This window comes from Macrotis lagotis, chromosome X, assembly GCF_037893015.1.
Source record: "Macrotis lagotis isolate mMagLag1 chromosome X, bilby.v1.9.chrom.fasta, whole genome shotgun sequence".
NCBI classification, from domain to species: Eukaryota; Metazoa; Chordata; class Mammalia; order Peramelemorphia; family Peramelidae; genus Macrotis; species Macrotis lagotis.
The window spans coordinates 192061865-193215297 of NC_133666.1; the positions used below are offsets into that span (position 1 = coordinate 192061865).

A 1153433-nucleotide genomic window follows, 5' to 3' on the forward strand; every position below is an offset into this window, starting at 1 on the left:
CTGGGGCAGGTGTGAGAGGCATATTTGATATTTCCAATAGGAAAAAAACTGTTACAGCAGTGAGTGATTTTTTTTTGTTTACCCCTACTCCACTTTCTTTCACTTGAGGAGTATGTGTTAAATAGAAAGGTTATCTTTTTTTAAGTTTGTTTAATTAATTTGAATGCCAATGAAGTTACTGACCACAAATATTTTGGTGTGTATGCTTCATTATTTAAGATAGGGGATTTGTGAAATAAAGGACAATAGTAGTGAGAAGATAAGAGTAAAAAGGATGAGGGTTTTGCTTGAGAAATCATCAGAATCCTTCAGTTCCAGAACTAAACAAGAAAGACTATTAATACTTACTTTTTTATGTTATTTTGTATTTATGTCTCAAAGCAGGATACAAGTTGTATCCAGTTTTCTTTTCCCTTGGGTGAAAGGTGAACTTACTGGCTTTGCTGTCTGCTGGGGGTTCTATTGAATCACACTGCCTTTTCCTTTGCTATCTCTGTTCTGGACTCACACACAAAGGGCTCTGTAAGGCTAGAGGTGGTAGTGGTAAGAGCAATGAATTGAGATTGAGAGTTGTTGTTCAGTAGTTTCAGTTAAGTCTGGTTCTTTGTGACTTCATTTAGGTTTTTCTTAGCAGAGATCCTGGAATGTTTTGCGATTTCCTGCTGCAGTTCATTTTACAGGTGAGGAAACTCAGGCAAAAAAGGGTTACGTGACTTACCCAAGATCACACAGCTAGTAAGTGTCTGAGGCCAGATTTGAATTCAGGAAAATAATTCTTCCTGACTCCAGGTCCAGCACACTATCCACTAAGCCACTTAATGGGTTCTGACTAATTGGAGTGGAAAGGACCTGGATGGAAAAGTATAATAATATCCACATTCCAAGGATGTGGACCATCAAAAAGGGAGTAGTCTTCCTTTGAAACAGACATCTGGGGGGGAAACTCTCATCTCTTAACTTTATCAAGAATCTAAACAACTTGGGGTGGCTAGGTGGCATAGTGGATAAAGCACCAGCCCTGGAGTCAGGAGTACCTGGGTTCAAATCCGGTCTCAGACACTTAATAATTACCTAGCTGTGTGGCATTGGGCAAGCCACTTAACACCATTTGCCTTGCAAAAACCTAAAAAAAAAGAATCTAAACAACAATTAGATAGACAGAAAGGAAGAAAGAAAGAAAGAAAGAGATCTGGGGTCTGTAATCAAGAGAATCTTTTCCCAGGGCAGCTACCTAAGAAGGGCATTCTAGGTTTTTGGATAGTGATGTTTTTAGTGGGAAACCCTATTCAACTCCAACCATGATGACGTTAATTACATGACTCTGAATGTGGATAGTCAACAGGCTCCCATTTAAGCTCTTATCCTTGCCCTTGAGGCCAGAACTATTTTAGAAAGGATAAAAATCTGGTAGAGACCTTTGGGAAGAAGCACATAAATGATTGTGAATTCCTAGTGAACCACATAAAATTCTGCCAATACTATATTTTCTCCCTTTCAATTTATTTCCTGGGAATGGATACTTGAGCCTGAAGGCAGAGGCACACTTTGCCAAAGCCCTCATTTAACAGTGTGAACATGATTATATAGGGAGTATTTGACAATATTGAAGAGATTAACCTGAGATGTAACATGCACATAACCACAGACATGTAACAAACTCCAGTCCTACACATGAAGTGGGTTCCTGTATGTCTCTCTCTGTGTGACTATCTCCATCTCCTGGCTCTGGCTATATCCCTCATCATGGAATATTCTCCTTCCTCATCTCTGCCTCTTGACTTCCTTCAAGTCCCAGTTAAGATCCTGCCTTCTCTAAGAGGTCTTTCTCAATCCCTCTTTATAACTTGACTTGTGTTTGTACCCTTTAATGATAAATATAGTGCCTGGTACATGGTAGGCATTTATTACTTATTGATTCAATGACTTATATCTTCCTAGAAGACAGTTATACTGGAGACCCTTGGGGATAATGATCAAAGCCTAATAGCAAACCTAAAGAACATTGGCTGACCATTTACCTAGTTGAAAACATAAAGAGAATTTCTTTTACATCTATGGACACTCAGTAAAAAATCCTCTCTTATTTAAATCTTTCATGACCTTCTTGAGGAAAATTCTAAAATTATTGTGTTTCAGTATAGACAGTTCTAAGAATGCTTGACTTGTTACCTGTTGATACTATTATGGTTTACTTACTACAGTGCTTTAAGGAGTTATTCTTTAACTGAGTTGTAAATATGTATCCTGAAGAGGCTGATCAAAATGATAAGATGGATTTTGAGATTTTTAAAGGATGAGTGTGTACTAGAATAACAGGTCAGCAGTCTTTAACTCTTTATAGACCCATCTCTTGGTAAGAAACTCATATGCATTACTAAAAAAGTGTTTCCAACAACTAGAAATGCATTGTGTCAACAGTTTTTTCTTTATGGAATATATTAAAATGTTCTATCTATGTCATTATTAATTAAATAAATGCATATCAAACAACCTCAAGATATCATTTCATATCTACTAGACTGGCTAAAATGATAGAAGTAGTGGTATTACTTGGACTATTTCTGTTTTTTTTTTTTTTTTGCAAGGCAATCAGGGTTAAGTGACTTGCCCAGAGTCACAGAGCTAGGAAGTGTCAAATATCTGAGGTCACATTTGAACTCAGGTCCTTCTGACTCCAGGGCTGATGCTCTATCCACCATGCCACATTGCTGCCCCTACTTAGTCTAATTCTGGAAATAATTTGGGAAAAAAGGAAAAGAATCTGTATGTCCCAAAATCTTTAAAGCAGGTAGAAAAGAACTGGAAATTACAGGATTGCCCATCAACTGGGGAATGGCTGAACAAATTACAGTATATGGTTGTGATAGAATACTACTCCTATAAGAAATGATGAACTCAATGACTTTAGAAAAATATGGAAAATTTTGCATTTGTGAAATGAGCAGAACCAAGAGAATGTTGTATGCAATAAAAGCAATATTTTTAAGAACAACTTTAAACAACTGTTATTTTGTCTATTATAAATATTATAATTATAAAGGACATATGAAGAAACAATCTTCATCCAGAGAAAGAACTGACAAATAAAATTATGTATGGAATAATTTTATATTGTATACCTTTTTGCATCTAATGGTATCCATTTGTGGGGGGATGTGAGGGAAGATGATAGTTTTTACATGATAGTTTTGTTGTATATTTGAAAGGAATAACATACAATACATTTATATTTTTATGTGCAAATCATCTTTTAATTATACTGTTATAGAAATGCTTGTTTTATTCTATAAATTAAAAATAAAATAAAATAAATTGAAAATTATATTCTCACCCTCATCCTACACTTCCTACATCCCAAAACCTAAATCATCAGTCTTATGTTAAAAAAAAGGAATTTATGGAGTGAGCCAATATTTTCTCTCAAATTTTGTTCAGAGGTTAGGTGCAGTCACCATCCACCTTCTCTTCAGGAATTTTATGAAAAACACTTGGTGATGAAATATTGGAATGACATGATTTTAAGACAACTTAGATGTGTCCTGTGATTGGGGCTCAGAAAAAGAAAGAAGAAAGAAGGAGAAGAAGAAAGAAGGAAGAGGAGGGGGGAGGAGGAGGAGAAGAATGAGAAGGAGAAGAACAAGAAGGAAAAGAAGAACAAGAAGGAAAAGAAGAACAAGAACAAGAAGGAAAAGAAGAAGGAGGAGGAGGATAGCAACAACAGACAGAAGTACACCCCTACTAGCATCCTCATAAAAATTGGCAAGAATCTATGCACCAATGTACACTCAGTTAGAACCCTACATACCAATTAACTATACTATTGGTTCCTTATATCCTCATGATGATACACTTCTGGACTCACAATTTATTCAAAAGAAATTCCAGAATTTTTTTCTGTAGAAGTGGTTCACACTATCCAAGGCTGCCTGACCAACAGTGCCTCATTTGCAGAAGGTGGGTTTGATGATGATCGCATTCCAACTCAGAAAGAAATCATTTTAATACCCATTGCCTTGCAAAAACCTAAAAAAAAGAGAAATCATTTTATAGTCTCTTTTTCTTATTTACCTCTGCAGGTATAAAGCCAGTATCTGTGAAACAAAGAGGTTTATCTTCTCAGCATTACCCAAATCTAACCATAGCATTACATCTCTAACATCAACATCCACTTTTGATGACCATATTTTCCTCATTAGTAAAAGATTTTTTTCCCAAGTTGCCCTCTCTGGAAGAATGGCATGAAGTATACTCTCACTGAATATTTCATTAGTGGTTGATCAAAAATTAACAAAAAGAGATTAGCTAAATTTACCAGAGGTCCCAAAGAGCCACATTATTTTTTCAGATACTTATTACCCAAACTTTTTATAAGCTGGAGCCTACTTTTGAAAAAAATTCAGCAGCAGTGATGGTAGGTTGGAAGTGATGATTGAAAGTAAGTCATTAGAATTACCAGGCAATCTGGTTTTTCTCTGTTAAGAGGACAGTTATACCAGGAGTTCAGCTTTCATTATATTCATTGAATTGCATTTCTGCAATACTGACTTGTGTGAGAACAATGAAATAAAGCCAGCTCTTGGACCTTTGGAGGTTGATTTGATGTGCCCTCGAAACTGACACAGCTGGCCAGTTTGATGCAAACATGCCAGTTCCCAAACTCTGTTCCTCTAGTGAATGAATTTAAATATACCAACAGCTATAGAGTTTCTTTGTGGCATTTTGGAAACCTTCCAGAAAGAAATGTGACCAAATGGAATACAGTTGTTGAGCCAGTCTTGATTTGTCATTTGTCATGGGAATTTTTAAAAAGAACCATGTATCTGGTGTTCAGAATAAAACTGCAGTTTTTCTTACTCTGACAGAATATAAGGAAATGATGATGATGATGATATGATAAGGAGGAAGTTAGATAGATGATAACTGGAAGATAGACAGTCAGACAGATATTCTTTAAGATAAATATTATACATAAGATATGTGGATGATTTATAAACAATGCTAAGATTTGAAATTCTGGTGATATAGCTGGTGAAATTTTTTTTGGGGGGGGCGAATTTCATCATTCTTACAGTCTTCATCCATTACATCATCTACATCATGACTTGATTGATTGGGAGGGGGTGGAGAAAAGCTCATTGTCATTAAATGTCAAAGGGAAGCCATAAAAATATGTTGGAAATTAGTAACACAGGCCAATTTTTGGCACACAGGACTCAGGATTTTATTGTCAAATTCTAATTTTTTTGCACAAAAATGACATTACTCCTCATCAGATACTTGCTAATATACACAAGAAAATGGATATTGCCATTCATTGTTCATCCAAAGAGTTCAGTAAACATAGAGTAGTGTTTTGAAAGTCACACTTATGATGCATTTCTCATAGGTCACATGTCGCATCTTCAACAATTTTTTTCTCAATGTCTCTTATCATGTACACTGCCATTCTGCTATGTATCATTCTCTATAATAGTAAAGCATATTTGAAAAATTCACTATAATGTCCTTGACTTTCAAAATAGTCTTTCTACCACAAGTCTTAAAAGCATATGATTTGGAGTTAGCTAATGCTATCCATGTTTTCTTGCTGGTAATTAATAATCCCTATTTCCCTGAGTGACTAGAGAAAATCAAAGAATTGATATTGTAGTGCTCTTATAAATAATCAAAGAGCTTATAAAGAAATCTTCACTCATGAGTAGGCAGTAGTTAAGCAAACTATGAAAGTGTTTAAGGTATTCTATATCATATATTGGTCCTTGTTCTATTTCCATCAATGTCCAGCTCTGTCATCCTCTATAAAATCACAGTACAAGATCTTCTTCTAAGGTGAAAAGACATCCTTTTCAGTGCTAAAAGTTTCCTCATAATGACAGTATTGGGAAGGTGGATGGATGATCTACAGACTAAACTTATTTAATGATGAATTCAAAAACAACTTTTCAACCTGCTTCCTAGCAAGATTTGCATAGATAAATTTGAGGTCAAGTTTTAACATTCTCTACTATGCTCATCCTCTAGATACAGTGCTTCCTAACTGACTATCATATATCAATGCTTCCTAGTTGACTCTCATACATCAACTAGGGAAAACTGGTATTTTCCCAATTCTAATGCAGGTATGCACAGATAAAATCACTCAGGATTTATGGAAATTTATAGAAAATGACCAGCTTCACAAATTTTGGTGATTCTGCCCTCCTTTTTCAGAGTTACAGTCAATTCCCCAGTGCACCAGGTCCCCAAGTACTTAGTCCCCATCTCCAAGCTTTCAGGATTCGTGTTAATGTTTCTCTCCATATTTTCTCAAGCAACAGCTGCCAAAGATAAAGTATACATCTGAAGATTCTAAATTATGTGCAATGAATGTGAACTTTTAAAATCTGGCAGTTATGAATTTTTTCACAAACTGTTCCATGCAGCCCACACTCTTAAATTCTCACTGCTAGTGATACTTGTACATGTGTGCTACATAAATATCATTTGCACTCTTGTCTCTCAAATGCACCAAGTAGCTCCACGATATACTTTTCAGTGGGATCAGGCTACTATCTTTTTCAACACACGTAGAACAGGGGCCACACCAGACATTCCTGACACTTGAAGTGTTTAGGAGACACATCCATTTAACAGCTGTCATGAAATTTCTCATTCTTGCACTATCTCCTACTGTAGTGACTAGAGTCATATGCTACAACCAACAGGCATCTAAATGAGAAAAGATACTGCATCAAGGGAGCAGTAACCAGTTTACCTTGCAGCAGGTGTGATTGACAATTATGGAAGAAATATGGGCATCTATGGTTATATTTATATCCCTAAGTTATGTGACACCAATCACAGAGGTGGCTTGTATCAATAAATTACTTATTACTATTATTAGAATAGTCATTCATGTCAGTCAATAAGTGTCTACTATGTTCCATGCATTATAATAAGTTCTAGGGATACAAATAAAGGCAAAAGACAAGACTGTCTTGTGTGTGAGTCCTTAAGAAACTCACACTAAGTGGCACAGACAACCTCCAACAACTAAGTCTAAATTAGAGATAATCATCACAAAGAAGGAATCAGCATAAAAAGAGATCAAGAAAGATTTCTTAAAGAAGGTAGGATTTTAGCTGAGACTTTAAAGAAGCCAGGAAAATAAGAACTCAGAGATGAGGAGGATCACAATTCCAGGCATGATAGACAGCCAGTGAAAATGAATAGAGTCGGGCGGCTAGATGGCGCAGTGGATAAAGCACCAGCCTTGGAGTCAGGAGTACCTGGGTTCAAATCTGGACTCAGACACTTAATAATTATCCAGCTGTGTGGCCTTGGGCAAGCCACTTAACCCCATTGCCTTGAAAAAAATAAAAAAAGAGCCAAGAGCATCTTATTCTAGGAATCACAAAGGAGGCCATTGTCAATGGATCACAAAATGTATACATGTTGGAGAAGGAAGGGTGTTAAAGAGGGCAGAGAAGGAGTTATATGAAGGATATAGGGTGAAAAAAAGGTAATGAGGAAGGAAAGGTAGGAAGAGATCAGATAATAAAGAACTGTAAAAACCAAGGGGATAGCTAGGTGATGCATTAGAGTGCTGAGCATGGAGTCAGGGAAACCTAAGTTCAAATCTGTGTGATCCTCAACAAGTCACTTAACCCTGTTTGTTTCAGTGTTCTCATTTGTAAAACAAGTGGGAGAAGGAAATGGGAAACCAAGAAAGCCCTAAATTGAACCACAAAGAGTTAGATACAACTGAAAAATGACTGAACAAGTCATAAAAGCCAAATAGAGGATTTTTTTTTTCATTTGATTCTGTTGGCAATAAGTATAAACTGGAATGGATTTGAATGGTGGTTGGTGGAGGAGGGGTAAGGAGAGAAAGACTGAGAGGGATCCAGTTAAAGTAACACTTTAGAAAGAACAATTTAAAATCTAAGTGGATGCCTGGGTCCAAAGTCTGCTTCAGATTTGTGTTAAGTGTGTGATCATAAACAAAATCAGCATCAGACCCTTCCTAGCTGGGTGTCCTTGGGTAAGTCACTTAACCTCTATTTGCCATAATCTACTACAGGAGGAAGTGGCAAATCACTATAGTATCTTTGTCAGGAAAACCATACAGTACTGTACAAGGGGTCACAAAGATTCAGATGTGACTGAATTGTTCAGATTCATACATATATATGGCACACCTCATATATATGCAAATACATTTTCATATAAAATATATGAAATGTAGATATTAGTATAATTCTTTAGAGAAATTTTAATTGTAATTATGTATGAGATATTCAGGAGAATGGGGTGTTCAAGGGAACTAGCACCTCTGGTATAAGGATTTGACTAAACCTTTTCAGAGCTGTTTATTCACCTTTATAGTACACCTGCTATAACTCTCACCTGTAGCATGTACAGAAGTCATATCAAGAAACTATCTCTACATATGGGCTAAATCAGATTAAGGGTAACCTATGGGCTTCAAACCCATTGATGAGTTAGGAGGGGGGGGTTCTACCCCAAACACATGAAGACTTCCCCCAGCCAAATGGATTGATGAGAACCATTTGTTACAAGGGCCATGAAGGCAGCTGAAACAATTGTTATGGAGTACTTAGAGCATGGTCAGAAATGGAAGACATTGAAGATGGTGGTGTGAAGGCAGCATTTCCCAGGAACTCCTTCCCCCCAAATGCCAAAAAACAAAACAAAAAAAAAACAACAACAAAGGATGGCTCTAGCCAAAATTTGGAGGGGCAGAACCCACAGAAAGACTGAGTGATACATTTTCCTAGTCCAAGATAACTTAGAAGTTCTGCAGAAAAGGTGTGTTTCACCAGGACTGGGGGTTGGAAAAAAGCCGTGGCAGCAGCACAGTCCAGACCAGCCCAGCCCAGAGATCACCAACAACAGCTTGAAGAGGCGGTGAGAGAACTCTGCTGCACCTGGGTGAGTGTGGCGTGAGGAGCACCTGCCACAGAATCTGCGGCAAGAATCTGGAGAAAGCAGCCTGCACCCCCAGAGATGGTAAGGGAAGTCGCAGAGATTTCTCTGCTCTCCCTGGGGTAGGATTCTGCTGTTTGCCTACACGCAGATATTGTAGTTTGGGCTTCCATACTAAGATAGAAAAATCCCTCCCTATAGCCTTAGAGCAGAGGGAAGTATGGGGGGGGGGGCATCTACATATAAAAGCACAGGTAAGAGAGCATAAGACCTTAGAGGAATAAAAGTCACAGTGGGGTGTCCCCCCCAAAAAACCCCAAACTTGGAAGTGCTGTAAATTATTCTTGGGCTGAGGAAATGAGTAAACAACAGAAAAAGAAGAATCTGACCCTAGAGAATTACTTTAGTCCCATGGAAGATCAAAACACATTACTCAGATGATGACAAAATTGAAGCTTCCATATCCAAAACCTCTAAGAGAAATAGAAAATGGGCTCAGACTACAGATGGATACACATTACTATTGTATATAACTGGAAAACAAATAAAAAGAAAAAAGATGAGAAAATTGAGGCTAAAAGAAAAAAGAAATGAATTTAAAAATTTTTAAATCTTATGTAAAAAATTTACAAATTGTCTTTATATGTAACTGGAAAAAACAAAATACCATTTACAATGTTAAAAAAAGGAGTTTGGTAAAGTGTCTTCTTTTTCATTTTTGTGAGGAATAATTTGTATAGCATGGACATTAATTACTCATTAAGTCTTTGATAGTACCCATCTGGATCACTTTTTCACTTTTTAGTTCCTTTGGACCTAGTTCAATTTAATTTTCTGGGTTGTTCATTATCTACTTTTATTTTCTGTTTTATCTGTTTCCTCTCTAATTTTGTGCTTATTTTAGTTTGTTAATTTCTTATTTTTATAGTGTTTTCTAAGTGAATACTTGGTTCATTAAGTCTCTTTTTCTATTTTTTTATTTCAGAAATAAATTTTTCCCTGAATATTGTTTTAAAAAAAAGATATTGAAGACATCAAAGTCATCTACTGAATTCTAGGCCATTTTAGGTTGTCTTGACTTTTGTCTTGCCAGTGGTCTTTGATGATTCTGGAAGAAAGAAAGGTTGATGCCTTTGTGCAATTCTTCCTTCACTCCAATTCATGCACAAGTCAAGACTTCACCCCATGATGTCATTAATCCTCTTCAAAAACAAAGGACAACTAACATTCTTCACCCTTTAAAGGATGATACTTCACTTGCTTATGGTAGGAACAGTTAGTTCCATACAATGCACTCAGTTGAGGTCATGTTATTACAAATCTCAAGGGTTCTGGGGCTTGGCAATAGACCAAGTTCATCACATAGAATCATAGCATCTCAAGACTTGAAAGAGATTTCAGAGTTCGGATCAGCCAACAACAAAGCCTGAAGAAAAATTCCCTATGTAAACCTTCACTTGAAGACCCTTAGTGATGGGGAACTTGCTACTTAATGAAGCAGCCCTTTTAGCACTTTCAGTTGATAGAAAAATTTTCCTAACATTAAACCTGAAATCTACTTCTATTCTACCCATTGCTCTTCATCCTTTTTTCGAGGATCAAGCAAAACTAATCTAATTGTTCTTCCACATGATCAAATCTTCAATATTTAAAAATAGGTCCCATGTGTTCTGTTTATTTTCTCTCCTTCAAACTAAAAACTCAGGCTCCTTCAACTAATTCACCTATTGTAATGTTTCAAGTCTTCCCATCACTTTGATCATTAACTCCTTTGGATTTTCCTGCTTGTCAAGGCTTCCTAAAATGTGACCCTTAGAAATAAATAAAAATTCTCCAGTTGTGGTCTAACCAAAGAAGAATATTATAGGACTATAATTTCTCTCCTGCAAGACACTATGCTACTACTATTGATACAACTTTTAAATTTTTTTTAAAAATCTCATAAAATTCTAGATCCAAAGTTAATATTGGATCATCTGTATCAGATTTTATACAGTATTGCATCCTTCCAAGTAGGTAAGGGTCAGATCGTTTTAGAGAGGTGCCCTATCATAATGAAATACATGAAATGCATTGGTGAACTTCTGGTTTCATGTAAAAGTTGGCATTATTCTTTACTTGAAAATAAGGAACACAGTAACCTGAGAATTAAAACAACTTTCCCCAGACTATTAGAACCAGGTCTTATTAGTATGTTGTTCATTCTGTTACACAAAGACACTAGAAACTTAATGATAAACAGAGTTCATTGATTTCTTCATAGAATCAGGAAGGGCTAAATTTTTTATTTTATAGCTACTTAGTTGCTGATAGAATCAGAAGCAAATTTGTTATCACTTGAAGAACTATAAGACCTCCAGAGTTCTCATGGAAAAAGTATAACTATTCATGCTTATTAATTCAAAAAATGATTTCCCCAAAACAATTCTTTAATGGGGTGGCTAGGTGGCATAGTGGATAAAGCATCAGCCCTGGAGTCAGGAGTGCCTGGGTTCAAATCCAGTCTCAGACACTTAATAATTACCTAGCTGTGTGGCCTTGGGCAAGCCACTTAACCCCACCGCCTTGAAAAGACCTAAAAAAAAAACAATTCTTCAAGACTGGCAGAGCAAGTATTCGGATCGTCCTTCACTCATCTGTCAAATTAATCTTCAAAAAAGCACAGATCTAGACATGTCAACCCTCCCTACTCCATAAACTCCAATGGTGCCTTGTCACCTTCACAATCAAATATAAAATTCTCTGTTGAACCTTTGAAGACCTTGACAAGTTAGACTTCTCTTACCTTTTCACTCTTCTTGTACTTCCCTCCTCCCTCTACTCTGCTTCTCACCCACCCCCCATCCCTGCCACTGGCTGCCAATCCAGTGACATTGGTTCTTGCTATTTTTTGAAGACATTCCATCTTCAGACTCAGGGTTCTTTTATGGCCCCCATGCCTGAATATTATCGCTCCTCATGTCTACCCCCTGCCTTCCTTCAAATTCCAACTAAAATCCTATCTTTTATTATTTTTTTTTATTTTTGCAAGGCAGTGGGGTTAAGTGACTGACCCAAGATCACACAGCTAGGTAATTATTAAATGTGTGAGGCCAGATTTGAACTCAGGTCCTCCTGACTCCAAGATCAATGTTCTATCCATTGTACCACCTAGCTGCCCCTAAAATCCTATCTTTCATAAGAAGCCTTTATTGACAGACTGTTTTACAGATGAAGAAACTAAGGCTCAGAACAACTAAATAATATACCTAAAGACACAGAGGTGGATTCAGAGCTGAGATTTTTAACTTATACATACAGAATCAAAGTACACCAGTCTTTCTATTATCCTAAAGTACCTCTTTAAAATAGGCTAATCTTTATCTACTTGATAAAATACTACATAAATAGTAAGTATTCATACTATATAAAAACTATTGTATTCCTATTGCTAGTTACAAAGTACTTTTATAGGTGAGTTAACAGACTGAAAGTCTGAAGTCAGGAAGACTTTAGTTTAAATCTGGTCTCAGACATTTATTTGGCTGTGTGACCAATGGTCAGGTCATTTAATGTGGTTTGCCTCATTCTCTTCATCTGTAAAAAGAGCTGGAGAAGGAAATGGTAAATGAATCCAGTATCTTTCCTGGATAAACCCCAAAGGGCTTCCAAAGTGTCAAACTAGACTGAAAATTGTCTAAACAACAAAACATCAACAACAAGCAGACTAAGAAGAAGTGATTTTGGAGTTAGTAAGTGGAGGCTAATAAAAGACAAGGATAGAACTTGAAACCAGGCCTCCCAATTCCATTTTCATTGCTCTTTGTATGAAGTATGATAGAAGCTATAAACAAGGTTCACTTTCCCTCTGCCTTATTTGCTAGAGACAGTAACAAGAAGGGATAATTCTGGAATTGATTGAGAAATATTTATTCCAATTTCAAAAGTTCATGGGATTTGGAACTGAGAGAATTTAGAGCTCACTTAATTCAAGACCCTCTTTTTGCAGATGAGGGAAATGACATGCCTGTGGTCAAACAGATAATACAAAGAACAGTCAGAATTCAAACCCACATAACCAAAACAGTTCATCAGAAAGTGCACTGTATTTGGAGTCAGCAGACTCGCATTTTAATTCTGTCTTTGCTACTGCTATCTATGTGACTTTGGGCAAGTGACTACACTTCTTTAAGTATTCATTTCCTCACCTATATAAAGAGGGCACTGGACAAAATTTCTATCCCAAGCAATAATCCTGTGATCCCATGATTCCAATACTACTGTTCCCACTCAGGGATGTTTCACCTTCTGTATCATGGACCTCATTGATAATATGGTGAAGCCAATAGAACCCTCCTCAGGATATGTATTTATGTGCATAAAAACCATAAAACATAAGGTTACAAAGGAAACACATTCTGCTGAAATAGTTATTCAAAAAGAAATTTTTTAACAAGTTCACGAGCCCCAGATTAAGAACCCCTGCATTTTACCAAAATGGTTGACTCCAGATGTTGTGGCTTAGGTAAGAATGTTCAGGACCAGATGTGATATTCTGGAGAGAGTGGGATATCTTGAAGCTAACAACTATAGATTATGAAGTCATGGGCACAAAATGGTAAGATGGAAGCATTCACTGGGGAGAAAAATATTGTCACTTTTTCTTTTTTTCTTGTTTGAAGTCACTAAGCTTCAGGGTTAAGCGGGAATTGTTGCTTTGATTTTATTCTTTTTGGAGGCAAGTGGCTGCCTGCCAGTGGCAGCTGCATATGGGATCATTTGCATTGTGTGCAGTCTCTGGTTTTAAAGGGAACTTCTTCCTTTCCTTAGATCATGTGCTTCTTTAGACTCAGGGCCATTGCTTCACACCGATTATATTCCTCCTTTAATCTTCTCCCTCCACCCACCGCTTTCTATGACGACTTATTCCATACAGTTTAACAAGCAACCCAGGAACAGGGCCAAAGGACTCATCCTGATAGCTGTGAAAGCCAGCCCATGGACAAAAGAGGAATTATTTGATATTCTCATGGCTGGATGCTCAAAAAGAAGCTTCTGGGGATAACACAAACACTGTCTCTCAGATTTCTTTATCTTGCCTCCATCGCCTAGGTATTAACTCCTCTGCCTAGGAACCCAATGGGCATTGAGACTTGCCCAAATATGAGGAACATTGGCCTTTCAGACAAAACTCAGAGCATTGAAGAAGTAGAAAATCTCTCATAGAAAGGCATAAATTCACCTTTGTCTGGCACATTATAGACTTAAATGGGAGAATCTTCTTATATTAATATGCAAGAATATAATAATTCAATCAAGTTACAAGCATTTGTTAAGTGCCAATTGTGTGATAAGCACTGTGTTAGTCACAGAGGGTAGATAAAAAAAAAAAACAAAAGCTATTCCTGCTCTCAAGGAGTCTAAGTTCTATTTGGAAAAGCAACATGTATACATGCAAATAAATACAAAATTATTTTAGGGGGCCCACAGTAACTGGGATGGGAAGAAATCTGGAAGGAATCAGGAAAAGTCTCATGTACATGGTGGTACTTAAGCTGAACTAAAGAACTGGAGATTGTTTAAGACAGAAGAGAGAAAAGTGTGCATTTCAGACATAGGCAATAGTCTATACAAAGGCAATGGGATGAAATACTACGTACCAGGACTAAATATTCCAGTTCAGTTGGTATGCAGAGTCCGTGAAGGGGAACAACGTGTAATTAGTCTGAAGGGGGGGGGGGCGGCAGAATGTTAGAGAAAAGCTTTAAAAGTCAAAAAATAAAAAGTCTGCATTGCAGAGTACAGAGAGACACCAGAGTTTAATAATAGAGCAGTGATATGGTCATACCTATGCTTTAGGAAAATCACTTTGGCAGCTGTGTGGAGGGTGGATTGTATGGAAGAGAGGATTAGGGAAGAGAGAACAATTAGGCAGCTGGGGCACAGTCCAGATGAAAGGTGGTGATGACCTAGAACAGGGTGGTCTTCATGTGAGTGGAGAGGAATCTGATGTAAGAGATGTGGAGATAGAGGGAAAAGACTTGGAAACCAATTGGATGTGGGAGTAAGAGAGAGTCAAGACTTGGGGATTAGAACCTGGATAGCTTGAATGATGGCAGTGCCCTCAAAATAAATAAGGAAGCTGGGACCGGGGATGAGCTCAAAGGAAAAGATAACACATTCTGTTTTGACATGCTGAGTTTCAAATGCCTAAAAAAAATGTAGCTGGACAAGATACTTGATAATGCAGGTCTGGAATTCTAGAGAAAAATAAGAGAATAGGGGAATAATTTAGATCACACCTACTATGTCACAGGCACTGTGTTAATTGCTTTAAAATATTATCTCATTTGATTTTCAGATGCTTTTATTATCTCTGTGTCAGAGAGCAAACTGAGGCAAACAGAGGTTAAGTGACTAGTCCAAGGTCACATGGCTAGTTACGTATCTAATCCATATCTATGTATTCAGTCCTAGAGACAGCTAGGATCTGACTTCAGAAAGTTGTTGTTTGATGGTTCAGTCATGTTCAACTTTTTATGACTCTGTAGGGGTTCTCTTGTCAAAGATACGGGACAGAGTTGCTATTTCCTTCTCCAGCTCAGTATACAGATAAGGAAACTAAGGCAAAAAAAGAGTTGTGACAGCTAGTGAGTATCTGAGGCCAGATCTGAACTCAGGTCTTCCTAATGCCAGGTCCAACACTATACTACTGAGTCACTTAGCTGCTTCAAAGTGGACACATATATTCATCCATAAATGCACACAGATTGATATATAGGTGTGTATGCATATCCATATATGTGTACATATGATATGCAATCATTTTATTACTGATAATAATTCAGTGTTAACCAAGTTTCTTTATTCCCTGAAAAGTTTAAACAGGGGTGCTTGGTTTCAGTCACATGATCCTAGAGATGGGAAAATTGTTTCACCTTCTTGCAAATAATCAGATGAACAAGACTTCAACTGATATTTGTGTATCATTTTCATATGTATAAGATGCTGTGGTAGAGAAATCATAGCCACTCCTGTCAAGGAGTAGAGTCTAGATGGAGAAATAAGACTTATTATATGTGTAAAAATATAAATAATGGTACCAAATGGGCTTTGAGCCCCAAAGAATAATTGTTATAAATTCTATAAAATTCATAATAAATGCTATAAAAATTCAGAAGAGGGAGAAATTACTATGGATTGATGTCATCAGAGGAGGCTTCTTGGAAATGGAGGATTAAATGAGATAACACATATAAAGTCCTTAGCAATCCTTAAAGGGATTTATAAATGCTATTATTATTGTTGTTGCTCTTATCATCATTTTTACTGGATGAAAATATATTTTGCATGATTTTACACATATAATTTATATCACTGCTTGCCTTTTTATTGGAAAGGGGAGGAGATGGAGGGAGAAAACTTAGAACTCAAAATTTTTAAAAATCATGTTAAAAACAAGCAAACAAATAAATAAATGATGACTTTTTAAAAGTATTAGTGGAATTTGAGTCATTGATAAAAATAAATAAGGTCATACTGTATGTAGGTTCATTAAATAAGACCATTTCAGACATGAAAAATAGTGTAAGTACTTCCGTTAAGCTGAAATGAAAAGTCCATATAGAAACAAAGAGTGAAATTGGCCTTGAGAGAGAAATTGGAAGAAGTCTAAGAGTGTGTACATTTTCATATAGGCATGGGGAGTATAGAAGGTTTTGAACAGGGAGGTAAAATTCTGTTTAGCAACAAGTAATTACCAGTTTGCAGTGTATTTGCTGAGAGCCAGGGTGAGAAGGACATGACTATAAGGTTTTAAGGAAGTTTTTTCAAACAGAATCTTTATATCTAGATTTTTAAAAATTATTCTTGACATTTTTAGAACTTATTAGCAATTACCTGCAGAGCCTGTATCAAATCCTTTTGGATATCCTTGGTGCTATGGAATCTCCATCTTTTAAAGATGGATTTAATTTGGGAGAACAATGAGATGTCATTCTGACACAGCAAGTAAGGTAAATGATCAACTTCAAAGAAGGAAACCTGCCTTATAAATCATACATTCTTAAATTTACTCTTCATTTTGACCACAACCTCTAGATCCCCCTCCACTTTCTTAATCTTGATCAGTCACCCATGCTCTGGCCTCTTTCCCCCACTCCCTTCATAGTCTTGGCTCTATATTAAATAGCTTTAACTGTGCATTGTTCTCTAATCTCAACTTCCTTGCCTTGTCTTACTTCCAAAACATATACTCTGACTATCCTTAGCCCTAGGTCACCCCCCCCCCCACCAATTGCCTTCTCTGCTCCTCCTACTTCGATACCACTGAATGCCATTGGAGGAAGTCATGTAGCTATGCCACCTGAGTCCACTACAAATTCATGTTGTCCAACCTTAGTTAAACCCTCATTGTTGTACAGAAATATTTTTCTCATTTCCTGAATTAGATCAATTATCCAACCCATTTCCCCTAAGTGGCTGTTTCAAACTTTCTTTTAAATTCTTTAATGCTCTGAAAAGGACCTTATTTCCTACTTAACTGTGAAAATTAAGATCATTCATCTGGTTTACTACACATACTCAAAGCATTTCTACATCTTCATCCATCCTCTAATCTTTTGCTCTAATCTTAGAAAAATAAATAGTCCATTTCTTTTGTCTCTTTTAGGAAGGAAGGAAGGAAGGAAGGAAGGAAGGAAGGAAGGAAGGAAGGAAGGAAGGAAGGAAGAGAAAGAGAAAGAGAAAGAAAGGAAAAGAGAAAGGAAGGAAGGAAAAGAAAGAGGAAAGAAGCAATGAAACAAAATAAGAAGAGGATACGAATAAATTAGATACTATGCCACTACTCAAAATTTAATCAACTATTTGTAATAGAACTGTATAGTTATTTTCCTATTCTTTTTATATCAAAATGTTCATGCTTGTTGATATTTGCTAAGTACATAATACATTTTTTAAATGAAAGAATTGCAATTTCCATTAATGGAGGGAATATCCATACTGATTAAGTAAATTATGAATCATTTGAATTTTAAAAAATATTATTTCTTGAACTAAATACTGGTAAAAATTAGCTCAAGGAAACATGAATAAACAATACATAATAATGTGAGTTGATCTAAGAGGAGAGAAGTAATCTGGGTATCAAATTTCTTAGATTCATTTCTTGAGCCATATTCTATGTGACTAGGCAAGTTATTTTAACTTCTCTGTGTCCCACTTGGGAATTGTCTGTGAACTAGTAGTTTTGGCAGCCCCTTTACTGTTTCTTCCCCCTATTACTCCCTGAGACTTTTCTTGGCTCAGCCCCTACTCCCTGGAAACTACTCCTATTCATATGTACCCATTAAAATTCACTTAGACTTCATAAAATAACTAAAGGAAAATGATTCAATTACATTAGGAAAATTATAATATCAAAAAGCTTCAGACCTAGATACAGGGAACCACTCACTATCCCAAATCATCATCAGTCCCCCCAACTCTTCAAGTATCTCGGGCTTTTTCTTGTTGCTCCCCAGCCCTGCAAAGCAATAAACAGAATCCAATTGTTCACACTGGCATAGTTAGTCATTTAGATGCTATCTCCTAACCCTCAGTATTTTCTCTTTCTGCGAAGTTCAAAACCCTCAGAGTTCTCTCATAAGGTTGAAAGTTTGAATGGATTTCTAATGGGGAATGAAAGCTTACATGGGTCACTATGTTGGTATATTATCTATCTAGCAGCCCCAAATGGCTTTCCCTTCTATTGTATGGATAGTGTTCCAAGTCTGGGGAATGATAAATTTATTTCTGCGAAAAGTAGTACTCACCAGAGTCCAGAAAGATGACTGCATTGACAATCCCAAGTCTTCCCTTCTGAAGGAAGGTCCCAAATTGATCTCAGCATTAGCTCGGGTTGACCTACTACATGAAGCATTCCCTCAGCCAAAATGACATATTTATATTGTTATATGTATGTATGCATATATGGTTTTCTACCCCCAGCAGCATGTAAGCTCCTTGAGAAGAAGGGCTGTCATATTTTTGCCTTTTTATTCTCAGAGTCTTGAACATAGTAAATTCTTATGGGAGCATAATAAAACTCTTACCTGGACAAATCAAGATGAAATGACCTTAGTATCTACTTCATGGAAAGAAAATGAAATTCTAAATGTTGGTAAACTGAGGTAAGGAAATCCCTCCCAGTTTTTTATCTCTTCCCTTTACTTCCTAGTTCTACAATCTTCTCCCCCCCCCTCCCCTTGTTGGCATCTTCCAATTTGAAGGGACAAGAGTGCCATTAAATTACTACAATCTAACTTCAAGCATCACAAATTGGGGTAAAAGAATAATTGCTACAACATAGTAAGTAGGTAAAGCTGATGGAGCCCACTTATTAAAGCATTCATTGTCTCTTTCCTTATATTCTGAAAAGAATATAAGGAAATGTTCATTTTCGAATATTCTTCCATGACATCAGTCTGTTATTTTTCCAAAACTTCTAGGATAGATAGACAAGATACAATCCCAAACATGTAAACTGTGGGTAGATATGATAGAAACAACGAATATAAAAGCTGAGAGAGATTTTATAGATCATCTAACCTCATTTAGATAAGATATACAAATCAAAAAAGTAGGGTCATTTGCTCAAGATCACATAACTAGCTAAAAAAGACAGTAGAACTGAAATCAAAGGGTTTTTTTTTGCTTTTTCTGACTTCTCAATAGTCATTTTTTATACAAGAATATAATAAATCCCCACCTTATTTACCACCTTCTTCCTCTATGAGAATATCTGAGAATTAATGTCATTAATTATGGCCCCTTCAACAAGTCATTTCAATTCTCTAAGCCTGTTTTCCTTATCACTAAAAGGAAAGAATGTGATTCCCCTATTTTCTTGTCAAAGATACTGGAGTGGTTTGTCATTGCCTTCTCCTACTCATTTTATAGATGAAAAAAGGGAAATAAATAGGGTTAAGCAACTCACCCAAGGTCACAAGGCTAGTGTCTGAGGCTAAATTTGAATTCAGAAAGATGAGTCTTCCTGGTTCCAAGTTTAGTGTTCTGTTTTTTACTGCACTACCTAGCTTGCCCAAACATCCTATAGACATCTTAAATTCAATATGTTCAAAATAAAACTCATATTCCCCTGAAATTCTCTTCTCTTCTGAACTTCCCAATTAATATTGAGGGAACTATCATTGTTCCAAACAACTCTGTCTCATTCACTCTACACAAATAATTCGCCAGTTGCCAAATCTTATAATGTCTTCCTTTTCTTTCTTTCTTTCTTTCTTCCTCATTTGGTCAGAAGCTTTCACTTGACCAATCTCCAACTTGGGACAGTTTACACTTCCCTAGGTAAAATTTCCCCCTACCCCATTTTAGTGCAGGGATTTAGTGCAGGTATCTGATCAGTACTGGTCTTCCATTATCTCAGAACTCCTAAACATCCTCCCTGGAAGCAGGGAGTACAGGCATGCAACATCATATCCCACTGAAATTTCTTTCTCCACATCTCTCCTCTATGCTCCCTTCTTGTCATTCACAAAACTAACACACTAGTCCAACCTTTTATCACATCTCACCTGAACAATGTCAAAATCCCCCTGGTTGGTCTTCATGACTCAATTCTCTTCCCACTTCAATATAGTCTTCACAGATTTGTCTAAATTGTGTCTAAAGTGTGAGTCTGACCATGTCAACCCTCTCCCTGCTCAGTAAGCAATTTGTTGTTGTTGTTGTTCAACTGTTTTTCAATCATGTCTGATTCTTTGAGCCCCCATTTAGGGTTTTCTGAGCAGAAATACTGGAGTACTTTATCATTTCCTTCTCAGATCAGTTTACAGATGAGGAAACTAAGGAAAACATGGTTAAGTGACTTGTCCAGGGTCAGACTGCTAGGGACTCAGGAAAATGAGTTGCTGCTGGGCTCTAGGCCCAGCATTCCATCCACTTCCATCTAGTAAACTTTACTGACTCTTTATAATCTATACAATCAAGTATAATATCTTTTGTTTGTTATTTGAAGCCCTTAACTATCTAGTCCATTCCTACCTTAACAATTATATTACATTCTATTCCCTTCTATTTATTACTTGCTCTTCCTTGAATGTTCCATCTTCCTTCTCTGTACCCCCAATGTCTGGACATCTCCCTGAATCCCAGGTTTCCTAGACATTCATCTTCATGAGTCCTTTCTTGGTTCCCCAGCCCCATCCCAGATGTTAGTGCCATTTGATAAGGTTATTTTTCATCTAATCTATATTTAAATTGTCTATCATGTCCCCTACATGAAGGTAAATTCCTTGAGGAAAGGGGTTCTTTTCACCTTTTATTTTTATTCAATTGTTTAGCATAGTACCTGGAAAATAGAAAATATGCAACAAATGTTTGTTGACTGAGTGATTAATTTGGTTTAACTTTCTTGCAGTCAGTTAGATGGTATAATAGACAATGTTGATATGATAAATAAGGAGGACATGAATTCAAATCCTACCTCAGAAATACTTACTTGCTTTATGATCCTGGAAACTCATTTAATTCATTTGGATCTCATTTTCCTTATTTGCAAAATGAGGATAATGACAGCACTTGCCCCACTGGGTTATTATGAGGATCAGAATTAGATAATAAAGTGCTATGTAAATATTCACTGTTATGATTATTTTTTAGTCATTGCCCTTTTGCACTCTGTGTATGTACTAATATGAGCATTTGCTTTTCCAGTTTCCTCTTCTGACTTTCCTGTCCTTTGATTCCTTGGACCAATTCAACTTGAATAGTTTATGATTCTAGTATTCTACTCATTTGTAAACAGTGCATAGTTTGCTCCAAATCACATGGTTTAAGCTCCAGGAAATGAATCTGTAATTTCTGACATCTAACTGATGTTCTCTTAGAGGCACTTCCTGCACTTGAAACATGGTTGCTGTTGTTTTAATAAAAATGCTTGGTATATATTAAATTTGGAAATACTGAAAGCACCAAGAATAGCCACAGGACTAGGAACTGGATCTTCCTGATGGTAGATGCTTTAAAATATAAGTTGACTAAAAGACCAACTCATTGGCATAGGAAAGGAACTCCCCCTACCTAATGCAAGTTAGACTCCTTAGCCTGGAGAATAACAGAACTTTTCCAGGTCTGCTCATTTGTCTGGTATCTAATCGAATTTGAAGTTTGTCCTTCATTTTCTAAGACCACAACTTCAGGAAGGTGATATCACGACAAGCACATGAATTGGATTTGAGTGGAGGGGATACTGTGCTAAATCACCAGATTACCTTTCACCTCCAGAGTCATCTGGGTCCAGTGACTAGATAGGAATCAGGATGACTGGAGATGGCCCTGGATGTGAGGCAATCAGAGTTAAGTGACTTGTTCAAGGTTACACAGCTAGTAAGTTGTCAGAGGTGGATTTGAACTCCTGTCCTCCTGATTCCAAAGCCATTTCACTTTATTTTCTGTGCCACCTAGCTGCCCCATCTGGGATCTAAAACACCATTATATTCTGTGAGTCAAAAGAAGATCTCCTAAGCAAAATTTTTTCAGGCTGGCTCCCATGGCTGGGCTTTGAAGAGCTTCTACTCCTTAGACAATATATAGCAGGAAAAGAAAAGAGAACTTAAACTTTCTGATCACCAGCAAATCTTTGCCTCCAATCAGTTGTGCCTACTAGTATGTGTTTTTCTCCAATATACTCTTCCAAGCAGTAAATGACAAACAAATTAGAACCTAGTTCTGAGGTCACTTCTTGGACCTAAATCAGAAGATTGTTCTCAGACAATTTGGAAATTGGATCTTGACCAATACTGCTGCTGTAAAGGAGTCTTTTATGTGAAATGATGCACCTTTAGCTTTTGCTGAGAAATCACATTATTATCAGTGATATCACAAATAGGTAATAGTCTCAAAATAGTTCAATAACTAGAAAGAGTCTGAATCAGGATTTGAACTCCAGATCTTGAATCAGTTTGTCCATTGTGTCACCTAGTTTGATAGGGAGTGTGTTATATTTATTTGAATCTCCAGCACCAGACACAGAGGGTGGCACATAGTAGATAATAAGTAATGCTTCTTAATGAATGGACTTTCCATATTAAAAAGATCTTTATGGATAGATAGGGTATAGGTCAGTGTTATATGAACCAGTAACTCATCAGTTTACATTCAGCATAATAATCAGAAGTAATCAGAAAATAAGGCATCTTCTAACAACAACCAGGCCAAATCTTTTTGTTACTTTTTAGTTTTAAAAGGAATAAAAAATAACATCACTTCAGATTAGAATAACAGAAATAAAACCTCTCCTCCCCCCTTTCCTGCCTGGTAATAGCAGTTTAAAGGACCCACTTAACTTCCATAGAGAATGATATTATGATAACCTTCTACCTACCCCCATCCCTATTTTTTTTTTTTTGCTTATAATGCTAAATGAAAATTATTACCTTCAAGCATTTCTCTGTGGGAAACACAAATTTCCTCCTGTTCTAGGAACATCTTTAGCAGGTTCTGGTTAGCAACCTATGGTCAAAACTCTAATGGATGTCCCATAAACAGAAATAGCCTGGTTTCCAAAATGGCTTGAGTGTAATGATGCAATTCTTAGAGATTCCAATCTCTCTCTTATTATTCAGAAGTATATTTCTTAATGCCTTTCCATGGACCCTAGAACATACTTTGATGCATGATAAGCTTAATTTTCTTCTCCTCAGGAAACATTACTCCTTCCATCCCCCACAAAGTTTCTTTGTCTTCCATTAATATTTTCTTCTGTCAGAATTTTTTTCTCTTTCAGCTCATTTTTTCCAGCTTGTTTCCATTTCTAATTAGTTTTCCAGTTTTTCTACTTCTCTGAAGTCTTGTATGTGGTGGCAGCATAATTTCCAACTCAGGGAGGGGAGGGGCATCTGCCTACCCATTCTCTTAGCCAGGTATAGCCCACTGGAATTCAGAGTGTTTGTATATGAGAGAGCACACATGCTCTGAATTCTTAAAAATTTACCCCTTAATACTCTACATAGAACATCAGAGAGCTTGGTAGGTTTGAAATTCAGAAAGAAGCAACACTAGAAATTAGAGATGAGGCTACTCATAAGTTTTCTTAAATCAAACTGTTTATGGGCATTTAATGATTTTTTAAAAATTCAAATACCTTCTCTTACACAGATGCATTGGTAAGTGCAGGGAAAAGGCACTGTAGGAAGACAAAGTATAGCTGGCAATATCTTAACTGTTTTACATAGTATTTCTTGTAACCCTGGGGGTCAAATACATTTCACAAGACTCCCCTCAATGATGGAAAGTGATTACTCAATACTCCTTACCTGAGGGAAGCAAAATAGGTTTTAAACCCTAGATTATATTCTTAATTTCTATTGGTCTAAGCCTTGATAACATCATCACCATCAACATCATCATCATTGCTAACATTCATATAGTGTTTTATCACAAAAGGTTCACAAAGTCCTTTACATTTATAATCTCATTTATTCCTTGCAATAATCCTATAAGTATTTAAAGATAAATTAACTAAGGCTGAAAGAAATATAGACACTAAGCATCCTTTATCTATTCCAGATTACAAGAGACAGAAAGAAATTTACAGTAAGGAAATTCTCAGAAATTACTATTACTGAGTTTAGAGTCAGAAACTTTGGTCTGAATCATGTTTCTCCACTTATTAACAGTCTAACATTGTACAAGTCACTTAGTTTTAGTTTGTGTCAGTTTCCACATATAATATAGAATTGGATGATAAGGTCTTTCCAGCTTTAAATCTTGGAAAGTAGCTTATACCTTCCTCAGTCTGAGAGGTGGGTAGGAGTAAAGCATAACTTCGAGATGATGTTCAATGTTATTTCAAGAACTATGAAAAAACATAGGCATGAGTGGTATGATACATAGACATGCCTTAATTGGATTATATACCATTATTTTATATATCAATAAAGTGTTATTATTTATATATTTCATATGTTGTTCAGTTTAATTGTGTTTGACTCTTTGTGACTTCATGGATCATACTGTTTATGGGGTTTTCTTGTTAAAGAAGTTTACCATTTAAAGAGTAGTTTACCATTTTCTTTTCTAGTAGATTAAGATAAACAAAGGTTAACTGATTTATCCAGGGTCACATAGCTAGTAAGTATCTGAGGCCAAATTTGAACTCAGAAAGACAGATATTCTATCCACTACATCATCTAGTTGCCCCTGACTTGGAGCACAGTGATGTCCTAAGACAGCAATAAGGAAATTTGGAAGAGGGGAAGTTTTGGAGAAAAGATAATAAGCTTCATTTTGAATATATTGAGTTGGAGAAATCTACAGGACATTTAGTTCTTTATGTCTGAAAGGCTTTTGGTATTGTGAGACTAAAGGTAAAACTAGGGCTGGATAAACAAATACAAAAATCATCTTTGTAGAAATGATAATTGAACCCTTTTCTTAACATAAATAGTTATTAATGTGGGAACTCTAAACTTGTGGTTTTTTAAATTACATTTGATAACTATATTTTAATATTATTATTTTCTTTGTAATCGAATGTATTTTAATTTATTCATTGAAAAACACCCTGAGGAGGTATCCATAGGTTTCATCAGACTGCTAAAGGAATCCATGACACAAAAAAGAATCTCTGCTTTCCATATATCAAAAGGTTTCTGGAAACCCAGTTTTGAAAAGGAAATAGTTTCTTTTTAATTCAACTTTTATTTTATTCTCTTCCTCTCATATAGTTAAGTAAAACAAATTTCTGTATTAGAAAGATGGAAGAAAGAAGGAGGGAGGGAAGGAAGGAAAGAAAGGAAGAAGGAAGGGAGAGAGAGAGAGAGAGAGACAGAGAGAGACAGAGAGAGACAGAGAGAGAAGGGAAAGAGGGAAGGAAGTGTTTCAATCTGCACTGAATTCATTGGTTCTCTGGTGATAGCACATTTTGTTGTAAAGCCTTTACAATTGTGGTTGGTCATTATGTTGATGTTTACTAAAGCTATCAAAGATGATTATCTTTGCAAAACTGCTGTTGCTGAATAAATTGTTCTCCTGGTTCTGCTCACTTCACTTTCCACCAGTTCATACAATTATCTCCAGGCTTTTCGGAAACCATCCTTTTTCTCTATTCCCTAAAACATAAGTATTACATTACCGTCATATCATATATCATATCTCTTGTGGGTAGACTTAGGATCAGTATTGTGAGGTTTATACAGATTTAAAGATTTTTGAGACATAGTTTCAAATGCTTTCCAAAATGGCTAAGACTAATTCATAGTTCCACCAATAATGCATCAAAAAACTATTCTCCCCTTGAAGCATTTGTTGTTTTTGTTTGTTTGTTTGTTTGTTTGTTTCCTTTACAAATCTAGTGGGTTTGGGGTAGTAGGTAGTACTTCAGAGTTGTTTTTATTTTCATTTCTCTTTTATTTTTTATTTGACTGTTGGGAGATTGTATTTCTCTGAAAACCATTTATTCATATGGCTCTTATTCTTGTAAATTTGACTCCACTCCCTATATATCTTAGAAATGAGACCTTCATCAGAGAAACTTGACTGTAAAGATTTTTTTTCGCCAATTTCTTTCTTCTCTTCTATTGTGCAAAAATTTTTAAGTTTTATATATATTCAAAATTGTACATTTTACTCTTCTGTGATCATCTCCATCCCCTATTTGGACATAGATTCTCCTCCCCACCCCGTTCATAAATCTGACAGATAATTTCTTCCATGTTCCTCTAATTTGCTTTTGCTATCACCCTCCTTGAGCTCATCTTAATATAGTTGTGAAGTATAGGTTCATATCAAGTTTCTACCAGACTATTTTCCAATTTTCCCAACAGTTTTTGTCAAATCATGAGTTCTTGCCTCAGTTGTTGGGATCTTTGGGTTGTTAAATACTAGGTTACTGTCCCCATTTGCCTCTGTATATTGAGGTCCTAAACTATTCCACTGATCGACCTCTTTATTTCTTACTCAATATTAAACTATTTTGATGTCTACTGCTTTGTAATCTACTTCAGGCACCTTTCCTTCCTGTTTTCATTAATTTCTTGATATTCTTGTCCTTTTGTTCTTCCAGATGAACTTTGTTATTATTTTTTCTAGCTCTAAAATGTAATCCTTTAGTAGTTTGATTGCTATGGAATCAAATAAATAAATTCATTTAGACAGCATTAGCACAAATAGCTTCTTAACAAAGAGATTTATCTTCCATTAGTGATATCACCTTATCAAGTTTGTCTTTACCTAAGTCACCTGATGATGGAATGGTGAGGTGGTGCAGAGAATGGAGTGCTGGGTCTAGAGTGAGGAAAACACCTTCCTGTGTTCAAATTTAGCCTCAGACACTTACTAGCTGTGTGACACTAGACACATTGCCTCAGTTCCTCATCTGTAAAATAAACTGAAGATGGAAATGGCAAACCATCTTTCCAAGAAAACCCCTAACAGGTTCATGAAGAGTTGGTCAGGATTCGAAAGTGATTGAACAACAGTTACCTAATGATTGGTGCTACATTTTATTTTATCATTAGCAAAGTTATAGGACTATGTTTTAAAAGCCAGTTCACACTGGCTAAAAAGAAACAATAATGTTATCTCCCTCTGTCTCCAGAAAGCCATTACAATAAAAATTCAACACAACATGTTAGGTTTATTGTCAAATCAAAACTGTTCATTGACTCACAAATAAAATTCAAATTTGTTAGTCTTGCATCCAAGATCTTCTCCAATATGACTGCCATCTACTTTTTCATAGTCATGGAATTTATGCCTGGTAAGGACCCTGTAGATCATCTAATATGATCATCCAACCATATCTTTATACTGTGCATGTCTATGAGCACCATTCACACATTGGTTGATATTGTTTTTGTCCTTCGTTTTCAAAAAGAATCATGACTTTAGGGATGTAAAATGATGCCATGACATGCAAGTTATTTAAGTTGAGGGAGCACTGTATAAAGTGACCGGTCTCTCCTCTGAGCCTTCTGGGTCCAGTGAGCATCCATGTATCAGGATGATTGGAGATGACATTAGATGCAGTGGGATCTGCAGTTGGCCAGTCAATGAGAACCAGAGTGATTTGAAGCTTGTAAGCTGCAAGATTTTTTTTGGCAAGGCACTGAGGGTAAGTGACTTGGCTGAGGTCTCACAACTGGGTAATTCTTAAGTGTCTGAAGTCAAATTTGAACTCAGGTTCTCCTGACTCCAGGACCAGTGCTCTATCCACTGTGCCACCTAGCTGCCTCCAGCTACAAGATATCTCGCCAGGTTCTGGTAATCTAATTTGACATTACCTTAGACAGAGAACCCTCAGTAAAGGTGTGATAACCTATGTAGAAGGAGAAGGGAGGGGAGAGGAGGGGAGAAGAGGGGAGGGGAGCTCCTTCTACTCACATTGGATGTTGTTTGTTCTTGGTTCTTGAAGAGGACATCACAGGACAGGAATGTGATTCCATGACATGTAAGTGGATTTAAGTGAGGGAGGGACAAAGTCACCAGCTTCACTTTCTCCTCTGGAGCCATCTGGGCTCCTACCATCACAATGATTGTAGTGGGAGACAACCTTTTTTAAAGCTAAGGCCTTTAACAACTCACAGCTTGACCCAGGCAACTCCCACTCAGTGATTGAGGCACACACTGGATAAAGTAGATTCCTCTTGTTTTGTCAATTAGTTGTGTTTGACTCTTCCTGACTCTATCTGGGTTTTCTTGGCAAAGATACTGGAGTGGTTTTCCATTTCTTTCTTCAGCTCATGTTATACATGAGGAAACTGAGGCAAACATGGTTTGCTCAGGGCCATACAGCTAGTAAATGGTTAAGGCTAAATTTGAACTCAGGTCTTCTTGTCTCCAGGTTCAGCACTGTTTCACATAGCTGTATGTAACAACATTTTCTTACTTTATCTTTACTCATGTCATTTTCTTTGGACAAATTCCTCATACCTCCTCACCCAATCCCTGTTTTTATTTCCTTATGAAATTCCATACGTTCTTTAAGGACAAGCTCAGATACCACTTTCTTCAATAAAAGTTTCCTTGATTTCCCTAAATGGTGATAATATTTTCTTTCTCTCATCTCTTTCTGGAAGCTTTCTGTAGACAGAGGAAGAAAACATTAGCCTCTATAACTTTACTATTGATTAGATACAGGAAAGAGATAAATGATCATTAGGTGATTAGGGGAAGACAAAACTGATAAGGTAGCATCACTAATGGAAGAGAAAAGATCTTTGTTAAGAAACTATATATATAAAACTTTGAATCCCTCTTAGATTTATGGAATTATGACAAATGGAACTAGTTCATCCAATAGTTCACATTGCAACCTTTTCATGCTGTACTATGCCTTCCCATGTTTCAGAAATTTATTTAGAGCTTTCTCTCAAGCTTTTGGCATTGTAACTAATTGATCATTGAAAAATAGAGGGAATGGGCTTTCATCAATTACCTTTGGCTCTGGCTACATGATTGATATACCTCATACATCTCTTCACAAACATTCCCTATGATTTTCTTTCATAATTCTTGATTGATAAAAATTTCATGTTTACTCATACCCACCATTCGCCCCTCTATTGCTTTTTGAGTTTTCCTCAACTTTAATTCATTAGAAACTGTGGGTATTTTGCAATATTCTAGAAGAATTTTTTTTTAGAAATTGACCTTTTTTCCCAGGGTGATATTTATAGTCATTAACTATGTAATTCTATAAAAGCTGAGATGAGAACCCAAGACTCTAAAATTCCAGTTCCATACTTGGTATATTCTATCCCACTGCTCCTCTAAACCAGTTCTGCTCCTAATAAAGAGATTTTATATAAAAGAAATCTACCCCAATTGTCTTTTGTTAGATTATCCCACTTTTACTTTGCTCTTGTAATAATATATTATCATTACCTTTACTTGAAAAAATCTGTAGTATTTTCTTCCTGCCCTGAAACACTTGTTGGGGGGGGGGGGGGGCAGTTATCATCAGAGACCTATAGACTATTACTTGCCCAAACTAATATTTACAGTTTTCCATTGTGTACTTTCCTATATTCTCTTCCACAGAAGCCCACAAAATCTACCTCCAGTACTACAGTCAATGTTTTTCCTGCTTCCAAACTCCCACACTGAATTCTAGGTGGCAGGCTCTGACCAGAACCGAATACCAATGAGCTTGTAGAAAATGGTTTTGAGTTAGGTGAAGAACAAAAGCATTCTGGCTTCAAAGGGAAAGCCCCTAGAGTGGAATCGACGGTTTCTGCACACGAGGGGCTTAACAGAGCTTGGGTTAACAACTGCCATGGCAAAAAAAATGAGAAGAAAAGAGAGAAAAAGGACATAAAGAGCTGCAAAATAAGCAGTTATCTGTCTTTTCTGTAGCATTTTGCAAAAGCTTTTAGAACTTAAAACATGATTCAAAAAATAGTTCTTTGGTCCACATTTAACCTATGATGGCTATGTGCAAGGTTGGATTCTTTCTAATATTTCTCAATAATTCACTCAGATAGGAAACCATTTCAATTGCAGAATCCTTGAAAAGCAGAAACACACACACACACACACACACACACACTACACCACACATACACACACCGCATGCACATACACCCCACCACATAAGACACACATATATACCATACCACACACATACACACTGCACTCACACACATACATGCCACCACATGCACACACACTACACATACAGATAAATACAATATACCACACATACACACACTGCACCACCATACACATACACCACATATAGACACACACACACACACTATACCATACATACACACACTGCATGCACCACACAAATCACCACATACAGACACCCCAGACACACTCAGACACACACAGCAAACACACACTACACACACATACACACACACACACACACACACACACACACCCCTCCAGCAAATCTGAATTGGTTGGCTAGAAGTGAGTTCTGGCTGGCTTCCCAAAGATTAGAGGTCTTACTGTGTTTTTTTTTCCTCCCTGATTTTCTCTTTTTACCCATTCTAGTCAGCCACTGATGTGTGCACCTCGAGCAATGGCAACCTCACAAATGCTCCATTCCATTTTTCATGCTTCTTCTAATGACCGTGTTTTCAGGGAATAGAAGCTGAGGACTGGAAGGATAGGAAGAGAAGTGTTAGGTGAGGGTGGGGAGGAAGGAAAGAATCTTTATCTGATCTTTTTCCCTAAACCAGTGTGGTTTTGTTTTTTTTTTTAGCAAAAGAAATTATAACTACCTTTGTCTTTGATATAGAAAAATGAAGTATTATTCTTTCCATTGTTGAAATACTAAATATTCTCTCCTTTTCTCATTATACATCTGTTACCCTTCCCCCTTCCCATTTCTTCTTTCTTTCTTGTATTTCTCCATTTTTGCCTTTCTCCCATACTTCTTTCCCCCCTTCCCCTTTCCTGGAGAGAAGCCAGTCACTCAGGCCCCCGTCCTTTGCCATATCACTTGCTTTGCCAGTTGTTGATGAAAATCTGGCAGCAGGAAGAGGGACCATCTGTGGCAAAGTTGAAACCTATTTAGCTCTCCAACAAGCTGGGGAGAGGTGGGGGGTAGGGAGCATCTCTCTTTATATTCAACCAGTCTAAAGATGACAATTACAGTAGAATTAAAACAGAGGAGTAAAGGGGGGGGGGGGGGCGAAGAGGAGGGAAGAGATAAAACTCCTCCAAAACAGCAGAAATCATAATAACAATTAGCTTTGCAAATCAGAAATCCACATATTTGTGTAATGTGCAGCTGAGACAAAATCTGGCTTTCTCCACAGATAGCTATGTTCAAGCCTGTTCTTGGATCTCAAAGCATTTAAGCAAGACTCCGACACTCTCAGTGAGGTGGTATGTAGAAAGTGCTTAGTACAGTGCTTTTAATAAATATTTGCTCCCTCTCTAGATCCTTCCCTTGCTGAGTGATTTTAGGTAATAGCCTCCCAGATTTTCAACAAATGTATTAAGTATGTGAAAGGTGCCGTGTGATACCCAGAAGATAAAAAGACAAAAGCAAAAATTCCTGTCCTCAAGGAATTTATATTGTATTGGATGAGCTTTTACATAAACCCAGTTATATATAGAATGAATGAATGAAAAAATATATATTAAGTATTTCCTTTTCGCCAAGCACTGTGCTAAGTTCTTTGAATACAAATACAAAAACAATGACAACCCCTGCACTCCTGGAGTTTACATTCTAACAAGAAAGGTATCACCTATAAGGGAACATAGAAAACAGTTAAGAGAGGAGAATGAGTAAAGGATTACACTGCAGTTATGAATCTCCATGACTGGGAAGATGGTAGTGACCAACAGAAATTTGGCTTATAGAGTAATATAATGATTCCAGTTTTGTATGTATTGAGTTTAAGATATCAATCAGATCCAATATTTAGCAGGCATTTAGCAATATGGGACAAGAATTTAAGAGAGAGATTCATCTTCAAAAAGATGGCATGTGAAACATGAAAGCAAACATAAAATGAAGGGATAGTTGTCACTGAGTTGTTTCAGGAATATCTGACTCTTCCTGCCCCCATTTAGGGTTTTCTTGGCAAAGATACTGGAGTGCTTTGCATTTCCTTCTCCAGTTCATTTTATGGATGAGGAACTGAGGTAAACAGGGTTAAGTGATTTGCCCGGGGTTCAAGATTGGATTTGAACTCATGAAGATGTATCTTCTTGATTCTAAGCCCAATACTCCATACACCGTGCCACCTCCTTGCCCTTTTCATTTACATAGTACAAAAAAAGAGGAAACTGCAAGTCTTTATTATGTACAGTTTTCCTTTTTAAAGTATATGCTATTATTTTGAAGGTAAAGCTATTTTCAATCTTTTCAAGCTGGATTTTGTTGATAATAAAAGAAAAGCTGATAATTTTATGAGCTTATTTTACACTTTCAAAATAAAAACAGAGCATAAGCTCTGGCAAGTTTCCTCCAGCATTCTACCATTGTGGAAGGGTTTTATGTATAATCTCAGTAACAGACTGAATCTGTTTTACAAGGACCATCCTAGTCTCCAATTTAGCAATGAATTTTTTGGGTTGTGACAACCCATCTAACAAAGATAAATTTTGTGGCCATCAGACCTTCAAGATTGCCCATTCTCCTTCTGCTGTGATGTTGACAAAGTGATGGGAAAGAGGGCAAAGAGTGCTAAGAATCACAAATCAGCATGCTTCACTTTGACTATTGATATGCTAAAAGTCATATCCTTTTTCAGTAACAGCAAAAAGACCTATATGTATTTTGTTGGAAGAGCTAAGTTATATCAACTTATTAATTATGCATAGTTCAGCAAAATAAATTCCTACATTTTCCAGGTCTGAAGTGGAGGTCTTTTTCTACATTTTAAACTCGCTGCCTTTCTGAAAGAAGATGAGTGCCGCATTTCATCTGCAGGCTTTTGGCATCAGAACAATCTTGATTTATTTGCTACAAGGATAGGGAAAAAGAAGTAGGTTGTAGCTAAATGGAAGAATGACTCAGGTTCTTCTTGTAGAGGCAAAGAAAAAAGTTGGCAGAATGGGTTTTATTTTGTTCACCTAGAGGCAACAAGAAACATTATTTTATCAGATATTTGGTCATGACAGATTGAAGCAATAATGACAACTATTTGCAAAAAGGAAAACAGGAAAAGAATTGCAGCTTATACAGCAATGTTGGTTGCTGAAGATAAAAGGGTAGACAAGGTTATGAAGAACCTTAATAAGACCCTTTACATCAAGTCAATATGTACTCTGATTCTTGGTAACCTCAATGCTAATGATGGGATAAAATGAGGGTAGGAAGAAATATCCGTCAGGAAGAAGGAATTTTAGAGGTCAAAGGCCTTTAGAATTACCCAAAGCTTCAATATATCTGAAACACTCTTTGAAAAAAGGGGGGTGGGATCACTAGGGGCTAGACAAAAAAAGAAACAGAAGGAGAGAAAGTATCATAAAGAACAAAGTAGATTATATTTTTAGCATAAAGAAAAAAGACTTGCTATTGATGCAGGAGGTTTCCCCACATGAGTTATCTTTATACAGTCAGACCATTGACTCATCTATTGTAAGATCAGAATTAGTACATAAAAAAGATATGACATACAGTAGAAATTACATAAGTCTGAATTAGTTGAACAAGTACCTGAAAACCAAAAAAAGAAAAAATGGAGAACAAAACTGACATAGACGTGCATTAATAATTACATTGAGAAGTTTAATCAATATAAAATTATTGTTACAACAAAGAGATCAAAAGAATCTTAGCAAATATCTGACTTATTTGCCAAGAAAGAGGTGACTCCCAAAAGCAACAACATATTAGAAAAGAACCTTATTTGTAAACTCTTACAAACAAGAGTGACAGATTACTATGAATAGCATCATCATATAATGGGAAGAGGAGTAGAGGACAAGATATAAAGTGTTATACTAATGCCATATGATAACCGTTCTATTAGCCTTTCTATTAGCACAATGCCTAGAAATCTCTATGGGGATATCACATTTTCTTATACATCAGTTATTTGTGCACATACTCCCCCATTTTAGATAGCAAATTCTTAAGAAGACACTCTATGTCATATTTGTCTCAAGAGGTAATTCCTTCTCATGGAAGATTTTCAGGCAGAGCTTTGTGAACCCCTTGCTGGAGATATATTAAAAAGGATTCTTGCTCAAGGCTGGTTTGAACCAGGTGACCTTAGGGGTCCCTTCAAATTGGGATTCTAGGTTTCTTTATCTCCATTTGTTAGCACAGTTCCTTGAACATAGTGTCTAACATGTTGGCTGATTTGAATGTAATTCCTGGGTCCCTAAAACACTGAAACATGATCTTCAAGGGTTCCATGATTTATTCCTATGCCATATTATACTTTCTTCACTCCCCAGAAGACTAGTTTTATGTGTCAAAGACAGCAACACTAAGTACTCATAGAGATTTCCAAGAACAAATACCTTCCCCCAAATGGGTTTTCTGGAAACATCTTTTTGTTACCCTGGACCTTTTAAGCACCCTGATGCTCATATTTTTAATATTCAGCTTCTGAATTATTACCCTATTTCCAAATAGCTCCCTTGTATGAATAGTAAGGAACCCATAGATGGTCCAATTCCTGATAGAATTCTCTACTTCCTGGACCATAAAACCTTTACAAACATAAAACAAGACCTTCTTTGATGATCCATGCTTTTCACCCTTTGTTTCCCAACAGATGTGGAAAAGAAAGTTTCCTGTGATTTCTAGCACCTCCCATTCCTGGCCCAGAAAAAGGATGGGTTTGTTAGTTTGTTTGCTTAGCTCTCCCTTTGCTGTTTTGGGGCAAAGTTTTTTTTAACTTTTTATTCTTTTCTAAAAGTATTATTTTTAGGGTTTTTTTCCATGTGTAGTATCCCCTTCCTCAGAATATAACCATGTTATCATGTCACTTAACTGTTGTCATACCCACTCATCAGAGAAGTGTTTTTATATAGTCTATACTAGCATTTTTGGCTAAGTTAAGCAATATAACCTTACTTATCTCATTTTCATTTGAAAATTCCATGACCTACATCTGTCCAAATGTTGACAAATTAATTTTCAGTTACATCCCATCAAACATTTACTAAGTACCTACTATATGCAGATCACAGTACTAGATACTCGGAGAGATGGAAAGACAAAATAAGAACCAGTTTCTGTCATTATTAGCTGACATTCATTTGCAGATTAGCTCCACCAAAGTGGATTTGACTTGAAAAGCTGTCTGGGTTCAATGTTCTGTGATCATTCAAAGCATTTTTCCACTGTGTATTCTATAGTATGTGACTGATAAAAATTTAAGAAAAGGATAAGCCTTGAGATCAATTGGATAAAGAGCTAGACAATTAACAACCTTCTCAAAACTCATTCTTGCTCTATTGATTCCTAATTCTTGAGGTTTGTCCTTCATTTTCAAGGAAGGCCGTGACATCAGGGAGATGATGCCATGACAAGCACATGAGTTGGATTTAAGTGAGAGGGGCTATGCTAAATCATCAGACTCACTTTCTCCTCCAAAGCCATCTGGATTCAGTGGCCAGATATGAATTAGTACATCCAGAGATGGTCCTGGATGCAAGGCAATCAGGGTTAAATGACTAGTCTCCACTGGTCTTGGATTTAGGAGGACAGGAATTTGAATCCAGCCTCAGACACTTCACATTTATTAGCTTATGTGGCCTCCCTAACCCCGTATCTCTAATAAGCTGGTCTCTGCCAGTTTAGCACTTTTTGCCCCATTTACTTCTTCCATTAGAGACTGATTTCTAAATGTAAAGCTCTAACATAGAATCCTTGAAGTGTCCCTCAGTCCAGTCATTGGAAGCACTGGTTCTGCTTGGCCAGACTGTGAGAAATCAATCAATAAACATTTATTAAGAGCCTACCATGTGCCAAATACTGTACTACATCCTGGGGATACAAAGAAAGATAAAAGACAGTCAAGACAACTGGAAGTAATCTATGATGCAGTAAATGACCTTAGGGTCTTTGATATCTGACCAAACTCTAAAAGTCATGCATGACACCTGCTTCAACCACCTTCATGAATGACAAAATAAATTCTTCTCATCCACCCATTCTTCAGAGGGAATTTTCACAAGCTTAGGGAGACACCCCCCTAACTCACTTGAGGATATTAGTTACTCTTGACCAGGTTTAGCCCATCTGCCAGGGTGTGACCACTGTGCATGATCAAGTTTCTTGGAGCTACATGTGAGAGTTAGGTGACAGGTAGACACCAAATGTGGATATGCAGCCCTGGAAAAGGCTCAGGAAGCCCTCTTTTCAAAGCTGCTAGTTCTCAAATGTCCCATACACCCCTATAATGACTATGGCAAGAAATCGTGGAAGGGTTGAGATAACATTTTAGTCAGAAGTATTAGCCATGATAAATCAGTAGAAAATCTTCTTCCATGAGAGGAGTTAAGAGAGAAGTTTCCTAGAGAAGAGATGAGAAATTGGGAAAGTGGAAAATAGTGCAGGGAATGAAGTAATGGGATTTAAATTCAGTCTCTCTTACTTCAGAGATTTTCTTTTCTTTTTCCAAACCAATCTAGGTCAACTAAAAATCTTCAAACAGGTTGAATGATCACTTGCCAGGTATGCTAACATAAGTTTCTTTTCCAATTCTTAAATTAAATGATTTCCTTATTCTGTGATTCTGAAATTCAATAAAGTATTTAACTATTTGTAGGGGCTGAAGATACAAAGCTTAAAAAAAACAGAATGTTACTTGTCTTCAAGGATCTTGTAACATATTGAGGTAAGAGGAGATGAGAATGATACACATCTACAGCTGCAAGGAGAACCTGTGCATTCCCAATTTCTATAGTATCTGATTGATAGAAATTTAAGAAAAGTATGAACCTTTAGATCTGCTGGAAAATAGCTAGAGCATTCATCGCTATTTACTAGAGATTCATTAGTATTTGTTATTGTTAACTATTGACCAGGTGGCTCAGTGCCCATCTAGGACTAGAGTCAGGAAGATTCATCTTCCTGAATTTAAATCTGCTCCAAACACTTCCTAGCTGTGTGACTCTAAGCAAGTCATTTAACCCTTTTTAGAACAATTTCCTCATCTATAAAATGGAGAAGGAAATAAAAAACCACTCCAGTATATTTGTTAAAAATTCCTAAATGAGGTCATAAAGAGTCAGACATGACTGAAAAACTACTGAAAAAAATGACAAAAACTATGTGGTAGGTACTAAGTGCTGGGAATATGGGCACACAAGATGTTCTTTTCCCATCAAAGAATTTATATTCTAATGTAAAGAGTCATTGCATAAATGGAAAAATGGGAAAGTTGGTAGAAGATAAAAACTGCAGCATAGCTTAGAATGGTTCAGAAAGTAGTGAAGAGAACAGATTCTTGCCCCCCAAAAAGCTTGACTTATCTGAGCAGAGGACTCAGAAGTGACATCTAGATCATAGGTAGTGAGATGGAGATGGCATGGTTTGGATCATTCTAAGAAGTGATGTGGAGGCAAGATAAGGATTCATTTATGTTTCTAAAATGGTCATAGTTGATTGTTTTCAATAGTAGTTTATATTTTTCCAAGTACATGTAAAGACAATGTTAAAATTCATTTTTTAAAAGTTTTGAATTTGGGGAGAGGATTCTGGGAAGATAGCAGAGTAAACTAGAAAATTGGAAATTAGAAAATTAGAAAAAAATTTAGAAACTTTCAACTCTCCAAATTTCCAATATATTAAAAAAAAATTACAGAACATTATCTCAAAGGAAACGTAGAGCAAAGGAAAGAAACAAAAGTTGCAGTAAAGCAGGTGTCCTAAGACAACTTGAGAAAACCCCAGGAAAGGCTCAACCTCCAGGGGCAGAGGTAGAAGTAGGAACACCTCCAGGATGATCCTGCAGAGTCAACAAACAATAAGACCTGGGGGCAGCTGAGTAGAGAGGCAGTCACAACTTTAGAAACTTTCATCTCTCAGACAGTGTAGGATTTGACAACTGAGACTGAGTGAGAGAAGATTGAAGTACCTTCCACTATTAAGGGATGTCAAGCACAGCTGTCCTGACCAGATGAATCCCAGGCTGCAGCTGTGGGGAGGAGGGGGGACATGTGGGGACAGTGGCAGAAGAGTAGGGCACCCTGCAAACTATGGGCACTTGCAGGAGAACAGAAGCTTTGGTTTCAGTTTCAGGGCATAGAGAACAGGTGTGATTTGCAAGTACTGGAGAGATCACAGGGAACAAGATCACTTGTGATACGTCACAGATCGGGGTTTAGGACTGAAGAAGAGAGTCCAAGTTTGAGCATCAGGAAACACAGCAGAAAATAAAAGTAAAAAGGACTTGAGGTTTGGGGTTTGGGGTATTCTTCATACCTTGGGATTAGAACTTGATTACATTAATAACCACTAAAAACAAAATAAAAATGAGTAGAGGAAAAAGAACCCAAACATAGATAGCTATGGGGTTAGAAAAGATCAGAGTTCTTATTCAGAGAAAGCTAATGGAACTGAAAAAGTCACTCATTTTTTCAAATGAGCCCAAGCACAAAAAGAGTTCTTGGAAGAATTTTTCAAAACTTTAAAAACCAAGTAAGAGAAATTGAGTGTGGCAAAATAGGAAAAAAAGAGCAAACCAAAAAAAGTCAAGAAAATTATGAAAAGAAAATCAAGCAACTTGAAATAGAGAATAAAAAGCTTAAGAAAGAAAATAATTCTAAAACTAGAATTGGACAAGAGGAAGATAGTGATATTCTAAATGACCATTAAATAATAAAATCAAATCAAAAGAATAAAAAACTAGAATATATGAAGCATCTCATCAGAAAAATAGATCTGGAGACTAATTGAGGAGAAATTATTAGACAAGCTAACTAAAAATTAGAATTAAAAAAAGACTCAATGCAGTATTATAAGAAATTATCAAGGGAAGTTGCCCTGAAGTTCTAAGACAAGAAGGCAAAGCAGAAATTTTAAAAAATCAGCAATCACCATTGAAAGAGATCCCAGGAATATCACGGCCAAGTTTCAAAGTTTTCAGGTAAAGGACAAAATATTGGAAGGATTGAGGAAAAAAGCAATTCAAATCTATGGAGCTACAACAAGAATTACATAAGTTCTTGCAGCTTCTATATTGAATGACCATGAATCTTGAAATATTATATTTCCTAGAGAAAAAGAATTTGGGTTACAACCAAAGGTAATATCCAGAAAAGTCAAGCATAATCTTAGATGGAAAAAAGGACAGCAAAAATTTAAAATTCAACATATAACATCAAGGAAAAATAAAAAAACATAAATATTAAAGACCAATTAAAAGGATTCAATAAGCTCAAAGAACTGGTGAAGAGGATAAGGGAGGGATTGGAGGTAACAGGTAGAAATAGAGAAGAGGAATGAGGAAGGATAAAGTGAGAAGCATAGAAGGGAAAATAAGGAGGAAAATACGCAACAAATAATTATGTGAATGGGATGAATTTACCCATAAAAAAGAAATGGAAAGGGGAGGCTAGGTGGCGCAGTGGATAGAGCACCAGCCCTGGAGTCAGGAGTACCTGAGTTCAGATCCGGTCTCAGATATTTAATAATTACCTAACTGTGTGGCCTTGGGCAAGCCACTTAACCCCATCTGCCTTGCAAAAACTAAAAAAAAAAAAAAAATGGAAGCAGAATAAAATTATAAAATTTTGAATGTAACATATATTGGCTTTGGGAAACATTATGAAATGAGAGATATACACAAAGATAAAGTAAAGGGCAGGAATAGAAATTATTATGTTAAATAAAAAAGCTTGGATAGTAATCAAAATTTTTAGAAAAAGTTAATGCTAAAATAGATTTAATCAAAAGAGAAAACTAGGTCAAATGCACTACATGTTAGCAATATTATTCTATATGGTTTTAGACCAGTTAAAACATCTAGACAGTATAAAATACCTAAGAGTTTATGCCAAAACAAACACGGGAACTATATAAACATAATCTTAAATTTTTTTTTTAGGTTTTTGCAAGGCAAATAGGGTTAAGTGGCTTGCCCAAGGCCACACAGCTAGGTAATTATTAAGTGTCTGAGGCCGGATCTGAACTCAGGTACTCCTGACTCCAGGGCTGGTGCTCTATCCACTGTGCCACCTAGCCACCCCTTAAAATATTTTTATATAAATACAGATCTATATAATTGCAGTGATATTTATTCTTCATAGGTAGTATGACAATTTTACCTAATTAATTTATTTATTCAATGCCATCTCAATTAAATTCCTAAAAAAATTATCTTTTTGGTTTAAAAAAATAATAACAGTTCATTTGGAAAAATAAAAAGTCAGGAATTTCAAAGAAACCAGGGGTAAAAGATGTAAAAGGAAGCAGATTCAGTAGTATCAGATCGCAAATTATATCGTAATATAGCATTATTGAAGGATAAAATGGATAATTTTGATTATCTTAAATTCAGACTTCATCAGTTATTTCTCTGATTGTGAATAGCATTTTTTCATGAGTCTTGTGGAATTATCTGGGATCACCGTGTTGCTGAGAATAGTTAAGTCTGACTAGAGTTAATCAATATGTATAGTTGTTTTTCATATATTTTTCATATATATATATATTGTATCTACTCATTTATGTACCTGTTGTTTCTCCCCAGTGAATGTAAACTCCTTGAGGATAAGAACTGTCCCTCCATGTCTAGCAGAGGGTTCACACTTAATAGGAAATTAATATATATTGAGTTGAATTTAATTAAAAAATGGAAAGAGAACTATAACATATACCCTCAGAAAATGACCAAAACAACTCTAAGACCATGAGCACCATATGTATTTTTTCCATGTTCTTAAGGACTAAGGTTGTTGTGAGGATCAAATAAGATAATATGTGCAAAGTATTTAACTCAGTCCTAGGCACATACTAAACATTGTATTATTCTCCTAATATTAAGCCAGTGTGAGACAGTAATTGGGTGGAACTTATAAACATAAAATTAGAAAGAAGACCTTTTATCATAATCTTATTTTATGGATGAGAAAACCAAGGTTCAGGGACATTGAGTGACTTGCCCAAAATTATATAGTTAGTGGACATCAGAAAGATAGAATGGATAGGTGGGTAGATGGATAGATGGATGGAAATACAGAGACATAGAGAGAGAAACATAGACAAAATGATGTATAGACAAGCAAACAGATGGGGGGAGAGAGAGAGAGAGAGAGAGAGAGAGAGAGAGAAAGAGAGAGAGAGAGAGAGAAATATATTTACTAACTATATGCCTGGCAAATACTTTTGGAGCTCAATGAAGCATGGAGAAGGTTAAGTTCAATATTCAGTGAACTTGGAATATTTAATGTTTTGATCATTGTATTTCAATGTATCCTATGTATTTTATTTGATTTATTTCAAAACATTATTCTGAGAAGGAATCTCCAAGCTTTACCAGATTGCTAGTTTCATGACAGACAAAAAAAGATCAAAAACCCTGTTATTGATAGATGAGTTTTTGTGGCCATTCCAAGGAAACAGGAAGGCTAAAGTGGATAATCAGCAAATGTGTTCATTGATATTAGAAAGATAGTCACTTTAATGGTCAAATGACATTGAGGAATACAGAAAATGAGACTCATGAGCAATATTATGAGAGGAAAATCTCAATCTGTAAAGATCCTACCCAGAATCTTAAGGAGAGAAGTAGTTATCCACCCTATGGGAACTCAATCTGCAAGCTGAGTATGCCAACAGAGCCTGTACTATGTAAAATGCCATAAGTGACAAAAGTAGATAACCTAAATAGATCAATCTTGGAAGGAAAAATCATATATAATTTATTAAAAGCTATCTTCAAAAGTTATCAAACTTTTATTTTATTTTATTTTTTCTTTCAATAATAGTATTTTATTTTTTCAATTACATGTAAAGATAATTTTCGGCATTCATTTTTGTAAGATTTTGAGTTGCAAATTTTTCTCCCTCCTTTCCTATCCTCCCCCCCCCCCACCCCATGACAGCAAGCAATGTGATTCAGGTTCTGCAGGTAATCATGCTAAACATATCTCCATATAATAATAAAGAAGGGAAAATAGAAAAAGTACATAATAATTTTATTAAATAGATTTTCAGTTTCATTTACAATCATTTTTATTTTTACTGTGATATGGGAATGTTTCATTGCATAATTAAAAGCAAAATATTTTTAAAAAGCAGATTTAAGAAATGAGGGGGGAAAAAGAAAAAAGACAGCTAAGGATAATTTATGACTCTACATTCTCAGCCTTTCTTCTTTGAAACACTCTAGATGCTGACTTCCCACTTCATTACTCAACTAAAATTGTTCTTTCCAAATGGATCAATGATGTCCTAATTGTCATGTCTAATAATTTTTCCCCAATCCCCATCATTCTTTTCTTTTTTTATTTGCTTTTCTTTTTTATCACTACCACTTACCACAATGTCTGTTACACAGGTGCTTAATGAATGTTTGGCAACTTGATTTGTTTGTCCTACTGGTTATTCTTCTATCTAGGTTTTTTTTTCAGTGAAGGATTTATATTTATTTATTTTATATTATTGCAATAATTTTGTTATAAGAGTAAACATAAACCACCCTCCCCACCAAGAAGATGAGAAACCTCAAGAATAGTGAGAGAGAGAAAAAAATGTATTTCAGTCTGTGTTCAGATTCCAATGACTCTGTCTCTGGGGTGAGTTGCTTTCTTTATCATAAGTCCACCACAGAAGTTGCTTCAATATTTTTCCCACCGTTGCTACTACTAACTGTATTTCCCTCCATTCTATTCCTCCCCACTCTCATTTATTCTAGTCTTTCCTTTCATCCTGGCCCTGTTCAAAAGTATGTTGTATCTGAGTATCCTCTCCCACAATTTTCCCTCTCTTCTATCACCTATTCCCCCCTTCCCTCCCCCCATTCCCCTTATCCCATATATTTCTTCTCATTTTTCTCTAGGTAAGATAGATTTCTATCCCTATTAAGTGTTCCTCTTTGAGACATTTCTGATGAAAATGAAGGCTCACTCATTACCCCTTGCCTTCTTCAAGGAATTCCACTCCATTGAAAATGCTTTTTCTTGACTCCTATGTGAAATTTCTTAGCTGCTTCTTCATCTCCTTTCCGTTCCTCCCAGTACCCACTGACTACATCTTTTTACTGTATTATACCATTATATTCTGCTCCTTACTGTGCCCTTCTAACAGCTCTCATAAATGAGAAAGTTCATGAGTTATCAAAATCTTCTTCCCATGCAGGAATACAAACAGTTCAATATCATTAAATTCCTAGTTAGTCCTCATCCACCCCCTCTATGGTACACCAGAGTCCTATACTTAAGAGATCAACCTTTCTGTTCAGCTCTGGTTGTTTCAATAGAAAAGTTTGAAAGTCCCCTGTTTCATTGAAAGTCCATCTTTTCCCCTGAAAGTGGATGTTCAATTTTGCTGGCTAGTTGATTCTCGGTTGTAAACCAAGATCTTTTGCCTTCCAGAATATCATATTCCAATCCCCACAAGCCCTTAATGTAGATCCTGCAAGATCCTGTGTAATACTGATTATGGAGCCTCAGTAGTTTAATTGTTTCTGGCAGCTTTTAGTATTTTCTCTTTGATTTGGGAGCTTTGGAATTTGGCTATAATATTACCGGAAGTTTTTCTTTTGGGATCTCTTTCAGGAGGTGATCAATACATTCCCTCAATTTCTATTTTACCCTCTGCTTCTAAGCTCTCAGGGTAATTTTATTGTATTATTTCTTGAAAAAAATGAAGTCCAGGCTCTTTTCTTGGTCATGACCTTCAGATAGCCCAATAATTTTTAAATTATTTCTTCTGGATCTGTTTTTGAGGTTGGTTGTTTTTCCAATGAGATATTTCACATTTTCTTCTAATTTTTGGCTTTTTTGGAAAAGTTTTATTTCTTCCTGATTTCTGGCAAAGTCATCAGCTTCCTTTAGTTCTATTCTACATTTGAAGGAGTTATTTTCTTCAAAGAGCTTTTTTATCTTCTTTTCCAGCTGGCCAATTCTGCTTTTGAAGGCATTCTTCTCCTCATTTGTCTTGTGTTTTGTTTTTCCCATTTGGCCTAAACTGGTTTTTAAAATACTATTTTCTTCAGTATGTTTTTTGTATTTCTTTAACCAAGCTATTGATTTTGTTTTCATTATTTTTCTGCATCACTCTCATTTCTCTTCCCAATTTTTCCTCCACCTCCCTTAATTTCTTTTCTTTATTTTTTTAAAGATTTTAGTTCTTTTGAGTTTTACAATTTTTCCCCTAATCTTACTTCCCTCACCCCACCCCCCACAGAAGGCAATTTTCCAGTCTTTACATTGTTTCCATGTAATACATTGATCCAAATTGAATGTGATGAAAGAGAAATCATATTCTTAAGGAAGAAACATAAAAGTATAAGAGATAGCAAGATCAGACAATAAGATATCAGTTTTTTTTCTAAATTAAAGGTAATAGTCCTTGAACTTTGTTCAAACTCCACAGTTCTTTCTCTGGTTACAGATGGTATTCTCCATTGCAGACAGCCCCAAATTGTCCCTGATTGTTGCACTGATGGAATGAGTGAGTCCATCAAGGTTGAACATCACCCCCATGTTGCTGTTAGGGTGTACAGTGTTTTTCTGGTTCTGCTCATCTCACTGAGCATCAGTTCATGCAAACTCCCCCCCAGGCTTCCCTGAATTCCTATCCCTCCTGGTTTCTAATAAAACAATAGTGTTCCATGACATACATATACTACAGTTTGCTAAGCCATTCCCCAATTGAAGGACATTTACTTGATTTCCAATTCTTTGCCACCACAAACCGGGCTGCTATGAATATTTTTGTACAAGTGATGTTTTTACCCTTTTTCATCATCTCTTCTGGGTATATACCCAGTAGTGGTATTGTTGGATCAAAGGGTTTACACATTTTTGTTGCCTTTTTGGTATAGTTCCAAATTTCTATCCAGAAAGGTTGGATGAGTTCACAGCTCCACCAACAGTGTAATAGTGTCCCAGATTTCCCACAACCCTTCCAATAATGATCTTTATCCTTTCTGGTCATATTGACCAGTCTGAGAGGTGTAAGGTGGTACCTCAGAGATACTTTAATTTGCATTTCTCTAAAAAGTAATGATTTAGAGCACCTTAATTGCTTTTCAAAGTCTTTTTTTGAGCTCATCCATAGTCTGAGCCCATTTTCTATTTCTCTTGGAGGTTTTGGATATGGAAGCTTTGATTTTGTCGTCATCTTCCATAGGACTAAAGTAAGTTTCTATGGTCAGATTCTTTTTTCTGTTGTTTATTCATTTCCTCAGTCCAAAACTAGTTTACAGCACTTCCAAGACTTTAGTTTTTTGGTGGGGACACCCTACTGGGACCTTTATTCTTCCAAGGTCTTATGCTCTCTTGCCTATGCTTTGATATGTAGATGACCACAGCACTCCCCACTGCCCTGGAGCTGTAAGGAAGAGCCCTGCTCAGCTATCTTAGTATGGAAGCCCAAACTGCAACCTGGATCTGTGTGTGGGCAAACAGCAAAATTCTGCCTCCAGGGAGAGCAGAGAAATTTCTGCAGTCTTCCCTGACCCAGTTACCATCTTTGGGCTGTGCTCTAGTAGTGCAGGCTGTTTTCTCCCAATTCTCGCTGCAAGTTCTGCGGCCAGTGCTCCTCACTCCACACTCATTCTGGTGCAACAGAATTCTCTCACTGTCCCTTCAAGCTGTTCCTGAGCTGCCCTGAAACCAGGGCTTTTTCCAACTCTTGGTCCTGGTGAAACACACCTTTCCCAAAGAACTTCTAAGTTATCTTGGACTGGGAAAATGTATCACTCAGTCTTTTTGTGGGTTCTGCTCCTCTAAATTTTGGCTAGAGTCATAATTTGATGGCTTTTGGAGTTTTGGGGGGAAGGAGTTCCCAGGAAATGCTTCATTCATGCTGCCATCTTGGCTCTACCCCTCATCAAACTTTTAAAGGATAAGTAAATCCTACATTATCTCTAGACTGTTTATTAACATAGAGAAGATGTGGAGAATTATGGCAGGCCACACACACACACACACACACACACACACACACACATGCACACACACATGTATGTGTGTATAAGTATATATTGTTCATACATGTATGCCTATAAATATCTGTAAGACATATGTTTTTACATATTGTATTTGGACATATCTGTGTATATGTTCATATATTCATGGATATATGCATGTCTAGAAGTTTTTTAAGTAATGAAATAGACAAATCAATAATTAAACTGATTTCTTTTTAATAGATATCAAATCAGCAAAATAAAAAAAGGAAAATCACCATCAAGGAAAACAAAATTTTAAAAATTGTTAGAACTGTTTTATCCTATTCAATGCCAGCAAGAATGCTTACAAAAATATATTACTCAGATTAACATAATAGAAAGTTGAGAATTTAAATATCAAAATTTTAAAATAAAAGAAACTATACAACCCTTGAATGATGTCCAGTACCTTTTCTAATGATGTCTGTGAAAGATCCACTCCTTTTTATCAATATGAAGAGATTTCTAAGAAATTTGAGGAACTGAACATTAGAAAATTCATCTCATAGAAAATAGAAAAAATAATTAAAATGAAGTCATAGATTAATAAAATGAAATTGTAATATAATTGCATTAAAAATAACAACAATAGGGGCATCTAGGTGGCACAGTGGATAGAGCACCAACCCTGGAGTCAGGAGGACCTGATTTCAAATCTGGTCTCAGACATTTAACAATTACCTAGCTGTGTGACCTTGGGCAAGCCACTTAACCCTACTGCCTTGCAAAAAAAAAACTAAAAAAATAACAACAATAGCTTTTTGATGAACAATTAGCAAATCTAATCTTTTAAAAGAAGGAAGAAAATTAAAATGAAAAAATAAAACAATTTTATATAGTTCAATGCAAATATTCTTGTGCATATAAAAGAAAAACATGGTTAGAAAAATATAAGATTACACAGTTAACAAAAATAGATAACCTAACCACCTCACATCTCTCAGGTTGGCCAATATGACCAGAAAGGACAATGGTCAATGTTGAAAGGGTTATGGTAAATCTGTGGAGCTGTGAACTGTACCAACCTTTATGTAGAGCAATTTGGAATTATGCCCAAAGGGCAATAAAAATGCGCATACCCTTTGGTTCAGCAATACCACTACTGGGGCTATACCCTGAAGAGATCATAAAAAAAAAAGTAAAAACATCATTTATAAAAAATATTTTTTGTGGTGGCAAAGAATTGGAAATTGAGTGAATGCCCATTAATTGAGGGATGGCTAAACGCATTTTGGTATATGTACATTATAGAACATTATTGTTCAATTAGAAACCAGAAGAGATGGAATTTCAGGGAAGCCTGGAAAGACTTGCATGAATTGATACTGAGCAAGATGAGCAGAGCCAGAAGAACATTATACACCCTAACAGCAACATGGGGATGATGATCAAACTTAACAGACTTTCTCATTCCATCAGTGCAATAATCAGGGACAATTTTGGAGTATCCGTGATAGAGAATACCATCTGTATCCAGAGAAAGAACTGTGGAGTTTAAACAAAGACCAAAGATTATTACCTTCAGTTTTTAAAAAATAAATTGTCCTATGTACTACATAATTTTGTTATCTCTGATATTTTATTTTTTCCTCAAGGATATGTTTTTTTTCTCTCAACACATTCAATTTTGATCAATGAATAGCATGGAAACAAGGTAAATATTAAGATTATCAGATTGGTTTCTGTGGGAGGGAGAGGGGATGGAAAGGAGGGTGGGGGAAATTGTAAAATTCAAAACCTTACAAAAATGCTAGGTAGAAACTATTGTATATAATTGGAAAACAAAATATTCATTAAAAAAATAAATAAGCACATCTAAAATGAATAACCTAAAGAGATCAATCTTAGGAGAAATTAAACAGTTTTTAAAAGCTATCTTTAAAAGCCACCATACTTTCAAAGAATAAATAATTTCTGTATTATCTCAACTGTTTCTAAACCTAGAAAGAAAATTGGAAGATTTTGGGAGGTTACCTGATTATTTTATGCTTTAGAGGCAGCTGGTGTAGAACACTAGGCCTTGAGTCAGGAACATCTGACTCTACCTCTAACACTTCATTAGTTCTTTAGCCCTGGACAAGTTGCTTAACCTCTACCTGCCTCAGTTTCCTCAATTATAAAATGGAGATAATAATTGTACCTACCTCCCAAAATGGTTGGGAGGATCAAATGTAATAATATTTATAAAACTACAATGACTGGGTCATTGTAGATGCTTAATAAATCTTGTTTCTTTCCTTCTGAGGTACATATGGTTTCAATTGCTAACTCTAAGAAAAATAAAGCCATAAAATTAAAGTCAATTACATTAATGAAATAGCTACACAAAACTGTTAAATTGAAACTTCACTAACATAATATGACAATACAACCAAATGATGAAATTATTTCTGCATTTTTTCTTTCTAAAATAAATACCTAAGAATAAATCATTTCCAAAAGAAGAAATAAATTTATCAACAGCCATATGAAAAATTGCTTCAAATCTCTAATTATAAGAGCAATACAAATTCAAAAGACTCTGAGTCTTCCCTCATATCTCTCAAAATGACAAAAATATTAAAAAATAGAAAAATAAATATTGGAAAGATTGTTGAAAGATAGCACACATAGACAATAGATGGAGTTGTGAATTATTTCAGCCATTCTAGGAAATAATTTGTAATTGTGGGACAAAAGTCATTAAGCTACTATTGACCTTTGACCTAATATCATATAGCCCAAGGTGGTCAAAGAAAGTCCTCAGAATATGCCAAAATATTCATAGCAACACATTTTATGTAAGCAAAAAACTGGAAACAAATCAAGTAATGTCCAAATAAATTGTGAAATTAATATTATCGTGCCTTAAGAAATTGTGAATATGAGGAATTCAGTATAACCTATATGAAGTAATGAGGAATGAAGAAAGGACCAGAAGAACAACAGCACAAGGACTACAATAAGGTAAATAAATACTACAAGCCAATCAGATTCTGGATGATTATAATGACCAATCTCAGTCCCAGAGAAATACTGATGAAATACACTTCACTTTTCTCAGTGGTGAGATAATTGATTACAGATATGAAAAGTGTTGTATATTTATTTTATCAGATAAGATCATTAGGTTGATTCATTTTGCTTCCCCCCCTCCTTATTACCAAAGATTCAGAGAGGGCTTAACTTCCTCTGAATCTCATCTCAAACTGCTTCTCCTACATGGACTTCAATAGTTTCTAGAGACTCCCACCCCCAAATTACATTTACCTTGTATCTGCTATGTATGTTCTTACTATATAGCTATTCATATACATGCATGTATATATCTATATGTGCAATAAACATTCATGGTGCATGTATGCATACATATACAACAGGCAATATTCATAGACATTCATATTCTTATAAATATATACATCTGCATTTACATACATACAAACATATACTTGCATGTTAACTCTACCAACCAAATATAAGCTCTTTGAAATAAAGGATTGTTGCTTTTATACTATAATTTTATATTATATTTATATTTTATATTTATGTTAATAAATGCTTTTAGATTGACTGATTGAAGTGGTTTAAGGGGAAATGATAGTGGTGTCAAAACAAAAGGCTTCAATAAAACTTACTCAAAATGAAAAGGAGGCAAAATAATCTTATTCATCATTATTGCATATGAGAGGATTAATGAGCAATCCACTCTATCAATGAAGCCAAGCTTCAGCACCACCAAGAGTTGAATAGTCCAACTATGCCCAAGCAATTCCACTTATTGAATAAAAAGTTCTTCATACAATGAAAATTTGAATGACTCCTAGTGTACAAAATCTGTCTTCTCTAGCCCTGAAAAGTAGGAATTTTTCCATCAGCAATAGATGGAACTGTTTGCACAAGGAACTGCAGCACTAGACTTGTCAAGACACTGGCACAAGTCTTCTTTCCGGCTGTGCTGTGCTGTTATGCTATTGGAAAGGTATGTGCCTGTGATTTCTTAATTATCAGCATCTGCTTGTTTGGTCCTGCACTTAATCAAGTACAGTTAAAGCTAAACGTGACCCAAATCAATGAGGACATAGAGAATGGGGGGGAGCTGATGGGAAGGGGGGCACAAACCATGTGTGTGCAAGCAGAGGCAAAGCAGATCCCACATGGGCAAGTAGGGATGGTATGCAGTCAGAAAACCCAGAGGGAAGCAGAAAAAGACATTCAAAATATGGGAACCAAAGTGCTAGATGAGGTCTGAGGAGAAAGGGAGCTACCATCAGGCAGGATCAGAGGAGACTTCATAGATGAAGTATTTTTCCAACTGTAGAGGAATCCAATATGATAAAAGGGGATGGGAAGGACATTAAAAACACAAGGAACATCATGAGCAAAAGTAGATATTGTGGAGAATGCCAGGTTAATAAATGTAAACTGTCAAAGCAATGATTAGAAGTCAGAGGAAGAGATTTTGACTGAACCATATCATCTTTTAAAACCTCACTCAAGTCATTCATCATGGCAATCAATTCATTAAGAAGCATTTAGTCAACATCTATTATGGGTCAGACCCTGTGCTAAGAGTTAGGGACACAAAGAAATGAAAGAAACAACCCCTGCCCTCAAGGAACTTACACCCTGTAGGAGAAATGTCCATATAAGCACATACAAAACACATATAAAATAAACACAAGACAAGTGGACATAGGAGACACATAGGAGCTCCTGTAGGGTATTACTTTTTAGCTGAGCTTGAAGGAAACTCAATATTTCAAGAAGGAATTATATTGCAGATAAGGGGGACAGTCTTTGCAAAGAACATTGTGTGTGAGAACAGCAAAAAGGCAGTTTGGTTAGACCATTACATGCATGAGGGGAAGTGTCATAAAGGTCTGACCAATGAAAGACCAATATTTATAGACACATGAAGCTCCATGGGAGGCAATTTCCTATTATAAACTTTGGAGCATGCATAGGTATTCTGTGACTGTTTCCAATACCTTATTATATATAGCGAAGAAGTCTTTGAGTCCACTGCTGAGCTAGGACATATGAAAGATGCCCACTCCTTCTCAGTGATGATCAGTAGAAGAACAATTTTAACCCTTGGCAAGAAGAGAGAGATATTAAGTTAGGATAGTAATAATCTCCTCCTGCCAGCTACCTACCTCACCCAGGCTAACCTAAGGCTATGAAATCAATGCCTCTATAGCTTTGTCTCTTAATTAATAAATAAATGCTGGAGAAGGGAAGGACTAGGATTTAGTCTTGTGAGACCTCAAAAGGTCCAGGAACTGAAATCCATACCAAAATTGGCCAGAAATCAAACTTAGTAAAGAGTAATCTTTTTAATCACAATTCATCCTTTCAAAATTGAACTTGATAGTCTTGAATACTTTGTAGCAACCATTAAAGTTTGAGTACAGTGTGCCTAAGGACCAACCAAGAGGAGAGTGTGTTCCTGGTTCAAGACAATATGTTTATTCTCTTCTTGCTATTTCTTTTCAGCAAATATCTTTTTTGTAAAAGATAATTGATATTAATTGGTTAAATAACACTGAGGTACAATGATATGAGGAAGATGCTAACTATAATCTGTAAATTAACATTAAAAAGAACATTTCAGAATACAGTTATCCCCTCCACATAATGACTTTTCCCATTGTGGTTTTGATATATCATGGGTCAGCATAAGGAATTAAGTGGGGAATTTTGGGGGAGTTTTGCAAAAGCAGAAGACAATATACAAAGTTCAGCAGAAAAAACAGAAAAAGTTTAGAATTACATAAAAAGTTCACAAATGCATAAAAGTTCACAAATATATGTATAATACTGTATAATATCAATATGCTTTCTTATAATGCCATAAATATGCACAATTTCTTTTTTAAAGTTAAAATAAGTTTAAATTAATTACTTCATATTTTTCATTTTTTATATATTATTTTTATTTATATTGACCTACACATCTATGACTAATATTTAACCCAAATTTTACACTTAAGGTTCTGTAAATACCCCTTAAAAGAAAAAAGGGAAACTTTTCCCCCTCTAGTATGAAGGGAGGGTCAAAAATTTTTATATGGATTTTCCAAATCACTGGTGTGCTGCTCTAGTGTTTTGAGTGAATGGCATTAAAAAGATACTATGGAAGGATCGAATCTTCTTCTGAGAAGCCAACTTTCTAATTTGGATTGGACCCCCAGAAGCTATAGTTAGTTGCTCTCTGGGACATTAACTTGAAAATGAGAGTGAGTTAGGAGAATATCCAGAGTGTATACAGAAAAATACAAAAGTCTAAAAGCTTAAAACTGCACTAAGAATTTTGGGATACCCTGTGTAGTCCTCAAGAGTAATACAAAAGACTAGAAAGGTAGATTAGAGTTGGTTCATTATGGACTTTAAATGTCAAAGAACAGAGTTTGCATTTCACTTTAATGGCAATTGGAAGTTCTGAAGGCTATTGAGCCAAGGGGTAATGTGGTCAGCTTTTTGCTTTGGCTATAGGGAGAATGAAGAGAAGGCAGAGATTTGAGGTAGAGAGATCATTTAGGAAATTATTAATAGTTCACGTAAGAGATAATGAGGGCCTGCAGAAGAATAAGGAAGTTCGAGTGAAGAAAAGAAGACAAATGTGAGAGATGCTATGAAGGCAGAATCAGCAGGAAATGACAACTGATTAGATGTGTAAGGAACCAGAGAAGACTCAGATTGTGAATGTTTTGCTGCATGACACAAAGGGATTCAAGATTCATATGAGGGGCAGCTAGGTGGCGCAGTGGATAAAGCACCGGCCCTGGAGTCAGGAATACCTGGGTTCAAATCCGATCTCAGACACTAAAATAATTACCTAACTGTGTGGCCTTGGGCAAGCCACTTAACCCTGTTTGCCTTGCAAAAACCTAAAAAAAAAAAAAAGAGAGAGATTCATATGAAATATGAGGAGCATCCCCATGACCAGAGTACATCAAAGTGACTGAGAGGACATAACCAACAAACCAAAAACCAGGAAAAAATTAGTGAGAGAAGCCAAATTTTGAAATAACAGCTAAAGGAGGGCCTTGGTGATTTTAGAAGGTCCTTCATCTCTGAAATCTTAGAATTAGTGAATAAATTATAAAAGATTACTTGCTGTCAAGGGAAGGGAGAAGGTAGAAAAATGTGGAACTTAAAATCTCACAAAATGAATGTTGAAATCTATATATGTAATTGAAAAAATAAAGAAAGAACATTTATAAAAAAAGAATTAATGAGTAAAAATAAAATGGTGGGAAATTCACAAATAGTCATTTTATCTTTGATTGTGAATGGAATGTTTATAGTAGCTCTCTTTGTGGTAGCAAAGAACTGGAAATAGCAGGGATATCCATCAACTGGGGAATGACTGAACAAGTTGTGGCATATGGTTGTGATGGAATACTACTGTGCTATAAAAAATGATGAACTCATTGATCTTAGAAAGGCTTAGAAAGACTTGTATGAAATGATTAGTAAAGTAAGTGGAACCAAGAGAAAGTTGAATACATTAACGGTAATATTATTTTAAGAATGGCTTTGAGCAAATAACATAAATGTACAATTAAATGTATCATAAATATAACACAAATTAAAAATAAAGGGACATGCAGAAAGATGCTATCTTCATCTAAAGAATGAATTGATCAATAGAAGTATGTGTAGAATAATTTTACATAGGCATACATACATGCATATATATGAATATTTACATATCTATATGCCTATTCCTATTCATTATTTAATGGTACTCATCTCTAGGGTAGGAGTAGAGAGAAGTAAAAAGGGAAAAAAAAGAAATGCAAATGATAACTTTATTGTTTATCTGGAGGGAACACAAGTTGTAGTCAGTGAATTTGCAGTTTCTTGTGCAATCATTTTTTTATGGTACTGTGTTATAGAAATGCCGGTTTTGTCTCTTGAATTGAAGATAAAATAGATTTGTAATATGAAAAAAAAAGAATTCTAATATAAACTGACAAATGAACCTCCCTCAGCTCTTTAAATTTTATCATTCTCGCTGTTAACAGAAGTATGGAAATAAGAGGGAGGAGAAGATCAGTTTTTGCTTTGTATTGTTTTGTTTTGGTCAAAAGTTAACTGTGACTGCTGGGCTCCTGTGATTTGCAATATAGTTAATTATATACATATGTCTCACATTAAGTTTCTCAAGGGTAGAAATGAGTGTTGGTGTCATTTTTATTGCTCTTGCACCTTAGCAAAAAGATTCTGCCTATGCTTTATTGCAATTCTTCAAAAATCCACAGTTTTATCTATATGTATCTTCCAAAGTTATAATGAGGGATTTTTATATCAAGAGTAATTCAAATCATATCTAGGGTTAAATGATAAAAGGGGGGGGGCTCAAGAGAATACTTGATTATCTCCTACCCTTAGCAAATATCCAGAGATCTCTCTCTCTCTCTCTCTCTCTCTCTCTCTCTCTCTCTCTCTCTCATCACCTAAATCCTTGAAGGGGACTCCCCTAGGGTCAGTCCTTCTTTTTTGCCCCAAATTCCATTTCAATCTTAGTATTACCTTCTTGTAGAACTACACAGACCTACCCACCAGCTATCAATGTTGGTAAGTATTAATGTGCTTCTAATCAAGCCTTCTATAAAGACTTCTAGAGTTGTCCCTTCCCAAGAGAAGCCATTCAAACTGACCAAATGGTCCAAATGGGGCTCCAGCGTTAGAAATGCCCACAACCACTATACCTCCATTCTACCCAGAAGTTCATGGATTGTGTAGGTCTAATGGTTTCCCACTAGATCTACAAATTCTTGGCTAAGGATGAGATTAGGACCCTCTGCAATAACCCCAGTATCCTGATGATCAGAGTACTGTAATTCAGGACCCAAAGACAAAGGCCAAGGATGTCAAATCTATACTTCAGCAATAGGAAATTTGCTTTTCCCTTTTAAATTTTTTAGTACTGGTCAAGTCTGCAACTAGGGTGCCCAGCAATCATACCTTCACAGGTATGATTTCTTGCTTTCACTGAAGAGGGCAAAGTGCCAGAGCCAGAACCAAATGCCTCAGCAAAAAAAAAAAAAAATGCTCTCTCCTCCCTTGTGGTTAAGGAAAATCCAGTGCCCTCCTGGTAATGCAAGTGGGTTAAAACATGAGTCATACCATAGGCAGAACATAAGGAAAGTAAGATTTTATTTTAATTGGGCATTGTATATTTTTTTAATTTCATAACTAAAGTTCTCTTATTGAACTTTATGGTCCATGAATACCTCATTGGATTCTAATTTCAAGCTTGGACTTGCCTGAGCTAGATCTGACCCAGAAAAGCAGGGGAGTGGGAGTGGGCAGAATTATCAAAGAGCTCACTTTGGGTGTGGCTGTTACAGGAAGGAAGCTCCTAGAGTTTTCTATTCTTAGTATTTATTACTGCCAAGGAGGGCTGAGCTCAATTGATTCTATACTGCAGAAGTGCTGTCAGTACCTCTACATTTCATCACCTTGGATCCAAATCCCAGCAGCCACTCCACCCCTAGTTTCGGAGCCTTCTAACCTTAAGAACTCTACATGGACTATAGGAATAATACTCTATCCTTCTATGGCTTCTCTTGTCATATTCTGGCATATATATGACTATCAAATAAATTGACTAAAAGTCATGTATTTAATCTCTACCACCAACTCTACTGCAAGATTTTTGATCATGTCCTTCTGTCCATTTTCCCATCATTAAAAGAAAATTAATAATACTGGTCCTTTATAGCACAATAGAAATATAAGCCTTAATGAGGCTATGTCTATAAAAGAATGAGGCTAAAGAAATTCATGATATTATTTATTATTTTTTCCAAATGACTTGTAGCATATGAATATAATGAATTAGTATAATAAATGTAAGCTCCTTGAGAGCAGGAGCTATCTTTTGCCTGTCTTTGCATCCTCAATACTTGTACAATGTTTGGCACATAGTAAGATAGTTAATAAATGTTTCTTTATTTTATATAATTTATTATGACTGAATTATAGTATGTGAACACTATAGAATGTTATTGCCCAACAAGAAACAATGAATATGAAGAATTCAGAGAAACAAGAGAAAACTTGTATGAACTGACACAAAATGAAATATGTATAACTAACAAAACCATTTATGAAATGAACACAGTGGCATAAAGGGGAAAAAACATAAGAACTTTAAAAAAAAACCATAAGAATTGAGTTCAATTCCAAGAACAGTCTAAACATCAGAAGATGCTAAACTGCATGTATCAAAAGAAGTATATATTGACATAGTCAAAGTGTTGGTTTCATTTGTTTAACTATCATATTTTAAAAGAAATAAAAAAAAGAAATTACAAGAAGTCCACTTTGCAAGCTAGGTCTTCATAAAGATGCTCAGAAGCCTTCAGAGATTAAGAGAGGTGTTCAGTTAGAAAAAGTCTAGCCCAAGAGTACAATACACAGAAACCTTCCAACTCTAAGAACAGAAACAATACTGAGAAGCCTGGAGACTCTAATTATGTGCTGGGGATAAAGAGATAGAATCCCAGACAAGGTCTACCTGAGAAAACCTGGAGAATTTAATTGTGTCACTATGTCTCCAAACTTGAGTCAGAAACCTACAAGATTAGGACCAAGACAATGATGAGGACCTATTCTGGATTAGATCACTTTAGCACAAAATTCCCCATCGCCTACCCTGTAGACAATCTCAGCTCCTGCACTGACTGAAATCTACTCCTGAGGTCCATAAAGAATATATTCTTTAATTTTTAGATCCCATCCCCCCCCAAAAAGCTATTCCTTCTCGAAATATACAGAATAACATATTAGTCATAGTATTTCAATTCAGGAAGTAAAGCTAGAAAATAAAGAAATACAAGAAAATATTGACAATAAAGAAATATTATGAATCCAGGAATGCTCAAGACACAGTCCCAGAAGAGAATAACACCTCACCATCCACAAGCAAATTCTCAAAAAGAAAAGAAAAGAAAAATCTGCAAATTCACCACAAACTCTATTGAAATTTCTAGAAGAATCTAAATTTTTAAATGATCATAAAAATTAAATGGGAATTCTAGAGAGAAGAATAATAAAGGAAATGAGAGCACTTAAAGAAAGAATTAAAACAATAAACAGTTTAATATAGGAGATTTAAAAAAAACTCAAGCAAACTCTTTGAAAATTAAGTTAGACTGGGGTGGCTAGGTGGCACAGTGGATAAAGCACCGGCCCTGGAGTCAGGAGTACCTGGGTTCAAATCGGGTCTCAGATACTTAATAATTACCTAGCTGTGTGGCCTTGGACAAGCCACTTAACCCCATTGCCTAGCAAAAACCTTAAAAAAAAAAAAAAATTAAGTTAGACCACATAGAGATCAAAGACTCTAATAGACAAAGACAAGTACTAAAAATATCAAAAGACTAAAAAAAAACAGAAAAGTATAGTATATCCTATAAGAAAGCATTTAAGTAGAAAACAGAGTAAGAAAATTTTATCTAAAAATTACTTGATAATCTTAAAACTTCAACCAAAAGAAACTTAAATATTCAAAAAATTGAGAATGAAAACTATACAGAGGGCACAGACCAAGAGAGCAAAGTGTAAATATAAATAATTTCCCAGGCATTACTTGAAAGAAAATCCAAATTAAAATTCCCAGGAACATCAGAACCCAAATTCAAAGATACCAAGTCAAAGAAAAAAAAATATGCAAGTATCCAGAAAGAAAGACTTCAAGTACCAAAGGAGCTATAGTCAGAATCATACAGCGACCTGGCAGCTAACACTTGAAAGAAAAGGAGAAATGGGAATCTGATATTTCAAAAAACAAAGGAGAAAAGATTACAAACAAAAATAACCTACCTAGCAAAGCAAAGAATAATCCTCTAAGAGGAAAAAAAGCGTCTTTAATAAAACTGAGAACTTCCAAGTATTCCTGGTGAAAAAAATCGGAGTTCAATGAAAATACAAAAAAGAAAGAGAAATGCATTTCAGCAAGTGGAAAGAAATACAATCATGAATTCTATTCTAAGAAAGAGAAAAGAAGAGTGTTCTTTCAGAACACTAATATGTTTAAAGTTCAAAGGGAATAAATAAAATAGAAGACCTGGGAAAAGTTTTGTTATACTGGATGATCTTAAGAGAAAAGAAAAAGAAAGGAAAAAAGAAAGGAGGAAGGGCATAGAACATATTATCTCAAATAATCCAAATACATAAGAAGATTACATAAACATAGAAAAAGAGAGTTGTAGGAGCAGGTTACAAATGAATATAACTTTCATCTGTACTAGAAAAATGAAGGTTGAATTTGCACAAAAAACATATATCTATATATATGTAGAGATAGAGATAGATAGATAGATAGATAGATAGATAGATAGATAGATAGATAGATGACGTAGAAATACTTTAAACTCAAGAACACATTAGACATGAATAAGGAAAACAGAAAGGTAGATTGATACAGGAAGAGATTAGTAATAATTAAAAATCTATCATCGGAGAGTAAGTGCAGTATAAAGGAAAGAAAGAAAATCTAAGAATCTGTAAGCAGAAACTGGGCAAAGAAATGAAAAAGAATAATGGTAAAATAGAATCAAATGTAGATCACTATGCTAAATCATTCTCTCTCTCAATATTCTCTTCTTCTCCCTAAATGAGGAATGGAGGCAAAGAGAAGAAATTGTGTAAAACATAGGCTGATCAATACAAACAATTAATTCCTGTGACTGTGATGAAGTAGCAGAATTGATTAGAAAGAAGATCATACAATATAGTTTTTAAAAGAAACAGACTTGTAACACAAAGACTACCACAGAGTTAAAATAAAGGACTAGAAAAGAATCTATCCTTTTTAGTGAAGTAAAAAAAAAAAAGTCAGGGTAACAATCATATCAGATAAGGCAATAAATAGACTAAATTAAAAGAGAGAAACTATACATTTATGTATTTGTAGTTCCTAATGTTGTTCCGTTGTTTAGTCATATCCAACTCTCCATGACTTCATGGACCACATATATGCAAATAATAGAATAGTATTTAAATACCTAAATAAAAATATCAGTTGAATTGCAGATAGTAGAATCTATAAGAGTATTAAACTTCAATGTATACTTTGCAAACTAAGACAAATCTAATCAAAAGATAAATTAGAAGGAACCTAAATAGACTTTTGGAAAGTTGGATATGATGCAATGTACAACATGGAAACAATGTACAACATGGAAACAAAATAAAGACTGGCAGATTGCTTTCCCGGGTGGGGGGGGGGGGGGGGGTGGGAGTAAGGTTGGGAGAAAAACTGTAAAACTCAAGTAAAATCTTTAATAGAAAGTTGGATATGATAGAACTCAGTGGTTACTAAATGGAAATAGAAGAAAGTATACTTATTTCTCAACTGTGTATAGGACCTTTACAAAAATTAAACATGTATTAGTATAAAAACTTCACAAGTATAAAAATGCAAAAATAGTAAGCAGATCCTTCTCCAACCAAATATAGTAAAAATGATTTTCAATAAAAGTCTTTCAAGGAAAAATTAAAAATTAGGAGACCCAGTTCTTAATTCCAAAGAATCTATGGATCAAAGAGCAAATCTTAGAAATAATAAATAACTTCATCAATAAATGACAATAAGGAGACAGCAAATCAAAACTTTTGAGATGCAGTCAAAGCATTTATGAGGTAAATTTATATTGCTTAAATCTTTGCTCAAAAAAAAAAGAAGGAAGAAAAGATCAATACAACTAAAATATATCTAAATACCAAAATAGAAATTCTGAAAAATAAAAGAGTTTAATAAAATTAAAAGCTCTAGGCAATTGAACTTTTAGGTAAAACTGAAGCTATTTTTTTTAAATAATAAAATAGCTCACCCATTACATAGCCTGAATTCTTGAAAGACAAAGGAAAATCAAATTGTCAGCATCAAAAATAAAAAAGAATTCATAAAACATGAATAAATCAAGGAAATTGTTAGAAATTCTTTTGGGGGCGGCTAGGTGGCACAGTGGATAGAGTACTGGCCTTGGAGTTAGGAGTACCTGGGTTCAAAGCTGACTTCAGACACTTAATAATTACCTAGCTGTGTGGCCTTGGGCAAGCCACTTAACCTCATTGCCTTGAAAAATCTAAATAAATAAATAAATAAACAAATTCTTTTGGCCAATTCTATTCCAATATAACTTGCAAATTAAATTAAATGAATGAATAGCTACAAAACTAACAAATAACCAGATTAAAACAAGAAAAAATAAAATATTTTTAAAAAGCATTTCAATAAAAAAGAAATTTAACACCTCACAAAAAATCTCTCAGAGGAAAAAAAGTCCTAAGACCAGATACACTTATAAGTTAATTTTATCAAACATTCAAAAAAATCTAATTTTTTCTAATTTTAATTCTAATAATTACATAATTTTTGGCAAAAAATAAGTAAAGATGATGAGGCAGCTAGGTGGCACAGAGGATAGAGCACCAGCCCTGGAGTCAGGAGTACCTGAGTTCAAATTCGGCTTCAGACACTTAATAATTACCTAGCTGTGTGACCTTGGGCAAGCCACTTAACCCCATTTGCCTTGCAAAAACCTAAAAAAAAAAAAAATAAGTAAAGATGGGGCGGCTAGGTACCTCAGTGGATAGAGTACCAGCTTTGAAGTCAGAAGGACCTGAGTTCAAATTGAAATTCAGACACTTAACAATTACCTGTGTGACCTTGGGCAAGTCACTTAATCCCAATGCCTTGCCAAAAAAAAAATAAGTAAAGATGGGGTTCTTCAAAAATTCCTTCTATGATACATATATGTCTTGATACTTTAAACAAAAGAGATATAAATCAAAGAAAGAAAACTGTAGACCAGTGTTACAATTGAAAGTTAACAAAAAAATTTTGAAATAAAATAATAACAAAGGGCCTACAGGAACACATAGTACATTATGCTCAAATAGGATTTATGCCAAAAAATATAAGGTTGATTCAATATTAGGGAAACTTTAAATATGATAGATCATATCAGCAACAAAAGCAATCAAAATCACATCAGTCAAGCAATTAATAAACATTTATCAAACTTACAATGTGCCAGATACTGTCCTAGGTGTTAGAGAAACAAAAAAGAAGCAAAAGAGTATCAACAGATGTAGAAAATGCTATTGGCAAAATACAATACTGTTTTGGGGTTGAGGAAGGAATCAAACATACTTAAAAAAACCTAAGAAAAAATGGACTTTTCTTTATGGCAAACAGTACCCTTTGAAATCCAAAATCTAGAATTGCATGTAATGAAGTTTTCTAGAGGTCTTTCCAATAAGATCAGAGGTAAAGTAAAGGATATCTATTATCATGACTACTGTATGTTATTAGAAATGGTAGTTATAGGGAAAAAAAGAACTGAAATTGAAGGAAAAAAGGGAAACCAAAGCTATTACTTTCTGCAGATGATGTGATAGCTTACTTAAACAACACTAAAGAGTCAACTGAAAGTTAACAGAAAGAATTAGCAATTTCATCAAAGTGAATGGAATTAACAGCCAGAAGAAATAAACAAATTCCATTCAGAATGATAGAATATTTAAATAGGAATATCAGAATATTATATCTAACAAGCATCATAAAAATTATATGACTACAATTAGCTGTTTTTTGTTACAAGGAAAAGTCCTGTAAGAGAAAGGAGTATGATAGAGAATTAAGTGATGTGTGTGTGTTTGTTATGCACAAAGGCATTTTATTAAATATTTTATTTTATTTTCCTTTGTCTCTGATTCCACACTGTCTCCTAATTTGAGTATATAATATATATTGTTGACTGTGTGATAGTGAGTAAACCTGTGGTATGGATTTCTCCAAAATGAATGTACAGAATCTGACCTGAATTAGCTTCCAAGACAGTTGAATCACATCAGCTGGTTAAAATCAAGGAAGCTTACCTTACTGCAATAGAAAAAGGAATTTATTTCCTTTATTTTTCTTTTCCATTTTGGTTTCCTTTTTCTTTTCTTTTTTTTCTCTTCCTCTCTCTTTCTTTCTCTTTTTCATTTTCCCATTCGCCCCTCACCTCAAAGTAGCAGCACACTATATCAAAGAAACCCTAGCTAGTCTAGTTCTCCAAATGGCTGGAGAGAAAACATCCTGGTGCTAATTAAAAACATAGAATTTAGCTACAAGAAAAAGTAAACATTACCTAATGAAGTTCTTTGTCTTCTGCCAAAACACTTAACTTCTTGCTTCATTCATTTGGTTAATTGCTCTCTCACTGTTGATCAGCTCCTGTCAGCTAGGCCAATTACCATTAAGACATATATGCAAACCACATAGTCTACTCAGTCCTAGACCTTATCCTTTGAAAGAAAAGTGTGAAAGACTATCGCATCTCCCACCAGTTCCTTGCAAAGGGAAAAACTTCATTTTTATTGGATTAGGTGCCAAGAGCTTTCTTCAATCACCCAATGGCACTTTCTTTTTTATTTGGTAAACTTTAAAATGAGGCTTATTATCCTCTACTTCCTGCAGACCAAAGGAGTCCTGCCATGTTTTTGTTGAGTTTTTTTCACTCTCCTTTTTATTGCTGTTTGCCCTTACTTGCACTTCCCCCCCCCCAAATATTTGTGCTCTCCCTGCCCCCACCCACAAGCACCATAAATTAATAGCCTCCTGTCCTTGTGGTCATTTTTATTCTTTCAGAGCAGAGGCAAATTAAAGCTTCTCTTTCAAAAAAAATCCCCATGACAAAAGCACTTGTAAACTGAAAGCTGCTATACTCTAACCTCTCCTATAGTTCTTCAGGAAGCTTGTGACCTGGGATAATTTTACAAGTCCAGTTATGAACCAGCTTATAAATACACACACACACACACACACACACACACACACACACACACACACACAAATCTATATGGGCACAAACACACTCCTTCAGTTTGGCAATGTATGAACAAGCAGGTCTGGAGTTTTATTACAAGCCTGAAAGACTACTTCGTAGGCTTTTAATATATCGTTTAAAAAAATGAAAGCTGAATAAATGAGAGTTTTGTTGTTGCTGGTAGTTTAATGACTTTCCTTTTCAGGGGCTCTCTGACTGCCTTCCAGTAGCTCCCCTCCTGGGTCCATTTTTGTGCCACACTAAAGCTTGGCCCCATGCCAGTATGACAATCACTGCCTGAGAAGTCTCCTCTGTAAGAGATTATTTCTCAGGTTTCTTTGTTTTATTGGTAGTTGGGGGAAAAGGGGGAGAAGAGGGTGGAGATGGAAAGAGAGAGAAGGGAAATGGGACAGAGCGGGTAGGGGGGGATTTCTAAACTCAAACAGGATGTCCTGCTGGCGTCTCCGGCTGGGAAAACTTCAGTTTCCCCAAAAGGCCAATGGAAGATGGCTTAAGTTAATCCAGGGTGTCTAGGCTGGTGAATTTTCCTTTGGGCTTTTTCTCTTTGAGAGACTTTAAACCTCAGAAAGGACCCCACCCACCCTGCAGTACAGAGAAGGTAGTTTCTAAAAACAATGAACTCAGAAAAAGGAAAGGAGACTGAAAAGGAAAAATTCATGTTAAAACATGTGTCTTTGAACTTAGAAAGGCTAGACACCAAACTGTGTGTGTGTGTGTGTATGTGTTTGTTTTGTCTCCATGAGATAAATAATCAAAGTAAGGGATAAGTAAAGAAATAAAATGATGTCAAATTATCTCATTTCACCACATATTCACTTTAATATAGGTGTAGAAAGGAGAGAGCACACTCATCAATCTGAGCTCTTAAACTCTCACTTAAGCAAGCAAAGGAAAACGGAGCAGATGGCCCTTACCCTTATGCCAGCTCCCTGACTTCATACAAAAGTCTATACAGATAGCATATCCTGCCAAGTTTACACTCTTCCTTGATAAGGGTGGCACCATTACTAAGTGTCCTTGAACATCAATTTGGGCTCCAAATTTTTTTGAAAAGTATCTCCCTCCACAAGTAAGTGGAGTTCCTACAAAATCTCACTCCTTATATTCAAAAGGGAAATCTCTATCACCATTAACTCTTAAATATCTGATCTAAAAGAAGAAATTGTATTAGAGGACATAAAAAGTGTATGTGTGGTAGGTGTATGCATATATATATATATATATATATATATATATATATAATATACATTTGTATATAGGTATTTGTAGATGTATATATATATATTTATATATTTGTATATATAAATATATATATATATATATATAATATATGAATCTCATTTGATCCTACCGTCATAGCAATCTTTTGAAGTAGGTACATTCCCTACAGAGGAGGGCACAGATAAGGAAAGTGAAGCTAAAAGAGGTGAAGTGACTTCTCCAAGGTTGCACAGTAAGAGCATGAGATAGAATTTGAACACAGGTTTTACTACACTAGCCTGATCACTTGGGTTAGTTGGTCCTCTACAGAAAATAATGTCTATGTCATTTACATTTGACAGCCATTAAATTCAGTTCAACAATAATTTTAACATGTAATAAGTGCCTATAAGCACTCTATACCTTATAAGGTATAGAGCAGGTTCTAAGTTCTGAGTGAGATATAAGACTAAATAAGACAAAGTCCCTGCCTATAATATGGAGGTTATTAGGAAATCAGACCACAAACACAATAAATAATACAAAATTATATTGTGAGATATATAATATACACATATATACACATACATATGCTCACATACATATTTGAAAGAATATGTGAGATATGAAAGGGAAACTAGGAGGACCAAAGAAGATTTCACGGAGGACAAGGCATAAGATGAACCTTAAAAGATGAGTAGGAATAGTTTCTTGTTGAATTATTGCTGGATGAAATATAGAGCATAGACTGGGACCTGCTAAATACAGTGAATTAGTCAAGTTGGCTTAACAATTATGACAACTCAGGTCCAGAGTAGAAGTTCCAAAACTGATAAATTTTAACTCTCCCAAGGAAGAATAAAGATTAAAAAGAACAGTCTCTGAAGATCCATAAATAAATTCTCTCTTCCCCCTCCTCTCTCTCTCTCTCTCTCTCTCTCTCTCTCTCTCTCTCTCTCTCTCTCTCTCTCTCTCTCTCTCTCTCTCCCCTCCCCCCTCTCTTTTACACACAAACACACACACACACATGCACATACGTCAGTCATGAGTGTTCAAAGAGAGGTGCTCTAATTATTTTTACAATAACAATAAAATAACAAAATTCTACCCATGGAAGACAGACTACTGAATTCCCTAAAAGAAAAGTTCATTGAGAATACAAGTAAATTGGGAAGTAAGGGGACCAAACTTCTACGTTCAGTTTTCACAACAGACCTATTCTGTGGGCTCTTGCAAGTCCTTCATATAACTTCTGCAACCTGAGTTTCTTTGTCTGCAAACAGAGACAGATATGTCAACAGCATTATCATCAAAGTCTGGGAACAAATATAGGAGTTCCCCAAAATCATGGGTTCCTTTCATTTACCGTTGCTTTTGTCTTATGCTACCACCCAAGCAGTTAAAAATAGTGCAAGGTCTCTCTTCTTTAGACCTTGAGCTTGAGAAAATAGACCTGCAATTCCTTTTGAACTTGTTCTCTGTGAGCAAATCATTGGTGACCTTGCATCCAGGCAGACACTTAAGAGTTCAAGTTTACTATACTAGGGACATATTCTGTAGGGATCACAACTTGAGACAATTTTTTTCTGGTTGACTTTCTATCCATTATGATATACTGTTTCTCTTAATAATGAAATAAAAAGGGACTCCCTGGAGATAGTGAGATCCTCCAGACTCTCCTATTTATAGATGACATTGTGCAAGTCAAATGAATCCCTGGAGCACTGTCAAACTTCCTAAAAGGATAATAACTACCATCCACTCAGTAAAGACCAACCATCTGAGGAAACTATAATGGCCAGAATATGACATGCATTTGGATAAATGAAATCTAGAGTTTGTCAGATTGGATTGCCTGCACAAAAGGAAAAATCTCCTTTGGTTACCATAAGTTTTCTTGAAAATAAGTCCAAATACAGAAATAGACAGTTTTTTTTATATTAGTAGTATTCTATTCTTCTCTAGCTTTCCTGAGACCTGGAAATACAACAGTTTGCAAAGAATATGAAAATGAATATCTCACAGGAGAAGAAGGAGACATAGAAGGTGGTTGGTGAGCAAGCTGTGAAATATAACAAATTAGGAACTTTGAAAAACAAAAGATGTCATCAGGCATATATATGTGACTAGAAAATAAATTGGCTATATGCTAAGGATTAGGAAAGACAAGTGGATAATCCCGAGTACTCCCCATTGATATCCTCTCAGCTTCAAAAGAAAGTAAGGAATGCCTCCAGGATATTGGGTGGAGCTGCTGTGGTGAACTTATGGAAAAACACATAGGAGAGTGGTACAGGATGGGAAAACATTACTAGATTATGATCTGTATCATTGTAGGAAAAGGTGCACTTGAGTTAGCTCCAACCAGCTCATGGATTGCTAAAAATACAGTGTGAGCATTTATGCCTCATAAATCTTCAGTCAGTATAAATCAGGATTTGATCTAGTTTTTAGTTGATTGTCTGAACTGAAGAAGGTGTTAATAATACAAATTATAGTAAAAATTGTGTGCATACTTGCCCCACCCCCACCAGTGCCTAGTTGTTAAACCTTTACCAATGACACCCCCATATCACTCTATAAACATTGTTTTACTTAGCAGAAAGTTCAGCTAATAAGGTTGTCATCAGACTGGAGACCTGGAGACTGCAGGCTAATAATAATAATCAAGCCATTTATATAGAGCTTTAAGGTTTATAAAGTGCTTTAGATCCATTATTTGATTTAAACCTTACAATATGCCCATTGTAGAGAACATCCAAATCCTTGAATTCAAAGATCAATCTCAGTTTGATCTTCTCCCTACCCTCATAGAGTGACAGTCTACTAGAGTGAGAGACATATGGCAAAATAATAAAGGTTGAATGTAAAAGAACAGAATAAGCCAAAAATTTTATATTACTTAGTGGAGAAATATCAGAGAAGGCTTCCTAGATTTGAACTGACCTTAAAATAATCAACATATAGGGGGACTATATGAATGAATATGATCAGGAGTTAAAAGGAAAGTTAAGGGGTAGCCTGCAAGTAAATTGGACAACACTGTATACCTATACTACTTTGAGGGGGCTCATCTTTCAAATCCTTGTTAAACATGGTGAAGCATCCTCTAAAGTCAGGTTAAATTTATATAATGTTTGTGTTCTTAATGATGTCTAAGCGCATAAATACATCATCTTCAACCTAATGTGTGTATATGTGATGTAGGAAAAGTAATGGCCAGCACAAGACTACCATAAAAATGAAATAATAGTACATAGAACAAGTTCTCTGCAAAAAACAAATCACTTAGGTCCTCTGAATTATTTTCCTGATTCTTTTCTTTGTGCGGATTTGCCTTAATTTGATCTTATTCCAAAACTCATTACTTGCCTATCCCACTAGATCTGTTATGACTTGAATTTGTCACTGACTTTTGGATGACTTAATAGTTGCTTCTATGATTACTGGCTTAGGTGTAAGAAACATTCTTAAAATTATATGAATTTTTTCTCACCTGCCATATATCGAGATCAAACTCTCAGAGCCAGTTAACCCCCTTCCCATCTCTAGAGGGCATATCCTGAAAAAAAATAGGGTAAAGCAGCATACCAGTGGGCAATTATTTTCATAATACTGATGCTATAAATTGGCTATCAGCCAAATGATTTTACAGTAGGGTTTCATGATTTTACCATGAGTTTATTATAATGCATTGAGTATATATATTATATTGGTCAGAGTAACTTTATATGGAAAAAATAAAACTAACCAACCAACATAATATGATTGTATATAAGATGTTAAATTACTAAAAATTAGGCTGTCATTTTAAAAATCACTTGCTGTAACCACAACAACAAACCCTTCCATTCAAATGTAGCCTTTTTTTGAAGAAACTCAACTGGCTTTCAGTTCTCATTTCATCAATCTTCACAATTTTCTTTCAGAAAAAAATTCCAGTGGTCTCCTCTGAAAAGGAGGTTACTTTAAAGAAATTAAAATGACAAGCATTTTTCCCCCTGACTCTACATACTCAATCGGCTTCCACGTCTGTCTCTATCACATCTGTCATCTATTCTCTCCACTCATGTAGCCATATTCCATGTCCAGAGTCTGTAACACTTTCCCATGCTTGGAATTAGTTCCCTCCTCTCCTCCATATCTTGAAATCCCTAGTTTCCTCTAAAGCTTAGAAAAAAATTGTGACCTCCTAGATGACTCCTATAATGATAAGTTAATGGCAGAGTGAACAGAGAGCTGAACCCAGTGTCAAGAAAATCTGAGATGAAATCCAGCCTTATACACTTACTAGTTGTATGATTTTAAGCAAGTCACTTAGCTTCTGATTGCTTCTCATTCTATGAAAAGGAAATAATAATATATCTACCTCCTAGGATTGTTCTAAGAATAATGGGAGTTAATATTTATAAAATGCTTTGTTGACCTTAAAAAGCATTATAGAAACACTATCATCATTATTAATATTTTGTTATTCCTCCACTAAAAAATCCTATATCTATTTTGTATGTCCTGATTTATGCTCATATTTATTCACCCAATTGAATAGAAGCTCCTTAAGAACAGAGAACATTTCAGTTTTATCTTTGTGTCTCTGGTGCCCCACATATAGTAAGTACTTAATAAATGTTTGTGGGTTCATTGTTTTGAGGTAATTGCAGATTTGGGAACAAAGAACCCATGTTCAAATCCTGATTTTGCTACATCTGATCAGGTGACCTTGGACAAGTCACTTCAGTCTCTCAGATTCTGAGCTTCCAAATCTGTCAAATGAGATTGAGTTATATACACCCTCTAAAGATCCTGCTAGATGCTCTTTCTCAAACATATTTTCCACTTCTACATATTTTTGAAAGAACTGCTAATATGCCCAGATAACTATTGACACTATTCTGCTCACTTCTTTGTCCATTCTCCCCACATTCTCATTCATTCTCCCTGTTGGTCCTTTTAGCATTCAACTTGTTTCCAGTCTCCATCTCTTTAAGTAGTCTGTTTTATTGAATTAGTGTTTAAAAGAAATTTGCTAGTAATTATCATTGCATAATGATTACTTTCAAAAATTTCTTTTTGATACATTTATGCCTGATATAGAAAGAAATTACAACATGAGTCTAATAAATATACATGCAAATACAAATAAATAATATCTATATCATTTTAAAACAAAAAATAATTTATGGAAAGCTTCTCTATAAAGTAAATAACTTCTCATGTTTAATAAAGATAATATCATTTTACTAAATAATTTTCCATATTATTATTATTATTGTATAATTTGTCTATCCATGGATAAGTATGAAACAAGAGGAAGAGTATAATATTCTTAATTCAGAGAGATCAGATTAGGTCAAAGATCTTCCCACAGTAAATATATTGGTTAAAAAAAACATTTCTGGATATAGACAAGACCAGGGTTATATAAAGTAAATAGCTGTCTAAAGGGCAACATATAGTGGGGTGCACAAAGAAAAACTTCTTAACAGGTTAAACAGCAAATATGTATTTACACTCTAAGTCTTCCATGAATCTATGATGTTACTAATATTACTAGTGTTAAATATAAATATAAATAGGAATATTCTTTCCTCTAGTAGGAACAACAGCTGGGTCAAAAACTAATCTAGTTTCTTCCTAAACAGGGAAGAAAAGGTTTCTTGGAAACTTGGAACTTAACTGGTTCAGGGGATTAAGGTTTCAACTACTGATATAACTTCCCAGTTATTTAAGATATAAAAAACCTTGCCTTCGACTGGATGGAATCTCAGGTCAGAATACTCTGCTGACCCAATAAACCATCACAGCAAATGAGTAGGTCATAGAATTTAATCTAGTGCTATTTTGTAGCTCAGTATATTCTTCATGTCATTGTGAAGTAAATTTGCATTTTGTAAATATCTCATTTTATCCTCACAATTTGGGGAACTGGGTGATATCATTATCCCCATTTTACAAATGAGTAAACTGAGGCAAGCAGAGGGTAAGTGACTTATCCAGAATCATCCAACTATTAAGTATGTGAGGCTGGATTTGAATTTAAGTCTACTGTACCACCTAGCTGCCTCTACATTCCTAAGGGTTAGCTGATTTTTTTTTTCCTGCTTCCAACTGTGAACCACTATGCCACATGAGAGTCATGCCTGGCCCAAAACACTTCCATATATAAAGACTAATCATGCCAAAGATATTGCCTATTTGTTTCAAAGCATTATCTCTTCCTCAGTACATTAACCTGCTCTTTTTCTGATAAGAAGCTCAAGGATATCTTTTTTTTTTTTTTTTTTTTTTAGTTTTTGCAAGACAAATGGGATTAAGTGGCTTTACCCAAGGGTAATTATTAAGTGTCTGAAGTCGGATTTGAACTCAGGTAGTCCTGACTCCAAGGCCAGTACTCTATCCACTGTACCACCTAGTTGCCCAAAGATATTCTTTAGGTCAATTGTTGCATATAGATCATCACTGAAAATAGATTGTAGGCTGTGTGTCCTCATTGTGTGTCTCCTTTTTAAAGAAAAGAGAGATATGTTTAACACTGGTTCTTCAGGTATTACAGTATTTCAAGATTCACAGCAACATTGTCTCACTGAAGAACATTTAGAAGAAAGATAAAGTTGCTTCTTTCTGTATTGGAAGACAGCTTGGAATCATTAAAAAGCACTGCCCATTTCTCAAATTCAATCCAGTCTGCTTTCTTCCATTTATTCACTCCTGGGACCAACTTATTCCCATTCCTCAGAGACCATTGCAAATATATGTCTGGTGTTCTAACTCAGTGAAGTTTGGACAGCAGGTATTTTTCATCTATTTCATTTTTCCTATATAGATTGTTAGGTCAATCTCTTTTGATTAGTTAAGACTTGAATTGAGGAAGCTCTTTTCTGAAGCTTGATGTTCTTCCACAAGGAACCCAGCTCAGTAATAAGCACCATTGGCAAGCAAGAATTTCCTTGTTTTGTGAATTGCTTGTTGCTGGTAATTACAGGTCCACTGAACAGCAATTTTTTTTTGTATTTAGGATAGCAAGGAATTTAGGAGGATCTTAACATGGAATTTCTTGGAGGAGAGCAATTCAGGCTGAATTTTACTTTGCCATATCAAATGCTTTTTGCATAATAAGCATAACTAAAAGCATCACTTTTCAGTAGATTTTGCAACTATAAAGATATTGTCTGTGGTAAAGAAATGTGTACAGAAATATCTTTATAATGACAGAAAAATCTACTCTGTTTGGTAGGTTGTTGGTATTTCTTTTAGGATATCAAGTTACCTTCATCATGGCAAGAGCTCAAAGTCTTTCAACAAACAGCTTAATTCAAATCAATTCTTAAAATATTCATTAAATATCTATTATATGCAAAGACCAAAATATCAAACTCCCATTTCTCCTGTAATGTGGAAGTCACGCTATGCTCTTGAGGAATATCTCATCAGAACAAAAGTTCTGGCAGGTTTTACCATGCTGGAAAGATTTTATATATGCAATACATGCTTTCAGGAGACCAGCTATCATTAATTGCCTAAATTGCCTAATGAGTGTAGACATCTTAAATATCTAAAAATGAACTTTTTTAATCTTTCCCCCTAAATTCTCTCCTCCTCTAAACTTCCCTATTTCTGTCAAAGGCACCCCCATCTTTGCAATGCTTCAGATTCATAATCCAAGCATTTTCCTGAGCTCTTCACCTTCTCTCTTCATTCATTTTCAGTCTCTTAATATTCTTGCCATTTCTGCTTTCATGACTTTTCTCTCACGTGATGTCTTCTCTCTACTCATGTAGCTACTTTAGATCAGGTGTTGCCTGATTTCATTTTTAATTTTAAAAAAATTATTTTCAGTTCCAAATGCTTGCCCTCCCTTGACCCTACCCATTAGAAGGCAAGAAATATATCTATCAAAATATGAAGTCATTTACAAAACAAAAGGAAAAAATATGAAGTCATTCAAAGCATATTTCTATATTAAACATGCTGCCAAAAAGAAGCAAGAACAATAAAGACAAAAAATATGCTTCAATCTGTATTCAGAGTCCATGAGTTTTCTGTCTGGAGGTGGATAGCCTTTTTTCATCATGAGTCTTTTGAGGTTTTCATGGATCATTGTAATAATTATAATTTCTTGCCTAAATTATTGCAACAACCTCCTCATTGGTCTTCCTCCCATGAGTCTCTCCTCACTTCAGTTCATCTTACTCACTGCTAGAGGAAAAAACTTCCTTAAACATAAATCTAATCCCCCTAAATCCACTATCTTCAGTGGCTTCCTATTACCCCTAAGATAAAATGTAAGTTTAGCCCTTAAAGTCTTATACAACTTGATCTCAATCTCTCATTCATGATTTTTTTAAGGTTTGTTTTGTTTTGTTTGCAAGGCAAATGGGGTTAAGTGGCTTGCCCAAGGCCACACAGCTAGGTAATTATTAAGCATCTGAAACTGGATTTGAACCCAGGTACTCCTGACTCCAGGGCAGGTGCTCTATCCACTATGGTACCTAGCCACCCCTCATTCATGATTTATTGAAACTTATTCTCCCTCCTGAACTCTTCATTGAAGCCAAACTGACCTTTTTGCTATTCTTCATATAAGGTATTCCATTTTGTGTTTCTTTGGCCTTTGTCCTGTATATCCTTCATACTTGGGATGTATTCCCTTATTACCTCTTTGTTCTTTAAGATGTATCTCATACATTTTCTTCTGAATGAAATCTAATGCACTCCCTCCCAAATTATTTTATATTTCATTATTTTCTACAAATTTATATTTGTTCCCCTTATATTTGTGCTGTATATAGTTTACATGTATTTATTTCTTCACCCTTAGAAAGTTGAGACCATTCAGAGGAGGGATTGTTTCATTCTTTGTACTGGTTTTGCCAGTGCCTAGGATCATACTTGACACCTGATAGGTGCATATTAAATAATAGATTACTGATTTATTGATAGACTAGTAATTTCCTTCATGACTAACCATTAAAAGGAAAAGAAGGAAGGAAGGAAGGAAGGAAGGAAGGAAGGAAGGAAGGAAGGAAGATCTTAATCAGTTTCTATAAATTTTCTATAAGTTTTCTATAAATATTAATTTAGAAGCTCATATTTTAAACATCAGATCTTTGTCTAGGAGGAAATGATTATAACAATTCTACACATTCTCACTGTGAATGATATCAGAAGATGAAAAGAAGTTACAATTAAATGGTAGGATATCTCAAATATTTTCTTTTCAAAGACAAATAAAAGGAGGAACTGATTTAATCAAGCACCAAGAAACATTTCAGGGGAAGGTCGGTCATCTCATATGAAAGTTTTCATGATAAACATCTTTAAAAAGATCACCATGAAGATAATTTCAGCTTACATAGCAACATCTGTTGCAGGAGATGAGGAAAAGAAATACTATACAAAATTTGCTAAGATTTTCCAAATAATTAAACATATAAATTAATATACTTCAATACAAAAGTGAACATAGGAGAATATGGTCCAATGGCTCCACATGGTTCTTTTTCTAACAACTGAGTTCAAACTCATGAAGTAAAAAAAATGAGAAAGATAAAAAATTCCAGGTCTACAGCATAAAGAACTGTATTTGATATAGGAGAGACAGTACAATTTCTGCTTCTTCTATTTGACTTTGGTCCAGCTTAATCACTAGTAGCCTAAGTCCTTGCTTTATTTAGCCTAGTAGCTCAAGTTAGAGCAAAAACATGGTTAGAAGACTTACAGAAAAGTGGTGATTGGGAAGTTAATATAAGTATGAGTAGGGGCAGCTAGGTGGCGCAGTGGATAGAGCACAAGCCCTGGAGTACCTGAGTTCAAATTCAGCCTCAGACACTTAATAATTACCTAGTTGTGTGGCCTTAGGCAAGCCACTTAACCCCATTGCCTTGCAAAAAACTAAAAAAGAAGAAGAAGAAGAAAAGAATATAAGTATGATTTTTATTACTCTGCAAACAGGCAAAAAAATAGAAGCATGAAGGCATGCATGCATACATATACAGATTTAGCCACACACAGGACCAAGGTCACTCATGTGAGGGACATGCGTACTATGGGAAAGATCTCTGTGGGAGGACACACTGAGTGAGGTCTGAGCTGGGAAGTTTTATATCTCAAAGTTGGGCTTGGTTGAGAACAGGGTAATCCATGCCAGATATGGAAGGTGATATTCCTAATCAGACCCATATGTGTTGAGAAATTCAGCAGGGCTGCTTATTGATGCCAGAATCATGTAAGGGAGTCTCATATTCGGGACCAGAAATTGAGTGAGTCTAAATTCATTAGTGGTGATCCCAGAAATGGGTGTTGTCTTAATGCTGCTATAGTTTGGGAGCCTTGTCCAATCAGTAGCCTCAATCTTCTACATCAGAAGTGTCAAACTCAGAAAAAAACAGGCTACATATTGATAATTTTAAAAACACAAACATACACAAATTAACATTATTTGTATTGTATTTTTGTTTATTTTGTTATTTCCCAAATACATTTTAATCTGGTTCTCTGGCACTAGGATTAATTTGATAAATTTGATTTACAGATATACATAGGTCAAAATAAATCACAACACTAGAAAAGTATAGACTATTTGTCATCGCTTATAAACTTATGGTCTTTAGGACTGCTTAGCTTATGTGACTCCAGAATGAAATCTTATAAACTGTATCATCACTTATAAACTGTAACATCAAACCATATATTTAAAAAATTATTGTAGCTCATCTATAACAGGGGCAGGGAATATACGGCCCACAGTCTTTTGGTCTGGCAATGCCATGGCAACCACAGACAGGACTCAAAATTCAATAAAACCAGGAGATTTTGGGGGGGTTAATTAATTAAATATTTGGTTAAATATAGCAGAATAATTTTAGTTGATAATTTTGTATGGTTCAAGAATGATGTTATAATATATTCAACTGACCATTGGCAGAAAAAGAGGTTCCCCACCCCTAATCTATAAAATGAGAGATTAAGATAAATTACTTCAAGGAGTCTTCCAACTTTGCTCTATAATTGCATGAATATTTTGTTCAAAAAGAGAAGAAGAGGGGCGGCTAGGTGGCACAGTGGATAGAGCACTGGCCTTGGAGTCAGGAGTACCTGGGTTCAAATCCGACCTCAGACATTTAATAATTACCTAGCCGTGTGGCCTTGGGCAAGCCACTTAACCCCATTGCCTTGAAAAATCTTAAAAAAGAGAGAGAGAGACAGAGAGAGAAGAAAGAGGTTTGTAGAGTCAGGGAGTACAGGACATCACAAATACCAAACAAAATCACAAAAAAATGAAACTGATTCTATTATAGAGAGAAAAGAGCTCAGGAGTAGCAAAATGGATGTTTCATAAAGATCTGTCCAACCCAAAAAACTAAAAAATATATAGATATAGAATCATTAAAGCTGAATTCACACAAGATAGAAACATGCTACAAGATAAAAGCTTCATGACATACCCACCTCCCCTAGTCCTAAATCACAGAGAGGACACTACATGGACCAATCTTACTTGACTCACCCCATCTACAGCTCTCTTCAATCTAACTCTGAGGATACTGCCAGTTACTATGGAAGCAGTATCCTCTCCATCACGTGGTAGAGATGCATTAAAGGTCCCATCCCCAAGATGACGGTTTCACTTCAGGTCCCTTCTGGGAGTGATCTGTATCTTCAGCCAACTTGAGTCTGCACAGTTCCAGGGAGCATGGAGGACACAACCTGGGGACTGGAAAAGTTTTGGGGGTCCATCCACACCAGTGTGGAGGCCTTCATCTTGACAGAAAAGCATTCTAGTCTCTAAAGTGGCCCACAGTAAAACCCCATGTACTCAGATCTCAGCAGAACAGCTTTTAAGGGAAGCTAAAGAAAGAGAGTTTGAGTTTCTTCCACCAACTCCTCAAAAGAAAATCACAGATTAGAGGAATTAAATGATTATAAACTAAGAGAGAGAAAGATTTTTGAGGATGATATAAGGAAGAACAGAACTGCAAATAGTATACATAGTGAGAAGAGAGTCAAAAGAAATTTATATAGGAGAAAGATCACTCTCTGACTAAAAATACACCAAAATGGAAATGTAGAATTCGCAAGTAAATCATGCTCAAAATATCTGGGATAAGATCATCATCATTCTTCATCGGTCAACCAGTTCTGGTATAAATGCATCTTGGCCTTAGAGTCAGGTGGATGGGAGTTCACATCCAGTCTTAGACACTTGACACTTACTAGTTATAACCTTGGGCAAGTCACTTAACCTTGAATCCAGGACCATCCTCAGTTGTCTTGATTCATATCTGGCCACTGGACCCAAATGACTCTGGAAGAGAAAATGAGGCTGGTGACTTAGCACAGCAGTCCCTCACTCAAATCCAATTCATGTGTTTGTCATGGCATCACCTCCCTGATGTCATGGTCTTCTTCTTTGGAGATGTTGGAAAGGAGATTGGCAAGTATTTGATCACTGAATGGAATGGCAACTTCCTGGCTTACTCACTTTGAAATGAGATGTAAAGCAATGGATAGGGTTTGTTGCATATATGAAAGATTTAGCCTGATGTACCCTGATATTAATAACTAGATCAAGTATGTTTACTATGAAGAAAAATATAGTCACCTTGCTCATGCAAAGAAAGGAACTGTGGAATTCTTTGGAGATGAGCATATAATGAACCTATGTGACCTATGTAACCTTTAAAGAAAATCAGTAAGAATTTAAAAGGGTACAATCTACAGTTATGCCCTACAGGATTTGAAGTAGGAAGCATAAAAACTCTTTAAAAATTACACAATCTTGGGGGCAGCTAGGTGGCGCAGTAATCTGGCAATGCCATGGCAACCACCAGCCCTGGAATCAGAAGGACCTGAGCTCAAATTTGACCTCAGACACTTAATAATTACCTAGCTGTGTGATTTGGGCAAGTCCCTTAACCCCATTGCCTTGCAAAAAAAAAAAAAATTCACATTCTTTGCAAAGAAATTGGGAGATACATGGTTTTTTGATGACATTGTGTGAGCAAATAGATATTCTATGAAGGGGAAAGTGAAGGCTTATCCATCCAATTATTATGCCTAATTTGATTATTTGTGATTGGTGGAAAATGATGTGGAACCAAAAACTATGCTAGAGGGGTATGAAAGAGTCATTATCAATGTGTCATGGATCCAAGAGAAAAATTACTAGAAGTGATATCTATTCCTCTGGATCAACTATGCACTTTAATGAAGTTGGAGGCAAAGGATCCAGAGAAGACCAGATAAGTAAATCAAAATTTTTTGGCATTGATTCCTCACAAAAAGTATACATTTGCCAGAAAATGACTACTATGTGCCCAGTTTGAAATAAGACAGAAAAATGTCCCATTTGCCAGGAGAGTTTTGGGAAGTCTTACTGGTTAAGTGTGCCAAAAACAATTTTTTAAGAGTTTACACTGAATTGGACCTGCAGCTTCAAAAATTTGACCAAACCTTATGAAAAGTTCTTGGAATTTGCATGAAACAATTGCACATCATGGATCAAACTTGCCAAGTTAGACACAATTCTTGGAGGTGGACTATATATTAGTTGGCTATTAGCCAGTCTTGCTTAGACCTGCCATAGCTACTTCAGAAATACTGTATTGATTTTTTGATATTGACCAAGAAGAATCTAAAAAAACAAGAAGCCTTTGCTGAAGATTGTCACATTGAAAACTTATCAAGGTATGGATCAGTTTTGCTCAATTTGATCTGTCTGCAGGAAATGAGGAAAGTTTAAATGTAGACAAATTTATGAAGAAGCCAACAAACTATGAGAAACTGTGAAGAAAAAGAAGTAATACTCATGCTACTAGAATCCTGGTGAAATTTTCAAGATGAATTTGGAACAGAATCCCAAAAGGAGAGAAAGTAAACAAACTCATGCCAGGGAAAGTTAAGAAAAGAAGAAAAAGAAGCTGGCTCTGATGCTGGCAGGGAAGAGTACTAAGATTGCATCTTTCCAGAAGCTGCAAACCAGCCCAACCTCAAACTGCTGATAATAATAAAATTTTAGTACCAAAAAAGGATGCTGCAGAACAAGACCTGGAGAAAGAAATGGATGAGGGTAAATCTTGCCGTTTTCCAGATTGTTGCATTTTTGTTATTCTTTATGAAATTTTTTCAAAATACAAAATTTTTTAAATGTCTCAGAAAAAGAAAGCAGAGCTCTTCTTCCTTCTCTGTCACCAGCATGATAAGTTTACTTGAATTTACCACCATTGAATTCAACTTCCTCTCTTTCTTCATTGAAACATTCTTTTGGCTTTTATTCTCCCATCCTTCTAAAATACAATGATTCCCCAACCTCAAAGACTCATTCCACATAACTATATCCCTGACACTTATTTAATTTTTAAAGGTTATACTAAATACTCAATCTTATTTATTTATTTGTTGTTTTTCATTTTTCAATAATTGTAATTTGTCAATTATTAAATGTGGAACGTCATTTCCCAGTGATTTCCTACATCCTTGTCTTGTCCAATAGAACCTTCCCTTAAAACAATGAAGTATAGCTAATGAAAAATAACCAATATGATGGTTCTGTCTAACCACTTAGGAATTATTCTATACCTATAATCTACAATCTCTGCTGAGGGGAGAGGTTAAGAGAAAGGATGAATTGTCAGTACTCCAAAAAAAAGCTTTGTCACTACATTCATTAACTTTTCAATGTTGATTTCCTTAACATTACTGTGATTACTATGTAAAATCATATCTTGGTGCTATTTACTTCATTCTGCATCTGTTCATATAAATATTTCTTTTTTTAATTCTTCATATTCATCATCTCATTATTAGAATAACCTAGTGGTTAGAGTTCCACCCTCAGAGTCAGAGAGACCTGGGTTCAAGTTCTGCCTCTGACTTATACTGGTTGTGACCCTGACTAATCTCTTAACCTCCTAGTGCCCTATTTACTAACAGTCTAAGTCACAAAAAAAAAAAAAAAAAAAAAAAGGTGCTGGCCTGAATTGGTAAAGGGAATTTATTCACCCGGAGTTCCTTCTACCCATAAAATTACAGGCCCAGGACCTATTCTTATTCCTTTTTAATCATTTGCTCAGTATTCCAATTGAAATCTCTGCTTTCTTTTTCTGAGACATTTAGAAATTTTGTATTTTGAAAAAAAAATTATAAAAATAACAAAAATGCAACAACCTAGAAAAAATATTTACCCTCATCTGCTTCTTTACCCAGGTTTCTCTGCAGCATCCTTTTCTTACTACTAAATTTGTTTACCATTCCCCAGATGATGGGTACCCATTATGTTTCCAATTATTTTTGGTTGTTACTATTTATGTTGGGGGGTTTTTGTTGGGTTATTTTTTTTGCTATCCTACAAATGCTATTAAATATGGAATTGTCTTCCTCTGCCTCTGAGCTCCTTGGAGTCAGCAGAGGTATCATTAGGTCCAAGGACACATACAGTTTAATGATTTTTCTAGTTTAATTCCACATTATTTTCTGGGAACTCTTCCATCAATCCATAGCTCCAGCAACAATGCATTGCCAGGGTCAGCTGGGTGGCACAGTGGATAGAGCACCGGCCCTGGAGTCAGAAGTACCTGAGTTCAAATCTGGCCTCAGACACTTAATAATTACCTAGCTGTGTGGCCTTGGGCAAGCCACTTAACCCCATTTGCCTTGCAAAAACCTTAAAAAAAACAAAACAAAAAAAAAAAAAACAATGCATTGCCAGGCACTGGTCTAAACTTGAGGAATCCACAGAAAGAAAAAAATACAGTCCAAGATGCTATTCTAATGAGGGAGATGACATTCAAATGACTATGTAGATATAAGGTATGCATACAATGTCAACAGAAGTCAACTCAGAACAAGACACTAGCATCCAGAGGACCTGAAAAGCTTTTCTGCAGAAAAGGGGATTGGAAGTGAACCTTGAAGAAATCCAGAGACGCCATGAAGCAAAAGTGAGGCAGGCGGGAATTCCAGGCAAATGGCCATTGTAAAGCCCTATGTCTGTTAAAAGATAGATACTGTGTGTAAGGCAGAGCAAGGTAGCCAAAGAAACTCTAACATAGGGTGTATAAAGGGAAGTAAAATGTTTAAGAAGACTGGAAAACAGGACATTTCAGGTGGTAAAGAACGTTAACTACTAAACAAAGAACTCTACTTTTGATTTTCAAAGTAAAAGACAGTCACTAAAGTTGATTGAATAAAGGAATGATGTGATTAGACCTGAGTTTTGAGGAAATCAATTTGATTTCTGAGAAGAGGCCAGATTGAAATAGAGAGAGACTGGAGGTCAGGAGACCATTTAGGAGGTTATTGTTATAATCTAGGTTAGAGGGTATGAGGACCTGAGGGCTCATATTTGGGTGGTGCCCGTATGATCAGAAAGAAAGGAACATATACAAGAAATATGAAAATGGAAATGACAGATTAAAGGAAGGATTCCTGAAAGAGGTAACATATGAGCTAGGAATTGAAGAAAAAAAGGAATATTAATAGATGATAATGGAGCTGGGGATCAATCCCAGGCACAAGGGACTATATAATCAAAGATGTGGAGATGGATGTGGATGGGAACAGAACAAGGGAGAGAAAATAGTTTCAGATTGACTGGAATATAGAGGAATGTTGTGAAATAAAGCAGAACAAGTGGATTGGAATCAATTGTGAAGGCTCTTAAATGCCAAAATCATGAGCTTGTTTTTATTTGTCCTTCATCCTCAAAGGGGACCAATGACATAATGGGTGATGTCGTGACTTGTGAGTGAATTGGCTTTCAGTAAAGCAGAATTACACAAAATCATCAACCTCACTCTGTCCTCCAGAGTCATTGGAGTCAAGATAAAAGTCAAAACAACTGGCTATGACCCAACAAATCATAAGTTTATATTTTATTCAATAGGTGAGAGAGAACCACTTAAGATTTTTGTGTAAAGGAATGAAATGATCATGGGGATAAATTAGGCAGACTACTCAAGTAATAGTATGGAGGATGGAGGGAAGGGGAATGAATGGAGCAATTCATAGTAGCTGAACCATTTTTATTATCACTGACTTCTCAGATACCCTTGAATTTCTTCCCCGCCATGGCCAATCATTATTTATCTGCAGCCAAACTCCAACTTTGGGTACTACTTATTTGCTACAATCTTTGCTTCATTTCTTTTTTATCTGTCTTAATCATGGAATGGATAATGCCTCAGTCAAACCGAGACCTGAGAAAGACCTTAGCTTAAAAAGGCCAAGGTCTCCCACAGATGATCCTCCAGGATCATCTCCAGTTGTCTTGATTTATATCTAATCACTGGACCTAGATGATGCTAGCATCTTTGCACAGCACACCCTCACTTAAATCCAATTCACTTGCATGTCATAACCTTACCTCTTAGATCATGGTCCTCTTTCAGAATGAAGAATAACAGCTTTGTTATCTAATCTCACCTTAATCTTCATTGCTATAAGGTAATCCTCTTTATTCATTCCTTTTAGACCTACTCTTTCACAAAGCCCACCAAATCCATTTCAAACCTCTTTCCTCAAGACTCCTTCACCAAGTTCTGCCTCATTCTTCTCAAAGGAAAAACTTCACTCATACTTGAACTTCCTGTTCTCTACTCCATACCTCAACACTTCTCTTCATCAGCCCCAGATCTCTTCTCCTTTGCTTAAAACCTCCAGTAAGAATTAGTTCTTTTTTTTTTACCCAATCCTTAAATCTCATATAATTACAATTCATGCCCAAGTCAAGACCCCATGATATCACTAGTCCTCTTTGAAAAAGGACAAAACCAGTCAGTATCCTATCAACATGTGGCACCATTCCCATTCAAGATCCCCACCCCCATTTTTTAAACTACCCTACTTTTTTTTCAATATTTCCTCTGGACCATAAAATTTCTAATTGTATGCACCAGAAAGGAAATTCAGGGGAGAAATCAAATTGTGTGCTCTCTCCTATTTCTCCCTTGCTTTCCATATCCAATCAGTTCCTGAGTCTTATTATTTCTACCTTTACAACACATCACATCTGTCCCCTTCTCCCAGCCATCACCCTAGTTCAGGTGCTCATCATCTCTTGCTTAAACTATTGCAACAATCTCCTAATTGATCTTCTTAATTTAAGACTCTCTCTTCTCTAATACTTTCACTACCTAGCTGTCTAAACCATTGATAGGTCTGTGTCATTCCTCTACTAAATGAATTCCAGTGACTATCACCCATAGGATCAAATATGAGCTCCTCTGTTTGGCATTTGCTTTGTTTGACAATTATCACAGTGCTTGGAACAGAGTAGACACTTATTAAATGTTTCTTCCATTCCCCTTCCCTTCCATCACAATTGAGCTCCAAGCTACCTTTCCAGCCTTATTATATATTATGCCCCTTGATGAATTCTTCACTTCAGTTAAATTGGTCTTTTGAGTTGTCATCTTATATAACATTCTGTCTCCTGCCTCTTTCTTTTGACTAAATGCTATATTTGGAATGAATTCTTTCCTCTCCTCCAGTTCTTAGACTGTCTAATTTTCTTCAAAGCACAGTTTAAATTGCGTCTCCTACATGAAATCTTTTTCATTCCTAATAGTTCCTAGTGCCCCATCTGGAAAATTATCTTGCATTTATTTCACATATGTTTGTATATACTTACATGCAAATATCTCCTGAGAAAATATAAGCCTCTTGAGGGCAAGGACTATTTCAGTAATATCTTTGTATCCCCAACATTGCCTGATCCTTAAAAGATGCCTAATAAATGCTTTTTGAATGATTGATGGTTGGTAAAAATCATCAAGGAGTGTTTTGAAGGAATAATGAGGTCACAAAAAGCCAGTAAATTGCCTAGGGAAAAAATATGGACAAAAATGGAAAAACCGCCCTTAGTAATAAGAACTGTCTAAAATTGTAATAGTTGCTTCAGGAGATATTACTCAGAGAGACCAAAAGAATGACTAATTCAAACCAACTAGATCTCATCAAAGAAGTTTGAACAGTCTACTTTTAAGGACAAATAGACGTAGGGCCAGAAGTCAAGTGAGCCCATTTTTTTTTGTTTCTGAAACAATGAAACAGAGCCAAAACTCTGAGCTGTGTTTTGCTACAAATATAATCAAATTTATATTGGATGCTCAAGAAGAGAGTTCAACCCTAGATTTTTGTTCAATGAAGTCTATCAAATTAGCACTGAGAAACAGAGATGAGGGCTAAAAGTGGGAGCTTGTCCAGATTCTTAAGTCTTCAGTATTGCACCCAAAAACCTTTCTTCCTAAATTCATAGGACCCCTATATATCAAGTAGCAAAGATTAAAGAAGTAGTATCCAGCTTATACTGAACTGTGGCCCCACAAGATAATTATATTCTGGTTTTTTTTTTAAGAGAATTTGCAGAATACAACTCTGCCACTTATGGATGGGGTTAGACTTCAATGGATGTAGTAAGAAGTCCTACATATGGAGTTCCCTAAGGGAAGTTATGGGGGGAAAGGGATAAGAGATTCTAGAGTACTGAGAAGTTAGCAACAGAAGCTGTTCAGCAACTATGAATAACCCCATTCACTCACCTTTTCATCCCCTTTTCACATGATTACCTGAATATTTATCTTTCTAATCCATCCCATGATCACTTCACTGCTCTACACACAAATTTTAAGTCTCTTTTAGTCTACAGAAAAAAAAAGTGTAAAAAGATCAATGCAATGACAAACTAATTCCAAAGGAGGTCATATGAAACACAGCATCCACCGCCTGTCAGGGTGTTAATGGAATAAGGGTAAAATTTGAGACATATTTTAGATATGCCCTCAAAAAATGTCCTTCAAGGATTTTGTCTTTCTTTCTTTTTCCTCTTTGACACTTTTAAAAAATAAAGAGATAAGGAAATTAGAAGGGAGACTTAGATTTTTATTTTTTAATTAGTTAAAAAAACTGCAGACTTCTGACCAAGATAGCAGAGAGAAACCAGGTCCTGTGCTAAGGTCTCCTGATCTTCCCTCATTTATACCATGAAACAAACCTCTCAAAAAAATACGACCAACAAAACACAGAAGAGAAGCTAGGAAAAGAACACATACCTCAAGGTCTGTCTTCAGGGATCATGGGTAAACCAGATTCAGATAGCAGACAGCCAGACTAACCTAAGATGTGGGAACCACTCTGCTCCAAGACACTTAATAATTACCTAGCTGTGTGGCCTTGGACAAGCCACTTAACCCCATTGCCTTGCAAAAAAAAAAAACCTAAAAAAAAAAAACAACAAAAAAGAAGAGATAACCTAGGAATTATTAGTCTCCCTTCAAACACTGAAGAGAAAAAAAGCCTGGATATAATATTAAAGGATTTGGTAATGGAAAAAACTGCCCTGATATCATGGAACCAAAGGGAAAAATAATTATTGAAGGAATACATTGATCCCCTCTGGAAAGGGATCCCAAGATGAAAATGCCTAGTAATATTGTGACCAAATTTCAGAACTATTGGATAAAAGAGAAAATCCTGCTAGCAGTCAGAAAGAAAAAATTTAGATACCAAGGAGCCACAGTAAGGATTACACAGGACCTGGCTGCATCAACATTAAGGGATCAAAGGGCCTGGAATATGATATTCCAAAAAGCAAGGGGGCTTGGAATGCAGCCAAGAATTCATTATCCAGAAAAACTGAACCTTCTCTTCCAGGGCAAAAGATGGACATTTAAAGAAATAGGAGACTTCCAACTTTTCCTGATGAAAAGACCACAGCTTAATAGAAAATATAAACTTCAAACAGGAAAATCAAGGAGCATATGCAAATGTTTAAAACAGTATTACCTAATAAGATGAAATTGGCTATATCCCTACCTGGGAGAATGACTTTAATAACTATCGAGAATAATAAGTCTATTAGAGAGAATTTAATTAGCCAGAAGAGATGGACATTCATAGCTTATTCCAAAAACTGCTATCCAATAAGAAGAAACTGGCTATAGCCTTACCTGGGAGAAAGAATCTAATAATTTTCAATAATAGCAATTCTATTAGAGAGAATATACTTAGCCAGAAGTGATGGACACTCATGACCTTTCTGTGACTCAGATAGAATGATTTAAAAATAATACCTACTAAAAAAGGAGGACAATAAAGAGATGGTAAGATGGAGGAGATTTAATGGGGTAAATCCCATTACATTAAGAGGTACAAAGGACTTACTGCAATAGAGGAAAAGAAGGGAAGAGGTGAGAACTGCTTGAATATTACTTGCATCAGATTTTCTTAAAATTAACATATATATACACTCAGTTAAAGTTAAGAAACTTATCTTACCTTTAAAGTGTAAAAAGGGGAAAGGGAGAAGGGGAGGAAAGGGGACCCAACAGAAGGAAAGGAAAGAAGAAGGGGCAAAGGGAAAGGGCGAAAAAGGGGAGGGGGGTTGGATAGAGGAGGGCAAACATACTGAAGGGGGTGGTATTCAGAAGCAAAGTATTGGGGAATATAGATAAGGGGGGGAAAGGGGGGAAAAAAAGCAGAGGAAACATAACACAGAGGACAATAAAGAATTAGTAATTATAACTTTGAATGTGAATAGAATGAATTCTCCCTTAAAACATAAGTGGATAGCAGAGTGGATTAAAAACCAGAATCCTACAGTATGCTGCTTACAAGACTCATCTGAAGCAGAGGGATACATATAGAGTAAAGGTAAAATATTGGAGCAAAATATATTTTCCTTCAGCTGAAGTGAAAAAAGCAGGGGTAGCTCTCTCAGATCTTCAATTGGGCAAATGCAAAAAGAAAATGATTTTCTCATAACTATACTTGGGCAAATAGAAAAGTCCTTCAAAAATAGAATGGACCAACTGGAAAAGGAATTGCAAAAGATAAATGAAGAAAAATCTTCTCTAAATAAAGAATGGAATCGGCAGAAACTAATGACTTCATGAGACAACAAGATTGTGTTAAACAAAACCAAAAGATCGAAAAAATAGAAAAAAATATAAAATACCTGATCAGCAAAAGCACTGATTTCAAAAACAGATCAAGACAGAGGAATCTTAGAATTATTGGCCTTCCTGAAAACATTGAAGAGGAAAAAATCCTGGACTTAATATTACAGAATTTAGTGATGGAAAACTTCCATGATATCATGGAGCCAGAGGGCAAAATAGTTGTTGAAAGACTACATCGATCCCCTCTGGAAAGGAATTCTAAAATGAAAACACCAAGGAATGTTGTGGCCAAATTCCAGAACTATCAAATAAAAGAAAAAGTCCTACAAGCAGCCAGAAAGAAAAAACATCAATGCCAAGGAGCCACAGTAAGGATTAAGCAGGACCTGGCCGCAGCAATGTTAAGGGATCGAAGGGCCTGGAATGAGATATTCCAAAGAGCAAGGGAGCTTGCAATGAAGCCAAGAATCCACTACCCAGCAAAGCTGAGTCTTCTCTTTCAGGGAAAAAGATGGACATTTAATGAAAAGGGAGACTTCCAAGATTTCATGATGAAAAGACCAGAGCTAAACAGAAAATGTGGACATCAAACAGGAGGCTCAAGAGACACATGAAAAAGTGGGGAAAAAACTGCTATACAATGAGATAAAACTGGCTATATAAGCACTTGGGAGAAAGAGTCTCATAACTCTTGAGAACTGTAACTCTATTAGAGAGAATATACATACACAGAAGTGATGGACACATAACTTTTCTGTGACTCAGAATGATAAAAAAATACTTCATTAAAAAGTGGGGGTCAATAAGGAGAAGGGAGATTAGAGGGAGACAGAATGGGGTAAATATCATTACATCAAGAGATACAAAAGATCTATTGTAATTGAGAGGAAGAAGGGAGGAGTGAGAACCACTTGAATCTTCATCTCATCAGACTTGGCTTAAAGTTAACTTAGACACACTTAGTCAAGTAAAGAAGCTTATCTTACCTTTCAAGCATTAAAAGGGGAAAAGAGGGGACAGGGAGGGGGAGAAAAGGGGGAACTAACCGAAGGAAGGGAAGAAGGGGAAAAGGGAAAGAGGTAAAAAAGGGGAGGGGTTGATATAAGATGGCAAACACACTGAAGGTGGTGGTATTCAGAAACAAAACACTGGGGAATATGGATAAAGGGGAAAAAGGGGGGAAACACAAACAGAGGGAAGATAACATGAGGGCAATAAAGAATTAGTGATTACAACTTTGAATGTGAATGGGATGAACTCTCCCTTAAAACATAAGTGGATAGCAGAGAATCTACAATATGCTGCCTACAAGAAACTCATCTGAAGCAGAGAGATACATATAGAGTAAAGGAAAAAGGTTGGAGCAAAATATATTTTGTTCAGCTGAAGTGTAAAAAGCAGGGGTAGCAATCCTTATCTCAGACAAAGCAGCTGCAAAAATAGATAGCATTAAAAGAGATAAGGAAGGAAACTATATCCTCCTAAAAGGTACCATAGACAATGAAGTAATTTCAATGCTAAATATGTATGCACCCAATTGTATAGCATCCAAATTCTTAGAGGAGAAGCTGAAAGAACTACAGGAAGACATAGGCAGCAAAACTCTACTAGTGGGAGACCTCAACCTCCTGCTCTCAGATTTAGATAAATCTAACCATAAAAATAAACAAGAAACAAGTTATGGAGGAAAATTGATTGTTAGAAAACCTAGACATGATAGACTTGTGGAGGAAATTGAATGGGATCAGAAAGGAATATACTTTCTTATCTGTAGTACATGTCACTTACACAAAAATTGACCATGTTCTAGGACATAAAAACCTAATGATCAATTGCAGAAAGGAAGAAATAGTGAATTCATCTTTCTCAGATCATAATGCAATAAAAATCATATGCAACATTGGGTCAGGGAGATATAGAACCAGAAATAATTGGAAACTAAATAACCTCATTTTAAAGAATGAGTGGATCGGGGCAGCTAGGTGGCATAGTGGATAAAGCACCAGCCTTGGAGTCAGGAGTACCTGGGTTCAAATCCAGTCTCAGATGCTTAATAATTACCTAGCTGTGTGGCCATGGGCAAGCCACTTAACCCCATTTGCGTTGCAAAAAAAAAAATTATAGAAAGAATTAATTATTTCATCCCAGATAATGACAATAATGATATAACATACCAAAACCTATGGGATAAGCTGTGTGGCCTTGGGCAAGCCACTTAATCCCATTTGCCTTGCAAAAACCTAAAAAACACCTATGGGATACATTCAAGGCAGCTGTCAGTGGATACATTATATCTTTAAATGCTTACATGAATAAATTAGAAAAAGAAGAAATCAATGAACTAAATATGCAACTAAAAAAATTAGAGAAAGGACAAATTAAGAACCCCCCAATTAATAACAAATTAGAAATTCTAAAAATTAAAGGAGAAATTTATAAAATCAAAAGCAAGAAAACTATTGAACTAGTAAATAAAACCAAGAGCTGGTTTTATGGAAAAACCAATAGAATTGATAAACCTCTGACCAATTTGGTTAAAAAAAAGAAAGAAGAAAAGCAAATTGCTAGTATCATAAATGAAAAAGGTGAACTTACCACCAATGAGGAGGAAATTAAATTAATAATTTGGAATTATTTTGCCCAACTCTATGCCAATAAATTTGACAATCTAAGTGAAATGGACAAATATTTACAAAAATATAAGTTGCAGAGATTAAGTGAAGAGGAAATTAAAAATCTAAATAACCCTATCTCAGAAAAAGAAATTCAACAAGCCATTATTGAACTCCCTAAGAAAAAATCTCCGGGGTCAGATGGGTTCACAAGTGAATTCTATCAAACATTTAAGGAACAACTTGTTCCAATTCTATATAAACTCTTTGGAAAAATAGGTGAAAATGGAACTCTGTCTGACTCTTTCTTTGACACCAATATGATACTGATACCTAAATAAGGAAGAATTAAAATGGAGAAAGACCTATCTCCCTGATGAATATGGATGCAAAAATCTTAAATAAAATCTTAGCAAAACAGCAAAATTACAGAAATTTATTACTAGGATAATAGTGATAGGAATAAATGGTTTATTCCTTAGAATAATAAGCAGTATTTATCTGAAACCATCAACAAGCATTATATGCAACGGGGATAGACTTGAAACATTCTCACTAAAATCAGGAGTGAAACAAAGATGCCCATTATCACCACTACTATTCAAAATTGTATTAGAAAGCTTAGCCTCAGCAATAAGAGAAGGAAAAAGAAATTGAAGGAATTAGAATAGGGAAGGAGACAAAACATTCACTCTTTGCAGATGATATGATGGTATACCTAGAGAAACCCAAAAGGTCATCTAAAAAACTACTAGAAATAAATAGCAATTTAGCAAATTAGCAAGATATAAAATAAACCCTATAAATCCTCAACATTTCTATATATATGACTAGCAAGATACAGCAGAAAGAACTAGAAAGAGAAATACCATTCAAAGTAACTTCAGACAAAATAAATTACCTGGGAGTCTACCCAAAAACTTTTTGAAAACAATTACAAAACTCTTCTCACGCAAATAAAATCAGATTTAAATAACTGGGCAAACATCAAATGTTCATGGATAGGTCGAGCTAATATAATAAAAATGACAATTCTACCAAAACTAAACTACTCATTTAGCATCCTACCAATCAAAATTCCAAAAAATTACTTTAATGAGTTAGAAAAAGTTGTAAGTAAATTTGTACGGAGAAATAAAAAGTCAAGAATGTCCAGGGATTCAATGAAAAAAAGTGCAAAAGAAGGTGGCTTAACCTTACCAGATCTAAATTTATATTGTAAAGCATCAGTCATCAAAACTATCTGGTATTGGCTAAGAAATAGAGTCATGAATCAGTGGAATAGACCAGATACGATAACAGGAAATGATTAGAGTAATCTGCTGTTTGATAAACCCAAAGAGTCCAGCTATTGGGATAAAAACTGTCTCTTTGATAAAAACCATTGGGAAAATTGGAAGTTAGTATGGCAGAAATTTGAATTAGTCCAACACTTCACACCCTATACCAAGGTAAGATGCAAATGGATACAGGATCTAGACATAAAAAAACATATTATAAGCAAACTAGAAGATCAAGGAGTAGTTTACCTGTCAGATCAATGGAAAGGGAAGCAGTTTATGACCAAGGAAGAGATAGAAAAAATCATTCAAAATAAACTAGCTAATTTTGATTACATTAAATTAAAAATCTTTTGAACAGACAAAACCACTGTAACTAAGATCAAAAGAAATGTAGTAAATTGGGCAACAATTTTTTGCAACTAGTATTTCTGACAAAGAACTCATTTCTAAAATATACAGAGAACTGAGTCAACTTTTCAAAAACACAAGCCATTCCCCAATTGACAAATGGTCAAAGGATATGCAAAGGCAATTTACAATTGAGGAAATCAAAGCAATCCATAGTCATAAGAAAAATTGTTCCAAATCATTACTTATTAGAGAAATGCAAATTAAAGCATCTCTTAGATACCACCTCACCCCTCTAAGACTGGCCAATATGACCAGAAAGAACAATGATCAATGTTGAAATGGATGCGAGAAATCTGGGACACTAATACATTGTTGGTGGAGCAGTTTGGAACTACACCCAAAGGGCAGTAAAAATGTGCCTACCCTTTGACCCAGCAATACCACTACTGGGTCTATACCCTGAAGAGATTATGAAAAAGGGTAAAAACATCACTTGTACAAAAATATTCATAGCAGCCCTGTTTGTGATGGTAATAAATTGGAAATTAAGGGAATGTCCTTCATTTGGGGAATGGCTTAACAAAGTGTGGTATATGTATGTCATGGAACACTATTGTTCTATTAGAAACCAGAAGGGATGGGAATTCAGGGAAGCCTGGACAGATTTGCATGAACTGATGCTGAGTAAGATGAGCAAAACCAGAAAAACATTGTACATACTAACAGCAACATGGGGGTGATGATCAATCTTGATTGACTTGCTCATCCCTTCAGTGCAATAACCAGGGACAATTTTGGGCTATCTACAATGGAAAATACCATCTGTATCCAAAAAAAGAATTACGGACTTTGAATAAAGACCAAAGACTATTACCATCAAATTAGAAAAAAAACCCATTATATTATTATATAATTTTACTTTCTCATACTTTATTTTTCTTCCTAAAGGATATTATTTCTCTGTCATCACATTCAACTAAGCTAATGTATAATATGGAACCAATGTAAAGACTAACAGAATGCCTTTTGTGGGGGGGGTGGGGGGGAGGGAAGCAAGAATGGGGGGGGGAATTGTAAAACTCAAAATAAATAAAATCTTTCTTAAAAAAAAGAGTTGCCAAATAGCACCAGTTGCATTCAATGCCACCAAGAAGTTCCCTATAATCTCTTTCATACCAGTTGTCCAATGCCTTATCATTTCTAGGCTAAGAGCTGCCCTAAAAGCTAAATCTGTTGCCACTCCTACCAACCTCTACTTGATGTCATAGAATTCTCCTGTCAACCTTTTATGTTGTCTTGAGATGAGAAAATTTTTCACTTTGACATTTTGTCGACTCTGCCTCTGCAAAATCTGATTTGAGTAGTTACGTTAAAGTTGTTAGGAAGTAAACATTAAGAAAATCAGATGGTTTGCTGCCTGTACTTCACCATCTTGACTGCTTTTTCATTTAATTGGAATAAACCTAAGAAACAGTGCAGTAATATTGTCCTTTTGCTAAAACTTCAAACTGAGGTCTTATGAAAATCATAGGATTTTTCTCTGTCCAACCTCAGGACTCTACTTAAGGGAAAGGACTGCCCAAGGAAGTACCTAGGGATCATAACTCCTTTGGAGAAAACCTTTTTCTCTCAAGAAATTTAATTGGTTTCTATGATTGAGTTGCAATGAGAGGGGAAACAAATTCTAAGGGCTTCAATTACTTCTGCCAATGCCTAGAGAATTCATTCAGAAGACTTAAAAAATAGAGGTGTACACATAGGAGGCAATAGGAGAAAGAAAATGAGTATAGGAAATGACGATATGAGACAGAGGCAAAGAAACACAAGAAAGTAAAGCTACATTGATAGTACTTTTCCAAATTCAAACTAGTAAACATATGGCCAAGCTATTAGCTTGCCTGTAATTACCTTCTTAGCTGCAAGATGACTTACATTAAAAGCTATGGTTTGAAGCTTTTGGATCTTTTTGAATAATTTTGCTACAGGCTCAGATTTTATATTGTTTTAATTCAGTTATGTTTCCTGTGGTATGAGAGTCAATTATTCTGAATTTCAGCATTTTAAAATGTAATGATAACAGTACAAATAAAAGATGGTGGTTTCACCTCTCCCCCTTAGCCTAATCTTATATCTAAGGACTGAAAATAGGTTCTTTATGCCACAAAAAAAATAGAGAATTGGACTTAATGATCATAGGAAATAAAATGTAGCATGATGAGAGCTATGAAGAAGAGAGATGCTACTCTTGCCAGCTTGGATATACCATGTGATCAAGAAGACTCAAATGTCAATTGATCACTGCTTTTTTTTGCCTTTTTTTATTCTTTTTTTCTAAATTACTAGAATTTATTTGCTCTCATTTCCAATTTCCACATTGGAAAATAGAAAAGAAAAACCTTTGTGATAAATATATATGCCCATATTCTCCATGCCCCAAAATGTGTCTCATTCTGCATATTTAGCCCATCCCCTCTTTATCAGGAGAGAGAGGTAACATTCTTCAGAAGTAGTCCTCTGGAATTATAGGTTATAATTGCTTTGATCTTATCTTTCAAAATCATAAACTTTCACAACAGAGTTATAATAGCATCTGCTATGCTACTCATTCTGATCTCCTAATTATAGCATATAAATGTAATGGAATACTCCTGGCTATAAGTAGGTGCTTACAATGATTTGAACATACAATATGACATAAAAGCAATGGCATACTGGAAACATCTCAAATCACGTGTTAGTCTTTGCACTTTGGAAATCAGGAAATACTAACAAATCAAGGCTTGATTTGTTGCTTTCTTGACTGTCTAAACTTGAGAAAGTAATGGAGAAAATGTTAATGATTCGCAGTAAATTTAAAAGTGTGTCATGCATACCATGGGGTTTTTTCCTAGAGTACCTGGTCATTACACTTACCAATACATTCCTCCTGGAGTCAGGAGGACCTGATTTCAGATACGGACTCAGACATTTAGTGCTTACTTAGCTATATGACCTTGGGCAAGTCACTTAATCCCATTGCCTTGCAAAAAAACTAAAGAAAATAAAAGATCAGTAAAATAGTGAGAACAAAGGCTAATAGGAAATAGTTAACAGAGGAATAGAATGGAAAAGGTTTCTTGTAGAAGGTGAGATTTTAACTGAGACCTAAAGAAAGAATTGAGGAGGAAGAGGAAGAGGTTTTCAGATATGGTTGTCGCAGGTGACTAAGTCAGAAGATATAGAATCTCTTGTGAGAAGAATAGTAATAAAGACCAAAGAATTCATGGGATGATCCAAATATTATACTCCCAGAGCAAGACTCCTGCCAAGGCCCTGTCAATTTGGTCGCAGGTTGACATGGTCTAAGTGCTAATGAACTTTCTCATTGTGATGTTTTTTCTCCTTTCTTCTGAACCCAAGGACTCTTTCTGAAACTCTCTATTTTCTACTCCCCCCCCCAATATGTTTTAACTCCTAGTTTTTCATTGCCATTAGCCATACAAGCATTTGTACTATCCATTTAGGTGTGAGGTATTTCTCTTCAATTTTAGTTTCCCAGACCTGTCCATGAAGCATGATCCTCTTAAATCTGGTGGCATCCCCTCATAGATAGAAGAAAGTTCAGGATAGAAATGCTAGGTTTTGAGTATATGAGTGGACTCAGTATTTTTGACTGTTACTGTTGGCACCTTATCCAGGTATCATTCACAGCTGTTGGAGTTAATGAATTCCAGAGAAGTTTGTTGCATCTTTTAGTTTTTATTTTATATTGCCATGCCCATTGAGCATGAAATGGTTCCCAGTGGGAGGGGAAGACTGAAATAAAAAACCTATACTTCCCTGAAGTAAATCAGTGTATGCAGTCAATCATATTATTCTCACACAATGAGAAAAATTTTCCATTTGTTTCTAGTTATCAAAGGCTTGCTTAATCAGTGGAGGGGCAAAAAAGCAATTTCATAAGTTTCACCACAAATAAGATAAAGAGAGTACTAATCTGATCTTGCAAGTTGTCATAGGATTCTCTAAATATTACCACAACTAAATACTCTTCTTCCTGAGAATGTTCCAAATGGATCTGAAATGTAAATAGCCTATTTTGGACCTATTTTACAATTAGTTCAGCAGATATAGTATAAATTGCTGTTATTTTTTCAAATGCACATAGTTTCAAAATACAAATAGACATCTGAGAAATTATAAACTAAAATTAAAATCTACCTAAGTTAGGTCCTTCAGACTAAGTTCAAGATCCTGTGATCCATTTGGAATTTCTATAACATGGTGTAGTGGGCAGCCCAACCCAGCCTAGCCCAGAGATCACCAGCAACAGCTACACTAAAATGAGCATGTAGTGAGGGAGCACAGGCTGCAGAATCTGCAGCGAGAATCTGGAGAAAGCAGCCTGTACCCCCAGAGACGATAAGGGGTCATGGAAGACTGCAGAGATTTCTCTGCTCTCCCTCAGGGTAGGACTCTGCTGTTTGCCTACACTCAGATCCAGGTTACAGTTTGGGCTTCCATACTAAGATAGCAGGATCCTCCTTATAGCTCCAGGGCAGAGGGAAGTGGGGGGGGGGGGGGGCATCTACATATCAAAGCACAGGCAAGAAAGCATAAGACTTTGAAGGAATAAAGGTCCCAGTGGGGTGTCCCCCCCCAAAAAACTCCCAAAGCCTTGGAAGTGCTGTCTTGGACTGAGGAAATGAGTAAACAACAGAAAAGGAAGAATCTGACCATAGAGAATTACTTTAGTCCCATGGAAGATCAAAACACATACTCAGATGATGACAAAATCGAAGCTACCATATCCAAAACCTCCAAGAGAAATAGAAAATGGGCTCATACTATATATGAGCTCAAAAAAGACTTTGAAAAGTAATTAAGGGAGATGGAGGAACAATTGGGAGGAGAAATGAGAGAAATGCAGAAAAATCATAAAAACCAAATCAACAGCTTGGTGAAAATATGTTGAAAATAAGTTTAGGCCTAATCGAAAAAAGCAAAACAAAAGGCACATGAGGAGAAGAATGCCTTAAAAAGCAGAATTGCTCAGCTGGAAAAGGAGATTAAAAAAGCTCTCTGAAGAAAATAACTCCTTCAAATGCAAAATGGAACTAAAGGAAACTGATGACTTTGCAAGAAATCAGGAAGAAATAAAACTCTCCCAAAAAAGCCAAAAATTAGGAAAAAAAATGTAAAATATCTCATTGGGAAAAAAAAAAAAACTGAACTTGGAAAAAGATCCAGAAGAAATAATTTAAAAATTATTGGGCTATCTGAAAGCCACAGTCAGGAGAAGAGCCTAGACTTCATTTTTCAAGAAATAATAGAGCAAAATTACCCTGAGGTCCTAGAGGCAGAGGGTAAAATAGAAATCAAGAGAACTCACTGGTCACCTCCGGAAAGAGATCCCCAAAGAAAAGCTTCCAGGAATATTATAGCCAAATTCCAAAACTCCCAAATCAAAGAAAAAAATTCTAAAAGCTGCCAGAAACAAACAATTCAACTACTGAGGCTCCATAGTCAGAATTACACAGGATCTGGCAGCATCTACATTAAGGTCTCATAGGGATTGGAATATGATATTCCAGAAGGCAAAAGATCTTGGTTTACAACCAAGAATCAATGACCCAGCAAAACTGAACATCCTCTTTCAGGGGAAAAGATGGGCAGTCAATGAAACAGGGGACTTTCAAACTTTCCTATTGAAACAACCAGAGCTGAACAGAAAGTTTGATCTCCAAGTACAGGACTCTGGTGAACCATAGAGGGGTTGGAAGAGAAGGACTAACTATGAGGAACATAATAATATTGAACTCTTTGTATTCTTGCATGGGAAGAAGATTTTGATAACTCATATGAACTTCCTCATTTATAAGAGCTGTTAGAAGGAGCATATATAGACAGGACATAGGAAGGAGTGGAGTATAATGGTATAATATAATAAAAAGATGGATTCAATGGGTGATAAAGGAAAGTACTGAGAGGAAGGAAAAGGAGATGAAGAAGAAACTAAGAAATTTCACATAAGAGTCAAGAAAAAGCTTTTTCAATGGAGTGGAAAGGGAGAAGGCAAGGGGGAATGAGTGAGCCTTCATTCTCATCAGAAATGGCTCAGAGAGGAAATTATATACACACTTAATAGGATGAGGAAATCTATCTTACCCTAGAGAAAAATAAGAAGAGATGAGATAAGGGGGAATGGGGGGAGGGAAGGGGGGGAATAGGTGATAGAAAAGAGGGAAGATCAAGGGAGAGGGTACTCAGATTTAACATACTTTTGGGCAGGGCCAGGATGAAAGGAGAGAGAGAGAGAGAGAGAGAGAGAGAACAGAATAAATGAGTAGGGAGAAATAGAGTGGAGGTCCAGCTAGTAATAGCACCTGTGGGAAAAATATTGAAGCAACTTCTCTGGTGGACTTATGATAAAGAAAGCAACTCACCCCAGAGACAGAGCCATTGGAATTTGAATACAGACTGAAAGTACATTTTTTTTCTCTCTCTCTCTATTCTTGAGGTTTCTCATCTTCTTGGGGGAGGGGGGTTATGTTTACTCTTAAAACACATTCAATTTACATCAATGTATAGCATGGAAACAATGTAAAGACCATCAGACAGCCTTCTGGGGGGAGGGGAGGGAAGGGAGGGGAGAAATTGTAAAATTCAAAACGTAACAAAAAATGATAGGTACATATTACTATTGTATATAATTGGAAAACAAATAATAATAAAAAAGAAAAAGAAGAAATGAATAAAATAAATAGAATTTTTTAAAAAATGGTGTAGAGGAAGGACCATAGTTAAAGTTAGAGGACTTGGGAATAATTAGCAGCTCCAATTCTATATTGGGGAACCTGTGTTCAATTCTCAGCTTAGTGACAGCAGGCAAATCACCTAATTTCTCTGCATCTCTGTTTTCTCACTAATAAAAGGAAGAAGAATACTTATAGAAACTACTTTCATGCAGTAGTTGTGAAGTGATTTGTAAACCTTCAAATGCTACTGTATAAAAATATGAGGATTAATACTGAAACTCATGGTCCAGAGCCTCCTCAAATGATCTGTGGCGTCCTAACTCAACAAAGGTATATTTTCTCTCTGGTTCCATCTTTAGTTACCCCAGGAATTCTGCAAAAGATATTCAGGCTATAGTTCATGTCTAGGTTTCACCAAATATAAGTAAATGAGTCCCCAGCTTCCATACAAGCACTCAAGGTAGCAGATGCAAATAGGGAATAAATGGTAGGCATCAGAGCAAAAGACAGGAAGATGAGTTCAAATATGACCTCACACACTTACTAGCTGTGTGACCTTGGGCACCTAACCTCTCTGCCTCAGTTTCCTTACCTATAAATGGAGATCATCATAACACCTACCTTGTAGTTGTTGTAATAATCAAATGAATTATTTATAAAGTACTTAGCACAGTAAATGGTACATAGTAATTTATTAGGTAATCAATAAATGCTTTGTATTTATTTTTTTGTGTCTGAGGTAATTGGGGTTAAATGACTCACCCAAAGTCATGCAGCCAGTAATTGTCAAGGTTCTGAGACCAGATTTAAACTCAGGTCCTCCTGACTCCAGGGTCAGTGCTCTCTCCACTGCATCATCTGGCTGCTACCACTATCCCCCTTTGGGTACTTAAGTGCTTTGTAAAAAATTTCAATTCAGAAATTACAGAAGAGAAAAAAGGACCCATAAGATCCCACAAATCAACTCAAAAAATGTAGCATCAGCATCCCAGATAGGACCTGGAAATTGAAGCTGCTATCAGGGCAATTCATTAAAATTCCTGTGAGTCCCTCTTTTTCACAATGCCCTACCCAATCTCCCCAAACTCATAGTGCCACCTTGTACTTCTGACACCTCACAGAAGGTAAGCATATATCTAGAGCTACTGGGCAAACAGCCCCTCTTCCCATGACCTTGGACAAATCACTTGACCTCACTGCCTTGCAAAAACACAAAAAAAAAAAAAATACAAAAAAAAATAATGCTCATGAGGTAGAAGTCCAGGAAGATAAGTATCTCTCAACCAGATATAGAGATAACTCATAGACTTCACTGAAAAAAAGTCTGGGAAAAAGATATGTGATATCAGTAAGAGGTTCATTTAGTCAAAAGTTCTGAATTCTAACCGCAGGTGTGCTCCTGGTTAATGATGCACTGCTCCTAGGTAATTTAACACTATCTTTCTGTCTAAATTTTCACCAATTGAAAAAAATGAGAGAATCAAACTAAGTAGTGCTAGCTGAGGTTCCTCCCAGAACTAGCATTCTATATTCTGTGTTCTAAGGTCCCATTTTTCTGGGTTCTATTCTTTCTCCAAATGAGTGAATCATGCCATTCAGCACCATTTTATCTATTATCAGCAGACTTTCTAAATATAGCCCCACAGGCAGCAGCAGCAGCAGGGGAAAAATAAAAGCCAGAATTCAGATTCTGAGCTATGAAAATTCATTAATTGGTCACAGGACATTTGTGTCATTCAACAGAACCCCCCCCCCCCAAAAAAAATCATGGACAAGTAGTTTGACTTTTCTGAGGCTGAGTTTCCTCATCCATAAGAAAAAGATATTTATGCTTGTAGTGCCTATTTCACATAACTTTTAGAAAGAAGAAAGAAGAAAATGTGAAAATTGCTTTTTTGGACTCATAAATCTCAGTTATTGTTATTATTAATTTACTGATGAACATCAAAGAACTAATTTTCCAAGTTCATAAATGATTAATTGTCATGGAATTGAAAATCCCTAAAATTTTAGATTAGACTTGCCCCCAAGTAAATCTCTAAGAAGATAATTACAAATGAATTGATGACTCACATTGGTAGAAATACTTTTTTAAAGAGTTCTATGCTGATGCTTTCACAAGTCCAAAGCAAAAAAGTAAGCAAATGTACAGATGTGTGAATGAATAGATAAGCAAATAAATAAATAGATGACTAGACAAAGTAGATGCATAGATATGAATGAATAAATATATATATTTTTTTAGGTTGTTTTTTTTTTGCAAGGCAATGGGGTTAAGTGGCTTGCCCAAGGCCACACAGCTAGGTAATTATTAAGTGCCTCAGGCCAGATTCAAACTCAGATACTCCTGACTCCAGGGCTGGTGCTCTATCCACCGCAAACCTAGCCGCCCCTGACAATTTTTTTTTATAAACTTTTTATTCATTTTTAACTTAAGTCAAAAAAGTCCATGTCCACAGCACACCACAAAAAAAGGATTCAATATAAAATATCCTCTCCATTTCATACTTATTGATTTAAAAAATGTAATAAATACTTCACATCATTTTTCAAAGCTACATTGATTTTGTGTTTCTTTTGAATCTTCTTTTGTTCTCTACTGTGAACTTTTTATTCTCCCCCACTCCCTACTCCCATCCCCACCATTAGACACAGATATGTGGGTGTGTAAAAGTATTTATATACTTCTATTTATCAGTTCTTTCTCTGGAGGTAGATAGCATCTTCTTTCATAGGTCTTTTTATAGTTGATTAGTGTATTTTGCTTAGTCATTCACAGTTATTTTTCAAACAATATTATGTCACTGTATTCAGTGTTCTTTGTTCTGCTCATTTCAGTCTTTCCATGTCTTTCATGTCTTTCCATGATTTTCTAAAACCAACTAGTTCATCATTTCTTATAGCACAGTTACCATTCCATCATAGCCCAGTTATTATATAGCAGTATGAAATTCTACAGGTTTCTAAATGAATTCACTGAATACATTAACTTGGACTCTGTCTTTTCCCTTTAAGTTGAACTCATCTCTTGTCCTCATACCCATCATTTCCTCTCTGAGTCTAAATATGTTCTCTTGACAGTGTTTATGAGATAGTATCTTCTTTTTTGCATTGTAGATTATTCACCATTTTTCTGATTCATCTTTGACTTTGTGATATCAACAGATGTCTGTAGAAGTCCTGGATACAATATGCTGCAGGTTCAAATAAGAGGCAAGAGTTCCCAAAGAAGAGTGTTTTTTTATAGTTAGTCAATCAACAAGCATTAATTACTATACCAAAAGCTGTGTTATATGCTAGGGATATAAGAAAAAGCAAAAACAAGGAGCTTGTATTCTGATAGGGGAGACAACATGCAAACAATTATGTACATTTAAAATATATACAGGGTAAACAGGAGGTAATCTTGGAGAAAAGGCACTGGCAGTGGGGTGAACCAGGAAAGGTTTCCGACAGAAAGTTTGACTTGAGTTTGAGTCTTGAAATAAGCCAAGGAGGCAAATGGAAAGAAGCAAAGAGGAAAATATCACTCTTCTTTTATTTTTAGCAGATAATTGCTAGAGGAATTTGAGGATTTTTTTTGTTTAGTTTGGTTTTAATTTTCTTTCTGTTACCCAGTAGAACATCTTTGAATAGCAACTGAGTGATCCTCTGAGGTTATTAATGAAAAATGTCCCTGACAACACTGTTGTTAATAACATGAAGGAGATTTAGATGTGGTACAAGTGTTCTGTTCCCAAAAAAAGGTGAAGAAAGGTAAAATAGCCAATGGGAGGCAGATTCGAATGACACTCAAGGAAAAAAAAAACACTAAGACACAGTTTACCATCAAGAGATTGGGATTCTTCCAGGCTGAAGAATAAAAAGGTTTACAGATGTTGCTGGAGGGAAAGCCAGTGGGAGTAGCTGAGAAGGGCAGTGAAGGATTAAAGTCCTTCAAAGTACTTAAGGGATACCAAGAAATATGATACCAAGGAAGTATGATCCACAAGCTTTGGCAAAGGAAAAGATCAGCCAATTATTTTGCTGAAAAGTTAATGAATAAAGAATGTAATAATGAAATGTGAATTAAGGAATTAATTTTATTCCAGTTTTAATTGGTCAACAAATCAGAATTTAAGAGGGGTCTGAGTCTGGAAGTTCAGAAAAGGAGGGAGAGAGGAGAGGAGAGAGAGAGAGAGAGCAGAGTGAGAGGAGAGAGGATAGATAGGATAGACAGATAGATAAATAGAAAAGTAAGTACCTTACTATCAAGCATTTTGCTAGATACTGGGATAAAAATATAGGAAAAAAGTATATTCCAGGTGTGATTGAAACTTAACACATAGCTACAGAGATGAAAGATGGAGTAACACATTTAAGAATAGCAAGAAGTTTGGATGGTTGGGTCATAGAAAGTATGGGAGGGAATAACATATACTTAGGCTAGAAAAGTAGGTTATAGAACTAGCTTTGAGCCGAGGAGAGAATATATGTGATCCTCAGGCAGTCAGGTGGCCTGGTAAAAATCTGGGTCTGGAGTCAGGAAGATTAGAGTTCACATCTAGCCTCCAACACTCCCTAGCTGTGCAACTCTGGGCATGTCATTTAACCCTGTTTGTCTCTGTTTCCTCATTTATAAAATGCACTGGAGAAGAAAATGACAAAACACTCCAGTATCTCTGCCAAGAAAACCCCTAATGGGGTCAAGAAGTGGAACCTAACTGAAAAAAAAAACATCTAAACTGCAACAAAGGTAAAAGGGAATCAACTTTGACACTGATATTGAAAACATAAGTAACTGGAAGGGTGGGGGGTTCCTCAATTAAAATAGAAAGGGTGGGTTTTGAGGGAGAAGAGGAAGGGTTTTGTTATGGAAGTGTTGAGTTTGAAATGCATATGGAACATCTATTTCTGAATGTCAATGCTTGGTGATATGGAACTGAAATTCAAGAGAGGGACTGAGTGAGGCTAGATAAATAGATAAGAGAATAATCTAAATAGAGATGATAATTAAATTCAAGGGAGTGATAAGGTTACTCAAGGGAAAACTCACAGAGAAAATTGTCCAGAATTGAACCTTGAGGTCTACCATAGATAAGCAAATGAATCCCTAGAGATTAAAGATTAGAGAAGGAGGAAGGATAAATGTAAGAACAGTCTACAAAACAAGTAAGAGGGAATAGGATTAAAGGCACATATTAAAGTATCCTTAGGTTTGGGATCTCTCAAAAAATGAACACACTCAGACTAAATAGAGCTGATTATAACTTTACTAAAATCTTCAAAGGATAAAAGAACATTATTGATTAAGCCTACCAAGATGAACCTGGTAACAGTTTCAGGTTAATGTCAGTGCCCAGGCTCCCCTTGTCTCAATGTATTCCCCCATAGAAGCTCATTCCTAATAGTAGGGTCCTAATAGTAGATCCTTGTGGGAATTCTTAAGTTTTTGCTAGATCAGAAAGACAACTACTCTCTTCTTTGCAATTCTTGATGTCATATCAGCCCAGAGGTTGCTCAGGTAACTTCTCAGATTGTTTACATATCTCCAGATCAACAATTTTGTTTTTATAGAATTTTTCCCTTTTAAATCTTGTCTTCCTGCAGAGATATTTCTTCATTTTAGGTCTATTTAGAACAATTGGGATTTAATGGGTGTTATAGAAGACCACCATGTGCTAGCCTTATCAAGAAGGACTATTTATTCATCAGAAAGGGGAGTAAAGGAGAAATTGGGATAGAGATATAGACTGGACTAGTGAATCTCCATTGCAAGTGGATACTTTCTCTGCATCTTAGAGTTACCTAAAACTGTAAAAGGTTAAATGACTTTCCCAGGGTCACATTAAGTAATATATGTCAGAGTCAGAACTTGAATGTAGGTCTTCCTGGGTTCATGGTTAATTCTCCAGCTGCTATGATCAGGCTGTTTCTCAAAGGACAAGGCAGACAGGGACAATAATACTAAGAAGCTTAAAAAGACATTTCTTGCCAGAGATCAATTCAACAAATATTTAATAAGGCTTGTATGTTCAGAACCATTCTAGAGTTAAATTCAAATGATGCCTTATTTATTTATGAAGAATTTATAATTCTCCTTGGAAGATACACGATTTGATAAGAAAACAACAAATGCAATACTAGATCATGTAACTCAATAGGACTTCAGAAAAAGGCAAAATTAATGTTAGATTCCCATGGTCTCTGATAGCCAGCATCCTTTGACCTCTGCACAGGGAAGCTGAAGAGAGCAGGATAGGGGTAAAGCATTGTCAAAGAGTGACTGACATTGATCTTATGGCACACATTCACCTTGTCCATCTTCACATCCAAGACCTTGGACAGCTCTCTGCACAGTCCAAAATACCAAATTTTGCCATGGGTATAAGCAGAATAGAGGAACATAGTCTGGGCCACCAGGGAACAAAAGTTTTCCAAAACTACTATGCTTCAAATCATATGTATGTCTTGCATGTTCCTAGATCTGATCACAGGAAGTTCCAGAAGAATCAACTCTGCAACAACTGCAAAGGGAATCAAGCTTACAAATATTGGTCCAAAAGTTTTGTTATATTGATGCTTTTATCTGATGTGAGTAGCCACCTAAAGAGTTGGAGCTAGACTGGCTCAGTTTCCAACACAATTTACATAGCTATAGACTGATGCTTCTAATGCTCTCTCCTGGTTTCTTAGCAGGGTAAAATATCAAGGCTGAATAGCTAATAGAATGAAAGTATTATCATTTAGGAAAAACATCACTCTAGAAGAAAGAACAAATGAAATGTCATTTTTTTTCTTTTATGTGGAAAATAATATTTTTAAAAGAATAGTTTTCATACCAGCTGCTACCATTGGGAATCCCAGGATTCCATTACACAATGGTTTACTTTATTCTTTCTGGGTCTTCTCCTTCTCCTTCTGGGGTAGACAGGTTAAATGAGACTAACTGAGATCTTGAGTGAGTAGAGTGAAAATAATACAAGTTACTGCTCTTCCCCTCCCTTTCTGTCATAGATAAAAACAGAAACCAGATAGATTTGATGCTCCAGGGGTTAGGTAATAGAATCCAGAAGTTTTTATTTTCATGGCTCTGGTTCAAATTCCACTGCCTTAAGGATTAACAATCTAGTATCACTATCATTCAAAGACAGTACTAGAAATAAGCAAGGCAGGCAGCTGCCTAGAATTCACAAGCACAAGTGGGAGAATAACAACAATCTCCTTTAAAGATTATTTTACATAAGTGTAAGATGTCTAAAGGGCATAAACATAAACATACATACAGGCAGCAGGTAGCAAAGCAGAACAAGGTAGTCTGAGTTGTCACTATGCTAAGTGGATTGAGGGAAGAGGAGAAACTCCCTCTCTTCTCCTCACTTTGGGGAGATGTCACTTTCTTTCAGCTCCCTCCTCCTTTAGAGGCATTTCTTTAATGCATGGCCCAACCAATAAATCTGCCTCTTTGAAAGCTGGGTGTTTGCTTATCAGGCATCTGATCCTGAGTTAGGCCAATCAAGTTGCTATTCAATCTTATCTTTTCAGTTCTGTCCAACTCTCCATGATCCCATTTGGGGTTAAAGATACCATAGTGCTTTGTTATTTCTTGCTCCAGTTCATTTTACAGATGCAGAAATGAGGCAAACCTGGTTAAAAGACTTGCTCAGAGTCACACAACTACTAAGTGTCTGAGACTGAATTTGAACTCAGGTCCTCCTAAATTCAGGTCTAAAGTTCTATTATGCTCGAAATATAAAGGCAAAATATAGATCTTGTTCTCAAGGAGTTCATAATCCAAAGGGAAGAGATACCATGCAAATAATTATGTACAAAAAATATATACAGGATAAATTGGAGATAACCTTAAAAGAGCGGCACTAGAATTAATGGGAATCAGGAAAGACTTCTTGCAAAAGGTAAGGTCTTAGCTTTTATCTGAAAGTTGTCAGGCAAGCCAGGATATAAGAAAGCAGAATATTCTATTTATGGCAGAATAGCCAATGGAAATGCATGGAATATGGAGATGAAATGTCTGGTGAAAGGAACCTATGTCATAGAACAGAAAGAAGGGAGTTAAGTGTAAGAGACTGTAAAGGTAGGAAGGGTGCATATTATATAGGGCTTTAAAAGTAAAACAGAAGATTTTATCTTTGATCAGTGAGATAATAGTCATTGGATATATTGAATATGGGAGAAGGAAAGCAAGTGATATGATCAGGCCTGTGCTGTAAGAGACCAATTTGACAACAGCATGGAGAGAGAGACGGGGCAAGGAGACCAAGCAGGAGGCTAAAATAGTCCAGAAATGAGGGCTTATGCAAAGGGAGTCACAGTGCCATAGGAGAAAAGGGTCATATATAAGAGATCTTACAGATAGAATAAGGAATAGAGAATGACATCTAGTTTGTGATTCTGAGTGACTGGGAAGATGGTGGTTACCTTAATAGTAATATGGAAGTCAGGAAAAGAGAAGGATTTAGGGAGAAAGATAATGAATCCAGTTTTTGACATGTCAAGTTCAAGATATCTATGAGACTTCCACTTTGAGATGTCAGTCAATCCATTAAGTGCCTACTACGTACTACTATACAATGAGGATACAAAAAAAGCAAAAGCAAACTGTCTCATGGGGAGACAACATGCAAACAACTATATAAATCATATGTAGGATAAATTGGAAATAATCAACAAAAGCAAGGCATTAGAATTGAAAGGGATAGGGTAAGTCTTCCCATAGAAACTGAGATTTTACCTGGAACTTGAGGAAGCCAGAAGGTAGACATGAGAAGGGAGACAGCAAGTGAAAAATGCCCAAAGCTGAAAGATGGAATATCCCATTGAAGGAATAATATAGATCCAATGTCACCAGAAGGTAAAAAGGTGGAAGGATAAGGTAAAAGATTGGAAAGATGGAATTCAAAGGGCTTTGAATTCCAGAGAATTTTTTATTTAAACCTAGAAGTGATTAGGAAGCCAGTGACGATTATTGAGCAGGGGAGTAACATGATCAGACCTGAGCTTTAAATAAAAACACTTTGGCAGCTGAATGGCGGACGGACTAGAGTGGGGAGAGACTTCTAGCAAGAAAATAAGCCAACTGGCTATTCCAATAAGGATATAAGATAAGGGTCTACAGAGGAGAGAAGAGGGAATATTAAAGATACATTTCAAGGCAAAATAAACAGACCTTATCAACAGATTGGATGGGAGGCAGGGACAGGCTGGTGATAGTGATGAGTCAAGGATGACACCTAGGTTTTGAACCTAGGAGACTGGGAGGATGGTGGGACCTCCCAGTAAGTACTGGGGAAGTTTGGAAAGGGGGGGGAGGTTTAGGGGGAAGATAATGATCAGTTTTAGACATATTAGATTTAAGATGTCTATAGGGCATCCAATTTGATATGTTTAATGGGCAGTTGGAGACACGAGTGTGGTTCTCCAGAGAGGGTTAAGGTTAAATAAAGAGATCTGAGAATCACCTGCTTTAGAGATAATAATCAAATCCATGGCAGCTGAAGAAATAATCAAGTGACACAGAGGAAGAAAAGAGGGCCTAGGACAAAGCCTAGAGTGACACCCACATTGTGGACATAACCTAAAAGATTATCCAGCAAAAGAGATTGAGATGGAGTAATCAGAAAAGTAGGAGAATCAGGAAAACCTATAGAGAAGAAAGTATTAAGGAGAAGCTAGCAATGGATAGTCAAAAGTTAAGGGGAAGACCAGAGGCATGTGGAAGGAGAAAAGGCTATTGAGATTGCTGATAACTTTGGAGAGAGCAATTTACAATTGAATGATAAGGTCAGAAAGTAGATGATAGAGAGTTCCAAAAAGGAAGTAGAGATACTTATCAAAGACAGCCTTATCAAGAATCCTAGCTACAAAAGGGAAGAAAATTAGAGAGATAGGCCGCAGGAAAAGATGGATCAGGTGAGGTCATTTTGAGAATGGGAGACGTAGGCATATTTATAGGCAGTAGAGAAATAGCCAGTAGACTAAGAGAGATTATAGAGTAGTTAGGGAATAGGAATGATGGAAGTCAATCTGCTGGAGAAAACATGATGCAATAGGAAGAAATAAATATAGAACTATATTCTTTTTATCCCTTTAAAACACTTTAGTCTCAATTCAACATAAAGTTTAAGTCCCCAGCTGGTTTATGCTGACAAATCCAAATCTGAGGATTTTAAACTTCAGTATTTTAAATGCTCCCCTTCCAGATTTTGTCCTCCATCTGTTCCCATTCTTATTGCTAGCCTAAAAGCAAGCAGAATGCATACAGATTCAAATGGCCACCCAGATTTTAATCCATTGTCACATAGACTTAGATTTAAAATAATTCTATTTACAGAAATACCAATTTTTCAAATGGACATAATATGTCTCCACAAGAGGAGGGAAGGGAGACAGGAGAAGAGAGCTGTCTATCTAGTTCTCTATCCAGTTCTCATTTTTTTGATCATTTCAGCCATATCCAACTATTTATGACCCCATTTGGGATTTTCTTGGCAGGGATATTGAAGTGGTTTGCCATTTCCTTCTCTGGTTCATTTCTCATTAGAGGATAGATAAAGCAAGGCAGAAAAAAGCCAACCCCCCCCCCCCCACCAGCTGGGGACTTAAACTTTATGTTGAACTGATAGTAAAGTGTCTTAAAGGGATAAAAAGAATATAGTTCTACATTCTATATCTACTTGGAAAAGAGTAGAGTCAATTTCAGTTCCTCCATCAGCCTCATTCCTCTCTGCTCTTCTTCAGCTTCCTTCCTTGGCTAGGTTTTCACTTCTTTAATCTATCAAAATCAATGACCCCATCAAGGTCAAGGCCCAAAGAACCCTGGGAAAATCTTAAATGTCTCTCAAGCCTGGAGAATGTTTAGGAAAGGAGAAGAGCTGTGTAAATGAGTCTACAGTGGCATTTCCCACCTATCCAGCATCAATGGGGTATTCCTATGATGCCCAGAACAAGGAAAAAGTTCTGAGCTACTGAGAATGATATGCTGAACTGCAATCAGAAAGCCCAAAGTGTGAGCAGGAATGCCAAGGGGTTTAACATTTAAAAAAAAAATTAGTTTTTCTGAAATTAAACAATCGAGTAATTCCACTTGGAGAACAGAAAGAGAATTCTACATGAAAATATCATGTATTCATTATGTTCAGCATATTCTTCTTCAAAACAGATAATTCAACTAGATTCAAAGTTGCCCTGCTTGTCAGTGTTTCCTTCTGTCTAAATTTCCTTCAGTTCTCATTTGTAAACTCTTTTTCATGCTCCATTGATGCCCTTATAAGATTTTTCTAATCCATTTTTATTTTCTTGTCCCTTACAAATGTTTAAAACCTTCTAATAAAAATTATCATCAAGGAAAACAAATCCACACATTAATCATATCTAAAAAATGCATATTTCATTCTTCAATTCTGATCCATTATCCCTCAGTTAAAAGATAGGAAGCATTTTTCATCTTCACTTCTGAAAATGGTTATAGTTAGCCAATGCATTTAATAAAATTCTTAAATCTTAGCTCAATTCCATGTTAAAGAAAAGCATAGTGGCATGCTCAAGGAGTTCTGCTAGAGCACAGATTTCATGCCCTGAAACAATTCAACTGGTCAATGAGCAAGTTGAAACTCACCTAAAGTACTTTATCTCTGACTATTGATGATCCATAGCCAATGGGCATCTTTGGATACTTTTCCCTGCCCTATTTCCCCTTGCTTTATCTCTGAACCCTCTTAGCAGAGTTCTAAAAGGAAGGCTGAATACAAATAGTTTATTTCCTATTGCATGGCACCTGAATATTTCTTTTTTGATGAGTCCAATTGTGTGTGTTAATAGAAAAGGCACAAAATCCCCAATAGGCAAAAACCACCAAATAGCACAATTTACAAACCTTGCCTAGAATACAGAAATGTATAATCATAACCCTGCTACTATTTCCCAATTTTGTGTCTTTGGGGCACATTAGTAAGAATTAGGTCCCTTCCCAACAGTTTGATGTCCACACAGCAAATAGTCTTCCTTTCCCTCTTGATGGTTGTCCGGAATTCAGATGTTCAGAAGTTAATGGAGATATCAGCTATTTCAGTTGCAAATCTTGAAAAAACAAGACTTTTTCAAAACCCTTCTCTATTTCTTCCTGGATTTCTTATCATAATTCATGAAATAATGGGTTTACAATGTTTGGGCTGCTGCAGAATATAAATTTTTAAAAAAGACAATCTTAATCTCTTTCCTTCTGTATTTTTTTTTATTCACTTCCTCCTTTGCTTATATGAAAGGCGAATCTTTAGTTAGTTGGAGTTTCTCAAGAGAAGCAATGTAATATCATGAATTGAGCCAGGATCTGGAAACTGGAAGATAAGGCTTCAGATAATGCTTCTGCTACTTTTTGAACTTCTAAAATTATCTGAATCTTGTAAGGGACTGTTGTGTGTGGGAGTACTAAGTAAACTTTTAACACCTGTTGTCCCCAAGCACCAGGGGCATTGTTTGACTTGTAATTAGAGAATGCCTCGGTATTGGGAGTGAAAACGGATATTTAAATATTTGCTTGGGGTTGAATAAATGGAGAAATTTTTGGAGAACTTTCCATCTTTGTCTCCTGCCTCTTCAAAGTTCCTCTGGGTAAAGGATAAGCTAGTCCACAGGAACACAACAAATGGTGCCGGAACAGGGACATGAAGACAAGTAAAAAGCTCATTTCAAAGCTAACTGATTGGAGTCCGGGATAAGCAGATACAAGCAAGGAAAAAAAAAACTTCCAGGTGACATCCCGGAGAGAAAGACTTCAGAGAGGTAACAAGGTACTATGGGGCAGATATTAAGGAAATTGGAACAACTGGAGGAAAGCATAGGAAAAGGGAAAGCATAGGAAAAGGGAAAGCGTACTCACATCCATAGTCTGAGGTAGAATAAATAAATAAGTATTATCAAGAAAAACCTAGGATCAGCCCTACAACACCTAGTGAAGAAAGGAAATGATTCAAAGTTGTGACAGAGTAGGGTCTCAGGTGTATCATACAGAATTAATGGCAGAGGCACTTACTAATATACATATGGGAAATAAAGAGAAATGGACTTGCTTTGCAAATGTGGAAACCTGAGCATTTAAAGAAAGAGTGTTGGCGTGCCCTAGGAGCTAAACTCAGAAAGGTCAGGGCACATCATCCTAAAACTCTGTGCCCAAAGTGTAAAAAGGCAGGACACTGAGCATCAGAATGTAGACAAGGAAATTTAAAGGGAGAAAGAGGCCCTCTCCTAGGGGCCCCTCAAAACCAGTCATGGGGTATGACAATTCAGGACCAGCAGGAGAATGGAATGGAAAAACCACTGTGCAGCTTTGGCAGCAAGCTGACCCATATCAAACTATTGATGATCAAAAGTGCTAGGAAATTTAGGGTGCCTCCACATGCTTCTTACTGAAATACCATTCACCCTTTATGATTAACGGATAAGGAATTTGCAATCATTTTGGCTCCACCAAATCCAGAGTATGCATACATTATAAGTTTAGTAAAACACATGAGTGGGGAAATTTTCTCTGTTGCAATAGTGAATGGTAATGATGATGATAGTTACACAAATGAGAACCAATGCATAGCTCAGTTATGTATTTTCTCAAGATCTGGTATAAATTGGAAGGATAAGGAGCTGATAAAGGAGCCCAAACTGAGAAACAATAAAATTATGTTTACAACTATGATTTCTTCAGAAAAACCTCTTTGTGTTATCCAAGTAGAAGGAATTGCTTTCCTAGGCTTGATTGATACTGGAGCAGATCAGACTGTGTTCCCCATACAGAACTGGCCACAAGCTTGGCCTAAACAAGCTGCCTATGCTAATCTAGTAGGCATTGGAGGTCAACAGGAAACAGAAATTTCTTGTCATCTTTTGAAATGGAGAAAAGAAGATAAAGTAGTTGAAAGACTCCCTTCAATACTATGGGGAAGAGATATATGCATCAATTAGGAGCAAAAATTAGCACGGATTCTTTGATTGGGGTTGCTGTTGAATTGGGAAGTGAAGTCTCCAAGGAGGTGCAGCAGGGACACAGAGCTTCTTCCTCAGCAGCAGTCTGTCGCCTGAGCACCAGCATCATGAATGGGATGCTGGGGGCCTGCTGGCTGCTCTTTTATGGCTGCCACTGCCTGCCTGGCTGTGCTATGCATGCTAAGCATGACTCAAACCCCTAAATCTACAGGAAAGAGCACTAGCTTTCAATTTAAAGACTTGGGTTAAAATTTTAACTCTAATATATATTAACTATGGTTCTCTGGACAATTCATTTAACTTATCTGAACCTTGATGTTCTCATCCACAAAACTGGGGTAAGAGAGGGGGAAAGGGGGGAAAGAGAGAAGGAATTTAGGCAGGGGTGTACTAGAACCAATTTAAACCAACTCTGAGCCAAATGTTAAATTTTTACTAAGAGAATTTCTATCTCAAAAACACAAATGCTACAAAGAAGAGCTTGATTTATTGTTTTGTTAGTTGTCTAGACTTAAAGGGATGAAGAAAATATTAAAATTAAGATTTAAATTTAAAAGTGAATTGTATTAAGAACCATTCATGAATTGACAAATGATCAAAAGATATAGTCAGTTTTAAGATAAATAATCTAGTTTATCTACAGCCATATTAAAAAAATTGTTCTAAATCTAAACTATTGATTGGAGAAATGCAAATTAAAAATTCTGATGATCAACTCACACTTATTAGATTAGCTAATTGGATAGAAAAGGAAAATAACAAATGTGGAAGGGGGATAGTAAAATTAACATTAACACACTGTTCCATACATTCAGTAGAGAAATTTGGAACTATGTTCAAAGGGCTATAAAACCATGTATATAGCCTTTAACCTAACAATACCACAACTAGGTCTGTATCCTAAAAAAGATAAAAAAACAAAAAGGAAAAGGATCTCTATGTACAAAAATAATTATAGCAGCCCTTTTCTGGGGGCAAAGAATTGGAAATTGAGAAGTTACTATTGTGCTACAAGAAATGAAGAGCAGGATGCTCTCAGAAAAACCTAAAAAGAATTAATAAACTGATGCAAAATGAATGAGTAGAACAGAAGAACACTGTAATAAAAACAGCAATATTGTAATGTGAATGAATGTACTGTGAATAAATGGGTCAGCAATATAATGATTCAAGACAACTTCGAGGACTTGTGATAAAAAGTCCTATCTACCACCAGAGAAAAAATTGATGATGTCTCAATATAGATCAAAGCATACTTTTAAAAAATATTCATTTATTTTTCTTGACTTTTTTGATTTGTTTTCTTTTACAGCATAACTAATATGGATATATGTTTTATATATCTATACATGTGTAACATATCAAATTGCTTGCCTTCTCAAATGAGGAAAGTGGAGAGGCAAACATGGAGAGAATTTGGAATTCCAAATTTTAAAAATGAATTTTGAAAATTGTTTTTCCATGTAATTGGGGAAAATATATTTTAAATGCATTCTGTGTGTGTTGGGTTTATTGTTGTTTTGGAAAGCCAATTGTTAAATATTTACCCGCGCAAACTTGAATTTAGTCTAAATAACTCTAAGATTCCTTTTAACTTAAAGTCTATGACCTTCACTATAATATAGTTCTAATTACATTTATTCCAGTCATAAAATCCCAGGAGGCACTGGACTAGACCTGGATTCAGTCTTTACTCTGTCAGAACTGTGTGACCTTAAAAAAGTACTTCATCTATAAGGACCTTTTTCTTCTCAGTAAAGTTAGAAGACTTGAACTTGATGATCTCTAAGGTCCTTTACAATACTAACATCCTGTGTTTCTGGGATGCTAAGTCTATAGCTGACTCAGTGATTAGTTTGCAAGTTTCTAAAAATGTTCACCATTTTTCATATATCCACAAGGATATGATTATAGCTTAACTTTCCATTTAGCAGTTTGATTGTAAATGACTTCAGGACAAGGGATATAGTGGCCCCTTGTGTTTTTTGCTTTGTTCAGAATAGTGTCATAAATACAAGCAGGTCTTTGGTAACTGGATTTGTTTTGTTTTAGGTGGCACAGTGAATAGAGCACTTTTTCTGGGGTCAGGAGTAATCTGACCTCAGACACTTGACACTTCCTATTGTATGACTTTAGACAAGTTCCTTAACCTTGATTGCCTTGTATTTAGGGTCATCTCTGGTGATCTTGATTCATATCTGTTGGTTCCAGAGGGAAAAGTGATGCCAGTGACTTAGCACAGCACCCCCTCACTCAAATCCAGTTCACTTGTTTGTCATGGTATCACCTCCCTGTTGTCATGGTCTTCTTCAAGAAGGAAGGACAAACTTCATTTCTGACAACAGCCTGTAATACATAAAATACATAAAACTTAATAGATAGGGACATAGAAGGCACAGCTGAGACTGATTGACATAAAGCTACCAGCAAGTTTGCATTGATCGAACTTAAGACTGTGACTAAAGGGAAGAGATCATTTTGCACAGCTGCCTAAGCATCACCTTTCCTATAAGCACTAAATTCATTATTCAAAAACCTACCGCTGCACAGTCACCAAGACTCTAGATCTATTCTCCAAGCTGCTTCCCTTATTTGCTCTCAAGTTTACCGAATTTGCAGCTAAAAGGAATTTTGGAGATTCGCTCGTTTAACCCAGCCTTTTACAGGTAAGAAACACCAAAAATCCAGAGAGTGATCTTCTTGAGGTCACCCAGACAACAAGCAGCAGAGTTGGGATTCTAGCACCTTCTCTTCCCACTGGCCCCCCATCTTCCCTCCTTGTTCCAACCTGTTCTAAACTGCCATTGTGTAGAATCTTTTCCATTTGCTTGTCCCTGCTCAGGCATCATCCTCTTTAGTGAACAGTCCCTTATGTCCCCAGACAAAAGCTTAGGGTTTTTAATTACCCTCTTAGACTACCAAGCCCTGGCACAACTGCAGCCCTTTAGAGCTGCTCACTGCTGAAATATCAGAAGGATTCTTTTCGTTTCTAGCCATCGTTCAGGGTATTATGCAGGGGAAGGATGGTGTCTGACAAACAATGCTATAAAATACGAATTAATACTCTGATGAGCCCAATTTTATGACAGGCATGTTAAATGTGATTAAAACTGCACTGCATTCCCCACATACCCATCTGCTGCTTTTGAGGTGCTCCCAGCTGTTCTGATTTCCTACATTACGGTTTCTTGACAGTTACTTCCAATGCATCAAAGTCTCGCACATATTCCTGGCCCTCCCCCTCCATCCCGCCTGGGCCTTGGCTGGGATTCTCTGAAGCTGAAAAGCCCGGGGCCTCTGGCTACCGGGGCTGCAGAGGCATGTGGGCTTTATTTTGCTGCTTCACAAAAGCTCAGCTCATTAGCAGCTAAAATTAATCTCCTGGTTCTTTCTCTGTCATTACTCCACCACCTGCAGCTCATCCAAGCTTTTTTTTTCATAGGGTTTGTGGGGGGGGGAGACTAGGGGGAAAAAAATCATTTTAGCCACTATGGGGAGCAGGTTCTCCAAATCTCTGGAGCTTCGGATACCAGCCCTATGCCAACTTCTCCAGCTTCATGCGTCCCCACCCGCATCCCCATGCCCATCCCCATGCCCATCCCCATGCCCATCCGCATTCCCGAGTTCCGGCCCCAGTCCCATACCCAGCCCAGCCCGGGCCCCTATACCTGAGAATCGCAGGAGCTGCTCCTCTTACTCCATCCCCTCCCATCCCCTTCAAGACTTTTCTAATTTCACAAAAGAACCCTGTGGAAGAATGTTTCTGGAAAGCTTCGAAGCACCATAAAACACTGTATTTACAAATCAGTCAAACATTACAAAGACAAAAATGATAGTGTACTTTTTCTCACTTTCTTAATTTTGCTTGCTTTTTTCCTCCCACAGCTAGTGTGAAAATATGTCTTTCACGATTTCACATGTATAATTGATAGCATCTTGTTTACCTTCTCAATGAATGAGAGAAGAATGGGAGAGAGAAAATTTTAAACTCCAATAGTCTATCAGGAAAAGACAGCATTGTACGTAAAGGAAAATATACAGTGTATACACACATACTAATCAATAGAGGTTAATTGGGGGTAAGCACTATCAGCTGGGAAAATCAGTAATGACTTCGTGGAGAAGGTGGCACTTGATACCCACTTACAGTAAAAATCCTCCAAATATCCTGAGGCAGCTACTTTCCAGAGATTAATTACTTAACTGGTTGAAGGTTCATTAACAGAGGCAGCTTGGCATAGTGAATAAATTGCTCCATTTATAATCAAGAAGACTTAGGTTTGAATTCTACTTCATAATGAGCAAGCTACTTAACTACTCAACCTCAGTTTCTTTACCTGTAAAATGAGGATAATAAAATCACCTGCCTCATAGAGTTGCTATTGGGCTTTACCTATAATATGAAATAATATTATCAAAACCATTTATAACCAGTTAAAAAATAAGATGTGGGGACAGTTATATGGCACAGTGGATAGAGCACCTGAATTCAAATCCATCCTCAGATAATTACCTAGCTGTATGACCTTGGGCAAATCACTTAACCCCATTGCCTTGCAAAAAGCAAAACAAAAAAAAATGTTGATAGATGGATCCAATTAGGCACACAAGACTCAGAAGCAAGCAAAGTACTTTGCTGGATAAACTCAAGGATCCCAACTATTAGGATTTGGCACAAACTAAAGGAAAACAAAGTAAGTCTGGCAGAAATTGGGTTAGATCAACATCTCACATTACATGCCAAATTGTCTCTAAATGGATATGTGACCTAAATGTAAAAATGTCATATAAAAACAAATTAGAAAAGAGAAGCCTATAACTATGGCTAAGGGACATTGTATATGGTGATGGCAATAAGAAAGAACTGATGGACTCTTTTTATTTATTTATTTTTAGGTTTTTGCAAGGCAAATGGGGTTAAAGTGGCTTGCCCAAGGCCACAAAGCTAGGTTATTATTAAGTGTCTGAGACCAGATTTGAACCCAGGTACTCCTGACTCTAGGGCCAGTGCTTTATCCACTCAGCCACCTGGGCGTCCCTATGATGGATTCTTGAGAACAGATTGAAGCATACTTTTCCTTTTCCTAATTTTTCTTGCTTTTTTCCTTCAACACAACTAATATAGAAATATTTCACTTGTATGACTGATATCATCTTGTTTGCCTTCTTAAAGAATGACAAAAGAATGGAAGGGAGAGAGAAAATTGAAACTTCAATTTTTAAAGAATAAATGCTAAAAAGAAAAAATACACAGCAAAAGCATAGAAAAGGAAACAAAGTTTTTAGTTTTGTTACTACCATATTAAATTTAACATATTCATTAAAACTGTACATACTCACCACCAATGAGGAGGAAATTAAAGTAATAATTTGAAATTATTTTGCCTAACTCTATGCCAATAAATTTGATAATCTAAGAGAAATGGATGAATATTTACAAAAATATAAGTTGCCCAGGTTAAATGAAGAAGAGATTAAATACCTAAACAACCCTATCTCAGAAAAAGAAATTCAACAAGCCATTACTGAACTCCCTAAAAAAAAATCTCCAGGGCCTGATGGATTCACAAGTGAATTCTACCAAACATTTAAGGAACAATTGGTTCCAATCCTATATAAAATCTTTGGAAAAATAGGGAAAGATGGAACTCTGCCTAACTCTTTCTATGAAACCAATATGGCACTGTTACCTAAACCTGGAAGAGTTAAAACAGAGAAAGAAAATTATAGACCTATCTCCCTGATGAATATAGATGCAAAAATCCTAAATAAAATCTTAGCAAAACGATTACAACAAGTCATCACTAGGATAATACATTATGATCAAGTAGGATTTATTCCAAGAATGCAGGGTTGGTTCAATATTAGGAAAACTGTTAATATACTCAATTATATCAACAACAAACCTATCAGAAATCATATGATCATATCAACAGATGCTGAAAAAGCTTTTGACAAAATACAGTATCCATTCCTATTAAAAACACTAGAGAGTGTAGGAATAAATGGACTGTTCCTTAAAATAATTAGCAGTATCTATCTGAAACCATCAACAAGCATTATACTCAATGGAGAAAGGCTAGAGGCATTCCCAATAAGATCAGGGGTGAAACAAGGGTGCCCATTATCACCACTACTATTCAATATTGTATTAGACATGTTAGCATCAGCAATTAGAGAAGAAAAAGAAATTAAAGGAATTAGAATTGGGAAGGAAGAGACAAAACTCTCACTCTTTGCAGATGACATGAAGGTCTACCTAGAGAATCCCAAGAAATCATCTGAAAAACTACTGGAAACAATTAACAATTTTAGCAAAGTTGCAGGTTATAAAATAAGCCCTCATAAATCCTCAACTTTTCTATATATGTCTAGCAAGATACAGCAGGAAGAGCTAGAAAGAGAAATCCCATTCAAAGTAAACTCAGACAATATAAAATATTTGGGAGTCTATTTGCCAAGACAGACTCACAATCTTTTTGAAAACAATTATAAAACACTGCTCATACAAATTAAATTAGATTTAAAAAACTGGGCAAATATCAACTGCTCATGGATAGGTAGAGCTAATATAATAAAAATGACAATTCTACCAAAACTAAACTATCTGTTTAGTGCCCTACCAATCAAAATTCCAAAAAATTACTTTAATGAGTTAGAAAAAATTGTAAGTAAATTCATATGGAGAAATAAAAAGTCAAGAATTTCCAGGAGCTTAATGAAAAAAAGTACAAAAGAAGGTGGCTTAGCCCTACCAGATCTAAAATTATATTATAAAGCATCAGTCATCAAAACTGTTTGGTATTGGCTAAGAAATAGAGTGGTGGACCAGTGGAATAGACTAGGTGTAAAAGCAGGAGATGATTATAGTAATCTGCTGTTTGATAAACCCAAAGAGTCTGGCCATTGGGATTAAAAACTCCCTCTTTGATAAAAATTGCTGGGAAAATTGGAAGTTAGTATGGAAGAAACTTAGATTAGACCACACCTCACACCCTTTACCAAGATAAGATCCAAATGGTTACAGGACATAGACATAAAAAACAATACTATAAGCAAATTAGAAGATCAAGGACTAGTCTACCTGTCAGATCTATGACTAAGGAGTTTATGACTAAGGAAGAGTTGGATAACATCACCAAAAACCAATTAGATGATTTCGATTACATTAAATTAAAAAGCTTTTGCACAGATAAAACCAATGTAACCAAGATCAAAAGAAATATAGTAAATTGGGAAACAATCTTTACAACTAATGATTCTGACAAAGGACTCATTTCTAAAATATACAGAGAACTGAGTCATATTTTTAAAACAAAAAGCCATTCCCCAATTGACAAATGGTCAAAGGATATGCAAAGGCAATTTACAGATGAGGAGATCAAAGTAATCTATAGCCATATGAAAAAATGCTCTAAATCATTATTAGAGAAATGCAAATTAAAGCTTCCCTGAGGTACCACCTAACACCTCTCAGATTGGCCAGTATGACCAGGAAGGATAATGATGATTGTTGGAAGGGATGTGGGAAATCTGGGACACCTGCTGGTGGAGCTGTGAACTCATCCAACCCTTCTGGAGAGCTATTTGGAACTGTGCCCAAAGGGCAACAAATATGTACATACCCTTTGACCCAGCAATACCACTACTGGGTCTATACCCTGAAGAGATGAGGAAAAAGGGTAAAAACATTACTTGTACAAAAATATTTATAGCAGCCCTGTTTGTGGTGGCAAAGAATTGGAAATCCAGTAAATGTCCTTCAATTGGGGAATGGCTTAACAAACTGTGGTATATGTATGTCATGGAACACTATTGTTCTATTAGAAACCAGGAGGGATGGGATTTCAGGGAAACCTGGAGGGATTTGCATGAACTGATGCTGAGTGAGATGAGCAGAACCAGAAAAACACTGTACACCCTAACAGCAACATGGGAGTGATGTTCAAGCTTGAAGGACTTGCTCATTCCATCAGTGCAACAATCGGGAGAAATTTTAGGCTGTCTGCAAAGGAGAGTGCCATCTGTATCCAGATAAGGAGCTGTGGAGTTGGAACAAAGTACAAGGACTATTCCCTTTAATTTAGGAAAAAAAACCAGATAGCTTATTGTCTGATCTTGTTACCTCTTAGACTTCTCTTTAAGGATATGATTTCTCTTTCATCACACCCAGTTTGGATCAAGGTACAACATGGAAACAAAGTAAAGACTGACAGAGTACATTCTGTGGGGGGGGGGGGGGGAAGCAAGATTGGGGGAAAAATGTAAAACTCAAATAATATCTTTAATAAAAAATAAATTTAAAAAACTGTACATAGTAGAAGTACCTGGCTTATAATTAATCCTCCTTACCTATATGTCTTCATGTTGTTTGATGGCTTAGGATCTCAATTAAAAAAGCTTTAAGTGTCAGATACACCTACACTTATAGTTCAACTTACAGAATACCAGCAATATTTCCACCTCTAGAATATTTACCCTTCTGCTTGTTGGAGCATCTGAAACTCTACCATTAGAGACTTTGGATTTAGGCATTACTAAATTTTCTAGAACCTTTGAAAATATAGTGCTCTCAGGGGCAGCTAGGTGGCAAAGTAGATAGAGCACTGGCCCTGGAGTCAGGAGGACCTGAGTTCAAATCCAGCCTCAGACACTTAATAATTACCTAGCTGTGTGGCCTTGGGCAAGTCACTTAACCCCATTGCCTTGAAAGAAAGAAAGAAAGAAAGAAAGAAAGAAAGAAAGAAAGAAAGAAAGAAAGAAAGAAAGAAAGAAAGAAAGAAAATATAGTGCTCTTCTTGGTGATTCCTGTGGAGAGGCCACTTTCTCTTTGCTGGCATCATGTCTGCACTCAGATCCCTTGTAAAGCCTAAAATAGTCAAGAAGAGCACTAAAACATTCATCCAACACCAGTCAGACAGATATGTCAAGATCAAGAAAAACTGGCATAAACCAAGAGGCACTGACAACAGAACACAAAAACAATTCAAAGCCCAGATCTTGATGCCTAATATTGATCATGGAAGTAATAAGAAAACAAAAAAAACACATTACCAAATGAATTCAGGAAATTTTGGGTTCACAATGTCTAAGAGCTAGAAGTGCTCCTGAGGGGCAACAAATCTTACTGTGCCGGCATTGCTCACAATTGCTCTAATAATCTAATAATCCATTGTTGAGAGAGCAGCTCAGCTAACCATCAAGATCACCCATCCAAATACTAGACTGAGCAGTGAAGAAAGTGACTAAAAAGCTTTGCATATTTTCACCTGTATTAAATAAACCCTCAAACTACCCCCCCCAAAAGAAACTATAAATAGCATTATTAATTAATTGTCCCACCTCTCCAGCATGGAAATTCTCTTTTAAGGCTCAGCTCAAATGTCATATCCAGAGTTTGTATTCCACCTAGAAAGAGCAGATAAGTAAAAGGGAAGACCTACACTATTTCTGCCTATCTGTGACAATTAATGACCCATTTTTCTACTAAGTCTTCTTTTTCTGGACTTCCCAATAGACAGAATCAGCCTCAGGACCAGGAAGGTCTGAGTCAAACCTTTATTTTACAAATGAAGAAACTAAGACCCAGAGAAGTTTTGACAATTTGCTTGAGGATATACAGATAGCAAGCAGCAGAACCAGAGTCCAGTACCCAGGTCTTGAGTCCAAATGCAGGGTTCTATCTCCTATTCCTTGATTCCTCAACAGGGAATGATTCAGAATATGGAAGCACTTGTCAGAGGACAAGATTAGTTAAGTGTAGAAAGACAGATCACCAGAAATTCATTGTCCATGAAGGAATAAATATTTTCAGTAAGGCATCTTATAAAATATTTCTCTTAAGGCATGAATAGGGTGGCAATCTACATTAGTGGAAAGAGGACTCACACTGATAAAATCATGGATCCAAAGTGCTTTCACATAGATTATCTGATTAAATACCCACAACAACTTAGAGATGAAAGAAGAGCAAGAGTTATTATCCTCATAGTATGGATCAATCAACCAATAATTTTTTTAGATGAACAAATTGAGGCTCAAACAAGTTAAGTGATGTATCTAAACAGGAGCCAAGATTAGAATCCATTCCTTTAATTAGAGTTGACTAATTAAAGAAGACATAGACTTGGGTCTATTTGAACATAAAAACCACTTGCTAGTTCCCTTCACAGGAAACTATAAAGTACAAACTAATTCATTAGTGACCAGTTTAAAATTACACCAAGACTTTTATTTATTTATACAGTATTTATTTGTGAACGCACATGTTATTTCCTTCTATAGAATGCAAACTACCTGAGGACAGAGACTGTGGTTTTGTTTTTGTTTTGAATCTTTAAACCAAGACGTATAAATTGACTTTTAATACTTTCTCTTGATTAATCAATTATCACTCTCACAGCTGAAGGTAGCAAGAGAGGACTGGATTGGGAATACACAGATGTGAGACGTGAGTTTAGAATACAATTATGAAGGGATGACTTCAGGAAAACCTGTATGAGTTGTGGCAAAACTAAGTAAACAGTACCCAGAAAATGATCTACACAGTTACAGTAATATTGTAAAGAGAATCAACTCTGAAAAACAATGATTGACCAACACAATGACCTCCCACAATTTCAAGGAACACACGATGAAACTGCTATCCACTTCCTTAAAGAGAACTGATAGACTCAAAAGGCAGATTGGAGTGTATTTTCTTGTATTTCTTGCTTTTTTCCTCTTTGAAACAGGGCTAATGCAGAAATCTATTTTACATGTGTCTACATATTTGTAATGGTTTCATTTTTCTTGTCTCCCCAAGAACCAAAAATAAATAAATAAAATAATTTCAGCTTTGCTACTGTGTAGGAAAGGATCCTTCATTTAGAGTTGAAAGGGTTTTTAGAGGTCAGTCCAATTAGTCAGCATACATTTATTAAACTCTTACTGAGAGTTAAGCATTATTTTAAGAGCTAGGTGTCGCACCAGCCCTGGAGTCGGGAGTACCTGAGTTCAAATTTTACCTCAGATACTTAATAATTATCTAACTGTGTGGCCTTGGGCAAGCCACTTAACCCCATTGCCTTGCAAAAACTGTTTTTAAAAAAGCATTATTTTAAGAACTGAGGATATGAATAAAAAGCTTCCCTCCCCCACCAAAACAGGTCCCTGCCTTCAAGGACTTTACATTCTAAGTGAGTGTAACCTAGCCCCCTCATTTTACTGATGAGGAAACTGAAGTTGACATCATTTATACAAAATCACCAAAGGTCACTGAGCTCTGATTCCAAATCTTTCTTCAAAATGATTCCTCTTGGCAAATAATTTCATTTCCCTGAACCTCAATTTCTTTGTATCACCTACTTCCCTGGGTTGTTATGAAAAAAAAAAAAAGATTTTACCAATCCATTCAAGCTATAGAAATGTCAGCTATTTTATTGACCAGGCATAAAAGATGCCTGTGGTGAGATATTTCAAATTGGTTCCTCTTGTCTGCTTATAAAGTAATCTTCCTTTGTGTGCTCCTCCAATATGAAAGAATAAAGAAAAGGAAGTACTTATCCAGGGTTTAATCCCATCAGCTAATTATGAGACCTTTATCGTGGCTTTCCTAGAGTCTTTCAATAAAGTTGATGGATTTACACTGTTTGTATGTTGTACTTGGATTATCCCTGAATTTACCAGCCTGATGATGATGGACTTTGCTATAGAAAGAGAGGAGCCTCAGAGAGCTTCAATAAAAAAAGGTGCTCCTTGTATTTTTGTTTATCTGTAACATATATAACTAATTGGAATAAAACATTGACCCCAAGACATCATTCCCAAAAAGGATTTAATAAACAACACATTCTTGTTAAAGTATTAATTAAATATCTTAAACAGAATGTCTTCAACCTGCCAAAGGATTTTGTTTTCTGAGGAAGGGAATATGGAAAGAGTCAGTTAAATGATACCCACCTAAATAAGGGATTTGTTTTAAATGGGTCAGTCTCTCCCAGGATTTTTGTTTCCTCTCAATGATTCAGTGATTAGTTTTATGATTTTATTGGTGTAGAGAGCTCCCATGCAAGGAAATTCCCTTTTCCTATGCAGGATGGCACCTTTTCTATGATTTATAATCTTTTAGAGTTTTCTAAGTTTAAATAATTTGCTTAGGGTGATAAACCCTAAGATAAGTCAGAGGCAAGACCTGAAACCAGGACTTTTTGGCTTTAAGACTTATTCTCTATCAATACCTTGATAACTTATTGGGACAAACTATAACAATTAAAGGCCAACTTAATGTCAAAAGTAGACCTCCCAAATGTTTTAAATGACATTTTACTTGGATTCTTTCTGTATAATTTGGACAGCATCCCAGCTGGTAGTTTAACACGGAGATTGCCCAAAAAGAGCCAGGTCCAGCTCAGATTGACCAAGATGAATCCTGGGAACTTTTCCTCTGGGAGAGTGGGGGAGAGGAAGAGGATTTGGGGAAGGTAGGCAGGTGGTGAGATCTATACTACCCCTCTTTCCCACCATTCACTCTCCATTCTTCACCTACAGAATTCTATCAAAACTATTAGATGATTTTATAAAAAATTTACATAATAAGTATTCATACTACCTGGGTTCCCTTCACTTCTCACTGTATCTTCCACTCTTATGGTATGTGTGCCCATAATGGCAAAAAGTGGATCTGAGGTTGAGATTTCGGAGAATAAGAATAGTTATAGGAGACAATTTATGTAACTAATATGAGTTGAGGTTGGAATTCTATTCAGAAAAAAAATACATAAATGCTAACTATTGTTCCTATCTATCTATCATATATATATATATATATATATAAAACATAATAGTTATATGTAGTATACATATATAAATATGAATTTATGCACACATTATTTATCAGGTATTCGAAATTTTAGTGCAGTTTTAAACTTTAATGACTGTATGTCTGAGAGATGGGACTTAAGCAGGTCATCCTGATTTTTCTAGGTTGACTTTCTATTCACCACGCTATTGCCTCTCATCTCTGTCTCTCTATCTATCTATGTACATTTATGTGTGTATTTGGGAAAGCAGAGGATGAAACAAAAGCTGAAGTGATCAGGAAAGGCTTCATGTAGAAAAATGATAGTGGTTGAGGTGAGTTTTGAAAGTAGTTAAGGATTCTAAGTGTCTGTGATTTCAGGAAGACTTGTTCAGATCACAGAAGGAAGAAGGGAGAGAAGAGGAAAAGAAAGAAGGAAGGATAATGGGTAATTGCAGGTAGATGGCAGTTCACCAAATAAAGGAAGATAAATACACATAGAGATAATTTTACACAGCCTAAGTGACATTAAGAGTTGAAAATTAAGTCTATCAGGTGAGACTGCTCAGTCAATCTTCTTATTTGGGAGGTTGAGAAACTGGATCAGAATGTCAAATGATTTTGAGGAGAATATGTTAACCTTGGGGTCTTAGGAATTGACAAAATTCAGGTTTAGTCCATTGGGATAATGTAGTTTTCTGAGCTTAGTCTTATATGTATATCCTAATGGAGCAGGATATTTCTAAGATAGTGGAGACTTCAAGATGAAAACAAGTACAGCTTTGTCAGACTGAGAGTCTATATTTACACAACTCTGTAACTCTGTTTCCTTTATTTCTAAGGTTACTTTTTCTAGGGAAATGTTTGCCCAAACTTACAATCTATCTCCTCCACGGTACATCCATAAATCCCTAAAACAGAGAAACAGCTCATATTTATACATGTTTATTGAAACATACATAGATTTAAATTTTCTCCTCTTACACTGCAAAGAACAAGTATTACCTTTCTCTCTACATTGAACAAAAATTATGGTAGGGGAGGAAGGTTTAGGGGCATATAAATAGCTGGTGCCCAAGTAGACCTGCAGAGCTTTAAGTACACAAAAGAAGAGCTTATCTCTTGTCCTTGGGGGTGGGGTGGGGGGAGTGTTAGTGAGGATAAAATCAGGGAGGAATTTAGATAGAAAGTGAAGGAAAGATTTTTTGAAAGGATCCTAAAATTTGAATTGAAGATACTGGACTTAGGAGAGTACTCAAATTTAATCCTTCAAGTTTTCGGCTCATAAACACATTGAATGAATTGGAAGCATCCTTAGACAACATAGATAGAGAAACTGAAGTCATCTGTAGAGTGAGTGGATTGGATCAGGTAACTTTTAAGGTCTCTTCTATCTTAATCTGCAATATACTATGACTGTTTTCTCTCCTGTGAGCTAAAATGAGCTAAAACCCATACATCAAACTGAAGTAAAGGAAATGACTTGGACTCACTGGTTTAAGAAATGACTATATTTTACAACCTAGTAGCCTCCTATAGGCCAAAAGGATTTGAAATGAAAAGAAATTGGGATGTGGGTTGAATAGTTTACATTTATAAAAATTGTAAAGATTATATTAAGCACAGGGATTCTAAGAGGGCTGAATTTGAGTGGAATTTTGCTTTTCACATATATTTTTTAATTTGCTCTTCACAATCTCATGAAGGCCAGTTATTATTATTATCATCCATATTTTACAGATGGACACTAAAACTCAGAGAGGGTGAATAATTTGCCTGAAATTACACAGTTAATATGTGGCAGGGCCAGGGATCAAACTTAAGTCTTCCAACTCCAAATTCATATGTGTATCCTAGTATACTCTGTAGTGGAACAAGTATTGGGTTTGGCAACAGGGGACTAAGTTTCAAATCCTGAGGCAGCATTTGCCATTGATTATGTAATGAGTCTCATTTCAGAAGAATATTGAGGAGAAGTTGACATTTTTGCACAGGAAACTGAGCCAGACAGTTATGGCTATATTAAGGTTATCATAGAATAAGATTTCCATGTTTTAAAATTCAATAATTCTATTCTCCATAAATGTGTTCCATTTTTCCCCTACAACAGAGCTTCTTATTGCCCTGAAGACTTCCTCCCCTTCTTCTGACTTCACTACCATCAGCCACATTGTGAATGCTTTCTATTCCCACCCCCTATCTACCTGGTCATGTCTTTTTATCTCTGATATACACCAACTATCTGTGGCAATTAGGGCTAAGGAAAAGGAACATTGTGGTTGTGGAGAAAATACCAGAACAAGAAGAATTCCAAGACTCTTGGGCAAATTTTGATGCTTATGGAACCTTGAGTAAGTGAATTCACTTCATATCTATAAATGGATCAATACTTGTCCTTCCTCCCTTACAGGATGTTGTGAGGAAAGTTCCTTATAAATCTTACTGTGCTTTCAGGAATGTAGACCCTGTTGAATCAAAGGGAAAGACATTCATGACAAGGCTGGTAGCAATATCCCTTACACATTGAGGGGGTTAGGGGTTCAGTACCACCATCAACTAGCAAATTCACATACAATTTTTTTGCCTTTCCTTCATACCATAGAAAAAGACTGAATTATTATGCCATTTAAAGATTTTTAAAATGTTGATATTATATAATCATATAGCATATTATATAAGTATATAATATGTAATTATTTTATATATAAAATATAATTATATAATAAATTATGTAAATTATGCATTTCTGAGTTTCTTAATTTTTTTTGAATCATATGAGGCTTCCACAAAACTTTCCCAAAATTCCCACTTAATTTTTTATACTGACCTATGATATATTGAAACCAAGTTGAGGAAAGTTGAGGAAAGGAGAGGAGAGGAATAACTTTAGCAGGAATATATTGATAAGAGTCATGTTGGCCCAACAACAAACAGAATGGGATATTGAAAGGCTGGGTAAGTCTTAGAGTAGGGGAACAGCTTTTGACTGCCAGCACCATACTGAGACCTGAACTGGACAAGGGTAGCTGACCTCCTGGATTCACGTAGATCCATCAGCCCCTAAAATGAGATGCCAGACGGATTGTAACACCACCCTCCAAAACAGCAATTTCACTCATGTCACAGGGACTTGACTAAATGGTTCTGTGAGTTTGTAAATTCTGTGAGTCAAAATCTCTGGGAAAGAAAACGAGGGTCATCCACATGGACTCACCCAATTGTTTTTATAAAGGCTCAGATAAAGAATTCTTCCTGTGTTCATTACTCCTTAAATAAACATGTGCCATTTTTAATAACTTTGCTAGCCTGAATGTTTTCAGAGCTTCAGAGAGCTCTTTGAACCAGATTCTTATTTTTCCAGGGAAGATCCTGGAAGAGACAGTGAGCCAGGGAAATTATTATTAGAAAGAGACCCTGGAAACAGAACTTAGTCTATTATTGTCAGAGGTCAGGAGAAGGCCTGTGGAATATAATAATAATAATAATAATAATAATAATAATAATAATAATAATAATTTTTTGTCCTTCATTCTTGAAGAATACCATGACATCAGGGAAGTGATGTCATAACAAGCACATCAATTGGATTTGAGCAAGGGGGTGCTATACTAAGTCACCAGTCTCACTTTCTCCTCCAGAGCCATCTGAGTCCAGTGACCAGATCTCTGGATGGAGCCAATCAGGGTTAAGTGACTTGCCCAAGGTCACACAGCTAGTTAGTGTCAAGTCTGAGATTGGATTTGAAATAATGGAAAGGCAGAAAAGTCCAGCCACCTAGCAATTGGGATATGTTAAAAAAAAAAACAAAAAAACTAGAGGGGCGGCTAGGTGGCGCAGTGGATAAAGCACTGGGCCCTGGAGTCAGGAGTACCTGAGTTCAAATCCGGTCTCAGATACTTAATAATTACCTAGCTGTGTGGCTTTGGGCAAGCCACTTAGCCCCATTTGCCTTGCAAAAAAACTAAAAAAAAAAAATTAGGAAAGGAAGAATATCCCAACTAGGGCTAGGTCTGGAATACAAAAACTATGACAGTCATCTCCTTTGGAGGCGGGGGAGAAGAGAATATTTCTTCCCAATACCTACAATATTTTTCTCAGACAGAATGCTTTAGCACATAAAGCTTTTAACAGTCAGGTACCAATGGGAACTGTCCTCTGCATTCCATCTGAATGTTGAAGGCAGCAGAGAGGTAGTCATTATCAGTTCTATATTATCTTCTGTACAGTTCTCATTTCATTTTCACAGTTTTTTTGGAAAGGCATATCCTCTGCCATATCTAATTGTTCTAAGCATCTAATGACTTCCCAAGATGTCCCCAAAGCCACTAAGTTTCAGAGAAATTTTTACAATAGGATTATAAACAGATCCATGAATGAATTCCTTAGTCTTAGATTTTATGCTGAGCAAGTGTGAAACACTTGATTAAAGAGGTTATCTTTAGTTCCCACCTTGCAAGTCTGCTTAAATTTATTACAGCAGAATATAAGCATCAGCACTGCAAAGATAGGAAAGTTAACTGTTTCATGGCTGATGTGGCCACTATAACTGATATGTGACTGTGATATCATACAATAATAGCAATGACAATTTGAGCAACTCATGTTTCTGAGAGCACATTAGAACTTCCAAGGTTCTTTCCTCACAACAAATGGGTAAACTGAGGCATGTTGAGGTTAAAATGACTTCCTAAAGGTCACACATACCAGAAACATAAGAGCCTGGGCTCAAGCCCAGGAATCTTCTGACTGCTTCTAGTTTTGTGCTCTTTCCACTATACTCACTAATGACAGAGGGGGTGGTGGGGAAAAGGAAGATTTCATCACAGTTGCCTTAAACAGAAAACTAGTCAGATCATCTCCAAAAGACAATATTTAGTGGAAAGAACACTGAATTTGTACCTGAAAGCCCAGAAAATCTAGGTTCTGCCACTGGTCAGTTATCTGATTTTGGGCAAACCATTACCTCTCGTGACCTTCCTTTTCCCATCTCTAAAATGAGAAGAATGGATTAGGTGACATTTCAGGATCTTTCCAATTCTAACATCTGATATATCTGTTAATAGAAAACTTAAGGATATAAATTTCAGAGGTTCTCCTAGGATCCTGAGTTCAAATTACAGCAGTCTTTCCTTCACCTTTTCCTTTACCTTCTACTCAGATTTAGGGCTGATTCTGACCTCAAATACTCACTAATTGTGTGTCCTTGAACAAGTTACTTAACCCTAATTGCCTTGCATCCAGGGCTATCTCCATTAATTCTGATTCATATCTGGCCACTGAACCCAGATAGCTCTGAAGGAGAAAAGTGGGTGGGTGACTTAGCACAGCACCCCCTCAACTCAAATACAATTCACATTTTGCCATGGCATCACTCTTTGATATCATGGTCTTCTTCAAGAACAAGAGATAAACATCATCATCATCATCATCATCATCATCATCATCAGATTTGACACCAACTGCCCTGAACAATCATTGGATATCTGTTCATAAGAAATAAAAAATATGACTGAGAAGGTGGAGAGATGTACACATTGTACCTGGTGTACCTTCTACAGAGAGAAACCACAAAGTGGTCAAAGGTAGCAAAGATTGAAGGAGACTGGATAGCCATAATGAGAAATTCTTTTTACCTGAGGAGGAGGGGAGGAAGGTAGAGAGAAGAAGGTAGAAGGAGAAGGGCAAAAAACAATGGAGAGGAAAAGGCAGAAAAAAATAGGAGACCAGTGGCAATCTAACTTTGAGGTCAAGGGGCTGACAGAGACAAGGAGATGACAGAACTTGGTGGGGTATTCTAGAACAATTGACACACTGCAAACTGATGGAAGCCCTGGAAGTGAGGCTCATAGTGGAAGCAGCTGAAGGAAGAAAGTACGTCCTCTATCAGCATCCTGGGAAAAAGTCTCATGCTAGTTTTAGGCCTAGCAATGGTTTCCCTACTATCCTGAATTAACTGTGAAAGTCATCTAAAATTATTCAGGAATAGGTGATGCAATCAGCTGTCCATTGAGATCACTTCTTTGCTGTTCCTTACACAAGACTCTTCATCTTCCAACTCCAAGAGAAAAAACTTTTATAAAACAAGGTAATGGTGCTGATTTTCCTGTGCCTCCTAAATGAGCTGTGAAAGTAGTTTCTTAAGCCCAAAGAAGAGTTTCTAAATCTTTTCAGCAATGAGAGAATTTGGAGAATATGTCCTTTTTTAAAGGGAATGTTTCGAAGAATATTGGTTGAGATGTTTAAGTTCTGGTTCTCTTTTGACCAAAGCTGTAGCTAAAAGCCTTCATCCCTAGAGCAAGTAGCACAAAATATATTCCACAAATCTCCTTTTAGAGATAAATTCAGTGGTGGTGCACAGGGAGAGTTCATGGGACCCAAGGGCCTGGGTAGGGAGAGATTCTGGAACATTACCATGTGATAGGGGGACAGAGACCCTAGGATGATGAGAGGGTGCTGCTGGGTATAGGATATCTCTGAGGAAGGCAGGAAGGGGAAGGGCTCACCTTAAGTGTGACCACCAGGGGAGGAAGGATATCATTTTAAATTTAATTAATTATTCTTTCTAATTAGGCATGACATAATGGATAAAGAGCCAGCCTTGGAATCAGGAAGACTTGCCTTCAATTCCGACATCTGACACATGCTAGCTATGTGACCCTGGACAAATTACTTTAACCTCTCAATGTCTAGGCAACTCTAAAACTATAAATTGCAGAAAAGTCAGTGATCTACATTGGAAGAGGGAGGAAGTTTCCTCACTAGAAAACTCCCTATGTAAATATCCAGATGTCTAGATGTTTTATGATTAAAAGTCCAGAAACTTCCTGCCAAAGAATTCTTGTTAATTTAATACTGTTTCTATGCTGTTATAGGAATAAAAGAACTCTTTTTAAAAAGAGTGAAAGTACTGTCAGTACCTTCTAAATATTGCTGCCATGAAGCCAACTGCCAGTCACCCATTTCCTAGTTATGGCTGTGCTTGTTACAAAATTGGTCATCTACTTTAGAACTCAAATCTTAGCTCTGCCACTTTAGAAGTGGTATTTACCTGAGAAGATTCTCTCCCCGTCAGCTCCACCTCTTGATTTTCCCAGCTTCCTTCAAAATACAGCTTAAACAATACCTTCTGCAGGTCTTTTCCATAGTCCTTCACTTCTGAGTGTCTTCCCTCTAAGATTACCTCCCATTTATTCTGTATACATATCTTGTATGTATATTGTGTCTTGTACATTGTCTTCCCCAATAGAATGTAAGGTCCTTGAAGGCAGACTGTGCTTTTCCCCCTTTCTTAGCAGGGTCTGGTATATAGTAACCCTTAATAAATGCTTATTGATTGACCACTTTCTGAGATTTCTACCTATAAAATCAGGGGCATGATAGCACATGAATTACCTATCTTAAAGAATTGTGAAAATGACATTTTGCAAACTTTAAAGCCCTGCATTAAAAAGAGGTAACTATTGAGCTTTTTCATTCAAATGGCATTAATATCACAGACTGTCCCTTTGCTATTTTATGATCTTTGGGCAATTGCCCAAGAACTCTAAGTGCTTTTTATAACTCCAAACTCTTTTTTTTTTAGGTTTTTGCAAGGCAATGGGGTTAAGTGGCTTGCCCAAGGCCACACAGCTAGGTAATTAGTAAGTGTCTGAGACCAGATTTGAACCCAGGTACTCCTGATTCCAGGGATGGTGCTTTATCCACTGCGCCACCTAGCTGCCCCTCTTCTTCTTTTTTCTTAGAAAGATTTTATTAATTTTGAGTTTTACAATTTTTCCCCTAATCTTGCTTCCCTCCACCCACTCCTCACAGAAGGCAGTCTGTTAGTCCTTACATTGTTTCTATAGTATACATTAATCTAAGTTGAATGTGATGAGAGAGAGAGAAAAGTCATATCCTTAAGGAAAAAAAATAAAGTATGAGATAGCAAAGTTCATGGGGTTTTTTAAATTAAAGGTACTAGTCTTCAGTCTTTGTTCAAACTCTACAATTCTTTCTCTGGATACAGATTGCATTCTGCATCGCAGATACCCCAAAATTGTCCCTTTTTGTTGCACTGATGGAAATGAGCAAGTCCATCAAAGCTGATCATCATCCCCATGTAGCTGTTAGGGTGTACAGTGTTTTTCTGGTTCTGCTCATCTCACTCAGCATCAGTTCATGCAAATCCTTCCAGGCTTCCCTGAATTCTCATCCCTCTTGGTTTCTAATAGAACAATAATGTTCCATGACATGCATATACCACAGTTTGTTAAGTCAAAACCCAATTGAAGGACATTTACTTAATTTCCAATTCTTTGCCACCACAAACAGGGCTGCTATGAATATTTTTGTACAAGTGATGAATCCAAACTCTTCTTATATGATTGAGAGGAAGCCTAAAAGGCAGAATATAGGTTATAAGAGCTCAAAGACCTAAGTTGGGGGTCACCAGTCTGACACACCCTGTCTGAGACCTTGAGAAAATTACTTGACCTTTCAGAATTCAGTTTTCTCATCTATAAAATGAGAATAATGGAATCCAACTCCTCTCCCTTCTAGCTACCAATCACATTGAACTGTTATGAGAATCAAATAAAATAAAATTGATCAGTGTTTTGTAACAGAAAAATGCTTTGTAAAATGAATTCAAACTACCACCATTATCATTCAATAAAAAGGGATAGAGAAAAACTCTGAGATTAATAACCTCATCAGATTCTTATCAGACTTTCCAATTGCCACCTGGTCATAAAATACTTCAGACCATTCAGTTCTGCCCAGGGATCCGTAGTTCAAGATCTAATCACCAACTATAGGGACATTCCAGCCATCCCCCATCTGGTTAACAAGACATCATTAACAGCAAACTTATATAATTGCCCTGATGAACAAGTAACCTACAGAAAAGGACATTCCAAAGAAAAATGAAATAATGAAAAATTCACTGCCCAATCTCTAGCAGGCCAAAGTTCAATATTCCCCACTCTCAGCTAGAAATGAAGCTCATCAAATTTATTGCAAATACAAGTAAAGGTACAAACCTATCCTGAAAGTCCTCTAATATGAAATACTCTGGCTCAATTGAAATAGAAAGTTTCTTGCTCTAAGGGATAATCCATTGATTTCACACGTAAAATATCCAAACCATTCTACCTATAAGAAGGCAACTCACCCTAACCTTTTGCTGACCCAAAAATTAATCTTTCCACAATTTATCTCACCTCTTTATTGAGTCAAAATAATAATCCTTGATTAAACACTTACTTTGTCTAGTTGCTAGTCCTGCTAGGCATGTGTATTGGGAATACACATGTAAGCAAAAAGACAGTCTCTGCCCTCAAGGAATATACATTCTAATGAAGAAAAACATAAAAGGAAGCCAAAAAGTTTGAGGTAAAGAAAGTACCAATGTGAGGACATGATGGAGAAAAAAAATCTGGAGAATTAAGAGTGGAGCCCAGAGAGGAATGGAGTGAACATTCTTTAAAATGTAGATCCTGGGAGAGACTGCCCAGTCAGAGGCCATAGAGAAGAGAGATCTTTTGGTCACATTTCTATCTATATCTTCTGTGTCTGCCAGGTAGTTTTCTATATATAATTCCTCTGTGTGGCCTTGGTCCAAACAGATTGGTTACTTGGTAGTTTAAATCCAATATGAGACACAATTAGAGTTAGCAAAAGGAGGTTTACTTAGCCATAGAAGACAGAAATTTAATTAGTATATTCAGTTAGGAAACTATGTTGGTTCAGTCCTGTTTTGGTCTATGATCAGATATCTCAGAGAGGGATCTGGAAGCTTCTGTACACAGGTGACCAGGAAATCAAGGCAACAATCTGAACCAGTTTCCTTAAACAACCAAGTGTTAACAAACATTTAATGCCTCTTAAGGAAAAAAATAGCCTAAACTACATGGGGATAAAACCTTAGGAAAAGCAAGTCAAATCTATATGGCAAGACCTTAGGAAATTTTATTCCAATTAAAACCTCATTTCTGGTAGGGAAATAGTATAGGATGAGAATATGACTTGAATTCCTGTACCCCTTGAAATAGTTATTTTGTGGCAAAAAAAAAAACCACATTAAGGTCAAATTACAGGAATCTGAGTAATAGAGGAGGGAGTTAAATGTGTTTGTGAAACATCTGTAGAAGTCTCTCCTATGTACTCCCAAGAAGTGATCCCAAGTTAAACATACTCTGTGGATCAGTAGTTACTCAAAATAATATCTCATAAATCCCCAACAATTGTATTTGCTTTTACAAACAAGGCAGGGTACAAATTAGTACAAAATACTTAAATAGAACAACAAATAAAATGTCAAGAAAACATTCAACACCCCCCCCCCGCCCCTAACCTTTGGGGACATTCTTATTGATTACTATGCTACTTGTAATGGAAGGGCTAAAAATGCAGAGAATACACATGAAGAAGGAATATGCATGGAAAATTAGGAAAGCAGGTTGCATATGCATGGAAAGCACTCTTGGAGAGTTTTTTGGGGGGGGGGGGATGACTGGGGCATACATATATCTGAAGCTTCTCACATCCCATGATCTCAAGTGTCATCCAAGAATGGCACTGTGTAACAAGTTCTCTACTAGGCAACACAGCATCTCTCCTGGATGTCACTACATCACGACAGCAAATGAAGTTTTCTCTTCCAGATTTCTCCAGTACTTTCTGCCACCATCTACTATACTTCAACTCTTTAGGGCTATCTGCTTGTCTATACTATCATTTGTTAAAGGTTCAAAAAGGATTCATCAGTCTCTGGTATAATAGAGAATTAAATAGGGAGTCAAGAAGATCTGAAGTCAAGAAGAACCCGACTTTGGAGACACGTGAACTCCCAACAAATTACTTACCTTCTTTTAGCCTCATTTTTATTGACTATAAAATGGCCATGGGAGGTAGGATTGCTGTAAAGATTCATTAAGACAATATTCATAAAACACCTGGCAAAATGTCTGGAATATGTTATTAAAAGTTTGTTTCCTTTCCTTCCTTCATGCGGCATGGTTAGAAAGCTTCTTCCCAAATAGATCAAACTGATGCATAATTTCAGCTATGAGCCACCATATCTCCCTTTCTCTTCCTCCTAGCCTTGGATTCCCTCCTCCACCTGCACCCCCACCCCTCAAAAACCCTGAGCTATGATATGAGAGCTTTTACTTTATCTTGCTTAGAACAATGCCTTTACCCCTCTAGCTCCAAACCAGACCAGCTTCACTCCATCCTTCATCCCTCCTCCCCAGAAACCATCCTGGGCTCCTCTGATGGGCTTTTATCTCCTTTCTCAATCATCAGGTCCAAACCATGTTGCTTAGTTTTCAGTATTGTTCCTTTGTCCTTCAGTCCCACTATATACATATATATATATATATATATATATATATATATATATATATATATATATATATATTCCCTTCTCCTTTAGAGGATAAACTCCTTCAGAACAGAAACTGTCTTGCTTGGTATTCCTAATATTTAGCATAGGATCTTATACATATTAAATATTTAATGACTATCTTTTTATCTCTATTTTTCTATCATCTATCTATCTATCTATCTATCTATCTATCTATCTATCTATCTATCTATCTATCTAATTAACTATTTTCCTATCTCTCTGCCTATCTACCACCCCAACTAGGAATCTAAAAAAGACAGCAAAAAGTTCTGTGTGTGTGTGTGTGTGTGTGTGTGTGTGTGTGTGTGTGTGTGTATGTTTTAACTTCCCTTTCTCTGGGGTTGAGTCAAGGTCCATGTTCTCTTTAACTTGGAGTTAGAGAATTCTTTATTATTTCCTTTAATTCCTTAATTGTGAGCCAATGTCTGCAAGACTCATTTTGCGGACTCTGTCCTTCTTACATAATAAACACCATTAAAATTACATGGAAATTTACAATCCTAAAGTGAGTCCCATTTCTAAAGATCTTTGATTATCATACAAATGAAGCTAGCAACCAGCATAAAAATGTTGAAAAAATTAAGACTAGAGGCAGCTGGTGGCACAGTGGATAGAGCACTGACTCTGAAGTCAAGAGGACCTGAGTTCAAATCCAGCCTCAGACACTTAATAATTGCCTAGCTGTGTGACCTTGGGCAAGGCACGTAACCCCTTTACCTTAAATAAATGAATTTTTTTTAAAAAGAAAGAAAAAAATCAAGACAATATCCTCCATCCCTCTTAAATACACTCACACATAAAAATGTATGTGTATGTATATGTGTGTACATGTGGATGTATACATGTATGTATATGTACATGCATATGTATATATGAAATCTGCCACAAACAAAAATCCCTTTTGTGCTGTGTTCAAAAGACTTTTGAGTTGGTCAGTTTTATTATATAAAGACTCATGGGCATATGCAAACAACCACCATATACCAGTTGAAACGATCCTTATTGGGTTTTAAATGCCTTTTTCATGAAGGGGTAAATAGGAGACTTAAGTCAAATAAACTTCCTTTATAATATAAGTAAAGACTGTATTTGTCTCAGGAGCAAATGATCTGAAAATAAAATACTATTGTAAAGTGAAAAAAATCATTAAAAAAGTGAAGCAAACACAAACAGTTCTATTCTACATATATAGTTTCAGTGTCTTGTTTTGTTAAACTGGTTTTAGAAATGGTTTTTAATATGGTAGTCATGAAATATCTTATTGCCAGTATAGGGAAGCAAACTGACATAGTGGAAGGAAGACTGTCCTTAACTTTAGGAATGTCTAAGTTCAACTCCTTCCTCTGGCACCTACTGTCTGTCTTGCCCATAGGTGAGCAATTTAATACCTCATTATCAAAGGCAGATTTTTAACTACCATCACAATAAGCATGTAAAAAAAAAGAAAAATCCTAGAAACTGGGTGTTCCCCTTAGGGACAAAAATAAAAATAAATGGTCCCTGATCTCAAAGAAGTTACACCCTGTGGGTAAATTGTACGTTCACAGATCAGTAAGTACAAAATATTCACAAATACAAACAAGTTAATTTCCCAGGGGGAGCACACCAGTACCTGGAAAGATCAAGACAAACAGCAGGTAGGTGGTACAGTAATTAGAATACTCAACCTGTATCTAGAAGAATCATCTTCCTGAGTTCAAATCTGGTTTCAGCATTTGCTAATTGTGTAATTCTGGCAAGTCACTTAACCTTGTTTGCCTCAGTTTCCTCATCTGTCAAATGGATTGGGGAAGGAAAAGGCAAAACACATCCTAAACAGGATCATGAAGAGTCAGACATGACTGAAACAACTTAAAAAAAAAAAACAACAAAACTTCCTGTAGGAAGTAGACAATTAAAGATCAGTATCTGTTCAGCGCTGATGTAAAGAATTCTTGACATATAAGATCATAGATTTAGAGTTGAAAGAGGTCTTATGAGTCATCTAAAATGATTCTCCCTCATTTTACTGGAAGGAAACTGAGATCCAGAGTTGAAAAATCATTTGCCCAAGGGTCACACAGGTGTAATAAATGACCAATGGGACTTGAATTTAGTTCTAGATTTCAGATTAAGCATCATATTGTCTCCAGATGCCAAGCTAAATTGACTGAGATTTTGAAAAAAATTATACCCCACTTTAGGCACAACCAAAAGCTAGGGGAGATTCTGTAAGACATATGTGTCAAACATGTGGCCCAGAGGCTACATGTTACCCACAACATGGAAGAACCAGATTAAAAAGTAATTGGGAAATATTTAACAAAATAAATAAAAATACAACAGTTCAGATAACATTAATACATGATATTAAATAAATGAAATTTTTTTAAAGAAAGAAAAAATCAAGACAATATCCTCCATCCCTCTTAAATACACTCACACACATAAAAAATGTGTGTATGTGTGTATGTATATGTCATTGTGCAGTCTGCAAGGATCCTTATGTATGATTTATATTTCTGAGTTTGACACCACTGCTCTAAGATACACTTCTACAACTAGGAAAGGAAAGCCAAACCCTGGCCCTAATTAGAACATCTTATACCGAGGATCAACCCAGACAGTGTTTATAGCTCCATTAGGGATCTGTATACAGGCATACATGTCTGTCACTGACTCACCTCTCAATTTAAGGTATATTTTGAAGAGAGCCTTAAAGGCAACACAAAAGCATTCAGCTAGTTGCTTTGCTAATTATATCACACATACCAGTATTATTTGTCCAGTTGAATCTAATTAGTGCTAACTCATCTATAAATGAGATTTCTAACTTGCCCAGAGAGAGATACTGAAGAATTCAGGGTTTGGGGGTTGGGTGCTGTAGATTTGAAATAATATAAATGCACAACAGGCCTCTGCATATCTGATTCCAATGTGTCTAAGACAGTAAATTCTCACGAGGGCTAAGGGGAAATAACATGAGCTCAAGAGACTATATGGCATAGAATTACTCACACCATTCAGGGAACTTCCAAGGGGATTAAGGACATTTCTGCAATATCCCAGCTCTTCAGACATGAAAGAAGAAAACTTTCCTCCTTCCTCCACATCTTGACAATCTAAGAGATACATTTAAATCAAATGAAATTCTACAAGGCTATCTAATTGCTTTCTTTTATATTTTTCTATTATTTATTTATATAATATATTTATTGTCATTATTTATTATTATTTATATATTTTATCTATTACATTTATATGTAAAATATTATATTTATTGTTATATTATATATAAAATAATATTTCTATATTATTTATTTATGTTTATAAGTACATGGGAATGAATGAAAGAGACAAATGGAAGATATAGCTTAGAAGAAGTGGAAGCAAAATATATATTTTATCCACACCATTTTCCTAATTACCTTAATAATAGCAATATTTCTAGTTCTCTTTCTTCTATTCCTTTTTTCTTAAAGCAAAAGGAACCCTTTCCCAGGGACACAGCCAAGTGAGTGATTTTTTTTAGACTGTCTTCTAACAGAATCCCAAGTATTAGCAGTGTGACACTTATATTAAGGTATTTTTTTCATTATTTGTAATTAAATTATAGGGATTTGGGAAATCCACCATTTAAGTCAAAACTAATCAGCTGAATACTCCCCCTACTTTGAGTTCAGTCATTACAAGAGACACAAAGGTACTTGAAACACTGGCTCAATAAATAGCCCACCCAAGAGATCAGTGCAGCTGCCATCTATCTCAGCCCACTAAAAATTCCTTTTCCAGCTAGCATATGTCACAGTGGTTTAGTGGGACAGGATATCACTGAGAACTTTAATGTTCTCAATTCATTAGAAAAAGGGTACTGCCAACAGTAGAATGGATCAGACTAGAATGGTTTAGACTCATAAAAGTGGACCGCAACATTAGGGCAGGTAATCAGGAAGGGTGCAAGGGGAAAATAGTAGGAAGAAGTTTAAATGGATGTATTTTCAGTCAAAAGGATCATGGCACAAAAGCATTAGGCAAAAGAGCTACCAGAAGAGAGGCAGTTGCCAATAAGAAGAGCAGGATGTAGAGAATCAGCAATACAGATAAGGATGAACTTTTGGAAACAGTGAGGGAGACAATATCCAGTTCAAGAGGAACTGAGACACTAAATAAGAAACCAATGCTAAAATTTAGACACTGAGAGCTATTGATATATCTTACTAACAGTTGCAAATATGGCTATCCTAAAGCAGTGGATCTGATCATGTTATCTCCTTGTTCAAGAAAATCTAGTGACTCTATTGCCTATTAGACAGGGGTTCCTAAGCTACAGTCTTTGAACTTGTGCATATGTTTAAAATATTTTGTTTAACCGTATTTCAACATAATTGGGGGTTTTTTGTAATCCTGTTTTTTAATTTTTTAAATTTTATTTATTTTTTTAAAAAATTATTATTATTTTTAAATTACTTACATAGATTATTATTATTATGAAAAGGATCTGTAGACTTTGACAGATTGCCAAAAGAGTTCATGATTCAAAAAGTTTACGTAGAGCTGCTCTAGTATCAAATAAAACGCTACCCTAATCTGCCTTTTCAGTCTTTTTATGCTTTATTCTTTTTTACAATCTCCATTGCCTAGTTAGGGGCAGCCAGGTGACACAATGGATAGAGTGCCAGGCCTGGGGTCAGGAGAACTCATCTTCCTGAGTTCAAATCTGGCCTCAGATACTTAATAACTGTGTGAACCTAAGCAAGTCACTTAACTGCAGTTTGCCTCAGTTTCCTTATCTGTAAAAATGAGTTAGAGAAGGAAATGGCAAACCACTCCAGTATCTTTTCTAAGAAAATCTCAATAGGGTTATGAAGAGTCAGATATGACTGAAAAATGACTGAACAACAAAATAATCTAGCCAGGGGAACACCTAGATGGTACAAGGGATAGAGCACCAGGCCTGGAGGCATAATATTTGAATTCAAATACAGACTCAGATACTTAATAGCTGTGTGATGGTGGACTAGTCACTCGACTCCTATCTCCCTCAGTCCCATATCTATAAAATAGGGACACACTGGAGAAGGAAATAGCAAACCATTCCAATCTCTTTGCCAAGAAAATCCAATGGACAGGTCCTTGGGATCCCGTAGAATTGGACATGGCTGAGCAAGCATGAGCAACCACTGAACAACAAGAAGCCACAAATGACCTAGTCAACTGGGTTATCTTACTATTCCTTACACATGATATAGTCTCTCTCATATCTCTACATCTTTGCACCTAGAATACAATTCCTCCTCACCTTTACCTTTCAGAATCCCTAGTTTCCTTCTAAAATTAACTTTAAACAAGCAACTTTAAGTCTTAACAACTTGACTATAGTCATACAGATGGGAAAGTGTCAAATTCAGTATTCAAACAGAATAAGTTAAACTACATTAAAGCTATAAAATGTTAGGATCACACAGAATGACAAATATAAAGCATACAAAGAAGTAAGGAAAAATCCATATTGAATTGACATACAAGATGCAACTGACTGAGCAAACAATTGTATTTAAAGAGGAATTCAATACAAAAAAGATTAGTTTTAAAATATTTAAGAAGAACATAGTCTGGTTAAATGGCCCAAAGTCTAGTCACATGGGGCACAGGGAAGTTTAGCCCCTTTATTCCTTTGTCATTCTTGAGATGACAGTATAACATAAGGACTCTTCATTCTTTCCCTCCTTCCTCCTCCACCCCAAAACTGGGCTCACCCACTGTGGCAAACATTAAAAGATGTGGATAAGAAACCAAAATGAGTTAGCATGGATGTAATAAGAGCTGTTTTTTTGGAGAGGCTACACACATCAGAGAGATCATAGATCCATTGGAGTATTGGTGTATGATTTTTCTTAATCAAAATAGAGTCTGAAGAGATTTAGACCATATTTAGTTGAATTATCTTTCTACTTCCAGCTTCTATGGGTAGCGTGGGATAAAAGGGGAAAATCTGAGATGAATGGAGAAGGAAATTATGTCAGCAGTTTGAAGGAATTTAGACATATGAAGAAGACCTGGGATTGAATTTCGGAAGGAAATTTGGGGGGGAGGTATTATTTTTAGGTCATGTGAGATTCCATTTCTGTCTTCTGTGAGAGAAAGATAAAGAAACATTACTAAAGGGTAAGGACTTGAAGAAAGTGATTAAAGAAAAACTTAAGGGGAAAGAAAAGGAAAAGGTAGTTGGGAAACAAAGTAAAAAAAAAGAAGGAACAAATAACTATGTAGAGCAAACTGGTAAAATAAATTGGAGAATAGGACAAGTTGTTGAAACAGGAAACTGCTGCAAAGGGAAGGAAGGCAGGGAGTTGTGTGTGGCTATTAAATTAAGAGGTAAGAATTTTTTTTAGGATGATTAGGGATGATTTATAAATGGCAACAACTAAGCAACCAAGGCTGATAATCTCAATCAGGATGAAAAGCAGAATGAATTTTGCAATGTGTTTTTACCACAAGGTAAGAGAATGCATAATGTTTCTTCACAATACAATGTTGTTAGGAACACTGAAATGTTCTTAAAAGAAACAACTGGGCTTCAATGGTGTGTGGGAGAAGGGGACTTGAGTAGCTGAAGAATATAAGGGAAATTTTAACCAATGTCAGAAGTCTGGTGAGAAGGAGAAAAAATCAAATTGAAGAGTAAGGGAGCTATAAAAGAAAAAACCACAAACTTTCCTGAAGAAGAGGAAATAGCCGCTTTTCCTTTAAGATCTCCAAATTCTTTTGATCATCCTGTTAGTTTAAAAAAATTAAGTATGTGCCATCAATCACTGATCTGGGCCTGGAATCAGGAAGACCTGAGTTCAAATCCAGTCTGAGACACTTACTAGCTGTGTGATTCTGGAAAAGTCACTCATCTCCCATTATCTCAATTTTCTAAACTATAAACTTGGTATAATAACATCTGCCTCTCAGGGTTGTTGTAAGAACTGAATGAGATAATAAATGTGGAGTGTTAGCACAATGAAATGTCTGTTGTTCAGTTGTTCAGTCTTGTCTGATTCCTCTGACTCTGTGAACCATACTATCCATGGAGTTTTCTTGGCGAAGATATTGGAGCATCTCTACTGGATAAAGATAAAGAAATATTAAATGACTTGCCCTGGGTCACACAGCCAATGTCTGAGGCAAGATTTGGAGTCAGATCTTCCTAACTCAAGATCCAGTGCTGTAATAAGTCATCTAGCTGCTAGCTATTGCTATTTAGAACTTCTCTAACATTGATTATACACGAATAATAAATATAATTAAATTATAATACATTTTTATGATCATTATGATAAAACAAATAAAAAAGGATGAAATAAATATGTAATAATCTTTTGATTTTACAATCAATATAGAGTCAAGGGATTTTTTTAAAGTAGGGAAGTGGTATGGGCAGAACTGTGATTTAGGAAAACACTGTGGCTAATGAAATCCTTAATTACATTGAGAAGGAAATCTAGGAAGAAAGGGTTTCTTAGGTACTCTACCCTATTTGTAGAATGTACTTAGTTTTGGATGTCACAGTGTAAGATGAACATTGAATTGTACCCAAAGGAGGAGAAGGAAAGGGATATTAAGGATTTATTATATAAGATAAACAGATTGATTAAGCAGCTTTAAATGTGACAGACATTGCACTAAATGTTGTACAAATATTCCCTCATCTGATCTGCACCTAGGAGATTGGTACTGTTATTAACCTCATTTTACACTTGAGGAAACTGAGGCAGACAACAGTTAAATTACTTGCCCAGAATCACAAAGCTAGGAAGGGAGGAAAGTTGGATTTGAACTCAGCTCTTCCTGACTCAAGACCCAGCACTCTACTCACCTAGCTGCCTGGGAGACAGTAAGGATGGTGAAGAGCTTTGAGTTCATTTCATATCTGGCTGAGATTAAAGATTAGAGATTTTTAGACTGGAGGAAGGAAATGGCATGTTAGTTTTCTCCAGGAATTTGAATAGCTGCCATGTGGAATGGAGATTACCTTTCCTTCTGTTTGGTCACAGAAGGTAGAGCCAAGAACAATGAACTAAATTTTCAAAGTAACAAATTGGGCATGATATCAGAGGAAAGTAACAATTAGAGTTGTTCAAATGCTGAATGAACCACCATGGAAGATGGTGTGTTTTTGAGTATTATAATAGGGATTCCTTTCAGTTTAGTACCTATTCTCTAAAGTCTATTCTAGATCTTAAATCCTGTGATTTTATGACTAATTAGTAACATTTATTGAGAATGTTGGTTCCCTTTGTGATGGAAGTTGCAGATACTATAAATGCTATACTCGATGTTAGACTTAGTTGATGTGTTGTTTAGCTTTTCTGAGTTGCTTTTTTCCCCTCTCTTTTTTTTTTTGATGGAAAAGATAGTTCACTGGATAGGGGTAGAGATGGAGAAATATAATTGGACATGAGAAGGTTTTAGAAAAAGGAAAGTAAGGAGGAACTATGGAAAAGTTGGAAATAATGATAACCAAAAAATTGCCAATTAGATATTTCAATTTTAAAAGAAAAAAGAAATGATAAACATTACAGAAAAATTTAAGTTTATGATGCAACCACTCTTGGAAACAATTTGGAACTATGCTCAAAGAGCTATAAAATTGGACATGCTCTTTAATTCAGTAATACTACTATGAGGGCAGTATTCCAAAGAGATCATAGGAAAAGGAAAAGGACCTATATGTACAAAATTATTTATAGTAGTACTTTGTGTGGTGGCAAAGAATTAGAAAATTGAGGGGTTGTTCATCAATTAGGGAATGACTGAAAAAGTTGTTATATAGGATTGTGATGGAATACTATTGTGTTATAACTAGGATGCTTTCAAAAACAACACGGAAAGACTTGCATGAGCTGATGCAAAGAAAAATTAGCAGAACCAGAACACAGTACACAGTAATTGTAATATTGTACAATGATCAACTGTGAGTGACTTGCTGTTCTTAGAAATACATAGATCCATGACGATTCTGAAGGATTTATGATGAAAAATGCTATCTGCCTCCAGAGGGAAAAAAAAATAGAATCATGTTTTTTTTTAAACTTTCTTTACTAGGCCTGCTTTTCAGTCTGTTTTCTTTTGCAACATGGTTAACATGGAAATGTTTTGCATAACTGCACATGTATAATTTATATCAGATTACTTGCTTTCTCAAGGAATGGAAGGGAGGAAAAAATGGAACTCAAAATTTTAAAAGATAAAAGTTAAAATTTTTTGTTTACATATAATTGAGAAAATAAAATTTAAAAAGAACATTGTTTGTAGATATAAAATACAATAAATATTGTTAATTAAAATAAACCTCAAAATACTTTATAAAGCAGACTATTATTTATTTATGCTTGCTTGTCTGTCTCCTAGAAAGTTAAGACAGTGTGGTTTAATCAATTTTTGCAAAAAAAATAATAAAGGAAGGACAGAATGACAATGAATAGATGTAGGAGAGTGTGGCAGGCACTGAATGCATCCTGTGACTAAAATGCAAAGCTCTGGGTGCTCCATAGCCAGCTGTCCACTTTTTGAATTTCCAAGTATCAAAATCTATTCTGAGTATACTTTATATTTAAATTCAAAGTGATTTAAAACTGTGTATTTTTTTAAATGCAAGCTGGTAAGTTAATTTATTTCTTTATGCCAAAGTAATTGCAATTTCTCCATAATCCTCTCCGGTGAAAGACATTTCTATAATGAAGTGACTTATCTTTTATAAGAGACACTTCAAGGTGATTTAATAATAAATCTTACCATGAATCACATTTTGTCCCATAGACATCCACTCGTTGGTCTCTCTGAATAGGGTTTCAAGTACAGAAAAGAGAAAGCATTTGCCTAAGCTTCTAACCCACTTAGTATTCCTGAGCAAATGCATAGCTTTCATTTACTTTAGGACAAAATCCCTAAGAAATTGGACATGGCATCTTAAATTCCCAAATTGACCTTGAGAAGCAACTGTCTAATGTTTTCATTGCAAGAAATGGTCATTTCTTGATTTTTAAATTCCTTAAAATAAATATTGATTTTATAACTATGGGGGAAAAGGGGGGATGGAACATGGAGGTCTCAGAGTTCCTGACAAACTAAATTGTATGGCTACATCAAGACACTTAGTCCAAAATTGCTCACAGGTTAAGTTGGTCTAAGAACTAGGGAAGGAGGAGGTTATATCTATTAAAAAAAAAAACTTGACCATGTGGTTAAGTTGAAGCCATATATACCCAAGGTAAATTTTTCTGGACAAAAATGATCCATCACATCTCTTGAATATATTCTAACCCAGTCATCCACAAAAATAAAATCATACTAGAGTGTCATTTGACTGATTTTAGACAAAGGGAAAGGGAATGACCCTTTATAAAGCACCTACTCTGTGTCAGACATTAAACTGTTTTTTACAAATATTATCTCAACAACCCTATGAGATAAGTGCTGTTATTATCATCTCTATTTACAGTTGAAAAAATTGAGGCTAGTGGTTGTTCCTTTTGGAGGGGGCAGAGGACCTTTGACATCACAGAATGATATCTTGACTCATGGGTGAATTGACTGAGGCAGAGTTGAACAAAGTCATCAGTCTCTCTCTTTCAGAGTCATTGGAATCCGGGGCAAGACAAAAATCAGGATGACTGGCAATGACCAAGGATGCAGTGGATGATGGTGACAACTTCAGTATCTCTCCACAGTGCCTGTTTCAGACACCTTCATAGTTCTCCTTGGCCCATTCTACTGAGGGAAGTTTTCACATGCTGACTGACAGTTTTGTGGCCTGTCCGTTATCCTCAATCAGGTTTAGCAGGCCTGCTGAGACAATTTACTAGGGTCCAGCTATTCCCCATACTAGAGTTTCTTTTTGGTTATTTTTGCAAGGCAATGGGGTTAAGTGACTTGCCCAAGGTCACACAGCTAAGTATTAAGTTGAACTCAGTTCCTCCTGAATCCAGGGCCAGTTATCTACTGCATCACCTACGTGTCCCACATGCTACAGTTTCTTGAAGCTAAAGGGAATTAAATGCCAGGTGAGTACCTAAGGCACAAGAGCAGCCCTGAAAAGGGCTCAGCAAGCCCTCACACATCTGTTCCTTGAGCATTCATACTTCCCAATTTTAAACTTGAGGAAATTGAGACAAATCTATCAAAAAAAATAACAAAAATCATGATTATATCAATAGATTTAGAAAAAGCTAGAAAGCATAAGCATCAATTCAGCTTTTCTTGAAATGATTAGTATCTATAAAAAAACCCAACAACAAGCATTATCTGTTTTGGGGATAAATTAAAAATCTTTCCAATAAGATCAGGGTGAAGCAAGAATGTTCATTGTCAACATTATATTCAATATTGTACAAGAAATATTAGCCATAGAAATAAGACAAGAAAATTAAATTGAAGAAATAAGCATAGGCACTACCCTGCAATATTGTACTATTTGGTCTTTCTGGATTCGGTCTATTCCTACCTTTTATCTATCCTCCTGCCAGACAGAAATCCCTAAAGAGGAGATATAATCACTCCACTTTTCTGCTCTAAAAGCTTCAGGGAAGCTAGGTATTGCAGTGGATAGAATACTGGTCTTTTGAGTCAGGAGGACAAGAGTTTGAATCCAGCCTCAGACACTTGGGCAGGTCACTTAATCCTGATTGTCTCAGATCCAGGGCCATCTCCAGTCATCTGATTCGTATCTGGCCACTGGTCCCAGATGGCTCTGGAGGAAAGAGTAAGGCTGGTGCATTAATACAGCACCCCCTTACTCAAATTCAATTCATGCGCTTATCATAGCATTACCTCCCTGATGTCATGATCCTTCTTGAGAATGAAGGACAAACAGCTAAAAGCTTCAATGGCTCCTCACTGCCTTTAGAATCAAATACAAACTTATCAGGTGAGCATTGCAACCCTTCAAAATCTGGCTCCAGGATAATAACTCCCTCACCATCTATTTTATGTTCTCCTTATTTAGCTAACCTATTCTCTGTAAATGGCATTCCATCTCCCACTTTTTAGACTTTTCAAAGGTTGTATCCATCAACAAAATATTCTCTTTTCTTCTTGGACTGGCTAACTTCTTCCAAGTTAAAGCTCAACTTTTCTGATTCCCCCAAATTGTTGGTGCCCCATCCCGCCCCTATCCCATCACCATGCATTGATTTATATGTTCTTTGTTTACTTGTCTGTGGCCATATTGTCTTCTCCAAGAGGATGTAAATTCCTTAAGGGTAGGAAGGGCAGGAATAGTCTAGCTTTTAATTTTTATCTCCAATCACTGAAGAGAAGGTACTTAAATACTTATTGATTGATTTATAGAATATAAACTCCTTATCTCAAGGAAATATTATGAGGAAATCCTTTTATAAACCTTAAGCATTCTAAAAATGTGACATTATTATTATTATTATTATTATTATTATTTGCAAAGATTATTATTAGGTTCACATGGTTATACTCAGTCTTTACAGGTATATCATTCCACCCCAAAGAAGTCTTACTTATATTTCCTCTCTCTCTCTCTCTCTCTCTCAGGACTGTATGACTCTGTGAATTTAGTGTTATGGGAACTAATTTCCAAACATCCGCAGAGGAGACCCTGCTTCCCTTGCATTAAATATGCTAGCTGAAGGCAGTTCCAGTGTATATGAAAAATGGAGACATTCCATTTTAACTTTTTAAAAATTTTTTCATTATAGTTTTGAACAACAGCAACAACAACTAGCATTTATAAAGAAGATTAAGTTTTATTATCTCATTTTATCCTCACAGTAACCCTGGGAAGTAGATGTTGTCATTTGTCCCATTTTTTTTTTTAGGAAACTGAGGGAAGCAGAGGTTAAGTGACCTGACCCAGTGGTAACACAACTGGTGTCTGAATACAGATTTGAACTCGGATTTTCCTGACTCTAATTTCAGCATTCTGTCCACTATGCCACCTAGTTGACCACCTAGGTGAACCTGGGCAAATGATTTAACCTTCCTGGGGCTCAGTTTCTTCATTTACAAAATGAGCAAGGAGAGACTGAATTACCTGCCAGCTCTATAGTTAAGCTCCTATCGATGGTCTTTTAAACAGTTTGCATGACCAAGAATCATCAGCTGAGGCCACCTTAATGATCACACAATGTTAATAGCTTCAAGCAGTATGTCAGTACTGGTTCTGACAAATGGTAGTAGTCTCAGAATTTGCTAACTATGTGAACCTGGGCAAGTCACTTAATCCTGTTTGCCTCAGTTTACTCATCTATAAAATGAAGTAGAGAAGGAACTGGCAAATTACTTCAGTATCTCTACCAAGAAAACCCCAAAATGGGGTCACAAATTTTTTTCTTACAAATTGTTGAAGACAATTTGACACAACTGAAAACAACTGAACAACTCCTCACAAATGACATTCTATGACCATTCACTGGATGTCTCCCATGCTTGAAATATATTCTGTCCTTACCTTCACCTCAGAGTCCCTCTCTTTGTTTTAAGATGAAGTTCAGTGTCATCATCTTCTTCATGAAATCTTTCCTGATCCTCCAAAAGCTATTTTCCTCCCTGTCAAATTATCTCGCATTTATCTAAGTTGCATATATTTGTTTTTTATTTACTTTATATTCAATATGTTTGTAGTTCTACCCCATTAGAGAATAAGTTTATTGATTGTAAAAATCAATTGCTTTTCTTTATACTGGAATACATAATGCCTCCCATAGAGAAAGGAACATAGTAGGGTTTGATAAACACCTGTTGAGTGATTCCAATTCAAAAAGAGATCCTATATGAATGCATAACAACTGGGGAACAAAACTGAGCTCACAAATAGAAGTTGTTGCATTTTGTGTCATTGTAACCTGTCTTAACAAGGGAAAGGGAGGGAAGAAAAGTTGAGGGGAAGATGAAATATTCCAGTCTTTTGATTAATATTAAGCAGAGTAGAGATCCAAATATTTAAATGACTAAGCAAAGTTAAGACTTGGTCTCCCAGAACAAAGGCAGAAGGTTTCTTTATGCTATAGAGACTCTTGATGACATTGGGCTAAGCCAGTCATTAAGGCCTCCCTCTACTGCACCAAAACTAAGCCATCTTGCTGCATTTAGCACTTCTGTCTAGACCACCCACTCAGACACGGATACACAAACCACATGTGCCCGGAATGTCTGCCAGGCTCTGAAATCAATATCAGCATTACAGCCTTATTACTTGCACAGACGTCCTTTTAGGTAGATTCATTTGTTTTATCTTTTCAATAGCTTTGATTATTTTCTTTTAATGGCTTGCATCCTTTTTTAAACCCTCTGAAACTTCAGGACTGGGTGGCACAAGTGGGAGTGGGGGAGGAGACAGGGTGGTGGGAAATGACTAGAAACGTATACACACACACATAGCTTTACTATACACACTATTCACTGCCCTGCTCTCTCTGACCTCATCTTGGAGGATTGGTTTTCATGCATCCTAATACCCACCCTGAATTTTGTTTTTGTTAAGCAGCTATCACATTTCCATAAGGGATGATGATTATTGTCACTTAACAGCTGAAGGGCTCCTTTCTGATATTTGAAATCTTTTTCTAGTACTGAAGCAATTCTTTATTATAGTTAATTCTGTAAATGTCTTATTCATTTCACCCACTCCCATCCCTAACTAAATCACAATTTCCACTGGGGGTAGGAACTATGACCCAGCAGCTACCACAGTTTGAATTCCAAAACTGTTCCAAATCTCTTCTCTCTTCCAGCCTCCCATACCCCACCCTCCCCCAACTTCTCAACTAAAGCCAAGCTTCTTAACTAAGGAAATTAAAGCCATTTTCGACGAACTCCATTTAGTTCCTTTCTCTTCATTTTAAAATGCCTTGATATCATCCCCTTACTCAGTCCTCTAATAAAGTGGACCTTCTCATCAAGGTCAATTCTCCCTATGTCCTTGAACCTATCCCCTCCTGTCTTCCCCAGAAGATTGCTTCCACAATCATTCCTATTCCAGTGAGGAAATCAAAACAATTTATAGTCATATAAAAATGCTGTGAATCATTATTGATTGGTGAAATGCAAATTAAAACAATTTTGAGATATCATTTTAACACCTATCAGAGTAGCTAAAATTATTGAAGGGAAAGTGAAAAATGTTGGAAAAGATTTGGAAAAATTGCGACAATTCATTGTTGGTGTAATTATGAAGTTATTCAACCACTTTGGAGAATAATCTAGAACTATGCCCAAAGAGTTATTAAACTAACTATACCTTTTGACCCATCAATACTACTTCTAGATCTGTTTCCAAGATTATTATTATATTCCAGATAATTAGGGGAAAAGGAAAAAAAGAACCTATATGTTTTAAATGTTTATAGCATCTCTCTTTGTAGTAGCATAGAACTGGAAGTTGCAAGGATGCCCACAAATTGGGGAATAGTCGAACAATTTGTAGTATATGATTGTGATAGAATACTACTGTGTATAAAAATGATAAATGTAATGGTCTTAGAAAAATGGAAAGAATAATGAAGAGCAAATAAATAGATCCAAGAGGAGTTAGAATAGCCTCTACTCTAAGTTATCATCACCCTACCAATGCCTTCTCTATCAACCTCAAATATGCTTGTCTCCACTATGCCAAAAAAAAAAATCAATGGATTCCACCATTTCCAGTAAGCTATTGCCTATATCTCTCCTCCTTTGTTTAGTGAAACTCCTAGAAAAATACATGTTGCCCTCTACACTGGTTTCCATTCCTTTTATTCAATTGAGTCTGCTCTCTCCAAAGTTATCAATAATCCAATTGTCAAATCTCAGTCATCATCTATATTGATTTCTATACTGTGTTTGATGATGTTGACCACTGTATTATCTTACAATAATCTTCCTCTCTAAGCTTTCATGACACAACTTTTTCTCCTCCTGATTTCTCCTTCTCATCCTCCTTTTGACTCATGATCTGCATCACATCCTCTGTAAGTATACCCTGAAGGTCTCTTTTTTTACATACTTGGTCTGTAGCATTATCAACTCCTCACTCTGTCCTCAGTTAGTGTATCTATTCTAATGATTCACAGATCTATATAATCAGACCTGGACCCCTGACCTTTAAGTCCCACATCACCAATTCAAACCAAACAACCTAGAGACATCTAAAACTCAACATGTCCAAAAAAGAACACATGATCTCTCCTTCCAAACCTACTCCTACTTCAAACTTCCATATTTCTGTTGAAGTTATCATTGTTCTTTGAGTCTTCTGGTTCATTCCTTGATTCATTCTCCCTCACCTCACACACTCATTTGCTAAATCTTGTCATTCATTCCTCCACGACAGCTTTCATATCCAATTCCTTATCTTTATTTACACAGTTGCCATCTTTCTCCAGTCCTTCATTATCTTTCCTGTAGTTTATTTTTCACTGTCCTCCTGAATGACTTTCCTGCCTAAAGTCTGACATCATTTCAATTCATCCTCCACAAATCTGTTATAGTGGTTTAAGTACAACAATATCTTTATCTATTAAATAATTTCTATTGACTATTTATTATCACTAGAATAAAGTAAGCTATTCCACTGGATATTCAATGCCCTTCACAACCTTAGTATACCCTCCTTCTAGTACTCTAAGTCACAGCTATATTGTCACTGCACCTTTACATTAGTTACCTCTTCTCCCCCATGACTAGACTGCACTCCTTCCTCATCTCACACCTCAGAAGCCCTTTCTTCTTTTAAGATACAGTTGAAACATCTCCATCTACATGAAGCTGTACCTGCTCTCTCTCTCTCCAAATGCTAGTTCCCTTTCTCTCATATTAATTTTGTAGCATATATTTGTATATATATATATGTATTTATATATTATACAAACATGTTATATAATATATATATATAATTTATCATTATTATTTATTTCTCTCAAAGAAATGTATTTCTCTCCCTTGAGAATAAGATGTGCTTCATTCCTTGTATTTGCATCTCTAGCATCTAGGACAGTGCCTGGCACATAGTAGAAACTTACATACTTATTGATTTCTTCAATTTAATTGATTATGTCATCATTATGGCTTTAAATATGGGGAAGTTTTTGAATGGATATTAAATAGTTTGTCAGTGGACATCTAGCAAAATAAATAAATGATTACAAAAAGATAATATGGCTTACTTCCTTAAAAAAGCACATGCTGGGAACAGCTAGGTGGTGCAGTGGATAGAGCACCGGCCTTGGAGTCAGGAGTACCTGAGTTCAAATGTGGTCTCAGACACTTAATAATTACCTAGCTGTGTGGCCTTGAGCAAGCCACTTAACCCCATTACCTTGCAAAAACCTAAACAAAAAAAATAGCTCATACTTTTTAGATTGCCATTTTTTTTTCTTTTTTAAGACAGGCTTACTAAAATAATATAAAAAGCAGGTGCTATGGAAATAATTTACCTAAATTTTACCAAAATACTGGAAAAAATACTGTTTATTCCTCTTAAGAAAAATTTATGGAGATAGATCAGACTGTTATAAAATTGAATTAAGGCTAGATTGAATGGCTGAATTTAAAGATTAGTCATTAATAGTTGAACTTTAGCTTAGCAGGACATCTCCAGTGGAGTGCCACAGGAGTCTGTTCATGGTTTTGTGCCATTTTGCATTTTTATCAATGATTTGGACAATGGTCTTCAAATGTGCACAAGACTCAAAGTTGGAATGGACAGTTAACACTGGATGGCAGCTGAGATTGAAGTTCATCATGGCAGGCTAAAGTACTGGTCTGAGTCAAATCAAATCAAATTTCATTAGTCATATTTGAATTCAAAAAAATCCAATTTCATAAGTATAAGATAGGAAATGCATATTTAAATAGTAGTTTGAAAAAGATCTGAGAATTTTAGTAGACTGAATGCTCAGTGAGTCATGTGGTAGCCAAAAAAAAAGTTAATGCTATCCTGAGTCATATTAAGGAGGAAAAAAGAATTGAAGTAAGTATTTACATAGCATCAACTAGAAAGGAAACACTTTCTCACTATTCATTCTCCTTTACCTCTGTGCAGCCTTGTCAATGTTGAGCACTTTTTCCTCCTGAGTGCTCCCTCTCTGTCTCCTTTGCTAGAGCCTCTTCCGGTTCATACCCTCTAACTATAGGAAGGAATCCCTTAGACTTTTGTCCTCAGCTCTCTTCTCTCCCTCTATTTTATTTGACTTGGTGATCTCTATGCTGATGATTCTCAAATCTATCTTTCCTGTCCCAGGCTCTCTGCTGATCTCCAATCTTACAACTTCTACTGCCTTTCAGACATCTTGAACTAGATTTCCAGGAGACATTTTAAACTCAATATGTCTATAATTTATCTTTCCCCCTAAATCCTCTCCATCTCACTCCCACCTTTCCTGTCACTGTAGAGGGTAATAGGGCAGTTAGGTGGAACAGTGGATAGAGTACAGGCTTGGAGTCAGGAGGATGGAAGTTCTGTGACCATGGGTAAGTCACTTAACCCTGATTGCCTCGAATCCAGTGCCACCTCCAGTTCTGATTCATATCTAGCCATTGGACCCAGATGACTCCAGAGGAGAAGGTAAAACTGGTGACTTAGCACAGCACTCCACTCAAATCCAGTTCATGTGCTTGTCATGGCCCTGATGTCATGGTTGTCTTCAAGAACAAAGGACAAACAAAACAAAAAGAACAAAGGACAAACTCATCATCATCATCATGAGAAGGCAACACATCCTCCTGGTCCCCCAGGCTCACAATTGAGAACATAACCTGGATTCCTCACAATCTCTTACCCACCCTCTCATATCCAAGTGTTGCCAAAGTCTGTTGTTTTCATCTTTATAACATCTCTTGAAAATGCCCCAGTCTCTCCTCTGACACCCCACACCACTCTACTGTAGGCCTACATCACTTCATACCTTGATTATTGCAACAGCAATTTGGTGAGTCTGCTGTTTGGTGTCTCATTCCAATCTATCTTCCAATTAAGTCACTAGAGTGACTTTCCTAAAATGCAGATCCAATAATATCATACTTCTACTCAATAAAATCCAGCAACTTCTAACTGGCTCCAAAGCAAATATAAAATTCTCTGTTTGGCATTCAAAATCCTTCAATATCTGAGGCAATATTTTTATAATCCTTCATAATCTAACCTCCTACCTTTCCAGTCTTTCTACATCTAACTCTCCAATACAAACTATTTTGCCCTTCTGGTTGTTCCAAATGCAAGACACTCACCTGTAGGAGTCCAGCATTTTCTCTGGTCCAGAATATTCTCCTTCAATTCTCATTATGATTTCCCTGACTTGTTTTAAGTGCCAATTAAAATCCTATCTCCTACAGAAACTTTCCCCACTCCTCTTAATTCCAGAGACTTCCCTTTGTAAATTATTTCCTTTTTTTTTTATAGCTTGCTTTGTATAGATTTTTGTGCAAGTTGTCTCCCCCAATTAGGTTGCAAGCTCCTTAAAGGTATTAACTGTCTTTTGCCTCTTTACATATCTCCAACACTTACACAGTGTCTGGCATATAGAAAGCACTTAACAAATGATTATTGATTATCATAGTTGAATAAACTGAGATAAACAGAATTTAAGTTATTTGCTCAGGGTCCCACATAGCTATTGATGTGATATTCACATCTGTTGATGTTACTCAAAACTATCTTTCTTGCCCTAATATCTCTTTGCAGAACTCCAATCTCACATCTCTAATTTTCAGACATCCAGACTCAATATGTCCAAAACAAAAATTATATAGTGAGTATCCGAGGCCAAATTTGAACTTATGTCTTCCTGACTCCAGGCTCAGAACTCTATACATTATACTACATATTCTCTGACTTGGTTGGATTACTTCTCAAGTAGCACGTTCAAATTCAAGTGCCAAAGTTTAAGAAGGGTATTGATAAACTCGATTTCAAAAGAAGGAAACCAGGACTTAAAAAGGCCTTGAGTAGGGGGCGGCTAGGTGGTGTAGTGGATAAAGCACCGGCCTTGGAGTCAGGAGTACCTGGGTTCAAATCCGGACTCGGACACTTAATAATTACCTAGCTGTGTGGCCTTGGGCAAGCCACTTAACCCCATTTGCCTTGCAAAAAACTTTAAAAAAAAAGGCCTTGAGTCTATGTCATACAAGGACTATTAGATGAAGGATCTGGGTATGTTTAGCCTGAAGAAGAGAATTCAGTGTATGTGGGCAAGGGGGGAGGATAACTATTGAAAGCAGGGATTACTAGTATGACAGCCATCTTCAAGAATTTTAATTTAAGTGGGGCAGCTAGGTGGCATAGTGAATACAACACCAGCCCTGGAGTCTGGAGTCTGGAGTCCCTGAGTTCAAATCTGACCTCAGACACTTAACAATTACCTATCTGTGTGACCCTGGGCAAGTCATTTAACCCCATTGCCTTGCAAAAAACCCCCAAAAGTTTCATTTGAATTTAAAGTGTTGTTTAGAGCAAGACATATTCTTTTTGACTGCAGAATCAGGAGCAACCAGTTATACAGCTGCAGATTTAGATTTATGTCAGAAAAAAAACCATTCCTAATAATTAGATCTGTCTAAAAAGAAAATGGGATGCCTTGAGAAGTTGGTTCCCCTCACTGAGATTTTCAGGCAGGGACTAACTACACCTGTATATCATAATGAAGATTCCTTACTGGGTTATAGACTAGACTAAGTTAAACAATGAGGTCCCCTACACTACATAATTCTGGGACACTATGGTGATACCTTGGAGGGGGAGGGAAAGAAATACTAGCTATCTTGTTTTCACCCAATAAAAAATCTAAGGCCCAGAGAGCCAAATTACCTTATCCATGGTAAAGTGACAAACTCAGGTAAACAACCAACAAACACTCCACTGATAAAGGAGAAGCTATTTATTTTAACAGGAAGAGGAGCTCTTGAAGTATATAAAATTACAAAGTTGAGGTGTGATGACCCAGGAAATTAAGTATTATAAGCATTTTGTATAGAAGCACCTACATAGCAATCTTAAGTAGATCTAAGAGAAGTAAAATTGCTATCTTTTAACAGTTTAGCAACTCTAAACTTTATGGAATTTAGCAGTGAAGTTCATTATTTAAGGTCATTTCTTCAATTCATCAGTAAATCAATAAGTATTTATTAAGTGTCTACTTTGGGCCAGTCACTGCACTAGGTGTTGGGAATATGAGAAAAAAGTGAAATAATAGTAACCCTTGAGTTTCAGGTTCAACCCACATATATACAATTGTTTATACAAAATAACTTCAAGTTGATAGGGGAAGCACTAGTGAGTACCAAAAGGGTTCTTTCAAATGTTAATGTTTAAGCAGTATATTGAAGGAAACTAGGTGAAAGGAGGACGCTTCAGGAAAGGTGGACATCTAGGGCAAAGGGAAGGAAAGGAGGGTCACATATGAGACCGTTTGACTGGATCAGTGTGAAAATGAAGGCACAACCTGGAATGAAACAGACAAGGTCTGTTGGGACCAATTGTAAAGGGTTTTGACCAGAATTTGAGCAGGGGTGTGATATGATCATATTTGTCTTTAGGAAAATCACATGGGCATGAGGAGAGACTTGAATCAAGGAAAACAATTATGAGGTCATTGCTATATCTGTGGGGAGAAATGCAGGTGTGGAAAGAGAGGGACAGATGTGAGAGATCCTGTGGAGGTAGAAACAACAAAATTTGTCAGTTAAGTAGCTATGAGGGAATACTGAGCAGTTGAGGGTGATACTATGATCATAAACCTGATTGTGACAGGATGGTGGGGTAACCTTAACTAGATATGGGTTGGATAGAAAAATCGTTTTTAGAGAAAAGGTGAACTCAGTTTTGGACTTAGTGAGTTTGAGGTATTTATCAGATGTTCAGTGTTCAGTTTCCTGGCTTTATTGATTGGGAGTTGACAGTATGAAAATGGTAAATCAAACATTTATTAATCACTTGCTATAGGCTTGGTATTTTGCTAAATGCTAAGGATGGAAATAATAAGCAAGACAGGCCTCATCCTCAAGGAGATTACATTCTAGTTAGAAAAGACAACATATGAGGAAGACCTGGAAAAGCATGGAGGACTGAAAATGAATATATGAAATGAAAGAAAAACATCAGAGTAAATTGTCTCAGTAAAAGTATGAGGCCAGGTCCTTCTGCAGTTGTAAGCCTTGTTATGGAAAGTGTAAGCTGAAAATGTTTTGGGGACAACTAGATAAGTCACTTGTGATTTTTTTTTTCTGTGATAAGCTATTTTTATTTATCAGTGTGAGAACTGCAAATGTAGAATCTCCTTCCACCAAGGCAAGTCAACACTAAATTAGGTGATCTGACCATGACTACACAAATCATTTTTTTTTCTGAACTAAGACTTGAACTGAGTTCTTTCTGATCCTAAGGTTGGTATTCTATATACCACACCATTCTATCTCTCAATCATCTATTTGACTGGTTAGGGATAGAAGAGACAAACATATGATAAAGAGCCTCATCTGATACCTAAACTGAGCTACATGGGCAAAAGGTTGTCCATAATTCAACAAGTTGTGGTTTGCTGCTCCAGAGGACCAAGAGATTAGTTTCCTCTACCTCTGGGCTACAATAATATAAGGAGCATTCTCTGAAAATGTCAATATATTGAACCAAGCAGATATTAGGAATAATTCTCTGTTCATCATGATTTGTCCAGCTGATTAAATTTACACATTGAAGTTATGATCCAAGCAATCCAACATAGGTCCACAATATGACATTTGCAATTCTCAGATCTAACTGTGGACCAGCAAATAACCTTCTCTCCAGTATTGCATTCTATTGCTCGGTTATTTGTCAAAGTGAAATTATATTGTTCTCACTATGGTAGTGTTTTTCTTTCCTGTCTAGTCACTGGGGCACTGTTAGCTGTTTAAATGAATGTAGGTCTCTTACGAGTTTTAATTTTGAGGCATGTCAGTTTTTTACCAGGGCTAGCCATATAAAAATTAGCTTGTTTAGCTAAACCAACACCTTGATTAGCTCATACACAAGCACATTCACACAAAGGCAGATTGTGTCCTTTTGCTTTGAAGGGAGTGAATTCCTAATTCCTTTCATGTCAAAAGAAAAAAAAAGTTTTCTAAGCTAGCTATTTCCAGTACTTTTAATTGAGCACTAATCTCTCCCATAGGAATTATAGACACTTAGCTTTTTAGAAGCATAGAATTTTGGAAAAAAGTCAGTTTATTATTCTAAAGAAAATCTGTAAGATGATCAAATATTTATTAAGGAGAAACTATTTTAATGTTGATGGTTGAAGAGGAGATAGAGAAAAAAGACCAAGAGAATTTATTTCCTAGAAGAACTGAATTTACTCCCAATTTTATGAATATGAAGAGAATCCTTGAGAAGTTTCAAGTGGTGTTTTGAGGGAACTGAATAGTAGAACAGTTTTTCCTGAATTGAGAATTGCTATCATGTTCGATTTTTCATGACCCCATTTTTGGATTTTCTTGGTAAAGATACTGGAGTGGTTTGCCATTTTCTTCTCTAGTTCACTTGACAGATGAGAAAAGTGAGGCAAATAGGTTTAGATGACTTCCCTAGGGTCACATAGCTACTGTGGTTAGATTTCAACTCAGGAATCTTCCTGACTCCAGGCTCAGCACTTTATCTATTGTGCCACCTACATGCCCCAAAGAACACGTATTAAATGCCTAAGGTATGTGCATTGCCCTGACACGAAGACAAAAATCAAACAGCCCCTGCCTTCAAAGAACTTATATTTTACTCAGGGGGGGGGGAGTTGGAATAAAGAAGTCAATATACAACATTTAAATATGAATACAAAGAACAGTATATACAAAGTAATACAAAGTAATTTCAAGGAGAATACTACTGGATTATTTAGAGGCAAGAAGGACGGTCTTATCTAGGAGGTGATACCTGAGCTGTGCTTTGAAGGAAGCTAGGCAAAGATAGGTGCAGAGGAATCGATTCCAGGTATAGGGATCACTGGTGTAAAGGCACATCAAAGTGTTCTTATGCACTTGTGTCTGTTTATATACCTGTCTTCCTTTTTTCTCTACACAATGATTCATTAAAGAGATGTTGACATTATTATAATATTTCTTTACTTCATTCATCTTAATGCACTTTTACTTAATATGTACTTTTTTCCATGTGAGAGAGCTCCCACCAGTTTAAAAAAAATCAATCTACATTTTTTTTTTATAATTCACTCTTCTTGGAAAGGTACAAGAGACAAAATACATGTTTGTATCTAACAAAGCGCAGTAACTTAGTCCCTTTGACTTAAAAGTATATTTTCACAATGTCCCCTTAACAAGGAATATAGGAAACAGAAGTGACTAGATATTTAATAGAATAAGTTCTTGTAAAGAAAGGAAGGTACCTAAATCATAAAGGTGGAAAATGAGCAAAATAATGCGAAAAGCATAAACAAGCATCTTCATTCTCCTAATCAAAAAAAAATTAGGCTTATCATTCATAATACTGAATGGTGTTTAAAAGTGAAATTAAAACTTTTAACTGACTAAATACCAAGAGTTATCAAATATTGCTGATGATTACCCTTTCAAATGGCTTAAAATAATGCAAGTTATTTTACTTTATATTTAAGTAACTTAGTTGTGTCAAGGGATTAGATGGTATATAAAAATATAAAATGTTTCACTGTAAGGATTTCACAAGGGGAAACTGGTTTAATTGACCTTGAGGATAAAGGAGATTTAACAACTCAGATTGAAGTACACTAATTTGTTTAGTAATATTTAAAAATGAATATCACTATGGCAATTTTTCCTGACTTTAGATTTTCGTTTTTGCTTTTATATTAATTTCAGTGTTGCAACCCATATATATGTTCATAAGTGGAAAGTTTTTCATAGAAAAAGAAATTTCTCTTTGGATTCACATATGATTAAACAGTTGCAGAAACTTTTTGTGCTAAAATGATCTTTGTTTGGCTGAGGGAGCAGAACTGGCTGTGATTTCATTGGTAAAGGGAACTGACCATGAGGAAATTTCCTATACCAAAGCAGATCTATAACTGCTCTGCAACTGATGATCTTGTCTAGCTAGGATCACACAATTAAGGTTCTCTTAAAATGACTATTTCATCCTCACCAAAAGACTGGCCTCTCATTATATACTATGCTAAATTTCAAAAAAGTATTTATTAGCAAAATGTTCATAATACATACCACAATATATATAATTTCTTATCACTTCATTGGAAAATGCTTTAAGTATTAAGATAACCTGATGTCTGATGTATTTGATAGAATACTTATACTTCCTTAGCTATCTTTTCATATATATTTTGCATATTTACATTATGTATGTATATATTTTTGTTCTGATATATATCATACATTGAGAGGTAGCTTGGTGTAGTGTGGAAAGTTGATATCAAAGTCAGGAAGACTCAGGTTCAAGTCTCATTCCTGAAATATATTGTGTGATTGGTCAAGTCCCTTATTCTCTTATTATTCAAGGTGAAACTCTAATTTATAAGTAGTAGAATCGATTTCCATGTTCCCAGTTTCCTCATTGTGAGTTCTCAATATCAATTAAACTATAGGTTGCTACCACATTTATGTATATGGATGTGTATGTGTAAGAATATATATATATGTATATATATACACACACACACACACACACACATATATATATATATATATGCCACATGCACACATACATACACATTGAAGATGCACAAAGCATCATAGTGTGCATAGAGGGATTCCTCCTACCTAGCCAGTGTTATGAGCCATAACTTTCAGGGACACCTCTACTTCCTCTCCTCTCATTGACTTTTGAATCCTTTGCAATTTGGCTTCTGACCAAAGTTCAGTGAAACTACTCTCTTCAAAGTTTCCAATGATCTTATCCATCAAATTTAATGGTTGGATCTTTTTTGATTCTCTGCAGTACATTAACACTCTTGGCCACCTTCTTTTCTCCATACTCTCTCCTCTTTAGGTTTTCATGACACTATTCTCTCCTAATTCTATCTAGATTGCTCCTTCTCAGTCTCTGTTGCTGTTTAATCATCCAGGTCATTGCAACTGATCACAGCTGTCTTCCAAAGCTCAGTCCTAGAGGTCTTCTCTTCTTCACTTTAACAGCCTTGGCAATCTCATCAGCTTCTATTAGCCGAATTATCATCTATGCAAATTATCATGTGATATATATATATATATGTAGATGATTTCCATATTAATATATCTAGTTTTAATCTCTCTTCTGAGTTCCAGGATCACACTATCAATTGATTTTTGCACAGATTCAGACTCAAGATGTTACATGTCCAAAATAGAATTATCTTTCCCACTAAATCCTTCCTTTCTTCCCAACTTATTACTATCAAGAACACTACCATTTTTCTAGTCACTGAGGCTTACAATCTTAGTGTCATCACAAATTTCTAAACTTAGCCTCCAATTTTTGGTCACCTTTTCATTTCTGCTCACAGTATCTCCCATGTCTCCTTCTCTCTACTCACCCAGCTTCTGTGTTAGTACAGGCCTTCATTATTCCAAACTAATGACTTTTGTAGTCTTCCTGCCTCATTTTCCCTCATTCCAATCCATCCTACACTATGCTACCAAAATGACTTCCAAAAACACAGGTTTGACCAAGTTACCCCCACATTAAACAAACTCCATTAGCTCCCTAATACCTAAATGAAGGACCAGATATGAAATCTGTGTAGTTTTAAAAGCCCTTCAACAACCTGATCCTTTTTTACTTTTTCCAGGTTTTCTGAACATTAATCCCCTCTCTGCAAGCTACACATTTGACTATTCTTTGCATTCCAGCTTCCAGGCCCATGCCTTTTCCATCGGCTATCCCTGGGCCTCAAATTCTCTTCCTCCTGGTTTCTCTGAAGACAGTTCAAATACTCATTCTGCAAAATTCAAGGTTCTCCCTACACACACAAACTTGAGTACCTTCTCTCTCAGATTACCTTCCATTTACACCATAAATTCATTGCATATAGCTATTTTCATGCTATTTCCATCAGAAGGAAGTCCTTGAAAATGGGGAATATATTGGTTTTTGCCTTTCTTTTTTGTAATCCCATCACTTAGTACCATCCCAGGAACCTAGTTCCTACTTAATAAATGCTGTTCACTATGTCCCTGAGGCACTAGAACTTGTCCAGATGGGTTTCAATTGAAGCTGGTGAAAGGAGGTCCTATACTAAGAGTTCCTATCCAGGCTAATACAATCAGATCCTTCCTGTGTGTGTATGATTTTTCAGTGTGGCATCCACTCTACACTGATGTAAGGTTAAATTTCACTACATTTTTAGGTTGTTTCCCAAGTTATCTTATCCATCATCTTGTAGACGGACCTCGGATGATGACCTTAATCAGGTTCATCTTCAGATGGTATTAGATGTACACCATTTAGAGCTTCATTGACATTCCAGAATGTCTGGTCTACTGGAAGAGTCTCCCAAAACCCAATAGGGTATTGCCATTATGGTAAAAAACAAGAGGAATAGCACAGCAGTGAAAGTTTTTACATAAATGGGATAAATGCATAAAATATGTGGCTAATCCCTCTTCCCACCCCACCCCCCAAGAAACACCATTTTGTAGTTAAAGAATTAAAGTTACTATTACCAGGATAAAGTGCATGCTAAACAACATTTTAACAAATTTTCAAGATAAGCATTTATAAATGTGGTAGCTCTAATTACTTTAAGAGAAGTATGACTAATTGTAAATAATTGAAAAAAGGATTTATTGTTTCTGCATACAAAATTAGATGAAAATAGCTAATGTAAAACTTTTTTTTAAAAAAGATCAACACCGTATGACTCTTGTTCTATCAAAATTTTGTGGAAAACTCATTTTGCTGTCACCAAGAACAGGGAAATAGTTATATTCTTCTCAATTTTAACAACAGATCAAAGACTCTTTATTTTGGCAATGTTTTCAAGGCAATTAATGAATTCCCTTAATGTGGATCTAAGCTCATCTCCAAAATAGGTAGCTTTAATTTTTCCCATCTTTCCCTTTGGAATATTACTTATATTTTCTTTGTGCTTGGCTTTTATTAAGTTCATAGATGAAAAGTTTTTTTATGTAAATAGCATTTCTATAAAAAGGATTCTAAGTTATTCCCCTCCCCAAATTCTGAGTTTTTGCCACAAAATTCAGTTAGAAAAGTCAAAATGGTCCAAACTACATATGTAAGTATTGGGTTTAACTAATAAAAAGATACCAAGTTGACTGTGTACTAGGAGTTCAACATTTTTTTAAAGATTGCTTTGAAAATTTGCAAACGGTTTCATATAAACATTGACCCTCCCCTAGCCCCACAATGTTAAAAAAAAAGAGCCAAACCTACACAAAACCCAACATCAACCACCAAATGTCCAAAATGATTCAGAAAGAAGATTCTTCTGCAATTGCACATTGAAATGTGGACTCAACAACAACAAATGCTTCAAGTAAGTTTCATGCCAATCATCATTAAGAGTCATAACATTACTGAAAAAAGTACACTTGTTCTTTTGGAAGAAGTCTTACAGAGACCTTCCATGGAGCATGGTTTGAATCATAATTTAAGTTTTTTTTTTAAAAAAGGAAAAACAAAACAGTCTTCTCTTTGGACATAAAGAAACAATGAAAAAAATTCCAATTTTGATTATGTAGAAATAACTCCACTATGAATCCGCATTTACATTAATGGACGCCTGGAAATACCACTTACTATACAGACACTAATCCCAATATGTAAAAGATGGTATCTGGCATGTAAGTAAACATGATAGATACTGATCTATGAACAAGTATCATGTTTCCTTAAAGCCGATCCATTTAACAAACCTTTGGATCCAGAAGGATTTCTTTATTCCTCTTCCTTCCAGAGGGATGAGGTCCTAAAACAAGGACATAGGGGATCCATGGAGAAGATGGAGTAATAGCATCAAAAGTATTTTCAGCCTCTCCCCCCACCTTTGAAAAAAATCATCTGCTTTGTTTTACATGCCACAAGAGAGAGTCCCTCTTATTTTAAACATAAGGGTTCAGATAATGAAACAATTGCCCTCTTTTCAGCAACTGAAGAAATTCTTCTGGAAACACAAGTATGCTACCTAAATAGCTACTTAACTGCTGAAACTGCAAGTCAGTCCATAATCTAATGTCATTGTAGAACAACAAAGATTTTTTTTCAAAGAAAGGATTTTAATTTTCCAAAGGTTTAAAAAAAATCTAAGCAGATCATGTTAACAAGCAAAACTCTCATCCCAGTTTATGAAAAAGGTAGGAAACACACAGGCAGTAGTAGAGTGTTGAAAATTTCAACTAATAAATAGTTCCAAATTAAAATTTTCTACAAAGTTTCTTTAGAAAACAGGACCAGTAGTCTTTTTTCCTTAAAAAAAAAATTGATGATCCTGTGGAATGCCTTTACTTAGAGAAACAGATATAAAAATGTTGATGACATATCAACATGCTGGAATCTGGATAACTGACAGTAATACTTTTTATTTTGTATTTTTTCAAAAAGTTTTACTGGTTTATTGACTCACTGACTTATTGACTAAGGCTAGGGAACAAATCATACGGTCCTATTCGGTGCATTTTCTACCATGATCCAAGATCAATGTATGGATACAGACAGACTGGATCCAGCTCAAAGCAGAAAGACTCAAAGAAAATCAGGATTACTGTTTGGTTCCCACCCCCACCCCACTTTCCAATTGGTTGGTACTTTGTTTTCAGAACTGAAAGAGAAAAAAAAGAGACGGAAACAAGATTGTAACATTTCAAATGACTAAGTCATCAGTAAGTGGCATAAAAATAGGTAAGGTCACTGGGTACTGGTCCTGCATCAAAGGAGCATAGGTGGGACTCGAGTAGTTATTACATGTAGTATATCATTCCCTCAATGACATTAGAATAGCTGTATGCAATAATAAATAGATCAGTTATAAGGCAGTGTGTTGAACATGTATTCATCTTGTGGAATGGAACCCCACAGAGATACACGATACCATACACATTTATTAAGAACGAGTTTTTTTGTTTGTTTTGAAATTTTTTTCAAGGCTATCCAGGCTAACTCTTCTGGACAGAAGTATTTCCTTGGTAAGAAGAGCGATCCTCTGAGTCTTGTCACTTAACCTCTCCTTTAGCAAGAGATGATGACTGGCTTTAAAGAAAAATAAAGCTGAAGAGGGTTGTTTCATTTTTATTTTTTTTCCTTTTGGTTGCATCATTCTGAGTGTTTCATATTAAAAAACAAAAAAAAAAAACCACAACCAAAAAAAAAAAAAAAAGAGAGAGAGAGCCCCGATAGTTTTCCATGTATCCAGTCGCTGTATCCTCAGGATGTTCCAGATGTTTCCAGGTAACTCTGTAGTTTACGGACTGTGGTTTTATCCAGAGAGCAAAGGTCAAAGTCAAACGTTGTGTTCGTGATATGAAAATGTCCAGTTTCTTCTATAAGGTTTACAATCTGATAAAGTAAAAAAAAAAAAAATGGAAGTAAGTAGAAGATAAAGACAGGGGAAAAGAGGGGAAAGTGGTGACATACTTTTAGTTCAGTGGTCACAGTGATTCTTTATATCCTGATATATTTCTATAGAAATCAACAAGGGTATATAAATGAGGAACATTTTATTTACAATAAGAAACACCTTTCAGGGGCACGTCTGAGGCACATCTCTTGACCTGTTTCACTGGCCAAGTCTGACATTTTAGGAAAGATATACTTTCTTTAATATCAGCAAATGAATACTTTGTGCCATTTCTGACTCATAAACTTAAAAATATGTCACTGGCTTTAAAAAAAGCAAACTATGCTGGTATATTCTGGCTGTAAGTTTGGGAACCTCCCCCAAAGGTAGGGAAATTATAGTGTGGGGATAGTAAAAGGAATTTAAGGGGAAAATATCAGGAAAAACTAGTACATGATCATACTAAGCTTTAAAGGGATTTGGAGTTCAGTATATAATTTCTAAAACCCCCCCAAAAGATTCTGAGATTCAGTTGATAAATTATGATTGATTAATTGAAAAATGGAAGTCATTGCACTTCATACAGGGGGTGAATAACTGAAATAAAGATATCAGTTATCTCCTGATGAAGAAAAAGTCTAGGCACCTGAATTGTGAAGGAACTGAGAGCCCAATGGGAAGTAATTATGGAAAGGGAAATGTGTATGTTGATTAGGATCTACTGAATTATGAACTCAAGGGGAAAATAAAATGATGGTTCTCATCTTTATTGTATCTCCAGGGCATCACAGAAATTTCATAAACATTTGTTTGAATAGATCCTGGCTATTTTTGTGTGTTTCACTCTCTTCTTATCTTTCTTACTCCAAATTAACTCTTTCTTTACCTCAATCCCCTGTCTTGCTGTGGCACATCTTTCTTCAATTCATAGTACAGAATGGAAATACAATTACAATTCATGTTTATTAAGTAAAGGGTTCTTATGTTTCCTAGTCTCAGTTTCAAAAATTTTTTACCCAAAACTTTTAATTCACCTACTTCAACAACAAGAAAATTGAAACCACACTATTCTTTTTATTTGTAGTGTGGGATATTTAATTAATTTCAATTACCACCATTTCCCCTTCAGGTCAGTGATTCCTGGATAGGAAAAACATTTATAACAACAAAAGTTTAAAGGATTCCCTACTCCTGAACTATAATCTTATCTTTACTTTAGCACACTCACAATTTTAATACATTATTATCTGATCTTCATATATTTATATAAACACACATACACACGTCTGGCTTCAGTTTCCTTTAAAGTGTTGGACTGAATGATTTCTAAAATACCTTCTAGTGCAGAGGTGTCCAACCTATTCTGGGGGGGAATCATTCAACAAATACCTCACAAAGGCCATACAGAATTCAATACCCATTCATGAATACAATACGATCCACACCACAATATCCTATAAATGTGGAAATTTCTTTATCTCATTTGTTTTCATAGAGCTATTGTTTATAGATCTGGATTTTCACTGCAAACCTTAAATGACTGACCCAAACTACAAAGAACTTTCTCAGACTCCACCCAATATTTTATCTTCTAATTATTCCAGTTCTATCTTTATGTGACAATAAGTTGATACTTATTTTCCATGTCTATTTTCATTGTTACAGTTGATAAGGTTTTTTTCCTCATCTTAAGAGAGAAATCTCATTTATAATAATATTAACCTATAAGAAAAAGCCACTTTAAATTATATATATAGATAATCTAACCCTATAAATAAAGGGATTATTATCATAATTTTACAGATGGAGAAAATAAGGTTAAAAGGTTAAATGACTTTTCTACACAGATAGTAAGTAGTAAAGATAGAACCATAATCCAGCTTTTCTAAGGCTATGAGTATTGCTGTTTCTAGCACATACTTAATTTCAGTATGTCTGAATTTTTCTTTCTCTTCCTTCCTTCCTTCCTTCCTTCCTTCCTTCCTTCCTTCCTTCCTTCCTTCCTTCTTTCTTTCTGCAAGGCAATGGGGTTAAAGTGACTTGCCCAAGGTCACACAGCTAGGTAATTATTAAATGTCTGAGATCACATTTGAACTCAGGTCCTCCTGACTCCAAGACTGATGCTCTCTATCCATTGTGCCACCTGGCTGCTCCTTTGTCTGAGTTTCGTGTAAAGAATCAGTGAATATTAAATGAATCATTAAATAAATAGCTCCAGTTATTACCAAAAATAATTTGGTCCTTTAGGTTGAGCCAAGCTTTTGAGTTTTATTGGTTCATCCCAAGAATTACAAGGTATGCTTTAAGGCAGGGGTGCTCAACCTTTAAGTTCTTTGGGATTGATCATATCACCCCCCCAAAAAACTGTTAAAGGCCTCACGTATAATTATTAAATAAATTTTAAATATAAAAATTAAATATCAATATCAATATTAAATACTAACTAAAGGCCTTGATTAGTTTTTGTTGAGCAATGCAGAACAACAGAGCTAAAAGGTTGGACACCCCTGCTTTGAGGAATGAAAGCCCCACTTTAGGTATGCTAATTATGATGAATAAACCAGAATTTAATCTAAATTTTATCTATACCAGTGTATGACATGAGAGAACCAGAATGCTAATTAGTATTTGGAATAGGCTACTGAAATACCATGTGTAAGTTTAGTCACTTGATGTCAAAAGTTGGCAGCAGGTGGCTAGGTGGTATAGTGGATAGAGCGCAGCCCTGGAGTCAGGAGTACCTGAGTACAAATTCGGCCTCAGACACTTAATAATTACCTAGCTGTGTGGCCCTGGGCAAGCCACTTGACCCCTCTGCCTTACCAAAAAAAAAAAAAAAAAAAAAAAAAAAAAGTTGATCGAAAAACCAAAGAAGATAACTAAAAAGCTAACGAAAGGTAAAAAAGGTAAGAAAAAGTTACTAAAGGAATGGAAGACAAGGACCTAATAGAGAAGAGTCTAAGAGATTGCATAGCTAAAAATGCAAAGCAACTTAATGGTCATTAAAAAAAAAAATTCTCCTCAAGTCCATCCATATTCATTGTGTAATACTAATTCTTAAACTTTTCAATTCAGGTGGAGTAATAGTTATTCTATCCCTTGTGAGATCTTTCTTCTCTTTGTTTTTTTCACTTATCTTTCCTCTCATCCTTTCTCTCATCTTCTAATCCATGCATACAGAAAAAATAAAGGGCATTTGACAAATTTTTACTAAAACAAGTCCAAGTTTTTATGAGCCTACAAGTATACATCACAGTAGAGCCAGACAGCAAGACAAACAGCAGCACCTTTCTAAGGAATTCATTACTGCCTGCCAGAGGGAGCAACACTAACAGTTTGAGTTATTAATGCCTGCATACACATCCTCAAATCAAAAATACTTTATAAAGAAAAACAAGTTTTGGTGCTTTGCCAAGAACCATGACAGAAGCACTATAAGAAAATACTGTATTACAATGACACAGACACCCATGACTGCTTTTTATATATATTAATGTAAAAGTCTGTTTATGCAATATGGCTCTACCTCCATTTGATTTCCATTTATTACCCTGTAATAATCATTTTGTCTTTAAATTCTTCCCCTAGAAAATATTAATAATAATAAAATTTAGAGTGATTATATGAAAGAAAAATAGAGGACTATAGTGGGGGAGCAGGAGAAGGGAAGTAAGCTGTGAAATTCATTTTTCAGATGATGGGGGATGTGAACACATATGAGACTGATTACTTCCAGTCACGTCAGATTCCTAAAGGGTAAAACGCAAGCTTTCTGTTGTCTTTTTTTTTTTTAAAGTTATAAGACCTAATTAGGTGCTTTCCATTCATTCTTAGTTACAAAAAGGTAAAATTATTGTTATCATTGTCAATTATCTTCACTATCACCACCACTACCACCACCACCACCACCACCACCCTCATCATCATCTGTATTGCATTAAATTCAAAATGTATTTTTTCTGACTGATCATCAGGAGAGTTTGAAATACCCTTTCTTTATGGGCCTCCATAGTGACACCAATAGTGACTCCTACATAGGATTATTATGGTTCTAGAGTTTTCCTGTGTCATGGAACCCTTTGGGGAAGCCTTACTTGGAATAATGTTTTTAAAAGCAGAAATAAAATACATAGAATTACAAAGGAAATCAAAAGTTAATGACAATAAAGATGCTAATTCCAGGCCCTCCTCCCCATCAAAATCCATGAACTGCTTGAAATCTATATCCATGGAACAATCATAAGGAAAGCAAGTTTGTGGAGGCTAATTTTGCCCTGGCACAAATCAAGTTATTTCTTCATTTAGATAGTTTTAGAACAATATACAAATATCACACATGTTATTTAAGTGGGGAAAATGTTCCTCTAAGCAGTGAAACCCTTGGGATAGTCATACATATCTTCTATTACACATTTTCATTGAAATGTGGAAACATGGCAAAGTGGACACAACCAAAGATCGATATTTAGTCAGAGGAACTGGATTGGAATCTTGCTCAAGACACTATCTGTATGATCTCAGAACAAGTCATTTAACCTCATTAGCCTTTAAAAATGAGGAAATTGTACTAGATGGTCTTAAAGGTACTTCAGAGCTCAAAATCTATACACAATCTTATGATTCCAGTTATCACTAATCCTAAGCCTTGGGAAAGTTTCTACAACAAAAAAAGTGAATAATCTAGCTCTTTTTTACTCATTTTTGGACCCACAAATAAGCAATAATAATGACCACGATGATGATAAGAATAATAACAACAAAACACTTATGTGCAGACTCCTCAAGAGTCTTGATTTTTGATTCTTTAACAGGAAAATTAAATGGAAGAACCACAGAAATAGTTAGAATGGGAATCTGGGTCCACTGTGAATTTTGCTTTGAATGCATCCATTAAAAAGAGCACACGAACATTTATGGAATGCAATTTGCAAAATGAGAAGCTCACAAGGTGAAGAATAGCATTAGTACTCAATAACCCTAAGTTTTACAATAGGAATTAATTAAGCGGTAAACCATGACAGGACATGCATCATGGTCTCATAATCACACGCTTCAGATGCATTACAAGGCAAAAGGCCAGAGACAGAGTGCTTTCAATAGTCTAAGAAATGCAATTAGGTTGAAACAATGTGTGCCCTGGAGTGCCAGGTTAAAAATTCATAGCTACCCCCCCTTTACTATTTCCAAGGTTATCATTTAGATCTAGCCCTGTAGTCAGGCACCCTCCTCACTGTTCTTTGCTCAGAATAAGAGGGAATGGTAACTGTGGCACTCTGGTAACACCCCCCAAGAAAAGTCACTAAAAGGCATTTTCTATTGTTTTAGCTTTTTTATTTTTTTAGGTTTTTGCAAGGCAAACAGGGTTAAGTGGCTTGCCCAAGGCCACACAGCTAGGTAATTATTAAGTATATGAGACTGGATTTGAACCCAGGTACTCCTGACTCCAGGGCGGATGCTTTATCTACTACCACACCTAGCCGCCCCTAGTGTTTTAGCTTTTATGGAAACTGAAGAGACTGGATGAAGGAGGATATTTGGAGATCTTAGAGATGGAATACGTAAACATGGTAATAATGATTGATTATTTTCAAGCTTTACATTTTATCAATAAATAGAATTTGGTTAAGTGAGGAGAACAGGAAGAGTGGAACTGCTGCCTCTCAGTTGATTGTCCTATGGGAATTAGGCAGTACTTTTGTACTTGGGAGAAAGGAAGAAATGGGAAAGACAGGACTCACTGTGAATGTCTGCCCTGGAGACTTTGCTGAGTGGCCTGGCACATGGTATTTGCCTGGATTGCTTTGTAGAGTCCTTCCAATCTGGGGCAGATTAATAAAAGGCAGGGGTCCTGGGGCAAACACAGTCTTTGAAGGTTGATTATATACAATGCAATTTATTATGTGAAATGGAGCTTTGGGATCCCTCAAATCTGGGGTATGGAGCAACTGCCCTTTTGGAATTATATTAACTGACCCCTCTGTTCAACCCAAGACTAAATCTCTCCTTTTCCTTTCAAAATTGGATTCTATGCTTGAAAGAATTAACAAATTCAATGGGATGGAGTCTCTTCCATTGGTTGGGGTCAATTAAAACATTTCCTTTTTTGGACAAGGGAATTGAAGTCATTCAGATTTAGTTCATGGGGAGGGAGATGGGAGTTAGATGGGAAAAATGAAGACTAATGAATTAACAATAATACACGACAAACTAAAAACTATGAAGATTTACTAAATAACAAATAAATCTGAATACTACTAGTGAGGAGGCATAGTAAAACATAGTATAACAGCCACAATAAATAAAGAAGAGTATGGCATACTAGAAAGAGCAATGGTGTAGTGAGGGGACCTGGGTTCAAATTTTAACGTTTACTAATTTGGGCAAATTACTTAACCTCTTTGAGTTTCCTCATTTGTAAATGAAAGGGTAGAAAAAATAGGCTCTAGGTTCATTTCTGGTTCAGCTTAGTCTTATATATGCATCTTGCTTCCCATATATGTACATATTTTAAATAACACTCTTCTGCCTCCTCAATTAAGAATTCTACATCTGCTCTCTTAATCTTTCTGAAAATCAGGTGAAACAAAGAACTTAGCAGATTGAGAAAGCTTTATCTATTTGGAAATTTAAACAAAAATGCATGAACAATAAGATCTAATTTTTTAAAGAGGTAAATTAAGTATCTCCTGAAATTTATTTAGAGATAATGAAAATAAAGATATAAAAACAATATGGCCACATATAAATCCACACAAAATTTAGAATGTATTATTTTTTTCTGGGTAGAGAAGAGAATTATTTTCTCTCAAACCATATAGGTTCTTTAAAAGTGACACATATGGGTACTTGATAATAGATTTAGGGCTGCAAGAGATAAGAGAAATAACAAAAACGTTTATTTTTCAGAGTATGGTACTGGTAATTGGCCCCCTAATTGAATTATAAATGTTTACAATACGTGACTGAAATTATTATTGTTGCATTTCCATGAAATCAGAAGGTCTGCCCTAAGGGTTTCACATTCTTATTATTCCCTTTCCTTACCTCAGTTAATGCAACTACTGATTATGATCAGTAAATTACAATGGCAATACTAAACTTTACTTTCAAGGGTCTCCATCTTCCACAAGCTTACTATTATGCCAAAACAAACAAACAAAAAATTATTCAATTGATTCAGAGTCAAAGAGCAGCCATGTGATAATATAAATGAGCATCCTTGTCAGATACTTTTCTAAATGATATTAAGATTCTGCTGTGTGTTAGTCATTATACAGACAGTATAAGACATATGCCATATTGGCTATGTGACATCTGGAAAGGATCATAACAATACTCACCTGTTGAAGTACATGTCGTTCCCGTAATGTCATTAACCTTCTATGGAGTTCTACTAGTTCATCTAGATATGCCTGAAAAAGAAAGACAACCCCCAATTTAAGTAAATCAAAAAATTTAAGAAGCACCTGGTTCCCAGCTATTCTGGCTTTCAAAATAGGTCTGATTAGGTTTAAATTATGAAGCACAGTTGAAAGAAAAATTTTCACATATGCACAGTAAATAAAGGACAGAAGTACTTTTGGACTAATGTCTGTGGCCAGATACACACACACACACACACACACACACGCACGCGCACGCACGCGAAATAGCATATCTATTAGACATATTCCCTTTAAGTTACAAAAGACAGCAATAATAGTGGATTAGCTCTTAAAGATATTACTACTTAAGGATAGCTTCCATAATCTCAAAATGAAAAACGTTGCACCATGAGTAATTAAAATTTTCCCAATTAATCTTTTAATTCAATGGAATTCACATGGGCAGCTTCTTTGTACTTCTGATATTCATGCTATCCAAATAACCACGAGAGTGTAAATCAGGGACACCAAATGGGAAACTTGTGAGGTCTCAAATAGCATCACATAATTGTTCCTTTATTCTTTCTTTTTTCTTGAATCATAAAGAAAAACAGTATAAGGTCAAGCTGATAAGTAGTATCCAACTTCTAAATACTAACCTGCCCATATAGAGCATTCATCCTTAATAAACTATTCTCAGTAAATAAAGAACATTGTTAATTTTTTTCATAAAATGTAACTGAATACTAAATGTTTATTTTAGTTGTCAAAAAAGAGGGCGGGAGAACATCTTTCTCCTTTATTCATTTTACTGTTTTCATTCTGGTCAGTTACAGAGACCATTAGGAGCATAAGGCTCCATAAGCCCTCTAGAATGCTGCTAATAAAACCAGAAGAAAGACTTGTTAAGTGAGCCTTAGGGTTGTTGGAAGGAATGTTGCTACCCTACAGTAGAGTACGCCTCTTCCAGTCTAAGATAATTAAATCAGAGTCAGACTTCTAGTACATATGGTACACTCTCAGAGGGCATCATTGCTCAACACAAGATGTTGCTTGCTTCTCAGTTCCCTCCCTAACAACTCAAACTTCTACCTCACAATTAACTTTCTTTGAAAATGCTTGGGAGTACAGGCATTGTGCCAAATAAAAATATGAGCTCAAACTAAAATACTGGAAGATGAAGAGATTTGAAAAGTAAAAATACAATACTGTTGTGGTATTTCACTGGGTAGAAAGAATGAGGGTGGAAGGCAACAAGAGGGATTAAGTAGAACATAAATGAATGAAAAGAAAAAGTGTTAACTTTGCATGACTTAACTTAGCCAGGAACTAAAAACTTACCTTGTCACAATCCCCATTCTTTATTTGCTTGTCAGATTTGCTTTGTTTTATTGGACTTTTCACTTCTAGAATCTAGAAATAAAAGAAAGACCACTAAGTATTCTAGAACTTCTTGGTTAACAACATTCAGGTGAACAAAGGCATAAACACATGTGTCATGTAAGAATGCATAAGAATCATACCACTTTTTAAAAATCCTTATTTTGTAGAAATCTTATATTTTTATTTCTGAATATATCTTTCCTCCTTCTCCTACCCAAATGGACCATCTCTTACAGCAAAGAATAAAGGAAAACAGTGGTTCAGCAAAATCAGCCAACACTCATCAGCTATATCTGAGTGTATATGTAATATTCCATACCATTAGTCCCCTACCTCTGTTAAAGGGAAGGAGGATCACCACATCATTCAAAGAGCATTTTCCCCCAAGAAAGTTCAATATACTTAACTCAAATATCTCCAAAAGACAAATTTAAATAATTCCTATTCATGGATCTGTTTCTTTTCTTCTGGTCAAATTGTTTTTTCTGAACATAAATGATTTCTATTAGAAGAATAAAGTAAAAAATGATTTGATAAGGAAATTGATTTGATATTGTGTTAAACTTCTAGATGTTTTTTCTTAGATAGCTACCTGAATTCCATTTAGGGTCACACAGGTAGAATATCTCCAAAAATTGAAAGAGTAAAAACCTGAATCCTGCAATGCTACTCACAAAATCTTAAAAAGAACTATAGGAAGGACTTCTTTGCATTGAGATGATACTTTTTGGAGGGTTTAGAGAGAGAAGCAAACAAAAATTGCATAGGACCAGAAATTGTAGAAGACTTTTCTACATGGGTAGAAGCATCATTATTTATATTGATGAAATCATAAATCTAATGAAGAAATAAAGAAAATGAGAATTTTTTTCAAATTAAAATGATATTCCTGCTGTTTTTCCTCTAAAACCTTCATCTCAATTCATTATAAGTTCATTATAACACTTGAATCATATACTGTTGAACAGATCTTCTATATGCTGAGATATAGAAAAAAATGTGAGGACCTAATTTTTCATTTCATTTTTCATTATTTATTGGGATTAGTGTCGAGACCTTCTGGGGAAAAGACAATGCATATTTGAAAGGATTTATTTTCTGTAGACCCAAGAAGACTGAAAGGAAAATAAGCTTGGTTTTAAATAAAACAGCAAAGTTTACTGGAAGTGTCCCCAATTCTATTTCATAAAAATAATTCAATGAGCAATTTAGCTAAATAAACAATACATACAGTACACTTTAATGCCAAGTTAAGGTCACCTGTTGTTACAAATAACCAAGAGGCTCATTTATTATGTCATTCAAAGTGAGGAAACATTTCACCTCTATTCTGAGGGATGTCTTTCCCTGGTTGTTGGAAATGAAACCTCAAGGGAAAACAGGGTGAACACAGGTCTAGGAATGGGTAGGTCAGTAGATGGCACTCCTCCCTAACTTAGAAGCTATTGGAAGGCAGAAATTGAACATTCTGAGTGGACAGAACATAAGGTCCCTTAGAGATTTGGAGCTGGAGGAAACAAGTGTTCCTCTTTTGGAAGAAAAGCAATTGCATTTGGCTTATTTTTCCCTTTGAGATTTAATTTCTTTTCACAGTAGTAGTACCTACTAAGTCATTGGAGTATCTACCAATATACAGAGAATTAAAAAACTGCTACCTTATGTCAGATCTCTTGACCAGATTTCATTTAGGGTTATGGTAGAGCCCCCCCAAAAGGTCTGAAGTTTCCTAAACATCCTATACTTTCCTAAGAAAGTTTGTGATGTGCCTGGTGATCAAAAATCAAGATATAGGGAAAATCCAAGTCCTTTCTTTAGAAACTACAAGGGCAGAGAACAAGAAGGTCCTTCTGGTGTTGATGTCCAGCCTCAAGTTACAGAGTAGCTGCCCAGAAAAAGGCCCAGTTAATCTTTTTCCTTTGATCTCCTACAACCACAAAGTAAACAGTTTTGTTAAAAACCTCACAGAATGACAGAGCTATATCATTCTGGAGACAATTGCTTTATTTAGTATCTCTTCTTATCTTTAGGGAAATGGTTCCAGAATACAAAAGTGTACCCCACCTTCTCTTAATGTTTTGGTTTCAAACCAGTTTAACTGGATGGGGGTTCTGATTTCACTCAGCTGGCCTCTGTAGTCTACCATCCTGAAGAGTGATTTATTATATTCTAAACACTAAATACTAAAGGATATTTTCACATTTTGTTTTCTGTTCACAACACATAAAGGAGGGTCAATTAATGACAGCAGACTATGGTTAGGGTGATGACTCTCCTTTTTACTTCATATTCAATAATATTCAAAGGAGAAAGTTTACCAATTGACATCACAGAAATGCCTGCTCAAAGAAGCTTAGAAATAATGTTATTTGGGACAATCTATGAAACTGAGACAATATATAGAAATATTTATTTACAAGTTAAGATATGATGACAGGTATTCAATATTTTTAACTATAAAAATTCTTTTTAAAAAAGCTGGTTTCATCATTTACTCCTTTCTGATAATAGAAAAAAATGAATCAATTACCTCCTTACCCATAAGAAAATCTTGAGAAAATTCAAATCTAGTTAGCCTAACACTTTCAATAGCACAAGAGAAAAACTACCCATTGCTACCAAAGGTTGAAGGGAATTCACTCAAAGGAGTCAGAAAGAGGAAGTGAACAGCTTTCAAAGTCTCCTGGGTCAAGTCTTCATTTATTTTGCTTAATGTGATTCCTAGAGCACTATATGGAACATCTTATATTAATGAAAAACATATTAAAATAAAATGTGATTTTTCAATAATCATTAATTAAATCTTATTTATTTAATATTAATATAATTCATTAAATTGTGATAAACAATAAACATTACTTAATGTTTAATTTATATAAAATTTATTATTTCTGTATTACTTAAATGTTTTCCTTCACTACTCTGCTCATTAATAAGGATCATCTAAAAAAGTAATACTCATAATGGCACTTAATTTAGTGGCAGATTATAAGCCACAATAAAACAGATCACACTTATCTCCTCCTTGACAGTTTACAAAATACTTTCTTCAAGACAACCTTGTTCAAATTGGATAACATAATGATGTATCCATTAAAGGTGGTGGTGACAATGACTAGAGATCTGATTTCTGCATTATGTGCACTATCTCTTTTAATTCTTCATGTCATTCAAATGAAGAATCATGACAGAAGAGAAACATTCAAGCTCAGCTGCTTGTATTCAAAGAATAAAGAAATAATTCAATTCAGTTAAACATTCAGTAAGGGTGCTGGAGATACAAAGATTAAATAACAGCAACTCTCAAAAAGTGATTATGATTTAATAGGAGGGAAAGGAAAATACCTAAATAATAATGACACAAGGAAGATTATGTTAATGGCAAAAGAGAGATCCACACAACAAAATGTTTTGAGAAAATTTGAAGAGATGAATTCTGCTTTTAAATCTGGGAAGGAAACCACCATAGAGAGAAGAGACTAAGCTGGATCTTGACATAAGGAGATATGCAGACAGAATGCACCATATCAAGATGACATATATATGAGATTAGGCTTAAAAGATAGGTTGTAGGCAGATTGCTGAAAATCCTAAATGTCAGGTTAAAGATATAAAGTATACCCTCTCAAAAAATGCAGATGGAAATGTTCAACAAGAATTAATCACATAATGATCATTGTTGGAAGGGTTGTGGGAAATCTGGGACACTATTACATTGTTGGTGGAGCTGTGAACTCATCCAATCTTTCTGGAGAGAAATATGGGACTATGCCCAAAGGGCAACAAAAATGTGCAAACCCTTTATCCAACAATACCACTACTGGGTCTATACCCTGAAGAGATGATGAAAAAGGGTAAAAACATCACTTGTACAAAAATATTCATAGCAGCCCTGTTTGTGGTAGCAAAAAATTGGAAATCAAATAAATGTCCTTCAGTTGGGGAATGGCTTAGCAAACTGGCATATGTATGCCATGAAACACTATTGTTCTATTAGAAACCAGGAGATGGGAATTCAGGGAAGCCTGGAGGGATTTGCATGGACTGTTGCTGAGTGAGATGAGCAGAACCAGAAAAACACTGTACACCGTAACAGCAACATGGGGGTGATGATCAACCCTGATGGACTTGCTCATTCCTTCAGTGCAACAATCAGGGACAATTTGGGGCTGTCTGCAATGGAGAGTGCCATCTGTATCCAGAGAAACAGCTGTGGAGTTTGAACAAAGACCAAGGACTATTACCTTTAATTTAGGGGGAAAATACTGATATCTTATTGTCTGATCTTGCTATCTCTTATACTTTATGTTTTTTCCTTAAGGATATCATTTCTCTCTCATCACATTCAATTTGGATCAATGTATACTATGGAAACAATGTAAAGACTGACAAATTGCCTTCTGTGGGGGTGAGGGAAGGGAAGTAAGATTAGGGAAAAATTATAAAACTCAAAATAAATAAAATCTTTAAAAAAAAAGAATTAATCACAGAGAAATCTTTTAGTATACTGCCTTTGTGCCTTCAAGATAGAGATGTAAACCTCAAGGTATTCCTGTGGTATCTAACATTGCCTAGTGGAGGTTCATATATGCAGTGCTATATCGCAGATTTATATTTGATTTTTTGTCATTGGGACCAGAAGTATTTTATTTAATCAGACAAATTTCATTTTGGTGCTTGAGACAGACATCTTTCTTTGTCAAGAAGAAGAATAAGAAAACTACCAACATCATATCCTTTGTATGAAATATTTCAGCTACTAAAAGAAGTTGTGAGTGAAAAAGTTGGCCAATGCTTTCAGTTTTAGAATTGTATTAAAAAGAGAAATCAGTCTTAACATTCATAGTAGAAAAACAAAATGGATGAAAAATACAAATAGCCCTGGGAGGGGCAGACAATGGAAAGAGTACATCAATATATATAGCTTAGACAAATACTACAAGTGTACAATAAGCTAGGCCTCAAAATGAAGAAGATAAAGAAGAAATTGGGTTAGATTGTGTTTGGGAAATGTAAATTCGGATATTTCCTACTACAAATTACAATATTACACTAATGATGTTACATGGCCACAAATTATGGAATATTATAATCTAAATTTGGAATTCTAACCAAAATATAAAATTAGAAATAGTCCAAAATCAATAGAAAGATGGATGATGAGCCAAAGTAGGTGGCAATGTTACCAGTGTTTTATAAGTAAAAAGTGAAATAAAAATATTATGGATACATATCTGGAAAACATAGTGGGAAATTTAATAATCAAGGACAACTAGGTGGTACAACATCAACCTCAAGATATTAAAAGTATTTTTAAAAAGAGGCAGCTTGCTAGTATGTAAAGGTAGAACCTTTAGAGAGCATTTAAGAATAAGAAATAGGATCCTGGATGGAGAAAATGCAATGGTTCTTATATGTATGAATATATTCAAGAATGTATATGCATTGTATTATTGGGAATGGAGTAGTTTCCTACTGTATTTCTACAGGCAGAAAGATGTTTGGATTGGTTGATGTCTGATGGAGAGTAAATAAATCATACTCTTGGGTAAATTCTATAAGTTTTATACATATGATGTGCAATGAAAGGACACTAGTCTCTGTAAACTTAGTATTCGACACACATAAGATACTTGATTAATGTTGGCTATTTGGTTGCAGCCAGAGCAGAACTGAGATGGTGGTGGACAATCAAAACATTGGACAGTGTTATTCGATGAAATGAAATTGAAAGGTAAGAGTCCATTCCAAGCACAACAAAAGTCAAAGGGCAGACTAATCTGAGTTAGAGAAAAATCTAAATCTAAATCAATTTAAATTTGAGAAAAGGTTTTGGGGTGTTGTTTTTACATCTAAATAATTATAGTAATTATTTGCTAATTTCTTTGAATACAAGCAACTGAGCTTGGATGTTTCTTTTCTGTCATGATTCTTCATTTGAATGACAAGAAGAATTAAAAGAGATAGGCATATGATGCAGAACCCAGCATTGCTAAATAGAAATCATATAGAAATATATGAATGGATAATAATAATAATAATTTGTACAGCAAACAGAATAATAACTAAATGAAAAGAAATTAAAACAAAAGTATCTGAAAACTCTTCCCTTCTATAAATAGTTTAAAAGATTATTTCCCCAAAGAAATTATGCTATATGAGGAAAAGAGCTAAATTCTCTATAGCAGATTGTTCTGTTCTACACAGACTTTAGGAGGGCAGGGATGAGAAGAAAGGAAGACAGCCAAAGATTGCCAAGAGGAACAAGACACAGAGGAAAGAAGAGGAGAAATAGTAAGTTTTTAAAAAATATTTTGCAACTTTTTGTCAGATCTTTAATAGTAAAATTTTTGCACAATCAAAACACTCTTCCCTCTTAATTTTTTAACAATTCCCTTTACCAGATAGTCAATTTGTGGTCAATTTATTACAAATTCTAAAACTAGTGGATTCTGAATTAACAAATGAAGAATGCTTTATTTGTATGTTTATGGAACTCAACACATATTTATTAGTACCTCAAGACCTGAGGCATTCAAAGATGAAAATGACACAGTCCACAGCTTTCAATTAATTTATATTCTATTGGGCGAAAATTCACAGGTCAAGACTAGTCAGGTAGCTAGAAAGGCAGATTATTAAAAACTTTTCATTCAAAGGGCCAGACTAAAAAATTTCTATTTTATCCAAAAAAGGATAGAAATCCATTAAAATTTTTTTGGAACAAGAGAATATCTAAGGGTCACTATTTAGAACTAGAAGAGTACTAAAGTGACTTCCCCAATTCACAAAGAAGCAGAGCTCAAATTTAAATACAAGTCTTCTGGCACCAAATTCAGTGCTCTTTTCTTTTCCCTCATGACATGTTATCATCAAATCTAGGTTTTAGGAAGGCTATTCTGGTAGATGTCTGAAGAATGTGCGTGGACATGAAGACAGTAAACTGAAGGGCAAGAACTATAGAAAATTTTCTCAGAGTCCAAATGAAAGACATTTAGAGAGACTGAAATAGAGGCTGGTGATTGTGAGTGGAGAAAAAGCAGCAAGATAGGACAGATCTTATATTTAAAAATAAAAAGCAACAATGATGAACCAATTTCTTTAGATTTTGTGAGACACTAGTTCAAGAAGAGGTGACTTGGTCACCTCAAATCACATTACAGCAATTTGCTTTGCAAGTGACCATTCAATATTTTTGTGCTGTGGTTATTCTACATTTCTGTCTTAAGCTCATGAAGGCAGGGACTCTTTGTCATTTGATTTTGAATCGTCCTGGACCCTGCTGAAGTACAGATAGTAGTAACTTGTTGAAGTTTGTTGAATAAATGACCAAAAAGATTTTTAAAAATCAAAGAAATTAGAATTACAATTTGGGAAATCAGTGAAAAAATAAGAACTCACTTTTTTCTAGGTCACAAGTGCTCTCCATAGCACATTTCATTTAACAGTTATACCCATTACCCTACCCATGGGATAAAAGAATGACAAATTCATATAGATTCTTTAGGATATACCATGATGCTTGTGGTTTCCTTTAAGTCCCAACTAAAATGCCACCTTCTGCCACCTAGACCATAAGCTACTTGAGAGCAGAGATTGTCTTTTGCCTCTTTTTGTATTTCCAGTACATAATGTATGGCATAATAGATGCTTACTAAATGTTTATTGATTGATTGTTTATCACAGGATATTAGGGATCTTTCTAAAAGCTGCAGAAACTGAAGGTGACCAAAAAAGTGATTCTGGATAAATGAGTACAGACAAGTATTCTGAAGTGCAAAGCCCATCACTTACCTGGTTGCTGTTGGTTTTTAATAAAGGTGGTGGGGGTTCATGCCGTAGAGGAGAAGAGGCAGAACTACTTTCACTGTCACTGCCATCACTTAAGCTAACTCTGAAAAGACAAAAGAAAGAAAAGATGGAGACCTACACACAGAAGCAGCATTAGCAATACAGGCAAGTGATAAAAAATGAAATACAGTTTTGAAAATTAAATTAACAACAACAAGAACAAAGTAGAATGATTTATCTCATATTTTTAATGACATGACTTACCCAATAAACTTTTCATTTTAGATTATACAAGAGGAGATCCATTTCTACTTCAGCCCCCTTTTGTTCTCCCTCCCTTCCCTTCCTCTTCAAAAGATAATAATGTGTACCTACAATGGCCCAAAGACTGGCAACAAATGAGAAATAGCAGAATCAGCAAGGGGGAACTGGGCAACCAGAATTAAGGAGAATCAACTGCAAGTCATTTTAGTTGTTTTTTTTAATTTAAGGCAATGGGGTTAAGTGACTTGCCCAAGGTCACACATCTAGGCAATTATTAAGTGTTTAAGGTCAAATTTGAACTCAGGTCCTCCTGACTCCAGGGCTGGTGCTCTATTCACTGTGCCACCTACGTGCCCCTGCAAGTCATTTTAGGAAAAATCACTCAATCTTCTATCACAGATTGTTTCTTTCATAGTATATAAGTAGCAGTGCTTTATATAACTACACTTTCCCAAATCTGGAGTATTCACATATCATCCACAGGGAAATGTATAAATTCTCTACACAGATTATAGTATCAAGTCATGGTAGAAAAATTAAAAATTACCTCCGGGAATACCAGAAAGTCTTCTAATAGTTGAAAATAATTAAAATATCATTTGGCTTTCTTTAAAAAATTAAATCAACTTCACAGGATCTTGGAATTTAAGCATGGAAACTGTCTTCAAAATCATAAGAGCCTAAACCCCTCATTTTACAAATGAGGAACTTGGAGACCAGTCAGTGAAAAAGTGGGGAAATAACTGATTCAAGGTTAAGAAAATATTAAGTAGCATCGCTAGGATTTTTAACCCAGATGTTTTTATAGGTTCTTAAACATAACATTTGCTATTTCTTTCTCTTTCCTCCTCAAATTAGCAGATTATGGCTGGAAATGTGGGCAGGAGGAGGGAGAGGCTGCACATTCAAACAGCATACTGATTGATTACTTAGCCTTCAACTTATTTTCCCCCCCATTTAGAAGATCTCATAGAACAAGTGTGTGTGAATGAGAATATGTGTGACTAACTAAGAAGCACAAGTTGACGAGATTTACTGTGCATATATTTTACTTTCAGCTCTCTTAAAATAACACCAAGGTATTGACAGTTTAGGAGGTCATGTCAACCTTTTCCTTTTATAAGCTGCAAGCATTATGTTCAATATAGTATTTTCAGGCATTATGTGGTCACCAGAAACAGGAAACATTAATAAATACTAGAAATGTAATTTATGAGGAAGTTAGCAAGTTGGAATATTGATTTTGGAATCAGGAAAACCAGAATTATACCTCAGACACTTAATAGCTGTGTGACCCTAATCTAAGCCTCAGTTTCCTCATCTGTAAAAAGAGGATACTAATAGTACCTAAATAAGGTAACACAGATAAAGAACTTTACTAACCTAAGGGTACACATAAATGTTATATATTATTACATGTAAATGTAATATAAAAATGTGCATATCAAATGTAAACTGATCCACATTACTATCAGTTAAAACAGTAGGAGGAAGACAAGTTGCACATTTATAATAAATAAAATTCCTCACAGAAATTTCAAGTTAGCTCTTAAACTATATAATATGGATTACCATATTGCAAGTAAGAATTATATCTTATAATATCAAATTTGCTTAGGAATTTAAGTGTTAATACACAAAGAAAGAAAGTTCTAGGATCATATACATCTGTATGTACAAAGACTAGATCTGCTAAACTGTGGTTGAAGTTGATTACTGTATTTCCAACATCAAATGTGAAAAATATCTTGCTCAAGGCATAGAAAATATCCTGAGCGGGGTGACTAGGTGGCATAGTGGATAAAGTCCCGGCCTTGGAGTCAGGAGTACCTGGGTTCAAATCTGGTCTCAGACACTTAATAATTACCTAGCTGTGTGGCCTTGGGCAGGCCACTTAACCCCATTTGCCTTGCAAAAACCTAAAAAAAAATACCCTGAGGAATAAAAGACAATAATTCTATAAGGGGGGGAGGCATTTTTCAGCTAAGGTTGATTTAGGGCAATTGTGTCAATCACTGAGACATCACTTGTGAGTTTTCCCATTTAATGAAGATTTAGGTAAATGCTTTCCTATAGATATAACATGTTCATAGCATGGAACATTCATGTGCCAATTTAATGGGAACATTAAGCATTACTGCTTCTGTTTTCTTTGAAATAAGGTTTGCATTTAAACTATTTTGATGCTGGTAGGTCTTCTTAAAAGCTATCATTTAGCCCCTCATTGTTAAAAAAAAAAAAAACTCACCTGCGACTCCGGCTGCCTCCTCGAGTATTTATAGGTCTCTCCATTTCAGAGTCATTGTCATTCTCATCTGCCTCCTCTGATTCATCTTCATTGTCATCAGAATGCAGATCTTTCATTATAGACCTTAATGGACCTACATAATTACAATAAACCATAGGGGCAAAAGAGAGACAACATAGGATTCACTTTGTATTACTAGGCAGAAGTGGTCATAGGCAATCTAAATAGAAGCTCACTATGAATAGAACAAAACTACTATTTAAAAGCATCACCAAGTTTGAGTAATATTGGTTATACTTCTGGAAAGAGACTATGCCAATTAACTACTGTTTGCACCATATATATTCCGCTAAGTGTATGTTTATTTGAGAAGTCTACATTAAAGGAATTTAGTACTATCTTTTTTTTTTTCCTTCCTGAACCCAATTTACACCTAAAAAGATCTGTAGAGACCTATTAGTAAGCTGCAGTTATTTTGTTTAGGTTAATCCACCCATTCAAAGCAGAATCTAATAAATCACTCTGGTTGTAACTTGTTCTAGGCAATGAAGCCTTTGTGTGGCCGTTTTTGATCTCTATAGGTTCATCTTTTTAACTATTTCCCTTTATTTCAAGGCCAATTTCAGGTCAAGCATGAACTTTAGTAAACTTCAGATTTTTAAGGTATTTCAAATTCCATGCTGCAAATGATGACCTCAGTCTTCAAATTCATCTGAGCTAGTGAAATAACCTTTTCTGTAACAATTTCATAAAAATGGTTTTCCACTTTTCAAGTAATCTGATAAAGGGTCAGAGTGCATTTGCCAAAATGAGAACATGCCATTAGTGAGAAAATTCAAGTTAGAATCCAAATTATATGACAAGCAAAGAAAAGTAAACTGATTCTAGAACAGATCATATCTGCAAAGACAAAGAGAAAATCAGTGGGGTACTAGTATATCTTCCACTCTGAGTCAATAAATATGGGACTAAGTTAAAAGTTGGATGAATACAAATGTGGAGAAGGCATGTTGATTCTAGATTAAATAAATCCTAAGGCCTAATTTAAATTGAGGGTTTTATTAGTTCAATTCCAAAAGTTTGATCACTTAGCAATCCAAGATAAAAAAAATCACTTTGCTTTTGTACTGGGTTCATTGGAATAAATGCTTTGAATAAGCAAATTATTAACTCTCTATTTTACTCTTCTCCCACCTTTCCCCTACCCCATCCCCAGAAGGATTATCAACAATTTATTCTCTTTCAGAATACACAAATTCATCAGTAATGTTAACTGTTATTGAAAGATGTACATAAAATATTTTAAAGCAAACCATCCTTTAGAGACCACAGATGTTGTCTACTTGTTTATTTAATGCTCTACATTAAAATTTGAATCCATTCACAATAAAATCTGATACATAATTATAAAGGAAAATAATCAATTAGAATTAAATGCATATTCCTTAAGGAATAAATTAGTAGATATCTACAGGTATCTGGCCAGCGTCTGTAAGAGATAAGTTAAAATATATTTCTCTAAGAACCAAATTTTATGGTCCTGTCACAGATTTAGTCTTTTGTATAATATTTTATTTGAGGTCAGTCTCATTGGAATTTTCCTATTCCTTTTTTTTTTGCTCAATTTTAATTGTTTTTTGAATTTTACAATTTCCCCTCTAATCTCACTTCCCTCCCACCCCACCCCCCACAGGAGGCAGTCTGATACTCTTTACATTGTTTCCATGCTGTACATTGATCAAAATTTTCCTATTCCTTTCGTTTTTTTAAGATTTTTCAAGGCAATGGGGTTAAGTGGCTTGCCCAAGGCCACACAGCTAGGTAATTATTAAGTGTCTGAGGTCGGATTTGAACTCAGGTACCCCTGACTCCAAGGCCAGTGCTCTATCCACTGTGCCACCTAGCCGCCCCTCTTCCTATTCCTTTTTAAATGAGAGTTGTAGCTTTTGGATCCAAAAAAATTCATCTATATAATAGTTATACCTTATATATTAGAATTATCTTCTATAAACCAGGAAGGAATAATAGAAAATGTAATAGAAGTCAAGTTAATATTCTTTTTTTTTTTAGGTTTTTCCAAGGCAAATGGGGTTAAGTGGCTTGCCCAAGGCCACACAGCTAGGTAATTATTAAGTGTCTGAGACCAGATTTGAACCCAGTTACTCCTGACTCCAAGGCCGGTGCTTTATCCACTATGCCACCTAGCCACCCCTAACATTCATTCTTATGAAATGAAAGTAAAAGAAATATCAGATGGTTTGGGTACCTTGTTGTCTGGTCTGAGATGGAGTAAAGCTGGAGCTCGAACTTGAACTTGAACTGGCTGGACTAGGTTGTTCAGACTTAAAAAAACAGAAAGAAAAAAACAGAAGAAATCAGTCAACAAAAAGGGAAATTCAGGGAGCACAGGCACCTAAAATAACATGATTCCTTATCTTCTTTGTCTACCAGGCTTAGCAATTGACTAAGTTACTGTGCTTTCTCTATGCTCCAGGTTTTTTGGTAGGTCTTAATTTTAATGAAAAATGGAAAAATGAGGAATTGGGCTTATGTATGAACAGACTTGTTTGTCCATTTCAACAGCAGAAAAACATGGTGTCAATTTTGCTTGTCATGTTCATCCTTGTTAAGATCTCCTTCTGAAGATCACATTTATTATCCTATCAATTTGCAATGAGTAATTCCAATCAATGAGTTAAAGCATGGTGATAATGAGGATAAAGTTTGGGGTTGGACTACAATGTGAGCCATTTGGTTTCACTCTGTTCCAAGTCCCAAGACAGTGCCTGTAATCTTGACTCACAAATGTATAACTGGTTACAATGAAGCCAAGATGGACAGCATGGATGGGGTCACCACAAATCCTTTGCTTCCCTTAGAGAAGCAACTCAAGGCTTGTGCTCTACAGATAATGAGTGAGTAGTAAACAAATCAATAAATATTTATCAAGTGCCTATCTAGTACTATTTGGCACTATTTTTAAGTGTTGGGGGAATATAAAAAGACAAAAGACATTCTCTGCCCTCATAGTGTCTACATTCTAATTGAGGAGACAACATGCAAAGAAATATATAAAGCAAACTATGTACAGGACAAATGGGAAATAATTAACTAAGGGAAGACAGTAAAGGGGAGTTGAAAAAGACTTTCTATAGAACATATAGAGTTTTAGTTGGGATTTAATAAACCCAATCCTTTCTCTCCAAATACTATCCACTTTCAAGGCACAAGTCATGGAAGGGAGTCTGCAGCTGTGACTTCATTAATATACAGAGGGAAATCCTGATGAGGAAATTCCTCATGATAATGTAGATCTACATCACTGGGCTTGGAAGGGCAATGGACAATCACAGATCACAATGCTGACTAGCATTGAAAATTTGACCTGCTTTATTTCTAACTTGGGCTGGTTGGTTCCTCCTTTAAAAGCCTGGTGGTCCTGTTTCTCCCCAGGGGTTCTCAAATATGTTTGTTGAAATTGCTGTGGCCATTTTATCAGTTTTAATCATACTGTAACTTAGAACTCCAGAGCTAAAGCCATCCATCAGCTTTAACCAACTCAGTGATGGGGATTGCAGACATGCTGTATAAAACTGTGGTATATCTATTTTAACATCAATAAAATTAAGAAAATTTTGTGGGGCATGGAGAATATATGTAAGAAAAAGGAAGTTCCATTTCTGAAACCTGAGCTGATCATCCCAGCTAACATTTCTTTCTCCTTTGAACTTGTATTAATATTTGTCATATAAAACACCAATTTGAACTTTACATGTCCTACATTGTATGATTATTTTCTTTATAATTAGAACATAAACAATTTTAACATGTTGGATCATGTCTAGTTTGTCTTTGTAGCTTCCCCCTTTTCTCCACTCCATTCCATTCACTATATAGAGAACACTGCACAATACATACAGCAAATAGCTATTAACTGACTACATAAAGGATAGCAGATTGTGTCTTCTTTTGAATGGTCTTTGTCAGAGGCTGAACGAAACACCTTAGGAGTCTCTTAGAAATAGAATCAGAAAATATTTGTGAGAATAGGGAAAAAATTTACTGTCATTCAAATATGATTATTGCAAGTTCTTCCTACCAATTCTTCTTCCTGCTGCAATATGTTTGTTGCTAATTCAGCCTGTTTAGTCTCCCAAAGTCCTTCCAATTCTGTAACTCAACAAATATGTACTAACAGTTTGTGAACTGATGATCTACTATTGTTCAAGACATCCATTATCCACTAAGCCGAGCTGATCACTAAAAATATCTGAAAGAAATGATCACGTGTAGCATAGATGATCGTTGATTCATGAGGTAATCAATATTTATTAGTCTTCCCCCTCCCCCCCTTCAAAATTAAGGTCATATCCCATAGATATTTATCTGACCAGCCCTTTCTCTGCATACTCCCCCTTCAAAAAATTGCTTGAGAACTATTTTTATTCAGTTGAAACAAATAAAAAAACTATTTTTTCAGTTCTTCAGCCATCCTTAGGCTAAACAGGAAAAAAAAATGTGCCAGAACCTTTGCAGGAATGGAACCAAAAACCACACAAGCACCAACAAGTGGAAGATGAGTTTTCCTTTAATTAAAAACAAAACAAAACATAATCACTGCAGAATCCAAAAATTTCTCCTGTCTTCCAGAAAAGAGGAAGCTTTTTAAAATACAAATTACAATGCTTTTATTCTTAATAAAAATGATATGCTTACAGTATTATACAGCCAGTATATTACTGAACTGAATAGTAATAACTGGCTGCAAATCCTCAATCTTTGAATCCTGTTTTGTTTTTTTGCTCTCCAAGTTTTCAGTTTCTTCCATGACAAATGTTGATGAAAGGTGTGATTTTGATAGCCCTGGAAACCAAAGCCCAAGCAGTCAAACACTAAGATTTTATTGGCAGTAGAGATTTTATTCCTTATGTTACCAAAGCAATAGGCTTCATTTAACTCATCTTGAAAGGACATCTATGCAATAGAATCCATTCCAATTTAGTCCAACTTCAAAGCTGAGAATGACATTTAGGATAACAGAAGGAACCTATATGATACCACTCTGATTCTTTACATACTACATATCCATCTGCCTTTCAAGCACAAATGTCAACACAAGAACTCAACTAAAAGACAGTCTTAAAGTTTGGTCAAACAAGGCTAATAATTATGTGATTCAAAAGGAACAAAATTGTTAATGCTTATTAAAATGAGACATATTGACATAGACAAACATGAAAAAACATATACAGAATCATAAGATCATAGATTCAGAGCTAAAAAAAGGGATCTGAGAGGCAATCAAGGGCAACCACCTCATTTTACAGATAAGAAAACTGAGGTACAGAGAGAGAGACTGAGTGACTTGCCTAGGGTAACCCAGTCGAGTATCTAGGGAAGGATTTGAACCCAAATCTTCATAACTCCAAGTGGGTAGTAGCCCATTGGGCTACATACTATGCCATGTTGTAATAAGGAAAAAAAAATACAAATAATGAGGACAAACATCTAAACACTGTCAGCAGCTAGGATTTAGAATGTTACAATTTTAGAGCTAGTAGGGACCCTTAGAGACTATTAATATATAAATGTATTTTGTTAGTTTGCAAATATTATTTACATGATTCAAATCAGGATTCCATAAAAATGTTCCCTGGTCTTTTTGGTATGTTACAAACAAACAGATAAAAATCTCTATCATACTGAACTGGCCAGGAAATGAACATTCCTACTCTTACCTGTGCTTGTGTAGAAGAGGAATTAGATTTACTTTAGTTAGAATCAAGGCAGCTAGGTGGCAAAATGGATAGAGGGTCAAGTCTAGAATCATAAAGTCTCATCTTCCACAGTTCAAATCTGATCTCAGATTTTTATTAGTTGTCTGACCCTGGGCAAGTCACTTCACCCTGTTTGCCTCAGTTGCTTCTTCTGTAAAATGAGCTGGAGAAGGGAAGAGCAACCCACTACAGTATCTTTGCCAAGTAAACCTCAAAAGGGGTCACAAAAAGTTAGCCATGATTGAAATGACTAAATTGAGCAATAATCACAGAATATCACAAGTAAGGGTGAGAGGAAAAGGGAAAAGGAAGGAATATATGTTGTTCAAAAGCAGCACCTGGGTTATTACAAATTCCAAAATTTCTCAATTTATTTTTGACACTATATCCTGTGTTGGCTCAGCTACCTCCTCGGTGGGAATGGGTAACAATTAGGGTTCTTACAGGGAGAACTGGCCAAAATGAGGGGGGAAATGAGATTCTTTAAAAAAAAAATCTGATTTCTTACCAAATACTACTCTGGCCACAGTAGCTTGCCATACCAGCTGGACTGCTTCATTGGCTTCTATCACACTTACTGTCAGCACAAAACCTCTAACACCATCTCACTGCCTGGCAGGAAGCTATACACATGGGAAAAAACATGGAGCTGCTCCAAAGCAGATGAAGCACTCTAACAATAGAATAAGAATTTCTATATTCCATTATTCCTACCTTTTAAGACACACATTACTTAGTCTATTAATATTATTCATCATTAAAACATGAAAAAATTAATTACAAAGAATTATTTAAAATGCATATATATATATATATATATATATATATATGTAGATAAAGTTTATAAACTAAAATTGTTTTGAGAAGAGCATAAATGATTAGAAAGCATCCTTGAGGAGCAGTTAGGTGGTATAGTGAATAGAGCACCAGCCCTGCAATCAGGAGAACCTGAGCTCAAATCCGACCTCAGACACTTAACAATTACCTAGCTGCATGGCTTTGGGCAAGCTACTTAACCCTATTGCCTTGCAAAAAAAAAAAAAATCCCCAAAACCTAAAAAGAGAAAGAACCTTAAAAAAAAAAAGAAAGCATCCTTGAATTTGTATGATTATATATGTAAATATATAAAAATAATTACATAAATGAATAAATATGTATAAAATTTGACAAGGTACTAATAAAATTGCATCATTCTGAATTGTTTTGGTTTTTTATGTACATTTAATTAATTTTTTTAAAGTTTCATTGATGTGTTTTGTTATTGCAGTACAAAAATTTATAGAGGTCTCCTGCGACAAGGTAAAACAAGTGAAATTTCTAATAAAGTGCCCTTATCTCAAAGTTCATATTTTAAATCATATATCTCTATTAAAAAGTCAACAGAAATCTATTTTCTTTTCCTTCTGATCCCATTGGCAAAAAAAGCAAACTAACTTCTTTTAACATAATATATGTAAGTCAAAATAAATTTCCCAAATGACTATATACAATTTGATATAATGTATCATTTCTTTGTAACTGACAGAATCCCTTATTATTGGTCCATTGCAATTATTAATGATGACTGCAATAATCATAGCTTATGCTTTCAAAGTTGTTTTTATACTGTTATTGGATAAATGAACTATTTCTATATTATAGGGTTTGGAAAATGAAGCAAGGGAAAGATAATGTTGAGAAGGCAGAAGGAAATGCTAGAAATTAAGAGACCTGGGTTAATAACAGAACTTAGAGTTGGAGAAGAGATTATATAGTTCAATGTCCTCCTTTTGATAGACAAAGAAACTGAAGCTCATAAAAAGATAAAAATGACTTGATAGTGTAACAAGCTCAAAATTCAAAGCTAGGTCCCAAGACTAAAAAGTCATTGTTTCCATTATACCTTGCTGCCTCAACAAAAGACAAGAAGGCATACTTTATCTGTTGTTGTTGTTGTTGTAGGGTCTCTCTGACCCTATTTGGGATTTTCTTGGCAAAGAAACTTTGTAGATTGTTTGAATTATACAATCTAGAAATTTTCTGGTTATATCTAATGACAGAATTGCAATTTGCACATTCCATCTTCCCCAGTTACTACAGGTCATAATGCAATGTGAGCTTGGATTAAGCTGACTAATTTTGTAAAAGTCATGGTACATCATTGTTTGGAATTTGCTTAATAAATATTTATTGAAGATGGCGATAATAAGTGTGTCTGTCAAGGTGCATACTCACAGACTATTGCTGGAAGGTTACCAGGTCAATTGGATGGAGGCCTAAAACTAAAACGTTTGTGATTCTATAACCATAGTTCTTACCAATACTTGTAGTTATTTGTTGCTGAAAGTCACCAATTCAGTCAGACTGTGGCCTGATGCTAAATGTTTATGATTAGGTAACTACAATGCTGCCAAGTCTCTGCACCCAAGTCAAACAGGTTACAGGGTATATAGTAAAAAAGTAAGATGTAAGGGAAATAGATGCTCACCAGATTTTTCAACTTGGGGGAAAGGGACAAAGGACACCCTAAATTTATGGTTCATTAATATAATGATTTCAGAAGTTCCTTCAGGTTCTGAAATTACCATCTTGTGGCAGTACCTGTAGTACTGAGATGAAAAATTAAGAGACTTGTACCAGGTATCCAGTCAATATGTCACAGGCAGACCTTCAACTCAGGTTCTTCTAGCCTCAGTTCAAGGTTTATCACTACATCCATACCAGGAGGTAAGTATTAAGTCTTTTACTGTATACATCTCAGCATGTCATTTCCCCCCAATTCTCAGTCCAATAAAATTGTATTTTAATATAATCATGTCCTTCATTAACTTTGTTTCTTTCAAAAAAAAGAGCACCATTGGTGTTTTAAAAATGCTTTCCCTACCTCATGAGATAGACAATATCAATATCATAAATTTATTAAGTGAGGAAACTGAACTTTTAAGAAGTTAAGTGATTTGCTTATTGTCAGAATTGGGGTTGGTTTAACCTGTTGCTAATTTATACCGGCAGTTATGTGGCAAGTCATGGAATCAGGAAGATTTAAATTAAAATCTGACTTCAGACACATACTACAAGTATATCCTTGGGCAACTCACTTAACTCTGCCTCAGTTTCCTTATTTGTTAAGTGAGTTGGAGAAAGAAATGGCAAACCACAGTAGTTTCTTTGCCAAAAAAAAAAAAAAAACAAACAAACCCAAATAGGGTCAGAGAGTTCCTACAACAACAGATAAAGTATGCCTTCTTGTCTTTTGTTGAGGCAGCAAGGCATAATGGAAATAATGACTTTTTAGTTATGGGACCTAGCTTTGAATTTTGAGCTTGTTACACTATTTTATCTCTTTATGAGCTTCAGTTTCTTTGTCTATAAAAAGGACACTGAACTATATAATCTCTTTTCCAACTAAGTTCTGTTATTAACCCAGGTCTCTTAATTTTTACATCTCCTTCTTCTGCCTTCTCAACATTATCTTTCCTTGCCTCATTTACCAAACCCTGTAATATAGGAATAGGAGTTCATTTATCCAATAACAGTGAAAAAACAAACAACTTTGAAAGTATAAGCTATAATTACTGCAGTCACCATAATTTCAATGGATCAATAATGAGGCATTCTGTAAATTACTAAGAAGTGATACCTTGTATCATATTGTATCTAGTCATATGGGACTATTGTATATTATATATAGTCATTTGGGAAATTTATTTTGACTTACGTTAAAAGAAGTTAGTTAGTTTGTCTTTTTTGCCAGTGGGATCAGAAGGAAAAGAAAACATATTTCTGTTATTTTTTTAATAGAGATGTATGATTTAAAATATATGGACTTTGAGATAAGGGCACTTTATTAGAAATTTTTGTAAGACAAACATATCTTGAAGGACCTAGTTAAGAAAGTTTTTGGGGAATACTTTTGTGAAGGGAGCAACTAATGCATATTTGATACATATATTAGAAGGACTGGTTGCTTATAATATTTGTAATCTTATAACAATAGTAAAGTTATGAGGAGATCACTCTGATACTTGAAAAGAACTACGTTAAAAATGAATTACTAGGATGATTTCAATGAGAAAAAAAGGAAGCTTATCTTACATAATGAAAATGGACAGGTATTTAATAATTAAATTTGCTGACTTGACTTTATTTATAGGATGTCAAAGGGCAGCAAATTAGTCATTCTGGAATAAGAATAATACAAGGAATAAGGTCCCCTAATTTTCAGTATATATAAATTTATTTTCTCTTTGGTTTTTATCATGATTGAAGACTGGAGATAGGAGAATTATTAGACACTGTGACAAAATACATTCAAACATAATTACATCATTCCTTTTTCTAAATTTAGAATATGCAAAAGAACCAATATTCAAAAGAACCACCAAAGATGATTAAACGAAGTTTGTGTTATAATTAAAAGTACCCTGAAACCCTTTCTGTGGTAAACTTCTGTAGTCAATGGAAGAAAAACCTTAACAAGTAATAACCTTAAATATGGATGGATTAAATTTTCCATTCAGGGGGCAGCTAGGTGGCGCAGTGGATAGAGCACTGGCTTTGGAGTCAGGAGTACCTGGATTCAAATCTGACCTCAGACACTTAATAATTACCTAGCTGTGTGGCCTTGGGCAGGCCACTTAACCCCATTGCCTTGAAAAATCTAAAAAACCCCCAAACAAACCAAGGAGAGATTTTAATTTTCCTCTTTCAGAATTGAAAATTCTTTTTTGTTTTTGTTTGTTTGTGGTTTTGTTTTATGCAAGGCAATGGCGGGGGGGTAAAGGGTTAAGTGATTTGCCCAAGGTCACACAACTAGGTAATTATTAAGTGTCTGAGGCCACATTTGAACTCAGGTCCTCCTGACTCCAGGGCCAGTGCTCTCTATCCGCTGCACCACCTACTTTCCCTGGAAATTCAATTTTTAAAAAAAGAAGACATAAAATGGAGAGATGAATGAATAGAAAAATATATTAGATCTCACTAACTTATGACAACTTGTACACAGGAATGTTCAAGTATTTACACAGGATACCAAGTTACTCTTACAAAAACTGAGCATGAGTTAGGGAATAAAATAATCATATAGCAATAATGCAATAAAATTAGTAATGAATGAGGAAAGTTTAACAAAGTCATATTAAAGATAATGATAAAAAATGAAACATGCCAAAGCTTAAAAGAAAATGTGTTTCCTGAAAATTTATTATAAAAAAAATCAAAAGAGAAGATTAAAGAACTTAGCATGTAATTTGAAAGATAAGAACTTAAACAAATTAGTAGCCCCTAAACAAGTAAAAATGAAGGAATCTTGAAAATTAAATAATTCAAAAATAAAATTTATAAAACTCACATAGCAAACTGCCATTTTTAAATTAATTTTTTTAAGGTTTTTGCAAGGCAAATGGGGCTAAGTGGCTTGCCCAAGGCCACACAGCCAGGTAATTATTAAGTGTATGAGGCTGGATTTGAACTCAGATATACTCCTGACTCTATCCACTGCACTACCCAGCCACCCCTTAATTAAAATATTAACAATAATTTTAAAGCTTAGTGAATCTGATCAAGAACGAGAGGAAAATCTAATTACAAAATCAAAAAGTAAGGATTTACCTTATTTGCATGAAATTTTATTTAGCATAAAAATAATCAAATTATACAATTATATGTCAAGAGAACAGACTTCAAAAGGAAATAATAATCCAATGAATAAAACAAGAAAGATATCTAATCAACTTTAATTCTTGGGGGGAGGGAAGATAGAAGAAAGCAATATGAATCACCAGAAGAATTTATGAGGGAATTCTATCAAACTTTTAAAAAATGAATTAAAAATGGATTTTAAAATGCCTATATTACCAAAAAAAAATCCTTAAAAAACAGACAAAAACAACTGTACTAATGTCCTTTTGTGGCAAATATTGTCCTGTCATCTAAATGAAAGAGAGAGTGAGAAAAAAAACAGAGAGAAATGACTGCAATGAAAAATAAAGCAGTAGTGTATAAAATGAATTCATTAAAATCATTAGAATTCTATAAAATATTAATCAAAAATATTATACAAAAAAGAAAATCTACTCAAAATAACTAAAATGAATAAAGATAATCTTAGAATAAAAATAATAATTAAAATTTATATGGTGCTTATGATGTGCAGGGACTGTGCTAAACTCTTTGCAATTAGGATTTCATTTAATCCTCACAATAACCTTGGAAGGTAGATGTTATCATTTTTCTCATTTTTCAGATGAGGAAACTAAGGCAGACAAAGCTTAAGTAACTAAAAGAATAGATGTGGAAATATATATTTATCAATAATGAGGAAGGGTCCCAATTAAGCTAAAATGCTAAGTACACAAAACTCACAAAATATCTTGGCTAAGTTAAACTGCTTTTAACCTCAGGGTAAAGGTAAGAATTGGTATAAAGTACTTGATTTAGTCATTATAGTAAATTTGTTATTTTTAATCTTTTTATTTATATGTAGTAAACATTGATAGTCATTATAAGCAAAACTTCCCTAATTTTGATTATTTCAATCAATCAAAAAACATCTATTAAGCATCTACTATGTATTAAGCACAGGAAGACAAAGGCAGTCGCTGCTTTTAAAGAGCTTACAAACTAATGCTAATGTGGATGAGACAACATGCACATTTCAATATTCAAAAATTCATGTATGTCTTCACAAGCTTCTCTGCCTCCACAGACCCATTTCTTATGCCACAGTAATTATCCACTATATCTTCATTTCCCAATTTATTTGGCTATTTTTCCAGTCAATGAGATTCTGCTTTGGTTCTCTGACATCCTTGTGTATTGGGAGGGAAAGTGAGAAGTATTTATATAAGGACATAAGCCTACAGTCAGAACATTATTCTAAAATGTTTTATAGAATGGTTGAACGATTTCACAGTTCTATCAACACATATATTTTCACAGTACCTCCAACACAGACTACTCCTTGATTTTAGACTGTTTTAAAAATTTGAAGGATATGAGATGGAAGCTCAAAGTTTTTTGTTTTTTCTAATTATATAGCTCATAATAATAGTAATTTGATTTAATAATCTTTCAAATGGTTAATAGTTTATAATTCTTCCTTTAAATAATGTTGATTCTATAAAAAAGTAGCTCTCCCAATTGTTTTGATGCAGCTATGGACATGTGGAATCAAGGACTCTGACACTTGACAGTAGTATGGTTGTATGTAATTAACTTAAATTTCTTTGGACCTCAGTTTCCTCATGTATAAACTAGATGACTAAATAATCTCAAAGGTCCTATCCAGGTCTAAATCTAGGATCTTAATAAAGGTTATCTTTATTCTATCATCCTATCACTCACAGAAGAGTTATTTTATACCTTTCCCTTTTGGTAATATTTTTAATGGTGGGAAGGATACAAAGCAGGGGTTTCTAGTAGAGAATTTATAACCATAACACCTCCTGGAATAGAATTGAAAAAAAAATCCATATGTCCCTTGATTCTATCACTCCAGGAATGAACTGTCACTAGAACTGTTCCCTTCATATCCAAACAACACTCCAGTTATCAGAAGTAATGCGTTCTGTTGTCAGGATGACTACTATTCAGTTACTTGTGAAATAACCCACTGGTATACACTGAAGAGCCTGAAATAACTCCAGATAATTTGCATTCCTAACACAGAAAAGGACTATAGTAGAGTTTACAAAAAGTTCTAAAATTGATAACTAAAAAGCAAATTACTTACAATTACATCTCTCATTTATTAATAATGAAATTGGATTTGGGAAATCACAATAATTTATAAGTGAAATTAACTGAAAATTTGACTTGCCTAGACAGAACAGCCTGTCAAAAAGGTTAATGTTAACGTTTCTTCAGGTTTCTATTCTTCAATTTATTTGGGGAGGTTGGGGAGGGAGGGTAAAGGAAAGGGGTAGCAGGCCAGTATTCTTTCATCTCCAGGTTCTGATCCTCACTTCCAGACTTCAAAACTTTCTCCCAACTCCTTCACTCTCTCCTACTCCAACAAGCATTTAAAGCTCTCTTTGGTGTGTGTGTGTGTCTGCCCTTTTTTGTTTACATTGTTATACCTTATAAAGAGCCAGGTACACACTGAATGTTTAATAGTTATTTCCTGTAATTTATATTAAAAATTCATGTCAATGGCAGTAAATCGTTTCTTCACAAACCAAAATTTTCTTAATTAAAATAACCTAAAAATCTTTCAATGAACATAACTGTGCATGTATTGTCCTCTTCCATCAACATGACTATCAGTGACATTTGCTGTTTTCCTACCCCACTCAAGAATTACAACATAGATTTCAAATCCTGAGGTGATGTACAAACAACAAATATAAATATGAATATAGATAAGATATATATAGATAGATAGATAGAGAGAGAGAGATGCCAAAATGAAGGAAAAACTCTAAGTAGGTCCAAATTATTGCAGTCATGATTTTAAGAAATCAAAAGTATATTTTTAATTAGAATTACAAAAAGATTGCCTTTACTGTCCTGACATTTGATTTGAAAACTAGGATTGACTCTGTTATGGTGAATATCATTTAAAATTCACTAGGACTTGGACTTCACTCCTCATGCCTGCAATCAAGACTTTAATATACAGGCTATTCCTTTTAAGAGAATGTGAGCACCAAATAATGGATTCAAATCCAACCTGATTTAAAAGTAAATGAAAGGGGCAGCTAGGGGTGCAGTGGATAAAGCACCAGCCCTGGAGTCAGTACCTGGGTTCAAATCTGGTCTCAGACACTTACTAATTACCTAGCTGTGTGGCCTTGGGCAAGCCACTTAACCCCGTTTGCCTTGCAAAAAAAAAGTAAATGAAAAGTGCTGGTCTTTCTCAAATGAAAATTCTCTTCAGTGATGCTCTTTAGGTGGGTTTCCCTTCTTTTTACAGTGACCATTTTAATCAGGGCCCATTGAAAACCACACATTAAATGAGGGGACTGGTTTAAATGAGCTATTCTGTAGGAAATGTCTCCTGAAAATATTAGCCTCTAAAACTTATCATCTACCTCCATTTTGACTATATAACATAGGAAATTATAAAAAAAAGAAAGCCTCCCTCTAATACCCAAAGAAGTGAATAACTAAAAAAAAGAAAAATGTCTAAAACCTAATATGTTCCTAAATTTCAAAAGAAAACAATGTTATCTGCTCTCAATTTTAACCAACAAGATGGACTATTTAAAAAAAATCTTCCCTATAATAAGTACTTAAGTTTCCATTAAGAATAATAATTTGTTTTTAAAAAGTCATGCTTGCAAGATTCTAAATAAACCTGCACTCACTCTTATATGAGCTCAACAGTTGCTTTTCTCCATAAATCAATCCATTGTTGCCCTTCAGAATGAGAAGGCAGATTTATAGCCTTTTACCCCTTTTTCTCACAATCAAAAAGATGCCTATTTCGGTAACAGAATGTTTCTCTTCTTCAAGAGTGTTTGGGATTAGGTGGTAGGGGGCAAGGGCCTTTAACATCTGCTCTCTTCAAGTGAATGACACCTCTAGTTCTCACAGTTGGGAAATTGAAAAGCAAATAGCCATCAATAAATATAATTTTCCAATCTCAAGAGTTAAAACTATGCTATATTAGAGTACCCTTACTTTCACTTTTGGTATTCAAAAGTTGTTTCTTTAGAGTTCTATCCTTCAAAAGCAAAAAAATTCACCTATTTTTATTGAAGAAAATAATTACAATATAAATTTGACAACATTAAAAATTAACTTACATAATTTGAACATAAAACAAAGACCACCCTAACACTTCAAATTTTCCTAATTCAAAAAATATATCTAAAGTACACTGTCAAGACCAGACCTTTTTTCCGAATCTTTGTAGCAACACAACAATAAGTTCTGTTTATAGCAAAAGAGCTGGTATGCTTTTATTTACTTTTTAAAAAAATTATTAATATATTATTTTTATATCTCCTAGATTTCCTTCTCTTTACAAAAATATGGAACACTTCATTAATTTCATATCAATTTTATGTAAGGGCTATACTAATGTCAATACTGTTTCATTTGTAGTACTGCAGAAATGAGCATACTTTTATGTACATAAAAAAATCAAACATTTGAAAAAATATTAAATTTACAAATTTAATACCTTGAATGAAAATTTCATTTCAATCATCCAATTCTTGATAATGTGTATAATAAATATTTACATGGGGAAACCTGCATATTTCTGAATTAATAAAGTCATTTATGGATACTTGTATGCAGATAAATATAATAGGTAATTATGATTTAAAAAACCTCAGTCAGCAACAAGAAGATCCAAATTAGGATAAACCCTAATGTTAATCAGTCACAATTTTGGAAAGAAAAACTACTTTTAAATAGCTATCAGATAGAGAAGAAAGTACTGATGCATAAAAAGACAATTTTTTTTTCAGTCACTAAAAAATAAAAGACACAGGTACTGCTCGGAAAAAAAGTTTTGTTTTTTTTTTAAACTCTTTTAGAAGACTAAATTGGGCCTTACATCTATGAATATGGAATAGTGCCTGCTGGGCTAACACTTCTTGTTACCAGAGCTATCTTTTGTCACTTAAGCAAAGCTTTCTGACAGTTTTACAGGCTGTTATCCCAAGGACTTTGGAATTTATGGCCTTTATTCACTTGGGCTTTCTGCTCTTATCTGCTGGTTACTAATCACTAAATAGATATTTTTATGGGTCTGAAATTAGCTCAAAGGATGTCCTTCAACAATGGCAACTCAGGACAGAACCAGTTAAAGGTCTCCTACATCCCTTCCCTTTTAGCCTCAATTTTCTCTTCATGCAGATGAGTCAAGACAAATTCAGAACCAAACTAATAAATTAGGATTATACAGAATTTGCAAGTTTGCTTCTCAGTTGAATGTTCAGGATAGATATGTCAATATCTCTAAGCCAATGTGAGACTATAAATGTGATTGGCTGTTCAAAAGAGTGTAAGCATTTCTAACAATAAGACAACTCAAATCAGTTTAATTACATCAATCAACAATTAAATACCTAAATTAAGTGTTGACCCCTGTGATTGATGGCAAATGTCACAAATAAGAAAATGAGACAGTTCCTGCCCTTGAGGAGGTTAACATGGGAAAGAGAAAGCTGAGATAAGGAAATAAAGCATATATACAAAATAAAGATGGATGCTTGGAGCTCAAGGTGGTGAGGAAAGGGAAAGAACCTCTTTGATATAGGTAGCAATTGAAATGTCTGGATGAGAAAAGAGAGGGGAAAGAATTGGGGGGAAGAAATAGAGTAAATCTATACAAAGGCAAGAAAGAATTATTTCATATATCTAGGGAATGCTGGATATATAACTTCTCATGCTGAGCCTCTGCCAGCAAGCAGTCTTGGAGGATGATGTACCAAACAAATAAAAATACTAAAAACAAATAAACTAATTGCTTCCTGGAAGTAGAATATGCTTGAGATGCATTAGGTTGAAGGAAAAAGAAAAATTATAAACCTATTTGCAAATCTTCCTGCAATACAAGTAAGCTAAAATAGCTCCTGAATCCCAGAGTATTCTGGCAAACAGTAATGATTCAGTCTACAAAGTTCACAATACTATATTAAATTATATGCTCCTGGTCAGAAGGGTAGCTATTTACTGGTCCAATGGATAGAATTCTAGGGCTAGAATCAGGAAAACTCATTCTCCTGAGTTCAAATATGGTTTCAGAACCTTATTAGTTGGGGTGGGTAGGTGGTGCAGTGGACAGAGCACTGACCCTAGAATCAGGACGACCTGAGTTCAAATCCAACCTCAGATGCATAATAATTACCTATTGGGCAAGTCACTTAACCCCATTGCTTTGCAAAACAAACAAACAAACCAGACCCTTATTAGTTGTGTGAATCTGGGCAAATTTACTTTAGCCTCTTTGACTCAGTTTCCTCATCTGTCAAATGAGCTGCAGAAGGAAATGGAAAATCACTCTAGTATCTTTTCCTAAGAAAACCCCAAATGGAGTCACAAAGGGTTAAACATCACCTAAAAACAAAGCCTGGCCAGAAGGAGACAAATTATTGTTATACAGATTCTGATTCCTCTCACATTGTAACAGAATATAAGAATGTATATATTTCTTTCTTTTTTTTTTTTAAAGGTTTTTTGCAAGGCAAACGGGGTTAAGTGGCTTGCCCAAGGCCACACAGCTAGGTAATTATTAAGTGTCTGAGTTCAGATTTGAACTCAGGTACTCCTGACTCCAAGGCCGGTGCTCTATCCACTGCGCCACCTAGCCACCCGAATGTATATATTTCTTAAGGATTTCTAAAGTTGCGAGGTGAATGACAACAAACATTTTACAACAAAAAGTGTTCCATGAATTTCACTATGAATAGCTGACACCTTTAATAACATCCTGACTATAAAGCATTTTAAAAATGGGTTCACTACCTTATGAAACATGCTTTAAGCATCTATATGGGAAATTCCTTATGAGTTTAATAAGGAATTAGGGGGAGCACGTTTTTTTATTCATTACAGCAGCTATTGCAGACTTTTTCCATCACATCTCAAGTCACCCAAGGCATTCTTAATCTCAAAGTGGCCTATTTTATTAAGAAAAGCTTGAGAATACCGATGACCCTATTTTTACTATTCTCCATAAGATTGGTTCTTTTATCATATCTCACTAGCTTTATCGAGTTCATCAGAAATTATTTGTCAGAAAAGGAAAATGATGTAATTTCACAATTTTTTCAATTGATCAAAGTAACTTAAAAATGGTTTACCAACAAAATATTAAATGTTTATATTTTTGTTTTATGCTTAAATATTTCATTTTCACACCCTTGTTCTATTTAAAGTTCTGTAAGTCATTTTAAGGCATAAAATTTAAATAAAATATATTAAGTATTTAATACCCTACAAAAATAATCCCAAATACCTACTTTTAATAGAAAACAGAAGTACTCTCAAGAAAATGACAGTGCTATAGAGGGCACAGTTGTGGGAGTCATGGGTTATGAGGAACAATCACTCCAGAAGAGAAGAAAGTAACTTAAATACAAGTATATTTAAATTAGGTCGAAAGTTTAAATGACGAAAAACATATGTTCATAACTTTCCCATTGTTAATTCGTCCAAATGCATTGGCTAATAAAAAGCAAACTTCATTCCTAAAGAATCTTTTTAAAACTATGTATCCATTTAACATTAGATGTGTGGTCAACTTACATTTTGTTTTATAGAAAACATGTAAAATAGATTATGATCTCTTGAAGTATCCCTGAACTTTGAAACTACTTTAATAGATGATGTATACTTTTCTAAGACAGTTCTGATTTCTGTAAATTAACTGCATCTAGTCTATGTGTTCTTTTATCTACAAGCAAAAACTGGAAGAAAAATTAGCACTAAAAGTTTTAGGAATTCTTTGCTGGACAAATATTTTAGTTCTTTGAACTAGACTATAATATAAATTAAAAATAAATCAAAGAGGAAAAATGATAACTAAGCAAATAAAAGAAAAAAGTTAGCAAGTATGCTTTCCCATTAAACTGAAGCAGTTAAAAGTATAAACACATAAACAGATGATTTTAAACTTCTAGAAACAATTCACATTAATTTAACAGCTGTTCCATTAATCAAGTATTTGCTAACTGAATTTTATATAGTATAATTTACTTATGAGTTGCAAAGTACTTTAGACACCCCATGTTTCCCATAATAACTCTGACTTGGATATCCTAAATATTATTTGTTTTACAGCTAGAAAGACTAAAGACAATAGCCCCAAAATTACTGATTATCATAGGTAGGATTTGAACCTTTTTAATTTCAAATCTACTCAAAAAAATCCCCTGGATCTTTGACTGTATCATGTTATTACTCTACAAAGTTCTGAGGACCAAGCAAGATACTAGAATTACTGTTGCTGTTTTACAAATTCTAGTATGTCATAGAAAGAACATCAGCCTGAGAATCAGAAGACCTACTTTCAAATTTGAGATTTGTTTAGCATTTATGAACTAAGACATATTCCCTGACCTATATAGAGAAAAATTTGGGAGAGACATGAGAATTACAAGGATTTGTTGGGTTATTCAGTTGTTTTTAGTCGTATCTCACTTTTTGTGACTCCATTTGGGACTCTTTGTAGGCAAAGATACTGAAATAATTTTGTCATTTTCTTCTCTAGTTCATTTTACATATGAAGAAACTGAGGCAAACAGTTTTTTGCCCAAGTCACATGGTATCCAAGTGATTTGCCCAAGGTCACACAGCTATTTAGTATCTGGTGCCAGATTTGAACTCAGGAAGTTGAATCTTCCTGACTCCAAACCCAGCATTCTATCCTCTGTCCTACATAGATTCCCAATCACATGGATAGCAGCATAAAATGAGATTGAGATGGGGAGAAGTTTGAGGAAGATTTCACAAAATGGTAGTATTTGAGCTACATGTCCAAAGATGGATTTTTTTTCATGGGGGAGGGGATGGGAACAAGAATGATATGGCTGCTAAATTTCTCTTTATCCTAGATCTCTTTCCTTTGCACTCTGACAGCTTATATTAATGGAAAGCTGGCACCTCCATGGTAACCTTTTGCCACAAAGAGGAGGGAGAAGGAACAGACACATTTACTCTTTTTTTTTAGGTTTTTTGCAAGGCAATGGGGTTAAGTGACTTGCCCAAGACCACACAGCTAGGTGATTATTAATTGTCTGAGGTCACATTTGAACTCAGGTACTCCTGACTCCAGGGCCGGTGCTCTATCCACTGCGCCACCTAGCCGCCCCTACATTTACTCTTCAAATTCATTTCCAAACCACACGTTCAAGAACCTCTCTTCTTTAAAATCTCATATCATTTATTTATCTCTCTTAGTCAAGGTCTTTATTATGGTTAACATCATTTGGTTTTTGGGCTGCCTAAGCAATGCTATATAATGCTGGTAGGGCTATATAATGTATACACAAAAAATAAACTGAAATTAAGAGCTAAGTTCATAAAGGAAATGTAAATCAAGTGCTATGCTAAGGTGGGACAGGGGAATAAAGATTATTATCAAGTGGAAAGTTCAGGAAAGGGTTGGAAAACTGAAGGTACTTAAGTTAGGCTTTCAAAAAGAGGAAGGTTAGCAATAGGAAATAACATGAGTGTAAAGAGAGTGATGAAGTACTGATTATAAGCAAGAAGTCCTATTTGAGTAAGCTAAAAGTACATGGAAGAAAAAGGTCAGAAAGGACACCAGGGATCTGGGTATGTAGCATCAAATTCTGGCCAGGTTAAGGAATTTCAGTTTTATACATGGATAACAGGAGATTCCTGAAGAATTTTGAAGGAGTGACATGACAAGATTTGAGTTGCATAGGGTCACATGTTGTTATAATACAGAACTCTTCCTTAAATTCAGGACTAAGATGGCCAAAGCAAGGAAACTGACTTTGGTTGGAGGAAGCCCCAAAATGCTGAGAAATCCATGCCTAGTCAAAGGGATTGTGACATAAACACTCAATGATTTTGAAGAAGAAAAAATGAAGACAAAATATTCACAAAGGGGTCCAGAATGGGTGCAGCTAGATGGTGCAGTGGATAGAGCACCAGTCCTGGAGTTCAAATCTAAGTTCAGAAACATAATAATTACCTAGCTGTGTGACTTTGGGCAAATCACCTAAAACCCTGTTACCTTGCAAAGCAAAACAAAACAAAACAAACAAACAAAAGGGACCAGAATAGGACTGGCATTGAGAATAGGTGGGGATGGGGGAGTGAGGGTGGGGGTCAAGAAGCATTAGTTATAGAGCCAAGAAAGAGTTAACTTCCTGATGGGAACAGGGTCCATGGCTAGAGTAAGTAGGAAGAAGAGATTTAGTGATATCCCTGAAACCAAGTCTCAGAAGAACTTTCCAACTCTTATACTATGACAAGGCAACTCACAGGAAAACAAATGGACAACAAAATCCTTCCATTTATTTCCCTAAACAAAATTGGTGAAATCTCCTACAGGATCTAGTGGAGAAGTAACAATTTGGTTGGTTGCCCATTTGTACTCCAGGAATGAGAGTTTTGTGGCTTATTTATGTGTTTCAAAGTACATATCAGTCACTTACTGAACTCTCCCCTCTTTTCTTCCATTGATTTAGTTTACCTTGGAGAGTCAGAAAGGGATTTAGTATATCAGTTGGTCTCACTTCAAGTTGGAGACTTAGGGTGACAATATCCAGAATCCAGTAGGGATTTGAATGGCAAGGGAAACTGATGATGTGACAAAAATCCCCACTTCTCAGGAGACTTCAGGCTAAGGGATTCCTTGAGGTTGGGAGTTCAGAACAGAATAAGTGGCTTACCTACTTAAAGGTAAGTGGGCTCCATACAAAGTCCAATACTAACATGATAAGCTTTTAAAAGGGAGTGTGGGGAGAGGGAGGACCAGGCTATAAGGAAGGAGGGATGAATTTGCCCACATCACAAAAATGGAGCAAATTAAACCTGAAATTCCAGGGTGGTTGAGAGATGGAGACCTAATTTCAAAAGAAAAACAAATTTTAAAAGTGAGATCAATAATCTGAACAAAAAGTTCTTAACTAAAGTAATATTCAGAAGAGTGGAAAACATATGATGAGGGCAAGGCAAAGCAAGAATAATTAGTAACTGGATAAGGGAGAATGTGGGAAGGTTGAAGGTAAGTTAATGCTTATACGAAAGTCAAAGGAATATAAATAAGACAAAGGTAGGTTTAAGAGGAAAAATTATAACTACTATTTTGCTTATCCAATGAATACTTGAAAATATAGGATACTAGATCAGAGGAATAGTCAGGGTTGGTTGTATAGTTCTGGAAGTTATCCACATAAATATGTTCACTGAAGCCATGAGAGTGGATTAGAACATCATGAGGCAATATGGAGAAAGAGATAATAGTTGTTAAATGTTTTAAACAAAGTTGAATTCAACTCTCCACTCAGATTTATAAACTGTGCATGTGTTTGTGTAGAGAGTGAGAGAAGCACAGAGAAAAGGGGAGGAGGGAAAAAAAAGATAAAAGTAAGACTATGTTTGGCCTTTCAATACCTCACAGGAAAGAAACTATGACCCTTCAGTAATCAAAGTGTAATATAAATGGACTAGTCCCAGTATTAGACCATAACCCTAATAAAGTCTCCAATTACTATACTAGAGTCAGTCTTAAGAAAACCAGGCCCCACATATATTAATTTAATTCAACAAGGGCCTACTAGGTGCAATGCACTGCTGTGAAAAAATAATAGTTTGGGGGATAAAAAGGAAACAGGCTGATTGTCTTAGTTCATATGGGAAAATTAGGTAATGGGAAGATATCTCTATAGGCAAAGTTCTTTTAGGAAAATCTCTTAAAACAGTGACTCTCAAAGTGCAGATTGGAGAATCCCTGGGGTCCCTGAGACCCTTTCAGGAGGCCTATGGGATCAAAATTATTTTCAAAATACAAAGATATTTTTATTTTTAATATGATAATTATCAATGTGTTGTAATCCACATCAACAAAGGTTCTTTGGTAGTAGAGAAGATCCTCAATAACTTTTAAGACTGTAAAGCATTCTGATATCAAAATGTTTGAGACCACTGAACTTAAAATTATAGCAAAACTAGTAGGAAATCACTTTGAAAGTATCTCATATGAAAAACAACAGAACAAAGTATAAAGCACATTAAACTCAGAGTCAAGGGAGATCTGGATTAGAATTTAGCTTATGACACTATATGTCTACAGAGAAATCATTTAAATTTCAATGAGCCTTAGTTTTTTCATTTACAAAATAGGAATAGCAATAATAATAATAATACAGGTCATAGTTCCTTCATAAGATTATTTTGATATTTAATTAAATTAAATGTGCATAATGCAATTCACAAATAATAAAGAATTCTACAAATAATAATAATTTTGGAGGAAGCCCCAAATATTATTATTATTATTATTATCATCATTATTATTATTATCATTATTATTATTATTACTGTCCCAACTCCAATCCTTCACTGGTCCCAGAATTTAAGAGCTCTATGGGCAGAATGTCCTTTTGCCCAGTGGAAGAGATATGACAATCGAATTCTACATAGCATTAGAATATAAACTTATTTCAGTACTTCAGAGGGAAGAGCACAATAGTACAAAGCTGGAAAAGCTAAGTTAAAAGGGAAAATGAGGGGCGGCTAGGTGGCGTAGTGGATAAAGCACCGGCCCTGGAGTCAGGAGTACCTGAGTTCAAATCCGGTCTCAGACACTTAATAATTACCTAGCTGTGTGGCCTTGGGCAAGCCACTTAACCCAGTTTGCCTTGCAAAAACCTAAAAAAAGGGGGGGGGGATGACTCTACAAAAGAGCTAGGCATACTTTGTGCTATGAGTAGAATGGTTTCAGAAAAAACTGGGAAAACATCTATGAACTGATACAGAGTGAAGTGAGTGGAACCAGGAGAATACTGTACACAATAATAGTAATACTGTAATCCTTCAGCAAAGTGTAACATAAATGGACTAGTCCCAGCATTAGACCATGACCCTAATGAAGTCTCAAATTACATTGTACATAATAGCAGTAATACCGTAATGTTGATCAATTATGAAAGACTTAATGACTCTGATCAAAAAAATGATCTAAGAAAAGCTCCATAGAACCCAAGATTTAAGATGTCATCCTTCTCCAGAGACAGAGATAGAGCGAGAGGAGAAAGGTATGAGATCCAGTAAAGCAGATCATACTGAGAACATTCGATCAATGATTCAGAATTAGAAGGAATATTAGAAATCATTAAGTCCAATCCCTTCAAAGTGAGGTCCAGAGACAGATATATTTCAGTATGCCCTCAGAATTCATCAGTTCTCTCTAGATCTCTCTCACTTTTACTCTTGGTGGTTAGCAATTTTTATCATGAATCCTTTGGAATTTTCTCTCATCACTGTCTCGAATAAATAAATGGCAGTCAGAATTAGAATTCATGTTCTGACTCCAAATTCAACATTCTTTTCAAGAAGGAGGAAAACAAATATATGTGAAATGGAAAGGATCTATTGTTTTTTCCAGAAGCTATCATTATCCTTGGTTTTTAAAAAATAACTATTATTTATATTGTGTTTTAAGTAGCATAATGCATTTTCCTGGCAGTGATTATGTAAAGTAAGTAGCATAAGTACTACTACTTTCACTTTATTGATAAGGCAGAGATCAGAAGATGAAATGACTTGCCCATATCCACACACAGTTAATAAACAGAAGAATTAGGACTCAAACCCAGGTCTTTTGACTGAATATAGTGCTCTTAACACTGGTTCCTTTCTCTTATTCCTTCTAATTCAAACTCTCAATACAGAATACAAAGTCTAAGGGTAAATGTATCACAAAGTGTGCTTAACTATTACCCCTCCCTTTGCATAAAGTATACAAAGTATTTACTGATGCTTACAAGTAAGGAAAAAACAACCTGAGTATTTTTTTTTATTGATTAATACATTATTAGAAAGTTTATTGCCTACTTTATTTAACATAAATTTAAATTCTGGATTAAAGGTTCATGACTCCCAGCCTCTAATCTTTAACTGAACTTTAAATATCTATGAATAAACCCTAATCATTCATACACTATAAAAGCAAGGAAGAGAAAAAGCCCAAATATTACAGATAACCAAACAATAGTATTTCTGAACTTCAGAAGTACAGAGAGTGCAGCTGGGGAATAATATATTTTCTGTACCCTTGGTTAAGTTAAATTTGGTTTGGCAGGGAACCTTTAGGAATAGATAAGGCTCTGTAAGTAAAACTCTGCAGTTTTAGCCAAAGAAAACAGGCTGTAGATTTGATGACTGTACTTGATTTATTAGAACCATATGCAGTGCCTTTTGATCTTCTAGATCCAGTAAGCCAACAGATTGATATTTATCAGGAATACACTACATGTAAAGAAGTCTTAATTTGACCACAGTGTTGCTAATAATATAATTATGCCAACACCTGCATCCCATTGACAATAACTGTGTTATACTACATTTAACCAACACTTGCAAGTTTAGCAGTTGTAAAAGGTCTTTTGGGAAACATCCATATTACATATATTTTAAAATAGAAATATGGTTGATGCTAAATACTATTATCAAAGCAATTACCTACTTGTAGTGGAGGAAATGAAAAATTGGTATGGTTGAAACACAAAGGAAATAAATTCAACCTCTAGAACTTGCTAATATATACCAGGGCCTCAGTTTCCTCATAAATAAAAAGGACATTAATATACTACAGTAGCTGTGTGTGTGTCTATATGACTGTGTTCAATAGCTTAGTTCATACCTACAATTCAAACTTTATTTCAATATATGTCCCTTTTGCATACTATATATTCAGATTCAACTAAACCACTAGCAATTTCCCAGATGCAAAACTCTACCTTTTGCATCCATGCATTCATATGTGCTTCCCAATGCATGAAAAGCACTCCTTCTTTTGCATTTTTCAATAATTCATGTCTTGTTCAAGTTTCAGCATAGGTACTGTCTTTCTGATCTGAGAGAATAACTATAAAGAATATCAGTCAATTTTTTCATCTACATTAATAAGAAATCCACATGCAAGTGTGGGTTTTTATACTCCAATTTAGATGACAGTTACAGTTTCCTGAATAATATATAATTCAGAATTATGCTGAATTGAATTTAGTTTATAATGAATTCTGGGGACAATGAAGTTCACTTACTGTTTTTTCAGGTATCCATTCCTCTCAGGTATAAGACCTATTTATGGGTTCAACTCATTAGGGAAGCTAGTTCCTAACTCCATTTAGGATATTGCTTCCATTATGGAAGACTTTATTATTTCTTTATTATTTATTACCATATATATGTATTATATGCATAATACATGAGTGTGTATATTTGTTATATATATATATATATATATACCTGATTGTGTGTGTGTGTGTGTGTGTGTGTGTACACATACCCACACACAATGCAACTAACAATTTCGAAAGTACATTGTTAATTTTATTTGTTTTATAAGAAGCAGCTAGGAGGGAAGCAGATAATGAGTGCTAGATCTGGAAATAAGTTCAAATCTCATTTATTATCTGTATGAATTAGGGTAAATCACTTTCCTGAACTATAAAATGGTGATAATAAAAACAACTACAAAGGCTTTGTGAGGATCAAATGAGATAATATTTGTAAAGCAACTAGCAGAGTGCTTGGAAGGCAGTAAGTGCTGTGTAAGAACTCAGTTCACTTTTACTCCTCTATTCTTCTCTATTCCATTTGTTCTTTGACTTTCTGTAAGAAGTTTTGTAAGAAGTTTTAGTTGGTGCAGTGGATAGAGCATTGGCCTTGGAGTCAGGAGTACCTGAGTTCAAATCTGCCCTCAGACAATCATTACCTAGCTGTGTGGTCTTGGGCAAACCACTTAACCCCATTGCCTTGCAAAAACAAAAAACAAAACAAAAAAAAAAAGTTTTGTCCTAAGGGCAACAAAAATGTGCCATACTGTTTGATCACTACTGGGTCTATACCCTGAAGGGATGATGAAAAAGGGTAAAAACATCACTTGTACAAAAATATTCACAGTAATAGTGACAGTAATTAATAGTGACGTGGAGCATTTCTTTCATATGAGCAGAGCATATCTATCTTCTATAATCATAAAGTATAGTTTATTGGCATAACATCAATTCTAAATCTTTCTTTTTGTATTTAAACAAATCATCTTCATTATTTGTAATTCTGAAAAGTATTTTCCTAAAAATATAAAAAATATAAAATAGATGATGTCTGAATGCATATGGGACAACAGTAAAGCTATATTCTCCAATCCAAGACTGGCTAACTTGAGGAGAAATAACAAAAGCTGAAGCAGATGTGGGAAAACTGTGCATTGTTGGTGGAGCTATAAACTTTACCAATCTGGAGAACAATTTGGAAACATGTTCAGGGGGCTATAAAACCGTACATATCCTTTGAACACTACTTATAGATTTGTATTCCGTAGTGATGAGAGAAAAAAAAGAGAAAGAACCCATATGTAACAAAATTATTAAAATATTCTTACAGTGACAAAAAACTAGAATTTCAGGGAATGTCCATGAATTGGAGAATGACTGAACAAGTGTGTATGCAACAATACTGTGTTTTAAGAAATAATGAACAAAACAGTTTCACAAAAATCTGTGAAGATTTATATGAACCAATGCAAAGTGAAATGAGAACAAGATCATTCTATATAACAGCAACACTGTAACAATGATCAACCGTGAAAGACTCAGCTACTCTGAATAATGTGTAACTGTAAAACAATTCCAAAAAACTCTAATGAAAAATGCAATCCAACTTCTAGGGAGAGAGAACTGATGAATTCAGTGCAAACTGAAGTATATATATATTTTCACTTTCTTCATTTTCAGTGTCATGTTGTATTAGGGCAACATTGTTTGTTTGTTTGTTTGTTTTTACCAAAAAAGGAATACTTTCAAGACTGTCTGCTTACAAGATTTCCTCTGCAAAGCCTCCTCTCTCAAAAAGTTTAGGTCTATAAATATATAATCATATCCATTTAACCCTCAAAACAACCCTGGGATGTAGGTAGTATGTGGATGAGGAAACTGAGGCAAACATAAGTTAAATTACCTGCCAAATTTGAACCTGTAAAGGTCCAGCACTATAGTCACTGCATTACCTAGATACCAAATATATTCAAACTCCAAAGTCTGGAATTCAAGACCCCCACAATCTAGTGCTAAGGTATTAGTCTCTAGCATTCTCTGTACAGTTATCCCTTCCATGTTGCTTGGGTTAAAGGCAAGGCATCTCCACTATTTGGAAAATTTGGATAAAATTTTTTGGCCCTCCCCTTTTTTTTGTTTGTCTTTGATTAGGTGTTTACAGTACCTTATTATAAAATTTGGGTTGATATTATACAATAAAATGCATATATTTTATGCAATTCTAAGTTTCTAAACTTTTTCTGTGTCATCTGGAACTTCTGCAAAGAAATTCCCATTTAATTTTTTTATATATCTGTGATATATGGAAACCATCTTGGGGAAACCTGAAATGATGTGGAAGGGATATCTATACTTTATGCTCCAAACAAAATAAATTACATTTCATTCCCTGAAAGTTTCCTTCCAGCTCTTAAATTCTTAATCATCCTTGAATGATCAATTCAAATGCTTCAATCTTCAGGAAGTTTCCTCTAATTTCCCCAAATCTGTTATGACTTTTCTGCTCCTGGGTCTCACAAAGAAATTACCACTCTTAACACTATGAGAATTTTTTTTAATACCATTCTAATTTAATTTAATATCAACAAGTTCCATTTCTACAGTACAAGGATCTTGTGTTATCTAACCTCTCTATCTCCCTCCAATGACTTAGATGGTGAACAACATGTAACACTTACTTAATAATTATTTATTACACTATTACAAAACATAGACTTCACCAGGAAAACAAAGAGTTTATTAGTAGATCAGTCACTAATTGCTCTGACCTAGGAAAGTCTTGAATTAAAAAACAGAATCATAAAAAAAAATCTTAAGGTCACTGGAAATTATTTATTAAAGTAGAATATACAAGCTAAATTTTAAACCCATACAGAAATATGTCACTTATTTATCACCTCAGAAATCCAAAAACTGTTTCTTTTTAAAAGAAAGCAAAAAAAAGTTTCTGATGAACTAAGAACTAATGTCATAAAATCTATGTACCAAAGTCAATTCATACAGCAAACCATAATGACCTTTATTCAGAGTATATTTATAACTTATAATTCTGAATATCTTGCTGATCTGGGGGTTACCAGATAAAAATCAATTAGAAGCACTTTTGCTGATAGTAAAGAAAATGGGGTACCTATCAACAGTGTGGTACAACAGAAAGAAATCAGTATTAGGTTTGGAATGAGAAAACTTGGACTCAAGGTTTACCTCTACTAGTTACTATGTGACTTCAGTGAAGTCAATGAATCTCTCTGATATGTCAGTTTCTTCAAATAAATGAGAAATTTAGACAAGATGTCCCTGAAATTCCTTACAGCATTAAATATGAGAAATGTGAAATATAAAATGGAAACCTAGAGGAAAGGAAGAATACTCAAATATAAATGAAAGAACTAGGAAAATCACTGTATTTGGGGTGTTATGAGGCAGCTTACATGGAAGTCCTTGGGAATACTGCAATTATCAAGTAGCATATAATTCCCTTCTAGATGATTAGAATAAGGTGCCAAATTATTAGATCTATGCCCTAGCTGGCCAAGCCCTTGAACCCTACCACTCACTCAATTCCACCAAGTAAAATTAGTCTTAGAGAAAGGACTCCAAATAAAAGCCATAATTCTACACAGAGAAGAGAACTCTCTATTTTCCACAAGAACTTCTGACTGAGAATTGAATTTTTCCTTGAAAAGGATGTTTTCATTGACCTTTATCTTTGGTTGAAGCTATAAATATGGAAGGCATAGTGCTACCTACAAGCCTAAAAAGAAAAAGGTCTAAACAGGACTCAATCCTGATATAAAGGAAGATATAACTTGAGTAGACAGAGTAAAGTAGTAGTAGAAGCTACAGCTAAAAAATAAAGGATCTCTGAGGTACCATGTTTTTTCCTGACCCCCTTTCTCTCTTCCTATTTGAGAGTTTGAAAAAACTACTTACTCTTCTTCCTCCAGGTAGGCAAAGACAATTCCTTGGCTATCTAATGCTTCTTGGGAGGATATGTGGGTACTTCTAGTCCTAGGATTGGTATCAATCAATCATCCACAATTCCATTCTTTTTACAGAAATGCTTGTGTTATATCTTTAAAATTATTGAATTTTATATAATTAAATCTTTTTAATCTAAACTTGACAAAATATCAAACATGTAAGTTTCCATAGGGGAAAAAAAACAAATGTAGAAATATACTTATATATATATATATATATATATATATATATATGAAATTCTTTTGTGTGAATTTCTATGACCTTCAACTTTTTGTAAAGTATATATTAAATTTAACAATTTGATTAGCAATACTTCTCTTAACCATTTTGAACTTTTCTGCTGACTGTATTTTTTCATAAATATTTCACTGACACTGATTTTTTCTTTTTTTTTCACTAACTCTTCCCCACTCACTATTGCCACAATTTTCCACTCAAAAGACAAAAGCCCTCCTTTGTAACAAATAAGCAGTCAAGGAAAAAAAGCCAGAATCTGCCAAAAAGTTGTAGGTATACTTCATCAGTCTTGAGGTATGACCTCTTCCTAAAGTAATCATAACTCTTAAATCTTTAAAAGATGTTTTTCCACATTTTCCCCTTTAAGTCTTATTCAATGATTAAAATCAGAAAGTCATTGAACTTTTTTCCTGATGTTAATACCTTTAAAGGAATCATGAATGATTTTTATATATAAATGAAAGAAAAATAATCTACCTCTCTCATCTTCCAGTCAGGATTCTCCAAATCTTCTGAAAGATCAGCAGGATGTCCCTGTCAACAGTAAAAACACACAATCAAAAGAACTGGGGATAGCAAATGCTGCAGCATCATAATTTATTAACTTGTAGGTGATAACAGTAAATATATCTATATTGCACACAGCTGAAAACTCATACAACCATATTTATTATTTTTTGTCCAGATAAAATAGCTTTGAAAATGTAAAGGATAATTAAGCTATCTATACTTTTGAGAACTGCATATTAAAACCATCAGATTCTCATAAAAGAGATGAGAAATGAATGACTTTAATGATAAGCTTGGAGGCAACTTTCCAAAGTACTTCAGATAAAATGTAGAGCTTTTAGGTAAAGAAAATAGTGGCAGATTTGATATTGCTCCATTAAAAAGGACATAAAGGAAAATCTATCAAGACATTTGGAGTAGAAGGTAATAAGTTTAAATAATGTATAAAGAAAAATGATGCTAATAAAAAACCCTGCATATTGTGTGGTTGTTCAATTCAAACTTCAAAACATACTACATAAACCAAGAGATAATATAATCTGAAAGTCAAATTATTGTAAAGTTAAATTTCTTTGTATACAATGGTCAAGTAATCTAAATCATTGCTATATCCTATTACACTCAATTCTATTCCTTTTGTGAACAAATGTTGTCTCTCTACAAAGAGTAAAAAAAAATACAACTTAGAAAAATCACTACCTTTTTCTTTCTTTTTACAAATCTGCCAAGTATTTTGACAAATTGGCTGCCACATGCTACTAGAAAAATAAACAAAATTTTTCAAAATACATACATGCAAGAGAACAGATGTATCCTTTGTGACAAGAATGAGTCTAAATTAACTAGCAGTGGTGAAAACACTTAAAAATTGTAGGTCAGTGTGATCAAAAAATCTTTAAAATAATACAAATTGATTGTTCAAGATACTCAAGACATCACATTTACAAGTTTCCTTTAAATCAAAATTTAAGTTCATTATACATCTGTACCTAAAAGAATGCAAATGATGTCTCATTTTTACTGAATTAAAGTCAAAAGTACTGGTTGTTACAGTTATAGTTATACAGTTTATTTCATAATTGTCCATTAATAGCAAATTTCACCTAGTTACTTAATGTATTACAGAACAATAAGACATGAAAATAATATTTATTACTTTGTAAATTTTCCTGGAAGGAAATCAAACAAAGTTTCAATTCTGAGAAAAGAAATCCGAGTTCACTTACATCAAGTTCGTTCCTCAATTTCTGCTTAGGATGCCTAACAAAATACACAGACTTGGGACTCAATTTTTGTTCTAAAAACTGTCTTTTCAAAAGGGGGTAAATACTTTCTACTAATGATAATTAGTTGAAGATTGAGGGTTAAAGAAGACAGAATATCAGTTAGTTGAAATAGGTCTCATTATCTGCAATTAGAAAATATCTTAGCTGGTTCTAAATAATCTGAAGAAAGCATGATGAAAACTAACTAGGGTCTACTAATCTCACTATAAGGCTCAGGTTCTTAAGCTGAAGTTAACCTTAAAAATACAAAAATACATACAAAATAGTTTGGACAAGAAGCATTTTTAAAAAAACTGAATTGCAATATAATTGGTTTCATTTATAATTCTATGTATTTTATAGATTTAAAAATATTGTTGAGAAAAGGGACCTATAAATATCCCCAGACTGCTAAAAAAGACCATATTAACCCCTACCCACCTCCCCAAAAGTTTAAAAATCTCTACAAGGTCATCTACATAAATAAGACCTCAATTTGAATCCTACCTCCAGTACTAAACTAGTTATCACCTTCTTAGTCCTTCTTTGTTAGATACTTGGGCAGGCAGGTGGCTGAATGATTAGAACACTGAGTTTGGAATCAGGAAGTATCATCCTCTTGAGTTCAAATCCTGCCTCAGATATTTATCAGGTATATTACCCTGGGCAAGTCACTTAACCCTCTTTGCCTCAATTTTCTCATCTATAAAATGAGTTGGAGAAAGAAATGGCAAATCACTTCAATATCTTTGCCAAGAAAACCCCAAATGGGGTCACAAGGAGTCAGACACAACTGAAATGTTTAAACAACAAAACCAGATACCATTTTTTTTTGTACTCTTTTTCTTCTTCATCTGTTTTCATAGGCAAGTCACAATTTCCCCAAGTCTAAACTTCCCTGTTGGTAAAACTGGGGTGATAATATCACTAGTACTTCATTTATAGCTTTATTGGAAGGAACAAGTGAAACTGTTTAAAGGACTTAACAAATCTTTGAACTCAGAATTCAAAATCAGCTCTTTATCTTACTGATAATTTTTACCCTTGAGTAAGTTCATCAATGCATCAAATGCTATGTTACATGTTACATATAGGAAGGAAAGGACAATGAATAGGAAATTTAATTTTTAATAGAAAATTTAATAGAAAAACTTGATATTTTAAAAAAGCGATCTTATATTCAATTTGAATATAATTAGAGAAATAATGTAAGGATGCTATTAGTCAAAACAAAAAACCTTGAAAAGACATCCAGAATATCCTACAGACTTCAGTTATGACCATATTTAATTTGTTCCAGACAGATGAATTATTATTATTATTTTCAAAAATCTCTAGGGAGTTTCTATAATATCACAAAATAATATGCTTCAATTTTTAAATATCCAAAATGCTGGGAAATGATCCCTTTAACTGAACTTATCCTCCTTCCTCCCTTGCTGAAGCTTAAGGTTATTTTTCTTCTCAATGGAATGTTCCATTGTATCCTCTTCATTAGGGATAATCACTTTCAACAAAATTCAAAGGTAGTATCAGTACTGTAAAGAGCATGGGATACGATCAGAAGATCAGGGTTTTAGTTCTAGTTTTAATATTTTCTAGCTGTGTGAAAGTATGAAAGCCATAGGCTTCATTTCCTCTTACATGACAGGGTGGCTAGTAAGAAAGACTCTTTTACCTTCTTGACCAAACCAACACAAAATGTTAATAAAGATCAAGCATACATAAGAAGTGATATATAAACGTTGATATTAATTACATGCATACCCTGTAAATGAGCACACCATTTATATAACCATAACTATATATGTGTGTATATGGTGTGTGTGTGTGTGTGTGTGTGTGTGTGTGATATATAAAGTTAGACAGTAGATGGGTCAAGTGAGGTGGTTCACAGATGCCTCAAGATACTGGAAAAGTAAGAGGAAAGATTGATTTCATATATATATATATATATATATATATAAAACACCAATGAAGGTTTGGATGGGGAAGAAAAAAATAACTAAAGGATAGTATGTTTTAGGGGTTGGTTTGAAAGTTGTAGTAATAGAGTGAAATTGCAGAGTTTAACAAGTATCAAATTGCAATAAAGCTGAACTTCTTAAAAAAAAGACTAGAGTAACATGAAAGAGAGACAGCTTTTGAATAAGACTGATGTAAAGAAAAATGTCCTAACAATGAGGACAATTTAGGAGTATACAGTTGCCCTTTCAAGATAGTCAGCTGCTTGTCATCATATATGTTTTGATCTAGTTTCTACTGGGAGTATTACTAGTCTCTGAGAGTCATTTATAGATGAAGAAATTGAGGCAAAGAGGGTTAATGAAAAAATTTCATGGAGAAAACTTAAGAATTTCTAATAGGAAAAAAGGCCAATGACATTTAAATTTTCATTTTCAAAAAATGCAATATCTTAAATATACTCAAATATAGACACTCAAATAAAGAATTTTTAAATGTATCTTCTCAACTGGAGAATACCATGAATTTATTCATCAAAGAAATTAGAAATGTATCCTCTAGGCTTCAGAATAGAGGAAACAACAAGTTTAGGAGGGTTGAAGATAATTATGATTACTAATAATCAATTACCAACTAATTATCAATAATAAATAATATTTATTAATAAGAATGGAAATTACTGAAAATTCTGTTAATTAGTAAACATTAGAATTATTGACTTTCACTAACATTTACCTAGTATTATTTCCCAATTTATATTCTTCCTTATGAATATATATAGATAGAAATAGATATATTTCCATAAATAGACACACAAATTTAATGTAATATAGCCTCAGAGTAAGAAATGACAAATATGAAGAATTCAGAAAAGCATGAAAAGATATGGGAACTGGGATAGACAGAAAGAAGCAGTACCAGAATACATACACACACACACACACACACACACACACACAATGATTTTAAGAAAATTTGTTTTGTTTTTTAGGTTTTTGCAAGGCAAATGGGGTTAAGTGACTTGCCCAAGGCCACACAGTTAGGTAATTAGTAAGTGTCTGAGACCGGATTTGAACCCAGATACTCCTGACTCCAGGGCTGGTGATTTATCCACTGCGCCACCTAGCTGCCCCAAATGTTATATAATTTTGATGACAAAGCATGGCACTAGCAAAGACTTGAAGAAATGTACACTTCCTACCTGCATAGAAGATTTGGGGCATAGTTGATGTGGAATTGTACATATACTATTAGATTTGACCAAGATATTAGTTTGTTTGGCTAAATTGTCTCTAACTTTTTTTATTTTTTTGTGGCAAGTGATGACTCTCTGACTAAAGGAAAAAAGGAAAGATAATTCAAAATGATGTAGAAATAATAAAAGAATGATAAAACTGCTTTAAAGAAAAATATATCAGAGTATCTACTTCATATAACTTTGTGTAATATAGAGTGTTTTCAGTCTTTAAACCTTATATCTTTATTCTTTTTGGCAGGTATGACAGCATACTAAATTGATTATTGATTAAGAAAAGATTTATGGTTCTTGTAGAACATAAGTACAAATGACAATGATTTAAATTAGCCATTTCTTACAGTAATGCTATGCATTAATTTGTTACCATTGCCCCCCTACTTTCTGAAAAAAGGAAATTGACACATAAAGATTCAGAATTCAGGTTCAGAGTCTAGTGTAAGAAATTGAAATAACAACAGTAATGATAATAACATTTATATAGTAACTAATATGCAGACACTGCTTCCAAATTTGCATAGCACTTTACAAATTTTCTATCAATTTATCACCATAAAAAACCTGGGAAGGAAGTATTACTTCTGTTCCCATTTTCCAGAAAAGGAAACTGAGACAAAGTTATATAGCTAGTAAGAGTCTAAAATCAGATTGGGATTTAGATATTCTTGATTATCAGTGTTTTAACAACTGTGAGATCTTGTTTTCTCAATAACAAAGGAAGCAGAGATGAAAAAGGATATGAAGCTCTCTATTTATAGAACTTCAGGCATTTTTCCAACTATTTCCTAAAAGTTACTCTCTTTATCTTCTCATTTAGCAGAAATTAACAAGTCCAAATGGTACCAAAAGAGGAAAAGGTATTAATGGTATCAATATCTGCACACTCTGTATGCAATATGAATGTTGGGACAGTCATCAGACTCAGGGATTAGCTCCACAAAAGCTTGTAGGAACAATAGGAGCTTAATGATGGAGAATTAACTAATTTTTAGTGATATTAATTCATCATGATATCTCATTAGGCTTAACATCCATTTTACATTATTATAGTAGACTAGACAGGAGTCAAGGTGACTGGGTTTAAAAGTCCACAGTAAACACTTATTATGCCTAGGTGTCTAATCATTGGCAAATTATCACTTTATTTCTGAGAGCCTCAGTTTTCTCCTCTATAAAATCAAAATAATAAGATTGTATCTACCTACCTCACAGAATTGCTGGGCTCAACTGAAATAATGTATATAAAACACTGTAAATTTGAAAACATTATTAATTCATAACTATTTATTCAGGAAACATAACAGTAATAAGTCACTAATATTTACATAGTATGCAAAGTGCTTTGTGTTGATTATTTTAATTGAGTCTCTCAAGAAACAATCATATGAGATAGTGATTAGGATTATAATTATTCATCTCCTGTCCTAGGCATTGTGAATGTAAAGGCAGAAATAAAAACATCTCTTGGCCTCAATAATTATTTATGTTCTACTGAGGGAAAGTGATATACATAAAGAGAATTAAATATAAAAAAAAAGAAAATAAATACAGAATTTTCTTATTTTAAGGTATGGGGAGATACCAGCAACAAGAAGGATGAGGAAAGGTTTTATGTTGAAGTTTTCACTAGAGTTGAGTCTTTTAAGTTTCCTTGGGATTTCAAGGAAAGAGGAAGGAAAGCACTTCAGGCATGAAATATGTTTTATACAAAGGCAAAAATCTAAGACACAAGTCCTGATAAATTCTGAAGAATAAAATTAGTTCGTTTTTTCTTAGACTAGATAGGATGCAAGAAAGTAGATGAGAGAGAGCACTGGACTAAGCTCAAAAGTTCTAGCTCTGCTACTTAATACTATGGACATATCTCAATCTTTCTGCAACTTTAATTTCTTTGTTGATAAAATGGAATTATGAAAAATACCTACAAGAATATAGTGGAGGAAAGACTAGGATTTTAATGTTGAATGTGATATTACTGAGGTGAAATCATTAACCTTTCTTGGCTTCAGAGTGCTGCTCTTTAGAATTAAGGGATTGAATTAGGTAACTTGTGATCTCTTTCATGTCAAAAGATATAATCCTATGAACTAGAAAAACTGCAAAAAAAGTTATATAACTAAAAAAGGTCAGTCTTGGGCTAAAGGTAAATAATTGTACTTATCTCTCAAAAACGCATCCTGGGAACTGGCCTTCAGAAAACTATTTTAATAAGGATTGTGTCTTCTTTTTTTTTATTCTCCAGTTTTAGATGATGAGAAAACAAGGAATGAAAAGACAAAGAAATATTTCAGAGAAATAAATCACTGAGAAAATGACAAGATTTCCTCAAAGACCATCTAGTTTTATGGGGAAGAGAAAAGGGCATATAAAAAAAATTGAATCTGACAAGGCAATTTTTTTCATTCATTTAACAAACTTTTGCTAGATACCTGCCATTTATATAACACATATTTATCTAACAGGGCTAGATATAATCCTAATCATACATAAGATCACATAAGTATGAGAAAAACAAGTGAAAAGAACTCAGGGGACCTAATAAAGGCAAAAAATGCCTAGAGTTATTTGCTACCATTCATTAAATTCTTTATTAATATTGTTAGAACCTATCAGTACCATGGCCAGCGAATGTGATATTTATAAGGTACCTGGCTCAGAGATGAAAATATGGGATCACAAGAGAACTCCCTCAACTAAGCTGCTTTGTTTATTGGTGACAGTTTGGGTGGAGTTACCAGAGATAACTAAGGAATAAGAAAAGCCTGCTACTGTTGCCTACAGATTGGTCAACTAGATTGGCCAACCTTCACTTATGTCCTTAGGTTGCCTGAATTGTTTATACAGCTCCGGTGAGTAAGACTGCTGCTCCCTATGTGTTTCCTAAGGAAAAATTCCACATATGAGTCCATCCTTAATGTCTACTGCTTCAATTGTATTTGGTGCTCATGTGGCAAGAGAACTATATAAAGGAAGAATCTGTAATGAGAAGATCTTTCAGATACTGCTTCAGGTATATTTCAGGTACAGCATTTTGGGTTTTGTTGCTGCTGTTGGTTGGTTGGTTTGTTTTCTGAGACCCACACCCAACAACCTACAATCACACATATATGTGTTCTACTGGGCATTTTTGGAAAGCAAAGGTATAGCCTTAACACATAGATCCACTAAAAACAGCAAATGGCTAACAGAAATTAGTCATCGTCTTTCTTGTGATACTTAACATAATGAAGATGGTTAAGCAATATATTCCACTGAAATAAACTTATCTTCTATGTCTTCACCCTCTGCCTGAAGCTTCATACAAGAGATTTCTAATAGATAATGACTTTAAAGTTCTATGTAGACTTCCTTTGCACTATTATGTTAAACAGGAAACGTTATCTTCCACAAGGATCTTTCCTTGGCTTCATGTCTTGGCATAATACAGGAATTTTTGCTAATGAGGGCCTAGAGGTTTTACAAGACCACAGGAGTTTTCAAAATATTCTTACATATTCATAATAGTTAAATTAACAGATCTGATGCCAGATGTAAAGTGGCATTTTATGGGTAACTTTAAAAGGTACTAATGGGGTAACTTTTAAAGCAGCTTTAAAATATGTAGCTTTGAACTTAATACAAAATCATGTAGGCTTTTGATCTTTTGTTATGTTGCACTATTATGCAGTGAAGTGATCAGAAAACTTAGCTTTCCCTATCCCCCCCATCCCTACCACCTAGCAGATTTGGGGGTTCCCCCACCTCACTTTCACCAAAAGAAACATAGACTGAATAGTTAAACAATCTTAAAAAAACAATAATTAAAAGCTTTCCCTTTGACTAGTTGTCAAAGTTCAGAGCACTTACAACAGCAGCAAAATAAATCTTCCTTATATAGCATAACATGTGTCCAAAGGTAAATTTAAGTACTTATGTGGAGTCTATAATTCCTTAATTCTCAGACTGTTGAAGAATCAACAGCATTAACATGATAAAAAAGCATAATCAATTACTATTCACTGAGAATTGATCAGGGGATAAAGGCAAAGGATACTTGTAGCATGTATAGGACAACATCATACTCTCAGAAGACATGGCTGACCTTTAGCTTTATGAGAGGGCAATTCTAATAAAATAGCAAGCACAGACAAAGGCTATCTAGGAATACAGATGATAGACATAAGATAGCCACAAACAGACATAGTATGTGATTTTATACACATATTGTATATGTGTCTGTATATGTATATTGTATATGTAAACATATATATATATTTGTTCAGTTGTTGTTCATGTGTCCAACTCTTTATAACCCATATAGAGATGTGTATATATTTTATATATTTGCATATATGCATGTGTATACATGTGAATGAATAATTGATGAATAATTGTACTATGTGAAAGGATATTATCAAACAGTATAGTAAAAGTACTGTCAGAAATTACTTCTCTATTTAGCAAATTTGATTAGGTTGCATACTAGATTATGCTGAGCTTTTAGAATGTTTGTACTATGGGGCACTACCATGCCAAAAAAACTATTCCATGTGTCAGAAGGACATCTAAATATAGATGAGACAGACTATAAAGACTATCTAGTTCATACTATAATCATTTTTCAAACTGAGGAAATCATAGACCAGTTAGGTATGTGACTCACTCAAGACTATTCAGAGACAAAATATAAGCATAGAAACAGAATCAGTATTCTTTTCTCTTATGTTTGGTTCAATAACATTACTACCAAATGAGACAAAGTACCCCAATGTTCAAAGAATATTTATATCCAAATAAAATGGAGAAGTGATTTTTTTGTTGGAAATGTTATATTAAGCAAACTGCATACAGCTTCCTCAAGAGCTATATGAAAAGAGTAAGGTATTAATGAAATCTTGATGAATAAGATACAAGAACTCGGGAAAAGAAATATAAGGATGCTTTCTCCAGAATGCAGTCAGTCTACAAAAGGATAATGTTCTATAACTACTGAAATAGTTGATCATGGGGGAAAATGAGTTAAGCAGTCCACCTAATTCAAATTTAGATTTATAATCAATAGTAAATTATGCAGTACATTGACTATTATTAACAAGTAGGCAAAATGGAGCAACTACAAACATCTCACCAAATTAGGTATTCATTTAAAGGTTTGCTCATTTTGGGAGAGAAGAAGGAATTCACTAAAACAAAGCCTAACAGTATGATACTTAGCAAAAAGTGAGTTTAGGAAAAAAAAAAGCCCATTCACCAATATGTAATTAGATTATGATATGCTAATATTATATTTTTGACCAAATAGCTTATTTCTTTAGCTAAATGCTATAATATTCATAAGATGATGTTAACATGCCAAATAAAAACATATTGGAAATCCCAAAAGGATGAATAATATTTGTTTGTGTTTATTATTTTTAACTGTATTGACTTCTCAAGCATAATCACTACTTATTCTTTAAAAAAATTTTTGGAGCATTAATTCTACCATAAACTGGTTAATTAAAAAAAAGTCAAATAAACAAAGTATAAGATAGAAACAAAGACAATATAAGGCATAAAATAACTCACACTCATATAGGATTTTAAGCTTTAGAAAGTACTTTTATAGATATTACCTCACTTTTAGCATCACAAAAAAATAAGTGAGGTTGTTATACTTACCACAATTTACAGATGAAGAAATGAGACAGAGAGGATTACCAGTTTGCACATTGTCACAAAGCTGATTTATGTTGAAGGAAAAAAAACTGAACCAGAATCTCTCCACCAGCTTCAGCATTTTTTTTTACAACAGACTAAACACTACAATTTGCTGATGTTGAATGACACAAACCATATTATTGAATATTTTATTTCTCTCAGACCATATTATTTGTGTTTACATTCATGCATATTTATGCATATATTGCATGTTTTACATGTATACATGCTTCTAATATCTATTACACTTGATGTAGCAGACATTGCAGGTAAATTAACATCTCTATCTTCTATCTCCCACATCTGGAACAACTTCTACATAGTATGTGATTAACAAATAACTGTTTAATTTGAATTTATAGAAACACAAACCTAAGAGTTTTAATAGTGATTCAACAGTAAAATTAAACCTACTGTTTTATTAATTGTGTTTTTACTGTTATAGGGAGTATGCAAATGAGGAAATGCCATCTATCAAGATGACTCTAATACTTAAAAGTCTTAGAAAATTATCTAAGAACAAAGTCACTTAGAAAATTGGTCACATGCGATTCCTAACATTACTGAGGGGTTAGGGAATAAGGCCAAAAAGAGATTAAAATTTAATTAGGAGGGGCAGCGAGGTGGTGCAGGGGACAGAACACTAACCCTGTAGTCAGGAGGACCTGAGTTCAAATCTGGACTCAAGACACTTAATAACTCCCTAGCTGTATGACCTTCAGCAAGTCACAACCCCACTGCCTTGCAAAAAACTAAAAAAAAAACAAACTGGGAAATGTTTAACAAAATTAAAAATAGGTAATTCTAGATTGTAAAACTATGTCATTATGTGGCCTTTAGGGATCCATATATATGATTTAGTAAAACTCATGGGTTTTTCCTTATTTGTTTTGGTCCAGAACACCAAGAGCACTTGCCCACAGGTAGCTATATGTCCATGGTGAGAACTTCCTACCTATGAGGCTAAACTATCTACAATAGGCAAAAAGCATCTATTAAGCACCCATAATATGACAGGCCCTGTGGTTTGCTCTCATGGGTTATTATCCCACTTGAAATATTTAACTAGTCCTCCAGGGGCCTTCTAGTCTTCATGGTATCCAAGTAGAAATATTTTACCATTTCATCCAATCCACTAATATCAATTTATTTCATGATTTCAAGGGCAGCAAAAACAAGAGGGCCATGTAAATTCATATTATGCTATTTTACCAGCCCATATAAGCAAGCAGGGAGGCTAACATTTCTTTCACTTCCAACATCTTTTTATTGAAATTTCTCTCAAGATTAATTTTTACTCTTTTAAGAAGACAGAAGCAAATACTTGAAATTTAAAATGGACCATGCCATTCTCTGACTATCTCAACAAAAGATTAATGTGCCCTTCCAGACTTTATAATGTAATAGGGAAGATGCTGCATGATTATATTCCTATTTATAAAACTGTTCAGAGAAGAAGGCTTCTTTGTCCTTTACATTACTCTATTTATTGGTATAAAAAAAGAATAAAAGATTAAAATATTTGACCAAGTTATATTAATCAATGCTTTTTTATTTTTCCAACCAAATTCTAAAATTTTCATATAAAATAGAGATTCCTTCTCTCCTCTGATGTAGAAATTAAATTCAATGAGGACTTTTTTTTTAACCTCAGAGTTTTTCATCAGGAGTTCATTAACTTTAAAAAATTGACAGTTTTTTTTAATGTTTCCTTGTGAGACTATATATTTCAATTTATGCATTAAAGACACTATTCTGAGAAGAGGTACACAGGTTTCACAAGGTGGTCAAAAGAGTTCAAGTAACTTATACTCACACACACAGGAATGCTCACAGGCGTGCGCACACAAACACATGCACAAACACACACACCCTGCCTTAACAATTTTAGGACCCCTTTTCTTCAGAGTTTCTTAGGGAAATTGGAGAAAGGATTCCAGTTTTGGTAGGGGTGAACCAGATAAATTTCCAAAGCTATGTCAGCTCAAAATTCTACAATCCCTTCCTTCTTCGTTTTTCTGGCTTCATGCCAGAAATCATAAAAACTTATTTTTTAGAGTTTGGAAAGATTTTTCGAGAGTTTCATTTCTTTAAAACTTAGCTAGTTAATATATTCCAACACAAAATCATTGATGTCAAGTCAAATAACTGAACATCTCATTTCTCTGGCTTCCATCTATCTAAAGCATACCCACATGTGTGTATATGTATGTGTGTATAAACTAACTTTATCTGGTCTGAGTTTCTCTGAGAGGATCCCTCCAACTTTTGGAAGATGAGCATAGCAACACATTGTTGGTGGAGTTGCAAAGGGATATAACCAATCTAGAAAGCAATTTAAAATTATGCAAATACAACAAACATACATTCCATTTGCCCAGGAAAGTTCTCTGCACACCCAAGTATTTATAACAGCACTTTTTTTGGTGGTAGCATATAGCTTAAAACAAATAAGATAGGGGTGGCTAGGTGGCGCAGTGGATAGAGCACTGGCCTTGGAGTCAGGAGTACCTGGGTTCAAATCCGACCTCAGACACTTAGTAATTACCTAGCCCTGTGGCCTTGGGCAAGCCACTTAACCCCATTGCCTTGAAAAATCTAAAAAACAAACAAACAAACAAGATGTTCATCTCAGGGAATGACTACATACCAAGTGAGATAATAAATACTATGCTACAATAAATGATGCATATGATCAATTGAAAGAAGCATGGAAAGATTTAAAACAATTGATAAAAAGCAGAATAAGCAGAAAGAGAAAAAAATAAACAATGACTACAAAAATACAAATGGAGAAAATAACTACAAAATAACAATAAATGCAACAAAAAAAATTTAGAACCAACTTGACCCAAAGAAGAGATATGAGAAGGCATTTGCCCTCTCCTTTGATTAAGTGGGGTTCCATGAATGGGAAACATTAGATCTAACATATTTTTCAGGGTGTTAATTTATTTTACTGAATTTTTTTTTCTCTTTGTTTAATTGTTATAATAAAAGGTTCTCTGGGAGAAGTAATAGCAGGATATAAGGAAAAATATAAAAACAAAAATATCATTTGAAATCTTTTTTATATAAAAAAGAAGACAATGTGTTCAATACATCTATCAGAAGAAGACCAAGTGTTTCTATTTATGTAAGAGGACTTCCAGTTACATACTGGTCATATCATATAGTTAGGTAAGATGGGAAAATGCAGTCTCAGAATAGCAAAAACCACAGGTGACACAGAAGGCAATGAAACTATAGAGAACTGATATAAATAATCTTAAGCCTATCAACAGGGTGGCTAGGTGGCACAGTGGATAGAGCACTGGCCCTGGAGTCAGGAGTACCTGAGTTCAAATCTGGTCTCAGACACTTAATAATTATCTAGCTGTGTGGCCTTGGGCAAACCACTTAACCCCACTGCCTTGCAAAAAACCTAAAAATAAATTTAAAAAAAGTTTATCAACAAGTGGAATGTAAGGAGTATTGAATCTAGATCCAGCTATTAGAGAAAATAGGTTCAAATCAGGCCTTTTTAATGTATTGTCTTTGTGATTGGATAATCTACCTTATCTTTCTCCACCTTTTCTCATCTTTTAAAGTAGAGAGAGGAAGCATTAAGGTTTCTAAGTTCCCTTTCAAGGTCTAAAATCTATGAACTTATGATCATCAAAGACACATATGATGAAAAAGATTAGACTGGTCATATATCAGGATTGAAGAACAACAGAGAGGCAATCCTATTGGTTCATTAGTATCCTCAAATTACTGTAAGAGCTAAAGTATGAACTCTGCTCTCAAGTGGGTATTTTATAGAAGCTTTATAAAAACACATGGCTGAGAATTATACAGGATGGCAACACATAAAAAGGCATAATATGTATTCAGTGGAAAGAACATTCACAACTATGAGATCAAGGATCTATTAAGTATCTATTGAGAATTTAAAGCATTGCACATGGGATGTATTTTTTCACATCTTTTGCAATCTGCCAATAAGAAATTATAAAGCATGTACTACATACTAAGGCACTGAGGATATGAAAAAAAAGACTCTCATGGAGCTCATAGGCTAATGGGGGAATCAACAGGCAAAGAACTATGTAAAAAATTATGTATAAGACAGAGTATTTGTAAGATAAATTGGTGATAAAGCAGAAACACCAATTTTAGTCAGTTTTCTCAAAATTTTAGTTACAAAATGGAAAGGAAATATGGGAAGACAACTAGTAGAGAAAGACAGAGTAAGTTAATATTGTTTGAATATGGACAAGACAGGAGCATATTTCTAGGCAGGGAAAAGTTGAAGGCAAACAACAGTATGAGGATGGGAAGGGGAGTAGTCTACTTGAGAAGACAGACTAGAATGGTATGTCCTCTGAATATAGAGTTTACTTTTACATACAAGAAAGGGAGGAAATAATATATCTCTGATATGAGGATAAGGAGAGAAGTTGATGAATGCTCTAAATTATATTAGCAATTTTTTTTACTGTGCTATGTTATAGAAAAGCTTGGGTTTTTTCTATAATTTAAAATAAAATTTTTAAAAATATTAGGCAAAGCTCTAAGCTAATAGAGTGCTTGTTAAGACCGTAGGGAGATTTAAGGAAGGATTAAAAAAAAATTTAGAAAAATTGCTGTGACGATAGCAAATCAATTAGGGAAGTATAAAAGGGCTTTTAACTTTTTTTAACTTTCAACACACTGTGTTTACTAACAAATTAAACTAATACTATTTAAATGGTTCACATAGTAAATGTGTAAAGTTTCTTTCCCCAATTCACTTACATTCATTTGGAAAAAAATACAGATAAATACATTAAGTTTAGGCACTTCTAAGAGAAATGTCAAGATAAAGGGGATGAATAAAAAGCATCACATGCTTCCTGCTGAATGGATAACCTGAACTAGATGATAGAATATTTCTATCACTCTAGTTAATTTCTGTAAGGGTAATAAGCACTGATAGTCTATTATATGCCAGGCACTATACTAAGAACTTTATAAATATTATGTTATGTGATCCTCACAACATTCCTCTGAGGTAGGTGCTATTACTATATCTATTTTAAAGCTGAGAAAACTGATGCAGAAGACAAGTGACTTGTCCAGAGTCACAAAGCTCTGCTACATATGCAAAGTCACATTTGAATTCAGATATTCTTGGCTTGAGACTCAGCACAGCATACTAGCTGATTTTATAACATCCCTTGGATATATTCTTCAATTTCATGGTAGAGGTACATCAAATAGGAAATGTCACAAGGGTTATACTGAGGATGTCGGCACTGTCACAGCTTATTGTTTTGGGTGAATAAGAAGAACCATTTGTATATAGTTGGGAGCTATTAAAATCATGTGATTATATGATCATAGATTTTTTTAATTGAAAGGGACTTTATTAATTATCTAATTCAATGCCATCAATTTTTAGCTGAGACAGTGAGGCCCACTGAAGTCAGTAACTTGCCTATAAAGATAACAAAGTTATTATTTGAAACAAATTGCTATGTGTCCAAATCTGATACCCTTCCCACCATATAAAAACATAAGTAAGCATTTAATACTCAACCTCAATCCAGGGTTACCAGCATATGGTAACTAAATATTAGTGCTCTGGGCAAGGACCAGAAATGGACTTCTGTCAAAAAAGCTCAGAAACATCTTACAATGACCCCAATTAAAAAAAAAACAACTAAGAACTTGTTTCCAAATCAATGAGTCATCATTAAAACTGTATAACTTTCAGAAGTTTGTGGTTTCCAAATTTGGTCTCTGATCCTAGAGAAAAGAACATTTTGACCTTGTAAACTTCTAAGGAGGAAACAGGCCAACAAATGGTAACATGTGGTAAAACCTAAGCCTGTAAGGCCTAAAAGAATTGGTGACTTATCAGCCAAGCAAGGATATGAGAGATGTGACAGGTCATTTTCACCTCCCTCCCCTCCAACTAACCTTTGTTTTTCATGGAAAGTATGCAGCATGGATATGGTTTTAATATAGGAAACAAAGAGAAATAATGAATGTCTTTGATGACCTTTTTTTTAATTAAGGGTCAAATGCCTTGGATAAGATTTCTTTTCTGCTGGTACAGAAAACACAATTAGTAATAAAAGAAAGAAAGAAAAGAAAGAAAAGAAAGGAAGAAAGGAGGAAAGGAGGAAAGAAAGAAAGAAATCTGTCTTCTAAAGTCTCATAAAGGTCAAAGAACTTATTAAACCATTCAGAGATTGGTGGGGAATGAAAAGATGAAAAGATTTTTGCATACAATCAATGCTTCAGGATTTAAAATATATCACATTGATAACAGTTGTCATACACAGTAAATACATACTTCTGAAAGAAAAGAATTTGAAAAACTTCAGAAGGACTTAAGAATAAAATGAGATAGGTTGAATGAAAAATTATACTAACCACAAACAAATAAATGTTCTTCAACATACAGCTTAAAAAACAACACGTTTATGAACAATAAATTTCACACAAAACCAAGATAAAACATATACATATACATGCATATACTTTTTCAAATCCCCATTTCTTATTTCTTGGAAACATCTATAAGCCTTTTTATGAAAAAAGTCAGCCTGACCAAGTTTCCACAAAACACAATCTAGAAATAAAAGCTCTGGGAAAAGTATTATAATGATACAATTAAGGAGGTAAGACAGTCTGTCTTAGAGCATGATGCAACTATAAAAATTTACATAATAATAATACAATAATCATAGGTGGAATCCCTACCCTATTCTTCTCTACATCTTTGCTATGAGACCACTTCATAGACAAAACTGGATGATATAACAGGGTCCTTTGAGTAGTTCTGCAACTAAATGCTTTGGAAGAGGTCTAAATAAATTCTCCCAACGATGATACTTAAATTCTGGGAGTAAGTCCATTATATAGTAGAAACATGTAGATTCAGGAGGTTCCCATGAATTAGCTGTGTGACCCATGAAAAAGTTGCTTTACCTCTCTGGGTCTCTGTTCCTTATCTATTATAAACAGATGGTATCCATGTATTATATGTGCATATACACACAGAGGCTATAAACAGATGATGCCTAAAGTTCCTACCAGACTTTTTTTATGTTGAAAATGCTATATTAACATGGGCTGATTATCTCATTTTGGGATTATTCATGTTCTTTATCTCTTATTCCTTATCTTCCAATGATCTTTTTTTGTGGTTTTTGTACAAGCCTGTTAGCACTGCTATTAAGACAATGGGTAAAAGGGTGGCAGAGGGATTAAAAGTTAAAATGAGTCATGCCTCTTAAAAGGGCCTGGTGAGTGTATATAAGGATGCTAAAATGAATAGTTAATGGGACATTTGGGAATTACCTTTAAATTTTATTTTCATGCTCTCTAGTATGACTTCAGTAAGGCTAATATCAAATGATTTTACGATTAATATGAGAAGACCCATGAGAAAATGAGAAGTAACTGAAGGTTAAAGAATTAGAACATGAGAGTCTTGTGGTTAAAAATTATTCAACTGAAGAGAGAGTGAAGAAAGAGGAAGGAAGGAGTTTGGAAGCTTTGAAGGGATTGTTTTTAAGTACTCAAAATCAGATTCACTTAGAAAGTGATTGATCATTATTAAATAATAATGAGTTCAAAGGTCATCAAAAAGAAAAAATCTACAAGGGGCAGTAAATAAGAATTAAAACGTTAACTGTCAATTTTTTATTTGTTTTCTGAAGTTCCAAGAAGAAACAAAATCAGAAATGCTTCAACACACAAATTACAACATGGTATAATGGTAAACACATCAAATAGGGTCTTGAGTTTGGCTCTTGATTTTTAACATTCAGGAGTAGTATGACTTCAATGAAGTCAATTATCTTTTTTTGTTTGTTTATTTGTTTTTGCAAGGCAATGGGATTAAGGGACTAGTCCAAAGTCTCACAGTTAGGTAATTATTAAATGTTTGAGGCTGGATTTAAACTCAGGTCCTCCTGACTACAGGGCTGGTGTTCTAACCATTATACAATCTAGCTGCCCCTCAGGAAACTCTGAATTTATGATACAGAATAAGAATGGTTGGTTTTCTGGACTTGAAGAATTTCCTCATCCAGAGTTCTCTACTGCTATGAAAATCACAGGTCCCAAGCAAAAGAAATACACCAACAAAATTATAGTATAGTACTGTCTTAGGATCAACAGGGCAGAAGTTACAATTTCTAGAAGGAAGGATTCTTCAAAACTAACTTGTCAAGAAAATTCTTTCTTCACTCTCTGGGGATACCCTTCAATCAGCTCTGCCTAGTTAATATTGTCTACTTAGAAAATAATTTAGCAGAAGTTATGGTATTATATTAGTATGACTATAATTTCAATTCTGAATAATCTACAGAAGGATAATTGCTGGTAAATCAAATTTTGTCATAACTTGTATAGTCAAGAAAAATATCTGATGTTGCATGAATTCTATATAGACTATAGAAAACATTATAGTTCTATATAAACTTTGACAGATTATTTCTAAATCTGGAATAAAAATATTTATATAGAAACAGAAAAGAATGGATATCCCCTTAGGCTCCTTTATGATTTCATTTGTGTTACCTCTGAAAGTACCTCTAGTATTTACTGAAATATGATATTTATAGGTAAAACTAAGTAAGTAAGCTCATTCTATAGAACTGAATAAGGAAGTATCTTAATTTCTCTAACTACACATCTTAAACATGAGTTGATATTCAAGAAATTGTTGGGGGCAGCTAGGTGTCACAGTGTTCAGCCAGGATGAATACCCAGACAATAAAGAAGGTAACCAAAGTTGAAGGAGCAGGCTTCAAATATACAATCTTTTTTGTTTCAAGAATAGTACATAGTTACAAGCTAAACTTGTATCAAACTTGCAAAAAAAGAAGTCAATCAAGAATGTTTCACTATCAAAATTCTATCAAAGGGATATAGAACAGTTACTGTAATTAAAAATTCTCTATTAGGAAAGTAGATTTCTCAAGGTTAAAGCACATTATTCAACCAACAAAAGGCTGAAACAGAAGACTAAAGTTTATAATAGTAAAATTTACCACATAGACAATGCTCTTGAAATTTTAATAAGAATTAAAGATGAAAATTAGATTCATTTTATAGAAATTCATCTAACTCTTTCTAAAAAGGCATCTCTAATGTAAAGCAAAGTATCTTTGCAATGGGTTTTTTTAAATAAAAGATAAAATTGTATCTTTGACTTTCTGTCTAAAAATAACAAATATTCTCTCCTTCCCCCCTCTCCCTCTCCCTCTCCCTCTCCCTCTCCCTCTCCCTCTCTCTCTCTCTCTCTCTCCCCCCCCTCTCTCCTTCTCTTCTATGTCCTAATTAGGAACAGTGGCCAAAATCAAGTCACAATGAGACACTAAAACATAACTGAATTTTAGAAATCATTAATTATTAAATCAACAGATCTCAGGTGGAAAGAGAACTAAAGAATCACAAAGCTGAAATACAAATCTGGCTTCAACTCCAGTTCCTATATGGTTCTATATAAATCACTTAATCACTTTTCTTTTTTGTAAAAATGGGATAATCAAATTTTGAATGTTCACCTCAGATGTTTTTTGAAAGGATCAAAGATAACAGATATAAACTGGTTTTTTAATCACATAGTACTATGCAAGTAAAACCTATTATTATTAATCTCTGGACCCTCTCTCACACAAATTTATAATTTACAATTAACAAGCAAAATATTCCAGAGTATAATATAAACAAAGAAATTTCACCAGCATTCTATTAATACTACAGAAAATGAAGGGAAATGTGTAAGACAAGGTCAGACAGAGTAAAACTAAATTCAGTAAATGGTCAAGTAGACTATTCATGACTCAAAGAGGCCAAAAGTCTTCAAAATTTAAAAATTATCTTTCTTATTGGGCTGAATATACATAAGCACTTTAGTCTCAAAGTTATTTTCTCCCCTAGTTCGAAGGCAGACAGAATGAAAAGAGAGAGCCTGCATAGCAGTATAATGGATAGCTTTTACAAACTGCATATTTACCATACTTTCAGATTTTACAACCCTTGCATTCGCTAAAGGAACAAGTCATTAAAAAGCCACTTTGAAAATACAATAAAGACCTTCTTCTCTGATTGTGACAACCTTCCATCAAATAAAAATGTAAGGTCGAAGCTTCAACAGCAGGATATTTACTACCATCTCCAGACATTTTAAACAGGACAAGGAATATGGTGGGGGAGGGAGAAAGGAAATAAGACACACACAAAAAAGGAGGAAGGGTTTTCGGATTTTTTTAAAACTGCAATTTAGGTGGTTTGCAGTACTTATCTCGTATCTGAGTCACCCCGAACTAACACTACTGAAAAAAAAAACGGATGTCAAAGTAAAGTTCATTCTCCTCTTCTAATTAGTGTTATCCAAAAAAAATATGCTAATAAATTCAAAGAAATAATTAAAATCTATTATTTCCCAGACTTGATATTTTATCAAATTTCATCTTCCTAGTTTTCCAAAAAAGGAGTTAATCAGGTCACTTTATTCTGTTAACCTTAATTTTTGTATAAGAATTGGAACTCCTTGTATTCAAGGAATTTGAAACAGACTATCAGAACAAGTAATGGATTATTTAATTTTTACTTTCCTTTATTCTTCATTCTTCATTTCCATGACATCAAAACTTGTCCTCTCAAAACCCAAACATTCTTTAAAGCTCATGAATTCTTTTAAAATAAAAATTTGGGGGCGACTAGGTGGCACAGTGGATAGAGCACTGGCCCTAGAGTCAGGAGTACCTGAGTTCAAATGTGACCTCAGACACTTAATAATTACCTAGCTGTGTGGCCTTGGTCAAGCCACTTAACCCTATTTACCTTGCAAAAAAAACTCATATTGTTTGATCTACAAGGGAAAAATATTAGAGTCCCAGGCAGGATAGGTTCAATACTTGGACTCTTTTCTTTGTTCTTTATGTTTGAAGTGATGAATAGCAACCTAGAATTATAAAATGTGACATTTTTACTGATATTCACAGATCTTAAAGACCATCCATGCATTATGTTGCATTGGGGCAGCATAGCTTAATACCAAAAAGGGGATACTTTCAAGGATGTCTATTTATAAGATTTCCTATGAAAAACATCCTCTTTCAAAAAGCATATATCTATAAAGATATATAATCATATCCATTTGGTTATTATTAGCAGTTAAATTTAAATGGGAGGGGGGAAAAGACTTTAACAATCAGTAAGAAGAACAATAAAAATAAAAGATGCCCCCTAGCCCCTTCAGTATAGGTGAAAAATTGATCTCTTAAATCTCTCTCTCTCTCTCTCTCTCTCTCTCTCTCTCTCTCTCTCTCTCTCTTTAAAGATTTTTGCAAGGCAGTGGGGTTAAGTGGCTTGCCCAAGGCCACACAGCTAGTTCATTATTAAGTTGTCTGAGGCTGGATTTGAACTCAGAGACTCCTGACTCCAGGGCCAGTGCTCTATCCATTGTACCACCTAGTTGCCCCATTTCTTAAATCTCATTGAAAAAGGCTATTGTCTATGAAACTTGTTTCTTATCTATGGGATAATCAGAAGAGTTTCAAAAAAAATTGACTAATGTAGATGGTTCACTATTAAGTTTCAGCAATCTAAATGGTAATTCATTCATTCAATAAAACTTTTTTACTTTCCAAAAAGAGGGCAGCTTAAAAAAAGAAAGAATTTGGGTGGCGTAGTGGATAAAGCACCGGCCCTGGAGTTAGGAGTACCTGGGTTCAAATCCAGTCTCAGACACTTAATAATTACCTAGCTGTGTGGCCTTGGGCAAGCCACTCAACCCCGTTTGCCTTGCAAAAATCTAAAAAAAAAAAAAAAAAAAAAAAAAAAAAAAAAAAAAAAAAGAATTTGAATCAGAATTTTTAAGACTTAAAGATTTTTTTGTACAGTATTTTTCCTGTTACAGGGTGTAACACATGAATATCATTAAGAGGAGCAGCCACACACCTCCTCAAAACAAAATAATTCAGGGCAAAGTGCCATCTGGTCCAAGTAATTCTTTCCTTGAAATTTTTATGCTCAAGAAAATGTTAAAACCTCATACTTGAAGAACATGTCAACTTATCCAATTTTGTTTTTAAAAATACTTTTTAAATGTCTTTAAGAACTATGCTATTATAAGGAATCCATGTTAACAGAAATCCAGAAGAAAATGTCCAACACTTAGAAATCAGACTTAACTAAATCCCTTCCTCTTCACATTTATATTCTTTCTTTTTTTAAGGTTTTTGCAAGGCAATGGGGTTAAGTGGCTTGCCCAAGGCCACACAGCTAGGTAATTATTAAGTGTCTGAAGCCTGATTTGAACTTAGGTACTCCTGACTCCAAGGTCAGCCAAGGCCAGTGCTCTATCCACCACACCACCTAGCCGTCCCATTACATTTATAATCTTAAATGTATGTGTGTACACACTTTTCATCTGAAGAGAGGAAAATTATGGGAATAACTACTATAGTCTTTAGAATTCATTTTTTTTTAAATCCCTTGTATTACTGTTGATGGAGCTGTGAACTCATCCAACCTTTCTGGAGACTAATTTGGAACTACGCTCAAAGTGCAACAAAAATGAGCATACCCTTTGATCTAGCATTACCACTACTGGGTCTATACCCTGAAGAAATGATGAAAAAGGGTAAAAATATCACTTGTACAAAAATATTCATAGCAGCCCTGTTCGTGGTGGCAAAGAATTGGAAATCAAGTAAATGTCCTTCAATTGGGGAATGGCTTAACAAACTGTAGTATATGTATGTCACAGAACACTACTGTTCTATTAGAAACCAGGAGGAACAGGAATTCAGGGAAGCTTGGACAGATTTGCATGAACTGATGCTGAGTGAGATGAGCAGAACTTGCTCGTTCCATCAGTGCAATAATCAGGGACAATTTGGAGTTGTCTGTAATGGAGAATACCATCTGTATCCAGATAAACAGCCGTGGAGTTTGAACAAAGTTCAAGGACTATTCCCTTTAATTTAGGAAAAATAACCAGATATCTTATTGTCTGATCTTGTTATCTCTTATAGTTTTTGTTTCTTCCTTAAGGATATGATTCCTCTTTCATCACACTCAATTTGGATCAATGTACAGCATGGAAACAAAGTAAAGACTGACAGATTACTTTCTGGGGGGGGGAATAATATTGGGGGAAAAATTGTAAAACTCAAATAAAATCTTTAATAAAAAAAAATCCCTTGTATTTATTTTCCCCTAAACCTGATCTTAAAGATGAATGTCTTAATAAAGTAGTTCTGCTGACCTGTAAATTAAAGCATGTAGATACTTTCAAAAGTGATAAATTCAGGAATATACTGTCTAATGGACTATGTGGTCTGGCCCTTCCCAGTTCTTGTACTACCACCCCACCTTTATCCAGGATTTCAACTTCTAATACCTGAAACTGCTAAAAAATAAACATTCAATCAAAAGTCCAATCAGTCTGCCAAGCTGGTTCACAAAAGCTTCCTTGAACATGTGAATAAAACAAGGACCCTTCCCTTTTCAATGGCTCAAGTCTGCATTTCCTCAGGGCAGGAACTCGTTCAGATTTATTTTAGTTGCAATACTACACAACCTATATGAGTGATCATAGATTTTATAGATTTTATATATTTTACACATAAGGAAACTAAGATCCAGAGAAAATAATCAATTTGTCAAAATGATAATGAGGTAGATCTTAATAAATGGTAGAACTGGAATGTTTCTCTGGGCCTCAGTTTCCATATCTGTAAAATCAAAGCATTAGAGTAGATGAGTGAAAGAGTTCCTTTCAGTTCTAAAGTTATTATGATGTTTCCAAATTCAGTATCATTTACTCTGTATCCTATTTATAGCACTAAATAAATTAATAACAAAAATAAAAGCATTTTATAAAGAGCCCAATTAGTCATGTATTTATTTTAACACTAAAAGGCTAACCAGACAAATGATGTTTATAACTACAGAATGTGAAAACCCTAGAGACTCCATTTTCATTCAGGAGTAAGATATATTTTAAAATGAACTCCTGCTTATTTCCCCCCCACATTTATGGCTCTAATCAGTCATACATAGTTTTTTAAACCTTAACACATATTATGTGGAATTAGTAATCCAACAATTGATTTCATGATACTTTTTTCAAGGGATTGTTTTACCAAGGAGAAAATGTTTTTATATAAGAGAAAACTGCTTTAGAAATTAAATTGTACATAATTGAGAGAACATTAAAGATAAAATGGAAATGAGATAAGGTATGAAGTAGTAAAAAGCACAGAATTTGCAGTCAAAAAAAGGAGTTCAAATTCTCAAATTTCAGTAACTTAACTGTGTGAAGCTCAATAAGTTATTAAAACTTCCTCTGCTACATTTTCCTTATCCTAAGAATGAAAGAGTTGGACTTCTTCAATTCCAAGGTCATTTCATATTCTAAATCTTTGAAGATTGAACATGGTAGTTGATTTAAGGTTAACAATCCATGGTGTTAATGGAAGATCACTGGAACACTTAGCAGACATGCATTCTATATGATCTTGGTAGGAAGTAAAGCATAAAAATAAATAATTATCAAGTACCATCTAAATTCATTAAGTTTAAGTACTTTTAATAAACAAGTGAATAAATATAACCAGAAAGCATAATGATCAATGTCGGAAGGGATGCAGGGAAATTTGGGACACTAATACATTGCTGGTGGAGCTGTGAACTCATTCAGTCTTTCTGGAGAGTAATTTGGGATTATGCCCAAAGGGCAATAAAAATGTGCATACCCTTTGACACAATAATACCACTACTGGGTCTATACCCTGAAGAGATGATAAAAAAGGGTAAAATCATTATTTGTACAAAAATATTTATAGCAGTCCTGTTTGTGGTGGCAAAAAAAAAAATTGGAAATTAAGTGAATGTCCTTCATTTGGGGAATGACTTAACAAACAGTGGTATATGCATGTCATGGAACACTATTGTTCTATTAGAAACCAGGAGGGAATGGGAATTCAGGGAAGCCTGGACAGATTTGCATGAACTGATACTGAGTGAGATGAGCAGAACCAGAAAAACATTGTACACCCTAACAGCAACATGGAGGTGATGGTCAACCCTGATGGACTTGCTCATCCCTTCAGTGCAACAATCAGGAACAATTTTGAGCTATCTGCAATGGAAAAATACCATCTGTATCCAGAGAAAGAATTATGAACTTTGAACAAAGACCAAAGACTATTACCATCAAATTGGGGGGGGGGCAGTTATATTATGTAATTTTACTGTCCCATATTTTATTTTTCTTCCTTAAGGATATGATTTCTCTGTCATCGCATTCAACTGAGATCAATGTATAACATGGAACAATGTAAACATTAACAGAATGCCTTCTGTGGGGGTGGCGGGAGGGATGCAAGAATGGGGGGAAAATTATAAAATTCAAAATAAGTAAAATCTTTTTTAAAAATAAATAAACAAGGCAATATAATGAATAAAAATATATGAATGTTAGACAAAAGTTACTTTTACTTAATTCCATCTTTCAAATATTTTTTGATTTAAGCCCTTATTCTATCTTATTACATGATTATAAATTATTATGCTACATATTCTGTTGCAGGTGTTTCCTTTTTTCTTGTAGATTTTTAATTCCATGAGGACAAATAACATTTTAATGATCTTTGTATTTCTCCTAGAGCCTGCACAATTCTTTATACAATTTAAGCACTTAAGAAATGGGTGTCTGAATGACTGTCATAATTTAATAATTTGACATTCTTAATTGAGAAAAGCTTAAAAGTATCTTCCAGCATGTGGATGGCATAGCAGGTAGAATATTGACCCTGAAGTCAGGAAGACTTAAGTTCAAATCTTTCCTCAGACAATCGTTAGCAGAGCGACAGCTAGACAAGTTAGTTAAATTCAACAGCAAAATGGGGATAAAAGCATAGCATTGCTGTGACAATATTCATGAAGTACCTTTCACACTTTAAAGTGCTATATTATTATGATTATCTCTAAATTAAGAGTGAAGTGATACAATATCAAATATTTAAAATACAATGAAATAGTTGCTGTAATTTATTAACAGTACATAAATTGTTTGGGTACTTTGAATAAATTGTTCCTAAGGATATGATTTTTTAATGAGAAACACTCTGATCTTAAACCAGAACAAACTACAGACTAACCAAATGAGCAGACTGGAGTTACTTGTGTTTTTTTTTAAAGAGCTAAATTCAATTTTAAATAGTAAAAATATTATATGTAAGAAATTGATGAATTACTTGAAAGTTCATTTTCATTTACTTTTTAAACAATATCCGTTTAAAAGAAAGGCAGGATGCTACGATTATAAAGGTTTTTGCACACAGTGTTTTGTTTTGTTTTTACTACAAAAGACATTAGTGGGATCTACACCTGGGTAAAACAAAAGAAAAATGGAAGTTGGTTTATTCAGTAGTAACTGAATCCAAAAACTGTTTAGGTAAAGCCAGGGTGAGTGTTTCTAAAATGGAATGCTCTGGGATAACATGGTAGGAGAACACACTGGACTAAGGATTCTAGAAACATAGATTCTTGTTTTGACTGACATTAATTTGGTCATGTAACTTTGACCAAATCACTTATGCCCTCACGTTTCTTCATCTGGAAATATGAGGTATGACTAAAGAATCTTTAAGTTTCTTTTCAACTCTCAATTCTGTGACTTCAAACAAAAGTCTCAAGACCAACCTCAGTAACAGATTGATTGCTGTAGTTTCTTAAAATTCATATCAAAATGGAATTATGAACAAGTACATGCATACTGGGGATTTCCCTCAAGAAACAATGCTAATAACTGTCCAGGGAAATGGACAGTGTTAATATAATCTACTATATTCCCTTTGCTATAATTTTAATTAGCAAGTTATGAGAAGAATAGCATGGAAATCACTTCCATTATCCTACCTTTATCACCATTTCAGGTGGTAAGGTAGCAAGACCAAGCAGGAGATATGTGGCAATATCAGACTAGAGTGCTTCTAATGGAAACACTGATAATTCAATTCAAAGAGAATTTCTTAATTCCCTCTTTTGTCCAAGTCACTTTGCTTGGTCTCAGGAATAGAAGGACAAAATTTAAACTGTCCCATATCTCAAACAACTTACAAATATACCGAACAAATGCTAGGAGATGGATTTCAGGGGCACTTGGCATGCATTCATTGTTATTTCATTATTACTGATCTTCCAGATTACCTTATAGATCAAAATTAACCTGCTTGAAGCCTTTGAATACCAAAAATAGTTGGCACTGCTAGTTACTGAGTTGCCTGTTACAGCATGTATTCTAGTCAAAGTTTACCATCTGAACAAGCAATTATAGACAAGATTACTACACTAGCTGGAAAACTGGATCAAATAACCTTTAAATTTCCATCTGATTATAAAATTTTATACTTCAATGATTCTACATCCCAAAGACAAAGAAATTCTACTGTTTCCTTCAGAAGAGAGTTTTAATATCAGAAACACTCAAGGAAAAAACATCCCATCCTGCTATCAAGAAGAAAAGAACACAAGTATGGTTACTATCCTTCACATGTTAGATTAGATTTTCTGGATAGATAAGAAAATCACATCTAACCTTTTCTTTAGCATTAATGAAAGATCAAGTGCTTACCTCATCCTGCTTTTTCTTCCTTATGTTTTAACCTGAATTAACAGAGGTTTTTATTTTTTAAATCTACTCATTCTAGAAGACAATAAAAAGCAACTAAAGATTTAACAATCTCAGGAAAAATAAAGTGGGTTAGGGTAAGGAAACTCTAATAAGCAGATAGTAATTTCAATTACAGTTCTAACCCATTAACATGCTAGGATATGCAGTTTTTCCCCAAGAAATATGAATCATACAAATAAGACACATGAAATACTACAGACGCACTAGGAACTTCCTTTTCTTCATTACCTTTCTTTAATCATATCCATTCTATCTATTTCATTGATTCATTCATTTTCTCCTCCTCCCCCACGCCTTTCTCTAAATTAAAAAGAACAAGAAAAAGTTACCTGAAAATCAAGGAGAAAAATTAAAAAAAAAAAAAAAAGAACAAAAACCAACACTCACTTCAGATTTAGAAGACATGTTTTCCTCCATGTCAGAGTCATTGGGATCCACAATATCATCAAAGGGGGGTAAGGTTGATTTCTTCTTCTCTGTTGTATCACCTTCCATTTTTACTTTTCCCACCTTGACATGTGATTTATCTTTTGTAGGTTTTTTGTCAGCAGAACAAGTAAGAATTAGTGGTGGAGCACTAGAAAAACTTTTAAACAAAGCCTCCGAGCTGCTTTTTTTCCTCTTTTTGGCTGCAAGGTCCTCAGACTCTGAAACAGGGGGCCTTTTACTGGGGGCTTTTTTGTCTTGCTGCTGCCCACCTGTGATGGTAAGTAAGCTGCTTTCATGTTTTGGCTCTTTTGACATGGGTTTAGGTTCCTTGAAGGCCATCTTAGGAACTATTTTTTCTTCTTTTAGTGGTTTGTTTTCTTTGGGTTTCTTAGAGGATTCTTTGGAAGATTTGTTATGTTCCCTGGAAGGTTCTTTGAAGGCACTTTTATGTTCTCTTGAGTCCTTAGGAGGTTTTTCCTTGTGCTCCTTTGATAACTTGTGAGGTTTTGAGAAACTGTTACCACTGGTGCTGCTGCTATTTGTATGGCTACTCCTATTAGGGTCCTGCAAAAAAGACAAGCACAAATCTGTGAGGCTCCTGAAGCTGAGGAGAAAGGCAGAACTACTCCCAGTCTCCTTTGCACATAATGGTTACATTGTGATTTCTCTCAAACTAATCTTGTGGACACCAAGTTCCCACAATATGATAAGTGGGTAGAGAACAGAACAGACTTTAAGAAAAAGTGGGATGGAACTGTCTAGCAAACTAATGAGATAGGAGAAACTAAACCAGGGTCACTTTCCTAGGAACAATGTGTAGTTTTCTAAACCATCTGAGGATCTGAGGAGTTCTTCAATGCAGATCTTTACGAAGATAAAGGAAACTGAGGTTCAGAAAGCTGAGTAATTTGCTCATGATGACCCAGACAGGAATTAGCAGAGCCAGAATTGGAACCCAGATCCAATGACTCTAAAGTCAACTACTCCTTACTACTAATAAATTTTCAAAATAAAAGTAACAAAATTAAGATCTGATGCAAAAGTCTGATAAAAAAGTATTAACTTTAAAAAGAAAAAGAAAGGTTTGTTCTATACTTTACAAAGTTCTCTAGGTTATGAAACTGTGACTGAAGAATTCTTACTGATAATTGTAATTCATATCATTTTATAATCTGACCAAGTACTTTCCTCACAAAACCTTTGTGAAGTTGGTAATACAAAGTTATAAGTTCTGCTCAGGGTCATACACTCAAGATTTGGACTGAAGTTTCCTAACTCTAGGTTCAGTTTTCCTGGATTTCCAAATTAAATCTGTGAATAACAATTATAAATATATACTCACTGCTTTAATGACTTAGGATTTAGTGATTTATAAACAATATTTTTATCATCTTATAAAGATCAAAGACAACCTTTCATTTTATAGACAAAAATGTGATTTTATGCTTACTATGTACACGGACATTTACTTTCATAATACAAATCAAATGAACCAAATAAGCAACATATAACCTGAGGAATAATTCCATACTTACCTTTATCTTCTTAATTGATACCAGAGGAAAATGAAATAATAAGTTTTGCCACTGGAATTTGCTTCTCCTGTCATGCTTATTATGTTTGATCTTTAATTCACATTTTCCTGTTTTAAGTTCAATGATATGTAAACCAAATGTGTGCAACAGTAACCTCAAAAGTCTATTCAACATGTTAATCAGATTGCTATAAGGAGAAAAATCTTTTTTTTATTACTACTCAACAAATCTATTCTGTTATTTTCTCAGAAAAAAAACAATAGGCCAAACTATTTTATCAAAAAAAAAAAGTCACTTAGAAAAGTCTTTAAAAAAAAAAGAAGGGTAAGGGAATTATCAATTTTCAGGAATTTAAGAGCTAAAAGCTGGAGGTAGGGTTCATGTTTCTGAAATTTTTATTACTTTTCTAAACTATCTTAGAGGATATTTCCTGACATGATAAACTATGTTATGAATAATCCAAAATATAGTAGAAAATGGAAACTAAAATTCCATAGCCAGTTTGCTGATGAATCAATTTTTGTAAATTGCAAAAAAAAAACCCTATAATAATATTAAAATTCTCGTTTGACAGTTCACTCAATATTACCTAAGTACAGTATTAAGTACACTCTTCTGAGTATGTAATTTTAAAAATATACAGTTGATATCTGATTAGTGCATTTTTCTAAGAAACAATAATAAAATTAAGTAGCTTCAGCAAAGTTTACAGGAGGATGCCTTTTTTAATGGAAAATATCCTGAAATTTATTATCTTGAGTATAATAAAATATTTTTTATCTTAAATATGCAGCTCAAATAAATCTACACATTGGGAAACAAGGTATGTTGGAATAATGCCTTAACTCTTGTCTTACCTTTAGCCTTTTTTCCTATATCATGTTATCATTTGAGATTTTTACTGCAGAGTACTAGAAGATTAATGAGTAAAAATCCTAGAGAAGAGACTGGAACAAAAGTGCTGAAGGACTCTAGATATCCAACAGAGCTTTACGCTTTATCCAAGAAGCATAAAGGAGTGGAGATTTTGGATAAAGGGAATGACATGGTTAGACCTTTAATTTAGGAATATCATGATGGGAATTTTATGGAGATCAAATGAGTGAGGAGAGCCTGGAAACAAGACCAACTAGGTGCTGTGAATTCATCCAGCCTTTCTGGAAAGCAGTTTGGAACTACACTCAAAAGGCAACAAAAATGTGTATACCCTTTGATCCAGCAATACCACTGCTGGGTCTATACCCTGAAGAGATGATGAAAAAGGGTAAAAATATCACTTGTACAAAAATATTCATAGCAGCCCTGTTTGTGGTGGCAAAGAATTGGAAATCAAGTAAATGTCCTTCAATTGGGGAATGGCTTAACAAACTGTGGTATATGTATGTCATGGAACACTATTGTTCTATTAGAAACCATGAGGGATGGGAATTCAGGGAAGCCTTGAGGGATTTGCATGAACTGAGTGAGATGAGAAGAACCAGAAAAACACTGTACATGGGTGGCTAGGTGGCGTAGTTGATAAAGCACTGGCCTTGGAGTCAGGAGTACCTGGGTTCAAATCTGGTCTCAGACACTTAATAATTACCTAGCTGTGTGGCCTTGGGCAAGCCACTTAACCCCATTTGCCTTGCAAAAACCTAAAAAAAAAAAAAACAACAACACTGTACACCCTAACGGCAACATTGGGACAATGATCAACCTTGATGCATCACTTGCTCATTCCATCAGTGCAACAATCAGGGACAATTTGGAGCTGTCAGCAATGGAGAATACCATCTGTATCCAGAGAAAGAACTGTGGAATTTGAACAAAGACCAAGGACTATCAACTTTAATTTAGGAAAAAAAGATATCTTATTGTCTGATCTTGCTATCTCTTATACTTTATGTTTCTTACTTAAGAATATGATTTCTCTCTCATCACATTCAATTTGGATCAATGTATACCATGGAAACAATGTAAAGACTGGCAAACTGCCTTCTATGGGGGGTGGGGGGAGGGAAGTAAGATTGGGGGGAATTGTAAAATTCAAATAAAATCTTTAAAATTTAAAAAAAACTAAAAAAACCTCTACATAAGCAAAATCAATGCATTACAAATCAGAAGGGAAAGAATTAATTGGACAAAAATACCTTTGAAGAGAAGTTCTCTCCTAATAATCTGATATTGAAGATATATATGAGATTCATTACCTGATAAATAAAATGATCAAAGAATAAAAAAAGAAAAGAAACAAGACCAACTAAATAGTCAGTACAATAGACAAGGTGAAAGATAATGATGGCTAGACTAGATGATAGTCATGAAAAAATGGCAGATGACAGAAATGTTGTGGTAGAACTGATAAGACAATTGATTATACTAGAGGAAGGAGATGGTAAAAAAGGAAGTGAAGATGACTGAGGTTTTGAACGTAAGTGACTAGACATATGGTAGTGGCCTTTAAAGAAATAGGGAATTTAGAAAGCAGGAGCTGTATGTTTGAAATATGAATTTGAAATATACTATAGGCAGTTGTAATAAATGAGTGAATGAACAAAGAAAGCAGTTATTAAGCTTTAACTATATGGAAAGTACTGTACTAAACTCTGTAAATACTCATAGAAAAGATAGTCTGCTCTCAAAGAACCCATTCCTTTTTTTTTTGAGTTTTTGCAAGGCAATGGGGGTTAAGTGGCTTGCCCAAGGCCACACGGCTAGGTAATTTTTAAATGTCTGAGGCCGGATTTGAACTCAGGTACACCTGACTCCAAGGCCAGTGCTCTATCCACTGCACCACCTAGCTGCCCCTAGAACCCATACTCTTAATGGGAAAAGAAAATACATATAGGGTTCAGCTAAAAGTCTAAGATAAGACTAATAATCCATAGAGTACAAAAAGCAAAATAAATAGCAATATCTTCTTTAGTATCACTGCTCCTGATAATTGTGTCTGTTGTTCATATTGAACTATTTAACAATGCCACAAGGACGCAGACAGCAGTGGCTGGGATGGCAGTGGAGCCACTGGGGAGGAGACCTGCTACTACTAAGACTCTGGGGTTTATTGCCCAATGTTGGGAATTGGTCAGCACTAGAAGCAGATAGTAGCAAAGGAGATGGCCCTGATTTAAACACTACAATGTAAATCAGGAAAGAGATGAGGGGATTCATCTACACAGAAAAGATCCATAGAAGCTAATGAGATCTGGGGCAGCTAGGTGGCGCAGTGGATAGAGCACCGACCTTGGAGTCAGGAGTACCTGAGTTCAAATCCGGCCTCAGACACTTAATAATTACCTAGCCGTGTGGACTTGGGTAAGCCACTTAACCCCATTGCCTTGAAAAAAAATCTAAAAAAAATAAAAAATTTTTAAAAAATTTAAAAAAAAGAAGCTAATGAGATCATGGAGAAAGAAGATACTGTAGAGATAAGAGCCCAACACAGAGCATTGTAGTATACCCATAGTTAGATGGTAAGAGAGGACAGGAAATATTGATGAAGATCCAGAAAAGGACACTAAGAAAGAGTAACAAAAAAGAAAATAGAACCAAGAAAGCAGGGATATGAGAAGGAGCAAGGAAAGAGTACAGTATCCATGAAGAGAAGATGGTCAATGTCAAAAGTAGGCAAAACAAAAAGGATATGCATTATAAAAATTTTTTTTAAAGGTCAATAAATCTATTGGTTAAGACATGAATAATAGTCAAACTAATCAGTTACTTGCAGGGAATTGTTATAGAATATCCCCACTTAGGCATAAAAGGTCTACCCAAAGTCAATTATGACAAATAAGAAGGAAGATAAAGCAAACTGTTTCAAAGAGGACATATTACTAAGAGTGCAAAAATTTAAAGCATAATATTTTAATATATATATATATGAATATAATACATATATATTTGCAGCAACTACATTATCTTTGAATATAACAAGTAACATTTTTCTTTCTTACATTCATCTTTTACTGAATTGTCAACCCTTATTTTTAAATTTTGGTATAAAATGAAATTCCTTTATATATCATCTCAACTAATATCCCTATTATCTAATAGTTCTGGGAGATGATTTGAGGAAATAAAAGGTTGTAAATATTGGCTAAAATCAGGTCTGTGGTTATCTTTGAATTGCATTTTCCAACTGTCTCTGGCACCTATTGCCACTGATAATCAAGGGCTGGCTTGACTGATTTTTCTCTCCAGCTGCTAATTCTTCCCATTAGACCTCTTTTTATTTTAGGTTTTTTTCCTGACCTATTTAAACTGACTTCCTTACTTATATGAGGTTTTCAGCTTGCTTAACATTGTGTTCCAAAAATATTTGCACATGGCCAAACATGTAAGAGAAGCATAAAAAATGTACTAGAATATTTCATACAAGGTATTCCCAGAAACTCTGAAATAATATAAGAAATAATACATGAGGGGCAGCTAGGTGGCGCAGTAGACAGAGCACCAGCCCCGGAGTCAGGAGTACCTAAGTTCAAATCTGGCCTCAGACATTTAAAAATTACCTAGCTGTGTGGCCCTGGGCAAGCCACTTATCCCTATTTGACTTGACAAAAAAAAACCACACAAAAAAAAACCCTAAAAAAAAAACAATACATGAAAAAAACAAAGACACATTTTCAGAATAAGATTTCTTTCTACATCAAATTTTATTTTTTAAAAAAGGCAAATATAATCAAACAACAAGCCACCTAAGAACTGGAGTAACAGGTAAATTGTGACTTGTCAAAGTCCTACACCTAATGTCTTTCACCTGGAGAAATAACCAGGTGTACCTTCAGAGAACCTGTTATTTCTTGTTCTAACAAGAAATATCTGAACCACCTTCTATAAGAGACTGTTCCTCATTACTGGAGTTCTTCCCTACATCCCCTCACATCCCCAAACTTTTTATTTATTTTGCAAATATATAAACATTTTGTAATGATTATATTATATAAATGTTTGTATTTAGTTTGTTTTCCTTTCTCAACAGATTTTTAAGACCCCTGAACTGAGTTTTTGTCTCTAGCACCTACCACAAAGGCACACTATAGGAATCTAATAAAGCTTTATGAATGGTAGATGGGTGCCTGCTTTCACATAGCTCATTTAATAATATTCTGTCTTTGCCATTTTTTGCTAGAAACCCTAAAGTTCTTTTAGTTTACATTTTTTTGTAAGCAATTATATCATTTCCACAATATTGAAGATAGTTTACAATTTTTTTTGGAAACTTTTCATAATCTAACACTAATATTGGGGAATGATCACAGATCGTGTACTTTAAATACCATAAATATGAAATTTTTAAAAATGATATTTTATAAATTTTTCTCCTCCACATTATGATTTATCTTTATATTTTTCCTGGATTGCTCTTTTTCATGCAAAAGTTTTTAAAATTTTATTCAAGGTGGGGCAGCTAGGTGGCACAGTGAATAAAGCACTGGCCCTGGAGTCAGGAGGTCCTGAGTTTCAAATCCGACCTCAGACTCTTGCCAATTACCTGTGTGACCTTGGGCAAGTCACTTAACCCCGTTGCCTTGCAAAAACCTAAAAAATAAATTCTTAAAAAGTTAAAAAAAAATTAAAAATAAAATAAAATTTTATTCAACTGAATTTGCCAATTTTGTCTTTCATGATAAATCGATCTTTTGTTAAAAAAATTCTCTCGCAAGTCTTGGTACTTCCTTTATTCTCCCCAGTTTTTAAGATGTATAGTGATTTTTTTTTAATATTTACATACACTTACTGAGTTACATATAGTAAAACCTATTTCAGCTGAAAAAATGCAATTTGTTAAACCAGTACCAAAGAACTCTGATGATTATTACTTTATAATATAGTTAGTTCTGAGGTTAAGTACTGTCATTAAATTTTTCAATGGAGTTCAGGTGTTCATACACTTTGTGTCAACTACTGTGGGAGAGTAAGTTCATTCTCAATGATTATAGGATATATCAAATAACTGAAATTTATTTCTTTGGAATAATTGATCTACCAAGTGGATTAATGCAAGTGAACTCAAAAACAGCCTTTTCAGAATTCCAATCTAATTACTGTTTGTCAAGTTTTCAAAATTGCTTAAAATCTCAGTACTATTTTTGCCATCTATTTCATTACTAGGCACAATTTATGATGTTTGACTTAAAGATTTTAAATGATCTCAAAGTCTTCAATTTTTCCCACTTCAGATTTTTGTAGCACCTTGACTTGACCTCTGATTTCTACTAACTCAGGTAAAAGTATCAAACTTTCATTTATAATTGCCTTGTACTGGTCAGCAATAACTTACTATGGATGTGGTTTGAAGCTGAAGGTCCGTTGACAAAAAAGCAACGGGAAGCCCTTGCCTTTAGTGTATTTCCTGTACACTCCTGGTTTGCCCACTTTCAGTAATAACTGCAATTAAGTATTTCCATTGATTTCAATTGTATTGGTTCCAATGTATCTTGCTCTCTTCTGGTTAAAGAACATGAAGGAGCATCATTTATTCCAATATCTACTTTGCCTAATTGATTTTCAACACAGTTTTGAGGCATATGACCAGCCAGCAACTCTATGCCACCCCATCTACATTTTCAATTCATAGGTATCATTGGTGAGAATACTAGCCTAGAGATTCCAGTGTCTAACTTGCAAGCATTTCAGGCTTCATATCTAGCTATAGCTGTCTCAGGATATGTGAAATTCCTGTGATATATATCACACCAACTAATGTAGCCTTACTCTCTCAAAATATGAAGAATAGGAGCTTTAAGGGGTTCTATCATTTCTTCTGATATTTTAGCCCATCTATTTATTTTACTCTTAAAGAATTGTAATTACTTCTACAATCTGGCTTCCAATATTTTCAAATTTACTTCATATTATTCTCCTTAACATACTCTCTTTTCCAGACAAATATATATAGCACAACTGTAATACATTCAATTTCCAAGGTCAAGTTCTTTGAACAAATGGCTCTATAATTCTAGAATTCACTCCTTTCTCTTCTCTGTACCATGGAATTACTAAAAAATTGAATTTAATATTTTATTCAAAATTTAAACCTGAATATCAATACAAGCACATAAACTGGTTTAGCACTCATTTAGAAATATAATAATTTCCTTTTTTTTTAGGTTTGTTTTTTTTTGGCAAGGCAATGGGGTTAAGTGGCTTCCCCAAGGCCACATAGCTAAGTAATTATTAAGTGACTGAGGCCAGATTTGAACTCAGGTACTCCTGACTCCAGGGCCGGTGCTCTATCCACTGTGCCAACTAGCCACCCCAAAATATATTAATTTCACAGAATAAAATAATCATAACATTTTCTTTTTTCCCCATGTCTATCACTATTCACCAACCCTTCCCACCCCAAAGTAAATCTGTTTTGTTCTAACAAATATACAGTCAACCAGAATGGATCAACCCATTAGTCATGTCTGAGAAATCATATCTCATTCTGGAACCTCTAGTTTACTGCCTTCTGCTAAGAGAGGGAAGGTATGATTCATACTAAGTCTTTTATAGGTATGATTGACTGCAGTTCAGTCAGAGTTCTAAGGTCTTTCAGAGATGATTCCATCACATTATTGCTACAGTAATTGCCAAATTGTTCTCCCAGTTCTACTAACCCCATTCTATTTGAATCCATTTAAATCTCTACCTTTCTTTCAATCTGCCATATTACTCGTGTCTTATGATGAAAAAAAATTTCATTGCATCCATATAGTAAAATATGTTCAGACATTCCCCAATAGATGGACATTTTTGCTTCTAGTTCTTTGCTACAAAAGTGCTGCTTTAAATATTATCATAGATAATAATCCTTTTTTCCATCCTAGACCTCATTGGTCTAGGGTAGGTCCTTTCCATATCTCTTCTAATAATTACTATTTCCCTCTTTCTGTCATCTTTATCAATCAGGTTAGTATAAAGTATAACTTCAGTTATTTTAGCTTGAAATAAAAGCAAACTTTAAAGAAGAGTTTGGGGGTTACCTTCTTTTCAAGATCTTTCCTGACCTCCCAATTATTATTAGAACTTTCTCCATTTTGAAATTGTTTTGTGTTACTTTTTATTTACTTGCATTTTATATTTCCTACCATGTCCTTAAGAAAAAAACTTCCTTGATATCAGTAAAGGTTTTTATATACTTTGCATTCAACACAGAGCCTTATATAGGTGCTTAATAAATGTGTGATAAAATGAAATGGATTTTGTATGATACTATAAAGTTTTCCCTTATTACTTTTATTGGTAAAAAGCTAAATTCATATGCTAATTTAAGCAAAAATTATCAATTTTATTATATTGGTCTGGTTTATTCATGGCCAATATTCACCTCTCTCTTACTTTTCTTTTGAGAAAATTTTGCAGTTGTATATTTTTATACCCTAAATCAACCTCAAAACACCAAGATCTAGATATTTTATGCATTTTCCAGTTATTTTAAATGGAATTTCTTTCTTCCTACTTTTTGTTTGTATTAGATAGATATTATGATTTTCTGGAAATATTGAGATTATTGATCATCTCAATTTTTCTCTGATACTTAGTATTTTTTTTAAACTAAATCATCATATTAGCTGAAAATTAAAGGCAACTTTTCTTTTGTCTAATATTAGTTTTTAGGGTTTTTTTTTATTTAAGGCAATGAGGTTAAGTGACTTGCCCAAGATCACACAGCTAGGTAATTATGAAGTATCTGAGATCACATTTGAACTCAGGTACTCCTGACTCCAGGGCCGGTCCATTACTGCCTCCTAGTTTTTAAATTAATTATCTCTGGGCATATTTTTAATAAATCATCACATTAACTGAAAATAAAGACAACTTTTTTTTTTGTCGAGTTTTAGCCTTTAAATTTAGCATCTCTTGTGATAACTATCATTTCTAGAATTCTCCCAAATATTATTTGGTATACTGAATAACTATATAAAACAATAGGGGAGAATTTCAAAAAGAATCCTTGTTTTTATGTTTGTTTTTACTATGAGAGCTTTCAATTTTTTTCTTTATGCATTTTAATAATATTAACTTAATTTTTAGATACATACTTTTGATCATATTAAAAGAGGGCTCTCATGTCTATAATTTTAGAATACTGATATACCAAATAAAATATACATTGAAGTGATATATTTTTCAAAGGAATTTTTCCATGTATTAATATAATGTGTATTTTTATTTGTTTATGTGATTGAGTACCCCTAATCATTTTCTTCTGAGAAGTAATATGGTACAATGGATAGAGAGCTGGTCTGGTTAAAATCTAGGTTCAATGTCTATCTCTGATGTAAACTGATTTTGTGACCCTGGAAAAGTCATTTAACCCTATAAATTGCCAGAAAGATTTCTAAGATGATATGTTACAGTAAAAATGTCTACATGCATTGGTGGAGGGCCATTCCTAAATGGGAACTCCTACAAAGAGTAAATTGTTCCCTAATGGTGACCCACACTTGCATCTCTTGTATGCATCATAATGAATTAAATCTTGTATATATTCCCATAGTGTCTTTACTAGGCATTTATTTACAACTTTTTAAAATAAATTTTCAGTAGAGAAATTGGCCTATAGTTCTTGTTGGCTTTATTACAAATTTGATATCAAAAACATATTTGTATCATCAAAGAAATCTGAAGTCTCTCTTGTCTCTTTTTTTGGGGGAAATAATTTTTATAGCACAAATTATGCACTCTTTAAACAGGAAAAAATTTAACTCTATGTCTCTGAAAATCAGGGTGTTTACCCTGTTTTGGTCATGTACTTATGTCTTAATCAATTTCTTTTTCTGAGATTGGATAAATACCTCTTACAGGTATTGCTAATTTAATTCATTTATGTTTTTAACACATTTATTTCCTTTTACTTCTTAAGGTTGCTGGTATATAATTGGGTTTATGAAATTTGTGATAATATTATTTCATATATATTTGTTGCCAAAAGAATATTTTTCCCTATTATTATCCTTTACTACTCCATAGTAATAATATATAAGCAATAGATAGATAAGTCAAAATTCTTTTATTACCAATTGGTGGAATAATGAGGTTAAACACAGACTAACAAAAAAGATACCTATATGTGCAACTATATCCAACTTCAAGAAGATGCTACTAATAAATATAGTAATAATTAAAGAAATGAGTATCTGATGGACCAAATCAATTCTCAAGAAAATAAAATAACAAAAACAAAAGAGTAATAATAGCTATCATTTATACATCAATTTAAGATTTATGAAATAATTTGCATATTTTATATAATTTACTCTTCATGAGGTGGCTGCTACTACTATCCTCATTTTAGAGTTAGAGAAACAGGTAGACAGAAGTTGAGTGCTATATTCAAGAGCACATACAAATCAGAGATCAGTCTTCCTAACTATAATTGCAGTATTCAATCCATGGTACCACCTGTGTCTATCAAATAAATATTAAGCCACAAGCATGAAAAGACAATGGAGTCCTTTGGCTAGTATTATGAATTTCTTATCATCACCATAATTGCAAAACATAAAAATCTACCCTTGTAACTAATGTTTTATGCTCAGAGAATTCAGACCTGTCAATTCTCCTCTCTTACCTCAAATTAAGAATAAAGAGAAGACTAGGTGAAGATGAAACTTAATGATTTAAGATGATATAATGATATTAACTGATATTTAGTTTTCAGAATGTTTTTCATAAATTATCTCATTTATTCCTCACTATGAACCTGTCAGAAAAACTATAGATATCATCATCTCCATTTTACAAAAAAAGAATGTGGGGAAATATATTAGGCTAGAGTCACAAAGTTATTCCTAAATACAGGAGGAAGGATTTGAACTCAGATCTAACTGATTATTAATCTAGCACTATCAACAATGTATTGTGATATAGCTAGGGCAAAACCTCTTTAAAAATTAATAATAAGGTGAACTTCCATTTATATCCAGTAGAGGGAGTATAAAACATTACTTTGTAGTAACTATGCTTCAGGTTCTAAAAAAGATCCTTACCTTTAAAAAACTGTTTTTGAGCAAGTCAAATATGAATAGAAAGTCAAAACATCATAGGATGGAAGATCTAATGCTAGTCAGGAACTTAAGAAGTCTCATATTACAAAGAACAATTAAAAACAAGGAAGTTTAGTGACTTGCTCAAGGTCTACCAGGCAGTCAGCAGAGACAGAATTTTAAAACAACTTCTCTAACTATAGAGTAGAGTCAGAGTATATTCCACCGTACCACCCTGCATCATTGTACTAAATGAGTATCTCCAAATTAAACTGTTAAATTAGGAGAAAATAATGATCAAAGTGTCAGCTATGTTATGACACCTGTTCTCTAACATATTTGGCTTTTTAACAGAGTTATGTGAGCAATTTAATATCTCTCTCCTCTTCCCTCTTCAGTTGAAATACCTTTAGCAGGCATCTAGGTCAAACAAGCAACTCCCAACCCCAACGCAAACTCTTAATATAACAGACCCAAGGAGAGTCCATCTAGTCTCTGCTCAGAAACCTCCAATATGGAGGAACCCACCACCTCATCATACTTTCATTATAGGACACTTTTTCCTAACATAAAGCCTAAAGTTTGATTCTTTGAAATCTTAACTACCTTTTGTAGCTAAATGGAACCAATCTAATCTTTATGGACACAATATTCCAGATGTAGTCTTGAACAGTCCAAAGTAAATGTGGATTTATCATATTCTTAATCCTGGAATCTCAATCTCTCTCTCTCTCTCTCTCTCTCTCTCTCTCTCTCTCTCTCTCTCTCTCTCTCTTAGGTTTTTGCAAGGCAAATGGGGTTAAGTGGCTTGCCCAAGGCCACACAGATAGATAATTATTAAGTGTCTGAGGCCAGCTTTGAACTCAGGTACTCCTGACTCCAGGGCTGGTGCTCTATCCACTGCACCACCTAGCTGCCCTGATGATCAGTATCTCTCTTAATTCAACCAAATATAACATTAGCATTTTTAGACTGCCAAATCTGGCACTTAAAAACAGCAGATCTCTTCAAGGTAAAATACTTCTACTTTGTATCTGCAAAATTTATATTTTTTATGTACCCAAAGTTATAAGACATTTACCGCTAATGAATTTCATCATATTCTATTCATCCCAGTGCTCTGGAATTTTTTTTCCTGGATTCTGATTGATATCCAGTGTTTTAGCTATCTCCTCTTAGGATTCTATCATCTGAAAATTTGCACAGTATGCCATCTATGCTTTTGATCCAACTCTTGGATACAAATGTTAAACATGTTGCCCAAGCCTAACACAAACCCTGTGGGCACTCTGGTGGACACTTCCTATCAAGCTGACACTGAAACAGTAATGACTACTCAGAGTGGAGTCAACCAGGTGAGAATTCAATTAATTGTATTACTGTTTAGTGGATCATTCTCCACTTTCCCCCAGGAATGGTATGAGATCAAAGTATTTGTGAAAAATCTATGTACACTCCATCTCCAGCAGAGGTATCAAATACTCAGTCCACAACACTTCTAAGTGTGGGCTCATCTAGATTAAATATAACTGAGAAATAATTACAAAAATAAATGAAAATATGAAACAAAGACAATATTAACATGTGGCTTTCTAAGTTAATGTGAGATCACAGGGATTCTTCTGTATGTCGTTTTCCCCATTTCTATTTGAATTTGACACTGTATTCCCCTGAATTACTTGGTTAGTAATGAAATTTTTAAAAATGTAATAAAATTATTCTGGTGTGACCTATTTCTTGATGATTTCAAAGTATTTGTAATCACCACTTCTTTGGATATATATAAGCACTAGTCATTAAATATTTGTTACAGAATTCTACTACTAACTGAAGTGATGCTCATTCATCTCTATTCTACAAATTCTCTTCTTTTCCCTTTTTCATTCAAAATCAGGGTAATTACTCCTCTAGTCTTTCAGTTACTCTCCCATTACTGCATCATTAAATACTTAATTATCAAAAATTGTACAATTTAAATTTATTTACTATAATGCTAAAAATATCATTTTATTATAACCTGGAGGAATGAGAAGATGATAGTGGATTTGACAGAGATAGGGAAGTTATGAAGAGGGAGAATTTTAAGGGAAAAGATAATGAGTAATTTTGGCATGCTGAATTTAAGATGTCTTTTTGACTTCTAGTTTGACATATCTAATACGTAGTTGAAGAAGTAAGACTTTAAAGATCAAGAGAGAGGTTAGGGCTAGATAAAACAGATCTGAGATTCAGTTGCTTATAGATAAGTGAATCCAAAGGAGTTGATGAAATCACTAAGTGAAAGATTATGGAGGGAAAAGAGGAAAGGACCCTGGACAGAGCCTTGAAGTCTCCTGAACCCAACTTCTTGTCCAGAACCTTGGTTCTCTCTGTTGGAGATTTCTCAATCTTTTGGTAAGCAAACCTTGTTTTTCCAGATTTTTATCTCTTGTTGCTTAATCTTGGATATAGGATCTACCTACCCTAAAACTTGCCCCCCAAAATATAGGGTCTGAGTTTCTTATTCATTATTTCAACTGGAAAACTACTTCTGCTGTCCCCCATATAAATATCTATAGATAGATACATACATATATCTATATCTACATGCACATATATAATGCATATAAATGAGTTAAGAAAACAGAGACTAAGTTGAGCATTGGAAATAAGGTTATTTTCTCTCCTCCAGTTTGTCTTTACATATAGATATGTGGCAGCTTTAGTAAAAGAATTTTAAGAGTTTATCCTAACTTCACCCAAAATAAATAATTAATTAAGGGCAGACAACAAAGAACTCTCACTCTTATCCCCCCTCTCACCTTACATTCTTAAATCTCTTCCCTAGGGGTGGCTAGGTGGCACAGTGGATAGAGCACTAGCCCTGGAATCAGGAGTACCTGAGTTCAAATCTGGCCTCAGACACTTAATAATTACCTAGCTGTGTGGCCTTGGGCAAGCCATTTAACCCCATTGCCTAGCAAAACAACAACAACAACAACTCTTCCCTCAATCTTCTTCCTTACTCTAGGCTCAGATGAGTAAAGGAAGAAATTGTGAGGGAAGATTTTTTCTCCTTAATAGGGAAAATCTCTCTACATGCGCCTTTAATCTCATCTCTTCTGTCTTTTACACTCATCTTCAATCTCGTCCTATTTACTTATTGTTTCCTTCCTATCTACAAATATCTCTCCATTCTTAAGAAGTCTCACTTGTTCCTACCATCCTTGCTAGATATTGTCACATATTTCTTGTTTACCTCTCAGTTAAAGTTGGAGTCTACACAAGATATCTCCAACTCTCTTCTAAACCTTCAGCAGCTAAGCTTATAACCTCTTCATACAACTAGAACTACTCTCTACAAAATCTTTTAACAGATATAATGATCTTTTCTCCATCTCCCTTATTTCTTTGCCCAGTGACCTATAGCATTTGACTCTGTTAATCAAATTCTCCCCATGATATACCCCATCCCTCTGGTTTTCATGAAAATTCTACCTCCTACTTCAGTTTCTAACTGACCTCTCCCCTTTTCCTTGCTGTGCCAATTCTCCCTACAATTTTGATTTCTTTTAATCCATACTTTCTTTCTCTCTTGATGATTTCATCCATTCCTATGAGTTCAGTCCTTTTCTCACTTTTTGAGCTACAGACAAATTACTAATCGCTGTTAGGATAGTACTAACAGTTCGGCAGATTTTTCAAACTCATCAAGTTATAATAGAAGTCTATCTTTTCCTCAAAATTCTCTGCTCTTTTATTATTACTGTCGAGAGAATACCATCCTCCCAGATACTCCTGATCTAAAACTTGGTGTCACCCTCCATTTCTGACTCTCATTTAGTTCAAATATCTAATATTTTGTCAAATCTTGTGATTTCTATATCATAATATCTATTCTATATATTGCCTTCTCCCTACTCACATAGCTGCCACCCAAGTTCAGGCTTTCATCTCTCTCCTAGTTACTTCCAACTGATCTCTCTACCTCAAGTCTCTTTCTACTCTAATCCATCCTCAGTTGCCAAATGATTTTCCTCAAGTGTAGGTTCTACCTATGACAATAAACACTAGTAACTAGTAACTCCAAAATCAAATATTAACAACTATTTGCCACTGAAAACTCTACACATTACCTGACCCCTTTCTTCCTTTACAGGATAATTCTAAGGATGGAGTTTTGCAAAACTTGTACTATAGAATTATTCCTTCCTATCAATTTTAGGTAATTGAATGGTTTGCCAAAGCACCATGTATTTTTTATTCCTGATAGTATAGAGGCTCACTCCTATTTTGAATAATTCTATTTATATACAATTTGCAGCTTTGATGAATCTTAGGCTCTGTACTTTAATTAGGTTTAAAACTTTGAGTTATATTTGGCAACAGTTTCTGTTTCAAGACTACTCTTTATGCTTTTTGGTTTAAAAACAAAAATACAGTTTAAGTAATTCTGTTCCTTTCTAAGATCAGGTGCAGTTTGGCTTCATACCATTTCTATTTTGTTCATCAAGTTTCAGAAAACTCCATTAAAGATCCAGGTCTTCTGACTTCAGATCTTTATCAGGCTGCCAAACCACCTCAGTTTAACATTTTAATACTAACAAGATTTAATAATAATAATAATAATAATAATAATAATAATAATAATAACATCATAACTTTGGATGGAAGTTGAATTACAGGTGCTTACCCTCTTCCAAATCTGCCTCATGATTCAAACCTAAAATGATCAGCAATTCCTGGGTCAATAACAAGTCCCGAGTTACCTGTATTAATTCCAGCTTTCCTTTGCAGCTAGATTTCTAAGATGATGTTCAAATTAACTGGATATTCCCTAACATTCCTCCCCAGTCCTGTATCTAACATTCTACCTAAAACTTTGATATTTGTTTGGGGCAAACCACTAAAAATAAAAAAAATGGGAAAAGTCCTACTACATGTTACAAAATATTCATAGCAGCTCTTTTTGTAGTGGCAAAGAATTGGAAAATGAGGGGATGTCCAGCAATTGGGGAATGGCTAAACAAGTTATGGTACACAAATACTATGGAACATTATTGTTCTAAAAGAAACCATAAATGGTCAGACTTTAAAGAAGCATGGAATGATTTATAGGATCTGATGCTGAGTGAAGGGAGTAGAGCCAAGAGAACAATGTACTCATCAACAACATTATGAGAAGAACAAACTTGATGGAAGCAATTCCTCTCAACAGTCCAAAGAGCTACGACAACTGTATTAGACTGGTAATGGGTCTATATTATCCCCAACCAGAGGAAGAAAAACAAAATAAAACAAAAGATACCCCTACCAAATCTGATGAGCACTTTATAAAAATTATCTCTTATGTGTCTGTTTCTCTTAATTCCTCATGTCAAAAATTACTAATTTGTAAATATGTTTAATAAAATATGTATGTAAAATGCTAACCCGATTGTTCCCTACTGAGGGGAGGGGGGTGGGAAGGAAGGGTAAAGGGAAATTTTGTAACTTGAAAATATGCATGTACAAATGAATGAAAATAGAAAACTCTTAAAAATAAAAAAAAATAATACCCCAAATTAGGAAAGATAGGGAGAGTAAGTGGTACTTTTTATATACATTTTTCAATACATTTTTTCTTTTGCACCTCTAAGAAATGTGACAATGCTAACAAAAATTCACTTAAATCTTTCTTTTTTTAATACATTGTTTCTTTTGCACCTCTAAAAAATATGAAAATGATAAGGAAAATACACTCAAATTCTTCTTATTGCAGGACACATTTCTGAGTCTATGGATTATCCTTGGGTTTTTTTTCTGTACTTCTTTTTTCTACCTTCTGTTTATTTTTGTAGGAAAAAAACATTTTTAGATCAAATCAATCACTTTATTAATAGCACTGTTACAATGGATTGTGAAAAGTTGAAAAAATACAGAATAAAGTTTGGATGCTATCACTGGACTTAAATTGTTTCTTCAAATGAAAATAGAGGAAAGAAAGTATATGATCCCTAGGGTCATAAATAAGACAGTTATATGTAAGTGGAGAACTAAAACATATAAAAATAGAAGGAAAGGAGTCGTTGTTGAAATGAAAAAACAAAAACAAAAACACAGCAAATTCTACCTCTCAAAACCTCAAGGAGAGAGGAAAAGTTCACACTAGAACAAGAACAATTCCACAGGGCTCAATAAGGAGAAAGTTGGGATCCAAAAAGAAGCAGAACTGAAGAGCAAAGGCTATATGTAGGAGGCTATAAGGTACTGCATATCTCTCTCTAGGCAAGAGTTTGAAATGCTCTGTCACAGACTTCTTGAATAGTTTAGAAAAAACTATGGATCCCTCCTCAGAATAAGAGTTGCTGCCTATGTTCATAGTGGAAGGAAATGCTAATTTTCAGTTGGAAGTTAGGAAAAATAAAGATGTAATAATTTTCTCATCTGACTATCAATTTAACTGATGTCTACCTCAATTTCTTCACTTATTAAAAAATAAAATACTAGGAAGGCATAACCTGTTGTGAGTACAAAATGAAATAATATTTATAAATTGTTTCACAATCCTTAAAATGCTAAATAAATTTGATTTAATTCAAACTTACTATCTGTATGACCAAAGGCCAGTAAGCCATGGATATAACTACTTGGAGTATCATTTTCTTCACCTCAAAACTGAATGTGATAGATAAGATTATAATTTTAGAATTAGAAATCACCTTTGAGACAAGTAGTTCATTATCATTTTAGAGATGAAACAATTGAAGGTCAAAGATGGCTAAGGACTTTTTCCAAAGTCACATTGATTATAAGTGATAGAGGCTGGATAATACCTATAATATATATACTTCATAGGGGTTTTGTAATTCTTAAATGAGATAATACAGCTAAACACATTGCACACCCTGAAACATTATATAAATGCTAGTTATTATTAGCCCCACTGGGTTTATGTCCAATGCACTCAACAATAAACAAGTTCTCTAACTATATTTGGATAAATGAATGGAAACCACTCTTAGCAACTGTAGAGATCAGAATACTGAAAGAACAAAGGCAACACACTCTCCTTTACACATCTGTCAAGAAATATATCAGCGTCAAAAGAGGATATCTGTTACATAAACAAATTCAGCTCAATAAAAACCCCAATCAAACACAGCAACAATTCTGACAATTCCTGAAGAGAAAAATAAAATTAAATGCAAAGAGAAAAATAAATTGAATTGATAAAACTAGGGGTACTTCCCATCCCCACTCAATTTAAATCTGGAATATCTATCCCACAAAGACTAACATGAAATATAAGTAAATCTATTTGAACATCGTTCCTTTAGATTATCCGAGACAATACAATATTAGTGCTTTTTTTCAACAAACTCAGAGAACTGATCAGGTTAGTTTACAGTTTATTTATTATGTTAGATTTGGGTTTTTTAAAGACCTCTTAGCTTTACCAATTCAATCATTTTCAATTTTATTCCTTCAAAATTTTTTTTTTGTTTGGAGTTTTCTGATTTGTTGAGTTCCTGAAGAAAATCAACTGCAATAAACAAGAATTTGGGCAAGTCAGAAACGGCTCTGCGGCTAAGTTTCTTCACCTGGAAAAAGAGGACTTTGGATAGGATGACTTATAATATCTCTTCCACCTATAGATCTATGATCCAATGAACTAAGATCGATGCAATGACCAACTACTACTTCAGAAGACTAACAATGAATCATATTTCTCTAACTTCCTGGCAGAGAGGTGATGAACTCATAGGATTGACTGAGACATAAATTTTAAGACACAGTCAATGTATAAATTTTGTCTGATATTCTATGCTTATTTGTTTCAAGGAAAAAAAAAATTTCTTTTTGGGAGAGGAGAATTTGAGAAGGAATAAATAGTGACTAAATGATACTAAACAAAGAGAAGGAGAGAGGCAATGGAGAGGGAGGGAGAAGAGTAGTAGTGGTAGTAAGTGAATGATTTAAAAATTTGAATTATTATTAAAAACACAAAAAGGTGTTCCTAAAAGAGACAAAAATCTATATAAAATAGATTTCATAAATAATCCTGTATTGTTTTCCTGTGTATATTGAGATATTCACGTTTGCTAAAGTTCATTAAGTTTGCAATAAAAAGGAAAATTAAATGAAAAAGAAACTGAGGAGGTTCACCAATTCATTTTTACTACTTAAAAGATTCATCCAAAAGACCATATTTCCAGAACACATAATACATAAAGCTACTTTGTATATAGTGTTACTAAATCTTCACCAGGTTATAGTATACTGTTTTATAGCTAGCTATAAATCTATGAGTCACAGTTCCTACTATTAGTATGATATGAGCCTGCAACATAACATATGGTCCCTCCCCCCTGGCCTAGTTCTGATCAGAAACAGGAGGATTCAGAATAGTTAAAGGGCATCTAGCATAGATTTAGATTATTCTGATTTAGAGAAGGTTCATGAATCCTCCACTCAATGAAAAAGTCCACTGCCTCAAAATTAAGTTATAGTCATAGACTAAGTCAATTCCAATAGACAGCCTATACACCACAGGAAAAATGCCTGCTTTCCCTCTGGGGATGGTTCAAGACTTAAGATGAACCAGATTCTGCAACTATGCCATAATCATGTAGATCTGTCATTTCCTAGATGACACCAGACCAAACCATGTTTCTGGCCAAAAATGTTCCACAATTCCAAGGCTATTTGCAACCATATCATGGTGTTATGATCCAAGGACTAACACTTGAATGATGTTTGTTATTTTTGAAAGATTCCCGAAACTTAATTTTCTAACAAGTTTCCTGGTTCAGAAAAAAAATACCACAGCAATTAATAACACTTTTATATAGTGCCTTAATATTCTTCATAAAATGCATGCCTCATAGTAACCACCTGAGGAGGTAGATTGTAGCTCCTCTTGAACAATATTCTTTCTAAAACTTTAAAATTTCTATTGTGCTTATAAGCAATAAACTTAATTTTTAAAAATCGAAGCATGAAACGCACACACATATATGTTTGAAATTAAATAAACTTGAGAGAATGTTAGCCTTATACAAGTAATATTCATAAACTGGCATCAGTATTCATGGAAAGCATCACTTCCTATCTAGTTACATTTTTATCTTAAGATCACATCAACTGAAATTCACTTCTCTTCAGCATTCCATGGAATTCTTCTCTTCCTGTGCCTAGAGAGAGTGGAGAGTAGACAAGAGTTCCTTCCATAGCCTCTATTTGAAGAGAGCATCCAGGGGCACTAGTACATCTTTTTACCATATACCATACTACATACTTCAATATACTATGTACTGGGTCCCCTACCTCTTCAGTGTTTTAAGATATTTTTTGAATGTTGTTTTCTTCCATTAGATGAGCTCCTTGAGGGCAGGGATTGTCTTTTGCTTTTCTTTGAATTCTTAACACAGTGCCTTGCACATAGTAGACATTTAATAAATGGTTAATGAGTGACTGACTACCACAATTACTAATATTTATACACCACCAAGCCAATAACATCTAAGGTCAATTGATGGGTGGGGTGGTCCTGAGAAAGTGGGAGAAAAAGTAAAGTTTGTTATCTTGCCCCTCCCTTTTGTCTGAGCAGGTTTTCCAAATCAATTGTTGTTTCTTTACCACCACCCCCCTTCCCATGAGCTTTCTAACTAAAACCTGTAGCAAAGTTATAAAAGTCAGAAAAGATTAGAGCTGGAAGGAACCTCAGAGAGTTCTCTTGTTCAACACTAACCTTTATAGACAAAGAAACTGAGGTTCAGAGAAGTTAAAACTGGCCCTGAATACACATCTAGTTCTGAAAAGATCTGAGTTATCAACTTAAAACTTTTTTGATAAAATTTATTTTAATTTTAGAAAATCAAAAGAGAGGGATCAAACCTGGAATTTCCATGTTACACAAAATTCCCTAGCTTCCATGTAAGTCAGAAACTTCTCTCCAACTTACTTGCCCAGTCTTATATAGTTACTTCCTGGCTCTGAAAGCAGCTTTCTACCCCACTATTCCAAACAGGCTCTTAGAAAATTATAAATAAAATCCCCCTAAAAAACAACTCAAATTGACAGTGAACTTACCACCCATTCCACTTTCTAGTGCTTTTGAGAGAACATGTAAGAATTTATAATGTGAAACTTTCCAAAAATTATGACCATAAGAAAGATAATTTATTCTTTATTTAAAATATCTTGATTAAACTTAAAAGCAGATTTCCTTAGTTTCAGTATGAGAAGAGATGGACCCTTTCACATTCTGGAAATACTGAAAACCACTTTTGAAATCATCCATGCACATCTTTTACATCTTAAAAAATTACTTCAAAACTGTTCTTATCTATAATTTACTGAAAACGAAAACCTATCCAATCCTCATAGATAGACTCTTGTAGGCTGATTCTGGCTTAAGAGAAGAGCTCTAATCAACATTTTTTCTTTATTTTGTAAGGGAGCCACAAACTATGAAGGAAGAGACAAAGGATGAAAAAAACTCACTGACAACCCCAATTGCCTTTAACTACCCTGGAAAGCTTACCAAGTTAGTTTCATCTCTACAAGGAAAGACCTCATGGAAGATTGTTTTACTGGTCCAAAATGAGAGAATTGGAACAATGGGGGCTTTGTTTTCTTTTTAATTTCTCTGAGCTAACAAAAAGTATTTTAAAAACAAATGTTCTATAACAAACTAAAAAATACTGCAGAGGTGAGGGAGTAAAGGAGGAACAAGGGAAGTGAATAAAATTGTTTTCTAGTCCTGGTTCTCCAATGGCCTACAAAAAACAGTATGTGCTAGGAAGCTCCATCAAATTTCCTTCATTTAATCCTGAACCCAAAATAAAGGGAATTTAATTATCCTGTTCTATTTTATAATAGCTCATCCTGACACTTGTAGCTGTGTCCAGAAATTCAAATAAATAAAAATATTGACTTCCTTGTTCTTCAAACTCTTTCACATACCCAGCCATGCAGCTTAGCTAGGCCCACAATGGCAGGATCTGTCAGGATCTTTTATCACTCAAGGAAAATTTGTGTTATTGGACTAATATTCAACAAGATACCATTGACTATTCTTGCCTCCTAATAGGCAGAACCAACAGAAAATCAGACTAAATAGCATTTGACAAGGTCTAGCAAAAAAAAAAAAAAAAAAAAAAAAAAGCAAAATATTAGAACTAAGAGGAAAGGAGATTTAGGAGATTCCTAAATTTGACAAGGGTAGAAAGGCCCTAAATTGACTGAATTCAGAAAGTCCCAATACAATTCTATTAATAACCCCAATCCCAGGAGAGGCTAGGTGGTGCAGTGGATAGAGAGCACTGGGCCTGGAGTCAGGAGTACCTGAGTTCAAATCTGGCCTCAGACACCTAATAATTACTTAGCTGTGTGGCCATGGGCAAGCCACTTAACCCCATTGCCTTGCAAAAAAACCTAAAAAAAAAATAACCCAATTCTACAGTAAACCCATTATATATTGTTTTTAAATGTGTAAATGATGTTTTTAAAACAACAATAATTTCAGGGGGCAGCTAGGTGGCACAGTGGATAGAGCACCGGCCCTGTAGTCAGCATGGCCTGAGTTCAAATTCAGCCTCAAAAGGAAGGAACTTCTCAAAGGAAGTTCCATTGTACTAAATCTACCATTGTAAGTCCAGAAAATTTGTACTGAGCATCTCAAACACCTTTCATGATCACTGGTTCTGGGATTCATGAAGGAATTTGGTTGTCCCTATAAATGGTTATTAACTCCACAGCTTTTTGTTAGAACATTAAAATATTCACTGGCAATTAATTTTACCTGGGCTCCCATAGGAGAAGTAAACCACTGACACAATTATACCTCCTCCAAATATTAGTAACTAAATGGTTGAAATATAAGTAATTCCAATTTCAAAATATCTCTCTCCATACAGACAAAAAGTATTTGTGATTACTGAAAAAGGAGGAAAACTTCACTTTAGATTTCTCGCCTTGCAGAAAAAAGTAATCCCATTAATAGCTGTCATAGATTTTAGGGACATAGCTCCTGAGAATGATGTAGAAGTAACAGGACAGCTTCTAAATATTACTAAAGTCACTGCAGCAATAGTGTACTACAATATGATGCCTATGTATTCTTCACAACCTTGGAGCCACAAACTATAGGACTAATATAACTCTCTGGATATCTAATTAATCAAGGCTCCATTTTCACCAATCACTATTCCCTTAATCTCTCTGTTAGAATGTAAATTTCTTGAGGGAAGGATTATCTTTGCTTTATTATTTTTAATTCCCAGGATTTATCATAATACTTAGCATAGAAAATTCTTTTCTATTCAAATATAAGAAAACATGGTAAGACTTCTATGAACTGACATTAAAGGAATTAAGTAGAATCAATAGGACAATATGCATGATGAGCAAACTCATTTAAAGGAAAATATCATGAAAAAAACATCAAAGCATAATGCAGTGACTGATCTCAACTCCTACAGAGTTGATGAAGTATTCTTCCCTCCTCCTAGTAGAATAGTAGATAACAAGAATCAAACAAAAATTATGCTATTAGAGGAAAACAATACAACAATTTCTTTTGGTTAATTGCATTCCTTTGCAACAACAGAAAGTTCAATTAGAAAATGTAAATTGTATACCAAAAAATAAATTAGTAAAATATGAACAAAAACAGGAGGCTTGTTGGTTATAGCAAACAATATGGATATATTAAGTCCAAAAGCTAGGGTAGCCAAAATCTGAAAATATAAGGGGGGAAAACATACTAAACTGTGAGAATGTATATATGTATATTTATATAGTTCTCACCACTAAAGTCCTTGGAAGTGTCAAATGGGTTAACATTAGACACAGAAATGGCTCTCTGAGGAGAGACCAATAGGACCTTTCCAGATACAAAAACCTCCTTATATGTATTGTCTCTATCAATTAGAATGTGAATCTTTTCCTATCTGTATCACTAGATATTTCTTCATAATAAAAATGTAATCCTGAGTGATTATCATTAAATAATATGCATTTATATATTACTAACAACCTTTTAAAATTTCATATCATTTGGGAAAGTACATTAAAAAAACAACTGGGGGGATTGGGAGAAAAACTCAAACTATGACATTCATTTTCCTGTTCTATGTAGCAAATAACAATACAGGGACAAACTCAAGGTCTCTCTTAAGAACTTTGAAATCAAATGTGCAGCATAGGAGACCACCCAGCATGGCCCCCATCAGAGAGGGTGCTGTGTTCCATGAGCAAGGCAAAAGTGGAGCAGTTCAAAGGAAACATGAGATGTGTGTGTGTGTGTGTATTTAGAGTAATCACATGGACTATTTGTGCTTAACCTGTGGTAAAGAAATCTATACTCCTATTGGTCTGATCAGCCAGTCAGATACATTGCAACTTGTCTCTAACACAGTGATGTCATTTTGGTCTTTTTCAATAATGAGATTCAAGAATCAACCAACCAACCAATCAATTATGTAGCAAATGAATCCTAAACCAAGAAACTAAGAAAATTGGAAATATATTCAAGGAAGGAAGAGAATGAGCCACCAACTAACCTGCAAGAAATGAATTTTAAATATGGTTGTGCTTTCAAAAAATGAAATAATTTCATTTTCATAAAGTTCTCTTTCCACAATCTAATTTCTAATGTCTCCTTTCTGAATAGGTTTTTACATTTTTGAGGTGAAGAATATATACCAACTCTGCCAGAAGCAGTCTATTATGATTGAGTATGCAAAAAACAAAAATGAAAGGAATCCCTGCCCTCAGTGAGCTGATAATTTATCAAATAAACAACATTTCCATATAAGTACATGGAAAATATATAAATTCAAGGCTATTTGAAGGAAAGACAGAGACAAAGGCAACCAGGAGAAGAAGGTAAGACCTTATCTAGGAGGTAGCATTTAAAATAAATTTTGAAAGGGTAAGAATTCTAAAAGATAAGAGAGAGAATTTTCAAGGCAAGGAGTTCAGTGTGCAAAGGGATATAGACAGTGAATGGTATGGTGTGGGCCATAGTAAAAAAAAAAGGTTGAATTATATATAGGGCTTTGTGGAAATAGAGCTTTTCTTTGAAAAAATGACTAGAACCCAAGGGAACCTTTTATCTTTGCCATCTTTAAATGTCACTTGCCTCATTTCACCTTCCATTTATTTTTTCTTAGTCTTTCTTCTCTTGAAAGGTTTGGTTCTGGAATGGAGGAAGGTAAGAAATAAATACATGGTGGCTTCATTTTTCTCTCTTCAAAAAATGAGAACATTTTAATCAGAGAGCTTTCTTGAGTCCATTTTTAAATGCATACAATAGGAAGGAATAACATAGACTAGCTTTTAATAGATGTTCCACAATGGCCATTTTATTCATTTAAAATAAAAGTTCAGTGGTATTGACAGCATTGTTACTTTTTCTCCAAATCAATAAAATGTTTCATGAAAGAAATCTTAAATTAAAATTTTTAAATCTCCAAATCAAATGATAACAGTGGGGAAATAATCCTATCACAAATGACAAAAGGAAGAATATGATAAATATGAAAAGGTTTATCCATGCAATATAACACAAAGTTAAAATAAATAAAAGAATCATAGGCAATGGATCCAAGAAAGAACCTTCAAATGAGACAATAGAGGATCAGAATACCTGAGCTACTAAGAAGACAAATGGCTACCCCTTGAAAGGAGGAAGCAGAACTCATAATATCCAGGTCTGCTAACTTAAAATTGAACACTATTTTAATAACATTATAAATGATATAAAAATTCTGAACACGTAACAAGGTGAAAACTAAATTGGTGCAATCATAATGTGAAAAAGAATGTAGAGTTTGCTTGTTTTTTTAAATTTACCATCTTAACAAAAGCATTAAATATAACAACCTATGTACTCTCCATTCACACAAAGGAGATATATATATATATATACACACACACACACACACACATATTTATCTCCCTTCATAAGTATAGACAATCTTTTGAAAAGAATGCATTTCTATAAGCTTTAACTAGTTTTTGCTTTTTTTTTTTTTTTGGCAAAGCAATGGGGTTAAGTGGCTTGCCCAAGGCCACACAGCTAGGTATATTAAGTGTCTGAGGCTGGATTTGAACTCAGGTACTCCTGAACCTCCAGGGCCCATGCTCTATCCACTGTACCACCTAGCCACCCCCATTTCTATGAACTTTAAGACATTCAGTCTCAGGAAGAAAAAGTCAAAGATGAAAAGTAAAGAAGAGATTATTAAATTATGATCAAATATTATTTTAAAAATTAACAATACTTTTCTGAGCATAGTGAAGTAATTAAGTAAAATAAGGCATTCAGCCTAGTCTACATACATAAATGAATTATCTTTTTCCAGGGCAAGAGCAGAAAGCACTTCGGTTATTGATCCCAGGGACAATATAGATCAAAAAATAACCAAAAAAAACAGTTTAGGAGAATTCCGGCCAAGATGGCGGAGAGAAGACAGGCACAGTTCTAAAGTCTCCTGATCTCTTCCCCATCTATCACATGAAACAAACCTCTTAAAAAAATTCCGAAACAGGAAACCCAGAAAGAAAAGCCAGGAAAGGAAAATCTACCTCAGGATTAGTCTCCCGCAGCAGCCTTGGCTGAGTACTGGCAGGTGAGTCTGGGCTCCCAGGGAAGATCAGCCCGGGATCAGCCAGATTAGCAGCTGAATTGGAAGCCGGAGTCTGAGGGCCCCAGAGCCAGACCTGCTGGATCAGCAGTAGGGCTGTATGAACGCGGCTTGGGTCCGCGGGGAAGCAGAGGCGATGATGTTGGTGCTGTCCCCCTGGAGCTTGGGTAAGGGGCTGCGGGGAGAGGTCTGGTGCAGGACAGCTGCGGACGCCATCCCTTGGCTCCTCAGGTCTGAGAAACTCTGAGCCCACGCCTCCATTGCACAGAGGCCTCCTCCCAAACAAATGCAAATTACTTCTACCTCAGGCCCAGGTGTGTGAGCAGAAGAACCAGCCCAGCTGAGGAATGACCTCAGGCCAGGGTAAAGCCCACCATTGACTGAAGGCAAAAGAATTCAATAGTTCCAACTCCTGCCTTCAGGCAAAGGGAGAAGGCCTCACAACCAAGGTCACAGACACCCCAGAGAGGGCAACCAGCACCTCCTACTGGCCAGCCAGAGAAACTGCACTCAGTAAAGCCTTTAGAGATCCCAAGCCCAGGTGAACCAGCCCCCCGCCCCAACTCAAGGTCTTAGCATAATGAAGAAGGGTCAGCGGCAAGGTGGATCCATACAAAAATTCCTGGAAGGGAAAGACCACAACTCAGAGAGACCTGGAACCTCTGAGGAGAATACAATCTGGTCTCCAGCACAGAAAGACTTCCTTGAAGAAATAAGGAAGGAGCTTAACAATTTGGGAGAGACAATTAATGCCTTGCAACAAGAAAACAAAACCTTAAAAAGTACAATTGGACAAACACAAGAGAATAAATCTCTCAGATCCTCAAATGAGCAAAAAGAATGCAAAAAGAAATTAATTCTCTCAAAACCTCAATTGGTCAAATGGAAAGCTCTTTCAAAAGTACAATTGACCAATTGGAAAAGGAGTTGCAAAAGGTTGATGAAGAAAACTCCTCCCCCCCAAAAAAGAACGGAGTCTACAGAAACTAATGACTCCACAAGACAGCAAGAGTCAGTTAAACAAAATCAAAAATATAGAATAAATAGAAGCAAATGTGAAATACCTCATCAACAAAACACTGACCTCGAGAATAGATTGAGGAGGGGAAACCTGAAAATTATAGGACTTCCTGAAAACATTGAAGAGAAAAAAAAGCCTGGACTTAAGATTACAGGATCTAGTGATGGAAAATTGCCCTGATATCATAGAATCGGAGGGCAAAGTAGTTATTGAAAGAGTACATCGATACCCACCAGAAAAAGATCCCAAAATGAAAACACCAAGGAATGCTGTGGCCAAACTGCAGAACTATCAGATAAAATAGAAAATCCTGCAAGCAGCCAGAAAGAAGCAATTTAAATATCAAGGAGCCACAGTAAGGATCACGCAGGATCTGGCTGCATCAAATTTAAGGGATCGAAGGGCCTGGAACGAGATATTTCGAAGAGCACAGGAGCATGGAATGCAGCAAAGAATATACTTTCCTGCAAAGCTGAGCCTTCTCTTCCAGGGAAAAAGATGGACATTTAACGAAATGGAAGAATTCCAAAAATTTCTGATGAAAAGACCAGAGCTAAACAGAAAATCTGGATATCAAACAGGAGGTTCAAGAGACACATGAAAAGGTAAAAAAAAGGGGGGGGGTTGTAAAAGGAAAAAAATGCAATCCAGTAAATTGCAACTGGCTATATTCCAGCATGGGGGGAGGGGAAGAGACGCTCATAAATCATGAGAAATGTAACTCTAACAGAGAGAATACACCTAGCCAGAAATGATGGACATCCATGACCTATCCATGAGACTGCTATCTAATGGGATATAACTGGCTTTAACCCCACTTGGGAGAAAGACTCTAATAACTCTCAGGAATTTTGACTCTATCCAATCGAATATACTGAACTAGAAGGGTCAGACACTCAGAATTTTCTATGACCTAGATAGAATGATCTAAAAAAATACACTACCTCCCTAAAAAGGGGGACAGGAAAGAGAAGGGAGGAGGGAGGGGAATGAATGGGACAAATCTCATTATACTAAGAGGTACAAAAAACCTATGGTAATAGAGGGGAAGAAGGGAGCAGAGGAGAAACACCTGAATCTTCTTCTCATCAGACTTGGCTTAAAGTCAACCTACACATACTCAGTTAACTTATAAATTATCTAACCTTTCAAGTATCAAAAGGGGAAAAGGGGAGGGGGGATGGAGAAAGGAAAGGGGAGTGGGGGAAATAACAAAAGGAAGGGAAGGGAAAAGGGAAAAAGGGAAAGGGGAAAGAAAGGGGAGGGTGTGATATAGGAGGGCAAACATACTGAAGGGGGTGGTATTCAAAAACAAAATACTGGAGAATATGGATAAAAGGGGGGGAAAGGGGGAAAAATACAAACAGAGGGAAGATAGCACAGAGGGCAATAAAGAATTAGTAATCATAACCTTGAATGTGAATGGAATGAACTCTCCCTTAAAACATAAGCAAATAGCAGAGTGGATTAAAAACCAGAATCCTACAACATGCTGCTTACAAGAAACTCATTTGAAGCAGAGAGACATATAGAGTAAAGGTAAAAGGTTGGAGCAAAATATATTTTGCTTCAGCTGAAGTAAAAAAAGCAGGGGTAGCAATCCTTATCTCAGACAAAGCAGCAGCAAAAATAGATAGCATTAAAAGAGATAAGGAAGGAAACTTTATCCTCCTGAAAGGTACCATAGACAATAAAGTCATTTCAATATTGAATGTATATGCACCCAGTGGAACAGCACCCAAATACTTAGAGGAGAAGTTGAAAGAATTACAGGAAGACATGGACAGCAAAACTCTACTAGTAGGAGACCTCAACCTCCCGCTATCAGATCTAGATAAATCAAATCATAAAACAAACAAGAAAGAAATTAGGGAGGTAAATAGATTGTTAGAAAAATTAGATATGGTAGACTTATGGAGGAAACTGAATGGAGATAGAAAGGAATATACCTTTTTCTCTGTAGTACATGGAACTCATACAAAAATTGACCATGTAATAGGACATAAAAACCTAATGATCAACTGCAGAAAGGCAGAAATAGTGAATACATCTTTCTCAGATCAAAATGCAATAAGAGTCTAAAAGTCATATGCAATACTGGGCCAAGGAGATATAGAACTGGAACAAACTGGAAACTGAATAACCTCATTTTAAAAAATGAGTGGGCCAAAAAACAAATTATAGAAAGAATTAACCATTTTATCCTAGATAATGATAATAATGAAACAACATACCAAAACCTATGGGTTTCATTCAAAGCAACTCTCAGGGGGATATATTATAGCTCTAAATGCTTATATGAATAAATTGGAGAAAGAGGAAATCAATGAACTACATATGCAACTAAAAAAATAAGAGAAAGAACAAATCAAAAATCCCCAATCAAATACCAAATTAGAAATTCTAAAAATTAAAGGAGAAATTAATAAAATCGAAAGCAAAAAAACTATTGAATTAATAAATAAAACAAAAATTGGTATTATGAAAAAAACCAATAAAATTGATAAACCTCTGGTCAATTTGATTAAAAAAAAGAAAGACGAAAACCAAATTGCTAGTATTATAAATGAAAAAGATGAACTCACCACCAATGAGGAGGAAATTAAAGTAATAATTGGAAATTATTTTGCCCAACTCTATGCCAATAAATTTGATAATCTAAGTGAAATGGATGAATATTTACAAAAATATAAGTTGCCCAGGTTAAATGAAGAAGAGATTAAATAACTACACAACCCTATCTCAGAAAAAGAAATTCAACAAGCCATTATTGAACTTTAATGAGCTAGAAAAAATTGTAAGTAAATTCATATGGAGAAATAAAAAGTCAAGAATTGCCAGGAGCTTAAATTAATGAAAAAAAAATGCAAACAAAGGTGGCTTAGCACTACCCGATCTAAAATTATATTATAAAGCATCAGTCATCAAAACTGTTTGGTATTGGCTAAGAAATAGAGTGGTGCACCAGTGGAATAGACTAGGTGTAAAAGCAGGAGAGGAGTATAGTAATCTGCTGTTTGATAAATCCAAAGAGTCAGGCCACTTGGATAAAAACTCCCTCTTTGATAAAAACTGCTGGGATAATTGGAAGTTAGTATGGAAGAAACTTAGATTAGACCAACACCTCACACCCTTTAACAAGATGAGATCCAAATGGTTATAGGACATAGACATAAAAAAAAATACTATAAGCAAATTAGAAGATCAATGACTAGTCTACCTGTCAGATCTATGGAAAGGGGAACAGTTTTTGACTAAGGAAGAGTTGGAGAACATCACTAAAAACCAATTAGATGATTTCAATTACACTAAATTAAAAAGCTTTTGCACAGATAAAACCAATGTAATCAAGATCAAAAGAAAAGTATTAAATTGGGAAACAATCTTTACTATTAATGATTCTGACAAAGGACTCATTTCTAAAATATACAGAGAACTGAGTCATATTTTTAAAACAAAAAGCCATTCCCCAATTGACAAATGGTCAAAGGATATGCAAAGGCAATTTACAGATGAGGAGATCAAAGCAATCCATAGCCATATGAAAAAATGCTCTAAATCATTAATTATTAGAGAAACGCAAATTAAAGCTTCTCTGAGGTACCACCTCACACCTCTCAGACTGGCCAGTATAACCAGGAGGGATAATGATCATTGTTGGAAGGGATGTGGGAAATCTGGGACACTATTACACTGTTGGTGGAGCTGTGAACTCATCCAACCCTTCTGGAGAGCTATTTGGATCTATGCCCAAAGGGCAACAAAAATATGCATACCCTTTGACCCAGCAATACCACTACTGGGTCTATATCCTGAAGAGATGAGGAAAAAGGGTAAAAGCATTACTTGTACAAAAATATTTATAGCAGCCCTGTTTGTGGTGGCAAAGAATTGGAAATCCAGTAAATGTCCTTCAATTGGGCAATGGCTTAGCAAACTGTGGTATATGTATGTCATGGAACACTATTGTTCTATTAGAAACCAGGAGGGACAGGATTTCAGGGAAACCTGGAGGGATTTGCATGAACTGATGCTGAGTGAGACGAGTAGAACAAGAAAAACACTGTACACCCTAACCGCAACATGGGAGTGATGTTCAACCTTGAAGGACTTGCTCATTCCATCAGTGCAACAATTGGGAACAATTTTGGGCTGCCTGCAAAGGAGAGTACCATCTGTATCCAGATAAGGAGCTGTGGAGTTTGAACAAAGTACAAGGACTATTCTCTTTAATTTGGGGGAAAAAAAAAACAAAAACAGATATCTTATTGTCTGATCTGGTTACCTCTGAGAATTCTGTTCTCTTTAAAGATATGATTTCTCTCTCATCACACCCAATTTGGATCAAGGTACAACATGGAAACAAAGTAAAGACTGAAGGAGTGCTATCTGTGGGGGTGGGGGTAGGGAAGCAAGATTGGGAGAAAATTGTTGTAAAACTCAAATAATATCTTTAATAAAAAAAAAGAAAAAAACAGTTTAGGGGAGAGTAGATGGCACAGTGGATAGAGCACGGGCCCTGGAGTCAGGAGTACCTGAGTTCAAATCCAGCCTCAGACACTTAATAATTACCTAGCTGTGTAGCCTTGGGCAAGACACTTAACCCCATTTGCCTTGCAAAAATCTAAAAAAAAAAAATGTAAAAGACCAGTTTACCCCCAAAACGAACTATCCAGTAAGCCTCCCCAGTAACATACACTGAAGTAATTTCTGAGGTATGATTTGTTTCAGTCATCTGTTATAAAGCAACCAGCTGTCTATTTGGGCCCTGAAGAGATATGTCTGCCACTAAAGTACTTAAATTGTATTTTCAAATTTGTTTCAGAAGACAAAGTCTAGGCAAAGCTGCTACTAAAAAAGTAATTTGTTACAGTGGATAACAGCAGCTTAGCTCCCTATTGAATGAAAGCCTGAAAAATCATTTTAGTCCAAAGGCTTTTAGATTTTTTTTTTTAATTTTTACAAATCCCAATGTGGGGGTGGGGGTGGGGGGAAGAAATGCCTATAGTTTAAGACAAAAGAAAAAAAGCCTTTTTAAATTTGTAATTAAGGACTGAAAATGTCAAGTCCAAATAGTAAAAATTAGCAGCACACTAGAACTTTATTATAACTCCATCTCTTGGAATCTCCTATTCTACAATTTTATTGATGAAATCATTTTTTAATGCGGTTTTCCAGCATTTTGAAAAGCATTAAAAATTGGTACTCCTTTTTGGGTCCAACTAGAACCTGACTCATACCAAATGCTGCTTCCTTAAAAAAGGTTTCAAGGAGGTTCCACTGTTTTATAAAAGCAAACCATATAAATGTTATTTCCCACTCTGGGAAACAAGACTGCATTATACTGCAGGCTTAAAACAAACAGAAAATATTTTTACTATTTCTTCCCTGGCAGGTCATACAGAATGACTGTCTAATGTCCTAAAGAAATAGGTTGCCTCTGAGCAGAACTGGATTTTTGCCCCTGGAAAGGCTAGTTTTAACTACTGCTACAGTTAACTTTAATTTTTAATCCACAAAACAAATTGCTTGTCAAGCAATTCAGGAATGGATTAAATACCACTTTAAAATTATGCATTGTTGGTAAAAGAACCAGAAAAATACTAGAGAACGCAACCATGCAACATCAGACAAAAAGGAAACAATTACAAAGGGTTGATCACAATCATTTTCTTGGTAAGAAAGCAAAGGTGGTTGTACCTTATTTCTGAACATGTTATTGACAATCACATAAATATATACAACTTTAAAAACATTTATTTAAAAACATTTATTCATGTTAAATTGTGAAACTTATATCCAGGGAAAAGAGAGTAAATTTTAATTTTTTTTAAAGATAAGTTTTTATTACCTAATGTTCCAGAAAGTATTCTGAAAAAGACACCACTTATCTTGAGCAAGCATGGGGGGAAATGGTAGGGGCATTGTCTTATTCACTTCTGTATCATTTCTGAAACCAAACTCACTGGTACAGGCATAGAATGCTAGACTTTGGAGCCAAGAAGACCTGAGTTCAAGTAATGATCTTGGGCAAATTATTTAATCTCTCTTTCTCTATCTCTAAATGGGGATAATAAAAGTATCCTCCTACCAGGGTTGATGTGAGGATAAAATTAAATAATATGTGAAATACTCAACAAATCATAGCACTATATTAGTGCAAGCTGTTACTATCATTATTATTATTATTATTATTACTAACACATACTTAATATTTTCTGATTTTAAGAATGATAAATATTTGCTATAACTGTTATAACATCTACCAATCAAATCTTATATCTCTGTGTCTTAATCTCACAGAGCTTGAGATAAATTATCCATGCAGTTTTCTAATCAACAAAAAACATAATTTTAAAGAAATAAAAATTAAAAAATAGAACAAGATAATTCACTCAGAAATAAGTCCAATATTCTCTCTATTTTGAAAGGGATTCTGTTGTTATTCAAGAAAAGACTGGTCAGTTCCTTGTCACAGGTTATAGTGGAGATGCTTTTTCTATGCAGGTTAGACTATAAGGCTGCTAACCTTCCCAAGATTCTATGAATTAGGTTCACCTCTATAGCTAAAATCCTAGGATCTATCTATTTCCAATATATTCAAATGTAGCTGCTGGAAAAAACCTCAATGCTGTAATGTGGATTTAATATCCTTATCACGTTTAGTTGTATAATACTAAATATGCATATGATTTGGGATTTGGTGTTTGCTTGTTTTTTTATCCAAAAATGACTGTTTTCAATTCAGTGTTTCAGATAACTAAATTTACAAATCTTAGGGATTCCCCCATATAGAGGAACAGAAACTACTTTGTTAGAAAAGAAAACCAGAGAGCAACCAATTGTTAAGGAATGTTTCCTTACAACAAACCTAAATTACCTACATCAAACAATTCTAGATATGTTAAAAAGAGTCTTCAAAACACTGAGACCCAGTCCCATATACATGATTCTAATTGTGGTCTTACAAAAGAAAAACCAATGAGATTTTCAATTTCTAAATTCTGAAAATATTTTTCCTTAATGGTTTGATTTTTTCTTAATTTCTCAAAATCCCATTTGAACTTTAAACTCAAGAAAACACATGAAGAAGATGGAGGACAGCATATATCTTCTCTTTATTGATATTTTTATTCAAGGCATTTGTAAAAATTCAGATTTGAAAAAGTTAAACACTATTAGTCTAAAGAACAATTCATATTTTAAGACAATGAGAAAGAGAAAGAACTTTCTCAACATCTTTGGTAAAGGAACTCATTTCCACAGGATGCAAAAACTACAAAATAAGATTTTTTTCCCTCCTTTTTAAATATTCTTTATCTTTCATGCACATGATAGGGATGTGATGCTGAATCAAATTCAATAATATAAGAAGAGGAGGAGAAAAAAGAAGAAGGAAAGTAAAAGAAAAAAGAAAAGAATGAAGGTGTTTATTTCAAGGAAATCTGCACAGCAGAATTTCAGCTCACTTTCCTCAGTTTTCTAAAAGGACTCACATTTCTTCCTTTGACTAGTTATAAAATTTGCAGAAGCTGATGATTTGGGCCAAGTAAAAAAGAGTTTTTTAAAAAAAGCTATAACAATTTCTCCATTAAGGATAAAGTTAGTATTAATTCCCTGATAATATACTCAATATTTATATATTCTCTGAATAGGCAGAAGCCCAGTTGAACCATAGCTTTAAGTTTTTTCTTTTTTACTGTGCTAACAGATCCTTAACATAAAGGAACTACACAATGAAAGACATTCCTTTTTTTTCCCCCCAAATGTGGTAGATAAACAGTGCAGTAGATGGAGGACCAGGCTTGGATTCATAGTCTTGAGTTCAATCTGATCTCAGATGCTTACTAGTTGTATAACCCTTTGTCTTTCTCAGTTTCCTCATCAATAAAAAGGGAATAATAGCAATTACTTCCCCAAATTGTTATGAGGATCAAGTGAAATAATTACTATGCAAATACTTTGTTGTTTAATCATTTCAGTCATGTCTTTAGGTTCCATTTGTGTTTTTACCCCTTTGGCAAAGACAGTGAAGTAGTTTGCCATTTCCTTCTCCAGTTCATTTTAAAGATGAAGAAACTGAAGTAAATGGGTTAAGTGACTTCTTCAAAGTCACACAGTTAGGAAATGCCTGAGACCAGATTTGAATTCAAGAAGATGAGTCTTCCTAACTTAGGTCTGTCATTCTATCCACTACACCACCCAACTATACCATATGTTAGTTACGATGACGATAATGATGATGAGGATTAAAAATGTACTTCTAGCTACCAGTACCAGAGATTTCAAAGAAAAATTCCCATGATCTTACAGATCTCTTCCTGTATACCTAAAGCTATTTTTGATAGATACATAATCTTCAACTGAAGAAGTATATGACTTTGGAATCACATTTTTGCTAATTTGTAAAAAAAAAAAAAAAAAGATGAATTTTCAAAAAAGTGACCAATCTCAAAACAGTGTCACTGATATCCTGAGATGTCAAAAGCAGGCTCTACTAAGACCCATATATTCCCTAAAAATTATAAATTTAATTTTACAAACTTGTAAATTGAATATCTTTCTAATGGTGTACCTGTGCGCTGTTCCCCTCACCTCCATAAATGGAATACACTCACTGTTCAGTTCAACTTATTAGAATCCTAACTTCCTTTATGGTTGAGTTCTTGTGTCCTCTCAAGTTTCCTGCTGCAAAAATTTTCATACATTTAGTTCCATGCTCTCCAACTAAAATATAATGTACTTGAGGGACTGAGATTTTTTTTTTTGTATGTTCCCTTTATATTTAACATCTTATAGCACAATGCCTTACACCTCAAATACTTCTGGAACTACATGAAAAGCAAAATGAACAATACATCTTCAGAGTAACTTAGGGTTAGAGCAAGAAGTAACCAAGAAGGCCATCAATATTTTTCTCCCTTTCTTTCTGAATCAAAGCCAGGTTTCAAATCCAGGTTCTATGTGAAGAACTAAAAAAATAAGCCCAACTCTGCTTGATAGGATAAATGATACAAATTTCGAATCTCTGTTACTTCAATATTCATGATCTAACACCTGTGTTATGGAAATTTTAAAATGGACACAGAGTCACAAACCAATGACCGTTCCCTCTGATTTGGCACAGAACTGAAGAAATAACCACCAGGAAAAGAAGGAATGTTAAATGGAAATCAGAATGACTCATAGGCCAGTAATTATAGTGATTAATACATCAATACTTCAAGAACTTAGGATTTCATAGGTATAGGGATTCCCTCCAAGAATGTAGCTCATGGACCCTTTCCCAGAGCAGTTGAGACTGAGTAATTCATCTGTCTGATGCAATGTGAAGATGACTTCATCTCACTTTAACAAGGCTAATAATCAGAGAGCATAAGTAGACATTACTGGGTGGATAACAGGATCTTATTTTTTACTAAAATAGTCTTTATGAAACCAGGCACACTTCCATGTTCAGTCTCTGCCCTGAGATCGCATCTCTTCTTTCTTTCCATTCTCTACCTTGGTGACCTCATCCAGTTCCTTATGTGCTTTAATTATTATTTCTACATATGTGATCTATATATCCAAACACATTTTCTACCCTGAGCTCTAAGTTTTAAATCACAATCAGCCTATTTGACATTTCTGGATACTCAAGTGAAATCTTGGACTTGTATTTTAAAACAGAACATCATTCTCTTAAAATCCTATATATTAGTGAACATCTCTACTTTGATCGAGGTGATATGATATAAAACAATGGTGTTTATATATTGTAATAATAAATAATGCTGATGACCATTACCATTAATCTACTCATCAAGGTTTATGACTAGTGTTATTCTTTTTTAATTACATTCAATTTTATTCAAATTTATTCAATTTTAATTACATTCAATTTAATTACAATTCAAATTTTCCTGATTATTTGCAAAAGATTTTAACATTCACTTTTAATATTTTATTTTATATTTATTGTGAATATTGGCATGATTATATATAATACATTTATATAATATTAGTTCATGCTATATTAATAAAATTAATGGTTTATTTATTAAATTAAATTTTAATATTTAATTATTTGATAAACTCTCTTCCTGCTGACATTCCCTTCATTGAAAAGGCAAGGAATGATATCCATTGTACATGAAGTCATGTAAAACATATAAATCATGTTGTTAAAAAAAGCAAGAAAAAATATTTTTAAAGTAGGAAAAAATCATTCAATACTTCATAACTCTTCATTTTCTCTTATACTCAAATCCAATCAAGTATGAATTACTACCATTTGTTCTACGTAACACCTCTTAAGTCTGGCTACTTCTCTCTACTCATTTAACACACTGGTTCAATTCTGACCCATTAAGGAAAGACCTGATGAAAGTCCCTTCCCACTCTCAACTATCCTGCACATTGATAGGAAAGTGATTTTTCTTAAATGAAAATCTGATGGCAATATTTTTCGATCAATCTTCAATGACTCCCTATTATATCTAAAAGATAAAAGTTCTGGTTTGGTCTTGAAAGTCCATAACAAATTATTTTCCAACTTATTTCCATTTTCATTATTACATTACTCCCTGACAATCTAATCTAATCAATCAAACTGGCCTCCTCTCTGTTCTAAATGATGCTATCTTGTTTCCCTGGCTAAGCACTTACTATCATCCTGTCATGCAAAGCGCTAAGTTCCTCGCACCAAAAGTTCTTTCACTTCCCTAAGATATAGTTCAAGAACTAATTTCTATGTAAATCACTTCCTAAAATTGTCAAAGCTAGTGCCCTGTCTCACTATTTTATATTTACTCTGTATCTAATTAGTCTGGATATACTAATATGCATATTATCATGACTGATTTGAATATGAACTCTTTGAAAGGACTAATCAATTTCATTTATTACTTTTTCCCAGAATATAATAAAATACCTGCTACATGATAGATGCCTAATAAATGCTTATTCATTAATTCATCAAAATGCTTCATCATATAAAACACAAAACACTAGAGGTTGCATTATTAAATTGGTAAATATTAAAAGGGATGCTGAAAAAAGTGACAAAATCGTTATAGGGCATAAGAGGAGTATACAAAACAAAATCTGTTTTTAAGACTGCTATCAATATATCTCAAAAGGAAAGTGCAATTTTAAGATTCAGTAATGTCATTTACTTCCCCCCAAAATTTAACAGATTACTGGAAATTTTTAAACATTGATGTTTCTAATTAAAATTCAACATAACAACCATGAGTTTCTTACATCTCTTAAATCAATATTTGAACTTCTGGCAAAAAAAATAATCTGCTGTTTTCACTGGCTGAAAGGATTGTGACTTGGAATCTTGTCCTTAAGGTCATCCCGATCAACAAGGATTCAAAAAGTACAGAACAATTGTGACCTGACAATACAAGAAAAAGTCTAAATGAGATGGATAGAAGGTTGAGATGTCTAAGTCAATGAATCTCCACTACTGATCTACCAGACTGGAAAAGGGTCATCAAGAAACTGTAGAAAAAGAAATGAATAATGAGAATGCCCATTTCTTAAAAATTAAAATAAAAAAGCATTACTCAAAATTCAGAAAACTAAAATATGCAAGAAAGGTAAATCATTAAACTTTTAAATAAATTTTTATGTTTGTAACATTTATACTTCTAAAGTTATTAAAGTTTCAAATTGTACTGCTTTTTAGCATAACCTATAGAAGATAAGCAATTATTTGTAAATAGTTGAATTTGTGATAAAATTTTAAAAGGAATTGGATTCAATAAAACCATCCTTGAAGTAAAAAATTTATGATGCACCAAATGGAATTTTTTTTCAAATTTTTATTATTTTAGCAGTATGATCAAAAAATGCAGACGATCTTCAAAGAAGCACTTAAACACAGAAAAGGAAAGCTTTACATCAAAGGGAATAACTCCCAAGATAAAAGATAAAGAGAAGACAAAAGATGACTACAGGGAGAGAAAAGGTATCAGTTCAGTGTTCAATTATCAGTAACCTCAAGTTTATCTTCAAGTGTATAATCAACCCATTAGGCATACCACTACTACTACTACTACTACTACTACTACTACTACTACTACTACTACTACTACTACTACTACTAAGAGCATGATAAAAAAAATAGTTCTTCTCAAATATTTATTTTTGAAGACCAAGTCTTATCGAGTACTCTATGTACTTTAATGAATCACACATACCCAATAATCAAATGCCTTACCCAAATGTATAACTAGAGATATGTAAAAGCTACTACTGATTAAATGGATTTATGATTAGATAATAAAATATGAAAAGAATCTGGTAGTCTGGTTTTTATTTCAAATATTAAATTGAAGCCACCAGTTAATTATTAAGCACTTACTATATGTAGGCGTTAAAGTGAGACTAGTGATACAAACACAAAAATGAAATTGTCTCTGCTTTTAAAAACACTAATCTATTGAGAAAAATTCAACATATATTAAATAAACATGAGATAATTAGACTAGAGTGACAGCATTGAAAACTGGAAGGACGGGGCGGCTAGGTGGCACAGTGGATAGAGCACTGGCCCTGGAGTCAGGACAACCTGAGTTCAAATCTGGCCTCAGACACTTAATAATTACCTAGCTGTGTGGCCTTGGGCAAGCTACTTAACCCCATTGCCTTGCAAAAACTTAAAAACAAAAAAAAAAACAAAAACTGGAAGGATTCTGAAAACTTTAAATGGGAGGTATCACCGTATGATTTAATTGTGAAGGAATAAAAGAATTCTGAGAGACTTAAGTAAGAAAGATCAAGAGATGGAATGTCAATTTTAAAGGAAAACTAATAAATCAGTCTAGATGTAGTATAAGATGCATGAATATGAAAGCCAAAAAAGAAAGTGGGAGCCCAAATGTGGAAAAACTTCAAATAACAGGATGAGAAGTTAGTATTTTATTGTAGAGGTAATAGAATATCTGAAAACTTTCGAGGTTTGGAGTGATATGGTAAGGGAATGAAGTGATGCTCAACTATGATTTTGGTTCTATTTTCTCAGCTAAGAAAAATGATTTTTTTTTAAATGAAAGTAACAGAAGAAAAAATGAAGAGTTATCTAGGAAAGCACTAATCAAGATTAAGTGGGAACATGAACCTCAATGAGTTCAAGTCACCCAAAGGAGATAAACCTTATCCATGGAAAGAGGAAATTGCTGATCCATTATCAAGGATGTCTAAAAGAATAATAAGAGAATGGGAGAAACATCATATTTCCAGAGAAGTTTCCAAAAGAGTGGATTCTGATTGTAGAAAGCAAGGGATTCAGAAAGAAGGCAAAAAACAATTTTAAATTAATAAATAAATTTTGATTTTGTAGTAAACATGGCTGGAATATTCCTTTTGTATATATGTAAAAACACTATAATTCTGTTTATGTTATGGTTTTTAATTTCGCCCACCATCCCTGAATTACAAAAAATAGGGAGATACATTAGGATAGAACTTCACAATTTATTAAATTGTTTATCCTAACCCTACCACAATCTCAAGGAGAAATTCCATTCTCTAACAAGGGAATACAAACAAATAATGATTATACATTCATCTCTCCAGAGAAATTCAGCATGAAATAACTTTTCCCAACTTCTACAATCAAGAAAATATTGGAAGAGCTTTCAGGCAGCAATTCCTCTTAATATTAACTTAAAACTTGAGTTTTCAACTTTGCACTGATGCAAAGTTTGATCTTAAATTCAGAGGGTTTTTATTTACATTTTTGGGAGCCTGCCTCTGGTGCAATAAAAGTGAAGGACTCTGACCTTAAGGAGAGGCTGAGTACCATTAACAAATTATCTACACATCAAGTAGCTTATTCAAAATTTTCTTCGCTTACCTTCTGCTTCAGAGACAATGAAACAATTCTGAGCTAAATCTTTCAGATAACTATCAGTTGCTTACAGAAGTGAAAACATTATTGAATTTTATAATGCACTAACAAATCAGTACATTCTTTAATGGGATGGCTTTTGATATGAGTAGCAGCACTCACCCCTCCTGCCTTCAGCAGCTTTCTTCTGAAGTCCTCTGTGGGGTTGTTGAAAGTTAGCTTTTCACAACGGAGGTGATTTACAGGTGGATGGCCTTCAAGGTGCAGGAATAAGTCATAATCAAAGCGGACTTTCTTAGGTTCTTCCTGAGGGTTGAAAAATAGCCAGAAATAGAAAATCTAATAGAGGAAATGGTTATCTATATGAGGAAAAGACTCAAACATCTAGCATTCAATCAGTCAAAGTAAATATCCCAAAATAGAATGTTTCCATGAATTATTTTAACTGATATAAGCATTTAATTAAAGGAATAAGGAGAAACAGAGAAATTCTGTTGCATATACTATTGTAAAATCCAGTAGGACTTTTTCCTGAATACAGACAAAAGCAAAGAAAGTAACAAGGACAAAATAAGCTGGACCAAGAGTGGGGAATCCTTGACTTTGGTGGAACTTTGAAAATTCCTTCCACTTGTATTGTTTCATCTTATAGCATACCTATGCCTAAAGAACATCATGAGTACAGAAGCAAAATGATAAAACTGTATTATTTAAAACTATAAAATGTATTATTAATATTAAACAAAAATATTAAGCATAATACTGAACATTTTAGGTGGATCTTCTGCTACATAATACTTTTTAAACTTCTGTTTAGAAGCAGACTAAAAATGCAATGAAATACACATAAATTTCCACAGCAACAAAAACTTAATACTAACTTTCCTTACTTACTTTTAAGGTAAAGAAAAGTATTCTATTGGCCATCAAATAAAAATGAGTATTAAACTAGGTCTTCTCATGTCATTAGCAAAAGATTAACAGATGAGTTTGGAAAGTTCCTTGGAAGGATAAAAAACACTTTAGCTACATATTAATGGAAGGAACAGTTATGGTGATTAAAAAAAGATCAGTACCCTGGACAATGATAGGATAAGGGCAGCAGGAAGTCTAGTCTCATCAATATTGATATAATGCAATATTTTGATCTCCTTGGATTATAGTCTTATTGATTTATGATCATAAGGAGCAGGAAGCAATCTAAAGAGTAAAAAAGAGTGGGTTATCCTGCTGAAAATTATAGATTGTGATGGTGAACTTCTTTGGCACTTTCAGATACTCTCTAAAAGTGAATCAGACAAACAGGAACTTCTGGTATTGGTAAGAATATAGACATGGTCACAGGAACTTTGAGACATTTCCTTAATTTAGAAACATGTGTGTGTGTGTGTGTGTGTGTGTGTGTGTGTGTGTGTGTGTGAGAAAGAGAAAGAGAGAGAGAGAGAGAGAGAGAGAGAGAGATATTGAGAGAATCTGTCTGTCTGTAATGCCATGAGAAGGTTGCAAAGGAAGATCTGCATACACACACACACACACACACACACACACACACACACACACACACACACATATACATACACACACACAAACACACACACACACACACACAGCCATTTGTTCCCTAGCCCAGGAGACAAATAGCTATACTTCCAATTAGATAAAGTGTTTTTGAGTTATCAGACAAGCCCATGCTGATACATCCTTCCTGAGACACTCTAAAGCAATAAAAATTGGGGGAAATTTTGAGATTTCCAAAATTGAAAGTAAGCTTTTCATGGGGTAAAGAAAGCTTAGATATACCATTGAGTCTAACTCTATAGTTTTAAAAATCATTTGCAAATTAACATTTGCACAAAACATACTATATCTTGAGACTATAAAGTGCAAGTCACATAACATTTCAAATTTTTTTTTCAAAGAAAAGCACCACTCTATAAAGGAAATGTGTTATTCTTTTCTAATCTTCCCCATAAAAAAGGGGAGTAGTACAAGCAGTAATTGGTTTATATGTAGATAATAGCATTCATAACTGACACAATATGAAGGGCTCACCCACTAAAAAAAAAAATCATCTGTTATCAATTCTGAGGAACCAATATTATGTAAAGAGTGGTTTATACATGAAAGTTATATGATCCCTTAAAAGTCCAAACAAGAAAGAAAACATGGAACTCAGAATATTTTGTTATAAAACTATGTTTGGACAATACTTTCCCTCACTATTTTGACAAAAATGAATAGTTGGCATTGTTTTCAATGTACTTGTAGGATAGGTGAAGGGAGATTAAGAAACTGCATATTTCAGCTGCATAAATTAACAAGATTTTAAGGTTACAGATAAAATTAGGAGTCCTTCTAGAAGATACTATAATTAGTAAGATCTCCAAAAATATGAGAATGGAATTCATGAATATACTTTATCAATTAACTAAATCTAGAATGGTGGGGATCTTGCTAATTAACAACTACATTTCCAGTATTCTAATACTTTATACCATATGACTTCATACCCTTGGATCAATTATCACTGGCTTTCCTGCTGTTCCATGAACTGCTATTCAATGAACAAAACACTTAAACTTCTGTTTCATAGATTGTCCCTAACACAAGGAAATATTCACCTTCTCATCTTTCCCTATAATCTTCTCTGGTTTCCTTCAATTCAAAGATAAAAATCTCATCTACTAAAGGAAACCTTTCCAAATAATTCTTAAAACTAGTGTCACCTCCCTATTGATTGCAGTCTATACCTTATTTCTACATTGTTTGAATACTGCCTCTTCCCTAGATCATGACCTCTTTGAGGGGAGAAACTATATTTTGCCTTTCTTTGTATCTCCAGTTCTTAGTATAGAGCTTGGTACATATTAAGTGCTTTTAAAATGTTTATTACTGACTGTTGAATAGCCATTCAAGTCTCACCAACAAAAGAATAAATGGGAAGATTATGAGAATTTGAGCATTCCACAAAATATATTTAAACCATATAAGAGTAAAGATAATTTTGATATAAAGATGGAAAAAATTAATGAATCAGTTTGGCTGTAGCTACTGTCTGAGTATATGTGTAAATATTAAAGACTGTCTCATTATTAGAGAAGGTTTGTTTCCAATGAAAATGGCAAAGATAGTCCCTATCTAATAAAGAAAATAATGATGATGATGATGATGATGATGATGATGATGATGATGATGATGATGATGATGTCTGTCCCTCATTTTTGAAGAAGACCATGACTTTAGGGAGGTAATACCATAACAAGCATATGAATTGGATTTGAGTAGGGGCTGCTTTGCTTAGCAGCCATCAGCCTCACTTTCTCTTCCAGAGCCATCTCGGTCCATTGGCTAGATATGAAACAGGATGACTGGAGATGGCGCTGGATACAAGGCAATCAGGGTTAAGTGACTTGCCCAAGGTGACACAGCTAGTTAAGAATCAGGTGTTGGAGGTCAGATTCGAACTCCTGTCCTCCTGAATCCAAGGTCAATATTCTATTCGCAACATTTTTGAAATGTTATATGACTTGTACTTTCTAGTCTCAAGACATAATAGATTTTGTACAAAAGTTAATTTGCAAAATTTACAAATACAAATGAATGAAATCAAAGGAAATCCATTTTTAAATGTGCAATTTGGAAGAAATTCCTGTAGTTTCATATATAATCTTAACATAAAGTCAGTAAATCTACAAATGCATAGTCTATACAAATTGTTTGCCTTCTGAAGGCTCTCCTTCAGAAAAAGAATGTGGAAATTCAAAATTTTTTTGTTCACTTATAAATGAGAAAAATATCACAAAAATTAAGTGTCTAAGATGAAAAAAAGGATAAGGTCAGCAAACACTACTAGGTGTTAACTGAGTTAAGATTACAGGAATACTTTAAAGACAATATTAACATGTAATTAAGAATAAAGAATAAAAGTAAAATGATTCCAAATAATAGAACCTCAAAGAAATTCTTCAGAATGATTGTGAACAAAACAAGGAGTCTGTTTGGGGTTTTGGGGGAGGGTTTGCAAGGCAATGGGGTTAGGTAACTTGTCCAAGCTCATATAGCTAGGTAATTATTAAGTGTCTGAGGTCATATTTGAACTCAGGTCCTCCTGACTCCAGGGCCAGTGCTCTCTCTGCCACCTAGCTGCCCCAACCAAAGTGTTTCTCATTAGAAACAAAATTGTTTTTAATAGGTACATATTTCAAATCTAATATAGAATGTATAATTAAATTTCCTTTCTATTTTTGAGATGCTAAATTCTTTTCTGTGCCAAATCTATATTCCAGGGCATGATAACAGAATGAAGATGACCCTGGGTTCTCAAAAGTTAAGTCAGTGGAGAAAAAAAAGTTTGCCATATCCTACAGAAGCTGGAAAGATTTGGAGGTCTGTCACCATGATATCTGCTGCATGAAGATCACTAAGTTAAATACTGAGAATAGTATCACAAGAATTTTGAACATAATGTTTTTGGCTACAGTCTCAAGACTGTGTATTTTAAATAGTCAAGTTATTTTAAATTATGTTGGGAAAGGTGGTATGCATATTTTAGAAAAACAGATAATAGAACTTTTGTTGTACTGAGATTAAAAAAATGTTTAGAAAATGAGTAAAAATTTATGAATACTGGTATCCTGTGCCTAATAAAGTTATCTGAAGGCATAGTGGGAAATAGGGCAAATCATTTAATCTGTTTACCTCAGTTTCTTCAAGGTAATGGGATGGCGATAATAAAAACACCAATCTAAGAGAGTTGTTGATAAGATCAAATGAGATAATATTTGTAAAATGTTCAGCACAGTGCTTTGAACTATAAATGTTCATTATTTTTTCTTCCTCCTTCCCTTTGTACTATGCAGTAGAGGGAAATGTATGGCTAGATTTGGAATAAGGCAGAGCAGAAAGAATACAAATCTAGCCAAGGCCCCTAGCTTTATAACTGTGAGGAATTCACTTAGATCTTAGACCTAGTCTCATGTTTCCTCATCTGTATCTTTCAGTGTGGTTGTCAGGAATCAACAAAAAATATTTCTTTTTCTTTTTTCTCTGTGAGACAATCAGGTTTAAGTGACTTATCCAGAGTCACACAACTAATATGTCAAGAGTCTGAGACCACATTTGACATAAATACCAGTGACCAATTCAGTACCTGCTCACCTAGCTGCTCCTAAAATACCATTTCCAAAGAATTTTGTAAACTTTAAAAATTCTACATAAATTTTATCGATATCATTACCACCACCACCACCACCACCATCATCATCATCATCATCATCATCATCACCATCATCATCATCATCATCATCATCACCATCACCATCACCATCACCATCACCATCACCATCATCATCATCACCATCACCATCACCATCACCATCACCATCACCATCACCATCATCATCATCTCAATCTTAAATTTTTACTTGAGGTAAAAAATGTTTTATTTTAATTTCGACATAATGCAGAAAACTTCATAATAATAATTTTGGAAGAATTTTTTTAATTTAAAAAATTTTTAAAAATCCTAGATTATTAGACAGTTGAATGCCATAAACTTGTGCATGTAAGCATGTACATGCATATGTGTATGTATATATGTGCACAAATGCATGTATAAGTACACACACATCCTCACTCTTGTCAAAAGTTTGAGGGAATGAAAATAACTAAAATAAAAATAACTGAGAATGCCCTTAAAAATATTTTTTAATTAAAACAAATTCCTTCTTCTGCATCTATCATGTAAAAAGCTATACATTCCAGCATAGCAATGAAGCCAATATTCAGATAAAATCAGCACAATTTCATGATCCTCTTTAGTGATGATCAGCAACCTTGTGGTAAAAAGCCAGAAAAGGTTAATGGTAGGTGTTACCAATGGACCATATAATCTTATTGTCAACTTCATTTAAAATTTTCAGAAAGAAATGTATCAGAAATGAACATTACAAGATCCAATGTTATAAAATAACATAGGCTACAAAATTCTTTATAAATATTCTTTTTATGGTCAGTAAGTAGAACACATTAAGTACATAAAATATGGAGGGAGATACTGGGAAGATAATCAGAGCAAATTAGAAAATTCTAGGCTCTCCAAATTTTCTCCATAAATGAATGGAACATCACCTCCAGGTGAACAGAGAACTGAAAAATAAAAGGAAAATAAGATGCCCTCTGACTTAAGATAACTTAAAAGGACCTCAGTAAAGACAAAACCTCCAGGGTCTGAAGTTTGGTCCAAGTGAAGGGAATCAATTCCAAGCAAACTCCCAAGAATCAACAAACAACTAGACCTGGAGAAGCAGCCTTGAGAACCTGGAGAAGCAGATCTTGAGAATTTACAGAAAAATCAGACAGCTGAATAAGGGATGCTGATGTCAGTCAGGCCTAGTTGTGTTGACTAGTGGAGACTCTGGCAAAGGTTATGGGAGAAGAGAAGCAAGGAGAAGTATGTGCCTCAGGCAGAAAGACAATATAATTGAAGACACTAGACAGGAATTAGAAGAATAGAGGGGTAACCAAGGACCCTGACAGAATTCAGAAAATAACTTATGGCCTAAAGCAACATTAACAACAAGTCGAGATTAAATGTGATTACACTAATAAGCTAAAAAAATAAAATGAAACAAAATGAAAATGAAAATGAGCAAGCAAATGAAAAAGAACCCAACCTCAGATAGCTACTATGGTTTAAAAGATCATAAGGGGAAGCTAAGTGGCATAGTGGATAGAGGGCCAGCCCTGTAGTCAGGAAGACCTGAGTTCAAATCTAGCCTCAGGCACTTAATAATTGCCTGTCTGTGTGACCTTGGGCAAGTCACTTAACCCCACTGCCTTAAATAAATAGAATTATAATTTAAAAAGATCATAATCAGAAAAAAGGGAATAAGGTTAAAAAAAAGTCATTCCTACCCCAAAGAGTAATTTCAAATGTTCACAAATCCAACAAGTATTCTTGGAAGACCTTAAAAGGGACTTCAAAAATCAAGTAAAATAAATTGTGGGAAAATTAGGGGAAACAATAAAAGCAAATCAACAAAATCAGCAAAATTTTAAAAAGAAAGTCAAAAAATGAAAAAAAAGGGTCCAAATTCTTAAGGAAGAAAATCACTCCTTGAAAACTAGAATTGTTCAGGGAAGCCTGGAGGGATTTGCATGAACTGATGCTGAGTGAGATGAGCAGAACCAGAAAAACACTGTATACCCTAACAGCAACATGGGGGTGATGATCAACCTTGATGGACTTGCTAGTTCCATCAGCGCAACAACCAGGGACAATGTTGGGCTGTCTGCAATGGAGAATACCATTTGTATCCAGATAAAGAACCAAGGAGTTTGAACAAATTTCAAGGACTATTCATTCCCTTTAATTTAGGGGAAAAAAACAGATATCTTATTGTCTGATCTTGTTATCTCTTATACTTTTTGTTTCTTCCTTAAGAATGTGATTTCTCTCTCATCACACTCAATTTGGATCAATGTGCAACATGGAAACAAAATAAAGACTGACAGATTGCTTTCCATGGAGGGGGGGGGAAGTAAGACTGGGAGAAAAATTGTAAAACTCAAAACTCAAATAAAATCTTTAAAAAAAAACTAGAATTGGAAAAGGGGAAATAAATGATGTTATAAGACACCAAGAAATAAAACAAAATCAAAAGAACAAAAAACTAAAAGAGACTTTGAAACATCTCTAGAAAAACAAGTAAATTGGAGAAAAGATCAAAAAGAAAATATAACTGTTGATGAACTGAAAGTTATAATTTAAAAAAGAATCTTGACAGATACATCACAAAAAATTATTTTTTAAAATTTACCAATGAGAAACAGTTTTTAAAAACTTGAAAGACTATCAAGCCAAACCAGAGTTTCCAAGTTAAAAAGAAAATATTATAAAGTAAGGAAAAAAAAATTAAATACCACAGACTTACACTTTGGATTTCACAAGATCTAGCAACTTCTACACTAAATGACTATAGATCTTAGAAGATTATATTTTGGAGAGCAAAAGAGCTGGGGTTGCAACCAAAAATAACTTAACCAGAATAATTGAGTACATAAAATACTGAATGAAAAAATAGAGGGACATTTAATGAACTAAAACATTTTCTAGTATTTGGGACAAAAAATAGTACTCAATGCAAATTGATAATGATTCAGAAGAAATAAGGAAAACATTAAAGACCAATTAAAAGTAATTCATTAAGATTAAACTGTTTATGTCTTACACATGAAAACTTTATCAGTATTCTTAAGACTGTCATCATTACTTGGCTAGTTTGAAAGAAAGATACTGGTTGACCAGAGTATGACTGAGGGATTCTAAAAAACAAAACTGGGTAGGAAAACACAAAAGGGAACAATTATCTCATACAAATATCTCATATTAGATATAAAAGAAGAACTGATATGGAGGAATAAAAGGGGATGGAGGGTCAGTAGTGCTGGAATCTTAATTCTCATTAGATCTGAATTAAAGTACGAACAACACACATTTAAAAGGTTTCAAAAGGCTTCTAAACTTATAAAGAAATAAGAGGACTAGAAGACAGGATAAGGGAGGAACTTTAAAGGGGTGGGTAGTATAAAGAATAGGAGGAGGAGGAGAATAGATTCTTTAAAAGGGTGTGAAATGAGGAGGTAGTGGTTAGAAGTAAATTAGACTGGTGAAAAGGAATAAGTAAAAAGAGAGGCTGAGAAAAATACTAGTGAAGAAAAATGGGATGGAGGAAAAAACACAAATAGTAATTATAAAATTCAATGTGAATAAGATGAACTCACTCATAAAACCAAAATTAACAGCAGAATGAATTAAAAATCAAAATTCAATAATATACTGTTTAAAAGAGGAATAGCATTTTGGAAAGAGGTAGGTACTACAGACGATGAAGCAATATAATACCTATATGCAACAAATGTAACAACATCTAAATTTTTAAAAGATAAATAAATTATATATGAAAATGATAGTAGTACTACAGTAGTGGGAGAATTTAATCTTCCCCTCTCAAAACTAATAAATCTATCTAAAATCTAAATAAGATGTATAAGTAAACAAAATTTTGAATAAGTAATAAGATATCTGAACTGGTTGACCAGAGTATGATGGAAATAAAAAGGAATACATCTTTTAATCAGAGGTTCATGGTACCTTTACAAAGACTGATCATATATTAGGGCATTAAAATTTTATAGTTAATAGAAGAAAATCATAAATATTAAAAGTATTTTTAATCACTGCAATAAATACTATATTTAATAAAGGACCACAGAAACATAGATTAAAAACTAATTTGTAAAAAGAACTAATTGGAAACTAAATAGTGTAATATTAAAGAATAAGTGGGTTAAAGAAAAAATAATAAAAACCAATAATTTCATTAAAGAGAATGATGATACTGATGCAAAATATCAAGACTAATGGCATACAGCAAAAGAAGTAATCAGAGGAAAATGTATATTTCTAAATAAAATAGAGAAAGAACAGATCAATGAAATGGGCATGCAATGAAAAAACTAGAAGAACAAACTAAAAATTCCCTATTAAACACTAAGTTAGAATCTGTAAAAATTAAGGTGAGGAAAAAGTCTCCAGCGTAAGATGGATTTATAAGTGAATTCTATCAGACATTTAAAAACCAACTAATTCCAATATTAAATAAATTCTTTGGAATAATAGGCTAAAAGGGTCCTAAAAAATCCTTTTATGAAACAAACAACACGGATACCTAAATCAGGAAAAATAAAAAAATTATAAAGAAAATTATGGACCAACTTCATTAATGGAAATAAATGCAAAAATCTTTATTAAAATACAAGTTCAAAAATTACCAAGATTATACATAATGACCGAGTGTGATTTATACCAGGAATGCAGGGATGGTATAACAGAAGAAAAGTTGTTAACATAATTGATTGTAGCAATAACAAAAGTAACAAAAATATTGATCATTTCAATAAATACAGAAAAAGCTTTTGATAAATTATAATGCTCTATTAAAATTCTATTAAATTGATTTAAAAAGGATTTATCTAAAACCATTAACAAGCATAATTCTAATGGAGAGAAACTTCAAGCCTTCCCAATAAGATCAGGTGTGAAATAAGATGCCCATGTCAACTGTATGAATAAAATTATTTTTAAAACACCTTTTGTGCAAATAAAATCAGATCTACATAATGGGTGAAATGTTAATTGTTCATGGGTAGGCAGGATCAATATAATGAAAAAATAACAATTTTATCAAAACTAATGTATGTATTCAATGTCATCCCAATTAAATTATCAAAAATTTATTGAATTAGAAAAGAAATTCATTTGGAAGAACAAAAGGTCAAGAATATCAAAGGAACTAAGTGGGGGGGGGGGGAAGGAAAGGAAAGAGATTTAGCAGTGACACACAGCCTAAACTATATTAGGCAGTAATTATCAAAACTATCCGATACTATCTAAGAAATAGAGAGGTAGATCAATGGAACAGAACAGACATACAGTTTCCAGTAGCAAATAACTAAAGTAACCTTGTGTGTGACAAATGTAAAAACTTAAGAGCTGGGGTTAAGAATTCATTATCTGGGGGGGAAAAATTTTCAGAAACAGAATAGCAATCAAGCATAGACCAATATCTTATAGCATTTACCAAATATATTCCAGAAATGGTGTTTAATAAGCCCCAAAACTCCTCTCCACCTATGTCCTATCCCTAGTTATTGCAGAAACACTCACTATTTAACAAACTGAAAAAGTCTCAGAGACCCTCATACTATATGCTTATATAAGCTTCAAATGAATAAGACACAGATTTAAAGGGTAACATCATTATTATATGGGAAGAATAAGGAAGAAATTACCTTTTAGATATGAGAAGAATTTATGATGAAATGAGGGGGCAGAGAGAATCACAGATGAATAAGCAAATAATACTGATTATGTAAAAATTAAGCTTTTGCACAAACAAAACCAAAGTACCTAAGATCAGAGGAGAGATTTAATTGTGAAAATCTTTGCAGCAAGATTTTTTGATAAAGGTCTTGTCTCCAAGATACATAAAGACATGATTCAAACTTTTAGGAATAAGAGCCTTTGCCCAATTGATAAATGGGGAGTCAATTCTCAAGGGAAGAAATTCAAGTTATCTATGAAAAAAAAATGCTCCAAATCACAAATAATTAGGAAAAAGAAAGAAAAAAACTAGATTCCATTTTAAACCTGTCAGATCAGCAAAGCTTGAAAAACAAAAAGATGGCAAATTCTGGAGACAATATCAGAAGATAGGCATGTTAATGCATAGGAGATGTGAATTAGTTCAGCTTTTCAGGAACATAATTTGGAACTTTTGCTCCAAAAGTTACCAAACTGTTCATATGCTATTTGACCTAATGGACTGAAAACTACAAATACCCCAAAGAGATTAAAAAAAGGGGGAAAAAAAGCTATATGTGGGAAAATATTTATAAGAGCTAGAAATTAAGAGGATACCCATAAATTGGAGAAAAACTGAAAATATTGTGATATATAAATATAATGAAATACTATCATATTAGGGCAGCTAGGTGACACAGTGGATACACTGGTTCTACTATCAGGAGGACCTGAGTTCAAATTCAGCCTCAGACACTTAATAAGTTGTGTGAGTCAATTAATTGATTGGGGAGGAAGAAGGGAAGAGGGAGGGGAGGGGAGGGGAGGTAGAAAGGAAGGCTCTCATGCAGTAAAAATGGGGGGGGGGGTCCTAAAGCAAATGGAGAGACTGTTATAAACTGATGCAGAATGGAATGAATAGAACTAAAGGAACTATTTATACCATGAGAACAATGTAAAAACCAACAACTTTAAGGGTTAAGGGCTCTGGTTACTAAAACATTCAACGATTATTGTTATACAGCTCCAAACAGGTGACAGATTAAATATGGAGAATAAAAGTATATTTTGAGATTTGGTCAATATGATAATTTGTTTTGTGTAACTAAGAATATTTTTACAAGAGTTTTTTTCTTTTTTTTCATTCCAACATCAGTGGGGGGGGGAAGGATAGAGACTATAAATGCTCATTAATTAAAATTCTGAAACAGAAAAATAGAGGCAGCTAGTTGGCACAGTGGATAGAGCACCAGACCTGGAGTCAGGAGTATCTGAGTTCAAATTCAGCCTCAGACACTTGATAATTACCTAGCTGTGTGACCTTGGGCAAGCCACTTAACCCCATTGCATTGCAAAAAACAAATACAAAAAAGAAATAAAAAATAATGGAATATTATCAAGTTGTGCCTCAACTTTACTAAGTTGTTTCCTACTATTACTTCTTTAACACCTGAGAAATAGCTATACACATCAGTAAGGAGATAAGTTGTAAAGATGGAAATATAAAATTGCTATAATGTTTATAAAGTGTTATTTACATGATCATAGTATTTTTAACCAGGTGGGAATTTAAGAGATTACTCAGTTTAAACTCGATACAAAACATGGGGAAAAGGAAATTTCTTAAGGCATCTAGGTGGCACAAAGGTTAGACTGCTAGGATTAGAGTCAATAGAAATTTGACTTCAAAAACTTAGTAGTTGTGCGACCCTGAGCAAGACACATAACCCTGATTGCCTCAGGTTCCTCATCTGCAAAATGAACTGGAGAAGGAAATGGCAAACCACTCCAGGACTGTTGCCAAGAAAACCCCAAGTGGGGTCACAAGAATTGGATACAACTAAAATGACTAAACAAAAGTTTACATCTTTCATTTTCAGATGAAAGAAGTAAAATATAGACAGTTTAACATAGCCAGTAACAAAAGTGACGTTTATCACAAAACCTGCTATTTCTAAATAATTTTTTGTAACTAATAGCACCACAACTATATAATCTATTTCCTAAGTTGCAAATCGGTCAGTTTGACTCATCTTTCTCTCTTCCCACATTTAATCAGTAGCTAAGGTTTGGTAATTCAACCTCTGTCCAGTCTTTCACAAACACACTCCTCTGCCATCCCCTTATAAGCAATATCATTAGGTGAAATGGCCTGCCTTTTATCAATGCAGCAGCTAAGTAGAGCAGTCAAAAAAGCACTGGCCTTAGAGTCAGGAGGACCTGAGTTCAAATCGGCTTCAGACCCGTAATAATTACCTAGCTGTGTGACCTTGGGCAAGTCACAAACCGACTTCCTTGCCAAAAAAAAAAAAAAAAAGATATTCAAGCAGAGTTGTATGGACTTCCTGAAGAAGAGACTTTTGGAATAGATGGCTTTCAACCATAAGCTTCTGTGATTTTAGACAACTCTACCAGAGAAATTATAACCTCTCCACAACTAGGAGATATCCTCCGTGAAATATTGGGATCAGAACAAAAACAAAATTAGCAACATTTAATAAACAACCTTCCAGATATTAAGCCTCCCCACTCTTAGTTACAACTGCCCTGGTCAATGGAAACAAGAGCTTGGTCTGCAATAATATAGTCTTCAAACATCATGAGTCCTCTCTTCACACTGTGGATCCCATAAATATAATGACTCAAATGAAAATTCAAAATAACAAAGGATTCAATGTGCTACTGGTAATAACGTTGTTTACATCAAAATATCTTGGTAAAATAGCACTACAATCATTTATACACTCATCAATTATTAAGCACCTACAACTGGAGGATCTTTTGCTAGACCCAGATGGAAAGAGATTTTACCTTTTAATAAAGCAAACAAGAAACATAAGTAAATACAATACAAGAGGAAGCAATACAAATGCATGAGAAAAGTGAGATCACCATTTAAAGAGAAGTAGAGATCATTTCTGAATGGAAGAATTAGGAAAGACTTCAAGAAGCAAGTAAAAGAAGAATAAGACTTTGAAGGGTAGATAGGATTTCCTTTGATTATTTTGACTGGGGCAGCTCAATGACTCAGGAGTAAGTAGAGATTGGAACCTAGAGCCAGGTATTTCTGACTCTAGGACCCAAATTCAGACTCAGACATGCACTAGGTTTTATAACCCTGGCCAAGTCACTTAATGTCTGTTTGCCTCAGTTTCCTCTTCTATAAAATGCAGATAAAAACAGCATCAACCTCCCAGAGTTGTTGTAAAGCTAGAATGAGATAATATTTGCAAACTGTGCAAGCACAGTACTTGGTACAACACAGAAGTTATATAAATTTTCACTATTGTTATTGTAATCATTAAATCAAATTCAGCAAATAATAAGTACTTATTATGAGAAAGCCATTTCCATTAGACTGTCTCAAGGAATAAAGAGGAAATAGGTGGCTAAGGAATAGTGTCTCATATAAGCAAAATTAGGGAAACCGAAAAAGCATTCTGCATTCTCAGAAAATAATGTCTGAAACACAGGACAGGTGAAGTGGAATAGTAAGAGATAAGACACACACCAACAGATTATGGATACCATGCAATTTAAGCTAAGGAGGCAGAAATACTTTATTCATTAGGTAATGGATATTACAGAAGTTTTATGAACAAAAAAAATTCTATGATCCAATCTACAAAACAGAAAAATTCATCTGATTTAATGGATTTAATTGCAATGTTTTGTAGGATGGAAAAAGGAGCAAGTAGAGGTCCACACCGTCAAAGAGAGTCAGAGGAATGAATGAAAAAATATTAATTTGATGTAAAAAAGTCTACAAACTATTATTGGAATGAAAGTGTATGGAATGTATTCTATCTTAAGTGCTAAAAGTGATATCCAAATGTAAGGAGCTATCATTGTAACAGTCATATTATACATGGATTTAAAAAAAAAGATCAAAAAATATCTTCATTATAGTTTGGTGAAGAAGATGAGGAAATCCAATTCTAAATAACAGATTTTTCTGTATTTCCTATACCCCAAAAATCCAATACTAGTAAAACACATTTCCTGATGACAAGGATGCTTATTGCATTCTAACTACACTATATGTGTATTTCAAAAACCTTAGAAAACTCTAGCTCTGTGAACTTGGACTGTGGGGGGAAAAAAGCATTAATCTTTTTAGAACATATTCCATGAGATTGTATGTAACATATAATATTTTTTAAATTCATTTTAATCTGTTAATATCTCAAACTGTTCATATATATATATAATATATAAATATACACACACACACACATATATATATTTACATATATTCAAAGTATCAATCACTAAAGATGGTTCTGGTGCTGATATTATGATTAGATGGAACAATGCTAAATTTCAAGGATCAAAACCTAATTTCCACTCTCTTTATCACATACATGCAATAATTTTGTCTTCTACAAAATGATTTTCCTGAAATATTACCCATTTTTCCTACTGAAGATTAAAAATCTGAGAAAAAGACAAATTTGAAATTGTTACTATTTTAGAAACTTACTCTTCTATTCCTGATTGAGTATAATATCATACAGTATTCCCAGGGGAAAAAAATTAAATTTGATTTAAAAATATTCTAGTAATTAAAATGTTAGCACATCAAAACAGCTGCATAATCATTATTACACAATACATTATTCAATAGATTTCAAAGAGGTTTTTCACACAATAACATAATAAATGAATGTTACATACCTTGTTCTTAAAATAAACCTCAATTGGCAAAATGAAACCAGCATACCCAGATTCTTCTACTTTGTAAGGTGGATCTTTGCACACTGCAACATGAAGGGGGGAGAAAAAGAAATACATGAGTAAAGAATTTTCATTTAAAAGACAAAGAAGTAATATCCTAATCCATTAAGCACCTCTCCTTAATTCTAACCTATTTGTCCAATTCCTTTTTCAATTTTACTACTTAGGTAGATTTCTAATGACTTTATACCCTTCCACATCATGATTTTCCCCATTGCAGTTTTGATATATCATGTAAGAAATTAAATGGAAATTTTGAGAGAGTTTTGTAGAAGCCAAAGATGATACAGAGAAACATTTACAAATGTAGAAAATTAGAAAATATATGTGTAGTATTATATAATACAATATCTTTTATATTTTAATATCAAAATAATTCAGTCTTCTCTTCTGGTATAATAGGAAAGCCAAAAAATTTTATTCACAGTAACAACACAATGTGGAAGAGATAACTATATTAAACAAAAGTTCATTGCTATAATGTTATTGTTTTAAAAGTTGCTATACAGGGGTGGCTAGGTGGTGCAGTGGATAGAGCACTGGCCCTGGAGTGAGGAGTACCTGAATTCAAATCCGACCTCAGACACTTAATAATTACCTAGCTGTGTGGCCTTGGGCAAGCCACTTAACCCCCATTGCCTTGCAAAAACTAAAAAAAAGTTGCTATACATTTGCCTTCTTATTCTTATTACAGCAAAGGGCCCCTAGAAGTGGATCAGGAAAAAAAAACAGGTTATAAAGCTATTTCTAGAATATTCAACCAAAAACTGACATCATGCCACAACCCTTCAATTTAACAAGCAGTTATATGTTAGTTAAGGGTGTTTAGCACTAAGGAACGCTAAGGAAAAATAAAGACAATCCCTGCCCACAAGAATTTTATACTCTAAAGGGGAAAGATTCCTTGCCAGTGTCTTGACTTTTGTCTTACCACTGGACTCTAATGACTCTGGAGGAGAAAGAAAAGGTAGATGACTGCACAGATCTACCTTACTCAAATCCAGTTCACATTCAAAACAAAATATTACCTAGGAGATGTAGTGATGAACAACAACAATAAGAAAAAAATTCCCATATAAATCCATTATCTCTAGACACAAAATTCTTGAGTCAAAAAGGAGCTTTATAATGTATGGGGAAGAGATAACAAGATTTCTTCCCTATTGATATCAAGCAAAGAAAGGAATACCTTGAATAGTACCTATGCCCACGAGCCTATAAACAAACAATAAATCTTTATTGAAAGAATAATTCAGATATGTTCATTTTAAACCAAAGTTTATCTAGAGTTTGCAAAAGAAGAAATAAATAGAAAGAGAAGTCTAGGGGCAGCTAGACTTCTAGTGGATAGAGCACCAGAGGTCAAATCCCACCTCAGACACTTACTAATTACCTGTGTGACCTTAAGCAAGTCACTTAATCCCATTGCCTTGCAAAAAAACTAAAAGAAGAAGAAGAAGAAGAAGAAGAAGAAGAAGAAGAAGAAGAAGAAGAAGAAGAAGAAGGGAAGTCTAAGAAGAGCATAAACTTTAGACCAACCATTATTTGGGTGGTTTTGATTGATTTCTCCTCAACATAATTCCTGCCATACTAAAATTCAACATAGGATTAAAAACAGTAACTACAATACATTTTGGAACATCACAGAAAAACACGTATATAAATAGTGTAATTCAAGCAGCTGAGCTTTTTGGCAAACTGGTCCCAAATCAACGTTTCCAGTATTTACTCCTATACTTCCCCTTCAGGTGCTATTTTATAATGCCTTCCTTCAACTTAAGATTCCAGTTTTTTTCTACCACAAAAAGATCAACTATAAATATTTTTGTAAATATGGAATTTTCCCCTAATTCTTTAATCCATCTAAAGATTCCAGGTATTTTCACAGGTTATTCCCCTACTTGGAATATTCTGCCCCCCCATCTATGTTTCCTGGCTTCCTTAAAGTATCATCTAAAAATTCCTCCTTCTATGAGAAGCCCTTCCTAATCCCCCTTCATGAGAGTACCTTCCCTCTGCTATTTCCTGTTAATCTTGTGTGTGTATGCCTATGATTGTGTGTATGTGTGTGTGTATATATATACACACACACGTCTATATGTGTATGTGTGTTTATGTGCGGTTTATGTATATAAAATTTGTACATAGTTGTTTGCATGTTCTTTCCCCAATTAGATTTTGAGCTCCTTCAAAGCAGGAGTATTCTTTTGCCCCATTTTTATATCCCCACTTAAGAAAGTGATGGTACAGTGTTTAGTAAATGTGTACTGACTAAGAATACTTGGCACAATGAAGCTAAAATTAACAAAATTTTATTCACAAGGATAATTATCATTTAAAAAATTAACATACTAAGAAATTCATAATCTAAACAAATCTGGAAAAAGAAAATCCTATAAATTCCGTATTTTATTTTTACTAAAATTTATACATTTTTAATAAAAATATTAATATTACATGGTAGTCCTACTAAATCTATAGGAAAAGTGCTATTAATTATTTTAATAATTTTTGATAAATGGCCAATGTGAATATTATTTTTATTTTGTTCACTTTGCTTTGCATTGGTTGACACAGGTTTCTTTATATTCTTTGGACGTTGCAATAATACTCTATCATATTAGCTTGCCATAAATTTACTCAACCATTCTGAGTCATTGGATACAAAAACCTCTGATAACAGATTTTTATTATTATAAATAAAGCACTTTGCATATTTAAATCCAAGTAATATTTTCTCTCATCGATATTTTAATAGCATGGCTCTAGAAATGTCAATCACATGGCTAATAGGCATGCTCAGTTCTATCACTCTTATAGGACATAACAAGAAGGCTCTTCAGAATATTTACAGTAATGTTATGTAACATCAAATTTTAAAGACATAGAACTCAGCTTTAACATTTGGAAGCTAATTAACTTTTAGAAGAAAATTAATCATTTAAACTTGGTATTTCTTATATGGCATTAGGTCTAACAAATCCATGAGGGCATTTAGGAAACAGGCCTGGCAGTATCTGATATAAAATGATAAATCAAGCAGTAGCTCAAAAACAATGTGAAATGTGCAAATCTGGAGACGCCTCCATTCCAAATGCTCATAATGGACTATCTGTGCCCAACTTGTGGTATAGTTTTTGCATTCTCATATTGGTCTGATCAGCCACAATTGAATACATTAAACCCTGACTCAGACAAAGTAATGTCATTTTTAATCCTCTTCCAGTAAGAAAGATAAAAACAAAGATTAAAAATACAAAATCTAGAAGAAAATCCATATTGTTGTACACAGTAGTCAATAAACTCCCAAAGCCTTACAGAAACAAGGAACTCACTATTCAACAAAAGCTGCTAGGAAATAAGAAAGTAAAATGAGATGAATTAAATTTTGAGGAACCAAAATTTGAAAAAAATGTATTATACAAAGTGATTGAATTCAAGTTTTATTCATCATAAAATTCATACAACTCCTCATCACTATCAAAACTCCCATCTATTAGCTCTTCCTCATCTGTGTTTGATGACAAATCACTGTCTTAGGAGAGGCTCTGATGCTCTCCTGCCTGTGCTCTCTTGTCTGTGGTTGACCACAAGAAGTCACTGGGCAAATCTGGTGTGTGAACATATGCTCAGTCCATTCTGTTTCATGAACCTGAAAGCACTAGTTGTGTCCTTTGAAATCAGTCACTTCTTTTTCATCAGCAATTCTTCTCACCTCTTGCTGAACCATCTTTATGAACACAGGAATTCCACTGGTTCCTTGCTCTTCAATATATATCTCTTCACTTCCCTCTCTAACTCAGGCCATTTGGCTGACTTGCCTCTTGTGGTCGTCTTCTGTTGGGCGTTTTCAGTAGGGTTTCTTCTTCCCTGTAGCCAGTCTCCAATTATTTTCTCAGTTGGAATAGGTCCAAACTGATGTTCAAGCAGCACAATTTCCATTCACTTTTGCAAACTAGATCACTTTGAACTTGAATTCAGCACTGTATGAAAAACTTTTCTGAGCCATTTCTGGGCAGAATGTGATAAAAAGTAATCTAATATACCAGTAACAAATGTGAAATACCGAGAGCAAAGATAAGAAGTTGAAAAAGTGGGAAATACAAGTAAAAAAACCTACAATCACTGTTTAAGATGCTCCCAGTTTTTAGACTCCAAATTTGTTGGAAAAGGGTGCATTTTTTACATGGAGAAATGTGGTATATAAAACTAAAAAGTTTCTGCACAAACAAAAGCACTAACCAAAAAAAAAAAAATATTGATAAAGGTCTGCTCTACACAGGAACATATAAGGATAATTGCAGAATTGGGCAAACACATAACAAGAGTTATTTCTCTAATGAATACACAGTCAATGGATAAAATCAAATCTATCAACAAGCATATGAAGGAAGGTTCCAAATCACTAAGGAAAAGGAAATTAAAAGACTCTGAGATTCAATTTCACATCTATAAGATTGTCAAAAATGTCAATTGCTAAAGGAGATATAAAAGGACTGGCATAGCAATGTCCTGTTGATGGAAATGTAAACTGTCATTCTGAAAAGCATTTGGAATTATACCCCCAAAAGTGACATATTCTTTGACCCACTGGCATCATTATTATTATTATTACTAGGTTTATACCCCAATGTGGTGGGAAAAACATATGCGCAAAAATATTTAAATATTTAAAAGACTACTTATTATACAAAGAACTTGAAACTAAGCAGAGTACTTAGCACTAGGAAATAGTTAAACAAATTGTGCTATTTAACTGTAGTGGCATATTATTACAACTATGAGAAATGATGAAAGGGGCTTATGAAATAATGCAAAATAGGAGTAGAATTGAACAAAGATTTAACTTTGATCAATGCAAGCACCAATAATGACTTCAGGGGACCTGTGATGAAGCATGCTAACCATCATCTGACAGAGATGATAGAATTAAGGAGCAGAATGAGCTACATATTTTCAGACATGGCCAATATGTGAATTTGTTTAGCTCTTCACTGTATTTATAGTATATAAGAATTTTTGGTTTTAAGGGGGGTAAATTTGTTTTTTGGGGGGACAAAAGGGTTTAGGGGATAGAAAAGGATAGCAAATTGAAAAAAGAAAAGGTGATGTAAAGAAGGAAAAACAAGTTCAGAAGGAAACAGATAAGCACATGTGATATAATTTTTTCAAAAAGAAGCTACACATAATAGACATTTACAACTACATAAAAATCTTTATCTTTTACTAAAAATAAGGAAAGGTTCATTTTTTAAGAATATTTACTATATAACTTCAATATCATTTCATTATTTTATAAATTACTTTTTGAATACAAAGTCTGAGGAGATCTTAACAAAATTCAATTAACCACATATATTGTAATTTCTAAAATATTATTTCAGAATAAATATATATTAATATATTTTGGCAATGCTGCCAAATACAATCAACACCCTTATCAATTGGAATATAATGTAATAAAATTCCTTCTCAAGAGGTCAAGTATAACACAACAATGTGTTCCAAGCTTCTTAAACCAATACTAGAAATAGAAACTCTCCCAAGTACTATTCAAGCTAAAAAGGTCTCCATTATGCACCAAAGGACACAAAATTTGTCTGTCACTCAAATATCAATCTAGATGAGTTTATAAAGCTCATCACTAGATTGGCAGAAGGCAGCTGAATATTATGACAACAGAAAGTTTCCAAGGTCATTTGAAATTGCAATTAGCTCTCAATAAAAGAAATACCCAAATATTCAGGCTCTCTTCACATCATACTAAAAAAATAATCTGAGTGATGAAATAAGATATTTAATGCATGATGTCAGATTTCTTTGATCATCGCAAATCTGAAATTACTTTTCTTGTGGAACAACTTAATTTCTTCTTTGTCTTTTAACTACAGCACCAAAGGGAAATACCTATTACATTTAAAAGAATGATTTGGAGACCTTCAATCATCTACTTGATACATTTTTCCCCCAAACTATTTTGAATCATTGATTTTTCCAATGATTTACTATATTTACTGAAGATTTCTGTGCTATCAAACAATATTGTAGACATTTTATTTACTCATCTAATATTCAGCTTGAACAGCTGAACTCAAAGGTACCACTAGCCATTCAGATAGGAAACAGCTTGAAAATCATTCTCTGCTACCACTAACACCCCCTCCCCAATATCCATTCAGGTGCCAGGTCTTACCAGTTCTTCATCCATAGACTAATTCTGATCACTACCCTTCTCTCAACTCACACAAGTACCACTGTGGTTTAGTAATATATATACATCTACCTTCTCTCCAAGAATACTGTAATAGGCTTTGAATTAGTCTTCTTGAGAATGGTTCCTTCCCTTTCCAAGTCAATATATGCAATTTCCTAATCAATATTTCTAAAATATAGCTTTAATTATGTTAATCCCCTGCTGAAACAGGTTGAATATCTCTAAAATAAAATACAATCTCTTCTATTAGACATGTAGAGTTCATCATACGCAATGCCAATCCACCTTCCAAAACTTAACTAGATATTTCACTCCATCATTCACTACACAGTCCCTCAAACCTGGCCTGCTTCCTATTATTCAAATGCACTATTCCTTTTCCTGGTCTGCCCTCTCTTTTGTACAGGTTGTTTCCTGTGGCTGAAATGAACTTTGTCTGTTTCTCCTTCCTTTAGAAAATGTAGCTTTCTGTAAGAATTAACTCATGTCACCTCCTGGCAGATATTACAATCAATAAAATGTGAAAGATCATGGGGGAAAAAACAACAGCAGATGTATCACAAACTGGAAAACAGCACACAGATGTCCCAGTTAAAATAAAAGGGAAGAGAATTTGCAAGCTATACACCAGTTCAATTCTTGGTAAAATTTTTGAATGAATTATTAAAATAATGGTTGGTAAAGTTCTAGAAAGGGAAATGATTATTTCAGTCAGAATGGTTCCAATGATTCATGTATACTGCTGTTCAGATCTTGCCAAAATATGTCAATTTTATTTTTCTAACAATTATTGTTGATCACCTTTTCCTCTTGAAAACTTTCTTCCTTAGACTATGACAATACTCTCAACTGATAATAGCTTCTATCTGTCCTATCACTCTTTCTCAATCTTCTTTGCTGGTTTTTCATCCATGACTTGCCCATTAACTACTGGCTTCCTACAAATCTCTGCCCCAGGTCCACTTCTGCGCCCCCCCTTCACTGATCATTAAGTTCCAACTAAAATCCCATCTTTTACAAGAAGTTTTCCCCAATCCCTCTTAATCCTAGTACCTTTTTTGTGTGAATCATTTCCTATTACTTATATCATGTATATATGTACATAGCTTATTTCCATGGCATCTCCCCTATTAGATTGTGAGTTCCTTGAGGGCAGGGATTGTCTTTTCTTATATACCCAGTGTTTAACAGTTTCTGACACACAAAATATTTATTTATTGATCTCAAAAGTAATCATGAAGCCAAGCATATTTGTGCCAAAGACTTCAAGACCTTATATATCCTTTCCTAGACTCTCTCCTGAGTTTTAGCCACAATATCACTTCCATTAGACCATAAGCTCTTTGATTGGAGGGATTTTTTTTAAAACTTTCATTGTTTCCCAAGTGCTTACCACAATATGGCACAAAGTAGCATTTAATAGATGCTTATTGAGTTGCTGACTGACATCAACAGAGACAGACATAGAGACAGAGAGAAACAGAGGACAGAGGAAGGGAGGAGGAGAGGTAGGAAGGAGAGGAAAGGGTAGGACAGTGGTTAGAGCATTAGAAGACCTGAGTTTGAATTCCACCTCAGGTTCTTTCTTATTAGCTGTGTGACCCTTGAGCAAGTCATTTGTCTTCTGAATAATTCAGTTTCCTCAACTGTAAAATATGGAGAGTCATAGTATCTAGCTTTGAAGATTATTATGAGGTTCAAATGGGTTATTTTTAAAATGCATTAAAACTATACAGATAATACCTATCCCTGTTTAACTGATTTCTAAAGAAGCTTGGCTTCTCTCAGGTAGTTCATAAAAAATGATTAATGAAAGACAAAAATATGCAATAACTATAATAATATGAAAGAAAATAAAATTTATTGGAAAAAATAGTAATGGGCACAGTTATACAAATTACCAGAAAGTTTTGTACTATACTCTATTATTAAGTATACACAAAACTCATTCATATATAGTCACTAGAAATTTCCTGAAAATTGATCAAATGACTTAAAGGAGTTCTCTTTACTGATTTAGAATCAGTTAATGAAATTCCCATTAATATAGGATATACAAGTAGTTAACTGAGAATCTATAGTTGCATAATAAATGAATATTAAATAATGCTTATTTATATGCATCATATATACTTGGATTAAACTACTGATTTTATTGGTATAAGCTCAAAGGATGAACAAGTTCCTCTATCAGTGCAAAATGACAAATTTTCTTACAGAGCTAAATGAGCTACTGGTCAAGTTAAATGACTTGGGGATATGGGGCAGTCGAGCAAGTCAATATGTCTTCTTAACTCTGAGTTCATCCTTCTTAACACTACAATGCTACGAATCATTGTCTCACATTTATAATGATCCTGAATACATGAATATTACTGGGAAACTTTAAAGAGACAAGAAAGCAAAGTAATATTTTAATAACAAAAAATAAAAATAAATTAGTGCAAACTCTTCTGGGCTGAAAACCAAATTGGAAAATGAAAAAAAAAATCCCAATTCAATGATTGCTACCTCAAAATCTGAATTCATGTTGTCATCTTAATATATGGTTTAAAAAAGACATAATTTCATATTTCTAGCAAAATTACCAAGAAATTTATAAAAAAAGAAAATTTTAAAATCCTCTAAATATTTTAAAGGAAAATTATTATAATATCTAAGGTATCTTTACTGATCCTAAGATAATCATGAGCAATGTTTTGTTGAAAGAGAACTTTAAGAAGGCATTTTACCCTATGTAAACAAATACTTTTTTATAGTTAAAAAGGAATAATCACAGTAGGATCTTCTATTCTTTGTACCTTTCAAGACAGTTCTTTGACCAAAATTATATGATCTTCTGTAAAATGTTTGTGAATGTATGACTATTATGTGTATATATATATATATATATATATATATATATATATATATATATATATATATAATTGAGGATGTTCTTAATTTATGTAAAAACTTCAGGAAAATTTTGTAGAAAATTACAATAGTAATGTAGGTGAACAATTATCTTTTCAGAGCAGCTAGGTGATGCAGTGGATAGAACACCAGCCCTGGAGTCAGGAGGACCTGAGTTCAAATCCAGCCTCAGGCACTTAATGATTACCTAGCTATGTGGCCTTGGGCAAGCCACTTAACCCCATTGCCTTGCAACCCCCCCCCCCCGAAAACCCCCAAAATTATCTTTTCATGAATGCTTCCATTCTAGTACTAATAAATGATTGTGATTTTTCCAATATTTTATTTCTTGATCAAAATGAGAATAAAAATTTATAAATGCCTACTATGCAACAATTTCTATTCCAAAAGGTTTACATATATACTACACAAGGTAACAGAACATACAAAGAAAATCAAATAAAAATATATATCAAGAATTGGGGATAACCAGAGGAGCGACACTGTGTATACAAACTAAATTTGAAAGCTAGGGAAGAAGGACATTGATAGGGGACAAGATGGCAAACATGATCATTAAAATTTTCAATGTCTATGGGCAGCTAGGTGGTGCACTGAATAGAGCACTGGCCCTGGAATCAGGAGGACCTGAGTTCAAATCTGGCCTTGGACACTTAATAATTACCTAGCTGTGTGACCTTGGGCAAGTCACTTAACCTCACTGTCTTGCAAAAATAAAAAAAAATTTCAATATCTTGCCAGACAATGTCAGCTGAAGGAGTTGGAGAAATAGCATATCATGATCAAAATCCTTTCCTAGTCTACTAGCACCTCCTAGTTCTGAATGTCTATGAATATGTAATTTTATTAAGTAAATTTGAAGGGATATTGAAATTTAGGCATAGGTGACAGTTGTTGTTTTACATGAGAAACCTTAACTAAGATGGATACTATATGAGTAAAGGAGATGGGATATGATACACACACACACACACACACACACACACACACACACACACACATTCTGGAGGTAAAATCAGTAATATTTGGCAACAGACAGTAGAAAGAGGGAGAAGGACAATTTAAGGATGAATCTAAAGTTGCAAAATTGACTAAGCTGAAATTTGGTGGGGGTGGGCTTAACAGAAACTGAGAATATAAGAGAAGGTAATGGTGACAATATCAAATAAAAATGCAACCTAATATTGTAAACATAAGGATTACTAAGAATTTCATATCAACTTAGTTGTAAAATGCAATGTTATTTATTTTTAAATGTATTTTTATTTATTCTGTTAAATATTTTCTAATTACATTTGATTCTGGTTCCCAAGTACAGCTCTCTATCATTTCTAGTTTAGGAGAAAAGATTATACCCCATCTAGCCCTGGATGATTCTCACAACTCTTGGATGAAGTCACAAAACTGTTCTTACTGGGTCCAATAAAAGTATATCAGATAATCTCATTTAAGCCTTCACTTCTATATCCCAAACCTTTTAGTCATCCCTAACTAATATTCCCTTCTGTATTGAGCCATCTTCTGTCTTTCAGTTACTCATCCCACATTTTCTGTCCCTCCTCTCACATTAAAAGACTTTAACAAATTTGTTCCCTTACTGGGAAATGGGAAAACTGGGTCATACATTATGAGAACTCTCTTATTCCCTAGTCTAAATCAAATCACTACAAAATCGTCCTCCATTCTCTCCTTGTTGCTTGAAGTCATAGAGAAAGAAGTCTTCTTTGTCCTTGAAAATGCCAAACTTTCTACTTATGCCCTTGTTCCCATCCTTCCATCTCCTCTGTGAAATTTCCCTTCGTTGATCTTCTTTGGTCCATCAACCTACTGTTGTATCCTAAGGATTCCTGAGTCTTGTATCCTAAGGATTCCCGAGTCTTGTCATCCATATCACTATTGAATCATTAGAATTTCCATGTCTTAATCATTTGCTGAAAAGTTGAACATTCATTTGTATTATCTCTCCCAATTGGATACTCTGTAGATACTCCTAATACTATAGAGGAGGGATTTTATCACCTTTTCTATTTATATAACATATATGTATTATATGTATACTATATGTATACTATATGTATGCATTTGCATATACCATTAGATTATAGTAGGTGCTTAATAATATTTATACATTCATTTTATGTTTCTAGTGTCTTCTATTCCTATTTCTATTCCCTAGCATGTAGATATGATTCAAAACTCCTAGATAAATTGAATATATATATATATATATATATATATATATATATATATAAACTTTCATGATCTCCTGATTACTCATCAAGTATTTGGAAAATCAGCAAGCATTATAAAGCATTTTTTAAATATTAACAAGCTTCCTATGAGCTATCCTCTACATTATCTTCTACAAAACAAGGCAAGTAAAAATAATCTTTGCTAACAAAGAATTCACATTCTAACGGGGGGGGTATAATAATGTAAACAACAATAAATGCAAAATATATACAGGGGAAAATTGGAAGTAATCTCAGAGAGAAGGCAATAAAACTGAGAAGGCCAGGGAAAGCCAATCAAGTTTCAAAAATTAAGTATCAGATTAGTATGAATCATGGAAAGTTCTAAATGGTCTGTTCAAGAAACCCCCTTTAGGATTCCTATAAACACTTGCTTCTATAAACACTCCACTCTACACTGCAATTTAAGAAAGCTTTACTTTGGCTGATGTAACCACAAAGGCAAAATTCCCATTTGGGAACTTGCCCTTCAACCACAAAGTGAAAGAAATATATGAATATGTCTGTAAAGCTTTCACTTGCTTGGCAATATTCCTGAATCTTCCTGAAAGCACCCCATCCTACATTAGATAAGACATTTTACCAAAACCATACAGGCAAATGAGATATGCCAAGGGATTATCTTGCATGAAGCATTGAACAGTGAAAAGGTCAAAAGAAAGAATCAAAAACACAAAATGAAGATACTTTAATTCCCCACCAAATCAAAGCAAAGATTAAGAAATGATGAAATAATATGATGAGGAAGAAAGGGATTTGGAGTGAGAAGACTTGAGTTTTAATATTAGCTCTATTCACTGCCTTCATGATCTTAGAGAAGTCACTTAACCTCTCAAAGTCTCACTTTTCCCAACTGGAAAATGAGAAGATTGGACTAAATGACCTCTCAAGTCTCTGTCTGCAATAATTCTATGATGATGAATCCTTTGAATGATGAACCCAGGATATTAAGAGATCTAAAGAGTCTCAATATTTTGAACAGACTCCCACTGGTGAGAAAGCACAGACATAAGCCACATAGGATGAAGAGCACATATTGGTTGGATTTTATACTAGTGGATGAACTATTAATATTGAGTTCACAAATCCACTGAATAAATATGATTAAATGGAATAGTAATGAAAAAATATTGTTATGTTGTCCCTAGAGCTATGATCCAATTATATAATCCAAAGTGTTAATTTTATAGTTGAAGAAACTGAGGGGCCAGGGACATTTAATGATTATTATTGTCATTCTATTATTTTTTAGTCATGTCATACTCTTCAGGAACTCATTTTGGAGTTTTCTTAGCAAAGATACTGGAGTAGTTTGCCATTTCCTTCTCCAGCTCATTTTACAAATAAGGAAACTGACACAAAGTGACCTGTCCAGAGTCTCAGAATCTGTAAATGTCTGAGGTCACATTTGAACTCAGGAGGAAGAATCTCATACAGTCAGACACAGCACTCTACTCCCTGAGACACAAGCATTAAGAGACAGTTAAATATGTGAACTGTTTGCAATTTTAGTTTCTATTTGAAATAAAATTAATATGAAAATACAATTTGGGTTTTGAATCAGTCATGGTACTGATTCAAACCAGCAGAGAATCTTAAAATATTCACTGTCCATCTTCCTTATTATTTTAATAGGAGAAATTGCAAAATAACTTAATTGACCAAATCATCTAACTAATTCAAGTCAACAATCATTTTTAAAATGTACCATGTGCAGATACATAAGCATTAAGGTTTCAAAGAAAAAATGATACATCCTAATCTCAAGGAGTTGAAAATCCAATAAGGGAGACCATATGTAAGCTATAAACAAATAAGATATTTGTGGGATAAACAGGATAATCACAGAGGAAAATTATGGCATGAAGGAGAATGGGGGAAAATGAGGAAGGGTAGAATTTTGTAAAAAGGCTGCACATTATCTGATACTTGAAGAAAATCAAATGATGAAGATGGAAGGAGGGAAGTGGGAGGAGGGAGGAGAAGATTTGGATACATTAACAGGTAGTGAAAATCCCTAGTAAGAGAGGATTTTATACTAGCTCTTGAATGTAACAAAACAAGAGGAACTAGAATTCAGGTCTCCTGTTATTGGATTCAGTATTAATTCTACTACATCATAAAGACTCCACTAAAGGGTAACAATATGAATTACAAATTCACAATGGATCAAAGTTACACAACAATAACTGTTTATGGAATGGGTATAAAGTAATACTTTTCTCTCTGAGTAGGCTTTCTTTTCATTTTTTCTCAAAAGATTCCTATGGTCAAAAAAAGTGAACCATCTATTGGCCAACATGCTAAGCTAATGATAAGCCTTTGCTTAATAGAGGAGGGAGGAGAAAAAAATAAGTTTTTTTTTAATAGCAACCTCTATATGTAGGCACTATGATAACTACTTTTCACAAATATTATCTCATTTGAGAAAGCAACGGAATCTAAAATGTATATTTTTACTATCTCTTATTGTTTCTTTTACTAGTTTTAGTTCTCTGATAAGTTTCAGTAAATTTTCTATTAAGTGAATTTATATCATTTTTAATTTAGAGATAAAATTAGACTAAATTTCAGTTTTATTGAGAATTTCAAGTGATGATCTGTAATTTTAAAGTTTCAGGGTTTTTTTTTAAATAACTCTTATAGTGTACCTTTCAGAATAAATGATATTAATAGAAAAGATTTTATTTTTCTCTTAACTCCAACATAAAGACTGAATTCTGAAGACATAACTAGTGTACAAATAATGTAGCAAGCAACATAAAAATAACAGTTTATCTGAGTCATGAATCTACAATAATTGACAGTGAGAGAGACAGATGGCACCCACATAGAACTTCAATGCTCAGATTTGACCTCATTCATACAAATCATATTAAATAATTTTTATGCTTCATTGTCAGCTGGAGCAATTTTCTGCATTAGTCTCACTTTTGCTAACTTTGTTTTTCATTGAAAAATTAAATGTTGTATTTATTTAGAACTTGTACAGAAAAAAAAATCTTGATTTAGATCACTGCTTTCTGCCTACCATTCTCAGAAAGTCTCTTTCTCTCAACTCACGCAAATGTGTATACTGCAAAGTTAGGAAAACTCTGAACCAGGATACTAAGAAAAATAAAGTAGCCTAATCTCTTAACTGAAATTTTGTTTGTTTCATGTTCCATCTTAAACTTTGGGAGATCACAGAACCTTGTGACAATCTGATAAAGGCCTATATATAAACCTATCATATTTATGTTTTTAAATGTATAAAATGAAAAAGAACAGCAAGGAAAACAAAAATTATTGAAATAATCATCAAAATATATATTTTTTAAAAGTTCATGCAGTCCTGTCCTTTGGATTTGATGATTTCTTAGATCCTATTCAGCTCTAAAATGTTATGATATATTCTAAACACAGGTCTTTTCCAAACCACAAACTTGTTTGTTTGTTTATTTCAATTATTACTGACTGATTCAGGGTTCAACAGGAAGGTAAATTTTTTTGGTTTTTATGGTAGAAAATGTAGATATACAAAATTCCACTGCACTCAAGAGTACATGTTTTTGCATACATATAAACACATATTCCACCCCCCCAATCTAAAAACTACCTCTGCCATGAATGCTAACAAGTCACCAACAAGCAGAACTGATTGACAATGAAACATGATGCACTGAGAATGGAATTTTTAAATAACTATTTTGTGAAAATTTTATTCTCAGTCTGAGAAACTTCTGATTTTTATCAAGCATGAAATTCGTTCTACATTTCTTCAATAGGTGCTTAGAGCCACCACACACACAAAAAATCATCAATAAATTAGGTTTTCACTTCAATCTCTTAAAATCAAGTTACATTAATCATTTTGAATGAAAACATGACGATTCTACAGATCACTGATTTGTATGCACAATGACAGTGGAATTTATTTCCACTAAATCTGAAACATATTGATCAGGACAATGCATCTATCAAATATATTGCTATAGCTAACAGGATTAATATAATTGCAATTTTTAATTAAATTTATTACTGATGTTATTTGAAAAGTTCTTGCTTATTACCAGAATGTAATATATACTCATTTCTAAAAATTATTTTATAAATTAAATATCAAAAGACATAAACATATTAATATGAGAAAAAGCAAAGAGGATTATGTCAAAAATTGCAGTCTTTTATTATATATAATTTGAGTTTTGGGGGGTTGGTCAAGAATTAGAAATTGAAAAGAATATTCATCAATTAGGGAATGGCTAAAAATTATACCATATAATTAAAATGGAATATCATTGTGCTATAAGAAATGAAAAGCAAGATGCTTTCAGAAAATCTGAAAAGATTTACATAAATGGATGCAGAGTAAAGTAAGGAAAACCAGCAACAGCAGTGTTGTACTATGGACAACAGAATGAACTAAGAAAACATCAAAGTACTCATAAAAATGCTATGCACCTCCAGAGAAAGAACCTGTAAAGACTGAATGCAGATTAAAGCATGTTATGTTTCACTTGCTTTTCTTCCTATTTTTTTTGGTTCCAGTTTTCTTCCACAAATGACTAATATGGAAATATGTTTCACATGATTGCACATGTATAACCTATATCAGATTACTCACCTTCTTAGGGAGTAGTGAGGTGAATGAGGGAATAATAGAATTCAAGAACTTAAAACTTAAAAAACACAGATAATATAAATTGCTTTTACATATAACTGGGGAAAATAAAATATTATTTTAAAAAAATAAAACTGTCTTGCTCAAAAATATATTAATAATATAGTCTGCCCCCAAGCAAAACAGTTCAATAAATATACCAATGAAAATGAAAATTTTACAAAAACAGGAAGAAATAATTCCACTGAATATTAGTTTGTTAACAAAATGAATCAAAATCTATGTTGGTTATATTCAACATCAAAAGGCGACTTCTATACATTAGCCTGAAACTCTAACCAATGTTCACCATTTAATACAAACCAAAAGCAGAACAAATAAAAGCCTGCCTTAGTCATGACCATTTTACTTTTAATAAATCAAACATAAGAGACAAAAATCATGAAAATAAAAGGTATTTGTATCTCAAAATAGTTATGGTATCAAATTTATCTCCAACAACTATCAACCTACCAAGACATGTTCATTTGCCTCTTAATTTGTAGTAACATGGACTGCAAATAAATAACATGATTTAGATTCTTATATGTATGGTTCAACTGTGTGTGCATATATATTATATATATATATATATACACTTTATAAATAAAAGAAAAAAGAACAATTATGTTTTATCATGATTCAAATTACTTTTCTTTTAGGTTTTTGTAAGGCAAATGGGGTTAAGTGGCTTGCCCAAGGCCACACAGCTAGGTAATTATTAAGTGTCTGAGACCGGATTTGAACCCAGGTACTCCTGACTCCAGGGCCAGTGCTTTATCCACTGCTCCACCTAGCCAACCCAAATTACTTTTTTAATCAAATAAATTTCCTAGGATGAATTCTTAATTTGTTTATTCATTCAATAGAAAATCTTTTAATTGGAATAATCTTAAATAACACATTTCTATAAAATAAAAAATTTTAGTATTAACTTCTTTCTGTGTGTACATAAAATAATATTTATCTGGTATTGTGTTAAGAAAATACAATTAGAATATACCATAAGAAAATTTAGCAGAAACAAAACAGGTAGAAACCATGGAAAATGTATTTCTATTTCATTAATTTTACTGCATCATCCAGGATTCTTATCATTTGTACACATATTCACCATTGGCTATGACCCTGGATTATACTATATTTCCAAGGTAGCTCTCCAGCCCTGACCCGGTGAAGAGCCTAGATATGTTGAAAATAATAAGAGTCCTTGGCAGTTACAGACTTCCCTGTCTCCCTGAATCTGAAGACACCTCCTTGGGCTCCAGGACCAAGCTTCATTGGATTATTCATCTTGCTCTAGTCTGTCTACTATGGTGAAGCACCAAGGGCATTTAACTATAAATGAATCAAGATTAGAATTTGGATATTATTTAGACTAGACAATTTTAACATGAATTTTAAAATTAGCCATAATGACTACTAGTTTTCTCAAATTTCCATTCTTTTCTTTTTATGTTATTCTTTGATTGCTACACCAAAGACCTCATTCATTACTTAATAAGGGACAACAGGGAAGGGGCTCTGGCTTCTCCTATGCCAGAGAAGAACAAGTTCTGGCAGGTCCTTCCAAACCAGCAATTAATTAGCTACCAGGGCGTATACTCTCCCTGCCATTCTTGTACTAGTCTGTCTATGTTCATAGAAACTAAAGAAGGAAAAATTAAACACCAAATGATTCACTGATTTGCCCACAGCAACTCATAAAAACATTTAAAAAAGGATGGAGCTGTGTTCTGCATTTGTAGAGAGAGAGAGAGAATATCTACCTATGAAACAGGCCTTTGCAGACCTAAAGAACAATTTTATTCAATTTATGATTGAAATTATTTTTACAGTTGTTGAACTGAGTTCTTCTTTACCAGTTTCTGGGTCACTGTAATGTTCCAAAAATAATCATCTCAGCTGATAACTACATGTCACCTGAAGATTTAAAACATACGAATTTGTTTTGCCTTCATTTTTAGAGGAAGGAAATACAGGTATTATTTTTCCCCATTATATGTATGAAGAAACATTATGGATGTTCACAGAAGAGAGTCACCTACAGTTATAAAAGAAATATTGGAGGAAGAACTTTTAATCCAAGTCTTGCTTGACTCTGAGTCAAGTAATATTTCCAAGACAATAGTGGTTCCCAAAGATTTTTTTAAGTGTTCCTAAAACCCCTTTGAACAACAACCTGCCTCTCTCTAAAAAGTGTTGTGAGCATTTGGGGTAATTTAATATACTATTCGTATGACTTTTTCATAATTATTTATTGCTTAAAGATATTTAAAGAATTTTTAAAACATTCCCTTGGACCCACTTCTAAATGGGAACAATGCATTATGTCATATTGCCTCTCCAATAGTAGAAAACAATTATAAAAAATATATTTTTATATTTTAATATTTAATTTTTGAAAAATTATGGGTAAATTAACTGAAGACAAAACTTATTGTCGGGGCGGCTAGATGGTGCAGTGGATAAAGCATCGGCCCTAGAGTCAGGAGTACCTGAGTTCAAATCCAGTCTCAGATGCTTACTAATTACCTAGCTGTGTGGGCTTGGGCAAGCCACTTAACCCCATTGCCTTGCAAAAAAACCTAAAAAAAAAAACTTATTGTCAATTTTCTGATATAACATCCTTTTAAATTTGTAAAATATAGATACTTGTTTACTTGAGAAGTAAAATGATGAAATAGAAGCAAAATGATGAAATAAAAATGCTATAAATTTTTAACTATGAAGAGCTATTTGGAACTATGCCCAAAGGGCAACAAAAATGTGCATACCCTTTGACCCAGAAATACCACTACTGGGTCTATATCCTGAAGAGATGATGAAAAAGGATAAAAACATCACTTGTACAAAAATATTTATAGCAGCCCTGTTTGTGGTGGCAAAGAATTGGAAATCAAGTAAATGTCCTTCAATTGGGGAATGGCTTAGCAAACTGTGGTATATGTATGTCATGGAACACTATTGTTCTATTAGAAACCAAGAGGGATGGGATTTCAGGGAAGCCTGGAGGGATTTGCATGAACTTATGGCTGAGTGAGATGAACAGTACCAGAAAAACACTGTACACCCTAACAGCAACATGGGAGTGATGTTCAACCTTGAAGAACTCGCTCATCCCATCTGTGCAATAATCGAGAGCAATTTTGGGCTGTCTGCAAAGAAGAGTGCCATCTGTATCCAGATAAGGAGTGTGGAGTTTGCACAAAGTTCAAGGACTATTCCCTTCAATTTAGAAAAACACAGATCTTGTTACCTCTTAGACTTCTCTTCTCTTCTTTAAGGATATGATTTCTCTCTCATCACACCCAATTTGGATCAAGGTACAACATGGAAACAAAGTAAAGACTGACAGATTGTTTTCCATGGAGGGGTGGGGGGAGGGGAATTGTAAAACTCAATATCTTTAATAAAAATTAATTTAAAAACATTTTTTAACTGTGATACAAATAAATGGTGTCATTTTTTCAGTTGTTCTTCAGTCCTACATGACCACATGTGGGGTTTTCTTGGCAAAGATACTAGACTAATTTACCATTTCCTTCTCCAGTTCATTTTTCAGATGAAGAAACTGAGGCCAAGTGAGACCAAATTTGAATACACAAATTTGAACAAATTTGCTCCTAGTTTACTGTGTTCTCTACTTATGATGTCATGCAACCAACAGCCCAAATGATATATTATCTCAAATGATCCTCACAATCCAATTATTTATTATTACACACACACACACACACACACACCACAAGAAAAAAGTCTTTGAGAGTTTAAAGGACTTTGCAAGGTCGCCAAATTTATGAAGATCTAAGGGAGGAGATCATTTTCCTGACCCTAAACAAGTCATTTAATCCTATTTGCCTCAGTTTCTCCATCTGTAAAATGAGTTGGAGAAGGAAATGGCAAATAACTCCTCAAAGAAACCTCAAATGGAGTTACAAAGAGTTACATGAAACAGAACAACAAAAACAAAAAAATCTAGGAATATACTGCATGGGGAATTAACTAGGCTAAGACCCTTGGACTAAGAGAATGTTGTATATGAGGAAGAGTAAGTGAGCAGTGAAACACAAAGTCTATGAATAGGAATGAAAAGGTAACTGGAGCCAGACAGTGAAGAGCTTTAAATGGCAAGCAATAGACTTTGTATTTTATTCCACAGGCAACAGAAAACCATCTGACCTTTTTGACCAGAGAAGTTACAATTTCAAAAGACCAGTGCATTAGGAAAATCACTTTGCTGGCTGTGTAGGACATGAACTGGAGTGGGGAAAACTGGAGGCACAAGTACCAATTAGCAGGTTAGTCCAATAGAGCTACTATTGCAAATGAAGAACACAACTATTAAATTCTGATAAGGTATTTTGCAAGATCAGAGGTAGAATATTACCAAAATGGTCTGAATTACTTTCAAGGAACAGTTTTAATTAACTTGTTGTCATCCTCTATAACATGCAAGAAAAGGGAATGTTTGATTTCTTATCTTTGCATCTCTAATGCCTACTTCAGTGACTCGTATATTAGGGACTTGATAAATGAACTTAATATTTTCTGACTGATCTCAAATGACTAATTTTTAATTGTTAAGTGAATGTGATAGCATTTATATACTACTGTAATCTGACACAAAAATGAACACATAGATATACTGTTATTGATTCACTTTCCTAATTTGACTATTTCATATGAAAATGTTTTCTAAATTTGTCTGATATAAACAAAAGTTATATTTACTTAAAAATTCGTACAAAGGCTTTTCCCGACAACAGACAAGATGGTGGAAGTGGAGAAAAAGTAGCAAACCTTCTGTAAGTTCACCATGACATGGACCTAGATCTGTTGCTAGACATCTCGTATGAACAACTTGTGCAGTTGTTCAATGCTCAACAGTGACAACAATTCAACCAAAGTCTGAGGTACAAATAACACTCCCTCTTGAAGTGTCTGAGGAAGACCACGAAGAAGGCATTTTCAATGGAAAAAGTCTAAGATAGCGAAGACACATCTTCAAGACATGATCATCCTGCCAGAGATGGCAGAAGGTATGGTGGGCAAGTATAATGGCAAGACCTTCAATCAGGTAGCTATTAAGCCCGAATTGACTGAACACTACCTGGGTGAATTCTCTATTACCCTGAAGTTTATAAAACAGGGCCTGACAGGTAGTGGAGCCATCCATTCCTCTTGTTACATCCCTCTCAAATAAACTAGGTCCTAACTATAAAACCAAGAAGTTCTTGATGATATGCAAGACTGTGATCCACTGCTATCCTAGTTTTGGAGTTATCCATCCTCTTATTCCATGCCTTTCAAATAACTCAGATTCTAACAATAAAACAAGATGCTTAGTGACCATCCAAACCTATGAAACACTGCAGTTCTGGTATTGGAGTCATTCATTCTTTCATTTCATTCTTAAAATAAGAAAGTTCTTTAAAAGAATGTAGTACAAAGTTTCAACTGTCCCATAGCCTTTGTTCACATCAATTTAATTTTTCTATTATTTCATTATCAATTGGATTAAAATGTTGAGTAGACAAAGAAACTCATAAATTAAAAGAGAAAATCTGACACTTTACATGAGGCCCTTGTCAGCATTTTATTTCGATGACTTACAAATGTATTCATTTTTTAAAGCCATATGAGGGGCGGCTAGGTAGTGCAGTGGATAGAGCACCGGTCCTGGAGTCAGGAGTACCTGAGTTCAAATCCGGCCTCAGACACTTAATAATTACCTAGCTGTGTGGCCTTGGGCAAGCCACTTAATCCCACTTGCCTTGCAAAAAACTAAAAACAAAAACAAAAAACTTAATGTTCCAAGATTTAAATGAATGAAATACATTATCAAGATTCATTATAGAACTTAATTCTTTTTGATGGACATTTCACTTTTATGATTGTGCTTTCAATTTACCATTGAAATGAATCTAAACCTCTCTATGGACTTACAGAGATTTTTTGATGGCTCTCCATAAGCACTGTTTGAATTTTTTCTCTCTATTGTAGACATTTTTAATGACCTGGTTCTATTGTGTTAGTATAAATTAATATGAGCAGCTAGGTGAAGCACCAGGCCTTAAGTCATAAGGACCTGAGTACAAATTTGAACTCAGCAGTGTGAACCTGATTAATTCATTTAAACCTATTTACCTCATTTGTAAAATGAATTGGAGAAGGGAATGGCAAACCACTCCAGTACTTTGCCAAGAAAAGCAAAAAAGGGTCCACTAAGAGTCAGACCCAACTGATAATGACCTAACAACAAAAAAACAAAGGAATAATAAAGTAAAATGGTCACCAAGCACTTATTAAGTAACTATTACTATCTAGGCACTGTGTAAAGTATTAGAGAGACAAAGAAAACCAAGGCAAAGAAAGGAAGAGTTATTATACAATGTTAATTTTTTTGTAATATCACAGTAGAAATTCATAGTATTTTGTCACAAACTAAACATATTCAGAATTTAATATAAGTAGATTTGTCATTTTATTATCCCAAATTGAAAGGGCTCAAAATTAAATTCTAGTAGAGACCACTGCTCAAGCATGAAAATAAATTAGTCCCTGTGCCTGAGTAATGTCTCTTCATCAGGAAAACCTTTGGGAAAAATAGTTCAAACCTGATAGTTGTGGAGTTTATTTTTCCTGAAACTGTCAAGTAACACTAATATATCTGCCAACATTAAACTTTTCTTAAAAGATCATTACCAAGCAATAGGGAATTGGATCATACCCATCATTTCAGTATCTGAGGGTTTAAGTTAAGTTCTTTGACAAAGAAACAAACAAACAAAAAAGGCATTGATAATCTGTATAAAAGCCCCTACTTTATAACCTATGATTCTTTGTTTTTATATTATACTATAAATAGCTTGATGGACAGTTTCACCTTTAACTGAACCAACTAGAGTTAGAAGGAAGATAGAGACTTTTAATCCAGTTCCTTTCACTGGGGTCCATTACAATGATGCTGCCAGAAGGATTCCACAGGAGCCTGAGATATCTTGGACTTATACTCTATTTATTTTGGAACTGTGAGTTCTACCCTTATTAAATCTTCTTTTTGCCAAGATAAAAATTGGAATAAAAACCAGAAAAGCTGAAATGTATAGATATTTCAACTTGATAGAATGGCATGAGATTTCAAACCTAGAAAAAATATCAATACTATTTATGTTCTCTTTCTCAAACAGAATATATCTCATAATAAAACAAATCAACACACTGGCCTTGCTAAAAATATGTAATTTTAGGAGCTTCTGTTTGGAATTGTAAAGAGAATTAATAGGAAGTAATTTTTTGTTAAAAGTCAAAACTGAAAAGATGGAAAAAAGCATCAATAAACAAACAAAATAAATAAATAAAAAGCCCAGAAAGCTATACAAACAAGGAATTTGTTAGTAAACTACTAAAATTAAGTTTTTAATTTTTAAAATAAAATTTACATAAGAATTTCACAATCTTCTTTTCTTGCTTCCTGCATATTGGAAAATTTGTGTTTGTTGATTATTTGATTTACAATAAAAATAAAATATGCATATAGAATGGAAAACAATGAAAAGTAAAAGTTGTTTTAATGAAATTATATATTTCATTGCTTCTCCCTCTTTTATTATGATAAATTGCATAGGAAACATTGGATGATAGAATTGGGAAACAAAACAGATAGGTTCTTGACACATAGGAGTCATGGATGGAAACTTTTAAAAAAAAGATAAAATTTTATTAAGGAATCTGTACTTTTTTAAAAAATCAAGTTTATAAAATACAAAATGGGGGAATGCTGCAACTCATAAGGAAAAAATGTAAAGGCTCCAGGGAATTTCAAGTTCAAAATAAATCATGATGTAGCAATTTCAAGAAGTAATGCAATCATATCTTTCAGTACCTTGATGATTTCTTTAGATACTCCCACCAACATAACAGAAACACAACCTAACCATTTCTTCTTTCCCTGTGCAATTCTTGTCCACCTTTTCCCATAAATCTTTCATAAAGAAACTGGCTATCATGGTACGTTGGTTTCTAGAGCACCTCATGTTCCAAGGAAACTGCATTCATAGGCTGCAATAATAGAAGCAACAGGGAGAGGAGTGACAGATATGGACTATTCTAGCCTACTTAACTCCTATCTGTAAAATTTTTTATGTTTAGATTTTGACTCAAAATCAGAAGATCATTAACAAAAAGAAATTATCTCCAGATGAAAGCCAACAGGATAATGAATAGACTAGAAACTATGTCCAAAAACATGGATTTTAAAGAATTAAAGATATTCAGCCTAGGAAAGAAAAAACTTGAAAGAAGAAAATAGCAGCTTTCAATATTGTGAAACATTGTTATTGCCCTTCTTAGCTCCTGACAGTAGAAATTACAACAACTAAGTATAAGTTACAGGATTGTTGATGCCTGTTCAATATAACAAACTAGTATTGTCCAAAAATGGTTGATAGCTTCAGGAAGCAGTGAGTTCCATGTGATCAAAGGACTTTAGGTGGAATCTGGATAACCACTTGAGGATACTATAAAGGAGAATTCATGAACTGATTATGAGTTGGCCTAAATTATTTCCAAATCTAGTAAAAGTTTCTGGTTCTTTAATTTCCTTAAAATTAACTCACAAAAAAATCCTTTGCAGAACCTATTTTAATTGTAATATATAATATTTAACTGTAATTAAAACAAGATGACTGCTACTAAATGTGAATAAATCAGCTACTTTCTCAGGAAAAAAAATCAAAACATGCTCCATAACAATACAGTTCAGTTATTACCAATACATTATAATAAAGGCCAATGAGAACAAGTGCCAAAAAAACCAAACATCTCTGTGTGCCTGCATATCATAAAAACCTAAACAGCAGAGATGCAAATTACCTACCATTTGTTCCTGTGATCTTAAAAAAAGCAACAATCAGCTAAAGGTCTGGTTTCCTCAGCATTTTAACTTTGTATACTGCTTTATGCTTTCTGAAATCTGTAGCAGCATGTCATAAATTTAAAGGGGGAAAAAAAACGGATGAATGTGCTAGAGGCTCCCTAAAGCCCCAAAGGATTATCATGAGTGACAAGATTTGCTTATTGTTGAACTGAATAACTATATGTAACAAATCAAGGTGACTGCCAGGAAACCACCAGATGGAGGAGTACAGAACTCAAATAAACCCTCTTTAAACCAGTGAAACATAAGCCCCACCCCCACACCCTTTCACATTAGTTTGGCAAAAAACAAAACAAAACATTCTTATTGAAGAAAGAAGAGAGAAACTGAGAAGATGAAAATTAGGAAACTTCTACAATTTACTCTAAAAGAAGGAAAATTAACCAGATGTTAAAAAAAAAAGGAAGTCATTAGCAAACTCAGAAATGAGATGAAAGCAGACTAGTATTTTTATTATGTATCTATTATTAAGTGTCAAGTACTAGGATAAACCTTTTACAAATTTTATCTCATTTGATTCTTTTAATAACCTTAGTAGATAGGTATTGTTGTTGTTGTTGTTGTTGTTATTATTATTATTATTATTATTCCTCCTTTCATAATTAATGGACAGACAGAAGTTAAATGATTTGTCCAAGGTCATTCAGTTAAGAATCTGAAGCTACCTTTGAACTCTGATTTTTCTAATTCCACGCTTGGCCACTATGCCAGCACAATACCTTGGAGTTATGCCACGGAGTTATTCAACAATGTTGAATGGGAAAGTGTGCCATTTTCAGTATTTATTCAGATACTTATGGAATGCCTATTCTGTAAAAAATGCTGTTAAATGTACTTAGTTAAAATAACTCATGGCCACATTGAGTTCACATTCTATTTGATATTAAAAACAGAAGCAAAAATAACAAAAGAGCAACCAAAAAGAATTATCATCTCTAAGTAGATCACTTTCATATCTGAAAATTCAGCTTCAACCTTTAAAATGAAATCTCATATCACCAAATTGTCTGTTGGAACTTTCAAAATGAAGATCACAAAAACTCAACATGTCCAAAAAAGAATTCATTAACTTTCCACCCAGATCTCCCCCTCCAACATCTCAAATGTCCCTATTCCTAATGAGAACTATTGTTCTTCTAGTAACACAGGTTTTCAACGTCAGTGCCATCCCTGATTTCTCACTTTCATTTACCCCACTTAGCCAATCTGGTGTCAAACCTTGTTTTTGATTCAGCAACAACTCTCTCACCAGTCCTGTACTCTGCCATCATACAACTACCAATCTAGTTCAGGGTACTCAATGCCTCTTGATTGGACTACAGCTAGCACTTTAAAAATTGTCCCATCTCTTAAGATATTCTAGTGACTATCTTTTGAATTAAATATAAACCACTCTGTCTTATATTTAAAGCCTTTCCTACTGATTGCATTCTAGATTTTTTTTACATATATAGAAACCTTAAGGCACACTATAATCTAGTCAAATTGTCCTTCTTACTTCTCACAGTCCCCTTGCCTCTGGCAGTTCCACATAGATGATACTGAAATATACCTCTACCTCTTAGAAAAATATTCTTTCAATACATACATTCCCTTCATCTGTTTCATTTTACATATATAAATATATGTATATATACACACATAGTACATAATATTATTTTATTATATATTATGATTAAATACATATTTATATATCATATATGTATGTGGTAGCTAATATTTAATGTTTGCAAAGCATTTAAATATTATAATTAAATACATATTTATATATCATATATGTATATATGTGATAGCTAATATTTAATGTTTGCAAAGCATTTAAAATATATTAACTCATTTGATTCCCCCATGATAATTCTGTGAGATAAACACTATTACCCCCATTTTACAGATGAGAACAATGAGGGAAAGAGGTAAAATGACTTACTAATCTTGACAAGCTAGTAAGTATCTAAGAGTTTGAACTCTGATCTTCCTGATGTCAGGACCTGAGCATCTGCCATAACATTTTTGTTTTCCTCCCCAGTCAGAACATAAGGTTCTTGAGGGCAAGGACTATTCTTCAGTTTTGTCCTTAACACCCAGCACAGAGGTTGACAAATAAGATGGTAAATAATTTTTAGTTGATTGACTAAAAGTATATAAAGAAGGGAGTAGTCCATATAAGCAATAGAAAAACCATAAGCAAAAAAGGATGTTTTCAATTGGTATAAGATGTATCAGACCAGCTAGGACAAAATCAGTTAGGGTTGAGGTCAAGTATCTAGGAAAGCATTAGCATTTAAACATGAGTGAAAAGACCATTGGACTCTCCTAAACTACCAGTCTAATAACTATCATTAAAAGGAAATACCAGCTTCTTACTTACATTGCATTTTAACTCCTTGCTAAAAGTTTTCAACTAATTCAACTTAACAATCATTTCAACTCAACAAATATTTACTATATGTCTACTGCAAGATGTGTCTTTCCCAGGAAAATCTCACTATCTCAGGAGATATGGAGCTGTGCTTAGTAAAGTCAAATTGAGCAGAAACCAAGTTTTGTGGTCAGAAAAGTGAGAGCAAGACGAAAAATGAGAGTTCTCAATTCACCAACTGTTCCACTATGTCTACGATCTAGTTCATATAAAACTATTTTATCTCCAGCTCTCCAAATGTCGTTCAAACTTCTATATCTTAAATGGCTGAGGTCTATAAATATGGAACAAAAATCAAGTGTGATATACAAAAATTACCCAAGGAAACATATGGCCCTCTCAAAATGATATAAGTAAATAGGATATAAGAGATTGCTTCTGACTATGGTAGATGAAGAGAGGGGATTCCCTCTGGATGGAAAGGTCCTTCAAACATTCCTCACATATGACATCTTATTGGTTCCTATCCCTTCTTCTTTCCTCATACTCTTCTTTACCCTGTTTAGGGCTCTGAATCCTTTCTTCAAATATCAGACTAATGGATAAACAAATTGTGGTACAAGAGAATAAAACAAATATCATCACACCATGAAAATGTCTATTAAGAAAGCACTTGGATATCTGAGAAGATTTACATGAAGTAAGACATAGAAACAAGCAGAATCAAGGAACAATTTATAATACAGTAATAATGAAAAGAAAAATGAAAATCTTGAGGAATGCCATAACAGGGCTTGATTTCAAAAGCCTAAAGATGATGTATGTATCCTGCATATTGACATTCTGGTATGGAAGTAAGATGCAAAATTGGGCAGATGTTTTCAGATATGCTCAATATATTGCTTTGTTTTCTTTGACTATACCTGTGAAAAGGGAAAGTTCTATGGTGGAAAGGAAGAGAATTTAGAGAGCGTGAAATGACAAGAATGTTTAAAAAGAAGAAAAATTGTAATACCACTTATGACTATTATAGTCCTAAATCCAGTATAATATAATCTAACTCATATCTCTCAGGATAGTTTAAACAAAAGTGAAAAGACCACTGGATTCTCCTGAATGGTCAATCTAATATCACAAAAAGAATATCAGCAGCTCACTTATATTGGATTTCAACTACCTGCTACAAGTTTTCACTAATACAATTTAACAAACACTTCAACTCAACAAATAATTATTAAAATGCCTACTGCAAGGCATGTCTTTCCCTACAAAATCTCAATATTACAGGAGAGGTGGAACCGTGCTTCATAAAGTCAAACTGAGAGGAACCAAATTTTTATGGGAGAGATCACTTTTGCCATCTCCTACAAATACACTGGCAGTTAGATGGCTCAGTGGATAGAGTATAGAACCTGGGGTTGGAAAGATTTATCTTCTTGAGTTCAAATCTGGCCTCAAGCACTTACTAGTTATGTAATCTGGGCAAGTCACTTCACCCTGTTGGCATCAGTTTTCTCCTCTGTAAAATGAGCTTGAAAAGAAAATGGTAAAGCTTTTCCAATATCTTTGTCAAGAACACCCCAAATTGGATCACAAAGAATTGGACATAACTGAACAACCACAAATACTTTACCTTTTCCTTCTGGCATAGCACAAACATATACCAGAAAGCATACTTTAAATCTTCCATTTTCCACTGTAACTAGACATGTCTTATCCCCAGTCACCCAGTTAAAACCAATAGAAATCAAAATTGCTCAAGAGAAGCAGGAGTGGGGGAAATTGTTGCACAGGAAGGCACAGAAGAATACAAGTTCCCAGTAATGGACAATTGATCATAACTTGAAAGTAAAGCCACTTATTTTCTATTTTGAAGGGTAATAACGACATGTAATAGTAAAGATTAACCAGACAAAATTAATTTAATAACTAGGCTGATGTCAAGAAAAGGGAAATTGCTGTATTATTTTAAGGATCTAAAAACTGTCCACTATTTTAGCAAGTTTTAAAAAGGATGAGTGTTAATTGTAACCTTTGGTTATCCAACAGCCTTTGTCAAAAGCAGGTAAGAAGCAAGAGAAAACAGAAGCTTCCTTGACTAAAGAATTCAATGGTTGGAAGAATACAGCTAAATATGCTAAATATTTAGTGTATTCTAAAAGCCTAAGAAACTATATAAAGTCATTAAAAGCAAAGAATACAGGGGCATCTAGGTGGTACAATGTAGAGCCCAGGCCCTGGAGTCAGAAGAACCAGGTATAAAATCCGGCCTCAGATACTTTAATAATTACCTAGTTTTGTGACCTTGGGCAAGTCACTTAACCTGACTGCCTTGCCAAAAAAAAAAAAAGTAAAGAATACAGTATCTTCTAACATGGTTGGAAATAGATTCTAAACAATACTTCCCTATGGAGGAAAGTCAATAACCAAGTGATAAGAGATAAAGAAAGCAATATTCCATGTTTAAAGGTGAATAGAACTTAGAAACAAATGGCCAATTCTATGAATGAGGAAAGCAATCCTACCAAATAAAATGTTACATAGTAGAAAAAGAGGAAGAACATAAAGATAGCCATTTCATTCTAAAGACTTAGGGGCTTTCTAGAAGGACCCACCCTTGATAAATGCCTAGATAGCACTCAAATTAATCGAAATTTAAGGGAAAAGTAAGGCATTTCTGACAAGTATATACCCAGAAAGCAGTCTTCCTCATTGACATTGTTGGAGGAGGAGGAATGTATTCACTTTGCAGATTGATTTCAGAAAAAAATGATTTTAAAAGATGTGAATGGAACATAACGGGTGAATTTTCTAGGTATCAGTATATAAGTATATAATGAATTGGGGAAGAAAAGTTTATTACTGTGAAAATAAGATTATAAATGTATCTTACAAAAGATTTACTGAAATCGCACATTTTTCTCTAGAAATAACTGAGGAAAATGGGACATGATGGGACATAAAGATTTGACTTCAGAACCAAGAAAGTTTCGTTTCGAATCCTTCCTTTTTCATCCCCAGGAGAAGTTCACTTAACTTTTCAGTGCTCTGAGTAACTCTATAGAAATTAGAAAAGATGCTGACCTTGAGATAAAAAGTAAAGCAGAATGGGGGTGTAGGAGTAGGGGAAGAGAAGATAAGAAAAAACCCACCATACACACAACCATGTAAATAGAAGGTATAGCAGCAAATGGAAACATGATCTTTAGACTTATAATGACCAAACTTGACCCCAAAGAAGAACTATGGGATGGTACCTCTCTACCTACTTTCCAGAGGTAAGAGATTTTTGTTATAGCATTCTGTAGGTAGCATAGTGAACAAACATTGAGAATGGATTTTATGAGAGCCAAGAAAAGCCTCTTAAATAAGCTTGCCTCAGTTTCCTCACATGTAAAATAAAAATAGTAACTCCACCCATTTTCTAGCATTTTAGGAAAGATAAAACCAAGATAATATTTGCAAAGAACTTAACATAGTGCCTATAAGGTTGGTATTTAATAAAGCCTCTTTAGTTCCTTCCTACAGAAAATGACAAACTTTTTTTTGTTTCTTTTGCTAAATGACTTCAATCCTTTTATTTTTTGTTAAAGTGGTGATGGAAAGGGAAAAGGAAAGGATACTTTGGGAAACATCATTTTAAAAAATAAAGTATTATCAACAAAACATTACTTTTAAAGCTTGTGAATTGGCTTAATCAAGTCACATTTAGGTATCACTCTTCAGACTTAAAGGCAGAGTCAAGTAGCTCCATTTCAAACAATGGACTTTTTTAAAGTCTTTCTTTTTTCAAAATTATAGTTGGAGAACATCATAAATGAAAACTGCACAGGACAAAAATATCTCCCAGCTCAAGCCTCAGTGGCTTAGAATGCATATAAATAGCTACCATGTTCCATTCTGCCAGAAACTCTGAGGTTCTTCCTCTCCCAGATTAATTTTATTTGTGATAGAGAATTGGACCCTATTCCGTCTCAGTTCTTACCTAGTTCTTATTAAATCGACTTTTCCTCAGACAAACTGAGACCCAGGAAAGGCCTTAACTTTAAAAGGCCAAGGTTAACTTGTATCTGCTTGACTTTGTCTTGTCACCCAACTCAAAGGATTGTAGAGAAGAGAGGAAAGCTGACAATTTTGCTCATCTCTGCCTCAATTAAGTTCATTGGTATTCTTTGAGAAAGGAGGAGAAATAATGTATCCTCATTATAATGGTACTTGATCATTTCTTTTTCTTATTACAATAAAATCTTGATCCAGAAAGTACAATCCTTACAAGTGGAAAAATAATTAAATCTAACAGCAGTAAATAGTAAATATGCTATGCATTCAAGGAGGTGAGGAACCTAAGAGATAATAAGAAGAATATTCTAGGCCTGGATAACAATGTATCTGGATAAAGACACATAAGTAGGAGATTGAAAATCTCAATGCCAATAGGCCAGTTAGGCTAGAATGAAAAGTTCATGATAATAGCAGATCAGGAAGAAAAGATAATTGGGAATAGGTTATCAAATATGTTAAATGATGAACAAATATGATTTTATTTTGATTCTGGATGTAATAAAGATTCATAAAAGCTTCTTGATGTCAATGTCAGATCTGTGCTTTACAACAATCCAGTTGATAACATTGCAAAAAAAAAATTAAAAAGAGGAACTGCAACTGAAAGATCAATTAGGAGATTGTTGTAATAACTGAGCTAGGAAAATAACTATAATCAGAAAGAAGTGGACATGTATAACAGATATTGTGAAAGTGAGACTGTCAGAATTTGACAAGCAATTGGATGTGAGGAGTTAGGAAGAGCAAGAGAGTGTAGAACATTTAGTCAATGTGGACTTTGTCACAGGGATTCTAATTCTACTAATATCAACCCATTACAGATAAATATATATATAAAATTTTCAAGATTACAAGGGCCATAAAAAGAAATTAGGAGAGAAAATGTAGCTGCCATAGAAAAGCCCAGTAAAAGAACTGAAAAGAAGTGACAATCTAACAATGAAAGAAAAAAATTTAGGGAATTCAAAGAAGTCCATAGACTAGTACCATAATACAAACAAAAAAGAAGAAAAAAAAACACTCCATACTTCAATAGTTCAGTTTGTTTTTCATCCCTGATTTCAAACTTAGTCTTAGACATTTGTCACTTACTAACTGTGTGACCTTGAACAAGTCACTTAACTCTTGATTACTTCACATTCAGGGCCATCACCAGGCGTCCTGATCCTTATCTGGCCATTGGACTGAAATTGCTCTGGTGGAGAAAGTGAGGCTAGTGACTTAACACAACACCCCTCACTCAAATCCAATTCATGTGCTTGTCATGGCATTACCACCTTGATGTTGTGGTCTTCTTTGAAAATAAAGGAAAAGCATCCTAATACAATAATCAATAATTTTTAATTATAAAGAGCAGCTTGAATAATGTTTAAGAAGGTATGTAAGTGTGTAACACATTTTGGAAAAAATATCCCCCCAGGGGGCAGCTAGGTGGCACAGTGGATAGAACACTGGCCACTGAATCAGGAGTACTTGAAAGTGACCTTGGGCAAGTCACTTAACCCTTCCAAAATCCATGAAACAAAAAAAAAGTTTTGATAAATGGATAAATTTTTTGGTTACTATTGTTTAGGTATTTTTCAGTTGTGCCTGACTCTTTATGACCCCTTTTGGGGTTTTCCTGGCAAAGATACTAGAGTAGTTTGCCATTTCTTTCTCCAGGTCATTTTACAAATGAGAAAACTAAGGGAAACAGATTTGCCCAAGGTCACACAGCTAGTAAGTGTCTACTACCAGATTTGAATTCAGGCCCTTCTAACTCCAGACCATCCACTGTGCCATCGAACCACTCTTGGATAAACTCTTATCTAGAAAAATACACATACCTGAAACATCTCATGCACAACTGGTGCTGAATTTATTCATTAATTCATTCAATAAACTTTTAAATGCCCCCTCTATGTAGTGTGCAGAAAGTGGAATACCTGAAGGTAAATAATCACTAATGCTATAGTTACTATTTCTGTTTCTTTATCCCCAACAGTACACAAATCTCCATATACTGGAGCAGGAAAAAATAATGCCCAAAACAAGTAGGTGTCATTATTCCTCATTTTACAGATAAGGAAACAGACAGATAATGATCAAGTGACTTTCCATACAGTTAGTAAGTATCTGGGGATGGATTTAAACTTGGGTATTATGCTATTTTATCACAATATCACATAACTTCAGAGATGAAAATGACTGAAAAAGCTATCTATCTATTCCAACAGGTGCCAGGATCTAATCAGGAAGACTTCTAAAACACTGCCAACACATAGTTATTAACCATTAGTCACATTTGTTCTGAGCAAGCTGAGGCTGGCAGAGATGTTTTCCTGAGAAGCCAGCATCAGAGGGTGAGGACAGGGCACTCTGTATCCCCAGCGTCCCCACAACCACAGAACTCTGAGAGGGGAAGTGACTCACACTACCAAAAATTTTTCTTTGCTTCTACTGCTGCAATGCAGGCTTGCTTTCTCATTAAAGGGCAGAGGACTCTCATAGTGGTACAAGAAAGCATTTTTCAACCATTGCATTTGGAATTTTTTATTTTAGAATATTACTTAGAATATTTTAGAAGCTGACTTTTGGTAGTTAATGAAATTCTATTTTTCCCATGAGAATATCTCTTTTAAATAAATGTGTCAATTGACATTAGTATTACATTAAATTATTTTCCCTTGCACTCATACAAGCAATTGTGCCAATTACTCCCATATAGAATATCCTCCATTGCATTATTTAAAGTTATTCTTTACCACTCAACTGTTCCATCCACGTATAGGTAGGTCAAGATCCTCTGCTAGGAATCTTCCTATACTTTACTCCCTTCCATAAATTCTAATATCTAGTGTCATTTCCCTCTCTCCTTCCTCTCCCTCCCACAAGACAGTCCATTTCCTAAATCCAGGCATTTTCAATGGCTATGCCATACATATCTCCTGCAGTGTCATCCCTCCTCATGCAGACCTCCTGGCTCCCTTCAAGTCCCAATTAAAAATTCCATTTTCAATGATAACTCTTTCACAGTCCCCCTTAACTCCTTGCCTTCCCCAGTTGAGTACTTACAATTTATACTATATATAGCTTATTTCATGTAATTGTTAATATATTGACTCCCCTGTTTGACAATGAGCTCCTTGACAACAGAAATTGTCTTTTACCTTTCTTTGTATCACCAGCACTAAGCACAGTACCTATTAAATAGTGTGTCTTGCCCTGGCAGGGAGGTAAAATTGAATCCTTGAAGATGAGCAATAAAGAATAAGCCCTGTCAGGCAGTCTTCTCTTAGCTATAAAGAGACTTCAAGCAAGGGTTGAAGCCCAAGGGAGGTAAGATTTGAGATGCTAGCTGCCCCTGGAATTGTTTTTTGAAAACAGCAATATCAAAAGAGAACCACAAAGTTATGGAAGGGTTTGCACATGTATCGATGAAAAGAGGCTAATAAAGTTATAGTGCCTTGAAGTATTCGGGCATACTGTATTAATATTCTATTGATAAATAGACAGAAGATAACAGTATCGTAAATTTTTCCCATTCAGAATAAAAAGTGATAGCCTGAAATCGTGCAAAATCTCAGGTTAGTATTTAGTCCTACTGATTCAGAAGTTATTGAATCCAGTCTTTACCTACAATGGAATCATCTTCACAGCAGTCCTATATAGTGATTATTTAGCCTGGAACTCCAGGAATAGGAGACCATTGACTCTTTGAGGCAGCACCCATTGCATTATAATTTTTACATTATAATTTTACATCTTTTTTCATTATGTAGAGCTGAAATATGTTCCTATATAACTTCAACTCATTGTGTTTAGTTGTGCCCTCTGGAACGAGCAAAGTAAATCAATCCATCTAACACATGACGGGCATTACAATCAACTGAAGTCAAGGGTCATTTTTTACCACTCATTCCAGGCTGCATCACAGATGTCATCCATGAAGTTCTAGTTCCTCATCTGAAGCCTCACTTGAGATCTGGAATCTTCACAATGTAAGTACTTCTCTCTTTCCCTGAGATGCCTCCCTATTATTCAATGGGTCTTCCAAGAAATGCAATATATGAAGAATACTCATACCAGTTCTTTCTCGCCAGGCTATTTGATCCTGATCTCCAATATTTTGGGAAGGGCATTAATAAATAGAAGATTGCACAAAAGAAATCAGGATAGTTAACATTCCAGATGATGGCAGTTAAGAAAAAACAATTTTAATATGCTAGGAAAGCCCTGGGCCAAATTTGAATCCAAATTCTAATTCTAAATAGGCTTGGCAAAAAGTGGTTTCTACATTTTTAAATGAAATTTCATTGTACTTAAAGATATAAAAACTTTTCTTACATGGCAAGCCCTATAAAGGAGGACTGTAGTTTGCTAGCACTGGCCTAGAATATTGGGCCTTATCTAAAGTATGAAAGATAAAAGGAATACATATAAAGTCTTAAAAACTGGATTAAAAAATGTGCTTAACCTGGAAGAACTTACATGAATTGATATTTAGTGAAGTAAGCAGAAGCAGGAAAATATTATACACATTAACAGCAATATTGTATGAAGATCAACTATGACAGACTTAGCTGTACTCAGCAGTACAATAATCAAAGACAATTATAAAGGATTTATGATGGAAAATACCACCCACATCCAGAGAAAGAACTATGGAGTCTCAATGCAGAATAAAGCATGCTATTTTTCATTCTTAAAATTTTTTTTTTTGCTTTACAGTTTTTTCACTCTCATAGTTTCCCTTTTTTTCTGATTCTTCTTTAACAACATGACTTAAATGGAAATATGTTATACCATCAAAGGAAGGAAAATGTTAAACTCAAAAACTTATAAAAAATCAATGTTGAAAACTATTTTTGCATGTAATGTAAAAAAACAAATAAATTTCTATATTAAAAACATTGTGTTGTGTTAAAAATAACTTCACAAGTATAAAATAAAAGGCAAGTCTAAGTATCAGTTCATTAAAATAAATTAGAAGGTATGGTGGACTCCAAGCTCAATGTCAAATATGCAGCAGCCAAAATAACTAAAGATAATTGGACAACACTGGGAGACATGGCTTTGAGAACAGTAAAGAGCTGATACTGTCACTGCATTCTGCTCATATCAGGAGACAGTTAACAAGAGTATGTACCCAGATCTTTTGGGAAAGACATAATTAAGCTGAAGAAGTCTGAAGGAATAAAACCAGGATGAAATGAAGGAGTTAATGATGAAATACATGAAAGCATATATTTCAAGGGAATTACAGTCATCATGAGAATAAGTGATATGTCCATTTATGAAGTTTCTATTTCTATTATATGAAATGTCAATTCTATATAGCTATATTTTAATTAAATTATATACTCTCATTTGGTATCATAAAACTTATGGATACAATAAAAGTACCCATAATGCAGAGAAACCCTTTTCTTTCTTTACTATCATAAATACTTCCAATAGAAATATTAAAGTAATATCATGATTCGAATTGTATATGAAAACCTCAAGTGTGGCAAAGTTTTTCAAAATGAAATAATATCTGCAAACATTCAGAAAAATATGAAAAAAAGAAAAACTTCAAAGGAAAAATGAAAGTCCCAGAAACAATGAGCAAAAGGATGATTGCTTAAAAAGAACACTGAATTTATACATAAAATTAATGTTAAAATAAAATTTATATAACGATACCCATATTTCTGTACAACTGTGTCAGTTACTACTAGACTGAAAGCCACATGAGGGCAGGAAACCATTTCTTAATTATTCTTATTTCCCCCAGTTCCTAAAATAGAGCTTTATCTTTTTTTTCTTTAAATTATTAGACCTTTAAAAGAGACAACTCCAGAGAGCAGAAGTAGGAACCATGGAAACCCACAGCAAGGAGACAAATCTAAAATTGTTCTAGGTAAAATCTGCATGGGAGGTAATGAGTTACTTCTCAGTGGAGTTCCACTAATAAAAAAAGGTTAGGTATGTATGATGCAGAGAGAATTTGAGTTCAGTTATCAATTGAACAAGACGGTATTTGAGATTCTATAACTTTCTAGACGGACATATGATTACTGCTCAGAAGGGGAAAAGAAAGAATCTTTAAAATGACAACAATTTCAAAAATTAAAAAAATTATAATATTTCAAGAGTTTTCACTCATCTGCATCTGGATCAGAGATTGGCCTCTGACTTAGGAAATTCAGCTGGCAATATTTAAAATTATTCAAAGAAAATCATCTTGAAAATAGACTTATCAAGTCACTAGAAAACTAGAACCCCTTGGAAATCCCCATATCATATTACATCTTGAACAAGAACTGATTAACATACAGCAAGTCTCATAGAATCAGGAAGAATTACCTTGTGTCCACCACACTTACTACTGAATTTCCTTTCTACCAGTGTGTACCTAAAATACAAAAAAAGCATTCAACCTTACCAAAAGGAATCCATAAAATAATCTGTATAAATCAATGCAAAAGAGAGAGGAAAAAATGAAGCTCTCTCCAGTCTATAGCAGCATATTAAAATAACTAGGAAAACAGGATGTTTCCCCACTAGAGTAAAGCAAGGAAGAGGATTAAATCTTTCCAAAAATACTTTGTAAACTGCATTAAATAATGCCCTCATAAAAGAGTATAAAGTCTAGAGGACTTAAGAGATGAATTTTCTCCACATATTATTAGAAGCAAAGTAACTAATAAGGACACACTGAAGAGACTAGCATAGTGTGTAGTAGACTACTCTGACTTAAGTCAGGAAGTCTTGGATTCAAATTCTGACTCAGACATTAGCTGTATGAGTCTAGACAAGTCAAGTATTTTTCTTTGACCTCATTTCCTTCTTAGTAAAAAAGTGAGGATTGAACTAAAAGACTGTTCTAAAGATTTTCTTTGATCTCATTTCCTTTTCAGTAAAAAGTGATGACTGAACGAAAAGACTGGTCTAAAGATAAATCTAAATTCTTCCTATTCCCAGGTTGCATACTATGGAGGCTTTGGAACATTAGATAGTTTTAATCCTTTTGGTCTTTCTTATGAATTGTCAAGCCAAAGTCCTTAGAATAAATATGGATAACTGGAAGGTTCTGCAATATTCTGGGGGTTTGATGCCATCAATAGATAATCCTCACTTGATGGTATACAATGTAGTATAACTCCATTTTCAAATGCTACCTGCCTTTCCTTGCTTCTTGGGGGGGGGGGGTGAGAAAGGAGTACTACTAGCATAATCAAGTTACAGGTGAGAACATATACAATTAATGCAGGTTAACAACTCTTCTACTAATTTTAGTAATAAAAAGTTCTCTCAAACCTTCAAGAGAGTTAGTAACTGTAGGAAAGGTCACATAGGTAGTGTCAGAGAAAAAGGTCACATAGGTAGCATGTGTCAGAGAATAGACTGAATTCAGGTCATTCTGATTCTAAAGCCTGCTCTCTGTATACTATTCTATTCTGCCTGTGTTTCTACAGAGTCTAAAACAAGTCTGCCCTGGAAATCTTCTAAAGATTAATATTTCACCATTTGAATTATACCCCTATTGTAACCTGAGTCCTTAAGTACTCTGATTCTTTAGAAAAGCATGCTTTTTTTGTTTAAAAAAAAAAAAGGAACATTTCCTGAATGCTAAGGAGAATGTTTATATAATTGTGTTGGGAAAGTGTTTACATTGCAATAAACATCTTCCTTGTGAGAAGGGGTCTGAAAAGACATTGCTTTGTGTCAAAGAAATTCATGATGTTTACAATGAACACTTTCTGAAAAAGGGTTTAAATTTGTTTCTTATTCCTTAATAGCACCTTACTCAACTCCACCTTTGCTTGGTTTTTCCTTAGCACACTTCTAACAACAATGTAAAACAATTTGAATTGTATTATTTAGGAACTGTTAATAATTCTATTTGTCCATTTATTTGAATTTGTCTCCTTGAAAAAAAGTCAAGTACAGATTATATTTTACTTAATAAAGTGGTTTATATTATCATACAAAAGCCTATAAAATTTATACAAAGATCTCATATTTCACCAAAACTGGACATGAAAAATTGTCTATCAGATGAATCCTATCTTCTCATTGACAGTCATTAAACAATCTAGGATGCATTCAAGATTAATATTTTAGCCACTCAACCAACATAATAAAATAATACTATAAAATAAAGAAAAACTTGAAACAAAAATTTAAAAAGAAACTATATCTTTTCCAAAAATATTAGAAAAGTGGGGAAAGCTCAGTGGATAGAGCATTGGCCTTGGAGTCAAGAGGACCTGAGTCCAAATCTTACCTCAGGAACCACTAGCTGAGTGATCTTGGGCAAGTCACTTAGCCCCATTGCCTTGCCAAAAAAATCCAAGAATATTAAATTATTCAAAATATTAACAAAAATAACAAATCAAAATGAAAACTAGTCACATAATAAAAAATATTAATCACAAACACTCAAGATCTGGAAATTTTGACATGGAAGTTGTCCCTAACCACCACATTATTCCCATCATAGATAGAAGGAATTTTTATCATAGATATGGCAATCCCTTGAGACTTTAACAAAACATCAGTGTCAGATCTTGAACAATATCAACTTTTACTTTTTAAAAATAACTTAAAGATCAGATAAGAAAAGAGTATACTCCTAGTGAACTGGTCAAAAAATTCTGAAAAGTGATTTGGAACAGTGTATTTTAAAATATCAAAAATGTTTTCATTACCAAGTACATACCCAAAAGCAGCTAAAATACAGAAAGAGTCCATATCCACCATATTATGCTTTGCAGGATTTTTCAAAGTGTCAAAGAATTAAAAAAATTACATGTCCATTCATTGAGGTACTGCAAAAAAAACTATGATATGAGTGTAATGCCATAGTAATGTACCTTGAAAAATGAAAAATACAGATTCAAAAAAGCATAGGGAATTGTAAGTATATTGATGCAGAGTAAAATGAAAATATGCAGGGAAACAATAGACATCCTAAGTCCAACAATGGAATGGGACCAGAGGTCTGATGATGGTCCAGAAGTTGGAGGAGGGCTGCTTCTAAGAATCCATATTATGCCTTTCCAGATGAAAGCATTTAAGTTCAGGATTCCATTAAGGTGAACTGGGGTTAAGTAAGGAAATACTTGTACTCTACTTAATTACTTGCTTTGTTGACCTCTTTTTAATACAATATATCCACTACCAGCTTCTAAGGAAGATTTGAGAGAACCAGTTTTATCTGCCTCATACTGCCATCAGAATAAGAAGGAATAATATTGCCAGCATGACGTGGTTTCCAAGGAGTTGGGACATGAGGTGGAATTGCCAGTTACTGTTACCATTGGGAAAAGTAGACAGCTTATAGGCTACCCTAAACTTAAGTTGATCTAATTATACTAAGGTCAAAGGGCCACTGATCCATTCAAAAGGATCCCTGCTGGCTACACAATGACTTAGTTTTCAAATGTGATGTTATTTATGCTGTACTATATTTTTATTGATTTTGTTAAATATTTCTCAATTACATTTTAATCTCAGGGTACTAGTCAACCCCCTCTACATCTGACATATAGGGAAACAGGTTCAAAGAAATTATATGACTTACTAAAGGTCACATAATTAGTAATAGAGAAAGAACTAAAATATTCAGCAAATTCCAAGGTCAAAATGGTTTAACTGTTTTTTAACTGCACCATATTATTACTAAACCCAGTCTTCACAGTGTTGTTTCTCTAATCCAAATTGTTGTAAACTTACAGGATTACTGACAAAGTTATACAGAACTATAAAATCATCATAAAGGCAAAGAGTGATGTCTTTGCATATTCACTATTCAGTATTGTCTAAAAATCTGGGCCTATGCATTAATTATGAAAATGAAATGATACTTGCAAATATATTTTTTATAGAAAGTACACTAAACTGTCAACTCTTTGTAATCATTTCACAAATACCCAAGATTTTATTTCAAGTACATATTTACCTTAAGACCCTCTGGTTTTCTGTAAAACATAACAGAAAATTGGCCATAAAGATGAAAAGCTAATAGAAATAAACCAAAATGACAGTTCCATGGCAAACCTGACTAATTAGGAGGAGACATTCCAGGAATGTACATTCTTTCCATGACATACCAAGTGGATGACTGTATATTAAGCAATGACCAAAAACCTCAAAAGATGTGAATTCTAATTCTGGCATGAATCTCATTTATTACATAAACAAAGCTGAGTTTTATATTTATAATAGTGTCAAAAGAGGGAGATGGGGGGTGGGAAAGGCTATGGGAAGAAGATAAAATAAGAGACTAAATAAGAGTATAGTTAGGAGGAATGGATAATAGAAGCTGGATCTTTCTAAAGGTGAGATAAATTCTAAATATCAAAAGCAAAAAGAAAATAAAAAGCATTATAATTTTAAAGATGTTAAAGGACAAACTTTAAAATTGCAAAAAAAAAAATCCACATTCCATTAATTCCTTATTCAAGTTTACACCTTAAGCCTACTAGATCCAAGACAGGCATCTCATGTTACAAATAAGAAACAGCTTCATTTGCACTGATAGCTATTGGTTTGGTTTTATCCATTCCCTTCCCCCTTTCTCATTCCTTCCACTATTCTCACCCTGAGAGAGGTTAATATTACATGTTAACAGCAGTCCTAGCATAAAACAATTGACTATATCCCAGAAGTATATATTGGAATTAAATGCAAGCTTTGGATACAACCTAAATTTGATATTGGTTTTATAGTACTTAATTCCTGTCATGTCACTTATTTAACACAAGATCTGAAATATGCTGCTTTTCTACTTTTGAGCACTAGGAGAAGTCCAAGAAAGAATTGACCATATCAAATGTTTGGTCTTTAGGACTGGAAGCTAACCTCTGTGTCCTATGCTCCAGACAGAGATATAAAGAGTATATAAAGGAGCAAGCACTCTATAAGAAATCATCAAACTCACAGCAAAAAAACCCTGGGAAAGCCACAAGTTCTGTGCCTCAGTTTCCTCAACTGGAAAAGGAAGATAGTAATATCTACCCCATCTACATCACAGAACAGCACTGAGGAAAATATTTTGGGGGTCAATTTTATAATGTTTTATAAATGATACATTATTATTATCATCATTATATTATTATTATTATTATTATTATTTTTAGAGCTCTATCTTACTACCATTTCTATCACCTCTTCATTATGAACAAAAAAACTTTCACCGCAGCTGTCTAATAATTTTAACTTAAAATCATTAAAGAATTTCAGAAGAAAAGTTTCTCTACAGAAATGTACTGTTCAGAGAAGAAACAAATTTCCAGTTTTGTGAATCAATTCTAATTACTATGATTGATAGATCTTATGCCAACATTCTAATGAACTTCTACACTGATATGAAAACAGATTTTCACACATTTGAATAGCCTTTTAAAAATATTGCTTTCCAATAGCTGTTTCATTGTTAAAATGATTGTCACTTGTCTTTTGATGTTTAAGTTGAATATTCTATATAAGAATTAGATGCTCTGGTTTTTACTTATTCTTGTTCAAACATATGGTAAACACCAGGAAAAAAAGAGATATCTGGGAAATGTTATAGCTGCATGTAGTCTAAATCAATGAGTAAAAAGTTAATTTGATTAACCAAAAATTAAAGAATCTGTGATCACTAACGAATTAGAAAAAAGAAATCTAACTTATAATGAGAAAAAATATACTTCAAGGAAAAGTACATCTCTTGCTCTGGCAGTATTATTATTATAATTGCTTTACACTTAAAATATCAACAAAAAAATTATCATCTTTCAAAGTCAAGAAGCAGCACCACATTCACCCATCCACCCAATTTAATAAGAAACTAACCTGAAACCGAAAATTCTTTTTCCCCTTGGAACTCATTTTCCCCAGGCACCATATGTCACCTTTCTGTTCTAAAAGTTGAATTCTATCCAGGAAACTTAGCAATTTACATATTCATATACCTCATTCTGAATGTTATTAAAATTTTAAATTTTAAAAGTCTTACAAGGTCTCATATCAACTGGAAGTGAGCCTGGTTTTTCGAAGGTAATAGCAGCACAGCTCAAGTTCCGTCAGGTATTACCAATCTGGAAGGACAGTAAATATGGACCTGGTGATGTCAATGCACCAAGAACAAGCCCAGCTAACTTCAAAGAGGCTAATAACCAACTTAGTCACATAGTAATGAATTTTTCATATAGAACAATTCTGGAAGGTCAGCTGCTTGGTTGGATTAGAGTGCCTGTGACTGGCATCAGCAGAGGAAGTATAAACAATGACAAAAACAGAAAGCCTTTAATAAGTGAAGATGAACATAATAATTATCCAAATTAAAATAACACAGGTTTTACCTCAAATCTTGAAAATTAGTTGTAGAAAAACATGTCTCTATGCTGTTGCAGGATATGTGAATTGTTCCAACTGTTTCATAAAGTAAAACTGTACAAGTGATATAAACTATTAATTCTCTTTAATCTAGAAATTTCAATCCAATAGGAAGTTCACCAATGTTACAGGGACTGAGAGATGGATGGATGAATGGAAGGAAGGAAGGGAGGGAGGGAGGGAGGGAGAAGCAACATATATTTAAATATTCATGGTAGAATTTTTGAGATAGAAAAGAAATGAAACAATGTATATGTCCTTCAGTGGAGGAGTTGCTGAATGAACAAAATGAAATATAAATGCACAAGAAATGATCAAGGAAAGAAATTAAGAGGAAGATTAACAGAAACTGATGCAGGGATAAAATAAGTATATCCAGAAGAATAAACAAAAGTATAAAAAAAGCTAAATTAAGTAACTTTTCAAAACTTTTTAAAACTTAATAAGATAAGGAAAGATCCATCCCCCTCATTTTGACAAAGTCATGGAACGAATAGTGTGAAATGTTGCATGCACTGTCAGGTGAGTCATTATATCACTAGTGTTGCTTAAATGTTTATTCTATGCTATAAGAAGGCTTCAATTGAAAAGAAGGGGAAGCTATGACAGATATAAAGACAGCAATAAGACTTTTATTTAAAGTACCTATTAATCACAAACCACTTCTTTCATGGGATGCTTAAATGTTTTCAGTAACATACAAGGTACTAAGAGTATACTGTTCCCATTTATAGATATCTATCAACTAAAATTTGAGGGTTTGCAAGAAACACTTATTTATTTAATGAAGAGAAAAATATTTATCCTTATTGCCTAGATAGCAAAGTATAGGACTGCATATGGAAAATTAACATGGCAAGATGTCATTTTTAAAGTAAATATGCTGAAATTTTACTTTAAAAGGTCTTTAATAATAAACAAGGTCAAATTTTATGTAATCATTAAATCAGAGGGTAATTTATTTTTTTCTTGCTTAGGTATTTGGGTCTTAAAAGGAAAGATCTATGTCCTTTCCTCACAACTCCACTGATCTGAGAGAGCAAAAAATGAAATCACAAACAAAAATGATCAAATGTTTTAAAAAAGCAAGCTGGTTAGTCTAGGTAATTCTGGATCCAAAAAAAAAAAAGTTTCCTGACAGGAATCTATCTTAGAGAAATGGTGATAGCAGGAGTATATTAATGAACTCTATAACTACATTCCTCTAAAATATCAAAGAAACCTAAAAAACTTTATTTAAATATAAATCTCAAAATGTTTTGAATTAAAAAAATGGGGAAAGGATGTTCTCCAATAAGATCATATTATTTTCTTAAAAATCAATTCAAATATAGTCTATTATAAAAAGGATTTTACTATACAAGTGTTACAAATCAAAACAATCTTAGGAATACAAACCAAAGGAAAAAAGTTAGCCTGTAATCAATTTGGGGGTCATTCAATAAACAATGATTAAGAATCTACCATGTGCTTGCTAGTCACTGTACTAAGTTCAAGGGATACAAAGAAAAGGAAAGACAGTACTTCAACCCTCAAAGACCTAATAGACTAATGGGGCGGCTAAGGTAGCACAATGGATAGAACACTGGCCTTGGAGTCAGGAGGACCTGAGTTCAAATATGATCATAGTTACTGTGTGACATTGGGCAAGTCACTTAACCCTGAATGCCTCTCATTCATGACTATCTCCAATTGTTCTGATTCATATCTGACCACTGGATCCAGATGGTTCTGGAGGAGAAAGTAAGGTTAGTGATTAAGCTCAGTGTCCCCTCACTCAAATTCAATTCACATGCTTACCATGACATCACCTTTGAACAAAGGACAGAACGAAGGACAAACTATCATCAATAGTCTAATAGGATATATGACATAGAAACAACTATGTACAAACAAGGGAATATTAATTTTAGGGAAAAAAATCAATCCAACTTTTCATGACTCCATTGCGGTTTTCTTGGCAAAGAAACTAAAATGATTTGCCATTCCCTTCTTCAACTTAATATACAGATGAAGAATTGAGGCAAATCAGGTTAGGTGACTTGCTGAAGATCACAAAGCTATTAAGTATTTGAAGTCAGATTTAAACTTAGGAAGATGAGTCTTCCTGACTTCTGACCCAGCACTCTATCTGCTGGGCCACCAAGTTGCCCTAGATGCTCAAGAAGTATCCCCTAAAGCATAAACATACCCATAAATTTGCAAATGGTGAGATGTTTTTGTAAAAATTGTTAACAAAAAATGTGACAGGGCCAATGTTTTTCTTAAAAAAGATCACTATAGGAGCAGCTAGGTGGTGCAATGGATAGAGCACTGATCCTGAAGTTAGGAGGACCCGAGTTCAAATTTGACTTCAGACACTAAATAATTGCCTAGCTGTGTGATCTTGGGCCAAGTCACTTAACCCCATTGCCATAAATAAAATTAAAAAAATTTTTTTTAAAAACTCACTATAAAAAAACCATCATCTTATTATGTAATTTTGCTATCTCATATTTTATTTTTCTTCTTTAAGGATATGATTTCTCTCTCATCACATTCAACAGAGATCAATGTATACCATTGGAAACAATGTAAAAACTAACAGAATGCCTTCTGCGAGGTGTGGGAAGCAAGAATGGGGGTAAAAATTGTAAAACACAAAATACATAAAATCGAGAGAGAGAGAGAGAAAGAGAGAGAGAGAGAGAGAGAGAGAGAATAGTAACATAAAAAAAAGATCACTACAAGCAAACTCATAAAATCTCAAGTAAATGAAAATTAACCCCACAGAAAACTTGAGGTGAGCATGTAACATGAACAAGAAGATTTCCCTCTCTGCTTTCCTCACATTCTAAATCTCCCTGAGATATAAAGACAAGAAACTTCAACCTTATTAATTCCCTTTCATGAACACTCTGCATCATACATCATCTTTAGGCAGATGGAGTAAGAAACAGACAGAAAAGTATATTTTGCAGATGACAAAAAACATACAAGAGGGCAGTGAAAGAAAATCTTCTAGGTATAAACAAGAATTAATGGGAGATGAGTTTAAAACCCAGACTAAAAGAAAGTTAAAGATAAAATAACAATGGCTAGCACTAAAATGAATGCCAAAAGAAGGTGAAATAGTCTATCAAGGTTTCTTCTTGAAGAGTTTTGCTCTGTTGAAGAAAAAAAGCTTCAATTTTTTTTAAAGGGAATGACATTATTTGCTATCTTCACAAGGACAAATATTATAGGGACTGCACTAAGCAAAGAAAATAGCTGAAAATTCAGGATTCTAATTTTATACCTATTTTCTAAATTTGTATTCTATGATATTAATAATTCATGTAAACCTCATCTCTGCAGTTCCTATGTACTTTGCATACCCAAAAGAATTCAGCTCATACATTTCATTTAAAAATCATCAGGCAGGTAAGAAATGAGACATACACTTTCAGACAAGGCCAGGGTATTGACTTGTTTTGCTTGGCTGTACTCATTTGTTACAAGGGAGTCATTGAGAAGTGACTCTGATGATTAAAAAAAAAGCAACAATAACATTTTTTAAAGACTTTAAAAATCATTAGGTAAACTTCTGAGGATACAGTGTGTGCAAAGGAAGTTCAATTCAAAATAAACCTCCATATAAAAAGAGCTTTCTAGCTTGGTTAAAATTGCTGAAAAGAAGAACTACTTGACTACATCTATGCATTCTTCAAAGGTTTCACAGTGACTCAGAGAAATTATTTGAGTTCACTAAAATTCATTTTATGTGTTGGTACTATTAACTTTTCTTCCAGAGAAATTAATACTATTATCTATACTTATCTATACCTATATCTATATTAGGCAGCAGCTAGGTGGTACAATGGATAGAAGACCAGTCGTGGAGTTGGGAGGACCTCAGTTCAAATTCAGCATTAGACACTTACTAGTTATGTGACCCTAGGCAAGTCACAACCCTAATTGTTCCAAAAGAAAAAAAAAATAACATTCTATAGATAAAATGAAGGCATAGTTAAAATTTAATTGTTTCCCTCAGATACACAGTACTCTGCTACACTCATCACTGACACTAAAATGGAGTTGCATTATGTTATGTTTAAAATCACTTCATTTGAAAGGGTCAGTTTCAGAGAAATCAGGGAAGACTTTCATGAATAGATGTAGATATGCTGAGCAGAATCAGGAGAAAAATTCATAAAATTACAAAAAACTCAAAAGCTTTAAAGATATAAGAAATCTATTATTATAATAAGAATAACAGCATCTATATAGCATTTTAAGATTTCTAAAGCACTTTATATGAATTATCTCATTTAAACAATTTAAGGACAAATCACTGCTTCATAGACAATGACATATGCTTCATAGACACAAAGGTGATGTGCTCAAGATTCAAAAAAAAAAACCCTCAAAGACCAATGCAGATTTTTTGCTTTTTTTATTTCACTAAGCAAAGCTACAAAAGCTGTATATTTATTTTTCTTTTTTTAATGGAGGTTCTATTAAAAAATTGCTCATGCTCCATATTTTTGACAGAACGAAAGGGTTTCCTTTGCAAAAACAACAAAACCACCTTATGACTTTCTGTTGCTAATAAAGCCTGATAATATTTTTGTTCAACTCCCTATAAAGCACAAGCACATAATATTACAAAATAAGCTTGAGAAAAGTATAAAACTACAATATTACAATATATATGTGTCAAACAATAACATCAAAGAAGTAGCCATAGTTTTCATGTTGCCATTGCTGATACAATTTTGTGGCCAGATACTTGATATTCCCCACTTCTTACATGTCAACAATTTTTTTAAAAAAATACATAAAACAAATAACAAGCATTCCAAAAGTTTCATACTATGAGAATTATCATGTGTTCTACTGAATGCAAACATAAGATTTTTCTTTTGAAAATAACTGTAAGATTGCATCACCAACAACTACCAAGATTAATTCTCTGTTACAGGATGTAGATATATTTTCAGCTACACTAGAACTAAACAGGAGTCTGTGTTCACACCTAATGTGATGATCACTCAGGTTATAATAATGTTTAGCTATCACACCAGGAATTTTTCCACTGACCACAGGTATGGTTTAAATTCAGTTTTTAAGCACAATTTTAACCCAGCATGTCTCCAAACTAAAGGTAGACAGAGAGCAAGACAAACAGCTCTCTTTCAATAAGACTGTCAAAGTTAACAATGGCTTGAAGGACTGAACCACTAAGTGACAGATAAATTGTACAACATTTGCAGATCATGATATAATAATCACTGAAAAAAGTAATTATTGAAATCTACTTTCTGTCACTGCTGAAAAGCAGCAAATTATCCTATGAGTATTTTTGTCAGGGAAATATATCATCTTATTAATTAGATAAAAGAAAAAATATTTTATTTAGAGCACAATGACATTATTGAAGGCATACTAGAGCAAAGTGTAGGTAAAATATTGCTCACATTAGTAGGCTTTCCTAACAGCATTCCCATTCACATAAGCAAAACTTGGGGAAAATAAGATTAGCAGGTATCTGCTAAAAAAACAAAACGAAACAACTCTTGAATTAGGGAAAAGTATTCAGGATATATGTTAAGACTGAAGTCAAGAAAACTGACCTTCCTGTATTCAAATCTGGCCAGCTAGGTGACCCTGGGCAAGTCAATTAGCCCAGTTTCCTCTTCTGTAAAATGAGCTAGAGAAGGAAACCGAAAAACACTCTAGCATCTTTGCCAAGAAAACTTCAAATACGGGCCATTTGGTGGCCCAGTGGATAGAGCACCTGCCCTGGAGTCAGAAATACCTGAGTTCAAATCCAATCTCAGACACTTAATATTTACTTAGCTATGTGGCCTTGGGCAAGTCACTTAACCTCATTGCAAAAAACAAAACAAAACAAAACAAACAAAACACCCAAACAGGTTCTCAAAGAGTCAAAGAAAACTGAAATGACTAAACAAATTTAGGATTGCTAGTCACCTAAACATATCCAAATAATTCATGATACTAATGATGGGCAAAATCTGGGATTGCTCCTTCATATACCATGGTTCTGTCCCTTTTTGCCCATTGGCTCCACCTACTAATTAGTCCAGGGAATCCATTAGGGCTAGGAATTCTTCCTTTACTCAAAGACACAATTTAATAAGCATTCCTTACTTCATGAACTGAATTGGACTTTGCATATAAGCAGCTCTTCTCTCCAAGATGTTTGATAGAGGAACTTCTCAATATCTTTTAAATTCTTGGTTCCTAAATTCTTCCACTTTTCCAGAAATTCTCCCTTCATTCATACCACTGTTGCATACTTTTATTCCTGCAGTTGCCACTAGGAATTCCTTGCCAATCAACCTTAACCCATGTTTAGGGGCATAGTAATTTTCTCCTCTACTGGTTCTTTGATTCACATGGTTGCCTGGAGGAACCTTGCTTTACTTTAGAGAGTGAGAATCTGTATACATTCTCACTAATTATATCACAGGCTATTGTATCTTTGGTTCTCTCTAGCTAGCCAGGCCTCATTTTACAGATCAAATCCAAGAATCCTTCAGGTGTTTATTTCAAGTATCTGGGCAGTCTTACGATTCAGGTTTGATTTTATGAGACACTTATGGGCCACAAAAATGCAATTAAAATGATTAAAAAAAGAAAAGAAAAATATATTTTTAAATGTTTAAAAAAGTTTAACAAGAAACAGAATCATATATAATTCTACTCTCCACCACCCTCTACATTCTTCATTGCAACCATCCATACTAGGATAGGAAGTTATTCACAAAGTCAGTGGGAATTCTGTTACTACATATATTACCAACGTCCCATACAATGAGCTTTTTTTTTTTTATCAAGCAGCTGGCATGGAAATAAAAGCAGGGATGATCCCAAGAACCATTACTCTATAGTCTTAAAGATAAACAATACAGAATTTATAAAAAAACAAGCATCACTTACTATGTTCTACCCCTTGGTGCCAAAATTCCAAAAATTTTCTACCATATCTTGTACCTTAATATTTAAATAATTTAAATAAATAATATTTAAATAAAGTAATCCTAGCATAAGAAGCCCTAGAAAAGAAGATTAATAAAAAATAAGAAAAAATTCTTAAAATGCAATCTTTTTTAAAACATAATTCAGAGTGGTGGTTATATCAAACGCAATTCAGAATAGGCTTCCTGATTTGGGGGGGGTGGGGGGGTGGGGATGGCCAGGAGGAACACTAGATTAACAACACACAATAAAGATAAATCCAAGAGAATCTTTTTTCTTGCATGCAATATGTCCCAGAGTCCAAACTGATACCAATTTAGTGCTTCTTGACTCAAGAACTATCCTAGCCTAGGGAGCCTCATTTGAGAAAAGGTACCATATTTTGATCTTTTTGAAGCCTTCTAACTGGGAGTTCCTGTTGCTGTGAGGACAGAGTAACAATCTCTATGCTCCCATAAAGAACATCAGCACACATAATAAAATAGATGCCACTCCTACTTTGTCCTAGTTCAATCATCAAATGTAGCCTTACAGGAGACATTTACACATCGATAAGAATATAACTTCAATAACAGAACAAAGCTTACAGACTTCCAAAAGAAGTTAATTTCATCAAGTTCATACTGGGCATAATTTCTATACTACTGTTGAAATTCAATCATTGTGAGTATAGTTCCTCTCCAAAATTAATAGTCAATTGATGTATTCATGGGGCTTCCATGAATTCCAATTGCAGAAAGGACTTTTACATACTGCTATAAAATTCTGTATAAAAGATACCAGGAAAAGTAGACAGGAAAAAGGACAAAGGAGCTTCAGCAAGAAGTCATCTTCTTGATTGTGAAGCATTTTAATATACCTAGAGAGAGATTCTGATCCAAAGGTACAAATTCATTATGTTTTGATCAAATTGGCTAGTCTTCCTTTTCCTCAGGGCCCTATTCCTAACTTTCTCAGGATTATATATTCCTTTTGTGTACAGTATTACCCATTAAAAATTGTTTCTTTATAGTAGAGATAGCTTTTTGCCTGTATTTATATTCTCAATATTTAGTATAATACTGAGAACAATACAGAATAAATAACAGTATGTGCTTATTTCCTTCTTTCCCAGGATTATGGTAATAATCAAAAGATTTTATTTATTTTTATGTATGTGTATGTAAATACAGACATATATACATGTATGTATGAATATAAATAGGTAAAAATTCTTCAAAACTTAGATCACTGTAATTAGTAGCTAATATATGAATAGGTAAGTGCATAAGGGAACAGATATCTCATGGACTTCACTTGTATCTTAGCTAGATATAGGAAATTTCAGGGATTTGGGAGATGGAAGATAGTGACAAAAATACAGTAAAGTAAATAAACAGCAAAGAATCTCTCTGCCTCTGTGGATGAAGCAGAGGGCAATTTACATAGTGAACTTAAGAATGTAAAGGAAAGAACATTAAAAGACCAAAAAAAAAATGACTACTGAGGGTCTCCAGGTCCAGATTGTGAAGTCTTTTGTGAAGTCAAACTAGACCAATTTGTAATTTGCTTCAATTCTTAACCAGCCTTTAATCAATGAATGGATATTGCCTCAGAAAAATGAAGTCAGGAAGCGCAAAGCTTAAAAAGACCAGAGTCTCCCACTTCATTAGGTTCTTTTCACCAGTCACCTGGACCTGTCTTGTCACTGGACTCCCATGACTCTGGAGGAGAGAGTTAAGCTTGTGATTCTGCACTGTTGTGCCTCTCAAATTCAATTCACTTGCAAGTCAAGACAATACTTTACTGTCCTCATTAGTTCTCTTCAACAAGAAAGTAAGAATAATATCTTAACGGCCACAAAGATGCAGATTCAGACTTACACTTCTGAGATGCTGAGTTTGTTTGCTTTGACTAACAGTATTTATTTGTCAAAATGGATAAATAAGTTTGCACTTGAGGGAGGGTTACCAATGGTAATCAACAAGGATTTTTTTTTTTAAAATAAGCATTTTTAGGAGAAGAAAAGATATTATAATCTTCATATATATATGAAATGTTATCATTTGGAAGATATAAGTTAAGAAATGTACTAATGGATGTTTTTCAGTTGTTTCAATCAAGTTGAACTCTGTGATTTCATTTTGGGTTTTCTTTGCAAAGATACTTAAGTAATTCAGTTCATTTTACAGATGAGAATTAATGCAAACAGTGTTAAATGACTAGCCCAGGATCAACAGCTAATAAGTATCCAAAACCAGACCTGAACTCAGAAAGACGTTTTTCTGAGTCCAGAGTCAGTATTCAATACATGTCACCTAGCTACTCTGCACTAATAGATGAGAACATCAAAAAAAAGAGAAAATTCAAAATAACTCTGAATATATCACAAAAGAGAATATTTTTCTGAAATTGAGTTCATGAACATTTCACTCAACAAACACAAATCCAAGTACACACTCATTTAGAGAGACACTAAAAGCACAAATGTGACACAATAACAACAAAGAAAGGAGATTCAAATTTAGAGTTTTCAAATCTATTGAAGCATGTAAACTGCAGCATGAAGTTAAAGGTCTTTTAAATTTACACTTCAAACAAACAAGCAAGTGAAAGACACTGACAATTAATTAGTCTGCTTTCTACATTCCAAAAACCACAAAGGAAAACATCATTCTATAATTTCTAATTGTGAGAAGATAATTTTTTTAATTGATGTTAAGCACATTTTAGAGAATCCAACAATTTTAAAAATCTGTCTCTCAAAACCACAGTTATACCAATAAAGATTCTATTCCATGTTAGTTAATTGGTTACCCCAAAGTAAACATATTATTGACTTGGACTGTGTTTTTTTCCTACTTAATATTCTAAAGTAGCATGAAAAAAAGCCCTCTATGTTCCTGAAATTAAACTTCAAGATTACTTACACTATTTCACCCTTGTCTCAAAATACTGGGCTGACAATTGAATACACATCTGAGCTTCTGCAAGAAAAATCTATATTGTGTTTGAAATACTGCAAGCTAATGGAAATGAAGATGGCAATTAAAAAATCAGTGTTTCAACTCTCAAAATAAACACCATTTGACTCAAGATCTAAAGGACTGAAAATTAAATATTGAGCTTATAACCTGGCACAGTGATGTAGAATGACAAATGGTTTCAGAAAACTCACAGGCACAAGAAAACACCAAAGACATTTTACAACAGTAAAAAATGCTTGTCCTTTTCCTAAAATTATCTTTAATATTCATTTAAAAACAAAAGACCCAGAAATACCACAATAATTAACCAGTAAAGTCATAATCTTAAAAAAAGTTTCCCTACTGGAAGGAGCCCTTTCTAATGATCAACTTTACCCCCATCTCATGGTGAAAGTTTAAGAAGTTCAAGATACTAATTTGAGATTCTGGTATTCAAAAGAGTAGAATCAGATTCAATAAATTAAAATTCCCATGAATAAAGTCTAAGTTTCTATCTGAATATTCAATTTTTGATGGTAGGTGTTTATTAATTTTGTTTATTTTTTGTTTCTTCTCAAAGAGTAAGACAAGGAATCAAAATTTTTCCCAAAAGAAGAAAAACATCATATAATCCAAGAATCTGTTATTAGGGTCTGAAGTAGTAACGTCCCAGGTCACAAAGAAGAAGCTGATAAATCTTAGCAATTCAAACTGGGCCACCTACTCAGCAAGTAGGCATTTTCCAATCATAGTTTAAGAAGTTTGCTTTTCCTCTTTTTTTCCTTTAAAAAAAAGTGGAAGCAGAAAAATGTTGACTAGATATGAAACATATACAAAGATTTCTAAAAGAAAGATAAATGCAGTATTTGGTTGAGGTAGATTTTTTTCAATTATCTGGTAGGAGTTTTTTAAGTACAGAAGTTTTAAAGGAAATTTAAAGCCCTTGTTTTAGTTCCAGCTATCAAATGTCACAGTATCCTCACTACACATGCTTCTTATTTCAGTCGTCTGCAAACCATTCCTGTCAAATCCCAAACGCAGGTCTATTCAGTCCCAAGGTCACTATGAATACATGTTTCCCTCCTTAATAAATAGCTTTGGTGTACAGTATTACTACTATGGGAATTTTGTTCCTTTTAATACAACAGAAATGGCTTTTAATACCTTTCATCAAACTATTACTTATAACTGATCTCACCAAACCATTTTATTTTGGTTTAAATACTGACCTTCAACACTCCCACTTTGTGACATTCCTTGAAAGCATTTAGTAAAATAGCACTTTCAAGGGCATTTGTACTTCAGAGTTGGTTGTCCCATAGCTGTCGTAATTTACTCTTATTTAGAGCATAGATTTATAAAACTCTGAATTTGACAAGGTGTAGGGAGGTGGGAATTAAGAATTCAGCAATGCCAATCCAATTCATTTCTCCTTACACATACAACATATTCTATAAGTTATACAAAATTCTGAAGTCATAACAAGTCAAATTAACAAAACTTTAGTACCTACTGAGAAACTGGAAACTGTACTAGGCCAGAGGGATGAAAAATTGCTGGAAAGACTTGTCAACAACTTTCCACAATGTACAAAGACATGTAATCAAAGGTTTTAGCTGCAATGAAAAATCCTTGTAGCAGATTGTTTCAAAGAAGGGAATTTAGCAAACCTTTGTGTCATATAGGGACTTCAACTGTTGGTACATAATGTTAGATCAAGAAGAGAATTACTAATTGTAGCACTGTATAGTGGGGGAAAAAACATTAAAAGTAATCTTTCCAATACTTCTTCTCTTGATAAATGAAAATCTTCAGCCAGACAAGTGATCACTCTGCCTGGGTTTTAACACTTCCAATGTCATCGAACATACTAAATATCAAGACAATTCATGATAACCAATTTCATTTTTTGGGCAGTTCCAATTGTTTGAAAATTTCTTTAAAATGATCTGAAGGGCAACTAGGTGGCGCAGTGGATAGAACGCCAGCCCTGGATTCAGGAGTACCTGAGTTCAAATCCGGCCTCAGACACTTAATAATTACCTAGCTGTGTGGCCTTGGACAAGCCACTTAAACCCATTGCCTTGCAAAAGAAACAAAAGAAACAAAACAAAACAAAACAAAAAATAAAATAAAATAAAATAAAGTAAAATGATTTGAAATCAGGGCCTCTGTATCTTCAGATTTCTATCATTCTGGCCTTCTTGACTTTGGTCATCAATCTGTACCTCCTAGCCCATCTCCTAAGAATCTTAAGGTATCCCATAAACACTTTAGATATAATTCATTGCAACCCTTACATTTTATAAACGAGGAAACAGCACCAAAGAGACTTTGACTTGTCCAGGGTGATATAGCTAGTCACTGGTAAAATAGGTTTAAGAGCCCCAGGTCTCCTGTTCTCCAAAAAGGATATTGTTTACTATCTTAATTAGAAAGTGAATATGACACTCCACACTCCAAAAATTAAAAGAAATGGATTTTACAATATTCAAAGGAAATTTGTGATTTATTCATGCCTCTGACTTCTCTTCCTTAACTATATCCTAGCTATGGAAAAAGGCAATGATTAAGTGCCTACTATGTACCAGACCCTATGCTAAGCATAATTCAAATATGATTTAAATTGATATTCTGAGAGCTAGGTGGTGTTATTAGTCCCATTTAAGAGTTGAGGGCAAAGGGCGGCTAGGTGGCGCAGTGGATAAAGCACTGTCCCTGGAGTCAGGAGTACCTGAGTTCAAATCCAGTCTCAAACACTTAATAATTACCTAGCCATTTGGTCTTGGGCAAGCCACTTAACCCAATTTGCCTTGCAAAAACCTAAAATAAAAAATAAAGAGTTGAGGGCAAGTAAGTGGTAAAACTGGTAGAAGTGACGAGCCTAGTCAGGAAGAATCCTCTTCCTGAATTTAAATCTGGCCTCAGATGCTTACTAATTATGTGACCTTGGACAGCATTTAATCATGTCTGCCTCAGGTTCCTCATTTGTAAAATGAGCTGGCATACAGTATCTATGCTATGAAAAAACCAAATGGGGTCATAAAGAATGCAACAAGACTGAAATACAAAAATAGTTGAGAAAACAAAAGCAGACAGACATTATATGACTTGTGTGCCACCTAGTTCATTCCAATTCCAACTCAAAATCCTACAGTCTGACTCTAATTCAGCTAATTTTACAACCTGGCAATATATTTCTAAAACTTAAAAGATTTGACATTTTATCAGTGTATTTCAATGACATCAGTGTTCCCCATTTACCAATTACCAATGACTTGCTTTCATTATTGACATGTTAAGAATTAAGACAAGTTAAGACAAGTTAAGAAACTTGAGAATATGGAATAAAATTTAATATTAATGTGAAATATTTAGGAGTATATTCCTAAAAATAACTGATAAGTGGAAAAAAACTCACAAATATCTCCTTGTATCACTTCCATGAAGACAAGCATGAATGGAGCCTCCCCCACAACTCTTCTGACCATGCCATTGCCTAGATGAGAAAGGTTCATTGAGCTACTAGATTTATAAAATAGGTAGTATATATAGTATACACTACATATATATATTATATATATATATAGTGTGGCAACTAATGGGGGAAAAAAGTACCATCTTCCACTTTAATTAGTCATTCACATTGGTTAACTCTCATCTAGACTACCATAAAGGAGAATCAATACCTAAGGTGAATTTTCATTTCTCAGAAATATTATGTACCTGTGTCACATTAACAAATATTCTCATGACAGGGTCCAAGTAAGTAAGCCATAGTCAGAGTTCCTATAATACAACAATCATAAATTTAGAGTTGGAAAGGTATGACTTCCAAGTAACTTTCCAGTTCATATTTATGATTGCTGTATTATAGGAACTCTGACTACCTCTCATGTTCAGGTGATCAATTGCTGAAAGAAGTTAAAGGACGGGGTAGCTAGGCAGCCCAGTGGATAGAGCACTGGCCCTGGAGTCAGAAGGACCTGAGTTCAGATCTGAACTCAGACAATAATTACATAGCTATGTGACCTTGGGCAAGTCACTTGACTCTACTGCCTTGTTTAAAAAAAAAGAAAGAAGTTAAGGAACCAGGGTGCACAGTCACTTTGAGTCTGAGGCAGAATTTGAATTCATATCTTCCTAACTCTAAGCCTAGTATTCTACTACATCAGTTAGCCTAGAAATAATTTTATTCATGCTTCTGAAATAAAAATTTTGATCAAGTCAATAGATATTACTTACTAACTCTTAAAAAAAAAAGCCTTCTATCAAATCTTACAATTAGACTCCAATCCTCCTCCTCTTTCTGCTTAACTCCAGTCTATGGGGCATACAACCAGATGATCAATCTTCAAAAAAATATAAGGTTTTGATCATTTCTCCCCCGCTCAAAAATATTCAATGGCTCCCCAAGGCCTACAAAACAGATTCTAAACTTCATAAACTTCTCAATCTATATCATTAACATATCTTGCTGGTCCCATCTTTGAACACTGGCTCAACACTCCAGTCAAATTCATCTACTATTCATTCTGACCTTAACACAAACAGAATCAACACTGGATATCATCCAGACTTTCCACTTCTATTCCCTGACATCCATCTGTGAAAATCTTCCCCATTTTTTTAAGGCACAATTCAGATGTCATAGTTGTTTAATAATCACTCACAAACAGATCTCTGTCTCTCCTCCTTCCTTCCTTTCCCCCTCTTTCCTCACTCCCTTCTGTCTCATTCCCTTCCTTCCTCTCCCTCCTCCCCCCTCATTCACCTCTTCCCCCTCCCACCCCCTTCTGACTTCCCAAGACATACCTCTCCTTCAGTACTTAAAGTATTTAAAACTGGAAGAGGCATTAAGACTTAGAAGTCTTTTCACAGCCAAAGAAATTCAAGCCCAGAAAGGTAAGTGATTTACAAAAGATTACACAAGAAGTAGCAGAGCACAGATCCCCCTTGATTTTCTTTCAATTACACCACGAGGACACTCTGATCATAATGCCTTTTATTGGAATTATTTGTATAAATAGCACATTTCCCAAGGCCTAGCACAGTGTCTGGTATAAAGAAGGTGCATATTAAATGTTTGTTAACTGATCCATCTTTGTCACATGTTAAGCTCCTTGAAAATACAGAATATATCTACTACAAACCTGATCCTGTATTCTGAAACCAAAAGGTACTCAATCTTTGATTACTAATTGCAACAGCAACAAGACCAAGTAAGCACTCAATAAAAACCATATGAACAGCTCAGTAAAGACCATATTAACAAATACCAAGAAGGAAAGACCAGGACAGCAAACTGACTAGGGCTTTTATCACATTCAGCTCAAAGAATCAATTGAATTTTTAAAACTAGACATACACTACTGTGATTATATCCATTATGTTAACTCCATCCACTCCATGACTGGAAAATTCAAGATCCTACTATTGAAACAATTAATAATGACTATCCTTGCCATTATTTTTGGGGGGGAGGGAGCAGGGTTTGTTGCTTACTAGCTGTGCTCAAAGGTAGTTAAAAAGAGGCAAAGAGAGAAATCAATGCTGAGGAAAGTGAAGAATAGCACTTCCAATCTACTTGCCAATTTTCCTAGACTTCAAATTAGTACAGACAAAGGAGGCTAAATACATACTCCTGGCTGCCAGATGGAGGGATTTTATCTAATACTTTTTGATTAAAAACAAAAAACACTAAAACTGTGCTCTTCAGAAAAGAATTAACAAGTGGTTTTTATGTAGTATTCTCATAAATTTCAACATTCTCAGAGAATCCCAGGATGAGCAAGATGGTAGAATTTCTCTGCAAACCTCTCCATTCTCCAAAACAAATTATGTGGTAGCTGTGGAATAACAACAGCTGAATCCACAAGTTAAGTAGATAAAAAATACTCTACCACATAAAAATCTTATGAAATAAAATCAGACAATTAAAATATTCAGAGTTTTCATATGTAGACATCACTCACTCTTCTCACTTTTTGTGAGACCTAAGTGGCACAGTAGCTAAAACAACAACCCTGGAATCAGGAGGACCTGAGTTCAAATTCAGTCTCAGATACTTGATGAGTACTAACTGTGTGACCTTGGGCAAGTCACTTAACCCCACTGCCTCAAGAAAAAATAAAATATATAAAAAAATTAAAAAGTACAAGACAGTTATCTTATCTACCTCAAGATAACAGTGAGTAAAAAAAAAAGATAACAGTGAGTAAATAAAGAGGGAAAGAAGACCAAAAAAAAAAAATGTAAGTAGGACAGAAGTTTATACATGCCTGAGGAAAGGGGGACTGAAAAAAATCAGGAGGAGTCTGTTGTCCCTCCAGTGGAGTTTCTGGTGGTCAGTCAGTCAATAAAAAGTTATTAAGGATCTAATATTTATCAGACACTGTGCTAATCCCAACAGATAATAAGAGAGAAAATAGTCCCTACCCTCCAGGAATTTACAATCTAAAGGAATAAAGGCTGCAATCAAGGTACTTCCCCAATATAAAGAAGTGTAGCTTTGTGGTGGTTTAAGTGAGATGGATGGGGAAGACAGGAAAATTCTGTTTAATGGTAGAAAGGAAAAAAGTCAAAGAATGAGAAGGGGGAAAAAAGAGTAAATAAGTAAGGAATATAAAAGAAATGCTAAGACAATAAAAGCACAAGGAAAAAATCTTGAAGACAAATATAGATCATAAGGAGATGGACCAACTAAGATGGTTCTAAGGACAGAATAAGGAAAGAATAAAAAAATTTATAGCAGATTAAGAACACAATGAACCAAAATTACACCAAAAAAAGGAAAATGAACCCAAAAATCACTAAAGAAGATAAAAATTCTGTGCACTCCCAAGGATCACAAAAAAAAAATAGCAAGAAACTTAAAAATCAGTCAAATAAGAAATAATTTTGAAGCAAGATACTGAGAAATAAAACAAATTAATGATATGGTGTATTTCAGTAGGATAAAATATACATACACACACAGAGGAATATAAAAATTAGAACATCAAGCAAAAAAAAATAGCACTAATTTCTATTTTGAGTTGGAAGAGACAGTGCTAGTTATTAAATCTAGCTCCCTTATTTTATAGAGGAAGAATTGAGGCCCAAAGGGAAAGCAGATCAATTGTACTAAGGTTAGAAACCAGAATACAGGGAATTGAAGAATGAATGATGACAAAGAATATTTTTGGAATTTTTTTCCTAAAATTGTGATTAAGAAAGGGAAGAAAAATATGTGACAATAGCTTAATGGAATAGTAAGATCTACTGAAGGTTTTTTAAGAATTTGAGAAATTTGGACATTTTTTAAAGGCAGTAGGAAAGGAAATGACAGATAGGAAAAGATTTAAGATTACAGAGAAAGGGAAGATAATTGAGAGGCAAAAGAAGGGAATGTCATTTAGGACATGTAGGGGAGATGGCTTTGACAAGAAGGTTACCTTCCACTCATCAGAAAGATGTGAAGAAGGAAAGATTGGATGACATCAAATAATAGAAACAGAAGGGACTGAAGAGAGATCTCATGGTCAATGGCCTCAATTTTCTCAATAACCTAAGTATTGAGAGTCTCAACTGAGATAATGACATGATGCCTAAGGAAAGATTTAAAATAACTTCTCTGAAGAATGGTACAGGGAATCAATTAGAAAGGAATAAATTCTTAAGTCAGGGCCCAGTTGAGTTAGATAATGAGGTTTTAAAGTATCTAATCTATTCTATATTCCCATCCAGGGACTCAATTTGTTTCAAATCTTAAAAATATAATAAAATTAGTGTACTTTGGAATATTTTCAATTAACAGTTCTACTGAAGAAGATTCTACATGGTCTGAAAGGAGATAGATGTTGTAATACTTTTTTTAATTTTCAAAAGATTTTCAAAAGAAACCAATGGGGAGGAAGAAACATACTTTATGTAAAAGGGAAAGTGGGGAAGAAATCAAAACATATTGCATTAATTGATAAGATACAGAAGTTACTCTATGAAAATTATATACATTCAGCAATAATAAAATCTCCATTTTTAGAAACTTTAGATGTAGCACTATTTATTTAAAGTGTTAAATCAATAGTATTGTTTGACAACAAAGAAGATCTAGGTCACTACAATTAGGCAGTCATAGGCTCAAAAGATGTTTCTGACAAACTTCTGATGAACTTTTTAGAAAGGTCCTTAGCAATGTCATAGTTAGACATATTTAAATACTTTTTTTAATTTTCCTATTTTTAATCTACTAAAAAAAGGATAGCTTTTAAAGGTTTTGATTTTTTATAACTCAAATCCTGGTTCTGTTACATAATTTGCCTAAGTCATCTTGGACAAGTACTTTTATGAGTCACAGTTTCCTTATCTGTAAAATAAGAGTATAGAACTAGATAACCTCTAAGGTCCCTTTCATTTCTAAATCTATTAATCCTATCATGATTGACAAATTATAAAACAGCATTGTTAATTAAATTTTACAGAAATGCAATTTCTAATTTTCTTCAAATATTTGGAAACCTTTACTAATCAAAGAATATAACTTATTTTTAGAATAAACACTGTAACTGAATTAAAATTGAAACCCAGGATTATTTGCAAGTCAAAACTCACCCCAAACTATGTTCAAAGGTGAGTGTTGTCTATATTTTTCAATACTTCATAAAAACTGCATTTGTTATAACACAATTATTTTTTGTTCTAAACTCTCAGAATCTCAAATCTAATAATATCATTAAAGATCATCTAGGTTAGTGGTGTCAAAATTAAATAAAAATGATGATGTTTCTCCATTCTCAAAGAAGACCATGACATTATGGAGGTGATGACATGAAAGTGAACTGGATTTGAATGAGGTGTGCTATGCTAAGTCACCAGTCATACTTGCTCCTCTGGATCATCTTGGGTCCAGTGGCCAGATCTGAGTCAAGATGACTGGAGATAGTCCAGGATATGAGGCAATCAGGATTAAGTGACTTTCCCAAGGTCACACAGTTAGTGTCAAGTATCTGAGACTGGAATTGAACTCAGGTTCTCCTGACTCTAGGATCGGTACACTATTCAATGTACCACCTAACTGATGCTACAAAAATAAAAACAAATAAAAATAGGGGTTATTTAAAGAATCCCTATAGATCACATAATGTCTTAAAAAACATACACACACAATTCATATATATATGTATATATTAATTTTTTGTGAATACAAAATCAGAAAGGACCTACACTTCAATCTGATTAGCACTTCATTCAAGGGTGTTGTAAGCCAATGTGGCTGCTGGGCCACATGTTTGACATCTCTGATCTAGTCCTACTCCCCTCATTTTACAGGTGAAAACACTGAAAAAAAGTAAAATAAAATGATTTTCCCCCCCAAAAAATTTGATATTTGAACCCAAGTCTCCTGGCCCTAAATTCTGGGGTTTGAGGTAAGAGAGAGAAATAATGCTCACAGTTCTCAAGAGGTCAAATCCTTTTTTTTATTTGTTTTTTTATTTATTTATGCATTTACTAAAAGTCTTGTAAGAATAAATATAATTCCTCCTCCCCACACAAAAATAAAAAAAAAACACATGAAAAAGTGAAAGGAGAAAAAAAAAATTGTGTTTCAGTCTGTGGTGGTACCATCAGTTCTATCTCTAGGGTGGATCGCATTCTTTATCATAAATTCATCAGAGGGATGGCTAGGTGGCACAGTGGATAGAGCACTGGCTCTGGAGTCAGGAGTACCTGAGATCAAATCCAGCCTCAGACACTTAATAATTACCTAGCTGTGTGGCCTTGGGCAAGCCACTTAACCCTATTTGCCTTGCAAAAAGCCTAAAATAAAAAAAAGTTACTTCCATATTTTTCCACAGTTGCTCTTGCGGATTATAATTCCCTCCATCCATTTCTCCCCATTACCAATTATTATATTTTCTCTCTCCTTTCACTCTATCCCTCTTGAAAAATGTGTTGTGGGACATCTGAATGGCACTTCAGACAAGAGCACTGGTCCTGGGCCAAGACAACCCAAGCCAACATCCCACCCCAGAGACCCAGTAATCACCCAGCCCTGTGGTCCCGGACAGACCATCCAATCACCTCGCAAATAGTAAAAAAAGAAAACGTGTTATATCTGATTATCTTCCCATGATCTACCCTCTCCTCTATCATCTGTATCTCCCCCCTTCCCCACCCCCTTTCTCTCCTTTTTCTTCTAGATTTCTATACTCTATTAGGTAATTCCTTTTTGAGAATAGATTAAAAAAAATTAAAGCAGACCTGTGAGCTTTACTACATTTTCTCCCTCATTCTACTTTAGAAGAGTCTAATCCAGAATTTGAAAATGCAACTAAAACCGGTACCTAAATGATGCTGCTTAGGTAGAATTAATGCTGCCCCTTTTTCCCATCCAGAAAGAAGCTGTTATTTGTTGCTACTGTTTTTATTGATTAAGAAGTCATAGCATCATTTCTAACCATTGATGACAAATAAGATAAATATGACCAGTAATAAATGGAAAAGCTCAATGGAGATTTATAGTAAGTAGGATTTTTTTTAACTATAAAAATTCCTTATTGGAAAAAAAAGGAGTGAAATTTAGTTCATCTAATTAAATGAAAATTGCCTGACAAGACTGAATCTTCCCTTCAGTTAGTGACACTTTATTGGTAGCTGGGCAAAAGAGATATTCCTCTTTCAAAGTCACAATCTTCTTGGAGGGTTGTAAACCACACACTATTTCATAAAACAGTGACCAAACCATCTAGCACTGAGTAGAGCAGCAAATACCTTCAAGCAGTCATATAAGTAATAGTTCATTACCTTCAAAAGTAATTCATATGGAACATCTTGTTCACTGGGAATCTCAAAATGCCCATGCTTTAACATCCAGCATACTCACCAAAAGTATCATGGAAGCACTAACATGGGGCAGATAGACTATGGAACAAACTTTTCCTTGAATGAAATACACAAGCCAAAAAAATTAAAGTCTTTAGAACACAAAAGAAATGGAAGTCGGTGGCTTTAACTGTCCTTCTGTGGGGGTGGGGGGAACGGAAGTAAGATTAGGGGAAAAATTGTAAAACTCAAAATAAATAAAATCTTTAAAAAAAATTTTAAAAAAATTTTAAGAGATAAAAATGCACACACAAGCATGTGTGTTTGTGTATACTATATATCTCTAAAGGATAAGTTGGGTTTTTTACTATTCATCATCATTAAGAGTCCAGCATACAGTGTGGGAAAGAAAACCAGGAGAGAGGGAGGCATAAAAAATTTAAAAACTGTTTACACATTTCACCACTGCAGGCCTTAAAGTGATATCTGTTAGCTACATCTGGAAACTGAGTAGATATCAACAATTCCAAGGTTTCAAATAAGGGAGACTAAAGTGAATGGTATGAGATATTCAAAAACAATGAAGTCAGAAGAAATAGGATTGGTTGGAAAAACTGGTGGTGTCATTAAAAAAACTCATAAAATATTTACGTGCCACAGGAAAAATATTTCACAATGATTACTATCATCCTTAGGAAATTTCTAGTGGAAATCACATCTCTAAAGTCTCTGAAAAATGTATGACAAGGAAGGGATAAGAAAAGCATGGACTGAAATTCATAATTTCCAAATACTCGAAGAGTATTTTAGATAACAGGTCCAACCTGTTCTACCACTTAAATTTTTACCAGAGCTGCAAATGAATGGCAATATTAACTGCTTTGAGTTTTTCTCCTTTTATTTACTCACCCTATGTTATAGCAGAGATCACTAATTAGCAATAATATGGTCAAAAGACAATTTCTAAATAAAGAGATCAAGTATTGCAGTTTAAAAGATTATTGAATATTGGGGGCCAATTCTATCACAATCTAGATGGTTACCAGTTTCTTTATCTATAAAATACTGAAGCATTTCCATAAAGTCCCTTCTTAACTTTCTACAACCTAAGAAAAGACTACACAATGCACAACCAGATAATCAGCCATTGAAGTGAGAAATGAATACATTATTAGAAATGCAACAATTTCATTTAAATTGTCCTCCCATTTCGTTTATTGATCTACTATTCCACTTTAGTTTTTATTTTACATTCTTTTTTTAAACTCAGGCTTTTTAAAATATTCTTTTACATAATCACACCTTCCTTCCAATTTTAGTTCTGCTCTCTACAAAGTACTAATTTCTCAGCAAGGGAGCTGAGAAAACTTTGCTTTCTGTGAAATGGACAAATATTTATGATGCCTGCCTTTCCATATCACATTCATTATCTTTAATATCTGGACACCATGGTCAATTGCTCATATCTTTTCTTTTAGACCTCCCAAGCTAGAAGGAAATAAAGTTATATCAAGAATCAACAAATTACACATAAAAAGAAACTGGAAGAAGAATAAGGAGGGGATATGCTAGAGCATGTGGGCATGATTAAAAAAAAGTCTAGAGATTCATAAGTGCAGCCTTAGAGGGGAATGAATTCATGACTAGTCTGAGTATCTTCCTTAAAAAGATGACTCTGGGAGAAATAGCTAATTAGAGAAGAAAGTGTGCTTCACCCAGTAAGGATATGTACCAAGTAGGTGACAACTCCTGGAAAGATCACACACAGCCTTAAGAGAGGTGTGGTACAGAAAACTCATTCTGTTGACTAGGTCTGTCTTAGACCCAAACATTGTGTTCATTCATAGGTACATCCTTCCACCTAAATAAGTAAAAAAGCTAAAACTATAAATTTTCTGGTGGTTTAAATAACAAATATCATGAAGACAAAGAGGGAATGATATAGATGCTTAAATTCATTTCTAAAGCATTAAAATTCAAAGACAGCATTACATATCTTAATTTCTAAGATATAGTTATACTAAAAGCCATTCAATTACTGTCCTAAAGTTAAACAACAAAATATCTTTCTGGTCATCATATTACACCCAATAAACAAAAGTCACACATTTCCTTTTCCTCAATCTTTTGGTCAGTCCAGGCAAAGAGACTGCCTTCCCTGGAAAGCATATTTAGGAAATCCAGTAATCAAAGGAACCTATCAAAAAATAGAACCTATAAATTCTCCTTGCTATTAGTAAAACTAACCACCAGAACATCATACCCTTGCCTCAAATTTTTTAACCTGAAAATAAAACCCAAAGTAACCTTCAAGAAGTCTGAATACTGTCTTCAATTAAAAAGAATAAGACTGCTTAGTGAGTTAAAAGTCAACATTTTCTCTATTCAGCAGTCTACGTGAAATAAAAGGTCTTAAAATCAACAAAATATTGTTCAATATGGTCCTAAATACCTACGAAAGGATCTGCCAAATTAAGCGAGATATGCACTTGTTAATATGTAGCATCCCTCCAGGCTTACTGGACCTCCCAAAACAATTTCAATTTGGGAGCCCAGAAGGAATGACCATATCTATCTCAAAGCAGCAGGTCCATGAGCCTCAAATGGTGTTTACTTTGTGGTCCATCAGAGTAGGGAACATAATTAACACAAAGCAAAGGTATTCAATAAAATGTTATAGTAACATTAGGGAGGAAAATATCTCTACCATAAACCTGGGACTCAATCTTTTCTACAAATACAAACTGTCAATGGAAAGGATAAAAATCCATGGAGTTCAAAAACAGAAGTATATAAAGAATTCATGAAATCAAGGCACCTCAAAAGTTCTACTGACATCCTTCCTCCCATTGATTTTGGCCTTAAAAGTCTCTACTGGATGCTATTTCACTCCTTGGCTATAATCACTATTGTCTCCAATTTATATGTTCCATTGAAATCCTTTCCCTAAAACTTAGCTATATTTTCCCCAAAAGATAATAAAAGTAGTTCTCAACATTCATCTTTGTAAGATTTTGCATTCCAAATTTTTTCCCTTCCTAAGAGAGCAAGCAATCTGATATAGGTTTAGGCATGTACAATCACGTTAAACATATTACCACATTTGTCAATGTAGTGGGGAAAAAATTACAACAAAAAGAAAAAAAAAGTGAAAATAATACACAGACTCCATAGGTCTTTGGATGTGGGTATCATTTTCCATCATGAATCTTTTGGAATTGTCTTGGATCATTGTATTGGTGAAAAGAGCTAAGTCTATCAAAACTAATCATCACACATTGTTGCTGTTCTCCCAGTTCTGCTCACTTCATATAGCATCAGTTTATGTAAATATTTCCAGTTTTTTTGAAATCTGCCTCATTATCATTTTTTATAGATCAACAATATTCCATTTCATTCATATATCACAACTTGTTCAGCCATTCCCCAATTGTTAGGCAATTTCTAATTCTGGGCCATCACAAAAAGAGGCTCCATAGAAATCTTTTGAATATTGCTTTGACTTTTTCCAGAAAGAACTAGTACCTTTCTTTGTCTTGGGGTCAGTAGGATTTTTCCTCATTCTAAACCTTCCAACTCTTGGCTCTAAGGCAAGATCCTCATATCGACAGGTTTTCTGATCTTCAGAGTCCAAGCACTGGGCCCCAAACTCTCTATTCTCACAGATGATTTGACTAACTTCTAGAAATGGATTCTCTGGCAGGCTTCCTTTAATAGCTGTTAAACTCTTCTTAGTGAACCAACCAAAAAAGTCAAAGGAGTAAAACACTTTGTACAAGCCAATTCTCAGTCTTTTTTACTTTTTCATATGCAAATGGACCACAAGGTTTACAATCAAGGAATAAGCCACTCAGGGTGTGTGGACCACTCAAGGTTTCACTTTCTGCCAACAGTTTAGCCACTCAAGTTTTGGAAAGGGCAAAGTCTGAAATATAGGCTGCCCCACACCCTTAAAATTAAACTCTTGTTTTGCTGGAAGCTATTGACATACTATTCTGTGTCAACATCACACAACCTAGATATTCATTCAAATGAACTAGTATTTATGTGGCAGTTTTGATTTTTTTGGCATGTCGCAATCATTTTTAAAATGATTATATTCATTTCTCATTCCCCTGTGCATCTATAAATATAGAAGCTTACTTTGACAAAAATCAACAATTATACTTGCTTTCTTCTTTCAGCAACCAACTCATCAGATCCAACTATTTTGTTTAGATTTGCATATAACATTATGATTTTTTTGATTACTTATTTGGAATGGTTTATTCCTGGCTTAAATAAAGTGCTACAAAACTAGAACCTTAACAGGATGGCATGTGCAAAATAAGATGTTGGGAAATGTTTTCATTTTCTTTTTTTTTTTGACTTGTTACTAGGCAATTGTGATTAAAAAAAACAAACCAACAAATAAACCTTGTCATTTCATATCATTTTTGCAACACACCAGAAGAAGAAGAATCCTTATTAATTCTACTTTACATAAAAGAAATAAAGTTAAGTGACTACCTGAAACCTTCAAAGTACACCAAGGGGGAATGCAAAAGCAAACTCAATGTAACTCTTAAAATTCAGCATGAAATTAGTCGAATTTTTCCTGTCAAAATGATCAGAATCATCAGTCTTCTCTGGAAGTGGAAATGAAAAGACTAACTTCTCAACCAAGAAGACCAAATTTGGTTTCTGACAAGGTTCATGTTTCTGAAAAAAAGTATGCTTCTCCTAATTATCAGGAATGAAAAGTTTCCAGATGTCATCTTTTCATATTACTTCACAAAAGCAGTAACTTTAAAGATGCTATACTCATTTGTAAAACTTTTAAAAATATTTAAATAAGCTATAAATGTAAAAAAAAATGTCCCAATGACAAATCTTGGTTTAGTGAGGAAACTTACTAAAGGCAGGAATTCCATCATTGCATCACTAGATGGAATTTTAGACTTGTAAGTCAGGAAGCTATTTTTAATGTTATACTTTTAATATTCAGGTCACATTTGTATTTTGAATTTATTGTGGAATATGGCATAAAATGTTAGTCTAATCTTAATTTCTACCAGTCAGCTCTCCAATTTTCCCAGCAGTTCTTATCAAATAGGGAGTTGTTTCCTAAGTAATTATTGCTCTCAGATTTATTGAACCCTAGGTTACTGACCTTCATTTGTTATAATTCTGCCCTGACAAGTTTGTTATCTATTTTTTTAAATATCACAAATGGTTTTGAAAGCTGTTGTTTTATAATATAATGGATTTTTAAGAACCTGCTAATCTTCAAATCTAGATAGAATTACTTATGTGTATAGATATTTAGGATGAACTTAAACTAGTATAATTTCTACTTTAGAATGATATTTGTTTTGCTTTCATATTTTATCCTTTAGAGCATATGACCATTTTTACTACTACATCTAACAGTTTCTTTAAATATTGCTGTAAGTAGTAAAGTAAAATGCTCCAGATTCAATAAAAATAAAGCATTAAGATTAGGAGGGGGAAAAAAAGATCAGAAGTGACAGCTGTTTAATACCGGTGGGATAAAGAACCTAAAGGACTTAGGAGTCAGTTGGAACTGGGTTTGAATAATGGCTCTTCAACTTATCTGCCATGAAATTAGAAGAAAATCAAAACATCTCTGATCCCCAGACCCTTAATTACCTTATCTGCAAAATGGGTACAAATGTATGTCATTCTATTTTGAACAGCTAGGTGGCACAACTGGAGCACTATATTGTGAAGTCTCTCCTGAATTCAAATTTGAACTCAGACAAGTCTATCTCAGTTTCTTCATCTATAAAATAATCTAAACAAAATAGCAAAACATTCTACTATTCAAAAATAGTAAGAATATCCCAAAAGAGCTCAGGAGGAGACAGATAAAAAAATGCCTTAACAACACTACTATCTTAGTGTTGAGCTCAGAGTAAAGGATTCTATAAATGTCTCATGAGTTTTCTAAATTTAAAGGGTTATTAACTAGAGGTTACCTCAAAAATAAAAATAAAATATTCTGTACAATATAATGCTTTAAGATGTATGAAGTACTTTATAAACATCTTTATGTATTCTCACAATCCTGGGAAATGTTATTTTCCCATTTCAGAGACAATGAATCTGAAGTAGACATGAGTCTGTCTAACTGAATTGTCCAGCAAAACATAACTAATAAGAATCTGGCGCTGGGTTTGAACACAGACCTTCTTGACTCTGGATCAGGGGATAGAACTGAGTTCAAATACAATCTCAGTTATTTATTACCTTTGGGGACCCTGAGCCCACCACTTTTACCCTCTTGGCCTCAAGGTCCTTATCTAAAAAATGAGCTGGAGAAGGAAAAGGCAAATATTATCTTTGCCAAGAAAAACCTCAAAAGGGGTAAAAATAGAACAGGCCTGAAAATGGAGTCCACAAGAAACTTCCTGTATCTGTCCTTAAGGAATGGTCATCTAATAACAAAATGAATATTTATACCAAAAAAAAAGAATTATGCAAAGAAAACCTCCCACTCCCAAGAAAGTTAAATCAATTCTTTTGGCAAAAATGAATTAAATAAATCAGAAGGCTAATAAGAGTTTGCCCCACAATATTAAATAATAAATAAAAAGGAAGGCACTGTAACCACTTCCTCTCAGAATAAGTAAAACACAACAATAAGGAAAACTACAAAAGTAACAGTTATCTAAAATCAGAGACAATCATGCCCCAAAATGGTACCCTTTCACATACAGAAGTATAGACCAGAGTCTCTCAGAACGAATTAAAGAGGACAACAGAGTTCAGAATATCTAAGTAGACTCAAAGTATAATTCAAACTCTATGTTGCTGACCATGTTCTCACCAGTCACCCATACCCCATTTCATCTTCCAGTCCTAAAATAATAATCAAATCAATACCACATTAGCTACAGAACAGGGTATGTCAAACTAGTCAACTATGGACTTTACGAACCATCCCATCAATTTTCAAAGCAAAAAAATATCACTGCCAGGCTATCAACCACCAGGCCTTTCTATTTTAATGTAAATTCCTTAAGGACAAGCACTAGCTCAGCTTTTGTATTTGTATCACTAGCACTATGCTTAGGTAGTAAATGTTTAATAAATCCTTTTTTTTCAGTCAATCATTCTTAGCTACCAAAACTGGTCTCCCAGCCCCCTCCCCAGCTCTATAATCTCCCCCTGGCTCACAAATATTCAATCTTTTTGCTGGTTATATGGAGGAAAAAATACCAACTTCTCAGCCAGTCTACCTAGGCTTATTTCCCTCTTTTTCAACCACCTTACAAATGTCCTCAAGGCAGGTTAAGTGTACTTTCCCATTTATCTACCTTTGTTTACATTGTTCTCTTTACCTGCCATCTTCCTATCCTGGCCAAAAAAAAAAAAATTGACCCATTCTTCAAATCCCCTTTCGCTCTTCCTCAAATCTGTACTTTTTCTATAAACTTGCTATTTATCTTGCAATCTTAATGTTTTTGAAGTTTATGCATAAAGGGTAGGAATAGCCATCTTACTACACAAGTCATAACTCTAATTAGATTGTAAACAAACACTTTGAGATCCTACACAAATGAACTCCTTTTTGAGAACCAAGGGTTATCAAATTAGTCAAAGGCTGAATTTGAAATCAGGTCTTTCTGGGATTAAAATCAGTTCTCTTTCCATAATGACACCTGTCTCTCCTAGAGGGCAGGGACTCAATAATTCTGCAAATGTCACACAGTATGTTCCCTAGGGAACACAATGTTTTTCTTATACTAAGGCAGTCAATAAATATTTGTTGCTTATTTCAGATGATGACCAGACCTATTTTTTTTTAAATCTGGAAAATAATGAAACTAAACCAGATGCTTAAAATTCTAGCACTAGAGAAGATAAAAAAAATCCCATTACAATTATTTATCATACTTATATACTTTATCTACATTTAGCATCTTTGGAAAGCTAAAACAATCTCCCTAAATTAAAAGGCAAAAGCAAAATCCAAAAAAAGATACAATGGGAGAAAAAATGAGCTGATTATGACACTGAGTTGGGAATAAGATTTCTCATACCAACCTCCTATGGTTGTTGTGAGGCTCAAATGCAATGGTAATTTATAAACATAAAAGTGTCTGAACCCTAAAACATAAAGGCTGGCAGATATTAATTGGAACAGATTGCTGTAAGTTTCTGGAAGACATTCAGGATTGAAAGTAATAAAGCTACTGTCTTCCTGGTTTAGTGCTCCATAGATTCATTTAAATAAAAACTGCTAGAATAATGATAGAGATAGAATAACAAACAACATACATTAATTAAGCACTTATGAAGAACAATGCAAAAACTGAAAGAATGAAAAAAAAAAATGAAAGTAGAAAGAAGTTCCAGTAGTCTAGAGTTGATTCCAAAGGAAAAAAAATGCTTTCCAGTGAACAAATTTATGCATAAAAAAATGGTGCCCACAGATCAATCAACTGTCTTCTCCAATCATTTCTTTTGACCATTGTTAGTTATTACTTAAATAATACCAAGAAGTCTGATATTGACTGGCAAGACAGTGAATGGCACCCCTTCCAAGTAGCACTGTAGCCGCTGGCTACTTGAATTAGGTTCTGCCCATGAGAAATCATTATTCAGACCCGGGAAAGCAAAGGTGGAAACAAAAAAAAATTTATTAAAATTAGTTACAGCACATAAGAAAATATGGTAGGTAAAAAGAGACAGAGACAAAAGGGCAGTCAAGTAGAGTTGACTGGGCCAGAAAGTCAAAGGCAACTCAGGATCCAATATTTTTATAGTCTTGCCCTTATCCTGAGGGCAAAAGGTGGATTCCCCTCCCCTTTACTGGATCTGGAATTAAGTAGAGGGTTGCAGCCTAAGGGGGTCAGGAAACAAATTTTACATTTAACAAAGAAACAATGGTAGTTGGCTTTACATCTCAAGAGTAGAGACCCTCCACCCAATTTAACAAGGTTACAAATTTTGTTTTGGTTACATTGCTTATTCTCTACTTCTACTTAATTTACATCTCAAGAGCCGGAAACCACCCAATTTAACAAGATTCAACAATCTAAGATTACAAATTTTGTTTCTGTTAGAATCATAATTCTCTGTATCTTCTTTTCCCTGTATTAGCATGAAGTTATTAAATTAACAAATTTAGGCATTCAACACCAAAATACTGCTATATTCCATATACTTTTGATGCTAAATAGTTATTATCTTTGATATATAATTTTATACTTTCTTCTTTGGCCAAGGGATGATTTAATAATTATTTTAAATTTTTCATGCAAATCTAAGAACATTTTCATTATTTACTTGTAATTTTACTATGCTGTGATATAAGACTGCTACTTCTCTCACTTTTTTTAATTGATATTTTATTTTTCCAAATACATGTTATGGAAGTATTTTCAACATTCATCCATATGAATATGTATATTTTTAAGTGACTAATTTCTTTCCACCCTCTCTTCCCACTCCCTCCCCCCTCAGCAACAAATAGATTAACATTGTACATACATATTTTTGATAATCATGTTTACAGATTAGTCATTTTCAGTATGAGGAAATAAGATTAAGGGAAAGAGATAATTTTTACAAAGTGTTCATCATATTTTGAAGGGATTTTTTTTTGGTTTAGTTTTTTTTGTTTTGTTTTGTTTTTCACCCTCTGGATGGGGATAGCATTGTCCATAGCTGGTCTAATACAGTTGTCCCAGCTCTCTGTACTGCTGAGAAGAGTGCTTCCAACAAGGTTTTTCATCTCACAATGTTGTTGTTAATGTGCACATTGTTCTTCTGATTAGGCTACCTTTGCTCAGCATCAGATCCAGTAACTCATTCCATACTTTACTACATTCCAACCATTTTATGGTTTCTTATAGAACAATAGTATTCCATAGTATTCATGTACTATAACTTGTTTAGCCATTCCCCAGTTGAGGGGCATCCCCTCAATTCCTAACTCTGTGCCACTATAAAAGAGCTTCTATGAATATTTTGAAACATGTGGGACTTTTCCCATTTTTATGGATATAGCTCTGGAATTGAAATTGCCAGGTCAAAGGGAATGAACAATTTCACTGCTTTTTGGGTATAGTTCCATATTGCTCTCCAGAATGATTAGATCTGCTCACAACCCCACCAGCAACGCATTAATGTCCTAATCCTCCCACAACTTCTCCAAAATTGATCATTTTTCTCTTTTTATCACCTTAGCCAACCTGATAGGTATGAGGCAATATCTCATAATTGCTTTAATTTGCATTTCACTAATCAATAGTGATTTGGAGCATTTTTTCATACAATTATATATATATATATATATATAGCTTTAATTTCTTCATTTGAAGACTGTATATTCATATCCTTTGACCAAGTGGGGAATGACTTGGTAACCTTAAAAATTTGATGTATTTCTCTATATATTTTAGAAATGAGACTTATATCAGAACTCCTAGATGTAAAGACTGCTGATTTAATTAGTGTAAAACCTTTTTAATTTAATATAATCAAAATCATTTATTTTGCAGTTAATAATGTACTATACTTTTTATTTAGTCATAAATTTGTCCCCCTCCATAGATCTGATAGATAAAATTATTTCTTGGTCTATTAATTTATCTATGGTATTGCCCTTAATGCCTAAATCCTGTACTCATTTTGACCTTATTTTGGTATAGGGCGTGAGATGTGGTTCTATGGCTAGTTTTTGCCAAACTAATTTCCAGTTTTCCCAACAACCTTTGTCAAATAAGGAGTTCTTATCCCAGAAGCTGATGTCTTTGGGTTTTACAAACAGTAGATTGCTATAGTCATTTACTGCATTTTCTTTTAACCTATCCTAATCCACTGATCCATTGCTCTATTTCTTTTTTTTTAATGTTTATTAGATTAAACCACTATGTTGTTCCCCAATGACTGATCTTTCTTTTTTTTTAATTTATTTATTTTGAATTTTACAATTTTTCCCCCTAAACTCACTTCCCTCCCTCCACTCCCCACAGAAGGCAGACTGTTAGTCTTTATATTGTTTCCATGGTATACACTGATCTAAGTTGAGTGTGATGAGAGGGAAATCATATCCTTAAGGAAAAAAATATATAGTATAAGAAATAGAAAATTACATAATAAGATAACGGTTTTGTTTTTAAATTAAAGATAATAGTCTTTGGTCTATCTTTCTGTAGATACAGATGGTATTCTCCATCGCAGATACCTCAAAATTGTGCCTAACTGGTGCACTGATGGAATGAGCAAGTCCATTAAGGTTATCACCTCCATATTGCTTTTAGAGTGTACAATGTTCTTCTGATTCTGCTCATCTCGCTCAGCATCAGTTCATGCAAATCCTTCCAGGTTTCCCTGAATTCCCATCCCTCCTAGCTTCTAATAGAATAATAATGTTCCAACACATACATATACCATAGTTTATTAGCCATTCCCCAATTGATAGGCAATCCCTCAATTTCCAATTCTTGGCCACCACACACACACACACACACACACACACACACACAAACAGACATAGGACTGCTATGAATATTTTTGTACAAGTGATGTTTTACCCTTTTTTCATGATCTCTTCAGGATATAGACCCAGCAGTGATATTGCTGGATCAAAGGATATGCACATTTTTGTTGCCCTTTGGACACATTAACTCTATTTCTTAATTAGTACCAGGCAGCTTTGATGACTGCAACTTTATAGTTTAGTTTTAGATCTGGTAGAGTTAGGCCATCTCTTTACATTTTTTTCCCATCAGTTTCCCTTTCTATTCATGACCTTTTGTTGCTCCAGATGAATATCATTACTATTTTTTTTCTAGCTCAGTAACATAGTTATTGGTAGTTTGATTGGTATGGCACTGAATAAGTCATTTAATTTGGGTAGAATCGTCATTTTTATTGTATTAGTTCAACCTAACCATGAACAATAGAAATTTTTCCAGTTATTTAGACCTGACTTTATTTGGGTAAGAAGTGCTTTATAATCGTGTTTATACAGTTTCTGGGTTTGTCTTGGAAGGTAGATTCCCAATTATTTAACATTGTCTTTAATTACTTTAAATAAAATTTATCTTTCTATCTTGTTTGTTGGCTTTGCTGTTCACATTTATGAATGTTGATATTTAAGTGGGTTTATTTTATATCCTACTATTTTGCTATATTTATCAATTGTTTCAAGTAGTTTTTTAGATGATTTTCTTGGGTTCTCCAAATATACCATCATATCATCTGCAAAGAGTGAAAGCTTTGCTTCCTCATAGCCAATTCTGATTCCTTCAATTTCTTTTTTCTTCTCTTACTGCTGCTACTACTAGCATTTTTAATGGGCATCCTTGTTTCACTCCTGATTTTAATAACAATGCTCCTAGTTTATTCCTATTACATATAATATTTGTTAATAATTTTAGATAGATACTATTTATTATTTTAAGGAAAATTCCATTTATTCCTAAACTTCCTAATGTTTTTAATAGGAATGAATATTGTATTTTATCAAAGGTTTGTTCAGCATCTATTGAAATAATCATATGATTTCTGTTGATTTTGCTATGTTCAATTATGTTGACTATTTTTCTAATATTGAACTATCCCCACATGCTGGTATAAATCCTACCTGACCATGGTGCATTATCCTAGAAATAATTTGTTAGAGCTGCATTGCTAAAATGTTATTTAAAATTTTTGCATCAATATTCATTAGGGAGATTGGTCTATAATTTTCTTTCTCTATTTTGGTTCTTTCTGGTTTAGGCAGCAGCACCAGGGTGGTGTCATAAAAGGAGTTTGGCAGAACTCCTATTTTTTAAAAAAGTTTATGTGGAATAAGAATTAATTGCTCCTTAAATATGTGGTAGAATTTACTTCTAAATCCATCTGGACCTGGAGACATTTTCTTAGAGTCTACTGATGGTTTCTTTAATTTCTTTTTCTCAAATGGGGTTATTTAAGTATTTTATTTCCACTACTATTAACCTGGGCAGTTTGTATGTCTGCTACTTCTTTATGTGCAATATATTCACCCATTTTTTCCAAATGTACCATTGGTAGTGTGAGGAATATGTGGGTGTGTTTGGGTTCCACCAGAATGTGAAGGGAAATTGTTAGTTTACATTACAGAGATTAGGGTCTGCTTATATTGGTGTGCCAATGGGCAGGTATGTGAGTATAAAACAAAAGACTTAGTCTCAACCTGATCAAAACCTGAGATTAGATCAGGTCTATCACACCTATTTTGAGTTAACCTAGGGTCTTGTGCATGTTCAAGGAGATTACAGTTCCTTCCCCTATACCCATTAGTATAATATGCAGGGCAGGGAAAATGTAAGGGGGCGAATGTATCAATTAGATTGTGCCCCTTGGGGGAGCAGCTAGGTGGCGCAGTGGATAAAGCACCAACCCTTGAGTGGTAGCTGGGTTCAAATCCAGTCTCAGACACTTAATAATTACCTAGCTGTGTGACACTGGGCAAGCCACTTAACCCCATTTGCGCCTTGAAAAAAAAAACCCTTAAAAAAAAAGATTGTGCCCCTTGCCAATGATAGACATGAAGGGGGAGGAACAAGCCTAAGCATTTCTGAGATTCAGCACCCCTCTCCTCTTGATAGAGATGGTCCTTTAGTTAAGATATCTTAGTAAAAGTCATTTTTAATCACTCTGAACTAAGTATTTTGGAGTCTTTTATAATAGGAAGTTTTCCATTACATATTTTTCTACATGCAATAATAAATCTAGTTTAACACTACTTAAGTCTTCAACTTCGTTCTTAAATAGATGCTTAATTTATTGGATTCTGACAGCATAAAGCTAAAATCAACTATATTGGTTTTTTATCAATCTCTCCCTTCTTGTGAGTTTCAGTTATAAATCTTGATCCTCTGCCATTTAGAGGTTCTTCACCAGGAGGCTAATTATAAAACAATAAATTTATTTGTTCAAGGTAACCCATGAATCAAATAAAAAGAAATACAATAGAGCTCCCCTCAATTTGTGCTGTATCCTTCTACAAAGTGGTGGTAAAGTGACAGAAAAAGGGAAGGACTGCAAAGAATTTCAGTTTTAATCCTACCCATAAACTTTACCCCTATTCCTCCAAGGGAAAATTCAATGCAATGATGGAAAAGATAAGGTAAAATGTTGAAAAATAAAGATCCAGAAAAAGAAATCAAAGCTTTGCAGAGTACAATGAACTCAAACCTTTATATCATAATTCCATTCTTCTAGAAAAATGCTAAATAATGATGCATTTGACAAATACAAAATAGCATCAGGAAAATAAAACTGATTTTTAATTGAGAGCAAATGACTTGTTTACTGAGTCAACTTTTTGTTGCTTGAGAAATAATTGAAATTCATAAAAAATAAAAAATATAGAATGCAACTGAAATAATTATATTCAGATCAATTTAAACAAGTTACTAATGTCAAAAATTGAGATGCAAACAGAAACATATAGACACCAACTACTATAATTTTGTAAAACATAAAAGTGGAAAGGATCTGCAAAGAATTTTAGAAAAAATTATTTTTTATCATTAAGATCAGTAATGGATTCTAAGGTTTATTTGAACTCTAATATCAGTCATGGATAAGCTTTTAAAAAACAGAACTAGCACTAAAGAAAATACTCAATTTTCCCACCATGTTTCAACTGCCTCCATTTCTACAGCGCCCTTCTCCCAACATAAGTTCTTCAAATCTCCATTTTGAGGAAGGGCCCAGAACAATCATCTTTCCTTCTCTAGTTTTTGCTACTATGTTTCTATACTAATGCCTTCTCTAACCCATAACCAGACAACATTTTAGCTCCCTTTTGTATATTGTCTTTCCCCATTAGAATATAAGCTGCTTAACATTGTACACCCTAACAGCAACATAGGGGTGATGATCATCCTTAACTGACTTGCTCACTCCATCAGTGAAACAATCAGGCACAATTTTGGGCTGTCTGCAATGGAAAATACCATCTGTATTCAGAGAAAGAATTGTGGAGTTTGAACAAAGATCAAAGACTATTTTTTTAAAAAAAACCGTTATCTATGCTCATGATGACAAACTACATGTATTCCTGTATAGAAAAATGATACTGATAATACTCATAGGAACCTTCTCATTTAATAGAGCAGATAGAAGGAGCTTTTATAGATGAAGCACAGGAGAAAGCTGAATTTGAAGATATAATGTGGTGTAAAAATGGAGTCAATAGATAAAAGGGAAATGTAATGGGAGAAAGAAAAAGGAGAGGTGGAATAGGCTAAGATATTTCATATAATAAGATTTTTCTTTATTACAATAAGATATTGCTATGATATGGAAGGGGAGGAAGACAAGGGGGAATGAGGGAATCTTTGCTCTCATCAGAGGGGGCTAGGAGAGGAAACAGCATATATACTCAATGGGGTATAGGCATCTAGAGTAAGAAGGAGAGAAGGGGGACAGGGAGAAGGGGGGGGAGTAAGTGATGGAGGAGAGGATGGACCATGGGGGGGGGGGTCGGATATAACACATTTTCTTTTTTACCTCTTGCAAGGGGCTGGGATTGGATGGCCTGTCCCAGACCATAGGGCCAGGAGGATGCTGGGCCTAAGGGGTGGTATGTGGGCTCAGGGCCTCTTGGCCCCAGGGCCAGGGATCTGTCTGCTGTGCCACTCAGCTACCCTACAGCAAAGACAGAGTGAAAGGAGAGAGAAAATATAGTTCATGGTAGTAGAGAAGTATGAATGGAGATGGAAGTATGAATGGAGTATGAATACGATCAGCAATGGCAACAGTGGAAAAATATGGAAGTAACTTTTGTGATGGACTTATAAAGAATGTGATCCACCTGCGACAGAGCTGGTGGTGTTGGAACACAGATTGAAGCACATTTTTTATTATTATTATTTGGGGGGGGGGGTTGCAGGGCAAATGGGGCTGGGTGACCTGCCTGGGGCCGCACAGCTGGGTGACTGTTGGGTTTCTGAGGCCAGATTTGGACCCAGGTGCTCCTGGCTCAAGGGCCAGTGCTCTGTCCACCACCTGGCTGCCCCTACTATACTATTACTATTTATTATTATTATTATTATTATTATTATTATTATTTTATTTTGGGTCTTTTTTTTGGTTTTTGCAGGACAATGGGATTGGGGTGGCTTGCACGTGGTCACACAGCTGGGTGATTGCTGGGTGTCTGGGGCCATATTTGGGCTCAGGTGCTCCTGGTTCCAGGGCCGTTGCTCCACTGACTGCGCCACCTGGCCATACCTACTATTAATTTTTTTTAATTTTAATTTTTTTCCTCTCCCCTTTAATTTATCACTCATGTGGGTCTGTATTTTGGGGGGAGAGGGTATTATGTTTACTCTTAAACAAGAATATTTTAGTAATATAAAAAGAGTTCACTTGTACAAAATAAGAATAAATAAATATTTTAAAAAGTCATCTTATGTAATTTCGCTATCTCTTACTTTATTTTTCTTATTTAAGAATATGATTTCTCTCTCATCACATTCAATTTAGATCAGTGTATACCATGAAAACAATGTAAAGACTGACTGACTTCTGTGGGAAGTGGGAGGTGGAAAGCAAGATTAGGAAAAAAATTGTAAAATTCAAAATAAATAAATAAATAAAACTTTTAAAAAGATTTTTAAAAAATAGAAGATTCTTGAGGGCAGGATTTGTCTTTCTTTCTGTCTATATTGGTATCCCCAGTGCCTGGCACATGAGAAGTATATAACAAATACTTGTGTTGTGACAGAGACAAATAAGCAACTAGTGTACAACATATGTATATAGAAAATATTCATGTGTGACAACTACTGGGGCACTGAGTTATCAAATCACAAGTAATTTAAAGGGGGAAAAAAGGCAAAAAAGGAAAAATTCTGAACTCAAATGAAATTGAAGAAAAAAACAAGAGAATCTATATGCCTCTCATAGATATTCACACACCTATGTATCTATATATTTATGTATATGTGTATAGTATGACACTCATCTATATACATAAAAGGAACCTCTTAGAAAAGGTTAGCTTAGTATATAACATAGAGAACAAAAAGGCTTTCCCAAGTGACATTCCATAGAATACCCTATTTTATCATCATATCGCTGAATGAATAGAGTGAATATAAAATTATGAGCTTATTGTTTGGGAATTTTTTAAAACTGGTTTTAACAAAGCAAAACTCTACCTTCAAAGCTCTTGTACAACAAAATATCTCCCACACATTCCTCAAAATTATGCAGGAATCTTTAAACAGTAAAAAAACTTGTTCACTCACTCTCTGATCTCTATGTCAAGCAAAGTCATAAAACAGCATGATAGATGCACAGCAAAGATATTCCTCACTGTCATAAATGACAGTTCTCTCTAAAATCAATGTAAAAGACAGGCTTTCTATTCTAGTAGTTCTCCAAATGCTCCTTTTTGCAGATGACACCGCTAATTGTCGTCAAGTCCAAGGACACTAAAGGAGGCATTTAGGTGGTACAGTAGTTAGAACATTTGTCTGGACTCGAGAAGTTCTGCCTCCAAATCTGGTTGCAGACACTAGCTGTGTGAAATTAGGCAAGGCAATTATTATTTGTTTTCCTCAATTTCTTCATTAGTAAAATGGGATAGCAATAGCACCTATCTCCCAGGGTTGTTCTGCCATTCAAATGACAAAGCTAATTGTAAAGTACTTGGCATAGTGCCTGGTCCTCATAGATCCTAGCTAATACCATTATTTCTATATAGATCTTGGCTATCAGTATATGAAGCTCTCCTAGGAAATCCAGTCACTTAAAAAGAGTATGACCTCAGCATTCTTTTCCTACTCTAAATTGTGATTTCATCAGTATAAGACACTCTCAATTCAAGTACTTCCTCTAATAAGTCTGCATCTTCTTTGCAATTTGTGGTTTTAAAGAGTTGTCAAATGCAAGACAACATTAAATTACTTGATCAGTGTCACAAAATCAACATATGACAAAGATGGGATTTGTACTAAGTCTTCCTGATTCTAAAACTAGTTTTCTAATACTAGATATAGACACAGGAAAAGCCAAATGAATTTAAATGCCTATTGTAAAGATTATGACAAGTTTTAGGACTTATCCATCAATCAATCAATAAGCACTGCTTTAGCACCTGTTATGTACCAGCCATTGTGCTAATATGTTTCATAAAATGAATTGTGACTCAAGAGTTCATTAAGAAGAAGAAAGTAGATAGGACTTCCTTCTGAAAACTCCTAGTTCACTTTCAATATGTAATCTACAACTATTGGATGATGTTTAAAAAAAAACATTTCTCAAAATACAATGAAAAGATTCAGCACACAGTAACACATACCAAAAACTAAACATGAAGACTAACACCAAGAAAATGTATAATGGAAAAAGAAGTTGTGGCAACCACATGGCCAAAGGTAACCAACTGATAGTCTATAGTATCCTTCTGCCGTTGAGAAAAATTGAGGATGTCGCCTCCATCACCACCACCAAACTGAGGACGGCAAATTTATGGGAAGACATATTTATATCACATATTAATGACAGTCTTGGATATACTTCAAAGACTTTCATTACAAGAGTCATCCCAATCAATAAGATAAAGTAACCACTTGAATGACCCAAAAGTTTTAGTATAATATAAAGGTACTAGAGTCACTATAAGTTATTTTGAAGTTGAGTTTTAACTCACACTAAGACTTTTGGGAACACCCTATCCTGTAATTTTTTTTAGAGGGGGAAATAATGAGGTACTTGGCCAATCTTGCAATTTTTCACTGTACCATATTTATCTGGCAGTTTTCACTGTTAAATTAGATCTATATATATCTATATCTATATCTATATATATCTATATCTATATAAATCTATATATCTATCTATATCTATATATATATATATCTATATATATATATACACACACACACACACACACACACACACACACACACACACACATAAAAGACATAGGGTTTTTGGATCAACCACTACATAGCGTAGTGTCTTAGTTACTTACAATAGACAACAATGTTTAAGAAAACTGAAATGAATTCCTTTATCTCTTTTTCATTTCAACCAATCTAAGATATTTGTGCTCCCCCAAACACAATCTTCCACATACCCCCACCCTCCATGTGCTTTCACTTAACCTAGAATGTTTACTCTCTCCTCACTTTCACTATCTTAGAATTCTTAGTTTCTTTCAAAAAATCAACTCAAATGCTCATTATTTCTGCTGTCTCCCTCTTTGAAATGGTGTGTATTTATCTAAGTACATTTTACAGATGATACTATCCCCCACCTCTGATTCCCTCTTTAGAATGTAAGTTTATCGAGTGCAAGAAGTGTTTTTCAGTTTGTCTTTGTATCTCCATAGTCTCACACGGGACCTTATCAGCAATTAATTCTAGTAAAAAAGGGGAATAATAAATTAGAAACTACTTTGGATAAGTGGAGCTTTACACAAAAATGTAAACAATCATAGATGCAGAGGACAGGATTGATCTAAAAAGATTAGCTTTGTCGAAAGAAGGAGTCCTCCAAATAACATTTTAATTCCAATTTTAATTTAATTCCAAAAACTACTGATTCTGAAAAATTAGAACATTACCAAGACTTTTCAAATCAAGAGAAAAAGAAAAAAATTTATATTCTTTTTCAGAGACCACCTGGGTAGGTTTAGAACTATTATTCTTCAGTACTAATGAGTGCTGGTTTTAATCTTTGTATTTAATGAAAAACAAATAAGTACTGAATTCTGATTGACAATTTATGTTCCAAGTTTCTTTCCAGTCAACTTTAAAATCCATGCTACAAATTTTCCCAAAGAACTGATGGGGGATCTTTGACTAACAGACCTGGATGGCATCAATGGTTCAAAAGCATTATGAAAATCTCCAAACAAACTCAATTTTTAAAAGTACAGAACTGGCGTTCACTTCTCCAAATCTGTTTGATCTCTGGAGTTACAAAACCATATGGCACACAGAGAAAAACAAATTATCTTTGCTCATAAAATAAAAACCTTCTGTAAGACTAGGGGACCATCAGCCAGGATGTCCTGGTTGCTGTGTATTACCATAATTAACTCTCCCTGATCCTCTTTAACAATGGAAACATAGTGTGTGAGGGGGAAGGGAAGGAAAGGAGAGATGGAAAGGACAGGAAGAATGACAGATCTTATCCATATAAATTTAAATATTCCAAAATTATAAATAATTCAGTACACAATATTTTCTAGCTTTATTTAAATAAATTTAATGTGGAAGAAAAACACAAAGGCATGCATGTCAATATTTACAATATAACTACCCAAGAGGGTTATTCTTGTGAAAAGGGCAATGTCACTGCACTCAATGGTTCTAAAGCTTCCGAGATCAAACATTAGCCAGTTTCATAATCAGTGTAATTTTCCAGTCATCAGCTACATAGAAGCAACAGCCAAATGTGACAGGGTGAAAAGGAAACTCAGTAATCTAAAACTCAGTTATTTAAAACTAAGATCCAACTGCCTTCCCTGCTTTCTTCCCCACCCTCAAAGGATTTTTTTTTATATTTCCCATTTTGCAAAAGGCAATATTTTCTATCTCTAACTTGCTGACTAAAATAATCTGAATTTAGTAAAAGTAATGATCTCGATAGCATAAAATTTTAGAAAACTATATTCTGCAACTAACAAGAATAGTTCAAGCAGAGAGCCAAAAAAAGAAGTGAAACCAGGGAAAAAAAGAATGAAGAGAAGAAAAAAGCAAAGAAATGCTTTTCTTTTCAACAAAAAATGCCTATATCTAGGGTCTTGGTCTCTATAGTCATACCTAATGGTATATATTAAGTTAGGAAAATTTGTAATTATGAAAAATTTGTAATTATTTTTATTTCCTATGGGAATATACTATCTCAGGAATAATAGCCTCAGTCTCCCTGTCTTTCCATCCACTTGAGTGGGAATAATGAAAATTTTTTTCCTAATACATTACATGGAATCAGTTAATATAATAGTTCTCCTCTTGAGCCCTTGCTTCTAGTCACAACAAAAACTAGCTTCAGGATTTCATTCAAAGAAAGAGTGGTAATACCAGTATATTTAAGTGTTATTTTATTATTAACACCACTCCGCCCCCCCCCCCAACCTTCATCATAAGCCAGCACAACTGGTAAGCGTCAGAGCCAGAGAACCTAGGGTCTGAGAAGCAGAGAGACCTGTCAAAACTGTCAAGCAGAGTCTGGGGAAGTTTCCAAGATGCAAACTAGTCAGGGTTCAAGCTGGAAATTTTATCCCTTTAACCATGATCTCCTCCAAATTTAAATAGTTTTAAAACATATAGATTACAAATGCAATCCTGGGAAAATCAGTAACATGTCACCAAGAAACAGTATTAATGGATTTACAGGGAATCTGATCTAGTTATTTCTCAACATCCTTGGTAATTTTTTTTTTAACCTGCTTACAGTTTGGAGGTAGATTACAATGGAGAATACCTTTTATTCATTCCCTTATCAAATCTCATTGTTCCCAAGCCAGATATTACTGGAGGCTGAGTGTCAAAGACTTAAAAGATAATAGATTTCCAGCTGCAGAACAAGGCATCTTAAAAAATATGTATGTATTTTAAGGCTAACCACTTAACTATTTAAATAAGTGAAATTAAGTACATTTCTACATTCTCTTTTTCCTGGGAAGAGTGAAGAAAGAAAATAAGGGAGAAGATAAGTGACAGAAGAACAAAATACAAGGGAGGTCTGTCTGTAGGTAGTAAACCCAAGGGTTTGCCTGTAAAGTCACTATTCTACTTGCTGTTGTCCATTTTTCTTAAGTCTTTCATTCCAACAAGTTTTGAAAAGGGTTAAAAATTTATAAGTTTTCCCTTTTCCCCTTTAGTAAGAATGCTTTTCTACCATTTTCTACTATTCTATTTTTCAGAGGCCAAGAAAGAAAAGGGAATAAACAGATTTAGAGCTGTAAGGGACTGTCAGGTTATCTTAGCCCAATTACTTCTTTGTATAGATGAAAAAAATTAAGAGTCAAAGGTCATGCATAGATAGAGGCAGAGTTTAACAGTGAATCTGGATCATCTAATTCCAAATCTCATATTCTCTCCACAGGCCCACATCAGTGCTGACTAAAACTAGATTTTTGTCCTCAGGGTCCTTATAGATTGTCTACTCACACCAATGCAGTAATCTGTTTTATTTGACAATGAATATTTCTTAAAAGGGTTGGGCTTTTTGGGGCAGGGGGAGGGAGGAAATTTTATCAATTGCAAAAAAATTTTTTAAATAAACTCCTTGTATAATATTTTTAAATGATCTAATCAAAGGGACACAGAGGTGGAGACATAAGAGGCCTTTAAAAGTTAAAGTCCAATTCTCTCATTTTACCACTGAGTAAACAAAGTCAAAGGGAGCTAATGTAAGTTGTCTGTCTCAAGTCATACAAATAAAAATAAATCCAGGATTCAAATCTGGATACTCTGGGTAATCTGAAAGTGTTCTTTCCATTCCATCAGGGTCATCTATTTTATACAATAAAAATGTCTATGAATAAACTGCAATAAAAGAAAAGGAATGAATATTTCAAATCAACACGGAACCAGCTGAAAAGAAATCCAGGAATTCAGGTTTAGGTTTATCAGAGAATCATAGAATCAGAAATGATCTCAAAGTCCATCTAGTCTATCTCATGCCTGAACTAGAACCTCCTCTACAATAGCACTGACAACTGGAGAAAGAAAAAACAAGCTGCTAGAAAATGCACATGTGGAAATCCATTTCTACATTTAAGAAAAGAATATTTTATATGAGTTTAAGATTTGGAAAAAAAATACATTATCAGATGATACATTTGGTCAATCACCATACCAAGTCAAAAATATTGTCATCCTTTTAATACCAAAAAAAAAAAAAAAATTCAACTCAAGAGTCTTGGAGAATTGCCTGAGGCAGTGAGATAGTCCAGTGACTCTAGGCCTAGAGTCAGGAAGACCTGAGTTCAAATTCAGCCTCAGACACTACAGAGCATGGACAAGTTACCTGAACCTCTTGCCTCAGTTTCCTCAACCAAAATGGGGGTAATAACAGAACCTATGATCTCATAAGGTTGTTGTGAGGATCAAGATGAGAAAATATTTGTAAAGAGCTTAAGGTATGGCAGGTACATAATATCTTTTTCCCTGCCTTTCCTTTCCTTCTTAAGGGACTTGTCCAAGAATATAACAATAGTTATATATGAAAACTGGGCCTTAAACCAGATTTTTGAAATTTCAAGTTAAAGCTGGAGTCACTAGGCCATGCTACCACGTAGTCTTAGGAATCTATATAGATCCTAGGCAGTTACATAATCTCCCTCCAGGAAGTCAGTAGGGATAAAACAATGCCTATCAGAGAGAAGTATGCTATAATTTTCACAAAGTAGACAATGGGATAGATAAAAGGTACTAATGAGGCCGGCCCTCTTTGTCCCATAATCTGTTGTGTAATAAAAAAGAATTAGGTAACAAATGAGTATTACTATTATTTTAAGAAAATCTAGTGGCATATTAGGGATCCCTCATTAGGAAATACTGTAAATAAATATGAAGACAACTTTCTCCACAGCTAAGCTACTAAACAAATTTTCTAAATAGTTTTAAGAGCACCATGTACAATTGTAATCCTGGTATCCTCAAGAGAATTTATGGTATCCTCAAGAGAGATTATGATTTGAACAATAATGATTTTCTTAGGGCAAGAGAGCAATAAAGTTTCTAAATATTTCAATTCTGCCCAAGAGAGCTACAAGGAGAGCATTCTAAGAACTACAGATAATTCTCCAATACCACTGACTTCCAGAGTAGATGGAATCTCCTTAATGACTACAAAATACTACTTTGTTTATAAGGTCCCTAACCAATGGTCTATTCTGAAGCAATATAAAGTCTTCACTTTTCCATTGAAAATTCCAACCAAGCTGTTAATCTTTCCCAAATGCAAGTCTTTTCTATGGGGAAAAAATGTAATCAGTATGAGTGGTTTTTTGGGGTTTTTAATTTTTTCACTGGTGTCTTCAATTTCTTACATCATCATTTATTTGTTTGATCAGTCATTTCAGTTATGTCCAATTCTATGTGACCTGTTTGAGGTTCTCTTGCTAAAGATTCTGGAGTGATTTGTCATTTCCTTCTCTAGTTCATTTTACAGATGAGAAATTGCAGCAAGCTGGGTTAAGTGACATGTGTAGGATCACATAGATATTAAGTTGTCTGAGGTTAAATTTGAATTCAGGAAAGATTATCTTCCACTACCATCATCATAATTATTCCAAATATTCTCTCCTCCCAGAGAACCAAGTAAATTGTTTTCAACAAAGCTATGCATTAAAAAACAAAATCTTTAGCCTATGTCTTCATCTTGATTTTTCTGCTGAAAATCAGTAAACATAACCTTTTCTTTTTATCTATTCAAAAATCAATCAGTAAGCCAGAAAGCACTATAAAAAGTAAGAATCAGTAGTTTCTCAAAGTACTTAGAGAAGTTGTAGGTGCTTGCAACAATATTCCTAGTAAATATTACTTTTTACTCTGATAATATTATTTTACTGGAAGCACAGTTAGGTGGTGCAAACAAAACTGAGACACACTGAATTCTTACTTTTTTGTCCTAAGTAGTTCAAAGGTTCAATTGTCTATTTGGCCCAGATTATATTAGAATCTGTCCTACCTGGCCTCAGTCAAGTTTTCCCAAGGTTCCCAGGGTGAACCAGCCAATGCCAGAGAACTAGATCATGCCCTGCATCAGTTTCATTATCACAGGTTCACAGAAGCACATTTATAGAGTTGGGAAACATAAAAATTATACATTTTATTCTCTGGCAATGGCAGAAATGGAACTAGGACATAATTTTAATTTAGTTCAATGTTCTTTCTCAAATCAAAGAGAACTGTTTTCTAAACTGCCATCACAAGGTCAATAATTTAAGAGTCCTTTTTCTCTTCTCTTCTCTTCTCTTCTCTTCTCTTCTCTTCTCTTCTCTTCTCTTCTCTTCCATAAATTTAACCAAGAACAAATATGCAGGCAGGTCTCAATTTACAAACACAATTTGTATGTGTAAATTCTAGCTGGAACTAAAAATTGCATTTTTCCATATAAACAATGTATAAAGGTCAATGTGAATTCCCAAGTCTACTCAACCTATAATGTAACTAGGATACAAATGTAACTACATATATTTACCATCTTAGACATTGTTTCCATAGGGAAAATTGTCCAAACTTTTTATTTGAGAATACAGGAAAAAATTTCTCCCTAGTCAGGAAGTACAAAGAATAAGTAGTAACCAGGCTACTAATATAGAACCAGACTTCTCTGGAAACTCTCCTGGAAAACAGAGCTCCTTAAACAGAGCTTCTAAGGAGGGCTTCTCCAAATAAGCTCCTTGATAAAAGGTCCTTCAATTCTACCTCTTCCTCCCCACAAAAAAAACCCAACAGTCAAGTCCACAGTGTTCCCAAACCAGATTACTTTTTAAAACAGTTTAGGAATCAGAGAAATCAGATATTTTTTTTAACCTTTGTTAGATTGTTTTACTCCAACTACAATGAAGGCCTGAATGAGGAGCAGAGTTGGGGATGAGGTGAGTGCTTCAAAGACTAAAATAACCACTTCTGTTGCAAGAGATTATAGAGCCCTTTTATATGTCATGTGAAAAGGGAATTCTAAATCAGAGGGGGAGTCAGAGAAGACCCCCAGATATTCCAAAAAGGGAACAATGATATCTCAAATGACATACACCAAGTCGTGGATTTAGGTTAGTTTTGACTGAAGGGGAAATAGGAGGGAGTATTTAATTTTTGAAAATTATCTTCTATTGCAAATGAAAAGAAAACATCAGATTGCCTTCTGTTGGGGGGAAATGGGGAGAGGAGAGAAGAGAAGGAGGGAGAAAAAATTGTGAAACTCAAAACCTTGCAAAAAAATGAATGGTAGAAACTACCATTATAATTGGAAAACAAATAAAATATTTATAAAATTAAAAAAAATTATCTTCCATTATCAAGTAAAGTAGATATAAATAGCAAAAAACTAGTACATCTTTTAATTGTTAAAGCAGCTAATATACAGCTCTGGATTTAAAAATGCAAACAAACCCCTAGTTTCCTCATTTTTAAAAGAAAAAAAAGAAGTCATTATTTGAAATTAACAAAAGTCAAAAACAGAGATCATACAAATAAATACTGAGACTAAAAATGTATTACATCTTAATGCCATTGAAATCATGAAATTATAATTGGCTCATTTCACTTCATCTTTATCGGTTTGCTGCTGTGTGTTGTCAGAATTCCAGAAAACAGACCTTCAAGAAATCATTTGGCACAAGCAAAGCTCCATGACTTACAGTCAATAAAACAGCAGCTCTAACCACATTATTATTATATGAATTTATAGCATGTGCCCAGTGCCTAAGTCTCCGGGTATCTATCCAATAGTAACATTCAAATTCAAAATGAACGAACTGACTTAAACTCTCCAATGAGGTTAAAACTCTTTCTCCAACAAGCTCATGTTTGGTTGCATCGATGATTGCCTGGCTTCATGCCTTATACACCAACAAGCTCTGGCTTTGTTGAGCCAGGAATGCAAATGAGTTACTCAAATACAGGTCTAAGTAGGAATTATCAAGAGATTTATCAGAGGCAGTAGCTCCCAACTCTATTTTGGAGATATCAAAAAAAGTAGAAATCAATTCCCAATAGGGACATCTTCTGTAATGTTATACTGAGTTAAATTGAATACCTTTTAACAATGCAAAAAAAAATTTTTAATGGGTGCAAAACTGAGTGATTGTTATTTTAAAAACATATATGAAGTACAACAATCACAAATACAAAAGGTTACAAAATGAAAAAGAATTTCCAAGCATGGCAGACAAATGAGATATACTGAAAATATTTTCTTATTCTTTTAAATACAACCAGGATGGTTTTGCTGATTGATATGTCTTTTTTTCTTTAAAAAAAATCCTGACTATATGGGGATACAGAGGAAAACTTAAGAAATGTGAAAATGAAATATATCAATAATTTTTTTAAAAATATATGGTCATAGTATCAATGAAACAAAATTATTTATAATGAAATCATCCAACTATACTGAGTGACTTTTTAGGCAGCTTTACAGCTATAATATGATGCAAAGTCTAAAAGACAATGGCACTAATCTCTACCTATTGTCCTGTGAAATCCCCTAAAACACACATATGTATGAAGATGTTCCATAGTTGGAAGTCTCTTTGAGAGGTCTTCAACAAATGCAGAACAGGAAGCTTCCTTGAACAAAAGATTCCACTAAAAAAAAAAATCAGTGCTATCCTGCTACCAAATGGATTAAAATATTCTTCTACTGCTAATGTTTTTACCTCTTCTCAATAATTACAGTCACTTCTGGGCCAGTCTTCATCTAATTTATTCACCTATTCCTTGAAAAGAACCCTGACAAACTTCAGAAACTAAGCTACTCAAATATAAAGAGGCAGCTGGGTGGCACAATGGATAGAGCACCGGCCCTGGAGTCAGGAGTACCTGAGTTCAAATCCGACCTCAGACACTTAATAATTACCTAGCTGTGTGGCCTTGGGCAAGCCACTTAACCCCATTTGCCTTGCCAAAAAACCTAAAAAAAAAAAACTATACATAAATCCTCACACTGTAATATGTATTGACAGAACTTAATTTTAAAGATTTTTCTCTCTACCCTCCCTGCCCCAGATTTCTTCAAGATTACTAACACCTTACAAATAGGCTATTACAATAATCTGCAGGTAAGTCTATCTGCCTCAAGCCTGGGATCACTCTAATCGTTCCTCCCTTCAATCACAGAAATGATTTCCTAAAACACAGATATGAACACATTATTCTTGGCATTCAATGAACTCCAGTGGCTCCCTATCATCTCTAGGAGTCAAAGCCTTTCCATAACCTGGCCCCCTCCTACCTTTCCAAGTCTTCTTATACCTTTTTTCTCTTATCCACCATCCTTCTCAATCCAGTTTCAATGACCTCCTTGCTGTTGTTTGAACAAGATCTCTATCTCTTAGCTGTGGATATTTTCTCTAGCTATTCCCCATACCTGGAATGCTCTCCCTCTTCATCCCCACCTACTGGTTTCCTAATTTCTTTTAAGTTTCAGCTAAAAATCTTTCTACAAGAAACCTTTTCCTCCCTACATTCCAGTCTTTCCCTCTTATAACTATGTGCTATTTCTGCTGTATATAGCTTCTTGATACGTATTAATTTGCTTGCTACCTCCTACATTAGATTGTGAACTCCTTAAGGGAATCTCTTCTAGTTTCTCCTAGTACTTAGTCCCACTGCCTAACACATAGCAGGCATTTAATAAATGTTTACTATCTGACTGTGAACCTTAAAAATAAATAATAGTACCCAGGAAATATTTACCTAAGCTATATAAATGACCGATTGTACTTGACACTGAAAGTCTATTCCCCAAAATTACCATTACCCAAACAAAACAAAGATGAATTCAGTCATTTAGTACAAATTCCCTAACAATATTTAGATTATAAACTTCTTGAGAGCTATCAGAGATGATATTCCAAAAGAAACTCAAAGGAATAGCTCTTTGTTTCTCAATAATATTCAATAATGTAATAACATCAAAAAGAAACTAAAGGAAAACTAGAAAAAATTATCTATGAAAAACAAGTTTAAAACTTGAAACATAAATTATATAAAGTTTATGTAAGGCAAACTCCAATGATATATGGCTTAAGAGATATGAACAATTTTCAAAATAAGAAAACAACTTGGGAAAAAAGACACATAAGAGATAGGAGTTAAAATAACTAAGGTACAGCCTCAAATCTATAATTAAAAACAATGACAATAGTGGTAGAATTATAGAAAAACAGATATATTTACTGATTGCTGGTGGAATTGCAAACAAGTAGGAAGAATCTTCTTGGAAACTAGTCTGGCAAGATGAAGTTAAACTTAAGAAAATAATCATTCCTTCTGACACAATAATTCCATTGTTGGGACTATACAACCTATTACCAAAAAGGTCAAGGGAAAAAAAGTTGTTTAAAAAATTATAGCAGCATTATTTAAAATTTAAAAAGCAAAAGAAAGAATATAAATGTCCATTGATAAGGGAGTGGAGCTAAATAAATTGTGACACATTAACTTGAGAGACTACTGAGGAGCAAGGAATTTGAGGAATATAAAGAAATTTGGTTAGACCTTAATGAAATGTTGCAAAATGAAAAGAAGTGAAACTAGAAAACATAGTACATGATTTTAAAAAAGGAAACCTGAGTGGAAATGAATAACTCCTGATAAATATTTGGAAGAAATTATGACCTTTCATGTATTAACGTTAATTTATTTAAAGATAAACAGTTATGAAGCAAGTTTAATTGCTTTTTCAATGTATGTTTATAATAAATTATTTTTAAAGAAATTACCTAGGGAATTAATTTTAGATTAATATTTCAACCAACAAGAATCACAGTTGAAGGGTTATATGATTATTAATTAGCAACTGAACTTAAAGAAGAGCAATAAACTTTCCCCTCTTGCAGTCAATCCAAGGAGTCACACTCAAAAGTCCCCTCATTTATGACTGAAAGGAATGCCTTCTTTGAGCAGGCACACATTGAGTATCTCTTTCATATCCCATGATACAATGCCATCTTTATATTAAATATCCTCAAATTGTGGGGGTTTAGACTGATTGCATACTTACTCTCCCATGTGTTGCAATACTATAATTTTACTTTATTGGACATTCAGAGAAGCTTTGTTTGGTGTGATTATTTCTGAGCCAAATTCTCACTTAAGATTCTAGATTCTTGGCTTTTACAATGGAATATGAAAAGTGACTCAATGTTATATGTGTCTGAGAGAAGGGGGAAAAGTGATTTAAGTATGTAGGGATTCTACTTTCCTTTTTTCTGTAGTGAAGGTAAAAATTAGTTTTGTAGAAAAATAGTCTGTCATTTGTTGTGTGAGCAGTCCCTTTAACTTCATCACTGGTAATTAAGTTAATGAAATTTTTCAAAAAACTTTTTCTTTTTCCAATTTCACAGTTACTATTTTATATAATCAGTGACACCAACAAACCAGACATGATAAAATTAAATATATTCTAAAAATATAGATTAAATGAGATTTATTCCATTTACCCATAACTCTTACCTTAATCAATATATTTCTTCAAACATCTTCCAAGAGTTAAATTTAAGAAACTAATTTGAGCTAGCATAACTGGCTCCACAGATAAAACTGAATTAAATGTACATGATCTCAGAAATATTCTGTTGCATTCTAAATTGATTAATAATGAATGGTCTGAGTTCTTGCTGGTCTTCTCTTTTCCTTTTGTTTCCTCTTTTTCTTCTAACATAATACAAATCATCAAAATTAAAATTCTGAAGTTCTATTTTTCAGGCACAATCATATAATGAAATAGGAAGATTCCAAACTGCAGGTGAGGTTCTTTCTAAAACTAATAACAAAACAGGTCAGAACACTCCCTAAAAAAGACTAATGTCATCAGTCTTTCTTGCAGCTCTCTGTTAGTCTGAATTCATTGTCATAAAACTTAGGGAATAGTGTTTCTTGTGACTATCATTTCATGTCTACCTAGAAAAGGAGTAGTTCGGAACAAAAGAAAGTCTAACCAGTGAGGGTCCCCAAGACAGTAATAAAATAGGGATTAACTATAGACTTGATAAAAACAACACACAATTGCTATTGTTATATTTCATTCATCAAAAAATCAATAAATAACCCTATCTTTTTGCTTTACTTCTCAATGACAACAATGCTTTTACAGCAAAAGTAGTTTAAAGAAAACAATCTCCCCTCTGTTTTTATAAATACAGGTACCAAAATTACAAGGAAAAAAAAGAGAAACCAACCAACCCCTAGCTTCTCAAACAAGGATTGATCTTACCTTTTTAAAAAGTCTTTGATCAAATTTAATCGACTCATAGAATGTTATGAAAGCAGGTATAGCCAGACATAGGTACAATTATATGCTGGCACATTAGATAAGCTTGAAGAAACATTTCTCCATCTTTTAACTTTCCTTTTCTTCTGTAGTTTCAGGGGAAAGGACTTACCTAAGGTCACATAGCTAGTTCAAAAGTACGTGCAGGATTCAAACTAATGTCTTCCAATTCTACATTCAGTACTCCTGCTAGGAGACAATGCCCTCTCAAGGATGCATGTAGTTTGTTAGGAATAAGAGCTCAAGAAAACTAAAGTATCAACCAAGTTCCACATTCATAGTACCACATCTCCACAAAAAAGGGGGGGGCAGCTAAGTGGCCCAGTGGATAGAGCATCAGCCCCGAGTCAGGAGGACCTGAGTTCAAATCCAGTTTCAGACACTGAATTGCCTAACTGTGTGACCTTGGGCAAGTCACTTAACCCCATTGCCTTAAAAAAGTTTTAAAAAAAAGAAAAAAGGGAGGAGGTTAAGTCTCACTTTTGAAGCCATATCTTGTCATTATAATGTCATGGCAACATTTCATTTTTTTCACTACTGTTACTGTTCTTTCCATAAACACTGTTGCAATAATTACGTTTATTTGTTTTCCTGATTCTTTTCATTAATCATCAGTTAATGTTTTCCCTAGTTTCTCTGAATTCTAAATATTCATTACTTCCTACAAATGTAGTCTTTCTAAAACGTGCTACATTTTGTCTAGACATTTACCAGGTAATGGACATATATTTTGTTACCACTTCTTTGCTGCTACAAGAAAGTGTTGATATAAATATTTTGGTATATGTGTAACAAAAAAGATATTTAATGCTAATTAAAACTTTCTAGTGTTAAGGCAGAGCTTCCTATGTTCTGGTAAAGCTTCAAGGTCTCTAAAACTGAGATGATCAAGTGAATTCATGTATCTAAGCTGTGTTCTCATATCTACCACATGACCATATTTATAAAACTATACAATCCTAAATTTAGGATGAAAAAGAACCATAAGGATCATACCCTTATTTTATAGATGAGGAAACTGAGTCCCAGGAAGATGGATGAATTGACACAGATATTAAGTGAAAGAGTTAGGATTTGAACATGGTTTCCCAAACTTTAAATTCAGTCTAATGGGGAAGACAAAACACAAAAAAAATTACATACAAATGTACAAACCCACACATATGAGAAATCAGAGTTAATCTCAGAATGAAGGAACTAAAATCAGGGAAGACTAGTTTGTTTGTCCTTCATTTTCAAAGAGGACCAATGATATCACTTGTTGACCTGCACTAAATTGGATTTAAGTGAGGCAAAATTGGCCATTAGAAAAGATTCTTCTCATTCACCCATTCTGCTATTGGGGGATGTCTTCCATATGATTGAGGCAGACATCCCCCTAACTCACCAATGAGTTTGAGGCTGTAGGTATAGGCAACTTGCTGAGATAATTTTATGAAGACATGGGTGTCACACATGCTACCGTTTTCTGGGTCAGGGTGGGGAATGTCCACTCCATGAGCCATATAATGCACTGTCTCCATAACCACAGTAAATCTAAGAGTCTTTTAAGGGTGAATTAATTAAATGCTTGACCAAATATAGCAGATGAATAATGTTTTAAATATTCAAATGACCCTTGGCAGAAAAAAAAGATCCCCAACCTTGAGTCAGGTGAAAAGTAGACAGCAAAGGAGGATGAGTAGCCCTGAAAAGGGTTAGTGCTCCCTGAATGTCCTAAATACCCCCAAGAAAGACTCCTTACTATGGGACCTTAGCTGAGATCTGAAGGAAGCCAGGCAGTAGAAATGAGGAAACAGTGTCTAAGATATGAAGGCAATGAAAAATGCTCAAGGTCAAAAGATGTTTGAAGCAAAGAAAAGAAGCCAGTGTCACTGAGTTTGAGGATATACAGAGGAAAGTACATTGTAAAATGACTAGAAACACAGAGAGGAGTTAAGTTATGAAGAATTTGGCTTTTAAATACAGAAGTTTGGAAAGATTTTTCCCTAAAATAGTTCACATTCCTTTCTGGATGACTTTAGAAGATACAAAATGCTACCTTATAATGCCCTCTAACTTCTAGTTCTGCCCTCTTCAGCTACAAAAAAGAGGTGGTTTGGGGGAGGATGCAGTGGATTGGGAGATTAGGGCAGAAGTTCACTTCTCACTCTGCTGCGAATAACCAGTGTAACTGAGGACCGGTCACATGAGCTTTCTAAACCTCAGTTTCCTCATCTTCAACCAGATCAGATGATTTCTATGGTTGTCCTCCACTGAATATTCTGATAGCTCTGCTTGACTAACCAAATAGAGAAGAGAATAAGAATATATGCAACATTTGCCATTTTTCCAGGCACTATGTCAAATGCCATACAAATATGATCTTATTTGATCCTCACCACAACCTGTTAGATTGATACTATTATCCCCATTTTTCAGAGAAGTTATGTGACTTGCCCCAGGTCACACAGCTATTAATAGTTTGAAACCAAATTTGAATTCACATCTTTCTGACTCCAGGCCCACAGGTCTATCCATTATACTATATCATTGCCTCTTAAAACAAATAAAACATAGAAGCATACTTACCATCTAATTAAAAATAGAATTACTACCGTGATTTCTAATTCAGACTCCCTTGAGTAAATCTCAAAGAGATTTTTCCTACTCATTTTATACCTCTGTCCTGAAATGTCCCTCCCTACCTCATTTTAATACAGAAACAGAGAATTCTTAGATGGTGTTTTCAACTGTAACAATAAGACCCAGTATTGGAAAGAGTACTCAAATGGAGTGAGTCAGAACAGTTAAGGTCAAGTTCTGGTTCCAAAATTGGCTACCTCTGTGTTTCTGAGTTAGTCTTATGAGCCTCATTTTTTGTTGTTTGTATTTGCTGTTTGTCCTTCATTCTCAAAGAAGACCATTTTGTATTTGTAAAATCAGGCAGTTGAACTAGACTAAGAAGTAGAAGGGTCCTCAGAGATCAAATCCAGTCTCCAAATTATAAAGATGAAGAAACTGAGGTACAAGAAGATTGCATCTGTTGGTCTCTCTTTCATACACAAACACACACACACACACACACACACACACACACACACACACACACACAAACACAGAGTCCACAGCAGAGGTAGGATTCAATCAGATATCTTTTGACCTCCACATCACTAAATTTCCTTCCTGCTCTGGCATTCTATGACTTTAATCCTGGGATAATCTTTACAATGATTCACAAATCTTAAGTAGGGTTAAAGCAATCAACTGACAGTTGAATAGACAAGCAGATAGGGAAATGAGATCAAGTTGACATATTCAACAAGCCCCTGCCAAGAATTGAACTAGTCACATGGGGGGAAAGAAGCACAAAGAAACAGTCCTTGATACTAAGGAACTTAAATCCTAAGAGAGGAAACAACAAAAGAAAAATTCTGAAGCCACAGAGTCCAACTGGCATATTTTACAGAGGATGACAGTGGTTAAGTAACCAAGCTAGTTGGCAGCTTCAGAGATGGTATCTGAAGGAAATTTTCTTGATTCTCAGCATGCTTCACTAATAACACCTAACACCTGATGTTTACATATTGCAATATCATTTACAAAATTATATTACATTAAGCTTTTTCCTGATAACACCCCAGGGACATTGGAAGAATAGATGTTACTATCCCAAGCTGACAAATGAAGAAATTGAGCATTAACAAGGGGAAGGAGGTTTTGCCTACAGGTCATACGAAGTAAAACTGGAACATCAGATTCCAAATTTTGCGTTTTTTTTTTATACAATGGAGTGGTATATTGATGTAAAAAAAAACACAAATTAGCATTATCTATTTTGGTTGTATTTACTTGGTTGCATTTGGTTGGTTGTATTTACTAAAATATTTCACAATTACAGTTTTAATCTGGTTCAGACTGCCCTCCATTTTAGCTAGCAGGCCTTGAGTTAGACAAAGAATCTGTGTTTTTTACTATTGCATTGATTCCCCTTTCCCTCTTCTAGAATTCCTGATTTGCAAAATTGAGAAAATAGAGAAATACAATATTGGGACTTCAAAAGACTTTTTTCATCTACTACGCTAGGAAGAAGTAATAAAAAATCAGATTAATCATAAGTACAAATTTTATGAACTGCCAGATCAACTTGGAAGGAAGTCAAATTAGGGTTAAATTTTCTTAATGTGGATAAACATGCACTCATAATGAGATAAGCACTAATAAAAATACATTATACACTTTGGTTATAAAATCTAACCTACACTATCATCTATTAACTATAAAATTGACCCACTTTAAAGGAGGTGAATTAAATGAACATGTGTAGAGTTAAGTCCCCTTACAGCAAAGGAAGAAACTGATTACAAAAGAAATATCTTCACTATGAAAAGGGAAAAAAGTAAAATATGCAATTCCTTTAAAAAGTGACACCCAATTACCCTATTCTAATTCCTTTAAACAACTCATTCATCAACTAAATACTAACATTAAAAACTTAGAATGTTGTTAGGAAACGAACAGTTTCATTCAACTGTGCAACTGCCAATTCCTTGCCTCCTAAAATAACTAAATATAGGAACATTTTGGTTAGAAGAAGGTATGGCCCTGATCCAGAAAAAGGAAAACATCTATTTGAATAGAGCGGGCCCCCCTAGACAAAATTAAAGCTGTATCAATTTTGTCATGAGGCCCAAGAGGGAAAAAAAATCATCATTTTAGAAATCTGAACTCACAATCTATTCATTCATTTCACTGCTTGAGCAGTATTCATTTTATAATTTCTATGTACTCAGGACTATGAAAGGATACAAAGCTAACAAACGAAAAGGAAATGGGTAGAAACTATTTTACTCAATTATATGCCAACAAATCTTATCCCTTAAAATAGAGTAACACTTAGAAAAATAATGTTACCTTATATATCTAAACTGACAAGTAGAAATAGAGAACTTAACCCAGTATAAGGAAAAAAAAATTTAACAAGGTATAAATGTACTTCCACTGCAAAGCAACCTAGGTCCAGATGAATTTCCAAGTGAATTATATAAAACTTTAAAAGAATAATCAACTCTAATACAACATAAATTGATTTTAAAAATAAAAGACATCAAATTTCCAGATACTGATAAAGAAAAACATATAGACCAAGACCTAAGATGAATATCGGTACAAAAATAAGAAAAATATGAAGAAGTATCAATAATAATATCCATAATGATCAGGTTATATTTTAATAGGAATGTTGGAATAGTTTAATATTAGGAAAACTATAAAAATGATACTATTAAACCAAACAATAAAAATCATATGATACAATCAAGATATGGGAAAGGACTGACAAAATACATCTTATTTATATTAAAATTCCCAAGTTACAAAAGTTAAGCAAACTTTCCCTTCAAATAATAAATAGTATCAAAAAAATAAGAGCCAAGGGGTGGCTAGGTGGTGTAGTGGATAAAGCACCTGCCCTGGAGTCAGGAGTACCTGGGTTCACATCCAGTCTCAGAGACTTAATAATTATCTAGCTGTGTGGCCTTAGGCAAGCCACTTAACCCTGTTTGCCTTGCAAAAAAAAAAAACCCTAAAAAAAAAAGCCAGTAGTAACCAGGAACAGAGAAACCTTAGAAGCCTTTCCATTTAGAACAGGGGTAAAACAAGGATGTCAACTAAAAAATCCTCTTGTTTAATAGTACTAGAATGTGAATTCTACTATTTAGACAAGAGAAAGAAATTGGAGGATTGACCATAGGCAAAGAAGAAACAAAATTATTGGTCTTCCAGATAATATCATGGATAACATATAGTTTTTAGAGACAAAACTAAAATTAATTATAAATTAATAACTTCAGTAAAGCAATCAGATATAAAAGAAACTAACAAAACAAAATTCTAAAAAAAAATCTTTTTTGATATAGTACTTATAAAATCAAGCAGGAAAGGATTTAAAAAAAAAAGAAATCCCATCCCAAATAATTACAGAATTTATAAAGTATAAAGGGGTCCCCCTACTATGACATAATCAAGACTTCACAATACAAATAAAAAATACTACAAAAATTAAGTCAAATAAATAGGAAGAGATAAATTGCTCTTGGCTGAGTCATGCCAATAATTAAAGCTACAACACTAACTAAACATTACTTTTCCAACAAAGCAAACTATTCAAGGGGAATAGATAGAAATGAAAAAAAAATCATCAAAAAGACATTTTTAAAAATGGAAACAAAAAAGAAAACAATTAATACCCTGGGAAATTTAGTACAGATTTTTTATTTACCCTCACTATATAAAATTTGGTTTTAAAAAAATTTACATTATCTGAAATAACACTGTCAAGAATCTCAAGGGAAATTTTTTTTAAGTAGGAAGGAATGGGGCCTAATAGTAAGAGAGGCTAAACTATACTATAAGGCAATAATCACAACTACTTTGTAAAGGTTAAAAACAAAAAACATTTAATCAACGGGAAAAGTTAGGAAACAAGCAATTAATAATAATAGTATAAAGGTGGATTAAAATCAAGATACTAACTATTGTGGTAAGGACTCCCTAAGTGATAAAGTCTATGACTTAATCAAAAAATATCCTGACAGAAATTAAATTTAATTCGATACCATACCATGTCACAATAAAGTTTAAATAGAAACAAAATGAATGTAGAAAGTCCTACCATCTCAAACAATTAGTACAGAAAATAGTATTCCATTGTTAACTATAACTGAGAGATAGGTTTTCACCTAAACAAGATGATATGATAAGCAAAGATGCAATTAAGAATCTTGCTGATATAATATCAAAGATTTTTCAAAAATGAAATAAAAGTAGTTTGAATAAAAAGAGAAAAGTTCACTAGGAGAATCTTCAAGAAATTTTTTTCTGATAAACCTGATAACCAAAATATATAGAATTATTCTCCAATAGAAAAGTTGTCAAGGACATAAAATAAGTAATCCTCAAATGAAGACATTCAAATTATAAGTAATCATATAAAATATTCTAAATCAGTAAGGGAAACTAAGGTTCAGTCTAAAATTGGTAAAGATAAAAAAAAAGGGAAGGAGTAAGAGGGGATGTTTAGAGAGGCAGCTGAAAGGCAGTGAAAAGACAGGTGCTCTAATGAACAGTTAGTAGAGCCATGAACTGAGTCAATTTTGAAAAAAATTTAAAACTATATCCTCCCCCGCAAAATCCCTAAGTACAAACATACCCTTTGATTCATATATTCATCATATAAACACAAAAAGTTAATAAAGGTAAAGAACTTATACATACAAAAATATTTCTATAACTGGAAAAAAGTGCTCTTATATTAGGGGAACAGCTAAAAAATTATGGTATATGAATGGAATAAAATATCCTGCCTTAAGAAATAAATATAATAAGACAGATTCAGAGAAATGGAAGAAAATGTGTATGAACTATAAATATAATAATGAGAGGAAACAACACTGAAAGACATCATAACTCTGACCAAATCAGGCTATCGTGGTTTCAAAAGACAAATGAAGGGAACTAATCTCCTTCCTACCACTTGGGAGATAATGGACTAAGAGCAGAAGTACAATAGAAGGGCAGCATTCTTAGGCATAATCAATATATTAACTTGCTTTGAATTTATAATACATTGATTATATGCTTGACTACACATTTGTTACAAGGTTAAGTCTTCAAAATGGAAGACAAGAGGGCAGTGGTGAGTTCAGAGGAGAGTGACTTTTTTTAAAAGCATCAATAAGACTGTTTTTAGTACAAAGAAAACAATAAGAACTACAAATAATTACTACTTTGTAAAATTTAGTTTAGTTTTTTCTTACAAACATTTGCTTCTATAATTCTATTTCTTAGTGTGGTTTCAGGGGAGGAGTATATTGATAAGTTTATTGATGCCTGTTAAGTTCACAAACAAAAATAAAAAATTTAATTTAAAAACAAAAAATAAAGCACTGGACCAGAAGACAGGAAACCTAGATTCTACTTTTGGCCCTTCTACCTTTCACTTCCCATATTACCTGAGCAAGTAATCACCTAGAGCTCTGAATATAAGGGATTGCTTCTTTATCTAAATCACATAAAATAGCGTAAAATTTTGAAATAGAGAAAAATCACTTCAAAACAGGTAAAGTATGGATTTTTTTTAGGTTTTTCCAAGGCAATTGGGGTTAAGTGGCTTGCCCAAGGCCACACGGCTAAGTCATTATTAAGTGTCTGAGGCCAGATTTGAACCCAGGTACTCCTGACTCCAGGGCCGGTGCTCTGCTCCACCTAGACACCCAAGTATGGATTTTTTTAAAAGGAAAAGGAAAAACCTGCATTGCCTTTTAGGAAGATGCTTAAAAATCATCTCTAAATAACATTAAGTTCCCAAAGCATTTAACTGTAAAACAAATTGACTTAATGATAATGAGCAGATTCATCTTTTTAAAAAATAAATTAGAAAACTATAAAAAGTAGAGGAACTAAAAAAGCTAGGCCACTAGGTGGCACAGCAGATAGAGCACCGGCCCTGGGGTCAGGAGTACCTGGGTTCAAATCTGGCCTCAGACACTTATTACCTAGCCCTGTGACCTTAGGCAAGCCACTTAATCCCAACCGCCTTGCAAAAAATAAATAAATAAAAACCCTAAAAAAATTAAAAATAAAATAAAAAAGCTAGTTTGTCAAAGGTGGTAAAAACAATATAAACTATGAGGAAATGTGGACTTGTGGTTAACACCCTAGAGTTTTATCCTACTCCTACTTAGGTCTTCTATTCCAATATTATTTAACCAAATCTCTTTCCTGAATTGGTTCAAAATAAGGAAGAATATAAAAACTCACTAAGTTAGGTATAGAAATGTATCTTGCCCCAACAGAGAAGCATGAGGGAAAGGGGGGAAAAAAGACTTACCATATGTCTTAGAATAAGTGTCTTCCCAATTATCACTCACACCACATCACATATTCAATCTTTTCCCACACATCATCTCCACCTAGAGAACACTTTTTCCTTCTATTCCCTTCCTGAGAACCACCAATATAATAGTTCACGGGGCAGCTAGGTGGCACAGCGGATAGAGTACTGACCCTGGAGTCAGGAGTACCCGAGTTCAAATCCAGCCTTAGATACTTAATAATTACCTAGCCGTGTGGCCTTGGGCAAGCCACTTAACCCCATTTGCCTTGCAAAAAAAAAATTATATATATACATATATATATATATATATATATATATATATATATATATATATATATATGTAATAGTTCATGTCCTTACTCCTGAACTATTGAAATGGCCTCCTGAATTGGTCTCCATGCCTCAGTTCTCCTCGCAAATCATTCTCCTAAAAATTGGCAAAAGAAATTATCCTAAAGTGAACAATATGGGATGATGTCACTCCCCTACTCAAATTCAACTGGTGCCCATATTATATTAGAATCAAATACAAGTCCTCATTTGTCATCAAAAACTTTTACAATCGGCTCCCAACCTACATTTCCAGATTTACCATACACTATTCTCATTCATAAATGCTTCCTTCCAGTCAAATTATACTCTCACTCAAGATTTCATCTAGCAACTCTGCTTTTATAACAGTTCTTCTGCAAGTTAGAATTCATCCCCCCCCACCTCCAGATCTCAGAATATCTGGTCTCTCTCAAAATTCACCTTGAGGACAACCTTCTCTGAAAAGCTTGCCCTAATCCAACTAAAAATTGCCTCATCACCTAAAATTACTCTGTATTATGTTAACATCTACATTCAAAGAGTTTTCTCCCTAGAATGTAAGTTTTTTAAAGTTAGCTCTTTTATGTTTTTTAGCACCTAGTACAATATTTTGGGCATAAAGTTAGTGGTTTGTAATGTTCAATTCAACTGTAATACAATTATTGCTGTGATGTGAGTTCTTCAGATAAAATAGATAACAATTCAGAAAATAAATTAATCACATGCCCCCCCATCATCTTTGGTTTTTTTTTTAGTTTTTGCAAGGCAAATGGGGCTAAGTGGCTTGCCCAAGGCTACACGGCTGGGTAATTATTAAGTGTCTGAGGCCACATTTGAACTCAGGTACTCCTGACTCCAGGGCCGGTGCTCTATCCACTGTGCCACTAGCCCCCCTCCCCCATCATCTTAATACAAATTACTGCAAACAAAATACTCTGAAAAAATTTTAAATGATTCTTTAAATCTAAAACTTTAAATCTAAACTCTAAACTCCTCACAGCCTAGCATTCAGGGTTTCCCACAATCTGGAATCAGCCAACCTTTCTAATTTTAGTTCCCACCATTTTTATACATGTGTTTCATTCTAGCCAAAGTGCTGCATTCACTAACAATTTGCTGATATAGTTCTAACATCCTAATACAAATTCTGTTTCTCCTTCTCCTCTATCCATCAAAATTCTCCTGAAAACATAAACTGTAGGGGCAGCTAGATGGCACAGTAGATAGAGCACTGGCCCTGGAGTCAGGAGAACCTGAGTTCAAATCTGGCCTCAGACACTTAATAATTACCCAGCCGTGTAGCCTTGGGCAAGCCACTTAGCCCCATTTGCCTTGCAAAAACTAAAAAAAACAAACAAAAAAAATTATAAAATCTTCATTTCTACAAAATTGTGAGTGATATCTAAGACCTTCATTCTTATGTTAGTGTGAACTATTATTTTTAAAAGATCTGATGAAAGAACAATATTCAATTTCATGCTCTTAATTTAGTTTTAAAGAAAGCAGTTATGGTTTTCTAAATTTTTATAATTAATCATGAGAAAATAGAAGAGACACTACTCTCCAGAGAGTCAGGAACTACTCAGATGAGGACTCAGGTCAAAATAAAGCAAAGTTACTTAAGAGTTTAATTAAATGATTGCCTGACAATGGCCATCAGCTTCTGCTGGATGACTGCTTGTGGGGTATGTTGTAGTGGTGATTTTCCTTTCATGCACAGGTTTGGATTAGACTCTGTGATACTTCTGAATAAGGTTCAACTTTTGGTACTAAGTTGTGAAATAACAGTTTTTGTTTTCAAGAAACATTTACTGTAATACAAGGATGAGACAAGTTCACAGATAATCACAATGAAATAGAGGAATTGAGTACAAAGGAGAAGTATTTGGTTTTTTTATTTTTTTCATCCACATGCACATGTATATTTTTAAGTTACAAAATTTCCTTCCACCCTCCCTTCCCACCCCCCTTCCCCCTTAGCAGTTAACAGTCAGGTTAACATTGTATACACATACTTTTGATAAATATGTTTACAGATTAGTCATTTTTGGTTATGAGGAATTAGAGCTAATGGAAAGAGATATGTGAGATAATTTTTTATAAATTGTTCATTAGATTCTGAAGGGTTGTTCATTTTTTGTTTCTGTTTTTACTTTGTTTTGTTTTGCTTCCTCTGAATGGAAATAATATCGTCCATAGGAAGTCTAATATGGTTGTCCTAGATCTCTAAACTGCTGAGAGGAGCTGCTTCCATCAAGTTTGTTCGTCTCACAATGTTCTTGATGTGTACATTGTTCTCTTGCTTCTGCTCCCCTCAGCATCAGATCCCCTAAGTTATTCTATGCTTACCTAGAGTCTGACCATTTATAGTTACTAATAGATCAATAGTATTCCATAATATTCATGTACCATAACTTGTTTAGCCATTCCCCAATTGTTGGGCATCCCCTTAATTTTCAATTCTTTGCCACTACAAAAAGAGCTGCTATGAATATTTTGGAACATGTAGGACTTTTCCCATCATTTTATGATTTCTTCTGGATGTAGGTCTAGAATTAGGATTGCTGGGTCAAAGGTAATAAAAATTTTATTGCTCTTTGGGCATAGTTCCATATTGCTCTCCAGAAAGGTCAGATCAATTTGCAACTCCACCAGTATTGCATTAATGTTCCAATTCTCCCACAACCTCTCCAACATTGATCATCTTCCCTTTTTTCTCTCATCTTGTCCAATCTGATAGATGTGAAGGGATACCTAATAGTTGTTTTAATTTGCATTTCTATAATCAATAATGATTTGGAGCATTTTTTCATATGATTATATATAGCTTTTAATTTCTCCATTTGAAAACTGTACATTGATATCCTTTGATCATTTATCAACTGGGGAATGACTTAAAACCTTATAAATCTGATGCAATTTTCTATATCTTAGAAATGAGACCTTCATCAGAACTACTAGTTGTGAAGATTGTTTGCCAGTTTTCTGCTTTCCTTCTATTGTTGGCAGCACTGATTTTATCAGAACAAAAAAAATTTATTTCGATATAGACAAAATTATTCATTTTATAGTTTATAATGTACTTTAATTCTTGTTTGGTCAAAAATTTATCCCTTTTCCATAGCTCTAATAAGAGTATTTCTTGGTCTATTAATTTATCTATGGTGTCACCCTTTATATGTCTAAATACTATACCCATTTTGACCTTATTTTGGTAGTGGGGGTAAGACGTGGGTCTATGTCTAGTTTTTCCCGTACTATTTTCCAGTTTTCCCAACAATTTTTTTCAAATAGTGAGTTAGTTCTTAATCCAGAAGCCAATGTCTTTGGGTTTGTCAAACAGTAGATTGCTGTAGTCATTTGAACCTACCCTAAAATCCATTGTTCCATTACTCTATTTCTTAACCAGTACGAAGAAGTTTTGATGACTGCCATTTTGTAGTATAGTTTTAGATCTGGTAGAGCTAGGCTACCTTCCTTTAGCTTTTTTTTTTTTTATCCCTTGCTATTCCTGTCCTTTTGTTGCTCTAGATGAATTTTGCTATTATTTTTCCTAGCTCAATAAAAGTTATTTGGTAGTTTGATTGGTATGGCATTGAATAAATCATTTAATTTGGGTAGAACTGTCATTTTTATTATATTAGCTCGGCCTAACCATGACGAACATTTTTCCAATTATTTAGATCTGACTTTATTTGGATAAGAAGTGCTGTATAATTGTGTTCATACAGTTTCTGGTTTGTCTTGGGAGGGAGATTCACAAGTATTTAATGTTGTCTATAGTTACTTTAAATGGAATTTCTCTTTCTATCTCTAAAAATGAGCTTTGTTGCTCATATATAGAAATGCTGATGATTATGTGGGTTTATTTTATATCCTGATACTTTGCTGAATTTGTCAATTGTTTCAAGGAATTTTTTAGATGATGTTCTCGGGTTCTCTAGGTATACCATCATATCATCTGCAAGGTGTGAAAGTGTTACTTCTTCATTGTCAATTCTGATTCTTTCAATTTCTTTTTTTTTCTCTTATTGCTACAATTAGCATTTCTAATACTATATGGAATAGCAGTGTTGATAATGGGCATCCTTGTTTTACCTCTGATTTTACTGGAAATGCACCGAGGTTATTCCCATTACATCTAGTATTTTTTGATGATTTTAGATAGATACTTTTTATTGTTTTAAGGAAAACTCCATTTATTCCTAAATTTTCTAGTGGTTTTTAAAATATTGTATTTTATCAACAGTTTTTTCAGCATCTATTGAGATAATCATATGATTTCTGTTGGCTTTCCTATTGAAAGAAGATGTTTTTTAAAAAATCCTAAGAAACTAACATAAAGATACCCTCTGCCTCTGGGGATTCCTTGTTTCCATCAAACTCCTACTCAAAGGTCACATTCAGGAAACTTATCCTGATCCCTACTACCAGCTATTAGTGACCTCCTGCCAAAATAAATAAAAACATTTTGAATTACATATTGTCTCCTGTGATGGAATACAAGCTTCCTCGAAGCAAGGGCTGTTTCATTTTTGTCCTGCACTTATGGCACATAACAGGCACTTCATAAATATTTGCTGATTGACTGAAATATAGTTAAAAATACATCTCAGTTACCAACACTCCAAGAAATGACTCATATAATTAGAAGGTAAAAAAGCAACTGGATCCTTAGGAAGCCCAAAAAATTCCCTTCCCCCAAATTTCTTTTTTGAAAAAAATAGCAGCAGTGTGAGAAGCCTAGGAGTTGAATTTTTTTTATTACATCTATCACATCAGTTGCAGAAAGGACAAAAAAGGAAAAGAAATAGAGAAATTAAAAAGTACAAAAAAGTAAATATGTATTTTAAGTAAAGCATTCTCCTTTCTTCTCATCTCATTTATTTTGAAAAAATTTTAAATTTGAATCATCAATGATTTCTCACTACAAGAATCTTTTTTAAAAAATCTACAAAATGCTCACCATTAGAATGAAGAAAGCAAAACCCAGAGAGGTTAGATGACTGAGTCATACAAGTCATACATTGAGAATCTAAACCCAGGATCTCTTACTCTACATTCATCAGTTTGTCCACTATACTACATTTATCCTCTAATTTCTCATCAAGTTTTTAAACAATTTTGCTTCATTAAATCAACAATTCCTAAGTTGACTTTCTTTTAAAATTCTATGAATGTAAAGAAAAGGGGGAAGCTAGGTAGTACAGTGGATAAAGCACTGGCCCTGGAGTCAGGAGTACCTGGGTTCAAATTTGGTCTCAGACACTTAATAATTACCTAGCTGTGTGGCCTTGGGTAAACCACTTAACCCCATTTGCCTTTCAAAAACCTAAAAAAAAAAAAAACAAAAAAAAAACAGACACAAAAAAAAACACCGAACAAATGTAAAGAAAACTGACATTCTTTAAAATACTATTTTTACAACAATTGTTTTTGAAAACCTACATCAAGGGGGCAGCTAGGTAACACAGTGAATTAGAACACCAACCCTGGAGTCAGGAGGCCCTGAGTTCAACTCTAACCTCAGACATTTAATAATTGCCTAGCTGTGTGATCTTGGGCAAGTCACTAAACCCCACTGCCTTAAATAAAAAAAAGAAAAGAAAATCTAAATCAAGTTTTCCTCTGAACTTGGGTAAAAAAATTTCCATGTACCAATTTGCATCTGGGTAAGGCCATTTGTAGATAGGCTGCTCTTTACCTTAATCAGGTCAGAACTAAAAAGAAAAAAAATTAACCCTAAAATTATTTTTAAAAAATAACTTGTGAATTCATGCTAAGTCAAAGCTTGATTCTCCATTCTAATTATAATCAGGGAAATGGAACAGTGAAGTACTTTACATTTAATTTTGAATCTAAAGCTTTATTGTAACCACTATTTATAGAAAATAATCTGAAGATGGAAAACAGCGATTTTAATGCACTCCATGGAAAAAGCAGGAAGTTAGAAGAACTAGAGGACCGCTAAGGTTCATAGCTTTTAAAGTCTCATATGGAGATTACCCAAGCAAGAGGATCATCACCAGAGAACTACCACTGGTATCCTACAGCTAAATTTTACATGCCAAGTGAGTCATACAATAATTTTCAATTTAAAAATAAATTGTCAATCAATTAAAATCTTTTTAATCATTATTTTACTCTTTCCTTCATTCAGCACCATGACAGATTAACATCCAAAGCTACTGCTTAAAGCATATACTCTCTTATAAAACTCTTCCTTTTTAGATATCATTGGAATGATGTCCTCAAAAAAAAATAAAAACAAAGCCAAACTTCTCTATCATAAAGAAATAAATCTTTAATTGGCCTCTAGGACCTATGTTTTTCTTGAAAATTACACTCATTATATGAATTCCAGTAACAGAGATACTACCTTTTGGTTCATAGGGTAAGCAAATTTTTTTTTTTTTTAGATTTAGTTTTTGTTTTTTGAGGGTTTTTTTTTTTTTGCAAGGCAACAGGGTTAAGTAGCTTGCTCAAGGCCACACAGCTAGGTAATTATTAAGCGTCTGAGGCCAGATTTGAACCCAGGTACTCCTGACTCCCAGGGCCAGTGCTCTATCCACTGCACCACCTAGCTGCCCCAAGCAAATTCATTTTTACTCATATATAGTTTATATATATATATATATATATATATATATATATATATATATATATATATATATCTTGTCTAGACCAACCCCTCATTTTTGAATTGAGTCCCAGAGAAGTTACATAATATTCAAGATAGTAAACAGCAAAGAGGAATTTTAGTTCTTTTCATTCAAAATTGTCTCTCAGGCCTCCACTGTATTAAAACAGCATTTCTTTTTTTCATGAGCTTCCTGGAAATATATTCTTGCAAGGTGGATTAATATTTAAGTGTAATATACAATTACTAAATTTGCCTTTTGAGTGGTACAGTAGATTGAACATGGTCCTGGAATCAGGAGAACCTGAGATTAAATCAGTCCTCAGACAGTTATAACTATATGACCCTGAGCAAGTCACTTAATCCCAACAGCCTTGGGAAAAAAATAAATTTCCCTATGAAAGAGATATTTATTAAGAATGCACTGAGGGGGAGGGCAGTAAAGTGGTGCAGTGGATAGAGCACAGGCCCTGGGGTCAGGAGGACCTGAGTTCAAATCTGGCCTCAGATGCTTGATAATTACCTAGCTGTGTGACTCTGGGCAAGTCACTTAATCCCACCACCTTAAATAAATAAAATTTTTTTAAAAAAGAATGTACTGAGAAGAGATCATTGTACTAGACAATAAGGAAAGAGATTCTCATGTAGTCCCTGTTAATTAGTAGGCATTTAATAAATGATTGGATTTAATTGGAGAACCAAAGGTGTTATCCAAACAAAAAGGCATGAAATTATCTAGATTCTGATTGAGGAAATTTTCTACCTGCCTCCCCCAGAATCATAATTGCTTCCAACTGAAGGGTTACCATTTTAGGCTGAAACTAAGCCAGAAAGTCTGTTCTATTTTGCCTAGAAGCAAAAATCAGGTCAAAAACTATCCTGAGGTTCTAAGTCTCTGAGAGTAGTGAGATTTCAGGCAAATTTCACACCCATCCCTGGTGATAAAATTTAAGAAGAAATATTAAGCCAATAATGAAAAAAGTGGTTTACATAGCAACACTCCAAAACTAGCTTCCAAAGTTGTTAAGCCCATGTTGGCATTCTTGATACACATATTTTGACCATGCCCAGTACTTAATAAAAGTTCCCAAAATGACCTTAATGGAGCTTTACAAGTCTCAGCAATGGAAATTTCTTAGACAGTTTGTCTCCTCTATAGTCATGGACAATTTCAAATTTTTGTATTAACACATTCTATGACAAAAAACTAGATATATAAAGAAATTCAGGTTGAAAGTCAGATTATAGTCTACTCAGAACACAAAAAGAAATTCCATAGAAAATTCTTAACAAAATTAATATTATTAAATGTAAAGAAAAGAATAGAGTTCTAGTTTTTAGAAGGAATTTTTATTTCATCAGTCTTTGTGGCATCAGCAATTAAAGCAGATACTTAAATATTTTTTGCCATACTACAAAATTATGTAAAAATCAGATATTAACACATTCTTTATATGGTTATCAAAATAATCTTCCTAAACACCAGTCTAACCATGGGGTTCTTTTCCAGGGTTATTTTATTGACTCTAGGATAAAATACGAAGGCTTTTTTTTAAGCCTTTCACAATATAGCTCCAGTTTACCTTTTCATGATTATTTTAAATTACTCTCCTTTACCTCCTCTATTTTAGAGACCAAACAGTGTATCTGCGGGTCCTTTAAGTTAAGCATGCCACTTTCCAGATAAATGTTTTGGCACAGTTTGTTCTCTAGGAAACAAATAGGAAATGTACTCCCTACTCATCTCTATCTCTCAAAATTTCTATCCTTAAAAGTTCAACCAATGTACCATCTAATACTGATTCCTGATACTCTAATTGTCAGTGCCCTCTTTCCTCCTCAAATCCCTATCAATTAATCAACTCACTAACAATTACATTGACCAGACAGGCACTGTAAGTTATTTAGGGATATAAAAACAAAGATCAAAACAGTGCACTCGAGTTCTAATGAAGGATACAAGTGCATGTATATATAAATAAAATATGCATACAGTGCAAATACAAATTTGATAAATGCATTTATAAAAGAATAACAATTATATCATAAAAGAAGAGATAGAAATGACATGGATGAGACAGAAATAAAAGGGTTAAGGAAGATGTATATCTCTTTTTTAAAAAGTTTTTAATTTATTTAAGGCAATGGCTTGCCCAAGGCCACACAGCTAGGCAATTATTATGTGTTTGGGGCCGAATTTGAACTCAGGTACTCCTGACTCCAGGGCTGATACTCTATCCACTGCACCACCTAGCTACCCCAGGAAGCATATTTCAGACACAGGGTATGCCACCATAAAGGTACAAATGTCAGAAATGGAGTTTGACAAATGAGAAACAGAAAGAAAGCAAATGACTAGATTGCAGAATGAAGGAAAGTGGGGAATATCCAATGAGGCTATAAAGATAGGTTGAAACAAGATTGTGAAAGGCTTTAAAGCTAGATGGGGGTGGGGGGGGGAGAAGAGATATTAGAGGGAAACAGAAGTCACTGAATGGTCACATGGTCAGATCCAAACTTTAAAAAAAAAGTAACAATGTATAAGATGGACTTAAGAAAAATCTCTAGTTGAAAGGTATACGTCTATGTGTGTGTGTGTGTGTGTGTGTGTGTAAAATTTACACCCATCTACATTTGCATTACTCAGTAAGATGTAAGCTACTTAAGGATGGGACTCAATCTCATCTTATCTTTGTATTGCCATTGTCATTGTCTAATGTAGAGTATCTTGATATAGTTGACCATTAATAAAGACTGGCCAGAGATACCTAGTACACAGTGGATAAATCACCAAGTCTTAAATCAGGATGACTCATAATCCAGCCTCAGACTCTTAACTGCTTGTGGAATCCTGGGCAAGTCACTTAATCACTATTTTCTTCAGTTTCCTCTGTAAAATGGGGAGAATATCATCACCTACCTGGGAAGAGTTGTTTTAAAGATCATATGATAGACTATTGAAAAACAGTACCATATCTGAGAAATAAAAAGTACTCATGAGCTCACTCGCTCTCTCTCTCTCTCTCTCTCTCTCTCTCTCTCTCTCCATGCATACACCCCACACACACACACACACATAGACTGGGATTACTCTGGAAGAAACAAAATTCTAACAATTTTGTGAAACTCTGCTTCACCTAAATCCAATTAAGTGCAGGTAAAGACAAGTGCTATCATTGATCCTCTTTGAAAAAGAAAGACAAACAAGCTACTTTTCCTTCTTTTTGAGATTAACCCCAACTTCCCATGTGTGTGCTTGTATATTTGTATGTGATTTTTTTGTGTGTTGTCTCCCCCATTATCTTGAGAGCAAGAACTTTTTTGCTTATTCCCTTTCCTTCCTTCCCACCCCCTCCTTATACTTAATTATATTGGAACTGATTGCTATCTTTTATAAATAAAATGGCTAATTAGAACAAATCCTGGCTATCTGCCTTTGTTAAAACAAATGTGTCAGTCATAAATTTCTCTTTGGCTTAATATTATGATTATTAATAACAGTAATTACAGTGTCATATTTTTAGTTGAACATTTGTTCCTTAATGTCACTATGTAATTGAAAACATTCATTTTTCAATTGCAAACAACACATTATTCACTGATTCCAAAATTTTTATTTGGGGAGGACTAAAACTAAAGCTTGTATTCTCTAAATGTTTTCATACAGATCTGATATGAATGGTGTCCAATTTGACAACTTTTTACTATAAAGGAGCAGCCTCAAGTTAGTCTCATTAGATCCATTAACAGTTTCCTCTAACTAAAATACATCTATTGAGATGTACTGAGAAGAATTAAAAATCAGAATTAACAGAACAGGGAGGCAGTGTGGTCCTTTAAAGCCTGAAGATCTGGGTTCATATCCTGACACAGAATTTACCCTCTAAGACTCAGTTTCCTATTAAATACAACAAGGGGGTGGGGCTGGTTAGCCTTAGAGATCCTTCTAGAGAAAAGAACCCAGGTCTAGTAACTTTGGGAAAGTAGACTATGGTGGAAAAAAATAGCCCTAGGAGATTTCAACTGACTCATACCAAGCTATGGCTACACAATCCTGGAATCTTCTACCCTTCCCCTGCCCTCAACCCAACTTTGTCGCTACCTTCTTCTACCCATCGATAGCAAACAATATGCTATGAAAAAAAAAAGTTTGATGAATAAATCTCAGTTCAACCTGCTAAAAAGCAAAGTAAATTGCAGACGGATCCAAATTTATGAAAACCTGAGTGCTGAAAGTCCAAAATTGTAAAGCTAAGAAATTAGGAATAATTCTTAGTTTTAGAAAAGTATTCTTGGGGACAGCTAGGTGGTACAGTGGATGGAGCATTGATCATGAAGTCAGGAGGACCCAAGTTCAAATGTAACTGCAGATACTTAATAATTATCTGGCTGTGTGACCTTGGGCAAATCACTTAGCACCATAGTCTTACAAAAAATTACAAATGTGTCACAATCAGATACCAGGGAAGCTGGAGGACAGATTGCCCCAAAAGATGATGAGTTTCTTTAACAGCAAGAATTTCTATTCCCTCTCCTATATCACAAAACAACAACAGCAAACCTTGAAATATGCCCCTAGTACAACACTATAGGTAATTGGAGGTGTAATCTTGAGTTTTTCATTTACATGAATAGTAACACCAAGTGTGGCTTCCTAAATGTATCAGATGAGAAATAAAATTAAGGATACTGAGCCCATACTTACTCAGAAGATTAAATTCAATTCAACACTTTATTTTTATTAAATGATCACTTATGGGTAAAGTTCAATGCTTAGAGCTAGAAATGAAAGAGAGATGAAAGAGTCCTTGCCTTCAAAGCCCTTATACTTTAATTTGAGGAGAGACATACAAATAATTATAATAAAAGTGAGACTATGATTAAGTGTATAGGAGGGGCAAGACAAGAGATTTGAATAGAGTGATCATTTATACATGAGAAAAGACAAAGAGAAGTGCCCTTAGCAACACTATAATTAAGAGAATTTGGAACTAGTTGAAAAAAAAATTAAACCTGAAGACTAGTCATTAATGGTGTGCTGCCAATGTGAAGGAAGCTCCCAAGGAATCTTGGCTTGCTCTGTTAATCACTTTTTTTTCAGTAGCTTAGATAAAAGGAAAGATGACAAGCTCAAAAGTTTTTCAGATGATGTTATCCTTGAAAGAATTGTCAACATGTTAAATGACAGCTATAATCCAATATAGTCAACAGGCTAAGAAAAATAAATTTAATAGAATAAAATTTCACATAAATAAATGTTAAAATCATATGCACTTAAGTTTTTTCTTTTTACAAAAATCAATTTCACAAGTACAGAATAGGAGAGGCATAGCTAGACCACTAGTTTTTGTTATGAAGGGCTTCTAAAAGAGTTCAAATTCTTTGTGTCCCAAGAATATGACTAGGAAGCAAAACAAAACAGACCAAAAATGCTTTCTGTCTGAATGAATGTTATTCTTTCTGTTCTGAGTATCAAAGCACAGATGCCATGTAAGCATAAATGGAAATTATTCTACAGAATAGTTAGAGTAGGGAATCATGCTACATGAGGGTGAGTTGAAGACAAATTGGTATGTTTAACCTGAAGAAGACATAACTTGGGGAGGGGGTCAGGGTGGTCAAGTATTTTGTAGGGCTTTCAAGTGGAAGAAGGATTAAATTTGTTTTGCTTAGCTCCAGAAGGAAGAACTGGTTGGCAATCATAGAGAAATTTCAACTCCAAGAAAGGAAACTAAATTTTAAAAATTCAAACTGTCCAAAAACAGAGGTAGTGGGCTCCCATTACCAGAGGTCTTTAGGAAGAAACAAGGACTAGGTATATGTCCAAAAATGTATGTCTGTATCATGAACCCATCACTTCTATGAAGAAGTGGAGTAGCATATATTATTAACCTTAGGCATCATGGTTAGTCATTGCAATGTGAAAATATGTTTTGCTTTACAATCAATGTTATATGAGGTTTTTCTTTTTTCTTTTAAATTGAAGGTGAAGTGAGAAAGGGGGGAAAAAAGCTTGCTGACTGAAAAATAAACAAAATGAAAAAGCAGAAAAACCTAATAACTGACTATTTTTCAGGGATGTTGTAAAGGGGATAACCACTCAAGACGGTGATGGCTAGAAGACTTCAGAGTCCTTTTTAACTCAAAAGCTGGGCAAAATTCTTTAATATTGTCAACAAAAAGGATCATAAAGGCCACAAATAAGTTGTATAAATAAGGTAAATGGAAGGACAACTCAGCAGATTTTCCTCAGATAAACAAAGGAGTTGGCAAGAAACAAAATGATATTAAAGAATATTTGTTCATCTCCTTTTGACATACCTATGATCAGGAAAGCAAAAGATTAAGAAATTGTAAATTCTCTGGCAAAACCTATTACAAAGAATGAGAAAGAAAAGTTCTACTGTTCCTCTTCTTCAATACATCAAGTCTATATCTCTATATATGCAAATATGTAAATAAATATCTATAAATATATACATATATATCTAACTATATATCTCTATAACTTTTCTACTGACCCATTTTTTGTTTTGTTCAACTCTGTGACCCCACTTGAGGCTTTGTAGCAAAGATACTGCAGTGATTTGCCATTTTCTTCAAATCCTAACTCAGACTTTTATTATCTGTATAATCTCAGTTAACTTTCTCAACTATACAATGGGTATTAAAATAATGCCTGCATTTCTCATTGTTATAAGGATTAAAAAAAGATAATATTTGTAAGGCACTTAGAAAACCTTAAAAGTACTATATGTCTTTTTTTTACAACTTGATAAATATGGAAATATGTTTAACACAGTTATACATGTATAACCTATATTAGATTTCTCTCTGTCAGGGGGAGGGGGAAGGAAAGAGAAGAAGACAGAAAAATGTGAATTTAAAATCTTTCAAAAAAATGATTGTTGAAAACCATCCTTCCATGTAGTTGGAAAAAAATAAATTTAAAAGAAAAAAAAAGTACTCTATAAAGATGTAAATTAAAGCATCTCTGAGGTACCACTTCACACCTCTCATACTGGCCAATATGACCAGAAAGGAGAATGATCAATGTTGGAAGGGATGTGGGAAATCTGGGACAATAATACATTGTTGGTGGAGCTGTGAACTAATCCAACCTTTCTGGATAACAATTTGGAATTATGCCCAAAGGGCAACAAAAATGTGCATACCCTTTGATACACCAATACCACTACTGGGTCTATACTCTGAAGAGAAAAAGTGAAAAAGGGTAAAAACATCACTTGTACAAAAAATATTCATAGCAACCCTATTTGTGGTGGCAAAGAATTGGAAATTAAGTAAATGTCCTTCAATTGAGGAATGGCTTAACAAACTGTGGTATATGTATGTCATGGAACACTATTGTTCTATTAGAAACCAGGAGGGATGGAAATTCAGGGAAGCCTGGAAGGATATGCATGAACTGATTCTGAGTGAGATAAGCAGAACCAGAAAAAACACTGTACACCCTAACAGCAACCTGGGGGTGATGATCAACCTGATGGACTTGCTCATTCCATCAGTGCAATAATGAGGGACAATTTTGGGCTATCTGCAATGGAGAATACCATCTCTATCCAGAGAAAGAATTGTGAAGTTTGACCAAAGACTATTACCTTCAATTTAGGGGAAAAAAAAACATTATCTTATGTAATTTTGCTATCTCTTATACTTTATTTTTCTTCCTTAAGGATGTGATTTGTCTGTCATCACATTCAACTTAGATCAATGTATACCACAGAAACAATGTAAAGACTAACAGACTGCCTTCTGTGGGGGGTGGGGGGAGGGAAGCAAGAATAGGGGGGGAAATTGTAAAACTCAAAATAAATAAAATCTTTCTTAAAAAATAAAAAAAGAGTATATAGCATTTAGCATTTATATTTATTTATTTATTATATTTATTATATTATTTATTATATAAAAGAGTATATAGTATTTAGCATTTATATTTATTTATTTATGTTTATTATATTATTTATTATATATTATATTTATATTTATTTATATATTATTTATATTTAGCATTTAGCATATAGTAGTTAGCATTTATAGTATTATAAATGCTAACTAGCAAGGTGGTGGTTGTAGTGATGGTGGTGGTAGTGATGGAAATGATACTGGAAGTGATACTAATAAGTGGTTAGAGAAAGAGGAAGAACAGCAACAGCAACATCAGAAAAAAATGATTATTGAAAAGAAAGGATTTTTACAATTAACTGTCCATTGAGAGTAGATGAATAAATTAACACACATAAAGAAAAGATAAAAATAAAAAGCTTTAAATAACTTTATAATCATCTATGTAAAAAAAAAGAAATGTACACAAAATGCATTGTAATTCAATCTATTTCTTAGAAAGTATAACAGGAGAAGCCAGATGCCAGCCCAGAAATCATCTCAGCCAGCATATATGTACTCAATCTTCCTGTCAAGGGGTACGACATGGTAGCCAAGAGAAATACCAACTGCCCTTGTTATATTCTAATAAAACTCATTAACAAAACAATACAGCAGGAAGACTGTAAATGATAACACTTTATAATTATAAACAATATATCACAGAACAGTGAAGAATACTAGAACAGAGAAGAAATCTGCAGAAACGTTGATATGATTTCCCATGAATACATGGGAATTGAAAAAGGGACACAGAATTATCCAGAACTTTTACTTATCACTAACTTCTTCCTGACACAAAAAATTCACCTTTTAAGTAAGAATCTCCTAGTGATGATATTTAATTGTGAATCATGGAACACCATGTTCTTGCAAGAATTAAAAGTATATGTAACCCAGGGGGGGTCAATGAAAAGGTGCAAGAAAGGCTGCGAATTACCTTTGCTGATTCATACACAATAAGTGCCTCAGAAAACATTAATGTCATTTAGCAATGGGAAAGGGGGTAGACCACGAATGTAGTAAGAATAAAAGATAATAGCTAGCCCAAATATTGCCCTAGTATTCACAAAATATTAACGACTAAGAAGATGCCCAGAATATTGGTTAGATCCATTTTGTAGGGCTTAAAGAAGGGAGCAGGTGGGATTCACTGAGAAAGCAAACATAGGTTATCACCTGCACTAGTGAAGAAAATAGATATACTGATGAGGTCACAGGTATATATCCAAGATACTAGATAGGTCCACAGAACTGAGTCAATTATGTCCAAAGTAAAGAATGAATAAATAAACATCTATGCTAAATCAAAAATCTTTGTTCTGTTTCCTCTATTGCTATTAATAGAATTGTGACAGGTGACAGAATGAGGCACAGAAACAGGCAATTTCTTTGGTGACCATTAGCTTTCACTTAAGTATTTATTGGACAAAAAGGGATTTGTTTTTCATGCCAATAGAATCTGTGTTCTAAAAAAAGGGTTGAAGTAATTTCTAATGGCTCACCCTTCAGAGTGTTAATAATTGATTTGATTTCCTATTTGTGATCCTCATTGTATTGAGAACTGAAAAGCAATTTTCTTTCCTAAAATATTGCTCCCAAATTTTTATTTTAAATGGGTGGAAGAAGCACTAAAGCATTTTGATCTTGGTGGGAAATATACACAAAAATATATACAAATATGGGATAAATAATATTTGAACTTATCTACTTCACAAGCTTGTTGTGACCTTAATATTGCAAAACTTCAAGTATTACTTTAAGTAATTACAATTATTATTACTGTAAGAGTTACTGCAACTAGATACTTTTTAAAATGAGATATTTTTAAAATGTTTTTGCCACCCTTAAAGTGTTATATAAAATATGAGCTACTATTATTATTATTATTATTATTGAAGAAAGATAAGGAGAAGTTGCTATCTACTATCATACTGGATTATGTTGATGGAGTCATACGCAACTTTCAAGAAAGCAAATTAAGTAAATCAGCTTTTCAGGACTACTAATCTTGACACTGTCCCTTTTAATTTTGCCTCACAAGTAATCAAATTTCCTAGAATATGCCCTGAATGATAATAAAATTGATAAAAAATTAAATATTTAACTTTCTTACCAAATAATATATAAGATCACATTATAAGAAGCTAAAATAAGTTTTTATTCACACAACAGATAGTTCTAGAGAACTGGCTCTAAGAAGGAAATAAACAATTTTGCAAAATTATCTTCTTCAGGATTACCCCTTTGATCCCCCACAATACATCTATCAACCAGGCAGGTGGAGATATTCACAACAATGAATATAATCATTGATTAATGGAAAAATCCAATGTAACAAATCTTAGATACATTTTACAAAAAGTAGGAGGTAGGGAAGACTAGGTGGCACAGTGGATAGAGCACCAACCCTGGAATCAAGAGTACCTGAGTTCAAATCCAACCTCAGACACTTAATTACCTAGCTGTGTGACCTTGGGCAAGCCACATAACCCCATTGTCTTGCAAAAACCTTTAAAAAAAAGTAGCAGGTAATGAATGAGCTTATTTCAAGCAATGCAAATGTTTGCTCAGTTCTTCCCTTTGCTTCTTATTTTATATCTCACACCATACTTCCATATTTTTTTCTGAAAACATAAATTGCTAAAGTGATTTCCATATACTTTACTGAATACTCCAAAAGTTCATTAGCATCTTCTGATACCTGATTTATTTTGATAATTTTGTTTTTTTCTCTCTGAAATTATGAAGATTTTATAGATGTTCAACCTTAATGGAGACGACAAACTAGAAAAACCACAGCAATTCAAGTTCAGTACAGGTTATCATGTACCACCTTGGTGCTTCACAAAAGGTTTCTATAGGCTCATACTTTGTATAGAAAAAAATTCTGTTTTAAATCACTAATTTTGTAAATTGAGTGATAGTATTTGTTGCAAAGTGTCAACTTTGTTGACCAAGTCCTTTTTTGCCTCAAACTTTTTTTATTTTCCAAAAATTTAAATTTAAAAATTATAGCATTGCCAAAATAAGCATAATAGAAGGTCATCAATTTTTATAAACAAGCTCAATCTAAAATGCAGGTTCATTTTCATCTTTAAAAAAAAAGCTTGAGGGAGCAGCTAGGTGGCAGAGTGGATAGAGTACCAGCCCTGGAGTCGGGAAGACCTGAATTCAAATCTGCCCTCAAATACATAATAATAATTACCTAGCTGTGTTACCTTAGGGAAGTCACTTAACCTTATTGCCTTAAATAAATTTTTTTAAAAAGCTTGAGATTGTTATTTTGTTATCATATCTAGAAAGTAGATAGTTTCTAAAGCTGCTTTATAAAATAAATATATGTAAACCAAATGACAAATTCAAAGTATATTTATTCATTTTCTTAGTGGAAACTTGGCCTCATTCTCCAATTTCTCTCCACCCTTTCCCCCACACATGGATCAGCACCAGTACCTCTCTTCCTCTGTCTAAGCAACTTTAAAATGATCTGAATTGAAAGTTGTTCTGCTTCTAACATTGTATGTTAATGGACTGCTAAAAATAGATAATACACAAACTGAGGACAGAAGTCTTAGGGGAATCATAGGAAAGTTATGAGATTCAATCTGATAAAGAGCTTCTAAGGCCGATTTAAACGTAATCCTACCTTCATACAATAAGACAATCGTCTGGGGCCTATGCTAGGACAAAAAAGTTTTTAAATTATCCGATAAATTTCCATCTAATTTGTGTTTTAGGCAATTCCCTGATATTCACAAAAAAATGTGTACAGTTTTAGCATTTTGATATCTAAAAAGATCATGTATAAACACACGCACCCACACACACACACACACACACACACACACCCTCATACACAAGAGAGGGGGAGAAAAAAGATAGAAGATGTGAAAAGGAGACAGAGGAGTAAGAGAATAAAAAGAGAGCATGAAACGGTGAGAGGAAGAATCTCTTAAAAGTTTGTTCCTCAAACAAGAAAACTGAATCTAGAGAACTAAAAATTCTCCACTAAATTTAATAAATGAAGATGGCCAAGATGGACAAATCAAAATACTTAGGTTTTTCCCTGCTGCATTAAAGGTTATTATTACCTTGACTACTACTCTGATGATACAGATCCAATTTAAATGTCTCTATGTTTTTGAAAAGAAATAGAAATGGAATTAAAAGAAGCACAAAAATGTTACATGATTACAACTTCTAAATAGAATTTATTTCTGTTTATGCTTAAGTCAAGCAAACATATTTGTTTCTGTAGTAATGCACAGGAATGATGGATATCCATTATGATGAACAGGCAGAGTAGCAGTAATGAGTAACAATTTATGCTTGGAATCAGAAAAACCTAAACTACAATATGGTTACTGACACATGCTAGCTATAGAAATATGCCAGGTCACTTAACCTCTCACTTTAAACTCTAAATTGTTTATTGGCAGAGAGCTGCATCATTGAGAGTTCTTATCCTTATCATGGGAGGTACACAGTTAGGAGATCAATAAGACCTGGAATCAGGAAGACCTGAATTCCAATCAGGTCTCAGACACTTACTAGCTTTGTGATCCTGGTTGACTAACTTAACCTCTGTTTGCCTTAATCCACTAGGTTAAAAACAGTCCATTTTCTGTGACAAGAACCCAATGGACCACATTGGCACACTATGATCCAAGTCAGATACAAGTGAATAATAATCCTTATCATAATAATGACTAAAGAATTTTAAAAGATCTTGATTATGCTCTGAAATGAGATTAAACCAACAGAAATTACACTGTTAGAAGGTATTTTCATATTACAATAAAGGTATTGCATGTATCTCAAACTACCATTTACAATCATTGTTTCTTTGAGAATACTACAGTAACAATAATAATAACAATAATAACAATAATAATAATAATAACTGGTGCTAGATCTTATTGGATCAGAAATTTATTTTTTTATATTTTAATGATCATATTTCAATATAAATGGCTTCCTTAAATATTGCCAGATTGCCAATGGGGTTCATGATACACATACAAAAAAAAAATTTAAAGAACTCCTGATCTGGGTATTAGAAACAGAAATTTACAAAAATATAAGGGACATAATATTTTCGAAGGAGTTTTGATCATGGTAGAAGGAGGGGATGTAGACAGATTTAAATGCACAATATATTGAATATTACTACAATCAGATGGTCTGGGGTAAATTGGTGCTGAATTTGTAGATTTGGTACTTATTAAAGCATGTCATTTAAACTCATGGGTGTCATCATATTTAATAAATACTCTCTATATACGTATAAACATATATTTGAATGCAAATTATTCTATATACATCTACACACATGCATACATACATACATCTATACCCTCATCTTTGCCCCCATCTGAACATCCATCCTAATGAAGATCCCAACTGAAAATGCCTAGTCCTGGAGTCCCTAATGGTTTTGAGTACAAGCTTTGTAAAATACTTTGGATATAATTGCTACCTAAAATTTTTACATTCCAGATACTTCAGACCAAGAGCAGCTAGGTGGCGCAGTGGATGGACCTTAGAATCAGGAGTACCTAGGTTCAAATCTGACCTCAGACACTTAATAATTACCTAGCCATGTGGCCTTGGGCAAGCCAATTAACCCCATTGGCTTGAAAAAATCTAAAAAAACAAAAACAAAACAAAAACAAAACAGATACTTCAGACCACCCTGGACATGAATCCCAGATCCCTCAGTAGCTATTCAAAAAATACTTGCTTACTCCTAATTCTTTACCTCTATAATCTATCTATTAGTCTGTACTCTTCTTCCCAGCAATCATGGTCAATACTTTTTAATCAAACTCAAACTCAAACTCAAAAAAAAAAAAAAGGTTCCCTTCAATAGTGAAGCATCATAAATTAACCAACTCAAAATAATGGCTAATTGATAGGTTATGACAAATTCTCACTCATTAAAGGACCTTGGACAAGTTACATCTCTTTGAGGTCTACACAATGTCTAAAGTCCTTTTTATGATTTTTACATTACATAGATTAAAGCATGGTCTACATCTTGTCAAATTTAAAAAAATAATCTAGAATATGATTGAAAACATAGAAAAGATTAGTACAATATAATAAAGAATTCAAAATCAGAACTAAATGTATATAGTGTTTTACAGTTTGATATAACCAAGAGTAAACACTAAGAAAAAGAAATAGTATTCAATAAAAAATGTTTAGAATACTGTAATACTGCAGTGAGAAAATAAGTTTAAAAAATCCTTATGCTGTTATAAAAAATAAATTTCAGTGATTTTTTTTTTGCTTAAAAATTTAGAGAAAGAATGGAATAATTAATTGTAGAGAGTGAAAATGCTATTTACCAAATGAAAATGGAAAAATTATTGAAGGTAAAATAGACAGGCTTGGTTTTATAAAAATTCCAAATAAGAAAAATAAAATAAGATTACAAAAAATATTAATGGTAAATATAACTGGAAAAAACTATCACAAAGGATAAGCTATAATCTAAGGATTAATATTCATTCTTCTTTATTTTGTTTGTTTCTGCAAGGCAAGGGAGTTAAGTGATTTGCCCAAGGTCACACGGCTAGGTAATTATTAAGTATCTGAGGCCTGACCTGAACTCAGGTCCTCCTGACTCCAGGGCTGATATTCTCTCCAGTACACCACCTAACTGTCCCCAGCATTCATTCTTTAATAAATGTTCAAATGCTTTGAAGAAACAATTTCTGATTCAAGAAACTCTGAAAAATCCAAAAATTACAGATAAAAATAATTTTGAATTACCAAGCTATATCAAAACAGAATTGAGAATTGGAAAAATGATTGTACCCTTTGACCCAGTAAATCAACTTCCAAGACTAGATACTTAGGATGGTATTTAAAAGAGAAAAAACTAAACTATTTTTTTTAAAAAGGGGGTGGGTAGGGGAAATTCATGTTCTTTTTAATAAAAAATTAAATAGAACCACTATTATCAGTAAAACAACTGAATATTAATTGTATAACTTGCATTGTTGATTTAATGAAATAATAGCATAAAATAAGTAAATTAAGAAGACTAAAAATTACAGTAGACTTATAAAAGGAACTATTAATGAAGAAAACAACCATAGTTGATTAAAACTATATAAAACAGGGGTGGCTAGGTGGCGCAGTGGATAAAGCACCGGCCCTGGAGTCAGGAGTACCTGGGTTCAAATCTGGTCTCAGACACTTAATAATTACTTAGCTGTGTGGCCTTGGGCAAGCCACTTAACCCCATTTGCCTTGCAAAAACCTAAAAAAAAAAAAACCTATTTATATATATAAATAGGTTGTTTTATAACAACCAGGAAGATAGAATGAGAAGTCAAAGAGAGTCAATTACTACACTATCTCCCTAAAAAACAGAATGAAAAATTCAATAAACAATACAAATTATCAAAAGAAAACTCAATTAAAATTAGCAAATGACAGGATATCTTGACAAAAGAAAAGCCATTAAAAAATTTTGAAGCAAAGTCAAAAATATAATTTAATAACATCACAAGTGGTGTAGCATCAAAACCGAAGTTTGAATTTTCAAGGCAAAATAAAATGAATAAGAAACATGATAAAAAGGAAGAAATCGAAAAAATCATAAGAAAGATATGTGTAGTTAAGAAATACTAAATAAAGTCAAAAATAAAAATCAAGATATTAAAAATAATATGAAAGACAGGCACAAGATGAAAGATATAGACACAACATAACAGATAAAAACTTTTGAAAATTGAAAAGTGAAGAAAATGAGAGGAGAAATATGGAAGCAGAAAAGTAAAACCAGAAAATACCACTACTGGGAAAAGTTTAGAAGTGATGAAGATAAAAAGTAACAAATCTAGAGGAAAGAAAAATTGAGAATTGTATTTAGGAAAATCAAACAAGAGGCAGGTTGGAAATTAACAGAATTTATTGGATCCCAACAGGAAATAAGCAAAAACTTGGGTATTATAGACATAACATAGACAAGTTTCAAAAACTATAATGACAAGGAGATGACTTTCTAATAATTGATGATAATGATAACAAAGATAATAACTGATATTTATAAAATATTTTACAAATATTCTCTCATTTGAATCTCACAAAGACACTATTTTAAAGATGAAGAAAATGAGATCCAGATTTTAACAGATTTTTGAACCTAGGAATCAATCTTCCTAATAATTCTAAGTTTGACATCATACACTTATCACAAGATGTCAGGAAAACTAGGCATTATATCTGAAAAAAACACTTATTTGAATTTTGTAAGATTTCACAAAAGTTTCTGGAATAAAAATAAACAGTATAGATTATGCAAAATTTAAGATGTATCAGTTTTACAGCGAAGCATATTTTTAAAAAATAAAAATAAAACAGAAATTTAATATAAAAAACATCTTCACAATTTAAGGCCAAAAAAACCCACATCTTGAAGCAGGCTTTTCTTTTATAAACTCAACATATAAGATCTTTGAAATGACTAATTTGTCATTGGGGTTTTCTGAGGAAATATACTGAAGAGATTTGCTATTTCCTTCTACTGGAATGATTTGCTATTTCCTTCTCCAGTTCATGATACAGTTAAGGAAACTGAAGCAAATGTAAGTTAAGTGATTTGTCCAAGGTCACACAACTAGTAAATATCTGAGCCTGGATTTGAACTTAGGCCTTCCTGATTCCAGGTCCAGTGCTCTATGCATTGTGCCACTTGACTTTCCTAACAAATTAACACAAAAACAAATACAAGGAAGGAAATTATTAAAATAAAGGATAAATTAACAAGATTATTAGCATCAAAAAGGAAAGATCACAAATGCATAAGGAGAAAAATCTATCAGAGTACTGTGCACAACTAAACACCAAAAAGAGGCCATAAAAGAAAAGAATGAAAATGCAAATTAATTTGGAAACATGATATCCAAAATCAATATCACTTCAAAAAATGTATGAACATCTATTCTCCAACAGTAAAAGGACAAAGACAATTTAGTTCTTTCTTAAAGAAAAGGCACACAAATTGTCAGTATCCATTTAAAACACTAAATAATGAAACAATGTAAACTTTAATAAGAGAAATGAAAATTAATATAACTTTGGACTATCCCCTTAGTTATTAAATTGGCCAAAATATTTTGATACAATAAAGTTCTATTTTAGCAGTATCCTAACAAATACAAGCACACTAGCTGCTGGTGCTAATAGATCTGACAATTAATGTAATATCTTTAGATAGTAAGAATAACAAAGATATTCATACCCTCTGACCCAGTTATTCTATTAGAATTATAAATTCTATAACCTTTGGGTGTTAAAATGGAAAAATAAAAATTACAAAAAATATTTATAGTAACTTTAGTTATGATAGGCTGGGGACTATACCTGTGAGAACACTCCCTCTATAAATGAAAGCTGGCACTCTCCCTACAATTTATAGTGTTAAAAGAGTTACCAAGAGCAGAAGTGTCAAAATGAAGTCCAATAACACTCCCTTTCAGCAAAACCAGATTCAAATGTTATTTGAAAAATATTTAACAAAATAAATAAAAATGCAATAGAATATAGATAATGTTAATGTGTTGGGTTTTTTAAAATCAATATGCAATCCAGGAAATATATGGAGTTTAGTGGCCCTCTTTCTATGAGTCTGACAAAATTGTGCTAGAAAAATCAGTAAAATGACTTGCACAAGATCCCACTATCTGTGTCAGGGAAGGCACCTGAATACAAGTCTTCCTAGTTTCAAGACCAGTTCTCAATAAACTAAACTAAGCTGTTTATGTGTATCATAAATCCTGGAAAAAAGAAGGGATCAGAGAGAAGCAAGGGGAGAGATTAAGGAAATATGAAGTGATATAGAGTGAAGAAAATAGAAAATGGCAATACAACAAATGATCATTAAATATGTAGTTTTTGGGGGGGGGAGAAGGATAGAATGAAAACAACTTAGATGAAAATAAACAAGAAAAAAGGGTAACTGATATTTTGTTAAATTAATATATTCTTTTTAACAAATGACTTGTAACTTTACATCACTTTCCATTTTACTTGTTGCTTTTAATGAGATATTTAAATTTAGAATTTAATGTTAACAAAAAAATCAATAAAATTTAATAAATAGTATAAGAAATGGTCAGAGAACTAATATTTTATTTAAATATCCACATAGATAAATCTATAACCTTCTCTTTAGTTATTAATAAGCCATTAATTAAGACTGCATACAAAGTCAAAAGAGAATCAGTCCCAGCTGCTCTGAAAAACTTAGAATCTAATTAGAAAGATAACATGTGGGTGTAGCAATATACATGCAAAGCAAACAAGAGGGAACCTTGAAGAGGAAAAGAAAGGTAGAGGGGTAAGAGGTGCTTCCTGAAGATGACATGAGCAATTTTGTAGCTCAAGATAATCTTTTACATGATTTTATTTTCTCTGATTTTTTGCTGAGATTCATTTATAATCAATCATTTTAAAGAAGATGCCTTAAGCAGGTGTTTTTACCCTTTTTATATCATGGTCACTTCTTCGGCAATCTAATCAAAAGTTAAAGACTCAGGAAAATCTTTAAAAAGGAATAGAATAAAATATGTAGGATTACAAAAAAATCTCAACAAATTTACATGCTAAACTCTAGGTTAAGAATCTTTGCTCTAAAGCAAGGTTTAAATTAGAACAATAAACTTGGGGCAACCTACTACAAGGCACCACAAGTCCTGGAAAAGATATATTTGTGTGTGGGCATATATAGCCATATACAAACATTTACACAGACTTCTACAAATGTCTAACTTTTAAATATTCTAATATCTGCACACTTAAACCCTATAATGATTATTATATAAGGCATGCAAAGGAGTAGAGACAAATTGAAAAAATGCAAAATGACTAAAAAAACAAAATAATATAAACTTCAAAGCAAATTCTCTCCTTAACAAAACTTGCATTTCATATAGTATCCCTTATTGAATTCAGAATATATATCTGATAAAGCCATCAGAGCAACATGGGCATTTCCATTTTAATTTTTAAAATAAACATTTCTAGTATCTGATAAAGGAATAATACTAAAACTTTTTTCTACCTGTTAACACACACACACACACACACACACACACACACACACACACACACACAAAATATGAAAATTCACTAGGTTAAATGTAAACCCCTTCATGTCACCTCCTCCAAAAAGTGAAGAGACTAATATTTTCTTAACAATAGAAAATTTCCAGTTGGAAAATAAAAATTGGTAGTTTGTCAACTTTTCTTTTCATCTCCAAAATGTAATTTCAAAAGAAAGTGTGTATCTATTAAAATTAGGTTGAAACCACTGTACTATCAGTTTTTCTTTTTATCCATTATTTCTACCTTCAAACAATTTTTCGGACAGTTAAGGAGATAAAAATATTTTTCTTGAAAAGAGAAAAAAGAAAATTTAGGTTTTAATATGAATACAACATTCTATATCCTGAAAGCACACAAGTCCTAGGTAACCTAACTTTAATAAAAAGCTTCCTAAACCCCTTTTCCTTTTTGTTCCTTTGAGAAAATGGTGAAGCAATTTACATTTACAGCTTAGTTCCTGTTTCCAAAATACCCCTTTAACTTTTTCTTTTCTCTTTTTATGGTGGGTATAAATAGCACCAAATTGTCAAATCACAGCTATTTTGTGTGCTACCTATACAAATAGGTCTGATTCCTGGCAAGTCATAAAACAATGACTGCTGAATTCCATAGTCCTTTGATATCCCAGCTTGTCTGCAGGGCTTCAAAGCTGTCCTCCAGTACTTTTCTTGGGGCACTACTAAAAAACAACTTCTACAGAAACACTCAAAAGATAAAATGTCTCAGCCCTATAAACACTACACAGACACACAGTTCTACAAATCAGATTAATCTACAACATTGCTATAAGCTTCAGTCATATGGAAAAACTTCATTCTCTGTTTGTATTGTGTCAGAAATTTGGATCAACTCATTTCTCCTTTCTACTACTCATCTAGTTCTCCATCCATTCTCTCCTGGCAGGGTTTTCACCCTCACCCTCAAAAGAAAAAAAATTAGTTTTTTTGTACTGAACTTCTGCTCTCCAGATATATGAATATCTGTATGAATACTGTAGGTATTCCACATCAAATTTAATTCTTCAGAATCATAAAACTCATTTATACTAGTGCTTTACCACTAGAATAATGCCTGAAAATCAGCATTATAAAGGATATAAGCAGAATGTGACTCAAAAGCAAAGAAAATGATTTATTTGTGGTGGTTGGGGAAAGAGATGATTCTTGTCTAACTTACAGAAACCTGTCTTGCAACTTTATAGCCACATCCTATTTATGTTTTATCTATTTTGCATTAGCTTTAAGTATAGGGCCCAGCATATAGTATATATTTAATAAATGCTAGCTAATTACATCAACAAAGATACACACTTAGACATATGCCCGCCCATTAAAAGTGCTATTTGTTGTTAAGAAATGGTAATTGAGATTCTTCACAACCATGACAGTGAGATGATAAAGAATAATTCAGTATAAAATTTGGCAAATCACAGTTTGGTACACACTGAGCTGGACACTGTCAGGGGAAGGTTTTTAACCTCTCCCACTGTCCAAAGTTTTATTATTTAAAAAATTATAAAGGTTACATATAGCCACTAAAACATAAGGTGGAAGATAGTTTCTCAGGTTTCCCCCACTCCTGACAATGGCAAGAAGCCAAATCATTTTCCTTAATACAATACTGCTGGCAGCTCCATTATAATAGGCCAGTTTTAATGGAAAAACTATTCCAAAAGATAAAAGCAGGTAGTGAATACTTAATCTTTGAGCTAACAGTCAAACAATATAACCTAGCCTTTCACATGGGAGAACTCATCCTTTGGGGTATAGGAAGGAACAATGAACACTTAAATTCTTCAGTCTTACCCCACATGCTCTTTTCTTCTTCACAGTAAGAATAAGAAAGATTCTATGCCAAAATAAGTCCAGAATATAATCTTACAAAGGTTACCATAAATGTTTTTAATGTTAATTCCAGTTTCATTTTTGGATCTCTTCTTTCCTATATCTGCAATTATACATACCTATTAAATAGCAAAAGGCTTTATTTCTGGAAAACCTAATTAATGAATGGATATATAGATGTAGATTGATGATAGCTGGATAAAATTGTTCATAATAGTTTTCTTTATCCTAAAAGCAGACATTTCAAAAAATGTGAACCACTTGTCTAGAACTCTTTACTCAATATATAGCTTCCTTTTCCTTTCTTTGCAGTCAAAATTGGCAGGTCAACCTGATCCTAAATTTCCTCATAATATGATTATGTAATCCCTCACATTTAGTTTTTTTCTCTCTTTTCTTCATAGAAAATAAGATCAGCTAAATGCATTAACATACAACAAAATTCTAAACATGAGTGATAAAAATGCATACAGAGTAACCTTTAATCCATGCTATTAACTGACTTTATTCTATCTTGGCACGTTTGAAGTAACTCATCTAAGGATTAGTTAGGCTTTTATACACTTCTTTTTATCAGGAGTCTACCATTCTTGATTTAGTTTTGAGAGAAAAGGGTTTGCAAAAACTATAATAATCTCACAGCTGGAGATGGCTGGAAAGTCCGTTAGTACTCATTGTGTCCTTAATTTGCAATAAGCCTTTGTGCCCTTCTACTCCTCATTTTACATGCTGAGCAGTTTTATCACTGATAAAGTATTTATAAGTCAGTTATTTTAGATTAATGAATAAACCACCAAACTTTTATGCAAAATGACAATGAATTTTCTCCTTAAAACACTGTAATTTATCTTCAGTGTCTTGATTGTATGAAAATCTTAACTGCTTATAATTTGTTTTACAACAATTCCAAGGCCAGATACAATTTTTAAGTATTATTTTCCAAACAAAGAAATAGAAATTTTCAGTAACAACTAAAGCCTTGAGGCAAATACACTGATCTAATCAAAGTTGTGAATTCCAAAATCTCATCTTATTTCAGCCTTAAAAAGATTTTGTTGGTCACTAACTTAGAGTTTATGTAAAGTGATTACTGAATAATCCTGATATTTAACTTCATCAAATTTTTCAAGGTGGATGAACTTTGTTTAATTAATTGTAGATTCACCCTGAACTAGATTTTTCAGGCCATAATTTAGTATTTCCTTTACACCTCTTAAATTTTAAAGATAGCTAGTATGTTTAAATAGCCAGTTGACAAGGCTATACATATAAATAATTTTCATAATTATGCAAATAGCTTCAGAGTTATCAAACAAATCTCCATAATAATTTATCTTAAGCAGATTTTTGAAATATTAGCACTTGTGAAAACAAAAATTTATGAAATTGTCACATTCCAAGGACTGGAGTCACATAGAAATATTCAAGTTACTCATTTTCTGTTCTATCAATTCCTGCAAATCAGCAGTTCAAATCATCTAACCCAGTAAATATCCCTGCAAAATAGAGATGATAGTATCTAAAACTAATAGGGTCAAAGAAATTCTGCAAAGGCATTGGAAAATCTACAGCAGCTGTTTAACTTTGCCTTTAATTAGAATATCAAAAGTTGAAATGTTCTAATACAGTGCTGGTCTTTAGTAACCAGATCATTTCCATTTAATTTTCTGCCAAATCGAATGGATAATGCCAACAAAATTATTCCATAGCTAGTCAATTTATTTGACAATCTAATTTTTACCAACTAATAACTTTTATTCATATGTATAGTCTCCAGAGCCACTTCTTGATTGCTGAGGTGCCAGCCATACAAGATAAAGACCAAATATTTAAACATTCAGCATTATAAAAAACCCACTTGCAAGAACTACTGATTACTGAAAACATTTTAGCTATCCAGGAAATAGGATTAGACTAAAAAACAAAGGCATATTTATAATATACAACAATTATTAAGCCAGTCTTTGCCAGAATTTATATGGAAAAGGAGACAAATCATCTCACTTTGCATTCCCCAAAATTCAATGGAAAGCTTTTCTGTTTATCATTTGTTTATCCTCAATTAGCTCTTAGTTCTTACCTATAGCATCTTAATAGTTACTAGAAACAGTATGATGACTTTACCTATAGCATCTTATTAGTTGCTAGAAACAGTATGATGACATTGGTTTTGATATTTAAAAGCAACAGAATGTTTTTGCTAATTTTAAGTGGAACATTTGGATTCATTTAAGGATTTCCATTCCATTAGAGTATAAATTATTCATCTTAATTTTTGAAGAATAAGGATGATAAAGAATTTGAAAAAAAAATCATGTAACTATGAGGAAACAAAAATACCAAAGGGCCAAAGAATTAAGACCCTTAGTTATACTTCATTTCCCATTTGACTCATGACAAGATTCATGCTAGCACAAACTCCCCAAATTCAGTTTAAACTAAATGTTTTAAGAGTGAGCATGATTCTGTCTCAGATTTTTTTTTAACCAGGCTGGTTTTCCAAGACAGTCAATCATACTGCCATATTGTTAAAGAAAATATATGAATACAACAATGTTTCTGGTCAAGAAAAGCTACAGCAAAGTCCTCTTCTTGGAGAGCACAGAAAAGGTGGTGGGTTCTGAGGGAGTAGATGCAACTAAGTCTATGCTATCAACACTATCTCAGATATTCAAAAATATGGTTCAAATTATGCCTCAAGATGGAAAACACAAATATTGGGGAAATTTTCTTTTCTTTAATCAATTTATATTTCTTGTTTAATTTTTGCATTTCTCTTTAGTTTTTTAATGATGAAAAACTAAAGGAGAAAAATGACAATGAATAAAAATAATTATACCCTAAATGATTTGAACTTATTAATCTAAATTATATTTAAATAAAACACATTAGGGATCCAGTCAATGTATGTTGAATTGAAAGCTCACCAAAATTAAAGTTTCTTCATGTACATAATCTTTATTTAAAACTAGATTTCAAATTCAGTACAAACATCCTTCAGCTTTGAGAAATTTAACTCCATAAATTTTTTTACTGTCATGTCACTGAAATGATTTTTCTTTTTTTAAAAGTGACAGAAATTAAATTACAGTAAATTACCTGCTGCATATTTTGTGCACAAATTTAACTAGTGCATAATCTTAAATTACACATAAGTCCTAGTTCTCACAGCACATGGCCAGAAAGAAGTCACTGGTTCTATCCCCATGGAGATTCAAGATATAAGAGAAATGATGGCTTAGATAGAATTTAGAACCTAAATAATTTAATTCTTTTAAAAACTGCTTTTCTGAAAGATTGTCCCTGTGGAACTTAAAAATTTTTACTGAATAAGGATATAGATATAGAACAAAATAGCGGGCTTGGTGATATTTTTTCTTTTTAAACTAAATAGTGGTATAGATTTCAGAAGAATCTATATATAAAATATATATTACTAGCTACTTGAAAAGGTTTTTATGCTTCTTAATAAGTTCTACTTCGCACTCAACTTCACACACACAAAAAAGTTGATTAAGGATGCAGGAGTTAGGAAAACTATCCCTAGTATGTTCCAATACTTAAAAAGCTTATACAACAAAGATTCTCTAGAAAAAACCTTTAAAACTGTTTTTTTGGGGGGTTTTTTTTTTACTCCTGAGTAAGCAAATAATACAGGACATTTTTCCTCTTCAAAAGTATGGCACTCTGTCTCTTTAAATTCTAGGCCTGCCTATGGCCCACACTCAATGAAAGCCCTATGTTTGCTGGCCTCCAGCCCACAATGTCAAGTAGCTTTCTTGCTATTGAATTTCAAGATTATTCTTTTTTGGATCACTTGCCCTTTAGTTTTTAAGCATGTCAAAGTAAAAATAATGTTTTTTTTTAAATGTAAAGAAAGCTTTAATTTTTTCTAAGTCTACAGAACACCTTGTCCCTTAGGTCTCTTCTAGGAAATATGTTTTCATTATCATACAAGTATGTATGTGTACACTTGTACACTTAGAATTTAAACAATTCTTGTTTTGAGTGTCTGTGTAAACATACACATATATGGCTCATTACCACAATTTTGCATCTATTCCTATCCTAACGGTCCTATGCATATGTTTAAATTTGCCATAAAAATTGAAGACTCAGTCATACTCTAGAAAAACATTCCTGTCTTCAGAATCCAGTTCTGTCAAGTTTTATCATGGAGTATTATAATATTAAGCAACCATTCATGCTGTTTCATCACTGAAGCTTAGGCTTTGTAATTACTGAACAATATACTAAAATTCTAAAATTAACCAAAATCTAAAAATTAAGACCAATTCACCATGTCCAATAACAGAGATCCCTTGTTTTATTCCCAATCAAATACAGTTCTCTTTTGAAGAAAGTAAAACCAACATAATAAAAAGCATCTGATTAAATGATGTAGGTACAATTTAAAGGTCACACCAAAGGAAAAGAAACATCATATAATACTGATCATCCCTTCAGTAGTCACTGGATATAATGCTACTATCTGTAATTGGTAGCAAAGAAAACTTCATTTGCCATTTCCATTTAAATAATTAATCAAGAGATGCCCAAAGAGAAAGCTCAATTTTTGATATAATTTTTATAACATTGTATGTGTATTCAATCAGACTTCCAAAATAACAATTTAAAATTCTCCTCTAATGATATTATACCTACTCTCACAAAATTATTCCTACGTTCACTATTTCAGTAGTTGACCTGATAATTACATCATAGTTCACATACATTTAAACACTTAAATAGAGAAAGGGTAGTTTCCAGAGATCATAGAATAAATCACTGCCTTTAAATGATTTTTCACTTCATGTATTTAAAGTAAGTTGATCCCACCTGTTTTATCATATTCACTGAATAAAATGGAAAATTCATTTTCATTACAGAAACAGTTGCTTTTTCTTCTTTCTCATAAATAAAGTACTGCTTAAACCATGTACTTAACATTAAAATATCTTCTGTAAATTGACTGCCTACTTTTCACGCTGCTGCAATTGATTATATTGCAATGTTTTTAGCTGATATTACTTCCTTCAAAATGATACATTTAAATGTCATCAACATTAACCCAAAACACTCATCCATAAGAAACAAAATCATAAGCAAAACTTCACCTAAGAAAATTATCTTCCCATAGCCAAAAAGCAAATAAGTACAAATTAAAATGAATGTTACTAGTAACCAGTCATCCATGTTTCAAACAGCAATATCCACCCTGTCAGGAACGAAAGTACATAAAATAGCAAAAGCAAACTACATGGGACAGGGCAGTCTTTGGATTCAGAACACAGGTGTCGTCCATCCTGTAGTTGTAATTTATGTTATGTAAAATGTCTTTCTTATGTAAAATTTCCTTCAATGAACAATTGAAAAAATAAACACATATCAAAAAGTCTCCCCAAAATCCAATATATCCATGAAAGCTGCTCAGAGCACTCAGGGGGCTAAGTCACTTCCCCAGGATCACAGAACCAAAATGTGTCTGAGGAACTTAAACCAAAATCTTCCTGATTTCTATAGCCAGAACGATATCCACTAATACCAACCACCTCTCAGCACAGAGGCTTTTAATTACAATAGCATTCAAATTTACCATATCTTATGATAAAAACACCATGTACACAATGGTAGGTAGATATTTCTTCTTTTAAAAATTAATTATAATTATGAAGCACATATGTGCTATGAAGTTTTTCAAGAAAATATTCAGAAATGGTTTTTCACTTAAAATACATGAAATATTAAAAAGCTTCTCAGAGATGATTCTCCTCTGTTTTACTCATGTCCTCAACAAGAATACAGTAATTACTTTTACTGTAAAATGCTGTGAATACTGTAAAATAAAGATAATCTATACTACAAGAATCTCTGTATATATTTCTAACTGTGCAACTGCACTCCATATGCAGCACAGCTACAAAGGGATCAAATTGAATATAAAAAAAATTCTATGAAAATTAACAATTGCAGCCAAAGTTAAATCAATTTCAAAAAATCAAATTATCATTTTCCTTAAAAAAATTTAAATCTTATAGAAAAATTACAGTAAACATGTTTAGCATATAAAATGTAATGGCAAAAAGAAGGGGAAAGATTCTAATTTCCTGATGTTCAATCTTTAGGAAATTTCTTTTTAAGTTTCTCACAATCATGTTAGGCAACTAAATTTAAGATTTCCATCAAAGCATTCCAAGTACTTCAGGAAAACAGAAATTATCTTCTTTATCAAAGAATATGCCTTAAAACCAACTCCAATCATTGTCCATTGAAAAAAAATTTTAACAGTATATGAGTATTTTGCAAATGAACAGTAAAATATATTATTTAAGCAATTTCCATTAGAATTCTGAAATAAATATCCAGTAGATTTAGCAAAAAAAATCCATAGAGATTTTAAGGACTCAGGGATTACAGGACAGTTCTAACTAATTTTAAAAGACAGCAATAGATCCAAGTTCCCAGTTACAGAAATACAAATACAAACACCTTATCCTGTAAGTACCAGATGATGAATAGTATAATTCATGCCAGAACAATCAGAAGACAGTCAATTTTAATTAATGAAGAAGAACATGTATGTCTTTTGTTTGCACTGCTCTTCACTACTACCAATTTTTTACCAACTTATTTCACAGGTGAATTTTTTAATCAATCAATTAAACTTCCTTTTGGAAGCTTTTGTAAAAAAAAGAGTCTACATAGATTTAATTTACTGACTAAAATGAGGTTTGGGCACTAGAGATCTTAAGTTTTCTAAGTCATCATCTCTTTCCAATCCATTACCAACAAATGATTAAAAGGTGAAAGCTCTATTTATCAGAAAACACAAAGCACCATTTTAAAAACAAATCATATCAATAACTATTAAAGCATAGCTAACTCTTTCATGTCCCTGGTTGTTGACTTTAGAAATGAAAATGAATATAACCCAAAAAAACAAAATCAAGACTTGTCTGCTTTACTGTATCAAAACAAGAAATCTATTCTCTAACTTTAGAAAGCTAATTTTATTAACTCTAAAATAAGCAAAATTTCTACATCCATAAAATGTTAGTCAATTTTTAAAATACACAAAAGAGTGGTTATAGAATGGATCTGCTAGGACAGAAATACAAAGAACAACAGCTGTTAATTAAGCTTTAACAACTTAGAAAAATGGTCCCTTGGTAGCCAAGATCTTTCCTATAAATTTCACATGCAGTTTGTTTACACATCATGTAGTCAACTGTTAGGAATATAGAAGAAACTGAGCTCTAGTTTGTTACATAATAAATAATAGAATAGTGGATGATGGGAAGGAGGCAAAAAAGGCTAAAAGTCATTTCAACCAACCTACCTCCTTTTTCTACTTATATTCCATTATTTAAAAACAGATTTTTTTCCTAACTTATCTTCCTTTATATTATATGCAGCAAAAAAAAAATTAATTAAAAAACAAATTACATGCAACAACTATTTTGGAACAAAAGGGGGGGTAGTCTATGTTCAATAAAATAACATTTTATAACATAACAACCAAATTACAAGTATTATAATTTAGATCCCAAGTGGTCTAGCAAAAAGCAATTCTAACAAGCTATTGATAACTTCAGTTTTCCCACCATTATACAAGGTAAAGTTAAATGTCAGTAGAGGATTTTGATTTTAATGTTATACCATGTCATTATAGCTTTTAATTAAGTGTACAAGTAAACTTTGTTTGCACCTATATATTCAAAGACTAGCTACAAAAGAAATCAACAGTCAAAACATCTAAAGAGTAAACACAACCTGAAACACATGTTTTTGAAACTTCTCTACCTTACTAAAAACAACCAAATACCAATAGCCAGCTTTTCTTATCTTCATGATAAGTCACATCAGGAAGGGAGATATCAAAAGCAAGGAAAAAGCTTAGTAAAATAGTACTACATCAGGAAGGGAGAAATCAAAGGAAAAAGCTTAATAAAATAGGCTTTTTCCCCAAAACAAAGAAGGTTTTTATTATTCAACAACTCATATTAATGAAATTTTTTTTTTGGGGGGGGGTATGGTTGATAAAAAGTCCACAATAGGGGTGGCTAGACAGAGCACAAACCCTGGAGTCAGGCGTACCTGGGTTCAAGTCAGGCCTCAGTCACTTAATAATTACCTAGCTGTGTGGTCCTGGGCAAGCCACTTAACCCCATTTGCCTTGCCAAAAAAAAAAAAAATTCCACAATAAGGCTTATTTTTTTTCTTTAATAGTTTTTAAATATTCAAAACTAATGGTTATCTACCATAATCAGACAAATAAAAAGTGAAATACTGGAAATATTAAAAGGAATAATATAGTTTAAATTTATAGTAAGCTATAAATTATCCATATAATCTACTGCTGCTATTGTACTTTAAGAAAAAAATTATAATTGAGATTTTTCCTTCTTTGGGAAGGAAAAGCACCTAAAGTAAATGAATTATAATCCCTCATAAAAGGACTGCTATCAGTGCTACAAAGGCAAATAGTTCATGAAAAGACTATCTTTTCTTCAATATTTAGAACTTCAAAAAGGTAACAGTTTTGATAAAATTATATATCTACTTCAAGATGGAAAAACAATTTCAGTAATGAAATGCATGGGTATGTATACACACATTAATGTAGACACAGGCATACATACATATACACATTTTGTTATAATTCTATTTAGGCTCAACAAATGGATTTCAAAAACAAATAATAAAAACATTTGAATGACCATTTGTTGAATACACTACCAAAGATATTCTTGCTTTATTTAGAAATTAGATAATCTCTGATATTCCTTCTAATGCTAAGATTTTGTTAACTTGTTATTATTCTGCGTGCAAATATTAAGCATGAAAGGACCCCAGACATAATCTCATTTTTAAGTTCCTGACATCTCTGAAAGAGTTACAACGTGAAAATCCCAGTTCATTTAATTTTATACCCAAGTGGATTCTGTACTGGTTGCAAACAGTTAAGAACTCGCTAATTCACATAAATTCCAGACTTTTTCTTTGAAAACCCACATCAAAACCATCAACAGATGACTAAAGCAGACAAACAACCTTTCTTAGAAACCGAGGCCCACAGGTGGAAGGGATCCTAGAATTCATTGCCCAACATCCTCATTTTATAGATGAGGAAACCAAGGGGCAAAATGACTCAGTGGTACAAGATCCAATAGCCAGGTAGTGGGCAGGTATTTTCTTCCAAGATAATCAGAATAAAACTAACAGATAGCTAACTAGTAATAAAAAGTTGTTGTAACTGAAGTGGCAAGTCATAAAACTAATAATGCTACATACTTATCACAGGGAGTTTTAAAAGCAATTGAAAAAAATGACACATATAAAGGCAACATTGTTATGTTTCAATGTCCAGGTTAAAATCAAGAGAAAGAAGAAGAAATTCCAGTTTCAACAATTATAGAGCTGGATTTTTTTTCTTCCCTTGACCAAAATGCTTCTCTATTACTTCCCCACAACTAGTTTTTATTGGATAACAAGCAGAAATCACACAACACTAGGTTACCCTTATCAACATCATTTAAGTCATTAATTATATGAACCCAATCTGAAGCAGACCTTAGGAAGCATCTTTTTTATAATAATATTGTTTTTGCATGTTAACTACACTCCATGATTCACCATTCCTATCACTCTTTTTGTAGACTTAACAAGATCTACAAAGTTGTTTTGGCTTCCCATCATTAGGTGGTATATTCCTGGGAGATGTTTAAAGACTGTCTTTTTTTTTTCAGTCAATAGTTAATCATTCCTAATGTCACAAATGAACATTTTCCCTTCCTTTCTCACATCTGAAAATAATTTAAAATAAATTTTACAATTTTCAAAACTGTTGGAAAAATTTTTTCAGGATTTTGATTTTGGAAATAATACACCTATCAATCAAGTATTTATCATGCATCCCATTACCTGACAGGCCCTGGGGTGAGGATACAAGTAGGAAATGAAAGAAAAAAAAATCTCTCATCAACAAGTTTTAAGTTCTATCTGGGAAACAATATGTTAATGAGTCCAAAATACAAACCTAGCTTATACAAAGTAATTTGAGAGCATGAGACAGGCATGGAGTGATGAGGAGACAGCTCATGAAAAGAATCATTTCAGTTCAACTATTTTACTTATAAATACACACACACAAATACACATACAATATTCTTCATCCACAGAGAGAATCTCAAATGGAAAGTGAGTTGTGTATAAGCCAGGAAAGAGAAGGGAGAAAACCAAAGGCACAGATCACTATTGTGTGTGAGATATAAATTTTTTTCTTTTTCACTATCTTCTCATAAAGGTCCTAATTACTCTACTGGGTTAATTCCTATTCATATTAGAACATTTTTTCAACAGTAATTTAATGTAAACAGCATGTGCTGCCTGGTGTTTTTAGCTCCTTTTGGGGGGGCATCCATATTTGATAGGCTTACTGCCTTCTCAAGCACAATGTATACCATACAGTATCTTATGTAAGTTACACACTCAATGGACATTTGTTGATCAGATAACCATTACACTCAAATAGTCCCTGAAGTGTGATTAGTTATAGCATATATAAGATCTTCAAAGTGCTTGCTGCCCTTTTTAAAAATTTTTAAATTTGAATAGCTTATGTTGGAAGCATGAAGAAACATTACATTATTTCTACTAATCAGCAGTGAATTTTTCCTTTGGTCAATGGGACCAAAGGATCACACAGCAGGAAGCAACCTAGTGGTCTTAGAATAGAAAGCTACCCTTACCCATCACTTAAGCAAATCCCCTTATTTTATAGGGGAGAAAAATTGAAGAGCATTGAGATTGAGATACTAGCCCAAGATCACTTAGCTATTAAGAAGCAGAAAGAGATTCAAAGCTGTTTTGCATTTTCATTTACTATATGCCAAGCCATGGCATCTCTTATTTTTCTGTATCAAAAGCTCTAAAATCAAAATTTCTTTTACATACACAGGTTAGGTTTAAAACTTCATAAGGGCTTTGAAAAAAAGACTATTATTGTAATTGATCATTTTTCTTTGGAACATTTGCATTCATTTCTCTGCAACAACTTTTGGGAAAACTATATTCTCCCCAATAACTTAAGGCAACAATAGCATTAAGAAGTAGAAAGGACACTGGATAATCTGGAATACACAGTAATAACTAAAATTTAAAATAAAACATTATGGTAATATAAGCTAGGAAGGAAAAAGAAAGTTCAGATTATAAGGTAACTAAATTTTAAATGATGATGATTCTAAGAATCTTGGGTAGAAAATGGGTCTTTCATTCTACATGGCCCATGGCCTTCTCTTAGTAACATGGTGGACGTGATTCGGACAGATGAGAAGATTGGGAATAATGCAAATAAAAGCACAATACAAAAAAAGAGAAAAAATTTTATATAGGACAATGATTCACTAAAACACAGACCGGATGCTTTAATGAATGGAAGTAAAATTTTGAAGTAAAAGTTTCTTCCTAATTGTCTAACTGGCATGATTAAACCCTAAGTTATTTCCCTGTTTGGTTCTGCCTCACCAGTACTCCACTGGTTGTTTCTAAACACCACCCCCAAACACACACACACACACACACACACACACACACACACACACACACACACACAGAGAGAGAGAAAAGCAAACACTCCAATTCACACTGAAAAAAATCTATCCATACAAGGATGCATACTATGGTAAATGGCTAGAGAGAAAAAGATCAATGGCCAAGGAGTGCATTCACCCAAAAAATAAAATGCACTGTGATATCTGTTTTCATGTCTAGGTTATCAAAAGGAAAACAATGACTCAGTCAGTCATGAAATCTATAATATTACATGGGACAAAATGAGAAGCCTTCCTTTTGAATGACTAGCCTTTCATGAAGGAAAAACACAACAAAACAGCATAACAAGAATTCAGTTCTACACATCACAAGGAAGACCACTACAATGTTCAGATAGAATTAAGATCAATATCTATGAATCAATTCAAAAACCACATCTTCATCATAACAGTTGTACTTTTCTTTTTAGTTTTTTTTGTTTGTTTGTTTGTTTTTTGCAAAGCAAATGGGGTTACATGGCTCGCCCAAGACCACACAGCTAGGTAATTATTAAGTGTCTGAGACCGGATTTGAACCCAGGTAACTCCTGACTCCAGGGCTGGTGCTTTATCCACTGTGCCACCTAGCCATCCCTGTACTTTTGAAGTATATGGGAAAGCAATAGTGCTCATTTCAAAATGCTGACTACTACAGATTATTACTTTGTTACAAAGTTTTTCTAAAACCTTATTTAGGACTCTAAACAATGTAAACAAGTCAAACATCTTAAAAACTCACCCACCCACCCCACCCCCTTCCCTTATCCTATCCAGGTGCTTTGTAAAAATCTGTCAAAATGATTTAGTATATAAATTCAACAATAATGATTAAAGTCAGGATTAGAGAATGCTAAATCAAAGTACAGCTTCTGGGCTTAGACTTATTGTTTTATGCTTTTTCTATCTCCCTCTTTTCCCCTCACTCACCCTCCCCCAAAAAAATTGGGATCTGGCTTCAACTGAAAAACCTTCAAATTATACTAGTAGTCAAATTAGCTTACAGAATTATACTACTAACCATCAAATTAGCTTACAGAAAATAATAAGCAACAGATTTAATATCATAAATGTCAACTGAACAGATTGCAATGTTAGAAATAGCTATAATTAGAAAGAAAGTTCACTCAAATGCACATCTTACTGCAAATGAAGGCATTAATATTTAACATGAAGCACTGGATATGCCTTATACATAGTCAGAGTAGACTAATATAAATCCAGTTTAAATAATGGAGATTTTATTTTTTTTTTAACAACACCACCAGCCTAATTCCTTAACAGCAGATGCTCTAAGTCCCGGGCAACCTTATTTGACCAAAATCTAGAGCTTTAACAAGATAAACCAACTAAGTGGTTTTCTATCCATGTATTAGGGGAAGAGTAAAACTTCATTCATTTATATCTCACCAAATCAAAAACTCAAAAAGGGATATGTAATTCTAATTAAGTAAAAAAGTTCAAAGTACTGTAATTTCCTCTTCTATGAAGTCTCAAGAGCTTACTAGCAAATAAAAGGAAACTGGATTTTCAAAACTACTAAAATCAGCAGATTTTTCAAAAATGATAAATTAATGATCAAATCAATTTGTAGATCCAGTATTTTATTCTCTTATATTTAACTACTAACTACTAAGTAGCATATATTTATATCTGTTCTTAAAGGATGTATTCAAATGATATGAATATATATATTATATGATACTTAGATGTATCTGAAGATGTGGCATATTATGCATAATAATTTTATATAACTCATTTTATATTATCTATTAGTACTCATTTTTATAATATGTACTACTTAAAAATTTCTTTTAAAACTGTCTATAGGTCAGATTTTTCACTAAGTCAAATTAGCATTCCCCTCATTAGCAAGATTTTATCATGCCACTATGATGCAGGGTCTTAAAGAGGACAGGAGTAGATTAAGAAATTTCTGGTATGCCTGTTCTATCATCATTGTTGTCATTTTGAAATTGTCTTATTTCAATAAACTGAAATCAGTCACAAGAATGAGTGGCATGTTTGGTGTTGCTTGAACTTACAACTGTTCCCAATGAACAGAGAAATGTTCTCTTGCAATCTGAGTCATGTGTAATTACAATATGACAAGGTCTCTCCCAGGCTATGTAAGCTGGCATTTTTCCCAGCACTTGTCACATCATGGAAAACACATATACAAATAAAAATCTAAAAAATAAACATTTTAAAACAATGGCATACATAGTTCTGGGTTGGTTTGTTTGGGTTTTTTTTTTAAGAAATAAAAGTTATCCACACCTGAGAATACAGAAAATTATATTTTACCATTAAGTGGACATCTCATCCTTGAAACACCAGAAACTGTCCTACCATTAAAACAAGCAGCACACCACACCTAGCAACAATTTCCAGGTCTGGGCTGCAGAGTCATGTTCCCTCAGGCTGGACAGAAAATCATTAAGTATAGGAAATAAAGGGAGAGTGTCACACACACACACACACACACACACACACACACACACACACACACTAGACCAGAGATTGAGCTAGGTGAAAAGCAATCCTTAATCTTGAAATTTCTGAATCCCAATCTGGTCATTGTCACAGTGCAAACCAGAAACCAGTTACCTCTATTGCTGTACTTTATGCCAAAAAAAAAAAATTGGGTTTTCTCCCAAAACATCAAATATTTCTTTAAATAAACTGTGAATTTCTTAAACATCCTTAGTCGATAGCAGTCAGATAATGGCAACCTTGGGTACCAAGAGTCTCAGGGGTAGATGGCTTCTTTTGTTAAAAAACACTGCAGTGACTAACAAACCCCAGAAGAAAAGATGCTAAGAGCCAACATACCCAATCCTGTACAGTAATTAAGACCTGACAGTCTAATCCATATCCTGACTTTGAGATACAAAATAGGATTCAGTAAAAAGATAATTATTTCTCTGGATATGCTTGTATACAAAATCCAACCTATATAGTTCCTACTAGCAAGGCATATTCCTTATAGTAGAAATGTACTTCATTTATTAATCATCAAACAAAGCCTGTCAAACTCAACTTCTCCCATTTGAAAAGAGCATTACAAACTAGTCAGAAAAAGAAAACACAACACAGCCTTTCACCACTTGAGCTTGGGAAACAAAAAAACGCATCAAAACAACCTCTGCCACCTCTACACTCGACCCTGCATTTCTCCTTTCTTTATTCACTGCCTGTATGTTCAATAATTCCCACATAGCTCTAAGCAGAATGGATTTATTATGATGTTGTTCTAAGGAACTGCAGGAGTTCTAGATGCCAATAAAGATTACAGATCAAATGGGAGATAACTACTAACCATTGTGTCTACTTAGATAAATAAACCTGCTCACAAACAAAGCACCTTATTGTAGTGGTACTGTTACCTCCACTAATCCAACTAAAACAACCAGACAGTAGCTTCCATGAGGGTGAAAGAAACTGAAATTGAGGTTACCCAAACCTCTTTTCCCAATATCCTGTGACATTACGAACTGTCTTGTTTGAAAACTGTCTTACCCTGCACAAAAAAAAAAAAAACAACGTTTGAAATAGTACAGACTAGGCAGGATTATGCAAACTCAAAAAAAAAAAGTCAAAGAAAATAGGTGGTGAAGCCTTCAAAGCAAGAAGGCAAAGTGATCCTACTGAAACTTAAGAAACATTTTCACAAAACAACCTCAGACTGCAAACTCTTCCCCTAAAGCGAACATCGGGACCCCACCCGCTTCAAACCTTCAGTCTCTAGGCAGGAGCAAGTGCCATCTACGAGCAGGGAAGATTAAACCTTTATTCAGACATAAAGATAAGACTGGAAAGATCTAGTAGAGGGAAGGAGGAAAAAAAGAAGACTGTGGTAACCTTCAAACAACGTGCTATAAAAGCAAAGGATCCGGGTGAGGAACACGGATACCTGAGCAGGAAAACAAATACTCACGTTGCATTTTTATTTTAAAAATAATGTTCATCAAACTCTTTTTTTTCTGGAAAAAAATCGCGAATGGCATTTATTCTTTCCAGCCCCACCCCCACCCCTTAAAGACTGTACCATCCACAGCCTAAGCCACTAAGAGAGGACTGGCGAATTCTTCCTTAGGAAAAGAAAATACTGTACACCTGATGGTCCTTTACATGCGGTGACTTTGGAAAAGCCAGAGAGACTGGGCTGGGAGCCTCTTGCTTCCTTTGCCGCAGCAAACACCAGTCTGAGAGCTCAGCAAACATACAAGGAAGGAGGGAAAAGAAGGAGGAGGGGAGAGAATCACACTGGCAAAGTCAATTGTTTTCTCCTTTGCTCACTTCTAAAGCAAATACTTTAAAAAAAAAAGGAAAGAAAGAAAGAAAGAAAGAAAGAAAGAAAGAAAGAAAGAAAGAAAGAAAGAAAGAAAGAAAGAAAGAAAGAAAGAAAGAAAGAAAGAAAGAAAGAAATCAGCACCCGCTTTGTATTTCAGCCCTACCTCTTTTTGGCCTAGGAAAGCTTTCATGCAAGTGAAAGACGACTTTCTCCACAAAGTGCTGAATGTTACTGTGCTCGGGTCCGCGAACAAACACCATCCAGTCGTGGGTAAAACCCTCCACGGTGGGTTTCTTCCTAACCTGGGCTCGATGCCCTAGCTCCAGCTTCACCTGAACAGCACACTAAGAAGCAAGGGAGGAAAGAGAGAAAGAGAGAGAGAGAGAGAGACAATAATGAGAAACGGGAAAAAAGGATGGTTTTTAACCAGTGAGGCTTATGCAGGTTTTGTTTTGGGTTTTGATGCAACAAAAGAAAATAGTATTTCTTCACACCCACGTTTCACACGCGTATAGACACAAATAGATCCACAGACGTTTCATGTCTTTCACATCCACCCAGTAAGGTGAGACCGGGTCAGTTATACTCCAGATGAGCTCTAATTGTAACGGAATGTTACCCCCCCACGGAGGGGGAGAAGGGAGGAAGAAGAAGATGAGGACGTCTAACCACAGACACACTGGAATCGAATGAAATAAAATTAGAAAACGAGACAAGATCAGTTCTTAGATCTGGCGAAGGATGGGGGGGTTGGGGAACCCCTTCATGGAAAGTAACCCCGTAAAAGCAGCAAGCCTGCGAAGTCTTTGTGTGTATGTGTCTATGTGTCGGGAGAGTGCACGCCTGCGAGCATGCATGTGCAGCGCGGTGCCAGGCGGAATCTAAACTGTGGGCATCCTTGGCGAGTGGACAAGTCACCAACTCCGGCGCTTTCTGACCGCCGGACCCGCGGGCGGCCGTCACCCATCTCCGTGCATCCTCACCCCCCGCCGATGCCCGGGCAGCCGAACGTGCCCTCCCGCCCCCTCCCCAAAACAAACAGCACGCAGAAAAGGGGAACGCGCCCTCCCCCCGACGCGGGAATAAATAGAAAACCGCCCGCCAACACCCCCCCCCCGAGAGAGAGCGCGCGCGTGCCGGGGGGGTCTCCCCCCCAAAAAAAAGAATTTTAAAAAAATGAAGGGGGGGCGGGGTGAGGCTGGTCCCTCGGCGCTGCCCTGCACACACGCACGCACACACATGCACCGGGTTAAAGTTGCGTGTGAGCCGCGGGGCTGTCACCGGGACGCCGGGGAGAACGCACCATCCTGGCGGCCGCCGCTCGGAGTCCGCCCTGCGCTGCACACCCTCCGCTCCCGGCTGCCGCAGCGGCTGCTGAAATATGGCTGAGTTATTATTCGCCCGCTCCGCCGTGTGTGCGTGCGTGTGTGTGTGTGTGTGTGTGTGTGTGTTGTGCGCGCGCCCGGGGCTGTGTGTGTGTGTGTGTGTGTGGTGTGTGTGTGAGCGCGTGTGCGCGCCGCTCGCAGTGCGGGGGGGGGCGCGTGCGGGGGGGCTCGGAGGGGAAAGCGGCGTCCGCGAGCCCCGCCGACCTCCCGGCCGGGAAGCGCCGTCTGGCAGGCGCGGGGGGAGGGTGGTTCTTGCATGTACTTACCGAGCTGGCCATGCCTGGGGGCCCGGAGGTTGGCTGGGGTGCTTTGTGGTACCCCGACTCCCCCCCGCCCCCGCCCGCCCTTCTCAGCTGTAATTCATGAAGAAGCTGATATGAATGAGAGTGCGCCCGGGAGCAGAGGGTAGATGGCGGACATTCTCCGTCTTGCCCCCTCCCTCCCTCTCCCTCGTCTCTCTCTCCTCGCTTTCTGCTTTCTTTCTCTCCCTCTCTCTCTCCTCTCGCTCGTTCTCTCTCCCTTATTCAACTGAGCCCCGACAGCCGAAGCAAAAGCAACCAAACGGCGGCGGCGGCGGCGGCGGCGGCGGCGGCGGCGGCAGCGGCGGCGGCGGCGGCGGCAGGGGCTGAGACTGCGATGGCGGAGCATGCGCCCTGCGCCGCGAGCTCCTGACACTAGACACAGAGCCCGGTGCGAGAGGGAGGGCCCGGCGGAGGGAGGGGGCGGGGCCGCCGGGGGGGGAGGGGAGAGGGAGAGCCCGGCCGAGCCAATCACACGCAGGAACCCAATGACACCGCGCCCCAGCCGCCCCCCCCGCCCCGCCGCGGCCGAAAGCGAAATGCTCCGCTTAAAGTAACAGGTTATTGAGGAGAAGGGAAGAGGAGGCTGGGGAGACTGGCAAAGCCTCGGGCAGCTGCGGGGAGCGATCCCGGCCCCTGTGCAAACACCTCCGCTCTTACAATAAAAAACGGATTAGAAGTGTTGGAATGGAGCCAATTTAGAGCCCCCTTGAAAGCCCCTGCAGCACAAGGGAGGGGGTGGTGGGAGAGAGAGGAGAGAGAGAGAGAGAGAGAGAGAGAGAGAGGGGCAACAGAAGGAGGGGAGTAGGGACGGGGGCTGTTACATCTGAGTTTACTGGAAAAGTTTGCTCTCCCGGAGAAGGAAGATAGCTACTTCATAAATGCCTAGATTGTTTGTCTTCCACAAAAAAAAGTGTTTGCTTTTGTGCTTACATAGCAAAACTGAACATCCAAAAGCTCACCCCAAAATAAACTTCACACACACACGCATACAGACACAGCAAACTAGTAAATTATGAGTTTAATAACAAGAGCACTGGGTTTGTTATCATTGCTTCAACATTTATTAAGCGCTTGCAAGGTTTCCTGGCACCCTCCTAGGAGTTGCGAATCACAAAGACAAAAACTAAACCAAGCCCTGTACCAAACTGAGTTGAAACATTGCGGCTCTGCCCTTTGCTACCTACCGCAAATCACTGAACCTCAGTTTCCTAATCTACCAAAGGACAGAGGGTTATCTCTACTATCTCCTCCATCAAACCTCTAACTGGAAAGCGCACAGTAGCAAGGGCCTGTACAAAATTGGGAAAATGGATATAAAGATTTCATTACAATGGGAGAGAGAGAGAGAGAGAGAGAGAGAGAGAGAGAGAGAGAGAGAGAGAGAGAGAGAGCAAAGCCATCCCTTTCTCCTTAGGGAATGCTTTGAGAAGTTGTCTGAGCTCTGAGAAATACCATGTCTAAGATGCCCAGGTGACGGTAGGAGACAAACGTCACGTCTCTGAGCTGTGGCGGGAAGTTGTTTTCTTTTGTAGTCTTTTTTTTTTCCCCTCTCCCTGGCAGCGGGTTGGATTGCATCAGAACTAGTGTAGTTGCCCTTTGAGGAATCGTGGGGCAAACTGGGAGGCTCAAAATAGCAGAGAAAGCTAATATTGACTGTAATGCGCATAAATTGGATTATAATCTCCATGAGTTTTGGTGACAGTAAACATAATCCATTTTAGGATAATAATTGGGTTAGCCTCCCGGGTGACAAACTTCCCACCAGAGGGGATCTCTAAAGGACTCCCCGTAAATTTTTCTGTCAGGTATTATCTAGCCTGTGGACCAGAGACTAGGGGACTGGAAAGGATGGTGTTAATCAAGAAAAATAACCATTGGCAAAAAGAATAGCTCCGGACGATTACTAGATACTTGAGTGGGCAAGAACCATGTAGCTTGAGTTTACTGAGTCGGAAAGGGGCGATAATTTAACTCAGAAGGTATAAACTGTTTGCATTTTTCTTTCTCTTCAGAATTCGTGTCTGTTTGTTTGCCGGCTCTCTTCTTTCACTTTCCCCCTCTACATCCGAACTGGTCTCCCTTTCCTGCCTTTCTACCTTTTCCCCCCCTAACATCTCCTTTGACTCTCTTCTTTGTTATCTTCCCTACCTCTATCTAGCACCAACTTTTTTCTCTGCTCCTATCCGTTCTTATACATACAAAAAAAACCCCAACAACAAAAAATAAAAACCCTACATAGCAGTCAACCACCCTTAGGATTTGAAGTAAACGATCTTGAATTCCAGGAACAGAGATGATTCATTTGATATGTCAGAGAGCAGGTAGATTGCCTTCGACTGACACCTGGTCTGTGTCAACTCAACCCTTCCTAGGAGGTCTCTGTAACACCAACCCTCCAGGCAGTTAAACATAAGATACCAGAAGACAAATCCTGCTAAATCTGTGGGACTTGGTTTCCTAGACTAGCCACACACTCAGCGTAGCATCAACCCTACTTCTCAGTCACCAAATACAAATGACAATAAGCTAGAAAAGCCTTTCAGGCTCTGGAAGTTGGGTTCACGTTTTCTCCATCAATGATCTACACTGAAAAATTAGCAACATTTATTAATTCACACACCAGTGGAGAGAGAGAGAAAGAGAAGGAAAAAGGCCTTTTTTGAAAGCTTAAACAGAAGTAAAACTTTGACTTAGATGTATCGTGTCTATGTGAACTTGCCCATATATGCAGTGAAATAAACTGATAAAATAAATTCTTTAGGTAAGTGAAGCAAGTAAGAAAGTAGCCCCCATGCCACACAAGAAAGGAAATAGATTTGTTTCTTAACTACTCTTTTCTATGCATTTTTGTAAAGTAGGACCATTGAACAGGTAAAGATCCTCTTAGAATACAGGTGACAGAACTAGTCTCTTTCAGCTTTAATTTATATCAGTAGTTTTTTTCAGTGCCAATGTAGACACCAAGTCTCTGAATATTGTACATGGTACTTTTGAATTCTGAACTTTCGTTCCTTTATTAATTTTATATCTTAAAATTTCAGAATTGGTCAACATCAAAAAAATAGTAAATTAAAGTCAAAAGTGCAAGGCCACAAGGAATTGTTCTCCCAACACTCCCAGCTCTTTAAAAGAAATCATTCCAGAAACTACATTTTTTTGGAAGCATAAAACCTGTGAGAAAGGGAGAGGAGCAATATAGTCAGTAGGTGGCGCAATGATTCCTTACACTACCGTCCTCGCTTGACCTTAAAAAAAAATTGGGGGCAAAGGGATGTTATATTGTCAGACAACTTTTGCTTATTATTCAGTTAAAACAATCTGAACCATTTTGATCAATATTAATGAAAAAAGTATGGCTAATAAAATGACAGCTTAAAATAAATATGGAAAATCTGGTCCTTGAGAGGTGGATTTTTGTTTTCAGGTTTTTCTTCTTTAAATGCAAGTGAAATTTAAAAATATATATGTTTTAGTCTATAGAAGTAAGAAGAATGCCGTTTTTGTAGTTAGAAGAAATAGGTTCAAATCTCAGCTCTCAATGTAACTATCACTACATGAGTGATCTTCAGCAAGTGACAACCTGCCTTAGCTTCAATTTCTTCATCAAAATTAAAGGGTTGGACTAGATGACTTCTAAGATCCTTTCCAGCTCTAAATCTATGATCTTACAAATTATAGGACATATATTTCTCTTACTGAACATGAAGATTAACTTTTAAAATAATAAGCAATTTAAGGTTTCTATCCCTGACTTTTCACTAAACTGTGTGACCTTGAACAAATCTCTTTAATCTCGATAAACCTCAATTGCCTCATCTATAAAAAAAGAGTGTTCATAGTCCTGGAAATCTAATTTAATCCAAAATTGATGATCCCTTCAGGATCTAAAATTTCACAATTCTAAAAAAAAATGGCATTCATTTAATCTTCCTCCGATAAACATTTATTTGGAATATAAGAAGAAAAGAGATAGACTTACAATGCCCATATTTTCAAAGTCATTCCAAATCTTTAGGATCTGAAGACAGAATGGAAAGACATTTCTATAAATATTTTGCAAGTGAAAAGAAATGTTTTAAATATAGTAAGAGTTCTCAAAGACCATCTCCCTCTTCCTCCCATCTACCTTTTTTTTTTTTAACCTCAGGCTCTCTACCTGCAGCTGTGTTTGATTAGCCAGACTCAGCAGTATTTGAGGTAGAGTGTAGTGCTGGTAAAGGAAGTTAAAAGAGAATTACTGAAGGGTGTTAAAAAATAATTACTACTTGTAGACCAAACTAATGTTGGAGAATTTTGTTGTATTGATTATTTCTTGGGAAGAAGTCCTCATCGGGTCTACATAACAAAGTTACTCCTATTAGTCATTTGGCTCTAAAGAGGGAATAGATTTCTTACTGGCACCCTTCCTAATAATGATGTTTGCTTTTTTAAAGCTATTTTAATTGCAAAATAGGATACTGTTCAAAGCAAATTAATTTAAGAGCTAAAATATGCATACCCCCCAAATCCTAGCAAATCAGAGAAAAAAGACATTTTACAGAATAAAAGGTTTTTATGAGACACTCAGAGTCACTAATTATTTTCATTTCAGAACACAAAGAAAGAATTTGTGTTTATATATATATATGTGTGTATATATATATATGTATGTATATGCCATATAGTAATATGAAACAGGAACTAAGAATTGAAGTGAATTATCAGAGAATACAAAACCAGTAAGTGGCAGAACAAGGAAGAATACCCAGGTATACTCTTTCCCAGTTCCATTTTTTTTATCCACCAGAAAACTCAGCACAATAATAGTAAATTGGTTGGAATAATAGCCCATTCATAGTTGCCTTTTCTCTAAATTAAGTATGTTCTAAGTATGCCTTATTGAAACTCTAAGAGGAAAAAAATCTTTCAATGGAATAAAGAATGATAGACCTCTTGATCACAAGAATATTATTTCTGTTGAACGACCCAACCCATGTTATTATTATGGAAATCTGTTGAAAATTTTACATATTTTAAAAGATGTCATTAGTGATCATATTTAATTCATGATTCTGTTACATTGTCTTGGGATCTCCAAAAGACTAGGGTTCTTCATCATTCTAAGTGAAAAAAAATTGTTTTGATAACCATTTAAGCATCTTGTCGATGACTTTCCCAAGAAAAGAAATACACTGTCACTGTCTTCATCAGTCAGATATGTACAAGATACTCCCTGAAAATAAATTTAGAAATATATTCACTTTAAGGAGATAAAATCTCACCCATAAGCAATCATGTAACAATTTAGTGGGGTATTGCCCTGACTTGATAATAATAACTAGCACTTTTAAGATTTGCTTAGTGTCCTAAAGTAATTCTTGCATATTAAGAAAATACAGACATGGGGGGAGGAAATCTAAAATAATTTGATGTTAAAACTTTTCTCTAATATTAGCAAAAAACTCAAAAAAGAAAACTGAAAAGCATAATAAATCTGAACTTATTTTATCTTTTATATCTCCTAAACTGTGTGCTGTCACCTGATTAATTTTTACATGAAAAGTTAGCATTAGGACAGTTGGTATACTAGTGGCAACTTTCAGGTAGAAATATTAATTCTTTTATTTAGTTTTAATGACTATTAATTAAAAATATTCAAAATTTAAACCAAAATTATTAATAGTATTGTTGGTGTGAAATATTAATGTGAAATATTATTATTAAAATAAAATATTAAAATTAAAAATAATTGTTTTCTTCTAAATAAACAAAAAAGTTTGTCTTAATAGACCAAAGAAAAAAATTACTATATCAGGCATATGAGTCATGTACAATTGAAACAAGATCAAAGGTTTACATCTATTTCAAAGAGGAAACTGAAAACCAAGGAGATTGAGTCATTTGTCCAGCACCCCAAGCAGTAGAAGGTAAAATTCAAAACTGGGACTCTGGTCAACTGACTCCAAATATAGTACCCCTTTTGTATCACTTTGCATCCCTAAAAGGGCGATTGAATGAGAGGGATGGAGTAGATTGAAGCAAATCTTAACATAGAATAGGAAATTGGTTATTTCATGGTTTTAATATTTTTTTTCCACTGCCTTTAAAGTTATTTGACTTTAAGAGAAATTTTCTCTCCTTCTGATAGGATCATCAGGTTAACTAACAGCATTCATTTCATAGACTTAGAGCTAAATGACCATTGGAACTAATCCTTAGATCAACACTTCCCCCTCATTTTGCATTTGAAGAAAAAAGGTGGTATCAGAGGAAAACTGAATTAGATCAGAGGAACCTCCAAACCTGGGAAATCATTAGGTCTCCTCAAGGCAACCTTAGAAAGGACTTGAAATTCAGCAAATCTAGTAGCTTTTTAGGGATGAATTAGTTGTTTGACCAAATAGAGCAAAAAAACCTAATTTTTAAGTTGATAATTTTGTATGAACTGTGAATGATATTATTAATATCCAAATGGCCCTTTCCACCACCACCAACCCTCCACCCCCTTGATCAAGATGGCAGAGCTGCCAACACTAGAATTCAGCTCGTCTGACTTCCAGTTCCTTATTTTTTTCCATGAAAAACAGATTGTTAAAATCACACACTATTATTGACTCAAGTTGACTTTGCAACTGGAGCTTTTCCAGAAAAACTTCTATCTAAACCTGCCCTCTCGTGTTTCCTACTAGTAAAATCATTTTTTCACACTTTACATTTTCCCCTATTGTTTTAAATTCAGCCAAACTTCATAGACTGTTATCTTTTTGGAGACTCATTTGGCATATTAGTTATGCCTGATCTTTGTGTCATGAGCAAATTTGATAAGCTTGCCATTTATGTCAGTGACAAAGCTGAACAAGAGTGGTTGAAAGCATATACATCCTACTTTTACTACAGATTAAATGATGTCTCTCTTAAAGGTTGAGAATGCCTTAATATCTCAAAGCAGAGCCAGTATCATCTCTGCCCAGCTCTCTTCCCTTTGCCTAAGGAATGCAAAACAGAGAAGAGAAGGATTAGCTTTGCACAGCCTCTCTGAAACCTTGGAGTCTGACCTATCCTTTTGTCAGGTCTTAGTACCACAACCCTCTCCTCATAAATCCCTGAGAATTCCATTTCTGCAAGTCTTTAAACATCATGATTTCTAGACCTGCTGTTTCCCTCTTCTAGGCTAATTTCTCCCATCTAAGGTAGGAATTTTATTTACAATATTTCTGAACAAAATAGTCCTCTGACCATTGTCTGAATTTTTTCAATAACTCAAGTGACTCAAAAGGCAGCCTACTAGTTATTGGAAAGTCCTTCCTTACATCAAGCAAAAATCTGTTGCCTTGTATCCTCCATCCAATGGTCTTAGTTTTCTGTGGACAAACAGAACAAGTCTAAACTTTTATGAGTTTGACGAATTTTCAAATATTTGAAAACAGTGATTATATCCCCAGTAAGTCTTTTTTATCTCTGGACTGACCATTTTGTTAGTAGTCCATAGTATTTATAACATTGGTGATTATAGATACATTCATATCAAATCCTAGGTCATCTTACCTCTCTCCTCTTCAATGCATCTTTCATACCACATCAGAATCATCTTTCTTATGCAGAGATCTAGAGATCTCTCTACTCAAACGTTTTCTGTAGCTCTCTGTTAACTACCAAATCCAATTTAAACTCCCTTCCAAACCCTTTAAAAAATTATACCACTCTATCTCTTCCACATCATTTCAAGTTGCTCTATGCTATAGCTAAATTGAGCAAAGCTCTATTGCACTTACCTATTACTCTCAAGCGTACAATCTTCTTCAGTCACCCAGGCCTGCAACTTTGGGGTCATCCTCAATAACTCCCCTATATGACTAGTCTATTGCCAAATTTTATCATTGTTATCTTCACAATATGTCTAGTATACATCCCTTTCTCTCATAGAACCACAAACCTAGCTAAGGCCTTCATCATCTCTCTTTTTTAAAAAAAAATATATTTTACCCAATTACATGTCAAAATCATTTTTAAACTTTTAAAGTTTTTGATTTCCAAATTCTCTCCTTCCCTTCTTCTCATTCCCCCTCCCTGAGACAGTAAGGAATTAGATATAGTTTATATATGTGCGATAGTGTAAAATCATTTTAAGGAGACTCAAATAAAAGAGAAAGCATGAAAGTGAAAATAGCATGCTTCAGTCTGTATTCAAATATTATCAGTTCTTTCTCTAGAGGCAGATAGTATGTTTCATTATTAGTCCTTTGAGATTGTCCTGGATTATTATATTGCTAAGAATAGCTAAATCATTCACAGGTGTTCATTATACAATGCTGCTATTACTCTGTATAATCATCTTCTGGTTCTGTTCACTTCTCTGTGCATCAGTTCATATAAATATCTCCAGATTTTTCTGAAATTATCCTGCTTGTCATTTCTTATAGAACAATAATACTCCATTACAATCATATACCATAGCTTGTTTAGCCATTTCCCAATTGAAGGGCATGCCTTCAATTTCTAATTCTTAGTCACCACAAAAAGAATTGTTTTATATATATATATTACAAACCAGGATATCTTTTTGATATCTTTGATATCTTAAACTACATTTGTCCAAAACTGAACTCATTATCTCCCCCCCCCATCAATAAAGCCTCACCCCTTCCACAGTTCTTTATTACTCTGGAAGCTACCACCATTTACCCCTTCACCCAGGCCTCAAACCTAAGTGTCAGTATTCCTTATTCCATCGGATCCAAACTGTTACAAAAGTAAAATTTCCCTATAAAATATTTCTCACATACTCCTTTCTTCTCACTTGTGACACAATTCAAACTCATCAGCTCTTACTTTGACTACTGAAAAAGTTTATTGACCTGTCTACCTCCCACAATTCTCTCTACATTCCAACTCATCCTCCATTCAACTGTCAAAATCAAGATCAAGGGGCAATTAAGTGGTGCAGTGTATAGAGCACTGGCTCAGACACTTAATAATTACCTAGCTGTGTGATCTTGGGCAAGTCACTTAACCCCATTGCCTTGCCAAAAAAAAAAGCAGATCTGACACTCTCTCTCTCTCTCTCTCTCTCTCTCTCTCTCACACACACACACACACACACACACACACACACACACTCTCTCTCTCTCTCTCCAGCTCAAATTCAATAAGCTCCAGAATTTCCATATTATCTCAAATATAAAATTCCATGATTGTTATTCAAAACCCATCATTACCTGTTTCTTCAACTTTCCAGTCATTCTCCTTATACCTTACATATTAAACACACACACACACACACACACACACACACACACACACACACACACACAGACACACACATTCCCATATTCAATGATCTAATAGTACTAATCTCAATGCTATTCTTTCAATAAGATGTTTCATCTCCAGACTCCCAAGAATTTTTACTGTCTGATCCCAGTGACTAGAATGCTCTCCTCATCTTCACCTCCTGGCTTTCTGAGTTTTTTTCAAATCCCAGATTCCAAAAGACATCTTTTCCGATTCCCTCTTAATTCTAGTACCTTTGCTCTGTGTTGATTATTTCCCAGTTATCTTATATAGAGCTTGTTCATTCATATCTGTCTACAAGTGTCATCTCAGGCTTCTCACTCTTACTTCACATCTCCAAAATATTAATATCTTTTCATTTCTGCCTTTACAACAGATCTCCTATAGATTCCCTATTCTCTACTCACAAAGTCACAGTCCTATTTTTATCTCTTACCTGGACAAGAATGCAGATGCATTTTAATTAATCTCTTGTTCTCAGATCTCTCCCACTCCAATGCACCTTCCAGTCAGTTACCAGATGATTTTTGCTAAAGAATGGTCTGATCACATCACCTCTCTGCTCTATCAGCTTCAGTAGCTCCCTATTATCTCTAGCATCAGTTGTAAAGTTCTTTGGCAGTCAAAATGCTTCATGACCTGGTCCCTTTCTAACCCTAGAAATGCTAGTTATATTAATAAGATTAAAAAAAGAAATTGAGGTAATAAATATATGAAAAGAGGAAACAGAATTAGATGAAATGATGGACTATTCAGAGAATTCTAAGAAGCAATTGAAAAAACCAACTGCCATAAAATAGATACAAAATGATTCATACAAAGTAGCAGGTTTCTTGTTTATTACCAGGAAAACCCAACAGGAAGAAATAGAAAGATAAATTAAATTTAAAATAAATAATGAACAAAATATTTTGAGTCTCTCTACTAAAACCAAGGCGAAAAATTTTATGGATACAACTATAAAACATTCTTTACAGAAATAAAGACAAAAATAGATAATTGACAATATTAATTATTCATGACTGAAATAAAAATGAAAATATCTAAAATAATTTTATAAATACTATTAGGGAATGAAACTAACAAAGGTTATGTAATAGAGCTAGAAGAATATAATTAACAAAATTCATTTAGAGGAATAAAAGATGAAGTCTTAAGGGAAATAATGGAAAAAGGTAGGAAGGAAGGAGGGTTAGTAGCATCAAATCTCTACCCATACTAGGGAACAATAAGCATTAAGACTTTATTGACCTGGAGATAGGAGGTAACATAGTGGATGAGAATATCAGCCTTTGACTTCAAATCTAGCTTCAGTCACTTACATTTATTTGACACTTACTAGTGATATGACCCAAGACAAACCATTTGATCTGTATTGCCTCACTGAAACGAAAGCTAATTGTACTGAACTGGTTAAAAAATAGAAAAAGTCATTGGATATTTGGTTTTATGAAATACTATTCTACTATATTCATTTTTCCCCCACATCTCTTAGGATAAGTACTTACAATTTGAAACACACACACACACACACACACACACACACATTCAATTTATTGGGAGAACCAGAAAGCAAGTTGCCAGAAATTAAGTTTCAATTCACAACTCACATCATCTATCATTATAATGGAGATATTGACCAATGAGGAATTGGTCTCTAGAGCATACACAATATCCAGATGGAGACTTAGTGATTATACATCTGGAAATACATGATGGAGAGCTCCTTTCCCTCCCTACTTCAGATCACATATAGGCATCCTCTGACTACTTCCTGTTAGTTTATGACATAGTGATGAAAAGTTTTTTAATTGACTGCTAAACCGTAATTGAATGCATATCAAAAAGATTAATCGAGCTCATTCTCTCTTTTCTGGTGGTAACAGATGAAAGAATTAATTATAGGACTCCTACCGCTCAATCTGGCTGAATCTACCTACATTTTCTGCATTAAATTGTATTATGGGTCAGGTTTTATTCAAATTAAACTCTTAGTTCAGTTTCTTTTCAGAAGAAAACAGATACTTATAGACCTGCGAATAGGTAACAGAAAAAAAAACTTTGATTATTCATAGCATGAAATTATATTTAGCTAAAACTTAGGTGAGCCAAGATGGCAGAGTAGCAAGAGGAAGTATAGCTAAACTATTCCCTACAGTTCTTCCACAAAGATCTAGACTATCCACCGTCTGAGTCGTGATGGAGAAATTTAAGAGTTAATCATTTTTCCAACCCCAATTAACATAGAGATACAGACGGTGAAGTTTGCAGGCACTGGGAATAGGGTCTAGAAAGGTGTAATCAGTAGAAATATTCCAATACAAAGATCTAAAGAGGACCAAGGCTACAAATTACAGTAAGAGGTCCCAGATCCAAGTAGAGGAGACTGACATTATGCAAGTTGCAGGAACAGGTGCTAACCTGGCAATTTAGTTGCTCACTTCTGGGTCACAAATACTTTGTATGGCCCTCAGTGTAGCCTAGACCCCAGAAGCAGGCCTGTGGAGCCCAGCCCAGCCCAGCAGGAAGTCACCCGGCAGCTGCTCCCTAAGCACTCAGCTCCTAGAAGGTAAGGGAGCAGAGGGAGACTATCAAGATCTGTCCTCTGTCCCAAGGACAGGTTCCTGGGGCTTTGACCATATTCAGACTCTGGTTGCAGTCTGGGGCCCCCATAGAGCAGGGACCTTCCTCATAGCCCAGGGGCAGAGGGGTGACGTTGAGGTCATCCACAGACCAAAACACAGGCCAGGAGAGCAGTCAGAGCCACCCATAAGACCTTGAAAGGAACTGAGGTCCTTGTGGGGCTGTCCCAATAATACTCAAAAGCTCAGGAAGCACCCCAAAACCAGGCACAGGATGGGGGAAATAAGTAAACAGGGGGAAAAAAGGAACCTGACCACAGACAATTACTTTGGTCCCATGGACAATCCATACACACACTCTGAAGATGGGAAAGTCCAAGCTTCTGCATCTAAAGACTCCACGAAATATGGAAGATGGGCTCAGACTATGACCGACCTCAAAAAAATTTTTGAAAATCAAGTAAGGGGAGGTAGAGGAAAAATTTGGAAGAGAAATGAGAGAGATGTAGGAAAAAAATGAAAACTAAGTCAGCAGCTTAGTCAAGGAGATCAAAAAAATGCTGAAGAAAATAACATTAAAAACCAGTTTAGGTCAAATGGATAAAATAATTCAAAAAAGCTATTGAGGGGGCGGCTAGGTGGCGCAGTGGATAAAGCACCGGCCCTGGAGTCAAGAGTACCTGGGTTCAAATCCGGTCTCAGACACTTAATAATTACCTAGCCATGTGGCCTTAGGCAAGCCACATAACCCCATTTGCCTTGCCAAAAATCTAAAAAAAAAAAAACTATTGAGGAGGGGCAGCTAGGTAGTGCAGAGGATAGAGCACCGGCCCTGGAGTCAGGAGTACCTGAGTTCAAATCTGACCTCAGACATTTAATAATTACTTAGTTGTGTGGCCTTGGGTAAGCCACTTAACTCCATTGCCTTGCAAAAGCTAAAAAAACAAAAAAAGAAACTATTGAGGAGAAGAATGCTTTAAAAAGCAGAATTTGTCAAATGGAAAAGGAGATAAGAAAGCTCCCTGAGGAAGACTGAGGAAGGAACCTTAGAGTAGCAGTCAAGATTGAATAGGAATAGGGTGGCTAGTTGGTGCAGTGGATAAAACACCAGCCCTGGAGTCAGGAGTACCTGGGTTCAAATCCGGTCTTAGATTCTTAATTACCTAGCTGTGTGGCCTTGGGCAAACCACTTAACCCCATTGCCTAGCAAAAACCTAAAAAAAAAAAAAAAGATTGAGTAGGACCTTAGGTTTTGTATTAAGCAAGAAACAGGTAAAAAAGCAAGTAGAAGCTATTTAATTCTGATTCATGAGAGTAATAGAATCTTGCTTCCAGCCCACAGAACAATCTTAAGCCAACCCAGGAGAACCTTGGGTCTGGATCCCAGACCAAAAGAAAGATTACAATTTGGTAATTGAGAAACTGTAAAACTTTCCAGCTTGCTGATAATGTTTAAGTGTATCACTCTACTAAAAATCTTTCTTGGGTAAAAACCCACAAGTGTATTGCTCAGATAGAAACTAAGTTCAGGAACTTATAGAGCCTTATACTGAGAAGACAGCAAATAGATCAGAACATTTTGGGAGCACTGAAAGCTTGCAGATCTACAGCTTGAAGTTCAAGAATATTTTAACAGCAGTAACCAAAGAGGACATAAGCTTAGCCCATAAATTCTCTTTAAAACTATGTAGAACTTGGCCTTAACATCAGGTCCAAAGCTAGGAAAGGCTAGAAGAATGTGAGCCCCTGCACACAGACACATACCCCACCCCCACCCCACCCCCAACACAAACACAGAGAGAGAAAAAAAATTATTCCACCACAATAAGTTATTATGGTGATTAGGATGCTTAAGAAATAAATCCAGGAAACAAAAAAAGACACCCCGGCAGTCTCTCCCCAAATTGGATGACCTCTCTCTGCTAGATTCTCCATTTGAGGAAGTTGTCCAGATCTGAAATGTTTCGTTTCTCTATAGGTTACATCTTGGATTTTCTCTATCATGCTTCATTTTCAGTTATTTCCTGTTTGATCTCAGCAGCTTTTGAACTTTCGTTTATATATTATCTTCCTTTATTAAAATTTAAGCTCCTTGAGAGTAGGGACTGTTTTTCTATATTTTTATTTTTATTCCCAGGGCTTTGCATAGAGCCTAGCATATAGTAGTCCTTAATAATTGCTTATTGTATCATGACTGTTGTACAAACTGACCTAGAAAACAGATTGAGAAGAAATTTAAAAAACATTGGATTAACTGAAATCATGACCCTTAAAACCTAGCAGCATATTTCAAGAAATCATAAAAGAAAAATGCTCAGATCTCTTAGAACCAAAGACCATTCCATAATAATCACCTGAAATAAACTACCAGATGAAAACTCTCAGGACATTATAACCAAAATCCAAAGTTTCCATGTCAAAGAAAAAGTACTTCAACCAGTTAGGGAGAATTCAAGGAGCCACAGGGATTACCACATCTAATATAGCAGCTATCACTCTAAAGGGGTGGAAAATTTGGAATAAAATGCTCTAATGGGCAAAGGATATAGACTTACAACCAAGAATAATTTACCTAGCAAAGTTGAGTATTATCCTAAAAAAAAAAGAATCCACGAAATAGAGAACTTAAAAATATTTCTGATGAAAATACAAGGGTTGAGTAGAAACTCTGAAATACAAATATAGGAGTAAAAGAAAGCACAAAAAAATAAACATGAACAAACAATCATATGGAACCAAATAAAAACAAACTGTTTACCTCTTTACATGGAGAGATGACAATTGTGTTGTCTCAGAATTCTATTTTTATTAGGGGATCAGAGAGGTAATCTAAAAGGATGATCTTTAGACAGTTTTGATTACATTAAATTAAAAAGCTTTTGCACAGACAAAACCACTGTAACCAAGATCAAAAGAAATGTAGTAAACTGGGAAAGATTTTTTACAACTAATATTTCTGACAAAGGACTCATTTCCAAAATATACAGAGAACTGAGTCAATTTTTTTAAAAAAAAACAAGTCGTTCCCCAATTGACAAATGATCAAAAGCTATGCAAAGGCAATTTATAGATGAGGAAATCAAAGCTATCCATAATCATATGAAAAATTGCACTAAATCACTACTTATTAGAGAAATGCAAATTGAAGCATCTCTGAGGTACCACCTAAGACCTCACAGACTGGCCAATATGACCAGAAAGGACAATGATCAATGTTGGAAGGGATATGGGAAATCTGGGATACTAATATATTGTTGGTAGAACTGTGAACTCATCCAACCTTTCTGGAGAGCAATTTGGAATCATACCGAAAGGGCAACAAAAATGTGCATACCCTTTGATCCAGCAATACCACTACAGGGTCTATACCCTGAAGAGATTATGAAAAACAACACTTGTACAAAAATATTCATTAGCAGCCCTGTTTGTGGTGGCAAAGAATTGGAAATCAAGTAAATGTCCTTCAATTGGGGAATGGTTTAGCAAACTGTGGTATATGTATGTCATGGAACACTATTGTTCTATTAGAAACCAGGAGGGATGGGAATTCAGGGAAGCCTGGAAAGATTTGCATGAACTGATGCTGAGTGAGATGAGCAGAACCAGAAGAACATTGTACACCCTAACAGCAACATGGGGGTGATAACCAACCTTAATGGACTTGCTCATCCCATCAGTGCAACAATCAGGCACAATTATGGGGTATCTTTGATGGAGAATACCATTTAATTTTACTCTCTCATACTTTATTTTTCTTCCTTAAGGATATGATTTCTCTCTCATCACATTCAACTCAGATCAATGTATACCATGGAAACAATAAAAAGACTAATAGACTGCCTTCTGTGGGGAGTGGGGGGAGGGAAGCCAGATTAGGGGGGGAAATTGTAGAATTCAAAATAAATAAAATCTTTAATAAAAAAACAAAAGGATGATCTTAAAATAAGAAATACTCTACTCTTGAAGAAAAAGGAGAGGCTGTTTGAGATAAATTATTTAATATAATTGAAGTACTCAAGAACAAGAGCATATAAACCAAAAAAAATTTGAACCTCACTCTGATTTGACCTAAGGAGGGGAATTTAGTGGATTGGTTAACTATATGCAAAGGAAATTCTGAATAAGGAGCTAAAACAGGGATGGTTTCAACTTGATGCTTGACTTTGGATTTCAATACAATCTGTGATTTTTTAAACAGAAAACCTGAAGTTTTGACCAATTTAGCATTGTAATTGCTTGAGTTTGTCTCTTCAGTCATTTTTTTAAAGGAAGGAATATATACTTTTTTTTTATTATTTCTTTTTTCTCCCAATTTTAACAAAGCGAAATTCTACTGTAGGAGGTTTTTAAAAAAAAAACCTCAAACTTCATTTTTGTCAAAGACAGGCACTTTGCTTTTGTTTCTCTTAAATGCTTTTCTAGATTATTAATAATTTAGCTAATATAATGCCAGATCGGCTTTAAACTGTCAACAACTCATTTACTTGTGTTGAGAAGTAAACAATTATTTCTTTTTTCCTTTTTTTCCTTTTTTCCTTTTTTTCCACTTTTTTTTCCATTTTTATTAGATTTTGAGATTCAAATTTTTTTTCCTCTCTCCTTCCCACCCCCCCAATATGGCAAGCAATCTGATATTGGTTATATACATGCAATCCTGTTAAATATATTTGCCACATTAGTCACATTGTGAAAGAAAAAACAGAACAAATGAAACAAATAATAAAAAAATGAAAATAGTATCTTTCAATTTGCATTCAGACACCATAGTTCTTTCTCTGGATATGGTTGGCATTTTTATCAAGAGTCTTTTGAAATTGTCTTGGATCATTGTTCTGCTGAGAAGATTTAAGCCTATTATATATAGTTGATCATTGCACAATGTTGCTGTTACTGTGTACATTGTTCTGGTTCTGCTTTACTTTACTCGGCATCAGTTCATGTAAGTCTTTCCAGGTTTTTCTGAAATCTGCTCATCATTTCTTAAAGCATAGTATTGTTTCATTACATGCATATACCACAACTTGTTAATCCATTCCTCAATTGATGGGCATTCCCCCACTTGCCAATTCTTTGCCAAAACAAAAAGAGCTGCTATAAATACTTCTGCACATGTAAAACCCTTTTTCCTTTTTTATGATCTGTTTGGGAAACAGACTTGGGTATAAATAATTTGGTTGTCCTTTGGACATAGATTGGTTGTCCTTTGAACAATTATTGTAAATGCTTCTCTTTTTGTCTTGGAGATTTCACTATTAATCAAAGGTTTCCTTGAAGTAACTGAATAGGTTTCTTTCAATGCTTCTTCACTTCTGCCAATCTCAAGCATTCAAGAAAACACATTGATTAGATGTTTCTGGGTTCGAGGTCCACACTTCATAATTTGACATATTTTAGAACAGAATTTGAAAGAAGAAAGGGGCACATTAGCCATCTAGTACAATCCCTTTTAGATTGATTTTTCTGGTTCTGCTCATCTCACTCAGTATCAGTTCATGCAAATCCCTCCAGGCTTCCCTGAATTCCTGTTCCTCCTGGTTTCTAATAGAACAATAGTGTTCCATGACATACATATAGCACAGTTTGTTAAGCCATTCCCCAATTGAAGGACATTTACTTGACTTCCAATTCTTTGCCACCACAAACAGGGCTGCTATGAATATTTTTGTACAGGTGATGTTTTTACCCTTTTTCATCATCTTTTCAGGGTACAGACCCAATAGTGGTATTGCTGGATCAAAGGGTATGCGCATTTTTGTTGCCCTTTGGGCATAGCTGATTATCTATTGATATCTTTTAAATATAATTTCAATTTTTCCCAAATTTTCTTACTGTCTTCAAGATCTTTCTTTGCTTACCTTGTGATATTCTTACTATGTTAATCCATGCTTAGTTTCTTTATTTCCACTCAATTTATTTTTAGTGTACCACTGTCTGAGAATTATCGCTGCCCACTAGTGAGTGGTCCAGTACAACCACTGAAATCTTCTTCCTGACCAATAGGACTTAAATGGTTTCAGTCTACTTATAATTTTCATTAAAACAGTTCCCACCCATACTAATATACAACTTGTTTAAATCAAAATAGTTTTAACTTTGCTCTTCTTTTCTTTATCTTTCTGATCTTTTTCTAGTGATTCATGGATATTCTTTCTCTTTTCTTCCTTTTTTTAGTACCACTTCTCTACTTCCCTTCAAATTTCCCCTCAATGACAATTAAAAATAAAAATTTGATCTTATTCAGGTAAGTATGTCTACACAAAACAAATTTATCTATGGCTGTATCAGAAAATGTGAGTCTCCTGTTTCTTTAGTCTATCACCTCTCTGCCAAGGTAAAGGAAGCATGATGTATCATCACTCTTTTCTGGAATTGTGATTGATCAGAATTCTTAAATATTTCAAAGCTTTTTTTTTAATTTATGGCATAGTAATCATTTTATAAATCATTCTCTTAGATTTACTTATTTCACCTTGCTTAAGTTCACATAAGATTTCTATGTGAAGATTTCTCTACTTTCATCATATACTACAAAATAAGAACACTAAATTGTTATTATACCATAATTTGTTCACCCAATGCTTAACTGATAGATAACCTGCTTTGTTTCCATAAACATTTTCATATTCAAAAAAACAAAATGTGAGTCTCTTGTTCCTCTAGTCCATCACCTCTCTGCCAAGGTAATGGAAGCATGATGTATCATCACTCTTTTCTGGAATTTTGATTGATCAGAAATGTGCATGAAGCTTCAAAGCTTTATTATGTATATCTTGGATTTTTAAATTTTAAATTAAAACTATACTCTGGGGGCAGCTAGGTGGCGCAGTGGATAGAGCACCAGGCCTAGAGTCAGGTGGACCTGAGTTCAAATTTGACTTCAGATAATTCCCCAGCTGTGTGATCTTACGCAAATCACTTAACCCTATTTCCTTAAGTAAATAAAAATTAAAAAAACAAAATAATATTCTGTTCTAATGTTCATTTTTCAAATGTTTCTTTTATGCTCTTTTTTTGAGGAGATGGCCATCATTAACATTACCCCTTTTTCCACTCATAACTAGCTACACAGTCACAAACACAAATTCCTTCCTTCTAATAAATAAGGATAATCAAGAAAAGCCATATACAAAAATCTATGTTTCATTCCCCATCTTTATTTTATCCCTCTTTGTCAAGAAATGGGAAGCATGATTCATTATTGATCTTGGAATCATGATTGTTTATTGTATTGATGAGAATTTTTAAATCTTAAAATTGTTTTCCTTTAGAATAATGTAGCCATTGTATGAATTCTTATCTTGGTTCTATTCTACTCACTTCATCCTTCTTCATTTCATACTAGTCCTCCCATCCTTCTCCAAATCCATCTTTTCATCACTTCCTAAGACATAATAACATTCCATTATATTCATACACTATCATTTGATTAGACATTTCAAAATCAATTGAAAGTTGCTTTGTTTTTCATTCTTTGCTGCAACAAAAAGTACTGCTATAAATATTTTTGTATATGTGGGTGCTTAATTTGCTTAAATGTATCATTTGCCTAAAGACAGACTTAAAAAATTGTCATGGTTTTTTTCACCTTTGTTGCTCCTAGTACTCAGTTACTTCAGAGTGTTTTAAAATTGCATTTTTCTTTCTTTTTGCTCATTTTTAATTTTGCATGTTTTTTCCTAAATTTTGCTTATAAAGTTTTATTTGGCACATTACTTTGACAATTTCTGAATATTAGAAAGGGGAGAAATGATCATTAATCCAATTAGCTTCATCAAATGCTGAACATTACAGTGTTAACCATAAAAATGTCAGACTAAAATATAATTGTTTAGTGGGGTAAAGGATAGATAGGTGAATATCACAAGGAGAAAAAAGAGGCATGCATAATATACTTTTTTTTTTGCAAGGCAATGGGGTTAAGTGACTTGCCCAAGGCCAAACAGCTAGGTAATTATTAAGTGTCTGAGGCCAGATTTGAACCCAGGTATTCCTGACTCCAAGGCTTGCGCTTTATCCACTGTGCCACCTAGCCGCCCACATAATATACTTTTAAGTATAATCTGTTTTATTTACATTTTCTTCATCACCCTTTTTAGGTCTAGACAATAAAATAATAAATCAAGCCCTGATTTGCAATGTTTGCCAATTTCTGAGGTGTAAATGCTCACACTGAAAATTTAACAATCAACTCTTGCAAGAGGGCTTGAGTTGACCTCAGGACATCTCTGCTAGGAACAACAGCAAAACATTTTAAAGGGCTAGAACAATGAGCTGAATCTAACAGCTACTACATTAAAGAAGCAGAGAACTCGGAATATGATATTCTGGAAGGCAAAAGAGCCAGGATTATAACCAAGAATAATAGCCTACTCAAAAAAAAAAAAAAAGCTAAACACAGGCATACTTTATCTTATTGTGTTTGACTTTACTGAGCTTCATAGATACTATGGGATTTTTTTTTCAAACTAAAGGTTTGTGACAACCCAGCATCAAGTAAATCTAAGTTTCTAACAGCATGTATTCACATTGTGTTGCTGCTCATTTTGGTAATTCTCACAATATTTTAAACTTTTTCATCATTATATATGTTTTGGTGAACTGTGATCAGTGATCTTTGTGTTAATATTGTAATGTTTTGGGGGAGTCATGAATCATGTTTATATGACAATAGACTTAATCTATATATGTTGTATATGGTGTAACTGAACAACCTGTTCCCTAGCTCTCTTGGTTTCCTTGGGTCTCCCTATTTTCTGAGACATGATAATATTGAAATCAGACCAATCAATAATCCTAAAATGGTCTCTAAATGTGCAAGTGAAATAAAGAGTCAATCAATGTGACAAACTTCACTGTTGTATTATTTTAAGAAATTGCCATTATCACCTCAAACTTCAGGAACCACCACAAGGCAGGACCGCCAACAAAAAAATTGTGTCTTCTTGAAGACTCAGATAGTTAGCATTTTTTAAACTTTAAATTAAGCTATGTACATTGGGGGTGGGATTTTTTGACATAGTATTATTGCATACTTATTAAACTATGGTATAGTATAAATATAACATTTATGTGTACTGGGAAATCAAAAAATTTATGTGATTCACTTTATTGAGATAATCACATTATTGTGGTAGTCTGGAACTGAGCCCACAATATCTCCAAGCTATGCCTAAGTAATCCTTCAAGAGAAAAAATAATTTAATGAAAAAGAGGACTTTCTTTTTTCCCCAATTTTTTGACATTTTTATTGAAAGTTCTGAGTTCCAAATTCTATCCTTCTTTCCCTTCCCAACTAGACAGCATTCAAAAATTTGTGGGATGCAGCCAGAGGAGTACTTATGAGAAAATGTATATCTCTTCATACTTACTTCAATAATAAGAGAGAAAGAGCAGATCAATGAATTTGGCATGAAATTAAAACTACTAGAAAAAGAACAAATTAAAAATTTCCAATTAACACCAAAATGGAAATTCTAAAAATTAAATGTGAGATTAATTAAGCTGAAAGTAAGAAAACCATTAAGCTAATAAATAAAACTAGGAGTTTATTTTGTGAAAAAAACAATAAAATGCTTATATCTTTGGTTAATTTAATTTTAAAAAGAAAAAACCTAAAGTACTACTATCAAAAATGAGAAGTGTGAATGAATTGCTAGGAGTTATTTTCCCAAAAAATGTGCCGGTAAAATTGACAATCTAAGTGAAATAGACAAATATTTACAAAAATATGAAATAACCAGATTAACCAAAAAAGAAATAGCCTATTTATCCCATCTGAGACAAAGAAATTGAACAAGCCATTAATGAGTTCCCTAAATAAAAAATCCCTAGGACCAAATGATTTACAAATAAATTCTACCAAACATTTAAGGAACAATTAGTCCCTATACTCTATAAAGTACTTGAAAAAATAGTTGAAGAGTCCTACTAAATTCCTTTTATGACACAAATATGAGAGGCAGTATGAATTCATAAAGACCTGGGGAGACTTACATGAAATAATACAAAGAAAAGTGAGTAGAACCAGGGAACATATACAAAACAGCAATATTAAAAAGATGATTAAAATTAAAAGACAGTCAATCTGATCAAGACAAAGATCCAAGACACTTCCAAAGAACCCATGATAAAATATGCTTTATATCTTTAGAGAGGAAACTGATTAACATTGAATATAGAGTGAAACATACTTTTAAAAATACTTCATTTTTATTATTTCATTTATTTTTCTTTGCAACATGGAGTGGATAACCTATAGAATGCATTCTGGATTGGATAAAAGTTGGACAAGTGAATTTAGAGCTCTATTCCCTTTCTGAAATAATTTGATTCTGTGAAAGCAGGAAAGTCTTAACTAGGTAAGAATTTGGGGGGGAAAATCTGGGGGATTTTAGTTTTCCACAGTTTTCATGTAAGTTAATATTGTAGTATGGAATCAAATAGCTAATGATATCTACATCTACACTAAAAGAGACATTGTGTTCAGAATGGATACAATTATGGAACTCAAGTTCTTTTTCTCTGATAAGACCATATATGGTGAATCATGTTAAGTTATGAATACCACATTTCAAATTGGATAACACCTAGATGAAATCAAGTACACTGATGGGACGCTTTCACAAGAGGATTGATCAAAGGACCTAGACATGTCTACTTTAGATAAACAATAATGCAGTCGTGGTATGGGAAGATGTGTCTTCTAATGTTCAAAGGACTATCAGGTTGAAAAGGCATTATATTTTTACCCGGGGAGTAGAACTATGAGTAATAAGTAGAGGGTGAAGAAAGGCAACTTTGATTCAGAATGAGGAAAAACTACTTGGCAATTAAAACTACCCACTTGTAATTCATTAAAATCAATGACCTTTTCTTAGTCCTTATCCTTCAAGTGCTTTCCATAGCATTTGAAACTGTTAGACACTTCTTTTGGATCTCTTCCCTGAGTTTTCATGACAATACTTTTTTTTTTTTTTTTTACTATTTTAGCTGTTCATTTCTTCCCTGTTTCATTATTCTTATGTAGGTTCCTCATCTATATCCCCTCCTCCCCCCAGTTCTTGGGTGTACTACTTGGTTCTGTCTTAAGTCTTTTCTTATTTTCCTTCCAAATTCTCTTTAGGCATTTCATAAGTTCTCATGGAATCAATTATCATCTCTACCCAGGTGACTCCCAAATCTACACATCTAACTCTCATCTCTCTCCAATTCACCATTCTGCATTCTTCAGTTGTCTCCTTGACATCCCTCCTCTATAACCCATTGTATCTCAAACATATACAAAACAGAACTTATTATCTTTCTCCCTAAAATGATATCTCCTCCATATTTTCCTATTCTTGAGGGTTTCACTCCCCAGATTCTTTGATTTATAATCTAGAAGTCATACTTAAATCTTCAGTCATTTACCTTTCTAATAATCAATTGCCAAGTTTTATTGAATTAACCAATTTAATATCTTTCACATCAATCTCCTGTTCTCTACTCACTCTTGAGACCTCTTGTCTGGACTATTATAATAGCCATCTATTTCCCAACTTTTTTTTCCTTGACTCCAGTCCATCCTCCACACAGTTGCATAATTGATATTCCTAATGTTTAGATTTGCCCGCTGATCTTATCTCTTCTCTGTTTAAAAAGTTTCAGTGAATATAGGTAAAACCCTAGTTCTCATCTAAGTGTAGTTGGGGAGGGGTCACTCTTTGCTGCATTTGCTTATGAAGAGTTATAGTTCCTAATTTGTGGAAAGAATTCTGAGGGAATTGGGGAAGAGGGAACCAGAGTCAATAGCAATAGGGAACCTCTTAAAAGAGAATAAGCTAAAAGTGACTGCTTTTTTCCTTTACAATTCTATCATTTTTTAATTCATTTGATGTAAAGAAAAATTTTCCCATTCTCTTGGTTTTATTTTGAGTATATCTATTTTTTTTTTGCAAGGCAAATGGGGTTAAGTAGCTGGCCCAAGGCCACACAGCGAGGTAATAGTGTCTGAAGCCGAATTTGAACTCAGGTGCTCCTGATTCCAGGACCAGTGCTCTATCCACTGTACTACCTAGCAGTCACCTAGCTACCCACTGAGTATATCTATTTTAAAAGGTATTTCTTGTAAGCAAGAGATTATAGATTTTCTTATTCAATTTGTCACTTGAAAAATTTTTGATTGTTAACCTTTTCTACCATAAACACATGGCTGTACTATGTTCCTTTAGTTATTTTAAGTCGATTCTTTTTTAAAAGGTGGCCCTCTGCCTCTTACCACTGATCCCTTCCTCATATTAGTTACCTTCTTTCCCTTTGGTATTTTGCTTATTTGTTCCTTGCTGTCTTTGGCAACTACATACATTCACCCCTTCTGCATTTTTTGTTATCTAAGGTATTTGAAAAATAAATAATCTCTTCACATCTGATTTTCTTTCTAAGAATGTTTCAAATATTTCTTTGTTATTGGATAGTCATCTTTTTTCATTTATACTTGAGTTCACATTTGGAGGATAGGTCACCTAAGGCTGCATCCTGAGTTTGATTACTCTTCAGAGGGATTCCCTCCTGTGCTTTTTGGTGGGTACAAAATAGTCTTGTGTTAGTCAAAATTTTTTTCCTTTGAATTTGTATTTTTTCCCTGGTCTGCTTGCAGAACTTGTTTCTGGCTCTGAGTTTGAAGTCTTGGCTTTTTTTTCCCCTAAAGGTGATCTAGGAATGCTTTCAATTGATAATTCATTTTCAGTGTTCAGAAGTTCTGACTAATTCTCTTTTATTATTTTTTTATTATTTTTTAAATTATGATGGTAAGGGTTTAGGGTTTTTTTTTTTTTTTTGGCCTTGTCATTCTCTTTTGGGAGATGTATGATCCTTATTTTGTTTGTACGGATTTTCTTTCAAAATCAGCATATTTGTCGAACATATTTTCTTTTAATGTTATTAGTTTTTGTTTTTCTACTTCTAGATTGCTCTTCACTTCTTTGCACTTGCATTCCCAGTATATTTTTCTCTTTTTTATTTCTTTGGTGAGATTTGTCATTGCACATTTTCAGTTTGCACCCCCCCCCAATCTACCCATTCCTCTTGTTCTGCAAGCCATAAATTCAGCTTGTAATTCTCATTTCTCTTTTAAACCTTAGCATATTGTGCTTCCTTATTCTATTCAAATTCCACAGGGTCTTTTGTGTCATCAAGTATTGGACTATTTTCCTTGGTTTTACAGAATTTATTCATCGATGACTAAAATCATTTACTAGAGATTTAGAGGTCATATTTAATTCTGCTATTAATGATTTCCTGTCTTTGAGTTTTATTTTTCCTGCAATTTTTGGTAATATCAGTCTTTTTTCACCCTGATTGTTTTCGGTTCATTTTCTGAGTCTCTTGGCTCAAATCTTTCCTTGGGGATTTGGGTTTCCTTGGGGTCTAAATCACTGACATTAGTCTATATCTCTCTGTGACTTTTTGGGAGGACCAAACTTAACCTAACTGGTTACTTGATACTTTCCCTTAGGCTTAGCAGACTATACACTGGGTTCTGCACTAATGTCCTGTCACACTCCCTCTGTTCTTTAGTTCTCTATTGTGGCACCAGTAGTTCAAAGAGCTGCTGAACTGGTGCTATGGAATTGGTTTGTTATAGCTTGTTTCTTTTCCTCGTTCTCCTGCAGAGGTCTTTGGCAAGACAGAAGGCTGCCATCAGGGCTCTGACTGTATGTCCCCAGCAAGTTTCTATAGGTTGGAGTATTACAGAAGTGGGCAGGCTATATATTCAAATTTAATCAGACTTCTACAGTATGGAGCCAGGATCTCCAAAGCACTGGAAAGAGGGGGAATACCTGCATGGTGGAGTTGGGTTTTCTTGTAAACTTGTGTGGGTTGCTAGTGCAGCCTCAATCCCAGTAAGGGATTGGAGAAGGATGCTGAATGAGCTCAGCGTAGTTATCAGTTCATAATTTTGTTTCTGTTTTTAAACTTCTTTTGAATTCTGGAGATAACTAAAATTTATTTATATTTGGTAAATGATTTCTGTTTTGGAGAGGTCTGAGAGACTCAACAGTGTAGACTTTCATTTTGTTTATCATTTATTCACTTTTAAAATGTTAAAAATTAAAACAACAGTAATATTGAAAATATTAAAATATTGAATTGAATTGAAAAATATTGAAAATATGTTGATTATAGCATAGACCTTCCTTGTGTGTCTATTTAGTCTAGTCTGAATGTTCTTCCCAATTCCATTTTTATATCATCTGGTGTCAGAAAGGGAAAGTGGTAAGACCAGAGACAGTGTCACAACCCCAATCCTTGAAATGACCTTTTGAATAGGAAAGAGTAAAATAGATTTGGACTTTCAGAACTGATATTAGTACCCTAGGAACAAGCATGAGGTGAGTATAAACTAGAAACTCCAAGAAAAAGCAATTTAAGGAAGCATAAACCTTTTCATGGTGAGAATAAGTATAGCAATGGAATCTACAAAGACATTGACCCTTGAAGTTCAGAAGAAAGCTGTCTTATGGAATTTCATTACGACTCTAAAAAGGGATATAAGGGCTTCAAATTATCAGAAGTTGGAGGATTATACTTTAGTCTATACCTGAGCCCTTGTTCCCCTGGGGGATATGGTGGGTTTTTTTTTTTTTTTTAGGTTTTTGCAAGGCAATGGGGTTAAGTGGCTTGCCCAAGGCCACACAGCTAGGTAATTATTAAGGGTCTGAGGTGGGATTTGAATTCAGGTACTCCTGACTCCAGGGCTGGTGCTCTATCCACTGCGCCACCTAGCTGCCCCGGACATGTTTTTTTTTTTAGAAAGATTTTATTTATTTTGAGTTTTACAATTTTTGCTTTAATCTTGCTTCCCCCCACCCCCCACAGAAGGCAGTCTTTTAGTCTTTATATTGTTTCCATGGTATGCATTGATCTAAGTTGAATGTAACAAGAGATAAATCATATCCTTAGGGAAGAAACATAAAGTATAAGAGATAGCAAAGTTACATAATAAGATAGCGGTTTTTTTTTAAATTAAAGGTAGTAGTCTGGTTTTTGTTCAAACTCCACAATTCTTTCTCTGGATAGATGGTATTCCCCATTGCAGACACCCCCAAACTGTCCCTGACTGTTGCACTGATGGAACGAGCAAGTCCATCAAGGTTGATCATTGCCCCCATGTTGCTGTTAGAGTGTACAATGTTTTTCTGGTTCTTCTCATCTCACTCAGTATCAGTTCATGAAAATCCTTCCAGACTTCCCTGAATTCCTATGGCTCTAATAGAACAATAGTGTTCCATCACATACATATACCACGGTTTGTTAAGCCATTTCCCAATTGAAGGACATTCACTTAATTTCCAATTCTTTGCCACCACAAACAGGAATGCTACAAGGAATATGTTTTTACAAGGTGAGAGTGTGCCCTTGATTTGGAATAATGTTTTTTTTCATTGTTGTTGTTGTTGTCCATTGTTCTCAAAAAGGACCAAAAGGACATGATGATGTTAGAGTTGATGTATCGTATGTCTGGCTGTGACTGATCATACCAATATGATTTTAGAAAGTTCTAACTTAGACACAAATAGTTCACATGACTATTTGGGAGGGAGATGTCTCTAAATTTATGCATCCCATATTTCTTTTGAGATACTGCAGTTCTGCTTTGCTCATAAGAATGCTGTGCCTTCTTTGATATAGTCACACTAGACTGGACAATCAGAGAGATTTAGACTGTGTCTTTGTATCATTTATCCAAACCACAGAGCCTGCCTTCTTTGAGTTCTACATAAAATAATCTGTTAGGCAAGTGTACATTTTACATTGAAACAATGTGGTCACCCTATCAATAGAATTTGAATACTTGGCAGTTTAGTTCAAGAAAGGATATCATCTTGTCAGGTGACCTTCAGAATCTTCCCAAGACAATTCAAATGGAAGCAGTTCAATTTTCTGGCATGGATATGATAGACTGTCCAGGTTTCTCAGGCAATGAAGTAAACACGATAGTTCTATAAACCTTCAGTTTGGTGAATAGACTAATACCTCTTTTCTCCAACAGTTTCCTTTGGAGTCTCCCAAACATTGAGCTAGCTCTGACAATGTGTGCATCATCCTCATCTGGAAAATATACTGCCAAGGTAAGTGGACTTACCCACAGCATTCAAATTTCTCCATTTGCTTTAACCAATGGTTTCATGTATGGATGGTGTAGTACTGGCTGATGGAAAATTTCTGATTTCATGATGTTAATTATTAGGCTAAAATTAACCCAGTAGCAAAGAACTGATCCATACTTTCTTCTATCTGTCTCAGAGGCCACATTGAGTATACAATCTCTGCAAGCAAAAAAGTCATGCATCAACTCTTAATCCACTTTAATTTAGTCTTGTATCCTTTTCAGTGTGGTTGTCAGTATAGTAGTTGACCTTGATGCCCTCTTTATCCTCACTGAAGGTGCCCTGGGGCTGTTCCCAGAAGGCTGAAGCTCCTTTGCTTTGGTACTGCCTCCCCCCCAACCCTGTGGAATAGAGCCTTCCCACTATTTCCCAGGTTACTGTGGGCTAGAGAATGCCTCACTGGATCTTTCTGTGGGTTCTGTCTCTCAAAAATTTAGTTGGAGTCATAATTTTAAGGTTTTTGAAATATTTTGGAGAGAGCTCCTAAAAAAGGCTGTTTTCCTGCTGCCATTTTTGCTCCATCCCCCAGGAATGTGATTCTTAAGTAGGCTGTGCAGAATTAAAGTTATCAACAGTTATATGTTTTTAAAATGCTATAAATTACTGTTTATCAAAGAAATGTAAATTAAAATAAATCTGAGATACTACCTCAAGCCAGATTGGCTAATATGACAGAAAAGGGAAATAAATGTTGTAGAGGATGTGGGAAATTGGGATACTAAATATAAAATTGTTGGAGTTTTGAACTGATCTAAACATTGGGGAGAGCAATTTATAACTATGTCTAAAGGGCAATCAAACTATATACACTCTTTGGTACAGGAATATCACACTTAGATTTGGATCCCAAAGAGATCTCCCCAAAAGGGAAAAGAACCTATTTGTATAAAAAATATTTATAGCAGCTCTTTTTATAGTGGTTAAGAATTGGAAATAGAGAGGATAGCCACCATTTGGGGAATGGCTGAACTAGTTGTGGTATATGATTAGAATGGAATATTAATGTGCCCTAAGAAATGATGAGAAGACAGATTTCAGAAAAACCTGGAAAGATTTATATTAACTGATTCAAAATGAAGTAAACATAACCAGGAGAATATTGTACATATTAATGTCAATAAGGTAAGATGATCAATTATAAATGCCTTAGCTATTTTCAGCAATAAAATTCCAAAGGATTCATGATGAAAAATGCTATTCACCTCTAGAGAAAAAGAACTGATGAAATTTGAATGCAGATTAAAGCATATTATTTTTCACTTTCTGTATTTTTGTAGTGTTTTCCCTTTAGATCTGTCTTCTTTTACATTATTATTACTATGATTAACATAATAATAATATGTTTTGCATGACTGAACATGTATAGTCCATTTCAAATTGCTTACTGTCTCACAGAGGAGGAAAATGAGGGAGAGAGAACTAAGTATAACAAGAAAAGGAAAGTATGGAGTATTCAGGTACTTCTAGTGTAATGACTGTCAAAGTCTGCTCATGTGTCTCAAAATTTTTATATGAATGTTAAAAATTTTCTTTACATGTAATTATGGAAATAAAAAAAGGAATACGCTAAAAAAAGAAAGTAAAAAGGTTGTTCACATTACACAGGAGGCTGAGGAATGTTACTGTTGCTTCAGATGAGTGAGATAGTTTCCCTATGTCCTAGGTTGCCTGTGTGCAGAGTTGTGAATAAAGTTTTCAGAGTATCCACACCTGCTGCTCAGTCACTAAATCATTGCCATAGAACTTTAAGGTAGGCAAAATATTAAGATAGAAAAATAGAAACATAATGAATAATAAATAAAACAGAAAAATTATAAAATTGTAAAACTATTGAATAGTAAAATAATGAAATAGTGTATGAATGATGTCTTTTGACTTGAGCCTAAATTGGATTTAAGGCAGAGTTGCAGGAAGTAATTCTATTGGTGTCTTAGGTGTCTGACCAAGCTCTAGGTTTGCTTACATTGCTTTCTTGTCCTGTTGAAACAAAGTAGTCACATCTGCCTAACTGACTGGAAAAGTCTTCACATGCTTCTAATTCATGGATGGGTTTAAAGTCTGTTGGTTTAGACCTTCTGTCAAGACAGTTTTTCAGAGGTGAGTCATGTTACAGCTTCTTGCAGCCATAGGTGAGAGCTAGATGGTAGATGGGCATCCAAGTTGGATGAGGAGCTCTCACACCAAAGGTGCTTGTCTTCCCTAAATATTCATACAGTCTTGTTCTTGTTATATTGACTTAGGAAATATGCCTTTTAGAAAAATCTAATTCTGTCTGGATAATTAAAAATAATATGAGGCATACAGGATGGAGCTTAAAATGGACAATACAAGAGACAATTCACCTCCTCTAGGGAGAATTATATGTCTCAAAGGATCCAGCCAACCTGAGGTGGTTATACTTATTTTTTCAATTGCTTCCTGGTTCCACAGCTCTCAGGAAGGAAGAAGTCTGTCATTCTACTTAATGGATAATGAAGTCAGGTGTTTAGAAGTTTTAGGTTTAAATTTTGCCTTAATTCTTGTGTCATTCAAACTATGGTTAATTGTTAAACTGTGTGATTCAGTGGTTAGATGTGATGTTTAGAAGGCTGGGATGTGGTTGGTAAGCTCAGGGGAAAGGAGGTTTAAATTGCCTTTTCACTAATATCTATTCACTGAGTGTTTACTCTTCAAAATCAAAGAGAATTAGTGGTTGTTTTAAAAACTTCCCGGAATAGTGGTGTTCCCTAGATTTAAAATCAATAATCAATGCGGTGTCTGATTGGAATGAGTCAGACACTAACATGATCCCTTAGGCCACAGTGGGTTTGAAAGGATTGATGCCCTGGCACAATTCTTGCTACATAATAGATATTTCCGGCCAAGATGGTGGAGAGAAGACAGGCACAGTTCTAAAGTTTCCTGATCTTTTCCCATCTATCATATGAAACAAACCTCTTAACAGAAATCCGACTCATAAAACCCAGAAAGAAAAGACAGGAGAAAGAACGTCTACCTCAGGATTTGTCTCCTGCAGCAGCACTGAGCGAATTTGGATGGGTGAGTCTGGGTGCAGAGGGCAGATCAGCCCTGGATCAGCCAGATTAGAGGCTGAATTGAAGCGGGGGAGTCTGAGGGCCCGAGAGCCGGACCTGCTGGATCAGCTGTGGGGCTAGAGTCAACTAGGGAGCAGAGACACTGGTGTTGGGGCTGATCCTCTGGAGCCCTGCTGAAAGGCCTGAGGGGAGAGTTCCTGTGCAGGAGAGCTGTGGATACCATCCTTGGGCTCCACTGGGCTGAGGAACTCTTGAGTCCATGCCTCCATTAAGGCTGAGGCTGCTTCCTGGAACAATTACAGACTACTTCTGCCTCAGGCACAGGTGTGTGAGCAGACTAACCAGCCCAGCTGACAATAGGGAGAGGAATGACCTCAGGCCAGGGCAAAGCCCACCTTTGATTGAAGGCAAAAGCTCCAACCCCTCCCTTCAAGCTAAGGGAGAAGGCCTCAATCAAGGTCACAGACACTTGAGAGAAAGCAACCAGCACCTCCTACTGGCCAGCCAGAGAAATTGCACTCAGTGAGTAAAGCCTCTAGCAATACCAAGCCCCTGTGAACCAGCCCCTCCCCAACTCAAGTTTTAGCAAAATGAAGAAGGGTCAGCGGAAAGGTGGATCCATAGAAAAATTCTTGGAAGGAAAAGACCCTAACTCAGAGAGACTTAGGACCTCTAAGGAGAATATGATCTGGTCTTCAGCACAGAAGGACTTCCTTGAAGAAATAAGGAAGGAGTTTAAAAATCAACTGGAAGATTTGGGAGAGACAATTAATACCTTGCAACAAAAAAAAATCCTTAGAAAATACAATTGGACAAATACAAAATGAGAATAAATCTCTCAGATCATCAATTAGACAAATACAAAATGAGAATAATTCTCTCAGATCCTCAATTGGGCAAATGCAAAAAGAAAATAATTCTCTCAAAACCTCAATTGGTCAAATGGAAAGCTCTTTCAAAAGTAGAATTGACCAATTAGAAAAGGAGTTGCAAAGGGTTAATGAAGAAAACTCCTCCCTAAAAAAAAAAAGAGAGTCTGCAGAAACTAATGACTCCATGAGAAGGCAAGAGCCAGTTAAACAAAAGCAAAAAATGGAACAAAATGTAAAATACCTCATCAGCAAAACCACTGACCTTGAGAAGAGGTCGAGGAGGGGCAACCTGAGAATTATTGGACTTCCTGAAAACACTGAAGAGAAAAAAAAAAAGCCTGGACTTAATATTACAGGATCTAGTGATGGAAAACTGCCCTGATATCATGGAACCAGAGGGCAAAGTAGTTATTGAAATAATACATCCATACCTCCACAAAAAGATCCTAAAATGAAAACACCAAGGAACATTGTGGCCAAATTCCAGAACTATCAGATAAAAGAGAAAATCCTGCAAGCAGCCAGAAAGAAACAATTTAAATATCAAGGAGCCACAGTAAGGATTATGCAGGACGTGGCTGCATCAACATTAAGGGATCAAAGGGCCTGGAATGAGATTTTTTTTTTTAGGTTTTTGCAAGGCAAACTGGGTTAAGTGGCTTGCCCAAGGCTACACAGCTAGATAATTATTAAGTGTCTGAGACCAGATTTGAACCCAGGTACTCCTGACTCAAGGGCCAGTGCTTTATCCACTGTGCCACCTAGCTGCTCCAGGAATGAGATATTTTGAAGAGCAAGGGATCTTGGAATGCAGCTAAGAATCCACTTTCCCACAAAGCTGAGCCTTCTCTTCCAGGGGAAAAAGATGGACATTTAACAAAATGGGAGAATTCCAAAAATTCCTGATGAAAAGACCAGAGCTAAATAGAAAATTTGGACATCAAACAGGAGGTTCAAGAGATACATGAAAAGGTAAAAAAAAAAAGGAGGGGGGCGGTAAAAGAAAAAAATGCTATCCAATAAGTTGAAACTGGCTATATCTTGGCATGGGGAAAAAAGATTCTCATAAATCTTGAGAATTGTAAATCTAACAGAGAGAATATACCTAGCCAGAAGTGATGGACATTCATGACCTATCCATGAGACTGCTATCCAGTGAGATGCAACTGGCTTTAAACCCACTTGGGAGAAAGACTCTAATAACTCTCAAGAATTTTAACTCTATTAGATATAATGTACTTAGCTAGAAGTGACAGATACTCAGAATTTTCTATGACTCTGATAGAGTGATCTAAAAAACACTACCTCCTTAAAAAGGACAGGAAGGAGATTGTAGGAGGGAGGGGACTGAATGGGGTAAATCTCATTACACTAAGAGCTACAAAATACCTATGATAATAGAAGGGAAGAATGGAGGAGATGAGAAACACCTGAATCTTCTTCTCATCAGACTTGGCTTAAAGTCAATTTACACATACTTAGTTAACTTAAAAAACATCTAACTGAACAGGGGGTGGATCCAAGATGGTGACAAGAGCTGATCCTGTCTTAGGCGCTCTGATAAATCTTCGAAACTAAGGATTGTAACTAAATTTTCGAGAGAGGGACCCAGTGAGGCAGTTCTCCTACTCAAGGTAACCTGGAAAAGAGCAGAAAGGCTCTGCTTCCTGGGGTTGGAGGGGCAGCCCGCCAGAGGGGTGGGCCACCAGAGTGAAAGAACTTCAGCCTCCCAGAGGCAGCCCCAGGGCAATGGGAACAGCTCACAGCAGCAGGGGAGTTTCCTGAGCTATGCCCCGGGGAGCACCAGGCACAAATTGAGGGAACAGCTGGGGACCTCTGCCAGAGCAAGCATGTGAAGCCCAGCCCTCAGGGCACACAGCGAGCAGCATGGCCACCACAACCCAGATCCAGGACACAGAGAAGCAGGCAGAGCTAGTAAGCAGGAGCCCCCAGGGCATGAGCCCATTGAACCTAGGGAGGGGAGTGAAGAGAGAGACTGCAGAGCTCTTTCCTCTGTCCCTGGAACAGGAGGCTGGGGTTCTGACCACATTCAGATCCTGATTGCAGTCTAGGCCCCCAGAGAACAACAGGGCCACCCCCCCTCCCCAGCTCAGCCCCGTGGCAGAGGGAGGCGCATATGTTCACTCACAGACCAGGAGGGAGGACAGAGCCTTACACACTGAGACCCTTGTGGGAGTGTCCCAAAAGCTCAGGAAGCACCCCCAAAACAGGCTTAGGCTGGGAAAATGAGCAAGCAGAGAAAAAAGAGGAACACCATTGAGAAATACATTATCTATGATCCCAAGAAGGATCAAAATACTCAGTCTGAAGATGAGGAAGCACAAGCTCCTGCATCTAAAGACAACAAGAAAAACAGAAATTGGGCTCAGGCTATGACGGAGCTCAAAAAAGATTTTGAAAATCAAATGAGGGAGTTAGAAGAAAAACTGGGAAAAGAAATGAGAGAGATGCAGGAAAAACATGAAAATGAAGTCAGCAGCTTAGTCAAGGAAATCCCAAAAATATGCTGAAGGAAATAGCATGCTAAAAACCAGCTTAGGTCAAATGGATAAAACAGTTCAAAAAGTTATTGAGGAGAAGAATGCTTTAAAAAGCAAAATTGGCCAGATGGAAAAAGAGATAAGAAAACTCTCTGAGGTGAACAAATCCTTCAGACAAAGAATAGAACTCATGGAGACTGATGAATTTATGAGAAATCAGGACTCAATACTTCAAAACCAAAAAAATGAAAAATTAGAAGAAAAGTTGAAACATCTCATTGAAAAAAACAACTGATATGGAAAACAGATTTAGGAAAGATAATTTAAAATTATTGGAATACCTGAAAGTCATGATCAGGAAAAGAGCCTTGACATCATTTTCAAAGAATTACTACAGGAAAATTGCCCTGATATCCTAGAAGCAGAGGGCAAAATAGAAATGGAGAGAATCCACCGATCCCCCCAAGAAAGAGATCCCAAGAAAGCAACCCCTAGGAATATTATAGCCAAGTTCCAGAACTCCCAAGTCAAAGAGAAGATATTACAAGCAGCCAGAAGGACACAATTCAAATACTGTGGAGCTGCAGTGAGGATCACACAGGACTTAGCAGCAACTACATTAAAAGCTTGCAGGGGTTGGAATATAATATACCAGAAGACAAAAGAGCTCAGAATGCAACTGAGAATCAACTACCCAGCAAAACTGAATGTCCTCTTCCAGGGAAAAAGATGGACTTTCAATGAACCAGGGGAATTTCAAATGTTCCTGTTGGAATGGCCAGAGCTGAACTGAAGATTTGGTCTTCCAATACAGGACTCAGTTGAAGCATAGAGATTGGAGGAGAAGGAGGAAAATATGAGGGACTTAATGATGATGAACTGAATGTATTCCTGCATAGAAAAATGACACTGATAATATTAATATGAACCTTCTAAGTTAATAGAGCAGGTAGAATAGTTGAAGTTCAGGAGAAAGCTGAATTTGGAGATAAAATATGGTGTAAAAATGGAGTCAATAGAAAAAAAGAAATGTAATGGGAGGAAGAAAAAAGGAGAGGGGGGAAATAGGCCAAGATCTTTCATATAATAAGATTTTTCTTTATTACAATGAGCTATTGCAATGATATGGAAGGGGGGAAGGCAAGGGGGAATGATGGAATTTCGCTCTCATCAGAGGTGGCTAGGAGAGTAAATAGCATATATACTCAATGGAGTATAAGCATCTGGAGTAAGAAGGGGGGGGACAGGTGGAAGGGGGGTGATGTGAGTGATGGAGGAGAGGATGGACCATGGTGGGAGAGTGGTCAGATATAACACATTTTCCTTTTTTACTTCTTGAAAGGGGCTGGGATTGGATGGCCTGTCCAGCACCATAGGGCCAGGAGGATTCTGGGCCTAAGGGGTGGTATGTGGGCTTGGGGCCTCTTGGCCCCAGGGCCAGGGATCTGTTTTCTGTGCCACTCAGATACCCAACAGTTGAGTCAGAGTGAAATGAGAGAGCAAATATAGTACATGGTAGTGGAGAAATATGAAAGGAGGTAGTTGCGATCAGCAATGGCAATGGTGGAAAAATATGGCAGTAACTTTTGCGATGGACTTACATAAAGAATATGATCCACCTGTGACCGAGTTGTTGGTGTTGGAACAAAGACTGAAGGACATTTTTTATTATCATTATCTTGGGGGGGGGTGCAGGGCAAATGGGGCTGGGTGGCCTGCCTGGGGTCGCATATCAGGGTGGTCATTGGATGTCTGAGGCTGGATTTGAAGCCGGGTGCTCCTGGCTCAAGGGCCAATGCTCTGTCTGCCACCCAGCCACCCCTACTATTATTACTATTTTATTTTATTTTGGGTCTTTTTTTTCTTCTTTTTGGTTTTTGCAGGGCAGTGGGGATCGGGTGGCTTGCATGTCACGTGGCTGGGTGATTGTTGGGTGTATGGGGCTGGATATGGGTTTGGGTGCTCGTGGCTCCAGGGCTGGTGCTCCATTCATTGCACCACCTGGTCATACCTACAATTATTACTATTATTTTTTTTTAATTTTTTTCTCTCCCCTTTACTTTATTGCTCAAGCAAGTCTATATTTTTTGGGGGGAGGGGGAATTTTGTTTACTCTTAAACAAGAATATTTTATTAATGTATAAAAACATTATTTGTACAAAATGAGAACAAATATTAAATTAAAAAACATCTAACCTTTCAAGTATTAAAAGGGGATAAGGGGAGGGGGAAGGAGACAGGGAGGGGGAGTAGGTAAAAAAAGGGGAACTAACAAAAGAAAGGGAAGGCAAAAGGGAAAAAGGGAAAGGGGAAAGAGTAATATAGGAGGGCAAACATACTGCAGGGGGTGATATTCAGAAACAAAATCCTGGGGAATATGGATAAAGGTGGGGGGAGGGGGAAATACAAACAGAGGGAAGATAGCATGGAGGGCAATAAAGAATTAGTAATCATAACTTTGAATGTGAATGGGATGAACTCTCCCTTAAAACGTAAGCAAATAGCAGATTGGATTAAAAACCAGAACCCTACAATATGCTGCTTACAAGAAACTCATTTGAAACAGAGAGATCCAGATAGAGTAAAGGTAAAAGGTTGGAGCAAAATATATTTTGCTTCAGCTGAAATAAAAAAAGCAGGGGTAGCAATCCTTATCTCAGACAAAGCAGCAGCAAACATAGATAGCATTAAAAGAGATAAGCGAGGAAACTTTATCCTCCTAAAAGGTTCCATAGACAATAAAGTTGTTTCAATACTGAATATATGTGTGCACCCAATGGGATAGCAGCCAAATTCTTAGAGGAGAAGCTGAAAGAACTACAGGAAGACACAGACAACAAAACTCTACTAGTGAGAGACCTCAACCTCCCACTCTCAGATCTAGATAAATAGAATTATAAAATAAACAAGAAAGAAGTTAAGGAGGTAAATAGATTGTTAGAAAAAGTAGATGTGGTAGACATATGGAGGAAATTGAATGGGGATAGAAAGGAATATACCTTTTTCTCTTCAGTACATGGAACTTATACAAAAATTGACCATGTACTAGGTCATAAAATTGTATTGATCAACTGCAGAAAGTAAAAAATAGTGAATATATCTTTCTCAGATCACAATGCAATAAAAGTCATATGCAATACTGGGCCAAAGAGATATAGACCCAGAACCAATTGGAAACTGAACAACCTCATTTTAAATAATGAGTGTACCAAATAACAAATTATAGAAAGAATTAACCATTTCATCCTAGATAATGACAATAATGAAATAACATACCAAAACCTGTGGGATTCACTCAAAGCGGCTCTCAGGGGACATATTATAGCTTTAAATGCTTACATGAATAAATTGGAGAAAGAGAAAATCAATGAATTAAACATGCAACTAAAAAATTAGAGAAAGAACAAATTAAAAATCCCCAATTCAATACCAAATTAGAAATTCTAAAAATTAAAGGAGAAATTAATAAAAGCATAAGCAAAAAACTATTGAATTAATAAATAAAACCAAAAGTTGGTATTATGAAAAAATTAATAAAATTGGTAAACCTCTGGTCAATTTGATTAAAAAAAAGAAGAAAACCAAATTGCTAGTATCATAAATGAAAAAGGTGAACTCACCACCAGTGTGGAGGAAATTAAAGTAATAATTTGAAATTATTTTGCACAACTCTATGCCAATAAATTTGATAATCTAAGTGAAATGGATGAATATTTACAAAAATATAAGTTGCCCAGGTTAAATGAAGAGGAGATTAAATACCTAAACAACCCTATCTCAGAAAAAGAAATTCAACAAGCCATCATTGAACTCCCTAAGAAAAAGTCTCCAGGGCCCGATGGATTCACAAGTGAATTCTACCAAACATTTAAGGAACAATTGGTTCCAATTCTATATAAACTCTTTGGAAAAACAGGGAAAGATGGAATTTGGCCTAGCTCTTTCTACGAAACCAATATGGTGTTGATACCTAAACCAGGAAGAATTAAAACAGAGAAAGAAAATTATAGACCTATCTCCCCAATGAATATAGATGCAAAAATCTTGAATAAAATCTTAGCAAAACAATAACAAGTTATCACTAGGATAATGCATTATGATAAAGTCGGATTTATCCCAGAAATGCAGGGTTGGTTCAATATTAGGAAACCTGTTAGTATACCCAATTATATCAACAACACACCTATCAGAAATTATATAATCATATCAATAGATGCTGGAAAAGCTTTTGACAAAATACAGCATCCATTCCTACTAAAAACACGAGAGAGTGTAGGAATAAATTAATTGTTCCTTAGAATAATTAGCAATATCTATTTGAACCCATCAACAAGCATTATATTCAATGGGGAGAGGCTAGAGGCATTCCCAATAAGATCAGGGGTGAAACAAGGGTGCCCATTATCACCACTACTATTCAATGTCATATTAGAAATGTTAGCTTCAGCAATTAGAGAGGAAAAAGAAATTGAAGGAATTAGAATTGGGAAGGAAGAGACAAAACTCTCACTCCTTGCAGATGACATGATGGTCTACCTAGAGAATCCCAAGAAATCATCCAAAAAACTACTGGAACCAATTAGCAATTTTAGCAAAGTTGCAGGTTATAAAATAAACACTCATAAATCCTCAACTTTTCTATATATGTCTAGCAAGATACAGCAGGAAGAGCTAGATAGAGAAATCCAATTCAAAATAACTTCAGACAATTTAAAATTCCTGGGAGTCTATTTGCCAAGACAGACTCAGAAACTTTGAAAACAATTATAAAGCACTTCTCACACAAATTAAATCAGATTTAAATAACTGGCAAATATCTACTGCTCAGGGATAGGTAGAGCTAAATATAATAAAAATGACAATTCTACCAAAACTAAACTACCTGTTTAGTGCCCTACCAATGAAAATTCCAAAAACTTACTTTAATGAGTTAGAAAAAATTTTAAGTAAATTCATATGGAGAAATAAAAAGTCAAGCATTTCCAGGTACTTAATGATAAAAAGTGCAAAAAAAAGGGGGCCTTAGCCCTACCTGATCTAAAATTATAATATAAAGCATCAGTCATCAAAACTGTTTGGTATTGGCTAAGAAATAGAGTGGTGGACCAGTAGAATAGACTAGGTGCAAAAGCAGGAGATGATTATAGTAATCTGCTATTTGATAAACCCAAAGAGTCCATCTATTGGGATAAAAACTCTCTCTTTGATAAAAACTGCTGGGAAAATTGGAAGTTAGTATGGAAGAAACTTAGATTAGACTAACACCTAACACCCTTTACCAAGATAAGATCCAAATGGTTACAGGATTTAGACATAAAAAACAATACTATAAGCAAATTAGAAGATCAAGGACTAGTTTACTTGTCAGATCTATGGAAAGGGGAGCAATTTATGACTAAGGAAGAGTTGGAGAACATCACTAAAAACAACTTTGATGATTTCGATTATTTTAAATTAAAAAGCTTTTGCACAGACAAAACCACTGTAACCAAGATCAAAAGAAATGTAGTAAATTGAGAAGCAATCTTTACAACTAATGTTTCTGACAAAGGACTCATTTCTAAAATATACAGAGATCTAAGTCATATTTTTAAAAGAAAAAGCCATTCCCCAATTGACAAATGGTCAAAGGATATGCAAAAGCAATTTACAGATGAGGAGATCAAAGCAATCTATAGCCATATGAAAAATTGCTGTAAATCACTAATTATTAGAGAAATGTAAATTTAAGCTTCTCTGAGGTACCATCTCACACCTCTCAGACTGGCCAATATAAGCAGAAAGGATAATGATCATTGTTGGAAGGGTTATACTGTTGGTGGAGCTGTGAACTCATCCAACCTTTCTGGAGAGAAATTTGGAATTATGCCCAAAGGGCAACAAAAATGTGCATACTCTTTGACCCAACAATACCACTACTGGTTCTATACCCTGAAGAGATGATGAAAAAGGGTAAAAACATCACTTGTACAAAAATATTCAGAGCAGCCCCGTTTGTGGTGGGAAAGAATTGGAAATCAAGTAAATGTCCTTCAATTTGGGAATGGCTTAGCAAACTGTGGTATATGTATGTCACGAAACACTATTGTTCTATTAGAAACCAGGAGGGATGGGAATTCAGGGAAGCCTGGAGGGATTCACATAAGCTGATGCTAAGTGATATGAGCAGAACCAGAAAAACACTGTACACCCTAACAGCAACATGGGGGTGATGATCAACCTTGAAGGACTCGCTCATCAGTGCAACAATCAGGATCAATTTTGGGCTGTCTGCTGTGGAGAGTGCCATCTGTATCCAGATAAAGGGCACAAAGTTCAAGGACTATTCCCTTTAATTTAGAAAAAAAAACAAATATCTTTTTGTCTGATCTTATTATTTCTTAGACTTTTTGTCTCTTCCTTAAACATATGATTTCTCTCTCATCACACTCAATTTGGATCAACATACAACATAGAAACAACATAGAAATTGAGGGGTGCTCATCAGTGGAGGAATAGCTGAATAAGTTGTGCTATTTACGGAAGGATGAGCAGGTTGCTCTCAGAATAACTTGGACTTACATGAACTTGATGCAAACAGAAATGAGCAGAACCAGGAGAACAAAGTACACAGCAGCAACAATTGTTGTACATTTGTACAGGGATAAACTGAATGACTTAACTATTCCAAACCCTTCCAAAGGACTTATGATGAAGAATGCCATTGCCAGAGGAAGAACTGGTGGAGTCTAAATGCACATCAAAGCATACAGATTACTTTCCATTGGAGGGGAGGGAAGTATGAAGGGGGGAGATTTTAAAACTCCAATAATATATTTAATAAAATAAATAACTAAATAACTAAACAACTAACTAACTAACTAAATAAATAGATAAATAAAGATAGTAGGTAAGTTGTCCATAGTAAGAGACAAAGTCAAAAAAAAAAGTTGTTGACTAAGTGATTGTATGTGCCTATCACAATTCTTTACTTAAGCTTTCTACTTCCTCATCATTTACAGAAGATGCTGGTATACAAACTGTAATTATATTCATGTTGATCTTTCTGTTTTGCTCATCTTGAGGATTTCAAGAGAAGGTGCCCAAATGTCCTGTAAAATGTCGCTTCTTGTCACTTTTGAGCAGATAATGAAACCACCTCTGTCAACTCCTTTATCTGCTTCCTGAGGAAAACTTCTGGTCTTGTTTTACATTTGGCTACAACTCTTATTTTTATGTAGTTCTAATTCATCAGCAATATATGGACCTATTAACTGTTAAAAAATTTTACATTTTTATTACAAACTGTTAAATTCATTGACACCCCCCCCACACACACAAGATACATGTATAACAATGGAACATGCATGAGGCAATACATTCCAGAAATTGAGAAGGCACACACATTAGGAAATTGTGTGGTCAGGACATAGAGAATGTGCTTGTGTTGGAAATATGAATGACTCAGTGCTCATGTTCAGGCAGAACAACTCAGGTATCCAACATGGCAAGGTGAGTACATCTTTTGGTGATGCCTTTCTACTTCTATCTGTTGGGCATCATATCTTTTCTTTAGCAAGTTACCACTAATCTTGTACTAACTGAACCCCATCTATCAGGCTTGAGTTCTTCAAGATTACCTTCTAGGATTCCTGCTCCTGTGTCCAAATATAATGACTGAAAAAAATCTTACAATGACAAGGACAAGATGATGTTCTTTTTTTTTTTTAACAGATAGACTCTGGGGCTATGAACTACTTTACTTAGGCAGTCAGGGCTTGGGGGTTGGGGAAAGGAGATGGAAGAAGGAAAAAGCATTTTTACAGAGACTACATGATAGGCACTGTGCTAAGTACTTTACAGACATTTATCTTACAACAACCTTGGGAGATAGATGATGATATTTGTCCCATTTTAAAACTGACTAATTTTTAACATTCATTTTTTAAAAAATTTTAACTCCCAATTCTTTCCTTCCCTTTCAACCACCCCCTTCCTCATTGGGAAGACAAATAATTTGATATAGGTTATACATGTGCAGTCATACAAAATATATTTCTACAGTAGTTATGTTGTGTGTGTGGGAACAAAACAAAGAAAAATGAACAAATAAAAAAGTATGCTTTGATGTGCATTTAGACTCCACCAGTTCTTCCTCTGGCAATGGCATTCTTCATCATAAGTCCTTTGGAAGGGTTTGGAATAGTTAAGTCATTCAGTTTATCCCTGTACAAATGTACAACAATTGTTGCTGCTGTGTACTTTGTTCTCCTGGTTCTGCTCATTTCTGTTTGCATCAAGTTCATGTAAGTCCAAGTTATTCTGAGAGTAACCTGCTCATCCTTCCTTAAATAGCACAACTTATTCAGCTATTCCTCCACTGATGAGCACCCCTCAATTTCTAATTCTTTGTCAACACAAATAGAACTGAATAGGCATTATTTAATTTCATCACATCTTTGTACTATCTCTCTCAGAAGTCCCTATCTGTTGGGCAAGACAGCTCCCCTTTACCTATTGGTATTTTCTTCTCCAATGAAGGGATTTCCCCTTCCACCTATCAGAATCTCCAACTTCTAAAAACTCACAAAGTCAACTCCAAGTCTAGAAGTATTTATCTGGAGATTGCTGATCAGTAAGTTATACTTAGGAAAGGACACAGAAAGTAAGAAAGGCAACCAAGAGTCACAAAGTCTAGGCTTAGTTCACTTAGTTGAGTGCTTGTAGGGAAGTCAGGTTTTTTTTGGTTTTTGCAAGGCAAATGGGGTTAAGTGGCTTGCCCAAGGCCACACAGGTAGGTAATTATTAAGTGTCTGAGGCTGGATTTGAATTCAGGTACTCCTGACTCCAGGGCCAGTGCTCTATCCACTGTACCACCTAGCCACCCTGGAGAAATCATTTCTAAAGGGTTAAGGGGAAAGTGTGATTGTCTCTTCCCCCACTCCCAGGATTTACCTGAATAAACTTGATCAGAAATGACACAATCTCGGGTAGATCATTCCCTTTTTAAAAGCTGTGTATAATATATTATAAAGATGAAGTCAGTGAGAAAGGAATGTACTGGGAGAAAGAGAGAGGCAAGGGAGAAGGACTAAGATATTTCACATAAAAGAGGCAAGAAAAAGCTTTTGCAATGGAGTGGAAGTGGGGAAGATGAGGGGTAATGAGTGAGCCTTCACTCTCATCAGAAATGTCTTAGAGAGGAAACAAAATACACACACACAGACACACACACACATACACATACATATGCTCAATAGGGTAAAGAATCTATCCTATCCTAGAGGAATAAAGAAGTGGAAAGGGATGGGAGAAAGGGAACAGGGGGAGAGAAGGGGGGGGCGTGTAGATAATAGAGGAGAGGGAAGATTGTGGGAGAGAGTACTCGGATACAATACACTTTTGAGGAGGGACAGGGTGAAAGGAAAGAGAGAATAGAATGAATGGGAGCAAGGAGGAATAGAATGGAGGGAAATACAGCTAGTAATAGTAACTGTGGGGGGGGGGGGGGAATTATTGAAGTAGCTTGTTTGATGGACTTAAGATAAAGAATGCTATCTATCCCAGAGACAGAACTGATGGTGTCTGAACAGAGACTGTGAGGTTTCTCTACCTTTGTGAGGGGAGGGGGAATTAAGTTAACTTTTACAAGAAGACTATTATAGTAATGTGAAAATAAATTAATTATTTATAAAGCTATGTCAGCAGTTCTGTTCAGTGGCCAAAAAGGGGACTGCTTCATCTTTCCTAAATCATCCAAATCCGTCAATACTGAGGCTGAAATAGCTAGAGGCTTCATTAGCCCAGAAATGTCTAAGAATCAAGCTAGCACAAGTGGGCAACAGAAATATAATAGGAGTGTGCATGTCAATTTACACTTGTATATTTTGATGTTTTTGCTTGTTGAAAATTTGCTTTAAAACATGTTCAACCTCTGAATGTATATCTATTTTAGGGTCTCTGCCTCCTGGGGGGGGGGAAACTGTTGAGATTTTTGGAGGGGCAGCTAGGTGGCATAGTGGATAAAGCACCGGCCTTGGAGTCAGGAGTACCTGGGTTCAAATCCTATCTCAGACACTTAATAATTGCCTAGCTGTGTGGCCTTGGGCAAGACACTTAACCCCATTTTCCTTGCAAAAACCTAAAAAAAAAAAAAAAGATTTTTGAAGACTGGAGTAATGGAGCTTATCACTCTTCTGAGACTCTCTTTGAGTGTCCTTAAGATGAATTTATTGCAAAACAAAAAGAGAGTATATAAGTTACACTTTTTTTATGATGCATATCCCCCCTACCATCAGGAAATAAATCAGGATGATCCTCTGTGGTTTACTTCTTTCTAACCCTGAAATATGCTTCTCTCTCTCTCTCTCTCTCTCTCTCTCTCTCTCTCTCTCTCTCTCTCTCTGCTCATAAAAATTTTATAGAGATAAGAAAGCAGACATATGTCAGTAGTTATTGGTATCTTCTTGATAACTCTTTTAGGGTAAAAGTCTTATATATTATTTTTTTCCTTATTCAATATCTTCCCCTCATCCAGGAATCTTGATAATCATTTCTTCTAGGTACTGAAATTTCTTATCTCTACTATGAATTTTCTCTATGTATTCACGATCTGATCTGGTTTCTTTTCCTATCTCTATATTTTTAGGGCCATTTTCCACTTCTTTATTGAGATATTAGAATTCAAATGTGACAGTTTTCTTTCTTCATTGATGAAGCAAAGAATTTGTAGAGAATTTATAATAAATCAATTATTGCATTTTCATCTGTTCTTTCAATTTAATTTAATTAGTTTTTAAAAGTTATACATGTACATTTGTGTTTAACATATTAGACATGCTGTGAAAGAGGAAAGGGAAAGAAAAAACATGCAAAAGGAAAAACATAAAAGAAATTTTTTTAAAAAGTGAGCATAGGGGCAGCTAGGTGGCTCAGTGGAAAGAGCACTGGCCCTGGAATCAGGAGTACCTGAGTTCAAATCCAGCCTCAGACACTTAATAATTACCTAGCTGTGTGGCCTTGGGCAGACCACTTAACCCCATTGCCTTGCAAAATGTAAAAAAAAAAAAAGTGAGCATAGTATATTTTATTCTGCATTCAGGCTCCATAGTTTTTTTTTTTTCCCCTCTGGATATATATGGCATTGTCCATAACAGGTCTCTCTCAGGATTGTCTTTGATCTCTGAACTGCTGAAAGGAGCCGCATTCATCAAAGTTGATCATCTCACAATGTTGTTAATGTGTAGGATGTTCTCTTGCTTCTGCTCACTTCATTCATCATCAGTTCATGCAAGTCTTTCCATGCTTCTCTAAAGTCTGACCACTCATGATTTCTTATAGAACAATAGCCCTCCATAGTATTCATATATCATATCTTATTCAGTCATTCCCCAATTGATGGGCATCTCCTCACCTTCCAATTCTTTGCCACTACAAAAAGAACTGTTAGAAACATTTTTGAACGTGTGAGATTTTCCCCATTTTTTTGATTTCTTTGGGATTTAGATCTAGCATTGGTATTTTTGGAACAAAGGGTATGATCAGTTTCATTGTTCTTTGAACATAGTTCTAGATTGCTTTCAAGAATTGCTGGATCAGGGCAACTGGGTGGTACAGTGGATAGAGCAATGGCCCTGGAGTCAGGAGGAGCTGAGTTCAAATTTGACCTCAGATACTTAATAATTATCTAGCTATGTGACTTTGAGCAAGTCATTTAACCTTTTTTGCCTTGCAAAAACAAACAAACAAAAAGAATTGCTGGATCAGTATATAACTCTATCAACTGTGCATTAATGACCCAATTTTCCCACATCCTCTCCAACAATGAGCATTTCCCTTTTTTGACATTAACCTATCTGATTTATGAGAGGTGGTACCTCAAAAGTTGTTTTAATTTGCCTTTCGCTAACCAATAATGATTTGGAGCATTTATTCATATGACTAGAAATAGCTTTAATTTCTTCATCTGAAAACTGCCTGTTCATATCTTTGATCTCATATCAATTGAAGAATGACTTGTAATCTTATAAATTTGATTCAGCTCTCTATATATTTTAGAAATGAATTGTTAATCAGAAACACTAGCTGTGAAAATTGTTTACCAGCTGTCTGCCTTCCTTCTAATCTTGGCTGCATTGGTTTAATTTTTTCAAATCCTTTTTAATTTAATGTAGTCAAAATCATCCATTTTGCAATTTATAATGTTCTCTATTTCTTGTTCAGTCATAAAATTTCTCCCCTCTCCATAGATCTGCTAGATAGAGTACTTCTTGTTTTCTTAATTGGGCTATGATCTTAATTATGTCTAAATCCTATACCTGTTTTTGTTTTTTTGCAACATTGGGGTTAAGTGACTTGCCCAAGGTCACACAGCTAAGAAATATTAAATGTTTTGAGGCTGGATTTGAACTCAGGTCCTCCTGACTTCAGGGCTGGTATTCTGTCTACTGTGCCACCTAGCTGCCCCTCCTCTTCCCATTTTTTTACTTTATTTTGAAAAAGGGGTGTGAGATGTGGGTCTATGCCCTTTTTTTCCAGTTTTCACAGTTTTTGTCAAATAGTAAGTTCTTATCCCAGAAGCTAATGTCTTTGGATTTGTCAAATCACAGATTACTATAGTCATTTACTACTGTTTATTTTGTACCTAGTCTAATTCACTGGCCCATTTCTTGATTTCTTAATCAATACCAGGCAGTTTTGATGGCTTCTGCTTTATAATATAGTTTTAGATCTGGTACAGTTAGGCTACTTTCCTTTGCATTTTTTTTCATTAATTTCTTTGATTATTCTTGACCTTTTGTTGCTCCAGATAAATTTTGTTGCTATTTTTTCTAGTTCTGTAAAATTGTTTTTTTGGTAGTTAGATTGGTATGGCACTGAATAAATTAATTTGGGTAGAATTGCCATTTTTTTCATAATAGCTTAGTCTAACTACGAGCAATTGATGTTTTTCCAGTTTAGATCTGATTCTGTGTCAAACATTTTTTGTAATTTTGTTCATAGTGTTTCTGGGTTTGTCTTAGAAAGTACATTACCAAGTATTTTATGATATCTACAGTTTCTTTAAACTTTCAATTTTATTTTAATGTTCTTGGGGGAAATTAGTTTAATTGTATATCTTGCTAAGTAAGCTTCCTGAAAATTTTCATCTCTTACTGTTTAATGAGATTATTATAATCTTCCACTATTATCCTCCATAAAATTTTGCAAAGGAGTTCATGATCTAAACATGTTGCTCTTGGTTGCTAATTTTCTTTCCACTTAGTAAGAAGCTCATGTTTTCTATGCAATTTCTGGACTCATTTATTGTGATGATTGCTTTGTGTCAACACCTTCTATAAGAAATATTAGTTTTTCTCAATATCTGTTCTTTTATTCATGTTCCACTTTATAGTATCAATAATTTATTTTCATCAGGTTAAAGTTGGGATTATATGCTTAGTCTTCAGTGTGCATCATCTTTATTGTACACCTTCTTAGTCTTATTAATATGTTCATGATGCATTAGCAGGAGATATCTGATCAATATACAAGCTTTTAGACTCTTTTTCTTTTTCTTTTTTTGAATTTTTTTTGAATTTTTATTAAAGATATTATTTGAGTTTTACAATTTTCCCCCCAAGCTTGCTTCCCTACCCCCACCCCCACCCCACAGATAGCACTCCGTCAGTCTTTACTTTGTTTCCATGTTGTACCTTGATCCAAATTGGGTGGGATGAGAGAGAAATCATATCCTTAAAGAGAACAGAATTCTCAGAGGTAACCAGATCAAACAATAAGATATCTGGGTTTTTTTTTTTTTTTTTTTTTTTTTTTTTTTTTTTTTACGAATTAAAGGGAATAGTCCTTGTACTTTGTTCAAACTCCACAGCTCCTTATCTGGATACAGATGGCACTCTCCTTTGCAGACAGCCTAAAATTGTTTCCAATTGTTGTGCTGATGGAATGAGCGAGTCCTTCAAGGTTGAACATCACTCCCATGTTGCTGTTAGGGTGTACCGTGTTTTTCTGGTTCTGCTCATCTCACTCAGCGTCAGTTCATGCAAATCCCTCCAGGTTTCCCTGAAATCCCATCCCTCCTGGTTTCTAATAGAACAATAGTGTTCCATGACATACATATACCACAGTTTGCTAAACCATTCCCCAATGGAAGGACATTTACTGGATTTCCAATTCTTTGCCACCACAAACAGGGCTGCTATAAATATTTTTGTACAAGTAATGTTTTTACCCTTTTTCCTCATCTCTTCAGAGTATAGACCCAGTAGTGGTATTGCTGAGTCAAAGGGTATGCACATTTTTGTTGCCCTTTGGGCATAGTTCCAAATAGCTCTCCAGAAGGGTTGGATGAGTTCACAGCTCCACCAACAGTGTAATAGTGTCCCAGATTTCCCACATCCCTTCCAACAATGATCATTCTCCTTCCTGGTCGTACTGGCCAATCTGAGAGGTGTGAGGTGGTACCTCAGCGAAGCTTTAATTTGCATTTCTCTAATAATTAATGATTTAGAGCATTTTTTCATATGGCTTCTTTTGCTTCTTAATCCTAAATCCCATCTTCAGATGTATTTTTTGACATCTTTCCTCATGCCCTCTATTACATTGGGCTCATCAGGTAGATAGGTCTATATTAATTTGAAGAATCTTAGTAGTGAGTTCTTTGTAGAATTTCCTCAAACACTTCATTTTTTCCTAAATTAGTAAATAATAGAACCCTGAAAATGGGAAAATTATATTGGAGGGATGATGGGAAAACTGATGGAACTATTTAACAGTTTATAGTATGATTGAATTTTTCATGCCCTTTGACCTAAAGATTCCTTTATTGAGACAACATCCCAAAGATGGCATGAACAATATGAAAAGGTTTATATTAATAAAATGCTCACAGTAGTGTCATTTATGAAAATGAAAGCCTAATAAACAAAATTTACTTTATAGAGTATGGCATTTGAATTCATGAGATATTACTACTAAGTAAGGAATATTGAATAAGAATTCAGAAAAACATGGGAAGACATATGCAGTAAAATCAACCAGAGGCAGCAAAATACCTCTAACCAAATGCAGAGGTGACAAAATCAGGGTTTTGTTCCTGGGTATCATAATTTAAAGGATACAAAAATTTATACCATGTGAGTTTCCTTTACTAGCCTGAACCTCTCTAAACAGCAGTCTTCCTAGCTCTTTGATGGAGTTTCTTGTTTCTTCACCAGGGTCCCCAAGTTACAAGCTATAATTCTGGTGAAATATAATGTTCAATGCTAGTATCATACTATCAGCCATTCAATTGACAAGCATTCATTAAAGGCTAACTATTTGTTGGGCACTATGCTAAGTGCTTGGAATCCAAAATAAAAATGAACAAAATGTTGAGGGACTGACAGTTAACTACTATGAAGAAAGATCTCTGTGAAAAATACTATAAAAAAACTAATTTAGAACTTTCCCGAGAACAACGACTGAGAGATAGTTATCATCTGTGTGGAATAGTTCCTTTCTTCAGAAGCCAGATACCCCCAAGTCAGAATTTAATCTATTTACATGGGTCCAGTTCTGAAAGGGATCTCCTTAGTGAAGAGTAAGAAAGCATGCAACTGAACTTTTTTTGGCAAAACAATAGTGCTTTTTATTTTCTTTAATAAATGCTATTCTTGCTTTACATCCTCCTTATCACAGTACTGAGTACCTAAATAGTTTGTTAATGAGATTTAGAGATAATCTGTTAGTAATAATCCAAACTGATTTTTTTTATGGCTATATACAAGCCAAGGCAATAATAAATAGTAGTCTCTATCTAGTTCCTAGTAATCAAGAATGAAATTTAAATTTATGAAAATCATCTTACCAATTTTTGTAAGATTCAACAAAGAGGACAAGAACAGAAGACAAATAGAAATTAGTTTCTTCCTCTTTTAAATGGGATGAATAATAGATCCTACCTCCTAGGATTGTTGAGGCAATAAATGAGATGTTTATAAAGAACTTTGATAACCTTAAAGCACTATAAAAAAGCTAGTTATTTTAATAAATATTATAGCTATTTCTTACTTCCTAATTATTTGTTATTTTGTGAAATTATTTCATTTCCAGATATTTAAATGACCAACTCAAAGTTCAGAGAAAATTGATCATAGTAATTTCCCCTGGTTTTATCTATTTTTACTCAAATGACTTTATATTTAGTTTATAGTTATTGTGTTCTATTTTGATCTGTTTTATTTGTCAGTATGTTCATATTAAGATTCATACCTCTCCAGGTTAATATAGTAAAGTATACATTTAGTCACTATATACAAAGAATATGGATTTATCATCTCTTGTATTAATTTTTTTCAAAGTTTGGACTAGATATTAAAGTTACTTCCAGCTCTCAAATACATTATGTATTTCAAGAGAAAATTTTCTGATGAGTAATCTTCAGATTAAAAACTTTAGGAGAGGTTGTTTAGTCATTTGTGCCTTTAGTATAACAGATAGTCTTCTACATAGTGGAAATGATTAGACAAATTGTTCAGAACTTGAACCTAATGACATATTGGTCCAGAAGGAAGGCTAAAACACAAGTTAGTGTTGGTTAGTTTTATAGCTGAGAATTTAAACTGCAAAGGAGAAGGTAGCCAATAAATTATTCATTTCTTGTGTTCTAATACCAACCTTAATCCTACCCATTTGGTTATATCCATGACAATAGATTCTTTCATTCCAATCCTAGGATGTCACTAGTCTCTTGGAGCATCCCCAGGAAGACATAAAGGAGTTGCCAAGGAAACCACAATGGAAATTCCAAGTATCTTTTAGGTGCTTTACAATTGACAGCTAAATGCCTTTTGGACATGGTTACTGTTGTGATAGGGTGTACTGCTTCAGCTGTCATGCATCTAGTAAGATTGTGTGTGGATAACCTTGGACTTCCAGGAGGGGGGAGGGGGAAGACAGCAAAAACCTCCATCCTCCCAGGGAAAGAGATTAGATTCTCTTTCCTTCCAGACAGTTACAAAAGAGGTCATTCTCTGATTTGGAGGAGTGCAGTGGAGCTTGATTGCTATTTTTTTTCAGTTGCTTATAGATACAATTAGAAAGGATTTAAGTGTGTTTAGTCCGTGATGAGTGCATGTACTTCTGTTAATCATCCTGGGAGAGTTAAGACTCTATAAGAGTTTCCACTTGTAACAAGATTCTGTTTTTATAGTTTCCTGTAGAAAAATACAGAGGAAACCTCCTTGGATTTTTATATCTGTTTTAAGCAGTTCTTAGAATAAAGTGTTAAAAGGCAATCATGTATTTATCTTTTTCTCTATTCTATACTTAATATTGAACAGTTATAAAGTTTTAACTATAAATACTTTAGAATCATTTGACCTTGATTTCTTGCTTCATTTTTAACAACTAGGGTAAGAAAATTTAGACAGTTATAAGGGGTCATAGAATAATAGGTTCAAAAATCTAGACATGGGAAGGACCTGAGAGATCATCTATTCTAGCCTTCTGATTTTACAGAAGAGGAAATTGAGTACCAGAGAGGTTAAGTTACTTGCCCCAAGGTAGCATAGCTTAAATGAATAATTGAGCCATTAAAAATTACATTCCTGGGGGGCAGCTAGGTGGCACAGTGGATAGAACTTGGCCCTGGTGTTAGGAGGACCTGAGTTACAATTCGGCCTCAGACACTTAATAATGTCCTAGATGTGTGACACTGGGCAAATCACTTAACCCCATTGCCCTGCAAAAAAAAAATGTACAAAGGGAAAATACTTCATGAATTTCTAATTTAATAGGCAAAAGTGTCAATAACCACTATTATTGTTCCATTTTTCAATAAAGTACCCTATGATAACAGGGAATGATTGTTGTTAGCAAACATTTCATAAATTTACATTCGTATTTCTTATATCACAATTTGATAAGGCAATATTTAGAAAAAGTGGAATGGGGATAGAAGAGGAGAAGAAATTTGTAACTTAGATCACATCTAAAAATCATAGATGTCCCAGAAGTACAGGACACCATAATGCAGGAAATAATAGAAGATAATTGTTCAGAACTTCTAAACCTGGCAATTTTCCTCTGGAAAAAACTCCAAGGCTGTATACACACTCCTTAAATTAACAATTCAACTCATAATATGACAGGCTCGAAGAAACCTGGAAAGATTTGTATGAACTAATAACAAAGTGAAATATACAGAACTAAGGGAATATATAATCATCACAGTAATGTAAGTGAAAAGAGCTTTGAAAGGCTACAGAACTCTTGTCAATATATTGACTAATTATGGCTTGAGGTGAGTAATAAAGAAGTATGCTGCTCCTTGATCAAGATTATGTACTAAATATGCAGTATGAGACAAGTATTTTCATTCATGTCCAATGTTTTGATTTATTTTGCATGACCATGCTTATGTACTAATACAAGAGAGAGTCTATTTCAAGAGGAGTGATAAATTAGTAAGAAATGAAACTCATGTAACACAAGAGCATCAATAAAACATTAAAAATACACAGAAGAGAACAGAATTCAGAAAAGGACATAAAGAACAATTTTACTAGCATTTTAGATGTAATATAAAACTTTTAAAACATGTAAAATAGAAGTTAATATTTTCATGTTTTCCTTTTTGAATTCTGAAATACTCATGTTTGTTGGTAATTACATTCATTATGAAAATGTTCCATTTAGTTTTTGTGCATACATTTTGTTTCTTTTGGTTTTTGTGCATACATTTTGTTTCTTTTGAGAAAGAACTTTTCTATCCTCAACCTGGAGGTCAACAATGAGCATAATCTCAATATGAGTATAGGGGTTTTAATCTGCTCCGTCTTTTCTTTCCAAACTGGGCCTCTTAGACCTTGTTTGTACAGCAAGTTATCACAAATCATTCTTGACTGAATCAAGAGCAATAAGGGTGTCTAAAGAAAGAGGAGATAGTTGGAAAATAGATCTTGATTCTTATGATGGAGCTAGAAATCCATAATGCAACCCATAATTGTTAAGCAATTAAGGACTAGCAGTGATGATATCAAAGGAAGTTCTGTATAAGCTGTAACAAGTTGAGTTGTATAAATATTTCACTTCTATAGAATGTCATTTTTAAAAAATTACAAAATAGAAGAGCATAAATATGATCTATGTACGTGCACAAGGAAGGCCAGAAAAGAGTGATTGCATATAAAATCTTGAATCTATTAATAAAGATTAAGTGTATGTTGATTCATACTTTACCCATTTAGCATGGATTAATACCCCTCAGAAACAGGCCTTGGGCCAATGAAAATTCCATTTCTTTCAGATTTGACATACCAATTTTTAAAGGATTATAGAGTTTATCTGGAGGACTCAGGTCACACTCTTAGATAGGCCTTTTCATTATTGATGATAAAGGAATCCTTTGCCAGATTACAATGAGTGAGTGCATCGACAAATATAGAGAAGTTTGCCCTGCCAGTTGGGAACCTGGTAGTGAACTGATAACTACAGATTCAACTGGAAACCTGAAGTATTTTGATAGATAAAATTGAAATACTTGGGTCATGTCTAGTTCAAAGGTCACAAATAAAATTTTAGTGGTTTTGATACTAAAATTTTTTTGTTATTATATTAAAATTTAACCTAGGAGTATTGTTTGTCCATATGGCCTCTTAAACTTCTATTTCTTTTTATGTAAAGTTAAATATTTATTGTTCATTTTATTTCCTGCATTCCCTTGTTTGGTCTTGAACTCTCCTAATAACGATTCTGACATGTATTTCTTTTTCTGTTCCTTGAATTTGCTTATGAAGAAGAAAGGAGAGCAAAACCAATTCCCATATTGAACAAATAGTTATAGAGTTAAAAACAATATCATTAGCAATGTCAGTTATTGTATATGAAGCAAAATATACCAGGAATGCTTCTTCTTCTCTATTTCCTATTATGACCCCAAATCTATAGAATGTTTCAGATGTTACTATGGTTATTTTCTTTGTTGATGGTTAACACTCACTGGAATAGTAGTGTTTATCTATTCATTGCCCATTTGGAACAGTAGTTAGACCAATCTGATTATCCCTTTTGCTTAGCAAGTAAAATTTTTGTTTGGTTTATGGAGACTGGAGTTAGTCTGTTTTTCTGTCAATGACATGACCTTGCCTATTCAGGTTTGCAATAGATGTGGATTATCTTTTGCCCTTTGGATTACTTTATTCCTTGCTGCCAAGTTTTGTGTGATCCTTCCTGTGGTTCCTTTTTCTTTGGTCTCTTTCTTCTTGTTTACAGCATTTTTTTAAATCCCAAAGCTCTGAATTTTGATTATAACATTCCCAGATATTTCAGCTTAGGGTTTCTTTCAGAATTTATACAATAGATGATTTCTTTGTTTTTGTTTTAATTAAATTTTATTTCTTCAGTTAACATTTATTTTTCTCTATCTTTAGTTCTTGCTTCCAAAAGAAAAAAAGAAAAACCCTTGTATCAAATATGCCTATTCAAGAAAGATGAATTCCCATACTGACCATATAAAAAAGTTCCATATATTAGTCTTTTCTTTTTCTGTCAGATGGTAGCATTTCTATAATTTGTTCTCTGGAAACATTTGATCATTTTGTTGATCAGTGTTATTGGAGGCTTCCTAATTTTTCTTTGTCCTCTTGGTTCAATAGTTCTGAATAGTTTGTTTCACAATTTATTAAAATACTGTTGCTCAGGTTTTCAATCTGTTCCTGATTTTTATTGCATTCGCTGATTTTTTTGTGGTTGATTTTCTTTTTTTTAAAAAAAAGTTATTTAAGAAAAAAATTATTTAAGGCAATGGGGTTAAGGACTTGCCCAAGGTCATATAGCTAGGCAATTTGAACTCAGGTCATCCTGACTCTACCTAGGGCTGGTGCTCTAGCCATTGCACCAACTAGCTGTCCCTGGGGTTCACTGCTTTTTAAATGTTCATTCCATGGTTTCTTTTTGAACTCAGGTACTCCTGACTCCAGGGCTGGTGCTCTATCCACTGTGCCACCTAACTGCCCCTTACCATCTAGCTGCCCCTGGTTTCTTTTTCTAGATTAGTTGTTTTCTTTAAGTAGATATCTCACAAGTTTTTCTAAGTTTTAGTTTTTATCTTGATTCAATTTTGTATTCTTTTATTCAGACTAATAATTTCTGTTTTCTCCATTGTTTTGGGGGGGGAGTTTAACATTTATTAATGTTTTCTACTTTATATTTATTCTTTTTTATTCTCTTGAACAATAATTTCATTTATCATTTCATTTATTCCAGGGAACCTTGTTGTCCTTGTGATCAAGAACTTTTTTTTCTGAGGCCCTAATTGTAGAGACTTTAAGGTTATGCTTTTCTCCTGGGTGTATCTCTTGGACTTCTACCTCCTGTTATTTGTTCATAGTGTTGAGGATCTTCTGTTTACTAATGCTTACAACTTTAGTTCTTGGCTTGGGATTTTTGTTCAGTCTAGTCCCCATCTGGAACTCTTGGATGGGTTGGATAGACTTGGTTTAGTCCTATTCTCATATAGCCTGGATGCTTCTGGCATTTCTGTTTAATACAGGGTGGTTGGTGGTAGGCCCTACCTACTGACTCAATCCCTTATTGCTATCTGTCTTTCATGTGGATCCCTTGTGAATGTTTTAGCTAGTCTCATTTTCCTTCATTTGTATAATCCTGAATTGGGAGTAAGTTTCATGCCCTACTATGACCTTTACACACACTGATTTTGGAGATCATAGTCTCTCAGCTCTCTTGACTGCCCCCCCACCATGCACACTTCTAACTTCCAGGTGCCAAAGTAGACAGTACTTAGAATACCCCATTTCCCTATGCAGTGAACTTGAAGTCTGTTTCTTTCTCTTGGTTTTTCTTTGATAGTTTAAGTATTTAATGTATTTGGACTGGGCACTAGCCTAGTTCTTTAGAATAGTGCCTAGCTTCAGATCTGTTTGTAGGAGACTTTGCTGGCTCCCTTCCTTTCTCTACCTCCTCTGTCTTCTAGCTTAGTAACCAGAATTCTTGTTGATTTCTTTAGCACTATGTCTTTCTGGCTACCTTCCCAATTTGAAACTTATGAGCTTATATGAACTGGCACTAGCTTCTTTGGGTCCCTGTCCATCTCTCCATTTGTTGGTGCAGTTCTGACATGGATAGAGCACTTTATTCCTATTTCTTTCTTTGATTTTTTTTCTTTGAGTGTTTCTGTTAGTATTTCTATGATATTTTCAGATAATTGGTGAAGTTTATACAGAGGAGTTGGGCTTGTATATGGCCATCTTAAATAACCCTGAATTGCATTTAAAATGCTTCACAATTAGGCTAAAATCTATCATTCCACATTTATAACTCATTACTCTTTCTCATTATTTATGTTTCACTCAAGGTATCTTACTTGCTACCTCTCATACATAACCTTTTATATCCTTATTCATGCCTTTGCACAGACTGTCTTTCATATATGGAATGCTTTTCATTCTTACTTCTTGGAACCTCTAGCTCCTTTTAAGACTCAGCTAAAATGCTACCTCAGTACTTACAAAGCTAATTATCTAAGTGACCCTGTATACCTCAGTTTCCTCAATTGTAAAATGAAGATAATAATAGCATCTACTTCCCAGGCTTGGTATGAGATCTATCTTCATTTTCCTAATTTTCAGTATTTCCCCACTTTTATCAACAAAATTCCTTGGTATTCATTTTTTGTAGGTACTCCTACCTACTTATCTATGTATGTATACACATAAACACACACACACACACACTTATTGCTGTTTTTATATCTACTTATCTCCATATGTTTGTTCCTTTCCCCTTCCTTCTCTAAAAGATAAACCCTTTAAGAGAATGAATTGTTTAATTTTTTCTGTCAATCCCCAGAATCTAGGATGGTTCCAGCTATATAATAGGTGCCTAATATATTCTCAATAAGCAAGTGCTTGTTAAATTGAATTGAGTCCTTAAGCACAAAAAAGCTTCTTATATGTATTTTTGAATGATAGAGATATATTTCTAGAATTAGATCATCCTGAAACCCAAACCCCACAGGATGTGGTAGTGGGAGGTTACAACTAGAGCACAGGTTTCAGGGATGATTAGTATCTGCACCTGGATAGTTCACTGACACTTCAATCTCAATATGCCTAGAACCAGACTTATGTTTCGTTACTAAATATGCTCTCTTCTTGATTGTAGTTTTCTTTCCTGTGGCATTTTCATTTAAGCTATCTGCTTAAACCATGGTGTTGTCTTTGATACTTTTACCTTTCCTACTTCTAATATCCAGTCAGTTACCAGGTTCTGTCAATTCTTACATAACATTTTGCAAATACATCCCATCCTCTTCAGAGTCACTATCACCACCCTTATTACCACTGATCTGGATTATTGCAGTATCTTCCATATGGATCTTTCCTTCTCCTCCAGAAACCCTTTCCTCCAATTAATTCTTCATTCTGTTTACACAACAATCTTTTTTATACAGAGTTGGAGGCTTCTGATTCTATTGGAAAATCTTCAGTAGTTGCTACTGTCCACCAAATACATTTTGTATTCCCCCACCTATTTCCAATGCTTTCCACAATCTGGTACTTCACTATTTTTTAGGTGGTCCAATGTATTCAGTACTGGGTGTATAATTAGGAAGACAAGTTCAAATTAGACTCACAAAGCTTATTACCTATGTGACACTGGGCAAGTCACCCTGTATACCTCAGTTTCTATAATTGTAAAACTCTCACCTGTGGCTCCAAGAAGTTGGAGCATGCACAGTGGTTATACCTCAGTAAATTGTTTCAGTAGGATGCTAAACCAGGTTGAGGGTAACCAAGGGGTGTCTCAAATTCATTGGCAAGTTTTTAAGGCATATGAAGTATTCCACTGGTGGAATAGGCAGAAAAGAAAAAATTGATCCAATGGCCATGAAGTCAGCTGAAGTGGGTGCTGTGGACTGCTAAGAGCTTGATTAGACATCAAACATGCCAGGTCATCCACTGCACTTAGAGCCATCATCAGTTGTCTTGACTCTTGTCTTGCTATATTGGATCATGATGTCTTTGGAAGGAGAAAGTGAGGCAAATGACTTCATGCAGCTCTACCTCACTTAAATCCAATTTATCCAGTCAACAAAAGACATCACTCAATCATTCCTCAAAGTCCTATGGCAACAGGTAAGTGATGAAACAGCAGATGCTTTCACAACCCCTGAAACAGGTAACCCAGGCCATAGGGTTGTTTCCTTACTGAAAGCAGGTGTGGGATTTGGTAGTACCGGGGTGACTGAGCAGCTCTTTTAAGGATTGTACTGATCACCTGATATGAAAAAAGCGGCTATAAAAGGTGCTCTAAAAACTGTCTGCTTATCCAACCCTGCAGGGGATCCCAAAATGCAGTTGAGACAAAAAAAATTTACAAAAATTTCTTCAAAGAAGATTCCACTCACCCTTGGTGCATGGAACATGCACACACTCTTAGACAACACAAGATCCAATAGACCTGAAAGATGAACAGCTCTTATTGCAAGAGAACTTAGCAGGTATCATATCCAAATAGCAGCTCTGAGTGAAACAAGGCTGGCAAGTGAAGACCAGCTTACTGAAGTCAGAGCTGGATACGTGTTTTTCTGGAGTGGCCAAGGAGAAGGGGAATGCCATAAAGTTGGGGTAGGTTTTGCAATCAAAACTAATCTAGTCAACATTCTTGAATATCTACCAAAAGGAGTGAATGACAGGCTCATGACAATGAGATTGCCACTTCTAGGAAAACACTATACCATCCTCATCAATGCCTATGCTCCCATCATGATGAACACTGATGAAGTTAAAGAAAAATTTTATGAAGACCTGAAGACCCTTGCCATCAATGTACCAAAAGAGGGCAAGCTTATAATTCTGAGTGACTTTAATGATAGAATAGGCTCAGATTACTAGACATGGCAGGGAGTTCTTGGGAGGAATGGAATTGGAAACAGAAACAACAATGATCACCTTCTACTGAAGTCTTGTGCATCTCATGACCTTCTAATTATAAACACTCTTTTCTGTTTACCTCAATAGCAATAAAAGTTTCTGGGTGCATCCTTGTCACAAACATTGGCATCTATTAGACTATGTTATTGTAAGTAGAAGAGACAAACAAGACATGAAAGTGACAAAGGCACAGTGCTGGACTGATCACAGTCTCATCCTCTCTAAGCTAAATATTTACATTTAATCAAAGCAGTGGACTCAAGGCAAAATGAATACTAGAAGAATTAATGTAAAGAAATTGGTGTCTCTCTGAGGTGGAACATTTGTTGCTAACTTGGAGGAAAAACTGAGCCAACACAGACATGGCAACAGTGGAGCAGAAAAAGAGGGGGCAACTTTCAGAGATCTGGTGTACAGTACTGTATTTGTTGAGAACACTCACAAACATCTAAGCTGGGTTGATGAAAATGATGGGGAAATACAGAAGCTGCTAAATGAAAAAGAACTCCACAGGGTTTGCCAGCAGAATAGTTCATCTATTTCTAAGAAGACAGCATTTAATTCCATGAAAAGTAAAGTCCAAGTGAAGCTTAGAGAGATGAAGGACTCTTGGCTCAGTAAGAAAGCAGATGAAATTCAGTTTTATGCATATAGTAACAAACCAAAATGCTTTTATAGATGCCCTGAAGGCTATTTATGGGCCAAAGACCCAAGGGGTATCTCAACTATTCAGTGCTGATAGAGCCACATTGATTAACAATAGAGGCATGATCCAAGAGAGATGGGCTGAACACTTCCATAGTGTTCTTAACAGATCATTATCAATCAATGTAGATGCCATTCACCATTTACCTCTAGTTGAAGTCAATCAGTTCCTTGCTGAAGTTCTAATTGAAGAAGAGATTTTGAATGCCATTAGGCTTCTTTCAAGCGGCAAAGCACCTGGTGCTGATTCTATTCCAGCTGAGATCTACAAGGAGGTTCATTGCTCATCCAAAAATTGATATTTTTCAGGTTATATGTCATGAAGAAGTTATCCTTCAAGAATTTAAGAATACCTACCTCCATTGTCCATGTCTATAAAGGTAAAGGTAGTAGATTGTCTTGTGACAAACACAGGGGAATTCCTCTGTTAGTCATTACTGGTAAGATTCTTGACAGAGTCCTTCTCAATAGGCAGATCCTTTATAAGGAAGATGGTCACCTTCCTGAGAGCCAGTGTGGCTTCAGAAAGGGTCAAGGAATAGTCGATATGGTATTTGCTACCTGACAACTTCAGGAAAAATGCCAGGAACAGAACAGAGGACTTTACATAACATTTGTAGATCTGACCAAAGTCTTTGATACCATCAGTCATAAGAATTTATGGAAAATTATGTCAAAATTTGGTTTCCCAGAGAAGTTCATCAGTATCGTACGTCAATTTCATGATAGTGTGCCTGCCTGGGTTCTGGATAGTGGATGATGCTCTTGAGATTTCCCAGTCACTATTGGAATGAAACAAGGCTGTGTCCATACTTTTTAGCATGAAGCTTTCAGCCATATTATCAAACTCCTTCACTGAGGATGAACATGGCCTCAAGGTCAGCTACTGCACTGATAAAAAATTCTTCAACTTCAAAAGGCTCCAAGTCAAGACCAAAGTGGAAGAAGTGTTGGTGCATGATCTTCTGTTTACAGATGACTGTGTACTCAATGCAGCCTCTGAAGTTGAGATGCAACAAAATATGCATGGATTCTCCGTTGCTTGTGCTAATTTTGGTGTAACAATTAACACCAAGAAAACACAGGTACTCCATCAGCCAGCACCACACCATCTATATGTAGAACCATCAAGTTTTGAGTACTGTGGACAAGTTTACTTAACTTGGCAGTGTCCTTTTCCAGTAGGGGACAATGATAATGACAATGGGGTGGACACTCACATTTCCAGAATTAGCTCAATATTTGGAAGGCTTTGAAAGAAAGTGTGGGAGAGCAGAGGTATTAGACTGATTACCAAACTGAAGGTCTACAGAGTCATTGTGCTGTATATGCCTATGAAACCTGGGCAGTCCACCATGTTAGGAAACTGAATTGCTTCCATTTAAATTGTCTTAGGAAGATTCTGGCAGGAGAAGAAGCCAAGCCCTATGGTCCTTTCTTGAACTAAACTGCCTAGCATTCCAAAATTACTAGAGAGAAAGAGAGAGAGAGAGAGAGAGAGAGAGAGAGAGAGAGAGAGAGAGAGAGAGAGAGAGAGAGAGAGAACGAGAGAGAGCAAGCAATTGTGATATTGTGATGGTCTGGGCGTGGTTTGAAAATGCCAAATGAATGCTTACCAAAAAAAAAAAACCAAACTATTTTATGGAGAACTCACACAGGGCAAACACTCACAAGGAGGTTAGAAGAAGTGATACCAGGTCTCATTAAAGAACTTTAGAACTGATTGTACAGTGTGGAAGACACTGGCCTAGGACCACCTAGCATGGTGTGCACTCATCAGAGAGAGGGCTGCACTCTATGAGGAAGGCAGAATTGAAATATTTCAAAGAAAACATGACCTATGTAAGTTTAGAGTACCCACCCCAGGTATTCACCTGGACTATTTGTTCCCAACCTGTGGTAGGAGCATTCCAAGCTTGTATTGGTCTGATTAGCTACAGTTGGACACACTGTAATTTGTCTGAAACATAGAGATGTCATTTTGGGCTTCTTTAATAATGAAGGACAAGAACCAACTGTAAAATGCAAATAATAATAATAACTTCAATAAAGGGTTGATATGAGTATGGACTCAAGACAGTATTTGCTTGGCATAGTGTCTGTGCTAACTAATAAACACTTAATAAATGTTTATATTATTCCTTCTCTTTACAATTCTTTGTTCTAGTCTAGGGTTCTTAACATTTTTGTGTTAGGTACCTCTTTGATAGACAGATGAAATCTATGGACTTCTTTCTCAGGAAGTTTTAAAATGCATAAAATAAAATACATAGATTTAAAAAGGAAGCCAATTATATAAAAAGTTTTATACATATTTATATATGTGTGTGCATATATGAATATAATATACATATATACATATGTATATAATCAAATTCACAGACCATAGGTTAAGAATTTATCTATCCTATAATCTATCTTCTATTCTGTAATTTCCTTTGTCTATTTTGTTTACATTGTTCCTTAAACTTTTTTATGCCCCTCACTAATACCATTCTTCTATGAAACTTTCCTTGATTTCTCTTTCAGCAATGTCCTTTTATCTTAGTTCTCACAAATTTTTTTAACTATTTTACTGCCCTAATCATGTAATATTATATATTATAGCTATCTGTTTTGCCCTTGTCACCAATTAGATAACTATGACTTATCTAACTTTTGTATCTCCTCCAGAGCCTAACAAATTGTTTTTGCATACAAATTGGTATTCAATCAATGAAGATTGAAGGTTATATTATTTTTGTTATTTCATTTTTTCCAACTACATGCAAAGATAGTATTCAACATTCTCTTTTGTAGGTTCCAATCTTTTTTTTTAATTTTTTTAATTTTACAATTTTTCCCCCAATCTAGCTTCCCTCCCTCCACCTCCCACAGAAGGCAGTCTGAGTGTCTTTTCATTGTTTCCATCCTATACATTGATCTCAAAATATATATATATATATATATATATATATATATATTTTTTTTTTTTTACAAGGTAATGGGGTTAAGTGATTTGCCCAAGGCCACACAGCTAGGTAACTATTAAGTGTCTGAGATCGGATTTGAACCCAGGTACTCCTGACTCCAGGGCCGGTGCTCTATCCACCGCGCCACCTCGCTGCCCCAACATTCTTCTTTTTGCAAACTTCTGAGTTCCACTTTTTTCTACTATCCTTTCTTCCCTCTCCCCTCCTCATAGCAATCTAATATAATTTGTATGTATATAATTATGTTTATCAAATTTCCATATTAGTCATATTACAAAAGAATTAGAACTAAAGGGAAAAAATAAGAAAAAAGACATAAAAGAAGTTTTAAAAAGTGAACATAATATGTTTTGCTCCATGGTTTTTCCACTGGATGTGGTTGGCATTTTTCATTACATGTCTTTTAGAATTGTCCTTGATCACTGAACTGTTAAGAGGAGCTGAGTCCCTCATAGTTGATCATCTCACAGTGTTGCTGTTAATGTTTACAATATTCTCCTGGTCCTGCTGACTTCGCCCCCCATCAATTCATCTAAGTTGAAAGTTATATTTGACACTCAAATTTCACTACCTCTTAATCACTCTATTCCCACTTGAAAGCTATAGTTCCTTGTATCAAGTCCAGGTTCTATCCTCACAATTTGATGTGTGCCAAAAGAGAACCTCAAAAACACTGGTGTTAAAGTTTTTCTGAAATAATAAAGTCATATGAATAATCTTTTGTGATTTGTGAACTGAAAAAGTAGAAAGGTCCTCCTAGTTTCTTTTTGATCATACTCTATTAATTGATCAAGTATTAAATTTTATGCTAAAATTACCTCTCATATCTATTAATTTTTTTCTACTTTCCATTCACAAAAATTGTAAAATAAAATAGTAGTAGGAAACAAATTATCTGAACATTTGTTCAAAAGTCTAACTCTAAGTATCTGATCAATTGTTGCTTTTCAACACAGTCTATTTCATTGCTCAGCCAGTATAGCTAGGCATCAGAAAGATGAGTTCATAGAGACTGGATCCAAATTGTGTCCTTTATATGCCATCTTGATTTGCATTAGGCTAAACTCTCTCTCTCTGTGGTTTCCTTGATATGCTGCTACTGATCAACAACCAGGAAGTTTACAAATGCCTTTTATATATGCAAGAATTATCCAGATGTTATTGGCACTGCTGCTGAAAATTCATTGCTATCTGTTCTCAACAGACATGGAAGTTCACTGTTGATACAGACACATGAAGGTTCATTGAATGGGAGGAATAGTAAAAACAGTTATATTTCAATTATATTCATTATATTGGCAGTTACAATGATCATAATAGGATCTGATGTTATATCCTTCAATTAACCAGAGTTGGATATGCCTTATAAACTTAAACTCCACCTTCACTTTAAAAATTATTTTGTCTATTTTTTTTTAAGGTTTTTGCAAGGCAATGGGGTTAAGTGGCTTGCCCAAGGCCACACAACTAGGTAATCATTAAGTGTCTGAGGCCAGATTTGAACTCAGGTACTCCTGACTCCAGGGCCAGTGCTCTATGCACCGCACCACCTAGTCGCCCCTATTTTGTCTATTTTTACATGGCTTTCAATTCTCAATACTGCATTCCCCAGCAAGATTTCCTTTAAAAAGAAAGAAATCTACTTTTAGTTGCACAGTAGAAATACAAACCCCATATTTTACATTTAGAGAGTATTTACTACTAGGTGTTAGGTGCATATTTAAGATAGATTGGCGGCAGCAGCTAGGTGGTGCGGTGGATAGAACACTGGCCCTGGAGTCAGGAGGACCTGAGTTCAAATCCTGTCTCAGACACTTAATGATTACTTGGCTGTGTGGCCTTGGGCAAGCCACTTAACCCCACTGCTTTGCAAAAACCTAAAAAAAAAAAAAAGATAGATTAAACTACTCTCTGTCTCCTAGACTTGGTCTCTCAAAGTCTGGCTGGCTACTTTCCTAACCAGAGTTCTATTCTTCATAACTTTCATCAGCTGGCTCAAGAAAAAATAGGCTCACCTGGAAAATGTAGAGATTCATCTGAAATAATAGAAACAATAATCACTAAAATAGCAGGATAGAAAAGAAATCCCAAGTCATCAATCTTTATGCATAATGACAACAAAATCCAGAGGGTGGGGGGAAAGGAAGATGTAGAAAAGGAAATTTTATTCAAGATAACTTTGGACTATATAAAATATATGGTTGTTCACATACTAGGACATACACGCTTATGAAATATTCTTTTAGAGAAATAAAGAACTAAATAGAGAAAGATTAGCTGTGCATGGTTGGGCTATGACTATATAATAAAAATGACAATATTGCCATATTAATTAACTCATTCCCAAAGAATTATTTTAGAATTAGAAATGCTAATTCATCTGTAGCAACAAAAGGTCAAACATCTCAGGGTAATAATGGAAAATCATGAGAAGAAAAGGCTTTTTATGTACTACATTATAAAACAAACAGTAGAACTATTTAATATGGATTAAAAGAAAAACTTATCATTATAAGAGATTAGCTGTACTAGACTAGGAAGCAACTGAGCATGGTATCATTCCCCAGGATGTCAAAAGCTAGGGTAAATACTCATGTTTTGCAAAAACTGTTGGCAAAATTGGAAGACAGTCTGGCAGAAATAGGCTTACAACCCCAACTTACATCATATACCACAATAAACTCCAAATAAACAACCTAAATATAAAACATTACATAAAAAACAGATTAGAAGAGGAGCAGATAACCTTTCATTGCTAAGAATAAAGAACAATTGACTAAACAAGAGTATTGCATAAAATGAAAACATTTCTGCCTAAACAAAAATCAATACATTTAAAAAGGTTAACAACGAATAGATAAAAAGTCTCAGTAGAAATTTTTATTTGAGAAATTCAACAAGAATTTATTAAGGGCAAGGGGCATCTAGGTGGTGCGGTGGATAGAGCACCGGCCCTGGAGTCAGGAGGATCTGAGTTCAAATCCGGTGTCAGACATTTAATAATTGCCTAGCTGTGTGGCCTTGGGCAAGCCACCTAACCCCATTGCCTTGCAAAAAACCTAAAAAAAAAATAGAAACCTAGAAATGAAAGAGTATTCTAGGGCAGAAGGTAATGCTGCAGAGAGTTCTTATAGTTAAGATATATAATGCATAATATACAAATACATAATACAAATATATTACATACGAATATATAATGGAAATATAGAACATATGATGCAAATATATAGGGTTTACTAAAAGTCTTAGGATACTCTGACTTTTAGGACATTGTATAAAAACAAAAGGATAGTTCTGAAGAAAATAAAGGCAAACTAGCAGCTTATATAAACTACTACAAATCTCTAAGAAGACATACAACTGTTTGCTTCTAGTTAGTGTACTTCTACCATGAAAAGTAAAGAATGTTAGGGCAGCTACAAGCAAAAAAATGCCCTGGCGCAAAGAACACTTCCAGTCAGCTTGTTTGGAATCATAAATTAAAAATGCAACACAAAATACCATTAACTTCTCCACATTTTCGCAAAGCCAGCACCGAGCCACCGTCCCCAGCAAGGTCCGGGCTTCCCATGGGGATGTCCCTTAAAGCTAAAAGGCGGAGAAGCCTACATTCATTGCCGGCTTCAGTGTCCCCGCCTCCGCCCAGGGCGCATGCGCGGCCGGGCATGGGCGCAGAGAGCCGAGGCCCTGCGCAGGAGCGAGAGAGCGGGGCGCTGAGGGAGGGGGCGTGGCGGCACCGGCCGACGCTCGCTCCCTATTGGTCCCCTCGCGTTTTCCCCGCCCACGAGGCTGGGGGGAGGGCGGCGGGGGCGGGCCACGTCGCTGCCGGGCCCGGCACTGGGCCGGGAGCATGGGGCCGGATGGAGGTAAGTGGAGCGACCGGCGCCTGTCCACCCTCCTCCTCCGCCTCCTCCTGCCCTTGGACGTGCCCGCTCGGTCCCCGGAGTTGCGGGGTGGGGGTTGGGAGAGTGGGGGTGCAGGAGGGGCGGACTCGCCCCTGCCTCTGGACCCCCTGGTTGGGCGCCGGGGGGCCGCGCTGGGCGTTTGCACTTCCAACCGGGCGGCCCGCGCGGGGACCTGCAGACGCCCCGCTTGGCCTCGCCTGCCTGGCAGCCGCTCATCCACCTCTGACTTTGCGCCCCAAATGGGGTAAAAATAGATTCCCCGGGTCCGAAGGGGCGCCTCAAAGCGCAGCTTTGCGTCTTCCAGCAAGTCCGCGCCCTTGGCATTGCAAAGGCTTCTGGGTGGGAGGCCCAGCCTTGGTGCAGCAACCTGCTCGGCTGGCCGCGTGCCCCTTTGCACCAGTTCCCCGAAAGAGGGAGGGGAGGAATCAGCATGATTTTTTTTTTCCTATGGTGTGGGGAGAATCACATTTTTAATGAATTTAATGAATTTGATTGCAGAGCCACCCGAGGGATGGCATGTTGATACTCCTTTCCCTTTGCCCCCTTGTGCCATTAGAAGCAACCAGTGGGGGCGGCACCGGCCCTGGAATCAGGAGTCCCTGGGTTCAAATCCGGTCCCAGACACTTAATAATGACCTAGCCGTGTGGCCTTGGACAAGCCACTTAACTCCATTGCTTTGCAAAAACCTACAAAAATAAAAAATAATAAGAAGTAACCAGTGACTACTCCTAGGGTAGCTTAGATTAATGCATCGCCTTAAAGCTCTCTGCCTTGGGAGCATCATTTAATTGGGGCTTTCAAGTTTTGAAATCTTGGTTAGAACAGAAACACCTAAAAAGTAGCCCCGGTAGAGGGGCGGCTAGGTGGCGCAGTGGATAAAGCACCGGCCCTGGAGTCAGGAGTACCTGGGTTCAAATCCGGTCACAGACACCCCGTTTGCCTTGCAAAAACCTAGAAAAAAAAATAGTAGCCGCGGTGGGAAGAGAGCCATTTAGTGGCCCACAACACTAGGAGTGTTGATACTATTGTTAGCCACCTGTGCACCCCTCCACGACCCTCCAATTCTCTGGGCTTCAAGTTACTGGCTTTGTTTTCAAAAATTGCATGTCATAATCTAGTATTCCTTAGTTATGAGAAATGAACAACTCATTTATCAATTGTTAAACATTTTAACAAGTATTTAACAAGGGACTAATAGCATTCATACAGCCTGGACATCTTGTCTTTATTAATATTTTAGAACATCCTGTAGACCATTCTTGAGGAAGTCAATTCAAGCAGTTTATTAAACGTAGCATAGTGCCAACCAGGTACAGCCATGCACTTAATAGTTGCTTATTCCTCCTCTCTTCTATATAACATAGGCCTAATATGTGATAAATGTTTTACAAATATAAGCTCATTTTATCAACAAGGACCCTGGGAGTTAGGTGTTGTTAGGTGAGGAAACTGAAACATGTAGAGGTTAAAAGACTTGCCCAGCATCACACAACTTTTTTTTTTTAAGTTTTTGCAAGGCAGTGGGGTTAAGTGACATGCCCAAGGCCACATAGCTGGGTAACTATTAAGTGTCTGAGGCCAAATTTGAACTCACGGTCTCCTGACTCCAGGGCTGGTGCTCTATCCACTTCACCACCTAGCCACCCCATTCACATAACTTTTTAGGGTTTGAGGTCACCTTTGAACTTTTATCTTCCTGGCTCTAAGTTCAAGGCCCAAATGAGAGAATTGCAATGTATTCTGTCTAATGGCCCCTTTAATTCTCTTAACCCATTTAATTTGTGATTCTGTATTTCTTGGCAAGTTAGATGCATTCTCTTTTAAATTACTGAGTATCCGCAATGCAGAAAATCTAATGGACAGTTTTTCAAATATTTTGATATGTTGCTGTTTATTTTTCTGTTGGACACAAGGATTGGGGTTACTGCTATATTATTTTAGGGAATTGCTATTTAAATGTGTCATAAGGTAATTTTTGAGCAAACAATAATAAATTTTAAAATTAGTGTTCAGAAATCTTGTGAATTCTTCTCAATTCATAGTTCCTGCCCTCTCGTTTACTAGTGATGGTGTATTAGGCAAGTTTAGTCAACTTAATCATTCACTCTGTCTCTGTGTGTGTATGTGTATGTGTGTGTGTGTGTGTGTGTGTGTATGTGTGTGTGTGTGTATATATGTAGGTAATGGTTAAAACCATTACTTTGATGGATATTTACTAGTTGGTTACTAATCCCCACAAATACCTGTGATGCTTCTCTTGAGGAGTTCAGGGTTGTGTCAACTTTCAGATTTTCTGTAATTATCCAGTCACAATTTTTTTTCTTCTTCCTCCAAACTTTAAATATTTCTGAAAATTATTATTATATTTGTGAATGAATAAATGGAAATGCATTTATTTACCCCCTACTTCTTTACCAGCACTTGGGTATACAAATTCAAAAGTGAGACCATTCTTGCTTTCAGCAAACTTACATAACACTATATAGAGGGGAGCACAGTGTTTACGGAAGGAGGTTTTAGTCTTTGGAGTTCTTTTGAGGTTGCAGGGTGGATCTATGTGAAACAAAGATGAGGGACTGATTAGCTGAAGTGCTTAGGTGAGTTAGCACTTATTCACCAATTAGTTCACCAATTCACCATTCAGCATCTCAGCTTTAAAACTGCTTGGATTGACTTCCTCAAGAATGGTCTACAGGGTGTTCTAAAATATTAATAAAGACTAGATGTCCAGGCTGGATGAATGCTATTAGTCCCTTGTTAAATACTTGTTAAAATGTTTAACAATTGATAAATGAGTTGTTCATTTCTCATAACTAAGGAATACTAGATTATGACATGAAATTTTTTATGACTCAGGTTGAGAATATATGACTCACAGAATGGTTGAGTTAATTTGAACAGCTCATCAAAAAAATCAAGTTAGGGAAGTTCAGTGTTTAGAAAGTATAAATGGAATCTCTTTTGGAATAATATTTTTTTAAAAATTGTATTTATTTAAGGCAATGGGGTTAAGAGTGACTTGCCCAAGGTCACACAGCTAGGCATTTATTATTAAGTATCTGAGACTGGATTTGAACTTAGGCCCTCTTGACTCAGGGGCCAGTCCTCTATCCACTGCTCCACCTAACTGCCCTGGAATAATATTTTTTAGGGTAAAAAAAAATCAGAGAAAATTAAAAATATTATTTCTTCAACCAAAAAATATAGTAATAAGATTGCTAATCTGTCCTAGTTCTAAGAAATCTTTATGACAAGGAAGTTTGGTTCAGTTAACAAAAAGAAATAAAATAAGATGATGATTTTAGCTACTGTGTAAAACTCTTTCATCCCATTAATATTTCCTTTTCTAAGAGGTGTGAAATTTACTGGACTTTCAATTCATGTGATGGTTGGCTTTGCACCATACTATACCTTTAAAACATTTCTTTGAATCTTTAGGTTTATGGTACAGTAAAACATTGGATTTTGACTTAATTTAGCATGGTACAGATCTGAAAAGTTTATATACAACATTATAAAAACATTTGCAGAAGATATTAATATTAGAGAGTCTTGAAAGGAATGTTTAACCTATTTAAAAGAACACGATGCTAAAAAATGTAGGAATATTTGCATAAAAATAATATCTGAATTAATGATGTCTATTCCTGTCAGTTAATAAAAGCAGGTCCTAGAAAGTATCAGCTTAACTTCACTGAACCTAATTCATGTCATTTTGTGTCATTCATCTGAAAAATAATACTTCTTAAAAAACCAAACAGGGGTGGCTAGGTGGCGCAGTGGATAAGGCACCGGCCCTGGAGTCAGGAGTACCTGGGTTCAAATTCGGTCTCAGACACTTAATAATGATCTAGCTGTGTGGCCTTGGGCAAGCCACTCAACCCCATTTGCCTTGCAAAAACATAAAAACAAAAAAACAAAAAAACCCAAACAAGCCCTGAACTTATTTAATTGAGCATGAGCTCCATCCCTGTTAACCTAAAGGATAGTTACTGTCATGTATGTATAATTATAACATTCATTTATTTATTGATTATTGTTAAAAAGCTAGGTACTATACTTGTTATCCTCATTTTACAGCTAAGGAAATTGAAGATAAGGCAGGAGAAATGAGTTCCAGGGTTACATATCTAATAAGTTTTGGAATCTAGACTTAAACAATCACCTTTCATCTTTTAAGTCTTATATTGTGTTCACAGCATCATATATTTATGTATGTATGTATGTATATATACATGTTCTTGTATACTCAGAGATTAAGTAATTTATACAAGACTACATGGACAGGATGTCAGAGTTATCACTTGATGTCAGGTCATCCTGGTTCCAGTTGCCAGTTCTCTGTACAGTAGGACATTGCTATCATTATTTGTTGTCATAAGTATAGCTCATAACCCTAAAATAAAATCTTTTATAAAGGGAAAATGAGCAAATATGTATATATTGAAAATAACAAATAGTAGGCTGTGGTGGAGGTTTGAAGGTGATCAAAAAACTGTCATGGTTCCAATCATAAATGATGCCCACTAGTGATCCAGTGGTGTTATTCCCATGGTTCTCAGGGCAGCTTCCACCTCATTTTTGTTTTTTTTGGGGGCAAGACAATAGGGTGAAGTGACCTGCCCAAGGTCACACAGCTAGGTAATTATTAAGTGTATAAGTCGGATTTGAACCCAGGTCCTCCTGACTCCAGGTCCAGTGCTCTATTCACTGCACCATCTAGCTGCCCCCACAGGGCAGCTTCCAGGAAACCAAAGTCTTTGGGGAGTAAGGTTGCAGAGATGAATAGAAAAGTTCAATTACCTAAGTGACATTGAAAGACAGATCAGCTATCCCGAATTGTCAAAAAACTGTAAATGTTCGGTACTGACAATTAGACCATCAAGAGACCAGGTTAACTCTATTATGTTGTCACCAGGAAATTGCACACTGGTGCTTTACCTGGTATTACTGGAGCGACATGGAAGGGGAATGTATCCCAAAAAACCAAGGATTTCTATAGTATCCAGACCATCACCAGAAACCCTGTTTTTTTCTCACATCAGACCATGGGGATGAAACTGGTTCTGGAAAACACAGGCGAGGACGTCTTTGCACAAAATTTTCCTCACTGTTATAAACATTGTGCAAGTCATACCTTCATTCATTTAATGTCATGGTTTCTTTGATTGTTAAGGACAGCAATAGCATATAAGGCAAAATGGGAGGAAACTATATACTACATTTGAGCCTATATGGTAGGCAGCTTAGTGGACAACATTGGATTTGGAGTTAGGAAGAACTGAATTTAAATCCTTCTTTCAGCATTTTCTAGCTGAACAAGTCACTTGATCTCTCTAAACCTCAGTGTCTTTATCTGTAAAATCACAGTAATGATGGCACCTAGCTCCCAGTATTGTTAGGAACATCAAATGACCATGTCAAAGTATTTTGCAAAACAAATGATGATGATGATGATGAAGATGATGATGTAAAGAGGACAGAAGCTGAAATCTGAAGCCCTGATTTTAAATACTGGCCTATTTGCCTTTGACTTTGAGAAAAATTTCTTCACTTCCCTTACCTTGGTTTCCTTATTTGTTAAATTATGTTGGATTTAGATAATCTTTAAGCTCCTTTATGGCTCAAAATCTGAAGCTAGTAATTAACTTCACTATTTAATAATAAATAGCAATTTTTAAAGTCTAAACTAGTTTCAATATTTATGAAGCCATATCTCCCATATGTTTTTTTTAGTCCAGAGGGAATTCTGAATCTAAGCTAGGATAAACACTCATAACTTTATTCATTTTTATTGATCAGTCAGTAAACATTGACTATGCATCAATGTGCCAGGCATGGGGATGCAAAGACTAAAACGAAACAGTTCTTGTTTCCAATGAAGACACATGTATACATACATAGTACATATGTTACAATTTGTTTAATAAGAGGTACTATCAGGGCTGTGTGTGTGTGTGTGTCTTTGTGTATGTAGGTGGTTATTTGAGCTGAACTTTGAAAGGAGCTGGGGATTTTAAGGACCATCATCCTAAGGTCTGCCCTTCCCAGGAGGGAAGCAAGGATGCTTTTGCCCTTTTCATTTTTCCTTTGGGTGAGTTTCAGAATACTACCAGTCCTCTGCTGCTGCTTCCTCCAGGTATTACGATCTCCTCTACCTTACTGCTTTGCAGACTTGCACTGTTATCTGACCTACTGACTTAGCCTAAGACCCTTTGCCCAGTGTTACCCCCTCTGAACCTTTAGAACTCCTGGGTCTTTACTGCTGCCCCCAAACTGAACTTTGTCTGGCAAGTTTTTGTTTTTTTTTTTTTTTTAAGAGCACAGGCTGTCTTGCTTCTTCTATTTTCATACTCACTACTTAGTACAGTACTTAGCACATAAGTGTTTATCACTACTTATTGGTTCTTTCAGGAGGTAGAGAGGTGAAGTAGTGCATGGGAGACAGCTTGTGCAAAACTGAATAGATGGACTGTCATGTGAGCAGCATAGAGAGGGCACTTTGACTGAACTGTTGAGCCTGAAAAGTGTATGACTTCAGGAGAAGGCTGCAAAAGTAGACCACATAAAGCTTACAAATGCCTTCAGATCCTTAAACAGAGGAGTAGTATTAGGGACCCATTGGAATTTATTGAGGAAGTGATATCACTTTGGCAGCCCAGTAGAGAATGGATTTGAGAGGGGAGAGACTCAATATGTTCCCCTCTGCTAACCATTGGACACATGACTAAGTGCTGAATACATAAATTAGTTTTAGTTCTTTTCCTTCCTTATTGATGTGTCTCCTTTACCAAAATTTTCTATTTACAAGATTTGATTACAGTTCTAATGCTTTAAGTAAAATTTCAGCAAGCGTTATCGATTTAAGTTGATGTGATAATTCACTCAGAACTCAGTTCTTATTATTTATCATTCACTGTGTCAAGGGCTGGAGGAGATAGAAAGAGAAGGTTGATTAGTTTCTTGGAAAAATGCAAGGGCAAGTCATTTGAAGTCCTTAGACCTCAGTTTCTTTATCTATAAAATGATAAAATTGAATTATATGAGGTATGTCCAAAAAAAAAATGCAGCCTTGCTGCATTTTGTTGTTGTTGTGCTCCTTGTGCTCATTGGTAGTGTGAGTTGCATTGTATTCATCAATGGACAGTGAATTCTGTATTCAGCCCTTGACAGGTTTTTGTTCAGTCTTGTAGAAGAGCTAAAAGATTGAATACCCCTGAACTAGATGGTCTCTGATATCCTTTCTTATTCTCTCTCCATTGTCTAATGATCCTAAGTCTGGAGATGAGAATACTGAGGTGGTGGTAATATGCTGCGATGGGCAACAAATGCAGGTGTTGTCCTTTATGGAACATCTTCCTTTTTATTTTGGGGGTGTTTGGAAAGGGGAGCATGCAGTTACTATTTCACTGTATATATAGAGTGCTTGATGTATGTGATAGTGAGATGGTTGGAAGTCATCTTCTAGTATTTAGTATTCTAAGTACAGAAGTATGAAAAAAAGGTACATTGTGATTGGTGCGTGGAACTTGTATGTGCATACGTGTAGACAGTTAATTGTGCATTTTCTGAATGGTTGCAGGTTTTGAGAGTCTGAGAACTTGAGTCTTTGCTAGTTCATGTTAAAAATTGGCACAAGAGCAAAGAAAGTGAGTATGGGTAAACATGGATGTATGGCTTGGAGGAGGGAGCCTGAAGAGTAGGCGAGTGCTTTGTCTTAGAGCCCTCCCTGAGTCCTCTGCCCTGAGGGAAGAGGCTGAAAGTGGCCAAAAGGAACTGACCTTCATCTTTTTTTATCTGGGAGGAGGTGGGTAAGAGAGGAGATTTCAGCCCAAGGAAGATCCTACAATGGAAAAAACTTTTAAATTGATGCCTCCCCCTTGAATGGATAGATTTCAGCAAGAAAGGAGAAAAGAGTAAATGAACAGAGGGGTCTTTGGTGCAACATACTTCTTTTGAGAGGAGAGAGTAGGCCAGTGGGAAGACATTTGACAAAATTCTTGGACAACCTACCAGAGCCCTTCCCCATGACAATCAGCAAGCATTTATTAAGTGCTAGGCTCTTGGGATCTAGAGAGAAATGTGAATAGTGATTGTCATCAAGGAGTTTAAATTCTTTTGGAGGAAACAAAATCACTCATACACACATATACATATATATATATACACACACATATAATATATATAGTTTCTGGCAAGTATACTGGAGTGGTTTGCTACTTGTTTCTCTAGTGGATTAAGGCAAAATGATTTGGCCAGGGTCATATGGTTAGTGAGTATCTATGATCATATTTGAACTCAGGTCTTCCTGATTCCAGGCACAATGCTCTTATCATTGAGCCACCTAGTTGACTTCACATACATGTATAGGTGCATACAAAATACATGATCTTGGTCAAGTCACTTATCTTTCTGGGACTTATTTTTCTGGTTCTTAAAAATGAGAATGTTTGGGACTAGATAACCTCTGAGCTTTATTCCAATTTCTCCTCTATCCCATTCAACCAATACTTACTGAACTGTAAGGTACTGGGTGTAGAGACAAAAATGAAGCGGCTTTTTCCTTCAGAGAGTTAATAGTTTTCTTGCATTCCTGTAAACAAGACCATTGTAGTTGTTCATCACCAAGCGTTGCTTTTAGGGTGTACAATGTTCTGGTTTGGCTCATTTCATTTTTCGGTGATCTCTATAGGATATAGACCATCTAAGGAGTGGTACTTCCACTCCTTTAAGGAGATGCAATACTTAACATTTTCTGCCTAAATGATGCATTTCTATAGTCCTGTAATATTTAAAAAGCACCTCCCCCACTACAACTCTGTCAAAACTGATGGTATAAGTTTTTAAGTCATGGCCGCAAAGTTACAACTGGCATTTGAGCCCATGTTTCATCAGATTAATTTTCTTTGAATGTTTGTCATCTCTTTAGAAGACAAATGGTCCAATTCCTAGAAAGAATACTGCTTTGCCTTTGGAAATTAAAAAAAAAAAGTAAAAATATTTTTCTCTTCATTCCACCCTCACCTATTAGGGAAAAATAAACAAACAAAACCTTCAAGTATATATATATATATATAAAATTAAGTAAAACAAATTCCCACATTGACCATGTCCAAAATATGTCTCATTTCATCTTGAATCTTTTACCTTTTTGTCCAGAGGTGGATAGCATTCTTCATCATTTGTACTCTGAAATAGTTGTTGGTCATTATTATTTTGTCTTTCCAAATTATTTTTCTTTACTTACTGTACATATTCTCTTAATTCTTCTGCTCACTTCTTTCTTCAACAGTTCATATATGTCTTCTCAGGTTTCTGTGAAACTCATTTTGTCATTTCTTATGGCACAATAGTATTATATTCATATGTCATAATTTACTAAACTATTTGCCATTTGATTTCTGTTTCTTTCCTTAGAGAGTGTCAGGCCTGTGAATGGACCCTATGGGCTGAGAGGTAAAGAAAAGATAACTGCCCCTTGTTGGGAAGATTTTCTTTTTTTTTTAAAAGATGTCCAGAGAAGGGAACAAATGATTTAAGTGCTTAGGATCATAGAACTAGAACTGAAACAGGCCTTTAGAGATCTAGTTCAATTTCCTCAGTTTACAAATGAAGAAACTAAAATCCATAGAGGAAGTAATTTACTTAGGATCATATATACAGAATAATTAATAGAGCTAGGATTCAGAGTCAGGCCCTTTGATATCAAATCTAGTGGTTCCTCAACCCTCCTCCCTCCCTCCCCCCCCCCCGGTGGGTGGTTGGAAAGTCCCTGGGTGCTGTGAAAATGGGAAAATAGAAGGAGAGGCAGTCATTATGCAAGTGTAAGTGAGTAAATGGGGACTAACTTGGGGGCTTAAGTCAAATTTGGAAATTTACCTAAGTTCAAACAGATAATGGAGGATGAAGATTTGGGTTCCTGTGGTAATTGATTTGGCTGACAAAAAAGTGTGCAGGTGATCAGTAGAATCATCTGGAGCAAACAATGATAAAAAATTGTTAGGTATGGATTTTGTCAAGTACCATCCCTTGAATTATGGGCATCACTGAGCTTTCCTTAGGGTTTATTATGTTCACCAGAACAAGTTGGGGTAGATGAGGGGAAGCAGATAAGCTAGCTACTACCATTTTTGTGTTTGTAAAAAGGAATAATGGCATATGTATCTGTCTGTATGCATATATGTACAAATATACACATACCCAACAAAGTTATAAACCCCAATTTAAAAACTTCCTGACTTAGAGGGAGAGCTTTGGCATTGTTGGATAGATCCTGGATAAGATTTATGAGAAGAAAAGGACAAAAATTGCTTAGGTTAATAAGGTGTTTATGGATTAAGTTCTGTTTAGTTGGAAGTATAGAGTATTTATATTGCTTTGGAGCTGTTAGCTTCATGTAGCAAGTGGTACTTGAAAGGAGTCCTAAAAGAAGCCATTCAAAGAAGTGATGGTGAAGAGAGTTGCAGTTCCCTGGCTTGCAAAAGTAGAGATAATAGCTATAATGAGAGATTAGGAGCCATAAGAAGGTTAATTTGAAAAGAGGAACGCAAAACAAGTCTCAAAAGATAGTTTGGGGGCCACATTATGAAGGACTTTGAATACCAAATAGAGGCATTGTTATTTAATCCTTCACTTATAATTAAGGATTTTTAATGTGTTTTTCCTTTTAAAAAGAGGACTAGACAGAGAAGATGAATATATATTCCTGATGTATGCATTTTTCTCACTTTTATTTCTAAGGGATGATTTGTTTGGTACCATGAAATTTTACCTTAAAGCTTTCTGATACTATATCTTACACTCTTTCCAAATTTCTCCTCTGAAAATGAAGTTAGGCCTACATTTTGAGAAAGTGACTTTGGTAGCTGAGGGAAAAGTAGATTGCAGGGGGAGAGATTTGAGGCAGAGACCAATTAGAAGGCTCTTACAGAAGTATAGGTGACAGTTGATAAGGTACTGAAGTAAAGTAGTGAGAAAGGAACATTCACATAAGGGAAATGTTGTGAACATAACAGTTGGATTTTGGTTACTCATGGGTGGTGTGGACTTAGGGAAAGTGAGGAGTCAAATATGATAAGCCATGGTTGTGAACCTGGCTGACTGAGCGAATGATAACACCTTTGAAAGTAATGTGGAAGTTTGAAAGAAGAATGGGATTTGAGGGAAAATTAACATAATGGAATATATTTTTTTTTTTGTTGCAAACTTAGTACTTCTCTGTTCTATTTACATTCCAGCCATTATTCTTAACTCTGGTTCTATTAGAACCTTGACCTGCCCAGAGAATCACCACAGCCTATGAAGGTGAACTTGCTCAGAACCTCTGTGCCATTTTGTGGCTCTCATTTTCAAACCATGTTTCTGTGCATAATCTCATATCTCTTCTAACTTCCCTTATGTACATTTTCCTGATTAGAATATAAACTTCTTGAGGCTAGGGACTGTCTTACTTTTATTTGTTTCCCCAATTCGCTGATTATGTGTCAAATAAATTGTCTATTTGTTATGTGGTGATTCATATTTCCTGGTCACAGTTCTCCAAGGATGCTTGCTGCAAGTACCAGTTGATCTGGGTGCAGGGGATCACTATTCTTCAAGTTGGTAATTTTCCTAAGGATCCCTTTCCAGTTATTTCAGGGTTCCCAGATTTATGGTTATGTTAGAACTACCTTGAGGGGAGCAGCTAGGTGGAGCAGTGGATAGAGCATATTCTATGTAAGCAATATGACATCCTAAAATAAACACTGTGTTCATAAAGCACTGTTTAAAAAAAATACCCATACTTGAGACTGAGTATATAGTTGATGACAGGCAAATTGCTTTCTGTGGGGGTGGGGGTGGGAGGAGGAAAGTAAGATTGGGGGAAAATTGTAAAACTCAAAATAAATAAAATCTTTAATTAAAAAAAATAGAATGAACTTTGAGAAGAGTTAGGGACTGTTGTATGGGGGAATTACTGTAAATCTTCATCACCTGGTGCCCTTGAGCACCAGAACATTGTTTTACTAAGTGCTGTGGAAGTAGAAGTGGAAGTGGAAGTGGATTAGGGACTGGAGAGAATATTTAAGAACTTGTATTTTGGTAAATAAACGGAGACCTTGGTGTAGAAAGGGAGAACTTGTTTTCCTTGTCTCTGGCCCCTTCAACACTCACCCGGGGAAAGTTAAGGGAGTCTGGAGAGGGACTCAGCAGTGTTCAACATGCTGAATGAAGATAAAATCTTTGGCTTATTTTTTTTTTAGGAGGGACACAGATCTAAAGAACAAATGGAAATTCAAAGTAATCTCTTTTGCCTTTTTAAAAAAAATTGCCTTATTGTCATAACTCTAGTGATCCCAGCATAATGTAGTGTAAAGAATACTGTACTTGAAAGAAAGGAGTAGCTGTGTGATATTAGACATCTAACATCTCTGAGTTTTGTTTTCTTCATTTAAGATGTTGGCTTCCACTTCACGGGAGCAGATGGGTGGTGCAGTATATAGAGCGCTGGCTCTGAAGTTGGTAGTACCTGAGTTCAGATCTGACCCTAGACACTTGATTGTTACTAGTTGTGTGACTGTAGTCACTTAACCCTGATTGCCTTCTATCCAGAGCCCTTTCCAGTTGTCCTGATCCATATCTGGTCACTGGATCCAGATGGCTCTGATGCTAGTGACCTAGCACAGCCTCACCCCCCGCCCCCATGTAAATACAATTCATGTACTTGTCTTGGCATCACTTCCCTGATGTTCTGGTCTTTGAGAATGAAGAACAAACATCATCATCACCCACTTCTCAAAGTTCCATGCTGTTTGAATGCCAAAAATACACTTACCAAAAGAATATTTTATAGAGAACTCACACAGGGCAAACTGTATATAAAAAGCAACATAGGGACAGCTTCTAGGTCTCTCTAAAGATTGATTTGGTTTGGGGGCAGCAAGGTGGCACAATGAATAGAGCCCCAGGAGTCAGGAGGACCTTAGTTCAAATCTGACCTCAGACACTTGATAATTACCTAGCTGTGTGGCCTTGGACAAAAGGCCTTTTGCCTTACAAAAACCTAAAAAAAAAAAAACCCTAAAAGGAAAAGAACAAGATTGGTTCGCTTTTTGTCCTTATAGTGTGTCTGACTATGACTGATGAGAGTAGTATGAGCTCAGAATGCTCTGCCACAGTTTGGGCACAAATAGTTCATGTGAACACCTGGGATGGGTACTCTAAACTTACATATGTCACATTTCCTCTGAGTTGCTTCAATTCTGCCTTCCTCACTGATGAGGGCACTCCATGCTGGGTGGTCCTGTGTGTCTCCCATGCTGAACAATCAATTCTAAAGTTCTTCAGAGAGACTTTCAGGGTGTCCCAATATCACTTCTTCTGACCCCCCTTGTGAGCACTTGCCCTGTATGAGTTCTCCATAAAATAGTTTTTTGGGCAAGTGTACGTCTGGCATTCTCAAACCATATCCAGCCCACCGTAGTTGCATTCTGTAGTGTTGGAATGCCTGGCAGTTTAGCTCGAGAAGGACCTCAGTGTCTGGTATCTTCTCCTGCCAGGTGATCTTCAGAACCTTCCTAAGGCAATTTAAATGGAAGTGATTCAGTTTGCTGACATGGCATTGGTAGGCTGTCCAGGCTTCACAGGCATATAGCAATGAGGTGAGCACAATGGCTCTATAGACCTTTGGTTTGATAGTTTAATATCTTTTCTTTCCCACCTTACTTTCGGATCCTCCCAAATACTGAACTAGTTCTGGCAGTGCATGTGTCCATCTCATTGTCAATGTGTACTTCCCTGGAAAGGCCACTGCCATGGTAAGTGAACCAGTCCACAGTTCTCAAAACTTTTCCATTTGCTGTAATCAGTGGTTCCACCTATGAATGGAGTGGTGCTGGCTGATGGAGCCACCTGTGTTTTCTTGGTGTTAATCGTTAGATCAAATTTAACACAAGCGGCAGAGAATTGACCCATACATTGTTGCATCTCAGCTTCAGAGGCTGCACAGTCATCTCCAAACAGAAGATCATGCACCAACGCTCCCTCCACTTTAGTCTTGGCTTGTAGCTTTTCAAGTTGAATTTGCCGACAGTGCGGTAGCTGACCTTGAGGCCATGTTCATCCTCAGTGAAGGTGTTTGATAACATGATTGAAAACATCATGCTAACAAATATGGGAGCAAAGATACATCCTTGTTTTACTCCACTGGGAAATCTCGAGAACATCTTCCACTGTCCAGAACCTGGGCATGCTTGCTGTCAGGAAACATATTCAATATTGATGAACTTCTCCAGACAACCAAATTTTGGCATAATTTTCCACAAATTTTCATGATCAATGAGGGTACTGTGCTCTATGAGCAAGACAGAATGGAGTATAAGTTTGGGGAAATCATCCTAGGTGTTCACATGCCCTTTTTGTGCCCTACTTTTGGTAGTGCATTCTGAGCTTGTATTGGTCTGATCAGCCATAGTCAGACACATTGTAACTTGTCTCTTAACAGTGACACTAACATTTTGGTTGTTTTTGATAATGACAGACAAGAACTGTACAGTGAAAATCCTCTGAAATAATGTGTTTGAAAGCACTTTGTAAGTAATTTTCTAGGGAAATGTTATTTATATTCAGAGATTGGTGATTTTATCATGGTGGGTAGTCCATTCTTCCACTGTTGCAGATGATAGCCTCTTCTCTCTTTCTTAGCTTGTTGCAAAGCGTTTTCCATATGTACTCTTATTTGACACTGTAATCCCCTTGTCATAGATGAATGAACTCAGAATGAATGGTAGTTCAGACAGAGTAGCTGAATTGCCTCTGATCACATGGATAATAAATGCCTGAATTGGAACTTGAATTGTAATCCTAATCTACCAAACTCTGGGTCTAGCATTGTGTGCACTATGTCTCATGATTTACTAATTCTGCTGAGTTCCCTGGAAGTTGGGAGGGGGAAGGGGAAAGCAAGGAGTGTCTTGTTGGTTTGTTTTTGCAGGTGAGCAGCTAATAACTGTCAAGTGTCCGAGGCTGGACTTGAACTCAGGGCCAGTGCTTTATCTACTGCACCACCCAGCTGCCCCAGACTATTAGTGTTCTAGAGTTGCTTTGGTAGAAAAGTCATCACCCTTGGCGACTAGCCTCTTTGAATTGTGCCTTGTACATAGTAAGTTTTATGATAAATTTTTGAATTTAATTTGTTTGAATTGCACCAAGCTATACATGTACATTCTGTCATTAGACTCATATGTGAAGCTTTCCTTTCTTATTAAGACCTGTTATTTATGATAGAGGAGTTGTTATTCAGTGTGTTAACTGTCCTCTCAACTTGTGTCAACTCCAAAACTAATTTGCCCTTTATGGCTGAATCCAATTGTAAAAACATTACATGAGCCAAGCATAAATCCTTGGAACACTCTAGTCACCCTACTAGTGACCTCTTTCCCATTTGACATTGAAACATCAATTTTAGAGTATGACTATTCAACCAGTTCAGGTGATTCTATGCTGCCCACATACTTCCATCTTTTTCTCAGAAATACTATTGGATATGTGAAATGCTATCAAGTATGTGGCTAAAATGTAGCCAGATTGTATCTCCAACACTCCTCTGATTTACTAACTTAATAACCCTGTCAAAAATGCAAGTCAATTTTATACTCAATGAAATCATGCCATCTCTGTTTGACTATTAGCTTTCTTTTCTAGATGTTCACAAGTTATTTCTTTTGTAATATGTTATATAATTTTTATAGAAATTGAAGTCAAGTACACTGACCTGAAGTTTGCAAACTATTCTTTTTCCTTTGAGGAAGATGTATAATTATCTCTGTTATGACTGGTCAGGGTAAAAAAAAATGCTCTTTACATAGAAAACATAGAAAGGTAATACAGAATATTTGGTGTTCTTGGATATGATATAGTACATTAGGAGGGTAGCTGTCATAAGAGCTGCCAGTTGAATATTAAAAACCAAGCAAATCATAATATAACAAAATAATTAAGTCTCATTTTTATCTTTCTTCCACCACATTCCTACTGCTCCCAGCTAAATATTATGTAGGAGCAATATGCAATCTAAATTTGAATTTTTGAAAGGCACATTTTTTATAATTTCACCAAAATGAAAAATTGTGTATTAGAGTAAAATGTGAAATAAAACAGAGATTAGGAGTGTTTAAACTACTTAAGAAGATATTTATTAGTAATTGAATTTTAGTTAATTTAGTCACTAGAAAATAATAGACCTGCTTATTTCTTGTCTTTTTCCTCTTAAAGATAGGATATTTTTTAATGTTAGTTAAAAAAAGTTGTTTCAAACTCTCCCTTCTAATTCCCTTCAAACTCACCCAGCTGAAAAGACAGATGGTATTATACATGCGAAATCATGTAAAACATAGTTCCATATTACAAAAAAAAAGCAAACCCAGGAGAGAAAACTATACTTCAGTTTGCACTCAGAGTTTATCAGTTCTCTCTGTGGAGTTAGATAGCATTTTTCATCTTGAGTCCTTTGTAATTATCTTGAATCATTGTATTAATCAGAGTAGCTAAGTCTTTCATAGTTGACCATTACAATAGTGCTGTTACTGTGCATAGTAGTCTCTTGATTCTGTTCATTTCCCTTTGTATCAGTTCATATAGGTCTTCTGTTGCTTTTCCTAAATTATCCTCATTATTTCTTTGTTTCGTTTCATTTCGTTTCGTTTCGTTTTGTTTCATTTCACAAGGCAATGGGGTTAAGTGGCTTGCTCAAGGCCACACAGCTAGTTAATTATTAAGTGTCTGAGGCCAGATTTGAACCCAGGTACTCCTGACTCCAGAGCTGGTGCTCTATCCACTGCACCACCTAGCCTCCCCCCTCATTATTTCTTATAGCAAAATTCATCACAATGTGTTCAACCATTCCCCAATTGATGGGCATTCCCTCGATTTCCAAATCCTTGCCTGTGTAAAAGGAGTTACTATAAATATTTTTGTACATGAAAGATCCTTTTCTTTTTATCAATTTACCTCAGTTCCCTTATATTCTTGAGATAAAAAGGTCTTTATTAAGAGAGACTTGCTGTAAAAACTTTAATTATTACTTCATTGTCTATGATTTCTTTTATCACAATGTAGTTTCCCTGGTTATTTCTTTGAATTGTCTATTTTTACTTTTGCTTTGTTTGAGATCATGATTGCTACTTCAGCTGAAGTATTCCAGTGTGTGTGTTTTAAGAGTGACTCTTGTAAACATCATATTGTTGGATTCTGGTTTCTAATCCATTCTGCTCTCTGCTTCTTTTGTTGCTGAACTTATCTACTCATCCATAACTGTGGGTACTCTTTCCCTAATGCATGTTAGAGTCTCTACTGAATAGTTAAGCTTTCTGTTTCCTTTTAGAGGTAAGATTAAATGAATATGGAAACTTGGAGCACCTAGAGCTCACCTGAAAAAGAGGGATACTGGAGGGATACTGGTGGGAAATCTAGCCTCAGACTCTTCTAAGTGACTAATCTCCAACTCAGTTTCCCTAATGGTCAAATGGTGATAACACCCACTTCCTAGGTTTATTGTGAAGATCAGATGACATACTGTTTGTAAAGTTTTTAGCACATTGCCTGGCCCATAGTAGGTGCTTTATAAATGTAGGCTCTTATTCCTCTTGCTTTTTTAGCACAGTGGCACTTGTTTCCTTCCTTTTTTTCAGAGGGGGGTTGTGTGTGTGACTGTGAGCATGAGTGTGTGTGTGTGTGTGTGTGTGTGTGTATAACTTTGCACATGCTGTAGAAACTTTGAAGATTGTATATTTGTTTTTTCACATTTTTGTTATTATTAGATTTATTTTGTCTTGGGAACACTGTTAATTATCAAAGTGGGAAAATCAGACTGGAATTTGAGGATTCAGTCAACTTGAAAAGGAAAATCAGATGCTTCTACCTTATCTACTTTTTGTGGAAATTTAAAAGTTTTTGTCTTTTATATTTTATTGGGTCTTTTTTTATATGTTGTTCCTTTTGATTTCAGTGTTTCTCTTTTAATATTATTTAGTATCATAGAATTACTGCAATTCATTAATCACAGCACTAGAATAATTAAGAGGTTAATAAGATGAGGCATTCAGTTCTATTGTGCCATTCAGACACTCTAACATGCATTTTTTTCAAGAGTTTATGTGTCTTCTGAACGAATTGCTTTATTAATGTGGGGTTGTGAGCTTTGAATTAATTTGCTTTGAATTCTATTTTTACTATTAATAAGTTTTCTCTTATCTTTTGCAGGTTCTTTTTTCTATATTGTACAATAAGCAAAAATGTCAGAGGATATAAGGAAAAGATTTGAATTTCCTAATTCCCTTATCCAATCACAGGTAATTTATCTTGTTGCAACCTGTAAATTTCTTTCTTTCTTTTTTTTAATAAATGTTTTTTATTTTATTTTTTCAATTTACATGCAAAGATAGTTTTCAACATTCATGTTTTTGTAACATTTAGAATTCCACATTTTTCTACCTCCCTCCTTTACTTCTTCTCTTCCTGCAGCAGTGAGTAATGTGATATAATAGGTTAACACATAAATTATACAATTCATATTTAATATATTTCCATATTAGTCATATGTTGTGAAAGAAGAATCAGAACTAAAGGGGGAAAAAGCCCCGAGAAAGAAAAAAATAACTGTGAAGCAAGTTTTAAAAGTGAAAAATGTATGCTTTAGTCTGCATTCAGATTTCAGTTTTTTTTTCTGGATGTGGATGGCATTTTCCATCACAAGTTTTTTAGAATTGATCACTAAACTATTGAGAAGAACTAAGTCTATCTTAGTTGATCATGTAATGTTGTTACAACTTGTAAATTTCTTCATAGTATTAATACTTTTGAATTTTAAATGTTGCCTTGTGTATAAACATTTCCTTAAAAAAATAATAAAAAGGCAAAACCAAAAGTCCTGAGATGATCCATTAGAAATATACTATTTTATATTATCTTAATGTCTTATTATAATTATCTTAAAATTTCCTTGAATTTTCATATTACATCCCAATTCCCTTCTTAGCACATCAGAACCTTAATTAATTTATGATTAGCTTCTTGAAATAAGCATTTTTTCACATTTCCATCCTTCATAAATAATAAGAAAGTTAACTATTTATTGGTGACTTTTTCTTTTTTTTTAAAAAAAAAAGCAGCTTCAGTGATATACCCAGGTCTGAGTTCAGATTTTTCTTAATGTCTTATATTATACGTTTGTGGTATTTTACAAAAAGAATTAATTTTCAAAATGATGCTTTTGCAATCATGTGTTGTCTTTTGTTGGTCCTGGGTCAGTACCCTTTGCCATACTTTTGTTAATAGGAGGTTTCATTCCATTGGCACATTGACACTACTTGTTCTGTCACTGGAGTTTTTTGTTTCTAAATATTTTATTTATTTACTTTTCCAATTACATGCAAAGAAAGTTTTCAACAATCATTTTTTTTTGTAAGGTTTTGAGTTTCACATTTCTCCCCCTTCCCTCTCCTGTTCCTCTGACAGAAAGCAGTCTAATATAGGTTATTCATGTATAATAATGCTAAATTGGAGTTCTTTCTGATAGAGATGCAACTACACATCTCCCTACTCTACTGCCTCTATAATAAACACACAGTCCTTTTCAGATTTTTCTAAAGATTTTTGTTTTTAGTTACCATAAGTGAATGAATATATTTAAAATAATTAAACGTGAAAGAAGTATAAAAAAATCTTTAAGGCCTGTGTAGGTCCAACTCCTCTTATAGTAATCTAAATAGTACCTAGATCCTTTTCATTGACCCATATCTTTGTTTCTACTTAGGAGCCAGCAGGCTTCTTCTTCTTCTTCTTTTTTTTTTTAAAGTTAAGTGGCTTGCCCAAGGCCACACAGCTAAGTAATTATTAAGTATCTGAGGCTGGATTTGAACTCAGGTACTCCTGACTCCAGGGCTGGTGCTCTATCCACTGCACCACCTAGCCGCCCCAAAGCCAGATTTCTTGAAAAGGAATCAAAAATATAAGGAGAGAAAAACTTTATGGGTCCATTTCTTATTGCAATTAAGTAATGTTTTGTCTCAGATTGGTTGACTAGATTATTTCTTGTTTTTTTTGCTTTGTATTATTTTGCTGCTGTTCATATACTTTTTTACTATTTTGGTAATAGTACAACTGTAAAGCTTTTATTCTTTTTTATTTATTTTGTCTTTCATTGTTATTTGCTCATGTTCTGTGCTCCTCTACTTTGCTGATGTAGTTGAGATGATGCTATCCTTCTACCCTTCCTTTCTGATTCATAGTTCCCTGGTCCAGATCACTATTTCACGAGGACCCAGGCCATGCTTACTTCATTCTGCATGCTACTCCTCACTCTCCTCCTATTCTCTCCTATCCTACCCTCTACTTTCCAGCTCCCTTCTTTCCTCATTAGCATATAAGATCCTTTAGGATAGATACTGTCCTTTGGATCACAGCACCTAGTTCATGGTAAGTGTTTAACAAGTCTGTCCCTCCCTTTCTTCTCAACACCTCCCCGTCCCTCTTGATAGTAATCCTTTTACATATTTCTCATAATGTTTTATCTGGACTTCTTTTCACTTATCAAATTCTGCCTTTTATCATAATTATCATAGATGCCTTTTCCTATCCTCCTTCCTCCCAAATAGATTCTATTTTTGAAGAGATGTGTGATTTTTCACCTTTGTCTCCCCAATAATTATCATGGTATCTTGCAGGATGATAGGCACAGTCTTTATTGTAATAAATTGACTTTCCAATTCAAGTATATATTGACTAAAGATAATAAAGAACTGATAACATTTACGGACAGTTTAGCAAGGACAGAATAAAATGAAAAGGCGTAAAACAGTACTATATCATGACAACTTTTAGTGAATCTTAAGGGAGAACATATTTGGCAACAAGATGGATCAATTTTTACAGTGTTCTTTGTAACCCTAATGATAATACAAGTACTTTTGCTTTACATTGATTAGATGATTAAACCTCACAGCAATACAGTGAGGTGGGTACTGTGGAAAGTATTATGCCCATTTTATAGTTAAAGAGACTGAAGTTCAGAGAGGTTAAATTACTAGTTTATAAAGATAAAGACTTGTTTATAAACATAAAACTGGTCTTCAACATGTCAAGTGCCATTTGAAATTTGATTCTGTGTTCAGTTCTCCACTATACCTATTGATATCTTTGAGGTAAGGACACTTGGAAAGAAACTGTTAAATAGATTCATTCATTTGTTTTCTAGGCTGTAGGTCATCTTATTGCTGCAGTACTGAAGGAAAATAGTTTGTCGGAAAAGATCAACCAATCTACAAACCAGGTCTGTGAACTTTTAATTTGTATTTAAATTCTTTTATTGGTCTCTAAGGTTCTGCTATGTCCCTTGCTGTTTATGGTGTGGTAAATGTGATTCAGTAAAGATTAGCTCATTGCTTGGAGTTCTTCAGCTTTTGTTTTGGGACGGTAGGGCCATGAGTATGACCATGCTCAAAAATTGATAGGATGACGGTGCTAATGGAAAATCTCTGTGGAGGTTTGCCTCAGAAAATATAATCCAAAAATCATTTATTAAGTGCTTGTTACATGCTAGGTTTAGGGATTATACAAAACTGCCCTCACAGAACTTTGATTTGACTCAGAGGGAAGAGGTGGTGATGGTGATGAATAAAGCATATAAATAGCTAAGTATAAATAGGATTATTTTAAGGGAAGGGTGTCAAGAAAGGCTTACCATCAGAGGTGGTCCACCAATTGAGCATTTAAGGAAGAAGCTAGGGACTTTAAGGGATGGAGATAGAGGTGACTGGAGGGTGTTGTTAAGGAAAAAGAAACATTGCATTTCCGGGATGGAGGACAGTCTCTGAAAAAGATATAAAGTCAGGAGACGAAATAGAGAGTTTGGGGAGCAGTTAATAGACCATTTCACTTAGAATTTAGATACTTAAGGGTAGTATTGTGCAGTAACTTTCAATTCTCCTGATGATATCTAAGAAAGAGGTGGAAGAATAGCAGTACTTTACAAAATATTAAGTTCTAACCTTGGGAACCAGAAAATACTAGTAGTATTAATCCTCTCAATCTGCTGTTCTTTTCTGTTCTGGGATAATACTTTGCTTTTTCAGAGCTGGGTGTAAGCCTAACTGGCATTGTTTGTGACTCATTAGCCTGCCTTATTAGCTCTGTTTATGATGCTGGCATTATGAATTTGATCTCTGAGAGGGCCAACAGGTTTCATTTTATGAGCCTAGGCTACACATATAGCCCCAGTCTATCTTTCTGAATTTGTATCATTAATTTCAAGGAATTTCATCCAACAAATATTTATTGGCTGCCTTCCATATGTAATCTGCTACAATTTAGCCAAGGTGGTATTGCCAAATGCTTAAAAAATTGACTTTTTTTGGGGGGGAGGATGTGTGTGACAATTTCCTAAAGTGTAATCTGAATTTTTAGCATTTTCTCCATCACTTTTCTGAGATTAGATCATCAGCACAAGAATATATTAAGCCCTGATATCTAGTGTATATCTATTTCTGAGATGTAAATACTCACACTGGAAATTTAACAGTAGGCTCTTGAAAGTCATTATGAGCTGTCTCCAGCACACTTCTGAGCACTGCATTTCTCATAGTGTCTTCCATAGACACTGAGAGTCCCCAAGACCTTTTCAGGGGGCTCTCAAGGCCAGAACCATTATTAAAAAAAATCTAAGACATTTTTTTCCTATTTAAATTCTCCCACATTTCCCAGCTATCTCTCTCTCTGTGAGGCTCTTTTTCTTCATATACTTTAACGAAAATAACACATTGCAATAGGTTGAATTCAGAAACAGAATTAGCATTTGCCTGTCTTAAGCCAAATATGAAAAAAAATGAAGAAATATGTAAAGCATTCACTTACCACTAATTTATTTCAGAAAATGTGTTTAAAAACATTTTAACATGTGTTTATTATGTTTAAATGAATTGATAAATATATATTTAAAAATTTTATCAAATTTATTTTCTTATGTGGTAAATATTAATAGACATAACTCACGTAAATAAAAGCTCTTTGGGGAAGTTATCAATAATTTTTAAGCATGTGAAGTGATCCTGAGACAAAAAAGTTTGACTAACATTGGTGTAGAATATTGAGAGAGAGAGCTAGCTTCTAAACCAGAAAGACTTGGGTGTAAGTCCTACCCTTGATACATTCTGGTTTTGTGACTCTTGAGTGGATCATTTGATCTCGCAGTACTTAGACAAATCTTTAAGACTATATACATTGCAGAGAAGGTGCCAACTTGCATTAGCAGAAAGTTTACTCATTCAAAAGATCCCAGAATCAATGAAATCACAGGTTAGTTCTTATCCCTATTCTTATGAATATATCGTGCTACCAAAAAAAAGTTATAAAAAAATATGGTAGCTAGGTGGTACAGTGGATAGAGCACCGGCCCTGGAGTCAGGAGGACCTGAGTTCAAATCCAGCCTCAGATACTTAATAATTACCTAGCTGTATGACCTAGGACAAGTCACTTAACACCATTGCCTTGCAAAAAACAAACAAAAAAAAGTGAATATGTTGTGCTTGCTATTCTGGTAGATCTGGTTTATATTCTCATGGAACTTATACTTTAGAAAGGTCTCCTACATTGCATAATTTATATATTATATACTTTATATTTATATATATGTATGTATGTGAATGTACATATATATGTATACACAAATTCATATATGTATATATATTAAAATAAGTGGTAGAGAAATGTTCAAAATGTTCTAGTACAGAGGAAAAGAAATGACTTCTAGCTCTGTTCAAGAGGGAAGGCTTCATTTCACCCAGATCTAATGGGAAGAGTAATTGAGACAGCTGGAATGGGATCATGGAAGAGATGAGGGGGATGACATTCTATACAGTAGAACAGCAATAAAATGAAACAAGAGTGGGAAGCCTCTGGGTGTACTGGGCATTCACTGGGAGACAAAATTGGTGAGGTTGGTATAATTAAATTTGAGGCAGATGAGAGAGTCCTGCTTGATGAATATGAATCTCCTTACTCTTAGAAAAATGTTTTGCTGTTGATGGAACAATATTATTGCCTTTGGGTAGTCATAGTTGGTAAGCATTTATTAAACTCCGACTGTGCTAATGCTGGAGTTCCAAAAATGAAACCAGAGCTTAGCCTCAAGGAACTTTCTTTCTAATAAGTGAGGCAAGATGGTATAGAGCTTGCACATGCATCTGGATAGAAACTGCATATAGGCTGTTCATCAAACATCACTTGGAAATGTTTTTTGGATTTCAGACTCCTGCTTTGAATCTCTTGTGGGAGAAGTGTTGCAGTGACAATGTTGTGATTCGAACTGCCTGCTGTGAGGGTCTGGTAGCACTTGTTGTACAGAATCATGCTGAGTTCACCTATGTTCTTAATGGGATACTCAACCTCATTCCTTCAACCAGGTATTCTTTCTCTATAACTGATCCCTTAAGCTCCATATTGTAATTATTCAAGAAAAAGACACTGGTTCATATTAAATCTGAACCTATATTGAATGTTTCTTCCTCTCCCCTTTCCCCTTGCTAACAGATATGTAAATATGATATCTTTTTCAGTAGAACTTCATTAATTTGCTACTTGGTTTTGGAATTTGTGATCAATGGAGAGGGAATTTGGGCTAAATTTTCTAATTGTGAGAGCTATGAGAAAATTTTTTTTGAACAAAAAATATACATGAAATCATGAGAGGAGTCAGTCACTCAAAAAAGGGATTGATGTATGCATTTGCCAGATATTTTAGATTTAGGGATAAAAGAAAAGCAAAAATAGTCCTTGCACTAAAAAAACTTGCATTCTAATTGGAGATAACTAGTTATGTACCATGCAAGCTCCATACTTAAAGTAATTTCTCTGCAAGTTTGAAATGTGTATTCAGAACATTATGTTAATTATAAATATGCTTTGCTGGTTTCATCAGAGTGATTGCTTTGCTTAGCCATACCTTGTCAAACTCTGGTATTTCTGAAAGTTTTAGAAAGCAATAATAATAATAACTTTTTCTTGTAGAGTTAAAGTTTGCCTAGGATAGTTATATATTGTTTGAGCTGTACAGTAGCTCTGTAATTTAGATACCAAATGCATTATCCACATTTTACAGATGAAGAATCTGAATCTCACAGAGATTTTCCCAGGTTCAAAAGCTAGTAAATTAGGACTTAAAACTCAAGCATCCTAACTCTAAGACTAGCATATTCACAATACCATAACATTTCTTTGGAAGTATGTTATAATTCCAGTGACTTGCTTTCTGATTGTTCTGTTTAAATATAATTTTATTGAGTGTTTGTTCATGTGAAATGCATACCACTATATAGAGTTGTTAAAAATTGTATTAATAGAGGAGTAACCATATCAGTGAAATATGTGGTACTAAAATTAAATACAATACTCATACTAGAGCTTTAAGATTTTCCTTAGTGCTTTATAAATACAACAGTCCTGGGAGGTAGATGCTATTATGATCTTCATTTTGGTGTCAAAAAAACTGAGTCACAGTCTAAATGCCTTGCCCATGGTCAAAGAGCTAGTAAGGCACAGAGGGTAGATTTGAACACTGGTCTTTCTGCTCTAGTTACAGTACTCTAGAGAGTAATGGAATCTTAGGACTTAAGAGAACTTCATGGTAGAATCTTCTCCATGACCTTCTATGAATCAGAAACTAGATTCTGACTCATTTCAGAGAATGTTCTCAAGGTAAAAAACATGTTGCTGATCAGTTGATCAAGGTATAAGGCCCTGTGCTAAAGAGTGATCTTTATCCTTTAGAGCTTATGTTCCAAGGATGGGAGACAAGATATACAAATTTGGTATGCCAAGTGAATTAAGTATGGTTTGGAGAGGCAAGTATTTTAGCAGCTGTGGGGCCAGGAATGGTGATACTTGAACTGAGTCTTGAAGAAAACCAGTATTTCTGAGAGGTGGAGGTGAGGAGGAAATAAGTATGCTCCATGGATTTGTCCAGGTAGTGTAGAGGTACAGAGATGAGAAATGGTGTATTGTTTATGGAAATGTGAGTTGACCTGTTATGACTCTCACATGAATCTTGAGCAGGCAATTAAGCGAAAGAGATTGCAAACCAGGAAGGGTCGAGATAGTTAAGAACTTTTTGTTTTTGTTTTTTTTTAGTTTTTTGCAAGGCAATGGGGTTAAATGGCTTGCCCAAGGCCACACGGCTAGGTAATTATTAAGTGTCTGAGGCCTGATTTGAACTCAGGTACTCCTGACTCCAGGGCCCATGCTGTATCCACTGTGCCACGTAGCCACCCCCTAGAACTTTAAATGTTAAGCTGGGGGAATATAAACTTTGATCATTTGATCCTAGATTTGGTTCTTGAGGCCATATAGAATGAGAGGGATGTGTATGACTTCAGAACCTCGTTTTAAGAAAAGTGATTTGATTACTAAATGGAGGGTAGATTGAAATGGAGAGAAATTTGAGATAGGGAGACCAAAAAGAAGGCTATTTCAGTAGTACAGATGAGAGGAGGTGAAGGACTGAACTAAGGCAATGGTTATGTGAGTGCAAATGGATTCAAGAATTTAACAATGTGAACAGTTAATTGGTTGACTAATATTTAAAGATTAGAAGACTGTAGCTAGAGAAGTCAAGGATTTAGATAATATTGAGATTAGAGAGAAACCCTGTTGGGTGTCAGGGAGGACAGAGGATAGATTTGGGAGAGATGGGATTATAGGAGAATGTGGATTAGATCAAGGAACTTCTGAATTCTTAAATGATGGATGTGGGGTATTCATTAGTGATGGCAAGATCAAAAAGATGTGACTGTCTTTGACATATTTGAAATGGAATAGGAAAGTAATATCCCATAGAAAATGATCAAGTTGAGGGAAAGGGAGGTATTTGAGAGAATACTTACATGTTGTTTGAAGTCCCTCAGTATGAGACTAGGAATTTGGGTGTCCAGTGGTAATGACAGCCAGGCATTGACCTCATGGAGAAAGAATATTGTCTTGGCTGAGACCCCCAGATAACATCCACCACTGTCTGAATTGGGTGGTAAATTTGGATAGAGTGAACCCTGAATAAGGAGAGCTTACTGAGTTACAAGGTAATGGTTGATGGGAAAGTGTGACAGTGGTAGTGGGGCACGGAATATTCTTATAGTGTATCAAGGGGGTTTGAGAGAAGGTACAACCAGTAGAAGAAAGGCAGACTTGGATCACAGTTTCTTTCACCTTGGAGGAGGTGGGCCTCATTTAATGCCAATTGGTCAGTTATGAGTGGAAGAGTTTTAAAATCAGGGAAAATTTCCAGAGACCATAGTGAAAAGAGTATGCAAATCTGAAATGGAATATCAAAGACATAGTAGTGTCCTTGAGGATGAATGAGGAGATGGTAGCAGGCATTGAAATAGTCTGAATTGTAGTGGTGGGGTGGAGAATTGATGGGACGAAACATTGTTCACCATTGGGAAATGATTTTCCTTTGTAAGCTATTTCAGAGAGTAATTGCCTAAAGTTTAGAACCTTGTACTTTAGGTGCTTGGGATAGAGACTGGAATTGTGATTTCATTGGTACTGCATATCAGCACCTCCACTGCAAGCTAAAATCTTGCCTAGAACTAATTAGCTTGCAGAAAGTTTATCTGATACGGTCTGTATGGTTTCGAGGCAACTTTACACCTGACCCAGTCCTTAGGTTTCTGTTTAAGCCTGTGTAACAGTAACTCATTTATGTAATGCTTTAAGTTTTATATTGCTTAAAAGCAATTTTGTGTAGCACTAAAGTGCTTATTTTACAGATGAGAAAAATGACTAGGATGGTGAAGTGACAGCTAGTAAAAATATTAGCCAAAAATTGAATCCAAGTCTTTTGTTCTGATTTCATGATCACTGCACCAGTTCACAATGTTAGCAATATTAAATTTGTAAAGAATTAGTGTGTCTGTTTTCCAGAAAGCCCTAGAATTGGGCTTGGAGTCACTATGGTTTTTCCTTGGCTTTCAGGAATTTGACCAAGTTAAGCAGAGAGGCATGGAAATAAGTATTATGTGCCAAATACAGTGCTGAGCACTTAAAAAAATATTATCTCATTTGATCCCTCTTTTTTATGTAGAAAGGTTTTATTTATTTTGAGTTTTACAGTTTTTCCCCTAATCTTGCTTCTCCCCCCCCCCCCCCCCGAAGGCAGTTTTCTGGTCTTTACATCATTCCCATAGTATGGATTGATCTCAGTTGAATGTGATGAGAAAGAGATCATATCCTTAAGGAAGAAACACATAGTATGAGATATATCAGAATTACATAATAAGATGACATTTTTTTTTAAATTAAAGGTTCTTGGACTTTGTTCAAACTCCACAGTTCTTTCTAAGGATACAGATGGCATTCTCCATCATAGACACCCCAAAATTGTGCCTGCTTGCTGCCCTGTTGGTATGAGCAAGTCCTTTAAGGTAGATCATCACTCCCATGTTGCTGTTAGGGTGTATAATGTTCTTCTGCTTCTTCTCATCTCACTCAGGATCAGTTCATGCAAATATCCTTCCAGGCTTCTCTGAAGTCCCATTCCTCCTGGTTTCTAATAGAACAATAGTATTCAATGACATACATATACCACAGTTTGTTAAGCCATTCCCCAATTGATGGACTTTCCCTCAGTTTCCTTTTCTTTGCCACCACAAATAGAGCTGCTATGGACATTTTTGTACAGGTGAATTTTTTACCCTTTTTCATAATCTCTTCAGGGTATAAACCCAGTAGTGGTATTGCTGGATCAAAGGGTATGCACATTTTTATTGCCCTTTGAGCATGATTCCAAATTGCTCTCCAGAAAGGTTGGATGAGTTCACAGCTCCACCAGCATTGTATTAGGGTCCCAGATTTCCTACATCCTTTCCAACATTGATCATTGACCTTTCTAGTCATATTGGCCAGTCTGAGAGGTGTGAGGTGGTACCTCAGAGAAGCTTTAATTTGCATTTCTCTAATAATTAGTGATTTAGAGCAGTTTTTTATGATTATAGATTGTATTGATTTCCTCATCTGTAAATTGCCTTTGCATATCCTTTGACCATTTATCTTTTGGGGAATGGCTTATCTTTTTTTTTTAATTTGACTCAGTTCTCTGTATATTTTAGAGTTGAATCCTTTGTAAGAAATACTAGTCATAAAAATTGTTTCCCAATTTACTACATTTTTTTGATCTTAGTTACAGTGGTTTTGTCTGTACAAAAGCTTTTTAATTTAATGTAATCAAAATTATCTAGTTTGTTTTTAGTGATGTTCTCCATCTCTTCCTTAGTCATAAACTGCTTCTCTTTCCATAGATCGGACAGGTAAACTACTCCTTGATATTCTAGTTTCCTTATAATATTGTTTTTAATGTCTAGATCCTGTATCCGTTTTTGATCTTAACTTGGTATAAGGTGTGAGGTGTTGGTCTATTCCAAGTTTCTTTCATACTAATTTCCAATTTTCCCATCAGTTTTTATTGAAGAGAGAATTATCCCAATGGCTGGACTCTTTGGGTTTATCAAACAGCAGATTATTATAATCATTTCCTGCTACTGCACCTAGTCTATTCCACTGATACACCACTCTATTTCTTAGCCAATACCAGACAGTTTTGAGGACTGATGCTTTATAACATAATTTTAGATCTGGTAGGGCTAAGCCACCTTCTTTTATGCTTTTTTTTCATTAAATCCCTGGAGATTCTTGACTTTTTATTTCTCCATGTGAATATACTTACAATTTTTTCTAACTCATTGAAGTAAATTTTTGGAATTTTGATTGGTGGGGCACTAAACAAGTAGTTTAGTTTTGGTAGAATTGTCATTTTTATTGTATTTGCTCAGCCTATCCATGAGCAGTTGATATTTGCTCAGTGTGAAGTGTTTGTAATGATTTCAAAAAAAGTTTCTGAGTCTTCCTTGACAGGTAGACTCCCAGGTATTTTATATTGTCTGAGGTTACTTTGAATGGGGTTTCTCTTTCTATCTCTCTTTCTGCTTCATATTGCTAGTCATATATAGAAAAGTTGAGGATTTATGAGAGTTTATTTTATGCCCTTTGACTTTGCTAAAGTTGTAAATTGTTTCTAGTAGTTTTTTAAATGATTTTATGGGATTCTCTAGGTATACCATCATGTCATCTGCAAAGAGTGAGAGTTTTGTCTTCTCTATTCTAATTCCTTCAACTACTTTTTCTTCACTTATTGCTGAAACTAGTATCGAAGGAGATTAAATACCTAAACAACCCTATCTCAGAAAAAGAAATTCAACAAGCCGTACTGAGCTTCCTAAGAATAAATCTCCAGGGCTAGATGGATTCACAAGTGAATTCTATCAAACATTTAAGGAACAATTGGTTCCAATTCTATATAAACTATTTGGAAAAATAGGTGAAGACGGAACTCTGCCTAACTCTTTCTATGACACCAATATGGTGCTGATCCTAAACCAGGAAGAGTTAAAACAGAATCTCCGTGATGAATATAGATGCAAATATCTTAAATTAAATCTTAGCAAAATGACTACAACAAGTTATCACTAGTATAATACATCATGACCAAGTACAGTGTATCCCAGGAATTCAGGTTTGGTTCAATATTTGGAAAACTGTCAGTATAATTAATTATATCAATAACAAACCTATCAGTAATCATATGATTATATCAATAGATGCTGAATAAGCTTCAGACATAATACAGCACCCATTCCTACTAAAAACACTATAGAGTGTAGGAATAAATGGACTGTTCCTTAGCAGTATCTATCTGAAACCATCAACAAGCATTATATGCAATGGGGATAGGCTTGAGGCATTCCCAATAAGATCAGGGGTGAAACAAGGATGCCCACTATCACTACTACTATCCCATATTAGAAATGTTAGCTTTAGTAATAAGAGAAGAAAAAGAAATTGTTCCCTCTTACTAACCTTGCAAAGTAGGTACAAATTAACCTCATTTTAAATTTGAGGAAAATGAGGCATAGAACTAGTGAATGACAAAGGCTGGTTTTGAACACAGATCTTTATGACTCCGGGTTTAGCACTTTATCCATAGTATTACCTAGTTGCCTGTAGGATTAAATCTCTATTTTTGGTAGTAAACATGTTGTAGGAATATAATGATTAGTAGATCAGAAAAGATTTTTTCTTCTAATCTATTTTTTAGAGGGACTCTTTTTTTTCATTCTAATTTAAGATTTTATTTATTTTGAGTTTTGAGTTTTACAATTTTCCCTCCAATATTACCCCCCCCCACAGAAAGCAATTTGTCAGTCTTTACTGACGTGTTGTGCTTTGATCCAAATTGAGTGTGATGAGAGAGAAATCGTATCCTTAAAGAAGAAACATAAAGTATAAGAGATAACAAGATCAGATAATAAGATATCAGTATTTTTTTCTAAATTAAAGGGAATAGTCCTTGAACTTTGTTGAAACTCCACAGTTCTTTCTCTGGATATAGATGGTATTCTCCATTGCAGACAGCCCAAAATTTTCCCTGATTGTTGCACTGATGGAACAAGCATGTCCATCAAGGTTAATCATCACCCCCATGTTGCTGGTACAGTGTTTTTCTGGTTTTGCTCATCTTACTCAGCATCAGTTCATGCAAATCCCTCCAGGCTTCCCTGAGTTCCTGTCCTTAGAGGAACTCTTAAGATAATGTTCCCCCTACATAGATAAATTATCTAACACACCAAGGGCAAGAGCTGAATTGACCCTATGAAACAGTTGACCCATATATTTGAATTTTTTGGGAGTTAAAGAATTCTGTATGTTAATTTTACCAGTCTAAGCTGCTTGGTTCTCACAGTTTTTTATTCTCCTCTAAGGTTGACTGCTTATATGTTGCTATTTTGGTTTTCTGGTCTCTTCATCTGAAATTGTCTTCTTCTTATTGTTAGTAATAGTGTTCAAGGTGACCATACATGTTAAAAGTGGTTTACTAGAAAGTAAACCAGTTTTGAAAAGTCCAACTGTTTTCTTGGTGTATAATTTAACATTTCTTTGAATATTAAAGATAATGATATGAAAGGGCAGAGAATAATAATTAAATATTTATATTAAAGTAATAATAATTATTAATAAGTGATCATATTTAGCATTTCTATAACTCCTACTATCTTTCAGATACTGCAGAATTGAAATATTATCTCATTTTATTCTTACAATATCGCTTTTATTCTTACAAAATCTTCATTTTACAAGTGATCAAACTAAAGCTCAGAGAGTTTAAATGACATTTTTTAGGGTCATCCAGCTAGTAAGTGTTTGAGACCACATTTGATCTCTAAGGTTTTCCTGGCTTCAGACCTAGCATTCTATTCACTACTACCTAAATATTCCTAAGGATTATAATTCTCCTACATATATGTCCTAACATTGATCTCAAAAGGGCATCTGATTGAAAAACCAAGAAACCTAAAGTGAAATATTTGTCAGCTTCGGCATACAGTTTAGGATTTATTCAAAAAAGATAGTCAGAAACCATATTCCCCAGAAGAGAGGGGCTGCTAAGAAACCTAGCATGAGTCTGGATGAGTCTATCAGAAGATCCAAAGTAACACTGTTATCTTAGGGGGAATGTGAATTTTATAGGAAATGAAAGACCATGATAGTACCCAGGCTAGGGATATCAAACTAAGTAGTTCTAACTGGGACACTGAAGTTTGCAAACATCCTTTTTTAAAAATACAATATAGTATTTTATTTTTACCAGTGACATATGAACACAAATTTTAACATTTATTAAAATAAATTTTGAGTTCCAAATTTTTTCCCTTCTTTCTTTGTCTCCCTTCTCCTTAAAATTAAGGTAAACATTTTAATATAGATTATATATGTACAATCATGTATGACACATTTCCACATTAATCATGTTTTAAATACAAAATACACCAAAAGAAAAGATCACTAAAAAAGTGTAAATAATATGTTTTGATCTCCATTCAGACTCTATCAATTCTTTCTTTGGATGTGAATAGAATTTTTCCTTTTGAGTCATTTGGAATTGTCTTGGATCATTGTATTACTGTGTACAGTGTTCACCTAGTTCTGCTCACTTCATTTTGCATCTTTTTGTGTAAGTTAGTTATCTAGTGTTTTTTTTCAAACATGCTTAAGAAAAGAGGACAGGAGATAAAAGCTACAGCATTCCAGGAATTTGAAATTGGGACCAAATAGAGCTTGACCACCATCATCTTACAGTCTAGTAGAGGATAGATAGAGCTTTACCCCTGCACAAAGTCACAGGTCTGGAAATGAGGCTAGAGATAGGAGTAAACAGAAGAAAACAAAAGATGCCTCAAAAGGAAAATCCATCAGAAAAGGATAGCTCCACAATAACTGTAAATTTTATGTTGTGGGAGGGAGCAGGGGAAATGGAACATGGTTACAAGGAACTTGAGTACCTAGAAGAAATGAAGGGATAAAAAAATGAAATGTGAATTTTGCAGATGGGAAAAAACCAGTCTTCCTGGAAATTAAAATGGAGCAAAGAGAACTGAATGATTTCATGAGACAAGAAGATATTAATGCATAAACAGAAAAATTAAAAAAAGAGTTGTACTTTTCATCAGAAATAATTGATTTTCAAAAGAGATTAAAGAAAGATTTAGTTTCAGATTTCTTGTAAACAGTGACCAGAAACCAAACTGAATACTAGCAATTTCAAGAAATCATAAATAAAAATTTCTTGAACTTTCTCAAAATGGAGGTCAAGATGAACAAACTGTTCACATCCTGAAATGAACTTCAAAATTAAAAACTCCCAGGAATGTGGTAGCCAAATTCTAGAACTTAAAGGTCATAGAAAAATAAAGAGAATCATATTAAGGATCTATTAATTGAGATCATGTGAGATTACAGAAATTATAAGAGAAAGAATAAATCTTGGATGCAGTAATGAAAATCTTGATTAAAGGCTTAGAACCCAGAATCATGCAATACTGAATATGATATGAATGGAGGGGGGGAAAAACCATCTTAAATGGAATAAAAGACTTTTAGGTATCCATGATAAAAACAAAAACAACAGATATGAATAACTTTGCATTTAAAATACAGGAGTTGAAATAAATGTAAAAAGGTAAATATATTTGGACAATGGATTTTATAGCAGTGATGAAGTGCTTATCATCTGCTGGGGGAGAAGAGAGAAGTGATCCTACAGATTTTTGCAGCCTTCAGGGAGCTAAAGGTTTTAAAATAAGTCCAGGGATCATTTTTATTCTATGTTGTTGATCTTAATAGGAAGAAAGAAAAGAAGGGAAAATAAATATACTTTCAAAGTGATTAAAGCTAGAGGAAGGGGCTTCTGTATATTTTAAAAAAGCAATTTAAATTGTAGTCCCCCCCCAATAGGGGGATGGTGGCAGAAATTAAGGAAGTATGGTCTCTTTAGTTAGAAAGTGACTGACCAAATCATGGTATATGAATATATATTAATGACAACAGCTAGCTTGCATGTACCTTTATACATGATTATATAATATATTGTACATTTATACAATGTATTAATAGTAGCAACAGTACCATTTATGATATATATATATACATATATATATATATATATACATATATATATATATATATATATAGTACTTTAAGACTGCAAAGTGCTTTACTCATTTGATCTTCATAACAACTTAGGAGGAAAGGGGTTATTATTATTACTATGCCCCTTTTATGAATGAGGAAGCTGAGACAATTAAGAGGTTAAGTTACCTAGGGTAACACAGCTACTAAGTTTCTGAAGCTGGATTTGAATTCAGGTTTTCTTGCATCCAGGTCCAGTGCTTTATCCACTATGCCATATTGTATGTATCTTATGAAAGGGACAGTTTCAGAGAAACCTGGAAAGACTTGTATGCCTTACAGAGTGAAGCGAGCACAACTAGAACTATATTTGAAAGAAAAACATGTCGGAAAAATTCAAAAACTGATCAAGACTCAATGTTTATTCAGAATTTTCGAGGAATGACTATGAAGTATGTTACTTATCTCTTTCCTTAAATTTGTGGACAAGGCTGATGTGGAAATTTGTTTTGCCTAACTGCATATTTGTTAAATTTGGAAAGGGAGGTGTGGAAGGAAAGAAAATAAGTGCTTGTTAGTTGAAAGATTTTTTTTTAATGAGAAAGTATATTCTATGGGATAAATGAAGAAGAGGGAACTATCTATTCTATCTCATAATTGGGATGGGAGAACATAAAAATGGGGGAAGGGAGTAGCATCATATGAATTTAACTTATCCATTCAGCAAGCGTTTTTACAGTTCCTACTATGTTGCAGACCATGTTTTAAGTGCTAAATTTACAAAAGAAGGCAAATATAGTTCCTGATCAAAGAATTCATGTTCTAATGAATGAGAGAACTATTATGTGCTTGTGAAAGTAATTTTTATAGTGGGTTAGGGAAATTTCTTCAGCAGAAGGTGAAATTTGAGCTGATTCTTGTAGGATATCTGTTAGGTAGATATGGAGAAGGCGATCATTCTAGATCAGTGGAATAACCATTGATCAAATATGGAACTGGGGTATATGTGTAAGGAATTGTAGGAAGGCACTAGATAAAGTCGGGTTGAACACATACAAACAGATGCATATCCTTGCACATGCACACACAAATGGTTTAGTATAATAATATATTAAAGTCAACAAGGGAGATTGTGTGCCTAGAGAAGGAGTATAGAATGGAGAGTTGTTATGGTGAATTATAAATGAGAATTATAGGAGGAAAAAGTATAAGAGTAGTGATTGGTTTCTAGCACTTAATGTATGCTTATTCCTTTCCTTAATTACAACTTACAAGTCTTACTAACACTTTCCTTTTTACCACTTTTGTCTTTTTGTAAAGAATAGAGTCAGAGGAAAAGAGAGGGCAAAGTATAGGAAGGGTAGGGTAGAGGGAAAGACAACAGTAATAATTTTAAACCTAATTGTAAACCTAAATGGAATGAACTAACCCATAAAATAGAGGGTAGTGGAATGAAATAGAAAGTAGAGCCTGACATGTTGTTTGCATGGAACACATTTGAAATATACGTATTAATGAAGGATTAAAAAAAGGACTATAGCAAAATATATTGTGCTTTATAGCTGAACTTAAAAAAAGCAGAGATTAGCAATTATCTTAACCAAAGCAAGTATAAAAACAGACCTATTTAAAAAATAAATAGGAAGGGGCAGCTAGGTGGCACAGTGGATAAAGCACCAGCCCTGGAGTCAGGAGTACCTGGGTTCAAATCTGGTCTCTGACACTTAATAATTGCCTAGCTGTGTGGTCTTGGGCAAGCCACTTAAACCCATTTGCCTTGCAAAAAAAAAACCTAAAAAAAAAAGAAAATAGAAAAAAATAACTAGGAGGAAATACAATGAAATATAATACTATTATTTGTATACTCACAGAGTATGCTATATTTATACACACACACACACACACACACACACACACACTAATTTTTGTTACTATTCAGGAAACTGAATTCTTTATTTTTTTCGTAGATGTGTCAAGGTCCTGGAGAAATACACTGAAATCCTCAACTATTACATTTATTACATTTTACATATATATGTGTGTGTGTGTGTGTGTGTGTGTGTGTGTGTGTTTGTGTGTGTGCTGCACATGTCTTTATACATTCACATACATATGTACATATGTGTACATCGGTTGTGCCTGACGCCCGTTACAAATTTTGACCATGTGCTGGAACATGAAAATCTCATGAAAATAAATGCAGAAAAGCAGAAATATTTAGTATATCCTATACTACCACAACACAATAAATGTAATCAATAAATGTAACAAAGACATTGAAGAAAAAATTTGATCTTAAATGTAGAATTAAGTATTTGATTCTAAAAACAACAGAACAAAGAGCAAATAATCAAAATGATAAATAATTTCAGTGAAGAAAATGTCAGGCTATCATATATACCCAAACTTTTCAGATGTAGCTAAGATAACCTTTAGAGAAAAATTTATATTGCTAAATACTTTGATAAACTGATATTAACATAAGGAAGTCATTACCCACAGGTGCATCTGTTTTGAGTAATTATACTAACTTGTTAGAAGGGAGAGGATTTTTTTTTTGAAGTAGATAGAAGAATGGGTGAAAGATGAGGGACTTAGTACAATATTGTACTTAGTACAATAAAAAGAAAGCTTCAAAGGAGCATTTGGATAAAAGGCACAAAGGAGAACAGAAATATGTTTAGAGCTTAGGCAGGCATAGTGGGTCATGTATCATGCTGAATATATTTGAAAAACTAAAAAACAAACATATGTAATTCCTAATTTCACAACTAATTTTTCTAATTTTTGCATGTAGAAATACTCAGATTTTTGGTGTCTATCAAGGGCAAAATATTTGAAAATTAAACATTTAAAGAAAAATTCAAATTTAAGAAACTACTTATAATCATCACATGCATATAAAAGCAGAAATGCCTTTTTTGCAATTCCTATACACTTTTTTTGCAAGTTGATTTTATCCTGAGTTTCCTGTCTCATATTTTCCCCACTCCTTTGAACAAGCTCAAGTCTATAGAATCGTGCTTCAGACAGTAGGGTAAATTTTGTTGTCTTGGTCTTTAAGCTTTGCAGAACAGGATTTGATGACTGGGAGAGAAGGAATAGAATAGAAGCGGAAGAGGGAAGCACTTTCATTTCTTGTGGAGTGTTGGTAACAACATTTTGGAGGTTGAGAGTTTTGGTCTCTGTAACTCCCTTGGAACTTGTCTCGCCCATCCTGTCCTGTCCTGATTCTTCTACCTCACCACCTCCAGGATTCCTAACCCACTTTGAGGACTCCTGGTCTTCAGTCAGCCACATTGTTTAGTCTGAGTTTGGGGGAAAAAAAAAACCTGACATTTGCAAAGCTGTCATTTTCTGAACTTCAGGGAATGGCTAGGAATGTATACACTTTGCTCCTGAAACCATTCTCTTCAAAGGAACTGTCTGTTATCTAATGGTGTATTTTCTTTCTCTATCTGGGTTCAATTCTGAATCAGTATATAATAACTGCAAATTATTTATAAATAGTTTCTGTAACCAAAAAATTGATTTTTTGGGGGGCATACAGGGAAAGGTAAGTTTTTTAAATCATTAAAAAGTATGTGGAAAAAAAGTATTTATTAAGAGGGATGAGAGTAGGAAAATCCTCAAAAAATAAATTATGGAAATTATCACCAATTATTGCCATTTTTTAAAATAACTTAAAACTAAAACAAATGTGGAAAACTTTAATTTTATATGCTTTTTGTAACTTTGAAAGGATTGTTGCCACCCATAATCCCTCACACCTCCCATTTCACTTTCCCAACACACATACACTTTGGCCATTTGATCCCATGTTCTGTAAGTTGCCTTTTTCCTAATGTTAAAGATTCCCAAAGAGAGAAGTCTCTCCTCTTTTTTTTCCTTCCATCAGATTTTTGCCCTTAACTGCATTGGGATCCAGAAACCTCCTGCAAGCCTTTGTTATAGTTGCTTAGTAACGAAATTGTGAATAAAAACCTTACTCTCTTGTGGAACAAGGTTTTCAGTTTTTGATATTGAGGTGTCATGACAGCCTGTAATTTCTGTTGAACTGCCTCCTTTTCTTCCCCTCCCCCCTTTTCTTTTTAAAAGGTGCTTGGTAGGAGGGTTATGTGCCAGATAAACTGGGGAGGCACTTCATATGTTTGCCTTTTGAACTCCTCAACAGGCTGCTCTGCAGGAAGTGGCATACGGATTTTGAACATTCTGTGTTTGGGAAAATCAAAGCATCTCATCGGAGATGCCTCAAGTCTCTGAGGAATGGACTCTGCAGAATTTTGCCTAGGGCATTAAAAATCCCTTTTGTGGGAGCTCAGCTGAAGTGATTGGGTTCAGGGTTGCCAAGTTTTGGCAGAAGAAATCACAAAGGTAGAGTTGTTAAAAATGATTGTGTCATGCAGCTCGTATCTCCGTGAATTACGTGGACCTAGGATTATGGTTAATTGAATGAGAAATCAATTTTCTATACATTTTTGGGGGGAGGGAGGCTGGCATTATAGTCCTGAGATAAAAGCTTTGACTTTACAAAACTTGGCCAGCAATCCAGGAGAACCGGGGCCTTCCTACCTTATTACATTATTGTAGTTTTTCAATTTAATTCAGGTCTTTATTTTTTTCTACTTTGTAGCATGAGGGGAACCAATGAAGGAGAGTTGTTTGGGATTCCTGCCAAGACTGAGGAGAGATCTCTCACCACAGATAAAAACAATTCAAACTCAAATTTTAGCTGCAGTCTGAAATGATTAAAAAATTAACTTTATGGGAGCAGCTGGGTTGTGCAGTGGATAGAGCACTGGCCCTGGAGTCAGGAGGACCTGAGTTCAAATTTGATCTCAGACACTTAAAAATTACCTAGCTCTGTGATCTTGGGCAAGTCACTTAACCCCATTGCCTTGCAATCCACCCCCCACCCCCCCCCAAATTAGCTTTGTTCTTCTGTCTTACATTTGTGGGTTTTAATATGCATTGCTGCCCTCCCTTAGTTGAGTCTTATTTGAAAGTGACAAAGGATTAATATAGATTTCTTGACCTTGTCTTATAGCCTATCTTCCCTTTTCCTTTCATACCCTTTTAGATATTTTCTAATTAAGCTTTTAAAAAACTTTCTCAGCATAAGCTTATTTATTGAAAAGTCTAATTAGTGTATCTAAACTGTTTATAACAGTTTGGAAGGACTGCTATTGATATTTATCCCAGACTTTCTACCCTGAATATATTTGATATTTTTGGGCCAAAATCTTTGACTGATAATATAATCACCAGTTGAGAGCTGGAAGGAACTTTAGAAATCAGTGGATCTCAATACCTTCATTTTATAAATAAGGTCATTGAATATTAAAAATCAGAGCTGGAATTTGAGCACAAGTCTTCTGAGTATAATTCCCACTCTCTTGACATGGTATCATACTGGAGAATCACAATTTCCTTATCAAAATAGCTTCAGAGACCTGGTTATGGGGAAGAGCCAGGCCTTTAAGATCAGTGAAAGGAATGGACCATGTACTTTAACATATTGTATACTGCATTGCCAAACTCTGATCACTTCCACCTTTCTAAAATGTAACCCTTTTTGTAATCTTGTGGAAAAAGGATGGCAGGAAATTTGTTTTTGAGTCTCAGTTCTTCCACTCACTGCCCATGTGATCTCAAGAAAGTCAGTGTTTATCTTGTCTCCTCATCTGCCAAATGGATAGAATTTTTGCTCTGCATAACTCAGCAAGGTTGTTCATTTCAAGCATGGGAAGACATTTGAACAAATACATGATGTCATGAAATGGTATGCTATAAGCAGAGTGTAGCAAATAGACCAGTTGGGTTGTAGAGTATTTGAAAGGCTATGTATATTCAAACTAGAAAGATTGACTAGAGACACATTGTGTAGGTCTTTAAATGTCAAAACAGAAAATTTATATTTTGTTCTGAAAGTAATAGGGATATACTGAAACTTCTTGAGCAGAGGAGTGATGTGGTCAAGATTGTGCTTTAGCTATTCCAGTTTAGCATCAGCCTAGATAGATTGGAGAAGGGAGAAATTGTTTTCAGGGAAACCAACTAAGCTATTGCAGTACATCTTTTAAAACATGATTAGAGCCTGAACTAGAATATTTTTGGCAAGAATGGAAAGAAGGGATGAATGTGAGAAGGGACCAGCTCAGTGACCAGAACACTGGATTTGGAGTCAGAAAGACCTAAGTTTGAATCTTGTCTCAGACTCTTATTAGCTGATACTGTTTTCCCCTGGTTCTTCTACCCATCTGGCAAATATTTCCTCAATCTCCTTTGGGAGATTGGGCAAAGCACTTAACCCTATTTGCTTCAGTTTCCTCATTTGTAAAAATGAGCTGGTAAAGGAAATAGTAAATCATTCCAATGGGATCACTAAGAGTTGGACATGTCTGAAATGAGTGAATGAAATAGCATCACCTTGCAGGGTTATTGTGAGGATAAAATGAAGTATTATTTTGTACTTAGCAAACCTTAATGTAACTGTATTGTAGAGGTCACATCAATAGAATTTGACAATGGATAGTCTATGGGATTTGAGTGAGAAAAAAAATCAAGGATGAGTCTGACTCTGAACTTGGTTAATTGGAAGGAATGGTATTGTTGTACCCTTGACAAAAGGTAAGCTAAGAAGAGAGTTGGATTCAAGGTAAAATAACGATTTCTTTTTTTTTTTTTTTTGCTAGACAGGTGGGTTAAGTGACTTCCCCAAGGTCCCACAGTTAGGTATCAGAGGCCCGATTTGAACTCAGGGGTTGGTGCTCTATCTGTTGCACCACTTAGCTGCCTGAAAATAAAGAATTCCAATTTGGAAATGCTGAATTTGAGAAATCTGTGGGATATCTGGATTGGAAGATCTAGGAGATAGAAAAATTCAGCTGGAACATTGGAAAGAGATGAGGGATGCAAATGAGGCTTTGGGCATCATCTATATGATAAACTCCAGTGGCTTTCTGTTACTCCCAGGATGAAATATAAAACCTCTTTTTGTCTTTCAAAGCCTTACTTAACTTTCCCCCACCCTCAACTCTCCATTTTTTTACATTTTACATCACACTGGGCTTCTTGCTCTTCTTCACTTCTTCCCACAAGATATTCCATCTAATAACTTGGGATATTTTCACTGTCTGTCCTTGACCGGAATATTTTCCTTCCTAACCTTGGTCTCCTGACTTTCTTTAGGTCTCAGATAAAATATCACATTCTATAGGAAATCTTTTCCTCGTCTTCCTTAATTCTAATGCCTTGGTTATTTCCAATTTACTCTGTATATAGCTTATTTGTATATAGTGGCTAGTATGTGGTGTGCCCCCCCCCCCCCCTTTTGAATGTGAATTCCTTTAGGGTAGGAACTATCTCTCTTTTACTTTGTTTTGTTCCCCAATGCTTACTTAATGTAGTACATAAAAGACACTTTATTCCTTGGGAGTTGGTGAAATCATTGGAAGGGAGTATAGAGAGAAGTATAGGACATAACTTTTGGGAATGCTCATGTATAGGGAATTGGATTGGATCAGTGGAGATTGAGGAAAGATTTGCTAGATGGGCAGAAGAACCAAGGGAGAACAGTATCATCCCTACCCAAAATCGTAAAAATAAAAATTTAGCCATAAGGAGGGGATGGTGAACAGTGTAGATATTGTAAGAAAGTCATGGTGGATAAGGACCAATAAGGCCAATGGACTTAGAAATTCATTGCTAAGAGATCATTGATGGCCTTTCAGAGAGCACCAGTTGGTTGAAGGAGAATAAAGACAGATTGTAAGAGATTGAAAAGTGAGTGAATATGTGAGGAAATTAGCATTAAGAGTTTTTTTTTTTTTTTGTTTTGTTTGGTAGCAGTTTGGTAATAAAATGAAATAAATTGGTAGTTTGAGGGGATAGTAGAGTCAAGTGAATTTTTTTTAAGGATGAATGAGATCTGGATACGTTTGTAGGTTTCAAGGAAAGAACCAGTGGAGAAGAAGTTGAAAATTAAAGGGAGAGGGAATAGTCAAAAGGGAAAGCTCCTGGAAAATATTGGGAGGGGATAAGATCTAGGGATCCATAGACTGGAGTTGTCAAGGAAGAATACCTTAGAGAATGGGGGATGAAATTGAATTGATTTAAATTTGAAATAGGGGAAAAGAGGGAGCTCTTGTGAAATGGTGTGTTTTTTCAATGAAATATGAGTTAAGGTGCTTTGCTGAGACAGAGGAGGAGGATGTGACTTGAGAAAAGGTTTGAAAAAACTGTTGATTTGCTTAATTGGAGGAATGGGTCTAAATCAGGATTCTTAATTTTTAGTCCTTGGCACTTGGATTAAAGAAAAAGACATTTTCACTAACTTCTAACCGAAAATTAACATTTCCTTTAAACAATTAATAATTAAAAAACCCCCATTATTTTGTGGAGGAGTATTCCCACAAGTTTCACTAGACTGACAAAGGGGTCCATGTCAAAAAAAAACCAGTTAAAAGTCTAAATGCTAAATTCAAATTTTTGTGCAGCTTCAAGCTTTTCTTAATTTCTTATTGGGTAATTGGATATCTGCTAGCTTTGACTTCCAAAAAGGTGGGGAAAGAAAAACAGGACCATAAAACTAAATACTGAAGAGAGTATGCAGGCCATTCATTTTAATTGAGGGAAGCTTAAATGAGTTGAGAGTAGGCACAAAAGTTGTAAACCCTGAGAGGTAAGATGTGAGTATGGGTACTCTTGATTGTTATTGCCCTTGATATCCTTAAAGATAAGTATTTTTTTTCTTTATTCCTCTCCATATGTCTCATGATCCTTTGACACTAGCTTTCTTTCTATTATTTAAGAGGGATACTCTATCTCTAGACCCTTGACTTGTTCTTCCTTCTTCATTTCTGCCTCCTGACTTCCTTCTTGTGTCAGTTAAAATTCTACCTTCTATAAGTAGCTTCTTTTAAGACTCCCTCATTAGTGCCTTCCTTGAGATTACCTCTCATTTACACTGTCAGCTTGTTTGCATAGTCTCATCACTGTTAGAATATGTGCTCTTTAGGAGCAGAGATGACCTTTTTTAAAATTAATTTTTATTAAAGATATTGAGTTTTACAATTTCCCCCCCATCTTGCTTCCCCCCCCGCCCCAGAAAGCACTCTGTCAGTCTTCACTTTGTTTCCATGTTGTACCTTGATCCAAATTGGTGTGATGAGAGAGAAATCATATCCTTAAAGAAGAGAAGTCTAAGAGGTGACAAGATCAGACAATAAGATATCTGTTTTTTTCTAAATTAAAGGGAATAGTCCTTGCACTTTGTTCAAACTCCACAGCTCCTTATCTGGATACAGATGGTACTCTCCTTTGCAGACAGCCCAAAATTGTTCCTGATTGTTGCACTGATGGAATGAGCAAGTCCTTCAAGGTTGAACATCACTCCCATGTTGCTGTGAGGGTGTACAGTGTTTTTCTGGTTCTGCTCATCTCACTCAGCATCAGTTCATGCAAATCCCTCCAGGCTTCCCTGAATACCCGTCCCTCCTGGTTTCTAATAGAACAATAGTGTTCCATGACATCCATATACCACAGTTTGCTAAGCTGTTCCCCAATTGAAGGACATTTACTTGATTTCCAATTCTTTGCCACCACAAACAGGGCTGCTATAAATATTTTTGTACAAGTAATGTTTTTACCCTTTTTCATCATCTCTTCAGGGTATAGACCCAATAGTGGTATTGCTGGGTCAAAGGGTATGCACATTTTTGTTGCCCTTTAAGGATAGTTCCAAATAGCTCTCCAGAAGGGTTGGATGAGTTCACAGCTCCACCAACAGTGTAATAGTGTCCCAGATTTCCCACATCCCTTCCAACAATGATCATTATCCTTCCTGGTCATATTGGCCAATCTGAGCGGTGTGAGGTGGTACCAGAGATGACCTTTTACCTTTGTAATTCTCAGTACTTACACTAGTTAACTTGACCAAACAGTTTTGCCTAATGGTTGACTATATTTACTTTCAATCAGGTATAGGCAGCTAATAAAGTTGTTTTTGATCTGCTTGGCAATGAACCTGTTTAACATCTTATTGGAAATTTGCCACCAAATGGTCTTTGATCTTGAATCAAGTTGTTTTTAACTTACCTGGCATATGAAATCTCATCCCATTTCCATCCTTTATATACTTTACTATTTTCCTAATCCTAATAGGCAATGAATGTACTTGTATAAGTTTTTTCTTTTTAAATTTTTTTAAATTTAATTTTTTATTTATGGAGTAAAACAAGCATTTCCATAATATGTTTTAAATGATAGTGATTTGGATATTCTTATGGGATACTTTACTTCAGATTAAAAAATTTTTAAATAAAAAATATTTTTAAAAAGCTTACCCTTCTTAGTACAGTTCAACCTCATTGTTGAAACATGATTTTAGAAGCAGTTTCTTGGTTTAAAAGCCAGGGTTTTCATTTTATTTCCTCCTTCCTGCTTATTTTGTTTGTCTGATGTTAGTTTCTGGGATCCTAATCTTCAAGAGCTTGATAAAGGGAGAAATATAAGCCAATTTATTGAACTCTCTTTTGATGCTTGGTGGATTTTCATGCATAACAAATAAAAGATGACGGAAACAGAAAAGTTTCTCTTCTAAATGAACACTCTTACAACTACTATGGTCAGAAGTCAGAAGAATAGATTAATTCTCCCAGGAATAGGTTAATTCTCTCAAGAACTAACCCTTGGGAATTAATTTTAAGTTTGGAAATTTGTATGTTTCCTAATCATCTCTGCAGTTGAGTTTCTGTTTTTCTTTTTTTGCCTCTTCAATTCAGGAAATTGAAATTGATTTTAATATTATATATTGGATTAAGCTACAAAAACCAACTTTTTTATTATTTGATTAGTGCATCATTTATGTACTTGTAACCTTGTTTTCCCTGCTACTTATCATTGGTGCCAAAAAGGGAAAAGTTATATTTAGGAACATAGGATCATAAATTTAACATCCAAAGAGTCTTTAAAGGTCACCTAGTCCATCTCCTCATTTTGCAAAAGAAGAAACTAGCTTAGAAAAGCTAAATGACTTTCTTAAGGTTAAATAGGTAGAATGTGTCAGTTTGGATACAAGCCTAAGTCCTCTGGTTCAAAATACAGTAGATCCTGCTCCTTCCCCACATGCCCTTGAAAGATAACAGACCTTGGCTGCTATATAGTCGTCAATGTTGTACCATAATTAATTAGTTGACTAGTCATTTGTTAAATTTTTCTATTTGCTGATCATTGTCTTTGGCACTTGGGAAGGATTACAGAACTGGAAGGGAACTCAGGGGTCATCTTGCCTAATACCCTCATTTTAAAAATGAAAAAAACTTAGGTTAAATGATTTGTAGTGAGATTTGACCCCACATCTTTGCATTCTTGAACCAGTACACTTTCCCACATACCATGCTGCCTTTTGCAAGTTGCTTACACTGTATTTTTTTTTTTTTTTAGATTTTTGCAAGGCAAACGGGGTTAAGTGGCTTGCCCAAGGCCACACAGCTAGGTAATTATTAAGTGTCTGAGACCGGATTTGAACCCAGGTACTCCTGACTCCAGGGCCGGTGCTTTATCCACTATGCCACCTAGCCACCCCAATGCCACCTAGCCGCCCCTACACTGTATTTCTAATGAATAAACAGTAAAAGTATAGAAAGTGGAAATGCTTGTTTCATTCTATAAATTAAAAAAAAAGAAAAAAGTCTACAAAGGGGTTTGTTTGAGTTTCTTTTTGAACAAATAGCAATTAAAAAATTCTGCACTCTGTGACCTGCCTAATGAGAAGACTCAGAATTTAGCCAGGCCTGGTCCTCAGGTAGCAGATGTTTAAACCATCAACAGGTCCTTCACCTTGATAGAATCAACCACAATTTGTGTTCATTTGCTTGGCTTTTAAGGACTATCAGGTTGCATTCATCTCATGTCAATACACTGAATTAGGACTTTTGTGGGGGATTAAAGTGCTAGTAATAGTAATAAAAGTAACAAAATAGATTTACATTATATTCCTTATTATATGCCATTTAAAATTTTTTTATATTTATTTATATTTATTTATATTTTATTTTTTATATCCCTTAGTATTCAGGGAACTGTCATCATAAGGTTAGAAATGACTTCTAGGGTCAATTTATTTGCTGCCTTGAAGGACTGGATAGCTAGATTTCATTGAAGTATACCAATGGTAGTTATAATATTTTTTCTCCTCCAGGGAATGACTCACTGATCATAACCCAGTGAGAGTCATATTCTGAGGAAGTTTTTCACATTCCATATCATATCCTTGAAGATACTTAGACTTTCACTTCCCTCAACATCCTAACTTTTCATGTCTGGATTTATTGAATTAGATTGATAAATTTTCTATGAGAGTACTATTTTCTTCTGCATAATATTAAATATGAAGTTTTATACATATTTGCTATTCAAAATGCTTATATAACAGTAGCTTTTCAAGATGTTGAATATAATTTAATTTTTTCTTTTGCTGTAGCATTTTTCCATCTTTGCTTTTGTTCTCCCCTGATTGTAATGGAACAACATTTTATGGATTCTGTTGATATATAGGGTTTAAGTTTAATCATGCAAAGATACCAAGCACTCAGTAAATGTGAATTGAATTGCTTTAGTCTTGACTTAGTCACTCTGATGCCATGCTGTATTTATGCCTATCCCTTATTAAGTATTCATATTGTTTTACAGAAACACTCATGGTTTAGTGAAAGCTGTTGTGAAATTAATACAAATAAAAGCTCTTAAAGAAGGAAAGGATGGAGAGAAAACTGTTAAGGATTTGTATGGTATCAGGTAAGTTTTTTTTCTCCTCTTTATAAACTTCTTTATAATTCTGAAATGTCCTGCATTGAGTCTGATAGTCATTTTATTGGTGAGGAAACCTGAGGAGGTTGAGAGATTCACATGAGATCACATCAGTGAGATTTGAACTCTAAAGCCAATAGTATTTTCTTCTCTACCAGTCAAGTGGTCAGTAAGTTGTTTAACTACTGTGTATCAGGTGCAATGCTATCTATATAAGTGCTTGGAATTTTTAAAAAAGGGCCAAAGACTGTTTCTGCTTGCAAGAAACTCCCAATTTGTTGGGGTGGTGGGGATGATGACTTGCAAGCCATGATGTACAAAAAAGCTTTATCCAGAGGAAGTTGGAGATTATACATCGAAGCCACTAGCATCATGGGGAGAATCATGAAAGGCTTTTTTGTAGATGGGATTTTAGCTGGGACTTGTTGGGAAACCTTTCTCAAGAAAAGCTTATAAAATATATTATCGATAGAATACTAGCCCTGGAGTTAGGAGGATCTGAGTTCTAATCTGGTCTTAGACACTTATTAATTACCTAGCTATGTGTCTTTGACCAAGTCACTTAACCCCACTGCCTTGCAAAAAAAACCAAACCAAACAAACCAAAAAAAACCCAAAATCCATTATCAAAATTTGGGGTAATTATGTGATAGAGTGTATAGAGCGCTAGGCCTGGACTCAAGAGGGTCTGATTTTAAATCCAACCCCAGCTGTGTGTTCCTAGGTAAGTCTCTTAATCCCTGTTTGCTTCATTTTTCTCATCTGTAAATGAACTGGAGAAGGAAATCTCAAATCATTCCAGTATCTTTGTTAAGAAAATTCACAATGGGATCACGAAGAATTAGACAAGACTGATAAAACAGCATCAAAGATCAAATATACATTTTTTCCCTATCAGTAAATATAAAAATGAGGGAAGTGAAATGTTTATCAGTGTTCCCATCATTAGGTAATTTGGCTTACTTTGTTTCTGGAAAATGTGATTTACTAAGGACTATGTTTTGATGTTTCAAGACTCTACTTAATAATGGAGTATCTGAGGTTAAAGAATATCTTTCCTTTTTGGCAGGTTTAAAGATTTTGGACTTTTTAAAAGGGAGAGCAAGTTATGTTCTTTTGAGCCATGGGTAATTTTATTTACTCTATGTTCTATGGAATTAGGAGCTGGGAGTATAAATCATAGGTGTCAGACGTGACCCACAACTCTCCTAAGGATAGCCCAAAACTCATTAAAGTTAATTGGAAAATATTTTAACAAAATAAATAAAAATACAACAAAATTATGTGGTTTTCTTGGTTCACTCTGTGACATTTGAGTTTGATGTCGTTGATCCAAATCAAGGTCCAAAACAAGTGCATGTTGTTATCCTTTTTTTTTTTTGGCCAGGCAGTGTGGTTAAGTGACTTGCCCAAGGCCACACAGCTAGGTAATTATTAAGTGTCTGAGGCCGGATTTGAATTCAGGTACTCCTGACTCCAGGGCCTCTGCTCTATCCATTGTGCCACCTAGCCACCCCTGCATGTTGTTATCCTAAGACATCTTCACTAAAAAGTAAGATGAAATTTATAGCAGGAGGAATTGATATGTCAGAATTTCCTGTGAAATTATTTTAGGCTTTTATATATCCAGATTATTACCAGTAGTTGAAAGTATTGATTTTTCTGAAGTTTCATAGGTTTTAGATTTATGTAAGTTTTAGTCCCTCTTTCACATTTGATTTGATTTTGTTTTTTTGGAGACTGGCTTCTCCCTATATCACCTAGGTTGGAAGTACAGAGGCCACTCACAGGCAGGAAGGACCCCACTGCTGATCGAGAAAGCACAGAGGCTTTGACCCATTGTGTTTCAGACTAGTCCAGTTTTCTTGGCAGCCTATTTCACACCCCTCTCACCTCCAGCCCCCCCCCCCCCCCCTCCATTTGCAGTTCACAGTATTGGTGTCAGACTTGGTGCTTTAGCTCAGAATTTCTCAATTTAAACAGTCTACCAGCCTCAGTCTCCCTGAGAAGTAAGGATTACAACTGTGTGCCAGTGACTAGAAAGTATTCTAATTTTAAAAATAAAGAAGCTGAGACTCAGAGAGGCTAAGTGATTTGACAGAAGTTGTACAACTAATAAGTGGCAAAGCTAGTAAGCAAATTTGGGGCTCTATACTCTTGTTCACTTTCCTTCCCTTTACCAACCCACTCCAAAACCATGATTTTTCATGCTATATAACCCATAGAGTGTAGAAGAAAAGAGCAAATTGAGCTTTTAAAAAAATGTAATAAAAACATCATGATGGGCTGGAAAATTTTTCCTTCTTATAAAACTAGACTTCATTACAGACTGAGAGGTTTCTGAAAGTTATCACTAAGAAGTGAGTTCCTATTTCATGACCAGTAGGACTCTGGAGATGCCTTGTAACCAGTGTATGTTGCCATAGGAACTCTGCCTAGTGGAGCATCCAGAATGTGTTCTCCTTCAAAGAGGGGAGAGAGTAAGAGAATGAGAATGTGATATGATAAAAAGGACTTTGCTTCATGTTTGCAAAAGACAGCTGCCTTGGGCTGAAGGGACACAACACAGGGAGTAAATTCAGTGCTTTTGAGCTCCTGCTGAGGATTCAGTCACCTTAGTTTTCAGTACGTATTGTGTTTTCATCAGTTGATTCCCCACAGTTGATAGTGATGAAGTATGACCATGAAGACTTTTCTTAAATAGAATCATTAATGATGCTTTCTTTTTTGTAATAAGAAAACATTATCTTCATATATTATTGCCTAGCCTTCCTTTTAATTAGAGGGTTATATTTTATGATACCTACTTTCAGAAGCATGGTCACATTACAAAGTTAGTGTATCACTAACGTTTTGGTCTGAGAAATAAAATTGAAAATTATTTGTTTAGGAAATTTGCAATTTAATTTCTAATGATGAAAAATGTGGCTTTTTGGGTGTATATGTGTTAGTTTATGGATTATTTACTTAAATGTCACATTGTTTCTACTTTAGGTTATCAAGGGTTTACCTTGCATATCATCTTGACTTTAATAAAGTTCACAAAGTCAATAAATGAGTAGACCTTAATATCTCTTGGTTCATGAATTTTTATAAAATCTTCCTTCCAAAAATTGTCCAGGTTAATTAATAGACAGAGGCCAATATTGAGAATAATTTCATTTTATTTATGGTCCTTTCTATTGAGACTGTTTGGGTCAGGTGCTCAGGGTCACAAAGTTTGTAAGTGTCTGAGGCCAGATTTGAACTCCGGAGGATGAGTCTTTCCTGCCTTCAGATCCAGCACTCCATCTTCTCTGCCATCTGGTTGGCCTGATGGCAAAAATCTATGCCCTTATTTGGCTACCACTTTTCTGAGAATTGGGATGCATGCTTCTCTATCAGTTCTCTGAAATCTCTTCTGGAAAGTGTCCTGAGCAGAATTACAGACTTTCAATGTTAGTTTATTTTATATTATTATAGTTGTTATATAAATTGGGTTTGCTCACTTTGTTTTTATTAGTTCTCTCAAGATTTCCTCAGTTTCTTTGAATCTTCTTATTTCTTCCTTCTTATGGTTCATCATCTTTGTATTCATGTACCGTATTTTGTTCAATCTTTACCTGTCAATGGATTCTCATTTTTGTTCTATTCCTTTGGTGGTTACCTTGGGATATATTTCTAGTAGTATTTTGTCAGAGGTTATATATAATTCAGTAATTTTTCCAGTATAATTTTAAATGGTTTATAGACCAAGTCAGGTCAAGTCATCATACATTTATGAAGTTGTGTCAGTATCATAACACAGTGTTAAGGCTTGGGGATACAAAAAATGGCCAAAAAAAATAGTTTTCTTTCTCAAGGACTCTCATAGTCATTCAGGGAGCCATCATATATATATATATATATATATATATATATATATATATATATATATGCATATATATATATACATATATATATATATATGTCTTTCCTACCTTCAGATCCAGCACATATACATATATATATATATATATAGTATATGTATATTTAATATAGAATGAACAAACCAGATCAAATTTGAATTGATGCATAACAAATCTTGATGCCAGATGTCATCATGCTCACAAATGAATTGTATGGTCTCTTTCTTTGCAACACTTCAATGTAAAGTAGGTAAAGGGGGAGTTAAACAGTCTTTGAATCAAATGGACCACAGTATCTGTTGTGCTTCTCCTGATTGAGAGTTACAATGTAATTTAGTCTCTAAAAATCTCAGCTTTCTGAGCATTGAAATAATTTGTGGACGGTTATAGATAATTGTCTGAAATATTTAATTATTAAATTTTAAATTGAATTTTTTTGCATTTTAAGAAAAAGTGAAACACAATTCCTTTAGGATGGCTACATACATAACTTGTTGAAGAAAAATATCCAATGTAGTATTTGAAATTAGTATAAACAAAAACAATAAGAATTTTTATTAGTGGAGAGAGAAAACAATACAAAGTCCATATCTAGAAACTATTACTGATGGTGAGCACATATATGACTGTTTATTTGTAGAGAACATGGAACTTAACAAATTGAAAGGATACCTTGATAGTATATCTTAGAGGATAGAGTTATATCTTAGAGTAAGAGGTATCTCAAAAAAAAATCTCACTACAGTTTAAAGCCTTAATATCTTAAAACTGCACTGACTTTTGTTCAAGCCTATTGTTTTCTCAAAACGAGAATTTTCATAAAGAAAATGAAATAAGCAAAAACTACCTTTAGAAAATTTGTGATGTCAAATGGATCTTTAGTAACATTTATGGTCACTTATAGAATTCCTAATTGTTAAAATATTTATTTAATGTGGATCAAATAATATTTGGGGGAAAGTAGAGTCAAGATGGCAGAATCAAGGCAGGGACTTGCCTGAACTTTCCCCCAAACTCGTCTAAATGACTTTTAAAAATGACTAAACAAATTCTAGATTGACAGAACTCACAAAAAAGATGGAGTGAAAAAATTTTCCAGCCCAAGGAAAGATCAGTGGCACCAGGATGAGAGAGGAGCAGCATGGGATGTACCAATTCAGACTAGGCCCTATTAAACCAGGAGAAGACCTGGAACAATTGAGTTTGTGGGCAGCAGTAGTGGTTTCCAGAATTCTTATCCCACAGGTGCCAAAGACAACTTAGAAGGACAGCCTAAAAGGTCTGTTACACCTGAGTGAGAGTGGATCTTCGACTAGTGCAATGCCTCCCCTTTCAGCCCAAAGATGATAAAGGATTGAATAATGGGTCACAAGGAGGGACCCCTCTGCCGAGCACTGAGGTGCAGGACTTTGTGGCTTTACCCATACTCAGATGTGAGTCACGGTCCTATTTAGCAGTCCCAGGGTGAGGAGCAGCATTAGCAACCCAGAGCTTGCATTCACAGTGGTATAGTGACCCTTTCTCACAGATTCAGGTCAGAAGAGTGCGTTTGGTCATTCACAGTAGTACATAGTACAGGCTAAAAGAGTGATAAACACCTCTTCTTCCCACTTTGGAAGAACTGAAAGCTTATAGCTTCCTAGGGTATCTCTGAAAACAGCTGCACAAAAATCTCTTAAGATTGGGGCAGTGGGCTTCTACCCTGGAAGAAGCAAGAGCCCTACTTTTACACAATTTAAAGTTAAGTAATAGGCTGGGAAAATGAACAGATAGAATAAACTTCTGACCATAGACCTTGTGGTGACAAAAGAAAGTCAAAACTCACTCAGAGGAAGACAAAAAAAGTCAAAACTCTTACATCCAAAGCCTACCAAGAAATATGAATTGGTCTCAGGTGAAGAGAGATAAAGGAAAAATTGGAAACAAATGATATTGATGCAAGAAAATCATGAAAAATGACCCATTAGCCTAGTAAAGGAAACAAAAAGAAAATTGAAGAAAATAGCATCTTATAAAACAGACTTGATCAAATGGTAAAAGAAATTCAAGAAGCCAATGAGAAAGAATGCCTTAAAAAGCAGAACTGAGGAAATGGAAGCTAATGACTTTACAACAAATCAAGAAACACTAAACACCAAAAGAATGAAAAAATAGAAGACAGTGTGATATCTCCCTGGAAAAACAACTGAAAAACAACTGAAAACAGATCCAGGAGAACTGATTTAAAAATTATTGGCCTACTGAAGAGATGATGAAAAAGGGTAAAAACATCCCTTGTACAAAAACATTCATTAGCAGTCCTGTTTGTGGTGGCAAAGAATTGGAAATCAAGTAAATGTCCTTCAATTGGTGAATGGCTTAGCAAACTGTGGTATATGTATGTCATGGAACACTATTGTTCCATTAGAAACCAGGAGGGATGGAATTCAGGGAAGCCTGGAAAGATTTGCATGAACTGATGCTGAGTGAGATGAATAGAACCAGAAGAACATTGTACATCCTAACAGCAACATGGGGGTGATGCTCAACCTTGAAGGACTCGCTTATTCCATCAGTGCAACAACCAGGGACAATTTTTTGGTTGTCTGCAATGGAGAATACCATCTATATCCCAGAGAAAGAACTATGGAGTTTGAACAAAGACCAAGGAGTATTACATTAACTTCAGAGAAAAAACCTAATACCTTATTGTCCGATCTTGCTATCTCTTCTACTTTATGTTTCTTCCTTAAGGATATGATTTCTCTCTTACCACACTCAATTTGGATCAGTGTATACCATGGAAACAATGTAAAGACTGACAAATTGCCTTCTGTTTGGGGTGGGGGGAGGGAAGTAAGATTAGGGGAAAAATTGTAAAACTCAAAATAAATAAAATCTTTAATAAAAAAAAATTGGCCTACTGGAAAACCATGACCAAAAAAAAAAGGTCTCGTTATCATCTTTCAAGAAATAGTTAAGGAAAACTGCCTTGATATTCTAGATCTTGAGGGTAAAATAGAAATTGAAAGACTTCACCAATCACCTCCTGTAAGAGCTCCCAAAATAAAAGCTCCTGGGAATATTATAACAAAATTCCAAACCTCCCAGGTCAAAAAAGAAAATATTGCAAGCAGTCAGAAAGAAATAGAATTACACAAGATTGTGCATTTACTACATGGAAAGATTGAAAGGCTTAGAATATAATATTCTGGAATATCCAAAAATCAACCACCCAGCAAAATTGAACATACCCTTTCAGTGAAAAAGATGGACATTTGGTGAAAGAGAGGACTTTCAAACTTTCTTGATGAAAAGATCAGAGCCTGAACAGAAAATTTGGTTTTGGATTACTTGACTCAAGTGAAGCAAAAAAGGTAAAAGTGAAATCAAGAGATTTAATAGGGTTAAATTGTTTGCATTCCATCATGGGAAGTAGATACTTGTAATTTAAAAGAACTTTCTCATTATTAGGGCAGTTAAAAGGTATGCATTACAAATATATTTACATATAGATAGAGGATACACATGTAAGCTGAATATGATAGAATGATAGCTAAATAAAATTAAGGGATGAAAGAGGAATGTACCAGGGAGAAAGGCAAAGAGAATTAGTAGAACTGGGTAAATTATATCACATAAAAGAGGCAAGAAAAACTTTAACAGTGGAGGGGATGAAGGGAGAGAGGAAGGAAGAGAGTGTAAACATTTCATCCCAGTTGACTCAAGGAGGAAATAACATTTACACTCAGTTGGTCTTAGAAATCTATATTACCCTACAGAAAAGTAGAAGAGGAGGGGATAAGAGATGAGTGACCTCATAGAAGGGAAGACAAGATAGGTAAGGGAATAATCAAAGGCAAAATATTTTTGAGAGCTAGGCTGACAGGAGAGAGAGAGAGAGAGAGAGAGAGAGAGAGAGAGAGAGAGAGAGAGAGAGAGAGAGAGAGAGAAGAAGAAGAAGATGATAAAGGGGGGTACAAAATATAGGATGGAGGGAAATATAGTTAGCAATAAACAGTAATCGTGGAAAAAATTTTGAAGCAGTTTTTCTCTGATAAGGCCTCATTTCTCAAACATACAGATAACTTAGTCAAATTTATAAAAATAAGAGCCATTCCCCAATTAAGAAGTGATCAAAAGAAAAGAATAGTATTTGGATTAAGTGATCAGGTCTGCTATTTCTATATGAGAAAGCATACACCTCATACTTATTAGATTGGCAGTAGGACAGAAAAGTAAAATAATGCATGTTGAGTGAGCATGTGGGAAAAATGAAACAATATACTGTTGTTGGAGTTGTAAACTGACTCAACCTTGTAGAGCAGTTTGGAACTATGCCCAAAGTGATAATATGTATAGCCTTTGACCTATCATTATTAGGTCTATATCCCAAAATAAACTAAAAAAAGGCAGAAAGAATGTATATGTATATTTATAGCACTTTTTTGTTGACAATAAGTTGGAATTTGAGGAGATGTACAGTTGGGGAATGACTGAACAAATTGTCGTATGTGATTGTGATGGAATGTTCTGAGAATAGAATGTTCTCAGAAAAACCTGGAAAGAATTAAAATGAGCTGATGCAAAGTAAAATGTACTTGGTACAAAGTAACAGCAATATTCTAAGATTATGGGCTGATAACTTCGCTATTCTCAGCAATATATTGATCCAAGATATTTCTGAAGGATTTATGATGAAAAATGTTATACATCCCCAGAGAAAGAACTGATGGTGACTGTATACAAATTGAAGCATACTTTTTTTGACTTTATTATTTTTGATTTTTTTAATCAATTTCCATAGTAGTCTGTAAATGTTTTGCTTTACTACAACATGCATAACCTCTTTTGAATTGCTAACCTTCTCTGTAAGGACAGTATAGTAGGAAGAGAGGAAGGGAGAGAATTGGAAATTTTAAAAAATAAATATTAAAAATTTTTTTATAGGTAATGGTGACTAAATGAAAAAAAGATGAAACAAATTATCTTTGACAAATCATATGCCACACAGTTATGAGTGACTTCACTTACTCATGCAGTAATATTTTTGGGAGAGAATCATTAGTATGTGTGTAAAGCTTTTCATTCATTTGAGAAACTAAAATTTACTAGTTTTGCATTACAAGTAAATGAAAATACTGTGTGTGCAAGTAGTTGTTGAAATTGAGTTTTTTTTTTTTTAGATTTTTGGCAAGGCAAATGGGGTTAAGTGGCTTGTCCAAGGCCACACAGCTAGGTAATTATTAAGTTTCTGAGACCAGATTTGAACCCAGGTACTCCTGACTCCAGGGCCAGTGCTCTATCCACTGCGCCACCTAGCCACCACGAAATTGAGATGTAGGAAGATTGGGTTATTTTGGTAATCTTTTAATGGCAATGCCTCTTCAACATAAATTTTCAGGATAATTGTTGGATTTTAAAAATTAGAATTACAGGAAGGGTCCTGTAATTCCTGGTTGAGTTCACTTGATGCCTATTTGAGATATAGGTCTACAAGTACTAGTTAGAAATGGAATCCATATTTGTTACTTTTTATAGTCAGTTAAGAAATATGAATTTAGAGCTACATGTTTGGTTTTTTTCCCCAAATAAAGTTATCAGTTTTTTTTTTTAAAGTTGTTTGTTAAAAGGAACGCTCCAGAGAAGAAGTTTCCATTTTTCTTAGTGGTCATAATAAGGGTAAAGCAAATTTATTTTGTAACAAAATTTTGTAGCAAAATTTTCTACCAAAATATGTCTATTTGGTGTATACTTTTGGAAAACCTGAATCCTGCAGATCATTGCAAGGTCATTTCTCACCCAGAAAGATAAGATTTTGAATTTATAAAAAGAGTGATTATATATAATAAATTTGCAAAATAATTTTAGTTTGAAGATTTTGAACTTTCTGACTATAAAAAGATAAGGAACCCATTTACTATTGGTAAATGACACATTTATTTATACTCCATCTTTTTGTTTTTGTTTGTTTGTTTTTTTTTTTTTTTGCAAGGCTGTGGGGTTAAGTGGCTTGCCCAAGGCCACACAGCTAGGTAATTATTAAGTGTCTGAGGCTGCATTTGAACTCAGGTACTCCTGATTCCAGGGGCAGTTCTCTATCCACTGCACCACCTAGCTGCCCCTTATTTATACTCCCATTTTAACGAAACTGATTGATAGACTTTTCTTGTGGTATCACATTGAAATAATGTTTTAACCTTTTTATACTGAAGGTAACTAAAATGTTTACTATTGTTTGTAACATGTTAACTTCTGTAAAATAATGTTTTTGTTCTTATGAGCAAAAAACATTGATCTCATTGTTAAAAAAAAGAATTACATTCATATGTCTTTCTGTGCCAATTAGTAGTCATCATTTCTACTTCAATGAAGTAATGAAAAGTAAAGTAAACAGAACCAGGAAAATGAATCCAACAATGTAAATGGAAAGAACAACCACAACAAAATAATTGAAACTGAATGCTGTAATAAAATTTATAATGACTGAGCTTGGCTCAAGAGAAGAGATGTGAGAAAACATTGCTCCCTGCTCCTTTGTAGAACTTGAGATTCATGATTTTTATACTGCATATAACAGCAAACTTTTCTGTGTCATAGCTTAGTTTTTTTTATTTTTTCTTCATACATTATTAAAAATGATGTTCTCTGAGTTGAGGTGAGGGCAAGGATACATTTGAAAATGTAGGTGATGTGAAAATGAGATATTAATAAATTTATTAAAAAAACAAAAAAGGATATACATCATCAATGATGTCATATTTTAAAAACCTTTGTACCCCCAACAAGTTTATTGATTATGTTACATATATGTTCGGAAATGATACTATACATTGTTATATATGGTTAAGATTTCAGTTATAAAAAAATAAAGTAAGTTATTTGTATAGCTTATTTTATAAAAAGAATGTGGATGTGATTTTTTTATTCATTAAAAAAGTCTGTCTTTTAGGCAGTGCTGCATAAAGTTTGAAAAACCACTGCAAAATGGGACTGAGAATCAATTACAGCAGTCAGCATAACCTCTGAAATGTTTATGAAGTACCCTCAGGTATGAGCAAGGCTTTTGTAGTAGGCACTGTAAATCAGTGGAGTGTAATCGAGGGTATTAGAGCCTTAAGTTACTCAAGGAGAAGTGCTGATGGTAGAAGCACTGGGGAGGTGAGTCTGAAGAGTGGCTCCCCTCAGGAGAGCTGCAATTATGGGACTGAAGCACAGAAATGTCATGCTGGTTTATAGCCCTTTTTGCCTGTGTGTTGGGGTGACAGTATCATCAAGCTTTGGAGAGGCAACTGATGAGCCGTATATTAAAGTATAAAAGGATACGAAAATCTTAAAACTCCACTGAGACATGTGCTCTGGTCATACTTGAGGATTCATTAAAGCAAGGCTACATTATTATGAATAATTGTGAGTTTTCCAGGCATTGAATAGGCTCTGGTGCTTTTAGTATTGGATATCAGTGGATGTTAACATGTTTTATGCTTCTTATACTAGAAAAGCCTCATTCTTTCACAGACCTCCAAATTCAGAATAGTTTATAATCCTTAAGAGGGCTGAGATGTACCATTATGTAGTATTCCCTACCTTCAGAGATAGTACAAATTAATAATGTAAACGTGATTGTGAGGCAGTGTTTAAAAAGTTTTGTACAGAAATATGCTTAAAATATACTAATTTCAAACATTAGTATACTTTGTGTTCTTTGATATATCTGAAGCAATATGGCAGTATCAATTATAATTTGTGATAAACATTGTTTTTCTTATTCATAACTGGTTTCCTAAAGTTGGCTTGAATTAAGTGTTAACCAATTTCATTGTTACCTTTTATTGAATTTCTTTCAAAGTTTATAGCCTTGTTTTTTTAAAATTTTATTTCATCCATATGAACATGTATATTTTTAACTTCCAAAATTTCCTTCCACTTTACCCCCTGCAGCGAACAGTCAAGTTAGTATTTATTCTATGTGCATATTTTTCATAAACATGTTTACAGAATAGCAATTTCTGGTATGATGAATTAGGATTAAGGAAAAGAGATACATAAGAAATAATATTCATGAAGTGTCTATCAGATTTGTTTTTCTTTTTCTTTTTTTTTAAGATTTTTTTTTTTCCCAAGGCAATGGGGGTTAAGTGGCTTGCCCAAAGCCACATGGCTAGGTAATTATTAAGTGTCTGAGGTTGGATTTGAACCCAGATACTCATGACTCCAAGGCCGGTGCTCTATCCACTGCGCCACCTAGCTGCCCCTATCAGATTCTTTAGGGTTGTTTTTAGTTTTTGTTTTTAGTTTTTGTTTTCTTCCTCTTGATGGGTATACCATTGTCCATACCTGGTGTAATATGTTTATCCTAGCTCTGAACTTCTGAGAGGAGCTGCTTCCATCAAGGTTATTCATCTCACAATGTTGTTGTTAATGTGTAGCTTGTTCTCTTTGTTCTGCTCCCTTTGCTCAGCATCAGATCCAGTGAGTCATTCCATGCTTCTCTAGAGTCTGACCATTTATATGGTTTCTTATAAAACAATAGTATTCCATAGTTTTCATGAACCATAACTTGTTTAGCCATTCCCCAACTGATGCACTTCCCCTCAATTTCCAATTCTTTGCCACTGCAAAAAGAACTGATATGAATATTTTAGAACATGTGGGACTTCTCCTATTTTTTATGATTTCTGGATATAGTTCTAGAATTGGAATTGCTGGTTCGAAGGGAATAAACATTTTTATTGTTCTTTGGTATAGCACTGAATTTTAGCTAAATAATTAAAAATCAAAATCTTACATGGTCCACTGTAGTAAAGCAGAAGGGGTGCTTATAAGTTGTTTTTGATGACAAGACAGAATGACTCAAATGAATTCTTGATGGATAGACAGAAAAGTATATGTGCTTCCCCCACCTCCCCAATTTTTGCAGATAGAGATGCACAGTCAAAAATTTTTTTATATCTTTGTTCTGTGAAACATTTTGTCCTCGGCATCTTTTTTTCCTCTTTCTTTTTCCGGTTTTGATCTCTTCTTCTATGTTGAAATATCCCTGTGCCTAGGCACTAAACTCCTGGGGAATAAAGTTCAGAATTACTTTTGTGCAACATATGTGAAAGTAAATGCTTAGGTGCCTACTAGATACCCAGAACTTTGATAAGTGATGAGGCTACAAGAAAAGACAAAAGACAATACTTTACCTCCAGTGGAGCTTATAATATAATGGGAAGACTACAGATAAAAAAAAATGTTCAAACAAGGTATTTATAGAAAATAAGCTATGGGGAAAAAAGAAAATAATTGAGGAATTAGGAAAGGTTTCCTCTAGAAGATGGGATTTTTTTTTTGGTAACTTGAGGAGCCAGGAGGCAGAGATGAGGTGGGAGAGCACTCCATGCTTGAAAGATGTCCAGGGAAAGTGCTCCCCATCCAACATATGGATCTTCTTTATTCCTCAGAAGGTTTCTGTCTGGGCCACAGGGATATTTCACCATGGGGGGAAGGGATGTCAAAAATAGGGAGAGAAATAGTTGAGAATGAGGTGTGAAAAGTTTAGAAAGGTTGGGGAGCCAATTGCAGGGGCAAGAGAGGGAGGCTAGTTTATGAAGGACTTTGAATGCCAAACAGAATTTTATGATTGATTCTGGAGGTGATAAGGAAACACTGGAGTTTTTTTTGAGTGTGTATTTAACATGTGCATTAGTTTTAGTTATATGATGAGAGCAACTCTTTAGGAAAATCACTTTTGTGGTTGTGTGGAGGAAGGATTGGAGTGGGGAGAGGCTTTTTGAGAGAGACCCTCCGGGAGGCTATTTCTGTAGTCCACCCATGTAGCCGATGGATGAGGGCCAGCAGTAGAGTGGTGGCAGTGTCAGAGGGAAGAGGGGACATTCTGAAGAGATGTTCCTTAGGCCAAATTGACAGAGTTTGGTAACAAAGTGAATACAAAGGGTCCAAGATAATGAGGAGTGAGCCTGTGCCTGGAAGGATGTATTGCTCTACACTGAAAGAGCTTTGAAGTTGGGAAAGTCATGCGTAGGTTGAGTTTAAGATGTCTACTGAATGTCCAATTTGAGATGAATGAAAGACTGTTGGAGAGGTTGAGATTGGAGGTCAGTAAAATGTTTAGAGCAAGTTAGGTAGTAAGTCATAATTAAATCCATGGGAGCTGAAGAGATCATCAAATGAAATAGTAGAGAGTGAGAAGAGAAGAGGTCTCAGGATAGGGTCATGAGATATTTATGGTTATAGGGTCTGACTTGATTGAGGATCCAGCAAAAAGGAGACAGAAGGAGCAGTCTGATAGGTAGAACTGTGGTGTTCCAAAAACCTAAAGAGAGTATCAAGAAGAGGATGATCAACAGTTGTCAAATGTTGCTCATGTAATCACTCTTTGGAAGTTTTTAAAAAAAATCCAAGAAGGTTGGTAGAGAGGAAGGTGTTTACTAGTTAGTTGGCCCTCCCCCTTTTAAAACAAGCAAACCTTAAAAATATCTTTCTGGATCTTGAATTGTATAGAGAGTGGACATTGGTTTATTAGGACAGAGGAAGTATGGGAAAGTATACTTAAGTAACATCTAGTTATTATCAGTCTTTGTGTCTATGGAGAAAATGCATAATTTTACCCACAATTTGCAACAATTCTGGCCTAGGAATTATTGTTATAAAATGACTTGCCTTACAACCCCAGTTGTAGTGCATGGCACTCTCTTTCACTCTCTCTCTCTTTCTCTCTCTCTCTCTCTCTCTCTCTCTCTCTCTCTCTCTCTCTCTCACAAGGCAGTGGGGTTAAGTGGCTTGCCCAAGGCCACACAGCTAGATAATTATTAAGTGTCTGAGACTGGATTTGAACTGCAGTCCTCCTGACTCCAGGGCCGGTGCTCTATCCACTGTGCCACCTAGCCACCCCCTTGCGTGGCACTCTAACAAGGCTGTAGAAAGGTCCCCTTGGTTTTAGTGTGACTTGCATTTTGAATTCTTGCCACAAACAAAGGAACATTAGGCAATATAAAAACATGGTATTTATGAGAAATACTGTCAAATCTAGTTAATGTATTATTTCACAGGATTTTTTAAAACCCAAATTAAGAGGAAGTAATTGTTTCTTGACTGGGCTTTTTTCCTTAATGCTTTTACTGGAACAAATGCCCTTTATAAAACATACAACCACACTATAAACCTCTCTCCTTGGCTAAGTAGAGACCATCTCAGTAGTTGCTATGGTCCTGCTGCTCCAAGGGATGACATGCATTCTCTCCCTTCTCCTCTCCCATTTTTTCCAAGATTTCCACAATAGGCCGTACTTGTAAATGTTCTGCCCTCTTATCTGATGATTGATTTTTCTGTTAATTTCCTTTCTTTCTAAGCTGGTGAAGAACTAAAAATATATTTATTATGCATGTGAAGTCAAAACATATTTCCATGTTAGCCATACTGCAAAAGAAAACACACAGAAAGAAAAGAAAATACAAAACAAAAAAAAAAAAGCAAAAAAAAATGCCTAAATTTTCATTCAGATTTTACCTAGAGATAGATAACAATTTTCATCAAGTGTCCTTTGGAATTGTCTCAGATCAGTGTCTTGATCAGAGCAACTAAGTCTTTTTACAGTTGATGATCCTATATTGCTGTTACTGTGTCCAATGTCTTTGTTCTGTTTATTTCACTCTGCATCAGTTCATGTAAGTCTTAAAAAAAAGCTGTGAAAAAAAAAGTGAACTTTAAAAAATGCAATTCTGATTTCTGTTCTTGGTACCATTCTTTCAAGAGTCATAGAATCTTGAGTGGGAGGCCTTGAGGTTACCAAGCTCACTAATCCACGAAAGACAGAAATCCTTATTTCAGGAACTATAACATTTACATACTGATCTTTTTCTGAACTTTCCATCACTGGACATATTCAAATAATGTCTGACTGAGTGTTACTGAATATTAGAAGGATTTTTGCCATGGTTAGATTATTGGATTAGATGATACACGAGGCTTATCATTCACGATTCTGAGACTTTGGGGCCTTCGTGCTAGTACCATGGACAGAATTCTTTAAATTAAAAATGGGAACAGGTTTTTGGGAAAAGATAAGAGACTGAGTTTTAGACATATTAGCAAGATGATTGTAGACCATTCAAATAGAGACGTGTATCAAGAAGCTGCTATAAATCTTAAGTTGGATAAAAAGTCAAAACTGTATAGAAGAGTTTTGGGGATTCATGTAAGTACCATTATGGAGTTGTGGAAAGAACGTTAGACTTGAATTCAGGAGGTGTGTTTGAATTCCACCTCTTGATGTTTAGAACCTGTGTAAATATAGATAAGTCACTTAATTTCTTTGAGATTCAGTTTTCTTCTATAAAAGAGGAAAATACTTGTATTAACTGCTTCAGTGGGTTGTTAGAGGAAATGCTATGTAAATATTACAAATGCTATAAAATGTGAGTTATTACTGTCCATAGCACGGTACTAGCTCACAAGCAGCATCTGTTTTATGGCCGGGGTTGTTGTAATATGTAAATAGTTATTGTAGAAGACATAAGTTCTCTAAGGTAGAGTTAAACGAGGTGTATTGGAGGACCCTAAACTTTTCCTGAGTGAAAATTCCAGTAAGAAGAAAATTAAAGAAAAAAGCCAATTGAGTGCAGATTTTCAGAGAGGAGATGGTGTGGTCAGCATTGTCAAATTCTGCAAAGTCAAAGCAAGTGATGACTGGATTAGGTATCCAAGTATAACGTTGGCAGTGTTTTTAAGAGTGTCTTTTCAGTGGAGAGGGTGAAGGCAGATGGCAGTGGATTAAAGAGATTAAGAGAGTAGAGGCAGTGACCACAAAATACACACTGAAGATGTTTGACAGTGAAAGGAGAACTAGGATGGTAGTTATTGACTTGCTCAATTTTTTTATTATAAGTTTAAGCATCAACAAACACATTTTTATATATAATGAACAGAACAGAAGAATTTTATATGAGACTCTAACCACATTATTAATTTTTTAAAAGAACATGTACACTGTCTTGCATTGTGGTACCAATGGTACTTATGGTACTAATGGCAGGTACTTAACAAATGTTTGTTTATTTATTGACATACCACTGCCACAAACTTCTTTCCATTGTCTTTTATGTATTTTTTGTTTCATGAGTATGATTATCACTATTGTGCATTATTTCCTCTCCCCTAAGTAAAAGTTTTCCCTTCTAACAACATAAGATTAGTCAAGCAAAACAAATCCACACATTTGCCTAGTAATGTATGTTACATTATGCACCCCTCAGGGAAGCATGTTTCATTATTTGTTTTCTGAAGTTATGATTGGTTCTTGCATGGATTGAAAGTTGTTTTCCTTTATACTATTGTAATCAATATATAAATTATTCTAGTTCTTTTCCCTTCACTCTATATTAATGTCTTTCCAGGTCTCTCTGAATTCATTCCTTTCATCATTTCTTATAGTTGTAAAGATGTAATTCTTATGTTCCATTATGTTCATGTATCATAAATTTTTAAACCATTCCCTAATTGATGCAGTACATACTTTATTATTATTCAGTTATTTGTTATAATTGTAAATATGGCTATGAATATTTTTATATATTTAAATTCTTAGCTCCTTATCTTTGACTTCTTGGAACCTAGTAATTGTATGATTGGTTGTATCACAATCTCATGTTTTTTCTAGAGTAGTTCCTAATTTGTACTGTAGTTAGGTAAGGAGATAACCGGAGGAGAGAGTGAAGATGCTGGAGACAGGTTATAATTGATGGAGCAAGGTCACAGAAGGTAGCTGCCAAGTGACAAATTGAGTATAAACAGAGGAATAGACTTAGGATAAAGGATTTGTTTTCTCTCTATACTGGAGCAGAAGGTTAGGATGGCCATATATGGAAAGAGATGGAGAGAGAAATTATAAGTTGTCTTCTCTTAATTACAGTATTTTTTCATTAAATTAGTAGAGAGGATCATTGGTTTAGAATGGGGTCATTTGGTATAGCAAGTACAGGATTTGGGAGACTTCAAAACTTTTAAGGTTTTGTCGTTTTATATTACACATTCATGCTGTACTTTGTCTTCACAAAATACTAAGTAGCAGTTTAATGGAGAAAATATGACCTTGAAGGTTTGCAGGAATAATCAGTACACAATCCCCCCTCCCCCAAATTTTCTTAAACCAAAAACCAGGTATCTGGTCACCAAATAATTCTAATATCCTTTTCTGCCCTTTAATATGCCTTCTCTGAGAAAACAGATAGAACTGGAGGCTTAGAAAAAGGCAGAGCTATCTGACCAATTTTTTTTTAACTGATTATGTTGCAGTGCCATCTTATTCGATATAATATGCCTTGTTTCTATTTGAATTTTTTATATTTCAATGATGGGCATGTTGAAAATTTCCAGTAACCTTTTATTGTGATCAAATCTTAGCCGTTCTCTTTTAATGTAGCAGGTTTCTTTCAGAGTTTAGGGTCTCTTGAGAGGCTTGGAGTGGAGGGGGGGAGACAGGGTGGAAGGGGATTTTTTTTTCTCTTTTTCCATGCTTGAAGCTCCCACTGAACTGTTTTTCCCATTGTTAGGTGTCAGTGGCTATAGTTCCATCTTCATTTAAATATTTGCTTAATATTTAAATAACATCAATTAGCTTTTATAAAGATACTTTCTAGATTTAGTAAGATTAAAATACAAACATTTCTTCACAACACCAGAGGACTCATTCTTAACTCAGTTCTTATTTAATTTTGGTCCCATGGATTTCATGTAAGAATGTAGTCTAATTGCTCAATGAGTTTTTGTTTCAACTTCCACTGGCCTTGTCCCGAAGGTCACTGCTTGTGCTTTGCAGTGTCTATGCTCACTTGCCTATAAAACCTAGCTTGGATTCTTAGATTCCTGTAACTTGCTCTCCTTAGTTCCAGATTAATTTTGTTCATTTAAAAAAGGAAAATAACAAATGCAAAGGCCGTGGATCCCTGTCCTTTCACTTGGCCACATGGCTTTAGGGGAAAAGGAAGGCTACTTTATTCTTTTTATGGACTATGTACTATGGGTCACATATTTTACTAAACACTTTTTTACAAATATTATCTCAATTGATCCTCCCAACAACTCTGTAAAGTAGGTGCTACTTTATTATTCCCATTTTATGTTGAGGAACTGAGGAAAATGGAGGTTGCTAGCATCACACCAGCTAGAGAGTGCCTGAGCCAGATTTGATGTTAGATTTTCTAGGTCTGCTGCTATATCCACTGACTACCTGGATGTTAAGGATTGTCTTTCACCAGGAGCCTGTGTAAAGGAGTTATTGCAGCTGAAGCCAGGATAACTAAAGGATGTGGAGGAAGCTGCTAAAGTCTTTTGAATGATGCTCTACCTACAGAGTCTCCTAATCACTGAATGACTAATAACAGTAACCTTGTCTATGCCTGTTTCATACATACAAGTGTCTCTCAGGATGCTTCCATTTCTCCCCAGCTCCCTAGTCATTCTTTCTCCATATCTTTCTCATATTTAAACAAATTGTCCCATCTTTTTCTCATAATGGATCAAAAATGACTACCTATTTGGTACTTAATGGTTCCAAACATAGCTGCTGTCCAGTCATTTCAATCCAATCTGACTTTTTATGACTCCATTTGGGAAGTTCTTGGCAAAACTACTGGGGTGGTTTGTCCTTTCCTTCTCCAACTCATTTCATAGATAAGGAATTGAGGCAAATAAGTTAAATCACTTGTCCAGGTTCATACAGCTAGTCAGTATTTGAACTTTTGAAAGATGAGTCTTCCTGACTCCAGGCACAGTGCTCTATCCATTTCACCACATAACTGCCCCTCTAGCTGCTTATTAACACACAATTATGGTCCTCTCCCACTATGGCAGAATAAGCCTTATACAAACTGAAATTTGACAGTCATTTATTTTAGCATCTAGTTTTATACTCTGATTACAACTTGCAATTAATACTTTGCTATTAAGGTATATATTGATCTAATTCTTTTTGTAATGCTCTATCTCTTTTTTTTTAGTTTTTTTTTTTTTTTTTGCAAGGGAATGGGGTTAAGTGGCTTGCCCAAGGCCACATAGCTAGGTAATTATTAAGTATCTGAGGCTGGATTTGAACTCAGGTACTCCTGACTCTAGAGCCAGTGCTCTATCCATTGTGCCACCTAGCCACTCCAATGCTCTGTCAGTATTTTAAATCCTTTTATTTGTCATTGGCCCCTATCATCTATCTTATATTTTTAACATCTAGAGTGTAGAGTAGCATGTAGGTATTTATTTAATTCTTCTTATACATTACTCATTGCAATGTTTTTTGCATAGATATTTAGTTGTTTTCTAATAATATGTTAGTTTTGTTAATACAGAGGTTCAGTGTCCCCCCCCCAACCATTCTTTAGATCTTTTGTAATAAGAATTGCTTTTATGGTTTTGATGCCCTTAGGAATTAGGGTTCAGTTTCAGATTGAACCAGCAGACTGGGAGCTCCATGTCCTTCACTCTGGTCAGATGACTTGTATTTACCAGAAAAAAGAAAATTGTTTTTGAGGGTCTGTACCTTTTTGGAGTTATTTAATTTCATGATTTTTGCTTCAATTTGCTGCAGTTGCCTAGTCTGCTTTTAGAGAGCTGGGTACCAATGTATAACTACAGTCAAGATGCATTTTTAGATATTTTTAAATCTTAATGCTTTTGAAACTTTCATGCTGAAACCAGCTTATCCATTATGTGGTCTCTTAATGAATTGTATTTTTCTTCTAATTATTAAACTTTGTTCAGAGTACTATGAAAAATGATTTACTTTTGACTTAGATCATACAAATGTTTTCTGGTCATTCTGATTAGTGATCGAGTAAGGCCAGAAATGTATTAAATATCTCTGCAACATTCAGACAAGGATGTCTCTGCCAGTCCCCAAATGGTTTTAGAGTTCTGGTTTTATGAGATATCCAACATAAACTTTAGTTTTCAAACTGAGAATATTGGGGATAGTTTGGGGACAGGAAAAGTAGGGATCTATTTTATTTCAAGCATATGTTTATTAAAGTTAATTGGCATTTTATCAGCTCAGCAAACTGATTGTAAGAAAGAAAAATATATTCTTTTACCCCATTTTTACCACAGACACAAAGAAAAATGCTGTCATAAAAACACCAAGTAGAAAATCACATTTAAGTCCCCTTCTTCTAGGAACTGGTGTGAGAAGGATAAAATAGATTCTTGTGGGATTATTCTGTACATAGCTTTGTTAGCCATTAAGTTCCATTTTCTTTGTCCTTAAAACCACCTTAATTTTCTGCCCAGTGAGTGTTTTACTTTTCCATGTTAATATAGCTGATTCTCCATAATAATTATTAACTCCTTAATTTTTTTTCGGTCTTCTATTCTGAAGAGCTATTTTTTTTCAAAACCTTTTTTTGGCTTCCAAGCAGTCCTTTCAAATCTAAATTCAGAGCAGGTAGGAAAATGCTTTTAAAATGCATGTTTGATATAGTAAAGTGCTGTGCCATGCTTCTGAAAGAGCCAGGGTCACAGCTGCATACATGAAAATGCATGGTGACTGCAGGCATTGTTTCCTCATACAGAAAAAGCAATCTGGGTCTGTCATTGAATTTATGATGTAAATCAAATCATAGCTCTCTTATATTCAACGATGTAACAAAAAAGGTCGAGGTGACCTAAAGGTTACAAATAACTTTTGCTTTCATAGTTGCCTACACAAGACTAATCCCCCTCCCCATTTCTATTAAGATTGATGTAGTTACACTTGGAAAGGTGAATCTAGTTACATATCCCATTTTTGCCTTGCCTTTGTTCAAATGGAACCACAAATTTAGCATTTTTTTAAGTTTTTTCCCCATCCCCACCTTTTCAGTCAAAGGGAAGGTACTGTTTAGTGTTGGCAATATCATTGAAGGGGAAGATTGTTGCAGCACTATGTCTGACCTTTCCTTCCATGGTGAATTGTTTCCTCAGAGCACTGTGAACTTGAGATAGAGGAGAACTAGAGGTAGAATACTTTTGGCATGATGAGTGGATTCTTTGTCTTGGATTTTAGACCTAATAAGAGGGCATGAATAGCTTGAGTTTGTATTGTTGGAAGGAGCAGATAAAGTGGGTCCCTTTCCTTCTGGGTGCTTGTGATTAATATAGTATGACCCATTGAGTATCAAAGTCAGACTGTCCTCTTGTGAGTTCTGCTTGAAGAATGTAGTGTCCTGCTCTAAAGACCAGACTTTGTCTAGGCTGCATTACACCTGAACTCTCTCTCCAGAGAGGCAAGAGGCAGAGAAGCATCCAATAAGGGAGATATGAATAGGACCTGCTACTAGGGCAAGGAATTCAGTTGCAGTGGTTCTTCGGTCCAAGGGAATATAACCAACAAGGAAGAGCCGTGATGACTCAGAATCAAAGCAAGAATTCAAGACAATGGAGATAAGGACAAATTGTAATGGGGAGTCCCTTAGTTTTCGTTCCTTGCTTTTCGTCATGTGACCCCCAGAATCCTCTGCCTCTTCCCTATCCTGGAGTGGTACAAAATGGTATGAAGCATTCTGTATTCATTATCTCATTTAACCCTCATGAGATTCATCCAGGTTAAGTGACTTGCTAGAGATTTTCAAATGACTATTGAGAATCATTCCAAGTCTTACTTTATGTCTAATCTTCTTTCTACAGCACTGGACTTTCTAACCTAATAATTTAAAAAAAAATACTGTGGTCATCCTTGTCTCATCTCTTTTTTTTTTCAGGAAAATCTTTTTTATTTTATTTTTTAATTCTCATTTTGTGCAAATGTTTGTTTTTTACATTAATAAAATATTCTTGTTTAAGAGTAAACAAAATACCCCTCCCCCCATGAATATAGACTTGCTTGGGCGATAAAGTAAAGGGGAGAGAAAAAAAATTAAAATTAAAAAAAATAATATTAATAATTGTAGGTATGGCCAGGTGGTGCAATGGACGAAGCACCAGCCCTGGAGCCACGAGCACCCAAGCCCACATTCAGCCCCGTAGACCCAACAATCACCCAGCCGTGTGACATGCAAGCCACCCGATCCCCACTGCCCTGCAAAAACCAAAGAGAAGAAAAAAAAGACCCAAAATAAAATAAAATAGTAATAATAGTAGGGGTGGCTGGGTGGCAGACAGAGCATTGGCCCTTGAGCCAGGAGCACCCGGATCCAAATCCGGCCTCAGACAACCAACAATCACCCTGCTATGTGTCTCCAGGCAGGCCACCCAGCCCCATTTGCCCTGCACCCTCCCCCTAATAATAATAATAATAATAATAATAATAATAATAATAATAATAATGATAATGATAATAATAATAATAATAATAAATGTGCTTCAGTCTTTGTTCCAACAGCAACAACTCTGTCATGGGTAGATCACATTCTTTGTGGTACGTCCATCGCAAAAGTTACTTCCATATTTTTCCAACGTTGCCATTTGATCGCAACTCCCTCCTTTCGTATTTCTCCACTACCATGTACTATATTTTCTCTCTCCTTTCCCTTTGACTCTGCTGTAGGGTTGCTGAGACGCATAGCAGACAGATCCCTGGTCCTGGGGCCAAGAAGCCCTGAGCCCCCATACCACCCCTTAGGCCCAGAATCCACCTGGCCCTATGGTCCTGGACAGGCCTTCCAATCCCAGCTGCTTGCAAGAAGTAAAAAAGAAAATGTGTTATATCTGACCACTCTCCTCCCATGGTCCATCCTCTCCTCCTTTATTCACATCCCCACCCCTTCCCCCTGCTCCCCCCCTCCTTCTTACTCCAGATGTCTATACCCCATTGAGTATATATGCTGTTTCCTTTCCTAGCCACCTCTGATGAGAGCAAAGGTTCCCTCATTCCCCCTTGCCTCCCCCCTTCCATATCATTGCAATAGCTCATTGTAATAAAAAAAATCTTATTATATGAAATATCTTGGCCTATTCCCCCTCTCCTTTTTCTTTCTCCCATTACATTTCCCTTTTTTTCTATTGACTCCATTTTTACACCATATTTTATTTTTGAATTCAGCTTCCTCCTGTGCTTCAACTATAAAAGCTCCCTCTACCTGCTTTATTAACTGAGAAGGTTCATATGAGTATGATCAGTGTCATTTTTCTATGCAGGAATACATGCAATTCATCATCATTAAGTCCCTCATATTTTCCCCCTCTCCTCCAATCTCCATGCTTCACCTGAGTCCTGTATCTGAAGATCAAACCTTCTGTTAAGCTCTGGCCATTCCAAAAGGAATATTTGAAATTCCCCTGGTTCATTGAAAGTTCATCTTTTTCCCTGGAAGAGGACATTCAGCCTTGCTGGGTAGTTCATTCTTGGCTGCATTCTAAGCTCTTTTGCCTTCTGGTATATTATATTCCAAGCCCTGCGAGCTTCCAATGTAGTTGCTGCTAAGTCCTTTTTGATCCTGACTGCAGCTCCACGATATTTGACCTGTGTCCTTCTGGCTGCTTGTAATATTTTCTCTTTGACTTGGGAGTTCTGGAACTTGGCTATAATGTTCCTAGGGGTTGGTTTTTTGGGATCTCTTTCTCAGGGGGATCGGTGGATTCTCTCCATTTCTATTTTGCTCTCTGCTTCTAGAATATCAGGGCAATTTTCCTGTAGTAATTCTTTGAAAATGATGTCAAGGCTCTTTTCCTGATCATGACTTTCAGGTATTCCAATAATTTTCAAATTATCTTTCCTAAGTCTGTTTTCCATATCAGTTGGTTTTTTTTAAATTTATTTTTTTTGAAGATATTATTTGAGTTTTTCATTTTTCCCCCAATCTTGCTTCCCTCCCCCCCTCCCCCCACAGAAAGCACTCTGTCAGTCTTTACTTTGTCTGCATGTTGTACCTTGTTCCAAATTGGGTGTGATGAGAGAGAAATCCTATCCTTAAAGAGAAGAGAAGTCTAAGAGGTAACAAGATCAGACAATAAACTATCTGTTTTTTTCCCTAAATTAAATGGAATAGTCCTTGCACTTTGTTCAAACTCCACAGCTCCTTATCTGGATACAGATGGTACTCTCCTTTGCAGACAGCCCAAAATTGTTCCCGGTTGTTGCACTGATGGAATGAGCAAGTCCTTCAAGGTTGAACATCACTCCCATGTTGCTGTTAGGGTGTACAGTGTTTTTCTGGTTCTGCTCATCTCACTCAGCATCAGTTCATGGAAATCCCTCCAGGCTTCCCTGAAATCCCATCCCTTCTGGTTTCTAATAGAGCAATAATGTTCCATGACATCCATATACTACAGTTTGCTAAGCCATTCCCCAATTGAAGAACATTTACTTGATTTCCAATTCTTTGCCACCACAAACAGGGCTGCTATAAATATTTTTGTACAAGTAATGTTTTTACCCTTTTTCCTCATCTCTTCAGGGTATAGACCCAGCAGTGGTATTGCTCGGTCAAATGGTATGCACATTTTTGTTGCCCTTTGGGCATAGTTCCAAATAGCTCTCCAGAAGGGTTGGATGAGTTCACAGCTCCACCAACAGTGTAATAGTGTCCCAGATTTCCCACATCCCTTCCAACAATGATCATTATCCCTCCTGGTTATACTGGCCAGTCTGAGAGGTGTGAGGTGGTACCTCAGAGAAGCTTTAATTTGCGTTTCTCTAATAATTAATGATTTAGAGCATTTTTTCATATGGCTATGGATTGCTTTGATCTCCTCATCTGTAAATTGCCTTCGCATATCCTTTGACCATTTGTCAATTGGGGAATGGCTTTTTGTTTTAAAAATATGACTCAGTTCTCTGTATATTTTAGAAATGAGTCCTTTGTCAGAATCATTAATAGTAAAGATTGTTTCCCAGTTTAATACTTTTCTTTTGATCTTGATTACATTGGTTTTATCTGTGCAAAAGCTTTTTAATTTAATGTAATTGAAATCATCTAATTGGTTTTTAGTGATGTTCTCCAACTCTTCCTTAGTCAAAAACTGTTCCCCTTTCCATAGATCTGACAGGTAGACTAGTCCTTGATCTTCTAATTTGCTTATAGTATTTTTTTTTATGTCTATGTCCTATAACCATTTGGATCTCATCTTGTTAAAGGGTGTGAGGTGTTGGTCTAATCTAAGTTTCTTCCATACTAACTTCCAATTATCCCAGCAGTTTTTATCAAAGAGGGAGTTTTTATCCAAGTGGCCTGACTCTTTGGATTTATCAAACAGCAGATTACTATACTCCTCTCCTGCTTTTACACCTAGTCTATTCCACTGGTGCACCACTCTATTTCTTAGCCAATACCAAACAGTTTTGATGACTGATGCTTTATAATATAATTTTAGATCGGGTAGTGCTAAGCCACCTTTGTTTGCATTTTTTTTTCATTAATTTAAGCTCCTGGCAATTCTTGACTTTTTATTTCTCCATATGAATTTACTTACAATTTTTTCTAGCTCATTAAAGTAATTTTTTGGAATTTTGATTGGTAGGGCACTAAACAGATAGTTTAGTTTTGGTAGAATTGTCATTTTTATTATATTAGCCCTACCTATCCATGAGCAGTTGATATTTACCCAGTTATTTAAATCTGATTTAATTTGTGTGAGAAGTGTTTCATAATTGTTTTCAAAAAAGATTCTGAGTCTGTCTTGGCAAATAGACTCCCAAATATTTTACACTGTCTGAGGTTACTTTGAATGGGATTTCGCTTTCTAGCTCTTCCTGCTGTATCTTGCTAGACATATATAGAAAAGTTGAGGATTTATGGAGGTTTATTTTATAACCTGCAACTTTGCTAAAATTGCTAATTGTTTCCAGTAGTTTTTTAGATGATTTCTTGGGATTCTCTAGATAGACAATCATGTCATCTGGGAAGAGTGAGAGTTTTGTCTCTTCCTTCCCAATTCTAATTCCTACAGTTTCTTTTTCTTCTCTAATTGTTGATGCTAACATTTCTAATACAATATTGAATAGTAGTGGTGATAATGGGCACCCTTGTTTGACCCTTGATCTTACTGGGAATGCCTCTAGCCTCTTCCCATTGAATATAATGCTTGTTGATGGTTTCAGATAGATACTGCTAATTATTTTAAGGAACAGTCCATTTATTCCTACACTCTAGTGTTTTTAATAGGAATGGATGCTGTATTTTGTCAAAAGCTTTTTCAGCATCTATTGATATGATCATATGATTTCTGATAGGTTTGTTATTGATTTAATTGAGTATACTAACAGTTTTCCTAATATTGAACCAACCCTGCATTCCTGGAATAAATCCTATTTGATCATAATGTATTATCCTAGTGATGAGTTGTTGTAATTGTTTTGCTAAGATTTTATTTAGGATTTTTGCTTCTATATTCATCAGGGAAATAGGTCTATAATTTTCTTTCTCTGTTTTAACTCTTCCAGGTTTAGGTAACAGTACCATATTGGTTTCATAGAAAGAGTTAGGCAGAGTTCCATCTTTCCCTATTTTTCCAAAGAGTTTATATAGGATTGGAACCAATTGTTCCTTAAATGTTTGGTAGAATTCACTTGTGAATCCATCAGGCCCTGGAGATTTTTTTTTTTAGGGAGTTCAATAATGGCTTGTTGAATTTCTTTTTCTGAGATAGGGTTGTGTAGGTATTTAATCTCTTCTTCATTTAACCTGGGCAACTTATATTTTTGTAAATATTCATCCATTTCACTTAAGATTATCAAATTTATTGGCATAGAGTTTGGCAAAATAATTTTGAATTATTACTTTAATTTCCTCATTGGTGGTGATTTCACCTTTTTCATTTATGATACTAGCTATTTGGTTTTTTCTTTCTTTTTTTTAATCAGATTGACCAGAGGTTTTTCAATTTTATTGGTTTTTGCATAATACCAACTTTTGGTTTTATTTATTAATTCAATAGTTTTTTTGCTTTCAATTTTATTAATTTCTCCTTTAATTTTTAGAATTTCTAATTTGGTACTTACTTGGAGATTTTTGATTTGTTCTTTCTCTAATTTTTTTAGTTGCATGTTTAGTTCATTGATTTCCTCTTTCTCCAATTTATTCATATAAGCATTTAGAACTATAATATATCCCCTGAGAGTTGCTTTGCATGAATCCTATATGTTTTGTTATGTTGTTTCATTATTATCATTATCTATTATAAAATGGTTAATGCTTTCTGTAATTTGTTTTTTGGTCCACTTATTTTTTAAAATGAGGTTATTCAGTTTCCAATTTGTTCTGGTTCTATATCTCCTTGGCCCAGTATTGCATATGACTTTTAGACTCTTATTGCATTTTGATCTGAGAAAGATGTATTCACTATTTCTGCCTTTCTGCAGTTGATCATTAGGTTTTTATGTCCTAGTACATGGTCAATTTTTGTATAGGTTCAATGTACTGCAGAGAAAAAGGTATATTCCTTCCTATCCCCATTCAGTTTCCTCCATAAATCTACTACATCTAATTTTTCTAACAATCTATTTGCCTCCCTAATTTCTTTCTTGTTTGTTTTCATGATTCGATTTATCTAGATTTGATAGCGGGAGGTTGAGGTCTCCCACTAGTAGAGTTTTGCTATCTATGTCTTCCTGTAATTCTTTCAGCTTCTCCTCTAAGAATTTGGGTGCTGTCCCACTGGGTGCATATATATTCAATATTGAAATGACTTTATTGTCTATGGTACCTTTTAGGAGGATATAGTTTCCTTCCTTATCTCTTTTAACTATCTATTTTTGCTGCTGCTTTGTCTGAGATAAGGATTGCTACCCCTGCTTTTTTTATTTCAGCTGAAGCAAAATATATTTTGCTCCAACCTTTTACCTTTACTCTATCTGAATCTCTCTGTTTCAAATGAGTTTCTTGTAAGCAGCATATTGTAGGATTCTGGTTTTTAATCCACTCTGCTATTTGCTTATGTTTTAAGGGAGAGTTCATCCCATTCACATTCAAGGTTATGATTACTAATTCTTTATTGCCCTCTGTGCATATTTTTCCCCCTTCTCCCGCCTTTATCCATATTCCCCAGTATTTTGTTTCTGAAAACCACCCCCTTCAGTGTGTTTGCCCTCCTATATCACACCCTCCCCTTTCTTTCCCCTTTCCCTTTTTCCCTTTTCCCTTCCCTTCCTTTTATTATTTCCCCTTATTTCCCCCACTCCCCTTCCCTTTCTCCATCCCCCCTCCTCTCTTCCCCTTTTAATACTTGAAAGGTTAGATGTTTTATAAGTTAACTGAGTATGTGTAGGTTGACTTTAAGCCAAGTCTGATGAGAAGAAGATTCAGGTGTTTCTCCTCTGCTCCCTTTTTCCCTACTATTACCATAGGTTTTTTATACCTTTTAGTGTAATGCGATTCACCCACATTCAATCCCCTCCCTCCTCCCGTCTCTTTCCTGGCCCCCCTTTTAGGGCAGTAGTGTTTTTTTCTTTTAAATCATTCTATCTAAGTCATAGAAAATTCTGAGTGTCTGACCCTTCTAATTCTGTATATTCTATCTAATAGAGTCTAAATTCCTGAGAGTTATTAGAGTCTTTCTCCCAAATGGGGTTAAAGCTAGTTACATCTCATTAGATAGTAGTCTCATGGATAGGTCATGAATGTCCATCATTTCTGGCAAGGTGTATTCTCTCCGTTAGAGTTACATTTATTGCATTTTTTTTCTTTTATCGCCCCCCCACCTTTTTTTTAACCTTTTTACCTTTTTACCTTTTCTTGGACCTCCTGTTTGATGTCCAAATTTTCTGTTTAGCTCTGGTCTTTTCATCAGAAATTTTTGGAATTCTTCTGTTTCATTAAATGTCCATCTTTTTCCCTGGAAGAGTAGGCTCAGCTTTGCTGGAAAGTAGATTCTTGGCTGCATTCCAAGCTCCCATGCTCTTTGAAATATCTCGTTACAGCCCCTTCAATCTCTTAATGTTGATGCAGCCAGGTCTTGCATGATCCTTACTGTGGCTCCTTGATATTTCAATTGTTTCTTTCTGGCTGCTTGCAGGATTTTCTCTTTTATCTGATAGTTCTGCTGTTTGGCCACAACATTCCTTGGTGTTTTCATTTTAGGATCTTTTTCTTGTGGGGATCGATGTACTCTTTCAGTAACTCCGATTCCATGATATCAGGGAAGTTTTCCATCACTAGATCCTGTAATATTAAGTCCAGGCTTTTTTTCTCTTCAATGTTTTCAGGAAGTCCTATAATTTTCAGGTTGCCCCTCTTTGGTCTGTTCTCAAGGTCAGTGGTTTTTTTGATGAGGTATTTTACAACTGCTTCTATTTTTTCCATTTTTTGATTTTGTTTAACTGACTCTTGCTGTCTCGTGGAGTCATTAGTTTCTGTAGAATTCATTCTTTTTTGCGGGGAGGAGTTTTCTTCATTAACCTTTTGCAACTCCTTTTCCAGTTGGTCAGTTCTACTTTTGAGAGAGCTTTCCATTTGAGCAATTGAGGTTTTGAGAGAATTAATTTTTTTTTGCATTTGCTCATTTCAGGATTTGAGAGAATTGTTCTTATTTTGTAATTGTCCAATTGATGATGTGAGAGATTTATTCTCCTTTTATGTTTGTCCAATTGTACTTTCTAGGGTTTTGTTTTCTTGTTGCAAGGTATTAATTGTCTCTCCCAAATTTTTAAGCTGCTTCCTTATTTCTTTAAGGAAGTCTTTCTGTGCTGGAGACCAGATAGTATTCTCCTCAGAGGTTCCAGGTCTCTTTGAATTGGGGTCTTTCCCTTCCAGGAATTTTTCTGTGGATCCACCTTTCCGCTGACCCTTCTTCATTGTGCTAAGACCTTGAGTTGGGTGTGGCTGGTTCACCTGGGCTTGGGATCTCTAAAGGCTTTACTGAGTGCAGTTTCTCTGGCTGGCCAGTAGGAGGTGCTGGTTGCCCTCTCTGGGGTGTCTGTTACCTGGGTTGCGAGGCCTTCTCCCTTTGCCTGAAGGGAGGAGTTGGAACTATTGAATTCTTTTGCCTTCAATCAATGGTGGGCTTTACCCTGGCCTGAGGTCATTCCTCAGCTGGGCTGGTTCTTCTGCTCACACACCTGGGTCTGAGGCAGAAGTAGTTTGCATTTGTTTGTTTTGGAGGAGGCCTCGGTGCAATGGAGGGGTGGACTCAAGAGTTTCTCAGACCAGAGGAGCCCAGGGATGGCGTCAGTAGCTCCCCTGCACTAGACCTCTCCCCGCAGCCCCTTCCCCAAGCTCCAGGGGGACAGCCCCAACACCAGCGCCTCTGCTTCCCCACGGACCCAAGCCCCCTTCGTCCAGCTCCACCGCTGATCCAGCAGGTCCAGCTCTCAGGCCCTCAGACTCCCGATTCCAATTCAGCTGTTACTCTGGCTGATCCCCGGCTGATACCCCGAATTCTACCAAAGCTGCAGCGGGAGACAAATCCTGAGGTAGATCCTCTTTCTCCTGGCTTTTCTCTCTGGGTTCTGTGAGTCGGACTTTCAATAACTTTTTGAACTGTTTTATCCATTTGACCTAAGCTGGTTTTTAGCATGCTAATTTTCTTCAGCATTTTTTTTGGGGGGGGATTTCCTTGACTAAGCTGCTGACTTTTATTTTCATGTTTTTCCTGCATCTCTCTCATTTCTTTTCCCAGTTTTTCTTCTAACTCCCTCATTTGATTTTCAAAGTGTTTTTTGAGCTCTGTCATAGCCTGAGCTCAATTTCTGTTTTTCTTGGAGTCTTTAGATGCAGGAGCTTGTGATTCCTCATCTTCAGACTGAGTATTTTGATCCTTCTTGGTCTCATATGCAAAATATTTCTCAATGGTCTTCCTCTTGTTTCTCTGCTTTCTCATTTTCCCAGCCTGGGCCTCTTTTTGGGGTGCTTCCTGAGATTTTGGAACACACAAGGGTCTCAGTGTGTGAGGCTTTGTCCTCCCTCCTGGTCTGTGAATGACCATATGCGCCCCCCTCTGCCACGGGGCTGAGGTTGGGGGGGGGCCCTGCTGTTCTATGGGGGGCCTAGACTGGGATCAGGATCTGAATGTGGTCAAAACCCCAGTGTCCTGTTCCAGGGGCAGAGGGCAGAGCTCTGCAGTCTCTCTCTCTCTTTGCTCCCCTCCCTCAGCTCAATGGGCTCATGCCCTGGAGCGTTTTGCTTACCAGCTCTGCCTGCTTCTGTTTCCTGGAAGACCAAGCTGCTGGCTGTGTGCCTTGAGGGCTGGGCTTCACGTGCTCCCTCTGGCAGAGGTCTCCCCTGTTCACCCACTTTGTGCCTGGTGCTCCCTGGGGTGCAGCTAAGGTGACTCGCCCGCTGCTGTGAGATGTGCTGGGGCCACCTCCGGGAAACTGAAGTTCTTTTGCTCTGGCGGGCCGCCCCTCCGATCCCGGGGAGCAGAGCCTTTCTCCTTGTCTCATCTCTTATAGCTTTGATGCTTTTTTCCCCACCCTCAGCTACATTTTTTGAATGTTCTATAGATAAGGAGACTAGATGTTGATGGGAGATGGATAGTGAGGAGAGTTGCAGAAAGAATTAAGACAGTTTTTGTCTATAAAAATTAGTCTAGTTAGTGAGAAAAAACCTTCAACAGAAACTAAATCAACAATACTACTTGTATATGTAATCTATCTAGGTGTAGAAAATAATGCAGAATTTTCTTTTTTTATTTTGTTCAACTATTTACAAAGGATGTGGTTAATATAAAGAGTTTTTGACTTGAGGTCAGAAGAACTGGATACAGATCCTGTATGTTTTTCCAATTTTTAGTTATCCAGACATCTTCTAGAACTTTCCTTTCTTGCCAGTAACGGAGTGATTAAATAGATGCCTTGCTTTGATAATGATTTTATACTTTCAAAAAGTGAAGGAATAATGAAGAGGAAATCTGTTATCAATCTTATTTTTAACAAAAAAGAGCGATTGGTTACTGGAGTAGGATTGATGGGAGGAGAGGAATATGACTGTGCCACCATAGAATTTGTGAGAGAAGAAAGGAAAATTGGTCTCGTCTGATTTGCTTCTACTTTTTTGAGCAAAACACATTTCCTTGGGTATAGAGACTGGATGGGAATAAACTTAAGAGCCTAAAAATCTATAGTTCCTGAAGGGAGGGGAAACTCAAAAATGAAATTCTGAAGGTATAAATTGAAAAAATTATGATAAAGGAAAACAGGCATTTTCTAAAGAGGTGGAGGGTGACCAAGAAATTATTGCATTGGTCCAATCTACTAAGGGGGCTGGGTAGATGGGAAAACTTTAAGGACACAAAAAAAGCCTCCTTTCTTCCCCATTCATGTAAATTATACTGAAGGTCAAAGAAAGGATAGGACTGCTGCTTCGATTACATAGAGTGATGGTGATTTTCAAGAAAGGAGGAACTAGAGCTACTCAACAATTTATTTTACTTTCTGTTTTATGCCCACAAGAATGATCTTTAGATTGGAAAGGACAGAACACAAATTGCTAATGCAGAGTTTAAACCCAAGAGATGCGATAAATACAGAAAGAGAGCCCCTTGGTCAGTCCAAGTGAAAATGTCTATATGTCCCCTAGAGAATTGGTAGATATGAGTACTAAACCACTATCCATGGTATCTGAAAAATATAGAGGACAAATTCTGTCTCTTTTTTAAAAGGAGGGATAGGAATGTGGAATGTAAATTATTATTGATCACTGAGTTTGACTTTGATACCAGGGAACATTATTTTAAGAGATTATTTTAAAAATGTTAACTGGAAGTGGAAGTGTTCATAAAAGGTCAACTTGTCTTCACTAGGAATAAATTATTCTAGATTAACTTTATTTCCCTTTTTTGTCAGGATTTCCAGAATGGTAGGACTGATGGATAATTTATTCTAGAAATGTTTTATTCTAGATGCTGGCAAAAAATATTTGATAAAGTTGTTTCTGTTATTCTTGTAAGTGAAGATGGAGAAATATTTATTAGTATAGTAAGTGGTTTTTGAACTGATTTAAAGAGTAGTCATTAATGATCCAGTATGTATTTATAATGGAAGGTTTCCATTGAAATATCCCCAGGATAAGTAATTAGTTCTTTACTGTTGAATGTTTTCTTTCAGTCAGTGAACTGAAGAACAAAATCATTGAAAAAATGGCATGTTTTGTCAGCTTTTCAAATGACACTGAAGTGTGAAGAGGAGGTTTGAAAAGGATCTGAGGATTTTACTTGGGCATGTACTGGTGAAAGTTTATTATTCTCTCTCTAAAAACTAGTATGCAAGGCACACTTTAAGTTTAATCTTTATTATTAACATTTTTTCCAATGCTTTCTTATCCTAGACAATCAATAAGATGAGAAATTAAACCCTGATTTGTAGCATTTGCCAATTTCTGAGATTAAAATGCTCTCACTGAAAATTTAATAGTTGTCTTATGAGCCAGTATGAGCTGACTCCAGGGGGCACCTCTGGGTGTAGCAGATGATAAACATGAGGAGTCAACAATATATGCTTGGAAGCCCAAAGTACTACTGCCTTAATAGTCCTAAATGGCATAATGGCCATGGTGGTGGGAAGAAAATGGTTTATTACATTGTTTGTCACATCACATCTAGTGTAGAATATGTAGTTGTGGGTACCATACTTTAAGAGTGACATAATAAGCCAGGAAGCATCCAAAGGATGCCCAAGGGTCTTGAGATCATGAAACTTGGCTAAAACTAGGGATATTTACACTGCAGAAGAAAAGATTTAAGGGGCATATGATAACTATCTTTAAGCATCTGAAGGGACTGTCTTGGGGAAGAAGGATTAGGTTTTATAAATCTTTTTATTCTCCTTTGAGGGTTTATCATCCATGACCTAACTATAGATATACAAAGCCTCTGTCCTCTATCCTTTTCTTCATTCCCTTTCCTCATCCTCTCTCAGATTTTGGCATTTCCCAAGGGTTAAATTATCATCTCTATGCATTTGAATATAGAAATGCAATAAACTTAATATTTCTTATGTTGGGAAGTTGGGAAATTAAAATGAAAAATTATGTATAAATTTGATATTTGTCCCTTCTCCCACCAAATCTTTTTTTCTTAATTAGAACTTTTAATTGAACAAGATCAATTTGTTTTGTCCTAGGTTCCTTTATTTTTCTTATCTCCTAGAGGTACTTAATAAAGAGGTAAATGTCAAAAAAAGCAAAAATGGAAGACATTCCTCAATAATCTATTCCTTTCTCTACCTAGTTAATAAAGAATTAGCTATATTTAAGATGTTGATGTTTTAAATGCTCTGATTTTAATATTTTAGATAATAAGGATCTCCATTTTTCTTGAGGAAATATATAGTTTAATGGTAATTGTTTTGAACTGTGATTCAGTATTAACAGAATCATTTTATTTTTTTAAATTAAAACATTTCACTTCCATTATGTTTTATTTTGATTCTCAGAGTGGCAACAGGACCTTATCATTATGATCTAGTGACCTTGCCCATATCTAACTCCAGTGATTGGCTTTCAAGTTTGTGGAATTGTATTCTTTTTGAAAAATTAATTCAGGCTCTTTGAGAGATACTCAACTAAAACATTTATTCTATTTTTTTCTTTTTTGTATGACATCATGTTCTATTTTATCCTACATGTTTTTTATGAGCATTAACCCAAATAATTCATGAAAGAATATTATTTTTGCTTAGTGGCTTTTGGCATATATATTTAACCAATGAGCAAGCTTTTGGGTGTGATGGGCTAATTATATTTAGTGGATTTTTAAAATAATATTATTGCTAGGAAAACTAGTCTTAGTCCAGCCTTTTCTTTCGCCTTTAAGGATTATGATTTCCAAACTTCTTTTTGAAGGATCTTTTTTCTACATAATCATACAACCATCGTGCAATTAGTTATAGGGTACATTGATTATTCAGGTGGCTAAATTTCTATTTAATATTTGACTCAATCTTTATTTGATTCTTTCATTTACTGTCAAGTCCATTCATCCATCAGGCTAAACAAAATCTTCTCTGCCAATTTCTAGTGGAACAGTAACAATTTTAATTTAAACCTATCCTCTTTAAATGCAGAATAGGCAGATGAATTGTGATGTAGTTTAACCTCTGCATTCTGTATTTCTAATCATGTTTAAATATTATTCTCATTCATCTTTTTTGATCCAGACTTTTTTTGGAAAAACCTATCTTTTAATATGTTCAGAAATTCTGACTGATAACAAAGACATTCCCTCACTTTTGGAGAAGGTAGAATGGGAAATGATCTATGTTAAAGCCTTTGAGTGATCTTTATGACCTTATAAAAATGTGATGCTCCTTGTTATATTTCTCCTCACTTAAAGAATCATAAATCATAAATGACATCATTAGCCAAATGAAATACCTGAGAGATTGTATGGGATGATTTTTCCTATGTTATATTCCTTACTTAGTATAGATCTTAGCAGTAGTAAAGCTAATATCTAAGTAAAAATTAAAAGTGCTACGCAATATCTTTTTTTTTTTTTTTTTTTTTTTTTTAGATTTTTGCAAGGCAATGGCTTTAAGTGGCTTGCCCAAGGCCACACAGCTAGGTAATTAAGTGTCTGAATCCGGATTTGAACTCAGGTACTCCTGACTCTAGGGCCAGTGCTCTTTCCACTGTGCCACCTAGTTGCCCCCCCCCCCAGTATCTTTTAATTAGCACTTACAATCTAACATGATTGATATGACCTTGGCAATTGGGAAGTTTAATCTGAAGTAGTGGTACTAAGAAGTATTTGTAATATCCTTTTTCTTAATTGTTCCTGCCAAATCAGAACGTAATCTAGTTCAACTGTTTTGTTTCTTAGCAAAGGAGTATGCAAATTGGTGATGTGTTAGAATGAGTTTTTTTTTTTTACTTAAAGATTTTGAGTTTACAATTTTTCCCCATCTTACTTCTCTTCCCCCACCCTCCCACAGAAAGCAATTTGTCAGTCTTTACATTGTTTCCATGTTGTACATTGATCCAAATTCAGTGTTTCATATAGAACTATAGTTTTCCATGACATACATATACCAGTTTGCTAAGCCATTCCCCAATTGGACATTTACTTGATTTACAATTCTTTGCCACCACAAATAGGGCTGCTATGAATATTTTTGTACAAGTGATGTTTTTACCCTTTTTCATCATCTCTTCAGGGTATAGACCCAGTAGTGGTATTGCTGGATCAAAGGGTATGCACATTTTTGTTGCTCTTTGGGCATAGTTCCTAAAAAAAAGCTAATATCTAAGTAAAAATTAAAAGTGCTACCCATACATCTTCTCAAATATTCATCTTTGTAGGCTAAGCTATAAACGGGCAATTTGCTGTTTTTTTATGTATTGAGCCTACATTTGCTCAGTAACTGCCAAACAGGTCTGTGATATGGGGTTCCTTAGTTTTTTAAAGCTATAATATTATACTTCTGTAGGTCTAGGCAAATGAATATATTGAAATGTGTTGATCAGCAAAAATAGACCCTGACTGGGCTGGTTTATTGTGTCTCTTGGGCTTTTCATATGCAGATGAATTATTCCTTGTCTCTTGCTAGGTATGAAATGATTTTAGGGTGCGTGAAAGGCCTTACCCTAACATTTCATTTTCTTTGTTCTTGTCTCTCATAACCTTCCTCTTTGCAGAATTCTAAAAAGAGGCAGATCTTTTTGTTAAGTACATTGGGGTTTGTGGAACTTGTAATGAAATAGTATCTTTCTGTAAAGTATGTAGCAGGGCCTGATTGGGGAAGACTTTGAATGTTTTTTTGTCTCTGTTCTTGGTGGAATACTCCACAAATAAGATAGATTCCCTGCCTCAATACCATTTTTATATGAAAGTTCCTGTTTTATGATGTAGTAAAAGAAGTCAAGTCAGATCAACAAGCATTTATTAAATGCCTATTGTATCCTAGCACTGTGTTAATTTCTGGGGCCTCAGGAAAAAAAGCAAAAAACAGCTGCTCCTAAGGAACTCTGAGTGTAACAGGAAGGACAACATGCTGAGAATTATGTTTAAAGTAGTTATGGACAGGATAAAGTGAATATAATCAGAAGGAGGGAACTAGAAATAAAGGGGATTATGAAAGAATTTTTGCAGAAGATGGGATTTTATTTGTGATTTGAAGGAAGCTAGGAGTCAGAGATGAGAAAGGAGAGATCATTTCAGGCCATGGGGGATGGATAATACTTAGAATGTAAGAAGTTGGGTGATGGAATACTGCTGGGGAAATTCAGCAACTCTGAGATCCTCCTGGAGAGCAATCCCTCTTACTTTTGACTTTTTTGAGTTATTTTTCTTCTTTTGATTGCTGGTCGATAATTCAAGGCTTAGGGCTCAAAGATAAAAAATTTTAACATTAGCTAATGATCAGTTGCTTGACCTGAAAGCAAAAGGGGGTACACCTATCTATATATGGGATTTTGCACAGCCTTAATGCAGTATTATTGACCTCAAAAGGAGCTATCTGGTGAGTATGCTCATTTCTTTACTATTTGTTAGATTGAGTAATAGGGACAGGATGTCAAGTGATTTGGGGAAGAATGTGTTAACCTTGCAGTTTTAGAACATATTAACCTTGAGGTCTTTAGAGTTGCTAAAGGTCAAGTTTGTTCCAATGTGATAATGCATTTTTCTGAGGTTAGTCTTATCAGAATATCCTGGTGGAACAGGAAATCTCTAGGCTAATGGAGCCCTCTTTGAATATAGAAATCAGTAAGGCTTTTCTCATCGAAGATCTGTATCAATTTACACAATCCCCTAGCTCTTCTTTGATTGCTAGGATTGTTTTTTCTGGAGATATTTTTTCCCTAACTGCTTTCCTCTCCAACTCCTTATTCTATTCTCTGTCCTTACTGTGACCTCCAATCCCTTAACTCTTCATTTCTTTCTTCAGCATTCACCCCTCCTCTTTCTACATTCTCTTTTCTTACTCAATTGATCCCTTGGTGAGCTAGATCAGCTCTATACTGTAGTCTCTTTTTTCTCGTGAGTTCTTTCACCCCTTCTTCTGTCTCTGTTCTTGCCCTGACAAACCCCAAGCTTTTGTTCATTCTCACTTGTTGCTGAAGGAGAAAAATCAGGAAATCCCACTGATTAGACCCAGTACACATTTATGTTCCCTACCCTCAATTGGTCCCTCATGGCAGCTAGATAATCCTTTGACATCTCCCTCCTCTTTTTAAGAGCTCCTTCAAATAGTTTCATCCTTCTTTAAATCTTCTATAAGCCCCACCCCCCATCTCAGCTGAGAACCTTGGTTCTTATTTCACTGTAAAAATTAAAGCCATTCACCAAGCTCTTCCACTTCACTCTTCCTAATCATTCAGATGGCCTTCTGTCACTTTCTCATCTTTCACTTGTCTCACCTCTTTATGTACAGAGGTGATTCCATTCCATTCTGTCTTCTTTAGAAGATTACACCCTCTATAATACCCGTTCTGTCATCTCATCTTCAGTCACTCCCTAACTACCCCTTTACTATCTACAGACATCCATGTTTCCCACATTCTCAAACTCTCCTCACTTCATCTTCATGCAGTCCAAATAATTGTAGAACTATATCTCCCCTTGGTTTTGTGACTTCTAATGCTTTGCAATCAATTCTGGTCTGGTATTTGACCTCATCATTCAGCTTAAAACAGCTTTCTCCAAAATTATCAGTGATTTCTTAATTGCCAAATCTAATAACCTCTTCTTTTTTTTTAATTTTTAAAATTTTCATGATGTGGATTTCTTCGCCATTACAAACACTTATAGATTTTATTTCATGAGAAACCTTTTGGAACAAAATAGAACAGTTAAGTAAAATTACTGTGTGTTCATTTTTAAAAAATGTAAAAATTTTTCCATTGGAAAAAGAAAAACAAATTTCTTCAATGGCTATAAATATAAAAATATAGATAATATTTTGATTTTTCATTCTGTACCCTAGATCCATCACATCTTTATAATGGATAACATGTTTCCTCATTAGTTCTCTGAATTCATGAAAGATCATCATTGAATTGATCATTTTTTTTCCTGAGACTATAGTTATTCTGTGTTTCTTCCCCTGAGAACTACCTGTTCTTGTCCTTAGATCATTTATCAATTGAGTAATGACTCTTTTTCTATTAATTTGAATCATCTCTTTATATATGTTGAAAATAAGAACTTTAACAGAGAAATTTGTTGCAAAGATTTTTCTCAGTTAACTGGTTTCCCCTATAAAATAAGCTGCAAATTGATTTGTTTGTGGAAAATCTTTTAAATTTCATTTAAGCAAAATTACTCATCTATAAAATGAGGTGGGGAAGGAAATTGCAAACCACTTCACTGTCTTTGCCAAAATGACTGAATGACAAACAACAAATCAAAAATATCCATTTTTTCTGTCATTCTATTAGTTGTTTGGTTGTGAACTTTATCTTATGCACCAAAAAAAACCCACTTCCCATTTCTAAGAAAATTTATCATATGCCTTTTATATTTAAGTATCAAATGCTCTCCTCTTCCTAACATTGTCAAGGGTATCACCATATACCCATTCACCCATGACTACAATCTCCAAATCTTCTTTGACTTTTTATTCTCTCTCACCTCACATAACATATCCAGTTGCTTAGTTTTGTTTTGTTTTGACCTTTTGTATCACCTCTCTTATATATTCCTTTTTTTTATCCTATGCCACTTGATTCAGAACTTAGCAGTTCACCCCTAGTTTGTTCCAAAACTATTTTGGTTGGTCTTCAAGTCTCTTCCTACTTCAGTCCATCCTTTAATGTTTAGTTGATAAACTGTTCTGCTTAAAGAATAGATCTGACCTTATCTTTTTTTTTTCCTTGTTTGTTTCTTTTGTTTAGAAGCAAAAGACTTGCCCAGGATCACATAGCTAGTAAGTATCTGAGGCCTGATTTGAACTTAGATTCTCCTAACTTCAGGACTGGTGCTCTATACACTGTGCCACCTAGCAGCCTCTTAGATCTGACCATATATATAGCTCCACCTGTTTAACAGAACTTAATGACTCCCTGTTAACCTTTAGGATCAGATTTAAAACCCTTTTACAGCTTATTCCCCTCTGCATATTGTTACTGGTGCAAAATAGTGTATTTCTCAGCCTAGTGCATTCTAACTGGCTGTCCCTGGATCTGGAATTCCTTCCTTCCTCATCTTGGCCTCTTTGCTTCCTAGGCTGCCCTCAGGGTCCAGGAAAAACATCATCATCATATGTAAGAATCCTTTCCTAGTCCTTCTTGATGCTAGTGCCCCACTTCTGTGATTTTTCTTCAATTAATCCTGTCTGTATCTTGTTTGTATGTAGTTATTTCCATGTTGTCTTCCCCAGTAGACTGTGAGCTTTTTGTGAGCAAGTACTGTTTTTTCCTTTCTATCACATAGTGGATACTGAATAAATGCTTGTTGACTTATCTTGACTTTAGGACACTATCTCTGTCCTCTAGATTTCAAGGGCAGTAACAAAAAAAAGGGGAAATTTAGCTCCTAAAGTGCTCAAATTAAAGTTTTAACTTTCAGGTAATGACAACTGTGTAACAAATAATTGCTTATGAAATGGGTAAGGGTGACCCTATACTTCTTTTCAGATGTCTTTTGTGTGTTGTCTGTCCTATTAAATTGTAAGCTTGGGGGCAGGAATTGACTTTTGCCTAGAATCCCATAATGTTTAATCACGGAGCCTTAAATGTAAGTAAGGCCTTAATAAATGTATGTTGATGAACTATTTATCTATGAATTTACCAAATGAGTAAATTTCTCAAATTTAATTTTCTCTTTCAGAAACCATCATCATCCTCTTATTACTGTGCTTGAAAATAGGTCAGATTGTTGGCCAATTCTTCTACAACAGCTTACAGCTTTTTTTCAACAGTGTCCAGAAAGGTAAAATGAAATATATATTTTTGGACAGATGTTATTTACTTTGTAACTTACCTTATAATGCTTCTAGTTCTTTAACCTTAGAAATAAAGACTATCTAAGAATAAAATATTTTTTAACTGTTTCTTAAGTATTGGGGGGGGAAACCCCAAACTCATTGATGGTTGAAATATTGGGGAAGCTGAATTGAAATCTTTGGTAAACCACTCGAAGATGCAGGTGAGGTATTGATCCCTTGGAAGTGGGCCAGTTGGTTGAACCTTTGCTGGAGTTGCAAGTTCTCTTTCAGTGGAGCTGTTTTGGATCACATACAGCTGAGCTTGGGGAATAACGAAATACCATATGTGCTTTAACCCTCCTGGGGTTCACTGATTGGAGGGGCCTAGGCACTGGGCCATGTTGTGGTAAATAATTAAGCCTGATATTGTGACATCAATAGGTAGCTAGAGTAGCCACTGTGTTGGTTCAGTTATATTGCTTACACTATCTTCTACCCCCCCCCTTTATTATGCACTTCTTATCTTAGCGTTTTCCAGTTTTTCATTGGATAAGATTATTTAGATTAATGCTTCTGTGGCCATGCTTAGTATATTCAGATTGACCTTCTTGTTCGAATATATTCTAGGCTGATTTTAAGGGACTAGGATATTTTAAGAATCTGCTAATTAGAAATCATCCTAATATTATGTAATGATAATCTGCCACTGGTAGGAGCTGTTGTCCAAAGATCAATCAGGCAACAGATATTTAAAAAACATTTACTATATGCTAGGTAGTAGTAGCAGAAGTACATAGATGGAAGCACTCTATACTCTTTAGTATATTTCAATGGTAGAGAAGTATAAAGGCGTTTGTGTGTATAATATAAATGATACATATAATATATATGCAGCATAAATATGAAGTAAACAAATAAAAATATATAAATAATTAATTTCAAGGTAGTTTGTAAGGGTGGGTACTATTTGTTTTAATAAACCTCTATTAAAAAGTCTATTTAACAAGCACAAGTTTTAAAACAGCCTTTATATAAGGAGATATGTCAGAAACATCTCTAAATTAAGAATCTGTGTTTGACTACTTACTTTTGATTTTCATTTTTTTTTTGTTTTTGTTTTTAGGAACAGATGAGGACTACTTTATTAAAGTTGTTACTAATTTTTAGTTTGTATTGTTGATTTTGCCTTAGTAATTAAAACTAATATATTTTTTTAGACTTTTCAAGGCAATGGGGTTAAGTGACTCGCCCAAGGTCACACGGCTAGGTAATTATTAAGTGTCTGAGGTTGAATTTGAATCCAGGTACTCCTGACTCCAAGGCCGGTGCTCTATCCACTGTGCAACCTAGCTGCCCCTAAAACTAATTTTTATTGCTATCTTTTGATAATTTCTTTTTATGTAGCTTTCATTTACAAATATGTCCTCCCTTCGAACTCCAGTAAGCCATCTCAAAGAATAAAATAGAGAGAGAGATTGGTGGTACAAAGGAAGCAAACAGTTCAGTAGAATTAAACATACTCAGTTTGCTGCCATCTCAAAGAACAGGAGGAAAATCTTTCCCCCCCATCTTATCCTTGGGACTCTTCTTCCTTCTCTTCCCTTTTTTCTTCTTCTCTCTCCTTTCCTTATAACTTGTGTGCAGCTAGGTGGTGTAGTGGATAGAGCATTGATCCTGGAGTCAGGAGGACAGGAGTTTGGATCTGATCTCAGACAACTGATAGTAGCTATGTGACCTTGGACAAGTCACTTAATCCCGATTGCCTCTCCTCCAGGACATCTTCAGTTGTCCTGATTCATATCTGGCCTTTGGATCCAGATGAGACTGGAGGAGAAAGAGAGATTGGTGATTTAGCACAGCACCCCCTTAACTCAAATCTACTTCTTGTGTTTGTCATGACATCACCTCTCCTGATGCTTTGGTCTTTGAGAATGAAGGACAAACATCATCATCATCATTATAACTTGTGTATATTGTTTTTAATGACTTTACTTCCTTCACTTTGCATTGTGTCATTTCTTTCCATGCTTCTCTCAATTCTTCTTATTTTTGTTTTGTATAGCATAGTACCATTCCATTACCATCCCAAATGACTGGACATTGACTTTGTTTCTAGTTCAACGCCAATCTAAAATGCCTACTTTAAGAATTTTTATGCATAAATGATCCTTTTATTCTGGCTTTGACTCCTTCCAGCTATATGCCTAATAGCAGTATCTCTAGTCTAGGGCTGTGGACATTTTGTTCATTAAAAAAAACCAAACAAACAAGAAGCATAATTCCATAATGCTTTCCAGAATGACTAGATCTCTTACACCCCCATCAACAGTGTATAAAGGTGCCTATTCTGCACCTCCTCCTATATTTATTGTTCAATTTTAGATTGACTTTTAGCAATAGATCACTTTAATTTTTTCACTGTATTATCTGACAGTATTATAGTCTGGTCAAGATCTAAATACTTAAGCAGAATTATTCTAGTATTCTTTTCAAGGCATTATACCTTTAAATTTGTCATTTTTCCTGAAAAGGTTGAACTCATTTGTCTCTGTTAATTCATTTATTTAGCTTAAAATCTCAGTCTTGAATGTTATAAGTAATTTTTATATAGATATTTAGAAGAAGTTTCAGATTATATTGTATTCTTGGTGTTTTTTTTTTTTTTTAGTTTTTTTTCAAGGCAAATGGGGTTAAGTGGCTTGCCCAAGGCCACACAGCTAGCTAATTATTAAGTGTCTGAGGCTGGATTTGAACTCAGGTACTACTGACTCCAGGGCCAGTGCTTTATCCACTGCTCTACCTAGCCATGCCTTGGTGATTTTTTTTTTTTACCCTAGTAAGAAAAAAGAAATTTGATTTATATTTCCCCCCCTAAAAAAAAATCACACTCATTTTCTTCTATACCCTTCTAGTTATAGAATTAGGAACATAACGGTTTCCTGACTCATAGTTTTGTTATCTAGACAGCTAGGTGGTACAATGAAGAGAGTGACCCTGGTCAGTTCCCTTAACTGCTGTTTGCTTTTGTAAAATGGGGATTTTAATACCATCTACCTCAGATCTACTTTTTTAAATTTATTTTTTTTATTTTCATCCATTTGTACATGCATATTTACAAGTTATAACCACCTATCTTGAGATCAAATAAGATCATATTTGTAAATGACTTTTCATACTTAACTTCATTAAATATTTTTTGAGTTCCTGCTATGTGCTAGGCCCTGAGTATGCAAAGCAAGACAAAAGATAGTTTCTTACCCTCAAGGAGCTCCCACTCTGATGGAAGAAACTACATGGAAACAAATAATTCACAAACATGCTTAGATAAGTTAATTTGTCAATAATCAATAGAGAAAAAAGCACTAGCATTAAGAATTGTGTGAATACTAGCGATTACTGTCTTTTTTAACTACTTAAATTTTAGATGTTATAAAAAAGTAACAAGAAATGTATATAGAGATCTTTAAACACCCAAGTTTTGAAATACTGACCATCAGTTTTGAATTTTTAATCTTCTCTTTCCCTGTTTTATTTTGCCTCAATAGTATAAAGGAAATATAATTTTGAGAGTTAGATATAAGTAAGGGATATATTGTATTTAAAAATCAGGAGAAATTAAGTAAAGGACAGTTTAAAGTGATACTTCATATTTAAGGGTATACTCACTGTTCTGCTTCTATAATGAGATCTCTGCAGTCTTTTTAATTTATTTTATTATATTAGCATTTCACTTCACTGTCAGCATTTCAGACAAAAGGAAGCAGTTAAGTTGTCCTTGACTACTATTGGTGTAATGAGGATTCTTATTCTTTTGGTTATTCATGTATGGAGTCATGCTCTTCTTAACTCTGTCTTTTTATGCACTATTCATTTTGAAAAACAGAAATTACTTGATCTGATCACTGCATGATCAACGAGCCCTTTTTATTTTATACAATAGCAGTAGTGAGGCCATTGAACCTACAATAAGTGCCTGGAGAAATAAAGAGCTCAGATTTTTGTGACTCATACAATTTGTAAATGGACCAGTATCTGAAATTTAGCCTTTTTTCTTTCTTTCTTTCTTTCTTTCTTTCTTTCTTTCTTTCTTTCTTTCTTTCTTTCTTTCTTTCTTTCTTTCTTTCTTTCTTTCCTTCCTTCCTTCCTTCCTTCCTTCCTTCCTTCCTTCCTTCCTTCCTTCCTTCCTTCCTTCCTTCTTTCTTTCTTTCTTTCTTTCTTTCTTTCTTTCTTTCTTTCTTTCTTTCTATTTATCTCTCTATAACATCCTGATTTGATCATTTTTAGAGATTCATTAATGTTTATTTACTTAGGCTAGTTCTGTACTTTGATGTTTTTCAGAGAGCCTTGAACTTACATATGATTTCTCACCGCATACTTTTGTATGTTATAGAGCATTGTACACTTTTTGTGTGGTCACTGCAGTTGGTGGTCTATAATGTGTAAAACTCCTGAATAATTTTGAATAACTGGATTAATTTAGAGCTCAAGCATATTCAGGAAGAATCAAAATGGAAGATTTGTTGGTCTTTTTATCTAAAAGGGGGAGAGATTAATGAGCTTTTGTGGAGTGAGAGGTCATTGTGCTCTAAGCAGACACATTGGATCTCTTTTAGCAGGTAGGCAATTCCAAGGTGATGGTGAGCCCTTCTCTAAGTCAGTTCATGCAGCAGTTCTATTCAACAAACATTTATTAAGTACCTATTATTTGCTCTGTGTCATGAAACAGTTATTGGCCTCAAGGACTTTACATTCTTCAGATGGGGAGCAGCTGGTTCCTAATACACATTACGAATAAGGATTGAACCTCTCTGATTTTATTGGTTTAGGAAATCCCTGGGTAGGAGTCTCTCTATTGGTCAAAACTTCCTCTTGTAACTTTCAGTCTTTGAATTTGCCTAGTCCAGGAAAAAAAAAGAGAAGAAATTTTCCTAGAGCACTTAAAGGTTAAGTGAATTGCTCAGAGTCTATGAATCTTCCAGGCCATCTCTCTGTCTGCTGAGGCATCCTTCCTCCCATTTATATACACAGATAAATTCAAAATACATGGAAAGTAATTTTGATGGAGAGCTCTGAGTGAGACTTGACTAAAACCACTGAATGACAATAGATTTAGGACATTTCAGGAAAGGGGAATATAACCAAATCCACAGAGAAAGACAAGAGTTGAAATATTATATCGGCTGTTCTGTCTGGAGTAAATGAGGGGGAGTCACGTGAAGTTAAGTTGAAGACAGATTGTAAAGAGTTTTTAGTGCCAAAGGAAAGAACTTGAGGGAAAAAGACCACTGGAACTTCTTGATTAGGTTACTGACATGGTTGGGCCTTTGCTTTCATATTTGGTTGTCAAAAGGTGGAGGGATTGGCAAGAAGTGAGAATGAGCATGCAGCTAGTTGTTAACAATGGAAAGAATGCGGGAAATGGATTGGAGAAATCACAGTTTTAAATGTGACTTCAATCCCTCATTAGTTGTGTCTTAAATTGTCTGCTTCAGTTTCCTCATCTTGCAAAGTGGGCATTAATAATAGCATCTCCCTCCTAGGGTAGTTGTGAAGATAAAATATTTGTAAAGCTTTTTGTAAACCTTAAGGCACTATGTAAATACTGGTTCTTGTTATTGTTGCCACAACAGTAACAACAGCAATGACAGTTCTTGGCATGCCATCAGATTCAGACAATTTATCTAATTCAGGGAATTCAGAAGACCTGGAAACTGATTAGATGGATGGGAAAGTGAAGTTTCACAAGTGATGTTGATGTTGTAAACGGGAGTAAATCTTAGTAGAAATAAGTTAGGAGGAGGAATAGGTTGTGAGGAGAAGAGAATGCATTATGTTTCATTTTTAAATCTTATGTGATTATGGAATGTCTAGCTATGTCGTCTGCTGGACGACAACTGAGGATGCAACAGTGGAACACAGGAGAGTGTTGATGGTTAGCTAACACTATGCATTTTGGAGTCTTGTGTATTGTGATGAGATATCTATGAGATCACCCAGAGAGAGTGTAAAGTAAGATAATAAAGAGGTCATCATAAGCTGTAGTCCTCTACACTTGGAAATAGGTATCTTGGTGTGGATGATAATCTACCAAAGATGTCTGAGAAGGAAGAATCAGAATGGAAAGAGAATCAGAAGAGAATGATGTCCGAAAAACACTGGTAAGAGATATTACATAAAAAAGAGGAGTGTTCACAAGTATCAAATACTGCAGAAAAATCAAGTTGAAGATTTAGAAAAGGCCATTGTATCTAGTACTTAAGAGGTTGCTGATAATCTTTGAGAGAGTAGATTTAGTTAAGAAGTCAGATTATAAGAGGTTGAGAAGAGATTAGTGAGAAAGTAATGGCCACAAGGGTAAATGGGAAAACATTCCAAGTGGTATTAACTTCTCTTTCTATCACACTTTAAGGTTCATCTAAGACTTCTTTTCAGATGACATAAGTACTATTATCATTTTTCAAATAGAGATACTTCTAAAAAAAGGGTATATTAAAAACGTCTGTTTCTGTACTTTATAATCAATAACTATAAACTTAAGTTTTCCCTGATCAGTGTTATTTTATTGTAACATTATTCACAAAGTATAATAATCAAATCCTAGCTTAAAGTAAAACCTCTCTACAACATCATTTTGATGTTTTTCTGTTAATTTCCTTTCTCAGGAACTAATTTCTCTTCGAAACATTATTTTACTTATTATGAAAGACTTTATGGTATTATGAAAAGAAAACTGGCGTCAAATCCAGGAAGACCTGTGTTCATTTCCCATTTCTGATGCTTGTTGTCTTTGAGACCCTGGGTAAATTACTTATTAGTGCTGTAGCAACTCTTTAAGAGCATAAATTGCAAGTAAGGTTTTGACCTACTCTAACAGAGTTTCCTTAGTAGAGATTCTGATATACCAATTTTGCTGTACCAGTGGAAGACCTAAGTCTTGTCCATATCAAAATCATAAATTAATGATATTAGATTACATTTATCTTTACTGGGATCTCTGTTTCAAGGTTAATACTTGGCATCAGATCACAAATTATAATCCACTACAAATATATTGCAAGACTTTTTTTTTTTTTGGTTATTAGTATTCTCTGTGCAGTACTATGCACATAAATATTCAGTAAATATAGAGTGACTGCCTGGTGCAGTATTACTTACTGCATTACTTGTATTGTAGGTCAGAGAGTTCCTGTATCTCTATAATGGCCCCGTTTCTCCGTTACCTATATTGTGAGCCATCCCAATTGCAGGAGTATTCCAAACTGAGAATGGGCTTGCTTAAAATATTGCTCCAACCTCAGGGTTCTTGGGATAAAGAAAAACCCTCATTACTGGAAAAACATATCCTTCAGATGTTTTGTGACTTCGTTCCATATTTACAGGTAAGAATTTTTGTTTTCCTCTGTGGTCATTTGCATTATGCATACATTATAGCAGTGTCATCAGTCATAAACATTTCTTAAGGGTCTACTTTGTACAAAAAAAGGACACTGAACATTCCCTGTTGTCCAGGTGTGCATATGTATAAACAAACTAGAATTTTGAATTTATTTTTAGTGCCAGAACATGATCAATATTTGTTAATTCCATGTGTATTTGGGATAGAAAGATATTTACTGCATTTCATTTTTTTTTCTTCCCAGTTATCTACCCAAATTAGTTTTAACACCATTCCATTTGAGATTATAATTTACTTCTTGCATATCTTCATATCTATATTATTACAATACTGATTTATTTGACTATTGTCAAATGAGATATTTGTAAAATACACACCCAAGGCCCAGCACATCCTAGACTCCATAGAAATGTTCATTCCCTTCCTCTCGATCCATTTTTTACTGATTTTCTTTCTAATTTTGCTTAACTCTCTTAGCTTTTCATTTATGGATTTTAGAATGTATTGCCTAATAGTTGGGGAAAACTATAAAAAATTCATCTCAGTGTGTATAGAAAGTGGGATGAATAGGATAGTAAATGTTTTTTCATTCACTGGAAAGAATCTTGAAGGGGGATAAATTTTGAATATGTCCTAAAAATATAACATATCATTTGGCAAAAATAAAAGAAATGGGATAATTGAGTAATGTGAATAGATTGATGTGGCATATCCATATTATGACTGACAAATATGAGAAATTGTAAGATAGCATAGAAGTTTGATGCAAAGAAATGGAAAGAAAAGAAAGCAGAGACTTAAAAAAAAGATACAGAATAGCAATTTCTTGAATAAAGACAATACTGAGAGGCAACTAATTTCTGATTTGATATAATCAACTATAAATGTTAGTACTTTACAACCAAAAGTGAAATAATATATTTTTTCTGTTAGTAATCTTGCTGGTTTTCTGGGAATACACTTTGTAAAAGGATTTGTTTAAGCAGTGTTTGGGGAGTGTAGGAAAAGGAACTCAGACTAAATATATTTGATTGTATAGAAGGAGTCACAAATTTTAGAATATTTAAAGATTGTTTCTCTTGGTATTTGAAGGAGGGAAGGATACTGTGGATTTGGAAAAAGATCCTTATTATTAATAAAAAAAAGTGACCAAGAGAATCTCATATCTTCAACCTCCATGACTACTTGTCAAACTCCATATACTATTTATGAGAATAATCTATAAACATAACTGAAAGCATTCTTAATGAGACTTTTAGAAAGAAACAGGCTTTTAAAGACAGTTTTTATAATTTCCTTAAATTTGTAAAGAATATAACATTTCCGAGTGTTTATTTTTCATTAACTAAAAGAAGTATTTGAATTGTTAGAGCACAAAGCTGCCTTAAAAGCTCTTTTATGCATATATCGACCCTTGGTATAAACAGCAAAATTAGTTCTTTTGAAACCTCTCATTATTGATAGCAAGCAAACATAAATCAGGAAATTTGTGTCCTTGCCAAACATTTGCCTTTGCCACATTGTTAAGAAGACAGTCCAACAAAGAGTGCAAGTTAAAAACAAGTTTTTCTGTAGTTGATCAGGTCCATTTGATATTTCACATTGCAGATAGCATTGCATCTAGCCCAAGACAATTGCAAAATTTCCTAAATGAGATCCATTGATCATTCAAAAGAGTTTGACCTATCATCACTGAAAACATCAAGTTGATGTGGAATATCTATTGTTCAGATTAACATGTATAGTTGTATGCACAATCTGTAGAACTTTTGCTTTAGCACACACACACACACACACACACACACACACACAGATACATAATGAACTATAAAGTGAACTCAGAGTGGAACAGGGGAAAATGGACTAGATTGCCTTTGGAAAATTGCACAGTTCTTTTAAAAATCATAAGCTACTTCATTGAACAAAGACCTGCCTTTTTTTTTTTAAACCATAATGGGCTTCCATTATGTGTCATAGAACACCACATCTCTGAAGAATTGAAGTTTCAGATTACCCATCAGGAAATGGAGAGGTGATGGTAGGGTAGATCATACAAAAAAGGGAAACTTATGAATATATAGGAATCAGCATAAAATATGTCATTGAAGAAATATATGACTTAGAAGAAAAGATGAAGTAGTCTGGTAGTGAGAACAAGAGAGAATTTTTGGAAAACCCATATGCTCTATTGGGATCCTTCTAGTATAAGAGAACATGAGGTTATTCCTTCTCTCCTGCCACAACCCATTGGGTAGTTCCCCCACGTCTCCACTGAAAAACTTTAAGGAGGGACATAGGTGAAAATCCTACAGGAGTAGACATGGGTAGGTTGGTTGTGAGCTGTAGGATCACAGTTGTACTTGTAGTATCACAGACATAATATTTGGAAATGTCTGATGTGTTAAAATAAATTATGTCAATAAAGTTCTATCAGAAATGGTTCCATATTTCAGTCTGGAAAAATCCAAAGCATTCACAGAAACCTAACAATTAGAATTTCTTGGCATATAAGGATTTTAAGCAAAAAAAAAAAAAAAATTTAAAAAGTGATCATATGCTCTGTATTCATCATATTTTTTTTTCCTGGATACGAATGTGGCATTTTCCATCAATTGTACATGATCACTGAACTATTGAATCCATCATAGTGGATCATCTCACAATATTACTGTTAATGTGTACATTGAATACTATGCTTCTTAGCATAGTTCATAAGCTTTTGTTTCCTCCTTGGAATTTATTTAAGAGACATCTTGTTTGACTAATTAAGATAGCACTTTATCCCTTTTATAAGAGTGATTTATGTTTACACTAAGCAAATGATTTGAAGGAATCTTCTATTTCTAGTTTCTAGCAATTAGATTTTCCTATAATCAGATCAAAGGAAAGTTAATTAAAATAGAATAACAGAATTAATAAATTAATTATCTTGTCACTTTTTCTAAGTGTTTGTTTTATATCTGAAGTAATGCTGTAGTCATGCAGAGGATCTTGAATGAGGAGGGTGTGTTTCATCTTCTTTCTCCACATTGCTTGATGATTTAATTTTTTTCCTCCATTTAAAAGGTAGTAAATAAATTCAAAGAAGAAATACTCTGTCTATTGTAGCACTTAAAACTGTCCTCTCTTACTATAGCCTGTGATATTATATCATAAAACTATGCTTTTATCCTCACAAGCTTTTTAAAACAAATGAAAGTCCCAAGACTTGTAGTCCCAGGAGAAGTGGACTCTGGGGAAACCTTTCTCAGATGCTGACAAAAATAAAAATGCACCAGGGAATTCAGAATTCTGTGTTGTTTTTGGAGTCTCTCATCCACTTACCCTTTTCTATACCTTGAACGTCCTTGTTTTTGGCAGTGATACATTTTTGTCTTGTCTCATGTAAGTATATCACAATTTGGAAGAGAGAGCTTCATGAGTGTCATGATCAAATAAACCATTTATAAACTTAGTTTTTATAGAACCACAGGAGATGGATGAGACCTTGATGTTCTTCCAGACCAACCATTTTCTTGATTCAAGTAACTGCTGTGTTTAAGAGCACACTCTTGGGTAGTGTACCATGTCTTTTTTTTCATTAGAAAGTTCTTATTTTTGAATTAAAAAAAAAATCTAACTATCTTCTTACAACTTAGGTCTAGTTTGGGTTCAGGAGCAGTGTAGAAAAAATATATTCCCTCTTTTGTATTACTCTACTCATGAACTCTCAAAATATTTATTGCTTGTCCCCAGCTCTTCTGTCACATTTTTGGGGAGGGAGATTGACTTTTAGTTCTTCCATTAACTTAATTGTCTCTGCCAGGTGTTCTTTGTCAGTATCTCCAAAGTGTGGGACTCAGAAATAATATAGATATTCAGGATGTGCTATGAATAAGGTAGGGTTTGACTATCTACCTCTGTGTGGGCATTTCTCTTAATATAGTCTCAGTTTTACGTAAACCCCATTACATTCTTGGTTGTTGGTGGACTTGTGGTCAGTTAAAATCTCTGACTTTTAATATGAACATCACATAAACCATTGTCAACATGTGAAGTATTTAAATTTTATCAACTTCACTTTTTAGCTTATCTTTCAGTGCTGTTCTTTTTCTATGTAAATTTGATCTCTTCTCATATTGACTAATCTCAAATATATTCTTAGAGAAAAGAAGAACTAAATTAGCTTAATTATTTTCCTTTTATGGTTAATTTAAAAATGGTTATGGAGGTTAGAAAAGCACTAATATTAGTCCACATTGTTTGTTGAGTTAAAAATCCATTTAAAAGTTAGCAGAAAACTTCATGGAAGAATAAGAGTGTGTATATTTCAAGCATTTATCATAAAGTAAGAGCTAAATAAATGTTTGATTATTATATTTCTTATAAGTTGGTTTCTGGCATACGATATATGATCCTTTTGACTCATTGATAATTGCCAGTCAACATTTTGAACTGAATTCCTGATTTTTCTGAAATTGGAGATTTATGAATTTTGAGAATAATCTTGGCTAAAAATACTCTAATAGATAATTTGCTTTCTTTTTAGAATGTTTTTTTGCCAGAAAATTCTCAGATGACCATATGAATATTCCATTAAATTGACATGAAACTTCACTTTGTTTTAATATCTTTCTTTTGACTTTATCACTATATATTTTGCAAAATTGAAAAAATTTAGGCATCAGACTATTTTCTTTTCATAATATAATATTTTCTGATATAGTTCTCTTTATTGTTTGCTCTTTGAAACACTTACTAGTCATGGTGGGTTATTATATTAGTCACCACTGGTGAAAGGTACAGCTGGTCAACTATAGGCTTTCCTCTTGATGCAATTAATAGACACAAGGCTCCTGATTGAAGCAGATGGTTCATTGTGTTTAATCTCTGGGAATAAATGCCAACATGGCTGAGATCAGGACCTTATCCTTAATTCCAACTCCAGAATTTTGATCAGAACAGCTGGGCTTGAATTGATTTGGAATTTTCAAGAGCACAGGTCCTTCCCCTCTAACATTATAGTAGCCTTTTGAGAAGAGACTCTTCCATTTGAGTAGTTTTTCACTGTATCTGCCAAATCAAGAAATGATGCTCTGATTTGAGAATATTAGAGGAAGTCATTTATAGGCAGAGCATTTAGTGGCATATTAGAATTACAGGCTGAGAAATTACCATGAGGCACCTTTGTTGAATGCTTCAAACCATAGAGGAGAAGTAATTTGGACAGGTCAAGCCTAGCCTTTGCTGAACAAATCTGATTGTGTGCTGGCTCTAATGTGTAGTTTATCCTGATTAGTTGTTTATGCTCAGAATCCACAGAAAATAAATCCTTAATCTTTATTGATTGGTAGTAGTGAAAATAGTTAAACATAGACTATATCTGATTGAATTGCAAAAAATAAACACTGTAGTTGTAAAACTTTTTTTTTTAATTTTATTTATTAAAGAAATGGGGTTGAAAGTGACTTGGCCAAGGTCACATAGCTAGGCAATTATTAAGTGTCTTAAGTCCAGATTTCTTGGACATGGGTAGTTTGTTTCTTCATTGGTCCTCTGGTTCCTTCATTGATCATGCCATTGGTGAGAATTCTCAAGCCATTTGGAATCTGTGGTAAATTCTTTAGCTTGCTTACTCCTTCTCTTTCAAATTTCTAAATGGCTCATGAAGAATTATCTAAAAATCTTTATAAAGATCAGATTTAATTTATTATTTTGGATATCCTACAGCATTTAATTTTGATTTAATAATTATTATTATTTTGGTAACAGGTCAAAGATTTGATGCAGACAACTGAAGTGACACTATTTCTTCAAGAATTATTTTTGAGTCTTTTGCGTCACCCTGTTTTCTGGGAAGAGGAGCTTGTAAAGCTAAGCCTGCAAATTCTGTGTGTTTGTGAAGTTAGCCTAAAGATAACTGGAGAATGTTCTTCTTTAATTCATCTTTTAGAACAAAATTTTGAACTTCTGAAAGAGGTAAGTTTACTTTCAAAAACAAGAGTCAGGACAATTTTTTTGAATAGGTGTTTATTAAATTTTCCCTACCTCTTGATTTTATAATACCAAAATTTTAGAGTTGAATAGAACAGTAGAGTTATTTTCTTTGGATCTTCACAGAATGTGTAGACATATTTTAGAAATTTTTGAACATGGAATGATAAAAATATTACATCTTTATTTTTCCTAGACTCTATTTGAAAGTTCCTTCAATCATTTAAAAACATTATTCTTAGAAAGGATGCATAGGTGGATAAAGCACCGGCCCTGGAATCAGGAGTATCTGGGTTCAAATCTGGCCTCAGACACTTAATAATTACCTAGTTGTGTGGCCTTGGGCAAGCCACTTAACCCCATTGCCTAGCAAAAACCTAAGAGAGAGAGAGAGAGAGATCGATCTACAGGCTTCACAATACAAAAAATGTTTAGAACCCCTGTCTTAATAGTAAGTCCCTTTCTAACATTACAGATAAACCCATACTTTGATGGTGTAGGTACATTGTCCCACTTGCATAAACTAGGATGGTATAAGAACATTTTTTTTCTATTTCTGCCCATTTATATATAGAGGCTCTTCTGTTCTAAATCTGTGTTGTTAACTGACAACGAGAAGGTAAGTGGCTAAACTTCATTCGTTTGTATCCAGAGATCCATTATCTGTTTTCTTTTCTTTTCCTTTTTTTTTTTAGTTTTTGCAAGGCAGTAGGGTTAAAGTGGCTTGCTCAAGGCCACACAGCTAGGTAATTATTAAGTGTCTGAGGTCGGACTTGAAACTCAGGTACTCCTGACTCCAGGGCTGGTGCTCTATCCACTGTGCCACCTAGCTGCCCCTCATTATCTGTTTTTCTAACAGATATTTCACTACCAGCTTCTTACATCCCTATCCTAAAACTTGCCTTTCATCAGGCAACCTACTAACAGAACAAAAAAAAAAATATAATCCCCATATAACCAAATTCTTAGGAGATTTGTTTCTTGTATTATCTGTTCCCATCCAGTCACTAGCTTTCAACGTTACCATGGATATAAAATAATATTTCCCATATCCTTTTGCTTCCTTAACTATGTCCCATAATTATCACACTGAATGTGCATTTTTCCATGAATTTTATGAGTCAGTTTTTAAAATATATTTATTTTGTTCAATTAGTATGCTACAAATTTGATAAAAAGTACAAAAGCCTAATCTAGTCATCCACTTTCCCTCCCATTATGAGGTACACTGTATTTTTCTGAGAGAGTTCATTCCCTTGGTCAACTCTAATTATTATGAATGTTTCCTAATATCAATCTGAAATCTCTGTAGCTTCTTCTTATGGCTCATGAAAAGTATTTGAGAGTTTTAGTATAGACTGCGAATTCAATCAACCAACAGTGTGGCACAGCAATCAAAAGTATAACACAGTAAGAAGCTACATTAATATACATTCTATGTCTAGAATAAGGAACATGATAATATTACTATATTCCACCAAAGTTAGACTATATCAGAATTTTTTATTTCAGTTTTAATAACATGTTATAAACTTTAAAGCACTGTGTATGTATGTATATATATATGTACTGACATGTATATATGTACCTTTTCATGTGCAAGAATGTTCCACATCTCTTAGAAAGTGAAAAATGTTTGACATGAGATATTCTTTCTTTTGTGTTTTATTAATTTAATTTTCTTTAATATAATTCATTTATAAAGTGATCACATCTTTCTGTTTAAGTCTTCTCTTACTTTTGCTACTATTTCCCATGTGTCTGGCTGAGGGCATCTGTCTTATGTTTGTTTCGTTATCTGTTTTCTAGGACTAAGATTGAGTATTATAAATGTTTGCTTTCTATTAGTGTTCTTCTTATTTATATTATTGTAGTCGTTGTGTATATTGTTCTTTGGTTTTGTTTTCTCTGTACTGTTTTAATTATTGCAAATATTCCCATGTTTTGTTGAATTCTTCATATTCAGTACAAATTGGGTAGTGACTGTCAACATTTCCAAGATCTTGGAAAACTTTCATCAAAGAACTAGATTTTTCTGAGTAGATTTATTTTGATGAGCATTATATTTTTTGTGTTTGTGCCTACATTGAATTTCCTTCTTGGGGAAGTATTTGTTTTTGTTCTCCTTGGTGCTAAATCAAGCTGTAGTCCTCAGATAATACAGCTAAGCCAATTCTGCTTAGCTTACATCAGTCAGATATTTATTCTGCCAAAATCCCTAGGAAAAACAAAGGAAAAAAACACCTGAGAAATGAAGATTTTAGTAATATCATACTCAAATGAAAGTTTCTTTGTCTTAGCTCATGTTACTGCCCCCATATAAATTTTCAAATGCTTAAACATTAAATATATATTCTTTAAGTAAAAAAAAAAAGAAAGCATATTTATGCTTAGAGATAACCACTTCCCTTTCATTCACAATGCTTCCAAACCATTCCTTTGAAATACTTTCTACAGTTTTCCCAGAAATTGAACTTGTTACTTTTTAAAGATTATTTTTGAAAAAAATTTCACTTTGAAGACTTTTCTGTCATTTTTCTTACCTCTGTGGTTCTTTTTGATAGTTGTTTCACCACTTTTATATATATATTACATACACACGTATATATATGTATTATATATATTATATACACATATATGTATATATGTATGTATATATGTATATATGTGTGTATATATGTATATATATACATATATATATATACATATATATACACATTTATATATAAATAATTATAGTATCCTGTGGTGGTAGTTAATTACCACCTGATGCCAGCTTCACATTACCCTTATTTATCTTGATTTTTATCTTTTTTTTTTTTTTTTACTGTATTTTCTGTTTCAAACTGACAATCATTTTTCTTGGTATCAAAAATGAAAGAAACATTAAATTTAAATAGTTTTATCATAGTCCTTTTTAAACCAGGTCATTGGTTTCTTCTCTCCTTTGAATATTTTTTGAGGTGGGAGCAGTACACATAATTTGAACAATCCCATTTTGTCTTATTCTTTTTATTCATGGTCAGTCTAACTTTTATGCTTTGGGATTTCTGACACTACTCTGATAAGACTGTTGCATTCTTTTATTTTTATCCTTCCTTACTTACCTCTCTTTTCTGTGCTTAGTTTTTTTAGAAATCTTATTTTTATTTCAATGTTTTTTTTGTGCCAAAGCCTCATTTACAAATATAGCCTTCCATTCTTTCTTACTGTTTCCCCTTGTAATAACAATAAAAAAAATGCACCTCAGCAAAACCAACCATGTATTGTTTCTAATGGTATATATCCATATCCATCATCCCTTACCCTTACTTCCCTACCTCTGTGGTGAGCAGAGCCTCCTTTGGAGGCAGACTGGATCATTATAATTATACTGTGTTAAACTCTTGTTGTTTCTTTCTTTGCATTATGGTAGCCATTGTGTTTGTTTTTTGCATGCTCCCATTTCATTCTACTTCAATTCTTACTAGGGATGTATTTTAAAAATTTTTGTCGACTGACAAGCTCCCTTTATGTTTAGATTAGTTTTCTTTAAACAACTCCATCTTCCTGTATTCAATAGAATTTTATCTTCAAAATTTCCTTTTTCAGTTCTTTATCCCCTTTACACTAAGAAGTATTAGAAATGTTTTTTATCTCTCTATCCTTTCTCTAAAGTTTTTGAAAATAGTTCACCTAAAATCTGTGGTTCATATAAAATTATGCCCACCTTTCCTTTTTCTGTGTTGAAGAAGAAGCATCTTCTGAGTTTAATTTAATCACCAATTTCTCTTTCCCTTTCTGTGTTTGTCTGTCTGTCTCTCTCTTTTGTTGGATCAATTTAATTAGTTGCGCTGTTTTTGGTACATGACCAGATAATGAAAGACTTCCATGATTATTATTATATCATTCCTTTATGGTCAACTTATAATGTGTTTCCCAAATTCCTCCTCTTGTAGTCTATCATAAACTCTGATTACTATAATTGTTTCTATTTTTGTCTTCATTGATCTTTATTCATCTGCTGTCCACTTAGCTTTACCCTTTTTATTCCTATATTTCCCTAAATGAGGATATCTTTTAATCTTCTCTCCCAACTCCCTTTTAGCCTAAACTATGTCTTTTAAATAATAAAGGCTTCTTTTTTAGAAGTGTATTTTAGTTATGTATTTTATCTCACTAAAGCTATGTTAATATCTGTTTGGTCAAATTTGCCTCCTTGCCTTAGGATCTTAGATTTATCTTTGTTACACATATGTTGCAAATTTTTGTATAGGTTTCTTTGTCCACGAATTTTATTGCTATTCCTCCTCCTCTTTAGATTTTATTTCTTGTGAATTTCTACTGTTATTCTTCCCACATTATAGCTATTTACTATGGTATTTGGTGTCACTCTTCTGCTCCTTTTAATTTGGTCAGTTCTTTTTGGTACGGTTTATTTTTCTCTCGCTACATTCCAACTATGGTTCTCTTTCCAACAATTATCAGTTGAATTTGCCTCAAAGTTTTCTAATTTTACTGTGTTTAATTCTCCAACTTGGTACATATATTATAGATACCTGAGACAATGGGTGTTTTGGTTATTTGTATATATTAAAGATATCTTTTATTTCACAGTTAACTGAATTAGGTAACTGAATTAGGAGTAATAACATTTAATAATAATTGATGCTAAGTAATCTACTTAATACATGCATGTTATTTTTATAGTACTGTGTTGAAAAAGATTTTAATTTGGTGAAAGGGCTAAAACCAGTATAAAAATACATTCTCTTGATTAGAGTTTTTCACATTTGCAAGCTGAATATCTCACAGAACTTTTATCTTTAACCAGTTGTACATTTATCTTAACATTCTATAATTTGATGTTAATTCAAAAGGCACTTGTCTTAAAGCTATGATATAACTAGATGTCCTAAACCTGTACTTTTATAATGAATTAGGACTAAAACCATGTCAGAAATAATAAATCAATAGCAAATTTTTTCCCATATTCTTATTTCTAGCATTTTCTATGCATATCTAGAGTACAAAATTGTGCCTCCAGTGTTAGCCAATTTCATTTAAAGCAGAGTATAATATTGAGAAATGATGACCTTGACAAAAGAGCACATGTCTATTCTTCTCATTCCTTTTCTTTGTTTTACTAATTTTCATAGCAGAAAGAAAGAGGACAGCTTAAATGCTTGGATTTTTTTAAAAAATATTTTCTTTTTTACTTTTTTGCAAGGCAGATGAGGTTAAGTGGCTTGTCTAAGGCCACACAGCTAGGTAATTATTAAGTGTCTGAGGCTGGATTTGAACTCAGGTACTCCTGACGTCAGGTGCTCTATCCTCTGTGCCACCTAGCCGCTACCCTAAAGTATTTTCAAAATGAGAATTTGTTAACTTAGTCTAGGAGGAAACTTGAGAAAATGAATTTTTGAATTTTTTTTGGTGGAAAATGCTTTTTAATTTGGTGTGCCCTCCAGCCTATGTTTCTGCTTTTAAATGAACTCAGAGGAATGAAATAAATCTATTGTCTATATTATCTGTTTTTTGCTCTCACTGAATAGACAGCTGGATTTTAATAGAGTCATAGAATCTAAGAGTTGTTCTGGACCTTGCATATTATATATTCTAATCCTAACTTAGAGCAGAAATTCTCTCTGTATTGTCAGTGAGAGTTAGACATCCTGTCTCCAATGTATGTTTTCTCAGGATGGGGAACTCATTACCTTTGGAGACAGCTCATTCTGTTTTGGACACTTCCAGTTGTTAGAAAAGTCTTCCTTAAAATGAGGTGAAAACTGGATCCCTAGAGTCATGATTCCTTGCTCTACACAATTTAAGTGTTAACCCTTTTCAACACAACAGCCCTTCAAACACAGATACTTTGTAGAAGAGAAAAGAATTTGGGATTTGTGATCAGAAGGTTCTTGGGATTAAAAGAATATTAGATAGGTCCTTAGAGATGATTTAAACTGAACACTTCATTTTACAGATAAGAAGTTGAGATCCAGAGAGATTAAGGAATTTCCCCAGTTGACTTTGACTTCTGAAGGGGAGCTTTTCCTCCCCAGAGACCTAGAACTAGAGTTTCAGAGGATTTTTAGTTTGACACCTTTCCATTTTTTAAAAACTGATGATAAAATTGAGGCATATGGACTTTTTTTCTGTTTTGACTTTAATATTTTATTCCCCTTCCAATTACATGCAAAACCAAATTTTAACACTTAGAAAATTGATTTATAAATGATCTCCTGTCCTCCTTTCTTTCCTCACTCACCTCCCTTACCCCAACTCCCCTCTTATTGAGAAAGCAAGCTAGTTGATAGAGGTTATACATGGATTTGAACTTAAGTTGGGATCCAGTACTTTATCCATTGTGCCAAGCAACTACTTTCAAAATGTGTGTGTGTGTGTGTGTGTGTATAATATTGTAGTCATTTTATAAAGTTCTTCATGCCCCATGTTAAATCTATGGTTTTTAAATGTCTTGGGAATATTATGCATATTTTCAGTGTTCATCATATAATATTAAAAGCATTTTTAAAGATTTTTTCTTCCTTTTTGCTTAGGGATTTCCTGTTGAACAAGCCATAATTGGAATAGGTTTACTTATCTTACAGACTCCAACAAGTCAGCAGAAGCCTATCTTAAATCTGGGTAAGAATTTTCCTCCTTAGAAAATGGAATGAATCTTTGAAGAAATTTTGCACTGCCTTTTTCTATTTCACCTGAGAATGAACACGTTTTGTTTTCTCTCCTATCTAAACCTACTTGATTATCTTCAAGTAGAGTTTATTTTTTTTTGGTTGTGTTGTGGATAGAAAACTGGTCTCAAAGGTGAGGAAAGCCCCTGGTTAAATTCCTGACCTTGGGACCCATGGGTAATCCTCTTCACCTCTCAGTTCTCTCAGCAACTCTTTAAGAATGTAAATTGTGGAGGTTAAGTACTTGTCTTAGAAGAAGAAATCTTCTTACCTTGGAGTTCTCTGCACAGAAATGAAAGAACAGTCCCTATTCCCTTCCTATCTTGGCATGCCTTTAATAAAGACAGCTCACATTTGTAGTTGTTGTTCAGTCATTTTTCACTCACGGCTTTTACTCTTCTTGGCCCCATTTGGCAATTTTTTTGGCAAAGATACTGGAGTGGTTTGCAATTTCCTTCTTCATTTCATTTTACAGATTAGAACTGAGGCAAAAAGGTGAAATGACTTGCCCCAGAGTCACACAGCTAGTATTTATGACTGAGGCCAGATTTGAACTCAGGAAGATGATTCTGGGCCTGGCATTCTATCCACTGTACTACTTAGCTGCCCTACATTTATATTTATTTCCATTTTATTTATATATTATATGTTCATTATATTTGTTATTTATATAGGCATATATAAAATATCCATACATGCATATATAAATATACACACATACATACACACACACGGAGGGAGGGAGGGAGAGAGAGAGAGAGAGAGAGAGAGAGAGAGAGAGAGAGAGAGAGAGAGAGAGAGAACAAGAACATAAGTTTATGAAGCACCTAAAGGCTTATGAAACACTTTCCTTATATTCTCCCTCTTTAGGTTAATTGAAATAAATGATTGCAGTAGTCAGCAACACTTACTTAGCACCTGGTTTGTGCAAAAAGATCATGTCATATTTAGAGGAGAAGCAAAAATACAATAGCCCCTTGCAACCACAGATAAATGTCAAGTCCCTAATCTTGGACGGTCATCAAGATGGGGACCAGTGTGGTCTTGGGCCCGAATGATTAAAGGGAAGATGAGACATATTTGAGGTGGGGAGTAGTTTCTCATCCTTTATTCATTAGGCAGATCAGTTTTGTTCCAGTGTGTACCTCAGTGATGAATTAATTACCTTCCCCAGGGTGAGAGCTATTGTAGAAGTTTGATAAAACATGTATACATCATTATAATTTATGTTTAAATGGTGTTTACAGTTTACAATGCACTCTACAAGCATTAGCTCTGTTGTGCTTCACAAAGCTTTTAAGTCCTCATTGATTAGATGAAAATGCTCTTTCCTCCTTTAAAAAAATATCAAGGTAGATTTCATGAAAGAGGTTTCATTTTAGGTGGTCTTTGGAGCATAGATTATGAGAACCCTGCCTTTCCATTTTGTATTAAAAGTTAAATTCTAACAAACAGCATTGAAAAATCTCTGCAGAGAAATGGACTGTTATATTCTCATTATATATTAGTTTGAGAAAGAATAACAAGCATCAGACTGATAATGAATGCTAATATTTAAAGACTGTGGTAGAAGCTTTGGCATTTTCTTTTGCTTTCATCTTGGCTGCAACTTTGCATGCACAAAACTTACTTATGACTCTTCTTTTAGTTTTAGCTTAAAAATCAGAGATCATAGAAGGTAGTTAGGGAAGCACCTGTTATAATTCCCTTATTTTGCAGATGAGAAAAGGAAAACCCAGAAGGGCCACAGAGTTGTAAGTTCTGGATCTTATCCTTTCTTAACAAACTAACAAGTATTTAAGTGTCTATTATATAGCAGGCATGATGCTGGAGATACAAAATATAAAGAATGAAATAATCTGTCCTCTCTCTATTCTGTTAGGTAATCCAAAAAAGTATATGTATTAAGTACATACGAACAATTCTTATTTTATGTATGTTGACTGTCAGCAGATTCCTGAATTTTTCTTCCCCAGAAGATGATTTTTATGTAGTGTTAACTTGCATTGTGTGGTGGGGAAGAGAGTGAGTCAAAGAGACAGAACTGGGGTCATTCTATATGGAGGATAGTAACTGGTATGTGTTTCAAGGACTCACAGGGGCTGGTTGAAGGACATATTAGGGTTCTGGGAGTTAGGAATAGAGAAATTTTAGCTTGGGGGGACTATGATCTACCATCTGGAGAGAATTGGACTTGGGAGTTGTGGGAGGATGGGTTACATGTAGGAGTGTAGTAGGAGGGTGAGCTATGTATAGACATGAGATAACTGATGCAAGGAAGACTGATGTGTGGGATAGGCACACTGTCAAGTGGTTGGCTACAATGGGTCAAAGGTGCCCCCCCATATCTCTTGGTGCTAAATCTGTGCTCCAACCCTAGAGATGGTGGCAATTTCTCCTATCTCCTTCTGTTTTTATTTGAAGGGTTCTTTTTAATCTTTTTTTTTTAAGGTTTTTGCAAGACAATGGGGTTAAGTGGCTTGCCCAAGGCCACACAGCTAGGTAATTATTAAGTGTCTGAGGCTGGATTTGAACTCAGGTACTCCTGACTCCAGGGCCCGTTCTCTGTCCACTGCACCACCTAGCTGCCCCAGAAGGTTTTTTAAAAAGATTCATTGTTGTTGATGGGGAGGAGACAAGAGTAGAACTGAGGGGTAGTAGAGGAGAGAGAGCACAGTATTGTAAAGTAAAGTTAACATGAATGGTTTTTTTTGGATTACATTTTTCTTTCAGAATTATTTAAATAAAGTCAAATTTATGTAAAGAGAATTTGCAGAAAGAAAGAACTGTCTTTGCAGAATAAATATAAGAAGAATATATACAAACATTCAAAGTACTTAACTTCAAGGTAGTTTAGCAGGGAGAGCATTAGCTATTCAGGTCATTAGTGGAGTGGAGAAATTGATATTTGAGTTGTATCTTGAAAGAAGAGAAGAATTCTTTAAGACAGTTGTGAGGAGGCAGTAAATTCCAGACCTGGGAGACATACAGTGCAAAGCCATGGGGATAAGGAAATGAAATGTTTTCTTTGAGCAACAGAGAAGGCAAATTTAGGTGGAGAGCAAAGTATAGGAGGAAGAATAATGAATGATAGGGTTTAACCTGTATTAGACATTAAAACCTAAATAGCCATGTTTCATGCTATAATTAAGTCAACACATATTTAATAAACATTTACTATATACTAGGGACTATGCCTACCAGCTCTAATGTTGGACATGGGCAGATTTCAGCAATCTGTTCATTTCTCATGAAAGTTCTTTTTTATGATCATGATCACTTTGGGGTACAGAAATCATGGGTAGCAACAAGTGCCAACTAATATCTGTGTAGTCTTTAAGGTTTGCAATGACTTTGTTAATGCTATTTTATTTGATCTTAACATCAATTTCTGGATGTGGGGGCTGTTATAATGCCTATTTTACAGATGAGAGAACTGAGACAGAGGCTAATTGACTTTCCCCAGGGTCAAAAAGCTAGTGTCTGAAATTCTTTATTGTGGTAAATATAAAAATATACATATGTATCCACTTTCAACTCTTTCCCCTGATCTACCTTTCACTACAATGAAATAGTTCCCCTTTTATGTAGACTTATGTGCATATATACAAGACATATCTTGTATGTCATATTCCTAGAACAAAGATTTTTTTAACTGTTCTTCAAATTCTTTTTTTGCCTTCAACCTTTAAAGCCTATATTGCATTTCTTGAGTTTTTATAATATTTCTTTCATGATAACTTGTAGTTTGTTTTATTAGTTTTTTCTTAACTTTTCAAGCCAATTTAATCATGCTCTTTTGCAAAACAATGAATCTTTTCTTTTTCCAGCTTTTTTTTCTAAAATTATTCTTGAAATTGGACAGCTGAATATCCTTGTACATTCCTTAATCTCTGGATTCCTCAGCAGACCTGATTCTCAGTGACCTGATTTCTCCAAAGGTCATTTTCGTATTATTTTTAACAGGCGAAGAAAGATTTCAGAGAATTTAAGTTGGCAATAGTCATGTACCTGTTATCTAACTGAAGGATGAAAGCCAGGTCTTCTGACTCTTAAATCCACTCCTGGAAGGAGTGGGGACTTTTCCGTGGTGTTAATTTTGATCAGTTGCAATTCTTTGTGCATTTAATAAGCACCTATTATATATCAAACCTTATGGAGACAAACATGAAAAAAGTTCTTCTGGGAGGAAACAAAGCAGACACATATTTGAAGATAGAAAATATGTATGCAGAATTTTGTGTTGATTGATCAGAGGAGAGCGCTAATTTAAGGAGTCAGAAATTTCTTCACATGAAGATACTTGAGGTATTAATTGAGGAGAGCTAGAGATTCCACCAGTTAGTGGTAAGAAATGAGATCGTTTCCAACATGGGAGAACAACCCATATGAAAGTTAGAATATCTTGTATGGAATAAGCAAATGGAACTAAAGCAGATGGACTCAGGGGCAGCTAGGTGACATAGTGGATAAAGCACCGGCCTTGGAGTCAGGAGTACCTAGGTTCAAATCTGGTCTCAGATACTTAATAATTACCTAGCCGTGTGGCCTTGGGCAAGCCACTTAACCCCATTTGCCTTGCAAAAACATTAAAAAAAAAAGCAGATGGACTCAAATAAAGTTTATGTGAAGCGTTTTAATTATATAAAATTAAATTGCAACCAGTTTGTAAAGATTTATAAAGAGAATTCTATTTTATCCTGGAAGTCATAGGGAGGTGTTACTACTTCTTGATCAGGCAATGAAATTTTTGATGATAAACTTTTAGGTATATCAGTTTGGTAACTTGAGTGGAGGATGTTTTGTTGACAATAGAAACAGGAGGTATGAAGGCTAAGTAAGGGGTCATTTTAATAGGGTAGGATAGGGTTATTGTATTGAGAATAGGAAGAAGGGAACAGATGTGAGAGATATTCTGGTGATAAATTATCCAGAACTTTGTATCTCATTGGATGTGAGAGTGATGAATAATGAATTAGAGATGAGCAATAGATTCTGAACTTAGATGACTGGAAAGATGTTGATGATTTGGCAAAAAATGCGGAAATTGGGTAGAGGGATGGATAGGAAGAATAATGAATTAGAACTGTAGATTTTTTTGATTAAAGATTTTATTTATTTTGAGTTTTACAATTTTTCCTCCAATTTTACCCCCCCCCCCGAAAGCAATTTGTCAGTCTTTACTTTGTTTCCATGTTGTACATTGATCAAAATTGAGTGTGATGAGAGAGAAATGATATCCTTAAGGAAGAAACAAAAAGTATAAGAGATAACAAGATCAGACAATAAGATACCTTTTTTTTTCCTAAAGGCAATAGTCCTTGAACTTTGTTCAAACTCCACGGTTCTTTATAAGGATACAGGTAGTATTCTCCATTGCAGACAGCTCAAAATTGTCCCTGATTGTTGCACTGATGGAATGAGCAAGTCCATCAAGTTTGATTATGGAACTGTAGATATTGAGTTTGAAATGCCTATGGAATTTTCACAGGTGGCCATCATCAGGCACCAGTTTGTGATGTAAGGCTAGCCCTTTAGGGAAGAGATATGAGAGAGAGAGAGAGAGAGAGAGAGAGAGAGAGAGAGAGAGAGAGAGAGAGAGAGAGAGCGAGCATTTTCTTTACTTTTTTCATCCATATGCAGATGTATATTTTTAGCTTACAAAAGCCTTTATAAACAGAATTAACAAATTTCAGATTGTGAGGGAGTATAGACTATCTCTATACGTATTGCTTTATTTATATTTATTTTAAAATTTATTTTATTGATAGCCTTTTTAAAACATACTTATATGTATCCGTTCCTTTTCTTTCTCCTCTTTTCTACCCAAAGAAACATTCTTTTTTTTTAGGTTTTTTTTTTTTTTGCAAGGCAAATGGGGTTAAGTGGCTTGCCCAAGGCCACACAGCTAGGTAATTATTAAGTGTCTGAGACTGGATTTGAACCCAGGTACTCCTGACTCCAAGGCCGCTGCTTTATCCACTGCGCCACCTAGCTGCCCCTGAAACATTCTTTCTAATAAAGAATAAAAAAGGAAAGACAAAAAAAAAGCAGTTGAGCAAAACTAAATACATTAATTATATCATAACAGTATATGCTTTATTTATACCTATTTACTACAGTTCTTCAAAGAAGGGTAGGTACATACATATCTTCTACTTTCCATTAAATTTTTACAGATATCCTATAGGCTATATGATCTTCATAGTCATTAAGGATCTATCAGATTATTTGTTTGGTTTTTGTGATATTATAAATAAATTATGCTAAATAATTATCCTTATCAGATTGATGTTTGTCTGATCTTTTGTCAGATACAAAGTTAAATAAACCTGTGCTCTAGTAGCTTACTACAATTACAGTCTAGGTTATTTCTTTATAAAAATAACTGTAACACCTAAGAAAACATGCTTTTGTTCTATTCTTCCTTTGGTCCTCTTCTTCAGTCCCCTCTTGCTCTTTCATTTCATGGCTTTCCTTCTTTTTTTTTTTTTTTTTTTGCAAAGTACTGAGGTTAGGTGACTCACCCAAGGTTCCACAGCTAGGCAGTTATAAAGTGTCTGAGGCTGGATTTGAACTCAGGACCTCAAGCCAGTACTTTATCCACTGTGCCACTCAGCTGCGCCCATTTCCTGTTATTCTTATAAGGATAGTTTACTTTATTTTTGGAAACCATTCTTAGTCTATTTGTATCTTAACCTCTGCCACTTTAACTGGATGAGTAGTCTCTTGAATCTTGGTTGTTGCCTCAGTAAAATAGGTATAATTTGAATGATACTTGTTTTACTTACTGAGTTTCAATAATCAGATGAGATAATGTATATGAAGTGCCTTGCATACCTAAAAGTGATGATAAATATAATTGTTATTTAAAATATGATTGAATTTTTTTTTTAATATAAGCCATACTTGGTTATTTAAAGCAGAAGGGTCAAAAGCATCAGACTTAACTTCCTTGGGGACCTGAACCTGATGAAAATGTAATTGGGAAATATTTAAGAAACTCAGGAAAAATGCACTACAACATAGATAATGTTAAATTGTTTTTTTTTTAAATCAATATGCTAATGACAAGAGAAGGATTTCTCTTTCTTTGGTATCAGTGCTTTAAAGGTAGCAAATTCTCTGATGTATCTTTTGCCCTGTCTCTGACATTAGTATCTGATGACTTGATACTTTATTTTCATGTATCTAGCAAGCAGATTGAATTTCTTTACTGAAATAGCACTTCTGATTTATATTTGCCTCATTATCATGTCAAAATTAAAAAATCAAGCCTGATGCTGTTGAATCTGATAGTTTTGTTTCGTGATGATGGGAAGAATGATTCTTTAGTATAAAGGAGCAAAAAGAGGGATAGAATGATCAAGAAATTGCTGAATTGAAAAAACCCACAATTATAGCAGTGAATTAAAAATGAGGTATTCAAATCATTATAGCTAGTTTTAAATAACTCATGTGGGTTCCAGTGATTATCTGAAAGATTTATAATCCTTACTTCTTGAAACATTTGTGTTTTATTGAAAAAAATAGACATTATGAGTTACTTTTACTATATCTGAAAGCTTCATTTGTCTTGTAAAGGAATTAAAAAATAACCAACTAATTACTATAGGCAGTGACTTATTGTCGTTCTGATTTTTCTTTCCCTTTCCCCAGCATTTCAACAACTGCAAAGTAAGCTTTTATCAAGTACTTTTTTATGTGCCAGCCAGTGTGTTAGCTATGGGAGCAATAAAACTATGTGCAAATCCCAGAATTTAAGAGTTGGAAGGGAAGTCAGAAGCCACTGATTCCAACCTATACCCTAAAGAAATGCCCACTGTTACATAGTTCAGCCTCCTGGGGCTATCTTTTGAAGTAGCTCTGCATTCCATTTGTAGATGGTGATAATTTTTTGCGTTGTTCTTTTAACTTTTTTTAATTTGTTTTTCCAACTACATACAAGGATTATTTTTGATATCTTTTTTCCCCTAGATTTTGAGTTTACTTTTTTTTCCCTCTCTCCCTTACCCCCTACCCCTGATAGAAAGCAATCTGATATAGGTTCTATATTTACACCATACTAAACATAGGTCTATAGAGATCAAGTTGTGAGAAAAGAATCAAATCCAAATAGGAGAAAGAAAACTTCAGAGAGGAAAAAAATGACATAATACATAAGACAACTTAAAAATCAAAGATAAAAATTAACTTTGGCCTACATTTAAACCCCCACAGTTTCTTTTCAGGATATGGATGCTATTTCCCATCACTAGTGTCTTAAAATTTTCCTTGATTATTGTACTACTGAAATGAATAAGTCCATCATAGTTGATCATCACCCAGTATTAAACTAGTTCTGCTTATTTCACTCAGCATCAATTCATAAAAATCTTTCCAGGTTTTTCTGAAATCTGTCTCTCTTGATTTCTTTTAGAACAATAATATTAATGGCTGTCATTGCTAAGAAATTTCTCCTGATGCCAAACCTAAAACTTCCACCTGAGGTTCTGATTCTGTCATTTGTTGCTGAACAGAATTAGTCTGATCCCATTTCCTCATGACAACCCTTCAGATGTTTAAAACAACTATTATGTCCCTCTCCCTTCCAAGATGCTTTTCTTTTCCAAACTAAACAATGATGATAATATTAATAATAATTTATTTCATATGGTACGATTTGTAAAGTCCTTTACACAAATATTAATGACATAGTTGTTAAAACACATGACCAGGCACAGATCCCTTTGATACTCTACCAGAAACTTTTTGCCATATCTACATTGAAGATGTATCAGCTCCTATTAGATTTTGCTTATTCATCTAGTTTATGAATATATCAAATAGATTGAATGCAACTTTTATTCTTCTCCAAAGGAATGGCATAAGAAATATTATCAAATTCTTTGCTAAAATCCAAGTAAAAAGATTATATGAACTGATTCTGAGTGAAATGAGCATGATCAGGAGAACATTGTGCACATTTGCAGTAATATTATGTGATGATCAACTATGATTGACTTAGCTCTTCTTACCAGTACAGTGAACAAAGACATTTCTAAATGAATTTGCCATCCATGTCCAGAGGAAAATCTATGGAGTCTAAATGCAGCCCAAAACTTGCTATTTTCATCTTTAAAATTTGATTTTATGCTTTTTTTTCTTTCTCATGTTTTTTTTCCTCCTTTTTTCTGATTCTCCTTTCACATCTTGACTAATAGGAAAATGTGTTAATCATGATTATAAATATATTTAATCTAAATTAGTTTATTTCCTGTTATGAATCAGGGGGAAGAAAGGGAGGTAGAAAAATGTGCAACTCAACATCTAACAAAAAAATCAGTTTTGAAAACTATCTTTATATGTGATTGCAAAAAAAATTAAAAAAATTCAAGTAAAGTATGTTTGACATTTACTTATCTTACCAATTAAAAATCTGGATAAAAAAGGGAATATAAGCAATTTGATATGAGTTATGATTGTCTTCTTTTTTTTTAAGGTTTTTTGCAAGGCAAACGGGGTTAAGTGGCTTGCCCAAGGCCACACAGCTAGGTAATTATTAAGTGTCTGAGACCGGATTTGAACCCAGGTACTCCTGACTCCAAGGCTGGTGCTTTATCCACTATGCCACCTAGCCACCCTGATTATGTCTTCTTAATGTAGCCTTGAAGTCACAATTTCTTTATTCATTCATGTAGAAATTTCCTAGCAATCAAAAAACAAGATTGGGGCGGCTAGGTGGCGCAGTGGATAAAGCACCGGCCCTTGGAGTCAGGAGTACCTGGATTCAAATCCGGTCTCAGACACTTAATAATTACCTTGCTGTGTGGCCTTGGGCAAGCCACTTAACCCCGTTTGCCTTACAAAATAAACCTAAAAAAAAATCAACATTACCTGCCTTTTGTGTATATAATCTGTTTTCTTCCCTTTTCTGAAAATTTGATAATTTTTTCCTTTTCTCCAATCTTATTTTATCTCTTTTGTTTTCTATGATCTTTTTATTAATTACAGTTTAGCAGTTACATGTGCTTATTTTTTTTCTGTATCAGAGTAAGTACTTCATATGGACTAGGTTACTTGAAGTCCCTGTAGGTTATTTCTTAGATCTTCTAACTTGTCATACGAATTGGTTTCTTATTAACCATTTTTCCCTGTCATTTAGGAAACTGCGATTATTCCCTTGGCAGAGAAAGTAGAAGTCAAATATGAGCTTAGTACATCTGCCTTCTCTTCATTGTTAGTTGTTTCAATAGAGTCCAAGCAACTACCATACCTCTTTTTAAAAAAAATATTTTATGTAAATATTTATTTGTTTTACAATTATTTACAATAGTAGTTTCTATCTATCATTTTTTGGTAACATTTTGAATTTTAAAAATTTTCCCCCTACCTTGCTTCTCTCTCCCACCCACCTCCTCACAGAAGGTAGTGCGATAGTCTTTATATTGTTTCCATGTTATACATTGATCAAAATTTGATCTGTTGAGAGAAAAATCATATCCTTAAGGAAAACATAAAATATAAGAGATCGCAAAATTATGAAATATATAAGATAACTTTTAAAAAAAATTAAAAGTAATAGTCTTAGGTCTTTGTTTATACTCCACAGTTCTTTCTCTGGATACAGATTGCATTCTCCATCACAGATACCCTAAAATTGTCCCTGATTACTGCACTGATGAAATGAGCAAGTTCATTTAGTTTGTTCATCAACCCCATGTTGCTGTTATGGTGTACAATGTCCTTCTGGTTCTGCTCATCTTTCTCAGTGGCAGCTCATGCACATCCTTCCAGACTTCTGAATTCCTATCCCTACTCGTTTCTAATAGAACATAACATACATATACCACAATTTGTTTGGCCATTCCTCAATTGATAGACATTCACTCAATTTCCAATTTTTGCCACCACAAACCAGGGTTGCTCTGAATATTTTTGTACAAGTTAGGTTTTTACCATTTTTCATGATCACTTCAGGGTCTATAGACCCAGTACTTGTATTGCTGAATCAAGGGTATGCACAGCATAATTCTCACTAGTACAGTGAACAAAGACATTTCTTTTGGCCATAATTCCAAATTGCTCTCCAGAAAGGTTGGATGAGTTCACAGCTCCACCAACAATGCATTAGTGTCCCAGTTTTCCCCCATACCTTCCAACATTGTTCTTTGACCCTTCTGGTCATATTGGCCAGTCTGAGAGGTGTGTGTAGTAACTGAGAGATGCTTTGCATTTCTCTAATTCGTGATGATTTAGGGCAATTTTTCATATGACTATGGTTTGCTTTGATTTCATCATCTATAAATTGCCTCAGCATATTCTTTGGCCATTTGTCATTTAGGGAATGGCTTGTTTTATTAAAAACGTGACTCAGATATCTATATATTTTAGAAATGAGTCATTTGTCAGAAATACTAGTTGTAAAAATTGTTTCCCAGTTTACTATATTTGCTTTTATTTCTGTAAAACCTTTTTAATTTAGTGTGATCAAAATTATCTAGTTTGTTTTTAATGATGTTCTCCCTCTCTTCCTTGGTCATAAATTGCTTCCCTTTCCATAGACCTGACAGGTAAACTATTCCTTGATATCCTAGTTTGCTTATAATATTGTCTTTTAAGTCTTAATTCTGTACCCATTTTGATCTTATCTTAGTATAGGGTATTAGATGTTGCTCTAATCCAAGGTTCTGCCATGCTAAGTTCCAATTTTCCCAACAGTTTTTATTGGAGACAGAATTTTTATCCCAGAAGCTGGAATCTTTGGGTTTATCAAACAGCAGATTACTAAAATCATTTCCTGCTGTTTCTTTTATACCCAGTCTATTACACTGATCCACCACTCTGTTTCTTAGGCAGTACCATACAGTTTTGATGTATTATGCTTTATAATATAATTTCAGATCTGGTAGAGCCACTCCCTTTTGCACTTTTTTTCATTAAATCCCTGGATAGTCTTTTGTTTCCCTATATGAATTTACTTACAATTTTTTCTTGCTCATCAAAGTGCTTTTTTTCTTTTTTTTTGGCAAGGCAATGGGGTTAAGTGGCTTGGCTAGGGCCACACAGCTAGGTAATTATTAAGTGTGTGAGGTCGGATTTGAACTCAGGTACTCCTGACTCCAAGGCTGGTGCTCTATCCACTGCACCACCTAGCCACTCCTCATCAAAATACTTTTTTAAGAAGTTTGATTGGAAAATAATGTAATTTAGGTAGAATTGTCTTTTTTATTAGTTCGGTCTATCCACAAACAGTTGATCTTTGCTCAGCTATTTAAATCTGATTTTATTTGTGTGAGAAATATTTTATAGTTGTTTTCATAGAGTTTATGAGTCTGCCTTGGCCGGGAGACCCCCAAGTATTTTATGTTGTCTGAAGTTAAATTAAGTGGGATTTCTCTTTCTTGCTCTTGCTGCTCTATCTTGGAAGTAATATATAGAAATTCTGAGCATTTATGAGGGTTTATTTTATATCCTGTGAGTTTGCTAAAGTTACTAATTGTTTCTAGTAGTTTTTTAGATGTTTTAGAATTTTCTAGGTATATTATCATGTCATCTGCAAAGAGTGAGAGTTTTGTTTCTTCCTTCCCAGTTCTGATTCCTTCAATTTATTTTTCTTCTCTTGTTCCTGAAGCTAACATTTCTAATACAATATTGAATAATAGTGGTGATAACAGGCATCTTTGTTTCACCCCTGCTTCTAGCTTATCCCCATTGCATAAAATGCTTGTTGATGTTTACAAATAGATACTGCTTATCATTCTAGGGAACAATTGATTAATTCCTACTCTCTCTAATGTTTTTAGCAGAAATGTGTGCTGTATTTTGTCAAAGGCCTTTTCAGCATCTGTTGAGATAATCATATGATTTCTGTTGCTTGTTATTGATAAAGTCAATTAAACTTACAGTTTCCCTAATATTGAACCAATCCTGCATTCCTGAATAAATCCTGCTAGGTCATAGTGTATTATCCTGGTGATAACTTGCTGTAATTGCCTCCCTAAGATTTTATTTAAGATCTTTGCCTGTCTATTCATTAGGGAAATAGATATATAATTTCCTTTCTCTGTTTTAACTCCTCCTGCTTTAGACATCAGCATCATATTGGTGTCATAGAAGGAGTTTGGCAGAGTTCTGTCTTCACTTATTTTTCCAAAAAAGTCTATATAGAATTGGAAACAGTTGTTCCTTAAATGTTCGATAGAATTCAGTTGTGATCCTATCTGGCCCTGGAGATTTTTTCTTAGGGAGTTGAATAATGCCTTGATGAATTTCTTTTTCTGATACAGGGTTAATTTAGGTATTTAATTTCCTCTTCATTTAACCTGGGCAACTTATATTTTTGTAAATATTCATCCATTTCACTTAGTTTATCAAAGTTTTTGGCATATTGTCTACAAAATAGTTCCTGAATTATTACTTTGATTTCACCTTTTTCATTCATGCTACTAGCAATTTGGTTTTCTTCTTCTTTTTTTTATCTAACTAAAGTTTTATCAATTTTATTTTTTTCATAAAACTAACTCTTGATTTTATTTATTAGTTCAATAGTTTTCTTGTTTCTGAGTTTATTAATTTCTCATTTAATTTCTAGAACTTTTAATTTGGTATTTAATTGGTGGTGTTCTTTCTCTAATTTTTTTACTTTATTTCTCTAATAGTTTTAGTTGGAAATTATTAGTTCAATGATTTCCTCTTTCTCTATTTTATTCATGTAAGCATTTGAAGACATAACATATACCCTGACAGCTTCCTTGGCTATATCTCATAAGTTTTGTTATGTTGTCCTGTTAATTGTCATTATCTAGGATTATATCATTAATTCTATCTATAATTTCTTGTTTGATCCACTCATTCTTTAAACTGAGGTTATTTAGTTTCTAATTAATTTTAGGTCTATCTTTACATGGCCCATTAATGCTTGCGATTTTTATTGCATTACGATCTTAGAAGGAAGTAATCACTGTTTCAGCCTTTCTGCATTTGATTATAAGGTTTATATGCCCTAGTTCATGGTCATTTTTTGTGATAGTGCCATGTACTGCAGGGAAAAAAAGTATATTTCTTTCTATCCCCATTCATTTTTCTCCAAAGATCTATTATGTCTAGGTTTTCTAACATTCCATTTGCCTCCTTAACTTCCTTCTTTTTTTATTTTATTGTTGGATTTATCTAAATCTGAGAGTGAATAATTATTGAAATTCTCTTTCTACCCTACTCATCCCTTTCTTTCCAACTCTCTACTCCCTCCATATAGAAAGCATGAAAAACAAAACTTTTGCAAGCATGTATAGTCAAACAAAGCAAATTTCATTATTGGACATGTCCAGAATTATTTATCTTATTTGATACTCTCGAGTTCCTCACCTGTCACTCAGGAAGTGGACAGTATGTTTCATCATAGATCTTCTAGAATTGAAATTAGTCATTGTGATAGTCTTAGCTCTTAAGTTTTTCAAAGTGTTTTTTTGCAAAGTGGTCTTTGCAGTATTGTTATTGCATATATATATATATATATATATATATATATATATGTACACATATATATGTTGGTTTTGGTTCATTCTGCATCAATTCTTGCAAGATTTTCCAGGTTTTTTTGAAACCATCCCCTTCATTATAACACAATAACATTACTTCCCATTTATATACCAGTTGTCATTTGATGGATATTCTGTCAACTTTCCAATTCTTTGCCACTTTAAAAAAAGAGATCTATTATATTAAATTGGACCCCCTCTCTTCCCTCTTAGTTTTTCCACTACAATCTTCCCTTTCTCTTCTGCTGCTTCTTTTTAGTAAAAGACATTTCTGTTCTAAGCTGTGTTTGGGAATTCTTGCCTTCTTTGACTAGTTTAGATGAAAATGAGGTATGTAAGGTTTGTATTTGTGTACCCTGATTATGTAAGACAATTTTCCCTTATCTTTTATTCTACTGACCCCTTCTTGCCAAGAATATTTCTTTTCTCCTTCTTTTTCCGTTATTATCCTCACAATATAACATTCATTTCTAGTCCGTTTTGTCTAATTTCACTTCCTCTATGACTCTTGATGATGAGCAGGTTCAGAGGACCACATACTAATACATATTAAAATGTAAAAAATTTGTCCTTTTTTAAATCCTTTTCAGTTCTTTTCTTATGTTTTTATGTTCCCTTTGAATCCTGCTTTTGCATTTGAAAGTTTCTATTCAGTTTTTTGTGTTTTTATCATGTCAGAAGTTCTCTTTTTTCATCAAAGTTGCAGTTTTCCCCTCATTTTTTACTCAGTGTTTTTGGGTATATTATTCATATATATATTCATTTATATAAGCCATTCCTTTCTGAAACATTGTTTTCCATGCTCTCTGCTTATTTAGAGTACTGTCTGTTAAATCATATGTGATCCTCATATCAGTCAGTCCACTTATCAGTCAATCTATGAATATTTATTAAGGGCCTGTTATGAAGTTGAATGCACATAGAAGTAACAAAAATAAATTAGGTAATTTCTACAAGTTTTAAGCTTATATTTGATTGAAGGAACTAACATATAGATCACATATTGTATATATGGCTTATATTATTTATGTTTATTCATTTTATATTTTAGCTTCATAGCATATATGCAACTAGGTCATAATACATAAATATGTGTTTTCATACACATGTATATATAAATGTATAGCATTTGACCTCAGTTTGACACTCTTTCATCATTTCTGTATACTTTTTGCCTAGACTGTATTTTTAACTACCCTGAACTACTTGCTGTTCTCTGGCTCTCCGATGTTTTTGCATCCACATGATTTTTTTCATCTGATTTCCTCTACTTAAAATCTTTACTAACTGACTACAGCCTCAAATAGGCTTTTTAGTTTATTTGTATCACAACCTCCTCATTTGTAAAAAGGGGGCAATGGTTTGATAGATAATCTCTCAAGTTCCTTCTAGCTGTAAAATGTCTAAGAATGCCTGTTTTCATTTTTTCTTATTTTATTTCCAGTTATCATAGGATCATACAATTTATGATTTGGAAAGGGATGTTAGGGAATATCTAGCCCAGCCCCCTCATTTTATAGATGAGGAAAACTGGAGCTGAGACTTAATGACTTAACTCCAGTCACAGTAAATAAGAAATTTGGATTTGAATCTTGCTTTTTGATTCCAAAGTTTTTTTTCCATCTTGACTACACTGTAGTATTTTGCATCTATTAGGTCCATAATAAATATTTGTTAAATGAATAACTTGAATGAATGAATAAATAAATATGTAAACCATTTATTAAGGGTCATTACTTTAGTCATCTGTCTGGGATATGTGCTATTGCTTATGACCATTGAGGAGCTTGTGGGCCGATAGTTTAGTATGATGCTATTGAATAGCTAGAGATAGAAGGCATCATCTAGTCCCATTCTTTTTTTTTTGTTTGTTTTGTTTTGTTTTTTTAGGGTTTTTTTTTTTTTTTGCAAGGCAAATGGAGTTAAGTGGCTAGGTAATTATTAAGTGTCTGAGACTGGATTTGAACCCAAGTACTCCTGACTCCAAGGCTGGTGCTTTATCCACTAAGCCACCTAGCCGCCCCGACATCCATTCTTTTTATAGAATAGGAAATTGGTGTTAAATGAAATTACTCATTCCATATCACACAGGTGATAAATAGTACAGATAAGCTTTGTTTTCAGGTTCATTGAATATTATTTCTTTTATGACAAATAAGGGTTAAGGTTGAATTTTCTTTTTAGGGTCAAAATAGATTTTTCTTCACTGATATATATTAGGTGACTTGCAATGTTTGCAAACATTACTTGCCTTTTGGTTGTTGGTCTTATTCTGACCTTACATATAGAAGATGTCTATTATAGTAAGTATCTTCATCTCATTGGAATATTATTTTTTTTGGCTTAAATTATTATTCTTTGGTGTTTAGCTCTGAAACTCCTTTCTTCTGGGATCAAGAACATCCCAAGCTCATCCCTGCTGTTGGTGATGCCACTACTGCAGATTTTGTCATCTACAGCCTTGGAAGATTGTATCTCTGCAGAAGACGTGAGCCCCTCTAGGCAAGAGCTGGCTTTAACCCTCTTGGAAATGGCACAACAAGAGGGCTCCAAAGAACAAAAACAGTTGGTAATGCATGAACCTTTGCTTCTCTTACACAAAGTATTGCTCTGGGATTAATAACGTGACCAGCAATTAAAGCAATTTAGGAGGCAGCTAGATTGGGGGCAGGACTCCAGTCCTCATGTTGAGAAGTGTTATTCTTTGTTTTCCTATCTAAGACAACACTCCTTCATACTTGTTATCCCTCTCTGATGCTTCATTTCTCTGAGCAAGTCACTGTCGTCCTGCTGTTTACTCCTTCTTCTTAGGTACATTCTTGGTCTCTTTCCTTTTTACCATGTTGCTGATCTCTGGTTTTGTACATTGAGCACTGATCCAGGATCTTTGCTAGCTTTACCAGGTCCCCCCCCCCCCCCCCTCTATTTTTGTCCTTTAGCCTCTTCCATTAGTGAATTGTAGCTTTACCTCCCAGCTTCCCCTCTTAAAGGGATTGGGTGAGGATTAAACAAGATAATGCAGGTAAAGCATGTTAAAGCTTCTTGGAGTAACTACACAAATACAAGGCCTTATCACTGTCCTTGTGTTTTCTGTGAAGGCGGATGTGGCTTTAATTACAGATGCTTAAAGGTACTAGAGGGATAAAGCCATTTATTATAACTTGTTCCAGCATGCAGCGGAAATTAGTCAGCCATTAGAGAAATTGAATACATACTTTAGCTTCCTAATCCTAATAGAATAAACCTTTAGAATTTGTTATACATAGTGTATTTCTAATGTGTGAGAAGGGGAAAACAGAAAATAATGTGGAAACTGTCTTTTGACTTTAGTAGTAATGTAAGGAGAAAATGAAAATATAACCATTTTAGTTTCTCTCCTCTTCTCTGCCCCACCTCCTTTCTTCTCCCCATCCCCCTCTTATAAACTTCAAACAATGATTGATTGATTTCTGGGTTGCAGGCAGGAGGACACATTATATTTGACAGTTTTGGTCCTTTTGAAATCATAGGTGATGTTTACTGAGAAAAAGCTTCCATCTAGTGTCTATTTCCTAAGTCACTATTTAATCAGGTGTATTAAAATGGTGACTTGTTCAGGCTAATAGTTACACTTTTCTTTAATGGTTAGTAAAGTTGTTAGTGAATGGTTAGAGAAATCAATGCAGTTAGGTCCATAAATGCATAGCTTATGATACTCTGCCAATTTCTTGGGGATTTATTTGAACAGGGCTTCTACAGTCACCCTTTTATTTATTTAAAGAGTTAAAATTTAAGCTGAGCTTTAAGGCTTATGTTGGCATTTGAAACTGCCTATTTGTGGCAGGAATGGCATAGATCAAATTTTTTTGTTGTTGTTCAGACCATTTCTATTTTATAAATGAGATGTGTCTGTCTAAAAAACACAACTCTCCTTTACCCTGCCTTGTTTAGGACATAGATTTGAGATCAGAGCACCTGAGTTTAAATTCTGGCTCCTCCTGCTAACTTGTGTTATCATCAAAAAGTTACTCTGGATCTCAGTTTCCATATATGTCCAATAAGGAAATTAGAACAGATTGCCTATTAGGTCCCTATCAGCTCGAAAATGATGAGCTTTGATCTTTAAATTGATCAGTCTTGAATTCTGGTTTTTCATTTGAGACTAAAGTCAGTATTCCATGGCGTTATATCAGTTATTTTGCATATAATTTCATTTTGTAATTATTTGTCTTTATCTCTGAAAGTTTCAAAATCTTTAAGAAATAAAGTTTAGGGGTGGCTAGGTGGCGCAGTGGATAGAGCACCAGCCCTGGAGTCAGAAGTACCTGAGTTCAAGACTGGCCTCAGACACTTAATAATTACCTAGTTGTGTGGCCTTGGGCAAGCCACTTAACCCCATTTGCCTTGGAAAAAAACCAAAAAAAACAAAAAGAAAAAAAAGAAATAAAGTTTAACTTTCTCCAATTTGTAAGAGTTAAAAACAAATCATGCAAATTTGTAACTTGTCTTCAGTAATCCATAGAGCACAATGCCTTTTTTTCTCAAAGTGTATTCAATACAGAACTATTTAAAATATTTTCACTTGATCATTCCAGTAAAGAGAACAAAAATACAAACATTTGTTGCAATTTAAATTCTAAAGTGCTTTTATATGTCATTTGTTCCTTGAGATATAGATAAAGGATTAAAGAGGGATTTGGAAGGACAAAGTTCTTTTATTATTAGACCATATTGGACTGTCATTTGCACACAGAAATAACTGACTAGAATGTGGAAAACCACCTAAATTTTATGTAAACCTTTTGTGCTCTTTTCCATTTCAAATATTATGTATATATTACTCACCTAATATACAGCTAGAATCCTTTTTAAAATTTTCTTACCTAAATCATAATGCTGGATTCAACAAGATCTTCCAAGTTAAGCTAATTCCTAACAGGAATTTCAATTAGGACTTTTCTTTCAAGGTCGTGGTGTTTTTTTCAATGATATTTTTTCTTGTAAAAGTGACTTGTCTTTGATAATGATTTCTAATTAGTTCTCATCACCTCTACTTCAGTTGCTAAGTAGAGTTCTACTTATGAGAAGTAATTGACTGAGCTGCTCCTGTAGGGAACTCTAAGAGCATTGGGTTTAACTTATCCATTAATTCAATTCCAGGCTCTTAGTATTCTAAGCTTTAGAAACAGCTTCAAAATTTATTTTGAAGGAAGGGAAGAGTTCTTCAGGAATAAGAGTGTTAGATAGAATTCACCATGAGAAAAATAGAGCATTGTGTTCTATTGATTACTGAAGAGAAATTCCTAATTTGCATAATCTGTGATTTTTTAATTCTTAGAAATTGGAAAAAGAACCTTTTTATTCCCTTCAAGCTTTTTAAACTTCAGAGATATAGACAACTACAGAATTTAATTATTTGCAAAATAATTGCTATAACACTATGGAATGCTAACTTTAGGGTTTTTATTAGTTTTTTGCAAGGCAATGGGGTTAAGTGACTTGCCCAAGGCCACACAGCTAGGTAATTATTAAGTGTCTGAGGCCAGATTTGAACTCAGGTGCTCCTGACTTCAGGGGTGGTGCTCTTTCCCTTGTACCACCTAGCTGCCCACGACTTTAGTTTTAAATGAAAAACCAGAATTCATTTATTTGGACTTTACAGCTTGCAAAGCACTTAAATATATGTTCTTTCCATTCAGTCTCATTACAAACCTATGAAGTAGATGATGTCAAACATTGTCTCTCCTATTTTACAGATGAAGAAACTGAGATTCTGAGAGGCTGTCTTTTCCCTAAAGTTTTAGCTCATGTGTTTGATGATTTAAGTTTTTTGGAGTTCTTTCCTTAGCACATCCTAATGATGGTTGTGATATTAATAATTTAATTTGAAATATAAATACTTTGTAATAGAATACTGTTGAAATTCCTATCCATTTTTTCATTAATCATTATAATTATTTTCCAGGTGCCCTTCAAGCTTGCTCTCCCTATAAACAGCATGTATTATCCAATGTTTACAACCTGGAAAATCCTTGAACAAATGAAAGAAAGGTCCACAGTATGTGATTGGCTTTCTTCTGTGAAATCATTGCTGCCTATCACCACCCAGGTTCCTGCACATGTTTTTCTTCTATTGGCACACTTGCTTGTTCAAGAAAGAGGAGAGAATCTTCGCAGTGTACTGAAGGCTACCACAGAAATAGCTAAAGTTGACTCCTCTCAGGTAAGGTTCAAAGACAAGGAGGTGGCTACCTTGTGATTATGAGGTTCTGAGGGTTTCTTTTAGTTTATTATCCTTGGCAACATTTTAAATCCTATGTGATTTTCTTGCCATGGCCAATGTTCAGAATTATCCCAGTTTTCTGCAATCTTAAATTTGTTTTTTCTCAGAGATACAAATACATTTTTCTGCCCTAATCAAAGCATACTTCTGAAGGGAAATCTTCTTGACGTGGGACACTAGTATTCTTAGTTCTTGTATTTGATAGTATATTAGACTTTGATGAACCCTAAGGCCCTTTCTTAGATTCTGTAATTCTATGAGAAATGAGCTGCATGTATAGTTGTAGAAAGTAGAACTTGATGTTTTTACTCATTTCTAATCATATGACTTGATCACATAATGAATGTAGTACAGTTATTTTTAACCTATCAATTTTATCAGGAAAAATATATAGTTTTTCTTCCTTTCGCTAACAAAGAGGGGTCAATTTTCAAGTTATTGTTGTTCAGTTGTTTCATTTGTGTCTGAAAGTTCAGTTTGTGTTCCTATTTGGTGTTTTCTTGGTACATAAGTAAACACAGAACAGATCCTTTTGCCTACATTGAATTCCATAGGAATAGTCTTTGATGTCATATCTGTTGTTGTTGAATTGTTTTCAATCATGCCTGACTCTTCGTGACTGCATTTGGAGGTCTTTTGGCAAAGATCCTGGAGAGATTTGCCATTTCATTCTCCATTTGATTTTATCCAAAGATCTCCCCCACCATAAGATTTCTCATATTCCTGTATTTACCATCTGACATCCTTGAACATATCTTCTTATAACTTGCCCCTTGATTTCTATGACAGCATTCTGCTAGTTCCTTTCTTCTTGACCATTCCTTCTCTTTCTCTTACAAATTCTTCTTTTTGCTTTTTTTTTCAACCCCTTAATTTAGTTTTTTCTTATAGTTCTATGACTTTTGTCCATTTGTGTTACATAGTCTCCATTAGCATTTTCTACCTCTGTTTAGGATTATAACTGTGCAGATAATTCCAAAGTTCATCTCTCTAGTTATGACCTTTTTCCTTTGTTTTTTAATTGACAATTCTGTTGCCTACCAGTCACGATTCTACCTGGATCTCATGACCAAGTCAAACTCAGTATGTCTCAGAATGAATTTGCTTTATAGGTCTGTTTTTCTTAGGGGTTTGCTCATTTTGTTTATTTATAACACTAATTTATTTAGTCATCCAACCTCAATATCCTAGTGTCATTTTTGATTCCCCTTTCTTCCTCTCCTGATCCTTTTCAATTTGATTTTGCAGTATATTTTACATATATATATATATATATATATATATATATATATATATATATGTATATCTATCTCTGCTCCTTTCTAGTACTACTTCTAGTAGTCCATCGTTACAATTCTGTACTGCTGTGAAGTTACCTATTTGGTTATCCTACTATTATTCCCCTTCAGAGGTCATATTAATCTTTTCTTATGCATAACTTTCATCATATCATATTTTTACTAGAAAATCTTTCATGCTTCCCCTTTGCTAATTGAATAAATTTTAGATTGATTTACCTTGTTTTTAACACCCTTCAAAAATGGAATTCAACTTCCCTCTGAAATGTTGTCTCTCTGTTCTCATCCATGTACCTGTAGTCAGCCAGAATTGACTTCTTACCATTCCCTCTTCCAGGCTTTTGTTTATACAATTATATCTCTGTCTATATATAATGTCCTCTCCCATCCCATTCCATCCTTGTTTTCATAGTCCTTCCTATCCTGTAAATTTCAGACCAAATGCAACTTCTCCTTTTTCCTTCTTTGATTTCTACCTTTTTTTTTAGTTTAAAAAAACCCCTCCTTTCTCTGGACTCTCAAAGCACTCAGCATATTTCTTTTTCAATTAATATAGTTAGGTGCCCAGAACTCTCAATCCCTTTAAAGCTCATCTCAAGAACTATATTTTATGAGATCTCTCTCCTGAATTCCCCCTGTTGTTGGAATTTCCCACATTCACATAGTAAATACTTCCCTTTACCTAAATGCAATAAAGCTTTCTGGAAGCACCCTTATAGTAAACATTGACATCTAATAGACTTCATTTTGATTTTTTTGATTTTTTAAAATATGGCAATGGGGTTAAGAGACTTACACAAGGTCACACAGCTAGGTGACTGAGTGTCTGAGTTTGGATTTGAACTCAGGTCCTCCTAACTCCAGGGTAGGTGTTCTATTCACTGTGCCACCTAGCTGCCCCTCTAATAGACTTTATGATTGTTGAGAGAATTTGAGAGTGACAAAGGCAGTGTGTGGTACAGAGTGCTGTTCTGTTCAGAGACTCATCCTCTTAAAGCTAAGTATTCATATTCATCTAAAACAGTGACCCCAAAGCAAAATGAATACTAGAAGAATTAGTATCAAGAGATTAGATAAGTGTTTCTCTGAACAGGAACAGTGTGTTGCTAACTTGGAGGGAAAATTCTGCCAATGGTGGGTAATAGCGGAGCAGAAAAGGAGTCAGTAACTTTCAGAGGTCTGGTGTACAGCACTGCATTTGCTCATCTGGTCCAGAACATTTGTAAACACCAAGACTGGTTTCAGGAAGATAATGGGGAAATATAGAAGCTGCTAAATGAAAAATGAGAACGCCACAGGTTTTACCAGCAGGATAGTTTATCCATTTCTAAGAAGGCAACATTTAATTCCAAGAAAAGTTAAGTCCAAGTGAAACTTAGAGAGATGCAGGACCCTTGGATCAGTAAAAAGGTAGATGAAATTCAATTTTATGCAGATAGTAACAAACCAAAGTACTTTCATGATGCCCTAAAGGCTGTTTATGGGCCTGAGACCTATACTGGATCTCAACTATTCAGTGCAGATGGATCCACATTGATTAACAATAAGGACATGATCCTAGAGATTTGGTTTGAACATATCCATAGTGTTCTTAACAGACCATCATCAATCAATGCAGAAGCCATTGATCAGTTATCTCAAGTTGAAGTCAATCAGTCTCTAGCTGCAGTTTCAACTGAAGAAGAGATTTTGAATACCATTAGGCTCCTTTCAAATGGCAAAGCACCTGGTGTCAATTCTATTCCAACTGAGATCTACAATGTGGGAGGGTCTGTTGCTTATCCAAAAACTGACTGGAAGAGATTATCCTCAAGAATTTAAGAATGCTCCCATTGTCTATGTGTATAAAGGTAAAGGGAGTAGATTGTACTGTGACAATCACAGGGGTATTTCTCTTTTAGCCATTGCTGGTAAGCTTCTTTCCAGAGTCCTTCTCAATAGGCTCATCCTTCACTGGGACTATGGTCACTTCCCTGAGAGCCAGTGGGGTTTCAGAAAGGGTAGAGGAATGGTGGATATGGTGTTTGCTGCTCAATAACTCCAGGAAGAATGCCAGGAAGAGAACAGAGGTCTATATACAACATTTATAGGTCTGACCAAGGCCTTTGATACCATCACTTGTGAGGGTTTATGGAAAATTATGTCAAAATTTGATTGCCCAGAGAAGTTCATCAATTTTGTATGTCAGTTTCATGAGGTATGCATACCTGGGTTTTTGATAATGGACAGTGCTCTCAAGATTTCCTGGTCATCAATGAAATGTAATAAGGCTGTGTCCTTGCTCCCATAATTTTCACCATAATGTTTTCAGCCATGTTATCAAATGCCTTCACTGAGGATGAATATGGCCTCAAGGTCAGCTACTGCACTGATAGAAAATTCTTCAACTTCAAAAGACTCCAAGTCAAGAACAAAGTGGAACAAGTGTTGGTACATGATCTTCTGTTAGCCTGTGATTGTACCCTCAATGCAGCCTCTGATGCTGAGATGCAGCAATGTATGGATTGATTCTCTGCTGTTTGTGCTAATTTTGGTCTAAAAATTAATACCAAGAAAGCAAAGGTCATCAGCCAGCATCACATCATCCATATGTGGAACCATTGATTAAAGCAAATATAGAAGTTTTGAGTACTATGGACTATTTTACCTATATTGGCAGTGTCTTTTCCAGGGAGGTACACATTGATGATAAGGTGACACATGCATTGCTAGAGCTAGTTCTGGGAGGCTTCGAAAGAAAGTGTGGGAGAGAAGAGGTATTAGACTGGCTACCAAACTGAAGATCTACAGAGCTGTTGTGCTCACCTCATTGCTATATGTCTCTGAAACCTGGACAGTCTACCAGTACCATGTCAGAAAATGGAATCACTTCCATTTAAGTTGTCTCAGGAAGATTCTGAAGATCACCTGGCAGGAGAAGATTGCAGACACTGAGGTCCTTTCTTGAGTTAAATTGCCTAGCATTCCAACATTATTATAGAGTGCAACTCCGATGGGTTGGACATGTTGTTAGAATGCCAGACATAATTCTTGCCGAAAAGACTATTTTATGGAGAACTCACACAAGGCAAGCACTCACTAAGGGGTCAGAGGAAGCGATATAGAGACACCCTGAAGGTCTCATTAAAGAACTTTAGACTTGTACAGCATGGGAGACACTGGCAGAGGATCACACAGCATGGTGTACCCTCATCAGTGAGTGTGCTGTCATCTATAAGGAAGGCAGAATTGAAGCAACTCAAAGAAATTGTGACATCTGTAAATTCTGAGTACCCACCTCAGGTCTTCATATGGACTATTTGTGTCCAACCTGTGGTAGAGCATTCCAAGCTCATATTGGTTTGGACACACTGCAGTTTTTCTCAGACATAATGATGTCATCTTCATCTATATCAGTAAGAAAGGACAAGAACCAACCAACCATTTCCTGCCCAATTTACCTGTGTATGTGTAGTTTTCTCCCTAGATGGTAGTATAAACTTCTTGAGAACAGGAAATGGTTTGCTTTCCTCCTTATCCCCATCACCTAACACCAGATATACTTGATGCCTAGTAAATATCTTATTAAATTGAATTTGTTTTAAGGGATAGCTCAAGGGGTTGTGATATATCTGAAAAATAAGATGAGATGATAACAAAAGATAAATTTGAGACAGTTGAATACATTTAAAAATAAATTTTGTATAATCTATGCATTTGGTCATATATCTTCAAGGTCTCTAGAGGTTTTGGCAACACTGTCATCATGTTTTATTCATTTGATAAAAACCAGCCAGAAATAATTTTTAATAATGCTTAGTAGTTAAAATGCAAAACAATGCTAATGCAGTGATGATACTTGAAAAATTATTTTTGAAGAAACTTAGTCTTCATTCTTAGAAACGTTAACAGTCATGACAAAAGCTTCACTCCCACACCACATTGGGTTTACTTTGTGGATGACACAAGCCCAGACAGAAGCTCTTGGCAAAAGTTCAAAGACTTCTTGTTTTCTTGGAGAGGAGTTCATACAAGAGAATTCTAGATTTGTGATCCAAGAACTAAGCTTCCTGTGTGAATTCCTGTGGTAGACTTGAAAGTTTTAAAAGCCTTAATTTTATTTAGAAAAGGGGTTTTGAAAATCATAAATATGCTATGCTTTGGTAAATGGGATTGCTGTCTATTTCCTTAAATTAGTACCCGTTGTATTTTATCTGGGAGTAGTAGTTGAGAGATGCATCTGTTTTTAGTATTTATGTTAGAAGTATAATTTCTGCCTTTCAGAAATTATGAGCAATGTGATAGGTTCTTTTTCTAAATTCTGATGGCCATAAACCACTCTTTCTGCCTGGAGCCTTCCCTTTGATGGCAGCAGAAGCATTGGAGTCTTAATGGTTATTTTACTTGTTGTCTTGTCATCATTTTTCAGATCATATGCCTACTTGGGACTCAGGAATTCTGTCTCCACCGAACCATGTATTTTAGAAGCATAATATTCTTTGGGTGAGAGATGATAGAGTTTACACAATAAATTTTTTTTGGTAGTGATCTTTGAATTGGAGTGGGGTTAAGTAAGGAGATTGATTTCTCATTCCTTCAAAGGGAAAGAAAAAAATAGGATAGTACCTCAAGGAACTCAAGGTACCTAAGTACTTCAAGGTACTCAAGGTCCTCCAGTGAGGACACTGCACCCTATCCCTTGCCTCTTGAGTCTGCCTTATACTACTTTGGGATAGATTTAACATTTGGGAAGTTTTTCCCTTCATTGGAACCAAAATTTACTTTTGTTTAATTTCTGCTTATTGCTGTTAGCTCTGCCATCTGGATTTAAGCAGATAATAGTAATCCTTGGTTAGTGATTGTGTTTCTTTTTGTTTTTATTTCTTTCCTTAATTTTTAGCATAATGTCTGGCAAATTAGGAAAGTATTTTGATGGACTAGTGGGTAGATCCTGAAGTCAGGCAGCAGTGACTTTTAAATCTCATCTTTTCAGATTTTACTCATCATTCCATTCTATTAAGTCCTTACTTTTTACAGATTAGTTGTCCCTTAAAATTTTGTGTAATATCAAAATTTTGATGAGCCATAGACACTTTTCACCATGTGACCCTGAGCAAGTCATCTAACCCCTGTCTGCCTCAGTTTCCTCATCTGTAAAATAAGAATGTTGTGAAGCTAAATGTGTATAAAGCACTTTGCAAACTGCAAAGGACAATATAAATGCTATCATCGTCACCATAGTTAATTCTAATTAGCATAACTTAAATCATTATACTATTATAAATTACTAAATACAATAATTGTAATTTAATAATAGTAATCAGCTGCTTGTTGCCATGCATTACCTTGATTAATTCCTCTTTCACGTGGCAACTCCATAAAAATACAAGAAAACACCCAACCCTTTTTGAATGATAAATTCTCTCAATTTTTTTCAACTATCATGGTATGATTTCAAGGTCACTTATTCTTAATGATCCTTTTCTGAATGCTTTCTAGCTTATCCCTATCAGTCCTAAAAGTTTCCTAAATTCATGACTTAATGTGACCTGAATAGGGCATAGAAGAACCAGTACTGAATGCTCTACCTCTCCTGTCTGTTTTTGTTTTATTCTTGGTTCATATTGAACTTCCAGTACAATAAAAACCAAGATCTTTTTCAGTTAATTAGTCTCAATTTTACTTGATTTTTTTGAACAAAGACTTGACATTTATTCCTTTTAAATCTCATCTTTTCAGATTTGACTCATCATTCTTCTCTTTTGAAATACTTTTGCATCCTGACTTCTAACAGTTTAGTAGTCCCTCCAAATTCTGTGTCATCCTAAGTTTTATGAGCTTTAATACTATCTGTGCCTTTGACCTAATCATAGGTAACATCATTGCACAATTTGGGGCAAACAAAGATTACTCTGACATTTTGATAGAGACCCGATTTCAGATTCCTCTCTAATGAATACGGACTCATCTTTGAGACTGGTTTGTCAACAAAGTTATTTCTACAAATGTTCATTGTCTCAGTCATTGTCCATAAGAATGCTATGAGACTTTTTCAGATTTTTGGTTTATAATGAGAAAAACACTTGTAAAACTTAATATATTTTTGCAGTTAACTATCCCTTCAAATTTTATGACACCTTAAATTTTGATGATCCTTACTATCTATAGAGTATTTATTTTAGTCACTGATAAAAATGTTAAACAATTTGGGGCACAGAGATAACTTTGGTCCTCTCTACTAAAGACCTGATTATATATTCATATACTGGGGTTAAGAACTAGTCCCATGAAAAATCAACCAATGAGTTATTAAAGTAATTAAAGTTATTTATTAAAGCTTACTATTTGCTAGCAACTGGGTTATGATGGTGGGGTGTACAACAAAAGCTCCCAAACCATTCCTACTCTAACAGATCTTATATTGAAAAGAATAAGAGAACATGGAAATAGCTAGGTACACACAAGATATATATATATATATATATATATATATATATATATGTATATATATATATACATATATATACATATATATAGATTAGATATAGATATAGACATATATAAAATAGATGTCTTCGAAGAGAAGTTATGAGCAGTTGAAGGTCTAAGAAAAAGTGGAACTTGCCACATTTTGGTGAAACCTCAAGAATGGACAGGGCATTCAGGTTTTGGAGGCCATGGGGATGAAGAATCACATTTGGGGACCTGTAAATAGACCACTTGGGAATTGGAGAAGCATGGAAGGGAGTAGATGAGAAGAAATGCTATGTAATCGTGATAGTAAATGGAAACTCCTCGAGCCCTTTGAGTTTTGTGTGACTGTCAGACCCACTGTTCAGAAGTAACAGAATGGAGGATGGATTGGAATGGGGGCAAGTTGAGGCAGGAAGTCCATTTCAAAGGTTCATCTCAGTCTTTCACATGAGAGGTGAAGAGAGTTTGAACTAGAGTTCTGATTATGAGATAGTGGATTAATTTGACTAATGGATAGCTACTTCATGAAGATAAGCTACTTCTAAATGTTTTGTACTTAGCATTCTGATTTGACTCTGTTTGTGTGTGTGTGTGTGTGTGTGTGTGTCTGTCTGTCTGTCTGTCTATTTATAAATTGGATTTTGAAAGTCTAACCGTACTTTTGAAAAAATCAGAACTTCAGGACTTGAACCTGAATACCATATATTACCTTAAAATTTCCCTTAGTTCCCTATCTTCCTAATTCCTTTTTTTTAAACTTCATAAATGTTTAATCTCTTCTTTATGTACTTTGTTTTGATAGGTATGTGTTTGTGTGCATGGGATGATGGAAACTTTAGAAATCTTGTCCAGTTTATTTTATCCTTTGTGACTTTTTCATTGTCTGCTTTTTCTATTTTGTGAAAGCATTCACATTTTTGGTTGAATTCAAACCATTTGTATGACTGTGTTCATAATTAATGTCCTGTTGCCTGGTTTTATGCCTGTATTTTATCAAAAGTGGAATGATGGTTCTCAATCTGTTAAAATTGTAGATTCCTGCTTGGCTTTTCTGCAGGGTCAAAAGCCATTTTTTAGCTTAGGAAATCTTGAGAATGTGTGAACTTTAATGATTCTCTGAGTAACTGATGTGAGAAAATGAGAAAATACATTATGTAAAGTGAACTGACAGAGTCTGATCAGATTGCCCTCTGTGCTATTGTAACTGATTTCTCACTCCCTGAAGCAAATCTATCCACCCCACCAAAAAGGGAATGGAAAATGCAGTCCTTTTAATGAAGAATTCTGTAGTCTATAATTCTTTGTTACTGCTTTCTCTAGCTATTGCATCAGTTATGGTAGGGGAGGGAACTTGAGAAGAATGTGTTGGGCTTGAGGCATATAAACAGAAAAAACTAACAGGTGTCCGACTAATGGTCCATCCACCCTATTTGGCAATCCATATATTTGGGCTTGATGTGTTTCTCTGTGTCTCTGTTATGATTTCTGGAGTGGAATATTATTCACCAGGCCTTTTTTTCTAACAGTGATTTCTGTTATTGAAAGTAGCATAGTTTTAGACCTTCAAGGAACCATTGAGGTCATTGAGCCCAACCTTCAAAATTTACAGACATAAAAAAACTTAGACTCAAGGTTATTTGCTTATTAAGTGTCTAAGATGGAGTTTGAGCAGATTATCTGGACTCTACATCAAGCATGAAAATACCCCCCCCCTTCTTTTTTGCTTATTTTCATAGAAGCTGCTCTGATGACAATTTCATGTCTCTGCATCATTGGGTTGAATTATTTCTTGGTATATTCTTGATGTTTTGAAACACCTTAGAGCCTTCATCAGTGGAGAAGTGTCATTTGTATTGTGCATTGCTTCTTAATGAGTGTGACCTTCTATCAGTCTGTTATGGGGTTCAAGACAAAAGCAGTTTTCCCTGTTGTGTTCCCTGAGTAAGCTTCTATTTTTCTCCACCTAGATGCTGAATATTTCATAATATTAATTTGATGGTAACCTTTTTCCAGTAATATACAATATTGCATGAAAAATACACTTTGAGAGATGGAAGAAAAAGTATAATGTGAAATCTATGGGGGAAAGTTCATTATTTGTAATTGGAATCAGGGACATTTTCATTTAGGAGATGGTATTGGATAGGCTTTTAAAGGGTGGATAGGAATTCAGCTGCTGAAGAGGGAAGGGCGAGACATCCTCATGAGAAACATTCCAAGTGGCAAAAAAAATACTGGCATAAGGGCTTGGAAAATATAGAGTATAAGGATTCGAGCACAATATAGATTAATGTGATTGATATATAGAGAGTTCTTAAGAACAAGATGGCATGATAGGATATCCTTATTAGATTATGGAAGTCCTTGTGTGCCAGGCAAAGGAATCTGAACTTTATTTCCATTAACCTTAGAAAATCACTGACACATTTTAAGCTGTCTGTAACTGCGTAGGAGTTAGTTATTTGTTCAGTGGTTATTAGGAGTCATTCAGAAATGAGAAGAAAGCTTTTTATTAGGAAATTTTGGCTGATAAATGTTAGATCAAACTGTACTTCTCTGTATATAAATATGTGTGGATTCTTTTTTAAAATCATATTATCTTTGTGTGTCCAATTATAATCTATAGCATGGCCTCTTGATAAATTTTTTGGTTATGAACATTCACAAAACAAAGAACACTTAAGTGGTCCTCATGCCTACTTGTATGCTTTATGGTTTTGTAGGGATGGTTGTAGTAGAATGGGGCAAAGGGGGCAAAGGTTATTAGTGATCGCTTTGTTTTTAGTCTGTCTGTAAACTTTCACGTGTTGGTACCCTAAATATGGGAAATATTGTGTTCAATAATCAATGAGTCAATTAAGAGTACTGGATTATGAGTCTGGGCATTTTTCTTTTTCTTTTTTTTTAATTTAAGGCAATGGGGTTAAGTGACTTGCCCAAGGTCACACAGGCAATTATTACGTGTCTGAGGCCAGATTTGAACTCAGGTACTCCTGATTCCAGGGCTCGTGCTCTATCCACTGTGCCACCTAGCTGCCCCAGAGTCTGGACATTTTTGCTATAAACATCAGACAAAAGAAAAAAGTTGCAAGTAAAGGGAAAGATAATTCAATTTTCCTCTGGAGAAGCAAGTAAAGAAATCAGAAGAGTTGTTTTTCCTTTATGTCTCATGGCATTAAGAACATTTTTTCATGGATTATTTGGTCATCTTGTATTACACTGCTCTTGATAAGTATCTGCCAAATACGACTGTGAAAATAATAGAAGATTATGCATCAACATTTCTTGCAGTGGATGAAGATATAGAGAGCTTCTACCAAAAATTTGATAAGATTCTCCAAATTATTTCATAATGTATTTGATACTTGCTGATTTCTTCAAAATAAGGCAAAAAGCTTGGTGGAGATTCTAGTCTTTGATTGGAAGGTCTTAACTTCTTGAACCAGTTTTTTTCAAAGACTCTTAGATTAGATAGAAGTTATATAGATTATATGGATTAAATATTTTCTTTGAGGAAATTATCTGCAGATATTGGACATATTGAATATTAAATAGTATCACCAAAAAGGAAATTATTTTACTGAATAGGAAATAACATAGGATTCACTCCTGACTTACTGTATTGTCAGACGACTGAGTTGTTAGAGCAATGTGAATTAAAAAAAGATATAGCATGCAATTGAACCTCACTACTGACATATTAAACAAATTGTTGAAATGAAAAATGGGTAATAAAAATAAGAAACAAATCATAAACACAGAATGTAATACTTTCCTGGCTGATAAAAATCAATTGCATAACACGGAGACCAAAAATGTTGGAGAAAGCATCTTAACTAGTGAACAGTTGACTTACTTGGCAAGTAGATGGAGATGGTAGCCAAAGGCAACATTCATTCAGAATATAAACTCTAAAAAAACTTATAGAGCAAGATGATGAAAGGTTATAAGTATATATAGGCTGATAGGACAGAAGTAGTGGAGGTAATATCAATTCAAAGAAAAGCTTTGCAAGATATTCAACTAAGCAGAGATATCTGAGTGACTTAAAGATGAAAATAGAAGGAGAACAAAGAGGAAGAATTATAAAGAGCTATAAAACTTTTATAGCAAATTTAAAAAACAATATCGAGAACATTAAATTTTTGACTGTTTCATACTGATAACACAGTTATGGTTATAATGGAGTTTAAAATGTCATAGAAAAAACAAAGATGGAAAAAAGAAGGTGAATGAGAACAAACTCAAATAATAATATAGAAGAGATTTGTAAAACATACAATACACTTATAAGATACTTGAAGTGTGAGGAAAGATATCAAATGGATAAAAAAATTACTCTTATTAATAGTGAAAAAATTGAACTGAGAGAAAAAACACTCTTAAAACAAAAAGCCTGCTTGAATGTTGAGTTCCTCTAGATGCTTAATATTTGTGACTGACATTGTTGATAATATCAAGCCTCCATAACCTCATACATATCTGGAATGATAACTGAAAACATTTAGTGAGTGAGCAAGGTCTATTGTCTAAATCAGGACTTGAAATTAGATTAGTGGAATTTGTCCATCAATGTCCATTACCTGGGTTGGACATTATAAATCTCAACTTAGTTATACAGTAGCACATAAATTAGAATTAAGAAGGGTTAGGAGAGACTTCTTGTAAAAGATAAGATTTTATGTGGGACTTAAACGAAGCCAAGGAGATTAGTAGGTAGAGATGAATAGGAAGAATATTTTATTAATAGGGACAGCCAAAGCAAATGATAGGAACTGAGGAGTGTCCTGTTTGTGGAGCAACAAGGAGGTCAGTATCCCTGGATAGAACAGTCTGTGTTGAGGAGCAATATGTAAGAAGTCTGAAAAGGTAGGAGGGCTAAGTTATGAATGCTTACTGGTGTAGTAGGGAGCCACTAGAATTTTTGGAATAGAAGGTTGACATAATCAGACCTGTAATTTAGGAAAATCACTTTGGTGGCTGAGTGAAGTATGCATTGGAACGTAGAGAGACTTGAAGCAAATAGACCCACTAGTAGATTATAATTGTCCAGGTGGGAGGTGATGAGATCCTGCACCAAGCTGGTGGCAATGTCAGAGGAAGAAAAGGGGGCTCTTGCAAAGATGAATTCAGAAGACCTTGGCAATAGATTGGGTATGGCGTAGGAGTCAAGAATAACTCCTAGGATGTAAGTCTGAGGAACTGGGAGGATGGGGAGAATTTGGGGGGAATAATGGATTCTGTTTTGGACATCTTAAGTTTAAGATGTCTGGGGGCAGCTAGGTGACGCAATGGATAACTCACTGGCCCTGGAGTCAAGAGGACCTGAGTTCAGAACTAGTCTCAGACAATTAATAATTGCCTAGCTGTGTGGCCTTGGGCAAGTCACTTAACCTCATTGCCTTGAATAAATTATTTTAAAAAAGAAAGTTTAAGATATCTACTAAACATCAGTTTGAGACATCTGAGAATCATTTGGAGATGTGAGAGTGGATGTTAGCAGAAAGAAAAGACCAAGATAGCCTATTTTAATGAGAATCATAATGACAACCAGGTAACACAGTAGATTAAAGCATCTGATCTGGAGTCAGGAGGATCTGAAGTTCAAATCCAGTCTTAGACACTTGATTTTTGCTATGTGACCTTGGGCTAGTCACTTGACCCTATTGCCTTACATAAGAACAAAAACAAGAATGGAGAATCATAACCAAAGTATATTAAATCTATGGGTATTATGAGATCACTAAATGTAGTAATATGGAGGGAGGAGAGAAAAAGGACTCAGAAGAGAGTCTGTGGACTGAGATTCCAACAAAGGAGAATGAGGTAGGAGGAGAATGGAGAGTGGTGGTGTCCTGAGAATCTAGAGAGAAGATTGTATCAAGGAAAAGAGGGGAATCAACAATGCCAAAGACTGTAGGGATGTAAGAGAGAATGTAGTTTGGGAAGAGAGATCATTGGTAACTTTGGAGCAAGTAATGTCAATGAAAGGTTGGATAAGATCAAGATGTCAGATTGTGAGAGTTTAGGAATAGAATGAAAAAGAGAGAGAAAGCATTGAAAAGGGCAGAAGAGACATAGAAAAATATTGGGGATAGAAAGATTAAATGAAGCTTTTTTTCCCAGAATGGGAGAAATATGGATAAGTTTTTCCCTGTTTCAGAAACAGGGAAAGATTGACATTAAATTAGACCCACAATTTAAATTGCGAGTAGAGTTGCACTTAATCAATCAATAGCATTAGGCACTGTCTTAGTTGTTAGGGATATATCAATAAAAAAGAAAGCACCCTTAAATCTCAAAGTATTTCATTCTACTCTTTTATGCTAGAGTACACACACACACACACACACACACACACACACACACACACACACAGACACACAACTCTGTCTTCCTTTCTCTGTTTCTCTCTCACACCTGATTACATATACAAAATATAAATTAGAGTAATTTGTTTTTGAGAGGAGGGAATAAGTTTTTGAGGGAAGGGAAGAGAAAATACTAGTAGAATCTGGGGCATTAGGAAAGATACCATGTAGGAGGTAGAGTTTAAACAGAGTTTTGGAGAAAATGAAGTAAACTAAGTTAGGAGTGAATTTCAAGTATGGTTGACTGATAGTGCAAAATCATGGAGATGGGAGATATAGTGACTTGTATCAGTCAAACAAGGTGGTCAGCTTGGCTGGATCATAGCTTTTGGAAAAGGAAATAATGTATAATTAGGTTGTATAGATAGTTTGAAGTCAAGTGGTGAAGGAATTTAAAAGTCCAGAAGAGAAATTTATGAACCTTGATCCTTGAGGAAATGAAGTTATTGGAATTTTTTTGACTAGACAATTTTACATGAATAGACTCATAGAAAATCACTTGCACAACTGTATGGAGAACTGATTGGAAAAGGAAGAGATGAATTTGATAGACCAGAACGTCAGTCACAGGAATTTATAAGGGAGATGATGATGATGGCCTGAATAAGGGTGTTGAACATTCATTTTTGTTTTTGCATTACCAATGCATATTAACACAGTGTCTGGTGCAGGGGAGACATATAATGAATTCTTGTTGCCTCGAGCAGCTGGGTGTAGCATTGGACCTGTAGCCAGGAAGACCTGAATTCAAATCTAGTCTCAGATCAAATTTAGACACACTTACTAGATAAGTGACCCTGAGCAAGTCGCTTTACTTTTTTTTGGTCTTAATTTCCTCATCTGTAAAATGAGTATAATAATAGCACTTATTTCACAGGGTTATGTGAACATCAAATGAAATAATATTAATAAAATGCTTAGACTGACAAATAGCTGATGCCAAGGAAAAGTATTTTTCCTCCTCTTTCTTCCCTCCTTGCTTATTGATTCACAGATACAGGGATGGTGTAAAAGTTGAAATAACAAGATTTCAGAATTGACTGAATATGTGGGGTCTCAGGAAGTCATCACCAGGATTGCAAATTTAGGTGACTCAGTGAATGTTGGTACCTTAGAAATAGGAACATTTGCAAAAAGGAATGGCTTTTGTTTTGAACATGCTGAGTTTTAGGTATCTTAAGACACCTAGTTTAAAATGTTTAGTAAGCATGTAAAGATTTTCAACTGGAACTTATAAGGGAGAAGGAAATATATACATTGAATATTTAAATATCTGATTCCTTTGCATATTGGTTTTTAACAGATGGAAATTGATGAACATATTTAGAGAATGTAAAGAGAAAAAAAAGAGAAACAGAGATCCCATGGTAGAACCTTGGGATATGCCCATAGCACAGCACATAATGATGAGGTGATTAGATAGTTAGAATAGTGTCAATAAGGGAGTGTGTGGTAGGAGAGGGTGATTAAGAATATTAGATACAGAATAAAGATCAAAAAAAAGATGAGGAATGAAAAAAGATCAATTTTGATTGCTTATTAATCAGCATATATTTATAACATATTCAGACACTGTGCTAAACACTGAGGGTAAAAAAAAAAGAAGAAACATATCCCTGCCCTTAAGATCTACTGGGGATCCCCCCCACCGGAAAGATTAACAGCTAGAAAGGAACTAGGATGAAGTAAGACACTGAAGATTAAAGAATGAGAAGTGAGGATTGTAGGGAGCAGTCTGTCAGAGAAGTTAGAAGGGAATGAGAGCTAGATATTTGTAGAGGGTTTGGCCTTTATGAGTACAAATCACCTCTTCATCAATGACTTGGAGTAAAAATGCCTGTGACCTGACTCCTCTCTGACCTTGACTCAAGCCAGTCTTCTTGTAGCTTTGTTTGTTATTGGATCAAAATGAGACACTTGTAGGTCATCTTTCAACAGATTTTTAAAAAATGAAGATTTACTTTACTTGATATTTAATAAGGATATGTTTTGTGTTACTTCAAGTTGATTTAACTGAACTAAGTTTCATTACTTAAGGTGCCCACTGTTTTTGTCAGCCAATTATCAGTACCTGTGACTTCTTCTTTTGTACTCAGATGACCAGGAACCGGTATCTGTAGAATGAGGCTTTCCATAGAATGTTGGGTTGAATGTATCTGAGGATGGTTGAAAAGGTTGGCATACAGCTATAAGTTGAGATGACCCAGCCAGATGACTTGATGGAATGTGAAGATTGCGAATAGTCTGGTGTTTAAAGCCAGTCAGGTGACACAATGGTCTAAGTAGGTTAGTTTGCTCTCACTTGATTATTCTAAGGGTCAGTCTTTGCCTCTTTATCTCATTTCATTCTTAACCTAACCTTTAATATTTGAATGGCTGTTGCCTCAGTCAGGCTGTGAATTTGGAACAACCTAGCTGTGCAAAACCAAAGTCTCCCACTGCATTCCGAGTCATCTTAAGTCACCTTGATTTTTATCTGGCCATTGAACATAGATGACTCCATAGGATAAAGTGAGGCTGGTGACTTAGCACTGTACCCCCTTGCTTAAATCCAATTCACTTGCATGCTGTGACATCACCTTCCTGATGTCATGGTCTTTCTTGAGAATGAAGGACAAACAGGAGCTGCTAATATCTCCTGGTCTTAGGGCATAGATTCTAGCGTGGGGGGGGGGGGGTCCGGTGAGATATGAAAGGTGCTGATCTAAGTAGCAAGAGACCAGAGGTAAATGATCTGGATGAAGGACTGGATGGCGTGTGAAAGTGGAGTTCTTGATGTTTCCTCCTAGATGTTAGGGGAAATTAACAAAAATTTCTAGCACTTTGGATAAAATCTTTGGAAAACTTGGACAAGAATCAAAGAGGATAAACGGAAAGGGATACCTAAGTAATGGAGATTATAGATTCCTTTGAGAATATTCCTGTAGCCTGAGATTTTTTCATTCTTCTCAACTTTACATTTTTTTTTTTAGGTTTTTGCAAGGCAAATGGGGTTAAAGTGGCTTGCCCAAGGCCACACAGCTAGGTCATTATTAAGTGTCTGAGGCCAGATTTGAACCCGGGTACTCCTGACTCCAGGGCTGGTGCTTTATCCACTGTGCCCCCTAGCCACCCCATTTTCATTCTTCTCTAAAAAATTTATGTTTGAAATTCAGCTTCCTCAAAGCAGGTATTATCTTGTTAAAGGGTTTGTGTTCCCACTGTTTAGTACATGGTAGGTGCTTAATGACTTTTGTTTTTGGAATTTAATTTTTTATTCAAAATTATAGGACTTGGAATGGATCTGTAATTTAACTTATCTAGGTAAGAAAATTCCTGCCCATGAGATAGTTTCTTTATTTATAGTCTTAGAGATCTGCCATGAGAAATTTGAGGTAAAAATGACTTGTCCATTACCTAGCTGTGTGGCCTTAGGAAAGCCACTTAACCCCATTGCCTTGCAAAAAACCTAAAAAAATGACTTGTCCAGGGTTTTATAATAGTGTCAGTCAGTCAACAAACAAACATTCATTCATTGCTTACTATTGAACTAGGCTCTGTGCCAAGCACTAGAGATAAAAGCAATGGTAAAAATAATCTGTTCTCAAGGAGCTCATATTCTAATGAGACAAGTATGAAAATAACTAGATATTTACAAGATAGACACACACAGAGTAGATGTATTATAATCTCAGAGGGGGAAGTACTAGCAGCTGGGAAAACCTATCATAGCTATATGGGTGGGTTTCAACGACATTCTATTAATCTGTTAAAAACTTGAGTTGTTATATCAACATTGTTGATGTTAATGCTCACACTGAGAAAATCATAGATAAATGAATAGTTGGAGTCTCTTAATTCTTAGTTTGAAAAGCTATTAGGTATTCCTCAATTCTTTTTCTACCCTGATTTTCCTTTGGGTTCTTGGAAGAGTTATCTATTTATGTCTGTCTTGTGATACATTACAGAGGTGTTGCTAGATTAACTGGATATAAAATTGTAAAAGATGTAAATCCCTCTTAGAAAGTTAGTCATTATGCCATCATTTATGCTTAATTTATAGCAGAAAGTATAAGAATGATTATATTTTTCCAAATCAAGGCTAGGGATTCAAGGATTGTGGTTAGATTTCAGTGGACCTGTGAACTTGGGGAAAATACATCTTCATTTTACTACTGTTTTCTTTCCTTTGAAAACCTGTGTATTTTATTTTGCTTATATTCACCAGAATACCATTGGGGCATTCTGGACACAAGGAAAGGTTAAGAACTCCTAAACCCTTTATATCTTCACACTAAATCATCAACTGAATTCCCTTGTGCATGGTCCTTTTATTTTATTTTTTGTGATTAATTCTAACTTGTCTTTGTTAGATTTAAATTGTGAGCTTACTGGTTTTGTGGTTAAATTTTTTCCCCAATGCAGAGTATAGAAAAAATGAAATATCAAAGTAGCAACTTTGAATTCCCGTAGTGCAAAGAGAACAAAACATAGAACTTTAATATCTTACATCTGGTCCCTGATACAGTTCCTTCTCTGAAATAGAAAACCAGTTTGTAACACATGCAGTTTTAAGTGACGACAGTAACTAAATAATTCCTCAAAATGGGGCCGCTGCTCTCCCTGGAATCTGCAGTTGGCAGATGTTTTTGAAAGGTCTTATAGGGTATTAATTTAAAACAGATATCTGTGAACCCTTTTGGCAGGAATGGGTGTCTTGGGAATTTGGAACAATTCCCATTTCCATTGCTTTTACATGTCTTTGCTTGAGGTCTTCATTGAGATTAAAAACAAAACAAAACAAATTTGCTTTTGTGGCCATGAAATGGGAAAATATGTAAAGGAGGCAATTGCTTTGGATTCCATGCAAGCAACTGATTCTCTTATGTATTGTTTGCATAATCATGAAGCTGTATGCCCATGTTTGTTATCATTGTTCTGGATTAAATGTACTTGGGCACTTTGTTCAGTTTTAACTTCTTAATGAGTCATTGCTGTCATGTTCTTCAAATCTAAATCATTTGGTGACAGCACTATGATTTTTTGAATATGTACATTACATGAACACTGGACTGATTCTTCTACATAACTAATATTCCATGATGGTTTAGCCAGATTTAGATGTGAAATAACCTCAGATGTTAGCAAGAATATAATATTTTATCTTGAGAAAACATCATTCAGTAAATAAAAAAAATTAGGAAATCAAAGGTACTAGGATAGACTTGAATAAAAAGCTCACAGTGACTTAGCAGGAAGATGACAAAACCAAAGATGGTTTCCTTTTTTTATTGAGGAAGTTCACACAAAAAAAGAAGCCATGCTTTTGCTGGAAGAGTAATGTTGCTTAAAAAAATAAAAGGAGTAATGTTGCTTCAAGAATGGACAAACGATCTTGTAGACTAGACTGAGAAGTTATTTCAGATAAAAGCAGCTGAGATAGCCAGAAAAGGAATCTTGACTTTTTAAAAAACATCGAAACAAGATTATGTTTATAGACAGATAAATTTGACATTATAGAAAGAATTCTCAAAGAAATCTTCATTCCAAAAAAAATCTGTGTTAACTTTTCTGTATAGTACTATGCTTTTTCTCTTTGCTTCTTCCTTTGGCTTTGTGTTCTGCAGGCTCCCTCCCCAAAACAAACAAACTAACCAACATCTCCAAAAACCTCAAAGTGAAAACAGAAGACTGAGTGAAGGGAGAGCTCACCACCACGACCAGTGTGGGATGATCAGGGACTTGGCCCAGAGAGAAGACCTTTGTCCAATGTCTGGCTGGCAAGTGCCTGTCTTCTGTTTGGCTGTGGGTCACAAGTGTCTGTTCCTGACCACCCCTGTGACCATCAGTTCTGTCTTGTCTGTGTCCAGCCCTTCATCTTTTTCCTCTTACTTCATCTTCTTCCTCTTGGTTCTGGACAGGCCCCCCTAATTGCATGTTCTTCTTCCTATTCTCATTTCTTGGTCCTTACTCTTCATGTCCCTGAACTGTATACCAACCCCTTTTTTTCCCCACACCCCCTTCTTCTCTCCCTTCTTCCCTTTCCTGCTGAAGCAAAGGAAGGCAATGCGAATTTGGCAAATCCATGTCAAGTAAAAATTGCTTTATGTAGGTGGAAGGCAATAATATTTCTATTTCTAAAGTGTCTATTCTTGAATTTATTTACTGAGCCAGTAGGTTTTCTTTTAGGAAGAAAAAATTCGAAATCAAAATAAAGCAGAAAAATTATTAAAAGCATTAATATGATATAGCTTGAATTAAAAAAAAATTGTTTGAGTTCCAAATCAAAGCATTTATTGATTATAAGAAAGCATATAAGGGCATTGTATATTATATCTACTTCTAACTTTCCTTATTATATATGTGTTCCCCAATGAAGTTATATCAGGTTCAAGATTTTCTGCAGTTGTTAAGGCTCTTGAACCCCAACTGATGTGCTTTCCTTTACTAGTTAGCCAATAAAAACAGTTGGCTTAAAATAAAGGCACTTACTGAGATGCCAATAAGAATTGCAGTAACAAACTATTTCCCTCAAAAACCTAGAGTTTACTCTATAATGATAATGAGACACCTGTCTCTTATCTCTGTCTGAAGTGAAATTCAGCAAAAACATAGACTGAGGCAAATTTGTCTCAAACAAGGTAACATTTATTAACAGGAGCATTACCTGCTAATAAAGAAGTCAGTATCACATTTTCTAGCCAAAGACCCAGAATTGGAGATGCAATTTACTTTTATAAACCTAGAACAAAAAAACAGACATTTTATCATTGATTATGGGATTGGCAGCATCAGGGAAGTGAGAGATCATGATTGGTTACCTTAAGTAAAGGGTTTATACAAACATGACACCCAGGCCACTTTTTTTTTAAATATTAATTTGCAAGGATGCAGTTAAGAGAAGAGGACTTCAGAAATGATACTTCAGAATTGTTTATTGATTTGATTGATTATGTATCAACTAATCCACTGAAAACTATAATTCATAAATCTCTATTGGTCTGTTTCCTAGAAGGTTCCCAGATAACAGTTCATCTCTTTGCAAAAACAGTAACAAGTAATAGTAAGAATGATACAAATAGTAACCCCTTTACACTATAACCTAGATTTTTTTTTTGTTTGTTTTTAGCAGACCCTAGACTGCCTTTACTATATCTCTTCCTATTTCTCTAAGAGGAGGATCACCTCATCAGGCTTGAGATGAGGTGACCAGAACCTGAAGTCTTCTGATCACTCAGAGGGAGGGGGGGAAGGAAGGAGGAAGTTTTTGTTTACTGTTTTGTTTACTTCCCAGGCACCCAGGCTTACAATTTTGGTGTCATCCTTGAATCTTCCCCTCCCTTCCCCTCCTCACCCCTCCCCTCCCTTCCCCTCCTCACCCCTCCCTTCCCCTTCCTCTCCCCTCCCCTCCCTTCCCCTTCCTCACCCCTCCTCTCTCCTCTCTTCCCCTTCCTCACCCCTCCCCTCCCCTCCCTTCCCCTTCCTCACCCCTCCCCTCCCTTCCCCTTCCTCACCCCTCCCCTCCCTTCCCTTTCCTCTCCTTTTCTCTTCTCTCTAACCTTCTTTCCTTCTGTCCTAAGTTCCTTTTGCCCTTCTAGTCTTCTTCTGAGTGATCAGAAGAATTCAAGCTCTTATTCTATCACCTTCTAAAAGTTCCATGTTCTTCAGAAGTCAGGAAGAAGAGTCAATTTTGGGGAAAAAAGCAAAGATGAGTTTTGTTTTGGACATGTTGAATTTGAAATGCCTTCTGGACAAAAGAAAGTTGATTGTTGAGTCCCTTTCTAGACTCCCTCAATCTTCTTCAGGTGAGCATTGAAGCGGTGGGAGACAAGTACTCCATCAAGATCTCCCAGTGTTCCCTTTATTCAAGTTCTTAAATATCTTTCCTAGACCCTAATCCACTCCCACTCCACTTAGTAAAACCAGATTCTGATGCTCAAAGGCACCAACCAGGTGATGAAAATTTACAGTATTCCCCCACACAACAGTCCCTAACAGTTGATGATGTGGGATTGGAATTCAGGAAAGAAAATAGGGTTGGCTATATAGATGAGGGAATCATTTGCATAGATATAATTGAATCCATGGGAACTGAGGAAATCATCAAAATAATTAGTATAGAGTGAAAAAAGGAGAAAGCTTAGGAAAAAAAGGCTTGAAGAGCATCTATGATGAGTAGGCTTGATGATGATCCAGCAGAGGGTGTTAAAATGGAGTGTGTCAGGTAGAAGGAGAACCCTATTCTTGAACTGGTGCATTTGCCAAAAATGTTTTCAATTAATCAAGAACGAAAGTAGAAAACTTGAAGACAATCAGATTCCTTTGCAGTTCTGACCATGAATAATGTGGACTAGCATTCTGGAAGCTTTGTTCCCAGGAATCACTGGGCAGCTTCTAAGAAACCAAAGTCCTTAGGTTCTGGGGGAGTATGATTGCAGAGCCAAGTAGAAAAATTCAGTTATCTCACTGTTGATCCATTGAGAGACAGGTAGTCACCAATTCTGTCACCAGAAAATCATACACTAGCACTTTACTCAGAATTACTGGAGTATTTCAGTGCCTCGTTGACATGGGAGGAAACCATATTCAAAAGACCAAGGAGTTTCACAGCATCCAGACCATCTCCAGAAATCCTGTTTCCTGAAGGTTTCATTGTGTGGCTTTTCTGTGATAGATGACCCAGACTTTGATTTCCCCCTTTTTTTGTTTGGTCTCTCTATTTTGTCCCTGATTCTCCTGGTTTTTTCCCCTGATATTTTAATTTTGTTTGAATATTTCTTATTGATTGATTTCTGTTTACTTCAGTATAATTATCAGGGAGTTTGTTACTTAGGCAAGGTTTTTATACCTCCCATTCTATGCTGTTATTAATTTTTTCCTCCCCAGAATATATCTATATTTATATATCTATAATCTCTATATATCTATACATATGGATACACACACACACACACACACACACATACATATATATCTCCTGGCTTTCATTTTCTCTGTCTTCTTTGCACTTAGAAGCCTGGCAGATTTTAGTCCCTGCCAGATCAACAGGGGCTACTATCTTGTAATATTCAGGGTGGGAGTACTATGGACTTTTGCTGTCCTTTGGGTATCTCATTTGAGCCCTGCAAAATCCTGGCCTTACTTATTTAGCTAAGAGTAGTCAGAACAATAAGGATTTTTGAACCCCCACCCCCGGAGCGTCTTCATCAGATTACTCTAGGCTTTTTGAACAAGGTAATAATTGATTCGAGCTTCTTCTTGTACCCCTTGAGAGTCTCTTGTCCATGCAGTGGGAAGCTTGCCACATTTTCACCATTACTTCCACTGTTTTTTTATGATGGCACTCTTTTCATAGGTGTCTTACTCTTTTTGGCAGTACAGAGCTGCATGAAAGTAGGCTGTTACTACAGTTTTTCTTTGGATTACTCGAACTATTATTTGGTCTGAAGTTTGTTTTAGGTTTTGTTTTGGAAGGAGTACATTTTGGAAAACTAGGCTTTTCAGCAACTGTTCATGAGTCAGTCAGTTGTTAATGATTTAGTGTTAACCTGACTTAACTTTGGCTGCGCTCCTGAACCTATAGAACAATTTCAGTGTCATATTTCCAAGAAGATATGTTTACATATAGAAGGCTCAGCAAATTTCTTTTTTGCTATGATTATATTTGATCAGTGGGCAGCTAGGTGGTGCAGTGAATAGAACATTATCTCTGGAGTCAGAAGGATCTTAGTTCAAATCCAGTCTCAGATACTTAATAATTACCTAGCTGTGTGACCTTGGGCAAATTACTTAACCCCATTGTCTTACAAAAATAAAAGAAAAACAAATATTTGATTATAAATCGTTTGAGTAACCAGAAATACAGTTTTTCTTTAATTTCTTTTAGTTAAGGAGTTGTAAATATTCAGTCATTGTTTCTGACTGACTGACTGAATGACATATCTACTCATCATCTTTTTTACCTTGTATTATTGAAAGGCCTTGTTTCATGGAGAATTAAAGAAAACCCCACCTTTTTGAGTTAGGAGTACCTTTGCTCAAGTCCTGCCAGGGTTGCCTTTTGGTCCTGTAGCTCTGGGGGCATATCTTGCCCTGGGTGACTTTCTGAAATAGAGGTTCTTTACCTGGTGACAGTAAAATTGTTTTTTAAAAGTTTTTTGATAACTATACTATATTTCAATATAATTGATTTCCTTTGTAAATATGTATTTTATGCATTTAAAAAGCATTATTTTGCTAAGATTCATAGGATTCATCACACTTCCAGAAGGGCCCATGAAAAAAACAAAGAATAAGAGCTCTTGTAATTTGGGACACATTTCCAATTTGCATTGGTAGAGAGTGTTTTCTCCTTTTCCTTATAAACATGCAATCATACCCTGTCATTATCCATCCCCTTCCTGAGATGGTTATTTCCCATGTCCCTTCTTTTTCCTCTCCTTCTCTCCCTCCCAGCTCCTCCCAGAATAGATTTTAGCATGTCTTCTGATTAATTCTATTTCTTGGTTGCTATAGTTTAAGATACACATATCTTAAAATCTCATGGATCTGATTGAATATCAAAATTACTTTATCCCACTGCTCAGAGTTCCTAAGGGAATGTTTGGTGCCAACCAGTCTACTTCAACTAGTATTTACTGGACAACTACTCTGTGTGGAACACTGTCCTAGGTTAAAGAGAGACTTGTTTTTCTGGAAGGAAAGTATGAGATTACAACAGACTTTCTACCCCTGAAGGAGTATTCTGAAGCCTCCATGGCCATGTGTATTCTTTAGTTTTTCACTCTATTGATGGAGATCTTGGCAGAGTTCAAATAATGAGGAGATGGGGCAGCTAGATGGTGCAGTGTTTAGAGCACTGGCCCTGGAGTCAGGAGGACCTGAGTTAAAATTTGGCCTCAGACACTTAATCATTACCTAGTTGTGTGACCTTGGGCAAGTTGCTTAACCCCCATTGCCTTAAATAAATAAAAACTTTTAAAAAAATTTACAATTTAAGGCTGTATGGATAGAGTACTTAGTGATTCCCAGAGAATCATAGATATAGGTAATTTTACATTCAACATGTTAAGGGTTACCAAGTTGAATCCTATAACACAGGACTTTGGGACCATCTAACTTTACTAATCTAATCAATTGAGGGGGCAGCTAGGTGGTGTAGTGGATAGCGCACTTGCCCTGGAGTCAGGAGGACCTGAGTTCAAATCCAGCATCAGATACTTAATAATTGTGACCTTGGGCAAGTCACTTAACCCTATTGCCTTAAATTAAAAAAAAGATAATCAATTGAGAAACTAATTGTCCTAAGAAAGAGATAAGTACTTGTAAATAGATGACTTTTGGTTTTTTGGGTATTGAGTGGTACATTGTTATTAAAATAAATAACAGTATAGTGAATTGATTCAGTGATACCTGGTTTTTAATCTGACTTATACATTTACTAGCTTTGTGACTCTATCAGAGAAAGACTTTTAACCAGTTTCTTCATCTGTCCAATGAAGATAATGATTACTGAATCATCGACCTCACTGGGTTCTTTTGAGGCTCAAATGCAAATCAGTAAATTATCGCATCATAGTTTTGGAACTGGAAAACACCTTCACCATCTTGTCCAATTTACTCATTTTACAGATGAGAAAACTGGGACCTTAGTGTTTTGCCTAAGGGACCCCAGGTCCTAATCTCAGAGGTGGTATTTGAGCCCAGAATCCCAAAGTTAGTGTTTTCCCTACTGTAATAAGTTGCTTTCTATTGTTATGTTTTCTATTATTATGATTATTATTAACTATAGATACCATTGTTAGATGGGCTTATATCATTTTACACCTTTTGCATTGTTTTCCTTTCTCAAATTGTCTGAGTCCTTGGTCTAAATAGTAGAGTACATTTAACACCAGGAAAAAACCTTTCTAGACAGACATTGGATTGTCTTTATAATTAATGACTCATTGTTGAAATGTTGTGAGGCAGAAAACTAATCGAAATAACCAGTTTGGTCTATTTTGTCCCTCTTCATTTTTCCCCCTCAAGACACTAATGGGATTTCATTTAAACCATTTGGGAGTGTGGGCAATATACCTGTCTCTGTTGTCTAGCAAAGACAGATCATGGTTCCCAACATGTGATGATACTTATACTGTTCTGACTTAAGGGATGTGGAAGTTCCAGACAGCAACATTCCAGATGAAAGTCATGGAATTATTTTATTTTTTTAAAAAGGAAAAAATAAACACATGATCATGCATACCTTTATTAATTTGGTTTAAATCAAACTTGCTGAAAAAGCTGTTCACAAAAGCCTTACTACAGCCCACTACGTCTTTAATTGAATGAATTGTCTTGTTGTGCAAAACCTGTTATTGTGTGTGAAACCAACCCTGCTCTAAGTAGAAGACTGGGGGATGAGGGGAGTGTGTGTGTGTGTGTGTGTGTGTGTGTGTGTGTGTGTGTGTGTGTGTGAAAAATCATCTCACTGAGAAATCACTTATGAATAGTAACAGACGATGTATTACCATTACTACAGTCTCTGGAGGACATTCACCCCTTTCATAGTCTTTCAACTGCTGAAATGAAACATTTTAGTGTTAAATGACACCCATCTGGAAATCCTTCAAAGATTCATTCTCTGCTGTTTTTCAGTGTGGAAAGTGCAATGAAGAGAGGGGAAAAAAAAGTGTGTGTGGGGGGGGGGTGGGTGGGGACTAATTGTTTGCATTGTTCTCTTCAGGTAGAAGTCAAGTTAGGAAAAATCCATCACATTTGATTTGGATTTGATTAAACAGCCTTGAATTGTTTCTCATGACACCATCCTTATTTGCATCTATTAGTGCTGTTGCTGGCTAGGTGTTTTGTTGAAGTATATTCTCTTGGGAGAATATTGATGGTGTGTTTATTACTGCTTTTTTTTTTTTTTTGGTTAAGACACCAGGGTATTAGGTCAATCCTTATCTAATACCTCTATGTTATGAAATTAAACCTATTTTTCTTCATAATTTTTCTTTATATCTTTTAAGGTGTTTGGGTTTAGGTTAGTGAAATTACCATATTAAATATTTTATCTTGTAGAATTCAAGCTTTCTAGGGAATAAATACTTGAAAGAATCTTTACAGGGGTGAATGAATTGGTATTGATCTGAGGTGCAACTCTGTAACATGGTTATTAAATTGGGAACTGGATTTTCTTGCCAATAGATTACTTTCATTATAAACTGCAAACCTATTTGGCTGCAGTCTATTAGTTCTATAGTGTCTGTCTGTCTCTTGAGTATGGGTCTCTTCTGTTACCACCCCCCTTTTGGTTAGAGAAGGAAATAGAATAGTCAGGGTAGAAAAATTAATTTGGAAAAAAATTCTGTAAGGATTTAAATTCATATTTGTGGGTTTGTTTTTTGATACACCTGATTTTTTTTAATTGTCATTTTATTCAGCATCTCTCCTCTCCCCAGTAGGTTCATTATTACATACCTGAAAAGACACAAAACAGAAATGTGAAAAGGCATATAAATCCTGCTGAGTTTGGTAGGGGCAGCTTTTGTTACAGGTGAACAGTTTGATATGTGCATTAAAACTTATTTACTTAAATGGGTCTTGAGAGAACAGGAAGGAATGGAGCAATGATAATAATTGCTGTTAATGATACATAAATTCTTGAGCTCCATTTAGAAATACAAATAATTTTATAAAATGAGAGCAAGAAGCCCTTTGTCAGGTTGCTAATGAGAGGCTTGACCTAGCTGCTGCTGCTGCTGCATCTTTGGGGATAAGGAGAGATGCAAAATGCACTGTTGCTAGGCAACTTACTTGGCTGCCTTCTGAGCTGGTTCCTATGTGCTAAGAGCTAATGAATCTTCATGTCTGCATTTTGAAACTGTTCAAAAGCCAATGTAAGATTTACCCAAACATTTAGCATTTATAAGTACCTGAACCAGTCCTGCTATTATTTGCCGATCAAATTAGACTGTATTGAGCATTGGTTTATTCTATAAAATAGGCCAGGATTGAAAACATAATAAAGTTCTCAGTAATGAGCAGCAAGAAGTATTTTTAGCTGCTCTCTGTTGTACTAATGAAACAATTTTTTATGAAACTTTAGTTTAAATATTTATGCTTTTCAGCATGAATGATAACTAGTTACTGTCTTCCTCTCTGGGCATATCTCAATCGAACCATATGTATACCGTGTGCTACTAAAACAAATCTATTTTGAGAGCTGGAAATATATGGTTCCTTAAAGGAGCTTAACTCTTGAACTGATCCTTCTGCTTTTCCTTGGAAGGGATCAACCCCCATGGTTGAATATCATAAGCCAAACAGAAGAATATACTCCTACATTTTGTGAATATGATTCTGAAAAGGGGTGACATTGAATCTGGCTGAAGACTGTTGAACTCATTCCAGTGATTTTAAAAAGAGGGACAATATTTGTTGTATTTTAAATTTAGCTATATTGAACATTGCTGAAAGTAGGTTAGCAATTATTTGAGGCATACTGACATTAATATAGGGTTTCTAGTGTCAACAGTATTTCCTGTGTAACAGAAATTAATCAGTATGAATTTTTTTTAAGGATTTTTCTAGCTTAGCATCCTATAGGATGAGTTGTTAGTTTTGTAAAACAAATATCTTGCACATATTAGATGTTCTTCAGATATTTGTTAATTGTTTTTAAACCTTTTCATAGGTAACATGGTAAATTCCTTTATTGTTTTGTTTCTAGTTTAGCTTTACATATGAGATTATAGTTTGTATATTTCTAAAAAGATATAGAGTAGTTTTCAGTCTGAATTAGTAGAGGATATTTGCTGACTGTGTATTTTGTATAATTATAAAATCAAAGACAGGGATCCCTTTCCCCCCACAAAAGAAAACTGGAAACCTTAGAGATCATCTTGTCCAATTTCCATGTAAAGCAAATGAGAATTTTAAAGTTTGTGTCAATGCTTCCTTTATAATTAGGAAAATATAGAGCTAGAGGATGATACCTGAAAGATATTTTTGAGATCATCTAGTCTAATCCCCTCATTTTATGGAGAATATTATGATCAGAAGAGGAACAATGATTTGCTTGATTATTTGCAGAGCTGGGACCAGAACTAGATCATTTAACTTCTGGTCTAAATTTCTTTTTCTTGACTGATGTGTAAACTAATGGACAGACTTAGGTATGGCATAAACATCTGGTTAATCAACTTATGTGGTCATAAATTATTCCACAGTGTTATTTTTGACTGCTCAGTAGAGATTGGGCTAGTTATCCACCCAGGAAAAAAACAGTTTTATGAAGAATGCATATTTTCCAGATTATCACATGTATTCAGATGCATTGTCCATTGTAATAGTTTGTTAGTACATGTGTATTGGACAGAGACTGCACGTAGTCACTTAGCTGGACCCAGGATTTAATAGGAGGAGGAGGAGAGTGAACTTAGATTCCATTTGGGAAATTATGCATCACTTTTAATGAACTCAAGCTGTTTCCTGTACCCAAAGCCCTAACACATATCTTATAATACTGATATTCTCTTGTTGATGCCATATGGCTGCCATTCAATGAACAGCACAGCCCCTTTTGTTTTATATTATTTATTTCAGTCTTTTTTTTTTTTAAGGTTTTTGCAAGGCAATGGATTTAAGTGGCTTGCCCAAGGCCACACAGCTAGGTAATTATTAAGTGTCTGAGGACAGATTTGAACTCAGGTACTCCTGACTCCAGGACCGGTGCTCTATCCACTGCGCCACTTAGCTGTCCCTTATATGTCTTATATGTCTTTGGTGACACCTTCTATACTACTTATTTCATATAAGTCATCCATAGTAATATGTTGATGCTTCCCATGTGTCTTTCCATTGCTTTAGGACATTACCAATGGCAATACCAATATATGAAATAAGTGGCATAAGAGAAGTCAACAAAGATATATATGTATTACTGGAAAAGTATTGAAGCTTTATACAAAAATATTTAATATAGCATTGTAGCAGATAATTGAAAATATGTGTGCCCATCATTTGAGGAATGGTTGAACAAATTATAGTATGTGAATAAAATGCTATATTTTTATACTATAATAATTGACAAAAGAGATGGTTTCAGAGGAGCCTTGGAATAATTGTAGGAACTGATTCAATAAATTGAGCAGAGCTAGGAATACATTTGACTACAGAATTTTGAAGGAAAATAACTTTGAAAGACTTAAGAACTCTGATCGATGCTGTAACTAATTATAACCAATGATAATACATGCTTCCTACCTCCTTGAAGGTGATGGACTAGAGGTATAGCATGAGATAAATCTAATATATAGCCATAATTTGCTTCTAAGAATGAGTTTGTTTTTTTTCTTTTTTTTTTTCTTTTCGAGAGAGGAATTATGGATAGATAGTAATTAGGGATGTGCAGGCAAATGTTTAATATCCAGATTTCTAAAATAGTACCCTTTTAAGTCTTATCTGCATTATTAGCATTTCTACCCCCCCACTTTCTTCAATCTATGGAATAATTTAAAAAATTAAATCAAACCCTTATTAGTAGTATTTGCCAATTTTCAGAGGTGAACTATTTAGACTAAAAATTTAGCAGTTGGCTTTTAATGAACCATTAAGAGTTGAGGTAGGGGCAGCTAGGTGGTTGCACAGTGGTTAGAGCACCAGACCTGGAATTAGGCTGGGTTCAAATCCGGCCTCAGACATTTAATAATTACCTATCTAGCTGTGTGACTTTGGACAAGTCACTTACCCCCATTAGTTTGCAAAATAAAAAAAAAAGTTGAAGCTGGCATACCCTTGGTAGTGACAATGATGAAGAAAGAAAGAAAGTATTACCAATGAAACAATTTTAAAAATACAGAAAATAGTAGAAGAAAGTTCAGTTAGGAGATACTGACAGACAGGGTTCTTTTGTTGTGTTATATATATAGACACATCACATAGTGGTGGTTCACTATGACATATTTAATAACTTTTCTTTTTTAAATTGAAATATTCATATTTGTGCTTGCTTTCCTAAATTATAAAAAATAAAAAACAAAACAAAATAACCAAACCTGATAAGTAGCCTGAATTTTGCACTGATATGTATAGATATTAAATTACCTAGTAGAATTTCTCCTGCATTTTGGATAGTTACTTTGTGAATAATTTATGGATGGAATTTAACAAAACTTTCATATGATAAGTAGAAATAGATGGTTGTGATTTGTCCATAGAGTGAGTACCCATATTGATGAGATCACTCATTGTAATAGGGCAGTCATCATTCATGCTCTTCTGCTTACATAGCTTCAAGACTGAAAGTGTCCTGGAATATCTGACAGATCACAAAAGGAGTTTTACTTTGCCATAGCAGTTAGGGAGAGGATATTCAGCCAGGACACAGAATCAGTCCTTTTAGATGCAGCTTCCTTTCCCATGATGGTGTCTCTACTGCTCAGAAGCCTGAAAGAGGAGTAGGGGACTTTGAAGGGCCCTGGTGTTTTTAACTTCAATATCAACTCCCCTCTAGTGCTTTCTCCTATTATGTCTTTTTTTTTTTAAGGTTTTTGCAAGGCAAATGGGGTTAAGTGGCTTGCCCAAGGCCACACAGCTAGGTAATTATTAAATGTCTGAGACTGGATTTGAACCCAGGTACTCCTGACTCCAGGGTCAGGCCACCTAGCCACCCCCTATTATGTCTTGAGAATTGTTTCAGTGGAGAGGTTCAGTTACCTTACCAACCTTACAACCATGAAGACCTCAGTTCAAATCCCATGAACTTTTGTGTGACCCTGGATAAATCAGTTGGGCTCTTAATGCTCTAGTCAACTCTCTAAGATCTCTAACATTATGAATCTCAGAGAAGGTTCTGACCTGCAATTGAAGAGAGTGTCTCACCTTGATGTATCTTTTATCTGTGAATTCACTGTTCTTGCCTCAGTCCCTGGGGAGATGGGCTGTATGCCTTACTACCACAGGAATCTTAATGAAATAACTTCTTTTAACAAGGTCCAAGGGCTAAGATTTGCATACTTTGTTTTCAAGCATGGTATTAGAGAATTTTAAATCTGAGAAGTCTTAAAAATCCTTGTGGATTTGGGGATAGCAAACAGAATTTGGAGTGAGACCTGGATTCAAATCCATTTTCAAACACTTAATATTTGTTTGATCATGGAGGATTCTTTCAATGGGATTATGGACTCCAATAAGCAAGGGCAAGTAGACTATCTTTGTACTGACCTTAGGGCCTACCCTTGTGATTGTTGTATTTGCAAAACAAGTCCCTGAAGATGACTGAGTTTGTCCCAGAGAAGAAGAAAATACATTTGCTTCCCCTCTTTGCTAGAGATGTGGGAATATGAGTGTGAAATACTTTATTTACATTTAGACATAATTGGTGAAATTGGTTTTGCTGAACTCTCTTTTTTCTTTCTAAATGTTTTTTTCTAAGAGGTGGCTTGGAAGCAAAGGGAATGAGGAGAGATGTGATAATAAAAGTGATATAAAAACAAAGTTTATCAAAATAAGAAAAAATGAATCCCTCACTCTCCATCCTTTCTTCTCAATTCCCCCCTTTCCCTTCCCCTCCCTTCATAAATTATTTTATTCTCCTGAAAGACAAGTCCAAGAAAAAAAATTAATTTGCTCTTTTGTTTAGTTGCAACTATTATTCCCCACTGCATACTGTGCTAGGCACTTGGGATAGTTGAGATTTTACTCTATTTAAAAATAGAAAATAACATCAGATATTGAAGAATGCCTTTTGGAAACTTGCTTTGATATTTCCTCTCAAGTCAATGAGTGATTGTCTTCCTGTTCATAGATTTATCTGACCAGGTTTGTTTATTGCTCTCTTAATGAGACTATATTTTATTGCCTTTTAATGAGTACCAAATGAGATAGATGTGTGTGGAAATCTGGAGTTCCAAAGAAAGGCAAGGGCTTCTTAACAGACTCACAGCTTAATAAGCAGCAGGATGAGATTTGAATCCATTGCTTCTCATTCCAAGTTCAACTATCTTTCCTTCATTGTGCTAGAAGGCTTCTTTCCGTAATAGACATACACTCACAACCTGTTAGTCAGCTGTCATGAAAAGGACACTCAACCAGTTAGCTGTGGATTAAAAAATTATTATTCAAATAAACCACTGATTGGTTTGGGAGAAACTTGCAGAATTTTTTTTTCAGGAACTAAATCTTTTATTTTACTGCAGGTGGGGTACCCTTGTTAGTAATTCATTACTCTGCAGGTTTATTTATTTTTCTGACCATGCTGTGTCTACTGTATCCCCTGATGCCTTTACCCCTTTCATCCAGATTTGTTGTAAAAAGTTTTATGGAAGAGTTGAGAGGATGCTATTGAGATGTGTTTTTGAAAAGAAATGTATTATCAGGTATTCTGCTTGTAACTGCTGTGTATTCTAGTATAGGACAGATGGTATTTTCTCCTTTCCATTTTGCAGAGCCTTTTCATAGGCCTACTGTATTGGTCTTGTCACCATCACACACATTTCTCTCCCCCCCTCCCCCTCCCCCTCCCCCTCCCTTCATCCTGTTATAGGAAAGCATTTATAAAGTAAAAATGTTCATACTATTTTTTTCTATTTATTAGGTTCATTACTTAATATTGAAGAAAATTCTGGATCTGGGAAAGTGCTTTATTTTAGAGAAAATAAAATTTTAATTAATCTTTTATCATACTGTTTCCTTTATCTTAAAGAAAAAATAGTTATTGTTCCCTTGGTTCTACTTTCTTCACACTATCATTTCATACAAATCTCTGTTTCTCTGCATCCCACATAGTCATCAATTTTTTGGAACCATCTTATTTCATTAAATTCTTATTTATAATCTTCACTGTCTTTCAGTCAATCAGTATCTGCTTTGTTTCAGGTTTCTTTTTTTGCTGTATGGAGTCCCAATGTTATTTTTTAAAATGTAGATTTCAAAATGTATAAATATATTTTAATGACCCTTGAGCCAACTGACGTATTTGAGGGGCATATACTTACTAGCAGGATCAGTGATTCAGTCTGATTTATTTATTTCAGCATTTAATTAATTTTGGATCTTATGATATTTTTATCTGTTAATGATTTTCGATCATAGTTTTAATAAATGGAACTTCGAACTTTTATGTACTTGCCACTTTCATGTATTGTTTATATTCACTTATTTTTTCATACCTTTTAGTTCCTGCATTGCTGGAAGCTTTTTGAAGGCAGGAGATACTATGTCTTAGGATCCTCTTGTCTACCTCTGTATTCTGACACTGTTCTTCTAGTCATTCAGTTTTACAACCTCAGAGTCATTGTCTCTTTCCCTCACTCTGCCCCTCCTATTCCTTGGCAGTCACCTCTTCCATAGCATCTTCCAAATTTTAAATCTAATCCCTCCACTTTATGCTTTCTTGCATGCAGCATGTTCTCTTTTGCCCTCCTTGCTTTTGCAAAGGCTATCCCCCAGTGCCTTTCTGGGAACTCCCAAGTTCCCTGCACAGCTCACCTTGGGTACCACCTTCTTCACTGAGAGAAAGAAGGAAACCAACCTTAATATAACTTCTGCAGTCTCTCTCCCCCTCTAGTCCTGCCCCTAAAGAAAAAGCAGCCAAACCTAGAGAAATGATGGGAAACACCAGCCTTAGTCTCAGGCATATGAAGGAAAGATAACTATTTTTTTCATTCCCCCAGAGTATAATTAAAATATTTACTTAAAGGCCACACGACAGAATATATTGTTTTATAAGATGCCAGTAAATTTCCCAAACTTCCTTTATAAAATTAAGAGTCTGTCAAAGTGTCTTGGTAAAAACTGTTTCCAGAAGGGATAATTCATTGAGACACGAGGAAAGGCAATCTAGGCTAACCTTTGGTTTTAATTAAAATGGGGATTGAGGAGCCAACACGAAAAATTTGTCTCACTTCAATTGCCTGAAAGTGAAGATGGTTGAAGCTCTATTCCAAGAATCACTCCACCAGATGAGAAAAAAATAAATTCTTCCAAAATTTATGCTTTCTGAGGTTGTAGCCATTAAATTCATGACATCAGACTCTTCTGTGATGTATCTTCTTCATTAAGAACTGCTTTCTGAAGTGAATGCTCAGAGTTTAATATTCTGTTTGGTTCCTAAGAAGGAAGGAATCAAATATTTTCTAGGAGTATGGATTTCTGAAACAAACACAGAGTAATAACAATTAAAAAAAAAAGATTAACAAGTAGGCAAAAATATACTTGTTCAGTGTGACACTTGGAAAATGGAATGTCTATAAAAATATCACAAAGAAATTATTTGGTTACCTTTCTTCTCTTTTACTTCTTTTTTTCTGAACTCCTATCTTACTATTTGTATCACACGATATAATCCTTATTATATATTGTGTTGTCTTGCTATTAATAGATCTGTAGGGTGTTAGAACTGGAAGGAAACTTATATATCATTCAGTTCAATTCTCAAATATTATGGGGATGAATATCTGCCTGGAATGTACTTCTTCAGTAGGGGTAGCTAGAACCCTAGCCCTGGGTTCAGGAGGTTCTGAGTTCAAACATGGACTCAGATACTTAATACTTTCTAGCTGTCTGACCTTGGGCAATCTGAGTTTAAATGCAGACTCAAATACTTACCACTTTCTGTCTGACCTTGGGCCAAGTACCTTAACCCTGATTTCCTCATATCCAGGGCCATCTCCAGTCATTCTGATTCATATCTGACTGCTGGATCCAGAGGAGAAAGTGGGACTGGTGACTTAGCACAGAAACCCCTCCCCACAATCCAGTTCATGTGCTTGTCATGGCATCACCTCCCTAATGCCATTGTCATCTTTGAGAACAAAGGATAAACAACAACAACTTTTTGTCTGTGTCTCTAGTATAAAGAGTTCTTCTCTTCCTTTAAGATCTTAGATAATATCTTCTGAAGTTTCTCCTACTTCCCCAACTGATAATACTATTTCCCCATAGTGTTAATACATAAAACAAATATTTGTGTATTTATTAGCTATGTATTTATGTCAGGTTAATTTTTTTATATACTTGTCTCCCCATTAGAATGTAAGCTCCTTATAAGAAGAGATGTTGACCTTCCCAGCTTCCCATCTCAGACATATACTGGTTCTATAATAAGAGTGTAAGTTTCTTGAGGTGTTTTGGAGTTAATTCTCTCTCATTACCCTGAAACATCATCAAGCAGATAATTCCTCAATAAGGGCCATTTGACTAGAAGAGAAAAGGGTAGAGGAGAAAGGGAATTATGAGACAGTCATTAGCAGTCAGTTATTTAATTGTGCTATTTATAACTTACCAACATTGATATTATGAAAATTTTGCATAAAAATTTATTATTTATTTTTTTCTTGCAAGTCATTGGGAATAAGAAAAACTACATTTGTGCTATTTGTATTGAGGTATAGCATTAGTTAAAATACTCTTTTTTATATATTCTAGGTACCAAATCTAGTCCCTGTTTTGATGTTCAAGCTTGGAAGACCACTGGAACCTCTTTCATACAATGATATTTTGTATACTCTACCTACTTTGGGTGTACATAAGGTTAGTAATTAACAGAATTACTTTTTCTAAAAAAACCTTCCATTGTTTTGGGAAATTTTTTTAAGGAAACATTTTGAAACCCATTTTGAATCATGGACAAATCATGTAAGTTCTTCAGAGTCCAAAGCATTGTTTTTTGTTTTGTAAATGTTATTTCTTTTATTGATTGATATTGTATTTTGTTTTTCCAATTATGTGTTATAAACATTTTTCAACATTCATCAACTTGCATATTAATAAACACTTACCACCCTCCCTTCCCACCTCCCTCCCCTTAATCTAATAAAAGTTGTTCATGTTCATTTATGTTTATGTATTAGTCATTTTTTACAAGGAATTAGGACTAAGGGTAGAAAATAACCATGGGATAGGAAAGAAAAACATGAGTTTTTTTTTAAAAAGTGAGCATAACCATTAGATTCTGTGGGTTGGTTTTGTTTGTGTTGCTCTGCTCTAGATGTGGATGGTGTCATCCATAACAGGTCTTTAAGTGTTGTCCTAAATCTCTGAATTGTCGAGAGGAGCTCTATCCATCATAGTTGGTCAACTCACAGTGTTGTTGCTAATGTATACTATGTCCTCGTGGTTCTGCTCTCTTCTCTCAGTGTCAGTTTATGTAATTCCTTTCATGAAACTTGTTCAGCTGTTCCTCAATTGATGGCACCCCATCAGTTTCCAATTCCTTGCCACTATAAAAAGAACTGCTACAAATGTTCTTGACCATGTGAGACTTTTTCCACTTTTTTATGATTTCTTTTTTATATAGGCCTCATATTGGTATTAATGGATCAGTGGACATGATCAGTTTATTACTTTTTGGGCATAGTTCCATACTGTTCTCCAGAGTAGTTAGATTAATTCACAACTCCACCAACAATGCATTAATGTCCTGATCTTCTCACAACCTCTCCATAATTGATCATTTTCCCTTTTAGTCATCTTAGCTAATGTGATAGATGTGAGGTTGTACTTACCTCATGGTTGTTTTAATTTGCATTTCTCTAATTATTAATGATTTGGAACATTTTTTCTTCATTTTCTTCATTCAAAAGCTGTCTATTCATAGCCTTTGATCATATTTCAATTGAGGAATGACTTGTAACCTTCTCTGTTTGATTCAGTTCTCTATATATTTTAGAAATGAGATCTTCATCAGTTGTGAAAATTGTTTCCCAGTAAAGCATTGTTTTATCTTGATAATATGGCTAAAAGCAGCTGGTTAATAAGAGTGAACTGAGTGTTGGTCTTGGAGCCAGAAAGAGTTGAGTTCAAATTCTACTTCATAAACTTATTATTTCTCTGATCCTGGACCAATCACCACATCTCTCTCTATCTGTCATTTTCCTTCTCTATACAATGAGGGAGTCTACCTTGATGACCTCTAACATGGTTTTCAGCTCTGAATGTCTGTATTTGTACAATCACAGTATGGTATCTCCTCAATAATATGATAAGATCGAGGTACAGAATTGTTAAATAACATGACTAGGATTGCTCAGCTAAGTGTCTGAGGCTGAATTTGAACCTAGATCTTTCTAACTCCAGACTTAATGCTATATTATATATTTACATAATATTATAATACCAAAGTAGATACCAAAACATGTAATACAAAGCATCTATTAAAATATATTATCATTCTATAATTATCAAATAATAATATCTAGTGTTTAGAAGGATATAATATTTGTAAAGCACACTGCAAATCTTAAAATCCTGTATTATTTGATGGTTACTTTAAAATTATCAATCTGTGATGTGCCCCTCAAACTGCCGTCCTGTTTTCCAGGTTTGTGTTGCCCAAATACTGCGGGTAATCCAGGTTTTGGGAAGTACTCCACAACTTAGAGCTGTAACTTTACGCCTAATGACATCTTTGTGGGAGAAACAGGTGAGCCCAAGATAAACTTTTGTGCAAGACTTCTTTCTTTTTTTTCCACTTTAAATTGTTATTGAGCTTTGTTTTAAAAAAAAGTTATTCAACTTCTAGATTAAACTATTTTAGACATTAGAAATATAGAGACAAAACCAAAACAGTTTCTGCTCTCAGGGAGCTTATATTTTGTCATGCACTGGCAAAGGAAACTTAGAAAAATCTCTTGGACAATTCAGTTGAGAGCCAGGCCAGAAGAGGGTCCTCAACACTTAGAGAAGGAGGAGAGAGGAATCAACACCATCATAGCTGCAGCACATTAAGGAGTGTGAGGCCTGCAGAAAAGACCACCAAGTCTGGCAATTATGAGTAATTTTTGGAAGAGTTGTTTCTAAGATCTATGAATCTTATTATCAAAGACTTGAAGAGTAAGAGGAGATGAAATGGAGGCAATGAATTTAACTTTTTCTTGGATTTTGAGAAAGTAAAGAGAATTCAAGAGAATAACTTAAAGGAATGGAAGGCTCTTATGATAGTGTTTTTAACAGATGGAGGTTACTTGGGCATGCTCTTTGGTAGCAGGGAAAGAAGTTAGATAAAGTTGGAATGTTTTGAAAAAAGGATGCACTTGCAGGCAGGCTGCAGTAGAAGATAGGTTGAGTTCTGTTTAGGTACATAGGTCAAATGATTAGTCTTGATGGATAGGAGAGTTATCTTATTAGAAGTTAGAATAAAGGAGGAGAGAGACAGACACAGATAGATACTAAGCTTGGGTAAGAAATTAGGCAAAGAATGACTTCTTTTACCTAGAAAAATATAGTCATACAGAAACAATTATTAACACTCAGAACCCAAATGCTGACCAAGTGAGAGCTTTTGTCTATGGTCCTTAAGAAAGAAATCCACCGTGTAAATCCCTGGGTATCTTAGTGAGGGTTTGAGTGATCAAAATTTGCATTTATAGGGACAGAACAATTGAAGGGGTGACCTGAGGCTAGATAATAAAGTTTGAATGAATGACTATCAGAAGACAAACAGTTAAATTATTATAGTGAAAAATAAATGGCAATGATGAGCAAAGAATATTTTGAATTCCCATTCATGACCAGGGTTAGTTGCCCATGCATACAGTGTTTTATGAAGGAATCTAGTTCTTTGTAACTACCAGAAAAGGAATGTTTGCACTGGAACAAAATATTCCTAATGAAAGATTTTTTATTTAAGAAACAGAAAGTGATCACAGCATAGTTTCTTTACAGTTGATTAGAAAAAATATAATTTCTAATGTAAATTATTGTGAATTTTGGAAGGCTTTTTATAGCAATATGAAGCTTTGAAATTATAATTAGAATCTAATTTGGAAAATCTCTTTCTAATTAATTTAATTCTTCCTAGGATCGTGTGTACCCTGAACTGCAACGATTTATGGCATTGTCAGATGTACCATCTTTGTCTGTGGGCAAAGATACCCAGTGGGAGAAACTCATTGCCAAAGCAGCCTCCATCAGGGACATATGTAGGCAAAGGTAATGCAAAGTGTCTATGCAATTGTGTATACTTAGATAAGCATACACAGTTTGGATTTTAATTTCTTGGCAATAAGAATCCTAGAATCATGAAATTTGAGAGTTAAAGTAGAGAGAATCACTTATTCCTAAGTTTCCTGACCTGGGGTACATGAATTTTTTTCTTTCTTTTTTAAAATACCTTGAAACTGTATTTCAATATAATTAGTTTTCTTTGAAATCTTATTTATTGCATTTATTTAAATGCATTTTATGCATTTAAAAAGTTATTCTCAAAAGGAGTTCATAGGCTTTACCTGACTCCCAAAGGAGGGCAAGAATCCCTGATTTAATACCACACAAATTTAAGCATCCCCTGCATGACTTCTGTCAAGTGATCTTCCAGGGCATTCTTTTCATAGATCTCATTTTTAGGACCAGTAGTCTTATATTGAACCTAAATCTGCCTCCTATTTCTGTTCCTTTTTTTTTCTACCTCAAGAATAAATATCATAGATGTAAAACTTCCAGTTATTGTTTTTTGCTTCTTTTGTTGATTAGTCTTTGATATATGTGCTGAATCAGAAAACTGAATATAGTTTTTTAAAATGGAAAAAAAAGCAAACCATATATCTCTTGTCCATAACAGCTGTTTCAGAGCTTAAAGACAACTATCACATGCCCCAGCATCTTCTCATTTATAGATTAAATATAATCTATATGTTATGTTCTCTATATTATTATAGAATATATAACTATATAATTATATGATATATTATTGATAATATAATCTGTCACTTCTTTTAACCAGGTCTCCTTATAGCATGATCTTGAGATCTTTCACCATTCTGTTTACCATGGTCTGGACATTATCCAATTTATTAATATCCTTCCTAAAATTTGGCACCCTGAACTAAACATAGTACTATCTCCAAGTGTGGTCTGACCACCGGGATTATCACCTTCTCAGTCCTGGAGGTGAGGCCTCCTTTAATGCAGCCAATGATCACATTAGCTTTTTTTTTTTTACTTAGCTATCACTGTTGAGTCATTGAGCTTAAATTACCCTAACCTTTTTCCCCCAGCTCCCCAGATCTCTTTCAGATGAATTGCTGTCTAGCCATCCCTTTCCCAATTTGTACTACTTAATTAGATTTGTTTTTTTCCCAGCTCAACTATTAGGAGTTTACATTTATTCTTAAGTTTCCGCTTTCTTATTTCAGCCCATCATTCTAAAATTAGGCCTATTTCCATCCCAACTCTGCCATCCGTATATTAGCTACTCCTATTTTGGTGACATCTGCACATTGGATAAGCATGTATTCATAGTAATTAAAATAAGGGGCAGTGTGTTAGGGTGACTGAAGAGCTGGCTTCATAGTCAGGATGACCTGGCTTCCATTCCTTTTTCTGACACATCCTGGCTCTGTGATCTTTGACAAGTTATTACCAATGCCCCGGTAACTACAAGAGAAATAATTTTCTCAGAACAGTTTCTGATGCTTATTGGTAAAATTAATTTTTTTTAATTGAGGAGAGCCCTCCCCTGATGAAATTACAGGTATCAGTAATTCACCTTCTTTCTGTTTCCTCTCCTCCCCAGGACCAAAAACAAACTAAAACAACCTATATTTATCCAGTGCATTATGGTTTACAAAGCACATTATTTAAATTATTTCATTTAATCTTTTCAAGAAACCTGACAAAGTAGGTATCACAGATATTATCTCAGTTTTGCAATTAAACTCAAATTAAGTATCTTGCCTATAGTCACTTGAGTAACAAATTCCCGTATCTCTCGATTCAAGTCCAGCTTTCTTCCCAAAACAGCATAATGCCTCTCTTGCCATCTGTCTTATAAGCAGCCTATAGCCCAACAAAGATACCAGAACAATCCACTAGAGAACTCCATACATAGTTACAGAACCAATGATGACTACATTTTGAGACCATTCATTCAATTAGTTCCAAATATACCTTTTTTTTAAAAAAAATATTATTTTACTTACATTTCTCCATTGTGTCGAGAAAAATAATGTGAGACTTTGTTAAAACTTTTCTAAAATTTTGGTAAATGAAATTTCTGGCAAGCCCTCAATAGTGTAACCATATTAAAAAAAAAGTTCCTGGAATGATTCATTATGAAGCCATAGTAATAATCATTGCTTCCTTTTCTTTTTTTTAAATTTTATTTATTTAAGGCAATGGGGTTAAGTGGCTTGCCCAAGGTCACAGTGCATGAGACCAGATTTGACCTCAGGTCCTCTTGATTCCAGAGCTGGTGCTCTGTCCACTGTGCCACCTAGCTGCCCCTGCTTCCTTTTCTAGATACTAACTTTACCTTGCCAAAGTGAATCCTAGAATTTTGCTAGAAATCAAGTAAGCTAAGCGACCATAATTTGCTGCCTTGGTTTTTTTCTCTCTTTTGATAATTTGGGACATTTGTCTTTCTTCAATCCTGTTAATGTTTGTCTTTGTTTTTTTTTTTTAAACATCAATGTAGGTAATTTTGCAATTCCAACATACTTAACAAATTTTGATGGTGTCTGAGGAGAATTGATAGAACTACTTGAGAGAATATCAGAGATTGCCTTCACTTTTTAATATTGAACCTCACCTTTATCCCTTTCTGTGGTTAAGTAGAAGACTAAGGAAATATTTTTTTACAACTCTTGAATAAATTTTTCTCCATACAAATGTTGTTTGTGGAACACAAAATGCAAAACATAATCATCCTTATTTTTTCTCAATTCAGAACCTTGAAACTGAAGTACTAAACTCTAATCAAAAATTATTTGATTCACTCTGTATTAATGTCTTATTATTAAATTATCTGTAATTATGGGTATTTTTATCATGGAAGGAATTATTTGTGATTGATGTCTATAAAGAAAATGGCTTGGAATTGTTACTGATATTCTGTGCTTTAAAACTAGACATCAAAGAATCAGGGAGATGACTACTCTTCTTCATAACTAAATAAAGATGGAGTGGTTGGCATTCCTTCTTCCTTCTCTCTCATAATAAAATTACATTTGTGGACATTCTATTTTTCAACAACTTATTTTGTTTTTTTATGCTGTTAAAAATATGGGGTGGGATGGGGGCAGGGAGAAAATAAATTAGATACTGTTTAAAACTAATTATAGTTCTGCCATTATGAATGTTATCACATTCCTATAAGACCAAAATAGGACATGACCTGGCATGATCCTACTAATAATACATACATAATCCTACTAATATTTTGTCTTTCTCTAGATTGCTCTACTATCCCCCAAAATTAGGAAGTTGACTTTAATTGAAAAAGTATAAACCAAGGTAAAAAAGACATAGCTTTCTCTATTCTGATTCTATCTTCCTCTCTCATCTTACCTAGACTTTTGTCTGAGTTAACTGAAGTCTAAAATCACCTTTTCTATTTTGTAAAAGATTTTCACAACCAAAATCAGTGTGAAAAATTAGGTAAGGTGATAAATTGATAAAATAAAAAGATAAGATAAATTGAAATCAGGTGAGATGCTAATTGAAGAACTACTTGAACTACTCTTTAGAAAAGATAAAGCTTATTAAACATAGCTATGATGAAGTAGTCTTTTCAGCATTAATGCAGAAGTCTTGTATTAACACTGATTTATTCCCCCCCCCCCCTATGATTTCTCAATAGACCATATCAGCATGGAGCAGATATGTTGGCAGCCATTTCCCAGGTGTTGAATGAATGCACCAAGCCAGATCAAGCCACTCCTGCGGCCTTAGTATTACAAGGTCTTCATGCGCTCTGTCAAGCCGAGGTAGGCTTCATCTGAATTGTTCCTGAGAACTTTGTGGAATAGAGTACTTGGACATAGGGGACCCTGGGGTCCAACTCTTCATTTGGAGAGATGTTTCTTAGGATACCCTCTCAGAAAGCTGAACAAGCACACATCACAGTGATTTTTTAGTTTATATTAGAGAAAAAGAGCTTATTTATTAATAATTGTTAATAATTTAGGTTTTCAGAAAATCTTCTGATTTCATTTTTGTCTCATAATAGACATACAAGATAGATTCTTTCAAGAATGTTTAACCATTTATTTAGAGATGAGAATTTAAGTGACTCTCCCTCACCCCCTGAATCCCCAAAAGAGGTCAGAAGTGTTGGCATTGCTATGAAATCTGTCTTCCTGACTCCAACCTTGTGATGTTGCTTTTCTTCAAGTTTTCAGATTCTGCTGGCCCCAGAAAAAACTAGACTTATACCCAAAGAAAATTTGACTAATTGCACTTTCTTGTTCTGTTATTCCTTCTGTTTACCTTGTTCTCTTTTTAAGATTAAAATGGAAATTTTTGTTGAAAATGAATCATTTTATTGAATTCCCTTAAGACAATGTTTCTACCCAATGTAGGCATTAGTGATCAGTGGAAGGGAAATGTGAACTGAGCCAGGATCAGTTTTACAGCCAGGGAAAATTATTAATGACTTGAAAATACTCAGAGAATATATGTTCTTCTTGAGATGTGATGACCTGGAATTTTAACCATATTCTAAAGCTTTGTTGTCTGGAAACCTGTTCAAGTCTCTTTCAAGGGCAGGCAAACACCATCTCTCCCAGAATGCAAGAAATCACATAGCATATAAATTTTATATGTTTCTTTTACAAAAGCATTTGATGCTCAAGAAGTTTTTAATGACTATTGGAAGTGATCATCCAGCTTGAATACCCTGAAGAAGTCACGGGAATCCTGATGTTTTCCTCAGTTACAAGACTAAAATAGTGGATGATTTTACTATCATCAATATAGTTTAATGAGGATTTTGTAACATAATCACCTTCATTCATTCATTCTGTCAATATGAATGTTGGAGGAGAGCCAAATTTTAGATAACATAGCTTCCTTCAAAGCCTTCTTCATACAGTTATGAGGTAACTTGAGATTTTCAGCTGTTGTAACTGTAGAGTGTTTGTAGATAGAAAACCTTCTAAGTTGGCAGATTTGTAAATCTGGACTTAGTGATGGACCATATATCCATCACTTGAGGCAATGGACTTGAGGCTCATTTGAGGCACATTAAATTTGTGGGATCTCATGGGGTGATTTTTTTTTCAGTCAGAATTCGTAAAAACACTACTGAAGAGGTGATTTTTGTCTGCATTGATTAAGCAGCATACATTTGAGCAAAATATACATGAAGGAATATATACAAGTATATACTTTGAAGAACGTATAGATCTTTGAAGTACTTGAAATTACAGAATTGACTGAAATTTAAGAAGGAATGTTGCTGAAAAAGGATAAAAACATTATTTGTACAAAAAATATTCAAAACAGGCCTATTTGTGGTAGCAAAGAATTGGAAATTGAGTAAATGTCCATCTTTTGGGGAATGGCTGAACAAATTGGTACATGCATGTTATGGAATGCTATTGTATTAGAAATCAGGAGGGGTGGTAATTCAGAGAATCCTGGAAAGACTTGCATGAACTGATGCTGAGCAAGATGAGCAGAACCAGAACATTGTATACCCTAACAGCTACATGGGAGTACTGTTCAACCTTAATGGTCTTGCTCAGTTCATCAGTGCAACAATCAGGGACAATGCCATCTGTTTTCAGAGAAGGGAACTGTGGAGTTTAAACAGACCTATTTTTTCTTTTAAAAAACGTGTCTTATGTACTACATAATTTTTCTATCTGTAATATTTTATTTTCTCCTCAAGGATATGATTTCTCTTTCAACAAAGTTAATTTTGATCAATGTATATCATGGAAACAATGTAAAGATTATCAAACTGCCTTCTCTGGGGGGATGGTGGTAGGGAAGGAAGGATGGGGAAAAATTGTAAAATTTAAAACCTTACAAAAATGGTAGGTAGGAACTACTATTGTCTATAATTGGAAAACAAATAAAAGTTAATAAAAATTTTAAAAAAGAAAGAATGTTGTTATGGAAAAGAGGGAAGCCTAAAAATCTACATGAAGGATGTGGCATTTAAAAAATAGTGACTCAAAGCAAGAAGATGAATGCTAGATAAGGAGGGTCCAGGTCCCCTAAAAATAAAGCTACAGATACACTAAAAATGACAAAAAACAAGGAAAAATGGTCTCCATAATATTTTATAAGAAAATCACTTCACATAAAAAGAAGTAAAATGCTACAATGCTATGAGATTATCATTTTTAAAAATATATAATACAATATAGTATGAAGTATATTATGATTTGTAATCTGTATTATATATAACATACATTAAAAAAATAAAAAAATGCAAAAAATAAATACTTAAAAATGATGACATTGGAAAGAAAAACAAATTATCAGCAATGCTTCTAAATATGGAGCTGTATTCATTTATTTAATATAAATATTTTGTTTTCCATTTATATACAATAGTAGTTTCTACTTATATTTTTTGGTAATTTGTTTTGAATTTTACAATTTTTCCTCCAATCTCCCTTCTTCATGCCCCCCCCAAGAAGGCAGTCTGATAATCTTTAAATTGTTTCCATGCTGTACACTGATTGAAATTGAATGTATTGAGAGAAAAAAAACTCATACCCTTAAGGAAAAAAATGAAATATAAGAGAGAGAAAGATTGCATTAGTACAGAAGACAACTTTTTTTTTTCAAATTGAAAGTAATAGGCTTTGGTCTTTGTTTAAATTCCACAGTTCTTTCTTTGGATTCAGATGGCATTTTCCATTGCAGATTCCCTACACTTGTCCCTGATTGAAGCTGCATTTGTTGTAAGAATGATTATTATTGTGGGAAAACAGGGATGCTAATGTACTGTTGGTAGACTTGTGAACTGACTCAACCATTCTGGAGAGCAATATGGAACTATGCCCAAAGAGCAATTAAATTGTACATATCCTTTGATCTAGCAACACCAGCACCCAAAGAGAACATGAAAAAGCAGAAAAAGACATCCATGCACAAAAATATTTATAGCAGCCTTTTCTGTAGTGGCAAAGAATTGGAAGTTGAGAGAATGGCCATCATTGGAGAATGAGTGAGCAAGTTATGGTATGTGAATGCTATGAAGTACTATTGTTCTGTGAGAAATCATGAGCAGCTAGACTTTAGAAAAGCCTGGAAAGACTTACATGAATTGATGGCTGAATTAAGAAAGTAGAACCATGAGAACATGTGCATGATAATAGCAACATTGTAATACAATAAAGTACGGCTCCTCTCAGCAGTTTAGTGATCAAGGACAATCCTGAGAGACCTGTTATGGAAAATGCAATCCACTTCAGGAGGATAAACTATAGAGTCTGAATGAAGAGCAAAGCGTACTAGGTTCATTTTCTTTAAAACCTTTATGTTTTTTCCTCCCTTAGTTCAAATTTCCTCTTTCTCAACATGACTAATATGGAAATATATTAAGCACAATTGTACATAATCAATCTATATCAGATAGTTTGTTGCCATGGGGAGGAGGGAGGGAGGTAAGAAAGGGCAGTAGAAAAATGTGGAATTCAAAAACTTGCAGAAGGTTGAATGTTGAAAAACTATCTTTGCATAGAATTGGAAAAAAATTATAATGGCTAAAAAATAAAGTAAATAGCTTGTGTTTTTAAAAAAGTTTATTATCATTGTTAATCTAAAGGAAATTTTAATTTGGCATCAAATTTAAAAAGAGAGACAAGAGTGAAAACGTTTTAAAAGAATACAATTTAATAGCTTTTTATTTTGTGCATAATTTTAATAAAACATGTTTTAACAGAAATGAAATTGACCAGCTGCAAGATAAATCAACAAAAATATGTAATAGAAGTTAAAAATGTCAATATGTAACTGCAAGAGAATCTGATGATCAGATGGTCAATTTAGAGCTAAACAGCTCCTTCGATGTTCTGTAATAAAAGTGGAAGCTAAAGTTCAGAGTGATCAAATTCCTTCTTCCCTCACATAAGTAAATAGAATAAGTCTGTAAGTCTATGTTCTAATTAGTCTTCATCCATGTAAGAATGCCCAAATTGTAGAAATTTGTCTATTACCTAGATTTTTACATTCATCTGAATACACATCCCATAGAACTTGTCCACCAGTGTGAATATTTAAGATAAGTGGTTGAAAAGGTAGACCCAGAATTGAAAAGGAGGTGTGGCCCTGGAGCCAAGGAGGACCTAAATTCAAATTTCCCCCCCAGACATTTATTAATTGTCTGTGCGACCTTGGGCAAGTCACTTAACCCTATTACCTTAAATATTTTTTTTTAAAAAGAGAGAAAAGGAGGTGTGTAGGATGAGTGAATATTTCATATTGATTCAATTTCTTATAAGGTGATTAATATAAGAAAAAATGGGGGGGCAGAAGTGGGGAGTGAAGATAATCCCAGAACACCACTTATTTACACAGTATAGAAGCCTGGAATGTGAAATTTTTGAAAAAGAAATTGTATAAAAAATAAAAATTTCAGGAAATAATCGGTAATAATACTATCTCACTTTTATATTACCTGTTAATGTTTGTAGCATTACATTTTATATAGCCCTTTAAAGTTTCTAACTTTGCACAGTTATTTCATTAGATCTTCATGACCATGTGAGATAGGTGCTTACTCTCATTCTCATTGTACAAATGAGGAAATGGAGGCTCAGATAGGTTATATAAGGTGACCATGATTTGTTGATCTTACCTAATTCAGCCATCTATCCTCTGAATAAACTCACCAGCTACATCAGGGTATATGTGGGTGTGAAAAGATTGAAATTGGATTAGTACTAGTATAATAAATAGAAAGCATTCTTTCCTTATAAGGCAAATAGGATAAAAATATGAGCCCATCAATAAGGTGGAGGTAAAACACAGAATCACAGAATGTTTGAGCTGAAATGGCCTCAGAGCCATAGATTCTACCTGAAACTGACTAAATATTGCCTTTGTTTCTTCCTGATAAATGATCATCAGAGCTCTGCTAGGATATTTTTAGTAATCATTATGATCTTAAATATAAGGGATTTTAATTCTTCCATAAAAAAGAAGAAATCATGGAATAAATTGAAAATCAAATTTTGCAGGATCTTGCCTAAAGACCTAAGACCTATGCCTTACACCTAAGACATAGAGAGATACAGAAATGTTTACTAAGTGGGGTAGAATAAAATTTTCTTGTTTCACCAGAACCCAGAATACCATGAGTTGCAGAAATGATAATGGACAAAATTAAAATCAAACTGGAAAACATTAGGAGATGTTTATGTAAATCTAAACATAGTACAACTGATGGTGAAAAATATCAGGATTAAATATATACTTACCTAACAACATATGTGTGTGTGTGTGTGTCTGTGTATATCAATAGATACACATATTTATACATATATATATACCACTTATTCATATATATAAATGGTTATTGATATAGAAAAAACATTTTAGAGAAAGAAGTAACTTGAACTTTTAAAAGCTATAAACAGAAAAACAGTAGTATCTGAAGAGAAGACTTCAATTTATAATACTATTGTGGAGCAAATCAAAGATCACGAAAAACTAAGAACTTCAATAGAATACTGAATAAAATGAATTTAAATGCAGGACAAGAATAAAATTAAAATAGTTTTGAATACAGTATTTAATTAAAAATTATTCATGCTAATTTTAGATAATGTAAATTATATTTTTTATTTTTCCTTATATTGTTCCATTTTGTTAATGTTAACTTTTGTTTATAGAAATAACCATACCCTAGAACATAGCAAATATCAAACAGCACTTTTATAGACATGTGCTACAACATTCAATGATCACTGACTTTTCAGATGTTAGTATCACCTAACCTAATGACACCATACTGTATTTCCTGTGCAACATATAGATATCCTATTAAAACATCCTCACTAGGATCTACTGAAAATGCTAGGTACCTTCTTGCCATTCTCTATAATGTCTACTTAATAGGCACATGGACTATCAGCCAGTTCTGTCTTTTTTTTTGTGGGGGTTACACATACTTTTTTGCATTCTTTTTATTAGTTTCTCATTATATATTGTACCCTACTATTGTTCACAATATTCTTTCCATTGCACTTTGAACAATCATCAGCTTTTCTTCTTCAGAGAGCATAGACTTTTAGCCATGTGTTATCACTGTAAAACTATAGATATTCGAAATATAGATACTTCTTTTAGAAAAACTTAGGGTTGTAATAAGATTCAAGCAATCTAGCTTGCTATCCTTTCCCTGTTCGATCCTGGACTCATAGTACAATAAAAAATAATTAAAGGATATGTGATCAATAGATACAAGCCTAGATAGAGATCTGAAATATAAACTTCTAAAATCGCTTAGGTCAGAAACCAAATTACACAAAAATAAAAGTTATATTAAATATAATGACAATATTAATGCAACATGTAAATATTTATGGGTTTGAGTTTAAGCAATTCAGGAGCCAATTTATATCTCTTAATGTTCTTTTAATGAGAGCAGATTAATGAATTAGATTCACAGTTTAAAAATTAGAAATTGAACAAATTAACATACTAAGTCAGCATAAAATAATAAATCTTCAAAATGAGATAGTAATAAAACTAAGCTACAATATTAACAAATATGTATCTATACCAAAATATTATTAATGATTATATTTGCAAGTGCTTCTAACTTTTTGCTCCGTATTCAGTATTTTAGAGTTGGTTAAATAAATTATGGCATATAAATATTGCATAGTATTATTGTACTATCAAAATAACAAATGTGAACAATTCAAAGAAATATAGAATTTATATAAAGTAGTACAAAATGAAGAAATAGAGCTAGAATAACAATATTCTAGTGACAGTTATGTAGTTGAAGACAGCAATAGTGGCAGCAAGAATCAGTTAAATACACAGAAAACAACTAAGGGTTATGGAGGACAGGATGATTTGAATTCTGTACTGCATTAGCTAAAATGCACAGTTCTTGTGTGTTCTTGTGTTTTTAAACATGCAAATGACGGTTTTATGATAATTGCAATTTTTTTAAGGAGTGCTAGGGAATAGCAATTTTTAAGGAGTGCAAGGAGGGTCCCTGCTCGGGTGTTATGATATTGTGGGGGCCCAGACTGCAACCTGGATCTGAGTGTGGACAAACAGCTGAGTCCTGCCCAAGGGAGACCAGAGAGATCTCTGCAGTCTCCCCTGACCCCCTTACCATCTATGGGCTGAGAATTCTGGATGCGCTGGGTGACTCTGCTGACTCCCACTACAGGTTCTCACCACAGGGCTTCTCTGGGGTGGAGACACTCACTCTGGTGCAGCAGAGTTCTCTCACTACCCCTTCCAGTTGTCCCTGGTGATCCCTGGGCCAAGAGGTCTGGAAACTGTCCCCTCTGTCTCAGACCCAGGTGCCTGGCCTGGTTGTTCTTCACTGTGGCTTCTCTTTCTAATTTAGGGGTTAGGGCTCAGTAGGAAAGTAAATGGAATTGGAGGGGGGGTACTGAGTAGGGACTGGAAGACTTAAAGGAGAAGGATACATTTTGTGAGAGCATGGGTTTGGTTGAAGAATATAAAGTTGTGACTGGACAGCAAAATTTTACAATTTAGCATCTTAGACATAATGATCTTGCCAGAAGTTATAAGGTCTAGTATTTGACCATTCAGTTGTATAAAGGACATTAGACTTGAGAAGTCAAGTTTTTAGGGTCATCATCAACATGAATATTTAAGTCCTAGGAACATGTATTAGAGATAACAGGGTGTTACTGTTTTAACCAAAGTGCAAAGATACTTTGCTGGGTACTCATAGTAGGTATAGAATAATTCTTCAGTCAATCGATGTAATCAGAGGCTGTTAAAGCTGGAGATGGGTATAAGGAATGTGAGCTCTAGCAATTGAGAACATAACCTGCTCTTAGTGACCCTCTGATGTTTTCTCAGCAAAGATGCTGAAGTGGTTTGTCATTTACTTCTCCAACTCATTTTACAGATGAGGAAACTGAGGCCAACAGGGTTAAACAACTTGTCCAAGGTCACATAATTAGTATCTGAAAACAGATTTGAACTCAGAAAGAGGGGTCTTCCTGACTTTAGGTTCAGCTCTCTATCCACCTTGCCAAGTAGCTGACCAATTTGAAGATAGCAAATACTTTATCATTTGAACTTAACAGTATTTCTTTCACCGTGTATGTTTTCATGTTTTCTTTTAGTTTGCATCTCTCTATTTGGATGACAAACTCCCTGGATGGTGACTAAAACAAATGTGCTTTATTGATTTTTATAGGACTTTGCTTAATGTGATTTTTCTGCAGTATCATTTAGAAATGACTGAAGCATAGTCTGGAAATACCTGTACTAACTATATGAATGTGTCATTTTACTATTGACATTCTTCAAGATCTGTTTAGTAATGGATAATTTAAGCTACATTAAAAAATCATTGTGCAGCTAGGTGGCGCAGCGGATAGAGCACTGGCCCTGGAGTCAGAAGGACCTGAGTTCAAGTTTGGCCCCAGTCTCTTAATAATTACCTAGCTGTGTGACCTTGGACAAGTCACTTAACCCCATTGCTTTATAAAAATCAACAAACAAAAATAGAGTACTTAAAAAAAATCATAAGGGTTCTGTTCCTTTCTGGATTTCAGAGACTGATGTAGGTCTTCTTATATCGTTTGATGTCTCTGAAGCTGTGTGTGTGTGTGTGTGTGTGTGTGTGTGTGTGTGTGTGTTGATGAATCTGCTGTATGTAATGTGGTGTGTAGAGTTGTAAAATTCTGGCCTAATCTTTTGGTTTTTTGCCAACATGATTTCAACAGAAGCCAGCATACTTTCTATGGGGCCATTTATTCTGGTCTCTAATTGATATCATGTGTGAAGAAGCATTGTATGAAGGCCAAGTGAGTTTCAAGAATGAAATGTTCAGTGTAATTTCTAATCTGTTTCCCAGCAGTTTCTGGACATAATGTGTATGCCTCTCTCCGCCTTACTTTTTTTTTTTTACTCTTTATATCTCTTTATATCTTTGGCCATGGACTGCAGAATTGGAAAGGCAAAGCAGAAGCACATCTTAAATAAGAAAAGTTTGTGCATAAAAAAATTACAGTGCACACATCTAGCATTATAAAGAAGTTATTATGATAAGCAACACATAAAACTGATATATTACAAAAAAGTAGATTTTTATAGGAGTTCATCTATTCTTTGAAAAGTTATGTCTATAAGCCAGAAAATTTTTTTCCTACATTGTTTTTCTTTCTTTTCCTCTCTTTGTTTCTTATCCTCTTAGAGGTCATAACAGGAATGCTCTTTTGTCCTTGGTCCAGATCAGAGAAACCTATAAATGTTACTGCTTAATCTTTTAGCAGCATCACTAATGAGAAATTTAAAGGGAAACTTATGCCCATTTGCTAACTCCTTGAAAGGTGAAAGGATAATATTTCTACATCCTTCATAAGTTCTTCCTTGCAAATATAAAGACTGGTTCTTAGCAGATTGAATAATGCAAGTAAAAATTATTTAGAATTTATTGGACCTTTTCTTAGGGGTTCGTCTTTTGCTTTGCTTTGGGAATTGGTAGATTTCATTTAGAATGGAAATAATTTCTGTTTGTTCAGTGTGAGTACTGTTTCCTTAAATTCCAAATCAAATATTTCCAGTTTTCCAATGAGAAAAACAGTGGTCTTTCTTTTTCCTCCCTTTTCCATTTTAGTGGCCTCAGTTTTTTCTTGCCACTTTCAATTTTCATATTTCTTTACACCCTAGTTATAGAAGGTTGCCCTTGATTCTCTTCTATATACTTTAGCGCTCTTTAATTTATAGGTCAAATGTTACATAAAACAAGCAAAAGCTGAATAGGAAGGTCTTTTCTGTTGATTCTGTTTACCTGCAGAACTTCTTTTTCTAAAAAAAATAGCTTCATTTATTGCTCTAGGGCCTTTTAGTAGAATAGCTCTTAATATATATAGGTGTGGATCCTGGAAAATTAGTACCTCCATCTATGAATTTTTCATCAAGAGCAATTTTCCAAAACCATATAAAGTGTCAAGAAAGCCTGCATATTCTAGTTCCCCCCTCCCCCAACAGCATTTCTCTATAGATGACATTTTGAGAGTGTTGTCTACGTGAGACAAGCAAAATGCTTCCAGTTACTTGAAAGCCACTGGAAATGTTTCATGATGATATGTCTGTCTCCAGTTGACCTTGACATTTACTGAAATTGCATGAGAAAACCTTATTTTTCTCATGCAAGATGTTTAATTTGCATGTTGAGACTGTTCACATAGCTTGCCAATCCCCTCTGGCTCCTCAATGTTTATTTTGCATTGTTTATTTTGCAGTCGTATTGAAGAATGTGACTTGCTACTTGGATATTATGCCTATAGAGCCTCAAGAAAATGTTTTTTTTAAAGGCAAAAATCAGGAAGATGGATTCCTGTATTTCCATTGTCTGGACCAGTGAGTCTCAAATTTTATTTTGTTCATAGAAAGATTATTATTTGCCATGGTACTTATGCCATGCTGAACATTTGAGCTGACAATATTACTTAAGATTCAGAAGACTCAGGGGGCAGCTAGGTGGCGTAGTGGATAAAGCACTGGCCTTGGAGTCAGGAGTACCTGGGTTCAAATCCGGTCTCAAGACACTTAATAATGACCTAGCTGTGTGGCCTTGGGCAAGCCATTTAACCCCATTTGCCTTGCAAAAAATAAAAAACAAAACAACAAAAACCTAAGATTCAGAAGACTTGTCTTCCATGTGATTGTTCTCTACAATATACAGGAAATACATGCATATGATTGAAAATAGGATTCAATACATATGTTCCATACTTTACAAAACTGAGGCACAGTAGTGTGCTCTAGTTTGGACCACAGCTGTAGTTGCTGTCTTTTACCTCTTGATCTGTATCTCCTTCATCTTTAAAAATAAAGTTGCACTAGATGATTTCTGTAAACTTGCTAATTAAAAGATTTGCCACCCCATTACTCAATAGAGAGCTCAATAAATGTTTATTGAATAAATAGATAAATGACAAACTGGAATTGATGTTGCTAAGGGACCCTACCATCTTTTAGAAGTAAGCATTGTATTCATTCTGTTATTTTTCTTTACAAAAATATTAATATATATAATCCAAGAATGCTTTGACAAAATCATTTTTACCCTCAGTTTCTTGAAGGGTCTTAATTTCATAATAGATCCAGCAGAGTCAGTTTATCTTACCTTTTTGGGTAGTGATAAACTGAATATTCTTTATTTAAAATGCCCATTTATATGCAATTCTTGGATATTTGATCTTTTTTCCTTCTGACCCTCAAATATATAAAATAGATTTTTCAGTAAACTGTGTTAAGATAAAAATTGACTCAGTTGTGATGAGAAGTAAATGCCCTTTTATTCTACTAATGTTCTAATTTTCCCCCAAGGATAGTCTCTCTTCATCTTGTAAATCCTTTAGTATGGTCATAAGGGTATGGCACTAGGAGTCTGAAGATCTGGGTTCAGGGCCCAGCTCTGTTACTAACTAGTTTTTTGACCTTGCCTCTTTAGGCTTCAGTTCTTTTCTTATCCTTAAAATTAGGGAGTTGGGCTCTCATTTCTAAGATTCCTTTTAGTTCTAACAATTTGTGAGTCTGGGAATTAATGTCCTCTCTTAACTCAGGTTCCTGGGCCAGTTCATATTTATAATCAGTCAATGAAAACACATTCATGAAATGCTTCCTAAGTAAGCACGAGGCAACAAAACATTGATGACAATTTCTACTTTCAAGAAGTTCACATCCTAATTGTGGGAGACAATTTGGACAGGAGGGGACAGCTACATGAAAAGATATGGTTGGTCCTAAGTTTGAAGGTGAAGCCCTATATTCCTTTGGGCACACTGGTTTTCAGATGACAATGCCTAGGAGTCTGGAAGTTTTGAGACAGAATAGAGTGTAGATTCTGGTTAGCTAAATAGTATTAATGATGACAAGATGTCAAAACCAGGTGGTATGTTCTCTTATCAAAGTGATTACAGTCAGTAACCATTCATCCAACTAATGTAAGTGGTTGTGACCACCTAGAAAAGTGGAGTACTTGAAACTATCTGGTTCACCACTGTTGCAGCAGGGAGGAGTGATCCTAAGGTATGAGATATGGCAACTCTGGATTCCTTTCCTGTGGGCTGACTTGACTTTCTGAGCCCAGGGATGAACTGCATTTTATCTCTAAAAACTATTTTCCCATTCTGTTACCACTATTGCTGTTGGATGCTGAAGTCTGACATCCAGTCTTTCTTTCTTATCCCTGTTCATCTCATAAAGGAGGGACTTTCCAGAGTGGTTTTTCTAAGATTTATTTACTAAGGGGAAAAAAATAATACCAATTAGAAATTAGTCTACCATTATGAGGCAATGAAAATATAGAAAAAAAACAAACAGATAAAACTACCTATTCTCAAACTCTTGATACTTAACTTATAAGTTGCTCTCTCTCTAGCTAGAGTTTCCAAAGTCTGGCTGGATCCATATTTACCTTCAGCCATGACACTGGTTTCCCTTGGAGTTTCTGAACAGATTTTTTACACCAGAACATCTTCACAATGATTTGGAAGTCACCCACTCGGATCAAGCTCATCTGTCCATTCTCTAGCATGCTTTAAGCCAATCAAACCACCAAGCCCCCATATTACCCAGCAAGTATGAAGGCATTGCATTCATATTCTGACTAAATCACTATCTAATTTGTCTTTCTTCTCATCCAGAAATCAACATCAACAACTGGCATTTGGACATTTCATACCAGATGTCAATTTAGACACTATTCTCAGACTGTCCAGTCCAAAACAATCTCATTATCTTTTCACTCCCCAAATCCACTTCTCTTTTGAATTTCTTAATTTTTTGAAGGTTAGCATATTTTGTTCAGTCAGGTTCTCAACCTCAACATCGTTCTTAATTTCTCTCTCTGCCATGATATATATATATATATATATATATATATGTATATATATATATATATATATATGTGCATATTGAATCAGTTTCTATATTTTGCCCTTTCTAGTTCCACAGCATTTATTATCTGTTCCTTTCTCCAACATTTACCTCACTTCTTTTCCATATCATTGATATTGTGTCATAATCTGTCCCTCACTACTTTTGAAGTCTTATTGCACATTACAGCCCATTATGGAGGTCTGATTAAAGTGACCTTCTTCTGTGGAATAGCATTCTAGCTCTGTTGTTAGCATGTATTTCAGCCTCTCTTCCACTTCTTAGACTCCCTCATTTCCTTCAAAACTCAGCTATCACCTTCTGATGTGAACTGTTTTTGATCCTCATAGCTATTACTGTACTCTCTCATCACCTTCTATTTATTTTATACATACATACATTGTCTATGTTGTCTCTCATGATTGAATATAAGCTCCTTGAGGGGCAGGGGATTTTTTTTCATTCTTATTCTAGTGGAACTTAATAAATTCTTGTCGATGTATTAATTCTAATCACACAAAAAATAATCAATGAAGTCTTCTATCAGGTTTGTTCTCTGTGGTTTGATTATTAATCAAACTTTACTTAATAATTAATCAGTAGGTCCGATGGGATGGCTATCTAAAACTTAGAATGGGGATACACAGAATAGATTTGTGGGTACCAGCAAAGAGAGAAGAGGCAAACTGCCTTTTAAACATCTCTGACTAGGAATAGTTCAGTCCATTCTATTCTATAGTTCAGTCTATTCTCTTGCCTCCCCTTCTATTCGTGATCCCTTTATTTGAGACTTTTAGAAGTTAGCATCTTTAATAGATCAGAAAGTTCTGTCTGCTTTGATGCTTCTTGTATATTTGTGTGTGTGTGTATAGTCAAACACTGCCTACAATACTCCAGATTAAAATATAATTGAGAAATACTTTATAAAGTAAAAATACAGTAGAATATAAATACTGTCAATATGCAGCCATCAGAAATCCTTAGGCATGATTTAGTGGCTGTTTTTCTAGTTTTACACCATCTCTGCATAGAATTACTGTGACAAAATTGAGGGTGATTTATTGCCAGCCTTGTCATTCCAGAACCTCTTTTTATGGATGAAAGAATGTTCTGCAAATGAACATTTTATTAAACTTCTTTGAATTCTGGTGAACTCTAGTATTTGTGAAAATGGATAATCAGATATTATGGATAAACTGGTTTTTATACCTGTATAAATGGATGTTATTTTGACTGGTAATGAGCTATGATATTTCTTTTTTTTTTTTTGCAAGGCAAACAGGGTTAAGTGGCTTGTCCAAGGCCACACAGCTGGGTAATTATTAAGTGTCTGAGACCAGATTTGAACCCAGGTACTCCTGACTCCAGGGCTGGTGCTTTATCCACTGCGCCACCTAGCCGCCCCAAGCTATGATATTTCTAAAGGGATTCTGTAACCCAGTGGTTGTTAGGGAAGAGAGGTATATGATTGTGTTTCAGTTTTGTAATAGAGTATTCAGTTTAGTTTTACAAAATTAACCTTGATTTGTGATTTTTAGTGGTATATATAAATTTCCAAAGAGGAAAGTCCCACTACTGCGGCAAGTAGGCACCTTCTCTGAACAAAGAATATTCGAAAAAGTGGAGGTGTTAAATGATTTGCCTAAGATCACAGCATGGGTCACAAATCGGACCAGGACCCAGGCCTTCCTGACACCAGAGCCACTCCTTATTTGCTTTGCCATACTGCTTTAAACAAAGGTCAAAAAGAAAAAAACACAACTTTACGGGACATCAGAAGATGAAAATGAATATTCTGTACACCAAAGCAGGCCCTCCCAAAAGCTTGAGCTTGCAGTGGCTGGAGTTCTGAACTATTTTCTTCCTCTCTATCAGCTGTGATTCTATAATGGGAAAAATTAATAGGCGTCTCAGAATCATGAAGAAAAGCTCTTTCATCTTCTTCAGTTCCAAGAGTGCTGTATTTTCAAAGAAGAGCATTGTATAATTGAGTAATAGATATCTAGCATAGGGCATTTCCTGGGGATTCATGACCGGCTGGAAGAGTTCACTTCAGGCCATTTGTCACAGCCAGTGTTTTCCCCGGAAATGTCCTTTGCCAGGGTGTGTGTGTGTGTGTGTGTGTGTGTGTGTGTATTTTTAAATGCTTTTCTTCTTTATTTATATATTTATTTATTTTTAGAGTAAAGGGGGGAAATAACTTTCCTTGTTTTTTTCCCCACCCCCAGCCCCCATTCCTTCTACACTGCCCTAACCCTTTCATTGTCCATGGGTCTCCTTCAGAACACCATGGGGGGTGGAGGGTGATTTTTCAATGGGGCGCCGGCTGGGTGAGAATGTTTTAAGGGAGTTAGTGCCTTGTAAAAAGCAGCCAAGTGCAACTCTAGTTTTTGTTAAGGCACTTTTTTAGGGTTATAAAAATCATTTATTATGGAAATTAATCCATTGCTACATGGCCAGTTTCCCCAGCTGTATACAGTAATGTTTCTGTCACCAGCTGTGGCTGCAGTATTTATTACGTTCTGGAAAACTTTTGCCTTTGTTTTGTTTGTGGGGGCCTTTGAGGGTGGCCCTTTTGTGTGACTTTACAAATCTGTGTGTTAAATCTGGTTTGTAATCCACCAGAGAATGGACTTTCTTTTCTCCTGTACTGTGATCAGAGGTTATTTGTAGTTGGGATATGTTTTAATTTCTGTGCTATCCTTCTCATCTTTACTTTATAGACATGAGGCTTTTCAAATCTCTTATATACATTGCACAGGAATTATTTTTATTTGGGACCTTGTACTTTCTCCTTGTTTTTAAAACTTTAAAAAGAAAAATGTGTCTATTCTTATGACCTGTTTATTTTTAGAGTTGTTCACTTCTCATCCTTATTTTATGCATTAAAAAGGAAAGCCTATTGGTGGATGTTTGGGGAGAAAAATTGAATTTCCAAGATGGAACTTCACTTGCCTATGGATTTTCTGAAAGAGGCTTGTATTCATGCTTAGAAAAAGAAATACTTTTGGAAAAACTTAAAAAGGTGGAAGGAGGTGACTGACTTCTCACTCTTCTTTAATTACTTGTTTGCACTTTTCACAATGAAATCATATTAGGTTGAGGGGTATTCTGGAAACTGATAATAGAAATTGTTTTCAGCTGAGGGTACTGAAATTCTTTCTTCCTTCATCTCTGTTGCTCGTTTTTTCCTTGAGAAGTTTTTACCTTTCTTATAGACCTTGTAGCCTCTGGAACTTTGGAACCCCAACTTTTGAAGCTATAATCTTCATGGCTGACTCAATGGAAGGCAGTTTCACTCCTTTAACACAAATCACATTTATGTTGGTTTTAAAGAATGGCAGCAAGAATAGTTTTTGTACTTGAACTGGAATAATTATCTCAGTGGGTTATTAGGCAGTAATCTGATTGGACCATCTGCTTATGATGGAAAAAATGCTTGTGTGAGTGCTCTGGGTCAACATGAACACTGTTCAGGGTTTCCAGCCGTGAGTTTCCGGATCTCAATCACTAGCTGAAGGCATTCTTTAAAAGATCAAACGGAGACGGACACTGGGAGGATTTTAATTATGCCAGTTAACATCAGAGGAGCCAGGGTCTGTGGCCGCAAATCATGCTCATCTGAATGAATGGCACTGAGCTGGAAATAATGTAATGACTCAAATGATGATAATTGTGCACCATTATGCTATTCCAGTGAATTAAGAATATTGATTTAAGCTTATATGTGGGTGTAGGGTTTTCTTCTGGTGAAGGGAGAGATGGGGGTGGGTGGGTAAAGAGAGAGAATCAGTGAAGGAAGGCAACAGACTTGATTGTATTGATGTTTTGAAATCATTTGGGAATTTGAACCTTTGATTGAAAGTGTCATTTTGGTACTGCCAAGGAAATTAATAGACCTATTTTAAAAACTCCATCAATATAGTTCCTTTTTATCCTTTAAAGGGGACCTAGAACAGAGCAGCATTCTATGGCCAAGGGACATTGTGTCTAAGGCATTTAAACTTATTTTATCTCTTTTATATCCATGTTTTGATTTAAAAAAAATGGGTCCCTACTTCCTTCCAACAGTTTATTTACATATATATGTTTATATTCATAAAAGTATGCATGCACTCACATATAATGATAATGTTGTCCATTTTTGAAGAAGGCCATGACATCATGTATTCATATATATATATATATATATATATATATATATATATATATATATGTCTATATTTAGTATGACATATGTAGTGATGTCATGAAGAAGGCTCAGGAGGCATTCCAAAAGTAAAACTTCCCAGAATAGACCTTGCAGACTTAATTCTTTAATACATACCACATGGTGTAGGCCATGGCAAAAGCAAGAGAATTCACACAAAGAAGTTTCAGGAATTTGCATATAACAGAGCTTTGACAGGATATGCTAAGCAACATTTGCACAGGTGCATAAAGGAGCAGTTATACAGGCTAGGCTTAATGAGCCAAGTTACTGATGATTTTTTAAATCTTAGATTAATTTTATTTTAAAAGAAGGAAGATGTTTAAAGAAGACTTTTCAGGAGTATCAAAATTCCTCTTATTGCTGGGGGAATGATTCTTTATTTGGATTTCAGTTTAAATGCTTGATACATTTCTTGCGTGGACCTAAACTAGCTTCTTGTGGTGAGAGGACTTTCATGTCTTCCTTGAGCCTCCATAAATGTTGGACTTCTTTTTCCTTGTAACTACAACTTCTGTCCTGGTATTTATTGTACCTGTGGAGTTAAATAAGGTGTTCTCTTTCTAAAGAGCAGCGGCTTACTGCTGCTACCTGATGTTAATTGTCATTGGAGCAATCAACTTGCTTAGGATGTTGACAGGATTATATGGCTTTCATCTGGAATTGTCTGACTTCTTGGAAACAAAAGGAGGTCTTTGAGCATGTTGTATTTATTTCCTGTTTAGGGCTTCAGTGGGAATATATTTCCTTGTCTTTCACCTGCTTTTCAGGCTACTTTATAGAAACTATAGAAATGTGTGGGAAAATGGAATGGCTATTGTATCCAACCTATATCTGTCAGATTCTCCTGAACTCTTCAATCAGGTGGGTCTATTGAAGAGTCCAGGGAATGTCATTCACCAGAATGAAGGAATCAGTAGATGACTAACTTCTTGGGTGTCTCTTAGACCAGTAGTGTCAAAACTTAAATATAAATGTATTCCTGCTACTGCATACTGACTTAGAAAACCATAAATTATATTAACTATTGCACTTTCAATTACTTTGTTAAACATTTCCCTATTATATTTTAATCCGATTTTCGGAACTGGGAGCTCTGGGTTTGACAACTGTCTTAAAATTCTAGATCTATCTATGCTTAAAAATGACCCCTTGGCTTGAAGTAGAGACAACATTATACAATAGAAAGATCATCAGACTTACTCTCAGAAAACCTAGGTTCATGTCTTGTTTTTTAATACTTAATAGTTGTATGACCCTGACCTTTGCCAATGTACCATAATGCCAGAGGGCACACCTTGGAATCACAAGCTCATTAGAGTTGAAAAGGGAATTTAAGGAGACAGAAGACTCATAATCGTTATTTGTCATGACCCATCTGACTTCTTGTAAAACCTACTCTTGCTCACAGTGATGTTTTTAAATGCATCAAATACAGAGAAGTATAAAGGAATAAAATATATTGAAATATAGTTATTAGAATATTTAAAAAAAAAGTTCACAGACCCCAGATTAAGAACCCTGGGCTTGATGATGTGTAAAGTCCCTTTCATTCATAATGGTCCATGAGCCTTTGATTCCATGGTATGCCTTTGGCATTGTGTTCTCTGGGCAAAGTTCATTTGGTCTTCAGCTTATTCAGAGGATGACTTGAGCTCCGCAGCAGTAGATTCAGTGTCTCTTCTAAGTGTCCAACCATCAACACATTATATTTAAGTTCATTAAGTTAACCTTCACTTATTTTCAGGAAAGGAAGTGGGACCTTTCACTATCTTTACCTTTAGGTAGCTGGAAACTATTAGAATTGAAAATTCCTACCTCTGTAATCAGCCTTTAATCATCAGGCTTCGCATCTTCCTTTTTCATAAATTAATTGGCCTTCTTTCTCTTCCCTCATTTCCAGATGTAACAGGAGCTCTTAGCTGTCTCAAATTTTTGCTTCCAGAGGTTAAAAAATTGTGAAGGGGCGGCTAGGTGGCGCAGTGAATAAAGCACTGGCCCTGGATTCAGGAGTACCTGGGTTCAAATCCAGTCTCAGACACTTAATAATTACCTAGTTGTGTGGCCTTGGGCAAGCCACTTAACCCCGTTTGCCTTGCAAAAACCTAAAAAAAAAAAAGTTGTGGATAAAGGGAGGAAGGGAGAGAGATAGAGACAAAAAGAGAGAAAGAATGAATATGAATATAAATATGGGAGAACCTTAAATAGTTTCCACAGAATGGTAATACTGTGATTTTTTTCATAGGATTGGTTGTAGTCTTAGAAACCACTGCAATTATTCAGTCCTGATTTGTACTAAATCAAGTGAAATCAGCAAGCATTTATTAATCACTTTCTGTTTGTCAGACATTGTTAAGTGCTTGAGATACATAACAGACTTAACAATCCTTACCCTCAAAGTGCTCTCAATGGAATTGGTGATACAACAGAAGTCAGTGGTGGAAAGCACAACTTCTATCAATAACACAGGAAATTCAGTATTTATGGGTGGTTTTTTTTTTTGCGCTTTCTTTTCCTCTTTCCTACCTTCACAAAAAAGGGAAAACTTTAAGTTATGAAGAAACCATATATATATTTTAAAAAATTTTAAGTTTAGTTATTTAGAGAGCATTGTTAACTTTCAATCTGAAACAACAGGGACTGATGTACACAAATGATTTTCACCTCTGAATTGTGAGACCAATAAGTTTCTCTACTAAGCCTCCATATTCTTAGTATTTATTTTTATTTCATTCTTTATTCATCTACATGTTGTTTATTGTGCCACACTTCAACTAACTTGTCATTTTAATAATCTTTTCTCTTTGCTTTGTTCTGATTTAGAAATGTTCACAGACATCCCCCTAACTCACCACTGTATTTGAGGTCTGCTGGTTACACTCAGAACACACTTACAATGTGTTGACTGAAAAGTGGCACAGCAAACCACAAATCAGTAAATAAATATCCAGAGTATGTCATACAAATACTGAGTAGCTGGAGCCTTAGAAGAGAAAACTACCACAGGCCTTTTGCTAAGCTCTGGGGATTCAAAGAAGACAAAAGAAAATGTCTTGTCTCTGGGAGCTTGCAGTTTAATTCTGCATTCTAGTAGAATTTTCATTTCCTCTAACATTCCCTAAATACCAAGCATGAAACAGGAAGTAAATTGCCTTATTTATGGATTCCATAGCATCTCATCAAGTTTTTCTCTCCAGTGTTAATGAATTCCTTTATTTTTAATTCACAAATTTCCTCTACTTGTGGTTATAGACTTTCTTGCCCAGTACAGAGATAGGGATAAATAATATTCTGTTCCAGAGAAAGCCACAATTCTTCTACTTTTAAGAGAAATCTCTCCAAAAAATGGCTAGTTTCTATATCTAGGCACAGTTGTAAAATAATTCAGAAATCTGTGAATTTAATTTTGTAGGGAGGTTTCGAAGCTCTGCTATATGTTTAAGGTGATTTTACTCATTTTAATTAAAATAATAGATGATTCTTATCTTTATACTTTGTTTATCTTAGTGTTAAGGTTTATAAAACATTTCATATCTCATTTGATCCTAGCAATGATCCTAGAAAATAGCTACAACAGGTTGCATTTTACTCATTTTACAGATGATACAATCTAGGTTGTATCAGAGAGGTAAAGCGATTTTCCAATACTTATGGTACTAGAAAAAAAAATTTCCAGTCTAGGATTTGAACCTAGATCTTACCCAACTACATTTTTATTCCTTCAACCAGGAAGTTTGTGTGATATTTAGTCAACCAGTTATTCATTCAACAAGCATTTATTGATCACTTATACTTACTATTAATGTACTCTGGACATTGTTCTAAGCAGAGGGGATATAAAGAAGGATAAAAGGGATCCCTGCTGTTGCTGAGCCCACATTCTAATTAGGGAAACAAAATTAACACCAGAATCAATCTAACCACATTTGCCTTTTCTCTATTTCTTACACATAAAACTTGTGACTTTGACATCTCTTATCATCTTCCTTCTTTTTGATGCCTACAGCCCCTTTCTTCCCTTATAATTCAGTTTAAAATTCTGTTCTTCACTAAGTCTTTCCTGATCCACATAAACACTAAATCCCTCCATACAAGCATCTTGTCTTTAACTACTTTTTTCATATTTGTTTTTCACTTTATATTTATACTGCATATATGTGTATATATGTATTCATATATATGTATATGCAATCATTGTCTTCCCCATTACAATTTAAGTTTCTCTGAAGCATTGATTATTTCATCTTTTGTGTTGTGTGTGCCTAGAAAAATATGTATTTAATATATATAGATATATAGATATTTAGTATATATAGACATTTATGCCACATCTAGATATTTAATAAATTTTTTCATTGATCTATTTATGTGAAAATGATTTGCTAGTTTGAGGATCCTTATCACTCAACAACACAATATCTACAGCATTGATAGAGTTAGGGATTTGAGATTGCTCTGTTGGGAAATAGCAAGAGTACCTTGGTATAGGAAGGATTTAGACTGTTACCAAAGGGAACCTTCCTGTTTGAAGATGATGGGACTAAGGATATCATATTGGATGCTATGTTAGGTCTGCCCATCTATCTTTATTTTGCTCTAGTGGTACTAACATGAAAATTATATCCAACTGTAGATAACTGCCAGATCTGGAATATCTTTAGTGAAAAATAACTTGGACCTTGTTTAATTGCACCAAAGAGTCCTGGTCTCTTCTACAGAGCCATACTTGTGTAACTCCATTGGGATAGATGGAGAAAACCAAATTAGTCTCTGTTTACCCTAATGGGATCCTCTGTTATTTCTGCCAGGCATTTTTAATCTTCAGAGGGTAAATATGGAATTAACCAAAAAAAAACCCACACCAATAAAAGAAACCTCTTGGTACAGTGAAACAAATTCCCTTGTCATGGAGAGAGTAAGGATGTCTTTACATCTTTCTGTCTTAGAATCATTCAGGTAGATTGAACCTGCAGGGCTCATAGACATCTCCACATACAATATCATATTTCTTTTAACGATCTCAGAAAAAGAGAGACACAGAGACAGAGACAGATACAGAGAATCAACTCCACCTGTCCCCCCAAGAATGCTCCATTAATTATCTTGTTCCAGCAGCTGAAACATCAGTAAAAGGCTGAGGAAATCAAAGTAGATAAGCTTAGTCAGTCTGGCAGTCAACAGACATTTACCAAGTTCTATCTGTACCTGTAGGGATCTTCCAACCAAGGGAGAAAATAAAGTCATATGTCAGTATATACAGTATAAATATAGTGAGAATAGGGGTAAATAAGTACAAAGTAGTAATTTGGGTTAGGAAAGACTTGACCTAGAAGGCAGCTTGAGCAGTACCCTGAAGGAACAGTTGGATTAGTTGAGGCAGAGGTGATAAGGGAATGGATTCTCTATATGGGGGACAGCTTGTGCAAATGTATAAAGGTGGGCTTTGGAGTGTTGTGGGGGAAAACCGAGGACTTGCCCAACTTTGATTTCTTTTTGAAGTATAGGAGTGGGTGTAATGTACAGTGAGGCTGGAAAGATAGGTGGAGCCTGGTTGTGAAGGATTTTAAAAGCTAAATAGTGGAATTTATATTTGATTCTTGAGCCATTGGAGTTTATTGAATAGAGGAGTAGCTTATCAGATCTGTGGAATTTATAGGAGACAAAGCAAAACTAAATAAAATCTTTGTGCAGCTATGTGGCAGAGTGAATAGAAAACTGGACCTGGAGACAGGAAGACCTGGGTTGAAATTTGACCTCATATCTTTGCTTTTCTGTATGTCACTGGGCAAGTCACTTCACCATATTTGCCTTTATTCTCATCTATAAAATTAGTTGGAGAAGGAAATGGCAAACCACTCCAGGATCTTTGCCAAGAAAACCCCAGGTGAGTTCACAAAGAGTCAAATGTGACTGAAACAACTGAACAGCACAACAAAATGAAACTTTTATTGGAACCCGACTTTGCCTCATGAATCTAAGAGTTAGAGAGGTGTTCAAATTGTCACTCATATTTAGCACTGAATATTCTCTAAATGGCAACCTATATTCAAACTGGTCTTAAAAATTTAGGAGCATTCATATTATATGTTTTTTCCTTATCGATATGATTTCTCTGTCATCACATTCAACTTAGATCAATGTATATTATGGGAATGACATAAAGACTAACAAACTGCCTTCTGTGGGGGATGGGGGAGGGAAGCAAGATTGGGGGGGGGGAAATGTAAAACTGAAAATAAATAAAACCTTTCTAAAATTAAAAAATTAGGAGCATTAATTAAACAGGACACCAGTAGCAGAGATCATGATCAGTCTTTTTAAACTCATGATTATTTCCTATAGCCCCTTGACCCTGGATTATATTTAGCTGCATCTTAGACTAGTAATCTTCATCAGCCTCCTTTTGTAGTTGGCTGTTGTCTGGGAAGAAACCTGTGATGGACGTATTCTCAACCATTGCCAGTGTATTACATATAGTTAGTGTTCTTGGGACCAGCTGCTATTTTAGTCTGGGTAGACTGTTCAGCTTAGGTGCTGGTAATTCTCTTGAGAATAACCTGCAAGATATGTCCAAGCTATAGCAGCCTTATTGTGGCAAAGATTGGAATCAAAATAAGGGCCCATAATTGTGAAACATCTAAGTCAGTTGTTGAGTATATGAATTAGGATATTTTTTTCCACTCTAAGAGATGATGGATATGACAGTTTCAGTGAAATATATAAAAATTTATATGAACTGATGCAGAGTGAGATAAGTAGAATCAGGGGGCAGCTAGGTGGCGTGGTGGATAAAGCACCGGCCCTGGACTCAGGAGTACCTGAGTTCAAATTTGATCTCAGACGCTTAATAATTACCTAGCTGTGTGGCCTTGGGCAAGCCACTTAACCCCATTGCCTTGCAAAAAACCTAAAAAAGAAGTAGAATCACGAAAACAGTTAATATGGTGACCCCAATAGTAATGTGAAGGAAACAATTTTGAAACATCCCAGAAATCTGACTGAAATATCAACCAGTTATAACTTCAAAAGTCTGATAGTAAAACAGCTTGTTACTTCTTGGCAGAGAGATGTGATGATTTAGAATTTCTAAATGCTTTCTCAGACACGGTTATTGTGTTACTTTATTTTGCTTGACATTATATATTTGTACATATATATATATATATATGTATATACAAACACACACCTCTGTTTGTATATATACACACATGCAAACATGTATACATACATACATACATGCATATGTTGCAGCAGAGTGCCTATGTGGTGGGTATGTTACAGTAGAGGGACTACTTGACTTGAGGAGAGAGGAGGAACTTTCATGGGTAAAAAACATTAGTAACATTAAAAAAATAAAAATAATGACTTGTAAAAAACTACTGTAATTTTGGAGAGTAAGGAGAGAGGAAAGCCTTTAACAAATATTTTAAAAATTAATTTAGCTTGAAAATAATAATATTACAAATGACTGTACTTCAAAGAAAACCATTAGTTCAAGACACAAACAAAAAATAATTATGATAAACAATACTTAATACAAATATTTCTTTTAACTTAGCAAAATAGACTTTGTAAATTGCAATTTGCACTTTAAGTTTCAGTATACAATAAGTAATAAATGTAAGAAGTTTGCTTATAGCTATTATTTATCCTTTCCTCTTTAGTTAGAAATTTATTTATGTCAATAGCACTATGTTGTGAGGTAGGTCACAGCTATCAAAATAAGGCACTGGCTAATGAAAGACCACCCAGGATAGATACCTAATATGTACATGGGTTTGCCTTGGTGAATAGAGCCATGTCAGTTGATAAAACTCTATAGGTTGTATAGAATTCTTTTGGAATATGAACCCTACATTCTGGAAGATGGAGGAAAAGGGGGTGGGGGAGGAGGAGGGTACTGCCAGTAAAATGATGCCTCATTGAATTTAATTAGGGAAAAGGCCCATGAGTTAAGTTTTGAGTTAGCTAGTACATGTGTCATATTGTCAATTGGTTATTTAATAATGTCAAGTGGCAAAGAAAGGAAATAAAAAGGAAACAAGAAAAATAATAAATAATAATGAAAGAGTAAATTAATCAGCAAACATTTAAACACCTATTATATACCAAGAACTCTACTAATCACTGAAAGCACAAATTAAAAAAGAAGTTCTTGCCTTCCAGAAGGTTACTGTTATATAAATATAAATCAGGATTCCTTTATTTCTGGCTGGAATATCCAGGCTTTTTGAATTATCTTTGAAAACTATTTTTTTTTCACAGTAAATATATAGATCAACAAAACTTGAAGGAACCTTAGGAAGCTTTCTTAATAAAATTCACTTAGAATCATGTGTGAGAAGCCTCATTTACTTTTTTCTATACGTATCTCTCATGCTGTGGTGTGTAAATACCTGTAGTTCAACCCCCCCACAACCTGTATACTATATTAAAATAATATTTCTTAAAAACAAAGTATATTCTCTAGGATTTCCTGTTACATTGCTTATCAACCAGAAGATTCTTCCAAAAATCAAAGTAGAATCTTTAGTGTTAATATTAAAGTTGTTTTATCCTTTATTTGACTTTTTTAGCCTTATTTAACTTTTCTAATCCTTTTTCTTCTGAGTCTCATCAATTTACCTAATTTATCAGAAGTAACTTTCAGTTATTGAGTTATATTTGGTGGGGGATGTGGGTAGAGAAATGAGTCACTGTAGCTGGCAAATTGGTTGTGTAAAAAACCCAGGGAATTATTTGTGGTTTCTCAAGTGAGTTTCATAGGCTTATAAGTCTTTTGCAAGACAATAGTTATAGTAAACTTAACAAGTGCTACTGAAAAACCAAAGTCACTTTAAATAACTTAAAGGAAAGGCATCAAAATCCATTTCTATTACAAAAAAATAATATGGAAACTTGAGTTTTCTATGAAAGTAATCCCTTAGACAAGTATCAATATCATTGCAGACTATTGTGATACACGAATAATAAATCCTTTTAAAGTAAAATTAATTTTATGAATATCTGTTTAGGTTCTACCATTCATCCTGGTTCCACCATTCATCCTTCTACCTCTAGACAGTATCAAAAAATGTTAGAATCAGGGCAGGTAGGTTGTCCTCCTGGAGTCAGGAGAACCTGAGTTCAAATATGGCCTCAGACACTTAATAATTGCCTAGCTGTGTGACCTGGGCAAAGTCACTTAATCCCATTGCTTTAAATAAATAAAAATTTAAAAAAATTAAAAAGTTAGAATGGTAATTTGCATCTATTAAAATTTCTTCAATTCCCGCCTGACTTCTCTGTCTTCTTCACCATGCTTCAGAGACCTCATCACTGGGAAATCTTATCATCTTATCATATCACTATGGGGCAGCTAGGTTGTGCAGTGGATAGAGCACCGGCCCTGAGTTCAAATCCAGCCTCAGACACTTAATTACCTAGCTGTGTGGCCTTGGGCAAACCATTTAACCCCATTCGCCTTGCAAAAAAAACCCTTAAAAAATCACATCACTACCTTCTCTCCCTCTTTCTCATAGGTAGAGATGGGAACTCCAGAATAATCTCTATTTAAAGAGAGGACTCAGGAAACACAACTCTCCATTTCTCAACTAATCAACCTACTTTCTAATTTCTCCTATATATGGGCCTAGTACCTGTCTCCTTTCCTGAACTTCAGCTTTTTTGCTTCTTTTTGTGTTATTTTCCCTGAAACAAGTGAAACATTCCTTGAGGACAGAGACTCTCCCCCCCCCCCACTTCTCTCTCTCTCTCTCTCTCTCTCTCTCTCTCTCTCTCGCACCTGTATACTCTGTACTCAGCACTGTGCTGCATGGTAGGCATTTAATAAATGTTTATTGACTAATAGTCAATACCAAAGTATTTTAGGAATGATTTATAACAATATTTATAATATTTTTATAATAACAAAAAATAGGAAGCAAAGTAAATACCCATTGATTGAAGAATGGCTAAGCATATTGTGGTGTCTTTGTAGTGGAATGTTACTTAGCTGAAAGAAATGAAGAATATGGTTAATACAGAGAACTATAAACTGTTCTATTTGAACTGATGCAAAAATTTGAATTAAAAATGAATGCTGCAGTATTATAAAGGACAAGCATATTTTGAAACAAGAGATGAGACATCACTCAACGTAATAGGATGCTGAAGTATAAAACTCACAAATGTTCTATATTGCTGTTGTTTTCAAACTGTTGTTTTTTTTTGGTTTCCCCTTTTTATATTTCTATCATTAAAAAATGACATGTAAGAATAGTGAAAAAATATAGTGATTTAAATACAAAAATAAAATGGAAAAAATGAAAAATAATGGAATTGAATAAGTTTAATTATGACATAATTTCCTTCAGTTTTAAAAATTTGGCTTTGCAAGTACAATATAGGCAGCTATAATAGCAATAATAAAAAATATATGTATATACACACACATATGAGGTGCCTTTTTAGATTCAGGATATTGTGTTCAATATTATGTATCATGCTTTAGGAAATTTGCAGGGCAAAAGAATGGCAAGGGGAATAGACACATGTTAGAAGATGGTTTGAAGAAATTTGATGTGAAGGATCTTGTCAAGTTATACATTAAATTTCTTTGGTAAACAAACTAATTATCTGAGTAATAGTTGTTTTGTTCATTATCACTATGAATAATATAAGATTAGATGACCATATATCATTGGAAGAATGTTTCATTATAGTCTTATGATGAATCTTATACTTTTATTTATCTTTCCAAAGAAATATGTCATGAGCTATTCCTCCATTCAATTTCTTAATATTTTCAGGTATTCATTATAATAAGAATGTCATAGAATCCTAAATCTAGATTTAGGAGATATTTCTGAGACTATTAATACAATCTCCTCATAACAAGATAATAGCTGGGAACTAGAGTGATTGAGTACCTTGCCCAAGGGCATAAATGTAATAAAGGACAGAGTCCAGTCAGTATTGATATGAATGAATATAGGAATAAGAAAACCTTTATTAAGTGCTTACTGTCTACAGGCTTATTCACTTCCAGTGTTTTATAGATACACAATCATTGTAGAAATAGAGGGGAGTTGCACATATGTAAGGGCCATTTTGCTTTTGTTCTATGTTTCATGAGTTTCCATGGTCAAAGGATTGATCACTTATTGGCCAAACTGACAATGCACCTCTTTGCTTTTCCTTGGACAAAAGGCCAATTTGTAATAACAAGAACTACATTTTCAAGATTTCCCTGACTCCACACTAAAAACTTTCCAGAGTTTGCAAATTCTTCTTCCATAGCTCTTTAAGACCCAGGGTTTTGCCCCACAATGATTAGATAGCAGAATAGAATGTTTCTGTAGTCAGAGATTCCTACACAAAACATTTTTTGTCTCTTTGTATCAAAATTTCCAGTTCTTTCTGAGAGTCATTATTTTTGAAAGGATCTTGAAGATCCATATGTACTGACAAGGTTGTCCAACCTTTTAGCTCTTCTGTATACATTGTCTGGCAAAAATCTTTCAAGAGCTGCATATGGAATTCAGTAGGCATTCATTAATATAATGCAACCCACACCACCAAGAACAAATGCAACTCCCTGGGGCAGGGTGGACATAACTGACATAGCACCATGCTTCATGTAGCCACCTAGAATAAAAGCTATAATTATTTCTGTTTTTTTTTTTTAAGAATGCCTTTAATACTTCCCCTTGGAGCAATTGAGTCACAAGAAAAGTCTCAGAAAATCAAAGATTGATGTGTTTAGTCAATCAAGAAATATTTCCTAAATATGATTGTTGTGTCATAAACTTTGCTAGGTGTATGGATGTAAATTTAGTGAATAAAGCAATCAAGGAGCTTTTTATTCAAATGGCCCAGACATTAAGGTCATATATAAATTTATGCATTGTGAAGATCAAATGAGTTAAATTATGTAAAGTACTTTATAAATGCATTTATGATGATTACCAGTCAAATCTTTATTCATTTATGTATATTCATTTTAGGGCTTGGGTTTTACTTTTTGTTTTCTTTTTGGCTCTCATCTCCCATGAATTACTAGTCCTCCATATGGGTGCTCTTCTTTTGTCCGGTTCTGGAGTAGAGGTATTCATGGCTTCTCACAGAGCATAAGCTTCAGCACATCCTCCTGACCTGAAGTGGCTTTGAATATAGGCACAGTGATGGACCATATGTTTGTTATCTGACAGCTAAGTTTAGAGACGTTCATCATCATCATCATGTCATAATGTTTGTAAAGGTGGTGCAATTTTCAGTTATAGGAACTTTTGAAGACTTTTGAGGGGGTTGTGTTGTGTCTTAGTCATCTGCAGGTTGCATGTGCATTGGTGTTAGGATGCACCTGCTAATATCTGTGGTTTCTGGCTTGGCAGGTAGATAACCAGCAGCTGTTTTCTTCCTTCTCTTTTTCATTTTAAAGCCGTCTTGATTAGATTCACAAGAGTCCAAGCAAATATAATTTTACTCATCCTTTTTAGGCATACTCCATAGCTGGCTAAAAGCCCATCATTCCTATATTTTAAGCCCTGGTTCAAAAATTCAAATCCCATTTTCAGGCACCATCTGCTCAACCAGCTGTTCACTTCTGAAACCGTTCTTTCTGTTCTGAAGCCCTTAACTTCAGTCAGCAGTCATGATACAGATACCACCTGCATCTATAAGGTCTTTTGTTTCTTGCCCAGGATTTCATAATCCCTAGCAAAGCTTTCTAAGATCCTTCTGAAAATATCATTTGTCTTTCCATGTATATCCATACAAGGATCTTCAAGCTTGACCAGTCTAGGGAGGCTTTCTTTTGTGTTTTGAGTACATTCCTTGGAAAGATAACCAATCTCTTTATTCTTACTTTTCACAGAAATATTGTGAGCTTTTTTATTCATGTTGGGTTTGATCAATATGTAGCCATTTTTTAAACTTTTTTTTTTGCTAACCCCCTTTTCCTCCTCCACTGATATATATTCCCTATCTCCCCTTCCCCTCCTCTTCCATGAAATGAAGGTTCATAGGCAAAGAGCAAGGGCCAACCTCTCTCGGAAGTAGACCACCACCTGGCCAGTTTTCTCTTCCAGTCCAGGACAGACTGTTCTTTTTGCTCATTGCCACTCAACTAAATTTGTCCAAGGTCCAAGAATTCTTAGTCATAACTCTTTCTGGAGATACTGAGGCAAGCTATCAAGATCCAGGTTGGCTCCTAAATCATCCTGAATTCTGAGGATAAAAAGAAAAGTAAAAGCAGTCCCTTCTCTTTAGGAGCTAAGTCTGACAACAGGGAGCTATTTATTAACACTTTTATTTTGTTTGTTTCATATTTCCTAATTTAATCTTATTTTAAAAGTTTTTAAAAAATACTTTGAATGAATTAATGGAAAAACATTTAAGTCCTTATTATGTAGGTATTGATATTCTTTATTTTGTATATCATCAGACAAAGACTCAATGACATTAAATGACTTTCCCAGAGCCATACACAAAGTAAGGAACAGAGAGATGGGATTTGAATACTTCATTTGAGAGTGCTGTTATTAATATTCCTCTATTACCTATCATAATCCAACCTTACCATTATGATGACAAACACCCCCTCCTTTAATTTTTCTCCTTCCCCTATGCCGACTCAACTGCAGTTTTTTCAGTTGCCTAAGACATACACTTAATGTTTAACCCTAGTTTTAACTTACCTTTCACTCCAACAGTTACTTACAAAGCTTTTTTACTGTTAACAGGTTTTTCTGGAGATAAAAAAATAATATAGTTCCTGCCCTCCGAAAGGTTGCATTCTCTGTGGGGTCACTAATATATATATATATATATATATATATATATATATATATATATATATATATATATATATATATATATGTATGTATGTATATGTATATGTATATGTATATGTATATGTATATATACATTCACACACACAAAGTAATTTCAGTGATAAGAGGATGTTAAAAATTGAATAGAGAGGAAATAGGAAAAACCTTGTCTTGTATACTCTATGTTCAGCATCCAAGAGGCTGGGTTAAGGAAAGAATGCCTCTTCAACATGCAGGGGACTACTTATGTAAAAACATGGAGGTGAAGTGTTTAATAATAAATGTTAGGAATAGCCTACAGGCCAATTTTCTTACAAAAGTCAGGACATGGAAGGAAATTAGTATGAAATTAGACTAAAATGTTAGGTGGAGGTCAGACTGTGAAAAGTCTTAAAATGTGATAGACTTTTTATTTTTTGTTAGAGAAATTTTATGATTTTTAAGGAATTTTAGTAAATTTTTTAGGAATATTTTAGGAATATTGATTTGGTAGCTATGGTAGCTATGAAGAGAATGGATTGGGGAGTACTCGACGCAGGAAGGACAAATAACAGACCATTGCAGTTGTCCAAGTTAGAGTTGATGAGGTCATGAGCTAGTTTGCAGGATTTGTGAATGGAGTCAACAGGATAAGAGACCTGAAAGTAGACTCAGTGAAACTTTTCAACTGATGTCATGTTGGAATTGAGAAGGAAGAAATGGCATCCAAGATAACTATAAGAATATGAACTTTAGCCATCAGTAGAAATGAATATCTTTAGAAGAGTGGTTTTGGGGGAAAAAAGAATTAATTCACTTTTGTACATGTTGAGTTTGAGATGTCTAAGGTACATCCAAGAAGACAAGTCTACTTACCTACCTCTTGAATTCTTAGATAAATTAGTTGTTCTTAATGCTATGTTATTTATTATCATGATTCTTAAAATGTGCCTAAAATCACCATTCCCATGACTCTGTCTCTGATAATGTTTGTATAATGTGATCTTTCCTTTGGACAAATGAATAAAATTTAGTGAAGTGTGCCTAGTTAGATGCGTGTTTGTTCATTCATTGATTCACTTTGGCAGTGATTTGTTTTATCAAAGTTTATCTAATTGTAGAGTGATTCTTAAACAATTTTCTTTTTAATCTTTAAATGCCTAGACAAGAACTCATTATTATTATAAAAAGCTTTAGTGGACCTTAGCTTTTCTGAGCTTTTAGCTTCTGAAGTGAAAGGGAAAAAAACCTCAAAAAAACACATATTAATTTAGTTATTCTATGTAGATGGACAGTTATTTTCTTCAAACCATATTAAGATAGGAAAAAAAACATCAACAGTAGAAAGATTATTGAATTGGGCAGCAGGAGACCTGGATTTTATTCCTAAACTTACCATTAATTAGCTTTGTAATTTTGGGCTAGTAAGTTTTACCTTCACACTCCCCAATTTTCTCATATAAATTGTTGTTGTTGGACTCTAGATTCTCTTTAAATATTGAGATTCTTTTTTTTTTTTTAGTTTTTTTTTTTAAAGTGGCTTGCCCAAGGCCACACAGCTAGGTAATTATTAAATGTCTGAGACCGGATTTGAACCCAGGTACTCTTGACTCCAGGGCTGGTGCTTTATCCACTATGCCACCTAGCTGCCCCTAAATATTGAGATTCTAAAGGAAAATTCTCTTTCATGTTTCCAGCCATCAGTCAAGTAGTTAGTTGGTCTTGTTAGTTAGCAGTTATTTAGCATTGCTCCCTTGGATGTTCCATTGAAGCTTATTTTAGGACTGTTTATTCTTCTTTCACTTTTTCTAGGATGATGGAATAGCAATGGTGATTACTGAGATAGTTCACCTGAATACTCTTCTCTTTTACCTTTTTCACTTTTCCTTTTGTTTAGGTGAATAGTTTCAGCTTTCCTACAGCTACCCCATCACTGCGGGAAGGTCCCTTAACCAATTGTGGCTCCAGTTTTCCTCATTTGTAAAATGGATTGGATTTAAATTTCCAGGCTTCTTCCAATTTTAAATCTGATGGTCGTGTGAGCCCAATACTCTTTAGGAGGACTTTACTTGTTTCTATGAGTCAGACCTCTTCCTGTGGTACTGCTCTGTCTCTAACTAGATTTATATGACTTATTCCTTTTGTTGATAAAGCAAAATTGATTAGTTTTGCCTCCTAAAAATCTCTGTGCACTGGTGGTTAGGCATCAAACATATAATCAGGTTAAGTTTCAGTAGCAGTCAACATGGGTTATACTAGAAGTGTATTATTCATGGAGCGGTCTGTTCATAAAATGGACTTAACTCAATAGGCATTCCTAAAAGCTTCATTTTTTCCAGTTTAAAATTGCTCTCTAAAGTGTTTTTTGGGGCCAACGAATTGACTGCTTAATTCAGCAATTACTTTTGATACACAGCATGCTGATTTTTCAATATAAAATGGCACCAAACTATATTTCTCAATGGAATGGAATTCATAACAATCCCTTTATGGAATAGGTTCATAACAATCCATTCAGCTCTTTTTAAAGCTTTGATGGATAGTATTGGATTCTTGTTGCTGTTGGAGTTTCTGATTTTTTTTTTTTTTTGCTTTTAATTGCATGTCAACTGAAAAAAAGTTGATTTTGTAGACTTTAATCTTTTGGGTGTGATTTTGTGACATATTTGCTAATTGTAATAGATTTTTAATCTTTGAAACAGTATTTAGAATCTGTTGTTTAGGGGTCATGGGAAGCTATAGCCTACAGACTATGGATGGTCCCCATTTTCAAATTGAAGAATATTTTCTGCATATTCTCATCATTGTCATTTTGGTGTACAACATGAAGATATCTGCTGAAAACCGATGAGTCCATGCAGAGTGCTGCACATTTGAAAAAAAAATCTCCCAAATGGAGCTCTTTTCTGAAGCACTATCAGTTCATATAAATCAGTTGATATAATATGCATTAGAAGATACTGCTCTGTGTTCTGAGATGCCTTAAGAAATCTGCATCTTTTCATGGGGGAGAAAAGGAAGGTGGACCGGAACTGGAGGAGAGAGATTTTACATCTCTGCTGGTTCATGGAGTGCTTGGAGATTTGTTTAGGAGGCTGGTTCCCCTCTTTAATACATTTCTTCCTGTATTTTTGTCATTCTCTTTTTTTCAGATCTATGTCTTACATTTCTACCAGAGAACATAGGTTCATAGATTTAGAGTCAGAAGGTACCAGGGAGGTCATAATAGCCCAGCACTCTCTTTAAATAAATGAGGAAAGTGGAATGTACAAAGGTGGAGGGACTTGCTGGAGATTCTATGAGTAGGAAGTGGCAAAACCTAGATCTTCTTTCTGTAATATCCCACTGCTTCCTACCCATCTGACACTTCTGGGATTCTCTTGCTTGGTGAACCAAGAGTCTAGGCTCTCTTGCTTGTACATATCCTAAGCTCTTCATATGTCAGTGGTTTTCCCATTTTTGAGGGGGGAAGGATTTAGTATTTAAGGAATCAATACAGACCTGAAAGGGAGCTCAGAGGTAAAGCTGAAATAGGCGTGAATTCCCTTGCCCCCTTTTTTTGTCAATCTTTACCAACTTAATTTTTACAAACAATACAACACCAAAACAAAACAAAATTCCCTTGAAGTGGTCTTATAGACTTTCTGTTGAAAGACCTTCAACCCCAATGTCTCATTACCTCTTATAGTTCTTCCTTATATTGATTTCCTCATATCTTGCTTCCTATGATTTTCTCCTAAGTAGTTCAAGTTCTTTTTTCTGGAAACAATTAGAATAAGTTTAATGCCTTTTTTGCATGGCAACCTTTCAAACATCTCAGTGTTAAAATCATATCCTCTTTAAGTATTTATTGTGCTCTTGAACAGAATTAGTGTAGGCGTTTTTAATGATTATTATAACATCATCCTTGTCTCCTTTTCTAGGGCAGATCATCTAGGAAACTTTAATTAGATCTTATTTTCTAACCTTAGAATTCTTGAGCCTACTTCTTCACAAAGGTTTTTTTTTTTTTTTTTTTTGGCAAGGCAATGGGGTTAAGTAACTTATCTAAGATCACACAGCTAAGTAAATATTAAGTGTTTGAAGTAAAATTTGAACTCAGATCCTCCTGGCTCTAGGACCAGTGCTCTCTCCATTGTGCCACTTTACTGCCCCTTCACATAGTTTTAAATTTGAGTAATTCAGAACAGAACATAATTCTGTGATATTAGCTTATCTTCAATGCTTGTTAATTGGCAATATCTTATCAAGACAACTCATCAAGCTTTTATTAAGCACTTGCTTATTAAATGATAATAAAAGCTTGACATCATGTTAAAGACTTCAGATGCAAAGGAAAACATGCATTCTCCTCTCCATATGCCCCCCTCCCTAGTTCCTGCTCTCAAGGAGCTCACATTCTAATGGTGGGGGGGAATCACAAAAAACAGTGACATAGGCAGAAATAAAAGACATAGAATAACCTGGAGATAATTTTAGAGGAAGAGCAGTAACCTTAAGGGGAATTAGGAAGGGGGGAGTAATCTGTTATTGTCTACTATGTACTGTTTTGTCACTGTGCTAAACATTAAAAATATAAAGGACTAGTAATTATTAGTAATATATCTTGGAGCCATGATTCTGTCTCCTTTTCCTATTCAGATCACAGACCATCTGTAATTTAGTAGCTTCAAGAGTTGCCTCAGTATTAGAAAAGTTAATGAAATTTCTATGTCTAGTGAATTTCAGAGGGAATTTAAACCTCAGTCTTTCTAATTTATAAATCTAGCACTCTTATCAGTAATTTGAGAATTTGAGGTAGTTATTGTGTTTGACCATATTGCATCCTAGTATTATCTTTAAAATTTAAAAATGATCAAATTGCCTTGTTTATTCTTTGTTAATTTTCAATCCATCAAGAATTCTTGATTTTTTTCTTCTGTACTTATAGGTGACAAGTCTTATTCTTTCTTACATTTGTATTATTTCCTTTTCTTCAAGTATTCTACCCTACTGTTGTTCCCTTTCTTGAATTTATTTCTGTATATTTTTGAGTAGTTTTGCAGTTGGAGTTGAATTCAAATCCTGGCTTTCTGGTTATTAGTCTAACCATGTACTCAGCTGCAAACTCAATGAATGTGCCTTCTCTTAAGGATTAATTAATCTATTAATTCTATTTGACCACAACCTTCCAAAAGCTTCTTAAGTCCTTTTATCATTGTTATTGGTGAAGTGTTCCTTTATGCCTGATCCTTGATGACCCTATGGATTGTACTAATTATGGGGTTTGCCATTGCCTTCTCCAGTGGATTAAGGCAAACAAAGGTTAAGGGACTTGCCCTTGATCATACAACTAGTAAGTGTCCTGCCTCTGGATTTGAACTCAGATCTTCCTGATTCCAGATCTGGTACTGTATATCTTTAGCCGTCTTCTCTGTCTTTCTCAGTTGCCATTGATTCAGCTAATTGAGTATTACTCCTTTACTCAGTTTTGTAGGCATTTTAAGACTGTGGTTTAGAGTTTATTTTACTTTCTCTTTCAGTGAGCAGGTTTGATGAGACAGAATAAAAGAGAAACTTTTATATACCATGTTAAGCCAGAGAGATTATATTGATCTCTTCACTTAAATAATTTATAACTGTTATGAAAAATTTGAATAAAACATAAGTATAAAAATAAAAGCACATCATGATTGCAAAAATCAGATCCCCTTTCAAAAAACCAAGATAATTAGAGTACTTCATACTTAATTATATCAATAACTTTTATTTTGCTATTTTGATATATCAGATTACACTCCCTTTTATAATATAGTTTCTAACCCATTCACATCCTTTTCTTTTTTCCTTTTAAAAATGTTATTACTTTCTTTTCTCTCTTTTTAATTTATAAAGATAACTCTCTTCCTTCCTCTACCTTATAAATTCATCCCTTATAAAATTGTAGGAGGAAGAAGAAAAAAGAATGTTCAGTAAAGCCAATCAGCACATGGGGTCTGAGAGTGTATATACTATTTCGCATCCATCTGCCCTCCCCCACTTCTCTCTGGCAAAGAGGGGGAGGGAGGTGTATTTTCTTAGTTATTTTCTCGAGGGCCAAGCTTGGTTATTATACTTAACATAGTATTTTGTTTCCTTTCATTGTTCTTCCCATTAAGAGTCATTGTGTATCTTGTTTTTCTTTTTCTGTTTACTTGACTCTGTATGAGTTCATGTAAAACTTCCCATGTGTCATTTAATTGTTTTATATGGTGTGGTAATATTCCATTACATTCAAGTATCTCAATTTTAGTCATTCCCCAATGAATAAAAATTGTGCAATACCCAGGGTGCATGTCAAACTATCAAACTTTCCTCCTCCTCTTTAAGAAATGCCTGTCAGATGGTTACTTTTTTCCACAGCTCCCAACTTTTCTAACCTTTGGTCATATTAAAGTCTTGAATTGTCTCCACCTTTTTAAAGCAGTGTTTCTTAATCTTTTTGCCTGTGACTTAGACTCCTTTGGTGGTCTGGTGAAATCTATGGGTCTCTTCTCAGAATCTTTTTAGATTCATAAAATAAAATGGGATTACAGACAACTAAATATATTTGAAGTAAACATGTAGATCCCCGCCCCCCTCCATATTCAGAGAACCACCTGAAATCCAAGGGTTGCTGGACCCTGATATGTAACTTTTCTGCTTTAGACAGAGAAATATCAAAACTAAAGATATCCCATCATGACTCTTGTGGGTTTGAGATCAAACTTTCTCAATTTAACTGATTTTTTATTCTCTTAATAGTCTGTGATACATTCCTTTTTCAATTTTCTTTCAAAATGTTTCTACCACCCACTCTTGTTCTTCAAATCAGTGGTTTCTACCATGTTTTCTTCTTGGATTTCTGGATTTCCTCACGTGAATATGTATAGATGTGTATGTATATGAGATAGTGGCAGTTTGTCCAGCGAAAAGTTGGATGAATTCAAGCTTTAAAGGTATTGGGATCTCTTAAATGTGAAAGAAATTTCATTTGATGTCATAAAAAGGGTAAATAAGATTTCTCCCCACTCCACTTTCTCTTGTCAGATCTTTTAATAAAGCTTTTACTTTGAAGAAGCATTGGGACAAAAAAAATTAAGCTGTTCTCATGAATTTCTAGAAATAGCTTTGATTGTCAATGAAGAAAAAGATAGCTTTCTGTTCCTCTTCAAAGGAACAAAGCCATACTTAGAGCACAAGAATTGTTGGCAAAAACATTACTTATTTTGGGAATCATATTTTTCCTCCATTGGTTGAGGCAGACAGTCTCTTGTCACTTTAAACTGCTGTTTTGTTGTATATTTGTAGCAATCTGATTGATTTTAGAGGAGGCTGCTTTTCTTGTAAAACTACTTTGGCATCTGGTGAGAGATCACTGATGGGAGGAAAAGTCATCTCTCATCTAAAAAATCCTCAGTTGTGAACCCTGACATTAAGTATAATGTTGTGTTAGTCAAAATAGATAGGATTTTATATGTATTTTGAGGAACTTTCAACTTCTTTTTTTATCTGAGATAATATTAGAAAAATAAATATCTAACACTACCCAGAAAAAATCACATTAAATCTTCTTATATGTTCTTACATACTGAGTTCTCTATTTTTAGATGGTAATTGTATTTAAAAAATACTCAGTTCATAGAGACATTGGGAGATTTTTATGAACAGATTCAGATCAAAGAAAGCAATACCAAGAAAAAAGCATGTAGCATGACTACATTAATATAAATGAAAATAATGCTAATGGTCATATGAACTCAGTCTGAAGGTAGTGACCAAATTTGTTTTAAAAAATCTGATGAGGAACCACATCTCCTTCCTCTTAGGAGAAATGTAGAGAAATAATGGTATAAACTATTGGACAAATTGTTAGACTGGTTTATACTTTGATTTTTCTTAACTATTTTTCTTTGGGATAGTAGTAAGGGTATTGGAAAGTATCTTGGATATGAGGAACCCCCCCAAAAAATAAATTAAAAAGTAGGCATTAATAAAACAATAGCAGAAAACTTTGGTAACTAAATATGTTTGTGGATTCATATATGATCATCATTATCAGTTCTATATGGATGTTTGTCTTATTTTTCATAATTTTAAAAATTAATTAAAAATAAATAATACCTAAAATAGAAACTTGGGATGATATGGATAAATGAGAACTCTTGTTTTTAAACCCCAGTCACTTATAGTTCTCACAATACAAATTCTTTTATTGTTGCTCTTTGAAGATGTTTTGGGGTGCTTCCTTCATCTTTTTCTTCCTGTTAAGTGAACACTCTTTGTTGGGAGACTAACTCTACTGGCATCATTATTTCAGCACTCCTAAGGTGTGAGTGTCCCAGTAAGGCATCTAGGTGGTGCAGTGGATAGAACCCTGGCTCTGGAGTAAGGAGGATCTGAGTTCAAATGCAACCTCAAACACTTAATGCTTACTTAGGTTTGTGACCTTGGGCAAGTCACTCGATCCCATTGACTTAAAACCCCCCCCCAAAAATGTTGTATCCAGCATGAGGTCACCTCTAGGGCTTAACCTCATGACCGGTGATGGACAAATTGCTAATTCAGTTCCTTCCCCTACCCCCCATCCCCCCTCCAATTAAAAACCTGCCAGTGTGTATTTTTCTCCTATTAGGGTGTCACCAATATATTTGTCATATATTGACAAATTTGACATATGGCACCCTGGTCTTTTAATCAACAAACTCATTAAATTAAGCAAGTTTTATATTATATGTACAATATAGCCAAGGAACTATGCTATTGAAAGAAAAAAAAAATGAAACCATCCTTATTTTAAAGGAGTATACATTCTAGTGGACAAAATAACATTGAAACACTTTAATAGGTTGAAAAAATATATTTTTACTCTGGGAAACCTGTTATAGACAATGCACATCCAGAGGAAGAAAAACAAAACCAAACTAAAAAAACCCTACAGCATCTGAATGAACATTACATTCCTCTTTTTAAAAATTTCTCTTATGTTTTTTCCTTCCTAGCTCATGATTTTCTTCCCCCCACTTAGTTCAAATTCTTCATACTGAAAATGACTAATTTGTAAATATGTTAAATACAAATATATAATGTTCACTAGACTGTTCTCCACTGAAGGGAAGGACTGGAAAAGGAGGATGGAAGGAAATTATGTAACTTTTAAATATGCATATTCATGTGGATGAATGTTGAAAAACTTTAATAATATGTAATTGGAAAAATAAAATAAAATATCACGGGAAAAAAAGAAAAAAACATATTCAAAGTAAATACAGAGTAAATTAGGAGTATAGAGGCATAAGTAGCTGAGGTTCTCACTGTTAAGGCTTCTACTCTGAGGCTGAAACTATGATGTAAGACTTGGAGATCTCCCAGGTTAATAGATTATAGTCTACTTGTTTGGTTTCTCTAATAAAAGGGCATTCAAAAGCAATTTTGAAATGTCAACATATTTTTAAAGAAAAATCTATTCACAAAACAATTGTCAAGTCAAGGACTTGGCACCTCAACTGAACAGGAAAAAAAGGAGGAAGTAGGAAAACATGACTCTAGGAAGCAGCATCGCTTCCCTCCACCCCTGTCCTAAAGAATAGTTTGGGATTCATCTGGAGATATTGTGGAGTTGATTATAAATGTGGGGGGGGGCAGACAGACAAAGGCACAGATTCCCTTGATCCAACAGTGACTTAACAAATCATCCCTGTCTCCCTGCTCCCCAATCTTTATTGACCTATTCTCAGTTTGTAGTAGTTTAATTTATATTCAGATTTTTGCTAAATTTTGCATTCCCAGTTCAGAGTCTTGGTTTTTTCCTTTATCTTTTCAGAAAACTCTTCAGCTACATGGTTTTCTTGTTTAATTGACATTATTCTTGTTAACGAGACTCTTCCCCACCTCCCCTTTCTAGGTTGTTTGCATTCGTTCCACGTGGAGTGCCCTCTCTCCAAAGCTGAGTTGTGACAGGCGGCCCCTTATAGTAAAGACGCTAAGTGAGCTATTTGCTCTAGTTCCATCTCTGACAGTGAACACAGCTGAATATGAGGTATGTATTTGGTACTAACAGAATCCTTCTTTGCGGGGGGTTATATTGTTTATAGTCATAATTTTGGATACAGTTACTTTTTCTTCCCTTCAACAAATAGCATTTTGATTTTGAGAAAGGTTTGCATTTTAATGAGCCTGAAATAAGGATATTTTTCAATTTCCATTCATCTAAGATCTTGACCACATGTAAAGGAAAATTGGCATCTAGTACCAAGTAATCTTTAATTGCCAAATAGTATTGTCAATGCAACAAAACCAGTATTTTATAATATTGGTACATAAATAGAAGCCTTAAATAGTTTTTAAAATAATCTGCTACATAAAACTTTTGCTAATAATTTTCATTCATCTTGTACATGTTTGAATTCTAAAACTTAATTCCTAAAACATTCATGGAAAGCAGGGTTGATTTGCCTAATAATTCATAATTTATCTTGTTTACTTGGTTGGTAACATATAGAATGGAAATTTAGGTAATTGCTCACATCCTACTGATGGAGGGCACTGAAATATTTGGTAGCAGAATGAATGTACCTTTCTATAAAATTTGTCTACTGCTGGTTTATATTTTATTAACATATGTTAATATCTATTATCTAGTATATAGTAATAGTATATACAGTAAATATATAGTAAATATTGGATATGGTAATATAATAATAATCATAACAACAACAACAAAATAAATGAGGATAAAGTAGTAATAGAAATAGCATTTAAAGGACACATTAAGGTTTGTAAAATGCTTTGTATACACTGTCACATTTGAGCTTCATGATAACCCTTGGAATGGCACCTTTTATTCTTGTCATTCTTGTTTTACAGATGAGGTCATTTAGGCTCATATATCTTATATGGCTTGTGCATATTCACAAATGTAAACATGTAAATGTAAAAGGGTGAATTTGAACCCAGTTCTTCCTCATTGTAAGCCAATACATTTTTTCAGTGTAGTGCTATTAAAAGCATACATATGTATCTATTTCTACATGCTATCCTTTTTTTTTTAAAGTGCATGCTGTCAAATGTTTTAGAAATTAATTAACAGATGGATTTTTCCAGTTTATATAAAAATAATTTTTAACATTCATTTTTGTAAAGTTTTCCACCTCCCATCCTTCCTTCCCCACCTTATGATAGCAAGGTAATCTGAGTTAATTTGTGTACAATAATGTTGCATATATTTCCATATTAATCATGCTGTGAAAGAAGAATCAGAACAAAAATGGAAAAAATCATGAGAAAGAAAAAGCAAAAAAAAATTTAAAGGATGAAAATAATTCTTTGATCTACATTTAGATTTCATATTTCTTAATTTTTTTTTTAATTTTTGCAAGGCAATGGGGTTAAGTGGCTTGCCCAAGGCCGCATGGCTAGGTAATTATTAACTGTCTGAGGCTGGATTTGAGCTCAGATACTCCTGACTCCAAGGCCAGTGCTCTATCCACTGCACCACCTAGCTGCCCCCTAGATTTCATATTTCTTTTTCTGAATGGGGATGGCAGGTCTTTAAAAATTGTCTTTGAATATTACTAAGAATAGTTAATTATCCCTGCTATCTTCTTCTTTCTCTTTTCACCTATGCTCTTTTTTTCTTTTTAACTCAAAGAATAAAATTTTATTCTACTGTCTTAAAAATTCAAATCTTTTGTTTGTTTTATTTGTTATTTATATATTTTTACTCTGTTATCTCTGCCTATTAGATGTTCTATATAGCATCTTAGATTTCATAGGTAATAATAATGATCAGATAATATAAAAATGGAAATTTTGTTTCTAAAATCAGGTTAATTCTGTGTAGAATAAATAAATGAAGACATATGTCAATGGACTTTCACCTTATATGACAGCTTGCATCTATTAAAACCAAGAACTAGAATTATATGCATTAATAAAAGATTTGAGAGCTTTCCAGTAAGAACAGGGGTAAAGGCAGGGTACTCATTATTACCACTATTATCTTAGGTAGAGTCTTAGAAATCCTGACTTTAGCAATGAGACAAGAAAAGAAATTGAAAAAATAAGCATGGGAAAAGAGGAAATAAAATTATTATTATTATTATTATTATTATTATTATTATTATTATTATTATTAGGTTTTTGCAAGGCAAATGGGGTTAAGTGGCTTGCCCAAGGCCACACAGCTAGGTAATTATTAAGTGTCTGAGACCGGATTTGAACCCAGGTACTCCTGACTCCAAGGCCGGTGCTTTATCCACTACGCCACCTAGCCTCCTCTAAAATTATTATTTTTTATAGATAGCTAGAAATTAATTGATACAGTTAAAGTAAAGTAGTAAGTTAAAATATATTGACCCAAAAAACCCAACAAGATGAAATAGAAATTCTGATAACTGCAGATTACCTAAAATATTTAGGACTTTACTTACCAAGACATGAAGAGACAGCTAGATGTCTAGTGGGTCAAATGCTGAACATGGAATTAAGAAGATCTTCATTAAGAAGATCTTCATTTGAATTTTGGCTCAGATATTCACTATTTTACTCCCATCAGCCTCAAACTTCCTCATCCATAAAAAGGAAAAGATACATCACATTCTTCATTGGATTGTTGTTAGGATTTAATAAGGTAGCCTATATAACGTGCTTTGTAAACCTTAAAGTACTTTATAAATTCTACAAACATTTTTCATAGAAATAAAGATGGGTATAAAAAGTGGAAGAATATAAATTCCTTCAATTTAGATGGAGGTAATCTAATTAAAAAAAAGCAAGCTGTCTAAATTTATGTATTCAGTACCTTACCAATCAGATTATCAATTTATTTCTTTATAAAGCTAGGAAAAAATAATCATATAAATCTAGAGCAGAGGAACATGTGACCCACAGGTAGTATAAGACCTGTGAGATTGTTTGCTTGCATGCTTTCATGGTAACCACAGGCAGAACTGAAAGTTCAAAAATCTCTAGGAGCTTTTTAGCGATAAATTAATTAAATGTGTAATCAAATAGAGCAAGAAAACAATGTTAAAAATATCCAACTGGCTTTTGGCAGAAAACGGGTTCCCCACCCTGATCTAGAGGAACAAAAAGTCAAGACGATCAAGGGCAATAACGAAAACAAGTGAGAAAGAAGAGGGTTCTATAGCAATATCAAATTACCAACTATACTACCAAATAGTGATTATTGAAACTGTTTGGTACTGATTAAAAAGGAGTCAAGCAGTGGAATGAATGAGATAAAACACAATATACCAAAGCAAACATAGTATTGGTGTAATGTTTGTTAAACTCAAAGATGCCAATTATTTGAATAATGACCCATAGTACAATATAATCTGTTGGCAAAGCTGGAAATAGTCTAGAAGATTTCTAACATTTCACCAGAATGCCAAGATAAGCTCCAAAATAGTTACATGGCCTAGACATAAAAAGTTATGTTCTAAAGAAATTAGAGGAGCAATGATGAAATTGCCTTTTGTGTCTCTGGATATGGGAAAAGATCAAGAGTAAAAAAAATGAGTAAAGGGTTTTATAGAAATAAAGTAGATAACTTTGATTGTATAACATTAGGAAATTTCTGCACAAACAAAATTAGTGCATCTAATAATAGAAGGGAACAGTTAACTAGGGGGGCATGTGGTAGGAAGAACTGAAGACTACATCAAGTTTCTCTGGGCAGTCTCATTTCCAAGATAGCTAAACAAATGATTCTAATTGATAAGTACAGGAGCAATTCCCTGGCAGATTAATAATCTAAGGATTTGGACAGGAACTTTTTGGGGGGAGGGCAAGGCAATGGGGTTAAGTGGCTTGCCCAAGGCCATACAGCTAGGTAATTATTAAGTGTCTGAGGCCAGATTTGAACTCAGGTGCTTCTAATTCCAGGGCCAGTGCTCTATCCAGTGCACCACCTAGCCACCTTGGACAGGAACTTTTAAAAGGAATATGATCAAGTTGTGAACATCTTCATGAAAAAACACTCCAAATTGCTAATAATGAGAGAGGCACATTTAAAGCAACTCTGAACTTCCACCTGACACCTTTTGGCAAAGATGATTGAAAAGATAACTGACAGATGTCAGAGGTATGGGAAAACAGGTCCATTGTTCACTGTTGGTAGAGCTATGAATTGATTTTTCTAATTATTTTGGTGATTTAGAACTATGTTTATCAAGTAAGACCTATGCCTGGCAGTGGGGTAAGCATTCATCTCAACTCAGGACACCCTTACAATTCAACTGGCTTATAGTGAACATCTCTTGTGCTCAGTTCAGTTGGAGTCCCTGCCATTAAAGTGTTAGTTCACCTTCCAGTAGGAAGGGAGGAAACATTTATTACATTTTTTTGTGTGTTTTTACAAGGCATTGAGGTTAACTGACTTGCCCTAGGTCACACAGCTAGGTAATTTTTAAGTTTCTGTGGTCAGATTTAAACTCAGGTCCTCCTGACTCCAGGGCTGGTGTTCTACTCACTGTGCCACCTAGCTGTGCCCATTTATTACATTTTTAAGGAAACATTTATTAGTGTGCCAGACTTTGAGCTAAACAATTTACACGGTTTTTACTCTACACTTTACATCTGGGAAGTAGGTACCAATATGCTACCATTTTGTAGTTGAGGAAACTGAGGCAGGGGATAAATGATTTGTTAAGAGTTCTTACATCTTATAAATACTTGAGGTTGGATTTGAACTCACGTCTTTCTTATACCAGCTCTCATGTTCTGTCCACTGAACCACCTTAACCTTCTCATCTTTGCCTACAAACTTCCTTTAAATCTCAACTAAAACCCAATGTTCTAGAGAAAGCTTCTTTTAATTACTCCCTTTTTATCCTGTCTATTGCTTGTTATATATATATTGGTTTGCTTGTTGTCTCCCCCCATTAGATAAAGAGTTCCTTGAATTCAGGGATCATCTTTTGCCTCTTTTTATATCCTTATCAGTTAGCACAGTTCCTAGTATGTATTGTTGCTTAATAAATGTTTATTAACTGACAGATGTGGGTATCTTTTGATCCAGCAATGTCACTACAAAGGTTATACTCCAAAGACATTAAAGAAAGAGGAACAAAAGCCCATTGATCAAAAATCTTTATAGCCATTCTTTTTAGTGGTAAAAAAAATTTGAAGTTGAGGGTGTCCATTAGAGAATGACTGAATAAATTGTGATCTATGAATATAATAGAATATTATTATTATGCCATAAGAAATGATGAAAGGGATGGTTTCAGAGAAACCTAGAGAGACTTAGATGTAAAGGAGAATAATTCTTTATGTCCTATAAGGTGTTTACTAAATTCAGGATATTAAAAAAAAGAAAAAATGTATTTGTTACAAGTAGATATAAAAAGACACAATGGATTTCTTATCATGCCATAGTTTTGACTTGATGGCTTAATTTGATTGTAGTCACTATTTCTATAACAATTTTAGGTTCTAATTTGATGTTCATTGGACCCTGTAGAGTATATTTTATCATCCTCCTCCTCTTTTTTATTGAACATAGCTCAGAGAGCCTGAACGACTTGACAGGGGCAATACTATGACTCTTATAAATTTTGAAATAAAAAAGTCTTCCAATTGTATATCAAATTGTATCAATTTGTAAATGAAAGTCTCCAACTCTGGCTTTTGTATTGATGTCATTCTCAGAGCTGAAGAGCTCCTTAATGAATCCTGCAGAGCACAAGCCATTAGGCTTGCAGATTCGACCTGTGATTTTGAGCACTTGGAAGAGAAGCTTTTGCTCCTTGGCACCTTCTTTGCCTCTTGGGAATTCCTTAGAACACTGAATGGTTAAATGACTTTTGGGCTTCCCTTGCCAGTCTATCAGAAAACCCTATATACTTCTCCAAGTTGCCTCTTTTTTTTTTAAGGTTTTTGCAGGGCAGAGTGTTGAGTGACTTACCCAAGGCCACACAGCTAGGTAATTTTTAGTTGTCTGAGCGTATATTTGAACTCAGGTCCTCCTGACTCCAGGGCCAGTGCTCTACCCACTGCGTGACCTAGTCACCCCTCTAAGTTACCTCTTGATTGAGAAAGTCACCACTAATTTATAAAGCTCCTTGGACCCTGAGCTGTTCAATGACTTGGCCAAAGCCTCCCCTACCTCAGGTAGCTTCATTTCAGTCCCTTATTCTGTTTGACCTCAGCCTGTCATTGCTGGATTGCAAAGAACAAATTCACTTTGTTCCCCTCTAATGCACCCACCATGTGATAATGTGCATTGTGTTTTTCTGCCTTTCTCCAAGCTTCCATGGGAGGGGATTCTGATTTTATCTCAATCTTGTGTCTTCCCTAGGGACACATTCAATATCTTTACACAGTAACTACTTAATAGACATTTGTTCAAATGTTGTTGAATTGAGAGAGAGAGAGAGAGAGAGAGAGACAGAGAGGAAGAGAGGAAGAAGAAGGAGGAGGAGGAGGAGGAGGCAGATTGTTTACTTTTCTTCATCATCTTTGCATTTTTAGTTGCTCAGTTTTAATACAACAAATATAAAGTGACTTCAGATATTCACTATTTCTGAAGTGTGTTCCTCCACTGTAGTGAATTTTCTTTTGGAATGAATCTTATCAGAGCTTGGGGCCTTATGTGGTTGATACTGTATTGATTGTAAAGAATATGATATGGCCTAAGGAAGGTTGCTGTTGAAGTAGTCTGACTCTTTAGTTTGCTCTGGTTACCATGTTGGCATGTTTTAGAATTTTCTGACTAAGTGGTTCCTTGGTGTTTTTTCTAAAATTTATCCTACCACTGTTTGATCGTGCCTTGCCTACTTGACTAAGTTGTGATGAGACTCAAATGAGCTAATTTTGGGGAAGTCATTTTGAAAACTACAAAGCATTATAAAAAACACCTGATAGTCTTGTTATTTGAACATGCTGAAGTATGAGCCTGAGTTTTTACAATTCTCAAATGAAGAGGTTGAACTGGATACCTTCCAAGTTTATTAATATATTAGGAAGTTAGTAATTTCCTTCTTTAAATCTATGATTCCAGTGATTTTTGAATTTTTTCATAATTTCTGACTACTGTTGAGATTATTTTGTCAATTGTAAAATAAATGTGCTAACTTGAAGTCCAGATTTACTATTAAGCCAGATTCTTGTAATCAATTAATTTTAAACTCTTACAATTTCATTCATTCATTCATTCATTCCTTTTTTTTAAAAAAGGATTTTATTTTATTTTATTTTATTTTATTTTTGGTGGTGGGCTATATGGTTAAGTAACTAACTTGACCAAGGACACAAAGCTATTAATTATCAAGTGTCTGAGATAGAATTTGAACTCAGGTCCTCCTGACTTAAGGATCAGTGCTCTATCTACTGCACAACTCAGCTGCCCCCATTCATTCATTCTTTTGCATCGATTTATTATGTATTTAATGTGTGTCAGATGAAAGATACTGTAATAGATGCTGTGTGGGATGCAGATACATGTAGACTTCTCAAAGAGCTTAGAATCTTGTTTATATTTGACTTTTTTCAGATCTTTGATTTTATTAGTATAGGCAGCTCCTAGTGCATAAAATCCCTTTATGATTTTAAGATGTCAAGTTTGTAACTTAAAATTTTGAGAATTGTTTAGATCATTAATGTGTGGGACAAATGCCACTTAAATAAATTTTTGAGATCTCTTAAGGTATGAAGAGAAAGCTTTATTCCTTTCTCCAGGAAAGGGCCACAATCAATTACAGAGATTGAGGCAAAAGCAAAAGACCCAAGAATTACATTTATCCTAACTTGATTCTGGCACCCCCACTGACCCACCCTCTTAATGAGGAATGTGGTTTTACAATCTAGACCTGCAAACTAATCTAGGAAAAAGAGCATAAAATTCAAACCTAAACCAGATTATCTCTTTAGCCCCAGGGATTGAATGGTCATCAGGACTTCATCTGATAAGGTGGGGTCAGTTGACTCTTCACCAATATCCCAGAGGTTGCTTTGTCCAGGGAGGAGGGACATATAGTTAACTGTTCTCCAATCTATAATATTTTACTGAAGAAATCTCAGACTTTATCCCACTCAATAAGAAATTTGAGTTATTTGCCCAGGATCACAATTAATGTCTGTCAGAGGTAGGTTTTTTGATTTCCACTCTCACCTTTTATCCTGTTATACTTCTTCACTTAATCTTTTTATCCTCTAAGTTATACTCTTCACTTTATCTTTTGACCAGTAGAAAAAAATAAAGTGTACACAGTATAATCAAATATGCTGTAATGCAAGGCTGATTACCATAAGAGAAGTATCAACAAATATTAGGAGATGGGAAACATCACAGATAATTCGGGGTAAAAGTGAGGATTAGCTAAGACTTCATGAAGGAAAGTGAACTTGGACCTTGTTGGGAATTTCTCCTTAAACATTGAAAAATAATGCTTTAAAATTTGACAACTTTTTTTGTTACCCTATTTGTTTTCTACTTGATAAAGTCAGAGAAGTATTTATTAATCACCTACTTTGTCAGAAACACTAAGCTAGGCTTTGGTGATAAAAGAATACAAAATGAATAATCTCCCCATTGTGTGCTTTCATTCTCATAGAAGATTGGACTTGTTTGAGATTTTCTGTTTATGACGACTTGATGAAATCATTCTCACTATTTAGTTCAACAAGCTTAATACTTTTATAAATGTCTGTTATATGCTGAGTGAGGTAAAGGATAATTTATTGTCACTGACTTTAAGGAGTTTACAATCTAGCAAGGACAATGAAACATCTACAGATAAATAGAATACTAATTAGAAAATAATGAGGGCTTAAAAGTAATAAAAAATGGTGTTGAGATCAGATATGCAAGACTTTTTGGAGGAAGTGGCATTTCATTTAAGTTTTTAGAAAAGATAGACTATGAATAGGAAGAGATTCTGGCCATTGAGAATGGCATTCTGGAAATGCAAATTGAGATTTATTCCCAATTATGATAATTGAATTTTTGTAACTTTGTGCATGTTTGTATTCAATAAACTTAGAAAGTTTGGATTTAAGTCCTTCCTTTGATACATTCTATGTTGATGAAGTTAGTAAACTTTTTAGCCTCAGACAACTTTTTGTGATTAGGATTTATAGTTCTGTAATTGTGGAAGGCATTTCCACTTTGTGAATTTTCTCAACAGATGAAATCACCAGTTTTAAATGGCTATCTTTTCCAACTCAGTCCTGGGTTGGTTGGTTTCATGGACATTTTTCTTTTTAAAAGCCTTTTTGTCAGGGTGGAGCATGATTCATCAGGTAAGTGGTGATGGAGAGTTATTTTTTTAATATGATAGTGATGTAAAAACAAAAGAGATTAATAATATTTTTAAAAGAAGGTAACATTCATTTTACCCCAACTATAACTCTTTGTTGTGTGTGTGTGTGTGTGTGTGTGTGTGCGTGTGTGTGTATATATAAATGTTTTGATGAAAATTTAATCCCATTTTTGCTGATTTTGCAGAATTTTAAAGTTCAAGTTCTCAGCTTCCTCTGGAGTCACTCTCAAAGCAAGGTAATATCAGAAGTACCAGTGAAAGCATAATAAAAATGATACTAAAGTTTTTTGAAAAAAACTTTCAGATGCTTTATTTGGGTGAAAGTGGAAGGTAGAGAAAAAAGATATGTGGATGTAAATATAAAACTTTACTTTTGTAATTTTTTCCCAATTTTTGTACTTTGCAATTTTGCAATATTTTTCAACTTTGTAATACTATGCAATCTTTCTATTCTTCTCTGTGTGTGTATTTTTATATATTCACATACATATATAAACACATATTTGTATTATTTATATATGTATGTGTATATCCTTGTGCCATACTTTTTATTATATTTTTTATTTTATTTTATTATTTATTTTATTATTGTATTTTATATATTATATTATTTTTATACATTTATATTTATATATTTATATGTTTTTATATATTTTTATTTATATATTTTATATATTATTTATATATATTTGTATATTTTATTATATTTTTATTGTATGTGCATTTTAGTAAATTTTTCACATCTGAAGGCTGAATAATAATATTGCCATCTTCTATTTTTTTCTTTTTTTTTAGTTTTTGCAAGGCAATGGGGTTAAGTGGCTTGCCCAAGGCCACACAGCTAGGTAATTATTAAGTGTCTGAGACCGGATTTGAACTCAGGTACTCCTGACTCCAAGGCCAGTGCTCTATCCACTGGGCAACCTAGCCATCCCCTTATCTTCTATTTCTTTAAAATCCCTTTGTTTCTTTTGAAAAGCTATACTTTTTATGTACATTGTTCTCATAATCCTGTGATTTAGCAAAGATATAACCATTATTTTTATTTTACAAGTGGGAAAATTGAGGCAAAAAGGGTGCCTGAAATGTTAATGGTGAAATCATGATTTAGACTTTTAATGTCTGATTAATTCAACTAACTAGTTTTTTTCCCCTTGAAGTGCTATGGCCTCTAATTTGGAGCATTTTGCAAACGACACGAACTAGTCTCTTCCACAGAGTATAGAAGTCATAAAACTTTCTTTCTGTTCTTTCTTAGGTCCTTTCACTTTAACACCTGTAACTTTATACCTAAAAATTCCCTGACCCTTCTTCTGAGGTCAAAAAAATATGTTGTTTATTTGGAGAGTCAAAAACACCATTTATAATAATGATTATAGAAATTAGGGAAGATGCCATCATTCATTCAGTTCTTTCCTAGGGGAGATTATGGGTTGATTTGCTTTAAATTATATTTTAATTATATATATATTTGTCTAAAATATCCATCAGTTTTTATTGATTTATACATTTTATCCTTCTTTGTTAGGATGCTACTGTGGCAACCGCTGCATACAAATCTTTGTCAGCATTTGGTTCAGAAGAACACACTATTCTTCATCTCCCTGAAGAGGTAAATTGTTTCTGCTTTTTCATTTATGCTTCTTTGTTGCTGAATTTTTATTTTGTATTTGTATTCCATTTGGAAATTATTTTATAACTCTGGATTAGTTCTCAATAATAATGAAAATGATGAACTCAAATTTTCAACACATTTTAGATTTGCAAAACCCCTTTTTCTTATTAAAACTCAAGGTGCTAGGTAATTATTCTCATCCTCATTTTACAGATGTTAGGAAAGAATTTCAAAGAGATTTAGGTGATACCTCAAAGTAATGAGGTGATAACCCAATTGCTTGATTACAAGTGCTAGAGATGGAATGTAACTGAACGGTTATTATAGGCCCAACGTTCATTCCATTATGACATCCATTAAAGAGCCTATGCCTTAAACAGTCCAATAAGCTTTTATTAATTTTCCACTATGACCCAAGGACTGTGATGAGGATACAATTTATAAAAAGAAAGACAATCCTAGCCCTCAAAAAGTTTGCAGTCTAATGGGGGGAACAGCACATTGGCAGGAAAGGGAGGGGAGCACAGGGGGTACTTGGTTTAAGGTCATCTTATTTCATGGAGCTCTAGTCTGCATTCACAGCAGATGCACAGTGGAGAGAACTGAGAATTCAGTCCTTTGTAAAGTGAAGTTTGTAAAGTAAAATTCTCCAGCCCTTGGAACAGAGGGGAGCTGAGGCTGAAGGAGGCCAAGAGTTACATTAGCATAGTAGTGGGGAGTTCATCCTGGGGGTGATGAGCTTATCCTGTGAGTGGCATCTTGTTCTGTGGAGTCGAATCAGACAGGATAGTAGATGCAAAGTGTAGTAAAAGATGAACATAAAGATTATTTTTTGACTTAATCTGTGAAAAAAATTAATAAGGTACATAACATAAAAGCATGCTACATTACAAAGAACACCAAATTTAAACTCTTGAGATTCAAATTTGGGTTCAAATCCCACCTTTTTCATCCTTCTGCACTATGGTCTGTAATGGCATACTCTGAGCCATTAAACCTCCAAATTACGTCATATGAATCCCTGTAAGGAGAATGCAGATCCAATGCCAGTCCTCCTCTAGGAGGATATGAAATTTTCACCTTGTAGTCCATGCTTTTCTATTTTGTAATTTAATTAAGTGCAAATATTACTGTAACTAACAGCCTCAGCTATTTTTACATTCCTCTCTGGCTACTTATCATTCAATTTGTCCCTCACAGTGGTACTTACCCTTTGCCCTCCACTCCCCACTCTACCTCTTTTTTTTGTATACTTTTATTACACCGTTCCTCCCAAGACCTCCAGAAAAGGTATGTTGATTAACTTTTCCCAAACCAAACTTCCCAAATCATAACACTTTCCTTGGCCACCTTATCCTCATATGATTGGTCTCCTTCTGTGTTAATATAAGCTTTATGAGGATTAGAGGACTATATTGCTTACCATTTATATCTTCTGAGTTTATCACAGTGATCCTCACATAGTAAAATACTCAACAGATTGTTTTCTCATACTTTTGTTCTCTCTGATTCATCTCTTTGGCAAGTGATGTAATCTCTTTTGAACTACAGTTCTCATTTGTTAAAAAAAATGCAGGTGGGTGGGAATTAGATTAGATGACCTCTAACAAGCCTTTGATTTAAATTTATATCATAAGCTAAATAAGTAATACATAGGCAGTTTCTTAAAGGTAGATGGTTAAGACTATGGCTGTCCATATGAATTCCTGTTCCTTACTGAATTCTTGTTCCTGTTATTGTCTAGCCTTGTAACCTGACCTCAGTTTATTCTGCTTGTCAATGGATGGGTTTGGACTAGATCAAAGATTCTTTTTTCTTTTTGTTTCTTATTTTTACTTTTCCTCCTCCTCCTCCTCCTCCAAGGCAATGGGGTTAAGTGACTTGCGGAAGTCACACAGCTATGTAATTATTAAGTGTCTGAGGCTAGATTTGAACTCTAGTCTTCCTGACTCCAGTTCTCTATCCCCTGAGCCATCTAGCTGCTCCTGAGATCAGAGGTTCTTAATGGGAGGGAGACTTAGTCTGTTAATTTTTTAAGATATTTGTATAACTATTTCAATATAATTGACTTCCTTTATAACATTATGTACTTTATTTTATGCTTTATAAACAATTTGGAAAAATTATCCATAAGTTTAACCAGATTCCTGGCCAAGAAGTTATAACATAAAAAAGTTAAGTCCCCCTAGATTAGATAATTTCTAAAGTATTTAAGTTCTATACATGCACACATGTATTCAGGACATTGATTGGTTAATAGCTGAATTATGGTTTAGAAATGAATTTTTAGAAAAATGTTAATGAGTTGACTTTCCACTCATACTCATGCATGGCTTTACTATACCATCAGATACTATTTTTCATTATCCTGGAGATTAATTTATTCAGTTCCTTTCAGTATTTGTTGAATTGAACTGATATATGCATGTGATTTCACAGTTGAGTGTTTGAAGAACTGGGTATGTGCAAGGAGTCGTATGTAACTGCCTGTATGTTCAGTAAATTTTACTTATTAGCTCTTCAGTTTGAACACGACTGAATTACACTTCTCAGAGAGCAAATTTTTCTGTACATTCTGTACATTTAAATAACATAATTCCCACTGGGCTTAGACTACATGCAGTGAACTAGCAGTCAAGAAGCAAAACCTCTGATCTAATCCAAAATCAACTTTTTACAAGACAAGTAAATAGAGGTCCAGAGAATTCATTTGGCCAATATCACAGAACTAGTCAGTAACAGTTTTTATTTTTGTTTCCAGAATTACACAGGCAGAAGCTGCCTTCTGGTGGCCCCTGTGATCAATAAACAATAGAAGACCTTGCCACATTGCCAACGTTTTCTTTTCCCCTTGAGGACAATTGGCATATTCCCCAGAGCCTGAGATTACTTACACATCTTTCTCCTGTGAAAGTACTTCCCTTCCTCTCCTTCTCATCTTTTGAAATAAAACCAAACTAAATGTGTTAAATGATCTCTTTCTAACTGTTTGGCCAAAGTTTTGAGACTGATTACTTTACTAACATACACTTGGACCTTTAGCTACCTGAAGTAGCTTTAATGTGTTTAGACCTATATTTAAACATAGTAGTGAAACTAGAGGGTTTGTACTCTGAATAGAATTAGTCTGTGTACTAAACTGTTTTTGCAAAGCACAGAACAAGAAGAGGCCTTAACTAGTATGAAAGAAGGAAGGGGGAGGAGGGTGGAGTAAGAGCAGTACTTCAAAGATGAGGAAGCCGAGATTGAAGTAGTGCCAGTGATAAAGGTCTAAGAGTCGAGAGCAGAAACTGAATAAAGATGATACTTTCAGATGCTCAGGAATTTTAAACCACATTTGTTGAGTTGTCATTTTTTTTTCAATCTGTGATGGATTATTAGGGAGCTGAGTGCAGAGGTTTCATATTGGCTCATGGGTATAGCAAATAGAAAACTGATAGTCATTTAAAATTTCTGAATTGAATCCTGGCATGATTATTTGGGAACTTCTTAGGTTTCCCATTGATTCTCATGTTGGGAGATGAACACAAGTAATTCCCTTTTGGTTCATGTTGCTTTTATTTTCAGCTCGGTTTTATTTTTGCTCTTTGTTGTCATTCCCAGTCTGTTGTAGCACCAATAGGACTAGAAGATTGGTTTTCCCAGTAAGAGCATTAGGGAAGAATAAACTTTTAAGCAATACATTAACTTTCCCTTTTGACTTGGGTATTTTAATTAGACTCCATTTATTATAGAGATTTTAGGATGCATTATTTTGTACAAATTTCATAGGTCAGATCTGAAAATGAGTATTATTTTAAAGAATCTGACTTTGCATCCAGGTTGTTGCAAATATGGAGTCTCCATTTGGTTTTCATTTAAGTGATTACCATTGCTTTTATTAAAAGTTCTTTTATTTTATTTCTGATTTTATCAAAGAGATGTAGGCAACTGAGAGTTCTCTATATATGATACTGGTATTTATGTATGAATGAATTCATTAGCATAGTGTTCATAAATTAGAAAAGTGGAAGATATTTTTACATTCTAGAAACTTTAGTTGTACTTTCTCCCCATCAAGTCTTCAAGTGTTAAAATTGAAGTCAAGTAGAATTGTATTTTCCATCTATATCTCTGCTTTAATTTTTATTAAAAAAACCCTAACAGCATGCTGATTGTTTAATTTTTTAAAAGTATATATTATTTCCCTTCTATGTATGTCTGTAACAAATGGAATATAATGTAATTGCTGTTATTTTGCACCTATTATTGTCAGCCTCCCATATAATCCCCCCCCATAGTCACATTCATTTTGTTTATCCATAATTTAGTACAAATATCCTATAGAGCACTCCAAGGGAGAAGAATGAGCATATGAAGAGCACAGGGCAGCTGGAAAGAGACAAGAAATACTGTTTTTTTAAAAGAAAATTGTATTTATTTGTTTTGAATTTTATAATTTTTCCCCTAATCTCACTTCTCTCCTCCACCCCCTACACAAGGCAGTCTGTTAGTCTTTACATTGTTTCCGTGGTATACATTGATCTAAAGTTGAGTGTAATGAGAGAGAAATCATATCCTTAAAGAAAAAAAATAAAGTATGAGGGATAGATAATATTTCTTTGTTCAAAACTCCGCAATTCTTTTTCTGGACACAGATGGTATTCTCCATCACAGATACCCCAAAATTGTGTCTGATTGTTGCACTGATGGAGTGAGCAAGTCTATTAAGGTTGATCATCATCCCCATGTTGCTATTGGGGTGTACAGTGTTCTTCTGGTTCTACTCATCTCACTCAGCATCAGTTCATGCAAATCCTTCCAGGCTTCCCTGAATTCCTATCCTTCCTGGTTTCTAATAGAACAGTAGTATTCTATTAGGTACATATACCACAATTTGTTGAGCCATCCTTCAATTGATGGATATTTACTCAATTTCCAGTTCTTTGCCACCGCAAACAGGACTTCTATGAAAATTTTTGTACAAGTGATTTTTTTTTTAGGTTTTTGCAAGGCAAATGGACTTGAGTGGCTTGCCCAAGGCCACACAGCTAGGTAATTATTAAGTGTCTGAGACTGGATTTGAACCCAGGTACTCCTAACTCCAGGACTGGTACTTTATCCATTATGCCACCTAGCTGCCCCTGTACAAGTGATATTTTTACCCTTTTTCAGCATCTCTTCAGGGTATGGACCCAGTAGTGGTATTGCTGGATCAAAGGGTTGTCCTTTAGGTATAATTCCAAATTTCTCTCCAGAAAGGTTGGAAGAGTTCACAGCACCAAAAATGAAGAAATACTATTTTCAAGGGTAAAAGTGAATTCAAACCACAACCTACTGTGAGGGAGCCATGGCTACCAATCATCACAGGGCAAGGAGCTGCAACTCTTTCCCTTTGAATGATAGATTTGAACTAAGAAATACTTCTTATATAAATTGGTATAAAATGGCTCCTCAGAAGTTCTTTTTTGATATCACATTCTGTTGTGAATTAGCCTGAATTCTCTACAACTATGTCTATGGAAAGGGAACAAAATGTGCATTTCTAGAATATGTTCAAGACACAGTTGTAAGTAAGCACTGCACAATTATTATCTCATTTGATCCCAATGACAGCCTTTGTGAGATAAATGCTGTTGTTATTCTTACTTTATAGTTGAGGAAACTGAGGCAAATAGTGATTAAATGCTTGCCCAGGTCATGGAGCTAGTAATTATTGGAGCCTGAATTTGAATTTGGGTCTTCTTGACTCCGTGTCCCAAACTTTATCCACTGTATCCCTCACTGCCCCTAATAGAACAGTAGCTCTGAGTAGTTTGTCCAGATTTGTATAGTTATAGTTTGAGTTTCATTTTAGCTATGTTTTGAGAGCTCTATTCCTGGGGAGGATAATGATGATGAGGATGAGGATGATTGTTGATAATAATGTATATTAACCTCACATGTAAAATGAGGAGTTGGAGGTCTACCTGGGAAATTTTTCCAATTCTAAAGTGTCATCCTAATAGTACGAATAGCTTGCAAGTTGTTGGAAAAGCAATAAATAAAAATATTTTTTAAAAAAGAATAGCCTTTGTACAATGCTTAAAGGGCTGCATGACATTGTATTCTTCTTTTCTCAATTCTCTCATTTGGTCTCTCCAAATCATTCTGTTATCAATCCTGCTTTATAAATAAGGAAATTAAGTCTGAGAGTGGCTCAGTGATTTGCCCCCTGGTACACAACTTGTGTGAAGCAAAATTTGAAAGACCTTTCTCATTTCACCTTCATCATCATATATATAATATACCAATGGTGGCAAATGAAAACAAAAACAGATCCTGTGCCTATATTGATTTAGAAAACCACAAATTAATATTATCTCTGTTGAATTGTATTTTTATTTTTTTTTTTAAACCTTTCCAAATTGCATTTTTACCTTACTTGGTCTTGAGATTGACAGCTCTCTCATCGAGCTCCTTGTTGCCTTCCTCTATCATGATGTGCTGGAACCACTTCTTGGTCCTGAGACCTTCTCAGACTCTGGGAATTTGGCTTTTCAGGATAACTCAGAGGAAGATTCCCTGTGGCTTCTCAAACTTACCAAGCCTCAAAATGTGGTGTGGGCTCCATGTGTGGGCTGTCTCAGCACCTGGAGATCTAACTTATGAAAGCCATGTGTTGTCTCAGGAATCTGGAGATCACTGGCACACAATGAAATGGGCAAATATTAGAATAACCTTTTAGGGAAGCATTAGAACTTGCCCTCTTCAGTTGAGGCCAAGTCTTCTGTGTTAAAATTTGGTCTTTGGTTTGGAGTGGAACTAAATCTTGTGTAGGAAAGCGATGGTACATTTGTGCTCCTTTAAACCAAATAAAGCAAACACTGGTTCTGGTTGAATGGCTTCTTTAGAATGGAGCTTATTATACTTAAGAGAAGCATTTCCTCTCTATTTTCCCCTTGACAAGAATCCTGACTCAGAGCAGTTCCAAAACAGAACAATGCTTTAGGGACCCATGAAGAAGTCAGTCTGCAGGAATTGTTAATTATTTCTAAAAATAACATGAGGAGACAGACTCATTTTAATGGCTGGGCTCTAGCACTTTATGGTTATGGTCACCACTTTTGTATATTTTGATTTCCTTCGCTAATGTTTAATTGGCTCCATGTGGGCATTAGATTGGTTAATCATCAAGTGTATTAAAAAATGTAATTAATTGTGTAACAGTTGTACCTTGTGGAAGCTGCTGAATTCATCCTTTTAAAAAAAATAGATAGAACCCATTGTAACTGATGCAAAAGTAACCACAGATTCATGCAAATTAGCTTTAATGAGGTAGAGTCATACAATTAAGGGCCTTCTTATGCATATTCACTAGACCTACAAAATACTGAACTCAACAAAAGTGAAGTGTAGTATTTCAGTCTCTCCCCATACTTTGCTTCCTTTCACTCTGAGTCATCTAAAATGGTAGCATAAAGGAAAAATGGTAGGACCTGCAAGTTAAAAATAAAGTATGTGAATGAAGCAAATTTCTAGTTACACTGAGAAAAGCATTCAATACATTGAATGTTTTGGTGTTTGCATTTGTTAACTTTTTGATTTAAACATGAATATTTTGTGATGTTTTCTTTTACTATTATTGTAGCATTTTCTTATTTATCATTATTGGTTCTGTGTCTAAGAGAACAACTTGTTTTAATCAAATAGCTGACCAACTTAGGCAAGAGAATTACTCTGCTTTCCTTTTTTTGCCTTTGAAATTTCTGGTTTCATTGTGTGTTTTTTTCTTTAATCACAAAGGACAAAATAATAATCAAATCTATTTATAAATCTTAAATCTCTTTCTCTCTCAGACACACACACACACACACACACATACACACACACACACACACACACACACACACACACACACACACACACAGCCCTATGTTTGTTATAGTCCTATTTGTAAATGGAGATGCTTTTATTATTCTAGGTAAGACCAGAAATTGATCTCCCTGAAGAGTTGGAAGAAAATGAAGAAGAGGAAGAAAAGGAGGTAGACCTTTCTGTTCCCGGGTCTTCTTATATCAAACTACTTCCACTCACTACTCCTTCTGTCTTTCCAGGTGATTTCTGTTTTTCAGAAAAGATAAATTTTTAAGTTCATATACATATACCGATAATTTCCAGTCAAAAATCTAAATACAGTTCAATGTAAGAAGCACTTTTAAAATGCTTACGATGTATCCAGCCATTTAATAATTGCCTATTGTATGCTAAGCATTGTGTTAGTTACTGTGAAAGAAAAATGAATCAGCTTTTGCCCTCAAGATTTTATTCTTTCCAGTGGGATAGGGTAAGAGAACATGAAACTTAAATAATACATTTGTACTTGTGTATTGTAAAAAATTGATTAGTATTTCTTAATCTAAATGTAATAACCAATAATACAAGTGGTTATTCAAATAAATAAATTAGTATTACTTTAAAAAATTTTTATTTTAGTTTTCCAATTACATGTAGATGTAATTTTCAACATTTATCCATTTGCAAATTTATGAATTCCACATTTAGTTAATTATTTTTACACCATTGACACTGTATAGATTGCATTTTTATTTCTGTTCTGTACATCACTTTCTAGTCAGTCATGCATTTATTAAATACCTGTTATATGAAAAGCACTGTACAGTTATCCCTTCCACATCAGGACTTTCCCCATTGTGCAGTTTTGTTATATCATGTGTCAGCATAAGAAATTAAATGGGAATTTTGGGGGAAGTTTTGTGGAAGCTAAAGGTGACCCATGAAGATCAGCAGACAACACCAAAAGATATTTAATACAAGTTTTACAGTAACGTACTGTAAACACCCATTAAAAGAAGAAAGAATGTAAACTTCTCTGCTATGAATGAGGTAGGGGGAAAATTTTATGTGGATTTTCTAGATTGAGGGGGTGTCATGCTGCTAACATGTGCCATGTGTCATGCTGTTGTACATGAAACTAGCAATATACTTGAAGGAAATAAAATCCTGACATAAGGAATTTCATATTTTAATTGTGGGATTGGGGTTACAATAAAAGATCCAGAGTTGATTGAAAGTAGAAGGTAGCTCAGAGGATAGGGAACAACCTCTTGGAGATTGTAGAATTTGAGCTGAGCCATGAATGAGACAAGGAAGATTAAAATCTGGAGGTGAGGAAAGAGAGCATTTCAGAAATGGAAGACAATAATCACAAAGGCAAGGATGGTGCCAGAAGAATAGAGTGTTGGCTGAGAAACAGGAAGAAAATCAATGTGGATCACTGATAGATTGGGTAGAAGGGAGTAAAGAATAAAAAAGATTGGAAAGGTAGGAACAAAGTTATAAAATGTTCTTATTTGAAAAGGTAGTAGAGGGAAATTGTCTATGATACACTTTAAAATCCTGGGATATCATGATCTAATAAAAAAAACTGTGTTTCTATTTAATGTGAACTAATAGTATAATATGATTTAGAATAGCATAATGTGTCACAAATGTTATCAATAACCTAGTGGGGAAAAAAACATGTAAAACCTAAAGAGAGATGGATATACACATATAGGCACAAATCTCTTATACCAAACACTATGATAAACTCCAAGCCAAACAATGATTTAAATACAGAAAAGATCTTTAGGAAATGAGGAAATGCAATGTTTTATCTATTACAGTTTTGATAAGGAAGACTATTCTTGGACAGTTAGATGGCACAGTGGATAGAGCATTGGCCCTGGAGTCAGGAGGACCCAAGTTCAAATCAATCAGTATCCCATTGTCTTTCTAAAGCCATTAATTGTGATGATTCCTATCTATATAATATTTAAAAAAGGTTTGAGATATTATTTTCCCCTTTTATTTCATACAGTGTTTTTGATGATTCTCCAAGAGTTTCTTGATAAGTCATTGCACCATTTAGTTTAATCTGTTTTTTATTTGCTTTCTGTCTTAATATTTTTTCTTTCCTTATTGTATATAAGAGAACTTAAAATTTGTATCAGACAATAATTGCGAGAGTAGACATCTGCTACTATGTGCTTGTTCTGATTAGAATTTTCCATTATCTGTAATGTTAGCCCTTGATTCATTTCACATTTTTATGTATCTTTTGAGGTCATCTAATCCAACTCTGATTTTTGCAGATGAAGAAAACTTGGCCCAAATAGACTAAAGAGATTTTTCTAAGTTTCAAAGATACTGAGTAGGTGGCAAAGCCAGGATTGGAAGAAACCTAGTCCTTTGACTTCAAACCCTATTTTCATTTCCCTGGTTATCTCATCAGCAACCTTTTTTTTTTAGAAATTGGGATATATGTTAGGATTTTAAATTTTTATAATTTTATACTGTTTTCCTGATATTGAGCTGATCTAGTTCTGATATAAATCTTGCTGAATCATAATGAAATTAAGATCAGTCTGGTCTCCTTTTTCTGCCTTAGGGTTGCCAGATTTAGAGATATAAACATAATTTTTCTCTTAGAATGATAGGAAGCTATATATTTCTGTTTTTAGTAGAAGTTTATATAGTATACTGGAGTTTTTTTCAGCATTTACTCATCCTAACTTATAATTGAAATTTTTCCTCCTGAAATTGGTTTATTTAGGTTTTCTATTTTCTGTTTCATCTTCTTAAAGCATTTTACATTTTAAAAAAATATCTTTTTCCTTTTGTTGTCTTAGATTTTTGTATTGGCTTAATTTTTCAGGATATAGCTTTATGTAAAATTTTCTATGATTTTGTTATTTTATCTTTGTGATTTTTCTTTTCTGTTTTTTTCTGATTCTGGTAATATGATTTTTCTCTTTACAGTTAAATTTGATAATGTATTAACTATTCATCTGCATTTTCAAAAACCATCAAATCTGTTTTCAAAAATTTTTCAACAAATCAATTGATTTCTCTAATTTTTTCTTTTTGTGCTTCCTTTTGTGTCTATAATTCCTGTAATTGCAGACTCATCTCATCTAAATTATTTATTCATTATTTTAATAATAAAAAAAATATCTAAAAGAAAGGTGTTTGTATTGGAAAGCTAGCTTACCAAACAGTTTATCTCAGCACAGTATTTGCATCAAAATATAATTTTAGCTTACAGAAACTTTCAATAGAACTGGTAGGCAAGGGAAAGATGATATTGTTTGAAAAAAGGGTGGAGTTCATACTATGTAGTGACAAAATCCTTCACAGAAGGCTTCCTCTGATGCCTTCACTTCTGACAGGTTATGGAGAACAGTGAGAAAGAAGCATTGTAAAATCTTACTGAACTGGAAAAGAACTTCTGTTATTCAAAGATAAACCAAGCTAAGATTCCAGAGTACCAGTGCTAGAAGTCACCAAGTTTTAGAGCTGAACTGGTTATAACTGAAGTAGCTCTAGATGAATCATCTCCTTAGTCCTAGAGAGGATACAATCTGCATCACTGGCAGAACTATATCTAGTTGTAAGAACTAAGAGCTTTTGAAATATGGAAAAAGAGACAAAAAACTGTTTACTTGATGAAATTATCAAGTAGTTTGTCACTTTGATGATTATTGCTTTGTAGTTCCAGAATTCCTTTCTCTTTTCCTTTTTTCTTAAGAGTTCTTGACCTTTTTTTTAACATGAGTTTCATTATTAATTTTTTCCAGTTCTCTATTGTAATCCTTTTGTATAGGACAGAATCTATGCATTAATTTAGATGTTGTTGTCATTTTTGTTATATTAATCTGACCAAGTCATGAGTAATTAATTGCTCTCTGGTTATTTATGTCTTCCTTTATTTCTATAAAGAAATTTTGTAGTTACAGTCATAGGTTCTTATATGAATCTTGGCATGTAATTTCTTGAGATATTTTTATATATTCTCAAATGTGTTATGTTTGTAGAGATTACTTTTTATCTGTTGAGTTTTATTGATATACAGAAAGACTGGTGCTTTTGCATATTTATGTATACCTTGCTACTTTACTGAAGTTGTTTCTTTTACCCTTAAATTGAAACTCTATAGTTTTCTAAGTAAACAGGAATATCATGTGCAAAAAATGATAATTTTTTTCTTGACCATGCACTCAGTTTCTTTTTCTTATTGCTATAGCTGTGTCAAATAGTAGAGTAACAGTGATTGTTCTGGCCTCATTCTTGATCTTATTGGAAAGACCACTAGTATCTCTCAATTACAGATAATGCTAAGTTTGGGTGTTTTATAGATACTTTTGACTGTGTTAAAAGAGATGGTTGTTACAACTACTATGAACTTGATGCTTTTATAAGGAGATTAAATTCAAAGACCATTTGGTCTCAATGTCATCATCACTTGAAGATTAATGAATATGAAGAGGAAAGGGTTTTTGCAGGTTCCATGTTGACAGGATCCTCACTCATGTGAGCTTTCATTGATTGTGCTGGCATTTCTGGCTTTTGATGAAAGTATAATTCATCATTTGAATCAAACCTTGAATGCAAATGCAAATGTTTTTTAATCTTATATTTCTAGATATTTTAGCAAGTCTAGGATCTGTCACCATGTCTGTAGAACCTTAGGTGTGGAGGTACAATGCATCATTACCTGCCTCTCTAAAATATGTACAGATAAGCCTACTTGACTTGAGACTATGATTTGGTTATACATAATCTATAGTCAGTAAGGTAATATGCACTTTATTAAGGACATAATATTTGCTAGACTCTCTGCTAAGCATTTTGTATACTGAAACAACACAAAAGAAAGGTAGAACCTCTTTTCAAAGAGGGAGAGACCCAAAGGAGGAGTATGATAGGTTGGGGATTGTAGAGAATGTTCCGGAGAGTTTGGCATGGTCTGGACATTTGTCTTTGAGTATAAGTTCATGGAGGAACCAGGCAGGAGGGGTGCTGTGGGCTTTCAAGGTTAAGAGGTTTCTCTAGCATGATAAAGACACTCTGGATATCCAGAACTAATAAGACCGTCTACTCTAGGATTATAATATTATAGATTTAGAATTGGAGGAAATTTAGAATTGGAGGGAACATCTAGGCTTTCCCTCCACCCCATTAAAAAAAAGGCAAAAAACCCATGTATTTATTGAGGACTGCCAGATCCCTCCTTCAAGGATGCAAGTACAAAGACCAACAGAAACCTGTGTACTTTAGAAAGTTTTGTCCTCTCAAAAAAAGACATTGAAATGAACATCAGACAGCTGAAGTGCCGATACAAGCAAACTAGATTCAAGTTCATATCATTAAATCCAGTCCATGACAAAATAAGCATAGTAATGTTTAGCCTATCAACAAGCATTTATTAAGTGCCAAATACTGTGGTACCTGTTTGGAATATATAATCAAAGTAAGAATTGAACTCATTTCTCTTTATACTTTGTATTCCTTTGATATACTTATGACTTGAAACCCAGGTATAAAATATGAAGACATGCTGCAAAAAATTATAGGAAAAACTATTTAACCAAAGATGATAAAGGATTAGTTCACCAACTAAAGGATGGTAAACGTTTAATTAAGTCAGCTGCATCCATTGCTTAACACATGTTGATCTGTTCAGTTACTAATGGGGTAGAAGGTAGCTAAAAGTTTTATTGACACAAAAACTTGAGAAATTGAGTATATTCCTATGCCTAAGATAAGTCTTTACTTCCCCCTTGACCTATGTGTTTATGTGTTCATACTTATAGTTTTTGCTCTTATCTTGGACATCTTGGAGATCATATGGTCCCACCTTTTATAGGTGAAGGAATCAAGGCCCCAAAGGTTTAAATATCATGTCCAAAGTCACACAAGTAGTAAGTGTTGCAGCCAGGCTTTGGACACAAGTTTTCTTTTTTGTTTTGTTTTTTTTGTTGTTTTGTTTTATTTTATTTTATTTTTTTATTCTCATTTTGTACAAATGTTTTTTTTTAATTAATAAAATATTCTTGTTTAAGAGTAAACAAAATACCCCTCCCCCCATGAATATAGACTTGCTTGGGCGATAAAAGGGGAGAGAAAAAAATTAAAATTAAAAAAAAAGTAATAATTGTAGGTATGGCCAGGTGGCGCAATGGACAAAGCACCAGCCCTGGAGCCACAAGCACCCGAGTCCATATCCAGCCTTGTAAACCCAACAATCACCCAGCCATGTGACATGCAAGCCACCCGATCCCCACTGCCCTGCAAAAATCAAAAAGAAGAAGGAAAAAAAAGACCCAAAATAAAATAAAATAGTAATCATGGTAGGGGTGGCTGGGTGGCAGACAGAGCACTGGCCCTTGAGCCAGGAGCACCCAGGTCCAAATCTGGCCTCAGACACCCAAAGATCACCCTACTATGTGGCCCCAGGCAGACCACCCAGCCCCATTTGCCCTGCACCCTCCCCCAAATAATAATAATAATAATAAATGTGCTTCAGTCTTTGTTCCAACAACAACTCTGTCATGGGTGGATCACATTCTTTATGGTAAGTCCATCGCAAAAATTGCTTCCATATTTTTCTAACATTGCCATTGCTGATCGCTCCCTCCTTTCTTATTTCTCCACTACCATGTACTATATTTTCTCTCTCCTTTCACTCTGACTATGCTGTAGGGTCACTGAGTGGCGCAGCAGACAGATCCCTGGTCCTGGGGCCAAGAAGCCCTGAGCCCCCATACCACCCCTTAGGCCCAGAATCCACCTTGGCTTTATGGTCCTGGACAGGCCATCCAATCCCAGCCCCTTGCAAGAAGTAAAAAAGAAAATGTGTTATATCTGACCACTCTCCCTCCATGGTCCATCCTCTCCTCCTTTATTCACATCCCCACCCCTTCCCCCTGCTCCCCCCTCCTTCTTACTCCAGATGTCTATACCCCCATTGAGTATATATGCTGTTTCCTCTCCTGGTCACCTCTGATGAGAGCAAAGGGTCCCTCATTCCCCCTTGCCTCCCCCCTTCCATATCATTGCAATAGCTCATTGTAATAAAAAAAACTTATTATGAGAAATCTCTTGGTCTATTCCCCCTCTCCTTTTTCTTTCTCCCATTACATTTCCCTTTTTTTCTATCGACTCCATTTTTATACCATATTTTATCTTCGAATTCAGCTTTCTCCTGTGCTTCAACTATAAAAGCTCCTTCTACCTGCTCCATTAACTGAGAAGTTTCATATGAGTATTATCAGCGTCATTTTTCTATGCAGGAATACATGCAGTTCATCATCATTAAGTCCCTCATATTTCCCTCCTCTCCTCCAATCTCCATGCTTCACCCGAATCCTGTATCTGAAAATCAAACCTTCTGTTCAGCTCTGGCCATTCCAACAGGAACATTTGAAATTCCCCTGGTACATTGAAAGTCCATCATTTCCCCTGGAAGAGGACATTCAGCCTTGCTGGGTAGTTCATTCTTGGCTGCATTCTAAGCTCTTTTGCCTTCCAGTATATTATATTCCAAGCCCTACGAGCTTCCAATGTAGTTGCTGCTAAATCCTGTGTGATCCTGACTGCAGCTCCACGATATTTGAACTGTGTCCTTCTGGCTGCTTGTAATAGTTTCTCTTTGACTTGGGAGTTCTGGAACTTGGCTATAATATTCCTAGGGGTTGGTTTTTTGGGATCTCTTTCTCTGGGGGATCGGTGGATTCTCTCCATTTCTACTTTGCCCTCTGCTTCTAGAATATCAGGGCAATTTTCCTGTAGTAATTCTTTGAAAATGATGTCAAGGCTCTTTTCCTGATCATGACTTTCAGGTATTCCAATAATTTTCAAATTATCTTTCCTAAGTCTCTTTTCCATATCAGTTGTTTTTTCAACAAGACAATTCACATTTTCTTCTAATTTTTCATTTTTTTTTTTTTTTTGGTTTTGAAGTATTGAGTCCTGATTTCTGGTAAATTCATCAATCTCCCTGAATTCTGTTCTTTGTCTGAAGGATTCATTCTCCTCAGAGAGTTTTCTTATCTCTTTTTCCATCTGGCCAATTTTGCTTTTTAAAGCATTCTTCTCCTCAGTAACTTTTTGAACTGTTTTATCCATTTGACCTAAGCTGTTTTTAGCATGCTATTTCCTTCAGCATTTTTTTGGATTTCCTTGACTAGGCTCCTGACTTCATTTTCATGTTTTTCCTGCATCTTTCTCCTTTCTTTTCCCAGTTTTTCTTCCAACTCCCTCATTTGATTTTCAAAGTGTTTTTTGAGCTCTGTCATAGCCTGAGCCCAATTTCTGTTTTTCTTGGAGTCTTTAGATGCAGGAGCTTGTGCTTCCCCATCTTCAGACTGAGTATTTTGATCCTTCTTGGGCTCATTTGCAAAATATTTCTCAATAGTCTTCCTTTTGTTTCTCTGCTTGCTCATTTTCCCAGCCTGGGCCTGGTTTTGGGTTGCTTCTTGAGCTTTTGGGACACTCCCACAAGGGTCTCAGTGTGTGAGGCTCTGTCCTCCCTCCTGGTCTGTGAATGACCATAAGCGCCCCCCTCTGCCACGGGGCTGAGGTGGGGGTGCCCTGTTGTTCTGTGAGGGGCCTAGACTGGGATCAGGATCTGAATGTGGTCAGAGCCCCAGAGTCCTGTTCCAGGGGCAGAGGACAGAGCTAGGCAGTCTGTCTCTCTTCTCTCCCTTCCCTCAGCTCAATGGGCTCATGCCCTGGGGGCTTCTGCTTACAGGCTCCCCCTGCTTCTGTTTCCTGGATCTGGGCTGGGGAAACACCAAGCTGCTGGCGGCTGGGCTCCACGTGCTGGCTCTGGCAGAGGTCCCCCCTTCCCCCACTTTGTGCCCGATGCTCCCCGGGGTGCAGCTCTGGAGACTCCCCCCTGCTGTGAGTCCCGGCTCCCAGCGCCCTGGGGCTGCCTCCGGGAGGCTGAAGTTCTTTCATTCTGGCGGGCCGCCCCTCCAACCCCAGCGAGCAGAGCCTTTCTGCTCTTTTCCAGGTTACCTTGAGTAGGAAAACTGCCTCACTGGGTCCCTTTGTGGGTTCTGTCTCTCCAAAGTTTAGTTAGAGTCCTTAGTTTCAAGTTTTATCAGAGAGAGCCTAAGACTAGATCCCTTCTTGTCGTCATCTTGGCTCCGCCCCCCACAAGTTTTCTTAAAATAAAATCTAGTCTTCTTTTTACTCTATTGTATAGAAAAATGGCCATTTTTGAAAAAAAAATAATGATAACCCAATTCCCCACAATCATTGGGTAAATCCCCCCCCAAAAAAGGTAGTTATCTGCTAGCCAAACTTGAAATATATCATATACTTTCATATGGGATATGTATAGGATATAAACTGATATTAGTGCAGTTCAGCCTTTTTTTTTTCTTACCCAATCTATGGACAATGAAGTTTTGTTTTGTTTTGTTTTGTTTTATTTTGTTTTGTTTGGCTGAGGTGGGGAGTAGAACTCTAGTGGAAGCATACAGTAGACAGAGCTAAGCATATAGAAAGTTCTCCGTGAATACTTGTTGAGTCAGATCATTCCTGTTCTACATAATCTCCTAAACCCTGGGGTTCTTGAGAATTAGATTCCTTACAGTTAAGAAAATCCCAGTTTTATTGGCCTACAAAGGTTGCAAACAGGGCTTTCCCCATTTTAAATTGTTGGCTCTGCATTTTCTCCTTTGGCCCATTAGTTTCTCTTTCTGTGTGTAGCAACCTCTAGTGGAGTTGAAGGAAATGACAGTCACACTCAGCCTGTCATCTTGGATGATTGGCATCTTAGAATTAGAAGAATTAGAACAGGGGGAACCTCCTGGAAGTTGTGTCCTTGTTCCCCCTCATTTTAAAGATGAAGTGGAACTGAGTACTAGAGAGATTAAGTGGCTTCACTCAAGTTACACAAGTGCTAAGTGATGGAATTGGTTGTCTCTAAACTACTTCTAAATCCATTTCTTTCTACTCTACAATATATCTTTCTTCCTCTACTCCCATCTTTCATAACACCAAAATGTTCAATAATGAAGGGTACAAAGTTTGATTAATTTAGAAGCACTGCCACAAACAGGGGAACCCATATTCTCTTTCTTATTGCCCCTCCCTCAAGTGTGTTAACTTCATAAAACAATCAGAACAGTGAACTATTTGTCATCCCATAGAGATTCTAGTTTCTAGGCAAAGCAAATCTTTTTTGTCTACATTCCCTTTTTGCCTATACTTTTTGTCCTAATATAAAACAGTTGAGTTATAAATTCTTTTAAATCATTCCTTAATAGATGTGCTAACAGACTCTCTAGCTGTCGAGGCCCTGTAGGTGTTGCTCTAATATGGGCCGCATGTCAGGCTGCAGAAATATGAAGCCTCCTACCTTCTCTTCCAACTACCACCCACATCCACTGGTCATAAAGATTCCTTTGCTCTGATTTCACAGCCAAGTATAATAACGTGACATCGATTCTTTACAATCCAAACGCAGCACGAACTTGAAAACCCAGAGCCCCTCAGAGCACATGCAGCCTTATAAATAATACATACCTCCATGAGTCCTAAAATTGAGGAGTAGCAATTGGCTTTAATGACTACCAGTCTTAAGGACACTTAAAAAAAAGTTCTTTATTGAGAAAACTAAATTATGTTTCTCTGCAGAGCAGTCTTGTTATCATAGATTCATGATTACATTATTACATGATAATACAAAAGAAATATTGATCTGTAACTTAAATGCTTGAGGGTAGATTTTTTTTTATAACTGAACTATAACATCTGACATCACTTATTCAGAGCTTTCAGAGCCAACCTTTTGAATGTGAATGAACTTGGTATTGGGAATGAGTGCTAGACCCTCAGAATCTGTCTGGTGGCTGACTTCTGAATTTGCCCTACATTTGACCCCTGATTCTATTATGAAACCATGGACTCTTCCCTACAAGTGTCTTCGGGATTCAGCCCACAGGTGAACTTGCACCCCAACCTACATTCGATCCTATTCTGTTCCCTACAATTTACCTCTATTCATAACTTACCTCTGGTCCCAGCCTACAGCTTAGTGCTAACTACAATCCAGGATTGATTTTTTAATATTTCTCTATAGCCAACCTATAACCTTCCTTAAAGCTAACTTCTGATCCTAGCTCAGATCAGCTCCAGCCTCACCCTGAGCTGATGTGTAACCCTTCCCCATAACTTAAATATGGTTTAGTTCATAAATAACCTCAGATTCTGCCCCACTGATGTCCTTTGACACCCTCAGAACATCAGAACTGACCTTTGATTATCCCCAAAACCCACATCTGAGAACCCACAGTTGACTCTATATGTTGATTCTCAATTGCTAACTAAATCAACTTCTCTAGGTTGTAAAACAAAAATGAACTTTGAACAGAGTTGTTGGAAAAAAGACAATATACTGTATGTCTTAAAGCATAATATAGATAGGGGTTTTTCTTGTCTAATTCAGTATTTTTGAATTGAAAGTATCTTTGAAATAAAATGTATTCATTCTGTAACTACTTGTTAAGTATATATAGTATGTTCAATTTTTAAAAAGTACACATCAACTGTATAATATTACCACTGCTTTTCTTGTCCTTGCCCTTTCTGTTTTCTCTTTTCTATGTATTTTTAAATGATTGATAATTTTTTGAAATATCTGTTTTCATTCCCCAAATAATACTCCTTCCACTCAAAACCCTTTCTTGTAATAAGTATAAACAAGAAAATTTCTTTATTATTGGTTATATATGAGAACATATGCCTAACTTACAATCCATACTTTTTTTTCTTCTGGAACTTTGATTAGTTATTGTATTGATCAGAATTCCTAAGTCTTTCCACATTCTTATTCTTTATAATAATCATACTCTTTTTGCTCCCTTCACTATCATTTCATACATATCTTCCCTTTTTTGAATTCCTCCCTGTTTTTGCTGTTGATGTGAGGTGGAATTTTCATTTCTTATAGTTAATGATTTGGACCATTTTTCACATGTTGATAGTAGCTTTCATTTCTTCTTTTGAAAATTGCTTGTTCATACCATTTGATAATTTATCTGTTGGGAAATGATTCTTGTTCTTATATGTATGATTCAATTCCCTGCAAGCCTTGTTTTTTAGACCTTTATCACAGAAGTCTCCAAAACTTCCTTCTTCCTTTCCCCAGCTAACAATTTTCCTATCTAATTCTGACTTCCATTGATTTAGTTTATGAAAAAGCATTTCAACTTTACATAATGAAAATATAGTTCTTCTGATTCTCTGTTCTTTTTTGATTAAGAAGTTTTTCAAAGTCATATCTAATCCCCATATAATTATGAAAGATTTTTCATTCTTATTTATTTAGCAGAGGGTATAGGGAATAGACCTCTTACTTCATTGATTTAGGGAATCTTCTGATGAAGAAAATGTCCCTACCATTGAAGATTAGCTTTTTCTCTGCAGCTTATTGCCTTATAGAGTTTATTAGTACATAGGAGGTTAAGTGACTTGCTTAGAATCATCCAGTTTGCATGTTTCAAAAAACAGGAATTGTTTTGCCACATTCATATCTTACATGATCTTTTGTATGTAGGTCATATATTCATGTGGACTCCATTTTTGTTTATGATGAGATATGGTTCTGAGTCTAATTTTTCCCAGGTCATTTTTTTATCACACCTTTTTTTTTGTAGAGTGATGAGTTCTTCCTTAAAAGCTGGACTCCTTACCACAGAATCCCAAAACACTCTGCTCTTAGATGTTTCACAAGTTGCTTGTGTGATCTTGTGTACCTGATATAGTCTGCTGATCAACTCTTCAGATTTTTTAGCTGGTACCCAAATAGTATAGGTGCCCACTGCTTTGTAGTATATTTTAAATTCTGATACTTCTTACTTATTTGCTATTATTTTCCTTAAGAGTTCTTGACCTTTTGGTTTTTTCCAGATGAGTTTCATCACTAATTTTTTCCAGCTCTATACAGTAATCCTTTGATATAGCACAGAATCTATACATTAATTTAGATAGTATTGTCATTTTTGTTATATTAGCATGACTTAGTTATGAGTAATTAATTCCTCTCCAGATATTTACATCTTATTTGATTTCTGCAAAGAAATTTTGTGTAGTGAAACTTCATTGAAGTAAAGTTTGTTTGCACTCATTGTGAGTGTTTTTTCCTGTACCTAATTATTTCTAAAATAATGACCTATTTTCATCTTTTCATATTTTTTTCAGCACTTGGAGAATTTTTTGTATCACTTGTGAAACAGGAGATGATGAATATGCCCCGAGGTATCTATTATTCTGCTTTAAGAGGAGGTGCTTCTCGTTCTGACCAAGGGAAGTCAATAGCAGGAATTCCCAATTTCATGTTGAAAATGTATGAGAAAAACAAACAACCAGGCTTGAAAGCTGGTCTTGCAGGTAAAATATTGATTGTGTTTTAACTAAAACTTTTAAAATATAATAGTTTTCGTGTGCACTTTATTCCTTTAATCTGAAATCACTTTCCCTCCCAGACTAGCCCTTTTCCATTTCCCCTACTCCCAAAAGTCTCTCCCTCTGCTGACTAGCCAGTCCTCCTGATTATCCAGTAGCAGCATATGGGTGTCTTGTTATCCAGCTACATATATTGGACTGCTGTTAGTTCTAGGATAGTGCTAGGAAGGATGTTAGTCCTGATCATTGATGAGAGAGACAGAGACAAAGATAGAGAGACAGACAGAGATAGAGACAGAAAGTGTCTGTGTAAGAGACAGACTAAAAAAGCGAGAATGTGTATAAGGGATTGTGGCGGGAGGAGGAGGATTATAAGCATGAATATGTGTACGTCTGTTAATTTACATTGAATAAGCTTGTTATATTCTTTGAAAATGTTTTATTTCTGTACTGTCATAATGTTCTTGCATTTTGTCTCAGAGACAGTCTCAATTTGTGCAGCACAATCCCATGACATAGTGATAAAAAAGCCTAAATCATAGTGGTTTTCTCCTAATTCAGAAATCACTTCATCTGACTGAAATATAATTGAAATCCTAGAAGCAAAAAAGGCCTCTGAATGACCAAGAGAAGAGTGAAGATAGTAGTTACGATGACTCATTCACTTAAGCCTTTTTTTCCCTAATGCAAAAGACACCTTTATCTCCATCCAGTTTGACAAAGTATGAATTTGAGGAAAGTCTGAATGAGTGATGTTTTACTTTATGATTTTCCAATCATGTATTTTTTTCTTCACTCCTTTATTTAGCTGGTATGTTACTTTGCTACGATCTTCCAATCCACATGGGTAAAGATGGCAAACCCATCAATCGTTTTTTGGCCAGTAGAGGGCGGAGTTTTCAGCAGATATTAGTGGCTCTTATCCATGAGGTGAGTGCACCATATCTGTTATGTGGGTCTGGGCTGGGCTTTTTTGTTTTATGTTTATTTGACCAGTGGAAGGCATAGTGCAAAGAGGATTGGGTTTGGAGCCAAAAAGTTTAGAAGTTATATCCTTGAATTGTGTCTCTGCAAATCCTAGCTATGTTACTGGGATTCATTTCTTCTCTGTGTAAAATGAGAAGATTGTGCTAAAATATATCTAGGGTTATTTTTTAGCCCTACTATTGTTGAAACTTGAATTCTGCCCTAAAACTGTAACTAAGGAAGGCTGCTATGAAAGTTTTGCTTTCTAATTCTACCTCCCTTAACTCCTCTTGCCTTAACACCTGTATCAGTTTCCTGACTGGTTTGCATACTTTCCAGGCTCTCATCCTTTTCTTTCTCCACTTCATTTTTAAAACCACCAAGCAGAGCCATTTATACAACTTGACCTGCCTCTGATGCTGTTTGCGTGACCTTGGGCAAGTAAATCCACCTTGTGACTTTGATATTCCTGATCTATAAAAGGTGGATAATAAAACCTCTAGTTAGTACCTAAATCACACAGTTGTTTGGGGGCTCAGATAAGAGACTGTATTTTGTAAAGTGCTTTGTAAACCTCAAACTACTATATATAGAGAGATAAATACCTATATCTATATCTATCTATATATATGTATATTTTTGTCAGCTATTATCAAAATATCATTACATTAGCATAAAAAACTTTCAGTTTTCTTTTTACTCATCAAGTAAAATATAGTCTACTAATCTTTGATTTGACATTCAGCATCTTTCATAGCCTACCTACAATTCCCACATTTACCCTGAAATCTTTTTATTCTCCTTAGACCTTTCCTTATTCCCCACCCTCACAATATATTTTACAACTCAGGACACTATCTTTCTTGGTCTTCCTGAAATTAGATTCCCATCTTTAAGCATTATCTTTTGCTGTTTCCCCATCCCAGGAATGAATCACCTTCTTCATCTACACCTCCTGACTCCCTTCATATCTCAGCTAAAATCCTGTCTTCTACAAGAATCTTCTACTGATCCTTTTCAATTCTAGCACTTTGCATTTGTTAATTATTTTCTGTTTATCCAGTCTGTATCTTGTTGGTGCAGTTTGTTTATATATTATCTCTTCCATTATGTGTGTTACTTAATACAAGGACTGTCTTTCAGGTTTCCTTGTATTGTACTTATTGTATTATTTTATTTTTCACAAGGCCTGGCTATCATAAATATTTAATAAATCTTATTGACTCACTTCTGAGCTAATTTCTTCACTCTTTTTTAATTCCTTACATCTTTTCTGACCTTCCCAACCCCTCTTAATTCAAGTGCCTTCTGTTAATCATTACCTATTTATCCTGCATATAGCTTGCTTTGTGTATATTTATTTGCATGTTATCCCCCCCATTTGATTGTAACTTTCTTGTAATCAGGGACTGTCTTTAGTCTTTAATTTTATTAAACACAGTGCCTGGAACTTAGTAGGTCCTTAATATATGTTTATTGATTGCTTGATTACTCCTTCATTCCTCCCATTCATAGACTAGTTAGAGCTGGAAGTGTCCTTCCTACAATCTAAATTAACTGTATAGATAAAGCATATTGAGCCCTAGAATGATTAAACATCTACCCAAAGGCTACATTATTAATAAGAACAGGATTTGAAAGCAGATCTTATAATTGGATCAGGTTCCTAATGAGAAATGTTTCCTTCTTTGCATCTTTTATGATGATCTATTTGACCCCTCTTAGTCATAATAGTTTTTTTATACATATTGAAGATTATAGACTCTGTGAAGAGACTGTCTCCTAATTTCAAAGAATTCTCTAGTCCTTTGTAATTTCTTTTGATAGCACTTGTGGAGCACCAGCTTCAGAATTTCTGTTATGATTTGAAATGAACAAGAAACAGTTCAATAAGGATTCAGTCTTTTGAAAGATTTAGAAAAATACTTTGGTTTCAATAGTAACTGTAATTTAATTTATTTGGTACACTTTATAGCACACCAGAAATTTAATCATTATAGATTGTACACATAGATGAAATACACTGGGAATCACTTAGAAAGTAGCTATTTTTATTTGCATATAGGTATTTGCTAATTTATAAATAGAATTATTCAGCACATAGAACAAAATCAAATAATAGAAATGGTGATATTTTCAAAAATACTGAATGGACTGTTAATCTCTTTGACTTGGAAGTTCCTGTTGTCTATATTCTCATAAATTTGCCATGGGGGCCTACCCCCAGTGAACAAGGGAATATTCCTTACTTTCTTCTGACATCGTAAGGCTACAGAGCATGTGTATTTCTTTGTAGTTTGAATTTGTGATTCAATGTGTGTCTGGGGAAGACCATACCAACACTCACCCTATTCTGCTACTATTCATCTCCTTAATTTTGTTTCTCTTTGATTTCAAAGGAAGTCTGATGGGTTTGTTTTTGAATAATCTTAGCAAATCACCAAAATTGTAAAAATTTGCTATATAATTGACTGACCCCTATTTAGAGTAAAAACCATGAAAATTTCTGTTGCAGTAGACTAAAATTCTCCTCTTTCTATCCTAAACCTTGAATTTTTAGACCTTGACTTAATTACTGTTTTTTTTTTGGGGGGGGGTATTTTGTTTTGTTCAAGGTTGTTCATCTTACAGTGTTGTTAATGTGAATTTTTATAATGTATTCATCAGATTCTGAAGGCTTGGGTTTTTTGTGTGTTTTGTTTTGTTTGACTGAATCATTGTTAATAGCTGTGTTCTTTATTAGCAATATCAAACACCACAGGCACATATCAACTTGCCATTATATAGTGCTCAAAATTGTTCAAATTTTCCTTAGGACATTGAACATTCATTAATAACATTATGTGCCTCCCAACTGCAAGTGCTAGTGTTTCAGCATTACATTCTGGACTCAGTAGCTGCATTTTACCATGTTTTCTTCTTTCAAGGATGGTGGTTGTTTTTTTTTCTTATCTTTAAATAGGCATCTGAAGGCAGATAATTGAGAAAGAAACTGTGTTGACACTAAGATGGATTTCTAAAGCACTCATTTTCATTTTTAAAAAGTCACATTTAGGTTATTCAGAGAAAAGTATAGAACACTGCAAAGAGGCTCACATTCTCATCATATCTGAGTTCAGGTTGTTGAAAAAGGAGATTGAGATTCAAATTCCAAGTGTAAATTTTTCTAGTTCTTTTCTGGATTAAAACAGATGATTAAAAATTACTACTGACTGTACTTTACTCTTATCAACCTCTGTGATTTTCACAGTCCACTTTTCCCATCTTCCCTCATCTCACTGTCTATTTTGCAGAACTCATTTTCTTATTTTTTTTGATCTCCCCAATAAAACAATCATCTAGTTAGATTTGGAAGCAAAGAGCTGTAGATAACATAGATTATAAACCTGAGTTACTGGAAGCAGGATGGTACCCTCAATAGAATATGGAAATTAGGAATAGGAATGGAATTGTCTTTTGGAAATATTGAGTCTCAATTAGCCAGTGAACTCTCAGCTTGTGATGCCTAATAGGCAGTTAGTAATATTGGCCCAGAGTTCTGGAGAAAGACAAGGGCTGGATAGATGAGTTGGGATCATATTCATAGAGATGACAGTCAAAATCATAAGTGCTGATGAGATCATTATGAGTGTAGAAAGAGAGAAAGAAGAAGTGAGTTGAAAGGTCAGCCCTGGCTACAGCCAAGCAAAGCAGATAGGATGTGGAATATGAGCCAGCACTTAGGAATTCTAAAAAGAGATCAGATAGATAAAGGAGTCAGGAAGAGATCCCTGTGAGGGAAGAAATTCAAAGGATTATTATGACCTCTTATAATTTTTTTTTTTAGGTTTTTGCAAGGCAAATGGAGTTAAGTGACTTGCCCAAGACCACACAGCTAGGTAATTATTAGGTATCTGAGGTCGAATTTTAACTCAGATACTCCTGACTCCAGGGCCGGTGCTCTATCCACTGCTCTACCTAGCTGCCCCCTCTTCTAATTTTATGATCGATATAGGCCTATAAGATATGTATACAGAAATTTTCAAACCAATATAACTTTATTTTGTTATTCCCCCCCCATCTAGTCTTATTTTGTATTTCTCACATTATTTGTTCTGTTTAAACTAGCCCACTGTCTCAGTGTACAAGTTGTTCCAAAGCCTTGTATAGGTCATAGTTTCTTTCATCTAGGACTAGAAGGGATCACAGAAGAACTCTTCTATTTTACAGAAGAGGAGACTAAGACCCAGGGAAATGTTCCTGTCTGTCTTCCAGGCAGCCCTTTCTCACTTCAGCTTTTTAGAATCTCTGGCTTCCTTTCAAGGATACCTCCAGTACCACTTTCCATTGGAGGCCTGTTCTGATTCTCCTCAATAGAAAATAAGCCCCTTGAGGTCTGGGAATGTTAAATTCTTGTCTTTGTCTGGCCCAATATTATATCTAACTTTTTTATAGGTGCTTAGTAAGTATTAGTTGAATTGAATTACCTTTAATATAATCTTAATTGCTACCAGTTTAACAGGAGTTGTAATTCAGCCTCTTTCTCTTACCAGCCATTTTTCCTCATCCTGCCAGGAACCGAGTTTTAAATTAAACAGTTCTTTGGCTCAAAAGATTTTCTTTCAAATTCATTGCTCTATCCAGGGAGGGAAAGAGAATGGAGGAAGAACTGGAGAGAAATAAAGAACTTCCTGCTTATAGGTGAAGTGTAAAATTCTATGAATGAGGGACAGGGGAGAGAGATGACCAGTTGATTATTATAAATTTTTTTTTTAGATTTTTGCAGAATAAATGGGGCTAAATGGCTTGTCCAAGGCCACACAGATAGGTAATTATTAAGTGTCTGAGGCCAGATTTGAACTCAGGTACTCCTGACTCCAGGGCCAGTGCTCTATCCACTGTACCACTTAACCACCCCAATTATTATATTTTCAGTTGACCTAGTGAGCAAGAAGTTTGATGCTTTTTTAGTTTGCTTTATTTTTTATTTTTTAAAATTTTACTAAAGACTTCTCAGTATTTGAAAAAGCTGTTTTGCTTCTTGGTTTCCTCCTTACCTGAACTAGTAGAAAATTTTAATGTTTCTTTGGGTAAAATTCATCTGAAAGGTCAATTTTACTACTATTCTCAGAATAGGAGTGGAGTCTGTTGGAATAAAGTCTTTGCCTATCCTGTGGGAAGATTAGAACATATGTAAAGATACATAAGTACAAAGAAGATCATTGTAGAGAGAAAACATAATTGAGAGATTGGTTTTTGAGGAGAAAATATTTCCAGAACTGAGTCTTAAAGATGTTCAGAAAACTGAGAAGTGAAGGTATAAAGGGGATGAATGACATTTGGTGGAATGGAGGGAGGATTTTATCATGTGAGATTATAGAGATTGAAGAGATAGAATATAGAATTTAGGAAATAGCTTGTAGTTCAGTTTGAGGAGTGATATGAAGGAAAGAAAATCAATACAAAATTGTATAGGATTAAAAAGTCAGCCCAAGGAGTTTTTAATTTTATTTTATTTTAGAGGCAAGAGGGAGTCACTGAGAAATAACATGATCAGACACATACATACCTTAGAAAGATTATTTTCAGTTGTAAAGAATACAGATTAGAGAGGGGAGCAAGGTGGTGGTTACAGTACACTAACTGATGAGAACTTGAACTAGAGTTTTGGAAATGGAAGTGTGGAGAAGAGGATGAATGTGAGAGATGTGGTGGAAGTATAACTGATAAGATGGAGCAAGTGATTATATTTGGGAGGGGAAGGTTGGGCCCGAAGTAGTACCCCTGGGGAAAATACTTTTGGAGTAGAGGTGAAATTTGGAGGAAAGGTTTAGAAACATTGAATTTGTGGTGCCAGTAATACTTATTTCAAAGAATAACATACTCACAGAAGTCAGTTTTGCAAACAGCATGAGATTGTGTGTAATTAGGAGTTAAATTGTGGAGAATATTTGTCTTTTTCAAGGAAGACCACAACATCAGGGAAGTGATGCTATAAAAAAAATATGTGAATTTGATTGAAGTGAGAGGATGCTGGGCTGTTACCAGCCTAACTTACTCCTCCAGAACCAATTGGGTTGTGGCTAGAGGAGAATCAGGATGACTGGAGATGACCCTGAATGTCAGGTAATCAGGGTTAAGTGACTTGCCCAAGGTCACGCAGCTAGTAAGGGTCAAGTATCTGAGGCCAGGATTCAAATTTGCCTCCTCCAAGGCAAGTGTTCTATTCACTGTGCCACTAGTGTGTTGCCGTTCCCCCCCCCCCCCCCCCCCCCCCCGCCAGAGTGTGAAAGACCCTACAGGGGTTGGCAAGGCCCAAGGGTAGTTGAGGGAAGAGCTGAGGAACTTTATTAAATGCAGAGGGGATTCAAGTACAAAAAAACTACAATCTTGGGAGAGAGCATCACAGACATTTGAAGGTTATACCCTCCACTGGCAAAGTGAGCAAGAAGTTTGTTGCCTTTTCATTTTGCTTTAATTTTTATTTCTAAAATTTGGTCAAAAATATTTTAACAGTAAGCATTTATTTTGCTCCTACTGTGTGCCATACAGTTTACTAAGCACTAATATACCAAAACAAAAAAAAAAAAGACAGTCCCTTCTCTCAGAGAGCTCATGGATAATGGGTAGATAAGCAGTAATGGGATAGGTAAGTTATACACAGGAGGAGCTGAAGATAATTCACAGCAGGAAGCTGCCAGCATTAAGAGGGGATCGGCAAAAATTTCTTGCAGGTCGGATTTATCCAGGACTTGAAGAAAGTCAGAGAAACCAAAAGGAGGAGATGACAGAGAGAGCACTCCAGGTATGGGGGATAGCTAATGAAAGTGCCTAGAATTGGAAGTGGGGTTTGTCTTTTGAGAGGAACAGCAAAGATGTCACAGTCACTGGATCATAGGATGAGTATTTGGAGGAGAATAAGATATGAGAAGACTAGAAAGTTTAGAGTTAGGCTTCACTGTAGTTGATGGAATAAAGGGGTGATATAGTTGGATCAGTGCTTTAGGAAGATCATTTTGACAGCTGAGTGGAGGATGGCTTGAAGTGAGAGAATATAAGTCAGACTGACCAACCAGAAGACAATTTCAATAGTCTAGGTGTAGGGTCATGAGGATCTGCTCCAGAGTGATAGCAGTGTCAGAGGAGAAAAGGGAACATATTATGAAAGTAGCAAACTTAAAATCAAGAGGACTTAACCAAAAACTGGATATAAGGGGGTGAGAAAGAACAAGGGATCAAGGATCATACACCTAGGGAGTGAGATGATGGTGATGGATTTTATGCTCTTGTGTATATGGGGTGACAGGAGAAATCAACCTGAGGGTTTACAGAAGGTTCATATTAAGTAGGGGAGGAGAGGAAGGTGAGACTGATGAGGAGGTGGAGTGAGATCATCAAAAGTCTTAAATTGGGGGTGGAGCCAAGATGGCGACAAGAAGGGATCCAGTCTTAGGCTCACTCTGATAAAACTCATGGACTAAGGACTAAATTTTCGAGAGACAGAACCCACAGAGGGAACCAGCGAGGCAGTTCTCCTACTCAAGGTAACTTGGAAAAGAGCAGAAAGCCTCTGCTCCCCAGGGTCAGAGGGGCGGCCCGCCTGAGGGGTGGCCCCCCCAGAGTAAAAGAACTTCAGCCTCCTGGAGGCAGCCCCAGGGCACTGGGAGCCACAGCTCACAGCAGCGGGGGAGTCTCCTGAGCTGCACCCCGGGGAGCACCGGCACAAAGTGGGGGAACAGTGGGGGACCTCTGCCAAAGCGAGCACATGGAGCCCAGCTCTCAGGTCACACAGCCAGCAGCTTGGTCTTTCCGCAGCCCATACCAGGAAACAGAAGCAGGCGGAGCCCATAAGCAGGAGCCCCCAGGGCATGAGCCCATTGAGCTGAGGGAAGGGAGTGAAGAGAGACTGCAGAGCTCTGTCCTCTGCCCATGGAACAGGACTCTGGGGCTCTGAACACATTCAGATCCTGATCCCAGTTTAGGTCCCCCATAGAACAACAGGGTCCCCCCACCTTGGCCCCATGGCATAGTGGGGTGCTTATGGTCATTCACAGACCAGGAGGGAGGACAGAGCCTCACACACTGAGACCCTTGTTGGAGTGTCCCAAGCTTAGGAAGCACCCCAAAACCAGGCCCAGGCTGGGAAAATGAGCAAGCAGAGAAACAAAAGGAAGACTATTGAGAAATGTTTTGTAAATGAGCCCAAGAAGGATCAAAATACTCAGTCTGAAGATGAGGAAGCACAAGCTCCTGCATCTAAAGACTCCAAGAAAAACAGAAATTGGGCTCAGGCTATGACAGAGCTCAAAAAACACTTTGAAAATCAAATGAGGGAGTTGGAAGAAAAACTGGGAAAAGAAAAGAGAGAGAGATGCAGGAAAAACATGAAAATGAAGTCAGCAGCTTAGTCAAGGAAATCCGAAAAAAATGCTGAAGAAAATAGCATGCTAAAAACCAGCTTAGGTCAAATGGATAAAACAGTTCAAAAAGTTATTGAGGAGAAGAATGCTTTAAAAAGCAAAATTGGCCAGATGGAAAAAGAGATAAGAAAACTCTCTGAGGCGAACGAATCCTTCAGACAAAGAATAGAATTCAGGGAGATTGATGAATTTACCAGAAATCAGGAATCAATACTTCAAAACCAAAAAAAAAAAAATGAAAAATTAGAAGAAAATGTGAATTGTCTTGTTGAAAAAACAACTGATATGGAAAAGAGACTTAGGAAAGATAATTTGAAAATTATTGGAATACCTGAAAGTCATGATCAGGAAAAGAGCCTTGACATCATTTTCAAAGAATTACTACAGGAAAATTGCCCTGATATTCTAGAAGCAGAGGGCAAAGTAGAAATGGAGAGAATCCACCGATCCCCCAGAGAAAGAGATCCCAAAAAACCAACCCCTAGGAATATTATAGCCAAGTTCCAGAACTCCCAAGTCAAAGAGAAACTATTACAAGCAGCCAGAAGGACACAGTTCAAATATCGTGGAGCTGCAGTCAGGATCACACAGGATTTAGCAGCAACTACATTGGAAGCTCGTAGGGCTTGGAATATAATATACTGGAAGGCAAAAGAGCTTAGAATGCAGCCAAGAATGAACTACCCAGCAAGGCTGAATGTCTTCTTCCAGGGAAAAAAGATGAACTTTCAATGAACCAGGGGAATTTCAAATGTTCCTTTTGGAATGGCCAGAGCTGAACAGAAGGTTTGATCTTCAGATACAGGACTCGGGTGAAGCATGGACATTGGAGGAGAGGGGGGAAATATGAGGGACTAAATGAGGATGAACTGCATGTATTCCTGCATAGAAAAATGACACTGATAATACTCATATGAACCTTCTCAGTTAATAGAGCAGGTAGAGGGAGCTTTTATAGTTGAAGGACAGGAGAAAGCTGAATTCGAAGACAAAATATGGTGTAAAAATGGAGTCAATAGAAAAAAGGGACATGGAATGGGAGAAAGAAAAAGGAGAGGGGGAATAGTCCAAGATATTTCTCATAATAAGATTTTTTTTATTACAATGAGCTATCTCAATGCTATGGAAGGGGGGAGGCAAGGGCTCTCATCAGAGGTGGCCAGGAGAGGAAACAGCATATATACTCAATGGGGTATAGGCATCTGGAGTAAGAAGGAGGGGGGAGCAGGGGGAAGGGGGGGGATGTGAGTGATGGAGGAGAGGATGGACCGTGAGGGGAGAGTGGTCAGATATAACACATTTTCTTTTTTACTTCTTGCAAGGGGCTGGGAATGGAAGGCCTGCCCAGGACCATAGGGCCAGGTGGATTCTGGGCTGAAGGGGTGGCATGGGGGCTCAGAGCTTCTTGGCCCCAGGACCAGGGATCTGTCTGCTGCGCCACTCAGATACCCTACAGTAGAGTCAGAGTGAAAGGAGAGAGAAAATATAGTACATGGTAGTGGAGAAATACAAAAGGAGGAAGTTGTGATCAGCAATGGCAATGTTGGAAAAATATGGAAGTAACTTTTGTGATGGACTTAACCATAAAGAATGTGATCCACCCATGAAAGAGTTGTTGGTGTTGGAACAAAGACTGAAGCACATTTTTTGTTATTATTATTTGGGGGAGGGTGCAGGGCAAGTGGGGCTGGGTGGACTGCCTGGGGCCACATAGCAGGGTGATCTTTGGGTGTCTGGGGCCGGATTTGGACCCAGGTGCTCCTGGCTCAAGGGCCAATGCTCTGTCTGCCACCCAGCCACCCCTACTATTATTACTATTTTATTTTATTTTGGGTCTTTTTTTTTTCTTCTTTTGGTTTTTGCAGGGCAGTCGGGATCGGGTGGCTTGCATGTCACATGGCTGGGTGATTGTTGGGTTTACGAGGCTGGATATGGACTCAGGTGCTTGTGGTTCCAGGGCTGGTGCTTCGTCCATTGCGCCACCTGGCCATACCTACAATTATTACTATTATTTTTTTTAATTTTAATTTTTTTCTCTCCCCTTTACTTTTTTCACCCAAGCAAGTCTATCTATATTCATGGGGGGAGGGGTATTTTGTTTACTTGTAAACAAGAATATTTTATTAATGTAAAAAAACATTTGTACAAAATGAGAATAAAAAATAAATTTAAAAAAAAGTCTTAAGTTTCTTTCTAAAGAGTTTGGACTTTATCCTAAAAGCAATAGAGAGCCATGATGGTTTCTTGAACAAGGAAATTGTTTTAGGAAGATTACTTTGGTAGCAAATGAAGGATGGATTGGAGAGGGGAAAGACAATAGGTAAATAGGTAAGGTAAATAGGTAAGTAAGATCACTTAATGTGAACCTGGAGCCAGGTGAGAATTGTGAGAATGGCAGAAATAGGCTCTCAGACAGACGGCACCGTTATAGAAAATTCCTTTCCTCTAATGGTAATGTAGTTCTGTTGCTATTTCTGAGCCCATTAGCCTCTCATTTTTTTGCTGAGTCAGCACCTTTGAGATCATGGTGTTGCTCTGAATCTCCCTCAGTTGAGTCACCCTACTGACCTTTATGGTTCACGATGGGCTGCTGGGTCCAGTAGCCTTGCTGCCCCATTTTCTGGACTCAATCTATTCAGGGCCAGCAGCCAGACCATCTCAGCTGTGGTTTACTAGGTAATAGGGAATAGAATCACTTCATGTTCAAGGCAGTGTGGCAGCTCTCTAATTGTAGCTATGCCCAACTATCAAAAGCCCCGAGTAGAGGTAAGAATGGATGAAGACAGGTTTATAAATAAACTGACAAAAATGAATTGTAAGCACCTGAAATAATTCAAAGTGCTTTGATCTCTCTCTTTTTTACTTAAAATCCTATATTTAGAGCTGGAAAGGTCACCTCATCTTGCTTCCTACCCCCAGAAAAAAGCTATATAACTTACCAAGGTCACAGACATCAATCATTGTTATCAGCAAGCAAATATTTAAGTGATTATTGTTTCTGTGCTTCCTTATCAAGTGCCGATTATCAAATGAGATATTTACAAGGTATTTATAAGTGCTTAGTTCAAAGTCTGGCACATAAAAGGTTCTTAATAAATAGTTTCCCATGTGTCAGACACCTTGCTAACTACTGGAAATACTCCCCTTCCAACCCAGGCACCTCAAAAAAAGCAAAATGAGACACCTGCTCTATAAAGGACCTGACAATTAAGTTGGAAAAGGTAAAAGGACATAAAGACATAGGAGAGAAAACGAGGCTCTGATGCTTAATACCCATGTTATCCTCGATTCTTCACTCTCACCATGTGTCTAGCTGCCAAATCTTGTTTTTTCCTCTACAACATCTTTCAACCTGTCTTCTTTTTTTTTTAACTCAGTTACCACTCTTATTCAGTCTTTCATCACTTCCTGTCTAGTTTACTTTAAAAGCCTTCAAATTGTTTTCTTTTTCTGAAACCTCTTTTTCATCTGGTCCATCCTAAGCAGTTGCCAAAGTGACTTTGCTAAAGTACAGGTTTCTTGTGAGAGTAATCATAAACCCAACTCCCCCCCCCCCCAAAAAAAAAAAGATGAGAAACCTCAAGAATAGTGAGAGAGAAAGAAAAGTATACTTCAGTCTGTGTTCAGATTCCAATTACTCTGTCTCTGGGAAGAGTTGCCTTCCCCATCATAGTCACCAGAGAAGTTACTTCAATATTTTCCCCACACTTGCTATCACTAGCTGTATTTCCCTCTGCTCTATTCCTCCCCACTCTCATTTATTTTTTTCCTCCTTCTCCTTTCACCCTGTTCCTGTTCAGAAATGTGTTGTATCTGAGTACCCTCTCCCACGATCTTCCCTCTCTTCTAACACCTACTCCCCCTTCCCTCCCCGTTACCCTTTATCCCACACTTTTCCCCTCATTTTTCTATAGAGTAAGATAGATATCTATACCCTATTAAGTGTGTATGTTATTTCCTCTCTGAGCCGTTTCTGATGAGAATGAAGTCTCACTCATTCCCCCTCACCTTCCCCCATTCAACTACATTGAAAAAGCTTTTTCTTGATTCTTATGTGAGATATCTTAGCCCTATCTTCCTCTCCTTTCTTTTCCTCCCAGTACTTTCCTTTTATCACCCATTGACTCCATCTTTTTACTATATTATACTATTATATTCAGCTACTTCCTGTGCCTTATCTATATATGCTCCTTCTAACTGCTCTTATAAATGAGGAAGTTCCTATGAGTTATCAGTATCTTCTTCCCGTGCAAGAATACAAATAGTTCAACATTAAGTTCCTCATAGTTAGTCCTTCCCATCCATCCATTCTGTTGTTCACCTGAGTCCTGTACTTGGAGATCAGACTTTCTGTTCAGCTCTGGTTGTTTCAGTAGGAAAGTTTGAAAGTCCCCTGTATCACTGAAAGGCCATCATTTCCCTTGAAAGAGGATGTTCAGTTTTGCTAGCTAGTTCATTCTCAGTTGTAAAAGAAGATCTTTTGCTTTCTGGAATATCATATTCTTATCCCTATGATTCCTTAATACAGATGCTTGCCAGATCCTGTGTAATCCTGACTATAGAGCCATAGTAGTTGAATTGTTTGTTTCTGGCAGCTTTTGGTATTTTCTCTTTGACTTGGTAGTTCTGGAGTTTGGCTAGAATATTCCTGGGAATTTTTCTTTTGGGATCTCTTTCAGGAGGTGACCAGTGAATTCCCTCAATTTCTGTTTTACCCTCTGCTTTTAGAATCTCAAGGCAGTTTTGCTGTATTATTTCTTGAAAAATGAAGTCTAGGCTCTTTTATTGGTCATAACTCTCAGGTAACCCAATAATTTTTAAATTCTCTCTCCTGGATCTGTTTATGTCATTTTGTTTTTCCAATAAGATATTTCACATTTTCTTCTAATTTTTGGCTTTTTGGGAATAGTTTTATTTCTTCCTGAGTTCTTACAAAGTCATCAGCTTCCTTTCTTCCATTCTGTATTTGAAGGAGTTATTTTCTTCAGAAAGCTTTTTTATCTCCTTTTCTAGCTGGCCCATTCTGCTTTTTAAGGCATTCTTCTCATTTGTCTTTGGTGTTGCTTTTTCCATTTGGCCTAAACTGGTTTTTAATGTTATTTTCTTCAGTATTTTTTGTATTCTTTTACCAAGTTGTTGACTTGGTTCTCATGATTTATCTGCATCGCTCTCATTTCTCTTCCCAATTTTTCCTCTACCTCCCATAATTCTTTTCAAAGTCTTTTTTGAGCTCACCCATAGCCTGAACCCATTTTCTGTTTCTCTTGGAGCTTTTGGATACAGAAGCTTTGATTTTTGTCATCTTCTGAATCTTCCATGGGACTAAAGTAATTTTCTTTGGTCAGATTCTTCTTTTTCTGTTGTTAGCTCATTTCCTTAGCCTTTGACTGATTTACCACACTTTCAAAACTTTGAGGGGATTTGGGGACAACCTACAAGAACCTTAATAACTCCAAGGTCTAATGAGAGGCTCCGACTGCTCTCTTGTGTGTGTTTTGATATGTGGATGACCACAGGCCCTCCCCTCTGCCCTGGAGCTGTGAGGATGATCCCTGCTCAGCTATGGTGTTGTTGTGGGGTTCGGCATTGCAGCCTGAATTTGAGTGTGGGCAAACAGCTGAGTCCTGCCCCAGGGAGAGCAGAGAGACTTCTGCAGTTTCCCCCAACCCCCTTACCGTCTATGGGCTGAGCGCTCTGGACATGCTAGGTGGCTCTGCCGACTTCCACTGCAGATTCTCATCGCAGGGCTGCTCTGAGGCTGGAGGCACTCACTCTGGTGTAGCAGAGTTCTCTCATCAGCCCTTCTGGCTGTCCCTGGTGATCCCTGGGCCAAGAGGTCTGGAAATCGCCCCCTCTGCCACAGACCCAAGTGCCTGGCTGGCTGTGCCACACTGCGCTGTGGCTGTGGCTTTTTCAAATCCCAGGTCCTGGTAGAACAGACCTTTCCTTTGAAACTTCTGTTTTCTTGGACAGGGAAATTGTATCACTCAGTCCTTCCGTGGGTTCTGCCTCACTATTTTTTTGGTAGCAAGTTTCCAGTCTTTCCTGCCTTTGCACCCCCATCTTGACTCCACCCCCTGTCCTCAACTGTTAATTTCTTTCCTTCAAATGCTATCTTCTATCAACTTCCATACACAAATCTATGTGTATATTGTCTCTTCCAATTTTCTTATTTAACTTTCTATTCCCCACCTTGTACCCTAACCAAGCACTTAAAAATTTGTTAGTTTTAAAAATAATATATTCATAAAATATATTTCTAAATGTATTTATCAGGAGGTGGATAGTTCAGTGGACAGCTGTAGTTAGTTATGAAAAACTCATATCAAAACCCTTTTTCTTTTGCAGATTCACTAACTGAAGCTATTCAGGAAATGTAGAATTTCACGTCCAATTATTTGTTCAACACAAAATATTCTGCTTAGGAGTACTGATTCTCTAACAAAAGTCCATGAGAGAAGAAATGTGAAAGGCTTCACTCTTCCTCCCTTGTTGATAGATGTTTTACTTTTAGGGTTTTTATTATTATCTATGTAATAATGTTCTGTCAAGACATTTGCCCTGATATGAATTTAGATTTTCTACATTATATGTGTTTTCAATTTCACTCAAGCCATTTATAAGAAAATTTATCAAGTTTTAACATAATTCACTAGTGAAAGAAAAACTATTAAGTAAATTTTTTAGCAAGGTCCTTTGATTCAAAAGAAACAGGAACAAAAAAAGCAAGTCTCCAGAAATGAGAATTATGGAGTTAGGATAGCAAGTATAAATGAATTGGGGTAAAGGGGGGGGGGGTGGAGGAAATCAGAGGTTAACAGTGAAATAAAAATTCACGGGTAAGCAAAGCATTCCCCATTAATTTTAAACACACAGCTCATAAAACAAGGCATGTTAACACTCCCATGATGTACATATTATTATCCAAAGAGTAAAAGTACTTGCTTTCAGCTGTACTACAGATACAATATTAAAAAAATTATGGGATATCACATTTGTTTCTGTGATCACCTACCTTCCATCTCCAGAAAAGAAAATGGCATACCTATGGTATTAAATACAATTGATATTCTGGGAATTAGGTTGAAATAATGTCAAATTTTGAATATTCTGCTCCCAGTTTTTTCAAAATAGTATTCCTTATTTTTGTTGTTAGGGAAGTGGAATTTTAGCACAGGCACCAGAGGGATAGTGAAGAGAAAATCATTCCAACATGAAATGGCACCTATTTCCACATAGATACATTTCTGACCATTTGTTTATATACTATGTTGGACCCTCTCTCCAGGATAGAATTAGCTTGCAAACTACTAATTCAATCATATTTTAAGCAGCCATTTACTCTCCTGCTTAATAGGAAAAAAAAAAACTTAGTTACCATAGGAACCCACATCACATAGTAATTAGGGAGTACCTAAAATTACCAAACTATATTACTGACAGTGTTTTCTGAGGGAGAAGTATAATAACAAAGATCTGCTTCTTCCCCATTATTCAACATTTCCCCTAATTATTTATTCTTCACTGTTGCCAACTCTCTTCCAAGTAGTATTGCAAAAGAAATTTTTGAATAAAAAATAATAAAAGAGATGAAGGAAAAAATGCTGATTAGATCATAAATCACATGCAAAGGAACCAATAATCTTAAGAGTTGAGAAAACACTCCAACTGTGTTTAACAAAAATTAATCAGAATAAATAAAACACAGTCAAAAACTAGTATCAAATATCCTTAAAACACATCTAAAAGAATTTGTTGTGTATTGAAGAATAAAAGAAAGACTGCAGAAAAATATAGCTAAGCTTTTTTCTAACTAATCAGATTCATGTGTTCATAAAATGTTATATCTACAAGTCACCTTAGACCTGTCTGTCAAGTCCAGGACCCACATTTTTCAGATTAGCAAAGTGATGTCTAATAACTTGCTTAGTATCATAGGAAGTAACCTTGACCTTACCCCTGCCCCACTTTCCCCCTGTTATTTTACTGATTGATTAAAATGAGATATTTTTATAAGTTCCTGTTTGGTAATATACAATAACTTGAGGGTTTAGTGCTTTTGAATTTTCATTCATTAAGCAAATATTTGTTGTAGCCTACTGGAGGTAAGGCATTGTGCTTTATCTGTTTTGACTTTGAGGGTGTTTTAAAGATAAAACAGCTATGTGTTAGAGTTTGTGATCTCTTATAAGACTAATAAAATGTGTACAGAAATAATTACAGTTCACAGTAGAATTTTGATTGCATTAACTCATGAGTTTGCAGAAATAAGTCTTATATTTTCATTCAGTAAGATGCCCTCAGTCCCTGTTAAGGGGAGGATGCCATGTTGGGATGGGAACTGGAGGTGAGAAAAGAAGCTAATCCACTCAGTTTTGGAACTCTGGGCCCAGGCCAAATTGTCTTGATTGACAAGTGAATGAACAAACACCAACTCAGCTGGCCTACCATATCTAGCCAACCCTAGACATCAGGCTTCTCGAACCCATCCAACTTTCTACCATGACTGACTTGCCATACTTGCTCACTGCATACTGAGTTGACTTGGTGCAGTGGATAGAGCACTGGCCTTGGAGTCAGGAAGATGGGAGTTCCAATCCAGCCTCAGACACTTGTAACTTACTGGCTGTATGACCTTGGGTGAGTCACTTAACCCTGATTGTCTTGCATCGAGGGCTACCTCCAATCATTCTGATTCATATCTGGCCACTGGACCCAGATGACTCTGGAGGAGAAAGTGAGGCTAATGACTTAGTACAGCACCCCCTCACTCAAATCCAATTCTTGTGCTTGTTATGGCAGCACCTCCCTGTCAAGGTCCTCTTTGAGAATGAAGGACAAAAATCACTGCATACAGACCCCTTCCCTTTTTCTCTCAAAAATTAAATCAACATTATCAAACTGACATTTTTATAGAAATAATATTACTTGATCTCCCTGGGCTTCAATTGAGAACTCCTCAGACACTCTTTCCCGATCCTTACTCTCATATATTTGTGTTCCTTTTTTCTCCATCCTCTACCTCCTGTTTAAATGAATGTAAGCAATTAAGTTCAGGGACTGTTGCACTTTTTTATTTGTACTCCTAGCACATGAAACATATTTGGCACATAGTAGATGCTTTTTAATTCATTTATTATGCAGCTATTATGTGCCAACCAGGTCCTGCAGATAACAACAAAGAAATGTAAGGGCCCTTATCCCCAGGGAGCTTATATCCTATTGGAAAAATTGTGGAGAGAAAGAAACAAGTAAAATATTCATCATGATTATGGAATTTAATAAAAAGAAACTTTAAAAAACATATATAATATATATATATGTATAAATAAAATTCACTTCATTCCTCTGACCGTTTAAAGCTAAAATTTATCATACAGACTCTGCTTAAAGACCTCTAAGGAGGTCAGTATTAAGTCAGATTGATGGTAGAGAAAATGTTTCAGGGTGGTCTACTGTAAGGTTTGACAATGTGTGAATGAATTCATGGAAAGACCAACTTCCTAGAAGTAGTAGGGACAAAAAAGTATATTCACATATTACTGTGGCTAAATAAACAAAGAAATTCAATAGTGGGGACTAGATTTTGTAGGGCAACCTTAGAAAGAACTAAGAGAGAAAGTAAGGACAGTTGCAAGGATATTACAACTAGGCTGATTCCCCTAGGCAGCAGGTAGAGAAATTTAGCAAAGTATGGAGATAGTTGACTAAGCAGCAGCAGCAGCCTACAGAGGATAGCAGAGTTTATGTAAGAGTCATGGAGGTGTCTGGGATGGGTTAAGGAGTGGGTAACTGATAGATTGAATGTGTGCTGAGGGGTCAATTTAGTGTCTTCAAGTGGTATCTACCTGTAAAGTAGTCTATTTGAGAGTCTGGGCATCAAGTAGTTGATAGCCCTGAACAATGGGATAGGAATAGGTGGAATTAAAGTAGTTTGATAGCTTTGAACAAATGGGATGAGAATATGTGCCCCAACCCAAAGACTTAATCCTTTCAGGTTAGGGCAGGGATTGATTGTTTTGTTGACTGGGGGTTGTCTTGTTCCTGGGAGCAAGAAATTATGAGTCCTTCCCAGGGAACCAGGTATTTCTCTGAAGTTCTTGTAGTATTTTAAGGATAACAAGGTACTTGTTCTCCAATAATCCTGTGGAAAAAAAATGGTGCAAATAGTATTATCCTATTATTGAGATAAACTGAGCCATAAAAGGGCTACTAAGGATTGAAGTAAGCATTTTTTAACACCTGCTATGTGCCAACACCTGATTAAGCAGCTTTACAAATATTGTATCATTCAATCCTCACAATAACCCTGGGAGAGAGATGTTTAGTATTATCTCCTTTTTACAGTTAAAGAAACTGATGCAAACACTTGCCCAAGTTAACAGCTAACAAGTTCTTAACATTTTAGCCACCTTTATCTGTTATAAAACTTAGCTTTTTCTAATAGCTAATATAAATATTATATATACACATAAATGTGCACAATTTAAAGTTTGTAAAATGTTTATATACATGTATATACATACACACACACACACACATATATATATACATATATATATATATGTATATATATATAATTTCTCCTCACATTCAAGAATAGATTTATAATGGCTTCTTATTTTTTCATATACATTTTTGTTTAATTATAGAATTATTTCCCTTTAATTTGGAAATTTTTGAGTTTATTTTACTTTTAACCTAAAAAGTGCACAATACTTAATTTTTTGGGGGGTGGGGTTGCAAGTCAGTCTGATTAAGTAATCTTTAAGTGTCTTAAGGCCAGATTTGAACTTGGGTACTCTTGACTTCAGAGCTGGTGTTCTTTCCACTGCACCACCTACCTGCCTCATAATACTTTTTAAAAGTTATTTCTCAAAGATCTTGTTGGTTGTCATTTTCCCTAGATTGATTTTTTAAAATAAGTATAGGGTTCAAGATTTCTGTATTTGAAGGAAAAGGTTAGATAAAAATCATTTTAAAATTATTTCAAAAAAATTATGGTTTTGTATTTAAAATGTCTCTCTAATTGATGATGTGATTCATTTGTCACCCAGGTGAACATCCAGCCCTCAGAGTGGCATCGTTCAATCCTGCTTCCACAGTCCTGGCTTGGATTTATGAACAGAACATACCATGCGGTCTTACAGGTATTTGAATATCTGAGGTGCTTTGCATATTGGGGAAATGATACTTTGTCATTCTTTCAACTTCTGGTTCAAATATTTTAAATAGCTGTTTGGAAAACTATCAGAAATGTAATAATTCTTTTGAATCACAGATATAATGGAGATGTGTACAGTATATCGTAGTCTAAGGAGATCTGAAGAAAGGAGCACATAGTTGTGTTATATTTGTGCTCAACACTTTTTAGTTGTGTGATTGTCTATATGAGTCTCTGTTTTGTCATCTATAAAATGGAGAATATAATACTTAGGAAAAAGCAGCATGATATTGAAGCCAGGCAGGGGGAAATGATGTAATCTTTTGTCACCCTGGACTTGAAGGTCACCCCCATTGGACCAGGAAAGACTAATATGTAGAATGCCACTCATGCATAGTAAAAATTGTCTTGGTCACTCCTTGGGGACCACCCCTGGGGCATACACATTGGAGAATTCCTGGAGCCAGGTGTTAGACCACTCACCAAGCACCACCCTTGTTCCACCCACAGGGAAGACTCTTCTCTGGATTCCTGGCAGGGTGGCTGTCTTTTTCTGCTGGGGCCTATGCTGCTGGAATGGTGGCCAGGGTGGCCAGATCTATGTTCTAAGCTTTTTTTCTCCTATTTTTCTTTTTCTCTCCTGGGTTTCCTAAATCCTATACTAATCTAAGTTTCTCTCGACTCCCCCCACCCCCTTTCTCTTTCTCCCTCTCTCTCAGATACTACTCCCCATATGAGCCCAGTTCCAGACTGGACCCACGGGGTATAAGCCTAATCATTTTATTTAGTTGTTTTCCTTTCCTTCCTCTTTCTGGAATGCATTCTTGTCTCTACCTTTGTTATTAGGTCTGTCCTTAAGTAGCTCCCTCTCCAAAAGTTTAATCTGTAAACTGAAAGTCTGTGAATTAAGTCTATGAACTCTAGTCTTTACAGACCTACAGGTGGTCTGTAATATATGTGAACTTTGCAGTCATGTGAATTAAAAGTCTGAGGCTTTTACCCCTCCAGGTCAGTCTTGAGTCCTTTACTGAAGAACCCTAATCTTTGGGTTCTTTCTCTGATGGCATTGACCATCTCCCCGTCATCAATATGAGAGTAGAGAGGATGGATAGCCATCTGGAAATAGGAAGACTGTTTCAAGCCCTCTCCCTGAAGTACAGCATTATTACCAACTTCAAGTCACAATACTTCTCTTAATACCTTTTGGAAATCTTTTAAATTTGTATGTTTTGATAGATTTGCTGATCTGCATCAATGGAGAAATTTGCTATTTCTAGACTTTTACACACTTATGAAAAATAAGTGTGGTTTGTATATCAATCTATTATGTACAACTTATGATTCCTTTTAAATACTCAACAAAGCTGTCAAGAAAATGTCTTTGTTCTTCAATATGTGTATACACATACATGCACATGCATTTATGCATATATATATATATATATATATATAATTACTCTATACTTTCTTTTCTTTACCAGTTCTTTCTCTGGATGTAGACAGTATATTTCTTCATATGTCTTTATTATACTATATTATGGAAATGCTTGTTTTATTCCATAAATTAAAACTAAAATAAAAAATGTGAGTAGTTTTTTAATAAAAATTTTCAGATTTTTTAAAATTAGAATTCTGAGTTAATCAGCATGGGCAGCTCTCAGATAAAAGCTTTTTTGCTAATGCATAGCAGCCCCTCTACATCTTAGAGAATTAATTTCCTAGGAGCATCAAGAAGTCAATTTAACTTGCTAGAAACTACAAAGCGAAAACTCCTCATTAGCTTGAATTGAATCTAAGGCTTCCTGATCATCCCTCTCTTACTTAGTTAGGAAGTTGCAATTTTAAAATAAGTCACTTTCTGGTCAGTCTTGTGATAAGCTTCTCTGAATATATCTCAGCTGAATTTTTAGTCACAAACTCCCCTCACTTGAAATATTTCCTGCTTGATAGAACCTCTTAGATTTTTTTTTTCTTCTTGGCATTGCCCACATGATCCCAGAGTATCTTTCACATCTTGACTGAGACACTGGAATTAGGTTTTAATGGAGGGCTCAAATGAGGCTTTTAAAAAAAATTAATATTTTATGTTTTCTCAGTTATATGTAGAAAAAAATTTTAATATTCATTTTTATAACTTTGAGTTTTAAATTCTCTCCTTTTCTCCTTCCCCTCTCTCCCTATTTACAAAACAATCAGTTTAATCTAGGATAAAAATAAATAGTAAAACATTTCCAAAATAGTCATGTTGTGAAAGAATACATAGACCTTCCCCCACATACACAAAAAGAAATCTGTATTCAGATACCATTACCTTACTTTCTATGGAGTTGGATAGCTTTGTTCATTATAAGTCCTTTGAAGTTATTTTGCTGAGAAAAGCTATCATACACAGTTGATCATCCTACAGTTATTTCACACACAGTTTATTGAACTTTGTTTGCAGGATTTTTTGATAGCATCTTGCTCTTCTTCATTTCTTATTGCAGCATAGCAATCCATCATTTCGTATATCAAAATTTGTTCAACCATTCCCAAACTGATGTTCATATCCTCAATTTCTAATTCCTTGTCACCAGAAAAGAGCTACTGTCCTTTGCCTTTTTGTTTTTCATCTCTATTGGGATATAGACTTAGTAGTGGTAATGCTAGGTGAAATGTATTTATAGCCTTTTTGGCATAGTTCCAAATTGCTCTCCAGAATGGTTTGAAACTGAACACAATTCCACCAACAGTCTAATTTTCCCTTTATCTCCACCAGCATTTGTCATTTTCCTTTTTCATCCTATTAGCTAATCTGACAGGTATGAGGTAGTAACTCAAAATTGTTTTAATTGCAGTTCTCCAATAAATAATGAATTAAAACATTTTTTAACATTGCTATAGATAGGGGGCGGCTAGGTGGAGCAGTGGATAGAGCACCGGCCCTGGAGTCAGTAGTACCTGAGATAATTACCTAGCTGTGTGTCCTTGGGCAAGCCACTTAATCCCATTGCCTTGCAAAAAAAAACCCCAAAACATTGCTGTAGATAGCATTGATAACCTTCAGGTGAAGCTTTTAAAATAGAGGATATAGTTTTTATTGAATTCAGAACAGGTGATGGTGTTTTAGGCTTCATAGCTTTTATTCTTAAAAGTAGTAATTATTCTAAAATAAATTGGAATATTGTTCATCTAGTTCGGGGGGGGGGGGGGGGCTCCTTGATCATTTCCCCCTGCTTTAAACCCCAAACTGGGAGAGAATTTCAAAAGGAACTTTTGTGATACTTCTATGGCCCATAATTAGAGCTTGAAGAAGTTCTAGCAAGTAGGGGATTGACAGTAGAAATAAATGATTTGAGGGCAGCTAGTGAATGGAGCCCCAACCCTGGAGTCAGGAGGACCTGAGTTCAAATGCAGCCTCATATGCTTAATAATTACCTAGCTGTATGACCTTGGGCAAATCACTTAATCCCATTGCCTTGCAGAAGCTAAAAAAAAAGTGAGAAATAAATGCTTTGCTTTGAAATCAGGGAAAAAGAGTGACTCCTAAATTTAACTTTTTGTAGACCTTTCCCAGTCTCCATTATCTTAGTATCTTCCCTGAGAATATCTCTGATTTATCTTATACATAGCTTATTTGTACATAACTGTGTGCATGTTCTCTCCCTCATTAGATCAGGAGCTCCTGACATGTGCAGGGGCTCTCTTCTATCTTATTTTTATCTCCCAGAGTTGAGCACAATCCCTGCAACTGAGTATTGCTTGATGACTGGCTACAATATAAAACAGTACTTTCAAGTTCGATTTTCACTGGACAACTATTTCCTGCCTGGAAGTGACCACAAGTTCTCATCATTGATCTGACTAGGTCCAACAAAGATCTATTTAAATCCCAATCCCAAATCCCTCTCATGATAGCTTTTGAAGAAAAGGGTATCCTAGCAAATATGGAGATTAAAAAAAAAGATGGTGCCTCAAAAATTGATAACCTAATTGTAGCTTTTATCTTTAATCATCAATTGTTCCTCCCCACACTCTCCCTTTCCTTACTTGAGGGATGGATAGTGGATATATATTGTAGATGAAGAACATCAGGATTTGAGAGCATTCACTCCTGGTGCACAATAAATATTTTTTGGTTGGGAGGTCTAAAAAAATTATCTGTTAATTAACTTCTTTGGGCACTCATTAGAGAAAAAAAAATCTAGTGTCAGTTTTTTATCACATTTTCCCTCATCCTTGAGAAAGCACTGTTTATTTATTACCCTGTTTGTCAAACTAATTGTTTATGTGAAAGAACAATTTGAAATGTTGATTTTTATTCTCTTGTCATTTGGTAGATGACTAATGGGGTGTACTTTGTTGTAACCTTTTTTTTCACTCTCAATAAAACTTTATTTATCAAGGTCCAAAGATTTTATCATGGTAATGATTACTACCCCTTTATGTCCTAGTTTGAAGGTTTCCATGATTTGCAGGGGCTTAAAAAATACCATGATCCATTTGTCACCTTTTCATTAATGAACCTCATTAAATTATTTAGGCTACTCCTCAGATAACAGATAAACTTTATTGTTAGGCTACCCCTCAGATAATAGAGATACTTTATTGTTTTAGGCTTATGTTTGAAACTTTTTTTTGTTTTCTATGACCTGTGAAGATTTATATCTAATTGTTATAAAGTTTGAAAACTTAAAGGTTGTCTCAGCACTGTGATCAGATAGGATTTTAGTGGAGAAAGGACTTATTTAATTAAAAATATGAAACAATAATATGTGACCTTAGTAAATAATAAATGTTCTTTGACTGATTGAAGCAAATCTTTCATTCTCTACTAAAAAGCAGCCTGGTAATAGTTAGATTCTGTCATTAGGTGAAACTAAAACAGTTTTGTCAAAAGTCAAAAGAAAGGACATTAAACCATATATAAGAATTCTGCAGATCATGCAATGACTTAAGAAAAGCACACATTTAACATTATCTGTGTTCTAATGTATTTTATTTCATTTAATATTTCCAAATTGGTTTTATTTTTCTTAAACTGCACTCCATGTTTGACACCTCTGCCCTTAGACTATTTTCATGTTATGAATGCATATCGTGTCTTTTCATAACGCCCTGGACATCTTACAGCCACTTAACCCCATTGCCTTGCAAAAACCTTAACAAAAAAGTGATAATGTTGATGTTATAGGGATTTTGAACTGAAAGTAGTCATTTATTTTCTTTCCTTTGATCTCTTTTAAAAAATATCTTTATTGATGGATTATTAAATACCTGTTGATTAATTATGGGATAGTTGACTCTTCTATGACTTTTTTCTATGTCTAAGCTATCCATCCATTTGTGATCTAATCAATTCTCAGTGGTTTAATTTTCATTGACAGTTGACTCTTAAATCTATAGAGCAAATCTTATTCTCCCTTCCACAACTCCCACTCTGTGCAGAACATTTCCACCTGAATGTTGGTCCCAAAAAGAATTGATTATTTATTCTACTAAATACACCACTCTCCAAACTTTCTTGTTTCTCATGATGATATTATAGAACTTTTAGTCATTAAAGTTTGCAGTCTCAGAGCTGCCCTTGACTGTTGCCTTTCTACTTCTGTCTTACTGCACAGCTAGGTGGTTCAGTGAATTGGGATACTGAGGCTGGAGCCAGGAAATCCTGAATTCATATCTGGCTGCAGATATTTATTAGCTGTGTGACATTGGGCCAGGCAGTAGACCTCTGCCTGCCTCAATTTACTCAATGTAAAATGAGAACAATAACATCTATTCCACAGTTTTGTAATGAGGATCAAATGAGTTATTAATTGTTTTTATTATATTTTATTTTTAATTTAAGGCAGTGGGGTTAAATGACTTGCCCAAGGTCACACAGCTAGGCAGTTATTAAGTGTTTGAGGCCAGATTTGAACTCAGGTACTCCTGACTCCAGGGCTGGTGCTCTACCCACTGTACTATCTAGCTATCCCTTGAGTTAATAATTGTAAAGTACTTAGTATAATCCAAGGTAAATAGTAACCTCTTAATTTATTTTGATCCCATTTCCTGTTTCTTTCCCCACATATCCAGTCAGTTGATAGGTCTTCTAAATCCCACTCCTCCTCCAACTTCCCTTGCCTCTTTCTCATGTCCTTCACATGACCACAGTCTTAGTCCACCCTCCATGACTATTTGAGTAACTTAGTTAATGTAATTAATTAATGTAATTGTTCTACCTGCTGCTAGTCTTTTCGCTTTCCTATTCATCCTCCACACATCTCCTAAAAAATATTCTTATGATCCATTTATGACTATGATATTTCCTTAATCAACACCCCTTAGTAAATTCCTGTAACTCAGCCTGGCATTGAAGGTTTTTTTCCACAGTATAACTCACATCTACCTTAGCTGGATTTTTAAAAATAGTACTCTTTTATGCCTTCTGTATTCTACTTAACCTACTTAACCTCCCTCTGGGTCTTTACATTTTAATGTACTTAGAATGTCCTCAACACCACCCATTAAGTCTCCTAATAGGTTGTGTCCCTTGGAAATTCTTTTCTGATTTCCACCCTTCCCCCAAATTGTTGTTTCTTTTCTCCCTTCTCAGATTCCTTGTATTTTTATGTATATTATACATTTTTTGACACAGCAAAATGTAAGCTTCTTGAGAGTAGACACAGGGGTTTTTAATGTTTGTGTTTCCATTGCCTTATACTTGAGTCATTTTAAAGTTGTGTTCAACTCTTTGTGATCCCATTTGGGATTTTTTTGGCAGAAATACTGGAGTGGTTTGCTTTTTCTTCTCCATCTTATTTTATAGTTGAAAAACAGAGGTAAACAGGGTTAAGTGACTTGCCCAGGGTCAGGTGTCTGAGACTAGATTTTAATTTAGAAAAATGATCTCCCTGACTCCAGGTCCACCTCTCTATGCGCTATACCACATAGCTGCCCCTGCCTTACACTAGAAAGATATTTAATATCTCTTAAATTCTGTTTTATTAAAATCTGGGCCACCTAAATCAAAGGAGGAGAGGTATGGTGGATGGAAATGTGCTATATACATTATTACCAAGAAAAAATATTTCTCTAAAAGCAGTTTAACATTTTTTAATGAAATTGATCTAAGAAAAGGAGATTGGATGTCACGCACCTGTCCTGAAAGTTAGGTCTTTTGTATTGACATTCTACCTAAGATGAACAGACCTAAGCCCCCACAATATTGGGTAGACCCTTTGTTTCAGAGTTACAGAGGTAAAGAGAAGTTTGAAAGGATCAGAAGGCAGAGATGGGTTATGATCTGTATTGTTAGAGAGTATCCATATTGATATAACCATACATCTATTCAAATGTTTTCTACCTCAATAAAGAATACAGATCTCAGTGATTTAACATTATCATTTTTGATTTAACTGCCAGTCCCACAACTCACTATTATTATTATTTTTAGATTATTTTGCAAGGCAAATGGGGTTAAGTGGCTTGCCCAAGGCCACACAGCTAGGTAATTATTAAGTGTCTGAGGTTGGATTTGAACTCAGGTACTCCTGGCTCCAGAGCCGGTGCTCTATTCATTGTGCCACCTACCTGCCCCTATTCTTTATTATTTTTTAACCTTATCTAACCTACTTTTCACCATTTCTAATTTTCATCCAGATGAGTAGAGATAGCCAGTCACATTGTTTCTTTGTTTCCCTAAATACTCTAAGTCATTTGTTGGCATTTTCATTTGTAATCATATTTGTTATTATTTTCTTAAATTCATATTTCTCTTTTAAGCTCAGTTTGAAATATAGGTTTATACTGTTTTCCCTAACAGAAAAATAAAGAACCTGAAGTTATTGGTTTTACATTTCCAGTTGAACAATAGTTGTTAAAATTTGTGCATTTTTCAACCTTAGATTATATGTTTTACTTAGGAGCACAGAGCTCTGCAAATATTAGGAAGTTCATAAGTGGTTTTTGAATGAATGAATGAATGGCTTTCTCACCTTTGATGCCTAGTGAATTTTATTTTATTTTATTTTTTAGGTTTTTGCAAGGCAAATAGGGTTAAGTGGCTTGCCCAAGGCCACACAGCTAGGTTATTATTAAGTGTCTAAGACAGGATTTGAACCCAGGTCCTCCTGACTCCAGGGCTGGTACTCTATCCACTAAGCCACCTAGCTGCCCCGTAGTGAATTTTGAAAAGAGATCTGCTGGTATTTGTTTTAATGTCATAGTAATTCAAATAGTTTAAAGACTTCCTGAAGTAGATTGATGTTTATGTATATTGTGCCCTCCATTTAAAATTTTTATTTACATATTTTTGTTATAGAATTTATATTTCTAAATATGTATACATATACAAACACAGAGAGGCAAATAGGTGACTTAGTGGATAGGGTACTAGATCTGAAATTAGGAATACTTATCTTTCTTAGTTCAAATCTGGCTTCAGTTTCCTCATGTGTAAAATAAATTGGGAGAATGAAATGATAAAGCATGTCAGTATTTTTTGCTTTTTTTCTTTGCAAGGCAGTGGGGTTAAATGACTTGACCCAGATCGCAGAGCTAGATAATTATTGTGTCTGAGGATAGGACTCAGGTCCTCCCAACTCCAGGGCCTAGGAAGGATCTGAACTAACAAGAACAAACAACAGCTAACACACTCACACACACATACCCTTTAACTCAGTGAGAATTCCCTTCTAACAAAGAATTTAGAAAGAGAAAAAAATTTTCTTTAACACTTTTCAATATATCAAATGAGATTGATGGTATATACAGTGTCCCATATCCATGATCCCCTTTCTCTGCAATGAAGGAATGGAGGTTCACTTTCTCATCTCTTGGAACAAGAAGTTTGAATGTTACAATCAAGCAAGCAAAGAGCAATTATTAAATGTCTGCTATTTTCCAAGCTTTATACTAGGAACTGGGGGCATAAAAAGAAAGAATAAAATAATTCCTATTAATAAGGTTCTTGAATTCCACTGATGGTGTTTGTCCTTTGATTTCAAAAACCATGATATCCGGAGGTGATGCTGTGACAAGCATGTTAATTGAATTTGAGTGAGGGGGCTCTGTGCTAAGTCACCAGCCTCACTTTCTCCTCCAGAGCCATCTGGGTCCAGTGGCCAGATATGAATCAGGGACTACTGGAGATGGCCCTGGATGGGAAACAGTCAGGGCTATGTGACTTTTCCAAGGTCACTTAGTAAGTGTCTAGTGCATTCTAATGAGAGAAATACAAGGACATATTTAGAAGGTGTACAAAAAAAAGTAGATGTGAATAATTACAAATAAATAATACAAATATAACACATTTGTATAAATATACAAATAAATTTAATGAAAGATAGTAAAAGATGGCAGTTTCTAGCAGTAATGAGGATCAGGACCTGCTAAATATAAAAGATGTGTCTCCAGAAAGTCGATATAAAGACATGGAGATAGAAAACAGAAGGAGAGATGAGTGAGAAAAGAATGGTGACACTGAAGAGTACCAAAAGAATGTAATTCCCAATTCAACTGAAGGATAGAGTGGAGCCAGGTTGTATGGGACTTAGACAACTAAATTTATATTTTAACATAAAAGCAAAAGGAAACCCCTTGGAGTCAATTGAGTAGAAGACTCTACATCATTAGCTTTATAATCGAGAGAAAAGATGATGTGTGGAAGGTGTGTGAGTAGTGAAAACAATGGAGAACAGAGAAGTTTGGAAAAGGATGAAATCTGAGAGAGAGTGGTAGTGAAGAATAATGAATCCAGTGTTTGACATCTTAAATTTATACTCTCTCTGGTATATCCAGTTTGAACTATCTAATAGGTGATGTAACACTGAAGAAGCTCAGGGGAGAGGATGACACTGGATAGAAAAGCATATATGTCTACTCACCCTGTCAGAAAATATGGATGTGATAGTTGAACTATATAGATGTGATAGTTGAACTCATTTGAGCTAAAGCATTTTCCAAGAGAAATTGTATTGGGAGAAGAGAAGGTATAGTACAGAAACTGGGGGAATAATTCATATTTAAAGATATAATTGATGAATCAACAGCACTAGGAGTTTTACATGTAAGAGGCAAACCAAGATAATCCAGATTGGGATGAGTATCCAAGAAGAGAGGATGGTCATTAGTGTCAAATGCAGTAGAGAGATTAGGAAGGATGAAGACTGAGAAAAAAATATGACAATGAAAAGAAGTGTCAGGAGAGAGCAGTTTCAACTGAGTGATGAAATAGTAAAGCTAGATTTCAAATACTTAAGGAATGAGGGAGAGAAGAGAGAAATTGGAGGCAGTGACTATAGATTACATTTTTTGAGAAGCTTGACCAGGAGAGTAGATATAGGCAGATGATGATGATGATGATGATGATGATGATGATGATGATGATGATGATGATGATGATGATGATGATAATGTATAATTGTTTAAGGTTTGCAAAGCTCTCTCATTTGATCCACCTGTCTGATAACTTGGGACCTACTAGGGGTCTAGTGAAGAATTTTTTGTTTTTGTTTTTAAAGATGGGATCTGTAGGGGTGGCTAGGTGGTGCAGTGGATAGAGCACTGGCCCTGGAGTCAGGAGTACCTGAGTTCAAATCTGGCCTCTCAAACACTTAATAATTACCTAGCTGTGTGGCCTTGGGCAAGCCACTTAACCCCAATTTGCCTTGTAAAAAAAAAAAAAGATGGGATCTGTTTAAAGATTATAGGAAAGGAACTATTAGATTAGAAAAACATTAGGAAGCAACAGAGAAATTGAGTCAAAGGGAAATTGATTGTAGATGCTATCTGCTGGAGAAAATTGAGTGAATGATGGTGGGGTGGGAGAAGACAAGAGGACATCAAGTGCACATAGGGGGTTGGCCTTACCCAGAAGGGCCATTCCTTTGCCAGACTAGGGACAGATAGGAAAGAATGGAAGATAATGGCAAAGGGATTTGAGATGAAGAGAATATTTTAGTATATTTTGTTCTTTACATTTAATTGAAATGATTGTGCATGTTGTTTTACTTTTTCTACTTTATGTTCTGCTTTAATTTAAATAAGTTTTCCTGTGCTTATAGAGATTCTTCATATTCATTATTTTTTGCCATAGTGATATATTTTATTATATTCATTAAATTTGCTTATCAATTCCCCAGTCTGTTGTCAATTTATTTTCCCCCAGTTATTTGCTACTACAAAAGCATGTATATGGGACCTTTCACTCTGAAGTCTTTTGGGTATATTCCTAATGATGGGTGCACACATTTTAGGGATTGAATATATTTGTGAAATTTAGCTGACTGTTTTTAGCAGAACTTGTCAGTATTTCTGTATCCCTGTGGTTATTATGATATGCATAAAATTTAGATAGTTGAAAAAATGAATGAAGTAACTTTCTTTTTTTAAAGAACATTTTTGCTAATCTTTTTAACAGATTGAATTCACTGATAGTACTTATGATTAGGGAAGTGTTATTCAGAAGATGAAAGGAATCTAACAGCAACCTCAGTTGTTTAGAAGTACAGTGTGCATTTTAAATGAAATTAACATGTAGAAATTATTGTATTTAGTGGAGCTAGGGCAAAGTCTAGACTCCCTGTCTCCACCAGTCCCAAGGATTCATCTTCTAGAGGAGACTCTCTCATGACAGACATTATAATCTTTTTGCAATCTTATGTCAAGCATATTTTGTGACATTAGACTGAGATTATTTAGGCAAACAACTTTTGATACATGGAGTTTAGGTGATACTGTTTCATTGTACTCTATTTCCTAGAGCTTGAGTGCTTTTATATCCTGGCCTGAACTCTTTACAAAACTAGTGTTCTCTTTACAATATGTTTCTAGCCCTTGAGTACCAAGAATCACAATACCAACATCACCTAATCCATTCTCTAAATGTCATTGACTCCATCTTGTGTCAGTGCTGCTGTTGTCCAAGGGAACAATCCTTGTAGAAGTTTGGCCAGCCTTTACAAGAGATTCTGGTGCCAACCAATACTGACCATTGCCACCAGAAAGTGTCACAGAAGAGAAGAGAGAGATAGCATGGACAGGGCCAACCAAACATCACCACTATGAAGATTGCTTTTTTTTTCCAGACTCTGTTGAAGACTGTCCCAGGATCCTGCCTCCAGGAGTCTTTTCAGAAACAGTGCCTGCCAAGGCCTTCAAGCCTGCTTCTATCCCATACTTCTATCATGGTCATCCAGCAGGGAATTCTTGTGGCAGTTTTGTCCATCCTACAGTCCCTGCCTCCTTACTAATATAGCTACTGAAGACCCATAAATCTAAGTTCTTATCACCAAAAGTCTTTGCCACTGTCAAACATTTCAATGACAGAAACAGATAGAGTTTTAGCAATTAAAATAACAGCTTTATCTCTCCTCTACACTGCAACCATATTCCCTGATTCCAGTGGAAGTTTGCAAACTCCTTGCCCAGTTCTCTTGGCTGCTTCTAGACTTTACCCTCTACTTCTGTAACTCAATGACCTCTATTAGGTTCTCTCTTTTCAAATGTTTTACATTCTCAATATATTTCAGTATCTGTTCCATAGTAACTCCCTGAAGAGAAGCGTCTGCTATGGACCTACATATTTATGTTCCCTCAAATCCCCCGAATGCAAAAATGGACATGTCCTTGATATTGCTGACCTTACAGGTGTTCCAATTTCATGCTCAAATATTTGTAATTTCTTTTATCTGATCTCAGTCTATTATCATTCTCATACGTCTCTATCATGATCTACAAATAGCCACAGTATTTTATAGGCCATCACTCTTGCTCTGCCCTATTTTCCTATATTCTTTTCTGATTAGTCTTCAGTCTCCTTTGCTTATTTATCATCTCTATTATCCCAGTAATAGTTGGGATGTCCTCAAAGCTCTGCCCGAGATACTTTTAAATTCTCTCTCTCTCTCTCTCTCTCTCTCTCTCTCTCTCTCTCTCTCTCTCTCTTTCCTTTCTTACTATCTCATCAGTTCCCAAGGATTTAGTTATCATCTTTATGATGTACAAATCCATATATCTAGGATTAGACTCTCTTGAGTGCCAGTCTCAAATCACCATCTCCCTTTCAGACATTTCTTACTGAATACCCATTGGTACCTCAAATTCATCACATTTGAAATAGAAATCCTTTTGTTCTTTGACTCCCCCACTTTCCTGTTACTTTCTGTGGTACCACCATCCTTCCAATCAATGACACCTACAATCTCACTGTCATCCTCATCTTCTAACCCTCACACACCCCACATGTTCAGTCTTTTGCCAAATCTTGATATTTCTATCTCTATAGCATCTCTCCCCTCTTCTCCTCTTAAAGTGCCACAACCCTAGTTCGGGTTCTCATTACCTCTCACCTATTTCAACAGTCTCTAATTTCCTCTCTTTGTCTCAGGCTTTTCCCCATTTCAGTCATTCTTACTAAATTATAAATCTTATGAAAGGTGTTTTCCTATAGTACAGATTTGATCATGTCACCCTCCATACTCATCAAACTCCTTTTATTTCTTATGTTTAGGAACATATAAACTACTTATTTTGACATTTAAACCTCTTTCCAGTCTGGATTCTTTCTGCATTATGAGTAATCTTCTTCTGTCTTCTTGCTATGCTTGTTGTTTCATCTCCCCTTTAGTTCTTTACATTAACTATGTTTCCCTGGCCAATAATATATTCCTTCTTCACCTCTGCCTCTTGGAATTTCTAGTTTCTGTCAAACTCCTGACAGTGATTACCCTCTTTGTGAAATCTTTTCTAGTCCTTACAGATATTTATCTCATCTCCCCAAATTACTTTGTAGTCATTTTTTCTAATTTCTACATATAATCATATGAATATTTTGAGTGGCCTGCTTCATTTATTTTTTCCCTTACTTCTTTGCACTCACACTTAATAAGCTCTTAGTAAATGCATCATATTTGAAGTATATAATATCATTCTAGGTTATTTTGGAATTAATGTTAAAGAAAGGCATAGAAAAAGATGACATTTGTAAATTCTTATTTGCATTTACAATTTATTTAGTGAAACACATGCACAGAAACCAAAATAATTAAAAAGCAATAGATGACCTAGTGCAATTTAAATTTTGTATAGTAATGCTAGTAAGATGCAAAGTAAAGAAGTGTTCTTGCTAGGGAAATTGAAGAAGACTTCTTGAAGGAACTGAGTTTTATTCGGGGTCATAACTGTAGTAATACCTGACCTCAGATATTTATTAACTGTGATCCTTAGCAAATCATTTAATCCTGTATCTTTTTCTCAGTTTCCTCATCTACAAAATGAGCTAGAGAAGGAAATGATGAACCCCTCTAATATCTTTAGATGGCGTCAACAGTTAATAAATGTCTGAGGTCAGATATTTCTTTGAATGAGAAAGTAAACTATTTTTTAAAATAATTACTGATGGGGGCGGCTAGGTGGCGTAGTGGATAAAGCACCGGCCCTGGAGTCGGGTGTACCTGGGTTCAAATCCGGTCTCAGACACTTAATAATTACCTAGCTGTGTGGCCTTGGGCAAGCCACTTAACCCCAATTTTCTTGCAAAAACCTAAAAATAAAAATAAAATAAAATAATTACTGATAGTTTCTGGTTTTTCTTTCTTAAATTTTACCCTACATGCCTTGCCCTCACAGAGAGTCATCCTATTTAACAAAGAATATTTTCAAAAGAAAAAAGAAGTGGAACTACTACTATAGTAGTAGATGCAGATTGCTGAAAAGGGGTTGGGGAGGACCACTGCAGAAAGAGACAATGGAGTAAGCCAAGCCTCAAAAAAAAGTTTTTTAAAAATTATCTTTTTTTTTTTTTTAAGGTTTTTGCAAGGCAAATGGGGTTAAGTGGCTTGCCCAAGGCCACACAGCTAGGTAATTATTAAGTGTCTGAGACCGGATTTGAACCCAGGTACACCCGACTCCAGGGCCGGTGCTTTATCCACTACGCCACCTAGCCGCCCCTAAAAATTATCTTAAGATAATTTAATTGGACTATATCAAATAATAATGATAAGAGATGAAGTTGGAAAGATAGGCCAGTTATTGAGAGCCAAGGATACTCTCTTTCAGGGGAAAATATCTTTGAATGTACTAATATATATATATATCTTCTCTTTCTTGGTCAACTATGTGCCAAATCCGAAAGTGTGAGATCTATTTGTAATGAACTAAAATCTTTTTTTAAAGTATGTTATTTGTTTTTCCAACTATGTATAATGGTAGTTTTTACCAATCTTTTTTTTTTTTGAGTTCTATAATTTTTTTCTCCCTCCCTTCCTCCCTCCCTCCCCCCATCTTCCCCGCCCCCCAACAGAAAGCATTATGACACAGGCTCTACGTTTGTAACCATGCTAAACATAGATTGAAATTTAAAATGTTGTGAGAGAAGAATCAGATGCAAAAGGAGGGGGAAAAAACCATTAGAGATAACAAAATTGCATAATACATAAGATAGCTTTTAAAAATTGAAGATAACAAACTTTGGTCTTTATTTAAACTCCATGGTTCCTTCTATGGATTTAGGTGATTTTTTCCCCCTCACAAGTCCCTTAAAATTGTTTTTCAGTACTGCTGAAATGAACAAGTCCATCATGGTTGATATCACCTCATGATGTTTTTAATATGTATAGTAATGAACCAAAGTCTTAAAAATTTGAGGAACTATCTTGCAGTGTATTATAATTATCATTTATTTTGTGATGTTTATCTGCCAAGAATTGAAAAAGAAAATAAATGTCATGGAAGTGACTTGAATATTTCTTAAAAATTTAAGCCAGCAGGGCAGAAACTCTGGCATGTAAATATCATTATGGCATTTGAAGGTTGGGCACTTGGGGATGAATTCTTTGAGTGTTGACAACCTATAAATTGAGGAGCACAGATAGATGGAAGCTGACAAAATGTTTTCTATTTCTTTTGTCATTTTTAAAAAGAAAAAATTAATCTTTTTTAAGTTGACTTAGTTTTTTCTCCTCATTTCTTTGAATGAGAGAGTAAACTATCTTTTAAAATAATTATTGATAGTTTCTGGTTTTTTTCATTACTTAAATTTTCCCCTACATGCCTTCCCCTCACAGAGAACCATCCCATTTAACAAAGAATATTTTCAAAAGAAAAAAGAGGGGGAGAAACAAACACAAACATTCAGTATATCAACAAAAATCTGAAAATATATATGATACCACATGAAAAAGATTCTAGTTCTTGATGTTATAAGGATGAAGACTGAAAGGTATTGTTCATGGAAGTACATGAAATTATAGAGGACATATAATGAATATTCAATAGATCACAGAATCCTGGAAATTAAGGGCATCCTTAAAAATTATTAGAAATAATTTAAGGTGAACAAGAGTTATTACTACATTTTGGAACAAGCAGAAATATATTGCAGAAATATATTTATGCAAGAAAGGATTAGATAAATTAATAAATGATACTTCCACAGTACTCTCTAAAATGAAGGTATGGTTATTTGGGGAATGCCCTTAAACTTTTGACATTGATGTCACATTAAGCAAACAGCTTTATTTCTAAGGGTCTCTTGGGGCCACTGTCATCACAAATACTGGATTTCAATCCTCCTGGAAAACAATTTGGAACTGCCCTCAAAGTTTGCTAACCTTGTGAATACTCTTTGGTCCCAGCAATACCCCTTCTAGGTCTGTATCCCAAAGAAATTATAGAACAGGGAAAATGACTTATTTATGGCATCTCTTTTTATTGTGACAAAGATTTGGAAACTGAGGGGATGCCCATCAATTGAAGAATAGATGAACAAGTTGTACATATGATTGTGTTGGAATACTATTGTACTATAAGAAATGAAGGGCAGAATGGTTTCAGAGAGACCAGAGAAGACTCGTGAACTCATGCCAGGTGACTTGAGCAGAACTAGAAGAACATTGTATATAGTAATAGCAGTATTATAAGAATGATCAACTGGGAAAAACCTAGCATACTCGAATCAAGATAATAATCTGAAACAGTTCCAAAGGACCTTGATGAAAAATGATATCACTCTTCAGAGAGAGAATCCGATGAACTCGAGTGCAGATTGAAACATACTTTTTTTTCACTTCCTCTATTTTTCTTGGGTTTGCGTGTGTTTTCTTTTTCAACATGTCTAATATAGAAATATATTTTGCTTAACTTCACATATATCATCGAAATCATGTTGCTTGCCTTCTGTAGGGGAGGGGAAGGAATAGAAGGGAGGGAATTTATAACTCAGACTTTTTTTTTGGTCATTGTGAAATATTTAACAAAAGTAATAAAAATATATTATTTTACAAAAGAATATTGAACTGTATCATTCACTTGTATTTGATCACTTCATTTTAATTCATTTTAATTTATAGTATTCTTAAAAAATATTGAAGTCACTGTTACTCATATTTTGACTCAGAATACAATTTTTGAAATCTCTTTTCCTTGTATTCCTCTAAAGAAATTCACATCTGTTAAGGAAAAAAGAAAATGAAAAATAGGGGCCTTGTCCAACCCAGCATTTAATTTCACCTAAATCAAGTTGGGTATTATCTGTCCAAAATAAACATCAGTTTTCATAAGTACTAGCAAATCAGAAAAAAGATTTAGTTTGCAAAGTGTTGGTGACATCATTTAATGTTCAGCATATTTATTATCTCTTAACATAAGTAAACATAATGTATTAAAAATAGCTATTGAGGAGTGTATAGAATGATTGTTGAATTACTCAAACCTGATCATGACACATTTTCCTGATATTGATTCTTCTGTTTTATAGCATTTGAAGAATATCCTTGTTTTATAACATGTTAGTTTAAAATAGCAACTAGAGAGAAACAATTTGATATGTGTATATGTATTTGTGTGGCCATGATAGCTATGTGGGATGAAGAAGATGAATGGAAGAAAGAAAAGACTACCCAGGTGATAGAATAATCTTTGTAGAGACCCCCAAGGTAGACTCCTAGATAACAGACTTTTTTTTTTTACACATAGTATTTCAAGACTGCACCCATTACATATAATTAAGGAATGTCTGTATAGTAATGTAATTCTATTTTCTTAATACATGATCTCTCAGAGTAACATAGCCTATCAAGAACACTTAGATCCAATTATGAAGTTGCCCTCAGGGGAAGGGTTACATCTGTCACTCAAGTTTTTATCACAAAAATTTAAGCTTATTTCAACTGTAAAGTTTTCTTCATGATTTATCTTGTGAATTTTCAGGGAAGACAGGCAGAACTGGACATGCAATTAAAGCATGGAAAAGATGCTCCTGAGGAGATACAGTACAAGAAATTTACAGCTTGGCACTGGTAGGGAAACGGCTTTCTTCTCATTTGTAGTGGGAAGTGAAAATAAAGGGGGAAGATAACTACTTTAAGAGATTTTATTGTTGTGGGATGTAATTTCTGCATGAATGCTATGGAGAAAAAATCCAGATGACTTGCTAGGTGATTCTTGTTAAAAACAAAAATCCCTTACATAAAATTATAAGTAGAGATTCATTCACTTTAATTTTTCTAAGGAACCTTGGACAAGATCTTAAAGAGGATCTTTTTTTTTTTTGCAGTGACTGAAATTATTTTATGTGCTATTCAATGAAAATTACTCTTTCTTCCCCCACCATTGCCTCCTTTTCCATACTTAGTCATTTTTCTTTCCCCATTGAAGTGAAACTTTGTCCATTAGGCACAATTGTACACCTCAAGACTTTAATTTCTTTGGGGAAGTTTGAAAGAACTGTGCTGAATTCAAACTGTTTTGTTTGTGTCACCATTGGAATATAAAAGGCAATTAGAATTAATAACTTGCAAAAAGAAGTCAGTCAAAGTCATGCAGTTCTACTGGGTGTAACCCAACTGCAACAACAACAGTAACAGTAATGATAATTATAATAATTTCTCTGAGTATAATAATTATAGCAAGTTCTCTGAATCTTAGCAACTTTATTTCTTAACTGATGGTCACTTTCAATTAAAGGTGTATATGGAAGTTAATTTTGATTAGTTATGATTTAAGGTTTTAGTATAGTTCTGGTTTTGAAGTATGGTCCTATGATAGAGTTTCTCAGTTCACAGTAATACACTTATTCTATATTTTGTTATAGCAGCATTAAAATGTATTGCTAATTTTGGTGAGCTTTATCCTCAGTAACAACTGACATTGATAAAATGTTTTATATATTTTTCATTTGAACTACAAAACAATCCTTTGAGGTGGGTATTATCATTCCTGTTTTATGGATGAAATAATTGAGGTTTGAAATGTTAAAATGAATTGCTTATGGTAACACAGCTAGTTGTATTGGAGGCTGGATTTGAACCCATGTCATCCTTACAAGTCTAGAAGTCTAGTATTATGTCTGCTACATGATTGTTCTTTTTCAAAAAGATGAGATGTATGAAATAAGGAAAAGTAAATGGCTCTTTATTTTTAGATTATTGGACATGTTTTAAAATCCCTTCATGTTCTAAAATTCTATAAGAAAGACTGATGATTTAATAGAAAATAACACTACTGTGTTTCTTTCACACCATCCCCATTCTCTATTGCCTTACATTCTTGAGGTTGCTTAAATTTAGCTTTCTAATAGTATGGAGAAGGCAGTAAGTTATGCATCACTTAATTTTAAAATTTAAAAGCATTTGCTCTGCATTTATTTTCAATTCAAACAAGAGGCATTTATTAATCACCTGTATGTCCTAGGAACCAGTGTTGCAGAGTTGAAAAATGACATCTCACTCTTTAAAGAGACTATCTTCTAAACAAATCTTTAAATTAGACATAAAATTCACAATGAATAAAACTTAACTTTTATTTATTTTTTAAAAACTCTAATCTTGCTCTTTATTTTTATCACCGTATTGTCGCATAATTTAAATTCTATGTTTAAGGAATTTGACTGAAAACATGGGTATTATTTTGATTAGACTAGGAATTATATTTTAATATAATAATGTGACTCTTTTATTTCACTACCATGGGGGCATCTTGTAATATAGAAAGAATCTTGGTCTTGAATCAGATGAGAAGCTACAAATTGCAGGTCTGCAGTATACTAAAAAGTGATTATCCAAATGTTTTTAGAGATGTGAGAATGTTGGTGACCCTTGTTCCAATTAATTCAAATGATTATAGCTCATGATACTGTAGCCAGTTATTTTCTGAAGTATAATAAAAGCTATATCAATTTTCACATATCCATTTTATTTTTGGACACTAGATTTTATTATATTTTTTACTTTGGAAAGCTCTCTGTAAATGCAGGAGCATCAGATTTATACAAACTGTTTTAGTCTTTCATTTCTCAGCACACATTAGAAAGGTGAGAAAGAAACTTTTTGAAAATAACTTTTGGTATAATTAAGCCTAAGATAGATAATGAAAATAAAAACCTTCTTTAATAGCATCACCATAGCTATCTCACTGTATATTAAATACATTAGCAGTTTTAAGAATTAAAAATAGGACCAACTAGTTCTTATTGGTTGAAGAAAAAGAAAAGAAACAGATTTTTAACTGCAGCATGAGGTATAATTGTTTTCTTTTTTTTACAGGGTTAGAGACATGCTGACTGATCAGATTATCAAGGCAGCTTCAAAGTAAGACTTATTTATCAGTTAAATTGTAAAAGTATCATCTTATATTTTATCCCCCTTTTATCCTCTGTTTCTTATTTATATTGTTCACTTATATGTACATTTTATTTCTCTTGTAGAAGGTAATTTTAAAGCTTTACCATTATATTTATTTTTTAAAAATTTCATTCCAGTAAATTCTCACCCATATATCTATGACGTATATTGAAAGTTGGGTTTTGTGGGTAGAGTACACTAGGGGGATAAAGAAAAGTTGAATGTTTAACACAGTGGTTCACAAACTCTTTGGTCATCCCCCACAAAGAACTTTTGTTATTATTGATTATATCTAATATCTAATATTATTTACCACATTAGAGACAAATCTGATAATGATGATGATGATTTGACTTTGGGGATCCTTCAGAAGGGTCTCAGGTATGCTTTGAGAACTACTGGTTTAACATAAGTTTCATGATCAGGAGGAGAAGTGAGCTTTATTTTTTATTTATTTTTTTATTTTTTTAGGTTTTTGTAAGGCAAACGGGGTTAAGTGGCTTGCCCAAGGCCACACGGCTAGGTAATCATTAAGTGTCTGAGACTGGATTTGAACCCAGGTACTCCTGTCTCCAGGGCCAGTGCTTTATGCACTACGCCACCTAGCTTCCCTGAGCTTTATTTCTTAATATCACGCATCACACACACACACAGACACACACACAGACACACACACACACACACACACACATACACACACACACATACACACACACACACACCCCTCTCTCTAGGCTGTGGGCCCATGGATCAGTACAGAAATGCCTTCATGTAGGACTAGCATCAGAGCAAAACAATCTAAGCATTTAATTAAATGTGCACATTTAGAAGGAGTTGGCTTTATGCCTCACATCCCAACCATCTGTGCTACTTATTGTCCCACCTGTATCTGTTTGCATATAAGGATTCACAGTCTATGCAGAGATTTATATCCCCTCTATAAAGATAGAAGTTGGGGAATTTTTATATGGAATATTTATTTGTCTGCTAATATTGGTGTGGGTGAAGGGAACTTATATATATTGCTTTTTGATTAGGTACAGTTGAAGAATATTGACATATTTACTGAGTATTAAAATTTCTGCAGTGGCCCACTCTTCACATAGACTTTCATTTGCAATGTGGAACCACAAAGTCATTTACAGTGTACTGTGACTCATTCTTAACATATTATATACTGTCTTCTACAAGAAGATGATGATACTTTTTTACAATCAAAGCAAGAAATCATTGACTGTTAAATTACTCTGTGAATTATTTAGTTATTTATTACATGTTTATTGTGTATATTAGAAGAAAAACTCACAAAATTATTTATTGTTAAAGTGGTTGACCAAGCTTTTCTTCATAGCAACATTTCTTTTCTTTTTTTAGGGTTTTTTTTTTTGCAAGGCAAATGGGGTTAAGTGGCTTGCCCAAGGCCACACAGCTAGGTAATTATTAAGTGTCTGAGACTGGATTTGAACCCAGGTACTCCTGACTCCAGGGCCGGTGCTTTATCCACTACGCCACCTAGCTGCCCCTTCATAGCAACATTTCTAATATGATCCCAAGACCAAAGGAATAATCTAGGTTTCAGGGAAAGATGCATGAAAAATTGAGAACTTTTTTGAATTCTTTATTTTTATTGTTCCTTATGACACAGCAGTATTCCTTTTCATTAGTGTAATACAATTTATTCAACTTTTCCCTTGACTACTAAAAAAGGACAATGGAGACACTTGTAAGAATAATACTCTAATCATTATTTTTCTTCAGCTACAGAAATGATGCTTTTGATTCATTTGGTTGTTTGATATGATGATGAGATTTTTTAAAATTTTCAGTCATATCTAACTAACCTGGTCTTTATTGTTAGCGGCAGTATGCACTGGGGAAATACACACCTAGACTTTAAAGCATACTACTGCAAGTATCCTCAACATATTTACATTTAGTGATGCTTACTGAATCAAATGGTGATCAAAATGAAAATTTTGCTATGGTGGGAAACATATTTTTGCCATTTGAGCTAAGTATTGCCTTGGAAGATTAGGTTAGAAAGATCCAACTTCTTGTCTCTGCTATATTTTATGTGTTGTGGCTTTGCTTCATTATCAGAAGAGAAGTTGGGAATTTACTTGAAAATTCCTGGCCCCACACTAGCATGACCAGTGATCACAGAACTAGGTCGGAAGACTTTGGAGTCACATTTTAGTTTCTAAAGTGTTTATGACTTAGCCTTGTAGGTCATTGACCCTATAGGTCATTACTGGAATAGGACTGGCCAATAGCTGAATGCGTGTGAAGCATATTGACAGGAAAGGAGAGGACCAAAATTACTGACAAAAGTATTGCTTAACATGACCCAAAATACAATAGTTCAACACACCAGTTTACTAATAAAATTTAGAAATCATCTCTATTGGTAAGCATGAGGTTATCAGATTAAAAGAAACAAAGCAAAAAAAGTAATCACTAGAAAATTAACTTTTCATTTTCATTTTTTTCTCAGTGGAAAATCACAAAAACACGTAGGCTTGTGTTGAAAAGCATAGAAAAGAATCATTTTCATGCATGATAGAGAAAAGGGCAAAAAAGAAAAGAGAAAGAAAGCAAAGGATCAGCCATGAGGAGAAAATAAATCTATTTTTAAGATGTATAAGAGAATATAAAAGGGCTTCCTTGATTTCTTTGTCCTTCCTATTCTTCTCTCCTCAAGAGTATCTTCGACGACTCTTAGAATCATGTCTTAGAATCATCATTAGGATTTTCTTGTCATCAACAGGGAAAGCCCAGTTGTAAAAGGGAATGCTCTTTTGGCATTGACCAGTCTTGCCGTTGTTGTATCTAAACATGAAAACAACCTGTCATCAGAAACGGATGGAGCACCCGAGGTGAGTTAAGGGGCATTGAAAATATTTTCTTTTTTTTCTGATCATGCCATTTTGAAAGTTAAGTACTCAGGAAATATTTATTTATCGCCCTGTATGTTCCATACATAGTCTGGTACTAAAGGCTAATCATAACAATAAAAGAAACCTAGTCCTGGCCGTCAAGGAACTTACAAAACTAATGGGAGAAGATAATGCACAAATAGAAGCTGAAAAGTAAGGGGAAAGGGACCTGTCCTATGTAGGGAGTGGAGAAGTTGAAGTCCAGAGTGAGGGCAGCCAGGTGGAAAATGAGATGACTTTCTGGGACCAATTTTGTCTACACTAATTAACCCTAAAGTTTTATGACTTAAAAATCCTGGGACCTCATCATTTAAGAATCACTTTTACATAGTCTAGAAAAATGATCATCTAGTTTTTGCTTGAAAAACTCATGATGAGGGAATCTTCAACCCACTATAGACTGAGGTAGCCCATTCTGTTTTTGGATAGTTTCCCCTTAAATCAAGAGTATGTTTGATTCTCCATGCCTTCTCTGCCTTCCAGTTGTTTTTGTTCTTTCACTTTTGAAAATATTTTGTCTAAGTTTTTCATTCATTTTTCTGTGAATGTTCTTCCCCTAGTAGAATGTGATCTCATCAAAGGAAGAGGCCATTTCATTTTTGTCTTTTTTGTCATCTGTACCTACCACAGTGCCTTTCATTTGATAGGTTGTTATGAACTTGATAATTTGTTTATTTGAAATGAATCCACACACCTTTTCACCACATTTTTGGAGACTCAGATGGACTCATAGCCTCTATCCCCCATAAAACACAGACACTATTGTGTGAGAACTAGATCATCTTCCTACTGGAGACTGGTGAGGATATCTGGTAACCAGTGATTCACCTCCCTTTCTTCTTCTTAATTTTACACTTCTACCATGGAAATTGTTAAACATAAAATTCTGCTGGAGCTGCCACCTGCTTCTAGAGTTTATAAAAATTAATAAATGAGTCTGTCTTTTTTTCTCATGCTTATTTTGATTTTTCTTTTTTTTTTCCCCTTTGTCTCTAGATTGAACCTGACTTCCTTTCCATGAAACAGTGGGTTTTAATGGTGCTCAATACTCTCCTGGTAATTGTGGATAGCCATTACCAACCTAAGGGACAAGTCTTCTCCTGGTTCTATCATGTATGTGTGAAAGCACAAAAGAACATTATAACACAAGCTGGGGGGGGGTGGAATCTGGAAATTCAGACTTTGTTACTTATCATTGTTTCCTTATACTTATCAAGATTCACGAGATTCTTCATATCCTTTTACTGCCTCTGCTTTCTCTTTTGCTGAACCTAATCATTTATGCAAGCTGGTAGGGTGTTGCTTTCTCCATAACATCATTTTAGTCTCAGCTCATCCCCATTCGTTTATTAGAGAATTATCTTAGTCATGAAACAAACAGCTGAGCAGAGAGGATTACAGCTGGTTGAGATAAAAATAGAGAACAGATTCTGAATTGTTGCTAAGATCACGAATTTTACTTCAAAGCCCTGCTTACCTATATGATTTTTTTTTAATAATTTGTTTTTTTTTCTATACTTCCTGCCTTCAGTTGGACCAGGTAGATATTCAGTGGAGAGTGGATTCTGGAACTGGACTTTAAAGTTTTAAAGGAAAACTGAATTATTTTTAAGTGCTGGATGAAATCGTTAGGCTAGTTTCATTCAGAAGGTACATTCCTTCCTAATAACTTGGTTCTATTACAAATGTTCCCATTAGTGCTTTAATTAATGATGAGAAGAAAGGTTTTAGAATTTTATGTGGATTCCTTTGATGAAGCTATTAGGTTCTCATTCTTTCAAGAACAGGATATTGTACAAGATTTTAAATGCATACAAAATTCTGAAAGCTCATAGGCTTCTTGAGGACAAATAAAGTTTATTCTTCTTATTAACTAATCTTGTGGTGCTTTACAAATTTAAAGCTCAATGCTTTTGATATGTCTCCTTACCTAACCCTTATTTCAGAAGTCACCCTTTTTCATTCCCCGCTGTCTTGGAATTGGTCATTTTGAGTAGTTTTCATGACAAACAAGAACTAATGACTTAGTTCCTTTTGCTTCCAAATATACCCAAGTTTTCCATATCCTTAAAAAAAAATTGACTTGACCCTGCCATCCTATCAAGCTACTGTCTTACATCTATAATCCTTTTCACAATACCTGTATTGTGTACTCTTATTATGTCTCCCGTTTCACTTTCTAAGTAGGAAAAAACCTTTTATACTAATTTCTTTTACTTTTTCCCCCATTGTCTTATCACTCAGATAAAACAGCTGTCTTTAGTTACCAATGAAACTTTGCTCTATCACAAGACTTTCTCAATCTTCATTTTTTTTTATAATTTGTATAGAGTTTGACATTGTTTACCACCTTCTCCTCCTGGATATTCTCTTCCCACCAGTTTTCCACAACTCTTCTCTCCTTGTTACCCTTCTACATATTATTCATAATCTAACCCCTAGTAGTGCATGTTATCTAGAGCTCCAACCTGGGCCTCCATCCTCTTGCTCTCTTCCTCTGTTTATTCTCTTTCTCTCATATCAACACCTGTTTAGTTATCCAAGCAGATGGCTCCCATATCTACTTATTTAACCTGAGTTGCTCTCTTGAGGTCCTGTCCCACATCAGCATCTTCATGCTGGCATTTCTTTCTTCCTCACACTTACCCCTTTCCCTTATATTAACTGCACCAGTCACACAATTAACTTTCACTCACACAGATTCACAATCTCTTGAGTCAATGTAGACTCCTGATCCTCTCTCATTTCTCCCCATATCTGCCTGTCAAAGATTGTCTTTTCTACCTTTGCATCATTTCACCTGTTTCCTTCTCTCTTCTCACACAGCCACTACCCTAATCCAGTCTCTCCTCTGTTTATCTTCCAAATTAATATTCTTAGAGACCTGATCTGTTTAACAAAAGACAAGCCAAAACAAAAAAACTCTTAATATTTCTCTCTTCTGAAATAAAACACAAACCTGTCAGCTTTACATGTAAAGGCTTATATGTTCAGATTTTCAGCCTATCTTTCTAAACTTAATTTTGCACTCTTAGTCAAACTGACTTTACTTTTTTTACAATTTCTAATGGAACCATTTGTTCTTTTGCACTGTCTGAATTTTGATCTTGTTAGCATTCTCTCTTTTCCTCTCTGCCTTTTAGAATTTTCACCTTTGGGGTGGCTAGGTGGTGCAGTGGATAGAGCACTGACCCTGGAGTCAGGAGTACCTGAGTTCAAATCCTGCCCCAGAGACTTAATAATTACCTAGCTGTGTGGCCTTGGGCAAGCCAATTAACCACATTTGCCTTACAAAAACCTAAAAAAAAAAAGGAGGAGGAGGAGGAGGAGGAAAGAATTCTCACCTTCCTTCAAAGTTCAGCTCCTACTTTGAGGAGATGCCTTCCTTCATGAACTTACTTCTTTTACTCTCCCAATTCATTACCTTGTATTTACTTTAAGTACTTTTTGTTTAATTTTGCTTATGTGTACATGTCATTTTCCCCATAGGCTGTCATTTATTTTCTTGAGATCAAAGAACAACAGGGCCTAGCCCAGTGATTGGTTCATAGGAGGCACTTAATTAATGCTTACTGATGACTGAATGGCATCAGGTAGAAAATATTTCTTAGTACTCTGTAACTGCAAGTGACTATATTGACTTTAAGCTGTATTTGAAAATGGCAAATGATCCTATTTTTCCTTCTACTGGAAACATTAATATATATATTTTCATAAACCTCATTTTATCTTAGTTTTCTTATAATTGTTCTCTTGTGGTTGTTTCATCATTTTATTTACATTATTATTAATTTCTGTCCTAATAATTACATATTGCATAGAATGTACAAGACTGTAAATTCCTTTTGGAATAGTTAGTTGTTCCTTTTTAACTAAAGTTTTTAGGATTTGTATTTTCTTTTTAATGAAAAAAGAATTGTCTTTTTTTTTTTAAGGTTTTTTGCAAGGCAAATGGGGTTAAGTGCCTTGCCCAAGGCCACACAGTTAGGTAATTATTGTCTGAGGCCAGATTTAAACTCTGGTACTCCTGACTCCAGGGCTGGTGCTCTATCCACTGCACCACCTAGCCGCCCCAGAATTTAGTCTTTGTAGGAAATAATCCATCTACTTAGTGGGAATCATTCCCACCAAACTTTTGGGAAATATGCCAGTATTTCTCTACACTAAATATGAACCTTTCCTGCTATTACTGTAACACTGTAACACACACACACACACACACACACACACACACACACACACATTTTGCTCCCAGTAAATGTCTGGCTTGATAGAATCCTATTTATTTTGTGGCTGAATAGTCTGCTCCAAGCATGGGTTGTTCAACTGCTCTTCTTTGATTTTTTTTGCAAAGACACTTTTAAAACTGAAATATGATGCAATTGTCCTTTAATCTCTTGAGGACAGGAAATTTTAATTTTCTTATCTGTCTTCTTAATTCCTGTCAAGTTGGAAAGTGAATGCTAGGGAACAAAACTGACCCCAAATATCCTCTCAAATAAATATTAAATTCTATGTCTGTTTTAACTCTCTATGCTTGTAAGTGAGAAGAACATGAACCATTCCACAAAAGTACAATGGCACTTTTGTAGAAGCCCTGTTGGTTATAGGTTTGTCATACCTTCAGTCATTTCATGAGAAAAATGGTCTTCTACCTAAAGACAACTAACCTAACTTCTTTTTTTTTCTTTTTCCTTCCTTCCTTTCTCCTTCCCTCTTCCTTTCCTTTTTTTCTTCCTTCCTTTCTTCTTTTTTATCCTAGAAATCCTATTCAGGTGAAAACACAGCAAGTGCCATTGCTCGTTCCTGTGCTGCCATGGCTTTGTCCCTCCTTGTGCCAGTTTTTATTGTGTCTTGCAAGGAGAAGGTGGAAGAAGTCTTGAGTATGCTGACTGCTAGGTTACCTGGGAAACCAAGTGCAGATGAATCTCAAGCTGTTCAAATCCACATGGGCCTTGCTTTGGGCATGTTTATCTCTCGTTTGTGTGAGGAGAAAGTCAGGTATGGATGATTCTAATACTGCTGCCATTTATTATTTGTGTATATTTTGTTGTTTGGGGTGGAGTGGAGCAGGCAGTAGTTTGCTCTAGTTCTGTGATTTCATCAGAGTCAAGAATCTGTATTTGGAAACTCCCTTCATGAACGTCAATCAATAACTTACTTGTAACTTAAGTTGTAGAGTCTACATACACCTAATAGTTGAGTGATAAAGTTGGTTTTACATAGGAATTAAGAAATTCAAATATTTAGTGAATATGAGAAGAGGTTTTTCCAAGCCTTAAAAAATTAGGCAGTGTGACATACAAATAATGTTGGGCATGGAGTCAGAAGGATCAGACTCCAAATCCATCTCTGACATGTAACTGTGATTTGGGGCAAGTCACCTCTGTGTGTCAGAGGCAACTCTCCAGGGGCTGTCTTCAGTATCAGACAGATTGTTGTCTGTGTTGTTGGAGTACTTGCTGTGTGCTGATGTTATCACAGATCTTAACAATTTCAAAGTGATTTTATTTTCTAGCCGTGAAATTAGTAGCAAGAGTCATAATCATTTGTTTTTATGGTTTCCTCCCTCCTTTCCTTCCTCCCTCCCTCCCTCCCCTCCCTTTCCTCCCTCCCTTCTCTCACTTTCTTCCCTTTCCTCACTTTCTTCCCTTCCCTCCCTCCTTCCCTCCCTCCCTCCTTCCTTCCCCCTCCATTTCTCTTGCTTTTCAAACTAGTTCTGTGATTTCTTTCATATAGAGAACTCTTAGTGAACAATTTATTGTACTCAGGGTCAATACTTTCTCTTTTTTTTCCTTTGTCTTTAATACATCTTTTATTTATTTTTCCAATTACAGACAGTGGTAGTTTCTATCAATCATTTTTTTGGCAAGACTTTGAGTTTTACAGTTTTGCTCCCCCGCAACAGAAAGCAATCCAGTATAGGTTTTACATTTATAACCATGCTAAACAGAGATTGAAATTGAGCATGTTGTGAGAGAAGACGCAGATCCAAACAGAAGAAAGAAAACATGAAAGATAATAAAATTACATAATGCATAATATACATAAGAAAACTTTTAAAAATTGAAGGTAAAAACTTCACAGTTCCTTCTCTGGCTATAGATGATATTTTTCCATCAAAAGTGCCTCAAAATTGTCTTTGATTATTGTACTGCTGAAATGAGGTTGATCATCACCCCATCTTGTTGTTAGTGTATACAGTGTTCTGGTTTTACTCATTTCACTCAGCATCAGTTCTTTCAGCAAATCTTTCCAGGCTTTTCTGAAATCCATCCCTCATGATTTCCTATAGAACAATAGTGTTCATCACATACATACATATATACCACACTTTGTTCAGTCATTGCCCAATTGATAAGTATCCCCTCAATTTCCAATTCTTTGCCATTATGAAAAGAGCTGCTTTGAATATTTTTGTACTTGTGGGATTTTTACCCCTTTTCGTGATCTCTTCAGGATCCAAACCCAGTGGAGTTATTGCTGAATCACAGGGTATGCATGTTTTTATTGCTCTTTGGACATAATTGCAAACTGCTTTCCAGAATGGTTGGATCAGTTCATAACTCTACCAACAATACATCAGTGTTCCAGTTTTCCCACATTCCCTCCAACATTGATCATTTTCCTTTCTAGTCAGCTCTCTTCAAAGGAACTTTTTAGAAAGTTCCTTGATATGCTGCTGAAAAAGTTATATGACTTCTCCAGGCAGGATCATGTAACTAGAGTGTGTTTGAGGCAGGAACTTGAACTCAGGTTTTCTCAGGTTCCTGTGGGGCCAGCTATCTCTCTACTTTTCCATGCTACCTCTCTCTTTTGTTTTGTTTATTTGTTTTTGGTCATGTCCAGTTCTTTGTAATCCCATTTGGGTTTTCTTGGCAAAGATACTGGAGCTGTTTTTTATTTCCTTCTCTAGTTCATTTTACAGATGAGGAAACTGAGGCAAATAGGGTTAAGTGATCTGCCTAAGATCACAAAGTTAGTGTCTGAGACCAGATTTGAAATCAGAAAGAGGAGCATTCCATCTACTTTGCCACCTTGCTGCCCCTTTCTTTAAGACCTTTTAAAACATAATATCTTAAGATTAAAACTAACTCATTTCTGGGCAGCCAGTTTTACTTTGATGTTTACTACTATAGGATGATGCCCATTGACTTATAACCAAAGAGAATTGTGTTCTTATTGTTCAGAACTAATGACCTTAGATTAGACCTTGGTTCATATAGTGAACCTTTTGCTTTTTCATTAGCTTGCTTTGGTTTGTATTTGCAAGATATCTTGGGAAAGGTTACCAGGAAGCAGTCTTCCAGAGATAAAATATTACAGTAGCCAGCATTTATTTAGTGCTTTAATGTTTGCAAAACACTTTACAAATATTATTTCATTTTATCCTCATCATGACTTGGGGGTTAGGGGCATAAATACCAATTTTAAAAATGAGAATACTGATGCCTTCAGATTACATGAGTTGCATTGAGTCATGCAACCTCTAGGTGTCTAAGACAGTATTTGAATTCAGGACTTTTTGCCCTGTATTCTATCTTGTATCATCTTTGACTTCTCATTTTTAGCATGATCACAGATTTTACACAAAATTGGCTCCAAAGTTCATGTGTTTCCCTTGCTTAAAAGAGTCTTTCTTTTCATTCTAAATTCTCTATGTTAGTAATAATTTTCTAATTGGAAATGTGATGTTTAATTCCAATTTTCTAATTTCTTGGAGTAATATAAAGGACCTACCTTTCAGTTCTAAATTTTTTAATCTTCTTTTGTTGTTGTTTTTGCAAGGCAGTGGGGTTAAGTGACTTGCCCTAGGTCACACTAAGTAATTCTTAAGTGTTTGAGGCTGGATTTGAACTCAGGTCCTCCTGATTCCCAGGCTGGTGCTCTATCTACTGCACCACCTAACTACCCCATAATTTTTTTTAAACTTCTTTATAAAAAATGAATAGAACAATTTGAAGTTTGTACTTAGCTATACAGATATCACAAAATGATTTCACTTTTCTAAAGGCAGAAAGCTTTGAAGGCTATTGTCTATGCACAATTGCTCAGTAATATCAAATTATCTACCTTTTGGTTCAAATATATTTTTAACCCTCTTTATATAAAATGAATAAGACAATTTGGAGTTTGTAGTTAGTTGTACATATTTATTTATGTATAAAATCTCATTATTCTAAAGACAGAAAATTTCAAAGTCTGTTATTTTATGCATAATTTTTCAGTAATATTAAAAAAAACTGCTTGAAAGCCAAAGTTGCCTCTTGAGTGAAAAGGGTTAGAACACAATGTTAACTATCAGGGACAAAAGTCAATTTCATATAAAGATAGTTGTGGCAACAGGGCAGCTTTTTCTCTGAATATTGAGGGTTGTCTCAATGAAAGAAGACCCCTTAAAATTTAAGTACTGTTCTGAAATTTATTTAGAAAAGTATCCACATTGGACTCTGAAATGTTGCTCCAGAATCTCCTGAGGCTATCAGTTGATTGCAAATAGGCTTTGCCAATTGGACCCCTTGAGAATTCATTTAGAATGCTCAACAATGACTTATTCCAAAAAAAAACCCCTTAAGATTTATTTAATTCTTAGTTAAGGATATTGAAAGTGAGTAGAAACTGAAATGGGGGTCTTCTGCTGAAAAATGAAATTCCTTGCCTACAGCAAAATCATCTGTTTCTTAGCCTGTGAATAAATTATTAAAAATACATCCTAATTGACTTTGTAAGTGATAAATTATAGTGAGGGTGGTAGGCAAGCTTAAGAGTAAAGCTGAAGGGACCCCTTGACAATACAGGTGTTAATGAAAAAATCCAATTTCCTGACTAGAAGATGGCAGTAAAAAATTAATTTTAGATTTTGAATTACCAGGGATGACTTAATATTCATCAATACTGTTCTTGGAACCACTATTATTTGACTTTCAAGAAGTTGAAAAGTAGAGAGTTAGATAGGTTATTTCAATTTTTACTTTCTCCTCATTTTTCTAAGACTTGTTAAGACCTATTAATTTATTAGATATATTAAAAATTGAAATTGGTATTAGTAAGTTTTAAAGGGGAGTGGGTTTGGGGAATGGTAGCCTAGGAAGGCTGGCAGATTTCCAATAGTATTTCACTTACAGGCTTAAAAGTTCATTTCTTGGTTTTCAAATTTCAATGATTTGAAACTGAATAAACAGCTCCCCTCTCCTCAAACTGGAGAAGTTGAGCAAAATTAAGAGAGCTTGAGGGTTTATTGGACTATGTGAAACAAAAAGATACTACAGGGTATATTGGAAAGAGGACTGATCTCATAGTTGAGAAAGACCTAGGTTCAAGTCCTTTTTCTAATAAAGACCAACTGAGTGACCTTGAAGAAATCTCTCACTAATTGCTCCCAAGAACTGAAGAAATCACAGGTCTAATTTGAGAGGAAGGGAGGGAGGGAGGGAGGAAGGAAGGAAGGAAGGAAGGAAGGAAGGAAGGAAGGAAGGAAGGAAGGAAGGAAGGAAGGAAGGAATCATGGAATCATGGAAAGAATCATGGAAGGAAGCATGGAATCATAAAAGCAGGTAGTAATGACTTCTTATTCATTTCATAGTTGTAAAAATAAATTCATTTTGAAATTTTTAAGATGTATGTTTTCAGTGGCACGGGGTTACCTTCTACCATCACACAAACTGCAATTTGTCTGATAGGAGATAAGAGTCAGTTGCCTCTATCACTTAGAGGATGAGGGACTTGCCTGGAATTATATAGATCAATAAGCCCAGTAAAGTCCAGATGGATTTATGCTTCCTTTATGATTTCTCTTTCCTAGATTTTTATTCAATAGAAAAAAAAATATATATATATATATATAAACATTTTAGGTCTTCCAAAAGAGCACTGATAATAAATTGAAATATGTAAGGAATATTATGGTGGTGGAATGATTTTCAATGATTTTCTCTCTGTCTCTTCCCCCCCCCCCCCCCTTTTGCTACCCCTTTTCAGTGATGTCTCTGGTCAACAGTTGAACCTTCTTCTGATGACATCTTTGGATGCTTTGGAAAATTGCTGCTTTGATACCAGTCTTGAATACAAGTATGTTATTTCTATTTTGACTACATCAAAAATTCAGTTCTGAGAATCCCCATGCCACTATAGTTTTGCATATTACAGTAAAATTTTTATAGGAGTTTGTCATTATGAGGAAATTATAATACTTCCCTTTTATCAATTTTTATAGTATAATAACTAATACATAGGGTCCATATACAAAAAGATTTGTATTTTGTAGAGAGGAATACAGAACTTTATTTTAACTAAAATTTCTTATAATCCCTTCCCCTCCTTCTGGGGGAAAAATATCTTTTCACTCAAAAGTACTTACTGCATCTTTGTATTTCAAAAATGGATTCTTTAATACTATTCCCTGGGGACTGTGCACACATAATCTGGCCTTTTTAAAAGTTTGAATTTTTTTCAATCTTTAGTTTATAAAAATAGATTGTAGAGGATTAAAATAGGAGGAAATCCTAAATTATCATAGGTTCTCAGCAAATCCCCAAGATTACCATTCAAAAATTTATTAAATTCTAATCAAGATGGAGTGATATAAAATGGAGTTAAATCAAGGAATTCCTTCTCTTTCAGAGCTTTCAGCCTAGATAAAAATCATGTGAACTAGCAAATTAAGGTCAGAATAAGTAATGGAAAAATAAATAAATTTGGATTTTAGTTGTGAGGAAAGTGGTTGAGTGTTTTGTGACTGAGTGGTAATTGTAAGGCCATGCTTAGATGGAGTTAAAATTGGGAAAACTGTCATTTCTCTTCCAGTTTTGATTGGAAAGATTCAGTGGAAGACTTGGAATTTTAGGGATTGTTTGAATAAGGGTAAAGAGTAGAAACTTCATGAACATAGCAGGTAAGGTTATTTAAAGGTTATTCTTTGGCATGAGGGAAATCTCTCAAGTTTAGGAAGTTGGATTTGAGAGCATAAGATTTATTGCAAAAAGGACCTTTAGTGCAGCTTCTCTTTTACTGTACCACACTGAAGAGTATTGAATAAATATACTTGAGCATAGTAGGATTTGAGTCTTCATAAGGATTGCTTTTTAAGAATTTATTTGTAGATTCAGACCATCAGGATATTTTGCGACTCAAAGTACTTGGTTCAATTTTACATTTCACATGTGGCATCTTATAAATTGAGTTTCTTGGGGAATATGTGCATAGCATTTGAAATTTCCAAGATCTGCTTATTTTGTTTAACTCACATAGAAGTCTTCATAGTGTCACATGTATAATACAATGATTTGTAAAGCTGAAATGCTTTTCTGCATATTAGAATGTGAATTGACATGTGTCCTTGACAAATGTCTGCTATGGTTTATATCTTCTATGAAAATTTGAGTTCAAATCCAACAAAGGTCTTTTAATAAGTCATTCTACAAACATACCTGCTTAATATATACAAGGCACTATAATAAGAAATCAAGATATAAAGAAAGACGAAAATGGTCTCTGACCTCAGGAAGCTTACTGAGATGACCTCTTCTAGTAGGAGAGGCTTTATCCAAACAACCATGTACCTGCAAGATAGATGCAAAGCAGATGGAAGATCTCAGAGGATACAACTGGCATTTTCATTTTCAGAGCATCACACTGAATGCTAGTGAATAGGCAATTAGTTGATCTTGATTTTACATGCACATATATATATATATATATATATAGATATAGATATAGATATATATGTATGTATAGATATATGTATATGTATGTATGCACTTTTCATATGCATGTATACAAATGTATTTGGATATTATAATGTATATAGTAAACCATATAATATAGTGTAAAGTTGTGTTTAGGGAAGACATGACTAAGAACAATTTAAAACTTGATACTCTGATTTTTTGTTTTTTTCCATTAAAAAAGGATAGTCTACCACACTTTGGGCCATTTGAATTCTACTCAACTGAGGCTGCAGGTCTTGATAAGCTGAGGGTAGCTGAGCATGTTTCCCCTTGTGTGAGTGATTCTATAAGAATCCAGAAAGATCTTTTCTTTAGTGAGAGCGCAGATAGATTTAATAGACTTGAGTAAGGAGGAGAGAGTGATTTCAGAATTCACCCGAGGCAAATTTGGCATGCTTCAGTAGACTGCTCTTGCTGCCATTTCTTAGCACCTGGGCTTGCCACTAGTTGTAGTTCTATGGCTTATATCTTACTGCCATCTACTGGAAACTTAATGTGATACTGTTAGTGCAGTTATACCCTTTGGTTCTGAATGGAAAAAAAGAGTTCTATCAGGTTTGAGGTCTTGCTACTCTTAACAGTAAGAACCACAACTGGGCCCGGTGGGGTGAGACCCTCTGCCCTGCACCAGACTCATTCCTGGGGGAACTCTGCTCCTGAGCTGAGATGCCCCCTGCCCCCTTTCTTATTCTTATGTTCCCTACACTTCTGCTCCAGGACTTGGGACTGATTTTATTTACCACACCTCCCTGAATGGTCTCTAAACCTGGACATGTCCTTCTCAGCCTTGATATCTATTTGCTTAAGATCAGGAAATATCAATCACAAAAGGGGCAGCCCAAAACCTAGGATCAGGTTCACCTGGACATGGTGTTTGGTTGTTATGAGTTTGGTGGCTCACTGTTTTTAAGTTACTTGCCAAATGAAAAAAAAAAAACTAGGAAAAAACAGCACCAGTGGCGATCACTTCCTTTTTCAGGGTCCACTGAATCTGTTTTTTCTAGTTTAGCAGCCAATAGAGGATTACTTTGTCATCTCCCAAGTACCAAGCCTTGCTCAACTCTGAGTCACACGCAGAACCAAATGGAAACAGCCGGGGGTTAGGTCATCCCCCAAACACCCAAGTTCTGAACTAACACATGGACTCTGCCAGATTTAGAAAGGGTACTTCTGCACATGCTCTGTTCTGTCTCTGTACTATCAGATGAATTGAGCATATTTTAGTTAATTCCTTATTGAGCCTTTACATAGATATTTTGTTGGTTTATTTCCCAAAAGTCAGAGGATTAGATAGATCTTCAGATTCTTGCCTTCATTTTGGAAAAAGTTTTGATATTGTGTCATACGATATTAACTATGCCTACATATGAAGATTATACAGTAATATCAGCCCTTAGAATTCTTTTGTACAAATGAGGTTTTTAACGGACCAAACTGACCAATTAAATAGTTACTGGCATATTATTTGGTACAGTTTGAGACTTGGATCCTTGTTATTGTTAATTAGTATTTTTATAGAACACTCAAATCAGCAATCATAAGGTCCATAATTGTCTATTTAATGTGCTTTATCTGACCATATTTTGTGCTTTCTAAGATGCTCATTCATCAACACATAGCTGTTCTTTGTTCTTGTGGGACAGAGACATCTGGGAACAAAATCAATCCAAGTTGTGTGTGGTCTGAAAAAATTGGAAACTGAGGATGGAAACAGACAGCTGGGTATTAATGTTAAACCAAAAGCCTTGAGACAAAAATAAAGGCCTTAGGTGTCAGGGAACTTGAAATTAGGCAGGATTAACTCAGAAATCAAGATTTGTGGCTATTCTCCTGTCATACCTTATGAACACAGCTTTTAAGCGAAAGGGGCACAACTTAGAAGGTCTAAATAAACATAACAATAGTCTATTCATTATAGTTGTATTAATGAATGAATTATTTCATAGGAGACTATGAGAAGAGGCATAATTTGTTGAATTTTAGGCAAATAATATAAAAAATGTATTTTTAGAAGTAAGTCTTAGGCCAGATATGCGTATGGAGATACTGGAAATTTCATATGGAGATAATGGAAATTTCAATATAAATCTCTTCTGTATTTTTTGTAGCACAGAACATATAATGGACATTTAGTAGTTTGTAGAGAAGTGAAATACTTTTTTTCCTAGGGTGGTGTTTCTGATGGTGTTTTCTTAAACCTCTGGGATTCTACACAGGTAGTACAAGTAGTTCCAGGAAGACACTTTAATGGTACTTAAAGACTATCCTTTGATTACTGAGGGAATAGCACTTGATGTTAAGATATTTGGATCAATTCCCTGTTCATTTTGGATATCATACTTTTATTGGTGTTATTTAATATATTTTCCTAATTCCATTGTTTCTCTTCTGATATTGTCTACTATTGATTTTATTTGTGAAAAGCTTTTAAATTTTATGTAGTCTAAATTGCTTAGTTTATATTTTATGATTTCCTTTGATTAGTCATTCTTCCCTGAGCCATAATTTTTACATTTGATCTCATTATGAATTTTTTGATTCAGGCTGCAGTATCCATTTTAAACATATTGTTATTATATGGTGCAAGATATTGGACTAAACTAAATTTCTGCCAAATTGCTTTCTAGGTTTCTTAGAGTTATCAGAGCCCTTCCCCCCCAATACTTCATGCTCATGAATTTATCAAAAATGGAGCTGTTTTCACTTGTTTCTCTTTCTTCTTTAACCATACTATTTCATTAACTGACTTTTCCATTTGAGGTATGGATGTGTATATGGGTATGAGATTTCATTATATGGGGAAAATTCCATCCACCAACACCACTGACTAATTTCTACTTGCTCTGCAAACTACAGCCTTATAGAATTGTTCTGTACATTAGGTCAAATGACTTGCTCAAGGTCAAATAGTCAGTATTTGTGAGAGATGGGAACTGTCTGAAACCCCAAGGTTGACTTGACCATCCAGTACTCTTCTCTTAATTACCTTTGTTCATTTAAAAAATTAAAATACTTTTATTTTCTTCTCTGTTTCTTAATTAGCTCACTAATATTTTCATTTCAATTAGTATTATTAAAATTATAGTTCTTAGTTTTATTTATCCTATTCACAACATAACTTCAGTGAAGGAATGTGTAATATTATTACAAAATTTGAAGATGACCCAAAGGTAGGAGGGATAGATCAAATTAAAGTTTTAGAATCCAGAAAAATCTTTGTGGTCTACAATAATAAACCAGTGTAATAAGGTAGCATATATTAATATGAATATGGAGTTCCACAATTAGATCAGAAAATTAACTGAAAATCTAGATTTTGAAATATCTAACCTACAGTGCTTGCAAAAATATTCTGGGTTGTTCAATTGATTTCAAGCTCAGTCAGTTAATAAACAAGTGCTTACTGTTTACATAGTTCAGATGAGTTTCGACAATGGAGGTGATATGCTTTAATTTACCCTGATCCAATCATATCTAGAAGATAATGTTTCATTTTAGGAGTCACTGTTTAAGAAGATATTGACAAATTGAAACATATCCAGAGAATGTTATTGAAAATATGAGGAACTCATGGCATTTGAGAATCAGTTGAAAGAACTGAATATTTTTTTAGCTTGAAGAGAAAACAAGGCAAAAAGCATTATAATTCTGCTATCATTCCATAAGAGAGATTAGGCTTATTCTACTTGTTTTCAAGGATCAAAATTAGAAGGAGAGGTAGAAACTTCAAAGTTTTTTTTGTTTGTTTGTTTGTTTTTTTTAGTTTTTACAAGACAATGGGGTTAAGTGGCTTGCCCAAGGCCACACAGCTAGGTAATTAAGTGTCTGAGGCCGGATTTGAACCCAGGTATTCCTGACTCCTGGGCTGGTGCTCTATCCACTGCACCACCTAGCTGCCCTGAAACTTCAAAGATTGAGAGAAAATCCTACAAATAATTTGAGCCATCCAGAAGTATTAGTGTGATACCTCAGGCAGCAGTGGATTCCACTTCTTTGAATGTTTGAATACCTGCTTGTTGGACATTGTAGGTTCTGATCATTCTTTTTATTTCTTTTGGGTTTATTGTGATTTCATCTTACTCTTTTGTCATTTTGTCAATTTGATTTTGCCCTCTTTTTAATGAAATTGGATAAAGGTTTATAAATTTTGTTAATTTATGCAAAGAGCTAGCTTTTTGTTTCATTTATCACTGCTATTGACTTTTATTTGGTTAAAAGGTTTTAAGTGTTGGGGCAGCTAGGTGGTACAGTGGATAGAACACCGGCCCTAGAGTCAGGAGTACCTGGGTTCAAATCCAGCCTCAGACACTTAATAATTACCTAGCTGTGTGGCCTTGGGCAAGCCACTTAACCATTTGCCTTGCAAAAAAAAAAAAACCCTTAAAAAAAAGGTTTGAAGTGGTAGGGGGAAGCTAGGTGGTGCAGTGGAGCACTGACCCTGGAGTCAGGAGAACCTGAGTTCAAATGTGGCCTCAGATACTTAATTACCTAGCTGTATGACTGTGGGCAAGTCACTTTAACCCCATTGCCTCAAATTTTAATACAAGAAGAATACTTACTAAAGAAGCAATTTGAAGTTACAGACCCAAATTTTAACTATTCTTTAGTTTCTTTTGCAACCTGTCAAAGTATAATTACAATTTTATTTTTAACAGATTTAGTTCATTATTCCACAAGGGACAGTGTATTATAGTGAGCAGAGAACTAACCTCAGAGTTAGAAAGGATTAGTTCTAAATCTTGCTTCAAACATCTTAAGTTATAAATGCACAAGCCACTCTCTTGAGAGACTTCCTACCCTTCAAGTTACTTAGACCAATAAAATCCCCCCCCCCCCAAAAAAGTTCATCAGTTCAACTTTACTAAATAAAGTTCTTCATAATCCTTTCTTGCTTATCAGATGGTGGGAAATTCCAGCGACTAGAATCAGACTTTATTATTCAAATTTTTTCTTCATAAAATCTTGAAATTGTCCAATTAGGTAATATTACATATAAATAATTATGAAATATATGCATATGTAATATTTATCAAATTTTACATGACAGTTAATTTCCTTGGGCTGGAGAGTTACTTTTCTCATTTCTTATGCTTTTAGCTGCATTGATATGGAAGTCAAAAGTTGTTTTTTTCTTCCTAAATCTCAGAATAAAGGAAAGGGAGTTTTTGCAATCCGCATTAAGCAAGAGCCTTTAGCTCTTGTTTTTCACTGCAAAATGTAATTTGTCTCAAAAGTACGAAGCATTCAGATGTTAGATGGTGATTAAACCAGTTGCAAAAACATTATCTTAGTTGAGCTTGTTGTTTAATTCATGTAAATTCTAACAACAGTTGTGCTTCAGTAATGATGAACTGATGCATTGAGCTGTTTCTGAAGGATTTTTTGATTGCCAGATTGTTCTGAAATAGATACACTAAATTGAAACAAGAACATAACATTTTTGGATATGCCTTTTTCTGAAGTGTTTGATTGTTTGATTCTACAGAATCATGCCAGACACCAAGAGGGTGCCTTGGTCTGACATATGGAGCATAAGGCCAGGAATCAGAGGCTCATTTATTCTAGTGCTATAAAGGCAGTGTGTGACCTTGGGTGAGCTGCATTTCTGGGCTGTCAAACCTCCTACCTTGGGCTTCCTTTCACAAAATATTTAAAGCCTTCATTTTCAGAGACATCATGGGAAGTAACTTGTAACATAAAATTATTTTTTAAAGTATCTCAGTGTTTAAGGTAATTAGGTATTTTACTAGTTTAAAATTATATAGGGCATAAGTATTTTAAAGTAGATTATTGGAGAAATACTTTGAAAAATGTCCCCAAGCAGATGACTAAAGGAAAAATTGAGTCTTGTGATTGAGGAAGCTTAATAATGAGCTCATTTTTTTTTAACATTCAGTACTACTAGTGTTTACTTCATTCTCTTCATAGAGGATCATACCAGACTTGATAGAGTTGGAATCTGGAAGACTGAGTTCAAATTCTGTTTCATACATTTAATAAATCTAATCTTTAATAAGTCACAACTTCTGTCAGCCTCATGTTCTGTAAAGCTGTCACAATAAAAACACCTACTTAATAAACTTCTTATAAGGATCAGGTGAGTTAGCATGTAAAGTGCTTTGCTAATCTTAAAAACACTAAATAAATGCTAATTATTTTTCTTAGGACAAAAGGCATATTTGTAATTTCAGGAAAATAGAAGTATAAGATACAAAGTACTAGCAGAATTTCCATGTGGAATGACTTATGATAAACCCAAGTATTCTGTTCAATTACTTTACTGACACAGTGATAGTTAAAGAAGGCAAGTAAGGGGAATGATATATAGAGGAACTTATGACTTCTTCCATTTACACTTAATTTATAGTTGTTAAATATAATTAGAAAATACAAAGCATATAAGAAAAATGATAATGCCTTTTTTTCTTGTTGTGTTGCTCTCTTTCTCCTTTCAAGTTCAATTCAAATTTGACCTTCCATGAAGATTTCCTTGAACTTATACCTTTTCCATTTAGACTGTGGGAGGAGCAGGCGATAATGTATAGGGTTTAAAAAAATATGTACTTCTAAAGACTTCATTGCCTGAAATGATTTTGATCCTTTACAGAGGGCAACTCTTCTACCCCATATGTCTTCAAGCTCATACACAAAACTTTTCTGGCTTGTGTATAGTCTGCCAGAGCTTAACATTGTTCTCTTAGCCCCTACAAACATCAGAATTAGAATCCAGTCTACTTTCATACTATTCTAAGCATTATGAACTCCCCTAGTGAGAGTCTCTTAAATTTCTTGTGTTTGAAGTATGTTTTCTTCTTTTTCTCCAAGCACTGGTTGCATCCTGGGAGTAGGACTAGTTCTTTCCCTCATGAGCCACAGCAGTCAAACGGAGTCCCGGGTACATATTGCTACATCACTTCGAAAGCTCTCTGCCTACCTGGATGAGAGTGGGAACCAAAGCAGAACATTTCAAGAGGTAAGGGACTTAGAGTAACATTTTACTTGTTTTCTACTGCAAATGTTTTGCTTCTCTTACTTTAGTCATCTTGTTGCTTTCTCTGATATAAGAAAACATGAATCAATCACCAGGCTATGCCTTATTTTTATTTTTTTTTTAAGCTGTTTCACTCTTAAGATCAACTTAGCTTTAAATGTGACTGTTAAGATGAGAATCTTCATTGAAAGCAAAAACCTAAGTTAGCTTCCACCTGTATTTCTCCTCTAAGAAGAGTTATATTCAGACTGGAAGCTTAAAGTAACTTTTCAGAATTGTGCTAAAGTAAAAAATAAAACCACTACTACCTTATAAAAAGAAAAAAAGAAAAATTTAAGGCTGTGAATGAGCCAAAGTTACAACAAACCAAGTAATCATTAATTTTATGAAACTAGTTGTGAGAAATATCATGGGAATTCCTTTGCCACCCCACAAACAATGAATTCTCTATTGCATTGTGAAAACATTCCTAGTGGACTGCCCCATACATAACTTAGGTATAGGGATTGCAGTCCATGGGGCATACAGCCTGCATATGTTAACCATGTTTAGATGGAAAACTAATACTGGGATCCTGTAATGCCTGCCTCTGTTATACCCAGGTGGAACTAAAGAGCCTGTGCCATTCTCTTGGAGGAATAGGGGATGACCTCATGACCAGCCAGATTCCCCCCTCATTAAAGCAGGTTCTCTTTTATCCCAGACTGCCCCATGAGCTATTGATGAGTGCATAATGGTTTCTGTGTTTCCCTGGGTAGCTCCTCTGCTTTCAGCAATAGGGCTCTGTTGAATTGGTGAATTTCTTTGGGACACACAGGGTTGAAGTTTTGTTCTAGGACATGCACTCCATTTCCATTTTTAAAGGAGTGTAGGGGGTGATTTAATAATATTGTTTTTTAAGTGAAAGGAGACATTTTTCAGAAAGAGGAGCAATTTAACTAATAAATGAAAACAAGGTTTTCACAATTAAAGCAGCTGTCTTGCTGTTAATGTCTTTGTTTCTTTAGATCATTTCATTTATGAAGCCTCAAGTGAATTGTTAATTTTTTTTTCCCCTAGAATGTTGTCCAATTTTTAGCTTTAGAAATGAGGGAACTTTGTAGCACTGGAAAAATTATAAGCAGTAGCAAGTTTTCCATTTTATTTTGAATAGTCATTTAAAGAGTATTATAATAATAGAAACTATTGACTGTAGTAAATATAATCAGAGGAAGATTCCCCTGTTGCCTCCAGTTATAACTTGTTTGTAACCAATTATTATGCAAAAGCACAATCATTTTTCACCTTTAGCCTTACCTTGATTTACTTGTTCTCTGTTGACTTTAGAATTCTTTTTGATGACCATGACGTATTATTTAGTTATACTTTTTTTAGACTTAATGTTTTAATATTAGGATTATATGACTGAACTTGGGACTTATGTATGCATCCATCAAGTTTCATAGTACTGGCCCAATGTATTTGTTTATTATACAACACAAACATTGGATGCATCTTTTGGAGGATTCATGGGAGGTCTTGAGCAACATGGGTTGGGCTAGTTTGGATGGATGGTGATCGGTATCATTGGAGGGAATGCCTCCATCAGAGAGATCAGTTCCACTGAAGCATGTTGTGCATATTTATATATTAACCCAACCATGAAGAAAGATATTATGTGCCTAGGGCATAAAGGAAATCATACAGCAAACCAAAGAGGAAATTTAATATACCGTGTTCTGTCTTCTATTTCCCCCTCCCTGTTGCCTTTTTTTCTCTTTTTTTTGAAGGGTTCATAAAGTTCTTTATTTGTGAGGGAGTTCCATCACGGTTAGTCTCTTTAAAGTAATGGTTAGTCTCTTGTGTTCCCTTAGCCTACTGAGTTATTTGGCAGAATGTTTGTGAGAATTAATTTTAAGTTTTCTAGTCACCAATATCATTTTTTTCCCTTGTTCTTTCTTCAGGTCCTTGCCTATTCTCTCAGTTGTGTCTGCACCTCAGCTTTCAATGCGGGAATTATTGAGGCAGTCGAGGCTGAAGATATTTTGAATAAACTTCGGACTTTAGTTGAAAATAACCAACAGGTCATTGGATATATCCTGGATTCTTTCAGAATTATTCATTGTTTTGGGTGTCTGCCTTCATACACATTTTGAGCATCCTTGGGTGCTGAGGTTACAATGAAATCTTCTTAAATTCAGGAAATATCCAAGGAAGTTTCATTGCATTATTATAAGACTCCCCTGTTAGCACATTTTCCTGTGTATCCCAAAGTAAAGATTCTTAGCCTTTGTTGAGTCATAGACCCTTTTGACAATATGGTAAAGCCTATGGATCCATTCTCACAATATAGATTTTTAAATTCATTAAATAAAGTACATAGGATTACAAAGGAGCCCAATTAAAGAGAATTTCAGTCAGCAAAATTAAAAATTCACAGATTTCACCCTGAAATCTAACTATACTAAGGAGTCCATGTACCCCAGGTTAAGAACCAACATTCTAGACCCCCTTTTTTTACCTCTTAGTTTGACAGTTTTGCTGTCCTGATGCTTTCCTGTTAGTGTTTCTTCTAAAATGAGAGAATTCAAAGACCTTTCATGTTCCCAATCATTGCTTAAGAATTAAAAAAAAAAAACCCAACCCCAAAACAACTCAGATGAAAAGTTTTAAAATCTTAAATTCTTTGGTTGCAGAATATAAGAATTTGATAAAAAATTAGAATAATCTTAGGAAATAGAGCCAGAAGGGACTTGAATTGTTATTGCAGTCTATCTCATTTCACAGATGAAGATATGGACAAAGTGACTAAGTATTTTTAGGGTCCTGCGAATATCAAAGGTGACATTCAAATGCTAGTCTCTCAACACCTACTTCGTTGCTATTTTCATTATTATACACTGCAAGATTCTTCAGAATGTCTCTTAAAGCTGAGAGCTACCAGACTGTTTACATGAATAATTTTAAGTGTAAATAGCTTCAGTAGCTAATGATTGTATCATTACATCATAATCAGGTTTTAGAAGTACCTCATGTCTTCCTCAGGTCCATAATTTTAGTGTTTCCTTTCTCTTAGTATCACTAGATTTGGAATTAGAAGTTACCTTTGAAGTCATTTTGTATAACTTCTGCATTTTGCAGTTGAGAAAACTGAGGATTAGAGAAATTAGGTGACTTATTTTTTTGGTCACTCATACTGACACCACTGAAATTTTTACCTAGGACCTTATCCTCCAAATCCAGAACCTTTTTCAATGCACCCTGATGCCTTCCATTATTTAGATTTGTTGTTTGATTTTCTTCTTAAAGTCAAATTTAAAGAAAAATTGTTTGTATTTAAGATTTTAAAACTTCTATAGTATTTTAACACTTTGCTTATTAGATATGAAATAGATCCATTCTGGTTCCATTATATAGTGTTTCAAAGTCCTAATCAGAATTAATAGTGGTTATTGAAAGAGTTTGCTGATTTGCATCTTGAATTGAAGTCACTCTTTTTCATTTTACATCCGTGTGCCCATTCACCTACATACTCTGATTTTTGCAACAACAAAATGTTAAAGTATGCCCTTCAGGGTCACCCTGTGATTGCCATGGTCACCTCTCTTGAGAAATCCTGTGTAGGAATTAGCCTGCTTAGCAGAGCACACCCTACTAAGTTCTGTTCTGACCTTTTGAAGGCTTTGAGCTATTTAAACTCATTTGGTTCAGGCTTCTCTGACAGTGCAGTGTTACTTCCTGAAAACAGACTACTCAGTACAGTTAAATTCCTTGTTCTGAAGCTGTGTGGTTTCTGTTACAAACCAGAGTCCACCCTGTAAAGTCTGTTAACTGCTCATTTTCTCATCATTGTTCAATTGAATTGAACAAACATTTCTTAAGAACTTAGGAATGAATGATACATTTGTTGAGTGCTTGCTTTACTGAAAGCAAAAGCTGTTGATGCAAATAGGAAAATAAGACAATACTTGGCCTCAAGACACTTACATTCAAATGGTGAAAACAATAGATATGGAAAGTTTCAGCTGAAAGTCAGATGAAAGAGGTTCCATATTCCTTAAGGTGCTACAGCAAAAGAGCACTGTGCTGGGCCCCAGCTGTACACAAATGACAATAATACAGAAACACAATAGTCAGCTTACCATTGCTGGTCTGCAGGAAGTCATGAGGCAAAACTACACAGATAAGGAGAAATCAGAGTAGAAGAGAACAAAAATGTAAGAAAATTTGAGGGTTTGGTGATATGGGATCTGATTTTGGGATGTGAAGACAGTCTTCATGAGTTGAATGGAATGGGGAGTGAGTACATCCCAGGCAAATGACACCATCACATGAATATATCAAAGTAGGAGATAACAAAATGAGATTGGAGAACAGCCAGGGACACAATTTGGCTGAAATTATAGGAAATAATTATGGAAAAAGATAAGAAATTCAGGCCCTTGAAAATGTCTCTGTTGCTCTGTAGGGTCATTTCTAATCTATGCTTTTTTCCCTTCTTTCTTCTATTCCTTTCTCTCCTTTTTTTTTTTTTAACCCAACAGAATTCAGGCTTTTCTTTGGCATTAGGGAACATTGTTCATGGATTGTCAGTCTGTGGACATGGAAAAGCAGAAGACTTAAGCAACAAACTTCTTCCTGCCTGGATAAAAATTGTTCTTACAGAGGTAGGAGTCATTTATAATAGTTTTTTAGAAATCATATGTGGGACATGGGACATGGGACATGAAAGTCTAAAAACATTTTGAAGTTGCTATATTATACACACTGTAGTAAAAATGACATTTTCAAATCATAATAAGAATTAAACACATTTAATCACCAAATTTACTTAAGCCTCCTGATCTTATCAATAATGCAGCTAATTCTTTCATCAGTTCAGATGGAAACATTCACCCTTTCTTATACTATGTAAGTTTTATTGGCTTTCCTATAAATCTTCTATATAATATCCTTTCAACACTCTAGGGACCCTTATTTGGTTCTTTTGATAATTCATGGATACCTAAAGTTACTCTAATACGATTTTCCATGATCTATGTACTACCATGCTAATTCACTGGACCAACCATCCAACTTCATATAATTACTTGGGAAATATGTGGTCTTTGTTCTTTAATTTTTCCTGTGTGGATGCCTTGACCAACTTCTTTTGAGTGACACTGGTTCACTGTATAGAATAATAGAATCCTTAGAGTTAAAAAAAAGTCAAAAAAATAGAAAAGAAAGATCTCACATTCAGCCCACATCTGAGAAACTACAATTTGTTTACAAGTGATCCTATAGCCTTTGCTTGAAGATCTCCGGGAAAGAGGAACTGACCACCTCTTAGACCAGCTCATTGCATTCTTGAATAGTATTTATTTTTATAATTTTTTTTCTTATAACTTAAGGAAAAAATAACTTCTCTGAATCTTATTTCTCTTTTAGTCTCTAGGACCAAGCAGAGAAAATTTTCATATAATCCCCATTTAAATACATGAAGACAGCTATCATGATTCACAGAAAAGGTCTGAGTGTGCTTAGAGTTCAGTATCATTTAGCAGAGAATTACCTACAGTAATCCAATATCTGTGACCTGGTTAACACCTTTGATGAGAATGTCTCTCTCTTATCCCTCAACTGATTTTGATGAAATGAGAATCATTTCAGAGTTATCTTTGTGATCACATCTGTCAGGTAATTTTATATGATCTTAACAAACCCAAAAGGCAATGTGTTACTCTACCAAGTCAAAGTCATTTTTTATAATTAACAAACAAACCCAGTGAACTCGTTGAGCACAGGAGCTGCATCACATTTGTATTTGTATTACCAACACTTAACACATCACTTAATAGATACCTTTCCATTGATTGATTGATTAATTGTTTTTGTCTATTTTCTATTTTTAGAGATAATATTTTGTTTTAAACAGGTTGGGTTGGAGGCAGTATGATTATATGCAGTTTCTTTTCTTCTCCTCAATTACAATTAAATTTGACCCTTCTCATCAGCCAATGAGTGACTATCTAGACAGCTGATTCTGAAATGATTTTTTAATTAAGTCTTAACTACAAATAATTAAAAACTTCAAAGAATAAAAATAGTCAAATGAATGAGATTTGTTTACACTTGATCTATTCATTCTTTTAGAAAGTCACCATACTAGTAAGCATCCAGTTCAACAAATACTAGATCTACATAAGACAAATGACAAACTAAAAGATGTGAATATTCGTCTAGCAGGAACCTTTCTAAAATATGGAATATTGTTAAAAAATAGAACACCTTGAACATTAATTTTAACAAATTGACTAGAAAAGTTCATAAAGTAGAAAAATCTTATGGAAATCTGATAAAATCTTAAAGTGATAAAAGATTTTTCAAATATCTTGGAATTTGGTGACTAATAAAAAAATGAACACAAGGAAGAATAACAAAAATATAGATGCTGAAAAATATGGTTCAGATTAAGAAATAAAAAGCTGAAATCCTTAAAGATTACTAAGTAGGCTTACAAATATATTAAAAAGGGGCTTTCAAGAAGAGATTTGGAAATTTCTAGATATGATGAACATTCAAAATCCCAAAAGTTGAAACTATGCTTTTTTTGTTGTTGTTATTATTTGATTTGCAGGGTTCTCCCACAATGCAATGCCTAGCAGCTGTTAATGGTCTGGTTGCCTTGGTTGGTTCTGAAGCTGCAGTCATGCAGGTAAAACAAAAAAGAGACACACAAGCATCAAACATATGTTTGTCTATCAAGGAGTTATTAAATGTCAGCTGTTTCATTTTTGAGATGGAGGAGGAGGATCTCTTTTTGAATGTCGAACTTTTAAAGATCTATAAGATTGTTATTTAAAACCATAAGGACACGGCAGAATGGCATAGTAAACAGAGAATCAGCCTCTTAATATGGAAGACTTGGTTCAGGGCTGGCCACTGATGTATATGACTCTCTCTAGGCAGGTTCTTCAGTCTCTCAGGGCCCTCAGCAATTCCAGGACTATGTGTTCCCCAAAAGTTACTTGTCTCCATTAATAAAGGAAATTTCCTGTGCTGATGAAATCACATATTTAACAAAAAAAAAAATGAAAATAAATAGAATCTGATGATAATATTTGAAGATTTTTCTTTTCAGTTCAGTTCATGGATCAAATGAGCCTACCTGTCTAAAGTGCTGTTGTGTGGATGCTGCTTTGCATATCAAATTCTTGCTATTAGAATTGATTGATCCAAAGAACTAGTGGAAAAAATAATGTAAAATAATTCATCATTTGGATTTGAAGTTGAAACCTTGTAGACTTTGGGCTGACCTGTTGACCTAAGAAAAGGTGATTGAATGCAAAGGACAAGAACTTTTAAGATCCATCAGTGGGAAATGCCATTTCATGCTATTATTTTTACTTTGTTATTGTCCTCTTGTCTTTGTACTTTATGTTTCCCACCGTTAACTTTTCTGAGATACTATACTGTGTTTGGAAACAATAATATAAACAAAAAGCATCTGCTAGTTTATCAGATGATAGTAAATGCTTCTGGAATGCCACTGCTTATTCTAAACTTGCTTTAATTTTTTTTTTTCATTTGCAGCTGAAATCAGAGTCAATTCAGTCTTCTCACATTCAAAGTCAACTTAATGAAGTAATCAGAACTATAACTCAGGTAAGAATGGGACCTTTCTTCTTGGACTAGAGAGTCCTCTGGGCAAGCAAGATCTTCTTATCAGTCTACATCCTGTTACCTGCAAATTGATTTGTTCCTTTTCTTTTTGCTGAAGATTTAAACCTTTTGATATGATTAATGCAAACTTTGGAGTATGTTTCAAGATAGGTCTATGAATTTTTGCTCATTTTTTTTAGACAGCTCTTTGTTTAGGTATGCCAAATTTCAAGCGAAATGGATTTTCCCTTTGGATGCATTACTTTTTTGAGAAAATTCCAAAAGAAGGGACTAGAGTTTGGAAAATAACCAAGCAAACCGAGGACCCTCAATGAGCATGATGTAAAGGATTGGTTATCTAATGCTATCTCCTGCATACATAACTTTTCTTATAGAATTAACATCAGTGTTGGTACCTCAAGGAATTGATAACTACATTATCAAAGAGCTAAAACCCAGTAAAGATTGGTAGGGACTAATAGCTGATATATAGATGAACAATCAATTTTAATACTTTCTTAAGCTAGATTAACAATGTGATAATCCCTCATTGGTGTTTGAAAGATTTTTTTTAATCACAGAGATTACAATCATGTGTGGATTTCTGTTTATTTTAATTATAAATATTAATAAAATAAACAGAATTCCTTTAAAGCTAACTGGTTCATTGGCACAGAGTTCCTACTCTCTTTGCAGTTCGTTGTCTTTATATTCTCCATCATGATCGAGCTATGGCTATGATTATCAGGAGTGACATTTTTGTGAATGTCCTCTTCTTAAGCATGGGTTTGTAATGTATCTTGTAAATAAATGCCTACATTTTTCTTTATAGGTCATCAGTTTCTCTGGAGTGATTGGACTTCAGACAAATGCAGCTTGGCTTCTTGGACATCTCCATCTATCTAGCTTGTCCTCAACTCAGAGTAGAACATCTGGTAAGAGTACTTTAGCTGTAATTCAGATTTCATAGTGTCCCCAGGTTTCATAAACTATCTACATATGGGCCTGTTTTGTTAGGGATTTTTTTTTATACCACTAAGAAAAATAATGGAATAAATTTATTTAAAGTGTTGAAGCTCAACTGCCTTTGAGATAAAATTATGGACCTTAATTTGACAATCTTTTCCATTTCCAGCTTTTTTTTACTGAAGCAACCAAAACTACCTCATAGTTCTCATGCATTTATTTAGGCTCATTCTAGTTGAAGGGTTTTAGGAGAGTCTTAACCTATTATTTATGGAATCTAGTACTGATGCATCATCAAACTCAACTCTAAATAAACTTTGTTACTAGAAGTTACTGTTTTAATATAGTTTCACTTCTAAAATAGTAACACGTATCCTAATAAATTAATCACCAAGTATTTATTAAGAAAGGTATCATTGTACCTTAATATTTGGAGATCTAGTTATTGAGCATAACTAATGGATGCTTCTAAAATGAGAGTCCACTATAATAAGTTTCTTCCTCTTTCAACCATTCTGCTTTGTACTAAGGTTCTTTCCTTAGTGCAAGATATGTTTCTTTCCCAGAATATAACTTCATATAACTAAAAATGTCAAAGATTACTGATAGAAAATGAAGCTAACATCATCCACATACAACATGTAGTCTTTATTAGGCTTTTACTTTTTAATTAGGTTTATTTTTGTTATATTCTTGAAAACATGTTTGACCTATAGCAAATTCAATTCTGTAGTGATGAGTTATAGTAGGATTTATTATTATGCCAGTGGAGGTAGAATAGATGATTTCTAAGTTTCCTTTCAGCTCTAAATCTTATAGTCCATCTATTAAAAATAAAGCTTCTGCTGCCTTCTTTATAATGGACTTTTCCAAGTGTGTCATTCATGGCTGTGAGAAAACCATTAGATAAAAAAATTATGGCAGATTGAGGAAAAGAGAGATGAAGAGACTCCCGGAACTTTACTAGCTCAAATATCAATGACTTCTGTTCCAGGTCAGTAACCAGTATTGGTCACTTCACTGGCTGGACCTTGTTTTTTGGCATGGATGCAAGTTTTGAATTTCCATCTATCATACGTACCATTCAGTATGTCCTAGAGAGGCCTGCTTGAGAGTACTTTCCTTAGCCGCTTAGCAGTGTCCCTCCATCCCCCAAGAGGTCCCCCTGATTGAGCTCATTGGTGGAGTATTAAGTAGGTGTTTCCTCCAGTGCACCCCCTCCTCAGTGGGTTACCGAAGTGATCCAATCTCTGTGATTGGCAGCCTCACAACTTCTGCCATTGTTTTAATTTGCTTGCAAAGCCTAAATGATTACTTGGACATCAGTCACTTAACGTAATAGAATTAGTTGCAGCCACGGAGTATTGTGCAGAGATTAATGGCATAAACATCTCAGCTTTGTCTCTAGGTTGAAATGGCAGCAGGAGATCATTATCTTTCCTTCATTAGTCCCGCCAAGTTCACTGGCTAATTTGATGGTTTTCTGTCTCTGCAGTTCCTGCTGACTTTAGCTATTTGCCTGAGAACAGCTTTATTAGGGCAGCTGTTGACTTTATCATTGAAGGAGGGAAGAAAGGTAAGAGAGCAAATTCCTTGGTTTTTAATCTTTCTTTCTTCTTATGTACCATAGTAAGTAATTGTGTTCAAAAGTGTGCCACTCCAGAGCTAAGCAGCACAGAGTTTCTGGGGGGTACAATGAGTGGGGTAATGGGAGGGAGGCCGAGAAATGTCCTCCCTTGCCTTAAACCCTAGATCCCTCTACAGCAGAGGCCACTAAGAATCTTTCTATAGAAAAAACTTAACCCCACCAAAAAAAAAATGGGGGGTATTTTATCTTGAGCAAAATAAACATCTGGGTCTGGGTGGACCTGTTGAAGACATGAATTTTTCACTGAAAATTCTCAATAGAGATTTCTTTTTCTTGCCAGATTAATCTTGATTGTCATTTAATTGGAGATTGTATGTCAGATATATTTTGTTTTGCTGGGCCTCCCGTTATAGCAAAGTCTCTGTTGTATACCCACACATAACCTGTCAGTCAACATGTATTTAGTGCCAATCATAAATTTTTATTACATTGAAACTATGTGTTCTAATACTTATCCATATGTAAATAATTTATTAAATTCACAATTCTATATTTTTCTGTTCTTTGATTCTTGTCTTTTCCATTTTAAGCTGGTTGATGTCAGAAATTGGTTATCTTGCTTTATACAAAAGCTGGAATAATACCATATTTAAAAAATATATGTGATAATGTTCCATTAAGGGCTTTTGGAATAAGTTAAATTGAATACTAACCTGACTGAAGGATGAGTTTCATTGGGGAGGATTGTTGTCTAGACTTGATGGTAAGGTTTCAGGTAAAAACAGCATTCTATTTTTTTAAAAGAAGTTTAGAAATTCTCAGACTTTCAAGAAAATAATGTGATTTTTTTTTTTTTGTATTAGATGAAGTTTGAATAAAGCTGTCCAGACAAGGATTTGGTTTCTAGAAGTTATAAGATCTTACAATTGAGTAGGGATCCTTAGAGATCAGCTCACCCAACTTTCACAGACAGCATAGGAATCCCTCAAAGCTCAATGTCTAATGATATATGTGAGCTCCCAAATTGTGAGTTATTTTAACATGCTTAAGGAAAAAAAACACTACTGATACTTGGAGATATAGAAAACATACTATTATCCTTTCACCATGATATATTTCTGTTTTCTTTATTGTTTCCTAGATTAAAAAATATTTTCATCACTAGTGGTAGCAATGCTTAATACCCTGAGTAAAACATTACAAAAGAAAAAAAATTTAAATAAAATAAAGAATAAAAAATATTAATTATTGAGAATCAGAAACCTAGCCAACATGGCTTATGGATTTTGTGACAAAACAAAGCTAGGAGCAGGGGATGTGTTCACATCTATCTTTTTAAATGAGGCAAATGTGTATGATGATGATGTGAAGAATTTATCTGCAGGAGGCAAAAAATTTGTAAGGGAAGAAAAAGGATAAACTGTTATCCTGAACAAATGGAATTTGCTCATTTGGACTGTCCAAATTTATATTTGCTTTCCAGGAGAGGATTTGCTTTCTTGGATCCATTTGTGAATTCTTAGGAAATCCATCTGTTCTCCTTTATGGCTGATAACTCAGGTACAGCCAAACTGGTGGCTGTACGGTACTGTCAGCTTGCAACCCATTTTGAAAACAGGTACAATAAATACTCTTTTTAAAAAAAAAATCAGACATTTCACACTTATGGGTTATGGGAGAGAGCTGCCTCCTTGTCGAAGTTGCTGACTAGATTCAGTAGAAAATCCATTCAGCCTTCCAAATTACTGATGATGACCCTAGAGGCGTGGGGGCCGTGGGAGGCTGACCTCAGCCTCAGAAGCCCATTTAAAACAAACAAAACAAAACCCTGTTCTGTGGGACTAAATGGGATGGCCAAATACAGAGGTGTGCATGCAAACCAGTGTTTTCTTCTTCAATATGCTCAGCTCATTTGAATTTTAATAACTCCCTTCTGTAGCAGTCTTTGAATTAAAATGTCTGGATGTCACTCACCACAGCCTAGCAGGGCTGTGGTGGGGAGGATGACAACTTTGGTGAGCTGTCTTGAAGAAGAAACTCTTTTAGAGGATTAAAAAAGAGTCATTCTTGATATGAGTGGAAGAGAAGAAACTATCAGATGATTTCCCAAGCCTATGTACAAGAAGACTTTCTAATTTTTAATGTTAGCAATTTAAAGAATGAAAAGTCTATGGTAAATTATTTGCCCTCTACTAGCAGCAGAGGGGTTAACAAACATTTTGTTCTTTGGACATCCAAGTTTTGGTCAATTAGTGTGTATTTCTGAAGAAGGAGACCCCATGTGAAAGACTAAGGTTTTTATTTAGATGACCCCATCAGGACATGAAAGCCATTTAAAGTACCTGAGGTGGTAGAGAGACTTTAGACAGAATCACTTTTAAACAACCCCCAAGCAAAGCAAGACTACTACTGTTTCTTAGGACCTCCATTCATTTTTCTGAATGTTTACATGTTTTCTCCATCGTGACTTTTTCTATCTCAATATTAAAATTCTTCCTTATATCAGTTAAGCTTTTCTTTCTTTTTTTTTTTTAATCACTTAAGATGAGGTATCATCATATTTCCTCAAGGACATCACTGTATTTGACTGCCAGTTTTATTGGGAGCTGCTTTAGAATTTTTAGGTCATTTCATTTGTATCCATAGGATATTCAGGCTATCTATCCATGGGTTATTATTTGCTCATTCTTGCTTCATGACTTACAGTTGAAAAACATGAAAGTGAAAAATATTTATTAATTACTGCATACAGACATGGAGCAAAGTGTATTATTATTTCTCAGTATCACTTTTCTATACCTGTTTTTGTTTCTTTAAAAATATTTGGTATCTGATTGGGTTATAGATTCCCATTTGGATGAAAAAAGAGTTACTCAAAATATTCCTCTACTTGATAAGGCAATGTCACTAAGATGATAGAGCAAATAGAGTGTAGAAGAAATAACTCTTGACTGGAAGATTTCTGAAGGGAGTAAAAGAGAAGGTAAAAGGGAGCAAGCCAATCAACAAATTTGAGAAATAGTTGCTATTATTATTTGCATTTTACAGTTGAGGAAACTGAGCTAGGTGGCTGTTAAGTCACTTGCCCAGGGGCATTCAACTGGTATATATCCCCTGCACCAATTAGCTACCTGCAATTAACACAGTAAATCATAGATAGAAGTAATTTCATCTTCCCAGGCCTCATTTTCTTTATTTGGAAATCATGACCTGTACTAGATAATGTCTTAAGATGTTTTCTCACTGTTTATTCTATTCAAGCTCAAATATTTTAAGTAGTATTCAGTAAAGTGTATGCTTTCTGCTAGTATTTATCTCTTCACACTCTAAACCTGCCCTATTTTCTTACTTCTTTTCCCCTTTCTCCTTAATCAAAATGCCATCAAGATTAGTCCCATCAAGGTATAATGTGACTTAGGTTGGCGTACATGTTATAATCAATGCCAAGTTATATAAATTTTATATTTTTGGTTCCAGTAATAATTATGAGTATGATAACAATATTCCCTAACACCTTCAGAGTTCTCGTTTAAATTGGAGGGGAAACACATTTTATTTATTCCAAATGCATATTTTGATTGGCAGATATGCCTTTCTTTGAAATTTTACAAGCAAAAAATAACTTACTCATCCATCCATTTCTTTTTAGAAGTGATATTAGGGGTGGCTAGGTGGTGCAGTGGATAGAGCACCCGCCCTGGAGTCGGGAGTACCTGAGTTCAAATCCGGCCTCAGACACTTAATAATTACCTAGCTGTATGGCCTTGGGCAAGTCACTTAACCCCATTGCCTTGCAAAAACTTTAAAAAAAAGTGATGTTAGCTATATATTGATGAGGAAGGAAGAGAAACCAGAAGTCCCACTTCTGGCCAGTTCCACCTTAACTAAAGTTGGTAGAGGAGCCAAAGCATAAAGAAATTTTTGAAGAAAAGAGTAATATGTACCATGATACTAAAATGTACGGTTTGGAATGTATTGCCCAATTGTGCCCTTAGTTAAATGAATAAAGTTTAAATTTTGGAGGATTAGGCAGTTAGATGACACAGTACATTGTTGTTGGCAAGACCTGAGTTGAAAGCTTGCCTCAAATGCTAGGTGGGTGAAGAAGTTCATCACTGAACTTCTGTCAGCCTCAGTTTCCTTATCTGTAAAATAGGGACAATAATATCACCTGCTTCACAGGGTTGTGGTGAGCTATGAAGTTAAGCTGTATAAATGCCAACTATTAGTGTGATTGCATCATGTCCCTTAAGAAATTTGTTCCAGTATCTCTATTAAAGGAGAAGTAGGAGAATCTGATCAGACCATCAGGGAGAAGGGTCCCATAAGAGTAGGTTATCTCTGACTTGTACAGCTATATCTCCTCTTTATCTTCCTTCTTCCCTTTCCCACCAAATCAATAGTTCACTTAAGTTCATATCAGTGAGTTATTTATCTGACTAGAACAACTGATATTGAGATATTAGCATGTAAATGAATGGTATGCTTAACTCTGGTGGTGGATTTATTGGAATGCCCCTAAAAAGAACATATTGATGTAAATGAATCTCCTTTTAGAGGAATATATATATTGGAGGAATATGTACTTTGGCCGGTACTCTGTGACTACTTTCATTAACCACCAAATTGGTCCTTTTACTCCCAGGTTTAGACCACAGAGTATGAAGATACATTTACTGCTGGAGCAGCCAGCCCCTCACCACCACCACCCTTCTTTTACTTCAGCTGTCATTTTTCTCTTCCAAATTATTGTAGGCCTTGAGGGTTGGAGTAGGGGGAAGTATTGCTCAGCAACATGAAGAAACTCATAAAAGAGGACTCCCTTCCACTTTCATTTTCTCATAAATCTCCTTGGTTATCTTTATTTTCTTTGAGGAAGCACTTCTGTGATGGTGATTTGTTTCTTTCTTCTCTAATGTAGGTCCTGAGTCTGTTCCTCCTTCCCTTGTGAAAGTGGCGATGAAATCCATAGCAACTGTTGGAGAAAGTCACCAGTACCCACCTGTGAACTGGGCTTCCCTTCTTTCTCCTCTTATGAGATTAAACTTTGGTAAATAAGTGTTCTCTACATTTCATCCAGTGTGACCCGACTAGTGAAATGTGTTCTAGGCCACATTGAGAATCCTTGGTGTTTTTTCAGAGATGCTGAAATTATTCCTTTGAGTTTGGAGTACTTCTGATGATTAGTCCATCATCAGACAGGTTTGGATATACAATGTGGTCACACAGTTAGACCTTTGAGTGAAAGGTCTGCCAGTCCTGATGATTCATCCAGAGTTTGAATGTGCTAGTTGTCATTGCCAGCTTGTCACCAGAAAATAACATGCTGTGGCGCTTAGCCTGGCATGCTGGGTCAATGGGGTGCCTTGCTGATACAGGAGGGACCATATCCCCAAGGCCACAGACTCCCACCAGAAGACCTTCACCAGAAGTCCTCTTTCCTATCAGTCAGACCATGAGGTGAAACAGTTCTGGAAAACAAGGATGGTTTTTGCACAACACTTCTCTTACAGAACATAATATGCTAGTCACGTATATGACAACATGGTCCTCTGCAAACCCAAAAAATAATAATTTATTCCTGAATGATATTAACAAGATTGTAATTATTGTTTAAGAAGCTTCACTTGATCTAGGGAAGTATTCTAATGCCCTGTTATCAAAGGATAGTTCAAAGATCCTTTTGGAATATCTGTGAGGTTATAATAATACTATTATAGAAGTTTTGGTTTCTAATATGTAAAATATTGATATAGCCACATAAATAAAAACTCTTTGAAGGATAAATTTTAAGAGTAAAACGTTTTGAAAATTATAAATATTTGAGCTAAGTAATCACTTTAATATTGCCTGATGTCACAGAGAAATAAGAGCAAATAATTTCAAGGTCATTTTGAATTGACCCTGATATCTATATGTTGACAAAAAATTATTTATATATTTCTTTTTTTTTTTAGGTTTTTACAAGGCAGTGGGGTTAATAAGCGATTTGCCCAGGATCACACAGCTAGATAATTAATGTCTGAGGCCGAATTTGAACTCAGGACCTCATGACTCCAGGACCGGTGCTCTATTCACTGTACCACCTAGCTGCCCCATATATTTCTTTTGAAAAGAAAATCCTTCCCTCAATTTTCTGTAGTTTCATAAAATAAACATCTTCAAATTTTAGATTCAATTTTGGATGTATCAGTACTTGAATTTTTAAATATTTGTTAGTGGTTACAAATGTTATATTTTCCATTTTGACTTTATACACACATTTCTGTTTTGTGGAAATATTCTGTTATCTGGGCTTTTAAAAAATTAAATTAAAAATTGTACAACAAAAAAATTTTGTATAAAGTTTGAGAACTGTTGCCCTAAATGGAATTAAGATATGCTTATTGAGAAGAGGCATAAAAACCTAGGTCTAATCTTTTCTTTTCAGGCAGGGAACTCTTAACTCTTTTTTGAGAGGCAGTTTTGACTATGTTGTTTTTTATTTTTATTATTTTGTTAAACATTTCACAATTACATTTTAATTAGGTTCTGGTAAAAGTTTTGTAGTTTTGTAGAGGACAGCAAATTTGAAACCTCTATAATCTAGAGCTAGCAATTCTTATTTTTTTGTGTTTTGTGTAATTGATGAACCTCTTTGACAGTCTAGTGAATCTTATGACCCCCTTTTCAGAACATTTTTTTAAATACATAAAATACAAAGGATTATAAAAGAGCAAATTATTTTGAAGTATAGTTATCATTTAGCAAAAAATTTATAGATGCCAGGTAAACAACCCCAAAATTATACAGTGATCTTTTTGGAGACAGTGTTAAAATATATCTTATATTAGATAATTCCATTTGTGTCCTTAAATCCTGAATGAGAACTGTTACAGCTTTAGTTTAAAAAAAATCAGACAAATGGAAATGAGGAACCAATGGTGCTGATATGTGGATCTTTAAGCTATATTTAAGTAATTCTAGTTACAACCGAACCTTATTGTTGAGGAGGCCTTTAGTGTGGGAACAAGGTAGCAAACTTCTCATGGTTTAAGACCAGAATTTCCTGATCAAGAGTCTAAAACAGTTTTGGATTCAAGGTTCTTGATCTCCTGGAATCCTTTTAACTGGCAGAAAAACTGTCAGTTGTATATTAACTTAAGAATATGCTTTAAATAGCTTTTTTTGTCATCTAAATGGCATATTGAAATATTCATTTTAAATGATATTCCTTATGTTAGAAGGAAGTAAAATCATGACTCCTATGCTTTACTTGAAATGTCTTAAAATCGGGAGCAGCTAGGTGGCGCAATAGATAGAGCACTAGCCCTGGAGTCAGGAGTACCTAAGTTCAAATCCGGTCTCAGACACTTAATAATTACCTAGCTTTGTGGCATTGGGCAAGCCACTTAACCCCACTGCCTTGCAAAAAAACCTAGGAAAAGGGGTGGCTAAGTGGCACAGTGGATAGAGCACCGGCCCTGGAGTTAGGAATACCTGGGTTCAAATCCGGTCTCAGATACTTAATAATTACCTAGCTGTGTGGCCTTGGGCAAGCCACTTAACCCCATTTGCCTTGCAAAAAAAAAAAACCCTAAAAAAAAGAAATGTCTTAAAATTACTGTATTAAGAGTTTTTCTTCTCTTTTAGGTGAAGAAGTTCAGCAATTATCCATTGAAATTATGGTGACCCAGGCACAATCATCTCAAAATGCAGCTATGCTCCTGGGGATGTGGGTAGCACCACCACTAATCCACAGTCTGAGTGTATGTATAAATAAAATTTTGGGTGCTATTAAAGAACCTAATTCCTTTTCTAAAGAATTTCCAAAATTGGTATTTGACAAGCATATCTTTAAAAAAAGAAATTAGAGGGTCCTCTATTCCCAGATGTTAGGTAGCAAATGGAAAGCTAGAAAATGATTGATTGATTCATTGACTTTTGATCTCCAGTATATTAAACATTACCCTAATTTTATAGCTGAAGAAACTGATGTTCACTTGGGGAGCAGTGTGTGTATGTGTGTGTGTGTGTGTGTGTGTCTGTGTGTCTGTGTATGTATTGTTAAGAGTAACACAACCTGTCTTTTGACTACAAGAACAGTACCTAGTCTTTCTGCCTGCCTCATTGCTATGGGTATATGTATATATTCATATATAATATTTCATTTGTTATGAAGTCTCATGCTACCTTCATGGTATTTGCATGGTTAATCAACAAAGGAAACACTTCATAACCTTTTTTACCAAAAAAAAAATAGAATTATACATATTTTAATTTCCTGGAAGATATTATTAAAAACAAATGAAAATGCCACTAAATACTCTACTAGGGGCTGGGAATACAAATATAAAAATGACTGATTCCACAGATGGCTGATTCCACACTTATAAGGAAATGGTGGCTAGGAAAGGGAGCATTGATCTGGAGATGCACAGGGATAGTTAATGAAGCCTTTGGACAGTCACATCCTTTCTAGTAGCAATGATTATATTGATGTGATCAGCCAAAAATAAGAGGTAGATAGTTTGTTGGGTCCAAGGCAGGGGATGTTATGTGACTTGTCTGTCAGAGAAGATGTCAAGGTAGCCAAGAAGACTCTGGTTTCCTGGGAGATGACTGAATGGGATATTAAGGATGATTAGGCACCCTCCTTGCCCAGAGTAGATTCACTCACCCACCTACTCACTCATCACTTATAGATAATCTTATCTATACAGCATAATCTCAAAACTAGTAGAGGTGAGAAGGAAAGGGCATTGTTTGAGGAGAATTGATCTATATAGATGGGTAGAAGGAAACTGAGAAAACAAATAATAAAATGAACCAGATTTCTAGATGGAACATGAAATAATGGCCATAATTTTTATCTATCCACAGCAAATTTTACTTTCAGAGAATTTTACTTAAGAAAAAAATATCATCTTAAAAGTTTACAGGCTCTACCCAGTATTCTAGAGAGCTTCTTCATTTTCTCTTGTCATTAGTGAACCATTCAGCCTGCTCACTTATCCATATGAACAGCCCATCTTTTCTTCCTATCATACATTTCCTTGATGATGTCTGTTTTGAAATTCCTTACTGGTCCTTTGTTGCAACCTAAAATACCTGGCATACCTTTCCAATGTACAATATGATATTTATCCTAAATTCTTCAGAGACTGGTGTATTCCGTTGCTTGTTGCCATACCACAATCAATCCTGGTAAACTTTGGTATAAAAAAAAATGTGACTTTGTAAGCAATGACAAAATATTTTCAGAGAAACCTGGGAGGACTTATATGAACTGAAGCAGACTGCAGTGAGCAGAACCAACAGAACAAAAACAATATTGTAAAAAAGATTTTTAAACTTAAGAATTCTTATCAATGTAACTACCAATCACAGATTCAGAAGACCACTGCTGAAGCACTGCTCATCTCTTTTCAGAGAAGTAATGGACTTATAGAGCAGAATAAGACCTACAATTTTAGATGTAGTCTGCTTAGAAACTTCTTTTGTGTGACATTATGCTTTTGTATTACAAAAGCTTGATATTTTTTAATTCCTTGCTTCCCCTCCACTCTACTACTACCACCAGTTAATGGAGGTTTCCAAGGGAGAAAAAAAGAGTAATTGAGGTTTCTTTAAAATGCATAGATAAGGGGCGGCTAGGTGGGGTAGTGGATAAAGCACAGGCCTTGGAGTCTGGAGTACCTGGGTTCAGCTCTGGTCTCAGACACTTAATAATTACCTAGCTGTGTGGCCTTGGGCAAGCCACTTAACCCCATTTGCCTTGCAAAAAAAATGCTTAGATAAAATAGTAATAAAGACAGGAAAGAAACACAATTTCAATTATTCAGAAGGCAGTGAGATTTCCATCACTAGAGGTGCTTAGTGGCAGGTATATAGTAAAAGGCATGATATATTCCAGGACTTAAATGAACATTGAGGAAGAACCTTTTATTCAAGGAGAATTTGGGCTACTTAGTGAAATGAAACTACTCGTTAAGAGAAACACTGTCAAATAAAACAAAACTTAGAGAGAGTGTGGTAAAAGATAGAACTTAATCCTAAGAATACTTAAAATTGAAAATTAAAAATTTTTTAAAAAGATGTAAGAAATTTGTAAAGATTACTATAACAAACCAATTTCACTATTATGGGCAGTGAAACCATAATTTGTACCCCAGCTTCACAGCCCTGAGTGCAGGAATAGGGTATGAAGAAATATCATGAAAGAGGCAGATGAACTTATCCAGGTATATATAGGGCAGCTTTTCAAATGAATGTTGAATTTATTATAAACCTGTTAAGAAATTTTATGTAGTAAATATTTCTGATTTTGTGTACAGTTTTTTCTTAATGTATTTTGTATATAAGTAGAAATAGTCATTTTATTTGGTATTTAAATTTAGAACTTTAAAAATTGAAAGCAACAACAAATTTCTGTGGGAAACTTGGGTGTGTTTGTGTGGTGTCATTAAAGGACCTTTGTAATTTCCTGAAAGCAATCCAACCTACTCTCCACTTCCTGTCCTCTACTGTCTGTCTCAGCTATACATATGATAGACAAATGTTATAGGTTTTCTCTCAAAATGTATGTTATGATCTAGACTGTATTCTTTATCCATTCCTATCTATTTTCTTGCATGGATAGTAGGAACTAACTCCTCTGAGTGCTTCTAAATTAATTGCAGGTTCTGCAATGTTCCAGAGCTTGATGCAGCCAGTATACAATCAGATGTAAACAGTCTAGATGACCTCATCATCCACAAAGAAACCCTCTTCATTGTGTACTTTATGCTGCATCTCTAAAATTCAGTGACAAGCATCGTAGATAAGCTTGTATTTTCTTCCTCATTTGAAGAGCATTGAATTTCTGTCGTTATATCTTTTAAGGAATTTTGAACTATTTTGTTGGATAGCAGATATGGGGTTTGAAAAGAACCCTTAAAGCAAGTAGCATTACTGCTACTGAATCAAATGAGTTTTCATAATCATTGCACAATAACCACAGTGACACTTTATGTTTTCTACATTTTTCAGTAAATTTAAAAATAGTAAAATGTAATTTGAACTTTATTTTTTCCTACTACTACTACCATCATCAACAGTATCTCTAATTTATATATAGATAGTCATAAATTTTGTGGCTGATAGAGTAGGAATATAGAGTAGCTGTTATCAATGTTTTCTTGGCTGTCTTCTTTTTTTTGAATAAGATCTATGATTTTTTTCCCCCTCACATCTTGTTTTGTTCTCTTTTCCCTTGAATCCTTCAGTTGATCCTTCAGTGCTTTCACAAATGTGACTCTTCTAACACAAATCTCTAGATACTTGGTTAAGTTCATCTGACTTTTCATCTTTGTTCTCGTTAATGATATTTCTTCATCCCCTGTTCCTACATTCAGAGCTGTGAAGTTGGGGGTCCAAGTTATGGTTCCACTGCCCCATAATGGTGAAATCAGTTTGCTATAGTAATCTTTACATATCTCTTACATCTTTTTTATTTTTTAACTTTCAGTTTTCATCTGAAAATACTTTTAGGATTACTTAAGTTCTATCTTTTGCCAAACTCTCTGTAAATTTGTTTTATTTGACAGTGCTTCTGTTAATGAAGTCTCATTTTGCTAAGTAGCCCAAATCCTCCTTGAATAAAAGGCTCTTCCTCAATATTCATTTTAGGTCATGGAATATGTCTTGCCTTTACTTTATACCTGTGATTACGCACCTGACCTAGACATCTAGCTTCTGGTTGAGAACCTCTAGTGATGGAAATCTCACTGCCTTCTGAATAATTGAGAACGTTTCTAAATAGGTTCACAATTTTTCTAAGAATGTAATCTTTTTTGAGGTGCCTGGGACTTGACTCAGTGTCTTCCAAACACTAGATATTCAATTGATTTGTTTAACTAAATTAAGGACAGAATTGGAAAAAGTGTTTGGTAGCTAATTTTCATATCAGTACTCAGTTACATTTATGCAGATATAGTTAATGACATTCTCTAGCTTCTTTTGCTAATAAGAATCAGCACTTTTTCCCCCCTCAAAATTTGAGTAATTGTAATTCACTTTGAGTTCATATAGATTATTTGATTTGCATGCTAAAATAAAATTTTATTCATTATATACATTTATTATATATTATAGAATTATGCACTTTGTAAGTAGCATTCAATTTCAAATTTTTCATTTTTTACATTTTCATTTATTTGTTCATTTGATTATTAAAATACAATTTGATAATCTGATTTCAGAAAATTTAAACTTAACTCTTAATTAATAGTTGTGCTTCCAGTTTCTTTGTGGGTCTGAAATTGTCCTGGTCAGTTGGAACCAAATTTTAATTTCCCTTTACTCCTCAATGTTGTATCTTTTGAGAAAGCAATTTATTAGCTTTGCTATTTCTAATCTTGACAGAATTTAATGGCTGTTGATAACTATTAAGGTTTAGGAATATAGGAGAATATCAACTTCTTAATATTAGTGCCTTCTTTCTTAATTATTTTCAATTTATTCTTTGCATTTCTTCTTTGTACTTCATTTGACTAAGAGTTTCTTGTATCCCTATTACTTCCCACAGTGCCTGGTAACTACCAGATGCTTAAATGTTTACTCGGTGACTGATTTCTTGATCAAAAGTCAAAAAAAAAGGAATCTTATAACTAAAGAAAGCTTTTATTCCTTTCATCTCTTATGAAACTGCAAGTGCTGCCTTGTTAATAGAAATATTCTTTGTTCTTCCTAAATGTAAGAATTTTGCCTGTCCTCCAAAGGCAGAAATTATGATCCTTTAATATCTGAGCATTTTGTATTAAATCATGCAAATCTGAAAGCCTAATTTTTAGAAATGATTTTAAGGGAATAATGACTGGATAGCATCCTAAGGTTAAGCAACTTTTATCCTGAATATTTTACGACTCATTATGAAAATATATTTTCATTTCTTTCTAACAGTGTTTAATGGAGCAAGAGACATAAAAAATAACTTCATTGTTTTCCAGACATAATCTATCCTCAAATGCCAATATGTCATATTTTAACTTGTGCTATTGTGAATTTTTGTCCAAAAATATTATACAATGGTTATCTGGAAAAATTGAATCTACACCCACTATACAGGACACCCGACTTCCTTGCTGACGGTCAAGGGAAAGAGTAGAGATAGGGAGGTCAACTAAAAGACTGGTGTGTCCTAGGCAGACTCTCCCTTAGAAGAGTGAGCAGGAGTCTGTCTGTCTGTCTGTCTGTCTCTCTCTTTCTCTTTTTAAAATTTTTGCAAAGCACTGGGTGCATCTGAGGTCGGATTTGAACTCTAGTCCTCCCGACTTCAGGGCCAGTGCTCTATCCACTGTACTACCTAAGTGCCCTTAGGAGTCTCTTCTTGTGGACTACTATGTTATCATTTCAAAGTCTGCAACCAAAACAACTTCATTGAGTCAACATTGGTTTATTCATTTGTTGGAAAGGACAGTTGTTCCTCAACTGATAAAAATATTTTACTGTTCTTTAATAGAAACAGTAGATTGCTCATATATTACAAGATCATAATCCATTTTTCCAGATCTATTTGTTTCATATTAAGGAGCTAACACTTATTGTTTACAGTAGTATTAATAGAGATATGCAGAAAACTGTAGAAAGAACATTTTGGTATATCTATTGTCCCAGTGGATAGAATGTTGTCCCTTGAGATAGGAAAACCTGAGTTCAAATCCTTCAGATTCCTTCTTTCTGTATGACCCTGAGCCAGTCACTTATTTACCTCAGTTTTCTCATCTATATAATAATAGCACCTACTTTCCAATGATGTTATGAGAATCAAATGAGATAATAATTGTAAGACACCTAGCACATTAATACCTGAAATACACTATAATAGTAATGATAATAATAATGATAATGATAATGATGATAATAATAATAATAATAATAATAATAATAATAGGCTTGAATTGTTTAGCCTTTTCCTTTTTCAGGGAATTTTCTTTCATAAAAGTATGGGCTTTCCAAACAAGAGAATATAAACTTCTATGTACTTTGAGAAACAATATTTTATTTCTTTTTCCATTTATTTTTCCTCCTTGTGGTGACTGGATCAGATGACAGGCTAGAAATTTCAGTGTTCACTTCAGTCCTAGACAGCATGAGTAGCTTTAACTTGCTCTGGTTTTTTTTTTTCATTCTGGGCTGGTTTGTCTTCTACTAAACCAGCCAGGTGGCACTCTGCCCCTGTAGGTTCACCCCTTAGTGTTGGACACCCTATTGACTTTAGTCTTGCAGAGCTCAGAGTTTTTTAGCTAAATTGATTCACTAATCTCCCCTGTAGAAGAATTCCATGTGTACTTCAACATTCCCAACTGGAACAGTGTTGTATTCCACTGGCCTAAAAGAGTATGTTTTAAAGGGATAACTCATGACCAGAATTGATACACCTCTCTCTCTCTCTCTCTCTCTCTCTCACACACACACACACACACACACACATCTACATTACTAAGAGGGGGAAAATATCAATATCTATTGTTAGCTATATCAGTGACTCCACAGGTTTTTGAAACTATGCGGGAAACAAAATCCAAACACTAGCAAGACTATATTTTAGAGTCATTTGTGTTGATAGACAAAGAAGAGTCATGAACTTGTGTGACTATTCATTGCATCTATTAGCTGACAGAATGTAGGGGGTTCTGCATAATATAGGCCTTTGACTCTGGTCTCAACTGTTTACACGAAGGGTCCTGTTTTGTTTCCAGCTAAAAACCAAGAAGTACCTTTTGGTGTCTCTGCCACTGTGGATGAAGCATGTTTCGGAGGACCAGCTTCAGGTTTTCACTGAAGTGTTTATGGTGCAGCTTTTTGAAGCTACACTCCCTGTCCAGAACCCTGAGTTATGTCAGAGTGCCTTACAGGGACTTAGCCAGGCTATGAAGCTGCCCAGTCCAGCCCAGTACCTCTGGAGTCTCCTCTGCTGGTCTGCTGAGAAAATCTTTGATCTTTTGCCAAACATGATTCGGGTAAGGAGCAAAAATATTTGCATTCCTTTATAATTTATATTTAGGATTTTTTTTTACAGCCTTTTTGGCAAGGCAAGGAAGTAAATGTTTTAAGAAAGTGGGTGGGGAATTAAGGAGAAATGACCACATTCTTTTCTTTACTGGGAGTGTTTTCTCTTTCAAGATCTGGGTTGTCGAGGTTTAAAATTTAGAGCCGTGGTTTTGTGCAGACTGGACATAGATCATCCAGCTCAGAGCCAGGGAATTCACTCAAGGTTTCCTTGCAGAATAACTGACTGTAGAAATGAGATGGAAGAGATTTCATATGAGAGTCTGCCTAGAAAATATCCAAGCAAGAATATTTCCATAAGTTTACATATTTTAAAGAGATTTCAGAAGAAGAATACTATCAAAATACTAGTAGGCTAAAGAGGTACCTATATATCTTGATTTCTTTAGATTGACAAAAACAATTGCCAGCAGATGACAGAAGCCATTTTTGAGGTGTCAGAAATACACAAAAGAATGAAAAATTGCTGATCCCACTTATTTTTTCTTTAACTGTGCAGTGGGAAAATTAAATACAGTAAAAAAAATAGGATTATCAATTCTTTTGTGTTTGATTAAAGTAGAAAATCTTAACAGATCTGTTCATAGATGGATACAAAGAATATCCAAAAGATGATAATTTTTCTCTTATTTAAAATTTTTGAAACAAGTTTGTTCTCCTGTGGCCTAAATGCATTTTTATATGCTTGAAATTTTTGCTTGCCAGAGAAGTGATCTTGACCTGTATATCAATGCAGCAAAATGCCTTTCGGAAATGACAGATGCAGAAATTGATCGCATTACCCACATTACTAAGGTAATGATATCAGAATCTTACTTTGGAAGTAAAATTTTTTTGCTATGTCGAAAATTCAAATTGGTGAATCATTGCAAACTACTTTCAATATGTATTCATTTCCCAGTTTTGAACATAAGTATTTAAATCCGTTAGCCTGATTGTCCTCAAGTTATTTAGAAGCCATGGATATTTTAGAGATGTGTAAAATTGAGCATTAGATATTTGATGTTGTTTCTAAAATTAATTTTATTATTTATCTAATAAGCAAAAATAGTCAAAAATAAATTAAGAAAATTATAAATGCACCTATTAACTCTCTCATCTGATATGTTCATTAAACATGATGCAAACTTTGAATAAAATAACAATGGCAACATTTTGTTTACTTTTGTCTTCCCTTTCCTTCTCAGGTTTTGTTGCTGCTGTTATTTTTTTTTACATATCTGTAGTCAATGTGTGCATTCTGAGTCTATTCTTTGTTCTGTGACCCTTTGTTAAGTCTTTTTGTGTTTCTGAAAGTTATTCATGGAGATCATTATTTATAGTGCAATAATATTCTATTACACTGATAAACCATGGTTTATTCTGCCATTTCCCAATTGTTGGACATAGAAGTTGTATTCAGCACTTTGCAAGGACACAAAAGAAATAGGAGATGCAGCCTTTGTCTTTCTCAGCCTTGTAATTTTGTTGGAGGTGTGGTGTCTAGAGCAATTCCTGGCAGTAAAAAGCCTATGGTTGGCATGTTACCCATTTAGGTCCCTAGAGTACTATTAGCACATGACCACTACAGTGGAGTAAATGGCCCAAAAGAGATATTTTGCTCCTCCAAGAGCCTGTTGTCCTAACATGCACTGGGAACACAAGAGCCCATTACTTCTGGGATGTATTTATCAAATGTTCTCACTAATTAACCTCTGAACACATTTATAGTATCTATGAGGAAAGATAGTGCCTGCCATCAAGACCTACCTTCTCTAATGGACAATTTTTAATAGAATACAGAAACAGGCAGTGTAGCCTCCTGCCAGGAAAAACTGTCCCAGCATTTGGAGTGGTGGCCAAGTTCGGAGCCAGCCTCTCTGCTTTTAGCCTAGCCCCTGGGGGCACAGCAAACACAGAGAGATTAAATTAATGGGAGCTAAATGATTTGCCATTTTCAGAACAACATAAGGAAGGCTGCCTTTGTCAAAGTATATTTAGTCTCTCAAGGTCGATTCCCCCTGATGCACTGGAATGATGTGATTGAGGCTGCAGTTCGATATCAAGACAAAGAAACAGTTGCTTGGATGATGTTACATGGTTTATATCATGCACGGATTATAAGCCATACAAACACAGGTGAGGGACATTGAAACACAAGTAAGTTAATTGTTTTTAAAGGGAGAGTATAGGGTGGGTGATGCTTCCCCCATCATCTGTTTTAAATTTTATTTGTGTATTGTTTCTTTATCATAAACGTACTAAAAGGAATACTTAATCCTCTGGAGACAAGGTTCAAACTTCTCATACATGAGAGAACTTTGTGAGCTTGTTGATAGGCCCAGATCGTATTTCTTTTTCTTTGTTGTGTCAAATCTGCCAGCATTTATTAGATGGCTACTCTGGGAGGCACTTTGTGAAGTGCTGGAGCTACTGATAGAAGCAAAAATAGTTCCCACTTTCAAGAAGTTCATGTTGTAATGGGGGCGGGGGGGGGGGGGGGGGACAAATTGCAGACACATTCAAGTAAGAAATATACAGGGTAGATTAAAGGTAATCTCATGGAAGTCACTACCATTGAGGCTGAAAAAGGATTCACAGAATTTAGGATTTTTTGCTAAAACATTAGGGAAGTCAGGGAATCCAGGAACTGGAGACAAGGAAAGAAAACACCCTAGGAATAGAAGACAGATTAGTAAAACATCAGCTAGAAGGGAAGTTTTTTAAATTTATTTGAAACAGAAAGAGTGCTGAATTTATTGATGATAATTGTTTTTCTGTAACAACCATATCATATCCCACCTATGTGACTGTAAATAAGAAACTTCTCTAACCTCCAACCAAACTAAACTAACCTATTTCCACATGAATAGAATGAAGGGGCTATTACTTGTATCACCTGCTCCACCAGGTTGTATTTTATAAATCTTACAGCACCTTAGGAATGGGCATTTTATTTATCATTATTCTGTTCAAAGCATTGTGTTAGTGATTGGGAAGATGGAGGTGAAAATTGCACCCTTTTGAGAGCTCCCAGAGGGAAGCAGTAGTTAGAGTGTCGGATATGGAGTCTAGAGATCTGTTCTCAGATCCCCAGATACTGACCAGCTGTGTGATCCTGGGAAAGTATTTTAACCTCTTTTGTCCTCAAATTTTTCTTCTCTAAAATGAGAAGTTGGGATTAAATGACCTTCATATCTCTTCCAGATCTGAATCTGTGCATACAGTCTTATTTGAGGAATCCAGTCTTTTCTAGGATTAGAAATGGAAGGAATCCATGTAAAGAGCTTTCAACTTTTGATTGTGGTTTGCTCTACAGTCATAGTAAGGTTCTGGTTTTTCAGCTGATGATATGAATATAGAGGCAACTAGGTGGTACATTGGCAAGAGTATTGAACTTGGAGGGAGATCTGAGTTCAAATTCTGTTTCATATACTTTACTTATGGCCCTAAACAAGTCATTTAAACTCATTCAGCCTCAATATCCTCATCTACATAATGGAAATAATGAAACCACCCATCTCACAGGGTTATTGTGAGGATCATAAAAGATAATATATGTAAAGCACTTTGGAAGTATGTAACTGCTAGCTATTAAGTATAAGCTATTAAATGAAAACTTAAATTTACATAGTGTTTTATTGGTTGCAATGCACTTTTATAGCTCCTATGTGAGGATCAGATACTTCTCACAACAATCCTGCAAAGATAGTTCAAGTATTATTTTTCATGTTTAACTGATAAGGAGAGGTTAATTGATTTAGCCAAAGTTACACAAATAGAAAGTGACAGGGCTAGAAGTATAAAAGCCACGTCCACAGATTGTGGAATCCAGTATCCCTTTCTTCTACACTTTAGAGAAGATCTTATTTTCACCTTTCTGAACAGGGAATCCATAAACTGGTTCTGTTTACTATGTTATTAATAACCTTTGAATAGCTACCATTGCTTACATGAGTGATAGGGGTTGGATTTTTAATTTACAAAGCATGCCGTCTTTTCAAAGATTGCTATTGAAATGATTAGTATAGAATCTGATTGCCATATGATTGGGCTCAGAAAATGGGATGCACCTTCTAAAATACCAAAATGTGCCTAAGATTTAGACCAAATGCTTTTTTTTTGACATCTAACACATGGGTGATCACATGAATAGAAAGTAGTTGTCTAATGCAAAAAGTTCTTCTATCTTCCCTGCCATATGTTTCTCTTTTAATAACTTGTAGAGCAGGCAATCTTACCCTTTTTTAAAGTCATGAATCTTTTTTGAAAGTATGGTGAAACCTATGGATCTCTTGTCAGATTAACATTTTTAAATTCATCAAATAAAATACATAGGGTTACAAAGGAAGACAGTGACATTGAAATGCAGGTATCAGAACATTAAAAAAACAACAACCCCAAAACACTTCACAGCTCCTAGGGAAAGAATCCCTTTCTATACTTAACATTGATATTGAGAATAGCTTTAAGCAAAAAAAGAGTGACCTAGAATGTCAGAAACTAAATCTCTTGGTATGAAACAGGGTCTATATACCTTTCTTGCTCCAGTTTCCTGGAGAAAAAAATAAGCAGAGGTGATTATAGTGTACTTTAGAAGATCTGAGGGGTTAAATTTTGTTAGTCTAAGTCTTGAACTGCACTCTGTGTGACAGGAATGACATTGGAGCTGGTTGCTTTCCTTTTGTGACTCTTAACAGTGATGTCTGTTTCAGTGCTTACCCAATGAACTTATAATAAAATACTGTTTTCTTATCTAAAAAACAGACTTATTAGCCAAACACAAATGGACATCCCTCACATTGGAATATGAGGGATATAAAATTTATTCAATGTGGGGAATTTACAGTGGGAAAACTCCCTATACCTAGGCAGATGCTACCTATATATAAGTCCTTGGTAATTGCTTTGGTCACATCAAGGTTAAGTCATGGGGCATTCATGACTTGGGCATCATCATATAGGTGTCACAGGCAGGCTTTAAAAGACCCAGCACTCCCAACCACTCAACCATTTTGCCTCTATAGGCATTCCTTGTAAACACATAAGAGTGAATGATCAATTCATCGAAAGATAATTCTAGAATGACAAAATTCTTGGAAATTCTGGCTAAGACTGAGAAGTCTTTGTTGCCCCCATGTCATTTCTATTAAAAAAGAGAGAAAAAAAACCAAAACTCCCATGCTGGTGTTTTTGCTATTCATTTTCCCTGCAGTAGCTGTTTGTTTTTATTTGTTTGCTAAAATAAATGATCATTTTTAACCCCAGCAAAGAAGTGATTTTGATTCCAAGAATCAAAGCTTTATTGCCAATGAAAAAGCCCTTTGATATTTTTTAACAATGAGGAAGAAATGTCAGTAACTTAATTTCAACTCTAGGGTAGCATTAATAGCAGTAGATTTAAAGAATAAATTAGTTAACAGAAGACAAGCCAACCATCTTCCTCAGACATTAATAACAAAACCCTGATGTTCACAGTGTCAAAGAAATATCTTTTGTTCCATCACAGGTCAACACTATTACAGTGAGAACTTGGGATTGTTTGATGGAGTCCTCACCAGGTGTTCCTCTTTGGTTACCATGGTTATTACTGCTCTATTTTGCATTTCAAAGGAAAACTGTTAGCCATATTCCTAGTCAGAAAATGTCCTTGTCTTTTCAGGAGTGCTGAAGAGAATGGAGTGGCTGTTGGAACTGATGGGTTACATTAGAAATGTTGCTTACAAGTCAACATCTGTTGAGAATGTGGCTCTTGAAGAGGTACAATCTATAGAAGTAATTTGTAGCTTCCTTAAAATTTAGGGCTTGTATTTGTGCTCCAAAGAGAGAATGTTTAATGTCTTGTTGCTTTTATTTTCCTCCTGCCTTTTATTTTTGAAAAACAATAGTGCCATCACACTGCTGCCAGAAGAAAGTGGGTGTTCTCACTGTGCTATTTAAATTATCCAGAGCTGCCTTTTGACAATCTTTTAATGAAACAGACTTCTGGGCCTCCAGTATGATGGCAACACTTAAACAACAAAAAGCAATGAGAGGCCAAGCCTAAAGTCTGTGCACCTGAAAGTGCCTTAGGTGGTAGGTGCACAGGGGTTTGAGATTTACCCTTTGTTGGGTTACTTAATTATGGATAAAAGAAACTGATTGGAACCTTTCACTTCCCCCCAATAAGATGCAAGCAGTTCTTCTTGTCATTCCTCTGACTCTGCTCTCCTTTGTGTGGTTTTAGTTTGTTTTTATTCTTGGTAAAATTCAATGGCGTTATGTTTTCTGAGTGGGGAAAGACCATGTGCCCCAGTATGTTCTTTTGAAAGTGTCCAGATTTCCTGTGGAGTCCTCCGTCTGTGTTCTAAGTTTCCACAAGTTCCACAAATAATATTAGGTGTTTCCTAGAGATTGAAAAATGTTTGCTTTTTTTTTCCTCATATGACTTATTTTCATTTTTTTAAAATCATAATAGTTCTATTTTGGGGAATGGGGGGAGACATGTCTTATTTTTTTTACTTTTCCTTGCTGTTAATGTAAATTTTTTTATGAAAGCCCCTCTATATGTATCATTAGCTTTTTTGTAACTTCTAGTTAAGCAATATTTCATCAGGATGGCCAAGACATTTTTTTAACTCAGAAGAGGAAGTGAACCCCTAAAACTGGCTTTATCACAGAGCATGTCTTTCTTGAACCTTGGAAATTCCATTTCCTAGATAGTTGAACCCCCCTTTAGTGGGTAGTGATGGGAAGTGTGGGACTGGACATGGGGGGTGTTGTATGTGTGTGCCTCTCTCTTTGCATTTCTCAGAGACTTAGAGACTTAACCCACTTTGTGCCTGTTTCCTGTTTAGGCTATCAACTTCCTGTTGCTGCTCTTTGCAGCTTCTGTGGTTGCATGGGGTGACCATGACGCCCCTCTACTGCTTGGACTCAGTGCCAGCTGGTTGCCATGGCACCAGGAAGGAGGAGGGCCCGGGTTCTCTCCTGGTTACCTTGGCCAGAGTCCAATCAACAGGGTCACCTTGCAGGAGACTCTCACCCTCCTTCCCAGCAGCATGCCACTTCTGCTAAGCAAAGAGCCATGGAAGGAGCAAACACAAAAGGTAACATCTCTTCAGCAGTCACTGCTGGGGAGGAGCACCACAGTGGTCTCAGTGAAACTCGGATCAAAGCAGAGGCTTCACTGTGCAACCTCTCCCCATTGCCAGGAAAATGTAGAGCTCTGTGATCCAGAGGAAAGGGGATAATGGAAAGCATATTTTTGAAAATAAAAAAAGCAGCATCTACCTTGTGTAGTATCAAAGGCATACCCACATGAGCATGCATGCTCACACATGCATACACAATCTTGCAAACTTGAGGTCAAAATAAAATGATGTCTAGAAGACGCTAGCAAAGATGGAGACTTGAAGTGCCATAGAGTGAAATCCCCTAAGAAACTGTAGTGAAGAGCATCAGGTGAAATAATGTTGACTGGAACTTGAGTAACACCAGAAAGCTGCTCCATCCCATCAGGACTGTTCTAGAAGGCAGACTTGCTGGTGCTGTGATTGGGGATGTGGTAGAAGCCCAGCTGCCTACGGGAGCTCCACTGGCCCAGAGGAGCCCCAGCAAGGGACAGGGCCAGCCCCCAGCAAATGTATGTCCAAGGAGACAAAAATGGGACAGTTCCCAGACAAGTCAGTAAGCAAGGCTCATTAAATGCCTAATATAGGAGCACTGGAGATAGAGAAAGGCAAACAGCAGTACCTGCTGTCTGAGATCTCACCAGTTAATAATTTTGCTGGTGGAACCTCCTAGTATCATTTCCAGTTTCTAGACAGGACCATAGCAGAGGACAGAGCTCTGCAACATGATTTACTAGGAGAAGTTACAGCGATAAGGGCACATCAGCACATTTTTATTAAATGTCCAATATTTGTCAGGCACTATACTGAGGTCTAGGGATACAAATGAAAGATAGTCTCTGCCCTCAGGGAGCTGGAAAGTAGGAGGTGTGGCTCAAATCCCAGGTGGAAAATGAAGAGATTTATCTTCTGAACTCCCTCCTTTGGAGGTTTTGGGTTTTGTGGCTGTGTGCTGTAGGCAAAGGGGCAGAGAGCAATAAGGAGGCCCAAGGACCACAGCTGACTAGATTTTGCAAGAGAAGTTCCTAGATTCTTGGAGCATGGTGGAGAAGTCAGAGAAGTTCTAGAGTAGTACAATCAGTGGGAAATGACCAGTGAGAGACAGGCAGACACCAGGACTTTAGCTTTTCTCCAGGCTCAAGTCCTTGTCCTGGGCAAGAGCTGCAAAAGAGAGATGGGAACAGAACCAGGACACCTCCATAAAATCAGAACTAGGACAGGACAATGGCTGCAGCATCTGTTGCCAACTGAATAAAATTGGGTCCCAGGCACCCCATGCAGGGCAAGAAAGTGGGCAGAGCCACAGGAATTGAGGAAAGAAACCTAAGTAAATAGTAACAGAACTCCTAAACAATACCATGGATTAAGAGAAACCCAAGGGAACCCAGAAGAAAAGTATCTCCATAGAAAGAACAAAGAAATGCTTAGAAAAAAGAATGACAACCACAAAGATTCTTAGAGTATATGGAAGAAATGAAGCAAGTGGTTTTAAAAAAATAGCAAACTCAGGAAAAAATAGAATGTACATTGCCATCACAAGAAATATTTCAACAGACAATAGACTGAAAAAAATTAGAATGTGTTATCAAAAAAAAAATCCAAATGGGGAGTATTCCTGTCAAGTCAAACCCAGGAAATACATGAACATAACTTAAAATACTTTTTATAGAAATAAAGTCTGATTTAAATAATTGGAGCATATTAATTATTAGTGAGTGTCAATATAATAAAAATGGCAGTTCTGCTAAACTGATCTATTTATTGAACTGGAAAGAATAATAAAATTCATTTGGAAGACAGAAGATGAAGAATATCAAAGGATGTAATGGAAAAAATGTAAAGAAAGGAGGTTTAGCAATTTTAGATCTTAAACTATATGAGGCAATTATCAAAACTCTGATATTGGCTAAGAAATAGAAAAGTGGATCAGTAAAACAGAGTAGACATTAAAATACATAGTAGTGAGTTATTATAGTAACCTTATGTTTGACAAATGTAAGATAAAAGATTTGAGGCTAAGAATACATATAATAGGGCGGCTAGGTGGCATAGTGGATAGAGCACCGGCCCTGGAGTCAGGAGTACCTGGGTTCAAATCCGGTCTCAGACACTTAACAATTACCTAGCTGTGTGGCCTTGGGCAAGCCACTTAACCCTATTGCCTTACAAAAAAACAAAACTAAACTAAAAAAAAAAAAAAACTAAGAATACATATAACACTTGGTAAAAATTGTTGTGAAAATTGGAAAGCAAGTTTGTCAGAAATTTGATCAGTAAATGGATACATGATAGAGGGAGATACAAGAAAATTAGAAAATGAAATACATTACTTAGACCAGTGAATGGGAGAATTTATAACGAGACAGAGAGCATTGTGATAAAAGAAATGGATAATTTTTATTACATTAAAATAAAAAGGTTTTGTATAAATAAAATCAGTAGAACCAAAATTAGAAGGAAAGCAGGAAAGGAAAACAATTATGACAAATATAAGCTAAAATAACTTTGAGATATCTGACATCTATCAGATGGACTAAAATGATCAGGAGGGGATATGGAAATAGGTTTTTTTTGTTTGTTTTTTTTAGTTTTTGCAAGGCAATAGTGGCTTGCCCAAGGCCGCACAGCTAGGTAATTGTTAAATGTCTGAGGTTGGATTTGAACCCAGGTATTCCTGACTCCAGGGCCGGTGCTCTATCCATTATGCCACCTAGCCGTGCCTGGAAACAGTTTTAATACATTGTTAGTGTAACTGAACTGATCCAATAACTTGGAGAGCAGTGATTATACCCAAAGAATTATAAAACTAGGTATACCCTTTGATCCAGCAATACCACTTTTAGGTCTGTTTCCCAGAAAAAAAAAACACAAAGATAATCTAAAATAGTTATAGCATCTTTCTTGACAAAGAACTAGAAATTGAGAGGATACCCATCAGTTGGGGAATGGCGATAAAATATTACTCTGCTCTGGAAATGATAAGCTAGTTGATTTTAGAAAAATTTAACGAAGAATGAACTTAGCAGATCCAAGAGAATATTTTTATACAGTAAGAGAAATATTGTTTAAAGAATAGTTATGAACAAATTATTCTGAATACTATAAATACTTAAATCAACTATAAGGGACCTATGAAGGAAGATGCTATGTACTTCCAGAGAAAGAACTGATAAATAGAAGTCTGCATAATATGGTTTTACATATATTTATAATCTTTGTCAAATGATGGTCTTCTCTAGTTGCAGAGTAGAAGGGAGGGAGACAGTTTGAAACTTAAAATGTAAGCAAAAATAAATAAATAAAATTAATTAATTAGCCTAAAAAACAGGCAAAGGTCAACCAACAAGCATTTGTAGAAGGCCCAACTTGGGTTCTTGCATTCTTTTGTAAAATTTTATTATTTTCCGGGATGGCTAGGTGGTGCAGTGGATAGAGCACTGGCCCTAGAGTCAGGAGTAGCTGAGTTCAAATCTGGCCTCAGACACTTAATAATTGCCTAGTTGTGTGACCTTGGGCAAGTCACTTAATCCCCCATTTGCCTTGCAAAAACCTAAAAAGAAAAAATTATTATTTTCCCCATTTAACAAGCATTTGTTTTCTTTCCTCCATGACCAAACTAAAAATCTAGATATATTTCAAGAAATCATAAAAGAAAAACTACACAGTATAAATAGGCTCTATCACTGGTCAGTAAACCACATGCATTTGTGAAGGACCCACTGTAGGTCAAGCACTACAGCTAAAAAGAAAGGCAAAAATGGTCCATACCCTCCACAAACTTGTATTCTTCTTTTAAATTTTATTTTCTCCATTTAACAATTATTTGTTTTCTTTCATTCTAACCCACACCCTACTGAAAAAAAGAAAAACTCTTAAGTTCATATTGACAAATATTCATAGTTAATAGAGGTTGTGCATATTTTTAGAAATTAAGGACTTAAATAGAACTTGAGAAAAATTAAATAAGACAGTTCATGGCAGTTTTAAAATGAGAATCAAAAGGAGTATGCATTTTTCTCAGCCTTGCACAACACTTAAATAAAACCATATGATGACCATATGCTACAACATAAATGTAAACAAAGCAGAAATATTAAACCTGTGCTTATTACAACAGTGCAGTATAAGCAAAAACCTTTGGAATACAGCCAAAATACTCATTTAGGAAAAATTTATAACTCTCAACACTTTCATCCATAGAGATAAACAAATTGATGAATTGTACCTGAATCTAAAATAGCTAGAAAAACCAACCAACAAATAAAAATAATAGAAATTCTAGAAATTAAAAAGATAAAAAATAAAACAAAAATTATTAAATTGCTAGTTTTAAAAGCTGATTTTTGAGGACAGAAATTAATAAAACAGTAGCTATTTTGTTAGTTTTATTTTTTCAAAAAGAAGAAAAATAGAATTAACAAATGAAAAATGTCAAAGGAATTCAAAATAATAAAAGAGATTGCACAGAAAATTGAGACCATTTTGCCCAGCAAAATTGAATATACATTTATGAAAATACAAGTGAATAAACATTTATGAAAATACATAAATCTCAACATGATAATAAAAGAAAACATAGAGAATTAAAATGACTTAATTTCAGAAAAATAAAACCAAACAAGTAATAAATTAACCACCATAGGGGAAAAACTTTAAGCCCAAATGGTGTGAATTCCATTAAACTTTTAGAAAACAGGAATTATATGAAAACATCTAGAGAACACTCTTTACAAGAATAAACATAGACTTAAGTTTTTGGAAAGATAATATTAACTTAATGTTGGCCATACTAATAAAAGAAAAATGACAAAAACTACTTGAATTTATTTACAGATTTAGTGGAATAAAAAATTGCAGAAAAGTTTCTTCATATAGATAACTTTTTAGTTGATTCTCTAGAGTCCTCTATACCATTATCTCTCCAAAAGAGTGATAGTTTTATTTTATCATTGCTTATTTTTATTCCTTCAATTTATTTTTCTTGTCTTTCTGTTATTGTTAGCATTTCTAGTTACTAAAAATAGTGGTGAAAACAAATATCATTACTTCATTTGCAATTTTAATAGAAACCTTATCTCCATTACAGATAGTATTTGCTTTTGGTTTTATATAGATACTACTTATCATTTTAAGAAAGGCTATCTTGAATTCCATGCTAATGTTTTTAATATGAATGGGTGTTGTATTTTGTCACAGCCTTTTTCTGCATTTGTTGATATAATCATATGATTCTTGTTGCTCTTGTTATTGATATTTTCAGCTGTCCTGATAGTTTTGCAAATAATGAACCAGTCCTGCTTTCCTAGTAAAAATCTTAACTGGTCATGGTATGTGATCTTTCGGTTATGTTGTAATATCCTTACTATGGTAGTGTTTTATTGAAAATTTTTACATTGATATTCATTAGGAAAATTGGCTTATAGCTTTTTGTCCCTGTTTTTTTTTCTCTGGCTTAGGTATTGCCATCATATTTGTGTCATAAAAAGAATTTCTTTGCTTATTTTACCAAATAGTTTATATAGTATTAGAATCAACTTTCATTGAATGTTTGACAGAATTCACTTCTGAATCCTTCTGGTCCTGGGGACTTTTTTCCCCCCTTAGGGAGCTCATTAATGATTTCTTGAATTTATTTTTCTAAGATAAGTTTATTTAAGCATTCTATTTCCTATTCTGTTAAATTGGGCAATTTATAATTTTTGTAAATATTCATCCATTTTACTTAGATTGCCATTGGCATGTAAAACTCCTAGTAATTGATTTAATCTCATTTTCTTTGGTGAAGCTTTCACCTTTCTCAGTTTTGATACCATTAATGTGAGTTTTCTTTCTTTTTTTAATTAACCAACAGTTTATTTTATTGTTATTGATTTGCATTTTTTTTTTCATAAAATCAGCTCCCAGTTTTATTTGTTAGTTTAGTGATTTCTTCTTTCAATTTTATCTTTTAAATTTCAAGATTTTTAATTTGGAGTTAAATAAGGGATTTTAAACTTGTTCTTTTTTTTAGTTTTTTTTAAATTGCACGCCCATTAATTGATTAGCTCTTTTTCTTTTATTGTTGTTTACATTAAGAAATTTTTTAAAAATTGCTCCTAAGTATTCCTTTTAGCTACATCCTACAAATATGGGGATGTTGTCTCATTGTTGTCATTCTCTGCTGAAATTATTGGTTCTATGATTTGTTTTTTGACTCATTTTTTAGGCTTAGATACTTTAGTTTTCGATTAGATTTTAATTAATACTTCCAGATCCCTTTATTAAATGTCGTTTTTATTGTATTATGGTCTGAAAAGGGTACATTTAATTGTTAAACTTTCTGTGTTTGGCTATAAGGTTTTTATGCACATGGACAATTTTTGTAAAGTTGCCATGTAAATTTGAGAAATTAAATTAAAAATTCCATACAATTTTCTCCAGATATCTCCAGATATCCAGATACCTCCAGATATCTTTCAACTGTAACTTTTCTAAGATTCTATTCATTTAAGTTCCCCCACCGTTTAGTTTTTACTATTTCCTCCTGTAATTCTTTTAACTTTAAGAATTTGGAGGAGCAGCTAGGTGGTGCAGTGGATAGAGCACCGGCCCTGGAGTCAGGAGCATCTGAATTCAAATCCAGCCTCAGATACTTAATTACTTAGCTGTGTGGCCTTGGGCAAGCCACTTAACCCCATTTGCCTTGCAAAAACCTAAAAAAAAAATAATTTGGATGTTATGCCATTTGTTGCCTATGTGTTTTGTATTGATATTACTGGTTTATAGTATCATTTAGCAAGATGTTTCCCTTTGTATTCCTTTTAATTAGGTCTATTTTTGTTTTATCTGAGATCAAGATCACTACCCTTGATTTTTATTTCTACTGAAGCATAAAATATTCTGTTCCAGCCCCTTTTTTTTTACCTCTCTGTGTCTCTGCATTTTAAATGCATTTCTTATAAAAAACATTAGTGGTTTTTAGTGTTGAATCCCTTCTGTTATTCGCTTCCATTTTATGGATGAGTTCATTCCATTCATATTCACAATTATGATTGCTAACTTTGTTTTTCCCTTCATTCTGTTTTTCTTGTATTTATTCTTTTTCTCTTTTTATCCTGTCTCTCTTCTAAAGTCTGCTTTATTTGTGACTATTGCCTTCTTTTCTCTGCCCTCCATTTTACCAGTGCCTCTTTCTTTTATACCATTCCTCTCCTACTTCCCAGTTGGAAAAATGAATTCTGTGCCCAGCTGAGTATATATGTATGTGTATATGTATGTGTATTTCCTTTATGAACCAAAAGATATGAGTGAAGTTTTAATAATCATTACCTGCCTCCCCCCATTTTCTTCATTGTAATCTCCTCCTGACATTATGGCATGCCTATGATTTTTCTCCTCCTTTCAACTAAGGAATCTTTTTTTTTTTGTCCAACCATTTTTTTTACATCCTCTCAACATAAGTGACTTACTACACTAATACTGATAAAATTCTGAGAAGAGGCATGGATCATCTCATTTAGACAGTTTTACTTTATTAAATCCCTTGAGATTTGCCCTTTATAAACTTTACCTGTTTTTGCTTTTTGAGTCGTTATTTGAAAGTTAGATTTTCTGTTAAGCCTATCTTTTCAACAGATCATCATTGATAGTTTATTTCATAAAATATCTATTCTTTCCCTTGAAGGATTATAATTAATTTTGAAGGGTAAATTATTCTTGATTGTAATTCTAGCTCTTTGTTTTACAGAATATATATTCTAAACCCTCTTCTCTTTTAAGGTGTTAGCTCCTAAATTAAGTCTTGTGGGATCCTGTGTGTGGCTCCATGGCCTTGGAATGTTTTCTTTCTTAGTACTTGACATAATTTCTCTTTTTTACTTGGAAGCTTTGGAATTTAGGAATAGTATTCTAGGAGTTTTCATTTTGGGATCTCTTTCAGGTGACAACTGCTGGACTCTTTTGATGTTTATTTTACCCTCTGGTCAGATTTTTGGTCTGGTCGGAGCTGTCTGAGCCCCCCCCCCCCAGTTTCTTGTGATATGGTGCCTAGGTTCTTTCTTTGATCCTGGCTTTCTAGTAGTCTAACTATTCTTAAATTACCTCTACTGGATCTATTTTCCAGGTGAGTTGTTTTTTTCCAAAAAGTTATTTTGTTTTGATTTCACTGTTTCTTAATATCGCTTGGAATCATTAGTTTCCACTTGTCCAGTTCTACTTTTTAAGGAAATATTTTCTTTAATGAGCTTTTGTACTTTTTTGTGTTGTTTACTTCAGTATTTTTGGTGCCTTATTTACCAAGATATTCATTATCTTTTTATAATTTTCTTCCTTTCCTTTCATTTCATTACCTAATTTTTCCTCTACCACTATTATTTGATTTTTAAAATTTTTTTTGCTCCTCCTGGAATTCTTGGGCTTATGAACAATTCACTTTTTCCCCCACTTTAAGACTTTGCTTGAATTGTGTTGACTTAATTGTCTTCTGAGTTTGTGTTTTGATAGTTGTAATCTTTGTAGCCTTGTATGTTCAGGTTCTTTTGTTCTTATTGTTTGCTTATTTTCCCATGCTACTTATTGATTTATGACTTTATATCAATATTGGGTTTTGCTCCCAGCATTAGGAGAAGGAGGCTGTGACTCAAACTTTGTACTTTTTCCAAACTGCTGTCTTCAGAACTGGTTTTGGGGGTTTGGAAGCTTTTGGTGGTGCTTCCAAGGTAGTGTGATCTAGGGACTGGTATGGGTCAGTGTATTGTCTGCATTGCTCTTTTTGTCCTTATCCTAGATGGATAATGTCCTGATGCTTTGGGATTGCACTGCTTTTCAGGGGCCTTCCTTTTTGGGACTAAAAACAATATTGTTCCTCAGGGTTCCTAATCCCTTTGAAGTGATACTGCCCCTGAGGGCTTCTACTTTTTTCTGGCCTTGAACTGGCATCCAAAGTGGGTATGGGCAATGGAGTTTCCAGTGGGCATCCTAGTACAAGGGTACCCTGTAATCTCATATTGACTCTGGACCAGCCTTGTCCCCATCACCAATCTCTCTGTCCAACCTCCTGTGTTGTCTTGGGCTAGGAAGAATCTCTCAATCTAACCTTTTGTTGACTCTGCCATTCTAGAATTCTATTTGAGACATTATTTAAAAGTTTGTTGAGGAGTGTTGGGAGAATTCAACTTAGTGGTTTGTACTCCACCATCTTGGCCAAAAATATACTGTGCTTACCAAAAAAGCAATTTGTTTCAAAATAGCATATAAAGGATATTCAGGAAGAATATAATGCTAGTTCAGGTAGTCCCAAGGAGCATAGATTTATTTTTTTCCGTTGGAAGGGATCTAAGAGGCTATGTAGTCTCACCCTCTTTTTATTGGTGACCTGAGGTTGATGGTGATTTAAGTGATTTGCCCAGTCACAGAGCTAATAATAAGTGTTGGAGACAGAATTTGAACACATGCCTACTGGGTTTCAGGTCCAGGATTCTATCCATGATACCAAGCTTCCAGTTTCTTTTATCTCCATTTGGAATCAGTTCTGGACATTGGGATGTAGAGGTTCATTCACATAGCAACAACAGCCAGCATGTATAAGTGGTGCTGACTCTTCATTCAGTGGCCTTTTTTGGAAGTCATATCGATGATGTGATCCATTTAATTCATAGGCAGAGCTTCCCTGTTTTTTAGGGGAAAACTATCTCAGCTTATGTACCAGGGCCTTAGAAGATATTGCTCCTACCACAAATGGATTTAGTGGAACCTGAGAAGACTTGTTTGAAGTGATGCAGTGAGTGAGTCTACACAGTGTCTGTATTAGGTACTAACAGATCTATTGATTTGAATAAAAAAACACTAGTAGTACACAGACTACAATAAAGGAAAACAATTTGGAAAGACTTAAGAATTCTGACCAATGCTGTGACCTATCATGAACTTCAGGTGAAGCATGTGTTTCGTCTCTTAGGCTAAGAGGGGGAAAAACATGTTTTGAGACATGGCCAATTTATGAATTTGTTTCCCTTGATCATACTTAACTTTTCATTTGTTACATGGGAAGACTTCTATTTGGAGAGGATGGTGGAAGAAGTTGGTAGAAGGGTAGTAATATTGTTGCAAAAAAATTAAAAGCAAAAATAGAGCTTCAATGAAGTATTGCAAAAATACTCATAAGAAGCCAGAATTCAAAAGGAAATAGAAAATAGGACACTCTTTTTCTTTTATTAAGCTGAATGTGCAGTTAAAAAAAAACAGGTAACAGAAGTTTACAATTTCAGACATAAACTTTATATGCCCTTTGTACATTGAAATGATGTTGACTTTTGATGATTGTTAAATTTGTAATAAAATGGTAATTTTTTTAAAAGATGATGACAATTCCATAGTCATGTTCTTTTGTTGGACAAACTAGATGAGAACACTACTGGAAGTGAACTTGTGTCACTTGGTTGCTCTTGCCCACTCAGCTGTAAATGCTTATAAATTGTTTACTGTGCAATTTAGTGAATCAGGAAACTAGATTTAAGTTTGGTACAGTGTGTTCCCCTCATGAATGAAACTTACACTTCACTTGACCACATGTCACCATTGTTTATTGACAAGATTCAGAATTTTGTGAGGTTCAAATATTCTCATGTTTGTTAATATTCTGGCTTTTACCCAGACCCTTGTAACTGGTTCTTGATGGTAGAGATATCTTCACTAATATGGGTTTCATTTTACCTTAGTTCATTGATTGGCTGTTCAGTATTATGGAAAGTCCTGAAGAATCACTCTCAACAAGTTCCAGAGATCTTTTGAAAGGTATTTTTTTTTATACTTTATCATCTGAATAAAGAACATTAGATAGGGCGGCTAGGTTGCTCAGTGGTTAGAGTACTGGCCCTGGAGTCAGGAGGACCTGAGTTCAATTCAGGCCTCAGGCACTTAATAATTACCTGTGTCGCCTTGGGCAAGTCACTTAACCCCATTGCCTTGCAAAAAAGAACTTAAAAAAAAGAACATTAGATGTCTTATGATACACTCTAGCCTTATTAAGATGGGGCGGCTAGGTGGCATAGTGGATGAAGCACCAGCCCTGGAGTCAGGAGTACCTGGGTTCAAATCTGGTCTCAGACACTTAATAATTACCTAGCTATATGGCCTTGGGCAAGCCACTTAACCTCGTTTGCCTTACCAAAAAACCTAAAAAAAAAAAAAAAGATAATTCATTTTGCATTAGGAAAAACAAAATGTACAAGAAACAATTTGAAAATTGTAAATCAAATCGAATAGTTTTTGTATTATTTTCAGCTGTAGTTAGGTTTAGATTAGTGTGAATCCCATGAAATGGTCTCATATAATCAAATATACACTCTTTGAAGTTATAATTGTATAAAAATATGATAATTTGTTGTAGCCTAATGAAAATGATGTAGTATATATTTGAATAACATGACCATTTTAAGGGACTATGCCATTTATTTGCACTACTTGGAACCTAATCATATAACCAGATTTGGCAGTCCCACAGTGTGACTAATCCAGAAACATGAGCCAAATGGGGCTCTGTATCTTATGATCTACTTTTGTATATACTTAGATATGAGTATGTATTGCAAACAGACTGTTTAGACTTTTGTTTTTGTATCCCTAGCTTTCTACACCGGTGTCTGGTTCTTAATGATTGCTTATTAATTGATTGATTGGTTAATTCTATTATAGTACATGTGCAGAGATGGTGGACCTTTCTTTTGAACATTTTATAGATATTTCTATTTCAACCCAAGAGGTCCATGTGCACTTATCTAGTAGCTGAAGGTGTGGAGAGTAGCAGGGGTAAACTTGTGATGCCAGAGCCAATGAGATAAAATATCACCATTTTCTGTAAGCCTCAGCTGCCTAGAAGTACCTACCTTGAAAAATTCATTTAGTGATCTCCCTCTGTGGCCCTTTGCTTGCTTGGTGGAGCACAGAATATGACTTTCCTTCAGCTGTCCAAAAGCAGAATTGAATTCTTTCCTCTCATTGAGTGTTCAGGCAGACAGCGTTTCAGGGCTGTTTTAAAAGATCATTCCTCAAGTAGACATTGAATTAAAAGATTCTAAAATGTCTTCCAACACCGTGTTCTTTAATACTTTGGCCAAAAAAAAATACTTTGACCAATATTCTTAACTTTTTCTATCCTGAGAGACCTAGACTTTTTGTCTTTCCATTTTTCTTAGAGTTTGATTTTACTTTAATTTATAGTCATAAGTGTGAATCACTAACAGATATCACCTCACAGTGTAATATCAACCACACCAGTAGCTGGTGTGGATCAGGTACAAGGAAAACTCACTTAAGGAAGTATGTATTCACCCAGACTTACCTCCTTGTTGAGTCCAGCCACTGCTGTATTCTAGATTTCATAAGAATTCAACAAATCTCATGCCAGAATTTTAAAGAATCTTATTTACTTAGAGAACCTAAAACTCTTGGAGTTATAGACTAAAATAAAACTTTTAGAAGGTTAACTCCCAAGAGGACGTGGTAGGACCAGGCCACCTTAATTTATACTGATTCCTGAAAGATCGTATATTAATAGTTATAAAAAAGATAGATATTTGTAGGCATGTGAATAAACAATGTAATCAGATCTGCTCCACTGATCATTTCAGTTAAAGTGATAATAGATGATAAAATCAAAAATAGACTATCTCAATCATTACTTAGAATTCTGATTATGCAGCATTTTTCTAGAATTCTGTTTGGTTGTTAAGATTTTGCCAAACTTGATGGCAATTCTTGGTCTTAAACAATGGTTGAATGAGGATGAATTTGAACTGAGGGATGCCTAAAGTACTAGATTTCACAAAAGTGAACACTTGGAAAAAGAGGGAAAGGAAGAAAAGTCAGTAAGAGTTTAATAAGCTCCCACTGTATCAGGCTCCTGCTCTGCTGAGTATTTATAAATATTTCATTCGATCTTCACAACAACCCTGTGAGGTTGGTGCTATTGTTATCCATATTTTATAGTTGGAGAAACTGAAGCAAACAGACCTAAGTGAATTGCCCATGGTCACACATCTTATGGTGTCAGGGGCTGGATTTGAACTCAGATATTGCTGGCTTCTTGCCCAACACTTATCTCCCTGAGCAACCCAGCTGTCTATAATGGTATTGCTTATACCTTTATCAAAGTTATTGGAAGATATTTGAACATTAGTAATAACGATGAAAGTAAAAATGAAATAAATGTCCCTGCTAGTGGTTTTTTTAATTGCCTCCCAGGGTATTTCCCCACGAGAGGAGTGAGGGTCTCTCCAGGTTAGAATACCAATAATCTCCTTTCTTACAGATTGCTTTTTTCACCCCAGTGCTAAGTGCTCTGTCAGCTTCTTGTTTATTCAGGTCAAAAACATGATCTTAGTGTATGGAGCTGCAGGTCTCAAAAATGTCCTTCTGTACTTTACATGAGCTTGGAATTGAGAAGACTTGAATTCAGATTTTACTTATTAGCTGTGTGACCATGGGCAGGACAGTTAACCTCTCTCATCCTCAGTTTCCTCACCTATAAAATGAGGAACTTGGATTTGAAGGTGTCTTCCAGCTCTGAATTTTTGATTTTACAATTTTGTTTCTTCCTATTTCTACTGTCTTAAAAACCTTGTTTTCCATGCAGTTCAATTTTTCTACTCTTAGGGGTATTTTCTTACTCTGATTTTCTAAATACTGTTGGAACGTAGTAGGAATTGAAACCTGACCAAAACTGACTACAGAAGAAAAGGGCACGGTCTATTTCTATACCTTTTGAGATAAAAATGGACTTTCACAGATCCACAAAACTTAATAATTTACTTTGTGTTTTTTGTTTCCCTAGCTACAATTCTGGCCTTGAGGTTCCTCCCTGAATTTAAGAAGAAGGTGGTATGGTCCAGGGCATATGGTTGGTAGCCATTCTGCCAGAAGTCAGCTTCTCAGCTAGAGAAAGAAGGAGCCTTAAACTTAGTGTTTGTCTATGCCAGACACAGAGGAGAAAGCAGAATGACACATTGCTGCCTGGATATTTGGAAGACACTTACAAGGAATCATCATAGACTGGTTTATTTAACAGACCAAATTTAGACTGAACTTCTTGGTTATATTTTCCTTAACTTACACAGATTTCAAGCTGTAGACTCTTGGTTTTACAATCTTAAAATATAACACTCAAGATCCAAGTAAAAATAATCTTGTGGATTTATTGTATGTAATCATATTTATTTTAACAATATGAAGAGTTCATTTTAACACTGAATAGCTAAAAGCTAAGTTACGATGTGTATGGCAATATCATCCCTCACCCACATTTCCTATATACCATATAATGGACTTGATTAACCTAGACAAGATGCCTTATTCTTATTGAATATAATATTTTTATCTGAAATTAATATACAGATATAAATATTAAGTCATACACATTGAACACTGGATTGAGTGGGGTAGTAATGATAAATTCATTAAAGATAACTCAGTTTGTACTTCTATTATAAAGGTTAATCATATAAGTCAGAAATTATATACCTTCATTACAATTAGAATTAATCATTGAAAGATTTTTTTTTTAATTTCCACAATTTTATATTGGGGACCTGGGCTCAGCATAGTTATTATTATAGAAGAAGCATTGGATTAGGAATTGGGAAACTTAGATCCTGGATCCTATTGCAATTAAAGGACCTTTTGCAATTAGATCTAGGTCCTATTGGTTTTTAATAATCTATTTTGCTATTAATTAAGTGACCTGAGCAACCTATTTCAGATCTTTTTTACCTGAGTAATAGTTTTTCTATCTGGATCAAAAACAAAATCTGAACAGAGAAAATTTCTTTTGATTACAGTGGGGAAGAATGGTCCATTTTGTATTAGGACAGTGAAAATTTTGGTGTTTAATTGTGATTGTGGGGACTTTTTATAAACAAAAGCAGCATGCATCAAACAATTATTTTCAAATGATGGGGAAATGCAGGATATCAGAGAGCAATGAAGGCTAAAAATCATCTTTTTTATTTTTATTTAGGCCCAGCAACAACCAGTGAATCAATAAAATCATTACTGTATGTTTTGCCATATCTCTGATGCCATACCAGTATTAATTGGGAAATCTACACATTTTATTTTCCCCACAGTCAACCCAGACATCAGATTAGACTAACCTGGTCCAAACTCTCCAGTATCCTCAATATTTTATGATCTACTTTGTTCCCTTTCCCTCAGAGAGAGAAGAATTGAAGGAAGGAAAGGTAGAGATGAAAAGAAAATAAAAATGAATGTGCATCTATCTACTAATGCCAATCTCTACTCCCCTGCCCCCCAAAAAATAAACCCTGCACACATAACAGTTCAGTAGAGTGCAATAGGCTTAGGATTTTCCTATTTATGAAGACCTTTCAAATATAGCCTTAAGTACATCAAACATCACTATATATATGCCAGACCCTTCTGTTTAGTTATTTTAGAGGTCTGAATTAGAGCAAACAAACTTGAGTTTATTCTAAATAGTTTTCAAATCAGGGATCTCGAAATTTAGAAGGAGAGTGATTGAAAATCCTAGATAAGAAAATTTTCTCAATCCAGATCATTATCATCTTTATAACTTTGTTTATTTCTCTGAGATCTTAAATGACGTTTTTAAGGATTTTAAAAGAGTCACATTGTGAGTATATGCCAAAGGCATAAGTCAAGTCTCTAATTCTGAGTTAGGCCAACTCACTCTCTACACCATAAAATACTCTCTTCACAACATAAACCAAAGGAAAGTGTCCAATACATAACTTAGTTCTTTTTTTTTGTTTTTGAAATCAGAGAAGCTGCCCAGGACATTGTTAATAAATTAATGACTACAAAATCAACGTTGAGGTATTTGCCCTAGAAATACGAATTTTTCCCAGAGCACCTTGAAACTACTTTCCTCTGAAGCTTTACAGCATCCTTTGGTCAGTGAGAACATAAATCTTCAGTAGTTACCTCCACAAAAAATCAAAACAAAAAATGTATAAGAACCTTATTCAGCAAATTTAAACCAACTATATCAACAAAACAAATTACTGCAGTGGTAGCCTCTCCAGAACAGAGAACTAGATTCACTGGTGTCCATAAAATGTCATTTTCTTGGCAGCCTTTTTTATGTGTATGTTTTCAGTCATTTCAATCTTGTCTGACTCAGAGAAAGAAGGAGCCTTAAGCTTAGTGTTTGTTCATTCCAGATACAGAGGAGAAAGCAGAATGACACATTGCTGCCTGGATATTTAGAAGACACTTACAAGGAATCACCATGGACTGGTTCATTTACCAGACCAAATTTGGACTGCACCACTTGGTTGTATTTTCCTTAACTTATGCAGATTTCAACCCCCATTTGGGGTTTTCTTGGCAAAAATACTGGAGTGATTTATCATTTTCTTTTCCAACTCATTTTATAGATGAGGAAACAGAGGCAAACAAGGTTAAATGACTTCCCTAGGATTCCACAGCTAAGTGTCTGGGGCTGAATTTGAACTCAGGAACCTGAGTTTTCCTGACTCTAGGCTAGACACTCTATCCACTGTACTTTCAAGTTGACCATTCTTTATGTGAAGAACACATAAAGGAATATTTTTTATCCCCGAGAAGGAAGTCATATCAAAATTGAGGTTCATTGAAACCACACAAGAAGTCAAGAACATAGATACAACATCTAAGAAACAATAGTCATGAAAATGAAGATAACATCAAGGCAAAAAATAAAACCAATTAAATCATTCACTTATATTTTTTATACTTAGTACTATGAAACTCAGATACATATGCTCAAGGTCTAAACTTTATAAAGATGTTTGGTTTTTTTTACATTTTTACTATCGTAAAAAAACATTGTTTCCAACACATAATTTGAATATTTTCAATATTGATTTACAGAATTCAATTTGAAAGTGAACATTTGCTCATTATCAGATGTTTTCTTCATCTTTTCAGTGTTTCCTGGCCTGCAAAATTCTATTTCTTCTCTCTCTAATAATAGATTTTCTTAAAAGAACCTTATGAGATGATTTTTAGGTGTCTATCTATCTATATATATACACAAGGTGTTTAATAAATGCTGATTCCAATTATTAATCATTGGAGGAAAAAATATAGGAGGGATGCCTGTTTTCTCAGAACTTACTATCCAACAGTTAAAACTAAGGTTAAATGTTGATCAGATATTTAAGTTCAAAGAAATAATATCATGAACGAGTATAACAAAGTAAAAATGCATTTCGAGAAACTGAAAAAAAATGATTAGTCTACTGCCTTAATGGAGAAACTGAAAGGATGCAGTGATAGCTTTTAGGATATTTAGGACATGCTAGATAATGGAAACTTAAAAAAGAAACATCCAGAGTTGGTTTTGATACCATCTGGCTTCTTACATGGTCCCAGTAGTATAAATGCTGAAGATTATTATGAGACTTTGGAATTTCTCCCTGACATTTGAAATGAAAAAAAATTAAGTCCTATGCTTTGTAAATATTTAAAACATTCTTTTTCATGTATTTATATTATTTGAAAATGTAAATATATTTTGGAAGTATTGCAGATTCAGTTCTAGACCACCATAATAAAATGAATGTCACAGCAGGGAAAGTCACACAAATTTCCTGGTGCATATAAAAGTTATGTTTATAGTAATTGTAGTCTATTAATTATAGTTTTTAATTTTATACCTTAATTAAAATATTTTATTGCTAAAAATGCTAATCATCATCTAAGCCTTCAGTGGTACCTCGATGATGATGTCTGCTAAGTGATTGAGGTGGTAGCTGTTGAAGGTTGGATTGGCTATGAAATGATAATTTTTTCAACTTTTTTCTTTTTTAAAAAATCAAATTTTTAAAATGGAAAATAGCTTGCTTTGATCTGTATTCAGATTCCATAGTCTCTGGATATGGATGGTATTTTCCATCATAAGTCCTTTAGAATTGTCTTTGATTATTTTACTGCTGAGATGAGCAAGTCCATTTTAATTGATCATCACACAATGTTGCTTTAATGTGTATCATGTTCTGGTTCTGTTCAGTTCATTTAACATCAGTTCATGTAATTTTTTCCAGACTTTTCTGAAGTCCCCCTCCTGATGATTTCTTACAGAACAATAATGTTCCATCAAATTCATATGCAACAGTTTGTTCAACATTCCCCAATTGATGGGCATCCTCTTAATTTCCAATTCTTTGACACTGTGAAAAAAAGTTGCTATAAATATTTTTGTACATGTGATCTCTTTGAGTTACAGACCCAGTACTGGTATTGCTGGATCAAAGTGGGGGTATTCCTAGTTTTTCTCCTTTGGGCATAGTTTCAAATTGCTCTCCAGAAAGGTTGAATCAGTTTATAACTTCACCAATAATGCATTGGTTTCCCAGTTTTCCCACATCCTCTTCAACATGGATCATTTTCTTTTTTTGTCATATTGGCTTAACGTTCATTTTTTTTAAAAATCTGAGTTGCCAAATTTTCTCTCTCCCTCTCTGAGCTTCCCCCCCCCCACGAGATGGTAAGCAATTTAGTTTATACATGTTAAATCATACAAAACATATTAATCATATTGTGAAAGAAGATACAGGACCAAAAGTGGGGGGACTAGAAAAATAGTATGCTTGAATCTCCATTCTGATTCCATCAGTCCTTTCTCTTGATGTGAATAGCATTTTTTTAACATGAGTCCTTCCTCTTGGGTCATTGTTGGCCATTCAGTTGTTCATTATGCTGCTTTGCTATTAATGTGTTCAAGGTTCTAGTTCTACTCATTTCACTTTGCACCAGTTCATAGAAAACTTATATGTTCAGATAACCATAGCTAGTATAAAATGAAAAAATTGGGAATATGAGAGTTACCAAGTGGCACAGAGAAATGATGTGAGCACATGTTGGAAACACCAATAGTCTGGATCCAAGGCTACCATAAATCTTCAATTTTTTTTAAAGCAATATCTACAAAGCACAATAGTGTAAGATAGGCCTGTACTATCTGATTAAAGCACAAAATGAAATTCAGATTGAGCATTACCTGTTTAATTTGTCAAAACAGTAAATATTTAAGACTTGGATAGTACTCACAGCAACTCCATGGTTTCATTAAATTGAGTATGTAATTGCCAAATCTTTCTCCATAATTAGTTGAAGCCTTGGCTATTTACCTCCCCTTTTGGTAACTTGATAGGCTAATTGATATTATGGTAAAGAAACCTAGACTTAGATATGGAGGACTTAGATTCAAATTTAATTTTGAAGTTTGGTTTCAATACCTTGGATTGGATTCGACTCCTTGGATTTGGATTCAAATTTAAAATTTGAAATTTGGTTTCAATATCTATTGAGGACAAACTAACCTGACTTGCATGGGGGTGGGGGGGTGGACTATTCAGAAAAAGTTAGGAAATTGTTCCAACCACAACATTCTTTGCTTCACTTCCTCATTTTGCACTCACTCTACACCTTTCCAGTGTTAATGCCCATTTTCAGTTCCTCAGAGACTATAGAATTAAATTACTCAAAATTATACAACAAAAGAAAATTAATATTAAAAAGATAGGCCTTTGTTTCAGGGGGAAACAGGGTCATAAAAAGACTTCAATTTTTCAAAGACAATGCAGTCAGTATACTCTGGGTTCATACATCCATTTTGTCTATCCGTGACACACACACACACATATATATGGAATGATTTTATTTTCTTTTAGCTACATCTACCAGAAAAGAAAGTCTTTTTGTTTCTAGAAAATATTTCAGGGCCACAATAACATATCTAAATAAAAATAATGCAATTTTGTCTTCTGTTTTTACATTAACTACTTTTCCTCCTGTATTCCTCCTGCCCCCATTTCCTGGAGTCATCTCTTATAACAAAAAAGAAAACTTCAGCCAAACTAATATGCCAGTGAATTCTAACATTATTTTCTACAAAGTTCTCTGTAAGAGATGGGAGATAGTCTATCTTCCACCACTACCTTGACTTACCCTTAGACTCTAATAGAGACATCCCAGGAACTTTAGGATTAACAGTGGCTCCAAACCACCAGAACTACTTCTAGTCCAGTCCCACAGCTATTGTGGAGAAAAATCATTTTGAAGATGGGGTCACCTTTCTCACTACCAGCTGATCAGCTATCCTAATTCCTGCTTCCTCCATCCCAGCCCTCAGCTGTCATCTAGGAAAGTAACTCCCATAAAGAAAAGACTAATCATCCTAACCAAATGGTGCAAATAGGTCAAGGAAGCCCACCTAGCTGAAGCAGCAAAGTAACCTGAGAGAGGAGGCAACATGTAACAGGTAAATCAAATGCCCATCACTATCTCAAGGCAGCATCTCCCCTCAAATTATGATGGGGACACTCTAGGATCCTGGACCCAAGAGCCATAAAAATAGTGGATTTTATGTATCTGCTCTGCCACCACTCTACCTTAAAGTCCAAGAGACTTTCCCAGCTGCTGAACTATTCCATATTATGTCCTCCATTAGATTGTGAGTGCCTTACCAGCAGAGGCTATCTTTCTTTTTTTTTTATATACTTGCACTTAAACACAATGCTTTGCACATAATATTTAATAAATGTATATGTTAATAATTCATTTATATGTTGATCTAAAAATCTCTCATTTTTGCAGAGAAGGTAGATGAAGGACATTGGACCAAACTTAACCATTATAATTTCATAACACTGTTTTGATTATTTTGCTTTAGTTGATCTTTCAGTGTTTATTTTTAAAGTATATAATCTAATTTTGCATCAGTTCATGTTTCCTATGCTTCTCTACATTATTTTGTTCTAATATATTTTATTGGTACTTTATTTTAACAATTACTTTATTAAAGTTTTTCAACCATCATCCATATGCATATTTATAAGTCATACAATTTTCTTTCCCCTTCCTGACCCCCCACCCCTTAGCGGAAAACAGTTTAATAAACATTGTATGTGTACATTTGGGTTTTACATGTTTACATATTAGTCTTTTTCTCTATGAGGAATCAGGACTAAGGGAAAATAAAACCATGGAATAGGAAGGAAAGACATAAGAGAAATTTTTGAAAAGAACATGTACGGTTTTTTGTTTGTTTTGTTTGGTAATGTATTTTTTTCTTCATCTTGATATGGATGGCATTGTCCATAACAGGTCTACCAGGGTTGTCTGAGCTCTCTGAACTGCTGAGAGGAGCTGCATCCATCACAGTTCTTCAACTCACAGTGTGAACAATGTCCTTTTCGTTCTGCTACCTTTGTTCAGAAATCAGTTTCTGTAATTCTTTCCATGCTTCTCTAGAGTCCGAGCATTCATGATTTCTTATAGAGCAATAGAACTCTATAATATTCATGTACGAAAACTTGTTCAGCCATTCCCCAATTGATGGGCATTCCCTCAATTTCCAATTCTTTGCCATTACAAAAAGAGCTTCCATGAATAGTTTGGAACATGTGGATCTGATATAATTTGGTATTGCCTAGAGATCTTGAATATCAATATTTAATAATAATTTCCCCTAGTTGACCGCTTCCCTTTTTATACTAGTTGCTTCAATATCATCTTGATCTTTCACTGAATATTTTGATGTATAATTTAATTTTGCATCAGTTCATATTTCCTATGCTCCTCTGTATTTGTCACTTTAGTAATTGTTACACCATAGTAATACTCCATTACATGCATTCAATGGATGTAATGTAGCAATTCCTCTATTGATTGGTATCAGGTTTGTTTCCATTTCTTTGTTAAAATAAAAAGTGTTGCTGTAAGTATATATAGGTATACACACACACACACACACACACATATGTTAAGGAAGGAGTCTTCCTTTTTTACCATGGACCTGCCATGAAATTATTTTATCTTTTATAATTGTTTCATTACCTTACCAGGTTAAGGATTTACCATATCAATGCACAGCCTGAAAGCATTCTTCTAATCTAGTTATCTTCTAATATTTTATATTTTTAATATTCAAATCACATCCATTTTGATTTTCTCTCCAAAATGACTTTCTAAAGGACTGAACTCAATGTTTCACTCCATTACAAAATTGAATTTATTTGTCTTTGGGCTCTTCTAGAAGCTAGTTATTTCTGAAAGGAATCTGGTTTATGAAATGAGCTATTTGTAAAATATTCCCACAAAACTGCATGTAAGGAAATGTGAAAATATGGAAAAATTCTGCCCAATTATTTACCCTTAAAATAAGCATTAGCTGTTTCAGTGATTCTAGATCATATTGGTTCTAGATAATAATTCGGCCATGTTCTGAAATCAGTTTAGTTCATTTTAAGTCATGATATATGGAATGCAAATGCATGAAATTAGAAGAAAGAAGAATAAGACAAGGAAATAGCAAACAACCAACCTAGTCCTAGTTGTCTGGAATGTAAGATGTGTGAAAAGAAGTAGGTAGAAAAATTAGTTAGATTGTTGGATCCAAATTGTAGAGGATCTGAAATACCAGTATAAGAGGCTTGTATTTTTGCCTTATAGGTAATGGGTCAGTGAAGGCTTTAAGCAATAGGATAGAATGATCCTATATATAGGTTAATAGCCTATATTTCTATTTCACTTTCTATATTTCAAATCACTTCTAAAAATACTATATAGAAAGGTATATTAGAAAGGAGAGGTAGCTTGGTCTAGTAATGAATAGATAGCTGGCTTCAGAGCTCAGAAGATCTGAGTTCAAGATTTATTTCTGACTTATGGGCTGTGTGGCCCTGGACAAGTCACCTAAATTTCTGGAGGCAACTCCACAAGGATAAAAATTGCAAAGCAGATGCTGACTTCCCTTCCTCATTAGGGAATTCCCTATTTCCATGAAATCATAAATCCAGTCCCTATCCCTGTGTTAGAAGGATTATATTGCTATGAAGAAGTAGAAAAGGAAGAAATTGAAAGCTTAAAAATCAGGCTAATAAAGAAATCCAGGCAAGAGCTAATGAGGCATGAACTAGATCATGGGTGTCCAACTTTTGGGCCCTTCAGGGGAACATTACACAACAAAAATGTGTCAAAGCTGCACATAGAATTTAATATTTATTTATGACTACATTGTAACCCATATTATCACTGAGTGTAATAATAAAATGTAATAATGCTGTATGAATGGGTTTGAGGGTTGCATACTGTACACACATGACCTAAATAGTGACAGTGTGAGTGGAGAGAGGCAGAAAGATTTGACAGATTGTATAACCAATAAGATTTGATAACTGATGGCCTGGGGTGATGAAAAAAAGTGAAGAGTCAAAAATAGCTGTTTTCTTTTGAACTGGGAACTCTGCTATCAATATAAATACAGAAGTTGAAAAAAAGGTAGAAAGACTTGAAGGAGAAGATGAGAAGTTCAATGCTGACAATCCAACTCTCTACCTTTGGTAATTCAAACATATGATGTTCTGAAATGAATACCAATCCCTATACTAACATGTCTAGGAGACTTGGGACTAAATCACAGAAGGGAGATAGAGATTAGATCTATAGTTTAAATGGTCATTTGTAGAAGTGATCACTTCTACACAGGGATTAACGGGAAAATACCACAAGTACTATAGCCCTTTTTTCCCTTTGTCATTGATAAAATTTTTATTTTATTGATTTGAAAAGTGAAACAGATAATATAATATCTTAAATAAGGTGATTATTTAATATCTTCCATTTTAAAACATCTAGCAAAACTGAAAGTTAACAAACACCAAATTAAATTACTTATTCCTTGCCAAATATTTCATTCAGTAGAATTTTCTCTTTCTTAAAAAAAATCAATATGCTAGTAGGTGGTTCTTGGGTATCATGACATGATATAATAAGAAATATCATTTGTATTTTCTAGGCTAATTTAACATCCTTTTTTAAGGTATTACCTTTACATAACTTAATCTCTCAGTTATGTAGTGAAGGAAATTAAATAGTTTTGCTCTTTTTTGCTTGGCATAGCCTTTTCCAGGTGAATTTAATACTGATAGGAGTGTAGATTACTAGCTGTGGAAAACTTGAAACATATCTACAAAGTGGGTAGGTATATATGCAAGAACAGGATATGTTTCATAAATGTCTTCCCTATATACATTGGCTTTCAATTTATCCTGGCTCTATGTTTTTTACTTTGAGAATTGAGACAAGAAAAAAATGCAAAGAAAAAAATGTACATAACTGGAAATAATTTAGGCTATAAGACTGTTTCAGAAATGAATTGAGAGTCTATTCCAGTTGAATTTATTCCAGTTGTTTAGCTTACAAGGGAAAAATAAAACAAGCTTCTACAAAAATATCCAATATAACTTTCAACAACAATAAACATCCACAGTGGTGGTGAGGCAGGAAGCATATATTAGATGCAAAATGTATATGAAACAGAGAACAATCATATTTGAATGCCCAAGGCTCTTTGAAGGATTTCCATGTTTCACTCCAAGTTAGGAAAAATATTAGCTATTTTTCAAACATTTGGCATTTTTCCAATCTGAGTACTTCACATGGTTTGTTAGCAGCAGCATATTGCACAAGATGGTCTTCGTGACAAAGCTTTAGTTTTTCTTCTCTTTGACGTGAAAGGTTTTGAGGATATTTTTTCTTTTCGAATAGAGGTGATCATAGATAAAATACATACCTAATGGGGGGGGGGAATAGCAAAGACAAAAAAATTGAGTATCCATTCATATTGTCTTGAAAAAGTTCTGTAAGACAGCATGGATGTTTCAGTAATGTTATCCTGATGTTATTTCAGCCATCTCTTAGTTGGTCTACAGCAGAAATTTTCACAAGATTTCCTGAAAGTGGGGAAATCTTTTCCTCCCATTATTTGGGATAGCTTCCTCCCCCTACCAAAATATAACATTTGCCTGATCTCCATAGAATGAATACTCTCATCTCTGAGATTGTGGGTTATACTTGGACTTCTAGAGGTCATCATGATGTCATTTTGTGGGATTACACAGGTAGTTTGAAATTAAAAATTGCTTTGTCAGGAAAAAGGAATTTACCTTGGTTCCCCAGCCAAAGCAAACTCAGTTTGTTTGTGGAAGCATTGGTATAGATGCTATTATTCTACTACCTCCCTAAGAGAACCCTCTCCTCCCACCTTGACCAAAATGCTCAGAATTAATGTTTTTTAAACTTCCCTCCCACCAAAACAACTCAACATCTCAGCAAACCACAAAGGAAAAAAATGAGAAAAACTTACCTACAAAAAGCACCACAAGGTATATTTTCAAAACATATGGAAAATATATTGGTAAGTCAAAGGGAAGTTTGGTGGAGTAAGTGCCAAAGGTTTCAAAATAAGGCAGTGACTGGTAGTTGACAAATGCTGTTAACATAGAAAAGAAATCATTTTCAAGTACAGGTGCTTAACAAATCTCCACACACAGGAAGAAACTTTAAAGAAAATGGATTTTTTAAAAAAATTCCTTAAAGTAGGTCAGTGCTTTGGCAAATCGATCCATGATTTCCAAAACTATCATGGTTGTTTAAAAGATAACATTTTTTTTGTATTATTTCCTATGTGCTACTTTACTTTGTCTGTAAAAAATTGAATTAATTGAAATGATAATGATAACTGAAAATTATGAAGAACCTGTTGTGTGTTAGGCACTGTGTTTATTAACACTTTACAATGATTATCTCATTAGAACCTCACAAAAACCTGGGTTAATATTACCCCCAGTTTACAGATGGGAAAACAAAAGCAAACAGAATATAATAGATTTGCTCAGAGTCACATTTATTAAGTTTCTGATGTTAGATTTGAATTCTTACAAAAGTCAGGTCTTCCTGCCTCCAGTCTTGGCTCACCTACCCCCTCAGATACTTATGTATAGGTGTCACATTGCAAATTTTAGATGCTATACCATATTTTTCAAGCAGATAAGATTTACATTATTTCTAATTATGTCTATGCTTTAAGAAGCAACCTCCCATTATGCTGATTCTCTGCTATATGGAAGCAATTCTGGGTTCTCAAAGATTTTGCCAATTGAATTATCTATACTAAGTTAGGCACAGGATGATAAAGTTTCCAGTTATAACTAATTGAATTCTACCAAGTTGTAGTAGACAAAGCCATAGAATAGTACTGACAAGGGTATGCAGTGACTGAAGAGGTGCTAGTGGTGATAGAAGTAATAGTAGATTTTGGTGAGTTTCTTTTTATGTTAGAAGTAGTAGTAGTAGTAGTAGTAGTTGTAGTAGTAGTAGTAGTAGTGGTTGTCATCATAGTACTATAGTAATGGTAGTGGTAGTAGTATCATGATATAATCATAGTAATTAGGACTTTTTTATTTCACAAAACACTTTTCATTTGCAGCAAGGTTTGTGGCACCCCATCCCCAATCTATAAGCAATGCCAAAGATGAGGTTTTGGTGCATATTACAAAAACATCTCTCAGATACTCTTGAATACAAACACTTAACTCTATTTGACTTAATATCATATTGATTCTCTCATATTGGGTTTAAAGGGAATCAAGAGATATGTTTTGATATTATCTAATCATAAATTAAGCATGGTAGAGTGGGTAGGGAGCTTTACCTAGAGTTGGGAAAACTTGGATTCAAATCTGCCCCAGTGAATCACTATCTGGATAATACTGGGCAAATCATTTAACTTGTCTGCCTCAGCTTCCTTATCTAAAAAATGAGAGATTTAAATTTGATAGATATCCTCTGCTTTCCATCTCTAAAGCTATAGTCTGATGAACTATCTCAATTATTTAGCTCTGATTTTATAAAAACCAAAGAAAAAAGCCTATCTTCATAAGCCTCTTCTCCTTCAATAAAAATATGTAAGATATCACCCCTTTCACATGCAAACAATTTGAATGCTGAAAGGGACAGAAAAAAAAAATTGTCTACAGAATACTGATAAAATCCATTTGTAGAGAAACTCATCTCTTAGATAAAGTGCTGAAGAAAGTCTTGCACTACTCAAAGAACCAGAAAGAGATTTGTGTACTAAGCAGACTTATTTGAAAGCAGAGAGATTAACTGGATTAATGAAGGCTGTAAAACATTATGGTCCAATAAGCTCATTTACAGGTGATTATTTTTTGTATTGAAATTTATAACTGATGGAATCATAAATTAAATAACTAGATACAATGAGGAAATTATGAAGAATTATAGAGTTGTTTTGAGGATTAACTAAAAAAGTCTATATGAGTCATTATCCATTAGGAGGTTCTAATTTGAGGAATTATAGTCAGTTTAGAAACCAGTTTAAGAGCATGAGAGTGGAGGCTGAGGCCACATGTGGGTTATGTGTGTGAATATAACAATGTAAAGGGTCCCTTTAGAGACTTGGTGTAGTTTTTAGTTTAATACACACACACACACACACACACACACACACACACATGCACGCATGCACACACACGCACATACACCATCAGATAATTGACTATGAGATTACAGTCACCTCTAACTATTCTTTTGAATTGCTGACTCTTCCACAGACACTGAAATCTCAGTCCAATATTGGGCCATCAAAATGCCCCCAGATTTCTCCATCTGTGCACAGAATGAGTTCAACTCAGTTCTTACTCAGTCTCGAACAGATCCCCTCCAGGATGACACGGCCCACCAAATCACCCACAGACTCCATGACAGTTAACTGGAGTCTCTCTAAGTTTCCTCAGGAAGGCAGTTCTCTTAGTCATCAGTCTTTTTCACAGACTCCCTTAGCCATGACAATTAAATTCTCCCAAGAAGTCAATTAAATTGTCAATCTTCAAGATCCTACTCTTCTCTTAAAGGTACAGTTTGTGAAAAGGCAATCTTTAGAAGCATCATGATAATCGTATAAGAGTATTACTATTGGATTTATTATTTCCATTTTACAGATGAGAAAAATAGAGTTAAGTGATTTACTCAAGATGATGTTATCAGCAAGGGGCCAAGATAAAATTTTAGCCCAGGTCTTCCTGACTACAATGTTGCCTTCCTAAAAGCAGATATGTTGAAATATTTAAAAAGCATAATATCTAGTATTTCTATATGATACCTATAATCAAATTTTTAAAATTTATTTATTTAAGGCAGTAGGGTTAAGTGACTTACCCAAGGTCACACAGCTAGGCAATTATTAAGTGTCTAAGTAGAATCAGATTTTTACAAGTGGAGTTTATTTGGCTATTTGTATGAAAGTGGAATTTACCTTAATATAAATGATTGTACAAAGTTAAGATAATAAAAACCTCTGGTTTTGCTTATTGGAAAGCACTTTGTCTTAGAGCAGTACCAAAGAATCTGGGTAATATTAAAAAGCAAGATAAAAATGAATATTCTAGGACAGATGGAGCTGAATGAAAGAAATGTTGGCGACATATTATCTGTTTCTCTAAAAAATTAATTCAACTACAATAACTTAGACTACACTAAGAAAAATGTTGACAAAATGAACCACTGTTTTCTTACCTTCAGCAAGAACACAGAGAGGATAAATAAACATCCAAAGTGTTTGACTGAGCCATGTCAAAATGTGATAGTAAATTCCCACCACGGATAGCATGCTATATGTGTATCTGAAAGGGAAAAAGTAGGATCATAACATGTTTTGGTTTGGGATTTGGGGAAATAAAGGAATAAAGAAATATTTTGCTACTGTGCTAAATCTATCTATATCTATATCTATCTATCTATATAATTGGAAAGTCTTGCTTTATTTTTTATTAACTTTAATTTCCTGTTGGCACACTACATTAAGAAATTATATCAGTTTCGCTCATGTGCTAAATCTATCTATCTATCTATATATATATATATAATTGGAAAGTCTTGCTTTATTTTTTATTAACTTTAATTTCCTGTTGACACACTACATTAAGAAATTATATCAGTTTTGCTCATCTGTAGTTCACTGTTACAAACAGACATCACTGAAATTAAGAATCAAAATTGATTTGCTGTAAACACGTTCATGCCCCCAAATGTCCTTATTTTTTACCATTCTACTGAAATGCACATGTTTATTTTGAAATGATTAACAATAAGGAAACTTCTAGAACACAAATGAGGGTCTTTTTCCTCAGTTTATATTCATGTTCTATTGACTAAAATTTTTAATTTTTAAACAGGACTCAGTCAAGCTGCCTAGCTTCAGCTAGACATCAGCTATAGCAAAACCCTGAAATTTGTATCAGATTGAATAATGATCAAGAAGTTTAAAGAGAAATAACAGTAAATGACTTCTTCTAATCTGAACTGTAAAGAGGCAACTCCAGCAAAAAGAGCATCAACATAACTAAAGATGGGATGCATGTAGCCTCCAAAACTTTGTGTATCTGGGGGCAGTAAGATAGCAAAGGGCTCCCCTGGGGTTCTTGGAAGCTCACAGCAACCAATAGTGATTTAGTAAGGTGTCACCCAGGATGGTGCCACAATTGAGGACTGAGACAGTCCAGACCCAGAGTATCTGAGGTCCCTAACACTCAATTTGAGATGCCAAGAGGGGAACAGAAGAGCTGGCACCTGGAATTTCAATATACAAGGTAACTAGACTGAGGAGTTTAGTATGAGGCCTGCTATAGTGAGACCATGATGACTGCCCCACCCAAAATGTTCAGCAAGATGCACAAATTCCTAATTCAAGAATTAAAGCTGGGGTGTTCTTTCTACTGTTTGGATCTGATTCTTCTCTTACAACATGATCAATAGGGATCACTGTTTAGCATGGTTATAAATGTAGAGCCTATATCAGATGGTTTTCTGTTAGAGGGAGGGAGGGAATGGGAGGGAGGGAGGAAAAAATATAAAACTCAAAACCTTGAAAAAAATGATTGGTAAAATCTACTGTTGTATGTAGTTGGAAAAACAAAATATTTTTTAAAAAGAATTAAAACTGGGGAGATGAATAAGACAAAAAGAACCAACTAGAATTTTTAAAAAATGATTGAATCTCCATAAGAATTGGGAGCAAAGATTCAAAGGAAAATATTCAGACAATAATTACATAAATATCTTTAAGCAAAGAAGCAAGAAGTAAAAAATAATTGTCTTTTCACAACACCCCCTTACTTTAATCCAAATTATGTGCATGTCTGACCACATTTACTAGATGAGGCAATCATCTTCAAGACTGAAAAACAACTTACTTAAATAAAAACTAAAGGACAGAATTGGAGGGAAAATAAATAGCCTAGAAGACAAAGGGGGTAAACCTAACTTTAGAAATGGAATTCCTGAAAATTAGAATAGACCAAATCAAAGATTTCATGAAACAGCAAGGTCAATAGAAGAAGAAATAACAGAGGAACAGGGTATTAAAAAATGAATCAATCTAAAAAGAGGGTCAAGATATAGCATAAGAATCATTGGATTCCCTACAAATCAGAATAAAACAAAAAGTCTGGGCAGTATATTTCATGAACTTATGAAATTCATTTCCCAAGTGAAAACTGCTAAGATCTATTAGAAGTATAGGATAGAACAAATCCACCAAATCACCTCCTGAAAATATTCTCAAGATGATAAGCTCCAGGCATATCACTTTAGCATTCCTATGTCAAAGAAAAAATACCTCAAACATCCAAACTACTAGAGTCAGGATCACACAGGACTTGACAGCTTCAACTGAAAACTAAAGGAGATCTTAGAATACAAATATTTTAAAAGGTGAAACTTGCCCTGCAAAACTAAATATGATGGAGGTGGGGGTGGGGAAAGAATAATGTAATGCCTTTTGAGCATTTCTGATGAAAAAAAGTTTAATATAAGATCTTTGAAACACAAACACAAGATAAATTTGAGAAATTGGAAGGAATTGTATAATGGTACTTCTAGAAAAGAAAGCTTCTAAATGAGAAAATCAAAACTAATGTCTTCTAAGGATATTGAGGGAGTTATATAAAAATAGAGGTCCTGGGGATGTTATTTCTATTCTGAGAATTTGAAGAGTAAAATACAGCAGGATAAAAACAGCAATGCACTACTAATGTCTAAAACGGGGGACTTGCTATTTCTCATAGTTGGGATATATGAAGTAAATACACAAATATGGAAGAAGTCCCTAATGTTTATGAACAGCATTAATGAAACTAAGTCAAATCCCCATCTGAAATGTCATGAAAGGCAATGATTAAATTATCACAATCTAGGTATTACTTCTATACTTATTATACTATTTTATTTATTACTTCTATTATTTATCAAACATTTCTACACATCTCCAATTTTTCTTCAACCTTAACACTTATGTAAGTAAAAAATAATTATCAGGTAATAATTCAAAGAAAGATTCTATGAGACCTATTTTTGCAAGTACATAACCTAAGAAACACCATTGAAAGAGACTTACATTTGAAGGTGTAAGACAATATAGTAGCACTGGGGCCATTCTACTATAATAAGTGTTTTTGGGGGAGGGAGATTGTTGCTTTTTTTCTCCATCTGGAATTGTTATTTCATTAGTTTAGGGAACCCCAACTATGGGAAACTTCTCCCCGAGCAGGTTAGAAACTTGGCTGTGCTTTACAGCCTTTCTTAGAATTACACAGCTGCTTTAAAGCAGGGCAAATATTCCTGACTGCTACTGGCTCTCTGTTCATTATACCCTACTGTTTCTCCTGTGAAGATTAAATGAGATAAAATAATGCAAAATAATATTCACACTGAACCAGATGGATGAAATACATCTTAACAAGGATCACATTAAAGAAAGTGAATATGAATGAATGAAAACAGAATCCTGATATGAATATAGAGATAATGAAAGCATTTTGGCATTTTATGCACTGAAATAAGTCAATTGAAATGTAAATAGTTATTAAGCAAGTATGATTACTTTTACTGGTCATGCCTACTAAGCATAAGGTATTTGACAAGATCCTCTATTCTTTCCTCTCTATACATCATTTATCAACTTCCATGAATTTAATTATCATTTCTATACTGATGATTCTTAAATCTACCTATTTAGCACTAACCTTTCTGCTCACTTCTAGTCTTACATCTCCAATTGCTTTTCAGACATCTTGAATTGTATGTTAAGTAGACATCTTAAAATCAACACATTCAGAAATGAACTTGTCTTTTCCCTTAAACCCTTCTAAACTTTTCTCTTACTTCTAAGGGCACCACCATTCTTCCAGTCCCCCAGGCTATCCAGGTATCATCCCCAGCTCACTATCTCTCACCATCAAGCACACATCCCTATGTTACCTTATCCAATCTGCTTGCCAAGGCTTATTGATTTCACCTTTACAAAATTTTTCAAATATAACCTACCCTAATAATGCCAGTCCTCTAATGCAGGTTCTAAATCATCTCATGTTGAGGCTATTGTAATAATCTTGCTTGTGGGTCTATCAGAAGTCTCTTCCCATTCCAGATTATTCTTTTTTCAACTTCCAAAGTTATTTTATTTTTGTTTTGTTTTTGTTGTTGTTGTTTAAGTTTTTAAAAAGCAATGGGGTTAAGTGGCTTTCCCAAGGCCGCACAGCTAGTGTCTGAGGCTGGATTTGAACTCAGGTACTCCTGACTCCAGGGCCAGTGTTCTATCCACTGCACCACCTAGCCTCCCTTACCAAAGTCATTTTTTTAAAAGCACAGGTCCAACCATGTTTCTCCCTACTCTATGAACTCCAGTGACTCCCTATTATTTTCAGGTACAAAGACAAAATCATTCAAAGCCTCTCCCCTATCTCATCCCTCCCCAACCATTTTCTAGTCTTCTTATACTTTACATCCATCCCACATATTCCAGTGATATTGGCCTCCTGGCTTTTCCATAGATAAGATACTCCATCTCTTGTCTCTGTGCTGATTTAATGGTAATAAATATTCTTTATGTTTCCTAAATATGATGCAAATTTCCTAAAATATGATGCAGTTCTCATTGATATTGTGAGTCCTCCTTTATTGAGAATGAATGACATCTTGAGTGTTGTCTTTTCTTCCTCTTGAACTGAATTTAAGTGAGACAGATTTGCATAGAGTTGACAGCTCTCTGACTGTCCCTTATGTCAGGAATATTTTCTCTACTCAACTCTGCCTCCTAATTTGCCTGGCTTTCTTTAAGTCTCATTTAAAATCCCACCTTCTACAGGAAGCCCTTCCCAATCCCTCTTAATTGCTATGTCTTTTCTCTTTTGATTATTTCCTATTTATTCCATATATACCTTGTTTGTACAGATTTGTTTTTGTCTTGTCTGTCCCATCAAATTGTGAGTTCCTCAATGGCAGGAAATATTTTTTGCCTCTTTTTGTCTCTTCAGCACTTAGCAAAGATTCTGCACATAGTTGGGGTTTAATGAATGAATATTGGCTGACTCACACTGATGTCTAATTTTGGTCCTAGTAAAGCAGTTCATTTTTTTTAATTATGGAGATAAATGTAGGTAAGGTACTTTATAAAATACTACAATCACAGAATCTGTGAGAACAGAATTTTCAAGTTGGAGGTAACATGAAGAGATCATTTAGTCCAAATTACACAAGAAAAACCTATAAAATCTCTGAAAAACTGTCATTTATTGTCCCCTTGAAAACCTTCAGTGATGGGGAATTAACAACTCACTATTTTATTTTTTGACAGCTCTGATGGCTAGGAAGCTTTTTTTCTTTTATTTAGTCAAAATAAGATCTTCTGCTACCTTCTCATCTGCCTTCTGGAATCATCAACACAATTCTAATATATATTCCATATGACAATCAATCATGAACTTGGGACAGTTACAAGGTCCCCTCTTCCTTCTCCCTTCTCTTGAAACATTTTCAGTTCAGCCACAGCAGATTACAGGTTTCTAGTTTCCCTCACCATCAGGATGGCTGATTACATTTTACTTGATTCACACAAATATGCCTAAATCAACTATTAAATATGAATGAACAGCAATAAATATTCTTTATGTTTAGCAAGTTTCCTAAAATATGATGCAGTTCTTATTGATGCTGTGGTTTCTCCTTTGTTTTCCAAGAGAATCAGTGATATCATGAGTGACATCTTGCTCTTGAATTGAATTGAAGTGAGGCAGATTTTCACAAAGCTATCTTTCTTCCTCAGTCATCAAAGTTCAGTGGCAAGAAAAAGTCAAGATAACTGACAATGTCCCAGGATACAGGGGATGAACTTGGTGTCTTCAGTGTTTGACCAATCTCTGAGTCTAACTGTTCCACAGAACCTGCTTCAGCTGCCTCCATTCAGATCCTCATTTCTTCAAGCCTGGACTATTGCAATAGCCTGATGACTGGTTTCCCTATACATGGTGCAATGGATAGAGTACTGGCCTCAGACCCTTGATTTGAACTAGTTGTGTGACCTTGGTCAAGTCACTTCACCTTGCTTGCCTCACATCCAAGACCATCTCTAGTCAGTCTGTTTCATATCTGGTCCCTGGACCCAGATGATTCTGGAGAAGAAAGTGAGCCTGGTGACTTAGCACAGCACCCACTCACTTAGATCCAATTCAGGTGCTTGTCATGATATCAGTTCCCCTGATGTCATGGTTGTCTTCGAAAATGAAGGACAAACATTCCCCTTTCCAATCCATCCCCCCCTTCAACTGTGAGGCTGTTGTCCTAAAGTGCAAATCTAACCATGTCATCTCACTATTCAGTGAAGCCTTAATATCTCCAGTATTAAATATAAAATCTTTTGTTTGACTTTTAAAGACTATATCTGAGGGTTTATTACAGAGCAGAGGGATCAGACCTGTCCTGCTTGGGCTCAGGAAACAAAAATTGGAAGTTTCAGTCAGAATGAAGTTGGAAATAGGAGAAAATTTCATAACATGTAGTGCTGTTCAAAAGTGGAGTGGACCACCTCAGAAGTAATGGATTCCCCATTCTTGGTGTTCTTCAAAGGGTTGCAGTAGCAAGGACTTCTGCGTAGGTGTGGGTTGGACCAGAGTCTTCTGAGATCTCTTCTAATTAGGAAATTCTAAGATCCCATGGCAGAGAAACCCTAAGTTAAAGTGAGGTCAGGTGACTTGGAACTCAAACAGCCTTTTTAAACTTTTTCAGGGTCTTATAAATTAGTTAAATTGAATCATATGGGTTTAATTAAGTAGATTGGTGTGGCATTTAAAAAGGTCTAAGATATAATTTCTGGGTAATTTAAACATTTTATTTATAAATGGCATCATTTTAATAAAAGGATGGTCATTTGGTTCTCTAAGACCAAGTATCCCTCATGATGGTGGACTCACAGTCTTTATACTCTTGGAATATGGGGTATTTCTGAGGGTGACAATCAACTGTGATGGTTAATGAGAAAATAAACATTATAATGAGATACTGGGCTATATTACAATGAGTGTCTTGGGGTAAGTGACTTGGATCACTCAGACTTTGGTCAAAGATACATCAATTTTCACATCTGACAAAAGGGAGAATCAACACTATCCCAAACCTGACCAAGTAAACACAATGAACAAGAATATACTCATTGACCTAAATTTAGAATTTTTTTTTATTGCTGATTAAATCTTGGTCTAGATACATCTTTAAGAGAGATTTCCCACATTGTTCGATTTCTGGATAGAAAACAGAATAAACTTTGGTCCTAATATAATAATTAGTTATAACTACAAGAGAGAAAAAATGAGTACTTCAAAAAAATTGTTCTCTTATTAAGAAACAATCCTTCTTGTGATAAGGAAACTGGATCTGTGGAAGATGCACTAACTAGGGGGCCAATGGGGTGCTAATTACTTAAGAAAATAACTGCATACCATTCCAAACTGAGTCACTCAGAAATCCTTTATGCCACTGCTACTCGCACCTTATAATATCAGATTATTTTATATAAATTTATAGGGATCTAAATATCTAGGCTTGGAAGAAGAGGTAATGTCCAGAGATTCCTCACTTTTTTGTTTCATACTACTACTTTCATAGTCTGATAACCTCTCCCGTCTGTGCTCCCGAACTTTCTGGACTTCTTCCCTCTGGAAGCTCCCTGTATCCCTGGACTTCACATACACAGACACACAGACACACAGACACACACTCCCCATGGCCTCTTTGTATAATTGACTGCTTCCTCACAAAACCTCCACTTTGAGCTTGACGATCAGGATGCTATGTCTTCTTCCCTTTCTAGGATGCATTCTTGCCTATCCAGGTTTTCTCTTCCATGCAGTCATCCCGAATCTCTTCATCCCTTCCCTGCCATCTTTTCTTTTTTATATTGTCATTTCCCCATTAGTGTATAAGCTCCTTGAGGACAAGAACTGTCTTTCTTCTTGTATTTATATTCCCAACTCTTAACAGAGTGACTAGACTGTATTATTAAATATTGGTTGACTTGATTCAACAAAATAAAACACATGCTTTGTAAAAGTAATCAATTCTATTGAAGTACAGTTAAACAAAATAATTTCTCCATGAAAGTTCATGAACCCATTCCAAAATCTCATTTTACAAATAAAGCATTAGAGTCTCAGAGAAGTTGTATCTTTCCTCAAGATGACACACTGAATGAACGGAAAACCCAAGAATTTAGCTTCAAATTTCCTAGTTCAGTTTTCTTTCTCCAAATCCTTTTAATAAATACATGCTATGAGAAGGTTCTTTTGTGCTGGGAAGATGAGACTCTATAGTTTCAATATTTTTATACTAATAGAAATCTGGTTTAAAATTTCTGTATGAAACATATAATGAAAGGCCATGATTTGTTTATTAAAGCCGCATGCACTAGAGCATTAGTGAGGAATGCCTTTCATTAGGAAACAGCTGTGAGGTTTTTTCCCTCTAAATTGGTGTCATGCCAAGTCTTTTGCTCTGGAAAATTGAATGCAGTGATTTGCTTTTGTAATATCTTGAGAGGTTTTAATTATCTCTGATATGCCCATTATAGAAAGCACTAAAAATACATTTTCCTATCAAGATAAAATAATTCACATAAGGGTTATGTTGTTCTGTACTATTCAGAATAACCAAATATAAGCATGTAAAACTGCTTTTCCCATATGAAGCAATTTGGCTTTGGTTTTGGGGATCATTCTGACTTCTTACCTAACCACGTCCAATAGATTCCAGAGGAAGAATAAAACACACACGACATATTTTCCTTGGACTTCATCTTGACTTGTGATCACCACAAAAAGTATGATTATTCTCTCAGTTAGCTGTAAGAGAAATAATAAGACAGACTTTGGAATTTGGGACAATTATTCTGCCAAGTTCCCTATGAGATTTTCTCATTTTCACTCCCAAACTGGAATTTTAACTCTCTTTTTGAAATCATAATTATAAAATAAAGAGAATACTATGAAAATAATATATACAATGGTAATAGTATAAACTATAAGAAGGATAACAATAAGAAACAGTCATAATGACCAAGCATTATCCCCTAAAAAGAGGATAAAAAATATAGTTTCTTCTTTTCTGTACAGAGGTGGGAGTTTATAATTATGTAACATTGTATGTATTGTCAGTTAACGGTTGTGTTAACTAGTTTTGTTCAATTCTGTTTGTGTGTGTTCTGTGTGTGTGTGTGTGTGTGTGTGTGTGTGCGCGCGCACCTATGGGACTGGGACTATAAATACAAACAGAAAGACAATTCCTGCCCTCAAGAAGCTCACATTCTAATGGAAGGAAGTTATTGTTCATTATTTTTTCAGTTAAGTCTGACTCTTCATGACCCCATTTGGGGTTTCTTGGCAAAGATAATAAAGTGTTTTTCAATTTCCTTCTCTAAGCTCATTTTACAGTTATGCTTTGCCAGGGTCTCATAGTTACTAGGTGTCTGAGGCTGGAGTTGACCTCAGGTCTTCAGACTAGAGGCCAGGTGCTCTTTCTATCTACTGTGCTCCCTAGCTGCCCCTAATGGAAGGAAGATAACTCTTAAAAGAGAAATGAAAGGGTGAGGAGGCTAAGAGAAGGTCCAAGACTTGAGGGCAAGATGAAGAAAGTCATATGGAGATGACTCAGCAGGGCAAATGGAGAGAAATGGAAGACCTGGTGGGCTTGGGTCTTCTCCTTAGAAAGGAGATTCTAGGAGGAATCAGCCAATTAAAGCATGGAGAGTGCCACCAATGTGAGAAGTAGTTGAGGGGTAGAATGAGGTTCCAAGGTTAAGAGGTTACTTGGCACTGTAGATAAAGTATCTGGAGAGAAGTCAGCAGTATGCCCTGGGGAAACTTACCCAAGATAGTAGAATTTGATTCTAGTCTTTCCGATTCTATCTATTAATATACCATCTATAATTGTTTGTTTTCAACCAATCCTCCCATCCCAATGTATGTGATATCTTGGCACAATTAAACCATTTATTATTCCACCAGAAATTTAAGAAATATATCTGATAAATTACCTTGATATAATTGAAAAAAACATTAAAACCACAACTTTCAATTGCCTTATTTCTAGAAAAAAAAAAACAGGAATCAAACATTCATTAAAGAATTCAATATGCTTCCAAATCCAATTTCAAAAAGCTTTCTGGGGGTAGCTACATGGCACAGTGGATAAAGCACCAGCCCTGGAGTCAGGAGTACCCGGGTTCAAATCCGGTCTCAGACACTTTATAGTTACCTAGCTGAGTGGCCTTGGGCAAGCCACTTAACCCCATTTGCCTTGCAAAAACCTAAAAAAAAAAAAGCTTTCTGTCTCCCCCTTTCTACTACATTCTAGAGAACTCAAATAAAGTCTTAAGTCCATATCCTGAAAAAATTGAATTTTATCCTTCCCATTTGAATCAATTATTGTAATTAATCTACTCACAGGCACAGTACCAACTGCATTCAGTAGTTACTAATTGATGGCCTAAATAAGATTCAAAATTAATTCAGTAGCCTTGCTCCCCTTTCTTGCAAAAAAACCATATATATGTATACACACATATATGTATATATAAACACACATGTGTATATATGTATGTACTAAATGCACAACCACCTATACTATTACCATTTGCCATTTAATAATGCATGACTCACCAACTAGTGAACATTGATACAATCTCCAAACTTGTCACCTTCAACTAATATAATTTATAAGTCCTCACTATAAACCTTAGACTTGCTCCATTTCACTTTTATGTTCCAGAAATAACTGGAACATTTAGCTCAATTCAAAAATGAGTTCCTCACATGACAAAAGCTAACCCTAATCTCAATCTTAGATCAAATTACAGGATTCTCTTTTGTGACCCTCAGACACTCTTATTAAGCTGTCTTTCAAAACAGGTGGGCTATATTCCCACAACTTCTTAGTTAACAGTGAAACACCATACACAATCGACTTTATCAGAATCTCCCCAACCTTTTTTAAAAACTGAGAAGACTTGGCAGTGGTTCAACAGCTCTTTAAGCCTACATTCATATAAAAACTGGTTATGGTTTTAAAAAGTGATACTTCAAACCTTGACTTTATAGTTTAACGTTTATTGCTCAGTCATTCTACCTATGTTCACTGACTAATGACCATGAAGACATTGGCACCATCTACTTACTTTTTGATACATGAACAAGAATAGATCGTTCTGCTGTTACCTTTACTATTTTTTCTTTCTTTCTTTTTTTTTTTTAGGTTTTTGCAAGGCAATGGGGTTAAGTGGCTTGCCCAAGGCCACACAGCTAGGTAATTATTAAGTGTCTGAGGCCAGATTTGAACTCAGGGACTCCTGACTCCAGGGCCAGTACTCTATCCACTGTGCCACCTAGCTGGCTACCTTTACTATTAAAAGAGAACTCAATCATCCTGTTTCTTTACTTCAAGGTGATTGTCTTTAATGTAAAAGTAATAGATCAGCTGCTATATAATCTATAAAGAAATCAGATTTAGAGACTTTTGGAAACTGACTATAGCCATCATTAATTACTAGTCCTTGATATAGCATTCCCTCAGATAAATTATATAAGTTTTACAAAACTTACAAAATTTACAAAACAAAACAAAATATGCTCCCATATTATCCTCTTTGACTAAGAGGTCACGGCTGATACTAGATGAATAGACCACCAACCACTTTGAGGAATCTTTGTCTATTCAATACTAGCATCTGTTGACTTGGTGATTTTCTCACTCCATCTTGCCAATATTTAATAAATTTTATTTGTAATTAATTTTATTAATTTAATTTGTTGATTTTTTTATGATGAATCTGACAAACATTAACCAACATGAACATTTTCCTATTCAAAGAAGAAAAGAAAAAGAGGATTGGCCATGGACTTGATTTAATACTTAGAAAGATTCGATTCTTGGGGCAGTTAGGTGGCGCAGTGGATAAAGCACCGGCCCTGGAGCCAGGAGTAGCTGGGTTCAAATCTGGTCTCAGACACTTAATAATTACCTAGCTGTGTGGCCTTGGGCAAGCCATTTAACCCCATTTGCCTTGCAAAAAAACCTAAGAAAAATACTTAGAAGGATTTGATTTCTCTAGACTACTCAAAACAAAGATTCTACTGGAAATGATCTTCTTTAGGATTGAAGTGCTCCCTATAAACTCCTTAAAAGCAAATGTTCCTCTTTTAGGGGATGGCTTAGAGGTTTTAGTCCTGATATAATAGTTCCATTTATCCAGAAACTTCCAAGTATAGGACAATAATGGTCATATACATAATTCGCTGGACTTTTCTTAGAAGCTAGAACTTACTTAGGCTATTACCCAATTCAGTCCTATATTTATTTAGGTTTATTTAGGGCATCTGCTCTCTCCCAGCCACCTTTCTCTAGAAAGGCTCTGCTAAGGAGGGTCAAGGTCCCAAGAAACAGCCCAAAACCCCAGACACACCGGGAAAGGCAGGCAGATAGCTGATAAAGATACATTAATCTTCAGTATTCATCACTTGAAACTTCAAACCACCTGCTGAGATGGCTTATAAAGAAGGGAGTTAGATGCCCCTTGGGCTGACAATTTTGAAAATCCAAAATCCTTGAAGATCATTGTGAACATGCACTACCAATCACACCAATCTTCAATACACATAGTACCTAAGATTTTATCAGATCCCCCAAGGACTTGTGAGTCAGCCAGCCAAATGACTGACAAGTACCCTTAGTATTGCCTTTAGAAATGCAGACTTGCACTTCTGATAATGGAGAACATCTGTGGACGTGTGGGTTGACTTCATTTAGATACTTATGTGTGTACCTAGGGATATTTTCTTGTTATTAATAATATGTATTTATGGTGGATGGAAGCCTACTGTTGGTACCCAGCACAACCACTGTTGCTAAGAAACTCCTTAAGAAATTGTTCTTTCCCCAAGGTGGACTATTACTCACTCTATATGGCAAAAAGAGCCTCCATTACACAGGTGAGATATTTAAATTTTTCACTTCACAAATGCTCCTCTATTCATTGAAGTACCAGAAAGATGATCAAATAAAAGTAAAAAATGAAGATAACGTGGCCAGAGGTCTTGAATGTTTGTTTACTGGGATGTCAAAGGAGATAATAATGGTAATGATGATTCTGAAAGTTGGTCTGTGATTCATATAAATATTAGAAGACTGGCTTCTAATGTTCAAAAGAAACATGTAATGGAATGCAAGATTAGGATCCATTTTTCTAAGGTATGAATGAATTAAATATATATATGTATATATACATATATATATATATATATATATATATATATATATATATATATATGTATAACTCACAGTCCAAGGGAGCTACTGAACACTGAACTTCTAAAATAAAAACAAGCAAAATTTGTGCACAAATCATCTGATGTTTTATCTATGCACATTAAAACACTGTGAACTAAAAATATGGACTTATAAGATTCTTATCACCCACCCTATGTGAATAGGACAGAATTCCAGGTGTGCCACATTAAATAGTTTTCCAACTGACATATGAAACTGGGTCGAATTACTGTAAAGCATTAATGAAAGATGCTCTGTATACAGTAATTGCCAACAGGTATCAAAAACTCCTCCCCCAATTGCTTCATTCTCCCTGTCCAATCTTTGACTGAGAGACTGGATCCAAATGAAAACTCATCAATGGAAGAAAGCACTCCAACCTCCCTAGAAGAGTCCATTCAGATCTTGCTGACCACCAACATGGCAGGTCATTGCCAAGAATATCACATGTGGCCTCATGCAAAAAACTGGAAAAAAAATATCCCTCAATCTTTAGACTTGGATATCAAACCTCCCCTCCCCAATGCAATAAACCTCAAAAGTTCAACCAAAACTAAACTCAGTAGAATACTCTGACCCACCACTAACAGCTACAAGCAAACCACCAAAAACCAGTGAAGATTTTTGAAGCAAAAGTCACAAAACTGAATACTAATAAAACATCTTACAAGGATATAAAATACAACATAATTTTCATATGAAGCTTAACCATAGCTAATGATATGAAAAACCACTGTTATAATTCAACTACAAAAACTAATTCAAGTTGCCTGTATCTTACTAAAAATTACTAAAACATAGTAACTTAATTTATCTTTATTTCTTTTCTTAGGTTTTATTTTTGATGCAATTATCATCATTATTATCATCATTGCTAATATATATACAGTGCTTTAAACGTTCACAAAGCACTTAACATGATCTTATTTGATCCTCACCATAACCCTATGAGTTATGTACTATTATTATCCTTATTTTACAGATGGAGAGACTGAGACTGAGGGAGGTTAAGTGTTTGCAAAAGGTTGCTCAACTAATAAATGTTTGAGGCAGGATTCAAACTCATCTCTTTCTTATTCCAAATCCACAGCACTACCTACCAAGCTTCCACAATTACTGTGATTATAACTCTGTCAAGAGGATAAAGTGATCAGCAAGAAGAAACCCAAGTACCTAACTCCAAGTCCAACACTCTCTAAGAGCTTGTTCTGTTCAGGAGGCAGAATTGTTGAAATGAAAATAATAGGGGCAGCTAGGTGGTACAGTGGATAGAGCACCAGCCCTGGAGTCAGGAGTACTTGAGTTCAAATGCCACCTCAGACACTTAATATTACCTAGCTGTGTGGCCTTGGGCAAGCCACTTAACCCCATTGCCTTGCCAAAAAAAAAAAAAGCCTAGGAAAAAAAAAGAAATTAAAATAATAATGGAAATAGGCACTTATATGACAATTAAAAGTCTACAGAGCAAAGTCTACTTTACATTCAATATTTCTTTGGACTTCACAACACCCCTGTGCTATTATCAATGAATAACAACCTTGTGAAGGCATTATTGTCCTATTTTTATAGATATAGAAACTGAGGCACAGAAGGTTTAGTGAAATGTCTATGGTTACAAAGTCATGTCTGTCTTGACCTAAAACAGGGGGAGTACATTCTACTTTGGAACAAGGAAGGAGTAGAGAATATTATTTTGGGGACCAATGAAAGAAACAGAGCAACATGGGATGTTTCTCAGTCATTTTGATCCATGCCAAGGACTCTCTCTACTATACCATACGGCACATGGGTCTTAGAAACAGAAGACCTGGGTTTAGATTTAGCCATGCAACCTGAATTTCAGGTTCCTCCTCTGCAACATAATAATATTTATCTTCCTACAGAGGAATGTTCTGAGGAAAATATTTTGAAAATTGTATAGTGCCTGTAAATGTGAGCAGCTATTCTTAATAAACAAGATTGGTGGAGTTACAGAATGGTTATGACTAGAAATAGGGATAAAGGGGGGAAACACCCTACTTCAGAAAAGGGGGAGTATATTATATTTTTCCCCATGCCATTCTTCTTATAAAAAAAGACTAACGAGAAACTGCTGAGCTACTAATCTATTTCTTGGTGGAGAAAAATATAGTCAAAAAATGACCTGAACAACAGAAGATGAAACTATATGATGAAAAAATAGGTTTAAAAAAAAGTCAATCCATGTTTCTGTCATTTTGGTTACCACATCTCAAGACAATACGTATATCAGGGTAACTGGGACTTTGCCTTTTTACAATGAACTTTAGAAAAACAAAAATTAATAACACTTGTAATCAGATCTTAAGCAGCTAAGAAAGAATTAGCACTTAACAGGAATAATTAATCAAAAAAGGAATCTACCAGATGACACTTGCCAGAGGGCAGTTCTCCTCAAGGAGTGGTCTACATTAGCATAGTCCACCCAGCTCAAATTTACAATCTTTGGGGGTTTCCTCAGGCTATGCTTCATCCAGATTGCCCCAAACACTAAAACTGCTAGCTACAGCTCTATTGGATCCTATCCACTAGTCATTGAACTGAGGATCGGGGAAAAATTAGTTTGACAAAGAAACAGATTTTTCAGTGGTTACAGAACCATTGAATGTTATTGTGCAATGCTAAAACAAATTGTACCAATTATTAGGATAGGCAAAGTTATAAAATCAATCTACTTTTTTTCCTACTTATTTATTTTGGAGACTAATTCAGTACCCCAGATGCAAGTTAAACCAAGTTCTGTTCAAAGTCTTCCCCAAACCAAGAAAAGTTACTAATATAGTACGTACTCATAGCAGTCTCTTTTGCCAAGGAACATAGTATATTGATTCTCTTGAACTAGATATAAACCAGCCATATATTGTATATATCCTATTAGCAATTGTGTCTTAAAATGAAGAAAGGTGTATATTCTCAGTATAAGTCATGGGGTTAAAATGATCCCTGTATCACACTTTAATGTTGACAATTAAAATTAAAACAGGCCAAAATTAAAATATAGCTATTATTTAGTTAAATTTAACAAAAATTTATTAATATCTGACTCTGTGCAAAGTGTTGGGAGTACCAAGATAAGAACAAAACATTCCCTACCCTCAGGGAACTTCTTTTCTTCTTAAAAAGTAACATCAACAAAGAAAAATAAATGCAAAATGAATACAAAAGGTAATTTGTGAAGTGGGAGTGCACAGGGGAAGAACTTTAACAATTGGAAGGAACAGGTAGAAATTCTAGGATATTATACTTGATAAAAGCTAGTGCTCTCTAGGGCTAGAGATGAGGGAGAATGACAACCTTTGCAAAGGCTTTGGAGTTTCCTACCTAAAATTATGATAGTAATTAAAGTACTTAAAAATTTTGCCTCTGGTGAGCATGAAGTTAAGGATGTAAGCAATGACTAAAAATGAATCATTTAGTATCTATTGAAAGAAAATATTTTAATTGTAAGGAGTGGAAAGCATTTTATTTTTCCTGGGGAAGATGTGTGACCCAAGTTATTTCTATGAAATTTCAATTAGTAACTCAGTTATTCTCCCATGGTTCTTCAAAACAATCAGGCAATTACATTTAAGTAACATTTTAATAATTCAATTATATATGTATGTGTACAAATGACTGTGTATTTAAACCTTTACTATTTTTCCTCTAAATGTCTTATTCTGAAGACTAATGAGGTTTTGATGGATATTTTGAGTTCTTAAAAACCCTCCTAGCTGAATAAACTTTGCCAGATTCTCCTATCCTGAAGCATTAGGCTATATCATGTATCACAAGATCACTGCAAAGAAACTCATCACCAGAAAGTAGGCTTTCCAAGTAATAGACTTTTTAATCATAGTGACACATGAAAGAGATGAAAATATGAAACAAGCCTCAGTTCTATGTGACCCCCAGTGTAATTTCTACTCATGGATAGTGACAGTGACTATAAAGAAAAGGTACAAAAAATACTACTAGCAACAACAAAAACAATTTAAGTATAACAAGTTTCTATCATATCTCACAAATGAAACCCTTAATTGGATTAATCTTTTTTCTGCTTTGTTCAGGAGAATTGATCTGGGAGCAATGGGTAGAAGTTAGAAGTTGGAAAATTTAGGTTTGATAAAAAATAATGCTTTCTAAAATATCAGCCCTCAGAAAGTGGAATGGTCAGTCTCCATAGGTTCTCCATTACAGGTTTTCAAAGGAAAAATGGCTCACGTCATGGACATTATAATAAAGACTATTTTTCTTCAGGTATAGGTTGGAATGGATATTCCCAGATTCTCTGATTGTGAATTTAAGATCCTTGTCCAATGACTAACCAGTGGATATACTACTAAATATAGTCACATTGGTAATTTCACAGCAAATGAAACCACTAGTCACAAAACTGTTAACTGAAAGGATTGTTCATAGGTTTTCCTTAACCCCCAGATAAAGAAGTTACAAGATTTGGTTAAACTAAGCAATCAAAGGAACACTTCATCATACTTTGCAATGCTCACCTTCAGTTAAACAACTACTGACATGAAGATAGTTGTAGTTTCCAAGTTAACATCTATTAGAAGATGAAGAAAAATAAAAAAAAATCAATGAAGTCTACTAAGAACTTAAGAAGATCCTTCAGCTTCAGTCAATATATGCTTTGATACTCAGTAACTTCAGTGGAAAGATGGACAGAAAAACAACAGCAAAAACCATTGAAGTGGTCAGAAGTCATCAAAGATCTGCTGTTCTTAGGATCATAGTTCTGGATAATCAATGGCATATAAGGGCCTCACTGAAAAATTCCTTAGAAAACTAATGGGTCAGAGGTTTTAAGAGGCTACTCAACAGATGATCAAGATCCTTCACAACACAGCTGCTACTTCCATTCTCAATCCCTTATATGTTGGCCTTTTACCCACCTGAGAGAAGAGATCCTAGAATTCAGAAGAAGGGAATAAAGGAAAGGAGAAATACAAGAAAAGACAAAATGAGAGAAGGAAGGACAGTGTCTTTCAGATAGTATGAAATAAGATAGATTGTTTCTAGCACTGAAGGTGCATGAGTCATAATCTGGAACCTAGGCCATAGGATGGAATTTATCCCATAGTGAGAACTTGGGTCTCTAACCAGCTTGGTGAGTTCCTACTCCCTCTGAACTTCCAGTCCTACTCTGATGTGGGATCTCTTAGGGAGCTATTGGAAAGAATGAGTCCTAAAGATTTGAAAAGCTAGGTATTCCTTTTGGATAAGTGATGATGAATGTTGGTTCTTTGGGGAGGGAGAAAAAAGGCTAAAAAAAATTGATTTGGGTAAAAGATCCTGGATCCAAATTCTAGTTCTGTATCCTTTTATTTCTGTGATTTGGGACAAAATAACCCCTTTCTGGGTCTCAATGTCTTTATCTTTAAACGGAAGATATAAGGGGCGGATAGGTGGTGCAATGGATAGAGCACCAGCCCTGGAGTCAGGAGTACCTGAGTTCATATCTGGCCTCAGACACTTAATAATTACTTAGTTGTTTGGCCTTGGGCAAGCCACCTAACCCCATTGCCTTGCAAAAAAACCTTAAAAAAAAAAGAAGATATAAACTTTTAGATCCCTTAAAATGTTAGATCCTATAATTCCATCAGACTTGATCCTACTTCTATTGTTAAACATGGTTTGTGACTAAAGGAAAGAGAAAAAAGAGAAGGGTAGGGTGGGCAAGGGTTTATAAAGTATTCAAAAGCCAATACCTATACAGCAGATACTTTTTTGTGGTAAGCACTTAAAAAGAATGTGAAAAGTAAGATTGGCCATATATTAACCAAGAGGAAATAACTTGTTACTGATGTGGAAGTCATTTCATAATCAAAAGTCTGGCTGTAATCATTGATTGGTCAGAGCAAAGATAAAAATAAGAGATACTTTAAAAAAAAGAATAAAGATGAGGGGAAGCAGAACTTAATCTGAAGTATTTAAATAAGCTGTTGAATCGAAAAAGAAAGTTAGAAATGTACAAAAGTCAAGGAGATGCAAATCTTACCAAATCATAATTTTCACTAACATCGAACAATTGTCACAGAAAGGACCCAAGACCTGTTTCAGCTAGTAAATGTTTAATCTCCTTGCTAAATTAAATTAGCAGAGAAACATGGCAGCCCCAGGCAACAATTACTGAGAGTGCATGATATTTTCAAAACATTATGGTGGAAAAGATGGAAGATTAAGTGTAGTACCACCTCACAAATCAACGAACAATGAAAAGCAGATGAGGAGGAAACAAGCCTGCAGAGAACTTGGCATGAGACCTAGTTAAACTAGATTATCCTAAGAGAATTTGCAGATGAAACAGAAGGATCACAAGTAGATATGAAATGAAATAGCCCTACTAGGGATGATATCTCAAGCTATTGTTTGGATTTGAAAACCTGATTATCAAATGTACTATTTGAGGAAATGGCAATTACAGTCAAGAAGATAAATCAGAATTTGAATAATCTAAAACACACAGAAGGATTCATTGCTGGAGATAATCAATCATCTAGAATTATTAAGGATATATTATGTCAAGCCCTTACCAAGCACTGGGAATACAAAGAAAGACACAATATGCATACGACTATTAACAAGCAAGATATATACAGGATTATTTGGGGGTTGGGGATGGATGCAGTGGATACAGTCCCAAACACTTATAAACTGCGTGACCCTGGCAAGTCATTTAACCCTGCTTGCCTCGGTTTCCTCATTTGTAAAATGAGTTGAAGAAAGAAATGGCTAATCACTACAGAATCTACCAAATGGAATCATGAAGAATTAGATTCAACTGAAAAGCAACTGAACAAAACAACTCAAAAGGAAGACTCAGATTAAGATTGGGAAAGGCTTCTTTGCAGAAGGTGGGACTATTGTTTTGGGTTTTTTTAGGTTTTTTTTTTGAAAGGCAAATGGGGTTAAGTGGCTTGCCCAAGGCCACACAGCTAGGTAATTATTAAGTGTCTGAGACTGGATTTGAACCCAGGTACTCCTGAATCCAGGGCTGGTGCTTTATCCACTGCGCCACCTAGCCGCCCCTACACCACCTAGTCACCCCCCCCACACACACAATGGTTTTTAACCTTTTTGACATGTCTTATGGTCCCAGAGGTATGCTGAACTGGTTTGTCTTCTCTCTTAAGAGCTGATTGTTAAATTTTCATTACATTGAATGAGCATTACACCTTAGCAATCAACAAACTATAAATAAGGGCTTGATTTATTATTTTGTTGGTTACAAATACTTAAGAAAGTGATGGAGAAAACGTTAACAATGTAGAGCAACTTTAAAAGCTATCCCCAAAGAGTGATTTATTAAATATTTACCAACACACTGGCAGCCTGACAAAGCCTATGAATCTTTTCTCAAAATATTTTTTTTTAAAAGTATAAAATAAAACAAAAAAAGGATCACAAAGGAAAGCGATTACATTGAAATGCAGTATCAAAAAATATTTTTTTAAGTTCATGGGTCTCAGGTAAAGAGGCCCTGCTCTAAGTTATGGTAGGATCAAGACCTGCCCAGTAGAGGGAAACCTGTGAAACTAACTCACACATTTTTAAAGTAGTGAGATATTTGCACATTTCAATGATGACACTGATGTAATATGAGGATATATCAATGTATTTTTTCATTTTGAAAATTTAAAAATTTGTTTTATTTTTTATTTATGGAATAAAACAAGCCTTTCCATAGCATAGTATAAAGATGATTACATATGAAACTGTACATCTATTATGTATAACTTTTAAATATATGATAAAGTTATCATATAACTTTTTTCCTCCCTCCAACCCAGCTACCATTAGACACAAATATGTGTATGTATATATATATAATTTTATGTATACTTCTATTTTGGAATTCCATATATACATTTTATACATACTTCTTTCTCTGAATACAGATAGAATCTCTCTTTATATGTCTTTTATAATTAGAGTACATATATATTTAACTATATATATTGATCTATTAATGCTGTTTAAATATTATGTCACATTGACACATTTAAATCATGCATATTGAAATGAATCAACTGATAATTACAAAGTGCTTTAAGGTTTGTCAAACATTTCACATAAATCATTTCATCTGAACCTTATATCAACCTCAAGATCAAGTACTAAAGCTAGGTGGCAGTAGATAAGCACTCAGCCTAAAGTCAGGAAGTCCCAAGTCCAGGCTCAGATACTTAGTAGCTTTGTGACCCTGGGAAAGCCATTTGACCTCTAATTTCGTCATCTTCTTCAAATGGGGAAAATAATCGCACCTATCTCCCATGGTGGTTGTGAGATAATATTGCACAATGGCTAACACATAGTCAGAGTTATATAAATGCTATTATCATTATGATTATATGTGTTTCTATTTTAAAGATGGAAAAAAAGCAACTCTTAGGAAATATTAAATGATTTGCTGATGGTTAAAAAGGAAGCATCATAGGAAGAATTTGAGCCTCCTAGTCTGGTGCTAAGTTTTGCTACTACTACAAATCATTTTCAGTCTATAAAAAGACATAAAATAAAAATCTGTTTTGCAAATGACTCTTTTATCCCTACTTGTTAAGAAACTCATGAAATATATCTATCTATATATAGATATGTATATATGTGTATATATCGATGACTATTCTGCTATGTTTAGGCTTTTTGTTTCTCTTTTTCTCTATCAAGCTGTATAACACTTATTTAAATTGAGTATAATTTTAGAAAGTTATAATGGTTTTTCCCCAGCTGTCAGATAAAGCAAGGCCCTTAAAAAAAAAAAAAGAAAACTCACATCTGACAGTTCAACCAGATGCTAAAGGGTCCTTCATTTCTAGGGTCAGCTTTGGCTTCTTAGAAAATACTATAAAAATTACTGTAGATAGAGGGTCACACCTTGAATTTTGTGCAAGTTCTCAGAAAGGTTCATCTACATTTAAAAATTACCAACTACTGATAACAACTACAATGACTTATTTGCTTACTACTTGAAATTAACCAGCCCCAGGTAAATTTTCTAATCAAGTATAATGAATTCTTACAAAAATAAATTAACCAGAATCTGCCTTGAGTTTTTTTTAAGAAATTAGAAATAGGGGCAGCTAGGTGTTGCAGTGAATAGAATGCAGGCCCTGGAGTCAGGAGTATCTGAGTTCAAATCTGGCCTCAGACACTTAATAATTACCTAGCTGTGTGGCCTTGGGCAAGCCACTTAACCCCAATGCCTTGCAAAAACTAAAATCAATCAATCAATCAAAAATAAAAAAAAAGAAATAAGAAATAGAGATCATTTCTAAGATGGTCTCCATTACCTAATGGTGGTGCGTAAAATCTCAGAGAAATAACACTTTGTGTCTAATAAAAGAAAAAAGAAATAGTAAATAAGTGTAGCTAAGAACTATTATACAAGTCTACTATATTAAAAAAAAAAGGAGGAAGCCTAGTGTCTCATTTCCCAACATATTTTATAGGAACAGGAAACCAAGCAGTCTTCTATTCAACTATGGCTCTTGAATAATGAAAGAGGGGGAAGTTTTAGATAGAAAATCATAGTTTTTTGAAGTTTTCTCCATATCTTATTTCATCCTGCTAAAAAACATGGAGATGTATGGAATAAATGGTTAAGAAAGGCAAAGTCTTAAGCATTCTTCATATCAACTTTAAAACTTTCTTTTTTTTTTGTTTTGTTTTTGCAAGGCAATGGGGCAAGTGACTTGCCCAAGGCCACACAACTAGGTAATTATTAAGTGTCTGAGGCCAGATTTGAACTCAGATCTTCCTGACTCCAGGGCTGGTGCTCTATCCACTGCACCACCCAACTTTCAAACTTTCAAAGAAGGCATGCACTATCAAAAAAAAGTAATAATTTGTCCAGGGCATTAGATGGTACACTCAGCAAGACCTGAATTCAAATCCTGTTTTAGACTCATGACCTTGTTCAAGTCACTAAATCGCTATCACTTTCATTTTCTATATATTTATAAAATGGAGATAATAATAGTAACTTCCTCACAGAGTGGTTGTGAGGAACAAATAAAATAGCATTTTGAAATCACTTTAAAAACTTAAAAACACTGTATAAATCTATTATTATTATTATCACTGATAGTAATAAGGAAAACGGTCCTCCCCCAAACCAAAGGTAACACCTTGTTTTTTCTTTCCCTCATCTGTTATATGACTTCATTCATTCTTCATCCATTGGATTGTAAATTCTTTGAGGGAACTGGCTTGCCTTTCTTTTGTAAACAAGTGCTTAGAGATGGAGAAATAACTGTCTAGTTTTTAATATCAAGAAAATGTTGTTTGTGTCTGTCTAAAGGCTCCTTTGCATGGATGGAATTGGATATAAATTCCCTCCTATTGTTCAATGTAACTCCATTGTTAAATGTAAATTGGTCAAGAGAAAAGCAACCTCTGCTCTTCCCTCTCCCCCCCCTCCAGCTCCCAGCCTTTTAGAATGGGTACCAGTCCTCAATCACATAAAGATGGTGGATCCCCTTTTAGTGCCTTTATCCCCTAAACCCTTCCCTGCACAGGAAGTGGGCAAGACTAAAAGTCTGGCCTAAATTCGTCTCAGCAGTCAGACTCATTAAAGTCTAAGCCCAGCCAGCTCTTGTGGCTCTTTTCCTTTCTCTCTTTCCTTCAAACACTCTCACCTAGACCTTTTTTATTCAGTCTATCCTCAACAGCTTATTGAGTCTCCAGGAAAAAAGTTTAATGTGTGAACTTTGCCAGGCTTGTGAAAAAAAAAAAATCCTGACCTTTCCCAATTCCAGGGCTAGTGTCTATGAATTTTTCACTTTCAAGAATTCTCATTTTTATGATGGCATCACCAAAATCCCTGACTTAGCATAGTTCTGTTTATTCATTACTTGATCAACAACTCCTTCCACAAATATTTTTTAAGAAGGAATTGTGAAGTATGAAGATATTGAAGACTTCAAAAGTGGTTGGCACATTATAACAATATGAATTATATTTCCCAAACACTTATCTAGGCATCAAAAAGCTTGATATTTTAGGAAAAACAAAACAAACAAAAGCAACAGCTAAGCAGCCTAAATGTGACAATAAAGCATAGGAGAATATAATGAAAAACCTACCAATTTCAGGGTATATGACCTGTAATATATCCAGGTATTGAATTTTTAAAATGCTATTTTACTCTGAAACCAATATAATATAATATAATTACTCTACTATATTGCCAAAAAACTAAGCCACAGAAAGCAGTTAAGATGTAGCACATTATTCTATGGCATTATAATAATATTTCCTCCTTTTTCCCCTACCACCAAATGAAACAAATACATAGAATAGATGTTTACCTCTTAAATAACATGGATAATTAACCATGGTCACCATCATTATGAAAGCAGGCTTTCTACTTTGTCTCATTTCAAAGCAAGAGACAAGTCACAAAACTAGTAAAATTAAATTTTATAAAACATAATTCTCTTGTGTCAGATTTGGATCAATTACAATTTTTAAAGTAAATAGATTCAAGAGAACCTAATCTGAATCCAATTTAGCTAAAGAATATTTCTTAATTGGAATTAGTTTCTGTGATAGTTGTTCTGCACGTTGATGTAATATTTGTTTAACACTTTGACTCCTACACGACAACAGTTGAAATGCATTAGTCATAGCAAACATAATTTCTACAGATCTCTAAAATTAAATGTCACAGATTAGGAATGACAAAGTGCCATAATCTCTCTAGGATTTATTACTTTATGTAACTTCCAACCCTTTGATAATTTGTCAGGAATATTTAAATATCACAAGTGATGCTCACAGGCAAAAACTCTATACTTCTGCTATGATCTATTTCTGAGTTGAATTCTGATATGCTTTCATTCCCTCCCCACCCCCAAATCTAGGATACTCTCAAAATCTTTTACTGGCCAATTTAAAATTGTTTAAACTAAGAACTCGATAAAAATTAACTGTTAAAATTTCCATATACAAAGAAATGATGATTGTACTGAAAGTGTTTCTATCACATGCAGTTTGTTTTTTAAAAGAATGTTAAATTTAACTCTGCAGCACCCACACTGTCATTCTTGTCTGACTTAGCATCTATATTTCCTCCTTTTTAATGTTCACTAGTGTCTTTCTTTCCTTTTTTTCCTTTTCATTATTCTTCCCCCCCTTTTTTTCTTATTCTACTCTTTCTTCTTAATTCTCTTATTCTTCTTTTTTTAAAAACATCATTATTACTTCCACATACTGACTGTGACCCTGGGCGAGATCACGTAATCTCCCTCTGCTTTAGGTGACTGTCTAAGAGCAGAAAATTGCAGAGGAGTTTCTTCATCTATAAGTTCTGTATCACACAGATTCAGACTCCATTCCTATCTACTATCTCTACCTGTCATGCCCTTCCCAGGGAAATCTCTAAGTTAGTTTTCAACTAATAACGATTGAATATTTTAATCATATTTATATGCATATATTCACATTTCTTTTCCCTGCTCTGTGAAAACATTACTATTCAATTTTCCCCCCTCCTGTCCTTGCCAAAATGGGGAAATAATCATGTTTGTGATACACAGTCTCTGTCAGTGACATTTACAATAATTTCTTATGCCAATCCACAATATATTGAAACCATGATGGGGAAAGTCGTGATGTGGAAGGGATATGCATATCTAATCTTTCTGGTTTCATCTGTATTCTAGTCACCCAAATTGGGTAATTATCTCTCTATAATATCTCCATTCTGCCATGAAAGTCCATTATTTCATTGTGGAAGAGGTGGCATGGTGACAGAGAACAAAAGGGTACTCTGTTTTCACTGACTGTCCACCATGCCTTACATTGTCTTCCTCTTCCTTTCTAGTTTTCTTCAGGTCCCAGAAATAATTGGACCTTATATGAGAAGTCTTTTTCCAGATCTTAATGCTGGAACCTCTCCTCTAGTATCATCTCCAATTTATCTTCTATGTATTTGGTTTGTAAATTATTATTTGCGTGTTGACTTCCTCCATATGATAATGACTTTCTTTACCACCCCAGGACTTAGCACAGTGGTAGGTGTATTGTAGACTCTTAATAAATGTTTGTTGACTTGACTTAATAAGGAATTAATTCCAGTTAGCAATGACTTAAGGTAATGATTTTCTAATAATTACAAGAGCATAAATTCATAATATGAAGCAGATTTTCAGATGAATTCTCTAAAGATTTAATTAAGACATACCTGGAGAAACCTGGGCAGTAGTCGATCTGATTCAATCCCCAAGTATATGTGCAGCAGTTCCAAAACAGAAAGTGACTGGCAAAGGCGCATTACAAGTCCAATAGCATAGAAAGTATCTACCATAGAATCTGTCTCCAGAATGAAAAATTTAGTCACTAAAAATTACAGAAAAACATAGAACATGATACCAAAATTATGAAACTTTTCCAGAAACTATTTTTACTGGCTATTTATCAAGTAAGACTACTCCATAAGGTTCTTATTGTGAAAGAGAGGTCTTCCTGAGCTTTTAAATTACAAGTTCCAGTAGACTCTCCAGCAGATTTTTTTTAATGTGTTGAAACAGTAGGCAGCTAGGTGGAATGGCAGAGCACTGGGCCTGAGTTCAAATCTTGCCTCATACACTTATTAATGTGGCCCTGGGCAAGTCATTTAATCCTTGTGTGCAATTTCTTCACCAGTAAAGTGGGAACAATAAATAGTACCTACTTCCCAGGGTTGTTGTAAAGATAAAATGAGATAATATTTTGTTTTGCAAACTTTAAAGTAACACATAAACACTAGACATAGTATCATTATTATAAATATTAATAGCATCATCATTGTTATTATCATAATTTTAAACTATCACTATTATTATTTTATAGGGATGAAGAATATTTTAGAATTAAAACTCTTTATATTCAAAATTCTTCATATTTAAAATTTTAAAACAACTCAAGAATCCCCAAAGAAAAAATAAGTAGAGAGTTTTGTATACTCAGTACTTATTCTTTACTTTCACGTTTTGTAAATAATAATTCTCAATTTCTCTAAGGTTTAGAGAGCATTTGCTCCTTCATAACTCTCTAGAGGGGCAGGATAAGTATGCTTAAACATATTTTAAAGATGAGGAAATTGAGACGTGGAGATATCCCTTATCACTAAGTGGTGTTCTCCCTATTACTGTCACTATTTTAGCAGAAATGTGCACTATACATTTTTTATAGATAACTATATAACCCCATGATTATCGTAGTGTTGTGAACTATGCCAGTCATTACCAAGTAGAGCCCAAAATGAAGCTAAACTATTGTAGTCATTAAATTATTTATTTTTACAAACCTGAAATGCTGCCCAAACTAGCGTCTTTGCTTTTGCCTATTCATTAATGTTAATGATTAAAGGGTGTTCATATAATCAATCAACATAATATATAACCCACAAATAATGAATCATTTTTCTAGTGAATATTGACTACCAAGGACCAAGCCTTTAGAGTGGGCAACAAATCTTTCAAAATCTGAGGATATCAAGGATGCTGCTACTGGTTGCTTGACATATTTATACATAATTTTAGGAAATAAGTTAGATCTGAAAGATCTGGCTAGTTAATGGTGTAATAATCATATGCATAATTAATAATACTGAGTTCTCCAAAAAAGAAATAGAAACTGCCAAAAAATCCAAAATTTTATATATATATATATATATATATATATATTTATATATATATATATATATTTAGTTTGCTCTTATTTTAATTTAGTTTCAAATCCCAAAATGAATGGTTAAATGTTGGGTGTGGGTTGCAAGAACTTGAAAGGAGGAGACTTGAGTTCTAGTACTGTCCATACTATGGGCTATGTGAACAAATCTCTGAACATCAATTTCTTTATCTGTAAAACAAGGAAACTATGACCTCTTAGGCTACAATCTGGAAGATCTAAGTTCAGATCTCACACTTAGTAGTTGTATGACACTGGACAAGTCATTTAACCTCTATCAGACTCATATTCCTTATCTGCAAAATGGGGATAATAACAGCACCTCCTTTAGAGGGCTTTTGTGAGCTATCATAATGTAAATTTGAGCTATGATTATAAAGTTATAACCACTCTAGAACCAAGATCCTTCATATATACACTGATTTAAATTATTATTGCCCTTATCCCTTCGGGTTGGGACTTTATAATTTTTAAAGTCCCTTCTAATTCTGTCAATAAAAGGCTATATATATATTTATAGATTTTATATATATACATATAATTATATGGAATTATATGAGGAATTATATAGAATCCCCTATGTGATTGGTACTGTGTTAAACACTTTACAATTATTAACTCATTTGATCACATAGCAATCCTGGGAGACAAATTTTCTTATTATTCTCATTTTACAGTTGAGGTAAACAGAGGTTAAAGAACTTGTTCAAGATCACCCAGTTTAGTAGGTATCTGAGTCTGATTTGAACCAGTTCTTACCCTCTTTGTCTCTATCACTCCATCCATTGTATCATCTAGATGTCTCAATTTTATGCTGGCAAATTCCTGGATCAAGAGGGAGACTCATAAAGGACTTGGATTTGATGTGTATGTACATATAATATATATACATATTGGTTTTTGCATGTCAATGGGGTTAACTGACTTGCCCATGGTCACACACTAGGCAATTATTAAGTGTCTGAGGCCGGATTTGAATTCAGATCTTCCTGACTCCAGGGCCAGTGCTTTATCCAATGTGCCAACTAGCTGTCCCTTGATGTATATTTTAAGGGCAAAATAGAAAAAACTTGAACTTTGAGGAAAAGTGTAGTAACTGATAATATACTTGTGAGAGAAATTTAAGGGAAAAAATGAGGAATGAAAAATGTATGTTATGAACATGTGAAAAAGGTAAACATTTAAAAATATAATCTGGGGATCTTACCTTTCCCAAATGAAAAAAATCTTACAGTCATGTTTGTAAATATCCATGAGTGTCCACAGAACTGGATTAAATAATAAATGAAAAGGTAGGTATTCATCCTATACCTATGAACAAACAGAAGATTAATTAAATATTTTATTTGTGAAAAACGTTCAAAAGATGGAGGAAAATGTATGACTGTGACTCTTAGACATGAGTGGGTCAATTTACACCTTGAAAATGTTCTAAAACTTTTGAAGAGGCTATTTTTTCACCCTGCAAAAGATAAGGTTTTTGAATAGTTCATTGTCTTGTGAAAAGATCACTAAAGCAGCTGAACTACAAGAAGAAATAATGAACTTGAGTCCTGGGTATAGACTGCCTCTGTAACTTTTCCCATTCACTTATTTGCATGGACTATATAGTAGAGATTTAAAGTTTAAAAAACTGGTTAATTTTGAACTCCAGATTAGAGTTGATGTTTTGAAGTTGTATTATTATTGCTTAGTCTGCAATGATAAAGATTGGGAAATGCAGTAAAAAATCACCAAGAGTTAGAATTAGGTCTCTCACTAGGGAACTCAGAAAGGTTGTAGAATTAAAGTAGTTAAGCCTAAAGGGCATTATCTTAAGGGAATTTCTAAGACCTCTCTAGCTTCTAGACTGGGGGATGAGAGGTGTTAGAACTAAGGTACTAAGAGAGCAGAAATTTATCCTTGGTTTTTTTTTTTTTTAAAGAAGCAATAATCCAGTCAAGGATGGTAGCTGAAGCTGGAAGAAGCAGCTCAAGAAAAGCAATGAAAAGTCAGCCAGGATTCTAGGATAGCTGCTTCCTTTTCCTTAGGGGGACCAGAAAATCTGTTAGCTTGTATTTGTTTAAAATGCTTATTATATCTTTATTAGCAATGTTAATTATATGTCTGAGTCTGAGTATAGTGGGAAAAGAGAGCAATTGAGGGGAAATCCCCAGGTAAGAGAAAAAATGGGAGCTAGAACTAGGTGTTTTACTAGAATAGGTTCTGACTAGGGTTCATATCTAAGAAACAAAGAAAAGATATAATTTTCATTTATACCAGGAATCCTTTATGATAACAAGATAAGTATTTTAAAAAATTACTTGAGAATCTTACCTTTTTTCCAAATAAAAAATAATCTGAGTATTAACTGAATTTAGATTATAAAATTGATGAAATGGTAGATATTTATCCTAAATAGAAGAGTGAAGAAAGGGCAAATAGGAATGGTTGGAAATTCCTGCTCACTCTGTTCCAAAAATACTGCAAAATAATTGTCCTAGAGGGATCATATTTGGTTTTGCCACTCAAAAGACCATTCATTTGAAAAATAATCTTGAAACTACTTTTCACTGTTGCTTCAAATTTCACACCAATTTTTGAAAGGATTCCTAACAATTAGTACTATTATATTGTTGATATTGCTCTTTTTTTCTTCAATTGTCATTATAGCTGTTGGCAATATGCATTCTTCATTCATTTCCTTTTTTTCCAAAGGAATAATGACATCTGTCTCTTTTGAGTTAACATAGATCTTCTTAAGAAAGCTATTGAATGGGACAATGAAAAAAGCAAGGGATTCAGAGTCAGATGACCTGGGTCTGAATCCTGGCTCTGCTGCATACAACTTGTGTAATTTTGGCCAAGTCATTTATGCTCTCTAGACCTCAGTTTTTCACATATGAAATGATAACCTCTAGATAAGTTCCAGATACCTTCTAGTTTTAATTCTATGAGCCTATGCTTTTGTTGTTGTGGTTAATAGTAGTAGTAGTAGTAGCAGCAGGAGAAAAATTCTTAACTAATAGCTAAAAGCTTGCGTTTGTTTAAACACAAATATTCTATGAACATTGCAACATTATTTCATAATTGATCTTGATGAACGTCTACTCTTGCAGTTCACTGAAAATTTAACAAAACAAAAACAGTTTCTAAAGTTGTACAACTAAACAGGGACCTTAAGACTTTAGAAGTCATGCTATTAAGACTTGGCAAATAAATACCTATTGGAACCATTCCTAGACTGGTAAGTATTGAGTTACATAAATAACTGACTCTTTTATGGCTATGATATTAGGACATGAAAAAAACGCATACATATACTCTCAGACGTAGTTGAATGTTGTTAGATTTGTTGAATTACTTCTTTTGGTCTTCTAAAGTCTTTTTTTTCTTTTTTTTTTAATGGATTGCAGGATGAAGGGATATATTCAGAAACAGATTTAGTGTAAAAACCAATGAATGTAATTAAAAAAAAAGAAGTTCCAAGATCTGCTCTTTATTATTTGTATGACCTTAGGTAAGTCATTGGATCTTTTTTCATCTAGATAATGAGAGGGTGAGTCTAGAAGGCTTCTAAGGTGCCTTTCAGTTTTGAATCTATGAGCCTATGAACTATTGATTACACATGGAAATAAAAAAGGGTTGTGATTAAGCACATATTCAAGCTGTGGAAAATACAATAATTACATACACACTTTCCCCAAATATATCCCTATATAAACATACACATAAACTACACACACACACACACACACACACACACACACACACACACACAGACACACACACATCTCCCATTACCTCCCCATCCCCCTACATACACACACAGCTTTGGAATGTACTACATTTTTTAAGTGTATTTATTTTCCAGCATCAGTGGAGGAAGTTTTGATAAAATCGATGTTAAAACAATTTTTCATTTATTAGTCATATATTAAGTGAGAAAGGTAGGGAGTCCAGAAATCTGCCCCTACCACCACCACTTACCTCCAAAACTCTCCTAAAACACAAACAAAACTCTAAAACGCAAGCAAAACACAGTCTGGAATTCAAGGTGCCCCAGAGACAGCATAGTATGGTGAAAACTACCCAGATCTGGAATCTAATGACCTAGGTTTGAATCACAACTTTGTCCCTTACTACCTGTATGACTTTGAGTATCATATCATCCTATGATCTCTGTGTGACTCAGTTTCCTCTTGTGTAAAATGAGGGTTGGATTAAATGACCTCTACAACTCTTTCTAGTTCTGAATCTGAAACCTTGAGAAAAAGAGGTAATCAAGGATAGTCTATGAGGGGGCACCTAGGTGGCACAGTAGACAGAGCACTGGCCCTGGAATCAGGAGGATCTGAGTTCAAATCCAATCTCAGACACTTAATAATTGCTTAGTTGTGTGACTTGGGCAAGTCACTTAATCCCATGGTCTTAAATAAATTAAAAATAAGTTTTAAAAAAAGGATAGGCTAGGGGATAGAAGTAATTGAGACATTTCTTATGAGTATAGGGTTATAAACTGTGATTGGAGGATAGTGTAAACTGGAAGTTTTTATTCAGGACAGCTCAACTAGGTGCCGTTCTGAGGTGCCTTTCAGTTTTGAATCTATGAGCCTATGAACTATTGATTACACATGGAAATAAAAAAGGGTTGTGATTAAGCACATATTCAAGCTGTAGAAAATACAATAATGATATACACACTTTCCCCAAATATATTCCTATATAAACATACACATAAACTACACACACACACACACACACAAACACACACACAATCTCCCATTAGGTGAAAAAAAAGGTTCTAAAGGAAACTAGTTTCAAGTATCTAGACAACCAGGGACTTGCTTGCTCCAACTCTTTGCCCTACCTCCTGAAAATGACACAATGACTGAGCTTAAAGGTCATATTTTTTTTTGTCCTGAAAAATCTCATACTCTCTACTGAACCCCAGCAAGAGTTGATTTTGTCAGAAGCCTCAACTCCTCCTCACCCACCCCCCGCCCCGGACCACTACTTCCTCTAGCTTTCTGGGTATGAAAGCCCATCCTGGAGGAGGAGGAGGAGGAGGAGGAGGAGGAAGAGGAAGAGGAGGGGGACGAGAGCTGGTGGGTTGGCGAGAGCCAGGGATGCTAGGCTTGGAAGCCACAGGAGGCAGGAGGCATCTCGGCAACTTCTGATCCAAGATGCCAGTTAAGTCTTCCCTGCCCTGTCTGTGCCCGCGCCCTTTCTCTCGCGCCCCTCTTTCCTGGCTCTTGCTCCAGTCCCACGGAGACTCCAGGGAGACTCCCCAGAAGCAGAGGAGCCGGTCCCCGCGCCCCGCCCTGCCCTCTCGCCCGCCCCGGCTCTCCCGCGTCTCCCCTGCCCTCTCCCAAGCCCCTCAAGTCAGACCTGCTGCACCCACACCGGGGATGTGTGCGCCCCTCGGGAGAGCTGTCACTGCCTCGGGCTCGGGGGCTCGGGGGCTCGGGGGCTCGGGTCTGCCTGCCTCTGGGGAGTCGGGGCCGGGGAAGAGGTGGAGCATCTGGGGCCGCGGCCGAGTCACCCCGCCCCGCCCCGGGGCGCCCTGCCTTTTCCCCTTTCCCCGGTTCCCTCGGCTCCAGCCCCCGCGGGAGCCCCCCGCGGCTGGCCTCTGCCCCCCCAAGCCTTTAAGGAAGGACCTCTTCCTTTCCTCCCCGCCGCACTGCCCGCTCCTCAGCAGCTGGGCTTTCAGGCCGGCTTTGTGGAGGCTGCATTTCCCGTTCCTCCTCCCCACTTTTCAGGGGAGGGAAGTTGACTCTTTAGTGTCTAACCACGTTTCGGGGAACCTTCTGTAAAGGCATCTCCGGGGACCCTGCCAGGGCTAAATCTAGGCTCTTGGGATCCTGGGACTCCGCGATCCCATGTATGGGCTCCCTTGGATCAGGGCATGCCATGGTCCCATATCTCAAACCCCGCTTGGCGATGGGATTCACTGGATTGTGAAGGGTGATGCTCTGCACTTATTTTCTCCGAGGGACTCTGTATTTTATAGGAACTGAGAATTTCCAGGTCCTTAAGTTGAGAGAGGCTCAACTCCTCTCTGAGGCACAAGGCGTTGGAGTGGAAAGCAGTTATCTCCGAAGAGCTTCAAAGACATTTACTTTTTCTGACATAGCATGTTCCATTTCTCTCTCTCTCTCTCTCTCTCTGTCTTGTCTCTCTGCCTCTGTGTGTCTCTCTCCCGTCTCTGTCTCTGTCTCTTTCCGTCTCTCTGTCGCGGTCTCTGTCTCTCTGTCTGTCTGTCTCTCTGTGTCTCTGTCTCTGTCTCTCTCTCTCTGTCTGTCTCTCTCTGTCTCTGTCTCTCTCTCTCTCTCTCTCCCCCCACCCCCACAACCCTAGAACGCATTTTCTTCTCAGAGTTGCCTCCAAGAATTCCTAGTTTCCTTTAAAGTATGAAGTAGCATGGGTAACTGAGAGAACTGATGGTACCCTCAGCGGTAATAAGGCAAGTTCAAGAGAGGTCGATTTGGAGGAAATGGGAATTCTCTTTTAGACATGTTGAGGTCAAGTTGTCTTTGGGGACATCTTGTTTCTGAAAGTCAGCTGCTAATACAAGCCTGGAGAACAAGGGATCACTTAGGACGAGATAAATAGATCTGAGAGGAATATGCATATAATCATTAAATAATTAAGAATAGACCAACATAGGAGATCCTAAAGGATATAGTGTACAAGATTCCACAGATTGTTCCAGAATCAGATCCTAAATAGAAGTGCCACCTCCTGCCTCCTTAGAAACATAGGTGATGCTTAATAAATAAATAATCATTCTCTTTGGACTCCTCCTGGCTGTACCTTTGTCTGCTTCTAATTGTTGAGTCTGTCCTTACAATCCTTACAAGACACAACTTTATCACTTGCCACAAGGTGGACATTGATGGAGGATTTTGAACAATCTGATTAGCTGCCTTCCTTAAGGAACTTCACTCAAGCCACAGCCTGGGCTCAATCCTCAACAGTAAATGGATTCCCATTCAAGATTCAGAACCCCTAGACCACCAGCTGTGGTCTACAGTGACAACTATTCCCCAGTCCCTTATTGCCTTTTTTCCATACTCCCATTCTCCTCAACTCTAACCCTGCCATGATTCACATTAGATCTACTTACCCTTCTCCCTGTATTCACTGGAATGTCCATTCCAGTTAGAGTTGCTTTCATTGTAAGCCCTTTCTTTTCCTACTGCTTCCATCTTCTGACTCTCACTCCTCCTCCCTTCCCTTTATAGTGAAGGAGCTAGAATATTCTTTGCTCACAGTTAATCATTTATAACATAATTCAAGTAACCCCTATTCTTTTGAGGTTCTTTCAATTCATATTTATCAGTCATTCAAAATTCTGGAAGCTTAGGGGAAGCTAGGTGGCGCAGTCAATAGAGCACCAGCTCTGGAGTCAGGAGTACCTGAGTTCAAATCCGGCCTCAGACACTTAATAATTACCTAGCTTGTGTGGCCTTGGGCAAGCCACTTAACCCCATTGCCTTGCAAAAACCTAAAAAAAAAAAATCCTGGAAGCTGATATTATCTGCCCATCAGGGCATGATCCTACCTTCCTCAATGAGTTCAATGCCTAGTTTACCATATCTGACTCATTCCCAACTCCTGCCATCATACCAAGGAATTTTAACAAATATATTGATAATCTTTCAAATGCTTTAACTTGTCAGTTTCTCAATATATTACTTTCTCATGACATACTCCTCCACTTTTCTTCAGCTACTCACAGAAATGGTCTTTGTTATCAACCACATGTCCTCCTTCTATGGTTTTTAAAATTGCCTATCGCTGGAAAGAAATAAAAGAAAAACAAAACCCTTATAACAAAAATGAATGTCAAAAAATTAATTTTCACATTGCCATGTCCAAAAAAACCCACATCTAAATCTATATCCCTGAATATCACCTCACTGCCAGGAGATGAGTATCATGCTTCATTATGGTTCTTATATCATTCCTATACTCATTATCTTCAATTTCTCTCTTTCTACAGGCTATTTCCCTACTGACTACAAACACTTCCATGTCTCCACAATCTTTAAAAAATCCTCATGCATGAAATGTCTATCCCTATTGTTTTATAACTTTTTCTCTTTTATGGCTAAACTTCTTGAGAAGGCTGTCTACAAAGGTTATCTGTTACTTCCTTTTCTCATTATCTTATCTCTCAGTAGTCTATCTTATCTAATTATTCAACTGAAACTACTCTCTCCAAAGTTTCCAAATATCTCTTAATTGTCAAGTCTAATGACCTTATCTCAGTCATTGTCTTTCTTGATTTCTCTTATAGGCTTTGACACTAGCCCCAGTTCCTCTCTCCTATTTTACTTGGAATCTCTTTAGCTGTCATGTAGAGACCACTCATATTTATTCATTGAGTTCTATTTAAGGACATCTAATCTTGCATCTCAAGCTGCCTATTGGATATTTTGAACTGGATATCCATAGACATCTTAAAATCAACTTGTCCAAAACAGAACTCATTATCTTTTCCCCAAAACCCTCCCCCATCTCAAATTGTTATGCAAAAAGATTGCAGGAACATTCATGACCTTAGGTATTTATATACAAATGCATAAAATATGAAGGCTAAAACTGTGAACTACAGCAACTCCTAATGTAAAAAAAGAAACCTAACCATGTGGGTATCATGGAAATAGCTGGTTGCACCTGGAAGTGTTTCTCACAGATGATGAAGATTAGAGGACCTAACAAAGAAAGGCTAATGTGACCTCGTAGACTGCATTATGTCTCTTGATTGCTTGAAATCTATGTCTCTAATATGACTCTGGAAGTTTAAACTTAATCAAAAATTTCAGGATGATAGAGTACTGTAGTAGTGTATATTTAGAAGGCATATTCATACCCCTCCCCAAATAAATTTAGGAATAAGAGAAGAGAAATAAGATTAAGGACATTTGGATGAAGATGACTGTAGTTCAAAAAGCAGGAGCAATATTATTCTTACAATAGGCTTCACAAATGTGGCCAAAATGAACCAAAAAAGAGGAAGTAGATGAGAAATTCAGGAAATAGATCATGAGTCCAGCTCAGAGGCATGTTGTGGGGATGACATTATTCTGGTCTCTCTCTCTTAGAGCTAGAGTTAGAATCCTTTCTCTACCAAAAGCAGAATAGTTAATTCTTTCTGCCTTAATGATAATTACATTTTTCCAAAAGTTTGGGAAACCAACAAGAGAAAATTCTAGTTTAGATAGGATTCTCACCAACAATGAAGAATTGACTACTGGGGTAGGATGGAAACTTTAGTGAGAAATTACTGAGTCATACTTTTTTGTTACCTATCCTTTGTTCCTCCAGACTCTTCCTTTTCCAATCCAGTCTCCATATAACTGCCAAATTTATATCTATAATGCACAGGTCTGACCATATAAATCCCCCACTCATGAAGCCCTGCTGGCCATGTATTTGTTCTTTTTATTCAGTCATTTAGTTGGACTTATTCTTCATGACACTGTTAGGGATTTCTTTTGGGGAAAGATACTGAAGTGATTTACCATTTACTTTATTTTTATTTTTTAGGTTTTTTGCAAGGCAAACAGGATTAAAGTGGCTTGCCCAAGGCCATACAGCTCCGTAATTATTAAGTGTCTGAGACCGGATTTGAACCCAGGTACTCCTGACTCCAGGGACAGTGCTTTATCCACTATGCCACCTAGCCGCCCCTTACCATTTACTTCAGTAGCAAACAGGTTAGCTATTGGTCAAATTTGAACTCAGATCTTGATTCCAGATCCAGTACTCTATCCATTCTGCCTAAAATATTTTACATTCCAGACAACTGGCCCATTTGATGCTCCCCTATACACATTTCAGTTCTTACCTCTGTAGGGTTTGTTCCTTTATTTTTTTTCCCACAGGCTATATACCCTATATCTGCAATTACTTCACTGCTCACCTCGATTCAATTCAATAAACATTTATCTTTTAATGTGATTTTACTATTTTTTTTCAATTAAGTGAAAAAATATTTTTCAACATTAATATTTTTGTAAGCCTTTGAGTTCTACCTGTTTTCTTTCCTAATGACAGCAAGTAATATGATATAAATTATATGTGTATAATCATGTTTTGTCATATTTCTATATTAATCATGTTGTGACAGAAGAATCAGAACTAAAAGGAAAAATATGAGGAAAAAGAAAAGAATAAAATAAAACAAGTGAAAATAGTATGCTTTGATGTACATTCAATTTCCATAGTTTTCTAATGGATATTTTTCTTTCACAAGTACTTTAGAATTTTCTTTGATTATGGAACAGCTGAGGAGAACTAAGTCTATCTTCCCAGGATTTTCTGAAGTTTGCCTGTTCATGATTTTTTTTAAGGATAGTATTCCATTACATTCACATACCATAATTTGTTCAGTCCTTCTCCAATTGTACATGTGAGTTTTTTCCCTATTTTTATGATCTCTTTGGGATACAGACCTAGGAACACAGGGTTTGCACAGTTTCAATAAACATTTATTAAGCATCTCTTACATACCAGACACTGTGCTAAGTTTTGGGGGATACAAAAAAGAGGACTCAGATATTGCCCTCAAGGAGCTTACAGTCTAATGGGAGGGCCAATATGCAATGAATATAGAAGGAAACCACTAGAATTAAGAAGGATTAGAAAAGATTTCTCATGGAAGGTGGGATTTTAGTTGGGAATTAAAAGAAATCAGAGAGATCAGTAGGCAGAGATACTGGACTTCCTGTTCAAGATGTCTGAAAGGCAGTTGGAGATGTGACATTGTCAGTAGATAGATTGGACCAAGAAAGGTAGATTTAAGAATCATCAGCATAAAAATGGTAACTAAATCCAAGGAAGCTGATTAGATCACCAAGCAGAGGACCCAGGACAGAACCCTAAGGGATATTAGAATTAGAGTGCATGATCTGGAGAAGGGTCCAGCAAAGAAGAAAGACTAGGAGTGATTATATAGGTAGGAGGAGAACCAGGACACAATAATATCCTGAAAACAGAGAAGAGACTCTCAAGGAAAGAGTGAGCAACAGGGTCAAAAAGTATACCATTCATTCATGCCTCAATTTGTGTCACTTCCTAGAAGGTCTTTCCTAATTCTTCCAATTATTAGTGCTCCTTCCCTCCCCCCCATTTATTTTATATTTACCATGTAAATATTTGTATTAAGCTCTCCAATATTGTTAGTATTTACCTACCTGTACTGTTTCCTCTCAGTTTAAAATACAGTATAATTGGAAGCAAAATAAAAAAAAATCATTTTTTTCCTTTGTACCTGTACCTGACACAGTCCCTAGCACACAGTGGATATTTTGATATATGTTGGTTAAATTTGAACTAAATTAAATTATATACAGTTATCTGAGGTGATGTATTTCATAACAGATTCTTTTCTTAGAGTTTGTCTTCTGTGAACTTCTGAGTATTTCTACTGCTATTATTCTTCCTATATTGTATCTACTATATCGTATCTATATTGTATCTAGTGTCTTGACTAAATGTATGTACAGTTATCCATTCCACATCATGCCTTTCCCAGCTTGATTTCAGTATTTCACAGGTCAATATAAGAAATTAAATGATAATTTTGGGAGGAGTTTTGAAGAAACTGTAGATAACATGTGAAGGAAAAAGTTTAGGAACTCAGAAATGCATAAAATATATGTATAGCATTGTATAATATTAACATACTTTATTTTTCAATATTATAATAGTTCTGTGGTTGCAAAAGGAGGGCCAAAAATTTTACATGGATTTTGCAGATTGTGTGAGGTGAACCCCACAATATGGAAGGGATAACTGTGTACATAAGAAATTTTCTCCTTTTCCCTTCTTTTTTAATTTGAAGTTGCTTTGATAAGATTTGTAAGATCCTTGTCAGGTACTTTATATTTAATTTTTTAAGCTAAAATCAAAATGCCAAAATCTCATTCTCAAACTCTATCATTGGGGCAGTTAGGTTGCACAATGGATAGAGCACCAGTCCTGAGTCAGGAGGACCTGAGTTCAAATGCAATCGCAGATGCTTAATAATTACCTACTTGTGTGACTTTGGGCAAGTCACTTAACCCCATTGCCTTGCAAAACTCCAAAAAAAAAAAAAAAACAAACCAAACCAAACCAAAACAAAATAAAACCCAGAACTCTATCATCATAAGAGGCTGTTTATTTCCCAACTCTGACTTTCCTTTCCAAAGCTCTTGCCTTCAATGGACAATATTGATTAAAATACTATCTGTGGCACTAAGATCTTTAACCCAAATTGATATAATTTTTAGCAATGTTTTCTTCATTGTTCCTGGTAGTATTTTTTGGACCTCTCTGAATCACTTGAAATGAGTAGAAGTTATTTGGTTACAAATTCAAAGACAGAGTGATCACTTCTCTCACCATGTTTCCATAATTTTCACATCAGCAACCTTAGTGGGTAAGAATCAGATGTGGACTAGAATGTCTCATTGTTAGTTTCTCAACCTTTTGAAGGATGAAATTATCATCAAAGGTAAGTCTACAAATTTTCAATTGCTATGTGGAGATCTCCCATTATGACTAAAGCAAGCCTCTGTGATACTCTTCTGATCTGTTTTATAAATTCCTCATCTAATTCCTTTGTCTTCATAACCTACAGAAGTAGTGTCAAACTCAGACACAACATCTTGGCTACTTTTTTGACTTAGAAAACATCTATGTAGTATTGCATTTTTATTTATTTTGTTAAATATTTCTCAACTAGATTTAGTCTAGTTCATGCTTGGGAATATTGTGGGCTACATGTTTGACATTTCTGATCTTTATGATATTATGATGACAATCCTGCCTCAGTTGAACCTTATCCACATGCTATCTGTCATGTTTATCCTCTATTGATGTTAGATCTTTTTCTATGAGTATATCAGTTTGATGTGCAATATTATGCTCTCCCCTATATTCACACTTCTTTTATCTATCCTGTTTCTCTGAATAAAAAAAGTCATATTCCAATCATGATTCTTTTCCTAACAGGTTTAAATGATATCTTTGATGTAATATTTGCTTCCTGAATTGTGGTACCCAGTTCTTTTTGCTTATTACCAATTTTTGAATGCTATATAGTTTTCTTATTTGTTTTACTTCCCTTTTGAACTATCCCAAAGAAGTCTGCCTCATCATTCCCTGGGTAAATCCTCTCTACCTGTGCTCTTAATTCTATTTTCTCATTCCTTCTCCTTTTATGCTGTCAATTCTCCCCTGCTCTGTCTCAAACTGACCCTCTCTCTATTATCTCTTTGTAAATATCCTCAAGGTCTCCCAAAATAGCAATATCTGTAATACCACCATTGTCACAACCAATCTAGTCCATCATCCATACAATGATAATTGTGGTAAGGTAACAATAAAAGGAATATTTACAAGGGTAATTTACAATGGGGATTTTTAGAGCCTTCAGACTTTTGTGGTTGCTTTGAAAGTCTGGCAGAACCCCTCAAATGCTGGCAAATTGGTTTCTGAGGACTGATTGTATAAGCATCCTGGTGGATATTGAAGATGGGAGGAAAGGACCTTAAAGCTTGAGTTCATTTTGGGGTGACGAACTCACCAATATCTTGACTCAGAAGGTTAAGAAAAACCTAAATTTTAATTCATAGGTTACTGTAAAAGTTCACAGGTTGTTACATAGGTTAATTTTTGGAGTTCACAGATGATTTCAAAAAGTTCACAAGTTAAGTTCTTTGTAGCAGTAGCAAATTAGTGAGTTTCTTAAAGGACAGGCTGATTAGCAGAAATTGAGGTTAAAAAGGCTAAAGTGCTTAAAAAAAGAAAAGAAGCTTAGATCAACATATATCCAACCACAGGGAGCTAGGGTCCTATTGGTAGTTAGAGACTGGAAAAGAATAGCCAAGAGGCAGCTAGGTGGTGAAGTGGATAAGAGGACTGATCCTGGAGTCAGGAGTACCTGAGTTCAAATCCAGCCTCAGACACTGGACAAGCCACTTAACCATATTTGCCTTGCAACCCCCCCCCCCCCCCAAAAAAAAGGAATAGTCAAGTTAAAGGGAAAAACAGAAAAGAAAAGTAGATTAATGTAAATTCAAGTAGTATGGAGCTGGGCCATATTGTTCCAGCAGCATGGTGAGATCAGGTGGATCTAGTTTAGAGAATAGAAGGAAAGTCCAGGAGAGAAGAGAATTCAATCCCAGGGAATTTTTGCTTAAATGCATTTCTGTGGTGGGTGGGACAGGGGTGGTGCTTGAGGAATGGCTTAGCACCTGGCTCCAGGTATTCTCCAATGTGCTTGCCCCAGGGCTGGTCCCCAAGGATAGGCTAAAACAACATTTACTGAGCTTGAACAAGTTCATTAGTATTCTGCATACTTCTGCCTCAAAGGGTGTGATCAAAAAATCTAACTTGGCTTAGGACATGGACTTTGCAAATAGTCAACACAAAATGGAGAATGCCCTCCACAGTGCAGAAAAGTTTCAAAAAGATTATAGCATTTACTCTATATTCAGAATAAATTCTTCTTGAATGTGATGTAATTGTTCCTAAGAATCATGGAAATAATACATGTTGTAGCACTGAATTGCAGATAGACTGTACTTAAAAAGCATTATAATGATCAGTCTAATATGGAGGAAAGCTGAGAGATGTTCTGGTGCCATAAGAAAGTGAGATACTTTTTATAAAAGTTTCTAGCGACTGATTCTTCCTTTCTAACCTCGGCTACTCATGAACCCAATTTCACTGCTGATTGACCCAGAAGCTTTGACCTAATTTATTTGCTACCTTGACTGGTTTGCCCCTCTTTAGGCAACCAGGTGGCACTCTGCTCCCAAGAGCTAAAAATATTGGTGCCAAATTTAGTGCAGATCATCCAATCGGTTTTGATTGCAATGCAAAATTCTCAAACTCATATAATCTACCAATCTCAGACTCTCTAGTATCCGAGGCTACAGGAATGGGGATAAAATATATTGGAAACACCCCTTGCTAAAATTCCTGAGAACAAATCAGAAATAACCAGTACTTAACTACCTAAAATGCTTCAGTACAGATGGCTCTTGCCCCTAACATGGACAAATCATATGTGTAAGTGAAATGGAACAAAGACATTGTGTAATTTCATTAGGTACCAATACTATATAATGATATATTTATCTTGAAGCATGGGATTTGTCCTGCTTTGATTTATGTAGGAGAATAGGAACCAGAATTATTTTGCAAAATTTTTATAATGTAGAAATCCTCCAAACACCTGATAAGCTAATATTAGAAATTCCCAAACCCCTATGGAAGGACCTGCTATCTTGCATGGTCTCATTTTTTAGGTTGTTTTCAGATAAGAGACATTAATTTTGCTAAAAGGACTGCTTTTGAAATTGTAAAAGTATTTGCTCTCTTCTTTTTGTCTCTTGCCCTTAAATAAGGAATGCTTCCTAATTCTCATAATAAATCTTGCCATTTACATTCCAAGGCTCTCCTTTAATCCCTTGACTGATCCCACTCTGTCTACTCCCTCCCTCTCCTGTGAAATCCTTTACTTTTCTTTTCCAACTTGCCATAGGATGTTACTGATTGCCTATGTATCCTCAGCAGACCTGAAAGGTTATAAAAACCAAATCCCTACCCCAGGAATTTGAATTTGCTATTAGCAAGAGCAGATTCATAAGCATTCTAATAAATCTTTCTACTTTTAGTTTGGCCTTTTACCAGTTCTTTTTAGGAACCCCTGCTAACGGTTATATCTTTCCCAGAGGTCAAGAAAATTCCCTGCTAGTTTCAACAGTGTCCCCAGCTCCAAGTAACACAACAGTATTACTGAATCTTAGTCATCACAAAATCATAAAAATAATTGCATCCTTAAGCCTATTTTAAATGAAATAAAATAAAATATTAAGTTTAGGAGCTATTGAAATCTGAAAAGTTGAAAAATCTCAGTTGACTGAAAAAATCCTCATAATATAAATTCTAAAAATTATACCTTAAAAGAAACACATGACAAAAGTGGCATTGCAGTTCCAACTGATTTTGAAAAGGAAATGGGCACACTTAGAGTGGACTTCTTTTTTTTTTTTTTTAAGATTTATCAAGGCAATGGGGTTAAGTGGCTTGCCTGAGGCCACAAGGCTAGGTAATTATTAAGTGTCTAAGATCGAATTTGAACTCAGGTACTCCTGACTCCAAGGCTAGTACTCTATCCATTGAGCCATCTAGCCACCCCATAGACTGGAATCCTTAAAAGAATTTTTGGGAGGAAGTTTAAGACTAATTATGCAAAAAAATAATTTGAAAAAGCTGGTATCTATTATAACCACTATGACTGAATCTCAACGTGTTTGACAGAGGTCAAAGCATTTTAGAACTAGTACACAGTAGATTATTTATTATGTTCTTTGCACTTGTCTTCAAGTGTCTTCTACATCTAGTAAAATGGACCATTTGAAGCCTATGAATGAGAAGCAATTACTTGACTAAAAATCTAAGTGATCCTTCAGTAAAAATAGCCTTCAACATGATTCCATAGCTGTCACTGTGGTAAGAACCACAGAAGGAACTATTCAAATGAAGTGATCCAGGAATATCCCTAAGGAGAGGTATTATGCACTATCACAACAGAAGTAACTTGAGAAGGCCATTAAAGATTTGCAGAATAGGATTGGAACATTATACCAGTTTCTGACTAGAATGGCCAGTAGAAAGTTTGAATGCAAAGGGACCTGCATGCATTCAACCTTCCACAATCAGAGGTGAGGCTCAACTCTGCCTCACCTGCCACGCCCTCACCACAGGTCCCTGGAATGTCATATTGTCCATTTAAAATAATAAAATGAAAGGCATACAAAGAAATGGTAAATGATAGAAGGAAGGATATATAATAAAAATTCTAGATTCCATTAATTAATAATTGAAAATAAAAGTAAAAAAAAAATTAAGGTGATACAAGGAGATGAAACTGTGCAATAGGATACCCACCAGCAGACCTGGGTAGGATTGAGTTAATGCTTTGTCCCATTCCAACCCACTGCAACATCAACCAGGATTATTACAAGTCAAAATACAGTGGAATAGATATGGACACAAGTCCCTAGATGAATAATGATAACTGTTAGCACTTTAAGGTTCGCAAAGCCCTTTATACTTATCATCTCATTTAGTCTTCACAACAATTCTGTGAGTTAGCTTCAATTATAATCCTTATTTTGCAAGTGAGGAATCTGAGACTGAGCAAAGCTAAGTGACTTGTCCTGGTGTCATACAGACTTGGAACTCAAGTGTAAGTACTTTTGGCAAAGAATGGAGGATACTCTATTGCTTGAGCAATAAGACCTTGAAGTGCCCATGGAAACATTGAAAGCTGCTTTTACTGATGGATCACCTAGGCTTTTAGTCAAGCAATTGCTTCTCATTCATGGGCTCTAAATGGTTCATTGTACCAGATGTAGAAGACACTTGAAGACAAGTGCAAAGAACATTAATAAATAATTCAATATCAATCAGAAACTTTATTTCAGAGATTTGAAAAGTAAAGAAATCCAAATGTAGGATGGTAGAAGACGTTTAGTGTCCTGTAATCAAACTATATCAAACACAAAAATAATGAGAGAAAAACTGTAGCTGACTACATTAGGAGATTTACTGGCAATCTAAAACTCAAGTTGAATGTGAAGAAAACATTTAAAATTTTAAAAATCCATGCAGTACCACTCTTAGAAATGTAATATGTACCCTAACAGATTTGAAAAGTACCTTACCAAAGACGTATCTAGAACTATTGCTCAGAAGTACGCTATCATGAACTCATCGACAATAATCCTCCATGGTACAAATACAATCCTCAAAATATCCTAAAGCAAAGGTGCCATATTTCCTTCCAAAGGCTTACAAAACATCCAAATTCAGGCTGTGTCAGTTAAAATGTAATTGGGAAATGCCTAGGAAAATAAATAAAATATAATACAACATAGATAATGTGAATTTGTGGTTTTCCATACCAATATCTGACCTGCAGTGAGGTTTCTATTTAAGTTTAATGCCACTGTTTTAGAGAACTCAACCAATACACTAGAACTGGACCATTATCACAAACTGAACTGTTTTCTATAGTCACCCAAGTGAGGCATCAGTTCATGGAAACAGAAAGACTATTGTGACAAGTATCATCATCCCAAATACTCAACCTCTAAATTAAATCAAATAAAAGCATTAAAAAAAAAGAAAGACCTAAAAGAGGAAATCAAAATTACTTGCAAGTAGAACAAGTTACATATTTTTATTATCTTTTTCTGCTATTGGAATTGCATAGAAGTTGCTGTGAGTAATCTTGCAGAAGATGAGCTCTTCTTAATATAAATTCAATTACAAAGAACAGTTATTTTATCTATCAGTTCAATAATTCCTGGATTGTTTTTTTGTCTGCTCCTCCCATCAGCTTATCTGTGTTCCTTCAATAAGTACCACATGTATGTCCCTGCCTCTGCAGCCTTCCTCTTCCCTCCTCCCCCCGGCGTTCCTCTTGTTTTTGCTTCTCTGTCACTTGAAATGTGTTTCGGATACCTCTCTTCTTCTCTTCCTTCCCCATGCTGGTGGACAAATTCATATTACCAAAAAAATTGTTTTAATTAAAGGTCTATGAATGGTCCCCTCATATAAAGCAAGATTTGACTATATTACATATAAATTGGTCTATTTACTATTTTATAAACATGCCCAATACTTATTGACCTCTATGTTTTTGCTTAGGTCATTCCTATTGTGTGAAATCCCTTTAAAAAAAATTCTACCCCTTCTCCAGGACCCAACTTAAAATAGCATTGCTCTCTTGGCTGCAGGTGACCTCTACCTTCCCTAAATGTCTATAAACATTCTATTTTTACCACTCACAAGATATTTGTCAAATACTGAATTATATGATAATTATTTGCATTTGTACTATTTCCCTTGCTAGATGATGTATTTCTAGATGTCATAAACTATTTTATACAGCCTTGTAACCACCCACACTGTCTAGCCCAGTGTTTAGCAAACTGGAGGGATTCAATAGATATGCTGTGAAAGTTGTTATTACCTCACTCTTAACCTGGAGATATATAGCATTTTGTCTTCCTCACTTGGTTTTAGGGAGAGAGAGATATTTCATCTGTTCCTTCCTTTTGTATGTACATTTGACTCCACTTAGCAGAAATTAAAATACTATTGATCATTCCAGAGAAAACTAACAGGGGTACAGAATAGTTGCACATTGGGGTGGCCCCCAATATGTATACTCACATGCAACCTAACATGATTTAGTAGCAGTTTTAGAATATTACATATGCTGTAAAGATTCGAACCTTCTTGGCTATGGTGAATGAATGAATAATCAAAGTTACATTTGTATGCTCCACATTAAAACTTCACAGAAGTTAACTGTGAATGATAAATACATTGGCACAATTCTCCCCAGTATATGGTGAATTCTGAGTTGTGACAAATTAATCTCCCTAGATGAGGCAGGAGAGTACATTGTATAGAAAAACACACCTTGAGTTAAGGAAGACCTAGATTCAAATTTTACCTGTTTTACATATATATATATATATATATATATATATATATATATATATATATATATATATATATATATATATATATATAGCATTCTTTATCATAAGTCCATCAGAGAAATTGCTTCAACATTTTTCCCATAGTTGGTTTTGCTAGCTATAGTTCCCTCAATCCTATTCCCCCCACCTTCATTTATTCGATTCCCTCTTCTTTCACCCTATCCCTCCTTATAAGTGTATTGTAACTGCCCTCTCCTACAATCTTCTATCACTTCCATCCCACCTCCACTCCCCCATTTCCTTTCTCCCCAACCCTTTTCTCTCCTATTTTTCACTAGGGTAAGACAGATTTCTATACCTAATTAAGTGTGTATGTTATTCCCCCTCTGAGTCACCTCTGATGAGAGTAAGGCTTGCTCACTACCTCTCACCTTCCCTTTCTTCCACTGCAAAAGTTATTTTCTTGCCTTTTTTATGTGAAATAACTTAACTGATTCTACCTTTCCTTTTCCTTTCTCCCAGCACATTCCTTTCTCCCTCATTAATTCTGTCTTTTTAATATCTCATACCTTCAAATTCAACTCTCTCTCATCTACCTTGTCTATATCTGCTCCTTCTAACTATATATGCTCTGAGTTATCAATATCACCATCCCATGTGGAAATACATGCAGTTCAACATCATTAAATCCTTCATGATTTGCCCTTCCTGACCACCCTCTCTATGCTTCACCTGAGTCCTTTACTTGAAGACCAAACTTTCAGTTCAGCTCTGGTCATTTCATCAGGAAAGTTTGAAAGTCCCCTAGTTCACTGACTGTCCATCCTCTCCCCTGAAAAAAGTAAGTTCAGTTTTGCTCGGTGGTTGATTCTTGGTTGTAACCAAGCTCTTTTGCTTTCCAGAATATCATATTCCAAGCTCTATGAGCCCTTAATGTAGAAGTTGCTAAATCTTGTGTAATCCTGACTGTAGCTTCATGATATTTGAATTGTTTCTATCTGATGCTTGCAATATTTTCTCATTGACTTGGGAGTTTTGAAATTTGGCTATAATATTTCTGGCAGTTTTCATTTTAGGATGTCTTTCAGGAGGTGATTGATAGATCTTTTAATTTCTATCTTACCTTCTGCTTCTAGGATATTGGACAATTTTCCTGGATAATTTCTTGAAAATTTAAGTATAGGGTTTTTTTATTTTGGTCATGAATTTCAGGTTGTACAATAATTTTAAAATTATCTCACCTGAATCTGTTTTCCAGGTCAGGTGTTTTTCAATGAGATATTTCACGTTTTCTTTTAGTTTAGTTTAGTTTTTTGATTTTTCACAAAGTCATCAGCTTCTTTAGCTACATTCTATATTTTAAAGAATTCTTTTCTTCAGAGAGCTTTTGTATCTCCTTTTCCATCTGAACAATTCTGCTTTTTAAGGCATTCTTCTCCTCATTGGCCTTTGGGCCTCCTTTTTCCATTTGACGCAAACTAGATTTTAAGATTTTATTTTCTTCTGCATTTTCTTGTATCTCCTTCACCAAGCTACTGACTTGATTTTCATGATATTTCCACATTGCTCTCATTTCTCTTCTCAATTTTTCCCCTACCTCCCTTACTTGATTTTCAAAATCTCTTGTGGTCTCTTCCATAGCCTAAGATCAATTCATATTTTTCTTGGAGGCTTTTATATAGCAGCTTTGACTTTTTTTCTCTTTTGAGTGTGTATTTTTTTGATCCTCCTACAGGACCAAAGTCGTTGTCTATGGTTGGATTATTTTTCTTCTGTTGTTTGCTCATTTTCCCAGTCTATGGCTTGATTTTAATTCTTTTTTAAGGTGGGACTCTTCTTTCAGGGTAGAGGATACACTGCATCTGAGTTTGGGCAAAGTCAGAGAGTCCTGCCTCAGAGTCCTGTAATCTCCCCCAACTGCCTTACCTTCCATGGGTTGAGTGCTCTGGAAGCAGCCACCAGGTGACTCCCTGCTGGGTGGCTTCCCAGGCCTGCTCCTAGTCTTCTGGGGCTGGGTCTACACGGAGATTTGCACTGGACTGGGCTTCACTCTCACTCTGATGTGTCAGAGTTTTCCTATTGACTTTCCAAGTTGTCCCTGGCAATTCCTGGACTGAGAGATCTGGAAACAGCCACAGCTGCCATGGATCCAGGTGCCTCATGGTTTGCTCCTGGATGGCTGGAGCCAGTTTGCTCCAACACAGTCCAGACTGCTGAGGGCCCTTTTTGACCCTGGTGTAACAGATCATTTTGGTGAATCTTTCAAGTTATCTTGGGCTGAAAAATTGTTTCACTCAGTCTTTTTTTGGGTTCTGCCACTCTAGAATTTGGTTAGAATCATTATTTAAAGGTATTTGGAGTGGCTTGGGAGAGAGCCTACTCTACTATCTTGACTCTGCCCCAAGTCATTTATTTTTAAAAATATATTTATTTAATATTTTATTTTTCCAAATTTCATGTAAAAGCAAAGTCATTTAAAAAAATTGAATTCCAAATTCTCTACTTCCTTCCCCATCGAGGACCCTCCTTGAGAAGGCAAGTACATTGATATAGATTCTATGTGTAAGCATGTAGAATATATATTTCCATATTAGCCACATTATAAAAGAAAACACAAAAACAACAAGAAAAATAAAGTAAAAAGTATACTTTGCTTTGTATTCAGACACTATTAGTTCTATCTCTGGAGATGGACAGCATTTTTCATCTTAATTGTTTTATATCTTTGAATTGCTGAGATTAAGTCATTCACAGTTTATCATACAATGTTGCTGTAATTGTATGCAATATTCTGGCTCTAATCATTTCATTTTACATCAATTCTCTTTCCAATATAATTTCTTGTAGTAAAATAGTATTCCATAGCATTCATATACCACAACTTATTTACCTATTCCTCAATTGATTAGCATTCCTTTGATTTCTAATTCAAGCTGTTGTAAATATTTTCGTACATGTGAAGTTCTTTTTTCTTTTCTTTTTTATCTCTTTGGGATATAGAGCTTGTTGTATTCATAGGTAAATCATTTAGTCAATAAGTATTGCAAGAAACTCAGGAAGACTTTGTCACAATAAGTTGCTGATTTGTATTGGTGGAAATGATTTCCACAATAGATATTTTCCATACCAATGAAGCCTCAACAAAATCTTTCCTAAAGTCCTAGATCTGAACATGTGAATTTCCTGTTCAAAAAGTTTTACAATGATATGGCCTTTAATCAGGGACTCTATATATGTATATAAACATTTTATTTGTTTTCCAATTATATACAATAGTAATTTGTACGAATTATTTTTTGCAAGGTTTTGAATTTTGCAATTTCCTCCTCTCCCTCCTTTTCCTCTCCCTCCCCCCAACAGAAGGCAATCTGATATTCTTTAACTTTGTTTCCATGATAGGCACATAGCAAAATAAATTGAATGTGTTGAGGGAAAAAACATATACTTAAAGAAGAAGGAAAATTCTAGCAATAACAAAATTATGTAGTACATAAGACAATTTTTAAAAAATTGAAGATAAGATTGGTCTTCATTTAAATTCCACACTTCTTTCTCTGGATGCAGATGGTATTCTCTATCACAAATCCCTTAAAATTGACTATTACATTAATGGTGTGAGCAAGTCCATCAAAGTTGATTATCACCTCTATATTGTTATTAGTTTGTACAATGTTCTTCTGGTTCTGCTCACTTCACTCAGCATCAATTCATGCAAGTCTTTTCAGGTTTTTCTGAAATCCCATCCCTTCTGATTTCTAATAAAACAATAGTGTTCCATTATATATATATATATATATATATATATATATATATATATATATATCACAATTTTGATGACCGTCCTTTTGATCTCCAATTCTTTGAAACCACAAACAGAGCTGCTATGAATATTTTTGTACCATTAATGTTTTTACCCCTTTTCATAATAATCTCTTCAAGGGTATAGACCCAGTAGTGGTATTGCTGGAACAAAGGGTATGCTCATCTTTATTGCCCCTTGGGCATAATTCCAAACTGGTCTCCAGAAAGGTTGGATCAATTCACAGCACCATCAACAATGCAATAGTGTTCTAGATTTCCCTCATTCCTTCCAAAATTTATTGATGTCCTTTCTGGTTATATTGCCCAATCTGAGATATGTGAGGTGGTACCCTAGAGATGCTTCAATTTGCATTTCTTTAATCAGTAATGATTTAGAGCAATTTTTCATATGACTATAGATAGCTTTGATTTCCTCACCTGAAAGTTGCTTTTGCACATCCTTTGACCATTTGTCAATTGGGAAGTACTTGTTTTTTTAAAAATAAATTTGACTCCATTCTCAATATATTTTAGAAATCATTCCTTTGTCAGAAACACTAATTGTAAAAATTGTTTTCCAGTCTACTACATTTCTTTTGATCTTGGTTACAGTGGTTTTGTTTGTACAAAAGCTTTTTAATTTAAGGTAATCAAAATTATCCAGTTTGTTTTTTATAATGTTATCTGTCTCTTCCTTGGTCATAAACTGCTCTCCTTTCCATAGCTCTGACAGGTAAACTATTCTTTGCTCTACTAATTTGCTTATAATATTGTTTTTATGTCTAAATCCTGCACCCATTTTGATCTTATCTTGGTATATGGTATGAGATGTTGGTCTAATCCTGGTTTATGCCTTCCAGTTTTCCCAATAATTTTTTATCAAAGAATGAGTTCTTATCCCAGAAGGTGGACTTTTGGGTTTATCAAGCAGCAGATTATGTTAATCAATTCCTGCTGTCTCCTTTGTACTTAATCTATTCCACTGATCCACCACTCTATTTCTTAGCCAATACTAGACAATTTTGATAGCTGATGCTTCATAATATAATTTTAGATATGGTTAGGTTAAGCTGCCTTCTTTTGCATTTTTTCATTAAATCCCTTGATATTGACTTCTTGTTTCTCCATTTGAATTTAGTTACAATTTTTTCTAGTTCATTAAAGTAATTTTTTTGGAAGTTTGATTGTATGACCCTAAATAAGTAGTTTAATTTAGGAAGAATTGTCATTTTTATTATTTTTAGCTTGGTTTATTCACGAGCAGTTGGTATTTGTCCAGTTGTTTAGATCTGATTTTATTTGAGGGAAAAGTGTTTTGTAGTTGTTTTCATAGTTTCTGAGTCTGCCTTGGCAGGTATTCTCCCAAATGTTTTATGTTTGATATTATTTTAAATGGGATTTCTCTTTCTAACTCTTGCTGCTGTATCTTACTAGTCACATATAGAAAAACTGAGGATTTATGTAGGTTTATTTTATATCCTGTGACTTTGCTAAAGTTGATAATTATTTCTAGTAGTTTTTTTAGATGATTTTTTAGGGTTCTCTAGGTATGTCATCATGCCATCTGCAAAGAGTGAAAATTTTGTTACTTCCTTCACAATTCTAATTCCTTCAATTTCTTTTTATTTTCTTATTGCTAAAGCTAACATTTCTAATATAATCTTGAATAGTAGTGGTGCTAATGAGCATTCTTGTACCCTGATCTTATTGGGAATGCCTCTAGCTTATCCCCATTGTTTATAAGACTTGTTGATGGTTTCAGATAGATACTGCTTATCATTCTAAGGAACAATTCATTTATTCTTATGCCCTCTAGTTTTTTTTAGTAGGAATGGATACTATATTTTATCAAAGGTTTTTTCAGCATCTATTGTGATAATTATATGATTTCTGTTGTTTGTTATCTATATAATCAATTATGCTGATGGTTATTCTGTTATTGAACCAACCTGTAATTCCTGGAATAAATCCTGCTTGGTCATAGTGTATTATCCTAATGATAACTTGCTGTAATCACTTTGCTAATATTTTATTTAAGATTTTTGCATTTATATTCATTAAGGAAATTGGTCTATGATTTTATTTATCTGATTTGACTCTTCTTGGTTTAGGTATCAGCACCATATTGGTGTCATGGAAGGAATTAGACAGAGTTCTGTCTTCACCTATTTTGACAAAGAATTTATACAGATCTGGAATCAATTGTTCCTTGAGTATTTGATAGAATTCACTTGTGAATCCATCTGACCCTGGAGATTTTTCCTTCTGTCAGTTCCTCTTTTTCTCCTTCATCCCCCTTTCCTCCTTAATACTTGAAAGGTAAGATAAGCTTCTAAAGTCAACTGAGTATCTGTTTGTGTGTGTGTGTGTATGTGTGTGTGTGTGTGTGTGTGTGTGTATGTTTGTGTGTGTTAATCACTTTTTGATCCAATCTAATCAGAGTAAGATTCAGGTAGTTCTCATCTCCTCCCTTCTTCCCCTCTATTGTAATAGGTCCTTTGCACCTTTTCATGTGATATTATTTACCCCATTAAATCTCCTCCTTCTTCCTGTCTCTTTACTGTAATATTATTTTTAATATTTTTAAGGAGATATTATATTTAAATCATTCCATCAGAGTCAAGGACAAGTCATGAGTGTCCATTACTATTGGCTAAATACAGTCCTTTTAGTACAGTTACAGTTTTCAAGAATTATGAGAATATTTCTACCAGGTGGGAATATAGCCAGTTTCATCATTTTGGATAACAGTTGTTTTTTCTTTTCCCCTTTTTACCTTTTCATGTTTCTCTTGAGTTTCCTGTTTGAAGACCAAATTTTCTGTTTAACTCTGCTCTTTCATCAGGAAATGTTGAAAGTCTCCCATTTCGTTAAATGTCCATCTTTTCCCCCTGGAAAAGAAGGCTCAGTTTTGCTGGATAGTGAATTCTTGACTGCATTCCAAGCTCCCTTGCTCTCTGGAATATCATATTCCAGGTCCTTTGATCCCTTAATATTGATGCAGCCAGGTCAATGCTGATAGTGGCTCCTTGGTATTTGAATTGTTTCTTTCTGGCTGTTTGCAACATTTTCTCCTTGATCTGATAGTTCTGTAGTTTGGCCATAATATTCCTTGGTGTTTTTATTTTGGCTTCCTTTTCAGGAGGGAATTGATATATTCTTTCAATCATTATTTTTGCCTTTTGGTTCCAGGACATCAAGGGCAATACTTCTTCACTATATCCTGAAGTCTGGAGTCCAGGATTTATTTTCTTCAAGGTTTTCAGAAAGTCCTATGATTCTTAAATTGTCTCTCCTGGATCTATTTTCCAGGTCTGTTGTTTTGCTGATGAGATATTTTATATTTTTCTTCTATTTTTCATATTTTAAAAATTTTGTTAACAGATTCTTGGTGTCTCATGAAGTCATTTGTTTCCATAGATTTCAATCTTTTTTTTTAGAGAAGAATTTTCTTCACTTATTTTTTTGCATATCATTTTTCAATTAGTCAATTCTATTTTTCAAGGAGTTATCTTTTTCCATTTTCCCAATTATATTTTTGAGAGAATTATTTTCTTTTTGAACTTGTACAATTGTATTTTCTTTTCTTTTCCTCTCTCTCTTTTTTTTTTTTTTTGTTTTTGCAAGGCAATGGGGTTAAGTGGCTTGCCCAAGGCCACACAGCCAGGTAATTATCATGTGTCTGAGGCCGGATTTGAACTCAGGTACTCCTGACTCCAGGGCTGGTGCTCTATCCACTGCACCAGCTAGCCACCCCCTAATTGTATTTTTAAAGGATTTGTTTTCTTGTTGTAAGATGTTAATTTTCTCTTGCATAATGTACTTTTCTCTTGTGTTTCTTTTCCTAATTTTTACATTTTATTTTTAAATTTCTTTTTTATCTCTTCTAAAAAGTCTTTCTGCACTGGAGACCAATTCATATTCTCCTCTGAAGCTCTAGTACTGTTCCAGTTAGGATCCTTGTCTTCAAGTTAACATTCAATGGATCCCTGCTCCACTCCACTCCATGCTGGCCTTTCTTCATTTTGGGCCCTTGGATCTTGTGTGGGGGAAGGGCAGAATCACAGACCTTCAATGTTAAGATCCCTAGAAGTCTTCTCTACTTCAGTAGGTTGCTCATGGGTCTGCCTGTAGGGGATGCCAGAAGCTTTCCCCGGATTGTCTGTGATATTGATTAGTATCTCACTCCCCAGGCCTTGGTTGGGGGGGGGTGCAGGATCTGGACTGCCTGGAACAATATGGGCTATACCCTTGGGCTACGTAGTTAATCTACTTAATCCACAATCAGGGCTGGGGTGGGGGGTGGAGATCTTCTGTCCACACCTAAGCCTTGGGGTAAGGTGCAAACATGGGGCGGGGGAGAGGGTGGCTTTTTTCTTCTGGAAAAAGTCATCATGTTCTCGCACAGGAATGAAGGGGACTCAGCTGAAAGTATGGGAACTCCACTGAAAGCATGGGGACTCATGGCCCAAGTGTTCCAGACCAGCCAAGCTGACTGGATAGCTGTCTGGTCACCCTGCTGGAGCTCTCCTGCCCACCATGCATGCAGCAAATACTTTTGCTTTTGTTCTCATGTTAGTCCCTGGGCCTTACCCCATTGCCTCTGGCTCTCTACTCTCTAGCCCTGGTTTGCCCAGGCTCCTCTGAGACAGACCTGTGGGTAGAAGTTATTCTTCTTGGCTCCTCTCTGGCTTCTGTGGTTCCAAAATCTGTTAAGTGGTTTGGTTCAAGTTAGTTCTGAGGGAAAGTCAGTGCCCGGCTTCTCTCTGCTATCTTGACTGGGTGTCTTAATCAGGGATTTTTTTTTTAATTTATTTTTTTATTCTCATTTTTTACAAATTTTTTTTTTACATTAATAAAATATACTTGTTTACAAGTAAACAAAATACCCCTCCCCCCATGAATATAGATAGACTTGCTTGGGTGAAAAAGTAAAGGGGAGAGAAAAAAAATTAAAATGAAAAAAATAATAGTAATAATTGTAGGTATGGCCAGGTGACACAATGGATGAAGCACCAGCCCTGGAGCCACAAGCACTCGAGTCCATATCCAGCCTCATAAACCCAATAATCACCCAGCCATGTGACATGCAAGCCACCCGATACCCACTGCCTTGCAAAAACTAAAAAAGAAGAAGAAGAAAAAAAAGACCCAGAATAAAATAAAATAGTAACAATAGTAGGGTTGGCTGGGTGGCAGACAGAGCATTGGCCCTTGAGCCAGGAGCACCTGGGTCCAAATCTGGCCCCAGACACCCAAAGATCACCCTGCTATGTGGTCCCAGGCAGGCCACCCAGCCCCACTTGCCCAGCACCCTCCCCCAAATAATAATAACAAAAAATGTACTTCAGTCTTTGTTCCAACACCATCAAATCTGTCGTGGGTGGATCACATTCTTTATGATAAGTCCATCACAAAAGTTACTTCCATATTTTTCCAATGTTGCCATTGCTGATCGCAACTCTCTCCTTTTCGTATTTCTCCACTACCCTGTACTATATTTTCTTTCTCCTTTCACTGACTCTGCTGTAGGGTTGCTGAGTGGCACAGCAGACAGATCCCTGGTCCTGGGGCCAAGAAGCCCTGAGCCCCCATACCACCCCTTAGGCCCAGAATCCACCTGGCCCTATGGTCCTGGGCAGGCCATCCAATCCCAGCCCCTTGCAAGAAGTAAAAAAGAAAATGTGTTATATCTGACCACTGTCCCCCCGTGGTCCATCCTCTCCTCCCTTATTCACATCCCCACCCCTTCCCCCTGCTCCCCCCTCCTTCTTACTCCAGATGTCTATACCCCATTGAGTATATTTGCTGCTTCCTCTCCTAGCCATCTCTGATGAGAGCAAAGGTTCCCTCATTCCCTCTTGCCTCCCCCCTTCCATATCATTGCAATAGCTCATTGTAATAAAAAAAAAATCTTATTATGTGAACTATCTTGGACTATTCCCCCTCTCCTTTTTCTTTCTCCCATCCCATTTCCCTTTTTTTTCCTATTGACTCCATTTTTACACCACATTTTATCTTCGAATTCAGCTTTCTCCTGTGCTTCAACTATAAAAGCTCCTTCTACCTGCTCTATTAACTGAGAAGGTTTATATGAGTATTATCAGTGTCATTTTTCTATGCAGGAATACATGCAGTTCATCATCATTAAGTCCCTCATATTTCCCCCCTCTCCTCCAATCTCCATGCTTCACCCGAATCCTGTATCTGAAGATCAAACCTTCTGTTCAGCTCTGGCCATTCCAACAGGAACATTTGAAATTCCCCTGGTTCATTGAAAGTCTATCATTTCCCCTGGAAGAGGACATTCAGCCTTGCTGGGTAGTTCATTCTTGGCTGCATTCTAAACTCTTTTGCCTTCCGGTATATTATATTCCAAGCCCTACGAGCTTCCAATGTAATTGCTGCTAAATCCTGTGTGATCTTGACTGCAGCTCCATGATATTTGAACTGTGTCCTTCTGGCTGCTTGTAATAGTTTCTCTTTGACTTAGGAGTTCTGGAACTTGGCTATAATATTCCTGGGGGTTGTTTTTTTGGGATCTCTTTCTCTGGGGGATCAGTGGATTCTCTCCATTTCTATTTTGCCTTCTGCTTCTAGAATATCAGGGCAATTTTCCTGTAGTAATTCTTTGAAAATGATGTCAAGGCTCTTTTCCTGATCATGACTTTCAGGTATTCCAATAATTTTCAAATTATCTTTTCTAAGTCTGTTTTCCATATCAGTTGTTTTTTCAATGAGATATTTCACATTTTCTTCTATTTTTCATTTTTTTTTGGTTTTGAAGTGTTGATTCCTGATTTCTGGTAAATTCATCAATCTCCCTGAATTCTATTCTCTGTCTGAAGGATTTGTTCTCCTCAGAGAGTTTTCTTATCTCTTTTTCCATCTGGCCAATTTTGCTTTTTAAAGCATTCTTCTCCTCAATAACTTTTTGAACTGTTTTATCCATTTGACCTAAGCTATTTTTTAGCATGCTATTTTCTTCAGTATTTTTTTGGATTTCCTTGACTAAGCTGCTGACTTCATTTTCATGTTTTTCCTGCATCTCTCTCCTTTCTTTTCCCAGTTTTTCTTCCAACTCCCTCATTTGATTTTCAGTCTTTTTTGAGCTCTATCATAGCCTGAGCCCAATTTCTGTTTTTTTTCTTGGAGTCTTTAGATGCAGGAGCTTGTGCTTCCTCATCTTCAGACTGAGTATTTTGATCCTTCTTGGGCTCATTTGCAAAATATTTCTCAATGGTCTTCCTCTTGTTTCTTTGTTTGTTCATTTTCCCAGCCTAAGCCTGTTTTTTTGGGGTGCTTCCCAAGATTTTGGGACACTCCCACAAGGGTCTCTGTGTGCAAGGTTCAGTCCTCCCTCCTGGTCTGTGAATGACCATAAGCACCCCCCTCTGCCACGGGGCTGAGGTAGAGGGGGCTCTGCTGTTCTATGGGGGGGCCTAGACTGCAATCAGTATCTGAATGTGTTCAGAGCCCCAGAGTCCTGTTCCAGAGGCAGAGGACAGAGCTCAGCAGTCTCTCTCTCTCTTCACTCCCCTCCCTCAGCTCAATGGGCTCATGCCCTTGGGGCTCCTGCTTACTGGCTCCGCCTGCTTCTGTTTCTGGGTCTAGGCTGCTGAAAGACCAAGCTGCTTGCTGTGTGCCCTGGGGGCTGGGCTCCACATGCTCACTCTGGCAGAGGTCCCCCACTGTTACCCCACTTTGTACCCGATGCTCCCCGGGGTGCAGCTCAGGAGACTCCCCCGCTGCTGTGAGCCATGGCTCCCAGGCCCTGGGGCTGCCTCCGGGAGGCTAAAGTTCTTTGGCTCTGGTGGGCCACCCCTCTGGTGGGCCGCCCCTCCGACCCTGGGGAGCAGAGCCTTTCTGCTCTTTTCCAGGTTACCTTGAGTAGGAGAACTGCCTCACTGGGTCCCTTTGTGGGTTCTGTCTCTCAAAAGTTTAGTTAGAGTCCTTAGTTTATGAGTTTTTATCAGAGAGCTCCTAAGACTGGATCCCATCTTGGCTCCGCCCCTCTCTTAATCAGGGATTCTTAATGTGTTTTTATGATGGACTCTTGTCAGCCTGAGTGTAAATTAAGGAATACTTTTCTGGAGTAATATTTTTAAATGCATAACATAAACTATATAGGATTATAAAGGAAATCACTTGAAATATAGTTGTCAACTGAGATTTTTCAAAAACCATCTTCATGGACTGCAAGTAAAGAACTTCTGCTATAGAATGAAGTCCAGAACTCCTCAGTTAACATTACAAATCCTCCATAACCTGGTTTCAACCTTTATTTCTAGTTTTATTTCATATCCTCCCTCCATGCACTTTATGTTGTAGCTAATTAGACTATAAGTTTTCATCCTAATTGAGCATTCTATCTTTCAAATTTATGTAAAATACCTCATTTTCAACCACTGAGAGAAATGTTTTTTTCTTTCTAACAAATATAACTGAAATGGTTTCTCAAAGAATTTTTATGAATGGTAATGCAATTTTTCCTTGTAACAAATTTTCCTTAATCTGTTTTAACAACCTACTGTGCATAGACTTTTTTTTTTTTAGGTTTTTTGCAAGGCAAATGGGGTTAAGTGGCTTGCCCAAGGCCACACAGCTAGGTAACTGTTAAGTGTCTTAGACCGCATTTGAACCCAAGGCCGGTGCTTTATCCACTACGCCACCTAGCCGCCCCTGTACATAGACTCTTAACATACCATACATGTGCTATCAAATTAACCCATTTAACTCCGTGTGTGTGTGATTACCATGTGATTTTCCAAGCATTATTTTGACCTCATCCATACTATAGGGTAACACTATTGTTTTTTGTATCAATTGAGGCTTTTTATATTCTTTTCCTTCTTGACCTCTCCCAAGTTTTTGGCATTGCTGATCTCCTGTGAACTCTTTCTTCTCCATGTTTGTCATGAAACTGATCTTTCCTGGTTCTTCTATTTTTTTTCCCCCCACTGTTCCTCCATTGCTAGCTGTTAACCCAGGTCATGGCCACAAACTATTGGTGTCCTGCAGGTTTCTGTCCTGGAATCTCATATCTTTTCCCTCTACTATCCTACTTAGTCCTCTCATTAACTCCCAAGAGTTCAAGTATACTTAAATAATTGACTTCTAGATCTATGTTATCATACCCTTCTCTCTCTCTCCTAAACTGCTGTTCTGCCTTGCCAGCTGACATTTCTACATTTCAAATTAGATAACCTGTAGGCATCTCAAACTTAACTTACCAAAAGAGAACTCATTGTTTTTTCCCAAAAGATAACCTTTTTCAGAACTTTATTACTATAGTGGATACAGCAATCCTGAGTTACCTAGGCTCATAATCTTAGTGTCATCTTTGACTCTTCCCTCTTATTCACATTACTTCCCCAATTTGCTGTCAAATCTAGTCACTTCCATTTCACTCCACTTATATAGCCACCACACTACCCTCATCACCTCTCACTTGTGCTTTTTTAAAGTTTTTCTAAGCCTCTCACCACTGAAGTCCAACCCACACTCAACAGTCAAATTAATTTTTTAAAGCACAGGTCTGACCATGTCCACCCCCCCTCCCACCCAACATATTACTGTCATTCCTTATTAATTCCATGATCAAATATAAAATCCTATTTGGAATTTAAAGCCCATAATGACCTGGATATTTTTCTCCCTTTCCAGTATTCCAACATTATTCTTATCTTTTAACACTGATCCAGTTAATACTGACCTTTTTCCTCATTATGAGGCTTCATTTCCTGACTTTATGCTTTTTTCCTGGCTGTTCCCCCTGGCTGAAATGCTTTTCTTTCTTACCACTGGCTCCCAGTTTCCCTGGCTTCTTTCAAAATTCAGCTGATTATTAAACTTTGAGTTTACACACTTCATGATCAAATATAGCATTGTAGCATGACAATAAAGCTTATTTGTGTCATCAGCTTACACAAATAGAAGGTGATGATTTCAGATCATTTCTGTTTTGAGATTCAACACATACTAATCTGGATGTGCCTTAATTTGTATAAATTTTATTTATACATCTCTCAGCTATATTTTAGTTGAGGTGATGTCACCAACTTAGTTTTTTTTTTTTTTTTTGATTTTGAATAGACTTTTTTCCTCCTGGAAAAATTAGATGTACATAGAGAGACATTGCAAAAAAAAATCCAGTACTTTTGGCCATTGTTTCATTTGGGATTTCTACATGTTGAATTTGAGGAAATTATCCTAAACCTTTGTGATTCTTCTGCAGCCCTTTCACTGTTCCATTCCTCAAATTATCTTGTATCTACTTATCTATGTACATGTTATTTCTACCAGTAGAATGTGAGCTCCATGATGGTGAGAGATGCTTTTTTCCCTTGTTGTTTGCATCTCCAGGCAATAGCAAAGGTTTTGCATGTAGGCCACTTAATTAATGTTTGTTGATAGATGGAATGAAATTGCCCAAAAGAAATCAGTGACTCAGATATGGATAATTTACTTTTTTAGTTTTTTTTGCAAGGCAATGGGGTTAAGTGACTTGTCTAAGGTCATACAGCTAGGTAATTATTAAGTTTCTGAATCCAGATTTGAACTCAGGTCCTCCTGATTGCAGGGCTGGTGCTCTATCTACTGTGTCACCTAGCTACTCCTTAATTTTTCAGTTTATGAAAGTGAATCCTTCCATAGACCTCTACATAAAGTGATTTTTGTCAAAAATGCAAATTGACTTTACCCACCCATTTCAGAGACAAATATAAAATGAAACTTTTTACAAGGCATGAAATATGCTAAAATTTAATATTATAACACAATAAACAGAATTACGAAATGAAAGATAAAATTACTGCTAAAGTATGCATGGTACTGTATAGCAAAGTTAAAATAGGTATGCAATATGTTGTTTTTCCCCACCCACTGTGACTAGTCTTTATCACTGGTGGTTGGCTGTGCGACTTTTAATTTTTTTTTTTTTGCAAGGCAAATGGAGTTAAGTGACTTGCCCAAGGCACAACAGCTAGGTAATTATTAAGTGTCTGAGGCCAGATTTAAACTCCAGTACTCCTGACTCCAGGGCCAGTGCTCTATCCACTGCATCACCTAGATGCCCTAACTTTTGATTTTTTTAATTAATATTTTATTTTCCCACAATTTCTTGTAAAAACAATTTTAACATTCATTTAAAAACGATTTGAGTTTCAAATTCCCTCCCTCTCTTCTTTCCAACCCCCCCCCCCCCCCCCCCCCCCGTCCCTGCATGGAGAAGGCAAACAATTTGACTTTACATGTGTAGTTATTGCACAACTTATTTAATGAATCTACCCTGAGATGTTTGGACAGTGACTCTCTTTTTTTCCTCATATATTTGATGATGGTAAGCAGTAATATCTTTCAGAATTCTTTACATAAGGTCAAATTTGCATAATATGAACTTATGCAAAGCAAAAATTGTCTATAATTCCAAACATTTGATAATGCAGCTGATTATCAAAATGCAAAATAATTTATATTTGACTTATTGGTGAATTATTTGATTTTTTTTTAAAAAGCAAATCTTTGCCTAATTAGGTTTTCTTTAGGCCAATGCTTAAAATTAATTTGCATTTCTGAGTAAACATCACTGGAAAGTAATAGCCTTTGAAATAATGAGTGGCAAAGGGGGGGAAAGGCTGACAGGATTAAAAATTTACAATAGCTTATTCACAAAGTAGATTATCTTCACAAAAATCTGACGTGAATTAAACATGCATGACAAATGCCTTGACTGTTGGCTCTTTGCTTTTCTCTCATCTATCATGCCTCTGTAATTATTGCTTCTCGTTAACTTAGACATTTTGTTTCTTGTTAATAAGATCACCATATTTTTGAACACCATTGTCAGTTACTTAATATGATATTTGATTAAGTCAAAGGTCTCTAGGCAAGTGTTCCCATTGTCATAATCCACTCCACATGGTGTTGTTTTTAATTAGATTACTTTTCATTCCAGAATTATATTAGGTTTTCAGGGCAAAAGTTGAATTTTCAGGTCCGTCATAATATCACCCTTCTTTAAACACTCCCTTTCTATCTCCTCTAGCAGTCATTTTTTGGACAAATTTAATTATCTAATTAAAAACTTTTCCCCTCCATATAAAACTATAACCTGAATCCAGGTCCATGTTATGGAGGCCCCAAGTATTACACTGTCTTTAGGGAATCCTATGATCACAGATTAAGAACTCAAGAGACTTTGAACAGCATTCCATCCCACCCATTCATTTTATAGAAAAAAAGGACTAAGGTCTGTGAAAGTGACTTTTCCAAGTTTTGCAGACAGTATGTAGTACAGCCAGGATCTAAATCCAAATCTATTGACTCTAATCCTCTTTCTTCATCATAATACAGTATTTAGTACCATCTAACTTCTAAATTCAGTATCTAGTACCATCAAACTTCTAAATTCTGACATCTAAATTATTGTACAAATATAGATTTCTCAGCTTTTTGTTTGATCAGACAAGATTCAATCTTGCTAACTTCCTCTAGGTCAGAAGCCCTTAACCTCAGCCTTTAACCCATTTCTCGATGTACCCCTATAGTTTCTCATATGCTTTAACCTCCACTTTGCTTTCTTCCCCTTCAAGCAAATTTGATCAGTTATCCTCTTGTCCCTATTATTCTACTACTGCTTTGTAATATTTTTTTTCAGATTAAATCCTATAATTATAACCTGCAATTCTTTTAATGTGATTCCCTTGAGAGGTACACCCAGGTTGGAATAACTTCTATTTAAATCTAGAGCTCATAAACTCTTATCTGATACTCTCTTTTTTTGGAAAAATGATGTTTATACATTAATTCAAAGCAAAAAGCATTTAAACAAAAAAGTAGAAAGCAAGGGGGAAAACATCTGTACATGGATAGTCTCCCATGAACTCTTCTTGTATTATCAATGGGAGAGAGAATAGTTCTTGAACAATTTGTACTCCAAGAATTGCATTTTAGCAGGAATATCTATTGACCCCTATATCAACTGCTAGGATGCATCTTTGCTGAACTGCTGCTAAGTATTGCATCTCTCTGGAACTGCTTCTTTTATACTAATTTATGGTTACTAAGAAATTACTTACTCATAGGAGTATTTGTAGCTCTTTTGAGAAATAGCCCATGCACAGGACCATCTTGGCACTTTTATGGGTCAGACTCATTGCCACAGCCATGCCAAAGAGAGGTCTTCAGGTGAAATCTGTATTTTTGATATTATTTCTCTCTAGCAGGAGATTAAGATCTCCTAATATTTGGATCTAGTTGGGAAAATTTCTTACAATTCCAATCATATCCTGGCCTCTAGAGACATGGCTGTGTAAATTACCCTAGAACTTCACTTAGCAACTTTGGAGGGATGGAGATAGATTTATGCCCTTTTCTCTGCATTACTGTAAGCTACATCACAACTACAGGTGGCTGCCCTCCTTACATTATAATAGTTCATATTTTGTAGGCTTTTACAGTTCCCAGATTTCTTATTTATATCCTCTCATTTGAGCCTTACAAGTCTCATAAGATAGGTTTTTCTTGAACATCTTATCAGTTTTCTTGTATATATCCTACAAGCTCATTTTCTGTACCTGTTCAAAACTTATTTTCTGTTTTCTTTTTTCTTTGATTAATTCAGTTTATTTTGGTTATGATATTTTCTAAAAAATGAAAATTATTAGGAAACTATCATGTCTGTTAATTGACCATATATACTTCTTACAGCACTAATATGCAGACAGTTAATACAGCAAATAATTCTGATAAAGAATATTATTAATGTTTAGCTTTTTTTCAACAATGAATCATGCTGATTTGTTCATAGGAACATTTAAAAAAGAACTTGACCTTCTTGGAAAATTATTTGTGGCATACTCTGGCATCTTTTGAGGAAGTGTTGGTTTTTTGTTGTTGCAAGATAAGACACTTTGAAAATGTGGCCGATGACAGAACTTTAAGAATTCGCTTATAGTGAAACAATATGCCCAACACAACAGAACTGCAATATTACTATTATTTGGAATAGGCTTATGAATAAGGAAAAATACAAGTGTAGCATGTGAAATCTGCTTATTAATGTGTTTGTTTGAATCCTTGAACAATTGAAACTAGATCATATTGCACAATTCTGTAGCTTCCCAGGTCTAAAGCAGAGGGATAGAGAATAGCAGAAAGAGCTCATATTTAATAGTGGACTCCCTTTCCCTCTAAAATATGTATATCTTTTAAAAAATTCAATCCACTAATATTTTCTAAGCATCTACTATGAGGTATCAAACTATCAAATTTCCAAGGACTGCTGGAACCAGATTAAAATGGAAATGGACATTATTTAACTAAATTTAAAAAATCTCAACAATATAGATGTTAATTTGAGGTTTTCTAAAGTAGATTAATTTTTATATGAATCTGACACTACTGTTCTATTATGTTTGAGGAACTAAGTTCATTTCTGGAGATGAATGACATATTTCTTGAGGAACTTGCAAGCCACTTAGAAGGATAATGCATATTAGAAGACTGCATATATATGAGTAAGGAATAAAAGAAATTTGAAAAAAGTCATTGATATTTATTAATAATATTTTGTAGTTTACAAAACATTTCACGTTATTGAATTTTATCCTTACAACCTTATAGTACAATGATTTTTATTTTCATTTTATAGATAAGGAACTTGAGGCTCACTTTGGTTATGACTTTCTCCAAAAGAGAGATCACTTCTAGCTGAATATTTTTTTCCCTAGAGATCTCTTTTAATTTTGTATGTCCAAGGGTCATCTTCTGCGTTATTTCTTTCCTGAGCAAAAGAAACCAAATAGTAATCATTTCTAGCCTTGGAGGCTAGGAGCCAGGAATTCCTGAGTCTTTCAGGATATTTTCAAATTTTTATATCACCATAGCATCCCGTGTATCCATCCCCCTCTTTTTCTCCTTTCTAGATAGCCAGCCCATATGATGAATAATTTTTTTAGAAGAGGAAAAAACAAAACAGAATTGATAGATTCATTGAAAAAGTGCTAAAATATACAGTATGGAAAATCAGTGGACTCCCACCTCCATAAAGGGAAAGATTGGATTGTCATATGTCTTACATCGTTTCATTTTGTCCCACTTGACTTTTATAATTTTGTCACACTTTTGATTTTTTTGGTATATGCTTTTTCAAATTAGCATTGTTGTAGTTAATGTATATATTGTTTCCTTAGTTCTGATTACTCATTCTGCATAAATTCATGTTGATAATTCTGTGCTTCTCTGTATTCATCACATAATATTTTTATGTTTCTTTATCTTTCTGAGTATGTGATATTTTGATCACAAATGGCATGTAATATTCCATCACATTCAAATACTACAATTTGTTTAGTCATTCCTCAGCTGATGGGTTACTTTGTTTCTGGTTCTTAGCTATCACAAAAAATATTAACTAAATATTTTGAAATCTATGGAGATGATTTTCTTAGCATTGGCTCTCTTGGGGTACAAGTCCAGTAAAAGGTTCTTTAGTTCAAATGAATATTTTAGTCACTTTATTTGTGTAATTTTTTTCCAAAATGGTTGCACCATTTTACATTATATCACAACATTATTTTAACATGCATATTCTTCCATGATTCTTCTAACTTTGATTGATCCATTTTGGGAGTAATTTTTGCCAATTTGCAGGGTATAAGGTGAAACCATAGCTTTGTTTTGATTTGTACTTTTCTTATTAATGATTTGGAATATTTGAAAACTGCTCTTTATTGGGAAATGATTATTAGTCATATTATACACATATATATTTACTAATTGATTATATATTTTGGAAATTTGATACAAAGATTTTCCTTCTCCCCCCCTCCCCTGCCATCCCATTTTACCTTGTCCTTTGTTACCCTGGAGGCATAATGTCTGCAGAGAAGTTTTTGAGTTTCAAATTTAGGAGATAGTTGTTTTATATTTATTGGTAAGAATAGATTAGAGAATATCCCATAGAACACGTATAAAGAAGAGGCTTTATAGAAGCTTGGCACATGAAGCATGTGCTGAGCTTTCCCGTCAACTTCTGGAGACTTTTGTGGTTTAGCAATGCAGAAATTTGGGATGATGCATTAAACCCTAAGTGATCCCTTGTCTGCCCAACCACCTTCCATGATGGCTGCAGGGAAAGGGGGAGATTATATCAAAGAAGACTAGCTGCTGTTCTCAAATTCTTGAGAGTAAAATTGCTCTCTAGATTTTATTTTGATCTGTCAAAATTCTCATCTATCTCTGGACTTAGTGTAAAAGGAGAAATGGCAAGTTTTTTGAAGATCGGAGCCAGCACATGTGTTAGCCTAGATATTCTTAAATCTGGATGTCCAAGGTGCATCTTCTGCATTATTGCTTTCCTGAGCACAAGAAACCAAATAGTAATCATTTGTAGCCTTAGAGGCTAGGTGCCAGTAAGTCCTGAGTCCCTCAACCAATGCTTGCTATAGGAGGTTCTCTATGTATCTAATACAAATCCTTTTTTTTTTTTTTTTTTGGTAAAAAGGGTTACCACAATATGGCATGGCTTACTGATCATCCTTTCTATTTTTAAATAGTTCTGATTTGTTTCAATAATTATTTTGTCGCATAGAATGAGAGAATACCTAGATGGTGCAGTGGATAAAGTGCTGGGCTTGAAATGAGGAGATCCTAAATTCAAATCTGGTTGCAGATGCTTACTGTATAAAACTAGGCAAGTCACTTAACTCTCTTTGTTCAAACTCCTTGTCTGTAAAATGCACAGGAAAAGGAAATGGTAATCCAATCCAATATCTTTGCCAAGAAAATCCCAAATGGGGTCATGAAAAATCAGACATAACTGAAAAATAACTAAATAAAAGTATAGAGTGAAGTCTGATTCCATTGATTCCCTTGAAATTATTGATCCTTTGTTCCTCCAGTTGAATTTTAGTAATCTTTTCCTAGCTCTATAATATAGTTAAGTAAATTAATTTAGGCAGTATTGTTTTTATTGTATTTATTATAATACCATCTATTAGTAAATTTCACTAATATTTCACTAATTTCTTAGGTATTTATTTATGAAAAGAGTGTTTTATAGCTGTATTCTTGTGCATGTTTTGGTGCTAAACACCTAAGTATTTTATACAATCTTTAATTATTTTAAATGGAATTTCTCTTTTTATCTCTTCCTGCTGTTTTTTTTTTGATAATAATCAGAAAAGCTGATGATTTAAGGGAATTTATTTTAAATCCTTAAACTCTGCTAAGGTTATTGTTTCAATTATTTTTAGTTGACTCTCTAGGCTTCTCTAAATAAAGTCATTTGCAAAAAAAAACCAACTTTTTTATTTGCCTAAGCTTGCTCACTTAATTTCTTTCTCTTGTCTTTACTACAGCTATAGTTTCTAGCACTTATAAAATATTAGAGATAATAATGATCTTCTTGCTTGATTCCTGATCTTATTGGAAAGGTCTCTATTATCAGTTTTTATTATACTGACCCTTGGTTTTAGATAAATATTCTATACCATATTTGTAAAAGGTCCATTTATTCCTATGTCTTCAAGCATTGTTGTTATTGTTTAATTAGGAATAGGTGTCATTTCCTGTCAAAAACTTTTTTCTGCATCTATTTATATAATCACATGATTTTTATTGTTCTTGTTATTAATATAGTTGCCTAGGTTGATAACTGTCTGATTACTGAGCTAATCCTTTATTAATGGCATAAATCCAACCTGGTCATAATTATTGCTGCATTCTTCTTACTAATATCCTATTTAAAATCTTTGTGTCACTTAAATTTTTATCATTTAAAATCTTCACATCTGTTCATTGGAAATACTAGTCTATAATTAGCTCTGTTTTGACAATATTTGTTTCTGATCTTATTATCCTAATGAGAATAAGTCAAAAGACAAAGGATAATTGAGTCAGTTTTCTTGCATGATTTCAAATTCAAATTCACAACAGTTAGAAGAATTTATAGCTCCAAATATGGCATTAGAGTATCTTCTTATATAGTTCTTCAAAATTAACTATTCTTATTTTTGATCATTTTTGACAATTTACATGGCAAGAAATGAAACCTCAGAATTTGTTTTAATTTGTATTTCTCTTTAATTTGTATAGGTATTTTCATGTGGTCATTTGTAGTTTATAATTCTTTTGAAACTCTTTACCCTTATCTTTTGATCCCTCATTTTCTAGAGTAATAGCTTTTAGTATTATGATCATATAACTCTCTCCATATCTTGGAAGCAAGATTTTATAGGTGATATTTGTTACAACTACTTTTCCCATTTTGTGCTTCTATTTTTTTTTTTTGTGATTAAAATTCTTACACTAGCCATAGCTAGAAAAAAAGTATGTAATCTTGTTTTCAAATTTTTATATGACATATTTTTAGGTTAATATTTTCAATCAATTTTGATTATTAAAACATATTGTCCAAATCTGGCTTTGGCTAGACTATTAAATTGGTGAAAACTCATAAAAAAGGAGTTCTTTCCCAACAATTTATGTTCTTGAATTTATCAAACTCTGAACTACTATTTTTATTATTATTATTATTATTATTATTATTATTATTATTATTATTATTATTATTATTTTTAGGTTTTTGCTAGGCAATGGAGTTAAGTGGCTTGCCCAGGGCCACACAAGCTAGGTAATTATTAAGTGTCTGAGACTGGATTTGAACCCAGGTACTCCTGACTCCAGGGCTGGTGCTTTATCCACTACGCCACCTAACCACCTAGCCACCCCTATTTTTATTATTTCTGTATATTACTTAATTAAGCAATTTCATTGATCATTTTCTGTTTTTTTAAAATAACAAATACTTTTGATGAGTGATATACAATGTTGGAAATTTAAGAATCTTTATTACTTAATTAATCATCTTCAAAATAAACTTCATTTATTGCTTTGGCTAGTACTATAAAGATTTCCCCTCAATAATTTTATGGGTAATGCTGTCAGTAGGTTAATTTCTGCATTATTGTCATTTTTATTATACTGGCACAATGCAATAGCATTGAACCTCTTTCTCTTTGCTTAATTTCTGTGAAGACTGTATTTTTATAAATTTTGTCTGTGTGTGTGTGTGTGTGTGTGTGTGTGTGTGTGCACACGCTTGTGTTGTCAGGTTAGCTCCCAGATATTTTATATGTGTTATCAGTAGGTTGAATGGAATTTTTCTTTTTATTTCTCCCATCTCCCAATTTTTCTTAGTTTTAGATCAAAATGCCAATGATTTCTGAGAATTTATTTTAGAGATAGCATTTACTTAGCATTTTAAGGTTTTCAAAGTTCTTTACATATGTTAACTTATTTTATATTCTGCTTCATGTGTGAGTGTATGTGTTTTGGCGATTCTCTGGAGAAATCCTAAGTACAACATCATACTTTCTGCAAGTAGGGACAATATTATACATTTTTGCTGATATCTATATCATTAATTTTGTTTTCTCACCTTGTTGCTATAATTAAACTTTCTTAAACTACGTTAAATAATAGTCAAGAGAAGATTAATTCTGTTCTTTACCATTTTGAACTAGGAAAATTCATGGTGTTTCATCATTACAAACAATTTAGAAGAGACATCATTCTTTTAATTTAAAGTATTCCTTCCTTACTATATTTTTAGATTAAAATACTTTTTATTGATATCTCATCTTTTTAGCATTTATATTTCTTACTGTATCTTTTCCATCCTGCTTTCCAAAGGGTCTTCCCTTTAAGTACAGGAATATGTATTACTCATCTAGAGTACATTTTTTTAAATGTAGCTCATGGGGAGGCATGAAGAGTTCTCTCTGGAATCCTGTCTATCCTTCTTCAAGGGAGATTTTCATTCCTTCACGAAGACAGTTGACTAGATTAAACTATTTCACTCTGTCCTACAAATACTGCTCATTTAGGGGAATGATTTTTTTTAAACTTTAAACTACTCCTCTGGTCAGTTCAAGATACCATCTCAGGGGTAGTGGAGTGGATAAGTGCTGGACCTGGAGTTAGGAAGACTTCCTGAGGTCATATCCAACCTCAGATACTTGCTAGATGTGAGACCTTGGGCAAGTCACTTGAGTTTCCTCATCTTTAAAATGATCTGGAAAAGGAAATGGGAAAACTGCTATGTTCTCTTTATCAAGAAAACTCCAAAAGGGGTCACAAAGAGTCAAAATGACTTTCCTGGTCACTGTCCCTTAGAGAGTAAAAGGCACTTCAAGTTTATAACCAGAGGGCTTGGTTCTGTCCCATCAAATATTAGTTATAGAGAAGACCCTAACAAATAGTGACTAAAGCCATATAGCCAAGCATATAGCAGACAGAAATCAAAGAAATTATTCAGGTTGAATAAACATCAAAACCCACAGATTGAATGACCTCTACCACTGGAGCAAGATATCTCATCTCATATGAGTGAGAGAGAGCTTGATCTCACCCAAGGAGAAATTCTCTAAAGTCTTTAGGAAGGCAAGCTAGGAATCAGGTATGAACTTTTTTCTACATGTCTGCCTTCCCAAGTCTGTCCTCTCCCCTTCATGCCTCTTTTTCTGAGGAGAGTCTGGAACCATGTTTTGTTCTCTCTTGAAGAAGGAATGAAGGATGCATCCCTTTTTCAGGGCTTTCACACCAGCTCTACTCCTCCTAGAGGTATTACAGTATTGTCATAGTTTTTCATATCAATGAGAAGAGATTTCTGATTATTTTTTTTTGCCTTTTCCCCCAAATACATAGATTTGTGGAAGATTTCTTTTTCAAATAGGGCATTTTTTTTTTTTTTTGCAAAACTAGCCAGCATGTCAAAAAAAGTGATATCATACTTGGTATTCCATTTCCAATATTCCCCACTTTTTCTTTATTTTTTCAATTACATAGAAAGATAGTTTAAAACAATCATTTCTTGTAAAATTTTGAGTTTCATATTTTTCTCCCTCTCCTCTTTCCCTCCCTTTTCCTTCTGACAGAAATCAATCTAACATAGTTATACATGTAAAATGTATATTAAATAATATATATATATATATTCATATTAATCATGTGAAAGAATCAAATCAAAAAGGGGGAAAGCTATGAGAAGGAAAAATCATTACATATAAAACAAATTTTAAAAATTGAAAATGGTGATGTTTGATCTGCATTCAGATTCCATAGTTCCTTCTTTGGCTGTGACTGTGATTTTCCATCATAAGTCCTTTAAAATTATCTTTGATTATTGTACTGATAAATTGAATAAGTCCATCATAGTTGATCATCACAGTGTTGCTGTTAATGTGTACAGTGTTCTTCTGGTTATGCTCACTTCACTCAGCAACAATTCATGTAAGTCTTTCCAGGCTTTTCTGAAGTCCCATTCCTCATGATTTCTTTTTTTTTAGGTTTTTTTTTTTTACAAGGCAAATGGGGTTAAGTGGCTTGCCCAAGGCCACACAGCTAGGTAATTATTAAGTGTCTGAGACTGGATTTGAACCCAGGTACTCCTGACTCCAGGGCCAGTGCTTTATCCACTGCACCACCTAGCCGCCCCCCTCATGATTTCTTACAGAACAATAGTATTATATCAAATTCATATACCGCAATTTGTTCAGCCATTTCCAATCGATGGGCATCCCTTCAATTTCCAAATCTTTATCACTATGAAAAGAACTGCTAGAAATATTTTTGTACATGTGAGTTTATTGAGCCATTTTTTGAAATCCCTTTGGGATACAGACCTAGTGGTGATATTATCAGATCAAAGGGTATAAATAGTTTTTATTGCTTTTGGGGTGTAGTTCTAAATTGCTCTCCAGAAAGGTTTTATCAGTTCATTTTCCCACATCCTCTCCAACACTGAACATTTTCTTTTTTTGTCATATTGGTCAATCTGATAAGTATGAGATTGTACCTCAGAGTTGTTTTAAATTGCATTTCTCTAATCAATAGTGCTTTAGAACCTTTCTTCATATGACTATAGGAAGCTTTAATTTCTTCATCTGAAATTGCCTGATAATACCTTTTGATCATTTATCAACTGGGGAATGACTTATATTCTGATAAATTTGACACAGTTCTGTATTTGTTAGAAATGAAACCTTTATCAGAAATACTAGGTGTAAAAATTGTTTCTCAATTTATAGCATTCTTTTTAATTTTGGTTGCATTGGTTTTTATTTGTGCAAAACCTTTTCAGTTTAATGAAATCAAAATTATTCATTTCATATTTTATGATATTCTCTATCTCTTCTTTGGTGATAAACTACGCTACTTTCCATGGATCTGACAGATAAACTAGTCCTTGTTCTTCCAACAGTCTTATGTATCATATTTTATGTCTAAATCCTGTATCCATTTAGATCTTATCTCAGTATAGAATACGAGATGTTCATCTACACCTAGTTTCTGCCATCCTATCTTTGAGTTTTCCCAGTAATTTTATCAATGAGTTCTAACCCCAGAAGCTGGAGTCTTTGGGTTTATAAAACAGAACATTACTATAGTCATTAGCCAGTACCAAACAGTTTTAATGACTGATGTTTTATATTATACTTTTAGATCTGATATGGCTAGGCCATCTTTCTTTGCATTTTTTTCATTAATTCCCTTGATATTCTTGACATTCTATTCCTTAAGATGGCTTTTGTTACTATGTTCTCTAGCTCAATAGAGTAATTTTTCAGTAATTTGATTGGTATAGTACTGAATAAGTAATTTAATTTAGATGGAATTGTCATTTTTATTTTATATTATATTACATATATGATATATATATATATATATGCCCATGAGCAATTGATATTTTTCCAATTATTTAGATCTGATTTTATTTGTGTGAAAAGTGTTTTATAATTGTTTTCATATAACTTCTGAGTTTGTCTTGGCAGATGAGTTTTGAATTATTTTATATCATCTATAATTACTTTAAATTTCTCTTTTTTATCTCTTTATACTGGGCATGGTTAGTAATTTATAGAAATCTTGATTTTTTTTATGTGAGTTTTTTAAAGTTGTTAATTGTTTCAAGTAGTTTTTTGTTGATTTTTTTAGGATTTTCTAAGTATACCAGCATATCATCTTCAAAGAATGAAAGTTTTGTTTCTTCATTACCTATTTTAATACTTTCAACTTCTTTTTCTCTTTTTTGCTAAAGCTGACATTTCTAATACAATATTGAATAATAGTGGTAATAATGGCCATCTTTGTTTCACCCTGGTCATCTTGGGAATGCTTCTAGCTTATTACACAAATTTCTTAAAAGTACATAAATTTACATAAAATTAAATAAAATTCTTGTTAATGATTTTAGATAGATACTACTTATTGTTTTATGGAAAACTACATTTATTTCTTTGTCTCTAGTGTTTTGAATAGGAATAGGACTGTATTTTGTCAAAATCTTTTTCAGCATCTATTGAAATAATCATATGATTTAAGTTAGTTTTGTTAGATATGATCAATTATGCTGATCATTTTCCTATTATTGAACCAACCTTGAATTCTTGGTATAAATCTTATCTGATAATTGTATATTATGCTTGCTGTAATCTCTGATAATATTTTATTTAAAAATTTTACATCAATAGTCATTAGGGAATTTGGTCTATAATTTTCTTTCTCTGTTTTGCCTCTTCTTGGCTTAGTTATCAGCATTATATTGGAGTCATAGAAAGAATTTTGAGGAACTCCTACACCTAATTTTCCAAATATTTTATATAGTATTGGAATTAATTGTTCTTTAAATATTTGGTAGAATTCAGTTTTGAATCCATATGGCCCTGGAGATTTTTTTTAGGGAGTTCACTAATGATTTGTGCAATTTCTTTTTTGGAAATGGTATTATTTAAATATTTTATTTCCTTTTCAATTAATCTGGACAATTTAGATTTTTGTGAATATTCATCTAGTCTCTTAGATTGCCAAATTTGTTGACATAAGTTGGGAAGATAGTTCTGAATTACTTTTATTTCCTTTTTATTTATGGTGAATTCACCTTTCTCCTTTTTGATACTGGCAATTTGGTTTTCTTCTTTCTTTTTTTTTTATCAAATTAACCAAAGGTTTATTTTTTTTATTTTTTTTTCATGAAACCAACTCTTAGTTTTATTTATTAGTTCAAAGATTTCTTATTTTTTTTATTAATTTCTTCCTTGATTTTCAGAATTTCTAATTTGGTACTTAATTGGAGATTTTTAATTAGTTTTTATATAGCTTTTTTCTTTTTATAACTTTTTTTAGTTGTATGCCCAATTCATTGATCCCCTCTTTATGTTTTTCTTGTGAGCTTTTAGAGATATCAAATTTCCCATAATAATTGCTTTGGTTACATCCCACAAGTTTGAGTATGTTGTCTCCTTATTGTAATTGTCTTGGGTGAAATTATTAATTATTTCTATGATTTGTTGTTTGATCCAGGCATTCTTTTTTGGGGGGTGTTTCAAGGCAATGGGGTTAAGTGACTTGCCCAAGGTCACACCGTTAGGTAATTATTAAGTGTCTGAGGCTGGATTTGAAGTCAGGTACTCCTGACTTCAGGACCAGTGCTTTATCCATTATGCCACCTAGCCGCTCCTGATCTAGGCATTCTTTAAAACATAGGCTATTTAGTTTCCTTTTAATTTTCAGTCTATCTTTCCAGGACCCTTTACCAATGTGATTTTTAAGACATCATGATCTGAAAATGTTGCATTTATTATTTTTTCTGTTCTGCATTTGACAGTGTAGTTTTTGTACCGTAATACATGATCAATTTTTGTATAGGTGCCATTATTATATCTAACTTTTCTAACATATTAACTTCCTTCTTACTTATTTTATGGTTAGATTTATCTAATTCTGAGAGAGGGAGGTTGAGGTCTCCCACCAGTTTAGTTTAGTTTTCTATATCTTTATGTAACTCATTCAGTTTCTCCTTGAAGAATTTGTCTGCTATACCACTTGGCTCATTCTTATTTAGTATTGAAATTACTTCATTGTCTCTGGTACCTTTTATGAAGATGTACTTTTCTTTCTTATCCTGTTTAGTGAAATCTATTTTTGCTTTTGCATTGTCTGAGATAAGGATTGCTACCTCTGCATTTTTCACTTCCTCTGAAACATAGTATATTCTCCTCCAGTCTTTTACATTTACTTTATATGTATCTCTGCTTCAAATGTGTTTCTTGTAAACATCATTTTGTAGGATTCTGGTTTTTAATCCATTCTACTACCCATTTCTGTTTTCATGGGAGAGCTCATCCCATTCTAATTCAGTTATAATTACTAACTCTTTATTACTCTCCATCCTATCTCACCATCTGTTTACTTTTCTTTCTCATTTTATCCTACCCCTTCTCACCAGTGTCTTGTTTCTGAATATAGTCTTCCTCAGTCTGCCCCCCTTCTATGAGTCCTTGCTTCCCTTCTTCCCTCTTTCCCTTCCTAATGCATGATGGGTAAAATAAATTTCTAATCCCAACTGAGTGTATGTGTTATTTCCTCTTTGAACCAAATACTATGAGAGTAAGATTCAAGTGATTCTTACCCCTTTCTTTCTTTTCCTTTACTGTAATAGGTCCTTTGTGCCTCTTCATGTGATGTAATTTACTCCATTCTGCCTCCCCCATCTTCCATTCCAGTATGATCTTTTTTAATGTCTTTTAAAAAAAATCATTCCATTAAAATCAACTTTCGTCCATAACTTTAATTTAAGTATACTCCCTTTAATAGAGTTACAGTTCTCAAGATTCATGAGAATCTTTCCCCCAAGAAGGGATTTAACCAGTTTAATCTTATTGAATAGAAATATTTTTCTTTTTCCCTTCCCCCCCCTTTTTTTAGTTTTTTGCAAGGCAAATGGGGTTAAGTGGCTTGCCCAAGGCCACACAGCTAGGTAATTATTAAATGTCTGAGACCAGATTTGAACCCGGTTACTCCTGACTCCAAGGCTGGTGCCTTATCCACTACGCCACCTAGCCGCCCCCGCCCTTTGCCCTTTGCCCTTTTAATATATCTCTTTTGTCTCTTATTTGAAGATCAAATTTTCTGTTCAGCTCTGTTTTTTTTCATTGGGAAATTTGGAACATCACCTATTTCATTAAATATCCATCTTTTTTTCACTGAAGGAGTACACTCAGTATTGCTGGGTAGTTGATTCTTGCTTTTGCCTTCCAGAATATCATACTCCAGGCACTTCAATCTTTTAATGTGGATACTGCCTGGTCCTGCATAATCCTTATTGTTACTCCTTAGTATTTCAGGTGTTTCTTTTATGGTTTCCTATAGTATTTTTTCCTTGACCTGATAATTCTGGAATGTGGCTACAGTATTCATTGGTGCTTTCATATTGGGATCCCTTTCAAGAGGTGATTAATGTATTCATTCCATGGCTATTTTGCCCTCTGGTTCCTGAATAACAGAACAGTTTTCCTTGATGTTTTCAGGAAAGATTTTGTCTAGACTCTTTTTTTCTGTAAGGCAATGGGGTTATTAAGTGTCTGAGGCCAGATTTGAACTCAGGTACTCTTGACTCCAGGGCCGATGCTCTTTCCACTGTGCCACCTAGCCTCCCCAGGCTCTTTTTTTTTAAACATGGCTTTCAAGCAGTATAATAATGCTTAAATTACCTCTCCTAGATCCATTTTCCAGGTTGGTTGTTTTTCCAGTGAGGTATTTTACATTTTCTTCTATATTCTCATTTAAAAATTTTTTCCTTAACTGGTGTTTGATGCCTCATGAAGCCATTGCCCTACAATTGCCCCAAACTATTCTTCAAGGAATTATTTTCTTCATTTAGCTTTTGCATCTACTTTCTCATTTGATTCATTTGAGTCTTTTTTTTTTTTAGATTTTTGCAAGGCAATGGGGTTAAGTGGCTTGCCCAAGGCCACACAGATAGATAATTATTAAGTGTCTGAGGTCAAATTTGAACTCAGGTACTCCTGACTCCAGGGCTGTTGCTCTATGCACTGAACCACCTAGCTGCCCCTATTCATTTGATTCTTCATTTGCCCAGTGGTATTTTACAGGATTCATTGTCTTCTGTCAGTTTTTGTGCTTCCTTTTGCAAGATACTGAATTCCTCTTGCATTTCTTTTCTGACCTCTTCCAAGTAGTTTTTTTGGACTGGAAACCAATTCACATTCTTCTTTGCACTTTTACATGTAGTCCTTGTTTTACCTATCCTTATCTCCAAGGTAAGTAGCTTTCTATAGACTGCTTTTCTCTGAACTTTCTTACTCATTTTGAGTTTTATTACTGGGCACTATCCCAAAGTTCCTGTGTTGGAGGAGGGACCTACCTCCAGACTATTGGTGTGGAGAGCCCTAGAGGTCTCCTCACTGGTCTGGGACCATATGTGTTAGGAATGCTGTGGCTTGCTCTCTGGACTGTCCATATTGGTAACTCCAGTTGACTGCTCCCTGAGTCCTCCATATTGGGAGTGGTGAGAATTCATGGAGCTTGTTTTCTGGGTCATCTGAACTAGTACCTTGATCACTGGACTAGGCCTTGTGAGCTGGGAACACTAGGGATTTGTCATCTGGGCTGAACCATCCAGTTCAGTAGTGCAGGCCAAATTGAGGTCTGGGGCACCTGTGTTGGAGTTCTCCCAGTTGGACTGCTGTGCCATTCCAGGGCCCTCCACTGGAGATCCCTCTTGTATCTGAAAATTTTCAGTTGGTCCCTGCCATCCATGTGTGGTTTTCTTTTCCCTACCCTGGGTATATTTGCTCCCAATCCAAGACAGACATTGCTGGAAGATGCTCCACTCTGTTCTTTTTGGATTTTGTACCTTCAAAATCCATTTAGTGACTTGATTAATGTTGTTTCTGTGGGAAACCTGGGAGAGCTTAAGAAAGTTCATGGCTTCTTTTTACCATCTTGGTTCCACTCTCCTCCATTCTTCAAAGAAGCAAACATGATAATTATCATTTTGCGGAAATTTTGTTTGTTTTGTTGTTCTTTCCATTTACAATGTTAAGAAGCATGCATTTTATTTATAGGTTTTCAAAAAAATGAGTGCTGCATTTCGCAATATTTCTAACATTTGTTATAATCATCTTATTTTTAAATTATATCTAATATAAAATTAATTATACTAATGGTTTTCCTAATGTTGATCCATCATTGCTTAGTAAGTATGTAGTAATGTGCAGAGTACCTTCAATGATGCTGAGAATCTCTTATTGAGAGAGTCAGAATAATATATAGGAAAGTGCCTTGAAGGGAATCTGGAGCATTCATAGGGATTCTGTTACTCACTGGTTCTGGTCTAGCCAAATGATGAGAGGTTCTTTGATTGACCATGAAGGCATTCAGAAAGTTGTAATTAGCTTTTACTATCTCTCTTGCCTCAGTCCTAGTCCTCTTTTGCTTATGATGTTTGGTGAAAAATAAAAGGTTTAAAGGACTTTTCTTTATCAAGATCATATGCTTAGAGAAATGGTTTTAAATCCTTGGCCTTCATAATTTGTTTTTTTTTTTCTGTTTCAGGTAAAGCAGTTTAATCTGGAGTCAGGAGAGTGAACTAGAGGAATCCAGGAGCCAGCATTCCTAGGCCATATTTTATATTCAGTCCTGTAATGATGTCTTGAAGAACAAATAATGACCTTTTGGGAGTTACCTTTGGGATCCCAGTCTTATGATAACTGGAGGGGGCAGCTAGGTGGTGCAGTGGATAGAGCACTGACCCTGGAGTCAGGAGGACCTGAGTTCAAACTGGCCTCAGACACTTAATAATTTTCTAGCAGTGTGACCTTGGGCGAGTCACTTAACCCATTGCCTTAAATAAATAAAAAATTTTTAAAAAGGATACTTAATGGTAACTGAGACAAGGACTCATCTGGAAGCTATGACACTTTTGGATGTGAACTTGATGGGACCAATGCTATGATAAATCTGACCTAAGTCTGAGATTGCTCCCCTCAGAGAAACAGAGGCAGTGCATGGAAAAGGATGCTCTTGAGATATGAGGAGAAATATTTGCTCTGCTATGATGACAATATTTTGTCCTTCATTCTTAAAGAAGACCATGACATAAGAGAGGTGAAGTCATGACGAGCTGTGGTCTATAATTTTAAGTGAATATCCTTTGTAAAAGTTAACTGAATCAAGTGAAATAGAATTGGGACACTAATCACTGGTTCATAATAGTTGGGGCTGGGGGGAGGTAGAAGGAAGAAATAGATTGAAGAGTTAGTGAAGCCTTGAACCAATATCATAGAAAAAGAGATATCTTAGAACTCTGAAGATTTGATGTAGCAGACCTGACTCTGGGAAGTAGAATCAGGGTACTTGCTATACTTGTAATTCCAGTATGAATCCAATTTATATTAGTGAACTGTTTCCTATAAATGTTGTTTTCTCCTCAAGAAAATTTTATTTACAATTTTTATATCAATATTCATTAGTATGACTGGTTTATAACTCTTCTTGTCTCTCCTTTGTTTACATTTCAAGATGATATTTGTCTCAAAGAAATAGTTTGGAAGGGGACCTTTCACCTTATTTTTGAGAACCATTTCTGAAACTTAGATGTTTAATTACTCTTTAAATATTTTATAGAATTCACTTATTTATCTATTTGGCCCAGGTGTTGAGGGTTTTTTCCCCCTTTGGAAGTTCATTTCTGACTTACTTGTTTTTTTCCCTCTGAGATTGAATGGTTTTTGTTAGTTTGGATATGTTATATTTTTTGTTGATACTCATCTACTTCCTATGAATTCTTTGTTTTACTGGTACATTCCATAACATAAACAACAAAAACCACATGATTTTTTCAATAGATACAGAAAAAAGGCTTAGATAAAAATGTGAAATTCAATGCTGTTTTTAAAAAATCCCCTTAAAAAGTATAGGCACGGAAGGTTCTGGTATAGAATTGTTTTTAATAATTTTTTGTGTTTATTGTGACAAAATTGTCACTTTTTTGAATTATCTTATATAACTTTGATACTTTATTCAGAGGAGACACCTTGTAGCAATAGAATATAATAAGTCAGTGCTTTGCTCACTCAAATCAATATGGTTCCTAAAGAAAGAGCATATGGGATCTGACTTTTTCAGTCAATTATGAGACTGTATAAATGTAGCTTACTGGAGAAAATCTACTACTACTGTCCTCTTCTCATAGCTTCTTCAAAGATGCTTTTGATATGGGTGCAAGTCTTTCTCATAAAGACTTCGATAGAGATGAGAAAGTAGGCTTACGTTTGAGTAGTTACCTTAATATTAATTACCATAAAAATGAAATGCAATGTGAATGCTTCTTTTAAAAATTATTAAATTATTTAAACATTTTTTCCTTTTTAAAATGGGTTCCAAATTCTCTCTCTCCCTCTGAACACTTCTTCACACACTAAGAAGGCAAGCATGTGAATGCATGCAAAATATATTTTCATATTATACACACAACAAAAAGAAAAAAAGAAGCAAGAAAAGTATATTTCAATTTTCACTCAAGAGTTCTTTACCTGGAGAGCATAAATCCTTTGGAATTGTCTTGGATCACTGTATTGATTAGAGTAGCCAAGTCTTTCATAGTAGATCATCTTTACAACATTGTTGTCACTGTGTCTAATGATTTCCTAGTTATCAATGCACTTTGTATCAATTCATATAATTCTTATGTTTTTCTAAAACTAACCCCCTAGTAATGTATTTTAATAGTAATCCACCTTAACCATAGGCTACAACTTGTTCAATCATTCCCCAATTGATGAGCACCCCTTCAATATCCAATTCTTTGCTGTCATAAATAGATTTGTACACAGAGATGCATTTCCTTTTTCTTTGATCTCTTTGGTATACAGACCTAATAGTGGTATTGCTGGGATAACAGGCATGTATAGTTTTATTAACCCTTTGAATATAGATCCAAATTGTTCTCCAGAATGGTTCTCCAATTCACAACTCCACCTAAAGCATATTAGTGTACCTATTTTCTCTCATCCTCTCCAACATTTCTCATTTCTGATTGGTGTTAGGTAATACCTCAGTGTTATTATGAATTTCTCTAATTAATAGTGATAAAGAGAATTTTTATGTGACTAAAATTTTAATTTCTTCTTTTGAAAACTGCCAATTTATATCCTTTGAACATTTATTAATTAAGAAATGGTTCTTGTTTTTTATAAATTTCACTTACATCTCTCTATATATATTTGAGAAATGAGAATTTTATCAGAGAAACTTGCTATAAAATTTGATATTATTTCATCATTTGTGGTGCTTTATACAAAATGTAGCTACCCTGATAATCTCTTTTAATTAGACATATTTTAGCTTTTGCTTTTTCTGAAATTAGGACTACTACCCCTTGTCTTTTCTACTTCAGTGAAAGCATAATAGACTTTGTACTTGCCATTTAATTCTGTATGTGTCTTTTTGTTTCAAGTCTGTCTTTTTTAAACAAAATATTATTGGATTTTGGCTTTTAATTTATTCTGCTCTCTGTTTCTGCTTTATGAACTAATCCCATTCACATTCACAATTGTGATGACAGTTTTATTTTCCTCCATCCTATTTTCTTTCTGTCCCTCCTCAAAAATCTGTTTTGCTTCTGACTATGGTCTCACTTAATCCATCCTTCTTTTTAATCACAGCCCCCCCCCCCCCAATCTATTATCCCCTTCTCCTATTTCCCTATTGGATAAAAAAAGAATTCTATGCCCAACAGAAATTGTATATACAATCTTCCCTCTGAACCAATTCCATTTAGAGTGAGATTTAAGCATTGCCCAACATACTTCTGTTTTCCCCTCCACTACAAAAACTTTTTTCCATGCCATTTTTACATGAGAAATATTTCCCTATTATACCTCTCCTTTCTCCCAGTTTATTCCTCTTTCTCACCAGACCATTTTTAAGCTCATAACAACTTAATTGATTCATACACATGCCTTTTGTCTCTGTAGACTCCTCCTAACTGCCCTAATAATGATAATATTCTAAGGAGTTACATATATCATCTTTCCATATAGGAATGTAAAAGTTCAATTTTATTGAATCTCTTATGATTACTCTTTCATGTTTATCTTTTTATACTTCTCTGGAGGCTCATGTTTGAATATCAAGTTTACCATTCAATTCTGGGTTTTTCATCAAGAATGCTTGGAAGTCCTCTACTGCATTAAATATCCATTCCTCCCCACCCCTGAAGGATTTTAATGTTTTACTAGTTGGGCTATTTTTAAATTCTTTGCTTTATATTTCAAGTCCTCCATTCCTTAATATGGAAGCTATTAAATTTTGTGTTATACTGATTACAGCTCCATGATATTTAAATGTTTTTTTTTTTGCAAGCAATTGTCTGGCATTCTAACAATGTGTTTAGTCCATCATAGTTGCACTCTCTGTAGTAATGATGGAATGCTGGTTTAACTTGAGAAAAGACTTTAGTGTCTGGTATCTTCTCTTGCCAGATGATCTTCAGAATCTTCCTAAATCAATTTAAATGGCAGCAATCCAGTTTCCTGACATGGCACTGGTAGACTCTCCAGGTTTCACAGACATATAGCAATGAGGTCAGCACAATGGCTCTGTAGACCTTCATTTTGGTAGTTAGTCTAATACCTCTTTCCCCCCACACTTTCTTTCAGAGCCTCTCAAATATTGAGTTAGCTCTGGCAATATGAGTATCAACCTCATTATCAATGTGTACCTCCCTGGAAAGGACACTGCCAAGGTAAGTGAGCTTGTCTGCAGTTCTCAAAACTTCTCCATTTACTACAACTGATAGTTCCACATATGGATGGTGTGGTGCTGGCTGATGGAGCACCTGGGTTTCCTTGGTGCTAATTGTTAGACCAAACTTAGCACAAGCAACAGATAAGTGGTTAGGATAAGGGACTGAAATAAGAGTAAATGTGGTAATTTACTTGACACTGATGGAGAAAACAAGTTAGATACAAAAATTTTTGTTTTTTCAGTTTATTTTCCTTTCCTAATATCCCTAATTATTATTTTCCCCATAATATTACTTTGTATATTTTTAATAATTACTTAATCATATATATGATTTACATATGTGTATGAGCATGAGTATATGTGTAGCCTTCTCCACTATAATGATGGCAGGGATATTTTTCATTTTGTACCACAGTGCTTAGCACAATACTTGGCATATGGTAGGAGTTTAATAAATATTTGTTGTTGAATTAGAAGTAATTGTTTCCAGTTTTGTTCTCAGATCTTCTCAGAATTATCTGACTTAATTTGATCTTTCACTAAGCTTTCTGAAAACTTATTTTCCAACACTGTTTTGGATTGTTTTGTGAAGCAATACTGCTCATCTTCTGACATTTTCCTCCATGAGATTTCATAATGTAGTTCAGCCTAGTCTTGCCCTTTGCTACCATATCCCTCTTTTTGGGGGGAAAGCATCAAGTTGTTGCTTCCTAAGGTAATTTATAGACTTTTTTAATATTCCTGTTTTGATGACTTATCTGCATTGATTAAATTTCCTAAGGAAATGATAAGTCTTCACTGATATTTATTCTTTTGTCCACTTAGAATTTTTCAATGATAGTTTAAATAGGCCACATTGGACTTGTCTCATTTACCTTTCTAATTTGCTATTGATTTTGATCTTTGCTTTTACAAGTTAATAGTATGATCATATAAGGAATGCTGATTAAGAAATGACTCATATTAGTAAATGTTATTTTTTGTTTTTTGGATATGGACTGATATTTTTCATAATCTATAAGCTTTTTTTTTAAACATCTTTTTTCTTACTTTAAAACTGTACTGTATAACTTTTTTGGAATTGTTCTCCTTACTCATTCTAGTCCCAGTGAAGCCACTGATCTCTCAAAGTATATTAAACTTGGAGGTATCCTGGGCATCTTCATAGAAAGTCTCTATTTCCTGGGGGCAGCTAGGTGGCACAGTGGATAGAGCACCAGTCCTGGAGTCAGGAGTACCTGAGTTCAAATGTGACCTCAGACACTTAATAATTACCTAGCTGTGTGGCCTTGGGCAAGCCACTTAACCCCATTGCTTTGAAAAACCTAAAAAAAGTTTCTATTTCCTCATTTTCTGCAACAGATGTTTACACTTGTTACAATTTATCATCATTGGGGTCTTTTTTTGCAAGTGTGTGTCAGAAGTTGCGGTTTGTCCTTCGTTTTCAAAGAAGATCATGTTATTAAGGGGTGAAGCCATGTTATGCAAGTGAATTGGATTTAAGTGAGAGGGTATTGTGCAAAATCACCAGCTTCACTTTCTACTCACTAGAGTGGAGGAGGAGTATGGTGCATAGCTCACTGCAAGGAGCACAGCACAGGGTATCTAGACTAGTGTGGGCAAGGTGCAGAGGAGTCTGGCCTGAGGCTCTCAGACATAGCAGAGATCTGTGATGGTGGTTTCTGGATCAGCAAGGCCAAAAGCTCAACAAGCCAGTTGGGAGGGTTCCACTCAGATTGCTTCAGACCCCATTTCAGCCTGTGGCATTAGGTTGGATAGCCCCTGTCCAGTGAAGAAACCACAAACATTCCCAAAACAGAAGTTCTGTGAGCAGGCCCCTCCCTCAACACAAGAAGCTTGGGATAGCACCTAGCAGCCAGGAGGAGAACCCAAAATACGAAGAGTTAGAGAAAAATCCATGATGATAAAAAGATATTTTGAAGGTAAAGATCACAACACCACCTCAGAAGAGGATGGCAGAAAAACTCCTGCATGTGAAATGCCAGAGGGGAATATGAATTGATCTGTAGTCCAAAAATATTTCTTGGAAGACTTCAAAATCTTCAAAAAGGATTTTAAAAATTAAGTAGGAAAAGATATGAAGTGAAATTCAACATCTTACAAAAGCACAAAAATTGACTGAAGAAAATGAAGCCTTAAAAATACAACTGGCCAAATAGACAAAGAAAAGAAATTTTTTAAATTGGTTTTTGAATTTTACAATTTTCCCCTCAATCTCAGTTCCCTTCTCCACCCCCCCACAGAGGCAGTCTGATGGTCTTTACATTGTTTCCATGCTATACATTGATCAAAACTGATTGTGTTGAGAGAGGAAACATATCCTTAAGGAAAAGATACAATAAAAGAAATAGGAATATTACATAATAAGACACCTTTCTTTTTTTTTAAAAGATACCTTAAACTTTGAACAAAGACCAAAGACTATTACATTCAAATTAGGGCAAAAATCATTATCTTTTTATGTAATTTTACTATCTCATACTTTATTTTTCTTCCTTAATGATATGATTTCTCTGTCATCACATTCAACTGAGATCAATGTATAATATGCAACCAATGTAAAGACTAATAGAATGCCTTCTGTGGGGGGTGGGGGAGGGAAGCAAGAATTGGGGGGAAATTGTAAAAACTCAAAATAAATAAAAGCAAATAACAGAGTGGATTAAAAACCAGAATCCTACAATATGCTGCTTACAAGAAACTCATTTGAAGCAGAGAGATACATATAGAGTAAAGGTAAAAGGTGGGAGCAAAATATATTTTGCTTCAGCTGAAGTAAAAAAAGCAGGGGTAGCAATCCTTATCTCTGACAAAGCAGCAGCAAAAATAGATAGCATTAAAAGAGATAAGGAAGGAAACTTTATCCTCCTGAAAGGTACCATAGACAATAAAGTCATTTCAATATTGAATATATATGCACCCAGTGGGACAGCACCCAAATTCTTAGAGGAGAAGCTGAAAGAACTACAGGAAGACATAGACAGCAAAACTCTACTAGTAGGCGACCTCAACCTCCTGCTATCAGATCTAGATAAATCAAATCATAAAACAAACAAGAAAGAAATTAGGGAGGTAAATAGATTGTTAGAAAAATTAGATATGGCAGACTTATGGAGGAAACTGATTGGGGATAGAAGGGAATATACCTTTTTCTCTGCAGTACATGGAACTTATACAAAATTTGACCATGTACTAGGACATAAAAACCTAATGATCAACTGCAGAAAGGCAGAAACAGTGAATACATCTTTCTCAGATCACAATGCAATAAAAGTCATATGCAATACTGGGCCAAGGAGATATAGACCGAGAACAAACTGGAAACCGAATAACCTCATTTTAAAAAATGAGTGGACCAAAAAACATATTATAGAAAGAATTAACCATTTTATCCTAGATAATGATAATAATGAAACAACATACCAAAACCTATGGGATTCATTCAAAGCAACTCTCAGGGGATATATTAAGGCTCTAAATGCTTATATGAATAAATTGGAGAAAGAGGAAATCAATGAACTAAACATACAACTAAAAAAATTAGAGAAAGAACAAATCAAAAATCTCCAGTCAAATACCAAATTAGAAATTCTAAAAATTAAAGGAGAAATTAATAAAATCAAAAGCAAAAAACTATTGAATTAATAAATAAAACCAAAAGTTAGTATTATGAATAAACCAATAAAATTGATAAACCTCTGGTCAATTTGATTAAAAAAAGAAGAAAACCAAATTACTATTATTATAAATGAAAAAGGTGAACTCACCACCAATGAGGAGGAAATTAAAGTAATTTGAAATTATTTTGCCCAACTCTATGCCAATAAATTTGATAATCTAAGTGAAATGGATGAATATTTACAAAAATAAGTTGCCTAGGTTAAATGAAGAAGAGATTAAATACCTAAATAACCCTATCTCAGAAAAAGAAATTCAACAAGCCATTACTGAACTCCCTAAAAAAAATCTCCAGGGCCTGATGGGTTCATAAGTGAATTCTACCAAACATTTAAGGAACAATTGGTTCCAATCCTATATAAACTCTTTGGAAAAATAGGGAAATATGGAACTCTGCCTAACTCTTTTTATGAAACCAATATGGTACTGTTACCTAAACCAGGAAGAGTTAAACAGAGAAAGAAAATTATAGACCTATTTCCCTGATAAATATAGATGCAAAAATCCTAAATAAAATCTTAGCAAAACGATTACAACAAGTCATCACTAGGATAATACGTTATGATCAAGTAGGATTTATTCCAGGAATGCAGGGTTGGTTCAATATTAGGAAAACTGTTAGTATACTCAATTATATCAACAACAAACCTTTCAGAAATCATATGATCATATCAATAGATGCTGAAAAAGCTTTTGACAAAATACAGCATCCATTCCTATTAAAAACACTAGAGAGTGTAGGAATAAATGGACTGTTCCTTAAAATAATTAGCAGTATCTATCTGAAACCATCAACAAGCATTATATTCAATGGGGAGAGGCTAGAGGCATTCCCAATAAGATCAGGGGTGAAACAAGGGTGCCCATTATTACCACTACTATTCAATATTGTATTAGAAATATTAGCATCAGCAATTAGAGAAGAAAAAGAAATTGAAGGAATTAGAATTGGGAAGGAAGAGACAAAACTCTCACTCTTTGCAGATGACATGATGGTCTACCTAGAGAATCACAAGAAATCATCTAAAAAACTGCTGGAAAAAAATGAGCAATTTTAGGAAAGTTGCAGGTTATAAAATAAACCCCCATAAATCCTCAACTTTTCTATATATGTCTAGCAAGAAACAGCAGGAAGAGCTAGAAAGAGAAATTCCATTCAAAGTAACCTCAGACAGTGTAAAATATTTGTTAGTCTATTTGCCAAGACAGACTCAGAATCTTTTTGAAAACAATTATAAAACACTTCTCACACAAATTAAATCAGATTTAAATAACTGGGAAAATATCAACTGTGCATGCATAGGTAGAGCTAATATAATAAAAATGACAATTCTACCAAAACTAAACTATCTGTTTAGTGCCCTACCAACCAAAATTCCAAGAAATTACTTTAATGAGTTAGAAAAAATTATAAGTAAATTCATATGGAGAAATAAAAAGTCAAGAATTGCCAGGAGCTTAATGAAAAAAAGTGCAAATGAAGGTGGCTTAGCACTACCCCATCTAAAACTATATTATAAAGCATCACTCATCAAAACTGTTTGGTATTGGCTAAGAAATAGAGTGGTGGACCAGTGGAATAGACTAGGTGTAAAAGCAGGAGAGGATTATAGTAATCTGCTGTTTGATAAACCCAAAGAGTCTGGCCATTGGGATAAAAACTCCCTCTTTGATAAAAACTGCTGGGATAATTGGAAGTTAGTATGGAAGAAACTTAGATTAGACCAACACCTCACACCCTTTACCCAGATAAGATCCAAATGGTTACAGGACATAGCCATAAAAAACAATACTATAAGTAAATTAAAAGATCAAGGACTAGTCTACCTGTCAGATCTTTGGAAAGGGGAACAGTTTATGACTAAGGAAGAGTTGGAGAACATCATCATAAACCAATTAGATGATTTTGATTACATTAAATTAAAAAGCTTTTTGACAGATAAAACCAATGTAATCAAGATCAAAAGAAATGTAGTAAATTGGGAAACAATCTTTACAACTAATGATTCTGACAAAGGACTCATTTCTAAAATATACAGAGAACTGAGTCATATTTTTAAAACAAAAAGCCATTCCCCAATTGACAAATGGTCAAAGGATATGCAAAGGCAATTTACAGATGAGGAGATCAAAGTAATCCATAGCCATATGAAAAAATGCTCTAAATCATTAATTATTAGAGCAATTCAAATTAAAGCTTCTCTGAGGTATCACCTCAGATTGGCCAGTATGACTAGGAAGGATAATGATCATTGTTGGAAGGGATGTGGGAAATCTCAGACACTATTTATTACACTGTTGGTGAAGCTGTGAACTCATCCAACCCTTTTGGAGAGCTATTTGGAACTTTGCCCAAAGGGCAACAAAAATGTGCATACCCTTTGACCCAGCAATACCACTACTGGGTCTATACCCTGAAGAGATGAGGAAAAAGGGTAAAATCATTACTTGTACAAAAATATTTATAGCAGCCCTGTTTGTGGTGGCAAAGAATTGGAAATCCAGTAAATGTCCTTCAATTAGGGAATGGCTTAGCAAACTGTGATATATGTATGTCATGGAACACTATTGTTCTATTAGAAACCAGGAGGGACAGGATTTCAGGGAAACCTGGAGGGATTTGCGTGAACTGATGCTGAGTGAGATGAGCAGAACCAGAAAAACACTGTACATCCTAGCAGCAACATGGGAGTGATGTTCAACCTTGAACGACTTGCTCATTCCATCAGTGCAACAATTGGGAACAATTTTGGGCTGTCTGCAAAGAAGAGTACCATCTGTATCCAGATAAGGAGCTGTGGAGTTTGATCAAAGTACAAGGACTATTCCCTTTAATTTAGAAAACAAACAGATAGCTTATTGTCTGATCTTGTTACCTCTTAGACTTCTCTTTAAGGATATGATTTCTCTCTCATCACACCCAATTTGGATCAAGGTACAACATAGAAACAAAGTAAAGACTGACAGAGTGCTATCTGTGGGGTGGGGGTGGGGGGAGGGAAGCAAGATTGGGGGAAAATTGTAAAACTCAAATAATATCTTTAATAAAAATAAATTAAAAAAATAAAAATTGTACATGTCCATTTGTATTCAATACATTTACATATTAATCATTTTGTGAAAGAGGACTAAGGGAAAAGGAAAAAAAAAACATGAAATAGGAAGGAAAAACATAAGAGAAGTCTCAGAAACATAACCATAGTAGAAATTTAGATCCTGGGATGTTCCCCCCTCTGGATGTGTATGGCATTGTCCATAATAGGCAGAAACCCTTTTCTTCAAACTTTCTTTGTTTATTCTGAAAATTTCCTGCCTCCTTCTAATAGTTCCTCTGGTTATTTGAAATCAAGCATAAATGAACACCATTTATTAAACATTCACTATGTTCTAAGCACTGTCCTAACTGCTGGGTTTTGTAGACCAAGACTCAAGCAGATGGAAGGATTAAAATGCATTAAGCTTTCCTGGAGCACAAAGCACAATGAAAACCAACTTTACTGAGTAAGAATTAAAATAATCAATCCAAAAAAGGTATAAGGGTAAATGAATCTTAGCTCTTCCTGATGAATCAATACAAAAAATAGTCAGGAAAGTATTCCTTCCAAAGCAGCAAGACAGGTTAAGATAAAACTTCTGACTTCAACTCCTCTTGGGCTTTGCTCTTTATATCTCAAAGGGGAAAGGAAGCAAAATGACTTGCTCTTGTGAAAGACCATCTGAACTTACTTAAAATAGCCATTATTCCTCCCTTTCCCCTTAGTCAGCCCAGCCAACAAACAACAGCAATAACATAAATTGGACATAGGTCCTAACACACTGGAGATACAATAGTAAAATGAAGCATTCACTACCCTTCAGCAATCTTACACTCCAATAGGTGAATATTGCACAAATTGAGAAGCGATGATCATGAAAGGTTGCTTTGGCCCAGGAAGACACCTAGTAAATGCAACAATAAATTGGTCTGATGATATATCCTTTCAAGAGACAATGAGAGTTTGGATTTGATTACAGTTCTCAGAGCAAGAGGTAAGATAGGAATGGGGATTGGAGGGGAGAGGTATGTGTGTAATGTTAGGTTGGTTCATATCAGACTATTTCCTGACTTTTCCTTCTTTCAGATCCTCTAGAAAGAAGTGGTCATTTCCCCACTTAACGTCTTGCCTGTTTGTCTGTCTTTGTTTCTCTCATATTCTAGTAGATACATAAATAACTGAAGTCTAGCATTACTACTATGTTCATGCTTTTCTTCAGGCTTGTGCTACTTTTCCCAAGATTCCTCATCCGTTTCCTCTTTCTGTCTGGGTAATTTGTAATGATAATCATGGCAAAATCACTTCCCTCTCCCTCTATTGATCTCTTCCCTCCTCTCTCCATGGTCAAAGACCTATTTTATTCAGAATGAATATCAATTCATATCATGCTAATATTGATAGACTAAACTTAAACATTTTTAGAATTGCATTTGTTATGAATTAAATGTCTTGCATATCTTTGATATACAAAGAGATAAAATACCCATATACTCTCTATAATGTTTCTTCCCTATGTTTTCCAATTTTCTCATAAGTGTACCTTCTTATATATAATGTTAAGCCATCTCTTTAATGTATTTATTTTGAATATAAGGTATATACATAAAGGCTCCTATTTTAGTCATGATTTTTTGCCTCAACAATCCTCATAAACAGAAAGTTAATCTTCATTAACAGGAAGTTAAATTTGCTTTCTTGCATTAGGACCTTCTTATTACCTAAACTTTAGCCACTTTGGTATACATAATTGAAGCTATAGGTTTATTCCTGATATATTTTTTCTCCTGTGATTTGGTTTCCCCAACTATTATTCTTTTCCTTTCACTGTGCTCTCTCTCTCTCTCTCTCTCTCTCTCTCTCTCTCTCTCTCTCTCTGTCTCTCTCTGTGTCACTGTCTCAGTTTCTCTGTCTCTCTCTGTCTTTCTGTCTCTGTCTCTGTCTCTCTGTCTCTCTCTGTCTCTCTGTCTCTCTGTCTCTCTCTGTCTCTCTCTGTCTCTCTGTCTCTCTGTCTCTCTGTCTCTCTCTCTCTCTCTCTCTCTCTCTCTCTCTCACTCTCACATTTATCTTGGCAGTTATACCCAGGCTTTCTACTCCAATCCTTTTTTAGTTTAAATCTCTTTTGATTAGATTTTTAAAACACCAGACAGATACAGTCTTACCATTCTTTAGTCTATCATAGTTATATTTTAAAAATAGTCTGGAAATTAAAATTCTTTTTTAATAAAAAATTTTCTTTTTTAAAATAGTATTTCCTAATTACATGTAAAAATAATTTTAACATTAATTTTAACATAAAATTTTGAGTTCCAAATTTTTTCTCACCCGCCCTCCCCTCCCCATGCTTTGATTTGAAATAGGTATTTTGATATACAATTATACAAACCTATTTCCATATTAGTTATATTGTGAAAGAACAGAAAGTTTGCAAAGATATATATAGTACAGCCTTATTTTTAAGAATAATTGTACTTCAAAAGTTAAATTTTTTTTCCTTTTCTTCCTTGCCTTGACTCTTCTGCCACCTTCTTGCCTAAGACTTAAAAAGTTTTAGAATAATTTCTAGGTTCCTCTGGCACTAGCATTTATGTCTATATAACATCAGAAGTGGGTAGAAGTCATCCTTTTATATGCTTTGGATATATGCCCTGTGAACAGGGCATGTGAACAACTTTTCCTTGTTATCAGATTGATAAATACTTTTCTTGATATTCCTCAGCAATGAGTCACCAATCATCATTCTTTTTTTAGACTCTTATTAGACCTTCTTTCACCTGATAGTTTTGGTAGCCCTATTATTTCTTTGGGGTCAAAAAACTGCTTTCAGTATACAGCTCCAATCTCTTCAGGAAGACTTTCAGATTTATTTGTTTTTTAGTTTCAGATATTTGATGGTTCTTTTTTCCTTCCCTTTCTCTTTTATGTGACACCTCATAGTCCCCAACCTCCTGACAAGGGTCAAGTTTCTCTTTTTTCCATGTCAGATCTTACCCCCCCCCATTAAAGCCTTTCCTTCTTTCCTTCCTTCCTGTCTTCCTGCCTTCCTGTTTGCCTGCCTGCCTGCGTTCCCTCCCTTCTTCCCTCCCTCCTTTCTTCCCTTCTCTCCCTCCTCCCCTTCCCTTCCTTCCTCCCTCCCTTCCTTCCTTCCTTCCTGCTTGGCTGCCTGCCTTCCCCCTTTCTTCTCTTCCTTCCTCCCTTCCTCTATCCCTCCCTCCCTTCCTTCCTTCCTGCCTTCTTTTTCCTTCCTACCTTCCTTTCTCCCCACCCAAATCTGGAATGGAGAGAGGTTTTTTTTCCTCTCATATTTTCTTCTAGGAAGAAGAGCAGTCTATACTTGGAACATAGATATCAGATTCTTGGCTATGACAGAAATATAAACATCACACACCCAATGCAAACCACTGAAAAAATGTAATATTTTCACACTGATTAGAATCGCAGTCTTGTTTTTGTGATCTTCTTTCAGGCATTTACTCTGTACTTTGTAAGTGCCTCTATTAAGAATTTTACAACCTTTTATCACCTTTGAACAACTTGTCCACCAAACCAAATTTCCTCCCCTTTGTTTCAACTTTGTAGTCATATGTTACTTCCTTCTCTCTTTAGCACTAATCTCTCATTTGTTTTATTTGATCATTGCCTTTTTTACCTACCTTACCAATAACCCTTCCCTTCAGATCCTCAATCCAGCATCTCCTTTAAGCCAGACCTGGAGGTTGTGCTTCAATTTTTCCTTAATTTCTTCCAATTTTCTCCTTTCCAAATTCAGTCTTTGGTATCCTTCAGAAATCCACACTCTCAATAATTAGCTGTATAATTTCATTTTCCTTCTTATTCAGTTTTATTCCCCATCTTCTTTTACTTCTCCTTCAAGCTTTTCCTCAGAAACCTAGAAGAAGGGGAAGGAAAAAACCTATGGCTATCTTTTTTCCCTTCTTTTAAAAAAACTTTAAGCAGATTTTTAAAAAATATAATTGATTATTATTTGAAACGAATGAAACTATTCAAAATATTCTAAATTCTAAATAATTTTTTGAATATCAAAAGTTGAGATTTCACTCTGATTTTTCCATGTTATCTTTCAGTAATTGGGGGAAAACAGGTTGATATTAGGAAAATTAAATATTTTTCTAGTCTAGTTACCAATGGGACCATGGAGGTTGAACCCCCAGTAGAAAATGATGTGAAATACATCCAAGGGTTATTTAGAATTGCTCTGTGTGTATAGCAAAGAGTTCTATCTCAAGAAAATCATAACTGGTACAGTAACCTATTTTTTTCTTATGAATGAGGAAACTTATGCCTGTTTAAAGGAGTTATAGCTTAGAGTCTATTTAAAAATCCAATATGAGGTGAAAGAAGATGGAATGGGGAAAGGACACAGTTTGCCTGAAAAAAGAGGGGAACTTTCATTTTCTCTCTGAGAAAGAAGAGGAAAATGAGAAGATATAGGGATGTCCCTAGACAACCTCTACTGAATCTCCCATAAACTGTTAAAATTTTGGTGAAAGTATTTATATTTCAGAAATTGGCAAAGGAGAAAAATGCTAAAAATAAGGGTTTGCTTTATTATTTTACTGATTTTTTAGATTTAAGAAAGTGATGGAGAAAACAATGACAAAAATATTAAACTTAAAAACATGTTGTAGATTTTAAGGTTGTTGAACATTTACCAGGTTATCTCTGCTTATAGAGGATATTATACTAAAAGGTAGAGAAGACAGAAGAGGAAGTTCACATTGGATAGTTACAATTTTCTGAATTAAATGAAAAAAAATCCCTAAACTGTGCAGCTTACTCCATAAAACATGTGACAAGATTATATGCCCAAAGCATGCATTCTTAATTATTTTTATTGTCATGGGCCTCTTTAGCAATCTGGTGAAGTTTATTGACCCCTTCTGAAAATGAAGGCACAAAATAAAATATATTGGATTATGAAAGAAATCAATGATTTTGAAATTCAGCTATCAAATTATTTTTTAAAAAATATAGTTCATGGACCCAGGTTAAGAACCTCTAGCCTGAAATAGATAAAAAAAATAGTGCAATTTTAGGTTTAAGAAAGTTTGAAACAAATAGTTTGGGGAATGTGCTAGGAAATGGACCAAGGATAATTAGTAATTTATAGCTTTATTTTATAATATAATTATATAATATATAATATGAAATATAATATACAATATAATTTATAATTGGTAATTTCTAACCATTTCCCTATAGTTTCCCACTAGGAAGGCACCAGACAGGGAAAGGAAATGCAGTGGGTTGGGAACAATTTGAGGGAAATCTAGGGTAAAGCAAATTGTAGAATAAAATTAAATTTAAAAGTCATTAGGTGCTGTGCAAAGGTCTAACTAGATAGTAGCTAGACTTGCTGGAGCTTGAGCAGAGAAGAGACTGGCAGGGTGTGGAAGCAGGAGCAGAGGGCAAGTGGCCATTCCTGGGTGGTCTGAAGTTCTGCTTCTCTCCCACACCCTCAAGATATTTGATAATCTGTTAATCAAGACATTGAGAGTCAAGACATGGGTCACCTAAAGTTGGGGAGGAAGATGCAGGTACTGACCAATTTTGTTAAACAATACTGATGAAATGCAATGCACTAAAGATTTTACATTTACTACCCCAGACCAGGACGCTGAACAACAAGAAATTAAATCACCACTTCTGAAAGGATCAAAGGAAGAGTCACCATAGTTGGAGAGCAACTCAACCTTTTGTGGACTTGTTTGCCCTCTACTGACCATCAAGGATATTGAAACCTAGTAAAGAATGATCTTGTATGTGAGGTTTGCTGGGAAGACTCACTGGACTAGTTTGCCACCTGGTGGCTGCTGTGGATGTTATGTGCTGATATTTCAAAACCCCTTGATGCTATTTTTACCACATGCCTATCTAGCATTTGAATGAAAAGTAAGTCATGTGTTTATACACTGGAGACCAAACACTTTCAAGAAATTAGTTCTGTAGACTCCCTTGGGATGTACAAGAAATATATACATATATTTACACATATACACACACTCAAACACACAATGCACATGCACATATGCATGCAATACACATGTTCACACACAAAAGATGTGCATACATGCATATTGTGTACTATAGAACATATGTATCTAAACACACATGCACACATATAAGAATGAGCACACATATGCACGTATATATGTACACACATATAAAATGCAGCACAAGTATATATATATATATATGGTATTCTTTACATTTCTCAGTATCATTTCTTTTACAAAGAAATATTTACTTACACAAATTTATAAACTTACTCACTTAACATAAGGAAGACAAAATCCCTCTTCTCTCTTTCTTGTACCACCTAAGTCTCTGGGGAAGGGAAGGGTATAAAATTCATAGTTTCCATGGAGCACAGTCCCAGTTCCAAATGTAAGCCTCATCCTGGCTTCAAGTCCCAGGCACCTGACTTCTTAAGGCTGCACCATCTAGCCCCTTCTCCTCCATGGTTCCAACTCCCAGTCTAGTAGAGATCCCTTTCAGTACCTGAAAATGAAGAAGACAAAACAGAATAAAGACAACCCCCCCCCCCCCCGCCCCAGTCTATTTCTGGGAAAGGGGAGTCATGAGAGAGGAGCATGGGAGGAAAATCCATCTCCTTTCAAAAGTTCAATTCATGGCAACCATGGTGATGATAACCTGGTATCTTCACTCCTTTGGATACAACCAAAACACAGACAAAATACCCTTTGGACACAGACATATTTGTATTGTTTAAAAGTTTTTTTTTTTCATTTAATACCCCTAAGTTTGCATTCACTTCTTTTGCAGTATAGAATAATCTTTTAATAATAAAGACAACATATATATATATATATATATATATATATATATATATAGAGAGAGAGAGAGAGAGAGAGAGAGAGAGAGAGTACTTTGTTAAGATTTGCAAAGCAATATCTGTATGTATGTCTATAATATAGGGAGACAAAATGAGATTATATATTATATATTTCATCTATCAAAATAAAATATTATATAATCATGTCAAATGAGACTATATATATATAATCTCATTTGATCTCTACAACCATCCTTGCTATTATTATGCTTATTTTACAGATGGAGAACCTTTGACTCCCTTTGAATTATAGTCTTCCTGACCAAGTCCATTACTTTATCCACTAAATTATCTAATTGTCAATATAATTTTTTGTTTTTATTTTTTGCAAGGCAGTGAGATTAAGTGACTTGTCCAAGGTCATACAACTAGGTAATTATCAAATTTTTGAGGCCAGATTTAAATTCAGGTTCTCCTGTCTCCAGGGTCAGTGTTCTATCCACTGCATCACCTATCTGCCCTTCCTTATACTTTTTTTTCTATTTTTTTTTTAGGATTTTTTTGCAAGGCAAACGGGGTTAAGTGGCTTGCCCAAGGCCACACAGCTAGGTAATTATTAAGTGTCTGAGATCAGATTTGAACCCAGGTACTCCTGACTCCAGGGCCGGTGCTTTATCCACTATGCCACCTAGCTGCCCCTTTTCTATTTTTTTTCCAAGGCAATGGGGTTAAGTGGCTTGCCCAAGATCACACAGCTAGGTAATTATTGAGTATCTGAGGTCACATTTGAATTCAGGTACTCCTGACTCCAGGGCTGGTGCTCTAGCCACTGCGCCACCTAGCTGTCCCCTCAATATACTTTTAAATATAATATATTCCTATAACAGTCAACATGATGTAGCAATTGATGAAGAGTTGGACTCACGGTCAGAATGATGTGGGTTCATTTTCTGTCTCTAACTTCTCTGAATATGTGAAATCCCCATATTTACCATAGTGGTTCATACAGTTCTCTGGGATTATCAATTGTAGAGCACATTACATTTTGCACTTTGACATGTCCCAGCAACCTTGTTATCCTATATGATAACTCCAGTCCTAGAATTCATACTTTGGAAATATCCTCCCTTTGAATAAATGATTTCTCTCAGAATCTCCATTTCAGTAAGGTAGCTAGCCCAGTCATATTTTCATTCTCAATTGGTTACATTTCAGATTTTTCTACCTTGCATCTGAAAAGTGTACTTTCATCCCTCTTCCCCTTTCCAGCTTCCTTTATGTTTTGTCTTTCTTTATTAGAATGTAAATTCCTTGAGGACAAGAACTGTTTTTCTTTTTACTTTTATTTATATTCCTAACATTTAACAAAAGACTTAGAAGGTGCTTCAGAAATGTTTGTTGTTTTGTTCAGCAATTACTGATCTACATTGTTAGGAGAAATTTATAATGTTTGTCTTTCATTTTCCAAGAAGACCATGACATCAGGCAAGGTGATGTCATGACAAGTACATGACCTGAATTTGAGTGAGGAGGTCCTGTGCTAAGTCACCAGCCTCACTTTCTCCTCCAGAGTCATCTGGGCCCGCTGGATGACTGGAGATGGCCTTGGATGCAAGGCAATTAGGGATAAATGCCTTGCCCAAAGTCACACAGCTAGTAACAATCAAAAGTCTGAGACTGGATTTGAACTCCCATCCTCCTGACTCCAAGGCCAGTGCTCCATCCACTGAGCAACCTAGCTGCTCTAGAAGAAATTATAATCTTAAAGAATTACTTGAGGCATTGAACAGTATAAAGACATGCCCAGGAATACACAAGCCATTATATTTCAGAAGTGAGATTAAAGCTAGGTCAACCTGACTGTGAGACCAGCTCTCCATTTACCACCTCTGTTGGGAGATGGTTTTAGGTATGTAGAACAGAGAAAAGGACAGTTTGACTGGATGGCAGAATAGGTTAACAGGAATTATGTCCAACAAGGTCAGAAATAGATTGTGGTCAGACTGTGTAGCATTTTAAAAACTAAGCAGAGACTTTTATGTTTTATCTTAGTTAATAAGATGTCACTAAAGTTGACTGATAAGGAAAGTTACTTGGTCAGATCTGTTTAAGGAAAATTACTTTGTTTGGTATTATTTTTTCTATCAATCACATATAAAAACAATTTTTAACATTCATTTTAAAATCTTTGAGTTTCATTTTCTCTCTCATCTCCCCTCTTTGTTTTCTCATTGAGAAAGCAAGCAATTCAATATTGTTTATACATGTGTAGCCATGCAAAACATTTCCATAATACTCCCTTAGTGAAAGAAAACTTAAACCAACCCCCCCCCCCAAACTTGAAGAAAAATAAAGTAAAAATAAAAGTATGTCTCAATCTGTATTCAGACACCATCATTTCTTCCTCTGGTAGTAGATTGCATTTTTTTTTATCATAGGAGATAATTGTCTTGGATTATTGTATTGCTAAATCATCCCAGGTGATCATATTATAATATTACTATTACAGTGCATTTCATTTTACATTAGCTCATGTAAAGTCTTTCTACCTTTTTCTGAGAGCATTCTATCCATAATTTCTTCAATAGTATTTCATCATAATCACATAGCACCATTTATTCAGACATTTCTCAATGGATGAGCATCCCCTCAGTTTTCAATTATTTGCCACTAGAAAAGAGTTTCTATAAATTTTTTTTTACAAATAAGTCCTTTTCCTTTCAAAAAAAATCTCTTTTGTGTTACAGACCTGGTAATGACATAACCAGGTCAAATGGCAACCTGGTTTTATAGTTGTTTGGGAATAGTTCCATATTCTCCAGAATGGTTGAACCAGTTCACAATTCCACCAACAATGCATTATTGTCTCATTTTTCTCACATACCCTCCACTATTTGTCAAATTCCTTTTCTGTTATATTAGCTAATCTAATAGATATGAGCTAATACCTAAGAATTCTATTAATATGAATTTCTCTATTCAGTAGTGAGTTAGAGCATTTTTTCATATGGCTAGATAGCTTTGATGGGTTTATGAGAATACTTTTCAGATCTCTAGACCATTTGTCAATTGGGGAATGATTTATTTTTATAAATTTGACTCAGTTCTCAATATATTTGAGAAACAAGGTATTTATCAGAGAAACTTGCTTCAAAATTTTTTTCACATTTACTAATATGATTTCTCTCCATCCTATTCCTCCCTTGTTTATTCTACTTTTTCTTTCCTTTCACCCTGCCTCTCCTCAAAAGTGTTTTGCTTCTGACTACTGTGATTCCCCAGTCTGCTCTCCCTTCTATCCTTGCCACCCCTTCTCTTATCCCCTGTAGTAGGGTAAGATAGATGTCTATATCCAATTGAATGTCTATGTTATTCCCTCTGAGCCAACTTCTCCTTGCCTCTTCCCACTTCCACTCCATTGTAAAAGTTTTTTCTTACCTCTTTTATGTGAGATGATTTTCCTCATTCTATCTCTTTCTTTCCCTTTCTTCCAGTACATTCTTCTCTCATACTTTAATTTTTTTAGATATTATTCCTTCACATTCAACTCGCCCTATAACTACCCTAATAGTGAAAAAGTTCTTATGAATTACAGGTATCATCTTCCCATGTAGAACTATCAACTTTTAAAAAAATTTGTTATTTTCACACCACCACAATAGTTCCATTTCAAAAGTGAATACAATACCCCCAAATACAGAGGAACTCCAAGAAAAATAAAGTGAGAGAAAAAGAAAAAAATTTACACTTCAGTCTGTGTTCAGATATCATCAGCTCTGTCTCTGGGATGGATCACATTACCATAAGTCCATCAGAGAAGTTGCTTTAATATTTTTCCCCACAGTTGCTATTGCTAACTATTTTCCTCCATTCTATTCCTTCTCACTCCCATTTACTTTATTTTCTCTCTCCTTTCATCCTGTCCCTCCTCAAGAGTGTGTGGTATCTGACTGGCCTCTCCATGATCTTCCTCTCTTCTATCATCCACACCCCTGCCCCCTTCTCTGTACCCTTACTCCTATCCCTTTCCTCTCCTTTTTTCTCTAGGGTATGTATTGAGTGTATTTTATTTCTTCTTTGAGTCACTTCTGATGAGAATGAAAGCTCACTCATTCCCCTTCACCTTTTCACTGTATTGCAAAAGCTTTTCCTTTACTCTTTTAAGTGAAATATCTTAGCTCATTCTATCTCTCCTTTCCTTTTCTCCCAGTACATTCCTTTCTTGCCCATTAATTCCATCTTATAATATATTATATTCAGCACCTTCCTGTCCCTTGTCTATATATGCTCCTTATAGCTCCTCTAAAAAATGAGAAAGTTCATAAGAGTTATCAGGATCTTCTTCCCATGCAGGAAAACAAACAGTTCAACATCATTAAATCCCTTATCATTTACCCTCCCCACATCCACCCTCTCTATGCTTCACCTGAGTACTGTACTTGAAGATCAAACTTTCTATTCATCTCTGATTGTTTCAACAGGAAAGTTTAAAGTCCCCTGTTTCACTGAAAATCCATCTTTTCCATGAAAGAGGATGATCAGTTTTGCTGGGTAGTTGATTCTTGGTTGTAATCCAAGTTCTTTGGTCTTCTGGTATATCCTATTCTAGGCCCTTTGAACCCTTAATGTAGATGCTGCTAAATCCTGTGCAATCCTGACTGTAATGCCATGATATTTGAATTGTTTCTTTCTGAATGATTGTAATATTTTCTCTTTGACTTGTGAGTTCTGGAATTTAGCTATAATATTTCAGGGAATTTTTTTGGGGGGGCACTTCTTCAGGAAATGATTGGTAGATTCCCTCATTTATATTTTATCCTCTGCTTTTAGGATATCAGGGAAATTTTTTTTGGATTGTTTCTTGAAAAATGAAGTCTAGACTCTTTTTTCTGGTCATGACTTTTCAAAATTATCTCTGCTAAATCTGTTTTCTATGTCAGTTGCTGTGAAATGAGATATTTCACATTTTCTTCTAGTTTCTCATTCTTTTGGTTTTGTTTTTATTATTCCTTGATTTCTCACAAAGTTATCAGCTTCCCTTAGCTCCATTCTACATTTGAAGGAAATATTTTCTTCATAGAGCACTTTTATATCCTTTTTCATCTGGTCAATTCTGCTTTTTAATGAAGTCTTCTCTTCATTGACCTTTTGGACTGCTTTTTCCATTTGACCTAAACTATTTTTTTAGCATGTTATTTTCTTCATTTCTTTTGTATCTCCTTCATCAAGCTAACTTGATTTTTCATGGTTTTCCTGCATCACTCTTTTCTCTTTCTATTTTTTCTTCACTCTACTTGATTTTCAAAATCTTTTTTGAACTCTTCCATGGCCTGAGACAAATTCCTACTTTTCTTGGAGGCTTTGGATACAGAAGCATTGACTTTGTGATCTTCTGAGTGTGAATTTTGATCCTCCATGGAACCAAAGTAATTTTCCACGGTCAGATTCCTTTTCTTCCATTGTTTACTAATTTCTCCAGCCTATGATCTGATTTTAATGTACTTCTCAAGTTTTTGAGTATTTTTGGGACCCCTCTCCAGGGACCTTAATTTCTTCTAGGTCTTCTGAGAGGCCTTGATTGCTTTCTTGGCCTGTGCTCTGATCTGTGAATAATCACATCTGCTCTGGAACTATGAGGAGGGTCTCTGCTCTGCTATGGCATTATGGTGGCCCAGACTGTAACCTGAATCTCAGCTTGATATCACAACAGAGTCCTGTCCCAGGGATAGTGGGTAGAGATCTCGACAGTCTCCCCTGACTTCCTTATAATCTGTAGTTTGAGCACTCTGGAAGCAGCTGCTAGGTGGCTCTGCAGGCCTGCTCTTATAATCCTTCTTGGGACAGGATTACACTGAGGCTTGAGTTGCACTGGGCTCTACCCTTACTCTGGTGTGGCAGAGTTTCCCACTGACCTTCTGAGTTGTCCTGAGCAATCTCTGGGCTGAGAGGTCTGGAAACTACTCTTGCTGCCACAGACCAGGCACCCCCAGGGACCCAGGTGCCCCACAGGCTGGTCCTGGAAAACTGGAACTGGTTTGCTTTGATCTGGTGTGACTGTGACCTGGGCTGTGCTGCTGTCCTTTCCAACCCCAGTCCTGGTGGAATGAACCCTTACTGTGGATTTTCCAAGTTGTCTTGGGTCAGGAAGTTGCTTCACTCAGTCTTTCTGTGGGTTCTACCACTCTAGAATTTGGTTAAGTCATAATTTTAAGGAATTTGTAGTGATCTGGAGAAAAGTTTCTGGGAATTCCTGCCATCTTGGCTTTAAATATCAACTGTTTAACCTTATTAAACCCCTTAGGATTTCCTTTACCTGTTTACTTTTTTATGCTTCTCTTGAGTCTTTGAAAATCAAATTTTCTATTCAGCTCTGGTCTTTTCATCAAAAATGCTCAAAAGTCCTCTATTTAATTGAATGTCTATTTTTCCCCCCCTGAAGGATTAGACTCAGTTTTGCTAGGTAGGTGATTCTTGATTATAATCCTAGATCCTTTGCCCTCTGGAATATAATATTCCAAACCTTCTGATCCTTTCATGTAAAAGCTACTAAATCTTGTTATTTCCTGACTGTGGTTCTACAGGACTTGAATTGTTTCCTTTTTGGATGTTTGTAATAGTTTCTTTGTGACCTAGGTGCTCTGGAATTTGACTAATATTTTTGGGAGTATTCTTTTTAAAGTTTTTCAGGAAGTGATCATTGGATTCTTTCAATTTCTATTTTACCCTTGGATTATAGAATATCAGAGAAGTTTACCTTGATAATTTCTTAGAAGATGATGTCTAGGCTCTATTTTTGATCATGGCTTTAAGGTTGTCTAATAATTTTAAAATTATTTCCCCTAGATCTATTTTCTAGGTCAGTACTTTTTCAAATGAGATATTTCACATTATCTTCTATTGTTTTATTCGTTTGGTTTTGGTGTTTCTTGATTTCTTCTAAAGTCATTAACCTTCATTTGCTCAATTTTATTTTTTTTAGGAATTATTTTCTTCAGTGAACTTTTGTAACTACTTTTCCATTTGACTAATTCTGCTTTTTAAGGAATTTTGTTCTTCAGTAAATTTTTGTGCCTCTTTTTTCCATCTGACCAGTTCTTCTTTTTAAGGCATTCTTCTCCTCATTGACTTTTTGTATCTTGTTTACTATTTGACCTAGTCTACTTTTAAGGTATTATTTCCTTCATTATGTTTTGATGTATCGTCTTTACTAAGCTATTGTCTCATTTTTTCTTGTATCACTCACATTTTTCCTTCCCAAATTTCTTCAACCTCACTTTGTTGATTTTCAAAAATCTTTTTGGAGCTCTTCCATGGCCTGAAATCAATTCATGTTTTTCTTGGATACCCTGGCTATAAGAACTTTGACTTTGTTATCTTCTTCTGAGTGTATGTTTTGATCTTTCTTATCACCTTAGTAACTTCCTATGGTCAGATTTTTTCCCCTGTTTTTGCTGTTTCTTGTAGTTTATTATTTGATTTTTAACTCTTTGTTAAAGTGGGGCTCTGCTTTCATAATGAAGGAAACTTAATGGAGGATTTTGTGTAGCTGTTTTCAGAGATAATTTTAGGGACCTGTAAATTTTTAGTTATTGCAAGGTGGTATTATCTAAAAAGGAGTGCTTGTTACTCTTCTGGCCTGTGTTCTGTCTGTGGGTGACTCTTTTCTGACCTGGACTTTTGAAGAGGGTCCCTTCTCCACTACACAAGTTCTGGTGTATTAGAGCTCCTCCTTGTCTCCTGGGATTGCCACCCAGGACTATGATTGAGATCTGAGTCTTGGCAAAACAACAGAGACCTGCTTCAGTGCTAGCAAAGACCCCTCCTCCATATTCTGCCTCATCATCTGTAGACTTGGGAAGCAGCTGTAACCACTGCTGATCCAGTAGCTCCCAAGCCTGTTCATAGTTTGCTAAGGTCAAGGCTATGCTCACATGTTCTATGTTGTGTTATGTTTCACTCTTCCCCAGGTGTGACAGACCTTTCCTGTCAATCTTCCAGTTGTGTTTGTATATGTGCATTGAAAAGTCTGGAAACTGCTACTGATTTGTGGGGGCCTGGCCTTCACTCCTCTCTCAACTGGTGCAACAGACTTTTCCTGCTTACTTTCTAAGTTGTTAGAATTGTTTCACTCCATCTTCTTGTCAGTTCTGCTGCTCTTGAATTTGTTTAGATTAGAGTCATTATTTAAAGATTTGGAAGGGTTTGAGGGAGAACTGAAGTAAGTCCCTGCCTTTACCCCATCTTGGCTCCACCAGGAAAATGTCTGGCAATCTCACATAGGATAGACTAGATTAAGGAGAGATCTGAGGCAGGGAGATCAATTAGGAGGTTGTTGCAATGATCCAGTTGAGGAGTGATGAATGCCTGAACTCAGGTGATAGCTGAGTGAGGGGAGAGAAGGGGTCAGAAATGAGATATTGAGAAGAATAAATGGCAAGATTTGATAACTAATTGGCTATGTAGGTAAGTGAGAGAAAAACATCTATATGGCCAAGTTGCAAGCTTGAAGACTGAAAGTATAGTGATATCTTTAATGTAAAAGGAGAAATTTAGAAGAAGAGAGGATTTGGACAAAGATAAAGTGTTCTACTTTGCACATAGTGAATTTGATTTGCCATTTTTGCATCCAATTTGAAGTGTCCAATTGGCAATTTGTGATCTAGAACTTAAACTTAGGAGAGAGATGGGCTGGATAGATCTAGAAATCATTGGCATAGAGACAACCATTAAATCTATAATGATATTTACCATGAAAATGATTACCAAGGTTATCAAGGTGATGAGGTTACTAGGAAAAATAGCATAGAATGAGAGGATAGGAAACTTTAGGGCAGAACCCTAGAGGACACTAACAAGAGAAAAAAGAGGCAAAGAAGGTAAATCATGTGAGAATAGTGTTATGAAAACCCAGAGAGAAGTAAAAGGAATAAAGACCTAATCAACATTGTACAATGTATCAGAAGAATTCAGAATGAGAAAAGACTTAAAATGAAAAGATCACTGGTAACTTTGGTAAAAACGAATGATAAGGTCAAAAATTAGACTGCAAAGTATTAAGGAGTGAGTGAAAAAATTAAGAGGAGGCAAATATAGATAACATTTTTAAAGAGGAGTTTGAGAAAGAGTGCTATAGGATATTCATTTTAGGGGATGGTAGAGAATAGTGAAGCTTTTTTTTTAAAGAGTGGGAGAGAATTGAGAGTGTTTGAATGTAGATGGGAAAAGGTAACAAAAGATGGAGGGATAACTGATGATGCAATTTGCTTGTGAAGATAAAAGGAGATGGAGTTAAATGCATATGAGGAGGGCTTGGCCCTGTCATATCTTTATCAGTCTGATTAAAGGAAGAGAGAACTGGTGATAATGTCAAAGAAATTTGTTATGTAGAGAATGAGGGAATATAGGGAGCTCATTTCAAATGGTCTCTTTTTTCATGATAAAGGAAAAGGCAAAATCATTCCCTGAGAAAGAGGAAATGTGAGAGGTCTGTGGAAGGAAGAGAACCTTTGGAATAATTTTCAAATATAGGGAGGTAGGAAACAAATTGGGAAAACTAAAAGGACTGGTTGGATGAAGTGAAGACCCAGAGCACCTTGCAGATCATTACAAATGAGGAAAAAAGAAATAGCTACAAATTCTGTGAATTTGAATAATGCTACGGGGATTCATTATTTGCGTTAATCAGACATTGCAGAGTTTACCTATCTATGTAAATGGTATCTTTCTCTAGGTAGAATGTAAGTTCCTTATGTAATGATTAATAAGATTTAAGAGACATGGTTTCTGGGTAATTTGATCAATTTATTATTAAGGCCAGCAAGTTATTAATAAAAGGATGGTTATTTGGCTAACTCTCTTAGACTTTGAAAGAAGGGGAGGGCTCTGAATCTCCCTAAGATATTGATTATTAACAATCATTTTTTTAACTCAAGGATAAATGCCATTTTGTTGTTGCTAGAATTTTTTGGGTTCCCCAATTAAAGATAGAATTTGGGGTAACCAAGAAATCAAGGACTTCTGAAAAGATGAAAGTATTTGAGCTCTCTGGGATGTTAAAACTGCTTAGGATTTAATTATGAAATACAGCAAAGTAAACCGGTTAAAAACCTTTCCTCCTGAAGGGTCAACAAGCACTTTATGATAGTGTGGATAACAAAAGGCTAGGTGCAGTTGCTTAGTAGACAGAGGTTGAGGTTGAGACAGAGAGAGGGAGATTTGGAAAGAGAGTTAGGGAGAGAGCAGACTGGACGAGAGAGAGAGAGAGAGAGAGAGAGAGAGAGAGAGAGAGAGAGAGACAGAGACAGAGACAGAGACAGAGACAGAGAGAAAGAGCCTGCTCCAGGTCAGGTTTTATAGCCTTTTTCTCTTATGTGGTCACTGAGGGAAAAAGGGGAAATCCCTCCCCTCTTATGTCACTGAAACCAGGTGTAAGGTTGGAAGCTTGGGGGGGGGGGGTTGGAAATGAGGAGACAGGATATGAATTTTAAATTAAACAGTGAAACAACAGGAGTCAATTTATATCTCAAGAGCAAAGAACTTTCTACACCCTTAACAAGATTCCCAGATTTTAAGATTACAGATTTTGTTTCTGCTACATTCATAATTCTCTACATTAATTTCTTATATTTTTCTCTTTGGAATCTTAGCCTCTAGCACAATGCCTTATAGGAACTTTATCAGCTTATCAAACTGAAATTAAGATGCATGATAACTAAACTATTGCTTTCTTAAGTTAATAAGAATTGGAAAATAATGTGCAAATCATTTCTATTTGATATGAAAAACATATGACAAAGATAGCTCTTTTTGTTTGTTTTTTAGCAATAGATGTTGGTTTCAAATCATGAGTATGATGTAAGTGAATGTAGTAATAAAAAATGCAAGTCTTGAGTAATAGAGAAGAATAGAGGTGGTAGCTCTGCTCATTGAATAGAGTGACTCTTTTAGGGCCTTAACCAGATTATATCTATAAATTGTATTGTTTCAGTTGTGTTCCAATTCATTGTCATCCCATTTTGGGTTTTCTTGGCAAGGATTTTGCCACAGTAAAAATGAGTTGGAGGAGCAAATTGCTGTAGTATCTTTGCCAGAAAAATCCCACATGAAGTCATGAAGAGTTGAACCTGATTGAAATGACTAAATGACTAAATAACTTGCTGACTGCAGGAACTGGATTCCATTTAACAGCAGCACTTTGTCTCAGTGGAAAGAGTCCTAGGACTCAGTTTCTTCATCTGCAAAAAAAAGAAGAGAAAGTATATCTCTATATATAATTTATATATTTATATATATATATATATATATGTATATACATATATATACATATATTTATATAAAATTTAATCTTTGGATTTTTAGAAAGACAGTGTACAAAAGGCAGAATTCGAGTCAGGTGCCTGAGGACAAACATGAAAAAGTAGCATAGTTTTGTAAAAAAAATAGTGTCAGGAAGATTAAAATTCTGAGACTTGTGGAAGATACTGAGAACAATACAGGCTGCCAGGACTAAATAGAACAGTGGACCTTAAGTCAAGAGCACTTTAGATTAAGTTATTTGACTAGTTGTGTGCTGAACCCATTGTTAAATTGTGTGTGAGCAAATAAAGATAAAAATTGTGTCTTAGTTTATTTATTATTTATTTTGATTGATTAGATTTAAGAAAATGATGGGAAAATGTTAATAATGCAGATGAAGAGACAGCTAGGTGACTATAGCAGGTGTAGCATTACCTTGAAGTCAGAAAGAACTGAATTCAAAGCTTCAGGCACTGCAGATTAAACTGAAAATTGTATGATGAGCACAGAGGGTTCTACACTTGCCAACCTTGCTTCTGACATTAGTTATTGTGACCTTGGGCAAGTCCCTTAACCTCTGAAAATCTCAGTTTCCTTCTTTATAAAATAGAGATAACAGACAATATTAACTCACAGGTTTCTGAATTAAGCTAAGTTCTTTGAGAACTTTGCAGCAGTCATTAAAGGTCAGCTATTATTATCAGTGTTTGGAGAGGGAAAGGAAGGACAAAGAAAGGATAGAAATGAATGGGACTATGAAAATACATAATGGAAAGAAGGGTCTGAGTTTAAATTCTATCTTAGATACTAGACATGTGACTCTAGGAAAGTCACTTTGCCTCTTTTTACCTCAGTTTCCTCATCTGTAAAACAAAGATAATGATAACATATCTTACAAGGCTGTTGTCAGGCTTGAAGAAGGTAATACTATATGTAATATGTAAATATGTAAATACTCTAATAGTAATTTTGCTGGTACTATTACTACATATAAATATTATAATAGTAATGATACTTTCTCTACCTCTATCATCTCTATCTCTATCTCTATCTATCCCTATATCTATATCTATATCATCTATCTCTGTCTCTGTCTCTGTCTCTATCTTTATCTCTATCTAATCTATATATGTGTGTATGTGTGTATGAGTGTGTGTGAATCATCTTTTAAACACTAGAAGTGCTATGTAAATGTGATCAATGTTGATGATGTTGCTGCATATAGATAGAAGAAGATATGTGAAAATTATCTGGGGATTTTTATGGATTCAAGTCTCAATGTAAGTAATAAATGTGATATGGAAAAAAGGGCTGAGGATAACTAGAAAAGGAAGTTTGTAGTGATCTGTTTGTGTAGTGATGGGGAAAAATGAAGATGCTGAAAAAACTGAAAGTGCTGAAAAAAGATCTTAAGGGTTCAAAATAATGGCCAGTGTAAGTCAAATGTGGAATGTCAATCAAAAAGCTAATGGACTCATATGCAGCTATTGAGGGAGGGACTGTGTCTCTATTAGACTAATTAAAGGGATAATATAGACATACTTTACTCTGGTAAGATTGTTTCTGAAATTTTGTGTTGAGTTCAGATTTCCACATTTTAGGAATGACATTAATATATGAGATAACATCCAGAGGAGGGTCACTAGAATGATGAAGGACTTCAAAGTCATGCCACATGTAAATTGAAGTAATGTTATATGTAACCTATAAAAGGGAAGAGATAGTGGGACAAAATAAATATGTCTAAGAATTTAAAAAGATTCTATCAAGAGTATATTGGACCAGAAGAACATTAAACACTGTAACAGCAACATGGGGGTGATGATCAACCTTACTGGACTTGCTCATTCCATCAGTGCAACAATTAGGCACAATTTTGGGGTATCTGTGATGGAGAATACCATCTATATCCAGAGAAAGAATTGTGGAGTTTGAACAAAGACCCAAAACTATTACCTTTAATTTAAAAAATATCAGTTATCTTATTATATAATTTTGCTATCTCTTATACTTCATTTTTCTTCCTTAAGGATATGATTTCTCTCTCATCACATTCAACTTAGATCAATGTATACCATAAAAACAATGTAAAGATGAACAGACTGCCTTCTGTGGGGGGTGGGGGTGGGGGGAGGGAAGCAAGATTAGGGGAAAAATTATAAAATTCAAAATAAATAAATCTTTCTTGAAAAAGAGCATATTGTAGTTAGCTTGAAAAGGCTGGAGAGAACCAATTGTCAAATTTTCAAAGTGTGCATTTATACCTCAAAAATAACCAAATCAGAACTTTATTGGTTGTTTTCTTGATTATCTAGACTTAATAAAGACTTAAAGATTTAATAAGGATGCAGGTTATTTAAAAGTATGCTGTGTATTCATTCATTACTCACTCTCCCCTGTTAAACATTCACAAGCATACACCTAATTTTAATACTGAGAAGAGGAATTAGGTTTATTTCTTGGGTCTTAGAACTAAACTTAAAAGGTGAAAGTTATAGGCAGACCAATTTGGTCCTAGAGCAAAGAAAAAGTTCCTGTCTGAGATCAGCATCGAATGGTTTGCTCCTGGAGCTTGTAGGGTTTTTGCAAAGGAAAGTCTTCAGTACTCATTGGACTGGATGGCTTCAGTTATCCCTTCCAACTATGACATAGTAGTCAAAAAAAAAGTTAGTGTGATTTATGGGTATAGTAGCAATAGTAGTAGTATAAGTAGTAGTGGTAGCAGTTGTGATAGTATTAGGCTAGCTAGGTGGCAAAGTGGAAAAAGCATGATGCTGGAGTCACCATGGGAACTGGGCAACTTTCTTGTTTGTTTGTTTTTTTAGTTTTTTTCAAGGCAATGGGGTTAAGTGGCTTGCCCAAGGCCACACGGCTAGGTAATTATTAAGTGTCTGAGGCCAGATTTGAACTCAGGTACTCCTGACTCCAGGGACAGCACTCTATCCACTGCACCACCTAGCCACCCCTCTGGGCAAGTTTCTTAACCCTCTTTACTTCAGTCTCCTCATCTATAAAATGAGTTGGAGAAGGAAACTGCAAACTACTTCAGTATCTTAGCCAAGGAAATCCCAAAGGGGGTCACAAAGAGTTAGGTGTGAGTAAACAACAGCAACAGCATGAAGGAAGTAAATAGTCTCTCTACTCTTGTCAAATCACATTCAGATATTATCAGTATAGGTCTTCATGTTAGAAAGAAAAGAAGTGATATGGTATAGAGCAGAGGGGGTCAAATGTGCAGCCTAGTAGAATGAATTCAGGTCACAATATTCCTAAGTATGATATGAACTAGATTAAAATGCAGTTCCTAACTGATTTTAATATTGTTGTTCAATCACTTCAGTTATTTTTTTTCTTGGTCAAGATTTTGGAGTGGTTTCTGATTTCCTTCTCCAACTCATTTTACAGATGAGGAAACTGAGGTAAACACAGTTAAAGGACTTATTCAGGGTCACATAACTATTAAGTATCTGAGTCCAGATTTGAATTAAGGAAGTTGAATTTTCCTGACTTTGGTCTGGCACTTTATCCATTGTGATATATTGTTTGTATTAAGAAAAAAGGAAACATGTAAACACATATGGTTTTCTAAGTCAATATGGAGCCCACAGGGATCTTTATGTATGGTTTAATGGCCTCCATTTCTATTTTAACTCAACACTACTGGTCCAGGGGATAAACAGTCTGCTCTTGAGGTCTAGAAGTTCTGGGTTAAAGTTCTGGGTCCCATCTGAAGCATTCTAGTTGAATGAGTCTGACCAAGTCACTTAACATTCTTAGTATCCCAGTCCTCTAACTCCATAATACTGAAGAATTGATTTACATTGGCAAAAAATTTCCTTTCATTGGGAATATCTCATGACCATTCATCACAGGTCTGAACACAGAAAATTTGGGGAAGGAAACTGACAAGCTAGGGAACCCCCAGAAAAAGGTGGCTCAAATGGTGAAGGGATTTTAGAACCATGACAATCAAATAGTTCTTGAAGAAATTTGTCATATTTTGCCTGAAGAAGAAAAAATGCTGAGGGAGGATATTATAGTGATAATATTTGAATGAAAGTCATGCTTGCATTTTTACTCCAGCTCCCCAAATTACAAAAGAACTACATGATTCACACATGTGTTTGAAATTAAATGAATCAAAAATTTTTTTGGGGGGTTGAGAAGTCTATCTTTTTAAATAATTGGAGGAACTCTTAGGTGATGCAAAGCAAAAAAGTTAAATAGTAAATATAGTGCTTAATAATTTAAAAAGAGTCAAGGAGTATTTGGTTTTGATTAACTGCCTTCCCAAGTAGAAAACAGAACTTCTAAAAATAGTGAGCTTTCATCCTATTCAGCTTTCTATTAGCTGAAATACTCTGACATATTAGCTCATCTACATGACAAAGATAGTCACAGGACTGACTGAAACTGTAAGATCCTGCAGAATTTACTCTTTACAAAAGTTTATCTTTACCAATACCTCCTATTTTCCTTCTTGAGCTAACTTAAGTAATCTCTTTCCTCTGATGCATTTTCACTACTTTCTGCACCACTAGCACCTTGCCATTTCTCTATAAAGAAGATCTCAGATTTTTGAGTTATAAAGGGCTTTTAAATATCATCCAATAGAGCCTCTTGATTTCACAAAGGATACCAAGGCTCAGAGTCTCAAGAGCTTTAAATTACCAAGCACTACATTCATTTTTCCAAACACCTAAGTGTTCTAGTTACTTAAAAAAGATGTGATGAAATTCTCAAAACCAAAATTATTTTAGTTCACTTTAATTTCAAACATATTTGTGGATCATTTAAATGACTTTACAAGATCACATAACTAGTAAGAAAGATTAGGATTTGAATTCAAGTCTTGACTCCATATCCCAAGCATAACTAGGATGAAATACTCATTAATTGGGGAATGACTGAACAAATTGTGGTATATGATTGTGATGGAATACTGCTGTGCTATAAGAATGATGATCTTAGAAAAACATAGATTGACTTACATGAAATAATAAAAAGTATTATGAGCAGAACCTAGAGAACATTATATAAAGTAACAGCAATATTATTTTAAGGACAATTTTGAATGAATAAGCAATTTTGACTATTATAAATACCCAAATGAAACCTATGTAAAACATGTGATGGAAGATATTATCAGTATCCAGAGAAAGAAATGATAAATAGAAATATATATAGAATGATTTTCAATAAATATAAAACAAATTGATGTCTAATGATAGCTATCTCTTTGGCAGAGGAAGGGAAGGAAAAAGGGGGAAAACAATTTACATGATAATTTTATTATATATTTAAAAGAACAATTCCAGTAGAATGGTGAAGACAGAAGCCAAATTGTAAAGATCTAGGGAGTTAGATGGCAAAGGAAAGGAAGTCATGAGAATAGTTCGTAATTAGAATCAAAGATTCTGAATCAGAAGGGAATTTAAAGACCATATCATCCAAAACCTTCCGGCTAAAAGAGATGAAATGCCTTGCCCAAGTCATATAGCTGATAAATAGCAATGTAAGAATCAAACTTAGATTTTTTCATACCAAATCCAGTATTGTTTCATTATGTTTACTTTACTCCTATATTTCATAGATGAAAAATTTTCAGTTCAGAAAGTTATGAGAATATTTAACAGTCCAGGAAATTTGATTATAAATAGTTATCCAATAAGAGAAATCTTAAATGAGATTTGATTTAAAATAATATTTCAGTGTATGAAATGCGATAATATCTCTCATGTGATAACACTATTCAATAGTTGTTATTGTCATCTATCCTTTGTTTTCAGAGGACCAATGATATCATAGGGGGATGTCTTGACTCTTGCCATGAATTGAAGAGAGACAGAATTGCACAAAGTCAGCAGCTCCACCCACTTTTCCACAGCAATTGAAATCCAGTGGCAAGGTTAAAATCAGGATGAATGGAAATGACCCAGGATGCAGTGAATGATCTTAGTGTCTTTGATGCTTGACCAAGTTTTAATCTATGAAACACCTACTACAGTCACCTTCATGTCTGATGGAACAAATTATTCTCATTTGCCCACTTCTGTAGTAACAAATGAATAGTGTTATTGCAGAAAGCAAAAATGAATACATAAATAAAATTCTTAATCTAGTTAAAGGAATTTCAAAGGCTTTTTTATATCTAAAAAGAATAAATGAATATTAATTGTTTAGTGGCATGACACTGCTTTGGAGTGGTTTATGAAATGACATTAGTTATTCTAGAAATGATGTTAACAATTAAAAGCTACTCTTATCTTAGTACCTGACCTTTTTTGTGCGTGCTCTGTTGTTTATTTTTGGTTTGTTTTCTGCTTGGCAATGGGGTTAAGTGACTTGCCAAAGCTAGGTAAGTATTAAGTGTCTGTGTCTGAATTTGAACTCAGGTCCTCCTGATGCTAGGGCTTGTGCTATCCAGTGCACCATCCAACTGTCCTTATACCTGAACTTTCTTATCAACTGATTAAGAAACACAAAGGTCCTCCTCATCTCCACACAGACTAATTTTCCAGGTTCAGTTGCTGTTAATTTTGTACTTCAGATACACATTTATTCCTTAGAAATAATCTTCTAGGCTCAGTCTTAAGTTCTCTGTCTGAAATAAATAAATTTATTATAAACTGTTTGCTTATAAATTTCATAATAAAATCTTGATGCAGACTTCCTTCCAAGTAAATTGAGAAGCATTGATGTTAACATTGTTGAAGATCTGCTTGAGCACAACCTGGGAGGCTGCAAAAGTACTTTGTTTTGGAACTGGTCAATATGATAACTTTCTAGAGGAGTTTGAATTTGGTCTTTTTCTTTCAGAGACCTCAAGAAGTAAATTTCTTCCCAGTGTAAACAAATGAAATAAATCCTATCATTTGTCTTTGCTTCTCGGGAGTGACAATCCAGAGAGATGGTGGTAGAGAGAACCAGGAGTCAGGCAAGATTCAGAAACTAGTGACTGGTCACGATAACACTCTTATACAGAGGATTTAGCTGTGTCTTAATTAAAGAGCTCTTCCAATTCCACATCCTTCATGTATTTTCAATTTATGTATTTATAGGAACTTTTCCCTTTCATTATTTTCTGTTTTTCAGACTCTCCCAATTTTTCTCTTTCCATTTGTTCTTTCCATTTCAAAAAAGGAAGAAATGTCATATTTCATGATATTACATGATAACACAGATATTCAATTTGAAACCTGACAAAAGGTAGTCAGATTAGAATTTGGAAAAACAAGAACTTCATCAAAATATCAATCATACCAATCTTATGCCCCTATGAAAAGTTCTCAACATCCTTCTTTTATCATAAGGTTGTCAATTGTTTTTGTCTTAAAAAGGATTAATTTCCCTCAGTAATATGTGTAGTTAAATTAATGGTATGAATTTCAGAACTTTGTTCTTGTTAATTTTACTTTATTGCAGAATTTTATTTAAAAGTTCCCCTGATATAATTTAGTTTTTTGCTAGTTCAGAGTTTTTCATTAAAGAGATCATGGAATGGGCTAGAAAAAAATCCTTAAAAAATGTTGAATCACTGAGTGAAAGAATGAACTACTTCTGCAAAAGTGTTAAGTAGGTGAAAATGGTCTTCAGTTCAATTAATCTCCCATTTTAGAGACTCTTAACCCCTTCTCTGTAGCAGAAATATTATTTACTAGGATCTCTTCTATGTGATCCTAATCTACCTTTCTTTTTAAGCCTAAAAGTCAGGAAAACTTTGCCTGATATTTAATATGGTTCTATCTGTGATGTAGCTTTTCAGTCATCTAGGGTGTAAAAAGGCCAGCTCATAATGAGTAAAAATACCTCTCCATTTGGGTGGTTGTCCCCCTTGCTGATTCACCATACTCATCTGACTTACCACTCTCTTGACCAGATAAATTTGCATATGAAGATAAGGGTGGGGGTGAGGATTGCATCTAATTCAACCTTGTTGAGTAACCTTTCCATGCTATTGTTAAGCAAACTTCATCTTTTTTTTTTTAAACAGTGGATTCATTTCATTCCAGTGTGGAGTCTGAATTCTAGGCTTAATCTGAGTCATAATTGCCCTGTTTTTCTATGATTTTTTTTTTCTTCCAACAGGCACCCCTTCCTATCTGCAGTTATCTGACATTTCCTACTGTGGAATTCTAGGATGAGAAAACACTATCTTTTGATTAGAGTAAAAGAGTCACAGAAATGAAATCTAATTTGATCCTTTCAATAGCAATTCAAGGTAGAAGCTATGATTATTCTCATTTTAAAATTGAAGACATTGAGATGAACAGAGATTAAATGATTTCATTACAATCATGCAACTAGTAGGGTCTAAGGTTGTATTTGAACTCAAGTCTTCATAGTTTCCCAACCCAATGTTCTATCTATCTATCCACTGTGCCAGCAGCAATGGGAAAGGACCAGGAGAGACAAGACTCTTCATTTACTGGATTGGTCATAAACTAGCACATGATACCTAGTGGTGAGGTAGTATGAGCCAATCTGGAACAAGTCCTATCAATGAAATGGGTGACTAAGAAGATTTATTGATAAGGGTACACAAAAAAAATGGTAGTTGGATAGGAAGGTACAGTCTTAGAAAACAGTTACGTAGCTGTTCCTTATGGCCCTGCATCTTGCCTTGCAAGACTGAGAGTAAAATATTTCATGAACGATCTCAGATTTCTGAGATTCCACTTGGGGTTTGATCCAGAGAGAATTCTAATACCTCTTCCATTACCTTATCCTTCCTCCTGCCCCTCACCCTCACCCCCAATGGGTCAGGTTATAGGAGGAATTGGAGTGTCACTTCCCCACTCAGGTCCTAGACAAGGGAGTCATTTTCCATGAGAAATTCATCTCTAGAGGGCCTGTTAGTTCATTGGAGACTTGACCAATGGAAATTGTATACTTTAAGAAAGGTCAGGAAAGTAGGGAAGACTTTTACATCCCTACCCCTTTTGATAGACCAGGTATATGTATATATATATATATATATATATATATATATATAAATGACCTGGGCAAACCCACTGATTTCTTCACTTCCAGAACAATGTTGCAGAATTTAATGATGGGCTAGATCACCATGATCACATATAATGTTAGTTCTTAACATACTAGAGTAGTATATTTGGTGCAATAGGTTTAGGAAGCTGGATAGTCAAGGACTGCAGACTAGGCTGGTGAAAGCAGAGGTATAAGTAATTGATGGCAGGGCTATAGGAGATATCCTGAGAAACTGTTCAAATATAATGTGAATTAACTGTAGATCTGGCTCTTGAAACATGGTATATATATGTATAAAAGGAGACTGAGGGATAAGTAGATAGCTACTTAGCACCCTGGAGCAAAATTCTACTGAAATAGAGGAAGTATTGAATAGAGAAATATGCTTTATAATTATTAATAGCATAATTCCTAACATAACCTCTCACTCTTATACTTTATTGTTCATCCTCTCATGGACGCTTATGCCACTGATGTTTCTCCTATACCTTTCCTTACTGCTCAATCTTCCATAGTAGCTTTAGTTGCTTATATTGCTTAGATATCAGTAGTTTTCCCTACCCTCATATTTCTTTTTCCCTTTAACTTCTGCTAATCACAGCAATACTTAAATAGACCTTTTTGTCCCTAAAATTTCTTCTGGGTCAGAGTTTGTCATTTACATGAATTTTTTCATGTTCTGCTGGAAACTTTTGCCAGCCCCATTTTCCCCTGATAACACTAGGAGAAATGAAAGAAGGAAAAGAAGCAGCCTAATTTCCTTTCTTCTCAGCCTCCCCAAATCCTTTTTATCTAGAACCTCTGGGCATTCACACCAACAGACTATAATGGGAGAAGTCAGTTCTCCCAGATATTATCTGCCCTAGCATAAGACCCCCTATCCAAATATCTTTATCGGGTAGAATGGGGAGTTAGCATAAAACAGGGCTATAAAAGACTATATAAAGACTATATAAAGTGGTACCCTGTTTATCATTGTTCTGGGCAATCCCACTTAGGTGAAGTGAGGAATTTCCATTAAAGCTGGGAAAGTTTATGGGAAGAACCTCCTTGAGTTATTGGTAAAAACCCAGTTGCAGGAAGTAAATAGATTTTTTAAAAGTGCCTTAATAATGGTGACAAAGAAAACTGAACACACACATACATATATATATATACACATATATGTATATTTACATATAAATATATATGCATATATATGCATATATTTTGGAGAAAGGATGAAGTGAATTGTGATGGTTTCAGTTAAGGTTATTGGTTCATAGTCCCATCTAATAGTAGTGGGACATATCTATTAGAATATCCTCTGTTGACCTAAACCTTTCCAGCAAATTAATATAAAACACCATCACAACCTGTGATGGGTCAAAGAAATTACTGCAATCATAGTGGACAGGAATGTGTTGAAAAATTGTGCCCCACTAATTTATGCTAAAATCTAATATGATCTGTTCTCAAAACAACTGAATCACAGAGACTTGCTGAGGAATATCATGAATTCATCAGGATGGTGACCCTAATTATTGATACTATTATAGATAAGACTAACACAGCAGAGGAGGTGGCATTGAAGCAGAGCATTAAGAAAATGCTCTAATCTTTTGAGGCTTTTCTGAATTTTGGAGGGTGTTCTCCATTTTGTGTTGACCATTTGTGATTTCCATTGCCTTAGCCTCATTGGATTTTTGTTCATGTCCTTTGGGGCAGGAGAACAGTATTAGAATGGAGAATACCACCCATGTGCAATGAACATTGCCTTAGCTACTTTTTGGGGACCACACTTGTGGCATACAAATTGGAGAATAATGAGTCAGGGGCTAAACCACTCATCAAACACCATCCTTATTCTGCCCACCAGAAAGGTGTTTGAGTGGACTTTTGCCTAGTTCTCTCTCTCTTACTTTTTTGTTTTCTGGACTCCCAGGGAGATCATGCACGTGATCTGATCACAAGGCTGGAACAATTTGGCCCCAGCTCCATTTGACTGGATCTATGTTGATCTAAGTTTCTCTTCTCTCCTCTCCTCTCCTCTCCTCTCCTCTCCTCTCCTCTCCTCTCCTCTCCTCTCCTCTCCTCTCCTCTCCTCTCCTCTCCTCTCCTCTCCTCTCCTCTCCTCTCCTCTCCTCTCCTCTCCTCTCCTCTCCTCTTCTCTTTTCTCTCTCCTGACTCTGCTGTCTCCTTCTCTTCTTTAAGTTTCTTCTCTTTTCCTTTTTTAACTTGACCACTCCTATTCCATCTTGTAACTACCAATATGACCCCAGTTCCAGGGAGATATCTAAGCTTCTTTTCTTTCTTGTTTTTCTTCTCAAGATCTTTAGACTTTTAAATTCAATTTCTATTCATCATCTTGTCCTTTAAGTACCTCACTATCTTCTGTTTCTCCAAAGAACTTAACCTGTGAACTTTGTGTAGTAACTTAAACTGTTTAAGCAACCTTTGAATTAAAGTATAAACATTACTTGCCTTTGCTGTCAATTGGTCTGTGAGTTTTACATTTAGAACAAACCAATCACCTGTTATCAATACTCCCTATAGGAGAATGGTGTAGGATTTGAGACATGACCAATTTCTATTGCTTAATACATCTGGATAACAGTATCAGAATTAATTTACTTTCAACTGAGGGGATCTTTAACACTGGTTCACAGGGCTGCACCAGATTCTCTGGTCAACTGCCATAATATAGTCCATAAAGATTTGGAAGGGATTGTCCTTCCCCTTCTGGTTATCCCTCATTACTATATTGATGACTGGCTAGAAACCTCAGAAAAGAAATCTCAGGCCAAGCAATCTTAGTGAAATTTCCAGGGATGCGATGAGCAGGTAAAAGCAGAATATGGCAACTGTTGTGTCTACTAGTGTTGGACTTATTCACCAATAAGTTGGAACCAGTGTCTAGTTGGGGTTCTCTGGGTTTTAGTAGTCCCACATCCCTCATTTAGATCCTGTGCTATTCCCAGTATCCAAAGCGAGTTTGATTGAGCCTGGAGAAGACAATTAAAGCTCTAGGGCAGCAGGTTTTACACTTAGACTCTTATGAACCACATGAGCTTTTGATTTGGCAGATGAATGTCTCTCCAAATCAAGTGAATGCATTCCATGATAACTTCCCCAATGGGTCCATCATAAACAAATGCTGGGATTTTGGAGCTCTAGTTTCCCCTGAGATAGGTACCCAATAAACTTCTTGGGAGATGATGCCTGGTATGTTAGTGGACTCTGGTCATCGCCAAAAGCAGGAACAAAGCAAACTGGTTTGAAATTCCTTTTTGAAGGTATGATTAGCCTAGAGAAGAAAAAGCTTCCTGATAATTAGAGCTGTTCAAAGGTAGAATGGACCATAGTTATCTCTTGGGGCTTGAATTTTTGGCTCACTCTCTACAAGAAAAGAAGTCTGATATTTTTCTTTTTCATTTAAGGAGTGTTGATAGTATACAATCTATTTTACGCATTTCTGAGTTTCTAAATATTTTCTGTTATCTATTGTCCTTCACATGTTATCTGTAGCTTCTGCAAAACTCCCCCAACATTCCTATTTAATTTCTTATGCTGACCCGCAATATATTGAAACCACGAAACCACAATGGGGAAGTCTTGATGCTGAAGACATAACTGTACAGGAAGAAGTAGGAGGTCTCCTTGGAAGTCTGCAAGGAGAGGCTGAATAATCATTTGTTAGCTATATTATCCTAGAGCATTATTCTGTTTATAGCTTGGACTAGGTGGCCATTGAGTTCTCTTTTGACTCTCATTTTTTGTGATTCTGTAAATCATCCCCCTGTTCTGGGGATGGTCATATAACACATTGATTCTGAGTGAGAGGTAATCAAGAGTCTACCATAGTGAAAAAGAAGTGATTCATATTCAAGAGAAAGTCATATCCAGTCCTATCAGGATTAAGGGCACTACATGAAAAGGTAATAAGGTAAAAACAGCATGACCTCTGACCTCACCACTGATCCAATCAATTCCACCAAAGGAAGACCTATATGTCTAAGGGCAACACAGTATAGTGCATGGGGCATTAGACTTGTGATTAGGAAGAACAGAGTTCAAATCCTGCCTTGGAATATTTTTAGCTATAAATCTCTGGACAAATAATTTCACCATCTGTATCTGATTTTCCTCACCTGTAAAATGAGGGAATTGGACTCAATGGCTTCTATAGTCCCTTCCAACTTGGAATCTATGATCCTATGATCCCCTCAAAACAAAAATGAACCTGACTCACAGGCTGATCAGCAAGATATGAAAAGGAAATTTGATGTTGGAAAGTAAAAACTAAATAACCTTTGATGGGAGAGACCATAACAGACTATGACCTTAGTGTATGGAACATTATGTGGCTTGGTGATTAGTGACTATACCCTTAAGACTTGCACCAAATAGTCACTAGATTCATGTTCCACAGTCATGGAATTTTCCTTGGCTCATTATTTCCTGCCCAGCTGACATCCTTGAATCATGATCTCCACAAACTCATCATTCTATATCTACTCTGTAACTTTTATCTTCTCAGATCATTTCCCATCATGTACTGGCATCTGGTACTACTATCCCCATCCCCAGGCTTTTCAGTTCCTTTTTTTTTAGTTAGTATTTTTTCCAATTAAATGTAATATACATTAATTTTTGTAAGATTTTGAGTTTTCTTCCTCCTTCCCTCTCCTTTCCCCTCCCCAAGACAGCAAGTAATATGATATTGGTCATACATGTACAATCATGTTAAACATTTATATATCAGTCATGTCATGAAAAAAATCAGAGAAAAAGGGAGAAAACCATAAGGAACCCCCCCCCAATCATTTAAAAATGAAAATACTATACTTAGATCTGCACTCAAATTTCATAGTTCTTTCTCTTAATGTGAATATCTTTTCCCATCACAAACTTTTGGGACTGTCTTTGTTTATTATATTACTGAGAAAAACTGAGTCTATCACATTGATTATCATACACTGTTGCTTTTGGATACAACACTCACTTCACTCAGTATCAGTTCATGTAATTTTTTCAAGAATTTTCTGAAATCCACCTGCTCAATATTTCTTATAGAATAATAGTATTCATTCAGTATTCAGTAATAGTATATATTCAAATATGGCAATGTGTTCAGTCATTACCCTATAGATGGACATCACCTCAATTTTTTGCCACCACAAAAAAAGAGCTGATGCAAATATTTTGAATATGAGTCCTTTCCCTTTTTTATGATTTCTATGGAATATAGATCAAGTAATGGTATTGCTGGGTCAAACAGTTTGCACAATTTTATAGTCTTTTGGACATAGATTAAAATTGCTCTCAAAATGGTTGAATTAATTACACCCCCCTCACCAACAGTGAATTAGTGTCTCAGTCTTTCCACATCCTCTCCAACATTTATCATTTTCATTTTCTTTTTTCTTTTATTAAAGATTTTATTTGAGTTTTACAATTTTTCCTCCAATCTTACTTCCCCCCACCTCCAGAAAGCAATTTGTCAGTCTTTACTTTGTTTCCATGTTGTACATTGATTCAAATTCCAAATTGAGTGGGATGAGAGAGAAATCATATCCTTAAGGAAGAAACAAAAAGTATAAGAGATAACAGGATCAGACAATAGGATATCTGCTTTTTTCTAAATTAAAGGGAACAGTCCTTGAACTTTGTTCAAACTCCATGGTTCTTTATCTGGATACAGATGGTATTCTCCATTGCAGACAGCCCAAAATTGTCCCTGATTGTTGCACTGATGGAATAAGCATGTCCATCAAGGTTGATCATCATCCCCATGTTGCTGTTAGGGTGTACAGTGTTTTTCTGGTTCTGCTCATCTCACTCAGCATCAGTTCATGCAAATCCCTCCAGGCTTCCCTGAATTCCCATCCCTCCTGGTTTCTAATAGAACAATAATGTTCCATATCATTTTCATTTTCTATCATATTACCAATTTAATAGGTGTGAGGTGATACCTCAGAGTTGCTTTAATTTTCATTTCTCTAATTAATGGTGATTTAGACCTTATTTATATGACTATAGATAACATAAATTTCTTCATCTAAAAATTGTCCATCCATATCATTTGACCATTGTGAAATGTCTTATATTCTTATAGATTTAACTCAGGTCCCTATATATTTTAGAAACAAGGCACTCATCAGAAACACTGGCTATAAAAATTGTTTCTGAGCTTTCTACTTTCCTTTTAATCTTGGTTGCATTGGTTTTGTTTGTGCAAAACCTTTTAAATTTTTTTTTGCAAGGAAAAGTGACTTGCCCAAGGTGACCTAGCCAGGTAATTATTAAGTGTCTGAGGTTGGAACTGAAATCAGGTCCTCTTAACTCCAGGGTTGGTGCTCTATCCATTGTGCCACCTAGCTGCCCCAACCCTTTTTAATTTAATGAAATCAAAATTATACATTTTGAATTTTATGATGTTCTCAATCTCTTGTTTTGTCATGGTGAAGGACTCAATCAAGGTCACAGACACTCCAGAGAAAGCAACCAGCACCTCCTACTGGCCAGCTGGAGAAATTACACTCAGTGTGCAAATATTCTAGCACCCCCTACTGGCCATATGGAGATATTGCACTCAGTGAGTAAAGCCTCTAGGGATCCCAACACCAAGCCTCTGTGAACCAGCCCCTCCCATAAAACAAGCTCTTAGGATAATGAAGAAAGGTCAGTGGAAAGGTGGATCCATAGAAAAACTCAGAGAGACATAGAAGCTCTGAGGAGGATATGCTTTCCTAGAACCTAGACCTAGAACCTGTGAGGAGGATATGCTTTCCTCATTGGATCACCTTTTATGTCTAAATTAGGTACCCATTTATAAGGTGTGAGATGTTGGTCTATGCCTGGTTCCAGCCACAGTTTCTGCTCCTAGAAGCTGGAGTCTTTGTGTTTATTGAACAGTACATTATAGACTTCTGGCCAAGATGATGGAGAGAAGACAGGCACAGTTCTAAAGTCTCCTGATCTTTCCCCATCTATGATATGAAACAAACCTCTTGACAGAAACCTGATCCACAAAACCCAGAAAGAAAGGCCAGGAGAAAGAAAATCTACCTCAGGATTTGTTTTCCGTGATCCTGGGTGAGTCCAGGTGCAGAGTGCTGCAGATCAGACTGATTAGTGGCAGGGCTGGAGCCCAGGAGCCTGAGGGCCCAAGAGAAAGACCTGCCTGATCAGTGGGGCTAGAGCCTGGTTGACACAGGGGCTTGTGTTAACTAGGGAGCAGAGGCACTGGTGCTGGTGCTGACCCTCTGGAGCTGCCAAAAGGGCTGGGGGGAGAGTTCCCATGCAGGAGAGCTGGGGACATCATCCTGGGCTCCTCTGGTCTGAGGAACTGTGAGTCCATGCCTCTATTGTGGCTGAAGCCTCTTCCCAAAACAAACACAATTACAGACCTTCTGCCCCAGGCACAGGTGTGTGAGCAGAACCAGCCCAGCTGACAATAGGGAGAGGGATGACCAGGGTAAAGCCCACCATTGATTGAAGACAAAGTACTTAACAATTTCAAATCACTCCCTGCAGACTAAGGGTGAAGGCCCCAATCAAGGTCAGACACTACAGAGAAAGCAAACAGTACCTCCTACTGGCTGGATGGAGAAATTATGCTCAGTGAGTAAAGCCTCTAGGATTCCCAACACCAAAGCTCTGTGAACTAGCCCCTCCCCAACTCAAGGTCTTAGCAAAATGAAGAAAGGTCAGTGGAAAGGTGGATCCATAGAAAAACTCAAGAGAGACCTAGAACCTTTGAGGAGAATATGATCTGGTCCTCAGCACAGAAGGACTTTCTTGAAGAAATAAGGAAGGAATTTAGAAATCAATTGGAAAATTTGGGAGAGTCAATTAACACCTTGCAACAAGAAAACAAATCATTGGAAAATACTATTAGACAAATACAAGCTGAGAATAATTCTCTCAGATCCTCAATTGGGCAAATGCAAAAAAAAATAATTCTCTCAAAACCTCAATTGGTCAAATGGAAAACTCTTTCAAAAATTGAATTGAGCAATTGGAAAAGGAGTTGCAAAAGATAAATGAAGAAAACAGCTCTCTAAAAAAAAGAATGGAGTCTGTGGGAACTCATGAGATAGCAAGAGCCTGTTAAGCAAAACCAAAAAAAAAAATTAGAAAAAAAAATAGAAGAAAATGTAAAATGCCTCATCAGCAAAACCACTGACCTCAAGAATAGATCGAGGAGGGGCAACCTGAGAATTATTGGACTTCCTGAAAACATTGAAGAGAAAAAAAAGCCTGGACTTAATATTATAGTCTAGTGATAGAAAACTGCCCCAAAATCATGGAACCAGAGAGCAAAGTAGTTATTGAAATAATACAGCAGTCCCCTCTGGAAAGAGATCCTAAAATGAAAGCACCAAGGAATATTGTGGCCAAATTCCAGAAATATCAGATAAAAGAGAAATTCCTGAAAGTAGTCAGAAAGAAACAATTTAAATACCAAGGAGCCACAGTAAGGATTACACAGGACCTGGTTGCATCAATGGATTGAAGGGTCTGGAATGAAATATTCCAAAGAGCAAGGGAGCTTGGAATGCAGTCAAGAATACACTATCTGGCAAAGCTGAGCCTTCTTTTTCAGGGGAAAAGATGGACATTTAACAAAATAGAAAAATACCAAAAAAATTCCTGATGAAAAGACCAGAGCTAAATAGAAAAAATTTTGACATCGAATGGGAGGTTCAAGAGGCACATGAAAAAGCTTAAAAAAAGGAGGGGTAAAGAAAAAAAAAACTGCTATCCAATAAGTTGAAACTGGCTATATCCCAGCATGGGAAAAAGATTCTCATAACTCTCAAGAACTGTAACTCTAACAGAGAGAATATACCTAGCCAGAAGTGATGGACACTCATGATTTCTCCATGAGACTGCTATCCAATGGGATGAAACTGGCTATAACCCTACTTGGGAGAAAGACTCTAATAACTCTCAAGAACTGTAACTATATTAGATAGAATGTACTTAGCTAGAAGTGATGGACACTCAGAATTTCTATGACTCAGAATGATTTAAAAACACCTCCTCCTTAAAAAGGGGGACAGGAAGGAGATGGGAGGAGGGAGGGGATTGAATGGAGTAAATCTCATTACATTAAGAGGTACAAAAAACCCATGGTAATAGAGGGGAAGAAGGGAGGAGGTGAGAAATACCTGAACCTTCTTCTTATCAGACTTGGCTTAAAGTTCACTTACACACATACTCAGTTAACTTAAAAAAATCTAACCTTTCAAGTGTTAAAAGGGGAAAGGGGAGGGAGGACAGAGAAAGGGAGGGGGAGAAAAAAGGTGAACTAACGGAAGGAAGGGAAGGGAAAAGGGAAAAAAGGAAAAGGGAAAGAAAGGGGAGGGGGTGGATAAAGGAGACCATACACACTGACAGGGTTGGTATTCAGAAACAAAATACTGGGGAATATGGATAAAGGGGGTGGGGAAGGGGGAAAATACAAACAGAGGGAAGATAGAATGGAGGGCAAAAAAAGAGTTAGTAATTATAACTTTGAATGTGAATGGGATGAACTCTCCCTTAAAAATGTAAGTGAATAGCAGAGTGGATTAAAAATCAGAATCCTACAATATGCTGCTTATAAGAAACTAATTTGAAGCAGATATATATATATATATATATATATATATATATATATATATATATATATATATATAGTAAAAGGTTGGAGCAAAATATATTTTGCTTCAGCTGAAGTGAAAAAAAAGCAGGGGTAGTAATCCTTATCTCAGACAAAGCAGCTGCAAAAATAGATAGCATTAAAAGAGATAAAGAAGGAAACTATATCCTCCTAAAAGGTCCCATAGAAAATAAAATGATTTCAATACTGAATATATATATATATATATATATGCACCCAATGGAACAGCATCCAAATTCTTAGAGGAGAAGCAGAAAGAACTACAGGAAGACACAGACAACAAAACTCTACTAGTGGGAGACCTCAACCACCCACTCTCAGATCTACATAAATCAAATCATAAAATAAACAAGAAAGAAGTTAAGGAGGTAAATAGATTGTTAGAAAAACTAGATATGATAGGCTTATGGAGGAAATTGAAAGAGGATAGAAAGGAATATACCTTTTTCACTACAGTACATGACACTTATACAAGAATTGACCATGTACTAGGGCATAAAAACCTAATGATCAACTGCAGAAAGGCAGAAATAATGAATACATTTTTCTCAGATCACAATGCAGTAAAAGTCATATGCAATATTGGGTCAGGGAGATATAGACCCAGAACTCATTGGAAACTGAATAACCTCATTTTAAAGAATGAGTGAATCAAAAAACAAATTATAGAAAGAATTAACCATTTTATCTTAGATAATGATAATAATGAAACAACATACCAAAACCTATGGGATTCACTCAAAGCGGCTATCAGGGGATATATTATATCTTTAAATGCTTGCATGAATAAATTAGAGAAAGAAGAAATCAATGAATTAAATATGGAACTAAAAAATTAGAGAAAGAACAAATTAAAAATCCCCCATTAAATACCAAATTAGAAATTTGAAAAATTGAAGGAGAAATTAATAAAATCGAAAGGGAAAAACTATTGAATTAATAAATAAAACCAAGAGTTGGTTTTATGAAATAACCAATAAAACTGATAAACCTCTGATCAATTTGATTTAAAAAAAGAAAGAACAAGACCAAATTGCTAGTATCATAAATGAAAAAGGTGAACTCACCACCAATGAGGAGGAAATTAAAGTAATAATTAGGAATTAGTTTGCCCAAATCTATGCCCATAAATTTGATAATCTAAGTGAAATGGATGAATATTTACAAAAATATAAGTTGCCAGGTTAAACAAAGAGGAGATTAAATACCTAAACAACCCTATCTTAGAAAAAGAAATTCAACAAACCATCATTGAACTCCCTAAGAAAAAATCTCCAGGGCCTGATGGATTCACAAATGAATTCTACCAACCATTTAAGGAACAATTGGTTCCAATTCTATATAAACTCTTTGGAAAAATGGGGGAAGACAGAACTCTGCCTAACTCTTTTGATGAAACTAATATAGTACTGATACCTAAACCAGGAAGAGTTAAAACAGAGAAGGAAAATTATAGACTCTGATGAATATAGATGAAAAAATCTTTTTTTTTTAGTTTTTTTTTGCAAGGCAAATGGGGTTAAGTGGCTTGCCCGAGGCCACACAGCTAGGTAATTATTAAGTGTCTGAGAGCAGATTTGAACCCAGGTACTCCTGACGCCAAAGCTGGTGCTTTATCCACTATGCCACCTAGCCACCCTGTAGATGCAAAAATCTTAAATAAAATCTTACCAAAATCATTACAACAAGTTATCACTGATAATATATTTTGACCAAATAGGATTCATTCCAGGAATGCAGGGCTGATTCAATATTAGGAAAGCTCTTAGTATAATCAATTATATCAGCAATAAACCTATAAGAAATTATATGATCATATCAATAGATGCTGAAAAAGCTTTTGACAAAATACAGCACCCATTCCTACTAAAAACATTAGAGAGTGTAAGAATAAATGGACTGTTCCTTAGAATAATTAGCAGGTATCTATCTGAAACCATCAACAAACCTTATATTCAATGGGGAGAGGCTAGAGGCATTTCCAATAAGATCAGGGGTGAAACAAGGATGCCCATTATCACCACTACTACTCAATATCATATTAGAAATGTTACCTTCAGCAATTAGAGAAGAAAAAAGAAATTGAAGGAATTAGAATTGGGAAGGAAGAGACAAAACTTTCACTCTTTGCAGATGACATGATGGTATACCTAGAGAATCCCAAGAAATCATCCAAAAAAAAAACTACTGGAAACAATTAGTAATTTGAGAAAATTTGCAGGATATAAAATAAACCATCATAAATTTTCATCTTTTCTATATATGACTAGCAAGATACAGCAGGAAAAGCTATAAGAGAAATCCTATTCAAAGTACCTCAGACAATATAAAATACCTGGGAGTTTATTTGCCAAGGCAGACTCAGAAACTTTTTGAAAACAATTATAAAACACTTCTCACACAAATTAAATTAGATTTAAATAACATGGACAACCATCAACTGCTCATGGATAGGTAGAGCTAATATAATAAAAATGACAATTCTACAAAAACTAAACTACTTGTTTAGTGCCCTACCAATCAAAATTCCAAAATTTTACTTTAATGAGTTAGAAAAAGTTATAAGTAAATTCACATGGAGAAATAAAAAGTCAAGAATTTCCAGGGATTTAACAAAAAAAAAGTACAAAAGAAGGGGGCTTAGCCCTACACAATCTAAAATTATATTATAAAGCATCTGTCATCAAAACTGTCTGGTATTGGCTAAGAAGTAGAGTGGTGGACCAGTGGAATAGTGCAATAGCAGGAAACGATTATAGTAATCTGCTGTTTGATAAACCCAAAGAGTCCAGCTATTTGGATAAAAATTCTTTCTTTGATAAAAACTGCTGGGAAAATTGGAAGTTAGTATGGAAGACCCTTAGATTAGACCAATACCTAACACCCTATACCAGGATAAGATCCAAATGGATACAGATTTAGACATGAAAAACAATATTATAAGCAAATCAGAAGATCAAGGACTAGTTTACCTGTCAGATCTATGGAAAGGGAAGCAGTTTATGACTAAGAAAGAGAAGGAAAATGTCAGTAAAAACAAACTAGATGATTTTGATTACATTAAATTAAAAAGCTTTTGCACAGACAAAACCACTGTAACCAAGATCAAAAGAAATGTAGTGAACTGAGAAACAATTTTTACCAATGATGATACTGACAAAGGACTCATTTCTAAAATATATGGAGAAATGAGTCATATTTTTTTTAAAAAAAGCCATTCCCCAATTGACAAATGGTCAAAGGGTATACAAAGGCAATTTACAGATGAAGAAATCAAAGCCATTCATAGTCATATGAAAAATTGCTCTAAATCATTATTTTTTAGAGAAATACAAATTAAAGCTTCTCTGAGGTACCACCTCACACTTCTCAGACTGACCAATATGACTAGAAAGGATAACAATCATATTTGGAATGGTTGTGGGAAATCTGGGACACTGTTACATTGTTGGTGGAGCTGTGAACTCATCCAACTTTCTTGAGAAAAATTTGGAACTACACTCAAAGCACAACCAAAATGTGCATACCCTTTGACCCAGCAATACCACTACCAGTTCTATACCCTGAAGAGAGGATGAAAAAAGGGTAAAAACATCACTTGTACAAAAATATTCATAGTAGCCCTGTTTGTGGTGGCAATGAATTGGAAATCAAGTAAATGTCCTTCAAATGGGGAATGGCTTAGCAAACTGTGGTATATGCATGTCATGGAATATTATTGTTGTATTAGAAACCAGGAGGGATAGGAATTCAGGGAAGTCTGGAGGGATTTGCATGAACTGATGCTGAGTGAGATGAGCAGAACCAGAAAACACTGTACACCCTAAAAGCAACATGGGGGTGATGCTCAACCTTGATGGACTTGCTCATTCCATCAGTGCAACAATCAGGGACAATTTGGGACTGTCTGCAATGGAGAATACCATCTGTATACAAAAAAAGGACCGTGGAATTTGAAGAAACAGAAAACAAAAAAACCCCAGTACATTATAATAATAATTTACTATCGTTTGTATCTAATCTGTTTCAGTGATCTACCACTTTATTTCTTAGTACCAAATAGTTTTTAATGATTGTTGCTTTCTAATACAGTTTTAGATTTGGTATAACTAGGTCACTTTCCTTTGTACTTTTAAAAATTAATTTCCTTGCTATTCTTGACCTTTTGTTCTTCCAGATGAATTTTGTTATTACCTTTCCTAGCTTTTTAAATTTTTTTTGGTAGTTTGATTTGTATAGTACTGATTAAAAATAATTTAGGTATAATTGTCATTTTTCTTATCTTAGGTAGGTAGGTCTAATTACTATTAGGCTAATTACATGTGCAAATTATATTTTTGCAAGTGTTTAGGTCTGACTTTATTTGTGTGAAAAATGTTTTGTACTTGTGTTCATATAGTTCCTGGATTTGTCTCAATAAGTAGACTCCCAAGTATGTTATATTGTCTACAGTTACTTTAATTGGAATTTCACTTTCTATCTCTTATTACTGGACTTTGTTGGTAATATATAAAAATGCTGATGATATATGTAGGGTTTTTTTATATGCTGAAACATTGCCAAAATTCTCAATTGTTTCAAATACTTTTTCAGTTGATTCTTTAGAATTCGCTAAGTATACCATCATATCATCGGCAAAGTGATAGTTTTGTTTCCTTATTGTCTATTTCCTTCAATTTCTTTTTTCTTCTTTTATTGTTAAAGTTAGCATTTCTAGGACAATACTGAATAATTATGGTGTTAACAGGCATCCTTGTTTTACCCCATCTTACTTTGAATGCTTGCAGCTTATCCCCATTTGCTGATGGGTTTAAATAGAAATTGCATATCATTTCAAGGAAGCTTCATTTATTCCTATTCTTTCTAGCATTTTTAATAGGAATGGGTATGTATTTTGTCAAAAACTTTTTCAGCCTCTATTGAAGTAATCATATAATTTCTGTTGATATGGTCAATTACACTGATTGTTTTTCTATTATTAAACCAGTCCTACATGCCTGCTATAAATTCAACATGGTTGCAGTATATTATTTTGGTGATAAATTGCTGTAATCTCTTTACTAATATTTTATTTAAAATTTTTGCATCTGGGGGTGGAGTCAATATGGTAGAGTAAGGGCAAGGACTCCCGCTGCCCTCCACCCCACCCCAATGCACTCCAAATAATTTTGAATACTTCTAGAGTGGCAGAACACACAAAACAGATTAAGTGAAACAATTTTCCAACCCAAGACAACTTGGAAGATGCTATGGAAGGGGTCTGTTGCACCAGGGTTAGAAAGAACCCACGCTGTAGCCCAGGCTGTGCCTGAGTGAACTGGCTCCAGTCATTCAGAAACTGACTGCAGGGCACCTGGATCTGTGGGGTACTCTGGATCCATGGGGGTACCTGGATCCGTGGCAGCATGAGTTGTTTCCAGACCTCTTGGCCTAGGGATTGCCAAGAAAAATTGGGAAAGGCAGCAGAAAACTCTGCTGTACCAGAGTGAGAGAGGAGCCCAGTCCAGCGCAGACCTCAGTGCAGACCGAGTGGTAGGGGACCAGGAGCAGGTCTGTGGAGCCACACAATAGCTGTTTCCAGAGTACTCGGCCCACGGGCAATAAGGGGGTTGAGGGGGGATTGCAGAGCTCTTTTTTTTGCTATCATTGAGGCAGTGTTATGTTCCTTGCTCATACTTAGATCCAGGTCACAGTCTGGGGTCCCAGGCCCAACAAAAGTCACAGAAACACAACAGAGTTTACTGAGTGCAGCAGAGCAGGTACTCTCCTTATGGTTCTAGGGCAAAAAAGAAGTTCTTGTGGTCAAACATAGAGCATAACACAGGACAGGAGAGAAGTCATAGCCTCTCATAAGAACTTGGAGGAATTGAGAATTTGTAGGTCCCTGGTGGTAACCAGATGCAAAAACCCTCAAAAGCTTGTGACAGTTGTCTCCTCTACCCCCCAAATTAGAACCTCACCTTAACAAAGAAGCAAAATCAAATCATAGACTGGGAAAATAAGTAAACAACAGAAGGAAAAAATATGACCATAGATAATGAATTTGGTCCTTTAGAGGATCAAAATTTATATTCAGAAGATAACAAAGTCAAAACTTCTTCTCCCCAAAGCCTCCAAGAAAAATAGGAATTGATCTCAGACTGTAGAAAAGCTCAAAAAAAAAATTAAAAATCAAGTAAGGAAGAGGAGAAATTGTTTTGTCCTTGTTTTTTAAAATTTATTTTATTTAAGGCAATGGGGTTAAGTGATTTGCCCAAGGTCACACAGCTAGGCAATTATTAAGTGTCAGAGGTCAGATCTGAACTCAAGTCATCCTGATTCCAGGATTGGTGCTCTGTCCACTATGTGACCTAGCTGCCCATGTAGAGGGGAAAATGGAAAGATAAATGAGAATAATGCAAGAAATCATGAAAACTGAGTCAGCAGCTTGGTAAAGAAGATAAAAAATATTGAAGAAAATAACATCTTATAAACCAGTTTGGTTCAAATGGAATAAAAAGCAGTCCAAAAGTCCAGTGAGGAGAAGAATGTCTTAAAAAGTAGGCCAAATTAAAAAGGAGATAAAAAGCTCCCTGAAGAAAATAATTCCTTTAGTTGTGGATTGGAGTTAAGGGAAACTGATGACTTTAATTCAAAATCAAGAAATAATAAAATAAAACCAAAAGAATTAAAAACTAGGGGCAACCAGGGGGTGCCGCTGATAGAGCACTGGCCCTGGAGTCAGGACACTCTGAGTTCAAATATGACCTCAAACACTTAATAATTCCTAGTTAGCTGTGTGACCTTGGGCAAGTCACTCATCCCCATTGCCTTAAATAAATAAAAAAAGAATTAAAAAACTAGAAGAAAATATGAAATATCTCACTGGAAAAACAACTGATTTAAAAGTTATTGGACTCCCTGAAAGTTATGACCAAAAAAAGAGCCTGGAAGTCATTTTTCAAGACATTTTCCAGGAAAACTGCCATGATAGTCTAGAAGTAGAGGATAAAAGAAACTGAAAGAATCTACAGATCACCTCCTGAAAGTAATCCCCAAATGAAAACTTCCTGGAATATTATAGCCAAATTTCAGAACTCCTAAGTAAAGGAGAAATTATTACAAGTAGCCAGAAGAAACAATTCAACTACAGTCAGGATAGCACAAAATTTAGCAGCTTCTGCATTAATGGATTGTAGGGCTTGGAATATGATATTCCAGAATGCAAAAAATCTTGTGTTATAATCAAGAATCAAGTACCCAGCAAAACTGAACATACTGTTTCAGGAGAAAATATGGACATTCAATGTCCAAGGGACTTTCAAGCTTTCCTGATGAAATAACAGGAGCTGAACAGAAAGCATGATCTTCAAGTATAGGTCTCATAGCATATATAGGGTGGATGGGAAGGGCAAATCATGAGGATCTTAATGATGTTGAACTGTTTATATTCCTGCATGGAAAGATGACACTGTTAACTTATATGAACTTTCTCATTTTTTTGACAATTAGGAGGAGCATATATAGACAAGGCACAAGAGGGTGTTGAATATGAAAGTTTAAGATATTAAAAAGTTGGAGTTTAGCAGGGAGAAAGGAATGTACTGGGAGAAAAGGAAAGGAGAGGGAGAATGGGGTAAGTTATTTTACATAAAAGAGGCAAGAAAAAGTTTTTGCAGTTGAATGGAAGAGAGGGAATGTGAGGGGGAGTGAATGAGCCTTACTCTCTATGCAGTTGGTTGAGAGAGGGAATAACATACACACTCAATTGGATATAGAATTCTATCTTACTGTAGAGGAAAGGGATGGTAGAAAGGGGATAGGGCAGAGGAGTATAGATCATAGAAGGGAGGGAAGATCGTGGGAGAGGGTAATCTGATGCAGCACACTTTTGATGGTGAAAGGAGTGAGAGAATAGAATAATGGTGGGGGAGGGGAATAGGATGTAGGGACATACAATTAGCAATGGTGGCAAGTGGGAAAATATAGTGAAACAAGTTTCTCTGATAAAGATCTCATTTCTCAAACCTAGAGAACTGAGTCAAATTTATAAAAAATAAGAGGCATTCTTCAATTGATGGATGATCAAGAGATATGAACAGTTTTAAGATGAAGTTAGCAATTTAATTTTTTTAAATGTCCTCCTTCACTGTTGATGGGAATAACGTGATTTGGAACAACTCTGAGGCACTACTTGATAGCTACTGGACTGGCTAATATTTTAGAAAGAGAAAATGACAAATGTTGGGAAAAGATATGGGGAAATTGTGACATTGATGCCACTGCTAGGTCTACAGTTCAGGAAAAGATGAAATATGGGAAGTAAAGAATCTATAGGTATAAGGAGATATATATATATGTATATATATATATAGATATAGATGATATAGATGATAGATATAGATATAGATATAGATATAGATATAGATATAGATATAGATAAATATAGATATAGCAGCTTTCTTCTTGTGGTGGAGAGCTGGAGATTGAGGAGATGTTTAGTGGTTGGAGAATGACTGAACAAATTGTAGTATGTGATTGAGATGAAATCTATTCTGTTAGGGGAAATGATGAACAGGATGTTCTTGGTAAAAAAATTGAAAAAAGCAGATGCAATGGGAAATGTATTTATTTAAAATAACAGCAATGTTGCAGGATGATCAACTGTGAATAACCTACCTTTTCTCAGCAATGCTATGGTCCAAGAGAACTCTGAAGGACTTATGATAAAGAATGCTATCTATCCCAAAGACATAGTTGATGGTTTTGTAATACAGACTCAAGTATTCTTTTATCCCACTTTATTTTTATTGAAGTTTCTCTTTTTTGTATGTGGGAGCCATGTTTACTTTTACAATATGATTATTATAGTAATGTTCATGACTACACATTTTTAACTACCTCAAGTAAATTGCTTTCAATGACAGGGAGTGGGGTGGGAGGAAGGGAGAGAATTTGGAACTCAAGGTTTGAAAGTAAATGTTGAAACTTGTTTTTGCAAGTAGATGGGGAAAAATTTAAGAAATAAATTAAAATTTTTTGCATCTATATTCATTAGGGAAATTGGTCTATACTTTTCTTTCTCTGCTTTTGCTTTTCCTGGATCTTCCCATGCTATCAGCATGATATTTGTATCATAACATGAATTTAGCAGGTTTATATAGTGTTGGAATTGATTGTTGTTTAAATGTTTGATAGAATTCACTTGAAAATTCAGCTAACCCTGGAGATTTTTTTCTTAGGGAGTTCATTGATGATTTGTTCAATTTCTTTTCCTAAAATAGGATTATTTAGATAAATTTTTGCCTTTGCTTTTTTTTTCTGAGATCATATTTTCTACCCCTGTCTTTTTCAGAATAATTTTTTTAATTTATTTATTTTATATTATTACAATAATCTTGTCATGAGAGTAAAATTAACCCCCTCCCTGCAAGAAGATGAGAAACCTCAAGAATAGTGAGAGAGAAAAAAATGTTCTTCAGTCTGTGTTCAGATTCCAATGGCTCTGTCTCTGGGATGAGTTGCTTTCTTTATCATAAGTCCACCAAAGAAGTTATTTCATTATTTTTCCCACATTTGATATTACTAGTTGTATTTCCTCCACTCTATTCCTTCCCACTATCATTTATTCTATTCTCTCTCTTTTCACCCTGATCCTGTTCAGAAGTGTGTTGTATCTGAGTATACTCTCCCATGATCTTACCCCATGATCTTGCCTCTCTTCTATCACTTGTTTCTCCCTTCCCTCCCCCATTCCCCCTTATCCCATCCCTTTCTTCTCATTTTTCCTCTAGGGTAAGATAGATTTCTATACCCTCTTAAGTGGTATGTTATTTCCTCTCTGAGCCATTTCTGATGAGAATGAAGGCTAACTCATTCCTCATCACCTCCCCCCATTCCACTCCATTGAAAAAGCTTTTTCCTTGACTCTTATGTGAAATATCTTAACCCATTCTTCCTCTCCTTTCTCTTCCTCCCAGTGCTTTCCTTTTTCATCCATTGACTCCATCTTTTTACTATATTATTCCATTATATTGAGCTCCTTCCTGTTCCTTGTCTATATATGCTCTTTCTAACAGCATTTATAAATAAGAAATTTCATATGAGTTATCAGTATCTCCTTCCCAAGCAGGAATACAAGCATTTCAACAGCTTTAAGTTCCTCATAATTAGTCCTTCTCATCCACCCTCTCTCTATGGTTCCCCCAAATCCTGTACTTGAAGATTTGTTCAGCTCTGGTTGTTTCAAGAGGAAAGTTTCAAAGTCTCCTGTTTCATTGACAGTCTATATATTCCTCTGAAAGAGGATGTTCAGTTTTGCTGGGTAGTTGATTCTTGGTTGTAAACAAAGATATTTTGCCTTCTGGAATATCATATTCCAAGTCCCATGAGCCCTTAATGTAGATGCTGCCAGATCCTGTGTAATCCTGACTATGGAGCCTTCATAGTTGAATTGTTTGTTTCTGGCAGCTTTTAGTATTTTCATTTTGACCTGGGAGTTTTGAAATTTGGCTATAATATTCCTGGAAGTTTTTCTTTTGGGATCTCTTTCAGGTGGTGATCAGTGAACTCCTTCAATTTTTATTTTACCCTCTGCTTCTAGTATGTCAGGGCAATGCTGTATTATTTCTTGAAAAATGAAGTCTAGGCTCTTTTCCTGGTCGTGACTTTCAGGTAGCCCAATAATTTTAAAATTATCTCTCCTGAGGATGGAATTTCAGGGAAGCCTGGAGGAATTTGCATGAACTGATGCTCATTGAGATGAGCAGAACCAGAAAACCTCAAAGGACTTGTTCATTCCATCAGTGCAAAAATCAGGAACAATTTTGGGCTGTCTGCAAAGGAGAGTGCCATCTGTATCCAGATAAAGGGCCATGGAATTTGAACCAAGTTCAAGGACTATTCCCTTTAGTTTAGGAAAAAAAAGATATCTTACTGTCTGATCTTATTATCTCTTACTTAAAGATATGATTTCTCTCTCATCACACTCAATTTGCATCAATGTACAACATGGAAACAAAGTAAAGACTGACAGATTGCTTTCCATGGGGGGGGGTGGAGGGAGGGAAATAAGATTGGGGGGAAAACTGTAAAACTTAAATAATATCTTTAATTAAAAAAAATAAAAAAAATTATCTCTCCTGAATCTGTTTTCAAGGTCATTTGTTTTTCTAATGAGATATTTCACACTTTCTTCTAATTTTTGGTTTTTTGGAATAGTTTTATTTCTTCCTGAGTTCTCACAAAGTCATCAGCTTCGTTTAGTTCCATTCTGCATTTGCAGGAGTTATTTTCTTCAGAGAGCTTTTTTATCTCCTTTTCCAGTTGGCCAATTCTGCTTTTTAAGGCATTCTTCTCTTCATTTGCCTTTGGTGTTGCTTTTTTCCATTTGGCCTAAACTGGTTTTTAACATATTATTTTCTTCAGGTTTTTGTATTTATTTCACCAAGCTGCTGATTTGGTTTTCATGATTTATCAGCTTTGCTCTCATTTCTCCTCCCAATTTTTCCTCTACCTCTCAATTGATTTTCTTGGTTTTCTTGGTTTTTCAAGGTTTTTGCAAGGCAATGGGGTTAAGTGACTTGCCCAAGGCCACACAGCTAGGTAATTATTAAGTGTCTGAGGCCGGATTTGAACTCAGGTACTCCTGACTCCAGGGCTGGTGCTCTATCCACTGTGCCAACTAGCTGCTCCCTCTTAATTGATTTTCAAAGTCTTTTTGAGCTCATCTACAGTCTGAGCCATTTTCTGTTTCTCTTGGAGGCTTTAGATGCAGAAACTTCGAATTTGTCTTCTTCCGTGGGACCAAAGTAATTTTCTATGATCAGATTCTTCTTTTTCTTTTGTTTGTTCATTTCTTCAGCCTATGACTGATTTACTGCACATCCAAGGCTTTGGGGGGGGGGTGTTTGGGACACCCACAGGGACCTTAATTCCTCCAGGGTCTTATGAGAGGCTCTGACTCTCTTGCCTGTGTTTTGATATGTGGATGACCACAGGTGCTCCTCTCTGCCCTGGAGCTATGAGGAGAGTCCCTGCTCAGCTAGCTTTCATAGTATGGAAACCCAAACTGCAACCTGGATCTGGGTGAGGGTAAACAGCAGAGTCCTGCCCCAGGGAGAGAAGAGAGATTTCTGCAATCTCCCCTGACCCCCTTGATGTCTGTGGGTTATGCTCTGGATGTGCAGCCTGGCTTACCCGATTCCTGCTGCAGCTTCTTACCACTGGTTGCTCTGTGGCTGGGGCTCCACACTCATTGTGGTGTGGCAGAATTCTCTCACCACCTCTTTAAGATGTTTCCAGTGGTCTCTGGGCTGCTCTGTGGCTTCAGCCTTTTTCCAACTTCCCCCTGTTTTTTTCTTTTTAAACTTCAGTTAAAATATTATAGATTCTGATTTAATCTTTTGTTGTTATTCTGGGTGTATCCTTCTGCTTCAAAAGTTTCTTGTAAACAAAGAATTTTATCTACTCTGCTATCTGCTTCTGTTTTAAGGGAGAGGTCATTTCATTCACATTCACAGTTATCATTGCTGTGTATTTTCTTCCATCCTACCCCCCCCATTTAATACATTTTTTCTTTACTTTCAACCTATCCCTAATTACCAGTATATTGCTTTCCCTCAATCTGCCCTACCTTCTATCTTCTCTACCTCCCTTTTTCCCCCTTTCCCTTTCTGCCACCCCTTTTAAATCCCTCTTCCCTTTTCTTTCCCCTTTCCCTTCCACTTCCCTTTAGTGAAAGATAAACTTCTATATCCAACTAAGTGTGTATATTGTTCACTCTTTGAGTCAAACCTGATGTCAGTAAGGTTTAAGGAATACTCATTCTCCTCCCTTCTTTAACTTTACCCTAATAGGTCTTTTGCATCTCTTTATGCTCTTCATGTAATTATTCCATTCTGCCTCCCCTCTTTCTCTTCAATCAGTATAATACTTTTTAACCTCTTAATTATTTTTAATATAATCACATCAAAATCAACCTATGCCTATACCCTGTGTCTATGTAACCCCCTTTCACTGCCCTAATAGAGATACATTTCTCAAGAATTACAAGTATCATCTTCCTGTGTAGGAATGTGAACCATTTAACTTTATTGGATGACATTTTTTTCTTTCTTGTTTACCTTTTTATATATTTTTTTGAAACATATTTGAAGATTGAAAATTTTGTTTAGCTCTGATATTTTTCATCAGGAAAATTTAAATGTCCCTTCTCAATATGCATCTTTTCTTCTGAAAGATTAAGCTAAATTTTTCTGGGTGGTTCTTTCATGGTTGTTATCCAAACTATTTTGCCCATCAGAATATCATAATCCAGGACCTTTGATCTTTTTGGAATCTGCTAAATCCTATGTAATTCTGACTGTGGCTCCTTGGTATTCTAATTGTTTCTTTCTGCCTACAATATTTTCTCCTTGACTCTTAATTATAGATTTTTTGTTATAATATTACTTGGAATTTTCATTTTTTCCACCTCTTTCAGGTGGTGATCAGAAGATTCTTTGAATGACTATTTTATCCTCTGGTTCTAAGATCTTAGGAGAGTTTTTCTGATTTCTTGAAAGATGTTATCCAGGCTCTTTTTAAAATTTTGTATTATAATTTTTCAGCACTTATTTTCTTCATTTACTTTTTGAAACTTTTTTTTTTTCCTTTTGGTCAATTTTCCTTTTTTTTTCAATTTTTGGGGGAGTGGTTTGCAAGCCCAAGGTCATGCAGTTAGGTAATTATTGACTGAGACAGGATTTGAACTCAGGTCCTCCTGACTCTAGGGCTACCTAGTTGCCCCCAGATCAATTATATTTTTTTAAGAAATCATTTTCTTTAATCAATTTTTGTCCTTCTTTGTTGACTCTCTCTTGCATATCTCTCATTTCTTTTCTCATTTTTTCTTCTACCTCTCTGATTTTAAAAATACTTTTTGATTTATTTTAAGAAGTCTTTTTGGACTTCAGACTAATTCATATTCCTTTTTGAGGCTTCACATATAGGCATTTTGACAATGCTGGTCCTTTCCAAAGGTTGCATTTGGTTCTTCCCTGTTGTCCTAGAAGCTTTCTATGATCAGGACTTTATTCTATTTTTGCTCATTTTTTAAAGTTGACCTCTGCTCCTGGAAACAGTGGGCACTGTCCTGAGCTTCTTGCCGTGGGATACTGGCCAGGTCCCCGGCTTTCTGCTTTGGGGCCTGCAGTGTTAGTGGCTTTCCCACTGTGCTGGGGACTGGGACTGGAGGCCTCTGCTGGGCTCCTAGCTGACTGAGCCGGTGTTGGAGGGGCAGTTGCTGATTTGTGCTATGGCTAAGAGCTTCCAGCTTCAGTTTGCTTCGTTCCCTTTTTTCCTCCACTAAGACAGATCAATCCTAAAGTCCCTTCAAGTTTTTCTGGATTGGAAAATTATTTTACTTTATATTGCTCAAGAATTCTTTTAGAGTAGTGATGTCCAGCCTTTCAGTTCTTCTGGGCTGTATCAGCCAAGAACTTTTCAAAGGTCATATATAGAATGTAAACAATATATTTTATATTTAAATTTAAATTCATTTCTATATGCAACCCTTGACAAGTTTTTGTTGGGGTGCTGTGACCCATAATTGCTAAAAGTATGGCCATTACTGTTTTAGGGATTTGGCCTAGGGATCAGTGAGAACAAAGCTGTCACAGTAATTCATTAAATTCTGACAAGTCTGCATTCTTTCCCTGACCTATAAAAGGGCAGTTAGGTGGCATAAGTGGATAGATCAGTGGTCCTGGAATCAGGAGGATGGAAGTTTGAATCTAGCTTCTGACACTTGCTAGCTGTGTGACCTTGGGCAAGTCACTTAACCCTGATTGCCTCGCATCGAGGGCCATCTCTGGTTGTCCTGATTCATATATGGCATTTCTATCAGATGGCTCTGGGGAGAAAGTGAGGCACAGCATTCCCTCACTCAAATCCAATTCATATGCTTGTCACAGCATCATCTCCCTGATGTCGTGGCCTCTGTCAACAATGAAGGACAAACATTATACTTGCTAGTGTTAAGTGAAATGAATCAGCACAATCTATTTAGTACCTGAGCAAAATAATGGAGTGCCCCTAATACTAAATAATCAATCTGACCATTCTCACAGGACTCAAGGACACCTGTGTTGTCCTACTTGGGTGGCCAAGATTTGCTGAAATTGTTGTAATGTCCTTCCTTGGTGGACTTGTCCTAGGAAGATCACTCAAGCCGCAAAAGTGATTATTCTATGATTGACTTTCCTTTAATCTTTCCCCTTATGATCATGCATATAATATTTGCTTTCATTACAGCAAGGTGGCATTACAATCAGGAGAAATCCTGAGATTTGAAAATCAATTCCTTGCAATGAAGATAATTAAACTACTTCTTGATTATTGTCTATATCTGAGCCTACTCTGTTCTACTCAGATTAGATACTGGCTCTGTAAAAAAATTCTGTTAACACAACTAATTCCTCTAGCACTATGAGACTCTTCTGTCTTTCTTTTCCTCATGTTGTCTTCATCTTGTTCCTTCTAAGTAAGGCATTTTTTGACTCTACTGTAATTCTGGATGTGCTTTTCTCCATAGCTTGACTTTGGTTCAGCAGCCAATTCTCAATGTTCAGGGATAGCTCTCTTAAGTGACTTTAGAATTAGCAAATTTATTTTTTAAAGGTTAACTGGGATGTGGTAGAGCTCTCAGCCAGTCAATGGCTACCTTACTCTTAATGCCAACAAATTTGATGGGAGAATTTCATTATACAGTTAACCCTTCCAATTTTCCCCATTGAAGTTTTGATAGACACAGGTCAATATAAAAAACTAAAATTGAGAAATTCATAAAATACATGTATAGTATTATATAATATCAAACCAAATTTTATAATAAGATACTGTAAACACTCCATAAAAGAAAAAAATCAGATTTCTTCTCTGGCATGGAGGGCCAAAAATTTTATAAGGATTTTCTAGCTCACTGGGGTACTGCATCCCACCCCCACAAAGTGGAAGGGATAATTGTACCTATTTTAATAAAGTATAAACACCACAAGCTGGGCATGGGTCAATCCCAGTTTTGTACCCTTGATAGTCTGCAAATAGTGTTCTCAAGGTGTTGGGCACTTTTCAAGCTATGAATGTAGCCATACATTTTCTCTTTTTCTTGGCAGAACTCAGTTGATCCTACCTCTACTTTATTCTATCATTGGACCTCTTCAATTTTATCCCTGATCTTCATAGAAATAATCATTCCTTCAAATCTCTTGTGGAATTTTACACTCTCTTTAGAATTCCAATAGTGTAATTTGGGATGTAGTTAATTATGGGCCTATGATATATTCTCTTTCCTGACTGACTCTCCCTCTAATGAATATGAGACTTGAAGATGGGCACTGTGTTATTTTTCCAGGGTTTAACAAGGAGATTGATAATCTAGAAAGTGAACAGAATGTCCAGGGGCAAGCAATCGAGATAGTAAAAGGCACTGAAATTTTCTCTCTCTCATGTGAAGACCAATGGAAGGGACAAGGGGAAGTTTAGCCAAGTGAACAGAAAACTCAGGGGGACACACACACACACACACACACACACACACACACACACACACACACACAACTATCTTAAATTATATGAAGGGATGTTCTGTGGAGGAGGGTATCACCCATGATAGTTTTGGTGTGTGTGTGTGTGTGTGTGTGTGTGTGTGTGTGTGTGTGTGCGCGCGCGCACGCGTGTGTGTGTGTGTGTGTGTGTGTGTGTGTGTGTCTGGATATTGACTCGAGAGTCAGGTTGAATAGAGATATATATATAATGTCGTGATATAAACTCTATCACTTTATTCTATGATACTCAGACTTTTATAACAAAACTTATCTCAGACATGACAGGTTAGATGAAACCTTGCTGCATTGCCCCCTGGATAGAATCTACAATTTTTATCTTTTGAAGTCCGTAGACTTCCTTATCAGAAAGTTTCCTATACATCTCTAGCTCTGCAGATGTTTAGGTCAGGGTTCACTGGTGAGCCAACAAATCCATTTAATGAGCAAGAATACATGCATATCTCTGGTGACTTTGGACACCAGAGATTTGTGTATATCACTCTCAGGAACTGGCCCTCAATAGGAGGGATTAGATTTTCTGTTCTGTTTATTGAGGAAGTAAACAGGGGCAATAGGCGGTTTGATTTCAAGAAAAATTTTCTAACAATTAGAACTATATACTAAAGTAGAATGAATTGCCTAAAGTGGTGGTGGGGTTCTCCCTTCTTGGAGATCTTCAGTTTTGTTGAACCTGTCAGAGTGGGAATTTCTTTAGTGTGTAGGCTAGGCTGGTTTAATCTTTGAGGTCTCTTCCAAATCTTAAAATTCTGTGATTCTGCAAATGAGAATGTTGAAATCCAGAGAAATGAAGCAATTTGCCCAAAATCACATAGGGAACTAGGAATATAAGAACAAGACTAGAATTTACTTTCTCTGTCTTCAAATTCAGTACTGTTATCATTACAGAAGACAATCTTTTAAAAAAAACTATTTTAAAACTTCAAGCATCCTTTCTTATAGGCTTGAAAATATAGGACAATTCAAATAAGGTTAAGGAAGAAACTGAAAGTCAGGAAGAGTGTATTTTAATCAATATTTTGAATTAGAAGCTGCATGATATGCTGCATAGAGTTCAATCTGGAGTCAGAAGACCTAGGATCAAATCTTTTCTCAGATTCTGACAGTGTGGCAATGAGTCACTTAACCTCTTGAACCTCAGTTTCTACAACTATAAAACAAGGATGATAAGATATATATTACTACCTCTTGGATATTAGTTGAGGATGAAATAATGTATGTAAAGATTTATGAGAACCTTTAAATGTTAAATAAATATCAGTTATAATAATTACTCTAATTTGTAGTCTTTAGAATTTCCACTGTCATCTCTGAGATCTATTTTTATGGCTGACTGACTCTAACAGTACCACTGTGTCTTTCACTATTGTGAGGACACAATAATTTTTAACATATGTAAAATATTAAATGGCATCCAATTAAAGCAGCTTTAGTCTCAGGTCAATAAATCACCTGCTTAGCTGAACAGCAATAAGAAACTAGGATCTATTTATATATTGTTTTGCAACATATGTACGATAGAAGAGTGTATTCTGTGGCACTGGTCCTAGTGACATTGTTGAGACTTTTCTTATCCAGTTGTGGAAACCCACTTCCCCTCCCTGTAGTCATGAAAATGATAACCTCATGTTCTTCCAGTTGTTTTTTTCAGTTCTATTTTCTGATCTGTAACTCATAGTTAATTTGGGGGTTTTCAAAGCCACAGGGACATGCTTTTAATTTAGACGGAACTCATGATGTATTTAAGTATCATAAAGACATCTCTCTCATGACATATTTTGTAAATCCCTTCTTTCTTTGTTTTACATCCAGAATTTGGGGATTAACTTAAAGGATTTTTGTCATTAAAAAAAGAATGATATCAATCTAAAATACCATGCAAATATGAGTAGAGTTGGGTTAAGTAAAATGAGCAGATAGGGGAGAACCAAAAAACCTCTTTGAATGGATGTGTTAAAAGGAACACCACAAAAAGAATCACAAAAAAATAGAATTTCAGAGTTGGAAGAGACCTAGGGAACTGTATAGTCTAACCAATACTTGAAAAAGAATCTCCCTTCCTTGCCTTTTAAGAGTTCATCTACTATTTGCTGGCTAATACATTTAAGAACAAATTTTAATTAGAAATGAAATTGCATGGTAAAAATTAAAGGTAATTTCTTTAAACCAAAGGATAACAAAAACAGATGTCTAATTAAATGTGGGCTGTCCCAAAAGTCTTTGTGCAATTTCTTTTAATAAATTTAAGGTATGTAATATGTTTTACCTGAAAATTTCATATTTTATCCTTATAATCTCCCCAAGAGTAAGGTTAATATATGTATTTTTATCTTGTTCTGAAGATGATGGGTGTTAAGGGGGATATATACACAAACACTTTTAAGTTAAATTTGCATTATTAGAATATTCTTAAATCTAGGTAATCAGCAAAATAGTAAACTAAACTCCAATTAGTAACAATTGTCAATTTCTGAGATGTAAATGTTCATATTGAAAATTTAACAATAGGTTAGAGGTGACTCTAACATACCCCTTATTGGGTTTTCTATCATTGCAAATAGTAGGAATATATTTCAATCAATAAGTATTTTTTAGGTTTGTTTTTTTTTTTGCAAGGCAATGAGATTAAGTGACTTGCCCAAGGCCACACAGCTAGGTAATTATTAAGTGACTGTAGCCAGATTTGAACTCAGGTACTCCTGACTCCAGGGCCAGCGCTCTATCCACTGTGCCACCTAACCACCCTCATCAATAAGTATTTTTAAAAGATCTCATTCAGTTATACAATTTTTAAAGCATCCAGTTAATAAGAATATCTTAATTTATATAACACCATTTAGTTTTCAAAACATTTTCCACATACATTGTTATTTGTTATACTTAGCCTGTGAGTTAGGGTCAGGCATTGTTATGTCCAATTTGTAGTAGAGAAACAATCTCAGAAGTCATGTGACTTGTCCAAAGTCAAACAAGCTAGTAATTGATAGTTTTAGGATGAAAATCCAAGTTATTTGACTCTTGGTCCAAATTTCTATCTAACATACAACATTTTCTCTTTTGTTGACTAGATTTTTTTTTACTATGTCTAAATATAATTTATTTAGCTATTAGAAGATTTTACATTCTATAGCATCCCTTAGTAACCAAAACGCATGAAGTTAATGGTAGTAAAAATGGCTTAATGACAATTTTATGGTGATGACAATGTTATATTTAAAAATTACAGAACACAGAGCAGCTAGGTGGCACAGTGGATAGAGCGCCGACCCTGGAGTCAGGAGGACCTGAGTTCAAATGTGATCTCAGATACTTAATAATTGCCTAACTGGGCAATGACCTTGGGCAAATCACTTAACCTCATTGCCTTAAATTACATTAAAAAAGGGACCAGAATTGAAAAAAAAATTATAGAACACAAAAGACATGTTTTCTTATAAAGTAAAAATTTTGAAAGGCATTGTGATGTAGTACATAGATCACTAGCCCTAGAGTCAAGATTGAAGACCTGGATTGAAATCTGCCTCTGATATATACAGGAGTTAACCTATGTAACTATTGAGAAGTCACAACTTCTCAGTGCCTCAGACAACTATCAATGATTAGAAGATATAGACAAATTGCTTATTTAATATTTCCATTTGATACTTGTCTAACATCTAACATATCTAGTTTTTCTTTTTTGTATTTATCTATGTCTGAAAGGGTGTTTAAGGAATCCTAGTGCTTATGATGTGAAGGCTTGGCAAGCTCCTTATCAGGACTGTTCATTCACCTTTGATGTCCACCTGGTACTAAACTCTCATTTGTGGCTCTGAGAAACTGTATTGTGAGCAGTGGCCACACTGGTAAACTGTCTCAGCAGATGGGATAAATCAAAGGGTATTTGATGGACCTCAAACTTGTCTATGAATTAGCAGGGCTGTCTACCCAAAGTATGTGAACATTTTCCCCAATAGAATGGGCAGATAAGAACAATTTGTTCTCACGAAGACAGCTGAAGTAAATACTATGGAGTGCCTAGAGCTTGATTAGACATTGAAGGCACCAACATCATCTACTGTATCTTGGACCATTACCAGTTGTTTTGACTTTTGTCTTACCACTGAACTTCAGTGACTCTGAAAGAGGAAGTGAAACTGTTAACTTTGTGTAATTCTGCTTCATTTAAATACAATTCACACATAAATCAGGACATCACCCTCTTGATGTCATTGGTCTTCTTCAAATATGAAGGACAAGCAATAACAACAGCAACTATCTCTGAAAGAGTAATGAGAAGATTTCTATATTGTCTGACTGTTTTGCTACATAGTTTTCATTAAATATTGAGATGTTATATCATTCAGCATATGTATAGTATAGTGTGCATATATTTCACATTTATATTATTTCATGATCTGTGGTAAATGCACTTTCTTGTTTGTCTTCATATCTAGTTTATAATTATGTCAAGCAAAATCAGGGTTGCTACCCACTCTTGCTTTTTGAAGAATAAAGATTTATGCTTGCATCCTTCATTTAACTCTATATGATTCCTTATGTTTTGTATATTTATTGAATATGAAAACATTGTTAGATTTTGTTTTGTTTTGAAGTATATTTTGCAATTTTATTTCATTTTGTGGACAAATATACAATATTAACATTTAGTCATGAGGACTTTTTTTTTTCCTTCTGTTTTGGAATAGAAACAGTTGAGGTGTCAGCACCCTCCTTCAATCCTAGTCAGGGTTGTTGCTTGAAATAGACCTGGTATAGACCTGGGCAGTTAGGATTAATTTTGCCTATAAGTAGGTTGATTTGGGTTCTAGCTAATGGTCTTCTGGATAAGAGGAGTATAAAAAGTAGTTTTTGTTACTTTGGAAGAGAGTTCCTAAATCTTATAACTGATATTATATTAAATGATATTTTAACTTATATTAACTGATAATCACTTATATTATTAACTGATATTTTTTGGTTTTTTGTTTTGTTTTGTTTTATTTTTGCAAGGCAATGGGGCTAAATGTCTTGCCTGAGATCACACAACTAGGTAATTATTAAGTATCTGAGATTGGATTTGATTTCAGGTCCTCCTGATTTCAGGGCCAGTGCTCTAACCACTATGCTACCTATCTGCCACCCTAACTAATATTTTTTTTTTAGGTTTTTGCAAGGCAAATGGGGTTAAGTGGCTTGCCCAAGGCCACACAGCTAGGTAATTATTAAGTGTCTAATATCGGATTTGAACCCAGGTACTCCTGACTCCAAGGCTGGTGCTTTATCCACTATCCCACCTAGCCGCCCCTCCTAGCTAATATTTTTTTAAGCTCCTTGCTAGCAGAATTTTTAGAAAATCTCTCTGATGGTAGTTTTAAAATGTGTTTTGTCTTTCTTAAATTACTTTGAGAAATGCTTCTAGCTGAAGGTATTACAGTATAATTTGAATAAAAGAATTGTTTGTTTAACCCTCTGGTTCTGAGTGATTCATTATACCAGTTGTTGCAGGATAGTGATCTTTCTTTAAATTCCATTATATTATCTCATTGTTTATTTTTTTTATTTTTTTAGGTTTTTGCAAGGCAAATGGGGTTAAGTGGCTTGCCCAAGGCCACACAGTTAGGTAATTATTAAGTGTCTGAGGTCAGATTTGAACTCAGGTACTCCTGACTCCAGGGCCGGTGCTCTATCCACTGTGCCACCTAGCTGCCCCCATCTCATTGTTTATTAATTTGTTTTGCTTTAAATAATTCTATCTCAGTCTCCTTTATTCCATATCACCTCTTAGACCATTACTATATTAATTGGTTATTCCTTAACTATTCAAGCAACAAGTACCACAGATAGCCACTATGCTAGATTCTGGAAAATATAAATGTAAAAAATGATACATGCATGTATACATTAGCATTTGGAAAATATAAATGTAAAGAATGATGCATATATATGTATACATGAGCAGTTGGAAGGATCAAGTAAGGTTTCATGTAAAAGTTTAACTGCCTCTCAAAAGAAGAAAAGGGTTCTATGAGATTAGGTGAGAGGAACCATGCATTTCAGGTATGGAATGGTTAATACAAAGATATGAAGATGAGAGATGACATTTCATGTGTAAGGCACAGAGAGAAGGTCAGTTTGGGTTGATTACAGAGTATGGAAGGGAAGAGAACAAGGTACAATGAGACTAGAAATATGGGTTCCTTCCAGGATTGGGAAAGGCTTTAAAGGCTAAGTAGAGGAATTTATATTTTATTTGAAACACAATAGGGAACTAGTGGAATTTTTGAATTAAGAGAGTGATATATTGCTTTCTGAGATTAGTGAAAATTACTTTAGACAGCAGTGTATAGGATGAATTAGAGTGGTAAGTTTTAATGAAGATTGATTAGAAAGTTGTCTAGGTGAGAGAAGATGAGGGCTTGAACTAAGATGATGGCCATATGTATGTGTGGATAATAATATATATGCAAGAGATGTCAACAAGGTAGAAATGGCAAGATTTGACATTTTGTGACTGAGACTGAAGAGTCAAAATATATTAAAGTGATAAACCTGGACTATGGTTATGAATAGTGAAGTTTGGAAGAGGGGTGAATTTTTCAAAAATTTTTCAAAGGGAGCTTTGCTTTGGACATGTTGAATTAGGCAACTGGTAATACAAGAATGAAGCCCAGGGGCAAGCTTAGGGCTGAATAGGTAAATCTGAAATTCCTTGAGGGTTGATAAGGTTAAGGAAAAATATATAAAGAAAGAAAAAAAGACTCAGGACAGAGTTTTGTGGAACAGTTTCAGTTAGGGGTGTGAAATAGGTTATTGTTGTTGTCCTTGTTCTTAAAGAAGACAATGACATTGGGGAGGTGATAGCATGACCTGCAAGTGAGTTGGATTTAAGTGAGGGTTGGGGGGACGGTCCAAAGTCACCAGCCTCACTTTTTCCTTTGTAGGCTTTTTTTTTTAAAGCTAGACTACTTACAGAGAGAGAGAGAGAGAGAGAGAGAGAGAGAGAGAGAGAGAGAGAGAGAGAGAGAGAGAGAAAGAGAAAAAGAGAAAAAGAAAACAAAGAAAAAAAGAAAAAGAAAGAGGAGCTGTGTGGCTCAACTTGCCAGCAGTGGGGCTGTTAATATTACACTGAGAGGTTGTTGATTATCCTTTGTTCTCAAAGAAGATGACCATAACATTAAGAAGGTGATACTATGACATGAATTTAAGTTAAGGTGTAGGAGAGGAGATATGAGGCAGAGAAAAAATGTTTTATAATCAACCTATTTCTTTCTGTGTTGACCTTACATTAATTCTGAGCTCCCTCCCATTGTTCAAAGCTATCAAAACTACTTGGTCTGCCCATATTCCCATACCATTTTCTAGAAACTACTTGATCCTAAATTGACATGTGCAATCTATGTGTTATCCACTCCATAATCCTTCCCTTGTACCACCATAACTCATCTCTTACCCCTTTCCCAGAGCATCCACCATGCCCTGCTCCCTTATATAAACTCAACCCTTTTCCCCTGCTGGCTGCTGATGATCAAGACAGCTGCAAAACTTGCTATTATTCTTTTTCTTTTGCTAAATTTCATGATGTTTAATCCCTTCACTTTATTACTTTAACAGAATAAATTTTTTTGTTCCCTAAATGTTTCTTGGTCAAGAAACAAACTTTTAAGTGAATCCATTCACATTCTCCAACCTTGACTAGATCACCCTAGAACATATTCTCTTCAATCAAGTTGGAAGGGAGGCTAAATAAAATCACCAGCCTCCAGGTCCAGTGGCCAGACATGCATCAGGATGACTGGAGGAGTATGATACAGATGATGATCCAGCAAAAGAGGGTGAAGAGTGGTTAGACAGGTAGGACGAGAATCAGGAGAGTTTAATGTCATGACCACTCAGAAAGGAAACAGTATCTAGGAGGAGAGGGGTGCAATAGAGCTCAAGACAATTTAGAGTTACGAAAAGACTCTCAGATTAAGCAATTAAGAGATTACAGATACCTGGAGAGGGAATCTCAATTGGAATGGATGGGTTGGTTAAACAGGAAGGTTTGAATATCTAGAACCACAACCCAGAACCTCTCCATGGGAACCTTGATTCCTGCCAGAAAGGGAGCAGAGAAAGGTGTCATGAGGTCCAATTGCCCTGATTGGCTCAAAGAGAGAATATTGGAGTAGAATTATATTTATCTGACTCCTTAAATATTAAAAATCTAGGGGAAATGATTTTTAGATTCAAGCTGCTTTTCCTCTCTGTTAAGGAAGACGAGCATCCCAAGCTTTATATAAATCTGACTCTCTTCCTAGAAAATGCTGGTTAGACAGAAAAAATCATTACAAATACTGAATAGCAAATAGCAAAACACCCTATGTATCTAGTCCAATAAAACAGAAATCAAAGAAATTATACAGATTATTAGGTACCAGTTCTCACTGAGAATAAAATATCTCTGTTTAACTGAGAGAGACAGACCCACACACAGAGACATAGAGTTAAGGAGACAATGACAAATAAGAGAGAATCCCTTATATTACCTAAGAGTTTCCTTGAAGTCTCTAGTTGAAGTATGGTAGAGTCTTTTGACTTCATGACGCCTTTTGATGAATAGATTTGCAATCGGTAAGAGATGATGAAAAGAAAGAATTTCAAGGATACATATTAGGGTGTATTCATTTTGGCAAGGAGGAGAAAGTGAGGGATGACATTAAGGGGGTGTGGGAAGAGTTCACATGAAATCGTCTCAACTTTCTCCATAAAGTAAGTGTTGTTTGCCCTCAACTGCCAAATAAACCGAGCCATATCCCACACACTGAATTACTTCTAGGAAGTTTAATATTTCTCCTAATATAATTATAACATTTTTTTATTCTGAAGTGAACAGAATAAAGTATACTGATTGTGGAATTCACTTACTTTTCCTTATCTCTATAGTTATCATCTTGGAACTTACTTACTTTCCTCTTATCTCTATAGTAATTACCATTCCAGTATTACCAACTTTTACCTATAGATCTTGGCTATGTATTAGCTTAGGTTTTTATTTCCCTTCTTCATAATTAAAAATGCACATTTAAAAATGACTTATTGTTAATTACTTTTAAATTATGCTGGACAATTTTTATTTTAAAATTTTATATTGAAGGCAGAAAGTTATTATCTTTATTTTGTAGATATGTGTGCTATAGGGTTCTATAAAACAAGGGATTTGATCTCAAGGAGATCCCATTTTAATGTCAGGAAGGGGAAGATAGGACAAGTACATAAATTATTATAATATGAGGGACAGTGAATTGGAGCAAAGGATCATTTTAGATAAAGGGCTATCAGAAAATTGAAGAGATCATTTTTAACTTGGATTAGAGAAATCCTAGGGAAGTACTTGGCATTTGAATTATGGCCAGAAGTAAGGAACATACTATCATAGACTGAGAACTAGATGGGACCTTGAGGTTATCTAGTCTACTTTCTTCATTTTATAGATTAGTAAACAGAGACCCATAGTAGATGAATGACTTGTCCAAAGTCTCAGAGATAGTTAATGATAGAGTTGAGTTTTGAAAATAGGTTGTCCACAAATATAAAGTTTATTTTCTTCTATACCATATAGTCATGGAGAATTAAGTGGTTGTGAGAAGAGGGAATCTGTTTTCAGCATGAAAATGTAATGTCTTGAGCAAAGTGATGGACATAGGAGAGTTCAGGACAAGAGTAGAGGATAGAGAACAGTCAAATAGATATGTTAAGAAGAGTTACTTATTACCTAAGGGATCACCTTACATGAGAACTCTCAGAAAAGATACTCCAGATTCCAGGTATTTTTAGGTCATTATCCCTTCAAAATTATAACACAAGATTTTACTGATATTTTTATTTTTACCGTTTAGATGGAAGATACATCAAATCAAAGCAAAATACAGTTAAACAAAACTGAAAACATTTTGTGCAAATGGAGTACACCCCCCCCACAGGTTATCATGCCACCAATGGGAGAGATCACAGACACACACACACACATACACACACACACACACACACACACACACACACACACACGACTAAAAATCCTACATTTATGCTGGGGGGAGTATACAGCTAGGGAATACCTATGATAGGAAACAATATGTGAAAGGACCATATGGGCAGGATAGTGTAGAAAGCACATGGAGGTGTGTGTGTGTGTGTGTGTGTGTGTGTGTGTGTGTGTGTGTGTGTTGTGGCCACATATGGAACCAAGGATATTCATTCTCCTATTACTACAAAGCTGTTATTGTTCTTTGATGATGTCATCACATTGCTTTCTAACACATTCTTTTGTGCATTTCTTTTGATCTTGTGGTTGCAGAGCTGTTCTCTACTATTATCTGATGGGCTTTAGCATCTAGCTTCTTCAGGGGCAGCACATGTTTTTCTACCACTATATTAGTTAGGGTACAATGGCTTGAAAGTCTCTCCCTCAGAGCCATCTCCCTTTCTTTTAATGTATAGTCTAGGACAATTTGGCAGAGTTCCAGAGTTTAAACCTATCAGGTCTTATGTTGATCCAAAGTCTATGGACCCAGGCAACAATTGGATTTAGAATTAGAAAATTTCTTTTAGCTATTGTTAACATCCATTATTTGGATCCTTAAAATACATTTTTAGGGACTTATCTAAAAAATCCAACAGGGGTTAGGTAAAAGTGCTAAGGTTGTTGTCTCTCCCACTGTCTCTGTCTCTATGTCTGTTGTCCATCTGTCTATTTCCCCCTTATTATAGAAATCCTGAAGTGAATGTATACAGTATTGAAGGCAATCCCTAATTTTTAGAGTAGTCCTAAACATTACTTTGCTGGTTTTAGGACAACTTTCAGAAGCTGTATAATAGTATTATTATAACTGTTTCTCTCAAATTTTAGTTAAATGAGCCTTTGAGAGTCTTATTTTGCATGCAAAAAAAAAAAAATAGCTGTCCCATATTTTGCAATGGACAACTTCCCACTCCTCACGTTGGGGAGATCATGAACTAAATTTAGGTTACAAATAATTCCACCTCCACCCACTCAAGTTCCATTGTTGGGCATAAAAGTCCAAAGAGTATGAGAAAAAAGTACTCTAAAACCTTTTATTAGAAGCCAGGATCCCCAAGGAATGAAGTCAGGCACCACATTTATAGGTCCAGAACAGATGGATGGTAAAGTAGATAGTACTCTAGCTTCTTGGATCCAGCAAAGGTTCTAAATTTTTAAAGATAGATATTCTTCTCCTTGCTCTTTTACTTGCTTTAAATATTTCCCATGTTAATCTGGTTATGGAACAGTTTTATAATATATATTTAAAATTTATTTCAAACAGAGTTTGCAATATATGGTGTAATCCCTAAATACTAATCTGAAGATCCAAAAATATTGAATGCCCCTTGAATAAAAATATAAAATCATAAACTCATTTTCATTGCTGGAAATGTTGTGCATAACTGTTTTCCATGTTATTGTTTTCCTAATATTTTAGTAGTAGCACTGAAATTTTCTTATAGGATTCCAATTCAAATTTCATGAAATACCATTTGGAAGTTACTCACTCCTAAGACTTACATTCATAGTCCTTTGCAATGAGGCTCCAATTGAACTTTTCATTCTTGTCACATATAGATCTTCTTGGTGCAATTTCCATTCCAGTCAAACTGAGCTACTAATTATACACATTTTCATTCTGCTTTCTTCTATCTCATTTCCTTTATTCCTTTCCATCTTTCAAGGCCCAAGCCAGATGTTATCCCCTCCATAAACTCTTCCTATGCTCTCCAAGATCAGGGCATATTATCTTTCTTAAAATTATCATAGCTTTTTTTGTATTTTTCTACCACATTTATTATATTCGTAACAGTCTTAGTTTGTGTCCTTGTACTATGATTTTTGAAGGCAGGGACTATTATTCACCTTTGCATTCTCAGTATCAATCATAGTAGACAGTGAATAAATATTGAATTGAGTCTGCTGATAGAAACATCTATCTTCATTACTCTTGGGTGCATCTGCATGCAAACAACTAATGGTAAAAATTTGTAAAAAAAATTTTAAAAATGTTTGAATTTCATTTTTCTTTGTTTTCTTTGCTTTTCTTTCACATTTTGCCTCTTAAAATCTGTCTCTTTTTCATCTACATCAAAAATTTCTAGTTCAATAGTCTGAAGCAGGATGGTATAGTGAATAGAGTATTACAGCTAAAGTCAGAAGTCCTGCATTCAAGTCCTATCCCAGTAACTGATTAATTAATTAGTGTGACCTAAGCAAGTCATTAAAAAAAAAACTCTCCCTGTAAACTGTGATTTGTAAATTACTAGATAGCCTTCCTTCTGCCTCCAGGAATTTTTGTTAGTTTTGAGGTTTCCTAAGATAGAGGACCCAAGAACTCAAAAAGTGAGATTTTTTTTCCCTGGATTTTTCCATTGCAGATTTAGGATCAGAGACTCAAATATTCCCATATAGTAATGAAAGTTGCAAGTGCCAAGAAGTTGCTCTGGGAAGAGAACTTAAAAGGGAAACAATTCATTCTTCTAATCTGGCTTTTGTACTGTTCTCAGAGTGAGTATAGTGGTTGAGAGAAGGAAGTTTAGCCTGGCCAGACAGTTTGATGAAATTTCTGGCTTGGAAGCTGACAGACTTTTTTTTTTTTTTAACGTCAAATGTAGAGGGTGGGTAGGGGGGAGAGAGAGAGAGAGAGAGAGAGAGAGAGAGAGAGAGAGAGAGAGAGAGAGAGAGAGAGACAGAAACAGAGAGAGAGAGAGAGACAGAAACAGAGAGAGCATTTTTATTTCTGTAGGGCAAAACTGGGGCAGATGGGAATTTCCTGGCATTCCTTCTATGAGCAGGAAATCCCTATCAGAATGGTTTGCGGATTCATTACCAGATGCTTAACTGAGAAGAGTGGTTAGCAGAGTCAACAAGATTTGCCCCTGAAGGCATTCCTATTTCTTATTTATCTGTTAGAAAAGGGAAATAAAAACCATGACAAGTCCTCATAAGTGCATGAACCATTTCAGATACATATGTGGCTATGTATGAAATCGACTCATTTCCTCTCTGAATCAAGTTTGTGCCTTATAGCTAGACTAAAAACAATCCCCATTTTTGAAACACTAGAGTAATACAGACAATTACTAATGGTTGTATCAAAAAAGCATTGACTATGGCAACTGCAAGCAGCACGGGACTTGGCCAAAAAATGCAATTCCATCTTTCTGCTTCTTTAAGAAGCTTTTTAGTCACACTTTTATAAGTGCATAATGAAGATCTTTACTTGCACTTAGCCAAAAGGGGTGATTATGTTCTTCTCTGGGAACTTCTTTTTATATGTCAAATGTATGTCAAGAATAAATGTCTGAACTGGCTAATTTCTGACTATGACTAAGCATATTTGCTGTCACCTTTTTCCTCAGTGGATAGCTTTCCTTATTTGAGGTTTCTCTACTTACTCCACTTAAAGTTAGTATTTTATTTTATTTTATTTTTTTAGGTTTTTGCAAGGCAAATGGGGTTAAGTGGCTTGCCCAAGGCCACACAGCTAGGTAATTATTAAGTGTCTGAGACTGGATTTGAACCCAGGTACTACTGACTCCAAGGCCGGTGCTTTATCCACTACGCCACCTACCTGCCCTAAAGCTAATATTTTAATTAGGGGTTTTTAATTCTTAATCCAAATGATATTTATTGAGTTGGGAAAAATGAGAGACTAGAATTTATAACTTGGTAACTATTTTTGCTGTTCTGGGTCTGTTATTATATACTGTTGTTGCTAGGTTGGGAATGTCTGGGATAGGCTTCCCAAACCTACTGGGAAAATTTGCTTTTCTAAAGGGAATAGAGACTGAACCCAAAAAACTCACTGGTGAAGATATTCCTTTTAGTAATGTAGGTAAGTACCTCCTTTGTTACCTAGTCTTTTTTTTTTTTTATTTTATTTTTTTAGGTTTTTGCAAGGCAAATGGAGTTAAGTGGCTTTGCCAAGGCCACACAGCTAGGTAATTATTAAGTGTCTGAGTTAGGATTTGAACCCAGGTACTCCTGACTCCAAGGCTGGTGTTCTATCCACTGCGCCACCTAGCTGCCCCCTTGTCACTTAGTCTTAGAGAGAGTTGCCTGGAAGGGTAAGTGTATGGCCAAGGTTATTGAGCTAGCATGAATATCAGAAGTGGAACTTTAAATTGCCTCTAAGGACAGTCATTCATTTACAATGCAAGACTGTCCCTCTCCACCAGAATACCCAGAATAATGGGAGTGGAGTTGTTCTGGGATAGAATCAAGAGCACTTCCTATTCTAATGGTGATATCTTAGTCCATGGGTGGATAGAAAAGTCATGGTCACTGGGGTGCCAAGCCCTTGCTGTGTGGTTTGGAAACCCCAGGATACAAGAGCCTGTGGGTTGGGTGCAGTGTTCCATGGATGTCTGAGATTAGGCTGGTTTCTAAGTGGACAATTAAGAGGGGGTAGAGAGTGGGCAGAGGGAGGAGTAGGAGAGGTTCAATTCATGCTTAGGTCAGCAAATGGAAGGATCCTGGGGTCCTTGTCAGTGACTGGACATGACTCCTTACTGTTAAGGAGGAATCCTATGTTAGGTCTCTATACTGGGTGATGTTTGTCCTTTATTCTAGAAGAAGACCATGACATCAGGGGAGGTGTTGCGGAGACAAGATATGAATTGAATTTAAACGAGAGGCATTGATGCGCTAAGTCACCAACCTCACTTCCTCCTCCTGAGCCATCTGGGTCCAATGACCAGAAGATTGGAGATGGCTCTGGACACAAGGCAATCAGGGTTAAGTGACTTGTCCAAGGTCATGAAGCTAGTAATCGCCAAGTGTATGAGTCTGAATTCAAACTCCTGTCCTCCTGAGACTCCACGGCTGTGCCCCTAGCAACCTGCCTGCACTGGGTAACCAAGATTTGGAACTTCTCTGAGAGGGACTCTGGTCTCTTTCAGCAAAGTGGGAGTTGGTAGGAATAGCTGATGCTCTAAATGGAATGGTGGGCCGTGCCCCCAGCTGTAATGTCCAGAATCCTTGATTGTCTACAGGGAGCCAGGTCTCTAGTGAGTTTAGCCCGAGTTCCAGAGTCTCTAACTGTGGAATCGAGCAGCATTTATTTGCCCTAAATTTAGGTGGGGGGGGGGCTGTGTGAGGTGAATCTGGAGAGTTTCCCAGCCCCGTCCCGAGCTGTCCTTGGCACCTAGCAAGGGTGGTGGAAGTTTATAAGGACAATGGAAGCAGCTGCTGAGGCTCTTCCCCAATGTTCATTCAGGCCCAAACCCCTGGAAAGTTAAAGGACTCTTCTTGATCATCTCTAGGCACAGATTTCCAGGAAAAGTCTGGAGCAAAGTCAGTTCTCAAATGGGGGTTTGTGCTGATGTCCTAGTCTGGAGGGGGCTGGTTTCAGAGTGATTACCATTTAGGAAGTGGTATAGGACTCCAAGAAGCTACTACTGGGGAGCATTGACCTGAAGTCTGGGGTATTGTATCTTCACCTGGGCAGTTTTCTAAGTAGTCCACAGGAGGAAGAGGCAGATTGGAAGTTGATCCATTCTAAGTCTCCTTCTCTTTCTAGTTGCTTCTAAGGTAAGCCTTAGGGGATATGCTGACCTGCTCTTCCCTACTAACCAGTCAAAATCTGCTTCTTGTGGGAAATATGGATTAAGTATCTCTCTTGCCTCCATTTACCTTAGAAATCTCTCTCTCTCTTTTTTTTTTTTTTTGAAAGGCAAACGGGGTTAAGTGGCTTGCCTAAGGCCATACATGTAGCTAGGTAATTATTAAGTGTCAGACTGGATTTGAACCCAGGTATTCCTGACTCCAGGGCCGGTGCTTTATCCACTACGCCACCTAGCCGCCCCTTACCTTAGAAATCTCAAAACCTCAGTACCTCATAGCCCCCTGATCAGAAGGCAACCAGCCTGTCTTTTTACTTCCTATTGCTGGCCTTCCCTTAACTTTAATAATTCTGTCTTTTCACGACATCTCATACACATTATAGATCCATAAGGATTGGACCCAATTTTTCAACTAGCAAGAAGCATGTATATGGGGGTGTGGGGGGGTGAAGCAAAATGAATAGAGGATTGACTCTGAAGTCAGCAGAACCTGAGTTCAAATCTGACAGATACTTGATACTTGTTGGTCGTGTGATACTGTGCAACCCCAATTGCACTTAATCTCAAATGCTGTGACAAAAAAATAAAAAATAAAAGCACTCAAATGGGAAGGAGGAGGAGTGGTTGGGGATGGGGAAAGGTTTCCCTTGAGGGAAGGCTTCTTGAGGGCAAGGACCATGTCTTATGTTTTATATAGATTATATTTTAGAACTCTTTGAGCCTTAAATATGTCAGGGGAAATCCAGAAAGAAATTACTCTGACTTTGCTTTCTACTCTGGACTCTTCTTTTTTTTCCTGAAAACACAAAGATAAAATGAAGAGCTCTAGATAGTTTTAGAAAAAAAAAGAAACTTAATGAGTATGACATTTCTAAAGTAGAAAAAGATATGAAGACATTATACCTGTACAATGTACACAACACAAAAATGTACAATTGTTGCTAAACTAATATTTTTAAACAATAAATAATTTGATTTGGAAAAGCAAGTTAACAAATTTAGATTCCAAATAATTTATTGTCCCAATGTAACCAAATACTTTAAATATATATGGTAATAAATAAGCAAATAAAAAAATAAATAGATATTTTAGAAAAATAAACAAAACCAAGAAACTGTCCAGATTTCATTTCAGTTCCAATATGTTGGATGCCACCTATTCAAAACAACAACAGTTGGTTTCAGGAATACTTGTAACATTTGTCTTTGCTGTCTAGTTTCTGAAGTGCAAACTCTTAAGTTCTTCAGTTTTTTTTTTTTTAAATTTAAAGCAGTGGAGTTAAGTGACTTGCCAAGGTCACACAGCTAGGTAATCATTGAGTGTCTGAGGACAGATTTGAACTCAGGTCCTCCTGACTCCAGGGCCAGTGCCCTATCCACTGTGCCACTTAGCTGCCCCATAAATCCTTCAGTTTTTAAGACATTTTGTTAATTTGTAAAGGATGATGAAATTCAATCTTGTTTCCTGTTGGACTCTCAACCAGGAACAACTACTGTATTCTTTGTTTTTCAAGTAGTCATTTATTCTTTGATAATAATTATTTAAGTGTAAGAGACTTTCTTTACTCTCCCAGGTGATATTATTCTGTTCCATCTCTTCCTCCAAAGCTGTTTCCAAATGCTCCATTTGCACGTGGATTCCATTGAGGAATTCCTCAATGATGGTATTATCCACACCAAGGCTGGCATTATTGCTGCTGAATAGCAAGAAAATTTGCTGGAGCATCTCAAGGATAATCATGGTTGCATTCTCCTTTTGGCACTTCATAGGCCGTACAATCTCCTGAGGGATTTTGAAGTCTATTATCTCCTTTAGACATTCTGGAGGAGGGTTCCCCATCATTTCTTTCAGGAGACTCAAACTCCTCTGATTGGTTCTTCTTTGATAAGAATGAAGCAAGCCTTTAGAAGAAACACCAGCAAAGAGGACCAGGAGAAGGGCAAGTTGTAAGATGCTCCTGTTGGCCATAGTGAACTTGAAAAGATCTAGCTGTAGGCACTTCAAAGGTCTGTAGTGTGAATGACTTTTCTCCATGTGTTCCTGCTATTTATTGAGAGATGCTATCCATATTTTTCTTGATCATAGGAATTTCCCACTTTCCAGTTCTCATTTTCACTTTTGTTATGTCATCTACATTTCCCCCCCTACAATTTTACTGTTTTCTTTGGGGTGCTTAGAAATTTATATGATTATGTGGTTATGTGGGGAGGTGCTGCTTTCATTTATAAGTACACAACAACAAGAATTTTGTAGGTTTTCAGTGACTCAATACTAAAGAACTAATCAGAATTTTATTGGACTGTCTCTCCTTAATGAGAACATATATGACAGATGCTGTCTATAATAAAGAGTAGTTCTTTTAGCATAGCCAGGTTTTTTTTTTTTTGTTTTGTCTTCTTCCATAAAATTATTGACTTATAGCAATCTTCATTTTTATTACTAATTAATTTCCAATTAACCCTTTTATTTCAAAACAAATTGATTAAAGAAGTAACTGGAAGATTCAGCACTGGACCTGGAGTCAGGTAGATCTGAGTTGATTTGACCTCAGATACTTTCTGTTAAGGAGACCCTTGGCAAGTCACTAACCTTTCTCTGCCTCGGTTTCCTTATCTGTAAAAATAGTAACACCTACCTGCCAGGATAGGCAGGATAAAATGAGATAATATTTGTGGATCTTGAAAGGGCTAGTACTAGCTATTTTAATCTTAATAAACATTATGCTATCAAGATTTGCAGACTATACTCCTAGATGTATTTTTTTTTTTTAGGCTTTTGCAAGGCAAACGGGGTTAAGTGGCTTGCCCAAGGCCACACAGCTAGGTAATGATTAAGTGTATGAGGCCAGATTTGAACCCAGGTACTCATGACTCCAGGGTCGGTGCTTTATCCACTATGCCACCTAGCTGCCCCCCCTAGTAGGTGTATTTTTAAAAATAATATATCCATCTGAAATAGTAGAGACCAAGTTCCTGTAAGAGGAGGAAGGTCAGAGTGCATATTGCCTGACTTGGAAATGGCTAGAGATTATGAAAGTGATAAAAAATAATATATATAAATATTTATCATTTTATAGTTTGTGAAATAAATATCATTTCTTATTTTTTTTTACTTCTGTTTTTTTCTTCCATCTCTACTGAAGGCAAAGTAGCATGATGGATATTGAATTGGTCTCAGAGTGAGAAGAGAGCTAGGATCAAATCTTGCCTTTAATGTATCTGTTCCTGGGCAAATCTTTTACCTTCTTAATGATCCATCTAAGTTTTTAAGATTATAATTTGAAGAAAAAGTGATGATCTACATTGCAGAGGAATTTCTCCAACTTACAATCTATACTGTTTCCTGTCCCTCCTTTCTCCTTTCCCCCTTGCATTTACTCTAAGATTCAGTAACACTGGCCTTCTTGCTCTTCCACAAACAAGTCTTTCTATACATCCATTCTTTACATTTTATTGGCTGTCCTTTATTTTACTGCCTGTTCCTTTTCATGTCCCCTACTGGACTGCTTTGGCTTCTTTCAAGTCTCAGCTAAAATTCCACTTTCTTCAGGAAACCTTTCCTGTTCATCCTTAATTCTAATGCTTCCTCTGTTGATTTTTAAACACTTTATCCTGTACATAATTTCTTGGTAGATAGTTGTTTGAATGTTGTCTGTTCCATTAGATTGAGAGCTCCCTTTGCTTGACTTTGTATTCCCAGGACTTAGCATAGTGTCTTAAACATATAGCAGGTGCTTAATAAATGTTTATTGACAGGTCATGAAATCACTATAGCAATTAAATCTAAGGAATTTTAAAAAATTTCCCTGTTAATGTTTAAAGGATACTTTTTTGAACCTAGAAAAACATTATGTCCTCATACTCCTATAATATGATTTGTTTCCTCTATTTGTATATTAATACAGAAATTTTAGTTTGTAAAATTATTTGTTCAGATCCAATAATGCACAAAAATATACATGTACATTTGATTTGGATGTTTGATTCACTGGTTGTCAAATTCGGAATATGTAGAACTATTCCTGCTCCTGGGGACAGCTTGGCAGTCCAGTGGATATAGAACCAGACTTGGAGTCAGGAAGACTTGAGTTCGAATCCAGGTTCAGATAATTACTGGCTGTGCAACCTTGGACACATTTACCTTAGTTTCCACATTTGTAAAGTGAGCTGAAGAAGGAAATGGCAAACTACTCCAGGATCTTTGCTGAGATAACCTCAAATGGAGTCATGAAGAGTCAAACAAGAATGAACAACAAAAATAAGACCTACTCCAAATGGACAAAAATCAAAGATATTAAAATTAAGGATATTAAGTTTAAAAAGGAAATCATATGACTATATATTTTTTTAAATTCTATCTACCATTTTAAAATTTTTTGAAAATTTTATAATGATTAAAATAGTGAACTTTAGTTACTTAAACTAAATATGGAGTAGCTAACTTTTAATGATATTAGATAGAGTAGTGATTTTTTATGTAGGCAATCAGAATTAAAATATATTAAAATTTGGAAAGGAAGGTAGCAAAGTGGTGCAGTGGATAGAATGCCCAGCATGAGGTCAGGAAAACCTATCTTCCTGAGTTCAAAATCTGATCTCATTCAGTTACTGGCTGTGAAATCCTTGTTAAGTTACTTAACCCTGTTTGACTCAGTTTCTTCATCTAGAAAGTGAGCTAGAGAAGGAAATGGCAAACCACTTCAGTGTCTCTGAGAAGAAAATCTGAAATGGCGTCATGAAGAGTTGGACATGGCTGAAATGACTGAACAACAACAACGTCCAATGTAATTGCAGCTCATTTATAGATTTATAAGCTACTCCTTTACTTACAGATAAGATATGAGTAGGGATTCCCTGGAGAGTTCTACTTTTCATAGAGAGAAGAATAGACCCCATGTGCTTCTAACTTTATAGCCAGAGAGTCATGGCTCACCAAAAGGGGTGATCTGGAGTAGATCCTAGTCCCTCCACAGCCACTCAGCTACTAACTCCCCTGCCCCTGACTTGCAGAGCCTGAGTACTAGATTGGTCCCTGGAATTTCTGAAAGAATAATCACCATCATCTGATTGCAGTATAATAATGAACATTTCCTGTGTCTATTCTGGCTACTGAAAGGAAGCAGGTATGGTTACTTTGTCTGTTTCTTTTTGTTGTATAAGTATTGGCAGAGGAGAACATGTTTCCCAGAGTTTCTGTTACTCTTTTCTACTGATACTAAACGATCTGGGTATTTAAGGAAATAGAAACCTGAATGGAAAGTTTCATTTTGAATCTTCTGTTAGGCTGTTACGGGCGATTCAGTGCCTCCAATAGAAATTGAGAGTTAGTGAAAAGTGAATGAATTCACATACTTCCCTGGGATTTTAAAACTGCTCAAGATTTATTATAGAAGGCTGCAAAGTATACAGATTAAAAACTTTTCTCTCTTAGAAAAACAGTAAGCACTTTGAGTACAGGCTAGGCAAAGTGTGTGCATTTGTGTGTGTGTGTGTGTGTGTGTGTGTGTGTGTGTGTGTGTGTGTGTGAGAGAGAGAGAGAGAGAGAGAGAGAGAGAGAGAGAGAGAGAGAGAGAGAGAGAGAGAGAACAGACAGTCTAAGGGCTAATTTAGTCTGGCCGCATGGCATAGGGGCCCATGGTTTCTAGTGGCCTAGAGCATGTGGCCTAAGAAAGAGAAAGATATGGCCATCCTTGCAAGGTGGAGGTAGGGTCAAGAAGAAATGAGAAGGCACAGTGCTCCTTCCCAAATGCACTTCTGTAGCGAGTTGGACAAAGGGTGGCGCTTGGGGAATGGTCTAGCACCTGGCTCAGGCATGCTCCAATAGGCAAGTTATGTACTGGTCCTTCCTGACCCTCTTCAATAGACGAGGTCAGGTAGCTAGAAACCAGAAGCTGGGGGAAGGGGGAAGGTGAAGATGAACCATCCAAGGACACTGCCATACTGGAATGGAGTCACTTTGAACATCAGAATTCACCAGTTAGGTAATAACATCTTCCCTGCATCATTTTCCCCTCTAATTATTTGGGACCCAGATTCATTTGGGTCTGTCAGGGTCTGTTAGAAGATGAATGTCTTGAAGTGGGAATTCAGCTGAGGCAAAGTCCACAGGATAGTGGCTATCAGAACTGGCACAACCAGTTGCATTGTATCTTGTAGAGGCCACTATTGGAGAGGTATAGTTGGTAACCTAGAGAAAGGAATCTGAGAAAAAAAAAACTGAACAGTCAGAGAAGGCTATTTAACAGAGGAATAAGTATATAACACAGATTCATTAATGGATTCACATTGAATTGTAGCCAAATGCTCCAGAATTGTATAAATAAATGCACTGAATAACCATTTTTAGAACTGCACAAGTCCAATAAGTAGTTTGCAACAAAATTTTCTATTTTAACTGTAGCCATGTTTAGAATGAAAAGAAATTATAGCTGAAGAATGGATCTCTACTCTACTCTAAAGCAATTAAAAAATAGACAAACAGGCATTATCCTGACATGAGTAATTGTATTGATATTTCTTTTCTCTTAAGGGAACTTATGATAAAGAATCACATCCTACATTTAAAAAAAAGCCAAGACTAAATATTTGCCAATTATTAATGTTTTAGAAGATAGAGTTTCAATGGCTTACTCTTATACTTAATTATTGTGTGCCTGGCATGATTATGACAATTTGTTATTAAAGAGTAGACAGGGACACAAGGGCATCTTCCCTCATGTATCAGATGTCCTTTACAGGTAGGTCACATAGACAGTCCTTTTCACTGAGTCAGGTTACTGGTCTGCCAGGTAAAAACTTCCTTTAATGGACTCCTACCTCAGGTGAAGTTGAGAGTCATTCTTTCAAAGGCCTCACTCTATCTGCAGTATTAAAGTCAAACCCCATAGGGCTAATGGCTTCATTAGCATATTTTTGTTTTTCTATTTTAACATACCTGATGTCAGACAGATCAATTATCAATATGTTGATATATAGAAATTACCTATAACCAGAACTTCAGGTGGCTTGAGCACTAAAGGAATCAGAATGTGCCAGGCTGTGTTTAGAATTGGGTATCAGCAAAGAGATTGAGAGACAAATCATAATTGAATTGTTGCTAATGTACCTTAGGAGAGTGTTGTAAATAAAATACAATAGGCAGAACTCGAGATGTAAAAATACAATAATCCTAATTCATATTTAGAACTTGATTTTTTTTTACATTAAGCATGTTTGAAATAGATACATACAAATCATTGCTTTCAGAATACTTTAAAACCATCAAAACATCTTAGGTGACTTTAAATTTCCAATGTATGTTATTAATTACACTGTAATAAAACAGTAGTATGAACAACAAGATATTCATGTCAATTAACACACGAATAAATTTTATTAAACAATATTCCATTATTATATTATACATTATTTAGCAATATTAGGAATCCTAGAAGTGGTTATGGTTTTGATATTTCCCTTTCATTATCAGTTGTTAATTCCAGGCTTCATTACTATTACAGTATTCATATGTTCATAACAGATAGCCAAATAATTATGTCTACAAAAGTAAATCACATAACTGATAAAAGTTTTCAGCACTTTATAACATTAGCAAGTTTTCTTATTAGAGGCTACACAATCAGATTATTTGCTATCTCTTTCTGGAGTCTTTTTTTTTTTTTTAGGTTTTTGCAAGGCAAATGGGGATAAGTGGCTTGCCCAAGGCCACACAGCTAGGTAACTATTAAGTGTCTGAGACCAGATTTGAACCCAGGTACTCCTGACTCCAGGGCCGGTGCTTTATCCACTATGCCACCTAGCCACCCCTTTTTCTGAGCTCTTAAAGCATCTTGAGGGCAGAATGTCTTAGACCAAGAGAAATTAAGACTTATTTCCAGAGCTTGAAGTCACAATCACACAAAAATGAAACAATGAGTGGCGTGGTCCAGTTAACAAAAGTTACAAAGAACTACATTTTTTTTCCTTTTATAAACCCAAGAGAATACTTAAAATCTCAATTAATTAACATAGGCTGAATATAATTTCGAATCAATATTAGGTTAACAAAAACCTAGTTCACAGGTGAGACATTTCACAAAAGTACTCATCACATGGGGTGGCTAGGTGGCGTAGTGGATAAAGCACCGGCCCTGGAGTCAGGAGTACCAGGGTTCAAATCCGGTCTCAGACACTTAATAGTTACCTAGCTGTGTGGCCTTGGGTAAGCCACTTAACCCCATTTGTGTGGCCTTGGGCAAGCCACTTAACCCCATTTGCCTTGCAAACCCGCCCCCCCCCCCCAAGTACTCATCACAAAGCTTGTAAATCACACATACTTTCAAATATAAGCCATAGATGGGACTCAATTTTCCTAAGTCAGTGAGAGCCTGGAACAGCTCTTTTAATTGTACTGAGATCTCAAGGAAGCCCATCAAATTAACTAAGGGGATAAACAAAAGATATTCTTTTCGTTTGTCTGACTTTTAGCTAGGTGTGGTTTGCTTCAAAAAGCTTCCTACAGACATTCATCTTTAACTTGATTTACAGGTAGCTGGTCTTGCAATTTCTAATTGAGGTCAAATGGTATTAAAATTCCCTAGCAAGGAGGTAGGTTCAAATCGTATCTCTTATTTATTACTTCATTTTAAATTATCTTTTTAAAGACAATTAAATCCAAAACCCAACTCAGTCTTAACAATCAAGAACTATTTCAGATCTGAATCACACACACACACACACACACACACACACACACACACACACACAAGTTTTGACAAACACAGACCCAGGCACAATTCTTTTTTGAACAACAACAACAAAAAGATTACACATTTATCCAATGGTGTAGTGAGATTACATGAACTCTGGCGTTCACTCAAATCTCAAATGTAGAGACAATTTCTCAACTCTGCAGGCCAGTGATATGAAAAGGCTCACTGAAAAACTACACAGAGATCTTTTTTAGTTGGTATTTTATTTTTCCAAATCCATATTATGAAAGATTTTTTACAACATACATCCATATGCATATGTATATTTTTAAGTTACAAATCTGCTTCCACCTGCTCTTCCCACCCCTCTCCCCTCAGTGACAAATAGTCAGATTAACAATGTACATACATATTTTTGATAAACCTGTTTACAGATTAGTCATTTTTGGTATGAGGAATTAGGATTAAGGGAAAGAGAAAGATAAGAGATAATTTTTATAGTGTTCATCAGATTCTGAAGGGTTCTTTTTTTTCTTCCTCTGGATGAGGATAACATTGTCCATAGACAGTCATTGTCCTAGCTCTCTGAACTGCTGAGAGGAACTGCTTCCATCAAGGTTGATCATCTCACACCGTTGTTGTTAATGTGTACATTGTTCTCTTGGTTCTGCTCCCTTGGTTTAGCATGAGATCTTGTAATTCCTTCCATGTTTCTCTAGAGTCTGACCATTTATGATTTCTTATAGAACAATAATATTCCATAGTATTCATGTACCATAGCTTGTTTAGCCATTCCCTAATTGATGGGCATCCCCTCAATTTCCAATTCTTTGCCTCTATAATAAAAGCTGCTATGAATATTCTGTAACATGTTGGTCTTTTCCCAATTTTTTTTTCCTTCTGGTTATAGGCCTAGAGTTGGAATTGCTGGGTCAAAGGGAATGAGAAGTTTTATTGCTCTTTGGGCATACTTCCATATTGCTCTCTAGAATGATTGAATCCATTCACAACTCCACCAGTAATGCATCAATGTCCCAATCTTCCTACAACCACCAATATTGATCATTTTCCCTTTTTCTCATTTTAGCCAATCTGATAGGTGTGAGATCTTTGATTGAAAACATTTTTACATGCACACATATTTATATTATTAATTTTGAATCATGCTCTAGCCACTGGCTACTTGGGTTCAGATCTGCCTATGAAAAATCATTATTCAGACTTTGGAAAGCAAGGGTAGAAAGAAAATAAAAAATGTATTAAAAGAAGTTACAACACATAAGAAAATGGTAGATTAAAAAAAAAAGACAGAGACAAAAGAACAGACTGGACCAAAAAGTCAGAGAAGACTGGTCCAATACAGGTTTTTATGTCTTGGCTCACATCTAGAGGGCAAAAGGTGAACTCTCTTCCCCTTATTGGACCTGGAATTAGGAAGAAGGTGAAGCCTAAGGAGATCAGGATACAAATTTTACATTAAACAATGAAATCAATGGTAGTTGATTTACATCAAGAATGGGGATCTCCATCAATCTGACAAGATTAGCAGCCTCTAAGATTACAAATTCTGTTTCTGTTACAATCATAATTCTCTATATCTTTTCCTTGGTATTCAATTTACCTCTCAAGAGAAGGTGATAGTCAATTAACATCTCCACTAAAATTCTACATTCACAATTCTCTTCATCTTTCTCCTGCATCAGTACCAATTAAGACCAGTTCAAAAAAGAATTAGAATTTCTTGAGGAATCTCATATGTATATTAAGATTTTAAAACAGGCAATCAGTAGTTAAAAATTCCTTAATATAGTTGAATATATTCTTGTTACCTTACACAGTTCAAACACAGTTTCTCAACTGCAGAGATCTTAGCTTATTAGCACAGGGCTTAATTAAAATAGAATCTATATTTCCCCAGTCACAGAAAAGAGTATATAAATTAACTTTTTGATTATCAGTTCCCATTATTCACTTTTTGCCCCCTTCTTTTAGTCAACTGAACACAAGGCATTTGAAATCAATCTGCTTGTATCCCCCCCCCCCCCCCCCAAGAGCAGCCCAAACTAAGAGTATGGTTAATGGAATATTGAGGAAATGTGTAGGCCTAGAGAAGAGGCCATTCACCCTGCCCCCTTTCCTCTCCAACCCAGGAAGAAGGCATGAGAAGTTCCCTCAAATAGATATGCTAACTTACCCATCTGTAGAAATGCATTTCAGTTGGCACTGGAAGTAATAAATAAGAACTCTTTCCCTAACTGCCCCCTGCCCCACAGCCATCCGGGGAGGGTGGAGGGGCTGGGGGGGGGGAGGGGAGTGTTTCAGAGACAGACACAGAGACAGAGACAGAGACAGGCAGAGACACAGACTGAGGGATAGAGAATTTGTAACCAGGCACCTTATTTCTCAGATGCCAATCAAACTCCTTCTCAGAGTACTCTTGGGATTCTCAAGGACAAAATTTCCCTGTTCAGAAAGGTCTCAAAAGTCAACTTCAAACCTTGGAGAATGCCTTCACTGGCCAATGCCTGATACACAGCAGCCTAGGGGCCACAAACCATGATGGGCTCAAACACAGCAGTTCCTTCACAAGGACTCTGCAAAATCCTTCTGCCAATCACACACAACACAGACACACACATACACACACACACTCACACATTGAGAGTCTCAATTCAAAGGACTGGACACATACTGCCTTCTCTCTAATTAACCTTGGGGGCAAGAGAAGGGACAAAGGGGGAAGGGTTTTCTTAAGAATACAATTTGGGAAATGTGATCTGGGAAAGGTGGCCTAGTCCAGAGTTTCCCTCACCTCATAGACATTGGGTCAGATCCAGGGAGATTCTATATCCCTTCATGGTTCACCAAAATGTGGTAGATGAGGTTTGGGGTCACCAAATAAAGGTTGAGAGTTAGTGAAAAGTGAATGAATTCATGTACTTCCCTGAGATTTTAAAACTGCTCAGATTTATTTAGAAGTCTGCAAAGTATACAAATTAAAAACTTTTCTCTCCTAGAAAAAGCAGTACTTCCAAGTGAAGTTTGAGAGAGAGCGAGCGAGAGAGAGACAGAGAGACAGAGAGAGACAGAGAGACAGAGACAGAAACAAAGAGGGACAGAGACAGAGAGAGATATACAGACAGACAGACAGACAGACAGACAGAGAGATAGCCATCCTTGCAAGGTGAAGGTAGGATCAAGAAAAAACAAGAAGGGATGGCACTTTTTAAATGTACATTTGCAGTGGTTTGGACAAAGGGTGGTACTTGGAGAGTGGTCTAGCACCTTGCTCAGGTATTCTACAATAGGCAGGCTATGTACTGGTCCTTCTTGTCCCTAGGTGTGTGGTTTAGAAGTTCACCAAGTCATTTCCTGTCACACCAGCAAGCTTGACTCATCAATAGGCAATGTCAGATAGCTGGAAACTGGAAGCTAAGGATAGGGGGAAATTGGAGGAAAGGTGAACAATCCAAGACCATTCCCATACTGGAATGGAGTTACTCTGAACAACAGAATTCCCCAGATAGATCACAACATCTTCCCTGCAACAAGACTATAGATCTTGACATATAACTAGTCCTTGTAATGTGTCTTACACATATCTGTCCACCATCAATGATCCTACATAGATGGTTATGAAATCATTAAAATTCTATTGCAATATTTCATTTTGGTGGAATGGATGTGAAGCTGACCTTGAGTTCTTGAAGATTATGCAAGTAGATCTCAAACTCTATTCAGTTTTGCCAGATTGCAAAAACTTTGAATAAGTTCCAGTGCCTGTATGTTGATTCTATTCCTTAAGGATTAGGCTCTTCATGGGGTTGGCACATGCCACCTTTTTACATACAACTAGCCTCAGTTGTGGAAAGGCCATGAATTCATTAGGGCTAACAGCCATCATATCCTTTCTGCCCTACAGATCAATTGCCCATCTTTTCTTTTTTCAAAATATTTTTTTTGCAAGATAATAGAGCTAAATGACTTGCCCAAGGTCACATAGCTAAGTAAATTATTAAGTGTCTGAGTCTGATTTTGAAGTTGGGTCCTCCTGACTCCAGGGTCAGGGCTCTATCCACTGTACTACCTAGGTGCCCTTGCCCACCCTATTTGATTAAAGTACCATCATGTCCCTGCAGTGCTGACAAGACTATCCTATAAGGGAAATATCATTAAATGCCTTTTGGAAATAAACAGTACTCATCTTTCCTTCTAGTCCAAAAATTGTGGCAAAAGAAAATGAGGGTCATCTACTACTAGTTTTGTATTAAGGAACAAACTCTGCCTCACTGGGTGATTCCCAATCCCCTTTCTTTTTTTTTTTCTTTTTAAATTTTTTTTTAAGTTTAAGACAATGGGGTTAAGTGATGTGCCCAAAGTGGTACAGCTAGGTAATTATTAAGTGTCTGAGGTCAGATTTGAACTCAAGTTCTCTACTCCAGGGCCAGTGCTCTATCCATTGCACCATCTAGCTTCCCCTCCCTAAACCCCTAAGACCTCAGTCTGAACTAAATGCCCTATTTGTTGAATTAATTTATGGAGTGAATTTTATGGATGTAAATGCACAAAGACAAGTTACTAATTGATTAAAAATCACTAAGTAATAATACTATTGTATTTGTTAGTATAACATTTAGTGACAGTCCCCAAATTATAGAATATTGTTACTATAGGCTATTTCCTCAAAAGCATTTTGAGAAGGGGGATAAAATGTAGAAAGAGATTTAGAACAACAGTACTTCAATTCAACATGTGTTTATTCTACACTCTAAAGTTTCAGGCATCCTAACATCTCCCTTGCCCTACCCAAAACACCCTTTGTTAGTCTCTATAGTCTCTGCATTCTAAGATGAATATTTCTCTTACTTTTCATAGTTAAAATCCTAGAAATATGTCTATACCTGTTGCTTCCATTATCTCCTTTCACTCATTTGAAAATTTTGTTTTACATTCACTTAAAAATTTTTAGTTCATATTCTCTCCCTCTACTCTGTCCTTTTCTTACTCACTGAGAAGGCAAGGAATACAATATATATTATATTATGTGGTCTCACTAATTTTCAACTCCTTGAAATTTGACTTCTGACCTCAACTGAAATTATACTCTCTATAGTTTCTAATGACTTTTTAAATTGATTTTTTTAATCAACAAAAATCTATTTTCTTTCTTTCTTGCTGACTTCACCATTGGGAAGGAAAAGAAAAATAAGTGTCTTATAAAAAATATGCATAGTTAAACAAAACATATTTCCTCATTGCCCACAGGAGGCAAACTTTAATAGCTGAAAAACTGCACTAAGCCTTTTTTTTTTTTGACATGTTCTGTATCTATCTCAATCTGACCCTAAGTCCCTCACCTCTTTGTCAGGAGGTGGGGGCATATTTCATCATGAATCCTCTTGAACCCTGATCAGAGTTCTTAAGACTTTGAAAGTTATTTGTCTTTTTAAATTTTGTTATTACTGTATGAATTGTTTTCCTCATTCTGCTCACTTCACCAAATATCAGTTTATACTAGTGTTCTCAAGTTTCTCTGAAACCATGCCTTTCAAAATCATCACTGAAGAGTATTCTATTACATTCATATATGATAATTTGTTTAGTAATTTCTCAATTGACAGACATCTCTTAAATTTCTAGTTCTTTTCCAACACAGAAAAGTTACTATGAATATTTATGTCCATGTGAGTTCTAGTGATCTCTTAATTACTAAATTTAATGGATTATTTTCTTAGTCATCCTCTTTGCAGCAATTTGTATTGCTGACACCTTCTCCCCTTGTACATTCTCTCCTCTCTGTTTTTTTTTGATAATGACCTCTCTTGATTCTGCTTCTGTGATGTCCTCTGTCTCTTTTCCTGTTTCATTATGTATATCATCCCTCCTAAGATGGGTGTTGCCTGAAATTCTTTCCTGGGTCCTCTTTTATCCTTTGCACATTCTCTCACTTTTGTGACTTTATCAGTTCCCATAGGTTAAATCATCATTTCCATGCAGATGACACATAAATCCACAAATCCTGTTTTTCTGTGAACTAGTTGCATATCTACAACTACCTACTGGATATTTCAAACTGGTTGTCCTATGTCTGATTGTGTCTCTCAGGTATTGAGTTTTATTTTTATTATGGTGACAAAGGTAAAATAATTTAATTCTCTCTGATATCAGGTTATTTATGTCTTTCCATTTCAAAACTTTGTATGTGAGTATGTGTGTTGTGATTTTTGTGGAGAATATTTTTAATTCTTTTGTATCTCATCTTACTGTCATACACATAATTTCATTCTCTCCCTGAAATAGTTTCTACTATTTATTGAGGTTTTCAGAGAAGTCATATTTTAACAGCAAAAGTTAAAAGGTGTTTCTTTCTAGACATTTAGAAAACTTCAGCAAAACTTTTCTTCTTTAGCTAAATGTGCCTAGAAAGTAGCTGGAATCTAGAATAGGGAAAGGCAGAGAGAACAACCTGTTAATAGATTTGTATAGAAACATTTTTATGATAGTTCTTCTATTTCAAAATGTAGTAGTGTTCATTTTAATTATGGAAAAAAGCTCTAAGTTTCTCATAATATTGGTGGTTGTAGAAGTTGGTAATTTTTTGCATTGAGGCAACTATATATTGACTCATCATAAAGCCATGCAGAGATCTACTATATTTGTGTCTGTGGTATGGGTGAGCCTGCTAAGACTTGTCAAACCTTGTTTCCTACTTCTACCATTTCCTTTTGTAAGTACCCACACGGGGACTTGTTCTGGCAAGTTGGATCTTCAGAGTGTGGCTGCTCCTGCCTACAGAATAATAGGGCGGTAAAGAGGACTGTTCTCATAAGACTACTTAATGAGCCTCCATCAGTATTTCCCTTAATCAAAGAGCAAATAGATTCAATTCTCTAGCCAAAGACTTTAGTAAGAAGAGAGATTACAAAGTATTCTCTCTTTTTCAACTAGGGATTTGTTTGGTGGGTTCTCCCACCAACACAATGGTAGTAAGACATTGTATTGAGGAACTGGGGTATCTTAGAAACACATTTATTCAAGGCAGTTCGCAACTCAGGAACTACAAGGCTTCAATTTCCTTTCCTTACTTTTTCCTTTCCTCTCTTATTTCCTTTCTTTCTTGGGCTACTATTAAAATTTACTTTATATAGCACTAGTGATGAACAACATTGCTCTGATGCTCTGCTGGACTGTCTCCTTCCAGGGCATGCCATCTCCACTGGACAGGTAGCACATCTAGGCTTAGATAGGTCTATTTGCTATATGGTTGGTTACTGAGCAAGCTTCTCACTAGGTTTAGCTACTACTGGACTGGATTTGACAGACTGATAAGTCACCAACTGATACCAAACTGGACCAGGCATGTCACTTGGTGGCAAATGAAGTCACTCAGACTTTGGGCTCTTCTCAGAATCCCTGGGCTCATTCTTAGATGGCCATTTACAGTCTTTCACCACCTCAGTCCCTTTTCTGGCCAGGTTATATAATGCCTTCTTCAGTTAGGGCAGTGACATTTAGCCTAGAATGGACAGAAGTCTTTTTTCTTTGACTCCTTCAGAGCCCCAGGTCTTCATTCAGGTAGTGGGATGCTTCTGTTTTCAATTAGATTCTTCCCAGATTCCTTTTAAAATCTTATGTGGATAAGTGGTTAAGAATAAAGGCAAGACAAAGCTAAAGAGGAAAGTTCACTTTGATGATTTCTCCTAATGCCATTTAAACTTCAGATCCTTTCTAAGATATGAAAGATTAATGTTGCATCCAAAGGTCTTCTCTTCTGCATTTCAATATGTTTGTCTTTCTGTTCCTTTGGACTTTTCTGCTTTACTGAAATTTCCCCTGGAAAGATTATTTCATTATGCAATGGAAGCATAGGCAGAGCTATTCTCCCCTTATAGTAGCTTTAGTAGGTCTTTAAAAAGGGAGTGATTCCACCCCTGTGATTCCCTTCTTTCAACTATCCCATATGGCAAATAGTTTGCTTTCATTTTACTTCCCATGAGAGGATGTAGAGAGGTGATTTCTTTCCTCCACCCTGGACTATATAGAGACCATTTTCACACGACTGCTACAGCAAGGGAACTCAACTTGGATTGCTTGTGCTGGGGTTCCTGTCTGTCTTTTCTTTCTTTTGATTCCTTTCCTGAGTAGGTAATCAAATATTGATCTGGAGATAGACATAATCCATATTCAGAGGCAACTTTGTGAGTTGTGAGAAGTCCTGGGTCTATCTGATGGATCAAGGAAGTTTATATTGATACATAAACTTCTCTGATGAGAAGATGACCACAGACTAGTTGTTCAGTAGACATGGTCTTTAAGAGGACAGTGCAGAGCCTGGATGAAATGTAACAATAGTTATATGGTAGTCTCATAAATTGTTCTATAACTTAATAAGTTTAAACATCAATTTCCAAAGGTAGTAAAATTATAGCTATAAATTGTTAATGAATACTGTAAATTTTCTTGGAAAATTTTAGTGTTTTTGATGTAACATTTCTGTGTAAGAAATAAATACCTGTCCCATACTTGATTTATGTTGCATACTGAGAATCTTTCTACTTTTCTCTTTGGAGAATAGAACACCTAAGCATTAAATAATTCCCCTCTCCCAGGTTACATGTGTGATTCACTAAATAGTGTGTGAAGAATGAAACTTTAACCTTCCTTTAGAGATCAGACTTTGCCAGGACTTACTTCAGACCATCCATAAAATGTATGGGTCCAGAGCAGATGGATCCCTTCATGCAAAAGAAATGAATACAGTGCCCCATCTTCTTGACCAAAAGGGTGTTTTTTTATTATTAGAATTTTTTGTATGACCTTGAGCAAAACATGCAGCTCTCTGTATTTTCTCATTTCTAATATGAAATAGAATGGACTGGACTTTTTATCTGATTCACTATGGGGAATATGAGAGAAAGGAATGAGTCACAGTTGATTTCTTTCCGATTCTAACAGAATCTTCAAGGTTTTCATTTTTCATAATATCTTTAACAAGTTAGATGTTTCATTACTTCCTCCCTTTGAAGTGATCAACCTGTTTCCCATCTCAGTTTTTGAATGTGTATGGAGTTTTCTCTAGGCTCCCTAGTAGTTTCTGGCCATCACCCAAAAGTAAAGCAACTAAAAGTAAAATTAAATATCAGATGGAAGTTCTCTTTGGGGTTTTAAAGAATCAATAAAAGAAAAATGTGGATTATGTAATCAGTCACTTCCAAAATAAGACACAAGCTGAGAATAACAACGAAGTGATGCAATAAATGAAAAAGAAACAGAATCGGAATGGCAAGCTATTACCTGCTGGCCAAGTGACAAGATTGCTGTACAGAACCAAAGGAACTACAAAACGGACTTTCCAGAGCTGTTTTTAGTTGTCAAAGAAGTAACCACATAATTGAAATAAAATCTATTTTCTTTTTCTTTTTTGTGTTCTGGACTAGGATACATGCCCTTAGTTGGACTCTGAGTGATAGTGCAACTCCTATTAGCTTGCAAACCTCAGTTTTGTTCTCTAGAAAGTGAGGACAATAACTCCTTTCTTGCCTTTCTTATAGAGTTTTTGTGAAGAAGGCAATTATTTATTTTTAAGGAAGTTGGGTCTCCTCCTTTTGCCAAGGCTCATAATACAGCGATTGACCTTATCTCAGTGTCACAGAAGCTTTGACCTACTTCATTTCTGACTCCAGCCAGTTTGCCCATTCTTTGGCAACTTGGTAGCCTCCTGCCAGGGGCTCATCATATTGGTGCCAGCTGATTAGGTTTATACTTAATTGACTTTTACCCTACTGCAACCTTCCCTAGATAACAGTACAACAGCTTTAGCCTCCCCAATAGGAGGGATTATAGGTGTGTGCCACCACATCTAGTCAAAAAGTAAACCCACTATCAGTAAATACTGTATAATGTAAATTACCATCATTATAATTATGGGAAGACCTGAAGCATCCATGATCCTATCTCTTACCTGGTTAAGGACATTACCTTTCAATAGTCTCTGACCTGTTAACCTTAATTTTCTTAAACTAAAAATGAAATAACAAAGTTGGTTTAACAAATCAAGTTTAATTCTCTAGGATCTTACCAAAACCCATGGGTGGATGGTATCCTTGTGAACATCAATACTGATACAAAATTTGGGAGGCAATTTATACAGAATGAACAAAGATCATAAAACTTTTGGCAGCCAATCAATCAGTTTATACATTTGTACACAAAGATGCCATTGATTACTTTATGATTATCTAACCCATCCATAAAGTTTTTTCCCTGTCAAAACTGACAAAGATCTAATTTGCCCCAGGATTCTGTCTCCTCTTCTCCCAAAGTATCATAAAGATAAGAATTTATTTAAATAACTAGAACAATTCTTCTCAGGATGGCCTTTCATCTGATTGTTAGATAAACTTGAAAGCCACCCTTGCAAATGCAAATTAGAGAAGGGCTGTATTTCATAGATAGAGGCTGCCTTGCAGGTTTTATCTAGAAGCACAGACCTTATGGAGGGTAGAGGTGAAAATTCCAGACCTACAGACCTCAATTAGAGGCTGATAGAACTACTTTTAATAAAAAATATAGAGATAAAGAAATGTTAATAAAATTTTAAAGAATATTAGACCATTTGTAAACTCATTTTGGGGCTTTTTTGGCAAAAAATACCAGAGTGACTTGCCATTTCATTCTCCAACTCATTTTGCAGAAAAGGAAACTGAAACAAACAAGGTCAAATGACTTGAGTAGGGACACAGAGGTGGTGAGTGTCTATGGTCAAATTTGAACTCAGGTCTTACTGATGGAGCTCTAGCCAACCCCTTACCTGCTTAAGAAGGAAACCCATAAATAGTAAATGCTATAATAATGTGAGTAACCATCACTATGGAAATACATGGAGGAAGCATGATCCTTTCTATTACTCACTAGATAATTGCTTTTAGTTTAGATAGGGCTCATGACTTGTCCACAAAACTAGTTTAGGACTTTAACACCTCTCACCTGAACTAGTGCCAATAGCCTCCTAATTGATCTCCCTATTTCAGATCTTAACAACTACATAAACATTACTTTAAAACTTATTTTGTCTTTATATCATGTTTGTTTTTGACTAAATGTGTCCCCTTCACTCTTTTTAAAGAGAGCAAAAAAAACAATTCAGTGAAACCAAAATATATCACCCCCTATTTGACAGGTGTATGCAATATTTTATTCCCTGTTCAAAAAAGAAAAGAGGTATCAAAGTGATATTAAAAAAGGATAGAACCATCCTGGGATTCCACTAGTCAAGAAACTTTGGTGACTCCTTATAAGATAAAATAAAAATTCTGGAATTTTAAACCTTTTCAAATGTCTGGTTACATCTTAGTTTTCTAGAATGATTACACATACTCTATGAGGCAACTTCTTGCTTGTTTGACATCTGTAGTACATTATGCTTCATCTTCTTCCTCCATATTATACCACTTGGAATCCCTACTTTCCTCTTAGGCTCATGCACAATTTTCTGTAAGAAGTATTTTATTTGTGGGGAAAATTTCTTTCCATTTATTTTGTACATATTTTGTATTTACTCTTCTGCATATATATTGTTATCTAGTGGAATGTAAGTGCTTTGAGAGTAAGTACGGTTTTATCTTTGTCTTTGTATCTTGGATGCTTGGCACATAATCCTAATTAAATTTCTGTTGTCCCATTTCCTAAATCCCTTTTCTTCCCCCCCCCCCCCCAACAAACTACCCATTCTTTCGTTCCCTGACTGGACTCTGTTGCACAGTAGATTGTTGCCTCCCCAAGTGAAGCATACTTTTGCATTCCTATTGCTCTACAGCCACAACAAAGTGGGTAGAGTTTCAAACAGTATTGAATTTTATTGTGTGCTTCTTGTTTAGGTGAGGTGTTGGGAACTGTTGTGTATGGGAGCATTGTAAATTATTATCACCTGGTGCTTTTGAGCATCAGAACCTTGTTTTGCTAAGTGCCATGGTAGTGGGAGTGGATTAGGGTCTGGAAAGAATATTTAACCACTTTTATTCTGGTGAATAAATGGAGCACTCAAGATTTTTTTTTTTTTAGCACTTGGGATCTTGATGGAATACTTTTCTCTGTTGTAATCCTTGTCTCCTGCCCCTCCAATGCTAGTCTGGGGAAAGGATAAGGGAGTCCAGATGTGAGACTTGACACAGGGACTAAACATGTGGCATCTGTAAAGGGAAATAAAAGTGGTGTTATCTGAGTAAAGTCCAGAAGAAGGCCATAGCAGATACAAACAAGAGAACCAGGCAACATCCCAGAGTGGAGGACTCCTGAGAAAGTAACAAGTTTACCATAGGACTAATGTTAAAGAAGTTGGAACAAGGAAGCATGGAGGAAAGTGAAGGTAAAGTGAAAGTGCATTTGCCTCCAAGGCCTGAGGCAGAAGAAATAAAGGAGTATTATCAAGAAAAGTCTAGGATCAACCCTGCACCACCTAGGGAAGAGATTTCAGCAGTACAAAAGGCCATTGAAAAACAAAAGAGGGAGACAGTTTGATGGATCTAGGAGCTGAGTTTCAGTCATATCCTGTTATTGAGGAGTCAGATCCTTTTAATTCAGGAAAATTTAGGGGAAGACATAAGCCGCTAGATATAAAAGCAGTCAGAGATTTAAAGAAGGCAGTGGGGGAATATGGGCAAGATCACCTTTTATCCAGCTACAATTGGATTTGCTTGCATAATCCATATTAACTCCTAATGATTGGAAGCAGATAGAGTGCGTTTGTCACCCGAACAATGTTTTTTGGATGATGGAGTTTATAGAACAATGTAGATAGATGGCTTTGAGGTATGCACAGGGTCCCAATGCCACCACATATTATGAACAATTAAGTGGCACAGGTCAATTTTTCAACAATGCAGACCAACTAAAATTGTTACTTGTGTAAAGAATGCTTGGGGATGTATTCAAATATAAAATGATAAGAAAGAACCATTTGTACTTATTAGATAAAGAAATGATGAGGCTTTTGTAGATATTTTTGCCCATCACGGGAGGCAGTAGGAAGAACTTTAGGAGATAAAGCAGGAATAGATGTATTAATAAAACAATTAACATGGGCTAATGCAAATGCTGATTGGCAGAAAACAATGATTGGCTAAGAAAGGATGCCACCATTGAGGAAATGATTCAAAGATGTGACAGAATGGGGTCTTAAGTGTATCATACAGAATTAATGACAGAGGCATTTGCTAAAATGCACATGAGAAATAAAGAGAAACAGACTTGTTTTGTTTGTGGAAAACCTGGATATTTAAGGAAAGACTGTTGGAGTGCTCAAAGAGCTAAACCCAGAGAGGTCAGGGCACATCATCTTAAAACTCAGTGCCCAAAGTGTGAAAAGACAGGACACTGGGCATCAAGAAGGTAGACAAAGAAATTTAAACAGAGAAACGCCCCCCCCCCCCCCGGGGCACCTCAAAAACAATCATGGGGTATGACAGTTCTGGACCAGCAGGAGATGGAATGGAAAAACCAGTATGCAGCTTTGGCAGCAAGCTGGCCCATATCAAACTACTGATGGTCAAAAGTGCTGGGAAATTTAGGGTGCCTCCCCATGCTTCTACTGAAATACCTATTCATTCTTTACAATTAATGGATGAGGAGTTTGCAATCATTTTGGCTCTACCTAATCCAGATTATACTCACATTATACCTGTAGTAAAGTAAGTGAGTGGCAAAATTTTCTCTATTGTAATAATGAATGCTAATGATGATGATAGCTACATAAATAAGAACCAATGCATAGCTCAGTTACATTGTTTTTCAAGATCTAGAATAAATAGGAAGGAAAGTGAGTTGCAAAAGGGACCAAAACAGAGAAACCACAATGAAATTATGTTTATAACTGTGATTTCTTCAAAAAAACCTCTCTGTGTTATCTAAGTAGAAGGGTTTGCTTTCCTAGGCTTGATTGACACTGGAGCGGATTGGACTGTGTTCCCCACACAAAACTGGCCACATGCCTAAGCTGGTTGCTGATACTAACCTAGTAGGCATTGGAGGTAGACAGGAAACAGACATTTCTTGTCAGTCTTTGAAATGGAGAAAAGAAGATAAAACAGGGACTATCACTCCTTTCATAGTTGAAGAACTCCCTACAATATTAGAGATATATTGTATCAATTAGGGGTTACAATTAACACAGATTCTCTGATTGGGGCTGCTGTTGAGTTGGGAAGTGGAGTTTCTGAGGCAGTGCTGCAGGGGGACCAAGTTTCCTCAAGCAGCAGTCCACCTCCTCCAGCCACATAGCCAGTGAAAGTGATAAGAAGTCAACATTGAGGAATCAGCAGAAGTGGAGTCTCCAAGGCAGTGCCTCAGGTGATGAAACTTCTTCCTCACAGGAGTCCCTACCAGTCCCTACCAGAGGACCTATTTACTGCTCCTTTTGGCTAGGGGGCATGACCCAAACCCCTAAACCTATGGGCAACTTTAGAGACATTGCAGAAGACCCTGACACAAAGCCTGATGTTGATGCAGACTTTGCTACAGACCCCAACAATGAATTGCAATCCAGAAGCCACAAGTTTCACTTGTCAGCCTATAGCCGGCTGCACCTTGGCCTTTGCTTGGGCAGCAGAGGGCTGTGAATGTAACACTAGCTTTTCTTCCTTTGTTGAGACCAAAAGTGTCATATGCTGTTGGACAGTTTGTTATGGTGATGGCTATTCTACTGTGTGCTCCTTGTTTAGGTGAGGAAAGGGGGAAAATGTTTGTGTCTGCTGACTGACACAATAGCCATAACAAGGAAATTGTTGAGTGGATCTCAGAACATAAACCCATGGGTTCTCTTCCATAGCCCTGTCAGAGTATAGGGACCAAGGAAGGGGGTAATGAGTGAGTTTGTTAGAAATTAGCCTATTTACCAAATTGTTACTTCCTTAATGGTTCTTGGAATATCAGTCTGTGGAGAGAGCTGCAATCACTTTAACTTTTATGAATAATTCTTATTTTGGAGAATTTTGAGAGCTCAATGAGGATCAGAGAAAATAGTTATACTCTATATCTTGCTGCTCATGTGGTCTGGAAATCTTCCTAATGATCACTTTATTCTCAAATTTGATGGTCATTTCTCAATTCTTATCCTTCTTGATTTTTTTTGGCAGCATTTGATTCTGCTGACCAAAAATTCCTCCTGGCTAATTTCTCTCCTCTGCATTTTTATGATCCATATCTCTCCTGTTTCCATACCTATTTGTCTCCTTTGCTGGATCATCAACAATATTACTCCCTCTAGGTGTTAGTACTTCCCAAACACTCTGTCCTTGGCCCTTCTTTGTTCCTCTCTATATTATCTCACTTGGAACTCTCACTCATACTCATGAATTTAATTATCCTTTATATGTTGATAACTCCCAGCTTGAATATATAATTAACCCTAGGCTCTTTACTGAGTTTCACCACTTGTCTAACAGACATTTTATACTGGATGTCCATAGTCATCTCAAACTCAGTATTTTAAAAACAGAATTCATTGTCTCCCCCACTTCCTGCCCAAACTTCCTTATTTCTGTTAAGGACACCAAATCAAGTCATCAGGAATTTATTAAAACATTACTATTTTATTATTATTATTAGTGTTTCAAATATAGGTAAAAATAGAGTCCTTTTCAGTTTACATTGTAAAGGAAGCTGAAAAGTGAGGAGGATATGGTTGGAAAAGTCTGGAGAGTCAGGTGAGAAACCTGGAGAAGAATGAAGACATACCCGGCCAATAGATGAATTGGCATTATTGGTCAACCAGAGAAATAGACTGCAGATGTGAAAAGTCCACAAAAGAATGAATTTCCAGGGTGAGAAGTCATCTATAGTACGACAGAGAAAAATCAGAGTCATAATCTTCATAGTATCCTGGATCCTTTACTCTATTTTTTGCCTTACATATACAGTCTTTTGATTTTTTTGATTTTGATTCAGGAATCCCAGAACAGATTTCTTTAAATTGTATTTAGAAAGCTGCATTTTCTTCCCTGAAATACTAGTGGGACAATCTTTTGGAGCCAAAATTATAGTTAATTTTATCTCATCCTCGGAACTGAATTCATTTTCACTTTTGAGTTTTCTTGCATCAGCATCCTTTTCCATTAGTCAGTCTTTATATTACATCATGGGGATATTTATGGAGGGGTTCAGGGGAGGGGCGTAGGAAAGAAGGAGATTTAATTGAAAAAAGGCAACATTGCACATTTAGTTTGCTTTCTTATTTCTCTTAAGTTAATACAAATTTAAAAAAAAGATTATGTACAAATAATACAAATGTAACCAGGATCAGAAGGAAAACAGAAAATTGAAAAAAATATAGACAATTTCTCAGATAAAGGTCTCATATCTCAGATATATAAAGAATTTTGTAAAATCTATAAGAATACAACTCAACTCCCAATTAATAAATGGTCAAAGTATATGAACAGGAAGTTTATATTCATATAAAAATGCCATAAAACATTATTGATTAGAGAAATGCAAATTAAAACAACTTGAGATATCTTTTATACCTGTCATATTGTCCAAATGATTGAAGAGTAAAGCTACAAATATTGGATGGGATGTGGAAAAACTTGTACACTTATTCATTGCTGGAATTAGGAACTGATCCATCTATTTTTGGAGAATAATTTGGAATCATGCCCAAAGAGTTATTAAACTGCTTGTGCCCTTTGGCCCAGCAATTCTAGTACAAGGTATGTTCCCTAAAATGATTAGGGAAGAAAGGAAAAGAACTTATGGGTTCTAAAATGTTTATAGTATCTGTCTTCATGATGGCAAAGAACTGAAAATTGTGGTAATGCCTATCAATTGGGGAATGACTGAACAAGTCAAGATATATGATTATGATGGAATACTATAAGATGCTATAAGAAATGATGAGTTTGATGATGCTAGAAAAACACAGACTTGCACAAAATACACTAGCTTTGGAGCTTGTCAGTAGCAGTGATAGCAGTGACTTCAGGAACTCTTGTCCCAGGGACAGTAATTATATGCAGCTTGTCAGGAAAGATCACCAAGGACTCATCTCCTGGCAACACCTACAGGAACAGGAATTTTTTAGCAATGCTGTTGCTTATCACCCAGTTCTGGATCACAGTTCCAGGCTGGAGAGTAATGATTGTAATTGCAAGGGATCAAGGACCCTGGTCATACATCCAGATGAGAGAAGAGCATTAGCTCCAGGCCAGAGAGGGACACAATCTTTTTTTTTTTAGTTTTTGCAAGGCAATGGGGTTAAAGTGGCTTGCCCAAGACCACACAGCTAGCTAATTATTAAGTGTCTGAGGCTGGATTTGAACTCAGGCAGTGCTGTCTCCAGGGCTGGTGCTCTATCCACTGTGGCCACCTAGTCACCCCTAGGGACACAATCTTAAGGGAGCACATACTCTTCCTGGTCAACCAGATCAATGACCATAATTCTATATGGATGAGAACTAGCTGTGAAAATAACATCTTACAAAAGGTCTGAAACTTGGGTTTGTTCTCTCAGATTAGCATAACCTGACTCAAACATAGTAAACAATCAAAACTAGCCTAGAAGAGAAGTGGAGTCAGGATGGTGAAGAACAAGCAATATCTCAACTGAACTCTCCCAACAATCCTCTCCAATAACTTTAAAGTAATGCCTCAAATTGAATTATGTAATTCAATGGAATGGTAGAGCCAACAAAAAGTCAGCCTGAGACATTTTTTCTAGTCCAAGACAATTTAGGACATCAATAGGAGAGATCTGTGATGTTACCAAATATATATATATATATCCTTAAATTACCACTGTTCTTTGGATATTAACTCTTCCAAGATCAGAATGTAATTCAAGAAGCAAACAAAAGGAATAAACATAAATGGAGAGAATTATAAATGAATTTTACTTTCCTATTCATCCCAGCAGTTACTGCAAAATTTTTCATCCCTCCTCTTTTACTATAGTACCCTTCCCTTCAGTTTCTCAGCTCAGAATTATACCTTCTATTTTACTGAAAAAATGTGGTGAGAGTTTTATTTTACTTGTTCCTTCTCTCTTATCACCTAGATGATGTTTTTTGCTTATAATCTCCTCCTTTACCTTATTTCAAATGGAGGTAATTCTTTTACTTGCCAAGGCAAAGACTTCTACACATGCTCTTGGTCCCATTCCTTTCCAATTTACTAGAAGACCTTCTCTACCATCCCTGGTCCCTCTCTAATCTTCAGTTTCTACTTTTCTACTGACTCCTCTGTTGCATACATAAGGCCATGTTTCTCTCCATCTTCGATACTACCATACCTACTAGCTTATTATATTGCTTTGTCTCTATTTGAGTAAACTCCTTGAGAAAGGCATCATTATTTCCATTTCCTTTTCTCTTACATGATTCCAAGTCCTTTGTAATCTGACTTTTAACTTAATGATTCAAATAAAATGGTTCTTTCTAAAATTTTAGTGAATTCTTCATTACCAAATCTAATGTCCTTTTCCAAGTCTTCATACTTTGGGACCTCTCTTCAGTTTTTAACATTATTAATTGCCCTCCTCTTCTAGAAAATCTCTTCTTTCCACCATGCCATCTTGCTGCCCATGCTTTTTTTTTTTCCAGGTTTTTTTGCAAATCAATAGGGTTAAGTGGCTTGCCCAAGGTCACACACCTAGGTAATTATTAAGTGTCTGAGGCCAGATTTGAACTCAGGTACTCCTGACTCCAGGCCAGTGCTCCATCCACTGCACCACCTAGCTGCCCATGCCCCATGCCTTTTTCTTTTTAGATTTTTTTCAAGGCAATGGGGTTAAGTGTCTTGCCCAAGGCCACAAGGCTAGGTAATTATTAAGTGTCTGAGGTAAGATTTGAATCCAGCTCCTCCTGATTCCAAGGCCTGTGCTGTATTCACTGCGCCACCTAGCCACCCCACCCCATGTGTTTTAATCTTAAAATCCTTAATTCCTGGAAATAGCTCTTCAGGGCTAATTTGGGGGTTCTAATTCTGCAGGGAAGGCTCTTCCCATTTCATCTGTTCAAAACTCTTCTTTGGCTATTCTAACTGTTAATCCAATCCAATTCTAGCTGTTAATCCAAGCACTAGTAGAGGCCTGGTTGAAGTACTTCAAGACTGTTGGGAGAATACTTTATTACTTATTAATTTTTTTGAACCTGGCTTTATATCATTAGAAACTGTCTAATCCTTAAATTAAGGTTGTGCTAACCTCAGAGACTGTCCAAGGAAGCTAGAACACTTGGTTTGGATTTGCCCACTCAGGTCTTTAGACAAAATCTCTAGGATGGTATTTCTATCTTTACAAGGTCTGTGATAAACTTTGCCAAAACTTGTGTTTTCAGTTTCCCAATAGTTTGTGTTTTAGCTTCATTCAAATTTTATTGAATATGTTTACTTACATGTTAACATATAACTTAATCAATCTACTTATGTGCAGGTCACTCAGCTTGCACCCCTTGTTTGAACTCAATATCAATGTGAAATGACAGAGATTGAGAAGGAGTCATACCATTTCTGGCTCTTAGAGTGGTATGCATAATGTTACACCCATCCAGAGGAAGAAAAACAACAAAAAAAACCCATAAAAAACCCACAACTGTTCAGAATCTGAATACTTTATAAAAATTATCTCTTATGTGTCTCTTTCCCTTAATCCTAATTCCTCAAAATGAAAATGACTACTCTGTAAATATGCTTATCAAAAATTTGTATATGCAATGCTAACCTGACTGTTTGCCACTGAGGAGAGGGGGAAGGAAATTTTGTAACATAAAAATACACATGTATAATTGGATGAAAAAAAATAAATAAAGAAATTTGAGGTTACGAAATGCTTCCTGCAATCCCTTTGTGAACACACAGTAAATTAATAATATTTTGATTATATTGAGGAAAAACTAAGGGTCTCAGAGATTTCATACTCAGGTGATAAGTATTCTAGGTTACTTTTTGTCCAAATTTGGCTCACTCTCTCTCTCTGGCTGAACCAACAAACTTTTTTTTAGCTTTTAGGGTATGTTTTTAATCAACAAGATCTGCTGGAGCATCTCACAGAAAAATGGTTCTGGCACATTTTTTCCCTTCAAGGTCTAATTTTAATATTTCTTCCTTTAGGAAATTGTCCTTTACCCTCTCAACTAAAGATGACCTATCCCTCATAAAATTTTATTGAATCACTTGTTTTTGACCTTCTATTTTTTGTCTTAATTTCATCTTCTCTTGAATCATATGCATTTGCATACATGTTGCGTGCTTTCATTAGAACAGAGATTTGTGTGTGTGTGTGTTTGTGTTGGGCCCCTTGGAAAGTATAGTGAAACCTATGGACTCTTCAGAATAAAAATTTTTTGGGCAGTTGAGGAAAATGCCAAGTTATATGCAATCTTTTTCTTATCTAAATTCAGGAGCCTCCTGAAATTTATCCACAAACCCTTTCAGAGGGAAGTAACTGAAATAATTTTCATCTGTGTAATAAGTATCTCTTTCAGTGCCTTGTGTAAAGTCAAATACTTGCTTAATTGAATTGAGTTGAATTATTTCACTAAATATGTGTTCTATTCCCTTGGCAACATATAATTAGTTTCTCAGTGAAAGTTTATTTAGTAAAAAATTTATTTAGTAAAATTTAGCAAAAAAAATTATTTAGTAAAAAAGTTTTTAAAAAATTATATTCAGTTTAAAAATATGATATTGTTAATGCTGTACAAATACATACTTTATTTGATGAAGAATAATTATAACCAGAATAAATAAATAACATTTATAAATATTAAATTAAATAAATATAATAAATATAAATTATGAAATGCTGAACACAGATGAAACATCTCTCTTTTCTTAATCCTTACATTTTTACAAATTACAACTTAAATTCTTTTTTAAAAACAATCCATTGAATTCAGATGTTTTTCAGGTGATACAGAGATGACAGTCCTTTTAAACTAATATATGCTAGGTTTCAGGAAACAGGAAATTGGTCAAAGAGTTGAAGTGTTCTGAGTTCATTTCTTCATCACCAGTCCCAAAATGTTTTTGTGAATTTGCTCATAAACAGAAAGACCCTTCTGATTTCTACTCTCACTATCTCCCAGGAACAGTGGCTATACTTTTTGCCTTGCAAGTACTGGTTTATTCCTTGGAAGTAGTTCTTCAAGGCCAGCCTGGGGTTCTCACATTCCTGGGAAGGTTCTTCCCACTCCACATCTTGTTCAAGACATTTCTCCAGCTGTTGATCCAGTCCACTGAGCAGTCTCCTGAGTTGGGTCTGATTCCAAGCAGCAGGAGTGGCATTCAAGCTGAAGATGGTGAAGATCTGCTGGAGAATCTCATGAGCAATAACTGTGGCATTTTCTCTCTGGAGTTGGCTGCCTTCTATGACTTCCTTTGGGAAGTTGAAGTTGGTTCTGTCTTTCAGACATGGCACCAGGGAAAGTGTACTCAATTGGTTCATGACTGAGAAGTCTTTCTTCAGGCTCTGAGTCAGGTCACAGCCCAGGGAGCAGAGGGAGCTGGAGTAGAGCAGCACCAGGGCAAGTGGCAACAAGGTCCAGGAGATCATGGTGATGCTGATGAACAGGTTGAGTCTGCCCGAGCTGGGAGATCAGTGAGGATCTGTCTCAGTGTTTTGAGTTGTCTTGCCTCTAAGTCACTTTCTCTTAAATAAGACTGGGTGTTTTCATTTTTAGCACGGAATTTCCATTTACTTTCTGATTTATTTTACTTAGTTTCCACTTTAGTTTTAGAACATAGTATCAAAAAATCATCATTTGGGTTATTTGTAAAAAGGCAACTAAATTCACCATTAGATAATTTCTAGATTAAGTTTTGGGTGGAAAAAGGTTTCCTTCTAGCAATATTATATGTCCCCTACATCGAGCACATTGTACTGCAAATCTACTCAGTTACCAGGTTTCATCAGCACTACCCATGAAGTAACTCTTCTACCTGGCCATTCTCTCCATTCCTATTATATCCACAAAAATTCAATCTTCATCTACTTTTGCCTATAATGCTAAAATAATAGAAAATATTAATATTGATAATTTATATTACTGTAGAAATTTAGGGTTACCCTTTCAGCAGTTCAGAGATCTAGGACAATATCTTAGAGTGGTATGCATAATGTTACACCCATCCAGAGGAAGAAAAACAAAAAAAAACATAAAAAACCCACAACTGTTCAGAATCTGAATACTTTATAAAAATTATCTCTTATGTGTCTCTTTCCCTTAATCCTAATTCCTCAAAATGAAAATGACTACTCTGTAAATATGCTTATCAAAAATTTGTATATGCAATGCTAACCTGACTGTTTGCCACTGAGGAGAGGGGGAAGGAAATTTTGTAACATAAAAAATACACATGTATAATTGGATGAAAAAAAATAAATAAAGAAATTTAAGGTTACAAAATGCTTCCTGCAATCCCTTTGTGAACACACAGTAAAGTAATAATATTTTGATTATATTGAGGAAAAACTAAGGGTCTCAGAGATTTCATACTCAGGTGATAAGTATTCTAGGTTACTTTTTGTCCAAATTTGGCTACTTTAGTTTCATCCCACCTTTTCCAAATTCCTTTAGTTATGTGATATCTGCAGTGATTTCCTCCTCCACATTTTTATCTGTTGGCATCTTACTTGCTTAGTAGTCTACTCAGATGTGACCTCCTCTATATTTTCTCCATCCCACCCATACATCCACCCACAGAGATATACATGTGTATATAAGCACATATGCACCTAAATGTAAATATGTATGCACCTGCATAATCATATATATACAAATATTCACATACACATGCACACACATACATGCATATACACAGATATAGTGAACCTAAGAACATACCATGATTGAATATAAGGTCGTTGCTTTGAACTATTGAACTGAAATGATTTCCAAGGTATTTTTCCTTTCTAACATTCTAGTTTTCTGTGATTCATGCCTGTTTTAAAAAGACAGAACCAAATTGGGTTAAAATGAGAAAAATAAAAAATATTCAATGAATAAAGGATGAATTTTAATAATAGCCTGGCTCAATTTTTATTTTCTTTATTTGCTGGAGTAAATATGGGCAATTTCAGCCTCTTAGATTTCCCTTTGAGACTTGCTAACATGGAAAATGGGGTCTTATTGATGATGTGGGGTATCTACTTAAGATATGTCTGGAGATAGCTTACATTGTAGTAGATGACAGATAAGATGATTTTTTTTTCATTTAGAATCTACTGAATCAGCCTTCGTAGTACACCCAATCCTTAGAAAAACTTTTGGCTTGTGGCTTGTCTTGGCTTCAGTTTGCATTCTGACTTGCTGATGACATTGCTTTGTATTCTGCCAAGCAGAATTTCCACTTGCTCACTTTTTCTATTTCCATTTTCATCACATTTAATGTTCATTCTGTTTCTTTTTATTTTATTTTGTTTGTTTTCATCACTTGAGCTTTTGAGGATTTTCCTTTTGGTGGGGGAAAAAATTGAACAGAGGGGAATTACACTCTTTGTACTTTCCCATTTTTATCAAGTTTAGTATGCATTCTAGTAGACTTTCAGTGGAAAGAAGACTGGTTTTGGAGTTGGAGCACCTGAGTCAAATCCTACATTTATCACTCACTACAGAGGTTGCCATAGACAAATCACTTTACTTTTCAAAGCCTCAGTTTCCTAATCCATAAAATGAGGATGTTGAACTAGATGACTTCAAGAGCACCTTTATAGGACTATCTCCATAGCACTGATTATATGATCTTTTGATGTTATGGAAGCCCAGAGAGTAACATGTAGGAGACGTGACAGAACTAGAATCAGGAAAAGGATTCTCTATTACAAGGATGCAGAGAATTGTTCCAGATATAGAACTTTTAAAGTTTTAGAACTCAACCTTTCAAAATGGGGCCCATCCCTACAACTAAGTAACTATTAAAAAAGCATTTTATTGATATGTTTTAATTATCTTCACTTCTGAATATATATATATATATATGTATACACATACACATATATTTATGAAAAAAATTATTTCCTTTCCTCACCTTAATGAGCTGTCCTTTGTAACAAAGGCAGGTAGGTGGCACAGTAGATAGAATGCTGAGTCTGGAGTACAAACTGTCCTCAGACTCAAAAGCTGCATGATTTTGGTCAAGTCTCTTAACCTCTGTTCATCTCAATATTTTTATCTACTTCCCAGTAGATAAATATATATCTACCTCCCAGGGTTGTTGTGAGGATCAAAATGAAATTATATGGCCAAAATACTTAGCACAATGACTGGGACATGATAAATGCTATGTAAATACTAGCTATTATCATTGTTTTATTATAAATAAGAAAGAGGGGGGGAAGGTTAGAAAGGTTAACTAAACCATTAACTAAGTCTCATTATATCTGTGATATTTCATACTCATATTCCTCCCTTATTCAAAGAAGGAAGAAAAGTATATATACTTTTTTTCCTACTCTTTAGGGTCAACCTTGGTCCTTAAAATGACAATGTTCATTTTTTTTCTATTTGTTTTGTTCTTCCCATTTACATTGTAGTCATTGTGTATGCTGTTTTCCTGGTCCTGTGTGCTTAATTCTATTTCTACCCCTATGTCTTTTCATGCTTATTTGAATTCTTTATAGTAATCTTTATCTCATAATAGTATTTTTTCACACATTTCTCAATTTATTTAGCCATTCCCCTAACTGATGGGCATTTGCTTTGTTTCCAGTTCTTTGTAACCACTAGAAAATGTTTAACCACTTTAATTAATTCTTGTAGATGTTTATTTTCAAGAAATGCTGATGCTCATAAAAGTCTTAGAAATTGTGATGCACAACTATGACTGACTTAGTATTTTCAGCAATACGATGATCCAAGACAATTCCAAAGGACTTATGATTAAAAAAAATGCCATCTATTCCCTCAGAAAGAATGATTCTGAATACAGATTGAAGTGTTTTTTTTTTTAACTTTATTGTTCTTTGGCTTTTATTTTGGTCTATTTTTTTACAACATGAGTAATATGGAAATTTTTACGTAACTACATGTGTATCAAATTGCTTGTCTTCTCAATGAGGGGGCTAGGAAGGGAGGGAGATAATTTGGAGCTCAGTTTTAAAGACTATTGTTGAAACTTTTTACATGTAATTAGGGGAAATAAATTGATAAATATATAATAAAAATATGTATTTAATAAATAAAAATATATGTAAAGACTCTCATTCCCCAAAGAAAAAGAAACTGTGATATAAACTGGCATTATATATTGGGGAAACTGGGCAGATGAGGGTCAAGACCTTTGAGTATAACATATATATGTTATGCCAGGTGTCATTACATTGAAAATGTCTACTTCTAGGCATTTTCTCAGAATCAGAAAATGCTCAGATATTCATTAACTGTTTCCTGTTGATTTCCACTGCAATTATGAAAATGCATTTTTAACTGGTCACTGAGGTAGAATAAGTGTGAATAAATGAAATTCAAACAAATGGAAAAATGCTCTTTTTTCCTTGGTGTCTTTCAAGTGAGTTGGATTGCTGTAAGCTGCTAGGTCATGAGAACTTTTATCATTTCTTCAATAATGCCCTATACATTTTTAAAATGGTGTTGTCCTAACAATAAACTTTTTAAAGTACATAGCCACATTATCCCACACATCATGTATGTACTTATTTATTTATAAATTATATACATGAACTACTATACTTATAATCATAGATATATAAAAGCAAAAATATAAATTAAAAAGTATAAAATAAAGATGAAATAATATTTCATTCTAGAAACATTAGGGTGTCACTGGAATTTATTGAGCAGGGGAGTGGCAGGGTTAGACCTGCACTTTAGGAAAATCATTTTGACAACCATAGAATGCATAAGATTGGGACAATATGAAGACAGAAAAACCAATTAGGATTTATTGCAGAACTTTGGACTAGAAGTAGATGAATGAGTGGAAAGGAGGCATATATAAGAGTTATTGTGATGCTAGAAATGACATGACCAGGCTAATTGGACATGTGACATAAGGGGAAAATGAGGTTTTGGAATTGATTTCAATATTATCAAAATTTTGAGTCTTTTAGGGAAGTTTGGAAGTGTGTTTGTAGGATTTGGGAGAGGAGAAGATAATGCAATCACAATCCATCTATGCCTTGTCCACTCTTTTTCAGCAAAAAAACAAAGAAAGAAAAAGAAAAAAAAATTTTTTTGTATGGCTTACTCATAAGTCATTGTTCCAGATACTGAAGAGTATGTTGTAGTTAGGAAGGGACAGAAGTGAGGGGAGACAGTTTGAGGATTCTTGCATAGTTACAGAAGACGACTCAGTCATAGCAGTAAACCCTGAAAAACCAAGACCAATGTATCTTAGGAAGGCCAGTGGTAAGAAGAAACAACATATTTAAGGGTACGGTGTCATTTTGTTGAAGATAAAGCCACAAGGAGAATAGTATGGGCCTCCAACAATCATTCCGTCCTCCAGTTGATAACAAATTCTTTGATGGTCAAGCCAGGTCCCATCTTATTTCATGTTTAGGCTAATGGTTCAAAATATCAGTCCCTCAGTTGATTTAAATCATGCTGCCATCTACTGGCTAAAGTTATTGGCTATTGCTTAGAGATTGTGACTTGAACAAAGATCTAAAGGACCCTGCGTCAACTGCAGAAAGTAAATTAAGACAACAATATTCATCTTTTAATGCAAAAGATCTTATTCATGGAAACACTCAAAAATGGCTTTACTTCAATGGATCTTAGAGAGGTTTTTTTCCTTTTTTTTGGTAATCTCAAGATAAAGCACCATTAAAATTTAAACTTTTAAAAATATTAAGTTACTATCTCTCATTCCTTCTCAACACCTCAGTATCAAATTCCTTCACATTCCTTCCTAAGGTGACTGGTTGAAACTTTTAGCAAAACATTCTAAAAGAGGAACTTTCCTACAAGGTGAAAATTCTTTTAAAAATTCAAGTAATGCTTTTCATACTACATGAGGGTTAGATAAGCACATGGAAGACTACAAAAAGAATTAGATTTTTTGATTTTGTTTTGTTTTCCCTACAAAATTAATTTCTTTTCTTTTTTGTAAGAAGAAGAAAAATCAACTAACTGGCTCTAAGAAGCAAACAACTTACAGATTTAGGGTAGAATTGGTTAGATTGAGTTAAATTTTAATAGAAAAAGGATGTTCTCTATAACCCTTAGCTCATAATTCTTGTGGTATTGCCTTGGAAATACACAGTTCAGAAAATAATGGAATGGCACTTTAACCAAGAGATTCCAATGTCCATGATGTTTATGTGGAGTTATAGCAGGACACCAGGAGTGGATACAGTTAATATGGGCCGTCCAAGTCTCTTTGCTGATGATTCATAGTGAAGACTAAAAAGTTTCCTAATACAGGTCAGGCATAAGTGAAACATATAGTCAAAACAGGAAGGCAGAAAAAATAATCTGTAAGGCTGGTGAGACACAAAACCCAATCCACAGCATCTTCTTTCACACCTGTGTCCAAAGAACTAGGGAAAATCAATCACCATTAACAGTTCAACTCTTTACTTATTTCCCCTCCCTCTCAAAGTAAGAGGTTGTAGAAGGGACCAAGAAAACTATTCTCTTCCCTATCCCTGACAACCCAAGTCAGTGTTTCAAATGAACTGCTTCTCTGATCCTATCTTGTCATTTACTTGCTTATAAATTGATTTCTATTGATATAAAACATGCTAGTGATTACTAGCCCTGACTGGAATAGTGAATAATGGGATTAGGGAATATGGAAAGGTATAATTAATACCCTAACTTTAAGAACCAGATGAAATCTTTGGTTATTGGTAGTTTACCTATCTTTCTGGAGAAACTGTTGAGAGATATGGCTTGAGAGAGGCTGTAGAAAGCAAAGCAAAAGAGGATGAGCTGTCATAACATCTCTTGAAGATAATGAATTGAATTCTTGAGAAGAGACTTTAATTAATATCCTAACTGAAGTAAAATGGGTTTGTGTTTTTGGAAGTGATCAGAAGTCATTTGCTATAACAGTGATGGTATGGAATGGTTCTGGCTATGATCTTTTTTTTTTAGTCTTTTAACATTTTATTTGTTTTCCAATTATATACAATAGTAATATGTACCCATCATTTTTTGTAAGGCTCTGAATTCTACAATTCCCCCTCTTTCCCCCCAACAGAAGGTTGTCTGACAGTCTCTACATTGTTTCCATGCCGTACATTGATGCAAATGGAATTTTATAAGAGTAAACATAAGAATAAACATAAAGCCCCTCCCCCCCAAGAAGCCTCAAGAACAGAGAGAGAGAGAGAGAAAAAAAACTGTAAGTCAGTTTGTGTTCAGATTTCAATGGCTCTTTCTCTGGGGTAAGTTGCTTTCTTTAGCATAAGTCCACCAGAGAAGTTTCTTCAATATTTTTCCCTCAGTTGCTATTACTAGCTGTGCCTCCACTCTATTTCTCCCCACTCTCATTTATTCTATTCTCTCTCTCTCTCCTTTCATCCTGGCCCTGTCCAAAAGTGTGTTGCATCTGACTACCCTCTCCCTCCATCTTCCCTCTCTTCTATCACCTATGTCCTCCTTTCCATCTCCATTCCCCCTTATGCCATCCCTTTCCTCCCATCCTTCTCCAGGGCAAGACAGATTCCCTCACCCTATTAAGTGTGTATGTCATTTCCTCCCTGAGCCATTTATGATGAGAATGAAGGCTCACTCATTCCCCCTTGCCTCCCCCGCCCTCCATTGAAAAAGCTATTTCTTGACTCTTATGTGAAATCTCTCAGCTTCTTCTTCATCTCCTTTTCCTTCCTCCCAGTACTTCCCCCATCACCCACTGACTCCATCCCTTTATCACATCATACCACTATATTCCACTCCTTCCTATGTCCTGTCTATATATGTTCCTTCTAACAGCTCTTACAAATGAGAGATTTCATATGAGTTATCAATATCTTCTTCCCGTGCAGAAATACAAACAGTTCAACATCATCAAGTTTGTCATAGTTAGTCCCTCTCTTCCACTCCCTCTGTGGTTCACCACAGTCCTGTATTTGGAGATCAAACTTTCATCTGAATAGGAAACTGGTCATCTGAATAAGAAAGTTTGAAAGTCCCCTGTTTCATTGAAAGTCCATCTTTTCCCCTGAAAGAGGATGTTCATTTTTGCTGTGTAGTTGATTCTTGGTTGTAAACCAAGATCTTTTGCCTTCAGGAATATCATATTCTAATCCCTATGAGTGCTTAATGCAGATGCTGCTAGATCCTGTGTAATCCTGACTATGGAGCCTTGGTAGTTGAATTGCTTGTTTCTGGCAGCTTTTAGAATTTTCTCTTTGATTTGGGAGTTTTAGAATTTGCCTATAACATTCCTAGAAGTTTTTCTTTTGGGATCTCTTTCAGGGAGTGACTGGTGAATTCTCTTGATTTCTATTTTACCCTTAGCTTCTAGGATCTCAGGGCAATTTTGCTGTATTATTTCTTGAAAAATGAAGTCTAGGCTCTTCTCCTGGTTGTGGCTTTCAGATAGCTCAATAATTTTTAAATTATTTGTTCTGGATCTGTTTTTGAGGTTGGTTGTTTTTCCAATAAGATATTTCACATTTTCTTCTAATTTTTGGCTTTTTTGGCAGAGTTTTATTTCTTCCTTCTTTCTTGCAAAGTCATCAGCTTCCTTTAGTTCCAATTTGCATTTGAAGGAGTTAATTTCTTCAGAGAGCTTTTTTATCTCTTTTTCCCATTGGCCAATTTTGCTTTTTAAGGCATTCTTCTCATTTGCCTTTTGTTTTGCTTTTTCCTTTAGGTCTAAACTGGTTTTTAACATATTGTTTTCTTCAGTATTTTTTTTTTGTATTTCTTTCACCAAGCTTTTGATTTGGTTTTCATGATTTTTCTGCATTGCTCTTATTTCTCCTCCCAATTTTTCCTCCATCTCCCTTAATTGCTTTTTAAAAAATTTTTTATTAAAGATATTATTTGAGTTTTACAATTTTCCCCCAATCTTGCTTCCCTCCCCCCACCCCCACCCCACAGATAGCACTCCCTCAGTCTTTACTTTGTTTCCATGTTGTACCTTGATCCAAACTGGGTGTGATGAGAGAGAAATCATATCCTTAAAGGGAATAGAATTCTCAGAGGTAACCAGATCAAACAATAAGACATCTGGGTTTTTTTTTTCCTGTATTAAAGGGAATAGTCCTTGTACTTTGTTCAAACTCCACAGCTCCTTATCTGGATACAGATGGTACTCTCCTTTGCAGACAGCCAAAAATTGTTCCCAATTGTTGCGTTGATGGAATGAGCAAGTCCTTCAAGGTTGAACATCACTCCCATGTTGCTGTTAGGGTGTACAGTGTTATTCTGGTTCTGCTCATTTCACTCAGCATCAGTTCATGCAATTCCCTCCAGGTTTCCCTGAAATCTCATCCCTCCTGGTTTCTAACAGAACAATAATGTTCCATGACATACATATACCACAGTTTGCTAAACCATTCCCCAATTGAAGGACATTTACTGGATTTCCAATTCTTTGCCACCACAAACAGGGCTGCTATAAATATTTTTGTACAAGTAATGTTTTTACCCTTTTTTCTCATCTCTTCAGGGTATAGACCCAGTAGTGGTATTGCTGGGTCAAAGGATATGCAGATTTTTGTTGACCTTTGGGCATAGTTCCAAATAGCTCTCCAGAAGGGTTGGATGAGTTCACAGCTCCACCAACAGTGTAATAGTGTCCCAGATTTCCCATATCCCTTCCAACAATGATCATTATCCTTCCTGGTTATACTGGCCAATCTGAGAGGTGTGAGGTGATACCTCAGTGAAGCTTTAATTTGCATTTCTCTAATAATTAATGATTTAGAGCATTTTTTCATATGGCTATGGATTGCTTTGATCTCCTCATCTGTAAATTGCCTTTGCATATCCTTTGACCATTTGTCAACTGGGGAATGGCTTTTTGTTTTAAAAATATGACTCAGTTCTCTGTATATTTTAGAAATGAGTCCTTTGTCAGAATCATTAGTTGTAAAGATTGTTTCCCAATTTACTACATTTCTTTTGATCTTGATTACATTGGTTTTATCTGTGAAAAAGCTTTTTAATTTAATGTAATCAAAATCATCTAATTGGTTTATGATGATGTTCTCCAACTCTTCCTTAGTCATAAACTGTTCCCCTTTCCAAAGATCTGACAGGTAGACTAGTCCTTGATCTTTTAATTTACTTATAGTATTGTTTTTTATGGCTATGTCCTGTAACCATATGGATCTTATCTGGGTAAAGGGTGTGAGGTGTTGGTCTAATCTAAGTTTCTTCCATACTGACTTCCAATTATCCCAGCAGTTTTTATCAAAGAGGGATTTTTTATCCCAGTGGCCGGACTCTTTGGGTTTATCAAACAGCAGATTACTATAATCATCTTCTGCTTTTACACCTAGTCTATTCCACTGGTCCACCACTCTATTTCTTAGCCAATACCAAAGAGTTTTGATGACTGATGCTTTATAATATAATTTTAGATCAGGTAGTGCTAAGCCACCTTCGTTTTCATTTTTTTTTCATTAAGCTCCTGGCAATTATTGACTTTTTATTTCTCCATATGAATTTACTTACAATTTTTTCTAACTCATTAAAGTAATTTTTTGGAATTTTGATTGGTAGGGCACTAAACAGATAGTTTAGTTTTGGTAGAATTGTCATTTTTATTATATTAGCTCTCCCTATCCATGAGCTGTTGATATTTGCCCAGTTATTTAAATCTGATTTAATTTGTGTGAGAAGCGTTTTATAATTGTTTTCAAAAAAGATTCTGAGTCTGTCTGGGCAAATAGACTCCCAAGTATTTTACACTGTCTGAGGTTACTTTGAATGGGATTTCACTTTCTAGCTCTTCCTGCTGTTTCTTGCTAGACATATATAGGAAAGTTGAGGATTTATGGGGGTTTATTTTATAACCTGCAACTTTGCTAAAATTGCTAATTGTTTCCAGTAGTTTTTTAGATGATTTCTTGGGATTCTCTAGGTAGACCATCATGTCATCTGCGAATAGTGAGAGTTTTGTCTCTTCCTTCCCAATTCTAATTCCTTCAATTTCTTTTTATTCTCTAATTGCTGATGCTAACATTTCTAATACAATATTGAATAGTAGTGGTGATAATGGGCACCCTTGTTTAACCCATGATCTTATTGGGAATGCCTGTAACCTCTCCCCATTGAATATAATGCTTGTTGATGGTTTCAGATAGATACTGCTAATTATTTTAAGGAACAGTCCATTTATTCCTACACTCTCTAGTGTTTTTTATAGGAATGGATGCTGTATTTTGTCAAAAGCTTTTTCAGCATCTATTGATATGATCATATGATTTCTGATAGGTTTATTGTTGATATAATTGAGTATACTAACAGTTTTCCTAATATTGAATCAACCCTGCATTCCTGGAATAAATCCTACTTGATCATAATGTATTATCCTAGTGATGATTTATTGTAATCATTTTGCTAAGATTTTATTTAGGATTTTTGCATCTATATTCATCAGGGAAATAGGTCTATAATTTTCTTTCTCTGTTTTAACTCTTCCTGGTTTAGGTAACAGTACCATATTGGTTTCATGGAAAGAGTTAGGCAGAGTTCCATCTTTCCCTATTTTTCCAAAGAGTTTATATAGGATTGGAACCAATTGTTCCTTAAATGTTTGGTAGAATACACTTGCGAATCCATCAGGCCCTGGAGATTTTTTTTTTAGGGAGTTCAATAATGGCTTGTTGAATTTCTTTTTCTGAGATAGGGTTGTTCAGGTATTTAATCTCTTCTTCATTTAACCTGGGTAATTTATATTTTTGTAAGTATTCATCCATTTCACTTAGATTATTAAATTTATTGGCATAAAGTTGGGCAAAATAATTTCAAATTATTACTTTAATTTCCTCCTCATTGGTGGTGAGTTCACCTTTTTCATTTATAATACTAGCAATTTGGTTTTCTTCTTTTTTTTAAATCAGATTGATGAGAGGTTTATCAATTTTATTGGTTTTTTCATAATACCAACTTTTGGTTTTATTTATTAATTCAATAGCTTTTTTGCTTTCAATTTTATTAATTTCTCCTTTAATTTTTAAAATTTCTAATTTGTTATTTGATTGGGGATTTTTGATTTGTTCTTTCTCTAATTTTTTTAGTTGCATGTTTAGTTCATTGATTTCCTCTCTCTCCAATTTATTCATATAAGCATTTAGAGCTATAACATATCCCCTGAGAGTTGCTTTGAATGAATCCCATAGGTTTTGGTATGTTGTTTCATTATTATCATTATCTAGGATAAAATGGCTAATTCTTTCTATAATTTGTTTTTTGGTCCACTCATTTTTTAAGATGAGGTTATTCAGTTTCCAATTTGCTCTGGGTCTATATCTCCTTGGCCCAGTATTGCATATGACTTTTATTGCATTGTGATCTGAGAAAGATGTATTCACTATTTCTGCCTTTCTGCAGTTGATCATTAGGTTTTTATGTCCTAGTACATGGTCAATTTTTGTATAAGTTCCATGTATTGCAGAGAAAAAGGTATATTCCTTTCTATCCCCATTCAGTTTCCTACATAAGTTTACCATATCTAATTTTTCTAACAATCTATTTACCTCCCTAATTTCTTTCTTGTTTGTTTCATGATTTGATTTATCTAGACCCGATAGTGGGAGGTTGAGGTCGCCTACTAGTAGAGTTTTGCTGTCTATGTCTTCCTGTAATTCTTTCAGCTTCTCCTCTAAGAATTTGGGTGCTGTCCTACTAGGTGCATATATATTCAATATTGAAATGACTTTATTGTCTATGGTACCTTTTAGGAGGATAAAGTTTCCTTCCTTATCTCTTTTAACGCTATCTATTTTTGCTGCTGCTTTGTCTGAGATAAGGATTGCTATGCCTGCTTTTTTTACTTCAGCTGAAGCAAAACATATTTTGCTCCAACCTTTTACCTTTACTCTATATGTATCTCTCTGCTTCAAATGAGTTTCTTGTAAGCAGCATATTGTAGGATTCTGTTTTTTAATCCACTCTGCTATTTGCTTACGTTTTAAGGGAGAGTTCATCCCATTCACATTCAAGGTTATGATTACTAATTCTTTATTGCCCTCTGTGCTATCTTCCCTCTGTTTGTATTTTTCCCCCTTCCCCCCCTTTTATCCATATTCCCCAATATTTTGTTTTTGAATACCACCCCCTTCAGTGTGTTTGCCCTCCTATATCACACTCTCCCCTTTCTTTCCCCTTTCCCTGTTCCCTTCCCTTCCTTTTGTTATTTTCCCTTATTTCCTCCACTCCCCTTCCCTTTCTCTGTCCCCCCTCCCCTTTTCCCCTTTTAGTACTTGAAAGGTTAGATGTTTTATAAGTTAACTGAGTATGAATAGGTTGACTTTAAGCCAAGTCTGATGAGATGAAGATTCAGGTGTTTCTCCTCTACCCCCTTCTTCCCCCTCTATTACCATAGGTTTTTTGTACCTCTTAGTGTAATGAGATTTGTCCCATTCAGTCCCCTCCCTCTTCCTGTCTCTTTCCTGTCCCCCTTTTTAGGGAGGTAGTGTATTTTTTTTATATCATTCTATCTAGGTAATAGAAAATTCTGAGTGTCTGTCCCTTCTAGTTCAGTATATTCTGTTGAATAGAGTCAAAATTTGTGAGAGTTATTAGAGTCTTTCTCCCCAGTGGAGTTAAAGCCAGTTACATCCCATTAGATATCAGTCTCATGGATACATGGATGTCCATCATTTCTGGGTAGGTATATTCTTTCTGTTAGAGTTACATTTCTCAGGATTTATGAGAGTCTCTCCCCCCCCCCATTCTGGGATATAGCCAGTTTCAATTTACTGGATTGCATTTTTTTCCTTTTACCGCCCCCCTTTTTTTTACCTTTTCATGTGTCTCTTGAACCTCCTGTTTGATAAATTTTCTGCTTAGCTCTGGTCTTTTCATCAGAAATTTTTGGAATTCTTCCATTTCATTAAATGTCCATCTTTTTCCCTGGAAGAGAAGGCTCAGCTTTGCAGGAAAGTAGATTCTTGGCTGCATTCCAAGCTCTCATGCTCTTCGAAATATCTCGTTCCAGGCCCTTCGATCCCTTAAATTTGATGCAGCCAGATCCTGCATGATCCTTACTGTGGCTCCTTGATATTTAAATTTTTTCTTTCTGGCTGCTTGCAGGATTTTCTCTTTTATCTGATAGTTCTGGAGTTTGGCCACAACATTCCTTGGTGTTTTCATTTTAGGATCTTTTTCTGGTGGGGATCAATGTACTCTTTCAATAACTACTTTGCCCTCAGATTCCATGATGTCAGGGCAGTTTTCCATTACTAGATCCTGTAATATTAAGTCCAGGCTTTTTTTCTCTTCAATGTTTTCAGGAAGTCCTTTAATTTTCAGGTTGCCCCTTCTCGATCTATTCTCAAGGTCAGTGGTTTTGTTGATGAAGTATTTCACATTTGCTCCTATTTATTCTAGTTTTTGATTTTGTTTAACTGACTCTTGCTGTCTCATGGAGTCATTAGTTTCTGTATACTCCATTATTTTTTGGGGGGAGGAGTTTTCTTCATTAACCTTTTCCAATTGGTCAATTCTACTTTTGAAAGAGCTTTCCATTTGACCAATTGAGGTTTTGAGAGAATTAATTTCTTTTTGCATTTGCTCATTTGAGGATCTGAGAGAACTATTCTCATTTTGTAATTGTCCATTTCTACTTTCTAAGGTTTTGTTTTCTTGTTGCAAGGTATTAATTGTCTCCCCAAAATTTTCCAGTTGATTTTTAAACTCCTTCCTTATTTCTTCAAGGAAGTCTTTCTGTGATGGAGACCAGATTGTATTCTCCTCAGATGTTCCAGGTCTCTCTGGGTTGGGGTCTTTCCCTTTCAGGAATTTTTCTATGGATCCACCTTTCCACTGCCCCTTCTTCATTATGCTAAGACCTTGAGTTGGGTGGGGCTGGTTCTCCTGGGCTTGGGATCTCTAAAGGCTTTACTGAGTGCAGTTTCTCTGGCTGGCCAGTAGGAGGTGCTGGTTGCTTTCTCTGGAGTGTCTGTGACCTTGGTTGAGAGGCCTTCTCCCTCTGCTTGAAGGGAGGGGTTGGAGCTATTGAATTCTTTTGCCTTCAGTCAATGGTGGGCTTTACCTTGGCCTGAGGTCATTCCTCAGCTGGGCTGGTTCTTTTGCTCACACACCTGGGCCTGAGGCAGAAGTAATTTGCATTTGTTTGAGAAGAGGCCTCAGTGCAATGGAGGCATGGACTCAGAGTTTCTCAGACCTGAGGAGCCCAGGGATGGCGTCCACAGCTCTCCTGCACCAGACCTCTCCCCGCAGCCCCTTCCCCAAGCTCCAGGGGACAGCACCAATACCAGCGCCTCTGCTTCCCCATGGACCCAAGCCCCCTTCATCCAGCCGCACCGCTGATTCAGCAGGTCCGGCTCTCAGGCCTTCAGACTCCTGGTTCCAATTCAGCTGTTGATCTGGCTGATCCCGGCCTGATCTTCCCTCTGAGCCCAGACTCACAGGCCTGAATTCGGCCAAAGCTGCTGCAGGAGACAAATCCTGAGGTAGATTTTCCTCTCCTGGCTTTTCTTTCTGGGTTTCCTGGTTCGGATTTCTTTTAAGAGGTTTGTTTCATGTGATAGATGGGGAAGAGATAAGGAGACTTAAGAACTGTGCCTGTCTTCTCTCCGCCATCTTGGACGGAAGTTGCTGTAAATAAACCCTTAATTGCTTTTCAAAGTCTGTTTCGAGCTCATCCATAGTCTGAGCCCATTTTCTATTTCTCTCGGAGGTGTTGGATATAGAAGCTTTGATTTTGTCATCATCTGAGTATGTGTTTTGATCTTCCATGGGACTGAAGTAATTCTCTATGGTCAGCTTCTTCTTTTTCTGTTTACTCATTTCCTCAGCCGAAGACTAATTTACAACACTACACCCTCCAGAGAGAGATCCTGAGTGTAGGCAAACAGGAGAGTCCTACCCCAGGGAGAGCAGAGAAATCTCTGCAGACTTCTCTTATCGTCTCTGGGGGTGCAGGCTGCTTTCTCCCAATTCTCTTTGCAGATTCTGCGGCCAGTGCTTCCTCACTCCACACTCACCAGAGTTCTCTCCCGCCCCTTCAAGCTGTTCCCAGTGATCTCTGGGCTGCACTGGACTGCACTGGGCTGTGCTGGGCTGCACCACTCTTTTTTCCCAACCCCTGGTCCTGGTGAAACATACCTTTCCTGTGGAACTTTTAAGTTGTCTTGGACTGGGAAAATGTATCACTCAGTCTTTCTGTGGTCTCTGCCCCTCTAAATTTTGACTAGAGCTATCTTTTGTTCATTTTGGGGGGTTTTGGGGGGTCTGAGTTCTGGGAAAATACTGCCTTCATGCTGCCATCTTGGTTCCACCCCCATGATCTTTTTTATAGCTAAAACATCATAAATAATTATTTTGTATCTTTTTGTTAATATTTCTTTTTTGTTTAGGTTTTTGCAAGGCAATGGGGCTATAAGTGGCTTGCCCAAGGTCATACAGCTAGGTAATTATTAAGTGTCTGAGCTGGATTTGAACACAAGTCCTCTTGCATTCAGGGATGGCCGGTACTCTATGCACTGCATCACCTAGCTGCCCCTTTGTTAAAATTTCTTATATTTTTAATAAACTTTAGAACCCATAACCTTGATGTTTATTTCAGTCTAGGAGATTTAGTTCTCTGCTCTTAGATTGGTTAATCCTTTCTATTGAAGATAGCAATGCTATTTGTTTGCTCTGTTTTGAGTGCTCTAGAGCTCTAGGTTGAGGCAATGATACTCTATGGTAGCATCTTTTCTAGATTGTAGACATAGTCTTTGAAGAGGAAAACATCAACCCTGTGATTCCTGCAGAGTTAATTTAAATAAAATCATATAAACATAGCATCATACAATGTTAGAAGAGAAAATGAAGATAATTTAGTCCAATTTATATATTTAGTCCTCATTTATAATTTATATATATAATGGTAATGCTATGTTATGATGATATTTTTATAGATTTCTATTTAATCCTCATTTTACAGAGAAGTCAACAATGTAAGAGGTGAGACACTTACCTAAGGTCACATGATTAGAAAACAGAAAATCTGTATCTCAGGTTCTTTCTCTCCAGATTCAAAGTTGTTCACACTGTACAAGATTTTGTTTCTCCTCAATCATATCAAAACATTCAATTATAACCTGTAAGAATCAAAGGTTTCTTGGCATATTAAATTACTAATGAACCTTTAAAACCTATGTACACCTGCAAACCCCACAGAGAAATAACTCATTAGAAGGTAAATATGGAAATGCATACTTTGAGAACTTAGTAGTTGGTGACTTGGAAAAACAAAGAAGATAAAAGGAAAAACAAATATTTTTAAGAGGAATGACATTATTTTAGTCAAATTTGGTGCTAAATTGAATATTTTAAACTGAATTTTGAGGGGGAAAGAGAAAAATACATAAAATATAAAACTAGAAGATTTTAAACTGATAATTTATGAATAAGGAAAAATCAAAATCTGGATGCTATGGAAGGTAAAAAGCATGACACAGAAAGAAGATTAACAGTGGAGGAACTACCTACCAGTTTCCAGGAGAAAATAACAGAGAAGGTTGGGAACAATATATAATTTATGACCTCAGATAACTATATACAAATCCTGAGTAATAAAAAACTAAGTAAACTTCATTTTTACCACAAGGATAAATATATGACCTCAAAGATATTACTAAGATTTAGTAGGATGGGGTAATGACTAAAATATGGCAACGTAAGTGTTTCTCTTTTATAGAAAAAAAATCTGGTTGAGGAGGTGTGCAGTTATCACTTTAAGTTAAGAAGATGTACATCTGGTTAAACCCATGACTAGTATTTGAGACAAGATGGAGGCATTGGTGGGGGGGGTGGGATAAAAGGAAAGGGAAATAGAAGTTTTTTTTTTCTTATAGAAAGTTAGCATGGGGAAATCTTGAGCAGTGGGGAGTAAAAAAAAAAAACAGCTGCAGTCAGTAACTGCCGGGTTTTTATTTACAACGCCGGCTTCTTTATGCTAGTCCGTCCTCTTACTCACCAGTCCAACGCGTGATGAGTCTTCGGGGTACCTCCGGCCCCCACTCTTTGATGGGGGAAGAACCAGACAGAGCGCCTGAGGTGGATAATGAGTCTTTATTCTTCTGTGATCACATTCCCCCTCCCCCCCACCTCTCAGCAGACACTTTTATCCCTTCTGTCCTCCCTCCCATGAACTCTTACTCAATGAGGGGCCGAGTTCTGTAACATTCCCTTATAAGGTGATTATGCTTCCCCCGCTAAGCGACCGCCAAGCCTCTTCCCCCCGCCCCCAACATCTCCCCCTTTCTGTTTTACAAGGTTATCACTTGGTGTGACCTTAAGCGGTGCTGAGGTTAGCCTTAAGCGGTGTCATTTCTACTGGCCTCTGATAGCCGGGGGCGAGGAACCCTGTCTTAGGTCATCTCCTTCAACCCAGGACCTTGCCCGTCCTAGGCGCCTGACACCCTCAGGGCCTGTCTTAGGTGGCTGGGTTAGGAGAGGTTGCCCGTCTTGGGGTTTACCTCGTCTTACCCCTAGGTGTCACATGTCATGCATGGCGGCTAGCCAGACTTGGGGATCCTCCCCCGTCTCCATGGCCATGAAGGCTTTCTGAGTAAGAAGCATATAGCCCCTCTGTCGCCTAGCTAGGCGGCAGAAACAGACAACAAGTAGGGTGATTCCCAGAATCAGCGTCCTTGTTCACCCTCAAGGGGGTATCCTCCCGCCATCTGGCAATCCCTCCATGGTATGGGATCCTCGATGTCTTCCCCTGTGGCCACCCATGAAGGGCCCCACCGAGGAATCGTGAAGTCCCGTTGAGTTTGATTCACCAGGGGTCGCCAACCCAGAAGGCCTCGGAGCTGGGTCCCCTTTTTTGTCCCTGCTGGGCTGACAGTCGTCTGCGGGAAAAGGCCGACGCAGGGGTCAGTCGGGGCAGTGCTATAGTTAAAATCGTTCTGCCCTGTGGAGTTGAAGTTCCAGGACCGATTTTCTTCCCCGATGTCGAAACATAGGGAGTTGTTCAGGTCCCAGCAGAAGGAGTTCTGGACCGGTGCTTCAGCGGGGTCCATATATGCAGAAGGGAGCCCCATCGATGTATTGGTCACTAGCAGGCGAGGGTAGATCGGGGAGTTCTGTGCTACCAGAAGGGGAGAGGGAATAACTCGGAGTATTCCCCATGTCGGATTTCCTTCAGCTGGAGCACCTCCAAGGATCCCTACGACGATCAGAAGGCCTGAAAAAGGAAGAAATTCCTCTCACCCCGTAGGGTTGGGCATTAATCAAGGTCTCTTATCTTGTAAACAGGGAGCCATCTTTCTGGCTCTTCTATCTTATCCTCGGGATGAAATGACAGGTGGCCCTGTCTTCTGTTCTTTACCGTTACAGGGCCATGCCAACCTCCCTCTTCATCTCTCCACATGACTTTAGAGCCTGGTAGGGCCTTGGTGGGAGAGGGCAGGAACGTTGGTTCTTTCTTAGCATGTCCTTTTGGGGAGAAAAATCTCTGGGTGGCTGTAGTGCCGTCATCCCTGACTTGTAGGAAATTCATGGTAAATAGTACCTGAGACAGGTCTGAATGGGTCAGTGACCTGCCAACTCCCCCTTTCTGTTTAAAGAGCGTAGTTTTGAGTGTGCGATTTGCTCTTTCTACCAAAGCTTGGCCAGTGGGATTGTAAGGGATCCCGGTGGAATGGGAAATGGAAAATTCTTTGCAAAAGGAAGCAAAGGCTCTTGAGGTGTAGGCGGGCCCATTATCGGTTTTGATAGCCGAGGGGACGCCTAAGACAGCCATCTGGGCATATAGATGTGAGAGAACGTGTTTAACCGCTTCTCCTGGCTGTAGAGAGGCGAAGGTGAAGGAGGAGAAGGTGTCCACCGAGACATGGATGTACTTACGACCCAGGTGAGTAATGTCCATCTGCCAAAGAGCATTGGGGCCGTCCCCACGTGGGTTAGACCCCTCCGCGGGGAGGGCTTGTCTAAAGGGAGCACAAGAAGTGCAGGAGCGCACAATTTGGCGAGCCTCCTTCCAGGGAATGCTGTATAGGCGCCGGAGCGACCTGGATGACAAGTGATACTTACCATGTGCCAGCTGGGCAGGTGTGGACAGGTTTAACAAGAGAGCCCTATCTGCCTCCGCATTGCCCTGGAATATGGGGCCGGTGGAAGAAACGTGAGAGCGCACGTGAAGAACAAACAGGGGGTGGTTTCTATCACGGAGGGAGGATTGTAGCTGTATAAGGAGTGGGCTAATGGAAGAAGTTGAGGAAATGAAGGCATCTTCTAAACGAGGGATTAGCATGGCACAATACATACTGTCAGTAATAAGATTAAAAGGGGTGTCTCTGTAGAGACGGAAAGCCTGAAGTATAGCATATAGTTCATTCTTCTGAGTGGAGTCAAAGGGGGTATCAAAAATCCAGGTGGCGGGTCTAGCAGGGTCATGGACCACAGCACGGCCCAACCTGGTAGCGTCAGTGAAGACATTAGGGCCGGTCACTGGTTCTGGGGACACTAGAGGGCCCGGGCGGGAAAGGTGCAGTTCAGCGAACACTCTAACCACGGGAGGTGGCGTGAGTCTGGTCTGAGAGAGGGTAGTCAGGACAGTGGCCCAAGCGATAGATCTATCAACTAGCGAGTGGGTCACCTCCTCTGGGAGGGTAAAGTTGAGGACAGGCAAGAGGCCAAAGAGACGCTGGCATCGCTCTGAGGCCTGAAGGCAAAATAAGGCCAGGGCCTCGCACCGGTCCCGGATGATGCTCTTAGTGGTCCGGGGGTATAGCCATTCAAGGCATCCATGTCTCTGGAATAAACATCCCCAGCCCAGGGAACTGTCCCCCAGTGTGTGGAAGAGGACAGGCGACTCCGGGTCGTATTGAACCAAGAAGGAAGAGGTTCTGCGGAAAATTTCCGAGAGCGCCTGTCTTGCCTGGGGGGTCCAACTTCTAGGGGATGACAGATGGGAGTCGCCTTTAAGGACATCATATAGAGGTTGCATTAAGGAGGATGGGAGGGGCATAGCGGGACGCAGCCACTGTATGGCGCCAACAAGCCTCTGAAAATCATTAAGAGTAGTGTATCCCTCGACGTTGATAGAAGGAAGTGCCCTACTAATCTTTCCCGGAAAAATCCTATGCCCCAAGTAATCATAGGGGAAATCCATCTGTACCTTTTCCGGGGCTATGTGAAGCCCCTTCTTGCGGAGGACATGGGTGGTGCGTTGCAAGCAAGCCCGAGCCCCCGTCACAGAAGGTGCTGCAATCAAGATATCATCCATGTAATGTATGAGCATGCAATTCGGGAATTCTTTTCTGATAGGATGTAGCAGAGTATCCATGTAAAGCTGGCACAGGGTGAGGCTATTGGCCATTCCCTGCGGTAGGACGGTGAACTGATAACGTTTACTGGGGGCTTGGAAATTGATCGCGGGGAGGGAAAAGGCAAATTTTTCTTTGTCCTCCGGGTGGAGGGGAATGCTATAGAAGCAGTCTTTAACATCAATCACTATAATAGTCCACCCTTGCGGGACTGCAGTGGGCATAGGGAGACCAGGTTGGAGGGTCCCCATGGGTACCATGTTGGCATTTACTGCCCGAAGATCAATCAACATTCTCCAACTCCCCCCTTTCTTTTTTATGACAAAGACGGGGGAGTTATACGGGCTAAGGGACGGTTCCACTTTGTTCTCGCGCAGGAGGGTCATTACTATGTCTGTGAGGGCAATGAGCTTTTCTTTTGTCAGGGGCCACTGCTCAACCCAAATAGGTTTCTTATTAATCCATGTTATTCTGGGGGAAAAGCTCATCTCTAGAGTGGCCCCAATTAATTTCCCCGCAGGCTATCAGGGGTGGCAAGTGTCAGGTTAAGCTGGCTCAAGATATCTCTACCCCATAATGCATAAGGGAGGTCGGGTAGGCACAGTGGGGTGAAGAGTCCAGATTCTTCCAAAGCTGACCACCGTAAGGCGTGTGCTGCTTTCATGGCAGATCTATTGCCCCCCCACCCCCGTCACTGCTTGAGGGCTCTGTAGGAGTGGCCACTCGCGCCTCCACTGTCCCCTATTTATGACAGAGCAATCGGCTCCAGTGTCAATTATCCCTTCGAGCTTCTGATTTTCCACCGTGACGGTTAACAGTGGTCGCCCAGAGCTGACCGGGTGGACCCAGTTCACATGAGCGGGAGGGGCCCGCAAGGGCAGCGCCTTTCCCACCTCTTGGCCCTGTTTTACCAAGGTGGGAAAGGGGTGGGGGTTTGTGACCCTTACGGATGTGGGACTTCCGGGACCAAAAATGACCTGGGTATGGGTGACTAAGTCCACACATCTCTCAGCCCCTGTGATGAGCGCTGGGAAAATATTTAGCTCGATGGGAATCATCGAGGTTTCCCAAGGCCCGATCTCTCTCTGCTGTGTCCCTTCTCTATAGTCAACCCTCACGGGGATAGTCACAGTGATGGGGCCGCTGTCTTCGAGCACGGGGGGGGGGGGGGGGGGGGGGGGGGGGCCGCGGCCGGGCCCCTCCCTTTCCCTTTTCCCGACTTCCCTTTGGATCGGCAGAACCTGGCTATGTGACCTGCCTTTCCACAGGAATAACAGGTCGGAACTGAAGTGGAGGGGGGCCGCTGCCTGCACTGTGCTTTGAGGTGCCCTGGCTTTCCGCACCCAAAACAGGTGGGTCTCACCTGCATACCGCGAAGGGCGGTCAGGAGGCTATCCTCCCGGTTCTCCATGGCAGTCACTAAGGCTTGAATTGAATCCTCGCTGGGCATGTCCAGCAATTTGTCAACAATTTCTTCTAATGAAGCGTCGGGGGGAAGGCTGCTAATGGCTGCGATCCCTTTGGGGCGAAGTCCCTCTTTAATCAATTGTCTCATAAGTAGATCAGATCCCGGGGTGTCTCCCATTATACGAGTCACTGTCTCTTTAACCTCGTTCACAAATGAGAGGGGTGTCTGATCTGCTCTCTGCTTCAGCCCAACCAACTTCTGTGTGGCTCTCCCCCCTTTCATGGCTCCAATCTTATCCCAAGCTGCAACATGTGTTTCTTTAACAGTCTCTAGCTCAAACTGGCCATACCGGGCCTGAACAGCAGGGTCAGTATAGGCTCCAGTTCCACACAGGAGGTCAATGGCTAAATCCAGGGGAGTATAACCCTGGGATTTTGCCAGCTTAGAGGCCTCTCTGCGGGCCTGAGCCTTAAAAAGCTAAATATGAGGAGGCATCCAGGCACGCGGCTGCAATTTCGTCAAAGTCAGCAGGGGTCCAAGGGTGCGTAGCGAAGAGGTTTTGCATCAGTCTTTTTACATAAGGGGAGCTTGGGCCGTATTTAGTCACGGCCTCCTTAAGTTCCTTAAGCATCTTAAAAGGGACAGGGCGGTAGTCTCGGGCTCCGGTAAGGGGGTCCGTAAATACCGGGTAGAGGCCCCAGTCATCCCAGTCCACCTCCTCCCCTTTCTCTATAGCTATGGAGGCACTGGTGGCAAGTAGGCCGGATGGGCGGAGCCCTTGAGGGGATCTCTGAAGGGCGGACAAGGAACACGGGGGGATTTTTTGCCTCTGTTTCCTGGCTGGGCTGCCAAGCCTGGGGCGCGGCAGCTGTCCAATCAGCGCGGACTTCTCCCTCCTCGTCAGCAGCCTCCCGGTCCCACCTACTCACACTCCTCTTCCTGCCACCCCTGAGGACTGTTTGCACCCCTCCCTTCCCGCGCTCGGAAACTTCCGGCCCTGAATCTCTAAGTGTGCCACATTCATCGCCCTCCCCCTTTTCATTCTGTCTCGGTAAGGAGGGGCATGCGGCATTTTCTTCTCCCTGGGGGCCCCTTGTTCCCCCATTGTTTCTTCTAAGTTCCTCCCATGGATACAGGGGAGGGGGTGGCCTTCCCTCTTCCTCTGAGCTCTCTGAATCCGATCCCGCCAACGAGCTACCCACCTGAGTGCTGATTGGTCGTGCCAAAGTCACCTTCTGGGGATGCAGGGCTGCATCCACTATCTTATACACTGTAAAATCCTCAGGGGTCAGTTTTCCCGGGCAGGTGTCATCATAGGAGGCCATCTGCTGCCCTACCACCTTCCATTTACCTGGTTGGATCCCACTATGTTGCACCCAAGGGCAGATGTTCCAGATATTCTCAACAAAAGCACGGCACGTCTTGATAGGTAATTTACAACCATGCTTAGCGCAGAGTTTATAAAGCTGCGCTGCAACGACCCCTTTCTCCTCCGGCTGAAAGGCGGGAATACTATTCCGGCCCCCCATGCTGTCTACTAGCCGAGGCTGCAGTCCTAACAGGTGGCAGAACTGGAAAGTTCCCGTTCGGCAAAAGAGAAGGAGGCAGCAGGGCACAATCAGACAGGCCAGCACGGCAAGGAGCGTGATTAGAGCAGAAGGAGAAAGGGAAGAGAAAGGAAGCATAGTCAACACAATAGGGATATGTCCTTCAGGCAATATCTGAGAGTAAACGCCCTCTCCTTCCTCCTGGTCGGAAACGACCGAGGCTGTCTGGAGAATCCGACCAGCGGATTCAGACGTTCCCTAGCAAAATCAGGTCCCTGTTCCGGGTGCCACTTGCCGGGTTTTTATTTACAACGCCGGCTTCTTTATGCTAGTCCGTCCTCTTACTCACCAGTCCAACGCGTGATGAGTCTTCGGGGTACCTCCGGCCCCCACTCTTTGATGGGGGAAGAACCAGACAGAGCGCCTGAGGTGGATAATGAGTCTTTATTCTTCTGTGATCACATCCCCGCTCCCGCCCAACCTCTCAGCAGACACTTTTATCCCCTCTGTCCTCCCTCCCATGAACTCTTACTCAATGAGGGGCCGAGTTCTGTAACATTCCCTTATAAGGTGATTATGTTTCCCCCGCTAAGCGACCGCCAAGCCTCTTCCCCCCGCCCCCAACAAGTAACCTTGAGGACCATTCTAAACTTTCTTGCTGGGGCTACTACCTGAAGTCATATATTAAGCTGAATATGGAATTTCACTAAGAGTAAATTTAAATTGACCCATTTCTTTGTGCTATTGCAGAAAGAGCTTTAGAATGAGAATGAACATTAGAAGTGGGAAGTCATGTATGAGAGAGGGGAAGCAGAGTGGTATGGGGTGCTTGGCTACTTCTGTCTCTTGTTTCTGGTTCCATGTTAACTGGTTTGGTTACCATTACTTTGGGAGGAATAGCTCAGAGCAAGAATGGTGGCTTTGTCCCTTGGGTTGTCTGTGCCTGTATTATTGTGCAGTGCAGTAATCCAGACCCCATACTCCCCACTGTGGGGGATGATCTTGGTACAGGGGTTAAATTGTAATTGGAATGACTAGTCCTCTGTCCTTGAGAATTTGTAGGATATTGGAGAAGCCTGGTCTTTGGGGACTAGGTGAAAATATTGTTAACATTCATGTTATTATTTTACTTGATTATGACAACTATGGTAACACAAGTATTTGGAAAAGAGAGGATGTTTACTGATGGCTAATTATGCTGATTGTCACTTTGTTGTAACCAAACACAGCTAGATAGTTATGACTGTTAATAGAGTGATAGTCAAGTCTCTAGGATTTAGAAAGAAGAAAATCATTTTCTTCCTTTCTAGGGAAGATTTCTGATTTCTGAAATTCTTTTCTGATTTTTTTTCTGGAAATAAAAGCATATGGCAGTGGGGGATGTGCTTGCCTTGGTGAGACTTAGTCCTTGTCTACCTTGCTGTTGTTTTGTAATCTGGACAAGGGTCAATGACTAGCACTCCTGAGAAATGGACATTTCTAGCCTTGGCAGTTATATTATGCATGAAAAGTGCTTGAATTCAGTATTCCCATCTCAGTTAAATAGAGAAAGATATGATTTTTTTTAAATTCCACAATTATTAAAGGAGATGACAATGGTAAAATCATCTAATACCTGAAAGATTAAAAATGTCTTTCTCTAGACAAGAGATGGGAACCTTATGAGGACCTTTGTTTAGCCAGTGAAAGTCTGAGATGATTGCAAAATATCTATTTATCAATCCCTCAAAATTCTCTTTACCCTCTAGAGAAAGTATTCTGAGTGAAATGGTATATTTAAGATGTTTGTGATGTCTGTGTTGGTTCATGTCTAAATTTTGAGTTTTAACATCTTTTGAATTTTCAAGTAGTAGACAAATAAACAATCGTCTTATATACGATACATATATTATGCATTAAATAACTTTTCTAGAAGGATGCTGTTAACTCTCTTTTAGGGAGGCCTGAGATACAGATCACATCAAAGTTTTACTTTAGAGATTTCTTTTTTGAAACTTGAGTGGGGGCAGAGCTAGAGAGAAAGAGAGAATTTGATCCCTTGTTTTTGATATCAGAGACCCCTAGGATGAACCTGAGTATTTAAGCATCTTAAAATTCACTCCCAGCCCTAAGATTACATGTACAAATACATGTTGTATTTGCTTCTCAGTGATTTTGTTTTATTATCTCTACCCCCTTGGTAGAATGAAAGCCCCTTGAGGGAAGGGACTGTGATGGCTATGTACCTAGCTCAGGGCTTTGCACATAATAGGCATTGAATGCAAATAAATCTGAACATTTTCTATGATATCATTCTGAAGATCACAAAGATTCTGAAATGTATCTAGTGGAGGGTGACCCCCTATAAACAATTTCTCAATTTCATGAAGAGTGGTTAGAGGCACTGGGAATTCTGTATCTTGTAGAAAATTAGGTATGTCATGCATATTGTCTTCAAAAATTTGAAGGCTATTTTTTAGAAGATTTAGACTTATTCTTTGTGGATTCAGAGAGAAGAATTGAGACTACTGGATAAAATTTAAAGGGAATGTTGAAAGAGAAATATCTGTCTACTTTCTTAATATTAAGAAAATATTATTTGTGCCTGTTAGATATTTTCTGAGGGCTTCTGACCTCCCTTCCCAGTTGTTCCTATAAGCCTCTGACCCAAATTGTTCAGCATAAACCCTTTTCAGATGTAAGTTCTCTCCATTGTTCAATATAACAATCCATTGTTGAATGTAAATTTGCCAAGATACGGCCAAACTCAGCCCATTCTTGAAACCCTCCTCCAGTTTTCTAGCTTTCAGTCTCCCAAAGTGTGTACCTATGACCCCAGTCATGTAGAAGAGGGTCTTTTGATCCCCCTTTTCCCTGACTTCTCCCTGCATAGGAAGTGGGCAAGACTCTATAAAAGTTTGGCCCACATCCCCTTCCAAGCTGGACTCACTCAGGTCTAACACCAGTCATTTCTTATGGCTTTCTCTCTTTACCTCATTCTGTCCTTGAGTAGCTTCCTCTCCAGAAGAAGTTTAACCTGTGCCTGTAATTTGTGAAGTGTATTTGTGAAGTTTGCAGGCTTGTGATGAACTTTGCAGGCCTATGAATTAGAAGTTTGATCTTTTACACCTTCAGAATCAATTTGTGAGTTTTTCCACTTAAAGAACCCTGATATTTGGACTTTTTCTCTAATGGCACTGACTAGTTCCCCATCATCAGGAAGCTGGTTTTATATTGATCTGAAATCTTTCTCACAATTTAATTGACAGTGATAAGCTGTCCTCAAATGAAATAGGTAGTGTGTCCCTTTCCTTGCTCAAAGGGAAAAACTTATTTAAGCAAATAAATCTTTCAACTGTTGCCATCACTGTCTTAGACTTGCAAGATGATGATTGATGATGGCAATGATGTGGTGATGTTGGTTTCATCCTACAGAAACAATTTCTTAGATGGCTGGCTGTGGTTACTTCTCTCCTTATATAAGTCATAGATCAAAGGGATAAAGTCTAAGGATTCCATAAACTTTCCTATCTTCTCTTTATAGGAACTGGGTAGTGGTGGGATCAGGAAAGGCAAAAGAAAGCTCTAGATGAAACTGTTGGCTTCTTACAAATGTCCCTGTTTCTAGGGGGAAGACACACAAGCCTGAACAAAGTTAGTACCCACTCTGAAAAGGGAAAAAAGTGAATGGTGAAGCAACTCAGGATGTGTGGGAGGAAGCTTTAGATGGAGCTACCTGAGCTTTCTCAATTTACTGGTGAGCAAAGTGCAGTGTGCTTGGGGAGAAATCACTGATGATGATAGATCTGAGCAAGGGATTGAAGGAGGTAGCCCGTGAAGTTAGATGGTGATGCGACTCCCTCTAATTTTTTTCCACTGGGGCAAAATTCTGATAGTCCTATTATAGTTCTGATTCTAGTTAAAAGAATATTGAACAAAGAGGCAAAAATCAATGTTCTAATTTTTTGTTCTTTACATCTTAGACACTTTCTGATATATGCCACTTCTCAAACCTCCCACAGAGAACCTTCCCTTGTCACAAAGAAAAAATATAGTTAAAGCAATATTTTATCATTTCTTCTATAAGACTAAAATTGCTTATAGTACTCTGCCAAAAAATATGCATTAATGAACAACAGGAGAACATCTTGTTCTGGGGCTGTTTCTATATTAACTCCATTAAACATAAGATGATGATGATGATATCAAAAATTTATGCAATTTTTTTTTAGGTTTTTGAAAGGAAACAGGGTTAAGTGGCTTGCCCAAGGCTACACAGCTAGATTATTATTAAGTGTCTGAGGATGGATTTAAACTCAGGTACTCCTGACTCCAGGGCTGGTGCTCTATGCACTGCGCCACCTAGTCGCCCCTTATGCAGTATTTTAAAGTTTGCAAAGCACTTTATATGTCTTTTATCATTTGATCCTCACTGAGCAGGTTATTATCCCCATAATACACAATAAATACTCAAATAAATACACAACAAAACTCAAAGAAATAAATAATATTTCTATGATGTGCAACATTCAAATCTAATCTTCTTTAACAGAGTGAATATGAGTTTAAATTAACCACTCTATACTTATGTTCCATGTATTATGTTAGGTTGAGGTGGTCAAAAAGGCAATTATAAAATAGCATATGCTTTGAAGGAGCTTTTCAGGAGAAATACCATATGTACATAAAAGTAAAAGCAAAATGCATGCAAGGTAGTCATTAGGCAGAAGGAGGTTTTAGCAGCAATAGCTTGTGTAGAGGCATGGAAAAAGGAGATGGAATGCTATGTATGAGGAATGCTTGGATATGAGTAGAAGGTATTAAACCTGGTAATGTAGAGTGAAATCAATTATGAAAGACTTGAAATGCCAATTGGAGGCATTTGGTCTAAGAGAGAATAGGGGATCCCTGTAGTTTTTTGAGCAGAAGAGTGACACAGATAGACATCTTCTTTATGAATATTGCTTTAGTAGAATTGTAGAGTAAGGATTGGAAAAGAGACAGACTTAAGAAAAGGATATTTATTGTCAATTACTTTATAAAGAAATTTTAAAATTTAATTGGCATAGCTGTCAGCTTCATTTTTTATAGAATGTCAGTTCCTTTTATTTTATAATGTTTTACATGAATTTTACAAACTATCAAATTTACAAAATATTTACAAAAGTCCTACTTGAATCCATAATCATCATTCCTGCCTGAGGTCTGTGTTCCCAGAGTTCAAGGCTTTACCAGATGAGAAAAACTTTTAGTGACAGATAAATCAGCTGCCCAATATCCTATCCTATTTATCATAAAAAAGCTTATCATCAGCAGGCTATCAAGTAGATGATAAATTGTCTTGACCATGGAAACCAGTGAAACAGATAAAAATGCCATTGACTCTCAGTCTTGTGTGAGCCCTTCCTGTTCCAGTTCAGGTTGTATGAGTGAAGTAAAAAGCACCAAAGGTGATGTTTCCTACGATTTTTACATAGTCCAGACATATAATTTTAATGGCTATCTATCTAAATGTGGGATGTCTTTACAAAGATTGATTATTTAGTCCAGCCCAGGAGAGACTAAAGTTTTTCAGTATTGACATTGCTCTTAATGATTTCAAGAGACAGACTGGCAGATTGGCAGATCAATGAAATGAAAATCCTCAGGCTCTTCTCCAAGAACAAATAAAATATTTATTTTTATTATATTTATTATTTATATTATTGCATTATATTATATTAATATTATATTATATTTATTAATCTGAAACTAAAAAAGAAACCTCAAGTCATGGAAGGGAAAAAGCATTTAATATATGCCTGAGTGAGCAGTGCAGGGAACAGCAGAATTAGGGCTCAAGGAGATGACATTAGAGGCAAGAGTCATAGAAACCTTTTAGAGCTACCCCCCCCTGAACTCTGATGGGTCAATGAATCAATGAATCCTTCTTTGATCTGAGAAAGTAGGAACTAGAGAGTACTCACTACAAAATCATATCTAAAAGAAAGCAAAGAATTAGACAAAATTAGTAATTCACAGTTAAAATAGCTCATAGGACTGAAATGTAAGCAATGATTTTTATATTGTGGAAATTCATATAATATGTGACTTTCAACAAACTGTGTCTACTATTCAAAGATGGAAATTTTTATCTACTCTTGAGGTTCTCTATATGAATAATATTGAAACATAAAAGAAGTAAAGTTTCAGTCTGAAGTTTTCAAGTCACCAGAATTCCTTGAGTGTAAAATGTGATGCAATAAAACCAAAGGAATCTGAATGAATATTCAACATGTTGAAAGTGGAGTTGGAGTAAGTAGTTTTCCCTGTTGGCCAAGAGAAAGAAATGCTTCTGAGGGTGACTCGGAACTGTGAACTCAGCAGATAAGACTAGGGACTGAAGTCAAGATTTCAGAGTGTGATAAGTCAGTAAATAGAGAGCCTAGGCAGGCTCTGGATTTGAATTAAAAGGAAAACATCTAGGTTCAGCCATAACCTAAGGACATTTCAAGATAATAGTAATAATAAATAGCTTGCATTTAGAGAGCACCTGCTAAACTCTTTATAAATACTATCTCCTTTGAAGCTTATAACAATTCTGTGAGGTTGTGTGATTATTTTCCCATTTTACAGATGAGGAAACTAAGGCAAATAGAGGTTAAAAGATCACCCAGCTAGCAAGCATCTGAGACTGGATTTAAACTCTTTTTCCTAACTCCTTTACAGAACTCTATTCACTGTGCTGCCTGACTACCCTAAGACAAACAGACCCTTAGGATTTTTCCTAGTGTTAGCTGAGTTTAGGACTCATCTTACAGTGATGCTGCATTCAGGCCACTTTGTTATTTAGAAACTATGTTAAATGTAAGCCCACTCTTCCCAGGGAGAGTTGTATTCAACAATCCCCCAAGAGTCTCAAAATGAAATCAATAGATACACCAAGTGAAAGAAAGGAAGGTTGGAGCTAGTTTCTTGTCATGAAATGCTGTTTGAGACTCAGGAAACTGACATTCACATATTTCTGATTTAGGGACACACTTGATTTTTTTTTGAATTTAAGGCAATGGGATTAAGTGGCTTGCCCAAGGCCACACAGCTAGGTAATTATTAAGTATCTGAGGCTGGATTTGAACTTAGGTTCTCCTGACTCCAGGGCCAGTGCTCTATCCATTGCCCCATCTAGCTGTCCCTTGGTTTTCTTTTAGGTGACAGCTTTGAATCATAGCATCACAAAACCTAGTTGCTTAAAGAAACTTTAGAAACCTTATATCTTCTTACAATATTCTCAAGCTTAATTCAACTTGAATCGGATTCAACAGATTAATGGTCTTTTGAAATTTTGCCCATCTTTCAAGGCTTCCTTTAAATATCACCTCCCTCATGATGTCTTCCTTGCTTTGCTTCTCTCCCCTACAATTGTGAATTGGTTACAGCTACCTCCTTTGGATCCAGATAGCATTTTATTTGCATGTTTTTTTAAATCAATATAGTTCTTTTTAGTTTGCAAAACCATAAAGTTTATAGTTTGCAAAACATTTACAAATTATCTCATTTGACCTTTGCAACAGTCCTTTGAGGTAAGTGCTTTCATTATACCCATTTTACAGATGAAGAAACTAACTCTGAATAAGATAAAAGTTTTTCCTAACTTCTAAATATCTGGGACAGGATTTAAACCCAGAGGCAGCTAGATGGTGCAGTGCATGTAGAACCATCATGGAGTCAGGAAGATCTGTGTTCAAATCTGCTCTTACTGTTTGTTTGCCTCAGTTTCCTCATCTATAAAATTGAATAGTTTTTAAGCATCCAACTTCCAGGATTGTTGCAAGAATCAAATGAAATAATTGTAAAGTACTTAGAATGTTTCCTAGCAGATAGTAAGCACTAAATAAGTGTGTTTATTACCATCACCATCACCATCACCATCACCACCACCACCATCTTCATCATCATTATTATCATTCCCGATTGAAAATCTTAGAAGTCACTCTGATGGGAATTAAAGAGTAAGAGATGGAGTTTACTTTCTAATTGAGGGATGATACACACACACACACACACACACACACACACACACACATATATATATATATATATATATATATATATATATATATATATACAGGGATATAATGCAAGCTAGAAAGTAAAAGCATAGAAAAGATGAAAAATGAATGTCTTGAAAGATTTAAAGGGGAAGGGATGGGTATAGAGACTGTGGAGAAAGAAATAGTGAAAGAATTATAGCAGTCTCAACTGAACTGGGTCTTGGAGTAGGAAGGCAGCAGACTACAATGGAAAGGCAAACATTTCCCTCTTGGCAAGTGAATGGAGTCAGGAGAAGGTTGGATCAGACTGGGCACAAAAAGTTTTAAACATTTAATTGGAACAGAGCAAACAGGTTCAGATCTTGGAGATAAAATGAACAATATGCAATTTAATTTATCAAACATTTATTGAGCATGTATTATTTATGTAGGTTAGATGGTTTTTTATAGTTTACAAAACATTTTACAATTATTATCTCATTTGATCTTTGCAACAATCCTGTGAATTAGATCAAGTATTATACTAGATACTCAGAATATAAAAACAAAAAACAGCATATATGCAGATGACTAAAGATAAAATAAATAACAAGACATATAAGGTTATGGAGATGAGGTTGAGAATTAAATTGAGGGGAATAAAGGTCTCATGAAGGAGAAGACATTTGTTCTGACCTTTAAAGATTTATGGTTTTCGATTTAATGGAAGAAGAATTTAAAGGGCTAAAGATGAGGAAGGTGAATATGCCATCCATGGGAAACAGCCTACACAAAAGACTAAAGACAGGAGTTGGAACTTATAGAGAAAAAATTAAGTATTCCTATGATTTACATGCAATAAAGGATCATAGGTGTCAGACAAGAAAAATGACCCACAAAACAAGGTCCCTAAGTACAAAGAACTCTCACCTCTATCTAATGGTGAATTTAGTCAACTTTCTACAAGCATTCCAAAGAAAGGATTTTAATGATATCTTCTAAAAGAAAGTAGAAAGTGAAGGTAAATTTCATTATAAATAATTATAAATAAGGCCAGATAACCCAAGACAGATTCTCACTGATCTCCCAGTTCAGTCAAACCCAAACTATCCTCAGAGTCACCATGACCTCCTGAACTGTGTTGTTCTGTTTCAGCTCTCACTGCTCTCTAGGATGTGACCTGACTAAGAGTCTGTAGAAAGACTTCTCCCTTCTGAGTCAAGTGAGCACATTGCCCCTGGTGCCATGTTGGAAGGACTGAACCAGGTTTAACTTCCCAAAGGAAGCCGTGGAAGATAGCCAGCTCCAGAGGGGGAATGCCACAGTCATTGTGCGTGAGATGCTCCAGCAGATCTTCACCATCTTCAGGCTGAAAGCTCTTCCTGATGCTTAGAAACAGACTCAGCTTATGAGACTGTTCAGTGGACTGGATCAGCAGCTGCAACAGCGGGAAAAGTGTTTTGGATAAGATGTGGAATGGGAAAAGCCTTTCTTGAAAAGTCAGAACTCCAGGCTGGTCCTGAAGAACTACTTCCAAGGAATAAGGCAGTACCTGCAAGAAAAAGAGTACAGCCACTATTCCTGGGAGATTGTGTGAGTAGAGATCAGATTGGTCTTTCTGTTCATGAACAAACTCACCAGAAATTTCAGGAGCTAAAGAGGATGGAATAGACAATCAGAACACTTCAGTTCCTTGATTAATTTTTGGTTTCTTAAACAAAGCAGTCAATATTGGTAAAAACATCTTTAAAAAAATCCTAAAAAGAAATTTATCTAAATATACTGTTATTGTTTAAATAATTTATTTATTATTTAATAGTTTATTATTTAATTTATAAAACTATTATTATTTTATATATAAATATATTTATATTTGCATATTTAAATGTTATTATTCAAATATTGAATCAAAGGGATAATATAGAGAAGAGAGTGAGCTTACTAGTTGAATGACATGAATACTTTGTATATTTAGTTTTGTTCTGTTACAAATATTTATAATATTTATTTTTTATCAATGAACATATTTATGCTGAATTTATGTTGAGTCTACTTTTCATTTTTATATTAAAATTCTTTTCTTAAATAAAAATATTTATTGATCTATCATGATGTGTCCTAGGAAGAACTATTCATTCATTTGGAAAATTTTTTTAGATAGATCATCTCACTTATTACACCATTTAAAACTCCAGGATGTACTACATGAATGTAAGATCATATCAAAAATGAATTAGAGAAGAAGGGAAGGAAATTCCTTTCACAATTATGGTTAGGGGTGGAATTCTTTACTAAGAATTAGGATCACGATGTCAGAATTAAGATCTTAATTAATAGAAAGGATAAGAAGAGATGAAATTGTCATTTTCTTTATATAAAATGAATAATTTGATTATATAAAATTTATATATTCTTGCATAAGCTAAACTTGAACAGTTTGGAAGCACAATGAATTAGAGCACCAGAACTAGAGACTGGAAGCCTTATCTTTCCGAGTTCAAATCTGACTTCAGACACTTTCTAGCTGTTTGACCCTGAGCCTGAGCATGTCACTTAACTCTGTTTGCCCAAGATTTCTTATGCATAAAAATGAACTGGAGAAAATGACAAACCATGCCATCTTTGTTAAGAAAACATCAAAATAGAATCACAAAGAGTCTGACGATTGAAATGACTCAACACCAAACTTGTACTGATATTAGGAGAGAAACAATTAACTGGGAAATTCTTTAAAATGTTTTTATTTGATGTTTGACATATATGAGTAATTGATTAAAATTCATGCACAATGTACATACATGTACACACATACATATATATATATACACACATACATATACACATTCACTCACACACAAATGGTTAAAGGATATGAATAAATAATCCTAAAGGGAAGAAATCCAGTCCTTAAAAAACCGTATAAAATGTTATTAATCTTGAATAATAAAATAAAGGCAACTTTTAAAAAGTCTCTGTTAGGGGCAGCTAGGTGGTGCAGTGGATAGAGCACCGGCCCTGGAGTCAGGAGGAACTGAGTTCAAATAAGGTATCAGACATTTAATGTTGCCTAGCTGTGTGACTTTGGACAAGTCACTTAACCCCATTGACTTAAATAAAAATTTTTTAAAAAAAGTTTGTGTTACTACCTCCTATCTATCAGTTTTACAAAGATGACAAAAAAAGGAAAATGATAATTCTTGGAAAGGATATCAGAAGACAAACACACTGATCAACTATTTTTGGAATTGCAAAGTAGTTCAACTATTCTGATGATCAACTTGGGACTCTTACCTCAAATTCTTTAAATTGTGCATTCTCTTTGACTCAATTATACCACCATTAGGCTTATACATTCATAGTAACTTTTTCATTACAGCGAAAAACTAAAAATAAGGTGGATTAAGACAATGATTGAGTAAATTATGATTCACAAATATTATGAGATATTATTAAACACTAAGGGATTAAAAGGACAACTTTAGAAAAATCTGAGAGAACCTGTATGACCTGGTTTAGAATGGAATGAGCAGAACCAGCAGAACTAATATAATGATGTTAAAAACTCCCCACAAAAAACCAACTTTGAAAGACTTGAAAGCTATGTGATCTTGCACCCCTTCTGAGCTCATCTTCTCAACTCTCATGAACATTCCCAGAGGTTAGCCAGTAATGTCTCCCTTCAGAGCTCTAGAAATAATTCTGAGGGTCTGGGGTTTTTAATACTATAACTTACAAGCATTCAATGAAGTGGTACCCTCTGATTAGCAGTTGGAATTAATTAGCTGTTAGAAAGAGTATGAATTACTGTAACAGAAACATCATCCCTTCAACCAGTGGTGCATTTTCCCCTGGCACAATTGGTCCCTGGAGATAGTGAGCTCAAACTTAGCATGTATGACCACAAAAGGTAAATTCATAGTTCCTGGTTAATTGCAGTAATTTTTTTCTTCTTCCAGGTATTCTTAAGAAGTTCTCTTTAGATGTAACACTTTCCACTATGTCTAAGAGTTTTTATATTGTCCTAAAACTACTTTTTGTTTATGTAATTGATTTGCAGCAATCAATACAGATGCTTCCATATGTTCTTATGAACACAGCTATCCCTGACAGGTCCCAATTAGATGTAGAAGATTGCATTGCTTTTTGGTGGAGAATTTATTATTATTTCCCTGCTCAAATGTTCTTCTATGACTGATTAAAATGTTGCAAACTTCTGGAAAACTCATGCAATTCTGGACTGTATATATATATATATATATATATATATATATATATATATATATAAAATCTCTGTTTCTTTTTCAATTTTAAAAATCATTTCTCCTTCTAGTATGTTTTTCAGACTTCACTGAAAAATGGTCTTTCACATTGTCATCTTAATTAGAAGTTCCACTTACATGAAATTATATAGCCATAGAGGACTTAAGATAATAGATTCTCTGAATTAATTTATAAATTTTTTATTTTTTAAATTGTATTTATTTAAGGCAATGAGTTTAAGTGAGTTTCCCCAAGGTCACACAGATAGGCAATTATTAAGTGTTTGAGGTCAAATTTGAACTCAGGTCTTCCTGTCTCCAGGGCCAGTACTCTATCCACTGCACTACCTAGTTGCCCCTAATTTAGGAAATTTTGAAATGAGGCAAACATGCTTGGTTCTTTGTACTTTGAAAAAGACCATTATGACAGCCAAAAAACAAGGCTAACTACAAAAAGTTGGGGGGTCAAATAGCAGAGAAAGAGTACAGTGAAAAATGACAAAAAGAATACAGAGGCAGATGGCGGGGGGGGGGGCAGATGAAATAGGCAAAATAAAGAAGAGGAAGGGGAGGGGGAGAGGCAGAAAGCACCACCCCCAAAATCATGGATTTAAGTTGGATACACTAGGTAATATGGAGATGGATTGGGACTAAAGGACCCTTTTGTTTTTGTATAGTTTTTTGGGGGAACAGATTTTTATTTGTTAGTTCTAATGGGGTTAGTTCACTTACTAACAAATAACATTCAAAGTTGTCTGTAAAACTTTAAAAGTTAATGTGTCCACATCATCTAAAAATTAGCAGCACCATTTAGCAATTCCTGGCTTTGTCTATGATCATCTGGAGCTTCTCTGAATTTATATATCATAGCCCTGACAGCAAAGCCTAGGTGATTTCCCTCAATTCAGCATATTTTGCCAGGATGTGATTTTTTGTTACTTTATTATGCAATTTGTAAATTATGCCCCTTTGATCTTTGGGACTGTATGGAATGTTTAGGGTCCCCTTTGTAGTCTAATTTTCTGTACTTTGTATCCTGACTAGGAAGGAAAGGTGGTAGTAGTAGTGGGGAGCTATAACAAGATAGAATTTTAACACATCCTTTTCCCCACCCTCATTTCTAAAGGTGGGTAAAGACCTAGAGATATATAATATAACTAACTTTACTGAGGTGATAATTAGGTAGCAGCAGAACTAAAAAGACCTAACTGAAGCTCTTGGTTAGCTTGAATCAAGTCAGGGATTTATTAAGTGACCACTGTGTACCAGGAGATAGAAGCAATTAGATGGATCAGGAGATAGAGCACTGGACTTGTAGTCAGGAAGACCTCAGTTCAAATTCAGCTCAGACACTTAGTAGCTGTGTGACCCTAGGCAAGTCACTTAACTTCTGTTTACTGAAAAATATCATGGCCAAGTAACACTAAGCAACTGAAAAGAAACAACAACAATGGGTATTTGTGTTAAGCACTAAGAATGCAAATAAAAGTAGAAAGACTGTCCCCAACCTCAAGAATTTACATTCAAATAGAAGACAATATATATAAAAGGAAGCTGAAAGGAGAGAGGTGTAAGGATAAAAATAAAGAAAGGTTCTTGGTGGAGAAAATTTGCAGTGTAGCCTGGAAAGGAATAAGACAGGACAGGTCAAGACCTTCCTTAATTAAAGATGTTTTGTGGAATTCAAGTTGTTTTTGGTAGAAGGAACTCACCTCTTAAAGATTTAAATTGAACTTTTTTTCATTTGGGGCAATTGGTGGAGCAGGAGGGGCAAGTTCATCTACTTTGCAGCTATTGGAAGGAAGGAGCCTTCTCTGAGCACTAAGATGATATTTTCCTGGTATGGGAAGATGGTGGAGCTCCTGCCCTGAGGAGGAAGCTTCATGACCAACACTCCCAGAAGCTAGGCAACTGATTGAAAGTTTTCTTAATTATCTGCATTAGGGGAGAAAACCCAGATATCTCAATCTAACTAGAATTGTGACAATAGGACAGAAATTTGGATATTATTTTCAAACTAAACAATAAGCTTTTATCAAGTAATTTCTATGTATGTACCAACACTCTCCTAAATGTGGGGAAATACAAAGAAAGGCAGAAGCACTCTCTTACCTAAATGAAACTATCTTCTAAAAGAGGAGACAAATGACTATATACATAGATCAACATGGATGTAACTCTTTCAAGTCTAGACCTTCTACGTTGCACCAGGGTCTTCTGAGGGTTTGGAATCTCTGTTTCTATTTCTGTATCTCTCTCTCTCTCTCTCTCTCTCTCTCTCTCTCTCTCTCTCTCTCTCTCTCTGTCTGTCTGTCTCTGTCTCTTTCTCCCTATGTGTCTCTTTCTCTTTCTGTCTCTGTCTTTCTGTCTTTATCTCTCTGATTCTGTTTTTCTCTGGCTCTCTCTCTGTCTCTGTCTCGTCTGTCTCTTTCTGCATGTGTCTTCTATTCATTCAAACGTCATGTTCCTCTATTTTAGGGGGCCAGTCATTAGTACCCAAGTTTCCACAATGATTTGGTTTTTCCCAAAGGGAAATTTACTTCACAGTTATAAAAAGGAAGAAAGACACAAATGCTTCCCCAAACACTTTTGGAATATACCATTTCAGTCTTTAGGAGGAAGGATGTCACACAATTTAGCTCAGTTCCTCCTTAGCATTGGTTTCACCAAGCTCACATTCAAAATGTCTGTTGGACTGGAATCCTGGACCCTTGTTCCTCAAAGCTAGTTTCACTATGGTATTTGGCCTGGATTTCTGGATTTCTGAATCCATGTAGCTTGAACTCTTGGTCCAGATTAAACACTTTCCTTCCTGGTTATAGGATGAAAAATAATGAGGAAGGAAAAGTATGAAGAAGCCAGCTTTATTTCTTGGAGGTCATATAACCTGAGCCTGGGAAGGGGGTGGGTTAAGGATCTACAGCCCTTCCCCTTACATTATGGTTTCTTACTAGAAGCTATTAGTAAAGATACCAGTGTATAAATGGAGAGTCATCCTCAAGGGATGGTTCTGAGGTCAGATTGGGAACTGGGAAAGATCTCCTTAAAAAAATTTAAATTTAAATTGAGCCTTGAAGGAGCCAGAGGATCCAAGGGGCAGAGTGAATGGATCGAGTATTCTAGGCATGGGGACTGCTAGCACAAAGACACAAAGACAGGAAATTGAGGAGCAAGTGGACTTACTTGGATCTTAGAGGTCATGACTGTGAGTAAAATGTAAAAAGACTGGAAAGGCTCAAAAGTTTGTATAATGAACTACTTTTGGTAAGTTTGAAATTGTGGTCACTAACATGTTACATAAACTGGACCTAATTAATGACCACTTGGGGAGAATAACAATGAGATAACTTTCCTGACTTCATAGGGGAAATTAAAAACAAGACTGAGATCCAGTACAGGAAATAATACTGCCCTAAGAAGAAGGCTTATTTCCATGGGTCACCTTTTAAAAGATAAATCAGGAAACTTTTCCTGAGAAAGTTTGTCCTGGTCTTAGAGGATCCTGGTTTCATCAGGATCTTAATATTTTGGGTCAATGGTTGTAGCTTCTTTCGTTCAGGAATCCTTTGGATTAGTTTTGAGACACTGTGCTCTGCTCCTTGCATGGCCAGGGAATTTTATCACACTGGGCTCAGGTATCTGGGAAATAACCCAGCTCTCTAAAATCATCATAGTTCAATTTTATGGTTCAAAAGAACTATCCATGTCACCAGATCTTCAATGGCCGTGTCTGTATTGGGAACCAAAGAACGATTGGACATAAATTCATGGACATACATTATGTCCAAAGAAAACTTATTTTGATTTTGTGCACTCAATGAAGGTGATAAAAGGAGTTTTTATTCTTCATTTAAATTATGACGAATTGAGATTGAAATTGAAGCCTGTGATTCTGATTGATGGGTTGGTTGAAACTTAGTCTCACCTAATTAAGGTATTGGGACTTTTTACTGTAGTAGGGGAGTTCTGGGGGCAGAGAAATAATGTGATTATTTTTGTGTTGGGAATAAATTTTTTTCTGTACTGTTAAAGTACTGTACTGTAGTGTTCTATATTGGTTTGGTGAGTGGCCATGTGTCTGAATTTGGTGATGTTCTTAGGGCAGTAACATGCAATACCAATAGACAACAAACATGCTCAGTAGGCAATAAATGAGTACTGGATAATATCTTAGATAAGGTATTAACCACTGCTTGGGGATCGTCCCTGTGTCTTGGCAGTGGAAAACCATACCTATGCTAGGTGTTGAGTCACTCCCTAAGTGCCACCCTTGCTCCATCTACCACAGATTTTACTTTGAGGAGTCATCACTTTAGGAGGAATCTTCACTTCCTCATCTGTCTTCTTTCCTACTCAACTTCCAGTTGGGCTGCTCTTTCTTTCTCCTTTCCTTTCTCCAGGTTGGATTCCAGCAACATGCTGTTGGACCAGTGTTGTTCTGGCTTTATGCTGCTGAATCTAAATTAATCTAAGTCCAGTCACTGCCTTGTAGCTGTTTCCTTTCCTTTCCCTTTTCCCTTTCTTAACTTGACTATCCTCTTTGCTATTCTCCCTCATCTGTCTCTTTTTGCTTAATCTTATTGCCTAAACTTGATTCCCTCTGACCCACCTTTCCTCATTAGGGAATCAGTGGTTTTCTGACTTCATTTCAGCTTTTCCTGCTAGTTACCCTGCCCATTAGTTCCAATCTCCCACTTTAGTTCACAGCAATACTGACCTAGTGCTTCTCCAAAGAACCTAATTTATGAACTTTTTATAGTAACTTATAAACTGTGCAAACTCTGAATTAAAAGCTAAGCCCTTCTTACCTTTGTGAGTCAGAGAGTTGGTGATTTCATCACCCAAACAAATCACAGTTATCCCTCTCTCCAGCAACATTAGCACTTAAAAAAATAAGTGGTTAGGTAGTACAGTGAATAGGGTGCAGACCTGGAGTCAGAAGACTCATCTTTATTAGTTCAGATCTAGTCTTAGACAATTGCTATGTGATCCTGGGCAAGTCACTTGACCCTGTTTACCCAGTTTCCTAATCTGTAAAATGAGCTGGAGAAGCAAATGACAAACTATTCCAGTATCTATGCCAACAAAAGCCTAAGTCAGATATGACTAGACACCACCACCATTTATCTTATGTGGAGTAGTTAACTTGATTGATTCTTTCAGTTAATCTCACTCTTGTGATCAAGTTGGTCTTTTCATGGGGATAGGATCTATGACTTTTTTTTTAGGTTTTTTTTTTGCAAGGCAAATGGGGTTAAGTGGCTTGCCCAAGGCCACACGCTAGGTAATTATTAAGTGTCTGAGTTCAGATTTGAACTCAGATACTCCTGACTCCAGGGCTGGTGCTCTATCCACTGCACCACCTAGCTGCTCGCAGGATCTATGACTTTTTAATATAACTTTGTATTACTCAGACTGTAACTTTGTCATTTCCCAGAATGTCAATGCATTGAACATAGTTGACCCTCTATATGTATTGATTAAAAGTACCATATCTAGTAACTTTTTATGACATTGGTTCATAAAGCCTCATTCCCTTCATTCTGCTGCTCAGAACTGAAGTGGTGTCTTTTTCTCCCCATAGCTATATTGGCTTTCACTTCCTCTGTTTTCCTTTACCACCTCCTTTCTGTTCTCTGTTTTGGTTACATCACTGAGATGTTTCAAGGAGAACCCCCCATGAATTGTCAATTAGAATTTGAAAAGAATACTGAAAGAAAGATCTATGTTGGGTTTACTGTTTGAATGGTTAATTTTTCATGTGAAAATAGAGAAGGTTCAGAAACTCATAGAGAATGATTTCATCTTGGTTGGAAGTCCTCTTTCTCTTGCTTTTCTGCTTCCAAACTATTGCATTTTGATTGTCATTGGTGTCATTTCCTTATTGTGAGATTTAATGGGGAGTTTCAGTAGGATCTGGCCAAAACCCACTAAAGTGAGCTGATAAAAACTTGACTTTTTCTGGCCAAAATCCAGATCAGAATCTGTTTTTGAAACCTCTTGGGAATTTCTTTTTCCATTTGGGATTGTAGATTTAGAGCTGGAAAGAATCTTGGATTTCCTCCAGAGCAACCTTCCTCATTACATGTTAGGAAACTGAGGCCTAGAGAGAAGTTCAAGGAACCTTCTCACTCCCCTGAATCAGATTTTTACTGTTACAACTTTACTTAATTGGCACTCTCCAATGTCCTCAATGATCTCTTTGCAAAATCCAATGACGTTTTTTCTTTTATATTCTCCATTGTTTTGTTTATTTATTTTCTCACTTCTATGTCTCCTGTCTTGCTCCTGGCCAACATGTAGGGTTACCCCTTGGTTCTGTGTTCTTTCTATATTATTTCCCCTACTGATATAATTTTCCCTTTACCTAGATTCAAGATACTAAGAAACTCAAATAAGATAGTTTAAAGCACTTTGGAAACTGTAAAAGACTAAATAAATGAATTGTTATTATGATAATTGTTGTTATTAGGCTTAGAATCAGGGTCTTTAGTATGGTGATAATTTTATTCCAAGAGTATTCTATTGCATTCCTGCTGAACTTTATTTTTTAAAAATAATTAAGGGGTACACTGGTAAATATTTGACCACTAGAATTTTCCCCTTTCCCCCCTACCAAACACATGCACATATACTTTCAAGTTTAATCTGCATTAATATCACTTTCTTAAGTCTAGACAATAAAACAAAAAAATCAAGTATTGATTTGTACTGATTTTTGAGTTGCAAATGCCTGTAATGTAAATGCTAAATACACTGAAAATTTAACAATCAGCTTTTATAAGACTTTTAGAACTGCCTACCACTCTCCTGGTTACAACTTGTCAGAACTACTCAGAGGCCTTTGGGATCTCATATAGATCTGATCCAGCTCCAAATTCTCTGGAGACCCCTGGTGAGCATCTTCTAATTTTTCATTTTTTTGAAGTATTGATTCCTGATTTCTGGTAAATTCATCAGTCTCCCTGAATTCTATTCTTTGTCTGAAGGATTTGTTCTCCTCAGAGAGCTTTCTTATCTCTTTTTCCATCTGGCCAATTTTGCTTTTTAAAGCATTCTTCTCCTCAATAACTTTTTGAACTGTTTTATCCATTTGACCTAAGCTGGTTTTTAGCATGCTATTTTCTTCAGCATTTTTTTGGATTTCCTTGACTAAGCTGCTGACTTCATTTTCATGTTTTTCCTGCATCTCTCTCCTTTCTTTTCCCAGTTTTTCTTCCAACTCCTTAATTTGATTTTCAAAGTCTTTTTTGAGCTCTGTCGTAGCCTGAACCCAATTTCTGTTTTGCTTGGAGTCTTTAGATGCAGGAGCTTGTACTTCCTCATCTTCAGACTGAGTATTTTGATCCTTCTTGGGCTCATGAGCAAAATATTTCTCAATGGTCTTCCTCTTATTTCTCTGCTTGCTCATTTTCCCAGCCTGACTGAGCCTGGTTTGGGGGTGCTTCCTGAGCTTTTGGGACACTCCCACAAGGGTCTCAGTGTGTGAGGCTCTGTCCTCCCTCTTGGTCTGTGAATGACCATAAGCACCTCCCTCTGCCATGGGGCTGAGGTGGGGGGGCTGCTGCTGTTCTATGGGGGGGCCTAGACTGGGATCAGGATCTGAATGTGGTCAGAGCCCCAGAGTCCTGTTCCAGGGGCAGAGGACAGAGCTCTGCAGTATCTCTCTCTTCACTCTCCTCCCTCAGCTCAATGGGCTCATGCCCTGGAGGCTCCTGCTTACCAGCTCCACCTGCTTCTGTTTCCTGGATCAGGGCTGGGGAAAGACCATGCTGCTGCCTGTGTGCCCTGAGGGCTGGGCTCCACGTGCTCGCTCTGGCAGAGGTCTCCCCCTGTTCCCCCACTTTGTGCCTGGTGCTCCCCGGGGTGTAGCTCCGGAGACTCCCTGGCTGCTGTGAATCGGGGCTCCCAGTGCCCTGGGGCTACCTCCAGGAGGCTGAAGTTCTTTCTCTCTGGGGGGCCACCCCTCTGGTGGCCGCCCCTCCGACCCCGGGGAGCAGAGCCTTTCTACTCTTTTCCAGGTTACCTTGAGTAGGAGTACTGCCTCAATGGGTCCCTTTGTGGGTTCTGTCTCTTGAAAGTTTAGTTAGAGTCCTTAGTTTCACGTTTTTATCATAGAGAACCTAAGACTCGATCCCGTCGTGTCGCCATCTTGGCTCTGCCCCCCCCCCCAGCATCTTAACCTGTTGACCTATTAACATTTACAACTCAATATAACTAAAACTAAACTCATAATATTACCACTACTCCTAAAAACTGCCTAAACCAATTGCCTTTCATACCTATTTCTCAGTCACCCAGGTTTAGAGTCTGGAACTCATCTGTGACCTTACTCACACCCCCACATTGATTCAGTTCTGTTAGCTTGGTTTGCACAATATTCTTAATTCAGTAACCATCATTTCTGCTACATTAATTGCCAACATCATATTGAAGGCACTTATCTTCTCTTCTCTGGACTGTTCCTAATTGGGCCCTCTGATACAAATGTTTACAAGTTGTAATTCAAATGGATGCTAAAATAATAATAATCTTAATGAACAGAAATCTGTATGTGTCACTTCTCTACTCCAAAACATTTGGTAGTTCTGTTTTGCTAATAAGATATAAATTATTTAGTCTGGAGTTACAGTGTCTAGTTCTATCTTACCTCTGACACTTTATATCAGAGCTGTCAAATGTGGTCACCACGTACAGTAGAACCTGATGAAAATGTAATTAGGAATTATTTGACAAAATAAATAAAAATATAAGATAGAAAATGTTAATATGCGATTTTCTAAGTTAATATGCCACTGACAGAGATCCTCATGTACAGTTTAGTAGCCCCCATCTCTGAGTTTACACCACTGCTATTTATCATCCTAGCCCCTTTCCAAGACTTTCTTCATTCATGCTGAGCTGTCATTATATAGGTCACCAGCCAGGCCTACTCTTTGTTTTTGTTCTTTGTTAAATGGTTTTCTTAATTCAAATCCCAGTACAGTGCTATCTCTTCTTTTTTTTAATCATATAAATATTTTATTTGTTTCCCAATTACATACAGGGGTAGTTTCTACCAATCATTTTTTTGCAATGTTTTGAATATTACAATTTTTTCTCCCATCCTCCCTTCCCTCCCTCCTCTCCCCAACAGAAGGCAATTTGATCATTTGTTTCCATGATATGCATAGATTAAAATTGAATGTGTTGAGAGAAGAAACAGATCCATAAGGAAGAAAGAAAGCATTAGAGAAAGCAAAATTATGTATTACATAAGACAACTTTTAAAAATTGAAGATTATAATCTTTGGCCTTCCTTTAAACTCCACAGTTCCTTCTCTAGATACAGATAGTACTCTCCATCACAGATTCCCTAAAATTTTCTCTGATTATTGCACTGTTGAAATGGGCAAGTCCATCATGGATGACCATAATCTCATGTTGTAGTTAGTATGTGCAATGTTCTTCTGCTTCTGCTCATCTCACTTTCTAACATCAATTCATGCCTGTCTTTACAGGTTTTTCTGAAATCCCATACCTCATGATAGAAACAATAGTGTTCCATCACATATCTATACCACAATTTGTTTATCCATTCCCCAATTGATAGACAACCCCCGATTTCTAATTCTTTGCCACCACAAACAGAGCTATTATGAATATTTTTGTGCATGTGGAGTTTTTACCCTTTTTTCAAGCTCTCTTCAGGGTATAAACCCAGTAGTGGTATTGCTGGATCAAAGTGTATGTACATTTTTATTGCTCTTTGGGCATAATTCCAAATTACTCTCCAGAAAGTATGGATCAGTTCATAGCTCCACCAACAATGCATTAGTGTCCCAGATTTCCCACATCCCTTCCAACATTGATCATTTCTGGTCATATTGGTCAATCTGAGAGGTACGAGGCGGTACCTCAGAGATGCTTCAATTTTCATTTTTCTAATCAATAATGATTTAGAACAATTTTTCATATGACTATGGATATCTTAGATTTCCTTTTCTGAAAACTGCTTCTGCATATCCCTTGACTGTCAATTGGGGAATGGCTTGTTTTTTGTTTTGTTTTGTTTTTTATAAATTTGACTCAGTTCTCTATATATTTTAGAAATGAATCCTTTGTCAGAAACACTAGTTGTAAAAATTGTTTCCCAATTTACTACATTCCTTTTGATCTTGGTTACAGTGGTTTTGTTGTGCAAAAACTGTTTAATTTAATCAAAATTATTCATTTGGTTTTTTATAATGTTATCTTCCTTGGTCATAAATATACTTCCCTTTCCATAGATCTGACAGGTAAACTATTCCTTGTTCTCTTAATTTACTTATAATATTGTCATTTATGCATAAATCCTGCACTCATTTTGACCTTATCTTGATATAGGAATTGAGATGTTGGTTTAATCCTTGTTTGTCATACTATCTTCCAGTTTTCTCAGCAGTTTTTATTGAAGAGAGAGTTCTTATCCCAGAAGCTGGAATCCTGAATTTTTCAAACAGTAGATTACTATAATCATTTCTTGTTGTCTCTTTTATACCTAATCTTTTCCCCTGGAATAGCCAGGACCAGACAATTTTGATAACTGATACTTTATAATATAGTTTTAGATTTGCTATTCAGATGTCATCTCTTCTATAGAGCTTTCTCTGAGTTTCTCAGTAGATAATGATCTCTGCCTTATCAAATTTTATTAATATTCTTTAGTTCTTCTTTTTCCTATTATATCATACTATCTTGGACCATATTTATTTAGGCAAATGTTATATCCACCTACTAAATGGAAGTTTTCTTAGGGCAAAATTGTGTTATTTTACAACTCTGAATTAATTCTCACTACTTAACATTCAACAGGTGTTTTAAATGGCCATTGCAATGAATTTTATCTATAGCACTTTTAAAAATTAAATTTTATTTTTTTAATTAACAAAAACTTACTTTTCTTCCACATTTTGAAAAAAAGTAACAAAACCCAAAAACAAGCATTTAATCAAGCTAAACAAATTTCTTCATTGGCCATGTCTAATAGAAAATTATGTGTGCACATTTATTAATGTGCATATTTTATATGCACATTTATATCTTATTCAGCCTTCTAAGTCTTCTATTTATAAAGAGGTGGATAGGTTTTATCATTAGTCCTCTGAAAGTGTAGTTGGCCATTATGCTGATGAGGGTTTCCTATGTCATTACAATGTTCCTGTCATTGTACACAGTGTTCTACTGGTTTGATTTTCAGTCTTTTAATATTTTATTCATCCTCCCATGTTTGTATCCATTCTGTTCTTACTACCCAGTACCCTTTAAATATCATAAATATCATAATTTGTTCAATCATTTGGCAATTGATGGACTTCAGATTCCAATTCTTTGCCACCTTAAAAAGGATTATAAAACTTTTTGTTTTGCTTGAATTGACCCCTTCCTTAATCTAGTTTCTCTTTAATTCCATCTTCCTAGTTCCTTCCATTTCCCTTCTGAGTGAAATGTATTTTAGTACCTAGGTTTGCATGTGCAAGTTTAGCAATAATGTTTCTGAGAGTTTTCATATTGAGATCTCATTGAGAAGATAGCTAGAGAATTCTTTCTATTTCCACTTTGCCTTCTCATTCTAAGAGATCTAGGCAATTTTCTTTTAAGTTTCCCTGAAATACAATATCTAGGCCCTGTTTTGTTTTTTGATCATTACTTTCAGATGGTTCAGTGATTTTTGAATTTTTTTTCTCTCAATTTGTTTTCCAAGTCAGTTCCATGAGATACCTTACATTTTCTTCTAATTTTTTCAGTCTTTGACTTTGTTTAAACATTTCTTATTGTCTGTTTCAGTTTTTGGTTTCTGCTTGCTCCATTTTGATTTTTGAGGATTTGTTATTTGAGCAAGTTTTTGAATCTTTTCCAACTGTTAATTCTTTTTTTATTCTTTCTTCCTTAACTCTCATTTCTTTTTCTTTCTACTGCATCCCTTGCTTCTTTTCCAATTATTTTCTTTCTGAATGCTCACTTTATTTACTGAAAGAAGAAAACAAGAACATTTTAAAATTCTTGCTTGCTTCATTTCTTCTAGGAATTCTAGTTGAGTTTGTTCTCAATCTGTGATTTTCTCTGAAGCTTTGCTTGTAGATATTTTGAAGACATACTCTACTTGGCTTATGCCTCTATCATTTCTGTTACCAGCTATTTATGGTGGGGTTTTTTTTTTGCTCATTCTTCTAGCATATTTCCTAATTTCAGATTTGCTGTTAGGGTCTTTGCACTTCTGAAAGCATATTCTGTGTTGATCTGGTTACTTTTTTCTTTGAGTGGTTAATACTTTGTTACTCTAGATTCTCTAGGACAGCTCGGACTGAGAACCTGTAAGCTATCAGTGTTCCCAAAATGATCTATCTGATCCAGGGCAGTCTGATTGCTGCCCTCTTTCTCTGAGCTGTGCAAGTTTTTCATTTTTTTTAAAACATGAATTGAGTTTGAACAATAATAGTATTAGGTACTCTTAGCAAACTGGAAAGTTCTGCTGATTCAGGGTGACAAAATCATAGACTTCTCTGAGGTATTGGAATCTTGTTCTGGTTTTTCCTCTGCAGGGTTGAGATTGGCTTAGAAGATGAAAATGAGATGCCATTTTACTCATGGGAGTCATACTACTTTCTTCTGGAAACTTCCTTGCTGGATTGCACAAGTTTTGTATTCTTTATGGCTCTATACTCTGGAAATCCATCCCTGAGTGCAGATCTCTTCCAGCCTGCTCTGGATTTGACTTGAAAGTGGAAAACACATGGTAAAACACCTAGTATCTTATTGTACATAAGATAGTACCTTAATATGAATCTGGAACCTCATCTTATCCTAGAACAGAGTTCCTAAATGTAAATGTCTATTCCCTAGAGCATGTTTCTGGCTAGATTCCATCTCTACTGCCCAAAGTTCTTTTTCCTCTATCTTTTTCCTCTATCTCCCTCTCATGGTGACTTTTTCTTATATTTCTCCATCATGATTTAGTATGATGTATTTTCTAGATCTCATTTGAGACAGTATGTAGGAGATCTAAAAATATTTCTTTTTACCATTCTTCCAACTTAGTTCTACTTTAAATTTATAACTCTTTAGGGGGTATTTATAGTTTTTCTCTGACAATTTATTAGTAAAACAGTTTGAAACTAACGGCACGTCACTGAATTGTATATTTTTTAAAAATCACCTTAATCTTTTCATCTTTTATTTCTTGTGATTTTCTCTATCCATTTTTGGCAAAAATTCTTTCCTTTTCCATAATTTTGTAAGATATCTTTCACATAATATGATATGAACTCTTTAATCTATGGTTTATATTTCTTTGGAGATTGTTGTAATATAGTGTCTGGGAAAATGATCAAAGCCTAAAATTTCCCTGATTGCTCTCAAATATCTTTCAAATATTGTTACATTTTCTAAGTATATTAATAGATTTTATAAGTAAATGATTTATAACTAAAGGCCCATCAAAGACTTTTTTATTAAAAGATAATTTTAATATAAATATAGCAATTAAAATAGTATATAAATATTTTCTTTAATGAAAAAATAACTATAAATATTTTGGGTAGCTGCTAGATTCAACTGGATTTTCCTCTTTCAGTATAGAAATGTCAACTTATTGATTTGAAACACTTCAGTGAATTCAGGTGTATTTCAGTTCCTTTTGAGGAATGTCTTTTCTAATGATTGATTTCTTGGTTTCAGGAAACCAAAAATTAATCAAGGTTTTCTGAGAGTACATTTCTTTTTCTTTAATTCCTGAGTTTTCTTGTGAGTTTATTCATAAACAGAAAGATCTTCCTGAGCTCTACTCTCACAATCTCCCAGGCATAGTAGCTAAACTCTTTTTCTTGCAGGTACTGACTTAATCCTTAGAAGGAGCTCTTCAAGGCCAATGTGAGGTTCTCACTCTCCAAGAAAGGCACTTCCAATTCCCCATCTTGCCCAAAACACCTCTCCAGCTGTTCCAGCTGTTGATGCAGTCCACTGAGCAGTTGCATGAGCAGAGTTTGATCCCAAGCAACAGGAACAACATTCTCAGTGAAGATTGGTAAATACCTGCTGGAGCATCTCATGTGACATTTTCCCTCTGGAGTTGGCTGCCTTCTATGACTTCCTCTGGGAAGCTGAAGTTGGTCCTGTCCTTCAGACATAGCACCAGGGGAAAGTTGCTCATTTGATTCAGAACTGAGAAGTCTTGCATCAGTCTCTGAGGCAGATCACAGCCCAAGGAGCTGGAGCAGAGCTGCACCAGAGCAACTGGCAACAAGCCCAGGGAGGTCATGATAACTCAGAAAGCAGCTTGACTTTGGTAGAGCTGAGAGATCAGTGAGTCAGTCTTGGCTAAGCTGGTGTTAGGGCCACCTTAAATAGTGCAATCAGTGATTTTCATGCCACTTCACTGCTTTCCCTTAAATACATTGGTTTGAAATGTTATTAAAGGTTTTTCTTTTATTTATTGTAGAATGGCAACTACATTTGCCATTAGAAAAAGTTTTAGAGATTAAGTTTTCTTTTTTAATTTTGGTTTTGGTTTCAGTTTCTTTTTGCTTTCTTTCTTTCCTTTTCTTTCCTTTACTTTCCTTTTCTCCTTCTTTCTTTCCTTCTCTCTCTCTTTCCTTCTCTCTTTCTCTCTCTTTCTTTCTTTCTTTCTTTCTTTCTTTCTTTCTTTCTTTCTTTCTTTCTTTCTTTCTTTCTTCCTTCCTTCCTTCCTTCCTTCCTTTCATGCTTTCTTTTTCTCTTTTATTCTTTCTTTTTTCTCTTTGTTTTTCTTCCTCTCATTCTTTTTTCTTTTTTCTTCTACTTTCCTTTTCCATTCTTTGTCTTTTCTTTTAATCTTTTTTCCTTCTCCATTTTTCTCTTTATTGTTTTCTCCTTTCCTCTTTTCTTTCTCTCTCCTTCTCTTCTTTCTTTCCTTCTGTTATTTATTCATTTTTCTTTTCATTCATTCATCCTTTTTTTGTTCTTCCTTCTTTTTTCTTTCTCCAGGTTTCTTTCTTTCTACTTTTATTCCTTTTTTCTTTAATCTTTTCCTTCTCTTTTCTTTTTCTCTCATCCTATATTTTTCTTCCTTCCTTTTTATTTCTTTTTGCTCTCTCATCCATCCATCCTTCCTCCCTTCCTTCCTTCCTTCCTTCCTTCCTTCCTTCCTTCCTTCCTTCCTTCTTGCTTTCTCTGTATTTTTTCTTTCTACCTTTCTTTTTCCTTTTTCCTTTCCTTTTCTCTCTTTTTTCTCTTCTTTCTGTCTTTTTGGTCCTTCTCATTCTTTCTATCTTTTTCTTTCTCTCTCTCTCCTTTCCTCCCTACCTCTACCCTTTCTTTCTCTGTCTCTTTTGTTCTCTTTCTAACATCTTCTCTTTCTCTTTCCTTCTGTTTCTCTTACTTTCTACTTCCTACCTTTCTTTCCTTCTCTCTCTTTTCCTTTCTTTCTTTCTTCCTTCCCTTCTCTTTATTTTCTTCTTCCTTCCCTTCTTTTTCTCTCTTCTTTCTTTTTTCTTTCTTTCTCTCTTCTTCACTTTCTTTAATCTTTTTTCTTTTCTCCTTTCCTGTCTTTCTTCCTTCCTTTCTCTCCTCTCTTTGTCTCTTTCTTATTTTTCTCTTTTTCCTTTCATTTTTCTCCCTCTCAGTCTTTTTTACTTCTCTCTCTATTCTCTCTTTTTTCTTTGTTTCTTTCTCTATTGTTCCCTCTCTTTCCATCTTTCCTTTTTCATTTCTGCTTTCCTTTCATTATTCTTTGTTTGCTTCTTCCTTTCTCCCTTCCTTCCTTTCTTTCTTTTGTCTTTCCAGAATCTATGACTTTTTATTACATATCTAGTCTTATGCATATCTCTGTCTTATTTAGGTTGTTTCCTGTTCTTGCTATGCTCTCAATTCTAACTTCTGCCTCTTGAATCCCTAGTTTCTTTTCCAGCTCAGTTGAATTGCTATTTATTTCAAGTTTTTCTTTGCAGTCCTTAAAGCACTTATCAAATCCTATTCCAACACAACAGAAGTTATCAGTCCTCATCTGCCTCCACTACTTTTTAAAAAAAATTCCTCTGAAGACATTTTATGTTTTGTTGTGCCCATGCAGCTTCTTCTCTGTAGAGTGTAAATTCCTTGAGGATAGGGACAGTATTGTTTTTTGATTTTTGCATTCTTAGTGCCTGTCACAATGCTTGGAAAATAGCATATGCTTCACAATCCTTTTAGGATTGAACTGAAAAATGAAGTCTTATTAATTTTGTCCCCTGAATTCTTTATTTCTTCTACTTATATTCTGCCAGCACATTTATTTCTGTTTCTTATATACTGAGTACTAACTATCTAGAACACTAACTGCTGGAGATACAAAGACAGGGTGAAAAAAAAAAATACTTGAAATTGGCTCCGCTCCAAAGGCGACATTTGAGATGAACCTTAAATAAAATAGCAATAAATGAAGTTCAGAATAATCAAGGCTATGTAGAACAACTAGTGTAAAGGGTGAATTACAATTTTCTAAATTTAATTTTTAAAAATTTAAGATAAATTTTTTTAAAAAGCATTTATTAAGTATCAACCACATTCAAGACACAGACCTAAGTGCTAAACAAACATCTCATTTTATCTTTTCAACCACTCTAAAAGGCAGGTTTTATTTTCCTCCTTTTATAGATATGGAAATTGAGTCAGTCTGTTATGAATTGATTTGCTCAGGCTGTCACAGATAGCAAGTATCTAAGACTAGATTTGAACTTAGATATTTCTGATACCATGCAGCCTCTAAATATAACCTTCTCAGGAAACCTTCAGTTGTTCCAGATTAACTCCTTATCCTTGCATATAAACTCTTGCATAATCTAACTTTTCTTTACATTTTTAGCATTTTCACATTCTACTTTATTTCACAAACCTTGCATTCCTTCCAAACTGGAGTATCACTCATTTTTCCAAATTGGATTTCAGTTAAATATCAGCTGTGTCCAATTATTTATGACCTGGTTGGGTTTTCTTGGCCAAGATAATGGGGTAGTTTTCCATTTCTTTTTCTACTTCTTTATATAGGTGAGGAAACTAAGTCAAATAGGGTTAAGTGTCTTGTCCAATGTGACATTAGTAACAGATTTGAATTCATGAAGATGAGTCTTCCTGACTCCAAACTTGGTACTTTCTCCCCTGAACTGCCTTTTAAACTGGAGAGTCATCTTCAACATCTATTCATTCATATGAGTTGTCATCAAGTCCAGGATGCAGTTCTTCCTCTTTGCTGTCTCTTGGAATACCTGCCTTCTTTCTTGTTTCCCAAACTCATTAGATGCTGCTTCATGATGCCTTTTCTAAATACTCTCTTTCTCCTACCTCATATTCTTTTTTTTCTCTTTCCTGAATTATTTTTTATTTTATTTTTTTATTTATTCTTATTTTGTACAAATAATGTTTTTATACATTACTAAAACATTCTTGTTTAAGAGTAAACATAATACCTCCTATCCCCAAGAAAATATAGACCTGCATAAACAATAAAGTAAAGGGGAGATAAAAAATTAAAATTAAATTTAATAATAATAATAATAATAATAATAGTAGGTATGGCCAGGTGGCACAGTGGATGGAGCACCAGCCCTGGAGCCAGGAGCACCTGAGCACAAATCCAACCCCAGACACCCAACAATCACCCAGCTGTGTGACCCCATGCAAGCCACCCCACCCCATTGCCCTACAAAACCAAAAAAAGACCCCAAAATAAAAAAAATAGTAATAATAATAATAATAGTAGGGGTGGCTGGGTGGCAGACAGATCACTGGCCCTTGAGCCAAGAGCACCCGGGTCCAAATTTGGCCTCAGACACCCAACAATCACTCAGCTGTGTGGCCCCAGGCAAACCACCCAGTCCCATTTGCCCTTCAACACCTCCCAAAAATGATAATAATAAAAAATGTACTTCAGTCTGTGTTCCAACACCACCAGCTCTGTCATGGGTGGATCACATTCTTTATGATAAGTCCATCACAAAAGTTACTTCCACATTTTTCCACTGTTGCCATCGCTGATCACAACTCCCTCCATACATACTTCTCTACTACCATGAACTATATTTTCTTTCTCCTTTCATTCTGACTCTGCTGCAGGGTATCTGAGTGGCGCAGCAGACAGATCCCTGGTCCTGGGGCCAAGAGGCCTTGAGCCCACATACCACCCCCTTACCCAGCATCCACCCAGCCCTATGGTCCTGGACAGGTCATCCAATCCCATCCCCTGGCAAGAAGTAAAAAAGAAAATGTGTTATATCTGACCACTCTCCCCCCATGGTCCATCCTCTCCTCCTTCATTCACATCCCCACTCCTTCCCCCTGTCCCCCCCCCTTCTTACTCCAGATACCTATACCCCATTGAGTATATATGCTGTTTCCTCTCCTAGCCACCTCTGATGAGAGCGAAGATTCCCTCATTCCCCCTCACCTCTCCCCCTTCCATATCATTGCAATAGCTCATTGTAATAAGGAAAAATCTTATTATATGAAATATCTTACCCTATTCCTCCTCTCCTTTTTCTTTCTCCCATTACATTTCCCTTTTATCTATTGACTTCATTTTTACACCACAATATAACTTCAAATTAAGTTTTCTCCTGTGCTTCATCTATAAAGCTCCTTCTATCTGTTCTATTAAATGAGAAGGTTCATATGAGTATTATCAGTATCATTTTCCTATACAGGAATACATATAGTTCATCATCATTAAGTCCCTCATATTTTCCCCTGCTCCTCCAATCTCTATGCTTCACCTGAGTCCTGTATTTGAAGATCAAACCTTCTGTTCAGCTCTGGCCATTCCAATAGTAACATTTGAAATTCCCCTGGTTCATTGAAAGTCCAACTTTTTCCCTGGAAGAGAACATTCAGCCTTGCTGGGTAGTTGATTCACGGTTGCATTCTAAGCTCTTTTGCCTTCCAGTATATTATATTCCATGCCCTACGAGCTTCCAATGTAGTTGCTGCTAAGTCCTGTGTGATCCTGACTGCAGCTCCATGGTATTTGAATTGTGTCCTTCTGGCTGCTTGTTATATTTTCTCTTTGACTTGGGTGTTCTGGAAAACTTTGCTATAATATTCCTGGGGGGTTGGGTTTTTTGTTTTTTTTTTGGATCTCTTTCTCAGGGTGATCAGTGGATTCTCTCTATTTCTATTTTGCCGTCTGCTTCTAGGATATCAGGGAAATTTTCCTGTAATAATTCTTTGCTGTTTTTCTTAGAGTCTTTAGATGTAGGAGCTCGTACTTTCTCATCTTCAGATTGAGTATTTTGATCCTTCTTGGGATCACAAAGTATTTCTCAATGGTGTTCTTCTTTTTTCTCTGCTTACTCATTTCTCCAGCCTGTGCCTGGTTTTGGAGTGCTTCCTGAGCTTCTGAGTATTAGTGGGACACCCCTACAAGGATCTCAGTGTGTGAGGCTCTGTCCTCCCTCCTGGTCTGTGAATGACCATATGTGCCCACCTCTGCCACAGGGCTGAGGTGGGGGGCTCTGCTGTTCTATGGTGGGGGCCTAGACTGCAATTAGGATCTGAATGTGATCAGAGCCCCAGAATCCTGTTCCAGGGACAGAGGATAGAGCTTAGCAGTCTCTCTCCCCTGGCTCCCTAGGCTCAGGGCTCATGCCCTGGGGGCTCCTGCTTACTGGCTTCTGCTTCTGTTCCTGGAACTCAGCTGCGTTGGCCACACTGCTCTCTGTGTGCCCTGAGGGCTGGGCTTCACGTGCTCGCTCTGGCAGAGGTCCCCCGCTGTTTCCCCAAGTTGTGGCTGCTGCTCCCTGCGGTGTAGTTCAAGAAACTGCCCTTGCTGCTGTGAGCCACAGCATCCAGTACCCTGGGGCTGCCTCTGGGAGGCTGAAGTTCCTTTCTTCTGGTGGGCCACCCCTCCAATCCTGGGGAGTAGAGCCTTTCCACTCTTTTCCAGGTTACCTTGGGTTGGAGAATTGCCTCCCTGGATCCCTCTGTGGGTTCTGTCTCTCGAAAATGTAGTTAGAGTCTTTGGTTTATAAGTTTTGCTTCAGAGTAACTGCTCCTACCTCATATTCTTATAACTTCTTGTTCTACCAAATTTTCTTATGATATCCTTTTTTTTCTATATGTAATCTAGGTCCCAGAGCCCATTGGTATGAGATTATTATTGGCAGAGATTGGTGCCCCTTACTTAGGTAAGGGGCAGAGTAGAACTGAAAAGAGTAGCAAATAGGAGAGGTTGCTTTCTTTGTGCTCAGAAATCTCTTGGAGTCTCTTATTTTTAGGTGTTATAGTTGCCTTTGGTACTTTTGGAGCCTGACTTTGAGAGAGGAGGTGAACAATGTCAGCCCTACTTCAGACTGAAGGAAAAACTGAGAAGAAGTCAACATGAGAAGAATTATCAATCAGCATGTCCTTCTCCCCAGTCTACTCCACTAGAAACCTCAAGTAATGTTTAAGATGGATGGTGCATGGATAGAGAGATAGATAGATAGGAAGAAAGGTAAAGGTAGGTAGGTAGATAGATAGATAGATGATAGATAGATAGATAGATAGATAGATAGATAGATAGATAGATAGATTCTAATGTCTAGGATTCTTTATTTTGTTGAGCTGAATTATCTCACTCTAGTGGAAGATCTCCTTCCCTCCATATTGTCTTGTATACATTCTCCTATGTATTCTTTATCTGATTCTTGTTTGCTATGGACTTGGATAAATAGTCTTTGATATCTGCCATGTGTGTTCATTTTGTTGGTAAGGATGGCAAAGCTTAGGATAAAAAGCTTGAGGTCCTTTTCCCAATAATGAAATGGCCATCAGAAGTTAACTTGACCCTGAAAACCACATCTCCTAGACAAGCTCTATTTAAAAAAAAAGCAGATAGATATAATTCTAGTCTAGTACCCTTCTCTTTGAGGAAAGCAGAATGGGCCAAGTTTTAGGCCACTACCTCCTACTTTACTTTTCTGCAGGAATGAAAGTTTTCCTTGAAGAAGCATGAAAGGTGAAGAGGGTAAGAAATATTTAGTCAACCTCCCTTCAAGCCACACATCTGTACCCATGCTACATGTGAGAGACAGTCTTTGCTACCTACATTAATTTTTAGTAGTTATTTTTTTATTTTTAAAAAATGTATTTATTTAAGGCATTGAGGTTAAGTGACTTGCCCAAGGTCACACAGTTAGGCCATTATTAAGTGTCTGAGGCTGGATTTGAACTCAGGTACTACTGACTCTGGGGCTGGTGCTATATCCATTGTGCCACCTAGCTGCCTGTCTAAGCCTTTATTTACTAGAGACTTGCTTTATAAAAATAATAGTTAAATAATAATTATAATCAAATAATTAAATAATTGTAATTCAATAGTTAAATAATAATTATAAAAATAATAATTAAGGGGCAGCTAGGTGGCATAGTGGATAAAGCATCGGCCCTGGAGTCAGGAGTACCTGGGTTCAAATACGGTCTCAGACACCTAATAATTACCTAGCTGTGTGGCTTTGGGCAAGCCACTTAAACCCATTTGCCTTGCAAAAAAACCCCCTAAAAATAATAATAATAATAATTTAAAAAAGAGACTTGCTAGAATGTAGGACCCTCAGAGGGTTATTGTGGTACCCCAGCACAGTAAAATTATCTACCTGACTTTACTTACCTTTCTATCTACCCATCCATCCATCCATCATCCATCCATCTGCCCATCAGTCCATCTATTTATCTATCTATTTTCTATCTATCTATCTATCTATCTATCTATCTATCTATCTATCCATTATCTATATTCCTGAATAAAATGAAGAATACATGTAAGATTAAGGAAAAAATATCTTTCTGTCATAATGTTCCTAGAAGAGTGCCTTGCTCATAGTAAGGAGGAAAGATACCGGGATAAAAGATATGAAATAAGACATGAATCTGTAGGGTAATCTCAGTTGAGGAAACTCTCTCTCCTAACACAGAGCAACACTGATTTTAAAACTTATCACCTTAGAGAGTAGTGTAGGGCACTGAGAATTTAAGTAACTTTTCCAGAATCACACAATCAATATGTGTCAGAAGGGATACTAGATCTCAGAGGGCAGTTAGTTGGTGCAGTGAATAGAGCACAATCCCTAAAGTCAAGAGAACCTGAGTTCAAATCTGAACTCAAGCCATTTACTACTGTGTGATCTTGGATAAGTCACTTATCCCTAATTTCTTCTCATCCAAGGTCACCTCTAGTTGTCTTGATTCATAACTGGTCAGTGAACCCAGATGACTCTGGAGGAGAAGGTGAGACTGGTGACTTAGCTCAGCACTCCCTCACTCAAATGAATTCATGTGCTTGTCATGACATCACCTTCCTTATGTCATGGTCCTCTTCATGAACAAAGGTTAAACATCATCACTAGATCTCAGGTATTCCTGACTTCAGTCCTGTTCACACATTGTCCCAATCAAATGTGACTAATTTTTGCTTCCTATTCTCATCCAGCCTTCTTCTGACTCCATTTACTTGCCCAAGGCTGAAATGCCCATTTCACCATAATTGTTTGCAGACCCCCACTACTCCTTCAAGACCTCCTTCAGCTTCCCACTTTTTTCCTTCCCTTTAGCTGCCCCCACCACAGACAGTATTCTTTCTTCCTTATATTTTTCAGGTTGTTCCTTTTCATCATTCCAATGCTCTTTATCACATTCTAGCTTGCAATGCACTCCTTCCCTAACTATTTCAAGTATCACTCTTCAACTAGAAAATAAACATCTCTGTGAAAGGACCTAGTAATAGCAATAATTATAATGATAATAATTGAAATTTATATAATGCTACAGAGCCCTTTATGTGCAGACTCTAAGTTGATTTTCACAAAATCTTGTGAGGTTATTTCCATTTTATTGATAAATTCAAAATTAATGACAAGGAGAATATGATTAAAACAAATAAAAAGATGACAAATAAAATATTATTGATATCCAAAGTAGGCAAATCTCATAATCAGCTCTGTGCTGAGAATGGAATAAAGTAATGAAGATGTTAGCATAGAAGAGAAATGGTCTTACAAGATGAATAGGATTTCAATAGATCATGAATCTGCTGATTCTGGTTCTTCTTAGATTGATCATAAGAACATACTGAAGTACAATATCAATGTTTGTGAAATTCCTGTATAGAAAGGGGTCCCTGACATCCTTCTGGGCCCTGAGAAATTCCTTAGAAATATAACTTTGGCTGGGCACCTTTGGGTCTGAAAATAGTCTGATAAGACCCAAGGGGTCATGGATATACCATAAAATTGTCTAAAGATTTACAAAGCACCCTTGTTAGCCTAATTATCTTGCTTTATCTGTAAGATTCCTGCTTCCTCCCAGGACTGCCTCCCCTTCCCCAGATGCAGTTGGAACCATAAGATAGTAAAGTTCACTCCCTCAAACCTGTGGGAAGCCTGTGAATCTTTGACTCCCTCCATTTCAGGAAACATGTTCAGACATAACACAGAGACCTTGACCCTTTCCCACTCTGTCCAGCCCCCTATCTATACTGAGCCATATGTTTACATACGTTTGTATTAGTATAACAAGACAATATATGTAACTGTCTTTGCTCAGTAACCGCCCCCCCCTCAAAACATTATAAAAACCCTATCCCCTGAACACTTAGGTACTGTCTGATTTGGGTACTCAATCCCCAGACAGTCCCTGGGAATAAAGATCTCCAACCTTATAAAATTCTGGTCTCCATCTCATTCTTTCAGTACAATAATATTAAGACAATTCATGAGAAAAATTTCTAGTATCTCTTTCTTATATAAGTTCTTATATTTCATAATGCTGTGATTTATGTCTATTACCTAAAAAAATCCCACATGTATATAAAAATCCCTTCACTGAGCCCCAAAGAGCATCTAATGACAAGAGAATGGATTCTACACTTCCTCTTTCACTTGGTGCAGGAAAACAAGAACGTTCAGCCTCATTGATTTCCTTTTGAGACTTGCTAAAAAGTAAAAATAATAATTAAAAAAAGAGACTTGCTAGAATGTTGGACCCTCAGGGGGTTATTGTGGTACCCCAGCACAGTACAAACCTGTCTCTGAGTGTTCTTAGATTGTGGTTAAACACAGAGGTGAGCATTTTCATTTCAATTCAAAACTAGAGGCTCCCTTGTTTTCATATTTTACAGATGACCCCATGCTCTGAAATCCTGACTTCACTCTACACTGTTTCTGAGCTTACTGCTCCCTGACCCACTCAGCTACTTCACTTGGTCCAAAAGAAAACCACTTTTTTCTACTTCATTTTCATCACGTTGAATTGGCTTTCAGTTTTCCTTTTGTTCTACTGCATCACTTTTTTACCCTGAGGAATTTTGGTATCTCAAAAACTCCAAATAGATACTTTTTTTTGAGGTTTTTGCAAGGCAAATGGGATTAAGTGGCTTGCCCAAGGCCACACAGCTAGGTAATTATTAAGTGTCTGAGACTGGATTTGAACCCAGGTACTCCTGACTCCAAGGCTGGTGCTTTATCCACTATGCCACCTAGCCGCCCCTTAGATACTTCTTTTAAAACTTTTTAGCATTATTCATATGGAAAACTTAGAGAAATTTCATTTTTTAATAGCAGTTTATTTCAGGTTAGCACATCAAATGAATTCCCTTAATATAAATTATTGCTCATATTTTACATGTTAGCAGCTTATTTTTTGATCAGTGAAAGATTATTAATTTTATTTCATTTTCCAAATTGGCTAGATGTAATATCAATGTTACAATATAGGATTCCCCCCCATCCCACCTTTTTAAAAGCTTACTCTCAGAGACTTATAAGTTTTTTTGTCTCTGTGGTTGGCACATTACACAAGCAGAGATTTTTATCTAAGAAGTTCCTCTTTACTTCTAGGGCAAAGACTTATGTGTTGGCTATTTAAAACCCTATACACTAGCACCCAAACTATTTTTCCATTATTTTTTTATTACTTCCCTTATCTAGTCTAGTCAAACTAGCCTTCAAACTGTTTTCATACAGGAAATTCTGCCTCTGCTTTTGTGTCTTAACCCTGGGTTATCTTTCATAACCATAATACATTCCAATCTTTCTTTTATTTTTTCCAATTTTTTCCTTTTTTTCCAATCAAATATCCTTCAAATCTCAGTTCACAAACTACCTCCATGAAACTTTTTCAGTTTTCCTGATTTTTTTTCATCTAATTTTCTCCCTTGAAGAACTGATTTATTTATTTAGTCTCATTGTCTCCTGGGCTTTCTTTGGGGTTTTCTGTGATTAATTGATGTGTGATGGATTCTTCTGCTCCAAACTCCTGCTCCACACACTGATAAAAACCCTTCTTCCCTTGCATTGGGGTTACTCCACCCCCCCCCTTTTGGGGGGTAAGAGTATCTAGCCTTTCTTGTGAAAGACAGTCTCTCTTTTATTCATGTCCCTCCTACTTCCTAGAATCCCTTTCTGGCATTTTTCTGGAAACTTGTCAATGTTTTAAGATAAAATCCTCACTTGTGACAAAAGAGATGAAAATCAGCTATGTCAGAGGACACACATCCCTTCCCTTTAAATATTGGACCCTGGTCCAAATTGTTGAATGACCCTATTGTATTCAAAGACCCATTTGTTCCTGCAGTACATTAGAATTAGTAAAACAAGTCTATAATAGCTGGGTCCTGGGTTAGATCTAAAGGGTGCCTTTAGATGTATCCTTGACTATAGGATAACATTTAGGACTGGTATGTAACTTAGAGGTCAAGTTTGTGACTTGGTCAAAGACTCTAAGTACCTTAAAAAAGGACAAGAAGTTATTCTAACCTCTCCCTTGGGTTTTTAGTCACAAGTCTCTTTCACCTTTGATAAAGCTGGCAAAAAATCTTTTTAAGATCTAGGTCACTGTCTCTTCTTTGCTTAAAGCTTTCAATGACTCCATCTTTTCTAAATTTCTGAATTAAAAATTCTATCCTGAACCCTTCTTAATCTGTCCCCAATATATCTTTGCTTCTTTTTTCAAATTTAAGGCAATGGGGTTAAGAGTGACTTGCCCAAGGCTACACAGTTAGGCACTTATTAAGTGCCTGAGGTCGGATCCAAACCCAGGTTCTCTCAACTCGAGGACTGTTGCTCTATCCACTGTGCCACCTAGCTGTCCCCCCATATATCTTTTCTACACTATTTCACACTAGTCTTCTTCAAGAAGTTCATGTTTCAGCTAAACCTTACAGCATATATGCAGGATATTGGCCATGCCTGAATTATATATACTTCCTTATAGAAATGTGCTGAAAAATGTATAAAAACCAGCACTTTGAAAATGTACAATATACTTTAAGTTTGATCTTCACTGCTAATATTTCTCCATTACTTTCTTAAGTCTAGGTAATCAACAAAAAATAAATCAAGCCTTGATTTGTAGCTTTTGATGATTTCCATAGTATAGATGAGCAGACTAAAAACTTAATCTTCCCTCTCTGTAGAAGCTGACTCCAGTACACTCCTGTTTCCTTTTCTCTTGGTGTCTTGAATCCTCTTCAAGGCCAAGTTCTATTGTTTTGCTTTCCTCAAAGCTCATCTCACCTTCTCAGCTGAAGATGATCTCTCCCTCATCAGATTTCAATGAAGCTATTTTTCTGGCTCTCTGTCTCTTGTTCTCAGTTTTATCCTTGGATTGTATTCATTGGGCTACATATTGGATTCTTTAATTAGACAACCAGCTTTCTGAGAGTACTGATTGTCATTCCTAATCTCTGTTTTTCCAACACCTCCTCCAGTGTTTTGTATATATTCGGTGCTTAATAAATATTGTTTGAATTGAACTATTCCATTGAAACTTCTATCTTACCCTTTGAGGTATTCAGTTCAACTTTTAAGGTGAATTTATTTGGTAAGATAGTGCATAATTAATGGTGTACAAAGATTTTATATTCATTTAATGAAAAATATTAATATTGTACAAATGTACACATTTCTTTTTCCTTTTTTTAGATTTTGCAAGGCAATGGGGTTAAGTGGCTTGCCCAAGGCCACATGACTAGGTAATTATTAAGTGTCTGAGGCCAGATTTGAACTCAGGTACTCCTGACTCCAAGGCCAGTGCTCTATCCACTGTGCCACCTAGCCACCCTTAATGTATACATTTCTTAATCAATAATAAATGATATATATCATGACCAGAATATTCAATTAATACAATTTAAATTCAATTAAATAAAAATTAAAAAAGAACAAACTTCTGAGCACAAATAAAACTCTGTATTTTGACTTTTTCATTTTATTAATAATAGTTCAAATTATTTTTATAATTCTTGTCCTCACCTCTACTGTTCTTACAGTAGTCCTCTATGACTTCTTAAATCATGTAGATTAAACTATAATGCCTCTGTGGACAACTTATTTGATCTACATATGCAGAATTCTTCTTTCTCCTTGTCTGTAGTCTAACATTATTATCTGTTATTGAATATTTTCTGCCAAATATCCCACTTATCCCAAATTCAATATGTCCAAAACTGAAATTATTTTCTCCCTCTTCTCGATTTCTATTGAATCATTACCCTTTTTGTCACCCAAATTTGTACTCTTAGAACCAGCATCAACTCATCTTTCACCCCATGTTTTAATTCTTGTTGATTCTGCCTATACCATATCTCATCCTAAGATTTTTTTTTTGATTCACATAGTCAACACCATAGTTTAGTCTAGCATCACCTCTTACCTCAACTATTATAACTCTATCCTGATTGGTCTCCTTTCTTCTTGTTTCCCCTTCTCCAAACCACTATACAGAGACCCAAGTGATTTTCATAGCACATAGACCTGATTGTGCCATTCCCCTCATTAAATATCAGTGACTGTTACATTTCAGGCTTATTTTGTTGTTTTAAAAAAATGAAATGAATAGAATTGATAGACAGCATGTTAAAATCTTCCCAAAGATACTTACTAGCTATGACTTCTCTAAATCTCATTTCCTGCAGCTGTCTCATTGTTATGTGAACTGTTGTGAGAACCAAATGAGATAATATATGGAAAGCTCTTTAACAGACCTTAAAGAATTATAAAATGTTATTCTTATTGTTGCAATTAACAATTCTATGGACAAGTCATTGTAGTTTTATGACAATATGATTAATTAGTATGTTTAGTTAATAATTAATATGCCAGAATTTCAATGGCTATGAATTCTATGGGCTACTTTAATGTTCGTCATATATGATATTTAATTTCCATCTCTTTACCTTTTCACAAACTGCATCCTGGAATGCACTCATTTTTCCCTTCTGCCTCTTACATTATCTAGTTTCTTTCAAGGTTCAGGTCAAATACCATCAACTATATGAGACCCTGTCTAATCCCCACTGTTGCTAGTATCTCCTCCTCTATGTAACTTATATTTCTTACAGATATTTTGTTTATGTTTCTAGGTGAACCTGCTTTATTCCTCTGTAGAAGGTAACTTTTAGAGGGGGCAGTGAATATTTTTTTTGGTCTCTCTATATACTAAGGCCTAGTACATTGGCAAACATAATAAAGAATATTATAATGCTTCATAAATGCTTTTTGATTGATCTTTTGGTGGTAGTCTTTAGATTTGATATTCAGATCCTTTATTTTTGGGTTCAATCTATTCTTAGTTTGCTGAGTTCCCCCATCTGAGTTTCTCTAAATTAAAATTTCCTTCATTTGAGGGCACACTCCTTTTTCCTCTTCCTTTTTTCATGATTTAACATGTGTTTAGTTTCCTTTTGGTTCTTACATCACTTTTTTTTTTACTTTCAAGAATTTCTTATGTAATCTTTTTTTTTAAAAAAAACCACTAAACAAATTCATTCCTATGAATTTTTTCATTTTTTTTATGTGAAAAACTGAAAGAAACAGAAGGTCTGGCATGGGCAATAACATGATAAAGCTCTGTCTTGGGCCCTGTATTCCTGTCTTTCACCATAACACTCTATGGGACCTCCATAAGCTCCAAAGGGTCAATTATCATACCTATAAAGATGACTCATAGCTTTTCATATGATTTGATAGGTCTATATGCTATTAACCTTTTGATTTACCTTATAAAATTTTCTTGCTTATTTTTGAAGTCTTACTCTATAATTTCTATATTTGTAAGTATTACTAATTCTTGTTTAATTTGTGGAAAGGTTTTTGATATTTCATTTAATGAGTCTATAGTTGATGAATTATTTTTCCTTTTGTTGATCATCTTATAACCAAGGCTTTCTTGGGTTGGTCCATTGGGTTAAGGGAAATGACTGTGATGATAGTCTGGTAATTATTGAATAATGGAACATATAATAATAAGTCTCAGTCAATTGAAAATGACTTTTGGTGCTTGAATTTGCAAGGGAGCAGGGTTCTTCTTGGTTAAAGACCACAGTGAAGATCAGGAGAGCAGTAACCATGCCTCTCACTGGATCAAAACAGCTTAGAAACACCAAAAAAACTTACAGATCTCCAGAACTGGCTGTGAAAATAGTAGTGTCAAAATGCTTTCAGCTTGGGACAATGCCCCCCACATTCCCTGGGAGACAAAGTTCAACTTTAGTATGAAGTTCAAAGTCAAGAAATAATCTGGAAAAATGAGGACATAATAATACAATGCAAAAACAATTAAAAATAAGAGCACAACTATGAAAAACTGTTATTGTGACAGGGAAGATAAGGACACACACTCAGATGAAGACAATAAAATGAAAACAACTATGAGCAAAGCCTAAAGAAAAATGTCAATTAGACACCCCCCCCCACAATTTCCAAAAAAACTAAGAAAAGAGCAAAAATGTTTTGAAAAATTAGATAAGAGTGGCAAAAGAAAAACTGAGGGAAATGAGAGTGGCACATTATGAAGAAACTAACATCTGAAAAGACAGTATTGATCCAATACTAAAAGGTACAAAATCTCTTTGAAGAAAAGAGTTTTTTGGTAAAAGAGGCATAAAACTTCACAGATGAATATAATTCAGCAGATTTGACCAAATGGAAAAAGATTAGCAAAAGCTTATTAAAGAAAAGATTAGAATTGGGCAAATGGTAGCTGATGATTACACGAGACCTTAGAAAACAATGAAATAAAGTTAGAACAGTGAAAAAATAGTAAAAATGTGAAATAACTCATCTGAAAAGCAGTTGGCCTGGAAAATAGATCAAAGAGAGATAATTTAATAATTATTAGACTACCTAAAAGCCATGTTAAAAAGTTTAGATATCATATTTCAAGAAATTATGAAAGAAAATTAAACCTTAAACCAGAAACTGAAAAATCCATTAATCACCTCCTAAAAGAGATCCCAAAATAAAACTTCCTAAAAATACTATAGCCAAATTCTAGAGCACCCAGGTCAAGGAGATAATACTGAAAACCATCAGAAAGAGAGCATTCAAATATCATGGAGATATGATCAGGATCACACAAGATTTAGCAACTTCTGCATTAAAGAAACAAAAGACTTACAACATGGTATTCTAGAAGGCAAAGAAACTAGGATTACAAGTATGAATAATCTGCTCAGCAAAAAATTAATATAATCTTTTTGGGGAAAAATGGACATGAAATTGAACTTTCAAGAATTTCTGATGAAAAGCTAATAGAAAAAATTAACATTCAATCCCAAGACTTAAGAGAAGCATTAAAAAGTAAACATGAAAGAGAAATCATAAGAGACTCAATAAGTTACATTTTTTCTATTTCCATATAGGAAGATGATATGTGTAACTCATAAGAATTTTTTCAGTTATACAGCAGTTAGAAGGAGGCTACATAGACAAAGGGCATGGGTATTAGTTGATTATGTTGGAATGCTATAAAAATGGAGAGGTGAGAAAGAAAATAAGATGGAAGGAAATACACAGTTAGTAATAATAACTGTGACTGTGATGACTGGGTTCAACCTTATTGTAAAACACAAGTGGGTAGCAGAACGAATTAGAAATAAGGAGTCAACAATGTGTTGACAATAAATAAATACACTTGAAACAGACATACACAGAGTTAACATTAGGAATTGGAGCAGTCTATTATTAGGCTGAGGCAATATAATAAAAATGACAGTTCTAACCAAATTAATTTACTCTGTTTCATACCAATCAAACCACCAAAAATTATTTTACAGAGTCAGAAAAAATAATAACAAAATTCTTCTGGAACAACAAATGTCAAAGGATATCAAGGAAATGGAAAAAAAAAGATGAAGGAAGGCAGCCTTGTAGTACCAGACTTCAAACTATATTAAAAAATGGTAGTCATCAAAACAATTTAATACTGACTTAGAAATAGTGGTGGATCACTGAAATAGATTAGGTATGCATTATGTAGTAGTAAATGAGTATAGTAATCTAGTTTTTGATAGTATTAAATCTAAGCTTGGGGGGGTAAGAATTCACCATTTGACAATAATTCATGGGAAAACTGAAACACAATTTAACAGAAACTAGCAGAGACCAACATCTTAGTTATAACATTTTCCAAAATAAGATAAAAATGTGTAAATGATTTAGATATAAAGGGTAATGTCATATATAAATTTAGGGAGCATGGTAAAAAACTGTACATGTCTAATCTTTGACTAAGGAAAGAATTTATGATCAAATAATAGAGAGGATTACAAGAAGTAAATACATTTTTAAATTTTTTTAAATATAATTTTCCTCCAATTACATGCAAAAACAAATTTCAGCATGCACTTTCAAAACCTTGAGTTCCAAATTCTCTCCCTTCCTCCCACTCTACTCCCCCTCATTGAGAAAACAAGTTATTTCATGTAGGTTAAAATGTGCATTCATGAAAAACATTGCCACAATAGTAATGTTGTAAAAAGGAAATAAATAATTTTTATTACACGATTACATTTTATTATATGATTGCATTGGTTTTGCAAAAGAAAACCATGCAGCTAAAATTTGAAGGAAAGTAATACATATATGAACTTGTATAGTAAAGTGAGCAGAACCAGGAGAACATTGTATACAGTAACAGCAATATTGTAACAATGATCAACTGTGAAAGACTTAGATTCTCTAACCAATATAATGAACCAAGGTAATTCCAAAGGATTTATTTGAGGAGGTGGGGGAGCTATCTATATCCAGAAAGTAAATGAATGAGTAGATTAAAGCATGCTTTTATCACTTATTTAGATCTTACTTTTTAAAAATATAACTAATATGAAAATATATTTCACAGATCTTTATATGTATAATTAATATCATATTACTTCCCTTCTCAATGGGTAAGGGAGAGAGTTAAGAACTGGGAACTTAAACTTCATTAAATGAATTTTAAAATAATATAGTATGATTATTTTAAAAAATAATCACCTATAAAATGCCATGGATGAAGCACAAAATAATCCTATTTACACTGTATTTAGCTTAACATAGAATTATACCTCCAAAATATTATTATGAATAAAGCAGTACTAATATAAACACATTTTTTCACAGATGAACAAACTAAATTTGAGGTTTACCGAATCCAGTGTACCTTCCAGTGCCCTTATCCTGACTCTTGAGACAAAAAGAAGTTAGTGCATGATAATCTTAAGATTCAGTTCTGATTTTAAAAGTGCTATCCTGGGCTAAATTTGCTTAAGTCTTTCCATTCTTAAAAAAAGATAAAAACCTCCTGTCTAAGCCTAACTATCCCTCAGGCTACTGAAGGGTATTACATCACTTTTTAGTGAGACTTTTAGGGAGAAAAATATCTACATTTCTTCCTTTCACTTTCTCTTTCTCTTTCTCTCTCTCTCTCTCTCTCTCTCTCTCTCTCTCTCTCTCTCTCTCTCTCTCTCTCTCTCTCTCTCTTTCTCCCTCCTCTCCTCTCCTCTCTTCTATTTAAGAGAATGTTTACTCCAAAGGTTTTTTCTGAAAGAAACATACATTTTCCTGCCAAAAGCTGGAGGACATGATTTCCCATTACATCACTTGTCCCTGGTGATGAGATGGGAATTAGATTCACATTTAGCTCTGTTCCTGTACAGCTATTCTACCAAGTTCCAAGTCCATTGAACTCCTTTACCCACCCCACCCCACTTCATGGGCCCAAGTCCCAGTCTTTTGGCTTCCTCTGTCAACATAATCTGTACAAAAATCTTGTCCTGGTTCCAAGGTCAGCATGTCTGAACTGCTAGATCTGGGAATTCCAACCTCTACACCAAGAATTAAAAAGGAAAAAAACAAAACTGAGATTGCAAGCCCTAATCTTGAGACCACAGGGCCCAAGGGAGGGGAAGGTATTTTCCTCTCTCAGTTAGTGCATGGTGCCCATGCTTTGAGTGAACAGACCTTCATCTTCTGAATATATCTGGAAAAGGCCCAATTCTTGGACTCTTTCCCAAAGAGCCATTTCTTAACATTTTTTTTTTTTTGCTAGGCAATGGGGTTAAGTGGCTTGCTGAAGGCCACACAGCTTGGTAATTATTAAACGTTTGAGGTCAAATTTGAACTCAGGTACTCCTGACTCCAGGGCCAGTGCTCTATCTACTGCACCACCTAGCTGCCCCTTTCCTAACATATCTTTTACATTTGACACTGTTAACTATCCTCTTTTCCTGTGTTTTCATGACACTATTCTCTTGTTCTTCTTTTACCTGTCCAATCACTATTCCGTCTCCTTTGCTAGTTCATCATCTATATAGAGCCCTCTAATTGTTGAAATTCCCAGGCTCTCATCTCTTCTCTCTATATACATTCTTTCTTGAATGATCTTATTATCCTCCATGGGCTTAATTCTAATTTTTATGCTTTATGCTTTACATATTTATCATCATATTCACAAACTTACCATCTTTATGATATTTATATCTATACATACAACTCCAGTCCCACATCACTATGTCTTTCAACAATTTCATACTTAATGTCCTAGAGACATACTTGTCTAAAATAGAATTTATTATCTTTGTCGCTTAACTCATCTTCCATCCAAACTTCTCTATTTTTATTGAGGATAGCACCATTCTTTCAGAGTTCTAAGTTTATAACCTTGGCATTATCCTCACTCCTTTCTCTTCCTCACTCTACATATGTAATCAGTTATCAAAGCTTAATAACAAATCTTTCAACAATACAACATTTCTTGTATCTGTCTATTTCTCTCTACTCAGTCACCATTTTAATTTAGATCTTCATCTACTTACCAGGAATGTGTTGGGGTTAGCTTTAGAACAATTGCTAATTTTTTAGTGTGAGTCTTTAACTCAGAAATCAGTAATTGATAGACATTGTCTAGAATTTTTAAAAATGTTAAATTCAGGGGAAGCTAGGTGGTGCAGTGAATAGGGCACTGGCCCTGGAGTCAGGAGGACCTGAGTTCAAATGTGACCTCCGAGGCTTAATAATTACCTAATTGTTGTGACCATAGGCAAATTGCCTTACAACCCTCCCCCAAAAATGTTAAATTCAGATTAAATTTAGAAATGTTACTATGCATATTTTTTCCTGAAGTACCTAATTATTAAATATTTACCAGTTTATCCATGCCTCTCAGCTATATTATTGCAGTGTAATCCTAATTGGTGTCTCTGCCTCCCCATCCTCCACATGGCAGTCACTGTGATTTTCTTAAACATAGAATGCTCCTATACTCAATCAATTCCAATGTTCCCTATTGTCTCCAGGAGCAAATTAATGTCTTTGTCTTTTCAAGTCCTCAGTCTCATTGGACACTACTCTCCCACTGATCCTCTGTAGTACAATACAACAAACTTCTCTCCATTCCTCAGACATGGGTCTATTTCTTGTCTCTGGACTTTTTGCAATCCTTTGTTTCCTTCCTCTTACCTGCTATCTTGTCCTTCCTCCTTACATCCTCACCTTTCCAATTCCCCTTTGGGTATTGTCTTCTCTTATTACAATATATGATCCTAAGAGTAGAGTTGTACTTATTGCTTCTATTTACATCCTCAGTACATAGTAAAGAATCTGATACATTAGAAACATATTATATATGCTCTAACTAGCTAGCCAACTATCTTATTGTACTGGCCCAGTGCTGGAGATGGTCTGTACCAACTCTCAAGAATCAATTGTTGAATTCAGTGTGAACATTTGCACCTCAGAAATAGACAAACTTTACAAATTGGGTTTGTTTTATTTTTATTTTTTGATTTAAGGAAATAATGAAAAAATATTAATAATACAGATTAAACTGCAAAAGTACTAAAACATTGCTTCTTATGCAATGATACTGTTCTAAACGAATACATGCACATTAACATTACCAGACTAAACAGAATTAATAATATTTCCAATTCAGAAGAAAGCTGAATTTAGAAAAAAAACAGAAAATTTAAAGCTAAAATATCTTACTTCAGTAGAATTTCTTGTCATAAAATAAAATAAAATGAGGCTAGAAACAAGTTCCTGAGTTGCTTATTTATTAGTCAAACAAAGGAGTCCATTTAATGATGGGAAGTTAATTAAGTCACATTGATTATAGTAGTTGAAGAAAAGTGTCCAAAGAAAATAAATTTGTATAAGACTACCTATCTTTTGACTCAATTAAAAAATCATTGCTTAATATTTGAACATTTTCAAAGATGAAATATGTAAAATCTCACTAATGATCAGCATTAAAGATGAATTTTCTGATCAAGCATTAAGTTGAAACCTCCATTCTATTCTTCTTATTAGTAGATTTGCATTATAAAAATTGTACTATAATTGCATTTTATCAATTAAAAATAGCTTTCTCTCTGGTTGTGTAAGTATCTACATAATGCTCTCAATTTTGCCTTTTGGTCTACAAAGCCTAAAATGTTTATTATCTGTAGCATTATAGAAAATGTTTGCCAACTTCTGCTCTATACTATTTTACTTGAATTCATTAGCATCCATGGATTCAGTTATCACATTGTCTTACACATGTCCACATAGTTCAACCTGAATCTTTCAAAAAATTTTCTGGCTTGAAGTCTTTAAAAGTATATGAAGATTGGCTTATCCTAGACTGTAACAAACAATATCATATTTGACCCCTGATTGACCCACCTATGTACTAAACAGTTTCTATATACACAATATTGGTTGAATAAACAAGAAATGCAATGCTTTACTGATCAAAATCAGTTTAGCAAATTTGAACTGATTTATTTATACAAGGTCAGAAAACTTTCCTAGTGAAAATGTCATTGTATTAGATAAGGTGGGAGTGAGAGACAAAAGTTCTGGTATTCAGTAGTTTTTCAGTCATGTCCAACTTTTTGTAACCCTATTGAGGGTTTTCTTGGGAAAGATCCTGGAGTGGTTTGCCATTTTCTTTTCCAGTTCATTTTACAAATGAGGCAAACAGGCTTAAATGACTTGCCCAGGACCACATATCTAGTAAGTGTATGGGAATTGAATTTGAGCCCAGATCCTCTTGATTCTGTCTATAGCACTGTGCTATCTATCCTGACCACCGACTAGATTGCTCCAAAGGATCCCTCCCACTCAGGTCTAGTGAATAACAATCAAATATAAGGACAGAGACACAGACTTCTGGGGTTTTCAGTAAGGGTATATTACCCTCATCTTAATCATAAGGTGCATAACATAATAAGGGGTACTCATGAAGCTTTGTTTATGTGACCATGGTAACTCATAATTGAAGAGTCTGTGAGGAATAATGACCTTGATTCATGATCCTTTGAGGATTTATATTCTTTCTCAGTAGCTCACTCATGATTTCCTCATAGCCTAGTTAATAATGCCATTGGGATGTGAGAGACTTAGGGAAATTCTTTGCTTATCTACTTTCCTGAAGTATCTTGAAGTTCAAACTATTGTAGCAGGGCCAAGAAAAATGTCAATTTCTATGATTCTTTGCATAATGTTCCATCTCTAGTTCTGTATGTTATCTTAGTAGGTAGGATATGATTGCTCTTCTAGAATTTTAAAACTTCAAGTACTATTTCCATTCCTCATGCAGAGGAATGTAAATGAATCAATATTGCTTACTATATATGATATACATGCATATACACTTTTATGCATAGCTATAATATTAAGTAGAGTATCTAGGTGGTTTAGTGGATAGAGGCCCAGGCCTGGACACAGGAAGACACGAGATCAAATTTGTTTTAATAATTTACTATATGTTAATCTGGGCAAATTGTTTAACTCTGTTTATCTCAGTTTCCTCATTGGTGGAATGAATCAGAGAAGGAAATGGCAAACAATTCTAGTATTTTTGCCAAGAAAACCCAAAATAAGGCCATGAAGAGTCACATGTGACTGAAACAAATTAACCATAAAAGCAATTAATAACAATGATAGAAATAAAAATAACTAAGGCCTTTCTTCTTAGTGTTGCTTTAAAGATTTATTCCCACTCCTACATGGAAACTGGTCAGCATTTCACTTTTCTGGATGTGTGTGTGTGTGTGTGTGTGTGTGTGTGTGTGTGTGTGTGTGTGTGTTGCAAGGCAATACTTGCCCAAGGGTACACAGCTAGGTAATTATTAAGAGTCTAAGGTGGGTTTGAGCTTAGATCCTCCTGACTCCAGGACTCGTGCTCTATCTACTGTACTACCTAGCTATCCCTGGTCAGCATTTCACATGTGGAATCCCAGAGGAGAAAAATTCCATTAAGTACTTCTCTAAATTCTTGGATTCAGCAGTTGAGAGAACAATCAAAGGCTATTTTCCTAACATTTGCCAGAAAATTTTTGTGTTTCATAATTGCTAATTCTCCCTTAACTTTTGCCTTTACCTCTAAAAGTGGTCACATTCTCCCTTTCTTTTCCCCATGATTTCATTGATAAATATTCTTCTGAACATAGGCTGCCCCACAATACCTGGAATAATAAATAAGTTGTAGTATACATTCCACATCAGCCCTCTTCCCCCCCCAACTATTTTTTTATATTATTGAATAATTCACACACCATTCCTCTCATATCCCTATTGCACATCTACTTTGTACAAAGATTGCAGCATATATCTAGATTTTAAATTCTTTCTACCTCCCTTTTATTCATTTTGATTAAATATTT

At 35.2% G+C, this 1153433-nt stretch overlaps 5 protein-coding genes and 5 pseudogenes across 16 annotated transcripts; 5 read left to right on the top strand and 5 right to left on the bottom strand.

The window, feature by feature from the left end:
- Nucleotides 1-49370: 49370 nt before the first annotated feature.
- Nucleotides 49371-78524, top strand: LOC141498925 (crooked neck-like protein 1; annotated as a pseudogene).
- Nucleotides 78525-120198: 41674 nt separating this feature from the next.
- On the top strand, nucleotides 120199-120606 carry LOC141501164 (large ribosomal subunit protein eL32 pseudogene; annotated as a pseudogene).
- A 45071-nt stretch (nucleotides 120607-165677) lies between these two features.
- Nucleotides 165678-528925, bottom strand: MLLT3 (MLLT3 super elongation complex subunit). Of its 9 annotated transcripts, XM_074208795.1 has the most exons (14): nucleotides 528836-528925; nucleotides 528204-528281; nucleotides 451260-451440; nucleotides 360152-360229; nucleotides 303023-303105; nucleotides 287644-287787; nucleotides 244460-245065; nucleotides 216178-216234; nucleotides 187275-187350; nucleotides 185009-185141; nucleotides 182500-182599; nucleotides 174667-174738; nucleotides 173302-173373; nucleotides 165678-165960 (listed from the first exon to the last, which is right to left on the bottom strand). In XM_074208795.1, exons 3-14 carry the CDS (start codon nucleotides 451354-451356, stop codon nucleotides 165829-165831), a joined length of 1650 nt encoding a protein of 549 aa, XP_074064896.1. In that variant the 5' UTR covers nucleotides 451357-451440; nucleotides 528204-528281; nucleotides 528836-528925; the 3' UTR covers nucleotides 165678-165828. The 9 variants fall into 9 exon arrangements, with proteins under 9 accessions (XP_074064896.1, XP_074064897.1, XP_074064891.1 ...); XM_074208796.1 differs by lacking the exons at nucleotides 528204-528281; nucleotides 528836-528925 and adding an exon at nucleotides 521932-522009; XM_074208790.1 differs by lacking the exons at nucleotides 528204-528281; nucleotides 528836-528925 and adding an exon at nucleotides 519284-519372.
- Nucleotides 323881-324312, top strand: LOC141503538 (small ribosomal subunit protein uS19 pseudogene; annotated as a pseudogene).
- On the top strand, nucleotides 519609-882161 carry FOCAD (focadhesin). 3 transcript variants are annotated; one of them, XR_012472869.1, is made up of 45 exons: nucleotides 519609-519648; nucleotides 537926-538014; nucleotides 540918-540992; nucleotides 543966-544120; nucleotides 566922-567026; nucleotides 608507-608608; nucleotides 615778-615982; nucleotides 621751-621957; nucleotides 628512-628599; nucleotides 645535-645734; nucleotides 649110-649367; nucleotides 685942-686046; nucleotides 687836-687937; nucleotides 689315-689445; nucleotides 693092-693218; nucleotides 734216-734350; nucleotides 743765-743815; nucleotides 745108-745191; nucleotides 753137-753269; nucleotides 766213-766401; nucleotides 767225-767346; nucleotides 786839-786931; nucleotides 805120-805208; nucleotides 807453-807497; nucleotides 810298-810406; nucleotides 811463-811579; nucleotides 815229-815467; nucleotides 820445-820534; nucleotides 829018-829165; nucleotides 831127-831246; nucleotides 833707-833829; nucleotides 835782-835859; nucleotides 836738-836809; nucleotides 837639-837741; nucleotides 839268-839348; nucleotides 844282-844410; nucleotides 846993-847108; nucleotides 854081-854341; nucleotides 855096-855185; nucleotides 856331-856508; nucleotides 860032-860129; nucleotides 861206-861457; nucleotides 872176-872251; nucleotides 875289-875945; nucleotides 875990-882157. XR_012472869.1 is itself a non-coding variant. In XM_074208785.1 (44 exons), exons 2-44 carry the CDS (start codon nucleotides 537958-537960, stop codon nucleotides 875360-875362), a joined length of 5412 nt encoding a protein of 1803 aa, XP_074064886.1. In that variant the 5' UTR covers nucleotides 519609-519648; nucleotides 537926-537957; the 3' UTR covers nucleotides 875363-882157. The 3 variants fall into 3 exon arrangements, 2 of the variants coding, with proteins under 2 accessions (XP_074064886.1, XP_074064887.1); XM_074208785.1 differs by having other exon boundaries at nucleotides 875289-882157; XM_074208786.1 differs by lacking the exons at nucleotides 519609-519648; nucleotides 537926-538014; nucleotides 540918-540992; ... (3 more) ...; nucleotides 615778-615982; nucleotides 628512-628599 and having other exon boundaries at nucleotides 621872-621957; nucleotides 875289-882161.
- HACD4 (3-hydroxyacyl-CoA dehydratase 4) lies at nucleotides 877230-923152 on the bottom strand. Of its 2 annotated transcripts, none has more exons than XM_074208798.1 (7): nucleotides 923048-923152; nucleotides 918885-918988; nucleotides 916191-916318; nucleotides 898397-898509; nucleotides 889859-889965; nucleotides 886629-886754; nucleotides 877230-886055 (listed from the first exon to the last, which is right to left on the bottom strand). In XM_074208798.1, exons 2-7 carry the CDS (start codon nucleotides 918979-918981, stop codon nucleotides 885973-885975), a joined length of 654 nt encoding a protein of 217 aa, XP_074064899.1. In that variant the 5' UTR covers nucleotides 918982-918988; nucleotides 923048-923152; the 3' UTR covers nucleotides 877230-885972. The 2 variants fall into 2 exon arrangements, with proteins under 2 accessions (XP_074064899.1, XP_074064898.1); XM_074208797.1 differs by having other exon boundaries at nucleotides 916191-916345.
- A 127521-nt stretch (nucleotides 923153-1050673) lies between these two features.
- LOC141502130 (interferon beta-like) lies at nucleotides 1050674-1051252 on the bottom strand. The gene has a single exon (XM_074206722.1). It carries the CDS (start codon nucleotides 1051232-1051234, stop codon nucleotides 1050674-1050676), a length of 561 nt encoding a protein of 186 aa, XP_074062823.1. The 5' UTR covers nucleotides 1051235-1051252.
- Nucleotides 1051253-1078950: 27698 nt separating this feature from the next.
- On the bottom strand, nucleotides 1078951-1079496 carry LOC141498927 (interferon alpha-1-like). The gene has a single exon (XM_074201962.1). It carries the CDS (start codon nucleotides 1079494-1079496, stop codon nucleotides 1078951-1078953), a length of 546 nt encoding a protein of 181 aa, XP_074058063.1.
- Nucleotides 1079497-1104723: 25227 nt separating this feature from the next.
- Nucleotides 1104724-1112919, top strand: LOC141498928 (interferon tau-like; annotated as a pseudogene).
- A 16344-nt stretch (nucleotides 1112920-1129263) lies between these two features.
- Nucleotides 1129264-1129796, bottom strand: LOC141499833 (interferon tau-like; annotated as a pseudogene).
- Between the last annotated feature and the right edge of the window lie 23637 nt (nucleotides 1129797-1153433).

What these genes read in the sequence shown, in the direction of transcription:
- LOC141498927 (XM_074201962.1), bottom strand. Translation starts at nt 1,079,496, where the DNA reads ATGATCTCCTGGACCTTGTTGCCACTTGCCCTGGTGCTGCTCTACTCC.
- FOCAD (XM_074208785.1), top strand. Translation starts at nt 537,958, where the DNA reads ATGTCAGAGGATATAAGGAAAAGATTTGAATTTCCTAATTCCCTTATC. An exon ending in GGAGTCACTCTCAAAGCAAG is followed by an intron (nt 743,816 to 745,107) that starts GTAATATCAGAA and finishes CTTCTTTGTTAG; the next exon opens with GATGCTACTGTGGCAACCGC. An exon ending in GATACCAGTCTTGAATACAA is followed by an intron (nt 820,535 to 829,017) that starts GTATGTTATTTC and finishes TTTTTCTCCAAG; the next exon opens with CACTGGTTGCATCCTGGGAG.
- HACD4 (XM_074208797.1), bottom strand. Translation starts at nt 918,981, where the DNA reads ATGAATACCTACCTTTTCATTTATTATTTAATCCAGTTCTGTGGACAC. An exon ending in ATTTTTTTCATTTGGGAAAG is followed by an intron (nt 916,346 to 918,884) that starts GTAAGATCCCCA and finishes TGTAATTTTTAG; the next exon opens with TGACTAAATTTTTCATTCTG. An exon ending in AATCTATTGGACGTGGTTAG is followed by an intron (nt 889,966 to 898,396) that starts GTAAGAAGTCAG and finishes TTTCCCTTTCAG; the next exon opens with ATACACATATAGCATGCTAT.
- LOC141502130 (XM_074206722.1), bottom strand. Translation starts at nt 1,051,234, where the DNA reads ATGGCCAACAGGAGCATCTTACAACTTGCCCTTCTCCTGGTCCTCTTT.
- MLLT3 (XM_074208787.1), bottom strand. An exon ending in CTTTCCTAGGCCAAAAAGAG is followed by an intron (nt 360,230 to 451,259) that starts GTAGGGCTGAAA and finishes TTTCTCATCTAG; the next exon opens with GCAATGGCATGGTCAGAAGA. An exon ending in AGAATGGGGATTGTGACAAG is followed by an intron (nt 173,374 to 174,666) that starts GTAAGTTTTTAG and finishes TTTCTTTTTCAG; the next exon opens with GCATATCTAGATGAACTAGT.